Below are 1,153,433 nucleotides of genomic sequence, written 5' to 3'. Positions count from 1 at the left end.
ACGAATTCAAAGTATGTACAAATTTAAATACATATCTCCATTTTGCATTCCTTCAATGTTAATGTATCTTTTTCATTTCTAAAATGTTAACTGAAGTATTTCATACTTTATAGATCTATAAAAATATTATTGACGACAAAAACATATGCTTATTGAACCAAGAAAACATTTCCAACTTATTCAGTTTATTTCCCCAAAATGTTACCAAAGTGGATTGATACAGTCTGATGAAAAGTAAACACTCTACTCAATTTCAGATGTTGGTCCTACATAATGTTATTCATTGAAATGACTGATGTTTTACACTTTTTTTTTTCTTTTTTGAGACTGAGTCTCACTCTGTTGCCCTGGCTGGAGTGCAGTGGCACAATCTCAGCTCACTGCAACCTCTGCCTCCCGGGTTCAAGTGATTCTCCTGCCTCAGCCTCCCAAGTAGCTGGGATTACAGGAGTGCACCACCACGTCCAGTTAATTTTTGTGTTTTTAGTAGAGATGAGGTTTCACCATGTTGGCCAGGAAGGTCTGAAACTCCTGACTTCAGGTGATCCGCCTGCCTCGACCTCCCAAAGTGCTGGGATTACAGGTGTGAGCCACCACACCCAACCGATATTTTACACTTTGGATGTGCATGCATGTATGTGCATGCTCATGCATGTGTCTCCTCCTAATTACATTTGGTATTCTAATATTAATTCTAAAATAAATAATTCATGATTGATTGATTTATTTAAAATAAATCATGATTGATTTATTTAAAATAAACTATGATTGATTTAAAATAAACTATGATTTATATATTTATTTAAAATAAATCATTCTTTAGAATAAATCTATGATAACATTTATTTTATAACTTTCTCACGGTTATAAGGTTCCTTTTACCTGTCATGCAACATCAGCAAAGGGTTATTTTAATACTTTGAGCATATTATTATTTTGCTTCATGTAAATGCAATTAATAGTTTATCTTGAATAATTTCCTTTGATAATGATCTCTACTTAGCAAAAAAGGCTATGGTCAAGAGTATGTCCCTAAAAGTAATTTTTTAAGAGACATCATCTTGTTTTGTTGCCCAGGCTGGAACTGAACTCCTGGGCTCAAGCAATCCTCCCACCTCAGCACTCCAAGCAGTTGGGACTACCAGCGTTTGCCACTGTGCCCCAAAGAGTTATGTATTTTTAATCTAATTAGAATCAAATTTTAAAGAGTATTTTAAATTTATTTAAAACAGCTTAAACTTAATATGTTCTTAGAAACTGTTCTTAACAAGTTTCGGGGGTTAGGATTAGATTTGATTTTTACTTATCTTACATCTAAAAAATTAATTCTACATCATCTTTAAAAATGATGTCCAGATATTATGAATAATAATTTAGGGTCCAAAAGTAATAGCTAAGTAGTCTGGCAACTTCCCTTAATAGCAAGATGTTATAATCAATAGGCTTATATTTTACATCTTGTTAGTAGGTTTTATTGAAATACCAATAAAGCATCAGTATTGTCTTTGTCAGTGATTATTTACTTGGCTCTGTTATGTTAATAATTCAGACACAGCTTTACATTTTTACCCTCATTTAATGGAAAGCTTTTTTATTTTCAGAAAAAAATATGGCATCTCTTTCCACTGAATATTAGGAAAGCTATCAAGTAAATATATTTGAGGTAATAATTAGTAATAAACTTTTTTTCCTACTGCATGAAGTATTTTAGATTTGGGAGAAAAAGTATTTAGATGTCTATTTCAATATTCAACTCCAGCTCACCCTACCTCTAACATGGTTAAACGTTTTATCTTCTCAGATTTATCATTTATCTATTCTGATATCTCTAAACAGACAAACTGCAAATCTATAAGGACTTGAATTTTGAAAAGTGTCTCCATACCTCTGTCAATCTAAAGTGTAGAATGCATGTATTGGACTGTACACACACCCAGAGAAGAGCCAGAAAAGAGAAAGGCACTAGGCACTGACTTCCGGCAGCAAAAGTAGGAAGTAAAATCTAAGGCTGTGTTGTAAAGTGTCTGCAGTTTGAATGTGTGCCTTCTTGGTCCCCTTGTCAAAGGATGAAGAACATATCATCAAGGCATGTAAAGAAATCCGGCCAATCATCAGTCAGCTAATATATCATACTTTCCAGATGGGAATGCAAGGATGGTAAATTAAAAAAAAAAAAAAAAAAAAAAAAAGTACTTTAAGAAAAGTAGCAGAGATCTCAATGATCACACAATACAGAGAATACACATCATTCCAGAAAAATTGTTAAACAAACACTCAGCAACCAGGACAAAAATAATCTCTGAGGATGGAGGAATAAATAATGGTTGTTGCAATACATTATTTTAAATTGACAATGTCTAGCTCTTAAAAATAAATTATGTGATATGCAAATAATAGAAAATTGTGTAAATCTGCAGGGAGAAAAGCAGATAATTGAAAGTTTCTCTAAGGAATGTTCCCCAGATTTTGGAGTTAACAGGCAAATAATTTAAATCATCAATATAAATGTGTTCAAAGAATACAGGAAATCATTTAGAAAATGAAGAAATAAAAGTATGAAAACATTTCTATCAACAAGTAGGAAATATCAATAAACAGAAATTACAAAAATGAGCCAAATAAAAATTGTAAAATAGTTAATTTAAAAAATGAGTGATCACTAGAGGAACTCAATGGCAGATTTACGCTAGAAGAAAGACTCAATAAACATAAAAGTAGATCAATAGAATTTACCCTGACTGAGGAGCAGAAAGAAAATGATGAAAGATAAATACAGCCTCACGAAACTGTGGGACATATTGACTGTACCAACATATATGCACAATGAGAATCCCAGAAGGTGATGAGGAAGGGGCATGGATTATGATGGAAAACTACCTATATTTGATAGAAAATATATATCTACATATTCAAGAAATTCAGTGAGTTCCAAGGAGGATAAAAACAAATAGATGCACTCATAATCCCCATACTCAAATTTTTACAAAGACAGGAACATTTTTAAGGCAGTAGGACTAAAATGACTCATCAATATGAGAGAACTCCAGTAAGAATGAGAGCTGACTTTTCTTGAGAAACTGTAGGATAAAATACAATAGAATGATACTTTCAAAATATTGAACAAAAATAATGTCAAGCCAACATTTAGGATACAACTAAATTCTTCTTCTTCAAAAAAATGAAGGATATATTAAAACTTTTTCAGATACACAAAAATGGAGAAAATGTGTTGCCAAGAGAATTTTCATACAAGAAATAGACAAGGAAGTTATTTTTTAAATTTTAGATGGAGTCTTGCTCTGTTGGCCAGGCTGGAGTGTAGTGGAGCAATCTCAGCTCACTGCCTCCTCTGCCTTCCAGGTACAAGTGATTCCCCTGCCTCAGCCTCCCGAGTAGCTGGGATTACAGATGCCCACCACCACTGCCAGCTAATTTTTGTATTTTTAGTACAGACGGGGTTTCACCATTTTGCCCAGGTTGGTCTCAAACTCTTGACCTTAGATGATCCACCCACCTCAGGCTTCCAAAGTGCTGGGATTACTGGCATAAGCCACTACTCCTGGCTAGACAAGGGAGTTCTTTTGGCTGCAATAAAAGTAAACCAGACAGTAACTCAGGTCCATGTGAAGAAATAAAGAGCAGCAATAAAGCCATCTTCATAGGTATTAAAAAAGACAATATAAATATTTTTGAGTGTAACTACTTTTTCTTTACATGTAAATACAACTGCATGAAAAATTGTTATAAAAGTTTATTGATAGGCTTATAATGTTTACAGATGTATTTTATCTGACAGTAATAGTGCAATGGATGAAGAGTCCAACACAAGACCACAGCAGAATACACATTCATCTAAGTGTATATGGAATGTTCTGTAGGATAGACTGTGTGTTTGACTATAACATCAGCTTCAATCAATAAATTAAAAAAGAGTGTGGTCTATGATCATAGTGGAATTAAGCTGGAAAACAGCAAGATGAAGGAATTTAGTAAACTCACAGATAAGTGAAACTAAACAGTTAACTCCTAAGTAACCAATGGATCAAAGAAGAAATCACAAGGGACATTAGAGAATACTTTGAGATAAATGAAAATAAAAACACAACATGAAATTCAAAAACAAAATAAACTAAAACCAAAGGGATTTAGCTAAAGCAATGCTTAGAGGGAAATGTGTAACTGTAAATTCCACAGTTAAAATAGAAAAAAACAATCTGAAATCAATAACCTTGCATTTCACTGGGAAAAAGATAGGGCAAGAAAATCAGCGCAGGTATAAGGAAGAAAATAAAAGCTTTATTAAATAATAAAATAAATGAAATACAGAAGAGAAAAATAATTTAAAAAGTCAACAAAACTAAAGTTGTTGGAAGATCAACAAAATTAATGAATATCCAGGAAAACTGATCAAGAAAAAAAGAAAGATTCAAATTTATAAAATCATACATGAAAAAGAAAACATTATTATTGGCTGTATAGAAATAAAAATGGTTACAAGGAAATTTTATGAACAAGTACGTATTGGAAAATTAGATAACTAGATGAAATGGATAAGGTTTAGACACAAAATACTAAAAGTAACTTAAAGAAATACAAAAACTGAAAATACTTTTTAAAAGTAAAGACAAAAAAAAAAAAGTAAAGACATTAAATTAGTAATCAAAAACTGCTCACAAAACAAAAGCCAGGAAAAGATGGATTCACAAGTGAATTCTACCAAACATTTAAAGGGAATTAACAGCAAACTTTCTCAAACTATTTCAAACCATAGAGAAGGAAGCAACATTTTCTAAATGTGTCGGGCCAGTATCACTCTGATACTCAAATGTAACAAGCACATCAAAAGAAAAGAAAAATGTCAACTGATATTGTTATATAAAGAAGCCTTGGGCATATGTTGCTTTTTTTACAGCCAGTTAGGACCATGAGTTAGTTCAGAAGTCCACTGGCAACAAACTCAAGTTTTTACCTGTCCAATTGCTTTACCTATAACCTCAATAAGCAGATTTTTATCCATTTAGGGTCTAACTGTTTTGCACACTCCAAAAAACTACACCCCAAATCTGATATCCATAGATAAGAAAAACCCTGGGGCCATAAAAGACCACAAGCCACTGCTACTCTTAGGAGTTCTCTGACTCAGAGACTCCCATTATGCTGTTCATGACATCACTTTAACATGTAAGGCCCTGCCTATTCCCTTGTCTCTGAGGTACATTTTCTTTCTTCTCCTTCCCAGTGGTGGCCTTGCACTTTTGTGTCTGAAAGGACTCATGCTGTGAGGGACTCACCCTCAAAAGCAAGCCTGTCAAAGTGCCATCCAAGGAAAACTCATTGTGTGCTACCGCCTCCTCGTGATCTTATCCATTCCCTTGATCAGCCCTGAAATCTCAAACTCCCTCTACTTAAGAATATAGATGCGAAAGTTCCTAACAAAATATTAATAAATCAATTTTATCAATATATTGAAAGGCTTATACCCCATGAATACATGGGTTTTATCTCCAGAATACATGAGAGGTTCAACATTTTAAAAAAATACATTTAATAGAGCAGTTTAATAAAATAAAAGATAGAAATGCTTTATCATTTCAATTGAAGTAGAAATAATATTTGAAAAATCCAGCACATTTTCATTAAAAAAAAAAAACACTCAACAAACTAGTGAGTGTTTGTTAATAAAATGACACTTCCTCAGTCCAGAGTCATATATAAAAATCCCACACCTAACATCATACTCAATGGTAAAAGACTGAACACTCTCTCCCTAAAATCAGGGACAGAGCAAGGATGTCTGCTCTTGCCACTTGTTTTCAAATTTGCATTGGTGGTTCTAGCCAGAAAAATTAAGCAAGACAAACAAATAAAATTCATTAAGGTAGAAGCAAATGTGTAAAACTATCTTTATTTGCAGATTACATGATCTTGTATGTAGAAAAACCCTAGGGAATTCATAAAACAATGCTAATAAACAAGTTTATCACGATTATAGGATACAACATTATAATACAAAATCAGTTGGACTTCATTATAATTTACCAATATTGTACTTCTAAAAACACTTGGAAAATGAAAAGTAATAGAAGAATTTTTTTTCTTCAAATAGAAGAATTTTCTTCAAGTAATAGAATTTTTTTTGCAAATGGTATACCTGATCAAGAGTCTACTATCTAGATTATGTATGGAACTCCTACAACTTAACAATAAAAATGACAAATGAACCAAGTATACAAATGAGTAAATGATTTGAATAAATATTTCACCAAAGAATATATAACCATGACCAGTAAATACATTAAAAAATCATTTATACTTATGAATATTCAAATAAAAATTCCAGGAGAATACCACTTCTCATACACTCGTATAGCTATAAGCAAAAAGAACAGGCAATAACAAGAAATGACAAGGATATCGAGAAATATGAACTGTTACATATTGCTGATAGAAAGGTCAATGGCATAGGACTTCAGAAGACACTTTGGCAGTTCCTCAAATAGAATTATTTGAATTTATTTAAATTACTTGAACCTAAAATTACCATATGACCCACCAATTCCACACTTAGGCATGTACTGAACATAATTTTAAAAATATGTTTACAAAAAATTGTCTACAAATGTTCAAAGTAGCACTATTTAGAATAGCCAAAATGTAAAAACAAACAAACAAACAAACAAAAAAAAACAATATTAAGTGATGAGTAGATAAAATGTATTTTCATCCAGTGGAATATTATCTGGAATAACAGTAATTACAGGTACATATGAAAACATAGAAAACATAGATGAATCCTGAAAACATTATACTAAACAATAGAAGTCATACTCAGAAGACCAAATATGTATAAATTGCTATGTATGAAATGTTCTGAATGGGGAAATTCATAGAAATAGAAAGTAGATTCGTGGAATTTGGGACTAGGTTTGGAGAAGGTGATAACAAGAATGAGTATTGATTGCTAATGGGTACTCAGTTTCTTTTATGAGTGGTGAAAACTTTTAAAAATTATATTATGGTAATGATTGTACAATCTTGTGAATATACTAAAGTACATTGAACTGTATAATTTAAATGGGTGAATTGAATTACATATGCATTATATAAAACTGTGAAAATAAATCTTGATGTTTAAAAAAATATTACTTCAAGCATTTAAATTCTATGATTAGGAGCTCTTTTCAACAAGGAGTCTTTTTGCAAAACGTATATGCAATTCAAAAATATAAAGAAATCAAATAATTTAACCAATAAATCAAAACTAACCCTATCAACCAAAAACTTCAACTGTTAAACATTTACTTTTTCTGTGCCCTTAGTAGTCTCTATAGCCAAATTGCCTAGAATTGAATCCTAACTCACTCTTTATCTTTTGTGTTACTTTGGTCAATGCATTTAACCTCTCTGTGCCTAATTATAGATCTTTGTAAACTCAGAAGGTTCTAGTGAAGATTAAATAACTCAATTTCCTTAAAGTGAGTATGGCAATACCTGGCATGTAATAAAACCACATAACTGTCAATGTTATAACAGTAACACACACAAGCACACACACAAATGTCTTTGCACATATAGTTGTTAACATGTGTGTTGACACTTAGTACATACTAGATATTATTATAAGCACTTTGACTCTTATATAAGAATAACCTAATTAAGATTTATAAAATTGATGGCTTTGAACTTTTTTCACTTAAATGTACATTAAGGTTAAACATAAATTTATATAATTTTATGTAACAATCATTGCTTATTAAAATTCTAGTACATAGAACTTTATGCAGAAACAACAAAAGGATATAAAGGAAGAATACATGTAAGATTGAAAACCAAAGGGTAGATTAAATAGAATAGAGATGTTTTTGAGTTGTTTAATAACATTTCTTGAAAAGTGATCCCTGTAATAATATATCAGTAAGCTTATAAAGTATATTTGCATAAGTGTTGATTTTTAAATGAATAACAATTTGTAATGTTAACTGATCTTATTTTCTATAAGCCCATATCTCTAGCAAATCAGGAAATTTTGAATCTGAGGAATTTTATTTAGCAAGGTAGTATCAGTTACACTTGGGATTGAAAATATGTTTCCAAATCATTAATAGATTTAATATCCAAAGAACTACAATACTACCTCAGGAAAAAAATATCAAAATTTCTGTGGCCATTTATACATTTTCTTTTCTGTTTTTATATGCATGGAAAACTGAAGGCTGAGAGATAAGAAATAAGAGAAAAATAATAAAATAGACAAAGAGATAAACAACTATTAAAATGTAAAATATATACCAGTCAACTAACTAAACGAAAAATTATTTATGTCCTTTCAATGTGTGGACTCTGTCTAATACACTGTTTTCACTGTTTTATGTATATCAAATAAAAGTGCAGTATTTTTATGTGTGTGTCTGGGTGTGTGTTTATGTGTTAATGAACAAACAAAAGAAAAATTATCTGAATTATAAGCCATTTTAACTACATGATTTTGAACTTACTAAAATAGTGTATTTTTGAATTCTTATTGATTTTGTCTCTGAAGAGGCCACTGAACCTATCATGCATGAAGAAATTGCTTCGGAGGGCAACAGATTTGTCTGGGCAATTACTATATTGACTAAGGAACCAAGGAGGCCAAGTCCCTTCTTAACACAATTGTTATTTCATTGACTAGCGTTACATGAGAGACAAGGAGAGTCAGAGCCCAAGGACACAGGAACAAGGATGGCCTCCTGGGAACGAAGCGTGATGCTCCATAGAGACTTGAATTCTAGAATAAATCACTGGAATTGTGTTGGCAGCAGTATGGATCCATTGTTGGAAAGTAAATTCATCACAGTGGTTGCCATGCTGACTGAATTAAATGCCCAGCAATATACAAATGTAACCATTGTTCCCCAATGGGAATTATTTTAGTCATGGTTGGTGTGTTTTTTGGTTGCTTACATTATATCTGGAAATGCAGCTGATAATTGGGAAGCAACTAATATCACAGACAACAAGAAGTTGATTTAACAGTGTTATAGTTTTTCTTTCTAGTAATAATTTACTTTAAATGTAATACCATGGCCCATAAAAAACATAAGTCTCAAGTTTAAATTGTGCGATAAGCCCAATTTCTCAAAAAGAAAATGACCATTATTAGAAGTTATATTCACTGCAGCAACTAGTCTCGATGAGAAAAGTCACACGTATGCTGGTGTTTAAATATTCAGTGTAAATATGTGTTGTCTACTTATTCTTTTTACTTAATGAATACTAACGGAAAAATAAGCCTGAGGGAAGAAATAAAGACTTCTTGTGGGTTAAAAACGACAAAACTGGTCAGGCACGGTGGCTCACACCCGTAATCCCAGCACTTTGAGAGGTTGAGGCAGGCAGATCACCTGAGGTCTGGAGCTTGAGACCAGCCTGCCCAACATGGAGAAACCCCATCTCTACTAAAAATAAAAAAAATTAGCCGGGCGTGGTGGCTGACGCCTGTAATCCCACCTACTCAGGAGGCTGAGGCAGGAGAATCGCTTGAACCTGGGAGTCAGAAGTTGCAGTGAGCCAAGATGGTACCACTGCACTCCAGCCTGGGTGACAGAGAGAAACTCCATCTCAAAAAAACAAACAAACAAGCAAACAAAAACACTACAAAATTAGCCTTGTTTTCACGTATTCCTTTCTCAGGTACTGTATATGGGACCTACTTGTTTCTTTCTTCTCTCTATCATAATTCATCCTTTGCCCTGGGTCTTGAGAGAGAACCATTCAGGTTCTCATTGCCCTCTTCCATAAAAATGTCTCAAAATATGGTCCCAAACCTACCCTCTTGATGTAAAGGTTAATGCTAAAAAAACACAGAAAAGATATAAGCTTAATGCCTTTCTCCATTTATTATTTGCATTCATTTAATAATTATTTATTGAGTACCTGTATGTGTTAAGAAATGAACATACAATGACAGGCACATTATGTGGAAGAATTTCCAAGTGCTTACCTAAACTTACTTATTTGCCAAATATCCCTACGTTCATTTTAATTTAATTGTAAAGTAAACCAAAACACTTTGACACACACATATACACAATGTTTTTAAAAGTGGTCATTGTTTCAACCTGCATAGTTATTAATAATTATATTAGCAGGAGTAGCTGAAAATGGTGACAGCTGGTTTGATTACAGGTTTATTTGCAATTAAGGTAGAAATTTGACAATGTTTAAAAGATGAAATTATTTTAGTAGGTGATCACAAAGAATTAAGTCAAATAAACATAAATGTAGAAATGAAGAGTACATACTTTTACTGATGTATCTTTAACAGTTTTGTATTTTAACCCTTAGAAATATTTATATAAACCAAAATATTTTGGCTTAAAGTGCTACAGTTTGACAAATGTTTGAGGACTTTTCATGGACTCTAATGTGGTTTAAATTATGTCTCCTCCGTGTATTTATCTCATAATCTTGTGCAAAGTAGTCAAATGTCTAAGCCTCAGATATATTACCTGCAAAATAGAAATAATAATACCTATGGGCAGATTTATTATAAAGATTAAGATAACACAGGCAAAGTAATTAGCATAAGTGTCTAGCACACATTAATATCAATAAGTGGTAGTTGTCATTTGAGAGCATATTTAGCAATAGACCATTTTCCTTCCCACAAGTGAAGTACCTCCCAGTAAGCAAACGATGGAGATATAATTCCTAAAGCCATATTTCTAAACCTTATGGCACTAACACCAGATTTGGAAAATTCTTGAATACACATAGATTTGGAAGTGGAGAAATGAAAAGTATTCTCAGAATTAGACAATGTTTCCTTGGAATTGCTTTTATCACTTCAAGACTTCTCTCAGCTATGAGATATCATTTATCTACAGTTTTCCTGGAGTATAATTCTTGCTGTTCACTTCTAGATTGCAATAAATCTTTTGTTTCTATTGTAATGATATGAAATATATTTTAACATAATTTTCACTACTAAAAAATCTTACATATTTTAAGTTTTTATATCCTATATCAAAGCAAAATGTATGTAATTAACTCCTATATTCCAGGAAACCATTCCTTTATTAATTACATAGATACGTGTGATTTTCTTTATTAAATTATATTTTACTTAAGGCTCAAATCAGCCCTATTTTTTGTTAGTGAATTTTCCCTACTCATTAATGTGAAATGTTTGCTCCAAGACGTAATAGGGCACTGCTAGTGGAAAGAATTTCAGAGAAGTGTGAACCATCTACAGTTAGGTAATACCAATCATGGTGAGAAAGAAGTTTCAGAAAAAGTAACAGTGTTTAAGTGTATCATGGTGCCTGCAATCCCAGAACTTTGGGAGGCCAAGGCGGGCGGATCACCTAAGGTCAGAAGCTTGAGAACACCCTGGCCAACATAGTGAAACCCTGTCTCAACTAAAAATATAAAAATTAGGCAGGCATGGTGGTTCATGCCTGTAATCCCAGGTATTCAGGAGACTGGAGTGAGAGAATCACCTGAACCCAGGAGGCAGAGGTTGCAGTGAGCTGAGATTACACCACTGTACTCCAGCCTGGATAAAGGAGGGAGACTCTGTCTCAAAAAAAAAAAAAGAGTATCATGGAAATTTTTAAAACTTAGAAGAGTAAATCAAGCTAAAAATTAAAGTACTGTTAGCAACACATTTTCAGAATGCAGTGTCACTTGGGAATGAGAATGACTTTAAAAGAAGCAGCATAAGAGTTAAAAGTAAAATGTTAACATTTAAAATTAGAGTATTTTATAATGAAAAGGATAAGTTAAACCATCAAGATTGTCTGTTGAAATTTCCAAGCTGACTTACTGTAATTCTAAAAAAAAACTCAGAAACTCATCAAAGTCATTTAATATTCCATAAAAATAACTAAAAAATAAGTTTATTCCTTTAAGAACAATTATACCCACAAAGAGCAAATGTCAGAAAAAAATATATTAAGCAAGTAGAAACATATGTGAAGACTATCTCATTTGTGAAAAATTAAAATCCTGCCAAAATGGAACTCTTTTGTGGCATGTCATGAAATTGTAATTGAACTAAATCCAGAGTATATCCGGAGTTGAGCACTGTGAATGAATGAATGTTAGATAAATATTCAGAAACAGTGTGACTGTGGAGTGTGTACACCTGTCTTATATCAATGAGAGGGATCATATGATCATCAAGATTATCTTCTCACTGGGGATGCTTTCTAAACCTTCTTCTTTTTTATTGTTGTTTCTTTTTTTATTATTTTTATTTTAAGTTCCAGGATTCATGTGCAAGATGTGCAGTTTTGTTACACAACTAAACGTATGCCATGGTGGTTTGCAGCACCTATCAACCCATCACCTAGGTATTAAGCCCAACATGCTTTAGCTATTTTTCCTAATGCTCTCCCTTTCCCTACCATCCTCTGGCAGGCCCCAGTGTGTGTTGTTCCCCTTCCTGTGTCCCTGTGATCTCATTGTTCAGCTCCCAATTATAAGTGAGACCATGTGGGGTTTGGTTTTCTATTCCTGTGTTAGCTTGCTAAGAATAATGGTTTCCAGGTTCATCCATGTCCCTGTAAAGGACATGATCTGGCTCTTTTTTATGGCTGCATAATATTCCATGGTCTATATGTACCACATTTTCTTTATCCAGTCTATCATCGATGAGCATTTGGGTTGATTCTATGTCTTTACTATCGTGTATAGTGCAGCATTGAACATATGCGTGCATGTATCTTTGCAATAAAATGACTTATATTCCTTTGGATATATACCTAGTAATGGGATTGCTGGGTCAAATGATATTTCTGGTTCTAGATCTTGAAGAATTACTACACTGTCTTCTACGATGGAGTAAACCTTCCTCTTTAAATTATCCATTTATAAGAGAAATATTTGAAATATTTTCGTTTGAAAGAGTGTACTGAAGAAATGTCTGTGTAAAACAAAACATTCTATATCTTGTGGAGTTGGAAATCACTCGGAATGTCCATTAATTCTTGATATTACGATTGAGATTATATACATATCATATTGACAAATATTTTTCTTAAAAAGTTAACCTCTGAAAAAATGTTCTTGCTCTCTTGCTTCTGAGTTCGAAACAGAGTTGAGGGAATATTGTGTTATAACTGATATGGGGAATTAACACTGGAGTTCAGCTTAGGTGAAGTCATTTTCTAAAGTTATGCACTTTCAGTAAGAAAGCAAAATGAGTTACTATTAAGATGTAAAATACGTGGCTGTGAGTACTTATTTTTACATATTGACAAGTTTACTTTCAAAATGTAATTTCAACTACATCCAGAAAAAATTGATGTATATTTTTACACCTACAGACTTATCTAAATGTTAATCATTATACTTAGAAGATGGGACAATGAAATACACATCATATATTTGAGATGATTTTATATAACACACTTTCATAATCAGCCAAAATGGGAAAACATGCAAACATTTGACTGGCTTGCATAAGAAACAATCCAAATTAGCTCCCCTTCTCTTTTTAGTCAGAAAAGCATGGATGTAAAATTTTTAGGTACTTACGGACGTAAATACAGGAAGTTCTCGTGAAATGCATTAGGGTCAACTGGAATTGAATACTTGTTCAACATTTATTGATATTATATTAGCAACAGGTGATGTGAGAAATAAGACAGTCATATTCTTTCTTTCTTTTTTTTTTTTTTTTTTTTTTTGAGACGGAGTTTTGCTCTTGTTTCTCAGGCTGGAGTGCAGTGGTGCAATCTCAGCTCACTGCAACCTCTGCCTCCCGGGTACAAGCAATTCTCCTGACTCAGCCTCCTTAGTAGCTGGGGTTACAGTGGCACGCCACCATGCCCAGCTAATTTTTGTATTTTTAGTAGAGATGGAGTTTCACCATGTTGGCCAGGCTGGCCTCAAACTCCTGACCTCAGGTGATCCACCTGCCTCGGCCTCCCAAAGTGTTGGGATTATAGGCATGAGCCACCACCCCTGGCCAAGAAAGTCATATTTCTTAAAACATTTATAGTTATGTAAGATGGACACGGAAGTCAACAGTTACAATGAGAAGGTATCAATGCTATGGCAGTGAAATACTGTCAGTTCTATAGGATCTGGGAGAAAATAGGACAGTCTTTGCAAAATTGGAAAAGAAAAAGCACTTCATGTAAAACTAATGCGCGCGCACGCGCACACACACACACACACACACACACACAGTCCAATACTATATTTCAGGGTAGAGAACCAGAATCAGAAAACACTTATACCACTATAATTCTGAGGTATTTGACAAGTCCCTTTACTTCTCCAGTTGATCTCTGGTTTTACAAAGTTTTAAATTAGAAACATACCATTTAAAATATGTTTACAAATGGAGTGAATTTTTGTGTTCCTCTTTAAAGAAAGCTTCACTGACAATGGAAAAATTGACATGATTTCATGTTTTTCCCGTGAACATAATACTCATATTTGCAGCAATAAAACAGCTTTGCCATTATTATGTTTTCTATATTCATTAACAAAAAGTACTATTTTAGATTGCTATAACTAATGACCAATTTTTAAAGATTGTATTTATTGGCACTTACTACATGCCAGGTAGTTTGCTGAAATCATTGCATATACCAACTGATTTAACACCAAGCATGCTATGACATCGGACTTACTATCATTTCCACTTTATAAGTAAGAAAACGAGTCCAGAGAGAAAAAGACACTTCCCAAAGGCTCCCTGACAGTTAAGGGGGAAGAGCCAGGATTCAAGTAGAGTTTAAGAGCAAGTTCTTATAAACTACATGCTAAATACATTAAAATATCATGTTTTACATTTTTCAATAGGGCTTTTAGGCCAGACGATATAAACTCACATTGATTCCTGTTCCACTGGGGGCAGGCCTGTGCAAACCTATCCCAAAGTCCAAGGAAGCTAAAAGGACAGGGAAGAAAGAGGCTGACATATCCAGTTTCTCAGAAATAAATATTGAAAAAAGCCATGTCTGTGTCTCGGGCAGCAGTGAGACAAGACGATGAATCCTTGTGTCATCAGCCCCCAGACTCAGGGCTTCTATACCATAGAGAAAGGTCATACGTGATTAAGAAGAGATATGTAGTGCAATTGAAGTATGATAAAATCAAGGTTGTTTTGACCTAAGGGCAGGATTTGCATATCTGCTTTTACCTAAGGAACAATAGGTAAGCTGGATATCTTAGACCTTCCTTAAACTAGGGTTAATTAGGCATCAATATAGCAAATTAGTATCCAAGCAAATTAGAATTACTTTAGACTCCACAGTTCCATTATATCAACAGCCCTAGCATAGGCCCTTATTTGTAAGTACCCAGTGCTATATTGTAAGATAACATTATAACCAGTCTTTTCATTAAAAAACTATTTTAATCATTCTTCCAAACAGATGTTGCAAGATTTTAAAACGATTGTATGTTTATACAGATATGCAAGTAGAATAAGAAGAGTACTTTCATATAGCACTATTAGTATAAAAGCAGTAGATACAATTATTAAAAGTATAAAAAAGTAAAAAATCTTTAAAGGATACACCGTTACCCTTTACATTATATCTAACTGCCATGCTTGTGTGGAAGAAATAAAGAGTACATAATTACTTATTTCTTAGCCAAAAAAAAAAAAGCCTGTGATTATACAAAGGATATCTAATTAGGGAAAAAGTGTAATCATAGCACTTAAAATTAAATTAAATATAACCTGAGTTTCAGTACCAGCCCTGTTGCTAAGAAGCTGTGAGACCTGTGAAACATCATTTAACTTCTCTGAACCTCAGTGTGTTGATCGGTACTAAAGGGAATAGGAATCACAAATTGATCTCTGAGGTCCCCTCAGACTCTGATAAGCTATGATGATATGAAATTAGCAGAGTTTGAGTAGAATGAAGTCAATAGAGGTAAACATGCCAATTACTGCATACTAATTTAGTGCTTCTCTCTCTGAAAGGCTTGCGTTTAAAAAGACACATACAGCAAATAGAAGAGATTTATGTAGAGATACTCAAACTATTTCCCACCGTATTTTACTTGCAGAAAAATATTTCGCAGATCAGACATCTTACTACATTTGAAATTTAATAATGAAAGAATTAACTCTAGTAATTTAAAGAGAGATTTGGGGTTATGTAAAAATTACTTCATATCTATATGCAATAGAAAGAATACTCCATTACAAGCTGTATGCATGACTGTATTTGTGATGTAGCCTTTTCACTAATTTCCCTTGCATGTTCTATTCAAACAGCTGTTTTTTCTTAGATAAACATTATTATATCTATTATATTCCTTTGCTCTATATTAAAACAAACTTATATGCCACTAAATTCTAACATCATACATTGGAATTTCATTGATATTGTAAGTATGTCTCTGATGTGTATAACTTTTTTGAAATTTTTAAAAAATGTATTGAATATTTTTCTAAGAACAAGTAGGAGCTATATTTTAAATGGAAACATGTTTCTTTTAATAGCAAAAGAGACTCTCCTAGTATTCATCTCTCAAATTCAATGACAAATTATGATCAATTCAAATAGGAGACAACTGTCCTTTCAGAAGAAAACCTCTAAAATATTTTGGGATAACTTTCCTCTATGTCTAAAAAGATTATATTAGATTACAATTGTGGGAACAATGACAAATGGGGAAGCAATGAGTGCTTCTATGAAAGAAAAGACTGACTACTCCAAAGATAATCTATATATTCAAGGCAATGGTGGATACCTTTAACGTGCCTTGTGAGACAGAGGGGTTAGTTCTTCCGTCTTTCAGCCTGGCCAGCACCTGAGTCCTCATTTTCCTAGGTGTTGAAATAGAAAGAAAGCATGGAGGGAGCACAGCTCTGCATAAAAGGCGTTGCCTCCAAATACAAAATATAACGTTTGCTTGAATTCCTTTGATTACAAGACGTTTATATGGTCATTTCAATTGGCCTTGCAACGAAGCCAACTGCAAGGACAACTAGGAAATATTTGGGTGCTCACAAAAAGAGAGCAAAGAAAATTTTGATTAGCAGTTAGAGACTCAAACTCATCTGTGGTTTTTGTATTTGTGTTTGTTTTGAGCTGCTATCAGTTAATTCTAACTTTTAGGTTATAATGCAGCATAATCAATGTCCTTGAATTAACTTCCCAAAACTTTGAGGATAAAAGCCTATATTAACATATTTTTCCAGAAAACGTAAATATTCTAGCTAATAAAATTATAATTGAGAAATTACTGCTATTTAAATATTTTTAAACACTTAAAATTGGGAAAAACTTATTAAACATTAGAAAAATATTTGTATGTCTTAAAATGAATTGCCAGGCCGGGTGCAGTGGCTCACTCCTGTAATCCCAGCACTTTGGGAGGCTGAGGCGGGCGGATCACCTGAGGTCGGGAATTCAAGACCACCTTGGCCAACATGGTGAAACCCCGTCTCCACTAAAAATACAAAAAGTTAGCTGGGCGTAGTGGCGCATGCCTGTAATCCCAGCTACTCAGCAGGCTGAGGCAGGAGAATCGCTTGAATCTGGGAGGCGGAGGTTGCAGTGAGTCAATCGCGCCACTGCACTCCAGCCTGGGTGACAAAATCAAGACTCCATCTCAAATAAATAAATAAAAAAAAAATGAATTCACAAATGTACTAGCAGTTATGTAAATACCTAAACACATGCTTATTGCTTTATGTAACACAAACCTTTATCACATTGATTGAAGTTTTTTCTGAGCTATATGTAACAACAGAAGGTCAGAAAACTTACAAAATCATTATTTTGAAGTAAAGAAAAACTAAACTGAAATCATTGCTTTTTTTAGATAAAGTTACTGAAGTGACTCAAGATGCTAAATTCAAAATTTCTTCAGTCACCATTGTACTTGTGGAAAAATATTGTCAAAAAGTGTCATTGTTCATACAGGAAAACTTCTTTTAAAGTTTAGAGTAAGACAATAGTTTGTAACCTTAATTACATATACAGATAAAATGACTTTGTTTCATTTTGAGAGGTGAAGCAAGCTGGACTTCCTGAGTGGAGTGGTGACTTGGAGAACTTTTCTGTCTTACAAGAGGATTGTAAAATGCACCAATCAGCACTCTGTAACTAGCAAGAGGATTGTAAAAAGCACTGATCAGTGCTCTGTAAACTGCACCAATCAGCGCTCTGTAAAATGCACCAATCAGCAGGAGTCTAAAAGTAGCCAATCACAGGGAGAATTGAAAAACGGACACTCTGATAGGGCAAAAATGGAACATGGAGGTTGGGCCTGGTGCCTCAGGCCTCTAATACCAGCACTTTGGGAGGATGAGGTGGGCAGGTCAGGAGGTCAGGAGATTGAGATCATCCTGGCTAACAGGGTGAAACCCCGTCTCTACTGAAAATACAAAAAATCAGCTGGGCGTGGTGGCGGGCGCCTGTAGTCCCAGCTACTCGGGAGGCTGATGCAGGAGAATGGCGGGAACCTGGGAGGTGGAGCTTGCAGTGAGCCAAGATCACACCACTGCATTCCAACCTGGGAGACAGAGTAAGACTCCATCTCAAAAAAAAAAAAAAAAAAAAAAAAAAAAAAAAAAAAAAAAACAGAACATGGGAGAGGACAAATAAGGGAATAAATAAAAGCTGGCCACCCCAGCCAGCATCAGCAACCCACTCAGGTCCCCTTCTATGCTGTGGAAGCTTTATTCTTTTGCTCTTCACAACAAATCTTGCTGCTGCTCACTCGTTGGGTGCATGCAGTCTTTAAGAGCTGTAACACTCACCATGAAAGGCTGCGGCTACATTCCTGAAGTCAGCTAGACCACGAACACACACCAGAAGGAAGGAACCAACTCTGGACGCAGTTTAACATACTTTACCATATGTAGAAGAAAAATATACAGGAGCAATAACATAAATGTTGGGCCAAGAGGTAAAGGGAGTCATATTATTCTCGTTTTGTTATGATTTACCTGAAGTGGTACAATATTAATTCTTAGCAGACACTTGTAGACTATGCCTATTTAGATTTCAAGAGCAGTGACTTCCCAAACAAAATAAAAAGCAGTATTGCTAGAAATCAAATAGAGGAAATAAATGGAAAATATTTAGAAGTATTTCACTAACTCAAGACAGGAAAGAGAAAAAAACAGAACAAACAAAAGTGGAAAGGGCAAGGTAAAAATGTTTTTAGATGGCATTTAAACATAAACCAACTATAAAAGACGGAGATTGGCGCTTTTATGTAAAAAGCAACACTTAACTATGTGCTGTATTGAAATTTCGTTTGAAAAATCAATCAAGCCGGGCGTGGTGGCTCAAGCCTGTAATCCCAGCACTTTGGGAGGCCGAGGCGGGCGGATCACGAGGTCAGGAGATCGAGACCATCCTGGCTAACACGGTGAAACCCCGTCTCTACTAAAAATACAAAAAGAAATTAGCCGGGCGTGGTGGCGGGCGCCTGTAGTCCCAGCTACTCCGGAGGCTGAGGCAGGAGAATGGCGTGAACCCGGGAGGCGGAGCTTGCAGTGAGCCGAGATCGCGCCACTGCGCTCCAGTCTGGGCGACAGAGCGAGACTCCGTCTCAAAAAAAAAAAAGAAAAATCAATCAATGCAATTTACACCAGTAACCTAATAGAGAAGAAAACATATCATTATTCCCATAGATGAAGAAAAACATCTTGACAAAATATATTATTTAAACCACTCAGCAAATTAGAAGTTTCCTCAGTTTGAGAAAGGGCATCAATGAAAAACAGTTAATACCACATTTAATGGTGAATGACAGCATGAAATTCCCCTGAGATGAGAACAAAGGCAATAAGGTTTATTATCATCACTTCTATTCAACAATGTAATTATAGACCGTAGTCAATGAAATAAGGCAAAAATATGTATAAGAATTGAAAGGAAGAAATAAGTGTATTCAGACATAATATGTTTGGATATACAAAAAATAGTAAGGAATCTGCCACAATTAATGAAATTCATATGTAAATTTTTCAAGGCCATGTACTACAAGGCACATACTGCATTCCTATATACTACCAAAAAACAACAAAAAAAAAAGGAAAATAAAATTAAGAACACAATGCCATTTAAAATATCATCAACTTTCTTAAAATACAAATAAGTTTAGATAGATAAGTAATAGATAACAGTTGATGATTGATAGATAGCTATAGTTATAGATATTATAGGCTAAAAAGTATAAAACATTTTAGTAAATAATTGAAAATGACTTTTAGAAGTTAAGTTGTATTCATAGAATCATGGGTGAAAAGATTCAATATTATTAAAAAGTCATACATCTCCATAAGTATATAGAGTCAATTCAATCAAAAGAAAATTTCCACAATTTTTATAGCTTCGCTTTAGTTATTGACAAGCTGTTTCCAAACTTATTGAAGAAATGCAAAGCAACAAAGTCAAAATAAACTGTAAAACGAGATTTGTTTTTTTCTGCTACGGAGTCTCACTCTGTCTCCCAGGCTAGAGTGCAGTGGAGCAATCTAAGCTCACTGCAACCTCTGCCTCCCAGGTTCAAGCGATTCTTCTGATTCAGTCCTCCAAATAGCTGGGATTACAGGTGCACACAAACATGCCTGGCTAATTTTTGTATTTTTAGTAGAGATGGGGTTTCATCATATTGGTCAGATTGGTCTTCATCTCCTACCTTGAGAACCACCCGCCTTGGCTTCCCGAAGTGCTGGGACAACAGGTGTGGGTCACCCCACAAGGCCAAAAAAATTTTTTAAATGAAAAATTTGGAGGACATTAACGTCTGATTTCACAAATTATAATAATAATACAATAATTAAGAAAGTGATATACTACTGATAGAAAAGGTAAACATTCCATTGGAAAGGTAGAGCCGATATATATATATATAAAAATGTGTATATATAAAAATATATATAAATGTGTATATATACACATATATATATCAGGGAGAGTGTGGGTATGTGTGTGTGTGTGTGTGTGTGTGTGTGTATATATATACCTGGGAGGGTGTGTGCACATATATACACACACACATATATATCCAGGAGGGTGTGTGTGTATATATATATGGGAAGGTATATATTTATACATATATACACAGAGGATGGTGTATATATATATATATACACAAACATATGTACACAGGAGAGGGTATTATATAGAGCGGAGGGTGTATATATATATAAGGGAGGCTGTATATAAATATATACACACACATCTGGGGGGGTATAGATATAGATATAGATATATACACACATTTAGGAGGGTGTATATATGTATATATATTACCGGGAGGCTGTGTGTGTGTGTATGTGCATATATACCTGGGAGGGTGTGTGTGTATATATATATACACACCTGGGAGTGTGTATATGTATGTATATGTTTACCCACTAACCGGTAGTGGGTATATATACCCAGGGGCAGGTGTATATACATATATAACCGGTAGTGGGTAAATATATATATGTGTGTGTATATATATCTGTGCACAGGTGTAAACCCACTAGTGGGTAAATATATATATACCTGGGTTTGGGTGTATATTCATATATACCTGGTAGTGGGTAAATATATGTACCCATTGGCATGTGTATATACATAAATACCCAGTAGTGGTCAGGTGTATATACATATATAGCTGGTAGTGGGTAAATATATATATACCCAGGTTTGGGTGTATATACATATCTGGTAGTGGGTAAATATATATACCCAGGTTCGGGTGTATATACATATATACCCAGTATTGGGTAAATGTATATATACCTGGGTTTGGGTGTATATACATTTATACCTGGTATTGGTAAATATATATACCCATTGGTGTGTGTATATACATAAATACCTGGTAGTGGTCAGGTGTATATACATATATATTCGGTATATGGGTAAATATATATATACCCAGGTTCGGGTGTATATACATACCTGGTAGTGGGTAAACATATATATATACCCAGATTCACACTCTCGCTCACATTCACACTCACAAACTCACACTCACATGCACACACCAGGGTATTTACACACACTCAGACTCTCACACACTCACACTCACACACTCAATTACACACACACTCACACTCTCTCACACACTCCTACTCACACACATGCACACACTCATACACATTCACACAGTCATACAAACTCACACACACACTCTCACACTGACACACTCACACACACTGACACACTCACACTCACACTCACATTGACACACACGCACACTCACACACACAGACACAGACACACACTGACACACTCTCACACTCACATGCACACTCACTGACACACACTGACATACACACACTGACACACACACTCACACTCCCAACACACAAACTCACACTCTCACATTCACACTGACACACACACTCCCATACTCACACGCTCACACTGACACACACACTCACATTCTCACACTCACACGCTCACATACACTGACACACGCTCCACACTCACTCAAGCACACATTCACACACACTCACACACTGACACACACACATTCACTCTCACACACACTCACACTCCCAACACACAAACACACACACTCACATTCACACTGACACACACACTCTCATACTCACACGCTCACACTGACACACACACTCACATTCTCACACTCACACGCTCACATACACTGACACACGCTCCACACTCACTCAAGCACACATTCACACACACTCACACACTGACACACACACACTCACAAAGACTCACACATTCACACACACTCACACGTACTCACACTCCCAGACACACACACACACACTCTCTCACACCCTCACTCACACTCGCTCACACTCACACTCACATACACTCACACACTCACACACTAATACTGACACACTCACACCTTCACATTCACACTCACACTTGCAATCACGCTCACACTCACACAATCATTCACACACACTCACATTCTCACACTCACTCACACTCACAGTTTCTCACTCACACTCCCACTGACACACACTTACTCACACTCACTCCCACTCACACACAAACTCACACACTGACACACACTCACACTGACACACTCACATTCTCACTCACACTCTCACACTCACACTCACACACACTCACACTGACCCTCACACTCACACACAACCCACACTCACACACACACTCACACTCACACTCACTCCATATGCTCAGGTGCCTGACAGGTCAGTGAGCACTTCTTGGAGTTATCTGGACCAGCAGGGCATGGATGGGCCAGGATGCCAAGGCCTCAGGTACTGTGGTCACCCCTGCACATGTCTGCCCCTTAAAGGCCCACCTCCTCTCCACCCCACTCTGAGTGGTCGACTATGCTTTCTGTATCCACTGACACAATAATGCAGCTGTGAGAGATGCCCACTCTGGAGACAAACAACAAACTAACACGTGCAGCATGTCGGGGGCGATCGAGCAGTGAAGGAGCTGTGTCAGAATTTTCTTTCTTTTTTTTTTTTTCTTCGAGATGGTGTCTTATTCTGTTGCCCAGTCTGGAGTGCAGTGGCGTGCATCTTGGTTCATTGCAACCTCTGCCTCCCAGGTTCAAGCGATTCTTTTACCTCAGCCTTCCAAGTAGCTGGGATTACAGGCATGACCACCACACCTGGCTAATTTTTGTATTTTTAGTAGAGACAGGGTTTCACCATTGTTGGCCAGGCTGGTCTCGAACTCCTGACCTCAGGTAATCTGCCCACCTTGGCCTCCCAAAGTCCTGGGATTACAGGCGTGAGCCACAGTGCCCGGCCTGTGTCAGAATTTTCTATCATGGACATGGAGGCTGGTGGTCTGGGTGCAATTTCATACATGGTCATTAGAAAAGGCATCCATCCAAATGCAGTGGCTCATGCTTGTAATCCCAGTGCTTCAGGAGGCCAAGGCAGGAAGATCACTTGAGCCTAAGAGTTTGAGACCAGCTTGGGCAACATAACAAGACCTTGCCTCTACAAAAAACTTAAAAATTAGCTGCGTATGGTGGTGCACACCTGTAGTCCCAGTGACTTGGGAGGCCAAGGCAGGCAGATCACCTGAGGTCAGGAGTTCGAGACCAGCCTGGCCAACATGATGAAACCCCATCTCTACTAAAAATACAAAAATTAGCCTAGCGTGGTGGCATGCACCTGTAATCCGAGCTACTCAGGAGTCTGAGGCAGGAGAATCACTTGAACCTGGGAGGTGGAGGCTGCAGTGAGCCAAGATCACACCATTGCACTTCAGCCTGGGTGACAAGAGCAAGACTTCATCTCAATAAAAATAAAAATAAAAACGAAAATAAAGAAAATACATCTTTCAGAAAGTGACAATTGAGCAGACATCTGAGGAAATGAGGACTCCAGGAAGGGGCCTACACAGTTCTTGGGGTGGGGGAGCCCGCAACCTCTGGTGCCTCCCTGGTCTTCTCCCTTCAGTCCCTCACAGCCTCCAAGTAAAGTGGAAAAGCTGCAGAGCCCCATTGCATGTCACTCAGAGTCAGAAGAGCCATGGACCACTCAACTCCTATAAACCCAGCTGTGCCAGGGGCTGACACCAGCCCTTAGGGAGGTCCTAACTGCCAATTCCCTCCCAGCCTTGAGCCACACACAGCCTCCCTGGCTGAGCACCGATGAAGCTGTGGGCTCATGTTCATTAGACACCAGAATCATACTCCTGGTGGTGAGGTGCCATATTGACGGGATTCTGACACATAGTTGCTCCCCCACCTTTCCGGATGGCCTGTTAGTGACCCACCAGAGCCCCTAGCCCTCCTGTCCCCTGTCCTCCCTTCCCCTCATCCCAGCCTCCTCTGCAGTGGACCTCATGAATTCCTTAAGCATGCCTAGTCGTCAGGCCTGTGGTGGGGCTACTGGCCTCTCTGATGTTGCTTTCTCTCCTGTGGGACAGGCCAGCAATGCAGGAGACAGCTTTCTCGCCTTCATCCGTAATACATAAATGGTAGGCAGGGCTCACCAGACACTTGAGAAAAACCAGAACCACCAAAACAGAAGGCTAGGGTTAACAGGCAATTAAAGCAAGAGAAGAGAATCTTTTAAAAACTCAGAGTATCCTCACAGACCTTTAAGAAGTGGCTATGTTCACAGAACAGAGCATCTTCTGAGAAAAAGGAGCAATCTGAGGATTAGAGAGTTTGTTCAACTTTGTAAAAAGTTGTGAAATGCAATCTCTTTACAGATGAAAGGCACAAAACAGGTGTGCTACTCAACAAATGATTGCAATAAAAAAGCCCCCTGGGAACCACCACCCAGGACCAGAAATAGGTTACTGTGACCCTCAGAGTCCCGATTGCCTCTGCCCAGTCCTACCCCAAGTTGAATAAAGTGGCTGGAAACATAAAACAAGGAATTCTGCCAGAGTGCAGAGAAAGAAATAGAAAGACATGGAAAACATGAACAGATGTTGAGAGACCGAGAGAAGCAATTAGAGGCCCAATTTCCCCCAAACTGGAGAAGAATGGAACAGAGAGAACAAGGGGGAGAAATAATCTGTAAGAACAGAGGAAGAGATTAAGAAACAGTTAAGACATGGGTCTTCTGATTGAAAGGCTTTCCAAGCACTCTGGGCACTGTGGGAAAACCGAGGGAAAAACACACCAGAAAAATGTTCATGATATTTTAGAATGCCAGCGACAAACAGAAGTCTCTAAAATTTTCCAGGGGCAAGGGAAAGGAAGTTGAGAGCTACCTATGAAGACATAAAAATCAGAACCAGGCCAACACCAAGCTTTTCACCGGCAATGTGATTGTGAACCTCGAATTCTATACCTGGCCAAACTCTATATGTGAGAGCAAAATAAGGACGTTCTTTTGACCCCCAAAGCAGACGTTCTTCCTCTGCTCAAATGTTACATCCCACAGGAGCCTTTTCTGCCGCTGGCCCACAGAACTCTTGGTCTCCACACAGATTCTTCCCAATTGATGACTTTGTGTCTTTACTTCTTTGCTGCCCGTTTCCTCACTAAATGGAAGTCCTGTGAAGGCGGGCACTCTGCTTCTCTTGTTTTGCTCTATCTGAAGAGATATGGCACATTCTCAACAAATGGGTGTTAAGTGAACAGTGTTTTTGTTACGGGGGAACTCAGAACAGTGTGAACACAGAGGGAAATGTTTAGTGTCTTTCTCAACCTAGGCCAGATCACAATACAGGCACAACACATCAAAACAAAAGCAAGTCAATAAGCAAAAACACCATCTTCTAAACTATTCACAGGACAGAAAGACAATAAAAACTGCAGTTACAGACACATGATTGCAAACAATGATAATAGCAAAGGTACAAATGATAAAGGATCAGCCAAACTTGTAGGTAAAGCAAAATTCATGAATGTTTCGCATATGTTTTAAGCACCTTAAAAATTTTTTTTAAAAAACAGACAGGCTCTTGCTCTGTCACCTAGAACGGAGTGCAGTTGCCACAATGATAGCTCACTGCAGCCTCGAACTCCTGAATGCAATTGATCCTCCCACCTCAGTCTTCTGAGTAGCTGAGACTACAGGTGTGCACCACCACACCTGGCTAATTTTTGTATTTTTTTGTAGAGACAGGGTCTCACTATGTTGCCTCAGCTCATCTTAAACTTCTGGCCTCAAGCAATCCTCCCTTGGCCTCCCAAAGTGCTGGGATAACAGGCATAAGCCACCACACCTGGTCTTTTCACCCATTTAAAGTGTGCAATTCAATGTATTTTGTGTATTCATAGAGTTTTGCAGCCATTATCGCAATCTAATTTTAGAACATTTCATTACCCCCAAAAGAAACCCCCAAGCCCATTAGCAAACACTCCCCATTCTCTCCCAATGAGCCTTCTCCCAGTGACTGGCAACCACACATTTATTGTCTGTCTCTATAGATTTACCTGTTCTGGACATCTCATATAGATTGAATTGTACAATACACGATGTTTTGTTGAAGGGGTGGCCTGCCCCTCCACACCTGTGGGCGTTTCTCATCTGGTTGCAACTAGAGTCTGAGAAAAGAAATAAGAGACAGAGACAAAGTATAGAGAAAGAAAAGCGGGCCCAGGGGACCGGCGCCCAGCCCCAGGGGACCCGTGCCAGCACCTGGTCTCTGAGTTCCCTCAGTATTCATTGATCATTATCTCTACCATCTTGGAGAGGGGGATGTGGCAGTAAAATAGGGTAATGGTGGGGAGAGGGTCAGCAGGAAATCATGTGTACAAAGCTCTCTGTGTCATTAGTAAGTTTAAGGAAAGGTGCTGTGCCTTGATGTGCAGGTATACAAACATCTCAGTGGATTAAAGAGCAGTATTGTCGCTAGCACGTCTCACCTCCAGCCCTAAGGCGGTTTTCTCCTATCTCAGTAAACAGAACATACAATCGGGTTTTACACTGAGACATTCTATTCCCAGGGACCAGCAGGAGACAGATGCCTTCCTCTTATCTCAGCTGTAAAGAGGCCTTCCTCTTTCACTAATCCTCCTCAGCACAGACCCTTTACGGGTGTCAGGCTGGGGGATGGTCAGGTCTTTCCCCTCCCACAAGGCCATATCTCAGGCTATCACATGGGGAGAAACCTTGGACAATGCCTGGCTTTCCTAGGCAGAGGTCCCTGCGCTTCTGCAGTGTGTTGTATCCCTGGGTACTTGAGATTAGAGAATGGTGATGACTTTTAGCAAGCATACTGCCTTCAAGCACTTTTTTAACAAAGCACATCCTGCATAGCCCCAAATCCATTAAACCTTGAGTCAACACAGCACATGTCTCTGCAAGCACAGGGTTGGGGCTAGGGTTACAGATTAACAGCATCTCAAGGCAGAAGAATTTCTCTTAGTACAGAACAAGATGGAGTCTCTTATGTCTACTTCTTTCTACATAGACACAGTAACAGTCTGATCTTTCTTTTCCCCATGTTTGTGACTTGCTTCTTTCATTTAGCATATTTTCAAGATCTCGCAGCACGTATCAGAACATTCCTTTTTTTTTTTTTTTTTTTTTTTTTGAGATGGAATTTCGCTCTTGTTGCTCAAGCTGGAGTGCAATGGCGCGATCTCGGATCACTGCAACCTCTGCCTCCTGGGTTCAAGTGATTCTCCTGCCTCAGCCTCCTGAGTAGCGGGACTACAGGCTCCCGCCACCACACCCCAGCTAATTTTTGTATTTTTAGTAGAGACAGGGTTTCACCATGTTGGCCAGGATGGTCTTGATCTCTTGACCTTGTGATCTGCCCACCTTGGCCTCCCAAAGTGCTGGAATTACAGGCGTGAGACGTTCCTTTTTATGTATGAATAATATTCCATTGCATGGATATACTACATTTTGTTTATTCATTTATCTGGTGATTGGCATTTGGGTTGCTTGTGTATTTGGGCTATTATGAACAATGCTGCTGTAAACATTCATGTACAATTTTTTTTTTTTTTTTTTTTGAGACAAAGCCTCGCTCTGTCACCCAGGCTGGAGTGCAGTGGCGCCATCTCGGCTCACTGCAAGCTCCGCCTCCCGGATTCACGCCATTCTCCTGCCTCAGCCTCCCGAGTAGCTGGGACTACAGGCATCCACCACCATGCCCAGCTAATTTTTTGTACTTTTTTAGTACAGACGAGGTTTCACCATTTTAGCTAGGATGGTCTCAATCTCTTGACCTCATGATCTGCCCGCCTCATCCTCCTAAAGTGCTGGGATTACAGGAGAGAGCCACCGTGCCCGGCCCAGAAAACAGTTCCTAATTCAAGGTCATGAAGATTTACTCCTATAAACTCTTCTAAGAGTTTTATAGTCTTAGTTCTTACATTTACATACGCAATGGAAAAATACTGAAAACTTTTACTCTAAGATCAGGAGAAAGTTAAGAATGCCTGCTTTTGCTACTTTTATTCAACACAGTACTGGAAGTTCTAGCCAGAGCAATTAGGCAACAAAAAGGAATGAAAGGTATGCAAATTGGAAAAAAACATAAAATTATCTGTCTGCAGGTGATATAACTGTGAATGTAGAAAACCTTTAAGATTCCACATATACATAAAAAACTGGTAGAACTAATAAATGAATTTAGAAAAGTTGCAGAATACAAAGTCAGAGCACAAAAATCAGTTGCATTTCTTGACACTAAAAATCAACAGTCTGAAAAGAAAATTAAGAAAACACTTTCATTTACAACAGCATCAAAAATAATAAAATACTTAGAAATTAACTTAACCAAGAAAGTGAAAGGCTTCTACAATGGAATCTATAAAATATTTCTGAAAGAAAGGAGACATAAATCCCATGTTCATGGATTAGATATCTTAATATTGTTAAGATGTCAATACTACCTAAAGATTCAATGCAACCCCTATCAAAATCCCAATGATTTTTTGAAACCCATTCTAAAATTTATATGGAATCTCAAAGAACCGAAAGTAGCCAAAACAATCCTGAAAAAGAACAAAGCTGAAGGACTCACATTTTCTGATGTCAAAATTAACTACAAAGCTACAGTAATTAAAGCAGTGTGGTATTGGCATAAAGACAGACATATATATATATATAAACCAATGAAATAGAATAGAGCCCAGAAATAAACTCTCACATGTATGGTCAAATGATTTTTGACAAGGGTGCCAATACCATTTAGTGGGGAAAAGACAATCTTTCAAAAATGGTGCTGGGAAAACTGGATATCAACATGCAAAAGAATGAAGTTGGATCCTTATCTAAGAGCATATTCAAAAACTAACCGAACTAAGGACCTAAAAGTAAAACCTAAAACTATAAGACTTATAGAATAATACACAGGGCAAAAGTTTTATGACATCGGATTTTGTAAGGATTTTTTTTGATATGACACCAAAAGTACAGGCAGCAAAAAAACAAAACAAAGCAACAAACAAGTGGGACTTTCTAAAAATAAAAAAATGTGCATCTTAAGACATTATCAACAAAGTGAAAAGACAACCCACAGAATGGAAGAAAATATTTGCAAGTCCTATATCTGATAAGAGATTAATATCCAAAATATATAGAAAACTCTTAAAACTCAACAACAGCCTGATTAAAAAATGGGCAAAGGACTTCTAGACATTTCTCCAGAGAAGATATACGCATGGCCAATAAGCCCATGAAAAGATGTTCAACATCACTGAACATTAGGGAAATGCAAAATAAAACTACAAAGTGACAATGAGACACTGCCTCATGCCCATTCAGATGGCTATTATAAAAGCTAAACAAAATTAAACAAAATTTTTAAAGATAGCACATGTTGGTAAGATTGTGGAGAAATTAGAAAACTTGCACACTGTTGGTGGGAATATAAAATGGTTAAGCTACTGTAGAAAACAGTATAGCAGTTTCTTCAAAAATTAAACAGAATTATATATGATCTAGCAATTCCACTTCTGAGAATATATTTAAAAAATTGAAAGCCAAATCTCAAAGAGATATTTCTACACTTCTAAACCAACAAGTATCTGAGACAGGTCTCAGTCAATTTAGAAGTTGATTCGAAGTTAAGAAGCAAAATTGTTGTTTACTTGTTAACTTGTTTAGAAGTTACGTTTTTGTTTAGTCTTTAGCCAGCTGTCCATGGAACCACAGCCAAGCCTCTTTGAATGCTGCCTGCTGGTGCCAGCTCTTGCTCTGTCCTTGCCGACGGGCTGCCCCAGCCCCATGAGATCCCTGCCCAGGGGATGGGTTACCCTCATGTAATTAGTAGAACAAGGTGAGTTGATGTTAAAAAGAGGCATGGCTGGGCGCTGTGGCTCATGCCTGTAATCCTAGCACTTTGGGAGGCTGAGGGGGACGGATTGCCTGATCTCAGGAGTTTGAGACCAGCCTGGCCTATGGTGCATTTTTGATATTCATTTTTTGTGGATGTTTTTAAAAATCAAACCTGCAGTGAATGTCTCAGACTCAAACCTGGGAACGTGGGAGAAACAAGCTCCAGTCCCAATGGAGCCCAAGTGAAGACACTGGCTGCCACCCACCAGCTCCGGGGCGGCTCACTGGTCCTGGTCAATGCTGGGTTAAGGCCACTTTCCAGCCTGCGCCCTGTCATGAGGTTTCTGTGCCACTGGGTCCTTCATGTCTGCAAGCTGACAGCTGGAGTGTCTGACCCCAGAGGCGTATGTATATATTCCTGGGTCGGGTGAGTGTGTATATATATGTAAATATGTATACCCCCCATGGTGTATATATCTGAGTATGCGTACACTTACTCGTTTGTTTGTTTGTTTTTAGAAAGCTGGCCATTTCTGATGATACAGCATGGCAACTCTCCATCCTGAGAGTCCCTTCTCAGAGGTTGCTGTTGTTGTTTGTTGCTTGGTCACTTTTTATTTGCTTGTTTGTTTCTTTATAGATTTTACTGAACTAATCCTGTAAAATTCCTTTTCTTTGCATTTGACAGCCTCCGATATTTCTAGTCAAATTATTTTCCCCTTATTTTTATCTTTGAGCTGAAGTTCCCATGAATCAGTGGGTTCAGTCACTCTTGAGTTGGCCTAAGCTGCTTATTTTATTTTACAAAGGGTTTATATAAGGCATCTGGGCTATTTAGATTTTAATGTTTGCTGTTAGATGACTCTATGTGTGTGTGTGTCTGTGTGTGTGTCTGTATGTCTCTGTGTGTGACTTTTTGTGTTCTAAGTTTCAGCTAGACACCAATAGTTTGAAGTCACACTATTTTATCACTCCTAAGTGAATTTGGTCTTGGGATGCACGCAGTGTTCCAGAATGCCAGGAATTAGGTTATTTTGTTTTAATCCTAACTGTCTGGAATCACTCATGGTGCCCAGTAGCTTTCTATTCAATTAGAGGTTTTATTTAAGCCTTTATGTCATGGATCTTTTATCCTCTGTTGATGAGTCTGTTTGTGGCTTGTGGATACATTCAAGTCAACCCCACATCTTGCTCTGATTGCTCCTGAGTGGCTGCAAACTAGTGCATGTTGCAAACTAGTACACAAGCTCCCTAAATCCCAGGGTGTGTCTCACCCCAGAAGGCCTATTCTTGACTTTCTCATTCCTCGTTTCTCTCTATTAAACTTATTATGGAGCTACCAACTCCCTCTTATTTTTTCTTTAACACGATCTCTTTCATTTTTTTTAACATCATCCTTTGGCATGAAGTTTTCCATTTTCTGTTACAAATGAAATGTAGGGGAAACAAAACTTCACCTTGATCCTCTCAGGGTTCCAACTGGGTCAAATAATTACAATTGCTCTAATATATAGATTACTAGAGAAAAAGCCTAATGCAAGTTTTATGCAGCATTGGAGCCCTCATAAAGAAATGAAGACCCCAAAGAAACAAAGTCAGTTACTTATTTACTGAATTGGACAAATAGCCAACTCGAAAATGTGATAAGGCAAAGGGTCTTGGGTTGACATGGTTAACCGGGTAGAGAAACAGCTAAAAAGATAAGGGTTGGCTTGAGTCTCAACTTTCTTGTCCTTGCTTAGAATGTTTTTCTCTAGTATGGGGAGCATATCCTTTACATGAGAATTTCCTCTGCTTTTTTTTTTTTTTCTGAGACAGAGTCTCGCTCTGTAGCCCAGGCTGGAGTGCAGTGGTGTGATCTCCGCTCACTGCAAGCTCCACCTGCCGGGTTCACGCCATTCTCCTGCCTCAGCCTCCCGAGTAGGTGGGTCTACAGATGCCCGCCGCCACGCCCGGCTAATTTTTTGTATTTTTAGTAGAGATGAGGTTTCACCGTTTTAGCCAGGATAGTCTAGATTTCCTGACCTTGTGATCTGCCCACCTCAGCCTCCCAAAGTGCTGGGATTACAGGCATGAGTCACTGCACCCGGCCCGGAATTTCCTCTGCTTTTAAGTCATAGCATGAAGGTCAGAATGATCTTGCACCTGCTGTTTTTTCATGTGCTTTTAATTTACTTTATATGCCAGGGTAGTATATTTTTAACTCCTTCAAAAGTCAGTCCCCTCAAGCAGAGCTTTTCCTGGAGACTCTCACTGCCTCTACAATGTAGGGTTTTTTTAAAGTACATTAAAATATTGCTAAGTACTTTCTTATTATGTAGAAGCAAATTGAATTTAAAAACTCATCTCGGATGAGTGTTAGCCATATGTTTGGTTTTGTTTTAGCCTACTTAGTGAGATATTTTAAAATCTGTACATTATTTGATCTTTTTTGGCTTTTGCAATTGCATAGTGCATTTTTGAGGGATATTTAACATTACCTGCTACTACTCACTAAATGTCAGTAGTACTATACCAATCATTGCGACTATCACAATATTCTAGCAAATTTATAATGTATACACTTTTGTAAGAAAGTGGCCATACCAGATATATAATCTATAGTTAGAGTGTTTATGACTGTAATATATCTTTGACAAAATTTAATTTCAGTTTGTGAAGATCTACCTCATTTTTAACTATTTAGTTTCAATATTATGTATATATTTTATTTTTCTATTCCAAAACTAATATTAGGTTGCCCTTTGTTAAAATTTTCCAGGTGGATTTGATTCCAAAGGCTCTTATTTAAAAACCTTTAAAAGTAATTTTGTTCAGATTAATTCATTGTCATCATAGTTAGACCAAAAAAAAATTATTTTGAAATATATCATGCCTTTTAGCTTGAATTTTACTTTTCACAAACATGATTTATTTTAATTTTCACAACCTACTAAGATTCTATTATCATATGTTGTAGAGGAAAAAATGAGGATCAAAAGGGCTACACAATTTTGAAATGATTGAACAAGATTAATAGTCAGAGGGAAATTTAATATCAGGTGGTTACGGCTTTTCTTTTCCACTCTAAGGCAGGGCCACTCTCCTATGTCTGATTTAACCACTTCACACTTCTACCAATAGTCTTGAATTCTGGTCTTTTAAAATGTTTCTTCCTTCATCCAGCTTTCCTGAGTAGGACCTAGTGTGTAAATTGAAATGTCTCTTCCAAAGAAAGCCTATAAGCAATGAAATTGTTTAGAAATTGTGGAAATGTCTATTACCTTGCCTGCAAGATCCTATTCCATTTATCAATTGCAATCGCCTAGATCAAAGCTGAAGGGCACATGAAATTCACTATGAAGCCTGCAAACTGCAGAACATGTGGCATTTATTTCTTTAGTTTGTTTCAGTACAAAACCTTGAAATCTGCCCTTGTATTCTGAACAGATTTTTAACAAGCATTATTGCTATTGTGTGTCTAATATCAAAGAATAAACAAAGACAATTCCCTTGAAAAAATTATGCTAATTGATTGAAAAACATAAAAAATGTTTACAATTCTTTTAATGAGCAGATAATTCTGCATTTTTTTTGAAACACAAGCATTTTCTGACATAGAAATATGCCAGATCTCTATTGATTATATTTTGCTTATAATTTTCTCTAAGGCAATATTACAAATGCTATGTGTTTATTGCTACACATACGTTATTTTATCTCTAGTTGACAATGAAAAACAACAAACTAGCCAATTATATAAAAGGGTCATAGGAGAAAATATATTTTCATTTGCTGGAAATTGTATTTTTCCAAAATCTCATCTTCATAGAGTCTACAAATTCATTTTCCTCAGATTAAAATTGCTTTCAGACAAAAAATCCAGAATGATAATTGGAGTATTATCTTCCTAGTTGGAAGTCAAAAATAGGTACAATTTTTTTCTTCTATTTAGGTAATAATAGTTCTCATCCAAAATAGGAATCCGGCAAAGAAAATGAAGGGGAGAGAGTTGCATGGCTTGAATTTCTTTGATTTTTTTCCATGTAATAATCAGGAGATTATTCTGATTACACACATCATCTGGTACAAGAATAACACCCATTCAATTGAGCCTCTTCATCTCTAAAGGCCATTTTATCCTCAACTACATAGTCACCTTTCTTGACTACAGTCACGATAGTTAACTCTGTAAGTTTAAAGATATTATGGGAAGTTAAGGGATCTAAAGAGCATGTAAATAGGCTGACACTGTATCAGGGAAAATAAAACAAAACAAAAACAAAATAGCCTGTCATTTATGGAAGAACATTTTGGGCTCTTTAATGTGAGTTATGAAGAACATATTATACCTCTTACAATAGGATGTTATTAATCATCAAAAATATGCTACTAAAATGGAATCAAGCTGGAGAAAACCGCCCACTATGAGAAATGTGGTTTGGAAATATAAAAGTACTCACACTGAAAAAGTCTTAAGAATGTTAGATATGTGGTAATGTCTTTAGTTGTTCCAGTTCTGTTTGATGACATAAAATAATCCTTTCTGGAGAAAAACTTTATGAATTTTTGGGATGTGGGAATGCCTTCATTTCTCTCACATCCATTCAAAGACACATGATAATGCATATTGGAGATGGACCTTGAAAATATAAGAATGCACACCTAACTGAAACCCAAGTAGTATGAAAAGTACTGAAAAACTCTCCATTTCAACACTTATTTTAAATGTCACATGAAAACTACTAGAATGAAATTCTACAACTATAAGTAATATGGAAATCCTGAAACAAATAAATTATTGTATAGTGCTTGAGAAAATTCAAAACATGAATGAAATAGTATATGAGTCACACATATATTGTGTTTATCAGTGGTTCATTATTAAATAGGGTCTCTGCACTAAAATTCTCACTGCTTTTGCAAGGGCACATGAGGTGAGAATGGGAAGATACTTCGTAATCAACAGTATGAGTTTAACGGGCAGTGGTTTTTTTAAAGCCAGTTAAAGTATTTTTCTATGCATTTTCAAGTGTGTTGAATCTTAGAGTAAACTAAAATGTATTCCTAATATATAGGTAGGTTTAATTTTTGTTTAGTTGTTTAATTCTTCTGTGATTAATAGGCCATTGAAAAATGAATATTTGATTATTGTTGAGATTTTTCTTATTCACCTTAGCTGAAAGATTCTGAATATCCTTATCCATTTTATATATTCCACCTTTTATTCAGATAAGAAAACCTTTTCTTTTTTGGTGTGAAAATATTTATCTTATATTCTTTGCTAATAAAGAGTTGGGTTAATCTGTAAGGATATAAAGTTTATCATGGAGTATAGTCTCATGTGAAATATTATTTTCATATATTGCCCTTCACTACTTGTCATTATTTCTGCTTATTTGGATATTTCACTTGAATTAAAGAGAGCACAGTGATAGAACAATATATTGTGTCTAATCTGAGAGAGAAAGCATCCAGTCTCACCCTCAAGTGTAATGGTAGATCTGGGTTTTTAATAACTGCCTTAATGAAGGTTTAAAAAAAAGAAAATACTGTCACAAGTTTATTCATTTAGATATTTAGGAAGATATAAATATTTTAGAAATTCTGGAGATAATTCTTTAGAACAAGAAATTTCTTGTTGCATATAATGTGTATGCAACACATTAGATCAGTAGTATAACAAGCTATGTGGAAGAATAACAGCAGTAAAAGGCAATTATATATTAATAAATTTAAACAATAAGAATTACTGATTATGTTTAGTTACTAAAAATCAAAGAAAATTGATGACTGACAGGCCTGTTAATATATGTTGCATGGTAATTGTGTCTGGGTGTCTGTGTGCATATGTGTACACATATACACACATACATATATGTATAGTTATATATTATTTATAAAACCATCAAATCATCAATTATATAATAATAAATTTATACCATAACTTTTTATATAAGTTCTAATTATAACTTGCATATTCTTTTTATAAAGTTACTTTCTATATAAAAATTTCTAAGGTCATCAAACTGTCCTTACATTCCTCAGGACAAAGGACCTTTTAGTCTTTACATTTTAGACTAATTTATAATAATGTGAGATGATAGATACGTTAATTTGCTTGACGCAGTAACCACTTTACTATTTCTATGTAGCAAAATGTCATATTGTACATTTTAAATACATACAATAAAAATGAATAGACTAATTTACGATTTATGTTATTATTTAGTCTTTATAAATTTCATGAACAATTATGTGGTTAAATACTGCTTTTGACTTTGCAGATAAAACCAAATTCTATTTTTTTTTAATGAAATAAAGCAAACTGCCTTTGTGTAGGCATTTCTTTTTCAAACGTCTGTAGACATTTAACAGATTTTATAACCGGTGAGAGAGGTGGCTCATGCCTGTAATCCCAGCACTTTGAGAGGCTGAGGCAGGTGGATCACTTGAGGTCAAGAGTTCAAGACCAACCTGGCTAACTTGGTGAAACCCTGTCTCTACTAAAAATACAAAAATTAGCTGGCATAGTGGTGCACGCCTGTAATCGCAGCTACTTGGGAGGCTAAGGCAGAAGAATTGCTTGAACCCAGGAGGCAGAGGTTGCAGTGAGCCGAGATTTCACCACTGTACTCACATCTAGGCAACAGAGCAAGACTCCATCTCCAAAAAAAAAAAAAGAAAAGAAAAGAAAAGAAAAAATCGATTTTACAACAAATCCATTTTAAATTATGTAGCACTACTTACATGTTCAATGTATTATCCATCGAAATCAATGCTTTAAAGATTTTAAAATATTTTAAATATGATTATCATAGTTAAATAGAATTTGACTATGTTAAGTAATTTGTCCAAATGATTATATGTTTTGGATTAAAAGTAAGTCTGCAGCAAACTTTTATTTCAAAATACCAACATCTGTGTTTATCTAAACCAAAAAAGTGATAAAGGTCTATTTCAAAAAATAACATAAAATGTTCAGAATACAGAAAGTGGAAAATAAAAGACTTCCTTAATTTTAACCTTATGTATACTTGCCATTAGTTTATAATATATGGACTATCTAAGCTAAACATTGGCATTTGTAACAAAAGCTAGGCGCTCTATATGTGTGTGTGCGTCTCTCTGTCTCTGTGTATATGTATGTGTGTGTGTTAGAATTAAAAAAGGAATCAAGAAGCTGAGGTGGGAGAGTAGCTTGAGCCCAGGAGTTTGAGGCTACAGTTACATGCTCACACTCCTGCACTCCAGCCTGGGCAACAGAGTGAGACCATGTCTCAAAAAAATAAAAATAGAAAAAGGAATCATTGCGTGTGAGAATACATGAAACTCTTTTTGTGTTCATCAGCTACAGAATGTTTTCTTGTTTGAAGTCCCATAAAGTGAAATAAGTTAATTAGTCTGCAAAAACTCTGTAGTATTAACTAAAAATACATAATTTAAAAACCAATCCACAAAGAAAAAATGTGTAAGGGCCAGTATAGCAGAGCATATTTGTTAAAGGACTTTTTAACATATTATAATTGGCTGTTAGATAAACTACAACAAACATTCTTTTGAAGTCACTATTATGCTCAAAATCATTAAAAGAACATCCTATGGGCCTTAGGAAAAAAATATGTAAACAGCTGAGACTGATCAGGTTGCTCCCAGAATATATAAACTTATCATTCATAGGGTGTGCAGAGAAAATGCTAATGCCAGAGTGAAACAAAGGCAGTGAGTCTATAAGATATTCCAAAGTTCCAAAATGGAGCTAAACCTGAAAGGACTTCTTTAAGTCAAGATCCAATAAGAGGGAATGCTCAATTGCCTATCTGACATAGACGTTATTTCTCTCTCACATAGGAGTCTATGGGTGAATGCTCCAATATTGGCAGAGTTTCTCCTCTGTAAAATTACCCAGGACCATAAAAGGATAGATTGGTATTAGTCATACTAAGCTTATGACTTCCATCACTAGGTCTACAGTTTAATACTGTAGAAGCCATTTCTGTCCATATGATTGGTAAAGATGGCAAAAAAGATTTATCAGTTGACATGTACTTTTGAATAAATTCAGCATATTTGAATTGGCAATATGTATCAATATTTGACACATGCATACATCTTTGGTACAATGATTCTGCTAAGAATTTTATTATAGAGAAATTAATAGATGTGTACAAATATGTGAACAGTAGTGTAGTATAGCATTGATTATATAATTAAACTATGTAATCTGTATTTTTAAAAAAAGTTTATGGGTTGCTGGTGATTTAAAATAGCCTTGTTTTTCAGACCTTAGTTAATAAACATAAAAGAATAAGGAGAGATTTCTGAAATGTAATTTTAAGAAGACAATATTTTAAAATGTTTAAAAGTGGAAGAATTTATTTTATCTTCCTTTCCAGATGTTAAAAAGCCAGAATCCCCCAAATTAAAATGCATATTTCATATTATGTATTTATGTAAATTGGTTATATTTGCATATATATACACATGTGTATAAATATATATATACACATATGTATGTCACTAAATGAAGTTACTAGAAATCTGAACTAATGAAAATAATAGATAGTGTTAGAGAAAGGAGATAGGCTTGGAGAAACATTTTTCTCAGTTTCAATCCCACCTCTACTATCTGAGATTTTCAACAAATTATTGATTTTACCTTATTTTCAATTTCATCAGTCCAATGAAGACTTTATTTGTGTAACCATGGACACTAAATAAGGCAGTGTTTGTAAAGTATTCAGTACAATGTTAAGAAGTAAGTGCTCAACAATGTTAGTTTTATTGCTGTTTTTGTTATTATCATTATTGTTACTGACATACATATTTATTAAAGCTATCTCTGAAGTCATCTATGTCAATAATTGTGCACATACCATTTTTAAAGAGGTTAACCAGGCTCTGCTACAGTATTTCCAGGGACAGGGACAACATTATATTTTAAAAGATCCCACAACTTGTAAGTGTTATAATTGTATATAACTGTTGCTATACAAAATATACCCCAGTATATGTTAGTAAAATATTTAACTTTAATATTTTAAATATATATTCAAAATTCTTGTGTTTTCCTAAAAATTTATGAGCAAGTAATTCATATATTTAAGGTATTTTATTATTTAGAATAAATTCAAAGATAATTATAAAGGATAACTGCATATAATCAATTAGATGGGACAATGTGCAGTTATGGATTTCCTTTGAAAGTCAATTAAAAAACATGTATTGAAGATAGAAGGCTTATACCTTGCAAAACAAGGCTTATATCTTAAGCCATTCTTAAAAAATAATGTTTAATATTTAGGAAAATGGCAGACTTGTACCCTTCCATATTTCTATTAAAATAGACCTATTTTGAAAATTAGATTTTGCTTATTAACATGTTAAATTTCATTTTGCTGAGGGAGGGGGATTAATGAGCTTAAAGCAATAACTACCTAGGCGCCTTAAGAAAGCACTCATATAGAAAAAGCCTTTGATTTTAGTTTTCTTAAATACAGATCACTGAGATTGCTTTCTTTTTGCACATAGCTAGAATGTAATTAAAATAGATAATTAGAGAAAGTAATTACTGAGTACTTCTTTCATTCTTTGTGCATTCATTAAGGATTATATATAAATCTAAATTAGCCTGAAATGTACAGTAGTTGACAGTTTGAAAACTATCTTGAAGTATACCATTAAGAGCAGTCATTTTTTCTCATAAATGTATGTGTTTAACTTGGAACCATGCACAGTTCTATTAATTTGTATAACTGGGGTTTTAAAATGATGCAAAGTAGTAAATGATGGACTAGCAGAAAAATCTAAATTTCTATTTTATATTTATTTTAAATACAAAAAAAGAGATTTCCTTGTTCCATTTTACTTGTCTATAATTTTATGTCCCCAACGTTTTGCTGAGTCATTATTATTTCTTTTCTTTTCTTTTCTTTTTTTTTTTGAGACGGGGCCTCACTCTGTTGCCCAGGCTGGAGTGCAGTGGCATGATCTTGGCTGACTGCAACCTCCTCCTCCCAGGTTCAAGCAGTTCTCCTGCTTCAGCCTCCCGAGTAGCTGGGGCTACAGATGTGCACCACCATGCCTGGCTAATATTTTTTTATTTTTAGTAGAGATGGGGTTTCACCATATTGGCCAGGATGGTCTCAATCTCCTCACCTCGTGATCTGCCCACCTCGGCCTCCCAAAGTGCTGAGACTACAGGTGTGAGCCACCACGTATAGGTTGAGTCATTATTATTTCCATAAGATAAACTCTATGCCAATTGATAGTTTTTCCAACTTAATTGTCCTGTTCAAAATATGAGCTAAGGTCAATTTTTTTTTATTATCATTAAAAACGAAAGAGAACCAAACAATGTGAATTGTTACTGCATTATAGTCTTTGGTGTCTCCTGCTGGGAGTAAACTCCAAATATGTTAATTGTATAGAATTCCAACCCAAATAAAGAATCATAGAAGAGTCCCTAGTGTTACTAGATAGTAATATTTGCAATCTTGAGTGAATTAGATTATGATATGAATTGAATGAATTTACAGGCAAGCCTTGTTATATTGCACTTCCCTTTTTTGCCCTTTGCAGATACTGTCTTTTTTCACAGATTGAAGATTTGTGGCAACCCTGCATCCAGCAAGTCTATTACCAACATTTTTTCAACAGCATATGCTCACATCATGTGTCTGTGTCACAGTTTGGTAATTCTCATAATATTTCAAACTTAATATTGATTGTTATTAAATCTATTTTGGTGATCTGTGATCAGTGATCTTTGATGTTACTATTATAATCGTTTTGGGGAACCCCAAACCAAACTTATAAAAGACAGCTAACTTAACTGATAGCTGGTGTGTGCATTCTGACTGCTCTACTGACCACCTTTTCACTGTCTTCTCACCTTCTCTTAGGGTCTCTCTGTTCCTTTAGACAAAACATTATTGAAATTTGGCCAATTAATAACCATACTGGAGCCTCTACGTGTCCAAGTGAAAGGAAAAGCTGCATATCTCACATTTTAAATCAAAAGCATATCTCATATTTTAAATCAAAAGCATATCTCACATTTTAAATCAAAAGCTAGAAATGATTACGTTTAGTGAGGAAGACATGTCAAAAACCAAGAAAGGCCCAAATTAAGCCTCTCGCACCAGCTAGCCAAGTTATAAAAACAAAGAAAAGGTTCTTAAAGGAAATTAAAAAGTGCTACTCCAGTGAATACATAAAGAATAAGCAAAACAGCTTTATTGCTGGTATAAAGAAAGCTTGAGTGATCTGGGTAGACGATCAAACCAACCACAATATTCCCTTCAGACAAAACCTAATCGAGAGCCAGTATTAACTCTATTGAATTCTAGGAAAGTCAAGAAAGGTAAAGAAGCTACAAAAGAAAATCTGAAGCTAAGAGAAATTAGTTCATGAGGTTTAAGGAAAGAAGCTGTTTTTATAACATAAATGTTCAAGATGTAATAGCAAGTGCTGATGTAGAAGTTGCAGCCAGTTATCCACAAGATCTAGCTAAGAAAATCAATGAGGGGGGCTACACTAAACAACAAATTTTCAATGTGCGTAAAGCAGCTTTCTACTAGAAGAATAAGTCACCTAGGAGCTTTAGAGCTAGACAGAAGCCAATGCCTGGCTTCAAAGCTTCAAAAACTAGGCGGCAAGATGGTGGAATAGTACGCCACCAAGGGCAAGACGGTGCAATAGTAAGCCACCAAGATGGTGGAATAGTAAGCCCCCAAGTAAGCCACCAAGAGTCTCTGTGACTCCAAGTGAAGTTGAAACGTGTTCTAGGCCATAAGAACTGCAACTCTTAGGTGAGTCCTTCTGCTGAACTAGGCCCAGAGAAGGGTAGCTGGGGAGTCACATGACGTACTGAGATAGAAGCTGTAGTAGCCAAAGGAGTTCTGGCGAGGGAGTTCACCTAACCTCAGGCTGCACACCTTAGAGCTCCAAAAGCCACTCTTCCCTTCTGCATGAGGGGAGCAAAGGGAAGAGCGGATAGGACTTTGTCATGCATTTTGGATACTAGTTCAGCCACAGAAGAATAAGGCACCAGCCAGAGTTGTGAGGCCCCCGTTCCAAGCCCTAGCTCCCAGATGACATTTCTAGACATACCCTGGGCCAAAGGGAACCTGCTGCCTTGAAGAAAAGAAGCCAGTCCTGGCATCTTTCATCACTTGCTAGTTAAAGAGCCCTTGGACCCTGAATAACCAGCAGCGATACCCAAGTACCACATCAAGGGTGTTTGTGAGCCTCTGCTACTTGCTGGCTTAAGGTGAGATGCAGAATTCTACCATCTATGGTGGCTACAGGGCAAAACTCCTTCAGCTTGAGAAAAGCTGAGCAAAAATTAAAGTGGACTTTGTCTTTCACCTTTAGGTATCAGCATGGCCACAGCAGGGTAGAGCACCAAGCAGGCTGTTGGGATCCCTGATTCTAGGGCTAAACTCTTAGATAGCATTTCTGGACCTGCCCTGGGCCAGACGGGAGCCCACTTCCCAGAAGGGTGAGTCCCAGGCCAGGCAGCATTCAGGACAAGCTGACTTAATAGACCTTGGGCCTTAAGGGAATATTGACGATATTCTGGAAGTACTCTTCGTTACCTGGGGTGGTGGTGACTCTGGGGTGAGGCTCCTCTGCCATTGGTAAAAAACAGGGGAAAGGGGGAAGGACTGCATCTTGTGGTTGGAATACCAGTTCAGCTGCAATACAATAGAATACCAAGTAGACTTCTAAATTTTTTGACTCTAGTCCCTGATTACTGGACTGTACTTCTGGACTCACCCAGGGTCTGGTGGACCTCACCATCCTGAAGGGAATGACATGAACCTGGCTGGCTTTGCTGTCTACTGATAGTCAAGTCTCAGGGCCTTGAGCTAATATAGGTGGTTGCCAGAGAGTGGTTACAGCAGGCTTTGGGCTAGACCTAGTGCTGTGTTGGCTTCAGATTAGACCCAGCACAGTTATAGTGATGGTGGCCACAGGGGTGCCTGTGGCCATCCCCAGCTTCAGGTAACTCAGAACAGTGAGTGAGAGAGAGAGAGAGAGAGAGAGAGAGAGAGAGAGATTCTGTATGTTTGGGAGATCATAAGCGAAGATATCTGCCTGACAATCCAGAGAATTCTCCCAGATCTTGTCCAAGACCTTCCAAGGTGGTACGGTACCTCTACGAGTCTGCAAGAACTACAGTATTACTGGGATTTGGGTACCCTCTAAAGCTGATGGAGATTAGATCACAACACCCAAGTCATTTCAAATACACAGAAAGCTTTCCCAAGAAGGACAGCTACAGATAAGCCTGGACAGTGATGACTACAATAAATACCCAACTCTTCAATGCCCAGACACCAAAGAACATTTACTAGCATCAACACCATCCAGGAAAACATGGCCTCAACAAATGGACTAAATAAGGCATCAGGGACCAATCCTGGGGAAACAGAGATAAATGACATTTCCGATAGATAATTCAAAATAGCTGTTTTGAGGAAACTCAAAGAAATGTATGATAACACAGAAAAGGAATTCAGAATCCTATCAGATAAATCTAATAAACAAATTGAAATAAATATAATCAAGCAGAAATTATAAAGCTGAAAAATGCAATTTCCATACTGAAAAAAGAATTAGAGTCCTTGAATAGAAGAATTGATCAAGCAAAAGAAAGAATTCGTGAGCTTGAAGACAGCTTATTTGAAAATACACAGTCTAGGAGACCAAAAGAAAAAGAATAAAAAACAATGAAGCATGCCCACAAGATGTAGAAAATAGCTTCAAAAGGGCAAATCTGCAATTTACTGACCTTAAAGATGAGGTAGAGAAAGAGATAGGAATAGAAAGTTCATTCAAAGGGATAATAACAGAGAACTTCCCAAACCTAGAGTAAGATATCAGTATACAAGTACAAGAACAGTATAGAATACCAAGCAGATTTAGCTTGAAAAAGCATACCTCCAGGCACTTAATAATCAAACTCCCAATGGTCAAAGATAAAGAAAGTATCTTAAAAGCAGCAAGAGAAAAGAAACAAATAATATTTAATGGAGCTCCAACACATCTGGCAGCTGACTTGTCAGTGGAAACTTTACAGGTCAGGAGAGAGTGATATAACATGTATAAAGTGCTGAAGAAAAATTACACTTATTATAGAAGAGTATATCTGGTAAAAATATATTTCAAACATGGAGAAGAAATAAAGACTTCCCCAGACAAGTAAAAGCTGAGGGATTTCATTAATACTAGACCTTTTCAACAAGAAATGTTGAAAGAAAGAAAAGAACGTTAGTGAGCAATAAATAATCACCTGAAGATGCAAAACTCACTGATAATAGTAAGGTAGAAAACTCACTGGAAATAGAATATTATAACACTGTAACTGTGGTGTGCAAGCTACTCTTATTCTAAGTAGGAAGACTAAAGGATGAACCAATCTAAAATAATAAAAACAACTTTGCAAAACATATTCAGTATAAACAATATAAATAGAAACACCAAAAGTTAAAAAGTGGGGAGATGAAATTAAGATAAATTATTTTTATTAGTTTTCTTTTTGCTTATTTGTTTGTTTATGCAAATAGTGTTATCAGGTTAAAATAACTTGTGATAATATAGTACTTGCAAGACTCCTAGTAACCTCAAACCAAAGCACATACAATGGACACACAAAAAATATATCACCAGAGAAAATCACCTTCACTAGAGAAAGACAGGAAGGAAACAAGGAAGAAAAAAAAATAAAGAAAACAGAAAACAAATAACAAAATGGCAGAGGTAAGTCCTTACTTATTAATAACATTGAATGTAAATGAACTAAACTCTTCAATTAAAAGTAAAGACTGGATGAATGGATGAAAAAAATAAGACCCATTGATCTGTTGCCTACCAGAAGCACACTTTACCTATAAAGACACACATAGAGTGAAAATAAAGAGATAGAAAAAGATATTTCATGCCAATGAAAACCAAAAAAGAGCAGGAGTCACTTTGCTTATATTAATCAAAATAGACTTCAAAACAAAAACTATAAGAAGAGACAAAGTAATTCACTATATAATGATAAATGAGTCAATCCAGCAAGAGGGTGTAACCATCTTAAATATATATGCACTCAGCACTGGAGGACTCAGATATAAAAAGGAAATATTATTAGAGCTAAAGAGATAGATAGGCCCCAATACAATAATAACCAGATACTTCAACACCCCACTTTCAGCATTGGACAGACCTTCCAGACTGAAAATAAACAAAGAAACATCAGACTTAATGGGCTCTATAGACCAAATGGATCTAATGGATATTCACAGAATATTTCACTTAATGGCTGCAGAATACACATTCTTTTCTTTAGCACATGGATTATTCTAAAGAATAGACCATAATTTAGGTCACAAAACAAGTCCTAAAAAATTCCAAAAAATTATAATCAAGCATCTTCTCTGACCACAGTGGAATACAACTAGAAATTAATAACATGAGGAATTTTGGAAACTATACAAATATATCAAAATTAAGCAATATCCTCCTGAATCACCAGTGAGAACATGAAGCAATAAAGAAGAGATGTGAAAACATTTTTGAAACAAATGATAATGGAAACACAACTTACCATACCTATGGGATACAACAAAAGCAGTACTAAAAGAGAAGTTCACAGCTATAAGCGCCCACATCAAAAAAGAGAAAAAAGCTTCAAATGAACAATCTAATGGTGCATCTTAGAAACTAGAAAAGCAAGGACAAACCAAACCCAAAATTAGTAGAAAAAAATGCATAATAAAGATCAGAGCAGAAAAAAAAATGAAATTGAAATTTAAAAAAAATCAGTGAAAAAAATTGTTTTTTTGAAAAGTTAAACAAAATTGACAAATCTCAGGTTAAGAAAAAAAGAGAGAAAATACAAATAAATAAAATCAGAAATTAAAAAAGAGACATTAAACTGATACTGCAGAAATTCAAAAGATTATTAGTGGCTACTTGGAGCAACTATGTGCCAATAACTTTAAAAATCTAGAAGAAATGGACAAATTCCTAGACATATACAACCTGCCTAGATTGAATCAGGAAGAAATCCAAAACCTGATTGGACCGATAACAAGTAACAAGATCAAAGTCATAATAAAAATGGACAAATCTAAAAGGACATCAAGCTAAAAAACTTCTGTAAAGGAAAAGCTATAATCAACAGAGTGAAAAGAGAACTCACAGAATGGGAGAAAATATTTACAAACTACCCATCTGACAAGGGATTAATAAACAGAATATATAAGGGGCTCAAACAAATCTATGTGAAAAAATCTAATAATCCAATCAAAAGATGAACAAAACATATGTATAGACTTTTCTCAAAAGAAGACAAACAAATGGCAACAGGTATATGGAAAGGTGCTCAACATCATTGATCGTCAGAGAAATGCAAAGCAAAACTATAATAGGATATCATCTCACCCCAATTTAAATGATTTATATACAAAAGACAGGCACTAAAAAATGCTGGAGAGGGTGTGGAGAAAAGGGAACCCTTGTGCACTGATGGTAGGAATATACATTAATACAACAACCGTGGAGAACAGTTTAGAGGTTCTTATAAAACTTAAAATTGAGCTGTCGCATGATCCAGTCATCTCACCACTGGACATATACCCATAAAAATGGAAATCAGCATATTTAAGAGAGAGCTACACTTCTATGTTTGTTGTAGCACTGTTTACAATAGCTAAGATTTGGAAGCAACCTAAGTGTCCATCAAAAGACAAGAGGATAAAGAAAATGTACATATACACAATGAAGTACTATTTAGTCATATAAAAGAATGAGATCCAACCATTTTCAACAACTTGGTTGGAACTGGGGATCATTATGTTAAGGTCATCCAAACTGGAAATTAAGAAGTCAAATTATCCTTGTTTGCTGATGATATGATCTTATATATGGAAAAACCTAAAGACTCCCCAGGAAAACTATTAGAACTGATCAACTGATTACAGATTTATTTCACAAACATAATGATCTCCAGTTCCATCCATGTGGTTAAAAATGACCAGATCTTACATGACAAACATCATGTGTTCTCACTTATGTAAGGGGTTTAAAAATCAAAACAATGGAACTCATGGACACAAAGTAGGATGGTTACCAGTGGCTGAGAAAGGTAGTGGAGGGTTGGGGGGAGGTGGGGATGATTAATGAGTACAAAATTAGTTAGAAAGAATGAATAAGGCCTACTTTTAATAGCACAAGAGAGTGACTGTACTCAATAATCACTTAATTGTACATTTTAAAATAACTTGAATAGTGTAACTAGATTGTTTGTAACTCAAAGTATAAATCCTGAAGGGGATGGAAACCCCACTCTCCATGATGTGTTTATTTCACATTGTATGCTTGTATCAAAACAATTCATGTACCCCATAAATACATACATCTACTATGTACTCACAAACATTAAAATAAAATAAAATAAAATAAAATAAAATAAAATAAAAACTAATTTTAAAAACCTTCAAAAAACAGGCTGACTTTCTTGGTAGGACCAAATGCAGCTGATGGCTTTAAATTGAAGCCTATGCTCATTTACCATTCTGAAGTATTTAGGACCCTTAAAAATGATGGCAAATCTATGCTGCCTGTCCTGTAGAAATGGAACAACAAAGCCTGAATGACAGCACATCTGTTTATAGCCTGGTTTCCTGAGTATTTTGAGCCCACAGTTGATACCTACTGCTTAGAAAAAAAAATTATTTCATAATATTACCTCTCATTGACCATGTATCAGGTTACCCAAGAGCTCTGACGGAGATGTACAAGGCGATTAATGATGTTTTCATGCCTATTAACACAACATCCATTCTGCAGCCCACAGATCAAAAAGATATTTTGATATTCAACTCTTCTTGTTTAAGAAATACATTTTGTAAGGCTATAGCTGCCATAGGTACTGATTCCTCTGATGGATCTGGGAAAAGTAAATTGAAAACCTCCTTACAGAATTTATAATTGTAGATGCCTTTAAGCACATTTGTAATTCATGGGAGGAAGTCAAAATAGCTACATTAACAGGCATTTGGAAGAAGTTGACTCCAGCCTTCACTGATGACTTTGAAGGATCAGGACTTCAAGGGAAAACAAAACTACATATGTGACAGAAATAGCAAGATAATTAGTAACAGAGATGAAGCCTAAAGATGTGACTGAATTGCTTAAATCTAATGATAAGCTTGAATGAATGAGTTCTTTTTATAGATGATCAAAGAAAGTTGCTTTTTTTTCATTGTTTAGGGCAGGGTCTTGCTGTCACCCAGGCTACTATGCAGTGGCAAGACATAGCTCATTGCAACCTAGAACTTCCGAACTTAAGCAATCCTTCCACCTCAACCTTCCAAGTGGCTAGGCCTACATGCATGCACCACCATACCCAGATAACTTTTCTTATTATTATTACTATTAGTTTGTAGAAACAGGAACCCACTGTGCTGCCCAGTCTGGTCTCAAACTCCTGGCCTTAAGTAATCTGCCTCAGCCTCCCAAAGGGCTGGGATTACAGATATGAGCCACCACACCCAGGTAGAAAATTGGTTTTTGAGATGGAATTTACTCCTTATGAAGATGCTCTAAATATTGATGAAATTACAGCAAAAAATTTAAAATTTTATTTCAACTTAGTTGTTAAAAAGAAGTAGCAGGGTTTGAGAGGGTGGGCTCCAATGCTGAAATAATTTCTACCGTGAGGAAAATAATATCAAACAGCATCATATTATACAGTGGAATCTTTCCTGAAAGGAAGAGTCACTCCAGCAAACTTCATGGCTGTCTTATTTTAAGTAATTGCCACAGCTACTTCAATTCTCAGTGTCCACAACCCTGATAGGTCTGGATCTATTAACATCAAGGATGAGACTCTCCATCAGAAAAAACTCACTGAATGCTCAGATAATTGTTAGCATTCATTTTCAACATTTTTTTTTTTTTTTTTTTTTTTTTTGAGACGGAGTCTTGCTCTGTCGTCAAGCTGGAGTCCAGTGGTGCGATCTCAGCTCACTGCAGCCTCCACCTCCCGGGTTCAAGGATTCTCCTGCCTCAGCCTCCTGAGTAGCTGGGAGTACAACCATGTGCCACCATGCCCAGCTAATTTTTTTGTGTTTGTAGTAGAGATGGGGTTTCACCATGTTGGCCAGGATGGTCTCGATCTCCTGACCTCGTGATCTGCCCGCCTTGGCCTCCCAAAGTGCTGGGATTACAGGCCACAAAATATTTTTAAATTAAGGTATATTCATTGGTTTTGTAAGACATAATGCTATGGGACATTTGATAGACTGTAAAATAACATAAACATAATGTCTATATGGACTGGAAAACTGAAAAGTTCATGTGACTTGCTTTATTGCACTATTTACTTTATTGCTGTGGTCTGGAACTGAACCTTTAATATCCCTAAGGTGTGTCTGTAATTTTATAATTACAGTATTTCCTTTTTCCTCCCTTTATCCTACTCATACATGCCTGCCTCATATTGCTTATGTATTCAAGGACCATAAACAACTTATTTTTCCATCAAATGTTATATATTTTATAGAAAAAATGAATGTAGAAACTAAACAAATATGTTAAAAGTATTAAAAAATAAGATTTAGTTTTTCCAAGCATGTTTTATTGTAGATAAATCAGTTCTGAGCAACATATACTAGATAGTTTCATATTGTAAAGGGAGTGGGTACACACACATACATATGTATATATACACATACATAATATTTATACATACATATATGCATGTATATATATAAACAAATTAACGTACACAAAATATATTTTAAATTTTTCCCTTGGTTACTTAAATTTCAATATTTGTTCAGTGTTGTCAAATATTAAACCACAGTAAATTTTATGTTAATCACTCAAGTAGAGAAAAGGTAAAGAAATAGAAGATTTGAAAGACATTCAGGAAGAGAGGTAGAAAGAAGAAGCTTAACCTACAAGATATTGGAAAATCATATACCTATAGTATTTGAAATATGTTTTCCACATTCTCCAACTGTCGCTCCAGTGACCCTTCAACCTGGATTCAAGCCCCATGATGGACGTCACTTGCCGAGGCCAGCTCGGTCGGGAAGAGCCTAACCTAGCGGCACTAGAGGAATTAAAGACACACACACAGAAATATAGAGGTGTGAAGTGAGAAATCAGGGGTCTCACAGCCTTCAGAGCTGAGAGCCCTGAACAGAGATTTACCCACATATTTATTAACAGCAAGCCAGTCATTAGTATTATTTCTATAGATATTAAATTAACTGAAAGTATCCCTTATGGGAAACCAAGGGATGGGCTGAATTAAAGGAATAGGTTGGGCTAGTTAACTGCAGCAGGAGCATATTCTTAAGGCACAGATCACTCATGCTATTGTTTGTGGCTTAAGAATGCTTTTAAGTGGTTTATCGCCCTGGGCAGGCCAGGTATTCCTTGCCCTTATTCCAGTAAGTCCACAACCTTCCAGCATAGGCATTATGGCCATCATGAACATGTCACAGTGCTGTGGAGATTTTGTTTAGAGCCAGTTTTAGGGCCAGTTTATGGCCAGATTTTGAAGGGCTTGTTCCCAACACCTACAGTATCTCATATGGCTTGACTCTGTGTCCCTGCCTAAATCTCATCTCTAGCTGTAATCATCACATGTCAAGAGAGGGAGGTGATTAGATCATGGGGACAATTTCCCCCATGCTGTTCTTGTGATAGTGAGTGAGTTCTCAGATCTGACGGTTTTGTATTTGGAAGTGCCTCCTTTCATTTGTTTTCCATGGTGCCTTGTAAAGAAGGTGCCTGCTTCCCCTTCCACCATAATTGTAAGTTTCCTGAGTCTTCCCTAGCCATGCAGAATTGTGAGTCAATTAAACCACCTTTGTTTGTAAACATGTCCAGAACATGTTAGAGACTTTCCCAGCAGCCCCTCCCATCATAGGCCAAAGGGAAAAAATGGTTTTGTAGGCAGGGCCCAGGGCCCTGACACTGTGTGCAGCCTCGGAACTTGGTGCTCTACATCCCAGCTGATCCAGCTCCATGGTACAGCTCAGGCCATTGCTTCAGAGGGTGCAAACCCCAAACCTTGATGGCTTCCACATCATGAGGGCCTGTGGGTGCACAGAAGTCAAGAATTGAGGTTTGGAAAACCCTGCCTAGATTTCAGAGGATATATCAAGACACCTGGATGTCCAGGCAAAAGTTTGCTGCAGGGACAGAGCCCTCATGGAGAACGTCTGCTAGGGCAGTGTAGGGAAATATGGGGTTGGAGCCCCTATAAAGAGTTCCCACTAGGACACTGCCTAGTGGAGCTGTGAGAAGAGGGTTACTGTCCTCCAAACCCCAGAATGATAGATCCACTGACAACTTACACTATGGGCCTGGAAAAGCCACAGGCACTCAATGTCAGGAATAATACATGTTTATATAGAGTTTTCCTTCCCCATTAGTTGACATATTATCATAGGTATTTACCTATGAATGTGACTACATGCACTTAAATATAATAGCAATTTTCCAACTGAAGAAGAGTTTAAACAGAAATCTGGGGTTAGTAGAACTTTGTGCAACAAGAAGTTTAATTTTAAGAAGATGATTTATTTGAGTCATAATGCATTATTTCCCTTTCACTATCTCCTAATCACAATGAAATATGTATTTATAGGGAAAAAATAGGCTGAACTATATATTAAGCCCTCTTAAGATTCAGAGGACCAGAAAATGGGTTATGTGTGGTCAGACTTCAGCTGAGCCTTAAGGACCAGATAGTAGATGCAGTATTATAAGAGAATGGAAAACAGTCTGCTGAAAATGAAATCAAGGATATAGGAAGCAGGACTAATTTAAAAGAGGAGAACCAGATAAGGATTTTAATTTAAGTAAAAAGAAGATTCTCTGTTATTAATTCAGTCTAAAAATATTTTTGAGCATCACCTTCTTTTAGGGAGATGATTCTCCATGGCTCCTTCTGTTTCTGAACATCTTGCAAGCAGAGGTAGTGACAGCTTTTTTTTTCCAGACTGTATTTTTCAAAGATGTCTATATAGCAAACCTTCCTAAAAGATACATATAGTATCTTTCTCTAGAGCCAAGAGATTTGTTTGCTGGACACAAGTAAAAAAGTTGGTCTTCCTCTGAGGCAAAGGTTGGGCAGGTTTCAATGTATCGCCTGACAGAAGATTGGCATTTTCTGAAACTGAAATTTTTTTGTATTTGAGAAAAACATTGCAAGTGCTTCATCCATCTAGACCAATCTGAATCATTGTCATGAGACCCTAGAGGCACAGAGAGCCTGAGCAAACATGAAACTCATGGTATCTGTTTTGCTGTGAATTAGAAAACAACAACAAAAAATCACCTTTATATCTGATGTCTTATGCAGGAGACTTGGGTTAGCGAAAGAAGAATAAAATATCAACCCATGTAGTTTTTGACACCTACTATGTAGCAGGAATATTTTTAGGCATTGGAGAACATGAGTGAATAAAAGAGAAAATGATGTCTGCTTTACTAAAACTTGTACTCTAGCGATGTAAAATTTTAATTTCTAGGGTTAAAACTTTTTTTAATAATTAAAATAAATAAGATACAAAGTAAGTAAATATTTTAAATTTTAACAAAACAAAATTAAGCCTGGGATCAAATTTTGTATAAGGTAGTTGCCTGAGAAAATGTAACAGCAGGCTAAGGCTGGAAAAATGCTGTTTAGTACACAACGATGATAAATGCATTATGACTACAGTCTAAAATGAATAAATTAGTGTACATTTTGTAGCCAACTAGAGACGCCTTGTAGGCTCATATTTTGAAATTATTAGTCATAGTAGAGATAAAAGAACAGTAATCATTTGTGTTTCAGGGAAAGTGGTGTAATTATAATTGTAGCATTCACTGTAGAAAAGGGCTAATGTAAGATTTTAAAAATAACTATTAGTCTGAAGTTGACAGAATCAGGAAACTAGACAGGATAGCCATGAAGTTAAAACTATGGTCTTGAAAATGAGTAATATGGAAACTGATAACATGAATGAGAGAGGAAAACTTATCAAGGAGGAACTTCACTTCTATTTTAGGCACCTGGAGTTTGAGATGGTAGAAAGACCACCAAGTGTAAGGGCTCATGAGACAGTTGAAAATTTGGCCCCCGAATTTAGAAAAAAATTTAAATATGAGGCAAGATTTTGGAATCATTCCTGTGGTGTACATTTCCAACACTTTGAGACTAGATAAGCTCCAAAAGATGGTACAAAAATGGAAGAACAGATGACTAATGACCTAATGCTGAATCACACTCACTGTCAGAGATGTATAAAATAACCAACTCAACAGAAGTGGAAGAGGAGAAAGAGCAGGAAGGGGAAGAGAAGATTCAAGATAGTACAGATCTCTGAATACCAGGAGAGGTATCTTTGCATCAGCAAAGAAGGCATGGCCACACTGCAGAGTGACAAAGGGATTTCAGCTCCAGAGAAGAAAGTATAGGTGACCTTCAATTTTTGTAAAAGTAGAGGTTACAGAATTCATAGATAAGAAAACAAGATAGTTTTAAAACAATTATTTTAAATATTATCTATGCTTGTTAATTTTTTAAAAATTAATATAATTCTTTATTTTAATTATTTGAATAATATAAATAATTGTATTACATGAGATGTTTGATATATAAAGTAACATTTAAGCAAAACTTATTCTTCTGTATGTGTAATGTTCCAATATTAAAACTAATAATGATAGTATTTAACTATAATTTTCTTTATTTTCAACAAGTCCTTTATTCGTTATCATTGCTGAGTTTGGCAGAATATTTATGAGGTTCTTTCATCCATTCAGCTTATATGAATAAGTGGATAAAATGATGAAATCAGTCAGTATAAGCAGGGACTATCACACTGGAATAGCAATACAAATATTTGGTATTTTTTCTTCACTTTTAAAATTTCATTAACTTACTGGGTATCTTTGGGAAAAAATATATTTCTACTTCAATTTTTAGATTTTTGATATAGGGATAATAATAAAACCGGCTATAAACTTATCTAAAATTGTAGAATTGATTTCTAAGCAAGTGGGAAAAAAAAAGAGAGACCGGGAGAATATAATTTAAAGTTTCAGGAATGTTTAAATAGTTGTGAGGAATTCCTGACTGTATTGTTTGGTTTAGCAGCAACACCTTACTATATTAAGCAGTAACATAAAAATATATATGTTTACCTAAAGTACGTGTAAATCCCTAAGTCTCTATCTCTCTAACCTAATTCTGTCTAGGTTTATGAATAACCACTGAGTTCATTAGGAACTACTGATGTGTGCAAAATAATTTGATAGTTCATAACTTCATATATTTAGATTTATGAAAAAATACTGTAAATTCTACTAGATTTGATGCCACTTTTATGTGGCTAACACCTTTTGCATCAACTGGAATGAAAATTAATGCAGTGCTTTGTTAGAATTCTAATTTTTACAACTTCTTGAAAAGGCTTCAGTAGACTACTATATACTCCTTGTTGGAGAAAAGAAAACAAAATAACAGTACAGATTATTTACTGTGATTTATGCTACCAGGTTGGCATCATAAGCCTTGTAAAAACCTAGCCATTTCACTTTCTTCTCCTTTTAATTTTTATTTTCATATTTTCGTGAGAAATAATTATGTACAGACAAGAAAAATGGCACTAAGAAAATAGCAGAAAGATATTCCAAAACTCTATTTAAAGCAAAGATAACAAAAATAAATCAACATATACATGCTACCACCTACAGCTTACAAGTTAGCATAAAATTTCAAGGACTATCAATCAATTCTGGACATAAAGTATTGCCCTATGGTAGCAGTAAGAAATATAACACCTGAATTTTATTTCTGTGTAGGTGGAGATGGATGCTTTGTGTATTATTAGGACTAAAATGCTAGATTTTGAAGCATGGGACACTACTTAAAATTAAAATAATTATAAGCTACAAACTCCCAATAAATTGGGAGTTGACTATATTCCAAGCACTATCTTTGCATGCAGGTTTTTATTTAATTCTTAAAATATCTCCATATCCTTGGTATTATTATCTCCATGTCTAAATGAAAAGAAAGAAAGAAGAGAAGGATTAAAAATGAGGGAAGGGATAGGCTTAAGAGCATACAAAAGAATCATGACATAATTATAATTCATTACATGAATTAAAAATGCGTATTAATTGTTCCTAGTTGTATGTTGCCTAAAATATCATTGTTAACTGTAATACACAATGTAAGCAAATAAATACTTCTTTATTTTTTAAGAATTATAGTGAACATTCTCATGTAAACTCCAACATTAATTGGAAAATCCTATTTTTTTAATAAAAATAGGTTTTATTCTTGAATGATATAAATTGTAAGTACTTTTTTTCTTCTACCATTACTGTCCTTAGTACTAGCCTCATTTCAACAAACACTTGTATTTTCCTTCCCTTTCATCAGTTATATACTTCAATTGTAGACAGATAGATTATATAATGAACAAATATAAATTAGTTTATGCTTGAACTGAGTTTTCATTTCATTAAAATAATATAGATAATAATCAATATAAACAAGCTTGGTCAGTACTGAAATATCCTTCCATGTCACTCACTTAGATTCGCTCAGTCAGTCATCTTTCCAAACTTTAAATCCAAGATTATCTTTTAGGCATCACCACTGTCACAGGTATGCATATACTTAATTATTAAATCTCCATATTCTAACCTAGTATTATTTTATAACCAATTTATGTTTGATAGCCTGACTTAAAAAAAATCTTATAACCATGTGTCCATATTGGGAATTACAATTGAACATGAGATTTTGATGGGAACAAAAATCCAAATCCTATCATTCCACTCCTGGTCACTCCCAAATCTCATGTCCTCCTCACATTTCAAAATACAATCATGTCTTCCCAACATTCCCCCTAAGTCTTAGCTTATTTTAGCATTAACTGAAAAGTCCGCAGTCCAAAGTCTAATCTGACACAAGGCAAGTCCCTTCTGCGTATGAGCCTGTGAAACCAAAAACAAGTTAGTTCCTCCCAAGATACAATAGAGGTATAGGCATTGGGTAAATACTTCTGTTCCAAAAGGAGAAATTGGCCAAAAGGAAGGGGCTACAAACCCCATGTAAGTCCAAAACTCAGAAGGGCAGTCATTAAACCTCAAAGCTCCAAAATAATCTCCTTTGATTTTTATGTTTCACACCCAGTGCATGCCAGTGCAAGAGGCAGGTTCCCAAGGTCTTAGACAGCAGAGCTCTATGGCTTTGTAGGGTTCAGCCTCTTGCAGCTGCTTTCATAGGCTGCCATTGAGTGCCTGCAGCTTTTCCAGGCTCAGAGTACAAGCTACCAGTGGATCTACATTTCTGGGGTCTAGAAGACTGTAGCTCTCTTCTCACAGCTCCACAAAGCAGTTCCAAAGTAGGGATTCTATGTGAGGGCTCTAATTCCACATTTCCCCTCAGCAGTGCCCTACTGGGGGATTTCCATGAGGGTTCTGCCCCAAAGAGTCTTCTGTTTGGACATCTAGTGTTTTCCATATATCATCTGAAATCTACACAAAGGCCCCCAAGCCTCAGCTCTTCCCTTTTGCACACCTGCAGGCTTACCCTGACATAGAAGCCACCAAGGCTTACAACTTGCACCCTCCAAAGCAGTAACCCAAGCTGTACCTGGACCCCTTTTAGTCACAGCAAGAACTAGAGTGGCTGGAATTCAGGGAGCATTTTCTGCAGTTGTACAGCACAGCAAGACCTTGGGCCTGGCCCAGCAAACCATTCCGTCCTCCTAGGCCTCCAGGTATATGATGGGAGGGGCTGCTGTAAAGGTCTCTGAAATGCCTTCAAGGCTTTCTCCCCATTGTCTTGTCTTGGCTAACAGCACTTGCCTTCCTTTCAGTTATGTAAATTTCTGCAGCCAGTTTGAATTGCTCCCCTGAAAATGGACTTTTCTTTTCTACCACTTGACCAGGCTGCAAATTCTCCAAACTTTTACACTCTGCTTCCCTTTTAAGTATAAGTTCCAGTTTCAGGTCATTTCTTTGCTTATGCTTATGAAACAGGTTGTTAGAAGCAGCCAGGCCACATCTTGAAATCTCTTAGAAGTTTCTTCCACCAGATACCCTAAATCATCCCTCTCAAGTTCAAAGTTTCACAAATCCCTAAAGCAGGGACACAATGCAGCCAAGTTCTTCACTAAGGCATAGCAAAAGTTACCTTTACTCTAGTTCCAATAAGTTCCTCATTTTCATCTGAGACCTCCTTAACCTGACCACCTCTGTCCATATCATTATCAGCATTTTAGTCACAACCATTCAACAAGTTTTTAGGAAGTTCCAAACTTTCTCTCATATTCCTGTATTCTTCTGAGCCCTCCACACTCTTCCAACTTCTGCCTGTTACCCAGTTTGAAAGCTGATTCCACATTTTCAGGTATCTTTATAGCACTGCCCACTTCTCTGTACCAATGTTCAGTATTAGTCCATTCTTTCATTGCTATAAGGAAATACCTGAGACTGAGAGGTTTAATTGGTTCATGGTTCATATGGCTGTATAGAAAGCATGATGCTGGCATCTATTCTGCTTCTGGGGAGACCTCAAGAAACTTATAATCATGGTGGAAAGCAAAGTGGGAGCAAGGTGTCTTACATGGTATGAGCAAAAGCAAGAGAGAGAAGGTGGAGATGCCACACACTTTTAAACAACCAGATTTCTTTTTTTTTTTTTTTTGAAACAGAGTCTCGCTGTCACCCAGGCTGGAGGGCAATGGCTCCATCTTGGCTCACTGCAACCTCCGCCTCCTGGGTTCAAGTGATTCTCCTGCCTCAGCCCCCTGAGTAGCTGGGATTACAGGCACATGCACCACTATGCCTGGCTAATTTTTGTATTTTTAGTAGAGATGGGGTTTCACCACGTTGATCAGGCTGGTCTTGAACTCCTGACCTCATGATCGGCCCGCCTCAGCCCTCTAAAGTGCTGGGATTACAGGAGTGAGCCACCGCCCAGCTAAACAAACAGATTTCATGATAACTCTATCATGAGCACAGCACCAAAGGGATGGTGCCAAACCATTCATGAAAGATCCACCACCATGATTCAATCGCTTCCCACCAGACCCCACCTCCAAAATTTAGGATTACAGTTTAACATGAGATTTGGAAGGGGCAACAGATCCAAACCATATTATCATATTACAAATACCCTGAAAACCATACATATTCAATAAGTATTTGGTATTGGATTTCCAAGTATTTTGCTTAGAGAGTGTATTAGTTCGTTCTTGCATTGCTATAAATTACCTGATAATTACTGGGTAATTAATAAAGGAAAAAGGTCTAAGTGGCTCAAAGTTCCACAGGCTGTACAGAAAGCATGGCTGGGAAGGCCTCAGGAAACTTACAATCACGTTGTGAAGAAGAAGGAAGCACATCTCACATGGTGAGAGCAGGAGAAAGACAGTGAAGGGGGAGGTGCTACATACTTTTAAAGAACCAGGTCTCATAATAACTCTATCACAAGACAGCACTAGGGGGATGGTACTAAACCTTTAAAAACTACACCATGATCCAATCACCTCCCACCAGGCTCCACCTCCAACACTGGGGATTACAATTTAACATAAGATTTGGGTGGAAACAGAGCCAAACCATATCAGAGAGGAAATGAACACCACTCACCCGCCACTGTTGCTTCTTCTACTTGCTTTTTATTTTATAAAGCTAGAGGAATAATTCAGCCTCTGATTGAACTGAGACATCCCAAGGAATATAAGAAGTATAATAATAAAAATTTTGAAATACTCCTAAGTTTCTTATGTTGTATATGCAAATTACTACTCCTTTTGGATTTAATTCTATGACATAGTTTATTTATGGCAGTACCCCATTACCTTCCAATGGGCTAATCAGAGGATTTGGAACTTATTACATGTAAACTCAATACTTCTTTGTATACAAAGCCAACAAAACATGTATTGTATTAGAAAATCTCTGATGTCAATGTTTTCATTGACATTCTTTTTTTATTTTTAATTATTTCCATTTTGTTTTGGTATCAGAGTCAAGTTTTTCTCCTGCTCTTAGATCCAGTCAGGTTTCCATTGCATACACAGGCCTTAAACAGTGTGAATTCATTAGTTTTTTTTTTTTTTAACTAAAAATAGGTATCTTTCTCTCTTATGTTAACTTATAAAATATTTTAATAGTTTTATTCATATGCTATAGGTACATTATTGTTACATAATGTGATGAATTGGATTTTCTATCTCTGGGTTTCTTATTTCATAGTTGTAAATGCCAAATAGCTTTTTATTTATATCAGAGGACTGCACATTTTGCTGTGCTGACATACATCTCTTTTGGACTACAAATACATTTCAGCATGATTCACTGAGGAGCAAGAGCAACTTACAGGAAGAAGACAAAACAAAGCAGAGTATATGGTGATATCAAGGAAAGTATGTGAAACAAAAAGATTCACCAAAGTAATCAGAAGAGAAAAGAGGAGAGATATTGGGAGGCTATGTACACAAGGAAAAGACAAAGAGGAAGGTTTCCCTAAAGGAAAGGAAGAACAACAAAAGTTGAAGGAATTATATATTTATATAAAATCTCCTAAAAAGGCTTTTGATGTTTCTGCTAATAATCAATATTTATTACATATCATCCAAATCCAAATCAAATTTACATGATCCAACTTAAAACAGATCTTCAACAATGAATATTTGAGTTTCAATACAATTAACACAAGAGTTTTTAGTTAAGAAGTTTTTATGTATCTTCTTCTGATTGACATGTCTCATGACAATAATGAATGTGTACCAGGAATGCCTCATAAGTCTGTTGATATTTTTTTAAAACTCAAGATGTCATCAAAGTTTAGTTGTTTTTTTTTTAAGAAGTAGTTTGACTGTAAATACTCTTTTATTTTTTGTTTGTAACAGTCTAAAAGCAGAACAGACCAACTTGAGCCAGCTGTGAGCCACAAGGGACTTATCAGAATCTATTGGTAGCAATCACTACTTCAAATGTGAGAAGAGTATTCAGTTTTTATATTTTAAGTGCATATACTTTATATGTCAAGAGATGAGTTGAAAGAGAACATTTTATATCCACTATAAAATAAATAAAATAAAGGAATTTGGATTAATGTGTTCTTTATAAAACCTAAACATTTAAATTAACCTTTGCATTTCAAATCAGATGAATGTTTGAAAGTTTGCATTTTTAATGATGCTACCAAAAAAGTAATAGCGTCTCAGCTACATCACACCTAGTGCATTTAATTTCAGCCAATCTCCTTATGGATGGATAGAGGTAAGAAGTTTATAGAAGTGACTGTCTGAGTTGGCCTTAAAGAAACAAAATGCGAATTTACACAAGTAAAATCTCAGCACACATATATGGAAAAATGCAACTCTAAAACTCTGTACCTGAATTTAATGCCAACATGAGTGCCAACTCTTCCTGGTATTTTTAAAAGGATCTATGTTAGTTCCATGTAAATAAAAGAATAGTCAAATAAGGGTTTTCTCAGTCAACTTAGCATTTCCTCGTCTGTTTCTTCCTACAGTAGATAACAATTGTGAAAAAGCACATGCATGTCAATACATAAACAGAAAATCATTTCACTCTAGGTTTATATATAGAGACATACATGGTGGGGACATCAGGTAATCTGGTTCTAACATTGTCATTTAAATCCAATAACACTAATCGCTTCTTGGCCTTTGGGCTAAGATGAAGTGTAGTATCTGTTCTTATCAGTGAATCCAGTAGCATTCACTGAGACGTTTGGCTCCGATATGACGTCTTACGGTCAAACTTCTATTTGCTACAGCAATTTTCCTACTCAAACTGTGAGGTCTCTTCAAGTACCACTCTTTACCATATGTCTCCCTAACTTAGGGATCTTTTGATTTCAGGTAACAGAATAATTATTAAAAAGAGAGTTAAAGAAGAGAGGTTTACTTTTACATATAATAATAAGTACAGGAGGCTGAGTGTGGTGGTTCGCGCTTGCATTCCCAGCACGTGGGGGGCGCCGAGGGGAGTGGATCACTTGAGCACAGAAGTTCGAGACAAGCTTAGACAATGTGGCGAAAACCCTTCTCTACAAAAGATACAAAAATTAGCCAGGCATGGTGGTCAGCACCTGTAGAAACAAGTACTAGATAGGCCGAGGTGGGAGAATTGCTTGAGCCCATGAGGTTGAGGCTGCAGTGAGCCATTAGCATGCCACTGCACTCTCAGCCTGGGTGACAGAGCCAGACGCTGTTAAAAAAAAAAAAAAAAAAAAAAAAAAAAACGGAGTACAGGAGTAACTTGTTTTACAATTAACTCATTAAAATGACAATGTCAAGACTCTGGGTGACTTCACTGTTTTGGTCCTCTCCTTGTGTCTACAAGCTGGATGTTATAGTTTCAAATATCATCTAATCTCATAATGCTAGTAACTGAAAAGTGTCTACCATAAGGACTTGATTGAGACACAATAAGTTGTGCTTAACGAGCATCCCATAGTCTTTCATCTATTACACACCACTACAGATGTATTATTTTACCTTTTCTCTAAAATATGAAATTACTCATTAGGAAAATGTAAAAGTAGAAACCATATAGAAGGACCTCCTAAGCCCTAAGAAAATGGCCAAATTTGGAAATACTGATCTTGAGAAAAATGAACATAGATATATGTGAAAAGTCGGAGAGAGAACACTCATACTTACAGGCTTAGAGAGCAAATTTTTTTCATAGTAACCCAAATGACATAACCCAAATGTCCATCCATCCATAGGATGAGACAAGGGATAAACTGAGTTACATACAAATACTCTGGAATACTACTGAATCATCAAAGGGGGGAAAACACTATTTACTGTATTTCCAACCACATGGGTGATCCTAAACAACGCCTAAACAAAAATTGCTGGAGGAAAAAAAAATACATGCAGCATGATTTTATCCATGGGAAGTAAAAAGGTAGGATTAAACAACAAATAATACTTGGTTAGGGGATTGTGAAGGTAAAGATTGACTGGGAAAAGGTGTAAGAGATCTTTCCATCTGAGACAATGTAACTCTTATATGTCTGATACCAGGGTGGGTCATTCAGGTATGTGCAAATATAAAAAAGTGATGTCTCACTACGTTGCCCAGGCTGACCTTGAACACCTTGGCTCAAGCAATCCTCCTCTCTCAGCCCCCCAAGTAGCCGGGATTACAGGCATGACCCTGCCTGGTTGTAAATTTCATCCTGTCTACAGTAATGTAAATATACGTACACACACACAAACACACACACACACACGCACTCATATAGCTACAGAACTGTAATTTTCCTGAAGATATTCCACGCATTTTTTTTGACATTAGACATACATTGGTTGAGGTAGGCTGTAAACAATGTCTTGTGTTACCTAAAGTAAAACAAGGAGTTTCAGTATGAGTCAAAAAAAAAAAAAAGATAAGGGTTATACAAAAGTTTTTCCTGCAAACAAAATGGAAAATGTCTCTGAACTTTAGTGTTATTTCAGATCTGTATCAGGATATGCAGAAAGTTTTCCACCATCTTACCTAATAACTAACACCTTATCATATCTAACAAAAGCTAATTGCCGTGGGTACAATTTGTTCATAAGTATTTTTGATAATTCATGTTTTCATTCTATTAAATAGTATTCATTGGACATTTTGTCCTATTGTAATTAACAGATATGAATATGTAATTAGGATAGGAAAACATTAGTGAGCAATCCATGATTAAACCTAAACAATACACAATATAACCTGAAAAGTGACTTATTTTGATATCAGAATTGTCTTTCTATTATCAATCTCTATCATATTATAATTGCTTCACATAATAAAATTTTAAAACAAAAATTCAGGTAACTTCAAAAATTAATCAATTCAACATTATATTAACAATATAGAAACTTGATTTATTTGTATAATACTTAGACATATTTTAGCAAAGATTTTTTTATGGTTGAGGGAGACACAGTATTTTTAGACTACTTTGGAAAACAAGAAAGTAATCCATTTATAATGATTCTTACTACTAAATCAAATGCTTATATGGTTCTACCTATAAAGTAGTATATACTGTTTCATTTTAACAACTTGCCTTTAATTTAATGAGCCTGTATACATTTAATTGAAAAGTACACATTTTTTTATACACATAATAGTTTTTTTTTTAAAAAAGTCTAGATAAAATCCACTATGACTCAAATTATCTCTCCTTATTGCAGTATTTTCACATTTTTTCTCTGTTTTTCTTTCAGTTTCAAACAATCCATATGAAGATTAAATGTAGAAACATGATGAAAGATTATAGAGAGAAGCAAAATAACTTTAAAGACAATATAATCAGATTATTTAATTAATGTATTTTATTAAATATATGACTTGTTTTAAATTTACCTTCTCATTTTAAGATAATAAAAATAAATATGTTCCCAAATTCTCCAAAAATACTTAATCCAAAATATTTTTCTCTGCTTCATTTATCAATTTACCTTAAGCAAGCATAACATTTATTTTATCAGGATGTAGGAGTAGTTATCTATTGTCTAATGGTGTGATTAAAAAGATCCATAATTTTCTTAGAAAAATCATCCACTAGGTGATATTCCTATGTGTTCTTGTAACATTTTGTAAGATTTTAAATAAATATTTCATAATGAATGTATTATACTATATTTAAGTCACCTATTTACTTACATTTTTATCTACTAAATTATAAGCTTCCTAAATCTAGGAACTATAGCTCATTCATTACTGTATTATCAATAACATAGGTAGTAATGTAACTGCCCAATGGGTTCATTTTGCCTACTGTCCAGACAGGGCCAATTCATCAAGACAGAAATTGCAGTAGAAAAAGAGTTTAATTCATGCAGAGCCAGCTGAACAAGAGACCAGAGTTTTATTATGACTCAAGTCAGTCTCCTGAAAATTCAGAGTGGGGATTTTAAGAATAATTTGGTGGGCAGGGGATCGGGAAGTGGGGAGTGCTGATTGGTTGGTTAGGAGATGAAATCATAGGGAGTCAAAGCTGATCTCTCGCATTGAGTCCTTTCCTGGATGGGGACCATGAGACCACGTGAGCCAGTTTATCCATCTTGGTGGTGCCAGCTTATCCATCAATTTCAGGGCCTGAAAAATATATCAGGTACCAGTCTTAGGTTTTCCAACAGTGATGTTTTCCCTAGGAAATATTGGGGAAGTTTTCAATCTTGAGGTCTCTTATCTTCATGACTCCTAAACCATAATTTCTAATCTTGTGGCTAACTTGTTAGTCTTACAAAGGTAGCCTGATCCTTAGACAAGAAGGGGGTTTGTTTCAGAAAGGGGATGGTATCATCTTTGTTTCAAAGTTAAACTATGAACTAAGTTCCTCTCAAAGTCAGTTTGGCATACACCCAAGAATGAACAAGGACAGCTCAGAGGTTAGAAGTAAGATGAGATTGGTTAGGTTAGGTCTCTGTCACTGTCATAATTTTCTCATTGTTAAAATTTTTGCAAAGGTGGTTTCAGTAGCCAATAAATATTTGGTGATTAAGAAGTATTCTTTACTCAAAACATTTCCTAGTCACCAAAATTCTCTTTTTTAACTTAATTTGGTAATCTTAGTCCAAATATTATCAGTTTTTATTTGAGTTCACATGTTTGCTAGTTTATAAAATAAATAACCTGAAGGTTTAAAGTACAGTCAGTTTTGTAGAGCTTTTTTCTCTTCTAACATACTTTTTTTTTTTCTAACATCTTTAGGTAAATAAAAACAGAAGTAAAAATGGACATCTTTAGTAAGTATATGGTGATGGAGAAAAAAAGGATCTTTTGAAATACGTATAAATTTGGGGAGAAGCAGCTTTTGTAAGGCCAATTTACTGTGTTAGAAAGTTGAGAGTACACAGTAACTAGGGGAAATAGAAGTTTGTGATAGAGAAATAGATTACCGAAGATGAACATCTTCTATTTGACATTTTTGCCAGGAAATGGGAAGCTGTTCTCATTCTCTTCTACCTCTTTTACTTCCTGACTGACTCACTACATCCATATGTAGATTTGTCTTCTCATATCCATTTGTTTTTCATTTTTTACAATGAAGCTCAGTCCAAATTCTAGCTACTACACATGCTTTAATATTGTAAAAGAGGATACATAAATCTAAACTCTCATAAGGATTGTTAAAAGTGTGTGTGTTTCAATACCACATTTTCAAGTTTAATGTGGTATTTCTTTTAGAGCTTCCCTGAAACTGTTTTTCGTTTCTAGCTGCTCATTCATACAGCCTAGAGAGATTTTAAAATACACAGAGTCACACATCAGTGTATATATTTAAAGCACCCCTAGTGATTCGAATGCATGGCTATAGAATATCTGGCAGCTCCGAGTTGCCAAACATTGACTAAAACAATTGATGCACTTAGTGAATCTTTCATATAGAACAGATAACGTCTTCAAAATCAGGCAAGAAAATGATGTGTTAGAATGTTTTCCATATATAAGCTGAGATACAAGTGTTTACTATGTTTACCCAAAAAGAAGAATAAAAATACCAATTTCTAAGATGGAAGTGCCAGAAAAGTCAGAAAAGTAACTTTGAAATGCATTGTTTGCTTCCTTTTTTTTTTTTTTCTCACCCAGGCTGGATTGCAGTGGCGCGACGTCAGCTCACTGCAACCCTCGCCTCCAGGGTTCAAGCGATTCCCCTGCCTCAGCCTCCTGAGTAGCTGGGATTACAGTGGCATGCCACCACACATGGCTAGTTTTTGTATTTTTAGTAGCAACGGGGTTTCACCATGTTGGCCAGGATGGTCTCGATCTCTTGACCTTGTGATCCACCCACCTTTGCTTCCCAAAGTGCTGGGATTACAAGCATGAGCCACCGTACCCGGCCTTGCTTCCTCCTTTTTTTTTTTTTTAATTTACTTTTAAAATCAAAAATATTTGCCCTCTCCCTCTCTATTTTTTCTTCTGCCATAACACAGCACAGGAGCTACCAGACCAACAATCTATTTTTACTTTTCTATTTGTAGAATCCTTTAAAAGAAAGCATGACCCATAAGAAAAGTGGTACTTAATGTGGCACAGCAATTCTTTTAATAAATGCAATATTTGTACTCAGTAACTTAAATTTGAAAACTAAGTTTTATTTTGAAATGCTTTAAAAAGGAAATAAATTTGATAAGTTTGAGTTCCAAAAAACAGAAATTAATAAGAAAAAAGTGCTCATAAAAATGAATACAACACGGAAATGCATATATATACACACATTTATACACATAAATATACACACACATATATATACACACTCATATATACACACACACATATATACACACACTATATATACACACACACATATATATTTAACTTAACACACATAGTTCTGTTTTCCACAGGGAAAAAGTGATTTGATAACTCACTTTGGCCTAGAAAGTTATTTTTTATGTCATATTCTGGGAAAAGACCAAGCCAGACCGGTTTGCATCAGAAATAAGTAATATATGTATCTTAGCAGCATATCTAAGATGACCTTAATTGGTGCTGGTTTGCAATGTGATTCATGATTTTTATACATTATGCAGAAATTGTTTAGTCTTCTAGGAAACATACTGTCTCAAGGGTTTGATTTTATTTTCTATAAAGAAATTCTGAATTCCAGAACATTTCAGGTTTTAAAGACATTTCTGAACTTATGTTGAGACCACATGCTTACCTCAGGAAATATTGACTTTTAAGACAAACATTCACATAAATCTATGAGCTACTGTTTCAGGAAGCTTCTGCTTCTCCGGCTTTCCATTTCCCTGTGGAGAGTCTTCATCTGAAGTAACACACCTGCTTCTCTCTTACCTCTCAGCCTCTGCTCTCCTTAGGAGGTGACCCGTGGTGACCTTGAGAAGAAGAAAAAACATGTGAGCACATCGGGTTCTCTCCTCTACTCTTTAAAATTTTATCTGGCTGAAAAAAGAACACATTCTGGTTTGTCCTTTAAGATAATCTCATCAGGGCAGCTTCTCTTCCCTTGTATATGTGGGATAGTGTGGGTGGAAATTCATGTAATGAATGGCGCTCTGGGGGAGAACTCTGAATTGTCTACCTATGCCAATAACAAGGTAAAATACATGTATATTCTTATGATAAAATATTATCAAGCTGTTCTGACTGAAATGTAAAACCACATTTAAAATGAGTTTACATAGAACTGAGCTCACATTTTGATCTCTATTTGCTAGTCCTGTCTCTAACCCTTGATTTGTTCTGAAATGTGGAAATGAAGAGATAAATCTTATTTAATTGCCTTCCTGAGACCTTAACATTTTGGTACATTAACCAAAGAAGTAGATGATAAGGAGTGAGATTTGGAGAACAGTGTTATATACAGAGATAGAGGATCCCAGTCCATCACCGGAGGTGGTTCTGAACATATGCCATATGGGTTTGAGCATGGTGAGTTATAGTTAGTTCCTACTACTTGCTGACGATTTTTTGTGGGGGTGGGAGGACAGAGTCTCCCTCTGTCGCCCAGGCTGGAGTGAGTGGCGCGATCTCGGCTCACTGCAAGCTCCGCCTCCCGGGTTCACGCCATTCTCCTGCCTCAGCCTCCCGAGTAGCTGGGACTACAGGCGCCGCCACCACGCCCGGCTAATTTTTGTATTTTTAGTAGAGATGGCGTTTCACCGTGTTAGCCATGATGGTCTCGATCTCCTGACCTCGTGATCCGCCTGCCTTGGCCTCCCAAAGTGCCGGGATTACAGGCGTGAGCCACCGCGCCAGCCTTGCTGACGATTTTAATGATTGCTTGAATGCCTTTAATTGCAGGGAGGCCGAATCTGGACAAGCACATACCAACTGCTTTGGTAAGAATACACGAATCTGATTTAGACCAGACCTAGTGACTTGTTCTTCAAACAGATTTAACTATAAGGAAGAGAGAGTGTGTATATATCTAAGCTTCTAAGTATCTGTGGACTTAGTTTCTCAGCTAGGAGCACAAAAACACGTTCCATTTTGGAGTTTGTTACAATATTGGCAAGTGCATTCAAACAAGCATCCCTCAAGCTGCTTATTCTTTATATTAATGTGAACTGTTTCCAGGGCCTGTTTTGGGCTACATACTTATATCACCTCAAAATTTGTAAGTTGAAGCTCTACCCCCCAATGTGATGGTAATCAGGAGGTGGAATATTTGCACGGTGATTAGATTATGAATGTGTGCAGTGGGGGATCATGGTGGAATTAGTGGCCTTATGAAAAGTGGAAAAGACATCAGAACCCGCTCTCCCCACTTACACTGAAGCGTACAGTGAGAACACGGCCGACTGGAAGCCAGGAAGCGCTCCCTCACCAGAGCCTGACCATGTTGGCATACTGCGCTTTGGATTTTCAGCCTCCAGAATCACTGTGAGAAAATAAATATCTATTGTTTAAGACACCTACTTTATGTCAGTTTCTTATGGTAGCACAAGGGGTCTAACATGGGGCCAAAAAAAGGGACTGTGAATAAACTAGCCTCCTGTGTCCATGTGACTTTTTGATAGACGACAAACTGTTTCCTAGTTAACTAACTACATACACTCTGAATATGGCTTTAAGAAGCAGACATCAAAACTCTTTCATCACCCATGAAAGGGAAAGGTCACGCATTTCATAAACAGAAAAAAAAATTAAAGAAATAGAACGTGTGATATTATTTAGTTGAAGTACATAAATAACTTGTTGAAATTATTGTAAATTAAAGACAAACATTTTAAGATATCTATAATAATGTGAAAATCAATTTTGCTCAAGAAATTAATAAAGTCTGGGGTAATTTGAATAAAAATGTTGATTATTAAGGTCAAAAATGAATGAAAGAAAGAAGTAATAAAATGAAAATAAAATACTGTTGTATACTCTTCACTTGGCTTAAATGAAGACATCTGAGCATGTATAGTGATGGAATGGCTGTGGATAAAGAATTTTCACAAATTTCTCTTGAATGTGTCAACTGATAAAACTACTTTGAAACCAACAATTTGGATATTGTAAGATTAAACAGATATATAAAGATACATGTATCTATATATGTATATATGCATCTATATATAGACAGATCTTATGATACAATAATTTCATACTTCTATATGCCCAAAATAATATATATAAAAGTTTTATATATATAAAAGTTTATATAATTTTTTATAAATGCATATATATCTTTAATATACATATATATGTTTGTGTATATATATGGCTGGAGGCATTTCAAGAATATGGTTCCTGGTTGTTACAGTGATATACTCAATATATTCAAACTAACCAAGACACTAATCCAATGGAGAATGAGTAAGAATATTACAAAATATCACACAATTAAATATTACACAATAGTAAAAATGAAGAGACTATGTAAATAAATATCAGTAACAAATACTGAATCAAGAAAGCATGTCCCAGAAGACCATAGGAGACAGTTTTATATAAAATTCGAATATAAGTAAAACATTACATTTTAGGTAAATATATATATATATATATAAAAAAAGGAAAGATGTGATAAACCCCAAAGTCAAAGTAGGAATTAATTCTATGGGTAATAGAACAGAGAAGTGCTTAAAAAAATTGTTTAATGATATTAAATCATCAGGCTGACTTTATTCAGGACCATTGCAATAGGTATAGAAATAACTGCAATGGGATTTTCCAGTGGGAAAGAGAGATTGGGCTTAACTCTGAATACAACATGGGGAAGTGGGAATTTATAGCCAAGGAGGAGGGTAGGGGTTAGTGGATAGAAAATCACTAACAGGAAACATTGGGAATATGGGTTATTCTGGCTAAACAGACCTTAAGGATTTTGACATCTCTTGGGAGATGGTAGAGGATGACAAATCTGATCAGATATTGAGAGTGATCTGTTATGAAGGAGAGAAGGTTCTTGGTAAACTGACTTAGCAGGGTTCTTTGCTAAAACTGGAATTTACAAGGAAGTTCATAGATTGGTCTTTAAGAAAGTGCAGGAGTACGACTCAAGCTTGGCCAAAGACTCCTTTGTCATTAGGAGTATACGGAGAGACAGGAGTTGCTGGCATTCACTAATCCTTATCTTTGGCAATGTGTTTGTGGATGTTCATCATATTATTAAAATAAATATTTAAAAATAGATTAATAATAAACTCCCACACACAAAGTTAGTGTGTAATACATTAAATAATTTTAATCCGTTCAGGTTTTTGCACTGAGTTCCAAAACTCCAAAGAGTAGGAATTTGAGTAAACATATAAACAAAAAGAAACCAAAAAAAACGAAGACTTGCAATTAGCTAGGCAGAAGATGGATGATGCAATGATAAATAAGGAGTGTTCCACACAAAGAGAACATTTGACTAAAAAATAGGCAGGGTGCGGTGGCTCACGCCTGTAATCCCAGCACTTTGGGACGCCGAGGCAGGTGGATCACGAGGTCAGGAGATCGAGAACATCTTGGCCAATACGGTGAAACCTGTCTCTACTAAAAATACAAAAATTAGTCAGGCGTGGTGGCGTGCACTGTCGTCCCAGCTACTCTGGAGGCTGAGGCAGGAGAATCACTTGAACCCAGGAGAAGGAGGTGGCAGTGAGCCGAGATTGGGCCAATACACTCCAGGCTGGGTGACAAGAGCAAAACTCTATCTCAAATAATAATAATAATAAATAATAAATAATGCACAATACATGCCTCAGCTTCTGTGTGTCAGACACTAACTTATATATATTATATATACCCACACAATTATATATACATTATATATACACATATATGCATTATATGTATTATATATATACACACACACACACATATAAACTCACACTTCTCACAACAACCATTTCCTCATTTTACCTAAGCAAATTTTCACATAGAAAAGTCACATAACTAGGAAGTGGAAAAGGACATGCGCTTCACCAATACACCATTTTGTGACTTCCAGAATGGATAATGGAAAAAAGTCTTAGCCAAGGAACAAAGAAAAAGTAGAAGGAAAGAAAGTACTAATACCCAGAAAATTGTGCTAGCCCTCCACAAAAAGACAAATGAGAAACAGGTTCAAATCAAAAACCTTGAGCAAACTCTCTCTCCTAAAAGAATTAGGCGAGGAACCGAAGATGAGCAAAAGAGAAGGATAAGAGCCTGCCCCCTGTCTTTCATCAGTTCAGGCTGCTAAAACAAAATGTCATAAAATGGATTGGTTCTAAACAAAAGAAACTTATTTCTCACAGTTCTGGAGGCTACAAGTCTGAGATCAGAGTGCTAGTACAGTCAGATTCTGGTGAAGAACCTATTCTGGGTTCAACCTATCAACTTCTCCTTATATCCTCTTATGGTAGAAGGAGCGAGTCAACGCTCTCAGGTCTCTTTTAAAGGGGCACTAATCCCATTTATGAGGGCTCCACACTCATGATCTAACCACCTCCTAAAGGCCTCACCTCCTAATACTATCATCATTGAGGTTAAGATTTCAACATATGAAATGTCAAAACATGTTTTGGGGAGCACATAACTATGCTGTCCATAACATCTCCTGACTTCAGATAAACATTGCTGTCATAGAAGCACAGATACTCAGTCCCTCAAAACTTCAATAATCAGGAATGACCATGCATTACAAAAAACACTAGTTTATAGAAAAGGGTGCATGCAAAGGTATTAATGCTCCCTCTGCAATCTCCCAGAGACTCAGACCCCAGGAGCCTCAGTTCAGGAAACTGCAGAGGCAGTTTCTTCAAAATTGCTTAATTTTCATGTATTTGTAGATATCCCACATTTTCTCTCTGTTATTGATTTCTGATTTGATTTCATTGTGGTTGAAGAAGATACTTTGTATGATTTCAGTCCTCTTAATTTTACTGGGACTTATTTTATGACTTACTATATGTCCTAGCATGGAGAATACTCCATGTGTACCAGATAAATAAATGTTTTGAAATAACTAGGGTTTCTAGGGTAAAGAGTTTCATACTAAGACACAGAGATAAAGCCTAAAATACCAACTCTCAGGAGACAAGAGGACAGAGGGGGCTGTGTCACTCAACAAAGCCATACCCACTGAAGACCAAGGACCAGTACAGGGCGCCATGGGGAAGGGTGACTTAGAAGGTTTTGGATTTGCTGCAGATTTGTTGACTTTTCAAGAAGGCACTGATGTATTCAGTCCCTCTCTCTGAGAGAGAAGACACCCCCTCTCCTACTTGATAATTGGATGATGCCATAGTTACTGCTTGATGTTCAGTTTCTTCAAATAGAGAGGAAGTACACTGGCCACAATCTCTGAACAACAGACATAGAGGATTGACTTACAGGGGAAGCTAAAATGTTCACTTTCTCATGGAGCTCTCACTGAACCTCTGCTATTGTATTAGGCAACAGAAATGAGGATCAAGATTAAACAATGAGTGCTGAGTCTCAATCCGTTTGGGGAAACTGCTATAGTAGTGGAGGTTTTGATAATTTTTAAATGTAATGCATAAAGATTGATTCTAAGATGGTCTTGTGTGTTGCACTCTTAAAGATACTAAAAAATGAAGCGCACTAATCACTTAGTTTGAACCGACAGAGCTGAACTACGGAAGGAACCAGGGCCAACAAGCTTTACTGGCTTTGAACGGCTCCAAGGAAGACACAAAAGATTCTACAATTACTGAATTAACCACAAATCTACCAAGGCCGTGGCTACTATTTGGAAAGCAGTTTCATGACAAGTGGAAGCCAAGTGCTCTGACATTATGCTGGTTTCTGCAAAGGGAGATTACCACATTCTGATGAATCATATGTTTTTTATTAAGCCCAATGCATTAAGAAAGAAACCCTGGGGAATAATAAGAGGTATCACCATTTCCATGGCTTCAAGTTGTCATTGCAGGGATTCCCATGAATAATTTTCATGATCTCTTTCCTCAGTTCTCCCCCTGGGGGTAATACCTTTGGCTCTACATCCACTAATTTCAGTAAGTTGAAAGTACAGTCACCTTACTGGTACCTAAAGCAATAGTGTTGTAAATCATGGTTGCACTCAATTCTTAACTTCTAAATTAATATTTTTGACCTCATTCTTTGAATAATACAATATTTAAATTACTATATGACGCAGCAATTTAACTTCTGGGTACATAACCAAAAGAATCAGAAGCAGGGACACAAACATATATTTGCATCTCATGTCATTGCACCAGCATTCACAATAGCCCAAAAGTGGATGCAACCTAAGTATCTCTCTGTGGATACATGGATAAACAAGACATGATACATATGTATAGAATAGAATAGAATAGAATAGAATAGAATAGAATAGAATAGAATATTATTCTGCCTTAAAATAGAAGGATAGGATTTTGACACATGGTACAACATGGAAGAACCTTGTTCTAAGTGAACTTAGGGATAAGGTAAAGAAGCAAGTCACAAAAGGACAAATACTTTATGATTTTATTCATTTGATGTACTTAATATAGTCAAATTCAAAGAGCCAGAAAGTAGAATGGTGGTTGCCAGGATCTGGGCATGGGGAAGCAGGCAATGGGGAGTTATTGTTTAATGGGATAAAAGTTTCAGTCTTGGAAGATGAAAAACCTTCCGGAGGTGGATGGAGGTGATGGTTGCACAGCAATATAAATGTACTTAATGCACCTGAACTGTACACTTGAAAATGATTAAAATTATAAATTTCATTATGCATATTTCACCAGAAAAGTTAGTTAATTTACAAAATCTTATTGGATAATGCAATTCTAGAATATGAATATTATGCAGGCAACACTGCTCTAAAATAATGTCCTTGAAGCTTCTGTTGTTAACTTCTATATGTTCATCCAAGTGTGGTGGTTTTCTTATTAGATCTTTCACCAAAAATGCTTTTTGATGGTTAAGTCCTTTGTCAGGCTGTGACTTTATTGTCTTTTTTTCTTAATCACAGCTACTTAAGCAAGGAAAAAAAATGAAACGTTGGTTTGATTTCTGTGTTTATTTTCTGTAATCTGTATAATCAAATAATTTGCACATTAAAATATTTCTGCTGAGTTAACTTCTTAAAGTACTTTCAAATGTAAGTCTAGATGATTTACACCTAAGTAAAAATGAAATAAGTAAGCTCCTTGGAAATGGTCTTATGTTCTACCCCTCACACAAGTTTTACTTCAAAATATACATGTATTTCTCTGATCAGAATTGGGTCAAATACAGTCAAATAAACTACCAGCAGTATTTTTCAAAATAAATCCACAGGTTAGGCAACTACCAAAAGATTAGTTTGATGAGAACAAAACTAAACCAAGAACATGTCAAAGTAATTATTAATAAGAGTAGTAAATGAAATTTAGTGTTTTTTTAACCTCATGAAAACTTTGAAGTGAACAAAGGAAGATGTTTGATAGAATGAAATGTTGCACACTCCAAAACCACATTATAACTTTATAAGCACTATTTCTGTGTCTATATGTATTTATGTGTAATGGTATATGTGTGTGTATCCATCCTTGAAATTTAATCCCAAGGTATAATCTTTCTTTTTTTTTCTTTATTGCTGAAGAGCATTGACCAAGTTATTATCTTCAACTCTCTCAAAGGGTGAAGAGAGAGAAGCAACATTGAGTCAACCGGCTGGTTTTTCATCCCTTTCACTTCTTCAGTTGTGGGCTGGAGAGAGATATAAGTCCAAGGACATTGGCAAGCCTTTTGTTATGTGGATATGCTTTACACAACTACGGTTTATCCATCAGAATGAAATACAGACAAAAGCTGAGGAAATCAGTCTTCTTAATAGATGGAAAGTGATCCTTTCTGCCTCCAAATAAAATTGAATTGTAACGTTCTTCGTATTTCTCTGGGTACACATCTGGTTTAAAAATTAGAAGTTAAATTTTAAAAGTAGGCAGAAGTTTGCATTTAAAGAAAGATATTTTTACTGTAATAGTGATAATTATTTTAATGCTTATAAAAAGTCCAATCAATAATAAGTGTCAAAATCATAACTGAATATATTGTGTGCTGTGTGAGAGATGAAATACATAGAAAAAATCCACTTTAATTGGTAAAAAAAAGAAAAAACATATTATGGCTTTTTTTCTAGGGAATATTCTGTAATGAGAATGGCAAAGCTGTACATTAAAGAGCCAAATGCAAGGAGGTGAAAAAATAGTGGAATCTTTTTATTTGTTTTCTGCTTTTTTCAACCAATGTTTCACTGAGTATGATTAATAGTACCATTTACTATTACTAGAAGACTAAATTGGTTGGGTGCATCTGTGGCTCATACCGGTTTAATCCTAGTGTTTTGGGAGGTCAACACAGGAGGACTGCTTGAGACCAGCCTAGGCAACATAGTGAGACCTTGTCTCTACAAAAAAAAAAAAAAAAAATTGCTTGGAGTCTCGGCACAGGCATGTAATCCTCGCTTCTCAGGAGGCTAAGGTCGGAAGATTGCTTGATCCCAGGATTTTGAGGCTGCAATGAGCTGTGACCACATCACTGCACTATTAAGCAAAAGTAATCAAAATGTTTGAGATCTTGCATATATCAAGAACTTTATAATATCATATTTAATATTCATATTAGTATTCTAATATAGATAATATTATTCCCCTTTTCCAATGAACAACAGCAAACTAACACAAGAACCAGAAAACCAAACACTGCATGTTCTCACTCATAAGTGGGAGTTGAACAATGAGAACACATGGACATAGGGAGGGGAACATCACACACTGGGGCCTGTTGGGGGATGCGGGGCTAGGGGAGGGACAGCATTAGGAGAAATACCTAACGTAGATGACGGGTTGATGGGTGTAGCAAACCACCATGGCACGTGTATACCTGTGTAACAAACCTCCATGTTCTGCACATGTACCCCAGAACTTAAAGTATAATAATAAAAAAGAGGTTACATAATTTGCAAGAGGTATATAACTTAACAATATTCACACCAACTGCTGGCTTTATTTACTGGTTCTCATCCCCGTCTTGAAAGAATAAGGTTTAAAAAAAATGCTGTCGGATATGTATTTGATGAAGTAACATTTGGCTCTGATACTGAATTCAGCTGGGAAAAGGTACAGGAAAAATGCATGCAAAACTAAGAGATTTCAGAATACTGGTCAAAGGTCTCTGTTTGTTGAATTTTTGGTCCTAGCGAAATTGTGGCTGAGCAAGCAGTAATGCACGGGAGTTCAATTGAGGTTAAAAAGAACCATATGGGTCAATGCCAGGGAGTTTAAAGACACTTCCTCTGAGAACCTGTGTGACTAGGAACCTGGATTCACACAGTTAATGGAAAAACAGAACTTTGTAGGAATGTGTTGAGAAAAATGAAATTAGATCATACGGGGATGATGAAGTTATGTAAATCAAAGGCACTGTTTGAGGCCATCTGCAGGTCACGTTGACCTTCCTGGCCAGGGGCTCTCATTATGTATATGTGTTGTGAACAGGTTTTGAGCATTCTGCTGGAAAAGGATTTGAGGAAAACTAACTCATCCCAATGTTTAGAGTCATATGAGAGGCCGAAAAGTTGTAAAATATGATGAAAGAAATAAATCTAGCAGTAAGGCAGAAGTTTTAAAAAGTCTTGGAAGAAATAGAAGAGAATCAAGGTCATTGTCAGGATGTAAGATGTGGTGGAAAGAAGGATGTGGTGCCCAGATGCCTTGTCAGGGAAGATCTTGCTCCTCCACTCTATTAGCTGGTATTGGTTCGTATTAAATGTCATTCATACCAAATTCTATCTCAGAATTTGCTTCTGGAAGATCCAATCTGAAAAATATAAAGTTGTTAAATCAAATAATGTGTGTCAAAAAAGGAACAACAAGAAAGGATAATATGTTTCCACTAGAGAGATGCAGTGTTTACAGAGGCTCTAAAACAAAGGTCAATCTTGAAAAAATAATGAAATCTCCATTTGCGTATGAAGATCTCAGGAAACCTTTAGTCCTCTTCAATGGAGAAAACAATGAAACTGGAAGAGAAGACTAAATCTAGTCTTCTAGATTCTATCATTTCTTTAGTTCAATAAATTTGAGACAGTCACTTATTATCAGTGAGCCCCAACTTCTTATTTGGTAAAATAGTCCACTACATAGCTAATCAGAGTACGTGCTCTCTTCTTCCTTTGGGCATTTATTATAGCTCCAATATCCTTTGTTAATTGCACTAGAATGTCCCAGCAACTAGAAGAAAGGATAGGTATGCAATAAATAATTGAGATGTATTATATAAAAAATATGACTTTTTGAAGCACCTGATCAGTAACACTTCTGTTGTATTTCAGAAAAATAAAGCTGCTCCCCATATTCCTTAATTTTACCTTTAATAATTTTGATATATTTTCAAAGAACTTCTTGTGTAAATTAACTTTTTTCTTCTAATTGAATTTAGGTCATTGGGACAGAATGGGGTTCATTTAGAAAGCAAGAGAAAATATTCCTTACCTCAACGCAGATTTTTTGAAAATCTCATGAGAATTATTCTTTTAAGGTATGTGTGATAGGTCACTCACATTACGATGATGCTTACAAGCTTCATGAATAAAACTGACTATTCCTTGCCTTTCCCTTCCAGTGTATCAGGACTGCAATTACTTTTGTACCAACCTAATACATGTGCATTTTTATATGCTTTTCTCAGATAGACTATGAAACCCCCAAAGCAGTGACTACTTGGGCTCTGTATCCCCAGCAGTTTTCAAGTGTTTGACATATACTAAGGACAAAAAATGTATATAATAATAAACCGGTTATGAGTGACTTAGGTACATACTGCAATAAACATGTTCAAATTGTTCTTAGCTGAGTTACTTATTTTCTAAGATGTCAAGAGAATGGAGGATTATTCTCTGTTCTTAATCTAACCATAAAATGATCATAAGTAGTTTAGACCAGTAAGAACACTGGTTCATTACATATTTATGCAAATACTATATTCTACTTCTACCACATTCCCACAGTGTGATCTCATAAAACCTTTATGAACTTCAAGGACTTTGTCTTTGCAATGGGTATAGTAACTCCTACCTAAAAAATGTCATTTTAAAGAATAAATAAGATAACGAATGCAAAGTCTTAATGTGTTATCTGGCTACTATTAGTATACCACAGCGATTTTTTTTTCTTACTATCCATGGCCCAAAAAGAGTTGCCTCATGTGGTGAGTTTGCTCCAAAGTATTAGAAGACGGTGTAGCTACCAATATCACTTTATTGATAGAATCTTGGATTTGAAATTGTAACTCTTAAATAAAGAGTTCATTCTGGCTCTCAGAATCAGGCAACGTATTAATGTTATGATGTTTGTCACATCATGGAAGTTACGATATGGACTTCTGCAGAATTCATGCATCCATTTTCTTATTAAGACTCAGAAAATGAAAAGAAGTACTTAGCCTAACATAATATTGTTGGCTGTAGTAGCCCATCTGGAGCAGCTGCTGCCATAATGCCTGCTGTAGTGAGGGAGGTTGGGCCAGGGCTGTGTGCTCTGTGGAGCCTGTGGGAGCCAGGAGCAGGCAGGAGCCATGCTGCCTTCTGAGTTAAAGGGGCAGGATCCCTTCCCTCTGGGAGCAGCTATAGCTGCCCAGCTGCGGCTGCAGACCCAGGCATTCCTGTGGTCTCCAGGGCCCAGGAAGTTTGCTTGCCCCCACAGTCTTGGAAGTGCCTGCTCCTGTTGCCTGGCCTCTCCCTGCTCCTGGTGCCCACTCCAATTTCGGAGCAAAGTGGTGGCCAACCCCAGGCACTGTTGCTACCTGGTTGGGTGTGCACTCACTTGGGGCAGTGCTAACTCTCCAGCCCCCTGCTGCCTCAGACCCTTCTGAACTTTAGGCTTCAACAAGCACAGGAGGGAAGTCAAGCAGGGGCAGAGTACAGCTCAGCGTGGGCCTACAGATGACCCTCAGCACTAACAGCCAGGACACCATGGGCACCATGGATGGCAGGTTGATGGTGGCAGGAGGCAGACAGGCTTCTGGGCAGAAAGGGGTGGGTCCTGGTGAAGCCCCAAATTCAAGACAGAGACAGCCTAAAGCCTGGGGGCTGGGCTGCCAGTTCTGTGGACCAGAGTGGGAACTTATGGTGCTTTTTTTGGGCCCACCCATAGCTGCCCATGGACCAATCAGCATGCATTTTCTTCCCTCCAAAGTCCATAAAATCCCTGGACTCAGCCCGACTTGGACAATGCGATGACCTGTCTGCAGATAGGAGCTATTCACTGGTTCTCCTCTCTGCTGAGAGCTCTGCAGATGATGGGATGAACTGCCTGCAGAAAGGAGCTACCCACTCCAGGTCTCCTCTGCACTGAGGTCTGCACAGACATGGGACTACTGTTGGGAATACACTGCAGGTCTCCTGAGAACTGTTCTGCCACTCAATGAGGTTCCTCTCTGCCTTGCTCACTCTCCAGTTATCTGCATATCTCATTCTTCCTGGATGTGAGACAAGAACTTGGGACCCACTGAATGGTGGGACTGAAAGAGCTGTAACACACACAAGGCTGACACATACTCCCTGATCACCACATTGCGGGCAATGAGAAGGTGAGAAGAACTGAGGCCCTTTGTGAAGGTGAGACCTAGGGGCTCCGCAAGCCACAGTTGTGACATTCTCTTTGAGGTTTTGCAGTTCCTGGAATCTCCAAGCTTCTGGCACCACCATGCTCTCCTTGTCCAGCCATGGGTGCCCTCGGTGGAAGTCACATGCTGTACATATGGCCCAGCCACGGCCATGCACGGAGCCAGTACTTGTGCTGGTGCCTGGAGCTGCCTGCCCTGCTGCAGCAGTCAGAGTGCCTGGCCGTGTGCAGTGGCTGGACCCCACGCTCATTCACCCACACACCCCTCTCCACTCTGTGCCTGGCTCGCACTTGGCAGATGTGGGATCTGGGCTGGTAATGGGAGCCAATCACAGCCTGTCAGGGCAAGTGGGTGTGAGGAGCCCAGGGGGCATGGACAGTACTCAGGCAGAAGGTGCAGCTGGCCACGGAGGTTTCTGGCTGGCAAAGCGGCAGCCTATGGATCCCGTGACAATATTTCCCTTACTCTGTTCACTTTTAACTCCATTCTAATAAAGTAATTAGCAATTCTTCCACCACAAAGTTAGATAATAATTCAGGAATGCCTTCAAGTTTCTCATTTTCTTGCTGTGTACTCATTTTATCCTCCGTCAATAGTGAATCAGAGATTCCATTTCCCCATCTGAAATTATGATAAGACTAACTTTACAGGAATTTGTGGGAATTAAATGAGTCCAAGGTTCTTAATAAACTAGAAATAATTCATTCCATCTGTATGTTTAATACTATTATATTATTACTGAGACCCTTACTATTGATTTTATTTACCTACACTTTCCACCTATATGAAACAGAAATAAAATTAAATTACATCAATTTTGTATGCCAGCATGAGAAGAAGCAATGTATAATAGCAACAGAAAATCATATTAAAAATAAAATATCTACATTTATACAGTCATAGCTTCCTTTATTGTGCTTCACTTCATTGTGTTTTGCAGATATTGCAGTTTTTTACAAATTGAAGGTTTGTGGCAACCCTGCATCCAACCAGTCTATTGGTATCATTTTTTTCCAATACCATGTACACACTTTTTGTCTCTGTGTTATATTTTGGTAATTCTCACAATATTTCAGACTATTTCATTATCATTATATCTGTTATGGTGATGTATAATCAGTGATCTTTGATGTTACTATTGTAATTGTTTTAGAGTGCCAAGGTCTGTGCCCAAAAAAAGGTGGCTAACATATTCAGTAAATAAAATCCAGATAGACCAAAAGCCTCTTGTGCCAAACAGATAAACACATTGTGAACAAAAAGAAAAGTTATTGAAGGAAATTAAAAGTGCTATTCCAGTGAATACATGAATAATAGGAAATCAAAACTGTCTTTTTTGCTGACATAAGAGAGTTTCAGTAATCTGGAGAGAATATAACCAGCCACATCAGTTCCATGATCTGAAGCTTGATCATGAGCGTGAGTCACTCTTCCATCCTATGAATGCCGAGAGAAGTAAAAAAAGCTGCAGAGGAAAGGTTGGAAGCTAGTAGAGGTTGGTTTATGAGATTTAAAGTGAGAGGTCATCTCTATAACATAGAAGTGCAAAGTGAAGCACCAAACACTGGTGTAGAAGCTGCAGCAAGTTGTTCAAAATATCTAGCTAGGATAATTGATTAAGATGGCTACTCTAAAAAATAAATTTTCAGTGTAGATGAAACAGCCTTCTATTACAAAAGAATGCCATCCAGGACTCTCATAGCTAGAAAGAAGTCAATTTCCTGGCTTCAAAGCTTTAAAGAAATGGCTGGCTCTCTTGTTAGGTTTTAATGCAACTGATAATAACTAAGTTGAAGCCAATGCTTATTGACTACTCAAAAAATTCTCGGACCTTTAAGAATTATACTAATTATTAAATGGAACAACAAAACCTAGATGATAGCATATCTGTTTACATCATGGCTTACTGAATATTTTAAACCCACTGTTGAGACCTGTCGCTCAGGATAAAAGACTTCTGTTAAAATATTACTGTTCATTGGCAATGCAGCCAGTCACCAAGAGCTCTAATGGAGATGTACAAATTTAATGTTGTTTCATGCCTGCTAACACAACATCCATTTTGTAACCGTTGGACCAAGTAGTAATTTCAAATTTCAAGTCTTATTATTTAACAAATATATTATGTAAGGCTATAACTGGTATAGGTAGTGATTTCTCTGATGGATCTGGGCAAAGTACAATGAAAATCTTCTGAAAATAATCTACCACTCTAGATACAATTAAAAACACTTGTGATTCATGGGAAGAGAGCAAAATATCAACATTAGGAGGAGTTTGGAAGAAGTTGACTCCAGCTCTCATGGATGACCTTCAGGGGTTTAAGATTTTAGTGGAGGAAGGAAATATAGATGTGATGAACACAGTAAGAGAACTAGAATTAGAAGTGAAACCTGAAGATGTAACTGAATTACTGCAATCTCATTATAACAATTTAATGAATGAGGAATTGCTTCCTATGAATGAGCCACAGTAATGTTTTTTTGAGACAGAATCTACTCCTAGTGAAGATGCTGTGAACATTGCTGAACCTGACACATTTAGAATATTACATAACTTATTTGATAAGCAGTGGTAGGGCTTGAGAGGATTGACTCCAGCAATGAAAAAAGTTCTACTATGGGTAAAATGCCATCAAACAGCATGGCATTTTACCAAAAAAAAAAAAAAATCTTTGTTGAAAGAAACAGTCAATCGATGCAGCTGACTTCATTGTTGTCTTATTTTATGAAATTGCCACAGCCACCCCAACCCTCAGCAACCACTATCTTGGTCAGCCAGCAGCCATTGAAATCCAGGCAAACGCTTCCCTCAACAAAAAGACTATAGCTTGTTGAAGGCTCAGATAATAGGATACTTTAATAACAAGTATTTTTGAATTAAGTACTTTTTTTTTACTGTTGCAAACTAGTAGACTACATTATAGTGCAAACATAACTTTTATATGAACTAGAAAACAAAAAAATAAATGAGTGATTCGCTTTATTGCAATATTTGTTTTATGATGGTGATCTGAAATGGAACCTACAATATCTCTGAGGTATGCCCGTGCCACTGCACAACTATTAGAATGGTCAAAATCCAGAACATACATAACACTGAATGCCGGAGAGCATACAGGGCAACAGGAAATCTCATTCATTGCTGATGGGAATGCACTGGTATAGCCACTTTGGAAAACAATTCGGCAGCTTCTTACAGAAGTAATCATACTCTTAACCTATGTTCCAGAAATTGAGCTCCTTAATATACCCAAAAGAATGTAAAATAGGCATATGCACACCAAAATCTGCACTCTAATGTTTATATAATGATAGCAAGTCTATTCATAATTGCCAAAACTTGGAAGCAATCAAGATATTCTTCTGCAGATAAATGGATAAGTAAATTTTGGTATGAACCAACAATAAAATATTGTTCAGCACTAAAAGAAAAGTGCTCTCAAGCCATGAAAATATATAGGAGTAACTTAGATACTTATCACTAAACAAAATAAGCCAATTTGAAAAGGCTACCTACCATATAATTCTGACAATATGACATTTTGGAAAAAGCAAAACTGTGGAGCCAGAACAAAGATGAGTAGTTGGTAAGGGTTGGAGAGAAGGGAGGGATGAATAGGTAGGCCACAGAGGATGTTTAAGACAGTGAAACTACTCTCCAAGATTAAAAAGAAAAAAGTGGTGGGAAAATGTCATTATAAATAGTTCCAAACGCATAGAATGCACAATTCCAAGAATGAACCCTCATGTGAAGTACAGATTTTGAGTGATATTGATGTGTCAATATGGGTTCATTGATTGTAACAATGGTACCACTCTGTTGAGAGATGTTGATAAAGGAGATGCTGCATGCGTGGAAGCAGGGAATACACGGGAAATCTTCACCTTCCTCTCCAACTTGAATTACAAGCAATTATGCATGAAATTTGAGAACATAAAGAGAGTTTAAAGTCACATTATGATACCTCCTGTGAATTGCAGATATAAGGAACATGAAATATCCAATATTAAATTTGTTTTTGAATGTATTTTATTTGGATTTTGTTTTGCATTTCCTCTATTCCATTTAAGCCAAAATTCCTTGCAGGTAAGTTCTTCTACATATTAGACTTCAACCTTGTATCAATTCTGTCTTCTAAAATAAAACACATAATAAGTCAATATTCAAGAAAAAAAAAGCAAAAAAGCCATATTTGTATTTTAAGATAGTAGCTTTTCCTTTTACACATTTCTATTGTATTCTCTTCTACCATCTATGTGCCCAAATTTTTTTTAGGTTGATTTTAACGAAATGCAAAATAATACAATATGACTTACCTCCAAATATGTACAACTCAACAACAACAAAAAAAAACATACTCTTCAATTATGATTCAATTTTTTTTTTTTTTTTTTTTAATTTGAGACGGAGTCTTGCTCTGTCACCCAGGCTGGAGTGCAGTGGCGCGATCTGGGCTCACTGCAAGCTCTGCCTCCCGGATTCAAGCAATTCTCCTGCCTCAGCCTCCGGAGTAGCTGGTACTACAGGCGCCCGCCACCAAGCCCGGCTAATTTTTGTATTTTTAGTGGAGATGGGGTTTCACCATGTTCAGGATGGTCTCGGCCGGGCGCTATGGCTCATGCCTGTAATCCCAGCATTTTGGGAGGCCGACGCGGGTGGACCATGAGGTCAAAATAAGGACTTGATGACCAACTGGCAGAAATTGTGCAGTGAAAATTTCTACATGAGACATGAGTTAAAACTGAGTAAAATCTTCAAAGCGCTTTCTTTTTCTTATACTGTTCAAAACAAAACTTTGTCAACTTTATAGATTGTAACACGTATTTTGACCTACAATATGCAGATACTGTATAAAATATATAGATGTATTTGGTTTTATTTTACAACATTTGGTTTGGTAATTAGTTTATTCATCAACAAATCGATTAACAGAAGAATAAAAAAGAGAGAAAAGTTGTTTAGTTATTTATCTTTATTTATTCGTTATCTGTAAAATATAAACAGTTCAAAGCCTACAGAATCTTTCTTTAATAAATCATGCATATATTTTTGAAGAGGTTTGATTGATGGAAACATAATGGATGTACATATTTGTGGGGTACCTGTGATAATTTGATAAATTCATATAATCAAATCAGGACATATATGGATCCATACATATATATGGATCATATATGTATCAAATCCATATATGTATCAAATCCATATGTGGATTATATGATGAATATCATATAATCAAATCAGATATCCATCACTTTAAATATTTATCTTTTCTTTACACTGGAAACATTCAAACTATTCTCCTTTAGCTATTTTGAAATGTTTTTGATTATTATAATTAATAATTGATTATTGTTATATATAGTCACCCTACTGATCTGTTGACTAAAAAGGTTGAACAAAATAGCAAATAAAAATATGAAATAACCAAGAAGGATACATTTCTTTAAAATCTGGTTATTCAGTAAACTTTACTTTTACTGCTTTCACGGTCACCTTACCTACATCTTGCATGGCAGCATTTTATTAATGACTCACTTTTTAAGAGTAAACCATGTATTTTAACTTTAGTAGAATATCTTACTCTTTCACAAGCAGTTTTCATTAGTTTATCAAACTATTCATTTAAACTAAATCAGAAATTACAAAAACAAATATCACCATCAAGGCCATGAAAAATGTTGATTAATCCTAATAGTTGTTTCTGTTTAGTGTGACTGAGAGAGCTCTTCTAGTCTGTAGACAGTACCATGTGTCACATCTACATTGGTGATTTATTAATGAGCTATATTTCTGTATACAAGAAATACTGTCCTATTTGTAATAGATGTAAGTCTTCATTATTTTCTTTTTACACAATTCACTATGAGATCATGGTTTTCATGATTCTCCCATAATTAAATAAGACTTTACAGAGGAGACATTTTTGTGTAGCAGTAAATAACATTTTTTAAAAAGAGTAGTGAAGCTTCCTAAAAGTTTCTTCCCCAGGAAGATATAGAACATTACATCCATACTAATATTCTCAGTGATTCCACCTCATAGACATTATTACTTCCATATTACAGATGAGGAAATTGAAGGCTTATTCACTAAAACTTCCCTTGAAATAATTTGTATGAACATTTTTCATATAAAGTAAATGGAATATTTTCACGACTTCATTATTGAAAATGATAAATGTAAATTTCCTTTTTGGGTTTATGTTCTCTACTCTTGAGCTATCCTTATCATGTTCAATCCTGTCTCCACTTTATCTCTGAAAGACCACTGTCCCATTAGTCAGGATCGACTATAATAAACTGTCTTTAATCTCTACGGGCTTGCATCAGTTAAGTTATATTACTTAGAATTAGATTAAAATTGTATCCTTATTCATGCAAAACGTGTAGATTTTTTTCCAGAAATGGTTATGTTATTTTCAAGTATTATACACGTTTTATTTCTCTGAAGTAATACATTTATGATATTTTGACAAAGAAACACAAAGATATAAATAGTCAATGAAAATATATTATTTACACTGATCTTAAAAATACATTTCAAAGTAAGAAGATATATTATTTGTAGTGTACAAGTGAACAGCCTTAAAAGATGGTGTAGTTTACTAGAAAGAACATAAGACTGATTATGAAACTTTTTGGATTCTGTTCCTAGTTCTGCTGTTGCTTAGCTTTGGTAAGGTTTAAAATATAGCCAACTCTTCACTTACTTCTTGCATAGGAACTAAATTAAATGATTCCCCTCCCGCCCATATGGTAGTATTTCTGCACAGATGCAGTTAGTATTACATGCTGTGCAAAATCCCAGCTGTAAACTGAAAACAGGGCTTTCATTTATTTTCTATTGTTTTTAAGTAGATTTTTTTTGAAAATAGGTGTAAAAAGCAAATGAAAAACGGAAAACAGAAACAATGCATCGGTTAGGTTCACAATTAGTGATGGAAGATAGAAAGGACTAGAAACAAAAAGGAATAATATGAAGACATTTAAGTGAAAAGTATGTTCAATATGGGGAAAATTCACATTTGTAAGTTTCTTAAAATATATGTTCTTCAGAAGAAATGTCCTTCAAGAGAAATACTCAGTAGCCACAAATGTCCTCCAAAGTTCTACTGAAGAAATAAGTTATTGGATAAAATTCTTATGCTCCATTTTATTCCAACGAGTATAGAAATCTGAAAGGGAGGTAGAGAATTTGTAGAAGCTCACTTGTGTATCAAATAGTATTTAATTAAAGCCATGAACAATTCTGCTTTAGTATGAAGTTCTAATATAGGTATGTTTAATATAAATTGTTTGCTAGAATTTAAGACTTCTTACGATACATTTTTGTCTAGAATGTTCTTTGGTTCCAGATTCTTATAGGCTTCTCAGTAGAGAAGCAGATTTACAATTCTTCAGGCTGAAGCCCACTTGAATATTTGGAAGGATTCAGCATTGGGGTGTATGCATATGCATAATAAGCAAAAACAGCAATATATTTGATTATGCACGTTAACTTTCTAAAATAATGTGTATAAAACCTACAGAATTCAGCATCATTTTTATGATAAAATCATTTTTAAGTATCTGTATGTAGGTAACTAGTTTAGCACTGGTTACAGTCCAACTGTCTCTACCTCTTTCTGTTAGTTGAAGTCACCTAGGTAAGAGTTCAGAGTAATTTTTACTAGTGGCAAATACTCTGGACTGCAGAGTGTTAAGACACTTTATTTAGCTCAAAGTACTCCATCAGTATATAATAATGCAACTTTGATGAAAAGAATAAGATTTCCAAAAAGTTCATATCCCTTTCAGTTCAGCCTCTTAACTTTACCATAATAGTAAATAACCAGGCAAAATTCCAACAAACAAGGTGTGACCTTTGCTGTTTACTCTCATCAGTCTCATAAGTAATTATCCTTAAAATAGATATAGATATTTTGTATCATGTGATATATCTTACAAGGCAATTTATTCTTTAAGAAGTCTTAGTTATATTTATATTGTCCATATTTCCCAGAGGAAGAATCTTACATATCCTTGCCAATGTTCAGCATCCTTACATCAAATAATGGACACGTATTTCAAGTATATAAAATATATATAGAAAATGTCATTCAAAAGAAAAATTTCAACTAATTTTAGTTATACTTCAGCCACAAAGATGGAAAAAATATTCTAAGTAACAAAAGGCATGTTGTATAGCACTGAATTGCATTATGTTTACAGAACGTTGTATGAGGTAATGATTTCTCTTCTGATTATCTATAGCTGTGCAGGTAACAACCTCAAGAGTTAGTGGCACAAACCAAAAACAGTTAATTACTTTGATTGCTGATCTGCAATTCCAGAGGGCTTGAATGGGATAGCTCCTCTCTGCTCTCAACTGGTATGGCTAGACATAGGCTGGAGAATCCACTTCCAGGATGGCTCACTTTTATTAGTGCAGTGTAAGCCAGAGTTGCCAGCCCAGGATCCTAGCTTCACTCCTAATGAGCATCTTCTCAAACCTGCCTGGGGCTCATCCCAGAACCTGGCTGGGTTTTAGGAGAGATTATTCCAAAAGATAGAAAGTGAGAATTGCCACTTTCCTAAGACCTGAACCTAGAAACTGTCACAGCATTATCTCTGACATACTGTCTGTCAAAGCAGCCACAAAAAGCTCCCATAGTCAAGAAAGGACATCAACTCAACTCCACCTCTTGGTGTGAAGTGTCAAAGAATTTGTGAGCAGCTATACTTTTCCACAGCTAATAACAAAGCTAAAAATGACAAATATAGATTAAAAAAACAGTGCGTTCAATTTGAAATGTTCATTCATTATAGATCTTTATCCTATAAACTGTCTTTTTAATTGGTGCACTCCAATTTTATGTGAGTATATAATTTTTCAAGCATCTCCAAAATACACATGCATATTTGTAAATAATTGATTTTAACTAATAGAAAATAATTTAATTTAAAATAGTTAATATAATAATTACTATTCACCTACTCAAGTAGAGCTAAATTATTCAGCATTTAAATAGCTACTGGTTTATGGTATCTAACATTCACATAATTATAAATATGTTAATTATTATTTACTAATATTAGAACCTGTAACCATTATAATTATCATTACTTTTAATTAACTTACTTCATCTTAGACTGTCACAAACTTAATTTGTATTTGAGTTTAATAAAATACAAAATTCAATTTAAAATACAATTAGTATTTAGTCCTTATCTAGCAAGACTAAAAGTTAACCATACATTGTTTCTAGAATTTAAAGTTTATGGTTCTTTTAATTGTTTATAAAAATAAGTGTAATAACTTGGCAAACTAATGTCTGACTGTCAAAAATACTGTGGTCAGCTGGTCAGCCATGATCAAGGCCACTTTGGGTCCAAATGGGCCAGAAGGAAATATCACTGAAGTATGAAACTTTTCCAGCCAACACTTACTTTTTGGAAGGGATAAGTCTCTGTTAGCTGAATGGTATAAATGTCACAGAGTCCATTGTTTTTTTGTGGTGATTGCTGTTGTTCGTGTTCCTGGCCTGTTTGATGTTTGTATTCTACATGGGATACAATCTTCAACAAATTTTATCTCTTTCTCACTCATGAAGCTACTAAAGAGATACCAGGGAGCTGTTTTCACTCACATACATCCTTATCTGCTGTGTCCTTTGTGTCCCTTCTTTGCTGGGACAGTGGTAAACTGCAATGACAGCAATTTCAGCCGAGTTTTGAGTTGTCATTCTTGCTAGTCTTTGAACCCTGTTTAGACTTTGCAGTCCAGATCACAAATTGACAGTGCTATCAAAGGCAAGTATTCCATATTTGGAACACCAGTGAAACAATAGGATGCTGCAAGAAACAAGGTTTTTTTTGTTTTTGTTTTTGTTTTTTGTTGTTGTTGTTGTTGTTTTGTGACAGAGTCTTGCTCTGTCATCAGGCTGGAGTGCAGTGGCATGATCCCAGCTCACTGCAACCTCTGCCTCCTGGGTTCAAGCGATCCTCCTGCCTCAGCCTCCCAAGTAGGTGTGACTACAGGTGCATGCCACCACACTCAGCTAATTTTTTTGTATTTTTAGTAGAGACAAGGTTTCACCATGTTGGACAGGATGGTCTTGATCCCTTGACCTCGTGATCTGCCAGCCTCGGCCTCTCAAAATGCTGGGATTATAGGCGTGAGCCACTGTGCCTGGCCTAGAAATAAGATATCTGAAGATGTCATATAATCATAATCCAAAGGGCAAATATCATTCCCTCTAATGTCCACGCTATCTCTGAAATACATCTTCTTTAATACACAGAAAAATGATATACTTATTTGAATGATAGACTTGACTCCTTAAAGTGGAAGAGATATTCAGTGCTGGAAATTATTAAGCTCACACCTTACAAATGAGGAAAATACTAAGAAGTTTAGGAACCTTCTTGGGCCATGAGGTTCACTGGGAGCAGAATAAGAATTGGGACCTACGTCTCTGGGTCTTCGGTACACATCATTCTTTATGGTTATCATGAGTTAGTATTTTCTACTAAAATACGTTCTCAGTATAAATAGTGTGAAAAACTGTTTTAAATTTTTGTTGTATTAACAATTGCATTAAAAATCTCTGTTATTGATTACCAATATTATCCCCCCAAAAGTAGTACACATTAGTTTAAAAAGTGTGGAGTAAATATTTGGGTTATAAAATGGAGGGCTCTGGTTTTGTCATGAAAACATACAGATTCTGAATATAATATGTAAAATATGTATGATACACAATAGGTAATACATATATTTATTATATACATATAGAGAGAGTGCTATGTCCCTGCTATGAAAGCACACAAATGCTGATTACAATATAGAATATTCCTTAGTCTGTTTTTGCCACAGCAACAAAATACCTGTGACTGGGTAATTTATAAAGAGCAGAAACTTATTTCTCACGTTTCTGAAGGCTGAGAAGTTTAAGATAAAGACACCAACATTTGGTGAAGGCCTTCTTGTTGCATCCTCGTGTAGTAGAAAGCAGAAGCTCAAAAAAGCAGATCAACGCTACATTCTTATATAGCAGAATAGAAGAGGGTGAACCATGAACTTATTCTTGCAAGTCATATTTATAAGGGTGCTAAGCTATGCTTAAGGAAAGAACCTCCCAGAGGTCCCATCTTCCAGTACCACCACTTTGGTGGTTAGGTTTCAACATGAATTTCAGAGCGGACACCACATTTAAACCAAAGCAGATATCTGTGTATGTGTGTACATGTGTGCATGTCTGTCTATTGTGTGTGTATAGATATATGCATAAGTATATATATATTTATAGGTATACATACATACACACATATATATAAGATATATATTATATATATGTAACAATAGACAGAGAGAGAGAGAGAGAGATTGAGTCAAGCTTAAAATTAAGAAATGGGCCAGGTGTGGCGGCTCACTCCTGTAATCCCAGCACTTTGGGAGGCCGAGGTGGGTGCATCAACTGAGGTCAGGAGTTCCAGACCAGCCTGACCAATATAGTGAAATCCTGTCTCTACTAAATATAAAAAGTTCATTGGGTATGGTGGCACATGCCTGTAATCCCAGCTACTGGGGAGGCTGGGGCAGGAGAATCGCTTGAACCTGGGAGGCAGAGGTTGCAGTGAGCCAAGATTGCTCTATTGCACTCCAGCCTGGTCAACAAGAGCAAAACTCCATCTCAAAATAATAAAAATAATAATAATAATAATAATGAAATGGAGATGTTCGATGAATATGCAAATGAGGTAGAAGATGTGTACATATTTGTTAGGTGTACTAATTTGCCTGGGATGCTCCATTACATGCCTATTGTACTGGCTTAATTAAAAGCACCCCTTATACTCTGGGAGATGTTTTCTGGGTTGGGTAGAAAGTTATCTGGTCACTGTAGATATGAGGCTGTGGAAATCAAATGTGCTGGGCAATGCCCATGAACTGATGGTGGAGACAAGGCCACAGGTCATGACAAAACCATAAGAAATAATCCTATCCATGAATGGGGAAGGCACTGCCAATGGGGAAGTTCTTCCCAGGAAGCAGACTGACGGGAGAGATTGAGTTGAGAGAGTGACAACTATAACTAAACAGATGCCTAATCCTGAAGCTCATGGCTTCTGGGTGATAAAACATCTATCTGAAAAACTAATGTAAAAATTACTCAGACTCAAAATATTTCTATAGGGACTCGTATCAGTCTTGGTTCCACCAGGAAAACCAAGTCAATTTAATAAAATAATTGGTTTAATAAATACATTGGGTTTATATGTTTGTAGGGAGAGCTGGGGAAGCTACAGTCAGAGAAATTGTCATCAAATGCAAAATACTTGTAGGTGGGAGAAAAGCAAATGACAAAGTATTCATGTTAAGCACTAAATTAGGTGGTTTTCAAAAAGTTGACTGACTAGTTAATAACTCTTAACTGTCTCCTCAGCCGAATAAAACGAGTGCCTCTCACACGCTTATTTAAAACCTGATGTGCCTGTAATCCCAGCACTTTGGGAGGCCGAGGTGGGCGGATCACGAGGTCAGGAGATCGCGGCCATCATGGCGAACACGGTGAAACCCCGTCTCTACTAAAAAATACAAAAAAAATTAGCCGGGCGCGGTGGCGGCGCCTGCAGTCCCAGCTACTCGGGAGGCTGAGGCAGGAGAATGGCAGGAACCCGGGAAGCGGAGCTTGCAGTGAGCGGAGATCCAGCCACTGCACTCCAGCCTGGGCGACAGAGCGAGACTCCGTCTCAAAAAAAAACAAAAAAACAAAAAACCTGATGTGATGCTTCAATCTGCCCATGAGACTGGAAGAAAATACCTTCTAAATATTGCAAGAGTTTTTTCTTACTGGTAAACTATAATCCAGAAGTTTGTAGGGAAAAAGATTCTGGAAAAGGAAGTTTACCACTTCTCCTCGATAGTGCAGAGGACACCTCAAAAGGGGTGGAGAGGTTGATGTCAAGTTGATATAGGACTACCCAACACAGTTCCCAGCAGAGATGAATGCACACTCATTCCCCCACAGATACTTCTACAACTCAGAGTCACATGAGATTTCTTCTAAAGACAATGCCTTTGAAGGATTGTTCACACAGAAAATTACAAACCAGAGAAATACTTCATTTCCTCTGAAAGTGAGTTAGCAGAAAAAAGGGAAAATTCACACCCACAAATCCATACATACATAAGCCAGAAATTTATTTTACAAAAAAAAAATAGCCAAAGTATTCAAAGAGAGAAAGGAGAACTAGATAATGCACCTAGAACATGTAAAAAATGCATAAATTCCAGAAAAGATTAATATTGCCCTTTAAATTGAGAAGGGATCAATTACAGAGCAAATTAGTTAAGTTGTTAATTACTTATTTGGCGAATAGATCTGAAGAAATTACTAAGACTATATCATAGTGAATTTAAGATGAGGATTGTGCTAGCCAGACAGAATAGAAGTGTAGATATATGTCTAAAGGAACATCAGAGGATGAGAAAAAAAAGGAGAGGCTATCTTTAAATAGAAAATAAATTTTCTCCTGAAATATAGAAAAACGTGTTCTCTAACTGCAAAAGCACAATGAATTTTGAGTAGCAAAGTAAAGTAATCTCCATTTTCAGAACATCATGGGTAAAGAAATAGTACTTCCATTTACTTCTATGTGTACACATGGAATTGTGGTAATATTTGAACAATTTAGATGCATAGTAACATCTAAAGTCCCTTCCAACTATACCAGCTATCAATTTGATCTGATTAAGATGAGTCTTAGATACTACCTGAAAATTAGGAATAACTATTGATTCTAACTGCATCAGAGGGATGTGTTCAATACAAAAGCAAGCATAATATTTTGTAGTTAAGTAAGAAACTTTAGAGGAATATGCAAATATGAGCTGCTTGCTATCTCCATCACTGATTTGAACTCTTAAGGTGTCATTGTGTGTCTTTCACTTAATTATTGTTTCAAAGTTTATTGAAAATGTTTATTAACATGAAAAAATAAAACCAGAAAATAAAACTTTGGAATGTGATGATAGTTATTTAGGGGAAAAGTTGTAAGACAGGATAGATGAAAAATTTTTAAAATTCTCATTTCCATTAAAGCATCCTAACTATATCCAAATGATGTCATTGTGGGAATTAAATTGCTGCAATGAGCATAGAAATTTAAGGTCAAAAACTGCTTTCAAATATAAGAATTACTAATGATGAAGATTGATGATTTGGGGTTGTTCTGACCTCCTTAGAATTAGATCTAAACAGACAAATCTTCCAGCTTTGGAGACACCATATTAAACTGTCACTTTTCAAGATTGAACTGAGCTATATAGGGGAAATATGTGGAATAGTAACTGTATTAATGTAAACATTTACAGAAGGTTTCTTTTTTTTTAAGAAAGAAGATTTGGAAAATCAAGATTAAACACAAAGTCTTCTTGATAATAGTTTTATAAGTCACTCTCAATCTTAGGAAACTGACATTTATCAGTGAATCAATAAATAAAGTATGTAGTAGCAAATTTCAAATTTTAAAAATGGAAGAGGGAAAGATATAAATTGTCTTTGAGCTTGTTGTTTGGTTTATAATTTGTATATTATAAAGTGAAAACATATATTTTATAAAATATAGCATATATTATTTATAGAAAATGTTTCAGAAAAAAATCAATGTCTATAATACAGTGATTTCTCAAAAAACAGATTCTTTTAAGACTAAAGTATTTCATTCAAGTATAGAATGAATTTTCATAATGAAAACAGCTGTCTGTATGAGAACTTTTATGATATAAAGTCATCAGTAGCTTTTTTCCCAAAGAGGTCAAAATAAATTGGCATCACTTGAATCAAGGTTATGAATTCCTGAGGCTTATCTTCTGACAGATTCATTTTCTATAATCTTTTTTTTTTTCTTGAGTTAGCAACTATTGTCTGGGAAGTTTCTGCTTCATTATATTCCCCTGTCTATAAATCAAAATATGATTTAATAATTATTTGCACTTTTTTAAACAGTCTATATTCAATTAAAATCGATTCATGGTTACATATAAATTATAGATTTTAAATTTCTGGTTTACAGGTGGCAGTCTAGTAAGCTTTAATGATGCTGTCTGACTGGAGCTGGAAAGCAGGGAGTATGACTGGTATCGGAGAGGAGAGAGAAAAATCAATCTCTGTGGGCTGCTATTATCCAGAAGAAATGGAGATCTCCCAATGACCAGGCATTCCACTGAGCAGCAGGGCTTACTTGCCTCTGCTGTCACTGAAAGCAGTACAGAGCATGCAACACTTTGCTCACTCCAAAACTTTATGATTTTGTTCAATTTCAGGCAATGCTGACTCAATAAAATACAACCAAAACAACTTGTTGAGACAAAGCTGAGTTTATTTTTTTTTTTTACCACGGTAAAAGTGAACGCTACCTCAGCAGAGGGGGAAAAAATATTTTTTGAGATTTTGAAGTCTGGTGCAAATTTTTCAGTGCGGGAGCTTGGTTAAGATGAGGCCAGCATCATAATGTAGTTGCTTAGAATTGGGAATACAGGGAGGAGAGATTTTTTAGGCAAGTAATTCAAAGGGTCTTGACATACACCATTCAGTAAGTTGCTGGAATGAGAAATAAAGTCATTTGCAATTTTAATATTCTTGGGCAAGAATTTGCTGTAATACTAAAGTTAAGTTGATGAAGTCAGTGGAGAGGGAAAAACATGTTAATGTAGACAGTAAGAGCTGTGAATGTAGATAGTTTCAGCTCTCAGCAGGGAGTCCCAACATAACAATATCAAGACTGACAAAGCAAGACTGAAGAAAGCACACACCATAACAAAGAAACAGCAGGCTCAATGAAGAGAAACGTTTAGACATAAAGAAACTGTTAAAAGATTGGATTTTAAAATAAATATGGCTTTAAACATACCTACACATACAAGCACAGTAACATCATAAAATAAAAATAGAATTTTTTAATATGAACATAGTCTCAATACACAGGTTAAAGAGTACAACGGGAATTGTTGAAAAGTAAACTAATGAACAGGTGTGTTTAATTGAGCTTTACTCTCAAAGGGAAAGGGGACTGGAAAGCCCGAAGGAAGAGGAAGAGACTTGGGGAGACCATGTAACCCAACACCCAAATTGAAGGAGTGCAAGAAAAAAAATACAGAGAAACCTGAGGCATCAATGACATATAAAATAGTTATGTCTGGGCATGTCGTAAGAAAGAGTTAATCACGCATTTGTATCCTAACCAAGTATTTGTTTTTAATATAGAATGAAAAAAAAAATTGTGCTTCACAGAGTGTTACCCTGCTACTGAGAAAGCCAGAAAAAAAAAATGTAGCTGCAGAAGATCCCCTGAAATCACACGATTTGATAGTCCTAGAAAGTGCCTCTTACTTATGCAAAGTGCAGTATTTTGGGTCAGGCAGGGTTGGTCCACCCGTGGAACTGATAGATGCAGGAGGCAGATAAGAGGGGGTCCCCCAGAGAATCTCCAACTGGCTTGAGCACTGCGAGAATGGGGTGGAGCCACTGGAAGTTCTCTCAGCTTGTAGAGGGGAGGAGCTTGGCCTCTTTAGTTCCTGTGGGTGGCCTGGAATCAATCTGTGAGGTGGGGGGCCTGTTAGCAGGACTCCCTCTTGCTTTGCTGGAAGTTTTTTTCTTCTTTGCCTTTTTGCCCAATAAATTCAATTCCCTTAACTCTTTGATGTGTCTATGCGCCTAACTTTTCCTAACGATTTTTTTTCATTCTATATTAAAAACAAATTACTTGGTTAGGATGCAAATACATGATTAACTCTGTCTTAGGACATGCTCAGATATGACTAATTTATATGTCATTGACCCCTCAGTTTTCTTTGTATTTTATTTCTAGCACTCCTGCAATTTGAATGTTGAGTTACATGATCTCCCCAAGTTTCTTATCTCTTCTTCCTTGCTTTCCAGTCCCCTTTCCCTTTGAGAGTACAGGGGACAAGAACCCCATTTAAGCTGAACTAAGGATCAAAGCTCTACATCAGAATAGATAGCTCTTTCTTGGTAAACATTTTCTTGAGGTCACGAATGCTGGGAACTTGATGAAAGCTTTTGAGGGACCAGAAATACTTGTGATGGAAAAGCCTGTATCTTGGCACATACAACTTCTTCTATTTCCTTGAATTCTCTTTGCTATGAGTAGCACAAAGTAGACCAATGGCACATCGCTTGCCTCCAAACTTTTCTTAGCTTCTTTCACTGGACTCCAATCGGGCAGCCTTTCTAACTTCTAGCAACCAGCCTCCCCTGCCCTTCCCACACTATAGCTCCAGTCCTTTTTAGTTTCCTCCTTCCCACCTACCCACCAACATCTACAAATTTTCTATTTTATGAGTCATTTGGTGGTTTAGTTAATCACATTTTCCTACCAAAATCCACGTTTTCCTTTACCACAAAATACATTGTTATATACCTTTTATTTCCACATCTGAATGTAAAATTATTTGAACAAGACACTATCAAAATGAATCCATTTTATTTAAAAAGGTATTCATGTTTCCTCAAAGGGGTTATTCAGAAAAATAAGTGCCACCTGTCAACTGCTCATCAAAAATCACACAAGATAGTCATAATGCTATTGTGGCCCAGGAACCACAATTTCATCTTTGAGTAGATAAGAAAAAAAAATCTTTCAGAAATGATCTTCTGTTACCAGCTTTGTTCTCTCTTTAGGTTCATAAGGACTATTAACTGTATTAAAAGAGCAAAGAGAAGCATCCTACCTTTCTCTGATAGCCACCATTTATAGCCAGGCTTCGGGGACACCTGCTGCTTTTATTCATTATGCTTTTCACCACTAATATTAAAGTGTCTTCATAAACTTTATCATAGAGATTACACACTAATGGGAATGCAGATGCTGTGTTTTCATTTTTTCTTTATCACTGTCAAATAAAAAAACAAATCTGGACAAGTAAAGATAGACTATTTGGAAGGATTATTGCAAGAGAGGAAAGGACTACTGCAATATGGGAGGAGAATTATTCCAATGGAAAGAACACTCTGATCATTAGATCTGTAAGCATCCTAAGGGCTAGGCAAAAAGAGTTTTGCTTTTATAGAGAGACATTAACAAAGAAAGAAAGAAATGACTGTCTTCAAGTAAGAGATAAGAGACTATTTTACCTTGAGAACAGACTATTCTCAGGAAAAGCTGTTAAGGAGGAATTGCATGCTGGGCAATGAAGCCCTGGCAAAGAAGAGAAACTTAACCAAATTTATTGTTGGTGGTGTTGGGTTGTGTTTTAACCATCATTTTGTGTTGATTGATCAGTGGGGACAAGGACTATAGCTAATAATTTATGAAGCAAAGAATGATTATTTGGAGGGTCAGTATGATTTGTAATAGGTAACAACGGGGACATCCATGAATCTATAATCTGAGTGATTTGGGAAGGGTGATTTATTGCAGTAGACTTTTTCAGGGAACATAAAAGGTCAGGGGAATTCCTTAACCTTCAATGTTTACTAGGATCACAGGGTTCAGGTAAAATTTAACAGTCATAAAGAGCATTGTAGATAGTCATCAGAGATACTGAAAATTTTGTCTTGAAATTTTAAAGCAAAATATCTACAGCCACCGAGCAATGTTAGAAGTGAAATATTTAGAGGTTCCTTTGTGAGCAGGGGCTGGATCTGGATGCTGCGTTTATTGTTTCTCCTAGGTGGCACATGCATACATTAAAAAACAAAGACTGTTGTCTCTTTGTATGTGGACACTTTAAACTGGAAGACTTCTATCTACACAATTAGTAATGTTTTTACAGAGTAACTACCATTCGAAATTTGTCAACATAGAATGGAAAATTCATATTTTATTTTGATTTAGAAAATAGCCAGAATAAGTGTCCTGAGCTTCTACTTTCTCACTCAAAGTATAAAAAAGAGGAGATAATTACTCCAAAGTTATATATGGATTACAATTCAAAAACAACTATATAATATAGACTATAACTATTCTGTAACAGAAATTCCAAAGTAATGCCCATCAGATTTTGAGTGAAGCCTGACTTCAAATGGCTGATTTTGCAATTTATTGCAGTCGTTTTTTCACTTTGGCTAGTTATTAACTTCTATGTGCCTCATTTTCTTCATCTGTAAATTGATTATATCAATGCCTACTAACTTAAATGAGAATAGGTGGGGGGCGCTAGAGCTGAGACTGGGCTTCTGTTATGCCCAGACCGTTTGTTCCTTAAAGAAGACCACCAGAGTCCAGAGTCAAAGCCAAGCGGCAAGGATCTTTACTACAAGTTCGAACCTGGTCCCTCCATTCCACAGCAAACAAGAGGGCCCCGAACAATGCGAGTGTTTGCTTTTTATAGCCTAAAAGTTACAGGGGAACAAAGGAATTCTTTTGGTTCCCGCGCTTTCAGTAAAACTTTGAACGGCTGCCTCCTTATCGGAGACTTTTCCAGGTGGTGTTTGTACTGGGCTCAGGAAGTTTGAGAGATATATGGCGATATGTGGTGGGATGGGAGGATGGGATGTGTTTGTACTGGGCTCAGGAAGTTTGAGAGATATATGGCGATATGTGGTGGGATGGGAGGATGGGATGTGTTTGTATTGGGCTTGTTTGTTTTGAGCCCAGGGCTGAGGAATGTGCCCGGCTCCTCTCACTTCCTCTGGATCTGTGGTATGGGAAATGTTAGATGAAATTCAGTGTCTCTTCATGATGAAAACTCTCAACAAATTAAATAAAGAAGAAATATACCTCAACACAATAAAGCCCTTATTTTGCAAACCCACTCCTAGCATCACCCTGAATGGGGATAAGTTAAAAGCTTTTTTTTTCCTCTTTGCATTTTTGTCTGACAGAAGACAAGGATGCCCATTTTCACCACTTTTGCTTAACATAGCATTGAAAGTACTAGCCAGAGCAATTAGGCAAGAGAAATAAATAAAAAGCATCCAGACTGAAAAACAGGAAGTCAATTTGTTTCTACTTGCAGACATCATGATCTTATAAAAGAAAACCCTCAAGATCCCACTGAAAAACTGTCAGAACTAATAAACAAATTTAGTAAAGTTGCGGGATACAAAATCAACATGCAAAAATCAGTAGCATTTCTGTAAATCAGTTGTGAGCTATCTGAAAAAGAAATCAAGAAAGCAATTCCATTCCCAATAGCTACCAAAATAATCTTAAAATACTTAGAAATAAATTAATCAAGGCAGTTAAAGATCTCTATGATGAAAACTACAAAACATCGATGAAAGAATTAAAGAGGAAACATTCTCAAAATTGCTAATTTTTAGGGAAATGCAAATAAAATACAATGAGATAATGTCTCATCTCTGTCAGAAAAGCTGTTATCAAAAAGATAAAAATAACATATCCTGGCAAGCTTGTGGAGAAAGAGGGACTCTAAAACACTGAGGTGGGAATGTAAATTAGTACAGTCACTATGGAAAACAGTATGGAGGTTCCCGAAAAAATTAAAAATAGAAATACCATATGATCCAGCAATCCAACTGCCAGGTGTATTTCAAAAGGAAGGAAAATCAGTATGTTGAAGTTATATCTGCACTCCCATGTTTATTGTAGCGCCATTCACAATAGTCCAGTGATGCAATAAATATAAATGTCCATCAACAGATGAACGGATGAAAAAAACATGATGTAACTTCACAACAATATTCTATTCAGCCATAAGAAAGAATGAAATCCTGTCATTTGCATCATTCACAGCAACATGGATTAGCCTGTAGGACATTTGGTAAGTGAAAAAAGCCAGGCACAGAAAGACAAATACTGCATGATTGCACTCATATGTAGAATAAAAAAAACAGATCTTACAGAAGTGGAGAGTAGAATTGTAGTTACTAGAGGTGAGGAAAGGCAGCAGGGAGGAGAGACAGGAAAAGCCGATCAAAGAGGACAAAGTTGCAGTTAAGACGAATAAAGTATGGCATTCAATTTCACAACAGGGTGACTGCAGTTAATAATGATAATAAGTTGTATATTAAAAATAGATAGAAGAGAGGATTCGGAATGTCCTCACCACCAAGAAATGATAAATTTCCAAGATAATGAATATGCTAATTATGCTAATTTTATTACTGTACATTATATACATGTATCAAAACATGACACTGTATGCCATAAATGTACAATTTTTTTTTTTTTGAGACAGAGCCTCATTCTGTCGCCCAGGCTGGAGTGCAATGGCATGATCTTGGCTCACTGCTACCTCCACCTCCTGGGTTCAAGTGATTCTCCTGCCTCAGACTCCTGAGTAGTTGGGATTACAGGTGCCCACCACCACGTCTGGCTAATTTTTGTATTTTTTTTTTTTTAGTAGAGATGGGGTTTTGCCATGTTGTTCAAGCTGGTCTCGAACTCCTCACCTCAGGTGATCCGCCCGCCTTGGCCTTCCAAAGTGCTGGGATTTCAGGCGTGACCCACTGCATCTAGCCCCATAGATGTACAATTATAATGTGTTAATTAATTTTAAAAAATGAGTATAGGCATGTGAAATGTATTTCCTGAATGTAGATTAAAGTCCCAGTAAAATCAAATAGCAAAATATAAGGAAGGCAAAAATACTTTAATTTGACAAATTGTCTTATGAATGAATTTTGGTAATATAAATAATCAATACACGATATTTCTATATATGAACTGACCGACTTTATCTGGCAAAAGTTCTACAATTCTGAATTTATTCACTTTCTGAACTCTCTCCTTGGTCTGCCCATATACCATATTTAACAGTCTTACCCTTAATAATTTTTTTCATAGAACAAAAATCCAAAACTGTTCTATGCTCATTTTTTATAACCTTGTAGAAATATTTCTTCTACCAGCACTAAAATATGTGATAGATGAAGTTTCAAAAGCAAATCATTTTCATGTTGCACCCCTAGAGTTTCCTCAACTGGCATAATAATAACTGGGTCATTATTCCTCCGAGAACTGAAAATGAATGTTCATAATAATTGAGTTTTTAAAAGCCATAATAACAAGGACTCTTAAATGTCACATTTACTTACCAAGTTCACCTTTTGTTCTGCCATGTAATTTTAATATATCTTTATATGTATGTACATGATTCCACTCTGTGGCATTATCTCTAAAGAATAGTAGAATTTCCATAACTCAGTAAGCAAGACAAATCTAGAGGAATCTTTGAGATTTTTAATTGTGTAAGAAGGCACGGTGATTCAATGCTGGGGAATTTTTAATCTTTATGAACATCCTTGATAATAATATTACACTGCTTAATAAGAGTGTCAGAAAGCAGTGGGGTGAACCTATAATCATTTAAGAGCAATTAGCAAGAAAATTTTTGTGGCTTATTTCTTCCTTTTATGTCTGTTTTCATCAAGGAGATTTCATTACTACAGTATAGCGCATCTTTCTGGCACCAATGATATGAGTCTGCTAAAAAGTAAATTGGGCCATAACACACAGAGAAAATGGGGCTATTCCACAGCTCCATGCAATCATCTGAGGGCCCTAAGGAGAACAAATTGGAGCATCTGCTGCTAAGGGAAGAATCAGCAGTTGATGCCTACCTACATGCAGTGAAAAATCAACCAAATAAATGAGCAAACATTTCCATAGAGCATCCACTCTGGAACCTCGACTCACCTTGCATTTAACCTGGACAAAAACCATGGAGTCCAAAAAACCCAAATCTCTGTTAAAATTGTGTAAGACGAAGTAACACATTTGTGATCTAGAGCCCTTAATATTGCTTATTTTAGCGACTCTGCTATTTTTTTTCTTCCTTGTCTTCGAAAAAGAGAGTGAGAACAATAACATAAAATAAATAAAATAGTAAAAGAAAATGTACTAGAATTTATTTCCCCAAAGTCATTTTCTCTATTTAATGCCTATGTAGGCAACAGGCACCTCCTCATCAGTTGTCATTTAAACACATATTTATTGGATGTTTATTTACAACGTACTTTGTGGATAGGGAAAAATGAAATAACAAAAACCGAATCATTATATTTTAAGCCGAATTTTTTTTTGGTATAAATTTAAGGAGTACACGTGCAGTTTTACTACATGGATATCTGATCCACATCTTTACTGAATTATTGTTGTAGTTCCTAACATCAATTTCAAATGCTTAAAACATGCACATACACACACAGTTGACTTTTTTCCCTCTTGAATGCATAAGACAGAATTTATATCTTAAACAACAGAACTCCAACCTATTGTCATGTTTCAGATGAGTAATGCCAAGGTTCAAAGAGGTTAAGTGAATTTTCAGAGTTGCAACACTAACACTACAAAAGTCTCAGGTCGAGAATACAGAGAGTCTGGTTCTAGCGGCATTTCATTAATATTCTGTGCTGCAGGGATTAAAAATGCCAGTTTCAACAGGCGCCTAGCAAATAACATAAGTAGAAGGCTGTGTTGAGTTGAGCGAGTGGTGAGCTAAAGGGTCTTGCCCTTCAAAAGGGACTGCTACTCAGCTGAAGCCAACTGACTCCAGCGGGTAACCACCTCCGCATTTCCAATACTTCTGATATTTTTTCAAGGGAAGCTAAAAATTCTCGTTTTAACGTGGACGCTTCCCGTTATAAATGCAGATAGCTAATTTCATATAGAGAAAACACTGCTTCAAATGCAACAATCTGCAAGGTGGAATTTTGCTGTAGTCAAACACTCTGCCTGAATATGTGGTCACTTTAAATCAGAAACAGCCTTAATTCTCAGCCCCTAAGAAAATGCAAAGTATCTCAAGAGGGATAAAGATCAGAAATCTAAACTCCTGTGTATTTTCTTGTTCCACAGACAGAGTGCCAAGAAACTTAAATCATGGTTTCAGTTTAGTATAAGCAATAAAATCCACACTAAGAAAACTTTTCTCCAATCACCCTTATTATCCTTTTGATGACGGAGAGGATGCTATTAATAGTCTATTTTTTAAATGAAGGTCAAGAGGTAAGTGGGTAGATTCTGCATCTGCACTAAGGATACTAGTGGGACTATGTCAATGCTTATTAAGCACTGGGGTGACGGTGTTGCTACAAAGAGTGGCTTAGGGCTATGTGTGGTGGTCTTTAGTTTCCCAGAGTTTTTCTCTTTGCAGTGAAACCACTCCAAAATTAAACACATATATGCAAACTATTTTAATGATAGGGATATTTTTGAAATATATTATATTTTAGAGACTAGATTAAATTTTAGAATGATTTTAGAAGATATTAGAAATTGATAAGATTAAATAGGTTAAAAATATTGGGAAAAGTACCATTTTATGGTTATATTCAATGTAAGCGAAAAATAGTTCGCTTGGGTTGAGACAGAAGCAGAGAAAACAATTTGTAGAGACAATGGGAATCATATTTAGGATGAAAATTGCATTGGGGGCAGTGCACGGTGGCTCATACCTGTAATCCCAGCACTTTGGGAGGCCGACATAGGTGGATCACAGAGTCAAGAGACAGAGACCATCCTGGCCAACATGGTGAAACACCATCTCTACTAAAAAGACAAAAATCAGCTGGGTGTGGTGCTGCACACCTGTAGTCCCAGCTACTCAGGAGGCTGAGGCAGGAGAATCCCTTGAACCTGGGAGGCAGAGGTTGCAGTCAGCTGAGATCGTGCCACGGCACTCCAGCCTGGCAATGGAGCGAGACTCCATCCCCCAAAAAAAATAATAAAAAAAAAAGAAAATTGCATTGGGATAGCTGATTCAGATATAATTATTATATTGTATTTTTAAATAATTCAATAACTAAATAAAGTAGATAAAACATGAACGAGAGATTGAAAATGTGCTCTGAAACCAAATTAGGATTAATTTGTTTCTGTGCAACTGTGTAGGAAAAAATATAAATCTCACAGTAGTATAGAGCAGGTGGGCTTATTATAGAAACAATTTCAGTCCATACCCCTGTCCTCCACTTCTGTCTAGACACTGTCCCTAATTTCCTTCCTTCATGAGACTCTGTTGCCAGTAGGGAGACTAGGATAGTGGAAATACATCCATAGTCACATACTGTTTGCATTTTTAGTTTCCAAGAACACATTTCTTCAAACACAAGGAATAAAATATATTTTCCACTTGGAACGGCCAGCTAAAACTTACTGTGCTGTTCCCCTGCACTGAATCACATAAGTTTATTCGTTCCACAAGCACACACCTCTCCTCCAAAATAGAGTTGCTAAGACCCAACTCACCTGTTAAAAAATGTCTCTACTTAAAAAAGAAAAGATAATCGTCACAGGAATACACAGAGCTCAATCTTTGAGCAAGATATCACTGTATCAGAAACCCAGGTACAAGATACATTAGCTCTGTGATCATGGATAATTTACTGCACCTCTCTGCTTCACTGCAAAATATCAGTGATGACATTGCCCTGCAGAGTTGTTGTGGGTGTAGCAGAATTCTGAGGCTGGATTGTGTTTCTCCTAGGGATTTAATGTACCTGACTACATTTAGGTCTAAAGCTCTTTAAAATGGCTGAATGGATTAAAAAAAAAAAAATACCATTATCAGCCAAAATATCCTACTGCAAATTATAGATTAAATGTACTACAGATAACTTAAGTAGAAAATAAAATCATTGGAAAGATAACAGAAAGATCACAGAATGGACGGAAATCTGAGAGAAATCTAGAAATAAAAGCTAATCAGGAGAGTGGTTCAGTAATAAGAAGCAAATCCAAGGACACAACCCAGAAACAGTTGGTTGAGAGGTCATGTCAGTGTACTGTACAACACCTGATATTGCCATTACTGACCTCATGGTGCCACCATCTCTGATGTGTACATCCAATTTATTGAGACTTGGTCAGATGCCCACGTGAGATTAGCTGGGCTCTTGTAAGTCTGTAGTAAGAGAGCAAGACCCATGTTCTCCTGAAGACTTACACAATAGAAATACTACTAAAGTAGGAAGTCTCAAGGCAGCACAAAAAACAGCAAAATTTACAATGATGTTGTATAATATGATATCTTTGTTTATAAATATATTTATATACCAAAATACATACTAAAATAGCAACTGAATCAATTGGACTATAAGACTGTAAATGAGTTTACTTGTTTTCAGTTTGTTTGAGAATCTTTGCATCTTAACAAAAATAAATAATTGGATTAAATTAATTATAAAAGATGAGAATTTATTGTTTTAGATTACTCATTCCCTCATTCTTTTATTCACTGATTTATTTAGTAGGTGTTTATTGAATACTATGTTTTAAAAGCAATGTCAAAAACTGGATGGCACATTTCAATGAACAAAGTGATGAGCTCTTCCCCTTTATGAACTACATAGTCAATTATTAGGAGATAATTTATTTTTATTTTTATTTTTTTTGAGACAGAGTCTCGCTCTGTCCCCCAGGCTGGAGTGCAGTGGCACAATCTCGGCTCACTGCAAGCTCCACCTCCCAGGTTCACGCCATTCTCCTGCCTCAGCCTCCGGAGTAGCTGGGACTACAGGCGCCCACCACCATGCCTGGCTAATTTTTTGTATTTTTAGTAGAGATGGGGTTTCACCGTGTTAGCCAGGATGGTATTGATCTCCTGACCCCGTGATCCACCCACCGTGGCCTCCCAAAGTGTTGGGACTACAGGCATGAGCCACCGTGCCCAGCCAATTAGGAGATAATCTTTTATACAAGTTCCTAAAGAAATACAAATTTTGATAGGAAGAGAGACCATAATTTAATCTGTGACATAAAAGATGAGACCTGAAGAATACAATATGATTTAGTTTGTATTTTTGTCCCCATACAAATCTCATGTGGAATTGTAATCCCCAGTGCTAGAGGTGCAACCTGGTTGCGGAGGTGTTTGGCTCATGAGGGCAGATCCCTCAAGGCTTGGTGGTGTCTTCATAATAGTGTCTTCTCATGAGATCTGGTAACTGTAAACTGTGTGGCACCTCCCTGCTTCTACTATGTCTCTCTCTTATTCCTGCTTTCACAATGTGATGTGTCTGCTCCTGCTTTGCCTTCTGCTGTGATTGAAAACCCCCTGAGGCTTCACCAGGGGCTGAACAGATTCTAGCATTATGCTTCCTATAAAGCCTGCAGAATCAAAAGCCAATTAAATCTCTTTTTTAAAAAATGAATTACCCAGTCTCTGATATTTATTTAAAGCAATGCAAGAATGGCCTAATACAGAGAATTGGTACCAAGCAGGGGAACATTGCTATAAAAATACCTGAAAATGTGGAAGCAGCTTTGCAGCTGGGTAACGGGCAGAGGTTTGAAGGGTTTGGAGGGCTCAGAAGAAGACAGAAAAAAAATAAATGAGGGAAAGTTGGGAAAGTTTGGAACTTCCTAGAAACTGGTTAAATTGTTGTGACCAAAATTCTAATACTGATAGGCAGTGATGTCCAGGCTGCCAGGGTCTCAGATGGAAATGAAAAAATTATTGGGAACTGGAGCACAAGTCACATGTGTTAAGCCTTAGCAAAGAGGCTAGCTGAGTTGTGTTAACACACTAGGGATCTGTGAAGTTAGAACTTCAGAGTGATCACTTAGGGTGTCTTAAGCAGCAAAACATTCAAGAAGATACCTGGCTGCTTCTAAGAGCCTACATTCAGAAACAGGAGAAAAGAAATGACTTAAAGTTTGAAAAATTTGTAGCCTGACCTTATGGCAAAGAAAGAAAAAGGTCTTGTGGGCGGGTGGGGTAGGGGAGAGGAATTCAAGCAGACTATGGAACAACAACTTGCTAGAGCTATTTGCATAATTGAATGGGAGTCAAGTGCTAATATTCAAGACAATGGGGAAAAAAAACTTGAAGACATTTCAGATACCGTCACAGGAACACCTCCTTATCACAGGCCCAGAGGCCTAGAAGTACAGAATGCTTTTGTAGGCCAGGGCCAGGGCTCCGCTATCCTGCATAGACTTGGTACACTTCTCCCCACATCCTGGTTGCTCCAGCTCTAGCCATGGTTCAAAGGGGCCCAGGTACAGCTCTGGCTGCAGCTCTAGAGGGAGCAAGCTGTAAGCCAGGTGGCTTCCATATCATGTTAAGCCTATAAGTGTGCAGAATGCAAGAGTGAAGAATACGTGGCAACCTCCATCTAGATTTCAGAGGATTTACGAGAAAGTCTGGGTGCCAAGGAAGAAGCCTGCTGCAGGATCAGAACAAGCTCTTACAAAGGACCTCTACCAGGGCAGTGCCAAGGGGAAATGTGGTTTTGGAGCACTTAAGTAGTCCTCAATGGAGAACTGCTTAATGGAGCTGTGAGAAGAGGACCACCTATGTCTGGAAAAGTCACAAGCACTCAACAGCCTGTGGAGAGTAGCCACAGTGGCTGAACCCTTTAAAGCCACAGGAGTAAAGCACCTTGCAAGCCACACAGCAGAGCTGCCCAAGGCCTTGGGGGCTCACCCCTTGCACCATGTGCCCTTGATATAGGACATAGAGTCAAAAGAAATTATTCTGGAGCTTTGAGATTTAATGACAGCCCTGCTGGGTTTTGAATTTGAATGGGGTCTGTAGCCCCCTTCTTTTGGCCGATTTCTGCCTTTTGGAATGTGAATGTTTACCTAATGCCTATAGTTTTTTTTGTATCTTGGAAGTAAATAATTTGTTTTGATTCTACAGACTCATAGGTGGAAGGAACTCATCTCCAGAAGAGAGACTTTGGACTTGGACTTGGGTATTAGGACTGCTGAGTTAATGCTAGAATGAGTTAAGACCTTGGGGGACTGATGGGAAGGCATTATTATGTTTTGCAATGTAAGAAGGACACGAGATTTGGGATGGGCCAGGGGCAGAATGATATAGTTTGGACATTTGTCCATGTCCAAGTCTCATGTTGAATTGTAATCTCCAATACTGGAGGTAGAACCTGGTGGGAGGTGTTTGGATCATTGAGGTAGATTGTTCATGGCTTGGTGCTGTCTTTGTGATAATGAGTTCTTGAGAGATCTCATCATTTAAAATGTGAGGCAGCCCCCACCCCCACTTACCCTCATTCCAGCTTTTGCCATGCTACATGTCTGATCCCCACTCATCTTCCACCATGATTGAAAGCTCCCTAAGGCTTCATCAGAAGTTGAGCAAACGCTAGCACCATGCTTTTTGTAAAGCCTGCAGAACCATGAGCCAATTAATCTTTTATTTATAAATTATCCAGTATATTTCTTTATATCGAAGCAAGAACAGTCTAAAACACAAGCGTTAGCTAAGAAAATTAGAAGTAGACCAGTCTAGGTCAGGAAGACACGCCCTTGTCTGTAAAGGGCCACATTGTAAATATTTTCAACCCTGCAAGGCATATGTTCTTTGTTGCAACTACCCTAGTCTACTGTTGCTGGAGAAATGCAGCCACAGAGATAACAGACAGCAGGCCAGATTTGACCCATGGGCAGTGGTTAGCTGCCCCCAAGCTAGGCAAAGAGCAATTTAGGTATATGTGAAAACTTGGATGAACAAAATACACATGTGTTGTTTATGAAAACATACCACGTTCATTTAGCACCGCATCTGAAACTGAAAATATAATTAAATTTATTCTCTCATTCAATCCTTTCAATGATTTGATTGAGTAGGTAATATTATTATTTCCATTTTACATATAAGAAAATAGAGCCACAGAAACGTTAAGAAAATTGCCACAAGTTACATATCTGTAGATGACAGTGATGGGACTCAGGCAGTTTGACTCCAGAGACCACACTTGTAAGAGATGTTCCAAAGAAAATACAGCTGTAATAATTCTAATTGAAATACTAAAGTCTCTGTTAATTCTGAATAATTGATATTGTGGCACTACTTCTTGCCACCCAGAAACACATTTTCTTGCAGTTTTTTGTGTCTTATTTTATATGTTTGCATATTACTTTATAGATTTCTTCATATGAGACTTAAAATTTTTATTTTTTATTTTAGTATTTTAAAATTCTGTTATGGTTTTTATCATGAATACAAAGCAACTATTTATTTGCACATTCAATTTAAATGTTTATTGCTAAAGTAAGTTTAATTGTTGAATTCAATAAAATGTTTATATTTTTCCACTATTTAGGATATTATTTGCTGTTCTATTTTGTCACTTTAGCTTTCTTTTAAAACTTTTATTTTGCTTAGTGTTTAAGACTGTGTGTTGTAGTTTATCATTTTTGTAGCAATTATTTCTAGAAGCATACCTTCTTAACTCCTTTAAAACTTAGATTAAATAAATAATGTTGATTTGCTAATGATAAAATGTCATTGCCTTTCTATAATAAATCTTCTTCGCCATAGTGCACCATTATTTTGATACATCATTGTTGTTATAAACATGATTCTATTTGAGATATTTGAAATTATACTCACATAACATATTGGCTTAAAATTAGTTTAATCTAAATTATTTCAGACTCTGGTCTTATAGGCTTGTGGGTTTTGCAAATTAAGTAGAAAAAACTGCTATTTTAAAGGCAAAAATACTATAAATGAACTTAAAATAATATGTTATTTTAAAAGTAGAAAAAGTCTGTTTTTCCATCTTGTTCTCATATCTTGTTTTATTTTTTTCCCAAGGAGAATTATAATTACCTCTTCAATATCTTCCATTTTTAATTGTTCCTCCTAAGTCAAGACGAAAATTTTCTATTTTGTCAGGGAACATTCAATTTCCTATTGTTTTTTAAATTTATTGTAATAGAATTTTAGGTGTTATTTGATTATATTGTCTATCAAATTGTCCTCTTTTTATGGTTGCATGTTTTTTTCTATTTTATAATCGTGTATATTTTGCTACCCCATCACAGAAACACACAGTCATATATTTCTTTAAGCTTATGATAGAAGTTTTTGAATTTATTTCTTTCCACAGAATTAGCTGTTGTTTATTATCCTTCAATAATTTATTTTATTAATTTTATATTTTATGCTTAATTCACTTTTAAAATTTACATTTTAAAATACTATAGAAAGAAAGGTTCTTTCAATTTTTCTTCTTTAGTAATAATGACATTTAAGGTAATATATTTCTTCTAAGTACAGCTTTAACTATTTCTCATAGGGTTTTATTGTGAAAAGGTTTAATTTTTATTGCTTGCTAGATAATGTTATATCCCTTTCTGACCTAAACTAGAATATGAATCTTAATTTCTAAGTAGTTATGATCATATCATGACCTTTTAAAATTTATTTCTAACTTTATTGGATTGTAGTTAAAGAATACTACTTATAAAACTTTTACTGTTTTGAATTTATAAAGTATTTCTTTGTGGTAATTGCTACAAAAGTTTCATGGACATATGAAAGATTTTTGAGGGATATACTGTTTAATGATATTCATTAAATCAAGATTATTATTAATTAATAGCTTCTTTTTTATACTAGCTTTGGCCAATTCTTAGAGTGGTTTATTAAAATCTCACAATCAAACTAAATTTAAGCCAAGTTCTTGTGTTTATTAATAATTCCCTAACTTTAGCCGATTCTTTATTTTTATGCATTTATGACTATTATATATTTTCTACTAATTGTATCTTTTATCATATATAATGCCTTATTTTATTTTGATTAGCATATTTCTATTTAAATTCCACCTTAAATTATACTAATAGTCATGGTTCTTTATTTTTATTTGCATTTATCTAATATCTCTTTTCACATCTTTATTTTTATTATTTCATTATCTTTTTATGTATATTTATTTTTAAAATGTAGCATTTTTATTTATTTTTAACGTGCTGTTTCTATATCTATCTTTTATGGGGATGATTCATTTCATTTTCAATTAGTATAATTAACTGGTACATCAGATTCTTGTCACTTTCTCTACATTAAAACTATTTCACATTGCTTCTTCTCTTTGTCTTTTCTCTAGCTTATATTTATCCTAGTTTCAAAATACATACTTTGTTATTTTTCTTTGATCAAGAAAAATTATTTTTAAAAATTTTATTAAAGGTTCCTATTTTTCCTTACTTTGCTCCCTTCATCCAATTCAGACTCTTTTATATGAGAAAAAGTTAAAAGAAATGAAAGAACCAGGTAACCTGAAAAATAATTTTCCCATCCTAACTCCCCTATTTCCTCTTTACAATAAGACCTCCTGCTCTAAAATTAAAGCACACATTTTGCCTTACTCCTGCTTCTGCTTTCCATCCTATTCTAATTCTCTCATGAGAACATGAAAATTTGGTAAAAGCTTTGCTAACTCTTGATCTCCAACCCAAGCCTGTTTTCTAGGTTTGGTTGAAATCATTAAATACTTTTACTGTTATTACAATGACCTCTAAGTATATCCTTTTAGTTTCAAGGCTCTGTATATTTAACCCTCGTATTTATATTCTTTTAATATACTTCTCACGTTCTCACTATTTCCTCTTCCTCTTTTCTTATTTTGAGTTTGTGTTCGTGCACATTTTGGGCATAGTGTAATCATTTCTCATGTGTTTTTCTTACATGTGCTATTGATGTTATGCTTCCTCAATCTCGGCTTATCTTCAAATACCATACTGTAACTCATGAGTTAGCTCTGATGGGTAACTGCTCTTTTGATGGCCATTCAACTCTTGATTGTATCTTTTTTCTCAGTACTCTTTAGAAGTAATTTCTATTGTTTTCATTGACACTTAATGAAGTAAATGTCAATTCTGTTCACTGAGACTTTTCTTCCCTTTTTGATGCTCTTTTCTTTCTATGCAAGTTGCTATTTAATTTCAGAGAGTCATTAGATGTTGCAATTCAGTAGCTATCACCTTTTTATTCATGTTAGTGCCCATCTTCTTTAACAACTTCACTTTTCTGTGTACATTATTTGTTTATATAGATTGATCTTTCTCTCTGATACAAGGTCCTCTGAGATCGTTAACTTATTTTGTTTTATAGTAGTTTATGTTTTTCAAGCCCTTATACTATATTTCATGCCTAATTGCTGGATTGCCTTCAAAGGAAGCATAGTTAGGTGGTGACTATGGTTTCTTCTACATGGGCTGTGGTGGACAGGAAACCAAGGAATTTAGCTCCTTGAAGAGGAATGCATAAGAAGGCCCTGGCACCCCATATTCCTAGTTCAAGATCTTCTTCTGTAGGTAGAACTTGGCCTACTCCTAAGCAACCTCTTCGACTGTTATATAATAGAAATGATGCAATTCGGTGACATCATTGTAGACTTCCTTACCTCCAAATCTGAAGTCAACACATCTGTTATAATGAAACTCTGCTAGACCTACGCATCTCTAGGTTTTGCCCTGGGGTCCTCAATGCCACTATCTAGGTCTTCATCTGGCCCTTAGATACTAAAGTCTCACATATTTTTCCTTCAAAGAGTTCTTAGTAGAGTCCAAAGATTCCACTGTACTTAGATGACTACACGTCCCAGCATCTATATTTAGAAGAAAAAGATAACTTGGAGATAGGAAAGAAGAGCAATAGATTTGAATTTGGGTGTTTCTGTGTTCAGATCTCTCTTTCTTAGAAAGACTGATGTGAACATCTAAAATACAATTACAGTAATTTAAATGTTGATAATATTGCGATTTAAGTGTGCCCCTAGTTTTTAAGATATTCAATTCCAACAAAGTCTGAGATGCAGAAATAATAGTAGATATGATGATGAATATCTAATATTATATGATGGCTAACATTATTGAGCGCTTATATAATGATAATTAATTTACATTTATAATTTGTATTAATAGTCACAAAACCCCCATAAGGTTGTTTCTACTACTTTCTTCATTTTACTGATAAAAAAGAAACATAACTGGTAGAGAACTAAGCAAGTTAAACAATGAGTAAGTGGATTAGTAGATTAGTAGAAACTTCAACTAATGCCTGAAGATTTTCTGCTCGGTGGTCCCCCAGCACAGCACGACCCAAACTAATTAATATAATCGAAGTAACATAATTCAAAGAGAATGAGCAAGAAAGCCTCTTTCCTAAAATATTTCAGCTTTTATACTTATTATTTCTACTTTGTTTCTTCCTTACTTTGAAATTTCCTCAAAAACATTTGAACAAATTAATGATGAACTACATATCAAAAGCAATATTATTCTTTAATTAACAAAGCTCCTTAGACTTTATTAACATATATTACTAGTTATGACAGATTGCATAAAGGAAACTTTAATTCCAAAAGGCTCATCTATCTTTCATGTCTTCAAAAATTCTATTTGCTTACAATTGCAATGGATATAACATGGCTTAGTTTTTGAACAACATTTTTTAGTCCTTAATAATAAAGGGTGATGTAATAACTCTATGACACTTAAAGCAGGTACAATGTTATAGTATTTTACCAAATAATTAAACAAGAGTTTTTCTCCTCTTATGTTCTTTGATTGGACATCGTTTGTATTTTATAGGAAGACTTTCACTTATTTGATCTAGTCTATGTATAGAAGACACCTGGGAGATAGAAATTGTGGCTATATGATAGAAACTATGGTATTTAAACTTAATGGTGCACTTAGAAGCAACAAAGAAAAACTTCTTAGAAGGTTCTGTTTTTCTAGAAGAAATATGAAGCTAAATATGCCACTTATTTTGAGGTATTCTAATGTGTTCTAATAATATCTCCAAATGGGAGGTGATTTCTATATTCCTGTGAGCTCTCCATTTTATCTATTTCTTTTGGAGAAGAGTAAATACTCCACACCTATAATGCTAAGTAGTTCTTAACTTACATTTTATTTATTATCTTTCTTATGGTTAGAGGCTATGTTTGTAAGAATATTTTATTTTTGTGGCTCATTTCTGTCATTAAAACAGATAATGCAACCACAAAAAGGAATATGATTGAAAGAGAATTGTTTCTTTAAGGTGAGTTCACAGAGATATTTTTGAGCCTTTTTTATTGGTTTTCTTAGACGGAAGGAAGTAGTGAAGAAGATTGTGTGGGGTTCCTGCTAATAAAATGATATAGTAGTCGTTAGTTGTTTTATGATCATTCAGTTGAAATCAAGTATACTACAGATTTATACTTTGAAGCACATGAAAATAAAAATGTGAAGTTAAATATCAATAGTCACTCCAACATCTGAAGGACAGGGATAATTTGAATTAGTTTGTGAATATATAAAAGACACTTGTTTTCAGACGTAGTTTAGGTGCAGAATTACAGAACTTGTTAATTAGAATGACAGATGAGAGAGTAGCAGTGTCAACTTTAAGCTTTTTGGTTTAGATATCTGAGTCACTACCACCTCCCCTTAGAAAGATAGGGAGAGTCCAATGATAAATAGATTCTAGATGAGAGAAAATTGGCTCAGTTGTGGATTTTATCAGTGAGTGTGACTTTTGGGTGTTCATACAGGAATATCAGGTAAAAACTTCAAAAGGAATGTGGAACTCAGGATGAATTATATTTTTTTCAAAGAGACCATGATCAACATCCAGAATTCAGATAAGATAAAAACTAGAAATAAGTAGCTGGTTTCAATGAGTCACATGTGGAGTGTGAGAGAAGAGAAGTTTAGAATGCTCTTAGCTGAAGTTCAGTAGTGAAGGAAAGAAAAAAGCAAAACCTAATTTTAAAGGTACAAGAAATAAAGACAGTAAAGATGAAATAATATCTCCTAGATGGGGAGAAAAGAAACATGGTTTAAGATTTCATCAGAAAAACTAAGAAGTTACGGCAAACAAACAAACAAAGCAAAAACCAGATAAATGAGAAAAAGGAAGTCTTAGTGGTGAACTTTGATTTAAAATGGGAAGGCGCTGTTAATTTCCAATTTTTAGCCTAGTAGTAATTGTTTATGAACAATGAGAGGCAAGTTAGTAGTATACATTAGGAAGGTGGTAATAGTTTTAAAATTTGCATTGGGAAAGAAAAGAAAGGATATTAGAAATGAATGGTATTCACAGCTCATCCGAATAAGCAATCATAAATTTCCAATAGATTCAATGCTGTCCTGTAGCTTTATCCAGTACATTTCCAACTAAGAAGAGCTGTTTTATTGATCCAAAGTCATTATATTGATCCAAAGTCAACAAAAGCAAACCAGGGAAACTTGCATAGGCATGACAATTAAGCTCAATGTCAAGAGAATGACTGTCATGAAAACTCTAATAGGTAACAGATTCTTAAAGAACAGGGAGGATGTCAAAGTATAGGAAATTACAATGAGTTTGAGGAGGGTTCCTCTTAGGAATAAACAAAGTGTATTCCACACATAAAGGAGGCCACACAGCGTGTATATTTGTCTTTCTGGGTCTGGTGGTTGCCAGGGACTGGAGTGAGGTAGTAATGAAGAAGTGTTGGCCAAAGGGCACAAATTTTCTGCTATAATATTAATAAAATCTGTGGATATAATATATAGCATAGTGACTATAGTTAAAAATAATACTGTTTACTTGAAATCTGCTACAATAGTAAATCTTAAGGGTCCTCACCACACATAGACATACATAAAACAGGATAACTATGTGTGGTGATGGATGTGTTTATGAATTTAATTGTGGTAATATTAAACAATGTATACATATATCAAATCATCACGTATGAATCATGAATATATATAATTTTCATTTGTCAATTATACCTCAATAATGCTGGAAACAAAAAATGAAAGAGAAAGGCAGAAACAAAAAATGATTAAATTAGAGGAAAAGATGGAATATTTGGAACAGTTAAAGTTCTGGTAAAGTATATGCAGAAAGTTACCTAAAGATATGGATGATATGAATTTGAAACTATTAATGGTATTTTGTTCAACACATTGTTATGAAAAATTCCAAACATACAGCAAAGTTGAAATAATCTTACCATGAATATCTATACCATCCATATAGGAATTTTCAGTTAACATTTTAGTATACTGCTTATCACATATGTCTTTATCCATCTTGCTATTCATTTACTAATTTGTCTCAGTGTTTCAGGAATCTCAAAGGATATTTCAGGCAACATACTCCTTTTCTCTAAAAACTTTAGGTACCTATACTGAATTTCTCATAATATTTTGTACACTTATTCTAGATTTCTTTTATGTATCAGTAACTTTGTTTTATTACTGACATTTTTAAAAGATGCAAAAAAGGCCTTCGATAAAATTCAACTGCCATCCGAGTGAAAAAAATCTTAGAAAAATAGGATTAGAAACAATATTTGTGTGTGTGTGATAAAAGATACCAACAAAAATCATACAGCAAATATTATATTATGGTGAAATATTGGAGGCATGCCTCTTGAGATTGATACAAAGAAAAGTTCACTTGTTGCCATTACTTCAATTCAACATTGTACTAGATGTCCTTGCCAGTGGAATAAGAACAAAGAAAGAAATATACAAGGATTGAATGGCAAGAAATAAAACGTACTGCTTTGCTGGATTGCAAAATTGCATAGAAATTCCTAAATAATCAATAGATAAGCAATTGAAATTGATAAAATAATTTAGCAAAATCTTTGGCTTCATGGTCAATTTGTAAGTATTAATTTTGTTTCGATATTACCAACAAAAAAATCAGAAAATAAAATAAAATTACTATTTGCAATAACATCAACAACTTGTAAAAGACAGAAATAATTCTAAACGGTAGGCAAAAACTTGCTACAGAAAATATTTAAAAATTGAGAGTAATAAAAATCTCAAATAATTATATATATTTAATGGATTGATATACTTAGCATTTTAAGTTATTGTTTCTACCGAAAGCTGTACATGAATTCAGTATCATAATAGATAAAATCCCAGGAGTGTCTGAGTGTGTGTGTGTGTGTGTGCACGCGCACGCGTGTGTGTGTCTATGTGTGTGTAAAATTGATTATAATATTGATTTTTGTTTTTGTTTTTTTTTTGAGACAGAGTTTCCCTCTTTGTTGCCCAGGCTGGAGTGCAGTGGTGCGATATCGGCTCACTGCAACCTCTGCTTCCTGGGTTCAAGTGATTCTCCTCCAGAGTAGCTGGGATTAAAGGTGCCTGCCACCACAGCAGGCTAATTTTTGTATTTTTAGTAGAGACGGGGTTTCACCATGTTGGCCAGGCTGGTCTCTTAACTCCTGACTTCAGGTGATCCGTCCACCTCGGTCTTCCAAAGTGCTGGGATTACAGGCATGAGCCACTGTGCCCAGCCGATTCTAACACTGATTTTTAAACACAAAGAGCAACCAAAGTTGGACGACTTGAAGTGTAAGATGACATAACTTAATAGAAATTTATACTAATTAAAATAATACGGTTAATTAAGACAATGTCATTTCCGAATAAAGATTAAAAATAATTGAATGAGACAGAATTGTCCAAAAGCAGATCTACACTCAAATAGACCTTTTAATGACGACAAAAAAGGCACTACAGACTAGTAGATAATTATGAATCTTAGCCTGTCTCACATCAGACGTTAAACCTCATTCCAGGTGGAGGGTGGAGATAGAAAGTCTCACACAAGATAAAATCATAAAGCTTCCAGCGGATACCTCAGGAGAAAATGTCATGAATTTGGAATAAGGTGACATTTCTTTAATAGGACAGTAAGTTCTAAATTGAAGAAATTATACAATGTTTAAGTTAGAAAATTATATTCATTAATAGTTATTATTAGCAGGTGAAATGCAGGATATAGAGAGATAGGATACATTCTCACCTATTTAATTCTCAAAAATCTAGTTCCAGTTTATATAGAGCTATTCTCTAAGTAATAAGGAAAAAAAATGATAAATCAATCTTAAAAGGGAGAAAAAGTCTTAAATAGATATTTTACCAAGGAGGGTATCTACATATGCCATAAATATACAAACACGTTCAAAATCTAATTAGTATCCAGAGGAAATCAAATTCAAAACTCAATGAGATAGCACTATGCATCTACTAGAATAACTGAAAATGTGAAAAACCCCATAATATTGAGTGTTTGAGGTAGCGCAGCAACTGAAATTGACACCTGCCACTGGGTATAACAACTTGAGTAACCTCACTGGCATTAGTTACAAACCTGAACATCATATGATCCAGTAATTTCATTCCTGCCCAGCAGAAATGTGCACAAAATCAGGAACTTAAACACTAGCAACAGCAATCATGATAGTCATATGAATTTCCTTAACAGTAAAACGGATAAGCAATGGTATTATATATAATGTCATACAATGGATTACTATATAATTAATTTTCTTCAGTAGTAAAACAGATAAGCAATGATATTATATATAGTATCATACAGTGGATTACTTTACTGCAATAAAATAAAGAAACTATAGGTACACAATGTCTTGCTTGAATCTCATAAACATTGCTATGGTTTGAATGTTTTTTTCCCCACTAAAATTTATGTTGAAACTTAATCCCCAGTGCAGTGGTATTAAGAGAGGTGGTCTTCAGGAGGTAATTGAGTCATAAGAGATCTGTATGAGGTGCATTATAAAAGGGCTTGAAGGAAGGAGTTCACACCTTTTTGTTCCTGTTGTCCCTTTCACTGTATAAGGCACAGGATTCCTCCCATCCAGGATAGCAACAAAGTGTCATCTTGAGTGCAGACAGACTGGGCCCTCATCAATTGGTGACCGGATCTTGGACTTCCCAGTCTCCAGACCTCTGAGAAAACAAATTTCTGTTCTTTATAAATTATCCAGTCTCAGGCACTTTGTTAAAGCAGCATGAACAAACCAAAACGAATACAATGGGTAAAAAGGCCAAAATAAATAAATAAATAAATAAATAAAGGAACTTAATATATAATCCCATTTATATATAATTCAAAAGCTTCCAAACTAATCTATGATCATAAACTCAACTAATTGGGTTCCGGTGTTTCCGGTCTGGATGGTAGTTTAATGGACATGTTCATTTTTGATACAATTTATTAAGCTGGCCAATTTTGATGTATGCATTTATTTTTGTATGTATGCATGTGTATTTGACAAGTCATTTTATCAGTCGGTATGGTTTGGATATCTGTCCCCTGCAAATTTCTTGTTGAAATGTGAGCCCCCAGTGTTGGAGTGGGTCCTAGTGGGAGGTGTTTGCATCAGAGGCGCAGATTCTTCGTGAATGGCTGGATCCTCCCTGTAGTTATGAGTGACTTCTCACATTATTATTAGTTCCCTGAACAGTCAGTTGTTTACGAGTGTGGCACCTCTTCACACTCTTGCTCCCTCTCTTGCCATGTGAATTGCCAGTTCCCCTTGCCTTCTGCCGTGAGTAAAATCTTCTTGAGTGCTCCACCAGAAGCCAAGTAGATGCCAGCAGCATACTTCCTGTATAGCCTGCAGAACTGAGAGCCAGATAAACCTCTTTGCTTTACAGATTACCCAGTCCCAGATATTTCTTTATAGCAATGCAGAACAGACAAACACATCAGTATTCAAAACATTCACTCGTTACCTTGCTTATAATTCCATAATAATTATGTATTTTATAATTTCATTTTCCTTGATCTTTATACTTTCTTTTCTCACAAAAAGTGATATTAAATTTTCATTAAATTTAAAAGCAATTTAAAATTATAATATTAAAAACTTATATGTTAAGAAAGATACATTTTTCAAATTTTTTTTTCTCTAATGCATGAGTAAAACATTCAGCTTGTATATGGGGGCATCTCTCCGAGAACTTAGAATTTCAGAGTATCAGGTAGTAAAATGTTAGAAAGTTTTGAACATAATCTGCTAATGTAACTGATAAGGGAAAGGTAGGCAAAATATCAAAGTGAGTCAACCATAGTTATATAATTAATACATGGCAAGACTCGAATTTGCTTTTCTGACTATAAGTTCAATATTCTGTTATTTGGTATTGTTCAATGTTTCCTAGAAACGCTCTTGAGATAAAGGTATTTCTTTGATCTCCCATTTCTAAACTTGCTGCTTGTTGTGACTTAAGATGTGATATTCACTGGTCATAAAATTTTAGAAAGAAAAGCTCTTTGTCACTGAGGGTAAGCTTGAACGTAAGACTTGAATCTTTTCTCCATATTTTCCAACAGGGATATACCCAATCCAGAGGAGAATAGTCAGTAAAAGTGATTTTCTGTGTAAATACAAAATGTAAGATTATATCAGAGTATAAAAGAACAAAAATAAAATTACTGACCATGTTTTCCTTGGAGACTGTAGAAGGAAATAATGCATTTTCTGATCATTCTATCTAAATTTATAATAGTTATGTTTTTTGTGCAACTGATATATGTTTTAAACATATAAATCAGACAATATTAAGAACATTCTAAAACTTTTTACTAAGGCATCACTACGGTGAATATTTTTTGTAAAGTAAAATCTCTTGTAACAGGAATAATCTCTTTAGTTCATCTGCTCGCATGTCTAGTTTTCTGAAATTTAATTTTACAAAACTGAAGAACAGTGGAAAAAAGATCTGAACACATATCTCACCAAATAAGAAATCCAGATGGCAAATAAGCATTTGAAAACATGAAGAACATCATATGTCATTGGAATTTGCAAAGTAAAACAACCAGGAGATAAAATGACACATCCATTAGAATGGTTGAAATTCAAAACACTGACAACACAAAATATTGCCAAGGATAGGATGTAACTGAACTCCCATTAATTTTTGGTCAGAATGATAAAATGTACAACCACACTGAAAGACAGTTGGGCAGTTTCTTAGAAAGCTAAGCACTATCTTCCTGGTTTATATCCAGCAATCTAACTCCTAGGAATTTATCCAAATGTGCTAAACACTTATGTCCACCCCAAAGTCTACACATGGATGATCATAGCAGATTTATTCTTCATTGCAAAAAAGTGAAAGCAACAAAGATGTTCTTAAATAGCTGAATGGATAAACAAACTGTGGTACATCCATACAATAGAATCTTATTCAGTGATTAAAAAGAAGTGAAGTGAGCTGGCTGGGTGCAGTGGTTTATGTCGGTAATCCCAGCAGTTTGGGAGGCCAAGGCAGATGGATCATCAGAGGTCAGGAGTTCAAGACCAGCCTGACCAATGTGGTGAAATCCTGTCTCTACTAAACATACAAAAAATTAGCAGGTATGGTAGCGGGCACCTGTAATCCCAACTACTTGGGTGGCTGAGGCCAGAAAATTGCTTGAACCCAGGAAGTGGTGGTTGAAGTGAGCCAAGATTGCGCTACTGCACTCTAGCCTGGGTGACAGAGACAGAGTGAGACTCCATCTAAAAAAAAAAAGTGAGCTGTTAAGCCAGAAAAAGAGCTGGAAAAAAACTTAAATGAATATTGTTAAGTGAAAAAAGCCAGTTTGAAAAGTCTACGTAACGTATGATTCCAAGTATACGACATTCTAGAAAAGGCAAAATTATATAGACAGTAAAGAAATCAGTAGATTTTTGCACAGTGACATTTTTCTATATGAAATATATATATGACATTATGCACCTGGCAAAACTCATAGAACTTTATAGCACAAAGAGTAAACCCTAATGTAAACTATGGGTGTTAGTTAACATTCATGTAATGCTATGTATTAAATTGTATCTTCTGTCATTCGTATGTTAAGGCCCTAACACCAAATGTGACATTATTTGAAGACAGGGATTTTAGGAAGGCTTTTAGGAGATTATTAAGGTTAAATGAGGCCAGAAGGGTAGGGTCCTAAGCCTGTTGGACTGGTGACCTTATAAGAAGAAGTTCTCTGTCTCCCTCTCTCTCTCTCTCTCCAAACACACACACACACACACACACACACACAGAGGCACATGCCTTAGAATAAACTTCTCTCTCTGTCTCTGTCTGTCTGTCTCTCTCTCTCTTTCTCTCTCTCTTTCTTTCCATGAGCATACCTCAAGACATGTGAGCACATAGTGAAAAGACCACCATCTTCAAGCCAGGAAGACACTCTCTACCAAAATCAAGTCATACTGGCACCCTGATCTTTGAAACATCCAGCCTTCAAAACTATGAGAAGATAAATTTCTGTGTAAGCCACATTTATAAAAAATGTTTTATAAAAATAATAGTTGAGATTTAAGATGAAAAGATATAATAATTATGGGAGAGACTTAAACATTTGTAGTTTGCATCAACATCGACAGATATTATGCATACTACAAGCGAAGAATTTCTCCTCTTTTCATCCATTTTAGTGGTTGTTTAGCATTGCATGTATTAACTTCCGACTTGATTAACCTAAAATAATCTGAAAAGACACAAAGTAGTTGTAAAAATATTTTCAGACTCAAATTATATGTGATTTCCACTAGGAATAACCTGTTCTGGCCTTCGAGACTCACTATAGTTCATTGTGTTCAGACTTCCTCTGGAGCAAATTTGAGGCTACTACCTCTGTAACTGAAAAATTTTAAGCACGTATTTTAATTACCATTGTGTCATTAGGTGCATGTGGTACTATTCCAGATTCAATCATTACACGACTTGCTACTCATGCTGTTGTTGAGCTTATGAAGAGATTAATGTAATAACTTGTCTGTGCTTTCTCTTAATTAATTTAGAATGTGCCTCATTCTCTTCCTTCTGTTTGATTGAAAATTAGCAAGAAACAGTCTAATGCAGTGTTCGTAAAACAGTAGATTTGGGGACTGCTTGCTCTAGATTTATTTAAATGCTTCAGGTTCAGCTGGTTTCAGATGGAGGAGCCGGGAGTCTTCTTTTCAAAAACCCCTCGGTGTTTGTTATGCATAGTAAAATTTGGAAACTCTAATATATAGAAAGAAAAAAACTTATGTATATTTTTCTCTTTCCAGATTACCCTTTGAAAAAAGTAGCATATTCAATAATCTAGCATCTGCTTATTCAAGACATATTTAATGAGTGTTTTCCATATTTCAGAAATTACTGCATAAGCATAAAGAAAAATTGCCAGACACAGTGGCTCATGCCTGTAATCCCAGCACTTTGAGAGGCTGAGCAGGGAGGATAACTTGAGTCCAGGTGTTTGAGACAAGCCTGGGCAACATGGTAAGATCCCATCTTCACACACAAAAAAACTTAAAATCAGCTGGGCATGGTGGCACCGACCTGTCGTCCCAGCTACTTGGGAGGCTGAGGCAGAAGGATTGCTAGAGTCCAGAAGGTTGAGGCTGTGGTGAGCTACAGTTGTGCCACTGTACTCCAAACCAGGTGACAGATAAGAATCTATAACCTAATAAATAAATAAGTAAATGCAAAGAATAATTGAATCAGAATACTACCTATGGAAAATTCACAGACCAATACATTCTATAGGTAAACACCAACAGAATGGCTAAATTTCTTCAGCAAACAACGAAAAGACATTTTTCTAATCCAAGAAGATCAGAATGTGATCCTTGGAAAGGACTTTGATTCAAATATTACCCTTCTTAGAATTTTGTCATATTTGAATCGAAATCCTCTCTAAGGATTACAAATCAGAAATTATTTTAGAATGTTTCAGGTACTATGTATAACATAAGTTATCTGTCATTCAATCCATAAGATATCAAAATGAAGTAAATAACATTAGTTTTGCTTTCATTTTAGAGGTGAGAGTGTGGAGAGATTAAATGTTGTACAATTTTTAAGTTTACTGCCATAATTTGAACCAAGACCAGATGCTGCTGTCTTTGAGCTAGTCTGTCTCCCCACTAGAAAGCAAAAAACCTCCTGTAAAAAAAGGGAAGACTGTTCTAAAATTTCTAAATTGCATTTAACTACGCAGTGGCAAGAATCTTTAGGATCTTCTAGGAATTAAAACAAAATGCCAAAGAAAAGTTGGAAATTGTAAATAAACCATGCTGAGCTTAAGGACAGATCTTGAGATAAGTGATACATTCTTATTTAAAGCCTAATTTTGACACACACTTACTTTACAGTCTTCGTATCATCCCCTGCAATCCACCACACCATTACCAAGACAATGGACTGTCTCTTGTGGAGTCATAGTATGAAACTTCCCTATGCTGTGGAGTCTCCCAAAGGTCTATTCAGGAAAGGTTGTTATGCTTTTGAAAGCAAACAAACACATATTGAGGGAGTACAGAATGTTTGATGTTAATGAATTCAGTCGTTGTTTTAAAATATATGTTTTTTTCTTAATCAATTATTTTGGCCAGGCATGGTAAGAAGCATAGCTAAACAGCATTTTGAGCAAAGCAAACAGGGCACCTACCCTGAAGGAGCTTAAATGTAGTTAAAGGAGTAAGATAATAAACAAAATAGAGAAAAATAATTGTATTTAGTCTGTTCTTGCACTGCAAATAAAGGCATGCCCCAGACGAGGTAATTCATAAAGGAAAGAAGTTTGACTCACAGTTCCACATGGCTGGGGAGACCTCCCAATCATGGCAGAAGAGCAAGGGACATCTTACACCGTGGGAGAAGGGAGAAGAATGAGGGCCCAGGGAAGGGGGAAGCATCATATCTCGTGAGAACTCACTCACTATCACAAGAACAAGATGAGGAAAACCGCCTCCATGATTCAATTATCTCTACTTGGTCCCTCCCATCACACGTGGGAATTATGGGAACTACAACTCAAGGCAAGATTTGGTTGGGAACACAGAGCCAAAACATATCAATAATACAAATAAAAGCTGAAATAACAAACCAGATGATCCAATAGAGGAACATGGTCAGGACAAACAAGCCTGGCAGACAGATCTAAGCTGAGGTCTGAAGATAAGAAGAAACCACATAGGCAGGAAGGAATACAAGTAACAGACCATGTCAGGAAGAGAACAAACTAAACAAAGTTGATGAGGGCTGGAAAGATCTTGGGCTTTCTAACAACAGGTAGGTGGCAGATTTGCTGTCTTGTAGCATGATCAGGGAATAATGATGCAGAATGTGGTTGACATGAATGAAAGGAAAACATTCTTCATTGGAACCTACGATGGTTAATTTCATGTGTTAACTTGACAAGTACATAGTACTCAGATATTTGGTAAAGCATTATTCTCCATATTTCCATGAAGGTATTTTTGAAATAAAATTAACATTTAAAGAAGTAGACTTTTTAAGTAAAGTACATTCTCCTTCATAACATGGGTGGGCCATATTCAATTAGTTGAAAGCCTTAATAGAAAAAGGCTGAACTCTGTAGAGTAACAGGGAATTCTGCCAACAAATTGCCTTCAAACTCAAACTGCAACTCTTTCTTGGGTCTCTAGCCTGCAGTCCTAATTTGCAAATTCTGAACTTCCCAGCCTCCACAATCATGTGAGCTAATTTATTAAAATAAATTTCTCTATCTATTTATCTATCTACATCCTGACAGTTTTGTGTCTCTGAAGAACCCTGAGAAATACAAAATCTCTAAACATAAGCTGAAATTTGAATAATAGCAAAAGGCATGTAGATCCTTCCATTGGAAAGAGGTGAGATGACTCTGGGACCCAGTACAGGATCTGGAAGGCATGTTGACCAAGACTCACAGAAGATGGGACTGATTTTTTTGGTCTATGAGTTATGAAAATGGCTACATTTTCTGACACTTTTTATGTATTTACAATTCTATGATTCATTTCTCTTATGCCTCAATGATATGGTTTAGCTTTGTGTCTGCATCCAAATCTCATCTCCAATTTCAATCCCCACCTGTCGAGGGAGAGACCTGGTGGGAGGGGATTGGATCATAGGAGCAGGCTTCCCCCTTGCTGTTCTCATGTCAGCGGTGAGGAAATTCTCACAAGATTTGATGGTTTAAAAGTGTGGCACTTCTGACCACGCCCCTGTTGCTGCCATGTAAGACGTGCCTTGCTTCCCCTTCACCTTCTGCCATGATTGTAAGTTTCCTGAGGTCTCCCCAGCCATGTGGAATTGTGAGTCAATTTTATTAAATCTCTTTTTTAAATAAATTACCCAGTCTTGGACAGTACTTCATAGTAGTGTGAGAACTGACTAATACAGTAACTTTTAATACATTATTATTTAAAGTTTAATTTTGACACATACATCCACATAAAACAGAAAAAAAAAGTATAATTTCTTTTATCACTTAAGATATTAAGAAAAATTTATGTGCTATGTTTATGAAGATAGTACTTGGAAGGCAAAGGTCAGCCCAAAGAATGTTGATTGTGAAGTATCAAGAAATATATTAGAGCACTATCCAATAGATAGGGATGAAAACAGCTGTCTGGATCATAAAGTGAGAGAATAAAAAGTAGGACTAAGATAGCACATTTTTCATATATGTGAACATTACCTGAGGATTCCAGAAGTACCTAGAGATGAGGAAATTTCACAAATACTAAGCTTCCAGTAGAAAACCTGAATGGTCTCTCAAGTGATTGTACTTTGTCATTAGAAAGAAATAAGAGTTCTGGTATCTGATCTAGCAAAGGAGATTAGAAGCTTTCATTTAGTCCCAACAACGAGGGAAAAGCTGTACAAACTAGATCACAATCACGATTTTTAAATACATGACAGAAGTGAGGTCGCAGGAAATGACAATTTTCCTGAACAGAAATCCAAAATCAGAAACTTCCATGAGAAGCAGTGCTCAAACCAGAACAGTAATTGAGGAATTGCTGGAGGCTCCATTTGGACAAATAAAAACGCCGTGGGGCTGCAGTTGTAGAAGGACCCCACACTTCTGTGAGTTTACCTCTAGGAGCTCCACCAGGGTCTCAGATACAGTGCTGGAGAAACATTCCCTTGTGCTTCCAGGAAGGAGGGGAGAAATTTAACCCTTTTGAAATACACTAGAGTATTCTATTCTTCTTACCAAATCCTGCCCTCCAGAGAAACTGTTTTACCAGAGCCTGTGGGGGACCTTTGACAAAAGAGAAACACACTGTTACTATCAGACTCATCTGCATAAACTTCCAGCAATGATTATGAGCAAGCCTGGGGGCAATGTGAGACTAGAAAATAATCCCCCAGCTGTGAGAATGGCACAAATCTCCACCTGCTGTTCAGACATATTTTTATGCAGAGCAAGAGACTTAATCCACTAGAAGAGGTGCACCAAATCCCCTTGTCCTCCAGGCATAGTTAAAGAGTAAAAAGGTAGAGAAAAAAATGCCTATCACTAGGAGAGAGAAAAGAAAAACTGTTGAAGTCAAGATTCTAGACTGTTACTAATAGAAATGACTAACCACTGGAGGAAGGGAAGAGAATTCTGTATCATGTAACTCTCACATAGACACAAGGCAACATCTGGATGACCTAGGTAGAAAAGAGACGAATGCTGAGAACATTTAACCCCAGGTGCACAGGACTTGTCTAAGACTGTGGCCAAAGATAATTGAGATACATCTATATTCCCCACTAAGCCTAGCAACCACTGAGTAATAATAAGCAAAAATACAGTATTACTATGTGACAGGGCAAGACCATGGATATAAACTTCCTCTGAGGAGAAAACGTACAAGGACACCTTAAACCAGAGGGATGGGAGCATATAATGTAAAATTATTATATGCTCTGAAGACATCATCCTAATCACAGAGCATCACTGGAGAACTTTGAAGTCAGTAGAATGTTAAAGATAACCATGTTAAAATCAAAGGAAAAAAAATAATTTTAAAAACTCAACTTGAGGTAAAATTGTTTCTAATCTCTTCTACCATGTGTGCAAGTACATATGTGTGCATATGCACACATACCCTTCCCCCCCACACATGCATATACACACACACAAATGACCTGACAGAATAGTTATTTCCATATTCATTCAAATAAATACTATTTTCTTCAGTCTCTACTCATATATCCAAAATGTCCAATATTTCATTAAAAATTTTAAGATGCAGAAAAAAATTTAAAATGCTACACATTTGGAAAAGTCGGAGCAATCAACAGAATGGATTCTGAATGTACTAAGATGTTGGAACCTTTACAGAGGTATTTAAAATAACTATGATTAATATATAAAAGACAGTGTAAAAGGTTGACAACATGCAGGAAGGCATGGCTATTTTGGCAGAGAGGGAAGCTCTAAGAAAGAGTTGAATGGAAATAGTATAATTAACATTCATAATATCAACAGTAAATAATTTCCTTGACCATCTCAAAAGAAGACTTGATAGGCCGGGCGCGGTGGCTCACACTTGTAATCCCAGCCCTTTGGGAGGCCGAGGTGGGTGGATCACGAGGTCAGGAGATGGAGACCATCCTAGCTAACACAGTGAAACCCCATCTCTACTAAATATACAAAAAATTAGCCGGACATGGTGGCAGGCGCCTGTAGTCCCAGCTACTCGGGTGGCTGAGGCAGGAGAATGGTGTGAACCTGGGAGGCATAGCTTGCAGTGAGTCAAGATCACCCCACTACACTCCAGCCTCGGTGACAGAGTGAGACTGTCTCAAAAAAAATAAAATAAAATAGAATAAAATAAAAAGAAAAGAAAAAACAGACTATATATATATATACACACACACACACATACATATATATATGCTAAAATTATACAAACTGAAACACATGAGAAAAATATTAGGGAAAAAATTTTTAAACTGTGAGACAATCGCAAACAGTCTAACTTCATGTAATTTGGAGTCAAAAAACATAAAAGAATAATTAATAAGACACTTGGACAGAAACTCAGTAAGGATACAAGGTTCTGACAACAGTAAAAAACAGAAGAAAATAGAATTAAGAACAGATGGAACTCATACAAACAAACCACAACAAAGAGACTTAAATACTGTAATATCAATAATAACATTAAATATATGGCAGGTGCAGTGGCTCATGCCTGTAAACCCAGAAATTTGGGAAGCAGAGGCAGGTAGATCACTTGTGGCCAGAAGTTTGAGACCAGATTGGACAAGTAAGCTTGGGCAAGTAAGAGACAGTAAGTCCTTAACCCTAAAAGAAAAATTAAAAAGTAGTTGGGCATGGTAACATGCACCTGTTGTCTTAGCTACTTGGGAAGCTAAGGTGAGAGGATTGTTTGAGAAGTTTGAGGCTGTGCTGAGTTATGGTTGTGCCGCTGTACTCTGGCCTGGGCAACCGAATGAGACCCTGTCTCAACAAAAAAATAAAAAAATAAATAGATAAATAGATAAATAAATAAATAAAAATGGTTTACCATCTCAATTAAAATCAGAGTTTGCCAGATTGAATAAAACAGTATACCCCGAATAAATAAAAATAAATAAATAAATAAAAATGGTTTACCATCCCAACTAAAAGCAGAGTTTGCTGCATATGAAAGAATTCACTTTGGAGTAGAATGGCTGACATCAGATAAAACGGAGGAATAAGAAATTTATAACTTTGCTCCTTTCTATAAGTAACAGAAACACTGGCCAAATGGTTGGAATCATCTTTTTTTCCTTTTTTGAAATCTGGATATTAACCAAAGGCTATCCATAAGCTAGGGACTGCTTATTCAAGGAAAACAGCTGAATATCAGTAAACACAGTGAGCTGTGCAGTATTTTAACTTAACCTGCTTTTGTCCTCTATTCCCTAGTTCAGCAGTAGCTGTGAAAATAAGAACTCACATTTCCAGTACTAGAGGGAGCAGACAGACCTCATTTGCAAATGTTTGTAAACTTTTTTTTTGACCAGTTTAGTTACTCCTTAGAAGGCCAACTCAAATTCTTAACAATATTTCACCTTGCTTAGAGCCAGGTCAGTGCTAAAACTGCTTCCAAGGGTATTTGTCAAACACATTTACAGAGTAATGTTTTAGTCTCTGCTTCCAGAAATAATGGATAACAACTGAGACAACTAAAGGACTAACAAGATACATCCCAACACACAGAGAGAACTCCCCAGCAAAGACTAGAAGAGCTTTTTATTCCAAGTGTTTAAGGAAATCCTGTCCAAACATTAGCTGATCACCAAGCTAATGGAACAGAGACTTCAGTGACCGGCAGAACAAAGAATACAGACTTTACAGAATTAGTTCAGAAGAGTTAATAAATAAATAAGCAAAAGCAGCTACATGGACCTGCAACAATAGTAAAGCAACAAGCATGTGTCTCATTTCCAGAGTGACCACAATATAATATTTTAAATTTCCAGTTTTCAAGAGAAAAATGAAGAAGTGTGCAAGTAACAAGAAAACACGTCCCATATATAGATGAGTAAAATCCATCAATAAAAACTATACTTGAGGAAGCCCAGATATAAGAATTTCCAGAAAAATACCTTAAAACAGCTGTTTTAAATATGTCCAAAAACCTAAAGAAAGTCATCTCTAAAGGACTAAAAGTAAGTATCTGAATCATATCTCACCAAATAGAGAATAATAATAAAGATATAGAAATAGTTTAAGTGAACTACATATAAAGGTTAAACCTTTAGAGTGTGATAACTGAAATTAAAAATTCAATAAGGGGTTCAATAGCAGATTTGAGCAGGCAGAAGAAAGAATCAGCAAACTGAAGACAGGACAAACAAGATTATTCAGTCTGAGAGCGAAAATTAATGAAAAATATGAACAGAGCCTCAGAGAGTTTGATGGGATACCATTAAGCATGTCAACATGCACATAAAGAGAATCCCAGAAGGAAAGTAGAGGGAAAGAAGAAAAAAATATTTACAGAAATTACCCAAACTTTCCAAATTTGATGGACAGTATTAACATTGCCTGCACACCTGGCAAACCAAAACCAGCAGCACATAGAAAGAATTTTACACTACTACCAAATGGTACTTATCACAGAAATGCATACTTGTTTCAACATATAAAATTCATCAATTTTAAATACATGTTAATAGAATAAAGGAAAAAATATTTCAATAGATGTAAAAAAAATTTGACAAGATTCGATATGTATTCATATCAAATACACTCAACAAACTAAGATTAGAAGGAAACTTCCTCAATCTGATACAGGGCATCTCACAGATAACATTATAGGTAGTGGTGAAATATGGAAAGCTTTTCATTTAAGATCAAGAACAAGACAGATGTCTGCTGTTGCCCCTTCTATTCAATACTATACTACATGTTCTAGCCAAGTCCAGATTAGAAAGGAAGAAGAGAAAGTATTTGTAGATGACATGACCATAAGGAATACACACACACACACACACACACACACACACACACATACACACGCCCCATATAAAACTATTAATATTAAAGCTAATAAATGATTTCAGCAAAGTTGCAAGATTCAAGATCAACATCCAAAGTTAGTTGCATTCCCATATACGAGCACTGAACGACGTGAAAATAAAATTAAGGAAACAAGTCCATTTATAATAGCATCAAAGGGAATGAAATACTTAAGAATAAATTTAACCAAAAAAACAAGACTTACACACTGAGAGCTATGAAACATTATTTCAATAAATTAAAGATCTAAATAAATGAAAAGAAGTTCCAGATTTATGGTTTGGAAAATGATATTGTTAAAGGCATTATATTTCCCAAGTTGATCTAGAGATTTAATACAATCCCTACCAAAATTCTAACTTCTTTTTCTTTTGCATATATGGATGAGCTAATTCTAAAATTAATTTGAAAATCCAGCGAACCCTGAATAGCCAAAACAATATTGGGACAATAGAGCAAATTTGGAAGAGTCCCACATTTCAATTTTAAAGCTTACTGTAAAGCTACAGCAGTTAAGGCAGTATAATATTGACATAAGGAATAGAATAGAGAATCTAGAAATAAATTATCACATATGTGGTCAATTGATAATCAATAGAGTTTCCAAGACCATTCAATGTGGAAGGCATAGTCTTATGACTGGATGAATTACACATATATAGATGCAAATTAAACACATTTTTAAAAAGATACCTGATATGCTTTGGCTATTTCCCCACCCAAATCTCATCTTAAATTGTAGCTCCCACAATTCCCACATGTTATGGGAGAAACCCGGTGAGAGATAATTGAATCATGGGGCTGGTTTTCCTCATACTGTTCTCATGGTGGTGACTAAGTCTCATGAGATCTGATGGTTTTATAAGACGTTTCCCCCTTTGCTTGGCTCTCATTCTTACTGCCACCAAGTAAGACGTGCCTTTTGCCTTCCACCATGATCATGAGACCTCCCCACCCACGTGGAACTGTGAGTTCATTAAACCTCTTTTTCTTTATGAAGATTCCGGTCTCAGATATGTCTTTATCAGCAGCATGAAAACAAACTCATACAATAAATTGGTACCAGATAATGGGGTGCTGCTGTAAAGACACCTGAAAATGTGGAAGTGACTTTGGAACTGGGTAACAGGCAGAGGTTGGAACAGTTTTGCGGGCTCAGAAGAAGACTGGAAAATGTGGGAAACTGGAACTTCCTAGAGACTTGGAGGGCTCAGAAGACAGAAAGATCTGGGAAAGTTAGGAACTTCCCAGAGACTTGTTGAATGGCTTTGACCAAAATGCTGATTGTGATATGGACAGTAAGGTCCAGGCTGAGGTGGTCTCAGATGGAAATGAGAAACTTGTTGGGAACTGGAGTAATGGTCACTCTTGCTATGAAAGAGACTGGCAGCATTTTGCCCCTGCCCTAGAGATCTGTGGAACTTTGAAACTGAGAGTGATGATTTAGTGTATCTGGCAGAAGAAATTTCTAAGCGTCAAAGCTTTTGAGAGGAAGCAGAGCATAAAAGTTTGGAAAATTTGCAGCCTAAAAATGCGATTAAAAAAAGAAAACCCCATTTTCTGGGGGTAAATTCAAGCCAGCTACAGAAATGTGCATGAGCAACAAAGAGCCAAATGTTAATCACCAAGACAATGGGGAAAATGTCTCCAGGGCATGTCAGAGACTTTTGCTGCAGCCCCTCCCATCACAGGCCAGAAAGCCTAGTAGAAAAAATGGTTTTGTGGGCTAGGCCCAGGGCCCTCCTGCTGTATGCAGCCTAGGCACTTGTGTCCTGCATCCCACTTGGCACCCAGCCTTGGCTAACAGGGGTCAAGGTACACCTCAGGCCGTGGCTTCAGAGGGTGCAAGCCTTAAGCCTTGACAGCTTCCATGTGGTGTTCAGCCTCTGAGTGTACAGAAATCAAGAATTGAGGTTTGGGAACCTCTGCCTAGATTTCAGAGGATGTATGGAAATGCCTGGGTATCCAGGCTGAAGTTTGCTGCAGGGTTGGGGTCCTCATGGTGAACCTCTGCTAGGGTAGTGCAGAAGGGAAATGTGGGATTGGAGCCCCCACACAGAGTCCCTATTGGGGCACCAACTAGCAGAGCTGTAAGAAGAGGGCCACCTTTCTCCAGACTCCAGAATGGTAGATCCACTGACAGCTTGCACCATGCACCTGGAAAAGCCACAGACAGCCAGTGCAAGCTTGTGAAAGCATCCAGGAGGGGGGCCGTATCCTGCATAGCCACAGGGGCGGAGCTATCTAAGGCCATGGGACCCCACCTCTCGCATCAGTGTGACCTGGATGTGAGACATGGAGTCAAAGGTGATCATTTTGGAGCTTTCAGATTTGATTGCTCTGCTGGATTTCAGACTTGCATGGGGCCTGTAAGCCCTTCATTTTGGCCAATTTCTCACATTTCAAACAGCTGTATTTACCCAATGCCGGTACCTTCATTGTATCTAGGAAGTAACTAACTTGCTTTTGATTTTACAGGCTCATAGGCAGAAGGGACTTGCCTGGTCTCAGATGAGACTTTGGACTGTGGACTTTTGAGTCAGTGCTGAAATTAGTTAAGACTTTGGGGGATTGTTGAGAAGGCACGATTCGTTTTGAAAAGTGAGGATATGAGATTTGGGAGAGAGGGACCAGCAAAGGAATGATATGGTTTGGATGTGTCCCCACCCAAATCTCATCTTGAATTGTAGTTTTCATAATCTCCACGTGTTTTGGGAGGGACCCCGTGAGAGATGATTGAATCATGGTGACGGCTTCCCCCATACTGTTCTTGTGGTAGTGAATAAGTCTCATGAGAGCTGATGGTTTTAGAAGGGATTTCACCTTTTGCTTGGCTCTCATTCTTCCTGCCACCATATAAGATGTGCCTATTACCTTCTGCCATAATTGTGAGACCTCCCCAGCCAAGTGGAACTGTGAGACCATTAAACCTTATTTTTCCTCTATAAATTACCCAGTTTTGAGTATGTTTTTATCAGCAGAGTGAAATGGACTAATGCAATACCCCAAACCAAAAACCAACAACATCTCAGCCCATATCTTGCACCATATAAAAACTTAACTCAAAATGAGTGACCTAAATATAAAAGCTAAAACTATAAACTTTTAGAATAAAACATAGGAAATAATCAAAATACAAAATAACAGTAATGAAACCTTTGTGACTTTGTTTAAGCCATGATTTCTTAGAATTCATACAAATTCATGAATCAGAAAAAGTGATTAATTTGACTTCATCAAAATTAAAATTTTCTGCTCTTCGAAAAATACAGTCAGAAAAAAATACAAGCTACACACTTTGTCTACAGAATATGTAACGCATTTTAAAATTCAACAATAAGAAAACAATCCAATATTTAAAAATGGAGAAACATTTTCAGCAGATATTCCAATAAAGAAAATATTCTAATGGCAATAAGTACACAATAAAATGCACAATGCAGTGAGCGATATGTAAATTAAAACTACTATAGGAAATCACCTCACAACTCTTAAAATTAATCGGGGAAAATTCCTGGCAATACCACGCAATGGTAAGGATGTTGAGGGTAACTGGAATGCTCATACATTACTGGTAGGAATGCAAAATGGCACAGCTAGGTTGAAAAAACCGTTTGGCAGTTTCTTATAAGGTAAAAACATATATATACACACATATATATTTTATATATATATATTATAAAACCCAATAATCACATTCCTAAGCACTTACCCAAAAGAAAGAACCAAAAACATATATCCACACAATAATCTGTATCTGAATATTCATAGCAGTAATATTTATGAACACCCAACACTGGAAACAGCTTCCTAGGTTCATCAAATTTGTAATGAGTAAGCCAAATATTATACAGGAATGTACAATGGAATCCTACTCACCAATAAAAAGGAATAAATCACTGATAAACACAAGATGAATGAATCTGTGATATTATACTGTGTGAATAAAAATCTCTCAAAATGTTATCTGATATATGATTGCATTAACGTATGAAACATTGTGTAAAATATAAAATTCTAGGAAAAGGTGAAAGTTTAGATGTGACCCAGGGGTTAGGGTTGGGGAAAATGATTCATTACACAGAGACACATATAAACTTTTGGAAGTGATGGAAATCCCCTATATATTGATTGCAGTGGTGATGACACAACTATATGCATTTTGTTTTCAAATTTAATAGAATAGTATGCCTATACTGGGTGACTCATATTGTATGTAAATTATGCATCAGCAAACCTGACTAAAAATAAGTACCACTAAATAATTATTTTCATCACCACCACCAAAAGCACAGTAGGTCCTGTGTTACAGGTAGACAGACGTGAGCATGGCAGGGGAGGGCTCTCCCCCACCCACTGGAAACGTCGGGTGATGGTTCAACAATTATCGCATTGCCTCCCTAAAAGTAATACACTGGCAGCCAGCATAAGAAGAGACCATTTCCTGATGGTCCACACTTGTTAACATTAAAGTGTTAATTAAAGGTAGAACCCTCGCCCCCACCCCCCAAAAAACACACACCTCTCCAGACTACCAACTTCCGGGCATGCACATTAAGAGAAAAAAATGGTGACGTATGATCTTCCGAGTACACGCTACCCGAAAAAGGAAGACAGCCTTAGAACGGCAAGCCTGTAACTCCGTAAACACACTGCGTGGGCTTACTTCCCAAGGGTAAGGAGGGCTCTGTGCACGCGGGCAGCCCACCCTAAGGGAAGAATCATGGAAAAGAGGAAAACCTCTCCTAAGATCATGGTTAAACAGGGCACTTGACCTTCTCTCTCTTCTTTTTTATCTTTTTTTTTTTTTTTTTTTTTAATTTGAGATGGAGTCTTGCTCTGTCGCCCAAGCTGGAGTGCAGTGGCGGGATCTCGGCTCACTGTAAGCTCCGCCTCCCGGGTTCCCGCCATTCTCCTGCCTCAGCCTCCCGAGTAGATGGGACTACAGGCGCCGCCACCACGCCCGGCAATTTTTTTTCTTTTTTAAAGTATAGATGGGGTTTCACCGTATTAGCCCGCCTCAGCCTCCCAAAGTGCTGGGATTACAGGCGTGAGCCATCACGCCTGGCACCCTTTTTTATCTCTTGGACCTTGGTGCCCACTTGAATCTCTTCCAAGCAAACTTTCCCTTCTTTCCTGTTCTAAAGTCTTTTTAATAAACTTCCGTTCTTGCTCTGGAACTTGCCTCAGTCTCTTTTTCTGCTTTATATCCCTCAGGGGAATTCTTTCTTCCAAGGAAGCAAGAGCTAAAGTTGCTGCAGACCCTCACGGATACACCACAGGTCATTTGGGGTAACTCAGATTCCTGCCAACAGTAAGACTTCTTTTATTTTCACCTGTTGACAAAGTAAGATGTGTTTATTCAAATCTACACGTTTTCAAGGTTTCTGTTCAGGTCAAATAATTTTTTCGAGCTTCTCACCCACATATCCAACTGCCTACGTGTTATTTTACTTTATGTGTCCTATAAGTAATTCAAATTTATGATATTCAAAACAGAAATCATTCTCCCTGCCACCCCTATTCAAACTGGGATTATGGATACTAGGATTGTTTCCTTTTTCTCTCTTTCTCTGTATTTAATCAGATCCAATCTGTACCTAATACATATTAGACATTCAAAATACGTTTCTGAATGAATAAATAAAGAATTCTGCTCCTGGGAATAGAACAAATGTTTGAATGGTACTAAAGACAGCCTGTGCCTTCAGAAAAGCATCATGAAACATTAGCTCTGCTTTTAGGAGCAAAACCGTGCAATTAAGATCAGAGTGTGGGGGAAGGGGTTGAAAGTTACTCTGCTGCTGAGATGCGCAAGTTAAATACTATTAGAGAAATAAGAATAAATTGATTGAGGCAAGAGTGTCATAAACTCTTCCGTGTTTATCTCCTTAGGTTTTATGCTGTGCATCCTAGGTCTCATTTATAATTCTTATATCTGTCTCTACTTATGAATTCATAACTGCTTTGTTCTCTCAAAGGCACTCCATTTCTCTATATCTTATGCCTGGCTTTGCTAAATCAATTAAGTTCAATTGAATTTAGCTAAATAAGTCACAAAACTAAACCCACAAGACCACATTAGCAAAGACATACTGCCGCATTCACTCTCAATGAATATTTAGTAGTATCCATATTTCCTCAATCTGAAAGCTGACCTGATTTATTATTTAAGTCTGTAAATAGAATAAAATTGATTAGTCTTAAAATAATAGCCACTATTATCTAAAGGAAGGAAAGAAAAATGTAGTAAAGTGAAGAGTGGTATTCATGAGTCTGTCCCAGTCACTTGAAAATAAAAGTTCAATAGGTGTCCAAGCAGGGTGTGACAAGTCTTCCCTGCCTTCCCTCCCCTATCCCTGTTTCTGTGGAGATCAGTCTGCACTTTGAAGCTGCAAATGGCGTGTGAGTTGTTTTCACAAACCCATGATGGATAATGGCTAATGGGTAGTACTGTGGTAACAAACCACTATGTTTTGAACAAAATAGTTGTGGGACTTGGGGGTATTTTAGTGCTTCTTTTGCTTCACGTACGCACCAGGTTTCCCAGAAGAACTGGCCAATAAAACTGCCGGAACAGGGAAGGTCAAAGCACAAAAGAACTAATAGGATCTCAAGGGAAGAATGGTGCAGCTGCTGGTTATTACCACTCATGCCTAGACCAGGAGGTCTGTTAAAAAAAAAAATCTTAGAACTCCTTGCAGCAGGTAGAATAAATAAACTTACTCTTCTCCATGCTGATGCTTATTTCAGATGATCAAGATGGCATTTTCATTTTTTAAATTAATGTATTTTTATTGATACGTATTAGATGTATATAGAGTGTATGTCATAATTTTATAATTCATAGAACCAAATTGGAGTAGTTGGGATGTCCATCACCTTAAATATTTATCTTTCTTTTCCACTAACAACATTCAAATTATTTTCTTCTAGCTATTTTGAAATGCACAATCAATTAATGTTCACTATAGTCACTCTACTGATCTATGGGACACCAGGTCTTATTTCTTTCAAGTGTATCTTTGTACTCATCAAGACCGCATCATTTTCTTCCTTTAGACTGAATTAAAATAACCATCCTTTCAAACTTTTCTAAATGTTCCCTCAGGGGAGGGCATCTGTAATTTGGGTCATTAATGGTAAAAAAAAAGCATAAATTAAAAAACATTAGATAATGCAGGGGACAATTTAAACTAATTTAAATTATCAGATTATTATTTTTTTACAGGCTGTGATCTATGTTCATAGATTTCCATGGACACTTAATAATAATATATTTTAGGGGCCTCTTTCTATAGGTTAGATTTTGCATGGATTAATCTTTTCCTTTGGCTATGTATTATTACTGTTTCTTATTTTTTAAAAAATAAGATACTACTAGCTACTGTGTCTCACACCTGTAGTCCCAGCACTTCATGAGGCCAAGATGGGAGCATCACTTGAGGCCAGGAGTTCAAGACCAGCCTAGGCAATATAGCAAGAAACCTGTCTCTACAGAAAACATAAATAAATAAGATACTAAGAAAGATTTCTAAGAGAGAAAGAATAAAATCTACCAATTAAAGTGATATAATTTCTTATTACTTAAAGCTTTTTCTAAAAATACACTGATTTTATTAATCAGTCATCATCATTGTACATATGTAAAATAGAAATATAATTAAAATTAATTAAAGTATTACTAAAATGCATTACTATTCAAAATCTAATTGTTAATTACTTTTCTGTTAATTACTTTTCTGTCCAGGTCTGTCATGTGAGTTGACATTATCATCTTCTCTGTCATTAAGAGTTTTAGATGTAACATTTATGAAAATGCATTATGTTTTAACCAAAAGCCAGTAGTGGTGTGCTTATAAGATAACTTCATAAAAATCCCACTTTGGTATTATTGCTCAGCTGTTTGATTCATAAACTCCCCAAAGCCCGCCACTGTAAATTCCGAAAATAAAAAGAGAATTCCAATGTTGTCATTTAGATTTTCTTTAATACCTCTGCCATCCACATCACAAACTTTGAAACTGGATATTTATTATTTTTAAAAAATTTATAGGCAGTGACAACTATGCCATTATTACTCTCCAGCTGACATCAATTTGAAGACAGTGTCAATTATAATATGCATCGAAGCCGGGTGCGTTGGCTCAGGCCTGTAATCCCAGCACTTTGGGAGGTTGAGGCGGGTGGATCACCTGAGGTCTGGAGTTTGAGACCAGCCTAACCAATATGGAGAAACCCCATCTCTACTAAAAATACAAAGTTAGCTGGGCGTGGTGGTGTGTGCCTGTAATCCCTGCTACTTGGAGGCCGAGGCGGGAGAATCACTTGAACCCAGGAGGAGGTTGCGGTGAGCCGAGATTGTACCATTACAGTCCAGCCTGGGCAACAAGAGCGAAACTCCATCTCAAAAAAAAAAAAAAAAAGTTGTATCCATATATCAGATGCTATGTTTAGTGTACACATATGTTAATGCCTAGAGATACGCAGTTAGTGAAATGGTCAAGCCAGAGTTCAAAAAGAGGCCATCAAGCCCAAGCCCAAGATTAGAGCTATCTTTACACTGGCATATTCAATATTCGGGGAAGGGAAAGGGAATGGGAATTTTAAATAGAATTGGCCTCCATCTCCTTTCCCAGACTAATTTCTTCTACACTTTTTAAATGCTATCCTACTACCATCAGGTACAGAGCACCAGAGTATTCCAGCAATGTGAGATTACCTGTTTTCAACTCGCAAGTTCTTTCTTGCGTCAGGTACAATTGCATTAGACAGGGTACTTCTTGCTATAATAACAAATAGATCTTCAAAATAAAATAGGTTCCAAAATAGTTTCATAGAATGATCTTGGTTGGAATTCTACAAAAGTCTTCAGGAGTCACAGATGATGAAACAAATCTGCAACTGCTGGTTTCCAAGGCTGTTTTTATCTTATAAATCAGAACAAAGGGTGATTCCCAGTCACAACACTTACAAAATTAATTATTAGATTGGTGCAAAAGTAATTGCGCTTGTTGTCACTATAAGTAATGGCAAAATCTTTGTTCACTTATCCTGAATAAAATATAAAAATGTTATTTTTGATGAATCAACTCTCTATAGAAGTAAAGAATAGCCCCTCATCTCCACTGTAATTAGCATGTTGAAAGCATATTTGCCTTTCAATGAATAATTCCTGCTGATCCAGTTAAACCAAAGTAAAATTAGGAATCAATTGCTACTTTCATTTTTTATTCAAGAACATGTCCTCTTAGGAGACAGAAAGGGTTATTTCATTTTCAGTAGATTGATGAAGATGCAAATGATGACAATATATGAATGTGTACCTGGTTGAAATGATTTAATAGAGAAAAGAAAGATTTCTAACGATATGAAAGACATCTTCATTCTCATGTTTATTGCAACATTATTCACAATAGCAAAGACATGGGAGCAACCTAAATGTCCATTGACAAATAAATAAATAAAGACATGTGGTATATATATGTAATGGAATATTATTTGGTCTTTAAAAAGAAGGGAAGTTTGGAAGGCCGAGGCGGGCAAATTGCCTGAGGTCAGGAGTTAGAGACCAGCCTGGCCAACGTGGCGAAACCTCATCTCTACTAAAAATATAAAAAATTAGCTGGGCCCGGTGGTATGTGCCTGTAGTCCCAGCTACATGGGAGGCTGAGGCAGGAGAATGGCGGGAACCCAGGAAGCAGAGGTTGCATTGAGCCAAGATCCCGCCACTGCACTCCGGCCTGGGTGACAAAGCCAGACTCCGTCTCAAAAAAAAAAAAAAAAAAAAAGAAGGAAATTCTGCCAGTTGCGACAACATGGATGAACCTAGAGGACAGGGTGCTAAATTAAATAAGCCTTACATGGAAGAACAAATACTATATGATACCAATTATATGAGGAATGTAAAATAGTAGAGTGGTGGTTTCCAGGGATAGGAGAAGGGGGAAATGAGGAAGTATTAATTAAGCAGCACACTGTTTCAGTCATACAAGATGAATAAGTCCTAAATCTACTGTACAATATACTGCCCATAGCTAATAGTACTATATTGCATAACTAAAAATTTGGTAAGGTGATAGGCTTTTTAAAAGTGTTCCTATCATACATACACAAATAATAAAGAGTGTAGTAGGAAAAAAATGACATCAAAGAGTATGCCATTCAAGGATATCATGAATTATATAAAAGATATCATATATCATACAAGATCATGTAGATGACAGATGGAAAGATGGAAATTCCTAATGTGGTGATCTTACCCAAATCAATGAACACTTCTAAAGTTTCTCCATAAAAACAGGTTTTCAGGGGATACTCAGGATTGTGTACAAATATGTTCTTCAGGGTCTGACAAAAGATAAAAACGCTATTTAATAATAATAAAACAACAGAAATCTATACATTTTAGAGTACATTCACATATAACTTCTCACCCTGGGTTCACACCACAATTTTTTTTATGTTGGGACAAGTGTTACTTTTATGATTTTACAAATAAGGCAGCTGTGGCTCAAGTCAAACCATGACTGGTCAAGAATTCAACTGCAGGGTTTTCCCTGACATCATTTCTGTCATTACTTCTTAGAGGAGTAAGTCATGGGTGAAGTCATTCATTTGCTTCTGGGAGTCAGCTGTGAAAAAAAATTGCATGCATCACGAATAGTCTAATTCCTCAAGCCAATAATACCTGAAGTCATTTTATATAATTTACTCACCCAGATGTAAACTGCAGTATATGCACCTTGTTTCATGATGGCCCCTGGTAATCTTCAGTATACAGCTGTGGTCCCCCAAAACTTGGAATTATGCCTTGCTTCTTTTCCTTGCTTTAGTGGCCTTTTGACTATTTTTCTCTGGCATTGTTTCACATTTACTTCAGTTCTACTCTGTACTCAGAACAAAAAAAGTTCTCCCAGTCCCTCTGTTTCTTTGTCGGAAATTTAATGTTTCTATGTTTTCAAGACACAGAGGTAGCATAAAAGCTTAAAACCTCATATCGGTCCATACCTCTTTAGGAAAGTATCATGCCTCTATAAAATTGACCTATTCTGAGCCTTCTGACTATTCTTCAAAGGAAAGAGGCTGCCATATCATGAACTTTTTCATTGAAAAACTTGGCTTGGTTTAAATGCCCCATTTCAGTAATTTTGTGGTAAAATGAATCGAATTGTCCAAAAATGACCACAGGAGCTCACTCTAGATTTCTTGGACAAAGAGTCAGTTAAGATAGTTGGCTTCAGTCCCACCCTAGTCTCTCATCAGAAGGAACTACACCCAAATCTCAGCTTCCCACGGAACAAGTTGCTGCCTTTCCTTAACAAGAGAAATTATAACATCTCATGGGCCCCAAGCCCTGGAGGAGTGTGTGGCTGGTCTTCCCAAACAACTACTATCAATGGCTGGCTTCAAAATTCCAGACGGCCTGAGACCACGTTCCCTTTGTTCTCCCCAAGTACAAGATAACTTTCTCACATTTGCCCATATACAAGATAACTTTCTCACATTTGCCCATACACAAGATAACTTTCTCACATTTGCTCCATAAAATGAAAATTCAAGGGAAGGTGATGTCCCCTCCACTAGAACTTAAAATACCCTGTGGGCCCATGAACATCCCAGGCCCTGACAAGCTTCTGTGTCGAGGGACCAGGAAAATGTGGGGTTTCTCTTTCTTTGCTGACCTGGCCTTGCAAATAGGACTTCACGGAATTCATCCAGAATCCTACCCACGTGACAAAGTTTAAAGACCCAGAAGAAATCTATTTTGCACAACACAACGGTTCGCAAGCTCTTACTTCTGATAGCGAAATGATCATGTAGCATAGCCAGGCACAGAGTGAGCGATGCAGAAGCAGTTTGTACTAAATGTTATGACTTTCACCTTCTAACCAGTATATTGTCACCAAAATAAAAATAAAACTAGCAAATCTCACCATTTCTCCCTAAGCTACCAATTCCTTTTATTTGCCTAGCTTCTCTAGAATAGTGGCTTAATTAATTAGAAATAATTACCTTTACTTAAGCATACCACACCGATGTTTTTGAATACTACTTTCTTCAAATCCTATAGCACTCTGTTGCTTTTTATCGGGACATTTAAGCACGCATGGGGAAACATTTCATATAAAAGCTATTTATAAAAAATTATGCCATCATTTCTTTCCAAAGTAGATGCTTCCTATTACTAGAGAATACATATTTCAACTTGTTATAATTATTACTATTACTATAATAATAATTTAATTGTGTAAATTTATACATGTTAGTGCTTAGGTGTTTTTTGTTATATTTTCTATGTTATATCCTGATTTCTGAAAAAGAATATTACCCAAAATAGTAAAAACAGAGAGCTAGAACTGAATTTACACTTTTATAATATATTAATCATACTGTATTTTTGTACTACTAAATTCACAATAAATTTTTATTACTTCTTCATTTTTAATATGTAATTGAATTTTATATGCATTTTGAAGTTACCTAACTACAAAAACAGGAAAATATAGCAGTGATTATCTCCCAGTAGTGGAATTATAGGTGACTGTTTTATTGATAGCCTGTAGTTTCAAATTATTTCAAGTAACTATTTATCATTTAAGAACATAAAAAGTGATTTAAAAATCCAAAGCTGGCATCTGGACAGTTTTGAAAAAGATAAAGACTTTTTCACCAGTCATTATCAAACAATTTATAGGGAAAATAATGTCTTGACTCAGGCGCTCTGGGAGGAAAGTAATACAGAATATTTAAAAAGCAGGACACACCAGATAACTTTTTTCTCTTTTTTTCCTTAGATCTCAACCGAGATGAGTCAATCACTTTAAGACCCAGGGTTTTAATTTTCTCATTTAGGTACTCACCAAGTACATTCACTACTTTATCACTTTTTAATATCTGAATAATAAAATTATTAAAATAATAAATAAAAGAATAAAATTGCAACGTTCTTTTTACTTGAAAGAACTACTCTTTTAATACCCATGATTGCATCTAGGTCTTTGTAAAATAGCACGTATATAACTATAACTCATTGTTTTCTATGTACCGGGAAGTCGTATTTCTACTTGTCAAAAGTACCAAGAAGTTTTGCTTTAATTAGCCTAATTTTAAGGCTAATGAAGATAGGTATCATTACAATAATTTGCCCAAGGTCACCTACAAGTAAGCAAAAGAATTAATATTCAGATCTCGTTCTTTCTCCAGGGTCACCACCTGCCAGCTCCAGGGAGTATCCTTCACCCGGTAGCCTAAAGGACAGGGCACCTCCATTCCATCAAACACGACTCCCCTCTGCTCTGACAATATGCCCTCTCAACATGCCGGGTTGCCTCTTAATTACTGACCGCCAAATGTGGCCAATGGTCTTGCCTTCAAGCATACTGCTAAGTGCCCAAGTGAGCACAGACTTATCTACTCCTCCTGTGAATTCATCAATGAACAGACAGTTGCATTATTGTTGCTATGAGAGGGGAAGCTACTGATGTAAGGTTGAATTTGCCATTACTCTCTTTCTGACTGACTCAGAAGAATAACTTAAAAATAAGACAGCCGTTTTGTTTGTGAATTCATTTTTGTACAATTTTCTTTTACGAAAGCCACAATCAATAAAAGTTCTAACATTCATATTTCCAGCTACTAGCAGGTAGTAAGGTTGCTCAATCTCTGCTGACTGTGCTGTGTGAGAGACTAAATTCCCTGAGTTCAAATTATCCTGGAAATTTAGCATAATGCTGAGGCTACAGGTCTAGACCCCAGGGAAATTTGCTTTTACTTTGATAAACTGAGATTTCTCAATACTCCTGTAACAGCTGAGTGACTTCCCTTGTTCTGGAGAGAAAGTATCCTTCTTTAATTTCTTCAGGGGATTCTCCCACTGGGTTAAATCAGAGCCTACTACCTCCTTCAGATAACACCAAGTAACTGGCAGCAGGGGAAGTGAGGCCAGAGAATAAAAGTCAACGGCATTTTTGGCATCAAATAAAGCCTCAAGCCTCAAGTAAAAATATTAATCACTTTGTGCTTAAGTACTTACAGAAAAAAACCATTGTTTCAGGAAATTACATGTTTTGAAAAATGAAACAAAAATCTGTATGTAGAAGCTTAATACTGCACTAACTGTTTACTGAACTAATATATTTTTGTCCAAGATTTTTACTTCTAAAGAATATACTCTAAATATTGCCATCTTTTGTATTCTGACTGATTTGTGCTGCATTGTACATAATGAAATCACACTGGACTAAGAATTAGTAACATTAACAAATTCTAAGATGTTTCAGTACCTCTTATTGATCCTTTTTTATATTAAAAGTGATTTTTTTTCATTACAGGGGATTGTAGAAATTATATAAACAGTAATATCAGTAAAATGAGTTTAAAATACTGTTTGTAAAAACTACAACTTTCCTCACAACTAGTTACCTTCACTGAAGAGAATTTATTCATACTTCTGTGGCAATGCATTCTCCAGGCTCCCAACAGGATAGATAATCTAGAACAAAAATATTTTTTAAAGTGGCAGAAAGATATACCCACTTTGAACATTCATCACAATGTTAGAGTCCATGGGAAAAAACAAAAGCGATTACACTAAATTTTAATGCACCTGATATCAAGCAACTTCAACCATGCTAAACAAATTTAGGTAGGGGATGGGGCTGTCTGGTATTGGCAAAGACAAGTGAGCAAAATATCTCACTTTACAGAAACCATTATTAACAGACATTGGTGTCTTCCTGACTCAGATGACTCTTTCTCTAATATTTGTTTGTCGCATGACATTCCTTACCCAATGGGTTATCCTAAACTTCAGTACAATGCACTGACCAGCTCACCTAAATATTTCCAGCAACAAAAGTTAACAATGTAAGACCACAATTTTTCCTGTTGTTCTCAATTTCACAAGTAGTCTCCTTGGAAAGGGTCAAAACATATCTGGATCAGTTTCCTTCTAATATATCCACTTAGCTCAGAAAATTGCTCTGCATTTTTGCCAGATCCAACTTTGGAAACAAAAGTGGCTCTTACCAAAGTCTAAAATGGAAATTTTAACTAACATCACGGGTAGCTCCAAGCAGAGTCTCATATTTAGATGTATCCAGGAGACCGGGTGTGGTGGCTCACGCCTGTAATCTCAGCAATCCCAGCACTTTGGTAGGCCGAGGCAGGCGAATCATCTGAGGTCTGGAGTTCAAGACCAACCTGGTCAACGTGGTGAAACTCCCTCTCTACTAAAAATACAAAAATGAGCCAGGCCTGGTGGTGGAGGGGTATGTAATCCCAGCTACTCAGGAGACTGAGGCAGGAGAATTGCTTCAACTCCAGAAACGGAGGTTGCAGAGAGCCAAGATCATGCCAATGCACCCTGCCTGGGGGACAAGAACAAGACTCTGTCTCAATAAAAAAAATAAATAATAATAATGAAATAGATGTATGCAGGAAAAATTCAGGCAGTTTTTATGCTCCCACAATCCCAATAATTTAAGTTGACTTCTAAAACCTCTTACACTGCTCTACTCTGGTCCCATAGCCGTATTAGACTATTGCTAAAGAAAAAAAAGTCAATGACATCTAAAGCATGGTTAGACTAACTTTTTTCAGGACTATCACAATAGATATGGGGACTATGGCAATGGGGCCTTGCAGTGGGGAGCGAGATTGGGCTTTGCTCCAAATATAGCAAGGGAAAATAAAAATTTATGGAGAAAGAGAAGGGTGGGGGTCAGTGGATGGAAAATTACTAAGAAAGGTCAGGGTTAAGGGGATTCCGATTCAGCTGATGTAACAGGATTCTTGCTGAAGACAGGCCCAACATGATTAGACATCACCTCGGAGAAGGTGGAAGATGAGGAACCCAACTAGATATCGAGCATGATTTGATAATAAGGGTGGTGGGATCTTGCTAAACTGACTTAGCAGGATTCTTGCTAAAAGTGAATTTTACAAGAAAGCAAACCTAGGTGAATACTCAGAGCATGACTAAAATTTGGTAAAGGAAGAATCTATGTCACCGCACAAGTCAGTGAGTATCCAGCTTCTTCCTACCTGGTAGGCACTTCCAAATTTTACTGTAAACATGTGTGACTTGAAGTTACAGAAAGGAGAGAGGCACAGCAATAGCTACCACTGTCTTCAAAGAAATAGTACCCGCTGTCCCAAACCTCTTCTTTGGTTGTATATACTGGCTAAAAGTGGTTGGTGGATGTGAGTCAGAGAACCTGTTTTTAGCCACTGCTCAGCAAGTCCTGCTAATGACACTTAAAGAAGCTCTCTTGAGAATGTCATCGATTGTCCCTAGCTTTGGAACTTTCTGAGTTATTATGAAAAATTTGTCATTTTGTTTTACTCGAGAGAAAGGCTGAAGCTATTCAAAAATGAACTGGTTCTTAAAAATATGTTAGGAAGTTTGAAAATGGACCTATGCAGAAGGCTTTATGCCTCACATTTCAGAAGGAAAAAAATCAGAGTGTATAGGCACAATCTCTTCCCTCAAAGACACCACAGTTTAAAACTAACAGCAGTGCTAATAGCAGGAATGAAGGAGACACAGAAAGTCAAAGGAAGCAAAGCAAGCTTTTCATTGAGGTATGCATAAAATTGTGATTGAATCCCTAAAGTAAGAAACATGATTGACATGGGCATAAAGCTTAATGGTAAAATGCAACTCACACCCTTCATATTTATATGTGTGTGTGTGTATACACACAAAATATTTTTGCATCAGATTCTACCTCAGAGACAAGAGTCTACAATTGTTCACATCTATAAAAAAGTTGCAAATTCAGTCATAAGGCAAATTGAAAAACTAAAACCTGCTTAATGGTGAAGTGCGGTTGGGGGTAGGGAAGAAAGATAAGTCAGTTGAAACTGAGATATAAGAACATTTGTATAAAGTCAGAACTAAGAATGCAGGGAGAAAAACACAAAAGTTAGGATTTTCTTAACTGATGAGACAGTTACCACATCTCAAAGATAATTTAACACAACAGTTCTTTAGATTTGGATTTTTTACTTTGATAACATTAAGCACTACTCACTGCCTACCAAAGAAAGAAAAGCAAGTTGACTATTCCTTCAGAAAAATAGTCTCTACTAAAAAGAATGAAAATAGTACTCAAATGCATACTGTGCCCAGATAATTAAGACTTATCAAAGGAGTATTTTGAAGAAAGTTATTTTGGGTCCTGGGATTTATTTTAAAAATCCAAGCCTTTCAATAAACTGCTTTTCCTAAAATTCAGATTTTTTTTTAAAATGTGATATAGGTTAGAAATTTTCAAAAATCTTTCTCTCTCTCTCTTCATCCACATTTATTCCAAAATGTTATCCATATTTATCTCTACATCTGGGTCCCTGGAAATTCTGGATTCTATGTTACCAGAATGAGGTATTTAGAACAGCTGAAAACATAAAAATTAACACATTTTAAATAATAACATGAAAGGATAGTCCATTCATTCATGAATTCATGTATTGAGAATGGATTGTAATCTGGATATATACGAGGTAGTGAGAATTCAGTGGTAAATAAAACCAGACTTTTTTCAATCTCCATGGAGCCCCGGATTTAGTAAATAAAACAATATTCAGATAATCACACACAAATAAAATACAAAATTACAAACTATAGTATCACTAGAAAAGAGAGATGAATTATGCCAGTAGAGTCTTAATAGTAGGATTTGACTTGGTCACAGCCATCATGGAAGACATCACCGAAGAAGCAACAACTGAGCTAAGAAATAAAGAAAGAACAAATGTGAACTAGACGGGAAGTTGTTCTAGTGCAAGATCTGCTTGGGTAAAAGTCCTGTCTCAGAAGACACATAGAGTGTTTGAGCAACTGAACGCCGATAGGAAGGTAGGAAATATTTGACTGAGGTTGATGAGATCATTAGATGCTTGTTTCAAAATAAACAATCTATTTTGTGATGTGTGAACAATTGATTTTATTGGGATAATATTAGATGGAAAGTTATTGTTTAGGAAGGTATTGCAACATACCAGATGAAGAAGATGTTAATAGTAGAGACAGAAAGAGAAAGAAAGATACCTTGAGATACAATTCTGATGTAAAATTGACAGGACTTAATAAAGAGTTTACTATTGAGGAATCTAAGAAAGGAAAATGTCAAAGAAATCGTCTAGTATTCCAGCTTTTTTTTTTTTTAATTGACGATGTTACACTAAAGTGAGTTCATACTGTGAATAAAAGAGACAATCATAATGTCAATTGGAAACATGTTGAATTTGAGCTACTTTTGCTCAAACCAAGTGAGGATTTCATACATAAGTCACATGCAGATTACGAAATAAGAGTATAGATCAGGTGCAGTGATTTTTTTTTTTTAAAGGATCTCATGGATATAGGTAACAGTTTATTTTCTGAGTAGTAATGCTATAACTTAATAAAAACTATGGAAATTTTAGATTTTTGAGAAGGACTAGAGAAAACATTTTTTGTTTATGCTCTATTTCCCTAAACAGAAACAGAATCCACATTCTACCACAAGCCTCCCAGTTCAATGGAAAGAAAATGTGACAGAGCCGAATGAAATGGAATGGACTGAGAGAAATAAAGAAAGAAGAAGCATTTCCTATTGCAAAAACTGGGTAGAAAGGTTTGAGACAATGAAGAAAAAGAGAAAGAGATCATAGATAAGGGACTTCTTTGTATCTATATTGGGTTGCACGTAGATATGGATGGATAGGATTTAAAAAATAGAATGCTTTCTGTACTTTAAGTCAGAGCAAGAAGGGAGGACTGTTTGATCATCCAATGAGATCTATAGCTATACTTTGCTTTCTTCTAAACTTTAAGGATCAATCTTTAGAGCAAGAATCTATAGGAAAATTGATCTGAAATGTGGTATGTAAATTTAAACTTGAACTCAAGCATACCTTAGATCTGAGTTTGATTCAAAGCTTATTATAGAATTAAGTCAGTTAGCAGGCCAAGACATCAACAAAACTGTTACTTATATAATGTCAAAGCAGAAAAGGCCAAAGTAATACTGGTCCCTGGAGTAACTGTCTTTGGAGATGGATATCAATGGAGGACAGTGATTGCAACTATAGAGCTTTGTTGATTGGTGGGCCATATTCTGAAGCTATCATTGAACAATAGTGAATCTTTTGCTTTGTCATGTGATTTTATCAAATAAAGCCCTGGAGGAGACACCCAGGGCAAGGCAGCTAACAGACAATGGTTCACATACATGTAGTGTCCAGAACATAACTATTAAAAAGAATAGAGTTGTCTTTGCAGAAGGAAGGAAGACTCCTGAGCAATACTGTGAAGTTGTGGGAAGGACTCAGAGCAACAGATATGGTACAGGAAGTGCCAGGTTTCTGGACTGATACCTTGGAATAAAAGATTCATGAAGTGAAACAACTTCACATGGGTCTCCAGTATTGACCCCCGGTTTAGTCGTGATTTACTAGGGGAACCCACAGGGCTCAGCATGTAGTCACACTCATGGCAATAATTTATTACAGCAAAAGGATGAAGCAAAATTAGCCAAAGGAAGATGTGCACAGAGCCTATTATTGACCAAATATTTGTACTTCCCCAAAATTTGTATTTTAAAGTTGTAACCCTCAATGGGATGGTATTTGGAAACGGGTCTTCTGAGAGGAAATCAGGATTTGATGAGGTTGTGAGGATGGGGCCCTGGTCTGGTGGGATTAGTGCCCTTAAAATAAGAAATGCCAAAGGGTGTTTTCTTGCTCTCTCTCTCTCGCGTGCTCTCACTCTCTCTCCTTCTATCTCTGCCACATAAGGATATATTGATAAGGTGACCATCTTCAAGCCAGGAAGAGGGCCCTCACTAGAACCTGACTTTGCTAGCACCCTGATCTCAGACTTCCAATCTCCGATACTGTGAGAAAATAAATTTCTGTTGTTTAAGTCACCCAGTTTATGATATTCTCTTATGGCAGGCCAAGCTGACTAATATAAGGCTTTTCCAGAGTGAACCAGGTGCAAGCTTCCAAGAGTGCTCCCTTAATTGAGTCACACAGTATGTGCTTAATTCCTCCAGCAGTAAGTTATGACAACACATGTAAAACATTGTCTACCAGAAAAACTCATTAGAGACTCAGTGCCCAGGGCTTTAATTGAGGGCTGCTCATGGAAGCAACCTCTGCCCAGTATGTTCCAAAATTTCAGCCTCCTAGTAGTAAAGCAGGTGTTCAGCTATTGTTTGTACAAACAGATTAGGCATAGTAAGCCATTCTTATTAGTTCTGTGAATGGTAGAAAGCCTCCCTAAATCCCATATGCCAGCTAAGGGCCAGTCTGGCTAGCAGGCATTTCCAAAGATAGCAGTTTCAAGCCTGCTGCGTTAACTCTTTTCTCCATATAGCCCAATCTAGACCCTGCCAGGTACAGAAATCCAAGGAATTTTTAAGGGAAGCAAAGTGAGTGTTGAAAGATGTAGCATTTGGATGGTGTATTGAAGATAAAGAAGAAAACAAATGACAGCATAAAATCTATAAGAGCTTGAGAAACACAGACAGTTTTTTGTAAACTGCAGTGGCCTTGCTTTGAGGTGGTAACTGGGGTGAAAGCCAAGACTGCAATGTTACCTGGACTTGACTGGTTACTGGCATTAGATGAAGAGTTTGACAGCATAGAAATTGCCAAGGAAACATATGCATATTGTGAGGCCATCTGGTATAAGAAGTTGAAAAGAATTTCAGCTTTGTAATAATATGAAAATATTGTTTGCAAAAGGCAGTGAAAAGGAAGACTGGGAAATATGGCTCAGAAAGCCAAGCAATGATCAAGAACATGTAGGTGGAGCTTACTTCATTTAAAACTTGGTTGTTTTTGCCTCATCCCCAGGCTTTCAAGGAACCTGAGAGCTTCTCTCCAAGATCTCTTTTATTGTTACAATTAATTTGGGTGAGATATTGCAGGAGAAAGTCATAACTGTGACACAAACACATCCCAGTCTTGGGATGACAGTATTTTCACTAACTAATAGATACTTTAAGAAAGTACAGGCTGGGCACGGTGGCTCATGCCTGTAATCCCAGCACTTTGAGAGACCGAAGGACTGGCCCTTAGCTGGCATATGGGACTTAGGGAGGCTTTCTACCATTCGCAGAACTAATAAGAATGGCTTACTATGCCTAATCGGTTTGTACAAACAATAGCTGGATCACGAGGTCAGGAGATCGAGACCATCCTGGCTAACACAGTGAAACCCAGTCTCCACTAAAAAAAATACAAAAAAATTAGCCAGGCATGGTGGCGGGCGCCTGTAGTTCCAGCTACTCGGGAGGCTGAGGCAGGAGAATGGCATGAACCCGGGAGGCGAAGCTTGCAGTAAGCCAAGATCGCGCCATTGCACTCCAGCCTGAGCGTCAGAGCGAGAATCTGTAAAATGAAGAGCGAGAATCTGTGAATGAAGACTGAGGACATTGGAGAAATTGTCTAGCATGGGATTCCCTATTCAGGCACATTCCAAACAAGGGAAATGATGCTGAATTTGTTATTTTTAGAATTATTCAAATTGATGGAAATCAAAAATTCAACGACTATCCCCGGTAATGTTCAAGGATATTCCTAAACAAGTTATTTAACAGAAATGGAAAAAGAGAGAATTTTCAATACAGAACAGAGCAGTGAAGCTTTCATGTGTATTTTCTTCTGTCATCATTCAAAACCATAACCATCGGAAGCATCAGTTTCATGCTTCATCTCTTCCAATTCAGGAGAGAGAGTACCCTAAGACCCATGCAGAAGTATATGATAAATTTAGGAACTATTTTCCAACTGGCATGTTAAGTATCAGCTTTGGCAGCATACCAATGACTTATATCTATGTGCAAACTCATATGAATAGATAAATCACGTATACATATTTGTGTATACACATACACACACACATATATATTTTAAAATTTATTAATATGTTGGGTCAGAGAATGAAAGTTCGGATATGGAAACTTAGAGTAATAAGTAGATATAAACTGCCAGGCTGCTACTGTGCTGCAAGTTCAATTTTTATGTCATTATGGACTCATTCAAACTCATTCATTTATATATTTAAAAAATGAAGCCAAAAAACATAACTAGAACCAGAGTCACAGTTGGAGTTTTCAACTACTTATTCAACTGCATATAATCAATCAACTAGGGAGCTGGCTTGTAGGGAATCTTCTAGGCTTTAGGACACTTATGATAACAACTATGGTCAGATTACCACTTGTCCTACCCTACAAAGATTGCACTTGAAAACCAAACTTTGAGATAATGCAGGTGGAAGCAACTGGCGCTACTCAGTGTAAATGTGTATTTCATACAACCACTACAACCACTGCTTCAGGAACGGTGAATGTCTTCTATAACCTGCTATTGAAGGTATAATGATCAAGAGTATGAGGCACAGTCAATGTGTCTAAGTCAAACAGAAGAAAGGGCAATTGAATTGTGTGAAGGGAGAAGGTAAAATTTCAGAGAAACACAGGAACATCTTCTCATAAATACAGACACAAATACACACACACATACACACACACACACACATATAGCCCAAAACATCAACAAATAAAAATATACAAGTATTTATATCATTAGTTAAATTTGCATCGGAACTGGTTTACAAAAGCTAAATTCAAGTAGAAAAATATATTACATGCTCAGAGAAAAATTGAGAAGTACCTGGGATTTACCTGTGGTTCTTTGTGGATTTTACATATAATGCTTGAATTAAAACTCTTCTTTCTTTTTCTTCCTAGAAAAGTGCTTTCCTAACATAATGTAGAAAAGAGATAAAAATAAAAATGATAGTTTTCTAAAAATATATTCTTTAGAACCATAATGTCCTTGGGCTAGTTAATAGCCATTATGAAAGCACACAAAAATTGTTGTGTTTAAATATGTGAAAAACATTAGATCAAACAATTACACAGATTTTCTTGGTACAGATATGGAAAGAGCTATAATATGATATTGCATATACAATCAGCAAAGAATATATGAAGTCTTATTTTCTAAAATGAAATCTGAGGTAGGGAACACTAATAAGCTACAAAAGACATTTGGAAAAATGTTAATCTCGGAAGGTTTTCTCAGGCTTTTTCATACATAGAATGTTATTTTTAGGGCATGTGGTATAAAAATGTGTGTTTAGTCATTGTGGTCAGCTTCTGACATAGAGTTCCAAAAGCCCTTGGAATTCCGTGAGTGATAGGAAGGTCTTTTGTTATTCATAAAGAACCCTTTTAGACCACACCTGAGTTTATACTTGAGTTTATACCTTGGTGAGGTCCCTAGGTAGCTTCAGGATGAGGACTGGTCACCAGAAAGATCAAGCACATAATTAGAGAACTGGAAATTTCAGCCCTACCTCCTGACTTCTGAATAGAAGGAGGGGGCTGTAGACTGGGTTATAAAAACTCCTCAATAGCAAGATTTGGAGAGCCTCCAGGTTGGTGAACACATTGATGTGCTGGGAAGGTAGAGAGCACGGAAAGGGTATGTCAACTGTGCCACCGTCTGCCTCCTATACATTGTTTTACGTCTTCCATTTGTCTGTTTCTGAGTTAATCCTTTATAAAAAAAAAAAAACTGGTAATTTTAAGTAGAGCACTTTCCTGAGTTCTGTGACTCATTCTAGTAAATTGTTGAACCTGTGGAGTAGGTCCTACTACCTACTTCTCAATTTTTCTCTGAGCACGTAGGAAGCCCTGAACTTGTGATTGACTGGGATGGATGAAACCATGGGGAGGCCCCGGAAGTCCATTTGCAGTTGCCAGCTGAAGTGGGGGCAGCTTCGTGAGACTGAGCCCTTGACCTGTGAGTCTGCGCTAGGTCCAGGACTTAGTGTTAAATTCGAGTTGTTAGACACTCAGTTGATGTTGAATAATTAGAGCATGGGTTGTTGGTGTGGGAAATGGCCATATATTTTGTGTCACAGAAAAAAAGTACCACACAGGCTGAGGGAAGCAAAATAAAGAAGCCGATGCTGCCCAAGGTAATCAGTCCCAGCCACCAGTCCTCAGCCAGGCCTCACTGCCTTAAGAACTGGGGATGGTGAGTCTTAACCCTGGCAGCACGGAAGCACCATTTCCCCAGGCCCCATTTCAGAAAATGTTACTTTTAATTCTAAATGTGATTCTCCCATAGTATATAGAAAGTTCATATTTTATAGTGTACAACTTGATCAATTTTCACAAGCTAACTCATACAATCTAGTAAACAGCTTTTCCTTGATTTGTAAGCTTTCTTTATTGGTTCTGGCTATGAGATTTCTATTGGATATACGAAATGTGAAAATCGTTTTGCACTTTGTAGTTTAAATTTTCACTCTCTTCATCATGTTTTTGACGAATCAATGTTTTTAATTTTAATAAAGTTTAATTTGACACTTTTACAAGTTTTGGACCCTGCTTCAGAAATTATTGCCTATTCAGAGGTCAAGGTTATCCTATATTTCCCTCTGAAACCATCACCCCTCAAACCATGGTAATTTTATTATTAAAAGCACACATGCTATTTTTTTTTTAATATTAAGATCTGCACTCCATCTAGATTTTATTTTTGTCTATGGTATGAGGTTGGTGTAAAGATACTATTGCCTGCTCCAAGATTAAAACAAATTTTTCTTCTTGAACCTTTATTATTATTATTACATTTAGATCTGCAATCCATCTAAATTTTGTTTTTGTGTACAGTGTGAAGTAGGGGTGAAGATACTACCTTTTCATATATCGATGTCTAATTTACATATATTGACAACACAATTATTTTCTGACTTCATTGAAGTGCCACCATTATCACAAATTAGATGACATTACATGTTTTTGAGGTACCCGTAGAATCTGTATTCTGTTCTATTTTTTTCTATCCTTTTGTCAGAATCATAACGTTTTAGTACAGCTTTATAATTTCATAGTAAAATCACAGCTGTTACTACAGTTTCCCTGAGTTTGTCCTTCTATGGGAGATAACTTTGTCTTTTCATGGCACGTTGTGTAAATATATGGATTCATAATCTGTCAATGTCTGAGAAAAAAAAAGCCTATAAGTATCTTGATGGTTTTGCAAATATATAGATAAATTTGAGCAGAACTGACATCTTTGCAACGTTCAGTCTCCAGAACATGTACATGGTATGTGCTTTGGTCATCATTAACTTATTTCAATTATATTTTATAGATTTTAACGTGATTTTACAAACTTTTGTTTTATTTTTAGATATTTAATTATATTACTGCTTTGTAAATAGTATTACATAACCTTTTTGCCCTTTATTCTTATCTTAAATTTCCAACTGTGTTGTTTTATTTGTGGTAGAAATACAATTGTTCTTTTTTCTATATTAACCTCGGACCCTGTGATGATTGTAAATTTGCTAGTTTATTGAAATCATTTCTAAAATAATTTTAGTGTTTTTTGTTGCCATGTTATAGTCAAGAAATTGACAGTTTTATTTATTTCTTTCCAATCCTTATGTCCTTATATATCCCCCTCCTTCTTTTACTTATTTATTTTTGCCTTATTGCAATGGTTAGTTTCTCCACCACAATATTAAAATAGGAACAGTGAATATGCTTATTTTCTTCCTCCTCTACAGGAAAAAAGTTTTCTATTTTTTTCTTTTAAATCACAGAATGTATACTCACTCTGGTTTTCTGTAGCTATCTTTTGCCATTTTAAAAACTTTACTTTTTCTCCTAATTTACTAAAAGATTTTTCTTGAAGGGGTGTTAAATTTTAGTCTAATGCTTCATTTTGGCTTCTATGATATATTATTTTTTCTCTAATGTTCTTGACAGGATTTAGAATTATGGTTTTGTTAGTTACCAAAAAGTAGTTAGGAAAGGTTGTCTTCATTATTCTATGTTTTGTACAAGATTGGGGTTGTATCTTTCTTAAATGTTTGGAAGAATTCACTAGTCTTTACCATCTGCTTCTGGAGTTTTCTTGTGGAAACTTTTCTGAAATAACAAATTTAATTTCTTTGACAGATGCCTCACTACTGAGATTGTATATGTCATCTCTTAACTTTGGTAAGTTGTACTTGTATAGTAATGTGCTCGTTTTAACCATGTTATCAAATTTCTTTGCTTACAGTTGTTTGTAGTGTTCTTTTTTATTTATATGTGTAGAGCTTGTGTTTATGTGCCCATTTTGATTTTTGTAATTCTGTTTTCTTCTTTTTCGTCCTCATCAATATTATTTATAAAATTGATTAATCTTTCACGTTTCAACCATTGCTTTGGTTACATTCTCTATTCTGCATTCCTTCTTTCTTTTTTCTTTTTTTTTTGAGACGAAGTCTCTCTCTTGTCCCCCAGGCTGGAGTGCAGTGGTGCAATCTCAGCTCACTGCAACCTCTGCCTCCCGGGTTCAAGTGATTCTCCTGCCTCAGCCTCCTGAGTAGCTGGGATCACAGGCGCCTGACACCATGCCCTGCTAACTTTTGTATTTTTAGTCGAACCGGGGCTTCACCATGTTGTCCAGGCTGGTCTCGAACTCTTAACCTCAGACAATCCACCCACCTCGTCTTCCCAAAGTGCTGGGATTACAGGCATAAGTCACTGCGCCTGGCCTATTTATTTCATCCATTGCTATTCTTTATTATTTCTTTCTCCTTTACATAGTTTTGATTATTTAGAAGAAAAATTAAATTGTTGATTTTTACCCTTTGTTCTTTCTCATATATGCAAACTGGGCTATCGTTTTTTTTCTTTAAACAATGCTCTAGCTGCATCGCAAAATTTTTTATCTTAAAATTTAGTCAAATAATTGTATAATTTTGTGCTGATTTATTCTTTGATCCATGAATTGTTTACAAGTATATTCTTTAATTTCCAGGAAGTAGAACTTTTTTATTATAATTTCGTTGTGATTATAATTAATCCCATAATTAGGGGACATATTTTAAATTATTGTGGTAACTTAAATTTTGGTGAGGCTTTGTTATAGCTTATTATATGATTGATTCTTATTAATCTCATAATTAAAGCACATATTTTAAATCATTTAAGTATTTTAAATTTTTTTGAGACTATTTTATAGCTAATTGCATGGTTGATTTTACTTAAGCTCAGATGTACACCTGAAAAAAAAGATAAATTCCTTTTTTCTTAGGTGCAGTGTTCTATGTTCTAAATATATCAATTAGTTCAAGTGTATTCATTGTGATGTTCAGATCTTATTTTGTCTTTTTTTTTTGGTGACTTTCTATCAACTATGTAAATACTCCAGACAATTAAAGTCAAAAATCCTTCCAGGTGGGCTTCAGGCAAGTGACTGTTTTAATATTGCCTCAGGTGATTCTAATTTTCAGCCAGCTTTGGGAAGCTTCAGTTGAGAGATTAATGTCTTGGTCATTGATGTAATCCTTAAACAGATGACAGTAATCCATTTAATGCATAAGTTTGTACTAAACACACATCTCAGGATGTTCTGCAGAATAATCCATTGGCATCTATTTTTTCAGTAAGACAGTTTTTCCAGTAAATTTAATAATGCAAAGGCATACTTCTTTCATAGAAAAACATTATTTTCTCTCTAACATTACAACATTTTCTAAATGGTTAAAATAGTAAGGGAGCCTAATTCCATAAAATCTATCTTGAAAATTTCAACTGTTGAAAAGAAAATTCAAATACAGTATTCTTCTGTTGCCAATTATTCAATAAATCACAAAAGGAATTCTTTATTGAGATTTATTTTTCTCACTAAATATGCTCAGCTTACGTTTGGTAATAGCAACTCATCAAAAAAATTTTTATAAAGAGGGAATAAAAGAGGCAAAATGAAATCCCCAAATCAGGCAGGTGTAACTGGTAGCCTAACAGCAAAATTCGGCCCTCAGACGTATTTTGTTTGGCCTGTAGAATTTTTTAAAACTTTGCCAATATTTTTAGTCGTTATATAAAAATGAAGATTCCAATTTGTTGAGCTATTAGAAAGTTGATGGGACCACTACCATAATTTTATCAGCACCCCACTGCCTCCCATGTTGGAGCAAGCATCTGCATCCTAGTAGTTTTATCCACATAAGGATATTGGTTGGCAGTGTGGGTAGATTATTTGCAAGCCCAGCCATAAATAAGTTCTATAATTTTAAGCATCCTAATTATCACCATTCATTCCACACTTTGTCAAGTGGAGTGCGTTTAGGGTGCTGATTGGGTGGAAGATATTATAGATCAATCTATAGTAGAGATTGTCAGAGGCAACTGCAAATAATATATGGAGAAATATGCATCAAACTTGTAAAATTATATGATTGGGGATATTTCTAACACAGTTGTTAGTGGAATTTTAATTAGATGTTAAATCTGAGGGTTTTTAATTTTAAAAAAATGCAGATATTAACACAATCCTAGTAGGTGGAGACATGGTGTTAGAAATAGGAGTAACAATGCAAAATAGACCTAGAAGAAAAAACTGGGACCTAGTTATCGCCCTCTAAGAAATCTCCCTCCCTTCCCCAAGCTCCACGCCATTGAAGCAGAGCAGAAATAAAGAATTTCCCACCATAAGCAACATATGTACATGTTGTATGGGTTTCTTGAAGTAGCCAGAAAGTTCAGTATTTAAAATCCAGGGTCAATGTCATGTAGCACTTACTGTTAATAGAATTTAATGAATGTGTTTGGAATGATGACTATCATAAAAGTGTGCCATTTCATGGAATCAGAAAATTAGTTTAGAGCGAACCTATAGGGAAGCAGACTTGATTACAAGCCTCTGAGTTATGTAGAATCAGTTTATGGCATCATTCTGCCTAAAAATATTTTTAGTCCCATTATCTAAGATAGAAATACATCTTCAGGGAGGAAGGAGTTAAACTGCCCAGCAGCTGTGGCAAAATAAATATTCACATTATTTTCCAAGATGAAAGAAAGAATTTGTTTTGGATTCTATTGCTTCTTTAGATCCAGAGAAACACAGAGGACAACAGAATTTGGATATATTTTAGAACTAAAAGAAAATCCATAACCAGATTCCTCCGAGTCTGTGTAGATTCTAGAATGTGTATTAACTGGAAAAACAACAACAACAACAAACAACAACAACAACAACAACAAAAAACCAGAAAGCAATATTGTGAATACCAACAACTCTCTCTTTCATTAAGAAAAATGGATGAGATCAAGTCATGGTTTAAATGTGAGACAGAGAAAGAAACCTAATTGAAAAGAGTGGAAAACATTCTAGATAACTAGACAAAAATGTTGAAACACATGGAGAGTGTTTCTCTTTATGAATCTTACAGATAAAGAATAATTTCTTTCCTAACTCAATGCAATTATCTTTAGCTGACAGGAAGGGAAAAAATAATAATAAAAAAAATGTAGTATAAAAACATTTGAAAAAAATACTACAGTTAATCTTTGGATAACAGCACCAATGTAGCTTTAAAACTGGTGATAATACAGACTTTCTTCCACCTTAATTTTGTATAATTTACTAACATATATAGATTGGAAAAGTCTTTATAATCCTCCAGCACTGTGTTTACTCACCCAGATATTTCCAGGATTAACTATTGAAGGCCTCCACAGATGTCTATATCTTACTCTTCACCTTCCATGAAATTAGAAACCATTCCCTGTGAAGAAATATTATGAAAAGTTACACAGATGGCCTTGAAACTTAAATCTGGAATTTCTCTTTTCCTCACCAAGAAAAAGAAACGGTTCTGGTTGGAGGTGGGGAGAGCTAGTTATCCATGACCCAATTTATAGCTCTATTTCTAGCCCATTAGATTCTATATAGGCAAAAGTTTAAAACTAGTCCAAAAAGGCAAATGACACACTTTTAAGCATTTAAGAGAAATTACCAACTTGTCTACTTTCTCATTGTAGGATTACTATTTTTTGGGTTGTCTTGTTGTAAAAATTTTTAGCGCTGAATGAATAATAAAAGCAATTACAAAATGAGTGAGCATCCCTTAACTTATTCCTAAGAAAAATCATTTCTTGTGATAGAGCCTCATTTTCATATGAAAAAATTTTACTGATTTTTATAAGCCTTTTATAAATGAACATTTCAGAAAGAAAATGTGTAGTCTTGGGAAGCTTGTCTCCAATAATGCAAACAGTCTTTATTATAATATCGTCCTGGATTTTCTCATAGCTTAGACCCCTTTTTTGTTTTTAATTGACGCTCTATTTACATTATGCCGACATAATTACTCTTTGATATGATGAAAATTTGATGGCTGTTCTCTTTATCAAGATGTCAAGATTTTTTGGTATATAACACTTTATCATACATACTTTAAAAAATGGATACATGCCCACAGTCAACATGTAAGTCATTTTATTAGGAATAAATTTGTTCATTAAGCCAATATTTATTGAGATATTTTAATGTATTATAAACAACTCTAAAGAACTGCATGATCTAGAAAAGTAACCAGACAAGAAATATAAAATGAAATATACACATGTTATAGTACAGAAGAGATATTATTTGTTCACCTAGGCATGCCTCCCAAAGGGGATGTCTATGCTGAAATTTTAGAGTTGAGTGGAAATTAACACAGGAAAGATTTGGAGAGGCTGTTTGTGGTGATGAACACACAGAGGTGCAGGAGGATGGAATAGCTGTATGAATAACAAGTAGTTTGCTGTGTATGGCTGGCACAACGGTCTGAGTGGTGGATTGGTAAGATCTGAGTTAACTAGGTCATCCGAGACCAGCTCTCCATAGGCCCGGTGAAAAGTTTACATGGAAGCTGTTGAAGAATTTTGAACAGAGAGTAACCACGTAAGACTGTATTTAAAAACTAATCCAACAGCTGCCATGAGAATTAATAGATTGGAGGGGTTTGAGACAGTAGACAGAGAAAAATAAGGCAGTGAAAAGGAGAGAAAGAGGGAGTGAGGTTTATTACAGGGATAACAAGCACAATGGAAAGGATTTGGGTATGGAGAAGAGATAAAACTATATAAAATATTTATTGGGCAACAGACTGGGCTTAGTGGTGACTTCCTCTGAGGCAGAATATAAAAGAGGAAGAATAGGTTCTGGAGGGAAGACAGAGATGGATTTGGGGGATACTAATGGATGTTTCAGTATGACCCCTAAGTGGATAATTAATCAGTTGTGATATTCAAAATATTTAATAACTAATGCAACAAAGGCAATGCTTAATATCGTGGATGTTGGCAAATTTCCTACAGTAAAATGCTGGAGGCTTCCTGACATGCCAGGCAGCAGGAAGGGAGAAAGAAACTTAACTGCTGTAAGGTTGGAAGGACCATCACACCAGAGTTGGAGAATTGCCAGTCCAGACAGAAGGTACTTAAAGGGTGTGACAACAGCTTTAATTGGCTTGTTAGTGCCGTTGACACCTTCACAGCCATACCAGTACACTGGGATGAATATCAGCCTTGTACATGTGCATCTGCGTATCAGGAGAGCAACCTGTATTAGACATTGTGTTTTGGGAGCCTTTCCCTTTGTGCCAGTTCCCAGAGTTCTTTGTAAGAAGACACTTCCTACTATTTCCATTTTATTATTCAATAATGAATGCTTTTACTCCATTTCTTACAGGTTTATTCCTAAAGAACAGGAGATTCCCCTTTCTCCATGCTCATATTAAATTAAGTGGTTCTTTTTTATCATAGTATCAAAGACAGATTCAAAACTAAAACAAAGACAGACAATGATATGGCATTTTAAGGAGGATTCTTTGAATTTTCTATTTAGAATAATATTAAGTAATGACTAAATATTACCTACATTGTTTCTAAATATGTTCTTGGTAATTTCTTTTCTTTTTTTTTTTTTATTTTCTCTTCTTTTTTAGAAAATTAGAACTGGTATAACCTAAGAGTATGTTTCAGAAGCACCAAGTACTGTAAAGATTCTTAGATTGTATTCTTCTTGCAAGCTAACAAGTTAACCTGCCACTGCTTCATGAATGCTGACACAAGATACGACACTCCTGAGTGAGGCACAGATACCTTTATGAGTCACAACAATTCCAGTAGCCAGAATATCAGCATTTTCTTGAGCAAGTTTCTCAAACTCCAATTCCCAGAGGGCAAGCCAGAGACAGTAGGTGAAGCTCACACCCGAAGTGAGTTGTGTTAACAGCAGAAAAGCCCAGAGTTTAGGGGAGCTAATTCTTCTATAAAAGCAGAAAGCGTGCCTTCACCTTGCTCCAGAGGTAGACATTATTTTACTTTACTGGACAGTAAACAAATCTGCCCTTTGTGCTTGAGGGAGACATTATTCCTATCATCCAAGGCTGTGCATTGTGCAAACATCATTGGAAGGAGTCCAGACCAACATGTACAGAAATAAACGAGATCATAGGGGGATTGTCTTCCTATATTATCTGCACATTCCTTTACTGTCCTGACTTCTGGACAATTTCTCTGTAAGTACACCTCTTCATTGACCACTTCGGTTCAACTGACCGTTAGGAGCTGGGACCAAATTTGTTCAATTTGTCTCATTTAGCATTTAACTTAGGCCACTATCAGCATCACCTCAAGCAGCAGGATGAGGCCTGCCTGCATATTTAAAGCACGCCCCAGCATCCTGGTCTCAACCAGTTGAACAAATCCCGTAAGCCATCAGGGTCTACCTTGGAAAGCCATGTAACTTTCTCCTTAGGTTTCCAAATGGACTGTTCCATAGGGCTGGAGACCTTAATCCAGAATAACAGAATATATTAACAATTACACTCTCCACCTTTGCATGCAAGAAGGAATTTAGGGCATTTTTAAATCTAAAATAGGTCACTGAATTGAGGCTGACCTGAGAGTCTTCTATGGCCAAGTAGTATTTCCTTATACACTTGAAGTTCTCTTATGACCACATCTAATGAGCAAGACATGTTGTTTGCAGAAAGAAAAAAGTTAACAACTGGCTTCTACTCAAGAAATATAGTCTGTAATTCTCAGGGTTCCCAGTTTAGCTTGAATAACTCGGTTTAATCCCTGTTTGCGGGAGCCTACTGGGGGCACTCAGTTCAAGCTATAATGTCTATATTATCAGCCGGATGGGATGCCTCTCCCCAGGGAATGACTAAGGAGCAGCTGTAAAAATAGGCATGAAGCAGAGACAGCACTCCTGCGTTGACAGGTTGCTTAGAAGATTCAGAAGAAGGAGCCATTCTTTACAGTATCTATAGATTTCTCCATAAGATTAAGGCAAATAGTGATCAAATTGTGGACAGAGATGTCTGCTGGGCATAACTAACCCAGCAGGTGGTTAAACTGAAACTTCTTGCAACAGTTCCAGAGAGAAGCCGCATGGTGATACTTTCATGAGGAAGGCTCCAAAGGCAGATCTGAAAGACAAAGGTCACCAATAGTCCTCCTTCCCCTACGCCTCTCTCAGGATCTGATATACTTGTCACTTGGCACATTAGGTACCTGGTTGTTGCTCTCCCTCTACTACCACAAAGTCCATGTGCCACATTTCAGTGGATATAATTTTATCTATTTTCTTATCAGAATTTTTGTCTGGAAGAGTCAGGTGTATGAAGAACAAGGACAGTTTTATAGAATTTACAGAGATTTGTTGTGTTCTCTACATTGGCCCATGTGGCCAACAGTAGTGGATTGAACCAGATGATCACTATCTTTGTGATCTACGATTATGCCACTATTACAGGAGAATACAGGCAACTGAGCCAGAGTTAAGCCTAATTTCCCTAGGCAGGCTCAGTGTGTATTCCAATCAGGCTGAATTGGTGTTGCTTTTACAGGAAAAAAATGAAGCATCAGATCCAGAAGTGGTAATGGCAGAAACCTGAAATGCTTGTATATAACCTCTGACTTGTTTGTCCTGGTAATTACCCAGAAAGCATTTGAGAGTGGATTACTTATTTCTGGTGATAGCCACATTCATTCACAAAACTGCCTTGTATGTGAACCAAAAAGAGGTAAGGATGGTGGCAAACTTTTAATGTCAATTTTTAATGAGGCCTTTCTAATGCTCAAAAAATACTAGATGACTGTGGATGAGAACCGTGGATGACCCATTGAACACCTTGACAATCACTTATTTTTTTAGTAGGTTTTGTGATTAAAGGCCCACCACTGCCAAATTTCAAATGGTCCAGAAAATTGAAAATGTGACCCACATTAGATTCAGGAGCTACAGCGATTTGGCCTGAGCCAGCAGCTGGACTACAGCTGCCACTCTCTAACCTAAAAAAGTGTCACTGATGCTGAGGCATGACTGATAGTTCCATATGAGGTTAAATGCCTGATATATTCATTCCGCCAAGAATGGGCCAGTGCAATACTGCATGCCATGCAGCTTCTTTACCTTGACACAAAAGAAAAAAGTCAACATTTTTGGGGAGTCACATAAGTTGCGTGTAGCGGTAGCCTCTGCACTAGAAACACAGAGTTTTTATTTTGTATCTAGTATACAATGGAGGATGTGTTGTCATGCACATGGGGACAGGAAGCAATGGTAACGGTCTAGGTGGTTGTTGATGAGCAGGTTGATTCCAATTGTCCTTATGAAAAAATAGACTTCTATTGGGGACATCTAGATGACTTACCCAGATCAGCATCATGATTTATTTTCAGTTTGTGGTTTCAAAGAGGGGTGATTTTAAAATGCTAGTCTGCAGCTTTCCAAACAGCAGATCCAACACTAAGCTATTGGAATGGACCTAAGAGTCAGTGCTGGAGAAAGACATTATGTTTAGGATAATGGACTATAAATAACCCTGCACTGTGCTGCAGAAGGACATACAATGTCTGTCTTCCAAGTCTGTTCACACTACAAACTTCATGAAACAATAGTCCAGAAGCAAGGCAGTCAGATGTAAAGAGATTTCCCAATGAGAAATAGTGGACAGAGGTTTAACTACTCTGAAGACATCATCTGTTAACTGCTTCATATGGTTGAAGTACCTTAATTCCTTTTTTAACCAAGATAACTGACAATGACAACCACCAATTACAACCTTTTATTCTCTAATCAGACCAATGACAAGTGGGCTTCCTCTATTCTCTAGTGGAATTTATTACAAGAACTGAGCATATACTTTTAAATATATAAAACTAAAAGAAACAATTTTTTTCAGAGCTTACCATCTGTTCATCCTCTCTGCTTGTTATTAGTTGTAGAAGTTATCTTTTGCAAACATAATGTTTGAGTTCTTATAGTAATATTTGTTCAAGGTTATACTTGAGCAAGCACAACTTATCCAGAGGAAGAAAGAATTGCCACATGAGGATGACCAAAAGACTTTTTAGAGTAAAAGTAAAGGATTTTCCATGGATATTCTAGGACATTCACACATGCTAATAGTAGGTGTTCTATATTTCAAAGTAATAAGTATTTTACATAATTGATGCTAAAATGGTTACTGTGGAGCAATTCCTAGCTCCTGAGGTCTCCTATACTATTTGAGCATGGGTCTTCTAATTTCAAAGGTAATTGAATGCTAATAGTTATTACAGAAAGGATGAATAAATTCTCTCTTTCCAATGCAGTCATAATTTCAGCTTTCACCATGAACTTCCCTATTTAGCATCTACATTAGTTTGCTAGGGCTGTCATAACAAAATACTACAGAAATTTATTTTCTCATAGTTCTGGGGGCTTGAAGTTGAGATCAAGCTGTCATCAGATTTAGTTCCTTCTGAGGCCTCTGTCTTGGGTTTGCAGATGGCTGCCCTGTTGCTATGTCTTTATATGGTCGTCTCTCTGAACATGTGTACCTTTGATGTTTCCTTGTGTGTCCAAACTCTTGTTATGTGGACACCAGTCAAATTGGAGTAGGGCTCACACTAACAGCCTAAGTCAACCTTAATTACCTTTATAAAGACCCTGACTCCAAAGATAGTGACAGACTGAGGTACTAGAGAGTTAAGACTTCAACATCTGGCTTTTAAAGGGACACAATTCAGTCCATAAAGCATGTTTCTTTAAATATTAGCATTTCAGGTGTTCATTTCACCAGTGCTACCACCTCTCACACACTAGGTATCAGGGCAATTTCCATAATTGCCATGCACAGTCTCAGAGAAAGGACAATTAGAAGCCAAGATTCAGCAAAGAAAGAAAAGGTGTGTTTTGCCCATCTTCCCATCATCCCTCAAAGAGACATGGGAGTGGGGGCTGGGTGAGCTCCTGATGACACACATGGCTTTACAGTCAAGTGAAGGAAACTTCGATAAGGCAAGCATGAGAACAAACTGATTCATAGAGGGATATGCACGAGTTTCAGATTTGAGAGCCAGGCTGTCTGCTTTGGTTGATAGCTTTTCTTTAGAGTTATCTGAAAACAGGGGTGTCTGGGAAATTTAATCCCTGTCAGCATTCAGGAAAATCAATGTCAGTGTAGTTCCTTCCATGAGAAGAGGAGTGGTGGCCGAGGTCCTGGGAAGCACACTTCAGACAAGGCCAAGGTCAAGGCCCGACTGATTCAGCCAGTAAAAACACAATGGCCTTTTTAGGTTCAGACAGTTTTATCACTTACATAGACCGTGCAAGTAAGTATAGCCAAGGATGCCAGCCCCCTAGCTCCTTATCCCACACACCAAACAGGATGACACTGACATAAAAGTCACAGAATCATCACAGTACCAGTTGTGGAAAACTCTGCTGAGATTCAGTTCTTGAATGCAAATAATTCCTTTTATGATCTGCAACTGTACCCTGAGATGGGGTGGGGACATACACCCTCAGAACCCCGGAAACAATGAGAAACTGTTTCAAAGTAGCCTCCCAGGGGAAAAAGAGGATGATTTGGAAATGACCCTGAGATAGAGCCTCACAAGCCTGCAGTCTTTGCCTGTTGAGGGAAAATCACAAGCTATTCCTCCAAGACTCGAGGAACAGGGTTTTAAGCCTTTGCCTGTATGAATATATGGATAGGTGTAAGGTCTCCAGGCCACCATGCTGGTGTTGTTCCCCAGCAGATCTCCCTGGCTCACTGTCCATCAGCACAGAGTGAAGATTTAGCGTCATTTTTAGACAATCGTACCCTTTTATTACAGATGGATATAGTAAATCAATAATAAATACCAAATCAACATCCACCTGAATCATATGCAAAATAAATGATTTCTGGATATTGGTTTGAATTGCAAAATACAATTTAAATATTCTGTTGTCCTAATTTGATCCCCAGGTCACAACATAATTCATTTTAGGAAAAAAAGAAATCAAGTTTAAGACTGGAAGCAAGGATGCATTAATGGGGGTTGCCTATTATTTTCCTCTTTGATCTCCCTGACCGTAATATTACTGACAGGAATCCGGTCATGCTGTGGGAGGTTACAGGGTCTTTTGTGAAAAAACAAGTTTTTGTAGATGTTTTAAATTTTAAAACACCACAGTCCTTTTAAAGTCATTTTGCACTTAAATTATTCAATGTTGGCAGATAGTTGAAGTCATCTCATTAATGGCTGTATCTGTGGGTTGTTTTTTTCCCCTTTCATGTAAATTATAACACATTGTAATGATGGGTTAGGTCATGTAGGGCTTCTGGAGGCCAAAAGCTTTGAAAGAAACACAGGAATTTTTAGAACTGGACAGTGTCATTTTACATTTCACTCTGAAATATATTAAAAAAATGAGATTGGCATCCTCATGCTGTGATTAAAATAGATTCATTCAACAAAGTATCATTTTAGTTATGGCATGTGTATGATGTGATTTTTTTTCAAAATATAAGAAACTTCAATTTATTTCCTGCCATAACAGTATGTGATTTTTTAAAATACATATTCACACTGATAAATTAATATCATTAACCAAATGATCATATAATTTTCGTTCATCACCTTTGCAAGTTAAGAAGAAGATATATTGCATCCTAATACCTCTCACTAAAATACTGCAGAAGTAGACAATTTTAATAAGCTATAGTGCTCAGGAGACATGAAAATAGAGTACTGGGAGTCAGCTTGAGAATGCACAATGAGGATTAGTCACATTGCTTATTCTGCCTTATACTCCATAGCATCTAACTAAATCTGTACTATATTTGTCATTAACAGCAAAACAAGCTCACAGTAGAAAAAGGAGAAAATCATTAAATAGTAGGAAAAGATATATATTGGTCATTTAATACAGCAGTTTGTAATGAGAGGAGCAGAAATTCAAGGGATCTGCAATATGATCCAGTGATTTGCTGAAAGAAAGTATTAGATATTTCAATCACTTGTGTTACATTGATTCCATTTTCATCTTATTTTTTATATTTTAAATGTGTACATTTGTTTGTATAGGTATTGCATGAATATGACTATACATTATACAGTTGCACATGAATATAATTTATAAAGAAATATAAATATGTTATATATGTATGCTGAATTACTTTCGTTCTTGAAGATGAGAAAACAAATAAGTTTAGGAAGTGAAGGGATAACATATTTGTCTTCTTTTAGGCAAATCATTGAGTTATTCTTCATGTTGTGCCTGGAAAGGGAGAAGGCAAAAACTGTCACGCTACTTATATTACTTAGTACTGAGTATTCACAGTGTATTAATGACAAAAATATTTTTAACATCCAGTGAGCTCAAAAGTCAGTTGTTAACAAAATAAATACTTAACTGGCTTCTCAGAAAAGTCAGATTTCAAAATAGCACACGGTATTCATTTTTTATTGCTGCTGTAACAAATGCCTACTAGTTTAGGGGCTTGAAAGGACACATATTTGTACATATTTGTAGAATTTGATCCTTCTGGAGGGTAGAAATTTGAAGTGCATCACCTGGGCTGTGTCCTCTGCAGGATCCAAGGAGACTTTGCTGCCCTGCACTTCCCCGTTTCCAGAGACTGCCTTTCTAGATGTCTTCAAAGCTAGAAGCACAGTGTCTTCAAGTCTAATTCTCTGCCCCTTTGCTTCTGTAATTACATTATCTTCTGACTTCAGAGGGGCCCACCTGGGTAATCTTGGATAATCTCCTCATTTCATATACTTTAACTTTATCACAACTGCAAATTTCCTCTTGTGGTATCAACTAACAGTCACAGATTCTGGGGATTAAGCCATGAACATCTCTGGAGACCATTATTCAGCCTCATAAGTCATTTTTAGCTTTCTAAAATCATCCTGATCAAAAATATTTTCATTTTGTTCTAATATCCACTCAAAAACTTGTCTTTACTGTCTTCCTTCCATTAATCTCTTCAACAGTCATTTAAAAATCAAGTTACTTTTCTACGCTGAAAGTGTAATCAAAGTGTCAGTAATCAAAGTGTCAGCTTCAACATCTTCATTTCTTTGAAAATCCCAAGAAGATTGTGTTTGAACATAGCATTTTTAAGTGATGGAAAATTTACTGAAGCTTTTGTAGCAAAGAAAGAAAAGGTTTACATTATACCTGCCCATTATGCAGCAAAAAACCTTAAACATGTCTCCTAAAAGGGAAGCGCACCAGAAATCTATGGCTTTCAACACTGTTGCTCTTCTTTCAACTCTCGGCTGGACGTAGGGGCACTTTAAGAAAGGAGCAAAATGCCCATTTAAATTACAGATGAGCTGGCTCAGTATGTGATTACAAATCAAAAATAGATAGCAGCTTCTGTATGCTTCTTCCTGGGGTGATCATGAAAGACAGAGCTGGGGAAAATACTCCCAATGGGCAGAGTTTCAGGAGCAGCATCTTATCATGTACTTTATATACACAAAAAAGGACCATGGTATTAGCAAGTCTATGGCCTTATGGCCACAGGGTAATGGCCTGAGTTGTTCAGAGGCTTAGAAAGAAAACGATTGGAAGATACGAGGCCAGGAATTCAGGGTTAGAGGCATGAAGATAGGCACATGGGAGTGGGCACAAAGTATGATGATCTTTTTATAACATATTAACAAATACCAAAGAACACTTTTGTCTCAGGTGTTGAATTAAACAACCAACTAGACAAAATGACTGGTAGGTTAACATCCATCAGCCTCCGCTGTTGACTACTTCAGAATTAACACAATAGGCACACAAAAGAAGTGGTCATCATAGTAGACATGGAGAATATGCACGGGTCCAACAGAGTGGATTCTCATTTTTTAGGGATAATCTAGCCATTTCCATTGCCAAACAGCCAACCCGATAGCAGTAAGCACTAAGGCTGACCCCTCACCACGGCACTATTCTTCTAGGCCACCATCCAGCCACTTTCTGGGAAAGTAACCACCTTAGGCTCTTTCATATAGGATAGCCAGCAGTCTGTTCTCACAGAAATAGAAAAAAAAAAAACATTATGGATATCGATTTCTCTTGCCCTAAGAGCCCCAACAAGCACCACTATTTTAGCGTTTACAGTGTTTAGTTTACTAGCCAGGATCCTGTCTAATATCACCTGAAATCAGTGGATCCACTTTTCAGGATATAAGTAGGCCCTGACCATGAGATCCACTGCTCAGATCTCATAATATCACCACCCAGGACCTGCTGGCCTGATATAGAACTGAAGCCATGGCGGATACATTTCTGAATCACCAGTCTAGAGGCCATGTTCTGTGGAGATGAGATCTTGATATAGTTTGGGTCTATGTCCCTACCCAAATCTCACCTTGAATTGTGGTAGTCCCCATATATCATGGGAGGCACCTACCTGGTGGGAGGCACCTGGTGGGAGGCACCTGGTGGGAGGTAATTGAATTATGGGAGCAAGTTTTTCCCATGCTGTTTTCATGATAGTGAATAAGTCTCACGAGATCTGATGATTTTATAAGCAGGAGTTCTCCTGCACATGTTCTCTCTTGCCTGCTGCCATGTAAGATGTGCCTTTCACCTTCTACCCTGATTGTGAGGCCTCTCCAGCCATATGGAACTGTGAGTCCATGAAACCTCTTTTTCTTTGTAAATTACCCAGTCTCAGGTATGTCTTTATTAGCAGTGTGAGAACAGACTAATACAGATGCCATCCTCTAGGAGGTAGTATATACATTGCATCAAAGACCATTATGTGATTCTGTGGCCTAAAGAAAGAATACATGGTTTTGTGATACAAGGAAGAGAAGCAGAGGTCATTATTCTAATGACCCACCATGGGACTTTGTACTTCCCATGCCTGCAACTCTGGACGCCTTAGAGCAGACATCCAGGTTCCCAAAGGGATTAGAAAAAGCAAGTTTCCAACTGAGCTAGAAACTGCAGCTGTCCCCTGGGCACTTTGAGGTTTTTGTTCCAAGGACAAGCAGACAAGAAGTGGAGTCACAATCTTGGCAACGGTAATTGACCTTCATGTTGAGGAAAAGGCAAAACTGCTGTTACGTGATGGAGCACTGAATATTCGTGGCACCAAGATAATCTAGTTAAGTAGGTCTTGGTAATTCTTCACCCAATTGTGACAATTGCGAAAAGACAGATACAGCAATCTGGCCTGAGAAGCTGTGATGAACAGGAAGTCACACCCTCAGGGATGATGGTCTGGGTCTAATCATTAGGTAAGTCATCCATGAGGCCATCAGAGGGAGTAGCTGAGGATAAAGGTGAAAGAAAATGAAAAGTGGAAGAAAGAGTCTGTAAGTATCACTTGGTCCCTGAGAATTAAGTACAGCACTGGGGCTATAGTTCACTCACTTAACTAATCTGTTACTTTTACCCTTCAAAAAAAGAGTGTGGTGAATTCATGGAGAAGCTAATTGCTGAAAGTATATGAAAAGGTGGACCCAAGAGGCACAGGGGGTGCATTGTGGTAGAACATCAGGAGGATGTTCCATCTAGATGCCCCTTCGAGAAACTGCTCACTGCCAGGCTTCAGGGAACGCAGTCAGTAGACATCTCCAACTGTTACCTTTCTTGTGGTTTGTCTCAGCGGCAGACGGCTGCCTCCCTGAAGGTCTCATGTCCGTATCCAGTTACCAGTGGAGGTGAGGATGTAAAAGCCTGAACATTTTATCTTGATAGGGAACAACACTGGCCAACGATGTTTGCTCTGGAGTTCCAGCTAACATTGCCCAGAACACTGTCAGGCTTGCATTGCTCGTGCAACTGCCAAGTGGACAGAAAACTGAAGCAAATGCAAAGACATACACCGAAAGGAGCGGTGTTGTGACTTCACGCTAGATTCCCAGAGATTTTTCCCATTTGTCTGCAGAGTCCCTTCAGAAGACTGGTTACCCTTGAATTCTGTGGCACCGCCCTGGATACTTTCATAAAATACTTTCCCTATTCCGCTACTCCCTCCCTTCCCAGTCTTGGTAGAGGGGATTTCTAGTAATTTCAACCAAAAATTCTTAAATTTGGGCAAACAACCTATTTTTTGCTTACTCATTTATGTTTTCCTTTCATAAAGTCCACTTTTCATATGAAAAAATACACCCATTCTTTTGGGTTTCTGCAGTAGGTAACTTTCAGGTATTTGCTTTTTTCATTCATTTTTATGGTATCACTTTCTTCACTTTATAGAAAATGGTATAGAAACTGTGCTGCCTTTGTTTTATTATATTAAATTATTTATCATAGCTATAGCAAGAAAAATATTTTATTCAGATCCATTATTTTCACCAACCAAGAATATATAAGAGTATCCCCACCTGGGCATACTTTTCACATAAGTGCCGGTTAAATCTAGACTTGCCCATATCTACACTTGACAAGTTTATCTTTAGAGTATGGTATTCTGTTCTATTCTCATAAGACAATTGCCTTCACAGAACACAGGTTTCCTGTATGCAGCCCTAAATAAGATTATTGCTTAGTTTTGTGATAATTTAAAATAAAGAACAACATGATGTTGAGAATTCACTATTTCCAAGAATATTCTCATAACCACCTTGCTGAAAGTGATTTTTTTTTTTTAAATAAAATCGCTTACAGGTTGTAATACTGTATACTTCTACACCATTTTCAGTCTTTCTGACTCCCTGCTGCATTGATTTCTTAGAATCAAAATCCCCAAATGGCTATAAAACTGTGGGCAAGAGTACAAAAACCTCCTTAGAATGTATCAACTGTACATCATAATGGTAACTATCTGGTTTTCCAGTTAGTAGCAACCTGGGTCTCTGGGTAAGACTTTAAATGAAATTTATTTCTATCTTTTGTTGCTGACTCTGCTCCATTACATAAGTAAACTATTTGCAAGTGCATAATTACTTTTCCCAACCTAGTTCCATTAACCTTCTAGTTAGTGGAAATATCTTCCAACTGCCAAATTCGGATGTCAGTTATCTCAGTGTTTCTACGCTGGTGTTCGGTTGGTTTGTTTGAGCTAGCTTCTGGTCTGAGGCTACCACAGCTATTTTGAAGTCAACAATTATTATAATAACCTTTATATTTACCTCTTGGCTTGTGCCAATTCTTAAGCTATTGTGTCTCTGCTTCAAACTCAGCTTTCTGTATTCAGCTTTGTTATTCTAGGAACTCTACAAACGATCATTCCCAATTAGCTTGCTGGTGCCTCTGAGTTATGAGGAAACATGGATGAAATTTTGAAATGACATCTTGATTGTGAAAGAAGTCAGACTCCCCCATAATATGCAAGCTACATGATTTCATTTATGTGACAGACTAAAATTGGGCAAAATAAATTTAAGGTAATGGAAATCAGAAAATGTTTTTGTCTGTGGTGTGTGGGGACTGGCTATAATAAGAAAGCACAAGGAAATTTTATTAGATGACTCTTATAATTGAAGTATGTACGGAGGTAGGTACACTTGTAAAGCTCATCAAATTGTATACTTAATATTTGCAAATTTCACTGTGTTCAGATTTTAATTCAATTTTAACAATGTCTGATAGAATTGAATCATGGCTGAGAAAAAAAAATAAATTAGTTACAGAAAGTAAAAAAGGGGAAAATTCAGAGTAATAGTTTTGTTTGTTTGTTTGTTTGAGTCTGGGTCTTGTTGTGTTGCCTAGGCTGGAGTGCAATGGCACAATCTCGACTCATTACAGCCTCTGCCTCCCAGGTTCAAGCAATTCTACCACCCCAGCCTCCCCAGTAGCTGGGATTACAGGTGTGCGCCACCACGCCCAGCTAATTTTTTTTTTTTTTTTTTTTTTGCATTTTTAGTAGAGACAGAGTTTCACCATGTTGGCCAGGCTGATCTCAAACTCCTGATTTCAGGTGATCCACCTGCCTCGGCCTCCCAAAGTGCTAGGGTTACAAGTGTGAGCCACTGCGCCTGGCCGTAATGGTTATCTTTTGAGCAGGCAGGTAGTGATCTGAATGAAGTATTATAGAAATTTCTGGAATGTTGGCAATATTTGCATTCTTGATTTGGAGGCTAGTTTTGTGGGTATGTTCAATTTGTGAAAATTAAATATATATATATATATAAAAGTTGAAAATGGCCTATAAATATTTGTTTTCTAAAGCCAATGATGCAATAATTCAAATACTTCTTGAATTATTGTACTAAGGTAGGCATTGAATAATACAGTCATCCATGAATTTTATTATTAATAGTAAAAGAAATAAAAACAGCACAGTAGGGGAGATGAGTGACAAACAAGAGGAAAATAAAAGGTAACTTTGTGAGAGGCAAAGTTTTGAATCTTAAGGAGTAGCAGAGTCTGTTCTATGCTTCATGTGATACGAGCAATAAATTTCAGCTCTGCCCTCCTGGCTGACAGCTGTTTTCAAGATGAGAGAGAGAAATAAGAATGATTTTTTCTTGAATAAAACAGATGGTTACTCAGGTGTGTAAATTTTTGCAACTGAAGATTACAAAAGCAGAAAGAAACGTGCTTTGTACACAGTCTTTTGTTTTATACTTTTACTGAAACTGTTAGCTACATTGCCAACTGTCATTTTCAGTTGTCACTAATGTAACCAATGTAAAAATGAGAAATAAATATTATGGTCACTAAAACTGCTGTTGTGTTTGATGTGTATGTATATTGTCTGTTCGATAGATGTTTCTCTCTTGTTATATGTTTATTTTTCAATTTTACACATCTGTCTATACACATTGTCTTTCCATATATATTAACAGATGCACTGTTAAACGATTATTGGCATAACTATTAATAGTTGCAAATCTGCTCTAAAACCACAGTCAACCAATTTTTCTACACAAGAGAAATGATTTTACTCCAGTTTAGTAACTGGCCAGGGAGAAGACCATTTTCTCTGGAAAGTTTAGGAAATCTGGGTAAGTCTGAAAAACAAGGTTAATATCAGAGTAATGTCCTTCTATCTAACCCACAGGCATATAGGATACCTTAATTTGAACAGAATGATCACATCCATTCTGTCTTTATTAAGCATGACCTATTGAAAATTCTGTTTACATTGGCTTATATACCAGGAGACACATCCAGTCGCTCTCCAAAAAAAACCAAGGACACAAACCAAAACAGAGAGGAAAGAATCCAGTAAATTACAGTGATGTCATCCTACCCAAGGAATTTGAAATGTAGCAAGAGTAACATAGCTGCCATAGGCACCTCAGTGTTAAAACAAATACTCCCATCTTAATTTGGGCAACTTTATATTCTCCTGTCCTTAAAAATAAAGGTTGTTTTCAGTAATTTTCCGTTGCATTATGTCTAAATATTGAAGCATAATTGGGATATTTATCTATTTTATATATAATAGATATGCATGTACACTTAGCTTTATGTATATACATATATTCACCTGTAAAAAAAAATATGTATCTATAAGTATGTATATATACTAAACTTGAATTGGGAACATGATCTTCTAAGCATGTATGTAACTAAAGATATCTATATGCCTAAATACTTCTCTAGATACTTAAATATATATTTCCTTCTTTCTTAGCATTGTGATTATTATAACTCTAGACAACTTCCAGCAATAACAAATGTTACATGCAGTATAAAGATTTCACATTCAGTGTAAAGATTTGAGACGACATTAGCTGAGGAATTATGTCAACTCTTCATTTTGTTTTGAATGGAAGTATCAATCACTACATGAACATTTACATGAAAACAGTGTAACTTAATTTCTTTCTGAAACAGAATGTTTTTGGTATTAGAGCATTACATTTGAAATTTAATAACTGTGTATAACTTAGTCACTTTTATAAGCTATATTCAACTCGTATGTCATGGAAATAGATAGGAAAAACCATGAATAAAATACAGAAAATAAATTATTATCAAATTTTGTTTTATAAGAATGGAATATTAGTAACTAATACTTGAAAACAGATAACCTTTAATCATTATTTAATATGTGCTATGTGTTTTTCTAAGTAATTTATATCTCATAATTAATTTAATCTTTACTACGCTCAATCTATGTTAGATTTACTTTCTACGTCTTTCAGTTAACATGTTATTAAATTTTTCAAAAGTTTTAAAATTATGTGTAATTTTATGTCACTTTCAAATTTGGGGAAACAAACTTGGAATGTAAATAAGTCTATAATACAATTAGAAGCAACCTTGTTATTTAAATGACTTCACTACTATGAATCAGAATTGTTTTCATCTTTGAGACAAATATATTAGAGGAAGTGGCAAATGCCCTACTATTTAGATTCTGAAAAATTCAAAAGCAGTGATTCAAAAGCAAAAATTCAAAAGCCAATAATTTCCTTAACATGATATGAGGAAATTTTCTGACTTTGCTTTCTGCTTTCAGTGATTGGTGATATGTTGAGGAAGATGAAGATTATGCAAAATGGTTCTTGACACTATCCTATGACTTTAGAACTATTCCTCATCTAGAGCTTGCTTTCAAAACGTTTTGTAAATTATAAACAGAGACAAAATGCCCCCAGACAGTAAGTAAAATGTAGAGACTTACATGATATGCATTCCCTCAAAATAACAACTACAAATAAAATACCAAGATGAACCATAACTTTAGCTATTCTTTCTGGAAACTCATTCCAGATAGCAAATGTAAAGTTTTCGACCTTTAGTCTCACCCTATTGCACTCTGTGCTTGAAGTTTCAATAAGTTTCAAGTGACACATGAGACTAGCTAGGAGACACCGTTAAGTGATGTTTACGTCTCAGTTCTTAATGGGGACTCTGTTCTTCTTTGGGTCTTATAAATGGCATTTCTTTCTTATTCTTCCCTCAGTGATGGCTTTAAATCCTTTGAAAGACCCTCTACCAATCACTCTTGTCATACTTCATGCTGAATAGCACTGTGCTGCCCAGAAAGGAAGAAACCAAATGTGTTTGTGGCACCGACCTGGAGGCATCTGTCAAAATATATATGTACAAAGCCATTGTCATTGTCAATATTTTGCCCTTGAAAATTTACAATTAGCTACATGGGAGTATAAAGTCATTCATCAAACTCTTTTGACTCATTCTTCTATAGTGTTTTCTCTTTCTCTCTTTCTCCCTCAATGAGAAGGATAAAAATATCATAATTTAGATGTGATGCAACATTTATCTTTGTAAGAAAAGAGACCAATAATACTGACATTTCAAGTAAAGTCTATAATTTCTTCAGAAAAAAAGACAATGCCATGTAAACACAGCCTGTCACCAGTCTTAATCTTTAGAAAACAAGGCATTAAATTCCACCAAAAAATGATCAATTACACTTTTCCAATTGAGAGGCATTAACTTTATTATCATTCATCTGTGTTCTATTTATCTAATTAATATTAAAAATATTACTATTTTCAATGATGAATTAAATTTCCTGTACACACATATACCCAATTTTCTATATTTTTGATATTTTTTACCTCTTGAATATCCAAAAATGAGCTTAAGTTAGCATACTAAGATTATGCAACATTGTTTCTATTTCTCTTGATAATTATCCATAACCAATTCAGCAAAATTTATCTCTAAAATATTTGCCTACCTTCACGATCATCATCAACGGTGTCCCATAACAATCTCTCATCACCTTTCACTTGGACAGTCTCATAATGGTTCTTTCTCTATTTGGCCCCCTTAAATAAATTTCCATGAAGCCTCAAGGATGATACACCTAAAAGGATATATGGCCATGCCATAACCCTGATTTAAATGCCTAATGGTCACCCTGGTACATATTATTGTGCATCAACAGCAAGGCTTAGCCAAAGAAACTGGTTTTCTTTGTTTTTTTTTTGAGACAGAAACTCACACTGTTGCCCAGACTGGGGTGCAGTGGTGCGATCTCCACTCACTGCAACCTCCACCTCTTGGATTCAAGTGATTCTGCTACCTCAGCCTCCTGAGTAGCTGGGATTACAGGCACCCGCTGCCACGCCTGGCTAATTTTTGTGTTTTTTTTTGTATTTTTAGTAGAGACAGGGTTTCACTATGTTGGCCAGGCTGGTCTTGAACTCCTGACCTTGTGATCTGCCCACCTCAGTCTCCCAAAGTGCTGGGATTACAGACGTGAGCTACTGCGCCTGGCCAGCTGAGGAAACTTTTTTCCACTTGAATTTTGAGCCTACCCTGCTCCCTTCCCCACTACTATACAGCACCAGCTTAGAAGCTATTCCTTTCAATATTCTCCTAGGCAATTCTGCTTCTAATATCATCACTATAACCCTTTAGCCATTCTTCCTCACTCTGACTTACTGACAACAGTCAATCTGCTAATAGTGACAAAGTTTTTCATTCTTCCATCTCTTTGTATCACTTCGTAGAACTCTCATGACTCTCAAACTTCCACTCTACACATTATTAATAACTGAAGAAGTGGTTATTAATAGGGTTAGGGTTAATTTTCTTAGAATTGGTTATTAATATGGTTATCAATGTTGGCACATTGATAATCAAATAATTAGTTATTAATAATGTGTAAAGTGGAAGTTTGAGAGTGATGAGAGTTAAACTAGGTGATACAAAGAGATCCCTCTGCAAACTATATTTATCTACCCTTTCATGCTAATATACTCGCCTACAACAAGAGTCAGTCCTTTGCCTGTGTGATTTTGTTAGAACACAGTTACCCTCATTACTGCATATGTTGTTAATGTCTGTTTTTGCACTGCAATAGTAAAGGTGAAAAATGTAAAGCCCACCACATGGCTTTCAACGCCTAAAATATTTGCAATTAGGCCTATTATAGAAAAAGTGCCAACCCCCGACCTACAATGTACTTTTGTTCCTTTAACTATCTAATCTCTACTTACATTCAAGATTGAGATGCATTCGTTCTACACGAAAACAAAAGATTATGCATACTGCCCATTGAAATTGGGTTACCACTACTTCACTAAGCAAGCCTTTTTTCCCTGAACAGCCATATTCTTTACGCACACATTTATTCTGTAGAAATTTCCTGTATATTTTTCTGTCTTTGCTATAGTCCCCTTTGTAAGAGACACTTTTCCTTTTTCGATCTGCATCACAAATACCTAGAGCATAGCAAGCAGATAATATTGTTTGCAGACTTCAAATGCCAGGAATACTGCTGGCAAGTGAAGATCCCACCATTATTATCTGCGTAAAGTCAACGGATGACAAAGTACTAGGAAAAATGTTGTGATTACTAATTCTTACAATACCGCATTATAATGGCACTAGTAGAGATAACAAGCCAAAAACAATGGAAGTTAATAAAGAGAAAAGACTTGATTGCCAGAAAGTAAGTCTGTCAGGAAAGTTCTGTACTAAGAGGAAAAAATAGATTTGAGATCCCAACCATGTGCCAAATGCGTCTTGCTAGGATGGTATTAATGTTCCAATTTTCTTATTTAGCTAAAACCCCAAGAAAAGGAATAATATATCTATGTCCCCAAACTAGGAAATAGATGAATGTTATGCTCTGTCACTTTCTGAAGTTCACGGCTCTTTAGACTAGATGAGACCAAGTTACTTGAAAATCTCTTTTCCCAAAGCAGTGATGTGGGATCTGAATGGTTATTAAACAAGCTCAAGTATGGAATATACACACACAAAATCGTTTGATTTATCTCTTTTTACTACCCTAGAATGTACAGTTTAAAATTTTCCTTTCCTAATGGGAGGCAGATTCCTTAAAGATATTTTAGTGTGATACCATGACTTTTCATTCACTTTGATATTCTAAGGATTCTGCCCAGCCTGAATGAAAATACTGACCTCAACCCTCCACAATCCTATCTCCTACACTTCCCTCAGTAGGCTTGTACTTGGGATTGTGAAGTGGGTGAGGAAAAGTAACTGGGTTTTCACTAGGTTTTGAACTATAGATTGTTAGAGTGGTGGATGAGGGGTGGGGAGGGTATGATTTGGTTCTAGGACAAACTTTTCTCTGTTAACTTCCAGTATCCAGTTCTCTCTTTTTAATATAACAGCATTTTAAGTATTGTTAATCTATCTCTATCCTATCTCTCGGTTCTTGCATCAAGAGAAAAAGACTAGATACAAATAATATATCCCTCATAAGTATCAAACTCAATAAATAATTGTACCCAATAAATACAGTATTAGAATATAAGAATAGATTTTCAGTATATCTGTTAACTATGTCATTTGAATAGATTAACTGAACACATTTTTAGTGTATTCAGGAATGTGAAGAATACATTCACAGAAATACATTTTGAAATGTTCTGCCATATTTTAAATAAAAGACATATGAGCAATAATACATCTGCAGGGAAAATAGTCTTAAGGTTTTTTTTGTTTTTGAGTAAGGAATTTATAAGGACTTTTAACATCCTCTATTTGTTTTTGAAGGCTGTTAATAACTCTGGGTTTGAAGGTATTCTCTTCTCCTTTGCAAGCATACGACTATCCCTTCTCATTCTGGAGACACGGGCTGCTTAAACACACATTTCACCCTCCAATATTTCCAGCAAAGAAAGAACCAGGCTCTGTGCTCATAGTTGCCCCCAACAAACAAGTGACACATGTCAAGTGTTCCTATGAATATTCTGCCCATAATGTCCCCAGCCTGGTTATACTGCTAATTCCACAACATAGCAAACTCCTTGCCAGGGATCAAAATCTCAGTGTCCTCTATCTGTACACAATGCAGCCATTACCAAGAAGGAGATCGTGTCCTTTGCAGGGACATGGATGGAGCTGGAGGCCATTATCCTGAGCAAACATACACAGGAACAGAAAACCAAATACTGTATGTTCTCATGTGTAAGTCGGAGCTAAATGATGAGAACACATGGACACATAGAAGAGAACAACAACACACACTGGGGCTTTTTGGAGGGTGGAGGGTGAGAGGAGGAAGAGGGTCAGGATAAACGACTAATGGGTATGAGGCCTAAAACCTGGGTGATGAAACAGTCTGTACAACCACCCCCATTACAGGAATTTACCTGTGTAACAAACCTGCACGAATACCCCTGAACTTTTAATAAAAGGTAAACATATATAAATATACATATGTATATAATCTCTTGATATTGACATGTGTGTATATAATATATATATTTCCTTAATATAATATATATATTTCCTTAATTTCATCCCATCTCACCTCACTGCAGAAAGCCCTGCTCTGTCCCGAGTTTCCCTGAGCATTCTTGCAGCCCTGATTGCTACACTTCATGTATATATAATATATATTGTATTTTATTATATATAATATATAATAAATAAATAAATAAAATATATAACATACACTTATGTATTATATTTTATATACTTTTATATATATTATATATAAAATTTTATATATATAAAATTTTATTTATAAATAAATAAAATATATTTATATATTATATAAATATAATATGATATATTATATCAATATATAATATATTATATAAATATAATATGATATATTATATCAATATATAATATATTATATAAATATAACATGATATATTATATAAATATAATATATTATATTATATTATATCAATATATCATATATTATATTAACATATATAATATACAAAATATTTATATATTAATATAATATATTATATATACACAAAGTGTGGCAATCAAGGCTTTAAGAATGCTCAGGGAAACTCGGGACAGAGCAGGGCTTTCTGCAGTGAGGTGAGACGGGATGAAATTAAAGAAATTATGGAAATTATGTTATTTCCATGTTAAAGGCGACCCAGAAGGCACAGAGCTTGGGGATGCTCAGATCACACCAGTTATCAAACTTTAATTCAACATGATCATATTTTCCTCCATCTTAGAGGTTCAGGATTTTTTTTGTTTTAAGAGATAAAGTCTTGCTATGTTGCTCAGAGCTCAAATGATACTCCAGTCTCAGCAAAATACATTTTAGTGGCTCATTTTCAAGTCTTAAGAGTTTCTGGAGTGATCATCTATTTTGTTCTACTCTAAACACACACACACACACACACACACTTCAAAATCAAGAGATTGCCCCCTTCCTTGGTTTGAGAAATGGAAAGTAAAACATTTCAGAAATCCCAAAGCAACATAATTATTCATTTATTTTTCTCTAAAGGCTATATAGATGGAGATAGATAGGTGGGGAACTGGTTGATGGTTGTGGAATACCAGTACCAGCGTGGCCATCTATTAATAAATTCTCAGAAACATTTTTGCCTATAATTTTTACAGTTTCTTGGTCATGTCTTTGGACTATAAAGTATTTAGTGTCTCTTTCTCTTCATTCTTGAATTCTAGTTGAAAAAGCCAAAGCAATTGGAAAGATCCATTCAAAATTACATCTCATAAGGATTAACAATTGAATTGTCAGAGAGGGAACACTGGTTGAGAAAGTCACATGGATCTGAACAGTAAAATATACGGAGACACAAAAGGACATGGTATGTTGAACAATGCTGAATGCTTAGAATTTTGGAATGTAAAAATCGAAAAGTAAAGAGGAGAAGGTGAAGAGGGAAAGGTTTTCAGGAAACAGATGAACAAGTGTCTTACATGCTCTATTTAAAGTTTCAAACATAGTCAAGAAATGTGCTTTTTATATTAAAGCATATTCTCATCTAGATATAACAGAATTTTTCAGAAATGTGTCTCACATTATTTTCTGTAAGCAATTCTACCAAAATTGGATATCTTTATCCATTGGATCTAAAGAGCCTCACGGCTGGGCAAAGTGGATCACACTTACAATCCAAACACTTGGGGAAGCCCAAGAGGGAAGCCCTCGAGCCCAGTAGTTTGAGGCCAGTCTGGGCAATATAGGGATACCTCATCTCTACCAAAAATAATAATAATAATAATAAAAATAACCAAGCATGGTGGCTCATGTCTGTGGTCCCAGCTACCCAGAAACTCAGTGGGAGAGGATTCCCAGGAGGCTGAGGCTGCAATGAATTGTGACCGTGCCACTGCACTCCAGCCTGGGCAATAAAGCAGATTATCTCAAAAGATATAAATAAATGCATAAATAACTAAATAATAGAGAGCTTCACAAGTATAAAGGGTAAAATTTATGTAAAACATATTTTTATTATTTTCACAATGTCTTTAAACAGGAAAGATTCTCAACATGATTTTTGTACACTTTAAATTTTAGCATCGAAATTTGAATAAAGATGTTGAAAATAGTTCAGTTTACAGCTCTGTGGGGAAACTCCCGAGAACTAGATGGTTGGAACAAATATCAAATCAGAAAGATATTAAAGATGACTGAACAAGAGCAGACTATTAGGTGGAATATCTAGAAATCAGTTAACTCCAAAAAAAGTAAGTGTGCTGCATGTTCTGAAGCTATAAATTACCCTGAATTACTCACCTATCTAAAGAATATGATCTCTGTGGGTTTTTAAGTGGATATTAAAGGAAGTCTCATTATGCAAAGAGCAGATTTTTATAACTCTGGAAAGAATATGCCAAATAGTATAAAAATCTGGAAGCATGGTTGAATAACATTATCAGTTTCCAAAGATAAAATAGGAAATTCTAAGAATAAAAGTGTTGTCCATTTTTATGCTACATTCTCCAGTAAAAATAGCCCATGTTTCAAGTGCTGACAATAAGTAGGGACTGAGACGTACAAATTTATTCTATAAGTAAATGATATTACATTGTCAAAGTGAACAATGTATATTTGATTAGAATGTAAAACTATGAAGAATCACAAAGTAGAATCTTTATAATAAGACTCAAATATTGAAATTTGATTAAAAATAAATGAAGCATGAACATGATTTTTTCTTTTTTATTGATACATATTCTCTGATGGGAAATATCTATTGAAATCATTTATTGTCTAAAAAGTTGTTTTTATTTGTAATAAAATGAATATTAAATAAGCATAAATATTTTACGTATTAAATTAAAAATTTTTATATGCTTCAATATTACATCCATAAAAGATGTTTAAATAATCTATTGACAAGATAATCAGTAGAGTTACATTTATATTTTACAAATTTAAAAAAAGACCAAGTAAAAGGTAATTTTAATGTGTAGATAAGGTTTTTGAAAAGAGATGAATAAGTCTAAATATGTATGCCAATGAAATTATCTATTGTAATTGGATAAATTTTATTTTGAGATGTTAATATAAACTTTATTTAACTCAGGAGAAAAACATATTTAGGCAAACACTACAAAGCATAAAATTTGATGCTCAAAAACTCTAGATGGAAAGCTAGCCTTTAGAGAATTATACTTTAATTGTATAATTTTTCTTTTTTTAAATTATACTTTTAAGTTCTAGGGTACATGTGCACAACGTGCAGGTTTGTTATATATGTATACATGTACCATGTTGGTGTGCTGCACCCGTTAACTCATCATTTATATTAGGTATATCTCCTAATGCTTTTCTAGTGTGTTATATTTTAGCTGAGAGTAAGAACCTAATTTCTTAGTGGAAAAAAGCAAATGTAGACAGTCAAGGTAAGGTGTTTCAAGTGAAAGCAGAAAGGAAAAGTCAAGCCTCATGGCCATTGTATCACTTAGAAGTCATACTTTATGTCATCATCACTAGTGACAACACTCATCTCTTAATGTCACTAAGTCCTCTGGCTCTACTTTGTGTATATGGTGTGTGGATATCAATCATTTCTAATATTTGAGTTTTGGAAACAACCTCACACATTAAGTTTATGTAATCTCTAATCATCAAAAATTGCAAAGTCTTCATTGTGCCCTGCAAGTGTCTGCTAATCTTCAGGTTTTCACTAGCTCTAAATTTACTCTTACAGTAATTTATATAAAACCATTTTATATAATAACTGCATATATAACTGAAAAGGATTTGCAATTATGATAAAATCGTTCTCTAATTGCTTTAATTCTCCATTATTTTCCTAGTAGACTGCTGAATTCCTGAATTTCCAAATCAATGTGTGCCCTAAATTTAACACAGTGTTACTGTCAACAACTTACTCTCCACATAGATTCTCATGCTATTTCATTGTAGTTATGAGCAAATATAACTATCTTTATTGAATCATGTAGGATGTTGATATAAAATTTGTTTTCAGCTTATCTATTATATTTTGAGAATTATAATACAAATCATAATACAAGAGATATGTGCGAGACATGAAGATCACGGAGTTTTAACCCACAGTTTCACAGTCTTTCAGGGAAGGCAGACACATATCAGGTAGTATAATAACATGTGACAAGTGCCATAACAAAGATTCAGATAACACCGTGAGTCCACAATGAAAATACACTTCTCAGACTTGGGAAATAAGAGGCAGTTTTCTAGGTAAGGTGATGACTAAGTTGGCCCTAAAAGAACACACTAGGAGAAGTGTAGTGTGGGACTGGAGAGATGAGGGAAAAGGTGTTTCAGGTTGAAAAAGCCATAGGAACAACAAGAAATAATTATATACAGTGGAAAATGTTCAGGAAATTAAAAGCAGAAACAGAAGCATAAATTCTAGAGGAAAAAGATTCAGATAATAAGGTAGAAGAGTGCAGTCATGACGATTCCTCTCAAGTGGTTTTAGAAACTGAAAGATTGGAATATAGAAATATATTTGATGTAGGGAGTTAGGGAGAGCGAGGTTGTAAACCTTACTCCAAGATTTGGACATTGGGTGGAAGATCATAATGGTAAAAAAACCACATAGGAATACAGAAATTTAAAAAAAAAGGGTACTGCTTATATAGTTTATCCATTAGAGTTGTAAGGCTGCAATCAGTAGAAGACAGTGTTGGCTATCTTAGGTAATAAGGAAACGTGTTGGGGATAGTAGGCAGCCTGTAAGATGTTTCCCAATCATGTCTCTCCCCGAAGATTCAGTCTTGTATAATCCCCTTCCACTGACTGTGGGCTAAATTCATTGACTTACTTCTAATGAATAGAATAAGCTGAAGTGACAGGATATTACCTCAGGGATTAGGTTAACAAGAATGCTGTGGTTTTAATCATGGATGTTCTCTCTTTCCCTCTTGGACCACCAACCCTTGTAAAAACCAGCTGCCATGCTGTAAGAAAACCTTGTAGAGAGGCCCACCTAGCAAATTTGGAAACAAACTTTCTGAGGTCTGCCAACAGCCACATGAGTGAGCTCACCTGCTCCAGCCGAGGTTGGCAATGGCTGCGGCCCCGTCAACAGCATGACTGCAATCTCATTAGAAAACTTGAGCCGGAGGCACCCAGCTAAACCACTCCCAAATCCCTGAGCTACGGGCACTGTAAGAAACAATCAACGTGGTCATTTTGAGCTGTTTCATTTTGAGGTAATTCGCTTTACATCACCAAATAACTAACACAAGAAGATATCAGATGGGGCATAGTTAGAATAGTAGCCATGAAAATAGGACAGCATCCAGAAAAGAAACTGAAGCAGCAAGAACTGCTCAACCATGCAAATGGGATGACATCATTGAAATAAATGGACTTCAAGTTTTTGGTCCTTGTATTACAATATCCAGAATGATGGAGAGAGAATCCAATTGTCTGTTTCAGAAACATGCTCACGCTTAGGTCACAATATGGTAAATTAAAATCCTGCAAAAATGGCCTTTTACCTTCTGTAAACACTCCTTTGGCATCTGCAGTGAGAGGGCAGAGCTCCTGGACTGACAAAATTGTATTCAAACGAGAGAGAGAGATTTTTCCAAAATAAAACCAAGCAGCCATTAAGAAAGACAACCTGGTGTTGGGTAGACAATACACAGGAAATGCCCACTGTCTGAGGAGGAAGGAATCTAGTATTGGGCATAGCAACATTTTTACGAGATCTAGGTGAAGATGTGCATGAACAGTTTAATATATGGGTCTAAGTTTAAATGAGAGAAGCCAGGACATAGTTGAGAGTCATCAGCACTTAGCTGGCATTGGAGTAAAGATAAAATTATTTTTTCATTTGTGGAAAGCAGGTCAAATAAGAAGAGACTTTAACTGATGAATGGATGCTATGAAATACCAACGATGCAAAGAAATATTTCAAAGAAATATCAACATTTTAAAGAAAAAAAGAAGCATGTAGTGATGAATAAGACATAACAGTAATTTGAGAAGAATTAGCAGAATCTTGGGCACCAAAGTCAAGAGAGAAGAGAATTTCAAAGAAGTGACTGGCAGTATCAGTTGTACTAGAATATTTCAGGAAAATATCAACTACAAAATGGCCTTCACTTTTGGAAATCAGTGTTGATGCATACCTTTCCTGAAAACATGTCAGTCATATCAACATCAATATCAGAATTGTGTTCATAAAAGTTGGTGGCTATTCTTTGCACTCAGAATCAGGTTCCAAGTTCTAGGCTTACTTTCAAAATTCTCACATAATATATCTGCTCAATTTAGCACCTGTAAAGACTGCTTATCTCCCTGGCAAGATTATATTTCACTTCAAAGACGGAGACTGTATCTTGCTTTTCTATCTACTATAATATCTACCTTAATATGAAGAATGTAGGAAGTTATCAATAAATCAATTTTTGATAAAAGATGTTTACATTGTTCACTCTCTCTATTATATATCATTTATCTTCCTCTGTATTTTTACAAAACCTAGACCATTAATAAACCAACTTGAATACAGTTTAAATTACAAGCTGACACTAAACAAAGTCTGCCTTTCTAGTTCACTTGCTCTCTCTCAAGCATGTGTGTCTGAATTTCCATGGAGTCAATAAAACAGAGTTATAGAGTTCACCATATCTTTAATCTTTTCCCTCTTGTCTACTAATTGCAAAGAAGGCAGGCTGAGTCTAGATACCGTTAGGCTGTTTATAATTATCCACTTTTGCTTGACTGTGTATCCTTTTTATTACAGAAAACCAATCAACAAACAAAAATAAAAACAACCAATTGTGATTTATTTCCTAAACTAAACCACCATCAAACAGATAGCTACACTAATATGAACACAATTTTTAAACAAGAAACATTAAGTAATGTGTGAAAAATAAGGTTTAATATTGGGGAAAAAAAGAAGTAAGCCTTAAAAATGTTGTAATGTGTGCAATCTACACTATTTCTCTTTTTAATTTAGGAGGTGCTATGTTGGAATATTTGCTGGTCCATTGTAACAGCACAGCGAAGGATTAGAAGAGTACTCCGGGTCAAGATTCCAGCTTTTGTTTACTCTTTAAGCCACTTTTCTAATAATCATGCAAACTTGGGGGAAATATTTCATAAACCTAGTTTTAAAAGTAAATCGTTTTTAGTGTTTGTTTTAGTTACTTTGGTTATATATTTGGAAGATCTTTTCCCAGGTTAATAGAAATACTGATTTGTTTCAGTGTCTTCCAATGTTAATATTTTATAAGTCTTACATGCAATTTGTGACATGACTTATTTAAAGTTAGCAGGAGAGCAGCCATCATCCTTTTGCCAATTCCAGTTCGCATACTAAACGCAGGTATTGTCATGCAGTACAGCACCTGCATAAATTTGAAAAATTGAGAATCATGAAAATGGTATTTCAATAGCAGTTCGGTTCAGCAAAGGGACAAAATTTATCATGCAACATCACACCTTGAACAAGGTTAATGCCCTGTGGAAACCACATTTCCCTGAAAAAGATTTTGTTGTTGATGATGATGATTTTAAATAAATACATACATAATCCTTCAATTACATATTTTTTCTCTCATATCTAGATAGTGCTAAATTATAGGTCAATATCATAAAAGGAAGAAAAAACTATAGCTGCAGTAAAAATAATGTATAAGACACGTGTAAACAAATAACATACATACATAGCTAAATGGGAGAGAGCCAACAACTCTTTTTAAATAGTGAGTATCTGATGGAATTTTATTTTGCAAAAGGTATTAATGTTTGCTAATGTTTTCAATTTTTTTAACCATTCCCAAATCCAAAGGTCATGACATTTCTGACAAGAAATTATAATATAGTTACATGAATTACACAGCTAATAGTCATTTTGTGCTCTTTCTTTTTAACTAGGGAAAACTGTCCCATTTTAGTACACACACAAAGAAAGAGACACACAGAAAGAGTGAGAGACAGACAGAGGTACACACACACACACACACACACACACACACACACACAGAGTTAAATAGTCTGCCCCTACTGTCAAGTTAGAAATTATGAGGAATTTGGCAACTGCGAATACTTTGTAGAACTTTCTCTCTTCTCTTGTACACAAACCATAGAATTTTTTTCCATAAGGAATCAAAGCAAATTACTGAAATTTCTGGAAGAGCTTGGTCTTTCTTAGCACTTAAAATAACAGATATGGGCAGAAAACTTCATAGGGAACTCTGGAAATAAAATAAATGTATTTTTGAACATAGCAATAATTTTTACTTGCCCTGTAAAAAATTGTAAAGTTTCTATTTTGTTTGAGATGGAAGGGTTCATATGGTATAACTGGCCCCTATGTTTAAAATTGCACCTATATAAAATTATAGTCTTCAAGGTAATTAATGTAGTACTTTGTAATTCCTATTTTTACAATTATTATTATTATTGTTACTATTATTATTATGAGATGAAGTCTAGCTCTATCGCCCAGGCTGGAGTGCAGTGGCGCGATCTCGGCTCATTGCAACCTCCGCCTCTCAGGTTCAAGCTATTCTTGTGCCTCACCCTCCTGAGTAGGTGAGACTACAAGTGCCTGACATGACGCCCAGCTAATTTTTTGTATTTTTTGGTAGAGACAGGGTTTCACCATGTTGGGCAGGCTGGTCTTGAACTCCTGACCTCGTGATCTGCCTGCTTCAGCCTCCCAAAGTGCTAGGATTACAGGTATGAGCCACCACGCCTTGCCTTAAGAATTCATTTTTAAGATGTGGGTTAAAACATGAGCTTAAAGCCGCCATTTTCAAAGGAAAAGTGAAAGTTCTTTAGGGGGATATAGCGACCATAGTTGTCCCAGTAGTTGATGGGAACACCTTCCTCTTCAGTTGGGAAACTACCAGGGAGATGACAAAAGAAAGTCTGGCAGCTTTTCTGGGATGCTTATGCTTGATTTGATTTAACAATTATTTAAACGTTGATAAGTATCTCTGGAACTATTTTAGGAAATTATATTTGAACTTTGAATCTTCTTATTGTGCAAGAATGTATCTGTGATAGTATATATAATTGTATATACATATGTATCTTATGTGTATATATATGAATACACAAACGTATACAGATACATTTGTGGGGGATATTGGAACTGCCTCAAGGGCACACATACATACACACCCTCTCTCTCTGTCTCTCACTATCTCACACACACAAACAGGCACGTTAGCCTTCATTCAATGGTTTAAATTTCCTGTGGAATCTTATTTAAAGGATTTTATGGCATAATTTTTGCATATTAAAATGGCATAAGATTTTCTTTAATAACATTTTATTTGGATACTGTGAACTAGGTAGTACGAGAATATGATACATTTCTCACATTCAACTAATACAGGCATGTCTAACCTTATTAGCAGTGCATAACTGAATGTCTATGACGTGCTAATAGGTAAATGTATTATTGCTATTAATATAAAAGTGACCTGAACTCTTATTACATGTATAGCTTATTATCCTGCTTATATAAGAAGGATATAGCTTATTATCCTGATGACATATAATAAATACAAAAATAAAAACAATATTATAGTTTGATAGATAGTGGAAAGACAGTAGTTTGCTTTGGAAGTACTAAGAGATGTGAAAGTCATTAGTATCGTCTTTGTACCATTTATCTTTAACTCTTTCTTCTGTCAGACACTGGTGATAGAAAAAAATGATCAAGATATATTTCTTCCCTCAGAAAATCTAGAGTCTTATTTTCATGTTCCCTATTTTCTGTCCTTCCCTCCCAAACATATTTTCCCTGCTTACCAACATTTCACCTTCTTTTCTGGCAACAGACACAAGCACATTCATACAACAACATCATAGAATTTCCTTAAAACAATCTTGATTGTGTCAAGCATATCAATGTCAATACTTCTGTGGTAGTCTCTTTACATCCTAAGTAATCTTGGACTAGCTGTAGTCAAAGATAATTCATTTATAAGAATAAGAAAATGCTCAAGAGCCCCTGTGTTTTCTCTAATGAATAGTTCAAAAATTCATTTGTTTTACAAATAGATGGGTTCATTTATGCCTTTATTCACTTTAGAAATATTTATAATCTGATCTATCTGTGCTGAACACTGCTATGAATTTAAAAATCAGAGGATTTAAGAGTCTAAAGTAGAAACAATTAAGTGAACAAGTAAAATATAAAGAAAAAAATGGCTACAGAAAATAATTTCAGACAGGGAGAGTATGCCAACTCTTCCTGCAGTGTTGCAAGAAAGCTTCTGTGAGGAGGTCATAATTGAGTTGATTATTTAAGGTTGAGTAGGATTTTACCAGATGGTACCTCATATTGGGGATGTGGGAGGGGAAGTCACTTCTGCCAGAGGAGAAATCACATGAAAAAGTGTAGAAGAGAGAAAGGATAATAATTTTAGAGACTTGAAGTATATAAGAGGCTTGTGTGTTAACACTAAGATACATAAATCCTAGACAATAGGAGGTATTTAAAACATAAAGTAGGGAAATGTCATCCTTAATTTTTGTTTTATGTTTTAACTTTTAAGTGCTTGAGTGAGCATTTTAATTTTGTGCTTTTAGTTATAATCCTCACACTTTATAGGGAAAATATTTTGAGTCATGTAAGATTGGCATTCCTCTGGAGTGTTTTCATAATATGCTGAATCTCATTTGTCCTTTAATATGTCAGACTAAATTGTTATTTCTTGCTTATAGCTTTATATCCCTCATGATTTAAGGATAAGAATGATATTTCTTATACACTTAGAAGGCCCCTAGGATTTCAAATACAATAAAATTGTAACAATTATTTAGTGTATAAATGAATGAATGAACCACTCTTCCTCTTTCTTTGCTCCTGGGGGATACTTGCTCTTTACTCAGTATCTTATATCTCAGTAAATGTCACCACAATTTAATCAATTGCTTGGGACATTTACCTGGATTTTTGTTTTTGACTCCTTTCCTTCACAACACACATTAATCCATGAGAAAATCATATTATATTTTTTCTTCATATTATGTCATGAATTTAACAACTCTTCACATGCTCAACTATTGCCTGAACTATTACAATTCCTTACTGACTGATGTTCTCAGGTTACACTTGACAGTTCCCATACAGCAGTGTCATCTTTTAACATAAATGTAAATCTGATCATATTGCTATGATCTTCAACATGGTTTTTTTTTGGTTCCACATTTGTTTACGATGTAGAAAACTGAAAAGAGCATCATTCCCACTTAAACAATTAAACGCCATTTACACTACAAAATTAAAGCTTCCTTTGAACCCATAAGTCAATTTCTACTATTCCACATATAATATTTGACATTCCATAACAAAATAAGCAATAATTAAACCACAAAAAGGAAGAAAAAAGGATTACTAACGGACAAAGCAATCACTAGACCCAGACTCAGGAAAGACCCCATGTTGGAATTCACAGAGAGACAATTTACAATAACCATTATTAATATGGTAAAGTACCAAGTGCAGCATGGAAAAATACATGGGGAATTTCAAAAGATACAGAAAAGATATTTAAAATGGTGAAATGGGGATGCTAGCCAAAACACAGACACAGACACAGACAAACACACACACACATCAGCATTACTGGGAATAGAATTACTTAACTGGAAGCCAAAGCAATATACATTACACAAACAAAAACATGAGAAATATAGTATCTAAAATAAAAGAATTGTGGGACAAAAAACACACAGTATAATCTGCATGTAATTGGACAGAGAAGAGAAAGGATGGAAGAGAAAAACAGGACACCAGACCCCCCCACTAAAAAGCACATTCACACAAACAAAAAATGAAACTCTTCGGAAACTGTTAATGTAAAAGTAAATATAAAAATATTTGTTTTACTTATGTTCAATGACTCTAAAACAGAGATTCTCAAGCAGGAAAAATTTTGCCCCTCAGGGCACATTTGGAAATCTTTGTAAACACTTTTTATTTTTACGTTGGAGAGTAGGGGGTGCTGCTAGAATCTAGTGGGTAGAGACGAGAGATGGTGTCACTAAACTATATGTAGTATTATAACACAGGACAGCTCCCAACAATAAAGACTTACATGATCCAAAATGTAAGTAATGCCGATACTGAGAAACACTGTTAAATATAGTTGATGTTCTAAAGGAAAATGGTTGTGTATTATGTGGCTTTATAACATAGTTAAAATTAAAATATGTGAATATAATAGCACAAAATTGGAATAAATGGATTGGAAATAGAAATCTATGAGGTTTTACAATAAAAGCACATTGACATAATATTATTTGAAGAAAGGCTGTAATATTAAAGATGATATTGTAAATTCAAAGGAAACTATTAATATTGTTTTCACAAAGAAAATATGTGGGTCCAAATAACAAGGAAATATTGGAAATAATATTTAATAAAAAATAACCAAACACACATGACTAATCCACAAGTGAGAAAAAATATTTTAATGGAGGTCAGGGGATGGAAAAAAAACAATCAAATAGAAAGAAGTTACCAAGATGGTGGATTTAAATCCAACCATGTCAAAAATTGTATTAAATGTAAATGGTCTAAATACAACTATTTAAAAATATAGATGGTCAAATCAGATAAATAAAGCCACATTCAATACAAAGACATATTCAAGATTAAAGTACAAGGAAAAAAAAAACAAATACCATGCAAACAATAACAAAAGAATGCCATAGAGGCAAATTTTTAACTGACAAGCTTGACATTAGAACAAGGAATGTTATTAGGAATGAATAGCGACATTACATAACAAAAAAGATTAATTCACAAATAAAAACTTTAAACTTTATAAATGGGTAGAACTGAAATTAGAAATACAAAAATGTACAATTATCACTGAAAACGTGAACACTCCACTCTTAGTAATTGGTATACCAAATAAAGAATATAGAAGACCTGAACAATGCTCTCAATCAATTGACCTAATATTTATACCATACTCATTCTAAAATATCAGAGTGTATATTATTTTTATCCACACAGATCATATTTAAAAGATAGATGGTTTTGTCAGCCAGACAAAACCTCAAAAATGTCAAAATAATTAAAATTAGAGCAATTGATGTTCTAACTTTAAAAGAATTAAACTGGAATTCAGTACCAGAAATCTGAAAAAATCCCCTCAAATTTAGAAGCTGAGCAATTTATTTTTAAATGGCAGATTTGTCAAAAAGAAAGACACCAGGGGAATTGACAAATACTATATTTGAATGAGAATAAAAACAACATATCAAACAATACTAGTTTAGTGTTTAGGGAAAATGTTACAGCCTTAAAAGTTTACAATAGAAAAGAGGAAAGGTAACTTCTCAAATAGAGGTTTAAATGTTCACCTTAAAAAACATTAAAAAGCAGAGAAAATTACACTAGAATAAAGTGAAAAGATTCAAATAATAAAGAAAAGAGATAAACTAAATTAATTTTGTAAAAGAAAAATGGTAGAGAAAATTTTTTTTTAAAAATGTGGTTATTTGAAAAGATCAACAAAATTTATAATCCCCTAGCCTAAACAGAAAACAATAAAGAAAGAATACATAAATCACCAATACCAGGAATGAAATAGTGGCCATTGTTACAGGTCATAAAGACACATTAGAAGTATAACAATACACTATGAGAAAAAATTAATGATCCTAAACTTGACAACTGAGGTGGAAGAGCAAATTTGTTGAATAACAAAAATTACCAATGCTCACTCAAGAAGAAATAGGTATAGTAAGCAGTCATAAGCCTATTACAGAAACTGAATTAATTATTAAAATATTTTCTGTAAAGAAAACTCTAGGCTCAGATGCTGTCAAAGCATTTTCCACCAAATTTTAAAGAAAAGGCCGGGCGCGGTGGCTCACACCTGTAATCCCAGCACTTTGGGAGGCCGAGGCGGGCGGATCACAAGGTCAGGAGATCGAGACCATGGTGAAACCCTGTCTCTACTAAAAATAGAAAAAAAATTAGCCGGGCACAGTGGCGGGCGCCTGTAGTCCCAGCTACTCAGGAGGCTGAGGCAGGAGAATGGCGTGAACCCGGGAGGCGGAGCTTGCAGTGAGCCGAGATTGCGCCACTGCACTCCAGCCTGGGCGACAGAGCAAGACTCCGTCTCAAAAAAAAAAAAAAAAAAAAGAAAAAAAGAAAAAATAATACAAATTTCCCAAAAACTCTTCTAGAAAATACAAGCAAGGGAAATAATATTCACCTCATTTAATGAGGTCATGATTATCCTAATAAAAAAAAAAAACTAAGGCCATCTACCAAAAACATACAAATACTATATTATACAAATATTATATGTAATGATGAAAGACTGAATTCTTATATACAAAGATCAGAAACAATACAAAGATGATCATTCTATATATTCTTACCACTTCTATTCAAAATTGTACAGTGTGAAACATCGATGAGAGAATTAAATAAAACGTATTTGTGGATTTGAAAATTCAATATTTTTAAGACGGCAGTTCTTCTGTAACTTGTCCATCCATTCAATTCAAAGACAATAAAATTACAAAAAATTGTTTGGCTTTTGTTTTTAGAAAACAATAAATGGATTCTAAATTTTATCCAGAAAAGGAAAGGAATTATAATAGGCAAAACAATTTTGAAAAATAATAAATAAGAGTAATCTCGGCCGGGCATGGTGGCTCACGCCTGTAATCCCAGCACTTTGGGAGGCGGAGGTGGGCGGATCACGAGGTCAGGAGATCGAGACCATCCTGGCTAACATGGTGAAACCCCGTCTCTACTAAAAATACAAAAAATTAGCCGGTCGAGGTGGCGGCGCCTGTGGTCCCAGCTACTCGGGAGGCTGAGGCAGGAGAATGGCGGGAACCCGGGAGGCGGAGCTTGCAGTGAGCCGAGATCGGGCTGCTGCACTCCACTCTGGGCAACAGAGCGAGACTCTGTCTAGAAAAAAAAAAAAAAATAGGTAATCTCTTCAAAGACTCCCTTAAAAAAATAAAGTGACAAGCCATTGATTGGAGTAAATTATTTACAAAACAAATTTCAACATGAACCTCTAACCAAAATACGTAAGATATTCTCAAAAGTCAATAATAAGACAAAAAGTAGTTCAATTTATAATGGGCAAAATATTTAAACAGAGAGTTGATTTTAGAAAAAGATATATGAATTGCAAATAAGTTTTTAAAAAAGAGGTTCAATATCATTAACCTATATGGAATTACAATGAAATATCAATATGCTTGCAAGTTTACACAAAGTTTTGGCTTATGGTTTCTTCTAGAAATGTTAGTCTTAACTTTCCCACTGAATTTTGTGATGCATTTTGAGTAAATTGATAAAAGACATGGGTCAAGTCAATGCTTTTTAGTTTTCCATACTGAGATCAAATTTTCTCAGCACCATCTGTTGAAAAGACTATCATATTTCCATTTGAATTTTCATTAAAATTTCCTTTGCATCTTTATTAAAAATTATTTGACTAAATATACTTGGTCTCTTTCTGGAATTTCTATTTGTTCCATTGTTTTAAGCTTCAATCCTTTTGTCAATGCCACACTATCTTAAATATTGCAGCTTTATAATGTGTTAGAATCAATTGTCATGACTCCTTTAACTTTATTATACTATTTGCTTTTACATTTTACTTATAATCCATAATGGCAAAGGCAAATATTGTCTATTTATTTCGATTTTGTTCACTCCATTTTTTTCTAGTCACTAGAATAATGCTGGGCATATGACAGATGCTCAATGAATATTTGTTGAATGAACAACAGCATATGAAAAGCCTTTCTTAATTAGAAGCACCATATGAATGAAGATATTTGTTATCATCAAAATTTTTTAAGAATATCAAGAATCTAAGACTGCTTAGACTTCTAAAGTTTTATGCTGCATGTTCTTTGAGTTTGTTTGTATGGACTCTTTTGGCAGTTGTATGACACCTTTCATGCCCTTCTCAGAATATTTTTAAATCCTTACAATAAACTCTTAAGAAAAAACCTACAAATATGTTGAAATAAATATACAAAATAATTTATAAATTTTTATGTTATACTAATATGAGTGTCTCACTGTTAAGCCCATTAATATGTTTTAGCAAGATGCAGTCTGGTAATCATGATTGCAAAGTAGCGATGAATGCAAAATTACATGTATATACAGTATCTCTAATGGGATAGTACAAGGAAAATATGTATGATTTTCATTCGTAACAAAGTACTCCAAATACTGCTGTGATCTGTTATCCTCAATTATAACTGAAATTAAAAAGATGTTAAATTTCAGTTGAAGACTAGAGAAAGCAAATGTATAATGTTTTTATTATTTGCCCATCTGAGTTTATGAACTCATGCAGGCATACCTGGAAGATATTGCAGATTCAGTGCCAGACTATCTCAGTAAAGCAAATATCTCACTAAAGCAAGTCACACAAATCTTTTGGTTCCTGGTGCAAATAGAACTCATGTATACAATATACAGTCGTTTAATAAGTGTACAATGGCATATGTCTAAAAATGTATATACCTTAATTTAAAATATTTTATTCATAAAAATTATTTAATAATCATGTGAACCTTCATTGAGTCTTTTTTGTTGTTGTTGTTGTTGTTGATGGAGTGTCTCAACACAGATGGCTGCTGACTGATCAGGATGGTGTGCTGAAGGTAGGTGTGGCTGTGGCAATTTCTTAAAGTAACACAAAAATGATGTTTATCAGATCAATTGACTCTTCCTTTTAGGAAAGATTTGTCTTTGACACACAATGCTGTTTGATAGCATTTTACCCATGGAAGAACTTCTTTCAAAATTGGAATCAATCTTTGCAAATCTTGCCTCTGCTTTATCAAACTACATGATGGAATATGCTTAATCCCTTGTTGTCATCCCAACAATGTTCACAGCATCTTCGCCAGGAATAGATTCTGTCTCAAGAAACCACCTTCTTTGCTCATAAAAAGCAATTCCTCACGTGTTCAAATTTTAGAATGAGATTGCAGCAATTCCTTCACGTCTTCAGGCTATACTGTCAATTCTAGTTCTCTTGCTATTTCTACCACATCTGCTGTTAATTCCTCTACTGAAGTTTTGAAGTCCTCCAAGTTATCCAAGAGGGTTGTGATCAACATCATCCGAACTCCTGTAAATATCAATATGAATCTATCTCCCATGAATCACTAATGTTCTTAATGGTGTCTAGAATGGTGAATATTTTCTGGGGGGCTTTCAGTTTACTTTTCTATAATCCATCAGAGGAATCATGATCTATGACAGCTATAATCTCACAAAATAAGACTTGAACAGAGAGATTTCTCCTTGGTCATGGAGTGCGGAATGGATGTTGTGTTAGCAGGCATAAGAACAACAATCTCGTCATACATTTCTGTTAGAACTCTTGGGTAACCAGGCACATTGTCAATGAGCTGTATAATTTTGAAAGGAATCTTTTTTCTGAACATGAGGTTTCAACTGTGGACTTAAAACATTCAGTAAAGCACGTTGTAAACAGATGTGCTGTCATTTAGACTTTGTTTCATTTCTAGAACACAGGATATGTAAATTTAACATAATTCTGAAGGTCCCTAGGATTATCGGAATGGTCAGTGAGCATTAGCTTCAACTTAAAGTCAGCAGTTGCATTAATTACCCCACCAAGAGAATCAGCCTATTCTTCGAAGCCAGGCATTGAGTTCACTTCTGTAGCTTTGAAAGTCCTAGATAACATCCTCTTCTAATAGAAGATTATTTTCATCTACATTGAAAATATATTGTTTAGAATAGTCACTTTTTATCAATTATCTTACTAAATATTTTTAATAACTTTCTACAATTTCCACATCAGTACTTGCTGTTTCACCTTGATCTTATGTAGACAATTTATTTTCTTAAACCTCATTAACTGATCTTTGCTAGCTTCCAGTTTTGTTTTTTTTTTCTGAAGCTTTCTCACCTCTCTCAGCCTTCATAAAATTGGAAAGAGTTAGGGCCTTGCTCTGGATTAGGCTTTGGCTTTAAGGAATGTTGTGATTTGTCTGATCTTTTATCCAGACCACTAAAACTTTCTCAATATCAGCAATAAGGCTGTTTTGCTTTTTGATCATTTGCGTGTAACTGAAATAGCACTTTTAATTTTCTTCAAGTACTTTTCCTTTGCATTTACAAATCGGCTGTTTCACACAAGAGCCTTAGCTTTCAGCCTATCTTGGCTTTAGATGTGCCTTCCTCGCTAAGCTTTATTATCATTTCTACTTTTTTGTTTAAAGTGAGAAGTGTGTCTTTCCTTTCACTTGAACATTTTGAGGCCATTGTATGGTTATCAATTGACCCAATTTTAATATTGTTGTGTGTCTCAGGGAATAGAGTAGTTTGAAGAGAAGGAGAGTGATGGGGGATATGACAGTCAGTAGAGCAGTCAGAAGTCACACAACCTTTATCGATTAAATGTGCCACATTATATAGGCACAGTTTGTGGAGACTCCCCCCCGCAAATTACAATAAAGCATCAAAGTTCTCTGATCATAGTTTGTCATAACAGGTGATTTTCATGATGAAAATGTTTGAACTATTACAGGAATTATCAAAATGTGGCACAGAGACATGAACTGAGCATACGCTGTAGGAAAAATGGCACCAATAGACTAGTTCAATACAGAGTTCCCACAACGCTTCGATTTTCAAGGAAACAAAAAAAAAGAAAAGAAAAGAAAAAGGAAAGAAAAAAATCCCACAATAACTTCAAAGGGTAATAAGCCTAAGTTCATTAAAATAATATATACCTACATTCTATTAATAAAATTCTTTATTTTTAATGCCTAATAGAATTCTATATTTCATAAAACCCTTGAATGACTTGAGACACCAGATTAAGAATCCCTGTCTGATGAAAACATATATTTCTTGAAATGCTACTCATTTGCAAGAGTAGAAGATACTGTCTTTAAAAACTTAGCAACAAAGATCAATATCATAGAATATCTAACTATATATATATAGTTATATATATAACTATATATATATAAAACTATATATATATATATATATATATCTCCACAGGAATTTTATGAAAGAATACAAGATAGTAGAAATAAAATTCGTACAAATTTTCTTACTGTGAGCGAATCAGGGAGACTTCCCTTTCCTTACAAAATGGTGTTTGCTTTTAAAATAGGTGTCTTGGGAACCGTAGCTATTTCACAGAAGAAAGATCTGAAACAGTCTAGTGCTTAGGTTTCCAGAGTTGGCTGCAAAACAGCTGTCTTGAAAGCTTCTGATAGAATCCAGAGATAAAGAGCCAAAGGTAACAGAGAGGTCTGCCAAAAGAGTCTATAGAATAGAATGTATTTGTAGAGAAGTGCCCCTAAGGTAATTGATAAAAACTAGAGGTATAGTCCACTGAGATAAGAAACTACCAAGCATAAGAGAATAAAACATTTCTGCTGGGAAATACTAAGCTAATCCATCAACTTTATTTTTCTTTTTAGTACCTTTCTATTTCACTTTTCTTCAATAAAGTCTTTATTTTGACATTGTAGAAGGGTTTTCACAAACAGTTAGTAATGGAAAAATAAAACAATCCTTAAATTTACTTCCTAAGACAAGTTTACGTGCTACAAAAGAAAGTAGAAAGTTGACAATTTTTATTATATTTGAGCTAACTATAAGTAAGTAGAGTTTACAAAACCATGGTGGGGATTTATGTAGTTGGTTTAGCTAAATGGAATTCTGGCTTTTAGTGGAGAAAAAAGTAGAGGATGCATTAGACAACCAAAATTTATTTCTAGGCTAAGTATGGTGGTTCATACCAATAATCCCAACACTTCAGAAGGCCGAAGGGGGCAGATGGCTTGAGTCCAGGGGTTTGAGACTATTACATGCAACATGGCAAATCCCTGTCTCTACAAAAAAATATAAAAAATTAGCCAGGCATGGCGGTATATGCCTATAGTCCCATCTACTCGGGAGGCTGAGGTGGGAGACTCACCTGAGCCTAACAGTTTGAGGCTACAGTGAGCCATGATCATGCCACTGCACTTCAGCCTAAGTGACAGACTGTGACCTTGTCTCAAAAACAAATAACAATAAAACACAAAATTTATTTCTCTCACCCAAGAAAAATGGCTGGCTTCATACAATATAACTCATATTTAGTGAAAATTTGTACATTAAAACTACTTTCTACTTAGATAGGATAGATTATAGAATTGTGAGGGAAAGAATCAATATTTCTTTATCGTTAATGTCTACCAGATATTTTACTTGGTGTAAACAAATGTACCATAAAAACTGATTGCTTAAGAATCATAGAAAAGGCACTTTAGATGCTTAAGAATCATAGAAAAGGCACTTAAGATGTTTGCCACTAATATTCTTGGATCACTGTACACCACTTTCCAAAAATAAAAACCTCACACCATTACTCTGCTTAGGACTCCAGGAAACCCCAAAGTTAGAAATTTCTCAAAAAATCCTACTGCTTGATGGCCTATAGATCTCTGACCTAATTGTTCTTTTACCATGCTATTGACTCTGGTTTCTTCTATTCTGTATTAATTCATCTGCAGCAATCTGCTATGCGAAGAGTATTTCTGTTGTTGTTTTAGCCTCACTGAACTGTACTTGATCTCTGACAACCTTAGAGAAATTAGTCACTGTAGTCACAGCTTTGAGCTCACCACCATCTTTGCCCACTTCTGTATCCCTGGGTTTACTTCTCTCTTCAGAATATAGGAAAATAATTCCCTTTACCATGTTTGACTAGTGTAGGAAAACATTAGAAAGCAGAAGATCTTACCACACAGTTACACAGGTGTTACAGATCTTAGCATGAAGTATTCTTTCCAGGATTCCCGAGATGAGAATGTTGACAGGTTCAGGAACCACCTTATACTCTATCCAGAATGGCTGCTCCATTCTAGCATGCAGGCCCTCTGCTGAGTCTAGCTCCCTACCCCAGCATTCTTCCTCATTAATAGGCAAATTTTCTCTAAGGCAGCTCATTGTGTTTTCCTGTGATCCATATTTTATGGCATTCTATTCCCACCATCATTCTGTCAGATGGGTTGTTGTTTGTTTGTTTGTTTTGAGATGGAGTCTTACTCTGTCGCCCAGGCTGGAATGCAGTGGCAAGATCTTGGCTCACTGCAACTTCTGCCTCCTGTATTCAAGCAATTCTTTTGCCTCAGCCTCCCAAGTACCTGAGATAACAGGTGTGCCTCACTATGCTTGGTTAATTGTTTTGTAGTTTCAGTAGAGAGAGGGTTTCACGATGTTGGCCTCGAACTCCTGGTCTCGAACTCCTGACCTCAAGTGATCCACCTCCCACGGCCTCCCAAAGTGCTGGGATTACAGGCATGAGCCACCACACTTGGCCATCAGATGGGTTCTGAGTCTCTCTTTTCCATATTTCATGAGGACTTGTGACTGTAAATCTGGGAGTGTTGGGGTTACATACAAGCCTAAAAATTCTCACACATTTTATAATAAGGAGTTTGTGCTTGCCCAGAAATACATTTGGTAATTCTTAGGAGGCAGACTAATGACAGTGGCCAGCTTAATCAATTTATCTCAAACTCAGGGCAACCTGTTCCACAGTCCCTAACACACATCATTTCACCAAAGTTCTTGCTATAACTCAGTGTTGTTCTTTAGAATTGTCATCTTATGTTTAATAATTTAAAAGATTGAAGTCAAATAAGAAATGGCAAAATTTGAGCAAATAAGTTGGATGTAAATCCTCAAATACAGATACCATCATTCAAAATGTCATCGGCATCTTTGTAACAATTAATTGACTAAAAAGAATAATACAGTGTAATGTTTTTCTTTGTAACCTCAGCACATGGACTAACATTATCAAATGAACTCAGACTGAGAATCTTTTTTCCTGAGTCAAAATCAACATAATTTTGCTTTCAATTTTGGAAACTCAGGAGAAAATATGATCTTCCTTATTCATCCTGACTCTTTATCAAACTGTTCAATCTCTTTTCAATATTTTGTGGAAGGCAAGTGGTTATATTCATGGTCTCTGGAAACCACAAACATCCAAATTCCATGTCAACTACTGACTGCATGATTTGAGATTTCAGATGAAGTATTTAACATCTTTGCCTTCACTTTTTTTTTTTTTGAGACAGTCTCACTCTGTCACCTAGGCTGGAGTACAGGGGCGCCATCTTGGCTTTCTGCAACCTCTGTCTCCTGGGTTTAAGCGATTCTCCTGCCTCAGCCTCCTGAGTAGCTGGGATTACAGTCATACACCACCACACTCAGCTAATTTTTCCATTTCTAGTAGAGATAGGGTTTCATCAAGTTGGCCAGGCTGGTCTCGAACTCCTGACCTCAAGTGATCTGCCCATCTCGGCCTCCCAAAGAGTTGGGTTTACAGGCATGAGTCACTGTGCCCAGCCAAGTCTTGTTTTTGAAGAAAGATGATGATATTTATCATCCCATTACTGGGTATATACCTAGAGGAGTATAAATCATTCTACTATAAAGACACGTGCACACATATGTTTATTGAAGCACTATTTACAATATCAAAGACATGGAACCAACCCAAATGCCCATCAATGATAGACTGGATAAAGAAAATGTGGTACATATACACCACGGGATACTATGTAGCCATAAAAAAGGAATGATATCATGTCTTTTGCATGGACATGGTTGAAGCTGGAAATCGTCATCCTCAGGACACTAACACAGGAACCAAGCACCACATGTTCTCACTCATAAGTGGGAGTTGAACAATGAGAATGCATGGACGTGAGGAGGGGAACATCACACACCAGGGCCTGTTGGGGAGTGGGGATTGAGGTGAGGGAACTTAGAGGATGGGTCAATAGGTGCAGTAAACCACCATGGCACACATATACCTATGTAACAATATAACAGGTGTATACACCTGCACATTCTGCATGTGTCTCCCGTAACTTAAAATAAATTTTGGGGACTGAGCTTGGTGGCTCACGCCTGTAATCTCAGCACTTTGGGGGGCTGAGGTGGGCGGATCACGAGGTTAGGAGATCGAGACCATCCTGGCTAACACGGTGAAACCCCGTCTATACTAAAAATACAAAAAATTAGCCAGGCGTGGTGGTGGCGCCTGTAGTCCCAGCTACTCGGGAGGCTGAGGCAGGAGAATGGCGTGAACCCGGGAGGCAGAGCTTGCAGTGAGCGGAGATCGTGCCACTGCACTCCAGCCTGGGTGACAGAGCGAGACTCCGTCTCAAAAAAAAAAAGAAAAGAAAAGAAAGAAAGGACAGGAATCTATAAATAAGAGCAAAAAAGAAAAAGAAGGAGAGAGGAGAGAGATGGGTAGTAAAATCTGATGATAAATGTTTGAAAGCAGTGATGGGGAGGAGAGTGGGGAAGTTGAGGGGTCAGACAGGTGGAATAATAAATTTGAAGAAATGAGGAGCAAAAAAAGTAATTGTTCACTTTCAGGTTTAGTTTTTCAAAAACTTCAGGAGAAAACCACGATCTCAGATGAAAGCCAAGTATCATTGGAACAAAAAGGCGAGGGAAAGATGAGGGGAGATTTTTTGGCTAAAAACATTTCACTATTTAATAGCAAATCGTGCGATTTAAAAATACAACGGAAGAATTTCAGAATGTGGGGTGAATGTCAATGGGGTCAGGTTAAGCAATTCAAAGATACATATAGATATGTGTTTCAAGGAAACGAAACTTAACAGAATTTCATGGAGTTTTATGACACCCGATAGGCAAAAACAAAGGACATAATAAGATTTTTTTCCATGCTTTCTAAGGCTGATTGTCATGGCGACATTGTAGGAAGAAGAAGGAGGCTTTTGCTGGAAACACGGAGAATGTATTGGTTCCATCTAATCTTCATCGCCTTCACCATCACAAGTGTTGAAGAAGTCAAAAGGGTGTACAGAGTTATAGGATTGCACTATGGTACCAACAAATTCAAACAATAAAATCTTGGGATGCATTCAACCTTCCATGTAAGATAGCATTCCAGTTTACTAGCAAATCTTACCAGAGTTTATTTTCTATGTGGATGACGAGTCTAATAAAAGTCCCAATTAGCTTGACATTCACTTCTGTGAAATAAGTAATGGGTATGTACATAATTAGATGTTAGACTAGAGAAATTACTGGAATCATGTGTATGATTTCATTGCTAAAGATTTGTTACAGAGATGAGGTTTTTGCCTTTATATTTTATCTAGTAGAAAGGTTGAGTAGGTAATTATCTTAAAAAATAGATCTATTCAACTAAAGGATTAGAATTAAAAGCTATTAAAGAAGATAGTGATGCAATTGGTTTCTGAACCAGTAAATGGAAACTTGAGGAAATAAAAATTTTTAATCATTTAATTTATCACATAACTTTCTTTATTTTCCTATAATTTAAAAGCCTCATTTTCCCTATATTTATATTTTAAAAACTCTCTACTGATTAAATCAATCTGACTCTTCCTCTAAATTTCAATTATTAGATGCTTATACAGTAAGCATATCTATTGTATATTTCACATGATCAATTAAAAAGTCTACTATAAAATAAAAGGTTTTGAATTAAGGAACTTTTAAAAGATGAACATTGTATGGTGGCCTTGGAATAAAAGTGTTGTAGTATCTTAAAATTAATAGTTTGACACAGTCCCTATAAATAATACAAAAATGGATATGTTTTATTAATATCCAGAAATGAATCTCAATAAATCATTTCTAAAACTTAATGGTAAAAGAACAAAAAACTAAATAACAATTATTCTAGCTTTATAAATAACAGACATTTTCAAGTCACTTTCTATTTGTCTCTAAAAATCAACCCACAGTGAGATTTTGGTTGGCAATGTGGAATCACCAGGCAGCCTCTCTTATACTTACAAGACAAAAAATGATGTTATTTACCAGGTGGGCAAATTTAATCTGCATAACCAGTATATTTCACCTGATTTCTATTTTTAATAAGTGTGTGTTTGCCTGATTAGCTTGTTTAATAAGAGAAGGTCTTAACCACCTTAAAGTAAAAAACATTTATAAATAGCTCAGGTGGGACATCTGAAATGTACAAGAAAATAAGGTTCATATCAAAAAAGTAAGTGTACTAGGCACCTTCTGTGTGCTTTATTATAGAAGTTTGTGCTCTATGTTTGTAAATCAGATTCACTGCTAGCTGTGAAAAAAATTAAAAAGAAATAAACATTTTGATATTTATACTCTTTAAAACAGATTTTGGGGAGAATTTGAAGATGATCATGAAGATTTTATTTACTTAATTAACTAAATATGCTGACTTGTGGTTAACAGAAATACAATTTATTTTTCTTAAACAAGTCATATAAATCCATTAAACTTAAAACTGCTGAGAAAAAATTCCATTGTTGATTTTTTAAGAGATTGGATGTCTTCAGCATTAGACTTCATTAACATGCTGGTAGGTTGATATTGTACTAATTTTCCATGGCTGAAATGCCATCAACTCAATAAAATCACACTTACAAGAACTGCTGAGTCATTTGTTGGTAATTCAATCACAATTGCAAACGTGATTCCCTGATTTAGATGGGGAAAATTGTTTACAATATGTGTGAATGAATTATAAAGCTTCTCTCCTATATATGCATTTTAGATTCAAGTGTAACTGTTTGAAATAAGAGAAAACTTTTGCCGCAAAACTCATGGCATATCTGTAAGGTTTGGGGGACAAGTTCATGAATTGAAGAGCTATTTGGAAATTTTTAAACAACTCTGCTTCAGTTTGGAGCTTCTTGAACCTGTTTAACCTTTGATCATATAGAGGTCACTAATGTATAGTTCTTATTTTAAAAAAAACCTCCAATTCTCACATACCAGATTATTAAATACCTTAAAGTTTCTTAGATTCTTAAATACTGTCATTTTTCAGTGAAATTACTAGTAAGTACCTTTACTCTAATTGAATTAATAAAAACCTATCAACGATTAATATAAACCCTAAAACCATGTCATTGCTAAGAGTAATGTCAGTTTGAACAGTAAAAGCTATATTTATCCCTGTATCTTACATAGTTGATTTTGAGTTCTACAACATGATATTGCAAACCAATCATGAGTTGTACCTACCTATGCGTTCTAAACTTATCTCTTCAATATCCCACCTTATTCTTTATATACTATCAATTCAAATTTATTATAATGTACAGAATCAATCTGATACAGGAATTTTTGCTCCTTTGTTCAGCTAATATCTGGGTTCTTGTCTCATGACCAGGAAAAATTAGGCCCACAGACAATGAAAAGATGAGGAGAACATAATTTATTAAAAGAAAGCTCTCAGGAAAAAAGAGGGGGTCCTGCCAACAGACTCCCACCTCACAGAGTGAATACCAGGCCACCACACATGAGCAGAAGATGCCAGGCTCCTCCCCACTGCATAAGGCACAAATTCCTGTGGCTCCACCCCATTCTCCCAGTGCACAGGTGGGTCCTTAGTCTGAGCCATTCCATATTGATTTATCTCACTTACTGTGCATATGTTAAGGGACAGATTTTTTCACCATGGGCATGTTTAGGCAAGACCCTATGCAGGTTATCCTATGTGCCTCCTACCTCTATCATTCCCCCATCTAAAGAAGTACATCTAACTTCTGTTAGAATAAGGATAAGGATGAAGACCAATCTTAACTGCTTCCTGCTGAAAAGGAACACTGTTTTGGGAAAACAGCAGTCAGAGCTGCCTCAGAGGCCTATGCTAGGGTCCCTAGCAAAAGAGGCCATTGGCCGAGGCTCTGGTTGCATGATTCTTTGCAGTTTTATGGCCTGAGGGCAAGAAGAGACAAACCGGGTTATTAAAAAACATGTATCAAAATAAAACAAGGGGGTGCAGTGGCTCATGCCTGTAATCCTGACACTTTGGGAGTCCAAGGCAGGCAGATCACTTGAGGTCAGGAGCTCAAGAACACCCTGGCCAACACGGGGAAACCCTGTCTGTACTAGAAAAAATACAAAAATTAGCCAGCCATGGGTGGCATGCACCTGTAATCCCAGCTACTCAGGAGGCTGAGGCAGGAGAATTGCTGAAACCTGGAAGGAGGAGGTTGCAGTGAGCTGAGATGGCACCACTGCACTTTAGCCTGGGTGACAGAGTGAGATTCCGTCTTAAATAAATAAATAAATAAATAAATAAATAAAATTAAACAAGATCGGGGTAAAGACTGCTTGAAAATCTTGAGGACTTTTACCACTTTGCACAGAGAGAGGGAGTCCAAGAGCCAAACTGATTAGAAAACACTTTTACCCTTTTTGCCAGCAGGTCAGGCTCTGGATCCCCTTTCCCTGAGCCCAATCCTAAGTCAACCAGTTTAATGTTTGGGAAATTAACTTTTCCCAGTTTGGAAGATGCATCTGAGGTGAGTGTCCCATGGTACAGAGACACAATTACCTATCTGTGAAGAGAGAACTGAGGAGGAGAAAGTAAAAAAGATTTTTTTTTTTTTCCAAAGGAGTCCCAGGGGTGCAGGATGCATTTGAAAGTGGTACAGACTGAAGATGGATGGCTACTCATGTAGAAAGAGGGGAATGAGGCATCTCAGGTTGCCTTATCTTCCTAGTGAATACCTGAGGTATGTGAGAGAGAAAAAGTGAGGCACCCTTCTTTCTTTCTTTTGTCCTTATATCTCTGAGTCCCAGCAACTGTGACAAGGGTTTCACACATGGGTGTCAAATCAGCTTTCATCTATGTTAACAGGGGAGCTTAGGAGATAGGAATATCTGCTCTTACCCATGTACACCTATCTCCTCTGCTGCCAGTAGCCTTCGAGTTCCCTAGACCTTATTTATGCCACAGATACTAGCATGAACTTCATCCTTAAAACAGGAAGCTTGGCTCAATTGGCAGGAATTAGTCATACTCACCTATGCTATACCTTTTAACTTCTGTTATCATCTGCCTCTGGATCCCTCAGATCCAGGTTTTCCTAGAGCTTTGATCTGAAGCTAGGAATTGAGTTTGAGACAAAAATGTGCCTCAGGGTGTTGCACGGACTCCTTAACATAAGCCAAATGCTGAGGTGAGGCTGTGGAATTGAGTCATCCTCCAACAAGGGAGAGAAAAGGATGTCTTGTGACATGCCCAGGTAACTGGTGGCTATAGTTATGCTTGCTAAGATGTGAGTGCATAGGGCTTGGCTTTGATTAGTTCCCTTGGTCTTACTTTCCTAAAAAGGAAACCTCTGGGTGATGGGCACCTTATTTATTCCCATTACCTGATTGGATTTGCAGAATAATTGATTAGAATTAAAATATTAATCCAAATTTTTACAATACCTATCCCTTTTGTTCCTGTGAACTGCAGCCAGAGATCACTGGTTGGCTCACAGGAATTAGCCGGGTTAGTCTAAAATGTAGGCAAAAACTTAAAAACAGCTAATAAGTCTAGAATTTAACGAAAAATGTATGATACGTTTTGAAACATAATTTCTTTCTCCGGTTCTCATCTTTGTTAAAAACAAATCATGATAGAACTGAGCTGTTTGTAAAATAAACTATAGTCTTATACTTGGCCTGATTATTTGCATACAGTGCAGCAAGAATAATTATTTCTACATAGGCTTTTTAAATTGGCTTTGATGAAACACTGTTCCACACAGAATCTCACATAGGACTTCCTGAAGCTGAACCCACCCATGGGATTTTACTCTCAAATACCTGTAAATTGGGTAAACTCCACTCTTCTTGAGGTCCCAAGAACATAGAGTTCCTGGACCTGTTAGAAAGTGGCGTGCTTTACTCACCACAGGTTGGGAACCCTGTATGGAGACTGTGTAGACAAGGTAGGAGGCCAGTTTTTCCAGGTGGGTTTTATCAGCTCTGCAAGTTGAGCTTGGTTCCTCAAAGGGAAGTATATCCTTCCAGCGAAAGCCTTGGTAGAACAACCAGTTTCTCCAATTGCATCCTGTTGCAAAAGCAAATGGATTCTTATTATACTGATGCAAACAACTATATTGCCATAAGTTAGGAATACTTACAACTAGTTTCCAAATTCTGAAGAAGCCAGGCAGAGAGAGAGACAAACATGCTCTAAATTTTGTTCACAGGAGTATACCTTGCTCAATCATTAAATGCTATACATAGCTCAAAATAAATTTCCTTGACTCCAAAAAAGAAAACAAGGATCAGCAATGTTCCAAGCAAGTGTCAAAAAGATTACTTCCGTTTTATATTAGTCTGTTTAGTTAACTCTTGCTTTGCTTGATATTCGTGAACATTTCAACTCTTCATGAGTCCTGTACGTTTTTCCTTTATTCCAATGTCACAATCTCTAAAGTTATCAGAAACCTGCATTGGAGAGCACGTGTCAAACTTCTATAGCTGATTAGAAACCATCTTTTAAAGAGAATAAAATTAAACAATTTTCTGTGAATAACAAAATATCTACAATAGTTACAGTCAGAAACATGATTGACAAAGAAATTTGATTATCTCTGTGGTTTACAATAACTTAACCTAACAACCTTAATTGTGATTGATAGCATATATTCAGACCTTAGAATTTTAGACATCCCATACAATTTTGAACACATATTAATATTATTCCCTAAAATATAACCTGAAGAAGATTAAACATCATTTTGGCAATCCCATGTACCCAAACGTGTCAAATAATCCTGTTTACCTATCTTCTAGATGCTCCATGGGCCCTCTGTAGCAACCAAAAACTAGGGGTCAGGAAAGACAATTTTTGAAACTGAAGTTTGATTTTAGGAAGATCCTTAAATATTAGAGGCTTAAAACACTTGAGGTTATGAGATAGAATTCCAGAGTATCATAAGTTATTTATTTTGCCAAAATGTTGACTGGGAAATTTTAAAAAAGCAAAAACCTTTTATAACCCATTACAAATTTTGCTAAAGAGCAGATTAGTGCCTTAAGAGAACCGTTTTGGGCTTTTATTTCAATTCTCAATTTACGGAAATGCCATATAATACCCTTTTGAATTCAGTCAATATTTTGCACACAGAATTTCTTTTTCAATATTAACTTTTACAAACCTTCTAAAACTTGTTTGAACTTTTAGCTTTATCTTATCTAATTCAAAACAAACCTTAACCCTAGGCAAAAATTCATATTTTGATGACATGTGCATTTTATCAATAATCTTTAAGCCTGTTTTTCATTCTCAAAGACTAAAGTCACATGAACTAAAAGGTACCATAGCTTTTATCTTTCCTTTAAATAATATTAGATCCAAGCACTTATCCTTCAAGTCAATTAATTAGAGCTTTTTAAAATACACACCATGCACACAACACTTACATAACTACAGAGACAGGCAGAAGAAGATCCAGTAGCTATAAGATTTTTTATTTGCCAATCTGCTAATTGGACTATTGGCCTCTGGGTTGAGCCCTATAAGAGCAAGGCAAAGGAAGCATGTGGTTTCTATTGCCTAAGAAACAGGTATAGCCGGAAGACAAAAACAGATTTTGAGAGGGATCCATCTGCCTCTAATTTCTGGGGGCTCCGTGAGGAAAACAGAGGTCTCTCCAAAAATGGAATCTGTGGCATCTTTTCTGCTTTTCCCAAAGAGTCCATCAGAAATTACCTTAGGGCCTCTCATGTGTGCATTAACAGTGGCAAGGCAAAATGGATAACAGGCCACCACACAGGAGCAGGAGAGGCCAGGCTCCTCCCCTCTGTACAAGGCGCAAACTCCTGGTGGCTCCAACCCATTCTCCTAGTGTGCAGGTGGGCCCTTATTCTGAGGCATTCGCATTGATTTGTTTCCCTTACTGTGCATGTGTTAAGGGATGGAATTTTCCAGTGACTGAGAAAAAACCTTTTTCCAGCAAAGCAAGATCTAAGAAGAGAAAAACATAAAGGCCTTTTAAGTATACCTAATATTTGGATATCCACTTTTCATTAAGCTGAGCACTCTTTAAGAAAATCCTTTTAAATCCCTTATTACCTGACTTCAGCCATGCCAAGCGGCCAATAGTTCTGGCTTTTAAACTTTACCAAAAGTAACCTCCCAACTGCTCATATAATGGAAAATTCAAGGTGGCTCCTGGAGGGGAAGAGAATCAACACATGGTAAAGTTCACACAGATATCAAACCAGAAAAGACTCATTCTCTAAGCCAGGATTGAACCTGGGCTGCCATTGTAAAATGGCGGAGGCGAAAAGAAAGCACTGCCACGTCCTTACAGGTCATGCTTCCGAGGACACAAAACAAGATGGAGACCTACAGCAAAGTGTGCCCTTAAGCAAACAGCGCCTTGAGCAGTTTGCGGGACTGGCTTGAACAATGGGCCCATGGAGTCCTGTGCCGGCATTCCATCCAAAGGTAGCCCTGGTTCTGACAGAACCATACAGAAAGACATGCAAAGCACATCAACTGACTACAGCTTGAGACCAACCTCAAATCCTTTTTCATAATTAAATCTTTACAGAGAATATAAACAGTGATGGTCTCCTGACCTAGTAAAACAACTTCTAAAAGGAGGGGGAAGCCTCTCACATAAAAGTTAACTCCTGACCTGGTGGAGAAAAGAAAACAACAAAAACAAGACAGCTTAAATGAAGTGCTGGAAAGATGCCTGGGGGAAGAACCTCTATTCTTATGCAAATGAGTTTCTCCACCAGGGTGAGAAACCTTTCAATGCTGTTTCTTTTCTGGGGCTCGGACTGAGCTGGAGCCCTGCGCCTGGAGAGGGGAAGACGCCATGGGTAAGTGGTGGGGAAAGCTGGCCAGCTTGCTGCCTGGGGCCCTTGGAAGGGCAGCGGGGCAAGGAGCCACTGTTCGCCTGTCTGTCCCGAAAAAATAAGAAAAATGCCACAGAAAAGACAGGGTTGGGGCCGAGGCCTGGTGGCTGACGCCTGTAATCCCAGCACTTAAGGAGGCCTAAGCGGGCAGATCGTAGGTCGGAGGTTGAGACCATCCTGGCTGACATGGTCTCACGCCGTTTCTACTAAAAACACAAAAAAATTAGCCTGGCTTTGTGGCGCGGCGCCTGTAGTCCCAGCTACTCCGGAGGCTGAGGCAGGAGAATGGCTTACAACCAGGGAGGTGGAGGTTGCAGTGTTAAATATGAATTCTAAATTTCTCTTCAAAGAAACAGTATGTCAGTATGTGCAATTTTTTGACTTCTACTTTAAACTTCCTCTAAAGCAACCGTTTTCGATTACCTACCCCATCCTGACTCATTCCGATCACCTGATCACCTGCTCCACCACAACTCATTCCGGTTACCAGCTACCTGCTCCACCCTGACTCATTCTCCACCCTTCCCCCCGGCTCCGCCAAAGCACTCACCCCGTCACTCTCTTTAAATTAGCCAATCGGAATTAGTTCAGCCTGTGTGATCTAACCCTAGCCAATAGGGGAAGGACAGGACACAGCAGCAGGGGCCACGTGCATCAGGGATAAGAACTGCTTCCCCTCCCTTGTTCAGGTGTACATCACTATTGCTCCAACGCCGATTTCTTCGTGTAATACTTTCTCTTGTATCCTCAGGTAGGTCACTTTAGCCTAAATCTCCTAAGTGGTACACATTATTTTGTTATACTTCTAATTTTATGTTTAACAAACTCTTTTATTGTTTACATTTTTTGCTACGTAGCTCAGTTTTAGATAATTAAATTATTAAACTAAGGACTCCATTTTTATCCATATATGACCAAAATATTTCCTGTACAAAGCTATATGCATAACAACAATTTATCACTTGAATGCATAAGCTAAAGTATACCAATAAAAAGTCAGGTACGACAAATCCATATGGTTACATCATTGAAAAAAAGCTTTTCTGTAGTTCTAAACAAATATTCCCTTGTAATAGGAATGCAAATAGTTGACGTTGTGGGCAAAAACGTTTTGGTGTAAAATATTTTATGTTATCTTTCCATGAATTTTCTTAATGTATTTTTCTCACTATTTATATTTTCCAAGACTTTACTAAACATAGTTTCTATGTTATTAAACAAAAACAGTCTATTTTCAGTTGGAATTTTTTTTAACAAAAATATATATAGGCTTCTAAAAAAATCAGTTAACTTTTATTTCACCTCTATCCTTGTGGAACTGATAAGAACATAGTAATTCTAATGTTTTATGAATCATAATATTTGAGAAACAACTGGTCCTCGATGTGTAAGCAGAAATCCTTCAGGGATATTGAGTTCATCCACCAACATGATTGGAATACAACTGATAAATCCTCATGGAAAATAGATGTGTTGTAGTCTCTGAAATATACTAAAAGTTGTAGAAGATACTGAGTTAGCATCAAAGTAGTCACAGTCTATTCGAGAAGCCAATATTTACTAACCTGGAACAAAAGTTTGAAGTAAAAAAGAATGCAAAATTTAAAACATAAGGAGATATAACATTGAAGGAAATAGTGATTGAATAGATTATTGCACCATAGTAGTCTCTCATAGTAGACTTATACATTCCCACCCACTATCATACAACTTTTTCAGACATTCTGTGGGAAGAAATTATGCACTTATCTCCGTGGTTTTTAGCTTTTTATCATGCAGTGTGCTTTGATCAATGGAATGTGAGTGAATGTGATATTTATGTCAGAACAGACTTTTAAAGATTACTGCATGGTCTGACTCAGCCCTTCTCTTAGTTCTGTATTTTTCCAGGACAGAATACCATGTTCCAGATAGGGGCTGCTTCATTCAGTCCAAGAATGAGAAGAGACGGGGGAACAGAGCTAAGCGGCACAGCTGCCAACTTGTCATCCTTATTGTACCATGAGTGAGACATAAGTGTTGTTGTAAAATGCTGATATTTTCAGACTGTTGTAATTGCAGGACTCATACAGAAGTTAATACAACAGTAAGAGTGCTACCATAGCAATATAAAATCAATAGGAGTGACTGCCTTTGGGCTGACTGACAGGTGGTGTGAAAACCCTGAACGAAGTTTACACAAATGACAATCCATGTATTCAAGCCAAAATATTTGATAAGACTGTTGTCTGTTATAAAAATAGGTAATGGATGTCATAAATTTGTGTCCCTAGCTTTGTTACTAGCTGTGTTTGCTATGATACCGCAGGAAAGAGACAAATTTGTAAAAGACTTAAACTGTGGGCAGTCAGAGATGAAAGAGACAAGAAGACAATCCACGCGATTCAGGACTTGTACATTTGAAAGATGTACTCAACTCCAATCAGTAAGAAGTAACCCTGAGAAAAGACATGAGCCACAAAAGCCAGTGAAGACAAACTCTGGGACAAACATCAAATCAAGGCAGCAGTGATGACAGGTGATCAAGCTCCTTGCTAAGATTTCCCATTTACTTATGATCAAGGGAAAGAGACCAAATATGTGGTCCCAAAGAAGCCTGTTAAGATCACCATTCCTATCACAAAATTTAGACAAGAGATATCATATGTCTCAAAAAGAACTGTGGGTGTGACTATTGGCACAAGGAGCTGACTAAAATCAAATAGCTAAAAGCCAAAACGGTTTTGCAAGGTATATATTTTCAAAAATGCTATAAGCCTAGTTTAAATGGGACTATAATTAGAAGGCAACACAATCCTTAGGCCCTCAATTTCCTAATGGTAGAAAACAGGCAAAGTTGCTCACCTGCCATGATTGACATATGCTCCATATGCCTTTCTGATATGGCCAAGGAAAGTGAGGAAAAGAGAAGAACCTCCCAGAGAGAAGAAACAAAGTTTTGAGAAGCAGAGATGGGTAATCAACAGGCAGGGATTGGAACTGGAGTCTAATCAGGAAACATTGCCTACATTCAGAGATGGCAGACTTTTAAGTGTCACAGAGAAATTAATTGCAACAGAGCAGTGACTTTGGGTATCATCTCTTCTTCCTCTATTTCACTGGGAGTGTTTATTTTAGTATCCCTGTTTCACAATCAAATATGGGGAATAGATAGAGAATATACTTATATTATTATTTCATGTTTCCAGATCAAAAAGAGCTGCATCTGCACCCGATTGAGATAATGAGCTACAGGACTTCACATATTATGTCTTGATTGAAAGAGTCATTTGCTTTATTCCTAGGGAAGTATTGACTGTATTTTTCATGCAGGGAGAGATCAATTATGTGCCGTCAAGAGCACAGACTGGGGTAATTGCCATTACTATTTGAATATTGATTCTCTCTTCTTTAAGAGTATTATGTAATAGTATCTCCCAGAAAGTGAAGTATACTTTACTACTGCAGTTTGGTTAAATTACTTGTTTGGGAATGAAATAAGAGTAGACCTGACATTTAACAGGACAGTTCAGCAGGATCCTTGGGTACAACTATGTAATATATTTCAGGCATTTGCCTTAAGAGCAATAGGTCCGAGATAGTAGTCAGTCCTAGATTGTGTTCTGGAGCTAGAAGATACATGGAGACAATCAGTCCAGTCAAATCCAGCCTAATCCAGTAGACCTCAGTTAACCCAGAGCTAACCTCTAACTTACCTTCAGTCAATACATATATAAACACATATAGTTTCTTTTTTTACTAGAACAAAAATGAATGCTTCCTTTTACAGTAAAGAAAGAAATAATCCGAAAAAAATTTGGTAGAACAGGTGAAACCTAAGCCATATTGTGAAGAATCAGCATCTAAATAATAAGGAAATGAAGCAAAATATATTTGAAGCAAAAATAAGACCAATTGCAAAGGCAAGGGACTCGGTATAAAGTTGGCTTGTTAGAGACAAAATACAGAAATAATTCTGATTAGAGAGCCAACCACATGATGGAGAACAAAAAGAAATAGCTTAAAACTCTAAGCAAGTTGGTAAGATTCACCATCTTGGGGCTTTATGAATAATATAGCACAGCCAGCCTATATTGTATTCATGTGTTTCTAGCTTCTGTAGTCTTATGACTTCTTGCGTACGTGGTGAGATGTGTTTTCCTCTTAGAGTGCTCTTAATTGTCACAGATAGGATCTGGAAAAGGAAGCATATTTCACTGTTTTCATGTTCATATTGCAATTTGTTAGTAACTATTTAAATCTGAATTTGTTAATGTGAAATCTTTTAAACTTTCATTGACTCTGAGTTCACACGCTTAGAAATTGGTGTCAATATTGATCTGAACATAAAAGAAAAACAGTAATGAAGTGGCAGAAAACAATATTACAGTTATCTCCAGCATTTAGCTAGATTTTTACACCTCAATTTAAGTATATATTAGTTTGTGTAACAGTAGTAGTAGTATCTTATTCAGTGAGAGAATAGCACTGTCAGCTACTGAGAAAGGCTATATTTGAACTATGTGACCTAAGTCCTGTGGTCCAGAGGGGAGAGACATCAGTGACATTTCTTTCAATCTTAATGTCACCAGAGCCAAAGTTTGGGGAACAAGAGTTTATTTCAAAATGACAGGTGAACATTGTAGCAATTTTTCCTTCTCCTTTTCTGAGAAATATCTTTCAGTACAGTTACATTATTTAATAACTTACAGATAGTAAGTAGCCTACAATAGAGAATTGTATGTTTGTTTTTATTTAACCTATAAATTCTCTATGCCTTTGACCACTGAACTCATCTTCTAAAACATGCAAATTTATGTATTGCTACAAAGAGGAGTTTTAATATGGACAGACATTAAAGTATTTGACAATGTGGCTCATTTCAATAATTCAGTGATTCCTTGATTCAATTTACTTATTTCATTTTTTATCCCCAACTGGCATCAGTTCTCTAGATTAAGATGTTACTTTACAGAAAAAAATGAGCTGTTTATGTTTTCCTTTTCTGTCCAACTGTAAATCTGAGATTGGCTTAGCAAACTACATTTGAAAACTAATAATGCTACTTTAAGCCTCATGTAGATATTTACATATATATGAATTAAAAAGTAATTTTTAGAGTATTTATCTAGGCAGTGAGTGTTAAAAATATACTACATTGGTTTAATTGACTTAGTAATATAATTTAGGATTTTCATTGTGTAATACTACAATAGACAAAATGCATTTAGGTTTTCAGTAGCCCCTTCCAAATGCTTGTTCCTGACTCAAAAAGAGATATTTCCAGAGAGCTAGCCATGCAACTCAGAAAATTCCTTCCTTCATCTCCCTGATACCTGCCTACTCCTCTTACCATTTATCCTGGTCCTGTTCCCTGGAGGGAGTATGTGAAATTCCAGTATTATGATTTCTATTTAGTGTTTGGATGCTTATATATCTTTAAATTAAAACCTTATTAAAACACATATCAGATATTTTAGTACCAACAAAGGCTACACTTGACCAAACTCTGCCAAGCTCCTGTAAGCTCTCCAGGCTTTCACCTTAGGATCGGTGATTATTGAGCCTACATTGCTCAACTGTAGTGAGAATCTTGTCCGGGTGTGGTGCTCACTCCTGTAATCCCAACACTTTAGCAGGCCAAGGCAGGAAGATTGCTTAAGCCCGGGAGTTAATTAAGAGCCTAAGTCACAAAAAGAGACCTGGTCTTTAAAACGATATAAAAAATTATCTGGGCGTGGCGACACATAACCTATAGTCTCAGCTACTTGCGAAGTTGAGGTGGGAGAATCCCTTGAGCCCAAAAGTTCAAGGCTGCAGTGAACTATCATTGTGCCACTGCATTCCAGTGTGGGTGAGAGCGAGACCCTGTATCAAAAAAGAAAAAAAAATCTTACTAGGTCAGCTTAGGAAACTTCACCATCCTTGATACCTGATCACTTTCAATATATGATCAAAGTTCTCATCCCCCACTACCCCCTGAGTGATATCTAATCATCCTGCCCTGCCTTCAGCAAAGAATCCAACCTAATTGTTAGAGTCAGAGTCTTCCCTTAGGCATAACGTTTCTGCTTATAAATATTTGATCCATCAACCCGGACCCACTTGGCTACGAATCCCCACTCTTCCTGTTATATTTATATTTGGGCCCAGTTCTAAACAGAGGTCTCTTTTCCCTATTGCAATAGCTCTGAATAAATCTGACTTCACCACTTTGACTACTGTCTAGCTCTGATTTTCTTTAATATTACTTAGCAAGTGCTATTTAGAACTTTCAGACATTTTTCTTGCTTATAAGATATATGCTATCCTCCATATAATCTTGCTAAAATAAATTATTTAATGATATTTTGTTAAAGCAAAGTAAGGATGACTTTATTCAGGGCCATCATGACAACTATAGGGACCACTGCAACGGAATCTTGCAGTGGAGGAAAAAGATTGAGTTCAACTTAGAATATAGCATGGGCAAGTGGGAATTTATAGCAGGGAGCAGGGTGGGGGTCAGTGGATCAAAAATTACTGAGAAACTTAACAGAATTTTTGCTGAAGACAGGCCAGGGTGATTAGACATTACTTCGGGGAGGGCAGAAGACGCGAAACTTGATCAGATATCAAGGATTAGTGTTCTCGCTAAACTGACTTAGCAGGGTTCTTTGCTAAAACTGGATTTTACAGATGGGCCTAACACAAGAATGAGAAGCCTGGCTGAAGTTTGGCCAACCAAATAATTTTTATCAACCTCAAATGTCCTGTACAGCCTTGTCTATGTGACCTTTCTCTAGTATCTTTCTCTAGATGTATTCCATGCCACATATTGGGTGGTCCATTGGGTCTTCTTTTTATTCCTGGAAATTTTCACACATCACAGAGCCTCCAACTGCTGGAACACTACTGGTCCACCACACTACGCCTCACTAATATTGCCTCAATCTTTATTTCTCAAAACCCATGTCACTTTTTCTATGAAACTTTTGCTCAAGTTTCAGACTAATTTAGGTAATCTCATTACATACACTCTCAGAAAAAAGAATTGTTAACTCAGAAAATAACCCAAAATATGGTGCTTTGACATGTAAGTGCTTTGGAATAAAGAAAATTGAAAGTCCTCAGAAATAAGCCTCAGAATCAACAGCTCTCTCTAAGCTTCTCCTATCTCCCCATCCCTCTGATTTTTTTTTTTTTCCCAAAGAGGTAGGAGGGGTTCTCTCTGAACACTACCTTATCTGACTGAGGAAACTTCTTTCCAAAAGAAATGCAATTTTCTTAAGACCTCTTCCTATGTGTCTCATCAAATAACCAGAAAAGGTGAACCAGTGGTGAAGAGAAGAAACTGGAAATTATCACCATGACCAGATAGGCTTTTCCTCTATTTTTCTGAGGGTAATTCCTAGAGATTACCTGGAAGAATGTATCTGCATAATAAGATAACCTTGGTTCACAATGCAGTTCTTCCCCTCACATTCCTGTAACTTGTCTATAGCTGCTATTTGTCCTTTGGCCCCATTTAGCATCCAAAGAGAAATCATTTACAGTCCATTGTCTGGTCTTTTGGCTCATACATTTACAATCTCCCCACTTTCCTCACCCCAATGAAAAGGGTATTTAAGTGTCAATTATCTGGTCCTTCTCTGAGTTTGCAACTTTTTTATGTAGCCATCATGCTTATACATGTTAAATTTGTTATGCTTTTCTGTTGTTAACCTGACTTTTGTTAGAGAAGTGTTGGCTGTGACCCTTATGATGAAGAGAAAAGGGATCATTTTCTTTCTGAGCATAGACAGTACATCTTCCTAATGTTTATATTTTAATCTTAATTAATTACTTTATGTTTAACAATATAATAAAGCATAGTATACTTGTCAAATTCTTCCTATTTCTTTATATCCGGGAAGAATAGCAGGCATCATTAATTTGTCTGGAAGTACTTACCTAAGTTGAAGAAAAGGTTTCTGGCTGAAATGGAAAGGTTGCTAAATTTTAGAATTACAAAATCAAACATGACTCAGGAGAATGTCTAGCACATAGGCAAAAAACATGTGACTGACTCTGCCAAATATTTTTGGAATTAAGTAAATGCCTTATTTCATTTAAGAGTGATATTTTCATTGAATGCGAACTCTTTACTAGCCCACTTTAATTGCCTATCTTGGGATATATTTGATCATTGCAATGCATAGGTCAAATAAACTTCCTACCCTGTTCTTGAGCAATTTCAGTAGGCTTCCTGCAAGTTAAATGAAAGTATCAAATAAAAAATTGTAATATCCTTTTTTTTTCTAATTGGAACATAGTTTCTATTACCACTTTGAGCATTGCTATTTCATCGGTGATCTTGAAGTAACTACTGCTTGATGACTCTGATAAAGGATAAAGGTCATGGCTAACTTTGTATTAGCATCTTGCTTTGGTCTGGTAACAGCAGGACCCCTTGCTCCCTGGCATGTTTAAAGAAAAGAAGAGATCTGTGGTATTTATGATGATTGAGAAACTGTAACAATGCCTGGATAGGGGGTTAATTAGGAATGAAAATGGCTTAACATCTCTCCAAAACATCTCTTCTGGGAGGTCATTTTCAGAGGAATGCAGACTTATGCATCTCTGAAGTGCTCTATAAAAAGCATACTCTTTTAGAAAATGAAGAACCAGTCAATAATCATGAGGCTCAGAACTAGGAAGGATTCATAATGAGTGAAAAGTAATTTCAAAAGTACATTAAGAAATCTAGTAATTCCTGTCTGTTAAATCATGCAGTTTGCATGTATTTTACTGCAGATATGAAAAAATAATCCTAATTTATGGAAGATATGTTGTAATGGATTGTTTCAGTCATTTTTCTCAGTTTGCACTACATGAGAGATACTATTTTGTTTGTATTTATGATTAAATTGTGTTCAGATTAATGAAAGATAATTATAAATTGTCTGCCACAGAGAGTCAGTTAATTTTATCCTATTCACATCACAAAATATAGACAAGGCATTGTTATGACTGCTAAAGAAAGTTTGTTTATTCACTGACTGTCAAGTGAGTATAGGGTGCATTAACCACAAGAGAAAATTAAAATGTAAATTTACAAAAAAATACTTTCTACCTTATAGGATCTTACAGTCTACTAGAGGGTATATGATAGTTTCAAAAATTAATAAAAGATAGTAGTTGTTTATTTCCAGCAGTTGATGCTAAAAATACCATCAAAATAACCAATGTATAAATCAAATTCAGATTTACTCCTTCTGCAACAGGGGCAACCACTACCTTGACCATCTTAGTCAGTCGCAGATGGAACACATCAGTGGCAGTATATTCAAAAGGTATGGAAGATCTCATTTAAGATGGCTCTTTTCTAAGGACAAACACAATTTAAAAGTAAGAGGCATAGTCTTCCATGTTGAAAATAAGGAAAGAGATTTCCCTCCCCTCTTTTTACTTTGAGCATTTTGTTTATAAAACATGTAATTTTAAGTAACTCTTTCTCACTTTGAAATGTATATATATCATTTTGAAGACCAGATTGGCATTTTGTCAGCTTTGTGATCTAGGTATGTATTTCTAAAGGACCAAGAACCGTGTCTTTGAAAGGTAAACATCAAGAAATGTAGCACCATCCTCTCCCAGGTTCTGTGGAAAGTTAGGAGAATATCTTTAGTGGGCACCTGGCTCCGAGTTGCAAAACTACCTCTTGTCATAAAGATAGGAAAAGTTTGTTTCTTCTTTATCTAAAGGTCACCCCAATTATCAAGTAAAGTCAAGAAGAACTATGGGTGACAAATGATGCTGTCAAGTTCTCTGATTTCAGAACTAGTTATTGTTTATCTTGAAACATATAGAAACGTTCTTTGACTTACAACAGTTCAGCTGACGATTTTTTGACTTTACTATGTATATTAATGGTGAATACTCATACAAACATTCTGGTTTTCACTTTCACTGCAGTATTTAATAAATTGCATGAGATATGCATCACTTTATTATAAAGTTGGCTTTGTTTTAAAATGTTTTGTCTAAATGTAGCCTAATGTAAGTTTTATGAGCATATTTAAGGTCAGTTAGGCTAGGCTGTGATTCAGTAGGTAGCTAGTCAGACATGAGCGTGGCAGGAGAGGGCCCGCAAACCCCAAACGGGAATGTCAAATGACCATCAGGTGATGTCAGGTGGTTGTTACACGATCTCGCTCACATAATAATTGGTCACAGCTGGCACCAGGCAAAGGCAGTCTCCCAAAAGATAGAAACACCTAAAACTAGTAATTAGCAGCTTCCTGATGCGATCTCAGAAGTTCGGTGAGTGGGCTCAAACATGTGCACTAAGAGGCAAAATGGTAGCATTTAACTGGTATTTGGCCTTCTTCTACTTGACTAGTAAGGGAAGAAGGCCTCAAGTGAGCATGCATCTGTCAGGCCTCTGAGCCCAAGCCAAGCCATCGCATCCCCTGTGACTTGCAGGTGTATATCCAGATGGCCTGAAGTAACTGAAGAATCACAAAAGAAGTGAAAATGGCCGGTCCTTGCCTTAAGCGATGACATTACCTTGTGAAATTCCTTTTCCTGACTCATCCTGGCTCCAAAAGCTCCCCCACCGAGCACCTTGTGACCCTCACTCCTGCCCACCAGAGAACAACCCCCCTTTGACTGTAATTTTCCTTTACCTACCCAAATCCTCTAAAATGGCCCTACTCTTGTCTCCCTTTGCTGACTCTCTTTTCGGACTCAGCCCGCCTGCACCCAGGTGATTAAAAAGCTTTATTGCTCACACAAAGCCTGTTTGGTGGTCTCTTCACACGGACGCACATGACAGCGTCCAACTCCAGTGAACACACTGCCCTTGTGGCTCCTCCCACGCACTGGCAGGCCGCTGTGTATACAGACTGCCAGTGTATAAGACCCCAAGTCAAAGGTCAAACTGCACTTGATCTCTCAGGTTGTCCACTTGGCCGTCTTCCAAGTATACTTTATTTCCTTTCATTCCTGCTCTAAAACTTTTTAATAAACTTTTACTCCTGTGCTAAAACTTGCCTCCGTCTTTCACTCTGCCCCGTGCCCCTCAGCGGAATTCTTTCTTCTGAGGATACAAGAATTGAGGTTGTTGCATACAGGTTCACCACTGCTAACAGGTTAGCTGTATTAAGTGCATTTTTGACTTATCATGTTTCCAATGTATGATGAATTTATTGGAATGTAACCCCATTAGAAGTCAAGGAGTATGTGTCTATAATGATATATGTGTTCTTAACTATATAAAAGGGTGGGATTTCTTTTTGTCTTTGAAATCTTTTAACGGATTGTCTGTAATGCACATCACATTCTGGTTTAATGCTTATTCAATAATAAAAGTTGTGTCTTTCCCCACTACCTTTGAAGAAAGGAGTTCTAAGTTGAGAGATGATTTTGTTTTTAATTGTATTTCCCCAGTGCTTCCAATGCACAGAGCGTGTTTGGAACTGGGCAAAGTTTGTTATGTGATAGTTTAGAATTCATGGGCACAATGAAAGAACAGCTTTCAGTAAATTTTGAACTGTAAAGATTTGTTTATTCAGCTGATTTGAGCCTATATTGTTCTGAGAGAGGAGGTAAAGTAGACTTGTCTATTGTTCAGATAAATGGACAGTCAGGAAGTTTTTAAGCAAACCGGAAAGTTGTTACAGTGCTGGCTCAGAAAACAATACCCGCAAGTGTGACACTTTGACATGCTGAGCTACACAAGCAGTTTCAAGGGCTCTCTCTGTCCTTCCCCCACCTCCCTGTGTCTCTGATCTTCTTTATGAAAGCAGCAAGATAAACCTTTCTTGGAATTTCTTTGAGAAAATTTATTTCCAAAAGAAATGCTACTGCCTTAACATCACTTCCCTACGGATCTCATCAAATAACTGGGAAAGATTATCCACAGGAGAAGAGAAGACTGGGGGTTTTCACGATATCCAGACATATTTGTATCTATTCTTCTTGGAGCATCTCACTGAGAGATTATCTGGGAGGCTTTATCTGCATAATAAGAAAACCTTGGTTCCCAGTGAAGTTTAGCCCCTCACCTAGCTGCCACCTTCTTCAGTGCTCAGAAAGATTTTGTCTCAAGTCATTGTTCTTTGGGCTCATTCGTTTCCCTTGAAAATCATTATGCCTACCTGCCTCACCTATCTCCTCTTGCCCTATAAAGGAGGATATATAAGCATCTGGAACTCATTGGGTTATTGAATAACCATTCTCCTGTGATTTTCTCATGCTCTGCATGTTAAATACATCTGTATCCCATTTCTCTTATAAATCTCTGTCTTTTGTCAGTTCATTTTCAGTGAACCTTCAGAAGGCAAAAGGGAAGCTTTCCCTTGGCCCCTGCAACATCTTCATCTTCCTGGCTTAAAAACTTTTGGACAATTAAATTCTTGTCAATTGCAGGCAGTGGAGTAGTAAATTCATGTTAGTTTAGACAGCAAACAGTGTCTGTGTGTAATGGTTTTAGTCCTCTTGTGTGAAATTGTCATTTGAATGATAGAAGCCAGATGTTGTTGGTGTTCAGGGTGAAGAGACATTGTGAGATAGAGCAAGGACCCCTGTTGGAACCGAACTGTCGATTCCCTCCTGGGCAGGGGTCGCCGCGAAGGATCACCGACACGAGATTCACAGCAGAGAGTTATTTATTACTAGCGCGCTAGGGTCCCAAGCTCTAAGTTGGCCCTGGGACCCCGACTGCTTGTTACAGGCTGTTTATATAGGCAAACACAAGTTCAAACACAGCTTAGGGCGCGAAATTCAAACAAAGCTTTAGGCGCGTGGTAATTGGGTCTGTCTATGGCCTGAGCAAGGTGTCTTGTTCTAATTGGTTAGAGCAGGACCTTATGAGGTATTTTTCCTGGAGTTGTTGATTCCGGGAACTTCGAGGCAGGGTGGGACCCCCGGAATTGGCAGGGTGGGACCCCATGAGGTTGTTTCCCGGAATTGGCAGGGTGGGACCCTATCAGGGTGGGACCCTATCGAGGCAGGGTGGGACCCTATCCAGAGCCACCTGGTGTTAATTTTTTTAAGTTCTTTTTTTATGAGGCCTAGTTTCTAAGTTTTATGTGGCCTAGTTTCACCCCCTTTTTAGGAACCTGAAGTCCCCCAAGCATGGAAATAAAAGAAAATCCTGAGTTCCTTAAGGATAACTTCAGGTACGAAGCTAGCCCCAGAACCAAATAAGTAACTTGTTAAACAAGAAGGTAATAGTAGCTTAAAACAATAGCCAAGGAAGTTAGAGTTCTGGAGATACTTGCTTTCCTCATAGAAATGAAGGATAACATCATAACATGCGTCCCTGACTTGTCTTTCAGAAACTTGCACCCCCACTGAGGACCTTCACCAAAGGGATTTGTGGGAACAGAAAAGGGTGAAGTGAAGATGAACTTTAACCATTGTCTTTTTCTCTAAATTTCTTCCTGAGGGAATTGAAGAAATCACTCCCCACCCCCAGGCAGTTAATGTTTTTCTACTGACCCCACATTTTTAAACCAAACTTCTCTTCCTTAACTAATTGCAAATCAGAAAATCTTAGAAGCTATCTACCACCTGTAAGAGCCGCCATCCTTCCTTCAAGATATCCCACCCTTTTAGGCCTAAACCAATGTGTAATCTCCATGTATTGATTTACGATTTTGCCTGTAGCTTCTGCTGTCCTAAAATTTATACCTGCCTTTAAAAACACTTGCCTGCAAGCCATTGGGAAGGTTAGGATTTGAGCACTTAGCTGCCTGGTCCTACTTGCTGGGTTCCTTGCAATAAACGCCTTTCCTTCTATTGCTGCAAACCTCCATGTAGATACCTGGTTTTACTGTGCTTTGCAAGTGGACCCCAGTTATTTTCTATAATATAACAATTATATTTAAGTTATGCTGTGATAAGTATGTTCATAAATTATTGGAATGCATGGCTGTTCTTGAAGACCAGAGAGAATTTCAATAGGAAGGAATGAGTAGGAAGGATGTCCTAGCTAGAAATGGCTATTTGCATGACAAATAAAACTATATGGAATGAAAAGGAGGTAAATCTGAATATGCAATTCCATTTAAAAAAAAAAAAAAAAACAGCCAGAAATTAGGCTGGAAATAAGATAAGGGAGAGAACCTGACATTGACCTAAGAACTTTGGTCTTTACTTGGTAGAAATCAGGGGAAAATTTAAATCAAATGTTGGCTCAATAAAGACATGTCAGTTTAATAAAATCAGTAAAAAACCAGCTAGGATGTTCTTAAAAGCTGGATGTATTATTGTTGGTTTTAATTATTCAATATTAAAAGATACCTATAGTAGGTGCTTCATGGGTTAGATAATTCAGCTTCTCAACAATTCCAGGATTCTGGGGCAGCTTCATATTATTATCTTGTTCACAGGACAGCTATCCTGTAGACCTGGCATACTATACTCATAAAATTAAGTGAAATCCAAGATTTAAAAATGTGGATCTCTATCTGCTTCTCTCTCTCTGCCTTTGTTGTTGTTGTTAATCAGAAAGGCAAATCTTTTCAGAAATCTTCCAGAAAACTGAACTTTAGGTCATAAGATGGATAGCATTAGGACACAGGCCCATGTCCTTGTTGTAAGGAAAGGAGTATGAAAGTAACAGGAAAGAAAAAGGAATGAGAAAAAAACTATTATCTTTTTCAGAAATCAAATTATATTCTACAAAGAATAATGTTCAAAAGTTTTATTTTACCTTCAGAAATGTTATTGAATTGATAGACAACTTAATGATACAGTCATGATAAGATAGAAACAAATGATAATGATTAAATGAAATATCAGAGAGGTTGTGATAATAGTTTAGGAAACAATTAAAGTATGCTCTAATCTCATGTCTTATTATTGCACAAATTTCAGAGAGATTAGCATAATTACTTGAATAACTTGAAGCCATAAATTAGATTTAAATAAATATATTTTCGATATTGAGATCAGAATATGTCTAACAATAAAAGTGAAATCACAAAGGAAAAGAGAGATCACAAATGGAAAACATATATATATATGTGTGTGTGTATGTGTGTATATATATATATACACATTTGGTTTAGTGACAAGATAAAAAGATTTAAAAGAAAAATGCTCCAAAAATATTTGCCATTTATTTGATGAGTAATTATATATTATTGCTAAAGTCAAAGAGTTTTATAGAATATATATTTTTTAAAAACCCACATAATTTTCCCATAAAGGGGCAAAGAGCAGAGAAATGCAAATCACAAGCACAATAAGATACCACCTCACACCAGTCAGAATGGCCATTATTAGAAAGTCAAAAAATAACAGATGCTGGTGAGGTTGTGGAGAAAAAGGAATGATTTTACACTGTTGGTAGGAGTGTAAATTAGCTCAACCATTGTGGAAGACAGTGTGACGATTCTGCAAATACCTAGACGCAGAAATGGTGTTCAATCCAGCAATCCCATTGCTGGGTATATACCCAGAGGAATATAAATCATTCTGTTATAAAGACACATGCACACATATGTTCACTGCAGCACTATTCACAATAGCAAAGGCATGGAATCAACCTAAAAGCCTATCAATGATAGACTGGATAAAGAAAATGTGGTACATATACACCATGGAATACTATGCAGCCATAAAAGGGGATGAGATCATGTCCTTTGCAGGGACACAGATGGAGTTGGGGGCAATTATCCTTAGCACACCAATGCAGGAAGAGAAAACCAAGTACCACGTGTTCTCACTTATAAGTGGGGGCTAAATGACGAGAACACATGGACAGATGGGGAGAACAACACACTGCAGGGCTTGTCGGGGGGGGGGGCGGGGGGTGAGTGGGAGGAGGGAAAAGATCAGGAAGAATAGCTAATGGATGCTGGGCTTAATACCTACGTGATGGGATGAACTGTGCAGCAAACCCCATGACACATGTTTACCCATCTAACAAACCTGCACACCCTGCACATGTACCCTTGAACTTAAAAGTTGGAAATTTAAAAAGAAAGTAAATTAAAACAGTAAAAAAATTTGTACCCCTATTTTTATTTTGACAACTTTTACAATAAATAGTGCTGCAAATGAAAAAGTATAAAGAATAAATTATGAAAGAAAAACTATTAAAAACCAAAATTGCAAATTTGAACATGATTATATTTTCTATCATATTGTAAAAGGAGAATAAAAATGAATATATATAAGAGGTGTTAAGAATGTTGAAAATTGGTCTTTCATATTTAGCATGTTGAAACCAATTACAACTACAACTGTAATCTCAGCACTTGGGAGGCCAAGGCAGGAGGAGGATAGCTTGAGGCCAGGAGTTTGAGACCAGCCTGGGCAACACAGTGAGACACTGTCTCTACGAAAAATTTAAAAATTACCCTAGTGTGGTGACCCACACCTGTAGTCCCAGCTATTCAGGAGGCTGAGGTAGGAGGCTCACTTGAGCCCAGAAGTCTGAAGCTGTAGTGTGCTATGATCACACCACTGCACCCCAGCCTGAGTAACAGGCTATCTCAAAAATCTAAATTTTTTTAAAATTTGTTAAAAAGGTAACACTACTGCAACTAATTTCTGGAACATGTTTCAGTAACACATATTAAAATATTAAAAAATGCTTTTGACTTATTAGTTCTGTGGTCAAAATACTACTCTACATGCTTTGAAAATATTAACCTGTATAATCTTTCAAGTCTATTAAATAGTTATTTTTATTTCTCTTCTGCAGATGAGAAAACTGGGGTACCAAGGGGTTAAGTAAATGAACTCTGGGCTCACAGTTGATATGTATTAGAGCGAGATTTCAACACCATGGTGTCTGTCTCAAGAGTTCACATGCAGCTTGCCTCTCTACTGTTAGTAATCTCACTTATAGAAATAATCAGAGGCATTATGGAGATGTACATAGAAGGTATTTGCATAAAGATTTTTAATGTAACTAAAACTTTGATATGAAGTAAGTTCCAAACACAGGAGAATTTTGTTTAAAATGTTTACATTCATGACAATTGTCAGTGGTAATCTTATGCTTCAGGCTGGTGATTAATCCCATCAGCACTTTCTGTATCTTAAGTAAATGACGAAATCCATGTTCCAAAAACATCTGATCTGTAGTCTTTTTTAGCAAGAGTTTGGCAAATTCTTGGCAGTATCAGCAAAAGCATGAATCTTTGGACAGAGGAGGTAGGCTATAGGGAGAAGGAAGTGTTCAAATTGTATGATTGCTTGGTAGACATCTTCCTTTCAATTTTCATCCTTGTCTCTTCTTACCAGCCAAAAGATTTCATTGCAAAATTCTTTTTCTTTCTCCCTTTCTTTTCTCTTCTTTTCTTTTCTTCTTTCTCTCTCTTTCTTTCTTTCTTTTTTCTTTCCTTCTTTCTTTCTTTCTTTCTTTCTTTCTTTCTTTCTTTCTTTCTTTCTTTTCTTTTTCTTTCTTTCTTTCTTTTTCCTTCCTTCCTTCCTTCTCCCTCCCTCCCCCTCTCTCTCTCTTTCTCTTTCTCCTTCCCTCCCTCCCTCTCTCCCCCTTTCTTTCTTGCTTTCTTTTTCTGCCTTCTGCTTGCTTCTTGCTTGCTTGCTTGCTTGCTTGCTTGCTTTCTTTCTTTCTTTCTTTCTTTCTTTCTTTCCTTCTTCCTTTCCTTTCCTTCCTTCCTTCCTTCCTTCCTCTTTCTCTCTTTCTTTTCTTTCTTTCTTTCTTTCTTTCTTTTTTCTTTCTTTCTTTTTCTTTCTTTCTTTTTTTTTTTCCTTCCTTCCTTCCTTCCTTCCTTCCTTCCTTCCTTCCTTCCTTCCTTTCCTTCCTTCTCCTCCTTCCTTCTTCCTTTCTTTCTTTCTCTTTCTTTCTTTTTCTTTTTGGTTTTTAGATGGAGTCTCACTCCGTCACCCAGGCTGGAGTGTGGTGGTGTGATCTCTGTTCACTGCAACCCCACCTCCCGGGTTCAAGTGATTCTCCTGCCTCAGCTTTGTAAGTAGTTGGGACTACAGGTGCCACCATCATGCTCGGCTAATTTTTGTATTTTTAGTAGAGACGGGGTTTCACCATGTTGGCCAGGATGGTCTTGATCTCCTGACCTTGTGATTCACCAACCTCAGCCTCCCAAAGTGCTGAGATTACAGCTGTGAGGCACCGCACCCTGCCACAAAGTTTTATTTCTGCATTGTTTTCTATTCAGAAAATATTTTGTCATTTTCAAGTAGGGATCATAGATTCAGTGTGTTTCTCTGCCTAGTCTCTCTTTTACCCTAACCTGTCTTCAGGAGATAGACCAAAAGACAGATAGATGAGAGAGAACGATGTTATAGACCAGGATAGAGAAAGAGAGCAGGAGAACATGGGAGAGAGAGCAAGGCAGTTTTTTCCTGTGTGCTCTAACTTGATCCCTCTGTTTTATGGACTTTCTGTGTATGCTCTGCTGTCTAAAGTTTAGGGAAAAACTTTACCATGCTCAGCTTAAGTTAAGCATGTTTAATCTCTTAATCTATGTTAAGTGGTAGAACTGATAACCCTAAGAGAGTAACCATCATCTCCACTTTCCCTTGATGGCTCCTGGAATACTATATATCCTGAATCATCTAAGACAGGGGTCCCCAACCCCCAGGCCATGGACCACACAGCAGGAGGTGAGCTGCGAGTATTACTGCCTGAGCTCTGCCTCCTGTCAGATCCGCGGCAGCATTAGATTCTCACAGGAGTGCAAACCCTATTGTGAACTGTGCATGTGCGGCATCTGGATTGTGTGCTCCTTATACTAATCTATTATAATGTTTGATGATCTGAGATGGAAGAGTTTCATCCTGAAACCATCCCCACCCTCCCAATCTAAGTGAAAACCTGAACAAATGTTATGAACAGATGGGAACACTATTTTGCAGAAGATGGGGATTATAAAAGACATGTCATCATGAATTGATCTCCTCACATGTGGAGAGTCTGAAAATATTAATAAGAAACTGTAGCAGGAAACCATGCAAGAGAGAGAGAAAAAAAAACTCAGAGAAGTAACCATAGATCCCAAACAAAAACAAAAACTCCTCTGTAATGATTAAAATCTCCTGGCAAAAATATAGACATTGCCCCTTTCCCAGACCACTCTCGGTGTTATGCCCAGAGCATAACAGTTCCAAAGGAGTAAAATAAATATTATGTTTGAAATGCAGATGAAGTTTAACAAAGGGGCATTTAATGGATGCAGAGAATTTTAAAATGGTTGATTCCCTATTAACTTGGTGGGTGATCTCATTTACAAAGAGAGGAGTTGAGTTATTTTTGAAGAATTTAGAATGGCAGAGAATTTAAAGTTGTAAGCTTGTTAGATTAGAATTATGATCATTGATATCAAGGTCTAAGAGACTTCTGTTTGGGGGACTTCCAAGCAAACGTTTACTATATAGAAGTTTAAATTACAGAACCATACGAAGAAAATTCTGAGTTTTGGAAACATGAGTAAGAAGATTTTAAGCAAAACCTCAAAGCCTAACTTTGCATGCATTTGTTTTTGTTAACTATGTGGGGTTCTAAATTACATTAAAATTATCTCCTTGATCCCAGTAGGAAAATGCAAGGTTTTGATTGGTATTTGTCAAGAGGATACTTAATGTTTATATTGCATGTCTTATTTTAAAAATACGTAGCATGATGTATTAGGTTTGTAGGGGAAAGCAGTATAAAATATATAAGCCATATAAAATATATCTGATATGGTTTGGCTGTACCCCCACCCAAATCTCATCTTAAATTGTAACTCCCACAATTCCCACGTGTTGTGGGAAGAACCTGGTGGGAAGTCATTGAATCACGCGGGCGGGTCTTTCCCGTGCTATTCTCGTGATAGAAAATATGTCTCGTAAGATTTGATGGTTTTAAAAAGGGAAGTTTCCCTCACAAGCTCTCTCGTCTTGTCTGCTGCCATGTGAGACATGCCTTTCTTCTTCCGTCATGATTATGAGGTCTCCCCAGCCATGTGGAACTGTGGAACTGTGGAAATTTAAGTCAAAATTTTACAGAGGGGATTTAAACGTTTTTTAAAACATGCAAAAATTGTGGGTTTAAAATTAAATGATTGGGAGGTAAATTCGTTTACGGAGCCAGATATCATGTATATACAACTTGTATCTGAAAAAAATGAATTACGGAATTATAGACTAATAAGTGTGCAGCATTTTGGAGAAGGTGTTATTAGAGCTTTTCTCATCATCTCTAGGTGGAAAAGAGCCTTATCTCCAGGTGGCTGATAATCTCCACCAAGGCATGCCTAGTAATAGAATATTAACTTTTTGTAATACTTTGGAAACCTTCATTTTTTAATATTTTAATGAATTCAAATGTCTTTCCATTAAAAATAATTGAATTAATGCTGTCCATCCCCAGTGTGAAAATATGATGAGAAATTCATATGCCACTTCATCAACGGAACTTTAGCTACAGGTTTAAAAATATAACATTCAGCTAGCAGAAAAATTCCTCCATGCGTTACTGTTTGATTGCGATATTACCCTTTGTTCTTCTGAAGAACTTCTTTTTTCTTTTTTTTTGCAGCTGTGTATCTGAATTACCTTTCAGATGATTGCCGTGTTGTCTGTGATTTCCCTTATAGTTAAACACTTTATGAATATGTGTTTTACATTATGAACTCAATCTCCATATTTTCAAAATCTACATTTTTGCTTTTCAAATCTGTATTATTAGCTTTTTAAAGTTTGTCAACTTGTGAATACAGAACTTTTTCCCCAAAGGGATCCTTAAAGTCCTGGAAGTGTGTGTATTGTGTACTGCGAAGGCAAATTTACATCAATGTATTAAAGAGAAGCCCCCCAGTTATGGATGGTAGTAAATTCCCCTAATTTCTTCTTGTATATGTATCTTAAATGTTGGGAACAGGGAGGTAGGAGGGAGAGTCTTGCTAAAACTATAAAAAGAAAAAAAAAGAGAAGATTTATGGATTTATTCTTAAATTAATGGTCTTTTAAGAGTGTTTAATATTATAGAAGACATTAGTTGTATTTAAGCTTTAAAAAGAGCATAAAATCTGTGTATACTTCCCATTTAATAAAATTTAATGTATATTCTACACATAAACATTATGAATTTGATAATGTTTTATTACTAAAATCCTATGTGTAGAAACAAGTATATTAACTAATTTGTTTTGGCTCAGGAACCCAGTTGCGGGGTAACAGAAGCACAAAAAGGAACAATTAGCTAAATCAATGACTTTTAAACATCTGTTTTAAAAACAAGGCTTGGGTAATAAAACCATAAGTAATTCTTATTATTTTTAAATAAAAATGCGTACTTACTTGAATTTCTGCCCTTCCTCTAGCACTTCTCTAAGATGAGTTTTGGGATATCATTGAGAGCCTTGTACAACCGTAAACACTGTGAGCTCTACCTCCTCTCTGATTTTCTGAGCAGTGGTGTACGACTAAATGATTGAAAATTGTCTCTCTGAAAAATCTGCAAACAAATAAAAATCTGACTTGTCGCATTTGCCAGTTTCCATGGTGTAAATACTCTTATGATCACTTCTAAAACTTCCAGTATGCAATTGTTGAGAAGAGATGTGCACAACTGGCCCCAGGAAGCCAGCAGGAACCTCTGCCATACTTCACTGCTTCTGAGGCACAGTCTGCTCCAAGAATACCTCTCCCATATCTGGCAATTTTTGGAGGTGGTTTAATGTGTGACCTGTTTCTTCTAGGCTTACTCAGGACTGCTCTACTAGACCTTACCTTGTGCCCTGTCAAAGCTCTAGAATAGGGGTTAGAAACTTTTTCTTAAAGGTCTAAAGAGTAATTAATTTTAGACTTGCAGGCAAATGGCTTCTGTTGCAAAAAAAAAAAAAAAAAAAATTAACTCTGCCCTTGAAGCTCAAAGGCAGTTACATAAAATGATGGATGTGGCTGCGTTCCGGTAAATTTTAATTTATAAAAACAGGCCCTGCAGCTGTTAACTGTCCCTTGTTCACAAACTCCTGAGTTTCTGCTACAGCCTTCGACCAGCTCAGTCCTGCAAGCTATGACACCATCAGGACTGCCATGAAAAGTTATCCCATCCCTGTATTCGACTGCACTGTGTAGTCAAAACCACTCTGCATTCTTCCTCAGTTCGAATTATCAAACGCTACACCAAGAGATGGGAGAGCAGAGCTGAAAATTTTGGCCACTTACCTTCTGTCTGTTTTCTTGTGTTTTCTTTTCTCTTGATCCATGCCAGAAAGAAAAGGCAATATTATTCCTGCTATGTCATGTTATCTTTCTACTAAAGAACAAAAATCACACAGTCCAGCTGGCATAGGCATCATTCCAGGGTGCAGTTCTCCGCTCTGAATCCTTCAAACTTGTTCTTCAGGAGCTTGAAATATCTTTCTGTCTAAACCCGAATTTCAAAATCACTGCCTTGCTAAAGGGATCAAATACTCCACCTGCTTGGAGATGGTAGCCTCAAGATTCAGCTTTCAATGGGAGATGATTGAAAAGGGAAATGAAAATTCATTTTAATAATTTCTATGATATATGCACATTAATATTAGAAAAACATCAAAATAACAACAGTACTTACGTGTTTCTGGTTTAAGTAACTTTTAAAAATTACACAAGTTATCACACAAATAACTGCAAATTATTTTAAATCAGAATAATTAAAACCTTAAAATAGTTAAAACTGAGAAGACTATGAAGAGCCTGTACAAAATATTCTACAAGAAATTCCACATTATTTTCATTATAATTAAGTGGAAATTTAGGTGGTAGACTAATTAGCAAATTTAAAAAAGAAAATATGGTTCTAGCAAAATGAAATAGACTCTCATGCCAAAGCTTGCCTGAGAGTTTTAGCTGTAGACAAGGGGGAATAGCTGTGTAACAGGGATGTTGAAGATGGTCCGATTTCCCTGAACCTAAACTGATCACTGCTCCTGCTTTGGTCTAAGAGAAAAAAAGCATCCCTTCAAAAGCATTAGCATGTGTGTTACATAAACCACTAGTTCTTTCTAATTCTTTTGCTCAGTCCTATCATTTAAAGCCTGAAGAGATTAGAAATACTCTATTTGAATTTTTACATTTAAACAGTAGTCAAATATATCTCACTGTTGTATGAAGCTTGATATTTACATGTGAATTGAGTTTCATGAGATATCGAAGAATAAAGATGTAGAAGATAATCCGTCAAATACACTTCTGAAGTATATTTTTTTATGAAAAAATCCCTTGCATCTGGCTTTGTTTGTCTGTGTTTTACTTAAAGGTCATTATATTTCATCCACATGAAACATATTCTAGAACACATTTTCCTTTAACTTTATAGGAGACAGATAAGTATTCTATGCATCATTGATATCTGAACATGATTAAGAAAATTAAATTGCCCAGACTTAAATAATTCCTTAAAAGTGTCCCATTAGAAAAATCAGAACATGTCACATTGTAATTATTACCTTTTATAAAACATCACTATATTTAGAAAAATAAGTACATTATGGTGAAATAGCCATTAGCTTTACAGACAAGGAAAATCCTACACTAATAAAATATATGCATACAGATGATATTTCTGAGTATTTTTAAATCACATTTATTAAAGGCAAGTTTGGATAAGTACTACTAACATTTGTATTTCAAAGAGTATTCTTCAATTGATTATATTTTTAAGTCTAGAGGTACTGTGGCATTTTTTTGAAATATCAGTATCAATGAGTATATGTCAGAACTCACTAGCATCAAATTAATTGAAAGAAAAAGCATAGATAAATAGAAATTTAAAAAGTCAAAGATGTCACCCAGCTCATCTATGCACATTTTCTCAATTTACAATTGAGGAAACTTAGGCACCTATGTTTCCTGAACTCACAAATACTAGCAAAGATAGATACAGCACGTGAGTTTAGATTGTTTACATGAGGGTATTGGGGTATAGACAAAAAAGGCATAGGAAAGAAGAGGTAAAATTAAAATTATAACCAGTAGCATTTTATTGTCATTGTTCAAAGATGAAGAGGTGGGGCTGCGGTTTAGCCCTTTATTCTCTTGGCATGCTTGATTTTGAGATTTTCATTTATTTAAACTGAAGAGAAACCACTGGCTCAGGGGAAACCAGGTTTGTTATTTGATTCCATGTGTGCTTGCTTGCTTGTTTGTTTTCCTAAGACTAATACCCGGGAGAAATGTCTCCAGGGAGCACCTAATGATATGGAGACATTTGTCCCCAAGGGTGTTCCTTCAAAACACTCAAGTGAGTGTTCATTACTATTGTATATAACCTTCCTCAGCGAAAGACAATTTTCCAAATGGCCAAACCACTTCTCAGCGTTCTAATTCTTTAATTTGATGGAAGAGTAAAATTGAGACTAGCTTGAGAAGTGATTATTTGATCAAGGCCAGTCACACAGTCTTTACAAGACTCCAACCCAGATCTCTAGAATCATACGTAAGAATATCACCAGTACTGAATTTTAGGTGTAATTGAGAATTTGCTGAACAACTGTGTAGGTTCAATCTCATTTTGCTTTCATTTTCCTTTATTGCTGTATTTATCAGGATAGTCTCTGGTAGTTTAATTTTTTTACTTTAGAAGGTTTATTCTTTGTTATTCTTCAGAAGCTCCTTATAGATTTCCCATGTTACAGCTGAGTAAATATATGCTATCTAAAAAATAAATTGACTGAATATTCAATTCAAACAACTGCATGTAGACAGTTTGAAAGGAATACATTTGCTAAGAATAAAGGTACAAGTTTCTTGCATTACCAGTCTTGAGACCAAGGTTACCCACAGCTCAGGTACTTTGCTATAATTTTACAACCTCACTTTATCATGGATTTGGGTACAGACAATTTGTTTTTTAACCCTTTATTATTTATGGTACTTCAAATAATGTGTAACATAGTACATGTGCTATGTTTACTGGATTTTGCATGAATAAATGATACATATAATTTCATAAATATTAAGTTTATAGGATTACATAAATTATAAAAGTCTTAAATCAATCACCCTGTTTTACTCTGTCTATAATTTGGTCCATCCATTAATTAATTATTAATATGCCATTCATATAATATTTCAGTAATGGGAGTAAGTCTTCTTATTGGTGTCTTTTAACAATGAAGATGATTTGGGGTATGAAGTTATGTGGGAAATAACAGTTGTATAAAACAGTAAGGAGATTTATTTATTCAAGTAACAAGAATATATTTTTGGAGGCTGAGGCGGGAGGATGGCTTGAAGCCAGGAACTGGATACCAGCCCAGGCAAGAAAATGAGATCCTTACCTCTACAAAAAAAAAAAAAAAAGTAACACGAATGATCCAGGGAAGGATGACTTTTCTATTGGTTAATTCATGGGCCCAGTGATATCGTTAATTACCTGAATCCATTTCACCTGTCTGCTCTGTCATTCCTAGTGTTTTTCCAGTGTGCCTCATGGATGCAAGAGGGCTGCAGTGGCTCCACACAACACATACTCACATTCTAATATGTAGAATGGCATGAAATGTCTAATCCCTAATGACTGCAATGGAACCACCAATCATAATTCTCCTCTGGACCTGGGGCTAGTTATTGGCTGTAGTGAAGAATTCTAGGGTTAAATACTGTTAGCTGGGAGCATAACTAAGAGTCTGCTGAATATCTGCATTGTACTGAGTTAGAAAGTTATTTTAATTTTCATAGACTGTGGCACAATGAATGATCACTGCTTGATGAGGAATGATGTAGGCGTCATTCAATAAATGATTTGAGGAAGCTGCAGAGACTAAAAGGTCTGTATTGTTTCCATTCAAACAGGCTGAGAAAAGCCATGTTATTATGTGCAGTCACAGTATTAATACCAATTTTTCAAGATGAGACATGAAATTAACAAGAAATGGAACATTTGACAATATATAATATGAAATGATGATCCGTAGGCCTGAATAAGAAAAGATGAGTTAGAATGCTACGAAGAATCTTTCTGTTCATTGATGGGACAATTATCAAATGCATAAATACCCCTTTCCTACCCATTAATTTAAATCCTCTTTAAGGCCCTGTGCGGTGGCTCATGACTATAATCTAATCTCAGCACTTTAGGAGGCTGAGGCCGGCAGATCATTTGAGGTCAGGAGTTCCAGACCAGCCTGGCCAAAGTTGTGAAACCGCATCTCTACCAAAAAATACAAAAACTTACCTGGATGTGGTGGCACATGCCTAACCCCAGCTACTTAGGATGCTGAGGTGGGAGAATCGCTTGAACCTGGGAGGCAGAAGTTGAGTCGCGATCATGCCACTGCACTCTAGTCTGAGCGACAGAGTGAGACCCTATCTGAAAATAAATAAATGAATAAATAAATAAATAAAAATGTTTAATGTAATTTAAATCACTTTATTTCACATGAGTTCATGCAAATTTTAATACATCTTTTAAAAATCAAATTATGTATATGTATAAAATTTGCTTATAGACCACAAACATTTGGGTCAGTCCTGCCCAGAAATATGATAATGGTATGCGTGATCAATAAAATCATATGATCTGGAATCTGCTTTCTAATTTCCACTTCATACTCCACTACTGTGAGATTCTAGACAAATTAATCACTTTGTATTTCATTTTTCCCATCTTCAAAATGGAAAAATAATAGTACTTACATCATTGGAATAGTGTGAAAACTAACAATTCACATAGAATGCTTAGTAACTGTTGGCTATTATTACCGCTAGCCTAGTGCACTGATTAGTATGATTAATAGCAGTAGTGATGTGGATGGGAGGTTGGAACTTGAAGAGTTGATCAGGGAAAATTTCCTAGAGGCAGAAAAGTTTGAGGAAATTTTAAGAACACATTCTTTACAGTTTAATATGAGACTGCCACTTTGCCACACTCTTTTGTAAAATTCCTCTGTTGCCTGTAAGTTGAGTAAAGTTGGTATACACACAGCCTTGGGTCCAGGTCCCTGAGAGGAGATGGCTGGTGGGAAGTAGCACTGTGGAGAAATTGACTTCTGGAGAATGATATCATTTAGAAAATGGACTGTAGGTGCAGAAGAAAAAAAAGATCCAGAAGACAGATAGAGAAGCACAAGTATGAATTTAGAGGTTGAGGTCAGGAGAAATATATGTAGATGATCCTTCATGCATATAACCAGGGACCTCTAGGGGCATGGGAAACAAAGTATTCCCTCCACCCCCACCATTTATGGAGAGGTGATTTAAGCAAATTTTACCTAAACAGTAAAGGAAAAGGTGACACAAGCGAGCAACCTGGAGAACTTGGGAACATACAGCAAGCTGGCGTATTGGTTACATATTGAGTTATCTTCTGTATTGTCAGAGTGAACAAGCCCCCTTAAAGCAACTCTCCACTAGTATAACAAATTGAAACACAAATTTGCTACTCTGTGATAAAACATTTTGATAATGTTGAAGGTTGAGTCATGAGCTCAGCTACGCTTTTTAAATAGTTCAGTCTGCTACTTATGACATATTTGTTTCATTAGCATTAATTTGCTTCTGCAATAAAACCTCCCTGAACATTATTTTGTTGCTACTATATCTCAGGAGGCACCTCTGCGGCAGGAAAGTGTGAGCATTTCAAGGTTTTGGAACAGCTAATCTCTAAACCAGAATATCATTAGAGAACTTACAAGTTACAACTTTTGACCCAGCTTGAATTTGTCTTATTACTAGTAACAGATATACACTTTTCAGTGGCCCACTCAGTGTTCACACTCTACTATCGGCATTTACAGGTCTAGTTCCTCAGTATGCCACCCTGACCTCGTGAAATGGCCCTTCTATTCCTCTGTATTTCTCCATCCTTCATATGTAAAAGCTACTTCCAAAGCCTCTTTGTCAGATAGTTATTTCTGATTATATCTGTGCACTCATTCATTTATCAACACATATCACTTATTTTCTAATATGCTAATGCAGGGGTGGTCAACCCCTGGGCTGCCAACTGGTACCAGTCTGTGGCCTGTTAGGAACTGGGCTGACAAGTGAGCATAACCACCTGACCTCTGCCTCCTGTCAGATCAGCAGTGACATTAGATTCTCGTGGGAACATGAACCCTATTGTGAATTGCACATCTAGGTTGCACACTCCTTATGAGAATCTAATGACTGATGATCTGAGGTGCAACAGTGTCAACCTGAAACCATCCTCACCCATTCCTGCTGCCACACACACCATCCATGGAAAAATTGTCTTCCACGAAACCAGCCAATGGTGCCAAAAAGGTTGGGAACCACTTCACTAATAGCGCTTATTAAATGAATATTTTCTAATATTTTAATAGTACTGACTTGTGTCATTGTTATTTTTCCTTGTACCTAAAAGTATTGTGTTCATTAGCAGATTATGACTTCAGGAGGGTTAAGGTCCTTGTATTAGATTCCTTTGCTTAGCACAGTATTCAACATGTAATAGTAATGATGGAAGTCTGATTTCATATTTTCCAGTAAATTATATTGTATATAACAAGGTTGGGGAAAAGCTCTAGCAGGGTCACTGGTGATAGTTCAATAATATGAAATTTAAATCAAATTTTTAGAAATTAAAAAAGTAAAATATACATTGGAATTTATGATACAGCACGGTTATATTTTAGAAATAACTATAAGTTCTTTAGTAATAAAAAATGCATGAAAATTCTCTAGGCTTTTCATAGATGAGATGATAAATGTCTTGTCATGTTAATTAACAAATAAGCTAATAAGATGCTGATGAACAAATATTCATGAAATGGAATAGAGATTGGTAAAAATATTGATGGTCACTTAACTGGGAAAAAATGCACAGTTTTGAGTTTGGAATCTGAGACTGTTTGCAATGGAGCATCTACAAGATGTGTCAAATGTGAATATAAGTAACATTTTTTGTTTTGGAAAGAAAATGTTTTCTATACTTGCAGACTTTTTCTATGATGGCAAAAGGCTGTCAGAAGTACAGCAAGTAGCAAATTTATTTAAACATGTCTTATTCAATATACAAGTAATACTGTAACAATATGTGAACAAGAAATATCTCTGAAAGAGACATGCTATGGTGAGAGCATTTTGAAACCAGAATTTGGAATTTCTTTACTATATGCATTTTATTGTTTAAAGTGTTATGTGTATAAGGGTATCACATTAAAATTCTTATCTGTGAAGCGTAAGTACTTAAAAATCGTATTTTACAGCCTGTTGAAAATTTTAACATTTGAAGGGTTTCAGTGTGTTTTTCATTTATTTATGAAACAAAGAATGATAGATATGAAATATTAAAATAGCTGATACAATAAGCTATTAAGAATAACTTGGTAATAGTTAAAAAGATAAAAATTTCTTAGTTAAATTACAACTAAAGCCTTTGTTAAATTTTTAGTATTTTAGAGATCTAACTGAATCAAAATTGGTTTTCAAAAATTTGACATTTTCTTTCACATACCCATCTTTGATAATGATGGCCTAACTTAACCAGGCCCCACTGTCCTTAGAAAGTGACAGAAATAGATTGAATTATGTGGTCCTGATTCAAAGATACTATTTGGTGAATTTAAGAAATAAAAATGAAAAGTCTTGGCCATATAAGAGGAATTCTTTAAAAGCATCTCAAATGATACATAAGTATATTATCAACCCCTGCAAATGCCTACTTGACATCACAAACAATTCAGTCATTACATTTGTTCATGATTCTATATGTTTGAGGCGATGTTAATACCATAAAACCATAAATAGTAAAATCATAAAATACTGATTAAAAGAAAAATCAGAAAAATGTACAGCTGATCACTGATTGAATATTCATATTGGCAAAATTGAGAGTTAAACAATATAGGATGCTCTAACTTAAATAATATCAATTTGTTATTTAATTACTAAATTAAAACTTTTAAATATATTTCAATAAAAAGTCTCTTATTTAGTATGCTTTGGGCTACAAATAACAGAAAACTCAAGTCATGCCTTAATGATAAGGTTTATTCTCAGAACAAGAAATATTAATACAAGGACAGGTTATAGTTTGCCTCTGTGGTGTACATAGTTCTGAGCAAATATTTTTGGCAGAGACCTTGTCCATATGAACAATCTGACTAAAAAAAATAAGTCTTAAAATATCATGGTCCATATGAGATGTGGTGATTTATGGATGACTGTGTATCCTGATAGAGAAGAGGTCCATAGGTATTTGTTTATTGTACCAAAAATGCACTTGAAGATTTGTCATAATGTCCAGGCATTATCTCTTGTTATGCAGGTCCAGAAATCATTTCATCACCTAGTTCATCAATTAAGCTGTTCCTGGCTATATTATTTTCTATTGCTGCATAACAAACTGTTGCAAACTTATCAGCTTAAAACAACGTAAGTTTATATCTGTTTCCAAATGTCAGAATTCCAGACACATTATGACTACGTTCTCTGCTGAAGCTGTGGCTGGGCTGAAAGTAAGGTGTTGGCTGGGACTATGGCTCTCGTCTGGGGCTAGGGGTCCTCTTCCAGCTCTCAGGATAATGGCAGAATTTATGTTTTTGCAGTTATAGGACTGAGCTCCCTGTTGTACTGACACATGTTAGGTATAGATGGCCCTACACCACTAGAAGCCACTTGGAGTTCGGTACCACGTGACTTCCATAGACCGGTCACAGCACGGATATCTGCTTTTTTCCAAGGCAACCAGGCACGTCTCTCTGACTTCCTCTTCTGCACCCAGCCAGAGAAAACATTCAACATAAAGGGCTCACCTGTTTGCATCAGGCACACCAATAACAATCTCCCTTTTGCTATGTAATGTAACATAATTACAAGAACAGTATCTCCTTGTGTTCACAGGCTCCATTCACACTCAAAGAGGAGGAGATATTTTAAGGGCAAGAGTCATCAGGGTTCATTTTAGAATTCTGCCCACCACACTGCCTGACTTTATATCCACCACAATGAGAAGAAGGTAGTGATATTATGTGACCACTCTGTAGAAGTGATTTGTACTAAAACAGTAGCAATCTTACTGCCTCTACAGTTCCCTAAAAGCATATTTTTAAATGTTTGGCTTCATCATTTTGCATGATGCTGCATCAAGCATTGTGCAACCCACGAACGCTGGCCTCTAGTGACTCCTTCAGAGGTTGCTTCAGAGGTTGCTATTGTGCTTTGTGTATCATGGCCACAAATAAAAGTCTCACCAAGATTATGCAGAAAAATGTGAATGATAGTACAGTTTTAGATTATGTTAAATATAATGTTCTGTATTTTATAGCAGTAAATCTCAATGGCACATTTGTCATCTGTATTTTCTCTTGAACTCCTTAGGTCATAATCATTCTATTTCTAGAATTTGATCTTTCTCATTGTTGGCCACATATCTGTCATCCACTTACCACTACCAGTGGAGAGGCTAAAGAAGGAATGCATGATGTGTATCTATATCGGTCACATGTTGGGGCATTTTTTGTGTTACAGCAATAATCTCAAAAACTCAGAGGGCATAGGTGCAGCCACCCTTGGAGAACTGGTAGATATGTCGTCAGGAGCCTGAAGCAGTAGTGAGGTCACTGCCCAGGTGCCAGCTGTGGTGGCCCACAGGGTAAGGGATGCCTACTGCTATTCCTATGCCCTCTAATGTCAGAGACCAGAGATACAATCATGGTGAACACACATCTTCGCTCCCTAACTCATCACTCAATCCAAAGATCAAGAGATGAAATGCCAATAATCCAGAGCTCTGCACTGTAAGAGTCACCTAAATGAGGAGTCAGCACCATTTTGGAGTATCCTCATCATTTGTGATCCTGTGGAATAATATAGTCTTGACTAGTGAACTGATTGGCTCCCTGTGCCACCCCCTGGAACCCAGCTGTCCAAAGGACTTCATGTCACTCCATAGGGATGAGCCTGGAGCTCTTCTGGGCATCTAGTTGACTCCACTGAAGGGGTTATGAGCATGCCAGAGAGGCTCTAAAGGGGAGAAAAGGACCTTGAACCCATGCAGATCCTTCTCAGTCATCACAGGGCTGCGTGAAACAACTACAGGTAATGGCAGGACCCAGACATTGGAGGAGGCCTTGGAACATTTCAAGGAAGGGCAGGGGAATGCTGAGGACAAGGCTAGAGCAGGATACATGCCCTGATGCTGGATCTATGTAGGTTCTGGGTCCCCTTTCTTCCACTTAGACTCTCCTACCCCTTCTCTGACTGATTTGCAGTTCATCCAAATTTCTTCCTGATGATCTGTGTACTTGCCTCATTTCTGGCCCTCAGGGATTATTCTGTTAACTTTCTACAACCAAAGTGGACCACGAAAATATTTTGCTAAACCCAGGGAGTCTTTCTGCATAAGAGAAATTCTGTTACCACTTTCTTTTTTTCCCCTGCTCTCGGCTGCATACACTTGTATGTAGCCACAATATTTTTTCCCCACAATATTTCACAAGCGTTATTAGAATTTAAAAGTCTTGCTCTGTATATGATAGAGACGGACTGCGTTAACGTGAGGTAGACAATAATTTCCTCTCATTTTTCTTGCTCAGAAATATCTCAAAATCAAATTCCTCCTCTAGTTGGATTTTATAATGAGGCATGACTTTTAAATCTGATTTTTATCATAGCCTACAAAATAAATCTTAAACCCACAGAGTTAGAAAATGTCATTTGTATTCATCAGATCTATTATTTTGCCTGTAGTCATAATCTCACCCAAACCATCACCTCTAGTGTAGCTAGGAGAATATTTTATTTTTCTAAAGTCCTCCAGTTCTACAAACTCCTTTAGGAACTCACATATTTAACAAGCTCTCCAGTCAAGAAATTATTTTCCTATCTCTCCCTCTTTTAACCTTGGTTATTTGCCCTTTGAAAATCTCTATAAAACTTGAGCTTAGCTGTTTTTTTTACCCTTTTAGTTTAACTACACATATATAGAACATAGTTAAATGAAGGAGGAAACTACAGTATCAATTTTAAATTCCTCAAGATTTGATTTGATAATACTAACCTGAATAAAAATGAAAAGATAAAGCTGGCATATGGGATAAAATATTTAGAAAGTTTCTTCTCTCCTTTAATTCTCCTTCTTTTTGAATACAAAAGTCATATTAAATTGCTGCAATAATGTAACATTGAGGGTGCATTGCAATTTCAGACCATATAATTATTAAACTATGAAAAATTGTAAGACATATATTTAAGGTAAGCTAAAATATATAATTATTTTACTTATGCAGGCAAAAATGTGCTATCTTCAACTTACATGTCTGAGTTCTAAAATAATATTTTCCAATTATCTGTTGATTAAAATGGACACAATCTATTGCAAATAAATAAGATTAAGTAAATACGTGTTAGCTGTTTAGGTTTACCTCATACTAAAGGTAAATGAATAAGAAGTTTTCAGGTCCAATGGTCTCATTTTATGAAAAAAATTAATAACTTGAGGTGTTATGTGATTTGTATACTGAAATATACATGCAATTTAAATCAGGCAAAAACATGTCTCATACTTCTGTGCTGACACAGCAAATCCAATTATTTGTAAATATATTGACATAAATATACATTTGTCATTTTCTGATATGTTGTCAAAAGAAAATCCCTGGACTTCATGAAAAGAGCATGAAATTCTCCATCCTTTTGTTTCGCAACATCATTTGCTTATGTAAGTATTTTATGACCATGTAATTCTTGTTTCATTCTTAGAAGGGCCAGTACTATATTGGAGTATTTGGGTAAGTGGTAGGAAATTTAAAGTCTCTACAGTGAAAAGGCAGAGCTAGAAAACAGCAATGGGCTGTGTGAGAAGGACAACCAGAGAGGGACAGTGATCTGGAAAATGGCAGATAAGGCTAGGGTTGGCCTGGTCTACTTCTCACAATGTTGCCCAGCTGCTAGTGTCATGTATACCCTGAGGAAGATGGGAAATAAACACAGCTTCCACAAACTTGGACTTGTCAGTTGCCAAATCATTAAGAATATTGATCAGGAATGTGACATACTGATTATAATTTTTCATGATATGAAAAAAGAGTGTTTTTGTCATAATAACTAAGTGCTAAGAGTAAACATTTTGTTACTGTTCCAACTTTTCACTCTACTGGGTCCCTACTCCACACTCTGCCGTCACCACATGTGCACATATGGAAAATAAATAAAAATTCAAACAACGGAAATTTTAAGCTTTTGAGAGGCTAGAATATCATAAAGATACTCTCAATTTCTTGGAACAAGATAACTACACAAACAGGATTTGCTATTTTTGCCATACAAAGAATTTTACAGTCAGCTATGAGAAACGAACAATAAGTAGCCTAAAATAATACTTAACTGGAGAGCTGTGAGTCGAGTTTCCAGGAGCTGCATATTCCTGGTCACATGTAGTGCGTACTTTGTTAAGTCTATGTTGAACCAGACTCAGTGTGCTTCCCCTGTCATTATAGTATTGCAGAAGCCTGCATTTTATTGTTACAGCTCTTGTGGTTTTTTGCTCTATACAATTTTCTTTTCTTCTCGCTTTCCTATGAAAGTTAAAAGAAGGTAGAAAGAACATAAACAGAAGCAGAGGGTATGATGAAAACTGTGTCTTAGTCCATCTGGGCTGCTATAACAAAATGTCAAAAACTCAGTGGCTTATAAACAACAAAAATTTACTTCTCATGGTTCATAAGGCTGAGAAGTCCACAATCAGGGGTCCAGAAGATTCAGTGTCTGATGAGATACTGTTCCTGGTCATAGATGACACCCTCTCTCTGTGTCCTCACATGATGGAAGGAGTCATTTTACAGGGAATAAAGTAATGGCTTTAAGGAGATAAGCAATTTGCCAATTTTTACACAGCTAAGAACTGGTTTAGTATGGAGCCCATGTCTCTATTACTTCAAAGCTTTGGTTAACATGTCTTATAGTCCTGCTCTAGTAAGGGAGGCAGTTAAGATTTATTAAGATTTATTTACAAATAACATGTTACATGGAGTAGAAAATGGTGGGAAAACTGCTTTGAAGAAGAGGAAACTTTGAAAATACAACAGACAAATGTAAAGGAACAAGTACGCTAATTGTTTCAAAGGTTAAAACACCATAAGAGGTTGACAGGTGCTGTGGGAATGGGACAGTCTCAGAATGGGATCTTACTACTGTGAGACTCAGAGTGTATGAGGATTTCATGCTTTCTTACTTCTTTTTTTTTTTTCTTCCTCATGTACTCCTAAGCATCAAAAGGGAAATGTAATGAGAGTTTGTTCCATATGGTCATTCAGGAATCCAGGATTCTTCCATCTTGTGGTTTTTGTTATTGTTGTTGTTTTGTTTTTGTTTTGTTTTGTTTTTTCTCCGTGGGCTCCTTTAATTACTTTTCAGCTAATCAGTTAATTAGACATGAAAATAGGATTGGGTGAGAGAAGATTTTGTGATCTAGGCCTGCAAATGTCACACTTTAATGCATAGTCCATTCCCCACACCTAATTTTGGGTGAGGCTAAGGCAAGTAGGTTAGCTGTGTGTCTATTTCTACCGCTATATTTATACTGTAAAATATCATTTCTCATCTAGGCCACTTCAAAAGCTTTCTCACCATACTCCTCTCCTCAAATCTTTCCCCTCTCCAATATCTTCTCCAAAGAGTACTTAGCTTTGGAATCCTTAATATTGGCCTGTGATTCCCTCTATGTTCTCTCTCTTTTAATCTCATTTCTTACTACATTGCCCTTGCCTTCCAGAACTTAGGACTCTGTGCCCTTCCTGCACATGCTCTTCTCCCACCACAAGTCCTCCATTTCATTGGTTAACTTCGACTAACATTCAAATCACATAAAGTAATAATTAGCAAAATGAGATTATTAATACTAAAATATATTTACAGAGTATATACTATTATAATACATGCCAATGCTGAATACTTTATGACTATTAACTAATTCGATCTTCCCAATAACTCTGTGGGCAGGTACTGTTATTCTCTCCATTTGATGAATGACGTACTTGAGTATTAGTAAAATGGAAAAACTAGCAAGGTCACTAGGCTCATATGTGGCAGATCCATGATTCTTGAACACATGCATTCTGGTCTCTGATTCCAAATTTGCAATAGTTGTGCTATATTGCCCACAGGATGCTTTCTTGGGGAAGTCTTCTTAATACTCTAGTTCAGGACAGGTTTCCAAGGTATACATCCTTATGATGCTATATACTGTTGCTTCATAGCACAAAAGCAAATAAAATTTTTATTTTAAAAAATTTATTTAATTGATTATTTGATTATTGTCAATCTGACCTTTTGAGCAGTATTTTTATGGCATCTAAAACTATTAAACACTTCGGCTAACGTGTATGTTCCTGACACGTTACCTCAGTGGCTGACATATAGTATATGCACAACAAATTTATCTATAGCAAACAGTAGCTCCATTTTCCTAAGTTCTAGGTGGATATCATTTCACTGATTCTCAAATTTTAGAATTTTTAAAATTAAAATAACATGTCTGTCAATAACTAGATAAACATCTAAGAATCACTTGGAAGTCATGCCCGGTTAACTTTTTAAAAATATGTATATGAATTTGTTATTGTTAAGAACATAACTAATATTTTATTATTTTATTTATGTTTTATAGTACGGATTGCCATAATTTATGTTTTTTAAAATTTTCTTGATTTAGGGGGTGCCTGTGCAGGTTTGTTACATGGACGTATTGTATAACGGTGAGGTTTGCACTTCTAGTGTACCTCTGATCCTAATAAAGAACATTATACCCGATAGGTAGTTTTTCAAACCTCATCTCCCTTTCATCCTCCCTTTTTAAGAGTCCCCAGTGTCTATTATTCCCCTTTGTATGCCTATGTATACCCATTATTTAGCACCCACTTACAAGTGAGAACATGCACTATTTGATTTTCTGTCCTGAGTCATTTCACTTAGAATAACGACTTCCCATTCCAACTGTGTGGCTGCACAAGACATAATTTCAGTCTTTTTTTTGACTGTATAATATCCCATGATGTGCATATATCACATTTTTTTTATCCAGTCTAAGTGTCTGTTGATAGACACTTAGGTTGATTCCATGACTTTGCTATCATGAATTGTGCTGCAATGAACATATGAGTGCAGGTGTCTTTTTGGTATAATGGTTTCCTTTTTGATGGGGCATGGGGTTAGATGCCTAGTAATAGAATTACTGGATTGAATAGTAATTCTATTTTTAGTTCTTGGGGAAATTTCCGTATTGTTTTTCATAGAATTTATACTAATTTACATTCCCACCAAGGGTGTGTATGTTTTCTCTTTCCTCTACATCTTCTCCAACGCCTGTTGTTTTTTGAATTTTTAATGATAGCCATTCTGACTGGTGTGAAACAGCATCTCACTGTGGTTTTATTTGCAGTTTGTGATGATTAGTGATGTTGATCATTTTTTTCATATGTTTGTTAAACACTTTTATGGTTTTTTTTTTTTTTTTGAGAAATGTCTGTTCATGTCCTTTACCCTCTTTCTAATGGGGGTTATTTGTTTTTTATCTGGAGAGTTGTTTCAGTTCCTTGTGGATTCTTGATATTATTATTTTGTTGGATGCATAGCTTGCAAAGATTTGTGTGACAGACACTTTAGTTAAATGGATTTTTCTTATTTAATTTTCATAGGAAATTATGATATAGATACATTATCTTATTAACCCCTTTTTCCTGATTAGGAAATACGGTTAGTTTGGGTAATTGAATTGTTTAAGTTCACATAGACACTAAGGGAAGACAGGGAACACAACGAGTATAGCCAAAATCAATGGGCTTTTTGCCACCTATCAGCCTTCACTTGCAAAGATCTGGGAGAGAAGACTGGGACTCTGGGGACCTTCAAAGATTTGTGAGTGAAGCACTTGAGAGAGATAGAATCCACATAATCTAGAACCTAAGCACAATTTCCCCCTCACCCAATCACACCCTGTTTCTTACCACTACGCGTAACCCCTTTCTGAGGAGCATCCCAACTGGGGAGGAAGCAGATACTGATATTTGTCAGAAGTGGGCTAAGAACAGATTCCCCCTCTCCTGGGTTCTGGGAGGCTTTTTTAACCTTTCATTAATTATGTTCATACACGTTCAAAGTCTGATCAAATCAAAGCCTAGACGGGAGATTTGTTTCCAGGCCAAGAAGAAAGCATAGGAAAAGCATAAAGATATTTCTCATCCTCTGAATAGCATGTATGTTTTGAATACAGTTTCACTACCATCTGAATAGAGTCCGCTCTGGAAAGACTAACAGCTCAGAGACTGTCCACCCTGAGTGTACTGGCCACACAGATATGCTCAGAACATAAACTGAGAGTCAAACTTGTCTCAGGAAGACTAACCTTTCCTGAAGGATGGTTCTCTCCAGATATTCTGAATGTCCTGATTCTAATACATACACATTAAAAACTTCATACACCCCAGTATAGCCATCTCAGATTCATGAACATCTCTGGTACCTTGACTTCTTCCTCACTCCCAGCCATCTCCATGATGGCATGAATGGAAGAGACTCTTACCTAATCCTCATGGGTAACTTATGAACGTTGAAAAAGTTAGCACCCCTACTTAGGAGAAGAATAGCATAGGATTCCAAAGTTTGGTCCATTTACAGTCTTGTACTACTTCATCAGCTGCAGTTTTGGGCTATTTACATGTTTTGCTGTCCAAAAAAGCATACAAACTGGCTATGATAAACTGGACTGACCAAATCATACAGATATGTGTACATTGAATCTCTTGCACATATTTCCACATTTTATGTGGATTCAGTTTATACCCTAAAAATAAAAAAAAGAAGATCTCTACTGTAGATTTTTTACTCGTTTTTTTTTTTTTTTTTGTACAATAACTCAGTATTTAGATCATCCTTTTATATGGATATTAATTTTTTTGTCTTTTTTCTTTTTAATACAGATACAAATTTTGGCTACTGACAGACATATATAGTCAACATATCCCATCAGAAGAGATATTTTAACATAATTCTTCAAGGATATTAGTTCAGTGAAAACTCACAGGGTCCCTTTTTTTCTTTTTTTAGATTTTTAAATGACACATTTGACCTAAAAAAAAGATTTTCTTCATATAGAGTTTTTAAAACACATATAATTTTACAATAATGTCATTTCTAAATATATATCTAGAACACTTAGTCATCGGATGTACAGTTAATATAGCTCTCTCACATGGATCTTAGAACGAACTGAAATTGTGTGGATTTGCCTAATCTTAAAAATACTCACTGGGTAACTTTGAGATATGTATAATATCTCAGCTCAAACTTTTACAAGTGCTAAATCTTTAATAGGATTCTTAAACCTACCCTCTTAAATATACAAATTTATTGAGAATATATTTATCCAAAATAAGACAGTAGTTCTTTAAGGTTAAAAATGTTAATTGTACAAAAACTAAGCCTCATTTCAGAACGAATTTGAAAAAGTTTACAGTAAAAGTTCAAAAACATGTCCTCTCTCTTGTAATGTCTCTTAGAAGGTGAAAGAAATTCCAGAGGCTTTGACTGGATGATGTTTAGTGTGTGTGTGAAAAATGGAAAAATAGGGAGTGTCATTGCCCCTGCAGAAACTCTACTTTTTTTTTTTCCTGGTATTCAAAATCAAGAACCAAAGCTGCACAAATACAGGTATAGTTTTCAGTTCATCAGAAGCAATGATTTTCTCTGAACTTTGCAATAGGTTTTTTGCCAAACAATAATGAGTCAAGGAAACTTTTATTTTAAAAATTTAGAAAAAAAAAAGATAGTCCAAGTCATCATAAGACATTATTTTGGGTTGGTGTGCAAAGGACCAACAAATCTGTCAAAAAGTATTCCTTTGAAACTCTATTTTCTCTTGATTACAAAGAGAGTTTATATATTATGGTAATATTACTACCCAACCTCTGACTTTCCCCAATTTTTCTTTCCAGCCAAATATTTCTTAAATATTTCTACTTATTTTATTCCTCTATGTTCTTGTTCACAATGTTCCTTCTGCCTGAAATACTACATCTCCTAAAAACCTCTCCTTCCTTTTATCTCTGTCATTTTTTATTCAGTGTCTTGTCCTCCTTCCTTAGCCTTTTTAGAAATTTTTTAATTCTCATAAAAACAAAATAGTTGTACATATTTAGGGAGTGCATGTGATCTATTGATACAAGCACACAATGTGTAATGATAAAATTGGGGAAATTGGGATGTCCATAATCTCCAGAACTTATCATTTCTTTGTGTTTAGAATATTGTAATTCTATTATTTTTACCATTTTGAAATAGACAATAAATTATTGTTAGCTATAGGCATTCTCTTGTGCTACTGAGCACTATATTTTATTTCTTCTATTTTTGTACCCATTGGCCAACCACTCTTTATCCTCCCTTTCCCAGTACCTTTCCCGGTCTCTGGTAGCCATCATTTTATTCTGTGTGTCCCTGAGTTTGATTTATTTTTTAGCTGCCACAGATGAGTGAGAACATGCAATATTTGTCTTCCTGTGCCTGGAGTATTTCACTTAACATGTCTTCCAGTTCTTTTAATGTTGCTGCAGATGGCAGGATTTTCTTTTGTACGGCTAAAAATATATTCCATTCTGGATGTGTACTACATTTTCTTCATCCTTTTGTCTGTTGATGGACACTTCGGTTGATTCCATATCTTGGTTATTTGAATAGTGCTGCAGTAAACATGGAAGTGCAGGCATCTCTTTGATACACCAGTTTCCTTTTTTCTTGATATATGCCCAGTGGTGAAATTGCTGGATCATAGGGTGGTTCTGCTTTTAGATTTTGAGGAACTTCCATACTGTTCACCATAGTGGCCATAACAATTTACATTCCCACCAACAGTCTCTGAGGGCTTGCCTTTCCCACATCCTCACCAGCATCCATTATTGCATATCTTTTGGATCAATGCCATTTTAAAAGGAATAAGCTGATACCTTATTGCAGTTTTTATTTGCATTTCTGAGGTTGTTAGTGATATTGAGCATTTTTGCACATACCTGGCCTCTTGGAAAGCTTATGCTTACATGTCTTAATGACTTCCTTAATTATGATTACACTTGTAAACTGTAACTGTCCATGTTGTATTTTCTATACTCTTTTACAATCTAAATTTCCAATTTAAGTTTTTAGTATTTATTTAAACACATTTTTATGTTATTCTAGGCCCGGGAATATTTTACTTATCTTTATACTCCTACCCAATCTCCATTCCCACGATAACCCCAAACATACAGTGCACACATTCAACATTTAATAAACATTTGTTTCCATTTATAGACTAAATGACAGTTCCTTTTTACTCTCTTTTTTCCTGTGCTGTTTTCCTTTCCTTTCTCTTGTTCCATCACAGTCATTAATATTTTTTAATATAAATTCCATATTGAAGCAATGCAAATAACCTGGGGCTCCAAGAAGCAAGAGTCCTAATTATTAATGTGAAAGTTTCAGAAGCAGTGAAGTGACAGGAGTACATTCCCCTTATCAAACAGGGCTAGGATTACAACAGGCAGTTTCCAGCTCATCTTGTTCAGATCTACATTTTCATTTCATGACTCTGGAAATTTGGTAAGAATAAGTTACTATTCGTTTCTTTCCCTTCATTCGTATGTTCACTCCATACAGTTATGTATGTGTCTCTATTAAGCTTTGCATTTGAAACCAATTGTCCCCGGTAAAAGCTCAAGTGGACAGACATTCCCCAACAAATACTTTTTATGAAAAGATCAATGTCCTATTATGCCGTACAGAGAAGAAGTATCTAAGCACATTCTGGTTTTTAACAAGCAGTGGGAAAATTACAAACTAAATCAATATGTCCAACAGAATGCCTGCTCATTTGCCACTGACTCAGGCTATTCCTGGAGATTCTTGTGCAGCTGTCTTTTTTCTACATTTTGTTTTCGGAACTGACACATGGAAACTTGAGGACTGAAATACTAAGACTTCAAAGCTCCCACTCTGTGTGGGCAACATCTTTCACTGGCGGCGGGGATGACACAAACACTTTCATCATTGGGCTGAATAATAAGCCTTCCTCCAGGGGGTAACTCTATGGAGAAAGCGCCCTGCACCCATTATGTCAGACTACAATTGAGCAACTTGAGGAATTCTGGCCCACTTGCACATACGATATTTGTATATTTTGCAGGCTTTTGTCCCAGTGATTATCGTAGGGCTATATTTTGAGATTAAAAAAATAGTCATTGAAATTTCTGTTCTGGGCATCTAAAAAATACTCTGAGTCCTACAAAATGAAATTGTTGTTTCGTGCTAAAATACGACTCTTAATTTAGATTTTCTTGCAGAGACTATTACAACCATAAAGAAATCAAAACTATTTCCCAAGCCTTTGAAGCCGAAATATTTAGTTTTTTTTTTTTCTTTTCAAAAGCATCAGTTTGGTGAAAAACTGATTTTTTAAATCCAAATACAACAACAAAAAGCATGCATTACTGCTTGTAAACATTTATGTTTATATCACAATGGCAATTAGGGTAATAAGAATTTCCAAGTGGTTATATTGTGTTCACATTTTTGGATTATACAAATATAGGTACTGCTTTTAAAGAACTACATTCAAATATATTATTCACAAAATTTCTGAATATGTAGCTTTTTATGGACATGGTAAATGCCTTCATTTAAACATCTTGCAGTCTATCTTAACATTACAATCTTTTACGTAAACCTAAGTCTCCAAGGCAATGGTTTCTGCTACCTTCTTGCCACATAAGCCAACTGTCTGCAAACTCATCATATCTTTGACTCAGGATTGAAAATATAACCTTGAACTACAAAACATGGTCAATCTCTCTGTGGCAGGTAGAAGCTTAGCCCTTTTACACAAGTCTACCTAAAAGGTTCTACCTAAAAGGTTCCCTTACAGATTCATTTACTAATGAATCTACCTAAAAGGTTCCCTTACAGATTCATTTACATATATATGTATATATATATATTTTTTTAATGTGAAAGAAAATCACAAATGGTTCTGGAAATTCTGGGACTTGTCTTCTGCAGCAAATACAATGCTTTTCTAAGACTACCAAGAGATGAGAAGAGTGCCTATAATTCTAGTATTATATAAACATTTGATATACTAAGGAATTTCCACTTAAAAAAACACAGAACCATTTCAACACCCTATCAAATTGGAAAACCTTATGAAAACAATTACTACATAAAAATAATGTACGGAAGTGAAGAAGTTCCACTCACCACCTAGAATGAATAAATTAGTATTTATGTAAAGATATGATGCAAAGTTAAAAAATAATAATCATGTATTTTGGCTGTTGGATGTGACTTAAATGTGACATAATTGGGATTGAATTGATGCAGAGAATGAGTTTGTGGTTGCCATAAGCAGTAGTAACATTAATTTTTTGTTGTGGTTTTTTTGAGAAAGGTCTTTCTCTGTCTCCCAGGCTGGAGTACAGTGGCACAATCATAGCTCACGGAAGCCTCAACCCTCCCTGGTAGCTGCCAAGGGTAAACTTCCCTTTCACCTTGTGAATTGTTGCAAAAAATCAATTCACAAAGGCAGATTAATAGAAGAAAAGGCATTCAAACATATTAGCGTGCCTGGAAATTAGAGAGTGATTTCCCCACCGTGCAATAGGGAACAAATTGTTATGTATTGTTATATAGCCTCCTTCTTAGAGAATAAGAGATGGGGAAGTGTGGATGATTTTAGGGGGTAGTAAATAATTTTCGGGGGAATTCCATGGGCTTAAACAACATAGAGTGGTGTGGGATAAAGTCTCTTGAGCCCCTGAGCAGACAATGGTTTGTAACAAAAATCTGTCCAGGTGTGTTGACAGACTTCAGTCTTTCTTCCCATCATATGATTTCAGTTAATGAAAATTCAGGGAAGACACCAGAGGTAATTGTTTTCTTATTTTGTAAGTCCAAACTTTAGACAGATAAGAGAACTTCAGAGAACAATTTGATCCTGTGACTTGGGAGACGCAGAAGATTGAGAGCCAGGAAGTGTGGTGTGGTCAGAGAGATCTTGAATCTTTTTTAGTTCAGCGTGTCAAATAACCCTATTTTGGGGTATTGGTTTTTGAGCCCCAACACTAAAAATGGAAATGTATTTGAAAATAGGGTCTTTGCTTTCCTCTTCAGATATAATTAGTTAAGGATCTCAAGATGATATCATACTGGATTTAGGGTTATCCCTGAAGTCAAATGTTGCTGTTAACCACCAGATGCCAGGAGAGAGAGAGGCTTGGAATGGTTTCTCCCTTCGAGCATCCAAAAGGAACCAACCTTGCCAACAATACTTTCAGACTTCCAGCCTTCTGAACTGTGAGAAAATACACTTCCTTTTTCTTAAGCCATCTAGTTTGTGGTAATGTTTTGATGGAAGCCCTAGGAAACTGATACAGCATGTAAGTAAGGTGAAAGCTAATAAGGACTATATTAGTCTGTTCTTATGCTGCTATAAAGAACTGCTCAAGGCTGGGTAATTTATAAAGAAAAGATGTTTAATTGGTTCACAGTTCCACATTGCTAGGGAGGCCTCAGGAAACTTACAATCATGGTCCATGGCATAGGAGAAGCAGGCACCTTCTTCACAGGGTAGCAGAATGGAGTGGTTGTCAAGGGAAGTGGAAAGACCCTTATAAAACCATCAGATCTCTTGGCAACTCACTCACTATCACAAGAACAGCATGGATGATTCTGACAATTCTGATACAATTATCTCCACCTGGTCCTGCCCTTGACACACAGGGATTATTGGAACTACAATTCAAGATGAGATTTGGGTGGGGACACGGCCAAACAATATCAAGAACAAATTAAAGAACATAGGTCATTATAAAGAAATAAATTTAAATATTACAAAAATAGAGCTGTCTATAATGAACATCAAAATCCATGATTTAATAAGGCAGTAATGTTTTATTTGTGTTTATTTTATATTTTTAAGTATTCAACACTAGGATTGTATTTTTTAATTAAGGTTTTTATGTGCAAGAACTATATGTTATTCCAAGCATAATCTATGATGTTCACTGATATATTTTCATAGATCTGTAGAATTTTTGAGCAATAAGGCACTTTGTAGTTATCTATTCTGAACTCTTAATTTTGGAGAAAGTTCTGTGACTTATTTCAAAATCATGCATCTAGACAGTTATAGTACCTGGTTATGAACCCTTACCCTCAATTTCCAGTCCCATAACCATATTATCAATTAAAATAAGCCTGAAAAATTATTAAAGTCTAGTTAGTAAGTAATAACTCTGGTTCTGTTTCTATTTATATACTAGGAAATAGCATTTATTTTTTTACTTTGGGAAAAAAAAGGTTCATTGGATATTTTTAAATTTCAGTGTGTATTTGGCTAGTCTCATGCTACTAATAAAGACATAACTGATACTGGCTAATTTATAGAGGAAAGAGGTTTAATTGACTCACAGTTCAGCATCGCTGAGGAAGCCTCAGGAAATTTAGAATCATGGTGGAAGGGGAAGCAAACACATCCTTCTTCACAAAGCAGCAGCAAGGAAAAGTGCAGGGTGAAGCGGGGTTGGGAGAAACCCCTTATAAAACCATCAGACCTTGTGAGAACTTACTCACTATCACAAGAAAATGATAGAGGTAACCATCCCCATGATTCAATTACCTCCCACTAGGTCCCTCCCACAACAATGGGGATTATGGGAACTAAAATTCAAAGATAAGATTTGGGGACACAGCTCAATAATATCACAGTGTTTTGTTGCTTTTTCTCTTTTTTTTTTTTTTTTCCCTCTCTCTCTTGCCTTCTTTCTGTCTTCCATTTAAAAATTTTTCTTTCTACTTCACAGGAACAGCATTTTCCATATTTTTTTAGGACTGTCGAGACTATTATGTTAGTTTGCCTGCTCAGTGGCCCCTTAATCAAAGAGATTTAGACAGAATAAAGAAACATCAGGAGGTAGTAAAATTACAGGCACAACAACAGATTAGATGGCTACCAATGAGCATGGAGTCTGAACTACACTAGACGTTTTTGCAACCTAATAGACAGTAGTCTGAAGAGGCACAACATCTCAGTTCTACAGACAAAACACTATGGACATTATGACAGGTTTCCATTATCACTCTATATAAGTCCATTCTCAGGCTGCTGATAAAGACATACCCAAGACTGGGTGATTTATAAAGAAAAAAAGGTTTAATGCACTCACAGTTCCATGTGGCTGGGGAGGCCTCACAATCATGGTGGAAGGAGAAAGCCATGTCTTACATGGCAAGAGATAATGAGAACAAAGAGAAACAGTTTCCCCTTATAAAACCATTCGATCTCATGAGACTTATTTACTACCATGAGAGCAGTATGGAGGAAACCTCCCCCATGATTCAGTTGTCTCTCACTGGGTCCCTCCAACAGCACATGGGAATTATGGGAGCTACAATTCAAGATGAGATTTGGGTGGGGACACAGCCAAACCATATCTCACTCAAACTGAAAACATGTATATATCAATTTTCTAGAGAATTGTTTTTTGTAATGGCTATGCAAAATATGCTCTGCTAATTAAGTTTAAATAGGCCCAACCAAATGTGATTCTGCCCTCCTCCCTCAACCCCATCAGTAAAGAAAAGGAAAGATATTGACGGTCTTCACTGGTATGTAATTTTTATGTATTTTTATCTACGAGAATATGCATTCTTTTTGTAGTAATTCTTTTTTGTTGTTAGTTTTTATTTCATAATCATAAAATTAACTCTATAATCCAGCTAAGCATGGAAGGGAACAAGAAAAACATGGAACACAAGGGAACTGCAGCAAGAGCACAAAGATGATGGGATATTGCGAGCAAGTGAGGTGGAGGGGTGCTCTCCTGAGCAACAGAAGGAATGGTCTAGTGATGAAGATAAAACACAAGTCAAACTTATTAGAGTTGTTCACAGTCAGAAATGGTGATCTTCTTGCATGTCTTGCCATTCCCGGACCCAAAGCACTCCATGGCTTCCACAATACTCATGCCTTCTTTCACCTTGCCAAAGACCATATGCATGCCATCCAGCCATTCAGTCATGGCAGTGCAGATGAAAAACTGGGAACCATTTGTGTTGGATCCAGCACATTTTCCATGGACAAGATGCCAGGACCTGTGTACTTTAGTGTGAAGTTCTCATCATCACATTTCTCCCCATAGATGGACTTGCCACCAGTGCCATTGTGCTGTGTGAAGTCACCACCCCGACACATAAACCCAGGAATAATTCTGTGAAAGCAGGAACCCTTATAAACAAATCCTTTCTCTCCAATGCTCAGAGCACAAACATTTTCTGCTGTCTTTGGAATCTTGTCTGCAAACAGCTCAAAGGAGACACGTCCCAAGGGCTTGCCATCCATGGCGATGTCTAAGAAGATGGTGGGGTTGTCCATGGCTGAAAATACTGGGCTCCTGGCAGTGGTGGCTTCTGCAAAGCCATAGTAATTCTTTTAATTTGTTGGCAATAATTAAGTAAAGTTAAATTGGGCATCACTTATGTTTTATATGAGAAAACAGAAGCAAAGTTAGGAAGGTCATTTACTTTATTTTTTAAAGATTTTCTAGCCACCATATTCATGGATGGTTTGCTGTTAATTCTGTCTAAAATATGCTTTGTAGCTTTTTTATTCACCATATTACACAGAAATTACATTGACTGCTGTTTCAAATTAATCACTAAGATTTTAGAAAACAGATTGTTGTATGAACAATATTCACATTTAATATTTTAGATAAGCCTCATTTTGTCTAACAGCTGATAAGCAGGAACGTTATAATTAGAATATTACAAAATATGGTCTTAAAATTCAGGTTGAGCTGTCCTTTGAATTCATCTCCACAATATCTCCATACATTCATTAACTTCAGATGTAATTGGAAGGCACATAATTAATGCAATGGTTCTGAATGTTTATCAAATTACCACCAATCATCACAGTTTCTTGATGATGCTCGGCAACACGGTGCATGGACATCAATAAAATTCTAATTATGAATTACTAATTGTAATGACTCCACCAGGCCTAAAAAACAGCATCACTGTTTAAATTAAATTAAGTTCATTTTATTGACTTAATTATTGAAGGATGAGCTGTTTCAAGCAGTAAAATTTTGAACTGACATTTTAAATGATTTCTACTGTTATAATGAATGTCAGTTCTTCTGAAAGAGGGTACAACAAACAGAAAGATGCTGAGGATAATAAGTCACATGAATTAACACATGCTTGCTTATCAGATGCCTGAGGAGAAAGGAATGTTAAAATATATTCATCCATTTTTATTTTAGCTGTTCATTTTAAAAATAAGAAACATAAAATTATAGAAACAATGACCCATCATGGATTTCTAGACAAACCTTTTTTACATTCCATGAATGTAAATACACATAAAATTTATTAAAACAACAACGAAGACCACCACCCATTCTCTATTGTTTTCATGTACAGCACTGTTATGCTGAATCTGCGTCTCTCCAAGTTTGAATTCCTCTGCTTTCCATCAGTGAGGTGATCATTCTCTAGCAAGTCTTTTCATATCATAAACTCTAGAAGAGTAATCTTTTAATCAATTACATTATGAATTTAAGGAACAACTCAAAATTAATTAATTCCAGACCTCATCACATTGAAACTTGCCTCAGAAACGCAGGCAAACCCAAATTGTTTCCAACTTCAAACTATTAGTTGGAAACACATGTTGTTTAGGTATACCAAAATTAACGTCTTAATTATATTTTTCACATTCTTTCTGACAAGTGAGTACATTTGCCATAGAAGATATTGCCTGTATTAAAAATACCTTCTGTCTGATATTCAAATACTCAGCTCTCTTCACAGGTGATTTATTCATGTGCTCTCCGGCTATGAAGCTTTGGGTAAAAATAAGAACAAAACAAACAAACAAGAAATAACTTCAGTACTGATCAGCCTTCATGGTTTTATTCTTGGCAGTTTTACCACTATGAAATTTAAGTAAATATTTTCTAGACCTTGTAAAGTTAATAAAGGCCTCCTAGTTTATATGAAAGATGCTAATGCCCTCCTTCCTCATCTAAACAGTTTTCACTTTGCAACAAAGCTACCATATTTACTGCCTGTATATGTTCTTAGTGGTAAAATCAGTCTAAGAATAACAATGTTTTATCTTTCAGATTGAAGTAATCTACTCCTAAAGCTGAACCCATTAGAATTCTGGATCATAATCTTGGTGATTTCTTAAAGCTTCATTGCAAATTTTCCAAGGCAGCAATTTTGACTATAATAAATGCCAGCTGCTATCGTCTTTAAAAGCATAAAATACTTCAACTTCTCAAATAGCATATGTCTTTTAAAATCTACATTACCCTATTTGCTAATTTGTTACTTCTCTCTTTTGTTGCATCATCTTGAGAGAGGAAGGGAGCTCAAATATCCCAAACACAGTTGATATCATCATCCTCTGACCCTGCTTTTTCTTTTCTCCTTTGTTCACAGAAGGCAGTGGATAAACCCATGCCTATATCACAATTCCAAAGTAGCCAACCAATCATTGAATCTCGTGGTTCTCTCAGCAAGTATCATTTCTTACCAGTCCTTGTATTGCTAAGCTTCTAGCTATTATTTCTTCTGATTTTTTCCTTACAAAATAGGATATAGTGGCATTTATGTGAAGACTATTTCATGAAAGTTTACCTTGGTGCAAGTGATAAGAGCTATTAAACCCATCTTTTGACCAGATATTCCATTCTGCCTTAGAAAACCCAATACTAATCCAAGAAAGACATGGAAACATGAAATTCACACTTATTTCCAAGAGCTGAAATTGCTATGAGTTTTCAGAATATCTTAGCCCATTTGGAAAGATAGGGTTTTCTTGAAGCTTTCTCGAACCTGGAGAGCTTTTGGAATAGTACTTTCCAAGGAGTCCATGATATTTCTTTATTTTATTTTAGGCTACCTTTGGTGCTCTCTCTGAGGGTGACTTAGGGTGAGTGGTGCTCTCTCTAAGGGTGGCTTAGGGTAAGATGGCCTTAAAATTCCCCTTAGCTTGACTGAACTTTATGCAGGCTTCTTTTTGTCTCTAGGTAACTGACCTCCCTCTCACTCTGGACCACGTGGGCTAACCACAGAGGATCCTGTCCTTCCTTCCCCCTATCTCTTACAGAACCCAGGTTACCCAATCACAGAGCAAAACATTCCAAGAAATAGGCCCTAATCACAAACTTAATGTATAATTTAAGGTACTTGACACACCCCATTAATCAACCTCCCTGCAACATCCTTTGTTACTTTTCCACTAACTCACCACAGCCCTTAAAAACCCTACCATTCTTTGTTATAGCAGAGGTAAGTTCAGACTTAATTATTGCCTCTCTCCCCATTGCAGTAGTCTTGAATAAAATAATAATTGCCTGTTTAACATTGTCTGATGAAATTTTTCTTGACAACCATGAATAAAGGCAGTGATGTTACCATACCTGTTGCATGCAATGCTTGAACAATGATGTTCAATATGAGAATTTGAGTGACACCTTGTCTGTGATCACTCCAATAAATATGAACAGTGGTGGCTTCTTTGGAATAATTTTAATTCACTTTAACAAGTAATTGGAAGTTGTATTGATTGTTGGTATTAAAAGACAGAGCCTGAGAAATATATTAAAGGATAATGGAAAAGAGCCAGAAAGCAATAGATTTGCCAATTAATAGAAATTATCTTTATTAAGCTCTTACAGGACCCTTTAAAAGTGTTGAAATGGGAGCTGCAACAATGGACATGCCCATCAAATAGAATGTCCTGCTGTAATTCTTATTTACTAACCTCTGCAGTTAATATCAATTACTACATGGCATCAACCCAGTTCTGCACTATATTGTTGACAATAGGACACCTGTATTCTAGTTATTTTTGAAGTTAGAGATATGTCCAATGTTTCCTTTCAACAAACCAGTATACTCTGTGTGGACATGCTCCCCCTGGCCTACTCTCTACAGTATTTATAAAACAGGCTTACAACTGAGATTTATTTTTCTCTGTTCAAATGAAAGACATGTTGAGTTCTGATATTAATACTAATGAAGACTTTGGCTCTATTCACTCTGCAAATGATGCCCCCAGGGTAGATGAGGAAGAATCTTCAATCAGCGTATGCAGTTTTGTATTTGCTTATTTATTTTACTTTCACTGGTGTCCATAACTCCTGGCACTATTAGAATATTCAATTATAATTTAGTCCAAAGTGCTATAAAAATAATTTTCTCTTAATTACACTATGTCCTTTTATCTGCACATTACTTTTAAAAAATAACTCAATGTATTCCTCTTATGGTTATTCTGAACAACAATATGACTTTTTGAGTCTTTGGCAAGTCAATGCATATTTTCTAAAGAAATCTTAATGTAATTATTATTTCAAATGTGAGTATAATATCTTCCACAGAAACCCAGGAAATAACTGGAATAAAATATTAATGAGAAAATCTCAACAAAAGTACACACTAAAATATTCTAATAAATAAAATATAGTCAAATTATCAAACTGGACAGTCTTGACTCCAGAGTCCTTGCTCTTAATTATTTTGTTCAGAACATACGTTAAGAAAACGGGCTTTCCTTCAGAAAACCTCACAGACGGGCCGGGCGCGGTGGCTCAGGCCTGTAATCTCAGCACTTTGGGAGGCCGAGACGGGCGGATCACAAGGTCGGGAGATGGAGACCATCCTGGCTAACACGGTGAAACCCCGTCTCTACTAAAAATACAAAAAATTAGCCAGACGTGGTGGCGGCGCCTGTAGTCCCAGCTACTCGGGAGGCTGAGGCAGGAGAATGGCGGGAACCCGGGAGGCGGAGCTTGCAGTGAGCCGAGATCGCGCCACTGCACTCCAGCCTGGGTGACAGAGCGAGACTCCGTCTCAAACAACAACAACAACAACAACAAAACTCACAGATAGGTAGATAATAAAGATATTGCTTGGTAAGGATGAATGGTGGTACATGATTATGGGACATTTACATTTGGTAAGCCTAATATGGGTTAACTAACAACAATAATAGTATCAAAACTAATAATAGTTCTGGAAATAGTAAAAGCTAACATGTGATTAGCACTAATCATGTGCTGGGCCTTTTTCTAAACACCTTCCCTGAAGTATTTTTATGTAATTTTATTTAATCCTTTTTAAAGGCTACGTGAGATTTACAGATGAAAAAAATGGAAAAAAAAGATACATCGTTTGTCCAAGGTCACATTTGTAGTAAGTGAGAAGACACCTCCTCTATTTTCTATTCATTATTATTACTTTTTTACAGAATACTGATCTTAGCTTGGGGAAAATTTATACCGCACTTTTGTTTCTTTTCCAAGAGTTCCTAATTTGGTGTACAACCACCCTTATGTGTGTGTCTTTAAGAATCATCTCTAGTAAGGTAAAACAAGAATTAACTTACTGAATTCTAACAAAATACGCTATTGTCAAAAGTTTAAGGAGATTCTTCCTAACAATCTTCTCACACAAACACACACACACAAACACACACCACAACACCACAAACACAGACGTTTGGGACTCTTACATCTCCACACTTACAGATTGTTATTATTTTTACTTTTAAAAGCATTTTTAATATGTAGCACCACACACAGTGTCACTAAACACATTTTCTGGATTGGAAAATTGAACTAAAGCCTAGGCGTATTTCACTCAGACTAGAATATCATCAATGACCCAATGAATTGTGTGTTTGTGCCACTCATCACTTACCATTTTCCTTTAAGTGTTTTGGAATTCACTCTGAAAATACACAGGTGTTGTATGCTACAGTAATTTCTGCAACAGATAAGTTTTTATCTTGATCCAACACATTTTGGGTTTTGTTTTAGTTTTAGTTTTTGCTGTCTTGTATAATTTTGGTAAAGGAGTTACCATGAGAATTCATTGGAGATTGTTTTTTTCTTTTCAAAATTGTTGCAGGCTAGGTTCTCTCATGCTGATTTATGTTAGTTTTCTCGTATTAGAAGAGATGCATAACAGATGTATTTTGAATTGTATCTTCCCTGCTATCTAGAAATGCTTTTGTAGCTTAAAGGGGTGTAATAGCTCCCCCTTTCACATTATCTATTAAGTCTCTTTTGTGGCTGTTAACGGGTATTCTAAAGGCACAGACTTTGATGCACCATATTAGGGCTAACCTCTCAGAAGTGGAGGTTTGTTGTTTTTTTTTTTCAAGAAAACACTGTTTGAAAAGGCAAAGAAATATAGCTTCAGTCAAAATGGTTTGATAAAGAGCCAATGATTTTCCTTTTAGTGAAACAGTCTGAAAATCTTAGAAAATCACATTCTGAATGTCTGACTGGTTATGTTACTATTTATGTCACTCTAATGAAACAGACCTATAAGAATATCTACTACTCGCTCTACCAGACTAAATCAACCAGACCTCATTAGTTCCATATAGCTAGAGAAATATCAAGCAAGTATATGTGTACACACACATGCGCACACATGCACACACACATATATTTAACTTTTATTTTAGGTTCAGGCATACATGTGAAAGTTTGTTACATAGGAAAACTCATGTCATAGGGGTTTGTTATACTGGTTATTTCATCACTCAGGAATTAAGCCCAGTACCCAGTAGTTATATTTTCTGCTCCTCTCCCTCCTCCCACCCTCCACCCTCAAGTACTCAAGGAGACCCCGGTTTCTGTGACTTTATGTTCATATGTTCTCACAATTTATCTCTCACTTTTAAGTGAGAACAATGAGAGCAAGTGCATTTTATCAAAATTAAGACCAAAACATCTTGTTTTAAAGGATATGCAAACAGTTACTGGCATTAATTACGATTAGACCTAAGTGGAATCTTTTTATAATTTTGTGTCTTGTTTTAATTTGCATTGCCACTTTCAAAATAATGGTTGTTCTCCATATCGTCTGGTCTGATAGCAAAGCTCTTTCTTCTATACTCAAGATTAGCAAATAGAGAATATCCTGCAATACAAAATGTGTTACTTCATCTTAGGTTCTCAACTCCGTACAATCCTGTCACCCTTGTAAAGTGAGAGAGCTGTTAACAGCAGTGGTCTAAGAAATGCTGACTGAAATTAAACTTCATTTTCAAGTACATTTCACAGCACTTTGTGGTGACAAGTCCTTTCTTATTTGATGTGCTTGGAGACTGCCAGACAGGCCAAAATGGTAAAAGTTCATTATCATTTGGATAAAACTTCCTTAATTATTAAACAAAGTGAACAATACCTAGAAATTTATGGCAAGAAGGGAGAGGAAACGAACAATTAAGAACTCTAAACAGAAGAATCTAATGTGGGGTTTTAATTTGACAGCAACAAATGACAGGCCAACGTTTTCAATTAACAATTTGTTACAATAATTCTTTTCTTACAGTGTTTGTTTTGGTTGTTCTTACTTGATTGGAAACATGAACCTAATAATTATATAAAAATTAAGAACACCTGAAAATATACACTTCTATTTCACAGGCAGATTGTAGAATTGCTGTACATACAGGGTTTTAAAAATATGTTGCATAGATGGGTACGGTGGCTCACTCCTGTAATCCCCGCACTTTGGGTGGCCGAGGTGGGTGGATCACCTGAGGTCAGGAGTTCGAGACCAGCCTGACCAACATGGTGAAACCTCGTCTCTATTAAAAATACAAAGGTTAACTGGGCGTGGTGATGGGCACCTGTACTCCCAACTACTCAGGAGGCTGAGGCAGGAGAACTGCTTGAACCCAGGGGTGGAGATTGCAGTGAGCCGAGACTGTATTGCATACAAGCTAATCCCTTTATAGCTTCTCATTGAATGTTCTTCATATTCTTGCCCAATTTATGTCCCATTAAAAAAATGTCTTAAAATCCTTCGAGGTTGCCATGTAGATTTATAATATGAGCTTACACGTGTTAGAAAGTGATTATTTTGTTTATTTGTTTTGTTTTGGTTTGATTGCCAGTCATGCAGAGTATTCTGTGTATGAAATACCTTTTACAAACTGAGGCTTAATAAGAAATAATAGAATCTTAGCACAATAGGCTTGGAATACATATTTACCTTTCCTTCAAGGTCAGTTTTCTCAAGGCCTTACTAACAAGTGAGATTCAACGTACTATTGCATAGACAGAAAGTGATCTGTCCTTTTTTGTGAAATTTCATTATTCAATATTTGAACAGATAGAAATGCACGTGGAATAAATATCAAAAGGCACCAACAGGGCTATATCAACATGCTGGACTCTCTTCGTCAGTATCCCACAGCTGCTAGATTCTAATATCATAGATAAATTATATTATCAATTCCTCTCTATTTTTCCTGAGATATAATATGCTTTTATAAACATATGCCTAAGCACTATAATATTTAATGCTTTTTAAGTATCATAGCTTAGATATAATATATTATCAGTATGTAGACAGCTCTTTCATTTATTTTAAAGGAAGCTTAGTATTTCATTGAAAGAATGAACTTTAATGTGTTCTATCAATCTTTATAGATAAGCATTTAAATATATTTGCCTCAGGAGGCTGAGGCAGGAGAATTACTTGAACTCAGGAGTTTAAGAGTAGCCTGGGCAACATAGAAAGACTCTCTATAAATAAAATAAAATAATATGAAATATTTTCCCCCAAGTTTTCCTTTTACAGACGAAATCCAGTGGATATCTACATCAGTATGGGTTCTACCAGAACCTGATAAAAGGACTAGGGTACAAATAATTTATTTGGTAGTCATCTCAGAATCACATGAAAGGGATTGAGGAAGACACACAGGGAAAAGAGAGAATCTAATAAGGAGTGCAGTTTCAAGACACTTACCACTGTGGGAAACTGAAGCGCAGTGTTGCTGGGGGACTCTGGCAGACAGGGTAGAACATGCCTTGGAGTTATTCCAACTCAATGGCCAGGAAGCTAAGCATTTCTCCCATAATTCCCCATCCAGTCCATCATTAATTAAAGGCGGCCTACAGGGGGTTCTCTCTCTAGCAGTTTCGGATTTCTTTGTGTATGGTCTGACCATGCTTTCATAGCCAGAAAAAAATCCTCAAACATAAAATGCAGGCTTTCACATGAAGTAGCCTTCTTCTTGTAAAGATGTAGAGAGAATATAAATAGGGAAATTGAAGCTATCATTTACATTATCCTTATTGATATGTCTTATTGTACAGGGGTAGGGCGTGTCCATTTTTGATTTTGCAAATGACCCTATGTACTCCCACCAGCAATGTGTGATTCTTTCCATTCATTTTTCCAATAGCAGAAATTTAATCAATTTCTTGATATTTGTTAATCTAATAACTGAAACAAATGTTCTTTTACTTTAGTTTCAATTTTCACTAATTTCATTAAGGTTGACATCAAGCTATTTCTTTTTTAATCGTCTGAATCACTTTGTTTTCTTTGCTTTTATTTTTATTTTTATTTATTTATTTTTTTTTGAGATGGAGTTTTACTCTTGTTGCCCAGGCTGGAGTGCAATGGCGTGATCTCTGCTCACCACAACCTCTGCCTCCCGGGTTCAAGAGATTCCCCTGCCTCAGCCTCCCAAGTAGCTGAGATTACAGGCATGTACCACCACATCCAGCTAATTTTTGTATTTTTAGTAGAGACGGTGTTTCTCCATGTTGGTCAGGCTAGTCTCGAACTCCTGACCTCAGGTGATCCACCTGCCTCGGCCTCCCAAAGTGCTGGGATTACAGGTATGAGCCACTGCGCCCATCTGGAAGTCTGAGTCACTTTTTTTTTTCATGAACTGTCTGTTCACATGTGACAATGTAAAAAATCAGATTGTTGGTCTGTTCCTTACAATTTTTATAAGCTTCTCACATATTGAATAAATAAAATACTTACAATATAAGAATTACAGTTAACTAGCATCATTCAAGTGTTTCAGGCGTTTAAGACTGCAGAAAAAGAGCATGGATTTTCACAAACTGATGGGTACGTGGATATTATTCAGCTCGGAGGAGAAATTTTCAAATTTGTAATATAGAAAGTCCTATCAGTTTTCATTATCTCCAGCAACTTGCATGATTTAAAAAATTATCTCATACTATTTTCCATGCCCTAATTTTTTAAATCTTATTTTTAATTGACACATAATAATATGTCCATATTTATGGGATACATAGTGATATCTTCATTCCATGTATATATGCATAGTGATTAGATCAGAGTTATTACCATATCCATCATCCAATTGTACACTTAATCATCTCAAACATTTATCATTTATTTGTGTTGGGAACATTTAATATCCTCCTGCTAGCTATTTGAAACTATATATCATTGGTAACTGTAGTCATATAACAGTGCTATGAAAATTAGAACTTATTTCTCCTATCTAGCTATAACAGATCTTTCCCTATTCCCTTTTCCCCAATCTTTCCGGACTCTAGCATATTGTGTTTTACTTTTACTTCTACACAATCAACTTTGTTTAGCTTCCACATGAGTGAGAACATGCAGTGTTCATTGTGTTCCTGGCTTTTGTATTTAACACAATGGCCTCCAGCTCCATTTCTGTTATCTCAAATGATCGAATTTTGTTTTTGTGGCTACATAATATTCCAATGTGGTATATATGCCACATATATTTCATTCGTTGTTGGATCCCTATGCTGATTCCATATCTCAGATATTGTGAATAGTGCTGCAGTAAACCCTGAGGTGCAGGAGTCTCTTTGATGTACTGATTTCCTTTTCTTTGAACAAATGTTCAGTACTTTGGTAATGGATGATATGGTAGTTCTATTGGTAGCTGGCAGAGGAACCTCCATACTTTTCACCATAGTGTCTGTATTAGTTTACATTTCCACCCATAGTGTGTAAGAGTTCCCTATTCTCCACATCCTCACTAGCATTTGAAATTTTTTGTCTTTTTGATGATATCAATCTTAATTGGGGTGGGATGATAGCTCACTGCAGTTTTGATTTCTGTGTCTCTGAAGATTGGTGAAGTTGAGTATTTTTTAAATATATTTGTTGGTCATTAGTATGTCTTCTTTTGAGAAATGTCTGTTCAGATCATTTGCCTTTGTTTTAATTGGATGTCTGGTTTGTTTGTATTTTCTTTTTTTGAGAAGATTGAGTTCCTTGTATGTTCAGGATATTAAATTCTATCAGATAAATAGTCTGCAAATATTTTATCCCACTCTATAAATTGTCATTTTACTCAGTTGATTGTTTTCTGTGCTTTACAGAAGTTTGTGAGTTTGATAAAATCCCATTTGTTTAATTTTGCTTTTGTTGCCTGTGCTTTTGAGGTCTTATTCATAAAATATTTCCCCAGACTGATGTCTTGAAGCCCTAATTTTTAATATTAGAAATATCTGACAATTTAATAGAGTGCTTACTATTACAATAAAGTGGTGCTAAAAAATAAATATCATTGCAGAACAATGCAATACAAAAGAAGCAGAGAGAATAAATAGAGGTTTGTGGCCTGCAAAAACCTTAGAAGACTCTGTGGAAACAGTAAGAATTCAACCAAAACTTGAAAGGAATAAAATTTAAATGGGGGAAAAAAAAGTATTTAGAGTTTGTCTGTTCTAAGAATGGCATAAGAGAAATCATGACTGTAGGGATAAGTATGTTGTACTAGCGAGAAGACCAGTCAGGCATCTATTAAAAATATTGATGAATGATAATGAATTCTGAAGACTTTGAATATATTAATACTTTGGGCAGTAGAAGGTCATTGGAGATTCTTGAATTATGCAGGAGAAAGGTGTTTTAAAGGATATTCTCCAATGCTAACCTGGGATATCAATATGATTTGTATTGAAAGCAGGTGAAATAGTAAACAGAGACACCAGATAAAATAATGTATCATAAAATATCTACTTAAAAGAATTACTAAAGAACCAGGTGTGGTGGTACATGCCTGTAGTACCAGCTACTTGGGAGGTTGAGGCAGGAGAACTGTTTTAACTCAGAAGTTCAAGTCCAGCCTGGGCAACATAGTGAGACTTTATCTCTTAAAAACTCTTTTTTAAGTAAATAAAGTCCTATGTCACTTAATCGTACACTTAAAAATTGTAAAGATGGTAAATGTTATATGTATTTTACCTTAATTAAAAAATTGGCTGGGCATGGTGACTCACGCCTGTAATACCAGCAGTTTGGGAGGCTGAGGTGGGCAGATCACCTGAGGTCAGGATCCTGGCCAATATGGCAAAACCCCGTCTCTACTAAAAATACAAAAACTTGCTGGTGTGGTGGCACACACCTGTAATCATAGCTACTCGGGAGGCTGAGTCAGGAGAATCACTTGAATCCCAGAGGTGGAGGTTGCAGTGAGCTGAGATTGCACCACTGTACCTCAGCCTGGGTGACAAAATGAGACTCTGTCTCAAAAAAAAAAAAAAGAAAAAATCCACAAAAATTAAAAATAAATGAATAAATAAAAATATCTCAAGATAGTGAAAAGAAAAAAGACTTGGTAAAATTCGAGTGGCTCCATGATATGCGTATAAAACAATAAACTGAATGTCTTTAAAATATACATTTCAGAATGATCAGAAAAGATCACATCTTGAGATTATCATTGTATAATTATTATATTTAAACTTTCAGTCAAAAACTCAAGGATTATTCTAAGAGTATAATTATAGAAAAATATTAAGTATGTATTTGTTAGCCCCTTAATATTCCGATATCTCATTGTAAGTGTAAAACACTGTCAAAATTTGATACTCAAACTGAGATTTAGTACCTGTATGCTGGTTTGTTTATGCAGATAAAAAAAAAATACTTGTAAAACTTTATAATATGGATTTTGAGAAGTTTGGTTTTCTAACCTAATTTTGCCTCTACAACATTCAATCTACAGTAGAATTTTGGGATGATTTCAGTAACCTCTTTCTCATTAGAGAATGAAATATTCAGTCAACTAGAACATTAAAAGAAACTACTGTGCTCTTCCTCTAATGAGAGGAAGAACTTCGACCACTCTGGTTTGAGCTCAATTAATGAACAGATCCCCTTTTCCTTGCTGGAGTATCTGTGATTGACCCTAACTTTTCTTGCCCTAATACAAAATCATGGAGATGTGATTTTCAGGGCATCCCAATTTGCTGTCTCATTAATTCTCATTTTTATTTGATGGCTTCCTAGGCACTGGTGCCTCTGCTTCTTTCATCAATACTACTATCTCTTTGACTTGGTCTTGGTGTTGGCCACTTGAAATTTCATAGCACATAAGTGTTGATGAAAGCTCATGGACATAAATCATTTCATCAGAACTGTTGTAATCAGATATGCAGCATCAGTTTTCTCTTTGTGAAAAACTAATGGGTTTGGTAACAAAGTGGTTATGAAATGCAATGGAATGAGATTTGCAGTTTATATTTCTCATTTAGCCCAATGCTTTTCTTTAAAGTATGTGTCATTATTAAAAGACAGTGTTCAATATAAAATTATGTTTATCACAACATTGAATATGTATACTCAAAGTTCTATTGATGATGTAGTAATTTGTTTTAAAGTTAACTTTATGTTTGAGAAAAATAGCAAGAATATTGATTTATTTCAAGGTAATAACACATTATCAACTGGAATAAATAAATATTACAAAACCACCAGAAGTCATAGAAAATTGAACAGTTGTAGGGGATTAGTTTAATATCAAATAAGAACCAAGAACTTTGACACAATTACTTTCGGTGTGGCAAAGATTGCTAGCTAACCATCAATACCATTTTTCTTCATTTTGGGCACACAGACTATATTTTACATCCTCTCTTACAGTTAAGAGGAGCAATATGGTTAAGTTCTAGCCAATTACTTTTAGCACTGGCCGCTTCCATGTGGCATTAAGCCTTTCAATGCAGACGGCAAGAATTGAGGCTTGAGAGCCTCTGCCTAGATGTCCGAAGATGTATGGAAAAGCCTGAATGCCCCAGCAGAATCCTGGAGAACATCTATTAGGGTAGTGCAGAGGAAGTGTGCTTGGAGCCCCCACACAAAGTCCCCACTGAGGCACTGCCCAGTGGAGCTATGAGAAGAAGGCCACTGTCCTCCAGACTCCAGAATGATAGATCCACCAGCAGCTTTCACCCTGCACCTGATACCAAAAATCTTCCCACAAACTATAGTTCACCTCCACCTCCACTTTGTGACCTTGGAAGCCAGGTTTTAAAGATGAGGGGACCGAAAATACAGAGGGTGAACACAAGCCTTAACTTGCCACTTGAAGTCAATCTGCCTGTCAATTATGCATATTAACTCTGAGCTTTCCATGAGTGAGAGTTTACACTGTTTTAAACCATTGGGATTTTGCAATTTATGTGTTAGAACAACTAGTTTAATCTTAATTAAAATACTTAGAAAGAGTTCTTTAAAAAGCTATCTTAATATAGTTAGGCTGCTTTAACAAAATACTTTAGATGGGGTAATTTTTCCATGATAGAAATGTATTTCTTCAGTTCTGGAGGTTGGGACGTCCAAGAACAAGGCACTAGTAGATTTCGTGTCTGGTGAGGGCTTGATCCCTGCTTCATAGATGACACCTCTTGCTGCATCCTCACATGACGGAAGGATGAACAGCTCCTCAGTTCCTCTTTTATAAAGCTGTTAATCCCATTCATGAGAGCTTCACTCTTGTGACTTAATCACTTCCTCAAAGCCACACCTCTTAATACTATCATATTGGTGATTAAATTTCACATGAAATTTGAGAAGGTACATTCAGACCATAGTAAAGCAGAAAAATGGAGACAGACTTCAAAAGTGACTAAAGTTGCATTTTCCATCCACGTGGAAAATAGGTGGTATGGTTTGAATTTGTGTCCCTATTCAAATTTCATGTTGAATTGTAATCTCCAATGTTGGAAGTGAGGCCTGGTGGGAAGTGACTGGATCGTGGAGATGGGTTTCTCCCTTTGGTGCTGTTCTCGTAATAGAGTTCTCATGAGATCTGGATGTTTAAAAGTGTGTAGCACCTCCCGCCTCACCCTCCCTTCCTCCTGCTCTGGCCATGTGAAGACGTCTGCTCCTGCTTTGCCTTCCACCATGAGTAAAATCTCTCTGAGACACCCCGAGTCATGCTTCCTGTATAGGCTGTGGAGCTGTGAGCCAATTAAACCTCTTTTTTTTTTTTTTTTTTTTTTTCTTTTTTATCATGTAACCGGTCTAAAGAGTTTCTTCATAGCAACAGAAAAACAGACTAATACAGAAAATTGGCATCAAGAGTGAGGTATTGCTATAAAGATACTTGAAAATGTGGAAGCAGCTTTGGAATTTGGTAGCTGGCAAAGGTGGGAAGAATGTGGATGGCTCAGAAGAAGACAGGAAGATGACAAAACATTTGGAAGTTCCTAGAGAATTGTTAAATTGTTGTGACCAAAATATTGACAGTGATATGGACAGCGAAGACCAGGCTGAGGAAGAGGTCTCAGGTGGAAATGAGATACTTATTGGGAACTAGAGAAAGGTCATTTTTGTTATGCATTAGCAAAGATCCTGGCAGCATTGTGCCTCTACTCTGGGGATCTGTGAAACTTTGAATGTGACAGTGAAGATTTAGGGTATCTGGTGAAAGAAATTTCTAAGCAGCAAAGTGTTTAAGATGTGCCATCTTGAAAAGCCCGCTTTCATGGGTGGAATTCAAACTGGCTGCAGAAATTTGCATAAGAGGAGACAAATGCTCATAACCAAGAAAATGGGAAAAAAGCATCCAAGGCATTTCAGAGACCTTAGTTGCAGTCCCTCCCATCACAGGCCCAGATACCTAAGAGGGAAGAAGGTTTCATGGGGCAGGCCCAGAGCCCTACTGCCCTGCACATCCCTGGCTTACCGTTGCTTGCATCCCAGCTGCTACAGCTCCAGCTATGGATGAAAGGGCCCCAGATACAGCTCAGGCCACTGCTTCATAGTGTGCAAGCCATAAGCATTGGTGGCTTCCATGTGGTATTAAGCCTGTCAATGCACAGAGTGCAAGAATTGAGATTTGAGAGCCTCTGCCTAGATTTCAGAGGATGTATGAGAAACCTGGATGTCCTGGTGGAATCATGGAGAACATCTACTATGACAGTACAGAAGGGAAGTGTGGGACTGGAGCCCCAACACAGAGTCTCCACTGAGGCACTACACTAGTGGAGCTATGAGAGGAGGGCCACTGATATGGTCTGGTTCTGTGTCCCTACCCAAATTTCATTTTGAATTGTCATCCAAAATATAATCCCCATGTTTTGGGGGAGGGACCTAGTGGAAGGTGATTAGATTATGGGGTAGCTCCCCCATGCTGTTCTCCTGATAGTTTGAGAGTTCTCATGAGATCTGATGGTTTTTTAAGGGGCTTTTCCCAACTTTGCTCTGTATTTCTCTCTCCCCTGCTGTCACGTGAAGAAGGATGTGTTTGTTTCCCCTTCTGCCCTGATTGTAAGTTTCCTGAGGCCTCCCTAGCCATGTGGAACTGTGAACTAATTAAAACTCTTTCCTTTATAAATTACCCAGTCTTGGAGAGTTCTTGATAGCAGTGTGAGAATGAACTAATACAGCCACCATCTTTCAGGATCCCAAATGGTAAATCCTCTGGCAGCTCACATCCTGAACCTGGAAAGGCTGCAAGCACTCAATGCCAGTCCTTGAGAGTAGCCAAGGGGGCTGAGCCCTTTAGAGCCACAGGGGCAGATCTGTCCAAGGCCTTGGAAGCCCACCCCTCGCATCAGCATGCCCTGGATGTGAGACATGGGCTCAAAGAAGATTACGTTAGAGCTTTAAAATTTAATGACTGCCCTGCTGGGTTTTGGACTTGCATGGAGTCTGTTGCCCTTTTTTTTTTTTTTTTTTTTTTTTGAGACGGAGTCTCGCTCTGTCGCCCAGGCTGGAGTGCAGTGGCCAGATCTCAGCTCACTGCAAGCTCCGCCTCCCGGGTTCCCGCCATTCTCCTGCCTCAGCCTCCCGAGTAGCTGGGACCACAGGCGCCGCCACCTCGCCCGGCTAATTTTTTGTGTTTTTAGTAGAGACGGGGTTTCGCCGTGTTAGCCAGGATGGTCTCGATCTCCTGACCTTGTGATCCGCCCGTCTCGGCCTCCCAAAGTGCTGGGATTACAGGCTTGAGCCACTGCGCCCGGCCGAGTCTGTTGCCCTTTTATTTTTTTGACTGAGTTCTCCGTTTTGGAACAGGAGTATTTACCCAATGCCTGAACTCCCATTTTATCTTCCAAGCCACTAAATTGCTTTTTATCCTACAGGCCATATTCAGAAGGGACTTGCCTTGTCTCAGATGAGACTTTAGATTTTGGGTCTTGGAGTTAATGTTGGAATGAGTTAACACTTTGGGAAACTATTGGGAAGGCATGATTGTATTTTGCACTGTGAAAATGTCATGAGATTTGGAGGGGCCAGGGGCAGAATGATATGGTTTGCATTTTTGACCCCGCTCAAATCTCATGTTGAATTGTAATCTCCAATGTTGGAGGAGGAGCCTAGTGAGAGATGATGGGATCATGGGGTTGGATTTCTCCCTTTGGTGCTTTTCTAGAGGCAGAGTTCTCATGAGATCTGGTTTAAAAATGTGTGGCACCTCCCCGCTTCCCTCTCTTCCTCTTGCCCTGGCCATGTGAAGACACCTGCTCTCGCTTTGCCTTCTGCCATGAGTGAAATTTCCCTGAAGCTTCCGGAGCTGTGGTTCCTGCACAGCCTGCATAGCCATGAGCCAATTAAATCCTTTTTCTTATGAATTATCTAGACTCGAGGATTTCTTTATAGCAAAGCAAGAATGAAATAATGCAATAGGTAACTTTCAAAATGAAAATTTAGTTAAGTTTTAGAACTGAAGTGTTACTGAACATATGAGTTTAAGGAAACAGATTTATTGAATTCACTTTCTAGAGCAAAGTCCTTCCTTACTTTTGACTGTGTTCCACTCTGGGTCAATACTTAAGAAGAAAAAAAAGGAAGAAAGGAAGAGAGGAAGAAAAGGAAGGAGAAAAGAAGGGAAATACGGAGACAGTAAAAAAAAGAAGAACAAAAAAGAATGAAAAAAGAAGGAAGATTGTGAAATTAAGAAAAACTACAACTTTATTTTTCCTTTCATCCTTTTGATCATGATTTATAAGGCTTTTATATGCTAAAGTAAATTAGTTAAGACAAGTCTCCATTCTCAAGTTGCTTATACTGAATGTTTGATATTTTTCTTACTTTTTAAATATAAATTTTACAGTTTATAGTCTTCATGCCTCTATATATGAAATCAGAACTTGAGAGGTTCAGTTGAAGTGAGAAATAGCAAATTCTCTTCACTACATTAGGTAGATAAATGCCAAAATTTCAGGTAAATATGGCATAGTAAACAAATCTATTTATTCTCATATACTTTTGGATCCCAAAAGAAAAGACAGTCTAGGGATACAGTTCTTTTAAAAACATAATATCATAAAGGCAGGCAACATTAAAAAGAAAAAAGTACAACCTTGAACTTTGAGAACAGATGGAGGGTTAGTAAAGACAGAGCATGCAAGATGCACGAGTGTGTAACCAGTGCAGTCACAGAGATCCCACACATAAAGGTGCCCAGCAGTTGGTTTACTGGTTTGTTGTTGTTGTCTTAAAATTATTAATGATTTTTGAATAAGAGTGTCACATTTTCATTTTGCATTGTGTCCTGAAAATTATGAAATTGTAACTTATATAATCTGGCAAATCTAGGAAAATTGAATTATATACCAAAATTGCAGACTGTGTGAAACACATAGAAGAATTTTGCATAACCCCAAGGGTTGAGGCATTAGGGTTCACAGAGATCCCAGGTTAGTGGGTGGTTGGTATAAAGTGATGAAAATGTGTAGAAAGTGTGTTAAAGAAACCACCCAAACTCTGATTTCCCTCTTCCACCCAATGAAGAGAGCTGCTTCCGTAGACTCCTCTTTCTAACATAGGAAATGTTTGTGGTGTTATTTTCTGGAGAGTAAAAAATAACAAGGTTTGATGACTGAGAAAACTAGCAAGTTAGTGGATAGAAGGTAGAAGTATCATACTCCAAGGGTGGATATGTCAGTTATCCATTTATTGCCTTCAGCTCTAAATTTATACTTCATGGCCTATTCTGTGATAGTGGAGCTGAATCCTGTAAACATTTGTCCTTTGTAGTAGGCACAATGTTAGACTTTAGCAATAGAGGCTGCTAGAGATTACACTGGAGCTAAAAAGAGCTTTCTTTCCTGGTTTTGATGAACTTCAATTTGATTTTTTTCTCATAGCTATAAGCAGCTCACAAGGGAGACATCTGGTGATACTCACCTTCGATCAAATTTTAGCAGCATCATGATGGATAGCTTCTTAGGACATTTCAGTATCACCTTCTTGTCTGGATTTCTAGTAAATCTACCACATTGGTCCCCAGAAATCATTTTTGCTGCTTCACTCTCCTGCACCTTAGAGAAGTACTTCTTTCTAGCTTGTCCAAGACTTAGTATCCTCCCATCTCTAGCCCGAATGGGTATTCTTGATAGTTTGGCCTATGGTTCCCTGACCACCAGCCTCAACCACCTATACCTCACAGGTGTGTTTTCTGTTCACCTAGCAACTGTGAAGTAGCTCTGGCCCAGGGAAACCCAGCTTCTCCAGTGTTACCGGAACTCCAGCCTTGATGAGAGGGCCTGTCTTCCAAGTTTGTTCGTTTCTTGGGGACAAGATATACTATTTAGAAGTTTCCACCAAGGTATATTCTTTGGAATTTTCCAGCAAGATATATTCTTTAGAATCTGCTTTGCCTCTTTATGCTTAACAATATGTTATAGTCAATATTTTTTATATACATATTCCCTGTTCAAATTACCATATGGTTTCTGTCTCCTAATTAGACCCTTATTGAAACAATAAGATCAATTTAGACTAAATAGCTTTATTTTACCAATAATATTTAAAACTCTTCATTTCTCAAAGTCACATTAACTAAAAGGCATTAATTACAGTTTTTATTTTTGATATGGTTCAGCTGTCCCCACCCAAATCTTATCTTGAATTGTAGTTCCCATAATTCCCATGTGCTGTGGGAGGGACTAGGTGGGAAATAACTGAATCATGGAGGTGGTTCCCACATAATGTTCTCATGGTAGTGAATATATCTCATGAGATCTGATGGTTTTATGAGGGAAAACCCCTTTCATTTTGTCCTTGTCCACCACCATGTAAGACATGCCTTTCACCTTCTCCTGTGATTATGAGGCTTCTTCAGCCACGCAGAACTGTGAGTCCATTAAACCTCTTTTTCTTTACAAATTACCCAGTCTTGGGTATGTCTTTATCAGCAACATAAAAACAAACTAATATAGTAAATTGGACCAGGAGTGGGGCACTGCTGTAAAGATACCCAAAAATGTGGAAACGACTTTGGAAATGCATAGCAGGCAGAGGTTGGAACAGTTTGGAGGGCTCAGAAGACGACAGGAAAATGTGAGAAAGTTTGGAACTTCCTAAAGACTTGTTGAATGGTTTTGACCAAAATGTATGTATCTTTGAGATACCCAGACATAATACTACAGGATTCCCTAATTGTCAGCAGCCGTAACTATTCTCTACAGATAGGAAATACCTGAATGCTCTGCTGGATACCTAATCAGCCCCAATGACACTGACAACTAAGTTTCTCCAACTAAATAGTTGAACCACATTACCCTACAGTGAGGCACACAGGAGGCAAGTGACATCCACAAGCCCAGGATTTAAACTCAGGTTTTCATTCTTCACTTTAAATATAAGCAGACAACAAAGGATTACCAAACATCCAAGGAAAACTTCTTAAAAAAAAAAAGGCGAATAAAACAAAGAGAAAACAATTTGAGAAGTGAAAATTATGTAAAAAAGGAGAAAAGTTAAAAATAAACTAGCATTAATACTGTGAGAGTTAAGAAAACATAATACATGGCAACCATGAAAAAAATGATACTATATAAAAGATCAAAGAATATTTTGGTAATTGAAGCATAAAAACATAAAGCAAGGGTAAAATAATTAATAAATTAAATAGACAAATCTAACCAAAATTACCATGTAACAGAATTGAGAAGGCGAGAGCATGTAAGTAAGCAATGGGTGAGGAAAACAAAAATTTAATTATTCTTCCATGTCAAAAATCAATGTTTAAACCTACAAAATCAAAATTTACCAACCTAATCACAAAATTTAACAATGAAGAGGTAAATTGAAAGACTGAACTGATGGAGAAGGAACCATAGAAGAGAAAGGAAAAAGAAGTGGAGAAACAGAAACCACCCTTTCTTTCCTTCCTTCTTTCTTTTTCTTTTCTTTTCTTTTCTTTTTTTTTTTTTTTTTTTTTTTTTCCCAGAGTTTCACTCTTGTTGCCCAGGCTGGATTGCAGGGGAGTGTTCTCTGCTCACTGCAACCTCCGCGTCCTGGGTTCCAGCGATTCTCTGGCCTCAGCCTCTCAAGTAGCTGGGATTACAGGCGCCCGCCACCACATCCGGCTAATTTTTTCTTTTTTAGTAGAGACAGGATTTCACTGTGATAGCCAGGATGGTCTTGATCTCCTGACCTGGTGATCTGCACAACTTGTCCTCCCAAAGTGCTGGGATTACCGGCATGAGCCACCGCAACCGGCCTCCACTGGTTTTCATGAGAAGCCTTGGGGAGTTATTTTACTCTTTGAATTATATGCATGCATTAATGTCATAAAAACACTTTAAAAATACTAATGTTGCTGTATTTGTGGGTTAAATTTGAAAAACGTTGTTCTAACCACCTCTTAGATTGTTTCACATTTCTCATATATTTTGTAGCGGCAGTTTGAAGAAATGAAATGTTGATTATGTTAACTAACTTAAAATTATATAATATAAGATAATGAAAGAACAAATATTCGTATGGTATAGAAATATTTTTGCTATTTACTGTAAACACCATTTTCTCTATAATTCAAAGATAGTCTGGCCATGATTTAGCCAGAGCGTTAGGTTCCTTAAAATGTTACCTGTAATGACAGAAAAATATATTTAGCTATTCTTCATAAAATATGTTCATCTTTACTAGAGTGTCACTTTTTGTAACAAATAGCTTCATTTTATTGTTAGCATAATCATGATAACAGAGGTGATGTCTTCAAGGGGTATACTTTCTGTTTTTATTTTTTATTTTTTTCCAGAGACGGAGTCTGTCTCTGTCACCCAGGCTGGAGTGCAGTGGCATGATCTCAGCTCACTGCAACCTCAACCTCCCAGGTTCAAGCGATTCTCCCACCTCAGCCTCCTGAGTAGCTGGGATTACAGATGCCCGCCACCATGCCGGACTGATTTCTCTATTTTTAAGAGAGACACGTTTCGCCGTGTTAACCAGGCTGGTCTTGAACATCAGGTGATCTGCCCACCTCAGCCTCCCAAAGTGATGGGACTACAGGCGTGAGCCACCGTGCATGGCTGAGGTATACTTTTGAATGCCTTTGTTTCAGTCAAATGTTGATGGTATTACATAAATTGGATACACAATTTTTTTTAAGAGCTGAACTTAGTGTGTTTTCATGCCCATTACATAGGTTAATTAATAATAATTCTGTGACAGATTAGTGGGTATAGGGGGTATACGAGCATAGTAGGCATAGTAGCTATATCAGCACACAATTTGTGAATCTCCTCAAACTACTGATCTTGAATTCACTTATAAATTGCCTCTTTATCTACGGCTGTTTATGTTTTACATTTTATTTTTCTGGCCTATGAATTAGTAGTCTCCAGTTAAAAATCCACACTTTTAATTTGTGCATATGTGGAGACAAAGACTGCAGGTAATAAGTTACCCTTAAGATTACAGATGTAAATGCTAAATTTGCTAGGATACTATTTGTTATTGTATTTATTCTATTTCACTTTTCTTTTAAAAACAACAAAACCTCTATCAACGTGTTGCTTCAAATTGAATTTGGTTGCAGACTAAAAAAAGTTTGCCAGTTAGGTAATGTAAATAGGTTTTTTTCCTGTTTACAAGGAAAGAAAGGACAGTTTTACTGCTTTCGCTTTATCCGGTCACACTTTATCTAGAAAATGGATTTCATTAAAAATACTTCTAGGAAAATAAGTGGGGGCTTGTTGCCAGTTGTCCCCCTTATAGCTCCTCCTGAATCCAAAGTTTTTTTGTCTTCTCCACAGCTATTTCTATTCTGTCCTATTTCTGGCTTCCAGATTTTAAATTAGTAAAACAAAAAAATGATTCTAGCAACTTGGGTTTTCAAGCAATTTAATAAGCTGCCTTAAATATTCTTTACCTCCTTTTCGTTGGACTTATTCAAGTAAAGATTGGATAAATTTTTTTTTGTCAGGAATCTTTAAGGAAGAGTTCCCATATTTGAAAGGAAACCAAATCACAGTAACTCCAAAATTCCTTCTAATTCCACATTATTATGGTTTTGAAGTCACCAACATTCTTACAAATATTTCCATATATCAGATGAACCTAACATGATGAGTTCAGAGTGGCAATAAAGTCGAGAATAGATGAATATACACAAATGGTTATATTACAAGATTTACACTACAACATAGCTACAATACGAGGTAATATTATATGCTTTATGTTTTCAGACTTTAAGTTCATGCTACATAATTTCAATAATAATGAACTTTTAATTTTGTCCAATTAGTACTGTGCAGGATATAGAATAATTCGAAATTCTCAGCCATTATACTTAAGGTTCATTCTACATAAATGTTAGATAATTATGCTTTTTAGCTAATTAAAACTGCAGTAATTGAATTTTGGACATCATTGTCCATGTAAAGCATTTTATAAAGAAATAATGGAACCTAAGGTCTTGGGAGCTGTTGGACAAAGATCACTGTGGAAAATCCAATATTTAATCTCACTACGAGCAAAAGTTGAAAGTAGAGAAGTCCATTGAAAGAGCAGCAATATCTTAGAGGTTCATCTGAATAGAGAATCAAAAATGATCTTGATCCAAGTTGTGTACATCTAAATATAACAAGGTCCTGCCACTAACTAGAGACTGGGCAAAATAAATACACATAACAGGTGAGATGAAATCTCATGTTTGTATTGAGACATGAGCATCATGGGCCTGGAAAGGTTTCAGCAGGACTAGTAATATTCTGATATTATACAAAACCTGTGTTCACCTGTTAATCTGCCTGAATATGCCATGGCTTGTTGTTTGTTTGTTTGTTTGTTTGTTGTGAAGAAAATATGTGAGTTGTTCCCTTTGTCTTTGCCTTTTTTTAAAAAAAAATTTAAACAATAGGTCTATCATTTGGTATTTAAACCCTCTCTCTTTTATTAGTCCACAATTTCTTTTTTAATAGTACAGATGTTTTTGTTTTTCTGTAATGTTTCCTTCAGGGATTTCTTTTCCCCATTTTGTTCATTTCTTACTCCTTCAACCCTCGTACTGATGCTGACCATTCTCAAAGGTAAATCACCTGACATTTAAAACTGCTTGGCAGCATCGACGGCATTTCTAAAATCTATAAGAACAGCACTTTAAATTTTAAAGGATTTTTCCCTTCTTTCTGAGTAACAGTAAATCTGGTTGATGTCAATCTTGGACTGCTAGTGTTGAAGTCACTTGGAAGACTGCATTCATTGAGTAGTTCTGATGAGAACAGAGTTCTCTTAATGCATTTTCAAAATGGATAATTGCAACATCCACAACAGAAACCAAGTATTATTCTACAGAGAAAATGAACTAATTAGGTAGGAAGAACATGTAAAAATATTGGAGCAAAACCGGTTTAAAAATAGACAATGATGATGCATTCATATTTTACAATGGGTCTAGAATGAAGTTTGAATATGGGAAATTCTATCGAATTTTCTTTTAGCATTTTGACCCAAAGAACCAAGAATTAGATATGATAATAAGCAAAGTTTCTTCCAATTCAAAAAGTCTAAAATTCTAAGAAATGCTCTCATCTAATAAATCTCATTATGATATTGAATCATTATTGGAAGTGCTGAAAATTAACTCTTCTTTCTTACAGACATGTATTATGTTGTGTTAGAAATAAAAAGAAGACAGAAAGACACAAATTTATCTGCAATTCAACAGATTCTGAGAAACTTATGTGTATCTTCAAGCATCCATGGGAAACTAGCCCTCCAAGAGATACGAAAGATATTTCAGGGTACTTTTTTGTGACAATTTTGAATACTATAGAGTTCAAAGAATGTTTGCTAGATTTATGTATTAGGTCCTTATTGACAAAAAAAAAGTATTAAATATTTTTGAAACCTCTTTTAGTTGAAAACAAAATGATAGTTTAATATTAAACAGGTAACTATTCATATAAATAGTTCTTAAAAATACCTGATGGCAAACATATATCTCAAATAAAAGGGGTGCAAAATGTTAACTTTCTTGAAATGGAGAATAACTGCTAATGTTATTACATTATTTATGACATTTATAGTCCAAAATATTTTCTGTGAATTTGAACTTTAAAACATTGAGGAGTCTCACTGGAAATTCACACTTGATAATTTGCACCCAAACTCCATAACTCTACAGTTTCCACAAAAGCCACTGAGTTCATTTGTGTTGCCATAAAGGAATACCCGAGACTGGGTAATTTCTAAGGAAGAAACGTTTATTTGACTCATGGTTCTGCAGGCTGTACAAGAAGCATTGCAGTGGCATCTGCATCTGGTGAGAGCCTCAGACTTCTTCCGCTCATGGTGAAGGGAAAGGAGAGCTGGTATGCTGAGATTATTTGGCAAGAGCAAACGCAAGAGAGGGGAGGGAAGAATCAGGATCTTTTAAACAATCGGTTCTTGTGGGAACTAATAGAGCAATAAGTCACTTATTACCTCAAGTAGGGCACCAAGTCATTCATTAGAGATTCACCCCCATGACCTAAATACCTCCCCTCAGGCCCCACTTTTAATATTGGAAATCAGATTTCAACATGAGATTGGAGGTGACAAGTATTCAAACTATATCACCAACCTTACTTATACAGATATTTGTTTAATTACAGTTATATTTGTGATTCTGTTTTAAAATGTAATAGTTGGTCAGTTAAACTGCAGACCTTACCCCTGAGATGCAATTGTTACCTCTGAGGTCTTAAGTAACTTGTTCAAGATCACGCAACTAGCACATCATCAAAATAAGGATGTAAGTCCAGGCATCTACCTAATACTCTTAATCACTTGGCTGTATTGTCTCTAATCCATGGATTTAAGAAAAGGAAGTTCAGAGTTTTCAGCCTATATAAGCATAACTCAGTATCAAAGTATAGTTTGACAATGCATGATTTTATAAATTTAACTATACATCGGGTGAAAGATACCTCACTTTAGAGTAGAAACTCAAATGCTCAGAGAATATGGGAGGCATTCCAAGGACAATCTAAAACAAAATTAAATACAGATCAAGCAAATTTTATCTTTAAAGTAAAACTAAACATGAACCAGCTGTCAAATAAAATATAAGACTAAAGTAATGATTAGTGATATTCATAAGGTTTAGTCAGTGGTTTGTCACCATAGCTGAAGACTTTATTCATAATTCTACAAATAGTGTTGGAAGTGTGTCTCTTGAGAAAGAGGTAAAGCCAAATGGTGATTTTCTTTTCTTTAATTTAGAATAAGAAGGCAATGGATAAGGAATTAAAAATATATAAACAAAGAGTAATTGATGGCAGAATTTCCCACAGCAGGCATTACCATCAATAAACTAGGATTCTGGATTATATTTTCAAAGAGTAATATGGAAGAAAAGAAGAATGACTAAGAATTGAGTATATAAAGGGGAGCAAATTGTGAATTGCTCATGCTTGATGTGGGTATGTTCAATTAGTTAAAGCGATGTCTTTCATCCTGTGAAATTGTCATGACGGTGAATTGAGTAATCTTTCACAAAGGAAGAAAAGCCTCTCAATGAATATCCAATTTTCCTCTTGAAAAATGCAAAATCCTTCTGATGTACAATTGTTGTGGTTAAACCAATAAGTAAGAACAACAACAACAGAGAAAGGAACATCAAATTTGCATTTGATGATTGCTTTTAAAAATGTGTGTGAACTATCATATAATAGATCTGCTGGCATAGGCATCACTTTGTTTCTATGATTATTTTAAGCAGGTTAAATAAGGTCTTCTCTTTACTTGACAATTACCAGCAGTAGATATGACATAATTATTAAAAAGTGAGCAAAGTTATGTATAAGATCTGACATCTTTGTGGAATCCCAAGAGTATTCCCACCCCATTTTTAAAATTTGTTTAGCTTCTATTTTATAAAAACTTAAAAAAAAAAACACTGCTTAATCCATTTTTAAAATGACAAATAATACGTTATATATATTTCTCATTTCTCCTTGATTTAAGAATAAACGTATTTATGCAGCATGAGTCAGCAGCATGCTATAATGTAGTAACGATCTGATCAGAGTGAAGTAGCTATGTTTTCATCCTTAGAGCTTGATCTGTCAGACAAAATGAACTTATATGGTTTTCACTCCTGTGTGGTGGCCCTCATTAGTGGCCACCATAATTTATAATATGTGCAATTATAATATTTATAATATGTGTGATTTTTTTATATGACTGGACTCTCCCAGTAGGTTCATCTGTCACTGCCCAAATAGAGCTGATTTATCAAGACATAGGAATTGCAATAGAGAAAGAGTGTAATTCACGTAGAGCCAGCTGAACAGAAGACCAGAATTTTACTATTACTCAAATAAGTCTCCCTCAAAATTTAGAGAGTGGGGTTTTTTAAGGATAATTTGGTGGGTATGGGGCCAGGGAATGGGGAGTGCTCATTGATCGGGTTGGAAATGAAATCATAGGAAGTCAAAGTTGTCCTCTTGCACTGAAGCAGTTCCTGGGTAGGGCCCCAAGACCACATGAGCCAGTTTATTGATCTGGGTGGTGCCAGCTCATCTGTGGAGTGTACGATCTGAAAAATATCTGCAGCCACAATCCTAGGTTTTGCCATAGTGATGTTTTCCCTAGGAGCAATTGGGGAGGTTTTGAATCCTGTGGCCTCTCGCTGCATGACTCGTAAACCATAATTTCTACTCTTGTAGCTAATTTGTTAGTCCTACAAAGGCAGTCTGTTCCCCAGGCTAGAATCGGGATTGTCTCAGGAAAGGGCTGTAACCATCTTGCTTCAAAGTTAAACTATAAACTAAGTTCCTCCCAAAGTTAGTTTGGCGTACGCCCAGGAATGAACAAGGACAGCTTGGAGGTTACAAGAGAGATGGAGTTGGTTAGGTCAGATCTTTTTCACTGTCATAATTTTCTCACTGTTATAATTTTTGCAAAGGCGGTTTCATGACCATCTCTATTTTTGAAAGACAAAACATACATTTTTAAAAAGAGAACATTTTCAAAAATAACTTCTAGTCAGGATTTTTTTAAGCAAAGATAAGAATCTACATATAGAGCTCAATCGTGTTTGAAATTAGGAACCCAATATTATAAATAGTATGTTTTATTAATAAATGTAAGCTCTTGATAAGGTTAGGCCCTAGAACTCTAACTTATACAATAACTTCCCAGTTCTTCACATGAAAACTTTATTTTCATTCAAATGAAAAGCGGGCTTAATACAGTTTGGATCAAGTTTTTTCCCCAGTCTTGGAAGCTCTGAGGCTATTGTATCATGCAGGATAGAATCATGTACCCTTTATCTGTTCCTCCAAGCAAATTATTGATATTCTTTTGAGAAACCATTATGGAATGTGTTAATAATGATAAATTACTTAAAATTGTGATCTAACACATACAACATATTAATGGATAATAAGCTAACATATATTGATTATTCTTGTGTGACAGCCATTCTTCTAAATGCTTTACATGTATAACTCATGTAATGCCCACAGCAACCCTGTGAGATAAAGTGTTAGTTCTGGTTGCTGCTATAACAGATTACTATAATCTTAATGGCCTAAAATAACACAAACTGATTTTCTTACAGTTTGGGAGGTCAGAAGTCTAAAATGATTCTTATGGAGCTAAAGTCAGGGTGTTGATAAGGATGGTATCTTTCTGGTGGCTTCCCGAGAGAATCTGTCTCAGGCCTCTTTCAGTTTCCAGACGCTGCCAACATTCCTTGGCTTCTGGCCACATACTCCAATCTCCCCTTCTACTGTCACATTACCTTCTCCTTTTTTGTAGTACATCTCCCTCTGTCTCCCTGAGGACACTGTTGATCCAGTAGGTCCACCCAGATAATCCAGTATAACTTCCCTATCTCAAGAACCTTAACTTCATCACACCTACAAAGTTCCTTTTACCATGTAAGGTAACATATTTCCAGATTATGGGGATTCTGGTGTGGACATGTTTGGGGCACTATTATTCTGTCTATCACAGATAATTATGATTCTCAATTTATACATGAGAAAATTGAGGTTCGGAAAGAGATCAAATAACTTGTTGAAGATTCTACAACTAATGAACAGTGGAGCCTGAAATCAAATACAGTGAGTCTCCCACTCCTGGCCACTGTATCATCTGCCTTTATGTTAGTTGGAGGGGAATAAAAGCACCAAATGTAAAATCTTGGATTATACAGCGTAGCTCTTATTTCCAGAAAAAAAGGATCTATATCCTAATACTGAGTCCAGCCTGAAATGGGCTCTGTAGGTATGGATGACCTGTGGCCCTCATTAATGTATACATCAATAGTAATGTTAATAATGTCTCTGTCAGTTGTCCCCAGGCTCCTTTGGTGACAGAAATACTTGTCTGACTCAGGTGTCCTCGATAACGTGCAGCAACCTTCCTACGCAGCAGACTTCCAATGATTTCTTTATTGCCAAGAGTCTACCTTGTGTTCCTCTAACAGCAGAGCTGCGTGTTCCTTCTTCTCTGTGGCAGCCCTTTCAGCCTCCTGTGTGTGCCCAAATCACCTGGGGACCTTAGTATGAAAGTGACTGTCTGGACCCATAGCAGAGCTACTCATTCAGGACATTCAGAATCTCCCAATATGGGGCCCAGATAGGGGTGTTATAGCAAGGTTTTCACGTTTATTCTGATGCATGCCAAATTTTGATTGTCACTCGAGGATTATGTGTTGATTCGTAATCTAATACGAATGAGTTTACAATTCTAATACGAGTTGTTCACAATATTTTCCCCAGGGAACCTTTGCCAACAATTTTTGGAGATAATTTTTGCTCTCTCAGATGGGAACATGCTTTTGGCACCTAGTGAGTAGGGACCAAGAGTCTCTCCAAACATCCTGCAATCCACTGAACAGCCCCTGATAACCAACAGTTGTCCAGGCCAAGGGGAACTTTGCTAAAGCATGTGAAGAGAGGAGGAGATAGCTTATTCTTTAAACTAAATCCAGTATTCTCTGTGTAAATGTGTTTCTTCACATCAATAACCATTTAGTTTGGAGTCTGAAGTGAAAAAAAGGAAACAAAAAACATGAAAAAAGTTGAGAAACTTTGTATGTGTATAGGGCTAGAAGATATTAAGCTTTCCATGCTAATATTAAAAAAAAAATGTTTTATTAAAAGGAACCGTGTAGTCTACTGTCCCCCGGAATGGACTCTAGGAAATAGCTGAGCAATCTTTACTCCTCTAATTGTGGTTCACTGTCATTGTATGAATGGCTTCAGGTCTCTGATATAATAAGCAACAGATTGAGGCTGGGCACGGTGGCTCTCGCCTGTAATCGTAGCACTTTGGGAGGCCAAGGCAGGTGGATCATGAGGTCAAGAGATCGAGACTATCTTGCCTAACGTGGTGAAACCCCATCTCTACTAAAAATACAAAAATTAGCTGGGCATGCTGCTGTGCGCCTGTAGTCCCAGCTACTCGGGAGGCTGAGGCAGGAGAATCACTTGAACCTAGGAGGCAGAGGTTGCAGCGAGCCAAGATCATGCCATTGCACTCCAGCCTGGTGAGAGCGAGACTCTGTCTCAAAAAAAAAAAAGCAACATATTGAGAGTGGGCATTTATAAACTTGTACCATTAGTCATTGCCAGAATACCTCAGCTTGATCCCCACAAGCTGTGGGTCCATGGGCGTGTTAATTAACCTCTCCAATCTCAGTTGCCTTATCTATAAAATGAATGCCAATTCAGGAACTCAAATATCACACAGATTCCTGCATCTGTAAATGAAAAAGGAGACTAATATATACACGGAACCCTATCTGTTTTATGGGAAAGTCTTTTTATTGAGAACTTATTATGCACCTAGCACTGTGTTTAAGAATGTATAAACATTCCTCTTCCATTTTTCCCCAGCCTCATTTTTTAAAATAGCAAACCTAAGAGAAAGACAGTATTTTTTTTATTAATTCTGAGAAACTCTACACATGGGCTTGCTTCCAAGAGGTAAGGAGGTATAAACCAAAACAGTGAGAAAAATGAATCTCTGAGCTGCTGACTTTCTGGTGGCAGGACAAGAGAAGACATTAAGATTCTGTATAAGTTGCTGTTATCTTACACTGTTAAAAAGTGAGATCTTCAGTAATGAATATTTATATTTTGAACAAGAGACTAAATAATCTAGACATATGAAGTTCATCAATTAAATTATCCAACAGAATTTCTGTTATTGATTTACGTTATTTTAGACCATTGGAAATATAAACACAGAGAAGAAAAAGCCCATGATTGGTTCAGTTTCTCATCTAAGGTAACTAACCTTTGCTCTGAAGACCCACAAAAGTACCAGAAGTAAGATTGTAGCCCAGCTGTAGAGTTTGTGAAAGATAAGAAGAGATAGTTTTGGATTTTGAAATATATACGTTTAAAAATCTGTGTATTTTAGTCAATGTTGCCATTTTCAATCTTAGGAAACAAAAAGAATAATAAACTTTTGTTATTCAAAATGTATAACACTAAAATGAAAGCAAATTAAATCACAACTTTCAAATTTTTAAGGTTATAGTATTTATACTTCTGAGGTTATTCAAACTTAAATCTGCACTAAGACTTTTCAAACATGGATATTACTGTTTCACCCTACTGGCCAGAGTAATCAACTCATAATCAAATATTGCTCTTGACAGAAGTAGAGAAAAAGAAAAGTAGTAGAACATACTGAAGTGTATCCACACAACCTGGTCACTTAACCTCCCTAAGGATTTCTTCCTACCTGTGACTTTATTTTGACACTTGACTCTAAATCATTTTTTAAGTCATAGCATCCCCTGTTGTGTCTTTAATAGAAGCAATAACAAGTGATTCTCATTTTTAATTCTTTTAGGCTCACAGAAAACCTGGGTACCTGAAATACCTAACGTTTTATTTATTTTAATTAGGCAGAAGCTGCAATTCATCACTTGCAAAAATATGCCACAGGCAAAAGCTATCAAAAATCTCTGTGACTCTGCACACCCTACTCTTGTTTGTAAAGGTAGGCCATTAAAAGGCAACTTGCTACATGAAGGGTGAATTGCAAGGCACATAATATTTACAAATATGAGCGATTAAATTTAAAACCACTCATTTCTGTTATAATACTCAACCATATGACATTCAATCTATAAATACTAAACTTAAATTGTATTTAAGGTCCAACCAAATTTTAGGGTGAAGGGGCAATTCCCCAGAATGCAATTTGAAAGCAAAATTTAGAAAAGTAAGAAAACAGACTTGAGAAAAAACTATTTATTAAGCACAATACTCTGCAATTTAAAGTAGAACATGTATTTATAGTTTGCAGTGTGGACTTCAGTGGGTTTCAAATGCTCTCAGTATAAGCATAAACAGAAGTCATATCCTTATGTTTTAATCATCAGAGTGTGGAGAAGCAACTTCAATTTAAAAACTCACAGGAAATTCTTCCATGCAACTTTCTTGGTATGGGATAGTCCCTTCAAGGTAAAAGGCATATTTCTGTCTGTATACTGGTTACTGTTATTTAATAATTTTGATAAATTCAACGAGTATCGTGATAACTGACAAGGAAAAATAATTCTTACTGAAAAACTTTATCCCATTCTTCACACCTCATCCCCAAACATATTGGTTGTTAGTTCCAAGTTTTTTTGTTCATGCTTTTCCTTTAATACAAAATTATCCTCTTCGTTAAGATGGCTGCATGTATTACCAAAACTATTGTTGGTAAGATGAAAACTGAGAGATGCCGGGGCTGGAGTAAAGCATCTGCTTCCAAGAATGACCCTTATCTTATTTGCACAGTACTCTCCAAACATCACAATCCCCATGCAGTCCCTGATTGCTCTGTCTTTGCGGAGATGTTTGTTTTACATGTTGAAATATCTGTTGTGTGTGTTTCTCTATCTCCTGTTTGCAATTAAGGCAATCTCAACAGTGTCCACTTTAGAAATATTACCTCTTCCACTCTCTCCCACATTAGACCCGTTAAGCAACTGTTACAGGACATTTTAAAACACTCAGTTTTTACCTGTATGATAATGGTAATTACATTGTGTTATAATAAATATTTATTTATACATTATTATAAATAATTATTAAAGATATATGAATTAAAATAAAAAACTTTCTAAAATTGAAAAAATCTTGAAGATGAAGATTGTTTATGTTTATTAGAATCTTTAGCAGCCTATCACAAGAGTTGATGCTTGGAAATTTAGGATTAATAATGACATTTTTATTTTTTGCCTTCAATATTGTTGCATTGCCCAGGCATTTAATAAATATCCAAATAGGTTTCTGTGAAGATAGATGCACACATGTATATCTGTCTACATAGACACCTATTTGCATGTACACATGTATATGCATATACATGTATAGCTACACACATAATGAGTAAATGCAAATATATGTCTATTTGTGTTTACATACAATTATGTATTAAGTAGGCTTTCTTCCATGCTCAATATTTCTTTTTTTGTTCTTGTTAAATCAGCACACCTATAGCTAGAAGAGAAGAATTCTAATGTTGCCAACACAAAGAACGAGCAAATGTTTGAGGTGATAGAGACTCCAATTACCCTGATTTGATCATTATACATTATATACATGTATCAAAATATCACATATACTCTCAAAATCTGTACAACTATGACATAGCAATGGAAGATCTTGAAGAAATTCAGAATATCTAGCTTATGCTTGATCTTTAAATGGACTTCACAAAAGAAATCAAAAGTATGGTTGGAACTTATTTTTTAAATATTAAATAAATTTTAGAAATGTACCATACTGAACATAAAAATTGAGTATTCACCTAGATGAGCATATGAATTATTATTTTTCCGCTGGTGAACAAATTTATTCAGTAGGATGAGATGTGTGGGAAATTGCCTTTCACTATAAAATTAATGAAACAGAAAAAATTTCCTTTTACAATCTAATGCTTTTTTAACTTAACACGGACATTGAGATTCAAGTTTTTATTAAGTGCAGCTTGATCAAGTTTCAGCATGCATACATCACTGTTGTTCATCAATAATTGAAGAGGATTTTGTTGACTACATTATTATCAGGGATTTCATGGGAACATGAAAACAGAGAAAACGAGTGTGGGTTCATATAATGCCTCTGGAGGGTGCCAACGTTTTTGTTCTCATAAGCACTTATTTTCAGATGCTTTGAGAAGGTTAAACGATTTTCAAAACTTCATTATAATTTGGATTTCAGAAAGCCTGTCCTAGAAATAAACATTTAAATTAAATCTTCTTAAACCCTATGGTAAAAGAGTCTAAGGTCCGCTACCTTATGATTGTAGAAATTAAAATCATCATACAGGTGGGCTCTGAAGAGAAAATTTTTATTAGATGTAGTCAAAAAAGTAGAATTTTTTACATGAATAAAAATAATTAAGGTTTTTTATGTTTTTAGTATGTATGTATGTGTTCCCATGGGCTTAATTTTTAAGATTAGTATTTTTACAAAAGATTACATTTTTTCTTATGTGAAAAATGTGATTACATTTTTTCACAGTATTAATGCTGAAGAATAGAGGCATGATATGTTTACCATATGCAAGCATTTGGATATTTGTTCTAAAATGGAAATAAATTTAACATAATTCTTAAGGTAGAGTGAAAGCTAAGTTTACACAAAAGAAAAATAACAGGTTCTCGTGGCTTGTAAAAAATGTTTGGTATTTCAGTGCTATTCCAAAAAGTTAATCAAGGGTTCAACTTGTTGCTTCACCATCATATAGGGCATGGTCCTGTTCTTCATCTTTGAGCATGAGTATAGCCATATTTTAATTCCAGGCCACAGCAAGACAAAGAGAGAATGGGAGACCTCACACATAATGCTTTAAAGTCATAGCCTGAAAGTGTTACTCATTATTCCTGCCCACCCCCCACTGGCCTGAACTCATTTACGTGACTGTTCATGACTGCAAGGAAAGTTGTTAAGTTCAGTCTCTGGCGATGTCAGTTTAAACTCTGGGTGGGAGATTCATTGATTAAAAGGAAGAAATGGAGAATACATGGTGGGAGACAGGAAGATGTATCTGTCACCCAGATGTCTGGCAAAGGTTTTGTTATTTTAATCTCTTGGAAGAGGCTAAAGAATAACAGAATGAGTTGAATTCAGAATGTTATAGTTTGTGCCACAATCAGTTGTCTAAAAAACTATGTTTATACCTATGCCTATTTCTTTTGTGACTTAAATCTTGGAGGCCAGCCGTATTTAGTTATTTTTTGTAAAAGTTACCAAATTACAATATTAGGCATATTTTTCAAAATGATTTCTTGTCTTCTTATTAGGCTTGGATAGTTTATAGTATATTGAGGTTTTGCAAAAACAAACTGATGTAAGATACAGTGTGTATTATCTTGTATCATACATACATACACACATATATATGAAAAGGAAGGAGAGACAGAGAGAGACAGTAATAGAGATACCTATGAAATTGGAATCAGGTTAAACATATTTCAACTGACCCTAAATTCCTTGAAAATATTTCTTTGTAAGTATTCTGATTTAAACCACTAGTTTAATGAAACGCAATCACTAATTAGGGTTAGTCTGTGTTATTCTTACAGTGATTCATTCTTCTAAGTTCCAAACACCTCAAGATATTTGTGTGTCTATATATTTTTTCTCTGTAAGAGACAATTTTGAGTATTCTTAACTAAAAGCAGCCCCTGTCACCATAAGAATAAACACTATCGGAATGTTGGGGAGGGAGGAGAGAGAGTGAGTGTGAAGATGCTGGAGCTTGAAGAAGGGCTTATGATTGTGATCTGCAGAACAAGCTCTAAGACCTAAGACAGGTGGGAGAGACTCAGGACCATAATGAAAGCACCTGAGCCAAACCCATGAGAAATGATGAAAGTGGTAAGAAAGAAAAAGAAAGAAAGAAGAAAGATGAAATATATAGACAGTGGGTTTCAGAATAAGTAGGAGTCTGCAGTTGACAATGAAAAGTAACAGAATTTTTTTCACCATCATCCAAGGCAGATCCAAATTATTTATGATCCTTTTTGCTATGACAGAAAACCCTTTTCAAACTAACTTTTATCATAAGGAACTTTTTAATGCTGATGTGTGTGTGCTGGAATATTTTTGAGATTGAGAACTGATTTATTTTCATGCCTCTAGCTCTATTTCCCTGATTCACCCCAAGTGCCCACTTCATCTTCAGGTGGTAACAAAATGATAACACCTGTTAACATTTTCACATAGGGCTTGAGGGAGAAAATGTCCAGAGGAGAATAAGAAGGAAAAAACTGTCCTAAGTCTCCAGCAAATACCTTTACAATCCACTGTCACGAATTGAACCACAGGCTCATTTTTTAACCAAACATGAGAAATAGTGACCTTACATCCCAGTTTGCCCAAAAATGTTGTTATCTGTTATTCTGTTGTAATTAAATAGTACCTTGTTTCACTTTCAAAATGGACCCAGTTTAAATAATAAATTATATTACTATTCCACCTAACGTCAATCTGGTCAAACTCTGAAATATGAGATGTGATCAACTGTTTGGGAGGCATGCGTGCAAGTTGAAGGAGGGATAGAGCTGAATGAAATCAAGGTTCTTTATGAAGGAAAAAGAAAATGATGTCTCTAACAAATCAGAAATGTCATACATGGAATCTTTTCCTGAATTTCCTCCCAAATTCACATGTTGAAGCCTGACCTCCAATGTAACTGTATTTTGAAATAGGACCTATACGGATGTAATAAGGGTTAAGTGAGGTCATGAAGGTAAGATCTTAATCCCATAGGATTGGTGTCTTTATAAGCAAAGAGAGTCTAAGTTTTTTTCTCTCTCTGTGTTTACAGAGAAGAGACTATATAAGGACATAGTGAGAGGGCAGCCCTCTGCAAGCCACAAAGAGAGGCCTCACCAGAAACCAACCCTGCAAGCACCTTGATCTTGGACTTCCAGCCTGCAGACTGTGAGAAAATACATTTCTGTTGGGTAAGCCATTCAGTCTGTAGTACTTTATTATGACAGCTCTTTTCAGACTACTACATATAGTATACAGGCATTTATAGGCACTTACCTGCCATGCCAGCTAGTTTCAATTGTGAGTGCTTGGGAGAAACATGAGCTTTACTTTTTTTTTTTTTTCCTACTCCATCTGCCTCTGTGTTTCGAATTCTCTGTTTTTCTAATTATGGAGCTAACCTCTCAACTCCTTGAATGAAGAGGCTGAATGCCACACAGTCCCCAGGCTTTTAAAATGCCATATGCTATGTGAATATTCTTGGATAACTGTGAACCACTTTAGACTTCCCCTATGCCCCACTTATGGGTTGACTGATGTGTGGTAACTTGGATGGGCTCAATATAAAATCTCTCTGGCTTGTACAAGGGAAAAACAGAGAAAACAGAGAAGCTTTTAATAAAAGATGAAAGAATATTGAAGAGGGTTTAAAAGGGAAAGATTAAATCAGAATTATAGTAAACCTCATGGTCCAAATTTCAGAGAGAGATGATTTTTAAAACTAACCCCAGCTTGGATCTTCCTCATGTTGGTTCTAATGTACCTACTTTTACTCACTTTTTTCTCTCCTACTTGAAGAGGCTTTTCGATGGAAAACATCATTTTTCATATGCTGTCTTTGTCCTTAAATAAACAGAGAACCTCAGGTTAAATTCCCTTAAAGCTATGTTAGATTTGCTTTCCATCAAGTTTGTTATTAAGCCATATTTACCAAGATAGTGAGAATCTAATCTAGACACTCATTTTAAATTTAATGTACAAGTTCTGGAAAATGCAGGGCTGGAGTGGGTGGAAGACATCCTGGATGTACGTATTTCGGCTGGGCTGATAGTGTCACCACTGAATTGTTCGGGCTGCAGTTCATTTATTTCTAAACATTTGTTTACGTATCACTGTTGAGAATGCAAAATAGCATTTTTTAAACATGTTCAGGAGAATCTGGGAGAGCAACATGTAAGTAAATGAGTATTTCTGCATTAAAACATGAATATTGACACTAAGTGCACACAGTTCAAGTCAGCTTTTTCTTCTGAAAGAGCTAAGGTTGGGCAGAATTTGCAGCTGTTTGAGTTGCAAAAGAAGCTTTCATTTCTCTGAGAGTTTTGGGTTTCAGAATTGGATAAGGGTTTATAGATCTGCAATATCTTCACAACCCAGATTCATGAGGAAGAAACTGAGACAGAGAGTAAAGTAACATGCTTACAGCTGGTACCCAAGGAAGGCATGATTCAAATCCCTGCAGCGCAGATTCATTATGCCATCTCGGTGAAATGAATAATGAAGCAAGAGAAAGTCTCTCTTTGATGGGATAAGGAATATGTCTTGGAGGAGGTGGCATTTGAGCTTTACTCTGTTTGATATTTACAGTGTTTTATTACTCTATGCTTTTTCTCACCAAATAAACTTAACAGGTGTAGTAAAGGCACAATGGAAAGTAATTCAAAGGTGACCTATGAATGAGTTTAACTGGGGTAGTTGGAAATAGGACCTAAAAAGAAAAAGGAGCCAAATCTTGGATTAGTGCTTGGAAATTCAAACACTATTTTCAAGTAACAGGAAAATAATTGAATGATGAAATGGTATGGTCAGAGTTGCAGGAAGTTAACGAGATAACAATACATGGGGAGAGAGAATGGTAGTGATTAATTGAAATGCCCTCATGATATGTAACTTCCATAACTAAAGCAAAATAATTACTGCCCTTCACCCTGCTCTGTAGGTCATTGCAAAATTCACATGAACTTTTGTTCCTACATTTCTTTTAACAAACAAATTTGAACTAGGTCCATGAGTATTAAAATATGACATGGTCCTGTTCTCACCACAGTTGAGTCCAACCTGTGGTTCAAATTATGTTAGATATACAACATGTACTTCTGGAAATATGTAAGTTCAAAACTAATTCGAGAGATATTTTTAATAGACTACCAGTCAACATTTGGTATTTAGTTAATACTTTGATGAGTGTAAAGATTCACTATAAAAGACTTTGGAAATGGCAATATTAAGAAGAAATGTTTTGAGATACATGGTTATCTCACACTATTCCAAGTTGTAATTCTACAATACAGACACAACCTACTGCATTGAGCCAAGGGTCCTATCTAAACATATCATTTATCGAGTGAGTATGATGCATTGAGGTAACTGAAAATGGAATGTTCCTGTAAGAGAAGAAGGGAAGAGAAAGTAAGTAATATAATTAAATACAAAATATCCTTTCTCAATGTGTTGAAATAAATCAACATTGACTACAGAAAGGGAATCAACAAAATAAGATGTCAAAATCTATAATAAAATATCAAAAATATAGAAGTAAATAAAAACATGTTAGCTGCAGGTTACAAGTTATTGTTGCTTTTGTTATCAGTATATAAGAGAATTAACTACAGTAGCACTCAAATGACACCAGGATAATTAAAGTTCTGTCAGATTTTTTATTAGGAACTCATACTTTCATACTCAGCCAAATAACTTGCCTCACAGCTGAAATTTAGGGCACAGCCGAAGAATAAGAAATTTTACTTTCTAAATGGATACCTTGGATAAAAATGTACACTTTCTATGTATGTAGGTGTGGGTATCTATGTATATGTATGTGTATTTCTATATACACATATACATATAAATTTGAAATAAAAATAATTATTTTAATATAAAATTTTCAAAAGTTAAGTTGATGTGAACACTTTAGAAGGTTTAGTCTGTTACTTAGTAGTCAACACTTTGTTTATGAGCTACTGATTCTCATATTTTGTGTGTTTTTTTTAACTTTCAATTTGAGTTTGGGGATACAAATGCAGGTTTGTTATTTAGGTAAACTCGTATCACAGAGGTTAGTTGCAGAGATTATTTCATCACCCAAGTACTAAGCATAGTACCCAATATTTATTTTTTCTGCTCCTTGCCCTCCTCCCATCCTGCACCCTCAAGTAGTCCCTATTGTCTATTGTGTTCATGAGTTCTCATCATTTAGCTCCCACTTATAAGTGAAAATATGTGATGTTTGGTTTTCCATTCCTGCATTAGTTCACTAAGAATAATAGCCTCCAGCTCCATCCATATTCCTTCATTCTTTTTTATGGCTGCATAGTATTCCGTGGTATATATATAATATGTTTTCTTTATCCAATCTGTCATTGATTGACCTCTAGGTTGATTCCATGTCTTCGCTATTGTGAATAGTGTTGCAGTGAACATTCATGTGCAAGTGTCTTTATGGTAGAATAATTTATAATCCTCTGGGCATATACTCAGTAATGGATTGCTAGATTGAATGGTAATATTGTTTCTAGCGATTTGAGGAATCACCATACTGTTTTCCACAATGGTTGAACTAATTTATCCTCTCACCAACAATGTTTAAGTCTTCCCTTTTCTCTGCAACCTTGTCAGCATCTGTTATTTTTGACTTTTTAATAATAGCTGTTCGAACTGGTGCAAGATGGTATCTTTATGTGGCTTCGATTTGCATTTCTCTAATAATAAGTGATGTCGAGCTTTTTTTTTTTCATATTCTTGTTGGCTGCATGCATGTCTTCTTTAGAAAAGTGTCTGCTCATTTTCTTTGTGCACTTTTTAATGGGGTTGTTTTTTCTTGTAAATTTGTTTAAATTTCTTATAGATGCTGGACATTAGACCTTTGTCAGATGCATAGTTTGCCAATATATTTTCTCCCATTCTGTAGGTTGTCTATTTACTCTGTTGATAGTTTCTTTTGCTGTGCAGAAGCTCTTGAGTTTAATTAGATCCCATTTGTCAATTTTTGCTTTTGTTCATTTTTTTTTTGTTTTTCACCAGAACACTTTCTTTTCTGTGGTATCACTTTCCTTAAACATTACATTTACAGAAACTTATCATACTTGGTTTATAGTCATGCTTTTGCCAAGTTTTCTATTTACTTATTACTTGTTGCACTTTTCCCATCAACTCTAAAGGGCATTTTTGAGTTTAAATATTCAATAGTGAGTATTTTTTAATATCTTAAAGTGAAGATCATCCGCAAAGGCTGACTATAACAGACCTTGGACTAATCCACTATTAGTTTTGCTTATGTGTAATTCATTAAAAAAAAATCTTAGTCCCAACTTTATCTTCATGTGTGTACTTTTCATTATCGTCCTTCATTTTACTGATTTTTTTAAAAAAGTAAAACAAGAAATGCATAGAAAATTAAAAATATAAACTTTAGTGGTAAAATTGATGTGGGTAAAACAAGAAAAAGAAAGAACATGCTGAGCAGGTTTTCCTGGACACTTTTACGTTTATTGTATGTCCCAGTCTCTACAACAGGGATGTTGGAAGGAGCAAGAGACTTTTGAATGCAACATTCTTAAAGAAATCATGTTTTGCAAAGTTAAGCTACTTGATTATGTTGAAATTCAAATACTAGCTAAATATAATTCCCAGATGAGCATATTTATGCATATCATCCATTATTAACTTCTGTACAATGTTAAATATAAACTACTTCCAGTCAGCCTGGCATGAATTAAAAATATGAATGCCACCATACTATTGATTATTGTTCTACATGGTTACACTTTAATATGCATAGTAATGCAAAATAAACATGCTAAGAATTCTTCAATAATAAACACGCCATTCCTCTGAAAATGCTAGGATATATGCAGTAGAAAATTCATACACTATGTAAACTCTTAAATGAAAGAGCTTGTAAAATGATCTACTCTTTCAAATATAGTTCTCTATCACAACATATTTCAAATTATTAGGTGTTTTCTCTGTGCAGTATTTTCGATATTTTACAGATGTTGGAATAATTATGAGATTTCTGTAATACAGAATGCATACCATTATTATTCATAATAGTCTCTACTATAAATCACATCAATCACTGTGTGAGCATTTTGCACATGTAATCTCAAATTCTCATAGAGAGATACTGTTGGCTACACAGACTCAGTAATTTCAATCATGATACTATTGTTTTAAACTCATTAATATGCAATCCATTCTGCCACATGCAAGAGAAACCAAAGAGTAACAAAGTAATTTCAGAGCCTTCTGACCTCAAAAAGACTATCGTCCAACTAAGGAGATAGATTACAAACAAATAAGATGTTGACTAATTCAAGGCTTCTCTAGCACGAGTGAAATATTTTCATAGTCGGCTACCTAATAGTTTCACTGTTTATTGCCAAAAACAAAAAAAAACCCAAAACAAAACAGTTACATGATCTGTATGGGTGTGTATTAATTCATACACAAACTTAAAAATTAATTATATTTATTACTCTTATTAGAATCAATAGATAGAACTATATTAATCTAAAAGAAAAATGAGAATTTCATCAGATTCAATATCAAAGTTAAGTTAATCTTTCTAAGGTAAAACAAGGCACAAGCATTCAGAGTTTATAACTGGAGTTGCTAGGCTAAAAAATCACTATAGAGAAGGAATAATTTCTAAATACAACCATCTTTATTTCCAGTCAGAAAGCAATGACTATTTCCAAGCTACATTGGGCTGAATTTCCTGCTAACAAATGTGATAATATAGAACTCTATGAAAATTAATGTTCCAATGAGAGTTCCTAAAATGATGTCCTCAAAAAATAATATTGGTGCATTAAAATAAAGAATTACACATTAAGTTCAAAGTTAAAACTCTCATAGCATTACTGCAAAAATAGGCTATGATGTATTTACTTAATTTTTTCCCTTTAAACACTTTCTAAAGTGTTAGAGGTGTTTATAGAAATTAATCTATACAAAGATTAAGAATGTAGTGAGGCTCATTTATTAGAAACTTTCAGAGGTATTTCAAGCAAATACAATCAAGAATTTCAGAAGTAGTATTAAATTACCACTGTTGATCCAAGACAACCTTTTTCACTGTCATTTATTCTATAAAAGTTCCTTGATGCAAGTTTCATGCCATTATGGTACTCAGTTTGATTATGCCTGAGCCATCATGTGTCCAATTACTTTTGTGTCTCAGAAACCAACCTCCCTCCCTCCCTCCTTCCTTCCTTCCTTCTTTCCTTCCTTCCTTCCCCTCTCCCTGTCCCCCTACTTTCTTTCATTCTTTCGGCTTTTAGTTAGACTTTAAGGCCCTATTGGGTGTTGTAAAGAATATTCTGTGCAGTTTGGAAATGAGCCAACTGTGAAAAACACATATCTTGCCACTACCCTTACTATACCACTCCCAACATGTATGCACATACTTCTGTATGGGTTGATCCTGCTTTAGCATCATGTTTGAATTAAAAGAAAATGAATATAAATTAGTGAACAACTTGTGTTAAATATATCGGTTGTGTTTATTATACAAGTATGTACAAGTAGCGTAGGCGGAGAACATGTTGAGGTGGAGCCTAATAATCAGCGGCATCATGAGCTACATAGTTATGGTTCCACCTCTATTCAAGGGCCCGTATTTAGGCTCCATGCACTGGCATGACTGTGTTCTGAATGACCCATGCCCATTCTAAATGAGTAATGTTCATTTTGATTGGCTGATGCCTTGCTTTACAAGTTGTTAAATATTTTGAAATATCACCCCTTCCTCTGCTAGGTAATATTGGGCAAACCAATTATCTCTCAACCTCAGTTTTTCAACTGTGAAATGACGTTTGAACTGTAGAGTCTCCAAAGTCTCTTCCGGTCATTACAACCTATCATTTAGGGCTTAAGTACACACAGCAAAAAGGAGTAATGACTCAGAATCAGGGTGTCAGAGAGTAAAGTTTTCAGAATATTCTAACAAAACTAGTGCTTTAGGAAGGTACAATATCAACTCCATTTTTATGGGAGCGTTTTTTATTGTATTTTTTTATTTACAACTTTTATATCAAGTTCAGGGGTACATGTGCAGGATGTGCGGGTTTGTTATATAAACGTGTGTCATGGTGATTAGTTCCACATATTGTCCCATCACCTAGGTATTAAGTCCAGCATCCATTAGCTATGGTTTCTCATACAACATCAACACTTAAACTAGCAATTAAGAGGAGACATTGCAGGGTCTTCTGGAGATTATCTTCGCAATTAGTTGACTTGGGCCTACATGGAGCTGGAATTTTCCTGGCTTTGTAAAACCAAGCCTAAAGAATATAAAAACTGATGCTAAATATGCTATTATTCTACAATTCTGCCTTCTTGAAACAGAACTGCAGAGCTGGAAATTTCCAAAATAATGTCTACATTTTCATTTTTAATTTATTAGTTTTCCTTAAATAAAAGGGTGGAAATTGACTTCAACTGGCTTAATTGATACGGTACATGTAAAAACACTTTAGTAATAATATGAGTACCCTAAGCAAACGTTAGTAAAGTATTATTAGTTGCCATCGTATGCTATCATTCTTGGTTCATAAATATATGGTGTACCACATCTGTTATATTACAGGCATTGAATTACATCTTGGGGACACAAATAAACTACTTTCACTCATATCTTTTTCTCAGTATCTGCTTCTAGGAAATCCCAACATAAATCAATATGTGTGCATCCATGCACGTGCACACACACACACACACACACGTACATGCTAATACATTGAGGGACAGCGTACGACAGTATGACATTATGGGCAGCTGGAACACCATGTACAAAAGCATATAAGTGACAAATAGAGAGATGAATTATTGGAAGATGTAGTGATTCACAGAAAAACTAGAGAATACAGCATATACAGGGAATGCTAAGAGAATATTCTGTGTTGGATGATATGAGCAAGAACTTAAATCAACTTGTAAGCTCATTAGAAGTATTTTATAATTTCTCATGAAGGGCCTTGGAAACACATTGAGAAAGGGTTTTCCAATCAAAGGGACTAGCTTAGGCACAAATCCTATTGCTTAAAGAAGTTTTCTGTATTATTTAAAAATAACAGAGAGATCTAAATAGGCTAATGGGAAGAAGTTAGATGAGCAATGTATGGATACCACAGTTACTATAGTTGTTTAATATTCTTTATTTTAGATTTATCAACACGTATTTATTACCAGTGGGGGAAAAAATCTAAACTTTTGCTCTTTCTTCTCTTCTTTCAATCCTGCTACACCGCTGCCATGGAATCCCCGTCTAAGTCAATAGCAGCTCCATGCATCCAGCTGCTGGGGATAAGAAAACTGAATTCATCATTTATGTCTGTCTTTTACACTCCATCTATAATCTCCCAGAAAATTATATTCTTTCTACCTTCAAAATGTAGCAGAATTTAATTGTTTCTTGCCACTTGCGCTGACTCAACCTGTTTCAATCTCCAGTATTCCTCTATCTGTGTATAAGGGAATGGTGGCTTGGATCAGTAACTTTGGAGGCCGAGGACAATCGCTTGAGGCCAGGAGTTCAAGACCAGCCTGAGTAACATAGCAAGACCCAGACTTCATCTCTAAAAAATTAAAATTAAAAATAAATTCTTTTTAACAAGTTCCCAAGCTACTACCCATACCTTTCAGTCACTTGTCAACACAGTGAAATGAAACCTGAAGTCACAATAACATCATAGTAGACTTAATTTGTTTTTACTGGAGCAGAGCACTTTCTTCAATTTTACTTTTATTTACACCACACCCAACTTAAGTTTTCTTAAGCTGTTCAATTTCTTTTAAACACCTAGCATATTAGAAATTGCTTAAAAGTTAATGTTATATGCTCCTCTTCTCAAAACCCATGAATCATTCCCCACTTTACTCAGTAAAAGTCAAAATCATTACAATTACCTACAAGGCCCTCTGTTTCTTTTTATCTTCATTCCTGCTATTCTCACTCCACCCCAGCCACATGGGCCTCCTTGCTTCTGTTTGAACAGACATCTCCCAGTGTTAAGGTCTTCCAAGATGACCCTCATGATGGGGTCCATGATGTTTTCTTGGCTAAGCTCTGATGATGTTCTCTTGGCTAATTTTTTTCCTCATGATATTCTCTTGACTAAGCCCTGACTGTTCTTCACGTTTATGTTTAAATATCGTTTTTTATGTAAGTATTTTTGAGTAAGAATTAAATGACAGAAAATCAACACATTATTTTTTTTAAATAACACTCAATATTATTCTCCTTGGGGGATCATTTTGTTGTAATTATGCTTTCATGCTCTTTTATTAAAGATACCTATGGAGAACTTTATCCTTTCCTTCATAAGCCTGCCATATTTTTCAGTCAATCTTTGATAGATTTTTAACTAATCATTACATTATTGGAAATAAGTATAGATCTGGGATATAAAATGACTAGCGAAGGATTAAAAGAACACCGACTCTTAATTTTAAACATATCAGCATATCTTTTTCCTTTAAAAATCACCTGATATTTTGGATTAAAAATACATGTATTTTAATACCTTTTAATGGAGGAACCTCTTAGAGGTTTTTTTGTGGAGGAAGCCCCTTAGAATTTGGGGGCTTAACAAGATATATGTCTTACAGCCATGTAAGACCAACTTTAAACACTACTCATCATTTATTTTTAATTTAACGAACAAACTAAAAACTCACTGTCTGTCCAACTAGTCATGGTTTTTTATCATTTTATTTATGATTAAGTCATAAAACACTTAACATATATCAAGACTTGAATTTCATTTATTAATAGATTAAATTGATATAACCTAACACTGCACTTGAATTAACTCAATTTCAGTAACCATAAACTTGTCCTGTGTGACTTCATTTATAACCATTTTTTACTTTGTTAACTCAGTGTCCTCTCACTAATGTGGATCAATGGCAATATACAGGCATATTACCTTTATAAATTCATATATTTTTTCAATGTAGTAACTGTTTGGTAATTTCTGTAAATTCTTTTCCCTTCCTTTGAATGAAATTAGAGAAATGTGGAATACAACTCTTTTATGTAAGCATATCTTCGAGGGCAATATACAAGAAAGTAGGAAAATATCCTAACCCTACATGGATGCCCAATGCTATTATCAATCTCTGTCATCACATCACAGTCTTGCAAAATAATTATTCATAACTCTCCCCTGCATCACTGAGATAGGCTCGTGTCAATTTATACCACCTAGTATTCCACGGCTATGGGCTAGCCACCATCTTTCACACCTCATTGAGTTCCTATCAGACTGTAAAGTACAGTAACTCAGTAATCTCTTGCCTCTCTCCTTTTTGTTAATGTATTGCACACTCTGCCAGTGTAAAGATGTGCATGAACGGGGGTTTTCTCTAGAAACCAAGAAAGAACATCCCACTGCTCATAGCAGCTAAACCACACTGCAAGCAATTGCTTGTCTCCTAATTATAACTATAAAACAATGTTGGATGCACTGGGTTTTAAATGTCTGGCCCAAATTCAGATATCGACTTAGTTTTGAAAAATTACTAGGACAGAGCTGGCACTTAAATGTTTTTGAACAATACCATGATACCATAAAGATATTCTTAAGCTGAGATTTTCTTTTTCTTAAATGAAGCAGTAAGCAAAAATCTCAGTGTACCATGTAAAATGAATTAATTTTAGCATGGCCCTTTGAGTCTATTTTAAATATTATATCCATTTATAAATGGGCTGCTGAGCTGATGGGAAAATAAGAAATGACCTCCCAAGCATTCAGAAATAAAACCAAGAATAAAACTCAGCAGCTTTGCTTGAAAAATAAGATGTAGTACCTCAAAATAATTTCAAAATTTAGTATAAGAAAAAAATTGTTTAGAAGATTTTGAATGAAACATGCAAAATTGGTCTTTGGAGTTGTTATGAACCCATATTTTGAGTAAACTTAAAATAAGGATATAACAGATGCACTATTACCTGGACTTTTTCTTCATAATCTTACTATCATACCCTTAAATCTCTGAGTCTGACATTTCTGGAGGGAGGATTCAGGAATATCCTGCAGAAGCAAGAATACAGAAGAAAGATTGCCTACTTTCAACACAACACTAAGAGACTCTTGACATTCTGTTTCCAGTCCTCCAGGCACCCTCCACTCCCAATTTCTCCGCTCATAATGTCTTCATTCTAAAATGAAGTTGATACTTCCCCAATTCACTTCCCACTTTTTATTTAATTATCTCCCTACAAAAATATGTTGCAACAACTAAATATAACTCCAAGGGAAGCACATGTACATATAAAGACACACGCACACACACACTCCAACACCCTTAGGTAAAACAACATTTAGAGAAACGATGTTATTCTCTTAGGTTTTAAAAGTAAAATGAAAATATCTGTTGGTTTGATTTTGTTTTCCTGAGAGTTTTCCAGAGTGGTTAGCACATGGTTCACATTTAGGAATCAGTATTATTAATGGTATTGGAATCATACTAAATGTCAAACACTGAAGATGCCTTAGTCAATAATGGAATACCAGGCCGGGCGTGGTGGCTCACGCCTGTAATCCCAGCACTTTGGGAGGCCGAGGTGGGCGGATCACCAGATCACGAGATTGAGACCATCCTGGCTAATATGGTGAAACCCCGTCTCTACTAAAAATATGAAAAATTAGCCTGGCGTGGTGGCGGCGCCTGTAGTCCCAGCTACTCGGGAGGCTGAGGCAGGAGAATGGCGGGAACCCGGGAGGCAGAGCTTGCAGTGAGCCCAGATCGCGCAACTGCACTCCAGCCTGGGTGACAGAGTGAGACTCCGTCTCCAAAAAATAAAAAATAAAAACAAATGGAATACCAAATATAATATCCTGTCAAATGGTCCTCAGGGAACTGATGGTCGCAAGATAGTCTATTCAATTTTTATTGCTTTATTATTATTTTTCAGAGACCAGGTCTCTCTCAGTTGTCCAGGCTGGAGTGCAGAGATGCAATTACGGCTCACTGCAGCCTTGACCTCCTTGGCTCAAGCAATCCTCCCTCCTCAGCCTCCTGAGTAGCTGGGACTACAGGCACAAATCCACGCCCAGCTAATTTGTAATTTTTAGTAGAGATGAGGTCTCACTATTGTTGCCCAGGCTGGTCTGGAACTCCTGAGCTCAAGCAATCCTCCCATCTCAATCTCCCAAAGTGCTGGGTTTACAGGCAAGAGCCACTGCACTCAGTCCATGTTAATTTTCCATTTGCAGAACGTTTTTCTTCCAAATAAAAAATGATTACTATTATCTTCCACCTACTCATACAGTAATATTTGTGCCCTAATGAAACATACAAAACAAGATTTTGTCTGAAAAATATCTGTTCAAATATTTGAAATGTACTATTGTTTCTTATATTAACATTTTCTTTTAAGCTGATATTCACAATACAGTGAACTATTTTCATGAAATGCTTCCCTCCGAGTTCAGCAAATTAGTGAACCCTTATGCCATGTTTAATCTTTATTGTCAAACAGTTTTTCCTCTCTATCTAGAACTGTGTGAATTATTTTATTACTTATTTATTATCTCATTTCATACATTGAAGTAAGTTCCCTGCAAAATGAAAATAATCTACTCTCTTCATGATTGACTCCCTAGTACACACAACAATTCTTGGCACATAGTAGATATTCAAGAAATAGCTGTGAAATTAGTGAATAAACAGATGTATCATGTAGCTCCAAATGATCTCAGATCACTGTGCACTTATAATGAAACTCTTATTTGACGTGAGATATTGAGCCACAAGAGGATATGAATTATTTTAAACCACTTAGATAGTTTGCAGCCACGTTTGTACTAAAATGCAAGTCAGTTAACTCATTCCAGCGATTCTTGCCTTTTTCCTACATAACCTCTCCCCTGGTAACTGGAACCTGCATAATCTCCGTTCAAATATGACATGTATAGTTAGATATGATTCCATTTATCATTTCAAGCAGCCTGAAATAATAATCACTGCTATGATTGCAATAGTTTTGATATAGTCTTCAAAAATTTTGTCAATTTTCTTTTGGCAATTTATGTTCTTGTTGCCACAAACTTGTGAGTAGCAAACACTCCACGATTTTTAACATCATTTGGAGTTTGTGCATTTTCACACTTCATTTATCCCCATTAAGATGATAGTTGTTAGTTGTTTCCAGGTTCTTGAGATAATTCTAAATCTTGATTCCGACATCTATGATATTAAGCAGCAATTTCGGGTTTGTGATAATGACAAACTTGACTAAAATACATCTTTGCTTAAGGATGCAAAACAAAGTCTCAAGGGCTAAATTAGATCCACATAAGCATTTTCATTAGCCAGGATAGGCTTCTTTAAAAATATCTATGAAGGTGTATTAATTTCCTGGGGTTGTCATAACAAAATACCAAAACCCAGGTGGCTTAAAATAACAGAAATTTATTTGCTCACAGTGTGCAGGCTAGAAGTCTGAAATCAAGGTCCCAGCAGGGCCATGATCAATCTGACTGCTCTTGGGGGAAATTCTTCCTTGTCACTCCTAGCTTCTGCTGTTTATCTGCAATCCTTGCCTTCTCTTAGCTCGTAGATACATTAGTCCATGTACGTGGCCATCATCTTCTCCCTGTGTGGCTACAAGTCATTTTCCCTCTGTGTGTGTCATCTTGTGTCCCAGTTTTCCCTTTTTATAAGGATACTAGTCAGAATGGATTGGGGCTCACTTTAATGATCTCATCTTAACATGATTATCTCTGTAAAGACCTTATTTCCAAATAAGATCACATTCTGAGATATTCAGCATTAGGGTATTGTAGGTAGCAAAGACACTATTCAACCCCAAACCAAAAGCATTTGGATTAGTGATTTCTACTCAAAGTGGTAGATATATTATAATACTCATAATATTATATGTAATGTGCCATATATATCATATGTGTCATACATACATACCTGTTCTAAATGCATGATGTCCATATATATATGCACACATATATGACAAGTGTTTTGTGTGCGTGTGTGTGTGTGTATTAGTGCAAAGTTTTAAACTTTCTAGTCTCCATAAAATTCTTCTTGCTTTGGCAAAAGCCATTGATTGGTAATTTGAGGTAGTTACTCAGGACATAGTATCTTATCTGATCAACTTTTTTTTTTTTTTTTTTTTTTTTTTGAGACAGAGTCTCGCTCTGTTTCCCAGGCTGGAGTGCAGTGGTGCGATCTTGGCTCACTGCAACCTCCGCCTCCCAGGTTCAAGCGATTCTCCTGCCTCAGCCTCCCGAGTAGCTGGGACTACAGGTGTGTGCCACCATGTCAAGCTAATCTTTGTATTTTTAGTAGAGACAAGGTTTCACCATGTTGGCCAGGATGCTCTCAATCTCTTGACTTTGTGATCCGCCCACCTTAGCCTCCCAAAGTACTGGGATTACAGGCGTGAGCCACCGTGCCTGACCTTGATCAACTTATTTTTGAACTCAGTCTATATGACTTCATTTTATACATAATACTATCACAAATCTTAAGGCTTCTTTTCAGTCTTGTAGCAGATTTTAAAGTGGGGCAAAAAGAGGAATCCATTATCATCACAATGCTAGAACACTGATGTGACATAATGTCTAGTAATGATTTTATAGATCCAATAACATCCAACAGAAAACACAATTTTGTTTGCATGACTCAACTTGAGAGAAAATAATTCATACATTAATGTGACTGAATCCAGGTATTTTCCGGTTAAAATAAGTCATTTCTCATTTTACTTATTTATAGCTTAATATTGGAAAAAGCAGAGAGCATCAACTTGCATATATGTCTCAGTTAAAAATATAGTAGAAAATAGCATATTCGATTAAGACCTTTCTATTCCTCTTACCAATGGTACACATGGGAAAACACTGGAAAATGGAGCATCAAGTCCTAAATCTTTTAAGCAGAATAATATATTTCTCTAATAAATCTGTGCAAAGTATTTTGAATAACATATGGGTTACCATGGGATTTACTGTGATAGGATAGAATATAATAATATATAGTGGAAGTCCTACTTGCTAGAAACTTAGTTTAAATTCCAAACATATTTACTTACCTCATATTTATTAAATTAAAGTGCCAATCTGTGATTCCCACTCCTGGCAGGTGGTTCTCTGTCACATTGTTCAAAAGCAGCATCTACTGGCTGCAACATCCACATCTACCTTCTTCTGTTGCTTGGATTTCTACTGTTTGGTATGTTTTAAACGTCATTCCTTTACATCCCTTGTAAGTTGGATTCCTAGGTATTTTATTCTCTTTGAAGCGATTGTGAATGGAAGTTCATTCATGATTTGGCTCTCTGTTTGTCTGTTACTGGTGTATAAGAATGTTTGTGATTTTTGCACATTAATTTTGTGTCCTGAGACTTTGCTGAAGTTGCTTATCAGCTTAAAGAGATTTTGGGCTGAGATGATGGGGTTTTCTAAATATACAATCATGTCATCTGCAAACAGGGACAATTTGACTTCTTCTTTTCCTATCTGAATACCGTTGATTTCTTTCTCTTGCCTGATTGCCCTAGCCAGAACTTCCAACACTATGTTGAATAGGAGTGGTGAGAGAGGGCATCCATGTCTTGTGCCAGTTTTCAAAGGGAATGCTTCCAGTTTTTGCCCATTCAGTATGATATTGACTGTGGGTTTGTCATAAATAGCTCTCATTATTTTGAGATATGTTCCATCAATATCGAATTTATTGAGCGTTTTTAGCATGAAGGGCTGTTGCATTTTGTCAAAGGCCTTTTCTGCATCTATTGAGATAATCATATGGTTTTTATCTTTAGTTCTGTTTATATATGCTGGGTTACATTTATTGATTTGCGTATGTTGACCCAGCCTTGCATCCCAGGGATGAAGCCCACTTGATCATGGTGGATAAGCTTTTTGATGTGCTGCTGGATTCAGTTTGCCAGTATTTTATTGAGGATTTTTGCATCAATGTTCATCAGGGATATTGGTCTAAAATTCTCTTTTTTTGTGTGTCTCTGCCAGGCTTTGGTATCAGGATGATGTTGGCCTCAACATGAGTTAGGGAGGATTCCCTCTTTTTCTATCTATTGGAATAGTTACAGAAGAAATGGTACCAGCTCCTCCTTGTACCTCTGGTAGAATTCGGCTGTGAATCCGTCTGGTCCTGGACTTTTTTTGGTTGATAGACTATTAATTATTGCCTCAATTTCAGAGCCTGCTATTGGTCTATTCAGGGATTCAACTTCTTCCTGGTTTAGTCTTGGGAGAGCGTAAGTGTCCAGGAAATTATCCATTTCTTTTAGGATTTCTAGTTTATTTGCACAGAGATGTTTATAGTATTCTCTGATAGTAGTTTGTATTTCTGTAAAGGACTTCAAGGAGAACTACAAACCACTGCTCAGTGAAATAAAAGAGGACACAAACAAATGGAAGAACATACCATGCTCATGGATAGGAAGAATCAATATTGTGAAAATGGCCATATTGCCTAAGGTAATTTATAGATTCAATGTCATTCCCATCAAGCTACCAGTGACTTTCTTCACAGAATTGGAGAAAACTGCTTTAAAGTTCATATGGAACCAAAAAAGAGCCCGCATTGCCAAGACAATCCTAAGTCAAAAGAACAAAGCTGGAGGCATCACGCTACCTGACTTCAAACTATACTACAAGGCTACAGTAACCAAAACAGCATGGTACTGGTACCAAAACAGAGATATAGACCAATGGAACAGAACAGAGCCCTCAGAAATAATACCACCCATCTACAGCCATCTGATCATTGACAAACCTGAGAAAAACAAGAAATGGGGACAGGATTCACTATTTAATAAATGGTGCTGGGAAAATTGGCTAGCCATAAGTAGAAAGCTGAAACTGGATCCTTTCCTTACTCCTTATATGAAAATTAATTCAAGATGGATTAGAGACTTAAATGTTAGACCTAAAACCATAAAAACCCTAGAAGAAAACCTAGGCAATACCATTCAGGACATAGGCATGGGAAGGACTTCATGTCTAAAACACCAAAAGCAACAGCAACAAAAGCCAAAATTGACAAATGGGATCTAATTAAACTAAAGAGCTTCTGCACAGCAAAAGAAACTACCATCAGAGTGAACAGGCAGCCTACAGAATGGGAGAAAATTTTTGCAATCTACTCATCTGACAAAGGGCTAATATCCAGAACCTACAAAGAACTCAAACAAATTTATGAGAAAAAGACAAACAACCCCATCAAAAAGTGGGCAAAGGATATGAACAGACATTTCTCAAAAGAAGACATGCATACAGCCAACAGACACATGAAAAAATGCTCATCATCACTGGCCATCAGAGAAATGCAAATCAAAACCACAATGAGATACCATCTCACACCAGTTAGAATGACAATCATTCAAAAGTCAGGAAACAACAGGTGCTGGAGAGGATGTGGAGAAATAGGAACACTTTTACACTGTTGGTGGGATTGTAAACTGGTTCAACCATTGTGGAAAACAGTTTGGCGATTCCTCAAGGATCTAGAACTAGAAATACCATATGACTCAGCCATACCATTACTGGGTATATACCCAAAGGATTATAAATCATGCTGCTATAAAGACACATGCACACGTATGTTTATCATGGCACTATTCACAATAGCAAAGACTTGGAATCAACTCAAATGTCCATCAGTGACAGACTGGATTAAGAAAATGTGGCACATATACACGATGGAATACTATGCAGCCATGAAAAAGGGTGAGTTTGTGTCCTTTGTAGGGACATGGATGCAGCTGGAAACCATCATTCTCAGCAAACTATTTCAAGAATAGAAAACCAAACACCGCATGTTCTCACTCATAGGTGGGAATTGAACAATGAGATCACTTGGACACGGGAAGGGGAACATCACACACTGGGGCCTATTATGGGGAGTGGGGAGCGGGGAGGGATGGAGTTATACCTGATGTAAATGACGAGTTGATGGGTGCAGCACACCAACATGGCACAAGTATACATATGTAACAAACCTGCACGTTGTGCACCTGTACCCTAGAACTTAAAAGTATAATAATAAAAAAAAAAAAAGAAAGGAAAAAAAAAAAGTCATTCCAGGGAGTGGTTTTGAATAGGAAGGTTGGATTACATTGGGAGAAAGAAGAGACCATCAAAAGGTCTTGAAAGCAGATTTCTTTAATAATTTGATTTTTATTAGGTACTTAGAGAAAACAAAATCTATCCATTCAGGACTTCCAGAGTCTCATTGCTTGTGCCAAACATGGAAACCAGCTTGTGGATAGTTATACATCAGAAACCCATTTATGATTACTGTCTCCGAGTAGCTACCTTATTGAGAGATATGAAACACAGCTATACATGGAAGGAATAACAGACTTTATAGAAATGATTAAAATCAAAATACACTCTATCATATATATTTGTATTTAAAGGCTATACTTTACCATTTAAAGGTGGTTATCACAATGAACACAAGATTTGGGAGAATTGCTCATAACTTTATTCTCTTTTTCATTATTTTCAGCATATTAACTTTGAGTTCCAAACATAAGCTATACAAATTATCCAAAAACATGATTGGTACCTTTTGATATGGTACCTCTCAATGCACAGAATGACTGCACTGCCCTCTGATTTGTATTCCCTGCCAACACTCTGACATGATCAATAGCTTTAAAAATTTTTAATTTGAATATTCAGCTTGTTAGATTCCAACAGTTTGCTTCATTGATATTCTTCGATAATGAACTTTTATTTCTTTTAGGCAGGATGAAATGAACTTGGCATATGCCTTTAGCTTTAAAAAATTGTGTTTAAGGAAAATAAACATAAGCATTTAGTATTCTGGAATTTCTTACTACCACAGTGTAATTTACATACCACACATATGTAAGGGTTTCCTTTTCTACTTCTACCAAGTTATCATATAGTTAGTTACTTCTGATGGTTTTAAGAAAAAGTTATAGCAATAGATTCATTATTTGTTTTAATACTATGAATGTAGATTACTGGAAAAATTATTTAATTCACAAGTGATCACTGGTTTACTCATTTATGCATTTTAATGTACAAGTTCTTTTTTCAAAAAAAGAGACATGGGTCTCACTTTGTTGCCCAGGCTGGTCTCAAACTCCTGGGCTCCAGCAATCCTCCTCTCTTGGCCTCCCAAAATGCTGGGGTTACAGGCATGAGCCACTGAGCCTGGCCAAGACAATTCTTATATACTATGTTTTGGGTCAGGTGCTGCCCTACTAGACCAAAATATTAATTCATTTAATTATCTAAAAACCTTAGAAGTCTCTGGAATAATTCAGATTTATTTTGCTCAGCAAATATTCCCTCCCTCCTCCACCTATTGTGAATAAGTGTATGATCCCACCCAACTGACATTGGGCTTGGATTTAAGACTTGCTTTGGCAAGTACAATACATTGACCAGAGAAGAGGTCTTCAATGTGTTTGCATGTTTTGATGTACTTCTTAGGTTTTTATGATATGTCAGTCACTGTCCCTGTTTGGGCTCCAGAATAAACAAATAAAGACCTGGTCCCAACCTCTAAGTTCAGAGTCTAGCCACGCAGAGCCTTCCAACCAATCCCATCCTAGGTCAACTAAACCTTGTGTAGAATTTCACTAAATATAACTTTAATGGTGCTGCCTGGTCATTTGGCCTCAGTCCTATAGTGAAACAGCAAGCACCAAAAAAAGTTATCATTCTTATAGGTGTAATTGACTCTGGTTATCAAGAGAACAGTGAGTCATTGCGACACGATATGGGCAGGAGAGAGTATTGTTGGACCTGGGGTGATACTTTGGTAACCTTGGCATGTCTTTGGTAGAAATCACAAATAATCAGTCTGACAAGGGCATGGTAACCAAGTTCTCAATTCCTTGAGAATGAAAGTCTGGGTGGTCTTATGAAATGAGCAACCCAGATCTGATCAAAGATAGAGGAAGAATACATTGAGTATTATTGATAGCCTTAGTACCAATTTCAGCAGTGATTACTATAGATTGGCCTGCTACTTCTCCTTTCTCTTTTTTCTCCCTTAGAAATTATGCCTTACCACTCTCACGAAGAAGCATTGTCAGCAGAGAGAATATATTGTGAGACACAAGTGGTTATAAGGGGGCGGTATAAGGAATTAACTTGTCAGTGCCCTAACATTACTGTGGGATATTCATTACAACTGATGAACCGATATTGATATATTATTAGTTAATAATAAAGAATTATTATTAGTTATAATTATTAGTTATTAATGATTAGTTAACAATAATGTATCAATATTGGTTTATCAATTATAATAAATAAAGTTTATAGTTTACATTAGGGTCCAAATCTTTGTGTTGTATAGTCTATGGATCTTGACAAATGTATCCTGACATATATCCACCACTACAGTATTATATAGAAGAGTAATATACAGAATGGTTTCACTGTCCTAAAAATCTCCCTTGCTCTGATTGTTCAGTTCCTGTCCACTGAACCCTTGGCAACCACTGATCTTACTATCTCTTTACTTGTGCTTTTTCCAGGATGCCATTTTGTTGGGCCCACCATTTCCTTATTTTCAGCTGTTGAGGTTGGTGTCACAATGAGTTCAGGGACTCGAGTGATGCCACCATTCATCTTGGGTTATAGAGCTGGCTCCTCATGGCGCGTCTTTGAAGGCTTGGTATGAGCAGTTGTAGAAAACTGGGAGAATCTTTCTTTTATCTCTAGCAAGTAAGTTATTCATAACTTATTAACTGGTTTTATAAGTCTTTAATATTTCAACAGCAGTTGACAACCTGAGCAGCTTACCTCCATGAAAACAAATATTGAATATATATAAAATATATGTGTGTATGTATCTACAAATCTACTCAAAATTGTAAGTAGAAAAAATTATAATTATGAGTCATAGGGAATAGGAATAGGATCCACTGCACATAAACAAATCAGGCCTTTCGGTTTGCTGCAAATGGTGCTTTGAAATTTATTCTTTTCATAAATATGTAAGTTAAATTTACTCTTTTCATAAATATGTAAGTTAAATATTATGATTATAATATTTTTCCTAAAATATATGCTTCATCAATATTTTCTGAGGGTGTTCTCCAATATACCCTGCAGTTACCCAGCTGAAATGGCCATGGACATCCCATTACATGTAAAGTACTTTTTTAAAGGGGTTTTGTGTTATGCTACTTTAAAATATAATTATTATTTTTATTGTTACTTTATCTTCATATTTAGAAAAATATAACCGACAAATCCTGTACCTCTGTCTAGTTTCTTTTCGTTAGTATTATAACCACAAGCAAAGAAAACAGATGTTTTTATCACAAAAACATTCTGTAAATATGCAAGGCCAAGAAAGCAACAATTAACACACTGTGCAGTTAGCACCATTTTCTCTAATACACTAAAGGCAGTTATCCAAGAAGGGACCTGTTTATGCTATTCCTATATTGCTAGGGAAGTTGCTGACTGATGACTTATGATCAAGAAAAATTAATTTTCTCTTGTAATATTGAAATTCCCAAAAGCATGAGTTTTGTATCAATGCCTGACTTTCTGAAGTCATATATTTGGAATAATATGTAATACGTAATTTGAATTCAGTTACTCCAAATATCATTATTAGTTATTTTCCAAGAAAAATACATATATTGCATTTGGTATTGCCTAATTTCTGAAATTGGTTGAGTTTAAAATAATAATCTCAAATATGATTTTCTAATAAACATGTAAAATTAGCCACAAGTTATATGAACAATTTTATACACTGTAATCTTATTAGGGGAAAAACTTTTGTCTATATCATTTGGATTGCCTTTGGATAACAATTATATGTTAGAAGGCAAGGTCTAAGGTTAGCAAGGTAAGTTACTAATAAAAAGTTGTGATGTAAGAATTTGAATAAAAATTTAAAGTATGAAAATTAGCCATTTTTGATACAATCTATACTTTGCTTTGTGAATAAAATCCACGTCCATCATATGTAACACTTTTACACACAGCGTACCAACCAGCAATCAGTGGAGAAATACGCCATCCCTTTGTATTTATTACTAATTTTCCTGAAAACTAAACCCCTTTCATATTATAAATTTAATAGTCTACAAGTTTATGTTGTTAAATACACTGAATATTTTCTTAGGAAAATTCTTAGAAATACAACTATCATCCAAAATTTGATTTTATATTTAAATATTTGGTTCACACACAAAAAAAATATATTTGGTTCACATGGCGAAGAATCTTTCTATAAAATCTTTAGCAATTGAGATGCTTTCCAGAGATCTAAAGACGCCCAATTCCTCCACAAATATATTGATATTTAGCATTATTATTCTTCAATTAGATTCCAACTTAAGAAAGAAACACATATTTTACATTTAGTTAAATAATATTTTCTTTGATTAGAATTTGCATCCATATATTCTGGATATGATTATACTTGTCTATCTATCTATGTATTTATGCGTCTATCAATCTATCATCTATCATCTCTCTAGTCTTCATTGCAAAGTGCGTGATAATATTTCCCACCCACTTGTATCTTCCAGTGCTTTTTGTTACTATAGATTTAAATTAACTCCTGCATTAGTGATTAAAGCTTTGTATGTCATAAATGTGTCCCTTTTTTCTCAATTTTTATTTACCTTTTAATTTTGCTTATTTATTATTATTTAATGCTCAAAATATTTGTTTGGTTAAATCAGTCAACCTTTTCCTTTATAGTTTTTGTGTGTGGTGGTAAAGACGAATTTTAAAGCAAGAGTTTTTCTTTTCAATAAACTTTTATTGAGCACTACTGTAGTTTAAGAACACAGAGAGTCAATTAAGTGCTTGTCCAGCCTGCAATTTCAACCCAGTTGTGGAGATAGAAATGTAAGTGTATATCCACACAACATTAAGAAATATTTTAGCAGCAGCAATCTACCAATAAATGCAAAGCGATATGGTGCAAATTGAGAACATATGTGCTGAGAATAAAGGAATATGTCATTGAATGGAGCTTCTAAAGGGAGGGAAATTAGAGATAATAAAAAAACAAGGCTTTCAAAATTTTCATGGCATCTTTTTTCAGTGATTCTTCTATGTGTCTATGAATTATTCTACTTTGCATATATCGGAAGAAGCTGGATCTTGCTACATACATTTTATATATTTCTTCTAGAACAAGAGGAGTTGAAGTTGATATGTTATAAATGCTTAAGTATAAATGCAATTTGCAGCATTATTTTTCTGGGAAATTGAAAGTGAGACAGGAATGGTTAGGAAATAAAAATTAATTATTTTCTTTACTAGCCATGAATGCACTCTATACCTTCAAATCCAGATATACCTTCCCACCCTGTTGCCACCTAGTACTTTTGACGTTTCATTTCAGAAGTAAAGGTATAATAAGAGAGGAAATTATGGAAGTGGTGATAGTATTGTGAAGTTATCAAAGGAATAACAACCACAAAATAAGGAAACAGAATTGCTTATTTTCACTTTCAAATATATACATCATAATCTAGTTATTATTGCAAGTTTGATGTTCATTTTGAGTAAGAATAAAACAACCTCAGTTTTGGAGAAATATGTTAGTGAAATGTTCTCAATACTTTGTAGTTAAAACTTGGTTTTGTTCTAATGCCTTAAAATGACTTCCTGAGAGCTGTTTCTGTGCTCTCTCTCTCTCTCTCTGTCTCTTTCTCTCTATCTCTCCAGTTGTCCTCAACACTCATCACTGATGTAAAATTAAAAGAGGAAGAAGTGATGACATTATAACCGTGGTTTTCCTTTTAGTTCCTATGTCTGCTGTGTATTTTACCTTCTAATTTTCCTAGAATTGAATTTTGAATGATCCAGTTCTAAAGCGTAATTTTCACTCCTTCTTGAAGCATCTCTCTTGAATACTTAACTTCCATATTACTCTGGGGAGCAAGACAGGCCACTCCAGGGAAAACCCTCAAGTGCATTCATGTTCCTTCCTTAAACCAAAGAAATTCAAATCATGTTTCCCTTCCTTGGGAGTTAATCTAATTACTCCATACTAAGGTACTTGCAAAGCAGAACTTTTCCAGATAAAAATTTATCCAGAACCCATAAAACTATTTTTTATATTTATATCCTTTCTTCTTTCTCAAAGTTCAAGGTCTACAGCTTTTTCTCCTCTTCCCCAAACACACAATGAAAAAGTAAAAAAAGACTTTTGTAACTATGAGGTTGCAAATTCACTGAAGATCCAAGTTATTATTCATTTTGGCATTTCTCTTTTGTGATGACTAACGTATGCAGTTTCATCATTACCTATAACCATTGATCCCATGTTGAATTTTATTTTTTTATAAGATAGTATGCAAGAGTAAAATAATTCTCAGTTAAGGAAACAGAAGACTAACGTTCCAAGAAATAAATATGAATAAATTTTAAGAAAAAAGTTCTAATTTTTGAAAGTAATATTCGTGTAGGATCTGTGTATGAAGTTATAGAATAAACAACACTGGAATTGTTATATAGAGTAATATACAAATATATAGCCCTTAGGAAAAAAATAAAATATTCTTGCTCTTGGCTCCTGCTGACTAAACACTTTGCCATTTTGGACTTATTTCTGGTAACTAAACTCTTGAAATCAATGGTCCATTTAATTTTAACTCTTTTCTGTTTCTGAAAAACCCTACACCTGCCCACCTACCCTGTGTTCTACCTAGCACACTTTTTTGTTTCCCTTCAATTATTTAGTTCTTACTTAACCTATTAGTTTGGTATTTCAGGATCAGTTTCTTGAGCCTTCAAATCTGGGTCGGTTCCCATTCCCATTGCACCCTCTGGTGGCCGTCTCCATATCCATCTCAGTTAATTAAGCCAATTTTGATTAATTCCATACTCTTACACTGGAGGCATGTTGGTTCAGAAAAAGGCAACTGATGCGATACTAACCAATAGAACCAGAAGCGAATTCTACAGGAAGCCGCCTAAGGAAAATTTTCTTATTCACAAACTAGAGTCAACGGAAACTATAGTATCTCTCCTATTTTCCAGAATGCATTATTATTATCACTGCTGCTGCGGTGGTTGATGTCGTTTTATTGTTTTGTTTGACATAGTTCTGCATCTGCTATTACTATAGTTATAACAGCTACAGGTTAAAATTTTTTAAATGGAAAACAGAGACATGAGAAGAAAGTCTGTTTCTGTTCACTTTGTGATATCAATGAATCAGCTGGTGTTAGAGGTCAACTTCAGCAGTCATCTTACATTTATTTTGTCCATTCAGAACGTGAATTGCCTTCTATGTTTGCAGAATCTTCTGCTTCTTGAAAAACAGCCTGAAACTCGTTACAAAATCTGAAATGCCTTATATTCACTTTCCTATCCCTCCTTGTGTCAGAAGACATTTCTCCATGGATTTCTTGCATTCCTGCATTGTCTGAATACTCTGAGTAAAAGCATTTACGGCCAATTTTTGTGTATGGAAACATTCCAAGACAGTAAAGTACGTTTTTTTTGGAGGATTTTTTTTTTTCATCTCAGGGTAACAAACATAGAAACCCCTTTCCCTTCTCCCCCAAAGATATTTACTTATATTCCAGATTAAACTGAATATTCCTGTCTCTCTTTTTCTCTCTGGAGGGGAGGATCGGCAAGACATCAGTGACCCTACCTAAAATCGGTTTCCTAATTTTGAGGATTGTTTTTCTGTGATGAATTCCACGGAAGGTACACATAACATCTGGCTCTCCTTGTATCGTCCTGTGTGAATTGATGTTCAGAGAGCCAACGTAAGAGAGATAAATGGTCTTTGTCTCTGACTAAGGAATCATACGTATTGTATTAGCCTGCTAAGGTTATATATTCAACACAGCAACTGCTGTCTTAACACTTAACAGAACGGATTCAGCATGGCAGCACGGTCTGTGTTTTCTGTGGCAGACTGACTTGGTAGTTTACAACAGAGTCAAATCACAGATCTTTCACAGACTTAGACTTCATACTTACAGCCAGTGTATTGTCACATGACTTCGAATTCAACAGTTGGCAGTGCTTGCCCTATATTTTCAACTGGAAATATTGATAGGAAAAATCAGGTACCATGCTGAAATTATAAACACATTGGTTGACTTCCCCAGCATCCATTGGTAGTTATGTCTGCAGTGCAGTCTGACCACACTGTGCCTATGGGCTTTGTCAGCCCTGGTGATTCTAGTAAACATAAGTCAGCTGATGTCACTCCTAAGCTCTTCCCTACCATGAGAAGAATTCATTATTCTCAATAACACCTACCGCAGTTTTGTTTGCTTCATTGTATAGTCTCTATATTCCACACTGGAATGCATAAAGGAAGGGATTGCATAGCCCTCTGTCAACACGTGATAGACTTTCACAACTATTTCTGAGGAAATACACATCAGGAATTTGGAGAAAACCATTATTGACCTTTAACATTTTTTGAGGAAATTATCTATTGTGAGGAGTGTATAGATATTTTAGCATCTATAAGTTAAAATTTTCCCTCAGATACCTGAAGAATAAGTAGAAATGTATAAAAATTTTAGTACTAAATTGCCAGTATGATTAGCAGTTTTATTAATTACCTAGCTGCACGTAGATTATTCAAAAACTTGGCATCTTAAAACAGTAAACATTTCATTATCTCACACAGATTTTGTGGTTGAGGAATCCTGAAGTGGCTTAGCAAGGGAGTTCTGGCTCCAAATCTCGCATGTGGTTGTTGTCATGATTTGGTTGTGGCTGCTGTCATTTGAAGGCTTGGCTGTGGCTGGAGGATTCATTTTCATGATGGGCTCACTCCCAGAACTAACAAATTAATCTGCCTGTTGGCAGGAGTACTCAGTTTCTCATCACATGGACCTATCCATTGCAGTGTTGGAGTGGACTTACTCATAGTAGCCGTGTTCCCCCAAAGGGTGATCTGATAGAACAACACAATACCAAAATTTCTTCTACGACCTAGCCTTGGAGTCACATTCTGCAATTTCCCTTGTATCCTATTGGTTACACCATTTAGCCTGATTCCGCAATGGAAGAGACCTAACCAAGGCCTGACCGCCACAAGGTGAGAATGGAGGAGGGCAATAGAGGAGGCTGCTTCTCACTGCAACAATGCCAGTCTTGGAAGTCCCACCTCCTACCGAGGGAAGCATAGATCTTACAGGCTCCGTTAGGCATGTTTATATTAATTGACAAAGGGAATGACAAGGATAGGCCAAATAACGAGACTAGTGGGTTTAGTTTTGTGAGACTTTTAATTTCTCTAGGCATTATTTTTCTTTCATTCCTACTTAAAAGAACTGTTACGATAATCAAATTGAACATGTGTTGAAAGACTTGACAACTCGAACATAGTAGTAGTATGTATGTAGTATTAATTATTTACATCAACAAAACACCTCTTATCCACACAATTCCCAGGAGAGATAATTTAACTGACCTGGAGATTGAATTAGTACTATTCATATATTCTTGACACATTCTTTTGGATGTTGGCAGGATAGATGTATGATAAACTGACTGAAAACTCAAGACTTCCTCACATACAATAAGTGCTCACGATACTTATTTACTAATTCTAATCCCTGGCAGATGTTTTCATTAAAATAATCATAGTGAAAACTAACATATGACCACTGATTGGGAGCAGCCATCTTGTATTTACATTTTGATCAATTTCAGAAGAATTGCATAGACTCTCATAAAGCATGTTGAAAAGAGACCTTAAAGTGCATTGTATAATTTATGGTATGTACAAAGAATGTTTTTTTCTCAGTTTCTAGAAAGTCTGAAGAAAGAGTATCTGGGTAGAAAATCATTTGTTTTGGATAACCTTCTGTCTCACAATATTTATCTTTCAATTTGATCTCTTTTATAAACTGTTACTTGAGTTCCATTTTTCCTACTTGGTTAGTTAGGCTCTATTTTCCCTGCTGTACCCAGGGCCAACTGAATCTATTACAAAAGCCCCTTAGCATTTTCTTCTGATTCTGTTGTGAAACTTCTTGTAATCTCCAATCATTAATACGTTTATGAATTTTTAGTGAGAATATTGCTCTACATAGTTAATTAAAATTTAAAGTTACACCTAAACTTATGCCTAATATGATATATATATATATATATATAAAATTTCTAATTTTACTTTAGGTACAGTGGGTACATGTGCAGATTGGTCATGTGGGAATATTGCATGATGCTGAGGTTTGGAGTATGGATCGCATCACCTAGATAGCAAGCATAGTGTCTGATATTTTGTTTCTAACCCACCCTACCTCCAGTAGTCCATAGCATCTGTTGGTCCCATGTTTATGTGTATGTGTGCTGAAAGTTTAGCTCCCATTTATAAGTGAAAAAATGTGGCATTTTATTTTCTGTTTCTGCCTTAATTTGCTTACAATTACGGCCTCCAGTTCAACCCATTGTTGCTTCAAAGGACATGATTTCATTCTTTTTTATCATTGCACAGCATTTCATGGTGTATATGTACTGCATTTTCTTTATCCAGTTTACCATTGACGGGCACCTGGGTTCACTTCATGTCTTTGCTATTGTGAATAATGCAGCAATGAACACATGAGTGCATGTGTCTTTTTGATAGAATGATTTTTTTAAATATTTTATATTAGATAGGTAGATGTAGATACAGATATGGATATACATAGATACTAAAATCCAAGTAACGGGATTGCTGGGTCAAATGGTATCCCTGTTTTAAGTTCTTTGAGAAACCTCCAAACTGGTATTCACAGTGGCTGGACTAACTTACATTCACACAAACAGTGTATAAGTGTTCCCTTTTCTCTGCAGCCTCACCAGCATCTGTTGTTTTTTGACTTTTTAATAATAACTATTCTGGCTGATGTGAGATGACATGCCATTGTGGTTTTGATTTGCATTTCTCTAACATTTAGTGATGCTGAGTATTTTTTCATGCTTGATGGTCACTGGTATGTCTTCCTTTCAGAAGTATCTGTTCATGTCCGTTGCCTATTTTTTAATGGGGCTGTTTGTCTTTTGTTTGTTGGTTTGAGTTCCCTGTAGATTTTGGATATTAGCCTTTGTTGAATGCATAATTTGCAAATATCTTCTCCTACTCTGTAGTTTGCCTGCTTGTTCTGTTGATAGTCTCTTGTGCTGTGCAGAAGCTCTTTATTTAATTAGGTCCCACTTGTGTATTTTTGCTTTTGTTGCAATTGCTTTTGGTGACTTAGTCAAAAATTGTTTGCCAAGGCTGATGTCAAAAAGAATATTTCCTAGGTTGTCGTCCGGGATTTTTATAGTTTGAGGTTTTAATACACAAATCTTTAATCTATTTTGAGTTAACTGTTGTATATAGTAAAAAGCAGGGATCCATCTTCAATCTTCTCAATATGGCCAGCCAGTTATCCCAGCATCATTTATTCAATAAAGAGTCCTTTTCCTATTTCCTGTTTTTGTCAGCCTTGTCAAAGATCAGATAGCTGTAAGTGTGTGGCTTTATTTCTGAGTCTTCTCCTCTGTTCCATTTGTCTATGTGTCTGTTTTTGTACCGGTTCCAAGTTGTTTTGGTTACTGTGGCTTTATAGTATAGTTGGAAGTTGGGGAATGTGATGCTTCCAGCTTTGTTTACAAAGGTATTCTCACTCATGTCTTAAGGTAATTAAGAGTAAATGTTCTAAAATGTGACATATATTTTAAAGATATTTGAAGGTCTTTAATTGCTACTGTTAAAAGTACAGTGATTGTGTTTCTAATATTTAAAACATTCACTGTGTTAAAATATAACAGATTATCAGATTTTTTTTTTTCTCAATTTGAATGGATACCCTCATATAGACCAATGGCCTATGTAAATTTCTGATTTTATATAGAAGGTATTTGGGACTTAAACCTTTTATCCTTTTACAAGTTCATATAGTTGAATTTAAAATTTTTACATGATTCTAAATACATTTGAAAGGAAAATTCAAAACTGAAGTGTTTAATCCTTTTTTAAAAAAATCACATTATGTCTAATGTCTAACTCACTGTCTGTGACTATTAGGTATCTTCTGGCACTATAATATTCCAGGTTGTTCCCTCCCACTGAAAATCTGTTCTCATATTATTTTTCCCAGATAGCAATGATATTTCATTTTTCAAAGTTCAATCTTGTTTTTTTCTCACAGTTTTTTTAAATAAAAGTTATTCATCTTATAAAACTACTTAACAGTTTACCTCTATCTTCATAGTCAACATTTTATGTTGTCTGTCTTATAACTAATTAATTAAAATGTGATAAAAATGCCCCCAAAATAAAACTGTTAAAATACGTGACTTGAAGTAACAAGAAAGAGGACAAACGTTTCCATTTTCTTCAAAGCAAATTCAAGGTATGAACTTTATATGATTCTCTATGTATTCAATAAAACACTGCTCTACACAACTAATTAAACATTTCACACCATGACCTTTATTTGTGGGATTAATCTATTTACTAAGAGATTTAATTGGATACTGGGTCAAGCATTGGATGATGTGTAGAAAAACATGTTATTAAGCTACTATTGCCCACACAAAGAAATTCATGAAACCAAACAAACAAAGACATCGATTATCTAGAAATTTCAGGTTTAAAATGACCTTCTCAGTTTTAAATAATAGGTTTGCTTTCAAAATTAGGTTGACTTCAAAGTTTTAGATATACTGGCATTATCCTAATTTTAATGTTGATTATTCATAGAAAGAGCCAAGACCTATTTTTTTAAAGGGTTAAATGTGTCTCATATGATATCCTTAGATTTTAGGCTCTATTATTACATTTACGAAATACATTGCAATTATATATTTCTATCTACTTAGCTAAAGGTTAAGCTCTCAATGTCTGTTCATTTAGCATCTTCCATGTTAAAAATGCAAAACAATTATTATCATTCAATTAAACTGTTCTACACTTTCTAGAGGCTGACTTCTAAGCAAATAAGATAACTAAAGAATAGTAGTCATTCAGGGTTAGAAACGGATTATGAAATTTAAGTGAATTTCTTATATATGAGGCTAATTTTATCAGGCATTTTTCATGGTCGTATGGCTGATTAATAGAAGGCAAGCTAAAATATATCTCAATCACACAACAAATTAAGTACCATGCCATATTTAATTGGTGGTACTCATGGGGTATAATAATAAAATTAACTTTATTTCTGTCTTCCATCTTAAATCTTTCAGTCTGGATTTTCTTCCTCTTAAACAAACTTGAAAAGGGAGAATGACTCCATGGCATATCTGATCACGATTAAATAACAAAAATTCCAACAGCCATTTAATAATAGAAACACAGTTTCAACTCAGTAATTACAAACATCTAGTATATTAATCGGCACTGTAATGATCATTCAACAGTAAGACTTCTTTTTTGTCATCTAAATCCAGCTGTAATGAGTTTTCAGCTGCCTTAAGGTAGAGGAGGAATCATGTTTTGGCTCTCACTCATTACTCGTTAATTTTTTTCTTTCTACTGTGTTAATCCCAAGGGGACAAAGGGATTGGAGAGAAGAGAGGTGAGGAAATCACAGAGTTTAATTCACTGGTGCTTTGTAAGATGGCTTTGCATTCGTCTCATTATTAAATATTTAAAGCTTATTCTTTCACAGGTACTTTCATGCGTCCTTTGCTGAATTCTTCGATTGTTAAGACATGGCCTCCACTTTTCCTTTAGCCAGTTGCTATGGTTTGATGTGTCCTCCAGGTTTCATATGTTGAAAAGTTGGTCCCTGATGTGGTCATTTTGGGAGGTTAGGTCTTTAAGAAGTGATTAGGTCATTAAGAAGAATTAATGCCACTCGCTTAAGACTGAGTAATTTCTCACAGGAGGGAATGAGAATAGATTAGTTACCTTCTCTAGAGACTCAATTAGTTACCTTGAGAGAAGGTTGTTATAAAGTAAAGCCATCCTTTGTGTTTTGTCCCTTTCAAACATACCCCACTTCCTTCTTTCTCTTCTCTGCCATGTTACAATGAATTATGAAAGCCCTGGCCAGAAGCTGCTGCCACACTTTTGGACTTTCCAGCCTCCAGAATCATGAATGAAAACAAACCTCTTTTTCATAAATAACTGATTGCAGGTATATTGTTACAGCAACAAAAATTGGGAAAAGTCAGCAACCACTTCAGATTTTTATTCTTCAATGTCTGCTCCACAGGGTTCCTACTATTGCTGGGGTTCTACAACCATAGCAGACAATCTCTTGGGCTGACTTTCCTATGGTGGTTGCTATTGATTTCGGGAACCACACATCTTTGGTCCACTGTTTGAGAGTAGTGTAGCTGCTTTCAAGTTTTTAGGCCACCTTTCTGATAACATTGGTCACTACTTTCCACAAGTGTGAATTAGAATTTCATTGTCTGTGCCCTTCTAACTACATAAAATATAATATAAGTTCTAGGAATGATCTAGTTAAAATCTTATATGGTCTGAATATTTGTGTCCTGCAAAAGTTGTATGTTGAAACCTAATCACCAATGTGATGATATTAAGAGGTGATTGGGTGATAGCAGTAGAGCCCTCATTAATGGGATTAGTATCCTTATAAAATGAGGCCAATGGAGCTCATTAGTCTTTTTAGCTATGTGAGGACACAGCTGGAAGGCACAATCTATAAATCAGAAAGCAGGCCCTTACCAGACACCAAATTTATTGGCACTTTGTTCTTCAGTTTCCTAGCTTCTAGAACTATGAAAAATAATTTTTTGTTGTTTATGAACTACCAAGTTTACAACATTTTGTTACAGCAGAGTGAACTTGCCAAGGTAACAGCTCTCTGACTAGGCTTAAGGTTAGAAAAAGAACCCTATCACCTCCTCTCTACTTTTTTTTCAGTGGAGAATAGGTTAAGGTTCACAGCACTTCCTGAAAATGTGGCTCAAAACTCATCATTTTCTATCCATACTCTCAAACCCTTTACATTCATAGATATGAACAAGGGAACCATTTATCAGTCAATAACTTTAAATCTCTATATGGACCAGCAAATCTTTTGAGATAAAACAAATTTTGTACTTTGATAGTTTAGCTAAGAGTTTTGAGTTAAGCTTTTTGTTATAAGTGCTACATATTAGACATTATCATGGAGATGCAATTCTGAACACAAATAATTATGGTATCTGTGCTCATGGAGCTTAGTATCTATTAATTGAAGGGAAATTAGACATTATTTAAATAATAATAAAGTGTCTACATATGGGAGATGCTTGGAAAGGGAAGTGAATGTTGTTGTGAGACATATTCTAAAGATGGTTGGATGAGTATGAGGATAAGTGGAGCCTTCTCTAGGTAAGGAAACATTTCTTTGAGATTTGAATGTTGAGTAAAAATTCCATAAAAGGAAAAGTAGGGTTTAGGGAGAGTTATGAATAATATCTTAGGCAGAGGAAACTTCTCTGTAATGTTTTAAGTTGTGACAGACAGAACAAAAAAGGTCTATGGGACTTGTTTGAGAGACCAAGGGGTTCTTGCAGGAATGATGTGAGGACTGAGATTTTCAAAGACAGCAGAAAATTATGCAGGGCACAATGGGCCATGTTAAGGGTTTACTTTTAGATCTTAAATGCAGTGCAAATCCAGCAAAGGGTTCTGAACTGAAGGTAGAAGTTGAGGATGAAATTGATATTTTGAAAAGAGGCATTGGTTGTAATTGGGAAAAAATAGATTTTTTGGAGAGAAGCATGCAAAAGCGGATGAGGAAGACAAAGAGGCAACTGCAACATTCTGTGTGAGTTTTGTTTCAATAAGAGTGAGGTAGCAAGATCTTGCAACTTTACCACACAGCTTATAACCTCACTTTCCCAGCTTTACTTTTTAGACTGGTTGCCTGGTTGCTAGAACAGACACATTTTGACAAGGTTTAGAGGGGCACATTTTATAAAACGATAGGAAGCAAATGTAGCCCCCCAGTGAAAGTCTGCCTGATGGCTGATGCACAAAGTTACACTGACTCTATACACTTCAGGCTCAAGTATCATCTATGGTACTTTACTAAATTTGATATTGTTCAAATAATCAAGGAGATTTACATTAGATAACTACTGAAAAACAAACTAAATGGGTGCTACCTTTATCTTCATGTCTTTCTTACAAAATGCTTGCACGACTTACAAGGCAGTAGCATGCATAGAATAACTCCTTAGTGCAAAATAGTGTATCTGCAGTGATATTTTGGGAAGTTTCCACCACCCACTCTTAATCCTTGCAGAAAAGGGCTTTCATGACATGGATGCTTTCTATTACTAAAAAATTCTGTAGTCTTCCACTAGTCCCCACCTCACAGTTTATACTCCAACTTTGGTAAGCTATTTTTGTTCCCATGACCCATCAAGTCGTTTCACGTTGGTAGAGTTTTCCAAGTCTCTTGGCCTAAAAAAAGGTTGTGTCCCTCCCATTCTCTTGGATTTAGATTTCTTGTGCTTTAGCATTTAGCTCAGATGTCGTCACACTCAGGAAGCCCCAATATCTCTTGTCGCTACTCCAATTCCAACCTCAAAGCAGGTTTAAATATCCTCCTCTTGTCTTCTCTAAAGCCCATTAAAGTTTTATTCGTTTCAGTTGTCATATGTAATTAGAATTTTCTCTTTGAATATCTAATTTTCCTACTGCAAACTCTTTGATGGGTTTGCTTTTAATTCTCTTGTGCCTACTTAGAACTTAGTACACTGTGTAAATGATAGATACTTGGAAAATATTTGTTGGAGTAAACTAAGTTGGTGTCCCATAAAATCTTTACAGTGTTCACTATGAAAACACTTATTTGAAAAATGTGTCTTGTTCGATGTATATCGGCTCTAATGGTTATTATTGAGTGCAATCATTCATTCAGGACATGCACCTTGACTTTGACACTAATTAGATTGAATCAGTTAATAAGATTGCCATGGTATATTTATGACAACAGTTGTGGAAATAAGTTATTACCCCTGTAGAGATATTTCAAATTAATTTTATATTTTCTCTAGTTTCTTCATCTTTAGATATGCCAAATAAGGCAATTGAGCATTCACTTTTTTTCAGAATGCATTTTAGGAGCAATTTTGAAGTGTGAAGTGTTGAAATAATATGCATTTATCTTTTTCCTCTTATCTCAGGACTCAAAATGATAACTCATTATATTGAGTTTGTAGGAGCTAGCACTATGGAAATGCATAAAAATAAAGAATGTAAAACTTTTTGTAATAATTTGCTCTCTGGCAAACAAAGTTTACATTTTCTTTAAATCCTAAAAGTATATTTGTAACAACAAGCTTTATACTATTAATATTTTATGTCAGTATGCATTTGCAACTGATAATCTCTTCAAATATAATATTATTTCATTCAGAATAATATTTTTAGTATTTGTGGATCTTTGTGCTGTGCTAAGCACTGAGGCTACAAATAAAAATGTGACGTAGTTTCTATTCTCCTGGATGTTTCATTCTAATTAGGGAGAGATATAACAATTAGGATGATGAGAATTAAGGGCACAAAGTGCTTGTTAGTGTTAAAGGCAGTGACACTGAGGGTTTTCCTAAAATTTTTGAGGTAAGACAACATTTTCTTTTGGTTAACAAACGAATTTACAAAGAAATAATGATCCAAAACCTGAAGATATAAGGAACAAGTTACTGAATGTAGAGATCATATTTAAAGAAGTGGCTACTCAGAACAGAGGTTGGACAGTGGAAAAAGAGGATCATAGAAGCATGCATAGTTTTAATCAAAGGGCTATTTAGAGGAATAAGGATTTTAGCCAAATTGTTTTAAATAGTTTAGCTCACGGCTATTTAATTATATCACTAAAAATTATGCAAGAAGTTAACACAAAAAAAATTTTAAGAAGATCACACACTTTGTAAAGATGGAAACCATAAAATACGTTATTTTTTCAATTTTTTCCATTATTGTTTCATGCTAACCAAGCAAACTTTTTTTTTTTTTTTTTGGAGACATTGGAGATGGGATCTCTCTCTGTTGCCCATACTAGAGTGCAATGAGGCAATCATAGTTCACTGTAAACTTTAACTCCTGGGCTCCAGCAATCCTCCCACCTCAGCCTCCCAAGTAGCTAAGTCTACATCCATGTGCCACCAGGATCAGCTAATATTTGTATTTTTTATTTTATAGAGACAGGATCTCACTATGTTGCCCAGGCTAGGCATAAGTGATCCTCCCACCTCCTCAGCCTCCCAAAGCAATGGGATTACAGAAATGAGCCACTGTGCCTGACCTAACCAGGCAAACTTTATTATTATGTGGCTTCTAGGTCTCCTACAGGGCAAAAAGTAGTGCCAGTTAGGCCAATATAAATATTCTTATCTCAATAAAAATTAGACATCTCTTTATGTTGACAGATGATGTTCTGATGTGAGCTGATGTGAGCTAGTTTAATATAAAGCTACCATTAGAAATAGATAGGTCCAAAATGTTCTAAAGGAATCAAGTTGCAGTACCTGCAGAAGTGAAGACTATGGCAAATTTGATAACATAGAAGAGATTCTAAATGGCAGAGATTTAGGTAGAATTAGAGAGGGATCAGGTAGAATTTGAGAGAGAATGCTTCTTAAGTTCATTTCCTGGGTTAACTACTGGTCACCTTGAAAGATTTGCTTTCTGTTCCTCTGTTTCTTCATCCATGTAAAGGGAGGAGTATATTGTTTACCTTCTATCATTCTTGTCAAGTTATTAATCTACTTTAAAACAGAATACTGTATTTACAGAATTATAAACAGAGTAATATTTTCTAAAGCCTACTTAGAACTTTTCAAAACTTGGAAGACTGAGCCTCCCTGTGCTTCAATCAGAAAGCTAGGGAATCAATAAGCCATTGATGCAGCTGTTGTCTCCAGAAATACGCCATTGTCACTTCTGCCTATGGATCGGAGAGCAACTGCTTTAGTATTTGGTTCTAGAGCCCACCCTCTTTGTTAGATCATTAATAACAAATTGATATAGTTTGGATCTGTGTCCCTGCTCAAATCTCATATCTAGTTGTAATCTCCAGTGTTGGAGGTGGGGCATGGTGGGAGGTGATCAGATCATGGGGACGGTTTCTCATGTTTTAACACCACCCCCCTCGGTGGTGTTGTGGCGATACTGAGTTCTCGTAAGATCTGGTTGTTTAAAAATGTGTGGCACCTCCTTTCTCTGTCTCTTTGTCCTGCTCCTACTGTGTAAGACACCTGCTACCATGTGGCCATCTGCAACGAGTGGAAGCTCCCTGAGGCCTCCTCAAAAGAGATGGTGGCATGCTTCCAGTACAGTCTGCATAACCATGAGTCGATTAAACGTCTTTCCTTTATGAATTACCCAGTTTTAGGTATTACTTTATAGCAATGCAAGAACAGACTAATACATAAATGAATGGGTCATATAGTACAAAGTATTGGCACTCTCTGTTTTCTTAAATAGACTCCAAGTGAAACTGCATCTGATTATCAGATCCTCAATAACACCCATAACCCCAGTCACAGGCGCACCTACGGAATTAAATTTAGCTTCCCAGACTTTGTAACAGAGGAAGAGAGAAAAGTTTGCTACAGGGGTTTGGTAGCCCAATCTACTATAGTAGATGGTACCCTTCTATCTTCTTTTAGTCTTTAAAATTTATATAGATTGGGTAATCAAAGAGGTCTGCTATCACTGGATACTTATAAAATGATTTTTTTAAAACACACAAATAACCAAAAACTTCATCTTGAGGTACTAGGGTAGCGAAAAACTGTTAGGGACCCCCAGACAAAGAGAAGCAGGAATAAAATTGCCGAACCAACATCTTGTGGTATATTTGTTTATTTCCAAGCTAGTTGTATTTGTATGGCTAGAGAGCAGAATTTGAAAATAAAGTGGTGAATTAAGGTTGGAACTGTGCAAATAAAGCCAAGGCGAAGCAAACCTTGTAGTCAGAGTAAGAATATAAATTTCATCCTGTAGTCAGTAGGGAGCTACTAGAATTATTTTAAGTAGAGAATAACTAATTATATTTGCATTCGTGAAATAACACTCCACAGCAGTGGGAAGCATGATTTGGGGCGAGAGGAGAGTTTTCCATGCAGAAGGCAGGCAAGACAAGGGCCAAGAAGATTAAGTAAGTATTTACAAATCACTGAATCCAAAAAAAAAAAGAAAAGAAAAAGAAAAAGAATGATGAGAATATCAGTGAAGGGTATACAAGTGGTAACCGGGATAGGAGATTTTGTACATTTAGGGAGCTATAATTTTGTAACAGTAAATATTTGGATGGATAGGGTATTGTAGGTTGATCATTTCAAGATTAAAATAATTTTTCAACATTGGAAACATTCATACCTAGTGGGGTGGGTTTAGGGAGAACAAGATGATTTGATCTCCCTGTACTTAATATATTATTCACCTGTCCGAAGGTCTTTCATAAGAAGATACTTTACATAGAGTTAAATATGGCAACAACTAGTGGACAAGGGGAATAACTGATGTGACGTAAGTATTTGTGAATCTTAAACATAAGCAGAAAATAATGCCATGAGCGTATGTAAGGTTTTGCATATGAAGCTATCCAGAAGGAGCAAATCAGGGGAAGAAACCCTCCAGAAAACCAGCTTTTCAGTACAGAAAAAAAGGAGCCTCCAAAGAGACTGAAAAGATGTGGGGGGAATAAAAGGAAAACACCACTGCAGGAACAGAGAACACTAAAGGTTACAGAGAAGTCAAGGAAGATAACATTGGAAAATATTTACAGAGGTAAACACTCTGCTGTTGCAAACATTGGCAAGAGTAGTTAGTATAAAATGACAAAGGAAGAAACCTGAATTCATGGTTGGAATTGAGGATGGAATGGTTAAAAAGGGAAACCAAACACTAAAAATAAATGATTTTCCCAAAATGTTTTGCTCTAAAGCAAAAGAAATATTTGGTAATGGCAAGTTGAAGGTCCAGGATTATAGAAGCGAAAGTACAAGGGCTGTGCGTGTGTATGTGTATGTGTATGTGTGTGTGTGTGTATGTGTATGAGTGCGTATGTGTATGCATATATATCCATGTGTGTGTGTGTGTATGCATGTATATGCCTGTGTGTGTGCTTGTGTGTCTGTGTTTTATCTGCTTTGTTGATTTGTTTGTTATGATTAGAGAGAATTCATATATTTACACAATAGAAGCATAAGTATTAAAGTCTATAGATCCATGGTTTGTCTTGTTGGGCTGGTGTTGCTTTTTCTGGGTTTGTGTTTGGGATAATCATAGGTTGAGAGACAAATAATCAGGAGGAGGAAAATCGCAACAGTTGATTTTCTTTTTGTTTTTTTGAGACAGAGTTTCACTGTTGTTGCCCAGGCTGGAGTGCAATAGTGCAATCTCGGCTCCCCGCAACCTCCGCCTCCCAGGTTCAAGCAATTCTTCTGCCTCAGCATCCTGAATAGCTAGGATTACAGGCATGCACCACCAATTTTAATTTTAATTAATTTTAATGTAATTTTAATACAAAATTAAAAATAATTCTGTATTTTTAGTAGAGACAGGTAGTAGAGACAGGGTTTCTCCATGTTGGTCAAGCCGGTCTTGAACTTCCAGCCTCAGGTGATCTGCCCACCTCGGCCTCCCGAAGTGCTGAGATTACAGGCGTGAGCCAGCGCGCCAGGCCAGAACAGTTGATTTTTATTAGGGAATAGATTGAGAAAGACAAACCATTAGCTGGATTAAGGAATAAGTAAGAGAGAATGAGAAGGTCCCTCCATTTTTAGCATTTTAGGGGCCAGGGGGCAGCACCCAGTTAATACAGTAGAAACTGTGAAGTATTGAAAGGGAGTGTTAACACATCAGAAAGTAATAAAATTTCAGTATAAACCCCCTTTTGCCAAATGTTTAAGTATTTGGGGGTAAGATTTTATTCATATTTCAGAGGCATATCATAATGACATTACTCATTGCTCAAGGGATGGACAAGCTTTTTCAAGTTAGAGCAACATGATAATGGTAAAAAGACAAGAAAATGGTGAAATTGAAGAAGCCACTCTCTCATTGAATCCTTGCACCAAATCGCAGGCAGATATGGACCTCTGTAAACTATAAATGAGAAAATGGTGACTAGCATAGTTACTAAAGGGTATAGCCAGGATTAGGAAACAATGTTTAAAAAATAAAATTAAAACTTTCTCTTGTTAACCCATTCATCAATGTAAGGCAGAGAAAAAAATACCTTTAGAAATGGCATAATGGAGGCCGTAACTGGTACAGAAAACTTCTTATTCTTTTTTATGTTCTTAAAAAAGGTAAAATGAATATTTACATATCTATCAAAATCCTTAAGTTTTACTCCAAAGTGTTACTTTTCAGGAACAATGATTTATTGAAAGAGGGGAGTAATAACGGATTGAATAGAACAACTTTGAAGCTGTTTGTAATTTCCTCTGAGGCAAAGATGTTGTTCAGAAAACATTCACAGAATAAAGAAATGTTTGCTTATTTAAACTCACGCATGATGCTTACTACACTATGTTCTTCTTAAAGTGCAAGCATTAATTCATTTATTCTTTCAAGTATCTGTGTCTATTAACTCTCTTTTGGGAAAAGAGACCCAACTCAGTATTGCAAATGAAGCTAATTTAATCCAAGGAATTGATTACAAGTGGAAGAGCTAAGAACCTCAACGAGGGAAGATGAGGTACCCCAGTAAGCAACAGCAGAAATCTGTACTAGTTTTTGAGTAGAGATAAAAACAAGAGGAGCAGAGATTGCGAGAGCCTAGGGCCCAAGTCATCCAACAGAAGCTGGAACAACAGAGGTACTATCCAGAAGTAGCTGGAGTCGCGGCCCTGGGAGCTGCAGCCATTGTCTAGGCGGAGATGCAGCGATGAACGATGCACAGTTGTTGTTAGAGAAGCCACCAAAGGAAGAGAGAGTGTTAAGGGCTGAATCGTGGTCCCTCAAAATTCATATATTGAAGTCCTAACACCCGGTACTTCAGAATGTAACTGTATTTGGAGATAGGGTCTTTAAGGAGGTAAATATGATAAAATGAAGTTATATGGACAGGCTGTAATCCAGTAGGATTGGTGTCTTTATAAGAAGGAGATATTAACACACAGACAACACACAGGCTGAGAGGCCACCATCTGCAAGACAGTAACAAAGGCCTTGGAGGAAAAAATAATAAAAATAAAAATAAAAACCACCTTGCTGACACTTTGATCTTAGACTTTCAGCTTCCAGATTTCTGAGAAAATAAATCTGTTATTAATAAGTATTTTGTTATGGCAGCCCTGGCAATTTAACAGAGAGAAGCTAGAGCTATACCCTGGCTGCTACTTTCCTCTAGCCTCACAGCCCCCGATCTTTGCCTGCCCTTGGCAAACACAACAGTTGACCTGGATCCTGGAAAGTGAGCCTACAGGAGTAGATCCCCTGTGTGAGATGAAGCAGAACAGCTAAAAGCACAGGGAAAGCAGACATCATAACAACCTTACATACTATGCTACCGTATTATGCCTATTTTAAAGAGAAGAAACTGTGAGGCTCAGAAAGGTCAAGCTACACACCTGAAATCACATCTAGTTATGGCTCCAAGTCCACCCCTTAACCAATATCTGTGCTGACTCTCAGAGTTAATAAGCTCCAGGATTGTTACAAGTTGATGGGGTTACACCTTTCCTTTGCTACCCCTTTTAACATTTTCAGTAAAAATATTGAATTTCGGTCATCTCAGAATACTAAGGTAATGTACATCAAAATGTGTGTGTGTGTGTGTGTGTGTGTGTGTGTGTGTGTGTGTGGCATATAATATATAAACTCTCTAGAATGTTTTGCCAAACTGATTCCACTAAATCGAATATCACCGAATGTTTAAAATGCTTAACATTTTAAATGTTATGTCTTGTTTCTTTCTTTTTCTTTTTTTAAATCAATAAGTTGATTATCATGAGTTGATTTATTTTATTTTATTTTTTTAAGACAGGGTCTCATTCTGTTGCCCAGGCTGGAGTGCAAAGGTTCCATCATGGCTCACTGCACCCTTGACCTAATGGAGTCAAGTGATCCTCCCACCCCAGCCTCTCAAGTAGCTGGGACTACAGATGCACACAACCACACCCACCTAATTGTTTTGTAGAGATAGGGTCTGGCTTTGTTGCCCAGGGTGGTCTGTAACTCCTGGGCTCAAGTGATGCATTCATCTTGACCTCCCAAAGTCCTTGTTTCTAATCTTTTTCTTTGTTAAGGGCTATGTGATATGCATTTATTTAAATTGGGTGTGTGTGTGTGTGTGTGTGTGTGTGTGTGTGTGTGTGTGTGTTTGGGAGAATTTAACAGCAGCTTAAAATAAGACTATTTAAATTAGATGTTCTGCGGGATAAAAATTATATTGTTTAAATTGTGCCCAAGGGCATTTTATTATTCCTTTCATTGGCTAACCAGATTATCAGATTATTGAGGCTTTCACTTCTGTACACACATCAGTCTTAGTTTTGCCAAAATAATTGGTTAATTAGGAAGGAAACTCATAAACTGCTGAGGGTTATAAAATGATAGCAACTAGATGATTATCTAACTCTTTTATCTGATCCAAGATGATGAGTGGCTTATAGATAGGGGATCCATCTTAGGTGTTAAGTGTTTTATCCATAACAGATCATCTGAACGTACTCTTCCATGATTTATCATAATTCATCAGGGTCTCCTAACTCATGCTTGAGTGGCAGTTGTATTGCCATTAATTCCAATAATTTGGAATTCATACTTTAAGAGCATTAATGAGACATCTAATAAATGCACTGATTTCTGCCAGACAAGTAAATACAAATTGTTATTGGGTAATATGTTGTGCATATTAATGAAAATGGTTTCAAAGTACATGCTCTATCCAATGATATCATTGGTGCAGTCAGGCACTTCATAAATTGTTCAAAAGTACTTTATAAATAGTGTTTTTGAACAAATGAGTGGCCTACTGAATAAATAATTTTGATTACTTCATCAAAAATGTTTTTTTCTGGAGCGTTTCTCTTCTACTAGCATAAAATTTGCAATATATCCTCACTATCCTATTTCTGTTTAAAACTTTCAAACTCTGAGGAATTCTGATAACTCCATAATAACCTTGAGAGGAAAGCTCAGATGGTCTTTCATGTCTCAGGATCCTGAAGATGTATCACCTTTTTAATAGAATCTCTTGGTTGTTTTGCATAATTCATGGCTCACATAAGACTTTAACAAGGAGAAATGCATAGTTTATATGATGTTTTGCTGGCGTTCTGCATATTGATTGTCTATTATATTTTGTGTCTTGATTGCAATATTTTTCTGAAATAATTCACTTTTAAGTGGTAAGACTATAATACTAAGAGTGACTCAGAAATATATATACTAGTGGTTTTTGATATTTGTACACTTTAATCCTTTTTCATTTCATATTTCAAAGCTGAGGCAATTCTAGATGCTATATGATTTATAAGACGTTAAGAAAGACCCCTTTTGGATAGAGAGCCTCATGATCATCTGTCAGTGATACTAGAACACCAATGCTTTAACCAAATCTTACATCAGACCCTCCCCAGAAAAGCACTGGGGCCGTCAGGGGGTCTTGGGGATGTTAGTGGGAGGGGGAAGATCAGGAAGAATAGCTAATAGATGCTGGGCTTAATACCTAGGTGATGGGTTGATCTGTGCAGCAAACCCCCATGGTACACGTTTACCTACGTAATAAACCTGCACATCTGGCACATGTTCCTGGAACTTAAATGTTGAAGGAAAAAAATCATTTAAGAACAAAGCCTTAATACCGTTTATTATAAACCATTGTTATTTCCCCAAAAATTGCAGTTATGGTACTATGCAAATAAATATTTATGCAATAAGTGTCAAGATAAAGAAATAATATTTTCATTGATATTTTAAGCATACCTCACTCTTCACTTTCACTTTAGAGGGGGAAAAACAAAACAAAGCAATCAACCTATAAACATAAGTAGAATCATGTTCAAAATACTTGATTCTTTAAAAATGGACTTTAGATCGGGTGCTGTGGCTCACACTTTTAATCCCAGCACTTTGGGAGGCCGAAGCAAGTGGATCACGAGGTCAGGAGATCGAGACCATCCTGGCTAACACGGTGAAACCCCGTCTCTACTAAAAATACAAAAAATTAGCCGGGCGTGGTGGCGGGCGCCTGTGGTCCCAGCTACTTGGGAGGCTGAGGTGGGAGAATCGCTTGAACCCGGGAGGCGGAGCTTGCAGTGAGCGGAGACCGCGCCACTGCACTCCAGCCTGGGCGACAGAGCAGACTCTGTCTCAAATTAAAAAAAAAAAAAAAAATGAACTTTAATTTTTTTACAATCTACTTTTACTAGTTGAATAATCTAAGCCTACTTGTGTGTGGTTGAAACAGCTATTTCTTATTACTCATTTTCTCTGTTTCCACTAATAAACAACGTGTAGAAATAGCATGAAATTCATAGACATCTTTCCTACTCCAATCTGCATTTCCCAGTGCAAATATGTTTGCTTTTGAGTTTTCTGAAATTTGATTCAGAATGAATTTATCTTGAATGACAGAAAACAGGGATATGCTAAATAAACGCTAATCATAAGGAGACTCAAAAATAGAAAATGTATTTATAAAAGATGTATGTAATTGAACCTTTACTGAAAATACATCTAAGTACATTTCTAGGTCATGCAATAGAATCGAATCCTTCCAAATGACCACTTAATTTATCCCTTACTCTTCAAGAATAATACTGTGATTGCTTCACCCTTTGAGGGTAAAGTCGATGATAAACATAAAATATTCAGGAATCTGAGCAAGTAGGCGTTAAAAAAAAGTCAGTAAAAATGGTTATTCTTCATTTTTATGCAGCTGTTTGATTTTTTCTTTTGTTCAAATGATGGTATTGTTAAGTAGATACAGCCTGAGATGACATGATTGTACGAATATGTGTGAGAAGTAAACAGATATTCAGCTCTAAAGACAATGCTGCCTTTCTTACCCCACTTTGGCATGTAAAAGAGAACATTTTGACCTAGTACAGTCTGTGATATGACAATGACAATGAAAGTAATATTTGAGTTAACATGCTAAGGCACAACCCCAGGCCACATCGTTTTCAAAGTAACTCTTCTTAAATTTAATATAAAGAATAAGCACATCCATAGTACTGGGAAAACTAGTTATTATATCAAAAAATAAAATATCTACTTTATTTGTCTAATTTGCTTTATCCGGATAGATTTCTAGATCATTGCATAAAAATTCATCAAGCTGCTTTGGGAAACACAAATGAAAATTCAACCTCAAAATCTGATATATTTGTTTTAGAGTTGTTGCAAAGCCGTGGTTTTCAACTGAAGATGATTATTTTTTTCCCTCCAGGGGACATTTTGCAATGCCTAGAAATATTTTTGTTTCTCACAACTGGGAAGGTGTGACTGTCATCTAGGGGGTAGCAACCTAGGATGCTGGTCAACATCCTAAAATATTCAAAGCCCTCTCATAATTATTCAGCCCAAGATGTCAATCATGCTGAGACTGAGAAGCCCTTTCCGAAATAAATATTGTTTTGTGGAATGTGAAGATGTGTCTCTCCTTGAAAACTCTGTTATTGTGCTAGATGTCTCTATAATCTCTAAGTCAGAATTGTACCTCTATCAAATCTCTATGGATCTATGTTGAGAAAACAATTACATGTCTCTTTGCTCTGTGACCACATTATGATTTATTGGTACGATTTAACTACTGCTGCCAGCCAAATGTAAAAAAAAAAAAAAAGTTTATTTGTAAGGAGTCCACTGTTTATGATTACGTGAGTAGGATGGATATAATATAAGAGGGAGAAGAAAAAAAGTAATAAAAACAGTAAATTTGAGAAGTACACCTTAACATTTTGAAATGAATGACTAACTAACTTGCTTAGTTATGAATTTTGAAGTGATAGCAAGCATGCCCAGGAACAGTGCCCTGTTTGGAAACACAGTGAAGCTAAAATAAGCCGATAGACCCAGAATCTAACACCATAAGCTTTGATGTTCTAAGAAATAAAAAGATTAAAATCCACTGGCTAATATTGATAGGCTGGGGGACGTGGAGGGAAGAAATAGATCATGATTTCTCACTATCAGTATTCTACCCACTGTCAATGGAGCTCAATGGAGCACTCGTGCAAATGATGCCAAAGGACATGCTTAAAGGCCTGCATGAGGTGTTTTCACCTTGATGGATAAGAGGAGATAATGAAGCAAGTGTCCATGTGTATGTTAGGTAGGTTTTACATTATTCTTCTGAGTTTTCTTCTTTTTAAAATAAAGAGAAAGCTCACATTAGTGCTTTTAGTTTTCAATATGTTTTAGAACTTGTTTTAAACAATCAAGAAATAATATAAATGGTAATGTTGACCCAATTAGCAGAATGTTTTAAATTAAAGTTGTCTTTCTAAATAATACTCCTTATTGTGGAATCAAAAAAAATCCATCATTCAGTCTTCTGAGCGGGTCTTTATAAAATGAACTCCTTGTAAGTTAGCCTCCTACTACTGATAGGGCATCAAGGAGCAATTCATGTCCAACTTGTGTATGACCTGTGCAGTCCCATGGGACTCTGCACTCACTTTAATATTATGCTGACATTGTCTTGAAATTATTAATGATATTTGAAGAAAGAGCCCTGCATTTTTATTTTCCACTAGGCCCTATACATTTATATAGCCAGTCCTGTGGGAAATACTTGGGAGAAAGGACAGTGAAGAACTGTCTTTGCTCTCATGGACAGACACTGGTAGAGAAGTAACCATAAGGAAGGGTCTGAGTCCTGGTCCTAGCAGATGGGGGCCACTGTAGTTGGCATTACATTCATCCCATTAAAACAAGATTCTTTATATGAAGCCATTAAAAAAATGAAACCATGTCCTTTGCAGCAACATGGTTGGAGCTGGAGGCTGTTATTCTAAGTGAAATAACTCAGAAACAGAAAACCAAATATCACATATTCTCACTTAGAAGTGGGAGCTAAACAATGGCACACATGAATGTAAAGATGGAAATAATAAATACTCGGGGCTCCACAAGGCAGGAGAGTGGGAGGGAGGTGAGAGTTGAAAAATTACCCATTGGATACTGTACTCAATATTGGGGTGATGAATACACTAAATGCTCAATCCCCACCATTACACTACATACGTGTGATGGTTAATACTGAGTGTCAACTTGATTGGATGGAAGGATGAAAAGTATTGATCCTGGGTGTGTCTGTGAGGGTGTTGCCAAAAGAGATTAACATCTAAGTCAGTGGACTGGAAGAGGCAGCCCCACCCTCAAACTGGGTGGGCACCATCTAACCAGCTGCCAGTGAGGCTAGAATATAAAGCAGGAAGAAAAATGTGAAAAGACAAGACTGGCCTAGCGGCCCAGCCTACATCTTTCTCCCTTGCTGGATGCTTCCTGCCCTCGAACATCAGACTCCAAGTCCTTCAGTTTTGGGCCTGGGACTGGTTCTCCTTGCTCCTCAGCTTGCAGACAGCCTACTGGGACCTTGTGATCATGTGAGTTAATACTTAATAAACTCCCCTTTATATAATATATATACACACATTACCTACTCTGTGTGTGTGTGTGTGTATATATATATATACAGTACCTACTTATATATATCTATATAATTGTATTTATTATATATAATTATATATTTTTATATAATTATTTTATATAATTATATATTTTTATATAATTATTTTATATAATTATTACTTATATATAATTAAATATATAATTATATATGTAATTATTTCTGTCCCTCTAGAGAACCCTAATACAATACCCATGTAACAAACATGCCTATATATCCCCTGAATCTACAAACAACAATAACAATAACAAACACAGGGTGCTTAATCTGGGCACTATTGATAATTTAGTTGCCTTGTTGCAGGGGCTTTCTGGAACATTGTAGAACGTCCAGACACATGCTTGACCTCCTTCCACCTCACGCAAGTAATAACAGCCTCCTCTCCTCCTCTATCCCCCATGAATTTGTGGCTCAGGTTTGGAACCAGACCCACCTGCTGGATGTATGGGCATACATACTGGATGGACCTGAAGTGGGAAATATAGTTGCCATGTACTAAATAGTTCCAAACACCTTTTCAACACAAGACTGGAGAGTAGTTGTATTTTAAGTAGCACCTATCTGTCGCCAGAAGATCCATACGTAGCTGTAGGAGATGTGATGAGAATGTTATAATTCTAGAAATCAGATTTGAGCTAGCTATTTATTGCTTTTAATTTAATGGAAATTTTCTTTTGTTGCATCCTCAAGTCTTCTAAGGAATCAAAATGTGCATCTACTAAGTAAAAGATGATATTTCAACCCTTGCAACTGAGTTTTGCTAGAAGGGTAAATATGGCTATAGAAATAAAACAATGTATATCAGCATAAAGAGGTATATATTTGAGGTATCAAATGAGTGCTAAGAGTGATGAATTCTAGAAAAGTTTAGAGATTTAGAAACTAGAGTGTCATCAGTTCTTCCAGTCTACCTGCACTCCTGCCCCCAAACTTCCAAGAAATGTTTGAGTCTTATGGGGGGGGAGAAGGCATTGAAGGCCGAGCATGGTGGCTCATGCCTGTTATCCTAGCACTTAAGGAGGCCGAAGTGGGTGGATCACCTGAGGTTAGGAGTTTGAGACCAACCTGGCCAGCATAGTGCAACCCCGTCTTTACTAAAAATGCAAAAATCAGCCAGGCATGGTGGCGAGTGCTTGTAATCCCAGTTACTTGGAGGCTGAGGCAGGAGAATCGCTTAAACCCAGGAGGCAGAGGTTGCAGTGAGCTGAGGTCGCACCACTGCAGTCCAGCCTGGTGACAGAGTAAGACTCTGTCTAAAAAAAAAAAAAAAAAAAGCCAGAAAAAAGAAAAATGAAAAAGCAAAAAAGCATTTGAGTATGGTGGTAATAGTTCTTAAAGTTCTGCTGTCAAAGCAATATTTGTTTTTATTGAGGGTTGTAAAAGTATGTGTTAGGGGCCCTGTGGGTTTGCATATATTTGTATGTGAAAGAAAGAGAGGGAGGAAGTAGATTAATGTCTTTCACACATGTCCAAAAGAATCTAAGAAACAATGCTATGTCTCACGATTTTGATATACATTGTGGACATATCGAATATTTTTCTTTTGCCCATTCATTTGTTCACTAGTGAATTTATTCCTTTATAATTTAATTGTCTGTTGTGTGTCAGATACGGTTCTAGGCTTACAATAATAATGGCAAAATATGTACTGACACTGTTGGAATGTTCCATATGCCTTTTAGATTAAACTGGTGTGTAGCAGAAGTAGCATTTGATTAGCATACCCAGAAAGAGTCAAATTCAGTTCAATTTATGGCAGAAGAAATATTCAAATACATGGCACTTATTTTGTCATTTTTATGCTTTCTAATTGTCTCATAAGACATAACTTAATACATTCTATATTCATTAATATTGCAATTCCTAATTATCCACTCTTATTCCCAGAAAAAGAAGAAAAAACAACTTTTTTCTAATGGAATCTACTTCACAGTATGTTAGGTGTTTATATTGAAATGCAGCATTTGTTGATTTTTCTGAAAGGAAGTTACAGATAAATTTTCCCTAGTTTCAGACATTCATGTAAATTTCTCTTGAGCAATATTTTGATTGTTACATTGTATACATTGTGCTTACATTGTATTCCTGTTGTTTATTATATACATTATGATTCAGTAAATAAAGTTAGCTGAAAAAGATCTTCTGAAAATAAAAATACTGTCCACTCAATTTTTTTGTTTCAAACAGGTCTATATATCACATTCTAGGATTTTTTTTTTTTTTTTTTTTTTTTTTTTTTGAGACGGAGCCTCGCTCTGTCGCCCAGGCTGGAGTGCAGTGGCCCGATCTCGGCTCACTGCAAGCTCCGCCTCCTGGGTTCCCGCCATTCTCCTGCCTCAGCCTCCGGAATGGCGCCGCCACCACGCCCAGCTGATTTTTTTGTATTTTCATTAGAGATGGGGTTTCACTATGTTAGCCAGGATGGTCTCGATCTCGTGACCTCGTGATCCGCCCACCTCGGCCTCTAAAAGTACTGGGATTATAGTCCTGAGGCACCACGCCCAGTCCAAGGATTTCTCACCCCTTGAACCATAAATTAACAACACATGGAAGAATCTATATGGAGGGGCAATGTTGGGGCTGTTTTGCACACAAAACTGGTTTTCAACTAGTGATGTCCGGAACCCAGAAGTCACACCTCAGTTTATCCTGGGCCTGGGTTGAAGAGACAGTACTATTAGCTTACTTACAAAAGTTTCTAAACACTGTTGAAATAACAATGTAAAATCATCTATAAACAAATACATCTGTATCTTCTAAATAGAGTTTAAAAATATTTCCGCTTACTGTTTTTAATCTCGACAATGCACCAAGAATATTTATTTCCTCAAATAGTTGGTACAACAGTGATTCCACATAGTCCAATCATACTTTAGAGGTGCCAGAGGGACAACGCTAGAATTCCTGTGGAAAACACAATGGCGAGTTCTGCGTGCTACATCTCCAGCTTTTAATTGGCTTAATCTGAATATTACAAGCACACACATACTGAAAGGACACAAAGATAGATGTGTACCAGCCCCCCACCCGCTACACCCTTGTTCTGCTCTCTAATCTTTGCACATGCCAGAGATTTCGTAAGTTCTGTGAGTACCTGGTTTTCTGCACGTACCAGAGATTTTGTTTTGCACATACCAGAGATTTTGTAAGTTCTGAGGCAAGGTCACAAGACGTGTTTAAGTAAGATAAACTCTTGCTGCCATAAACCTGCTCTCCCGCCTCAAAGTTTGAACTAAAATATCAGAAATGGCGGGAACCAATCATAGTTAGCCAAATCGCCTTGTTCAAACACTAGCCAATCATATATCTGATTTGTATAATAACTCTATGCCCACTTTTCTTAGACTATATAACACTGCTCGGAGCTCAGAGGGGGAGCTCTCCTGCCCGTCTCGTTTCACGAGCGAGGGAGAGTTCCAGGTTCGAACCTGTAATAAAGATCCTTGCTGCTTAGCTTTGACTCTGGACTCTGGTGGTCTTCTTCGGGGAATAAACGGTCTGGGCATAACAATACACATACACGCATACACAAATGTCTAGTGTTTTAAGTACAAATCAATATGAAATGATCATAAAGGTTTGAATAAATATTACAATATAATTTCAAATTAATTTGGAAATATGACATATTATGAATATTTTAAATGACTTAAACATAATCAGAATCATTGGTGATGTAGTTGACGTTCTAGCTTATGTTGTAATACAGCTGCTGGGAATCTGAAAGCTGAGTTCTTCACTACATTTAGGATTATAACTTTGAGTGGATTTGGTAAACACTAGGCAATTATGTGTGTGTGCAAGTGCATCCACGAGTGCAAAAATATCAATCATGAGTAACTTTTTAAATAGCAAAAGTGAAAAAATTACCAATCAAAAATTAGTGTTGTAATCAAAACCGTGTCAGAAAGAAAAGCCTTACCTTGACGTCTTTTATTTCAAAAGTTTCCAAAAGGAAAATAAGGGGCCGGGAGCGGTGGCTCACAGCTGTAATCCCAGCACTTTGGGAGGCCGAGGTGGGCGGATCACGAGGTCAGATGATCGAGACTATCCTGGCTAAATGAAACCCCGTCTCTACTGAAAATAAAATAAAATAAAATAAAATAAAATAAAATAAAATAAAATAAAATAAAATTAAATTAAATTAAATTAAATTTAGCCGGTCGCGGTGGCGGCGCCTGTAGCGGTGGCGGCGCCTGTAGTTCCGGCTACTCGGGAGGCTGAGGCAGGAGAAAGGCGGGAACCCGGGAGGCGGAGCTTGCAGTGAGCGCAGATCGCGCCACTCACTCCAGCCTGGGAGACGGAGCGAGACTCCGCCTCAGAAAAAAAAGGAAAATAAGGAAAGCATTCATTTCACGAAGGTAAAATAATATTAAAGTCCATAGTAGAGATGTACTTGTTAGAATGCACTTTTTAAATTGTATAGAGTTGCAAACAGAAAAATTGAAGAATGACAGTTATCTGTAAGTTATTGAACTCATCCGGTGTCTGATTTTGTGTTCGGTATTCTGAAAACCTCATTGTTTGAATCTTTTTAAGCGTTCTGTCAAGCTGACACCTCCATTTCACTAAGGAACGAAGACATAAAGATATAACGGAAATACCCAAGGTTAAAGATACAGTAAATACTAGATGTGGAGTTGAAATAAGTCCTACCGGAGTACTTACTCTTTATAAATAAATTATAATGTTTATAATATACAAATATAATGATTCTTTCAGGAGGTCAATGAAATAAAATTGTTTCTGGACAGGTTTTAAACAAAAAGTGTTCCTGCTGCTCCCAACCACTTTATATATATTTTATATCTTCTACGCCTTTAGAATTAAATATTTAGGCACTCCTGAAGAATCGAAAGGAGAAAATTACGGAAAAAAAATGTGAGAGAGGGTTTAATAGGCAGCAGTAGATTGTCGAGAGGTCTTGGTTGCAAAGATCTGTAGACTTAGCATAGGTGAGTGTATTTTAGAGAATGAGAAAATTAGAAGTAGTTGATTCCTCTGTGCTAGGTGCAGCTGGGGAACTGGAGCTTTTGCCTACATTGGCAATTGAGCAGATAGGTTGGAGGAGAGATTCCAAAAATGCCACTGCCTAACTAAACCAATTGCAAGATACTGTGGTACTTCTGAACATGGTACCTCTGTTATTCCCACCAGCTAATTCTGAGCCTTACTGAGAAGGCAAAAAGAATAACGTAACCAATGAAAAACAATAAAAATATTACTGGTAAAAAATTTAGTATCTAAGTTGGAAGGGAGTGGTCCTGTGTTCTTTGAGATGTACATCATTATATAAAGAAATTTTATAGCTGTTAATTATATATTTTACAATAAGCAAGGAACCAGCAAACTGGTAGAAAGAGGAAGAGTGTATAAAACAATTAGGATGAAAAAACTCAGTCAATTAAACACACATAAGAAAAGCAGTGAGCAAAAATGAGACTGAAAAAGTGGTACAAAGAAGAACATAAAATGAGATGTTTAAAATTATCCATACAGATAAGAATTTACAATATATTACATGAAATAACATTTCTTACTAACAGACTAATAAGGTGAGGCTGAATAGAGAAAGAAAATCCAGCTGCGTGCTGTGTATAAAGATATATTGACAATATAAGGAAAGAGAAACACTGAAAGGTAAAGGATAAAAAATGCATGCTAGAGAAATGATAACAAAGGAAAGCTGGTTCAGCTTCAGTAATATAAAAATAAGTGACTTTCATAAGTGGAAATTATTATTAAAAATAATACTGTCATATTAAATTCACAGCAATGAGATAAAGATTCAAAAATTATCTGCAAAGGATCACATAACTCCAAAATACATGGATAAAAATTTGATAGAAAATGGAAGAAAAAAATAGATAATCTAATTTTTTTCTTTTTTTCTTTTTTTCTTTTTTTTTTTTTTTGAGAGGAAGTCTCACCCTGTCGCCCAGGCTGGAGTGCAGTGGCATGATCTCGGCCCGCTGCAAGCTCTGCCTCCCAGGCTCAAGTAATTCTCGTGCCTCCACCTCCCAAGTAGCTGGCATTACAGACATGCACCACCATGCCCAGCTAATTTTTGTATTTTTAGTAGAGAGGGGGTTTTGCCATGTTGGCCAGGCTGGTCATGAACTTCTGGCCTCAAGTGATATGCCCTCCCAAAGTGCTGGGATTACAGACATGAGCCACTGTGCCCGGCCCTAACTTTCTTTTTTAAAACATATTTCTCTCTTATTAAGCAGATTTTTAAAGAAAGGCAGGCCTAGCATGGTGGCTCACGCCTGTAATCCCAGAACTTTGGGAGGCTGAGGCGGGCAGGTCTCGAGGTCAGGAGATCGAGACCATCCTGGCTAATATGGTGAAACCCCGTATCTACTAAAAATACAGGAAAAAAAAAAAAAGACAATTAGCTGGGCCTGGTGGCAGGCGCCTGTAGTACCAGCTACTCGGGAGGCTGAGGCAGGAGAATGGCATGAACCCGGGAAGCGGAGCTTGCAGTGAGCCGAGATCACGCCTCTGCACTCCAGCCTGGGCGACAGAGCTAGACTCTGTCAAAAAAAAAAAAAAAAAAAAAAAAGACACATATAATAAAACCAACACAATAAAAATTAGAAATTATCTGGTGAATAAGTGTAGAATGCGACATCAAACAATTTGATAGTATATATTTTTCTCCAGCACAATTACAATATTTATTTTTAAAGGCTGTGTGTTAATAGTTTTAAAGGGAGACTTTAAAATAGAAACAAAAATATAAAAAGTACACACACATTAAAAGAGGATTTAAGTCAATGGTTAGATGTACCAAATTCTCAACTAAGAAATATAAACTCAATTTAAATTTGTTAGAAATTTTACTTGGTTCATCATAGTATATGTTAAGTTAATTCTAAAATGTTTATGAAACAACTACAACAAAAGACTATAAATACACTAAGTACTTTTGAGGGAGTAGAAATAAAATGGTTGGCTTGCTTTAAAATATTTTGGTTTATTGTGGAAATAGAGGTTGGATTTCTTAGACAACAATTGAAAACTCATATATATAATCTAGGGTTTAACTTTTTTTTCTTTTTTCTTTTCCTTTTTCTTTCTTTCTTTCTTTCTTTTTTTTTTTCTTTGAGACAAGGTCTCACTCTTTCACCCAAGCTGGAATGTGGTGGTCCAATTTCAGTTCACCACAACAATCTCCACCAGCCAAGCCCAAGAAATCCTCTCACCTCAGCCTCCTGTGTAGCTGAGACTACAGACATCTGACTAATTTTTGTATTTTTTGTAGAGATGAGATCTCACCATGTTGCCCTGGCTGGTCTTGAACTCCTGGACTCAAGTGATCCTCCCACGTCGGCCTCCCAAATTGCTAGGATTATAGGCATAAGCCACTGTGCCAGGCCTAGGGTTTAACCTTCTTATCAACACAGGAAACATAGAAGCTATAAAGGAAAAAATGCATATTTAGGTATATAAAATTCAAAACTTTTATAAGACAAAAGATATGACAATGAAAGCCAGGATATACACATAACAAAAACAATATTTGAAACTTAGGGATCAAATAAAAGGTTAATATGGTTATTGTATAAAAAGTGTGTGCAATTAAATCCAACCCAGAATATAAGTGGGTAAATTATAGGAAGAAATCACAGATAGCAAAACCAAATGACCAGTTAATATATGATGTCAAGTGGTGGGTCAGTCTTCTTGATGGTTAAGGAAATAAAAATCAAATTGACAATAAAATATCGGTATGCTTCCAGCCTACTACCAAAAAAGAAATAGTTCAATAACATTTACATTTGACAGAGATAGTGAGGGGCTGAGGAGTATTTGAAATAGCTAAAAAAAGAGAGTGATAAAAAAATAAATGTTTACACAAGGATTTTAAAAACTACGTCGTAAGTGTGTCACACAAATGATTTTGCATCAAATAACAGCATTTGCATCCATAAAAACTCCATGTGACAAGGAAAAATAAAATCAGAGGAAATGGAAAAAACAAAAAACTTTAACCTTCACCATTCTATTACAAAACCAATGAGATAAAACTAGATATAAAGACTTAACAGCGAATCAGATCTAATTATAATATATTGTATTACACTTATTGAAAATAGAGATTAGGCATTCTTTTCAAATGTACATGAAACATTTAAACAGTGATTATATCTTTTCCTTTAAAAATCAATGTATTTCGAAAAGGAAAAATAGTACATAAAGCATTCTCTAATCTTACTGGAATAAAACTGGACATTGTATTAGTCCATTCTTGTGCTGCTATAAAGACCTCCCTGAGATTGGGTAATTTATTAAGAAAAGAGGTTTAATTGGTTCCCAGCTCTACAAGTTGTACAGGAGCATGATGGTGGCATCTGCTCAGATTCTGAGGAGGCCTCAGGAAACTTATAGTCATGGCAGAAGGCACAGGGGAAGCGGGCTTGTCTTACATGGCTGAAGCAGGAGCAAGAGTGAGAGGGAGCTTGGTGCCACGTACTTCTAAAGGACCAGCTCTCACAAGAACTCACTCGCTATCACCAGAACAGCACTAAGGGGGAAATCCAACCCCATGATTCAATCACCTTCCATCAGGCTCCACCTCCAATACTGGGGATTTATGATTTGACATGAGATTTTGGTGAGGACACAGATACAAACCATATCAGACATGGATAACAAATCAGAAATAAAAAAGCCCACCACATATAAAAATTTTTTGAAAATTCTTTTTCAAATATCTTAGATCAAAAGCAAATAAAAAATGAAATTTAATCTGGGATACAATTAAAGTAATTATCACAAGGACAATTGATATTTACAAAAGGTTATATTAAATTAAAAATAAAAATTAACATATAACTCAAAAGCTTAGGAAAAAGTACAAAATGAAGGTGGAAGAAAAAATAGAAATTAATAGATCAGCATCAAAATAGTGTTACATTTAGTACCTTAATGTTAAAGCCAGTTATTTAAGTAAAACACTAGAATAATTAAACAGCCATGATAATCAGAAATAAGAAAACATATAACACAAATACACAATTATAATGAGAAAATAATCACCTATATTTTAGACATTTAAAGAAGCTGAGCAACAACTTTGCTGAAAACTATAAAAATAAATTGAGATCCTGAATGAAACAGACAATTTTGTATGAGCATATATTCCTCTAAGAACTTCTAGTAAAATAAAAATAATAACTAGTTAAGCCATTCATTAAAAAAAGAGAATTTTTTTAATTCCACAAAACCCTCAAGGTGCCGATAGTATTCACATTTTAAGATAGTATTGACACTTTAAGCAACGTAAGTTTCTACAGCTATTCAAACTATTTCAGAAAAGAAAAAGAAATAATTTTTTTTTCTGAAGCTTGCATAGCATAGATGCCCAAAGTCTTCAAGTTGTAAAAAATTGGAAAACAATAAACCAATTAATTAATATGTCAGAAAAATGCCAAGCATTAACAAACGTAAACCAGAAACACATTAAAACAATAATGACAAGGAGCAATTTTTTCTCCTCACCAATGCAAAATAGATTAATATTTGGCTAAGAAAATATACAAAATTTACATATCTATCTAATTTTAATAAAAATTTAACAGCCATTCATAACAAAATAAAATTAATCAAATATGAATAAATAGTTCTGTAATGAAATTAAATTATTAGAAAATATGATAATGTGTATGAACAGACAGGTAAATGGGGAAAAATGGTACATCCAGAAATGCACCTAAATAGCTGTAGGAATTTAGTATATGGTAAAGGTCAGGAGGTAGATTGTTATAAATCGAGAATAGTTTTCCAATGGAGAAAAACTTGAAAGGTAGAAAATAGAGTCATAAAAGTGACAGAAGAAATCATGAGGATTGCTTTGTAATCACACAGTGGATGAGACCTTCTGAACTATAACCAAATGTTGCGAACCTAAAAATGACACGTTTGCCTACATGCAAATCGAACTGTTTCTGACCTTACAAAAATCAAAATATTCTACATGAGAACGCAAGTCATCAAAAGCAAGGACAATTTGTAAAATGGTAAAATTATTTGTAACACATAACTGAGACAATTATATAATTATAAAAACCTCCTTCAAATTATTAAGAAATAGAAACAGCAACCCAACCGTAAAAAATAGGCAAAAGGGTAAATAAATAGTTTACGGAAGTGCAGACACAATTGGCTTTTAAACAAAGAAAACATATTCACCTCCTAATAACAAATAAATAAATGGAAAAAATCTGGTATGATGCTCCACTTATGAGATAGGCAGAAACACCAATGCTGGGTATTGCTACATTGACAGTATGTAGTAGAAGATGCATTCTCATATACTGGTGATGGAATTGCAAAATGCTGCAAATACATCAAAGACAAAATGTCTTTATTCCTTTTGTTTCCACCTTTATTTTAGGTTCAGGGGGTATATGTGCACTTTTGTTACATGGGTAAATTGCATGTTGCTGAGGCTTATGAATGATCCTGTCACCAAGTTAGTGAGCATAAGAGCCCATAAGTAATATCCCAACTTATGCCCCTCACCCACCCTTTCCCCTTAAATAGTCTGCAGTGCCAATTGTTCCCATCTTTGTGCACATGTATATTCAATGTTTAGCTCCCAATTATAGGTGAGAACATGTGGTATGGTATTTGGTTTCTGTTCCTGCATTAATTTACTTAGGATAATGGCCTCCAACTGCATCCATGTTGCTGCAAAGAACATGATTTTATTATATTTTATGGCTGCATAGTAGCCCATGGTGTATACGTACCACATTTTCTTTATCCAGCCCACCATTGATGAGCATCTTGGTTGAATGCATGTCTTTGCTACTTTGAATAGCATTGTGATGAACATACACATGCATGTGGCTTTTTGATGGAACAATGTATTTTCCTTTGGTATATACCCAGTAGTGAGATTGCAGGTCAAGTGGTAGCTGTTTTAAGTTCTTCAAGAAATCTTCACACTGCTTTCCACAGTAGCTAGACTAATATACATTCCCACCAGCAGTATTTCCTTTCTTTGCAGCATTGCCAGCATCTGTTGTTTTTGACTTCTTGATAATTGCTACTGTGATTGGTGTGGGATGGTTTCCCATTGTGATTTTGATTTGCATTTCTCTGATGATTAGTGAGGATGAGCATTTTTTCATATATTTGTTGGCCACATGTACATTCTTTTCAGAAGTTTCTGTTCATGTCCTTTACTCATTTTTCAATGGGGTTATTTGTGTTATTTTGCTTGCTGGTTTAAATTCTTTATAGATTCTTGATATTAGGCCTTTGTTGAATGCATACTTTGTGAATACGTTTTCCCATTTTGAAGGTTGTCTGCCTGTTTGGTTAATAGTTTATTTTCTTGTGTAGAAACTCCTTTGTTTAATTAGGTCCACTTTCAATTTCTGTTTTTGTTGCAATTGTTTATGGGAACTTAGTCATAAATTCTTTGCCAAGGCCAATTTTTGGAATAGTGTTTCCTAGGTTTTCTTCTACAGTTTTTATTGTTTTCAATCTTCATTTAAGTCTTTAATACATTTTGACTTATTTTTTGTATATGATGAAAGTTTCAATCTTCTGCATATGGCTAACCAGTTACTGTAGCCCCATTTATTGAATAGGTAGTCCTTTCCCCATTGTTATTTTCAACCTAGAAGTAATGAATAAATTCCTGGAAACAAACAGCCTCCTAAGATTGAACCAGAAAGAAATTACAGACCAATAACATGCTCCAAAATGGAATCAATAATGAAAAGCCAGCCATGCCAAAAAACAAAAACAAGAACATCCATGGACCAGAAAGATTCACAGCCAAATTCTACCAAATGTATAAAGAAAACCTAGTACAAATCCTACTGAAATTATTCCAAAACACCAAGGAGTAGGGGCTCCTCCATAAATAATTCTATGAAGCCAGCATTATGCTAATACCAAAGCCTGACAAAGACACAATGGAAAAAAGAAAATTTCAGGCAATATCCCTGCCAGAGATAAACCCAAAAATTCTCAATAAAATTGAGCATCCAGAAGCACATTAAGATTTAATTCACCATGAATCAATAGGCTTAATTCCTGAGATGCAAGGCTGGTTCAATATATGAAAATCAATAAATGTTATTCACCACATAAATTGGATTAGCAACAAAAATCTCATGATCATCTCAATAAACACATAAAAGGCTTTCAGTAAAATTTAATATCCCGTCATATTAATAACCCTCAACAAATCAGACATTAAGGGAACGTCAAAATAATAACAGCCATCTATAACAAACCCACATTCAACACCATACTAAATGGAGAAAAGCTGGAAACATTCCCTTTGAGATATGGAACAGAACAAACATGCCCAGTTTCATCACTCCTACTCAACGTATTATTGGAAGTCCTTGCCAGAGCAATCAGGCAAGAGAAAAAAAATAAAATAAATTCAAATAGGAAGAGAGGAAGTTGAATTATCTCTCTTTGCAGACAATATACTTCTATACCCAGAAAACATCATAGACCCCACCACAAGGCTTTTAGAATGTATAAACAACTTCAGTAAAGTTTTAAGATACAAAATCAATGTACACAAATTAGCAGCATGTATATACGCCAATAACATCCAAAGTTAGAGCCAAATCAAGAATGCAATATCATTTATAATAGACACAAAGAAAATGAAATACCTAGGAATACAGCTTTCCAAAGAGATGGGAGCTGCAAAACACTGCTGAAAGAAATCAGAGAGAACACAGACAAATGGAGAAACATTTCATGCTCATGAATAGGAAGAACTAATATTATTAAAATGGCCATACTGTCCAAAGCAATTTATAGACTCATGTTATTCCTACCAAATTATCATTGTCATTTTTGAGAGAACTAGAAAAAACTATTCTAAAATTCATTTGAAACCAAAAAGGAGCCCACATCACCAAAGCAATGGAAAAGACACATAGACCGATGGAACAAGGTAGAGAACCCAGAAAAAAGTCACACACCTACAATTACTTGGTTTTCAAAAACAAAATCTTTCAAAACAACAAATACACCCTTTAACTCAGGCAAAACCCATTGGGGAGTGTATAGTTAAATTATATTTACAGTTTTGAAATGATATGTGAGCATATCAATAGAAGTAAAGACAGAGTAGAAGGGATTTAGGGATAAGCTGCATATAACTACAGAAAAGACAGGGAAATAATGAGGAAATCAGAAAAAATAAGCTCCAAAACGTTGCCAAAGGAAAATGGAAGGATAATAACTATTGTATATAGTATGTTTCTGTTTATGTACAAATATATGTATCTAGGTACCTATCATCTGTCCATCTATTATCTATCTATCCATGAATGCCAATAAAATATCTCTGAAAAAATATAAAAGAATAGATCTTTATTTACCTTTTGAATTTTAATGTGTCACCTCATTAAAATTAGGAAGAAGGTCAATAAAATTCAGTCAAAACTTTTTCTATAATTTTTTTTCTAGATTGAGCAAATAAATGCAATACGAATGATTTCTCTTTCAATGACATTAAAGATAATTGCTTGATGATAGTTATGCATCCAATTCTGCCAAGAATATGTTCCTCATATTTCACATGCTTTATTCCTAGAATTTCGTATGGGAATAGGAAAACAGCAAGTGCAGATGTTGAATCGGAGATAGGGAGACCCAGAGTCACTTTGAGACATGTGAAGCCATGGGTGAGCCTGCAGGCCTCTAGATCTTAGGGTTGACTTATCAAGCAGAGGAAGTGTGATTGTGTGATTTCGTCCTAGTCACATGTCCTCTCCAACAACTTCAGTTTCTCCATCCGATAATGAAGATTATACCCCGCCCTCCACCACACACATAGTCAAATCAATGTCGAGCTTGTACGGAATCTGAGCAGTATCCCAGTGAGTTATAGCAGTCAGAGGCCCTGAGGAGAGAAGAGCAGGAAAGAGCTGAACGTGAAAGCTCAGGAATCCATTAGGCAGGGCAAATTTAAGCATAATAAATCAGAGAGTTGGGCTGGTTGTGGTGGCTCATGCCTGTAATCCCAGCACTTTGGGAGGCCGAGGCAGGCGGATCACGAGGTCAGGAGATTGAGACCATCCTGGCCAACATGGTGAAACATCCATGGACCAGAAAGATTCACAGCCAAATTCTACCAAATGTATAAAGAAAATTTTTTTTTCTTTACTGAAGAAAACTTTTCTTTACCGTCTCTACTGAAATACCAAAAATTAGCCGGGCGTGGTGGTGGCGCCGGTAGTCCCAGCTACTCAGGAGGCTGAGGCAGGAGAATGGCGGGAACCCGGGAGGCGGAGCTTGCAGCGAGCCGAGATCGCGCCACTGCACTCCAGTCTGGGTGACAGAGCGAGACTCCGTCTGAAAAAAAAAGAAAAGAAAAGAAAAGAAAAGAAATTAGAGCGTTAGAGAAACAATCTGAAATTCTTGATTAACTGGCAGAGAATAATTAGGTACAAAAGTCAAATTCCTAAGGAATGGTTTTTTAATGACCAACAATTCATTTACCCATCTTATGAGCAAAGAGTTGGGTGCCAAAGAATCTTTGTCTTGGCTATTTCAAAGTTAAAACATTATATATACACATAATTTTTCTATCAAGTAGCTGATAAAATATAACTATATATAATTTTAATTAACTTACAATTATATATAATTTTAATTAACATATAATTATATGTATATTATAATTAACATATAATTATGCATATACTTATATATATATTCATGTATTATGTTTTTAAAGCCTCTTTAATAGCTCAGCATTCCATAGCTTTTCACAGTTGACCCTCAAAAGAGATTCCCCATTTTAACTACAGGTTCTCTAAACTGATATCATTCTTTAGTACTTTAAAGAAAATCACCTGGCGCGGTGGCTCAAGCCTGTAATCTCAGCACTTTGGGAGGCTGAGATGGGTGGATCACGAGGTCAGGAGATTGAGACCATCCTGGCTAACACGGTGGAACCCCGTCTCTATTAAAAAATACAAAAAACTAGCCGGGCGTGGTGGCAGCACCTGTGGTCCCAGCTACTCCGGAGGCTGAGGCAGGAGAATGGCGTAAACCCGGGAGGCGGAGCTTGCAGTGAACTGAGATCCGGCCACTGCACTCCAGCCTGGGCGACAGAGCGAGACTCCGTGTCACAAAAAAAAAAAAAAAAAAAATCACTACGTATTTCTTATATCACATGACTTTTCCTTCAATGCATGTATTTTTTATCACCTTTTATTTTTATTTTTGATATAATATGTTCTTCTACATTAAGCAAATTAGTCATGGGGAGTGTGTTTGAAAGCTATGTTTTCTGCTTTCTATACTACATAAATAAATGTAAAATATAGCAATCTAAAATGTGACATGTTACGAAAGTTATATTTATTAGTCAACTGAGAAATATTTTATAAACATGTGCATGCAGGAGCCCAGTATTTTGTGTACTAAGAAGCAAATGCTAATTACTGAAAGGCAGACAACTGTGAAAATATTTTTCTCTTATGATTGAGTTCTCTTCACATCACTGATTTATTTGTAGCATAAAGATAAAGAATAATTTAAAATCCATATCAAATGAGAATCAACTGGATCTAGTTAAGTTGAAAAACAAAAAGTATTTAATAAATAAATTGTTTCAAGGGCACACAAAAAAAACAGGATAAAATTTTCGTGAGGTTGACGTCTTTTATTCATTTGATAAATTGAGTACTAACCTTCTTTGTATATGTACCACGTTCTTAGAAAACAATGGTTTCATTTCAAAGTGTGGGCTTTTTTTCATTTAAACTTGAATGTGGAAAACTTTTTCGGGCCTTATTTTCACAAAGATACTTCAGCAGAGTTAAATATATGAAAAATATCCAACGAATTCCTATTTTACTCAGAATTTTTTTAAATGTGTAGCTTCTACATGAGGCCAATATGTCAATATTGTGATATGATTGGAGATCCACAATTTTGAGTCAAACTCCCCAACAGCTTCAATTTCTCTAAGAGTGGAGATGACAATATCATAGGTAGATTGATGATTGATAGATAGATAGATAGATAGATAGATAGATAGATAGATAGGATATACACATACATTAAAATCAATGTCAAGTACATAAGCAACTATAAAGAGAGGCTATATCAATAACAATCAAAAACTTGACAAATATTTATTAAATACCAGTTATGTGTTGGGCATATTATTATAATAGTCACTATTATTTTGGCATAAATTAACATTTTACACAAAATATATGTCACTTTTTAAAGGTATTATCAGTGAGAATTTCCTTTTGGAAAGTTAAGGAATTTATTTCTATGAGAACTCTTAAGAATATCCATTGTGTTTTAGCAAATAAATTGTTCTTAGGCATCCAAATTCAAAGTAAAATGTGAAAGTTTTGATAATTCATTGAATTATAATCAACAAATTATGTCCAGAAGTCATAAGGGAAGGGAAGAGCAAATTGGAAGCAGTAAGTATGGTAGTTGTTGAAGAAATAAGTAAATGCACGTAGGACTGAAATGTTAAGCATTGATTACTGGAAACAACATGGAAATTAATTAATTCATTTAGAATGTTGTTAAAATAATTCTTATTACAGAGGAACAGTGGGTAACTTTTAGTATTTTTTTATTATATTTTAAGTTGTGGGAAACACGTACAGAACGTGCATGTTTGTTACATAGGTATGCACATGCCATGGTGGTTTGCTGCACCCAGCAACCTGTCATCTACTTTAGGTATTCTCCAAATGCTATCTCTCCCCTAGCCCCCCACACCCAACAGCCCCCAGTGTGTGATGTTCCCCTCCCTGTGTCCGTGTATTCTCATTGTTCAACTCCCACTTATGAGTGAGAACATGCGGTGTTTGATTTTCTGTTTCTGTGTTAGTTTGCTGAGAATGATGGTTTCCAGCTTCATCCATGTCCCTACAAAGGACATGAACTCATCCTTTTCTGTGACTCCATAGTATTCCATGGCGTATGTGTTCCCATATCATTAATGGGCATTTGGGTTGGTTCCAAGTCTTTGCTATTGTGAATAGTGCTGCAATAAACATATGTGTGCATGTGTCTTTATAGCAGAATGATTTATAATCCTTTGTGTATATACCCAGTAATGGGATTGCTGGGTCAAATGGTATTTCTTGTTGTAGATCCTTGAGGAATCACCACACTGTCTTCCACAATGATTGAACTAATTTCAACCATTAAGTGTTGCTATTTCTCCACATCCTCTCTAGCATCTGTTGTTTCCTGACATTTTAAATAATCACCATTCTAACTGGTGTGAGATGGTATCTCATTGTGGTTTTGATTTGCATTTCTCTAATGACCAGTGACTATGAGCTTCTTTTCGTATGCTTGTTGGCCTCATAAATGTCTTCTTTTGAGAAGTGTATGTTCATGTCCTTCTCCCACTTTTTGATGGGGTTGTTTGTTTTTTTTCTTGTAAATTTGTTTAAGTTCCTTGTAGATTCTGGATATTAGTCCTTTGTCAGATGGATAGATTGCAAAATCTTTCTCCATTCCGTAGATTGCCTATTCACTCTGATGATAGTTTCTTTTGCTGTGCAGAAGCTCTTTAGTTTAGAGTTGCTGGCAAGATGGCCAAACATGAATAGCTCTTGTCTGCAGCTCCCAGTGAGATCAATGCAAAAGACAGGTGATTTCTCTATTTCCAACTGTGGTACCCCGCTCATCTCTTTGGGACTGGTTAGACAGTGGGTGCAGCCCATAGAGGGCAAACCAAAGCAGGGTGGGGCATCACCTCACCCTCTGGGAAGCACAGGGGTTTGGGGAACTCCCTCCCTTAGCCAAAGGAAGCCATGAGGGACTGTGCCATGAGGAGCAGTGCACTCCAGCCCAGATAGTATGTTCTTCCCACAGTCTTCACAACCCACAGACCAGGAGATTCCCTTGGGTGCCTACACCACCAGGGCCATGGGTTTCAAGCACAAACTGGGTGGTCATTTGGCCAGACACTGAGCTAGGTGCAGGAGTTTTTGTTGTTGTTGTTGTTGTTGTTTTCAGTTTTTTTTTTTGTTTGTTTTTTGTTTTTTGCCAAGTGGCACCTGGAATGATAACAAGATAGAACCATTCACTTCCCTGGGGCTGAAGCTTCACCAGGGAGCCAACTGGTCTAGCTCAGCAGATCCTACTTCCACACAGCCCAGCAAGCTAAGAGCCACTGGCTTGAAATTCTCACTGCCAGTACAGCAGTCAGAAGTTGACCTGGAATACTCGAGATTGGTAGGAAGAGGGGTGTCCACCATTACTGAGGCTTGAATAGGCAGTTTTTCTCTCACAGTGTAAGCAAAACCAACAGAAAGTTCAAACTGGGCAGAGCTCACCACAGCTCAGCAAAACCACTGTAACCAGCCTGCCTCTCTAGATTTCTCCTCTCTGAGCAGGGCATCTCTGAAAGAAAGGCAGCAGCCCCAGTCAGGGGCTTATAGATAAAACTCCCATCTCAATGGGACAGAGCACCTGGGGGAAGGGACAACTGTGGGAGCAGCTTCAGCAGACTTAAACATTTCTGCCTGCCAGTTCTGAGGAGCAGCGGATCTCTCAGCATAGTACTCAAGGTCTGCTAAGGGACAGACGGCCTCCTCAAGTAGGTCCCTGTCTCCTGACCGGGAGACACCTCCCAGAAGTAGTTGACAGACACCTCATACAGGAGAGCTCCAGCTGGCATCTGGTAGGTGCCCCTCTGGGACGAAGTTTCCAGAGGAAGGAACAGGCAGCAATCTTTGCTGTTCTGCAACCTCTGCTGGTGATACCCATGCAAACAGGGTCTAGAGTGGACCTCCAGCAAATTCCAGCAGACCTGCAGCAGAGGGTCATGACTGTTAGAAGGATAACTAACAAACAGAAAGGAATAGCACTGATGTCAACAAAAAGGATGTCCACACAGAAATCTCATTTGAACGTGACCAACATCAAAGACCGAAGGTAGATAAATCCACAATGATGAGGAAAAACCAGCACAAAAAGGCCGAAAATTCAAAAAACCAGAACACCTCATCTCCTCCAAAGGATCACAACTCCTCACCAGCAAGGGAACAAAACTGGACAGAGAATGAATTTGATGAATTAACATGAGTAGGTTTCAGAAGGTGGGTAATAATAAACTCCTCTGAGCTAAACGAGCGTGTTCTAACCCAATGCAAGGAAGCTAGGAACCTTGAAAAAAGGTAAGAGTAATTGCTAACTAGAAAAACCCATTTAGAGAAGAACATAAATGACATGATGGAGCTGAAAAACACCACATGAGAACTTTGTGAAGCATGCACAAATATCAATAACCAAATCGATCAAGCCAAAGAAAGGAAATCACAGAGTGAAGATCAACTTAATGAAATAAAGCATGAAGACAATGATAGAGAAAAAAGAATGAAAAGGAATGAACAAACCTCCAAGAAATATGGACCTACATGAAAAGACCAACCCTAAGTTTGATTGGTGTACCTGAAAGTGATGGGGAGAATGGAACCAAGTAGGAAAACTCTCTTAGGATATTACCTAGGAGAACTTCCTCAACCTAACAAGACAGGCCAACATTCAAATTCAGGAAGTACGGAGAACACCACAAAGATACTCCTTGAGAAGAGCAACCCCAAGACACATAATCATCAGATTCACCAAGGTTGAAATGAAGGAAAAAATGTTAAGGGCAGCCAGAAAGTTCGGGTTATCCGCAAATGGAAGTCCATCAGAATAACACCGGATCTCTCTGCAGAAACCCTACAGCCAGAAGGGACTGGGGGTCAATATTCAACATTTTTAAAGAACATGATTTTCAACCCAGAATTTCATATCCAGCCAAACTAAGCTTCATAAGTGAAGGAGAAATAAAATCCTTTATGGACAAGCAAATGCTGAGCAATTTTGTTTCCACCAGGCCTACCTTATAAGAGCTCCTGAAGGAAGCACTAAATATGGAAAGGAAAACCTCATACCAGCTACTGCAAAACCATACCAAATTGTAAAGACCATCGACACTATGAAGAAACTGCATCAACTAATGACTAGAATAACCAGCTAGCATCATAATGACAGGATCAAATTCACACATAACAATATTAACCTTAAATGTAAATGGGCTATATGCCCCAATTAAAAGACGAAGACTAGCAAATTGGACAAAGAGTCAAGACCCATTGGTGTGCTGTATTCAGGAGACCCATCTCACATGCAAAGACAAACGTAGGCTCAAAATAAAGGGATGGAGGAATATTTACCTAGCAAATGAAAAGAAAAAAAAAGTAGAGGCTGCAATCTTAGTCTCTGATAAAACAGACTTTAAACCAACGAAGATCAAAAGAAACAAAGAAGGGCATTACATAATGGTAAAGTGATCAATGCAACAAGAAGAACTAACTATCCTAAATATAAAGGCACCCAATACAGGAGCACCAAGGTTCATAAAACGAGTTCTTAGAGTCCCACAAAGAGATTTAGACTCCCACACAATGATAGTGGGAGATTTTAACACCCCACTGTCAATATTAGACAGATCAACAAAACATAAAATTAACAAGGATATTCAGGAGTTAAACTCAACTTTGGACCAAGTGGACTCAATAGACATCTGCAGAACTCTCCACCCCAAAACAACGGCATATACATTCTTCTCAGCACTATATCGCACTTATTCTGAAATTGACCACATAATTAAAAGTGAAACATGCCTCAGCAAATGCAAAACAATGGAAATCATAACAAACAGTCTCTCAGACCACAGTGCAATCAAATTAGAACTCAGGATAAAGAAACTGAGTTCTACATGGAAACTGAACAACCTGCTCCTCAATGACTATGGGATAAATAACAAAATTAAGGCAGAAATAAAGAAGGTCTTTGAAACCAATGAAAACAAAGACACAATGTACCAAAATCTCTGGGACACAACTAAAGGAGTGTTTAGAGGGAAATTTATAGCACTAAATGCCCACAGGAGAAAGCAGGAAAGATCTAAAATTGACACCTTAACACCACAATTAAAATAACTAGAGGAGCAAGAGCAAACAAATTCAAAATGTAGCAGAAGACAAGAAATAACTAAGATCAGAGCAGAACTGAAGAAGATAGAGACACGAAAAACACTTCAAAAAATCAACGAATCCAGGAGCTGGTTTTTTGAAAAGATTAACAAAATAGATAGGACACTAGCCAGACTAATAAAGAAGAAAAGAGAGAACAATCAAATAGATACAATTAAAAAATGATAAAGGGGATATCACCACTGATCCCACAGAAATACAAACTACCATCAGAGTATACTATAAACACCTCAATGCAAATAAACAAACTAGAAAATCTAGAAGAAATGGATAAATTTCTGGACACATATGCCCTCCCAAAACTAAACCATGAAGAAGTCAAATCCCTGAATATTCCAATAACAAGTTCTGAAATCAAGGCAGCAATTAATAGCCTACTAACCAAAAAAATCCCAGGACCAGACGGATTCAGAGCCAAATTCTACCAGAAGTATAAAGAGGTGCTGGTACCATTCTGTCTGAAACTATTCCAGACAATAGAAAAAGAGAGACTCCTCCCTAATCATTTCACAAAGCTAGCATCATCCGGATACCAAAACCTGGCAGAGACACAAGAAAAACAGAAAATTTCAGGCCAATATCCCTGATGAACATCGATACGAAAATCCTCAATAAAATACTGGCAAACCAAATCCAGCAGTGCATCAAAAAGCAAATCCACCACGTTCAAGTTGGCTTAATCACTGAGAGGCAAGGCTAGTTCAACATATGTAAATCAATAAATGTAATTCGTCACATAAACAGAACCAATGACAAAAATATCACATGATTATCTCAATAGAGGCAGAAAAGGCCCTCGATAAAATTTAACACCTCTTCATGCTAAAAACTCAATAAACTAGGTATTGATAGAACATATCTCAAAATAATAAGAGCTATTTATGACAAACTCATAGCCAATATCATACAGAATGGGCAAAAGTTGGAAGCATTCCCTTTGAAAACCAGCACAAGACAAGGATGCCCTCCCTCACCACTCCTATTCAATTTCAGTGTTTTTGAAGGCGTTTCACACAATAGCAGTGTTAATATATGCGTAAAATTAACAATAATAAGTTAGTAAGCTACTAACCACATGCACAGAATTTTGGCATACAAGGTTGGGAATTACCATTGCTACATAAAGCTACATAAAGTATAGCTTAGAGTATAATGTAAATTACAAACAACTTTCTTGTAGTATAAGTTAAGCTTAATGGTAGAACAAATTTTAAATAGTCACTATCTTTAAGAACTTTAATAAAACAATAAATAATACATAAAATACATTAAAATTTACATGTTATATATTTTGAACTAGTTTATCTAGTGAAAATATATAAACAAATTACTGGTATACTGTGATGTGTGCATGTTTGTGTGTGTGTGTAAGCCTTCTTGTATATCCATCATATGTTAACAAATATTTTGTCTAATCTACATATTTTGACAAGATAGCATAACACAATAATATGATATTTTATCTATATAAAGTTTCCGAAATACAGATAAAAACTACTATCTTGATGTAAATTTGAGTAGAAATTCCTTCAGATTGAGCTCTTGGAAAGCTTCCTTCTGTGGTTACAATCAATCAATGAAGAACATTCTCCAGTTGGAGTGCACATAACTGAGATCTCTGCATATGTAATGAAATAACAACCAAATGTACATTTGTGATTCTCTACACAAGTGTATATTCATCACCATAAGTTTTACACTTTAATACTCATTGTGTGATTTTCAAGACTGACTTCTGAGAAGAAGATAAAAAAAGAAATTGCTCTAATAGAACATTTATTCTGGAACAAGTTAAGGGTTATTGGTTTTTTGCTTCTTTTTCATTCATATTCACTCTTTTTCATTCATGAATATTCATTCATATTCATATTCTTTACCGAGTCACCTCTACTTTTCCCAAGCCTCTTGTTTTTCTGTAAGGTCTTCTTTATGGCAAGTAGTCTAGCCATAGAAGGCTAGTCAAATGTCTAGCGTGGCATTTGCAATGTTACAGGTTTCCTTTCACCTCTGAAGAATCTAATGAAAGGGAAAGGCATTCTTTTTTTTTTTTTTTAACCAGTCATCTTTTATTTGGAGGTTAATTCCCATTAGGACATGAAAGGATTCAGCAACGATCGAGATTGTGTTCCTCACGGAGGGGCTCAGGCCAAGGTCATGGGGTCAGGGGGTGGTGCATAGTGTGTCCTCTTCAGTGGTATTTGCGGAGCCACTCGTGCTTGAGATGCTTGTAGGAAATGCTGTAGTTGAAGAGCACGTAGCATGCCAGCACCATGGTAATCCCCGAGATGCTCCTCTTCTTCACGTTAATGTACTTGTTGTAGTACCGGTAGTAACCTCTTTGAAATGCTCCGAGAATGCCACTAGGGCTGAAGTCCCGCATCAAGATCCAGTTTGGCAGCTCCCCCAGTTTGACCTCCAGAAGTTTCTTGTCCTTCACTGGTACCACTGATGCCATCTTGGAGTCCTGGTGTCCGCTGTGCCTCGGGAAAGGCATTCTTTAGTACAAACATTTCTAATCTATTTAATTATAATAATAAAGTGAATCTTAGTGGAATAAGTGAGAGACAGGACTAGCTGGATTTCCTAGGCTAAGAATTCCTAAGCCTAGCTGGGGAAGGTGACCGCACCTACCTTTAAACATGGGGCTTGTAACTCAGCTCACACCTGAGGAATCAGGTAGTAAAGACGGCTAACTAAAATACAAATTAGGCTAAAAGCGGGAGGTAAAGAAATAGTCAAATCATCTATCATCTGAGAGCACAGGGGGAGCGACAATGATCTGGATATAAACCCAGGCATTGGAGCAGGAAGTGGCAACCCCCTTTGGCTCCCTTCCCATTGTATGGGAGCTCTGTTTTCACTCTATTAAATCTTGCAACTGCACACTCTTCTGGTCCATGTTTGTTCCGACTCAAGCTGAGCTTTCACTCGCCATCTGCCACTGCTGATGACTGTCATCATAGACCCGCCTCTGACATCCATCCCTCCAGATCCGACAGGGTGTCCGCTGTGCTCCTGATGCAGCCAGGCGCCCACTGCCACTCCCAACCGGGCTAAAGGCTCACCATTGTTCCTGCATAGCTGAGTGCCCAGGTTCGTCTTAATCAAGCTGAACACTGGTTGCTGGGTTCCAAGGTTCTCTTCCATGACCCATGGCTTCTAATAGAGCTATAGCACTCACCGCATGTCCCAACATTCCATTCCTTGGAATCTGTGAGGCCAAGAACCCCAGGTCAGAGAACAAAAGACTTGCCACCATCTTGGGAGCAGCCTACCCCATTTTCCAAAGGTCCCACCCCATCTTGGAAGCTCTAAGAACAAAGACCGTCCAGTAACATAAGCACTTCTAATTCACCCATAACTTTTATTATAAAATACTTAATAACATAATAACTTTGTGTTGTCTTAAAAAGTGCAGTGCTATGCAATTTGGAAATAAACTTTAGTTTCTCAGTTTACTTAACAGTTCACTTTTTTTTTTTACTTAAAATATCCTCTAAAATCTCTATGATTCAGAGATGCTGAGTATTATATTTCAGCTGGAAAGAATTTAAAACTATTTATGAAAATCTCTTTAAATAAATTTAGTAAGTTCAATTGCCAAAATGAAAAAGGTTGCAAAATTAACAGCTTACATGCTTATTCTATGAAAAATTTTAGCTTTGTCTTCAAGGGCTATGTTTTAAACATCATTTTGTGGATACTCAGCAATTCATTTTGATTTAGTCATTTATTGGTGATTACCTCTTGATTCATCAAAGTAGAAATCCTGGTTGGTTCTGGAGTGCTTCATTTATGCAAAATTTGGTTAAGTCAAAAAGGACCATTCTTGCAGCATGGTTACCATCAACCTTGTTAGCCTCATATGTTTAGGGAAATTGTCTGTTTCATGGCTAAAATTTTTGCAAATGATTATGTCCATGTGAAGTTATATGAAATATACAGTGGTGTGTGTGTGGAATACAGGGAGACTTATCTGGATCATGGGGACCAACATATGAATATTAGCTATTTTAATGAGCCTCCACAGATTTAACAGGTGTATGTTAACCAGTTGTACTTGCATTATTATTACATATAATATTATACACAATATATAGATATATACAATGTGATATACATATAACTGAATAAAACAAATTAATTATAAATGGAGAGAGAGAGAGAATATATTCAAAATAGAATGAAAAGTAGGTGTAGAAGGAATCATCGAAATAGGAAATCTCCATTTGGCAATCATGTTAGTAATAATTTACTCAAACATCTATGGTTGTTATCACTAGTATACAAAAGTTGGATGAACATTGAAATATTTGCATAGTTTTAAAATACTTCCCTCCAGAATTCTCATCAATTATAAAGAGGAAAAGTGTAACATCACAGCAGAGATAGCTAGCACACTAGTATAACTGAGTGATTAAAGTCAATATTCCCAGGAATGTGATAGATTGACAGGCAATGATAAAAACACAGAATTACTTCTGTGATATTCCTGCCAAAAATGCATAACATGAATTTCATCGTGAAAAAACATCAGATAATCCCAAACTGAGGAATATTTTACAAAATAACTGGCCTATTAGTCTTCAAAAATATAAGGTCATAAGAATCAAAGAAACATTGAGGAATTATTTCAGAATAAGCAAAGCTAAAGAGATACGATGATCAATGTAAGGAATGATCCAGGATTAGATTTATTTTAGGATATTATTGGGACATTTGCCAAATTTGAATGGGATGTCTTGGCAAGGAGTTTTGTGGGACTACTTTGTACTGTACTTGTCATTTCTCGTAAAGTTTGAAATTACATCAACACACACACACAAATGAACTGATACTGCTACTAATATCTCAAGTGACTCCTAGCCTATTGGAGGATGTACTAATAAAATAAAATTGTCATAAAAATTCGGGACTGAGGGTTATTTATTGTTCAATCCTTTGTTAGGCATATTTCTTTTCTTACATAAAGAAAGTGTTCCAATTTCTTGACTGAAACACAGATATACTAATTGGGGAGAATTAGAAGCATTCTGTGATTAACCACAATGCTGACAATCCAAAGGAAAATGTATTAAATTCATTTCTACCAGACTTTTTAATGAATTACTCATCTGCCTCATAATGCTATCCAATTGTATGTCTATTGCACATGAAATATATTTGATTATCTTTTATTTAAAATTATTAGATTCTACCATATTTAGCCATATAACTGTCATGACATTTTCTAGCATTTTACTGTTTCACATTTGAAGCAGTCTGAGTAAGATAATATGATTCATAGTATCATTGCTCTGATTATGATGTTGAGGCGAGAGGTTTTCTAACACAAACTTAAAATAACCTCTTGTCACAAATATTACCTTAAATGGGAAAAATGTAATTACTTTTGCACTAACCTAATATAAATGACCTTACATCACATGTCCGGCAGTTTATTATTTATCAACTTTAAAATAATTTTGAAATTATAAATGATTGCCATATTGCTTTTTTTTATAGACTGTCTCAGGTATAGAGAGATATATAACAATTTGAAAAGACCCAATGAAATTTAAGTGTGTTTATTGTACAATAAGCTTCATCCCATGAAATTTTACTCAGATCACAATGAAATGTATTTTATTCACCATTTCAGGAAAAGAAATCACCAGTAAACCTTCTGAATGTTATGTTTATTCAAGTTCATTATGGCTGAAAAGAAAAGAGGTTTCCTTTGTAGTTGTATTTTTTCAATTTCAGTACAACAAAATGAGATTATATTCATTTTATGAAAACACCTGAGTTCAGGTATACAAATCTTCTTTTCAAGATTAAGTGTAAGTGAAAAGTTATTTAAAGAATATTATTATCTTGTGCACTCTACCAGGAATGATGAAGAAAGGGATATGTGGAAACGTATTTTTAGAATCAGTGCTGCCCAATTCTTGTTAAAGCCTAAGATTTACATTTGGAGAAAGAAATCTCATAATCACAAATTCTAGCCATCCCTTGTATTAGTTTTTATAAATTATAGTAAACAGATGTGAGGTGTTTATTTAGAGAATGTTTCAGGTATTGATAATGACAAATTTGGTGTACTTTTCTAAAAATTCAAATATAGTTGTAATAATGGACTTTTATGATAGATGCAATGCTATAATTTGATTGGACTGTTTCATTTTTCCCCTGGCACATAAAAGACTCCATTTCTTTAGTTTCCTATCAGCTGGCTGGGGCCAGGTGGCAAGTAGAATATGGGCAGAAGTTATATAGTGCATTTCCAGTTCTGGCACTATGGAGGATATACTAATACACATTCTTCTTATACTTATTTTTTAGTAGCAGGAGGCAAACGACTCAGTGGAAGATGGAAAGAGTCAAAGTGGTCCCAGAACCAATACATGAAATTATCTCCTTCCCTAGTTCACCCCTTGAAGGATAAATGAGAATGTCCTGGATGTCCTGGATGGATGGAGATGTCCTGTAGAACGTCTGACCAAGAACATCCACATTGGACTTTGCATGAGTAAGAAATAAACTTTAATGATATTAATCCATTGTGATTTGGGATTGTTATAGCAACTCCGGTCTGGCCAAGGCAGCTTTCTAGTTTAATCATGAGGTTACCTGGAAACAAACGGGATATGTTTGTTCAAAAGTACGTCATAGTGTATAAATTTCTCATTAATTGTCAAGCATAGAGTAACTACATTTTCCCTCCCAATTTCCAGGTTATTTTGTAAGGATGATATGCATTAAAAACAAAAGATTCTGATGTTGATTTATTTCTAAAAGGAACTTGAATCAACATAGATGTGGCCAAGGTTTCTAACCGTCTATATCTATAGTAGCATGCCACCAATGCTGACTGATAGTCATAAAGATGGCTCTAAAACCGTATCAGATGTTTAACCCTAGGGACAAGACATTATCTGAGATCCAAATTATGAAAATATTAGGTCTAATGTGCCAATATTATCTTTAGATATTAATACCCACATAAATTATATAAAGTTTAATCTGTAGAGGTTGACGATTGGCAAGTTCCTCACACACTGCCCTTCAGAGAGCAATTTAAGCTCTCTTACCACACTAACAGAATGCACAACTAATATTTACACAGTGCTGGGCACTACAGAGAACCTTTTCCATAGATTATCCAGTTTACTCCTCACAACCAACCTAGAAACTGAGAATTCCGATCAGTTCTATTTTACAGGTTAAGAAACACAGCCAAGTGGTAGTTATTCTGAGACAGTCTTGTAAGGAACAGCTTTATTTTATTCATCAATGTAGCTTCAATTCTTATTCCAGTGTCTGTTAAATGGTAGACACCAGAAAGGAATTTTCCAAAGAGCTAAATAAGCAAAGAACTAAATAAACAAGGATATCTTTCATGTCCTCTGATCCTACACCCATTCTATGTGCCCATAACTCCCCTGGTATTTCAGTTGTATATCTTTTGCGGGGCTCTTACTGTACTTTTTTCTTGTATCTCCAATAAATGTAGACTATATGCCCTATAGTAACTCAATGAATAACTTAACTTCTCCTCCTAAATTGAGGAAACTGGAACTCAAATGCACTCTTGGAACTTGTTTTAATTTTGTACTGGAGCAACCACAAACTGACTGATAAAGTATCCCCGTGCTTAGCAAACCCCACTACTCAATTTCAGCCTTATGAATATTTTCTAATAGTAAGAAATGAAAGTAAGAAAAATTAAAAACATATCTCAATTTCCAACTCCAAAAATTAATGCTCACTCCTATCAGATCTCAAAATGATGCCTCAGCCTGGCTAGGAAAAATGGCAATTTCAGTAGAATCTTCAATATTAAAAGAACATTGTATTGTCTGAGTTAATCAATAACGTTCTAAGGAGAAACCTTCTCAGTTATTCAACTGTTATCTAAGCAGAATTCCTCATTCCATTAATGTTTTAAGAATGGAATTTGAGGTTTATAAGTAAAGGTCATAATTTAAATGCAGCTTTTTAATACATTTAACATTTAATGACTTCCTATACTAAGATATAGGGAAACAACAGTAAAATGCATTACTTTTCCAGCTTTACTGATTTAGGGAAAAAGAAGAGAAGTGACGCATCTTCAGGAATTGGGGGCCTGAAAATAATTGGCATTGATAGTAAATCTAGTAGCCATATATTGATAGACTGACATATAGGGAATTGTTTCTTTCAGATCAAAACTTCAATTTCTTTTGACACATCAAAGTTATTAATTTATGTTCAATTTAGTTTTAAGTCTAGCTTTAGTTTTGTATTGGGGTCTTTTTAAAATTTACACTTTATGAAAGGTCTGTAGCTCTATTCTCATCCAGTTAATTCAACAGGAGCTACTTACAATGTCTTATTTTCCGTGCATTAAAGATGGATGGCAATCTACACCCTATCTAAATGTTAAACTGCACCAGAAGGTGATGTGTACAATTCAAATTAAAAGAGACCCCATTGTCAGTTTGTTTCTATGTGACTGGAGGATAAAGTAGAAATAACTTAAAATTCATTTGTATTTTGAGAATTTTACAAGAGTGGCTAATTTAACTCTCAAGATAACGTCATATAAAATACATACTGGTTCTCTCTCTCTTTCTTGCCATATCCCTTGCCCCATTTTAGTTTAAGTTTAGGAAAGTGAAACTTTAAAACTTTAATTATGTCGATAATTACTCAGAGCTTTGTCTGCCTGATTCCAAAGTCACTAGTTTATTTTTCTTTATTTAAGAAAATAAGGAGTTTCATAAATCAGATTCCTGCACTGGGAGCTCCTTCTTATAGACTGAATTGAGGAAAATAGCACAACCTGCTTTGAGAGAATAACTCCTCTTTAATATAACTGATTAATTCTTCTCTTTTGAAGACCAAAAAAGGGATTAAATCAAGATTCAACAGAGAATTCTGATAACAATTTGCATCTTTTACCTGCCCAATCATTGATAGTATGCTTTTATCTGGTATTATGGATGTAAAATATATCATTAAATTGTACTTATATAAAACACGAATTGTGACCTAAACTTCAACTAAACTTTGTCTCCCATCATCTCTTTAAACAGTATTTGGTGAGTATAATCTGACTTGCTCCTTTATGGAAGCTCCTATAGATGGGTTGGCCTTTCTGCTCTCTTATAGGAAATAAACAAATGTATGATTCTCATTGTCTCAAGAAGTCTGACTTCAGGACATTAAATGTTCAGTCCAAGATGTGAATCAATACTGTGAATCTTATTTAATGTAAAATCTTCCTCCCTTTTAAGATAAGAACTTGATTGAATTTGAAACTCTACTCCATAAGACAAGAAGATTTAAAGGTCAGACTGTTGGGTTCAGTGACTTGCATTTATTTTCCTTTTTGTTCACTCCGTCCCCCAAATTAGCTAGCTAGTATATCTGTGCACCAGTGTTGGTTAAGTGGAAAGTGGGACCAGCCACAGGAAAGGGAACAGGGAACCTTTTATTTGATTGGGTCCCATTATGACTTGGATGCACTCTCACAGAATCTGGCAAACGTTTCTTTTGAAATCTCATTCTTAGTCTCCTCTCTCCTGCAATTATCTCATTTTGAATGGAAACATCTCTGCATCTTTAATGAAAGTGGTTACGTACAACACTCCTTAGCCCTAGGCACCTGGTAGCCCCCTGCAGCCTCTTTTTGTTGAGATTTCCCACCTATCTAGGTAGTCTTATTGGACAGGACAGGAGATAACTGCTCCCCAGATTACTCCCTCCTACATGGCATGTATCTGAGTCATGAAGAAAACATACCTTTTGTCTCACCACTCTGGAGTATCAGGGCAGTCCAGGGTGTTAAGACTCTCTTGGCCCTGCCCTACTAGAAGTCCACAGACCAGAATGATCCCAAATGCAGATGGAGCTGCTGAAACTCTAGAGAATCCCGCTGCCCTTTAACTGAAGGGAGGAGTATCACTCCCTTCTCCTTCCTGGGAGATGGGATGGAAATATCAGTGTGTTCCTTTCTGCAAAATAGCCTCCCACAATCATTCAGCTTTTCTGATTTTTTAAATGTTAGTTGAAAAAGAAAGCAATGCTTGAGAGTCATGAGATAAGTTTGGATGTGTTTTTGTTGTTGTTGTTGTTTTTAGCTATGCATGTTGATTTGTCTATTTTGGACTTTCATAGAGGATATTGGCACCTCAATTGAAACAGACCACGAGAGTTAAATGTAAGCATTCTATTACAGGTATTTGATAATTTTACCATTTGTCAAGATATCATAGCTAGCCATAAAAACATGGAAAAAGCAGGGAGTAAACGTATCTGAAGCCTGTTTCATGCTAATGTGAAGGATAATAAGATATTAGATCTCAAACCTACATGTAAATATTAAAACAGGCACTATATAGGCCAGGCAAACAAATAACACTCTGGGTGTATTTAATAGGAAGAAATACAATACAGACAATTAGAAGCTTGCATGGTAGTCTGGAAGAGCTGGGGAATCCAAGTCCCAAGAAACACCTGGCATACTATCTCAGCTGCCGGTAGAGCCAAAATGAACAATTTGCTCATCTGGAAACATAGAGCAAAATCTCACATCTAATGTCTATAGCTCTCCTAGTACTTGCCTACCTGGAGAATGCACTAAAGAATAATGGCTTTCTTTTTTTTTTTTTTTTTTAAATTTTTGTGACAGTCTTGTTCTGTCTCCCACGCTGGAGTGCAAAGACGTGATCTCGGCTCACTGCAACCTCCGCCTCCTGGGTTCAAGAGATTTTCCTGCCTCAACCTCCCAAGTAGGTGGGATTACAGGCACCCACCATCATGCCCAGCTAATTTTTGTATTTTCAGTAGAGACGAGGTTTCACCATGTTGACCAGGCTGGTTTCCAACTCCCAGTGTCCCCGATCAACACTCCTCGGCCTCCCAAAGTGTTAGGATTAAAGGTGTAATCCTAACAGGTGAGCCATTGCACCAGCAGGAATGATGGCTCTCAATGCCTCTCATCAGCAAAGCCTAATTTACAGCACAACTAAAAGGGATTACCCTGTGTTCCCCAGGGAAGAGTGTAGGAGGGGGTGAAAATAGTGCTGAGTGAACAACAGACATTCCCACACAGAGATGAACATAACTTAAGTTGCTAAAACCTAGCAAAGATAAAGTGGAAAAAATTCTTAAAACTAAGTTTGGCAGCAGGAGTGAAAAATTATAAATCATCTCAGCAACATGTGACCTCAAATAAACACATGAATTAACAAATACTCTGTAAAAATACTGCCATACTTTGATATGAAAGAACACCGAACATTCATTAAATTTGCCTGCAGCTCTGGGGGCTCCTGTGGCTTTCTTCTTTATCGGAGCCAGGCCTACACACCAGCAACCATGTCCAAGGGACCTGCAGTTGTATTGATCTTGGCACCACCTACTCTTGTATGCGTGTTTTCCAGCACGGAAAAGTAGAGATAATTGCCAATGATCAGGGAAACGGAACCACTCCAAGCTATGTTGCCTTTACGGACACTGAACAGTTGATCAATGATGCTGCAAAGAATCAAGTTGCAATGAACCCCACTAACACAGTTTTTGATGCCAAACATCTGATTGGATGCAGATTTGATGATGCTGTTGTCCAGTCTGATATGAAGCATTGGCCCTTCATGGTGGTGAATGATGCTGGCAGGCCCAAGGTCCAAGTAGAATACAAGGGAGAGACCAAAAGCTTCTATCCAGAGGAGGTATCCTCTGTGGTTCTGGCAAAAATGAAGGAAATTGCAGAAGCCTACCTTGGGAAGACTGTTACCAATGCTCTGGTCACAGTGCGAGCCTACTTTAATGTGTCTCAGCGTCAGACTACCAAACATGCTGTAACTATTGTTGGTCTCAATGTACTTAGAATTATTAATGAGCCTGTAATCCCAGCACTTTGGGAGGCCGAGGTGGGCGGATCACGAGGTCAGGAGATCGAGACCATCCTGGCTAACATGGTGAAACCCCGTCTCTACTAAAAAATACAAAAAATTAGCCGGGCGTGGTGGCGGCGCCTGTAGTCCCAACTACTGGGAGGCTGAGGCAGGAGAATGGCGTGAACCCGGGAGGCGGAGCTTGCAGTGAGCCGAGATCGCGCCACCGCACTCCAGCCTGGGAGACAAAGTGAGACTCCTCCTCAATAAAAAAAAAAAAAAAAAAAAAGAATTATTAATGAGCCAACGGCTGCTGCTATTGCTTATGGCTTAAACAAAAAGGTTGGAGCAGAAAGAAACGTGCTGATCTTTGACCTGGTAGGTGGCATTTTCGGAGTGTCAGTCCTCACTATTGAGTATGGAATCTTTGAGATCAAGTCCACAGCCAGAGACACACACTTGGGTGGAGAAGATTTTGACAACCGAATGGTCAACCATTTTATTGCTGAATTCAAGTGCAAGCATAAGAAGGGCATCAGTGAGAACAAGAGAGCTGTTAGACGCCTCTGTACTGCTTGTGAATGTGCTAAGCATACTCTCTTCCAGCACCCAGGCCAGTGTTGAGATCGATTGTCTCTATGAAAGAATCGACTTCTATACCTCCATTACCCATGCCCAATTTGAAGAATTGAATGCTGACCTCTTCCACGGAACCCTGGACCCAGTAGAGAAAGCCCTTCGAGATGCCAAACTAGACAAGTCACAGATTCATGATATTGTCCTAGTTGGTGGTTCTACTCTTATCCGCAAGATTCAGAAGCTTCTCCAAGACTTTTCCAATGGAAAAGAACTGAATAAGAGCATCAACCCTGATGAAGCTGTTGCATCTGGTATAGCTGTCCAGGCAGCCATTGTGTCTGGAGACAAGTCTGAAAATGTTCAAGTTTGCTGCTCTTTGATGTCACTCCTCTTTCCCTTGGTATTGAAACTGCTGGTGGTATCATGACCGTTCTCATCAAGCGTAATACCACCATTCCTACCAAGCAGACACAGACCTTCACTACCTATTCTGACAACCAGCCTGGTGTGCTTATTCAGGTGTGCTTATGAAGGTGAGTGTGCCATGACCAAGGATAACAACTTGCTTGGCAAGTTTGAACTCATGGGCATACCTCCTGCACCCCGAGGTGTTCCTCAGATTGAAGTCATTTTTTACATTGATGCCAATGGTATCCTCAATGTCTCTGCTGTGGACAAGAATACAGGAAAAGAGAATAAGCTTACTGTTACTAATGACAAGGGTCGTTTGAGCAAGGAAGATATTGAACGTATGTTCCAGGAAGCTGAGAAGTACAAAGCTGAAGATGAGAAGCAGAGGGACAAGGTGTCATCCAAGAATTCACTTGAGTCCTATGCATTCAACATGAAAGCAACTGTCGAAGATGAGAAACTTCAAGGCAAGATTAACGATGAGGACAAACAGAAGATTTTGGACAAGTGTAATGAAATTATCAACTGACTCGATAAGAATCACACTGCCGAGAAGGAAGCATTTGAACATCAGCAGAAAGAGCTGGAGAAAGTTTGCAACCCCATCATCACCAAGCTGTACCAGAGTGCAGGAGGCATGCCAGGAGGAATACCTGGGGGATTCCCTGGTAGTGGAGCTCCTCCCTCTGGTGGTGCTTCCTCAGGGCCCACCATTGAAGAGGTTGATTAAGCCAACCCAAGTATAGATATAGCATTGTTCCACAAATTTAAAACATTTGAAAGAGCTAAATTTGCAGCAAATTCTGTGGCAGTTTTATAAAGTTAAGCTGCTATAGTAAGTCACTGGACATTCTCAATACTTGAATATGGAACATGCACAGGGGAAGGAAATAACATTGCACTTTATAAACACTGTATTGTAAGTGGAATTAAATAAAACTATTTAAAATAGGCACCAAAAAAAGAAAGAACATAGAATTGAGTTAGTTCTAAGAACGTCCATGTACGTGTGGATACATAGATACAATTATCTAAAGGATAATTGCTGTAGATGTCAATCTAGATAATTGTAGTGGATGTCAATCTATCGTCTTCAAAAACATATGAACTGAATTAACCAATTATCCTGGTACTTTTCAATTTTCCAGTAAAAGTGACCTTCCTTTAGAGAAAGCACATAATCAGATTTATGTTTTATGAATCTGAGATATGATGAAGAGCAGTGCATTGTAACAGGCTTAAACTCATCTTCTTTTAATCTTTTTTGTTGAAAATATTTAATTTGTTGTTACTTATTCTGCTCAATATGTTGACTTAAATCTTTTTCTTTGTTTTTATTTATGTATTTTTTTATTATTATTATATTTTAAGTTCTAGGGTACATGTGCATAACGTGCAGGTTTGTTACATATGTGTACTTGTGCCATTTTGGTGTGCTGCACCCATCAACTCATCAGCACACATCAACTCGTCCTTTATATCAGGTATAACTCCCAATGCAATCCCTCCCCACTTCCCCCTCCCCATAATAGACCCCAGTGTGAGATGTTCCCCTTCCCGAGTCCAAGTGATCTCATTGTTCAGTTCCCACCTATGAGTGAGAACATGCAGTGCTTGGTTTTGTTTTTATACTTTAAGTTCTGGGATACATTGTCTCAGCCCAAAATCTCAGCAAAGTCTCAGGATACAAAATCTATGTGCAAAAATCACAAGGATTCCTGTGCACCAATAATAGACAAACAGATAGCAAAATCATGAGCAAACTCCCATTCATGATTGCTACAAAGAGAATAAAATACCTAGGAATACAACTTACAAGGGATGTGAAGGACCTCTTCAAGGAGAACTATAAACCACAGCTCAAAGAAATAAGAGAGTACACAAACAAAATGAAAAACATTCCATGCTCATGGATAGGAAGAGTCAATATCGTGTAAATGGCCATACTCCCCAAAGTAATTTACAGATTCAATGTGATTCCCATCAAGCTACTATTGACTTTCTTCACAGAATTAGAAAAAAACTACTTTAACTTTCATATGGAAGCAAAAAAGAGCTCATATAGCCAAGACAATCCTAAGCAAAAAGAACAAAGCTAGAGGCATCACACTACCTAACTTCAAACTATATGACAAGGCTACAGTAAGCAAAACAGCATGGTACTGGTGCCAAAACAGAGATACAGACCAATGGAACAGAACAGAGGCCTTAGAAATAACACCACACATCTACAACCACCTGATCTTTGCCAAACCTGATGAAAACAAGCAATGGGGAAAGGATTCCCTATTTAATAAGTGGTGTTGGGAAAACTGGCTAGCCATATGCAGAAAACTGAAACTGGACCCCTTTCTTACACCTTTTACAAAAATTAACTCAAGATAGATTAAAGATTTAAACGTAAGACCTAAAACAGTAACAACCCTAGAAGAAAACCTAGGCAATACCATTCAGGATATAGGTATGAGCAAAGACTTCATGACTAAAACACCAAAAGCAATTGCAACAGAAACCAAAATTGACAAAAGGGACCTAATTAAACTAAAGAGCTTCTGCACGGCAAAATAAACTATCATCAGAGCAAACAGGCAACCTACAGAATGGGAGAAAATGTGTGCAATCCACCCATCTGGCAAAGGGCTAATATGCAGAATCTACAGGGAACTTAAATTTACATGAAAAAAAGCAAACAGCCCCATCAAAAAGTGGGTGAAGGATATGAACAGACACTTTCAAAAGAAGAAATTTATGGGGCCAACAAACAAATGGAAAAAGTTCATCATCACTGGTCATTAGAAAAATGCAAATCAAAACCAAAATGAGATACCATCTCATGTCCATTAGAATGGTGATCACTAAAAAGTCAGGAAACAGTATTTTATTGATGATTTTTGTGTGAATGTTCATCAGGGATATTGGTCTAAAATTCTCTTTTTTTGTTGTGTCTCTGCAAGGCTTTGGTATCAGAATGATGTTGACCTCATAAAATGAGTTAGGGAGGATTCCCTCTTTTTCTATTGATTGGAATAACTTCAGAAGGAACGGTACCAGCTCCTCCTTATACCTCTGGTAGAATTTGGCAGTGAGTCCCTCTGGTACTGGACTTTTTTGGTTGATAGGCTATTAATTATTGCCTCAATTTCAGAGTCTGTCATTGGTCTATTCAGGGATTCAACTTCTTCCTGGTTTAGTCTTGAGAGAGTGTATGTGTCCAGGAATTTCTCCATTTCTTCTAGTTATTTCTAGTTTAGTTCTAGTTTATTTTCTAGTTTATTTACTAGAGGTGTTAATAGTATTCTATAAAATACTGGCAAACCAAATCCAGCAGCACATCAAAAAGCTTATCCACCATGATCAAGTGGGCTTCATCCCTGGGATGCAAGGCTAGTTCAACATATGCAAAATCAATAAACGTAATCCAGCATATAAACAGAACCAAAGACAAAAACCACATGATTATCTCAATAGATGCAGAAAAGGCCTTTGACAAAATTCAACAGTCCTTCATGCTAAAAACTCTCAATAAATTTAGTATTGATGGAACATATCTCAAAATAATAAGAGCTAATTATGACAAACCCACAGACAATATCATACTGAATGGACAAAAACTGGAAGCATTCCCCTTGAAAACTGGCACAAGATGGATGCCCTCTCTTACCACTCCTATTCAACATAGTGTTGGAAGTTCTGGCCAGGGCAATCAGGCAAGAGAAAGAAATAAAGTGTATTCAATTAGGAAAAGAGGAAGTCAAATTGTCTCTGTTTGCAGAAGACATGATTGCATATTTAGAAAACCCCATGGTCTCAGCCCAAAATCTCCTTAAGCTGATAAGCAACTTCAGCAAAGTCTCAGTACACAAAATCAATGTGCAAAATTCACTAGCATTCTTATACACCAATAACAGACAAACAGAGAGCCAAATCAGGAGTGAACTCCCATTCACAATTGCTTCAAAGAGAATAAAATACCTAGGAATCCAACTTTCAAGGGATGTGAAGTACCTCTTCAAGGAGAACTACAAACCACTGCCCAATGAAATATAAGAGGACACAAACAAATGGGAGAACATTCCATGCTCATGGATAGGAAGAATCAATATCATGAAAATGGCCATACTGCCCAAGGTAATTTATAGATTCAATGCCATCCCCATTAAGCTACCAATGATTTTCTTCACAGAATTGGAAAAAACTGCTTTAAAGTTCATATGGAACCAAAAAAGAGCCCGCATTGCCAAGACAGTCCTAAGCCAAAAGAACAAAACAGGAGGCATCACGCTACCTGACCTCAAACTATACTACAGTAACCCAAACAGCATGGTACTGGTACCAAAACAGAGATATAGACCAATGGAACAGAACAGAGCCCTCAGAAATAATACCACACATCTACAACCATCTGATCTTTGACAAACCTGACAACAAGAAATGGGGAAAGGATTCTCTATTTAATAAATGGTGCTGGGAAAACTGGCTAGCCATAAGTAGAAAGCTGAAACTGGATCCCTTCCTTACACCTTATACAAAAATTAATTCAAGATGGAATAGAGACTTAAATGTTAGACCTAAAACCATTAAAACCCTAGAAGAAAACCTAGGCAGTACCATTCAGGACATAGGCATAGGCAAGGACGTAATGTCTACAACACCAAAAGCAACGGCAACAAAAGCCAACATTGACAAATGGAATCTAATTAAACTAAAGAGCTTCTGCACAGCAAAAGAAACTACCATCAGAGTGAACAGGCAACCTACAGAATGGGAGAAAATTTTTGCAATCTACTCATCTGACAAAGGGCTAATATCCAGAACCTTAAAAGAACTCAAACAAATTTACAAGAAAAAAACAACCCCATCAAAAAGTAGGCAAAGGATATGAAGAGACACTTCTCAAAAGAAGACATTTATGCAGCCAACAGACACATGAAAAAATGCTCACCACCACTTGCCATCAGAGAAATGCAAATCAAAACCACAATGAGATACCATCTCACACTAGATAGAATGGCGATCATTAAAAAGTCAGGAAACAATAGGTGCTGGAGAGGATGTGGAGAAATAGGAACAGTTTTAGACTGTTGGTGGGACTGTAAACTAGTTCAACCATTGTGGAAGACAGTGTGGCGATTCCTCAAGGATCTAGAACTAGAAATGTCATTTGACCCAACCATCCCATTACTGGGTAAATACCCAAAGGATTATAAATCATGCTGCTATAAAGACACATGCACACATATGTTTTTTGTGGCACTATTCACAATAGCAAAGACTTGGAACCAACCCAAATGTCCATGAATGACAGACTGGATTAAGAAAATGTGGCACATATACACCATGGAATACTAGGCAGCCATAAAAAAGGATGAGTTTGTGTCTTTTGTAGGGACATGGATGCAGCTGGAAACCATCATTCTCAGCAAACTATCACAAGAACAGAAAACCAAACACTGCATGTTCTCACTCATAGGTGGGAATTGAACAATGAGATTACTTGGACACAGGAAGGGGAACATCACACACTGGGGCCTGTTGTGGGGTGGGATGCAAGGGGAAGGGTAGCATTAAGAGATATACCTAATGTAAATGACGAGTTTACATTGGGTGCAGCACACCAACATGGCACATGTATACATATGTAACAAACCTGCACGTTGTCCACATGTACCCTAGATCTTAAAGTATAATAAAAAATTAAAAAAATAAAACAAAGTCAGGAAACAAAAGATGCTGGAGAGGATGTGGAGAAATAGGAATGCTTTTATACTGTTGGTGGGAGTGTAAATTAGTTCAACCATTGTGGAGGATAGTATGGCAATTCCTCAAAGATCTAGAACTAGAATTACCGACCCAGCAATCCCATTACTGGGCATATACCCAAAGGATTATAAATCATCCATTTAATTTTTTTGATATTCACCAAACACTTCAGCAAAGATCTCAAGCAAGTAAAAAAAATTTTAACAAAAAAAATGACAAAAAAACTTGCTCCCAATAGCAGTGCTTGTATGTTAGTTGCCTGTCTATTAACTGGCAACCCATAGCAGATATTGTTTAAAGCATACCAAAGTAATACAATGGCAGAGACATCTAACAGTTTAACATAGGGCACACTTCATTAACTTTATCAAGGAGCCACTGACATACATCACAGTACATTCCGGATTGTTTACTTTACACACAAACACACATAAAAGAAAAAAAAAAATGACAAATGGCATTTAAGAAATGAGATATTCTGATTTTTAAAAGCTATTGCCCTGCAGGAGAATCGCTTGAACCCAGGAGGTGAAGGTTGCAGTGAACTGAGATCGCGCCATTGCACTCTAGCCCGGGTGACAACAGTGAAACTCCGTATCAATAATAATAACAATAAGAAATAAAAGCAATTCCCCTGAAAGCAAAACATTTTGTATTCTATTATATTGTTCACAATATTAAATCCAGAAACTTGAATTTGGCAAGTGTAAAGCCAAGTGTGACGTATTATTTATTGCTCTCTTCAGACTGGTATAGGGACTTAGATTTCACCTAAAATGCTAATAGTGCTGTTTCTTCAAACAATGTAAAATGAGCTTCCAAGTAAAAAAAAAAATGTGTTTTTCTTGGGTGACTGCTATCCTTTTAAAAAAATAAACAGGGAATATATCTGCAGAAACAGAAAAAAAAATTGATTCGGACAGATTTTAAGCATTTTTTGCCAAGAGTTGTATTTTGTATCAATGTGTATGTAGAATAATATTATAAGAGTTAAAAAAAAAACTATTATTTCAAGTTATGCTTTTTAACTGATGGCAATTTCAAAGTACAGTAAATAACAACAAAAAAAACTTTCTAAGCACTGTATGTCCTTTTGTTTTATTCTCTCATTTTGCTAGTTTCTTCTGTTTGTTATTAGTTTCCGTAATTCACTTCTAGCAGGTCCTTTCGTTCCTCCCATCCTTTGCAAAAGTGGTGGGATTTATCTCCAGTTATTGTATTAGGCAGGTTTCTCCAGAGGAACAGAAACATTAGGATGTATGTATATACCACTCCACTTACTATGAATTCATGTTCTGACAAATTCATCGTGGATTGATAATATCATGTCAAAAATACATTTAAAGCACCTAACTTATGGGACATCATAGCTTAGCCTAGGCTATCTAAACATGTTCAGAACACTTAGCCAACAGTTAGGCAATATCATGTAACACAAAGCATATTTTATAAAACAGTGCTGAATATCTCATGTAATTTATTGAAAACTGTACTAAAAGTGAAAAACAAGATGATTGTATGGTATTTTAGTCCATTCTCACGCTGCTATAAAGAGCTACCTGAGACTGGGTAATTTATGAAGAAAAGAGGTTTAATTGATTCACAGTTCTCAGGCTGCACAGGAGGCATGGTTAAGAGGCCTCAGGAAACTTACAATCATGGCGGAAGGTGGAGGAGAAGAAAGCAGGTCTTACCATGGCAGAGCAGGAGAGAAAGAGAGCGAAGAGGGAGGTGCTACACACACTTTGAAAAAACAGATCTCATGGGAACTCACTCATTATCCTAAAAACAGCAAGGGTTCCGCCCCCATGATCCAGTCCCCTCCCACCAGGCCCCTCCTCCAACACTGAAGACCATAATTCAACATGATATTTGGGTGGGGACATAGAGCCAAACCGTATCATATGGGTACTCCCAGCATGATTTCTACTGAAAGTATATTGCTTTTGCATCATTAGAGAGTTGAAAAATCATTAAATCAAATTGTCCATAAGTCCATGTTTTTTGTATGTATGTATGTACATATTTGTTTATTATAAGGAATTAGCTCACCTGATTATGGAGGCTGAGAAGTTCAAACTCAGAAGAGCTGAGGATATAGCTGTCCTTGGTCTGAAGGTCTGAGAACCAGTAGAGCCAATGATGTAGTTCCAATCTGAGTCTGAGTGTGAAAGCAGGAGAGGACTAATATCTCAGATCAAAGACAGCCAGATGGACAGAAATAATTTTTTATTATTCATTCTTTGTTGTACTCAGGCCTTCAATGGATTGTAAGAGGCCCACCTGCATTGGGGAAGGGAATGTGCCTAAATATCTGCTGATTCAAATGTTAATCTCATCCGGAAACAGCCTCACAGAAACATCCAGATGTTTAACCAAGTATCTCAGCAGCCTACAACCCAATTAAGTTGACACACAAAATTAAGTATCACAGTTACCCATATAAAAATACTTGCATTTGTCTGAAAGAACATTGAATATTAAAATTAAAGTTGTTGGGGGAGCCTGTCAGCCTGACAGTTGACTAATTGGTGTTTGTGAAGTCAAGCACCTTGTTGTCCCTGTAGTGGATAAATTGAGAACCAGCATCATTTATCGTGAGATGAAGTATGATGTTGCCACCTTTTGTACAGTTTAACTCTGCAGTTGTAATATAATTCCAAAAGTTACATTCCCTGTGTTCTCCTCACATCTGGGAGATGAAGAAATAAAAGCATTAAACGTAAGTATAAGGCTTCTACTTATACTTTAAGTATAATAAAAGCCTTAAGTATAAGACTTTTATTTGAAGGAACTGTCTGAAGCATACATAGAATCCGTAATAATTATTAGTACTTATAGACACATTGTTCAGTAAATATTTAGTGAGTGCCTATTATGTTCCAACCACAATTCTAGGATCTAGACATAGGGTAGCCCAGAGTAGAAAATGGCTTTGAGGAGACTGGAGTCTTGCCACACATTTTCTGTAATGAAATAAGTTTAATTGTAGTGAAAAATACCACAACCATCATCATATTCTGATGAGTTGACAGCTGTACATAAGGCACCAAGGTCAAATAATATTTGACCAGCACTATTGTTTACAATGTCAGGTTTTAAAATAATCCTAATTCAAACAGTCTTCACTTCTGTATCAGGGGAAAGGCAGTAAATCACATGTCCTTAAGTCCTTTGAACTAGATCACTATACTTTTGTCTACCACTTACAGGTTACTTAATTCTAAAGACCAAGGGCCTTTTCTGTCACCAATACATCACACAAACCTGGTGTTGGGAGTTCAGTATCCATCATCTCTCCATCTTGTGACTCAAACCTATTTAACAATACATGAGAAAGTTTGGCCCTGTGCTAAATCAACACTCCTGACAGGGGTATAAATAAATTCTGGGGTTGGGAAGCTTTGTCAGCTTCTACACACATGACTTGTGTTGCAGTGGGGACTAGGAGAGCCTTGTCAGCAATTTGTCTGACCTGATCTATTCAGATATGACTATACTTCCTCAGCTTATCTGTGAGATGGGAAAAATCCTACCAGGTAAGGTTATATTTACAACCAAAAATTAAATCACCAACTATTGCATAGAATCTGGAAATGGAGAAATAGCATCTGTGGAATAGCGGTGTTAGTATGAAATGCAGATGGGACAGTGAAGGCTGCAGGTGATGGGGTACTCTAGTTACATGGAATAAGTGACAGCAGGACTCTTGCAGTTGTCAGGACTAAAAATAATGCCCATTCCAGAATATTTAAGCAGCACAGAGAAGCTTTAAAACCAGCTCGTTCATTTCATAGGAAGAGTTCCAACTTGCATAAACATCTGCCGAAAGTGATTTTTAGGTTATTTATGCCAGTGATTGAAATGAAAAAAGAATTGACTGTAACTCTGTCTACAAACATTAAGGGGTAATGCATGGACAATTGCTTAGCTTATGTAATTTATATTCCCAGTTACAGATAAAATGTTGCTCCTGGTTTTCATTTTATGGTTCACACATACACATACAGGTACATATATACACTTACATTCATATGTGTCAATTCAAATATTTAAAATATAATGTGACTTGCACCAGTATCCCAGAATGTCAACCACTTGATTGATTTATAATCTAGTTAATTCTACATGAACAATAATAGTTGAATTTCAGAGATGATGGCATTGTTTTCATAGCAGATGACATTTTTGTTTTATTAAGCGCCACAGTTCAGACTGCTGTGAGTCGGAACAATGTGTCTGCAGTTACAAATCAACAGTTATTTCAGATTATTTTCAAATGTATTTCAGGACTCCTCTCTGGTTTCTTGATGTTTATGGGGTTTTGTTTTGTTCTGTTCCGTATTGTTTTTCTGGCCAGCTTACTTATCTAATTCCATGAAGACTTCTGTATATTTACTTTGTATTGACATACAGCTGAGCAATGACAAAAAGAGGTAAAAATATTTTAAATATCCACCAAAGCATGTTTTTACATATTGACAAAAATAGGGACTGGAGAAATAACGGCATGCAGATCAGTTTGTGGCTTAGATATCTGAAATGTTTATTTTTACTGTTAAGCAGCCCAAGAACAGGAGAGCTGTTTCAGAATCTTTGTTCAATAAAAGGGATCGTGATCCAAATCAAACACTGTCTCATATTTTCAACAAAGCTACTTGACTTTTACAATGGAAGCATTAAGTCTCATTTATTTGTAATGTCTATTGGTGATCATTGTTTGGTTATGACATACATATGAACTCACATATAGCTGAGGGTCAAAATACGAGACTGTATTTTTGAAAGGAGCAGAGGCCTCAACTGTATTGTTCACACTTATTTTACGGACTGATGTATCAACCAGGGAATGACTCTCAGGCACAGTTACTTTCTCAGTGCTTCTCAGATGCTTCTTAGAGTCAAGGTTGAAACCAATGGACTACAGTAATGCTTCCAAATTTTTAATATTCATGCAAACCAGCTGAGTATCTTGGTAAAATGCAGATTCTGATTTAGTAGTATTGGTTGGTTCATGAGAGTAGGAATTTCTACAAAGTTCATTGGTGATGTCAAAATCACTGTTCCATACACTGCATGTTGTATAGTGGGGATCAACAAATATGGCAGCAATAATTGAAAGCTCAGCAAAATGCCACACTTTAAACCACAGCTATATTGTCCAATATTCTTTTGAACAATGCAATACAGAAATCTCAATATTTCCAATTGCAAATAGATGTATATTATAGTTGTTTGCATTTTCCAATGGAGATTTATGATGCATTGCCAAATTGGCCTTTCACTGGTTATGCTACCTATACTTATTTTCCCAAGATCTAATTGTTAATAAATATGCATTATGAGTAACAGTTACATGAAAACCTATAAGTGTTTACATATATTATAAAGCCCATTACACTAAATATGCTATAAGGTAAAAATATAACAAAAATTAATTGGTGTATTATAATAAGAGCAGACTTTTGGGTACTTGTTCGGGAGTATACTCCCTGAACAATTATTACATAAAATTATTACATAAAACATTTAAAAAATTATTGCTAATCAAGATGTTGTATATTATTTCTCTTTGTATTTTCCGATATATACAACTGCTATATATTTCTAAGAGAATTCTGAAGCATCTTAATCATTTTATGAATGAAGAAACCATTAGGCATCACATCAAATCTAGAATTTTTCCTCACATTGATAGCTTTACAGTCACAATCTTCCAAATCCACCAAGGGTTTGCTTTGATTTCATATTGTGGGAACATCTATTTGGTGCAATACAGGAAATAACAAATGTGGTAGTTTGCTCTCATCCATTTCTTAAAATATTTTTTACTCCATATTATGTTTTCCTAGGAGCAAGGCCAAAGTTCTCATTTGTTGCATTTTGGCAATGTGCATTTGGCAAGTTCATTTTATTGCTTGGTTCTGACAAGATGTGTTCAGAAAAGTGGTGAAGTTTCATGCTATTTGTGCAGAATTCCTTCTTTGTTAGTGGTGTGTGCAAAGCCATCTGTTCTCTTTAGAGCAGCAGTGATGACTTGTGTAGGACAGTAAGCACTTGTCAGCGCCTGGAAGACGGTCCTCTGCATAAATCATTATCCTGTCTTTATGTCTCACAAGCAGTGAACCCTTTTTAGGCTGCATTTCTGGCTGAGGTTGGCATACACTGGGGGAAGAGTATCAGAGTCAAGGAGAGTTGCTTATTAAATTACTCATCTCACTTTTACAGAACAGCTGCTAAACCAAACTGGCTAAAATATCTTCGTTATCCACAGCATATGTTTGAATACTGATGCTCACTCTTAGCAATTCAAAGAGCTGAGGCCGTGGAGGTTGATAAATGTTCAGCTTTTAGATACAAAGCAGAGGTTAAACGGATATGTCAAGATGCTTAGCTTGCCCTGCTCTACTTTTAGCTGAAGAATAAATGGTGGCTAACTTACAGCTAGGCTACCATCTAACCCTAGCATGTGAAAAACATAGCGGAAGTATTCATCTATTGCTTTTAACAATGTATTGGCCCCATTTTATTGTATTAGTTTTTTAAATGACAAAACCCCCTTAAAATACTATTCAAATCAGGACAAATCATAGAGTGATATATTTATTCATGCAATAAGATGTGCAAGTACATAAATCCCTAATATAATTTCTTGTGAGGCTTGCCATATTGGAGGCAGACAGTTCAGTACAAAGGACTACTTATTAAAGGCTAATGCATTAAATTATATAACTGTCACAAGATATGGCAATTTGCCTTCTAGAACTTTAAATCAGACCACTAGCAAATTCTCATGGGTCACCGAATATCCATCAAATTACAGCAACTTTTAGTCATGCTTTATCTTGATAGTGTTTGTATCAGTGACCTAGAGATGAAAGGTTTTATAACTCATTACAAATCCCCAATCAATCAAGTGATTCTGATTTGAGGAAAGAAGCTTCATTTTCTTTTTTTATTTTCAGTCAATTCCTAAGTTAATTCCTGAGTTGATTTTAGCTGCAAAATGGAGGATAAAGAAAATCTAGTTTTCACTTTGAACTGTTTTTTTTTCCTACGTAAAGAATTGGCTCAGTTAAAAATTATCATTATTCTTAGCAAATTAAGAAAACATTGAAAATTATGCTGGTATAGGCTGAGTTAAAATTCTTTCTCGTGATAAGTCTTTATTAAATGCATTCGATGGAAGGTCCTTATTTTTAATACTTATGGTTGCATAAGTATTCAAATCTATAGCATTTCACTAGGGCATATATAAACCCATGCAGTATTTAATATATTCTTTGATTAGCCAGATATTTAATCATTCTTATCTATATTTACTGCTCAATCCACAATATCACTGCTAGTTTAAACAAAATTCTGCGTCTGATTTCTTTTACACAGTCAGATTCAGTTCATTCTCAATTCTGAGTATTAAGAAAAAGGGGAATAAAGTAAAGCTCAGGGAAAGTTAAAAATAATCAAAGACTGCATTATTCTTCAAAGGAATTCTTAAGCCATTCTTTCAAATATTGTGAGAAATTCTTTTGTGAAGACTGAATTTATCATATGTGCAAGTTACTGATATTACAGAATATGTGGGAATGTGACCTAATACTAGCAAGAAAGATCAACGTAGAAAATTAGAGTGACAAGGGTCCATTCTTCTGTTAAAATATTGAAAACTGGATCACTTTCAAGAAATTGCAATATGAAACAAATTGTGCCAAAATAGGCATAAGATGTGAAGAGGCATAAAGTTTTATAGAATTTTTAAAAAATAATAATCTGTGTAATTTGGAAAATGTCACTTAAAAACATGAGGCGCAGAAAAGATTCTTCTACTTTTCTTATTTTTTAGGCCTGTTGAAAGAATTCCAGATATTTGCAAAGAAAGCACTTTTGATTTAAAAAATATGTACAAATGGGAAGAATTTTACCTATTCTATACCTACCTTCATTCTAAGTGTTATATAGACATATTCTCAATGATTACATGATAGAGTTGGCTACTCACTGCTTCTACTATTCTTTTCTATACTAGAAAAGTACCCTCATTGGCTATATTGGCTATTGGCAATGTTCGTTTAGCCTGCTCTGTGAATCACTTTTGTTCTAACTCTTCTCTTAATTCCTGAAGGCTGTCTACAATCTGTCTTCTGATGACTGAAATTCTGTGTTTTATACAGTTATTTATTTTCCCTTATATTACACTTACCTATTATTTTACAACATTTTTGAAAGAATGCGAATACAAAATTATGTTTTCTCATATTCTCCACAATACATCATTTTTATAATTAAAAATATTAAATTTATGAACTAGATACACTATGTTTTCATGACAATTATTATAGGATTGCAAAAATAACCTTTCTAAAATTTACTATATAATATTCTGTTTTACAGATACACGGTAAGTTCAGGTATCACTTCTCTGTTGTTAGAGGGCTTTTTTTTACTTTTCTAGTTTTGCATTTTTATAATAGTAGAATTATGAATGAACATCTAAGAGACTAAATCTTCATCTGCCTTTGCAAACATTACTTTAGGGTTTCTTTTAAATTAGTGTATTATTTTTCCACTTCATTGAATCTGTCATTTCAAGGCTTATCAATTTAATTTAGACTAATTCAATGTCATTTTTGAAATCCCATCTTCACTGACCTCTCTGAAGAATTGATTCCACTCAGTGAATTGGCCTTCTTGAGTCTCTCAACTCTTTCACTTTCGGTGGTTAATATTTGATCTAGGCGTGCATACTTCATTTAAGCAGATGCACAGGTAACAACTTCCTTTCATCTCAAACTCTAGGGTTACTCTCTATGTTAAATGAAAACAAACACTATGATTCTTAGTATAATAAAATATTGCCTCAAATTTTTGTCATTGTGGAGCTTCATCTTTCCTAATAATTCACCTCCTGGTCTCTAAATACTAGCATCTACTATATTTTGTTTAGTCTTATGAATACATTCATGATTATCCTGACACACTTTCTTTTTTCTTTATCTTCTTTGTCTTTCCTGATTAGTTTATTTTCCACTTTTTTGGCATTATTTGATAGGCGAATCTTATAGACAGAAATGTGCATAAGTCATAAACATACAGCTTGAGGAATGTGATGGCAGGTATTTTTTTTCCTCATTTCTAATTTCCAAAGAATACATGCAATTTTTAAAAATTATGTATTGTTTTTCTTTAATTATATGTGTGTGCATACGTGCATGTGTGTTTTTTAACAACTTAAGAGAGTTTCCTTCTATCCCAGTTTGCTAAGAGTTTATATCATAAATACATGTTGAATTTCATCTTTAATATTTCTGTATCTATTTATATAAAATTATATCTTTTTTTGCTATTTTGTTAATAAAGAGGGGTTGATTTTCAAATATTAAGACATTTTTATAACTGAAATAAGCCCCAGTTGATCTTCATATTATCCTGTTTGAGTATAGATGCAGGGAATTTTTTATTACAGTTTAATAGTATCAAACCACAAAATTACAACAAATTTAATTTTAAATTGTGATTGGCTTTTATTTCTGATTCTGGAATGGAGTAATACCTCAATCTATAAAATAGAAAAAATATTCCAGTGGGCTGGGCAGAGGAGACTGGATTTATAGATAGAAGAGCACTACAGAAAGCAGAAACAGGAAGCAATTAATTAGATTGGTCCTTTCAAAGTTATTTTCCTTCTAGGGTTAAAACAGAGGAGACTTCCTTATTATGGTGACTCCGACTGACTAGAATCTCCTATTTTTTTTTGCGATTTCAAAGTTCCATTTAATTACATAGCACTTAGCACAACTGACTCCATTCTGGTTTGGTGTGGTCAGCTGGGCATAGTGCAGGAGGCTAGTCCAAACGATGGCCTCTGATAAACCTTAACAATGACATATGTTTTTCTGCTTTGTAACTTAAATCTCTCTGTGTCCTTCACTTTGATGTGCAGCTCTTGTAAACAGTCTATGGTTGTGTTTATTTTTAATCAAGGCTGACCATCTTTGATCTTTATTCTTGGTATTTAGTTCATATTTAGATGATTAATTAATGATATATTTTGCATTCATGACTTCCTTTCTAATTTTTTTATTTTACTTATCCCTTTTTATTTCTCTCACCATTTATTATTTTGCACTAATAAAAAATTCTATTTTTTTATCTTTACAAACTAGTTATAGAAGTATTTAAAATTTTAAGAGTTAAACTAGAGGTTATATCCTGCATCTTTGCTTTATTATTACTTTTTCAAAATAATAATATTCTGAAATTTAATCAATCATTTGTTGATTCTCAGTTGTTTGCTTTTAATACAATTTTATTTCCAGAATATTTTCCACTTCACAATTGCTTTAAGATTTAATTATCAAGATTCAAAATTAGTAATCAGCAGAGACCAGAAATCAAACTTCCTTCTGAGCCTTCCTTCAGATATTTGGAATAAAAATAATTGTTTTACTAGAAAATGATCTTCAGACTAAAAGCAGGGAAAGAAGGGCTAGGAGTGACAAAGACCAAGGCCATAAAAAGGTATTTGTTGTGAAATTCAGACATAGCTAGTTCCAACTAGCTTCTAGAAGTTTAAAAAAAGTCATCTAAGCAAAGAAAACCCAGAGAAAGGAATCAGAAATATTTTTAAATTTTTAACTTAATTGCTCCTGTTCTTGATACATTCTGAGCTTCCCACAACAGTTTCTTACTTTTCCTTATTTAGGTTATCCTTTTCAACACCCTGCATGCTCTAAATACTGCTTCTTCAATAATGTCTTTGCCATTTCTACTTACTACACCAGTGATATTTTCAAAATAATCATTTTTCTATTTTCCTAAAAATAATTCATGTACATGCAGTATCTACTTTAATTGAATTTTGTAAATTTCTAATTGTACACATCTTATCAATCAACAATATAATGTACTGTGTCAAAATTACTAATCATCCTGAATTTATCTAGAATGGAAATTCCAAAATTTTCCAACCCAGAATAGTGGCAAAGGGGACATTCTCCCTAATAGTTGTGGTGGTGGTCGTGGTGGTAGACGCTTGTTTTCTAAAATTTAATATTGAATAACCGGCCCCTTATAGTTTTAGTTTTACATTTTTGCATTTAATAAACTTTAAAAGGTTTCCTTTAAAATAAAAATGTGGTTGTAAACCAAGAACTACTTACCAATAATTTTAGGATCTCACAATATCCACCATACTAAGATTTCAAGCTGAGTTTTCAGCAAATTAGGGTAAAAATGATTCAAAATTCTAAATGCTATCTTAGATTAAAACTTGAATACAAATGAATTTCTGTGTCAGGTACTAATTTTATCTCTGAATTCCTGTCCCTGACTGTGCCAATTGTCTCTTTGGTACTTCTTATAGATCTATAGAAAAATTGCCTAATACATTCAGATAACACAAAATTCCTGTAATTTTTAAAAATAAAATTGTGTGCACTTTGCATCTTTTGTAAGTTGAGGTTAAAGTATGATCATATCTGTAATAGGCATATGAAAGCAAGTGAATTAAAGCATTTATTTCTTTCCAATTACAGATGTAAAATGGCTTCCCATGGAAAAGTAATAAACAATATGATACAGCAAAAAAATTGAAAGTTGTACTGATAGTGAAAGAATTAAATTTGCTTTTACAGGACATTTATTGTACATTTCACTGAAGCTATTAAACCAAACACATTAAATTAGAAAAGACCACAAGGACTTTAAAGAGGATGCAAACGTTAGCAAAATATTTGAATGTAAAGCCTGTTTCTTTCAACATTAATAATTTATCATGTTTCAAAAAATGTATTTAGTTTTGCTCTGCAAGTATTGGCCCAAGTTTTTCATAACTTATCTAAGCTATAAGTATGAATTATTCGTCAAAATGGGAATTAAAATTCATAGCATTCCACTGACACAACCAAATACTATATTTGAATCCATAGTATACCACTGAAATGGCCAATATTACATTTTATGAGACTGATAACTTACATTTTTTTTAAAACAACTGTAAAAATAACTATTATTTTAAAGGGGGTATTTTTACTAGAATATTATTACATATCCTGGTGAAGATCTCCCCAACTTTTTTCATTATTTCCTGCTACAACGTTCTTCCCCATGTGCGTAATATAAAGAATAGCAGGTTAATGCTAACAGATGTCATCAAAAAACAAGAAAAAGAAAAATTTCTGCCTTAATGCTTTAGGGAAAACTATAAAGATAGCATTTGATTGTTATTCTCATGATAAAGACATTAGGACAGGCTACGTATTAGCAAGAGAAATTATTTCCATCACATAAATCTGTGACATAAACACTATTTATAGGGTGTAGGAAATTCTGCATATGTTTAATTACTTTTATCCTGAGGCCTCGATTCACCAATTGTCTTAATTTTCAGCCTAGACAAATTATGCTTGTTTGTTCTCAATTTCATTCAATTTTTGGCAGGATGTTTTGATCCTCTCCAGAAAAATTAAAATTTGAAAAATAACACTTGTCTTTCTTTAACAGTACAATTTCAATTCCTTCCATTTCAATGAATCTCGGATTGGAGCCTCAGGGTGGAATTTGCCTCCAATTCTGGATGTTTTTCTCATAATACGGGATTTTTTTTTATCGTTTTGGAAAAACAAAAAAAATAATCTGGGTCGGGTGTGGTGGCTCACACCTGTAATCTCAGCACTTTGGGAGGCCAAGGTGGGTGGATCACCCGAGGTCAGGAGTTTGAGACCTGCCTCGCCAACATGGTGAAATCACGTCTCTAGTAAAAATACAAAACTTAGCCGGGCATGGTGGTGGGTGCCTGTAATCCCAGCTACTGGGGAGGCTGAGGCAGGAGAATCGCTTGAACTTGGGAGGCAGAGGTTGCAGTGAGCCAAGATCATGCCATTCCACTCCAGCCCGGGTGACAAGAGCAAAACTCAGTATCAAATATAGACATATGATTACCTTACTTTTACAAACAATAAAAAGTGTAAGTTTGCATCTTTGGCACAAGAGGTCGCGCTGTACTTAAGCCTTTAGAGACATCTGAATGTATTACAAGGAACCTGTGCTTTATTGTAAATGAAGAGGTAGTTTGTTATCCTGTAAGTTTACAAATGTTTATAGATATGTAAAGTTTCCTTTATGTTTGAAAATTCAAAGTTGTCCAAGGAAACATATGAGTTTTCTGTCTTCCTTTATTCTTATAAAACAGGGACAAGAATAAAAATATAGTATAAGGATATTGAATTTACTATTTTAAAAGACTTTTAAGAGTTCATGATTGTAGCATTTGCCTAATCACCATGGCCTTGTTTTGTTGGCTTGTTTGTTTTGCAAGTGAATAATCAAGTAAAGATGGTTATTGGTCTGCTCATTGTGTAATATATTTTGTAATTCAGGACTTTTAAAAATATTTACTGAGAACTAGAATTTGTGTATGCATGAACTGAAAACCACAAATTAAGCTGCTGCTTTTATTGTGATGTGACATAGAAATTCAGAGTATAATATGGGGACTGGGGCTTCATTTCTCCAATCTAGAGTTATCACCTATGTCTCTTCTTAGATAAGCTATTTCATATAGAAATCACTTTAACAGAATTATCTTTCTGATGTCACTCCTGGAGAGACTCACCCACATATGTGGGGTTCCTTCTTCAGTCAGTAACCCTGACCTTATTTTCCTGAGTATTAAAGTTCATTACAATTCCAATCTCTCTCTCTCTCTGTCTTTCTGTGTGTGTGTGCCTCTCTCCCTCTAATTTATCACTTCTTATTCTTATTTTCCAGTGAAGTATAATATAAAATTATCCATTTAAAGTTTATAGGCTCTAGGAAGACCTTCTTTGAATCCTCATTCTACAAATTATCAGATAAGTGTTCTAGAGAAAGATCTGACTTTTGTTTTCTCATCCATGAAACCAAAATACAAACCATGACATACGAGTTTGTTGTGAGGGAGGAGACGTTCAATGCATTGTCCCTAGCATGATACCCAAAAGCAAGAACTGGTTAATGAATAATAGATTCATCCTTAACCTCCTTGTCTTATATTTTAATCACAGAAAATTTGTTATACCTATGTTATATGGTGCCAAAATTGTAATGAAGTGGTATAAAATATGGTAAGAGAGGATATCTGAATTTTTAGATGAATGGTTTGCAGTAAAGTTTTCATATTCAAAGACATAGAATATATATTTGTTCTGTAATGAATGACAAATTTTCCAATTAATTTGAGAAGATATCAATTTAAGCCTCTAAGTAGTAAGACATCCTTTAACTCTTTACAACAGCATTTTGAAACTAAAGATCAGTTTGTTGCTAGAATATGTTTTGCCAGTTTTTAAAAAGATTAGAATAGTGATAAAAAGAAGAATGAAAAGGATTTAGTTACCTTTATTCTATACTGAAGAAGGTGAGCAAAGAACTAAAATCATAAGGAAGAACAAAGAGGAGTTAATAAAAATAGTTTTCAAAGTCATATTAGGGGTTACTCTCAGTCAAAGAAAAATTTTAAAAATGAGTATACAAGTGTCTGATACTAACCCCTGGAGAAAATACATTTACTATCAGCAAAGTCTACCTGTATTTTATGGATGATCAAACTTATGTTTAGAGTTTAAGTTGTTTGCACAAAGTAATAATAGTAGGTAACAGCAGAGCTAGATCTATAACTCAGATCTCTTAATATGTTGTCTTTTTTTTTCCTGCTCCATCATGACACTCATAGCAAAAGTCACTAAACCAGCCTCTCACTGCCCTCGGAGCTAAAACAGCAATCCAAGTTCAAGAAACATAGGTTGAAATAATACAATATCAGTCATTTCTCAACCTATGTTCCAAATAACAGCACGTCCTATGAGAGGCTTAATGGGAAGCAACGACAGTGGCTTTGAATTCTAAAATATTTAGAAAACACAATTATTCTTCTCCACTGTGCGCATTTAGTGTGTTAAGGGAGAAGAGGCATCCTGAAGTAAATAAAACCATTCAAATTGTTATAACTCCTTGTTATTACAATTAACACACTTTTGTTTACGTTCATGCAAATATTGAATGAACAACCTAGACACTATTCTATTAAAGAATATGCCTTGAGTAATGGAGCTCTTTGTCAATTCCCCATGATTTGTGAGAACCAAACAGGAGCTCAGATTCAGACACAATTATCATTTCTCTGACTTCCAGTCCTAATAATGATTTTCTTTCACATTTGGAGTTTTCCTTGAACCCATAAACTAGAATATTAGGGCCCTAGACTTTAATTTAATTTACTGAAATAATTTTATTGCAAATATTCATGTGATTTATTATGAATAAGATGCACCATCTTGAAACCATTTAACAAGTCAGGCTTAAAGCATACGTGTCATGATTTGTGTATTATATTTAGAAGCAACATTTCAAAGCAAGTCTGTGGGGACTTATAAATGTGAGAACCTCCTGGCCGAGCCATAAAACTAATCCTCACTGATTTTTAAAATGTATTTTCTATTTGAACCATTAGTATATAGAGTTTATCTTCACATGGTACAGTTTATCTGAGTATTTTCGGGTGTCTCTCAGATCACGGTGTAATAATTTAACATCACTTAAGTACAGCCCCTCTAGTGTACTGAAGGTGACGTTCCTTTTGGCTTAACTGGATTTTTGGTGCAGCTGAATAAATCTTAAATTTAAAATCAGGACTCTGTGGTTCAAGTCCTTGCTAAGTCAAGCATTAATTAATGACTTAGTGTCTCAGTTTATCATTGGTTAACGCTTTACAAACTCACTAAGTAATGAGTATCAAACAGATTTGATATGTAAAAGTTCTAATTCTCCAACAAACATAAATTGGCATTTTCATTATAATTTTATGTAGACATGACCCTTCCATGTTCTGTGAATGCCCTGAGAGAAACTCTAACTTTTTTGAGCAATCTAATCCCATATTTATTGCCAGAATCTGAAGGCATACTAAAAATACCAACAAAAATGAGTTAGAAATGAAACAAGAAGAGTGATTAAGGCACATTTCCCAGGACACATGCTTGAAAAGAACGATTTCCCATTAACATTTGTATGTCCACCTGAAACCAAATGTAAATGCATCCATAAGTGCTCAGTGAATTTCTGTTGAACTGGACTGTCGAAGGATTATTTATAACAAGTTTTCAAAATACTGTAAAATTAACAACTTCAGTGACAGCCTTTTCTTTCTGTTATTTACTACGTTTTTTTAAGTTTAGGTTACCTGTTCTTTTTTCACTTACATGGATTTCATCAAAGGAGTATAAAACATTGTAAAAGCATGTATAGAGTCTTTGTCCTTTTAAAGGTATTACATATATACAAGTTTGGTCATTTGTATGTGATTCTCTTGCCTCAGCCTCCTGTGTACCTGGAATTGCGCCTGGCTAATTTTTGTATCTTTAGTAGAGACGGGGTTTCACCAAGTTGGCCAGGATGGTCTCAAACTCCTGACCTCAAGTGATCCACTCACCTGGGCCTCCGAAACTACTGGGATTACAGGCATGAGCCACAGTGCCCAGTCGAGATCATAGATATTAAGGATCTGATCACTTATGAGGAGTCATAAAGTGTTATCTCCATGCAGATAGATTTATTCAAATGCATATAATATATATTTTACCTAGTGGAAAAAATGGTCTATATATATTTGTTGTCCAATGCGTTAGTCAGTAGTTATGTGTGATTATTTAAATTACATTATTAAAAATTAAACAAAATGTAAAAATCAATTTATTAGTTGCACAAATGACATCTCAAGCACTCAATAGCTATATATGGCTAGTGGCTACTGTATTGGAGAGCATCAATTATAGAACAGTTCTGTCACAGCAGAAAGCTCTATTAGATAGTGCTGGTGTTGTTAGGAAAAAACATACATCACTTTCATTCAGTAATCAGGTGGTAGATTCTAATTCTAGTATAGAAACATTTTTAAAATCTTTATCATTTAAATTTCTACTCATTTATTAATAGTGTACATTTTGCATCGTGATGGAGAAGAAGAGAAAAGTGGGATATAGTGATATTATGATATGATATTATGATATCCAATAACCTCCATTCGTCTTTATGTGCATGAAATAAAGTATGACGCTCTCTCTCACAACTCCTATTCAACATAGTGTTGGAATTTCTGGCTAGGGCAATCAGGCAAGAGAAAGAAATAAAGAGTATTCAGATAGGAGGAGAGGAAGTCAAATTGTCTCTGTTTGCAGAAGACATGATTGTATATTTAGAAAACCCAATTGTCTCATCCCCAAAACTCCTTAAGCTGATAAACAACTTCGGCAAAGTCTCAGGATACAAAATCAATGTGCAAAAATCACAGGCATTCCTATACACTAATAATAGAAAAGCAGAGAGCCATATCATGAGTGAACTCTCATTCACAATAGCTACAAAGAAAATAAAATACCTAGGAATCCAACTTACAAGAGATGTGAAGGATCCTTTCAAGGAGAAGTGTAAACCACTGCTGAAGGAAATAAGAGCAGACACAAAGGAAAAACATTCCATGCTCATGGATAGGAAGAATCAATACTGTAAAAATGGCCATACTCCCCAAAATAATTTATAGATTCAATACTATTCCCATCAAGCTGCCATTGACTTTCTTTGCAGAATTGTAAAAAACTACTTTAAATTTCATATGAAACCAAAAAAGAGCCTATATAGCCAGGACAATCCTAAGCAAAAAGAACAAAGCTGGAGGCATCACGCTACCTGACTTCAAACTATACTACAAAGCTACAGTAACCAAAACAGCATGATACTGTTACCAAAACAGATATATAGACCAATGGAACAAAACAGAGACCTCAGACATAACATTTATCTCTTCAACCATCTGATCTTCAACAAACCTGACAAAAGTAAGCAGTGGGGAAAGGAGTCCCTATTTAATAAATGGGGTTGGAAAAACTGGCTAGCCAAATGCAGAAAACAGAAACTGGATCCCTTCCTTACACATTATACAAAAATTAATTCAAGATGGATTAAAGATTTAAACATAAGACCAAAAACCATAAAAACCCTAGATGAAAACCTAGGCAGTATCTTTCAGGACATAGGCATGGGCAAAAACTTCATAACTAAAACACCAAAAGCAAAGGCAACAAAAGCCAAAATTGACCAATGGGATCTAATCAAACTAACGAGTTTCTGCACAACAAAAGAGACTATCATCAGAATGAACAGGCAATCTATAGAATGGAAGAAAATTTTTGAAAGCTACCCATTTGACAAAGATCTAATATCCAGAATCTACAAGGAACTTCAACAAATTTACAAGAAAAAATAGCCACATCCAAAAGTGGGTAAAGGATATGAACAGACACCTCTCAAAAGGAGGCATTTATGAGGCCAAGAAACATGTGAAAAAAGCTTATCATCATTGGTCATTAGAGAAATGCAAATCGAAACTGCAATGAGATACCATCTCACACCATTTAAATTGGCACTTATTAAAAAGTCAGGAAACAACACATGCTGGTGAGGCTGGGGAAAAATAGAAATGCTTTCACACTGTTGGTGGGAGTGTAATTAGTTCAACCATTTTTGAAGACAGTATGGCAATTCCTCAAGGATCTAGAACCAGAAATACCATTTCACCCAGCAATCCCATTACTGGGTATATACCCAAAGGATTATAAATCATTCTACTATAAAGACGCATGCACACGTATGTTTATTGCAGCACTATTTACAATAGCAAAGACTTGGAACCAACCCAAATGCCCATCAATGATAGCCTGGTTAAAGAAAATGTGGCACATATATACCATGGAATACTATGCAGCCATAAAATAGAATGAGTTCATGTCCTTTGCAGTGACATGGATGAAGCTGAAAGCCATCATTCTCAGCCAACTAACACAGGAACAGAAAACCAAACATCTCATGTTCTCACTCATAAGTTAGAGTTGAACAATGAGAACACATGGACACAGGGAGGGGAACATCACATACCGGGGCCTGTCAGAGGGTGAGGTAAGGGAAGGGAGAGCATTAGGACAAATACCTAATGCATGTGTGGTTTAAAACCTAGATGACAGCTGATAATTGCATCAAACCACCATGGCACATGTGTACCCATGCAACAATCCTGCACGTTCTGCACATATATCCCAGAACTTAAAGGGAAAAAAGAAATGAAAATGAAATACCCTTAAGATGGCATGAAAAAAAAAAGAAACAATGAAACTAATATTACATGCATGACAGGACAAGGATCAAATATTCATTCTATAAAAGTTTTTTTCTTCTATGTGATTTGCTACATTTTCATACTGTTTGTGCATTAAGCTTATAGTTAGAAAAACAAAATAATTTAAGCCAATTTAAAAGGATTATGTATTATTCTTACTAAAATTGATTTCCTGACCTACCACATCCTTCTTTACTTAGTAGAGATTTTTCTTTGTTAGTTTTAGCATTTTATCTAAACCTAGTATCTGCTCCATTATTAAACTGCTTGATGTAACATTGTATTTAACTACCTAAAGACACTTTCATACTTAGAAATTCTCTTTTCAAAATGGAAGACACTGAGATTGTACAGTTATTTCAGTCTGGCTGCTCAATGTCACATTTATGAAGATTTCAGCACTACTTTTTATGAGTATGTCCTGGCCTGCTAAAATAGCTAGGCAAATTTTTCTTGATATTTGAGATGATGACATGCTTTCAGCTCTTCTGGTTTAGGTGAAAAAGTAAAGGACAATAGAAAAAGCATAGCTATTATCCTGTTGCCTGTATGCACACACGCACACACATTACATATGTAAAATATTTTTCTCTTTTTTGTGTTTAATATGTTACAACCTTGGAGAATTGAACGTATTCTTTTCCTGTCTTGTCAGTGTCTAGTTATCCTAGTGTTATTACAATGAATAACACTTAAGTCACTAGTCTATTGAAATCATTGTTCAACATAGTCTTAACAAATCCTTGAAAAATAGTGACCTTAATCATTGGATGAATTGCTAACTTTAAACTCAAAGCGTTTTCATAAGAACACTTGTTGGGTTTGTTCAGTGTTCTGCCTTTCACATCACTGGCATCTTAACTTTCTACAATTGGAAATAATGTGGGTAGTTGATGCACTGCCCTTGTCACCTCTATCCACACTGAGGTTTTTCTTCTCTTGTTATCATTTGTCTTCATTCTTCAAGACAGTTCTTTATCCAAGTAGCTGTCTTTCACTTCTCTCCATAACGATTGACCTTGTAGATTTAGTTTTCTATCTGGTCATTTAGGAAACGATTTGTACTGTAGGAAAATTATGTCCCCAATTTTCTCTGACAACTGTATTATTTTATCAAGCAAAGCACTATCAGGTTTGTCAGATGTGCCTGTCTTCCTGTGATGCAGGCTGATTTTCTTTAAACAATTTATCACTCTCTGACTGATCTGTTTTCTCAACTCTGATCAGCATTTCTGTTATTTTCAGTGTACCTAAATTCTGACAGAAAATAAAGCTTTCAATTTCTTTTTTAATGAAAATACTAGATTTTTCTCAAATAATGTATTTCTCATATCTTTTGAATTTGTTATTGGAAAAACTCTATGTTTTGTTGGCAAAGGGCTTCAGAGTGGATAACACAGTTTTACATGCATTATCTCATTGAGATTTACACTTTTTACATGGGTTACAAGACAGTAGTAAAAGAGGCCTTCGGTGTTGTTAAAAGATGATTTTCAAAAAAAGTCAAAATAATTTTCAGGAAAACATATGTAAAATGAACCCACGTTAAAATTTTATTTAATTTAATGAAGAGATCACTCTTACATTTTGGTTAACTTAAACACTTATATTATATTTGATTCAAAAGAGTAACCAAAAGGTAGAAACACTTATAGATTAGGAATATTGAAATGAATATGTATATAAGGGCAAAGTTGAGTTTTCCACAAAGTGGAAGAGAAAATTTGAACCTCAACTAGAATCAGCAGAATTTGCATGTTAACCGGCTACGTACAAATTAGTTATAAAAGAGCTCAAAGACAACAAAAGACTAGAATCAGATAACTCAGAAGCGTGAGCTGTAGGTTATTCAAAAAAAAGTTTTTTCTACAGTTTTTGTGAATTAAAAAGTTGTTCTACAGTTTTTATAAATTAAATAGCAATGCTTGATAATAATAGTAACTTTCAATTACAGGCATATAGATATTAATCAAAACAACTACTAATATAGAGTGAACTAAATTTATTGTAAGTTTTTACGTCCAAATAAGGTATAAAGCAGCCTGTAAGTTTTACTATATTTTTTTCATTAACAGAATTCATGTCAACAGTGTGAGTCTAGAAAATGCTCAAGTTAAGAGCTTTATAAATCATATACTCTGGCATCCTAATGTGTTCCAAATGGGCAAACAGGAGGGCCATGAGAAATTGGTCCCCAGAATCTACAGGACACCCTGGTAGAGCCTGGGTGCAGGCGAAGATAGTAGGCTTGTCACCACTAATAACAAGCAATCTACTTTGGGAATCAGAGTGACTCAAAAGAAGCACAATCTGAGGTTGCATCCCACAGACCTTGCAGGTGATGCATACAATAGAAAGACCCAAAACTTGATGTTGTGTGCCTGTGGCTAAGAACTTGCACAATCCCTGCATCTTTTTCAGCAGCTAGTTGCGACACTTGACTTTACCCTTTATAAGTAAGAGGCCTATGGAGCTGTGGAGGAGGCGCTGGGGCCCAGGTGCCTAGGCAGTACAATATGGATCTAAAGGTACAGAGGGTAGGAGTTGGGGATAGAGGTGGGAGGATAGAAGGGTTAAAACAAATGGTGACCTAAGGTCTGTACCTTCATATATGTAAGATTTCTCTTCATTTGCAGTTATTATATTTTTAAGTGATATACAGTTTAGCATCATGATGATTTCCTTATTACAACATACTCGTTGTCCCTTGTTAATTGTAAAGTTTGGATTTGTAAAAGTTTGATTTGATTGGAAAATACTTAAAGTCACATAAAACATTCAAATATGCCCTAGGTATAGAAGAAAAAGGTAAAAGCTGTGAGTTGTGTGAATATAATTACAAATACTTTACATGGTTCAAAAATATTTCTTGTCAATAGGAATTGCTAAGTCACTTCACTGATATATGTCCACTTCATGTGACATTATTAGATCTGATTCTTGGATCAATGAGGGTCTGATACATATAATCATCTATCCTGAAAACCTATTACTTTTACTAGTATATACCATGGAATTATAGTGAAGAGTATAGACAGAATCTTTCTTCTATAATTTATCTCTGTGTGACCCTGGGCGATGCATTTAATATTTATAAGACAGATTTCTCATATGTAAAATGAGAATTAAAATAATACCTGCTTTATAAATTTGTTATGACAATTGAATAAGTAATCCATGTAAAGCACAAAGTAAAGCTTGAAAAACTCTTTGCTCTATGAATTAGGTATTTCATTTACTTACCTATTTTGTAAATCTCATCTGCTTCAGGGACATGAAGGAGAAGATAGCATTTTAAGGACTCCTTTGAAAGGACACCTTTTAATCTCTCTCCTAATGGGTACCCCATTACACTTAGGTGAGTAGTTGATATGAAGACAGACAAAATTAAGATTAAAAAATGTTTGAACAGCTATTTGACAATAATGATATGTAATACACTCACTATATTTAAAAAACACACTCTGTAATAAATTGCCAAAATGTTTATTATGAATAATAAAAAGTAGCAGAGGCACTGATCAATTCTTATCACTACCAAGTCTTTATGAAGAGGGAAATGACAAATTTCTGAAATTCCTTCACTTCTAATGTTTCAAAATTGAGCTTTAAAAAAAAAGTTTTGACTGGGTGATGTGGCTCACACCCATAATCCCAGCACTTTGGGAAGATGAGGCAGGAGAATCTCTTGACCTCAGGAGTACAAGTTTACAGTGAGCTGTGATCATGCTACCATACTCCAGCCTGGAGGTATACTATTAACTGTTAACTGTAAGGGCTGTTTATACAGAAGATCTCTAAAACTCATTTATCCAGCATAACTGAGACTTTATACCCTTTGAATAACAACCCCTCATTTTTCCCACTTGCCAGACCCTGCAACTACTATTGTATTCTTTGCTTCAATGAGTTTGACTATTTTAAATACCACATATAAGTAGAATCAAGCAATATTAAGTGTGGGCAAGGTGAGGTAGCAGAGAAATTGGAGTTCTTGTAGAATGTTGGTAGTGGGAATGTAAAATGGTGACAGTTCCTCAAAACATTTAAAATAAAATGACTATATATTCCAGCAATCCCACTTCTAGCTATCTATCTGAAATAATTAAGATTTGGACTGAAAGAGATAATCTGCACTTCCATATCCATTCCAGAACTATTCACAATAGCCAAGATTTAGAAACAAACCAACTGTCCATCGGCTGATCAATGGATAAAAGAAAATGTGGTATACACATACAATGAATTTTATTCAGTTTTTAAAAAGAAGGAAACCCAGCCATTTGCCACAGCATGAATGAACCTGAAGGACATTTGCTAAATAAACTGAGCTTGGAAAAGATACATTTCTTCTGCCTAAATAACAATGGAACCGTGAAACCTCTAAATCATCTAAGGGAGTTCAGTCCACCTTCATCCTCCATTCATTTTACAAGGTGGTGAAAAGGGACCTGCTTAACTGTCAGACATGGAACATTGTTCAGAAAGACATTTGCTTTAGCCTTATGCCTTTGAAACACTGAAGGATCCCCAAACTCATTGTCAAAGGAAAAAAAAAAAACAGAAAGGGAGGTTATACTGTGTTTCCCACTGTTAAAACATTTCCCAAATAAAATATTAAGCACTTGAGTGTCATTATGGATTAATCTTTAATGACATTTTTCTGAGCACTGTGATGACCTGGAATGAATCTGTAATAACATGGCCTGGGGATCCCATAGGCATGGGACCTTTGATATCTACGCAAGATTCACAACCAGAGGATGGTCCCAAGGGGTCTATCAAAATATCCATTACAGCAATTATTTGATACCCAATGTAATACTGCATTTTTAACAAACAATGTCCAGTGTGTTTCCCATGAGATCTGTGTCCACACTTTTAGAAAGTAGACTTTAATACCATGAATTGAACCAACAGTCTTTATTTGCAATCTTGTTATCCATTTGAAACTCACACGGAAAGCTTCTCACACAGGGGTGAAATAAACTTTTGTATTTCCTTTAATCTTCGTTGATTTTTATTTAAAATGTCTTCATGTCTGCCCTTAACAATTTTCGTTATTCTATGCACTTTTTTTGAGCTTTCAAATTTGATATTTTACTGAATCACAACTGTTCTTAAGACAGTCTCATTACTTAACTTTTTTTGCATCAATATAAATGACTTACATGCTGCTGCTCTTTTGAATTTGGTCTATTTCCTAGGTGGCATTCATAACTCATGGCCACGTACTTGCTTCTTAATGAAATATTTTCATTTTTACTTTACTTCCAAAATTAAATGTTTTCGTGTTTACTTTATTTCTTGCAACCCACACGCTCTTTTCTCCTTTTAGCTTATTCACCTTATTATGTTTTTATGATTTGCCATGTGGTTGTCATAAAGTTCAATTTCTTTACTTTCTTAATTTTGCTAGTAATTTACCACTTAATTCAAACATATCTTGAGCAGTTATGGTCACATATACCTAACTTAGCTTTATATTTTTTCTTCTCGTATCTGAGCAAGTTAAAAACAACTAAGATTTTCTTAATTCCATGAGAAAGAAACATTTAGGAAATGTGTATAATTATCACCATATTAGTTTGCATGCCAAAGAAGTGAGAGCTTTGAGTATGAAAACTATAATCATAAAGATACAGAAATAATATTTAAAACATATGAATTCCATTTTTCAGACTTTGAGATTAGAATGCTTCATTTGTATAGAGTTTTGTATATCAAGATTGCCCTATCAAACTCAATTTTATTGTTTAAACTCTTTAGTTTTTTATGTTTATGTCACTCTTTTTGATGTTTTCTAAACTACTGACACACACACACAAACACATATATTTAACTATAAATATTTACCCTTAAGTTAACTCATCAGTTATTCTGCTTCCATTACATTCTCATATAAATGTGGATCTTGTTTCCATAACTGTGTATTTTTCAGACATGTAAAATGCCCATTCATAACCAGCTTCAATCACTAGGTTGTAGGATAAAACATCTCAAGAAAACACGTTATATTAGATGTTCCGTTAAATGTCTACATCTGTGCCTATTATTTTAGGGTAGAAAAATACTTCAATAGAAAGAGGTAATATTCAGTAACTAATATTGTAAGATTTTGGACTTATCTTTACTATTATCCACCAATTCCAAATATGTCTATGACATAAAGCACCTGGAGATGAATATTTAATATGGTTTCAAATTCCCATCAAGGCCACTAAACGACTGACCTAACTAAACTAACCAAAATACTGACATTTTCTAACAATTGGTCTAGGTTGTATTTGGTATACCTTCATTATCCTTTTTTAAGTTTACTTTCATATGTATATGTATCTTTTCTTCTAAATTTGAATTGTTACATACTGAGATATAGAAAATACTTAAGAAATATTAGCTGTGGCTTTCTTTTGGGATAGGAGGGACAGAAATGATTGAAGAAGGTTCTGATATTGGAAACTACTTCAGAAAGATAAATTAAACATGTATTTATGTGTCTAAAACATAAAATGTGGTATAAAATTTCATAATATGTAGGAAAGGTACAATAGTTATTGAAAATAGCTCCACTTGAAAAGTACAAATAAAGAAACTACGCTAGATTAATTTCTTCAAGTTGCAAATGTGAAGCTAAATTTATTTTAGCAATAAAGATTTTTATATTATTAATCACTTTGTATTATCTATGTTGTGGCTATATTCTATCCCTTTTGCTAAACAAACTTTTACTGAATGCTGAATTTTTGATTAATTGCTTACCAATCAAAACAATTGAAAAGGAATATAATCTATTACATGGAGAGATGAATTAGCTATTTCCTGACACACCATTTTGTGTAGGCATTTTGGAATGCATAATAAATGCCAAGAAAAATAGAAGAGAGAACAAAAAACTACATTTAGTTTCTATATCATGACTTCACAGTGTTAATGCTGCAATTAATTCAGTGTTAATGACAATGAGAGTTTTTTTGGTGTGTTCTTCCCCCCTACATGTGAGAAGCTGGCTAAACTCTTGCAAGATTGGGAGTGAAGGGAATCTATTTCAAAATCAGGCCTTTCCCAGTTATCCAGGCATAACTAGTTCTAGGATCTTCATTAGGAAAGAAAACACAGAAACTCAAGTTTTTATGGACTGCAGTGGCTTATGCAATCAGCAGTTGCTAGCCGAGCACGCTTCCCCTATTATTTTGCTGCCCATGGCAACCACCTGTTCTGTCTGGATGATCGAGAGTATAGAAGCATGAAGGAGATATGTCCTAGCGTAGTCTGGGCGTTGGGGAATTGGATAGCACCTTCCTTTTGCTGTAATTGAATGCCACATATCTAAATCAGTAGGTAACAAATGCACCATTTGAATACCGTGAAGACACAGAAACATCTCTTCACTAGGAGTTTGTCACACATTTTGAAAAGTGGTTACAATGTACAAACACCATTTGCAACAAGATTTTAAAAATAGGTTATTATCAAAGTAATGTTCATATTATGGTGACGCTGACTGGGTGATACAGGCAGGTCACAGGCTTTTGGAACTTTTTTCTGTTTATGCACTCTGGTTAATATAAGAAAACGATAATTCATTTTAAAAATAAAAGACATACTTTTTATTGCTGCTTTCTGGCATCCAAATTATGGTAAATAAACATGATATTCTTCAGTACACTGTAACTATTATCAATAATTTTCTGTATGTATTGCATAGTCATTCTGTGCTTCAGACTTTTTCCAGCTAATATTTAAGAGGATGACAGTATTTCATTTTGACTATATTTCCAACACTCATGATACATATTTATTCATCAAGTATTTAAATTAAACTAAGACATATGCTGCCAACAGAAACTAGTAATTCTTTTTGTCAAGTCTGTGACATGTTTTTTGAGCATTCACTTAATATTTTTATGGATACAGTGTTAAACCCTAAACAAGTCATCATAAAATGCTTGTGAATTTAGACTGGATATACTGGGAAATGTGCCTTGAGCTGAGAAAGGGATGCTCAGATGCCAAACTGGCTGCTGAGCTAAAAGTGGAAAGCAGTGCTAGGACCATATCTGTCACTGTGGTTTGTTAAATCTCAAATCTCAGGTTTGGACTTTCTATCCTTCTCCAAGTCAGTAGAATAGAAAGGGAAACATCACTGATGCACTTTTAGTTTTGGTTTTGGTCTTTGTTTTTTACAACAAAAAATTCAGTATAATGAAAAGAGAAGGCCCAGAATCCAGACAGCACTGTTTCATGGGAAGGGCAGTGGGGGACTGAGGCGAGGGTAGAACACGGCAAGTGAACTGTAGCTACACATCTAAATAGCAACTTGTTAGGGTTTAAGGTAACACAGATATGTGCAGCAGAGTATAAATGGATTTAATATCTCAACAATTGACAAAAACATACTTCTTATTCGCTTACTACCAAGGCAAAATGTACATATGTAAGAGTGTTTTTAGGAAATGGTCATGTAAAACACATTTCTTACTGATCTGCAACATCTTCTTTAGTATATCAATGTGCTCAGTAAAATAGCCCTGTCTGTTTATCTATCCATCTATCAATCACCTAATCTGTCATCTATCTATCTAACTTCTGATAAAAGTTCGATACAATATGTTGGAGGGAAAACTTGTAAAGATGAAGGTTATTTCCAGTACAACTAGAGTATTCATGTGTAAAAAATTTTTAAATATATCTTATATTTATCCAGTGGCTTTTTAAAATATAGTATGCCAAATATTTCATATAAACCACCCATTACATTGAGACAACAGTGTCGTGAAATGCATAACATTTTTAGAATTTACAAACAAGGAAATTGAGAATAAAAAGGGTCTAGGAAATGTCATCAAAATTACACGATTAATAGGTATTACCAGTATATATGATGATTTCTTACTCTGTTGTTGTTGTTTGTTGTTTTTTTGAGATGGAGTTTCACTCTTGTTTCCCAGGCTGGAGTGCAATGGTGTGATCTCGGCTCACTGCAACCTTGCCTCTGGGGTTCAAGTGATTCTCCTGCCTCAGCCTCCCGAGTAGCTGGGATTACAGGTGTGTGCCACCACGCCGGCTAATTTTGTATTTTTAGTAGAGACTGGGCTTCACCCTGTTTGTCAGACTGGTCTCAAACTCTCAACCTCAGGTGATACGCCCGCCTCGGCCTCCCAAAGTGCTGGGATTACAGACGTGAACTACCGTGCCCGGCCCTTCACCCATCCTTTTTCTACTTGATAATGCCCTATCCAGTTTTAAAATGTAGCCGTTAGAGAAATTAAAGATTCTTTGGATTGTGAACATATAGATTTAATTTGCTACTTAACACAATTGCTAATATCTGTTTCTTTTCTTACAGAAGTTTGTTTTAGGAGACAGAGGAAAGAACTAGTGACTGGGAGGAAGGTGTTAGCGGAACCTCACCACATTATGCAGGAAAAGTGGTGTCGGTAAAAGGAGGCTCTAGGTAATTAAGATGAACTTTATCAATGGACAGAATGCATAGATGGAAAAATAAATTAATGAAAAGGGTCAGAGATATGCATTATAATTAGGAGAAAAAAGGATAAATTTCATTCTTGAAAGGTGTATTCCAATAATATTAAGTTTAAAAATCACTTGCAAAATTTTTTAAATTAGGATTTAACAACAGTAATGAAAACGTATTCAGGAATTTGAATGATTTTCAAAAGGAATTGTGAGAGTCTCATATCTGGACTGGTTGTAAATAAACCACAGTTATTTTTCTTCCACCACTATGAAACACATTATCCATTTGTCTTGACAGAATATACTTAAAAAAAAATTCAAAGACAAAACATGGAAAAAGGAAGGGCATTAAATATCTATGGCAAATAGAACATCATTTTCACATGATTATATGAATTTGCTTTAGAATTATTTGAAAAACATGCAATCAATAGCACTTTTAAGAAGCTGAAAAAGGGAATTTAGAAATTCCTTTTGTTGTTCAAAGGCTGAAGCTCCAGATGTTTGAACTGTAGCCAGTAAGCCCCACCAAACACAAGCTCTCCCTTTCTTTTGCCTGATGTGCTGGTTTCAAAGAGAGAACTTGTATCACTAAATCATGAGTATGGTGAAATGTTGGAATCTCTATTTTGTTATTGCTGAAGTCCAAGTGAAAAAGCGAATTGTCTTAGCTGTAGATATTTTTTTTATGCATTAATTTTAGAGAAAAAATAAAGTCTGGCTGGTAAAGAGGAAGAAGTGGAAAAGAGGCTTATAGAAGGGCTTTATCATTTATAAAATAACAAAGTAAAATGATAAACTGAGAATACTGTAAACTAATATGTGTTTTGAAATGGGGGAGGGAAATAGACCATGTGCTCCAAGTACACTGAGGTTCACATCTTCAAGGATTCACATTATACCACGTATTCATTTTCTCACTCAAGATTCCAAGTTATTTTAGAAATTGCTCATGCCTTTGCATAAAAACACTCAAAGTAATTTAAGAAACTGCAGTATTAGTGAAAAATATATGTTGCAGCATATTTTTTATAAACTTCAATAGATCATTTTTTTCTTCCGTTCTTAGCTGTGCTGAGCTGACTCTGAATATTAAATCCACTTATGAAGAGGATGACTGATGTCACTTTAGCTCCTGAGAACAGGGCTGGGTAACTTGGGCTCCCTCTGGTGTCAGCCTCGTCCCTTTTTCAGTAGCTAAAAGAAATAGAAAAAAATGATCATCATTTAAAAAAATCAACCTCTGTAATAAAAACTATCATAAAATAGTAAGAATAACTTATATTTTTATACTATCTCTCATAATGAGTGAGCATGACTTTAAGTTAATTTGAAACAAGGAAATGTATATTCTTATGATGAATGTTTAATATTCAGAGACTGTTTCTTGGAAATAAGAACATAAGATAAAAGTTATTTAGAAATATCCTTTAGTAATTTTGCCATAAAAGTATGTAAACTCCAAAGAAACATGTTGTTTATTGCTAAAAAAAAAAATTAAAATACAAAACAAAAACTTAACTGCTTACATTGATATTTAATATTAAGGTGAGCTAATTGGCATCACTATTAACTATATTTAATCGAAATATTAGTACAAAAACCACATCATGTTTAACCATGAATACTTGCACCTTACAAATAAACAAAACTTTCATTTAAGTATAGAGATAATTTTAGTAAATGCTAGATAAAATCACTAGTTTTACAAGGTTTATAAACCTTATTAAAGGCTGTTATGTGATTTAGAAAAGTAAAAAAAAAAAAAAGAGAGAGAACAGTTTAAAACTATAAGGAAAACACTCTATTTTTGGATACTTTACCTTGTTTATTTCATTAAACTCTATGATCTGAATGTGTCTTAGAATTTACAATCCAGGAGGCCGGGCGCGGTGGCTCACGCCTGTAATCCCAGCACTTTGGCAGGCTGAGGTGGGCGGATCACGAGGTCAGGAGTTCAAGATCAGCCTGACTAATATGGTGAAACCCCGTCTCTACTAAAAATACAAAAATTAGCTGGGCGTGGCACGCCTGTAGTCCTAGCTACTGGGAGGCGGAGGTTGCAGTGAGCTGAGATGGCACCATTGCACTCCAGCCTGGGCGCCAGAGTGAGACTCCGTCTCAAAAAAAAAAAAAAGAGAATTTACAAACACAGAAATGTGTTTAAATTTAAATTTACATGCCTTTGTTATATTCATGCTATGGAATTAGTTCTGAACATTTCAACAGCAATTTCTATTCAAAGACTTAGGCATGGAAATACATTTACTCAATATTTATTTTTATTATTTTTCATACTGCCAAGTTGTAGAATATAAAGTTTCATTACTTTCATTGTTTCCATAAACCATATTACTATGCATTTAATATTCAATAAATGTTTATTATTTATATTTAAAAGGTATATATTATTAGGAGTCTCTGCTTTGTGTATACTTACATAATTACTTATATATAAATATACACACACAAAAAAATATAAATTACATATAGCTATATGCTTATTTAAATGACATGTTTGTATAAATTAGTTACATTTATATAAATTATAATTATATAGATATATACATTATAAATATTTGTATAAATTATATATGAGATAAATAAAATACTAGCCACTGAAATTTACTTATATGTGATTATCATCCAGGTGGTGTTAAAGTAAATAAAATTAAATAAAATATTTTACAGAACAGAATTTAATTATTTAAATACAAAGTATAATTGTCTAGAACGAATATAATTATCTTTTGAGAATGAGGCCATCATTAGCACACATATACTCCAACTTGAAAGTAGAAAATAAATTTATAGAATACAAAAAAGAAAACACAGAAAAGATGATGATTAGAACATGACCAAGTGCATGATGAAGAAACAAGTAAATAATTTTGGAATATTTTACCCAGAGACAAGACGTGCTAGCATAGGGGTAGTTTCATAATGGTTCACTTAGTTATTTATTTATTTATTCATTAATTCATTCATCAGTTTTAAAATATGTATTGAGCACCTATTATGCAATACACATATTTTCTGTTGCTATAAGATTTTATAATGTTATCTAATTCATTACATGCTGATGGAAAGGAGGAATGAAACATTCATTTTATTTCTCAAGAGAGAAAACAAAAAGCAGAAATATATTTTAAAAAGTAAAATGTATCTGTTAGTATAGGTATGTAAGCAGTGCTTTAGTTCTGCTTGGTGTAGTTAAATCTAGAAAGCTTAATCAGGCAGGAACTGTTACGGGTTAAAACAGATATGAAAACAAATTCAGGATCAGTACAGACATGGGAACAAGTTTAGGATTTGGCAAGAATGAGAAGGTCACAGTTGGCAACTGTGACACACAACCAGCATCGGGGAGCTGGGTACCAAGTGTGCATTCTACTGAAAGGTAAGAAAGGGTGATGCTAGATCATTAAGAACTGCAGGCTTCATAATAGATTTGAGCTAAAACACAGCTGCAGGCTACTTGTGTAGATTTTACTGATAAAGAAGGATCATTTTCTTTCTTTGTTTCACAGATATTAATTTCCTAGACATGGAGATAGAGTTTAGGGGCAAGAAATCAGCCTCAAGGACAGAGTGGAGTAGTGTACAGCCTTTTGAGTGAAAAAAAGAAAAAAGAAAAAAGAAAAAAAGGTATTCAGTTACTGAGATTGGAGCACAGATTAATGCAGAGAAAGTAGCAAGTTAACTTGGAACTTGACAATGCCCCCTATCTTACTATTAGCTACAGCAGCTCATTATCTTCCTCTGTATTTAGGAATGGAGACTGATCAGAAAGGTATAGATCCAAAGGCAGAAGGGAAGGGAAGTGGGGAGGGTGTTGACAGATGTGGGGTATTAGACATACATTGCAAATTTCAGGTTTTTATTAAGATACTATGGGGAGAATATCTCAATATATTAGTAGTTCATCAATTCTTCTCACCTATTGCTATCTGACTTGCACTTTGCAAGTATTCAAATATTTTGTCCCCAGTGAACTTTTCATTTGTTACTTCCCCCTTTTGTCGTGGTGGTAGATGTAATCTGAATGTCTTTCTACAAAACTATAGCAAACTACCTAACTAGATTGATAAATAGATATAAATACACATCTGATTAATCAGAGACATGCAACGTATTCATATGCGTATGTACATGTATACTTATAAGTGAATACATTATATTAATATTTCATAATTATATAATAATGGAAAATTTACTTCATTATCATATTAAAAATATAGAAAACTTTTCTGAAAAAGGGTCAAGCATACCCAAAAGTTTGATCATATAGGAATAACCCAGCATCCTCTAACCAAGGTTTGGAAAAATTTAAAATTAAAAAAAAAAAAAAACCAATAACAACAACAAAGGAAAAAAACAAAATCTGAACTTGTGCTAATTCTTACTAAGTATACCTGGCCAAGACAGGAATCTAAAGAATTATAGTTAATGTTATTATAGTTTATTGTTGTTTTAAGAAAGTCGGTTGTCAAAAAACAAAAGGGATGTCTTTTCTTCCTTTGAAAATACAGTGTATTTTCTCTGGAAAAAATACAAGTTTTTCTCAGTAAGAAGAGTTTGCTTTTTTTTTTTTTTTTTTTTTTGAGACGGAGTCTCGCTCTGTCACCCAGGCTGGAGTGCAGCGGCCGGATCTCAGCTCACTGCAAGCTCCGCCTCCCGGGTTCCCGCCATTCTCCTGCCTCAGCCTCCCCAGTAGCTGGGACTACAGGCGCCCGCCACCTCGCCCGGCTAGTTTTTCTGTATTTTTTTTTAGTAGAGACGGGGTTTCACCGTGTTAGCCAGGATGGTCTCGATCTCCTGACCTCGTGATCCACCCGTCTCGGCCTCCCAAAGTGCTGGGATTACAGGCTTGAGCCACGGCGCCCAGCCAGTGTTTGCTTCTTAGGTTAACTATTGAGAAATTCATCTCCAGATTTGTCTTTGAGAAGAATAAACTAGAGTTTATTCCCTCTTCCAATGACTCCAGCCACCATGTTTCTACAGGGATAGCAACACATATTTGCAAAGAGGAACTTTTTTTTTTTTTTGGAGATGGAGTCTCGCTCTGTCGCCCAGTTTGATTAAATATGGACAGAGATAAGTTCAATTTTTTCCTTTTATTTTTAGTCGACACATAATAATTTTAATTATTTATGGGATACAGAGTGATATTTCAATACATGTATACAATGTGTAATGATCAAATAAGGGTAATTAGCATATCCATCACCTCAAACATTTATCATTTCTTTGTGTTGGGAATAATCAAAAATTTTCCTCTAGGTTTAGAAGAACTTACAATACACACAGATTATTTTTAACTATATTTACCCTACAGTGCTATGGACACTAGAACTTATTTCTTTTATCTAGCTATAATTTTGTATTCTCCCTATTGAATCTCTCATCCACCATTCCCAACCTCTAATAACCATAATTTTATTCTCTCCTTCTATAAGCTCAACTTTTTTTTTTTTTTTTTTTTTTTTTTTTTTTTTTTTTGAGGTGGAGTCTAGCTCTGTCGCCCAGGCTGGAGTGCGGTGGCGCGATCTCGGCTCACTGCCAGCTCCGCCTCCTGGGTTTATGCCATTCTCCTGCCTCAGCCTCCTGAGTAGCTGGGACTACAGGCGCCCACCACCACGCCCGGCTCATTTTGTTTTTGTATTTTTAGTAGAGACGGGGTTTCACCATGTTAGCCAGGATGGTCTGGATCTCCTGACCTCGTGATCCGCCCGCCTCGGCCTCCCAAAGGCCAGTAATTTGCCAGTAATTTTTTTTTTTTTTTAAGATTTGTGCATCTGTGCTCATCAGGGATGTTGGCCTGCAATTTTCTTTTCTATGTGTATCCTTATCTGGTTTTGGTATCGAGGTAATGCTGGATTTGCAGAATAAATTAGAAATACAAATTCTCTCTTCTTTAATTTTTTGGGGTAGTTTTAGAAGAAATCAAGTTAGTTCTTTAAATGTTGATAGAATTCAGCAGGAAAGCCATGCCATCTTGTCCAGGGTTTTCTTTGTTGAAAGAATTATTATCACTGATTCAATCTCATCACTCATATAATAATCTGGTCAAGTTTTCTATTCCTTTTTGGCTCAGTTTTTATAGGTTATGTGTCCAGAATTTTTCCATTTCCTCTAGGTTTTCCAATTGTTAGCATATAGTTGTTCATAATAATCTTTAATAATTATTTTTATTCCTGTAGTATCAGTTGTAATGTCTTCTTCTCCATTTCTGATTTTATTTGAGTCTTCTCTCTTTTTTTCCTTAGTGTATGTAATTGTTTGCCAATTTTGTTTATCTTTCCAAAAACTTACTATGTTACTAATCTTTTATATGATTTTTATATCTGTTTCCTTTAATTCAGCTCTTGGCTTTATTCTCTCTTTCCTTCTACTAACTTTGGGTTTGATTTTTTCTTGCTTTTCTAGTTCATTGTGGTGCATCATTAGGTTGTTTATTTGAAATCTTTCTACTATTTTGATGTATTTATTATTATGAATTGCTTCTGCTGAATCCCATAGGGTTTTGTATGTCATCTTGCTGTTTGCATTTGTTTTTAAGAGATTAAATTTTATTCCTAAATTCTGTATGGACCCCACTGGTTGTTCAGAGCATGTTGTTTAATTTCCATGTATTTGTACAGTTCACAAAGTTCCTCTGTATATTGATTTCTAGTTTTATTTCACTGTGGTCAGATAATATACTTGATATGATTTCAATCATTAAAAATTCTTTTTGAGACTTGTTTTGTAGCCTAACATCTGGTCTATCTAGAGAATATTTCATGTGATGAGAAATAAATATATTGTGTAGCTGTTGGATGAAGTGTTCTGTGAATGTCTGTTAGGTCCATTTGGTCCACAGTGTGGTTTAACTGATGTTTCTTTGTGGATTTTCTATCTAAATGATCTGTCCAATGCTGAAAGTGGAGTATTGAAGTTCCCAACTGTTATTATGTGGTTTTCTATCTTTCTCTGTAGCTCTAGTAATATTTGCTTTATATAATCTGGGTGCTCCAGTATTGGATGCATGTATATTACCATTGTTATATCCTCCAGTTGGATGGATTTCCATATTATTATATAATAAACTTTATTGTGTCCATTTATGTTTTTTGACTTCTACACATTTTTGGTTTTTGTTTGCATGGATTATCTTTCTCTATCCCTTTACTTTTAGTCTATGTGTGTCTTTACAGATGTTTCTTGTAGGCAGCATACAGTTGGGTCTTTTTTAAATTTATTCAGCAAATCCATGTGTTTTAATTGAAGAAGTGATACTGATTATATTCAAGATAGTTATTGATAGACAAGAGCTCACTCCTGTCATTTTGTTAATCATTTTATATATCTTTTGTTCTTTTCTTCTTCTCTTCTCTTATCGTTTACCTTTATGGTCTGGTGGCTTTCTTTAGTGATAACATTTGATTCCTTCCTCTCTCATTTGTGCATCTGCTCTGCAAATGTATTTTATAATTTGTGTGTTTTCAACATGGTAGACATCGTTCTTTCACTTCCAGATGTAAGATTCCCTTAAGAATTTCTTTCTTTTTTTGTTTTTAATTTATTTATTATACTTTAAGTTCTAGGGTACATGTGCACAATGTGCAGGTTTGTTACATATGTACACATGTGCCATGTTGGTGTGCTGCACCCATCAACTCGTCAAAAACCCATCAACTCGTCATTTACATCAGGTATAACTCCCAAGGCCATCCCTCCCCCCTCCCCCCCATAATAGGCCCCGGTGTGTGATGTTCCCCTTCCCGAGTCCAAGTGATCTCATTGTTCAATTCCCACCTATGAGTGAGAACAGGCGGTGTTTGGTTTTCTGTTCTTGCGATAGTTTGCTGAGAATGATGGTTTCCAGCCGCATCCATGTCCCTACAAAGGACACGAACTCATCCTTTTTTATGGCTGCATAGTATTCCATGGTGCATATGTGCCACATTTTCTTAATCCAGTCTGTCACTGATGGACATTTGGGTTGATTCCAAGTCTTTGCCATTGTGAATAGTGCAGCAATAAACATACGTGTGCTTGTGTCTTTATAGCAGCATGATTTATAATCCTTTGGGTATACACTCAGTAATAGGGTGGCTGGGTCATATGGTATTTCTAGTTCTAGATCCTTGAGGAATCGCCATACTGTTTTCCACAGTGGTTGAACTAGTTTACAGTCCCACCAACAGTGTAAAAGTGTTCCTATTTCTCCACATCCTCTCCAGCACCTGTTGTTTCCTGACTTTTTAATGATTGCCATTCTAACTGGTGTGAGATGGTATCTCAATGTGGTTTTGATTTGCATTTCTCTGATGGCTGGTGATGATGAGCAACCCTTAAGAATTTCTTATAGGGCTGTTCTAGTGGTGATAAATTTTCCTAGTTTTTGCTTATCTGGGAAAGAATTTTTCCTCTTTCATTTCTGAAGGATAGTTTTGTGAGATATAGAATTCTTGACTGGCAATTTTTTTTGAACTTTGAATATATCATCCTATTTTCTCCTGGATGATGAGGTTTCTACTGAGAAGTATGCTATTAGTCTCATAGTGATTCCTTTAACGTTTGATTTGATGTTATTCTCTTGCTGTTTTTATAATTCTATTTTCACTTTTACTTTTCAAAGCTTAAGTATGATGGGCCTTTTTTGTTTGTTTATTTGTTTTTTGTTTGTTTGTTTGTTTTTACTGAGACAGAGTCTCACTCTGTCATCTAGGCTGGAGTGCTCTGGCACACTCTCAGCTTACTGCATCCTCTGCCTTCCGGGTTCACGCTATTCTCATGCCTCAGCCTCCCTAGTAGCTGGGATTACAGGCATGTGCCACCATGCCTGGCTAATGTGTGTGTGTGTGTGTGTGTGAGTGTGTGTGTGTGTGTTTAGTAGATATGGGAGACAGGGTTTCACCATGTTGCCCAGGTTGGTCTCAAACCCCTGAGTTCAGGTGATGCACCTGCCTTGGCCTTCCAAAATGCTCATATTACAGGCGTAAGTCACTGCACCTAGCCTGAAGTGCCTTTAAAAGATCTTTTTAGGTGGAAAATATTTGATGAATTTTTAAGGTTTCTTTACCTGAACATCTGCTTTTTTTCCCCCAAGACTTGGGAAGATTTTTAGCTATTATTTCATTAAATAAGTTGACTATGACTTTTTCAATCCAGTCTCTTCACTTTCTGAGATTCCCAAAATGCCCACTTAATGGTGTCTCACATGTCATATACAGTTTCTGCATTCTTTTTCTCCTTTTCTCTCTTTCTCTCTCTCCCCTTCCTCCCTCCCTCTCTCTCTCTCTTTCTCTCTCTCTTTCTTTCTTTCTTGCCTGACTAGATTATTTCAAAACACCTGTCTTCAAGTTCCCAAAATCTTTTCTGCTTGTTCTACTCTGTTGTTGAAACTACACTTGTATTTTTTTTTATTTTATTCATTAAATTCTTTAGTTCCAATATTTCTGTTGGTCCCTTTATATGATATATATTTTATATATATATATATCTTTATCAAAGTTCTAACTCATGTCATGATCATTTTCCTAACTTCTTTGTATTGTCTGTGTGTGTTTTCTTTATTGTATTGCATATCCTTAAGATCATCATTTTGAATTTCTTTTCACGCATTTTATATCTGTTCCTCTCTTTGGGGTCTCTTTTAGGAGAGTTATTGTGTTCCATTGGAGAAGTCACGTTTCTTTGATTTTTCATGCATATTGTGTCTCTTTGCTGATATATGTGCATATGTGCATCTGGTGTAATCACAGCTTACTTTAATGTTATGGAGTCACCTTCATAGAAGAAGACCTTTTCTGTAGATATATCTATAACATTAGTTTGGTAAGGTGCCTAACTTTGTTTTGGGTGGGCACGGTACTGTAGTATTTATATTATTTCTTCAATTGTAATCAATGTCAGCAGTGTCTTTAAGTTTTTTAGTGGCTTAGGTTGTAGTTGTTTGTGGAATGGTGGGGCAGTTTTGTTGGTGATAGAGATGCTGGGTGGGTGGATCCTTGAGCCCCTGGGAGGCATTTGACATTTCTGTTGCTTGAGAGGGTGGGGCCAATGTCAGTGGCAACGGCTTCAATCAGGTGGCTCTGATTCTTGGGAACATGTGCTTTGGCTCCCTATGTCCTGGGGGTAGCCTCCTTAATGCACTAGACCACCTGTTGCCTGGTGTGTAGGGCCATGCATCAACTGGAATGCCAGGGACTCAGCTGCATCAACCGGTCTAGCTGGTATAGCAGTGCAGTAGAGGGCCTCAGGAATGTGGAGATGCAGGGGCTATTGAGCCAAAGGGCTCAATATGGAGATGAGGGGCTATTGAGCCAAGGCAGAGTATAATGTCTGGTGGCTCTACTCTCAAAATGGTGCTATGCTGCAGCAGCCTGGGTCTTGGGGGTGGGGAAGACTTTCCTTTATAAGACAATATGGTCATGTGCACTCCAGTCAGCTCTGTATACTAGACTGAGGGTCTGTGAGGGCTGAGAGGATTATCTGTAGCCAGGATTGCAGGCATTTGTGGTAGAAATGTAGATGCTAGGGATCTCCAACTCAACTTTTCTTCTCAGTGAGGTGTTGCTCTTGGCTCTGAGCCTATCTTAGCTGTCTGCTTCACCTTCTTCTTTCTGCTGCCATTGTGAGCTTCTGTCCTTCACAGGGTCTGTGCCACTTCTTTGCTGAGTTTTATTGTTCTCCTTTACATTCTCTATTTTACCTGTGGTTATTTGGGTCCTTCTTTGTGAAGGAGGAAAGTGCTGGGTGCCTCTAGTCAGCCATCTTGATGGCACAGAGCCTTCTGATTTTACCTGTGGCAGAAAAATGTTTTATTACTTTTGATTTGGGACAAGGTAGCATAGTGAAAAAGTCGCCTGTCAATCTACACATGACTTTAGGCATGTCTCTTAGTATCTCTGCACTTCAGTTTGAAGCCTCTGTTCTTGGATGCGTTCTGAAAATTCTTGCATCTGTGGAATTCTGTGGTCCTAGGGCATGCTCTTTAGGTACTTCCATTGGTTATATAGTTTAAAAGGCCAGTATATAACACATGGATTGCCTAGAGGGCTGCATCTGCTTTGTGAACATCCATGCCAACTTTCTCAGAAAACATTCCGAAACAGTATAGCATGTGGTCCAGGTTCTTTGCTCTTTGATCTACACTTCATTCGTTTCAGAATTCACCACTTTATTCTTATCTTTTAGAAACAGAAAATGCACTCAGGAGATATATACAATTTTCCTGTAGGACAGAATGACTCAAGTACAGCACGTTTTTTGTTAAGCTAGTATATTTTCAATAATTCCTAGAAATAATAAATAGTTTCACTGCAGAACTACATATTTTACTATTACTAAACTGATTTATGTGGATTATTATTCAACGCTTACTGAAATTCCAACTGTGTACCAGGTGCTGTCAGAACACAAAGTCATATATCCTACACAGTGAGCAAAATATCTATCTTAATTGCACAGGTATTTTCAATCAACACAAACACTGACAGCCTTCACAAACACAGTGATCATTTCTCATCATGAATGAAGTTTGTAAGGTAATGGTATGTATCAACATAGCTTATTATCAGTTTATTCTCTCGGTTTATTATCACACAAAATTTATTTATAATTGCTTTTAAAAAATATTCGAACAAAGTACCAATAATATATTTGGGGGACATTTTCAAACTTTTTTTAGAATTTGAATACAATAAATAATATAGTTGAACACTGTAATGTAATTTATGCTAGTGTCTCTTTAATTGTGTTTGCAATAATCACAGGGAAGTATTCTGTTTGGATAATTACTTCACTGGGTGAAGATCAGCAATTTGGCTCATGAGCACTTCAGAAAATGACTCAAAATGTTGTAGGAAGAGAATTTCCTACAAATACCCAGATCAAAAAAAAACAAAAAAAACAATTCAGTTAAGTGCTTCTTTTATACTGTTTCCACCAGAATATGTTAAAGATTTCCTCCAACTATTTATTCTCCTTTAGGTTGTTCATAAGAGCATCACTGTTAGTAAAGAGAGAGCCAATTATTTTTTTAATGTGTTCAATGTATTATGTCATACACTTTTAGAAATTATAAATGCTATGACTTAGGAGAAATTAAATATATGCTGAATAAATGCATAATAAAGATACACTATCATTAATACTTATTTAACAGTATACTGGTGATTATTATTTATTTGTAAGTTGTTGACATTCTTCTTAATTGTTTACATCCAAAAATAATTTTTTCTAAAATGATTACTTATGTCACTTAACACAATATGTACACATATTCCATTTCGTGCGCAAAGCTATAAATGTTGCAATGAGAATATAACAAAATATGTAAGGGGGGTATTTACCTTTATCAGGGAACTTATAAGCATACTGTCTCCCTTTGTGTATGTGCATGTGTGTGTGTGTGTATGTGTGTGTATGTGTGTATGTAAGTCATAATTAATGTCTCTAAACGTTATGACTGTCAGAGATAAGCAAACTAATATTGTGAACTTTTAAAATTTTAAGCTATCAACTTAGAATTTTTGTTGATGGTTTTTCTCATTTTGGCCTCTAAGTACACTGTATTAGTCTGGTCTCACGCTGCTAACAAAGACGTACCTGAGACTGGGAAATGTGTAAAGAAAAGAGGTTTAATTGACTCACATTTTTGAATGGCTGGTGAGGTCTCAGGAAAATTACAATTATGGTGGAAGGGGAAGCAAACATGTCTTTCCTCATGTGGTGACAGGAGAGAGAATGAGAGCAGTGCGAAGGAGGACGCCCCTTAGAAAACCATCAGATCTCGTGAGAACTCACTCACTGTCTCCAGAACAGTATATGGAAACTGCCCCTGTGATTTAATTATCTACACCTGGTCCCACCCTTGACATATATGGATTATTACAATTCAAGATGAGATTTTTGGTAGGGGCACAGCCAAACCATAATATACATCAAAATTGTAATCTGTGGGAAAATTTTTAATTTTTTTCTACATTTTCCTTTTTAAAAACATCTTTGTTTTCCTAAGAACATTCAGGAAGTAGCTTATGATTGCATTATAGTTAAAAGAGATGTTTTAAACTGATTGAAATAAAGGCCCTTGCACTCAGGGATGCCTGGGTCCAAGTTACATCTCTGACACACAGTGGCTCTGTGATCTTACCAAATCTCCTCCACTACATGAGAGTAACAATGTTACTCCTAATGTTGGGAAAAATAAATTGGATGATGTGTTTAAAAAGCTTAAATTAGTACTCAACACATGTCACCTATTCAAATTTACAAAATTGTTACTGAATGTGGATGTCAGTAAGTTATTTAAATTTAGATATGGCACATAGATTATATTATACTATAAAACATTAATATATTTAATAGAGGCATTCCTTCTGTAATTATCTTTTACGTATGTCCTTTTTTCTCATTTGTATTAGAGCCATCATAATAAGAGTTTAGTCACTTTAATTACAGGCAATTCAAATTTAAATTTTACTTTCAGTTGGTATCTATTAAGCACCCACAATCAATAAAGTGATTTTACATGTTACAAACAAAACCAAAACAGGGTCTATTTAATAGAAGTGATAGTACCTTGCTTTCTGAACTACCTAATGGCAGAAAACATATCTCTTTTCTCTTTTTGCATTATGCTTAAAGAGTTGGTTACAGCCAATTACCTATTATTTATTGAGCATCTATTTGTTGACCAGGCACCTTTAGAAAAAATTCAACTAGTTCTTTGGGATTTTTAGCCAATAAATTGTCAAAGCCTGTGATGATTTGGCTCAGTTTTACACTTTTAAATAAGATTTTGGCATTTGTAGCTATAGTCACTCTAGTAATTAGAGATGAAAGCTGAATTAAGAAGATAAGAATCTATTAATATATAATAATGGCATCAGGGTTACCAATAAATAAAACTGTTCTTCTAAATTATTAGCATAGAATTTAACTTAAAAAAAGTCTTAACAGGCAATATTCTCACATTTCATTTAGGACATAAATTATAGAATTATGTTATGCAGTGATTGGGAAATTAATCTAACATTTTTTTCTTTTTTAAGCATTCTGTAGCAGAGAAATCATTACCCTGAATACAAGTTATAGTTTTCCTACTGAAGCTCTATGAATTGAGCAGGTCATTTAATCTTTCTCTGAGTTAATTTTTTCCCTTTGTAGATTTAGAGTCAAACTTAAATGTTATATTTAAAATCTCTCATACTGTACCTATGACTAAGTGGCAATAGAGTACAAATGATGATGGTACAGAGAACAAAATTTTAAGTTTCCTACTTTTATTTGATTCTTAGTGAAAGAAAACTTGTGTATAAGGTAATTATAAAAATATTATGACTTTTCATTTTAAAGTAAAATAGTCTTACAAATCTAAATAATGTATTCAGATAAATGGAGTAAAGATGGAAACATTGGATTGGACAATATTTTGGCCTGTGTAATATTGAATAAGCCTAATTTTACCATACTTAGGAGTTACTGTTATACTTTTTGTTAAAGACATCACCTATAATTTGAAGAAGATGTACTTAAAGGTCAAATTTTCTGAGCATTGATTTTTCTTTCTTGTATGAACAATGAATTTTGAAGTTACATTTTATGACCACTCTTTAATATTGCCATTTGCTAATTTCAAGGTGCATTAGGTATAATTATTCTTTTAATAAAGGCAGCAGTAAAAAGTATATTTGAGTAGCAGGCTTCACTGAAGTTGCCATATTCCTAGTTTCTCCCTGCAATATTTTCCATCTCTGCTCTGCAACCAGTATTAACACCATTTTCTCAGTACCATAAGATTTTCATATACAACTGCTCTATTTCAAGATAAGTTAAAAAACAGACCCTCAAGTGTTTTAAAACAATGTTGCTTTAGCTCTGATAAATCAAATAACTATAGGATAAATCAAATAACACAAAGAACTCTGTGATAAATCACATAACTCTTTGATTAATTTCAGAATGACCATAACCCTTCATTACAAGTTCTGTAACATAAGTTAGGAGCACTGCTATGTTCACACTCCTGGGATGCTTGTTGAAGGCAATTCATTAGTGGTACAATAGAAATAGCTATGAGAACAATGAAGGGAATCAGCCCTAAACTAGCATGAAATCCAGAGAGGCATGGTGGTAGGTATGAGTCCTTGTCAAATATCAGAATACATGACTTGAAGTGGTAAGAAAGGGATAAGGTCAAAATCAAAGATGGGAAAGAGAGTATAAAACTGACCTGTAAATATGACATCCTGAAAGGAGATGAGTAACCAAGATACAAAGCCATTAATGGAGTAGAGAAACCAAGAAAAACAATGAAGTTTGGCTCACACCTGTAATCCCAGCACTTTGGGAGGCCGAGGCGGGCAGGTCACCTGAGGTCAGGAGTTCAGGACCAACCTGGTCAACATGGTGAAACCCCGTTTCTGCTAAAAAATACAAAAATTAGCCAGGTGTGGTGGCAGGTGCCTGTAATCCCCAGCTACTCAGGAGGCTGAGACAGAATTGCTTGAACCTGGGAGGCGGAGGTTGCAGTGAGCCAAGATCATGCCACTGCACTCCAGTCTGGGCAACAAGAGTGAAATTCCATCTTAAAAAAAAAAAAAAAAAAAAAAAGAGAGAGAGAGAGAGAGGGAGGGAGAGGGAGGGAGGGAAGAAGGAAAAAAAGAGAGAGAGAGGGAGGGAGGGAGGGAAGAAGGAAAAAAGGAAGGAAAGAAGGGAAGAAGGAAGGAAGGAAGGAAGGAAGGAAGGAAGGGAAGAAGGAAGGAAGGAAGGAAGGAAGGAAGGAAGGAAGGAAGGAAGGAAGGAAGGGAGGAGAGAAATGAGGTTTTAAGTGAGTCTGGAGAAATTCCATAGAGAGATTGCAGGTTCCCATAGATGCTTTCTTTCTGGTTTACCCAGTGCTATGGTTGGAATATTTGTGTCCCACCAAAAGTTGTATATTAAAACTCTATGACCAAAGTGATAATATTCAGAGGTGGGGCCTTTAGGAGATGATGATATCATGAGGGCAGATCCCTAATGAATGGGATCATTGCTCTTATAAAGAGGCCCCAGCCAGTAGTCCTGTCCCTTCCACCGAGTGAGGACACACCAAGTGAGTGTATAATTAGAAAGATAAGCCTTTCTGGAAAATACGTTTGTCTTTATTTTTAGAAATAAGGTAAGACGTTAGTAGTTTTAAAACTACAGTTCATTCTCAGGACTTTCCTTTCCTATCACTGTTTCAAAACCATGCTATTGACAAATATTTGTTTATAAGATTGAGAGGCACTATCCAGTAAGTAGAACTGAGCAGACTAGTCTTCTCATAAGTTGTTTAGGTTTATACCTAACTAAGACATTTCATATAAATAATATAGGTAAAGGCCCACAAATAGAGGTACTCTAACCCTGGCATTTTTCCCTTTGGGTGCCCCCAGATGATATAATTTGAGAAAAGAAACGATCCAAAATTAAATTTCCACATTATTATTGTCTTTATTTAGGTCACAAGAGGTCATATCATAACCTGTATGGGATCAACTTTTGCTCTTAAAAGAGATTATGCTATTCAAAATGTTTCTGAGAAGGCTGGGCACAGTGGCTTATGCCTGTAATCCTAGCAGTTTGGGAGGACGAGGGAGGTGGATCACTTGAGGTCCAGAGTTCAATACCCCAGCCTGGCCAATATGGTAAAACCCGTCTCTACTAAAAATTCAAAAATTAGCTAGGTGTGGTGGCACGCACCTGTAGTCCCAAATACTTGGAAGGCTGAGGAGGAAAATTGCTTGAACCCGGGAGGTGGAGGTTGCAGTGAGTCAAGATCATGCCACTGCCCTCCAGACTGGATGACAGAGCAAGACTCCATCAGAAATATATATACACACACACACACACACACACACACATATATATATATGGTCATACATTTTTGCAAAACTATTTTCTAGTAGTCTAAGAATGTAATCTATATCTTCAAAGCTCTGTGGATAGAGATATTCACACTGTGGTTTATTCATCATAATTAAAATTACAGATAAATGCTTAATGTCTTAGTATATATAAGAATATATATAAAAACTATATGTACATATATTATGAATATATATATTTCTTATATATAAGAAATACATATTTAAATATATATATATTTCTGAGAAGAATATGGGGTGAGACAGGCTTTGGTTTTGGAGAAGCAAGCAAATTGTTCATTTTGTAGAGATTCAGGGAGCTGTTCTTATACGCAGCCTAAGAAAGGACAGTTTAGAGAGTTCAGAGTAGAGTTCTTGAATCTGACATTTTGGACTGGATAATTAACTGTTGTGGAGGGCTCCCGTGTGCATGAGATGTTTAGCAACATCTCCGGCCTCTTCCCACTGGATGCTAGGAGCAACTTCCTCCCAGTCATGGCAATACAAAAAGTCTCCAAATATTGTCACGTTTCAAGGGGCACAAAACCCAGTCTTGAAGCTCTGGGTTAGAGAAACTCTTCTTTGGGATGCAATTGGTGCCTAAAAATTTCATGGGACCAAGAAAGGAATCCATGAAGGGACTCTGTATAGGGAATCAACGTAGCCAATAGTCTCCAAGACAACTGGTAGCTATTCATTACTCAATACTGGGTTTCCCTCTAATAAGTTATTGTGTCTCTGTTATTCTCAATCTTTCCATAAGTTGTAATAAACATCTTTGCGACCGGGCGCGGTGGCTCCCCCCTCTAATCCCAGCACTTTGGGAGGCCGAGGTGGGCGGATCACGAGGTCAGGAGATTGAGACCATCCTGGCTAACACGGTGAAACCCCGTCTCTACTAAAAATACAAAAAATTAGCCGGGCGTGGTGGCGGCGCCTGTAGTCCCAGCTACTCAGGAGGCTGAGGCAGGAGAATGGCGGGAACCCGGGAGGCGGAGTTTGCAGTGAGCTGAGATCGCGCCACTGCACTCCAGCCTGGGCGACAGAGCGAGACTCCGTCTCAAAAAAATAAAATAAAATAAAATATAATAAACAAAATAAAAATAATGTAAATAAATAAATAAATAAATAAATAAATAAAAGTGTCTTTGCTTGAGCCCTGTCCTCAGGACAGGGAGGCAGGCAGATGTGCACAGGCTTCAAGTGAAGTGATACAGAAGGAAGGTACAGCCTGGGGAAGCCTATTATAATATGGCCAAAAACAAGGGACAGCCTGGGGAAGCCTATTAAATATGGCCAGAGAGTAGAGCAAAGATGGGGCCGGAATGAGAAACAGCTTCCTGATCTTGTGTGTGAAACGTGCCAACATTCCTCAGGTATCCTCGGAGATCCCTAGTAGCAAATGGATGGGGATACTTAGGCTTTATCTGTGTGGATGTATTACGGAAAGTAGAAGAATTGAGAACTTTTGGTCACCCTAAATTATAGAGTTTTGCAACATCTTCTCCTAAGAAGTACAGTGGGAATTCCTGGATTTTAGAGAAGAAGAAGAAGGTTTTCAAATATAACATATTAAGGTGGAGATGTCCTTCAGTACACCTTAAATTTGACAAATATGAATATGAAAATTTATCTACAGCCTCACAATTGAAGATGATTAAAGGTAGATATTACAGAATGGAAACTCTCTGGATTAACTAACAAAATATAAAATAAAATATAGTAAACAGTCAATGTTGATAGAAATGAAGTGTTTTCACATCTTCCAGATGACAGGGTAAATTATATAGTTTGGAAATCAATTTAGGCAATGTGAATTCATTACCTACATATGGTCATACGTTTTTGCAAAACTATTTATTTTCTAGTAGTCTAAGAATGTAATCTATAATATCCTCAAAGCTCTGTGGATAGAGATATTCACACTGTGGTTTTATTCATCATCATAATTAAAATTACAGATAAACGCTTAATGTCTTAGTCTAGGAAAATTGTTAAGAATATTAGATTCAGTCCATGTCAGCAAATTAATTCATTAAATTTATGTTTGTAAAAATTACTAGGCAAGGCGTGGTGGCTCATGCCTGTAATCCCAGCATTTTGGGAGGTGGGCAGATCACCTGAGGTCAGGAGTTCGAGACCAGCCTGACCAACATGGAAAAACCCCGTCTCTACTAAAAAATACAAAGTTAGTTGGGCGTGGTGGCTCATGCCTGTAATCCTAGTTACTCAGGAAGCTAAGGCAGGAGAATCACTTGAACTCGGGAGGCAGAAGTTGCAATGAGCTGAGATCACGAGCCATTGCACTCCAACCTGGGCAACAAGAGTAAAACTCTGCCTCAAAAAATAAATAAATAAATAAATAAATAAATAAATAAATATATAAAATTTATTTCCTTTACCAAACAAAATATAAAGATGCCAAATAGTATTTCCTTATTATGTAAAGAAAATATATGTTTATATGAAAGACTAGAAGAAAATATGCCAAAGTGTTCAAGAGATAGCCACTGTCTGGTTGATAGGGCATGGACATTCCTAATTTTTTTTATAACTAGCATGCCAGAATTTGAGAAGAGTAAACATTAATTTATAAATAAACAGGCACAGCTATTTAATTTTATTTTTTATTATATTATTTTACATAGCTCAACTATTTCTTTTGAAGTCAATTTCTTTCATAGGTGTTGAGTTTCTTAATTTTAGAAAGGCTGTGAAATCCAGTAGCAGGTGTTAGGTACATAATTATTTAAATATGAGGACCAATCAAAGAATGTTGGTAGGGGGAATATATTATTTTCTTAAAAATGAGTTAAGATTATTTCATGTAGATATAAAGTATAAGAATTTTCCCCAAGCATTAAAATTTAAAAAAAAAAGTGTATCTAAATAATGTGCCTTTGTGGATTATTAAGTAGAATATTAATGGTTTGTGGTTATATAGGAAAGAATCCTATTTCTACCACTAGCTTACCTTTTACTAATAGAACTGCTTATCTAAGTTGAAAATTAATGGAAGCACATCTCCATTAAGGAAAGAACCAACTGATCCTACCCACTAAGAGATTTTTGAATGAAATGCCTAATTTTATTGCCCTGCCAAAATGCAATTGATTACTATTCTGTCCTATCAAATTTATACTTGTATTGGATCTGTTGCCAGTGGTGAAGGATTTATTGTTACCCGGTATGTGATAACTCCCCTCCACATGGAAGGATTTGTGCAGACATCACCTTGGTCGATATTACCTATGGACAAAAATATGATTCCTGAGTGCTGTGATCAATAATTGGGCAACCTAAATATCACATCATGATCCTTGTCATATCAAATAGGTTCATTGCTATCCATTGCTTGATTCCTTTTTCCTCTCTTACTTTGTCCTGAATATATTCTTGAAATTGTATCAATGACTGTTTTGTCAACATGTTCTAGGTTTGTTAAGTTTTCCGCTCTGTCCATCATTGTATTTCCCAGGGATGTCTTGGTGAAGAAAAATACAATATCCCCTTAGAGTTAAGAAAATATTATTCTGGGAAGTGGCAAATTATAGGCAGTTATTGCATAATTTCTGAGCGAAGTGAGCAGTTATTTGCCCAGAGGGAGCATGAAGTAGCCATGAAAGAAAATGACCCCATGTATCTTGGAAGAAATTAAAAAGTAAGAATCTGTGACAATGAGGGTGCCTCAGTACCATAAATCTGTCTCTTCCCTTTCTTAATTTCAAGTAGAACAGCCAAGAAAGTAAAACATTTTAAAAGAAAGGTGTTAAAATCTAAAATCTATTGTTAAAGTAGCTGCTGTTATATGCTCACAAATAGCCTGGTAAAGGGTCTAAAATGTTGTGTCAAGAAGTTTAAAATTATTTTCAAAGACACGCTTATTAGAAAAAAGTGGCATTAATGGAGAGGGGAAGGCAGTAGCAGGACCATCTATTTATAGAGGTTTTAGGCTATCTGTCTATATATACGCTGGATATTTTTCTTCCTTTGTGGCAATAAGAAAAGTCAAAACAGGCAATTTTCTAGACAAGTAAATGAATAGTTATAATGGCTTGTGACATCTTAAAAATATAAATGATCACACGGAATGTCCTATTTCTTAATAGTATCATCTTAACACACATGAATTCTGTCAACGGAGAGATTAAACAAACATAAATACACAAATACGCAAATAAAAATAATGTTTAAATACTATCCACAGCACAGCATTCATGCCTAGGCTCTATGTGTACGTTATATATCCGCATGCTTTTTGCAAGAGCAGATTGCAAAAGTAAGAAACAGAATCTCTCTGAGAAGATCATTTCCACATACAATGCGCCTTATCATTTTCTGTCTCTCTGCTACTCCTTTATGTTCATTTTATTGATTCTTTTAAATCAAATTTACCTGCTTTGGGTTAACCACGCATCCAGTCCTGTTGGTATTTCTTACTACTCAGCTTTTCATAGATTCCTGAGTTTTGTTCAACCGGCTCTTATTTTTATAAATGAAATAACTATCACCCCAACGATGCCTCTGATACATTTCCTCGGATAGATGAAGAAGTGGATAAATTGTCTTACATGTAAATGATGAGCTACCTAGAGGAGGGAGGATGCGTTTCTATACCTTTTATATCCTACACTGCACATGGCTTACTCATGTTCATAGATTTGGTACATTCAGTAAAAGTATTCAATGTCTACGTAATAGAACGCACTCCTTTCAAACGATGGAGGGGAATGGTGAGAAGAGGCAATTTTTCTACATGGTGTCCTCACATGGTCAATCTATTAAGAAGAAGAACTGACTAAGGCAAATGTCAGGCTGCACATTACTTTGTCACTGCAATGCGAAATAAATGTGCATCTGATAGAGCCCTGGAGAGGCACTTCTACTTTTGGCTAAGAAGCAGTTGAGGCAAGTTTTTTTTTTTGAGTCTATGACACTCTGCTATTGAGTCCTTATGGCAACATAAATTTAGGCTAAAAATGGAGAAAACCCTTGAAAGCCTTAGAATTGTCTTAGTTCATTTTGTGCTGCTGTAACAGAACACTACAGACTGGGTAATTTATAAACAATAGAAGTGTATTCGGCTCACAGTTCTGGAGCCTGGGAAGCCCAAGTCGAGGGATTACACCTGGTGAAGGCCTTCTTAGCTGCATCATTACATAGTGGAAGGAATCACATAAACGACAGAGTATGTTCAAGAGAGTGAGAGATGGAACCCACAACCATAGACCCTTTTATAGTCAGCGTGAATCCATTCATGACAGTGTAGCCCTCTAGACCTAATACCTCCTAGTAGTCCACACTCCCAACATTGCTGAACTGGGATTTCAGTTTCCAACACATGCTTTTTGATAGACGCATTCAAACTGTAATCCTCATGTGGGCCTATGATTCACCATCAGGCCTATAGCCCCTGGGATGGACAGAGCCATCCTAACTTTTTCTGACTATGCATGCCAGGACTTACATTGTGAGAGGCTGTGAATATCAGGTTTGTTAGCATAACTCTCTCCCACCTTGTATTTTACACTCTGTACTTTTTTCAAATTAGACTTCTCTCTGCTCTCCACACATGCTGTGTGGTTTCACGCCCCCAGGCTTTGCTGAAGTTTTTCTCTGCCCTGCCCACGTCCCTACCTATCTAATTTCTCCGCTTTCTTCAAAGCTTCATGAATCCTTTCTTAATCTTCTATTCAGAAATGATCCCCTCCTCTTATGTCACAATAGCAGGGCATTTTCACTTTTCTTATGGCAGTTTTCAAAAACCTGATTTATATGATTGAATTGTGTACTTATGCCTGATATCTTCAACAAGTGACTATTAGCGAATTGAGGGGCAGGATCAATAGCTGTATCACCTTTCTTTATATATTCCTGAGTACCAAGGGTTTGTCCGTTTATCTTTTCCATACACACAGATGCTCTCTCTTTCTCTCTCTCTTCCTCTCTCTGTCTCTCTTACTCTCTCTCTCTCTCTCTCTCTCTCACACACACACACACACACACACACACACACACACAGAGAAGTTTGGACACAGAACAGTCTTACGATACAAACTTCTAATCAGAAATTTCATTTGTGTCTGATAGATTATTGCTATCATCTCCCTAACCTCACTCTAAGAAGATTTAATATCTAAATTACCTTACAGGATTCCAGTCAAATTTTCCTCTGCCATGGTTTAACCCATTGCCCGAGACAAAAGCAATTTCACTTTTTTGTTTGTTTGTTTGTTTAGACAAAGACTCACTCTGTCACTCAGGCTGGAGTGACTTGGCACAATTTCGGCTCACTGCAACCTCCGCCTCCTGGGTTCAAGCGATTCTTCTGCCTCAGTCTCCTGACTAGCTGGGACTACAGGTGTGTGCCACCACCCTGCCTCGGCTAATTTTTGTATTATTAGTAGAGATGGGGTTTCACCATATTGGCCAGGCTGGTCTTGAACTCCTGACCTTGTGATCCACCCGCCTCAGCCTCCCAAAGTGCTGGGATTACAGGCATGAGCCACGCCCAGCCTGAAAGTAATTTGACTTCTAATAACACAGAGGTGAATTCAGTTGTCAATATTTCCACCTGATTAACTGGTGTGTGTGTATGTGTGTGTATGATAGGCAATTGGCCACTCCCAGTGTCAGGTTGAAAAATTGCAGGTTGTGTGAAGATGCTATCTGACACAGGGAGTATCCTTTTAACTCTCTTCTGTGATTGTGTGTGTGTGTGCGTGTGTGTTGCAGTCATTCTTTGGTATTCACAGGGGGACTGGTTCCAGTACTCTCACAGATCCTTGGGTGCTCAAGTCCCTTATATAAAACAGCATAATATTTGCATATAACCTTCTCCTGCATATTACATCATCTCTGGATTAGGCGTAATACATTATATAATGCAAATGTTTTGTAAATAGTCACGTTGCTGTATTTTTTTAGTTATGTTATTTTGATTGTATCATTGTTTCATTTTTTAAAGTTATTTTTCATCCATGGTTGGTAGAATCTGAGGATGCAGAACTGTGGACGCAGAAGGCCTACTGGGTAGCATTTATCAGTGCCCAAGAGAAATAAAGAATTGGAATAAATAAATGAGTCACTGGTCTTTCACATCTATAAATGGGTTACTTCCACCTTTTCCTGCAAAGAGCTGACCATGAGCTTACTTCAGTGTGGTTAGCACATTCCAGAACCAGTAAAGGGTGTGAGAAGGGTACCTTGGCAAAATAACTTTCTAAATATATTGTCTGCTATGAGATCAGAGGAAAGAAGAGGTTCTCCAGCTGTGAGGTGCTGGGAGGGCCATTGCTTAAGGGAGTTCAACCATGGTGGGAGTTGAGGGCGCCTTTCCCCTCCTCTCTTCCTGATAACCCCATCCCAGGATGCCAAGTGAGTGAATCATCTGTATAAAGCGCTCTGCCTCGGGAGGACAAATCGCAGACAGTATCTCCCCTATGCATGTTAGCCTGTGTCTACTCTTGCCCCCTGCCCTCCCTGAAGGCAATGCAACGTCCATTTCAGCATGAAATCCTCAGGCTGGGGCTGGATTCTGAGCTCTACAACATTTCTATATCCTCCCCACCCCCGCTATTTCTACGTCCTCACTGATAAGGAAGGAGCTAGGGTCCTTGTGGAGTCTGGGGCGGGGCAGTTGAGTTCTCTAAGGAGCCAGAGGGAAAGAGCAGATGAAAGAACCCATTGTCAGCTTTTGCAGGTCGCGGTAACCCCGGGCCAGATTGACATGGGCTCCCCCGGGCCGGGGATTCTGCCTCTTACCGCTCTTGCAGGAGAGGTGACTGACGTTAATCTCACAACCTTTTTCCTACCCTTCTAGGAGAAATAACGATAAGCCCCAATCTTAAGGAGCAGAGAGTTAGTTCTGGGCACTTGCCACGGCTCCCTCACTTCAATTTACACTTTCACACACGCGCGGGTACGTGGGTGTTGGGGGTAGGGCACTGATCTGGGGAAGGTTCCACCCGCCCCCCGCCCCAACTCATCTTTGCACATTTGCAGTCCTCCCTCGGTGCACCCCTGGCGGGGATCTGGCCAGTGCAGCTCCCTGGAACCGAGGGCAGAGCCCGCGGAGTGAGGCCAGGAGAGACTTCAGGCCTCTAAGGACACAGTTGAGGCGGAGGCTGAGTTGAACGCAGCTCCTCCCGCGGCTCGCCTACTCCCCAGTGTCTCTCCCTTAAGGTGCCGTTCCCAACAGTAATGGGTCGAGATGTAGAGGAAACACTGTACATTATTTTTCCGCCCCCCCTTTAGCGCCTGAGGAGATAGACAGTGTAGACTTCAGGGTACAATTGCTTCCCCTCTGTCGCGGCGGGGTGGAGAGCGTGGGAAGGGGGACAGCCGCGCAAGGTGCCAGCCTGCTCCAGGTTTGAGCGAGAGAGGGAGAGGGAGGTCCACGGAGAGACAAGAATCTCCCTCCTCCCACGCCCAAAAGGAGTTAAGAGTCGCGGGGCACACCGCCCGCCTCCAGATCCCCCATTCGCGTTGAGCCGGCGCGCGCTCGGGGCGTCCGTCTGCAGTATCAGTATCAGCATCAGCATCTGCATCAGCATCAGCTCAGCTCACTTCAGCTCAGCATCAGCTCAGTTGTCCCGAGGCGGCTGGCAGCTGTGAAGGAGCTCCAGGCGGACCCCATCCTCACGCCCTTCTCGGCTCAGGGCGTCCATGAACGTGCGAATGGCCCGCGGGCGAGTGGCGTCCTCGCGATCGCAGCTGCCCCTCTAGTTGGAGGCACTGGGGACCGAACCTGTGGCTTCCAGCTCGACTGCGGACGAATCCCGGGACCGCCAGCCTCGCGGGAGAGCGGCCGCCGTGCGGCGCGGAGGGATACGCCTCGGCCGCACCTCCCCTCGCCGCGCCCCCGCCCCCGCCGCCCTCCCCGCCCGGCTCTGCTGCTGCCGCCGCGGCGGCCGCTGCTGCTGCTTCTGCCGCCGCTGCCGCCGCTGCTGCCTGGATATAGTGCGGCAAGAGCGGAGCTTGCAGTCACTTTGCGAGGAGGAGCGCGCGGGCTGCGGGCGGCTGGGGCACCGCGGGAGCGGCGGCGGCGGCTCTCGCAGAGGCGGCCGGGGCAGCGAAAGGTTCTCTCTCCAGGGCTGGACTTAATAACTTTGAAACTGTCCACCGGTGTCACGTCCTGAACATGAGCCTCCTCCTCTCCTTCTACCTGCTCGGGTTGCTTGTCAGTAGCGGGCAAGGTAGGAGTGGTGCTTTATTGCATTTACTTTCCCTCCCCCTTCCACCCGGCCAAGAGAGGCAAAGAGGGAGGCGCAGGAAGAATTAAATGAAAGAACTAAAGTTACAGTTATTGTTGTTATTATTATTTTGGTTCTTTCTCCTAGCTGACTCTAAAATTGTATCTGTTGTGTGGAGACCCTTAAGAGAAGGGAAAATACGGAATTGGAGAGGGCAGTCAGTGAGCAGGATGTCCAGGGAAACCACTTCTTCTTCTCTTTTTTTTTTTCTCTGGGATTTTGGCTTTCTCTTATTTTCATTATCAAAAATTGGATGAGTGTGTTGGTGTGTGTTAACAGTGAAATATCTGAGGTTGCGGAAAGAAAGGGCACGACGGTGTTTAACAGAAGCAGCAAAAACTATCAGCGTTAAACTCATTTGCAGATTATCTGTTGTGTGCAAGACATTCGATTCTTGGAGACTCTTTTTTTTTTTTTCCACCCCTTTCCCCAAACCCTAATTCCTGACCGTGAAGTGAATGATGATGGCTTATTTCTGTTGGAAACTAAGAGAGTGGCCATGGATATTGTGTGTAAGAAAGCAAATGGATAAAACTAGGGATGTGTTGCAGTCATTCATTTTGACCCCCAACCCCTTATTAATACAGAAAGGTGGAATAATTTTATAACATTACATTGTAATTACACCTGTAAGGGATTTCTGGGGTTGTGGGAGAACTGGTGGGAGCTTTTATCTCTTAAAAAAAAAAAAATGAATAGCCTGGTAGAATAACCTGAGAGGGAATTTGTGGAAGCTAACACTGTTTGTCTCTAGAGAGATAGATATGAATTTATCCGGCTGTTTAGAGAGTAAATATTCACATGAAATATATTTACAATAAATGGAAGCATTTTCAACTGTCCAGACAAGTTTGGACGTTTAATTAGGGACACGAAATGCTAAAACATGCATTGGTGAAAGTCTTTAAAGGAAAAATAAAATAGCGCTAATTTTGAGATATGTAATGATTGCAAAGAATGTTATGTTGTTAGTGTAGCATGAAATTGGTTTTTTAAAAGAATAAAATTACAAGACAAGTTAAAATATCCCCACGATATTCAGTTCTAAGCATTTTTAGCCTCTTCTGTATTGCTCGTTTGGTCCAGCAGGGGGTGGTAGAACTCCATTTTAAGCCCGGAAGATGGTTGTTTCTGCTCTTCCACGGAGTCCTTCTATCATTCTTCAGCAGGGCTTGACATTTTGGATGTGAAGCCTTCCTTTCTCTGCCCTTCTCCTCCCCACAGCTATAGTGTTAGTGGCTGATGAGACACGATTGGATGCAGATTTAATGTTCAGAAATTAGTATGCAAATGTTGGAGATTCCTATAGTTTGTAAAGTGTCTTGATAAGATTCTGCTCATTTTCCCTTCCTAACATAGAGTATGAAATATTTCAGTCTTAGCAAAATTGCAGATATGTCCATCTGAAACAAATGCTAGTCAAATTCGTTAATTCAGTGGTTCTTAAGCAAAGATCAACATACACATATGTCCTACAGATACGCTGCTTTGATTTTCAGATAGCTGCTGATTGTGTTTGACTGTTCATTTATAGCATAGACAGGTATTTCTGAGCACTAGGAAACAATCCCTGAAAATTGCAGTTAAATACAACTGCAATTAAATAAGTGTAGATAGTGTGGGGTAGCATGGGAGAATAATAGGAAGCAAGTTTATGCAGACTTATGATTACATTGTGAGTGGTTTGGAGAAGAAAAATCTCTCAGTTGTGGAGTCTGAATTTATCATTGCAGAGGCTAAGTGTGTTGGAATTTGGAGACATAGGAAATCTAGAAATGTTAGATACATAGGTTTAAATAGTACACAGAGACATACAATTTGGATGTGTACATGTAACATAGATGTGAAATTGTGATTCAGCTAATTTATAAGTTCCAGGATACAAGGTGGTTATGAAGAGGCACTCTGAGACAAGCGTCTCTGAAGGGGAGCCCATATTCACTGTAATGAAACAGGGTAGAAGGAGACCATCATTGTAAAGATCTCTCTAGTACAATTTCACAATGCGTGGCACTCATAGAGGCACAGATACATTTCAGAGAGACCTAGCTTTTGTGGAAAGGAATATATAGTACCTCTAGGCCATGTGTTCTGATGAAGTCAGAGATGCTTGGATGTAGACATCCTCATCCTGGAGTCCAATTCCTCTATGCTAGCGTTTTGTTCTCTAATTAAGGATGCAGCAGCAAGTATCAGACACACCACTGGGAGCTGTTTAAAAAAAATAGACCTAGTGTAACTCATAATTTTGTTTATTCTCTTGTAGAGAGGGCCATGGAAAAGCCACCAGTCAGAGATCCCTGGTCTTGCCTTAGAAATACTAAGATCCCAGCTTGCTGATTTATGTGTCCAACAATATACTTGCAGGGGATTTTATGAAGCATGATTGGAACTATTGCTTTGGAAAGTGGTGTGCAGTTAGACTGAGGAAAGGCAACAATGATGTATTCCCTTTTTAGGAGTCAAAACGTTTTGAACTGAAGCAGTTGAATAGGAGAAAATGACATTAAATGAGAAACTGACTAACTTAAGTGAATGCCAATACTATAATTAGCTAACGAGGCCTAATAGTTTACTTGTAACTCTCAACACAACCTTATTGTTGTACAGTAGTAAGATGCTTTTTTTTTAATGTAGCAGAAATACTCCTTTAAAAGCCTCTAATTTCCACTGCAAGATTAATGTCTAATGAAGTGAGGTTAGAATGTTATTGTGAAGTCTGAATTTAATTGTCAATGGAAAGAAAATTCTGTAACTTTTGCAATTATTTTTCCTTTATGTTCAAAACTTGGTCACAACCTTTGTAATCATAAATCTCAAGTGATAACTTCAGTTTCTGATTAACTGCATTTGCTCTTTGGATCTTTGTATATTCAAATTCCCAAACTGTAGTATGTACGGATTGCTTTCGTGAGAGTTTTTACATTTTTAAAACCACTTCTTTCTTTAAAAATTAAACAAGTATGATTAATAAACATTTTTTCTGGATGTTCACATGTATAAAATAGAAGCCCTGTTATACTAAAACCGAAGGTAAGAATAATGCTATTCATCTCTCTTGCAATCCAGTTCAAATATACCTACTGAGAACACTTCCCTAAGCCAAAATTGTGAGGAAAGGAGGGGTGAATTGCCCAGTTGATTAGTTAAAGCAGACATCTGCTTACAGTTATTCTCTTTGGTGAAGTGATAGTAAGTCATTGTACATTAAAGCAATGTACCTTCTAAAAATAGAGCACAGGTGTGTGAGTGTCTACTAGTTTGAAGATTACAGGAGAGGTCTCCACAAACTCATCTTCTGTCTAGGCTGTTGCATGGCTCCAGCCTCTCTTGTATGCTTTTTCTATCTGCTCTGCTCTAATTCTTTGCTATCAGCCTCTTTGTGCAAAGTTTCTATTAAATCAACTGGGTCTTCTTTTGCACTTGGGGAAGATGGGCTAATGTAAATTAATATCTTTATTGTCAAAGAGTAACCCAGAGGATTTCCCTCCCTACTTCATATCAAAAGAGGGAAGCAGAGCATTTTCTCACTTTTAATGCAAAATCGGAGCCCGTAGAGCAAGAAGGGAAGTTGGCGGATCCCAAGAGTGTCAGATGAGTCTTTTCAATGACACAGGGAGCTAATTTTCTCCCCGAGGTACTGTCCTACTAGAGAAGCAATTAATGAAACAAAAGAACCTCATTCAGTACCAAAAGTTAGACTTCATAGGATTTTGTAAATAAAATGGCCTTCTTTCAAAAATAGAGGGCTAGTTTGTAAGGAAACTGCGAAATGAGCTACAGAGATTGAGGCTAGTAACCAAGCTGAACAGTGTGATTTGTTTTTGCCTGTCCTTGTGTGGAAGCAGCGCAAACAGTAACAGGATTGACAATCTGAAGGCTCTGGAACTGGTCCTCCTGCGTTCTCTGCCTTTTAACATTTGGGGAATCATTGTAACTTATCTCTTTTCAGGGCCATCTCTCACTGCAATGAATTTTTGAAAGAATGAAGAAAAGTGCTCAATAACTGATAGAGTGATTCTAAATTGCATTATTTCCCCCCAAAATGAAATTAATCCCCTGAGTGTTGATGTGTGCAAAATTAATTTAATAATTTGAATCTACTTCTCAAGGGACTATCATTGTTTTTCAAATTTTATTGTCCTAAATTGTAAATTTATTGTTCCCTTTATACAATCCCAATTAAACTGAGGATAGGGCTATTTCAAAGATTATAAATTTGTTTTAATTTTCCAAATTACATGATATGAGAACACTTTAAGATGCAACCAGTGCTTATATGCTTTTATTAAATGTAATATTCCTGCACTTTATAGAGCCAAGCTCTCTCTAATTGTTCAACAAATAAAAGTGCTTCTCTCTGGTGCTCTTTTAAATATTTTAATAACTTTTAACAATTTACAGTTATGATAAGAGTACTAATCCCAAAGAGATATCAACGTATTTCCTAGTTTTCTATGTTCACTTGTGCCACTTACAATTCATCAAACATTACAAGACATTTTACAAAGCTATGAAGTAATGAAACATCTTGATTTTAAATCAAGATGTTTGAATTTAAATCATTAAGAAAGATAATGGGGAATTTCGAGAATATAAGCATGGCAATCAAAACATTATAGTTTGAAGAATTTCAGGTCCACTGATCAAATCTTTCTTGGCACTATTTGATTTATTAAAACTCACAGGGATGAAGAAAATTCATTGGATTTGGAATCAGAAGACCTAGGCTACTAAGAGTCTCTTAATCTTGAAGAAGCAACTTACACTCTTAGAACCACTATTTGCTTATTTGAAAGTTTGATATCATAAAATCTGGCCAGTTGACTTTGGTGCTCGGCCATGAGGAGCAATTGTGACAATAAATATGTATAGGCAGGCACCTTGCCAAAGGTCAACCCTACTATGCTAGGCTTTGTTTATGTTTTTAAATAATGTGTGTACAGATAAATTTGTCTGTGGTTTACAAACATTTATTTAGTTTTAAAAAAATCATCATAAGCTGCTCTGTGGTTAGAAAACAATATGAAAGGGACAGAGATTTCTTATTGATAAGAGTGACTCATTCATCATTTATTCATTTATCTAACATTTACAGAATACCTGCTGTGTCCCAGACACCTCATTAGACAGCATTACTAGGAATGATTGCATGGGTTGTGTGAAGAACAACTCCAGGGGGCGTCACTCATTGTCCTAGTGATGGAACACATATTTATTTTTACAATTTGCCAGCAGATGGCAGTAAAAGGTTTTGAAGAATGATGCGCTTTTTTTTTTTGTATCACGAATCCTCTCTATGGACCAACATCAGGCTGGTGTTAAACACCCAGAGGCTTAGGATGGGGCACATAATTAAGACAAATGACTCACTGAAGATCAAACGGAAAAATAAAAGGGATAGTTACTAGAGCTCCAGTCTCCAAACTCTTCACCTAACACCAAACTTGTTCATAGATTTTATTTAAATGAATCTAATATATCTTCAGCTCAAAGTAAAATATATTTAAATTCTGTGCCATTTTGTCAGTGAATCAAATAACAAGCACTTTTTGAGGCCTTAAAATGAGTACATTATCAGCACCTTATAACAGTACAGACCACTTGTGCAAAGTGCTGTCATCTTGTAACTCACGATTATCAATGAGTCAAGGGACTATTAGCTTGGTTTTATGGACGAAGAAATTGAGGTACAGAAGAATTATCCGATTTGCCTATATCACTTATTTTTGTAGTTATCTGGAACTAGGAGTAGATTTTCCAGCTTCTGGTTGCATACCTATTTTTGATGTATTGTTGATTCATTTGTTTAAAAATTCGCATGTTTGTGGAAAATTCAATGTTGATAATTGCAGAAACAAATAATACAAATGTAAAAACCCAAATAAGCATGAGAGAAATATATAACTTGTTCAACAAAATATTATAAAATGACAAAATATATCATATAATTAAACACTAAGTAGTCGGAGTCCTTAGCAGTTTAGTGCCTAGAATGAGCTAAAATTGATTGTGTTTACTGACAGACTCTCTTGTCATAATCCTCTATTATCTTGTTATTATTATGATTATTGTTTCTTTATATATGAGGGCCGTGAGACATAGGGAGTTTAAATAACTGAGGTTGTACTGCTTGGAAATGAGGGTTTGTATTTGGGACAGTTCAAAACCTAGCCTCTTACCAGGACATTACCTTGCCACTCAGTGAAACAGAAAGGGCTTCAATATAGTGAGAGTAAATGGAGAAAAGTATTAATACAAGGAGAAAAATAATGAGTAAACAAATTGTAAGAAGGGAGGTGCATGTTAGGAGAGTAGAAGTAATCCAGTTTAATGAATCCAAGGATTCATGAAGCAATTTGGAAAGGTGAGCCTCTGCACTCAATTATGGAAACAGTGGTGGAAATAGAAGATAGAGTGACCTGGAGACCAAGCTGTGTTTGACTCTGGTGTAGATCTTTGGGAGCCATTGTTTGGGCAGGAGAGTAACATGATTAAATTTTGGTTTGTTTTTATGTCTACTGGCCATGCGTAGGATGAAGAAAAGAAAAAGGAGCAAGTGGACATGGTACATGTGTCTATGGAAGACTTAATAGGATCTTAGTAACAGATACAAATTGAGTAACTGTTAGGAAGGTGCCACATGAAGTTTTAAGTCTATTTAGCAGAAAAAAAGGTTATATCTTAATACAAATAGGAAAAATCAATGAAAAAGCACACCCATTTTAAGTAATTTTTAACTTGTTGTTTTTAAAATTATATGTCAAGTTGCTGTATTCGTGGCACATCTAGATAAAAATGTCAATAAACTTGAAAATGGAAACTGTTGATCTTCTTATTTGGCCAATTCTTCAGAATAATTTCTTCACTTTTATTCGTCATCTGTCTTTATCTTGTTCTTCCATCCCCATTTATGCTTCAAATGTTGTGTAGTATACTTCTGGAATTTTGGTAAAATCTCAGATGTATGTAGGTAAAATTTGTTTTCATTATATATTCTTCATTTAAATCATTTTCTCTGCTTTATTTATAACTTCTTTTTCTTTTTAGCACTGGCAGACCAAAACAAAATAAAAACCAGGAGAACTCCCCCCTCCCCACCAAAAAAACTCTGAACACTTACATGAAAAAATATTTTGGGTATTGAATATATAAAATTTTAACATTTTTCTATCCGTGCCCAAGGAAGGAAAAAGGAACTAATATTTTTGAGCACCTCCTCTATGCCAGAGAGCTGTGTTGAGCATTTGTACTCATTATCTCATTGAATCCTGATTAGATCATATTTTATAGATGACATTCCTGAGATTAAGAATGACTGATTTGCCCAGAGATTTTAAGTTCCTTCTTTAGGCTGGCACCCACATTTATAACAAGGAACATTAAATACATTTCAGATAGGATTCGGTCTTTTTTGCTACAGTGTTTGTTTCTTTGATGCATTTTACCTTGTTACACCATTGATAAACAGGGGGACGCGGTGTTATAATGCAGAAATTGTGTTGATCCATGGGCTGGGAGTGGTGGCTCACATCTGTAATCCCAGCACTTTGGGAGGCCAAGGCCAGCAGGTCACTTGAGATCAGAAGTTTGAAACCAGCCTGGGCAACATGGCAAATCCCCGTCTTTACCCAAAATACAAAAATTAGCTAGGCGTGGTGGTGCATGCCTCAGTAGTCCCAGCTACTTGGACAGCTAAGGCTGGAGAATCACTTGAGTCTGGGAGGCAGAGATTGCAGCAAGCAGAGATTGCACCACTGCACTCCAGCCTGGGTGACGGAGTGAGACCCCATCTCAAACAAAACAAAACAAAACAAAACAAAACAAAAACCAAAACATTGTGTTGATCCGTACATGATTTTCTCCGCTCATTAATTTTTTAAGTAAGAGCCAGGCTTCCTTACAACTAAGGAGAAAGCCTTAGCAAGCTGTGAAGACATTAAGAAAATATGAAAAAAATTAACTCAAGGCCCTTCCTTTAGTGCAAGTATTCATTTACTTCGTAGCTTTAAGAACATCTTGATTTTCGCTATAATAGGCATCTGGTGAAGTGAAAGTACAGCAGAAGAAGCTGGGAAGTCATTTTGCCTGGTGAAACAATGATGTTTGCTTTTGTTTACTTTGTTGTTTTTATTTTTTAAAGGCTACACTGTGAATCACAGTTTGCATTTTAAAGTGAATGCCCTTCAGGTCTTGCATCCTGATAGAGGGTGCAAAAGCTAGGTGCAAATACCAGCAGAGATTTAACTATGCTAGTATTATAATGAAGACTTCTATGGTTTTTGTTAGTACTTGGTTACAGCTTTCTGCAGGTTTTGAATGTTTTGCCTCCTAATCCTGCCTTTTCCCATAAAGTATGATATTTTTTACTGCACAAGTTTTCAGACCCCAGAGATTTTCAGGGATGCAAATATGGTGCTGTATCAGAAATGCATGTCTCTGCTTGCAAAATCAGCCAATGTATTATGACTAAAACCTATATTATAATATGAATAGATCCCAATGTAAGAAAATAAGCACACTTGTAGTTTGGTCTCAGTATTAATGAGAGGACTTGGGGACATTTTTTCTATTATTATAACTTGTTCATTCCCAACGTGTTTTTTTGGTACCTCTGTTACCAGAAAGGGGTCCGAATCCAGAACCCGAGAGAGGATTCTTGGATCTTGTGCAAGAAAGAATTCAGGGCAAGTCCATAGAGTAAAGTGAAAGCGAGTTTATTAGGAAAGTAAAGGAATAAAAGAATGGCTACTTCATAGGCAGAGAACCCTGAGGTCTGCTGGTGGCCCATTTATTGTTACTTCTTCATTATATGCCAGACGAATGGTGGATTATTCATGAATTTTCTGGGAAAGTGGTGGGCAATTCCTGAAACTGAAGGTTCCTCTCCTTTTTAGATGATATAAGGTAACTTCCCCATGTTGCCGTGACATCTGTAAACCCTTATGGTGCTGGTGGGAGTGTCTTTTAGCATGCTAATGCTTTATAACTGGCATACTATGAGCTGTGAGAATGACCAGAGGTCACTCTTGTGGCCATGTTGGTTTTGGTAGGCTTTGGCCGGGTTCTCTACTGCAGCCTGTTTTCTCAGCAAGGTCTTTATGACTTGTATGTTGTGCCAACCTCCTATCGCATCCTGTGATTTAGAATGCTTAACCATCTGGGAATTCAGTCTAGTAGTTCTCGGCCTTATTTTACCCAGCCGCTATCCAAGATGGAGTTGCTGTGATTCACATGCCTCTGACACTTCTAATACTAGGCTTTCTGATTATTTTTATATCCATTGTCTCACTTAATTTTTCTCTGATTATTATTCTCTACTAATCACTGCCTGAAGAGAGCAGTTGAGTTTCTATGTTCTAGCTATCATGCATGAGAGAAATGCTAAGAAGAGATTATGTGAAGATTAATATATGTAGTGAGGTATGTCCCAGATGCTTTGAACCGTGACATTTACAGGCTTTTGATTTAAAAAATTATTTACTTAGATAAATCACTTACAGCATTCTGATACCAGCTGAAATTAAGCACATTTTTAATCTTGTTCACTCTTTATCATACTATGTAGGATAGAAAAACTGGCTTCATGCTACTTATTCTGTAGATTATACACTAATCTTTATACCAGCTAAAACTTTTGAATCATCAAAGGGTAAGAATTATACTATGGTAATATTTTTAAATGTATATACTACACATTGTGGGACATGTTAATTGACAAAATACTTACAGTCAATTTTAATTTACCTAATAAAGCCCCACAGTTATCCTGAAAAGTAGATAGTATTTCTGATTTAGAATAGGATAATAAACTTCAAAAAGGCGCAATTACTTGCCCAAAGAGAATGCTTTAAAAAATGGTAGGACCAGACCTGATATAAACATTTTACTCTAGATACATCATATTTTCCTGTCATAATGTTTCTGGTTTTACTTAAAGGTTTGTTTTACTCGTATCCATGAAGCAGTTACCAAAAATTCCTTCTTGGTATGAAACATATTTAATATCATTATGTTCTTCATAGTTTACTTTTGGACTGTGTTTCTAAGATGCCATTAATTTTAATTGGAGATCTACCTTTCGTTTGAAATATTTGGGAGTGTGTGACTTAGAACTGTTAATACTTTTGCCTTGTATTCATTGACACAATCCTATTCTCTCAGCCTCATTGCTCGTTACTGCGCACAGTAGTTCTTTCAACAAATATTCATTAATTACTTGTACCAGTCATTGTTAAAGGCTTTGAGGAGCCAATCAAAGATGAGGTAATATACGTGAATTCTGCACTTCAAACTTACGGTACTTTACTGTGACCTTCCATGTGAACTCCATGGGAGCAAGAATGCCTTTCCCTGCTAGCTTCCCATTAAATGCAATGTACTTGAATAGAGAGAATAGAGAGTTTGCTGTAAATTCCCATGTGTATTCCTAGAACATGGTAGAAGCCCAGCAAATATATGCTGAATTCATATTTAAATATTACCAGGCAGGAGCCAAACTGACTGATTTTAAAAAGCATATTTACTTTTGCCTTTGTATAATGATTTGTTTTGTTGAAAATATATGATGTGTTGGCCTCTGTGTTTATTTCACACATTTTGTTTATGTCACTACCATGCATATAGCAGATCTTCCGTAAATATATCAACATCTATAAAATAATAAAGTCACAGTTATTATCTAATTCAGGAGGAATAACAAGGATGAATCACCTTATCCCTGCTCTTATGTCCTCATTGAAAATTAATTAGGCTTGGAATAGAGAAAACTGAAATCTTTCTGTGAGATTTGTTCATTTGAAGTCTTATCTGAGGCATAGGAGATGGTTATATAGTTGGGGTCTCAGAATTTTTCAATGTATGTTCATTTGAAGTCTTATCTGAGGCATAGGAGATGGTTATATAGTTGGGGTCTCAGAATTTTTCAATGTATGTTCATTTGAAGTCTTATCTGAGGCATAGGAGATGGTTATATAGTTGGGGTCTCAGAATTTTTCAATGTGTGTATTGAAATATATAAATAAATGAGGGGGATATAACATGTTGATAAAGGTATAATTAACTAGATTAGATATGGTCAATAGTAAGTGTCTGCTGTGTCGATAGAGCAAGTATTTAAAGTCCTCAAAATCAAGATAATCCCCCATGGTTAATTAAAAGTTGATTATTCATTCTATTCTTATTGGAAACCAATTCTGAACTGTGTGTATAGTGAGAGAAGTCAGAAAATACTTGTTTTATCTTAATTTTTAAGAGATACTTGCATGTTTTCTCTTTTTTAAAAAAATGAAATTTCATTTAACCTCAAAAATCCTTTGCCCTCTGATAGCTGTGTGCGTGTGCGTGTGTGTGCGTGTGCGTGTGTGTGTGTGTGCGCGCGCGTGTTTTAATGATTTTTATGGTGTTCTCTAGGTCCAACTTCAGTGATAAAAGCATTTAAGTTTATTGGGCAGAATACATTTTCGGATACCCCAGAAAATCTTTATCACCTATTTATCTGTGTGCCTACCATTTATCTATTAATGTTACCATTATTATATATGCTGTTTTTCACTTGAAACACAGTTTGCAATTAAAGAATTTACCAGTGCTTCTGATTTATCTATTTTTTTACTTTCATCTCCCTCCTCAGATTTTACATATAATCACTTTAATTGATAATGTAGTTATTTTATTTCAAAGCCCCCTCGTAAGCGCTATACTAATACATTTTACCTCTGTGTGGGTTGCAAGTGGTCTGCAATTTAAGAACAAAACTTAACCTAGGTTGTTCAATGGCATTATGAGGTCCTCTGTGCTAAAAAAAAAAAAAAAAAAAAAAAAAAAAAACAAAACAAAACTTCACCATCACAACCAAAGTGGATATGAAACGTTCAACTTACTGTGCTCGTGTTATTAAAATAACACTTCTTAGTACACTATTCTGAGCTATTATGCAATACCCTAAGTTGTTAATGTAGTTTTGCTTTCAATCCCTGTATCATTTTTATTTTAATGAAACATTTTATGAAAAACAGCCTTCTTCCTACACTGTGCATTAATACAGCAATTGTTTGATGAACAGTGACTTCTTTAATCAGGAAATACTTCTTTCTTACTAGGAAAATTGAAGGATTAAACTATTGACTATAGGAGGAAAGATGACTTTGTTATTAGTCAAGTTTCGCTTGACCTTTCCTGCTCAGCTGCCTCTCACTGCCATGCCTTTTACCTCATTTTAAAGTCTCTAAGTCTCAGGTGATGGACATGGATGTGGATGTGTGATGGGAGAAGATAAATCTTTGTAAGTGTAAAGTGTCATTACTAATTAGAACTCTGAAACACATTCTAACCTCCCAGTAGAAATGCAAGCAGGGAGCTGAGGTTGAATGATAAAGGGAAGTGAATACTCAAAGACTAATCACTGTTTTGTTTCCAGGAGGATAATTCATCAGCTAAAGGAGAATGGGAATGTGGGTGGTTGTGTTAGAAGGGTGAAGAGCTTGGATAAAATCTCATATAGTTTCATGCATACAGGGGGAAAATGATACCCAGAATGTATAGAATGGTTATAGGCAACCTTATTTCCTTAATGATCAGTGTGTAGTTTTAAGTATTTGGTGAATTAATTGAATAAAAGAAGGAAACCTGCCATTTACTCTGCAGGGTTTTGTTTTGTTTTGTTTTTCATAGGGATTACATCAGTTTAAAATTCAAAACATATAGGAAATCTGAACTATTATTTTAGAGATGAGAGAACTGATTTTCATAAAAGATATGTAGCATCTAATAAGGGAAGGATCTGAAATTCAAATTCAGGAATATCTGATTCTAAAATGATGCTCATTACACTGACTGAAACATAGTCCCTTGAAGAAATGAGGAATTGCAGAAGGAAAAAGACAAGCACTAGGGCTAGCTCTAGCTTCAGGTTTTTACCATTTTTTTCTGGCCAATTCTCCCCCCACCTCCCACCCAGCTCTACAATACATATATTTACAGTATATGGCATGATTTTGACACATGTATGTATTGTGAAGTTATTATATCAAGCTAAGTATCTATCACCTTACATAGTTATCATTTTTTGTTGTTGTTAGAATATCTAAGATCTAATCTCTTAGCGATTTTCAGGTATACAGTACATTTTTAACTATAGTCGCCTTGCCATGCAATACATCTTCAGAACTTATTCAACAGAATGAAAAGACTAACTATGGAATGGAGAACATATTTGTAAACTATACCTCTGGTAAGGGGTTAATATCCAAAATATATAAGTAGTTCAAATAACTCAATATCAAGGAAAAAAAACCCCAATTTAAACAAAGTGGGCCAAACACCTGAGTAGGTATCTTCTAAAAGCTGGCATATGTGTGGTCAACAGATGTATGAAAAAATGCTCAACATTAGTCTTCAAGGAAATGCAAATTAAAAACCATGGTGAGATAGCACCTCACACCTGATAGATTGTCTGTCATAAAAAAGACAAAATCTAATGTTGGTGAGGAGAACAGAGAAGCCTGATGCATTGTTTTGGGAATAGAGATTAGTACAGACATGATGGCAAACAGTATGGAGGTTCCTCAAAAATGAAAAAATGGAGTTGCCATATCATCGAGTCATTACTTTTGAATGGCCAAATCCAGGTTAGTGGCTGCCAATTGGTAAATGAGTAACTCTTTTAGAGACTTAAAAGGTTAATAAGCATGGAGAACTAGCAGGATTTAGAGATAATAGGGTGGGGTTTAGAGTGGTTGTAAGGTGGGGAAACTTGATTGTTTAGATTAGTGTAATTCATTAAGAACTATGTAACATTAATATTTAAATATGAGCTGTATCTTTCAATGGCTTTCCTTATTGTGAATCACTATAATGATTAATAATTTAGTAAGCCATCAGTTTGTGGATGACTGACTGAATATTATCATAGTGAAATTACATCAGTGTAGGATGCTTTTAGGGGCAAAGAAGAGAAGGACAAATTCAAAATGGCTTAAAAATAAAAATCTGTTATAGCGCAGGAGAGGCCATATAGAGATAGATTTTAATTTCATGTTTCTACGCATGGTTTTGGCTGTTTTTACGTGGCTTTGTGGAAGAAACTTGTCTTCAGCAACTCAAAGCGTCACATACTTCCGTGCTTACCTGAAGTTGGGAAAGAAAGAAATATAGGCGTGGTTTATTTTGTTGTGTTTCCCTTTATTGCATTTCACAGATACTGCATTTTTTTTACAAATTGAATGTCTGTGGCCACCGTGTGTCACACAAACCTATCGGACTCATTTTTCTAATAGCATGTGTTGTCCTTGGGTCTCTGTGTCACATTTAGGTAACTGGCAATATTTCAAACGTTTTATTATTATTGTGTATGCTGATCTGTTATCATTGATCTTTGATGTTACAATTGTAATTATTTTAGGGTACCACAAAGCATACCCACATAATGACAAACTTAATCAACTTAATTTATAAGTGCTGTGTATACTCTGACTGCTCCACTGACTGGCTGTTTCTTGGTATTTCTCCCTCTCTTCAGACCTTCCCTTCCCTCAGACACAACAATATTGAAATTAGGCCAATTAATTAACCCTACAATGGCCCCTAAATGTTCAAGTCAAAAGATGGGTCACAGGTCTCTCCCTTAAAATCAAAAGTTGGAAATAATTAAGTTTAGTAAGGAAGGCATGTTGAAAGCCAAAAGAGGCCAAAAGCTGGACCTCCTGCGCCAGTTCACCAAATTGTGAATGCAAAAAAAAATTATTGAAGGAAATTAAAAATGCCACTCCAGTGAATACATGAGTAAGGAAGCAAAGCGGCCTTATTGCTGATGTGGAGAAAGTTTTACATGGTTTGGATAGAAGAGCAAACCAGCCACAATATCCTCTTAAAGCAAAGCCTAATCCAGAGAGAGGTCCTAATACTCCAGTTCTGTGGAGGCTGAATTGGAGTGGTGAGAGATATGAGGAAGCCACAGAAGAAAAGTTGGAAGTGAGCATACATTGGTTCATGAGGGCCGGGCATGGTGGCTCACACCTGTAATCTAACACTTTTGGAGGCTGAGGTGGGCAGATCATTTGGGGTCAGGAGTTCGAGACCAGCCTGACCAACAAGGTGAAACCCCATCTCTACTAAAAATGCAAAATTAGCGGGGCATGGTGGCGCATGCCTCTAATCCCAGCCACTTGGGAAGCTGAGGCAGAAGAACTGCTTGAAACCCAGAGGCGGAGGTTGCGGTGAGCTGAGATCACACCGTTGCACTCCAGCCTGGGCGACAAGAGTGAAACTGTGTCTCAAAAAAAAATTTAAAAAGTTCATGAGGTTTAAGGGAAGAAGCCATCTCCATAACATAAAAGTGCAAGGTGAAGCAGTAGATGCTGATGGAGAAGCTACAGCAAGCTATTCAGAAATTTTAGCTAAAATAGTTGATGAAGGCAGGGCCACACTTAACAATAGAATTTTAATATACAAGAAATGGCCTTCTGTTATCAGATGATAGCATCTAGGAGTTTCATAACTAGAGAAGAGAAGTCAGTGCCTGGCTTCAAAGTTTCAGAGGACAAGCTGACTTTCTTCTTCGGGAATAATGCAGCTGGTGACCAAGCTGAAGCCAATGCCTGTTTGTTGTTCTTATAGTCCCAGGGTCCTTAAGAATTATGTTACATCATAATCCCAGCACTTTGGGAGGCTGAGGCAGGCAAATCATGAGCTCAAGAGATTGAGACCATCCTGGCCAACATGGTGAAACTCCGTCTCTACTAAAAATACAAAAAGTAGCCGGCCGTGGTGGCACACACCTGTAATTCCAGCTACTCGGGAGGCTGAGACAGGAGAATAGCTTGAACCCACGGAGGTAGAGGTTGCAGTAGGCTGAGATCCCGCCACTGCATGCCAGCCTGGCAATGGAGTGAGACTGTGTCTCCAAAAAAAAGAAAAAAAAAAAAAAAAAAAGAGTTATGCTCAATCTACTCTGTACTCTACAAATGAAACAAAAAGCCTGGATGACAGCACATCTGTTTACAACATGATTTACTGAATATTGTAAGCTCACTGTAGGGACCTACTTCTTAGAAAAGAAAAAAGTTCCCTTCAAAATGTTACTGCTCATTGACAATGCCTCTGCTCAACCAAGAGCTCTCATGGAGATGCAGAAAAAGATTAACATTGTTTTTATGCCTGCTAACACAACATTCATTCTGTAACTCAGGGATCAAGGAGTAATTTTGACTCTCGCTCTTATTCTTTAAGAAGTACATTTCATAATGCTATAGCTGCCATCGGAAATGATTCCTCTAATGGATCTGGGCAAAGTCAATTGAAAACCTTCTGGGAAGGATTCACCATTCGAGATGCCATTAAGAACATCTGTGATTCATGGGAAGAGGTCATATGGCAACAATAAGAATTTGGAAGAAGTTTATTCCTTGTATTTCTCCATCCTCATGGATGGCTGAGGGCTTCAAGACTTCAGTGGAAGTAGTAACTGCAGATCTGATGGAAAGAGGAAGAGAACTAGTTAGAAGTGGAGCTTGAAGATGGGACTGAAATTCTGCCATCTCATGACAAAACTTGAATGGATGAGAAGTTATTAGCTTCTAATGGGTAAGCAAGGAAAGTGATTTCTTGAGATGGAATCTAATTCTGGTGAAGATGTTGTGAACTTTATTGAAATGTAAACAAATTATTTAGAATACTACATGCACTTGATTAATAAAACAGTTGGAGAGTTTGAGAAGATTGGCTTCAATTTTGAAAAGCATTCTACTGTAGGTCAAATATGATCAAACAATATTGCATGCTACAGAGAAATATGTTAGGAAAGGAAGAGCCAATTGAAAGCACCAGACATCATTGTTGTGTTATATTGAGAAACTGCCACAGTCCCTTCAACCTTGAGCAAACCTCTACCTTGATCAGGAGGCAGCCATTTACATGGAGGCAAGACCCTCTACCAGCTAAAGGATTAGGACTCACTGAAGACTTAGATGATCCTTAACTCTTTTTTAGTAATAAAACATTTTTAAATTAATGTATGGACATTTTTCGACATCATTCTGTTGCACACTTAATAGACTATAAGTATAGTATAAACATAACTTTTACATGCCCTGGAAAACCAAAAAAATTTGTGTTATTTAATTTATTGTGATATTTGCTTTATTATGGTGTTCTGGAACCAAACTGGCAATACCTCCAAGGTATGCCTGTATTTATGGGTTTTTTTTTTTTTTTGTCTTTTTGTTTGTTTGTTTGCTTTGAGACAAAGTCTCACTCTTGTCCCCCAGGCTGGAGTGCAGTGGCGTGATCTCAGCTCACTGCAACCTCTACCTCTCGGTTTCAAGCGATTCTCCTGCCTTAGCCTCCCAAGTAGCTGGGATTACAGGCACCTGCCAGCACATCTGGCTAATTTTTCTTTTTTTTTTTTGTATTTTTAGTAGAGATAGGGTTTCACCATGTTGGCCAGGCTGGTCTCAAACTCCTGACCTCAGGTGATCTGCCTGCCTTGGCCTCCCAAACTGCTGGCATTACAGGCATGAGCCACCGCGCCCGGCCACCTGTATTTCTTTAATTGATTTTCTTTGGAGGAAAAATCCCCTTACCCTGTGTTGTCTAGCCAACTTCCGTCAGTCCTCATTGGCTATAATCGTTTCATATGATCACTCCTAAATTAATTGCTGGTGAGGAAAATGACATTAACATGATTTCCCTTCCCGAATCGACTCCCTTTTGATCATGGAGAGATCTGCCTCCCTTGAAGTACATGACTGGCCAATCAAATTAGGTGTCCCATCTTTCAAGGAAGAATGAAGGAGCGAGAATATTGTAGTCAAATGTGTCTGCCACAGGAATGTTGAAAAGACCGTTTTTGACAAAGAATGCAAACAATATCAAAGCCAACATTTATAAAGCCCTTACAGTGTACCATATTTATGCTGTTTGTATGTGTGATCTCTTATGATTCTCCAAACTTTTGAGATTAATTCTCTTTTATAGATGAGGTAATGAAGACATTTTAAAGAGTTTAGATGACTTGCCTAACTGACAACACTTCAATAGCAAAGTTGGGATTTGAACTCAGTCTGATTGGCAAGAAGAGTTGTCTTCTACCAGTCAAGTTGCCATAAAAGAAAACCATTAGCATTGTGCATAGTTTTACTCTTGTTAAGTTTAAGAATGATACGGTAAGGGTATTAACTTGCTTTGTGAACAGGCTATGTTCTGGGCACTTTCCAAAAAAAAAAAAAAGCTGTTATGCTTGATCTTATTTAATGCCAATATCTGCATACAGATTATTATTATTTAAAAAATTTTTACAAATAAGGAAATTATGGGACAGAGCAATAAGTAATTTGCTGCAGGTCACATAGCTAAGAAATGGCAAAGGTCGGGTTTGAATTCAGGCTTTCTTTGGCTTTGAAGATCTGGGTGCCTCCCACTGCACAGTGCTTGGGGAGTATAGTCCACTGTATGGCAGGAGAAGGGTAATAGATTTGGAATAAACCAAATTGCATACCCTTGACTAGTCCTCCAAAAGCTTATGATATCAAAGAAGCTAACATTTTTCAAGGCAAATATTTTTATTGTTTTTATATTCTTTTCAAGAGTAGGTAGGAGAATAACATTTTCAAGTGTAAGGAGGCTTAGGAAAATATCCATTTTGTTTCTAGAAGAGGAAGAGTTGGTTAAAAAATAGAAATGGGGCCAGGTGCAGTGGCTCACGCCTATTATGTCAACACTTTGGGTGGCCAAGGCGGGCATATCATGAGGTTAGGAGATCGAGACCATCCTGGCCAAAGTGGTGAAAACCCATCTCTACTGAAAATACAAAAAATTAGCTGGGCGTGGTGGCACGTGCCTGTTGTCCCAGCTACTCCGGAGGCTGAGGCAGGAGAATTGGTTGAACCCGGGAGGTGGAGGTTTCAGTGAGCAGATATCACGCCACTGCACTCCAGCCTGGCAATAGATGAAACTCCATCTCAAAACAAACAAACAAACAAACAAACAAATAGAAATAGAAATGGGAACCAGTGTCCTCTGTAGAGGGAGAAGTTGTAACTAAGAGTGTTGATTTGAAATGGACCGATGAGGCAAGTTAAATATTGAAGCATGCGCGATTGTGCAGACTCACTAGTCCGGGTGCATGACTCAACCAAGCGGTGAGCTATACTATTCCTCACTTTGAATTTCTTCTGAAAGCTGCACAGTGAATTAAAAGTTAGGGTAATACAAAATCATGGTTTGAAGCACTTGGTGTATGAAACTATGCACATGCTCTGTAATTTCTCCTTCTTAGAATAGCTATACTTTTTCTTTGCCAGGCATTTGCACTAACACTGTTTTCTTGAAATAGCCAAATCTATAAAATGTTATGTAAAATATATTTTTAAAATTTATGTAAAAAATATATTTGTTTGTATAGGTCTATGTATATATGTGTGTATATTTATTTGTGTGTGTGTATATACTTATATGAAATATATATGCATACAGGAACTTGGGGAAACCATTCTATGCTGTATCAAAATCTTTTAGTGCTGTATCAAAATGTTTGCTATATTTGTTTCATTAGTTTCATTAGTACTGAAATTCATGAATATTTTATGTTATTAGTTCTTTGCTGATTTTTGCTTCTAAGAAGAAAATGTACTCCATTCTAAAATATTGGACTCATTATTCACACTTCATATAACTGAAGACTAATTAGCCAGTGTTTAATTTCTCAAGACTACAAAACAATATCTGCTGTCTCCTTGTTACACAAAACGAAGAGCTAAACACCTCTCCCCACTGTTTTTTCAAAGAAACTCCCAACACGCAAGTATCCATAATTGATGATGTTTTCCATCAAAACATAGTCAGTGAATATAGATAAAATCGGCTTTTGGAGTATGAATGTTTTGGTTCCAGCTCAGGGACTGTGATTGAACTGCATGCACAGACTTGAATTCTTCATTGCAGTTTCTCCAGTTCGTAATTAAAGAGATGAAGGCTGCTAAGTTTCTGATGGTGTTATACTCTCTTTTTCATTGGACTGCACCACTGAATTATAACACTTCTCGTTACAGTGCTGCTGAACAAATTGAACATATTTGTAATATCACAATAAGTATTGCATCATAAAATTGTAGATGCATATTCTCTTGTATTTCAGGGGTCTGTTGTCGTGTCCCTTTTGAGAATTACTAAATAGATAATCTGCTTCTGTTTCTGTTGCCAGAGAACAGATTTCATTTGTGTAAAGAGCTTTTGTGAGGTACGTTGGTTCTGTTTTTCATATAAAGCATTTCCATATTTTCAGGTACTCGGGTCAACTAAGTACACTTATTTGCTGCATAATAAGAATGTTCAAATTAGAGAGTTTCTAGTCACTTTATTGCTGACAGGTTTATGGGTTTATGGAAATACAAATATTCAGAGAGGAGCTTTCCTTTTTCTATAACTAGCATTGAATGGTTCTATTTTGAAACAGTTCTTTGATTTACTTTTGCTTCTTATAGATTGGTGACACCAGTCAAAATTGTTTCTGAGGTTTTCAGAATTCACTTCACGTGGCTGGTCATTGAAGCATTCTGGCTGAATGGTTGGATGCTAAATGGATTTGTGCCAGCACATGGCAGTTCCAGGCATTGAGGCCAATGGCTGCTTAGTGCTGGGGTAAAACACTTTCCCATGCACAAGTTGCTGGTGGTTTCCTGTGAATAAATTTGGACCCTGTGACCTAAATAATTTCTTCAGCAAATAATTCAGTGTCTGTGTTTTGTTCCCATTTCTGTTCCATGCTCACTGAAGCCTCGTTCTGTATACTTAAATATCTAAATATTTTTTTCCCTTAGCTTCAAAGCAAACTTTTTGATAATTATACCCGCAAAAAATTTATTTTTATTTGTAGACATGCAAACTTCAAAATTTATTTTTATCTGTAGATATGCAAACTTCAAAACATTCTTCCATGCCATAGGTTTTACAATGATTAAACAGCACGGAGTTTGAGATCTGGCAGATTTGCATATAAATCTTGCTCATCCACTTGCTGGATGTAAGGTCTTCTGCAAGTGATTCAATGTTTTCCTTAAGAAAAGAATGTTAAGAGTGTTCCTTAATATTTTCATCCATAGAATGAGGATAATATTAGTACTATTCACAAAGTATCCAATTAATATTAGCTCTTTTCCTTAATATTACAATAGAGCCAATTAATTTTTTGTTATTTATTTTCCAAGCCTCCATTTAAAATATTCAAAGAAAATTTGGATATATGAAAAATGATGTTCTGGTAAAATGTCAGAATGTTTATCTTCAGGTAGTTATTAGCTTTGGAAAGTTACATTACCACTCTGTCACCGAATACATTCTATTCAGTTTTCCCATACTTTGCTAAGTGCCTAGGGCAGCTGGTAAGTTTGGCCTTTCTGGGCTTTATGGTGTCTAGATCCTCTCTGCTTTTCTGTGTTAGCTGGGTGCCATCGTGGTGCAGGGCTTCATAGCTGAGTCAGAATGTGGAATTGAGGGTAATTACTCAGTTTGGTAACTGACCAACTGCTTAAATCCTGAATCCAGTACAAAGTTCAGTTTCTTTTCTTTTTTCTTTTTCTTTTTTTTTTTTTTTTTTTTTGAGATACAGTCTCGCACTGTTGCCTGGGCTGGAGTGCAGTGGCATGATCTAAGTTCACTGCAACTTCTGCCTCCAGGTTCAAGTAATTCTCCTGCCTCAGCCTCCCGAGGTAGCCTGGATTACAGGCACCCGCCAGCACGCCTGGCTGATTTTTGTATTTTTAGAAGAGATTGGGTTTTACCATGTTGGCCAGGCTGGTCTCCAACTCCTGACCTCAGGTATCTGCCTGCCTTGGCCTCCCAAAGTGCTGGGATTACAGGCATAAGCCACTGCACCTGGCCGACCAACGTTCAATTTCCCTCTCAGGGCTGTCTTCCACTCTCAAAGACTTCCCCTTTCTTCCCTCACGTTACTCAAACTGTTGTCTGGACTCTGGTGGAAGCTTATTGTTGTTATTTTTCTCCACTTCTCTTCATCTGTAACTCACCTATAGACGTCGGTTGTGCCTCCACTTTGGGCAGTGTCTGTACTAGGGGGATTTCACAGCATGACCACAGCACAAGCACAAGCCCAGATGTTTCCACAATTCTAAGTAAGGCTCCACCTCAGCTCCCACTGATCTGATCATGCTCAGAGGCTCAGCACGCTCTCCCTCAGGACTTGGCTGGTAGAATTTCTCCCATAACCTGTGTTACCAGGTTTCCCTAATCGAGTTCTAGTGATGCCCCCAGCCAGTTCGCTAACAATATATTCTCTTCTAATATATTCATCTTATTGAATATCTTATTACAGGAACACTTTTAAATATCTTCCGCCTTATAGTAGAGCAGTGAAGACAAAGAGAAGAGAGAAAACTTGGGCTCTCTGTGGCCAAGTAGACTTCCCTATCTTTGTACCCTCTGGTAGCCAGTCATTCTAGAGTACCATCCATGCTTGCAGAGACAAAGTCCATTTATCTCTCAAATCTTTCTGTGGTGGTGATATAAAGTTTGTGGCAGTAGGGTTGGCAAGGTAGGTTGACCAGTTGTGTCCTGGGTCCCACAGAGAATTACAACACAGGAAAGGAAGAGATAATATGCCAAGAGACATTTGATGATCGTCTGTTTTCATCCTTCCCAGCAATTTATTGCATTTATCTCTTTAAGGAAATGGGAAACTATTCTTTTTATTTTATTTATTTATTTTTTTGAGACGGAGTCTTGCTCTGTCCCCCAGGCTGGAGTGCAGTGGCGCGATCTCGGCTCACTGCACGCTCCGCCTCCCGGGTTCAGGCCATTCTCCTGCCTCAGCCTCCCAAGTAGCTGGGGCTACAGGCGCCTGCCACCTTGCCTGGCTATTTTTTTTTTTTTTTTTTTTTTTTTTGTATTTTCAGTAGAGACGGGTTTCATTGTGTTAGCCAGAATGGTCTTGATCTCCTGACCTCATGATCCACCTGCCTTCGCCTTCCAAAGTGCTGGGATTACAGGCGTGAGCCACCGTGCCCAGTCCGGAAATGGGAAACTATTAAGCAGATGCCTTCTTTTTCTATGGATCTTTTTTTTTTTTAAACTCTTTGTTATGGGCTATTTAGTTATTGATATTTAAAGGGGTCCTTATTAAGAAAACATTCATCTCTTTCAAGCACATGGATTTAGACTTTAAAACCCCAACATTCAAGGCCATCCATTCTGCCATGCTCTATTTTAAAGTTTGCTGTGAAAAGCAAAGCTGATGATGACTTTTTTGGTTCCCAGCTTTTGCAGACCCCATCAAGCAATGGATAGCTTAATTTACTTCCTTGGAAAGCTTTAGAGAGCTTGTTTAGAGAGTGAGACGGACTCAACACACAGACATGTAAGAACGAAATAGAAACAAACAATAGGAGAGAAAATTGAGTCAGCGGTGATTGTTATGTTTATAAAATATAGAAGGATTGATTTGATTCCCAGCTTGCAATTCTAGAATACTTTTCTAGGCGTAGCTTTTTAAATCTTTCACAAGCTGGTATTTTTAAATCTATTCATTTACCCCGGTTTATCTTATAAAACCAAGCTCAAGCCATACTTAATTTTTTAAAACCCTTCTTAGTCATTTTAAAACATATTTCTCCATCTCTTATGAACTACTAGTACAAAGATTAGTACTGCCCATTTGAACATGTAATCTCATACAATTGAGTGATAGGGTTTTTTAATTGTATTAATCTTGTCCTCTAAATTTGATTCTAAGCGTCTTACATTTTAAGCTTTTTATACACAGAAGTTTTATGTCATGCACATAGTAGATGCTCAGTAAATAGTTGTTGAAAAAATAAATGGATGATGCTCTGATATTGTTATTTATACTTAGAATAAAAGGAGAGATTGAAAACTGTAACACAAACAATTTGGTTTATATAAAGTTAAATAAATATCTGGCTGTGATGGCTTTTATAAATGAACATATACTGATAAATGTCATAGAATGTAGTCTTGTAAAGACTTTAAAGATAAACATGCCCTTTTATCTTATTAGAGTAGTTTAGTTGAAAATGAAAGTAAAATAAGTTGTATCCAAGTCTTTTAAAAAATACATACTTAAAAAACTCATGTGCTTTCCCTTCTTTATTTAGATTAGCTTAGTAGTTTATTAGAAACTTAATGAAGAATATATACAACACTCTCCTTCTCAATACTTTACTTCCAGATTGTTAGACAGCAAGTAAATGTAATAGTCAAAATCCTAGAAGACATTGTGTATATAATTTAGTTATGTTCATGTCCTGCCTAACTAAATTATTTTAATTTTTGCATGGCTTTAAATGCTCTATAGTAGAATTGATTTCAGTTATAAAAATAGGAAATTGATTTTCAAATGTGACTATTCAGATAAATAATATTTGAATTATTTTACTGCTTAAACTGTTACACTAGTTATACTTACACACAGGTGAATTCTTTGTGACCACCCACTGTATCTAAAGAATAGATTAAAACACATGTAACAATTTATTAATACAATTGCAAATTATTTTACCATAAGTTCATTTAAATAGTCCATTTGTGTTCATGCAATATACAGTAATAATAATGAATATTTTTTAATGTTTCAGTTTGATGAAATGAATGTTAAAACTTTATAATCTCTTTTCAGTTGGAGGAAATTTAGTTTTAACCAGGAAAAGGTGAGGATGTCAAGAAGTGATTGTCATAGGCATGTAGATCTTACAATAATTAAATAACAAAAGCAGCACTAACAGAGGCATAGCATAATAAAAGCTAGAGTAGAAGAAGTCACCCATTGTAAATATGTATTTGATTTTACATAAAATATTTACTTTAAAATGAGTTAATACTTATAGTCTAAAAATATGAAAATATATATATGGTCATAGTCTGAAAGACATATATACCACAGTATGCTTTATACCTAAATAAGAACCTGGGAAGTAAGAAAGATGACTGGCACAAAAATCCAGTCTGTGGACTGTTTTACTCCATTGAAAGTTGCATTTAATTTTGAGTTGACTGAGAAAGGAGTAAGATGGGATACACTATAATTCTTATTAGGAAATGAGGTAGCTGTACTAATTATTAAGAAGGAATATTAAGACTGGGTGTGGTGGCTCACACCTGTAATCTCAGCACTTTGGGAGGCCGAGGTGGGCAGATCACTTGAGGTCAGGAGTTTGAGACCAGCCTGACCAACATGGTGAAACTCCGTCTCTACTAAAAGTACAAAAAGTAGCCAGGCGTGGTGGTGGGCGCCTGTAATCCCAGCTACTCTGTAGGCTGAGGCAGGAGAATTGCTTGAATCTCGGAGGCGGAGGTTGCAGTGAGCCGACGTTGTGCCACTGCCACTACACTCCAGCCTGGGCGACAGAGCGAGACTCCAAAAAAAAAAAAAAAAAAAAAAAAAAAAAAGAAGGAATATTAAAATTAATTTATTGTGTGGTTTTTCGAGTTAGATAACTTTAAACAGCTTAATATATGACGTCTCCAAAACTGGTTTTAGAAATGATCCAAAACCTTTTTAATAGTGTTATTTTAAATTAACCTTGGAAACAGCCTGGAGCTTAGTGGATTGTATTTGCCTATAATCTAATTTACTCATATATGCATACGTGCATGCATATTATAAATATGGAGATATTTGTCACAAAGAAATGAGCATTATTGTTTAGCATTTATTGTTTATATATTTTAGATATGTCATTTGTATCTAATTTTTTACATTAAAGCAAAGAGTTAAAATGTAATTTAAAGTGATGAATAATAAAACAATTTTCACAAATGTGTTTCTGAGGATTTTGACTTTAATGTCATATACTCATTTCTTTTTGTCAAATCCTAGCTTTGTGCAACCACTGAGCCCAGTGGGTAATAAAAAGATGTATAAACCCTGGATCATTTTCTCAAGGGATTTACCATCCAAGCATCAGTAATAATACACTTGTTCCCAAAGCAATAATACAAAGAATATGTGATATTTCCATATAAGTGACGAAATGTGATATCAGCCTGCGAATGCTATTTGATTGTATGTTATGTGCATGAAATGCTGACAATCTGATTGAAACAACATAGTGAAAATGAGTCTGTCACTCAGGAAGAACTATAAAATAACCAGTTTTGTTCTACCACCTACAGGATATCAGTTCCTTTGTGATACCACTATTTGTGGGAACAGACATACACCTTGCGTTTGCACATGCAGTTTTCCCCTGGAACAAAGGAGATGGTTAGGTTTTGTGTTCTCCAAGAAATCCTGGAAAAAAAAAATGGAGAAAACTGAAGTATTTATTTATAAAACATGCAAACTATTTTAATACAGCATCCTGATTTTACAAATAAAGACAAAAGAAATCCCTTTAAAGGCATAAGTGACTTCAGTTATCCACAGCCAGCACAAAGAATGACTTGGTCCTCAATAAACTTTCCAACTTAGGTAGAAAAATACTTTAAAAAGTGTACATTAGGGGCTGGGCACGGTGGCTCATGCCTGTAATCCTAGCACTTTGGGAGGCTGAGGCGGACGATAACCTCAGGTTAGGATTTCAAGAGCAGCCTGGCCAACATGGTGAAACCCCATCTCTACTAAAAATACAAAAAAAAAAGAAAAAAAAAAAAAATTAGCCAGGCGTAGTGGCGCATGCCTGTAATCCCATCTACCTGGGAAGCTGTGGCAGGAGAGTTGCTGGAACCTGGGAGGCGGAGGCTGCAGTGAGCTGAGATCACGCCACTTCACTCCAGCCTGGGCCAGAGAGGGTGACTCCGTCTCAAAAAACAAGCAAACATACAAAGAAAAGTGTACATTAGGAAACAAAAAGCCTTTTTTTAAATTTTATTTTATTAAAAACTACCTTTAGGTCAGAATTTTATGTGCTTTAAAAGTTGTTTTAAATATGGTAGATTATTGTTTGCATTCTTTCATCTAAATACACACTATAGTCTTTTATTACAAAGGAAAATGATATAAAAATTAAGGACTATAACTATTTTTTTTTTTTTTTTTGAGACGTAGTCTCGCTCTGTCGCCCAGGCTGGAGTACAGTGGTACAGTCTTGGCTCACCACAATCTCCACCTCCCAGGCTCAAGTGATTCTTCTGCCTCAGCCTGCTGAGTAGCTGGGATTGCAGTGCTCCACTGCCACCCGGCTAATTTTTGTATTTTTAGTAGAGATGTGGTTTCACCATGTTGGCCAGGCTGGTCTTGAACTCCTGACCTCAAATGATTCACCTGCCTCGGCCTCCCAAAGTGCTGGGATTACAGACGTGAGCCACCGCGACTGGCCCAAATTTTTTATTTCCTGAGTTGTAATTTCTTAATTGACTACATGCAGTATTAATTTATTTATTTGACCCAGGCTATCTGGGGTATTAATTTATTTATATTTTCCATTGCTAGATAAGGTGAGCTCATTCATGTATTTATTTATTTTAAAATATCTTTGGAGAATCAGCTGTTTACCAGTCATTATGGTAGCATTATCATAGAAATTTGATTCGTAGAAATGAATAAAACACTGTCTTTTCCCACCAGGAACTATAAGTTTCATTTAGAGAATTTACTTATGCAGATTGTTCCAATACAATTTCTAATTATGACCATACTCTCATATTTGGAAATAATTTGTAAACATGAAGTAATACTAATGCATCACTTCATTATATTATTTGACTAGTCTGCTTTCAATTTATAATGATTTCTTCAATTGTAAAATATTAGACTATAGCTTAATTTCAAGCATGTTTTATGTCAAAGGAAGAACTATGAATAAAAATACTTCTATGGGCTTAACACCTACAGGGAATTCACATTACAGGTGTTTAGCCTGGATACATCATTTGAGCCTTCTACACTTTTAATTACAGAGTCCATTATGCGTTAATATACATTATTTTGTAGTTACGTCAGTAATTTATAGTATGTCAAAATTGAGTTCTGAATATGTAATTGCCCTTTCCTCTGAATTGTTTCTTAAGTTTTTTTTGTTTTTTTTTTTTTTTTTTTTTTGAGATGGAGTTTCTCTTATTGCCCAGGCTGGAGTGCAGTGGCACGATCTCAGTTCACCACAACCTCCACCTCCTGGGTTCAATTAATTCTCCTGCCTTAGCCTCCCAAGTCCTGAGCAGCTGGGATTACAGGCATGCACCACCACACCCAGCTAATTTTGTATTTTTAGTAGAGATGGGGTTTCTCCATGTTGGTCAGGCTGGTCTCGAACTCCCGACCTCAGGTGATCTGCCTGCCTTGGCCTCCCAAACTGCTGGGATTACATGCATGAGCCACCACGCCCAGCCTTGTTTCTTAAGTTTTAAGAGCGAACGGAGTTTTTGCTAAAAGATCTCTTATGCTCACTGGATTGTTATTTTTACAATTTTGGCATTTTCACATGTACCAAATTTGTTGTTTTGGTTCTCATTAGCAATGATGCAAGACTCCCAATTCCAATCATCTTGTTATTGAACAAATAATTTTAAAATTATAATCCGATCCAAAAATTTAGATTGTGTGAAGCGTATTTACTTCTAAGATTCTTTAATGAGGCCTGACCAGCTCTTTCGAGAGAAAACCAAACACAGTGATTCACTCTTCATAAACAGACTTTCAGTCTAAATGAATTTGGGTCATATTTGAGGTCACTTGGTTGTTGTCGTTGTACTTCATCTTCTCAGCATCTCTTCGTTATTACCAGAAAACTTTGGTGTGCAGCCTGCATATAATCAGGGACAGAAAACTGCAGCATAAGCCACCTTAACTGAATTTAAAATGAGACAGTGCAATACAATATGCAGAACTGTGCAAGACAAAAATATTAAACTGGCACACAAAATGCCCCAATAGTCTTTTATTTGTGCAATAAGTAACGTAGATATGATTTGTCTGTATAGTCTAATACTCTTATGTAAAAATCGGTGTTTTCATATGAAGAAGCAAAGACACCTGGTTATATTTAACAGTCTGTTGGGGTAGAGGGAAGCAAAACAAGTGTATTTGGGGTGTGTGTTTAACATTATAATAAAATTTAAAAATTATGTAAGCTACCATTATAGGTATGTAATCCTTTTTTCATAAGTCTGAGTATATAAATTTACATTTAGTATTAAAATTCAGCATGGAGAAACTATTATAATTTTTGACAGTATTTATTTGAATACAAACAGAGCTGTTTCTAAACTATCTTGAAATGTGAACTTAGAACTACAATGAAATGAAAATGTTTTAGTGTATGTAACAAGGTTATGTGGTAATTCATAAACAGAAACCCACAATCTTTGTTTTAAAAACATATATAAACTGTTCATTAAGAAAGATGTGCTTTTACACAAATATTTACAATGATCTTCTTTCTTCTTCTATTTGACTTCCTACATTGTCCCAAATTTTAATTGTCTTATTTTTCAGATGAAATCTGTGACAGTGGTCAAGGTGTACTCTGACTTAATCACAAGAATGTAATGCAATTCAGAGAACAATAGATTCTTTCTGATGTAAAATTCTTGGTTGTCATGTTGCTAGTGTGCTATTTGTGACCAGAATGGCAAGTAGTTTTAATCCATACATCCTTTTTTCTGTGCTGGGATGCCTGCCAAACCTATGTCTGCGATTAACTTTTGAGGTTGTCAGTTGGAGACAAATTTAGGAGCAGGAGAACTTAGGACAGTGCATTTGTAGTTAATGCATATTTCACAATAGCATTACCTTTCAGAATTAGAAAACAAATAGTTATCTTCAGAAACTTAACCTTTGCTGAGCATTACATTTATTGTTTTATTATTATTATTATTTATTTTTTTGAGATGGAGTCTTGCTCTGTCGCCAGGCTGGAGTGCAGTGGCGCAATCTTGGCACACTGCAGCCTCTTCCTCCCGGGTTCAAGTGATTCTCCTGCCTCAGTCTCCCCAGTATCTGTGACTACAAGTGCGCATCACCATGCCCAGCTAATTTTTTGTATTTTTAGTAGAGACAGGATTTCACCATGTTGGCCAGCATGGTCTCGATCTCCTGACCTCGTAATTCACCAACTTCGGCCTCCCACAGTGCTGGGATTATGGCATGAGCCATCACAGTCCAGCCACATTTATTGTTTTAAACTGCCCTATGCTGTTCATGTAAATCTGCAATAAATTTCATGTAAACTTGATTTAATGAAATATGTTGAAATCATATTACATACTTATTCATAATTATTCATGGTATTCGAGTGTCTAAAAATCCTGCCCTGTAGCTGGGGGCAAAAGACAGCAACATTGAAAAGCACTGGTTATCTGGTTTTCTTTCCTATTTCTTGAACATTTACTATGCCAGAATACTGTCCTAAGCATTAGCCATGTATTATGTCACTTGAGCCTAAACATAATCTTTTAAGGTGAATACTGTTACTAACACATTTTACAGATGATGAAAGCAATTCTCAGAAATTTTGTGGCTTAGTTTGAAGACAAGGTAGCCTGATTTCAAAGGACACGTCCTTGACTACCACGATATTAATTTTCTATTGCTATTGTCACAAATGACCATGAACTTGGAGGCATAAACGATACAAACTTTATCTTACTGTTCTGTAGGTCAGAAGTTTCCCTCCTCTTCTGTCATCACATCTTCATCTGAATGACCTGCCTTTTTTTTTTTTTTTAAATAAGGGCTCTTGGGATTGTTTTAAACTCACCCAGATTATTCAAGATAATCTCCCCATCTCAAGATTCGTAGCTTAATCATTCCTGCAAAGTCTTTTTGCCACGTTAAGTTAGGCAACATTCACATGCTGGAGGGATTTGAAAGTGGACATCTTGAGCAGAGTCATTCTGCCTATCACGATTATTATACTGACTTTTGACAGTGTCTTTCCTTTTAAAATGAGTGGTACTAAGGGAGGTAATTTGGAGAATGTGCTACTACTCTTATTTGTGAAGAGCTCCAGAGCGATGATTCAATATTAATTGATGAGTCAGATAAATAGTAATACCATTTAAACACAGCAACTGACTTTGTTTAAAAGTTAGATAATACAGAAATAAAAAATATAATGGACTTTAAAAAGCTGCATACATTGTATGGCAAGGAATTCATCATCATAATTTTAACTGATAAATATTAATGTAGTTATGAATTTAAAATAAAAGAAGATAATGACAAGGACTAAGGTGAATAGAGAAAATTTTTCATTTTAAATGTTTCATTTTCTGCGGAATGAGAAAGCCCTTACATTAAGAAATACTTTAACTGCATAGTACTTTATTCTTTTTGAAAAACTTTCTAATCTATGATTCCTTTTGATTTTTAAATAATCTTGGAGTTAATAGAACTGAGGCTCTTAAAACCACTTTATAAATAATTATCTCTGTTGTGGTCTGGAAGCTAACATGTATTGTTTTACTATTTATTTTTTGGCCATTTTAAATTTCAAGTTTGTCATTTTATATTGAGTTGTTTTATAACCTACTCTAATATTTGTAGAGACTAGATGAGGTATTAATCCCAATAAATAAAATACCATAAATCGATACATGAAGAGCCTTAGTAAATTCCCCCGAGTCACACAACTAATTCACCTGCTACTTGGTTCACTGGACATCAGTCTAAAGTGGTTGCTGTTTGGCCCAACCACCTCCCAAATCTAAGACAGAGATTAGTGAGCTATTGGCCTTCTGATTTTATTGCCTATGCAGGTTCATGTGTGTCATATACTAAATGGCAATAAATAGTTGTCTATTGGTGTCATCTATACCATCTTCGTTTGGCTTTGGAAGAGGAAATTTATATCTTATAAAGCTGTAAAGTATGTCTCCAATATTCAAGTAGGCAGTGATAGGCATTGATTTGACAAGCAAATTAAAGCTATATTTAATATTCTGCTATAAGCCTTTTCAAATGAACTGAACATTTTTTTACCTTAACATTTACTAAATAAATTTTGTCTCTCTCAATATCTCACTCTCAATCTCACACACTCTCTTATACACACACACACATTCACACACAGGTGTGCATGTGCAGTGCCTTTATTTGTAAAAGTAAAAGTTAAATGTTATATTCTTTCTGTGACTTTGGCAGATTTTTGTTTTTTGTTCATGTTTTTGTAAATCTCTTGCAGAGATCTTAACGGAGCATGCTACATAGAGGAATATTAAGGCAAATGTGGCTTGATAGATTTTATCATTGATTAGATATATTAATCTAATCAAAAATTGTCAGGCACCATTATTATGCCATCTCAATATAATGGTGAGCATACAAATTTAGGAAAAAAACTAGCTGTTCTTGAGCCTTTTTAATTAGTTATTTAGAAAAGCATTGGTTACACTCTAAATAACTCTATAAATAACACTTTCTTAGAAAATGATCTTTACCTGGTGGTAGCATGCAATAACCAGTGATTATGAAAATGGAAATAAATCTAAAGCAAATATGTTTTTTATTTATTATTTAGCAAGTAAATTAAACTGTAAGTTACGTTTTCTTTCGCCTAATATATAACATGGCTAATTTAAAAATTTAAACTTCATCGTGAGATTTCCCTTATAATGTAGGCTAATAAGTCTCTATGATTCTTTCTTCTAGAAACCACTGACATTAGTCTGTAAATTACAGGGTACCTGTGCATTAGCACCAGCAAATGTTATTGTAATTGCCAGAAGCACCGTCAGCAAAGTAATACTAATGTCTACATTACATCAGTTTGAAAAGAAAAATATGTGTTGACTACAGCAAATCAAAATAAACCTTCCCATGTTTCACTTCTAAATTCTTCATTTGCCTTAGTTATAAAATATAAATTAGTTCTTAGTTTTTTTAAAGAATATAATTACAGTGCATTATGAAACTATAAGGCATTGTTATTTCAAATACCAATTTACCCAAATATAGAATAGTCAGAAACATAATAATTATCTTATTTGATAAGGTACATTAATGGTTATTGGTACCTAGGAACAAGCTCATTAGTATTTTTGTGTAATCTGAATCCCTCGTTTTCATAAAACATATTTAGAACTTTATCTACATACTTTGGCAAAATACTCTACTATTTTGTTTCTGGTAACAAATTTAATTGCTAACAGCACATGGTTTCTTTTTTTTTTTTTTTTTTTTGAGACAGAGTTTCCCTCTTGTTGGTCAGGCTGGAGCGCAATGGTGCGATCTTGGCTCACTGCAACCTTCATCTCCTGGATTCAAGGGATTCTCCTGCCTCTGCCTCCCAAGTAGCTGGGACTATAGGCGCCCGCCACCATGCCCAGCTAATTTTTGTATTTTTAGTAGAGACAGGGTTTTACCAGGTTGGTTTTGAACTCGTGAGCTCAGGTGATCCACCCACCTCGGCCTCCCAAAGTGCTGGGGTTACAGGCGTGAGCCACCGCACCCGGCCGCTTTCTTGGTTTTACACAAGATTAATAATGTGCGCCATATTGTTATCAGGCACATGGGATAAGTTGGCATGGGAATGTTTAAATTCATCCCCTGCAACTTGGATAATTTAAGTCTATAAAATAAACTGATAAAAGATTAACAGGAAAAAAAGGCACACAAATTTATTAGCTTGCATATATAGTCACAGGAGTCATACAATATGTATAAGCTCAAAGGAGGTCCTGATGGTGGACACTTAAATATCCTCTTCACTGCGGAGAGTGGAGATGACAAAGAGTGGGAGTAAATAGTTTTTCAGGTGAAATAAATGCCCCCCCCCCCAAAACAATGGCTTCAGACCAAGTTTCTCTGGGCTTGGGGATGGCATCACAGGGTATGGGACAGTAAGGGGAGGTAAGTATGTGAAGCAAAGGGTGGTTTATTAAGCAGATGAAAATATCTCGGGTTATCTCAGAGCTGCCCTCAGAAAGAATAGATGGTAGCCTGACGTAGAGTTCATCTTTCCTGGATCTGGACAAGAGAGGAGCCACAGAGAAAGCTTGGCTGTTTATTTCACAAATCATAAGAGTTTTCTCTATAGATGCAAATCTCTTTCACACAAGGCAGCTTTTCAGAACTATCCCTGTCTGCAGGCCCTGTGAATAGTCATCTGAAAGTCCATCAGAGTAGTATCTTTTGTGTTTTTTTTTGTTTTCTTTAGTCCCCCATTTGAAACTTTATTTTCAGAAAGTTTTACATATTAAAGTAGGATTGGTACCTTGGGAGAGATTTAGGTTAGAGGTTGTGAGACAAGAGGTAGGTAAAGGGGGGAGAAAACAAAATAGTAGAGTATTTTGCCAAAGTATGTAGATAAAGTTCTAAATACATTTTATGAAAATGAGGGAGTCAGATTACACAAAAATACTAATGAGCTTGTTCCTAGGTACCAATAACCATTAATGTACCTTATCAAATAAGATAATTATTATGTTTCTGACTATTCTATTGTTTGGGTAAATTGGTATTTGAAATAAGCAGATAAAAGCAAATTTGAGTACCCTGGTTTATACATTCTTGACTCTCCTAGTCCTGAGAATAGGTCAGCTTGTTAAACAGCTGCGTCTCATTCTTGGAGTTGGCATTGCAGATGGGCTCCCATCGAGGTTAAATCTCTGTATGGCATAATTGTCTCTATATGGTGTAAGCATACAGGTGTTTAGTAAGAGATTTTTCTGTAGGAGCGTACGAAAAAAAGGTTGGTGTTTGGAGTATTTTTAAGCTAGTTTTCCTAGAGACTGTGAAGCATCTTCAGTTGGCGTTGGCAAGCAGTGGCAATCTGACAGATTTTCCTGGATTGCACTTTGAGTCAGGTATTCCCGTGAACTTTCTCAGTAGTCCATACATCAACTGGCACAAAGGCTGATGTTCAGTTTCTGTAGTGATTTCCACAGAGGTTTCCATCAAGATGTTTTCCTTCAGTTTGTAGGCCTTCAACAAGAGGACAGTTTTCATTTCTAATGATTTGAACTCAGAAAAATGGAAGAAAAATTTCAGCTATTCATTTGGAAAGTTAAAGTCAGATATTGGAAGAACCTTAAGTTTAGAATTTAGTTGAGTTAATAAAAACTCAAAAACAATGGATAGGGCTAGAATCTGTTAACTGGTGCACCTTAGATTTCTTAGATTTTTTTTCTCTCCAGTCCCTCATCTGCAAAACATATTTATGGCAAGGTTAATTTATTTGTGAAAAAAGTTTAGTTTCATTAACTTGACTTAATTATTTGCAGAAAGTATAGTAGGAACAGTGATTTAGCATATAGGCTTTTTAAAAGTTACCTTGCTGGAACTTTTCATAAGAAATCTCATATTGGACTTCTAAAAGCATCTCTAGGTTAGGAAACCAGGAAAAGGATTTGCCATTCCCTCAAACTTGTCTGCAGCAAATGTATGACTTGGGTAAATTTCTCTCTTCTCAAGGTCTTCAAAGTATCTTGAGGTTCTTGGACCTGTCAAAAAGTAGCATTTTTTGACTTAACACAAAGTCAGGGACTTTATAAGGGAATTGTATAAACAAGGGACCAGGTTAATCTTTCCAAAGGACAATTTATTGGCTCCATAAATCAACCTCAGTCACTCAAAGCAATCAGGATAGATCTGAAAACAGGACATCCCAGTCAAAGCCTTAATAAAATAACTAGTATTTCCAATTGTGTTTGTTCCAGAAGAAAACAGATTCTATTGAACTTATGCAAATAACTCTACTGCCATAAAATAAGAATACTTATGGGTACTTACTGGATTCTAGATAAATCAGATAGAGAGAAAGGTAAATGTTTCAATTTTGCTCTCAAAAACATACTTTACCCAATTGCTATAAACTATAAATAGTTTAAAAGAAAAAAAGTTAGCCTAATTCTAGAAAACAAAACATAAAAATAATCAATGTTTTAAACAAAAAAGTCATAAAAATCATTTCAGTCCTTCATTAGTTTAGTGCTGTGTAATTAATTCTTGTTCTACTTGATGTTAAGTCTCGTGATGTTAGGTTAGCAATTTTATGTCTCCAGTTTTTTTCCATTGGATTTCTTGAAATTCTTACCCGGTTCAATTATATGATCTCAAACTTGTCAGAAACTGTATTTAAGAGTATTTGATAAGAGCGTTTGATAAGGGTATTTGACAAGACTGTTTTCCATAAACCTGCTTGAACACACAACTTATGATTTGCAAAGAGCTTTTGGAAGAAAAAAGAAAGCATCAGTATAAAGCAGTTTACTTTGGACAAGACTTAAAATAACCATGGTTAAAGACACAATTGACAAATCAACTTATTTATTTTCTGTGGCCTATAGCAGTTTAACATATCAGACTTGGAGCACATATTAATGACGTGTCCATACAAATATAACTCAAAGAAAATTAAACATATTTTTATTTGACAGTGCTTCCCCCATAATTTAACATATGAAATAAGCTTGTTTATTCTCTTTCTTTTTGGAGCATTAAGGGCCCTCGATAGCACTCCAAAGTTAGTTTGTAGTAAAAAGATTTAATTTAGAATTTGAAACTTGATTTTGCGAAGCTTGTCAAATATGTCATGGATTTAAAGCACTTGATCAAAATATGATCACCATTCACTGTGAAATAATCATCATTGACTTAGCCAAATTGATAACTAAAAGATTTCGAAAAGTGAAGTCCTTTGCTCTTTGACAGACAAAAGTCTCAATTTCTGAGTAACTCAAGGACTTAATAAAGACAACAGGAGGCACACAAAATCTGTTTCTCTTTCTCTCCCCTCATTTACCTTTCCTGCAGTTTGCCCAAAAGTGAGCAAAAATACTTTCTTATCTCTTATGACACCAAAACGGTAGGGAAGTTTCAGTTTTTCCCTGAAACTTTGATAATTTCTGTCTATAAAACAAATTGATAATAGATTAACAAGAAAAAACATACATATTTATTAATATGCTTATGGGCACAGAAGTCATACGAAATATGAAAACTCAAAGAAGGACCAGATGGTTGACACTAAAGTACTCTGTTCATTTTGGAAAGTGTACATTAGGAGGTATAGGAGTAAATGATTTTCGGCGGAAATGAATGAAGCCAAAGAACAATGGCCTTGGGACCAGGTTTCTCTGGACGTGGGTGGCATCATAGGTTTTGCTGTTTATTTCACTAATACAGGTTTTTCTCTACAGAAGCAAATCTCCTGCACAAATGGCAGCTTTTCAGGGCTGTTCCTCTCTTTAGGCCCACTAAGTAGCAATATACGTCAAGTACCTGTATTTTGGGGTGAAATACTTTTTTTTTTGAGGTGGTCTCACTCTGTCACCTAGGTTGGAGTGCAGTGGCACACCCACAGCTCACTGCAGCCTGGACCTCCCAGGCTCAAAGGATCTTCCCACCACAGTCTCCCTAGTAGCTGGGACTACAGGCATGTGCCACGACGTCTGGCTATGTTTTATATTTTTTGTAGAGAGAGGGTTTCCCCATGTTGCTGAGGCTTATTATTATTATTATTAATAACAAGTGACTATAGCTAAGGTCATGGTATTAAAAATTATTCATGTCTTTCTTACATATGGCATGATATTGGTTATAAAATATAATTTTATACCCATAGCTTTCCATGTTTTCCTGTTGTATGTTGTTATTCTACTAAAAACTATTGAGCCATTTAACAGTTTTTAAGAAGACAAATGAATGTATGGATGCTATTCAAACTCTTCATATGAGAGAGATTAAATGATTTTTATTTGATTATTCACTTAAAAGTTGTTTCAGTTTGATGTAATTCTTAATAATAAGAAATGCTAGGCATTTATTTGTAGGCTCTGTGTTAGGGTATGTGTTCAGTAAGAGACTACAGGTAAACACTAATTTTCTAATTTTCAAACTAACTGTTAAGGCATCATGATTACCATAAACCAAGCATAAAAGTAACACTGTAAACATATTACTGGAATTTGGATTTTGTCAGTTAAAAAGTCAAGCATAAGAGTAGAATGGGTATATAATGTTAGTTTGAGTGGACTGATTCATTTTGACAGATCCTTTATATACTACATACTTGAAGTTGGAATTTTAGATTTACTTGAGTAAAATTGGAACATGTATAGAAGAATGATTTAATTTTTTGGTAGTGTTGAAGCAAAAAATTCTCTACCTCACAAACACAATTCCCATTTTAAGGATATATTAATGTAGATAATCTCAACATTTTGTCTTGTGATAACTGATTAAATTAATTATTCTGCTTTGCATATGACATTATGAAAAATGGGAAGAAAATCTATTGGATGTGATCCCTCCTCTTTTCTAGCCATAATCCATGGTTTACCTTGAGTTGCTTCTGTTCACAAATCTCTTGGGAATGTTTCAGCTGCTACTGTTAACTTACCAATTAGCATGATCTAAATCTAAATTCATTTAAATAACTGACAAGATTGACATTTATTTCCACATAAGAATGATACAGATATATAGAAATATTATTTCAGCTGAAATTTTGTATATAAAATAAAATGTATACTTACTAATTAGATACTTTAAAATGTTTTATTCTATGATGAAAGAAGAAAACATATTTGTTGTTCAGAAAATGCAATTCCTGACTTTCTACTGCCACTCCTTGATATGGTTTGGCTGTGTCCCCACCTAAATCTCTTCTTGAACTGTAATTCCAGTAATCCCCATGTGTTGTGGGAGGGACCGGGTGGGAGGTAATTGAATCATGGGTGTGGTTACCTCATGCTCTTCTTGTGATAGTGAGTTCTTACGAGATCTGATGGTTTTATAAGGGGCCTTAACCCTTTTACTTAGTACTTTTCCTGCTGCTGCCATGTGAAGAAGGATGTGTTTGCTTCGCCTTCTACCAAGGTTATAAGCTTCCTAAGGCCTCCCCAGCCCTGTGGAACTGTGAGTCAATTAAACTACTTTCCTTTATAAATTACCAGTCTCAGGTATTTCTTCATGGCAGTGTGAGAACAGATCAATACACTTCTGAAATATACTGATTCATCAAATCCCATTTGACTGTAGACCAAATGCACAATCAGTGTTTATGATCCCCAGGTTTCAATTAACATGGCTCTGCATGAGGAATACTAAGGCCACTAAAACATGACAGAACCTCTTTCTGCTGCAGGAAGACCTTCTTTTGATATGTATAATCTTGGAATTGTAACCATTTGAATCACCTTTCCAACAGTATCACTGAAGGATATATTTCTTGATCAGAGAAACTAAGACTTAAAACTATAAGATTTGTTTATTCTGTTAATAATCTCCATAAAGAAATATATTTCTCTCACTTGTTACGTAGACTATATGTAGACTATATGACATGTAGTTAATTAACAAAGTACATGTAACAGGCCCGTTTTTATAAACTTATTTCTTCTAGCTATATGTTTGCACCCATTAACCAACCTCTCTTTATCCTTCCACTACCCATACACCCTCCCAGCCTCTAGTACCTATCATTCTATGGTCTACCTTCATGAGATCAAGTTTTTAATCTTTCACATATGAGTGAAAGCATGTGTTATTGTTATTATTTTTACAAGATTTGTGGTTCCCTTGGAAAAGATATCCCCTATTAATCCACTATTGTGAAAGAATAAGTTCTAATGTTCAGTAGCAGAGTTGGATGACTAATATTAACATCAACTCATTGTATATTTCACAATAGCTAGAAGAAAGAACATGAAATGTTCCCAACACATACAAATGATAAAGCTCGAAGTGATGAACACCACAAATGTCCTGAATTGATTATTATACAGTCTATACATGTAATACAATATCAGAATTATTATACAGTCTATATATGTAATACAATATCACATGTACCCCATAAATATATGCAAATAAATATTTGTATCAATAAAAAACATAACTTCAGGGAAAAAGGACTATATTCAAATGTGTGCATATTTTGAATTAATATTTAAATAATCATTTGGATTTTTCATGTGTGAAAACATTACAAATGGAAATGAGAACATTTTTCCACAGAACTCACAACTTTTTTGCCGTAGACATATGCAAATCCCTGAAGTTGCCGGAGGGTCACTTATGTGATTCTCTCAAGTACAGCACTAAATGTTAGGATTGCTTGTTGATACCTAATCCTCAGTCAACATCATAAATCAGCACTTGTCAGATCAGGGAAGCATATTAACTAGAGTTATTATATTTCAGAACAGTTAGGAGTGTTTTTTATTCTGACAGCTTCCCAGAGAGGGGACTCTGTGATGAGTAGCTGCAGATATTTCATACCAGTGAGGAGGATACACATTGCCAGTTATTACTGTTAAGGGCAACCTTTGCTAGCACATAGTAATTCTCTCTACAGTCCTCTATTTTAATTTCTGTCATACCACAGCGTTATTTACTCCTCTTTTAGGCTAACAGCTGCCAGCCATGAAGATTTTTATAGAGGTATAGAATTTTAGAAAGAGGGAAAAAACTATAGAGGATATCTTACTGAATCTTTATTTTCCTTTTGAAGATACTGATGCCTTTTTATTATTAAAGACTCATGAAGCTTTGGCCGAGAGAAGATGTTTAACTCACTTTCTTACCATTACACAACTGACTTCTCACTGCCAGTTTGAGTTCTAGTGTCCTACTCATTCATTCTGACTGCATGCACCATGACTTTATGTGTGTTCATGTGTATGTATCATTATTTAGATATATAAATATATATATATCTTTTCCAGTCTTACTGTACTGTTTTGCATTACAGTATTAAACCAATGGAACCGTTCACTATAGAAATGGTGCAATATTCTATAGTAAGTGCTCACAAACATATACGACAAACCTGCATGTCCATCAGTAGATGAACAGAAAATATGGTATAGATACACAATGGAATACTATTGAGTCTTAAAAAAAAAAGGAAATCTTGTCATTCACAGCAACATGAATGAGCCTGGAGGATATTATGTTAAGTAAAATAAGCCAGACCCAGAAAGACGAATATTGCATGTTCTCATTAATATGTGGAAGCTAAAACGTTTATCTTGGAAGTAGAGAGTAGAACTGTGGTTCCTAGAGGCTGGGAAATGTAGGTGGGAGAAGGGATAGGGAAAGGTTGGTTAATGGCTACAGAATTACAGCTAATTAGGAAGAACAAGTTCTAGTGTTCTATGGCACTGTTGGTGACTCTAGTTAATAAGAATTTATTGTGTATCTTCAAACAGCAAGAAGAGAGGATTTTGAATATTCCAAATAAAAATCAATGCCAAATGTTTGAGGTGATGGATATGCAAAAAACCTTATTTGATCATTACATGTTGTATACATGTATCAAAATATCACTACACTGCTCATAAATATGGACAATTATGTGTCATTTAAAAATAATTATAAGAAAGACTATGAAAAACAACAACAACAAAACAAACAAAGAAAAGAAAGAGCTATCAACTGAAAAGGGTTTTTCTGGTAGATTCACATTTTCAAAGGGTCATATAAGAAACAGAACCTATGACGAATACAAAATAAGATCTTTATAAGAATATTACAGAGTTAGTACAGTCTAGCATAAGATAAGTCTTTTGGACGGTATTGACAACAATAAAAAGCCACTTGGGGAAGCTGTGTTATGATCTCAACCGATTTTTTTCACTCATTAATTGTATAAGTAGCTGATTTTAAATAAAATAGCTATATAGGGTGCTGGTGACAGAAGGTGGGCAGACAATTCTGTTTAACTTCTTTGAGAGGGATTTTAAGAAGAGATGGTACAAGAACATTAAAAGTGGAATTAGGTGAGGAGTCTTTAAACAATTACCTCGTATAAGTGCTTCTCAGCTTCCTTATCTCAACAGGTTATGTTAAAGAGTAGTTCCTGAACCTGGTGGGAACATTTCATTATGCAGCCTTTGAAGTAGCTAAAACACAGTGGTGGTGGTGTAAGGATATGAATATTTTGAGTTTTTCACAAAGTAGATGCAGCAAATTGTAGATTTGTGAATTTGACTTTGCTTCAGGGAAATACTTCAGAATATATTATATAGTAAGAGAGAGAGAAAGGAAGAGAAAAGTATATGTGTTTGTCTGTTCACAAACACTTGTCCTGGAAGACATGTGAGAGATGATTATTCCGATCTTGGTTGACTTCATTGTTAGTCATCAGACAAATAATTAGGGAAATTCTGTATACCTGGTATATCAAGAATTTGAGACCAGCATTGAATCAGCTTACCTTGTGATTAAGATGGAGAAATATGGACAGAATAATCAATTTGTAACAGGTTGAATGACGATGCCAACTTTCATTAATTTTAAGTGCAGTAGAACCCTTCTTAACATATTTTTATGTTTCTTCTCAAACTATAACACATATACAAAGGCAGGGATTATACTCTCTAAAAAGAATATAAAGTTTGGAAAATGGGTCATTTTGACTCTACCGTCAATAGACTGCTCTGTGGAATAAATAGAAATATCTCTACTTGCTTTCTTGGGTGAGCATTTCTTTCTTTCTTTCTTTTTTATTTTTGAGACAGAGTTTCACTCTTGTTGCACAAGCTGGAGTGCAGTGGCTTGATCTTGGCTCTCCGCAACCTTTGCCTCCCAGGTTAACGCAATTCTCCTGTGTCGGCCTCCCAAGTAGCTGGGATTACAGGCATGCACCACCACGCCCAGCTAATTTTGTATTTTTAGTAGAGATGGGGTTTTTTCCATGTTGGTCAGGCTGGTCTTGAACTCCTGATCTCAGGTGATCCGCCCACCTCGGCGGCCTCCCAAAGTGCTGGGATTATAAGCGTGAGCCATCGGGCCTGGCCTTCATATTTTGAGAAATTAATTTAACAGACATAAGGCTCATTTTTCTGAATTTAGAGGTAAATACTAATATACAAAAATCTCAGGGATTTTTCTTTTCAGATATCTTAAATTCTTTCAGCTTTAGTCTTGCCGTCTCTAAATGAGGAATGTTGCCAACTAAAAAATGAGGTGTGAACTGCTCCCTTCAGGCCCTTCGTTTCCCAGCATCTGTTATACAGTGTTGATGTTAAGCACCTGAAATGGGCTAGAGGTTCTAAAATAAGGAAGAATTGGTGTGGCTAAGTAAACAGAATGCAAGCGTTGTGTAAATCTTCTTTTCTGCAAGAACTGTCCTTGATTAATAGGCTTAAATAACAACATTATTTATCTCAGAGAACATGTTACTGTACTTTATCTGTTTGGAAGCTTTATAAAAGGCAAGGAAAAGAAAATGTGTGAAATCCAAATACCAATATCATCATTCAATTTTATTGTAACATGTACTGTCAATATAACTTACTCAAGCATTTATGTTTTCTAAATTATTAGACTAATGAAATGGAAGGCATTCTTTTCAAAATGTCAAATTTCAGCTAATTTACAAGTGCAAATTTTATCTGGTTAAACATTTAGATATCAAACCACTGTAAGATTTAGGGGAACTGCTTATTCCTTTAGTCCTGCCCCATGCCCTCTATTAAGATCTTTCTGTTAAAGTTCATGCCATTATCAAAAACATAGTAATTGAGTTAATATAGGAAATTTAGCTCAGTGGCTAAGAACCAGGACTCTGGACTCAGTATAATATGGAATTATAGTAACACAGGTTAGAATTTAGGATGAGTAATTTAATCATATGTAAAACAATCATTATTATAGTATCTCATGGGGTTATTTTGAGAATTAAATGAGATAATATATATAAATTGGATAGCAGCTATATGGCACCTTATAAGTAGCTGTTGCTTTTATATTACCCTTTTATTCTTTTTTCAACTGGCATGGAATTCAGAAGGTAACTTTTGTTTTAAAGACAAAAATTATTTTTGAAGAAAAAATATTATATACAATGTTAGTAATTTTTATTTTTGTTAGATGATGTTATCAAATTATGTTTTCATTTAAAAAGGAAAGTATAGTGGGTGGGTCTCAATGTCAGGAGATCAAAACCATCATGGCTAACACAGTGAAGCCCCGAATCTACTAAAAATACAAAAAAAAATGACCTGGGAGTGGTGGCGGCGCCTGTAGTCCCAGCTACTCAGGAGTCTGCAACAGGAGAATGGCATGAACCCGGGAGGTTTGCAGTGAGCCAAGATCATGCCACTGCACTTCAGCCTGGGAGACAGAGCAAGACTGTCTCAAAAAAAAAAAAAAAAAGTAAATATGTGAGTCTTTGCAAATATTAAAATAATTTAAAAATGTAGATTATGGAATTTTCAACAGACTTTACTGGAATACTCCAAATCAAGGATATTTGAAAATTGGTTTTTTAATCATTTTAGCTGTAGAAATCATATTTTATTTGAAGACTTTGTGTGTGTGTGTGGCAGAGAGAGAAAGAGATTATTAATGAGAGCAGTTACTGCAAAACATACTAATACATTTTACCCACCAAAATATGAATTTCAGTCAATATAGCCTGAGGATATATATTTCATAGCTTCGATGATCTTTAAAAGTATCATCTTATTGCAGGTTTGTGTTCAGAGTAGTTGATCTTTTCAAGTCTGTGGAAGATCTTGAGCAACAGAAGAGCAGGGTTTCTAAGGGTATATTTCGTAGCTTCGATGATCTTTAACAGTATGATCTTATAGCAGATTTGTACTCAAGGAGTTGATCTTCCTTTTCAAGGCTGTGGAAGATCTTGAAGAGCAACAGAAGAGCAGGGTTTTTAATAAACGGTTCTTCTTTGCTGCAATATTTAATATTTCATTATTGCATTTAAGAATGGTAACTGTTGCTCAATATTATAATTCAGAATGCTAATTAAATCTTTATATTGTATAGATAACCAGTCTGCTTCATATTTAAAGTCCTTCTGCCCAAACAATTAAGATTTTTAGATATATTAAAACCAAATAAAAATGAATCATTTTTAAAGAATAAAAATAAAAGAATTATGTTCTGTAAATTTGGGACCATACTGTTGTTTTTTAAAAACCCTGAAAGGATATGGCCAGATACGGCAGCTCATGCCTGTAATCCTAACATTTTGGGAGGCCTAGGTGGCCTTCCAAAAAAAAAGATTGTTTGAGCCCAGAAGCTTGAAACCGACCAGCTTGGGCAATGCAGGGAGATGCTGTCTCTACAAAAAATAAAAAAAAAAATTGGTTGGGCATGGTGGCGTGCACCTGTGGTTCTGGTTACTCAGGAGGCTGAGGTAGGAGGATCCCTTGAGCCCAGAGAGAGACCCTGTCTTAAAATATGCATATTTGTATGTATATGTGTGTGTGTGTGTGTATATATATATGTGTGTGAATGAAAATACATATATATCTATATATAAAAACACAGATATAGAAAAATATGTGTGTGTACGTATGTGTGTGTGTCCTGAAAGGGTGTTGTAAATGTCAAGAATAAAAATCATCCAGTTTGATGTATTTTATAGTACATTTCTAGAATGTACATATTTTGATACTTAAAAATGTCAACAGACATTAACAAAAAACATACAGAAACTTTAAAAGATGGTCATGGTGGAGAAATTCAAGCACACTCCAGTCCACTCTTGATGTCACTTCAGTCTGCTGTTAAAAGTGAAATACAGACAAAGCAAATAAATAAATAAATAAATAAGATACAAATATCATAGGATTTTTTCCCCAAGAAAGTTCACATGCAATTCCTGCCTCAGAATAGATAGAAACTAGGCTGGGGTTATGGAAACTCATGCCTGTAATTCCAGCACTTTGGGAGGCCAAAGTGAGAGGATTGCTTGAGCCCAGGAGTCCCAGACCAACCTGGGCAACATAGTGAGACCCCCATCTCTATAACAGCATTTTAAAAACAGTATATGGGGATGATGGTCCACACCTGTGGCTTCACCTACTCGGAAAGCTGAGGCAGGAGGGTCACTTGAGCCCAGGAGCCCAAAAATACAGTGAGCTGTGATCACACAAACTGCACTCCAGTCTGGGTGACAAAGCAAGACCCTGTCTCAGAAAAGACAAAAAAGAAACCAGATGTTTGTGGAGTGCATAAGTCAATGGTCAATGTTCTGTCATCTGATACACTGGCACTGAGTATTAAAGTAGGCCTATTTAAATGGGAAATAATTATCTGAACCTTTAGCTTCCTTAAATTTAATATAAAATATGTCACATGATGTCAGCCACATTCCCTTCCTTCTTAGATATCTTGGGAAGTGTCTTTCAAGACTATTCTCTCTGACGTATCTGATAACCCAGCTGTATAGTGGATTCATATCAGATATATGTATTTTTACAACTGCTGGAGCCACACTGCCTGGATTCAAATTTTGGTAGCACCACTTGCCAAATTTCTGACTTTGAGCGACTTACTTACCTCCTCTGTGATTCAGTTTTCTTACCTAGTAAAGGTTTATGATCATAATGATAATTAAATGCAAGGATGGGTGTGCAGGCTAGGTGAAGTGATACATGTAAAGCACTCCGAAAAACTCTGATCTCTATAGATGTTACCCATGTTTTTTATATAGCAGTGTCTCATGATACAAGTTTATTCATCTGTATTCAGCAGGACATTGTGAACTTGTGGCATCAAGGAAACTGTTACTTATCTTTTTGTATTTAAAGTTTATCTCAGTGTCATGCAAATGGAAAGGGATTAGCATTTGGGTTGTTGTTAGACTTAATTTTAAAAGAGGTTCCTGCAATTTCATAGGTATTCATTATGTCTTAAATATGTGACCTCAATGACCAGTACTAAATTTTGTTCAAGGTTCTATTGGATTATCTGTTCACAAATACAAGCGTTTAAACATTTACATCTCAAATTTCCCCCATATAACATTTGTTTTTCTTTTAAAACAGCTTTTCAGTGTGTCCTTTTCAACCAACACTTCCAACCAACACTTACTGTCATACTCCAAACTGTTATTTTACAGTTTTTTCTTTCTATTTTTGCTTCACCATTTTGGCATCACCTCTTGGTTCAGATTTTCTTGCCAGCACCAAAACTCCTGTAGCTTATTTCTCAGTTATGTGACTGCATTGGTACTGCAGTTCAGGGAAACTTTATTCTTACTGTTTTGTTTTGTTTTGTTAGTTTAATAAGAGATAATGTCTGAAAGGACATGAGCAAAAGTAAAGAAACAAAAATCTAGTCCTGCTGCTTGACGAAATAGTATGAGAAAAAAGCGGACAAGCACCAAACCAAAAATAATAGCAAAATATCTAAGAAAATTTGATAATTGTTTTGTCAGAATGAAAACTTTTTCTCTAAGTGGTATTTTTCAGTGATTTTATTCCCCCTAATTTGTACATCTCCTTTATTGTATTAAATAAAACAATCTGCCTAAATGTTTATAGCTGCTTTATGCAACAGCCTATATCCTTTTTTTGAAAGGGGTTTGTGACATCACTTGGTTTGTACAAGTTAGAGAAGCTATGCAATTCATAGTGAAATAGTTTTATTAAGTTTGCTGTCAATGATAAAGATTTTACTTGAAAACACTCTCAGAAAGTTTCCGTTTTCACTGGGGTATTTAAGACAATGCTTGTAAGTGTTCAGTGATTTCTTTGATATAATTTAGTGAAATTTGGCTAAACACATATTTTTAAAAACAACAATTATTTGAAAATAGAAAAATATGCCAGAAAACAAAACTGGTTTTCTAATGGGTTGCTATTTAGATTCTAAGTATTCATTAACCAGGAGGTGGCTAATGAGCAGATGTTTAATGAGCAACAGAAATGAATAGACAGGTTTTTTTGCTTGTTGATTTCAGACAGACTAAAGGTACAGACATGTTGATGAAACAAACAAAAAAAGAAAGTATTCAACTTGATGGGACTTAAGGAAAGATGTTCTAGTAATAGAATTGAATATGGTAGAGAAGCTTGCATTAAAATTTCAGAAAAATAGTTCTACAACTGTAGGGATAAATAAAACTAACACACAAAGAGCACTAATAGTTAAACTTATTGAAAGAAATGTAATCAACTCATATTCAATACATTATGCATTTTTTTCTTTTATAACTCATTAACTTGCTAATAGCCATTTTACTTCTTATTTTCAGGGGTAAGAAGCTGTGTGGATTTTTGTTTTGTTTGTTTTTGAGAATTAAGCTCTGATTTTTTTTATTTTGCCCAGATTCCTACTTAAGGGGCCTGGGGAGTCATGCCCTACAAATCATAAATTCTCATCACATGGATTTTATTTAACACTATATTTCATAACTTACTTTCCAGTCTGACTCTGGTATAACAAGGAAGAAAATCAAAATGGTTTACCCCAAAATATATTTCCTTGCCATACATTGAAATTGCCCTGCAATGTCTCTTGTGGGAAAAATCCACATTCTATAAAGAATCTCCTTTCCCCTTTGTTTTCCTTTCCTCCTTTCCAAATCCGGGAGATAATCAACTAAGAGCCAGGCACCCTGTTAAGTCCAATAAGAAACATTTTACAACTTGCTCTCTTTGAAGTGTACTATCTGAGAGCTTCCTCTGTACAAAAAACTTGGTCTCCACAATCTTTTATCTTAACCTAAACATTTAATTTCTATGAATCCCAGGTCTTCAGGTAAACTCAACCAATTGTCAACCAGAAAATGTTAAAATTTACCCATAGCCTGGAAGCCCCCCTTTAAGTTGTCCCACCTTTCTGAGCTAAACCAATGTATTTTTTTTTTTTTTTGAGACGGAGTCTCGCTCTGTCACCCAGGCTGGAGTGCAGTGGCACAATTTTAGCTCACTGCAAGCTCCGCCTCCTGGGTTCACGTCATTCTCCTGCCTCAGCCTCCCGAGTAGCTGGGACTACAGGCACCCGCCACCACACCCGGCTATTTTTTTGTATTTTTAGTACAGACTGGGTTTCACTGCGTTAGCCGAGATGGTCTTGATCTCCTGACTTCGTGATCTGCCCGCTTCGGCCTCCCAAAGTGCTGGGGTTACAGGCATGAGCCACCGTGCCCGACCTGATATATTTCTTAAATGTATTTGATTAATGTCTCATGCCTTCCTAAAATATATAAAACCAAGCTGTACTCCAACCACATGGGGCACATGTTCTCAGGACCTCTTGAGGGCTGCGTCACAGGCCATGGTCTCTTATATTTGGCTTAGAATAAATCTCTAAAAATATTTTACAGAGTTTGACTCTTTTTGTCAACATGTTTTAGATCTGTGTATCATGCATTCTTCTTTGTTGGGTTTAATTCTCCTGACCTTAGATTTCTCATACACTTTGTAGCTCTCATAAGATTATCACAAAGAATAGAAAAACAGAAAGTATTAGGAAATTTTGTATACTTTCTATTTACTATTATTATTATTACTAGTTTTTTTAGATGGAGTTTCGCTCTTTTTGCCAGGCTGGAGTGCAGTGGCACGATCTTGGCTCACTGAAACGTCCGCCTACCAGGGTTCAAGGCATTCTCCCACCTCAACCTCCCAAGTAACCGGGATTACAGGCGTGCACCACCATGCCCAGCTAATTTTTGTACTTCTAGTAGAGAGGGGGTTTCACCATGTTGGCCAGACTGCTGTCAAACTCTTGACCTCAGGTAATCCACCTGCCTCAGCCTCCCAAAGTGCTGGGATTATAGGCATGAGCCGCCACACCTGGCCTGGCCCTATTAAATGTTTTAGTTGTAAAACATTTGGAAAAATATATGAATTGAGTTTACATTATAGGAAGAGAGAAAAATCTCAGTATTCAGATGTCTTTTCCGTTTGAAAACTACTGTTTCTTCACTTTTTTTTTTTCCCCGATTCATCATTTAAAACTGTCAGGTACAGAACTCTAAATTTTGGTCTCCTATATGATAATTTTCAAAGAAGCAAGTCATTACACGTTTGCCTTAATAAAATCTTTACTGGTCCATCTGTGCAAATGTCTTCCTTTTATGGGCTCTTAAGCACTACATCATTTAAACAATCAGTTTTATTTTACTCTGACTTGCTACAGTTTTTACCAAAGCAAAAATAATAGCTTTTCTCCAAATTTTACCTCATGCTTGCTGATGAAATCAGATTGCTTAAGTCTTAACCACACTCCCTCATTCAAATATGGAACACATTTTGGGATTACTGGAGTTGAATCAATCATCATTTAGTCAATAATTTATACCTATAGTTGTGAAGGAAAAGTATAGTATTTTGATATTTTATTTCCTTTATTTTTGTATATAATTTATATGCTGTTACAATTAAACTATACTGATTAAATACCATATAATGATCAAATTCTAACATAATTTTTCATGCTCATAAAACACCACTACATTAGGCTTCTAATTACATGTTTGATTCTTTTTAATGGATTCATAATTGATGGCATAGACCCTTCTGCATTGCCTAATAAAAAGAGCATGAAAATTAGAGCCAGCCACTGACTATCACACTGACTACTTTTTTTTAAAAAATGTTACTCTAAGGAATTTAGAAGTCTTCCATTTCCTTGTAATATTGTTGTTAGTCGGGCACAGGGGCTCACACCTGTAATCCCAGCACTTTGGGAGACTGAGGTGGGCAGATCACCGGGAGGATCACCTGAGGTTGGGAGTTCAAGACCAGCCTGACCAACATGGAGAAACCCTGTCTCTACTAAAAGTACAAAATTAGCCGGGCATAGTGGTGCACGCCTGTAATCCCAGCTACTCGGGAGGCTGAGGCAGGAGAATTGCTTGAACCAGGGAGGCGGAGGTTGCAGTGAGCCGAGATTGCGCCATTGCACTCCAGCTTGGGGAAAATGAGTGAAACTACGTCTCAAAAAAAAAATTGTTGTTAATATTACATAATTATGCATATAAATGGGTTTTTGAAGATGTAAATAGTGTGCAAGTGGAAATGTTATTATTAGGCTAGAAGCATTTGAAGCTAGCTTGATTCATTTCCTTAGGTTAATAGACGCACAGTTATTATTCTACAGTATGCAGCAGATCAAGTGACTGATCGAATGATTTCTCAGGTTGACTAACTGGACTTTGCAAAATTTGAATTTTTTTTTTTTTCATTTCACATGAAGCACTGTAAAGTGCAAAAAAAATGATTTTTCTCTTTAGAATCTGTTTTAATCTGATGTACTACTTGATTTGCATTTCACATACTCTCCTAATTTGTACCAGACCTAAAAAAGTGAAAGGATTAACTTCCTTAAGGATGCACTGGAGAAACTGTCATTTTAGAACTCATGTAGTTCAAGTGTGCCAAAACCTGATTTTAGCAGTAGTTAAGTCAGGGATTATGTACCATTCATAGGATTGTTTTGGGGGATGGTTTATGAGTGTTAACAGAACTCCAGTAAGTCCGGTGCCACCATTTTGGTCAAAGTAAAGAAGGCACGTTGATTGTTATTGCTTTCTGTGTTCCTTGTTGACCCATTTTGGTTCCTTCTTTCATATTCCAACTCAGTGATGCCAACCCCCCTTAGCCTAGCAATTCAGTTTTAGATGTGTAGCATTTTTGTTTGTCCTGCCAGGATGGAAGATGTTAGCATCAACCACTGTTCTTCATTCATCTCTGGATTCCCCACAGCCCCTGTCACTGGAGGTCTAATGTTGGAGATTTAACAAGGAACCTGAAAGATGTTTTAGTATTAGAAGTGTTGCCTTCTCAGTGCCTTCATCTCCTGATCTGGGAAATGACAGTGAGCACCTTGCCCATACGCCTGTGTGATTGTAAAAGTTAAATGAGTCAGTACTTGCCATACGTAGGCACTAAAAATGTTAGCTGTTTCAGTTATCATTAGTATTCTTTCTTGAGGTTGTAGGAAACATGATCACAATATCAAAATATGAATTTGGCTATGGAAATAGTTACCTATTTCTTTGGGAACAGCATGATACGTTTGATTTCCTCTTATCAAGATACTTTAAAGTTGTTATTCTTCAGACCAAAATATCTGGACCCAATGCCACTTGGTGTTCACTATGATATGTGGTGCAAATGCCTCTTCAATAAAAGAAGTGTTTGTCCCAGTTGGAGGGAGGGATGTCAACAGTAGATTTCAGTCTCTTCAAGAATTGCTGCACCTCTAGATGGTCCCAGGTCCAAGGTAATACCCTTTTTATGGTTTTTTCATAGCCAGCAAGGCAGAATATAAAACCCTGACCATCTCAGAAAAGTTCTAAAGCATCCTTCAAGCTCCGGAACTCCCCGTGAAGTTAGCCAAGGCTGTCATTGGGCTGCTGTTGCAACTTGACTTCTCTTTCCCAATTCTGCATCTTTGCTTCCCCTTTCACATATGTTGATCCCAAGGACACTTCTTATAAACATCCTTCAAGCTAAACCGGCTCAGAATTTGTATCCAGGAAACCCAGTCTGGGATACTCACACAGAGCTGTAACTTTTCATATAGTGGATGCTTAATTACATGGATACCAAACTGAGCTGAAAAACAAAATAGAAAACAGACTTCATTTTCAGAAGGCAAATTGTTTGCAACTCAGGTTTCTCAGGCTATGTTAGGCTGGGGATAAAATTAGTCATAAGAAGCGTTTTGACTTAGCATTGTAGCTTCTGAACCCAGGACAGTGTCTTGTGCCATAATAGGCTCATGGCAAATAGTGTTGCGTGGAAGAACAAGCAGACATTTCTGTAAATTTGGCCACATTTGATAGTTTACCACTTCTGTAGCCTATTTCTTTTGCAAGTTTATTTTCTGGAGTCTCATACAATTGTAGGAACTTCTTCACCTCTATTTCTTCAAGACAATTAATAACTTCCCTTTTTGTGGCTCTCTGTAACTGGTATTTCTGATGTAGTAATAACAGTGGCACAGATAAGCGCCAAAAACCTTTCTCCCATAGTTATTACTGTTGCTATCATGCTAAGTTTTCCAGAGAAGAACAGAATTCCTTGTTTTATTCAACTTTTATTTTAGAATCAGAGAGTATATATGCAGGTTTATTTATTTATTTATTTATTTTTATTTATTTGTATTTTTTAAACAAAGATATATTGCATGATGCTGAGTTTTGGAGTGTGAATGAATTCGTCACCCAGACAGTGCTCATAGTACATAATTTTTTAACCATGATTTAGTAAGCTGTATCATGGGAACTCAAACTCTTGATGGCCATTTTTTTTTTTTTTTTTTTTTTTCTTTTTTGGAGACGAAATTTCACTCTGTTGCCCAGGCTGGAGTGTGATGGTGCATTCTCGGCTCATTGCAGCCTCTGCCTCCTGGGTTCAAGCAATTCTCCTGTTATGCCCAGACCGTTTATTCCCCGAAGAAGACCACCAGAGTCCAGAGTCAAAGCTAAGCAGCAAGGATCTTTATTACAAGTTCGAACCTGGAGCTCTCACTTGCTCGTGAAACGAGACGGGCAGGAGAGCTCCCCCACTGAGCTCCGAACAATGTTATATAGTCTAAGGAAAGTAGGCATAGAATCATTATACAAATTAGAGGTATGATTGGCTGGAGTTTGAACAAAGCAATTTGGCAAACTATGATTGGTTCCCGCCATTTCTGATATTTCAGTACAACCCTTGAGGTGGAAGAGCAGTTTTACAGAAAGGCAGTTAATTATATTGCGTCAGGTTGCACACCAGTTTATGGCTATCTTGCTTAAACACACCTTGTGACCTGGCTATCTTTTTTTTTTTTTTTTTTTTTTTTTTTTTTTGAGACAGAGTCTCGCTTAGTCGCCCAGGCTGGAGTGCAGTGGCGCGATCTCGGCTCACTGCAAGCTCCGCCTCCAGGGTTCACGCCATTCTCCTGCCTCAGCCTCCCGAGTAGCTGGGACTACAGGCGCCCGCCGCCTCGCCCGGCTAATTTTTTGCATTTTTAGTAGAGACGGGGTTTCACAGTGTTAGCCAGGATGGTCTCGATCTCCTGACCTTGTGATCTGCCCGCCTCGGCCCCCCAAAGTGCTGGGATTACAGGCGTGAGCCACCGCGCCCGGCCGTGACCTGGCTATCTTACTTAAACATTCCTTGTGACCTGGCCTCAGAAAGAAAAACATGTACTTACAGAACTTACGAAACCTCTGGTACATGCAGAGATTAGAAAGCAGAACAAAGAGTTTAGCAACATCGGGGGGGAGGAAGGGAGGGTACGCATTTTTGTATCTTTGTGTCCTTTCACTCCCACCTCAGCCTCCTGTGTAGCTGGGACTACAGGTGCCTGCCCCCATGCCTGGCTAATTTTTTGTATTTTTAATAGAGATGGGGTTTCACCATATTGAACAGGCTGGTCTCGAACTCCTGACCTCGGGTGATCCAACCACCTCAGCCTCCCAAAGTAGATGTTTATTTCTTAAATGTTTTCCAGGTATTTTAATCCATATTCTATTTCAGGTATGACTTGTATATGTTTCTCTAGCAGGTAGTAAAGATTCCACAAAGCTTAGGCTGGACAAAAAAAAAATAAAAAATCTGAGGAATTGTCCACAATACTGAGCATTCAAAATCATCCCTTTATGTAGACCCAAACACTTGATTGCTTGGAATGAATTCTTTCCCTAGAAGCATCTCATCCCTTGGGCAAATAGACCCCTGGTGGCCTGTAATCCTACCAGCAAACAAAGTTTGGACAGATTAGAAACACTATAACGGACTAAATTTGGACTCCATCTGAGGTTTCTACTATAGTTAGAAAATCAATTATTGCGTAATACCCTATGCACTCTCTTTTTTTTGAAAGTGAAAATGGAAGTAGGTAATGTTAGACCAGTCAGCACAAAATTTGTGTCCTCTTAAAAAATTTAGACGAAATAAAGTATTCATAAGCCTCATATACTCATTTCTAAGGATTTATTTTGTGTGTTTTTGTATTTTGTTTTGCTTGCTTATTATCCTTACCATTTCTTACCACCTGCTTATGCTTTAAGAGCATGCATAAATTTATTTTACTTAGAACAGACAAACTTGTTATTAAATAGTTGAAAAAAAAAGTAAAAAAAAATTACTGATATTTCATTGTGAAGATAATAGTTATTGTAATTCTATGAAATTAAGTATTATTTATAACAGACTCAAAGTAGCATTTAAAATTTGCTTCTGAGTAAATATTTATATAATGATTGTGCACTTAAATGTCAAAAGGACAAATGGTTTGCATTATAAAAATTTGTGGGGACATCAGAATATGGTTAATAGCTTTTTCTCATTCTTAGGTTTTCTCCATTTCCAGTATTATTTTCATTGCTTCCATCTTCTTAAGTGAATAGGGCATATTATTCCTTACTTGTGTGCATTACAAAATTTTTTATTACCAATGCTGATGAAACTGACCTGTGAAGCATGTGGACCGGTTACCATTTTAAATTGTTTAATTAATTTTCAAATCTTTTTTGTGTGTTTTCTTTGTTTTTATTTTTCGGAACTCTCAAGGTCAACTTTGTAGACTATGTGTTATTTTAAAAAATTAATTGTTTTAATTTTTGCGATTTATTTACATATATCTTATAATACTATTTTCTACATATATGTGTATGCCCCTTTATATCATTTCCAATGCATTATAGTTTTTTCCCTCTCATTTTCTCATTTTTTTGTCATGAGCATATTTAAGAAACCAGTTTTGTTTTTATTTACTCCTTTTCTGTCATTTTGTGTTTTGTTATTCTAAATTCATCTTTTATCCATCTTAATTCCCCTCCTAAATTTTTCTTGGTTTATTTTGTTGTTCTTTTTCTACTTACTTTATATGTATATATGTACATATATACATTCATATATGGTATTTTTAATAATAAAACTTTTACTATTGTAAACATTGAGTACATATCTATTCCTATAGGTTTAGGTTTAAACCATTCTTTTGTTTTAAACTCTGCACCTTTATATAATTTGGTATCTGTTATGATTTCCATGTAGGTTTGGAAGATGATCCTTAGAAACACCAGTTATTTACTCCATACCAACATCCAAAAGATCATTTGACATTTTCATTGGTTTGACTTCAGAATTAGAAACTCTAATATTCATAAAATAAACATCATAAACTATAAGTCATGCCCATCCAGTCAACCAAAGCTTTTCATGACTTTGTGATTGAATAATCTGAATTAGAATTTTTTTCAATAATGTTACATTTTAGGAACCTAGACATAAGTACAAATTTATTGGTGAATATTGATTGTCACCATACAGGACAGTATTTCAGATATTCAAACAGATGGGTTATTTTTAAAAATGTGTTTGAACTTCTTTACTTCAGTTTGTAAATCTTACTGCTAATGTACTCCTGTGGTCTAACAGATTAACGTAAAATGTTAAGGTTGTAACTATGATTTAGTACATGAAGATATAATCCTCACATACTCAAATACTAGTTCATGATGATTAGAACAAAATTTAAAGGCATGGTTTATAATCATAGACGAGATAATATCTATCAAGATGTATTGCCAGAGTAATTACCTAAGTATTAACAAACAGGCATATGAAATCAATATATGTAGTGATTTAAAACACACGTAAACTGATTCCAAAAGATGTGATACCAATGTCTATTTTAAATTGTTAGGAGAGAAATAAATTAAAAGTTTGACATAACATACTTTTTGCCAAAATTAATTCAAGTCTCTCTGTTAAATTTAGATTTTGATTATTTGTCTCAAAGAGAACTATGAGTATAGGAAAACTGACAAAATCTGAACAGTGTACTACTTAAAACTAGCCTTTAAGTTTTTTAGATTCTTTTCTCTCAGTCCTGCAGAAGTAGTCCAGGTTACTGTTTCTGCCTCCTAAATGTTTAAATACTTTCTTAGAATGAAGTTTTCTTATGTGTAGAAATGAAGTTGGCTTAAGACCCTAAGTTGGGAATATTTTCTTTAGCTTTGAGATCCATTGGAAAAAATGTATCTCACGAACACCCTTAAGGAAAATGAAACTTAAAAATATTAGCTACAAGAGAGAAATATAAACATGGTATTTCTTTTTGTAACATCTCTTAATTTTCAGACAAACTTTCTTATCTATTAAGTATTGGTATATTTTTGATAGTACTGTATAAATCGAGAAAGGTGATTAAAATCAAGAAGCGACATAAAGTCATCTAAATTATCTCCAAAACACTTAAAGAATGACTAAGTGATTCTCCTCTGAAATCATTCAGATAATTTGTATGTGTCTGTGTGATTATGCCCACTGGGCACCTTTAAAGATGCTTTAAAAATAACCTTATTATCTCTCTTGTCCAACAACGTATCCAGTAAATAACAAGCAGAAAATTTCATTGACCATTCCTTTACTAAAATAATGACAGTTTTAATTTATTAATAGGAGACTTTTTTAGGTATAGGGTAATGATAGGGAACCTGAACAGCTTTGAGAGCAGACTTGCTTACCTATATTCTTCTCAGTCTAACTTCTTAATTTGTTTGAATTATAATGAACTCTAAGGAGGAAACACACAGCTCCTTAGTAATACGTTAAAAACTAAAGCTCATCTCAACACAGTGGAGATCACTGGGGAGCTGGTGTTAGAGGTTAGCAGTTAGGAGAAGGCTCAGGGACACCCCACTTGATATTTGAGATTAGACTAAGTATCTCATCACTTAGTAGCTGTTATTTACACTTCCTAAACCTTACTTTCCCCATTTGTAAAGTAATAGTGCTAATCAAGCCTAACTCATAGACTTGATGTGTAAAGTGAAAGAGGAAACACGTAAATACAATGCTGGCACAATCCATGCTCAGTAATTAGTAGCTCTTGTCACCATTATTATGACACTTACACATCCCTAAATATTATGGGACTAAAAATCCATCAAGATGAATAAAAGATAAAAACAGGACACCTCTTCTTAAGGTACCTCATTTTGCTAGCAATATTTTTATGGTCAGTAAACCGTTTTCTCTCTAGGTAAAGAAATTCTGGCTTAAGTATTTTTTATTTGCACTGTATTAACTACTATCTTTACACACAGTAACAACATAATTGGATTAAAAAAAGCCTGTGTCTTTATATATTAGAAATGCTACCTAGTACTGAAATGATGCATTGTAAGATCTAAACATGGAGTCAGGGAGTCATATTTATTCACTAAACTTTCCAGTAGCTTTCCCCTTGATTGACAGTGTGTATTGAGTATAAACTTGGGGAAAAATTACAGAAACACTGTGGAATTCCTATTGGAATAAATGAGCAAATAGATTATATTTGACTTCGTTTTTTTCCACCAATAATGTAATTTTAATTTACATTGGTAATGTTGCCCGTTCATCTGACTCAGTTATCAAGTTGCAAAAATTCTTCCAGATAACACTAAAATAAATGGGTAACTGACAGTTTCGAGCAAGTGACAGAGATATGTCTGTGTGTGTGTGTGTGTGTGCATGCGTGCACGTGTGCATGGCTGGGGGGAGAGAGAGAGAGTCTTTTTAATCACAAAAATGATTACTTCTCCTAAAGAAAAAACAGAGGTTTGGCATAGCTCTCTAGAGGTCAAACTGATCTGAAAGGCAGGAAGAGTCAAAATTCTTCCACCATGGAATGCAACCATGAAATTGTTGCTACTCATAGAAAGTCTTAGTATAGTTTGGTTTAAACATTTTAAAATTGCAAATAAATGGAGACAGATAAATACTATGATGAGAAGGTCAGGGGAAGCCTGGAGATTTCGGGGTACTCTTTCATAATTCGAGAATCATGTAACAGTTAAGAAACTAAACTCTTGAATCTTCATAGTCTTTGCTTTCTCCCCATTGATTTATCTGACATTATATAGCCTCTTCAATTATAGACTGGACTGAAATGTTTTATTTTTGTTTTATTATAAAAACTCATACTTGTCTTTAAAATATTCTCTTAAAGAGTGTTTCATATATGTATTTTCCCTCCAAAATATAAAGAGGCTAAACCACTGTAGTATTGAAAGATTGAAAGAAAGACCCAGGGTGTCTGAAACCAAATTTAAAGGCTCAGTTCTAGGAGGAGTTAAAATGCTTCCTTTGTAAACACTTTAAACTTCACCTTTAAACATTGATGAGAATATTATAAAGAATTCACCACAGCAGTTTCATGGAGGTAGAAAAAGGTATTGAGAAGAAGGAGGGTGATTGCAACAAATACAAAGAAACTACTGAGATATACCAAAGAAATGCAATTATCTATGAATGGGTAAACCAGTTACATATTTTGCTTTCACAGCATGAGATCATTTTTAATTTGAATTGGTTTACCATGTAATGACACTTCCATTTTAAAGATTTTATGCATGTAACCTTAATATTCTCAAGGTTTCCAGACTTCAGAGAGGTAACTGATACTTTTATTATACAATGTTGGAGCACTTATATTCCACAAGGGTAAGTGATCCCTGCTGGGACAAAGTCCTTATGCACCCGACAAATCCTTCCTAATGGTTACTTGTCATCCTTCATGTAATCTGTGCTCCTAACTTTTCCCCATCACGACTGGTTTTGGGCCCTTCTCCACGCAATTGCCATTCTTACATATTTAACAAAAGCATTTTTAAAGTTGTCATTTAAGAAAGACTTTCCTAAGGGCTGAGGATAATATAATGCAATTACAACATTGACTAGCTAAAACTGGATATCATCTACCTGTGCTCCTAAAAGCTTCAGGCCTCTCTCTTTCCCTGTGAGTCCTTTAACAGCTATTTTTTCAAATTCTGACCTTCTCTATGGGATATCCCTCATGTTAACTTTCCCTACTCCATATGGAGATTCCAATACGTGTCTCCTTTAGGCCTAGCCACTGGCAAGAGAGGAGCATGATATGATGATGTCTCCGAAGAATTTCCTGCTCCCAATCAAAATGACTTCAACATGATTGAACATAATGCCTTGTACTTAATCAAGAGCCATCTGCTCCAGTGATCACTAATGCCCAGGAACTCTGGGTGAATTGATTATATATACTGAACAAAAATAATGTGCCAAAGTGGTCCCTAAGTCTCTTCAAAAAAACAAATAAAAACAAACAACAACAACAACAACAATAAAACTGGCTTCCACACTTAAAACCAAAGGGCAAAGAAAAAAACAAGATATAAAACAGCAGTTTGCTCCCACTTTCAGTTGATTAAAGTTCGAAATACTGGAACCCACTTGCTCTGTGTGTGTGTGTATGTATGTGTGCTTGTTGTATGACATTTCATTGCACACATGAATTCCTAAACCTAGTTTCACATTTATATGTTGGGGTCACTTTGAATACTTATCTACTTTGTAATAAAGCAAATGATATTTTATTTTGGGAATATGCATTAAATATGTGTTAATATGTGTTAAAGATTATTACCAAATATGTCTATATTCTCAAGGAAAAATAAAAAGAAACATGTAACTATTGGCTACAGAGGCAGAAGCATGTTGCCTCAAGTATTTTATTTACCTGTGTAAACTTATGTAAAGTGTTTTGAATACTTTTGTTTTGTCAGCCATGGATTCAGGTATTTGTGAAAGCTGACTTGCATTTAAATTCACACAGGAGTTTTTTTCTTTTATTCATTGTACTTTTACACTGACCCACTGAGTCATGTAGAAATACATGTTGTTTTGCATACATTTCCATATGGAAAAACAAAGAAAAAGAAGAGTTTTCTCTTTCAGAACATTTTATTATTCACTGCATTTTTTGCTTTTCCATTCTTCATTGTATCTCTAACTGTTGCTTACTAATACAAATACCTCCATGTGAATTTCTATTAGACTGTTTTTAGACTTTCTAGTGCTTTCTTTGAAGGACTATCCATGGTCATCAGTTTCCAGTAGTTACTTAAAATATGGCATTTATAGCTGAATTTAATATCTCAGATATTTCCTTGACAGTGCATATCTCTGTCTTGTTTAATATGAAATGGACATTTTTCTTTTAAAGCAACTTAAGTTTGTTTTAACTCTTTATTAATCTGTCATGTCACATGTTTGACTCATTTTGTGAATCTCTCTGTCTTATATACTTTATATATGCCAACTTCTTTGCATTTTATTTTTTGATTCAGTATACAGTATTTGAGATATAAGAGAAGTGTGTATAAAGGCAGGGAGAGGACCAGATCCGAGCCAGGAAAATAACTTTCTACAATGTCATTTGATCCAGAAGAGGATTTTAAAACCACATTTTTAAGCTAAATAAGTCAGAGACTTGGGGACATGGAGAGAGGATATTGGAAGAAAAGAGTGCAGCGGAGATAGAGCACTTCAGAACTTCAGATAATGCAACTTTGGTTAGCTTAATTTAAATAAAATTAATATTTAACTCTAGACTTTGTGGCTGCTGAGTTGTATATGCCAAGACTGTTTTATAAATAGGAACAATGGACTAAATGGCCATACTATTTGGGGAACCTAACATAAGAACCTTTTTATATTTGGAATATAATAGCTTCTTAGACATATTAATCTAGACTTCATCTTTTACACAGCATTTCTCATACAAGCTACATTTTATTGACGAGTTAAAAATGGTTTTGCACATAATCCTCTTTGATTTTAGATGAACAGACATTCTCATTTTCTAAAATAGTGGTTCTGAATGAGGGTGTTTTGTCCCGCAGTACACATTAGACAATGTCTAGAGACATTTTTGGTCGCCACACTGCACATGGGTGTGGGGCTGCTAATAGTATGTAGCAGATAGAGACCACGGAAGCTGCTAAATATCCTACATGCAAAGCACCCCCACCCTTCACGAAGTGCAAAATGTTAATAGTGTCCAGACAGAGAAATTCTGGTCTAGGAGTTAAAGGGCTGTAATGGTGCAATTATTTTGGTAATATGTTAGCTCAGATATGGAAATGTCTAACCCTGTGGATTTAGTATCATTATAATTAATTATGTGAAATATGCCATTCACATATCTGAACTAATCTGATAATAAGGTGAGGATTGCGTTTGTACATGCTTGACGTGTTTGCGAGTGGCCATTATCACTATACTTATCACTGTGTATTTACTCCACTGCGGCTACATTGAATTGGATTTCTTACGCATAATGCCCACTTGAAGTAAGTTGTATTTTGATGTATTTCAACTTACCACATCACTGATAAACAGTAAAATGATTATACTATATGTGAAAATAGTCACAGTAATCAAATTATATTTTAATTTTGGCATTCAATAATATGTAAACAAACATATTATGTTTTAAATGCACCAGCATATCTGTATATGGGTTCTGTGTACTTTTTTAGTCTAAATCTTCTAGATTCTGGTAGTTTTTTTTTTTTTTAGAAAAACTATTTTATCTGAAGGAAAAAAAGTCTGTGGATTTATGTTTAATTTTCTTTCCAGATACTTAAAATGTTGTCTTAAGCAGACAATTTTAGAAATCAAAACATTATCAGAAACAAGTTTTCAAGACATATGGGAACATTAATAATACTTAATGCTAATTAAAATTGTCTATTATGATGGGATATAAATTTATCATGCCCTATGAAGCAGGAGTAGAAAATGACAAAATTGGGATACTGCAATGTTTCGTTTTAATATGGCCTGGTGGGTATATGAGTAGCATAGACACAGACATTTACCCACACATACAGTTTTATTTGAAGAGCACATTTTTAACCTGTTTGTTGACTTATTTTTATGTGAGCTTAGAACAGGTACAGTGGAAGAATTGGAAGATTTAAAATGGAAAAGCCTTGGTTAATGGGGAATGCCCTTGAATGCAGGACAAGTCATCCAGGGCCTGGGTAAAGAGATTATTCTTGGACAACAGACATGCAACTAAAAATGCTAAGAAGAAAGGAAGAAGTCAAGGAAAGATGGGCCTAAAATGAACGTTGTATGTAAGGAAGCTTTTCAGATGCCATATTTTTTTCCTCCCTCTTTAAGGTATAAGTTTGCTGAGAGGAAAAGGAGTAAGGATTGTATAAGGTGTGAAGATATGTGACGTTTCAGAGTAGCAATTTACAGCAGTGGAAACAGCTGTAGGCATTAAGTGATAGTCTAAAGAGTTCAGCTAAATAGTACCAATCTACATCGTCGGCAGATACTTTGATATTTCTCTTCTAAAAGAGTTAAAGACCTTTATTAAATATTTCCTTTCGAAGTGTTCTTGAACATAGTCTAAGTGTCATTTAAAGTTATTGCTGGGTCTTGGCTTAATTACAAGGTGACTGCTGTAAAAAATCACAGTTATAGATGCTGAACATATATTTTCTGTCATCAGGTGGTATGCTTTAGTTTGTTCCTGTTTTAATGATAATCAGATAATTTAGATTTAGATGCATTTTATACTATCAGTCGTGATAAACATTCATGATACCTTTCTTATCTAAGTTTAAGATAATAGAACTTACCACATAAAAAGTATGAAGCCCCTTCGATTGATAACCTGATTGGAAATATTTAATCAATCTGTTCAGAGATGAGTTAAACAGAAGATACTACTTATGTTTGAATCATACAGTCTATTCTTTTTGGAGGTTTTCTTATGAAATATGTACTATGACAAAATAATAGAAATCAAGTCATTTGAATGTTTTAAAATGGATTGAATGTTTTAAAATATAAACTTCTTTTAACACATAGATATGTCTTAACAGTATGCCTACTTGCCATCCTTTATCTGGGCTTGTACTGTTATTTTACTTAGTTATGTTAATCTATTAAATATTCATCATAGATTTAAAAAAATTATGTATTTACTTACAGTGTTGTGATTTTCAATCACCATAACATCACAGGAATATTACTAGTATTTCATTGTAATAATGGTTGTCAAAACTTTGTGTTTTCTATGTTGGAAAGCAGGCATAATGGAGAGGGTAGCATAGAACTGACTTTAAAACATATGGATTGTCTAGACACCTTTAACCAAGATACACCATCTCTCCTCACTTAAATGATAAAGGGAAATACCACTCATGTATTTTCTTAATATTTAGAAATGGTATAATGTAAAGTTTTAATATTAATTTGGAAGGAAAGGGGCTTTACTTTAAGTGAGGAAAATATCTTGAAAAAGAGAGGGTTTGTTTTTGTTTTTAAATATTGGCATATACATAAGTATAAACAAAGTTGAAGGATAGTGGAATATGTTTAAAATTACTTCCATCTGCAAAATGCTGATTTACAGAAATATCTCAAAGTATTTTGTAGTAGTTTTTATTTTGCTTTTTTTCCGCCTAAGTATACAGAAATCATCATCCCCATCCATAAAGTTAGAAGCATAGTATTTAAATTTTAATCACAGTAATACAATCATGAAAATGATATTTGACTGGTAAATCATAACTTATGCATACTTTCACAAATCCCAGCGAGTTATGCATTCAGCATATATTAGGCGTCTATTCAGAGCCACGTGTTAGGCACTCCGGGAACAGCAAGCTTGCCCTTTAGGACTTGACCTCATAAGGAGCTAACCCTACCGATATCTTCATCTCAGACTTGTAGTCTCAAGAACTTTGAGATAAATTTCTGTTGTTTTAGCCGCCTAGTTTGTGGTACTTTGTAATGTTAGCCCTAGCAAACGAATGCACCAACTACTAAGTGAGTGTTTTTGAAAGACAAACATGTGTTGCTGGTTTTTAATTTTATACTGATAAAGAGGTCAGTTACACCTCATATCTGTGGTTGAAAATAATCATACAATGTAATCATTTTCAGAAAAATTAATACGTTTATCGCATTTAAAAACATTGCATCATATACAGAGAAAGGTGATCATAACTCATACACAGATAAAGTAATTGAAATACTTGATTTTGGTTCTCAAATATAAAGCATTTACATTCCATGTATCTTTGCAGTGTTAGTGTTATGTTGTATCATAATGCAATTCATGCTGGATAAAAATTCTTCTAAAAGAGAAAACATTAACACAAAACAAAAGATCTGAGTAGTTTTCTCGTTTTCTGCTAGTACAAAGTCCATCTTGCTTTACCTTCTTTTTTCCACCTACTGCTGGCAAAACCAGTTCTGCAGCATAGGTAAATAGCCCTGAAATCTCTTTGAATCCTTCCTGAATCTTACACTGGTCCCTCAAGTTATAGCACTATTTATCTTTACATTCTTTTTTTTTTTGAGCCAGAGTTTCACTCTGTCACCCAGGCTGGAGTGGCGACCAGGGCTCATTGTAACCTGTCTCCTGGGTTCAAGTGATTCTCCTGCCTCTTAGCCTCCAGAGTTGTTGAGACTACACGAGTGCGCCACCAAGCCTGGCTGATTTTTGTATTTTTAGTAGAGATGGGGTTTCATCATGTTGGCCAGGCTGGTCTCGAACTCCTGGCCTCAAGTGATCTGCCCACCTTAGCCTCCCAAAGTATTGGGATTACAGACGTGAGTCACCGGGCCTGGACACATTACATTCTTAATGCCAAATGAAATGTATAATTGGGAAGATTAAAAATGAATATCGAAAGTGTCAAAAGAAAAAAATAAAATTTCTCGTCATTAAAATCCTTATCTTAGTATGTGTGTGGTACTTTTGAAAGAAAAGGAAACAAGCAAAAATAAAGAAACATAAAACAAAAATCAAAATGAATAAATTGAATATTTTAATACCCTAATATCAGTACTTTCTTTGGCATTTATTACTGGTATACATTACAATTATTATATACTTGGTTTTTTTCTGTGTGTGTATTAAGAGCTTATGTATGAGGCATATTACTTTTTTTCTTTTTTTTTTTTTTGTTTTCAGACAGATTCTCGCTCTGTTGCCCAGGCTGGAGTGCAGTGGCGTGATCTCGGCTCACTGCAAGCTCTGCCTCCCGGGTTCAAGTGATTCTGCCTCAGCCTCCCGAGTAGCTGGGACTACAGGCGCACACCACCACCCCCAGCTAATTTTTGTATTTGGTTTTTAGTAGAAATGGGGTTTCATCATGTTGGCCAGGATGGTCTCAATCTCTTGATCTCATGATTCTCCCGTATTAGGCATATTACTAAGCTCTGGGGTAAAATGTTAGCAAACTTTATAAAGTTTCTTATGTCAATAGCGTTTCTGTTCTGGCCATGGGCATGTGATATTTGCACACATACTGATTTCTTGGTAACAGCCAATGAGAAAGCAAAGTTAAATTGACTTTGGACATCCAGGAAGTGACTTGTTGTCTCAGACCTGAGGGATACTAGGAGATTCTTGCCAAAGAATTAGAGGGATACAGATCTGATAGAAGGAGCAGGGTGTGTGAAGGCCCTGAGCTGTGAGATTTTAGTGCATGTTGGAAACAAAATTAGGTCAATGTGGCTACAGCATTGAATGTGGAGGCTATGAGGCTGGAGATATCGGTGACAACAAGGTTCCACAAGCCACTGAGGGCGTGCTAAGAATTGTGACTTCAGTCCAAGTACAAAACCCTATAACTAATTTAGGGTATAATAAAAGGAGACTCAGTCTAGCTATCTTAAAGAACAACGTTAATGTTTATTCTGGTATTGATAAAAAGGACTGGCCTAGAACTTCTATGGAATGTGCTGGGCAGAAAGCTTCTTTAAATATCTTGGCTCCAAAGTTTCTCAATCACAGAACTCATTAAGAATTGTACTATATTGTATTATTGATGTCTTACTGAGGTCCCCCTGTTATGGTTTCTGTCATTTATTGTCTTTTCTCCACTGAAAGCATTGTCTGCCACCTGCAAGTGGTCACCAGCTAGGTTAGTCATTCTAGGAATTGCTGTGGGAACAAGTGTTCTCTTGCCCCCCAGTGATCATCACTCTGAGATGTGTCATTTTTTAAAATCACTTTGACGTTTTCAGTAGAAATTCATATGGACAGTTTTTCGTAATAAAATCCTGAATCAAGCTACAGAAAACTGAGAAACAGTAATCTCAAGGCCTCAGGAAATGAGTTTTAGCTTATTATGACTGTTTACTTTTGGGACTGCTACTATATTTTTCAGTATGTAAACCTAGATGTCAAATGAGATAACACCTTGATCAAGGGCGACCTGATTACTCTGTGCTCACTTCTTTTCTAAGGTTAAGAGTCTCACTTCCAAGTGTGGGAGCGGTGGCTCACACCTGTAATCCCAGCACTGTGGGAGCCTGAGGCAGGTGGATCACCTGAGGTCAGGAGTTTGAGAGCAGTCTGACCAACATGGTGAAACCCCGTCTGTACTAAAAATACAAAAATTAGCCAGGCATGGTGGTGCACGCCTATAACCCCAGCGATTCAGGAGGCTGAGGCAGGAGAATAGCTTGAACCGGGGAGGCGGAGGTTGCAGTGAGCCGAGATCACACCACTGCACTCCATCCTGTGTGACAGAGTGAGACTCTGTCTCAAAAAAAAAAAAAAAAAATCTTAATTTCGAATAAGAGAAAATTGTAGAAGTTGTAAACCAATACTACTCCCTTCCTTTAATTCCATTGAACAAAAAATTATATTAAAACCCCAAGACATGTGGGTCTTTTTTTTCCCCACTTGATTACATGAGTCTTAAACTTTATTGCTTTTACTTATATCTGATCTGTGGATAACAAAAACTGCCTATTACAACGACAAAAATAAAAATAGCAAACACTTTACACAGCCCACAGTCAGTCTAAGCATCATAAACTGTAAGTGATATGGCACTGCGTGAATACTTCTTATTCTCCTCATTTTTGAATAGGTGGGTCTTCTTTACATTGTGTTTCTAATCATGTAAGTATCTCATTATTAAAAATGATGGCTTGAAAAATTATTCTATAATCAATATACTGCAGGGTTTCTGGAGCCCCAATTCATTGAGGATGGCTATTACAAGATAAATTCAATATTCACTGTTTAAAATTCGTTGAGTTCTAATTATATTCAAGGTCATGGAAGGTGCTGCATTATTTTGATGGGAGTGTGTACTGTGATTAATATATTTATTCTTAGCCATTTACAAAATGGTTTATATGTAAGAATTTTATGTCAATAAATTTCAGCAAATTAGACAAAGGAGTGTTCTATTTCAATTCAAAGATAATTTTAATTCACTAACTCTTAGCTAGATTAATGATCCTAGTAAAAATTAAGCACTCCCCAATGCATGGTATGTGTACCAGATGACCTCATTAACTAGGTATATGGAGAACAGATGCCTCTATGACCTGTCTGCAGATTTACTGAGCAGGGAGTGTCCTTGTTAAGTACCCCTATGATCAGTGAATGAATTTCAAATTAGAGACACAAGGACGATACTTCCTCATGGGATATTCTATGTCATTTGGATATTTCTCTGTTCAGTTCTCTCTGCAGTTTGGTAGAATTTGAAATGTAAAAGAGATTCATCTTTTGCTGATGAATTTATCATTTTCTTACAAATCAATAGATGCCTGATTTTATGGTCAGAGTTTAGCCTTCGGATACAGTTTTTCATTAGCAAACCCCTGCTTTGCCAGACAATGGAGATGGGTGTTTTAAGTTAATTTTTGTATATTAGCACATTTAAAAATGACACCTGATTTGATTTGAATTATTCCATGTATAGAATGTATGACTCTAAGTGCAGTTTTTTATAACATACACACACCAGATATATACATCTTTAAAGTACTTAATTCAAACCATGATTGTTTTCCTGTTGCTTCTGCTATTGTTATTGGCATTATAGGACACAGCTAAAAAACGATGTAGCTGTGAAAACACTGCTTGATCTTCTGACGTGCTACCATTAATGCCTCATGCACAAGAAAGTTCAATATAAGTATAAAGTAAAATTGTAAAATTCATTTTCTAATGCTGTATTTTAGGTCGTTGGCTTTTTTTGTTGTTCCATCTTTTACTTTAAAATCCAAAGGAAATTTAGAATGATTTTGGAACCAGATTTACATTTGAAAAATATTATAAATAGATTCACATTTAAGCCGATAGCAAGCTAAAATTTGTTTTAAAGTGTTTAATGTATCCAAAGCATTATTAGATGGTTTGAAGTCAGTTTTCTTAATGTTTCTATGGAAATATTGAATTACTGTGTTATTGATAGGAAGTGATCATTTGATCTTAGCAATGGAGGAAACTACAGTATAACTGTAGCATGTGTTAGAGACGCTCATTCCATTGGGGATGTTACCTTAATGTTAGCTAAATGTTATGTTGCTACTGGAAATCATTAAAAATATGTGCATCTATTTAAGTAGGTTTATGCAGATATGGAGTATAAATATTAAGAAAGTAGCTGTATGCATAAACAACTTAAAAATTATTTCTAATATACTTAAATTTATGTTAAAAATACATATATTATTATACAATTATATTTAAATATGACAAGATTTATTACATAGCAAATTTGAAGGCAAAACTTAATTGTTTGATGTAATGATCTATCTTTAAAGCTGGCCTGAGAGGAAGAATATTACTTCAATTAAAAATGTGTTACTAAAAAGTGCTCTTTTCTAGAAAAAATAAACTTGGAATTGTGTACCATGTTTGTAATAAAACATGAGAACTATGTTAATGAATATTACAAGTATAAATTTTACAATATGCTACTGGCATATATAGACAAATAATGGAGTATTGATCTTAAAATATGGGCTATCTCTTTTATATAGGAATCATGAATTTCCATATGAATGAGCATTTTCCAACATTTCACTCAGTTCTTCTCAATATGTATTGAAAACTTTGGGATAATTCACACTCTGATATTATGCAATACATTCTATATTCTTTCTTGCATAATCCTATTTTTCACAGACCCCTCTTTAAACACTGGTAAGACCTTTGTATAAATCTAACATAATTATTCTACTTATATTAATTACATACAATTATTTTAAATTCCTATGAAGAAAGACAAAAGTAGACTTGCATAAATTATTCTAAGAACATGAGAGAAAAAATAAAGTGGCAGGGCCAGATCTATTTCTCTGTTGATAAAAATAGAATCAGTATATATTTTGTTTGCTTATAGTTGTATAATCAAAGGAATTATGGATATAGCCCCTTGACCCTTTTATGTGGGTTATAATAGAGATGAATGGTGTATATTGGGGCAGAGGAATTGGGTCAGGATACATAAAACAAAAATGAATTTCTTGTCTTCTTGTCTTCAAAGAAGTGTTATATTTGTAAAGCTCAGTTTCTTGATGAAAGAAATAACTTTCTGATTGAGTAACTTGGTTTTCATGTACGTAAGGTGTTCATTTAACTTTTTGTGAAAGACATACATAACCAAATAAAGACAAATTATTTATGTACTGCCAAAATAAAAACTTTTTTTTTTTTTTTTTGAGATGGAGTCAAGCTCTGTCGCCCAGGCTGGAGTGCAGTGGCCGGATCTCAGCTCACTGCAAGCTCCGCCTCCTGGGTTCACGCCATTCTCCTGCCTCAGCCTCCCGAGTAGCTGGGACTACAGGCGCCTGCCACCTCGCCCAGCTAGTTTTTTGTATTTTTTAAAATAGAGACAGGGTTTCACCGTGTTCCCCCAGGATGGTCTCGATCTCCTGACCTCGTGATCCACCCGTCTCGGCCTCCCAAAGTGCTGGGATTACGGGCTTGAGCCACCGCGCCTGGCCAATAAAAACTTTTTTCTTTTTTTTTGAGATGGAGTCTCACTCTGTCTCCCGGGATGGAGTGCAGTGGCACGATCTCGGCTCACTGCAAGCTCCACCTCCCAGACTCAAGCGATTCTCCTGCCTCAGCCTCCAGAGTTGCTGGGATTATAGGCACCCACCACCACACCCCGCTAATTTTTTCTAGTTTTAGTACAGACGGGGCTTCACCATGTTGGCCAGGCTGGTCTCGAACCCCTGACCACCCGCCTTGGCCTCCCTAAGTGCTGGGATTACATGTCTGGGCCACCACGCAACAGTGTCCTGTGGTAGTCATGGTATTGCTTCTTTTTTGTTTGTTTGTTTTCTTGAGACGGAGTCTAGTTCTGTCACCCAGACTGGAGTGCAGTGGCGCAGTCTCAGCTCACTGCATTCTTCACCTCCCAGGTTCACGTGATTCTCCTGCCCCAGCCGCCTGAGTAACTGGGATTACAGGCGTGTGCCACCACACCCAGCTAATTTTTATATTTTTGGAGAGACGGGGTTTCACCATGTTGGTCAGGCTGGTCTCAAATTTCTGACCTCATGATCCACCCACCTCGGCCTCCCAAGGTACTGCATTTTTATGCAATGACCAATGACTTACTGTTATTACCCTCCTTTTTTGTATTATCTGGGTAATGGGTGCTTCACAGTTTTTCCAAGTTGTTAATATTCCAGTTTGTGAAGTCATTTCATATATATCTGAAATTTTCTTTTTTTTTTTTTTTTTTTTTTTTTTTTTTTTTTTTGAGACGGAGTCTCGCGCTGTCGCCCGGGCTGGAGTGCAGTGGCCGGATCTCAGCTCACTGCAAGCTCCGCCTCCCGGGTTTGCGCCATTCTCCTGCCTCAGCCTCCCGAGTAGCTGGGACTACAGGCGCCCGCCACCTCACCCGGCTAGTTTTTTTTTGTATTTTTTAGTAGAGACGGTGTTTCACTGTGTTAGCCAGGATGGTCTCGATCTCCTGACCTCATGATCCGCCCGTCTCGGCCTCCCAAAGTGCTGGGATTACAGGCTTGAGCCACCGCGCCCGGCCATATCTGAAATTTTCATACCACCTATCATTGCTTTTTTTCACTACTAGTTCAACCTTGTAGTTCATGATAAAATGTAAAAGTACTGTCATATTTCCGTGGCCAAATGCTTTCCTGGAATCACTCTGCTGAGTTGATACTTTGTAATTTCCAAAGGGATGCAATTTCATGTGACTTTCAAAACTGATTTTATCTGATAATATACTCTAGATAAATTGCATATGATTAAAATTCAATTGTAATTATATTCACTATGGAGAATATTCAGAAACTCATGGAAACTCTGGAGAGTTTTTCATACATTGTGTGTTATGTCCCCGTGTAAAAATTTGATTGAAGCTAGTTGAATTCACTAATTCTTAAATCTAAGAAGAAATGTGGGTGATTTATTAGTATGTACTTAATACTGATGTGTCTTTCATTGTGTATGTCAGTTCGTTTTCTAGGAGCAGAGAGAATGTAAATTATATAGGAACAGTATTTTTATTTAACCTTTAAAATTACAGAAAAGACCTTTTAGGTTAAAAATGCATTAGCTATCAACATAATCTCCTTCCTTAACTTGACTGTTTTCCGAGAGTAGTAATTGCAAACCAAAAAGAGGTTTAATTCTCTTTCCGATAGCACAGAAAATGTTTTCTTTCATAGCCTAGCCATAGTGTAGTAATACGTCTTTGCCACAGGTAAGTTCTAATACCTGGTGATGATTCCCGTACTGTGTACCCACTCTAACACTTTTTGACCTACCCTTCCTTTAAAAGATGTTTTGAGGAATTCCAGAAATAAAATGTATGACCCAAATTATGGGGCTAGGTTAATACCATGATGCCTGTACTTTTGAAGGCAGGGAAGTGGTAAGTGGTAAAATGAGACATTTCCTAGGGGTAGGGGTACAAAGCTAAAAAAGAAGGAAATACAGATTGAATTTTAGATTTCTTATTTCCAGCCCCTCTTGAAGTCTACCTGGAATATTTTCCAATCTTTAAGCATTCAACTGCAGTGAAATATCCTCTGGGGACCTTCTGTGACATCCCAAGACAGAGTTCATCACCCTTTTTTAATAGTGTCCTGTACTTTTCTTATCTTTCTATTGTTGCTTTTAAAACATATTTTCTTGCAATTACCTTCACATACACAGCGAACACCGGCAATTTAATGTGTGTGTGTGCATGTGTATGCATGCATGCTAAATAAGTTCCTTGCATGCTAAAAAATATTTCAACCTACAAAATAAATAGTAATGTCATTGCCTGGTTCATGAAAATTTGGTGATAATAGATTTCACAGAACCTGGAGAAACTTTTAAAAATCAAGCTCCAGACATATGACTATGGAGGCCAAAATATCAAACAATAAAACAAAAAATGAACAACCCATTTATAAAAGTACACACACCTATGTAATCTGATGTATGTACATAGTGTGTATGTGTGTGTGTATATATATCTCTCTCTCATCTAATATGTAAATATGTTATCAATTTATGGAAAATCATGGCACAAATAGAAGACAGAAAAAATAAATCATTAAATGACAATACAAAAAGTCTTTCCCTGTCAAAATGCTGTATAATTAGATGGATGCATTAATATAAAAAACAAAAACTAATGAATAGGGAGTAATCAGCAGTGATAAAAGGGTAGACAGAGGGCAGTGGAATTGAAGAGAGGAAGAGGAGGGTGAAATGAGGGCAAGAAAGTGAGGAAAACGTGATTATTTATTTACAGTGAGTAGTTGGAGGCTGAAAAGAGAAGTTGCACCAAGTTTGGGTCTAACATGTTGTGGTAATAACTGTGGTCTTCATGTTATAGGTGAAGAAACCATTGACTATTTTTAAATAGGGAGATTGGGTGGTCAGTGTAGAGTTGCTGGGTGAGTGGAATGCATAAATGTGCCTGAGTAACTAAAGATGGCAAGAATTATGCATATTCCAATAACCTTTCCCACCTCTGTTGATGAATTGGTAGTAACCTACATCCTGTTGGTAAGTAATGAGTCTAGCTAGGAACGGGCTATCCAATAAATAAATATTGTGAGAGGACAATGAAAAGTAGTTAGATATTAAATTTGAAGAACACTTAGTAATTTGAAATGTCTCCAATGGGTTTGGAAAATTGGTAGGATGACAGTCTCATTAAACAGTAAGAAAAGAAGGCAAATGGGAAATAAAGTTTTGAGTACATTTCTAAACTTAGTGAAATAAATTGAGGGTTATTAAAGAGGAAATTTGAGCCAGCTGATTTCAAACACATAATCAGAGCTTCTGAGCAGTCACAAAATGAGATAAAGGTTTCAGCGTTTTCACAAAAAACTGATACACGAATTCATGTGAGTAAATGAGATCTTCAAGAAAGAGAATGTAAAGATTAAAGAACTTAAGGCATGTTGTTCAACCTTCGGAAACAGACATTTGAGAGGAAAGGAAAGAACATGAGGAATGAAAGGAACAAATGAGAAAGATGTGCCTGCTATCAATTTAGAGTCAATGAAGCAAATTGGTAAAAATTGGTGAATTGTATGGGGTTATTGATGACCCAAACTCTCAACTTCCTTGGAAATTGGGAATTTTTCTAAATAAAATGTTCTGGGAGATGGTAAAACAGATGTGGAGAAAGCAAGTCCAGAGTGCAGAGCCCAGGCTAAAAAAAAAAGCATTTGATTTTGTGTTTGAGAAGAGAGCACTTGATATTTAAGATTTTCTTGTCTTTGAAGTGAAGTTGTGGGCATTGAATTGAAAAGGGTTCATGCAGCTATGGGATTGAAATATAGAATTAGAAGTTATTGAAAAATAGAAATTGAAAAATAGAGTTAGAAGTGAAAATAATTTATCACCATCCGTCATTATATTAACTTGTTTTAGTATTTTTTTCCTCTGGTTTTTCAAAAAGTTGTGGAAATTGACAGTATAATTATTCTAAGGTGGAATAATTAAAATGGCATTTTAATAAGCTGTGGAAAATGTTTCAATACCTGTGGAAAAATGGGAAATGGAAAAAAGATTCAGTAAATGTTAGCTACATAATAAAGTGTATACCGCCCAATTATTTGTCTGTTTTTTTTTTTTTTTTTTTTTTTTTGAGGTGGAGTCTCGCTCTGTCGCCCAGGCTGGAGTGCAGTGGTGCGATCTCTGCTCACTGCAAGCTCCGCCTCCCGGGTTCACACCATTCTCCTGCCTCAGCCTCCTGAGTAGCTGGGACTACAGGCGCCGCCACCTCGCCCGGCTAATTTTTTGTATTTTTAGTAGAGATGGGTTTTCACCATGTTAGCCAGAATGGTCTCGATCTCCTGACCTTGTGGTTCTCCCACCTTGGCCTCCCAAAGTGCTGGGATTACAGGCGTGAGCCACAGTGCCTGGCCTATTTGTCATATTTCGGAGGGTAGCAAATATAACATGTTTAAATGGAAATGGAATTATCAGAAACCACATAACCCATGTCGGCTTCTTTCTCAGTAATATATTGTAAGGAAACAGTGGCCATGTACACACTGGCTGCTCTAAAGTGTTTCTCTTACATCAAAAATTAGCTAAGATCTCATGGACAAATCTAAGATCTTCATTTAAGAAATACTTATAGAAAACATACAAAATTTCAAAAGTTAAAATCAAACTATTATAACATAGAGGAATGGCAGGAAAAGTGTTCAGTGGCATTGTATGATAATGTAAAATATCATTAAAAAGTTTTATGGAGGACCAGATAAATAAATTAGACTTTTTGCTGGTAGGAATATTACCATCTACAAAGGGAAATGGATCTGAAAATGTTTCGTTGAAACTTTCAAACATGGAAATTCTGTTTGTAGTACTAAAGGAATACAAACTTGTTGAGTGCCCTTTATTAGTGTAAGTTGCCTAAAATTTACTGCTGCCCTATTTATTTCAGTATTCTGACCTCTATTTAATTTTAATAAATATATATTTATAATTTTTTAAAGATTTATTTATAACTTTTTCCTGTGGTAAAATATACATAATATACAATTATCATTTAGGCATTTTTAAATGTGTAGTTCAGTGGCAGTGAGTGTATTCACAGTGTTGTGTGACCATCCCACCATCCATCTCCAGAACTTTTTCAACTTCTCAGACTGAAACTTCATGCCCATTAACAATGACTTTCAGTTCTCTCCTCCCTCCAGTCCCTGACTATCTCCAGTGTACTTTTTGTCTCTCTGAATTTCACTACTCTGTGTACTTCATGTAAGTGGAATAATGCAGTATTTGTTTTTTGTGATCAGATTATTTCACTTAGCCTAATTACTTGAAGGTTTGTTCATATTGCAGCACGTGTCAAATTTTATTTACTTTTTAAGGCTGAATTATATTCCATTGTATGCATATGTCACATTTTGTTTGTCCATTCATCTCTTGATGGACGCATTTATAAATGCTGTTCACCAAGACTCTTCTAAAATTCCATAAAATTTTTAGTTCTACCAGTGAAACACTGTAATTGTTAAGATTTTCTGGTAATTAAGTTTTATAGTTGATAGTATACGATTATTAATCTATGTCTGAAAAAGAGTTGCAAATAGAAGATACAGATCACAATATTTAATCAAGTGTTTTTTTTTCAGCATATTACTTGGAGATGGCCATTTATAAAGTCATAGTATGACTCTAAAGCTTAAACCTCACTGACAATACATTGCGTCATGTGTTATATCTAATGTATTATGCCTCACTCAGAACACATTCAGCGCTCCTGCAAAATTTCAGTGAACAGTGAATTTCTCTAAGACCTTGCACATGCTGTGACATGTACAACAGAGGAGCTGTGTCTCTTATTTTCACTGTACCTTTAATATGCCTCAGAGTAATGAAGTAATTAGTATCTGGAAGATGAAGCCCACTCCATACAACCACATTGTCCAACCCAGTTTTAGAAACAGGCATTCAGCAATTCGCTTACAACTCTGGCATAATAGAGTGGTCACCAACTGGGTGACTTTCCCCTAGCTTGTCAAGTGCAGGCATTTACAGGTCACATAACATGAGCAGAAATTCTAATATATGCTCGTTTCCAGTCCTTATAACCACAATATATGTTAGGCAGGTTTATCGTCCATATTTTACAGAAGACGAACCTGAGACTCTGATTGAGGATTTGAAGTGACTAGTAGAGGGTCAAAAACTTTTTTTCAGAGCCAGGAAAACAATGAAGACCTTCTGATTCCCTCCCTTAGCTCTTTCTACAATACCGTGCTCTTACTAGTTTCTACTGTTATATTGTTTTTATTACAAGTTTGTTTGCTTAACATTCATTTGATATAATTACACATCCATAATTGTGTCATAAAATTGTCACTATGAAAATCACATTTAATATCTTATCTCTTTAGAAAAATTTCAAAGTATGCTATATTTCTGTCCATCATATAGCAGAAAGAAATGTAATTGAATATCAACTTAATATTAGAAAATTATGATGTATAATATAATTTAAACTACTTTGATGAATGTAAAATAAATTTTACATTTATTTTACATGAATTACATTTATTTTACATTAATTTACATTTATTTATTAGCATTTATTTATTACATTTATTACACTTATTACATTTCTTATTACATTTATTTTTTAACATTTAATTTATTTTACTTTTGTTTATTAATTTACATTTATTTTACATTAATTACATTTATTTTACATAAATTTGATAAAATGAATTTGTGTGATACATTTTAAGTGTAAAGACACCATGAAGATTTACTTTCCTATTCAGGATCAGGTGGAAAGGGATCTCCTCTAACCTAATCTTAGACCCCATGTCAATGTGCTGGACTCGTCTAGATGGACCAGGAACTGAATTTCATTATGGGAGTCGGGTTTGGCAGGTGGAGAAGGTAAGAAGCACTGTTTCGCTTCTACAGAATCTAGAGCCATCCCTGCGATTAGATGGGTCAAGCTAACACTCATTCTTTCTTGCTTCCTCTGTCTTTTCTTCTTGTCCATTCTGATTTTAATTAAATCAAATTAGAGAGATTTTTGGTGACACAATCGATGCAGGGAAACTATGAAGGTCATGTCGCTGTTGATGATGGTGGTGATAGTTTTATGTGTGTGAAACTCTTCATCATTCTGCAAAAACACATGCACATGTATGTTTACTGCAGCACTGTTCACAATAGCAAAGACTTGGAACCAACCCAAATGCCCATCAATGATAGACTAGATAAAGAAAGTGTGGTACATACACACCATGGAATACTATGGAAAAAAGATGAGTTCCTGTCCTTCATAGAAACATGGATGAAGCTGGAAACCATCATTCTCAGCAAACTAACACACGGAGAGAAAACCAAACACCGCATGTTCTCATTCATAAGTGGGAGTTGAACAATGAGGACACAGGGAGGAGAATGTCACACACTGGGGCCTGTTGGTGGGTGTGGGGCTATGGGAGGGATAACATTAGGAGAAATACCTAATGTAGATGATGGGTTGACAGACACAGCAAACCACCATGATACGTGTATACCTCTGTAAGAAACCTGCATGTTCTGTACATGTAATCCAGAATTGAAAGTATAATTTTAAAAAAAGGAAAAAAAAAACCTAGTTAATTTTCTTATATTGATACTGTCCTGCAACGATGCTGATTTGATGTATGAATGCTGTCTGTGATGAAGATACTCATCTTTTTTTAAGTATGTATGTTTTTAAATTTTTCTTGGCTTCAGTGCAACATTGAGTAGAAATGGTGAGGGCAGATGTATTTGCCTTATTCTTTATCCCAGAGGAAAGTGTTCAGTATTTCACCATTCATTAGGTTGTGAGCTGTAGAGTTTTCGCAGATACCTTTTATTAAATTGAGGAAATTTCCTTTTATTCCCGGTTTGCAAAAAAAATCTACGGGTTTTATTGTTTTATCATGTTTTGTTTTATTTTATCATAAATGGGTATTGAATTTTATCAAGTACATTTATTTCCTGGGTATGTTGAAATAAACATATAGTTTTTCCCCTTTAAGAAAAATAAATAAATAGAAATCTTCATGTTTAAAATGATGTAGCTTAAGAATATGATTGGCCAGGTGCGGTGGCACATGCCTGTAATCCCAGCACTTTGGGAAGCTGAGGCGGGTGGATCACCTGAAGTCAGGAGTTGAAGAGCAGTTTGGCCAACATAGTGAAACCCTGTCTCAACTAAAAATAGAAAAATTAGCCAGGCGTGGTGGCACCCGCCTGTAATCCCAGCTACTCAGGAGGCTGAGGTTGGAGAATCCTTTGCACCCAAGAGGCAGAGGTTGCAGTGAGGCGAGATCATGCCACTGCACTCCAGCCTGAGCGACAGAGTTCTCCATCTCAAAAAAAAAAAAAAAAAAAAAAAAAAAAAAGAATATGATCATAAAAATCAACATTTTCAAAGTAAGTTCAATAAAAGTATAATTTATATTACAAGGGAAATGAGCTGAAAACTTTCTTCTCTAGTACTTTTATGAGATTTGTTTAAGCTGACTGTGCATTTAATGCAGCACATAATGAAACTCCATCCCTTATAATTTACCAAAAAATAAACTTAAACAAAAAGCATATTCTTCAGTTTCTGTTGTGATCTCTTTGAATGCTTTGCTAAGTAATTATTTTGGCCTTATACTTGCAAAAATTTGTTAGAAAATTAGAGCCATTTACTTTTTTTTACTAGGTTCTTTTGTGCATATTTTGCTTTGTCTGGTTTCCCCTTTTAAAGATCTTTATAGTTCTGTCAGTTAAGTTTGAAACATGCCATTCTCTCTTCCATCCTTTGTTTTTTCTCTCATCATCATTTGTTTTAAAACTGGGTCAGTCTACTTTGATCTCATTTTTCTTATTTTCTAACAGTTGTAGATTCCAAAATAAAGAATCCTCCTGATATCAGTGGTACATATAATTCACAAAGTTTAGTTTTTAGCATACTCACAACTAAGTGTATGAAGATATAAAACTGTACAGTTTTGTAATTGGCTTTGTTTTTTAGTGCTCAGTGAAAATAACATTTTTGGCTCTAGCTGGTCTTTTATGTTGGAGCAAAATGGGAAGAATCCAATAAGCCGTTTATGTACACAGCTTCTTTCTCAGTTTTCTTCTTTCATTGAGCCAGGAAGGGTAGTAGAATTGGAGGGCTGTCCTTTGCAGAATGAGTACATTGACATAGATTCTGAGGTGACTGCAACCTTGGCCCAATTGTTGAGGCTGATTTCTTTCCATGATCAGAGTTTGGTCATAAGAGAAAAAGAGGCAGTGTGTGGAGTGGAGAGGTCAGAAAAGTGAGATTTTGAATCATTTTCTACCACATGTATCGTCTGTGATCTTGAGCAAGTTACTCAACTTCTCTTGTTCTTAGATTTTTATTAAGGAAACTTTTCCTGTTTTTCAAGAAAACTTATGGCAACATATTTTAGATGAAGTGCCTGTTATAGATTATTTATTCTGTAATATGCAACTGATATGGTGATTATTTGATGTAAATTACGTGTGGCTTTGGAATTCACATTTTACTTCAACCCAGTATCTTCACATTAAATGATTTTAGCCTAAAAGAGAAAACATTTTGCCTTCTGTTATAACTTCATTTTAATGTTTATTGGTAGGATAGATCCTTGATAAACTTTGAAGGATAATTGAAGGATTATTGAGAAAGAAGCATCTACTGGTCATTGTACAGAAATTAAAACAATAGACCTCTGCTACTCCATCTGTTTCTTGATTTCAGATTAATGAGGCCCATGGTGTAACATTTTGTAGATGAGAATGCGCATATGTAACAAATTTTATATGCTCTAAAAAACCAGGACCTTTGCTTTCATGTTAGCAATGCAAATTTTATAAGTAAAAACAAAAGAGAAGTACAAAATAAATATTATGTTTCTCCTGGAAGAGTAAATAAAATAGTCTAAACAAATAGAGGCAGTAACTCAAAATTTTAAGATGAATTTGAAACGAACTTTCCCTGACTCCCTTAGAAACAGTTTCAGATGTATTTTAACTATTTTTAAAAATAGATTATTTATAGGTAAACCTTTTATATCACGTAAGTATATTAATCTATTGGCAGATTATTTTACACATTTACTCAAAACTCTCTCTTAGGGAAAAAATTGATATGTAACTTTTACTGGCCAAGTCTCATCTAACCTTTTTAAAATAAAGCATTGGTGAGGTGCACCAGTAAATTTTGAAGGTTACTTTATTTATAGAATCTTACAGGCAAATTTTGTTTTTTAGGTAATAGAAATAGTACCAAAATAATCTTAGTGATAGTAAAATTAAAATCAGTAAAATTCTGATGTATATTATACTGTGAATATAGTTTACTTATAAGTAAAAGATACTGTCTCACTTATAAGGGGAGTTTATTTGATTTTGTTTTATGCTAACCTGTAACAAAATAGAAGCATTTAGTATTATTACCTCTAGTTTGTTCTCAGCCATTTCTATTAGGGAAAAATATAGTGCGTTCATGTATTAGAGTGCTCAGGTATATATGTGCTTTAATCATGTAAAAATTATAATTGCTAAATAGATAAATTAGTTCATTTTATTATCTTGCCATCCTGCTTTGTGCGGATGTAGCCGAAGGTGAAGATTATTATAATATTCACAAACAATTCTTTATTTACTGGTGATGTTCCTTTGGCTGTAGAATGAAACAAAGCTTTATATTAATTCAGATGTGTAAAAAATGTCAGTTTTTTGCAAATCAAAACCACAATGCAGGCCGGGGGCGGTGGCTCAAGCCTGTAATCCCAGCACTTTGGGAGGCCGAGGCGGGCGGATCACAAGGTCAGGAGATCGAGACCACAGTGAAACCCCGTCTCTACTAAAAATACAAAAAAATTAGCCGGGCGCGGTGGCGGGCGCCTGTAGTCCCAGCTACTCAGGAGGCTGAGGCAGGAGAATGGCGGGAACCCGGGAGGCGGAGCTTGCAGTGTGCCGAGATCGCGCCACTGCACTCCAGCCTGGGCAACAGCGTGAGACTCCGTCTCAAAAAAAAAAAAAAAAAAAAAAAAAAAAAAAAAAAAAAAAAAAAAAAAAAAAAAACCACAATGCAGTACCATTGCATGCCGGTCAAAATGGCAATTGTTAAAAAGTCAAGAAACAACAGATGCTGGCGAGACTGTGGAGAAATGGGAACGCTTTTACACCGTTGGTGGGAATATAACTGAGTTCCACCATTGTGGAAGACTGTGTGGTGATTCCTCAGGCACCTAGAACCAGAAATACCATTTGACCCAGCAATCCCATTACCGGGTATATACCCAAAGGAGTATAAATCATTATATTATAGAGATACATGTTTATTGCAGCACTGTTTACAATAACAAATACATGTAACCAACCCAAATACCCATCAATGGTAGATTGGATAAAGAAAATATGGTACATATACACCATGGAATACTATGCAGCCATAAAACCGACTGAAATCATGTCTTTTGCAGGGACATGGAGGAAGCTGGAAGCTATCATCCTTAGCAAACTAACACAGGAACAAAAAACCAAACACTGCATGTTCTCACTCATAAGTGGGAGTTGAACAATGAGAACACAGGGACACAGGGAGGGGAAGAAACACAGCGGGGCCTGTTGGTGATGGGGGAGGGGACAGGAGAGCATCAGGACAAATAGCTAACATATGCAGGGCTTAAAACCTAGCTGACGGGTTGATAGGTGCAGCAAAATACCGTGGCACATGTATATCTATGTAACAAACCTGCATGTTCTGGACATGTATCCCGGAACTTAAAGTAACGTTTAAAAAAAAATTCTTTTGAATTCAGTTGCATGAGAACGTCTTACCCTGAATTCCTGTTGCATCTTAGAGATGATTTTTGCTTTTATCTTTCTTAAGAGATAATTACATTCATTCACTAAACTTTTAGTAAGACACCTCTGTGAGTGAGAAACTATGACAGAATTTGTAGAAATGTCAAAGATGAAAACACTTTTCTGACCTCAAGAATTTATATTTAGAGAGAAAATAAGACTGCATTAAAATTGTGCTAAAAGGATTTCTTATAATAAAATATTTTAAAGGGGTAAACAATGTATTACAGTACTTGGTAAGGAAATGAATATCATGTTTTCTAAATTCTGCTTTAGTGAAAATTTTCTTGCCCTTTTTTTTTTAGTCACTGCGTTCTTTTCTTATTCAGGCCATCACCATGACACTCTTGTGTCGTTGTTATAACTTCTTCCACCTCCCCTTTGTTTCTGACCCCTACACAGCTACTCTTTCCTTCACATTATCACTGGATTGTCTTCTAAAAGACTCATCTCCTTAAAAATATTGATAACTCCCCATCCCTATGACAGTAAGACTATCTTGCCAGCTTACCCTAAGAGTCTGCTCACCATCTGGGTAACACTGTGCATGTCACATTTTTCACATATTCAGTGCTATAACTGTTACCTACATGAAACATCTGTTTTCTAACTTTATCCGTTTTCTGTTCCTTGTGCTTAAAACATCCTTCACTTGCTGCTCCTGCCTGTTTAACAATCATGCTTTTATTTAAAGATGCTACTATTGAACAAAATAATGTCTATAGTTAACAATAGTGTATTATGAACTTAAAATTTTGTTCAGAGGGTAGATCTCAAGCATTCTTATACATGCAAATGAGCTTCCCAAACAAAACAAAAACAAAAAGGGCAAAGGAATCTTTTGGAGGTGGATGGACATGTTTATTGCCTTAATGGTAATGATGGTTTCATGGGTGTATGTATTTGCTCAGTCCCATCAAATTGTGTACATTAAACATGTGCAGTATTTTTGTGTAATGATTACATCACCATAAAGCTATTATAAATAAACAGATAAAATGTCCAAAAAACCCCCTAATGACATTAACATTTCACCTTTACCCCAATTAAAGACTTCCTGGCGGGGCATGGTGGCTCACACTTATAATCCCAGCTTTTTGGGAGGCCAAGGTGGGCATATCACCTGAGGTCGGGAGTTCAAGACCAGCCTGACCAACATGGAGAAACCCCGTCTCCACTAAAAATACAAAATTAGCCAGGTGTGGTGGCGCATGTCTGTAATCCCAGCTACTCGGGAGGCTGAGGCAAGAGAATCGCTTGAACCCAGGATGTGGAGGTTGTAGTGAGCTGAGATCATGACATTGCACTCCAGCCTGGGCAACAAGAGCAAAACTCTGTCAAAAAAATAAAAAAAAAGACTTCCTAAGTTGGAATTGATAAGATCATTTTAAAAAAACATTGATTCATACCCCTAACATTTATTACTCTCTAAATTATTATAGAATTATTCAGGTAAATTTCTGTTGTGACTCTCTGTTAGCTTCTGGAGCTCAAAGTGTTACTGGAGGCAGAGTCATACCGTCTGCAGCAAACCTCAGTTCTTGCCTCCTCAGAAGAAGATGTTCAACCAATGGGTATAAGGCAGAAGGAGAGATGGAGGCAAGTTTTAGAGCAGGAATGGAAGTTTATTTAAACGCTTTAGAACAGGAATGAAATGAAGTAAAATACACTTAGAAGAGGGCCATCCAGGTGACTTGAGAGATCCAGTGCAGGGTTTGACCTTTTGACTTGGAGTGTTATAAGATGGCATACTTCCCGGATGTTGCATTGCTTCTGCCCTCCTTCTTCCCTTGTGGTGAGCTGTCCGCGTGTACAGTGGCCCGCTTTGGCTTGGGAGGGGAGCATGCGCAGTGTGTTTACTAGAGTTGTACGCATGCTCACTTAGGCGTTTTTCCCTTACTGGCTGAATGCTCGTAGGAGGTCGTTTACCAGTTCAGTTCTGCCATTTTGCTTTTTAATGCACGTGCTTGAGCTCACTCCCCCAACTGCTGAGATCTTGTCGGGAAGCTGCTGAGTTTTAGGCGTTTTCTATCTATTGGGAGAGTTCTTTTCCCTGACGCCGGCTGTCACCAGTTATTGTTTTAGATAGACTGTTAACAACCACCCGACCATCACCTGATGGTTGCCTGACATTCCTGTTGTGTGTTGCGGTGGAACCATCTCCTGTCCTGCCTATTTCTGACTGGCTACCTATTGTAACAAAAGGACAATGTATTACTTATTAAGAATTCTCAACTGGGCGTGGTGGCTCACGCCTGTAATCCCAGCACTTTGAGAGGGTGAGGCAGGCGGATCACATTAGGTCAGCAATTCAAGACCAGCCTGGCCAACATGGTGAAACCCCGTCTCTACTAAACATACAAAACTTAGCCGGCCGTGGTGGCAGGCGCCTGTAATCTCAGTTGCTAGGGAGGCCGAGGCAGGAGAATTGCTTGAACTCGGGAGGCGGAGGTTGCAGTGGGCCGAGATCGTGTCACTGCAGCCTGGGCGACAGAATGAGACTCCCTCTCAAAAAAAAAGAAAAAAAAAAAAAAAAACTCTCTCATGCTTTATACCTATCAGAGCCAAAAAACAAAACACTTTATTGATTGCAGTAAGTATAGAAGTGCTGTATGCATTCAATAATTGCTCAGTAATTTCTAATTAAAAAAAAAATTGGGCCGGGCGCAGTGGCTCATGGCTGTAATCTCAGCACTTCGGGAAGCAGAGGCGGGTGGATCAGGAGTTCGAGACCAGTCTGACCAACAAAGTGAAGCCCCGTCTCTACTAAAAATACAAAAATTAGCTGGGCGTGCTGGCAGGCGCATGTAGTCCCAGCTACTTGGGAGGCTGAGACAGGAGAATTCCTTGAACCCGGTAGGCGGAGATTGCAGTGAGCGGAGATTGTGCCACTGCACTCCAGCCTGAGTGAAACTCTGTCTGGGGAAAAAAAAAAAAAAAATCTAATGCTTTATACCTATCAGAACTTTAAAAAAAAAAAAAACAACACCTTCTTGATTGCAATAAATATAGAAGTGCTGTATGCACTGAATAATTGCTTAGTAATTTCTAAATTAAAAAAAAAAAGTTTTGGTCATCTTATGACCATTGCCATAGGTGGCATTTGCCTTAAGTGTCCTGTGTCACAGACTAAATTCTCTACCACGATAATTAAATTTTGTTTTAAAAGTAGCTAGCTCAATAAAAATTAGGTTTCATTTAAATAGTCTTCTGTAAAAGTTACACTGATTATTACTACTACCTATGCTATTTTTACCACTACTATTACATCATTATATCATTGCTTCCAATACTTAAAATGTTTTATATTTGCCATGAATGTAGAGGGTAGTTTGGAGGTAACCTGAGTCTTTGATACCAACTGACGGTTTTACTGGGCTGATTTATTATGTTTATCTTTATATCATGTGTTTTTATGTATTAGAACTGCAGTTTTCTCCTCTCATCTTTTTGTTCTAGTTGTAGTGCCTGCCTTAGATTTTCACAAATTCACCATCTCTCTAAGGTATTTGAACCTTTGTACTTCTGTTTCCTCTCCCTGAGAAGCCCTTCCACTCTGCTGGACTCCTATGTAACTTTCAGAATTGAGGTCAAATATCCAAACATCCTGTGCTCTGGAAAGCTTCCTGGTTTCTCTTTTTAGAAATCTGAGTTAGAGGTCTACTGTTTGCTCCTTGAGCAGCCTTTACTTCTATCAAAGCATTTGTCAGAACAGAGTATCTCTGTAAATTTGTCTGTCTCGCTGGCTTATGCATTTTTGAGGTCAGGAAGCTCTATTATAATTAGTAATAGTAGTAGTAACAACAGCAAGAGTAATAATAATGGCAGTACAGTAGTGGTAACATTTATATTCCCAGCTTCTTAATGTTGTATATGAAACCTGGTCTATGCCTGATATTTGGATAGATGAGTGAATGAATGAATGAAGTTGTATCTTTGATATTTGGTGGTATTTATTACTCCATTTTATTATTACTTTGCTGGTAATTATTATTTCCATTTAACAGGGGAGAAAACTGAAGTTCAAATTGTTGAAACTAGTTTTTTATAGATATCCAAGCTGAACTTGGAATCTAGACCCCAACTGAGCACTGTAAGTCATCTTTATTTTTTTTTTTTGAGACAGGGTCTCACTCTGATTGCCCAGGCTGGACTGCAGTGGTGTGATCTCAGCTCACTTCAACTTCTGCCTCCTGGTGATCCTTCCATCTCAGCCTCCTGAGTAGCTGGGACTGCAGGTGCACGCCACCACACCCAGCTAATCTTTCATGTTTTTAGTAGAGATGCGGTTTCACTATGCTGCCCAGGCTGGTCTTGAACTCCTGGCCTCAAGCAATTTGCCCACCCCGTCATCCCAAATTGCTGGGATTACAGGTGCAAGCCACCACCCCCAGCCTCATCTTGTTTTAAAATTCTATTTTTTGAGGTAATTATGGATTCACAGATAACTGTGAGAAATTATGCCAAGATTTTTTAATGTACTTTGCCCAGTTTCTCCCAATGACAGCATTTTGGAAAACTGTAATGTAATATCATAACTAGAATATTGACATTGATAAATTATACCTATCTTATTTAAATTTACCCAAACTTTACTGTATTCATTTGTGTATATGTTGGGGAGGGTGGATGGTATCTTAGTCCATTAGGCCTGCTATAACAAAAACACCATAAATTGGGTGTCTTAAACAACAGAAATTTATTTCTTACAGTTCTGGAGGCTGAGAAGACCTAGATCAAAAAGCCAGCCAATTTGATGTCTGTTAAGGGCTCACTTCCTGGTTTGTAGAAGGCCATTGTTTCGCTGCATCCTTATGTGGCAGAAGGAGCCAGGAGGCTCCCTGGGCTCTCTTTTCAGAAAAGAGTGCTAATCTCATTCATGAGGGTTCTGTTTTCCTGACTTGATAACCTCCAAAGGCCCCTCCTCCTAACACCCTTACTTTGGGGTTTAGGATTTCAACATGTGGATTTTGAGGGGACACAAACATTCATGCTATAACTGATGATAAGTCCTGAACAGTTTTATTATCTGTTCAGATTCCTATTAACCACCATTGTCAAGGTACTGAATAGTTACAACATCCCAAGTATTTTTCATATTGTTCTCTTATAACCACACTCATTTCTCTCCTTCCTAACTCTTGCTTCAGTTTCTAACTCCTGGCAATTACTTATCTGCCTGTTATTTAAAAAACTTTTGTCATTTCATAAATGTTTTATAAGTGGAGTCAAACAGCAAGTATGATTTTTAAGTATGTATGATTTTTAAGTTTCTTCCAGTTTGAAATTATTGTAATCAATAATGTAATAACACATTAGAAAAGTACTTTCATTTTTGCGTGTCATACATGGATTACGAAACTGTCATATTTGGACACTTCCTCTTCATGCCATGGAGGTAGGGAATGTTATTTTTTTCCCCTCAAATCTTTTGTTTCCCAATTGTCTTGTGGGGCACTCATAATGTAATTAACATTCAATAAATATGTTTTTATATGGATGAATAATTTATAGGAGTTAAAATTATAGAGCTTTATACTTAGGGCTTATAGTAAAAATAGTACCTTTTCATATTTGAAAGTCTTGCTCACGTTAAATAAAATATAAATACAATGCTTGAATATAGGGTTTCAATAGTCACTGTGCTAGTGTGATTTTACAGGAACTAGAGAAACCACAGTTACCATCTTCAGTCAATGGGACAAATTCCTCCATTAAGACAGGATTATGAAAACCTGAAATCGAATCTCTTTATTCAAAATATACTTGATTAAGTTAAAGCCTGTACAAAAATCTTGCAAAGTTATTGTTGTTAATGTTGTTATTGTAATTAACCATTATGTGTGTCTAGTTACGGGTTTTTTTTTTTAATTATAAAGAATGGAGAGTTTCTCAATTTAACTTCCTTCAAAAAGGGAGTTTCTTGAAAAGATGCATGCACTCAGGAACCTGGTAGCAGTAAAGAGCTTAGTGCAGGGCAGCTTGCCAGATTGGGCACTCTCTTCCATCTACCCTCCTTGCCCTTTCTGTCATGGGACTTTGCCCTCTGTGCATCTGCTCTGGTTATCTCCACTGACTGGGTTCCTCAGCTTACACTGGCCTCTTATGTTTCAGTTCCAGCCATGTTGCTATCTCAGGCTCATTTTGCTTGATTTCTCCCTTGTCCAGCTGGGCTCATGAGCCAAAGGCTGCTGTTCGGTCTCTGGATGGGCTTCTTTCTCATCAAATTTTCACGACCCTTCTAGCTGTCATGGTTGGAGACATGGGGCCCTCTGATGCAGAACACTAGTGTGCCCTTTCTGCTGGGGTGTGAGTGATTACAGCTTTCTAAAGGCATGTGAAGATATCTTTACAGACTCTTCCAACAGTGAATAAAGATTAGTTTCCAGTTGTTTATTGCTATTTTCTTGAAAGTTAATATCACCTCACTGCTTTCAATCTGTGAGCAAATATTATTCAGCATATATTGTATATTAGAGAAAATCATGGGAGGAAATTAATTTATTAAGCACTTTGCGGAAACTATGTAAGACTTTCAGATTTAACTTAACGTGCTTAGATTCATTTAAAGGAAAATATTAAGAGATTTTCATGTTTCATTTGCAGTATAACCCTGTTATAGGAATACATTGAAGGCTTTCTCATGTGACTCAAGTGTAACATGGGACACATTCTTTACATGAGATATAGAATGTTTTTTTGTAATCAGTCAACACTCTCCTGTTATCTCTCCTGTAAAACCGATAAAAAGTGAGGGAAATCAGGTAGCTGATGTGTCACCTAATATCACTGATGCTGAGATAGCAGGATGCTCTGCATGACCATGAAATATAAAAGACCATCTCGAAACAGAAGATGACTTTGGTGACACAGAAGAAAAACAAAAGGAGGACAGTTTCACTGAAGGGCATTTTATCCTTTGATTCAACAGCTCGTTTTGCAGACATGAGAGTCTATTCATAACCATTTACACATTTTACATTTACATTTCTATTTACATGAAAGGGACTGTATAATTGGCAGAATCACATGCATACAGAAGACATCTGTTCAGAATATATGCTATAGCATACATGGTCAGAGAAAGTTTATCTCTGACACCATTGCATTTGTGTAAAACAGAGAGAGTTGACTTTAGGGTACTTCAGAGATTAGAACCATCGAGAGAAATGAAATATTTTTCAGTGCAGCAAAATGTAACATCACAAACGATAATTAGACTTTTTGAAGTATTTTTTTTAAAAATGGTTTTGGTTTACTGAAATGTGAGTCCTGAATGAAATGAACAGTTAATTTAACCAGAACGTTTATAGCGGGCCATACTGTTGTATTTGTGTTAAAACTGCAAAGATTATGGTTTAAGAGGTTTCAGTTTAAATGCAGGGATGTATGTGTGTGTGATTTTCTTCCTAATCTTTACAGTTTTATTCAGTGTACTTATTATGTCTTGCTAGGATTTTTTCAAATTGAATTTTATCTTTTTTTTTAATGAATGCAGAAATAACTATCCTTTTGATAATGATATTGATAATTTTGTAGACATATCTAACATTGTAACCTGTCTTCCCAGAAAGGTGACAAGAATGACATGAACATTTATATTATCTTTAAGATTATGTGTTTGTGTGTGTGTGTGTGTGTGTGTGTGTGTGTGTGTGTGTGTTGTGTATTTTCCCCTAAGTCCTGTCATGGTAATCACTAGCGTTAGAAAGGAAATGTCAGTTTGTAAAAACAATCAAAGATAATCTCCACATTCTGCCTAGAATTTATGTTTTCTATTTTCCGTTTGCCCCTTTGGATTTCATCTACTGTCTTCTGTACTGTGCACTGGCTTCCCGAAACTGACTTGTATTTTTGCCAATTGAGATTGGCCAGTGGTGAGCCAAGTTGCAAGACCCAGGAGAAGAACAAGCTCTGAGTATTTTTCTCCTGGCTCCCTCTTTGAGGTTGTGTCCTCATCTACTGTCACTGCTCCTCTCATCAGAGCACAGTCCACACAACTCTTTCTCCTCCTGGGTTCTGATAACCTGTTCTTCTATTAGTCCTTTGGACTAAGGAGTTGCAACAGCTTTTCTAGTGTTATCTCTGGTCCTGGACCTCTCCCTTATGGTTCTTCTGTAGCTTGCCCAAAACTTTGTAATTAGTCCTTTTGTAAATAAGGTGTTATCCTAATTTTGGTGTGCCGTCTGTTTCGTGTTGGGACCACTGGGAGATACAGCACCCTGGGTCACAGACAGGAATGGGCATGCAAGGAGAGAGGAAATGGTGAGTTTATTGCATAAGGTACTAAGGTTGCATCTCATTTAGATCCTGGCCTCGCAATTTAGACCAGTCTTCTCTTTGGCTCTGGTTTTGGCCCTTGGAAGGCTGAAATAATGAAGGTCTGCTTAACGTAATCTCTGGCAGATCTGGGACTGTGTATGATCAATTGTTGGGTGATCACATAGGGAATCGAAATAAGAGTCATATGTCAGGAGTAAGTCATGTCATTGACTTTATCCATACTATCTGAATATCACCATTCAAATACACGTAAGCTCTGTAAATTCACCTTGAAATAAATATTTTCTCATGTGTTTTATGTATTGGAATTCTATAGAATGATGTGGAACTGTAATTGCATATGGTTAGTATATGATGCTGTATTAAATAATGATAAAATGCTTTAAATTTGTATATTAGTAGCTTTCAAACTGTTAAATATAAACTGCATTAACTATCAATCCAAAGGTAAAGAAAATATGCTAAATCTAGATCACTTTAGGGCGAGCATTATATCTTTTTTAAGCCAAGCATTTGTTAATAAAAATTTAAATAATGCAAAGCCAGATATTAGGTTATGCCATAATTGTAATTCATATTGAATAGAATTGTTTAATATACTACTATTCTTAACATCAAATTAAACATCTTCAATAACTGTATTTAAATTATATATAATTGCATATATGGCTGTAGGTTTTTAAGAAAATGTGCTGGGTTGGAATTCATTACGTCTTGTGAGAATGAATTAAAAACATGATGCCAATTTTGTTTCCTCAAATTTTCACATAAAGGGAAAGTTCAAACTACATATAACAACTCCAGGATCTATAATGTTGCATGCAGACAAATTTCACATAGACGTGCATTCCAGAATTTGTGCTTATTTCTTTCTTTCTTCAGGATCAAATATGGGGGGGTTGTTGACTTTGACATTCAGGGTTTGGCAAACTTAATTGAGCCTTTCCAGTCTTAAGAAGAGACATTCTTAGGTACTGTTTTTCAGGCTTCAGGGATCATAGGTTTACAATTTTGGTATTTAGCTACATTATGTCAGTCATTTTTATTAGTTTTTTTTTGTTGGTTCTGTTTTCCTTTTTAGCAAAAACTGGCCGTGTTAAACCTTCCACTGAATACAAGGATTAATTTGGAGAACTTATACTTTGTTAGAAAATAGATTCTTTATTTGAAAATATGATTAAAAAGTTACCCCAATATAAATATTTGGGAACAATTATTGTTAGTAAATGAAATTGCCTTTAAAATTTTTTTGGTTATTGAAGAATTTCATCCAAAAGAATTTTGCTGTTCTCAAAGTTATGATGCAATTGAAAGTATAAGTGATTATTTTGACCCAAAACCTATGAGAATTTTCTCTCCCTAATGTGTCTATACCATCTGCTGGCTATTAGTGGCAATCAAACCCACAATAAAAAAAACAAAAACAAATTAAAAAAACACACTTTTTTCCTGTTATTTCCCTGAGCTCTCTCACTACAAATATTCTTCTTCTTCTTTTTTTTTTTTTTGAGACGGAGTCTCGCTCTGTCGCCCAGGCTGGAGTGCAGTGGTGCGATCTCGGCTCACTGCAAGCTCCGCCTCCTGGGTTCACACCATTCTCCTGCCTCAGCCTCCCGAGTAGCTGGGACCACAGGTGCCCGCCACCACACCCGGCTAATTTTTTGTATTTTTAGTAGAGACAGGGTTTCACTGTGTTAGCCAGGATGGTCTCGATCTCCTGACCTCGTGATCTGCCCGCCTCGGCCTCCCAAAGTGCTGGGATTACAGGCATGAGCCACCACACTCGGCTAATTTTTTGTATTTTTAGTAGAGACAGGGTTTCACTGTGTTAGCCGGGATGGTCTCAATCTCCTGACCTCGTGATCTGCCCGCCTCGGCCTCCCAAAGTGCTGGGATTACAGGTGTGAGCCACCACGCCGGGCCTCACTACAAATATTGATGTGGCAAGGCTGAATATTTCTCTGAACATCTGTTTCAGATTGAAACTAAATGCCTATGCCAGAATGACTTTATCTGGGATTTGGGCCTGTGTGTGCCTGACATCTAAAGCAACTGCTCTCTGCTTTCTCTTCTGTTTTCTCTATGTTTTTTGGTTCAGTGATTGTGCCACCTGCCCCTCCTTCCCATTGCATCCTGCTCTGAGATCTACCACGACTCCTTACAAAGTGCATTTAAGCTGTCTGGCCATGGGTTTCTGAAAGTCAGCTACTGATGTATGAATGGTGAAAAACATGATAATATTATTTCTTCTGAGTTTAGACATATATGGCTTGTGTGCATGGAACAGTAATTCTTGGTTTAAAAATGGCCACTCTATTTACTTATTTTATCCGAGAGGCCATGTCATAAAAGCAGGGAATACAAACTCGAAAGCCAACGAACAGCAACACAGTCAGCCAGCCACATCAACAACAAATAGGTAGGGATGCAAGGACTGGGGGTGGGGGATGGAAACCACAACTACCCTGCAATGACTTTCTACTCAAAGCATGGACCTAGGACCTGCGGCATCGGCAGCAACTGGAGGCTTGATGGAAATGCAGAATCTCGGGCCCCACCCCAGAATCACAGAATCAGAATCTGCCTTTCACAATCTTCCCAGTGATGTGTGTGCACATTCAAGGTTAAGAAGCACTGCTTTTATCTATTCTTGTCAGATATGCTGACTTTTTAAAATATTAAAGATATACAGATTTTAAATGGGGAAGTTCTTAATTTTAAAAACTTACTGTCTAATTCAGCCTTTTTAATTATTATTTATTTATTTTTTACATTTTCTGGGAACACTAAAACATATTGAAAATGTCAATAGGCCTAGGGGCCCATTAGTTTTAAAAATCTGCAGCGTCAAGAGTGAATATGAATATGGACAGTTTTATTCTTGTTATTTTCTAGGAATAATGACGTCTAAACAAAACTCTTGATGGTAAAAAAACCAAGCATTGCCATAAGATGTATCTTACTTCCTTTTCAAGAAATATCCCATGCCTGTTTTAGCTGTAATGCTGCCTGCCTTCACCACTCTGCCCCCAGTGTGTGTATCTATATAGCAGCTAGAGTGACTCATTTAAAACTTAAGTTGAAACTATTCGTTTCTCCAGTAGCTTCTCTCTTTCCGCTCAGGAATAAAAACCAGTACTTTACAGGGTTTTTGAGAGTACCTCAGTTAGTTTTTCTTTTGGAAATTTATGTCCAGCTACCCCTGCAAGCTTGCAGTTTCTTCCACCCTTTAGACAAACTCTGCCTCAATATTCTCTCCTCAGATATGTGCAAGGCTTACTCTCTTAACCTATCCCAATCGGTTTCTCAAATGTCATTTTAAGAATCTGGACTTCCCTGATAGAAACCATAAATCAATAGACCACAACCCCACCCCCAAATTCTCCTCATTAATGCTGTTCCCCAGAGCATTCACTACCATTGAATGTCTGTAAGTTATTTCACTGATTTATTTGTTTACTCGACGTCTTTTGCCGCAAGAATGTTAGTTATTGGAAAGAAGAGACCTTTGGTCCCTTGTTCATGTTGTTTCCCCAATCTGAGTTTGATGCCTGGCACATACATAATTGGTTCTCAATACTGTGTGCTGCATGAATGAATGCTATCTAAGCTTAAACATTACATGACACTGCTCACTGAGGTTTTTAATTTGTTTTTGTTAGTGGTACATGGTTGAAGGTGATTTTATTATGTAACTATGTAGTTCTGGTGTAACTTATTATTACAGTCTTTTTTTATTCTATACATGAGATATACAACCTACTTCTGGGTTATTTATTTTTCTTCCATCTTGGAAATTTGTCATCCCTATTACTCACTTCCAAACGTGCCTGTAACAAATCTTTTTTTAAATTTACTTTTTAATTGACACACAGTAATCGTTGATATTCGTAAAGTACATAGTGATTTTTTAATACATATGTATTAGTCTGTTTTCACAATGCTGATAAGACAAACCCAAGACTGGGCAATTCACAAAAAAGGTTTAATTGGACATACAGTTCCACATGGCTGGGGAGGCCTCAGAATCATGGCAGAAGGCAAGGTGGAGCAAGGCCTGTCTTACATGGATAAGGATTACATGGATCCTTTACTGAGGATAACATATATGATTGCAGGTTCTACTCAGTTATCAATTTAAGAAGGAGATTTGACACTGTACATTACTTTCAAGTATACTAGTTAGCCTCATAATTACCTGAAACCAAAATAGAACACTCATATATCTTAAAGTATAGAATGTAATTTATTCCTGTAATTAAGTTTCAATATTAGAAAATACTTTTTAAAATAAAAATACTATTCCTTTTACTTTTTTTAAATAAAATGCTATGAAAATGTTCACAATGATATCTTTTTTTTTTTTTTTTTTTTTTTTTTTGAGGCAGAGTCTTGGTCTGTCGCCCGGGCTGGAGTGCAGTGGCCGGATCTCAGCTCACTGCAAGCTCCGCCTCCCGGGTTTACGCCATTCTCCTGCCTCAGCCTCCCGAGTAACTGGGACTACAGGCGCCCGCCACCTCGCCCAGCTAGTTTTTTGTATTTTTTAGTAGAGAAGGGGTTTCACCGTGTTAGCCAGGATGGTCTCGATCTCCTAATCTCGTGATCCGCCCGTCTCGGCCTCCCAAAATCCAAAGTGTGGATTACAGGCTTGAGCCACCGCGCCCGGCCTTACAATGACATCTTAAAGGCTAATATTCATCTTTGTACTCCACGTTAACTAGAGGCTCGGTTTCAGATACCTCTGTTTTTAGTACTTAAAACAGGACCTGACAAAGTTGGTGCTTAATAAATATTTGAAAATAAACAAATGAATGAATCAATGAGTGAATTTCTGTTAGAAATATTTATTTGTGTATGGAATGGGTAGACCTTGTACTGAGTTCGCCGTGATACGTGAAGAAATTGCCTGTGATCACAAGGGTCTCTTTATTGAAATGAAATAGGTGAATGGTTAGAACTCTTGACTAAAGAGTTACTTAAAATATACTCTCCACAGCATTGTTAAACAGTTTTATGTGGTAGACGCAAAACTTTAAAGAGAGGAAAGCTCTGAAATATCATTAATCTACTCTAATGATTTAGGAGTTTAAGTAGATTTCTTATAATAATTTCATTTGGGTGGAATATAAGTTTAAATATTAAAAATATTATAAATATTTATTTTATCTTTATATAATACAAATTCTATGGCTAGTTTAGACGAATTTACTGAATGAATAACATTATTAATTTTATCTGTCAGTTATAAATATGAATATTTATTAGCATGAATAATTGTTTTTATTTTAAACAATGGTGACTCATAGAAACTACCTGCTTTGATACTAGTAGAAGCCACACAAGTGAGCTAACATTTTTCTGAATACTAATATTATGTCAACTGAATATCAGATTGTTGACAAATTGTTTCTAAGTGGAAAACAAAATTTGAGGACAAAGGAGTGAAATATACTGGAAAATCTAGGACAAGAACTTGAGTGTCTTGATTCCTAGCTCAGACCCATATATAAATGTGATACATAATTACATACTGTAGATGTGTTTCAAAGACATTGAACTGATACCTAGCTCAATTAGTTTGTAATATAAAATAATAATGTATTTATATCTCTTTATAGATATTTGTGAATGTCATTTGTTAAGCAAAATTTTATTAATAATTATAGAAAAAATTAGAACAAAGCTAACAATGTAAGTTTTCGAATGTTCTACAGAATTTTTGCAACAATGAGTAGAATACCAGTAACCTGACATTGCCTGAGTCTTTCTAAATTTTTTCATGACCTTCATAACTTTGTCAAACCCAAAGAGATCAGTAAATATAGGGATCAGAGGAAGATCAGGAAGACAATTTGTTATGTCCCGGAAAATTATTTAATAAGAATAATAAATTGGGTCAAGGTTTGAATAAGGTGATGCTTAAGACGGGCAAAGGACGTGAATGACAGGAAGGCAGACAGAGAGTCTGCCAGCTGTCTCCTGTGTGGAGACTTCTTTTGTCTCTTCACCCTTTGCTGCCTCCTGGAAATAGAATACCTCTTCTTTAGGGAACTGTCCCTTTATCTTGTGTCATTAGGGATCACAGTTACAGATGCTATTGGACATTGTCATTAATCCAAATGTGGACATGTGCAGATCACTGCCATCCTCAAACCTCTTGTCTTCTAACATTTGTGTCTGTAAACAGCGACTCCATTCATCCATTTGCCAAATTGACATCGTGGCATTATCCTTGACATCTCCTACTCAAAAAGTTTATTAACACATCAGGCAGATTTGACCTGTTAAGGAAAATTGTCTTTGGTTACCATTCACGTTTTTTCAATCTTTAAAACTTGAATCACAGTGTAAGCCACCATGCTGTGGTAACCTTGTAACTGTCTACATCCATTCTAGCATTGTAGGTGTGATTATACCAGATTTTTTTTCTGCTTAAAAAAATAGTGACTTCTCATTAGTCTTGGGGTGAAGATATAAGCAACTTAATGTAACAATACTTCCTTTAATGTTCTTTGTCTGCAATGCCTCATTTCTGCCTCGAAACCCAGCAACATCTTTCTCTTTGTTACTGACATTGGAGTCTAGACTCCAAATTACTGCCCTTTTTTCCAGTCCTTTACTTTTTTCATCTGTGCTTCTTTGCCTAGAATGCTCACACTCTCCCTCTTTGTTTACATTTTATCTAAAGTGTAATTTTCTCAAGGAAACATTTTCCTCAAGTAAATTTCTCTGAGTGGGTCAAATGCCTCTTTTCTAAGAATTCTTTATATCTCTCATCAAATTGATAATTGCACACTTATATTTATTTTGTTTCCATGTCCATGAGAGGAGATCTGGTGTCTCATTTTGTCACAAATTATATACTAAATCTTGATTATATATTTGATACACTTGATGCTAGGGAATTGAAGTTGAAAACCAGGCTATACATGCTGAATATTGAAAAAATTAGAACTTGAAAATTAAAATTTGTTGATGAATGAAGACAAAATTCAAATGTTTATTGTCAGTCTTATATACACAAATATCCATTTGAAATGAAAGAGAAATCAAATTGTTTGAAAGACATGCAAACAACATAGAAAATACATCATCAACTGGATAATTCAAGAAGAAAATGTACCAGGAAAAAGAAGGAAATAGTTTGCCCTAAAACATCCTTCAGAAAAGGTGATATATGGACAGTTAATTTTTGAGCATTTTCTGTTACCTAAAAGCTAAACAATATACTCAGACATTGAGTATAATAATGGTTTATCTAGAAGATAAACTGTTTATCTAGTTTAAACTATGATTGATCTTCTAGATAAACTATTATTTAGAATTGCATGTGTAATTCAATAAATTGAAATTTTACTGTAGTAAAGCATTTGATGTGATTTTATGAATTTCAGTTATGTCAGCATTTCTAAACGTGTTCTCAGAATAAATGTATGTGGTGTTTTGTTTTGAACTGTAAAAATCACGTATATTTACAGGGAAAACTTTCCACGAGGATTTTAGATATGACATTATAGGAAGGCTTACATAATGATGTAAGTGGGTCATGTTTAAAGACTTAATTCTCAAAAGGTAGATTACCTATGAAGATTTCAGAAAATTTGAATTAAACATTTCTAATTGAAAAAATTCCATAGGGACATTAATCACAATCAGTGCATAATGAAGAATATTGGTACATATTAAAAGCGTAACTGTTGACTTTTAAAAGAGTTTTAAGTTCCTCTGAACATTGATATTCACTAAACTGGAGTTAATTAATTAGCTTTTTCTATATAGATTAGTTAATAGTTGATTAGTCAAATACTATAAATATTCCCAGAAGTGGTGCTGCTGTCTTACAGTGTCTTCAAGAAATGTAAAGTCAAGTCAGGTTATGGCTTATGTTTTTAAATAGAAAATTATGTATTTCTATTTAGAATACTAATCTTCAATTAGAAAAATTATGTATTTCTAAAATAGAGTTCAGCTTAATTGTTAAATAATATAAATCAGCAAATTGATGCCTCCAAAGCATATGTACTCCAGTTTAATCTTCATTTGAGGACACATTTTCAGTGCAAATCACGGGTGACCTTCATCCAAACAAAAAATCCAAGGAAAAAATTTATACACAAAAATACCAGAGACTGTTGATAATAAAACCGAAGTGCTAGTGTAATTGATTATTGATTATGGTAAATGTATGTAATATTGTAAAAGTGATTTAAAGTTACATCTTGATCTGTCATCTTTTTATCTAGCGAGCTACCTATCTGTCTATCTAAAGACACAGATAATTTTACCTTAAAAAAAAAAAAGAAAAGCAGGGAAAATATCTTGAAGGATATACACAAAGTGCATGTCCAAACAGTAAGTATGGAGGAAAAATAAGTAAGTGAGGCTAAATAAGTTCTTTTAGGAAGAAAAGATGATAAGATACTTTGAATATATGCTTATTTCTGTAAGGAATGAAGATATTGAATACCTCAGAAAAAAATCACTAGAAGCAAGGGCATGTGAGTGTAATAAAAACAGTAAATCAGAAAATACTAAGTATTTGATTATCACCTATTTTAGAAAAATTGCATATTAACTTTTACTTTCACATTTCTCACAACTATTAGCTTTCCGGAAGTATCTTTCAGTGAGCTGTGTTTTATGTATCCCCATGTATATTACGAGTCTAGCCCAGTACCTGATGCAGAGGAACCGTTAAGGGTTGGCTATTAAATATTACTATATGTATCATTTTAAGTGAATTGAGAATGAGAGATACGAGAGAAGAAACTATCGAGCCAAATATGCCTTCAAAGTAATAAGAACAGAACATCTGTTTATGAGAAACAGGAAAGTCCTCAATTACCCAGTGAGACTATCCATGGAGAGCCTTCATTTATTTTGTCTTTGTCTTTCAGAAAACCTCTTGGCTGTTATTGTTAATTTCAGTTAATACCTTGGATAATGCCACACATTCTTGTCAGCAAGGGTAACCTTGCTAGGTGGTTCCAGTTTATTTTGGAAAAGATAAGTTGTTGACTTTAAATGTTATATATATTTTCTTAATTTCCAAAGTGCTTTATTTGCATATGTGAATTTATTACATTTTCACTAGATATTAAGGATCTCTGAAAGTGCATACAGACAGCCCTCACTTTGCACAGTAGTGGATTGTTAAAGTGGCAGTGCAAATTAAAACCGTGTAAACAAATCAGTTGAAAACTTAGGATCGTTCTATGACATTTAAAATTTGCATCAAAGCATTAAAACAATTCTTGCTCTTACAAATGTGTAGAAAGATAAAACACTAATATGTGTTTAACACTCTAAAACATTAGAAATATTGAGAATTAAAATGTTTTTTTCTTTGTAAAGTTATTATCAATAATAGTTGAAGTAGTGTTTCCCTTCTCCTAGTATCATTTATTATTAGTACCACAAATGAGTCTTTTCTATGCCTTGTTCGATTGTTACATATCTTTCTAAGTTTGGATCAGCTTCAACATTTTATTCTTTACTCTTTGAATGTCATGAAATATCTGCAAGTGTTTATTTAATATGTGTGTGTGTGTGTGTATGTGTGTATGTTTGTGTGTGTTGGTGTTACTTCATCTGGAATGTCTATGTCTTCATTTGCAAGTGTTTATTTAATGTTCAGTTTTTTTTCTTGGCGTTACTTCATCCGGATTTTCTGTATCTTTATTTGTTACAACCAAATTTCTCATTTATGCCAATGTCAGCCTTAACCGATTTTCTCTGGCTTTCTGTCTTAAAGCCTTTGTAATGGAGACAGTGTCAACATCCCTAAGCCCGTTATTTCTTCCATAACTCCATTTACCTTTGATTTCAATTTCACTTACAGCACTATCACCTTTAGTTTCTCCCTGGAATTTTTATTTTCCTTGGCCAATTCCTTCTTTCATTATGCATTTTTGATAAACATCACGTGGGTTTTTCTCTGCGAAACAAAGAGCTAAGGGAACCACAGGCTTTCCCTTCTGCACGTGAATTGAATACATGCTCAGCAGCCAATCAATAACAGACTATGAAGAAGTGAGGTGATTGGTCATTGGTCATGATAAGCATCTGTTATTTATATAATAATCCATGTGCTGAAGAGTTAGCAGTGAAATTTGTACTTTATGCCATTGTAGTCAATGTACTATAGTAACTGAAATTTGAAATGTGTTATGGAAAGCAGGTATTATTTCACTAAACAGTGGAAATGAGTTTCATGCATTTTAGAACGACAAAATTGAGGACTTTTAAAATTATTGGTTATTAATATTGGTCATTTTATTATATGTGGACAAATGTAAAACTACTTATTTTTTAACAGAGATACATTTTTTATATGCTATTTTAAATACAGACTTTCTATATTTTATAACTGCATACAGATTTCAATAAGTGGTCCTATTTACCCTGCACAAACTTGGATACATAGTATATATCTGCTGAGTGAGCAGAAAAAACAAGCTGGGTGTTGCAGATCCACCAAGGCTGTATTGTGCAAGAGAGTGTCTGCAGCTTTGGAGGTCCAGAAACACTGTTACATCAGGACACTCATTGTTTACAGACCTTCTGAGATTGCTTTATTCTAATCAAAAGAGCCAGAAAGCAATTGATAAGCCAAATAAAAATTTTGAATTGACAATCACAGATATAACCAAGAATTGAACAAAAGTTCTGTGGTTGGTTTGTAGGACATGCTTTCCCAGATAGGAACCCCAGTTCTGTCTTCAGTTGATCATTTGAAGGGCTTGAACCAAGAGTAAAAATGTAAGTAAATGTTCCTATTTAATAGCCTTCTTGAGAGGAACTGTGCTGAATACCTTAAAGCCCATATTCTAAGGTAATACATCCCAGTGATAGCCATTAGGCATATATGAACTATCAAGCACTTGAAATTTGACTAGTTGCAATTGAGATGTAACTGCTGGATTTCGAAGACTACTATGAAAAAAAAACTAATGTAAAAACTTCAATAATTTTTTTCTTGAGCACATGCTGGAATTATATTACTCAGATATATTGGTCTAAATACATATATTATTGAAATTAATTTCATATATATTTTTACTTTTAAAAATATTGCTACAGAAAACTTAAAATTGCATCTATGGCTCACATTGTATTCTCAGGCAGCATTGCTTTACAGCCATAATGCCTGTGTTCAAATCCTAACTTCACAATTTATTTGCTGTACAATGGACCTGATACTTAACCTCTCTGTTTCTATAAAGCAATAATTTATAGTAGTAATAATGTATTATCAATAATATAGAAATTAATTTAAATCAATTAATATTAACTATTAAGCACTTACATACATTGACGTTTAGTTGAGTACTGTCAGTTATTATTGAGTATTGATTTGTACAGGGAATGCGCTAAACGTAGTCTTTCTATTTAACTTTTTTTTGCATATTTTGTTTTCTAATAACTAGCTTCATTTGCTTTCTAGACATATTGCTATATAATTGGCTCAGATTACGCCTTCTTTACATCAGCCAAATCAAGGCTTGTTTTCATAAGAATACACACAGGACTCTTTGTTGGCAGTGTTGAAACACAGCCCACTTCCATCACCAGCATGCCTAGACTTCAACATGAACAAGTTTATGCGCAATATTTTTTGTTTACTTCTATACATGACTAATCTTATCCGTTGTGTGTAAGTGCATACAAGCATATGTTTTGTTTCTTTCATTATTAGAGCGTGGCCTTTTTGTGACTAAAGAAAGGAAGCTTTTTCTTAGTCAACTAAGAAGTGATTAAACTATTTTGTTATCTAGTATCAGAAATAATGTAGAATTTACATTAAATATAATATTAAATTACAATATGTAAATATTAAATATAATTTTATATATAATAATTCAGGTTTAATACAAGTATGTGATTCTAAGCTTTCTATTGCGTTGCCAATCACAGGTGTTCTATAAATCATTACAGGTTTATCAACTGAAAGTTCTAAATTTTAGATATATTTTAAAAATAAATTTTAGTATAGGAAACAGTTTCTAAATATGGTTGTATTAACTAAACTTCTGTCAGTAGATTACATTCATTTATGCTTTGTGTTAGTACCTCTCTGTTAAATATCTTAATAAATCAATTTTTTTAGACATTTGTAATATTATTTTGCATTTCTTTGGCGTAAGTGATGAGCTGTGTATCTATATTTCTTTTTGGGGCTTTAATATGCATTCATCATCCTACAACTGGAAAATAATTATCCTTCAAAATACCAGTTTCTCTGTAGACTATAATGTTTCTATATAGTTATTATTCTGCAAGTCAGGGCTTATAAGATAGTCAGAACAATATATCGTTTCATATGTAGCCATACTAATTTTTCTCTGTTGTCATTGAGAACATAGATTTTCACAGCTTTTATCTCATTATATATTTTTTCTGTTTAAAATATTTTCATCCTGATGTTGTTGCTGTCTCTTCTAAAAACACTCTGCTATCCTAATTCGTTTTAGTTCCCATTACATGGTATTTAATTTACCTATTAATACTGTGTGATGGATCCTCATCCAAAGCTTTTCTAAAGTCTAACTAGACTTTATGAATTGAATTTGAATTATTTTGGCAGTAATAACTTCAAAGCATTGTAATAGGTTTGTTAAGCATGACCTCCCCTACCTGAATTCATGCTGGCTATAATTAATCAAGTTACGCTTTACCAGGTGCGCGTTTGCCATGCTCCTAAATATGTTTCCATGAGTGAAATTCTACAGTGGATGTTAACCTTTGTCACTCCTGATTCATTTTCTATTGTTCATTTTATAACACATTCTGTGGTTTAAGTATTCATTTAATGAACGAACAATATTTTATTTAGTGATAGGAGAATATATTATTTATTCCAGTTGAAGTTACCACTTATTATAACTGAAATTCCCCAAAAGATTTGATCTGAACTATATCCTTAAACTCTAAATTATTATGATGAAAAAATAGGAGGCAAATAATTATTGCAAAATATAGTGTTTTTCAAGCATTTAAAAGCCCATTTTGTTTTTTTCCAATTTCTTTTCATTTTTCATCACTTAGTGGAAATGAAGGACATTTAAAGGACATTAAAAGACAAAGGAAATGGCAGTTTCTCAAGTAACATTTATCTAAATAATGAGGTATCATAATCAATCACAGAAAGATCATACTTTGTCCTTAGATTTTACACTGGAGTCTACAGATAATGGAGAATTATTACTATTGTAGCAAATCTTAAGATGTACTTAATTTTACAAGTTAAGAAAATACATTTAAGTTATTTATAATCTGCTAGAAAAAGGCACTGTGACATATGAAATTAAGATTTTGTGTTGTTATATATGATTATGATTTAACTTTGCAACAGAAACTACTAAGAGCACAGAAAATAATATTCCATTTTCTTGTGAAATTTAAATCAAATTGACAGTATTTTTTCCTGTTGAAAACTGTATTATTTTCCAGGTGCAAATGATGGAATAAAAAATGTGTAACCTTACAAATAAAAAAAGTGAAAATATATTTCTGAGGCCAACTTTATTCAAATTGGAATTCTTACTAGTAATTTATTTCATTTTCATAAAGATTTAATTAATTTGATTTTGTATAATTAATGAATAATGATATTTACAACATGAAATTTTTTCCCCATGACAATACTGAAATCTTCAGTGTTCTTTGATTTCCTAGCTGTTTTCAGGAGGGAATGAGTATTTTATTAATCAAATGCACAATATTAGGCATTACTCAATAGATATTTTAATAGATAAAATATTTTGTCTATTTGCCTCACACAAACATGCATTACACAGACATTCAGATAGTAATAGTTATGTTGTAATTTATACTAATATGTACTCATGCTTTTACATTTATCAGAATTGTGACACTTTTAAATTTAAATTTGTTAAAATGACAAGGCAATGTTAAATCACTGTAGGTTTTTCTTATTATTATGGCAAAATACAATGAAAAGTATTTAGCTAGTTGAATATCTCTTTCAGATAGGCACGTCCTAGAATTTAATTTTACAAAATTGAGGGTACACACATATATATAATTTAATTTTATAAAATTGAAGGTACACATATTATATAGTTTTAAGCTATTGTTAGTTAATTATTATTGGATGAGTACACTTATTTCATTTTGATATTTTGGTGCTTCGATGTTTCAGAAGTTAATCTTTGGAAACCTAATATTTATAAAGATGTGCATTGTTATTACTATATAAATACAAATTTAAAGATATGTAATGTCAAAATTTTAATATCATTGTATCTCAACTATAAAAGCCTATTAGATCTTTTTTCTGTATCTATCTTCATAATAGAATAGTTTTGTTATGTGATGCATTTTTGTGTGAATCTTTAGAGAATCAGTTTTATTATTGTTACTGAAACTTGATATGATATTAAACATATTCAAATACATTCCAGAAGGAGCACAATTAATTCTTGATTTTTTTATGGTATGTCAGGTATTGGACTAAACACTTCATGTGTATCATATTTAGTGTTCATATCCTCTCTATTAGGGAGGTATTATCCCCATTTTACAGACAAGTAAACTGAGGCTTAATATATTAAGCAGTGAAATTAGTTTGACTTAATTCTAAAGCTGAAGTATTTTCTAATATGTGCATGGAAAGGTGAGGGCCTGTTCTTCATAACATTCTCTGAATGTTTATTAACTGTACTAGTATGAGATGTGAAGATGGACAAAAAAGGATGCATTTTTAAGTACACATCGTGATGGAAGCGATTTTTTTTTTTAAATTAGTTTTGTTCAGAGTCAAGGTGTCACGCAGGCCACAATTTTCAGCAAGCAATTGCCAAAGCCTGATAAAGGGAAAATTTCCTGCCTGAAATGGCCAGACACACGATGAGACTGGGATGAGTTTTGGTGAAAGCAATTATAAAAAGCTAAGAATCAAATGAGGAAACCAAGTCCAGGTGATATGACCGTCAATGGATTCATTTATTTACTTGTGTGTCAATGGACCTCCATTAATGAGCTATTGTCTTTCAAAGTGTTAGACATTATCCACAGGTCCAAAATGGGTGAAAAAGTAAAATGAAATAAAACGAATGAGTCAGTAAGTGAAAAAGAAAGGCAAAACAAAGGATCAGTAATCAGTTTTAGAGCATAGCAAAGTAGATGCTGGATCGTGCCTTAAATGGTACTTAAGTTTATACCTTTTGCCTTTATTGATCATCGGTATCGGGATCGCCTGGCTCAGGCCAGCTACGTTAAAGATACAAAGACATGAGATGGGCTTTGTATTAGTTCACTCTCACGTCGCTATAAAGAACTACCTGAGACTAGGTAATTTATACGGAAGAGAGGTTTAATTGGCTCACAGTTCTGCATGGCTGGAGAGACCTCAGGAAAATTACAATAATGACGGAAGGCCCCTCTTCACAGGGCGGCAAGAGAGAGTAGTGCTGAGCAAAGGGTGGAGGGAAGCTCCTTAGAAAACCATCAGATCTGGCAAAAACTCACTATCATGAGAACCGCATGAGGGTAACAGCCCCCATAATTCAATTACCTCTCACTGGCTCCCTCCCATGACGTGTGGGGATTGTGGGACCTACATTTCAAGGTGAGATTTGGGTGGGGATGCAGCCAAACCTTTTATCAGGCTTTAAGAAAATGGTGAAGGTTGTTGGCTTTAGCTGGTTTTCAAGTGTCAGCAGCAGTATTGTCAGTATTCCTGCTTTTCCCTTTTTCTCATGAACCCAAAATTTATATCAGCTATCCCAATTCACCTAACCCACCCTGCCTGTTATGTCATCTTTACTTCTACACTACAGACTGTACCTTACTCATGACACTTCGGTTTATTGCTGTTTTTTACTGTTTTAACTTTTGCTTTCTCCTGATCTGCACAGATTAAGGAATTAAATTGTGTGTTTGTTTATTATTGTGGTGTTTATTTCTAGCTTGTCTTTTTCCTTCCTTTCTAACCTTTCTGCCTTTCCAACTGACCATGGTTTTGTTTCAGGAAAGGGCCTACGTAGCCAAATACAGCAAAGAAAATGTCAAATTGTTAGTTTTCAAGTCTAAAATTTATTTTTCAAAATTCATGTCAGAAACCACGGTTCAAAAAATATTTGAGTTATGAAGACCATCCTTTTTAGGAAGGTAAAATTCACGCATTCGTTATTTGACCAAAGAAAAGAGAAGCCCCAAAGAAATCTATGCATGAGGTTAAAGAGATGATATCAAGAGGGACCAGTGATTTACAAATTGCATTTACTGAAGACAAGAGCCTGTTTAAGGAGCTATAGGCATGTCAATGGAGGTCAACAAGAGTATATATCAGTGACCTCCCAAAGCCAAGGCCAAGATAAGGCATATCATTGTGGATGCTGGTATTGAAAGACAAAGCCAGAAGTACAAGCTGGTTGCCCCAAGAAACATGATGCCATGTGGAAACAGGGAGAAACGAGCATAACATTGTAAATAGAAGAGAATAGCTGAAAGTGACTGAGTTTACCTATGTTTCCCTATGTTACATTTCCTGTTATGATGCAGAATGAAATCTTATAAAAGACAGTTACTTCAGTAGTAGAAAGTAAATTTCTAACACTTGAGTCTAGTTTCACTGAATTCAGTTCCACTGAATATGGCTTTTGGGTGTACTTGGCCTTTTATTGTGCTTAGACTGCCCTTTCCCCCCCTTTCTGTTTAGGTGTCTGGCTTATGACTTCTCCCAGTAATTTTGCTCTTGGCTTCTTCCTTGACCATGCAAGACCTGTACACGTGGACACATAGCTGTTCTCTTGGGAGCACGCTTCATTCAGGAAGCTCTGTGCCATTTCATCTGTCTTAATGTTGCAAATAGATGTACTTTGCTAGGATCCAGTTTCTAGTGGCTTAGATTCTAATGAATTTGATCTGTTACATTGACTTACTGACTCTGCCTAAATGTTCCCAATCGTATTCCCAAATGAAATCTAAATAATGTGGTATTTTAGGACACACTGTGTATGTAATGTATCATATTGTCTATTTTGTGAGGTATTACAAAGAAAAGAATAATATTTAATGTATGGGAGGCTATTATATTTACTCCTTATGCAGTGTTTTCACATGCATTACCTAATTTTCTCCTTAGATTTATGCAAATAAATAGTAAATGTTATCTTCAGTTTTCCTTAAGATATTAATATGCAGAAGTAGCATACCCATAAGTGTAAACATAATAGAAAACAAATATATGTTGATAGAACATGGAAAATATGTAAAAATATAGCAAACACATAATCATAGCTAAATGTAAGATAGAAACTATATTACATTTCCTTTATGTTTCCTATTCTGCGATTTCGATAACTCAAGATACTACTTTTTACTTTTGGAAGCATAACAGTGCACACTACCTCATTGACATGGACTCATGCATACTCCCGTAAGAATCAAGGTAGAGTCAACATAAGTAACTGATTTTTGACCCATGTATAAATTCCATCTTCACTACATACTAGCTATAACTTTAAAGCTTTCTTTTCTTTCGAATCCGTCATTCTGATTTAGTAAACATGGCACAGTGGTCGTACAGATAAAAACAGCAAGTTTTCTGTGATTCACTAGCCAATATTGATATACAATGGATTTAAATGTAATCATTTTTTCAAAAAGATCATCATCGTGTGTTCTTTGCTGATATTTGAGGTAACCAGAAGAATACAAGTGGAGGGGAACAATGCCTTTAGACCTATACACACAAGAATAAATGAACAAAACAAGTAAAGTTAACATAAGTCATTTTGTCTCTCAATCATGCTTTCATCTCTTAATTTTATAAAAGACTACTACTTGAAATCATAGCTTTGACAATTACAAATAGTGTTTAACAAGCATTTCCAGCTCTCACTGTTTTTGGATATATGCTAACCTGTTTCTGTTGGGCCCAGCATGTGACAAGCTATGGCCAATGAAATGTAGGAGTAGCTTGTGCCACCTCTTGTCTGAAGCCCTTTGTGCAACACTGATATTGTGGAAGCACTAGTTAAGGCGAAGGTCTAGCTTCCTTAGTGTCTGAGTACCATGATGAGAGAGCCCCCTGCTGACCTTAACCAGAGATGAAGCAAGAGTGAAACACACACTTGTGTTAAAACACACTTCAGGATTGTAGGTTACTGCATCATAGCCTCAGCAAACCTGACTGTGGCAATTCTTATTTTGATTGTGAATAATTGCATATATTTGTATTACAGTTTACTTTGAAAATTGTAAAAAAAAATTTTACTAGAAACACTATTTTTACCTATATTTTTTAATTTAAAAGGTTCTGACAACTTGACAGTTTAATGTAGTTTAATCTTTTAACTCCTCACAATACAGGATTTTTCAGGTTATATTTAATATATGGTATAGATTTTATGAAGGTTTTGGGCACATACAGAATCCTTTAAGCATACAAGTATATTTGGGGAAGGTGAATTGATCATTCATATAATTTTTTGGCATTTAACTAACTAATAACTCATGGATATAAACCAAAACAATTGCAGTCAAAATCAATGAAGTTCAGAAACACTTTTCAGTAGTTAACTATGTGTAAAGCTCTGTGATAAGATTTGAGGCGGGGGAAGAAAGGAAAATACCCAAAATAAGTTGTTAATGTATGATTTTTTAAAAAATTAATGATGCTCAGTTATAAAATATCCAGTGGAAAATAGTATTAATGTATTCTTAAACAGTTTGAAAAAGCCTCTCTGTGAATCAGCCTACTTTTGGTTTTAGAATTTATTTACTTATTTAGAAAGAAAGAAAACAGAAAGACGGGCACCATTCTCTGTATATTATTTTCCTGAAAGGTGTTGACTAAGGCAAAATGAAAAAGAAATACCCACTTCTATAATTATGTAATATATCCTAATCTCTTATTATGCTTTATGATTTTATAATTCTGTATAAAATCTGTCATAGTTTTAAGTCCCATCACCTAATGCATGCATTCTTGTCTAGTCTTTTTATGAAAGGATTCATTCTTGTGAATCAACAAGGCATAGACCCAGACTAAGAGAGCTTTCATCGTTTTTAAGAAAGTGACGCTAGCTTACAGTCTCCTAGGAAACTCAAAAATTCAGCAGCTGTAGAAAGTCCAAGTTTTACAAAACAGCTATTATTGGGGGTGAAATCTCCCAAGGATGGATTCCCCGCAATCTCACCTTATTTTTAAACATGGAATAAGAAATACTTTAATAGTGTTTATGGTTAGTCATTTGTTAGTGAGCAGAAAAAAAAATAACAAAACCCAGATCTGGACACTTTTCATTTCTTGATCTGTGTGAAACTGCAATTAAACTCAGGAAACTTAACAAAAGGCTGATTATTTGAAGGGAATGGTCATCAAACAAACACAAAAAATACAAATCCAGAAAGCATACACAGAATAATTTATTAGGCAGTATAATAGCAATTAATTAAGAGGAATGTCTATATGTACTGGAGAAAGATGTATTCTAAAATGTAAAATGTAAAAATGAACAATACATGAAATAGCCACATTATCTCCGTGAAATTAAGAGTTTGTGTTAAATGAGCTTCAACGTTGCTATCGGGGAAAAAATTCCATAATGCTTCTGTACTTTTATATGTGTGTTGCATGCTGAGTGTGTGGGTTATGTTGTCTTTTGGATGCTAAGAGCAGTACAATGGAATGTTGCTTTTAGACATATGTCTGTATGTTTTACACTATCATGCTACTATGAAAGGCAGGCATGCACTTGCTGTCGTGAAGAAAATAGAGTTTTTGTAATTAGGTGAACCTTGCCTGAAGTGAGTCATTTTATTTTTGTGTGTTAATGACTTATTCATTATCAATACATCTGGTTGAGAAACATGCAGAGTCAAAAAATGGAAAATGCAACATGTTAGTACCATTTATCTGACCACAAAAATGCCAAATGAGAAAATAATCACGGTTGTGGAATTTTCACTGTATTGACTCAGGCTTGCCACGACAGAGTAGAAGAACAAAGAAGAGTGTCTTTGATATCCAGTGGCTGTAGGTCAAAAGTTGATTCTTTTTCAGTATTATTTCTTTGCCTTTGGAGAAGTTAATTAACTTTTTTGAAACTCAGTTTCCACAAGGGAAAAATACATATGTTATAGTGATCTCAAAATAGTTTTAAAAAGTTTCCAAATTTATGACGTGTTATCTTTTCAGTAAATGTTGTCCTCCCTTCTCCTCCGCCTCACTGTAGAGATGTAAGTTGTTTTCAAGTTATAATTGGAGATTTGCATATATATATTAGTACATTAGTATATTGTATATAGATCTGCATGTCAAATGCAAAATACATAGGATGGAAAAACAAGAACAAAGAAATATTTACCATACATGTTAAGAAAAAGGTTTTCTAGTACCTATTTTTTTCTCACAGAGATGCTAACATATCAGTAACTTCTAGTTCATACTTGTTATCTGCCAAGCATTTGTTTCATGCATCAGTGAACAATGTAGATATTCTTTGCTCTTGTGAAGCATCTATTTTAGTAAAGAAGAGAGAACGAGACAGTTAGTCAGTAAACAGAATTAGAGGGGTTAATTTTTTTTCAAAGAGGGTACATTTAAGCCAATGCAAAGTTCCTAACGCAAGAATGAACTTGGAATATGCAAGAAGCAGAAAGAAGGGCCTGTGGGTGGGGTGCAGTTAGCAAGGTGTGGTAACAAGCTACTAAGAGAGTCTAGTGATCTCTGCCTTGGATAGTCTATTCTTTCATTGTACCAGGATTGGTTTGCATAATCAATACAATATGGCAACATTGATGGTATGTTACTTCTGAGATGGAGGTTATAAAAGAAATGGTAGCTTCTCTTATTGTTGCTGTTTTTTCTTTCTCTTTGATCACTTCCTCTGGGGGAAATCGTGTTGGGAGCAGCCCAGTGGGGAGGTTCACAAGGAGAAAAACTGAAGTCTCTGCCAACAACCCTGTGTGTGAGCTTAGAACAAATCCCCCAGCCCAAAACAAGTCTTCAGAGATTGCTACCCTAGCCAACTGCAAGTTCATTAACCATCCCGAGACAGAAATGCTTCGCTAAATTTCTTTCAGATTTCTGACCCTCAGAAGAAAATGGAGCAATAAATGTTTATTGTTGTAAACACTCATTTCTGAGGTAGCATGTATACAGAAATAGATAATGAACACAAAACAGAGAGATTAGAAATGAAATGACATGATGTAAGACTTCGTAGATGATAGTAAGATTTGAATGCTGTTTAAATGAATGGGTAGTAACGTGAAATTATGAAGTGTCTGTGTAACATTATTTGACTTTGTTTTAAATAAAAATGAATCGATTATGGAGTACACAGTGTTTGAAGGGGCATAGAATGAATCAGGATGTCAAGCTAAGAGGAGTTGTCAAGGTATATATGAGACATTGATTAGAGTAGAACAGCCAAAATGTAAGCAAGTCGAGAGTTCTGCCGTGCAATGGGAGACAGAACTGGCCATAAATACAGGTATCCTTCATATACATGATTGCTTACAATCAATGAGAAAAATACAAGGCAAGTAAATAATGAATTTACTAATGGCAAAAAAAAAATGTTTTAAAGATGCTCAATCTCATTAGTATTGGCAAAAACATTAATAATAATGGCATATTTTTCATCCTGAGAAATTAAAAAGACTAATAGAACTCTTCATTGGCAAGACTGGAAAATTATTCACTTTCTTTTATTGTAGATAAGACACTAAATTGATATAGAGTCTCTAAAGCCAGGATGCAAAGTCCATACACTTTCTTCTAGGGAATCCATTTCGAGGAATTTTTCCCAAGGAAATATTTGCAATATTAATGAACACTCATTGTTCATTGTAAGATCATTTATAATGGCGGATACTTGGAAGCACCTCATAGACTCATAGTGTTATATATAATTAATCTTGCTTATGGCATAATATATAAAATACAAGTTCCAAGATGGTATGTTTACCATTAATCTATGTATGTAAGTGTAAAACTGTATATGTCCACGTTATATTTCATGGTGTGTATGTGTATGTGTGTATGTAGAATGGCAGTATTTACCAAAAAAGGACAGTAGCTGGAAGCGGGGAATTTGAGACCAGCCTGAGCAACAAAGCAAGACGCAGTCTCTACAAAAAATTTAAAAACTTAGTTGGGTGTGGTGGCATGCTTCTGTAGTCTCAGCTACTCAGGAGGCTGAACTGGGAAGATCACCTGAGCCCAGGTGTTCAGGCTGCAGTGAGCTGTGTTTGCTCCTCTTGCACTCCAGCCTGTGCAACAGAATGAGAGACATGTCAAAAAAAAAAAAAAAAAAAAAAAAAAAAAAAAAAAAAAAAGAACAGCCAAATATGATTATTTCTGGGCAATATAGTTAAATATGATGTTTCTTTCATTTCTTTCTTGTTTATACTTTTCTTTATTTAGAGATTCTTTGTGCCAACATTATTTTTAAATATAAAAATAATCAAAAACTGTTGACAAAAATGTAAAACATAAAAAAGCTAAAACATTGCCTATATTATGACTTTCTATTATAAGAAATATTACAAAGTTAATTTCATTACATTTGTCATTTTCTCCAAATATTTTCTTTATGGTAATAATTTTAGATGCTTTGTAGTCTTTATGCTTACATCTTTAGGTCTGTAGAAAACATTATTTTTATCTATTGGTTTTAATTAGAACAGAAGAAAAAATCATTAGAGTGATGAGAAAAAATAAAACTAGACTGATCATTAATAAGAATAAACATCAGGATGTGTAGGAGAAAAAAAGAATACAGTTAACCACTACGGATTTAGTGGAGTTACCAATTTCTCTGGTTTTCAAATAAACCACAGGCTAGTCACAGAATTTTTAAAAATTGTTGACATGATACTTCTGTTCTGAGTCAATCTTTGAAAATCAATTTACTTGTATAAAAACTATTTCTCAAAAATTATTCTCCCATTGAATTTTAGTTTATTCAAAGTATCAGGTAGTTGTGATAAGAAAAATCTTATCCACTAAAATACTGCTTTGTATTTGCCTTTTTAGAGAGAGACCAAAGATCACATCTAAAATCAGTAAGAAATTTGTGCTTTACATATTTATTTGATACCAATCCATCTTATTTAGGGTGTGTTGGAGGTCTTAAAACATCTGGTAATAACAGCCATAATAATAGTGTGTTACTTATGTATTTATTAATCCTGTTTACATTTCACATGTATTATTTTATTTTATCATTATCACAACATGGAGTAGCTTTGATTAATGGCTTTCACTGGCAAGATAAGTCAACTGAAGCTCAGAAAGATTACGTGACCTGTCCAGCACTATAAATCTAGTAAATGGTAGTGCAAAAAAATAATATCAGAGCCCACAATGAAATCATGTCTTCAAAAACTATATCTGATTTCTTTCATGCAAGGTTAATAGACTTACTCACACAGCTTCCAAAATGTTTCATTTGGTTTCACTGTTGAATAGGGACAGGTCAATTTTTTTCAGAAAAGTGTCATCCACTCCCGTTTCCCAGCCTACATATTTCCCTCTGCATATTAACTATCTTAGTTCCCAAATTTCCTATTTAATTTTTGATTTAAATATAATTGTGGTCTTAATTATATTAAAAATAACTTCTAAAAACTTTTAACATATTTATTTACTGCATGTTAGCATTAAGGCAAGACTCTAATCCTAAAGGGGCTTTCTATGGTAACTCAGGACACAAAGTATTTTATAGAAAATGTTGAACAGTAAGAAAGAGCAACTGGTAATCGAATGCATTTGTTATTGACTTGATTCTTATCTGTTTGACACTACCTAGTGGATATGAGATGACTTTGCTTCCCACGGTGTCATTGCCAATATTTAATATATATCTAGTGGAAGAAGAATTATATATTTTTCTTGTCTAATCCTGGAACCTTCAGAAACTTATTTATAAAATACCAGTTGGATATTATCTAGTGTTGTTCTATAATTTATTAATATGTATTTGAATGTTCTTGGTGTACATTGTAGGTATTAGAGCACCAAAATTTCACACGATAAGCAGATATATATTTCCTCTAAAGTAAAAGCAGCTGCAATATATCACTAAACATGTAGTTTAATTCTTTAAATCCTGTACTTTAATTTTGTTTATAGTTTTTGTGTGTATTATGTCACAAAAGTCTTTATATCTGAAAAACCAAATTGTTCAACCCAACCATAACCAAATATTTGAAAAATGTAATTTGACTCATACTTTTTTTTTAAATAAACACTTATTAAAATGTACTGTGTGCCAGGCTTTAAGTCTCACCCAAGAATTCTGCAGAGTGAGGCCAGATTTTCATACAACTGGATTTCATTCACGGTTTTATTTCTCTTGTAAAAGTTGAAAAATAGCAATCTAGAATACATTTGGCCATTGACGGCACTTTCAATTTTGAAGCTATACTGAAGCTGTCACACTACCATCCAAATTGCTGTCAGAAATGAGTATGCTAATTGAAAAGCTCTGGCTATGGAATTAAGTGTTGCAATTTTATCAAGCATAGATAAGAACACTATATAAAACATGGATTTTAAGGTGAATTGAATTTATCAAATTGTAAGGGCAGGCTATAATTTGAAAATCCTACATTAGCTGGATTTTTCAATTTCTAATTTGTTGTGAATAATAATGTTCAGCAGAAGAGAAGAGCTGTATTTTCTTGCATTCCTTGGGATAGGATTTTTGGAATAAGGGCATTTCTACCAAGATTCAAAATTCCTTATTGGCATAGCTCATGAATCTCCTGTCTACTTATTGTATTGGAAAAACTATCCAGCACACAAAATGTTAGCATTTCAGGAATTTGTAATCAAACTTGTAAATCGTAAGTATTTGTTTATAAGTCAGATCATACATCTCAAAACTTATAGGATAAATCAACCCCACTATTTGCTAACTCTCCGGTATCACCAAAGACTGTTTCGTGGGCAAGAGTCCATATTTTCATTGACTACAGTTATGATAATGGTTTCTAGTTTTACTCAAATATTTTTTTCTTCTGATGTCTACATAACTGTGAAAATAGCATAACATATCACAAATGTGAAAGTTACTTAGTTACTAGGGTCACTGCTACTATGAAAAGATCAGTCATAATTTGTGCAGTGGTTGGAATATACTTTTAGATGTCACTGGGGGAAAAAATCTTAGAGGATAAGCCAGTTGTAAGGAGTGATTCCATTGTTAAGATTAATAATATGAATGACCTGTTAAATATGGGTCTGCATTGACTGGAAACTCTTGAAAAATGAAGTTCAAATCTTTGAATTGCGTTGTTTTATATGCACATCTTATATATTTTACATTTAAAAGTTAGCTAAATGCATGAATCAGCTTTCACAGGATATGATTATCAACATCTCATGTACCCCATAAATATATACACATACCATGTACTCACCAAAATTAAAAATTAGCAAGTAAACTTCTTTGCTTCCTGTGGCAAATTACAATAGCTTTTTTTTCTAGAAGTATTTCTAACATTTTATTTCTTGTGTTTTTCTTCGTTTCATTCAATTATTAATTAAATATTTTAAATGTTCATTAAAGTTCAGTGGAAATGCCATTTCCACTAATTTTTTCTTTCACTTTTTACATTGCTGTAAGACTTTGACAATGTGTTGAACTTCTAAACTACTTGTTAATCATGCTGTCTTGTAAATGTATAGTCAAACTTGGATTCAGTTAGAATATGAGTTTCTGTTTCTATATCATGTTTGAGGATAGTAACAGTGTCAAGTGCATCCCTCTTTCCTCTAGCTGTTAACACAATATTTGACACAGGGTAACAACTCATTTAATATTTAAATATAAGAACCTAGAACAGAAAATGCCAGTCATATAATGTAAAGGAGACACAGGGTACGTATTTTCTGACTGTAATTCAAGCTAAGTGTTAAATATCACAGGCTCATAATTATTCTCTAAATTCAACTATATAATGTGTTTTGTCTTGCTAGAGTTGCCTCAAAACCAGTGGCTGGAGTTGCCTCAAAAACCGTGTTTGGGGGAGTTCCTTCAAGGGACTGATTCAAACCGTTCCATGAAGGGGTCAGTTGGGATTACAAAGAAGGAAACACTGTAAGTCAGGGTGATGAATCCAAAGCATTTGCAGCATTAGGGGAACTTACATACAGAGGGTTAGCATCCTCATGACAGAAAAAAATACGTTCTACCCAAGTATGTCCTTAATCAGAGTGTCACCCCATGTAGTTTATATAAGAGTGTCAGGAATTTGGCCCAGGCCATTGCCAGATTCTATGTGTTTAGCAGCATGCTTGATATTTCAGGGCTTGGGAAAACAACCTAAACAACTTCATATGGGCCTTGGAGTACTCCTTGATACCTTCCAGGCCCCAGTTTGGTTTTAAGCCTGCAGGGGAAAACATGAAGCTGGCTGGGTCACTGAGCACTAAAGGCACTCTGACTTTCTAGGTAAGGACAAAGAAAGACAATAGGGGACACTGGGGACTCTACATAATAAAGATATAATTTCCTCTGTGTTTAATAAACTCTGGGGTATACCAGATTAACGCAACAAAATATTATGAACAAAAAATAACTCATATAAGGCATTCCCTGGTAGTTTCATGGATCTTTTCATGAGACTACCAGGGAATGCCTTGTGTGAGTTTTTTGGTTTTTTGTTTTTTTGGAAAAAACTGTATATTTTGATTTTATTAAAACATTTATTTGGAAATTCCATCTTTCTCTACCACAAAACTACCAGTAGACATTGTCCTTTATGGGAAGGCAAGGGATATGTGACTGAATAATGGTTCTACCACTTATCGATGAACTGAACTTAGTTACTTAAACTAGTAACTTTGGCATTTAATTCAGTTAAATACCGATTATAACACAGAGTCAGTGTGAATATCAAAATGGTAATGTAAGAGGAAAAAAGGCTCCTGGACATGGTGTGTGTTTTTTAATAACAATAATTGAATAAAGGGATACATTAAAGTTCTACTTATGCAAAAAGAAATCATCATGCATGTATTTCAGGAAAAGTGTATTTGTTGTGGACTATTTTTGTTAAAAGGCAATAAAATTAATTCTTCGTAGAGCACTGTACTGTTTCAGGCAAAAGATTATTCTCCAAACAAAACAATATGTTTACTTTTACTTATAAAAAGGAAATAAAAAATCTATTGTATTTTATTTCATAATCTATATTTCTAAGAAACCCAGATTCAATAATAAATCGCAGTAGCCATATTGTAACAAGTTTTGATTATTCTATTTTATTTTGCTATTCATATATTACTTCTCTTTGAAAATGTAAGTCTGTATTCAGTAAAGGGATCAGTACTAGAGTTGTGCATTGAGGAATGAGAGCACAGAGATGTTATTTAATGCTGTGGGATGGGTTATGGACCCGTAGGCATGGAAGTGGGTTGGCAGAAGTGATACTAGGCTAAGCTCTGGGACACCCACAATGCGGAGGTCTGGAAGATGAGGTTAATCCCACAAGAAGATTGAAGACTGAGATGGAGGAGAACCAGGAGGGAAGGGCTCCAGAACCCCAGTGCAGGCAGTGCAGGGAGAGAGAAGAGCCACTGTGACACATGCTACAGATTAAGGAAGATCTGACACAGAGCAGGAGTAATCTATTCACAGGAAGAAGAAAGCACAGTGGATGGTTATAGAAGCAAGATGCTTGGTAGATTTGGTGGAAGGGAAAAGGTTAAAGTTCTCTTTTATTTCTTTTGTCTTCCCAACAAAATTAGAGGCACATTTACTTTTTGCATGGGAGGAGGTAGCAGGGGTTGTTTCAGGTTTGAGGAAAGCGGGAGAAGACATGGAACATTCCACTCCACTAAAAGACTAGGAGCTCAAAGGGGCGAGGGAGAATTTCTATCATCTCATTGGTCTGTGAATTTTTCAGTATTATGTTTATTAGATATAAAGTGCCATAAATGGTTTCTGGCATAGTAGATTAATGTTTTATTGTGTAAATTACGGAGACATTCACTTAAAGAATCACATAATAGTTGCATTAAAGTCTGTGTTGTTAACATGTTGAATATTGCCCAACTTTAAATGACTGTAGACATTCTCTTATTTTAATTATGATAATTCTTTCATACAACATTTTAGTTTTCCTCTTCTCTGTTAAAAATACTATATTTTTAACATTTAAAATAGCTTTTGCTTTCTTTTTCTTTCTAAAAAGGCATAATATTCTGTAGTGATTCACTGTGTTTTGTTTTTACCCAGCCCCTATCCTCCCTCACACTTTCTCTCCTATTTTTCTTTTTCTCTGGAACATATATTGCTTCTTTTTTAGTTTGCATTCTGCTCTGAATTCTGACTTTTGCATAGAGAAATATTTTTCATCTCTGGACAACAGAGAAGCAGTGTGAAAAAAGTAGCTATTTTTCTAAAGACCTGGCCTGTCCTTCTCATGTTTTCCCCTTGCTTACCTGTTTCTATTACAACTTCTATCAATAGTGTTGGTTTTCTATTTGAAATAAAGTTGAACCATATCTGGTGGCCTGGACATACTTTAAATATACCTCAAAATGAACTGAAATGTTTCAGGTCCTTCTCATACTTCAAAGGCTTCAGCCACTACTCTGGAAGTTATTTTTTGATGTGCTGATTGCTGGATGGTATCAGTCCTGATAACTCCATTTAAGAAACCTCTGAAGAGAAAACTTTTATCAGTCTGTCATCATCAGGCCTTATCACCCATAAGCAAGTGGTCAAGCTAAAAGAACAGGGCAGGTCATAAAGAATGCCCCATAGTAGATTATTATAGGAGATTGGCCAGCAAGATGAAACAAGTTGCACAGGATTCGTCTTTGCACTCCGAAATCATTAACAAGTATTATAGTAAAAGCACATCTTTGAGGCTTCCTCAAACTACTTCCACACAGCATGGGCTTAGTAGGATTGGTAAGAATGGGATGTGTTCTTTTGCTCTCCTGCACGTGATGCTGAACCTGGGCTGCATGTGTTACTTTTCTGCACAGCATTCTTTTCTCACAAAACTTCGTCTTTTCCAGGTGTTAACATAAGTTCTCTTTATGTTACTGGTATTGTGGTTTTTAGAATTTAAGACATTATACCAGTGGTTCTCAAAGTGACAATATCCACCAGATTCATGGAATATAGCTTTCAGGGGTTCTGTGAAGTTAAAAACCAAACCAAACAAAACTGTTTTCATAATAACGCTCACCCAGTAGGTGGGATTTTTCAGTCTGTTGACCTTTGCACTAGTAGTGCACAAGCAACGGTGGACAAGACTGCTGCTCCTTAGCAAGAATCGCAGTGGCACAGAATTGTTTCAGTCATCATTTTATTCTTCACTATACATAGTCACAGGAGGGGAAAAGCCAATTTCATTTAAGAATGTCCATCAAGGCCGAGGGCGGTGGCTCAAGCCTGTAATCCCAGCACTTTGGGAGGCCGAGACGGGCAGATCACGAGTTCAAGAGATCGAGACCATCCTGGCTAACACGGGGAAACCCCGTCTCTACTGAAAAACAATACAAAAAATTAGCCGGGCGTGGTGGCGGCGCCTGTAGTCCCAGCTACTCGGGAGGCTGAGGCAGGAGAATGGCGGGAACCCGGAAGGCGGAGCTTGCAGTGAGCTGAGATCCGGCCACTGCACTCCAGCCTGGGCGACAGAGCGAGACTCCATCTCAAAAAAAAAAAAAAAAGAATGTCCGTCAAGAGGCAGCAAAATATACTAATGTTTTTTCCCTAAACGCTTAACAGTACACTATTCGACAAAATTGTAACTACATAGTATACATTTTCTGTGGCAAACAAAGATAACAATAATTATCTTGAAGAAGCAGCAAGTGTGGATGATTTGAGTTGTGAGATAAACTAGTTGCTTTTTGTTTCTTTTACACACATGGCCTATTATTCTTATTGGAAAAAAAAAGATGACTGGGAAACTCTGATTATTAAGGTTGAGGTATTATAGCAGCCTTTTTTTTCAAAAATACACAAAGTGTGTATGTCAATTCAAGGAAATACTTGGAATTTTTGTCCATTGTTAACATTGACAAAATTTGTATTTTAAACAGTTTATCCTAAATAGAACTATTTTGTATTATAAATGTTTAATGTGTATTTTTCTCAAGTTATTTAAGATTATAAGGCTTAAATCAATGCCTTTTTTTAATTGGCCTCCTGATAATTTAATACCAATTCTGTTTTTTACTATGGATATTTATATTGTTAGATAGACTTTATTTCTATTTGTATGACCTCAACTTTATACTGATTGCTTTAATTCGGGAGTTAGGAAGGTCCAAAAGTTCCATATAATTCTCTACCATTGAGTTATAGTCAATTTTGCTGTAGCTTGTTTAACCAACATTTCTCTCTCCCTTTTAGTGTGTGAATGTATAGTACGTTCTCAATAGTCTGTGAATACTTGTGAACAAAGAAAAACAATTCATTTTCTATAGTATTTATTAGAAAAATCATAAATATTTGGAGTATGCTTTTTAACCTAACTCTCAAATATCCTGATATATCACACAAGTTTTAGCAGAAAGGTGTGGCAAGCTTCTCATGAGAATCTTCAGGCATATGCAAATCTAAAAGAAAGATAAACTGTCTGGTATTTTATTTTATTTTATTTTATTTTATTTTATTTTATTTTATTTTTTGAGATGGAGTCTCCCTCTGTCGCCCAGGCTGGAGTGCAGTGGTGCGATCTCGGCTCACTGCAAGCTCCGCCTCCCGGGTTCCCGCCATTTTCCTGCTTCAGCCTCCCGAGTAGCTGGGACTACAGGCGCCGCCACCGCGCCTGGCTAATTTTTTGTATTTTTTAGTAGAGACGGGGTTTCACCATGTTAGCCAGAATGGTCTCCATCTCCTGACCTCATAATCCGCCCGTCTCGGCCTCCCAAAGTTCTGGGATTACAGGCTTGAGCCACCGCGCCCGGCCTAGTATTTTATTTTTTAAAGTCCTTTGCTCTCTACCAAAATTGTATTATTTAAACAGAACTGTGGGCTATTATAAGCAATGTTTCATTTTGCTATTGTCTGTTTAAAAATATCATTTGTAAATTGCAATTGGTCTTGCATGAATGTGTTTCTAAAATCGTTTGGGAATACAAATGTAATTATGTACTAATAGACCTCCTGGGATGTACTCCTTAGTTTACAAGGGTCGGTGTTAATGTTTCTGCCATAGGAAAAGCTTAGTGACAGGAGTGGAGGTGTCCTCTTTGCCAAAAGCTCTTTCTTAAGTCTAAACAGCATGGCGGAACAAAGAGCTTGAGCTGTTTTAATGATGCCAATAGTGTTACAAAAGTGGTTTCCCAACAGCTGTTGCAATGAACCACTGATCGGTATCTTTTTGGGGCCTGGTGGGGAACACAATAACAGACCAAACACAGCTCAGGGCTTCCCAGAGCTTCTTCCCCTTTAACATGAGTAATTCTGCTTTTTTTAAAAAACAAAACAAAGCAAACCTGAATCTCTCATTTTGTCTATTAAATTCTTTCTTTTCTTTCTTTCTCTTTCTTTCTTTCTTTCTTTCTCTCTCTCTCTTTCTCTCTTTCTCTCTTTCTCTTTCTTTCTCCTTCCTTCCTTCCTTCCTTCTTTCCTTCCTTCCTTCCTTCCTTCCTTCCTTCCTTCCTTCCTTCCTTCCTTCCTTCCTTCTCTCTCTTTCTCTCTCTCTCTTCTCTCTCTCTCTCTCTCTCTCTCATCTTTCTCTCTCTTTCTCTCTTCTCTCTTTTCTCTTTCTCTCTTTCTCTCTTTCTCTCTTTCTCTCTTTCTCTTTCTCTCTTTCTTTCTTCTCTTTCTTCTCTCTCTCTCTCTTTCTTTTTTTAGACAAAGTTTCACTCTTGTTGCCTAGGCTGGAGTTCAGTGGTGTGATCTGGGCTCACTGCAAACTCTGCCTCAAGTAATTCTCCTGCCTCAGCCCCCCAAGTAGCTGGGATTACAGGCGCCCGCCACCATGCCCAGCTGAGTTTTGTATTTTTAGTAGAGACGGGGTTTCACCATGTTGACCAGGCTGGTCTTGAACTCCTGACCTTAGGTGATCCACCTGCCTCAACCTCCCAAAGTGCTGGAATTACAGGCATGAGCCACCACACCCGACCATATTTCATTTGATTTCAGTACTTCAACTTTCATTCGAAGATGCAGTTTTCCTGAGTGAAAAAAATGAAATCCTGGCTAATGAGTCCTTCGGGTCAGTGTTCTATTTGCTTGGGGATATGTTTACTGCTAGTAAGTAGCATGAGAGAAAGAATTTTATTAGAGCTTTATCCAGCCCCTCCTTGTGGCATTACCTTTCAGTGTCTGTCTCGGCCCTGAACTCTCGGTCACCATTTAGAATCCTTATTGTTTAATTACCATAAAATAGAGATTCAAGGTAAAAAAAATTCTACCAGAATTAAGTTAAATACAAAGATTAAAATCTTCAAATTTACACTGAGTTTCTCTCCCTACTTAATTCTTTATCACTCTCTTCTTGGTAGTTAGAATATTAGTCCATCTTGGTCTGAATGGCTAGGTCAATGTTTGGAAATGTAGCTTTCAAAGATTGTTAAGTCCTATTACCAGCTCCTGTGAATAAGTTCATGGACTGTCCCTGCGTTAATTGTCTTTGTTTCTGATTACAGTCTTTTAAGAAAAATTTCTCTAAAATAACTTCCTGATAGCTATTTTATATACTTCTCTACTCTGACTTAATTGTCTTTTTCCTTCAAGTAATCATAATTACGCACACCTCCTTCAGAACAATTCTACATTATTTTCCTGGGAAAGGTTAATTATAAGTTCAAAACAGTGGGGATGTGTGTGTGTGTGTGTGTGTGTACGAGAATTTGTAGTGTCTCATATTTAAAGAAATGAAATCAATTCAAATTGGATCCCAAACACTGAAATGTATTTTTGGAAATAACAAGAAGTTCATGGGTAGGGCTAGAGTTCAGGGCTTCTGGTCCACTTCTCTGAGAGTGTGTGTGTGTGTGTGTGTGTGTGTGTGTGTGTGTATGTGGGTAGGGTTTTTTCTGAGTAAGCTTGTTTGCACATAGATATGCAGTTCCAGACATCATACTCAGGAAAAGAAAATGTATTTTCTTGCATTTATTAGTTTAGGATCAATTTATTATTTTTCAGATGCTCCCAGCAGACATGTACTTGGTGAGAAGTGAGTCACATGCCATGTGTGAAGGGATTAGCATAATCATTTCAATGAAAACACCACTCTGACCAGTGGAGTGTTGAAGGGAAAAATACTTGACTACTACACATTACTAGATCCCATGAGAGATGATATAAATTAAATATAATGTAGAAAACCTGCTCTTAAGTGCTTTATAGTTTATAGAGAGTTAAATGTATATGTAGCATATGAATAACTCTGATATACCACAACTAGATGAGGCTGATGAGGTGTCTTTCACCTTGATAGGACGGCCTGTTTAGTTTAAGGCCTTACCAGTTAGGCACACTATCTTAGCACCTGCTTGGTCCAGTTAGCATAGTAGGTACTCAAGAAATACTCACCAATGGACTTAACAAATACTTGAATAAATGAAGAAAACTCAAAAAGAAATAAAATTTTAAGGCAGAAGTTTTTTTGGAATAAAAACCAGAAAGTCACTAAAATTCTTGTCTTTTTAAATTTTAAAATACTTATTTGATGAAAAAAGGTTATGTATATTCAAAGTGTACAATGTGATGATTTGATATATATCTACATTGTGATATATACATCTACATATGAGGAGCATCACAAATTAACATATCAGCACCACCCATGCTGTACATTGGATCCCCAGAACTTATTAATCTTATATACCAAAGTTTATACCCTTTGATCAATATTTCCCTACCTCCTTCATGCTCACATCTTGGCAATCACATAGTTCTACTCTATGTTTCTATGAGTTTGACTTTGTAAGATTCTATATATAAGTCAGATCGTACATTATCTGGTATATTCATTTTGGAAAACTTTACAGTTTCCTAAAGAAATGGAAATAAAACTATCATACAATCCAGCATTTCCATCTCCTGGTATATATCCAAATAAACTGAAATAAATATCTTGTAGAGATTTCTGCACCTCCTTGTTTATTTGCAGCATTATACACAACAGCTAAAATATAAAAACAACTTATATCGATCAACAGATGAATAAAGAAATTGTGATATGTATGTATCATATATACGTAATGCAATGAAATGTAACAGCAATAAAAAGGTAGGAAATCCTGCAATATGCAACAATATGAATGAACCTGGAGAACATCATGCTAAGTAAAATAAGCCTATATTACTCTTCGACATGACAGGTTCTACTCTTCAATTATTTCACTCAGCCTGTGAAGTCTTATTGAGGATTATTGGACCTAGTCTTTTTTCTTCAAAGCATATATCTTTCTTTGTGATTCGGCACTTACATGTATGTTTCCTTGATTACTGGTGGTCTCCCTAACTTGGTTTCAAGTTCTGTGAACCCAGAGCCTTCTCTCATTTGATCACCAGTTTAAACAAGGATATGGCTTAGTGTTAGTCTATACTGAAAAGTTTATCTAATTCTATATAATAATTGAACTAATAAATGGATTAAACTAAGTTACCTGATATTTATGACTTTTAAATATGTTAATAGTGCTAGAATGACTTTCCATTTAGTTAGGGATAACTTTTCAAATCCTAATGGAAAATCTCTTGGTGAATGCTAAAATTTTCCAATATTTTCCTGTTAAATGTTCACCTGCTCAAGTACCTACGTAGACTCTCAACAACAAATGCAGAATGTGTTCTTCTAATGAAGTTATTTGGTAACCTTGATGCTCTTTAGTATGAGAATACGTCACCTTTTTCTTGTTCAATAGCCGTGATTAATTATATAGATCACTTAATCAGCAAGAAACTAGGGATAGGCATACAAGTCACTATAGTACATGCCTAACTATCTGTTCTAACAAATTATTTATTACAAACAACCCAAAGATGCAGCGGGGCAGACTATGATTAAATCTCAAAATAAGCTTAAGAACAAGTGCCTTAGTAGCTCAAGAAGGAGAGAGGAGATGATTCTGTCTTTCTGCAAGATGATCTGAACTGCACTCTGAAGGCTTAGCCAGTTCAGACAAGCTAAAGGAAGGGGTGAGGGACATTGTATGTGAAGAGAAAGCGGGAGGAAGAATGCTCTGAATTCATTTACTTCATGGTATTGGAACTGACCAGCAGCCATGTTAATTACCATAACTCTTAAACAAAGGGTATTGCTTTGTTTTTCTTTCTCTTTCCCTTTTTTTTCTTCTACTTCCCCTTGCTTCCTTCTAATTTTACTTTTCTTCTACTCTTTCTGTTTCTCTCCTATTCCTATCCTTTCCTTCCCAATGTTTCTCACCCACATCCATCCTCAACACACACATTATTTTACACTGTCGGACTTAGGATGTTTGATAGCTCCCTTACTTGGCCCCAACACACACTTCCTAGTTTCTAATATAAGAAGATAAAGCCTCCCTCTCCCCAGTGTTTTCAGGTGACTGTGTTGGCAAGAACAAAAGTACAAAATTATGTTTAATGTTAAGGTTCTGAATTTTATGTCCATTTCTAGCTTTTTGGACTAGTGAGCACAAATGTAAATGTATCTATAGTTATACTCATCACCTCCTCCTTTTGTTTTATGGGTTTTTTTGTTGTTGTTTCTCTGTTTTACATTTTATTTTCTTTTGATCATACTGTGCATTATTTTTCAGAAGTTCAACTGTAATTTTTCATTTGGGAGATCATGATAATGCATTTGAAATTCATTCAGAGTCTAGATAATTGGGCATTTTCTTTTAGTTCTAATTCTCTTTTATATGTTCTCCTTAGCATAATGATTACTTCACAGTAATATTATAGTCCTTTCCTTACTTTAATTAATGTCACATCTCAATTCTAAGTGCTTGTTTTCAGCCCAAGGGTACTAATTTCATATCTTGTTTCTTAAATTAGCCGGCTATGGACTCAGACTTCTGGTGGTTATGGTAGTCATACAGCTATTCCATTTCCTCATAAATAAGAATAAATTAGTGCTTTAATGAAGGATTTTTTGCTATTCTCTAAGGTATTTGATTTTAAAAGAATTGTAGTATTGTTTCTTGGCCTTAAGTTTATGTGAAGCAATAATTGCTCTGCAGCTAATATATTTTTGTTATTGCTAGAATCATTCATAGTTTATAAAATGGCAGCAAATGTATACAAACTAATTATATGTGTCTTAAAATAACTTTTATTTGATTATCATCCTGTTTAATAAACCAATTTAGGAAATAATGCAGATTTCTTAAGGAGCTTTAAGAAGATTTGTTTATGAAGTCTTTTTTTTTCTCTTTTAACATTATCTAGGAACAAAAGAAAAACAAATTATCCGGAGATGTTAATAGTACTTCCAAACTTTTAGGAAAAATAAGTAATTCTAAATGAAGCTTATAAAAACAGAAATTAGTATTTTTATGTTTATTACACTGAAAAATTTGAATCTTCAAACATTAATAGATAAGTGTGAATGTTTAAATAACTCTATTGTTTGTATTCAAGCATAACCTTTGTACTTTGTTTTCAATTTTTGTAAAATCCCATTGTGACCTTAACCTGCATTGGTCCCTAAGCACTGATACTTCTCCATTACCTCAGTGCTTGACTTCTTGTGCAGTTAGTGATGTTTATAGTAAAGTTCCACCATTGTTTGATAATTGCTTTAATCTGCTGCTTATTTTGTTGGAAAGATTTCCCTGTTATGTTTGTTCCTTGTATGCTGTAGAGAATGAAAGACTTTGCAAGTTTTATTAGTTTGTTAGGATAATGCATTTTCTAAGCGTATGGGTATTTGTTGGAATTAACAGCTTTATTAATGATTTGCAAGGATAATAACACAGATAAATTCAGAGTCCCAACACTTTATTTAAAATAAGAAGTTGAAAAACAGGATGATTCCACTTAACTGTTGGCAGTTATTACATCATGACTTTAAAAAGTCAAGTGATTTTCAATGAAGAAGGAAATAACATTAATTTTGGGATAGAAAACAGATTCATTAAGTGGCATTGTATGTGAGTTATTATGTATGTATGTGTCTATCTTTGCGTGTGTTTCTTCCTGAGAACATGATTTTAAACTGTATTGGAAGCATAAGGTAGATTCGAATAGGTGGCTGATAAAGCCTGAGAGTTTACAGGTGGTGGACACTGCTGAGGCAGAGACCCTGCAATAAAAAAAAGAGCCTGTTTGTTTTGAAGAATGGGGATAAGTCCAGCTTGGTTCAACACAGAGAGGAAAATTACTGTGGTATTTTTAAAGGCAATCAATTTTTTTTAATGGATGTTTATTTTATTTATTTTATTTTATTTTATTTTATTTTATTTTTAGATGGAGTCTCACTCTGTCACCAGGCTGGAGTGCAGTGGCGCAATCTTGGCTCACTGCAAGCTCCACCTCCTGGATTCAAGCGATTCTCCTGCCTCAGCCTCCTGAGTAGCTGGGATTACAGGCATTTGCCACCATGCCTGGCTAATTTTTGTATTTTTAGTAGAGACGGGGTTTCAGCATCTTGGCCAGGCTAGTCTTGAACTCCTGACCTCGTGATCCACCCACCTGGGCCTCCCAAAGTGCTGGGATTACAGGCGTGAGCCACCGCGCCCAGCCATGGATATTTATTTGTATACTGCACGTGTCTTTACTGAGTTTATATTTGCTCTTTATATCTCTGTTGGATTTCTCAGTTATGTACTAATTCACGTGACCATTATTTATAGTATATTTTTAATGTTGCAGATTTTCCTATCAAATATCTTAGATTATCTTTATGAAAGGATGAATGTTTGCATTCTGACATGTTAATTTCAATAGCTTCCTATTAGTACAGTGAATAACACAGATCATTCCTTCTTTTCTTTGTCCTTCACTTCTTTTTGTCTTTAAATTCTACATTAAGAATTGTTCTTTAAAATGTATTTAAGACAATACCATAATCTCTGAGTACATTAATGTCAAGGAGGGACAGAATGAAATCAGTAGTCTTACTTAATATTTACTATTTGACATAAACTCCAAATAATTGAAGAAATTTTGCACCATAATTTTAGATTCAGATGCCTATCATAGCTGAATATATGAATGACTTTCAACTGGGCTCTAATTATGAAGGTAAAGCTATAAGGGTTTATTCTTCCTGCTATGTCTATTAATCAACTAATATGTGGCTAGACATGGTCAAGGATACAACTAATATGTGGCTAGATATGACTAAGGATGCAAAGTATTCATGATCCTTCTTTGAGGTTCAGAATCCTTATTTAAAGATAGAAGGATTCACTCTAGCCAGTTGAAACAAAAAAGGATATATCATGAATTATAACTTGCTCACTGAAACTTTTGGAAGTCTGATGGAAAAGGCTATATATAGGCCGAGCCTTCAGGAATCCCTGCCAGAATCATGCCATTCAAGTGGCCTATGGATGGATCTGCTGCCTGTGTTACGATTGGGTATATGATAAGTTAGGAAGCTAATACTACAGCCGAAGGCTCTAGGTCTACATTTCTTCTGAAGTGATGAGACAGGGTAAAGTGGAAAGGACAATTCATGGAGCTGAATCCAAAAGAGTTATCCTACCTGTTTCCAAGAACAACTGTGAAATATGACAGTATGAGCTTTCGAATGAGCAGTGCATTCTGATGAGGATTTGGACTGCTGGTTTTAGAGAGAACAAAAATCAGTGTTATTACTGGAGGTCTGGTAATGTCTAAAAACTATGAAGTTAGATATCAAAGGCAGCAAATACTCTTAGATTAGGAAAAGAAACTAAAGTCAACTTTTTAAGCAAGAGGAATTTTGTTCTTGATTGTCCATGCATAATTTGATAACTTAATATTTTAATATATGATGCTATATCTCATTATTTATTAATTTAACCTCTTAATATAATCTGGCAAGGTGATTACTTAGAATGGCACATGGTTAAATATGGAGAAAACATTCCAGGCACTCCATATACTGTATAAAGCCTGAGTTTTATGAAACACTCAATCTGGAGCCCTGATTTAGTAACAGGAAGAAGATAGTTTTGAATACTTTTTCCCATGAGGCATTGTCTCCTTATATTCATTGTGAATTTCCACAATAATGCTGTACAAAAGCTATCCCAATAATTACTGACATAAAACAACAACTGTTTATTATTTCTCACAATTCTTTGAATTGGCAGGGTGATTTCTTGTCATCTGAGCCATATTGTCTAACATCGGCTGGGTTTGCTCAGGCATCTCCAGTTAGTTGGTGGGTTGACTGGAAGTTGGCTGGACCATGAATGGACCTATTCAGTTCTGTTTCCTATGGCTTACATCTTTCCCCAAGGTAGCCCTGTATTCTTATATCCAAGGCAGGGGCCAAAGAGTTTTTGGAAGCATGCAAAACCTGTTATGTCCTAAGATCAGAACTGAGACATTGTGACTTTGGCTGCATTCTACTAGCCTAGGCAAATTAACAGCCATCCATAGTTAAGGGATAAATAAGCTCTTGACAGGAGGCTGGCAGAGCTGTGGTGCAAACTATCTACCGCAGCCTTGTGTACACTTGTGAGGAACAAATCCAACAAGGTGATTGTCCTGAATGAACATTCCTCAGCTGACTTCTTCCTTATTGAAACAGCAACTCAATTTCAAGTAAACACATTTCATTGCAGTCTTATGTATTTCCTTGCTAATATAATTAAACAAATATAACTAAATTTAAATTTAGTGAGCACATATGATTTGAAAATTTTGTGGCTGGGCAGGGTGGCTCACGCCGGTAATCCCAGCACTTTGGAAGGCCGAGGCGGGTGGATCACGAGGTCAGAAGCTCGAGACCATCCTGGCTGACACGGTGAAACCCTGTCTACTAAAAATACAAAAACTTAGCCGAGCGTGGTGGCACACAACTGAGTCCCAGCTACTCTGGAGGCCGAGGCAGGATAATTGCTTGGACCCGGGAGGCGGAGGTTGCAGTGAGCCAAGATCGTGTCGCTGCACTCTAGCCTAGGCGACAGAGGGAGAGACTCCGTTTCAGAAAAAAAAAAAGAAAAGAAAGAAAGAAAGTTTTGCTATGTAAAATGCACATTATAAAAAAACACAGTAAATTATGTCTACAATTGTGGTCTCTTAATACCCATTCGATATTATTTACCTCTCCTCAGTCTAAATCCCACCCCCGTGGTGAGGAATTGTAACACTGGTTCCCGAGAACAACCTGCAATGTTGTGAGATGCTACAAATGTCTTGAAATGCGTTCCTCTTCTGCGTTATTTCTTTAACAGATATCTATGATGTACATTTCAATTAATATATTTTGCTATGGGAATTTGATGAGCTAAGTAAATTAGAAGAAGTAATATTAATTGGATATTTATATTAATAACCTAAATTTTTTCTATACAACAACCTTATAATTTAGGTGTTATCCTCATTTTACAGATGATGAAGTGGAGGTACAGAAAAATAGTGCACATTTGAATTCATTCTTTAAATGCTTCCTTTTTTTTTTTTTTTGAGACGGAATCTCGCTCTGTCGCCCAGGCTGGAGTGCAGTGGCGCGATCTTGGCTCACTGCAAGCTCCGCCTCCCGGGTTCCGGCCATTCTCCTCCTCAGCCTCCCGAGTAGCTGGGACTACAGGCGTCACCACCGCGCCCGGCTAATTTTTGTATTTTTTTGATAGAGGCGGGGTTTCACCATATTGGCCAGGATAGTCTTGATCTCCTGACCTCGTGATCCGCCCGCCTCGGCCTCCCAAAGTGCCGGGATTACAGGCGTGAGCCACCGCGCTCAGCCTGATTGCTTTCTAATAACATTCAAGTAGATGATCTTTGACAAATATAAGGGCCATTTCAAAAATTAATCAACATGGGGGCAGACCAGGTAATGCTGACCAAACTCTTGCTGTTTTCCACAATATTTTAAAATTATTTACAATAAAATTATAATTCATTCTTATATTTAGAATGTAACATTATGTGCAAGTGGCTGTGTGTGTTGCAGTGATCACACAACTTGAATTTTACCTGTTTTACATAACAAAGTAACATCAAGAGCATTTTTTCCTCACCTGAAACCGTTTAGGATTTCCAGAAGCTAGAGTTGGCTTCTAAAATAGTAAACTGATGTCAGCTTTTGAGGGCTACATTTGCTAATTGAAATAGTAACAATGGAAAGCAGGAACTATTGTGGAGACATGGAATCGGGGTAAAAACTTAGGAAAAGTTTGAAACTTGATCAAAACTCATTGTGTTCAATTTCTGAATCATGAACCAAACCTAAGAAGTCGTTTAAAATTGAGTCATGCCATAGAAACTTTAAGTACCTTTTTTTCTTCTCCTAGGCTCCTTTTCTTTAGTCTGTGATAGCACACCTCAAATTCGCACCCTAGTACCATCACCATCCGAAAACAAGTAAGAATAAAACTTGCTTCTGTTTCTATTATGAATAGTCTCAATGAGACATGTATGTTACCATTTTTACAAATGGCAGAATACGTAAAACTAGAAGGCAGGGCTATGCTGGAGCCTGATTGTATCACTTTATAAAAACTCACTGTTATATTTTCCAGGATTTTGTAAGCTGATTATTAAACACAGCCATTACTAAAGATTATATTATGTAAGCCACAAATATAAGCTAAATTAAAAGCAAAGGTAATAAATGCTCAAAACTCATCAGTTTCTGAGTATTTTATTACATACACTATTATCTATATTCTATAGTTGACATATCTATTGTACATGTCTGCGTATGGTAGAAATAATATATAACTCCGTATTACTCTGCATCTTTTGAATACCACATTCAGTAATGTCACATTGGTGGCTGGTGTGCCATTTTTGTGTGAGAAATATCATGAAATTTTTTCCAAATGAATCCTCATAATTTCTCCATAAAGAATATTTCTTCAACTGTATCATACCCTTGATGTGAGATCTAGTTCATCTAACTGCTTCTTGGAAAGGGTGGGGAGATAATATTTTTTATATATATATATATAGAGAGAGAGAGAGAAAATATATATAATACATATATACATATATAATACGTATATACACGTATATATACATATATATATGATTGAGGTTTTCCAGGAAAAGTAGAAACCACATACTCTTTTTTTCAAACAAACCTATTTTTCAAAAATTGTTAAAATTAAATGAATTTAACACAGCACAATGGTCTCTAAATTGAAACTGAACTTCATTTTCCATTTTCAGATTCGATAGGAAGAAATGGTGGAAAGTTACGCAAATAACTCATTCCTTTCTTCACTAGTATATGCAATTTAACCAACAAAAATTATCTGCAAAACTTTTGTTTTAGTATTTATTCCATTTAAGCCAGAGAATAATTAAGCTTGTTCAAATTTTGTAATGTTTGTCTAACATGCGCATGAAAACTGGCTACATCCAGTGTTTCCTAGTGAAGATGCTCTATTAGTCTTATTTCTCAAGTTGTTCTTGTTAGAAACATAAAGAAATATTTGCTTTTGACAGAGTTTAGTGAAGAATCATTTACAGGGTAGGAGTTATGAGAAGATGAGACCAGATCTGACTTCTATTTCTGATACTATCATGGAACATTAAAAATAAATCAGAGAAAAAGTGTATTTGAATTAGCGTAACCTAGTGAAAACATTTTTGACATTAGTATGGTCCACTTCTCAGATTTTATAACATGGTGAAATACATTCAAATAAATTTGTTTATTTGGTAAAGCTAAACATACACATCCATACATATGCACAGATATATACATTCGGTTTAGATAGAGAAAATATTTTCTAACTTTGATGTAATGATTAAATTAGAGTAATTAGGATATCTATGATCTCGGACATTATTTATGTCTTGGTTTTGTTAACATTCCATATCTTCTCTTCTAGCTATTTTGAAATCTACTATAATTTCTCTGTAACTATAGTAGCCTTATTGTGCTGTCAAACACTGGAACTTATTTTATCTAAATGTATTAATATTTTTATACTCATTAACCAACCTCTCTTCATTCTGCCTGCTTCACCTTCTCAGCCTCTGGTAATTACTATTATACTCTCTACCTTTATGAAATCTACATTTTTTAGATTCTACATGTGAGTAAGATGATGTGATATTTGTGTTTCTGTGCTTGGCATATTTCATTGAACATAATGCCTTCTAGTTCCATCTATGTTGCTGCAAATGAGAAGTTTTATTTTTATGACTAATATTTTATTGTGTGTGTGTGTGTATATGTATACACACACAAACTATATTTTGTGTGTATATATATGTATATACATGTATATATGTATATTCAGTGTATATATGTATATATACACACACTATATTTTCTATATTTATCTCTCTAAATGTATACATTTAAATTTAAATATATGTGTAGTTTCCTTAAAGAACACACAATGATATTACCTGGAAACCTGGCTGACACTCAGCTCATTGATGAGACCTGCAGTTTTTCTTTTTTTTTTCAATAAGCAGTTCATAAAACACCCGTTGTTACTACCTACCAGTTTCCCTTTGGATTTAAAAAAAAAAATGGATAAATGAATAAAAAGCAAGAACTGTATGCAGGAACGGAAATATTACATGTTACATCTGGGGTGTGAATTTCAAAGAAGGTGCAATCTGACAGAAAATATACTCTAAGTAGGGTACTGTAGTTCATATTGTGTTAGCTTGTTTGTGGTGGGTGGTTGTTGGTCAAAGAACAAATATAGAGTGAATGAGATTTGTGAGGGATTTTTTTTTTTCTTTTAAGCACAGCACCACCGGAATAAGATAAAGTGTCTCTTCACTTTGGTATTAAAATAGCTGCATGCCTGGTATTCACAAGAAATTTGTCTAAGGGTTGTACATGTCACCTTGACTTCCAACTTAGCATCTGATAGGAGAACTTTATCGGCATACAAATGAGCAGACAGGGTGACTGATGTAATGAGCTCTGCATTTTGCTTGTACTGAAAAGATTAAGATCTTTCCTTAACTGAGAATTAAGACAAATAACGAAGAAGAGAAAAAATCGTAATTGAGCATTTTATACTTCTATACCCAAAAGTTGGAATTTATAGATCCTGTAGAAACAGAGTAAAAGTAATGTCGAATAATGATTTGTTGATCTTCTGTGTAAGTCATTTAATTTGATTCTGAGTGAAATATAAAGTAAAATCTACAAATAAAATATAAAATAATTGGGCTTTGTAAGGCAAGAAAAGAAGAATGAGTTGAAAAGCATATGTGAAGAGATAAATGATTTGACGTAAGATAATAAAACAAAGGATCATTGCCTAAATTAAATGTACCTTGGAAATGACAAAAATATAATTATTACTATAAAAAATCAAATCAGAATTGTAGCAGAAACATTAGAAGACATCAGAAGAAAATCTTAGAGGGATTAAAGCCAATTTATTAGAAGATATGGTGGGAGACCAATGTAAAAATATCCAAAGAAAGAGTAATGAGGAGAAATGAGTTAAAACAATGGTAAACAAATTTGACAGCCAAGTACAACAAATATTATCAAATTTTAAATTGTTTTATGAACTGCTTATTAATAACTATCATTAATTTTTCAGGTAAACACATTTTAAAACTTATAAATTTACATGTAGTACTGTGGCAAGTTTATTGATCATATTAGTCTTTATAGTGTGAAAAATTTTAAGTCTTTAAAAAGACTGAAAACAATTTATATCAAATATTGTACAGACTTACCTTTATAAAACACTTTCTTTTACTTTTAAAAATGTATTTAATTCACAAATAAAAATTGCATATATTTGAAGTGTTATAACTTAATGCTTTAATCATTGTGTAATGATTACCACAGCCAACACATCCAAACATCTTATTAATTTAATTATAGCAAATAAAAAAGGTTAAAGTAATGATTCAACTAGTCTTACTAGATTTTTAAGTTGCTTGTAAATTCTGCTGGCAGTAGAATATTGTCTATTTTCTACTGCCAGCTGCTATATCACGTGGCCTGCTATATCAAAAATGCTGCAAACTGGATGGGTTACATACAACATAAATTTATCTCCACTCTCCTGGAGACTGAAAAATTCATGATCAAGGCACCAGTAGATGCAGCGTCTGGTGAGGGTTAGCGATTTGGTTTTTAGATGGCATTCTTGCTTTTTCTTCACATAGTTGGCACTAGCTAGCTCACTGTCGCCTCTTTTGTAAAGGCACTATGCCATCCATGAAGGCTCTGCCTCATGCGTAGAATCATAGCCCACAGTCCCACCTTTTAATACTATCCTGTGGGGGATTAGGTTTCAATATATAAATTTTAGAGGAGCATAAGCATTCAGTCCTTAGCAATAGTTCAGTGTAAGAAATGATCTTAAGTATGGTAAATTCATTTTGTGATGAATATGTATATTTTCATGAGGATCTGCTTATTCAGCTTCTGGTGATATGTAACGTTAGAAAATGCAAGGTGAATTTTGGACTTAGAAAATGCACCTATTGAATAAGAATACATTATTTTTTGCCTGGGATATTACTTAAAGGAACATCATTTTATTTAAATAAGAATACAGAACCCATGTTCTGGGAAAAACTAATATATTGCGCTAGATGTGGACCTCTCTTCTTACTCTAGATCATGTTGTCAGTTAAATTTTAAATAAGAAAGAATGAGAAAAAAGAAATACATAAAATAAAGGCTAACTAGGAATATGGTCCAAATATATTTTAAGTAACAGAATTTTGTGTGAAATGTCCTTTGAATAGTTTGTTACAATTTGGTGCACCGTGGAAGAGTGTTAACATTATAATTTGCCATCATCTAGCAGTTGGTAATACAAGGCTTTGTACAAATGGAAATCATGCAAAGGTTATCTTGTTCATCTGGGGAAATAAATATTGTCAATAAGATTTTATTAAATGTACTTAATAAAATATTTAGTGGAACATTTCTTTTTTAAGGGATTTTTAGTCAATACTGGCAGTCCTCAAAGATGTAGAATAATATATAACAGTACATGCATCAATCTCCCAAACTTTTATTTGACTGTGTAACTGTGCTTCCAATAACATTTTCACGAATGTAAAAGCCTAAATATATTGTATGACAAAGAAGTATGTATGATGACAACTAATTCCAATAGATTATTGATCATCTGTTGGGGATAGTCAGTAGGCTTGAATTACTAGGTTTGTATTAACTTAATTTGACATTTTAAAACGTCATTGCCAAATGTCACCGTTCATATCTGAGGAAATGCTTTCATTTTATTTGCTTACTTTGTGTCATAACTTTTGCCTCTATATAAATTACCATTTTTCTTGGTATTTTCAATAGAGATATTAACTTATTAAATAAAAAACAGTTGAAACTATGTTTCTGGGTGAATATTTAAAATGGTAAAACATACGTCCAAAAATATAAGCTGGTAATTTTTTACCATTTTAGTTCATATTTATTTAAATGGGCCAAGCAAAAACAATGATATTTAGTTCAACTGAATGTTTCAGGTATAATGTGATCAATGCTATTAATATTAAACTAAAACACAGAGTGATACGTTTAAAATTCTTTTGTGAAATTCATTAGATTTTTTTTTTAGTTCCCTCTGTGATCCATATGTGCAAAAACAATTATATGAGAATGAAAAGGAATAGACAATTCATTTAAATAAGTTTGAAATCCTCATCTAAATATGTCAAGTTGTGTTAATACCTATGAAAGTCATAGCTAATATAGATATTTCTAATTGTTCTTTGGATAAATGGTGGGGTTTGTGATAGAGGCAGAGTTATCACCATTCAATAACCGTATCTACAACCAATATCAGATAAGTAACTTTATTTCTAGGGTTTAATTTTTTTTTGGGGGTGGGACTTTAATGTTTTTCAGCTCTTGTTGCCCAGCCTGAAGTCCAATGGCATGATCTCGGCTCACTGCAACCTCCACCTCCTGGGTTCAAGGGATTCTCCTCTCTCAGCCTCCGAGTAGCTGGGATTACAGGCACGCGCCACCACATCCAGCTAATTTTGTATTTTTAGTAGAGATGGGGTTTCTCCATGTTGGTCAGACTTGTCTCAAACTCCCAACCTCGGGTGATCTGCCCACCTCAGCCTCCCAAAGTGTTGGGATTACAGACATGAGCCACCACTCCCGGCTGGGGTTTAATTTATATATACATATTAGCCTTCATACTTTACTCTTAAAAATTATGTATTGACTTATATGTGTATAGTAAAGAATACTGTTTTTTTAATATACATCAATTACTACAATTCTATATATAGCTATATATTTGATACTGTCTATGCAATAGTGCTGTATGGAAATTGTACGCTTCTCAATTTTATGTGTATATTTTATTCAAAAGGTTTTAACTTAAATTGTTTCTCAATATGTATTGAACTTCTATTATGACCAAGATACTGGGCAAGATTCTGTATACAGAAAAGTGAATAATAGAAAGTTTGTATTTATATAAATAGCTAAGTGGCTTAATTTCCTATTGATAATAGTAACAAATTACCACAAAGTTAGCTTAAAACCACGCAAATCTGTTATTTTACAGTTCTGTGGATCAGAAATTCGAAATGAATCATACAGGGCTAAAATCTAGTTGTTGGCATCTGTTACTTCTCAAAGCTGAGGTGAAAAATCCTTTTCCTAATCTTTTCCGGGTTCTAGAAGTTTCCCACATGCATTTGCTCATTTCCCACATGCATTTGCTCATGGCCCCTTCTTCCATCTTCAAAGGTACTTGCTTGGCATCTTCAAATTTGTCTCCCTATCTCTCCCTCTTTCTTGCTCTCACTCTCTTTTACTCTCACTCTCGCGTTTGCTTTCCCTTTCTCTCTGACTTCTGCTTCTGTGGTTACATAGCCTTCTCTGACTCCCACCCTCTTTTCCTTATAAGAACCCTGTGGTTACATCAGTGCCACTTGGATAATTCAGGATAATCTTCCCATTTCATCTCAAGATCCTTTACTTAATCACATCTGTAAAATCATATTTTTTCATATAATTCAACATATTCACAGGTTCCAGGGATTATAAAGGGAATACTTTGAGGGAAGAGGGATTACTCGGTTTACCATTGTCAGTATATCTGCATTTTTATTACGGCTTGTATTTATGTATGTGTACATACTGAATGGGAGAAAAAGCACCTCAGTATTCTGATTTCAGATTGTAGCACAGTCCCTACACACATTAGTAAGTACTACTAAATTCTATGAGCCTTACTGAAGACTTTAACATTCCTCATACTCCAAAATAAACGTAGATCCTGGTTTTGTGTTATCAGCATAAATAAATCTCACTTTATTTTTATGAACACATTTTTTTTTTAGTTATTTTTTATTATTATACTTTAAGTTCTAGGGTACATGTGCATAACGTGCAGGTTTGTTACATATGTATACTTGTGCCATGTTGCTGTGCTGCACCCATCAACTCGTCAGCACCCATCAACTCGTCATTTACATCAGGTATAACTCCCAATGCAATCCCTTCCCTCTCCCCCCTCCCCATGATAGGCCCCGGTGTGTGATGTTCCCCTTCCCGAGTCCAAGTGATCTCATTATGAACACATTTTTATTAGGGAATGTAAAAGGAAGAGAGACAAGAACATAAGCTTAAACTTGCAGCGTAATGAATATTTTTAAAATGAATAACCACATAGCCACTGCACAAGACAAGAATAGAACCCAGCACTCTAGAATCCTTTGCGTGCCCCTTCTAGTGTAAAACCATTAGGCGTAACCACTTTTCCATCTTCTGAGAATCATTTTCTTGATGACGTTTATCACTTATACATAGATCCTTAAACAATATAATCATATCTGTTTTTATAATATTAATCAGTTCATTTTACCTATATTATGACAGTTATTTCCTTTGCTCAAATTATATTTTAAGATCCATCTATCTTTTTGTATGTAACTTTGGATTATTTTAATTTTTGTACGACATTCCATTGCTTTAATTTATGATGCAATCATTTCAGTAATACTAAGCTACAGTACAAACAAATAGTAAGACAAAATGATAATACTAACAATGAAGAAAGCATTCAGAATTGATTAGAATATACTGTGGCAACAATCTCCAGACTCCTTGACTTGTCTCTACACATACCTCACTAGTCTCCTCAACATGGAGTTTACACTAATACTAGGAAGTAGCAGCCATATCTGGGATATTGAGATGTTCTGTGGCAAAGGGAATGAACAAATGGACTGATCGTGCTCTGTCTTTTAAAGCTTCTGCCACGAACTGACACAGTTCACGTCCACTCCTAATTCATTAGCCACTGTAAGTCACATGCCCATATCTGATCTCAAGGAGGCAGAGGAGTATAATCACCTTTGTACCAAATGGGAAAAGACCTGTAAATATATGGCGAATCGCACTGACCAGTTAAACAACTGTGATATTAATTAGTCATCACATATTCAATCCACTGTCCTTTTGGCCCACAAAAGGCACTCACCGGCCATGATGGAGTGAATCCAAAACGATCTCATAGAATCATACTCAAAGTGCAAGATACCAGAATGATGTGCAGTATTTTCATCATCAGTGCATAATGCACAGTTGTTGGTACTTTGACCCTGATCTGGAAACATGAAATTAAAAACATATTAACTTACTCACATCCACATCCCTTACTCAACCAACTTTCATTGGTGGATTAGGAACAGGGTACCCATAGAGAAAACACTCCATCAGAAAGGGGAGAAAGTTGAGATCTCACTGGTACATATTGATGCTGAAGTAACACTGGGTGGATGTTGTGGATATTCCAGATCTTAGTGGTGCAGTGTATTCCTTGATTAGACCTCATTTCTGGTTGAATTTCTCCCTGGCCCTGGTCTCCATAGCCCTTATCTTCACACTTTGTGTGGCACTTCCTCTCTCTCTCTCTCTCTCTTTTTTTCCCCCTGAGATGATGTCTTGCTCTGTCGCCCAGGCTGGAGTGCAATGGTGCAATCTTGGCTAACTGCAACCTCCGCCTCCTGGGTTCAAGAGATTCTCCTGCTTCAACCTTCTGAGTAGCTGGGATTACAAGTGCATGCCACCAATTGCCTGGCTAATTTTTTTGTATTTTTAGTAAAGACGGGGTTTCAGCATGTTGCTTAGGCTGGTCTTGAACTCCTGACCTCGTGATCTGCACACCTCGGCCTCCCAAAGTGCTGGGTTTACAGGCATGAGCCACCGTGCCTGGCCAGCACTGTTCTTCTATTTGCTTCTTAAATACCTCTGAAGAAGACTGTGGAGACCAGGAGTGTAGGCCTTCTTGGGTTCTGGGTGGCTTTGTAGGATTGGTTTTTGTCTATAGGAGTTAGAGAGCCTAATGGTCCATTAAACTCTGAATATCTACAGACTCTTTAGTCCTGGATAATGCTTTCTTTTATAAAATAAAGTGTCCTAAAACTGTCTATCATTTTCATTACAACTTTTTAATGTGCTAATAGAAAATGAGATATATTCTTTAGATTTACCATAGTTTTTTGTTAATTTTTCATTTCATTTACTTCCAGTTCAATTATGGTTATATTGCAACTTTTTTTTTTTTTTTTTCCCCTGAGTTATGGTCTCACTCTCTTTCCCAAACTGGAATGCAGTGGTGCAGTGATCAACAGCTCACTGCAGCACTTTGGGAGGCCAAGGTGGGCGGATCATAAGGTCAGGAGATCGAGACCATCCTGGCGAACACGGTGAAACCCTGTCTCTACTAAAAATACAAAAATATTAGCCGGGCGTGGTGGCGGCACCTGTAGTCCCAGCTACTCGGGAGGCTGAGGCAGGAGAATGGCAGGAATCCGGGAGACGGAGCTTGCAGTGAGCTGAGATCACGCCCCTGCACTCCAACCTGGGCGACAGAGCGAGACTCCGTCTCAAAAACAAACAAACAAACAAAAAAACACTTCTGAACTCAAACAATCCTCCCACTTTGGCCTCCCAAAATGCGGGGACTACAAGCATGAGCCACCATACCTTGCCAGTTGTATTTCATTTTTTTTGGCCTTTGATGAGAGAGCCACAAGTTAAGTCCATTTTATCTTGTGGCATATTGCTCAGTAGAAAGGATTCGGTAGGTGCCAAATATATTATTCGTGTTTTTGCTCTGAAACACCTTGATACAGTCGCAGTTACTTAACAGTGAATGTGACAGTCCTACCATTTATTTTATCCCTGCTGCAAGTCTGAGTTCAATTGTCCTTGTCACTCAAAGCTCTTCTCATTTTATATGCCAGTTGGCCTTGATTAGCGGTTGCATCTTCTAACCATGACAATCCTTTCAATGCTTGTACTCTTACTCTCTTTACTATTTCCATGTCCTAACTCACTATTTTCTGATCTGATCTGTTTCTTGTGACAGTTTGCCAAATTCAGCTCGTAGGAACCAATGTATGCTTTTTTCAACCTTTTGCACTGGGACTCCAAGTTCATTAAGTGCATACATTTTTCTTCCAAGTTATTACAGGTGGCCATTTTGCCCGATAGTTCAGAACATGTGTGATAGATTCCATGTTCCCAGCCCTTCCTAGGAGTTTCCTTGCTGTACAATCCACAAATCCTAAGTCAGTGTCCCATGCATTTAAAAAAAATGTTATGACAGCATTTGACTTCTAGTTACCAATTTCTGGTGTGATGGACCATGTTATCCTGCAATTACAAACAATTTTGAAGTCTTAGTGACTTACCAAGAAATGTTTATTTATTGCTCTGTTTATATGTCCATCATGGCTTATCTGAGGCCTTTCTCTTTCTTTAAATCTGGACCCAGACTATTTGAACAGACACTATCTGCAACATTAGGGGTCACTCTGGAAAAGGAAAATAAAGGAAATGAAGACTCCTCACTGTTGTTTAACATTTTCTTCTGATAGTGTTTGCTACGATTTGCATATAATAGCTACAGGAAGTCATATAGCCATAACTAACTTTAAGGGTGAAGGGGAATACAGTTCAGCCAAGTATCCAGAAGGGAAAACAGCGAGTAACACTGGTGAGCAACACTACAGAACACCACAAATGATAACAGCATTGAACAATCTTTCAGATGGATTTATCTAAATATGGGATACCCACATGCTAAATTGTACTCTACTCATTTTATCTCTCTCTCTCTCTCTTTTTTTTTTTTTTTTTTGGAGATGGAGTCTTGCTCTGTCACTCAGGCTGGAGTGCAGTGGTGTGATCTCTACCCACTGCAACCTCTGACTCCTGGATTCAAGCAATTCTCCTGCCTTAACCTCCGGAGTAGCTGGGATTACAGGCGCATTCCACCATGCTCGGCTTTTTTTTTTTTTTTTTTTTGTATTTTTAGTAGAGACGGGGTTTCACCATTTGGCCCAGGCTGGTCTCGAACTCTGGAGCTCAGGCAATCTGCCCACCTCATCCTCCCAAAGTGCTAGGATTACAAGTGTGAGCCACCACACCCGGCCCGTTTTCTTTCTTTCTAATTCTCTTTCTAAAAAAAGGCGACATGCAATGAAATCCTTCCTGTTGCAGACACCAGGCAAAGCAAAGGAAAAGTTAAGCAACTGTTCCTCAGAAGAAATTTTGAATGTTAATAGAAAATAATTGTTGTATTTTTTTTGTTGTTGTTTAAGGACAAAAAAGCTATAATTTTTAAGAATTGTTATTACCACCAACAGTTAATAGTGGACCAACAGTTAATAGTGGCAAGTGCCATTTTATGACACTGAGTTGCTTGGTCTCTGGTTACAATTTGAGATTCAGTTGTCAACTTTTTGGCTCAACCTTTGGTTAGTGATTTTACTTGGAGTTCTGTTGATTTTCTATTATATTGATGTGAAGGTATTTGTGTCTGCATTTATTGTGTCAGTATCTCCTGCTAATTTATACTTGTTGTGAAGATCCCCCAAACTCATATTTATAGAAATACTGCAGTTTACTATAATGATGCTCATCTACATTTTTTGAGTATAGAATTTTCAGAGCTCAAATATATTGAAACATTTAGATTTGGAAGGAAGTCGAAAGTGTCTACATCATGACAGGGTATTTCCATACTTCTGAGCCCTGAACACCTAGAAGGATATGGCAAATGATAACCCTCATCAGATATTATTTCCTTCCCAACCTTAAATGGCTTACTCTTTGTTTAACATTACAGTAGTACCTGGGCCGGGCGCGGTGGCTCACGCCTGTAATCCCAGTACTTTGGGAGGCCGAGGCGGGTGGATCATGTGGTCAGGAGATCGAGACCATCCTGACTAACATGGTGAAACCCCGTCTATACTGAAAATACAAAAAATTAGCCAGGCATGGTGGCGGGGCCTGTGATCCCAGCTACTCGGGAGGCTGAGGCAGGAGAATGGCATGAACCCAGGAGGCGGAGCTTGCAGTCAGCCGAGATCGTGCCAGTGCACTCCAGCCTGGGCTAGAGAGTGAGACTCTGTCTCAAAAAAAAAAAAAAAAAAAAAAAGTAGTAGCTGAAGGCACAATATATTTTGTACTCTGTTACCGTTTCTAAAATATTCTGGCAATAGGTAAGAAAATATATACTTTTACTCACATATAAACATATTTTTAGTACCATTTTATTGATAGAAAATCTTGAGGCTAGGCTCTTCTGTGTATCTCTTGTTTTCTGAGAACTTAGTTTACAATATTACTAGAGCCTCTTCAAAAGGTGCAAGTGACATGTGCAATGCCGTTTTAGTTCTTTATCTTCTTTTTCCCTCTATATTACTTTTTGACTTAAAATATAGCTATAATTATTGCCAATATCTCATGTTCATCGTCATAGTCTAAAAAAACTACATTATTACATAGATAACAACAGTACTGAAAAAATACAATTAATAAATTTTCTTTTTTTCTTTTGAGACAGAGTCTCACTCTGCTGCCCAGGCTGGAGTGCAGTGGTAAGATTTGGGCACACTGCAACCTCCTCCTCCTGGGTTCAAGCGATTCTCGCACCTAAGTAGCTGGAATTAAAGACATGTGCCACCACACCCAGCTAGTTTTTGTATTTTTAGTAGAGGCGGGCTTCACCACGTTGGCCAGGCTGATCAGGAACTCCTGGCCTCAAGTGATCCACCCACCTCAGACTCCCAAAGTGCTGGGATTCCAGGTGTGAGCCACTGCGCCCAGCCACAATTAATAAAGTTTGTTTGAACATATTATAAAATGTGTTTAACACATGTTGCCTATACTGTCAAACTTAAAAATTAGAAAAATACACTACCATTATTATACTAAAATGTGACTGCTTATGTCAGAATACCATACAAAATTATATTACTTAAAAGAAATTATTTACAAATTAGAACTTTTCTAAGAAGTTTGTATTTACATATTGTGGCATTTCACAATACAGCACAACTAAAAAAAATGTTGGTACTTAAACATGTGCCTATGAAGTATTCTAAATCAGGTAAGAGGCTTCTATAGCATTCAATATGATTTATAAAAAATGTTGTCCGGATGCGGTGGCTCACCCCTGTAATCCCAGCACTTTGGGAGACTGAGGCAGGCAGATCACCTGAGGTAAGGAGTTCGAGACCAGCCTGACCAACATGGGGAAACCCTGTCTCTACTAAAAATACGTAATTAGCTGGGCATGGTGGTGCATGCCTGTAATCTCAGTTACTTGGGAGGCTAAGGCAAGAGAATCGCTTGAATCCAGGAGGCAGAGGTTGCGGTGAGGTGAGATTGCACCATTGCATTCTAGCCTGGGCAACAAGAGCGAAACTCCATCTAAAAAAATAAAAATAAAAATAACAAAACTGTTGAAAGTGTAAGAGTGAGTTTTTTCAGTTGCTTCCAAATCCAGAGGATATCCTTTGAAAGCAGTTGTCACTTCATTTTTTGTCTGTGTTGTGATTCTTTGTGTTCCTTGTATGACTTCTGTCCTTTCCCGTAATGAGTGTAGGATATCAGCAGGAAAATGACATTGCGGATTTGTGTTGGTGGACTTGGGGAGAACCTTTGTAACGGTGTTTCATTAGACTCAGCTCACTCCAGATACCAGCTTATTATCGTCTCCTCTAGCATCTATATCTGCAAAACAGAAAATCATGTCTTTTGCCCTACCTTTTGTCCTACTTCCACCTCTGATCAGGGCATATCAAAAAGCAGGTTCTGGCTCATGCTAGTTCCTTATCTTGGGAACAGCTGCAGTTCACATTCCCTAAGTGTGAGCAAGCACAGATGTCTTCATTGATTGTAAGGCACACGGTGAAAGAAAATATCCCTTACTAGAAGAAAAATGTCCCTTACTAGTATGTCTTGAGTTGGCCCAGACGTTCAAATCTCCTCAGTTCTTTCTGCAAACCAGCATTGCAGTACTTTTTAAACCTTGGGGTGATAGTAAAAACAAGACAAAGTCAGGGGTTTCAGAGTCAGATAGATGTGTTTGACCTGTCTTTTCTCCACCTCATTTTCATTATCTGTAAATTGAAGATGATTACAATAGTCATAGTTCCCCAATCTTAAGCTACGTCTCTACTTAGTGTATTTATTTGCCTACTACATAGTAGTAATCTATGAAAACTGGAAGAGTTGACTGGTGTTTCCCTCTCCATATTGTGAACTATATGAGTATAAAGGTTGTGTTGCATCTTTTTTAACATTATTGCCACCCTCTCAAGTCTCCAGCAATATTGTAAACAGAGAGCGACCCACATCTACCTCCATTATGCTCTAACAAGTAACCGATTTTAGCAGTGACATATTTGTAATAAATAATTAGTGTATGCTGATTTGAAAAATAATCAAAACTGAATTTTATAACTAAACATTCTGATACCAAAATAGATAATTTTTGCTTCAATATACGACTGACACTTTTTCTTTGACACTGTGGAGGCCAACTTAGGTAAGGTAAAATAACCCTTTAATATAGTCATTGAAGTAATTTTTTGTCATACATATTCATCATTTTGTTCAGGTTACGGTATTTTAATGATAAATAATAGTTATATAATGAGGTCAGATGAATGGTGGTCACCCCAGCAGATGTGGCCACATCTGGATTCCCTGAATCTGTGAATGAAAGTTTTCTTATTTTGAAGAAGGATCTTTGCTTATGTAATTTAAGATCTTGATACGTAGAGAGAATCCCAGATTCTCTGGGTGGGTTCTAAATTCAGACAAGTGTCTTTATCAGAACAAGGCAGAGGGGGATTTGAGACAGACAGAAGTGAAAGAGGCAGTGGAACTACAGAGACAGAGCAGGAGTGAGGCAGCCACAAATCAAGGGTTGCCGAAGGCCACCAGAAGCTGTAAGAGGCAAAGAACAGATTCACCGCTAAAGCTTCAGAGGGAATGTGGCCCTGCTAAAATTTGGACTTCCAGCCTGCAGAGCTGTGAGAACATACATTTTTGTTGTTTTAAGCCACCAGGTTTATAGTCATTTAGTTTGAAATCTTCAGAAAATGAATACAGATGTGTTAATGTCTCTAGTTCTTGGCATCTGTTTCTGAAGATTAAGCATGACTTTTCATAAACAACCTTGATGCATTTTGTTTTCTTTGTAGAATACAAGAAGGAAATTAATATACAAACTACCCAGGAAAAACATCTAATTGTAACAGTGCGTAGATATTTTATCTCACTTTCTGTCTGTTCACATGTGATGTAGGATAAATATTCAGGTAGTTTTTAAATTCACATTTTTGGAATTTTTACATTCTAAGGGAAAGATTAAATTGTTCGAAAATATGTGTGCAGAAGTATATAAGATAAATATATAAAAACGGCTATGTATATGTACATATACATACTTATGTGAAAATATTTTAACCATTGGTATATGAATATTTAGTTCTATGTGTGAAAAATACTTAATACCATTCTTTATTAAACTCAATTCTTTAATTATTAAAATTTACTTCTTTAATAAAAATAAATCTAAAATATTCACAAGTTTGTGTCTTACAAAGATTTACGTGGTTGGAAATATTCTGGTAATTTCTATGATAAGAAAACATTCATCATGAACAATTGTATAATGTGCTCACTAAAGATGATAGTGTCTCCAAGAATTTAGGACATAAAATTGTCATGGTGTTTCTAAGATTAAATCCATAGTTTCTGTTTCAAGAATATTTTTTATAGCTAGAGTAAGTTTTCAGATTATTCTTTAGAAAGTGATTAAAATAATGTTAAGATCCATTTTTTAAATCATTATAATTGGTATAATGTTATTGCTTTGTATTAATTATATATGCCATAGAGTAATAAGGATAAGGAACAAGACAGCTTGAAAAACAAATGACACTGGAAATTTAAACACAGGTTTGTGGATATAAAGACAAATAATTGCATCCTCCTAGGCATTGAAGCTAAATATTTCCATTTTGGTAACGTTAGCTAGAGCATCTGAAAATGCACACCAGGGCCTCTGGGCAGAACGAACACTTCCTGTAAGCCATCCCTTCAATAAATGATTCTTGGTGAAAATAAAACCATTAACAGAAATACGATAATCTTTTCCTTTGGGGCTTTAATAAATCATCCTACTGATGCTAACAAATGAAGTATATTATAATATATGAAATAAATATAAGTCTTCAAAATAATCTGAGACTGCCATTTCTTCAGTCCAAGCCTCATCAGCTCTTTCTCTTAGGAGGATCACCAGGGTCCAGAATCTCATACCCTGATTTACAGCTATTATTTTATTCAGAAGTGCTCTTGAAGAGCGTGTTCTTTGGTTTGCTCTTCTGTCATTTTTATTCAGACCACCATGAAGAAAGTCCTGGAAAATCACTTTATTTTTCAACAATTTTAATATGTTACAATTCCTGAATCCACAGGCTAGTTTTCAAAAATGAACACTAATGAAATTTGAAGAATCAACTTAATTCATTGATAAAAATCTGTGAACATTGCTATGAGGCCAGAGTGTAGGGGTTGCTCTGAGAAGGCTTACAGTGTGCATAAACAACAGAGAAAATGCAATTTCTTAAATTAACCCTGATTGAACATGTACCCTGCTGTGAAGGACTCTATATTTGAAAAATGGGCTATTTATCTATAGTCCAGGAGGCAAAGACTCTCCATTCAGGAAGCAGTGGTACCCTCAACAATCCATACCTTCCCAGCATTGTACATTTTTGTAACTTTGATTTTTTTATTATGATAAAATTAGAAGACATAACCTTTCATAATTTCAAAACTTATAACAGTTTTGTAAAAATGGTTTTCAAGTTTTTATTTTTTGCTAGAAATTTTGTAAAGTTGCTACAGGTACCTATAAACAAACTTGACATGATGTAACAACACACTTCTCTTTATTTCCTGTAGATTGTTGTTCTATCAACAGGCACATATTTGTTGTCTGGTGTCTCCTTTAATGATGTTAGCAGCTATTGATGATCTTTGCTAGATCCACTAAATCACCGGCAGTTGGAAATGGTTCTGTTTTAATGCCACAATTCTTTTCTCATTTATTAGCAGATACTTTTATTTAAAAAATCCTTTTATCAATGATATGGTTGCCAATGATATCAGAAAGGCAGGATAAATGTTGGATTTTTCCTATCAGTTACTATATTCTAAAATAAAGTTTTGCATTCCTCACACCTTCATTAGTAATTAGTAGTTTTTATAAACATAATTGTTAACAGTTAGATATGAGCATATTTGATGGATTTCAGTCCACTCAAGACAGTCTCTTCATGCTCAGATTTTCTCCTCCTTTACTCCTGGAAGGCTCTTAAATTTGGCAAAGTTATTCTGACACTGCTCTGATAGTCTTGTGGAGGGCCTCCACACTATCTGGCATGACAAGGTGTCCCAGACCTAGGTTGTATATCTTCTGCCCTAGACCAGGAATCAGGCATTTCTCCAAAGTGAACTGATTAACTGATTACTTTTAGTGGGAAATTATATCTGAACACCATAAATTGGATTCAAGGTATGCTCATTAGTACTGTATTGAACTTTGTTTTCAGACATTTTAGAAAGCAGAGCCAGAAAAATAATAGATACATGAAAGATGATAGATAGATGATAGATAGAGATAATAAATAGATGAAATAAATCAAAAGTTCATCTGCGTGTTTTAATTCAAATTCAGCCTTTAAGAGATTTTTGCATAATTTATCATATTATATTTTGATCTCGTTTCTTCTGGTTTGTAACACTGGGAATAATTTAAAGTAACATTTGCTTTATTCCATGATGCACATAAAACATTCTCAGTTAGCAATAGCAAAAACAACTGATATGAATACTATAAACATTTGTGACTTTTTTTTGGTAGTCTTTCCTGTCCATAGAGTATATCTTGCTGTAAAAATATAGTCAAATTACTGTGACTGAAAGTCGCTTGGATATTTTATGTTTGTGCACATGTGCATATTTAATAACCATAAATATATGTTTAACTTCACTTTTTAAATTATTTGACCGTTATTTTATTTATTTATTTATTTTTGAGACGGAGTCTCACTCTGTTGCCCAGGCTGGAGTGCGGTGGCACAATCTAGGCTCACTGCAAGCTCCGCCTCCCGGGTTCCCGCCATTCTCCTGTCTCAGCCTCCCGAGTAGCTGGGACTATAGGCGCCGCCACCACGCCCGGCTAATTTTTTGCATTTTTAGTAGAGATGGGGTTTCACCGTGTTAGCCAGGATGGTCTCGATCTCCTGACTTCGTGATCCACCCATCTCAGCCTCCCACAGTGCTGGGATTACAGGCGTGAGCCACCGCGCCCGGCCTTGAGTTATAGTTTTAAAAGGTTTTCCCTCTCCTACTTGGAGAAAAGTTAACCAAATTTTCCTCTGTGTATAGTTTTATACTTTCACATTTCAATCTGGTCCTTTTGGAATTTACCCTGATGCACAATATGATGAAGTCACCAAATTTTATCTTTTTAATATTGTCTCTTTCTGTTTAAGTATTTTTTTCCCTTATTGTTCTACTATGCTGTTTTTCTATTTTGGCGCCTTGGTTTTTCCATCTATTTATGCACCAAAAATGCATTATTTAAAGTATGTTTGATGTCTTGTAGGCCTTTTCTCCTTTTTGCTCATTTTTTTTTTCAGGAAGTTTTTTTTTTTCCTAGCAATTATTTGTATTTATTTGTTCTTTACGATAACTTTCTACTCATATTCTAGCAATTCAGGGGAAATAAGAATTGTGATCATATTGGCATTGCTGTCAATGCTTAAATTAGTTAGTAGAAAACTCGATATGTTATTTCTCAAATTTTTTTGTCTATTTTCATACCTTTCTTTTATCTTTTAAAAAAATCCCAAGTCAAATTGTATATTATGTACCAACATCATACAATTAAAAATCAACATTTTGGCTGGGCGCGGTGGCTCACACCTGTAATCCTAGCACTTTGGGAGGCCGAGGCAGGTGGATCACAAGGTCAGGAAAATCGAGACTATCCTGGCTAACATGGTGAAACCCCGTGTCTACTAAAAACATAAAAAAATTAGCTGGTTGTGGTGGCATGCACCTGTTGTCCCTGCTACTCGGGAGGCTGAGACCACAGAATTGCTTGAACCCAGGAGGTGGAGTTTGTAGTGAGCCAAGATCGTGCCACTGCACTCCAGGGTGACAAAGTGAGACTCCATCTCAAAAAAGAAAAAAAAAAAATCAACATTTTAAATTACAAAGAAATCAAAATGATGAAAAGGCATTCAAAATAACTTAAAAGATAATAGCCTTACCAAATTAGTTCAAGACTATACATGCCAAACCAAAATCATTGCTGAGAGAAAGCCAATGAAATTTAAACACATGCAGAGACACAAGGTGATCACAGATCAGAAGAATCAACAATGTCAAGGTCTCAGTTTCCCAAAATTGATTTACACATTTCATTCAATCAAAATGTCTCTTTTTTTCTTAAAGTTAATATTTCCATTCTTTTGACATCTTTGAATTCCTCTTGTCATACAATACAAGAGAAATCCTCACCACTTTAAGTCAAACACCTCTGTTCCCAAATGTCCTACACATCTTCCTTCATTTATTTCTTCTTTCTTCTACTTGCATTCCTAGATTTAACTACAGACAAAGACAGCAAGACTAAGAAATCTAGTCTTGCTAGATGCATCTTGTTTAATGAAATGCCTAAGAAATGGAACATAGGAAAATGTAGAGGAACATAGGCATAAAAGCATGTCAACATTAGTACAACTGATCTTTGAAATGTCAGGAGTCGCCATGTAGTGAAAAGCAAATTAATATATGATGCTGAAAGAAATAATGATCATGAAGAATTTAAAAATATTACTGGCACTGATATGAATATTCTTCAAGCAATATTATACTAAAATGAATCCCTAATAGAGAGTCAAGTTGCTATCCACTGCAGGTTGGTACATCAAAGCCATTTTTTTTTTATTACTCCACCAAATTTTTCATGGTTTCTTACCATTTAAAACCAAGAAAACCTGTGACAATAATGAAACAGCATTAGAACGACGGGCTTTGAAGCCCATGCTAATATGAATTACAAATGATTTTTATAATGGATTCATTCACTATAACAAGAAAAACAACACAAACAAAAATATTTTAAATTGTGCTTACTTGCTTTTGATTATGCGTAATGTCTTTCACCATCTTGAACATCACTTAGATGTTTTAAAATTGAATAGTTAATTTGAAATTGAGTATAAAGCAAGAACAACTTACTGAAATTCATGTGTAACCACAATGGTAATAACAATCTTCATAACAATTCTTTTGTCCATCAACCTATGCAATATGTCTTATAACAAATTAAATGTTGATCAAAACATTAGAGAAATATGCATACTTTTTATATAAGAAAACCGTTAGTACTTTGTTGTTCTGCAAAATTTTAAAGTAGTCTATAAATCTGTACGCTACAAACAATAAAATGAAGCCAGAAAGAAGTGGGTAAGAGGATTATTGCAAAAGGAAGATATGGATAGTAAAGTATAGCCAACACAAGAGAAGGTATAAATTAAAGATGTATTCAGAAGAGATTTGGAATACCCAGTATGCATGGCACAATTCAGGACACTCAGTACAAAAAGATAAATAAATAAGATGGTTATTTATAATCCATGGATTTAATATTGTAGGGAAGATAGACAGTAACTCAGGTAGAGTGTGATAGATTTAACAATACCATTGTACTTAAGGAGCTTGGTAAAATATTGGCGAGTGTGATTAAATTTGCCCGAGGGAAGAAGAAAGGCCAGTAAGCCTTCGAAGAGAGGCTGGCAGGTGGACAGCAAAAATGGCAATGTCTTTAAATAGCAGTTCTGCCTGGAAACTTTTGCAATAAAGTAGCACGTTTTCTGACAGTTTTTATAAGTGACAGTGGCTAAAGTGATAATTTCTGTCACAATATGCTGTTGTAAAAATTTTTAAAGGTAAGATTTTAGAATATGTGATTATATATTGGTTATATATAATATAAACCTATAATATTGGTTACTGAGTAAAATATTTTAAAATATTATAGTTCATACAAATATACTTTAAGAAAATGCACTATTTCTATTGGTTTTATGACAGCCTTACTTTGTGTTTAGTTTATATCCAGGGTTTTTTTGGTTTTGTTTTGTTTTTTCATGGATTATAAAATGTTATAAAGGGAAAATTGTCTTTCTGACATGAATTTTGATCTGATTCTTCTGATCATATGTTTAGGTCTTCTGCAGTGATACTTAAATAATCTATAGGAACTGAAATTACTTGGATGTATTAGGCAGCATTTTCCAGAGAAACAGAGCCAAAATATACTCAATAGAATATGTGTGTGTGTGTTTGTGTGTGTGTGTGTGTGTGTGTGTATGTGATTATGTAAAATACTTATAGGATATATATGTGATTGTATAAAATACTTGTGTGTGTGTGTGTGTATTTCCTTCACTCAGCACCATTTAATGTATTAAAGAACAGCTTTAGAAAACACTTAAATTCACAGTTTCTTAAGAGCAGTACATTTAATACCTTCTCAAGATTTCAAATGAAAAACACACATTCATGCTACCGGTTTTAAATTTTCCTTGGATAACACCAAAGACGTGGTACTCAAACTGCATAAAACATGAGGAACACGAACTATCATTTTGACACAAAGACAGGTGAAAAAAAAATAAAGGCAATGTGGAACTACTCCAGCACCAGTGGACTTCCTGAAATCTCCCACTGTGTCCCACTCCGGAGCTCATACCACTGCCTTCTACTCCAGCACATGGAGCTCTCTGCCTCCACAGTTCCTAGTCTATACGCGTCATTTCTACAAAAATGTAAATATTTAGAGATGTGTCACTGAATGAGAATTATTACAACATACTTAAAAAAATATATTTGTTGAATGTTGAAAGAAGGGGCTAGAATCAGTTAAAATTTTGAGTAGAAGTAAAACTGTGGAGTGACTTTTCATTTTATTATTTATTTATTTATTTATTTTTTTGAGACGGAGGCTCTATCGCCCAGGCTGGAGTGCAGTGGCGTGATCTCGGTTCACTGCAAGCTCCGCCCCCTGGGTTCACGCCATTCTCCTGCCTCAGCCTCGCGAGTAGATGGGACTACAGGCGCTCACCACCACGCCCGGCTAATTTTTTGTATTTTTAGTGGAGACCGGGTTTCACCGTGTTAGCCAGGATGATTTCAATCTCCTGACCTCGTGATCCTCCAGCCTCAGCCTCCCAAAGTGCTGGAATTACAGGCGTGAGCCTCTGCCCCTGGCTATTTTTTTTTACTGTTTGAGACAGGGTCTACCTCTGTCCCCCAGGCTGGAGTGCAGTGGTATGCTTATGACTCACTGCAGCCTCAAATTCCTGAACTCTAATATATATACATTTATATATAATATATATTTGTATACGCACATACACGTGTGCGCACACACGTATTTTATATAATCACATATATATCCTATTGATATATATTTATATTTAATAATATATATTACATCCCAAGAAATAGAACCAATATTTAATCAGAATCTATCTATACTATATATATGTTTTTTATGTGTGTGTGCATATGTGCTAGCGTGTATATATATAAATTTATTAAATATATGTATCTGTTGATATGTTTATAAAATACCCTATTATATAGGATATTTAAATTGGGAAGATTTTTCATTCTCTATATAATATATAGGATAATAGGATGAATAACATATAGGATATATATAAGATGAAAAGTCAGTGCTGTGATTCCAGTCTGAATCTGAAGACCTGAGAACCAGGAGCACTGAGGGCAAGGTAAGATGGATGTTCTAGCTCAAGCATTCAGGCAGAGAGAGTGCCAATCCTGCCTTCCTCCCGTTTTCTGGTATTCAGGCTCTCAATGTATCTCAATGTATCCTATGCTGCTCAGCCACGTTGGGAAGGGCCATGTGCTTTATTTACTCAGTACACCAATTGAAATGCTAATCTTTTTAAAGAAACAACTGTATAAACATACTCAAATTATGTTTGATCAGATATCTGGGCAGCCTGTGTCCAGTCAAGTTAACACATAAAATTAATCACCACAGAGGGTCTGTGCTTAATTATTATAACCTCATAAGTGAAGGCTTTCTCTAACTTTAGTATTGTGGAGCAAGCAGGGATGTACATCATGCCTAAGCAAAAATGCAGATAACAGATCATTTCTACTGGAAGATACTTCATGGGTAGGGGAACCTCTCTTTGACCGCTTTGTCATCAGACAGCCTCTCTGGAAAAATTTGTTTCTCCTTGTAGGGAGAAGAAGGTACTGTTAAAGTGGAGATTTAAAAATAAGCCTAAAATGTGCAAATATACAATATTTAACACCAAAAACCTTAAAAGTAGACATCTTCATTTTTAGTTTTCCTTTAGAATCATTAAAAGTAGAGAAGAATCCTGGGCCTGAAGCTTTTTCTGAGAGAAGCGTTTTTAGGAACTGCAGGAAGAAGTATTCATTAGTACTTAAGTTGTCATAGTTATTAATAGTTCTGAGAATTTCCCTTAGATTTCTCAGTATATTCGGTTGATGTTCAAACCTTTGCAGAAAAGTTGACCGGAAAGAGAATTAGGAAATTAACAGAATTAGAAGATAATTATAATCTGGGAATTATTCTTACAGTAGAAATGAAGTGTCAGTCTAAAGCTGTGTATCTCATACCATATTTACTAAAATTATTTATTTTGCTGGTAAAGCATGCATAAGCCACGTTTGTATTTCCAAAAGGATATCCAGCTCTTTCAGTGACGACTACTAATGTCTCTTTTCAAATATAATGATTATAGGACCTTAGTTCAAATAAAACTAGCGTATATATGTGGTTCTATTTCTGGACTCTAATATGTTCCATGAATCTGTATTTCTATCATTATTCCAGCACTAACTTATCTTGATCTCTGTAAGTTTGTATAAAATCTTGAAATAAGGTGATGCACACTGCCTTTGTTCTTTATTTAAAAACTATTTTGGCTATTTGAGGTCTTCCTTTTCCATAGAAATTTAAAACCTTCTTGGCAATTTCTCAAAAAAATGTCTGCAGTTCATTTTTGGGGAATTATATTGAATCTATAGGTCAATGTGGAGATAATTCATATATTAGTAATATAGATTTTTCCAATCCAAGGTCATGGAGTATTTCTCAATTTATTTAGCTCTCTTTTGACTTCAGGAACTTTTTCTACTTTTTGATTTTTTATTTTACTTCAAGTTCCGGGATACGTGTGCAGAATGTACAGGTTTGTTACGTAGGTATACATGTTTCATGGTGATGTGCTGCACATATCAACCCGTCATCTAGGTTTTAAGCCCTGCATGCATTAGGTATTTGTCCTAATGCTGTCCCTCCCCTTGCCCCCCACCGCCCGACAAGCCCTGGTGTGTGTTGTTTCCCTCTCTGTGTCCGTGTGTTCTCATTGTTCAGCTCCCACTTTTGAGTGAGCACATGTGGTGTTTGATTTTGTTTCTGTGTTAGTTTGCTGAGAATGATGGCTTCCAGCTTCATCCATGTCTCTACAAAGGACATGATCTCATTATTTTTTGTGGCTGCATAGTATTACATGATGTATATGTGCCACATTTTCTTAATCCAGTCTCTCATTGATGGGCAGTTGGGTTGATTCCAAGTCTTCACTATTGTAAATAATGCTGCAATAAACATACATGTGCATGTTTCTTTATAGTAGAATGATTTATAATCCTTTGGGTATATACTCAGTAATGGGATTGCTGGATCAAATCGTGTTTCTGGTTATAGATCCTTTAGAAATTGCCACACTATCTTCCACAATGGTTGAACTAATTTATACTTCCCACCAACAGGGTAAAAGCGCTCCTATTTCATCACAGCCTTCTACTTTTAAATGTTCAGGTTCCTTATAAGTTATGTGAAATTTCTTTCTAAGTATTTTGTGTTTTTATTACTGTAAATGGTATTATTTTTATAGCAAAGATATTTTTCTTTGTGGATATAGAAATACAATTAATTATTGCATATTGAGCAGTACTTTGCTCAAAAATATATTTACTTATTCTTACAGATTTTTAAAATGTAATTTCTGTGAGTTGCTTACAAATTATCTGTGAATTAGTTTTACTTCCTGACAAGATTTATACTTTTTTCTTTGTTTTCTTGCCTACTCTACTGCCTAGGGATTCCAGAAAAATTATGAATAGAAGTGGTGAGAGCAGATATCCTTGTCTTGTTCCTGATTTCAGGGAGAAAATATGGAAATTTTCACTGTCAAATATGAGGTTAAATGTAGATTTTTAAAAGAGATTCTTGATCAGATTGAGGACATGTTCTTATATTCCTAGTTTGATGAGATATTTTATTATTAATTGATACTGAATTTTGTCAGATTTTGGAGGCATCTATCTTTATGATTATATGATTTTATCTTTTGTTTTATATATGTGATGACGTCCATTGTTTTATTTCCATTCTTGGGATAAATCCAGCTTCATCATGGTATTGTCTATGTTATATACTGCTAGATTCATTTTTCTTATATTTTCTTTTGGATTTCTGTGTCTATGTTAGTGATGGTATTTTTGTTTTCTGGTATTATATTTTTCTGCATTTGGCATAAAGATAATAGTATTTTTATAAAATTAATTGGGAAGTGCTCACTGTCGATTTTATGAAAAAGTTTATAGACGCTGGATTTTTTTTTTCTTAAATGGTTGACAAAATTTATGGGCTATGTCATCTTGGTCAACTTTTTTTGTGGGAAGATTTTTAATATAGATATATTTTTAATAGTGGTATATTTGATTGATACTATTCTTGTGTCAGTTTTAGTGGGTTTTGTCTTTCAAGGAAGTTAGGATGATTAAATTTATAGTTTTATTTTCCAATGTAATTTAAATCAATTAAAAAAACACTTCTGTATCTGGCAATTTAGATATATTTTTATTGGTGATTCCTTATGTTTAGATAATATAATCTGGAGGATTTAGTCGTATTACACTTATTTAGACTATTTATGTTCCAGAATATTAAGTATCTTAGATAATATTTAATGTACTTAAAAAGACTATTCAGGAGTTGTTGGTTGTCGTGTATTATTAATGTTTATTAGGTAAATTTTGCTAATAGACTCATTCACATCTTCTAAATTCTGATCTAGTTTAGTCTACCTGTTTTACTTTCTCAGAGTGGAATGGTATAGCCTCTACCTATAATTGTTGATTGATTCCTTTTACTTCTGTCAGGATTTCCTTTCAGTTCTTCAGGTATTTGGAAGCGCTGGTAGTGGCATACACATACAGGATTTTTATGTCTTTCTTGTGAAATGATTCTTATTATTTTGAAATGATCCCCATTATATCTAATCATGTCGTAATGAACTTGGGCTCTGATACTAATAGAGACTTCCCAGCCATCATATGATTGGTGTTTGCATGATGTGCTTTTCCATGCTTATGTTTTTAAATCTGTTTCCAATCTTTTCCAGTTTGCATTATTTCTGATGCACTGTCACCATTGTTCTTGTTTGTTCTTTTGTGCATTAAGTGACTTTTTTTCTCTAGCTGCTCTCAATATTTTTATTATTGATTTTTAGAAATATTATTATGATACACCTCATTATAATTTCTTTATGTTTATCCTAATTAGAGATTATTAAGTTGTTTGAATTTGTGGGTTTGTATTGCTTCATAAAATGTGGACATTTTCCACTGTCTATTTCTTCAGTCATTTTGTGCCCTCTCTTTTGGAACTCTGACTCCATGTATGTTGGACTGGCTGATGTTTTATCACAGTCAATGACTGACGCTTTGCTCATTTATGTTTTTTCTCTCCATGTTTCAGTTTGGATAATTTTAATTGTAATGTCCTAAAGTTTACTATTTTTCTTCTGTTAAGCACAGTCAGTGAGCATTTAATTTAGATTTTGTACTTACAGCTTTAAAGTTCCATTTTATTTTATTTTTTCAGTGGTTTCCATTTCCCTTTATCCTGATTTATGTGTTCCTTCAAATCCTTGAATATGTATGCTAATTTCATTTTATTTTTCATTGATATATATTTCTGTGGATATATTTTCTCCTGCCTGTGGGTCACATTTCCATGAATTTTCAGTAGTCTATTGTTTTTTTGTTATATGTTGGTCATCGTGATTATCATATTGTTGAGTTCCTAGATGTTGGTATTTTCCTTTAAAGCAGGTTGTATTTCTTTGTGGCAACAATTGAAGCATTTCAGGGTTAAGGTGATCTGCTTAAGCCCTATTTTAAAGTATTTTAGGCTAGACTTTGTGGAGCCAGTACTCTAGAAGTAGCTTAGTTCTGCTTCAATGTTTTGGCCTTTTTGGGATCTATACTGAATATTCCAGTTACCCAACAAATCACTCTACTCTGCCTTAATGGAACTTGGACATCTCTCAGCAACCTGAGTTCTGGTAGCATTCGAGTTTACCAGTCTCCAGTAGTTGTTCTTTGCCTCTGTAAGATTAGCTTAGTATTCAACTACAGACTCAGTGGGACGCTTATGCTGATTTCTGCAGCTCCTTCTATGTAGCCTCCTGTTCTATAATAATCTGACCTAAACTTTAGCCATCTTAACTCCTGTAAAGTTGCCTATGTATCTTCACAGCACGTAGAAACCACTGTGCCCTGCTCCCTCTCAGTATTGTGTCTAGTAAATGTCTCCAGGAAGAAAGTCGGGGTGATCTAGTTTTTCCCCCTTCTCTCAGAGATTAATATTCTCTACTGCCTGTTTACCAGATGTGACAGTATTTATTTTTTAATTCTGTTTTTTAGTTGTTTAGATGAGAGGGATTGTCTGGAGTCAACTATACCATCATGGCCAGCAATGGAAAGTTCACTTTTTTTTTTTTTGTAATAACGTATTAGTAATTGGGCATGTTTACAAAGCCCTTTCCTTTACATCTGGAAGACAATTCCATTATCATTTTGTTTGACTCTTTCAGATCTTAGTTTAAACGTCGTTTTTTTTTTCATGAAGCTCACTGGAATCTGCATGTCCAGATGTCTTCTTTATATGCTGTCAGTACTCTGTGCTTTCTCCATGACTGAACTTACAGTACTATGCTGTGTTTATTTGCCCCTTGCCTTATATATATGCATAACTGAATTACACACAATATAAATATATAGAAAAGTATAATATAATAGAAAGTATGAAATATTGAGTGCCATAAATATGCATATTTAAATTAAAGTTTGGAGGAGAAAGAAATCCATTTTAAGTAGTGGGAAAGAAAATATCATGACTTTTATAAGACATGGTGAATGGGAGAATTTTGGAATGGGAGGGAGCCACATGATAGTCATGGTCGGGGAGACAATGTGAAAAATGGAACCAAAATTTGCAATTTTGAAAACATAGAAGTGAATGTTTGAATATAACATGGGTCAAAATGTGAAGAATATTGAATGATGGAGCGATGATGGAAAATTACATTCAGTCTGTCAAGGGGTTTTGCAGTAAGAGACTGATGAGTTTAGATCATTCTGAAAGCATTTTAAAGGCAGAGGAGGCAGACTTAATTGGGCAGCTTTTAAAGTAGCTAGGTCAAAGTATGATAACCAAATAGAGTGTGGGAGAGAGAGAAAGGGCATGTTCAAAGTGTATTCTTAATTTTTGTTTTTCTTAGTTAAATATATGGTTAAGTTTATAAATGACATAGAGCATATGTGATAAGTGAAAAAATGTTTTAGGGAAGAGGTCATATTATTTTTAGCATGTAAATGTGGAGATGCCTGCTGCTTGTTTATGTGTATTGTCTGTTTGGCACTTAAATTATGGGTTTCCACGATGTATAAGGGCTAGAATAACAAGTTAGATAACATTATAAAGAAATAATCAGCCAAATCCATATGGGGGATTACATAAATAAAATGGCTTATTTTGTCTAGCATATCAAGTATGTGAGGAAAGAAACATTATTATTGAATAAAAAGTTTTATGAACTTTGGTAAAGAATGCAGTATGTGAAATTTCTTTAATCATGATATGCACAAACCAACTATAAATATATTTTGTAGGCATTTAGGGAAAAAGAATATGGATGGCATAGTATATGCTATTAAAGAAGGATTTTAACTTAATTAGTTGTGATGATTTTATAGTGGTTCCATTAGAAAAGAGTTTTATATTAGTTAAAGATGCATAATGAACTTATAGATAAAAAGGTATGGTATCTCATATTTTCTTTAAAATACTGTAGCAAAGAACAATAAAGGAAAGACACAAAACAAAAATGACAATGTTTTGATTATTCTTGAAACATGAGTGTGATAGGTACATGGAAATGCTTTGTGCTACACTTTTCTTCATCTGTGTATGTTTGACATTTCTGTGACATTAAAAATAGAGTCTGCCCAGAAAACTCATATATATATATATATATAAATATATATAGCTAAATATATATAGCTAAATATTTGTGTGTATGTTTATGTGCATGTGTAGGATACTTTGAGTTACAAATTGTGTTAAATACCATTAGAATAGAGTATAGAATTAGAAGGTCAAAACCAGACATCTTGGAGCCAGCAATAATTGAGGTTGTTGGAAAAATATTAGACATAGAAGAAGCCATACCAACATCTGGAAAAGTAGTAGTGGCAGGGAATGGGCTTTTACTATGGCAATGAAAATTTAAATTATGAAGAAAGGCATGATGCAAGATGCAGCATTGTCTTGGTGAAATCCAAAAAGTGGCAACTGTTTCATATTGAGAGCAAAACGCAGGGATAAATGCAATATTGCAACCAAGATTTTGTACTTGGCTGAACAGGAAGGATAAGTGGTAATGGCATCAACCAAAATAACAGACAGAGAAAGAAGTGTAGCCTTGGGAGGAACTATGATGAATATTGGTCTTATTGTAAAATACTACACTAAAGAAAAGGCACTTCAGAAGATGTTTACCATGTGAGCCCTCACAAAGGCGAGTGGCACCCCATTATCTTTCTGTGCACTCTTACATTTTGAGTCTGTTTAATTCCACTATTGAAATATTTTGGTTTAAATATGTTTAAGAATTCTATTCATGTAAATTTTCTCATTTTAATAGCAGCTCATTACAGTGTTAAAATTATTTATCTATGTGTCAAGGTCTTGTGGGTATTCCATTCTTTCTTTTTCCTTTTATTTAAACTTAATACATGCCAGTCTGGTTTTGTGTTAGTTACTCATGATTATTCATCACATCACTATGACTGGCATAGTGTGTGTTACTCTTTTTATATAAAATATTCAACTCTTGGTTAAATAAATGGTGTATTAATGTTATAATGTAATTGCGGAGTTAGCATTGGCTTTAATATATGATATGAGCTCCTTTTTCAAAATAATATCTTTAAATTGATAATTTAATAGAAACTATAGTAATATACAGCATATACACAACAGTTTCAGATCATTTAAACATAATTTGTGTAATTGCAGCACAATTTAGTTTGATTATATTTTTACAAATTAAATGAGATACTGACTCTATTCTTATACAGCCACGGGAACATGTTTGTCAAAATAAGTTTTTTAAAAAATATTTTCATTGCCTGTGAAGATGCATAAAATACTAGCGAATACTTTGGGAAAAAATCCTTAGAGTAGTCTAAAACCAGTTAATCTGTAATTAATTTAATTTGTCCTGTGGAACCACTATCAGACCCCTTCATTTTCATCTATATGGAAAGTTCTTCTTTCTTTAGTTAAGTCTTCACTGGTGAGTTTTTAATAGTCATACTCTCTGCTTCCTGCCCATGACTCAGTATGTGGAAAAGATTCAGAGATAATCCCAATTCATATCCAATCTCCACCAGTTCTCTAAGGCACTCATATACAAAAATGTCAAAAAAAAAAAAAAAAAAAAAAAGAAGACTTGCTACTGTAGCACGCTTGTTCTGTAGTATTTCTGTCTCATTATAAAGAATGACGCATTTTTTTTTTCTGTTTAGCAACAGAAACAAACAAAAATAAGGTAAATTCTGCATTATTCATCTTTGAATTCCAAAGGAGTAAATTTATTTTGGACACACTCAAACACTGTTGATTAGACAGTAATATATTCAAGAAAACAACAATATTTTGCCATCAAATCATTCATAATAAATGTTTGCCCTACATATTTAGTCTGGATATGCAGAGTATATAGGACAATACAAATATAGTATACCTAGTCAGAAAAAAATAATTGCTTGATAATCCTATGAAAGTTATGTTAGTCTTTTGTTTGCATGCATATAGTAAACACCAAAAATTTTACTATGGAAGTCAAGTGTAAATAGATAGGTTATAGATAGATAGATAGATAGATGTATATATAGCTTTAATTATAGATATCATATTCCCAGTATGGTATTCTTTGATGATATTTTCTAGAAACCATAGAGAAAATGAGTTGAGAGTAACTTAACTTCATAAGGTAATTTATTCCAGAAAACAGAATCATAATTATATACAGAGCTATGAATATAAACCTAAACATAAAGTTACAATTGCACGTGTAATGTGTCTCACAACAAAGACAATGTAGAAAATATGATCCAGGCTTGACTAAAAAGATGGCATGTGTTTTAGTAAAGGCTTAATATCTTCTTATTTATTAACTTACACCTCTCTTTTCTCCCACACTGAGCTAATAGCTCTTCTTTGTACAAAATCCAAATTATTATTGGTAAAAATTTCCAGTTTCTGCACCCACAGGTTTTCAATTCATTGCAGAGCAGCAGCTATATTCCTACAGATTTTTCTTTTTTCACTTTTTTCTGATAGACTCTGTAAGATGCCTGCCACGTGTTCCTTATCCCCAAGGGTGACTTCACTATTTGTCTGTGGACTCACGGCTGTATCTTTCACTCAACTGATGTGTTACTCATTGTTGGGTTAATAGAAAGGAATTATATATTTCCCTAAATTTTGGCAGGAAGTGCAATTCACTACTTGAACCTGAGCTAAAATAAACTTCCACATTTGATATAAAAATGAATACTTTGCTGTGTTCTAGGCAATACCTTTGAACATTTTTCCTTGGCTGCTGTGCGTGAGGTTATAGTCTTAACTCTTTTTGGCACACAATATTATAGATTACAGTAGCCCTATGCATTAATGAAAATTCAGCTTTTGTATTTTTACAGACTATTTTGGAAGCAGATTAGTTGGCAGTTTTGAAGATACTATGTAGGGTTATGATCAAAAAGCAATTATATATATAAAATTTTAGAAAGTAATCCTATATCATCATCTTTGTACATTGCCGAATAAATGAAGGAGAGGAATTAATTTAATTACATTTTATAATGTGTTCCCTCTTATAAAATCTCCAAAGTGAGATTTTCCTTTATATGAAATCATCTGCATTTTAAAAAAAATTCATAAAACATGCAAAGAGCAGCTGCCTATATTTGCAGCTGCAAGACAGAAATTTTTACTACACAGTTTCTACTTGTAGCAGGACAGGTGAAGTTTAAAAGGACTCATTCTAGGCAAAATGGTTGTCTTTGGAAAGCTTTGTTGTTATTGTTCTTGTTTTATTTCTAGCCCAGTCAAGCATCCTTTTTGGAAAGTTCTTTCTCCAGTTTCAGAAATGTAGAACCTAGATATGCTTCTCGTTCCTCCTAATATAAAAGATGCTTGTATTTAATATCAGGGAACCATTTAGGTGACTCTGAAGTCAGCCTGGGCCTGAACCTCACTTCTGAAACTTATTAGCCATGTAATCTTCGGAAATTTAAATGTTTCTCCCTATGTTTGCTTATTCTGAAATAGTTACTGAACTGTAGAAGGCGTATGTATAGAATACTGGCAAAATTACCCTTTTAAGAATTAAATAAAATAATTTTAAAAAGACAGACTGTGGAATATAGTGTGTACTGAATGTAATCTAGATTTTCCTCTCTTCTATGTTAATCTGATTAATTATATTTTAAAATAGCACATTCACACTGTTTTACTTGAATACAGCTATATGTGTGTATACATGGACCACACATACAAATATGGTCCCGTAAGATGATAATGGGGCTGGGCATGGTGGCTCACTCCTGTAATCCCAGCACTTTGGGAGACCAAGGTGGGCAGATCATGAGGTCAAGTAATCGAGACCATCCTGGCCAGCATGGTGAAATCCAGTCTCTACTAAAAATACAGAAATTAGCTGGGTGTTGTGGCGCACGCCTTTAGTCCCAGCAACTTGGGAGGCAGGAGAATCGCTTGAACCCAAGAGGTGGAGGTTGCAGTAGGCCGAGATCACGCCACTGCATCCAGCTTGGTGACAGAGCAAGACACCATCCCCCTTCCCCCCGCCCCCAAAAAAGAAAAAAGATTATAATGGTTCTGAAATATTTGTATCACTTAGTGACAAAGTAGCTGTTGTAACACCTTAGCACATCGCATTACTCACCCATTTGTGATGACACTGATGTAAACAAACCTACTGGGCTGCCAGTCATATAAAAATATAGCACATATGTCTATATATAGTACATAGTCTTTGATGATGATAATAAATGACTATTTCTGGCTTATCTAGTTATTACTCTGTACTTTTTACAGTCATTTTCGAGTGTATTCTTTCTATTTATAACAGAGAAAACTTAAGTATTAAAGAGCCTCAGACAAGTTCATCAGGAGGTACTCCAAAAGCAGAGCTTGTTATCATAGGAGAGGAGAGATCCATGATGTTGTTGCCCCTGACGACCCTTCAGTGGGATAAGATGTGGAGGCGGAAGACAGTGATATTGATGATCCTGACTCTCAGTAGGCCTGTGCTAACGGCTAATGTGTGTTTGTGTCTTAGTTTTTAAGAAAACATCTTAAAAAGTATAAAAGATAAAACAAAAAAATTGAAAGTAAAAAAAATTTATAAGGATGTAAAGAAAAAATATCTTCGCATAACTGTACAATGTGTGTTTTAAGCTATGATTACAAAAAGAGTCAAATTTAAACAATAAAAACGTTATAGAGTAATAAATTACAGTATTATTATTTAAGAAAAAAATATTTTAATAAATTTAGTGTAGTCTAAGTTAACCATGTTTATAAAGTCTGCAGTAATATACAGTCATGTCCTAGACAATCTCATTCACTCAAAACTCACTCACTGACTCACTCTGAATGAGGTCATGTCCTGCAAGCTCTGTTTATGGTAATTGGTCTCTTCAGGGGTTCAATTGTTTACCTTTTATATTCTATTTTTGTTAGACCTTTTCTATGTTTAGATACAAAAATAATTAACCATTGTATTACAATTGCCTCCAGTATTTAGTATACTAACATGCTGTACGTGTTTGTAGTCTGGGAGCAATAAGTTATACCATATAGGCTAGGCGTGTAGTAGGCTATGCCATCTAGGTTTGTGTATGTCCCCTCTGTGACATTCACACAATGGCGAAATTGCCTATGTGCTTCTCAGTAAGTTTATCTGTCATTAAGCAACACATGATACTCTCTCTCTCCCTGTCTCTCTCTGTATATGTATGATGCATGTACGTATGTATATGTATATGATGTACGTATGTATATGTATATGATGCATGTATTGTGTATGTGTATGGTATTCTGTTTGATTTTTGTGGTTTAAACATTTATAATGTAAAAAAATGAGTATACATAGACATGTATATGTGAATTATGTTGAACTCCAACATTGGTCTGGGTGAGAGAGACATACTGGGGAAGGAAGAGCCCCTAAAGTATAGAAATTTGTTATTGCCTGAGATATAGAAGACCTGAGAAAAGTCAGTTTATGCTTATCATGAATTCAAATATTTTGTGCCTCGGTAGATCTCAGACTCCTGAAGTTTTGATTTAGCATTTCTCATTAACAAGTCTTTTAAATATATGTACCGTGTAAATTTTCTGGCAGACTCGATTGTTTTATATTTTATTTAATTTTTGCAATATAAATATTTTCATCATGTGGACATCATATGGACAAAAAGACAAAAAGATAATGAATGAATGTTTGAAATAAGCATAAACAGTAGCTTACTTAGTAATGTCACTGATCGGTATACTTCTATAATATATAATGATCTATATACTTCTTTAACATAAATATATTATTGTAGCATAAAATATTTGTTTTCAATACATTGCCACTGCAGGCAAGAATTTTACCAATTGGATTTCTAGTGAGTATTTGTGTTGTATTACAGCAAAATATGAGAATGGCTATTTTATTAAAGAGTAATATTTATTTCTTACAAAATATCCTGAAGTCTTACAACATTTTCTAAAATCTTTATATTTAATATGAAAAAGGTTAAAATTAATTTAACAAAATTTAAAAGTGAAACAACTTAGGGACTATGCTGCAACCTTATATCAGTAAAATTGGATGAATCTCATCTGTGAAATCATTTCTCTATTTCTTACTGTTTACATTTGGAAACTTAAGTTCTATGCTATAGTGTTGTGTATGCAAGACAATACTGACTATGGGAAAATTTCTAGAACATTGTATAAAATGTGAAGATACAATAACAATATGACTTTATTAAATGGAGTATCTGCATTTCATATACACCATGAAATGTGAAAACAAGGACCCAGTATCATAATTTTGATACACAATGACATTTTGCTTCAATTATTCCGTTTAATTGTTTGTTCTTGACTATATTATATTTGAGTGAGCCCTACAGCACTGACTAATGTTGGAGAGATTTTTGATCCAATCTAAATTATTGAGTTCAAATATTTCAGTATACATGAGATCACTCCATACTGTAACAAAGAACTCCCTGAAATACTTATTGAGAACTTTGGACTATTAATGTATATTTAGGTTTTGTGTTACTATCTAGCACACCTCTGCTACAAAATGATGGAAGAAATTGTCCTGTGAATTAATGTAAACAAGAAAAGTTAGATCCTTGAAAAAATTTATAAAACATGAATATTATTTGACAATAGATAGGAAAAATATCAATAATCTTAAACAGAATGAAGATTTGGGAAAACAATGATTATAAAGAAAAACAGATCAAAAATTTTAAGACGTAAAAAAGACTAAGTTAGAAATACAATGTCAGTAAGGCATTTGGTGGATTTTATTTATTTATTTTTCACTTATTTGTTCAATAAATATGAACTGTTTACTATTTGTCAGATTTCAGATTAAACAATTGTGTGGTAGGGTTGTTTTTAATATATTCACACCTAGATTGCCAAAACGATTATTTCAGATGATAGCCCACTGAAGCTGGACTTAACAACAATCTCATAATTGAGAATGGTTGAGAAATACGAGGGAGTGCAGTGCTCTAGTGTGTGTGTGTGTGTGTGTGTGTGTATGTGAGATAACCTGTATAGGTTATATATGTGTGTGTTTAAAAATATATATGCAATATTCTGTATCTGTACTATTAGTGTCATATACATGTGATATATCCATATATGTATCTATATCTATTAGTGTTACTGGAAGGACCAATATATATGCAAAGTCCATAGAGTAATTAGAAGAGCTAGGGAGCTGATGGTGCACTTAGTACATAATTGATAATTAATGCAGTCAGGCCAGGGGAAGGCTAAATGAGTAGAGATATTGCAGTAGTGCCAAGTGAGCAATATCTTAGGTCTGTATGACAGATACAAAATTAGTTGCCCCAGTAGTGTTTAATCATATTAGTTTTGTGTTTATAACAAACTTTCAATAAAGTTGGGTTTTACAGTCAGTCTGTTAATAACTGAAGAGTTTCTACCAAGTTCTTCAACTTTGGGTGCACATGAGAATTGTTTTTCTTTAAGATTAACATGTAATTTTATGTTTTTAAAAAACCTACAAACTTACTTTTTGAAATAAATATTTAGGGTATATAATATGAAATTATTGCCCACTCTTCTGTTTCAGCCACAATTGGTGAACTGCAATTTAATTCTGAAACTAACTACCTGAAATTAGTGCAGACTCCATAGGTTAAGGGCTCAGTGCTCCATAAGACTGTTTCAGTGCAGACAGCAGCTGCAAATAAAGGACCAAGGCCACGCAAACTTCTGAATGATACAAATTCAGGGGTCCCCATGAGCCTCTCAGATTCAATAATTTGCTAGAATGACTCATATAATTCAAGAAAGTTATTACTCATGTGTAATGTAAGATACGATTTAGGAAGACCTTAATGAAGAGACACATAGGGTAAAGTCTCCGAGGGTCCAAATACAGAGCTTTGGTGCCCTCTCCTAGTGGAATCAATATACTCTATTTTCCTGGCGTATCGATGTGTTAAACAGCCCAGAAGCTTCTCTAAGCTAGAAGTCCACAATCTTTACTAGGGTTTTATTGCACAGACATGGTTGATTCAACTGTTGGCCGCAAGACTGAACTCAGTCTTCAGCTTGCTTTCTTCTCTGGAGGTTGGGCTGGTTCAAAGTTTCAGTTTTCTAATCATATGGTTGGTCTTTCTTGCATGACCAGCCCCTATCCTGAATCTAGGGGCCCACCATGAGTCAGTTCATTTGAACAAAATATCAGATGTGATCCAAGAAGCTCACGAATAACACAGGCACTCCTGTTATTTGGGAAATTCAAGGATTTGGAGTCTTCCTCCCAGGAACCAGGGACAATGGCCAAATTATTTATTACACAAAAGCCACCATTTGTGTCATGTTGGAATTCAAGGTCATGTCTATGAGGATAAGAAGTAGGTTGTTGGGTACAGTTTAGATAATTTTGGAATAATTTATTTCACCAGATGTAATAGAATATAAAATAGTTAAAAATATTTCATTTCGTATTTGTTTCTTACTCTCTGCATTATAGCTTTCAGAAATGATGAGAATTTTTGACAGAAGGGATTCTATACCAGGATCTTACTGTGTGTGTCACTGAACCATTTGATAATATATTTAGAGATACTTATTACTTTGTTGATATTCCCATATTTAATTCACCTCGTAGTACTTAAAGAAAACTTTCTTTTGCCACATCCAGTTACAGAAACAAATTCAGGGAAGGATTTACTTCACACAGATATTTATCTGTAACACACTTGAAGTGTAATTATATTTTCACAAAATAAATTCTAAGATATGATTTCAAAACCACTTTATAGAATGAATGACAACTCTACCGGCAAGTTAAGAAAAATATTTTTCCTATTAAATACAAAAATAAAATGGGTCATGAGTTTGAAAAATATACATAAAACATAAAGATGAATGTTTGCTGATTCACCAGGTTGTAAATTTTCATGAGCAGTTGTGCTTAAAACTTTGTTTAAATACCAGTTTAGCAAATTACTAGCATAAAATATCACAATTTACATATGACTGTGGGCTGTTAAGAGAATGGAATATATTTGAATCAGCAGAAATTCTGTATGAAAAAGAAAGGTCCTCTCAAGTTCATACAATTTGTCTCCACACATTTAGTGTGAAAGTCCAAAGTGTGCATTACTATATTCCAGTCTTATGTTTGACATATGTTCTTAAATGATTGCAGCCATGGAAAAGAAAAAGAAAGTTCTTAGTAGTGATTGGCATGTATCATGGTTCAGACAAAACCTGGAAAAAAACCTGTCAGATTATCCAAAACCTTAGGAAGCAAGTAATCTTTATTTCTCAAAGTTGCCAACATCAGCACTGATCCGAAATGTATCCGTTATTGGTGAAGAAACCGGATTGATGTTTTATCTGTCAAAAATATCATGAACAGTAGTTTAAGTTTGCCACTTAGAAGAAATTTGGCAGTTCCTGTGAGGAGATTAAACTGCCTTCATGAATAGATAAAAAAAAAAAGGGAAGTCCCAATTGCTTTCTCAGTGCTTGTGCTTAAAATAATGAAGAGTCCAATTAGCATATTCTTTCATCCCCTTTTCTAAATACTAATGTTGAAGCAAAAAGAGATGTTCATATAATCATGTATTTCTGTCCTTGGCGTACGGCATTGAATTAATGATGTCAGGAATATAGACTAAGGAAATACAGTCAGCAATTCCACTGAAGAAGCTTACAGTTCAGTAAAAATAAAGATGAATGCATTGCATTCAGTGTTGACAGCCAAAATAGAGGTCAGTGAGTACCTGTAGGAAGGAAGAGGTTGAAGTACTTCAAAGGCAGTTTACTGAAAGAAGGGAGGCTCTAGAGGGATGTAGGAAGGTAGAAGAGAGATGAAAAGCTCCGATATTATCCAGAGTACAGCTAGTCTGTTTGGTCTTCTTCTCTGCTATGCTAAATATGTTTTAATTAATCAGCACTCTTCCCTCTTGAAAACATTTTTGTTTGCTTTATTTATTTATTTTTTGCTAAGGTTATTATTGTTAGATTCAAAACATTGAATTGCCACAGTGTTTTTCTTTGCTATGCCTGCGTTGCTTGATATAACATACATGAATTAAGCATTAATGAATTTAGGTCTTTTAAGAGTCGTTTTCTGTACAGTTACTAACATGACACGATAATAATAGTTTCTTGTTTGTTTGTACTTTTGTTTCTGTTTGTTTGCTGAGTGTCAGGAACTGTTCTCAGAATTTACATGTGTTATCTATGTAATCATTACGAAAACTTTAAGGAGAAATCACTATCATCACTGCTATTTTTCAGATAAACAAATTGAAGTGAGAAAAATTTAAGTAAAAACGAAAGTTTCGTATTTAGTAAGGTGGGACTGAAATACAATCCTATTTTTCTGCTCCCAGAGTCTGTGTTCTAGCTAATAATTAGTACAGTGGGACCAGTGTGGGTTCTGATGGCCCCAGTTTTCTCCTGGCCCAGTCTGTCTAGATTAGACCAACGCAATGGGTGAAAACTAACAATGATTCCTGGAATCGCTGCTAGTGTACTTGGAAGTCTCAACCAACACCCCAGGACCCAGAGAAAAATCTATTTATATTTAGCAAGACTGGACAGCCGCCACCAGGTGGCACTAAATTCAATTAAAACTACATGGCTGCAGTAGCATCCCTGATCATCCTTGGCTGGGCAAATTCAGCCTTATTTTTGTAGTACTGTAACTTACAGAATTGAAATATTTGCACTCCAGTAGTCTTGCTTTGATGGAATTTTCTGTATTTTTATTTGAAGTTAAAAAAATATTGAAAATAGATTATTACAATTTCATGGATGATTACAAATACTTTTTTGGAAAAACTATAGAAGTTTGACCTTTTGAAACAGAATGTTAGATTTGCAAAGAAGTTGGAAAGTCATTAATTTTAAACATAAGGAATGACTGAATTACATTTGCAAGATATTTGCAAAGAAGAATTGATATTGCCTGACCTTTCTAGTGAGTAATATAACCCTTAGAGACTAACTGGGCTACCTTTGGTCAGATGACAGAAGTTAGCAGTTATCAAATTGAGTCAAAATCTGTGTTTTCAACTATTTTGTTTCTCTACAAAGTTCTGATTTTAGAAACATCATAAGACCAAATGAGGCAATTACAAATCAACTTTTCTTCAGATATTTTTTAAAAACCATTATGATTTTTAGTTATGTTTAAGTTAATTTATTGCAACTTCCATGCTTCTTATTTTTTAATTGATTTACTTATTGAGGAAATGTTAATCGAGTGATTATTCTATGCCTGGTGTTAAGGGTCAACTAGTGAATCAAACAGATAAAAACTTTACCAATGTAGAGTTTACTGCCATGTGAAGAAAAGACAGTTCACAGATAAATAAATACAGTGACTATCAATTGTGTTAGTTTTATACATGCAGCATGTAAAGACTTAAGATAACTATAACTACAAAAAATGACTGAATTTGTATCATATACCAGGCACTATCTTAAATGCACTGTTGTATTTAATTCTTATAACAGCCTTGTTAGAGTTTTGTTTTACTCCAAAGCAATCCTTGGTTTTGGTAATTCACTAGAAAATCTCAGAGGACTCAGAAAGTCTGTGGTGTTTATGAATACTGTTCATTCAGGGAAAAGATACAGATCAAAAGGGCAAAGGGAAATGGCAGACGGGGCAAATAGAAGCCTGGCATACATTTCTCGGTGTCCCCTACCAGTGTAATGACACCGGACACACTTAATTTTCCCCTAAATGATGAGTGACAGCACATGCAAAGTGCTGTCCACTAGAGTAGTTCATTTCAGCTTTGGTGTCCAGAAGTTTTATTGGAGTCTCTTACATAAGCATTCAGCACCCTCTAGACTGATTCAGCTACTCACTCCAGCCTCCTTCCAGAGCAAAAACAGATGCTCACATTAAATCACATAGTTTATCCAACTGGTACTCTGACCAAAGGCCTCAGGCATACAAGTACTGGTGGTCAACAGAAATACAGGGTGGCTCAAGGCCTCAAGCATACATAACCACTCTTACCAGGGAAAATATTCTAAGGAATATATTGTCTCCAAAAAGCCAGCCAATTCTTTCTTTGGAATTTGGAGAGTTGGGGTAACTGAGACCTGCTGACTTTTTACTTATTCCACCCATCTGGCACTTGGCATCCACTCTCTTACAGTAAAACTATCGTATTTTCCTGAGCATTTATATTTATTATAACATTTATATTTCATCACAGAACAAATCAGTAAAAATTACAGATGTATTTGTCACGCCTTCCCTAATGAATTGACCCTTGTACATATACAGGATATTATTATAGAAGTAAGTCATTACAATTCATTATTTCTGGGTTATAAGTCAGTTGGGGTCAAAGCAATCTTTCTGCCTTGGTCACAGGCTTGTGCTAAGATTGATATAATTAAGTTTGACTATGCTATGAGACCTCCCCATAACCTTTCCTGTCTAATGTTGGGGCCATTCTCTAAGGGAATTTGGACCCACCCTGTGATGCCTATTGCTTTTTCCCTGAGAAACCCATTGTATTTTTCAGGTCTGCTTAATAGCTTTCCAGGTACCAAAATAAGGCAAGATATATTTATACAAAGAACACTTTGACGTTTAGGGCATACAGCTTCCTGTTTAGTACGTTGTAACCTGGAGCTCCTTTAAGCATTTGATCATCAAGACTTATATAGTGATAAGTTTCCCAGAAGTTGTATACCATCATATTCTCTGATGGGCCAGTGGGGAGTAGTTTCTTGAAATATCTTTTCAAATGATAGCATTTGCAATAGATGTAACCAGAAGAATAAGAGTCAGGAGACTCTTGCTAGCATTGCTGCAATTCCACTCAGTCATTAAACATTACTTACTTTAATATTACACATTGCTAGAATTCCACCCAGTCATTAAAAATTATTGCAGATCATCACCACATTGTATGACCATATTGTTACCCAGAATGATGCCTCTTAAGTATGCCAGATTTTAATTTGAAGTTGCTCGGTTCAAATAAAAGCACTGTCTTCCTGCTGCATGGATTCCCAAGCAGTAATTTATCCTTCAACATATTGCATCTCTCTCAAAAAGTTTGTTTGGTGGAATAGAATCTTTCTGGTCAGTCACAAAATTCAGACTTAAATGCCATTTCATCAACTTGTATTGATAACCTGTATACCAATATTTAAATCTTTTACCATAACCTGCTAACTACCCTTCTCTAAGTATTGCTTTATCTCCAAATGATGCTATTTTGTTGTTTCATGTCCTTTGTCTTTATTTTATGTGATTAAGCTTTATATTAATGGCTTTCTAGATTTTTTTATTGTGTTTGGGGGTAAGCTGGGAATTACTACTGGATGAGTGGGTGGGAATTAAAGTCAACGTTCTTGTATAATTTGCAGAGAGGATTGCCAATTTTCTCTTTCTCTCACCCTCCCCTTGAAATCTATTGTGCTTTATAACCAGATCGTTAAAAATTTTAGCCACGATTAGATGTAGATTTTGAAGGAAAAAAAGGATAATCCAATATGTATGATTACTTCTATATAATGATTTAATCTTTGGTTTTAGTTTGAATAGCATAAAAGATATATTTATAGTGTATTTTTCTTAAAATTGTATAAGCTTGGACTTTAGGAAACAGAAAAAGAAGAGCACATTAACCTAAAGTAAGCATAATAAAACAAATGCATCATTGAAATTGAAAACAGGAAATCAAAAGAGGAAAATCAATGTTTAATAAGATTAGATAAGATTAATAAGATTGACAAACTTTGTTCCATTCAGAGTTCCTCAGAAAAATAGAAAAAAGAAACAGATGATTGACACCAGGAAAGAAAGTGGGGGCACCACTACAGATCTTATGGACGTTAAAATAATAAATGAATATTATAAAAATAATCTGCTTACAAATTTTATAACCTACACAAAATATACCAATTCCTTGAATGACACAATCTTCCAGAACTCACAAAGGAAGAAATAGATGATCTGAATAGGCCCTTATTAAATAAATTGGATCCATAATTAATACAAAATAGAGAGTGCCAATCCCATATAAATTCATGGGTGAATTATACCAAACATTTAAGGAAGCAGTTACACTAATTCTGTATAATCTCTTTCAAAGGATAGAAGCAGAGGGAATACATCCTAATTATATATGGTCAGCATTACGCTAATACTAAACTACATAAAGATTTTATAAGAAAAAAAACTACAGTCCAATATAGCTCATAAACATAGATGCAAAAATCCTCAAGAAAATATTAGCAAATAGAATCCAACAATATATAAAAAATAATTTTACCTCACAACCAAGTGGGACTTATTCTGGAAGTGTAAGACTGGTTCAACATTTGACAATCAATGAATACATTTCCTCCTATCAGCAGGTTAAAGAAGGAAAAACACAGGATCCTAGATACAGAAAAAAAAAATCTAATAAAATCCAACTCCCATTCATGATAATAATTCTCAGCAAACAAACAATAGAGGGTAACTTCATCAACTGAAGCTGTACCAAAACCTACAGCTAACACCATACTTGGTGTTAAATTAAAGGCTTCCCCATTAAGATTCAGGAATAAGCTAAGGATACCCCTTCTCATTAGTGCTTTTCATCATTGTACTGGAAGTCCTTGCTATGCAATACAAAAAATAGAAGAAAGGAAAAGACATACAGACTGGGAAGGAATAAATAAAGCTGTCTTTCTTCACAGATGACAGGGGTGTTTATGTAAAAAATCCAAATAAAATTTTTAACGATCTGATTATAAAGCACAATAGATTTCAAGGGGAGGGTGAGAGAGAGAGAAAATTGGCAGTCCTCTCTGCAAACTATACAAGAACGTTCACTTTAATTCCCACCCACTCATCCAGTAGTAATTCCCAGCTTACCCCCAAAATACAATAAAAAAATCTAGAAATCCATTTATATAAAGGTTAATCACATAAAAGTAGCAACGTTGAAGAGTATAAGGTTAATGTGTATCAATTACTATCTTGTATATTAGCAATAACCAAATAAAATTTGAAACTAAAACACATTACTATGTTAATACCTTCTAAAATGAAATACTAGAGTATAAATCTAAAAAAGGCTAAGAGCTATATGAAGACAATTACAAAAATATGATGAACGATATCAAAGGAGAACTAAATAAATTCAGATACATTATTAACTTATGCATAGGAAATCTGAATATTGTCAGGATGCCAGTTTTTTTCCAACTCGATCTATAGATTCAACATAATCTCAATAAAATCTTATTCTGTAGATACTAAGAAATGGATATCTGAAGTTCATGTGGAAATGTAAAAGACCCAGAATGACTAACTCAATATTGAAGCAGAAGAACAAAGTTGGAAGACTCCATTATTAGACTTCAAGATTTACTTTATGTCTACAGTACAGACAGTGTTGTTTTGAGGAAAGGATACAAAAATAGATCGATGAAACTGATAGAGGTCTCAGAAATAGACCCACATCATTATAGTCAGCTGATCTTTGATAAAGGAGCAAAGGTAATATACTGGAACAAGCATAGTTTTTACAACAAATGATATTGGAACAACTGGATGTCCATTTGCAAAAACTGAATCTAGACAATGACCTTAAATCCTTCACAAAAATTAATTCAAAATGATCGATCATAGCCCTACATGTAAAACGTAAATCTATAAAACTCATAGAAAATAACAGAAAAAGATCTACATGACCTTGTGCATCATAATGATATTTTAGGTACACCAAAGGCACACTCTGTGAGAGAAATATTTGATAATCTGGACTTCATTACAATGGAAAACTATTGCTCTTGATAGACCCTGTCAGGAGAATGAGAAGTGAAGCCACGGACTGAGAAAAATATTTGCACAAGATACATCTGATAGAGAATTGTTATCCAAAATATACAAGTAACTCTTAAAATTCAACAAGAAGATGAACAACTTGATTAAAAATGGTCAAAACCCTGAGCAGACACCTCACCAAAGAAAATATAGAGACAACCAGGTATGGTGGCTCATGCCGGTAATCCCAGCACTTTGGGAGGCTGAGACTGGAGGATGACTTGAGCCCAGAAGTTTGAAACTAGCCTGGGCAACATGGTGAAACTCACTCTCTGCAAATAAAAAACAAAATATAAAAAGTAGCCAGATGTAGTGGCGCACACCTTTAGTCCCAGCTACTCAGGAGTCTGAGGTGGGAGGATCGCTTGACCCTGGGGAAGTTGAGGCTTCAGTGAGCCAAGATCGTGCCACTGCACTGAAGCCTGGGTGAGAGTGAGACTCTGTCTCAAAAAAATAAAATAAAATATACAGACAGCAAATAAGCATATGAAAAGATGTTGAACGCTGTATGTCATTAGAGAATTATAAATTAAAACAATGAGATACCACAGCACCCTTATTACAATGGCCAAAATCCAAAACACTTGACAACAAAAAATGCTAGGGAGGATGTGAAACAAGACGAACATTCATTCATTGGTGGCGTGAATGGAAAATAGTACAGCCACTTTGGAAAACGGCTTGGCACTGTCTTACAAAACTAAACATATTCTTAATATATGATCCAGCAGTTTCACTTCTTGGTATTATCCATATGAATTAAAAACTTATGACTGCACAAAAACCTACATACGAACATTTATAGTGACCTTATTTAGGATGTCCTGTAGATGAATGAGTAAATTGTAATACATCCAGATAATGGAATATTATTCAGCACCAAAAAGAAATGAGCTGTCAAATAATGAAAAGTCATGGAGGAAGCTTAAGTGCATATTAACAAGTAGAAAAGCCAACGTGAAAACACTACCTACTGTACGATTCCAAGTATATGAGATTCTGGAAAAGGCGAAACCCTGGAAACAGCAAAATGATCAGTGGTTTCTGGGGTTTGCAAGGGAAAGCATGAATAAGGGGAACACAGAGGCTATTTAGGGCAGTGGAATTACTCTGTTTGATACTTAAGTGGTGAATACACATATCACTACATGTTTACTAAAATGCATGGAATATATATTGAGTGAACCTTAATGTAAGCCATAGAATATGCATGATGTTGATGTATCAATGTAGGTTCATCAATTGTAACAAATACGGCACTGTGGCATAGTGTTCCCAGAGGAGGAAGGCTGTGCTTGTGTAGGGACAGGGCTATGTGGGAACTCTCTGTACTTTCTTGTCAATTTTGCTGTGGACTTAGAACAGCTCTGAAAAATAACATTTATTGATTGCTAAAAAGAAATCTTATGAGTTGTGAACTTCTGCCTTTCATTTGAAGGGTTTTGGAAACACTTTTCAGCTTTAAATTTTGATATTGTAATAGATTACACAGTCAATTAGACAGGGGTGTGGTAATACATTTATAATGTGATACTTTCAGCCACTGTTGTGATTAATTGCCATGCATTAAACATTGCCTGAGAAATGACTTGAAAATGATGATGGGATTATTACTATTTAAACAGGTTCTAAACTAGGGGATGACAAGGACTTGTAGCATGTTTTCTTAAGGAAATATTCCAGATTACAAATGCCTGTATGGCAATGTTCAGTAAAAGATGAAGCGTATAAAATTTAGGGGGAAAAAAGTAGTTAGAACTAAACTGTAATGAACACTCATGGTTGCTAGACACTGGTAGTAAGAGAATTTGCATGAATAATTTTATTTAATCCTTCCTTTATCCCTAGTTGGTAGGGTATATTTTATCTTATTCTGATATTGAGAAAACTGTGAGGTACTCAGAGGTAAATAAATTGCGCTAAGTCACACAGAAAATGTTGAAGTCAGGTGTCATATGGGCACTCACCTCTGAAGTGTACCTTGTAGCAATTTTCTCATACTGGTTCCCACTTTCCTGTGTTGTTTTTCTTACCCACCCTTGACTGCCACAGACTGGAATAGCGAGGGCACTGAGTTTTGAAGAAAGTATTTGATGCAACCATTTTTAGAGGTCAGTAGGCATCTGACAAGATTGATGGGCAAAGAGAAACAAAACAATAAGGAATATTTTGAAAATTTTTTATATAGCTAAAAGGTAGTAGAGTACAGTTGATTGAATTAAAACACAGGATAAATTATTGTACTCGAGAATACTAATGGGGGTAGAATCAAAGGTCAATATTCAATCAGCAGAATCATTTTTTTTCCCTTGGTAGGTTAAATGGAAGGAATTATTCTAATTAGTATAGTGCTGTAGCTTGTACATTATTTATATTTCCAAATTGCAAGACTTCAGTCCCTTGTGTTTTAAAAAGCCTAATCACTGTAAGCAAAATAAATAAATTTTATGTCTTTTATTCTCAAATAACCTTAATAAATCAGCATAATACACATGGGCTGTGGCTTTTCCACATTTTGATTTTTTTTCCTCACCAAATACAGATCATATTTTTTCCTTTTTTTTCTGTGTAATGCCCTATTTAATGGGCATTTGTTTCTGATTGTTTTCTGACAGAACAGTGACAAAATCATCAGTTTGGTAAATTAAGAGGAAAAAGTAACAGATTTTCACATACTGGAATCTCAGGCCAAAAATTTTTTAAAAGTTTTTAGATGCACTAACACCACCTTTATTTAAAAATATTATAATATTTGTAACATTTTACAAACCTTTAAACCATAAAATGAACTTCCTTAGACATGTGTTTCATTTTGACCTAACATGTTTGAATCATGAGGAGATTTTTTAAAATGTCTTTTTTCCTAAACTTTTTATTCTAGTCATGTGCCATCTGTAAGTCTGAAAAGTTCTTCTGTGAAATGACACTTTAAAATAACTCTTTCTTAGCATATACTTTACATGTGCATTGCATATTGTACAGTTTTAGTCACATATAACTATATAATCACTTGATTGCCATTTATAAAGTTTGGCATAATTATATGTGAGAAGCAAGTGCATTGGTTTAAAAGTATTTCAGCATTTAACTGGATAAAGTGTTTTCTTTCACTAAATGACACTATCAATTTTATCTAGAGCTGCAGGCGATTCATTAATACTTTAGTAGTTGAATATATGACATTTAAAATATTTATCTAACTGAAAATTGGACACTTATAAACTGCATCAAACATGCTGTTGGCTGAGATTTTTCTTAAAATTTACGAACATTTGAAGTCTCTTCACAGATACTTCTCAACTTAAGATATTTTTCAAATGCATATTTTATAAAGAAGAACTACTAAAGAAATAAATTAAAAAATAAAACATTTTTGTTTATTTCACTTTTCCTGTTTGATCCTTTAAAAATTTACCCTGTATATTATTTATGAGACTCAATAAGGGTGGACTTGACTAATGGTTATAGTGTGAAATGTGTCTTCACTTCTTGCAAGGGAATTTGAGAGGGCAGAGTACTGTAAATAATTAATGTAACATTATGCCTGAAGCATAGAGGGTATTCAAATGTTGTGGAAATGAATTAGAAAAATTATTCCTTTTTTTGTATATTTAGTAACATACAAAAAAATTTATCTACTGATGGTAGAAAGATATCCCAGGGAACTATTTGTAGTTAGTTGCTAATTCCTTGGTATTCATTGGAAAGAAAGTAGACAATGTTCAATGGAATTAAATGTGGCAAATAATGTTATGAAGAGTTATATATATATGGTATTATACTTCAGAGTAGTTGCATTTCGGAGTAATACAGACTTGCTTAGAGACATATTAGTAGACTTTTATCCCATTTCCTTTATAAGGTTGTCAATAGCAATAAATCTTGTATTTAGTTAGAAGTGTACCACGGCAGTGAAGTCTGAAATAATGTATTTTCTGCATCTTAATTTAGTGAACATTGAAAGACAGAGTAGTGAATGACCATGAGAGTATTCTTTTGAAACGTGCGAAATTGGGTTTATTTAGTCGTTTCTGTAGATTTCCTTAGGGCAAGGCAAGAACGTATCCCTAAAAGAAATGCCATAAAACCTCTTTTGAGAGAGGCATAGACAGTTGGATGTAAATACACTCATATCCTGGTATATTAAATACTGAATCACCCTACATCTTTGGAATAATGATTAGCATGCTTAGATAAATAAACATCCCACATACGCTTCAAACTATCTGCCATATGTGTCATTTTTTATAAATGAGACTTCTGATGAAACTTGAGGCTACAGCATAAAGATTCTGTGTGGCATGATTAGCATACCCCCAGATTTGAAGGGTTACAAGACCTAGGATTGGCATACAGGTGTGAAAATTAGAGGCTTAAACGAAACTTTTTTTTTTTTTTTTTTTTTTGAGAGGTTTCACTCTTGTCACCCAGGCTGGAGTGCAGTAGCGCAATCTCAGCTCACTGCAACCTCCGCCTCCCAGGTTTAAGCGATTCTCCTGCCTCAGCCTCCCGAGTAGCTGGGATTACGAGCGTGTGCCACCACGCCCAGCTAATTTTTGTATTTTAGTAGAGACGAGGTTTCGCCATGTTGGCCAAGCTGGTCTCGAACTACTGACCTCAGATCGTCATCAGCCTACCTCGGCCTCCCAAAGTGCTGGGGTCACAGGCGTAAGTCGCCGCGCCTGGCCCATAAAACCTTTCTTTAAAGAATCAGCCATCCATTCCTTTAGTGAAAAGTCAAATTATATAGATCCTTGCAAGATATAGTAATAAAGTTTTTTTTTAAATTTAAATTAAAGAGAAATAGGATGGCTTAAAACAGAAAAATAACATAATTTGCTATGTCTTTTTAGATGAGCCTGGTTAACAGAATGGATGGTAGAAGAGCAAGAACACAAACTGGGAAACAAGTTAAGATGTAAATGCAGTAATCCGGGATCAAGGGGTGGGGAAGGCTGGTGATGGTAGACTTGAAAAACCAGGGTGGTGGCTGGGTGCGGTGGCTCAGGCCTGTAATCCCAGCACTTTGGGAAGCTGAGGCAGGCAGATCACAAGGACAAAAGATCAAGACCATACTGGCCAACATGGTGAAGCCCCGTTTCTACTAAAAATACAAAAATTAGCCAGGCGTGGTGGTGGGCGCCTGTAGTCCCAGCTACTCGGGAGGCTGAGGCAGGAGAATGACGTGAACCCGGGAGGTAGAGGGTTGCAGCAAGCCAGGATCGCACCACTGCACTCTAGCCTGGGCGACAGAGCAAGACTCCATCTCAAAAAACAAACAAACAAAAACAGGGTGGTAACATTAAAGATAGCAAGACGTGGATTAATTTAAGGTTTGCTTTGGAATTAGTGAGCAGGGCATGTAGAAACTGTTAAAGATTTAGTTGTTAGGTCTGATAGAAAATGAGAATGAATCAGGCTGATTCTGTGTTTTAGCTGAGAGTAGCTAGTGTATTTATTCAGAGAGGGAAGCCATGGAGAGAAGAGATTTGTGAAGTAGAATTCAGTGTTAGTGATCAGTAGTGACAAACTAGTTTGTACTGTGGTAGGGTATCCACATTACTTCTGGATTGATTCCTAAAATGAGTAGCCCAACATTTCCATCTGATACCCAAAACAACCAATTTTATGTCTTTAACCTTTTGTTTCTTTCCTTGTCCCCAGAAGACTAATTCTCTGCAGAAAATTTGGTTTTAAACAGAAATGCCTTCATTAACTTTCTATTTAAGAAATGTCCAGTACTCATTCTAAAAATGTGCATTAGACGTTCTGTGAGTTACCAGGAGTGCAGAAAACTAAAAGAAATAGAGAGAGAGAGAGAGAGAAAGAAAGAAAAGAAAGAAAAGAAAGAAAAAGAAAGAAAAAAAAAGAAAGAAAGAAAGAAAGAAAGAAAGAAAGAAAGAAAGAAAGAAAGAAAGAAAGAAAGAAAGAAAGAGAAAGAAAGAAAGGAAGAAAGAAAGAAGGAAAGAGAAAGAAGGAAACTGTGACAAACTGGACTCTTTCAGTTAAGAAATAACACCTGTGAATTACTGGCAGCCCTAGGCTATTTGTATGACTGTGTTACCATCTCTGAATCACTTGACTGGAACTCTTAGATCAAATCAATCATACATTATCAGCCTGCATTGATAACACAATGCCATTTCCAATGTATTGGACCAAAAGTATCACCAGAATAATTCAGAAAAAAACATAAATACTGAGAAATAGAGTGTCATTCCAACCATCTATATATAGTTGAAATATCCTCCTAATGGTGATGGATAATCATAACTGAATTTCATTATTAAACATCTATCTTTCATATATATTCTTAATTTGGTGTTCTAACAAATTCTTACCTAATATCAATCTAGTTTTAGCAAAATATTAACTCTACAGTTTGCCTGAAAATGTGAATGGATTCTTGACACATTTATACAATGTAACAAAGAATATTGAAACATGAACAAAATAAGAGTCAAAATATTTTGAGGGGGAAATTGATAACATTTTAAGACAATTTGAAAGTCAGAATGTTTTAAATGTTTTTTCTAAATTTTGCTTTCCATTAGGAATGTTTGAAGTTATTTCCTAAATACAAATATTATATATTTAATTTTCCATGTTGAATACAATCAGGAAATTAAACCAAAGTTTGGTTTAAATCGGCATTTTTCTGTACTGCAGAATTGCTGTACTAGTTACTTATGGCTCAGGATTATAGAACTGTTTGTTGATGGGATAGTTAAGAAACAAAAAGCAAAAAGGAAACAACAGAGGCTGGAAGTTGAAATCTCCTAACAGATTATAACCAAAAATTACACCTAAATATGAATGTCTAGCCTGTATTCAACATCAGTGCCTGTTTACTTAGAACATTTATAGTTACTTTATTGGATCAATCATACTTAATTTATTCTGTAAAGGCAATTTCAGCCCCATTTTAAAAAGAAAGAAAGAGATAGAATATATTGTAGGAGCAATTGTGAAAATTATCTCCCAGTGAACTTTTTTTATTCAAGAGATACAGCAGAAACTTAAATGAAAATCGTGTAGATCTTATGTTTACTAATTCAGTGCTAGCAAATTATATCCTACAAATAAATCAGTGTTACACCCTGTTTGTTATTTTCCTTTGTAATTACTATAACTACTTTCTAAATATGTTATGTATTTGCTTAAAGATTTCACCCATCATATATCTCTGACTCAAAATCCGTATTTATTCATTATCTTTAAAAGTGCATTTGCAGACTGTCTAGAAATGTACTATTACATGCTTCACTGGGTTTTTATGAACAGTTTTAGAAATATTTATTAATTAGCATTACAAAATGCACCTGAAATGCTCACCATTTCACATGAACAACAACCAATTTTAAGTAAATTATAGTGCTGGTTTTATTTCATAGTCATCTACCAAAAATAGCACATTTTACATATACATTTAAAGTCAGTAAAGTGAAAGGAAGTCATGTATGACATTAATTTTTAATGAAATCCTTATTTTATAAAAAGTAATGGAATGTTAACATGTATTCCTTTCCCTTTCATTTTCTCACCTACTCTCTTTCTCTCTCTCCTCTCTCTCCCTCTCTTTTTCCCTCCCTCTCTCCCTCCTTTCCCTTCCCCTCTCTTCTCATCCCCTGCCCTCCCCACTTTCCTCTCTTTCTTCCTTCCTTTCTTCCTTCCAACAATGAACTGGACGCTTTCCTCTCAATGAAATGAATTGACTTCATCTTCCTTGTCATATTGACCATAACTGCTTTTGCCATGGGACAATATAATGATAGGTAAGTTTATAAAATAAAAATAGAATATGTTGCTTGATAACGTCTGTCACATATTTTATAAAAACAGTTTCTATATTATTTGATTTTAGATTGAATAGGAATTAAGGTGTGTTTTAATGCCATTGCGTTGAAATTAATAATTTAAGTTGAAAATCATTTTATCTGATTAACTTAAACACAAGGGTATTAACAATTTAGTTACATAATAAAAACAATTTATTGCTGTTTTCTTCTTACAACGAAAAGCAATTCACATTTTTTAAAATGAAAGCAACTAATCTGGATGAATTAATTTATCTATATTTTTATTTCTAATAGAACAATGATAAGGCTGAATTTCGTTGATATTCTTGATTTTTCTTTTGCTAAAGTAAGAGAGAGAGAGAGAGAATTTGAGACAGAGAGAGCAATGGCTAGTTCAGCTAGTGGTAAATACAGTCACTACTGCCTTCTTTTAATTTCAATCCAAACATTCAGATTTTTAAGTTAATTTCTGATTGCTTCATATTTTCCTCCACAATTGTTAAGTTTTAGATAAATGGTTCATTCAGCAAAGCAAAACCTTACTTTTCTGATTTTTTCCAAAAAAGCAAACATTTTCTATGAAAGGAATTTCATACAAGAAAATACTATACATTATGTTTATGCTATGAGCCAGACACTGAGGTGGAAAGAGATGAATTAGACACATTTACTAACCTTATAGTCCAAGATCTCCATATCTGTATTTTTAATGTATGTTAGAACTAATAATCTACCTTTACCTATATTAAATTTTATAAGCTTTTATTCTAGTCTATATTATTTTACAGAAGTAGAAATCACTTAAAAGTATCATAATTACATTTTTTAATAATATATTTTTAATATGTATATATTTTCTAAAAAATAATTAACTACTGTCACTACCTATGAAATGGTTCTATTATGCTTGGACTTCAGGCTTGAAGAGACTATACATTTTGGCAGTTCATCAGTATCAGATATTTGCATAGTACAGGGTGAAATTTTCTCACAAAGGTGGTGTCTACCTTACAAGTCCTTGAATTACTGAGGGTAGATTCAGAGATGAAAGCTCATAATATTCAAATGTTGTTCAGGCCAGAGGGGCTAACACATAAATTCTAATAATTATCAGAGCTTTCAGAGCTGCCTGTGAACTTTTATGCAAGAGTTTCATGAAATTAAGGTTTGACATGAATTCTAATGAATTTAAGATTAGGAGACTTTATATCTTAATGAATTTAAGATTTAAGATTCATTCTAATGAATGAATGAATAAGATTATGAACCTTTATATCTTAAACAAAGTAATAATTACCAGCTTTATCTTGATTTCTTTTTCAACAGCTACTTGGAAATGTCCACTGACTGTATTTGCTGATTGTATTATTAATTAATATTTTCTGATAGTCTACTTGATATATTTCTTATGCTCTATATTTGAAAGCAGTACAAAATCGAGTATACCTGAAACAAATTGAATTTTTTACCTAGATTTCTTTTTTTCCTCCCCTCATATACTCCTTTGCCTTAAGAAATTGTTCTCTTGGCATGAAATCACTAATCAGAAATTCCAGTCAATTCTAAAGTGACATTCTCCCCACATGCTATTGGTGTTAACTATAATTAATCCCAACAGCTGTTGTCTTCTTTTATGTGTGACACTTGTCAAGAAGCCATCCTCGTGGTTTCAGCTAATTATTTTGTATCTGGACTGTTTTATTCAAACTAGAAAATATATTTACTTCCTTATAGAAGTAAACATCTCTGGTTACTATATGTGTCAATTTCATGGGTAATAGACAGTTGTTTTCAGGTCAGTTTTTTTCAAGTGCAGATGTAGGACATCATGGATTGACTCCAGTATAAACTGCAGTGTCAGACATATCCCCAGGATGTAGCACAGTGGATCCACAGAGGGAGGACTCATCTGTTGTTGCAGTTTTCTGTTGATGTATAACAAAACAGAACTAAACTTCATAGCTTAACAGAAAAACAATTCATTATTTCTCATAATTCTGTTGGTTGATTGAAAATTCCCTTTCATTGTCAACTGAACACTGGACTGCCAGACAGTCCCAAATGGCCTCCCTGAAATGCCTGACTGTTGGTGCCACTGCCATCTGGGAGATCAGCTGGAGCTTTTGAGCAGGACTTCATTTGTCCTTCATATTGGCTTCTCCTCATCACTACTTGGCCTTCCTCACAGACTAATGGCTACCATCCAACAAAGGATAGTTCCAATGGGTGATGAAAACCTGCGTAACTCTTAAGACCCAGACCTCAAAGTTATACAGTGTTACATTTTCTCAATAAAACAATTAAATAAAAAATTATAATTTTATGGATACATAATAGTTGTACATTTTATGAGATACATGTGATAAATTCTATTTAGATATTCTACCCATTTTTAATCAGATCTGTTTGCTATTGCGTTGTTTGAGTTCCTTATATATTTTGGTTATGAAGCCTTTGTCAGGTGAAGAGTTCGCAAATATTTTCTCCCATTTTATGGATTGTTTCCTCACTTTGTTAACTGTCACTCTTACAACATTCAATTTGTTGAAAGAGTTTGTGAGATGAGATTACAGTCGTAAATCTACTTTACCTTCTTTTAACTACTAAATAATATAATTTCTTTATTCAACAAATATTAATTGCTATGTTGAAGATACAGATGTCTCCAGAGAAGCAGACATTTTCTATGAAAGGAATTTAATACAAGAAAATACTACACATCAAAGATTAGCTTTTTATCTATTCAAACATTCATTCACTAATTAGTTTTTGCCTTGTTTCACAAGAGATTAACATATTTATTGTGGTTTTTGGTAAAGCACTCTAAGACAATACCATAAAATGAAGCAAGCCATCATTCTAGAAAGAAGGAAGAGTTATATAGAGAAATGAATACACTGTATTAATGTCTCAAGCCTCAAACTGTACCAATGCTGTGAGAAATTCAAGAACAAAAAGTAATTTAGTATGAAGTTACCAACATGATATTTCTCAGAAATGTGTGGTATGTATGCACATGTGTTTTAAAGAATGTTAGGATATTCTGTGATCATTGCAAGTATATGAGTGGGTCATTTTCTTTTCTCATGAGTAGTTCACCTTTAGTGTTGTTGAAAACAAGCTATATTCTGAAACCTAACCTACTGATCAAACTATACATTTGTACATTAGAAAAGGGCTTGCTTTGATTATATTTTTAAAAATGTAAGCACAGTTTTGTATGCCTTTGCCTAGATATCTTTCCATTGTCTTGAGTTTCACTGAAATAAAGGAATATGCCAGTAGGAAGGAAAGGACTTTTGATTTGAGTTCTAATTTTTTATCATATTTAATGGAACATAGCTACTGTGTATATTTAATAGTTTCCTCTGTAAATAGGTAATAGTTAAATGTGTCTCTTTACAGACTTACCATTTCGTAGTCCATAAATAATCTCAGCATTTTATACAACTGAAAACCTATTTAGTATGAGAATGGAATAAATAGTGTTAAGGCAGAATTACCCAGTTTACAATAACTAATTTGTTCTCATGCTTACCCAGTTACCAAAAACTGGTTGCATGCTTGTTGTGTGCATTGTCAAAAATTAAAATAAAGTCTTATTTCTCTTAAAATGTGAATTTTGTGAATGTGCGAATGACTGATGGCCACACATCCTTTGTAGGACAGCTGCTCATCAATTAGGCCCTTTCCTATCTTAGGGCCTTTACACTTTCTGATGCTTCTACTGAAAAGCCTTTCTGCAGACACTTTCAGAACTTGGCTTCTTCATTCCTTACTCAGTTCTTTTCTGTAATGTTTTCTTCTTTGTGACGGTTCCTTTAGTCCTTCAGTGTTTCTTATCCTCTTCCTACGTTTTTTTCCTGCACAGTATTTATCACCATCAGACAGATCTTGTATTCATTTATCAGTCTGCGGCCTGTCTCCCTGTTCCATTGGATATAATCTGTGTTACCACAGGAAACAGTTTTTGGTTTAATATTGTTCACAGCCAGCCTTGGTGGCTTATGCCTATAATCCCAGCACTTTGGGAAGCTGAGGTGGGAGGATTGCTTGAGCCCAGGAGTTTGAGACCAGCCTGGGCAACCTGGTGAGACCCCTAAAAAAATACAAATAAAATCTCTAAAAGAATACAAATAAAAATATTGTTCATTACTGCATCCCCAGCATCTGGAATAGCTACCAACACATAGTAGTCACTTAGTAATATTTTTGAACCAATAAATTGATCATTATTTAGGAAATGATAATTCAACATTAAAACTAACAAAATATTTGACAAATATATTTTAACTGGTATTGATATAAACCTTCCCATGTTGATTCATGTAGAGTATTATTTAGTAACTTTATAATAATGTTAAATTGCCTAAGAGCAGTTGGAAATATATATTAGTTTCCACATTGACACACCTCACACAGTGTAAGAGGCAAACATCTCTACCATGAATTCTCCGAACAGTAGAAAAATGTTTTAGTAAATGGTTAAGGTTGAGTGTGGTTACTATTTTCAGATTAAATCCAGAATATGTATTTTCTGATGAAATGAATTCCTCCAGTTTTACTCTGGCCTTAAGTTGCAGAGACAGTAGCTTCAACTTTGATATTCATCTCTATTATCCCAGCTATTAATGTGATTCATGGTACTGAATAACATCTATAAATTTTGTCATGTGTCTGTTTTATCATTTTCATTAGTGTTTTGCTCTAGTTGAATTGGCTTTGATAAAATTTATATTAGCTATCTTCACCAACCCAATTTTATTTTAGCTGTTCAATTTAGAATGTTACTTCACATGCAATTGCTATCATACCCCAGTGCACTGGAAAGGCAATATCTTTGTAAAATATACTTTGGTTATGATTTTAACAGAGATTAGCACTTGGCAACTTGACATGTCGGGCAACGTTGTTCCTACTAAGATACATGTAGGCCTCATCCAAATCATTTTAGTCACTTACTCAAAGTGTGCTATGGAACAGTTGCTCTTCTGTGAGATAAAATAAATAGTCCAGGAAAAGTAAGATAATTTAATAATTTTTAAAACCAAATTTTGAACGTGTACTTTTATCATGTTTGTATTAAGTAATGCAATACAGATGGTAAATCATTCAACCAGCAGTAGCTATGCATACATTCTGTGATATACTTGGTGCTAAAAATATGGTCTGGGAATAAGTAGCAGTTTTTGAGAAGCTACTAAATCTTAGGCACGGTGCTAAGGATGTTATATAAATTACTTTATGCAGTCTGTACTACAACCATATGAGACAGGCATTTATTTATTATTTCCTTTTTACGGAAGAGGAAATTCAGGGACAGCAAGGTTAAAAAGTTTGCCTGGGTCACATAACTGATACATTATGAAGCCAGAATTAAAATGCTTGTGGTTTGACTTCAGAAGCGACTCTCTTAATCTCAGTGCTGTGATGGCCCCCACATAGCTGTGAATAACAGAGCCACTGCGGATAGTGTGTATGAGAGAGAGAAACAAACAGATCTGTCTTTACTGTGAAGTGAATTTTATGGCAATGGTAAGGAAGAGATGCCATGAGGACGTATTAGTGGGGGCAGCTAAATCAGCTTTGGGAGGTAAAGACATGAGGAAATGGTAAGGGGAGAGGCCTTGTGTATCTTTTCACTGTCATATTCCCCAACCTGGCCATGGCAGTACTTGGCAAGAGAATGTGCTGAACGGGTACTGCTGAACTGGTAAATTAATCAAGTGCGACATCTAAGCAAAATCTTAAAATTTCAATGTAGGAAATCCCAAGAGGTCTCTGAGAAATTCATGATTATAATGTAGATGAGTCTGAGACTACTTGTCCTACACCTTGTTATATTCTTACTGTATTGTATCTAAAACAACACCTCAATATTACTGACCAAGAAGACTAAGTGTCACTGCAATTTGCTATAGTAAGGCTACATTGGAAAAATAACAAAAAAGTAAAATTAAAAGAAAAACCGACCAATTTTATGATCCCACATTTTCATTTTAAAGATCTAGCAGTTGATACATGTAAAGAGATGGGATTGAATGCTGACCACTACATTTTAATCAGTTTATGATCCTAATAAGAATTTACCAGAATGTTTATTATCTTAGGCATTAAAATGATAAAGGAGAAAAACATTTGTTTTCTAATACTTATATAGTAATAAAAATATTACTTGGGAAATGTGTTTCGACTTTGAAGGGATTTTATTATTATTGTACAATTTTTGTTTGAATTATATACAATGCTTTGAAAAGAGGTAATTTAGCTTATTGAGGTCATACTTCTGATAAAATTAAGGTTAGGGAATTTGTGAAGGAAGGGATACAACCAGGGAATTCGTTTCTATAACGACATAGGAAATGCTAATGACTTCACTTGCCAATGGAGTGCTTTAAAGTTGGGATTTATAAAAGAAAAAAAAAGCAAAGGAAAAAGTAATCTTTTATGATACCTTCAAAGAGTGTTGAACATTCTTTGTTTTCACTGTAGAGTACATTTTGGCACTTTAAAGACTGATAGCGTCATACAATGGTTCTCAAAATGGGCTGCTGCTTAGAATCACCTTGGAGATCCTTTAAAATCTGATGCCTGGGCTCCCCCTATAGATTCGGATTTAATTGGCACAGGATGCAGACCTGGGCATGAATACATATGGTTAAGCTCTCCAGGTGATTCCAGTGCACAACCATTGTTAATAATAACTAATCCAGACCTCTATAGCACATTAAAATCAGGATGGTTATTGATTGGAAAGAGTTAATATTCAAATAACAGTGTCTCTATGTCACATCCCAGTTTCTTGACAATTTTCCATTCTAGTAAATACCTAGAGTATTAATATTGAAAGAAATTGTTCCTTGTTCTCTTGTTCTAATGAAATGAATCAACATTGAAAACCCTAGGCTATTTCTAGGAAGAGAAAATGAATTGTATTATTTTGAAAATTGTTCACCAAATACTGTCATTTTAGCACTTCTACAGCCTATTTTTAAAAATAAGTTTCTGACTTGGAGTGGGAGGGATGGCTGTAAATACACCACACTTACAGATGCATTTGTCTGAGGTGATAGAGGAGTCAGCACTAATTTAGTCAGTGTGGACAAATGACACCATATTTTCAGTAGGATGAGAGTAATGTGCATATGCAAAATAATGATACATTTCCCAGACATTTGATAGTACCTCAAAGCAAGTTAAAATGACAATTTAATCTTCTGCAGTTATGAAATAAAATCTAACATTTAACACACTCTTATAAAAACTGATATTCACTGTTGGTGGGTTTTGTTTTTTTTTAGATTTATGGCTGAAATTAATAAGAGTGCCTGTCTAAAAATCATGTTCATCCATATGTTGTAGATGTCATTTTTGTTCTATACTTTGTTACTTTTGAGAGTAGTTGGAGATTAGCAAAGACTCATGTTGAAGGGTCTTCAAACTTAAGGCATGTGGTTATGAGCCATTTTCTTCAGGTACTCAATTTAATGTTTAGCTAACTGTCTTGTAATGACCCATGTCTAGTATGACTTTTGAAATTGCATATTTCCTTCTAGAATTATTTCTACTTTACTTGTAAAAGATTACCTTTTCCCTTATATTTTCTAGTTTTTATGGAAAAATAATTATCAACATTTATTATTTGCTTTTCACTTTCAAAGTCAGCCAGACGATCACTTTGGGAAATGGTTTAGTTACATCTCCCAAAGCTTGTGTTGTAATATGACCCAACTGTTCTACTCTTCCATATACTTGCAACAAAAATATATTCATAGCAGCACTATTAAAAATAGCCTCAAATTGGAAACTATGTGACTGCCAATCAGTATTAAAGTTTTAAGTGTGTTGTATTATGTTCACACATAAATATACTGTACAGTAATGAGAATTAACGTCTAAAGGAATATGCATAAAACTGGGTAATTTTCAATATATATTGAAGAAAAGGAATAAGAAGAATGTGTAATATACAGCTCCATTAATATACAATAAAAATACAGCCCAAACTAACATTTTAGAAGACAGGATAGTGATAGTCAGCCAGGTCAAAGTGAGGAAGCAGGTTGCAGTGGTAATAACATAAGAGATGCTTCTGGAGCACTGATATGGTTCTCTTTCTTGACGTAGATTCTAGTTATTTTCAGTTTGTGACAGTTCATAGAGAGATAACTTTATAATGCATGCATTTTTCTCCATACCTATTATATTTTAAAAACATTATAAGAAAAATCTAAAATGTTTCAGAGCCCAAACTGCAATTCTAATCATACTAAATATAAGGATATCTCTTATATTTGTCATTTTTCTAAAAATAACTTACAGTATGCATAAAAAGTAGAATTTGTGATTACTTCAAAGGACTTGTTAAAAGGGAATTTTAATTACTGCAAAGGGATTGTTAAAACATCAATATTTTCCCAAGTCAAAAATCCACACCTCTCTTTTATATTTCTACTAGTTGAACTAATGGTTGGTCAGTCTGGGTTTTGTCACTTATATGTTCCAGTAGAAGGCCTAGGATTTCTTCTAAAACTGCCACTATCCTACTTTTTCCATCTAATAATCTTCTTAAACTTTGAAATAAATTTTATGAACATACTAAATGAGATTTAGGCTAATTTCTAGGGGGAAAATACAGTTTTTAAAAGGTTCAAATGTATGAAATAAGGTGATTGATAGATAAGAAAACTGACTCTTTTTAGAATTTATTGTGAATTATGGAAAGCAAGGTTTTTTGGGGGAAGGGAAATACTAGTCCTTTATTTCCAATTTATTGTCTAGTAACTAATTTAGATAGGTTTTATGTTACACGATCAGCAGATTACAAAATTTAGTAAATGGAATTTAAGATGATCACAATTTAGAAATCATTAGTATGGGAAAATAAATTGCTTCCTGATTTTTTGAAGGTAGTTGGATCACTGCCCTTTAAAAGGGTAAATCATGCTAATGAGGACAAGTAGTAGAGTTTTTACTTGTTTTACATGCATTACAACATTGCCTGTTTTTTATTTGTGTATCTGTTCTTCCGAATTGCCCCAGGTAAGCCAATCCTGGGGTAAACATACTGAAGAGACATATGACAGTATCATAAATACATAGTAACATTTAAATGTAGTTGTTGGCCAGTGGCTCACGCCTGTAATCCCAGCACTTTGGGAGGCCAAGGCGGGTGGATTGCCTGGGTTCAGGAGTTCAAGACTAGTCAGGACAACATGGTGAAACCCCGTCTTTACTACAATACAAGCAATTAGCCAGGCATGGCGGCGTGCACCTATAGTCCCAGCTACTCGGGAGGCTGAGGCAGTAGAATCGCTTGAACCTGGGAGGCGGAGTTTGCAGTGAGCTGAGATCGCGGGATCGCGCCACTGCATTCCAGCCTTGGCGACCAAGTGAAACTCCTGTCTCAAAAAAAAAAAAAAAAAGAATAATATTTCAGATCAAATGACAGTGAGATTCTTAAATATGACAATTAAGTATGTAACCAATATTATGATTGAAAACTTGGAATTTCAACCTTATTGCTAGATATTCAACTGATTCTATTGCCTCAAATATACAGTAGTTCCTGTACTATAATTTAACACAATCAGTTTTCAGCCTTTAGAATATAATGTTCTTAGGAAAGTGAGTGTCTGTGTGTGTGTGTGTGTGTGTGTGTGTGTGAGAGAGAGAGAGAGAAAATTAGTAATTTAAATGACATTTTAAACATGAATTTTAAATACTGTAAAACATGTACATTTAAGATGCACCTATTTACTTGAAATCTTTATGAGTGTTTTGATGATTATGTTTCAAGTCATTATGATGAAAGACAATTGAGCACAATCAGTTCTTCTCATATTGCCTTTAATTCATCTTATTTTTCATTCACACCTTTTCTGCTTATGTAGTTTGCAAGACCTTGCATTTTGTATTATCTACTGTATAATAATGAAATTTGCTCTAGCTCTTAATATTAAAAATTGTCTCCAAAAATTATAAAAAATCCACAACTTTAAGAAAAGTTTGCAGACATTCACTGTTTCAAACATACTAGTAGTTTTTTTCCCTAGTTTGCAAAAGTATGTGAATAATATTTGATAAAAGATTACTTCAATATTAGCCCCATTATTCTGAAATAGATCAGGTTGAATAACTAGATGTGATTGGGGCAGGAGGGAAATAGTTTATTATTAATTGCCCTGAAAATGAGGAAACATTATAATCAGACGTGGTTAAATTTTTGTAACATACAGTATATGTTTGTAGGGATATGTTGACATTTATTAAATATTTATATGTCTGAAAATGATATACCATTTAAAGATAGTTATGCAAAAAGTAATTTATGATATGAGTTTAATAATTTTCAGTTTGTCATGAGTTCACCATTTTTTTCTTTCTCTTTTTTCCCCCAAATGTATTGTTTTTAGAGGAGCATTATGGCATAGACAAAGCAAATTATCACTAGTCCCATTATAAAGAGAAGTGAATTATGTTAAAGCTATGAAAAATTAGCTTTCAAAAGTCGTTTGTGTAATGACTCAAATTTGTGTCTTCTATTTTTTTGTCTCTTTTCTAAGAAACTTAAAATTTGTGCTCTGATTTGGCCAGAAAATTATAAAATGTGATGGCTATTAAATAAATGTTTCAAGTTTACATTTGAAATTAATTCAAGTCAATGAAATAAAAGAAAACCTAAGATTTTATGGATTCTTTGGCATCTAATTAAATTCATAATTTTGGGAATAATTTTATTTTCATAAAATTTTGAAAAATGGATAAGACCATGCTAACTAATACGCTAATGGATAAGAAACAATTTAATTATTGGCAGTAATTAATTTAATCCTGTTTTCTATCTATACAAAACAGTAATACATGTGAATCTCAAGAAATTATATCATGTAAGTGTTTAAAATAATTTATATTTAGTAAAAGTTTACAATATGAAAAGAATTATTTTGACAAAAACATGATTTATCTGAGTATAGCCTATACTTGTAATTTTCTACAATTTTTATTCCTTCATGTATAAAAGATTATCTACATGATGATTAAGAATAGCTTTATTTAATGTATCTTTGAAAATACATTGAAAAAAGAACAGAAAAATAATTTTCTGTGAAATTTCTGCCTAAAAACAACAATAAAAATCTAAATATACAAATTAGTTTCTTTTTTATTTTAAAAAAAGATAATAAAATTTGGGAAGGAAAACAAAGTGGGTAGGTATCCTTTTTAAAAAAAAATGTGAAGTTGGGCGCAGTGTCTCACGTCTGTAATCCCAGCACTTTGGGCGGCCAAGGCGGGGGGATCACCTGAGGTTAGCAATTCGAGACTAGCCTGGCCAACGTGGTGAAACCCTGTCTCCATTAAAAATACAAAAATTAGCCAGGCATGGTGGTTTGTGCCAGCTACTCGGGAGGCAGGCGAATCCCTGGAACCTGGGAGGCGGAGGTTGCAGTGAGCCGAGATAGCGCCACTGCACTGCAGACTGGGTGACAGAACGAAACTCCATCTAAAAGAGTAGCCACAACTAAAGAGAGCGCTGTTTAATTTTACTAGACAACATCATTTTAAAATTATACTTATTAGTTCATATAGTCATGCTGCAGCACATACTTTTTAACATTTATTTCCCTGATGAGTTTTAGCCTCCAACCTCCATATTGTGCTTCTCCAATAGCAACAACCACAAAAAAAGGAAATTCTATGTCAATCAGTTACATTTATCAAATTTCATCCTATTCCCGATAATATGTAGGCTCTGGGTCATGGAGGGCTTTGAAAGCCCTTTTTACTTTCTGTTGTTCAATGATGTCATTTTAAACAAAGAGTTAAACAAATGATTTGGAAATAATAGAACTATGATATGACAAACCATGCAAATAGAAGATTATGACGGAAATGGTGCTAGTTATTAAAACTTTATTTCTTCCTGGGGATTACACCATCCCAGTTTGTATAATTGTTATGCCTTGGGTATTCATTAAACCTGACTCACTACTGAATGAGCACATTATTGAGATAACACATGGAATTGTCTTGAGATTAGAAATCTATAGGGGAAATTATGTTGGCAGGGTCAGTTAGATAGTGTGTCTGAACTTCTAGACTGCAAACTTTATTATAAAATTGTACTTCTAGACAATTTTATCATAAGCTAAATGAGTATGATACGTGTGATTCTCACTGTGTTGATACAAATAAATACTTCTGCATAAATGGGGGATATTTAATTATTTGACTCTGTCTGAGTGTTTTACAGGCTCAAAATGAAGTGTTTATAACTTTACCCAGCCTGGTTACATGTGATTTAAGTAGCCTTCCCCTTTTATTGTTCTAGAATGTTAATATTATATATTTTAAGTAGGACAAGCCGATTTCCCATAAGGAAGTACAAGTGAGGGGCTGGGAAAGTGAACACGGAACAGATGATGCAAACAATAGCAATACTTAAAGCAAAGAACTATTTAGATATACGTTAAGATCCACTAACAGCTACAATAGATAACTACTTACGAATTTTAGCCAATTTTCAGTAGTGTATGGAAGTGAGAACAAATTTGGAGGTAATTGTTTTTCATGTTTGATGATGGTGTTATGGTATAATTACATATCCATAAAAATATTTAATAAATATACTTTGAAACAAAAAGGAATATTTATTTTAGAAGACTAAATTTTTTTTATAACTAGCTATGGGTTAAAATAGCACCAATATTCTCTTTTCATTGTGTTATTCTCTAAAGGAAGCTTATTAAAAATAATGCAGAATATAATTCTACTGATGTCCCCTTAATAGTAAGCAAGACTCTGGACTAAAAGAAGTGCTTGATAAATAATTTCATAGGGGCTCTTGGACTTTTAAATCATGAAGCAGATACTCAAATTTATGTGCATTGTAGATGACAAAATTACATAATGCCAGGAAGGACAGAGCTAATTACATCATATGCATCTTGTGGATCATAGGATACACAAGACAAGATACGTGACTGACTGGTTCTGTCCATTTAAGAAACAAAGGCATATAAAGAGCTAGATATAATGTGCCTTGAGTGGTAATTAAAAAATAAATTTTAAAAACCTTCAGAGCACAGAACCTTTTCTTCAAGTTCAATTTGATGTAAGGCCCCATTATATACAAAGTATAAAAGTAAGGCAGAATAAAAGGGGCAGGTGTCTTGGAAACTAGCCCAGAAACTTATGGGAACCCTCCAGGGAGTCCAGGCATTCAACAGAACACATGTGCATTTTAAATTATATAGTGTTAGAACCAATAAAACTTTAGCATTTATCTCGTCTCACTTCTTTATTGTACAAATGAGATATTAAAGTTCATCAGGTTAGGGGTTTGCCTTTAATCCCATAGAAAATGATAAGAAACTGTGTCTTTTGAAGCCAAATCAATGGTATTAAACCATTCTATTTTTAATGTTTTGTTCAGTTGGTCTCTATTTTAATAGCAAATATGTTGAAAGTGAAGTTTTTAATATATAATAAAATAAAAATAAAACTGGGTCATTTCTTAAAGGGTGCCTTTGAAGTTAATAATGGCTGAAAATATAACACTCTTTTGCTTCTAGATAAGATTTAAAAGTTGTGTAAATGAGGATGTCAAGGATTAATAAGTGGATGTTAGAATTTCCAAACTTGGCCAGACGTGCTGGCTCCTGCCTGTAATCCCAGCACTTTGGGAGGCCAAGGCAGGAGGATCCCTTGAACTCCGGAGTTTGAGACCAGCCAGGGCAACATAGCAAGACCTTGTCTCTATTAAAAAAAATACATAAATTCCAGACTTAATTTTAACAAGTTTTGGAAAGTATCATAATTCAAAGTTAAGCAAGATTCACATTTTCAAAAGTGATCCTACACCTGATTATTTTTGCATTGCTCTTAAATCCTCACCCACTAGAAATCATAAAATGATGAATTTGTTGGATATGTTTATAGAAGGGTATTTTTGAAATGAATTTCTTTGGAGAAAATTGCCAGTAATTTACTCCATTCTGACGCAAAGGCAAGGATGTGAGTTCATGCTCTTGTCTTTTCTGGTCAGCCTTTAACTAGTCTACATAGAAATCTCAGTATGTGTCTCTTAATGTCAGAGCAATGCCGTAAAGTGGTGTCTGCCTAGTTTCTGAGTGGTCTGTAGGATGATAGATGGGCAAGGTGGTTGTATTTGTATTTGTAATGGAACAAAGGAGAGCATTCTGCTGGGTTGCGATCATTCTTAATTTCTGCATCATATCCAAAAGAAGAATGCATATGTGTTTACACTGACCAAATTTGGACTATGCAGAAGAGGTGCATTCACTGGGGAAGAAGGGACTTGATTTAGGCTCTACGCAATTGGGCGATGAAAACTCACCAGGCAGAAATGGGGGAGAAACCACTGGACCCCTGACTGTTAAAAAGTGAATAAGCAATATCTGTAAGTGTTAGTGCAAGTGAGGAAACAGTTCCAAAAACCTACAGAATGTGTGCTCTGAACAAATGAGTTAGTTTTAAGCATCCCCCAGTTCCAAGAATCAAGAGCTATCTTTGGGCATTACCAATCAAATAAGATCTTAGTTGCTTTACCTCTCTTATCTATCCACCCATCTTCAATGCCCAACTTTTTATCCAGGGGCAAGAGAAGAAATTTCATCACTAAGTAAGTTGAATGAAGCAATAGGATAAAAATAAATTTGCTCTTCTGGTTCGACTCTGAGTCCTCTTCTTCAGTGTTCTGGTTATTTATTACCACTGGTGCTAACAATACACTTGGAAGGAGATTAAGTATGCGCTATTGGTTTGGATTAGGAATCTTCCCAGTTCTCTTCCACTGACATAATTAAGTTCATGTGTATATTTGAGACAGTCTATTGCAGGAAGTGAGAAGAAGCTGTAGAACAAGCCTGCCTGGGATCAAGTTTTAGCTCTACTGTTTACTAACAGGATGACTTTGGACAACTTATTTATCTTCTTGGTGCCTTAATTTTCTTATCTGTAAAATGAGTCTAAGAATAGCATGTACCTTATATGCTCTTTTGAGGAATAAATGGGTTGCAGAATTCCTAGCATATGTAAAGTGGCATATGTAAAGTACATGTAAAGTTCCACAAAATTATTGTTGCTAATGTTGTTATAAATTACAGTTACTTGGATATCTTGTTACTGACAATGTTAGATCAAAGGCCGTGTATATTTACGTACAGTATTTATTAGATACTGTCAAACTACCATCTAAAAGCTTTTTACAAATAATTCTCTCTGTAGATATAATATAAAAAGCTAATTATAAATGGAGGCTGTGTGAAGGAAACCGTCAGGAGGTCCCTTTAGCAATGAATGATAGTTTCTAGAAAGTCAACCACTTTGAAAGTTATTTGGGAGAAATATACAGAACAGGTGGACTGCCTGACCTGTTTGCCCTGTGAAAATTGGTATTTGAAATGACCTGATTCTCAACCTGAGAATTTTCAAAGTGACAAATTACACTCATTTGGCTTGTAATGATGTTCTGATTATAGGCTATAAGACCAATGATGGATTTCCTTGACTTCTTTTCTTAATGTTCTCAAATCCTGTTGTGACCTTTCCATATTCAAGCATGTAACAATGTTTTCAGAAACAATTAAAATTTTCATAATTGTATAGTTAAATATGTATTTATTTCCTTAGGACAAACTGATATGCTTTACTTTAAATCAATTATTCTATATGCAACTTAATTTTAATGTTATGCCTTTAATTTACATACATACAAAACTGTGTTATATTGAAAGCAGTTGTAAGAGTTATCTGATTTCTGTTGTCTTTGGTAGGATTTGTGAAGCTCTGCAAATCAGAGATATTTTAGGTACAGTTCTATGAAAGATATTGGCACTATTTGTTTTGGCTTGTTTTCGTTAATTTTAATTATCATCATTAATTTATTCTACATCCTCAGTATTTATTGAGTTTCTTCTGTGCAGCAGGAAATAAAGCTAGGTACTGCAAATACAAATGAGAACAAGAGAGATGAGGTCACTGTCCTTATGATGATTGCAACCCAGTGGGGGGATGAACAATGTTACATTTTGACTTGTTGACATAGAGAAGAAATGGGTTAGATCACCTAAGCCAAATAGAGAAGAGGACTGATATTTAAAACCTGAAGAGAGGCCGGGTGCGGTGATTCATGCCTGTAATCCCAGCACTTTGGGAGGACGAGGTGGGCGGATCACCTGAGGTCAGTAGTTCGAGACCAGCCTGGCTAACATGGAGAAACCCCGTTTCTACTAAAAATACAAAAAAATTAGCCTGGCATGGTGGTGCGCCCCTGTAATCTCAGCTACCTTGTAGGCTGAAGCAGGAGAATCATTTGAACCCCGGAGGTGGAGGTTGTGGTGAGCCAAGATTGCACCATTGCACTCCAGCTTGGGCAGCAAGAGGGAAACTCCGTCAAAAACAAAACAAAGCAAAAACAAAAACAAAAATGAAAAACCTGATGAGAGGAGAAGAAGCAAATGAGTGAGAAAGAAAAGCAATTTAGATGGGATAAAAATCATGACCGTGCTCTAAAGCAAAGTGTAGAGGAGACTGTTTCAAAAGAAGGTGGTAAATAGAGCATTTAGAGTAAATAGAGTAAATAAATAAAGTCCACATATGACATTAATATATGGAAGTAATTGAAATATTGAGCAAGCCTGTTGGTTGCAGTGGTGGGTGCTGAAACTAAACTGAAGAGGATTTAGAAGTGAATCAGAGAATTAGAGGCAACACAAATAAGCATTACTTACAAAAAGTTTAGCTGAACAGGATGTGGAGAATTGGGATGTTTGTTGTAGAGAAACGAGGAATAAAGGGAGAGTTTTGGGGCCGGGTGCGGTGGCTCACGCCTGTAATCCCAGCACTTTGGGAGGCCGAGGCGGGCGGATCACGAGGTCAGGAGATCGAGACCATCCTGGCTAACACGGTGAAACCCCGTCTCTACTAAAAATGCAAAAAATTAGCTGGGCGTGGCGGCGAGCGCCTGTAGTCCCAGCTACTCGAGAGGCTGAGGCAGGAGAATTGCTTGAACCCGGGAGGCAGAGGTTGCAGTGAGCCGAGATTACGCCACTGCACTGCAGCCTGGGCGACTGAGCAAGACTCTGTCTCAAAAAAAAAAAAAAAAGGGTGAGTTTTGGACAGGACAGCATAACAAACAAACAAAAATCCACAAAGGTCTGAGATTGATGATGAAGGAAAACAACAACAAGAACAACAAGAACAACAACAACAAACAACCCTGAGTGAATAGAGTGAATAAGACATGGTTCTAGCATGGGAAGAGGTCACAATGAACCTGCAAGTTGAGGTCAGGCATACAGACCTAATAATTACACATAAGAAGAGTCTTGAGAGAAAGAGGTTTCCTGGACCAGAACACCAGGTTTCAGATAGTATCTGTAGATCCTGGCGTTGTGAGGCAAGGGGAATAGAGTGATAGACTAGACACAGGCACACAACTTTAAGAAAGATGCAAAAATACTTTACTCACACTTACCAATCGTGGACTATATCCTTCTTCAGATTAACTTTTCTATTCAAAATACGTAGTTTTGAATTCAATAGATACTGGCTCTAAACAAAGCTCCTTTTATAGATTATTCAAGTTAACTATCCCCATCTCTCTGTTTATCCCAGTCCATTGTAACAGAAAAATTCTCTGTGTCTATCTTGTCTAGCCAGTCTACATCCATAATAAGCACTCGGATTACAGTTGAATGAATGAAAGGATTATAGGTATGCAATATTGGTATTTTATTAGATTATTATCTGTCTTAATATATAACAAAATAAATAATAAAATTTCCTGTAAATTCTGTCCTGTTATAGCCATACTAAGGGGAAGAAAAGACAAAGCTACTTAGTCATGATTGCAGAAATGGGAAGTTAAGTACAGCCTGTCCTGGGAATAATTGTGGTCATAACAAGGAAAACATAAGTGAAAAACCTCATAAAACAGTTGAAAATAATGTGAGAATATAAGGGTAGTTCTTTTCTTTTTCTTTTTCTTTCTTTCTTTTTTTTTTTTTTTTTTTTTGAGATGGAGTCTCACTCTGCCACCAGACTGGAGTGCAATGGCGCGATCTCGTTTCATTGCAACCTCACCCTCCCGGGTTCAAGCAATTTTCCTGCCTCAGCCTCCCGAGTAGCTGGGACTACACGTGCGTGTCACCATGCCCGGCAAATTTTTATATTTTTAGTAGAGACGGGGTTTCACCATGTTGGCCAGGAGGGTCTCAATCTGTTGACCTCGTGATCCATCCACCTTGGCCTCCTTGCCAAAGTGCTGGGATTACAGGCATCAGCCACTGCACCCAACCTCAGTTCTTTTCATTTTTATGACAGTTACAGTTCTATTGAGAAATTCCCAACATATTGTTATTCTTGCATTATTATATCAAATTTTGAGGAGAATATAACTGTTACAATTAAATATGGGTATTGAATTTAAAGGGTTTTTATTAATCTTGCTGATTTTTATGTGCCTTGTATTAAATTGTTTTAATTTCATATGAAAATACCAAAAAATTACATAATTTTCTAAAAACAAAGAAAGCAATTCTGAGAAAGAATGAAAATATGATACATACAATCTACATTTAATCTTATCATTAGACATACTTTCCTAATGTCTAGCTCCATATACATGGAATACAATGTATAATTTCATAGTAGGAGAAATTCTAAGCTTCAGCAATAGCTCTAATTTCTCTACTATTAAAACTGTAATTGCAGTTAGTATATGTTTTGTTTTCATTTAAGTATATTTTAATTTGCCATGTGGTTATTCATTTCTCTGATTCTTTATCAGAAAATTATTTCAGGCTAGAGGGACTTGGAAACATAAGGATATGAATGAAACCACATTTATAAAGAGAGTTGCTGAGTTCTGATTATATCTTAGGACTTGACCTAAACTTTTTAAATCTATAAACTCATATACTTTTATTTTATAAAGATGTGAAAACTGAGATAAATGGACACACAATTTAACTAGTTCAAGTTAGTTTAACTAGAAAGGGGCAAACCCATCCTTATCCTTATTACTCTGTTGTACACTCAGTGTTTCCACAGAGTGCAATAGCACTAATAAATCTTACTGGTAGCCATGGTATTAAACTTGTACAAAATTGGTAGCTATGATATTAAATATGTACACAATTAAATTGAGGAAACACAAACTTGACAGATTTAAATATTTTATTTTATATTTTTAAATTTTAAATATTTAATTGACAAATATGGACTAAAAAATATCTATTTTTTCAAGGTATACAGTGGGGTGATTTTATATCTATATATATAGATATATAGATACATATACACACACATACATACATACACACACACATTGTCTAATAATTACTGCAATCAAATTAGCTAACATCCATCACCACTCATGTTGTACATAAGATTTTCTGAACTTCTTCATCTTTTGCCTAAAAGTTCATACCCTTTGACCAACATTTCCCCATTTCCATCACCCTGAGCTTCTGGCAACCATCATTTCAGTCTCTGCTTCTGTGAATTCAAATTGTTTAGATCTGTATATAAATTAGATTATGCAATGTTTATATTTCTGTGTGTCCAGTTTTATCTGTGAAATGAATGGTAGTGAAAGGAGTAGAGAGGATGTTATGAGTTTAAGATTAGGGAATGAGTGTTACAGCAACCACTGAGGAAGTATAGAAATGGAGAACAGAAACAAACATCATTCATTTGTTCGTATTGCTGTATTTTGGTAGGAAACAAACAGAACCTCAAAGAAATAAACATGCATAAGTATGTAAAATTGCTAAGATGTAGGAAACATAACCCCCAACTTAGTGTCCTAAACTATAGAATTAAGGGGAAAAATCTGAATTTTAAAAGTATGCCATGTTTACAACTTTCAGTAAAATTGTTCTGCAGATAAAGCTTTGGGTATGTATCTCATCCTTAAAGACCTGTACAGAAGTGCATGCATAGAAAATGAAATATTCAGTTAAAAACAGAGTTCAAAGGAAAAGCAGAATAATTAATGCATGTACATTTTTCTTTTCAATATCACTATATTTTTGCTTCTATTATGACGTGAGATTCTGTCTGTAGCAAATCATCCCAAGGGCATAAAACTCTAAAAATTGACATTAATATAACACCATTAGCAAGAACTAGCTTTTTATATGATAAATAAAAAGCAAAATCTAGAATCTGAAAGACATTTTCTATTTTGTAGAAAATGATAAGAAAATGATATGACTAAAAATTATTCTGATGTGTGTTTGATCAACTGACTCTTGAACATGTATTTTGACAGCATGTGCAGTACTCCAGACATGATTGCTGTAGCTGTAATGCATTCTCCAAAGTGTAAAAATGAAATGTTAGACTCAGGTAATAGTTTCTCAGTTGTATACATTCAAAAGTGCCAAACCTAGGAATTAAGTCACTGAATGATGAAATAAAACTGTGATCTACATTGATCATATGTACTTATAATGAGGATGGAGAGGTAGTTTAAAATTGTGACACAGGTGATTAATATCTGAGTTTAAATAATTAAAATAATCTGATATTTTACATTCTCAGTCAACTTTAGCTGGATCAGTGTATGAAGTTTTTGTAATCCTACATGATTTAAATTCTAACCAAAAACCCTTTGGTGTGATTAAGGTCCTGTGGCATGATAGACACTGAGAAACCCCACTCAGTTCCCGCTTTAAGAAAGAATTTGCTGCTCCTCGTTCTGTGAATTTTGTCAGACTTAGCTGTCAGCACCTCTAAGGACTGCCTCAACCGCAGAGAGCTACCTCACCAGGAGTCATGTCCTTCCTAGGGTAACCCACATCCAATAACTGATTGAGGCTGGGCAAAAAGGACTGACCATTTCTTCCCAACACAGGATAACTCTTTTGAGCCATTTCAGCTCCACAGCTTCCTATGAGGATTGCTGAACCTGTTGGGCCTTCATTTACATCACAGTTGAATTTTCCTTTCTTCTCAATTCTTGCTTCCTGACCTCCTTTCCACAGGGGTTGGTTCTTGAGCACTAGGTGTTTCTTGGAGTCTGCTTCACCAAGAATCCAACTTGTGACATCAGATGTATGGATCTCATCAACAAATGTATAGTCTAGGCCCTAGAGTCAAAAGATCAAATTCCAGAGGAGCCAAGTGAATAGCCTGTGGAGTAAGTGGGTTCAAGTATCAAGTGGTGAGTGTGGTGGTGATATGGCAGGGATCGGAAACTGGAGAGCACAGACCTCTGAAAAGTCACATTTTATCAAAATAAAATGTTGTGATTGTATTTTGAGGTGAATTGGTTTGCATCTGTGTCTCCACTCAAATCTCATGCCCACTTGTTATCCCCACTGTTGGAGGCGGGGCCTGGTGGCAGGTGATTGGATCATGGGGGCAGTTTCTCATGAATGGTTTAACATCATCCCCTTCGGTGCTGTTCTTGTGGTAGTGAGTGAGTTCTCGTGAGATCTGGTTGTTTAAAAGTGTGTAGCACGTAGCACCTTCCCCTCACTCCTCCTGCTCCAACCATATGACATACACTTGCTCCTGTGTTGCCGTCTTCTATGAGAAAAGTTTGCTGGGACCTCCCCAGAACCAGAAGCCATTATGCTTCCCATAGAACCAGTGGAACTGTGAGCCAGCTAAACCTGGTTTTCTTGTTTGTTTTGTTTTTGAGACAGAGTCTCACTCTGTCTCCCAGGCTGGAGTGCAGTGGCACGATCTCAGCTCACTGCAACTTCCGCCTCTCGGGTTCAAGCGATTTTCCTGCTTCAGCCTCCTGAGTAGCTAGGATTGCATGTGCCCACCACCATGCCCGGCTAACTTTGGTATTTTTAGTAGAGATGACGTTTCACCGTGTTAACCAGGCTGGTCTTGAACTCCTGACCTCAATTAATCTGCCCACCTTGTCCTCTAAAAGTGTTGGGATTACAGGCATGAGCCACCATGCCCGGCCCCTCTTTTCTTTATAAAGTAGCCAATCTCAGATGTTTCTTTATAGAGGTGCAGAAGCAGACAAATACATGAGGCAAACAAAATATGTTTTATAACCAAAGAGAAGACTCTCTGTTAAATCTTCCAAGCATAAAGCCATAGGTGAAGAGGCATAGAAACAAAGCAATACTCAGGGATTTCAAATCTAAAATCCTGATGAACACGTTGCATTTTCTATCTAAAATAGGACTGTGCAAGGTCTAACACATATTATTTCTGTGTTTTCTCATATGAGGAATAAGCCTTGCCAATTCCCTTCCAACTCTGTGGCCAATGAGTTGAGAATCTAGAGATGTTTGGGATCATAAGAAACACTAAACACTAGCTGAGGGATTTTCTAGGCAGCCACTGAGGAGGTTGGGAGGGAAGCTCTTGAGCATGGCTAACATGGAGTCAAGTATCATTTAACCATTGTGAAATGGACAGCATTGCACCTTTCGTGACAAAATACTGAGTTTGAAGATTGCCTTTACCGTTACTATGACTGGAGATACAACCAGTGGTCTCCATGCCTGTCTCCTCCTCTGCCGAATTATGTTAATATTAAAACTTCCTACTTTACCTGGTTCATATCACTCTTATGGGTAATCATATGAGTTAACATATATGACAAGTATTTTTATGTCTTTTTTGTATGTATTTATTCTTCAGAATTTTTTCAGCTGCTACTCATCTACCTAAACAGAATGTAGTAATTTTTTAAATATGTAAAGTGTGTGTGTGTGTGTGTGTGTGTGTGTGTGTTTGTGTATTTATTTGGTGGTCTGTCCTTTCTACATTTTTAATATAGTTAACTGGATTCTATCAATTTGCATTTTAATGCAATTAAAGTAAGTATAAGTTTCTTTTTTCCATTTACTTTAAGTAATAATCATGTAGAATACAGTGGATGAAAATGTTCTGTCAAGTTGGCCGGAATGTATTTTACTGGAAAGAAAATGATATAAAAGTGCACCGAATTATCGCTTTCTCACCTTGAATAGAGAATAACCTTATAGAAAGGTGAATTAAATTGCTTTAGAAGTTGAATGGAAACCTACTAGTTCACTTAATAAAATGAAGCGTTGACTCTCCAAGGCTAGCAATGGAGAAAAAATAATTCTTATCATTCTGACTCTTGTCCTCAAGATTCACTTTCTTCTCAAGGTCTGTTGATAATAACCACTGGAGTAAGGCTGTGGGAACAGAAAAAAACAGACCTCATGTGTTCTTTAAGACCCCTGCCTAATGTGGCTATAAACTTCCCTGTTTCTCTATATACTGTCTACAGTACACCCTTCAAATCAACGGCACGGAACTCAGCACATAAAAAAGTACTTGCTGTGAGATTTCTGAATGAACATAAATGTCAGAGAACAGAACGGAGCATTCAAGAGAGTTTTTACCACTGTCTCAGAGATCAAGTAAAAGGACACAAACATGGAAAATTAACTTTCCATTATGTATCTGGGTGGCAAATTCAGGCTCAGTTAAGAGCTCCTGTATGTAGGGTTGCCTTCTGTTCTGGTTTGCTGGAACCGTCCCATTTATGATTTTTGTCCTAGGATAAAAAAAAAAAATCATTTCTCTGTAAAGTCTTAAATGTAACCCAGTTTGTATGCATTATATGATCACTCTACATTTCGATATCCCCATCTTCATTTATAGTTTATGGAAAGAGTCAGTCCTCCTCCACTTCTAAGGAACATCTGATATGTCCAGAATATTTTTTTGATTCAGGTTTTATTAATGTCTTTCATTGCAAAATGTTTCCAATTATAAAACAATCAGAGAGCTGTGCATTAATAAACTTGCCTGTTTTTCATAAGGGCCAGAGATTTTGAAATGCCTGGTGGACAAACAGACATATGCAAACACACATACACAGTGCTACTCGCAGGTTGTTACAACCGTATCTAAAGTATTCCAAATGCGGACTTATGTGGCTCAGACCTGGGTAGGGATGAAAAACCTCACGACTGAGCTTGGAGAAAAAGCAGCTGAAGCTTAGCATCCAGGCCCAAGGGGGCAAGACATGGAGGCAAACAGGATTCTTACCCCTTCCTGTCTTGGGTCTTCTTCCAATTCTGATGACCTGTCTGAAGAGCATCTTCCTGTGAAAATGACTAACCTTGAGAGTAGTGATCTCATTCAGACTATAGATCCAATCAACTTTGAATGATTTTACTTCATGACCTCAGTAAAGAACACAAAAATAGTAAAGTAAGATTAATATCTACGTAAGAAATACACATTACCACTGCATAGATTATTTCCAGTATAATAGGATAGGCATATGTCAATTTGGAAAAACTTTGTTAGTACAAGTTTTGTTGTCCTGTTCTATCATTGTCTGATATTCTTATACTTATGAATGTGAGCTATTTATGTCACATCTCGTGTCTTCTGTTTGACAAAATGGTTCACCATTAGAGCCTGGCCCTTTAAATACTCCTAAGTATTTATACAATTGCTTACACACTCTCATAAGTGGCCACTAAAGAGATAATTCACATGATCTTAATTATATTGCTGCGCATATTAACGCAAGATAATTTTTGCCACTCCATGAAGACCACCCCCAAATTGTCAGGGATTCCAAGAGAGAAAATGTCTCTCTCTCTCTTTTTTTTTTTTTTAATTCACAAGGAGGCAGCCCAAAAGAGAAAGGGAAGAGAGTAATAACCAAAGTAAAGTTAAGACTGGACTAATTCAGCTGACAGATAACTATCCCCATGAAACCCAGGCTTGACCCCTAGTAACAATGCCGTGAAAGAATAAATAGAATTGCACTTTGAAAAAAATGACACTTACTTTGGAAAACAATCAAATGGACTTCCATGGGTCACAACGCTTACTTCATACCAGGAAACGCTGTGTGAGGGTTCTCAGAAGTCGCATGACTCATGTAGTCCATCAGCTCTCAGGAGTGGGTTCTGAGAATTCCAAATAAGACAACCCCATGCCAAAAAGAAAAAAAACCAGAAATCTTTATTGTATTTCATTAGCAGTTTTTCTAGCTGTTACTTTACAAGGTTTAAGAAATAAAGAAGATAGAAACCAATAGGTGGACAGATAAAACTGTCAAATGCAATTTGTAAAGCCTTAGAACTTTCTGGTCACTGTGAAACATAAAATCAGACACAGAAAATGCAGATTATATTTATAAACTTTTTTTTTTTTTTTTTTGCCGTTTGACTTACCACAGTGCTATCTTGTATTTTATAGAAAATCATTTGACTCAATTAGTGACAAAAACAAAAAAATGATTGTCTTAAAAAATAGTTCCAATTAATGTGGTCTTTCTTTTTTTGTTTTTTTGAAGTGTCAACCCTCCCAAAAGCATTGTGGTTCCATCTTTGAGAAATAAAATTAGTCTTATAAATTGTGTGTGTGTTTGTGTGTGTGTGTGTGTGAGAGAGAGTTTTCTTATCTGATGCTTTTCTAACCCTAGTCCACAGATTCTTGGCTGTAGTGATAATGTGTGTATAGATCTTTCTTCTCCAATATTATCTATCAGAGTACATATTAATGAGTGCATAATTGGAGAATACTTTTTATGATTTTAATATATATTTTCACTTTCAAAGCAGTTTGATAACAGAATACCCTAATGAAAGTGAAACTTAATGAGAGACTACAGCTATTTCCTAATACCGTGTGTGTGGATAACTAAGCACATCTCCAAAGTGAAACAACTTTCCCGTTTTCATCCCATTTCTTTGCCATGCATGTGTACAATTTATTTTATTAGTTATTAGGAAATACGAGAAGCAAGACTACGAATATGAGTTTATTATCCAATTCAGAGAAGTTTATCTTTGAACTGATATGAAATAGTTTATACCTAAAGCAACACAATTCCCCAAGATCATGATTTTTCAATTATGCTCCTGCCACTGCCTTTTTGTAAGGAATACTCCTAATGACATAGATACCATGCCCTGTGACCAGTAGGTGAATGCCAGAATCACAAAACAGCAAGTTTACCTCCTAGGAATCCCAGCTTAGGCAATCTGAATAGGACTCCATAATAACAAGTGACTATGAAATTCTGGCAAATTAAAGGACAATAGTGATATGTTTGTGTAGTGACTTAATGGAATTAAAATTATTATCCAGAAGGAGAGAAGTTGGAAGACTCAGGCTGATTAAATATTCACTAGATGGATATCTGTGATCCTTAAACTTGGGTACACAATGTAGTTCAACCCCAGTTATTGTTAGTATATATTGTTGTAATCTTCCACAGCATGTTTAACGAAGTAGATAATGTAAAGCCGTGGTTCATTCCTATATGCACGTTTGAATCCTTTAAGGAGATGCACTCACTCCAGATTTTCTGTTTCCAGTATTCTAGGGCAGCAGGTCTCAAATAATGGTCTCTGGTCTTACAGCTTCAGCATCATCTGGGGACTTTTTAGAAATCTAAACCCTGCTATTTCTCTAGACCTTCTAAATCAGAAAATATGGATGGTCTCAAAATCATGTTAAAAAAGACTTCCAGGTGGTCTTACTGCATCCCAAACTTGAGAATCAATATCTAGGATGAGGTCTCTGCATCAGTATCGCCTAAATGTTTCTTGCAAATCTCATGGAATCTGGAGTTGAGAAGCACAAGCCTTATAGGACCTTCTTTAAAAGGGGAAGGAGCATAACATAGTGGTTTTACAGAGTCGTGAGGAGCCAGTGCTGGCTTTGGAGCTGGAATATCAGGGTTAAAATTCATGCACCTCCACTTACCAATTTTGTGACTTTGTATAAATTAATCTGTGCCTCAGTTTACCACCATACAAATCTGGTGATGATAATTGTACATACTTCTTAGTTAAGTTCTGATGATTAAATAGGCCAAGAAATGTAAAACACCTAAAATAGTGCATGACACCAAATAAATGCTCAATAAATGTGAGCTACAATACTTATCATTACAGTATTATAACTACATGCCTTGAATATAAAGTGAATTTCCATGGTTTTTTTTTTGTTGTTGTTGGTTTTTGTTTTTTTTTTTTTTTTTTTTTTTTTTTTTTTTTTGAAGCAGGGTTTTGCTCTTTCTACCCAGACTGGAGTACGATGGTATGATCTCGGCTCACCGCAACCTCCGTCTCCCGGGTTCAAGCAGTTCTCCTGCCTCAGCCTCCCGAGTAGCTGGAATTACAGGCATGCACCACCACACCTGGCTAATTTTGTATTTTTAGTAGAGACAGGGTTTCTCCATGTTGGTCAGGCTGGTCTCGATCTCCCAACCTCAGGTCATCTGCCCGCCTCAGCCTCCCAAAGCTCTGGGATTACAGGCGTGAGCCACAGATCCTGGCCCATGCTTTGTTTTTATGCTTTAAAAAGTAATTAATTTTGAATAGGTTGAACTTAAAAAAATTAGGTTAAATTCTCAAACTGTTAACTTGTACTAATGAAAACTCCTAAATATTAATAAGTGGATATTTTCCATTTCACCAATATCTATTAAAAATATTATCTTAATTTAGGATGGATGAATTTCTAGGATATATATTTCACATATTTTTATCAGGGTATATCAGATATGGTTATTTGCCACTGTGACCATCACTATCAATAACAGTTGTTTGTCTCCAATTTCACAGGCTACTCCAATCTTCAGTTTTTAACCTGGAGTCCAAGAGCACCAACAATTTAATGGACTGAACTCTATATGAATATAGTTGGTATTTTTGGAACTCTCTCTGATTTTATAGATTTAAATTATAATTCTGAGAGTCACTAGACTCTCAAATGAATTCTTGGCACAAATATTTTAAAAATTAAAATATGAAGGACTCCCGTCTAAGAGGAATCTGACTTTTAAATTAATTGGCTCCTTTTACTTATCTATGGCCTTTGCTTTGTCTTGTTTTCTTCCCTCTGTTGTTAATTACTAGCTCTAGATCTGATTATTATTTATTTATGCTCACATATTTCACCTAGAAAATCTGAAAAAAAAATCTGTATACTCTAAGATAAGAATATACAGTTTTTGAAAGCCTGTAAGCCTAAACTACACAGACTTTCCACACATGGATTTAATGGCATTTGTTTTTGCCTGTACAAAGTTCCTTTGGAGTATCATTTCATATATACAGTAATGATGTCAGGGTAAGTGAATTTAGAACTGCTTATACAATTGCCCAGTAGTCTCACTTCCTATGGGTTACAAGTTTTGTATCGTTCATTCCTGGATCACAGAGTCTATTGCATTTCCTAATACATGCTATTGCTCAATCAATAGTTTATGAGTGAAGAAACTACAAAAACTCTAGGAGATGCTGCTTTTCTGTAGAAGTTCTATAATGGGCAACAGTGTAAAGAATTAAAATATGAGTATTTGAGACAGATAAGACTTAAGATTTTTTCCTGATTACTTTTTAAAATGTGTAGGTATTGAGATCTTTTTATATTTTATCATTGTGGTTCGGATTGGTTAGTTTATGACTGTAGAGGCTTATTTGTAACTTAAATTTATTAAGTATTCATTTTATATGAGTTCTTCCTTTGAGCTATGCCAATATTTACTCAGTTTACTTACAACCATGAGATTTTTTTCTTGTCTGTTTCCTCTTATTAATGAACAAATCATTTTGATATTGTGGCAGAATACTTACCATAGTTAACACGGAAAGTTACTCATTCATTCAATACGTGTCTATTGAGTATCAACAAGTATCTTATAACATACCGGTTTACTTTTACCTCCAGTTACTGCATATGCCCCATCTTCAATTTTGCCATAGGTATATTTGCTGAGTCAGAGCTCGCGTATAAGTTATTCTACCTTTATCTCCTTTGGTTCTTACAATTTTAGCATCTCGTTCTTTGACATCTACCGCTGCTGCCATCTTGGCATAGCAATAATTTATAGAGAGCCATGCTGTGTAATGAAAATATAAATATTATTATTTATGATGCTCTAGTTATTGCTGAATTTATTTATATGGTCATATTTTATTTTTGAGATTTTCAGTAGTTTTCTTATACAGGGTACTTGATAGAAAACACGTATTATTTAACCTTGTGTTGCATAATCTTTTAAAATCAGTTTGACAAAGGGATTTCTTTGGAAGAAAGGTATTTGTTTTGTTCACTGTTTTGTAAATAACATTTTCAAACTCATGATGCTTTTTAAGGCTGAAAAGAAAGCCATATTGGAAATTAGAGTTGGATTCTAGCCAATATTCTGACAATGTGTCATCTAACCTTGACATTCAGATTAACACAGATCCCTTAGTTTCTGCCATGAATATTTACATATACCAAAGTTCAACTGTCCACTTTATTTGAAAGAACCTTTATCAGACTGGTGATACATCTACTCTCTAATATATAGAAAAAAATTTTAGAAAAATTGGGCTATTGCCAATTTATTCATATCATTGCATACAGCCATCTGGCAAATATTTTCCTTAATTGCTTTTTGGTGTGTTATGCACAGCAAGGAGCTGCTGTAACTCTCCTGACTACAATTTTTACGTAAATATAGAACTTATCCTTTTTAAGTAGATATTTCCACTTTCTGTTCACTCTTTGCCTCCTTTGTGTAAGTTCGAACTCTCTTTTTCTAAGCACACATATCATTCACTTTAATGATGGACTTCTGAGATATTTGATGGAAGTTTCTGCAAAATGACACATATATATATATGCAGGTGAACATTCCCGTGTATATGTATGTGTGACATGTACACACAAGAAAGAGTCTAACGGTAAACCTTTTTCATTTCTTGTTCTCCTAATCTACCATTTATGGTGTGGATATTATATTTCACCTGTCAACAAAAATTAAATATACTTTAATACCCAAACTGAACATTTGTTGATCTTCTACATACACCTGCAGACTCTTCATCAGTTTTCTCATAAAACTGTATTTAGTTTTTACATTGTTTATCAACATGTCAGAATTAACTGTGACACTTTAGAATTATATTTTAATTTATATTAGTCTGTGAACACTACTGCATACGAGTTGAATCAGAATCTGATGGAATATAGCCTTTAAGTTTTTTGGGGCATTCTGATGTACTTCATCTTTGTTTAAGACCTGTTTTGTTGTGTACATTATGTGGCTTCTATCTTAAGTTTAGATGATTTTTAATAACTAGTGATGCATTATAAAGCCTACACTTGTTTTCATTTGAAATGGAAAACAAGGAAATGCAATTAACACTATACATTACTTGCATTTGTATATTTGACTACTTAGAAGAAATATCCAGGATCTTTAATTTTTTTAAGAAAAACTTTAAACTTTTAAGAAATGTTAAGAGTGATTTTCTTACCCTATTCAGCAGCTATAACAAAATACCACAGACTGAAGTAGCCTATAAACAGCAGAGATGTATTTCACACAGTTGTGGAAGCTGAAAAGTCCAAGATTAAGGTGTCAGCAGATTTGGTATCTTGTGAGGATCAGCCTCCTGTTTCACAAATGGCAGCTTTTAGCGGTGTACTCACATGGTAGAATGGGCGAGGTAGCTCTCTGTGGCTTATCATATAAGAGTTCTAATCCCATTCATGAAAGCTTTGCCCTCGTAACTTAATTAGTTCCCAAAAGTCCAACTCCTGAAACTATTACATTGGTGATTAGGTGTCGATATATGGCATTTAAGGGGACCCAGACATTCAGCTTGTAGCAGTACTCTCAGCAACTTATTCAATTTCATGTCTTCTAAAATACATACTATGCTTTTTAGGACATCAAAGGTGATTAGCAAATGTTAGTTAAATGAATGAAGAGTATTCAGAGTAGGGTGTGGGTGATAGAATGATGGTTAACTTGCATTTTGTTGTTTTCATTTGTAATACATTAAATTTCATATCAAAGTTATAAATTCTTACTTTATAATAATAAATTCACTATTACACCTTGTGTAGGACAGATTTTTTACAACATAAAGTTGTGAAAGCTCTTGAAAACTTCTGTTATCACTTAACTATTCGAACAGCATTCAAAAACTTATTTAAATTACTTGTATATGGAAGGATATAAAAGTGGATTCACCTAATTATTCTAAACTAATTATAATCCATGATGCTGCTGTGACCTTGAAGAAAGACTCGTTGGCATGTTGAAATATCACATAGTCTTACTGGATTTGAACATTTAATGGCATCAGAAACACCACCCACATTAAATTCATGGGGCAAAACAAGCTTTAAGAACTAGGCCTAGGGAACTGATTTTTTTTTAATGGCTTTAAGTTACAAGTGTTGTTATATGCTTCTGCGACATAAAATTACATGTTTTATAACTTTTTCAAATTTATCACAATTAGGAATGTAGGATATCTTAAATTTGTACCTTAGTTCTTTGTTATAGAAATTGGAGAAAATGTAACTATTTTTGTAAGCCTTATTGATTAAAGGATGAATGCACACATGACACATGTATTCAACAGGAACCCAATGGAATAATATAAAGTGCTTCTTGGTCTGGTATCTATAACATTTACAGTGAAATCAGATTATTATAGATATTAATTATGTTTTATTAAAATTATAAGCAAATAATTTGCACATGGATGAAGAGATTGCCAATATCCTTTTCTGTAGACTATACAAAGTATTTATCAGTATCTCAACAAGCCAAAACCACATCCATTCACATCTTTAAGAATTTTCACATTTATTTTAGAAAATAAAATATTAAACTATAGACATTGTGATTATTATTGAGTGTTAAAATAAAATGGAGGTGCAGTACAAGACACCTTATCAATTATGTAGTCATAATTGTTTGCATGCATACAGCATTTAACACAGATTAATCAGAATATTGTTATGTTGAAATAAAATTTGTCTTATTAATTGGGAAAAGGTTTAGCATACTAGAGGTTTAATTTAAAGAGTGGGAAAGAATGTGTACATTGGTAATTTTTGGCACTTAGGAAGAAGCAGAATGTTATCTGTCTTGGATGTTTTTATTGGTCTGTATATCTGCGCAATTATCCTGTGATCTACCACTAGGGCGGGTGTTGAGAGATGGAACTTGAATAGTCAATGGGAATTAAAGACACTGTGCTTGAATCTGTCATGCCAAGCAAGGAGTCAAGACTGTGCCTGTAACACAAGAGAACAAAACAAGAGTGTAAACTACTTGAACGAAAGTGTAAGGTGCGCTTTCCCACAGATAATTTAATAAGATCCTGACTGTTGGGAACAGGACACAAAATTATTGACAGCTTATAAAAATCTCTGACCTGCAAGTGCAAACTTGAGCTATGGGTTATGTAGACTGATTCAGATACCCATTCCAAATACCTGTTCCAGGATGGCATGAGGACCGGCCATTCAATAGGAGACTGAGAGTATGTGAGGAAAGAAAACTAAAACTTTAAATACAGGAAGACACTCCCCTCCCCAAATAGTAAAATATCATATAACTCATATGCATAAAAATTGGCTGAACACTAAATATTATAGTTGAATGTAAACTGCATATTATCAGGGCAATACAGATGCTTTAGTCTCTTCCTTTTCATATGCCTTGTCAAGAAGAATTAAACAGAAGCTCTGAAACATTGACCTAATTGTGCTTTTTAATGGGTTCTGTAAAACAGGTATGACTGTCATTCTTCCAACTTAAATAAGCAAAACTATTCCTATGAATTATTAAATAACTATTTAATACATTATTAAATGTTTGTGTCTGTGAACTTGAGTAACCAACTTAATTGAAATGTTGTGTTAGATCATAAGCCCCTTTGAAGTTATTTATAATCAGTTGCTAGAAAGAATTTTCCAAGATATATTGAAAATATACTAAGCTATAAGTATTTCCAAGGTACAAATTACAATAAAAATGTTTAAATTGTGGAATGTACCAATGGATAATGATGTATGACCTTGAGTCAACTGACAATGAATAAAATAGAACATATTAAAAGTATGTTTTAATTATCACTTCAAACCATTTAAATGTCTTTAGACTAATAAAATCCAATCTGTACTAGGCAGCAGAGGAGGGAGGAATTGATGTCTCTGTTGTAATATTAATACCAGTTAGAAGACTTTGTAATATTTAGAGCCCGAGTGGGCTGCCATCTACTAAATGTCATAATTTTATTTCTTGTTTTCACTGTTACGATGACCTTGGGTAAAAGACAGCATCTTTTTATTTTAGCTTCTTTATGGTAAAATATACATGGTTATAAGTTTCAGCTTTTATTCAGTTGGTTTATTTGATGATATCAGATTCTGATTCTAAAACCGTGAAAACTTGAAAGGTGGAACTACTTTTGTGGAGATTGTTGTAGAAGAGACCTTAAGAAAAAAAAAAACCTTTGACATTTTCTCCCTGTATCTGCTTAGCTTATAGGCTAAAATAACCATATAAAAATAAGTTACAATTTAATTATTAAAACTCTCAATATAATTTTTCTCATTGCATCATTTTATATAATACTCAGTAAGTTTTTAGATTCAACCTAAAATGATCTGCTTACTGTTATAAATATTTTTTCTTTTTCTTTGTTCTATGTTCAATAATGTAAACCTAGTTGACATTGGGCTATAAGATTTGTATCCTTAATAGGCAGGGGTTGAACAGGATCATTTTTTTAACCTAGACTGGCACATTGATGCCTCATGTATGCTGTGATTTCATGTAAAAATAATTCTGAATCTGTGAAATATATTGATTTTGTACTTTAATGTGATTGCTTTATCGACACCTTGACATTCCCCACTCTCAGCATCCTATTAAGAGATAACTTTGAGAACATGAAATGCTAATGGTCGCTAGGCTAGGGTCAGGAATTTATTGCCATTTCTAGGGTTAATAATGGATTTGGCTTGGGTTTTATTTATTTACTTATGAGATGAGTCTTGCTCTGTCACCCAGGCTGGAGTGCAGTGGCACGATCACAGCTCACCGCAGCCCCGAACTTCTAGACTCAAGTAATCCTCCTGTCTCAGCTTCCCAGATAGCTGGGAATGTAGATGTACCACAAAATGCCCAGTTAATTTATTTTTATTTATTTATTTTTCGTGAAGACTGGGTCTTGCTATGTTTTCCAGTCTCAAATTCCTTGGCCTCTCAAAGTAATGGGATTACAGGTGTGAGCCACAATGCCCAGCCTAGCTTGGGTTTTAAAGTATAGGGAGACATCTGGTATGGGTGGGAGCTTGTCCTGGTCACATGAGGCAGGATGGGAAAAGGACAGGGAGCTTGCAGCTAGTCATGGAAATGGATCCATCAACAAAGGTATAGGTTATTGCAGAGATTGTCTGTTATAAAATTCTACTCTTTTAGAGTCTGCTATTATAAAAACTCTGATTCTGCTCTGTGTTAAAAAATTGAAATAATATGTGTGTTCTACACATAAGATAAAATATACAAGGGCTGAGTAGTGTCCCTCAGAAAACTGAGGAGAAGAAACAGTGGCAGACACTAGCCGAGTCTTGCGATGTTCCCCAAAAATGATACTTGCCATATTATTGCTTTCCCCTCAACCCCCAAAGACAGCAACATAGCATTATGTCAAGACATTAGGACTAAAATATCCTGGAAAACCTGTCCAAAGCACCTACTTAGAATTTCTTAGCCATATCTGAGGATTAGTATGGGATTGGAAGGACTGGCCAACCTTCCATTGTGGAAGTCAAGAGCTCATACTCCATAATGTGTCTTAGAGGAGGACACAGAAAATAAACAATTGCTTTTCATGCCATGAAATAATGGAAGTGCATTGATAGATCAAACTTGAATGTGCAATATATTGTTTTCTCTTATCTCTAACCAAATACAAGTTACATTAAGACATTTTATTAGAAAAATGGGTTAATTTGGCAAGACCGTATCCATTGCTAAATATTGACTCTTTTGTACTTACTGAACTTAGGCAATAGATTGAAAACATAAAAGGTTAAAATGCAGTGTTTATTTACAAATGGAAATAATTCTAAACTACCTGATCATTTGAGGTTCATAACCGGAAAACACTTGAATCACCTAGATTCTATAAGTTGATGAATTAATTTATTTAACGATTTTCAAAATACTGAGATATTTAAGAGCGCCAGCATACTCCATGACATATTTACTCTAAGAATTCTTCATAAAGTACAAGTAATTAAAAACTTAAGGAGTATAAGAGACTTCAAGAACAATTTCTTCTTTCAGAGTTATTTAAGAGTACCACGATGGTGAGATCTGATTCAGGAGGACAAGTTTACCTTGGTTTTCACAACAGGCAGGGCCTCTTTGTTGACTGGAAATACAATGAAGCACTTTATCTTGAAGAAGGGCAACCAGAGACTTATTATAGGACAGGTCAGCTGGACCGTTGCCCAGGCCTGTAATCTATAAGGAATGTCAAAATGTCATTAAAAGGCAATGAGGTGGAGAACAACTTATTTACTAGAACTCCCCTAGAGGGAGAATGTGTTGTAGTTCAAAGGGATACTTTGATAAATTACCAGTGGTGTGGGGTAAGGCAGAGGAGGGGAGAGTTGGGAGGGTGGGAAATGGGAGAAACCACTAGGCTGGATGCCAAGGTAGCTTCCATATAGGAGAAGTACAGGAGTTTACTAATACTCTCCCCAAACACACACACACACACACACACACACACACACACACGGATTGGTATTATCAAGTGTTTCCACCAGCTGTTTATTTCATAGATTGCTAAATACATTTTAACAATCTTAAACTCAGTACTAAATAAACCTACACATTAATACTATTTTAAAAATTATACCTTTATTAGGATTCAGTTCTAAGGTCAACACCATCTCCTCCCCGAATACGAACTTAGCAGTTCTTGAGCCATTTCCTCTAAAAAGCACAGAAACTTCTTGCTTAACAAAAGCATGTCTGACGTCCAGCAAATTATTTTTATGAGGAGAAACAAAATACTGGGTATTTACTAGGAATTGTGATAATTCATTTATACACACACTTTATTTAATCCTTACCATGACCGTAGATGACTTACATATGCTAAGAGCCAGGACTCTAGTCCAATTCAAATCTGACCCCAGAATGCTTAGCATGTTCGATGTGTTTCTGGAAATAGCCTTAGTTTCAGTACCATAAACCGCAGTTGCACTTTTTAACCACCTAATGTGTTAGTGGGGATTATTTTATTATTACATTTAGTTACAGAAAATAACTAGGCTAAGTATACTGAAATATGGAATACATGCTGCATGAAAAACAAAGCAAACAACAGCAACAACAACAACAAAAACAACAACAACAACAAAAACAGGGCACACATTTTCCAGAACAGCTTGGTCCAACATTGAAGTGCTGTTAGTTTGCTCTATGCTGTGGTCATTGCTTCTTTCTACATGTCCCTGTCCTTTTTTTCTCTCAAGGAATATTGACTTCCCTTGTTCCTTATCTCCTATAGTAGAAATATACTGTCCACTGGCCTGGCTTGACGATACGCTCCTGAGGATAGGAACTTGTTAAGTCCTGTTAACCCTGATTCCCAATTCTTTACCTCAACTACTGGCAAAGATTTGGAAAATCTGGATCTATTATTCATTGGTGATGGGAATGTAAAATAGTACAGCCACTTGTGAAATCTGTTTGGAAGTTTCTTATAAAACTAAATGTACAAATACCCGTATAGCTCAACGATTTCATGCTTGGGTGTGTATCCTAGAGAAATGATAGCATACACTCACACAAAAACTCTACGTAAATGTCCATAGCAGCTTTATTTGTAATAGCCAAAAACTGGAATCAACCCATATGTCCTTCAAGAGGTGAATGGTTAAATAAATTGTAGAAAATGCATATCACCAAATGTTAGTAATAAAAAGTAATAAACTAAACTTGCAACAATTTGGATGAATTTTCAGGGAATTATGCGGAATGAAAAAAGCCAATTCAAAAAAGTTGTATATTATATAATTCTACTTATCTAAAATGTTTGAGATGGTAAAATTTACGAGATGAAGAAGAGATTATTGGTTGTCAATGGTTAGTGACATCCGAGGGGCAAGTGAGAAGGAAATGAGTGTGAGGACAAAATGGCAAGATGAGAGAGAGCCTTGTGATGTTGGCAATGTTTGGTGTCATGCCTGTGACTGTGGTGGTAGACATGCAAAGATGTACAGATGATAAAACTGTAGAGAGATTAATACCCACACCTATACACACATACAAATGAATACAGGTAAACCTGGGGAAAGCTAAGAGAGGTGGGCATATCAGTGAAGATATTATGGTTGCGATACTATAGTTTTGCAAAATGTTACCAATGGAGGAATTGGACAAAATATACATGAGGTATCTCTACATTACTTATATTTGTATGTGAATCTGCAATTATCTGTGTTTGTTTGTTTTTTTTTTGAGACGGAGTCTCGCTGTGTCACTAAGGCTGGAGTGCAGTGGTGCGATCTCGGCTCCCTGCACGCTCCGCCTCCTGGGTTCATGCCATTCTCCTGCCTCAGCCTCCCGAGTAGCTGGGACTACAGGCACCACCACCACGCCCGGCTAATTTTTTTGTATTTTTAGTAGAGACGGGGTTTCACTGGGTTAGCCAGGATGGTTAGCCAGGATAGTCTCGATCTCCTGACCTCGTGATACGCCCGCCTCAGCCACCCAAAGTGCTGGGATTACAGGCATGAGCCACTGTGCCCAGCCTATCTGTGCTTTTAGAACATAGATCACTAACTAGTTGTCCCCCAAATGAGTGAATGTATGAATGAATTAATGATATTTAGTTGCCTGTTAATCTATAAGGAATGATGACTCATATTCTTTTTTACTTTTTAATTGATGACCTAAAATTACATTTAGATTTGCTAGATTCATTCATACCAGCTGTAGCAAATAGAAAGGTGAGCATTTTTCTAATGGGAATGAAATGGGTGGTATATTTAACTTCTAACGTTCATACTAAGTTCTAAGGGGGCAACCATTGACTAAAGGTTAAACGAGAGTTTAAATTATTTTGGAGCTAAAGACACAGTTCTTGATAGATGATTCCCAATATTAAACAGATTTATGAATAGCATTATAATACTGTTAAGTTATTTAACATATGATATATAGTTCGTGATCTCTTACCAATATACTGGGAAACTACATTGCCCAAATTCTGAGTAATGCGTACTTTATCAAGAATTTTCAAGATAAAAGCGCTAAGTAGATGCTATTAGGAATAATGCTTTAGAGATGTGTCACATTACAGCATCCGTATGCCTTTTACACCTAAAAGGAATCCTGTTCTTCTGTCTACAGTTCTCCAAAGACTCAGGCCCATTTGAAAAACATTCTGTTAGTATTCAGGTTTTATACGAACATGGCTGCCCATTGTGTTTTAATGTTATATTAACATATGGATATAGCATCAACTGAAAACATAAAATAACAAGTTATACTCCAAGTACTTATGAAGAAGTACATAATCTGCTCTTTGATATCTCTTATAAAATAAAACCTGCCTAATGTAAACATACACAGAGTATTTAGGGGTGATTGGAGGACGTTCCAGGCCTTCTGATCATAGACCTTTTGATCAGCTCAGACCAACAGAACTGAATATTTGACAACCACATTTTGACGGTTGACACAAAGTACACATTTTTTCCTTGAAACCTTTGTGATTCATTTTGGAGGACAGTACCTGAACACCAACTTCTACTTTAAGCTCAACCTGGTAAGACATAACAAAACTACATTCTAAATATTTATATTCCTTGCTTCTCTGAATGAATTTCACTCATACTAAAGATGTGTAGGAAGTGGAGCTCATGGTGATGTGTGGGTGTATTTTGTGCTTTCCACTTATTTTTGTGTAGCTTTCCAATTTTTGAGAATTACAGTCTTCCCAAGTAAAGAATTTTATGAAAAATGTTTATAGATTGAGATTGTTGAAATAAGCATGGTAATTACCCATTTTCTGCATTCTTTAGTAATGTCAGTATTTCTAAATAGCTAGCTCCATTATTCTTTCCATGATATATCATTTTGGAGACGCACTTACTATATTTTGCAAAGCTTAGTGAAAACTTAATTTGAGTAGGGTCACATATGTAATATGGGTGCCAGGATAATTGGCCAATTAGCTGCAGTGCCTTGAAACTTGATTTCTTCTTACCAATCCCAGTAATTGTCTTTAGGAACTCCTAAGTGGTGTTTCTTGAGAAAATACAGAATGTGCTATCAGCACAAGGCATTATAAGGAAGAACTACTTACAATCAAGTTTTAGACCCTCAAATATATTTGACATGTAATTTGGGCAGAGATAGTCAATAAATAACTAGTGTGTTTTGACTATGTGCTAGACACTGCTCTGGGTACCAGGGGGAATATATATATGGTGTGTGTGTGTATATGTATATATATTCTATATGTATGTGTATATATACACTATATATACGTGTATATATGGTTGAACAGAATTATTACTGCCTCAAATATGTAACAAAAATGAAAAGGAAATTAGGATTGTCTTATTAGAAGGACTTCAACTCTGATATAATTAATTTCAGCTTAAAGTAGTACTAAAAGAAACTATTGGCAAGTGGAGTGATGTAATCCTGGAAATACGCTGATTTTAGAAGTCTTTTGAATACATTGAGGGACGTGAAATATTGAAGGTCAGAGGCTGGTACTGAAGTTTTACTGATCATTTTATTTGTGATGATCAAAGCCTTAAACAATTGTGATAATGGAAATATGGTGCAGTATTGGGAGCCGACCCAGATACTGCATGACTAGCGAAGTTATGTGCATAAAATTATCGGTGTATGCATGTGCTCATCATTATGCAAAGAGGAAAGCATACTGCATCAGAACCTTTCAGAATACCATGATTTTGGCAATGCTGCATGGAACACAGTCATAGAGATGTACTCATGTGAGAGCAGCATTGTTGAGGTATTCAAAGAATACATATAAAGATCATTTTTAACACAGAAACTCTACTAAACTAATAATTCTTAAACGTTGCTCTAATAAATAGAGTTCATACATGTTTTCAGTCTCTTCAAGAGTATATGTGTGCCTGTAATCCCAGCACTTTGGAGGCCAAGGTGGGCAAATCTCTTGAGGTCAGGTGTTCAAGACCAGCCTGGACAACATGGTGAAACCTCACCTCTACTTACAAAAACAAAAACAAAAGCAAAATTAGCAAGGGGTGGTGGTGCAGGCCTGTAATCACAGCTACTCAGTAGGTTGAGGTAGGAGAATCGCTTGATCCCAAGAGGCAAAGATTTCAGTGAGCCGAGATCATGCCACTGCACTGCAGTCTAGGAAACAGAGCAAAGATTCCGTCTCAAAAAAATAAAATAAACAGAGTAGCGTGTGTGTGTGTGTGCGTGTACATGCATGCTTGCCTGTGTTTATGTGTATATGTTGTAAGATGTTTGATGAAGATTCTTTTCATGAACAGAAAAGAAACAATATTGTTTAACTCCTTTTCCTGCCTCTTTCCACTTGGATGGGAAAATATATAAATAGTACGGTAAGAAGAGAGCTAAAATTTAATATGAGCTGAATTTGAATGCTGATAAAATATTCTTTTATAACTAAAATAGGCACTGTTTAAGGAGCTTCAAGGAAAGCTAGACTTGTTCTTTCAAAACCCTGAGACTATGTATCAGGACTTTGGGTCTCAGTTTTACTGTACCCAAGGCAATTTTTGACATGTAATTTGGGCAGAGATAGTCAATAAATAACTAGTGGCTTTGGACTATGTGCCAGGCACTATTCTGGGCAACAGGAAAATCAGATAGTCAAAATCCCAGACCCTTAATTATCTGGCATGAGGAGTCTCTAACATCTGGGAAAGAAAATACAACAAAAAACAGAAGAAGTAGAAAAATCACAGTGAATAAATGGAGTATGTGGGGGAAGGGTCGACTAAAAACTAGAGCAGATGTAGGGTACTGCTGTGTTTTGAGGGATCATAATTAATCACATTTTTTTCTTCCCCTGTGAGTTACAAACCAACTGAGAAATAGACATGGAGTTGGACAGATGGAGAACAAAACTTTAGCTTTATTACTGCTAAAACTGGTTGGAAGGACATGACCTAGATACGTGGCCACAATCTGGTGTTCTAATACTTGCTCTCTGAGTTGCACTTCTCCATACAAAACTACAGCTTGCCCCAGTAGCATTACTGTAAGATTAGGGAACATAGCCAAATGCATTGTCCTGTCCTTAGCCAGGGGTTGAACCACACATGCCCAGGTCCTTCTCTCTAGCTTATCAATTATATCTCATCAGTCTTGGTTATGGTGAATAAGGGGGCTTCAAGGATAGGTAGACATGTTCTTTCAATACATGACCTTGGTGAGGATTTGAATGAGGATTTCTTTCCTCTGGAAATATGAAGAGAGTTTGCTTCAGGTTCCTTTAGGTACAGGTAGGAAAACCCTGGATAATAGGCCAGAGTTACATGACACAAATTAAAAGAAAAAAATAATCCTAAAGTCTTTAGCAAGTGTCTCCTGGTTGGAGCAGGTAACTTGGAAACCTTGGTTGAAGTTTTGTCTGTTAACTCAGGGCAAGTGATTATCTTTGAGAATCATAAACTCCCCAAAGAAACAAAGCTGTTTTGTTTTGTTTTGTTTTGTTTTTGTTTGTTTGTTTTGAGATGGTGTCTCGCTCTATCCCCCAGACTGGAGTGCGGTGGCGCGATCTCGGCTCACTGCAAGCTCCGCCTCCTGGGTTTAGGCCATTCTCCTGTCTCAGCCTGCGTAGTAGCTGGGACTACAGGTGCCCGCCACCTCGCCCGGCTAATTTTTTGTATTTTTAGTAGAGACGGAGTTTCACCGTGGTCTCGATCTCCTGACCTTGTGATCCGCCCGCCTCGGCCTCCCAAAGTGCTGGGATTACAGGCGTGAGCCACCGCGCCCGGCCACAAACCTGTTTTTTAAACTTAGAAGGACTAGCAATGTAATGACTGAAAGTGGAAGGGGTGTACATAGCACAGGAGAAATGCTGAGGGTGATAGGGAGTTTTTATCTGGGTAGAAATTCCAGTTTCTGCTGTCATGGTATGTGAGACAGTCAGACAAGAAGGATAGAAGTAAACAATATATCTGATATTTGACCACAATCATAACACACCATACCACCAGGTCTTTGCGATTGCTCAGTATAAGCAACACTTATGGAAAATCAATACGTAGGTAAATTACATATAGTGGTCTAAGCCTGTGCACAAATCCTAGAGCACAAAGTCCAAAAACAAGAGTGTACAAGACAGCCCATCTGACCTAGAAACATAGAATAAAGATTCCTAGCTGGGTATATGTTACTGGTACCTAACTAATATTTGGGTATACGTTTTTATTTCTAAGATTTACTTAATTATGGCTCTTGCATAAGTGAAAGTTTGAAAGGTGCTATAGAAATGAAAAAAAAATCTTAAAAAATGGTTTCTACATGTAGTCAGGCGAATTCTGAAAGTGGTTTCTCAAGATTCCCATACTTCGGTTATTCAATCAAACACGCATCTAGGTACTGCTAGGAAGGGACTTTGAAGGTAGAATTAATTAACTCATAATTGATTTTAAACTAGGGAGATTATCCTGGATTATCCAGGTAGGTCCAGTGTCGTCACATCAGTGTTTACAAGCAGCAGAGGGAGCTAATGGATCAGTTGGATAAATGCCTCAAAAAATAATGGTAGAGGTGAGTTGATGCAGAAGGGGAGAGTGGAGGGAGTCAAAGTAAGAGAAAGGCGCCACCACATCTGCTGGCATTGAAAACAGGACCAAAAACAGGGGATGGAGGTGACTTTAGGAAGATGACAGAAACCACAGGCTGAATGCTGGGAAGAAAATGGAAACCTCAGCCCCACAACGACATAGAACCAAATTCTGTAAACAGCCATAGAATCTCCAGAATGGAATGCATTCCTACCAGCACCTTGATTTCGGCCCTGTGCAGAGGGCTAGCTGTTCCATGTTGTGCCCATACTTCTGATTCACAGAAACTGTGAAGTAGTTAATGGGTGTTGTTGAAGCTATTAAGTGTGTGGTCATTTGTTACAGCAACAATAGAGAACACTTTGCACAAATGCGTTTAGGATATTCTATTAGGTAGGTCTTAGGACTTGTGAGCATGGCCTATAAGCTGAACCAAGAGCTGTTCAAAGAGTCCAGTGCATAGTAAAGTTAAGTTACCAGATCCCATCTAGCATATATGGAAATAGAAATGATAAGAGAATTAGTTCTCACTTTAGAGATTTGTGACCAAGTACACTCTCAGACAGCTCTCTTGGTGTTCAATACGGAGGGCCACAAACTAGATAGTTAAAGTTGTGGTAGGCAGAATAATGGCCCCAAAGATGTCCATGTGTCTGGAACTGGTGATTATATGTCAAAAAATAATTAAGGTTGCCAGTGGAATTAGAATTGTTAATCGGTTGGTCTTAAATAATCTTAAAAAAAGATTATTTTATAATAAAAAGTAGGTGGGTCCAATGTAATCCCAGGAGTCCTTAAAATAGTTTGAGTGAGATATAACTATGGAAGAAAGGCAGAGATGTGCAACTTTACTGGCTTTGAAGACTGGAAAGAGGGCTCTATAACCTGGAAAAGGCAAGGAAGTGAAATCTCCCCTAGAACCTTCAGAAAGGAACACAACCCTGCTGGCACTTTAATTTTAACCCAATAAGCTGGGCACAGTGGCTCATGCCTGTAATCCCAGCACTTTGGGAGACTGAGGCGGGCAGATCACCTGAGGTCAGGTGTTCAAGTCCAGCCTGGCCAACATGGTGAAACCCTGTTTCTACTACAAATACGAAATTAGCTGGGCATGGTGGCACATGCCTGTAACCCCAGCTACTTGGGAGGCCGAGGCAGGAGAGTCACTTCAACTCGGGAGGCAGAGGTTGCAGTGAGCTGAGATCGCACCATTACACTCCAGCCTGGGCGATGAGGGTGAAACTCTGTCTCAAAAAAATAAATAAATAAAATAAAAAATAAAATAAGTAAATAAATAAATAAATAAATAAACATTTTACCCCGGTAAGACTTGTGTCAGACTTCTGGCATATGTCAAATACAAATTACAGATTTGTGTTGTTTACCAAGCTTGCCCAACCCGTGGCCCATGGGCCACATGCGGCCCAGGATGGCTTTGAATGCAGCCCAACACAAATTCATACACGTTCTTAAAACGTTATGAGATTTTTTTTTCTTTGCAATTTTTTTTTTAACTCATCAGCTATTATTAGTGTTAGTGTATTTTATGTGTGGCCCAAGACAATTCTTCTGATGTGGCTCAGGGAAGCCAAAAGCTTAGACACCCCTGGACTTGAAAGCCACCAAGGTTGTGATAATTTGCTTCAGCAGCAAATAGAAAACTAATACAAAAGCCAATTGGCTAAAGTAGACCTTACATTGTTTCTACTCAATTTAAAACATTTACAGTCACATGAGAATGTTTTAGTCAACCATGGGCTGCGTATATGATGGTAATCTCATAAAACTAGAATGGAATGAAATTTTCCTATCACCTAGTGACATTGTAGACTTTATTACATCATAGTGAAAGCACATTATTCATGTGTTTGTGATGATGATGATATAAACAAAGCTACTGTGTTGCCAGTCAATAAAAGCATAGCACATACCTTTATGTATACTGCATAGTACTTGATAATGATGATTAGTGTCTTTGTTATAGGTTTTGATATTTACTACACTATAATTGTGTCATTATTTTGGAGTGTACCTTTTCTACTTGTTAAAAAAAGTTGACTGTAAAACAGCCTCATGCTGGTCTTTCAGGAAGTATTTCAGACGGCCGTTACCATAGGAGATGAAAGCTCTATGCTTGTTATTGCCATCGAAGACCTTCCAATGGGACATGGTGTGGAGGTAAAAGACAGTGATATTGATAATTCTGATCCTAGGCTAATGTGTGTATTTGCATCACAGTTTTTAACAAAAAGGATTAAACAGTTAAACCTGAAGAACTTTAAAAGTAGGAAAAAAACATATAGAATAAGGTTGTGAAGAAAGAAAATATTTATGTACAGCTGTACAATGTGTTTGGGTTTCAAGCTATTACAAAAGTCAAAAAGTTAAAAAAGAACTTTATAAAGTAAAAAAGTTATACTAAGGTAATTTATAATTAAAAATTAAAATTTTTTTTATAAAGTGATGTAGTGTAAGTGTACAGTGTACATAAAGTCTACAGTAGTGTATAGTAATGTTCTAGGCCTTCACGTGCACTCACCACTCATTCATTCAGTCACTCTCAGCAACTTCTAGTCCTGCAAGTTCTATTCATGGTAAATGTCATATACAGGTGTATCATTTTTTTCTTAGTTTTTGTAGTGTGTTTTACTGTACCTGTTCCATGTTAAAGATACAAATACTTATAATTGTGTTATGATTGCCTATAGTATTCAGTACAGTAATATGCTATAAAAGTGTTTAGTCTAGGGGAAATAGGCTATACTATATAGCCTAGGTTTGTAGTATGCTATAGCATCTAGGTCTGTGTAAGCAAATTCTATGATGTCACACAATGATAAAATTACCTAAGGACACATTTTCCAGAAGTTATCTCCATCATTAAGCAATTCGTGAGTGTATTTAGTTCAGTCCCTTCAATGAACTATTCATCTTATTTCATCACTTTCATGTATTCTACTCTACCTCCTAAATCTATTTCCATTCCAATAATTCTTCAAAATGATCCTCTTATGTATTTCATAATTTAATGTGCCCATGAATCACCTTCTTATTATGTTAGAATGTAAATTCTGATTCAAACTGGGGTGGGGCCTTAGATTCTGCATGTTTTATAAACTACTGGGGCACAAAGCATACTTTGCTATACTGAGCTGGTAAGATTGCCACAGGTGGCACTAAAGGTGTAACTTGTTTTATTACACCTTGCTAATATTGCTCTTGACAGATATTTCATATTTTACAAATTGAACTTTTGTGGCAACCCTGCCTAGAGTAAGTCTGTCATTGTTATTTTTCCAGGATCATGTACTCACCTCATGTCTCTGTGTCATGTTTCAGTAGTTCTTACAATACTGCAAACTTTCTCACTCATATATCTGTTATGATGGTCTGTGATCAGTGATCTTTGTTTTTTCTTTTTTTTTTTTTTTTTGCGTAGACAAAACATTTTATTCTGAACAACTGTTTACTTTTTCTTTTTCTTTTTTTTTAAATTTATTTATTATTATTATACTTTAAGTTGTAGGGTACATGTGCATAACGTGCAGGTTTGTTACATATGTATACTTGTGCCATGTTGGTGTGCTGCACCCATCAACTTGTCATTTACATCAGGTATAACTCTCAATGCAATCCCTCCCCCCTCCCCCCTCCCCATGACAGGCCCCTGTGTGTGATGTTCCCCTTCCTGAGTCCAAGTGATCTCATTGTTCAGTTCCCACCTATGAGTGAGAACATGCGGTGTTTGGTTTTCTGTTCTTGTGATAGATTGCTAAGAATGATGGTTTCCAGCTGCATCCATGTCCCTACAAAGGACACAAACTCATCCTTTTTGATGGCTGCATAGTATTCCATGGTGTATATGTGCCACATTTTCTTAATCCAATCTGTCACTGATGGACATTTGGGTTGATTCCAAGTCTTTGCTATTGTGAATAGTGCTGCAATAAACATACGAGTGCATGTGTCTTTATAGCAGCATAATTTATAATCCTTTGGGTATATACCCAGTAATGGGATGGCTGGGTCATATGGTACATCTAGTTCTAGATCCTTGAGGAATCGCCATACTGTTTTCCATAATGGTTGAACTAGTTTACAATCTTTGAAGATAAAATTGTAATTGTTTTGGGGTACCACGAACTGCACTCATATGAGATGATGAATTCTTTAGTAACTGCTGTGCGTTCCTACTGCTTCATTCATTGGCCATTCCCTCGTTTTTCTCCCTCTCCTCTGGTCTCCCTATTCTCCAACACATAATAATATTGAAATTTGGTCAGTTACCACCCCTACAATGGCCTCTAAGTGTTCAAGTGAAGGAAAGAGTTAAACAGGTCTCTCAATTTAAAACAAAACATAGAAGTGATTCACCAAATTTTCCAGGAAGTCATGTGAAAAGATAGGCTGAAAGCTATCCTCTCATTTCAAAAAGCCACATTATTGGAGGAAATTAAAAGTGTTCCTCCATTAAACACTTAGGTGAAAAGCAGGAAAGACAGCTTTATTGCTAACACAGAGAAAGTTTTATTAGTCTAGCTAGAAGATCAAACCAGTGGTAATATTCCTTTAAACCATTGCCTAATCCAGAGCAATACCCTAATATTATTCAATTCTGCAAAGGCTGTGGGAGCTAGAGAAGAAAAAAATTTGAAACTAGCAGAGATTGGCACATGAAATTTAAAAAAAGAAGCCATCTTCATAAAAGTGTTAGGTGAAATTGGAAGTAGTGATGGAGAAGCTGCAGCAAGTTATCCATAGATCCAGATAAGATCATTGATGAAGATGGCTACAGTAAACAACACATTCTCAATGTAGGTGAAATAACATTCTATTGGAAGGAGATACCATCTATATGACTTGCATAGCTACAGAGAAGTCAATGTCTGGCTTCAAAGCTTCAAAGTACAGATGTTGCTCTTGGTGTGGGGCAGGAGGTGCTAATGCAGCTGGTGACTAATTTGAAACCAGTGCTTATTTACCATTTTGAAAGTCTAATGCCCTTAAGAACTATGCTAAATCTCCTCTGCCTGTGCATATAAATGGACCAACAAAACCTAGATGACAGCACATAGCTTTATAGCATGATGGACTGAATATTTTAAGCCTACAGTTGAGACCTACTACACAAGAAAAAAGATTCCTTTCAAATATTACTGATTATTAGTTGACAGTGAATCTTGTCACCCAAGAGTTCTGATGTAGATGTACAAGCAGATAAATGTTTTCATGCCTGCTAACACAATATGCATTCTACAGTTCATGGATCAAGCAGTAATCTCAACTTTCAAGTATTTTTAAAGCAATACATTTCATAAGGCTATAGCTAATGATTCCTCTGTTGGATCTGGGCAAAGTAAATTAAAAACTTTCTGGAAAGGATTCACCACTCTGTATGCCATTAAGAATATTTGTAATTAATGGGAAGAAGTCAAAATGTCAACAGTAACAGGAGTTTGGAATAAGTTGGTTCCATCCTTCATGGATGACTTGAGGGGTTCCAAATGTCAGTCAGAATGTAACTTCAGATGTGGTGGAAATAAAAAGAGAACTAGAGTAAAAGTGGAGCATGAAGATTTGACTAAATTGCTGCAATCTTATGACGAAACTTTAACAAACAAGGAGTTTCTTCCTATGGATGAGCAAAGAAAGTCGTTTCTTCAGATGGAATCTACACCTGGTCAAGACGCTATGAACATTGTTGAAATGTAGCAGAGGATTTAGAATATTGCTTACAGTTGATAAAGCAGCAGCAAGTTTTGAGAGGATTGACTCTCATTTTCAAAGAAGTTGTACTGTGGATAAAATGCTATAAAAAAATTGAATCCTACAAAGAATTTTTTTTGTGAAACAAAGAGTCAATGGATGCACCAATCTTTACTGTTGTCTTATTTTAATAAATTGGCACAACCACCTCAATCTTCAGTAACCACTGCCTGATGAGTCAGCAGCCATGAACGTTGAAGCAAAACCCTTCACCAGTAAAAAGAATATGACTTGTTGAGGTTTAATGATTGTGTTAGTATTTTATAACAACAAAATATGTTTTAATTAAAGTATGTACCTTTTTACTTTAGACAAAATGCTATTGTCCACTTAATAGATTAATGTATAGTATCAGCATAACTTTTATTTGAATGGGGAAACCAAAAATTTGTGTGACTCACAGTTTTGTGATACATACTTTATTGCCGAGGTCTAAAACCTAACCTGCAATGTCTCTGACATATGCCTGTGCCTTTAATGTGCCAACCGGTTGTTACAGAAGTATCTCTATATATGTTAAGAAGTGGTTAATAATATATGTGTATATAATTTTATTAACCACTTATTAAAACTACATTATATATATATAACTATATATCAAATATATTTGTTACATATATTAACAACAACTCATTCTTGGAAAATTATTATGTAAACTAGAGACTCTAAATTTCTAACTTCCATATTGAGGAAATAATAATTGAGAACTTAAGTAACATTATCAGGATTAGATTTGCTTGTGATAATCTCCAAAACATTGTTCCTCAGAGTACCCACAGTACTATGAAAAAATGCTTGGGTACTTTCCTGTCTTGTTTACAAAGCAGACCTCTTGTTAATTAGTGGTTAGTCTCTAGGAAAATGTACTGAGACATGAAAATTTCTTCTGTGTTGTACCTTTTTAATTTTATGAGTTCTCCAGTATTCAATACCAATTAAAAACCAAATGAATCTGTCTGATAGTCTGACTTAGTGCAAAGATCATCACTTCCTTTTGAAATTCAAAATTCAGTCTTTACACATAGTCATTATCCCCAAGGAGAGGTACAGTTAGATGGTGGTTTAAGAAATAACTTTCTGGTAATTTCAAGAGATGATTTAAATAAAGCAGTGCACACCACTCAGTTTATGCTCTCCGTCACTCATCCTTCTTCCAGGTAACTCACATGATTTTGCTTGAGTCTCAACCCAAGATTTTCACTATTTTCAATCATAAAGGGGCTTTTAAAAAGCAGTATTTATGATAGAATGATTTATATTCCTTTGGTTCTGTACCCATTAATGGGATTGCTGAGTCGAGTGGTAGTTCTGTTTTAAGTTCTTTGCGAATTCTCCAAACTGTTCTCCAGTTGGTTGAACTCATTTACATTCCCACCAGCAGTATGTAAGTGTTCCCTTTTGTCTGAAACCTCGCCAGAATCTGGACACCAAATCCTGGTGACACGCAATTTAATCATGTAACATGCACATGCACCCCCTGAACCTAAAATAAAAGTTGGAAGAAAGTAACTACATAAAAAGCAGGATTCAAGTCTCATTCCAGACCCTAATGCAGAATCCCTCGTGGTCGACCTGAAGCATTATTTTTGTTTGTTTGTTTTTAAAAGCTCTCCAGATGATTCTGTTAGTCGGTCAACTCAGGGTTGAGGTTCGTTGGTCTGTAACGTCACTGCCTGATACAGTAACCACTCGCCAAATGTTAACATGGAACACTGGATGTTTTCAGAGTTTGAATTGAGATGTTCTATACATGCAAAAGTGCACCCAATTTTGAAGATTAATGTGAAAAATGAATGTGAAATATCTCATTTTAATTTTGATCATCTGTTGACATGCTAATAAGTTGTATATACTTGGTTAAATAAAATACTTTGTTTAATTTCTCTTATTTATTTTTATTTTATTCATGTAGCTACTAGGCATTTTAAAATTATGTATGTAGTTCACACTTACGGCTTGTCTGAGATTTCTATCCAGGACTGGTCTGGAAAGGCATATACTTGTCTATTTCATTAACTCACAGAGCACCTCTTTCTTCTGCTGTTATTTTACTTCTCCTTTTAACACACTTCAATGTGCTGGATGCTCAAGTCATCCTCCTGCTACTTTAGTGAATAGTTTTACATTGGGTGAACCAAATCAGCTAACAAAGACATCTCCAGAGCATTCTTTATAGAAATTATCTTCTTCTTATTTCTGAAGTAATAGGTGAGCTCTGAAAATGATAATGTCATTATTTATTTCATTGTTCATGGTCATTAGAGTTTCACTACATAAGGAAGCATGATACACATCAATACTCTAAAAGAAATTCTTGCAGGAGAAATCCTCCTTCCAAAAATAATAATTGAAGAAATAGATTTGTAAGTACTGGTGAAGGAAAAGTAGAAACATGTAACCTCCTTTATTTTGGAAATTGTTCATAGCTTCATGTGCGTGAGAGGAATATGGCAATCTGTGATTATTTACATAGTAACTATTTGTTTTTCCATTCTCTTCTTCATCTGCCTTTTGATTTCTTCTACATCTTTAACTTTATTCATATTATAGAGAATGGGGGAATGTAAAGCTTTCAAAACTGTATTTTATCTAGTGAGCTGGACAAATTATTTTACCCTTTTTACGGTACATAGGAAGGGATTTCCCCCTGAGCCAGTTCACTTTCACTGTATGAGAAAATCTAAAGGAAAACATTATAAACTCTTGAATTCTGTTTTTCATTCATTTTCTGGACTCTTTCTTTGGAACATACTGTTTTACTGATCCACATGAACTCTGGCTTTTATTAGTAGTATCTATATGTGTCATTACTTTTAATATTCCTTTTAAAAAAACAATAATTTTATAATGAATCCATAAAATCTTGAAGGTTTAATTTTCATATTTTTATGAAAAACCAAAATTATGTACATTCTGGGAGAGTCTGTGTGTGTGTATATATATATGCGCGCACACACACATATATCATGGTTCTCCAGAGAAACAGAACCAATAGCAAGTGTGTGTGTACACACACTTACATATATAGACACTTATATATACATGTATACACCCATACCTACACACACACACACCACACACACACATAGAGAGATTTTAAGGAATTTATATTAAGGATATATATCTATGTGTGTGTGTGTATATATAGATAGATAGATACACATATATAAATATGCATATATATATATGAATATATGTACCAGGTCTCACAGCCACATGAGTTAATTCCTTTTTATATATAATATATAATATGTAAAATAAATGTATAAAGAAAATATATAAATATAAAATAAAAATTATATATTTATTTATATAATATATAAATTATATATACTTCTACATATTAAAATATGTAAAGGAATTAACTCATGTGGCTGTGAGAGCTGGCAGTTGTGAAATCTGTATGGTTGTCTGTCAGTTGGAAACTCAGACAAGGTTTTCATGTTACAGTCTTGAGACAAAAAACCTCAGTTTTGCTCTTAAGACCTGCAATTGATTAGATAGCTCCCACTCACATTATCGAGAGTAATTTCTTTTACTTAAAGTTGAATGTAAATGTTAATAACATATGCAAATGGCATATCTTCACAGCAACATTTAGACTTGCTTTTGATTAAACAATTGATACCATAGCCTAGCCAAATGGATACATAAAATTAAGCATACGATTGTATTCATATATATTTATATGAATGACTTTATTCAGTGTGAACAATTTATAATACAGTTACTATATTCTGAAGTGATTAAGAGCCTCACAAGATGAAGTGAGTAGTTATCTTAATTTTTCATGAAAATCTCATATATATGTGTGTATACACACACACACACACACACACACGTATATGTTTGGAGAGAGACGGATGAAGTCTTTAAGAAGCCAATGGAGTACTAAATCCATCCCTCCAAGGGATGCATACATAATTCAACGCTCCCATTCTCTTAAGTTATGGAACTTCTATGGTAATGCAATTAAAATCAATTCTATTTTTTAATGTATTTTAGTAAGCTTTTTAATAGTATAATACTGTTGGAAGTAGGCTCATTAACTAGAATGCAAAAATTTGTGCCATTTACAATTTTTTAAAAAATATGTCCAATTTGGAAGTGCAAATTTAATATACCTGTATAATTGTTGGTAAAAGCACATGTTTTTGGAATGTATCAGTTAAGATGCGTAGAATACAGACAAGTGCTAAAGGAGATGTTATTTTGAAATACTCTATAGTTACAGAAAGTAAATATAATCCAGATGGATCTACCCTACCACCTTGGGAGAAAGTACACAGTATGAATTAAGTTCATTTAGTTTAAAAGTTCTAAATTTTCATGAATTATCTCTTCATAGAAACATCAGGATTACATTATGTAGTATACATTGAACTATGGAATAGTTATGTATTTTTGATACAGTCTTACTATGATGAAATGTCAATTAATTTATGTATTTGATCCCCTATCAATATATTTACTATCTTTGGTTTCCAGCTTTGTATTGATCCCCTCTATACTTGGCTATTTCTATTCATTTTGACATGTTTCTTCAGTGTCACTCACGTTTTAATCCTTTGCCTTTACTGAAGTTAGATTTTGTAGCTACGAGCAAGTTAATAAATAGATCTGAACACATGTAATTGTATTCACTAAAACATTAAATTTCCTTATATCTTGGTAATGCCTGTTAAAACACATCATAAAATCTTTTTCATTAATTTCAATTGCACAAAAACTAATTGAGTGAATACAGTGGAATGAAAATATAATGTACTAATTGGTATGCAAATCATTAGTAAGATGAACCTGAAAGATTTAAAAATGGAATCGCTTCACAATTTCTATTAAAGGAAAACTGTATATTATACACATTTAGGCAGAATCCCATGTATTTTCTGTATCTTCATGAAAAAAATGAGAAAAACTGTAGGGAGGAGAACATCACACACCGGGGCCTGTTGGGGGCTGGGGGGTCTAGGGGAGGGATAACATTAGGAGAAATACCTAATGTAGGTGACGGGTTAACACCATGGCACGTGTATATCTATGTAACAAAACTGCACATTCTGTACTTGTACCCTAGAACTTAAAGCATAATAAAAAGTAACAATTTAAAAAATTATGGACACTCTAAATATCCCTTCCCTGTCCCTTTTTACTGAAATTTATTGACATTTAGCAATCAGGTTTTTTTTTCCCCATTAATTAAGGAGGTGTGATGCCATGAAGCAGGGAAAAAACAAAATTCCCTGGTAAATGTGGATTTGAGTCCCTCTTCTGGTAGTGACTAACTGTGAGGTCACAGGCAGCTAACTTAACTCTTTGTCAGACTCTAAGAAAGATAATCTTATAAAAATGAGGAAAATAACATTTTCCGTCTAGCTGTAAAACAATGTATAATTCTTTGCATACAATAAATATTCAATAAATGGAAGCTATACTAACAGATATATAAATGACACACTTACATTGTTGATGTTGCCTGAATACATAAATGCATAGAATATAGTTTATGCCCTGGCATACAAAATTATATATCGTATTATCCCTTCTGCTTAGTGCTTTACATGTTATATTAATGCCCATAAAAACTTTGATGAGGAAGGACGATTACCCTCAATATTGATAAAGTAACTGGTGTTCACAAATGCCAAGAAACTCTAATCCCTTCAAACGGAAGTCAGGATTCACATGTGAGACTGTCTATGTCTGTTCCTCTGCAGTGTGACATCTGCTTCTTCCAAACTACTGAAATTATTCATTTAAATTTTATCAGTGTCTGAAAGATCACCAAATCTAATGCTTTTGTTTCTGGTTTTGGTTTTGTTCTGTTTTGTTTTAAATTGTCTGGGTGGGGTGGCCCACACCTGTAATCCCAAATATTTGGGATGCTGAGGCGAGAGGATCACTCGAAGCCAGGAGTTTAAGACCAGCCTGGGAAACATAGTGACATCCCATCTCTTAAAAAAAAAACAAAAACAAAACAAAACAAAAACAAACAAACAAAATATATATATATGTATATAAGCATTGTGGTGCATGCTAGTAGTTGGGAGGCTGAGGTGGGAGGATCACTTGAGCCTAGGAGTTGGATGCTACAGTGAGCTATGATGGTGCCACTGCACTCCAGCTTCAGTGATAGAGACCCTGCCTCAAAAAAATAAATTAAAAATTAAAAAGTAAACTAAATAAGAAATTGTATTTTATCTCAGGAGGCATTATATATGACTTTTATATATGAATATATATGATATATATATGACCTTTATATGTGAATATATATATATGTATTCAATTTATTTGAGAATACCTCTGCAACCTATATTCCTAATTTATCATAACATGTACCTCTCCTGTAGAGGAGCAGAACTGTTTGTTGTTTATCCAGAACAGTTTGCCCAAAACCTGATTTGCTTATTTTGAATAGTAGACTTTAAAAAAAAAGTTACTGTTTCTGAAATTAAAAGTGCTCTGTCAGCACTTTTCTCTCTCCCCCTTTCTCTCTCTCTCTCTCTTTTTTTTTTTTTTTTTTTTTTTAACATTATGGTATTTGACATGCCCTTGGACTTCCTCCTTTTTCCCTGAAGTCAGATCAGTTTGTTGTGATAATGCATGCTGTGGTAAAAAGAATGAATTATGGAAACAGATCTGTATTAGAATCTATGATCTTGAGCAAGACACATACTTCTGAAACTTGTTTTCTCATCAGTAGATAACAATGACGCTTATCTTGCAGGGATAGTATAAAGCTTAAATGGAAAACATTTGTCAAGCATCTAACATAATTCACATCACGACATATCATATCACTTCAAAATTTGGTTACACCACATTACATACTTATTTTTGAGATTGTGGCCACAAGGTATATGGGTTTTCTAAAGTTCTGCCTTGGAACCTTTTTCACCCTATGTATTTTATTTCTGTGGAAAATTTCATCCACACTCATGTTTATAAATATTATTTTATTATTAGGCTATCCATAATCATTCTGCTTTTTTGATCCAGATACATCTTTCTCTTCCTCACTGCCTGCTTAGTCTCTGTTCTGTTTCCTCTATTTTATGTCTATTCTCTACCCTTTTCTCAAAATATCCTCTTAATGTATATATTTTACCTTAACAGAGTCTAAAATTATCAATGAATATTCTTGCTACACAAAAGACTAAAAGTCAGATAAATGACTTTTATATATGAATATATGATATGTATGACCTTTATATATGAATATATATATTTTTTCAATTTATTTGAGAATACATAAACTGTAGAGGAGCAGAACTGTTTGTTGTCTATCCAAAATATTTTGCCCATAACCTGATTTGCTTATTTTAAATAGCAGACTTTAAAAAAACAGTCTACTGTTTCTGAAATTAAACCCATTATTCAAAGACGAATTCTGATTTTACCCTATAACTAAAGTTATTAAAGCTCCTTCTAAAGAGAATGGCGTCTTCCCTTATACACGTTTGCTTCTTAAATACTCTGTTGATTACTTGTGTGGATTATTATTACCATTTTCCTTTTGTTTTTATGCAACACACATATATGCATAATCATTTAGCACTCTTAGTCCTCATACTATTTACTAAACTACCTTATTAAGTGTCAGATTGTGTTGAATCACCTTTACATAATTTCTTACATGATTTTTCATTCCATAAATATAAAATTTAATTAGGAAATTCCTAGAATCACAAAAATACCCATGCAATAACAACAGATTCCATAGCATTTAGTATTTTTAAGAAATTTACTCTTATTTTTCAGATGTTTTCATTTTGTGTCTGTGAGAACCATTATACATAATCAATACTATGCTTTAAAATTCGTTACTATCTAGTTATATTCTCTATAATAAAGTATTTCTTTTCCGGTGTGTCACAAAGCTCATGATTTCAGGTTATATAAAGGAAATGGTGAATAAATTGCAAGGAAAATATTACCCTTCTTTCTTTCAAGCTAAATATGCATATTTCCATTCAGTAATCGCCAACATAGAGAGTGCCAGTACTAGATTTTTGTGAGCCATGCAGTGCCCTGAAGAATTTATAAAACAGGGAAACATAAAGTTTGAGTGAGTGCACCATGCTATGTTATGTGATATATAGCAGATTTTGTCAGTACTGTGGAAGCAGCTTGCTCTGAAAGTTCTTTTCCAACTAGGGTTTGATTGAAGTACACGACTGAAAGAGAAAACAGTTATATTAATAAAATTCAGAAGTCAATGCTTTATCTCAAAACATTGCCGAACTGCATACAATATAAACAGAGATAAAGTGACATGCCTAAGACGAATAAAACATCATCTAAAAACAGAAAATAAAGCAGAAAATGCATTTGCAATCATCACATTTCAAACACAATTGGAGAGGCCTGAAAGATAGTCCATATGAAAGAGAAAGCAGTCACGGAACACAGTGCAGGACAAAGTGGGCAGTGGGAGGCCCAGGGCTCTCTGGAACATTTATTATCATTGTAGAGCTCAGAAAGTATTTTTTTTAGGAAGCCACTGACACTCGGTTTTCAATCCAGCCATAGAAATGTGCAGCAATTTGACAGTCAGCACAGAATGTTAAAGACAAAATTTTCCCCCATGGGTGTTATCAAATACTACAAAGTCTTTAAGACTTGAAAGTTTTTCACATTTCCACGCTTCTGTGAATAAGAAAGAAAGTTCTCCAAGAAAGAAAAGCAATTTTGGCTGGGCGCGGTGGCTCACGCCTGTAATCCCAGCACTTTGGGAGGCCGAGGCGGGCGGATCACAAGGTCAGGAGATCGAGACCACAATGAAACCCCGTCTCTACTAAAAATACAAAAAATTAGCCGGGCGCGGTGGCGGGCGCCTGTAGTCCCAGCTACTCAGGAGGCTGAGGCAGGAGAATGGCATGAACCGGGAGGCGGAGCTTGGAGTGAGCCGAGATCACCCCACTGCACTCCAACCTGGGGGACAGAGCGAGACTCCGTCTCAAAAAAAAAAAAAAAAAAAAAAAGAAAAAAAAAAGAAAAGCAATTTTGTTTGCTGTAAGAGTTAGCGAATGGCCCTCCATTGTGCTTCAGATGTTACTGTATTTCCACTGTGCATAAGATGTCTTTGTTTTATCCTAAATATACAGAATATTTACAGATAATCCAGGTAGAATATAAGCAACGATGTAGGTGCTATTCTTTTATCTATAGTTTGTACTTTCAAATAGCTGTACTTCACCAATGAATTGTTTGAAATAATTTTTTGTATGAAATACTTGTAATCATTGCAGAAGCACATATAAATATACATTAAATATGTTTTTAGAGGTAATATAAAACTTTACCTCTAAATTTCACACAAAAGTTCTCATTTTATATTATGTACATTCATTGAATCCTAAATAAAATTAATATAAAGAGGATATTATCTATACAGTGGAAATATTTACTAAAGTTTTGTTTGTAATATATAATTAGCAGACAAAGACTGAACCTGAACAGATGCCCTTATCTTGGGAAGCCTATTGTAAAATTAGTAGATTTTAATGTTATATGTAGAACCATTGTCCATAGCATTCCTCTTAGCAATTGCAAAACCATTAAAACCAGTGATGAAATAGAAAAGATCGTTGCATATTACCTTAAAAATTATCAACTATACAAGAAAAATAAGAACTCTGCTTCATTATATGTTAGAATGGCATGTATGAAATGTTGGCTCCTTTCCAAATCATACAAAATAATTTACAGTTTCTGGAGAGGACTTAGAATTACCCCCATAAAAGATGTGGAATCAACCCAAATGCCCATCAACAATAGACTGAAGAAAACGTGGTACATATAAACCGTAGAATACTATGCAGCCATGAAAAGGAATGCATTCATGTCCTTTGCAGGGACATGGATGAAGCTGGAAACCATTATCCTCGGCAAACTAACACAGGAACCGAAAGCCAAACAACACATGTTCTCACTTAAAAGTGGGAGCTGAACAATGAGAACACATTGACACAGGACAGGGAACAACACACTCTGGGGCTCGTCAGGGGGTCAGGGAGAAAGAGTATTAGGAAAGATAGCAAAATCAAATACATGCTGGGCTTAATACCCAGGTAATGGGTTGATAGGTGCAGCAAACCACCATGGCACATGTTTATCCATGTAACAAACCTGCACGTCCTGCACATGTACCCCAGATCTAAAAAAATACAAAAACAAACAAACAAAAAATCAAGTACCCAACATATATTGTTTATTTTGAAGATGATGAAATTTACATATCAGGCAGTTTGTAGAATTTCTCCAAGCTCACATCATGAATTAATGTCATACTTATATCTCAGTGTGTTAATTAAATGGTGCTAAATAACTTATTACAGGGGTCAGAACATGTAAGCATATTTTATCACTAGTACTAGATATGAACCTGTTTATTTTATTTAAATTTCAGTTTTTTATTCTATTTAATATCTTAATCTTTACTCATAAATTTCACCTAAAATTAAAGTTGTAAAATATGCAGCAAATTAAAATTAAATTGAATTTCCAGAAATCACAGCATGTAGTAATATTCCAAAATTGATTTGGAATGAGGCCAACACACCAAAGAATTAATGAACATACTTATCTATTATCATACATAGTAATATCTAAATTGTTATACAGAAAAGAAACCTGCGTTTGTATGTTTATCACAGCACTACTCACAATAGCAAAGACATGGGATCAGCCTAGGTGGCTATCGATAGCGGTGGTACAAACACACCATGGAATAGTAGGCCGCCATTAAAAGAATGAAATCATGTCCTTTGTGGCAACGTGGATGCAGCTGGAGGCCATTTTCGTAAGCAAATTAACGCAGAAACAGAAAACCAAATGCTGCATGTTCTCACTCATAAGTAAGATATAAACAGTTAGCACACACAGACACAAAGACGGGAACAGTAGACACAGGGGATTTCAAAAGCGGGGAGGGAAGAAGGGAGGCAAAGGATGAAAAACTACCTATCGGGTGCTATGTGCAGTACTGGGACGACAGGATTATTAGAAGCACAAACCTCAGCATCCTACAAAATGCCCACATAACAAACCTGCCCCAAATTCAAAATTAAAATAAAAAAATAAAATACTTTAGTTTTGGATTTCAGAATAGGCAACATAAAGGGAAACAGAAACAAATGTATGTGAGCTACGTTAATACTGATTACCTCAGATTTAATTTTGAGTAAACACAACTTAGAATAACACTTCGAAATCCCTGATAGAGTTTTCACTGCAAAGACTAAAGGAGAAGATAGTATTTGAATTTTAGCAAGGCAGTTTGGTTGAACTAAATGCTACAATGCCTATTCTGTTTATTTCAGAACTAAAAATATATAAAATACTACCAAACCTTAAAAGTAACAAGAAAGCCAAATGCCCTGATGAGGTCACAGTCGATTTGCCTTGAACCATCTGAAGATGTCTGTATCTGTGATTGTTACTCACAAAGGACAGCCTGCCCACAGTCAAAGGCTATATTAGTGGTGAAGAGTAACAAACAGTAGAGCTTTTGGAATTCTGCGCAATATAGTTGAATCACTTTAGAAACAGAGCTCTTACAATTCACACACTGTCCGTCTTCACCTAGGAACAACACAAGGGTACTTTAACATTAGAATGCGTATTAATACACTTGATCACCTTAATAGATCAAAGAAGGAAAAATATGCATATGATTATCGAAGTTGATGGAAGAAGAGAAAGAATTTAAAACTCATGTATAAAAAGAACTATTAGCAAGTTGGGAATAATAAATAATCTTACTCTGATAAATTCTAGGAAGAGCCTATGGCACATATAATTAATGGAGAAATTTAGTTCACATCATCTTTGAAGTAAGACGTAAGACAGTGTTACTGCAAACAAGTACTCTGTTGAACATAGATGTAAAGATATTAATAAGTGCCATAGTGAAATAATAATAAGTAAATAATTTAAAAGGACTGGAAAAGAAAAATAATGCTATCATTGCAGATTATATAACTGATGACAGCAAATTAAGAGAATCTACAGGCAAACTATCAAGGTCCATTAAAATGTTCACCTAGATCGCTGAATCTACATCTCATATAAAGAAAAGGTAGTTACTATAAAAACATAAAAGAAGATATTTAAGTTCAAATAAAAAGATACTTTTTAGAGTTGTAAATATAAGTCATGTAGAAGTAAAGTTAAAAATAATGTACAAGTGCTTTGTAGAGATATAGAAAAAATAGTCAAAACCCCAAGGATCTAAATAATAACAAGATATATTTATTGTTAGAAAGATGAAACATAATGGTGAATAATTTAATAAAATAATATGCAAATCCAATGTAGTTCCGAACAGCATTTCATAGTTTTTCATAGAACACAAGCTTCTGAATCAAAAATGAATTTGGAAATGTAAATGTTGATGAATAGCAAAGATTATTTTGAAAAATAAAACAAGGTGGTTTATTTCTCTAGCAGATATGTCTAAATAAAAGATGTATTAATTTGTTGTTGGCATTTTAAATTGTGGAGAAATCATTCAATTAATAATTTGTAGAAAATTGGCTATCTGAATGGAAAAAATTGAGTTATATCCCCATCTTATCCTACAAATTAGAAAAGAAGTCTTTCCAAATTAAAGAGCTTTTGTGAGTAGCACAATTTTAAAACTTAGAGATATGTAAGTGATTTTTTATGATTTTTAGGTAAGGGAAACAAGATAAATAATACAACTAATGACTTTTAGTGAATTTGATTTCGTAAAATTTAAAAATTCCTGTGAGATGAGAAAAATCATAAAAGCTCAGAGTGAAGGTGAATCACAGATAGGGAGTGGACAATCCAACCCATGTCAGTGATAAAGGGTTGGAAAGATTTGCGTCAATGACAAAAGAACAGTAATCTAATGGAAAATTGCTAAAGAAAGTCAACAGAGAATTTATAGAAAATGAAAACTGAATGGCCAATTATGGTCTCACTAGTAATCAGACAAATGCTTATTTTAACAAAGACATTGGTAAAAAGGTAAGTCTAATAGCATCAGGGGCTGTCAGATTAATACATGATTAATGGAAATAGAAAGTCATACAATTTATTAAGTTCAGGAAATTAAAGTTTACAATCATGATACATCAGCAGTTTTCTGGCTGATACCTAGTCTGCAGAACCTCTTGAATATATAATTTGTATTGTTTGTCATTGCAATGATCTTAATAACAGAAAAGTAAAACCAACATAAATATGTTTCTGTTAGAGAATAGACAAATAAACTACAGTTTATTCCCACAATGAAATAGTATATACTGATGAAGAGGAATGAAGTACCTCTTCATGAGTCATGATGAAAAAAAAATTGAAAACATTGAGAGAAGTACTCAAATATAAAATATTTCAAAATTGTACGTTAAAAAGAACAGTTCATGTAAAACTTTAAAACACAGAAATGATATGTTTTGTGTGTTTAGATTGCATATATGTAGCCTAAAGATAAAACTCTTCATAGGAACCATCAATATTACTTTGGAGATAGTATTTAAACCTGGGAGAGAAGAAGGGCGAAGGGATGGCAGTTGGATATTAGCCATATCTGCTGCAACTTTTAACACTTTGTTTAGTAAATAAAAATCCAGACAAACTATGGCAAAACATTATATCTTAACACTGGGTCATAATTTTTGTTACATTTTTATTTTGTGTTTTCCTTTATGTTTGCATTTAATTGTTTAAACATTAAGTAATTTCTAAATTATATTTAAAGTTATTTTGTGTAAACATATGATTTAAGTTACTATTTTGTGTATTTCAAAATGTATGTGTGTGTGTTCTTGTAAAATGGCTTTAAATTAATAATAATGGTGGACATTTTCTTCTTCAATTATTTTCTCTACCCTTTATTGCCCACAAAACACATTGAGCTTGCTTGGAGATGTTAATGTGGTATTTGAGGGGATTTTAGTTTATCAAAATAATTTAAAAGTAATAAAATATACCTAAATGCATTATCAAATGCCTGTCACTTTAATATCTTAATAACCTATATTTGATTTGCTGCATTGCTTGCAATAGAGCATAGTAAATATAAAGTTATAGACACATTTCTCATTTACATGCTGTTGACTTTGTTCATGTCAAAATTATATTCGAAATATATGGAAAACAACGAAATATGATAATGTCTTTAATAAGAACATTTTTACTAAAAATGTATATCTTAGGCATTATAGTATTAATACTTTCTATTGGTTTCTTTGTGTTGTGGACATTTGCAAATACTTTGCATACATATATGTAATTAATATTCATGCACCCGATGGCTCAGCTCTTATAGATGAGACACGTAGAGTCAAGAATGTCAAGTAAGTTGCCCAAGTTTGCATAGTTGGGAAGTGGTACATCTGGCAATTGCGTTCTAATAGTTATCTTCCGGATTAAGTGCTTATTTCATTATCTCATTATCTCATTCTGCCTATGAGTCTCTTTTGTTCATACCATATTGTATGCGAATCTAGTCCCTAACTAGTTCAATAAGTACTTAGTGAATCCATTCTTGTATCAGTTATTGTTCTTGGGTTGGTAGTATGGAAGCGATAAAGATTTTTCATGAACCAAAAATATATTAGCCATCTCAGACGTATTTTAAGCTTCTCTGAACTATAAATTGGTCAGTGTTTTGGAGATTACATTAAGCCTTGTATAAAATCAATAAAAATATCATATAAAATTATTAAAATATATGCACAAGAACTGTTCTAACAGATTTATATTTATTTGAGAGAAACACACACAAGTAAGAGGTAATTATTATTATTATCATTTTAGCAATGAGTAATCTTAGGCACATAAATTGTATGGACTTTGTCTAAATTCTCATAGTCATGAGGTGCCTGAGCTGGGTGATTAGTCTCTGTCAGTAGTCATGAAATGCTATTTGTTGCAAAAAGAAAAAAATTAGAAAATATATTATTTTTAGTTATTTTAATTACTATATAATGTATTAAAAAATTGAAAGAAGCAACCATTATTCTGTATTTATCTCTTGCATATTTATTGTATATTTATCTCATCCATATTCTTCTAAGTTTTTAAAAAAATCATTGTCTCACTTTTTTTTGAGATCGTGATGATAAAAGGTAGTTTCAGATTTGTTTGATTTTAATGTCTTGTATAAAAACATAAAAATTGGCCATGCTGCCTATTCCCAAAATATTTATTTTGTTTCCATTATGTGATTTTACTGGACCATGTATTCCAAGCCTGAGGCCCAAAGATACTAAAGCACTCCTTTTCAATCACAATGTGCTTTCATCCTGTAAGTACAAATATTATTCTGTGATGTTTCTTCTTTCCTCTCTATCCCCTCTCTTTCCCACTCTCATCTCACCACGATGAAAAATATCAAATCTATCTTATTCATCTTTGTAAATTGTTTTGCTATCAGTAGGGTGCTTAGCCATAATCTATTTTTAAGAATTGTGTCAAAATTTAATCATGTTGCTCTCCAGAATGTTCTCAGGTGATGTTAGAACCAGGAAATAGGAAAATCACACTTTCATGAGTGTTCTGTTTAAGGTCTTATAATTTAAGCACAAAAATATTGCATAAAATATACGTCGGTTTTGGTTCATTAACAACACTTCTGGTAATACCTATGGAGTTCCGAACCACGGACAGAGTATGCTTTCCTACCTTATGCCCATAGTTGTAGGTGACTGGAATATTTCATTATAGAAAGAGATATGAGAGAGATGCAGACACAATTTGGGAAATTACAGCATATTTCCGAGGACATTACTCCAGTGCATGCTGGATGTCAAATTTTGAAAATTGAAAAATTTGCAAAATTAACAGGCAATTTCTGGCAAGATGAGTGATTGAGAATTAATTATTGCTAAAACCCTAGAAGTGATATATTGATGTTCACTAAGAAAATTTGAAAGTACAATGCCAAAAGTACCTAGTTGCCTAACTCTTGAAGCTATAGAGCTGATTTAGTAGATGAGGGAGCAGTAAATTTAGCAGAACTTTTCATAAAACAGAGATGTGCATGGAACATCCAAAATATTACCTAATAAATTGAACTTCTCTGGGATTTATATGGCAGTTATCCCTTTTATAATTTAATGGGCAAAGTTCTGACAAAAAGCTTACAGGAATATATGTATCATTATCATGTACTTCCTGGGAAAACAGTGTAAGATTTTCACTTTTGGAAAAAGAAACAGAATATAAAATTAAATATAACTGCCAAAAGACTTGGCTTATTATAAGTATAATTTTTTACTATATAATTAATGCATATAATTATGGGCAACTGCTAATGACTCTATGTATTAAACTATGTTTCAAGGACAGTTTTAATAGTTTAATAATTGTTAGAAATTTTTAAGGGGCAAAATATAGGAAAGTTTATTTAATATATCTTGGTTCTAAAATCTTGAAAAAATTTCCACTGGAGCAAATATTATAGAGAATAATTTTGTTCGATTTGAGGGAACTCATAATGAGATATTATTTATGGATATTATGTAGGTCATACTGTTTCCAGCCACACACATCTTACGTTAATGCGTCCTTTTCTCATCTATTGAGGTCTGAGATTTCCAAACAACTGATGAATATCTCTTTAAATGTAAAAGCTTATTTGTGTATATAATTACCACTTTACATAATTATTTTACATTCATTTTGTATGTTTTCTGCCTACGTACACAGCATATGCTCAACACAATGGCTTTTCTTGATGAAATTTTACCATTATGAAAACCAGCTTTCTTAATTGTAATATATTTTCCTCAGTCGTATCAGTTGGTTAGCTCCTAACTCAGAAGCACCCCTTCACATATTCACATCACTCTTAAAGATAATTTTAAATCCTTTCTCCCCAGTTATCTTGCAGGAAGGGTGAGCTCTGATGATACTTGATTGATAGAGAGGATCGTAAGGAGCTTTCTGATGGTTGAGGGCTGTAGACACCTGTCACCCAAATAATGCTGGAGTTACTTACATTTTTACCAGTTATGCATGTTTGCATTTTTTTATACTCAAATTATATGAAGAAAATGTAAACAAATAATTTTTGAAGAATACATAGATAGATACACATTCATATATAAATTACCAATAAAAAACAGATTACTGACTTGTGAAAACTTGTTACATTAATATTAACAATTCTATTTATAAATGCACTGAATTAAATTTTGTTTTAGGTTTTAGAGGAATCAGTTAATAATCACTGTTGAGTTTCAATTGTACAGCTGTATCTGAATATTGCTTGAGTTGCCACTTGATGGCAGTCATGTCTTTGGCATCAAAAGGGCAGTTTGCTTCTCTTCTGGTAAATAAGATTTAGAGTATTTAAAAATATAGTCAATGATCTTAGGAAAATTTAACTTGTTATGGGAAAAATAACATCCATTAGTAGGACTAATTTTTGCTCTATACATAAACATTATTTCATGCATGATTTTTAATTATGTGTAGACATTATTAGAAAAAGTTTTCAAAGTATTTTAGCTTTTAAAATTATTTTCTGGTGGAATCCCAACATTGCTTTAGTTTTATATGCCATCCTTTCTATCAGTGTCATAAACTGTAGGAGCAATTCACCCATGTGCTGTATTTGACCCAGAATTTAAAAAATTCCAAAGTCTTTTGGCATATTTAATTACAAAATGGTTTCCAAATGTTGTTTCTTGAAGACCTGAAAATTTCCATAGTCTTAAAATTATGAGAATTTTGCAGAAAATTTCTGTATTTCTACTTTTCCTTTAAGGTAGAAGGACTTAGTTGCTTTTCCTGAAATGTTAACTAATTTTCTTATTTTGCACTTTTATTTTTTAAAAAAATTATCAGTTAAGTTTGAGAGGTAGTTGTTGGTTTTTTTCTGTGACTTCTTTCTATATTAAGTTTTTGTTTTCCACTTGACAGAAGAAAGAAGATTGATAAAAAATTGGCAAGTTCTTCTTTCTTTGTTTTGTTTTGCTTTTAGTTCCGTCTCCCTCTCCAAGACATTCTTCACAATCAGGATGAAAGTTGACTTTTTTACCTTGGAAATGTCCTACGGCTAGCTGCATTAAAAAGATGTTCAACCATTCTTCTGTTTCCCATAAAGCTCCAACTTTTACATTTTTCTCAGTTTATGTCATTTAAACTGGAGTTCCCTTACTGATGACCTCTCATAGTATATGATTTTTCTTTATTTTAATAGTCAAAAATACATGTTTCTTAACTCTTTAGAAGCAATAGAGTATTTTTAATTTGACGTGCCATTTTCTCTTCATATAGACATTTTAATCAAATGAATTATTGAAATGATCAGCTCATAAGATACTACAAAATTTATATTGTTTAGATAAAAATAATCATATTAAATATTGATTGCTGTCTGGACAATGGTATTGAATGCACTTAAATTTCAAAACTTGTTTTAAGGTTGATTGTGAGTGCAAATGATGTTTTGGCATTGCCCACTATGGATACAAATAACATGTAAAACACAATAAGTTGTATGTCAGCAACCTCTAAAAATGCTGAAATTCAATAACATGTTTCCCTACGGAAGTGGTAATTTGGGCCATAATACAGTTTCTCTTTGCTATCTAAGAGTATCAATAAAAATTACCATTTTTTTCTTTGGTATTAGAATAGAAGTAATAGGGTGAAATCTGGTGATATTACCATATACCATTATCAATAGAAATATCTAATTTTTGAAAGAAGTTACACTTTTTATGTAGTGTGTGATGGAGAGTCCATTTATCAGTGGATATATACAGCACTCTATTTAAAGAGCATATAAAAGTTCATAATTTTTACATGTTGTCAATTGTCATATACTCCAATGACAAAGAGTGTATTTAAAATACTCATAGACATTTTACTAATATTAGTTTCAGGAAAATTTATTAATATTGGATTGCCACTCAAGTGAAATGTGTGGGGGATATTTCTGCACTATTTTGTAAGTCCATTCATTAACAATCTACAATGCACTAGAGAAGCACCTTGCCCTGGAAGTATTCTAGTTAATGCAGGAGTAAAATAGGACTCATGAACTTAAAGTCTATCAAAAAAAGAAAAAAGTAATAAAAAAATGGCTAAATATGTGCAATGCTAGAAAAAAGACAAGACACTATGTGAGCACATAATAGATGCATCTTGCTTAGTTTAAAGACAGGATCAGTAAGACTCCTTGTAAGAATATATATTAAATGTACACTTACATTTTATTTAAATGGGAATATGCATAAGAAAGAATTTAAATTAACTTAGAATGTGTATGAACTCTTTTCTTAAGAGAGTGTTGAAGTACTGATTTATTTCCAAAGAAACATTTTCTGTGTTCAAGTGCTCACAGAAAAAATATGCTGATTTTCAATTTTATAATAACTTTTTTTAGTGAAGACATTTCTCATTTGCACATTATCCATGGTGTGAATCATACATGCAATTGTTTTCCTGGCATTAATGACCTCCTAACCCAAGCTTTTCCTATGAGTTAATGAGTGTCTGGAGTAGAGGGAGCTTTTAAGCAGAGTAGAGGACCCTTGATCCATAAGATCATTACCTTACGAGAAATGCCTGACCAACAGGTCATTATTGCTGTTACTGTGCTGAGAATTTAAATGAATGATGAATAAATTGTTCAGTAGATTCTTTTTCAATTCAAGTAGATATTTAGTAATAAGCAAATTGCAGCTAAGGGTATTTTAATTCCGTCTTTACTTTTATAGTGCCTACTTTTATAATAGCATAATGTCTGCTATAATATTTTCCAGTTTTAAAAGTGAAACACTGCAGCAAAATAGTTTTGAAGTTATTTCCACATATCCATCAGGCAAGACAGAATAGGGCATGGAATTCAATTATTTAAGCAAGTTTTGTCTTAGGTAATCTTATGGCAGGTACACAGTTAAAACATTTTTAAAGAGTGGGGAGAGATTTAACATGAATTTTAACATGCTTTAGTAAGAAAGATTTTTTTAAAAGCTTCATATCTTTGCTTTTTTAAATCAATTCAATTTTTTATAAGAACTTAATGAAATGTGTTACATTTTATATTGAAGCTTTTGGCAAGGAAGAAGTACTTGGGATTGAAATGTTACAGGAACTTTGCAGGGAAATTTAAGAAATAGTTTTATTCATTTCTTCTCTGATTAAATAATATCAAATTTATTTGTTATATAATATATGTAAATTAATGTTACTAGCACTTGAAAAAATATGTAAGTAGCTAAACCTAATCCACTTCATTTTCTCAATTCATTGTATTAAATTGATTAATCATAAAATTCTCTAGAAATGCCTAAAATTATTAACTGAAAATGCTATAGTTCAAGTAGTCAATCTATCCTCAAATCAGTTAGGACCCTTTGTATTGAATATAACAGAAAATTGAAATAAAAATTTCAATTTGATTTATATAGTGAACAGAATTACTTGACTCATCTAACTGAAATGCATACAGGTTGTAGATGAAACTTTATCTAACACCTTAAACTCAGCAGAAAATTTGCTCCTCCATCTGTGCACTATTGTTGACTAATACCCTGAATTCAGATCTCAGCTTATGGGTCAATGCCACTAAAGACTCATCCTCAACCCCTGTCTTTACTGAAATAGATCAAGGCCCCTTGTTATATGTCCTCATAGAACCATCGATTGTCACTCTTACTTATTATTAGTGGTAATATAGTCATTACATTTCATAACTGATTATTTCCTTGGTTGGCATATCATAGGCATGTAATGTGTACTTATTGAATTAATGAATGCTTGAATGAAGTCAAGCATCCATTACCATTCTTAACCCATAGAATGACCAGGGACATAAATATCCTGAATAGTGTTCCTTTCTCTTGGCCTTGTTTAGTGCTTGTCATTGCATCTCTGATGAAATTTTACCCTCTATGAAACTTCCTTGATTAGCCAAGCAATAAATAAATAAATAAAGCACTTCCTATCTAGGAAATCCGAAGAAGATGTTCCCTCTCTCTTTTGATATTGATCACAATCATAAATGTAATACAGTAATTTCTGCTAAATTACAGTTTGGAGAACAAAAATTGTGTCATTTTTCCTTCTATTCTCCATGGTGGAGAATTCGTTGATATCACAATCATCAATAAATATTTTTAAGTCAATAAATAAATGAAATGAAAGTTACGTTATACCTTTTATTGGGTGATTTGGTTGTTTTAACTGTTTTAAACTATCAGCTTTTTTTTTCAAATGTGAAAGTAATTTTATTGTGATTTGTGCAGTTAGTGGTCTGCAAAATTGTATTTAATCAAATTTGTGCAAATTAAAACATAGAAGACTAGCTTCTTTTAAAATAATTATCCCCTAATAAATAAATACATTTTCATTACTTAATAGTCTCCAAATATCCATTTGTAAATAAAGTGAGATAAACTCGGGTCTTTTTATGATGCCTAGTATTTAATAAACTTTTAGATACTCATTAGGTAACTTTATAGGTCCTCTTTCCCATGAGACAGATTATCAGAGAAATCAGTAGATATGTAAGATCTAAATAATGAAGACTTAACTACACAATATAGGTAGTTACTAAACCCAGTGAGATGTAAAATGAAAATGACGCTCCATGTTTTCCACACTGGTCCCTGTAAAAATATTTTTCAGGTTTTAATATCAAAAGAGTATGTATAGCCGTAACAGTGAAGATGTGTATTTTGATAAATGAGAGAAAACTATTTCCAAGATAATCTGTGCTGTATATTTATATTTATTCTTAATAATTTTACCTTCCTTTAGGAACATTGGTAATTTATTTATTTTACCTTCCTTTGGGAACATTGATAATTTCTTTATAACAATTAAAGCATGAACACAGAGTTCTGATAAAATAAGTATTTTTATAAACTAGTGAAAGGCCATTGGTTCCTACTTTTGTAGGCATTTTCAAAATCAAATCTATTAATCTAGAGGGCTTTGGATTTAAGTTTATGATACTGCAGTAATTATAAAACCCTTTATTCGGGATTGTTTTCCACAGCATCTCAAAGGACATATCAATAAACTTATAAGGTCCTTACAGGTTCAGGCAATAGGCAGTAGTCACAGAGGTCACTCTGTACATGTGTGTATGTGTGGCGTGGGGGATGCATGCACACGTGTGCATTTTACAAATAAAATTTGGAGCCTTGATGCTTTCCCTAATGTCCACAGTATCACTAGGAACAAAGTAATCTTTAAGTACTTTGGCAGAGTTGGACGTTTAGGATAGAAAACTAGAGTTATGTAGACAATAGTGTTTCATTACAATTCCTTGCCACATTTGTCTATTTTCAACATTTTTCTGTCTTTTTATTTTCCTTAAGGCCAAACCTGCTAACCTTAGACTTCTGCTCATTATTTATGTTTTTATCCCTGCTTTCTCTGCTTTTCAGATCATTAATTACTGATTGATATTTAATCCTATTTCTGGAGGCACGTGGTTGGTATTTTCACAAGAATGAACAGAAAGAATACAACTATAATGGGCATGACTACCTAATTCTATAATCCTTTCATTAGTCGGGCATCCCATTTAGTAGAGTATTTAATCCTGCAGAGAGCCCTGAGAAATCAGCTCATATTGTCACTGTATTTTCAAAATTTTTAAGGTTCCATATCATTGCATCTTCTACGGAAAATTCTACCTAGCTACTTTCTGTAATTAGCTATGTCAGTAGGTAAGATGGAACGTAAAACTCTGGGCATATTTAAATATTTTATAGCAAACGATATTATAATTATGAACATTGTGAGTACTATTTTCTCTTTCTGGCATTTGAACTCAGAGATAAAATTTTTATTTTTCTATGAATTAGGAGGAAAAAGTGTTTCTTTAAATGATCTTTTAGCTTACCTTTCAGCCTCAAGATTGTGTTTAAATAAAGGATTTATATCCTAGATTAAGGATTTCTATTTCGTTTTGTTTTTCCCTCTTATGAAAGCACATATTTTATTGGACCGCTGAAGGTTTACTGTTTTTCAAATTAATTTGAGACTTGTCTTTTCAGAAATTTTAAGTAAAGATAAATTCATTTTCCCATACAGCTATATTTCCTAATAAAGGGCATTAATGCAAAAACAAAGAAAGCAAATTTCACAAGTTATACAGTATAGTTATAGTTTCAAGGGAATTTCTTAACCAATATTCATATTTAGCATTACTTGGTAGTTTTATACTTGTAAAATGCTGAATCACATATACTAAAAAGAATGATACTTCCTATGAAGAATCTTTCATTTCTTTGTTAAATTTTATCCAGGGAATTGTAATTCTTTTTTTTTTTTTTTTTTTTTTTTTTTTTTTGAGACAGAGTCTCGCTCTGTTTCACAGGCTGGAGTGCAGCGGCACGATCTCGGCTCACTGCAAGCTCTGCCTCCCGGGTTCCCGCCATTCTCCTGCCTCAGCCTCCCAAGTAGCTGGGACTACAGGCCCCACCACCACACCTGGCTAATTTTTTGTGTTTTTAGTAGAGACAGAGTTTCACCATGTTGACCAGGATGGTCTTGATCTCCTGACCTCGTGATATGCCTGCCTCGGCCTCCCAGAGTGCTGGGATTACAGGAGGGAGCCACCGTGCCTGGCCCTTAATCCTTAAAACCAAATCTCCCATCATCAAGGTAAATTTACAAAATAATAATAATATATATGTTTTTTGAGAATGAGTCTCACTCTATTGCCCCAGCTGGGGTACAGTGGTGCCATCTCAGCTCACTGCCACCTCTGTCTCCCGGGTTCAAGCAATTCTTTTGCCTCGGCCTCCCAAGTAGCTGGGATCACAGGCGCCTGCCACCACACCCAGCAATTTTTTTTTTTTTTTTTTTTTTTTTAGTAGAAATGAGGTTTTGTCATCTTGGCTGGGCTGGTTTCAAACTCTTGACCTCAGGTGATCCACCTGTCTCAGCCTCCCAAAGTGCTGGGATTACAGGGATGAGCCACTGTGCCCACTCAAAACAATATTATTTATTTTAATTTGCCATAAGAACTTATTATTAGAACAAAAATTAAAAAGCTAGTTTGATTTACTTCATTGTTTTCATTTAAAATAATACATAAATTTATTTGCTTAGTCAAACAATATTTATCTAACATTATTCATTGGAAGTTTGACAGATTGTTTTACTTGATCTGGTGAATGAAAATATATATTCTGTATAATCTGAACATGGAAATTACAGAAGTCCAAATATATTATTACACATAAAACTCAGAAAACAGATAATGTGAAATCATGAACATGTTCATAACAGTGAACATTTTAGTTTTGAAGGGAAATTAAATTAAAAAATAGATTTTTATTTTTAATTAAATAGAATGTGGTGTGTCAATACTCTTTTTCTTCTTAATATCAGTATTTATTAACTCAGGCCTACATCAGAGCACTTTTCAAAAGAGTTAAAGCATGTAAAAATAGAATCATTGGTCATTTCGGTAACAAACAGTAGAGTGATTTTCTTTCTTGTAAGTAATAAGTTGGCCATTTTCTACAGACGTAATCAACTAGAAGTTCAAAGAGTTGTTTACGTCAATTTCCTGGGGTTGCAAAATGGCAGCTCCTCAAATATGTATTAAAATACTGATAAAGGCTTCAATCACATGGCATAATCTTCTCAGAGCAATTCTCCTCAGTGGATCATTATAGCAGATAATGGAAGCATTTGTAATCTCTAGTTACAATTTGACTAAATGAAATTAGATTCCCAATTTCCTTCATATAAGAATATTTCAAAATGTTGTCAGCATTTATTGAGCAATAAACAGGGGGTGGGGTTGACATTGTGCAGAGATACACAGAGCTCCCTCATCTCCTTTATCTTTGCCTCTAGGATGTTTATTCTTTAAATTAAACATTTATGCAAACAGCAAGTTCAGATGTTGGGTGAGCTCGATGCTAAAAGGGTTGGCCAGAAATTTTTCCCTGAGCAACCCATATTAAAAATATATATAAAATGTTTCAATGTGGAAAGGGAGAGAGTGCCTCCCACCACAGCCATCTTCAGGCAATGCTCATCCAAGTAGACATCTAGAGCAGAACATTTTAAAAGGGAAAATATGTGGTGGATGCAAGAGACAGGATGCAAGCAGTCTGATGCCCATCATCTATATGTGGGGTATGGCTCTTTGTAACCAGCAATGTTACAAAAAATTATCTCCCTTTAAAGATATTACTAGATATTATGGATAATGGTTCAATATTAGGGTGATATTAGTAAAAGTAGGCTTTCTATTGTTAACCATTGAATTCGAAGGTATTATATAGATCACCTAATTATTAAACCCTCCTTTAAAACTTTCAGGTGATGTGTTCCTGTACATGAAATTAGTGGCCATTCAGGAATAAATTTAGACACTGATTCCTAAATGGTGGAATTTTTTTTCTCTGCTGTTAAAAGCACATTTTGTTATTAGTCAGTCTTTTCAAAAACTATTTTTGAAGACTATACCTGGAGGACAGGTAGACTTAAAAGGAAAATTCCCTAATATATAAAATATATACACCTTAAATAGAGGTGGACTAGCGTTTTTAAAATTAAGGTTGGGATTCTTTTAAATCTTGTGTCTGTATTTATGTAAATGCTAATTATGTTAGGTAACCTCAAGTGTTTTTTTTTTTTTTCCTTCCAGAGGATACTTGACTCAGGAAAATCAATCTCTTTCTCTCTCTCTCTGTCTCTCTTCCCCTCTTTTTGTCTCCCTTAACGTTTCTGTCTCTTTTAAGCTTATACACACATACACAATATGACACCATCATCTACAAAATGGTATTATCACCTGTCTTCTGTTTCTTCTAGAAGAAGATGTGTTTGAGCTAAACATGTATTTTTAGTGTTGCAAAGTGTCTCTAGTGAAGAAATGTTAAAAGCAAGATTTAAGCTAAAACGGTTTTAAAAGGGACTATGTCAAATGCCCAACAGATTTCTTTCAGACGTTTATGGATTGTCCTGTATTCCCATTGGTGTTGGCATACATTCTTAAAACGTAATGTGCCAAAGCATGCCATATTTTCTCAAAATTGTATAGAGTTTTAACTACTGAAACATTTGCATGCAAAAATATATTACATAATTTTGCTAAAATGCTAAAAAAAAAAAGCAAAAAAAAGCTACAATTTTGCGCAAATTCTTTCTGAGAAAAAAAAAATGGATTCTTACATAAGATTATTGGATATCCAGCCAAAGGGAAGGCTACTTCAGTTTTCTCTCTCTTTACCAGAGAGCTTTATGGTGTGGTGGAAAATACATATAACCCAGACTCTGGTTCTGGCTCCGTCATTAATTACCTACATTGTCTCTGGAGAAATCCCCTAACTTCTTTGAATAACAACTTATTCTTCTGTGAAATTTTGAATTCTATTATAGTTTATTATTCTTATATTTGTACCTACCATGTCATATTTTTCCCACATCAACCCCAGTGAGGTGAATATCCTTGTCACTTAAAATGACACTGTGACCTGGTTAAGTAAAAATAATTTCTTTGGGATTTATAGTGAATTTAGGCAAGCTACTCACCTTCTGTGTTTCAATTCTTATCTGAAAATAATGGGGATAATTATATATATATCTATCTCACAGGATTTTGAGGATTAGTTAATATTTATAAAATGTTTAGAACCGTCTTTGGGACAAATAAATATTTCAATTAATATTGTTGATGGTGTTTTAACAGCATCATTACTGTTAGCATTATCATGTTACAGTTTCAATTGCTTGGGCCTTATATGACAATATTATAGTGATTTGATGAAAGCAAACTATATATGGCATCTGAATGTATCTTGAAGACTATAATATTTTCCATTTGTAAAGTGTGATTTATAAATTCAGAATACAAGGGTATATGATGCAAACACTTTCAATTAAAAACACAAAGTCATTGGACATTTAGAATGTCAAGAAAAGAACAATGACAACAAAAAAAAATGGCTTTTAAAACATATATTGTGCTTTTGGAAATGATTTCTACTCATTGACCTTAAAAAATAAATTTCTGATGATTTATCAATGGAAAAATCCTTTTCTAAATTATTCTAAATGATAAAAACATATAGTACTTTCACACTTTATATAGGTTGGGTCTTTTTATATTAAATTCTAAGTTCTCCTTTGAATTATATAGCATATAAGTTGTTACCTTCTATATTTTATAAATTATAGAATTAAATGCATATAAGCTAATTAACTTGGACAAGCTCATTGAAAATATGTGACGGAGTTCAGGCTGTAGCCCAGAGTTATTCAGTGCAAATCACATGTGCTTTACCCACTGCAGTAGGGCAGATGGTGAAGAGGGGTCTAATGGCAGGCAGTCTAGGAAACCTTGCCAACTCCATTCATGTGAAGGAACTGCCAGGTTGTAAAGGGCTTATTCCAGGTAATTTAAATAACAGAAACCAAGGCTCTGATTTTTTTTTTATTAATAACATAATCTGTAGTTTGGTACAAAAGGCTGCATACTTCTGATCTCCATGTTGACCAGCGTCTGCTTAGAGAACATTTTGTTTTTGATCGATAAAATTTGATGCTGAATGTTCAAAAACTGTCATTATTTGGTTAGCTTCTACACTAATTGATAGTACAAGTAGGAAGAAAAAATATTGCTCATTGTAAAAATTGTCTCTAGCTAGAAATCTATTTTGAAAGCTTGAAGACTAATAGTCAAGTAAAAATTCAGAAAATATTAAAATAATGAACCTCAGAATAAGAATGTGGAAAGTAAATCATTCAGCCTGCCATTATACTAAAGTTGTCAAATACCTATTAAATTTCTGGAATTATGTTAAATGGTGAAATACACATTTGATATATGCAAAGTACATAGACAAATGTTTAACAGATGTTTGTTATTTAAAAAAGAAAACCTCCCTATTGTCTTTATTTTTAATTTAACTTTTTATCTTTCAAAAATATTTGACAAATAATTGTATATATTTATATGATACAACATGATGCATTGATATATGTGTACATAGTGGAATTATTAAATCAAGCTAACTGGCAAGTCCATCACTTAACATACTTATCATTTTTTGTAGTGAAAACATTTTAAATCTACTTTTTAAAACAATTTTGAAATATGCAATGCATTATTATTTATCGTAGTCATTCTGTACAATAGATCAATAAATCTTATTCCTCATATCTAACTGAAACCTTTTTATTCTTTTAGCAACATCTCCTCTTTTCTCAACCACCTGTGTTTCTATAACTCTGATAATCTCCATTCTGTTGTCTACTTCTATGGGTTCAACTTTCTAAGATTCTAGGTGTCAGTGAGATCCTGCCTCAGTAGTCTTTCTGTGCCTGGCTTATTAGCATAATGGCTTCTAGCTTTATCCCTGTTGTTGGAAATGACAGAATTTCCTTCCTTTTCAGCCGAATAGTATTCCATTGTGTATATATACCACATTGTATTTATCCGTCTATCTGATGACGGATATTTAGTTTGTTTCCATATCTTAACTATTGTGAATCATACTGCAATGTTTGAATATCTTTTTGGCATAATAATATTTGTTTCTTTGTTATTTGTTTTAATATTTGAGTAGGAGGAAAGGCTTTTGGAATTGCTATGAAGGGAAATAGGTATATGGGAAATATATCAAAGTAGAAATGACAAAAGCAGGAGAAATTATAGAAGAAAACATATAGGGAAAGATAATTATTCTCTGTGTATTTCAGACTCTCTTATTTCAAAAAATAAAAGCAGATGAACTTTCAGCTAAGGTTTCATAAATAATTAAATTAATACTTCATACATAGAATGTAAAGATGAAGCAGGGAATCTTAAAAGAGACACAGAAAACCCACAGGGCAAAATACTTCCTACGTTTTAAGAACCAAAGAAATAATATAATGTCAGTGCAGGCGGCAGTTGCATGAAACTCAGTGTCCCAGAGGTTCAATATTTCTATTAATAAAGAGCAAAAGTCTTAGAACTACGGGAAGAAATAATTTAGAATGCATAGATACGTTCCAGGCCATCTGAGAATGAGAGTTACACCTTGAAAAAAGTCATAAAATACTATTAGATTTTTTTGTAGGGGAAATATTATAGCTCATAAAGTTTAGCACAGGTTGAATTATTACTGATTGAAATGTGTTTGGTGCTGTATTACCCTTTTTCGGGTTTTGGGTTTTAAGAAGTACAGATATGCTTGGGCTAACCAGTTGATGAAAATTTATTTTACAGTTAAGATATGTCAAGAAGGAAGTCTTCAAAACTGTTTCCCATATTACAGTTGGCTGACTTTGGCTTTGGTTATGACACCTGGTTCTGATATTTGTGCCCATGGTGGCATGCCCACCATCACATGACTATCTAGCTTAAGAAACCTGAGACCATTCCTCTAAAAAGAATTCTAGGCCACTCAAATGCTGCTTAGAAGCTGGACATGTTCCATGGCTTACAAATCCATATTGCATCCACTAGAACAGGTCCTAAAGCTCACACACATATGGGAGCCTTATGATGGAAAGAATAGATAGAGGATGGTATGGGTCCTATTCAAGGAAGGTTCTATTCAAGGAAAGTAAGATAGAAATGATCTTTAACATAATAAAATATGAGGAAGATAAAGAGCAACGATTCCAATTACTGTATGCACATAAGGATCACCTGGAGAATGTTTTTTAATGATTATATTTGTTCCCTTAAATTATGAGTAAATAGATCAGGGAATAGGACCCAAGCACTGGTAAATTTTAAGAGCTTCCAGTGTAATCTAATGTATAATCAGAGGTGATATTCATTGGTCTAGATTAGGAAGTATGTTTGTTTGTTTAAGTAACTGTAACAATGTGAGGGTGATTTAGATTGGTGGTGAGTTCTTGAACAAGGAACACAGGCTATCCTCTTTTATCCATCTCCTGAAAGTTTCGACTAGCTAGTCAAAAGAATAAAATCCCTTTACTATAAAAGGAAACCTTTTATTGCTCCCAAGAAGAAAAAAAAAAAAATAGAAGTCACAAAAATGTCAAAGCCCATAGTGACTGCAAATGTTTATTTAGTATAAATTTGATGAACTGTAGTCAAATACTGTACACAATTTATGCATATTGGAATAAACCCATCGTAAACTCTCAGATACCTTGGTGCTTTTCCTTCTTAGAAGAAGATGAAATTTTGTTATAGATAATATGAAGTTTTCACACAAAAATTAGCTTTAATAATTTTGTTTTTAGTTGAATTTATCATGTGCTCTCCATATTAAATGCCAAAATTATATATAAACCACAATTTAGAAAACAGGCTGGGCGCGGTGTCTCATGCCTGTAATCCCAGCACTTTGGGAGGCCGAGGCGGGTGGATCACGAGGTCAAGAGATCGAGACCATCCTGGCTAACATGGTAAAACCCCATTTCTACTAAAAATACAGAAATTAGCTGGGTGTGATTGTGGGCGCCCGTAATTCCAGCTACTCAGGAGTCTGAGGCAGGAGAATCACTTGAATCTGGGAGGCAGAGGTTGCAGTGAGCCAAGATCATGCCACTGCACTCCAGCCTGGACGACAGAGCGAGACTCTGTCTCAAAAAACAAAATAAAAAACAAACAACAGAAAAAACAAGGACATGCTGTATTACAGCACTTCAATGTGATATCCGTTAACTTCATTGAATATCTGTTTTCCCAACTGCTTCCTTGAATTGAAACTGTAACACACAGAACCAGAAGTCCAAATTATTCAAATCACCATATAAAATAGACACAAAATAACCAGTATTCAAGGGGGTATACACCCTCCAAGGACTGATGTGAGGACTGAGAGTGTCCAGAGACATCTGGGATCATGCCTTACATGTTTCTTTATTTTTCTATGTGCTGGCCGTACCACTCATTGCCACTACATTTTATGCACATATATTCCTCTGAGCTTTTGCTATTCTGTTTGCACAGGTACCTTTTTATCTCTGTATTATTCATTCTTCATTCAGAGGTCAACTATTATCGACTTCTCAGTATGCTACACTCACCATTTCCATGCGTCAGATAATTAATGGCTAACTCCCTTGCAATTCCACAAATTTTTGCTGTCTTACCACATTCTGTGTTCATATATGAGTGATTGCATATATGTTGAACCCTTCTTGTGTTTTGTTTGTAAGTTATTTAATAACATGGGCATCACTTTTCCTTTTGACGTAAGCATAAGTTTTCGCTGTTGTTGGATGTACGTGGGAAGTTGTTTTCTCACAGACAGAAAAGTAATGGCATCCAGCTGCAGTGGCCAGACATGGGCCAGACTCAGGCAGATTATCAGGTAAAGCCATGACGATAATGTGGGTCAGGGTAACTTCTTTGGACCAAAATTGCCCGACATTGCCTCTCTAAACATGTGCCTAAATATTTCACGACACTGATTCCCCAAAATCATGTTGTAAACACCAAAGTTCATAAGCTGTTTGTTTCATAACTTTATTTCTCAGGTGCTTTTTCATAAAACCCTCAGTTACATTCTTTCTTTCTTTCTTCCTTGAGGGAGAGGAAGTTAGGTGGATGGTAGATGAGAGATAGGGAGATGGTAGAGAGGTAAATGGCAGATGGTTAGTGAGAGAGATAAGGAAGATAAGATAAGGAGGATATGGAAGAGAAGGAAGGAAGATAAGTAGGTAGACAGGTTAGATATGTGTTGATAGATGGTAGATGTGGTTTTAAAATACGTCCATAAATTTTGGATACCTGTCTTTTCAAGTTATGAAGTCGAATTTCCTCCACTTTGGTGTGGCTTGTACTTAATGACTTACTTCTGACAAATAAATTATAGCTAAAATGACAGTGTACTACTTGGAAGACTAGTGATAAAAGATACTGAGCCTTTCTCCTCCCTTGCTCTCTCTTGGATCCCTCAATTTTGGGGAAGTTATCTGCCGTGCCGCTCAACCAGCCCATGAAGAGTCTCATGGGAACTGAGGTTTCTTTACCACCAGTCATGTAAGTGAGTGATCTTGGAAGTGAACTGTCTAAATGATATCTTGACTGCAAGCTCATATAAGACCCTAGCCAAAACCACTCAGCTAAGCCACTCTTGAGTTCTCGATCTCAATAAACTATGAGGTAAATATTTGTTGTTTTAGGTGATTATTTTTGGGGTAATTAGATATGCAGCAATAGATAATATAGTGGATGAGAGACAAATTGATAGATGATAAATCAGAGATAAGTAGAAAAATTAACATATACCAATAGATTTGCATACAAAAGATATGTTATTACAGAAATATGTTTGAAAATTCAAAAACATATGTAATAATAGAGTGATAGTTACCATTTTATGTAAATTAATTTTGCCACAAATTTGAGGTTTTGGTAATAACCAATTTGATATCAATCTGTGAGCTTTTATTCTCTATTTCATCTTTAGTGTACTTTCTAGATATTCTCAATAATCACATTGAATGAAAATAAGCAAAATAAATCAATGAAAAGTTGTCTGTTCAGTGTAATTTTCTCACTCTCAATATTTGATTCAAATTTTAAATTTAAACATGCATTTTTGAAACTTTTGAGAAAGCTGTCAATTATTATCTTTTTCCATCTTCTGAAGTGCAGTGGCTATAAACGTACTGTGTGGATGGGGAAGACTAAGGCAACATAGCTAGTGAGTGACTAGTATGTAAATTATGGGCTAGCATGTGAATTATTGAACTTGCACTTTATCTTGAATAATAGCATTTAACTTACGGGGTAAACAGCTTTCCATTGCACTGTCTCTGTAGTCCATCTCATAGAGTTTAATATGTTTTTAAAAAAACTTTTGGCCGGGTACGTTGACTCACGCCTGTAATCCCAGCACTTTGGGAGGCTGAGGCGGGCGGATCACGAAGTCACGAGATTGAGACCATCCTGGCTAACAGGGTGAAACCCCGTCTCTACTAAAAATACAAAAATTACCCGGGCGTGGTGGCGGCACCTATAGTCCCAGCTACTCGGGAGGCTGAGGCAGGAGAATGGCGGGAACCCGGGAGGCGGAGCTTGCAGTGAGCTGAGATCCGGCCACTGCACTCCAGCCTAGGAGATAGAGCGAGACTCCGTCTCAAACAACAACAACAACAAAAATAATAAATAAATAAATAAATAAATAAATAAATAATTTTTTAAAATTAAAAAAAATAAAAAACTTTAAGCAGAGGGATTTTGCTTGCTTTTAGGGCTGTTTCAAGGAAGTCTATTCAAGAGAAACGAAATACAAAATCAATTTCTGAAATTAAAAGTTTAAGATCTATTTTATCTTAGAATATCTGCGTTTCACTAACTATGCTTTGGGTGAATGATCTATCTTGGTATTCCTAATATTATTACTGTGAATGTGAAATATAGCTACTCTGTAATTTATGGTGAATTATTTTTATCTCATTAGGAATTTTGTGTTGAATGAAATGAGTCACCATGTAATCACATTGTTTATCTTAACCAGTGTTTGCTTTAGATAGATTCATATTTCTACATAATTACAGTATTACATGTTTAAAGGTATGAATAATGCACATTTATTTCTACTCACATCTGCTTTATTTTGATTGTCCAGTACATACTTTTTATGATTTTATCATAATCGGAATCAATTTTCATGGTAGGAATCAATTTGTCTGAATGAAAATATTTTTCTTCTAATGCTCATCACTGCCAATAGGATTTGTTTTCCTGCCTTCCTTCCTCCTTCCATTCCTCTTCCTTTTCTTCTTTCCCTTCTTCCTTCTTTCTCTTCAATTCTTTTAATTTATGAGTTTAAACTGACTTTAAATTTCTGTAGTTGGGGATAGGGCATATAGAGAGGACAGAATGTGAGGGAAGAGGCACTTGCGCATTTGTGTGTGGTATCTTTTGAGTTTTTCAATTCCTGTAAATAGACAATAATATTATATAAGTATATGTATAAATAAGTAAACTCTACATGTATATGGAATTCTTCCCTGAATTGACAAAAAAGTATTATTTCCATTTTATAGATATAAATCTTCAGGAACCAAAAGTCTAATTGACTTGTTTGTTTGTATGCTTAGTTCTTCTCAGGGCTTCTTTTTTTTTTTTTGTTAGACCATGCAGTGATATAAAACTAACCTGAATTATGATTTCCAAGCTACGTTTCTTTCTATTTATTTGATGAATTAGCTGTTAATATTCTGTCACCACTTAAATAATTTCATTCTGATTATCATTAAGCAATTGAGTAACCTTACTTTTCTTCCTCTTTATAATCTTCCAATGTTCTTTTTTAAAATTTTTCCTTGAATCACAGGAAAAAATTGTCACGTTTTAGACCTGCCTTACAATAAATGGCTTCTTAGAATCTAGTACTTTCTTTAGCAGACAATCAGTACCTCCACAATTATTTATTTATCTGTTTATTTTTGCCTGTGCTTTAGGTCAATAGCAGAGTGTCCCTGCAAGAAACAAGAGATTTTCCACAGATGAAATGACAGTTGTTAAAATTTGATATGAATCAACTGTTCATAGTCTTCTTCTATTAAGTTATTTAAATCTATGAATTTTTCTATGACATTAAGACTGCAGTAAAAAAAAATGACATCTGATTTAGCACATCCACATGTATTTAATTATTTTAAGAGTAACGAATAAAGCATACCACCAAGTGTAACCTGCCTCTCTATGGTCTGGCATTTGAATGATTTCAAGAACCACTGCCCTGAGGTCCTCTTTTGTGCTGGTTGAAAATGTGCAGTAATAGGTTCAGATAGACTAATTTGTGCCTAAGTGATAGCTAATATATCTTCCTCCCAGGTAGTATTTAGCTTGATTAAAATGGACAGGTCAACATAAGGCATTTCTAGTGGGAATTTCAAGCACCACTGAAAGCTAATTGAGCAAGACAAAGCTTATCAAGAAGAAAGTACACTTGGAATTACCAAAATTCTAACTGGATGCTCGAAAAAAATTGTATCTGCATTAAATTTGTTACAAGCACTGTGGTCCTTCTCAACTCATGCTCTCTAGGGAGGTGCGTACTTGTGAGTTTAATCTCATTACTCATTAGCAAATTGGAGAAAAGTTGCTGTTGACATGCCACATAATGCAACCATATGTGCCATGTATTTACAAAGTTTGCATTTGATGGACAGAGCTTTTTGAAGAATGCATAAAAATATGGTTAAACTTTTTTTTTTCTAACAGTAAGCAAAGAAATTATGAGTATATGCAACACCTGGGTAAGTCAGTCTAGGTCTTACACAGACTGTGGAAGGTAACAATTATTAGTGAAGAGACCAGGTGGAGACCCCTGCAAACCTAAGTGTGAATGATTTATCGAAAGTCATAAGTTTTTTTCAAATTAAAATTCATGTTTTTGAAAAACAATGTTGTGGGACAAACAAAACATTTCTACTGGCCACACTATATCCACAGATTTCCATTTTGTAACCTGTGACAGAAAATTTCAACTGCAAACTTTCACTTAATTATGAGTATATTATAAAGTACGTTAAATTTCATCCAATGGTAAAGGATGATCCTAGAATATGTAGAATAACTGTTTAACGAATCTCTTTCTGGTCCACTTGTATTTTATTCATGGAAAACAGTTTTGATCAGAGATTTTCCTCTGTAGCTATCCTAATGTTACATGTTCGTAATAGCTTTTTGTTTACGAGATTATATGTCCTCCACTAGTGCAGAACCAGATGAAACTTAAGTTTAATCTGGCATGATTCTTTTTAACACCTGGCTTATCTATTCTCTTTCCTGGGGAAAGGATTAAATGTGGTTTTTTGTTTGTTTGTTTGTTTGTTTTTTCTTATTGATTATATGTCATTAGAGAAAGCTAAGTGCTCTTTATCTAATATAAGCTAGAATTACTATTTTGTTTCATTTTATTTTACTTTAAGTTCCAGGATACATGTGCAGAATGTATAGGTTTGTTACATAGGTACACATGTGCCATGGTGGTTTGCTGCACCTATCAACTCATCATCTAGGTTTTAAGCCCCACATGCATTAGATTTTTGTCTTAATGCTCTCCTTCTCCTTGCCCCCCAACCCCTGTGTTGTTCCTCTCCCTGCGTCCATGTGTTCTCATCGTTCAGCTCCCACTTATGATTGAGAACTTGTGGTGCTGGTTTTCTGTTCCTGTGTTAGCTTACTGAGAATAATGGCTTCCACCTTCATCCACGTCCCTGCAAAGGACATGATTTTGTTTTTTGTGGCTGCATAGTATTCCATGGTGTATATGTGCCACATTTTGTGTATCCAGTCTATCATTGATGGGCATTTGAGTTGGTTCCAAGATTTTGTTATTGTGAATAGTGCTGCAGTAAACATACGTGTGCCTTTGGGTGTATACCCAGTAATGGGATCACAGGGTCAAGTGGTATTTCTGGTTCTAGATCCTTGGGGAATCACCATGCTGTCTTCCACAGTGGTTGAATATCCTTTGCCCACTTTTTGATGTTTTTTTTTTTCTTGTAAATTTGTTTAAGTTTCTTTTAGATTCTTAATTTTAGACCTTTGTCAGATGGGTAGATTGCAAAAATTTTCTCCCATTCTGTAGGTTGCCTGTTCACTCTGATGCTACTTTCTTATGCTGTGCAGAAGCTCTTTAGTTAAATTAGATCCTATTTGTCAATTGTGGCTTTTGCTGCAATTGCTCTTGGTATTTTAATCATGAAGTCATTGCCTATGCCTATGTCCTGAATGATATCGCCTATGTTTTCTTCTAGGGTTTTTACAGTTTGGGGTTCAAAGGATATGAACAGACACTTCTCAAAAGAAGGCATTTATGTGGCCAAGAAACATGAAAAAAAATTCAACATCACTGTTTATTAGAGAAATGCAAATCAAAACCACAGTGAGATAACATCGCATGCCAGTCAGAATGGTGATTATTAAAATGTGAAGAAATGATAGATGCTGGCGAGGCTGTGGAGAAATAGTAACACTTTTACACTCTTGGTGGGGATGTAAATTAGAATTATTCTTAACAAGATAACTTTGTGTATCCCTGAATCAGACTTTCTTTGCTTTATAAGCTATCCAAATTTGCCCCTAAAATATAATCTTTATTATATAAAATTATGTAATACAATATATAAGATATATACTCTCCTTTATTATATAAAATATAATCAATTATATCCCATATAATATATACAATATAATCTAATCACCTTCATTGTATAAGACATAATCTAGTCAATCGATTATAGAATATGCCAAAGCACCTGAGAGTGATGCAAGAAAATTTTTCAAAACTGAAATCAAAATAAAACAAAAGAAGAGTGACATATGTAGAGTTACTTGATGCTATAAGCAGTAATGCAGTTTTATATCAAGCAGCTAAACAAATGAAGCTATTTCCACACCCATACACTCTTACTACATTTTTAAACACTTGAGAAATTATGCTGGATAAACCAGTAGCCAAAGTAAAGTGAAAATGAATTCATCTCGTGTCAAACCTCCAAAACTGTTATTTTTCTTTATATTCTCCTGTCTACTCTCCCTCCCCTCATTTCCTTCCTTCCTGCTCTTGCAGGAACATTGCTATCTTACCACTCAGACAAGTCAAGCCTTACATTTTATGTCTCACATATATATATATATATATATATATATAGAGAGAGAGAGAGCAAAAGGATATATATATATATATATAGAGAGAGAGAGAGAGAGAGAGAGAGAGAGAGAGATGATCCTCTCTTTTAATGACATCCGAAGCATTTTCATAATCTTACTCCAGATTGTCAAATCTCCTAGCACTAAAAGCTCCTGGAAAATTGGCCATTTTTCTCATTCTATGTGTTTTTTTATTTTACTCTTTCCGTTTTCCCTTGTCTCTGATCTTAATTTCTCAATAATTAGAAGCCTACGTTATTGGACTGCTTCTTCTAAAGTCCTTTTACAATTCTCTGCCAGTATTACTGTTACCCGTCTTTTTACTACTATCACACTTTACTTATGGACTCTTCTCATGTTCTTTCTTGAATATCAAAATGGATGGTTATGTCTCAGGTTTCCTATGAAATTCATTCAGCAATTTGAATGGAAGTGGGTTCATTTTGGTGATTTTTAACAGTACATGGTGGTTCTTCCTTTACGTGGTGGTTCCTCAGTAAGCACTACGTATTATGGTCTGAATGTTTGTCTTTTCCAAATTTATGTGCTGCAACTTTATTACCAGTAGTATAATATTAGGTGATGGGGCTTTTGGGAGGTGATTAGATCATTGGAGCCCTCATAAATGGGATTGGTGTCCTTTTAAAGAGACCTCAGAGAACTGCCCTGCCCCTTCCACAATGGAGGACACAGCTAGAGGGTTCCATCAATGAACCAGAAAACAAACCTCACCTGAATCTTTGATTTGCCAGCCTTCAAAACAGTAAGAAATAAACATTTGTTGTTTATAAGCAATACAATTTTTGGTAATTGGTTATAGCAGCCCAAACATACTAAGACACTGTTTGGATGAACTAGCCTAGATTCAACCAAAATTTAGAAATGGTTTTGTTTGTTTCTATACTAGAAAATTATTCAAACTTAAAATGTGTACACTATGAACTTGTAGATATCAGGGAAATCGCTTAAACGCTTGAGTTCTAAGGCCCAGTAGGTAACTAGCCTAGATTTCATACACAGAATTACAGTGATTTATATGCTCAGGCTTTTGTCATCGGACCTCAGTGAAATATCCTTCAATTTATCCAAGTATACAGGAGATTTCAAAATGCAGAGGGATTATAAAATGTAAGATCTGTGGAGGATACCCGATTTTAAGAATCAGAAAGAAGAACATAAAAATGTGTCAAACCAAAAGCTTACACCAGAAAATAAAGTAGTACCGAAACAAGGGTTCGCTCTTAGGAGTCTGAAAATCAAGTCAGTAAATATTCATTTTATTTAGTTTCATTTGTCTTATTTATATTTTTGTCTCAGCTTAGTATCAAACGCCACACTTAGCACATTTAGAGTATTATTCCTTTGATTTCTTAGACAGCATGTATAACATAAATGCTACTCCTCTGCCACTTGGCAAGTGAAGAATCTGAAACTGTGAAAAATCATGAAATTTGACTGAAGTTACACAGCTATTAAGTCGAAATGTCAGCCTATCTACTCAGGTTTGATGTTGAAACTTGAGCTTTTAATCACTCATAACCCTGACTCAGAAATCCAGATCAATTGCCTGTAATAGAAGATGTTCTTTATAGTTTGAATTTTAATCTGCTAGTTAAGTCGTGTTTGTGGTTGATCAGCAAATGGCATATTGATAACTTGATACACTTTTCTCCTCAAGTTTCCTCTTCTTCCTTCTTCTGGAGCATTATTTAGAAAAAAGGTGAACTTTAATGTCTAGACCATAGCAAGTCATTCTGGACCATAATCTTCTTTCCATGCTAATGGCTGAAGTTTACCGTATGATATTATGCAGCTCATTTCACCTTTTCCTTTGCCCATTCTAGTTGTAAAGAGCTGTAATGGAACAGGATACTTCTAAAGCAGGAAAAAATATGCATGAAGTATGTGTAGGGGTGTTAGAATAAGACGATCACCTCAGTGATAGGGTTATAGGCCCTCCATTTTTGGCAAGGTTGTTTTTGGCACAACAGTTGTGAAGATAAGCAGATGTTACATATGTTATTTCTAACATTATGTACCCACTGGGTGTTTGTGCGTGTGTGTGTGTGTGTGTGTATGTGTATGTGTACCCATACAGCATATATGTGTGTGTGTGTTTGTGTATATGTGTGTGTGTGTGTGTATATATATAGTGTTTATATAAAATACTGAAAGTTATCAATAATGTTTTGCATCAAAAAAGGTTTGGGTGCCAACTGGTATCTTGGATAGAGTACATACCAAGCTATCAGAATAATATGAACAGTTTGGGAAGGGCACAGGTTAAATGTCAGGATCTCATCGTTTTTTGAAGGCTGGGCTTGCAGTAGCCCTTTGTCCTGTAGGATTGTCTGTGGTCTTAGCACTGGATCAGAGTTACCCCTGAGTACACTGGAGTACACTGGGACAGGCCTTAGCTCATGAGTAGCTTACAGACATCCCTGTGAGGTGTGCTCTATTTATTGAAGAGACTGAAATGTGAATGTGCTTCTCATGTTGCACTTTGTTAAAGACTGCCTCCCAGGATCTAAGGCTAGCCGTTCCGTAAAGCAGGGCTTCGCCTTCTGTGAAATCTCAAAGCTGTCTCTGCTCACTTCCGCCTCTCTGGCACCAGGGCCAGGAGGGAGTAATCCATTGCTGTCATTATACTGTGTCCTTCAGCTGATGGTGTTCCTGCTTCTGTGATGGGAACCTCTTGGAAGTGTTTGATTGTAAAAATCTTTCAAACTGCTCTGAAGAATGCTGTGTGTTTCCTTAACTTCATAGCACTAACCACTTCCTAATATATAATCTACTTCTCATCTTTCTTTGTGTCTCAGCTACTAGAATGTAAATTTCACAGTGGCACGGTTTTCCATCTTTTGTCTTGACAAAGGTGACCTAACTGCCTAGCATGGTTAACTGGCATGAGTAGGTTTCTCTAAATATTTGTTAAGTAAACACAGTCCCACTTAGTTGACATAGACTGAGATGTGCCTTATCAACTCTAGGCTGTGATGATTAGGTTTAAGAGTCTCAGGGCGCCGGAGTCCCTTGGAAATTGGCTCTTTCCTCAGAATACAGGTTCATTCTGTCCTTGGTGAAGCTTGACTGTGACCTCAACATAATCTCCAATTATGACCAACAATATAGAGAATTATGGTAGTAACTGCCTCCTTAGTGTAAGTCCACGGCCCTGCCTAGGCCCATGTTTAAAGCCAAATTTCAATAATGTAGTGTATACTGGGTTAGGTAGATTAGAATGGATACATAAAAAATAATATTTCTGGCCGTGCGGGGTGGCTCACACCTGTAATCCCAGCCCTTTGGGAGGCCGAGGTGGGTGGATCACCTGAGGTCAGGAGTTCGAGACCAGCTTAGCCAACATGGCAAAACCTCATCTCTACTAAGAATAACAAAAATTAGCTGGGCGTGGTGGCGAGTGCCTGTAAGCCCAGCAACTAGGGAGGCTAAGGCAGGAGAATCACTTGAACCTGGGAGGTGGAGGTTGCAGTGAGCTGAGATCACGCCATTGCACTCCAGCCTGGGCAACAAGAGCAAAAAACTCTGTCTCAAATAATAATAATAATGACGATAATAGTAATATTTCTAATTACTAGCCTACTATAGACACTACTGGGGACCAGACTACTCCTGTTCATTGCCTGCAGACATTTATTATTTTAGCTGGGTGGTATAAGGTTTGATGATGGACTATTCATATCTTCTTGCAAAAGGAGTGAACTATATTACACACCATTAATTATTGAAGTCTTCCACACTCGGATTCTGTGAAAGTCCCCCTTATTTGTTGATGACATAAAGCTCCACCTCTACAATCGTATGCCTTTTTTTAAGGAGTGTCGTGGATCCAAATACTGAGATCAGAGACTCACATAAGTCCAATTAAAAGAACCCTTTACAATGTATTTTACATATATTATAGTTTGTAACTATAAACATTCAACTACCGTTCTGTTAATGGACTTCTAAGAGAAGATGAGTCATTTCTGTGTGTTGGAACCTCCTGTGATCATCATCCAGAGGAAGTTTCATATACGCTGGAAGTCCAGTTTCATAAAACACTACCTAAAAAGTAATGACCTCAAGTGAAGTGTACTCAGTAACTCTAGAATAGGAAGGGTCTTCTGATCTTTGCAAAGATTGCAGAGGCGTCTCTGATGAGATAATTAAGTTCCTCTCTTGATTTTCTGAATTGAACCTGCAGCAATTCATCTTTTTAATCAAGCTGCTAAAGTACAACGGATCTCTGCAGTGATTCCAGATGTCCAGTTCTAGGAAGCATTGTTCTGGGCTTTCAAAATGTAGGAGGAGATCTTTGTAATATTTCAGTCTTTTTGATAAACAAGTCATAAAGAAGAAACCAGTTGTCTGAGATTGCCATAAACTGTAAACTCTTTGACAGTAAAATAAAGAGATGGATTGAATTGGAATACAACCAAATGTACCTGGAGGTTCTGAACAAAGGCTTGTCACTGAAGTAATCACAGAATTGACAGCCAGGCACTCCTTTCCATCAGTTAAGTAAAGAATGAAGTATACTGTTTACATGATTTTATCCCCCATTCTGAATGGAAGAGAAAAGCTTCAGGAACCCTTGATGGCAGAAAAAATGTCCTGTAGAGTCTCCTTGGTAATAATTAGAGCACGTGACTTTATAATCTGAGACAGTAAGAACCCAAACAATTTAACAATGTCTTCAAATATTTTGCTAGATTAGACAGTACAAAAAATAAAAATCAAGAATATGGAAACTATGATGTACAAGAAAGACCATTCAATGTTGACTCTTTCTCTCTCTCTCTCTCTCTCTCTCGAGACAGAGTCTCGCTCTAAGTGCAATGGTGCGGTCTCAGCTCACTGCAACCTCCACCTCCCAGGTTCAAGCAATTCTCCTGCCTAAACCTCCTGAGTAGTTGGGGTTCCAGGCACTCGCTACTATGCCCGGCTACTTTTTGTATTTTTAGTAGAGACAGGGTTTCACCACGTTGGCCAGGCTGGTCTCAAACTCCTGACCTCGTGATCTGCCCTCCTCAGGCTCCCAAAGTGCTGGGATTACAGGCATGAGCCACCGCACCGAGCCCACGTGTTGATTGTTATGTGATTGGTCCACTCACACACATATGGTGAAGAGCTGAGATCCACATATGCAGGCTTGCAGTTATTGGGGGAATCTTAGATAAAAGCATTGTATCTTTGTTCTTGGTTGTTATTTCTATTTAGTTTCCTAATGCCTTGAACTTGTGAGTAAGGGGACTGATTGATGAAGTTTAAAAGCAAAAGTTCAGGACAGATTCACACACATTTAATTATCTTGAAAAACAACTTGGGTAGAAAAAGTGGAACTTACCTGTGAGTCACAGAATGTGTGTTTTTCTGCTGTGGATTTTCTACTTTAAAGTATAGGTATTTAATATGCACTAGTAATACTTTCTTCACATCTGCTAAAGTTCTAAGGTAAGTAATAAAATATTGAGGGGATTTTCAAGATGACTGACTAGGAACATCAGATGCCAGTTCTGCTCAGAGCAAAGATCAAAGTTACTGATGAATGGACATTTTCCTAATGGAAAACTAAGGGAGAGAGCCAGGAATTGTCAGAGTGCCCATGGGAACTAGCTGGGGGAAAAAAACAAAAGCAGAGACAGTCTGGTAGAGACTGACTCTTGAGGTAATCACAGCCCCACAGAAAGGGCAAGTGGGAGAGTTTCTCAGCTTCATCCACCCCTGCAACAACCTGCTGACTGCCAATCTTCTGGGGAGACCCTCCATCCTCAGGACCTAAGGAAACAGTCAGTGGCAATATGGGAACTTGTAGGGTTAGAGAACCAGGTGGCTGGCTTGCAGCTGAGCCTGCCCTCTCCTCAAACATGAACTGAGATGGCAGGCGCCATACTGGTTGTGCACACATGGTGGACCACTGCCCTCCCCAGGGAACCTCCACCTGTGAGTCACTGCACCCTCAATTTTCCCACAAACATACCCACATGACTCTCTCTGACTTTGGCAAGCACAGTGGACTGGTAGGTGCCTGGGGAGCTGTAGGACCCCTGGACATCTACACCTAGCTTTGGGCTGCCCCTAAAGGAGAGAAAAGTACAGCTCCGTAAAGCTCCTCTTGGAACAAAGGAAACACAGACGGGGCACCAATTGCCGAATGGGGAGGTGCTGATGGCCACGAACAGATATGGAGGGAGGGCCATCACCGTCCCTTGCCCCATTCATTGCTGAAGATGAAGCAGTGGTTCTCCCTGCAAAGGTCATCCTATTTGCACCTGGAGAAAGTGCTCTTCACACTTTTTGTGGTGGCTCCACTGCCCCTGAAAATGAGGATGTGCAGCTTGGACTTACAAAACGAGTGGGGCCCAACTTCCCCTCCCAACAGTGTGGCAGCATCCCAGCAACAGAGGACAGACAAGCCATAGGGTTGTCTGCTGTGGACTGAGAAGAAGAGTCTCTATGCTAAGCCCATTTTGGTGGTAGCCATCAGAGGGGCATATTCATGGTCCACAGCCCCACTGTGGCCAGGAACCAAAGCACAAAAACCATATGAAATGAAGGTCGTAAGTCCTGCAGTAGCAGCGTGTTAGGGAAGAGGATTGCAATCTTGCCTACTCAGGATGAGGAGCTGGTGCACCCCCGCTACCCCTTCTCTGAGACCTCAGTACACTCCAATACAATCTCCCTCTAAACTCCACCCCTAATCAGGGTGGATGCCTCCAAACTTAATCAGCTTACCAGATGACGAGTTGGTTCCTACTCTTAAATGCCGCCTACTGAACTGGAGCCCAGAATTCACCACCAAATAAAAAACCTGCTGCCAGAATGGCTTAGTGCTAGTTTATGTGATAGGATTACTGAGATCTCTGCACCCTCAGCCCAGCAGGACATAATTTGTTGGGTCAAATGTTCAATGGATTGCTACAACAACAGCCATCTGAGAAAGCCACTGCACAGAAGCTATCCACAACCAAAACACTCATTACAGAGCCTTGGGCCCCTGAAAACACCCAGAAATGAATCCAAACAACCATACACAACATAAATCACAGTCACACCCTCAAGGAAAAAATAATTGTTTAAAAGTTACATCCAAATAAAAATTATAAGCAACACACACACACACATACGCAAATAATTCAGGATGTGAAAGACAAGATAGCTGTATTAAAAAAATGTAACATCTGAAATTTAAATTTCACGAAAGAAATTTCAAAATAAAAGTGGAATTATGAGCAATAGAATAGACCAAGCAGAAGAAACAATTTTAGAGATAGAAGGCAAATTTTTCGAATGAACCCAGTCAGACAAAAATAAAGAAAAATAGAATTAAAAAGAACAAATCCTTCAAGAGATGTAGGATTATGTAAAACAACCAGACCCATGACTTATTGGCATTCCTGAGATAGAAGAAAAAGTGAGCCACTTGGAAAACATAATTGAGGGAATAATAATTCTGAAAAAACTTCCTAATCTTCCTAGAGAGATAGATATCCAGATACAAGAAATTCAGACAACCACCTGCAAGATATAGTACAAGGCAATCATAACCAAGGTAAATAGCCATCAGACTCCAAAGTCAACACAAAATTTACAAATCTTAAGTCAACAAAGAAAAAAAAGGTACAAATTACCTGTGAAGGAAATCTCACCAGAATAAGAGCAGACTTTTCAGCAGAAATTTCAAAAGCTGGAAGAGACGAGGGGGTTATTTTTAGCCTTCTTGAAAAAAAAAAAAAAAGGCAGCCAAGAATTTTATTTCCTGCCAAACTAAGGTTTATAAATAAAAGAGAAATAAAGTCTTTCCCAGACAAGCAAAGAGTAAGGAAATTTGTCACCACCAGACCACCACTACAAGAAATGCTCAAAGGAGTCCTAAACATTGAACTGAAAGGACAGTACTTCCTATAATAAAAGCATATGTAAGTACAAAGTTCACAGATCCTGTAAATCCATTACATGACTGAGACTACAAAGTAAGTAGCTAACAGCACTATCACAAGAACAAAACCTCACATACCAATATTAACCTTGAACTGAAATAGTCTGATTTTTATACTTAAAAGACATAGATTCGCAAATCGGATTCAAAAAAAAAAAATACTCAGCCACCGTCTGTTGCCTTCAAGAGACCCATCTCATGTGTATTGATACCCATAGTCTCAAAAGACTGAAGTTATGTCACACAAATGGAAAACAAAAAAAGGGCAAGGGATACTATTTTTGTATCATATGTAACAGACTTTAAACCAAGAACAGTAGAAAAAAAAATAAAAATAAGAAGCAGGGAATTATATGGTGATAAAAGTTTCAATTCAACAAGAAGATTTAAGTGTCCTGGATATATGTACACACAATATCAGTGTAGCCAGATTAAAAAAGATAACAAATACTACTATACCTAAGAGGTAGATAGCAATCCGAAAATAGTGGAGGACATCACCACCCCACTTACATCTCTAGATCATCAAGGCAGAAAACTAACAAGAAAATCTGTATGCAAATTGAGCTATTGACAAAATGTACCTAATAGATACCTACAAAACATCCACCCAACAACTGGAAAATACTTTTTTTTCCCCTCATCTGTGCATGGGGCACTCTCTAAAATTGACCACATGCTTGGTAATCAAGCCAGTCTCAGTAAATTCAAAAAGATCAAAATGATATCAAGTATTTTGTCGGACAACAGTGGAATAAAATTTGAATGTAATACCAAGTGGAACTCTCAAAACCACACAAGTACTATGGAAATTAAACAACCTGTTCCTGATTGACCTATTTCTGAATGACTTTTAGGTAATTAAGAAAGTTAAGAAAATAATCAAAACAATTTTGAAACAAATGAAAATAGAGACACAACATACCAAAATCATTGGGATACAGCAAAAGCTGTGTTAAGATGAAAGCAGTAGTGCTAAATGCCTACATCAAAATGATAGAAAGATCTCAAATTTACAACCTAACATTGCACCTTATGGAACTAGAAAAGCAAGAAAACATCAAACCCAAAGCTAGCAGAAAAATGAAACAGCAAAGGTCACAGAAGAAGTGCATGAAACTGAGATAAAAAAATCATACAAAGGATTAATGAAAGAAAAAGTTAATTCTTTGAAAGGATAAACAAAGGTGATAGATGGCTAGCTAGATTAAGAAAAAAGAGAAGATTCAAATAAGAACAGTCAGAAATGAAAAAGGTGACATTACAACTGATACCACACACAAAAAAGAAATACTCAAAGACCACTATGAACATCTCTATGCATACAAACTAGGAACCTTAGAGGAAATGTGTAAATTCCTGGAAACACACAACCTTCCAAGAATGAACCAGGAAGAAATAGAAAGTCTGAACAGAACAGTAACAAGTTACAAACTTGAATCAGTAATAAATAATCCACCAACCACAGGAAGCCCAGGACCAGACAGAGTCACAGCCACATTCTACCAGATGTACAAAGCAGAGCTAGTACTAATCTTACTGAATATGCTTCTAAAAATCAAGGAGAAGGGGTTTCTTCCTAACTCATTCTATTAAACCAGTATTACCCTGATACCAAAATCTGACAAGAATACACACACATACCAAAGAGAAAACTACAGGCTAATATCCCTGATGAACATAGATGCAAAAATATTCAACAAAATACTTGCAAAAAAAATCAAAAGAATACATCTCAAAATAATAAGAGCTATATATGACTAACTAATGGCCAACATCATACTGAATGAGCAAAAGTTGAAAGAATTTCCGTTAAGAACTGGTTCAGGAACAGAATATCCTCTCTCACCACTCCTATTCAGTAAAGTAGTGAAAGACCTAGCCAGAACAATCAGTCAAGGAAAAAAAAAAATAGAAGTCTTGCAAATAGGAAAAGAGGAAGTCAAATGTATTAGTCCATTTTCACACTCCTGATAAAGACATACCTGAAACTGGACAATCAACAAAATAAAGAAGTTTAATGGACTCACAGTTCCATGTGGCTGGGGAGGCCTCACAATCATGGCAGAGGGTGAAAGGCAAGTCTCACATGGCAGCAGAGAGAGAAGAGAGCTTGTGCAGAGAAATTCCCCTTTTTAAAATCAACAGCTCTCATGAAACTTATTCACGGTCATGAGAACAGCATAGGAAAGGCCTGCCCCCATGATTCAGTTACCTCCCACCAGGTCCCTTCCACAACAACAGTGGGAATTCAAGATGAGATCTGGGTGGAGACACAGCCAAACTATATTATCAAATTATCCCTGTTCTCTGACAACATGATCCTATACCTAGAAAACACTAATGATTCCTCTAGTGGACTTCCAGACCTGATCAATGATTTCAGTAAAGTTTCAGGGTGCAAAATTAATGTGCAAAAATCAGTTGCGTTTCTATATGCCAACAATGCTCAAGCAGAGAATCAAATCAAGAGCTCAATTTTATTTAAAACTGCCACAAAAAAAAAAAAAAAAAAAAGAATACATTTAACCAAGGAGATGAAAGATCTCTAAAAGGTGAACTAGAAAACGCTGATGAAAGGAATTGTAGATAATACAAAGAAATAGAAAAACATCCCATGCTCATGGATAGGAAAAATCAATATTGTTAAAATAACTATACTTTCCAAAGTGATCTACAAATTCAATGAAATTCCTATAAAATTATGACCCACATTGTTCAAAAATTTTTTTAAAATTCTAAACTTCATAATGGACCACAAAAGAGCCAACTACCCAAAAATATCCAAAGCAAAAACAACAAAGCCAAAGGCATCACATTACCTGACTTCAAACTATACCACAAGAATATATAACCAAAACAGCATAGTACTGGTTCAAAAATAGATATGTAGATCAATGGAACAGAATAGATAGTGCAGAAATATAGCCACACACCTACAACCAACAGATCTTTGACAAAATTGACAAAAATAAACAATGGGGAAAGGATGCCTATTCAATAAATGACGCTGAGTAAACAGGCTAAACGTATGCAGAAGAATTAAACTGGACCCAACCATGTATAAAAAGGAGCTCAAGATGGATTAAGGAATTAAATATAAAATCCAAAAATATAAAAATCCTATAAGAAAACCTGGGAAAAACTCTTTGGGGCATTAGCCTAGTCAAAGAATTTACGATGAAGATCTTAAAGCAAATGCAACAAAACCAAAAATAGACAAATGGGATTTAAGTAAGCTAAAGATCTGCACAGCAAAAGAAACTATCAACAAAACCCACAGACAACTTACAAAATTGGGAGAAAATATTTGCAAGCTATGCCTCTGACAAAGGATTGATATCCAGAATCTATAGGGAACTTTTAAACAAATCAACAAGAAATAAACAAATAACCCTACTGGGCAAAGGAAATGAACAGGTACCTCTTAAAAGAAGACATACAAGTGGCCAAAGATGTGAATAAATGCTAAACATCAGTAATCAGATAAATGCAAATTAAAACCACAATGCAATAACATTTGACACCAGCCAGAATGGCTATTATTAAAAAGTCAAAAAGTAACAGATGTTGGTGAGGCTGAGACGAAAAGGAAACACTTATACATCGTCAATAGGAATGTAAATTAGTTCAACCCCAGTGGAAAACAGTCTGGAGATTTCTCAAAGAGCTAAAAATAGAACTACCATTTGACCTAGCAATTCCATTACTCAGTACCTATGCAAAGGAAAATAAATCACTTTTTCAAAATGATACCTGCACTTGTATGTTTATAATAGCACTATTCACAATAGAAAAGTTATAGAATCAACCTAAGTGTCAATCAGTAGTGGATGATATAAATGAAATGTGTGTGTGTGTATATATATATACCCACACATACACATGCATATATATCATTTTATTATGATCTTTGGCATAAGTGTGTGTACATATATATATACACATATGTATTTCACTATATATACATATACACATGTATATGTGTATATATATATATAGTGGAATATATACGTGTGTGTGTGCGTACATATATAGTGAAATACTAAACAGACATTAAAAATAATGCAATCATGTCCTTCACAGTAACATGGAGCTAGAGGCCATTATCCTATGTGAAATAACTCAGAAACAGAAAATCAAATGCCACATATTCTCACTTGTAAGTGGGAGCTAAGCAATGGATACACATGGATACGTAGGTGGACACTGGGGACTTCCAAATGCAGAAAAAGGAGAGGGGGAATGTGTTGAATAATGACCTATTGAGTACTACTCACTATGTTCACCATTTGGGTAATGGGCTCAGTAGAGGCCCAAACCTCAGCATTACTCAATTACTCATGTAACAAACCCTGTACATGTACACCTGAATCTATAATAAAAAATTAAAGTACAAAAGATTGTTTTATTGTTAACACAAGCAGCTCTGTTGTATCAGATGTAATGATTGAATGAAAAATATTAATGAATAAATGAGGGTGTTATTTTGGTTTTGTAGCCTATCATAGAACTCACTGATACGGTAATAGTCACCTTTCTTTAGAATCACTTAGAATAAGTTCAAATGTTTTTGCTTCCTTTTACCACATATTTAAAGAAAATGATTTGATTTTAAAAACCCTTTCAAAAATATAAGTAAAATAATTAACTTTCCTTTTCTGAGGATGAGAGTGGGGAGTAGAGTTGCATCTTTTTATTTGGGAAATTTAGACTTAAACATACTGTTTTTTTACTCTTTCAACTAATTCAGCTACTGTATTCCTACATTATTTAAGAAACATTATAGATGTCTGCATTGTTGCAGCCTCTGAGAATGACCCTGAGGTTTAATAAATTCAGTAAGACGTTGTCTTTTCTCAGCACAAATTGCATTCTAATTAGAGATATGTCCATATAAACAAATAATTATGCCCCAAATGAGCTGTGGAAGCTCATTTGAGAGAGAGACATATGCAGGTTTGTTGCATAGGTAAACTTATGTCATAGGAGTTTGTTGTACAGATTATTTCATCACCCAGGTATTAAGCCTAGGTGCCCATTAGTTATTTTTCCTAATCCTCTCCCTTCTCCCACCAAGGAGGTATCCGATGTGTAAACAGCAAATCACCAGGGGAAGCAGCTGGGAAAGGAGTCATACTTCCATGTGATCAAATTTGAAGCATACAACATACTTGAATATTTCATTATGTTTCTTATCATACTAGTTAGATATAAATAAAGCACTTTTGATACTATTTCACTTTTTCTTACAATTGATCAAGAAACTTGGTGACTCTAAGCATACTTATTACATTATAATAAGCTTTGTTTAGTACACAGTGTTCTTCAAATATTTACTAAGGCAATAGACTGTTTTCATTTTGCTTTATAAGAATGAAACTTTAAATTTTGCACTGCATTTCCTATTCCTCACCAGGGTAATAGAGTATTTGAACATTTGCGTATATAATGTCTACAGCTTGTTGTACAACCTTTCCAAGGCTGGTAATCTTAAGCATGTCAATCAACATCATCAAATGCAGGAAAACTAATTTTGCTTAAATAAATTCCACTTCAGTTTGGATTGTGTAAAGATTTTCTCAGTTCATTTGGAGGGAAAAGATTGCAGACACAATTTTGATTGGCAATCTCCACTCAGTGGTATACAAATACGGAGCAATTTTCTTACGTGAAACAAACAAAAAAATTACATACATTTGTCTTTGTGAGCTCCTCTAGATTTAAGAGGAGGAGTTACTATTACAGCATTTAACATTTATTGATTATTTACTATGTGTCAAACACTGATTTAAATTCTTTCTACTAATTCTTAGAAATATCATGAAGCTAGTATTATATGCAGAGTTTTATGTAAGAAAGTACTAAAGACAGAAGGTTTGTTTCTTGCAGTTTAGACAGTTAATTGGATACCTCACAGATAGACTCTTGGTGTAATATCCCTTCCTGAGATATCATCTGTGTATCTGGTGAGGAGGGAAAATGAGCTCGTAGACAGCTGTGGCTACCGGTGGGACCCTTAGATTCATGCTCATATTCTGCTCATGGGTTCAGCTGCGGTATTTTTGGCTCTTGTGAATTTCTGACTCTTTGAACTCCTTATTTAGAGAAATTTCTGGTGAATATGTGGTTTGCTCGCATGACTCGGTTTGAGTCAAGGGGCTCTCTCATGCTGCCACAGCACCATCTCAGGTTTTTTTTGTTTTTTGTGTGTGTTTTTTTTTAATTGTTATTATACTTTAAGTTCTAGGGTACATGTGCACAACGTGCAGGTTTGTTACATATGTATATATGTGCCATGTTGGTGTGCTGCACCCATTAACTCGTCATTTATATTAGGTATATCTCCTAATGCTAACCCTCCCCACTACCCCCTCCCCACAATAGGCCCCGGTGTGTGATGTTCCCTTTCCTGTGTCCAAGTGATCTCATTGTTCATTTCCCACCTATGAGTGAGAACATGCGATGTTTGGTTTTCTGTTCTTGCAATAGTTTACTGAGAATGATGGTTTCCAGCTGCATCCATGTCCCTACAAAGGACATGAACTCATCCTTTTTTTATGGCCGCATAGTATTCCATGGTGTATATGTGCCACATTTTCTTAATCCTGTCTATCACTGATGGACATTTGGGTTGATTCCAAGTCTTTACTATTGTGAATAGTGCTGCAATAAACATACGTGTGCATGTGTCTTTATAGCAACATGATTTATAACCCTTTGGGTATATACCAAGTAATGGGACGGCTGGGTCAAATGGGAACAGCTCCAGCCTTCAGCTCCCAGCGTGAGCAATACAGAAGAGGGGTGATTTCTGCATTTTCAACTGAGGTACCGAGTTCATCTCACTGGGGCGTGTTGGACAGTTGGTGCTGGTCAGCAGGTGCAGCCCGACCAGCCAGAGCTGAAGCAGGGCAAGGCATCGCCTCACCTGGGAAGCACAAGGGGGAAGGGAATTCCTTTTCCTAGCCAAGGGAAACTGAAACACACAACACCTGGAAAATCCAGTCACTCCCACCCTAATACTGCGCTTTACCAAGGGGCTTAGCAATCAGCACACCTGGAGACTATATGCCACACCTGGTCCGGAGGGTCCCACGCCCACGGAGCCTCCCTCATTGCTAGCACAGCAGTCTGAGATCTAACTGCAAGGCGGCAGCGAGGCTGGGGGAGGGGCGCCTGCCATTGCTGAGGCTTAAGTAGGGAAACAAAGCCTCTGGGAAGCTCGAATTGGGTGGAGCCCACCGCAGCTTAAGGAGGTCTGCTTGCCTCTGTAGACACCATCTCAGTTTTTATTGGTGCTGAGGATTTTTCAGAGTTCAGCTCCATGTTCCATCCCACTCCTGGCTGCTGTGCACCTCAAGGTCAGTCACTTATCTCTTACCAAGGACTTTCTCACAGCAAGTCTAGTGACGGAAGCTACATTGTGCTGCATGGAGTTTGTTTGGGTTTGGGGACATTGCACCTTCCCACACCACACAGGAGCCAAGAATTACTCAACAGCATGACACTATTTCTCTTTTGGACTTACTGTGCCACAGTGAAATATTTTCTTTGCTTCCTCGCAGTGTTTAACACTGATGCAGGATCACCGTCTTGGGAGTCGCCTCCATGCTGTTTTCTCTGTCTCAAACACATGCATTCACATTCACACACACACACACACACACACACACACACACAGCCAAACAAAATTGTGAGCTCCAATTTCTTTATATCAGCCTTTCTCTCAATATGTGGAAAACCTCTCACTGTTATTGTAGCTCAAGCTGGGAAGCCATTGTACACAAGAATATATCTGATATCCCCATAATCCTCTCTTCCGATTCACTCTGCTTCGTAGGAGAAGGGATGGACTGTTTGTTGCCTCTTCCAATCTGCAAGGAATCCCCCAAGGTTAATTTTTTTCTTCATTCTGAGAAGGTACCAAGTTTGCCTCTTCACTTAAATTCTTTAGCAACATCAACAGAATAACACCAAGTATTTTGGAGATCGAAAGTTGATTCAGGCTAGGAATTACAGTCTAAGCACAGGTGCACTTAAATCTAACTATGGATCTTTCAGAAACAGATAAACCTGAACCCTGTCCCCACATGTAACCTGAGATTGTTAGACCAGAGATCCTGGAGACACCTTCAGGCTAGAATTATCCAAGATTCTGAGATGCCTGAAATACTTTCACTGAAAAACATAAACAAAAGGTTGTTTCTGTATTTAGCCACTCAATTCATTTGCCGTTTTAAAACTTACCTGTCATTCTTTCCCTATGTTTATGAATACTTTGGAGTACATTCTTTGTAAACTATGTTTTCTTTGTGTAATACTTAATCTTGGTACTAAACATAAATGTCTCTGGCTATAATATAAAGAGCTCCTACAACTGATTGGAGGCCTGAGAAACAGAATTGCTGTTTACTACTTAAAACATTTAAATGGTTGATTTTATGGAAAGTGGGAGTTTTTCAGCCTGGTGAAATATTTTTCCTATGGCTACATCACAGCAAACTTCATCAGCAGTTGAAACACATCTCCTCAGTGAGTCTATGCATGGCTTTTGAATGAACCGATTAATTAATGAGTAAAATTGTTGGATATTTCTTTGATTACAGATGTCGATTTTATTTGAGTAATCACTGTTACCATGTGCTACAGAAAACCTACACATGCCTTGTAAAATTCTTTCTAAATTGTTTATTTTAAAGAAGGGTATGCCTTTAGAAATATTTTGGAATCTGTAATGTAAAGTTCATGTTACAGTAATTTTATGATTGGCGCTAAACAGAAGAAATGAGTATATTCTCACATTAATGGTAACATCTTTCATAGGTCTCTCATTTTGGTGCTTCTAATTAAAACCATTATTTTTCTAATGTGGAAGAGGGTGTTTTCCTTTTTTTTCCTACATTATTTTGTAGTAGCATTTGCAGTACTCTGGTCAAGGTTTCACATTTTCTGACAATGTACATCAAAGTTTACTATTAAGCAATGTAAGTGTTGAATATCTAGTAGTATCATATAATTCACGAAAGAAAGGAAGGCATAACCTTCTGACTGAACCTTTATGTATCAGATATATTTGATTTCTGATTTGTCAGGTTTATAAACAAGGTTTATGCTAACCTTAATCTGAAGAGAGACTACCTACATTGGGGAAGACAAAGCACTTATATAAGCGTCTGGAGACTTAAGTATTAGGCACAGTGCAAACACTCCTATAATTTAATTTAGTACTGCATAATATTAGTGGTGATAAAAAAAAAAAAAAAAAACAACTTACACTATGTCCTATGTTGGCTTCATCAGGGCAGCTAAATAACTTACATGTCTAAGTGTTGCCTATTTAAATAAACTTGGATTGGATGTAGAATTTGGGATTAGCTGCCTCTTCAAGATATTTTAGTTCTAATTAACTATCACTCTCAAAGTAAGTGATGAGTGACCTGTTCCTGGTCTCATAATGTACTCAGGGCCTAACTACCACATAAGCACAGATTGGTTGACTAATCTCTCGGACAACATTCCCCAGCCTAACTGGCATTAAGATATATTTCCTACTTTTATTTACTTTAAATGATAGAAGACAAAAAGGATTTACTTTAAAACAAAAATATGAGACAGGTGGTCATATTGCTTACTGGTTTTTAAATATTAAAGTAATGATTTTACTTTTACTGATAAACTAATTGCTAGGTATTTCTATGCAATAATGTTTATTTAATTATGTTTGGAGTTGTAACTTCTATATTTACTTCTTAAATGTATTGCATGCTACTTAATTCATACAGTGCATTTTAGGAAAATAATCATTTCTCTCCCTTTTCAAAACAAAAGCATATTAAAGCAGCATAAGCCTCATTTCGTAAACATTTCCTTTATAGTATGACATATTTCACTTTAATTTTTTGGTGAGCCCAGGTTTCTACATGCTTGACATTTGGGAGATTTTCAAAATATATTTGATTTTTTTTTTTTTTTCAGTTTTGTGGCTTGATGTCTGATGGGCTTGTAACAATTATGTAATACATTGCCTGACCATCATGGCCTTCCCTAGTTCATCATCTCTGCACTTTTTAAAACAGATATTCTAATCTTCTCTTTTAGTTATTTCTTTTATTTGAACCTTATTTTCCCTTTTTATTCACATGGCCTCTTTTGGACATCAATTAATTTTTCAGTACTGATTATTTAGATGACGTTTTTGTACATTTTATGTTCACATGTGACGTGTATATTTGAAATGAAAAACACACACATGCTACTGAATAAAGCAAGTCTACTGAGAATGATATAGATTTAAAATTGTTTTTTATTGAATTCAACTTTTAAACCCAACAAAAGTCTAAAAAGAACGTATTTAATTTTTGTTTTATTTTTGCTAAAGTACATATTCATTTATGCACAAATATTTTCGCTTGTATTTTCTTCCAGACCTGTGCTGGGTTTATAGACTAAGATTAATGAGGCGGACATTGTCACCATTTTCTGAGAACGTATCATCCAGTGGAGAGACAAATGTGTGAATAAAATTACATATATGTTATGTGCTCCTAGAGAATAGTACAGAAACTAAAAACAAACAGCCTTCTTCAGTTTTAGATTAATTTTAACTTAAATAGCACTAAATTATTTTGTATAGGGTAATATGTCTTTAAATTTTCTTTATGTTTTCTGAATATTAAAAATTATGTAACATTTATCAAGCTGTTTCTGTGCAATGTGTTATATGCTGTAAGAAAAAGTATTACAGGATTTTAGAAGACAATGAAAGGCTATTTGGAGTACTATTCAGAAGGCAATGTGGCTATTTGGAGTACTCATGTATAACTGATAGGAATATTCATAGTTGAGAAAAAGGAAAGAGTTCTAATAAATAAGGAACAAAACGTAAAAGGAAATAGAGTGGGGCCTTTAGCAAAATGTCCTGATAGTTTACTATTTTTTGTTTGTTTTATTTTGATTTTGTTAGAATTAAGTTCTAGTAAGGTCAGGTGATGTCCAGATTGTTAAAAACCTTAAATGGTAAAGTGTGAAGGAGTTTGGGTTTTATTTATGTACAATGGGAAGTATATTTGTCCTAGAGATTGTAGACATATTAGACTGCCATAGTCCAACCCAATGCTGATCATATTTTAATGTGTGCTGAAATCAACTTAAATTATACATTGTGATTACTCTGAAATGGCACTTGAGATTCTGCACTATCAAGAAGCTTCTAATTGAAGTCACTAGTATTGGACTTGTAACCCCTTTCTGAGTAGTAATGGTTAGCATCTGTAAGTTAATTACTTAAACATGAGACTCCTTGGCCTTACACCAGATATATTGAATCAGAATTTCCAGGGATGAGACCAAAACTAAATTTAAAAACTACACACATATACCAGAAACACACACACACACACACACACACACACACACACACACAAACTTCCTCAGATGTTTCTGATAAATTCAATACCTGACCTTACTCAATTTTGCAGAATATTCACTGGACCAGCCTAGTAATGGGGAGACTAAAACTAAGCAAGAATGCAAAAGAGAGGCATATTTAAGGGACGTTAAAAAAAGAATGAGTTAGATTTTTTGAGTATTTATATTTGGGACAAGGAGATATAATCTTATACATTTCTTAATTATCTGGCAAATAGGCTCCGTGGATAACCGTTACATCGCTGAAGATGAGTAATAAGGAATAAGGTAAGACAGAAAGAGACTGCTCTTGAGTTTTGATATGCCAAATCTGAGAAATGTAAATTTTTCAAAGTAATATAGTATTTAATGTATTAGCAAATATGTTTCCAGACTCCAAAATGATAAGAGGGACATGCATTCACACACACACCCACCCCCACACACACACAGAGTCTAGGGACATGCATTCACACACACACACACACACACACACACAATCTGTAATTAAAATATAGAAAAGGTGATTAAGGGATAAGGAGATGGTGACCATATAGAAGCTGAGTCTCAAGTGCTTGTGAAGGACCAAACAAATGGCTGCATTCAAATCTGGTTTCACCATGTATTGGCTGAGTGGCTAGTAGCAATAACACAATCCTTTGCCTCAGCCTTCTCATCTCTAAAATAGGAGTGAAATAGTATCTACTTGATAGAAATGTTTGAGGAATAAAGTAGTTACTGTGGGTATGCATAGTAAATATCATATGTGTTTGTAGCACAGGAAGACAGAACACCAAGAGAAGAAAACAAAGAAGATATTGCTAAGAAACAAATATTTAAGTGATATATGCTAGAAGAGATACTATATACTACTATATACTATACTATATACAATCCTTACTAATATAAGAATAGGAAAGTGAGCAAACTATAGTTATGTAGGTGTCAGGAAACAGGAGGGTTAAAGAACAAAGTAGTTGGCAGGATCTCATTCTTATGTCAAATAAAAATGAAAACAAAACTGTTATTGAGTTTGAAAATTTTGGTTTATCTTAAGAGCACTAAACTTATTAGTAGAATGGAGAGGACAGAATAAAAAATAAAGAAGAATGGGTACTAGAAAGTTCATTTTTTAAAACAATGTAATGACAAGTAGGATATACTGTATTAATCTGAGAGAGGGTTAGGGAGAGAATTTTTTTATATTTTTTGGTTATTGTTTTATTTTTTCTTTTGGTTTTAAATTATTCTTGTTTAGGATGAAAATTATTAAACAGTGTGCATAGCTTGACAGGAAAAGTGCTATCGAAAAAGAATCACTAAGAAGTTTAGGCTGGGTACGTTGACTCATTCCTGTAATCCTAGCACTTCGGGAGGCCAAGGCAGGCAGATCACCTGAGGTTGGGAGTTCGAGACCAACGTGACCAACATGGAGAAACCGCCGTCTCTACTAAAAATATAAAGTCGGCCTGGCTTTGTGGCACATGGCTGAATCCCAGCTGCTCCAGAGGCTGAGGCAGGAGAATTGCTTGAACCCAGGAAACCGAGATTGCAGTGAGCTGAGATAGCACCATTACACTCCAGCCTGGGCAACAAGAGCGAAACTCCGTCTCCAAAAAAAAAAAAAAAAGGTTTAATCAATTAGCCCTGGAGGGATTCACATGACCTAGTAGCAGGGATATTTACTTTCCTAATTGAAGATGAGAAGATCAAAGAGGTTTGAGTACAGATACAAAGAGGTATGCAGGTAAAGAGGAATTACAGTAAAATCTTTATTTTCTTGTTACAATTAAAGAAACAATAAAAATTTTTTAAAAATATTCATGAGTTCCTAAAACATTTGACGTGAGAGAATTTCTCTCCTAAGTGATCCAAGATTTCTGAAATTGTTTGAATACTGTAGCAATTTTCAGAATCAAATAACCCACCTTACAGTAGATAACATTTTAAAATGTTTCAATGAGAAAATTTTATTCATTTGCTATAATCAATAATTTATAAGAACATTTTGGCCGGGCGCGGTGGCTCAAGCCTGTAATCCCAGCACTTTGGGAGGCCGAGACGGGCGGATCACGAGGTCAGGAGATCGAGACCATCCTGGCTAACACGGTGAAACCCTGTCTCTACTAAAAAATACAAAAAAAAAAAAACTAGCCGGGTGAGGTGGCGGGCGCCTGTAGTCCCAGCTACTCAGGAGGCTGAGGCAGGAGAATGGCGTGAAGCCGGGAGGCGGAGCTTGCAGTGAGCTGAGATCCGGCCACTGCACTCCAGCCTGGGTGACAGAGCGAGACTCCGTCTCAAAAAAAAAAAAAAAAAAAAAGAACATTTTAAGGAATAATACTCTGAGAGTTTCTATAATTACTAAATAAATATCTTAGTCTTTTAACTCTGTTAATGTGGAAGCCTAGAAAAATAAAAAAGTGCTTGTTGAAAAATGTTGCAGCTCATTGTCCCAAGATCAATCAGTGTCTTAAGTTATCTCCCCATGTCTCATGAAATTCTAAGTGAACCAAAGTAGGCGTTGTGTCAGATGGTTAGAAGACTGTTTCAGTTGTCAGTTTTTAAATCTCTGTAGGTGATAAACTCATTTTAAATGCCATTGCTAAATGTTGTATCAAATAGCAAAGGGCTCTTGGTACCCTGATGGAACTTAGAAATGCTAATACATTCATTATATTTATATTACTATAAATTTTAAAAATCTCTTTGTTTGCTCTGGATGCTTATATTATAAATATTTAATTTCTGTTATGATATTGATTTCCTTTGATACAATGTTACCTGTTTTATTTTGAGAAATAATCTTTATTTAAAAAATAAATTTGGGCCAGGCACAGTGGCTCACGCCTGTAATCCCAGCACTTTGGGAGGCCGAGGGGGGCGGATCACGAAGTCCGGAGATCGACACCATCCTGGCTAACACGGTGAAACCCCGTCTCTACTAAAAGTACAAAAAAATGAGCCGGGCATGGTGGCGGGGCCTGCAGTCCCAGCTACTCGGGAGGCTGAGGCAGGAGAATGGCGGGAACCCGGGAGGCAGAGCTTGCAGTGAGCCGAGATCGCGCCACTGCGCTCCAGCCTGAGTGACAGAGCAAGATTCCGCCTCAAAAAAAAGAAAAAAGAAATAAATTTGTGGCCTTATATTTTTCCCTCCATTAGCTGATTATGAGAAATACTCAAAATTCTGTCTCCCTACCTTTCTCGGAGGTAAACACTCCATAGTGAAATTCTTTGTTGTATCAATAACCGTTTTGTTAACAGAGGTAGAAAATCGTAACCTCTTTGACTTTTCTCCTTTATCACTAATGTTTTAACTGATCACAGATGTAACTTACCTTGAATCTTTTGTTACATCTGTTCTCTACCTTTTCATATTCTTTGCCACAAGTCAACTCATATATTTATCACAACATACCCTCGTGTTTTTATCTCCCTTCATTCAATTTGTCAGTAATTTTACCTCACAACCAATCTTTACTAAATGCCAATTTTATCATGTAAGTTTTTGTTTATAAGTAATTAATGGACAAAAGTTCAAGTCAGTTGTTTCTGATATTCTCCTGAGTCTTTTCCAAACTATTTTTCCAATATTTCAACAATATTCTAGATGAGATGAACCTTGTCTATACTGATCTGCTAATTTCCTAAATGTTCCTTGAACACGTCTGCCTTACCCACTGTGGAATGCCCTTATTCTTTTCTTTCCTTTTATAACAATATCTATGGCATTTTTTATATTTTTTATGTTTTATTTTCCTCTATAAAGTCTTCTTGATACATTATAAATTTTATAATGGCCGAAATTGATACAACCCATCTTATTTTATTTTTCATAATTTTATGTACCCCATAGTCCTCACAAATGCATCTTAAACCCCTTGATATTAGAAAGTATTTCTTGCTATTTTTGTGTATGATCATATTTAGAAGAGGGATTTGGAAAATACATGTAGTTAATAAATACTTTTGAGCATAGTACATAATTTTTAATTTACCTAACTCTACTTTTAAGATTGTTATGCATGCAATTCTTTGGGATTTATTCACAGAGAATATATATTTATCATGCATTTACTTTTGAGTCCTTTGGCTTAAAACTTTTCCTTACCTTAAGTAAGAAATTTGTGATGATATTTATAGATAGCTATCAGATGTTTCATTCTTGAACAGTTTTCTCCAAACATAACTTTTTGACATTAGGAAACCATTTAGTTTTCTTCTGACTGCTATAGGAGTATAGTTTATACTCATCACCTACATTATATTGATGTGGGTCAAAAATCAGTCACTAGGGCAATGATTAAGGCACGACCTCAAATTTTAGTTCTGTAGGTTTTTACTAATATGTCAATGTTTATATATATATATATATAGTTCAATTAGATCAAATTTGGTCTTTGGGAAATATAGTGAAGTGGAGAATTATATTTTCTTTATATATTTTAAACATATATAGCAACGAAATATATCATTGTGCCCAGTCACCAAAATGTCCATGAATAATATGTCTTAATATGTGCATTGGTGATTTGTACTAAATGAAAAATTAACCAGATATTTAATATAAATTAATTCCATGCTCAATTTTATTTTATTAAAATGAATTAATGTTATTTTTCACGTGCATCGACAAATCAGTATAAAGTTTTCAGAACTGTATTTGACTTTCAAAGTTGCTATATCTTTCAAGTTCTGTCTTTTTTATAAACCCTTCCTTAGAAAAGCAAATTTACTCCTAAGGTCAGTGGTGGGCATTAAGTATAATTCTCACACATTTCTTAGATGCTCTGAAATCCTTACATGAAGTCATTCCAAAATCATATGTTGTTAATGCAGTCAGTGTTCTGTACCCAGCACACGATAAGCTCTTGGTAAGTGTCAATTATTTTGCCGTTCATTCATGTATTATTATTAGTTTGGGAGAAATAAAGTCTGATGAATGAGCCCTCAGTTCCAGAAATTTATATTTAAATAAGGTAGAAAACCAAATAGAATGATCAACAAAATGTTTTATTTGTGTAATGGAAATTCCTACTGATCCAAGATATTTATTTATTGATACCATAGATGGGTCTATCACACACTGTTTTGTAAAGTTCATGATATTTTATGTTTTCTTTGAAGATAGAAAGTAGGAAGCCATGAGGGGTTGTTTAAAAAAAGGAGGTTAGAACAGACAAAACAGTTTGGGCAAATGGACAGTGGTGGGCAAGTGTGAGTCAGTTGGAGAGGAGAGGAGAGAGAATGAATCCTAGGTGATCATAGCATTGGAAATGAGTAATAGCAAATAAACTTAAACTTGGAAAAGCAATTGTCCTTCCAATTATAATTCATATGGTAAGGGACAAATTAAATCCATTCTGAAGATTTTTTAGAGTGAAATTAAACATAGTTTTAGAAATATATGCATGCAGTAGCCTGAGAAATACATTAGAGGGAAAAGAGATTAAAAAGGCAAAAGTGAGAAAAAGATATGCACTGGTAGATGAAATATATTGAATTAAAATTAATGAGTGCATGTATTTAAAAATTAAAAAAATGCATACAAGTAGTTTATATTGGCAATGCTTGGAAACTGATTGATGGTGACTAAAAATGGGATAGTGAACAGTGAGCAAATTTTGATTTTAGAGGAATGTGTTTGGTTTGCATATAGAAAATTCAAAATTAAAGTATGCTAATGTTAACTGCAGATTGCAGATTGCAAGATTAGATTTTGAGAAAGTACAGTTTTAGGGGATTATATCTTAAAGAAGAAAGTAAAGGGAAGAAAGAAGAGAGAAAACACATAATTATAATTTCCCCCCTTTTTTTCAAACTTGTAATATATTTTCTGCTTCCTTCCCTTCTATCTATAAACATTCTCAAGTCTTCTCAATTTATAAAAGCTATGCCCTACTGCCCAGAATTCTGGATTCCAGTAACCCTATACATCTTTTCAGATTCAAGCTTCTTATAAGGGCAATCTCAAATTTCTTGAGTTCTGCATTTTGCCTGTGTTGACCTCATTCCACTTAAGCTGACTTCAAAAAGAAAATTAGTTACTTATTTAAAGGAAAAAGAAATCTGAATTTTCATTGGAATTGGCATTAATGGTTTATCAATAACAAAAGCAGGCAAGGGAAAAAGAGAGTTTAGGTACTCTTACTCTCTTTTTCCCTTGCCTGCTTTTCTTATTCTTTCTGATTTGTACTTTTCTTTTTCTTTCTGAAACGTTAGATATATTTGAACATTTATTGAGCCTCTATAATAGCACAACCATTCTCTGAGTATTGGTGAATTATGAATAAAAATAGGACCCAGGAAAGTCACGTAGACCCTGCCCAAGTTTCCCAGAGAAGTTTCTGGAAAGGAGGAGGGAATTTAACAATTTAAGATGGAGAGTATGAGGAAACATGTTTTAAAGAGCTTAAACAGCATAATTACCAGTTTATTTTTTTCCTCAATAAATATGTTGTTCCTTCCTCCTGTTCTTGATTACACATTTTATTTCTTTAAATACTTTCATCATAGTTGTGTTATATCTTTAGCATAAAAATTATGTTAGTTGAAATCTCATGGGTTTATTTCTCCTATATGCTGTTTCAACTGACCCCTGCTTACGGGCCTTATTTCACCATGTGTTTTATAATGTCAGAATATACCCCTAGATTGAAGACAGCCTCATTTATAACATTATTGGCCAATATGGGCCTATGGTATGGTTCTTCTGAATGGTTTTTGTGATTGTTTTTGTCACTTAGCTGTGAGTCCTACATGTGAGACTGCTTTTTAGTTTTTCTCAAGTTGAGGTTTTCCAAAGCACACATGTCTATAATTAAAATCCCAAACATGGGATATGGCAGAACTTCTGGTTTATCTAATGAGAAACATTTTCCCCCTTCCCAGCTTGGGGGAGGCAGGTTTCCTTGTAATTTCCCTTCACCATTGGGTTGATTGATTTTATACCCTCCCTTGATTGTAAATCTTATTCCAGTCCAGTGTTGCCTGGTGTTCTTTTTTTGTTTTTGTTTTGTGAGACGGAATTTCACTCTTGTTGCCCAGGCTGGATTGCAGTGACGCTATCTCGGCTCACCGCTACCTCCGCCTTCTGGCTTCAAGCTCCTGCCTCAGGCTCTGCAGTAGCTGGGATTACAGGGTCCTGCCACCACACCCAGCTAATGTTTGTATTTTTAGTAGAGACGGGGTTTCACCATGTTTGCCAGGCTGGTCTCGAACTCCTGACCTTGTGATCTGCCCTCCTCGGCCTCCCAAAGTGCTGGGATTAAAGGCGTGGTCATTATCTGGCGTGCTATCACAGCTTGTTGTTCTGGGAACACTTGGATCCTATCTGTGTGTAGTCTGTGTTCACTGAAATAGGCGTTTTGGTTACTATGATCAATAAATTCCCAGTGCAGGTGTGTACTCTAGTTTCAGGTCTTCCTTTATTTACCTCTTGCAGCTTTGTCACTTTGCCAAAAGCTCAGCTACATGCATTTGAGCGCATGGAAGGTGAGACGGAGTTTAGAAAGTAGTCATGCTCTCTTTTCTACCATATTGTTAGAAATACGTCAATTCATATTAAAATAACACTTTATCTTCTAAAATTCTAGATATTCAAGTATTTTATTTCAAATTTCACACAAAAAAAAGATTATTTAAAATATCAGGCATCTCCTCTCTTTTATTGTCCTGGATCCTTCACTTAACTTATTGATCTTGTGAAAATCAGTGCTTCTTCATCTTACTCTGTGCAGTGCTTTCTTTCCTTTGTATGCCTGCGTTCACAGACATTTTTTTAGTAGGTGTCTACATGTAGTTAATTTACATATGTGTGTGTGTGTGTAGTTGTTGTAATGATAGTATAGGATTTCTGCAACTGTTGGGCAAACATTTATTTTTAGCTATTGCCCAATGTGCTTTCACATATAAGACCTAATCTCTGAATAAGGAATAGATTGTCTGAGTGTGAATTTGTTCATTTACCCTGACTAACCAAATATCAAACTATCATCTTGACTAAGTGCTGTATTTAGTCTGATTGTTAAATGCATAATAAAGTACCATGTATAATGATAGATCATGTTTTACAAAACTTGCATTTTTCTTTATAGGTTATAAAAAATGGGGGGGAAATAATCAGCGTTTGGACCATGTGGTTTACATATCATGCATTAAAATCTTACTACAAATCTTGTTTAAAAATCACCATTAATTGTTTCTCAATTTTTTTTCAGCTCTTCTTCAAGTGACAATTTCACTTAGCAAAGTAGAGCTTAGTGTGGGAGAATCTAAATTCTTCACATGTACAGGTATGTATTTCTATAAATATCTTCAGATAACTTGGTTTCTGTTAAAATATTAATAAAATACATTGGCTAAATTTAAGTAGTTAAAAACTCAATTCTCTAACAGTAATATCTTACTTTTTTGTTGTTGTTGTTGTTTTTGTTGTTGTTTTTGAGATGGAGTCTCACTCTGTCTCCCAGACTGGAGGGCAGTGGTGTCATCTCGGCTCACTGCAACCTCCTTCTCCTGGGTTCAAGCCATTCTCCTGCCTCAGCCTCCTGAGTAACTGGGACTACAGGGGCACACCACCACGCCTGGCTAATTTTTGTATTTTTGTATTTTTTTAGTAGAGACGGGGTTTCACCATGTTGGCCAGGCTGTTCTCAAACTCCTGACCTCAAGTGATCTGCCCGCCTTGGCCTCCCTAAGTGCTGGGATTACATTCTCCTGCCTCAGCCTCCTGAGTAGCTGGGACTACAGGTGCGCACCACCACGCCTGGCTAATTTTTGTATTTTTGTATTTTTTTAGTAGAGACAGGGTTTCACCATGTTGGCCAGGCTGGTCTCAAACTCCTGACCTCAAGTGATCTGCCCACGTTGGCCTCCCCAAGTGCTGGGATTACAGGTGTGAGCCAGCTTACCTGGCCATTGTTGGGTTTATAATTATTGGAAAAGTGTTAATAACCATAAATTGCATATTAAATGATATGAATTTTATTTTTGTTAATTTAATTTGTTAATTTAGACTGCTAATCTTGATCATTTATTTTGAAAATAACTTATGCATGCATTATATCTGATAATAACTTAAATCAATTTAAATATTATTTCTGTCTAAGCAGTAATATTAGGATGAATATAGAGATTATAACTGAACCATTTTTGTAAATATGCAATGAATAAATTTGGTATGGCACACTGCACTGTAGTTATACTTGAATGAAAATATTAGGCCAAAAATTTATTCTAATATTCATTGATGAGATAGATAGTTATTTAGTCAGGAAAGCTTTGGCCAGATTTTTATGACAATGGAAAGAATCATATGTCATCATGCCTATAGCATATTTTATGGGCCTCATTCAGTATAATAATATACATATGGTGTTCTTTCAAAAGACATTTAAATATTTCAGCATCACAGTTTAATTAAACATATTATAGAACTGACAAATGAATACATTATTTATTTAGATTCAATATATTCATTTTTACAAATATAAGTCTTCATATCCAAACTATGATATGCCTAAAGAATTTTTTAAACCTTAGTGCTAAAATTAGTTATGAGACTACTTTAGAATTGTTTCTAATCTTGATTACACTACAACTACTTAAAACTGGATTAAAATAGACACTAGAAACAAAATGCATTATAAATATTGTCTTGAGGATGACGTGATTTATTTAAGCCAAGATTCAAATTTATAAATATAGAGATATAGTTACAACATTTTATAAATCATATTCAGAGTATATATGTATAAAATATCACATTTTATAGAAACATTAATAGAGCCCATGATTCTTTATCCATTTTCCTTCTTAAAGGTGTGAATTGATAGTTATGTTAATACAAGTATTTGTATATTGACAAATGAAAAAATCAGAGAGTATGGAAGAGATTGATTCAGCATCACATATGATGTCCGCAGAAATTTGACACAAGCATATAGGTCACTGTTTCTAAATCCCATCCATATTTTATTAATGTCTTCATAAATTATGACACACTGAATTCTATCACATAAAGATAGAATAATAAAATAGTTTAAAAATCAATTTTGAAAATACAATGAAATTGTTGTACTTTTATGTATTTGTATATTACTATGAAATATGTTGCATAGACTAATTGCCTGTATGTATTGCATAGCTCAAATTAAGACATGCTTTAAAAGTGAATTAAGGCCATTCATTGGTGATGAGTTTTGCTCTTAGAATGTAAACTGAGTAAGCATTTATTTTCTTTTATATAAAAATGTATCACCTAGAGCTTTTCTATAGTATTGGAAATAGTCTTACTTATATTAAATATAGTAGTAAAATAAGACTGTAAAAATACAAATATTGGAAAACCATGCAAGCCACTATGCTTGTGTGTATTTTTCTGCTACAATGCTGAAAACCTAGATATGCCTCCAAAATTTCCAGACACCTTAAAAATACAGAATCTAAAACTCAATAAAGTAAACATCTTAAATTTAAACTAGAAGGATGTTATGCCCTCAAAGAGCTAAAGAAGTGTCATACAGAAAATTGTTGTAACTACATTTTAAGAAAGTAAAAAGTTTAATGCTATTTATAAATAATCTGTACAATAATCCAGCCTTATCAAAATGGAAAATTTTGATAGAAATTATTATTTGTTAGAGATACTTGAAAGAACACAATTTTAACAGCTTTATGAAAATCCACAATAAACTGTCAATGAAAATGAAATTTATATTATATTAAGAATGAGAAGGTCCAAAATATTTATCAGAATATCCTGTTTAACCTGCTATATAAAGTATTATTTTGTATTATTCAAATGTAAAGAAGTACATATTTAAATTATTTTTTGTAACTTCTCCATAGATGGAGGAATTAAATAAAACACATCCCTCCCCTTCAAATGCATTACTGTGTAACAACTATGGTTTTATGATTTGTTTAGAAAAAACTGAAGATAACTAAGATCTATTTAAGATTCACTAAACTTTCATACTTTTACTCAAGCATGTCTAATTTCTTATAGAAAGGAGGATAATTTGTTTCTAAAACTATTTCTTAGGAAAAATGAGAAGGGATAATTTTCTTCAAAGAGGTCCTGCAGATGTTAGTTGACTTTATACATTTCCCCACCGATACTTTTGAGTTAATAGTGTATGCTGCTTTCATAAATGCTATCTAAAGTAATTAGGTGAACTACATCCTTTTGGTGACTAAAAGCAGACACAGAAATCTTTAGCTTTTATGAAAGGATAATAACCTAGATTCTGAATTGGAAGACTTAAATAAATGTTTACCCTGTAATGATTTGGTTATAATTACCTAGAAGTGTAAGTATCATTTTGATGCATTGTAATTATCATACGATAAAGTAGTTAACAGTTTTAGATTAAAATAATGAAACTACTTATTTCTCTTGGGAAAAGAGATTAGGACATCATTATAAAAATGGTCATTGGCTTTATCCAAGTTTAGCAACTAGGGAAATTAATTTCAAATTTAGTATTATCAAAGGCCAAAGTTTGTTTTGTGAAAGATTTACATTTTTTTAAGCTCGGCATTATCAGAGTTTTAAGTGCTATCTCCTGACCCTAGCAAGGACAATTGAGCAAATGAAATCGTATTAATAATTGTGGTTCTGTTCAGATATTATCTTTAAGTGGGTTTTATGCCTGGCTTGGTGGTCAAGGAAGTTTCAGAACTTAAATGTAATAATCCATTGATTACTAAGGGAAAATTTCAACAATCATAGCTTAAATACTACACAAGAAGTTTGCTGTGAAAGTTTTAGGTATTGCTTACTCAAGCGTGAATCCTCCATGTTGGTTAAACAAAGATGAACATTTGCACTAACGTTTGCATTTACCTTCAGTGTTGTAAGCTTCTCAGATTTCCGGTCTCTTACATAATTTTTTTCTAAATTGTTAATATTATTACATAATAGTAAATGCCAATGCTCAAACAAATATTTGCAACATATTTTCAAACCTTTGTTTTCCATGGCTCTTTGCAGCGATTGGTGAACCTGAAAGTATAGATTGGTATAATCCTCAAGGAGAGAAGATAATTTCAACACAGAGGATAGTAGTGCAAAAGGAAGGTGTTAGGTCACGGTTAACCATCTACAATGCAAATATAGAAGATGCAGGGATATATCGTTGTCAAGCAACAGATGCCAAAGGACAGACACAAGAAGCTACAGTAGTTTTGGAAATTTACCGTAAGTCATGTGTTTTTATGTTTTAGTTTATTAAATTTCAGTTGCTTATAAATAATTGAAACAAAATAAAATGTGTGATAATAAAACTTAACACTTATTAAGAACTACATGCTTTAAAAATAAATATCATTTATTTATGCTTTACTAGACTGTATCTTAGAATACAATAGATAACAGATAATAAGTGGTTATAAACATATATATGGCATCAATTATATTAATAATATTAATAAAAATCTTTTCATTTTCTCAAGCCATTAAGAATTTACTGGGTATTTAGATAATAGTGGTTTATTTAGTGGTATGATATTTATTCAGTGGTTTTTTTTTTTTTCACTGTAAAATAGAAGGTCATGATTAGAATACATGAAAATGTGTGACAGCCCTGACCATTGTAGAATGAGAATCTGGGGAAGGGTGAGTGAACAGGAGTAGTCAGAAAGTTGAAACTAATCTAGTAGCCAATAATATTAAGCCAGGATTCTCTACCACTAAGTGTTTTTATGAGCAAAGTTTTCCACATTTGCACTTCTTTTTAGGTACTCGGATAGATTTTTTCCTATGTTCCTTTCTCCTTCTCATATTTAGGAATCATTAACCTGTTTAGGAACATTGAAATCTGTTGACTCCTGTATTTTAAAGCAAGATATTCCAATTACTTTTGTGACCTTGAGCAAATCATGTAACCTCTCTGTCTTTAGTTTCCTCATATATAAAATGAGGATAATAATGGTACCTGTGTGATACATGGAGTTTGAGTACTACCTTAAATTATATTGCATAAAGTACTTACAACAATGTCTTACAATTAATAGGTAGTTAGCATTTCTACCAATGATAAATTTTATATATATATATGTATATATATATATATATATTTGGAATGCAAGCCCTTAAATCGTCTCATATCTGTAGCTTTGTGTTTTATTATTCTAGAAATAGGATATGATAAACAGAGTCAGAACATTCCTACAGCAGGACTTCCTGTTTGATGACCAGGGCAATTTGTGGGCACATTGTTGCTCTTGTGTTTCCTGGTTTGGAATTTTTCCCTCCCATTTGATTCTAAGCTTCTGAAGAAATGATATTGTCCTAATTTATGTAACCCCCTGGAGTATCTATTTCACAATAGCAAATAATTAAATTGAAATGGCCATTTTATAGATATAGTGTTTGGAAATACTTTTATTATTTTAAATGATGCAAAAGAAGAATCCTGACATTTCATTTGTGAAGGTAAACAACAAATTTTTGCAAGAAGAATTCATTACTTCTATGAGAATTTCTCATCAAGCATAAATATCCATGTTCACTCATTCATTCATTCATTCATTCATTCAAGACACTTACTGGGTGTGTATACACTATAATTCTGACTCCCAGCCAGAAACAGACAATAAATAAGCTGAAACAAATACACAGATGCTAGCTAAACATGCTGTGGAATTCTATGGAAAATGAATTACGTGGAGTGGAAAGGTAAGGAACCTTGAAATGGAAAGGAATATTGCTATTTTATATAGGCAGGTTGGATAAGAATCTGAATGAATTGAAGGGGGTGCAAATGCCCTGTGGTGAGAACAAACCTGGAATGTTCAAGGAACCTCCAAGAAGACAGTTTTCCTGGAGCAGAGTGACATGGAAGAGAGAGGAGAAACTGGGATTGGAGTTGAGGAGATAGACTCCAGTTTATATAGAACCTCATATCGCATTGAAAGATCTTTGGATTTTATTCTCAGTGAGATAGGAAGGTATTAGGGAGAAGAAGTAGACTATCTAGTTTAAGATTTTAAAGTATCTAGGTTTTCCTAATGATTTTATTATAGTATCAATGGAGTCTGGATTATGTTATTGGGAGAAAGAAGCAATGATACTTTTGTGATTTGTGATTTGTTTTACTTTGTTGATACAGAAAAACTCACTTTCAGAGAAGTGGTATCTCCACAAGAATTCAAACAAGGAGAAGATGCAGAAGTGGTTTGCCGAGTTAGCAGTTCACCTGCACCTGCTGTCAGCTGGTTGTATCATAATGAGGAAGTCACCGCTATTTCCGACAGTTAGTATTTTGGTAACTCCCTAAGTTATATGTTCTAATACTATTGCAGTTTTTAAAAATCTGAATCTTTGTGTCTAATTGTAGAAATTGGAATTTTTGACCCCAAATATTCAACAACTAGTTTGAGAACCTGTAAGCTCTACATTAGGATTTTTTAATTTAGGGGTCTCAGGGCAAATTCACTGCCCTTTACCCCTCCGTTGTAATCAGAACACAGTTATGCCCATTCGCCACATATTATCTGTGGCAGCTTTGGAGGCAGAGTTGAGAAGCTGTGGCACAGTTGATTCAGCCTAAACAAATATACAATCATTAGTATCTGGAGGTTTACAGAAAAGGTTTGCTGACCTTTGCTCTAGTGTCAAGGAAAGTTTATATATTATAAGCAGTACTAAGTACATGAAGGAGTACATCCTGCTGTATTCAAATTCTATATAATTTATACATGATTCTATGGGATCACTATATGTAAACTTAATATCGATGTGAATTACGTTTATTATTCTGGGGCTGTACTTTCAAGGATACTTACCTGTTCTATTATGGGAAGATCCGTATAGATAATAGAAATGTACCTTCATTCAGATTGTCCTCATGATTTTGATTTAGACTGAGCTAAAATTTCAGAGTAATATGACATCTGAAATCAAATGTATAATTTGCTTACATTATGTTCCTTTACCATGTGCATAGGGAGCATTTTCAATTTAGAATAGTTTTCAATGCACCTGCATTGCAGAGCGGTACAAAATAATTGAATCTTTTAAAGTATTTTCCATCTTCGATGATTCTGATTTGTGTCCAAGGTATGAAGATTCTACAGCATAAAGGAGAGACAGAAAATAATATCTATTTTTGAATATGTGGGGAGAATGTATGATAATCATGTTCAATAGTCATTTTTTTAATTTTGAAAGATTTTTTCTGAGCTTAGCATATTCAATGCTTGTCAGTTTCCATTATAATACATTAATGAGAAATAACACTTTATTTCCTCTTGTTTCAGCATAACTCTGTAGAATGTATTAACAAGTCATATGAGTAAATGGTTTTGATGTATTTTTAGCTCTTTTCCCCTCAATAATAAAGAAAAAGCAGTGATTTTGTAATGGTGGAATGACAATGTCTAAATATTTTCAGATTGTCTAATCTTACAATCTGTAGGTTTATTGTAAACCTTTATTAATAGAATATTTTGAAGTAAATTTTATTTTTAAAAGGCATGTAGAGCAAAGCCTCAAAGCAAAGACTGATGACAACAGGAAGTGGTGATGGAGAGGTGATATTTCCATGCTGCAACTCATACATATTTCCCCAGCATCCCAGGACTAAATGACGTACAGCCAAATTTCCATTTTGGCTTTCCTCCTTTCCTTGACCCTGAAGCTTTGAACATCTTTTCTAAATGTTCTGTGCCTAAATCAGACTCATTATCTGTTAAACATAGATGATTGCCTTCATTTAAAATAATGGCTTTGTGTCATAAATGAGACATTCGACATAAAGTTGTTTCTTGACATCTATGGGTGATTTGTTCCAGGACCTCCCACAGATACCAAAATAAGCCGATGCCAAAGTCTCTTATATAAAAAAGGATAGTATTTGATATAACCTGTGTATATCCTACCATATATTCAAAATTATATCTGGATTATTCATAATATCAGATAAAACATAAAGACTATGTCCATGGTTGCTATATAGTATTATTTGGGAAATAATGACAAGGAATAGCCTGTACATGTTCGATAAAGATGCAGTTTAAAAAATATATATTTTTCATCAGCAGTTGTTTGAATCCACATATGTGGAATCCATAGATAGGGGAGGTAGCTATACTTCATTTGTTAAGTGAATGAATAAAATAATTTGGCTATACGTTAGATTCTTAATAAATGACATACATCACTGTCATTCCTTCTCTATGAGTTTTTAAATCTTAGAATCGGTTTTGCTAAAATTACATGCATTTAGGTTATATCTAGAACCAGAAAATCCAATGTAGAAGAAATGGGTATAGTTTAACATGAAACATAACACTAAGTTGTGTGGCAGGTGAAAAAAAATAATAAAATAAATAACATAGTATTTTTAACTATAGAATTTAAAGTATTCAAGTAAATTATCAGGAACAACACACTTCTCTAACCTTGTAATAGTGTAGAAACTTATCACATAACTCATTATTGAACAATTTGTACATTTATAATGGATTCATATGAAATAGTATTATTCACTGCTTATACCTCATATACTCGCTTTATTAAAGCTAATGAAATAAGATCAAGATTACAATTATGTATGAGGATTTAGAATAATGCCACGGACCCAGATATCTTTTTGTTTGCTGTAATCTGATTCAAAAGTAAAATATAGATATTCCAGAGGAAACAATGAAAGCTTGGAAATGCTCATCTTATTAGCTATGCTTTTGATTGTAGCTGTGTGGCAGATATTCAGAATTAAATTTCCTGCAGAAAAACAGTGGAGATTTTCCATGTTGCTTATAGAAAGGAGATTCATATTCTAAAGGATCCAAGCATTGTGGGAGTAAAGATGACATTTTATTATACAAGTTGAATATCCTGACTTTTAGTGTCATCCTGATGGAAGGATATGCTATTTGCTGATAACAGTTCAACCTTGGCCTGTTTGGAAATTATCTCTTAAATTTTGTAAATGCTTTAGTCAACACCTAATTGATATATTCCTTCTGCATTAAAAAACAGATTAAAATTACCTTGTTCAATACAATTTTTATATAACCTACTTCTAGTATAAAATACTAATTCTACAATTATTGAATACATAGGATCTATACTGTAGTGCACCAGATGTTTATGATTCATGGTAAGCAAGATAAGTTCGCTGCCTTCAAAATACTAACCATCTAGAGGGAAAAATAAATAGGTAAATCAGTGTGAAAACAAGATACATTGAGTCTATGATAACGAAATTGTGGTAATAAAGGATGATAAAATAAATGTAAACTACTTAGGATAAGAGAGAGTATCAAAGATGCCTGTCAGGAGGAAAAAGTTACCTTTATATATAGAGACACATATTAGCCAGGCAAACATCGGTGCGGAATTTTCGGGAAGAGAGAAGACCATGTGCAATGGCGCAGAGGTGAAAGGCAGCATAAAAGCATATTTCTGAAACTGGAATAAGTTTATTATTACTAGAACTTATTAATAAGTGCAACTTAAATACTTATACAAATGAGTAAATCTAGCTAAGATTTTTCAATAAAGGACTAATAAGAAAGGAAGCTGAAGAAGGAGGTCAAACCAAGTCAACACAGCCTTGATATCTGCTACAGAGTTTGTAATTTATTCAAAGGGGGCATCATTAAAGGGATTTAATCAATGCAGTGACATAACCTAATATGCAGTTGAGAAGAATATTTGTATGTCAGTGAAGAGAACAAATTAGATGGGAGACAAGGCAAAACTCCTGAGACTGAGAATAGTTCAGGTCATAATGAAATATTGCTGAGAGAGAAGAAGACTTAAATAATGATGAACAGAGAAGTGATGAGACGTGGAGTCTGATTGGGTGTTCAGACTCAGAGAGATGAAGATATCAAGAATGACTCATGGAATTTGCCTTCCCCGGAGTTCCATCACTTATGGAATATTCCTTTGGCAACTAGTTCCATGTAAAGGCATGTGAAGACAGAACTGTCAAATGCCAGATGATAAATTTCAGGTGGAGATACTGAGCTAAATTTTAGATATACTGATATCGAGGTACTTAAATTCCTCCTAAGTATGTATATCTAGTAGACTGTTAAAAATGCTATGGAACTCACAGGAATGATCTGATCTGAAGAAAAATGGTGAGTCCTTAAGATACAGATGGTGATTGAAGCCATGTGGATAGATGAGACAAATCATTGAGTGGGCAGCTAATAAGGAAAAAACAGGACTTAGAAATAACTAAGTTATTACAGGTGTGGTGGCTCACACCTGTAATCCCAGCACTCTGGGAGGCCGAGGGTGGATCATGAGGTCAGGCGATCGAGACCATCCTGGCTAACATGGTGAAACACCGTCTCTACCAAAAATACAAAAAAAAAAAAAATTAGCTGGGTGTGGTGGCCGGCACTGTAGTCCCAGCTACTTGGGAGGCTGAGGCAGGAGAATGGCGTGAACCCGGGAGGTGGAGCTTGCAGTGAACCGAGATCACACCACTGCATTCCAGCCTGGGCAACAAAGCAAGACTCTGTCTCAAAAAAAAAAAAAAAAGAGAGAGAGAGAAATAACTAAGTTAAGGAAACAAAGCAGATACTTTATTGGTTATTATCTGATTACACTTATTTTCTTACTTTGATAATGAAAATTGGGTTACTGTATAACTGAGAAAAACACTCTAAAATAAAATTTCAAATAAAATAGTTATTTGTGACTGATTAAAGCTATGCTTTCTTCAAATGTTTTCTGGAAACACCTATTATGGGCTTTGTTTTGATGATAGTTTACTAACAATATCGAATTCATGGGCCTCACAAACACATTTGAAATCTGACATGCAATTTTCACATAGTTTTCTGTGTGGAAAATATTTTACATATATAAACATATATATAGTATGTATTTCAATTTAGCAGGTAATTAATGTTGTCCTAAAGTTTTAAGTTTTCATTCAGTAGAAATAATGCATTAAAATGGCCATTGCAAACTCAAATTTTTCAATGAAAAAAATGCTGATATATTCCCATAAAATATGTATTATGTGATTCTAATTATTGCTCCTTAATGTAAAGCACTGCCTCTCTGATTAAAACAATATTTCTCCTTACTATTCATATTTTTCCTAATTCACATTAAATATCAGTAAAAATCATTATAGGTGAAGGATGATAGGTATTTTAGCAAGTTAGAAAATGCAGTAATACAATGATCTAAGTATGATAATGTTCCTCTTCATTTTAAATTTTATTTATAATTGCCTCTCTTCTAAATTTCTGGCCACACACTTGACGAGAGGATTTTTAATTGACTTTGAAACTTTATGACATTTCAGGAGTTTTGAGTTATTTCAGGACCACTTATGAGTTATCCTCTAACCTTTCTTGTGGATTGGTTTTCTTTCTCCCCGGTCTTTCTTTTGATGAGGGCATTTCATGTTTATGCTTTAATTTACTAGGGGAAAGAATCTGAACAAACATTTTTTGTCTCTCTTCTTAGGTTCAACCTAAGGAAAAAGTGAACATTATGGAAAAGTTTACACCTCATGGGCTGCAAGTCATGTGGCCATAGCATTAGAACACTATTTTCACTTTGGGGGAGCCTCTGAATCTGTGCATTTCCACCCCTGATTAGTTATCTCTTAAACAAAAAGCAACCACATGCTTGTCGGTTTAATGAGTATCTATGCCCTGATGGCTCTTCTATTTGTTATTTCTAGCCCAAACTTCTCCCCTCTCAGTAAGGAACTACTATGACAAATTCAGCCCCAAATCAGAGTGGCCTACTACCCTAGCAGTTTATGACTGACTCCCCTAGCAGTTTATGGCTCGTGCAAAGTCCAATTGGTGGCAGAGGTAGAGGAAGGATCCTACCATATCCCTTCCTTGATCAGGCTGATGGAGACTCTGCCTTTTTCACACGTGGCTTCAGTGGTTTTCCCAACCTCATTATCAAGCCAATAGAGAGGGATAAAAGCAGTAAACATTGGAACTGGCCCAAAGAGTAAACAATCGACTGTAGATATGTTAAAGGCTGGGTACCTTAAAATATCAGCTTTCTACCTGATCAAAAAGCTAAAGGGATAGAAGCGGCGTGTTTCTTATTCATCAAAGTGTCTTATATACAGTATCCAGCAAACAGATAATAGTCAATGAGATCTATGGATGTGTTAATTAAGGAAATTTAAGATATTGCCCATACAAAGAGTTTCAAAATTGGACTATATGTAAAAGCATTCTTTGAATGGTAAGGTGAGAGAAGGTTTTAGCATGGCAGCAAGATTGTGATGCTTATAAAATCAGGGCAGACACAAAAAATAATGCCAGGCTGAGATGCTGCTTAGGCGTCACAGATTACTGTAGCGGATTACTTTACACGATCCGTGAATGCAGGCTGTATACCAGCTTATTTATATATATATGCATGTGTGCATACACACACACACAAATGGAATCTTGAAATAAAATAACAAAATATAATCGATTTGCTCCTTTACAGATTATCTTGTTAGCCAAAAAAACACTTAAATAAATTTGAGATATAATCATTTTGTGTCCTTTATATGACTCAAATATTATTATATCATTTAGTTGCCTCAACAGAGACGCAAAATTTTTAATTATTGTATAAAGAAGGATGTTGAATAAATTTTCTAGCCCTTTTCAACCCATGTTGCCACATATTTGCAGTCAAAAGTTTGCACATCTGTGATACCTAATCTCTCTGCATTGTTCTTTTGTGTATCATTTCTGCATCCAAAGTACCAAGGGGAAATAATAGCCTGACCATTTTAAGTGGATATAAAGTCTTGAATGTATTTTATTTTTTTTTTAGAAAAAAAAAAAGGTGTAACAAAGCAGTGTAGAGTGGAAACATTGAAGTCATGAAATTACATTTTACTTTCAAATTTGAATTTGCTGATGAAAAGCTTGATAGTGTCAGACAGTGCCATATTTTAACTATTAACAATTTAGAGCACTCTGAACTTAGCCTTCAATTACTGATACCATTTTCTCCCCTTTGCTTTCTTTCCAGATCGGTTCGCTATGTTAGCAAACAATAACCTGCAGATTCTCAACATCAATAAAAGCGATGAAGGTATATACAGATGTGAAGGAAGAGTGGAGGCCAGGGGAGAAATTGACTTCCGTGATATCATTGTTATTGTTAATGGTAAGCAGTAAATAATTTGTACATGTTTTATGGTTTCATTTTAGCAATGCTTTTTACTAAATGGCAACCATGTGAACTCAAAATACAAGTTTTATCTAATAAAGCTCTTCAATACCAGGAAGCAATCTTTCCATCTTTATTATGGCATCTGTAACATTGTATTACAGCCTCAAGGCAGGATCCATGACTTATTTTACATTGTCATTCTTATAACCGTTTTCAAATAGGCCATATGTGAGTAATTGCCTTTTGCTGGAATTGTAGTTGTTGAAAGAATATCAAATAAACATAGTACAGTATCATACTAAATGTCACTTTTAAATTACATGAAGTTTTTGTTGCTTAAATTTACGTGTTTTACACTATTTACATTTTTCTCAAATTTAAAAATTAAATTTTTATGGTTTTATTTAGAAGTATTAATGGACATTATTGACTGGTTTTATGAAATCTCTTGCTCCAAAGTGGCTTCTCCTATATAGTTCTTGCCTGTGTTAACATGACATTCTATGCAGCTGGAAAATATGTTAGACAGTTATCTTGGATGTCTCCTGTACTAGCCCATTTTCGCACTGCTGTAAAGAATACTCGAGACTGAGTAATTTATAAAGAAAGGAGATTTAATTGACTCACAGTTCCAAATGAATGGGGAGGCCTCAAGACACTTACAATCATGGCGGAAGGCAGAGGAGAAGCAAAGGCACGTCTTAACATGACAGCAGGCAAGAGTGTGTGAGAAAGAGTGAGGAAATGCCACACTTAAAGCCATCAGCTCCCATGAGAACTCCCTCACTGTCGCAAGAACAGCTTGGGGAAAACTGCCTCCACGATCCAGTCACCTCCCACCAGTTCCCTCCCTTGGATACCTGGGAACTATTAGTACAACATGGGATGAGATTTTGTTGAAGACACAGAGATTTTGTTGAACCATATCATCTCCATTTTATCAATCTAATCTGTTATCAAGACATATCCATTGTATATTTTAACATCTCTTAAATATACTTTATTTTCTCTAACATCTTGTTTTCCATGAGAGTGCTGATCTAATTTTTTTTTTCTTGAATTCATACAACTTGGTTTCTCTGCACTTCATCTCACAATTCCACCTTTCTCTCCACCAATACTTTCAACTGTCATAATTCTTCATTGCTTCTCACTACTGTCAAGACAAAATCAAAATGACTTTTCATGGCATAAAAAACCCATTATGATCCACCCCTTCCCTAAGCATTCTGCCATTAGATGTCAGTCACAGGGAAACTAGGTCTTTAGAGGAGATCTAGCATTTTTGAATGGCCTTTTTAGAAGTACAGAGTCTAATATTTTTTTATTAAGGGTGCCATAATGAGAGGAGTAGTTAACCTTCAGTGCGAGAGGAAGATTTCAGTGCATAAAGGATAGGTTTAAATAGGGAGGTGTCTGTATCTATACCTTCATCTAGATCTATATGTAACTCTTTTTTTCTCTTTATTATATACAATAAACAAGGGTAGTATATAGTGGCTATTTAGTTTGTTAATTATCAAATTGTCTACCATACTTTGTATCCAAAAAGATTTATGGTGAAATACGTAAGTGTATTTTATCATGAGCAGTCTTTGTGTTAAGTGCGTACTTATGAAAAAGGGAATTATAATAAAAATTAATATATGTAAAATTCTTTAAAATTGGTAAGCTTATGGGAAACAGTATATAAGTATTTCCTATTATAGTTATATATACATATAATTACACTAAAATATTAATTCAAGTTTGACATTAAAATGAAATTTATACAGTAGGCATAGTAACCCTTTGATATTCATTCTGCTATTGTAGTTTCTACTTTAATATGTGGTTGGTGCAAAAGTACTTGCGGTGTTTATCATTACTTTTAATGGCAGAAACTGTACTTATTTTTGCACCAACCTAATATTTTCTTTAATATATTTATAGCATGTAGTAATCTATTTCCCTACTAGAATATCTGTGTTTGTGTACTTATGATTACATTCATTTTAAAGGAATCATTATTCAGGTATGAATATTCTTTTAATAAAATGTCAATCTTCATGTCCATCATGGTCTGCATTTAAACTGGAATATTTGGTTTTATATTTCTGTACTTATTTATTTCAGGATTTATAAAGAGACAAATATAGGAATATGTTTTTATGTGCCATTCTGATCAATCATGCAAATAATTCCTGTTTTGTCTGTATAGTTTGACCCTCCCAAAAGCAAATTCTTCTTCTCTGTCTCCCACTTTCCTCTAACAGAATCAACCATAGATTCTAATGTGACTTTCTTTGCTTGGACATTGATGATGAGTCTCATTTTTTCCCTTTAGGATCACAAACTCTAATAGCTTAAAAGTCCTGGTATCTCTTTTATTTTAAATAAGTGTTCATAAAATCAGGTATCAATTGATTTTTGTTCTGGAGGATGCAGTTGGACACTGCCGAGAGAATGCATTGACTAATGCTATCAGACGACTGTGCTTTTCTCTCACATTTTGCCTTAACTTAAGCCAGAAAAATCATTTTACTTCAGTCTTATTGACTTTCACCCTGCTTACTGGCTCCTTTTAAATCTTGAGTTTTTTTTTTTAAAGTTTTCCCTTATTATGCCTCTTTTATAAAACTCCTTAATGATGTTTCAGTGAAAATTTTGAGGCTGCAAAAACTAATACCAATAAAATAAAAGCACTACTTTTATTCATATTATTTGATCTTTAATTACAGACTCTGACTACTGCCGTATTCTCTTCCTCTCACTTTACATTCCCAGTCCTCTCACTTAATTGCTACTAATTTTTATCTTTACCAATTTGACCTTTATTCTGGTCCTCTTTCATTCATCCTCTTCCACCTCAAGTATACCAAAGTCCCACCCAAATGCCCCAGTCAAGTGTTTTTCCATATGCAACGTTTCCTTGTCAAATCTTGGCCTTTGTAGGAGGACCTGCCCTTTATTCTATGTTTTGTTCTTTGCAAACTTTTCCATCACATTTCTATCATACCAATTCATACTCTTTTGCTTCAATAATTAGTTGAAAGATATCCTTGCTGGCTTCCTTTGTAGTACCAGCAATAATAAATGTTTAGGATCTTATTACTTATTTTATTTTTGTCTTACCTCCCTCTATGACTTTCTTAATTTATTTTTGAATGCCTGGGTATTGTTTTTCACAAATATTCTTCCCCTTCGTTGAAGAAGGTTATACATCAGTGCCTTTGATGTGGGAAGTATGGCGCCTCCAATGGAAGGATTATGCCTTGTCACCCAGTTGATCATGTGACTTGCTCTAGCCAATGGCATAGAAGCAAGCAAAATACACACCATGACTGAAATCAAACTTTAAGAAAACATCACATATTTTCTCTTAATTCTCTTGTTTTTTCTTTCTGCCATGAAAATAGCATGACCCAAATAGGGACTTCCCTTCATTCTGGGCACCTTGATGGAGATGGGAGGAGCAGAGTCACAGATGATCTGCCGGTGCAGGCAACATAACATGAGTACATAAAACATGTTTTTAAGCACTGAGATTTTTAAAGTTATTATCATACACACACACACACACACACATACAGACAAATGCAAAACCAGTGCTTTTGTCTGTTTTGTTTCTCTCTCTCTGTGTGTGTCTTTAAACATTAAATTTAAGCACCATCTGACCAAGGTGTACCTTTGAAATTACCTAGGTGTCCCTTTTCACCTTCCCTGATAGTGATCATTTATGACGATTTTTATCACCTTATTGAAATACTGGAAATTTAGCTGAAGGGTTTTTACTGTCATTTCAAAATTATTTTATATTTATTTCATACATTTATTCAACAGGTATATACAAAGTGCTGGCTATATGTTTTACACGATATTGTGCTTGGACTACTAATATTCCTAACACAGCATCATTTCCCTTGAGACACTTAGAGTTTTATCTCAACAACTTAAAAGAATCAACTTTACTAAAGTCCTTTATTGTTTATGGGGTAGCTGGATTCAAAAGCATTTAACAAATGCAGTTTTACTAGATATTCACAGACTATGGACACCCAATGAGAATGGACACCCAATGCAGCTGAGGACAGGAGAGTTCCCTGGTATTAAAGATAAATATAATTAAGGAAAACTGTTATTTCAGAGAACAGAGCAAGAATATGTTGCAGACAGAAAGACCAACACTTGTAAAACAAACAAGAGCATAAGATGTGAAAAAATCCAAGCACCTAACTGTGATTGAAATATACTGTTTTTAACAGGAATAAGAGTAATGGTGTGTTGGTTGGTTTGGAGATTAGGTGGAGGTGCAGCTGAAAAGCAGGTAGCAGTCAGTCATGGAGGACCATCAATGCTTTCTTAAAAACCTGATTTGTGGGACAAAGAAGAGCTGCCATTGAGAAGCAAGTAATCCAGAGAGCAAGGGGATTGACACAAGGATATTGGCAGGGAGAAAAAGTGAGTTCATGTGAGAGATAATTGGGGCCTTTACTAAAGGACAGGAAATGAAGAGGAAGGCCTACAATAACACTAGATTTATAGCAAAATCATCATGTTATACCTGTATCACAGAGATAAGAGGAAACAAGGGTATTTTTAAGACTTCTAGTGTGGTTTTTAGGGCTTCTGGTTGTCAAATGCAAGCAGAAATGACCAATAGAGTGTGCACAAAAATAAGTGTGCTGAATTTAGAGATTATGAGGTTGCAAGAGACATTATGGTAAATGATATTTCTTAAGTAGCTTGGGTCAAATTCAGATTACAAGGACTTGAAGTATAAAGGTACACATATATTTTTTAAAGGATGAAAGCTAAAAAAAAAATAAAACCTCAGGTTTTTGGACTTAGCTATTAAATGGGGAACATCCCAAAGCTGAGCTATAGGATATTGTTGGGGTTTTAGGACAATATTAAGGAATATTACTTTAAACATAAGGAGAATATGTTTTATATTGAGCCTGGAGGAAATGAGTTAAAAAAATGAGTGAGGATGTACCTAAATTCATAGGTAGATTTGGTCAATAATTTGAGGGAAATCCTGCTACATGACTTCAATATTCTGTTTTCAGTTAGCTGGTTTCCCTCACCAAACAAACATTGATATATTCTTGATAGTCATAAAAAATGTATACGTGCTTATATTAAACTTTTTATTGGATCTTCAGGTAAGCTCTCCAACCTGCCTAAAACCTTTCTGTTCGTGAACCTCCCAGTAAATGCTTTCCTCGTGTCATCATACCTTCTTTCACTCTGACATACTATGTGAAATCTTTCAAAAACAGATGAACAGAGACATTGACTGAATTGGCTGGCTGCCTTTTCCATGAATTCATTCACTCTTTTAACTAGATAATTGTGCTATACTTGTAAACACACATGCCCACTTACACATCACGGATACACTCTTCTGAAAGAGGATCAGTATTGTCTCTCTTACTTTAACCCACGTATATTCTCCCACCATCTGATTCCTAGGCCTTAGTTAAATAATACACACTGTACTACTCAAAAACAAATGCTCATATAGATGAAAGACCTGGAAATAACTTTTAAATTTAAAATATAGTCAGTAGAGTGTTCATATGTAAAATGCTCTTCCAATGTATAGTGATTTATTATTTCCTGAATATTTTGTAAATTTGTGAAGAGTGATTCACTAACTGCAGGTTCAAATTTGGGGTAATGGAAGCAGGAACAATTGAGATTGGATAAAAAACACCTAGTAATGCAACTGGAAAGCAATTGTTTCTTTAGTCGGTCTTTGAACAGTAAAATCAACAGTGGGTGATAATGGCCAGAGATGTCTGTACAAATGAGTGTCTGAATGTGTAGTGCACTTTGTCATGTCAGTAACCCCCAGGCAGTGATTTTTGTATTCCTACCTGTTTCTTGCAATTTCTTAAAGTCACGAAAATGAGGAAAAATACTTTTTTCTTTACAATAAATGAAAAGTTAAGTCAAAATTTTCTCTTTAAGTAGTATGCAGTGTTTTATAATGTAAAGCACATACAAGTATGAAAGAGTGAATTTGTCTCTTGTAGATGAATCATGTAATTGAATCAACCATGCAGAGAGCTATTTTAAGTCAGTTTAATGAGTGCAAATTATGAGGGAATTTGTAATTTGTAACAATGTTATATAATATACAATATATAATTTACCCAAATCAGTAAATATTTACCGAAACCAGAGTATTTTCTAATTTTATTAAATTTCAAGAATAGGCAGTCTTGGAATACAAAAAAGAAAGGTATGTCTTTTTCTCCTTATCTGTTATATAACTATCATTTCAGAAATTTTTAGTTTATAGAAACTAGAGAAATGATAAATAGAAGATAGATAGATATAAGATAGATATAAGATAGATAGATAGATAGATAGATAGATAGATAGATAGATAGATAGATATAACCTGCACTGATCTAGGCACATCTTTCTTTGCTTTTCTCTTCCACATAAGTAATTTATGTAAGTATTTAATATAGTTCATTACTTTTACTTAAGTCTCTATTTCTCTTCTACCCAGATTTTCTAAGTACACTTAGTGGCATAACATCACATTTGAAAGGCTGTAGAAAAGCATGTATTCATTTTTCACCGTTGTACTTTTAATCTCTGATTAAAAATATGGCAGAATTTTCTCATTGTTTGAATCGGATTCCCATTCTGAATTTATCTGTTTCAAGTGTAACATCTTCTGCTTGTCAATTAGGGATTGATCTTTGTATTTTGTTCTCTAAAACTTATATATAAGTTGTGGTTTCACAAATGATAGGATTCACTTCTGTACTCATCAAATAAATTGTAGAGAATTTTTAGGATTTCATAGAATCAATAAGTAAAATAAAAGTCACCATCAAGGGACAATCTGCCATTGTGGAGATGAATGGCATTCAGGAAAATTAATATCTAAATAACTTTGGAGAGACATTCATGGGTCCTGTTCCTCAAAATGTGCTGCACTAAAGGATAACCTACGAAACCACATCAGTATTTTATTCACATTGAAGTTCACGTATGATCAGTATCACCACTATCTCTTGCCTTTTTTTTTTTTTTTTTTGCTTGTGTCATATCCTATGGCTTTTAATAAAAGCATAGGTATTCAGAGAATGTCTGTTTCTAATGGTGAAAGTAATTAAGCAGAGAGAATTCAACTCACATTACATAAAAATGAAATAACCACTCAGTTATAAGTAAAACTAGTTCCATGTGCTACATCATCTTTTTAAGCATAGTTTGTTTTTGTTTTTATGCAGATATGCTTAATTTCTCTAGGATGAGATTGCACAATCTCCGTCTAAAATATGATTCTCTCTTTCTCTCTCTCTTCCTCCCTCCTTCCCTCCGTCTCTTTTTAGCCAGCCTCTCTTTTTGCTATTTGTCTTATAAAACTTAGTCCAAGCACCATTTCTAGAACTAGAAAGCAATTCTAAATATGATCTGCCTTATTGCAAGATTTCTCCCCATGAGATCTCATAGTACTAGGTCCACTCTGTAAACTTTTTCAAAGCTAAAGTATTTGAAAGGATTCAGCAGACTTCACAAAATACAGTTGTTCCTCGGTATCTGTGGGAAGTTGGTTCTAGGACCAACATCCATGGGATACCAAATCCACGAATGCTCAAATTCCTTTATGTAAAAAGACATAGTATTTGCATATAGCCTACACACATTCTTCCCATATACTTTAAATCAACTCTAGATTAGTTGTAATACTTAATACAATGTAAATGCTGTGCAAATAGTGTTACACTGTATTTTTTAAAAATTGTATTATTTTTATTGCTGTATTGGTATTTTAAATGACTTTTTAAAAATATGTTTGATCCCTGCTTCATTGAATCCTCAGATGCAGACTGGGGAAACAGAGGGCTGATGGTATAGTCATGTAAATGTCCTATTCTTTAAAAAAGGATATGGTGCAACCGGAGAGAAAGAATGCAAAGTGTCAGGCCTTTGAGAGACAATCCCCTGTGGCACAAGATTTCCAAGGGCCCTGTTTGCAAACAAGATGATGTGTATGTTCACCTTGAACCACAAAAATGTGAATGAGGCACCTCAAAGAGACTCCCAGGTAGAGGCCTTTAAGTAATTTAGCCAAGCTTCCCAAATTGTTTAGGTCAAGCGCAAACTATCAGTGCAGAAAATGACTTTGGAGGTTGCCGGGAAACTTTCTGGTCCATCATAAATTCCAATGTCCTTACCTTAGCCAAAAGTCATCCACATATCTTTGGAGATATTGATAGAACTTTTCCAGCTGAGCCAGAAACCAACTCTATTCCAACAGCCTCTTTAACAGTGTACCTATCACACTGACTTGAAATTATCCATTTATGTGTGACATTATCTCACAGATAACACCATTAATCCTTCAAGGAAAAAGGTGATATTTTATAACCTTAAGGTATACCTTAGAGATTTGCATATAAGAGGTGGTCCATAACTTCTGGAAATATTTCTTTAATTTTTAATTATTTTGTGCAAATATGTGATTATCTCAATCACGAAGATATTTTATTTCATAACTATTACTACTTAGTTTTTTTCTCTATCCCTTTAGATTAAATAATCCAAGTTATTTAGTATTATCTTGAGGACATTTCCTCCTTAAACTACCAATCTAGTAATGCACTTCCAGATATCTTGCATGTATTTTAACAGTTTGTCGTGTACAATAAGCTGCATAGATTTAAAATGTCAACATATATTTATTAATGTATATATATAGAGATATGTGTGTTTGTGTGTCTGAAAAATAATCACCACAGATAGTGAATATATCTTCTTTCGAGAAGTATTTGTTCATGTCCTTTGCCTATTTTTTTAAATGGGATTATTTGTTTTTTGCTTGATGATCTCTTTAAGTTCTTTAGAGACTCTAGATATTAGATCTTTGTTGGAGGCATACTTTGTGAATATTTCCTCCCATTCTTTAAATTGTCTGTTTATTCTATTGATCACTTCTTTTGCTGTGTAAGAGCTCTTTAGTTTATTTGGGTCCAACTTAGTCAATTTTTATTTTGTTGCAGTTGTTTCTGGGGACTCAGCCAAAAATTATTTGCGAAATTAGATGTCTAGAAGGGTATTTCTTAGGTTTTCTTTTAGGATTTGTATATTTTGGGGTCTTTTATTTAAGTCTTTAATCCATCTTGAGTTAATTTTTATATCTGATGAAGGGTAAGGGTCCAGTTTCAATCTTCTGCATATGACCAGCCAGTTATCCTAGCACTATTTATTGAATAGGGAGTTCTTTCCCCATTGCTTGTTTTTGTTGGCCTTGTTGAAGCTGAAATGATTCTAAGTGTATGATTTTTCTATTGTGTTCCATTGAAGTATGTGTCTGATTTTTTTGTACCAGTACCACGTTGTTTTGGTTATGCTTATTATCACTAATCATTAGGTAAATGCAAATCAAAACCACAATGAGATACCATCTCACACCACTCAGAAGGCTATTATTAAAAAGTCAAAAAACTATAGATGTTGAAGGCTGCAGAGAACTGTTGTTGGAAAAGTAACTGTTGTTGGAAAAGTAAGTCAGTTCAGCCACTGTGGAAAGCAATTTGGAGACTTCTTAAGAAACTTAAAACAGATATACTATTCAACCCAGCAATCTCTTTACTGGGTATATACCCAAAGGAATACAGATCATTTTACCAAAAAGAAATACAGACTTGTATGTTCATCACTGCAATATTCACAATAGTACACACATGGAATCAACCTAGATTCCCATCAAGATTGGATTGGATAAATAAAATGTGTTACATATGCACCATGGAATACTGTGAAGCTATAAAAAGAATGAGATCATGTTCTTTGCAGCAACATGGATGAAGCTGGAGACTATAATCATAAGTGATCTAGTACACGAACAGAAAACCAAATACCACATATTTTCACTTACAAGTCAGAGCTAATCCTTGAACACACATGAACCTCCACATGGTAACCACAGACACTGCAGAATACTAGAGCAGGGAGGCAGAAAGGGAGGTGTGGCCTGAAAAACAACCTTTTGGGTTCTATGCTCACTGCTTGGTTGTAATACGCCCATGTGACAAACCTGCACATGTACCCCTGTATCTAAAGTTGAAAATGAAAAAAGAATATAAAGCTTTAAAAAGGAGTAAGAAATGGAAATGAAAACATAATAAACTTTATGAAATGCTGGAAAAGATAGTGAGTATTATGAATATATCCGTTATCCATAGTAATTTCTAAAAATGTTATATAACCATGCAATATGTATTATCTTTTAAGTGGATTCTTACCCTTTTTTCATTCAAAAATTATTTTGAGATTCATTTTTGTTATCCCATGCCATACTATGTCATCCCATTTCATTGCTATTAATATTCAATTTTAAGAATATTTCACAGTTTTCTTACCCATTCACCAAAATGGCTTTTGGGAAGTTTCAGGGTTTTGGCTTATAAATATATACACATTTATATATTAGTCTCGGTATGGGCATATGTTTTCATTTCTCTTGTTTAAATACCTGTGAGAGGTAATGGCTGGATCACATGCTAAGTGTATGTTTGTCACCTTTAAAAAACATTTCCTGAAAGTTTTCCACGGTGATTGTACTATTTTACCTTCCCCAAAGCAGTATACGGGTATTTCACTTGCTCCACATCCTCACCAAAATTTCACGTGCTCAGGACTTTATGTTTAGACATCCTAATACGTGTTTAGTGGTTGCACGTTGTGGATTTAATTTGCATTTCCCTAATGCCTCAGGATGTTGAATGTCTTCTCATACACAACTCAGCATTGATCATTTTTGGTAAAATGTCTTTTCAAATATTTAACCTAGTTTTAACTGGGCTGTTTTCTAATCATTTAGTTTACTGAATTCTTTATGTATTTTGAATGTAATTCGCTTATCAAATATGTGATTTAGAAATATTTTTATCCAATCTGTGGCTTGTCTTTCTGTTTATTCAACCACTTCCTTTCAATCGGTGAAAGATGTTGATGAGGTTGAATTTTTATTTTTTATATGAATCGTGCTTATTGTTTCAAATCTACAAATGTATTGTGTAAAACAAATACATTAATACTAAGATTTCTCCAATTCCTCTTTCTGGAATTTTTGTAGTTTTTGGTAAGTTTAGGTTTACGAGAATTTTTTTTTAATTTCTTATGCTATTGTGACAAATTGGCGAAAGGTTTTGTTTGGTTAGTTGTATTTTTTTGGCATGCGAATGTCCAATTTTTCATCATGGGCTAAAAAGACCATACTTTACCAACGTAATTGCCTTTTCATTATTTAAAATATAATATATGTGTTTTAGGGAATCTATTCTCCTCCATTGATCTATTTATTTGTCCCTTTGCACCAACAAAAGCTGTTATGATAAGTTGGGATAATGTATTATAAGTCCTCCAACTTTGTTCTTTTCACAGTAGTTTTAATATAGAATAAAATACTCTAGGTTCTGTTCTCTTCCATGTTAATTTTAGAATCAAGCTTTCAATTTTTACACATACAAATGCACTAACACACACATACACACCCATTACCATAACTTTGATTAGAATTGTGTTGAAGCTATAGATCACTTTGAGGAGAATTGTCTTCTTGACATTATTGATCCTTCTGTTCCAGAAACACAGAAAATCTCTGTATATTCAGGTTTTCTTTAATTTCTCTCAGCAGTGTTCTTAAGTGTTTTTTATACAGTCCTAACTCGTCTTTTGTCAGATGTATCTCTAATTATTCTATATATTTTGATGCTATTGTAAACCACATTTTCTTTTAATTGTTAATTGTAACATCATATGTAAAGATAATGTATTCTGAAATGTTACTAAATGCATTTATTTTAGTAGCTCATAATTAGTTTATAGTTCCACAGTATTCTCTACATAAATAATAATATCACTGTGGGCCAGGTGCAGTGGCTCACGCCTGTAATCCCAGCACTTTGGGAGGCCAAGGCCGGTGGATCACCTGAGGTCTGGAGTTCAAGACCAGCCTGGCCAACATGGTGAAATCCCATCTCTATTAAAAATACAAAAATTAGCTGAGCGTGGTGGCAGGCACCTGTAATCCCAGATACTTGGGAGGCTGAGGCATGAGAATCGCTTGAACACAGGAGGCGGAGGTTGCAGTGAGCCAAGATTATGCCAATGCACTCCAGCCAGGGCGAAAGAGCAGGACTTTGTCTCAAATAATAATAATAATAATAATAGTAACAACAACAATAATATCACCATGAATAAAGACATTTTTACTTATTCCTTTCCCGTCTGTATGTTTTTCAACTTTGCCTTATTGTACTGAGTAGACAGACTCTACTGGTGAATGGAAGTGATACAATTGAAAACACTTGGCCTCATCCATACACTTTGGGGGCCAGGGCATTCATTCTTGTAATATCAAATATGTTTTTAGACATAGGCTTTTCAGGGATTTTTTAATCAAGCTGAGAAAGTGACTTTTTACTAGATTACTCAGAGATTTTTTATCAATAATGAATTTTTCTCTTTCTGCCTCCTTTCTGATCAGACTGGATAGAGTTTTATTAGTTATATTGATCTCTCAAAGAAACAGCTTTTGGTTTTTCTTGATTTTTATATTTGTTTTTCCTTTTCCTGTTTTATCAGCTTGCCATCTGCTCTTTATTATTTTATCTTTTCTGGCTTATTGGGGGTATACTGATCTTTTTTTCTGTTTTCTTAAGGTTCAACTTGAGAACACTGATTTGAAATCTTTCTTCTCTTCTAATGCATGCATTTAGTGCTGAATAATTCCCTATATGTCTACCTCAACTTTATTTCACAAGTTTTGATATATTGCATATGCATTGCCATTCATTTTAAAATGTTTTGTAATTTCCCTTTTGATTTATTATTTATCCCATGAAACATTTAGAAGTATGTCACTTAGCTTCCAATTGTACATGAATTTTCCAGATATAGTTCTGTCATGAATTTCTAATTTGATTTTAGTGAAGTCAGATAACATACTACGATTTAGGTCATTTCAAGAATATTCCTGTGCACTTTAAAAGAATGTGTACTTTGTTGATGTAGGTTAATGTTTTGGTAATTATCAGTTAGGGTGCGGTCAATTGGTAATGTTAATCAAGTCTTCTGTATCTATTTTATCTACTTGCTCTATTATTGAGAAATAGCTGTTTAAACTGTAACAAAATTTAGAATTTGTCTATTTCTCTTCACAATTCTATCAGTTTGTTCTTCATTTTTTTTTTTTTTTTTTTTTTTTTGAGGTGGAGTCTTGCTCTGACACCCAGGCTGGAGTTCAGTGGCACAGTCTCGGCTCACTGCAAGCTCTGCCTCGCGGGTTCACACCATACTCCTGCCTCAGCCTCCCTAGTTGCTGGGACTATAGGCGTCCGCCACCACGCCTGGCTAATTTTTGTATTTTTAGTAGAAACAGGGTTTTACCTTGTTAGCCAGGATGGTCTCAATCTCCTGACCTCGTGATCCGCCCGCCTTGGCCTCCCAAAGTGCTGGGATTTCAGGCATGAGCCACCACACCTGGACTATTCTTCATGAATTTTTATGCTCTCTTATTATATAGATAAAAGTTTAGAATCATGATGTCCTCCTGATGAATTGACTTCTTTCTCATTAGGAATTGATTCTGTTTCTCCCAGATAATATTTGTTCCAATACCTGAGTGTTAGCAATCTAGCTACCCCAGCATTTTTTCCATTAAGGTTTACGTTGTGGATCTTTTTTCCTTTCTTTTAATTTAAACGTATTTTAATTTTGAAGGTACATAGTAGGCATATATATTTATAGGGTACTTGAGATTTTCTGATACAAGGATGCATGTGAAAGAAGCATCTTTACATGAGAATGGGGTATGCATCCCCTCAAGCATTTTTCCTTTGAGTTACAACAATTCAGTTACACTCTAAGAGATTTAAAAATGTACAATTGCATTGTTATTGACTATAGTCACCCTGTTATGGTATCAAATAGTAAGACTTTTTTATTCTTTCTATTTTTATACCCATTTACCATCCCCACCTCCCCCTCCAACCCCCACCACAATTCCCAGACCCTGTTAATCATCCTTGTACTCTCTGTTCCGTGAATTCAATTGCTTTGATGTTTAGATCCTAAAAATAAGTGAGAACATGCAAGGTTTGCTTTTCTGTGCCTGGCTTATTTCACTTAACATAATGATCTCCAGTACTATCCATGTTGTTGCAAATAAGCATTTATCTATATTTAAAGTGGGTTTTTGTAGGATGTATACAGTTGTGTTTTTTTCATCCATTCTGACAATGTCTGCGTTTGAATTAGAGTGCTACACATTGAATATATTATTGATGTAATTGGGTTTAAGCCTACCATGTTGTTATGTATTGTCTGATATCTTATCGGTTCATAGTTTTCTTTTTCTTCTGTTTCTTTTTTTAATTTTTTTTTTTTTTTTTTTTTTTTTTTTTTTTGAGATGGAGTCTCGCTCTGTCGCCCAGCCTGGAGTGCAGTGGCGCAGTCTCCGCTCACTGCAAGCTCCGCCTCCCGGGTTCACGCCATTCTCCTGCCTCAGCCTCCCGAGTAGCTGGGACTACAGGCGCCGCCACCACGCCCGGCTAGTTTTTTGTACTTTTAGTAGAGACGGGCTTTCACCGTGTTAGCCAGGATGGTCTTGATCTCCTGACCTCGTGATCCGCCTGCCTCGGCCTCCCAAAGTGCTGGGATTAGAGGCATGAGTCACCGCACCCGGCTCATTTTTGAATATTTTTAAAGAATCAATTAATTTCCTATTTTGTTTTATTAACTATAACTCATTCTTACTTTAGTACGTGGTTTTCAGTCTTTTTTCAAATGATGTTGCACTACTTCACATATAATGTAAAATGTACCCCCTCCAGCCTTTGTGCTAAGTTTATCAGATAGTGTTACATTAATCATAAAACTCTTAATAGTTTTCTATTTCTGCTCCAACAAATTACAACAAATTTTGTGGCTCAAAACAGCATAAATTAATTAGTAGGTCAGAAGTCCACATAGGCTCTGCTGAGATCTGCTCAGCATATTACAAGATCACAATCCAGGGGTCAGGAGGACTGTGATCTTTCCTGGAGGCTCTCGGGCAGAATCCTTCCTAATGTGATTCAGGTTATTGGCAGAATTCAGCCTCTTTCTTCTGTTGGACGGAGGTCCTGTTTGCTTCCTAGAAGTCACCTGGAGGAGGCTGCCTTTACCTTTGAGCAACTCCTTTCTGATCCTTGAATGGGAGTCTCTGAAGCTCTGTGCCAGCAGCAGTATATTCAAGTCAGCCTATACTTGGAATGTTTCCAACGGATCTCTCTTCTGCCGCATCTCTTCTGCCCTCCTCTTCTTACAGCGGAAGAGAAATCTCTGCTTTTAATATCAGATGAAAAGAGGATCGTGTGATTGGCCTCCCCTAGATAATTCATGATAATTTCCTCAGTTAATGTCTGTAACCTTAAAAAACACTTGCAAAGTCTTTTTTAATCATGATATTTAATGTGTTCATAGGTGGGCAGGTGTTAGGGCATTGACATCTCTGGGAAGAGGCATTATTCTTCCCCCAACAATTGTGCTATGCATACACACACACACACAATGTATAGCTTCAAACTTGCAATTAGCTCATATTAATAAATGATTACATTAAAATTAATTATTAGAAAAAAGTATTTTATATTCATCTGCATAGTTAGTATTTGCAAGGTTTTTCAATACTTTGTGTAAATCCAGATTTCTATCTGGTATAAGTCCCCAGATGCTTCAATGACTTCCTTTAGCATTTCTTGTAGTGCACTTCTGTTGCTGACAATTCGGTTCACCTACCGTATGTCTGAGAAAACCTTTATTTTACTTTTATATATAAAATACATTTTTGCTTTAAATAGAATTCTAAATTAACAGGTTGTATTCTTTCAGTACTATACAAATTATGAATCATTATGTTTGCCTGAGTTTAGTTAGAAACTCCTCTGACATTTTGTTCCTCTGTACATAAAGTACCCCATCCAACCAGTCACCCCCAGATTCTTAGAGATGTTTGCTTTATCGCTTTTCTTAAGCCGTATGGGTACATTATACCTTGGTGAAGCTTTCTTCATCATACCTGTACCCAGGTTTTGCTGATGACCTTGGTTGATCATTTTTAACAAATTTAGAAAAGTTTTAGTCATTAGATGTTCACATATTGTTCTCTGTCCCACATTCCTTTGGGACTCCAATTTCACATATATAGGCCACTTGAATGTACCCAACTGATCTTGATCTTACCTTTCATTTTCTGAGTAATTTTCAGAAAAAAATCTTATGTTTCATTTTTGATCATTTTCTTTCTTTTTTTTTTTTCTTTGTGTATTAATTTTTGGATTTTCTCTCATATTTCATGTTCTAGTTTACTAATCTTTTCTTTGGCAGTGTTTAATCCACTGTTCATTCTGCTGAAGTCTTCATCTCAGGCACTTTAGCTTTTAATATGTAGACACATGATTTTTAAAATACCTACCCCAGAACTGAAAATAAAAATAAAAATAAGTTAAATTTCTATGAAGTCTTCAACATGATCAGTCTTTCATCTAGATTTTTGGTTGCATGGAATGCCATCATAATAACTGATCTAATGTTATTGTGTACTATCGTCTGTGTTATTCCTGGGTTAGTTTTCGGCCGATTATATTTTATCCTTATTATATCTTATATTTCCTGCTTCTTTTCATAATAATTTTAGCTCGGATGCTAGACATTATAAATGTTACCTCTTTATCTGCTGTTTTTTTGTTGTTGTTGTTGTTGTTGCTGTTCTTTTCAATATTTTAGACCTTTTTTTTCTGGAAATATAGATGAACTACTTGGAAACAATTTAATCCTTCAGTGTATGCCTTCAAGCTTTGTTAAGTTTGATCAGAATAGTTCTGGACTTTCTTTGCCTCACCCATGAGATAAGAATGTTTCTGAGTTCCTTATCTGTCATGCATTAGGAGTTGGTTTTATTCTGGCTCATGAGAATATGAACTTTTGTTTGCTCTGTTTGAGCTTGGAAATTGTCCCTTCCAATTCTTTTGCATAGTTCTTTCCCTGGCCTCAGTTAGTTTCCTCTCATGGGTGCACTCATCAGTATTCATCTGGAGACTCCCGGGTTAATCTCTGAAAATCTCAGGGAATCCTCACCTTGCCATTCAGTCCCGTCTGGCACTGTGCCCTGTGAACTATAGCCAATATCCACTTCCCTGTACTACTAGCACTACCTCTTGACTCAGGGAGACCTCTAAACTCCAACTGGGATCCTCATTCCTATGCTGCAGTCTAGAAACTCTCTCTAGACAATAAGGTGAGGCACAGCAGGACTCACCTCATTTCCCCCCATATTTTAGGAATTTCTATTGAATGATTTCATTGACTGATTCACAAAGTCTTGAAAAACAGTTGTTTTATACAATGTTTCTGATATTTTTAGCTGTTTCAGTTGCTAAGATAAATTGGATACATGTTTCTGCATCTTGGCTGGAAACTGATATTTTTAGATATATGTTTCAGTACAGCAAACAAAATTTCAGTGTTTTAAGGTTTTGAAAAATGTATCCTAGTAATAGGACGACCTGACTTCTAAATATTTTTGTCTCTTATACTGTACTAAACTCAAAGCAATTTCAGATAGCTATTGCTATGTCTGAATTTCACTTTCTGCCTACTTTATCCATACATTTTGTTCTATAATTAAATTTTTTTTATTAGCTAATTACTTTAATTCTACCTGAGGTTTGCCAGTGAATTTTTAACAGCAGGATATCACAATGGTTTTTCAAAATATGTTGCGCTATGAATTGAAACATGGCCCACATTTTAGGTGTCTCAGGAACATGAAGAATATACAACCAGTGCAATCTGAAGTTCATAACAAACAGTAGGAAGTGAAGGAATCTTCCGAATACTTTGGTTAGATAAGAGCAATGATTTAAAGAAAGAGGAAGAGTCTGATGAACTGAAGTAGAAACAGGCATTCCTTGAACAAGAGTCATGATTCCCTCACATAGGCAGAATTAAAAATGTTTTTCTGCTTTAGAACAATCAGGAACTGACTTCTCCAGGAGGGTGGGCTGTTTCAGAGCATCAGCTTATTGAATCTGATTGTAATTGTTACAAAACACAATGACAATTTTTTAAACTATCAATATGGTTTTTAATGTTTGTTTTCAAGTTAACATACAGTAAATTCACTTTTTTAATTGTAGAGTTCTATGAATTTTAACGTATACATAGATTCATATTGGCACTACTACAGTCGGTACAGAATTATTCTTTCATCCCAAATCACCTCTAATCCCTTTGTAATGACTTCTTCTTTCAATCTCTAAACACTGACAAGCACCACTTCTTTCCCTGCCATTATAATTTTATCTTTTCCAGGGTGCCATATTAGCACAGCTTTAGAACAGCTTTATAGTAAGTCCCACAGTTGAGACCTACTGCTCAGGAAATATTTCTTTCAAAATATTACAGTGCATTAACAATGCACTTAAAGTCAGGTAGTATCATTTATCCAACTGTTCCTTTACAAAAGGGTTCTAGAAATTATAATTTATTTGCCTTCCATTTAAAATTTCACAACAATTTGTCTGCACAGACGTATCAGGCTGGGATTTTAATCAGAATTGTGAAAAAGCTTTATATTAGTTTTGAAAGAATTTGACTTTATTTTCTATCTTGAGTCTACAAATATATTAATATGGTATGACTTCTTATTTATTAAAGTCTTTTTTTTTGTTTCTGTTATCAGATCCATTGTAGTTTTCAGCATTCAGATAGCATACATAAATTTTGCTTGACTGGCACCTAAGTATGATAGTTTTGGAGCTGTTGTACATTTTTTTTAAAATTTTGATTTCCAAATGTTTATTGCTAATATGCATATAAGATTTGATTTGGGGTGTTTTTCTTTAGTCCTTTGACTGTGTGCACTCCATAATTAGTTCTAGCAATTTTTTTTTAAGATTCCTTGAGCTTATATTGTATATAACAATCTATTTCTAATTTCAGCAAATTAGAAAACATTTATTTTTTTTCTGCCTGTGTGTCTTAAATCTATTATAACTTGCCTATACAGAGTTGTTCTATCAGTATGAGGTTTAATAGGAGTGCTGACAGTGAATTTCCTTACTTGCTCCTGGTCTTACAGATAAAGTATTCACTTCTTTACCTATATATCAATGTTAGGTCTAAATTTTTTGGCAGATGTTTTTCATCATGATAAAGAAGTCTTCTTTGTTCATAGTTTGCTCAGAGTTTTTATCATGAATGGATGTGAAATTTTGTTGTTTCTGTGTTTTAGCATCAACTCATATTATTAAATGATTTTTTTTTTTTTTTTTTTTTTTTTTTTTTTGAGACGGAGTCTCGCTTTGTTGCCCAGGCTGGAGTGCAGTGGCCAGATCTCGGCTCACTGCAAGCTCAGCCTCCCGGGTTCACGCCATTCTCCTGCCTCAGCTTCCCGAGTAGCTGGGACTACAGGTGCCCGCCACCTCACCCGGATAGTTTTTTGTATTTTTTAGTAGAGACGGGGTTTCACTGTGTTAGCCAGGATGGTCTCGATCTCCTGACCTCGTGATCCGCCCGTCTCGGCCTCCCAAAGTGCCGAGATTACAGGCTTGAGCCACCGCGCCCGGCCCATGATTTTTTCTTTAAACCGTTAAGTTGGGTAAATTAATTGGGTATTGATTAATATGCTTAATATACTTAATATAATTTAATTATACTTATTGTAATTAATATGATTTAAATATATTCAATTAATTTATCCACCTAACAGTTTAAAGAACAATTGTTTAATAATATGAGTTGATGCTAAAAGGTTCAGAGGTTTCTGAAGTTCTATTCACTAATGTTGTATAACTAAATTATATTAATACGCAATCTATCCAACCTAACAGTTTAAAGAAACTGTTTACTGATAACAGTATTGTGTCAGCCTTACATTCACAAAAACTTAGTGTTGATATATTTCTATTTACAGCTAGATTCTATTTACAGCTAGATTTTTTTTCTAATTTTTTTTTTTTTTTATAAAATGCCTATTTTCATGAGATATTGATATGTAGGCTTATTTTCTGGTACCATATATGACTTGTTAAATTATCAGCATAATGCTGTGTTCATAAAATGAGTTGAAAAACATTCTCTTCTCTTATATTTTCTGAAAGAGATTGTATAGAAATGCTATTATTTCTTCTTTAAGTCTTTTTTTAAATTCAACAGATAACTATCTGGGTCTAAATATCTCCTTTCAGGAGATTTTTGATTTATCTTTAAATAAATGTATTTTTTATATTTTTAATAATTATAGGATAGTTTTTGTTATGTATTTTATTTTGAGTAACTTTGTGGTTTCTGGTTTTCAAGGAAGTGGTTCGTATTTTCAATATTGATAAGTTTGTATGCATAACATTCTCTGGAATTTTTTTTTTTTTTTTTTTTTTTTTTTTTTTTTTTTTGAGACAGTCTCACTCTGTCGCCCAGGCTGGAATGCAGTGGTGCGATCTCGGCTCACTGCAAGCTCCGCCTCCCGGGTTCCCGCCATTCTCCTGCCTCAGCCTCCTGAGTAGCTGGGACTACAGGCGCTGCCACCACGCCCAGCTAGTTTTTTGTATTTTTAGTAGAGACGGGGTTTCACCGTGTTAGCCAGGATGGTCTCGATCTCGTGACCTCGTGATCCACCCGTCTTGGCCTCCCAAAGTGCTGGGATTACAGGCGTGAGCCACCACGCCGGGCCCATTCTCTGGATTTTTAAAAATATTTTTATTATCTGTCGAATCTGTGCTGATATCTCTTCTTTCAATCCTGATATTGGCAATACGTGTCATCTCTCCTTTGTTCATCCTGAGTCTTGCTGGAGGTTTAATTATTGTATTATGATTAATTATAATCAGTTATTCCAAATAAACTTCATTTAAAAAATTTTTCTCATTTTGTTTTGTTTTCAGTTTCATTATTGTCCTTTTCTTTTATGTTGTTTTCTTCCTTCTGCTTAATTTTTGCTTATTTTGCTCATGTTTATCTAGTTTATTAGGCTTTCCCAAACAGTAATTGTGAATTTGTTCCACTTGTTTTTGTCTGTCAGATTTTGCTTCATATATTTTGAAGCACTTTTTCAGGTTGATGCACATGTTTTCCTGCTTGTCATGTCCTGATTGTCATGTTTTTCTGCTGAATTGGCCCTTTTATCATTATGTAATATTCTCTTTTACATCTTTTAATTTCATTTGTTCTGAAACCTTCATTTTCTGATATTAACATAGCCACTGCAGCTTTCTTTTGATTAGAATTTGAATGGCATATTTTTCTATTGTTTTTATTTTATCCTGGCTTTATCATTACATTTCAAGCAATTTTTTATAGACAGCATATAGTTAGGTTATATTTTATTCATTATGCCAGTTTCTGTGTTTTTATTCACGAAATTAAGCCATTTACACTTCATTCAGATGTGCCATTTGAAAAATGTTATTTTAGTTTGTTCTTTTTGTCTTTCATTCTTCTATTTTCCCTGCTCTAAATTCTCGATTATTGAACATTATTTAGAATTTGATTTTATTGTATCTATGATGCTTCTGGCTATATCTGTTTTCACAATTTGTGGGGAGGGGGTGTTGCCCTTGTAATTCAATGTCCCTATTTAACTTAGAATCAATGTTTACCATTTCAATTTGAATGTAGAAAGTATAGCATCATATAGGTCCCTACATCTTCTCCTCTTTATATCATACTTTTCCTATGTATTATACCTCCATCATTGAAAATTCCATCAGAGAATTTATTTTTTCTTTCAACCATTAAATTACTTTAAATAACTTAAAAAGTGAATAGTGTGACATATTTCTCAGATATTTACTATTTGTAACTCATTCTTTATTTCTAGAGTTTGATGTTTCCTTTGATTTAATTTACTTTCTCTTTGAAAAAGTGCCTTGAGCAATTCTTTTATATCAGGTCTGCTGGGAGAAATTGTAATAGTTCTCCTTTACCTTCATGTCTGAAGGATATTTTGCTGAACATAGACCTTGCTTTGACAGTTCTGTTCTTTCAGAACTTTACAAATTTTGTTTCATTTCCTTTTGGCCTTCATGATTTCTGGTAAGAAATTCACAGTCATGTGAATCATTGTTCTCCTATAGCTATTGCATATTTTGGTGTTTGTATATTTTTGGTTTGTAAAGGTTTGATTATGATGTGTCTCTACATGAACTGTGCTGGGTTTGTCTTGGGTTTGATGCTGTTGGCCTATTTGAGAAGTTTTCAGATGTCAGATGCATTGATACATATGTGTGTGTGTGTGTGTGTGTGTGTGTGTGTGTGTGTGTGTGTATACCTACATTATTTTGTACTGGTTCTCTTTCTGTTTTCCTTCTTAGATTTCATGACATTTTGGTATTGTCTAAGAAGTTCCTGAAGGCTATTCATTTTTTCTTTAATATTTTTCCTTTTGTTTTCAAAATTGGATAACTTCCATTTCTAATTCTTTGTGTTTGATAACTCTCTGTCAGTCCATTCATCACATCCATGAATTTTGTTGTTGTTGTTAACATAAGTAGAATGCTAATATTTATTTGGGGTTTTAAAAATATATTGTATGCCTTTGGAGAGATGTTCCATATTTCCATTTATTTCACCTAATTATTTAGAACATGTTTTAAACAGTTGCTTTAAAATAGCTTTTAGATAATCCAACATGTGTCAGCATGCCATTGGCATTTCCAATGACATGATTTTCCTAGTTCTTAACAGGTGAAACAATAGATTATATTTAGGACTTTCAATATTACATAATCAGACTCTGGATCTTATTTCAGCATTATGGAAAATGTTCACTTTTTTTTGTTATTTTTGTAGGCAATCAGTTTGTTTAGATCAGACAACAAATTCTGACCATCCTTCTTGGTTTTATATACAGACTGCATTTTCGTTACCTTTCAGTATTTGTCAGTGTGTACCAATGACCATTCCACGACCTTTGTGGAGGTTTACCTTTTAGTTAAATTCACAAAATCTTGGCACTGTTTAGAATCAGATTCAATAAGCACAGCTCAGGACAGAGCTCAAGATTTCATAAAGAACTTGCTGTGGATGCTTTTCTAAGACCTTCCTACTCTATGATCTCTGATGTACTTTCCTGTTCCTTAAGTCACCACTTTTTAGTCCTCTGACTAGAAAGCTGGGATCTTATTTATCACTCTCTGCACCAAATATGCCCTTATTCTGGTTCAACTGTTCCGATAAATGAGGAGGATAAAAGCAATGGGAGATTTTGCTCTTAGGACTACAGTTTATCTGATTGAAGAAGCATGTCATCTCTCAGAGAATTGGGTGTTTGCACCTTTCCTCTGTTGACATTGTCACTGCCAGATTTACTTCCTGCTTCCTGAGTCTGAACTGGAAGCTTCTCTTTCTTGGACCTTTCTTGAGCAGTGTTGATGACAACTTCTGGGTTTTGTGATGCCGTCAATTCAGGCTATGGAATTCTGAAAAAAAAAAAAAAAAATTGTTACCTCACAGTTTGTCTGGTGATATTTTAAATTCTGTTATATTCTTAGTAGGAATATTTCTACTGCGATTTACTTTTAAGAGTCTTCAAACAGAATTCATACACATTCTCTCCAAATATAATGGTCATATTAAGTGGGGAGATAGGACACTGCAAGATTTCTCGAATTAACTTCAGTGTGACTTTGAACACTTAGCCTACCATTTAGGATTCTTACTGCCTTTTGAAAGCTTTGTATTTAAAGCCATACTTTTCTTAGTTAATGGGATAAAAATTAAAAGATTTATGGGGGAGAAAATGAAAGTGTTTCCAATTCTTCTCTCTTTCTGGCAGTTTATCAAAGGTAGAAATAACGCTATTCTTACAAAATTTGTTATTTTATTTATTTTGTTATTATTATACTTTAACTTCTAGGGTACATGTGCACAACGTGTAGGTTTGCTACATATGTATACATGTGCTATGTTGGTGTGCTGCATCCATTAACTTATTTTAAAAACATGCAATAATAACTTGCCAAAATTGAAACACCAGTTCATATATTTATTTTTTGTATTATTAAGATATTACAGTAAAATGACCAGTTTTTAAAACCAAGATAACTCTCCCTGACATCTCCATCATCTTCCAATTTTATCTTTATTTCATTTTATTTCTTTTTGTTACAGAGTCTTGCTCTGTTGCCCAGGTTGGAGTGCAATGGCTCAATCTCAGCTCACTGCAACCTCTGCCTCCCAGGTTCAAGTGATTCTCCTGCCTCAGCCTCCCGAGTTGCTGAAATTACAGACGCCCACCACCACGTTTGGCTAATTTTTGTATTTTTTTCACCATGTGGGCCAGGCTGGTCTCGAACTCCTGACGTCAGGCGATCTGCCTGCCTCAGCCTCCCAAAGTGCTGGGATTACAGGCATTAGCCACCGTGCCAGGCCATTTTTATTCTTGGTATATAAATAAAACAAATATAGCCCCTGTATATTGGTCCTTGGACCATTAGCACATAAACCCGCGAATGCCAAATTCAAAAATTTACACATCTGGCTGTTTAAAATTACCCTGCATAAGCCTATTTTAAACATTTACAATCAGCCTGCTTTGGCAACTGCAAAACTGCACCCAACTTCTGCTAGCCATATGCAAACTCCAAGGGCAATACAAGACACCAAGCCTATAGCTGCCCTTCTACCTTCTGAGAGAGTCTGAGAGACTCTGCTGTACTGCTGAGTGACATCACCTGGACACATGAGCTCCCTCTCAGATAATTCACTCTTCGAGGAGTTCCCTTCCCCTTCTCCTACTCTCTGAGTGGTGACTGGACATGGTGTCTTTAAACAGTCCCCTGCTATCAGGAACTTCCCATGTCAAGCAACCTGTATGAGTACCACCCAAGTCAAATTCATTGTGCCTTAATGCCTCCTATCATCATAGCTTTTTCCTTGATCAGTCCTGAACTCTTCACACTTACTTGTACTTTCCAACAGAATATTTTCTGCAGAATTTTGCAAAAGTATTACCAACTCTAAAAATATGTTCTGAAATCTTACACCTTTAGATCACTTTTCAATACACACTATGACTTTTATTATACATTATTTTTCTTATAAGTTTTATATGATTTTTAAAATTAGTTAATTATTTTTTTGAGACAGAGTCTTACTCTGTTGCCCAGGCTGGAGTGCAGTGGCACAATCACAGGTCCCTATGGCCTTGACTTCCCAGGTTCAAGCTATCTTCCCATCTCAGCCTCTTAAATAGCTGGGACTACAGGTACACACCATCCTATCCGGCTAATTTTTTCTGTTTTTTTTGTAGCGACAGGGTCTTATTATGTTACTCAGACTCATCTCAATCTCCTGGGCTCAGGCGATTCTCCTGCCTCAGCCTCCCAGATTGCTGGGATTACAGGTGCGAGCCACCATGCTAGGCCTTAACTTCTTTTTAAATTTGAATTACCAACTTGTATTCTAATCCATTTTGTATTCCAGGCGGTCTCAAAACTTTTCTTTAATGTATACGTTGACATAAAACAGGTGAATTCTCAGATCTGTTTCTGCATTCAGTCTTTCCTAATGTATTTCAGAACCTGAGAAAGACTTTCGGATAAGGAGATAATTGCACTTTTTCTCCATTAGTACAATCCAATAGCTGACTTTCTCAGAAGAAAATCCGTCTGCACACAGATACTTGGTTGGAAAAGGGGTGACCCAAGAGAACTTCTGAAAGGTGTTTGGGACCTCAAGGTTTCTTGAAACATTCTGGGGGCCTTTGATGTAGAATATTATTAACTGTAGAATGTACACTGAAAGAGTATAAAAATTGCTGTATTTAATGGTGAAATTAGCTTTCAAGAATTAAAGGAACATTCAAGCTTGCATTTACTTATTTACGCATTTATTGACTTGAGAGATCTTCCATATTAACTATGGCCTTTTATTTAATTATTATCTTGTACTGTGGAAAGACTTCTTTTGATAAAAATAAAGTCACAGTAATGTTTTCCCTACTTTCAACTGTATCTTTTCACTTACATTTTATTTAATAAGCCCCTTAGCTTGTTGGTAAAATGTTGTAGACGTCTAGTGATGGATTACCTTTAGTAAATTGTATTAAATATTTATTAAAATTTTTGTTTTTATGTTTTTTAATTTGTTCATTTATACTTCTCTGATTATAAAAATAATCCAATGTTAGTATAGAAAATTGCATAATGTCTATTAAGGACAATTCAAAAGAGCTGATTAATATTCTTAAATCAGCATATTAAACATTCATTTACCATTTTACCTATGAATTTCAATTATGGTTAATTAAATGTAGAATTGATTGTATAAACAAATGCCGTAATAGATATATATCTGGTCATATTTGGCCAGGTGTCTTATGCTTGCCCAACAGTGTAGCCACAGGGTTTGGAATACTGATCAGTTTGAGTGAGAGTGAGGACTGATTTATATACTGACATAAAATGTCTCTTACATGTAATGTCAACTTGATAAAAGAAGCAGAATACAGAAACAGGTGTGTTTTTAAAAGAAAGAAGAAAATATTGAAATATTAATCAGTGTTTACATACATAAATGCAAGTGCTGGCCAGGCTCTGTGGGACACTTGTGAGGCAGGAGTACTGCTTGAGCCCATGAGTTGGGGAATGCAGTGAGAGGCTGCGATCACACCACTGCATGTCAGCTTGGGTGACAGAGGGAGATCCCGTATCAAAACGAAAAAAAAAGAAAAAAAAATGCAAGCACAGTCAGCTCTTCATATCCATGGTCTTACACTTGTGTTTTCAACCAATGTGGATGGAAAAAAAAAATTTTTTTTAAATAGCAATAAAATTAACAATACAACAATGAAAACATACAATAAAGAACAATACAGTATAACAACTATCTGATGAATTTCCTGGAATCAATCCTCTGTGAATATCAGTTAACAACTGTAATTAATAAAAATAACTAACCAAGGCCGGGCGCAGTGGCTCACGCCTGTAATCCCAGCACTTTGGGAGGCTGAAGTGGGTGGATCACGAGGTCAAGAGTTTGAGACCAGCCTGGCCAATATGGTGAAACCCTATCTCTATTAAAAATACAAAAATTAGTCATGATGGCTCAGGCCTGTAGTCCTAGCTGCTCAGGAGGCTGAGGCAGGAAAATCACTTGAACCCAGGAGGCAGAGGTTGCAGTGAGCTGAGATCACACCACTGCACTCCAGCCTATCTGACAGAGTGAGACTCCATCTCAAAAAAAAAGAAAAGAAAAAGAAAAGAAACAATAATAACTAACCAGGAAAATGATAAAGTCAGTAATTTTAATTGCCTCTTATTTTATTTTATTTTTGATCTTGTACATATGATCTATGTAAAAAGCCAATGTAAAAGAACATAATAATCAGGTTCCTTTGGCAAATACTTAGAAAATGCAGAAAAGCATAATTATGAAAATGCAACAAAGCTTCAGTTAACAATTTTTGATTGTTTTTATACTTGCTGTCTAAGGTAGGAAATACTTATTTATTATTATTTTTTTAATTTATTTATTATTATTATACTTTAAGTTGTAGGGTACATGTGCATAACATGCAGGTTTGTTACATATGTATACTTGTGCCATGTTGGTGTGCTGCACCCATCAACTCGTCATTTACATCAGGTATAACTCCCAGTGCAATCCCTCCCCCCTCCCCACTCCCCATGATAGGCCCCGGTGTGTGATATTCCCCTTCCTGAGTCCAAGTGATCTCATTGTTCAGTTCCCACCTATGAGTGAGAACATGCGGTGTTTGGTTTTCTGTTCTTGTGATAGTTTGCTAAGAATGATGGTTTCCAGCTGCATCCATGTCCCTACAAAGGACACAAACTCATCCTTTTTGATGGCTGCATAGTATTCCATGGTGTATATGTGCCACATTTTCTTAATCCAATCTGTCACTGATGGACATTTGGGTTGATTCCAAGTCTTTGCTATTGTGAATAGTGCTGCAATAAACATACGTGTGCATGTGTCTTTATAGCAGCATAATTTATAATCCTTTGGGTATATACCCAGTAATGGGATGGCTGGGTCATATGGTACATCTAGTTCTAGATCCTTGAGGAATCGCCATACTGTTTTCCATAATGGTTGAACTAGTTTACAATCCCACCAACAGTGTAAAAGCATTCCTATTTCTCCACATCCTCTCCAGCACCTGTTGTTTCCTGACTTTTTAATGATCGCCATTCTAACTGGTGTGAGATGGTATCTCATTGTGGTTTTGATTTGCATTTCTCTGATGGCCAGTGATGATGAGCATTTTTTCATGTGTCTGTTGGCTATATGAATGTCTTCTTTTGAGAAATGTCTGTTCATATCCTTTGCCCACTTTTTGATGGGGTTGTTTGTTTTTTCTTGTGAATTTGTTTGAGTTCTTTGTAGGTTCTGGATATTAGCCCTTTGTCAGATGAGTAGATTGCAAAAATTTTCTCCCATTCTGTAGGTTGCCTGTTCACTCTGATGGTAGTTTCTTTTGCTGTGCAGAAGCTCTTTAGTTTAATGAGATCCCATTTGTCAATTTTGGCTTTTGCTGCTGTTGCTTTTGGTGTTTTAGACATGAAGCCTTTGCCCATGCCTATGTCCTGAATGGTACTACCTAGGTTTTCCTCTAGGATTTTTATGGTATTAGGTCTAACATTTAAGTCTCTAATCCATCTTGAATTAATTTTCGTATAAGGAGTAAGGAAAGGATCCAGTTTCAGCTTTCTACTTATGGCTAGCCAATTTTCCCAGCACCATTTATTAAATAGGGAATCCTTTCCTCATTTCTTGTTTTTGTCAGGTTTGTCAAAGATCAGATGGCTGTAGATGTGTGGTATTATTTCTGAGGACTCTGTTCTATTCCATTGGTCTATATCTCTGTTTTGGTACCAGTACCATGCTGTTTTGGTTACTGTAGCCTTGTAGTATAGTTTGAAGTCAGGTAGCGTGATGCCTCCAGCTTTGTTCTTTTGACTTAGGATTGTCTTGGAGATGCGGGCTCTTTTTTGGTTCCATATGAACTTTAAAGCAGTTTTTTCCAATTCTGTGAAGAAACTCATTGGTAGCTTGATGGGGATGGCATTGAATCTATAAATTACCTTGGGCAGTATGGCCATTTTCACGATATTGATTCTTCCTATCCATGAGCATGGTATGTTCTTCCATTTGTTTGTGTCCTCTTTGATTTCACTGAGCAGTGGTTTGTAGTTCTCCTTGAAGAGGTCCTTTACATCCCTTGTAAGTTGGATTCCTAGGTATTTTATTCTCTTTGAAGCAATTGTGAATGGAAGTTCATTCCTGATTTGGCTCTCTGTTTGTCTGTTACTGGTGTATAAGAATGCTTGTGATTTTTGCACATTAATTTTGTATCCTGAGACTTTGCTGAAGTTGCTTATCAGCTTAAGGAGATTTTGGGCTGAGATGATGGGGTTTTCTAAATATACAATCATGTCATCTGCAAACAGGGACAATTTGACTTCTTCTTTTCCTAACTGAATACCCTTGATTTCTTTCTCTTGCCTAATTGCCCTAGCCAGAACTTCCAACACTATGTTGAATAGGAGTGGTGAGAGAGGGCATCCCTGTCTTGTGCCAGTTTTCAAAGGGAATTTTTCCAGTTTTTGCCCATTCAGTATGATATTGGCTGTGGGTTTGTCATAAATAGCTCTTATTATTTTGAGGTACATTCCATCAATACCGAATTTATTGAACGTTTTTAGCATGAAGGGCTGTTGAATTTTGTCAAAAGCCTTTTCTGCATCTATTGAGATAATCATGTGGTTCTTGTCTTTGGTTCTGTTTATATGCTGGATTATGTTTATTGATTTGCGAATGTTGAACCAGCCTTGCATCCCAGGGATGAAGCCCACTTGATCATGATGGATAAGCTTTCTGATGTGTTGCTGAATCCGGTTTGCCAGTATTTTATTGAGGATTTTTGCATCGATGTTCATCAGGGATATTGGTCTAAAATTCTCTTTTTTAGTTGTGTCTCTGCCAGGCTTTGGTATCAGGATGATGTTGGCCTCATAAAATGAGTTAGGGAGGATTCCCTCTTTTTCTATTGATTGGAATAGTTTCAGAAGGAATGGTACCAACTCCTCCTTGTACCTCTGGTAGAATTCAGCTGTGAATCCATCTGGTCCTGGAGTTTTTTTGGTTGGTAGGCTATTAATTATTGCCTCAATTTCAGAGCCTGCTATTGGTCTATTCAGGGATTCAACTTCTTCCTGGTTTAGTCTTAGAAGAGTGTAAGTGTCCAGGAAATTATCCATTTCTTCTAGATTTTCCAGTTTATTTGCGTAGAGGTGTTTATAGTATTCTCTGATGGTAGTTTGTATTTCTGTGGGGTCGGTGGTGATATCCCCTTTATCATTTTTAATTGCGCCGATTTGATTCTTCTCTCTTCTTTATTAGTCTTGCTAGTGGTCTGTCAATTTTGTTGATATTTTCAAAAAAACCAACTCCTGGATTCATTGATTTTTTGGAGGGTTTTTTGTGTCTCTATCTCCTTCAGTTCTGCTCTGATCTTAGTTATTTCTTGCCTTCTGCTAGCTTTCGAATGTGTTTGCTCTTGCTTCTCTAGTTCTTTTAATTGCGATGTTAGAGTGTCAATTTTAGATCTTTCCTGCTTTCTCTTGTGGGCATTTAGTGCTATAAATTTCCCTCTACACACTGCTTTAAATGTGTCCCAGAGATTCTGGTATGTTGTATCTTTGTTCTCATTGGTTTCAAAGAACATCTTTATTTCTGCCTTCATTTCGTTATGTACCCAGTAGTCATTCAGGAGCAGGTTGTTCAGTTTCCATGTAGTTGAGCGGTTTTGATTGAGTTTCTTAGTCCTGAGTTCTAGTTTGATTGCACTGTGGTCTGAGAGACAGTTTGTTATAATAATTTCTGTTCTTGTACATTTGCTGAGGAGTGATTTACTTCCAATTACGTGGTCAATTTTGGAGTAAGTATGATGTGGTGCTGAGAAGAATGTATATTCTGTTGATTTGGGGTGGAGAGTTCTATAGATGTCTATTAGGTCTGCTTGCTGCAGAGATGAGTTCAATTCCTGGATATCCTTGCTAACTTTCTGTCTCGTTGATCTGTCTAATGTTGACAGTGGAGTGTTGAAGTCTCCCATTATTATTGTATGGGAGTCTAAGTCTCTTTGTAAGTCTCTAAGGACTTGCTCTATGAATCTGGGTGCTCCTGTATTGGGTGCATATATATTTAGGATAGTTAGCTCTTCCTGTTGAATTGATCCCTTTACCATTATGTAATGGCCTTCTTTGTCTCTTTTGATCTTTGATGGTTTAAAGTCTGTTTTATCAGAGACTAGTATTGCAACCCCCGCTTTTTTTTGTTCTCCATTTGCTTGGTAAATCTTCCTCCATCCCTTTATTTTGAGCCTATGTATGTCTCTGCATGTGAGATGGGTCTCCTGAATACAGCAGACTGATGGGTCTTGACTCTTTATCCAGTTTGCCAGTCTGTGTCTTTTAATTGGAGCATTTAGTCCATTTACATTTAAGGTTAAGATTGTTATGTGTGAACTTGATCCTGCCATTATGATATTTACTGGTTATTTTGCTCGTTAGTTGATGCAGTTTCTTCCTAGCCTCGATGGTCTTTACATTTTGGCATGTTTTTGCAATGGCTGGTACCGGTTGTTCCTTTCCATGTTTAGTGCTTCCTTCAGGGTCTCTTGTAAGGCAGGCCTAGTGGTGACAAAATCTCTAAGCATTTGCTTATCTGTAAAGGATTTTATTTCTCCTTCACTTATGAAACTTAGTTTGGCTGGATATGAAATTCTGGGTTTAAAATTCTTTTCTTTAAGAATGTTGAATATTGGCCCCCACTCTCTTCTGGCTTGGAGAGTTTCTGCCGAGAGATCTGCTGTTATTCTGATGGGCTTCCCTTTGTGGGTAACCCGACCTTTCTCTCTGGCTGCCCTTAAGATTTTTTCCTTCATTTCAACTTTGGTGAATCTGGCAATTATGTGTCTTGGAGTTGCTCTTCTCGAGGAGTATCTTTGTGGCGTTCTCTGTATTTCCTGGATTTGAATGTTGGCCTGGCCTACTAGGTTGGGGAAGTTCTCCTGGATGATATCCTGAAGAGTGTTTTCCAACTTGGTTCCATTTTCCCCCTCACTTTCAGGCACCCCAATCAGACGTAGATTTGGTCTTTTTACATAATCCCATACTTCTTGCAGGCTTTGTTCATTTCTTTTTCTTCTTTTTTCTTTTGGTTTCTCTTCTCACTTCATTTCATTCATTTGATCCTCAATCGCTGATACTCTTTCTTCCAGTTGATCGAGTCGGTTACTGAAGCTTGTGCATTTGTCACGTATTTCTCGTGTCATGGTTTTCATCTCTTTCATTTTGTTTATGACCTTCTCTGCATTAATTACTCTAGCCATCAATTCTTCCACTTTTTTTTCAAGATTTTTAGTTTCTTTACGCTGGGTACGTAATTCCTCCTTTAGCTCTGAGAAATTTGATGGACTGAAGCCTTCTTCTCTCATCTCGTCAAAGTCATTCTCCGTCCAGCTTTGATCCGTTGCTGGCGATGAGCTGCGCTCCTTTGCCGGGGGAGATGCGCTCTTATTTTTGGAATTTCCAGCTTTTCTGCCCTGCTTTTTCCCCATCTTTGTGGTTTTATCTGCCTCTGGTCTTTGATGATGGTGATGTACTGATGGGGTTTTGGTGTAGGTATCCTTCCTGTTTGATAGTTTTCCTTCTAACAGTCAGGACCCTCAGCTGTAGGTCTGTTGGAGATTGCTTGAGGTCCACTCCAGACCCTGTTTGCCTGGGTATCAGTAGCAGAGGCTGCAGAAGATAGAATATTTCTGAACAGCGAGTGTACCTGTCTGATTCTTGCTTTGGAAGCTTCCTCTCAGGGGTGTACTCCACCCTGTGAGGTGTGGGGTGTCAGACTGCCCCTAGTGGGGGATGTCTCCCAGTTAGGCTACTCAGGGGTCAGGGACCCACTTGAGCAGGGAGTCTGTCCCCTCTCAGATCTCAACCTCCATGTTGGGAGATCCACTGCTCTCTTCAAAGCTGTCAGACAGAGTCGTTTGCGTCTGCAGAGGCTTCTGCTGTGTTTGTTATTGTTTACTGTGCCCTGTCCCCAGAGGTGGAGTCTACAGAGACAGGCAGGTTTCCTTGAGCTGCTGTGAGCTCCACCCAGTTCGAGCTTCCCAGCAGCTTTGTTTACCTACTTAAGCCTCAGCAATGGCGGGCGCCCCTCCCCCAGCCTCGCTGCTGCCTTGCCGGTAGATCACAGACTGCTGTGCTAGCAATGAGGGAGGCTCCGTGGGTGTGGGACCCTCCCGGCCAGGTGTGGGATATGATCTCCTGGTGTGCCTGTTTGCTTAAAGCGCAGTATTGGGGTGGGAGTTACCCGATTTTCCAGGTGTTGTGTGTCTCAGTTCCCCTGGCTAGGAAAAGGGATTCCCTTCCCCCTTGCGCTTCCCAGGTGAGGCAATGCCTCGCCCTGCTTCAGCTCTCGCTGGTCGGGCTGCAGCAGCTGACCAGCACCGATCGTCCGGCACTCCCCAGTGAGATGAACCCAGTACCTCAATTGAAAATGCAGAAATCAGTGGTCTTCTGTGTCGTTCGCGCTGGGAGTTGGAGACTGGAGCTGTTCCTATTCGGCCATCTTGCTCCGCACCCTCGGAAATACTTATTTGATTAAACTGCTGATTCCTCTTATATTAACTTTCACTAACAATGTAATTTTAAATGTCAATGGAACCTTTTTTTGATTTTTCTTAAACCAATTTAATGAGGCAATTTGATCCTCACTCTTCTACAGTATGATGGTATTGTATAAAGCCCTTACTGTGTTGTTCAGATAGGTTTGATTTTAGAAGTCAGTACTCAATACATTATGGCAGTTATGTCACTGCTTTACTCTATTCACAAATTAGGAACAACCATGTAGAAAGTGCCCAAAATTTGCTATTAGTCAAATATGCGTAGAAATGCTCTATTGACTAGATTTTGTAACAGGACAGATAGACCAAATCAGTTGACACTCAAGATTGAAGACCACTCAGATACATTTATTTAAAAAGAATTGTATGTACGTATTTAGTTTATAGTAATCAGGAAGATAGACTTTTTTTTTCCAAATGAAATTATAAAATTAATTATTGTTCTTTATGCCTATCATTTTATACTTTGCATTTTTTAAATTTTGTATGCATTTTAAGTTCCAGAATAGTATTCTCATTAAATAGCACTTTAAATTGATCACCCTCATAAATTCAGAATGGAGGATTATGACAATTAACCAGAAGCAATATTAATGAAAATTGAGAGCTGTTAGATCGTACTACAGCATTTGCAGCAGTAGGGAAGAGCAAAACATACAAATTTTTTAAAAAGAAAACAGATGGATTTCATTGATGCCTGATATGACTATATGAAAGTAAAAATTTCATGATCAAAATCATGATGAATGCATTCTCCATAATTGAGATGTCTTATTGTACATTGAGAGGCTATATAATATTAAAATACTAGTCATTCTTTACCTCATATTATAAGCAGTTAAGTATCTGAAAAATTGTCAAAGATGTAAATTGTAAAATGAGGGTGCTTGATTTGTTATCAAAGGAAGGTTCTTAAAATTAACTGAAAACATGTAATTTCTTACTATCCATGAGTAATAAAAATCAGCTTTGCAAATGTGGTTTCCCAGGTGTTTCACTTTTCTAACTTCATATAATAAAATGCAGTAGAAAGAAGTGTGTTAATGAAATTATGGGAAGACCCAAAGAAATAACCTAATTAGCTTTTCATACAGACTGAGAATATAAACAGCGAATGTTAGAACTATCAAATACTTTGGTGTTAATCTGCTGTATCTATTCTCTTGGCCAGGAATCAAGATCACTTCTGTGACTTTCTAATGGACACACAGCCCTACATGTAAAATCATTTTTCTGATGACTAGTGATAACGAGCATTTTTTCATATGTTTCTTGGTCGCTTTTATGTTTTCTTTTGAGAAATGTCTGTTCATGTCATTTTCCCATTTTTAATTGGATTTTTTTTTTTTTCTGGTTGACTTAAGTTCCTTATAGATTCTGGATATTCGACCTTTATCAGAGGTATAGATTGCAAACATTTTCTCCCATTCTGTAGGCTGTCTGTTCATTCTGTTGATAATTTGTTTTGCTGTGCAGAAGCTGTTTAGTTTAATTAGGTCTCACTTGTCAATTTTTGGATTTGTTGCAATTGCTTTTGGGGACTTAGCCATAAATTCTTTGCCAAAGCCAGTGTCAAGAAGTGTATGTTCTATGTGTTTTTATATACTTTATAGTTTGAGGCCTTACATTTAACCCTTTAATCCATCTTGAGTTAATTTTTGTGTATGATGAAATGTAGTGGTCCAGTTGGTTCTTTTGCTTATGGTTTGCCAGTTATCCCAGCACCACTTACTGAATAAGGAGTCAACATTTTGTTAACTTTGTCAAAGTTCCGATGGATATAGGTGTGCAACTTTCATCCTCAGCAAAATGTAAATCAAAACCACAATGAGATACCATCTCACACCAGTCAGAATGACTATTATTATAAAAGTCAAAAAATAACAGATGCTGTCAAGACTTCAGAGAAAAGGGAATGCTTATACACTGTTAATGGGAATGCAAATAGCTCAACCATTGTGGAAAGTAATTTTGAGATTTTGCAGAGAACTTAAGCAGAACTGCTGTTTGAGCCAGCAATCCCATTATTGGGTAAATACCAAAAGGAAAATAAATTGTAAGAGACACATGCACTTGTATGATTATCACAGTGCTATCCACAATAGCAAGGACATGGAGTCAACCTAGGTACCCATCAGCAGTGGACTGGATAAATAAAATGCAGTACATATACACCATGGAATACTACACTGAAAAAAAAAAAAACATGAAGTCATGTCCTTTGCTGCAACATGAATGCAACTGTAGGCCATAATCCTAAGCAAATTAACACAGGAAGAGAAAATCAAATACTTCATATTCTCACATTGAATACTCATGGACATAAAGATGGGAGCAATAGACACTGAGGACTACTAGAGAGGGGAAAGAGGGAGGTGGGATGGTCTGAAAAACTACCTATTGGGTACCATGCTCACTACCTGGATGACAGAATCACCTTTACCCCAAACCTCAGAATCATGCAAGATACCCAGTTAACAAACCTGCCCGTGTGCCCCCTGAATCCAAAGAAAGAAAACGTAAAAACAAGTAAAGAGAGAAAAAGGGTTGTGAGTCTTAAGATGAGCAGTCCTCTGCTAGATGAAAAATCTATGTGTGCATTTATTTGTTGCTTTATATTTAAAACAATTGGAATTACAAATGAATATACTTCCTGACTCTGCTTGAGTGGAGTTAGCTTTCCTTGGCTCAAATACATTTGAAGGAATTAGTGGGTGCTGATTAATCTGAACCAAACAAGCTGGGACATGAATAGGCATTTCATGGTTAATATCATCTTTATCTTCTGAGAAATATTTGAGGATTGGGGGGAAGACTTGGAAGACTCAGAAAATATAGGAAGTTGCTGAATGCCATTATTGATAAAAGGTAAATCCGTCTGTCAAATTAGTGGTATCTCTGTTGCCGAAGCAGCCAGTCGGGGGAATTACAACTTGAAGGTAGACTAATATGTCCATGTTAGTGGGAGTTAATAGAACTACTTCACTATACATCCCCGTGTTCCTTCCAGCTAAAGAATAAAATAGAAACTTTCCAGAAAGTGTTGACTACTCAACACATACAGAATACAAATCCTTGAAAGAATTCATTTCATTATAATTCTCTAAGGGATGAAAAGACTTTACTGTACTAAAGAGAGTAATACTGCTTTTGCAACTAAATGTATAAATAATGATATGCAAAATATGCATTTTGTTTAAAATGTTATTTTCCATAATTACAAAGGAAGAAAAACAGGGTACAGATAGTCAAATGACAATGTACTTAAAATTCAGAGTTAATATCTGAGAAAGTTCTATCTTTTGTAATACTAGTAATTATTATGTTACTTTAGAGTCAACATGTCAGATTATGTTTCTTGTTTCTAAATTCATACAGGCAGAAGCTTGATCTATTGTGTTTAATTACTAAGTTACATACCAGTTCTTGTCTCTACCATCAATGGAGGTAATGCGGCATAAACGCTGACCTGAATTGTAGAGATATTTGAGTATAATCACACTTCTAAATGCCTGTCTGATATTGTTCAGTGTATGTAAAAATTATTAATATACTTAATTTTAGGAATATTGTTTTATGATATTCAGCTTAAAATTATGAAAGTGTGCATCGAGTCACAATTTATGCTCTACTTTGAAATTTAGCTTCTATTGTGGATGCCAGTGATTTGTTTATTGCAAACAGTGCATTTCAGTAACAGTTTCAACATGTTCCAAATATGTAGCATATACAGTTTTTCCAATGTAATTAGTTAGAAATTGAAGATGCTTAATTTTAAAATTGAATAGTTCATGAAAATCTATTTCCATTTTCTGTATGGCTTATGCAGTTTCTCTTCATAAAATGTTCTATAGTTGCTTGAAGAAATTAAGTGTAGTTAATCAGAAAGAACATTATGGTTTGACACCTAATTTGAAAGCCCTGTTTTGAAGCAGTGATTGATTGCTTATGGCATTACACAGACCAATGAGAACCCAAATAGGAAATCCACTTATGCTCAAAGTAGATCCCCAAATTGGTGTAAGTTAGGGTGGTGGTGTCTTTTTCTGAGACATAGTTCCTAAAAGTATATATGTTTGCTAGAATGTATACTTTATTGTTTAATTTAATAGATTTAATAGTGAAAAAGCTTTACAATGAATTGATATAATTATTGCACATTAGAATGAAGATCAGTGATAAAGTTATTTTACTATGAAACCAAATCAGTTTCATTAATATAAATGGAGATGTGATGTTTGAAAGCTTAAAGTGTGGCAAAAATTATCTAAATGATGTTAGTGAAGGTGTTTTCGTCTCTATTGATTGTATATTCATCTCTCCTTCAGTGCCGCCAGCAATCTCAATGCCTCAGAAATCTTTTAATGCCACGGCAGAGAGAGGAGAAGAGATGACGTTTTCCTGCAGGGCCTCAGGCTCTCCAGAACCTGCCATCTCCTGGTTCAGGTAGGTTATGCACCCCGTTCCCTCTGGCTTGTGTCCATTATCAGGCTTATGGAACAGTATTGGGATCTTAATCATTTTGGTAGAAAGCAAACCATTGCATTTTAGTTTCATTAAAAAAAAAAATCCTGGTGCTATTTTTGGGGCTTAAAGTGGTTAGATTAAACTGCTAAAGAGATCAACAGTGTGACCCCTCACTAATATTCTGAGTCAAAGGCTGTACCCATTATACTTATTCTGTCTGTAAAAGCAGACTTTTGGAAAAATGGGACCAGGAGCACCTGTGACTTAGTCAAACATTTTATTATCCCTACAATGTATCTTGAAATAGATATTCTAGTGTTATTGACACCACTGTCATATGTATACAATATCATATTTTATTATAATTGTGTATATTTGTATTATACACAAAATATTGTATTATAGAAAAAAGCTGATTTTATAGAGTTAAAATTCTGTGAATTTGATATGTAATTTTTAAAAATCAGCTCATCAAATGAGTAACTTCTGTATTCTACATCTATAATTTGATAGTTTACTTACTTTTTTTAGAATTTTAAAATACTATTTGATTTTTATTAAGATCAAAAATATTTTTAAATATTCCATTCTTTTAGATTGTGTCTCAAACTACTAACTTGGAGACAATAAACTTTAAAACTGGACCATCTTGTAAACATGCATTAGTAATGCAGGTTACTACAGAAGCATTAGGTACAAGTATTTACAGAATCACTTCATAAACCATATAGTGAAAAATAATTTTAAAAGATTAGTAAAATATACATCAAATGTGCAAAAATGTCCTTACTAAGGATGAGGTTATTGTTTTAAAAGTTCTTTGAAGGGCAATAATTGAAATCCCAAACTAACTTTTATTCTTTTGTGCTTGAGCATGTACTGACATTACCTTCAACTTTAAACCCTTTGTTTATACTGCTTATCATTTTAATAGAGGATTTAACAATACATGAGATGTTTCTTCAAATATTATGCATTTAGATGTTCTTTTCAGACAATAATTTTCTTGTGACAAACTGTTGGTATTTTTTCGTAGGATTACACCTTGAATATTAACATATTCACCCCAGATAATCATCATCTGTCCCAGTGACTGCTGGTTTACTCGTGTGGATCCTTAAAAGTCTATATCAGACCTAATTGTATCACAGAAAAGTCACTGAATCATTCATTCCAATGAACAAATATTGTTCTACAATCTTTTTTCCTATGGTTTTGTATTTCCAAACAGATTTATTTTTTCTTATTTGAACAACATTGATGTAACAGATTAAAGAAAGTAAAGCACAAAAATACTATGAGTAGGAAATTGAACAACAAAAATGAGCTTGCGTTACTCATAGTTCCACTTTGGTATGTAGTGGGAAAAACATCCTAAACTTCAAGCCTATGCCGATCTTAGCTAATGTGATTGACGATTCCACAAACCAATAGTAGGACTAGTAGCTGGTTGGAAAGTACAGGTGAATAAACTTGTTTTGAAATAATTTTTCAGTCATTTATTAAGGAATGCTATAAAATGTAAACTGTTCTGTGTAAAGGGGCTAGAAGTCTTCCTGCATTCAAGAGCAAGAAGGGAGCATGTATCTTTATCCTGTGAATTCATACTTAAGGGCACTTCATCATTTCTGAGGGAGAAATACATGGAAACTGGGTGTGTGATTGTTACAGTGTTAGAACATATGCCCTTGAAAAATATGATTCCAGGTTTAAGAAGAAAATCTCCTTTACTTCTGAGATAACTTGATCACAGAGATTCCAAGTTTGAGAGTAATTTCAGATTCCCCACCTATTAATGTTGATGTTAAGTTATGCAGATTCCTCATTAGTCCCATCTTTAGGACAATATTAGAACACTTACCATCAAGTGAGAATAGTAATTGTGAGACTGGATGCTTTTAGTTTGGTCATATTTAGTTGTCTACACCACAACCCTTTCAAATAACAGCTTACCAATTACTTCTCACCAGAATACCAAGATTCTCCAGCAGATGGGAAGTTTTAGCTGGCTTGGTTTTTCAGCGAGACTTCTTTTCTGCTGAGATTTTTTTCTTAAAGTTTTCCATTTCTTCAAAATTGTTTTCTCCTATTTAATTGGAAATATTACTATATAGATGAGTATAAATCAGATTCAGAGAATAATATAATGAGTAATTTAAATCTATATTTTTTCTTCTCCATATCTTCATATGGTATTATTTCATCCTTCTGATAGAATGAAATAATAATTTATTGAAAACCTAAATAATTGTTCTAGTCTCTGGATATAAAATATATACTGGGAGGATGAGAATGTGTGGTTGTAACATTAACAAAGGTAAAATTTGTGTTAGAGGGAAATTCTGACCTTTCATCTGTACATGTAGACATGTCATGTTTGTGGAAAAGAAAAAATTCCCACAAGTATCAGGAAATGTAGGGTAGTAGCCCTGAGAGAAATGTCCAGATCGTTTCATAGAGATAATATTTCCAAGCGAGATAAGTGAAGTCAGTTGTACTAGTCAGCTTGAGCTGCCAAAACAAAAAGCCACCCACTGGATAGTTCACACAACAGGAATTCCTTGATCTCTTGGCCTCGTGATCCGCCCACCTTTGCCTCCCAAAGTGCTGGGATTACAGGCTTGAGCCACCACCAACATGGTGAAACCCCGTCTGCACTAAAAATACAAAAATTAGCCGGGCGTGGTGGTGCACACCTGTAGTCCCAGCTACTCTGGAGGCTGAAGCAGGAGAATCACTTGAACCAGGGAGGCAGAGGTTGCAGTGAGCCGAGTTTATGCCACTGCAATCCAGCCTGGCAACAGAGTGAGACTCCATCAAAAAAAAAAAAAAAAAAAAAAAAAAGAATTTCTTTTCCCACAATTGTGGAGGCTAGGTGTTTAAGATCAAGGCACCTACAGGGTGGCCTTCCCTCTGTGTACAAACTCATAGAGAGAGTTCTGGTTATCTTCCTCCTCTTTCAGAAACACCAATTCTTTTTTGCTTGTTTGTTTTTTAATAATCTCAACTTTTATCTTATGTTACTGGTTTATATATTACTATAGTGTACTTTTAATCATTATTTTAGAGTGTACTCCTTCTACTTATAAAAGAGAAAAGTTAACTGTAAAACAGCCTCAGGCAGTTTCTTTAGGTAATATTCCATAAGAAAGCATTGCTGTCCTAGGAGATGACAACTCCATGCCTGTTACTGCCCCAAAAGACCTTGTAGTGGGATGAGATGTGGAGGTGGAAGACATTGATGTTGATAATCCTGACCCTGAGTCGGCCGAGGGTAATGTGGGTATCTTCCTTTATTGAAAAAAAATTAGTGATTAAAAACTTAAACAAGAAAAAATATATATCCTTATGAAATAAACAATAAAGAAAATATTTTGTATAGCTATACAATGTGTTTGTACTTTAAGCTGTTATTAAAAAAGAGTCAAGAGTTTAAACATTTTAAGAGTATATAAAGTAAAAAAAGCTAAAGTGAATTTTATTACTGAAGAAAGAAAATGTTTAGTGTATCCTAAGTATACAGTGTTTATAAAGTCTAGGGTACTATACAGTAATGTCCCAGGCCTTCACAGTCACTCACCACTTACTCACTGAGTCACCCAGAAGAACTTCTAGTCCTGGAAGCTCCATTTACAACAGTAAATGTCATATATCTATAAACACACACACACATAGCATTAACTTTATTTATTTATTTATTTATTGAGACAGTCTCGCTTTGTCACCCAGGTTGGAGTGCAGTGGTGCAATGTCAGCTCACTGTAACTTCTGCCTCCCGGGTTCAAGTGATTCTCCTGCCTCAGCCTCCTGAGTAACTGGGACTACAGGTTCATGCCACCATGCTCGGCTAATTTTTGTATTATTAGTAGAGACAGCGTTTCACCATGTTGGTGAGGCTGGTCTTGAGCTCCTTGTGATTAGCCCGCCTCGGCCTCCCAAAGTGCTGAGATTATGGGTGTGAGCCACCGCACCTAGCAAGAAAAACTTTTATACCATATTTTTTACTGTACCTTTTCTATGTTTTGATATATTTAGATACACAGATATTTACTATTATGTTACAATTGCTTCCAATATTCAGTATAGTAACATGCTGTACAAGTTTGCCACCTAGGAGAAATAGGCCATACCATATAGTTTAGGTGTGTAATAAGCTATACTATCTTGGTTTGTGTAAATACACTCTATGATGTAAACAGTGCTACAAAATTGACTAGGGACGTATTTCTTAGAACATACCCCTGTGGTTAGGCAAAGCATGACTGCATTATCCTTTTTATGCATTGCTGAAATCAATGTGTCAATAATTTGTTAAGAATTTTTTATATTCATGATTATGAGAAATATTGTTCTATCAATTTCTTGTTCTTGAGTTTTTAGGGGTCAGGGCATTACTAGTCTCATAGAATGAGTAGTGAAGTATTTCTTCCTCTTCTGTTTTCTAATATAACTTTTATATAATGTTTATTATTTCTTACTTAAATGTCTGGAAAAATTTCCGTGAAACCATCTGTGTCATGATTTTTCTTCAGTTCACATTTAAGTACAAATTCAATAATATTTTCCATAGAAATCGGGCTATTCAGGTAATTTTCTTTAGTGAGCTTAGATGATTTATGCAATTCCAGGAATTTGTCCATTTCTTTTAAATGATATTTACTAGCATTAAGTCATTCATAATATCCCTTTGTTATGCTTCAGTTTGCATGTTTTCTGTAGTATTCTCACTTCTCTCATCTTGATAACCTCATAACTGGTTATTTGTTCTACTCTCTTTTTTATCCTGATTATTCTAGATGTAGGTTTACACACATACTAATTTCAGTGAATCTGCTTTTGGCTTCAATTATTTTTTGTTTCCTATTCTCTATTTCATTAATTTCTGGTTTTATTTTTATTATTATTTTCCTACTGTTTACTTTGTCTTTAATTTTCTCTTCCATTTTTGGTTGCTTAAGGTGGACTTATGCCATTGATTCTAATCACTTATTCTTTCTAATATAAGCATCTGTTTTTCCTCGCTAAATATGGCTATAATTGTACCCTGCTAATTTTGATATGTCATATTTCCATTTTAGGGGGGTTTAAATATTTTTTAAAATTCTCATGTTATTTTTAATACTCTTCATTTAAAAGTATATGCTGATTTGTTTCTAGGTATTTGGGTATATTTCATAAATATTACTGCTGTTGATTTTTAACTAAATTCTATATTTATCAGGAAATAGACTTTTTAATGGTTTCAATGTATTTAACTTTATTGAGTCTTAAATTATAGTATGTGTATTTCACTATTATTGTATGGAGAAATCCCTAATATTAAATAGATCAACTCCCTTGATAGTATTGTTAAAGTCTTTTATACTTTTTTGTAATAATTCTTCTCCAACTTTATTTTTAAATGTGTCTATTTTTATATTAAGTTCTCTCTGTTTTGCTTCATATTTTTTGAAGCTCTAGTATTATGTGTTTAAATATTTATTCATGTAGATCAGTACTGTGAAAATTATTATTTAAGGGCTTTGTTTAAGGATGGAAAAAATGATACCATATAGAACTTTGTTTCAGTCTTCTGTTTTTCATTTTGCTGTGTCTTCAAGTTAACTAAGTTACGTCACTGTATCTTCAAGTTTACCAATATTTTCTATTGTAATGTCTAATGTTTTTAATCCCATCAGAGTATTTCTCTTCATTTTATTTTTCTTCTCTGAGAATTTCAAAGAGATGTTTTGTATGTCCTCCATGCCTCTCTTACCATTCTCATGTTTTACTTCCTTGAAAATATTGGAATATATTTCTAATAGTTGTTTTAATAGGCATCTACTCACTTACCCTCTGTATCATATCTACATTTTGTAATTGATTGATTTTTCTCCTCCTTTTCTTCTTTATTTTTTGGAGACAGGTTCTCACTCTGCCACCCAGGCAGGAGTGCAGTGGCACTCATTGCAACCTCCAACTCTCGGGCTCAAGTGATCTTCCTGATTCAGCATCCCCAGTAGCTGGGACTATAGACATGTGCCACAATGCCCAGTTAATTTTTTATTACTATTTAGAGACGTGGTTTCAGTATGTTGCCAGGGTTGATCTTCAAATCCTGGCTTCAAGAAATCCTCCTGCCTCGGCCTCCCAAAGTGCTGGGCATATAGGCGTGAGTCACTGTGCCTGGTGATTTTTCTCTTTCCTCTGGGTCATAGGTCATATTTTCATGTTTATTTACTATCCTGGAAATTTTTTTTTTTTTTTTTTTTTTTTTTTTTTTTGAGACAGAATCTCGGTCCGTCGCCCAGGCTGAAGTGCAGTGGTGTGATCTTGGCCCACTGCAAACTTCACCTCCCTGGTTCAGGAGATTCTCCTGCCTCAGCCTTCAAGTAGCTGGGAATACTGGCACGTGCCACCACATGGCTAATTTTTGTATTTTTCGTAGAGATGGGGTTTTGCTATGTTGGCCAGGCTGGTCTTGAACTCCTGACCTCAGGTGATCTGCCCGCCTTGGCATCCGAAAGTGCTGGGATTGCAGGTGTTAGCCACCACGCCTGGCTGTTTCCTGTTGTCCAGGCTGGAGTGCAGTGGTGTGATCTTGGCTCACTGCAACCTCCACCTCCCGGATTCAAGTGATTCTCCTGCCTCAGCCTCCCAAGTAGCTGGTACTACAGGCACCCGCCACCATGCCCAGCTAATTATTTTGTACTTTTTGTAGAAACGGGGTTTCACCATATTGGCCAAGCTGGTCTGTAACTCCTGACCTTATGATCTGCCCACCTTGGCCTCCCAAAGTGATAGGATTACAGGCATGAGCCACCATGCCCAGCCAGGAATTTTTAATTGGGTTCCAGACATTCAGAATTTTGTGTTTTGAGGTGCTGAATATTTTTGTATCATTTTACTTTGTTTTTTGTATTATTTTACTTTGTTTTATAGATGTAGTTAAGTGACTTGGAAAAAGTTTTATTTCAGGGAGAACTTCCATTTAGACTCTTTTAGGTGGATCCAAACCACCTTCAGTCTAGGGTTAATCTGGTTCCATTACTGATGCAATATTATTCTAAGGACATGATTCAAGTCCTGTGTTTTAGGATATCTTTTTACTCTGGGTGGTTGAGTTGCAGATTATTCCCGGTGCTATGTGAGTTTCTGGGATTATCGTACTTTATATTTTCTAATGGTTCTTTCCCTCATCTGAGAAAGCCTTACTAGTACACATTCATTGATCAATACTCAGTTAAAGATTTGTTGGGAACCCTCTGCAGATATCTATAGCTCTGTTGCCTGTGCAACTCTCTTCTCTCACATTAGCTGACCCGCACCTTCTAGTGGCTTTGACCTTCCCCAACTGCACACTCTGTCTTGCAACCCAGATACACTGCCTGACTCTGTTCGTGTTCTCTCCCTCCCCCCGCTGCAGCCTGAAAACCCTCTGCAGGCAGTCAGCGATGGAGGTGCTCATAGGCCACTGTCATATGCAATCAGTTGGCTAATGTTTGAAAACTATTGTTTTATATGTATAGCCAGTGTTTTTGTTGTTTAAATTGCGGGCGGATAGTTCCTGTTACTATAATATTGTTCAAAATGAAATTGTCATTCAATTCTTTACTGTTTACATTAATTCTGTGTTCCTGACCCCTATATTCTTGTACCTGAAAAATGGGGCACTTAGAGAAGTGGTTTGAGTTTGAAAGAATGGGCTCCATGCATGTATCAGAATCCCTTGGAGTGATTTTTAGACATTAACATTTCACAGACAGGGACTGTGAATAGCAATAGGAGCATATTCTGTCCGACTTTTCTGGGAGGGAGTAATAAGGTATTTATTGGGAGGGAGTAATAAGGTATTAGTAATATTCCCTTATTTATGGTGGCTTAATCGTATTTCCTATTGAGCATTTAAAGTGAATGTAATTTGTACACACTTATGTTCTCTAAATATGTTAAGTTTTCCCCCTCTATTTCAAAGGCCAAATCAAGGATTTTTATTTTCCCATGAAAATTCCCGGAGTAGTACAACCATCTTTCTTGTCATATCTCCGGTTATAACAGATCACCTCCCTCTCAAAAAAGTTGTAAGTCCACTAATGGAATCTGCATTAGCCTCTATTAATGCCAGCCAGATTATGGATTCCTCATGATGGGTGGCAACTAATTTGCTATACATCAAACATTTAGCACAATATTTTATATGAAGTAAGGAGATAACCCTCTTTATTAGAAAGAACACTGGAACTTAATTAACCTGCCGCTTTTATTAATGAGTGAGCCTGTCTTTTTATTTGTGAGTTGAGGAGCGGAGATATACATATACTGTAGTTCTCTGATTTTGAATGAGTAAGCAGAGGGAAAATGCACATTATTTATAATTGTGAGTGCTGAAACCTCTACCGTGCTATGATTATGATTATTATTATTAGGAAACAAATAATTTTCATTGAAGATATTGAGAAATATATCACTAATTATGATAAAAACCCATCTACATATTAAATTCTAGACGAAAACTCTGAAATGTCATTTTTATACCTGTTGTAAAGATTGCATTAGTAATAATATCAAAAATATATATAAAAGATACTATATATGCATTTATTATTATTATTATTTCTTTTTTCGGACAGTCTCACTCTATAGCCCAGGCTGGAGTGCAGTGGTGTGATCTCAGCTCACTACAGCCTGCCTCAGCATCCCTCCCAAGTAGCTGGCATTACAGGCGCCTGCTACCACGCCTGACTAATCTTTGTATTTATAGTAGAGACAGAGTTTCACCATGTTGGTCAGGCTGGTCTCGAACTCCTGACCTCAAGTGATCCACCCGCCTCTGCCTCCCAAGGTGCTGGGATTACAGGCGTGGGCCACCGCACCCTGACCCATGTGTTATTATTTTATTAATCCTAACTTTGCAGTCTTCCACTCCTCTTAAGAAATGTTATGTACTTCATGTTACATTTAGAGATGTTGTGAGAAACTGGAAAACAAATTCTATTGAGCATAGACATATAAAGATTATGTTCATATATGTATTAGTGGTTTCTGGAAAGTAGAACCAGAATTCACTGGAAGGAACTGTGTAGTGTATCAGAGAAATGTTTGATTTTATTTTAGGAAATAGCTTTAATAATATTTATAGAGATTTGTTTTTTAATTTAAACTTGTATGGACAAGCAAATCTCTCCACCCCAATGGACAAATTCCAAAACTTTTCATTAGTGGTTTTAAAATCAATTCAGTCATCCAAAATACTATTATAAGAAAAATACAGGAGGGGATGCAAAGAAGAGAAAAGAGGAAAAAAGATGTATAAAATGAAAGTGAGGAGAATGCGCAATATCAAATGATTTCAGAAATACTGAGGGAAATCATAGAAATATTTCAGATTTTAATATATTGAAAATATTTCTTACTGTAGATTATAGTAAAAATGTTTGAAAGCCATGGTTTTAAAGGACAGCATAGACTAGAATTGAACAGAATGAGATGTATTTCAGTAGAGAAAAAAATCTTAAAATATTGATAATTATTGGTGACTAAGAGGAAACAGAAAAACTATTTTCCTCATTGAAGAATAAAATTATCATATTCAAAATAGTTTCTAAATTGTGTTTTCATATAATTCTCCAATCTTACTATTTTATTGTCAGTACTTACATGCAATATACATTTATGATGTATTTACATTGTATTTACTTTGAAGCTTCTTTGAAGAAATTTTCTATGTAAATTATTTTAAATGTGTCCCAGGAAGGGAGTAAATAAATATATATAATTAGTATATATTGTCTCATCAACATTTAATTGTGTATGGTGTTAAAGACAGCAAACAAATTTTTTTTTTTTTGCTAATTAAGTACAAATTGAACTGATAGACTTTTTGCCTAGTAACTGTAGAGATTTTGACATAGCTCAAATGTTATTCTTGTGTCTATATTCAAAAACAATTTCAAGTATAATTTTATTGTGTATTCATTAGGTTCTGAGGATACTAAAAATATACTTTTGATTGGAATATAGCCCTATCTTTCAATGATGATAACCATGTAGTCATCAATGCCTATAGATAAAAAAGTTGATTATAATCTCCTGTATTATAAAGTCAGATTTGTGAGGATGAACCTCTTTTTTCTTCTTTAGGAATGGCAAGCTCATTGAAGAAAATGAAAAGTACGTATTGAAAAGGAGCAATACAGAACTGACTGTCAGGAACATAGTCAATAGTGATGGTGGTCCTTATGTCTGCAGAGCCACAAATAAGGCAGGAAAAGATGAAAAGCAAGCTTTCCTCCAGGTCTTTGGTAAGTATTATAGCATAGCGGTTAAACCTGTTGTGTCTAGTGGAAGATCAGAGTCAAATTCTACTCTCATCATTTGAACTATTTAAACTTTCTATATTAAACCCATTTCATCTTCTCTGTAATACATTTTACATTTTAGCTACCAGATAGAATTATCTGAAGAATAACATAAAATTACACGTGCAAATTTTTGATACGCTTATAACGGAAGCTGGAAAAAATTCATTTAAATTACACCTAGTGAGGTTTGTCATCCATATCTGTAAGCCTGGATCTTTGTAAGTCTCTAAATGACACGTTAGGACCAGTTTTACTTACAATATATTTCAAAAGGGCACATTTATAAGGCTACAGTTTAAAAACATTGACTTGTAACTGTACTTAAATATTCTCTTTCATTTAACTAAATGAAAATATAAGAGAAATATCTTCCGTATTTACCAAGAGCCATATTATCTTCTTTGGGTAACTTATACAGCATAGAAAACTAGTACTTTACAAACATATATTGATGTAGCTTCAATTATGTTGACAAGAAGAAAGACAATGTTGGCAGTGGGTGTTTCTAATAGAATTTTTCCCTTTCTATAGTGTAACACTAAAAACTATATGCCCTCTTAACATTTAATATGTTTTCTCCAACTTTAAAAACATTGTTATTGAAGTGCTTTCACAACAAAAATAAGGAAAAGGAAGGAAGGAGAAATCTGAGAGTAAGAAGAACCAGTGTTTGCAGTTGACAGGTGCAGAAGTGCCCCTTGCACTGACCATGAGATGAATGGTAACCCCTGCATGGGCGTGCGCTCTGCGGACTGGCCTGTAGTCACTGCTGGAAGCATTTTCTGAACTAGAGAGATATTTATAAAGCTTATATTCGAGTGGAGCGGCACGGAGAATAAACAGCTATACCAAAATGTATTAAAATAAAAAATACAATTTTAAAAGTAGAGATGTTTTGAGAGTGAAACTGGATAAATCAGGTAGCATTGGATAAAGAGAAGTATTGTTTTGGATAGCATGGTGTTGGAAAGTTATTCTGAAGGATAATGTTTAGGTGATGTTTACACAAAAGTCTAATGATCAGAAGTAGGCCAAGCTAAGTCTAAAGAAGATTGTTCACTTAGAGGGAAGAGTAAATATACTTAACATTTTTAGAAATTGTTGAAAGTCCCTACCTTGTTCTAGCAGTGTTCCTCACTTGAAAATATTTTTTTTTCTAGAAAACCTACAAAATTGAATAAGTATGACTCAATATAAAAATAATCGTATTAGAAATTGTATTGTGTGAGATTATTCCCAAGGGTAGACGGTCTTAATCTGCCTCAATGTACTCATCTGAAATAGTAGTTACATCCTTTTTATCAGGATTGGAATGGAAAAGAAAAAAGAGATTTTTTTACATTTCTGATATTTTCATCCTTTCCAGTAGAAAATAATACATGAAAATTTTACATGTTATGTTATTGTTGTAGTCACTTTTGTGTAGTAACATTCAACAAACTTTTGTTGCTCTTGACACAAAATTGTATGCGTATTGTGGGAATATAACTAAATCTATTAAAGTGAATGAAATAGTGAATTGTTAAAAATTCTGTATGCTGTTTTTCTGATACCAAGAATGTTATGTTCTGAGCTTAAGAACAACTTATTTGTGTTTCTTGGTTAAACGTGTTAAAAGATGTTAAAAGTAACTCACACTGAAATAATGAGTACTCGATTGTATCCATTTTATATCTAAACAAGCAAAAATTTAGGAAATGCAGATAACACAAATTTCAAAAAATGAAGCTCTCTGGAACTATTTAAGTTTATGGAGGGACATATTTCAATATTGAGATAATTAAAATTAGTAGACATAATGCTTTTCTTTTTATACAATTTATGATTAAAATTTAGTTCTGTTATCTAATATATTATTAAGTAAACTGAAGTCCAAATAAATCAAGTGAAATAATATATATAAGTAACATGTAAATATATTTACTTAGTACATATTTCAAAATTTTATATGATTCTACTTGCTACATTTTCAGGATATATCATCATTTACTTCTTTGGTGAAATTGTTAAAGGTTAAGAGAGAATTAAAACAATTGTGTGTGCATGTGTCTGTATAAATATATTCATGTGTATGTATGTGTGTATATACATATCTGTGCACACATATGCACCCATATACATGTGTGTTTAAAAGAAATTTTGATTTTGTGGCTTTAAGATAGGAAAATAAATATAGAAATGGCTTTTAAATTGGCAAAATTTTGAAACAAATTATAATTTGGATGTTGGTTTCTAAGCCGCCTCAAGTTATTTTGCATAATGATAACAAATGAATATTATTTCCTAAATGTTTTTTCCTATCCTATTCAACTGTCCTGGCACAACTGTAAAGCAAAGCAGGTCACTGTAATTCTGCAGAGCTGATAATATCATACTATACTAAAGTAGACTTAAATACCCGTCATGACTTTTGTCTGAGAAGTAATATTTTCCTCCAATACCGATTGAGTAATATATATATTCTTTACAGTACAGCCTCACATAATACAGCTTAAAAATGAAACTACATTTGAGAATGGTCAAGTCACACTCATATGTGATGCAGAAGGGGAACCTATTCCAGAAATCACTTGGAAGAGAGCTGTGGATGGCTTCACGTTCACTGAAGGTGACAAGGTAACCACATCTCAATATGTAATGCTTCCATTACCATAGAATTTCAGTATTTTCAATATCATTAAATCTCAAATTAGTCTTCAACGTACCTAGTAACCTGTAGGATCAAATAAATGGTTTAATTTTTAAAAAGGTAACTAACACAATGTCGGCCTTACAACTTTGGCGGGGGGAGGAATGTCAATGTGAAATATTTAAAGACGTTCTTTATTAAGTCACAAACGTTTAGGCTATTGGTATTATTAACATTGCTTAACTAGACTTTTGTTATACATTGAATCTATAATATATGTTATTGCAATTTTAACCCCTGCTGTATAAATATCTGGCCTTTGCAAATTCACTGACCATGAGAAAAGTGCTAGGACAAGTAATATTGCCATTTTAATAACAGGAATAAAGATTTACAAACCAGTACATTCGACTTTAAACCTCAGCAATTTCAGTTTATTAAAGAAATGATTGTATATTTAGAAAATACTGTGGTGAGTGATGAGCGTTGGAAGAGATTTGTGAAGAAGATTTACTTCAAATTAATTTAATGTGTTTTCTGCTTAGACAGGTGTCAACAAACTACAGTCCATAGGGCAAATGTGGCCTCCGGCCTGTTTTGGTAAATAAAGTTTTATTTAAACTAAAGCAAAAAGTAATTTAAATTCAAAGAAGTCTGGCTGTCATTCAATGCTTTACCCTTTAGAATTGTCTTTCTGCAGTAGAAGTGTAGGTTCTGCTTTCGTATAATTTAGAATCTAATGTAGAGAAACAAGTACAAACAAATTACATGATTGTCATGACCTTTAACCAGAATGCATTCAACTTGCTTAGAAATTAATGAAACATTACTATATGTTTCACTATACTTCATGGATTTTAATTAGTATTCTCTTTCACAACTATTCATATGAACTTCAAATACAAACAAAAGAGAAAGAAAAAGATGGTGAAATATTGAAATGATAGAACTCGCAATTTCACATAAGTGAAGATTATAAAATTAGGGTATTACATTGCTTTTCTCTACTCAATGTTAAAGAGAAAACTCCTTTAAACTTTTTTCATTATTAACTTTATTTAGGTAAAGAGTCCGATTTCTAAAGTATTCATACACCTCAATATGACTTTGATTTATTAACATTAATAGTAAAAAAAAAAAAAAAAAAAAGAAATAGAAATGTTTGTCCATAGTACACTTTACGTCAGTCCGTCCCATCATGTTATATTTAACAACTGGCTAAACCCATACATTCACCAAAAAAGTAATCTCTCTGGTCAATTTATTACGTTCCTTTTGAAAGGCTGTGTTATCATATATATTACCCTTTTTTGTCTCATTTTCTCCTCGTAATGGCATTTTAAGAGATTATGTCTATTTGATAATTGTACTGTTATGACATACTTATTTTATATATTCAAGTTGAAAATCAAATTTATAAAATGTGAATGACAGTCATAATCTTCTGCAACCCAGATAAGTTATAGTTTGTTTTAATATATTCTTAAGAGAAAATCATGTATGTTACTATGACACAGTTGCCACATCTGAAAAGAATTAAATTTCTGTGAAATTAAAAAAATACAATCAGATATCTGAAACCATAGAGGACTGTTTTTATGTTTCAGTTTTGCACAATTTATTTAGATTAGATCATTCAAAAGTATTTACTTTCATGCCCTTAGACTGTATTTATCATACCTCCATATTTCTAATGCTGTTTTCTAATTATTTTTCAGCTTACTTTAAAATTCTTAAAAGTTATCTTCTCAAAGATAGTTTTTACTCTTCATTTAATGAATGCTACCTTACATATTATGCAGAGAATGAAAGATAAATTATACTCAGTTATTTTATTAATAAAATGTCAACAAGTAACAAGAAAGCTGTTATATTTTATTCTTGGATCTATGCCCCAGGCCACCCCAAACTACACATACATATTTATTCTGTAGTAACTGTGAAAAATAATCTTAAAGCTTTTGTTTCCTAAGGAGTATATTAAAAAACACCTCTTGTTTTAAGAAAATCTGACTTGGTTTCTTTGCAAAAAAAATTATAGAATCTCAAATATGCTTTTCTGCACAAGTTTAATCCAGTCAATAAAGAAATTAAGTCTATTGTATTTCTATTATATTTCTCCAAATAGATTTTAAGATCCTCTACTTATTTCTATCTTCCAGTAAGCTTCTTTTCCCCTAATATTTCCTGTTTCTTGAATAGCATAATTCACAAATCAGTGGTTAAGCTAAACTTTGAAGTAAACTAAATCTAGTTTTGAATCTCAACTCTGTCATTTATGATGCCTTAGCATGATAAAATTGAGTTCAAAGCGTCCAAATAACATTGTCAGTGTTGTTTGAACTCTTTTTAATATGAATTTTTAATATGATTTTTTTTATCTTTAAAATGTTGATAATATTTACCCTCTTGTTATAAGGAAGATGAGTACATTACAAATGCATATCAGTATTTACCATATTATAAATATCCAATAAACTTTAGTTTTTGCTTTGTCATATTACAAATTTACAGTACAAATTTACAAATTTACTTTGTCATATTACAGATTTACAGTACGGCCTCATATAATACAGATTAAAAATGAAACTACATATGACAATGGTCAAGTCACACCTGAAGCATGGTATATCTTGTTGCCTCCATAAAGTATAACACCTAAGGTTTGATTAAATTTAATGAGATCATATTATTCCTATCATGGAAAGTAGCATGGGATTGTACTTTCCATAAGAATCACTTGGGAAGACTATCAAAGTGCAGATTCTATATTCCCACTTTTTAAAGTTGATTTAGTATGTGTAGCCCAGGGTATATGAATGCATATTAAATCAACTCATTAGTTGATGTCATATTGTTAGTCTTCAGGCCATATTTTGGGAAACAACTTCAAGTAAGGATGAAATTTAACAGCTAATATTTTCAACAGAAAAATGATCTTAACCAATTAGTTGACACCTGATAGGGGCTTGGGAAGTATAAAACTAAACTAAACTAAGTTTCCATTATGCATGTATCAGTCAAGTTTTGATGAAACTGAAATATATAGGTCAAAAATAGTGAAATATGATCGATGTCATGTAGTGAAAACTAATAATTTCATCCAACAACATGGCATTGTATTTAGCAAATATGTTCATTCTTTCAGATTTTTCAAAGAGGGAGGGTCTCAATTAACAATGTTCTTTTTTTTTTTTTTTCTAAGTTCTCAATCACCAGTTAAGACAAAAAAAAAATGGGGATAAAATACCATGTGACTTAAATGTATGGATAAGTGAATCCTCTTATACTGAGCTCAAGAATTAGATAAACATACTCAACACAGTCCCAAGTAGCATGAAACTTACAGCCCTCCCCTGTGTGAGAAGACATGCTAAGATAACCTTGACCAAGGGGGACAATGGTGAACCCATGGTCTCTTTGGGATGGTCCTTTCTGAAAAGAAAAAAAGGAGTAGTTAGGAAGTGTATTTAATTTTTTTGTGTCTCCATAGTTATCAATCAGATATCTCTTAACTTCCGGTGGGAGAAATAAGGAAGGGACTTGAAAAGTCCAACTGTGGTATGTTAGAAGACCTTCCTCCCCATGGAATAAATGATTAAGAGTTCATGAATAGCATTCACTGCCCAACTAACAATATGCTAATAACCTTTAAATCACCATATACATAACTATCTCGATTTATCTTCTAGTATTAGTATTGCATAGTAAATGACCTGATAATATAATGGCATAAACCAGTAATTTTCTCTCACTTCTGATTTTGTGCATCAGAAGTTTGAGTAAGGCTTAACCAAATGGTTGTCACTTGGAATCTCTAATGTGCTTGTATCAGATGTTGCTACTAGTGTTGCTTGTAGTTGTAGTTATGAGAAGGTTCAACTTTGCTGAGAAGCCAACATGGCTCACTTAAGTGGCTAGCATTCAGTCTTGACTGTGGGCTGCAAGCTCAGGTGGAGCTGTTTTTGGAACACCTATATGAAGCCTCTCCGGTGTGGCTCAGAGCAGTCTGCTCTCTCTTGTGGCAGCAGGCTTTCTCCACAGAGAACATTTCAAAAGAATCAGGCCAGACAGACACTACCTGGTCTACTCTGACGTAGTCTTGGAAGTCACACATTGTCACTTCTGCCACAGTATATTGGTTACAAACAAATTATAAGGTCCCCAAATCCAACAGGAGAGGAATTAGGCACTCCTCTTGATGGGGAAGGATTCACAGTCATATTATAGATGAGTATGTGGAGTAGGAGATATTGTTAAGGTCATCTTTGAAAATGCATCTACAGTTTATCTCAAAATATTCCCATGACTTAAGTCCAAGCATTTTCCCAGGCTTGTAGATGAGGAAACTGAGGCTCAGGAAAATTCAGGGATTTTCACAAGGTCACACAGGGAGTAAGTGGCAGTGCCAGGATTTGAATAGTGGTCTCTCACTCTGCATAATGCATGCCCATGCAAGGGCTTCAGAATTCTACTAAAGTGTATGGCTGGCATTCTCATATGAATTTAAATGATATTTCTGTTTAATCGAATATAATTGAAAAGTCAGAAAAAACTTTGTTTTTAAACTTATTTATAATCTGATATTACCTATTTTAAACTACTTATAACGTTCAGTAAAAACTATTTACTGGTTTTTGTTAAAATAGGTATATGTAAAAAATTACTTCATATAATGGGTGCTACCAAAATGTTTGAAAGCCCATGCCGTATAAAACACTCTAGAAGTATGGGAGGGGGAGCAAAATGACAGAATAGAAGTCTCCACCGATCTTCTCCCCAACCCTCGAAGGAGACCAAGTTAACAACCATCTATACACATACACACAAACAAACACATACACACACACAAAAAAAACACACCTTCATGAGAACCAAAAATCAGGTGAACACTCATAGTACTTTGTTTTAACTTCATATTGTTGAAAGAGTCACTGAAGAGAGAAAAAAACAGTCCTGAATCAACACCACCATACCTCTGCCACCCTCAGCAACCTTGACATGGTGTAGAGAGCTTCTCCGGGAGCTGGGGGAGAGAGAACATAGCAATTTTGAGGCAGTGAACTCAATCCTGACCTGTTAGAGCAGAAAGGAAAACAAGACCTAATTCAGCTGACACCTACCCACAGAGGGACCATTTCAACCAGCCCTAGCCCGAAAGGAATCACTTATCCCAGCAGTGCAAACTTGAGTGCCTGCAAACCTCACCAGTGAGGACCAAAGTGCTCTGTGTCTCCCAGTAAACTTTAAAGGAAGTCTAGACCATAAGGACTGCAACTCTTAGGAAAGTCCTAGTGCTTAACTGGGCCAAGAGACAGTGGACTGGTGTGGGGTGGGGAGGAATGTGACATATTGATACACCAGCTGGGGTGGCCAAAGGAGTGCTATAATCACCCCTCCCCTAACCCCAGCCTGCACAGCTTGTGGCTCCAAAAGAGACCTCTTTCTTCTGATTGATGAGAGGAAAGGAAAGAGTAGGGAGGACTCGGATAGTAGCTCTGCCACAGCAAGATAGGGCAACTCTCAGAGTTAGGAAGACCCTGTTCCATGTCCTATCTCCCAAATGGTATTTCTATAATAGACAAACTCGGGGCCAGATGAGAACACACTGGTTTTCATGAAAGGACCCAGTCCTGGCAGCATTCATCACCAGCTAACTGAAGAGCCCTTGGGCCCTGAATAATCCACAGCGATACCCAGGTACTACATCAAGGGCTTTGGTAAGCCTCTGAGACTTGCTGGGTCCAAATAATAGCATAGCCACAGGGGGTACAGCATGAAGTGGGCTCTTAGGGTCTCCCAATCCAGGACCTGACTCTTGTATGCCATTTCTGGACCTGCCATGGGTCACTGTCCTGAAACATGAGTGCAGGCCAGGCAGCATTCACTACAAGCTGACTTAAGAGCACCTCAGCCTCAGGGAACATTGTTGTAGTCTAGCAGTACTCCTTGTGGTCTGGGGTGGTGGTGGCTACAGGGTGAGGCTCCTCTGCCTTTGGAAATGCAAGGGAAGAGTGGGAAGAACTGCATCTTGTGGTTTGAGTGCCAGATCAGCCACAGTACCATGGGACACCAGGTAGACTTCTAAGGTTTTAGACCTCTAGTCTCTGACTCCTGGACAGCACCTCTGGACCCACCTGGGGCAAGGGGAACCTTGCTTCCCTGAAGGGAAGCATGCAGGCCTGACTGGCTTTGCCTCCTGCTGATTGTAGAGCCCCAGAACCTTGAGCAAACATAGGCAGTAGCCAGGGAGAGGTTACAACAGGCTTTAGGTGAGTCTGTGCTCTGGTGGCTTGAGGTCTAATACAGCATAGCCTTACTGCTGGTGGCCACAGGAGGGTTTGTGTCATTCTTCTTCCAGCTTTATGTGAGTCAGAAAATAGAGTGAGACTGTGTTTGGGAGAAAGTAAGGGAAGAGAACAAGAGTCTCTGCCTGGTAATACAGATAATTTTCCCAGATCTTGTCCAAGACGATCAAGGCAGTACCTCCATGAGTCTGTAAGAACCTCAACATTACTGGGCTTTGAGTCCCTCTAAAGCAAATACAACTTAGATCACAACACCCAAGGCTTTTCAAATATCTGGGAAGCCTTCCTAAGTAGGATGGATACAAATAAGCCCAAACAGTGAAGACTACAATAAATACCTAACTCTTTAATAACCAGACACTGAAGAACAACTACTAACATTAATACCATCCAGGAAAACATGACCTCACCAAATGAACTAAATAAGACACAGAGACCAATCCTGGAGAAATAGAAATATGTGAATTCTCTGACAGAGAATTCAAAATAGTTGTGTTGATGAAACTCAAAAAAAATCAAGATAACATGTAAATGGAATTCATAATTGGAATTCATATGGAATTAATTCCATAGTTGGAATTCATAATTCTATCAGATAAATCTAACAGAGATTGAAATAATTACAAAGAATCAAGCAGAAATTTTGGAGCTGAAAAATGCAGCAATCATATTGAAGAATGCATTAGAGTCCTTTAATAGCCAAATTAATCAATCAGAAGAAATAGCTTGAAGACAGGCTACTTGAAAATACACAGAGGAGAAAAAAAATAAAAGAATAAACAACAATGAAGCATGCCTATAGGATCTAGAAAATAGCCTCAAAATGAAAATCAAGAATATTGTCCTTAAAAAGGAGGTAGAGAAAGAGATAGGTATAGAAAGTTTATGCAAAGGGATAATAATAAGGAACTTCCTAAACCTAGAGAAAAATATCAATATCTAACCACAGGAAGGTTATAGAACACCAAAAGATTTCCCCAAAGAAGACTACCTCAAGGCATTTAATACTGAAACTCCCAAAGGTCAAGGATAAAGGAAAGCATCCTAAAAAGCAATACGAGAAAATAAACAAATAACATAAAATGGAGCTCCAATATATCTGGCAGAAAACTTTTAAGTGGAAACCTTATAGGTCAGGAGAGAGGGCCATGGATGAAAGAAAGGATCCTAAAAACCAACAAGAGAAAATAAACAAGTAACATACAATGGGATTCCAATACATCTGGCAGAAAACATTTAAGTGGAAGCCTTACAGGCCAGGAGAGAGTGGCATGACATATTTAAAGTGCTGATATTAAAAAAACTTTTACCCTAGAATTGTATATTTGGAGAAAATATCCTTCAAGCATGAAGGAGAAATAAAAACTTTCCCATATAAACAAAAGCTGAGGGATTTAATCAACACCAGATCTGTTCTATAAGGAATGCTAAAGGAAGTACTTAAATCAGAAAGAAAATGACATTGATGAGCAATTAGTAATTACCTGATGGTACAAAACTCACTGGTAACAGGAAGTACACAAGAAAACACAGAATATTATAACACTGTAATGGTGTACTCTTATCCTAAGTAGAAAGATTAAACAATGAAGTAATCAAAAATTATAACTCCAACAACTTTTTAAGAGAATCAGTACAAGAAGATATAAATTGAAACAACAAAAGGTTACAAAGTGGGGGGGACAAAGTTAAGGCATAGAGTTTTTATTAGTTTTCTTTTTGCTTGTTTGTTAGTTTGTCTATGCAAATAGTGTTAAATTATTATCAGTTTAAAATAATGGGTTATGAGATGTTATCTGCAAGACTAAAACCAAAACAACATACAGTGGAGACACAAAAAATACAAAGCAAGAAACTAAATCGTATCACCAGAAAAAACCACCTTCACTAAAGGAAGACAGGAAGGATAGAAAGAAGGAAGAGAAGACCACAACACAACCGGAAAACAACAAAATAGTAATAGTAAGTCCTAACTTATGAATAATAACACTGAATATACATAGACTAAACTCTCCAATCAAAAGACATAGACTGGCTGAATGGATGAAAAAACAAGACCCATTGATCTGTTGCCTACAAGAAACATGCTTCATCTATAAATACTCACATAGACTGAAAATGAAGGTGTAGAAAAAGATATTCCATGCCAACTGAAACAGAAAAAAAAACAGGAGTAACTATACTTATGTCAAACAAAATAGATTTCAAAATAAAAACTATAAGAAAAGACAAAGAAGATTAATATATAATGACAAATGTGTAAATTCAGCAGGAGGATATAATAAATAAATATCTATGCACCCAACATGGGAGCACCCAGATACATACTGGGAATATTATTAGAGCTGAAGAGAGAGGTCCCATTACAATAATAGCTGGAGACTTCAACACCCAACTTTCAGCATTGGACAAATGTTTCAGACAGAAAATCAACAAAGAAACTTCAGATGTAATCTGCACCATAGATCTAATGGATCTGGTAAATATGGAACATTTCATCCAATGGCTGCAGAATACACATTCTTTTCCTTATCACATGGATCATTCTCAAGGATATATACTATATTACAAAGCAAGTCTTAATATATTTTAAAAATTAATATCAAGCATCCTTTCTGTCCACAATGCAACAAAACTAGAAATTAATAATGAGGAATTTTGGAAAGTATACAAATACTTGGAAATTAAACAGTATGCTTCTGAATGACCAGTGTGTCAATGAAGAAATTCAGAAGGAAATTTAAAAACTTCTTGAAAGAAATGATAATGGAAGCACAAAATACAAAAATCTATGGGATATAGCAAAAGCAGTTCTAAGAGGGAAGTTTATAGCTATAGAAGCCTACATCGAAAAAAGAGGAAAAACTTCAAATATGCAATCTAATGATAAATCATAAAGAATGGAAAAGCAAGAGCAAACCAAACCCAAAGTTAGTGGAAGAAAATAAATAATGGAGAACAGAGCAGAAATAAATGAAATTGAATGAAAAAAATACAAAAGGTCAATGAAACAATAAGTTGCGTTTTTTAAAAAGTTAAACAAAATGTGCAAAACTTTAGACAGACTAAGAAACAAAGAAGATACAAGTAAATGCAGTTATAAATGAAAAAGGAGACATTTCAACTGATACTGATGAGCAACTATATGCCAATAAATTGGAAAATCTAGAAGAAATGGACAAATTCCTATACACATACGACCTACACATAAACAAAATTTAGTGACATTTTTCACTATAGAAATAGAAAAAACTTTCTAAAATTTATATGGAAACACAAAAGACTCAGAATAGCCAAAGCTATCTTAAGCAAAAAGAACAAAACCAGACAATTCACATTACCTGACTTCAAATTCTTCTGCAGAGCTATAGTAACCAAAACAGTGTGGTACAGGAAGAAAGCCAAAACCTGAACAGACCAATAACAAGTAAAGAGATTAAAGCCATAATAAAAAGCCTGCATGAAGAAAAGCTTGGAACCTGATGGCTTCGCTGCTGTATTCTACCAAACATTTAAAGAAGAGCTAATCCCAGTCCTACTCAAACTATTTCAAACAATAGAGAAGGAAAGAATACTTCCAAGCTCATTCTACGTGGCCAGTATTACTTTCATACTTAAAACGAAGACACATCAAAAAAAGTGTCTGATGAATATTGATGCAAAAATCCTCAACAAAATACTAGCAACCGAATTCAACAATACATTATACAAATCATTCATCATGACAAAGTGGGATTTTTCCCTGGGTCAACATACATAAATCAATCAATGTGATACATCATATTAACAGAATGAAGCATAAAAACCATATGATCATTTCAGTTGATGCTGAAAGTGTATTTGATAAAATTTAACATCCATTCATGATAAAAACCCTCAAGAAAACTGGAGGATAGAAGGAATATATGTCAAAATAATAGGGGCCATATATGACAGACCTACAGCTAGTATCATACTGAATGTAGAAAAACTGAAAGTGTTTCCTCTAAGATCTGGAACATTACAAGGACACCCACTGTCACCACTGTTATTCAACTTAATAATCGAAGTACCAACTAGAACAATCAGACAACAGAAAGATATAAATGATATCCAAATTGGAAAGGAAGAAGTCAAATTACCCTTGGTTTTAGATGATATGGTCATATATTTGGAAAACTCTAGAGACTTCACAAGAAAACTGTTAGAACTGATACATTCAGTAAAGTTGCAAGACACAAAATCAACATGCAAAGATCAGTAGCATTTTTATATGTCAACAGTGAACAATGTGAAAAATAAAAGCTATCCCATTTACAATAGCTGCACATAAAATTAAATACCTAGGAATTAACCAAAGAAATGAAATGTATCTCTAATGAAAACTTTAGGAGGACACCAAAAAATGGAAAAATATTGCATGTTCATGGATTGGAAGAATCAATATTTTTAAAATGTCCATATTACCCAAAGCAATCTACAGATTCAATGCAATCCCCTTCAAAATTTAGTGACATTTTTCACAGAAATAGAAAAACCTTTCTAAAATTTATATGGAACCACAAAAGACTTAGAATAGCCAAAGCTTCCCTAAGCAAAAAGAAAACTACTGGACAAATCACATTACCTGACTTCAAATGACACAATAGAGCTATAGTAACCAAAACATCATGGCACTGGTATACACAGATACATAGACCCATGGAACAGAATAGAAAACCTAGAAACATATCCACACAACTACAGTCAAGTCATTTTCAGCAAAAGTACCAAGAATATACACTGGGGAAAAGACAGTCTGTTCAATAAAAGGTGCTGGGGAAACTGGATATCCATATGCAGAAGAACAAAACCTGACCCCTGTCTCTCACCAAACACAAAAATCCAATCAAAATGGATTAAAGTCTTAAATCTAAGACCTCAAACTATAAATCTACTACAAGAAATCATTGGGGAAAATCTCCAGGACATTGGCCTGGGCATAATTTTTTGAGCAATACCCGACCAGCACAGGCAACCAAAGCAAACTTAGACAAGTGAGATCACATCAAATTAAAAACCTTCTGCACGTCCAAGGTTATAATCAACAAAGTGATGAGACAACCAACAGAATGGGAGAAGATATTCGTAAACTACCCATCTGACAAGGGATTAACCAAAATATAAAGCTCAAATAATTCTATAGAAAAAATACAATTATCTAATCAAAAACTGGGCAAAATATTTGAATACACATTTCTCAAAAAAGACATACAAATGGCAAAGAGATATGTGAAAAGGTGCTCAATGTCGTGGATCATCAGACAAATGCAAATGAAAACTGCAATGAGATATCTTCTCATCCCAATTAAAATGGCTTATATCCAAAAACTATGCAATAAGAAATTCTGACAAGGACGTATAGAAAAGGAAATCTTTTGTACACTCTGAGTGGGGAGGTAAAATAGTAAAATAACAATGAAGAAGAGTTTGGAGGTTCATCTAAAAAACTAAAAATTGAGCTACTATATGATCCAACAATCCCACTGCTGGGCCTACGCCCAAAAGAAAGGAAATTAGTACAACAAAGAGATATCTGCACTCCTATGTTTGTTGCAGCACTGTTACAATAGCTAAGATTTGGAAGCAATGTAAGTGTCCATCAAGAGATGAAATGGATAAAGAAAATATACACAGTTGGGTACTATTAAGCCCTAAAAAGATGAGATCCCGTCATTTGCAACACCATGGATAGAACGGGAGATCATTGTGTTAAGTGAAATAAGCCAGGCATAGAAAGACAAATATCACATGTTCTCACTTATTTGGGGGATCTAAAAATCGAAACAATTGAACTCAAGGACATAGCTCATAGAAGGATGGTAACCAGATAATGGGAAGTGTAGTGAGGTGGGGGGTGGTAAGGATGGTTAATTGGCAAAAGAAATAGAAAGAATGAATAAGACCTACTATTTGATAGTCCAACAGGGTGAGTATAGTTAATACTAACTTAATTGTACCTTTTAAAATAACTTAAAAAGTGTAATTGGATTGTGACTCAAAGGATAAATGCTTGAGGGGGTGAATACCCCATTTTCTTGAAGTGCTTTTTTCACATTGCGTGCCTATATCAAAACATCTCATTTACCTCACAAAAACATACACCTACTATGTACCCCAAAACTTAAAAATTAACAAAATCTAGAATCTTAACACTATTCTCACTGTAAAGTAAATGATTAAGATAGTAAATAAATATTTTCGGAGTTCATCTTCAACAATCATGGGTTAAAGTTTTAATAACTGTAACTCACTAACTACTATGTGTTCCTAATTGTTTTTATTTTATTATTGGGCACAATTTTATACTACAATCCAGGACAGCTTCAAATAGTGATAGAATTATATTATTTCACATAAATGCTACTGGGAAAAAATTATGGCTTTTATATGAAATTTCTAATATTCTACTGGTTTCTGATGCTAATAACCCTTCATTGCTTTGAGGAAGAGACTGAACTGTTGAACTCTGCGTATGAATACAGCATAAACTAGCCTTGTATAATGTGTTATCCTTCAGAAACAACTACAGAATTCACAGTGGTTAAAAACAGATCTATTTTAAACTAATGACTATTGTTATCTGTAATCCAAAGCATTTTATGTACATGTAAAATAACATGTGTAACTTTTAAACCTGTTCAGATCAATTTCAGATATACATATAAGCATATCTATTTTCCTTAGAAATATTTTCTAATATCCAGGCCGGGTGCAGTCACGCCTGTAATCTCAGCACTTTGGGAGGCCGAGGTGGGTGGATTATGAGGTCAGGAGATCGAGACCATCCTGGCTAACACAGTGAAATTCCATCCCTACTAAAAATACAAAAAAAAAAAAAAATTTGCCGGGCGTGGTGGCAGGTGCCTGTAGTCCCAGCTACTTAGGAGACTGAGGCAGGAGAATGGCTTGAACCTGGGAGGCGGAGCTTGCAGTGAGTGGAGATCATGCCACTGTACACCAGCCTGGGTAACAGAGCAAGATTCTGTCTCAAAAAAAAAAAAAAAAATTCTATTATCCAATATTATTTCAAGATAATTTTTTCTGTATTTTATTGAGTTAGTTGTCACTAACTTTTAATTATTAGTTTATTTTAAATTTCTAGGCAATTTATTTTAGTGATAACTCAAATATTATTGGCGATATTTCCATTAAAATATAATTGATGTACAGTAGTAGGGTGATCCAAAAATATATTAAATCAACAGCTTAATCTTTTTGTCATAATTTAGCATTTTCTTAAGATGCACTTGTGTATACAAATTAGAAACCTCTTTAATTAATGTTGTGTACTTAATTGTAATATTTAAATGTATATAATAAAGCTTAAGACAAACCAAAGCTCTTTCCCCAGAATATGAAATAGCCATAAATCAAAATTTTGAATTGTCTTGTACATACTAAGCAATCTGTTGTTTTTATTAAAAGCCTTTCTTTATTAAATTAAGCCATGCTTTTTTCAAAGCCTTGATCTGAGATATATGTGAGATTGTATGTTCAAAGTGTTTTAACATAATTTTGTCACATAACGAACACCCACTAAATGTTGCCACTTTATATGAACATCTCTCATCTATTTGTTCATTTGTTTGTTTCTGTTTTGTTTTGTTTTTTCAGACAGAGTCTAGCTCTGTTGCCCAGGCTGGAGTGAAGTGGCACGATCTTGGCTCACTGGAACCTCTGCCTACCAGGTTCCAGTGATTCTCCTACCTCAGCCTCTCAAGTCGCTGGGATTACAGGCACACGACATCACGCCCAGCTAATTTTTTATTATTATTACTAGAGACAGGGTTTCACCATATAGGCCAGGCTGGTCTTGAATACCTGACTTCAGGTGATCCTCCCACCTCAGTCTCCCCAAATGCTGGGATTACAGGCTCTCATCTGTTTTTGAACCAAAGCTGGTTTGTTGTTGTTGTTGTTTGCTTGTTTTTTTGAGACAGGGTCTTGCTCTGTCACACAGGCAGGAGTGCAGAGATGCAATCACAGCTCAGTGAAGCTTCAACCTCCCAGTCTCAAGCATCCTCCCACCTCAGCCTCCTGAGTAGGGGGACTACAGGCACATGCCACCATGACCAGCTAAATTTTGTAGGCTTTTATTTTATTTTATTTTATTTTTTATTTGGCTGTTATTGTTGTTGTTGTTTTGTAGAGATGGGATTTTGTCATGTTTCCCAGGATGGTCATGAACTCCTGGACTCAAGTAATCCACCTGCCTGAGCCTCCTAGAGGGCTGGGATTACAGATGTGAGCCACCTTGCCTGGCCCCAAAATTTATTTAGATCATCTCTTATTATCATTCTTCATGATAAATAAATGTTAGTATACATAGAAATCACAGATATTGATGAATTATAATGGGAAGTCATGGAAAGTGTTACAAAATCAAAGTTTAATTCTGACTTTCTTGCTTTTGGTGTGTCGTTGACCATGTTAGTTCTCATCTCTGATTTCAGTTTCTGCATGTACAAATCAGGATAGAAGACCTACCTGAAAAAGAGTTCTGAAGATGAAATGAGATTACATGTAACAATATCTCAGATACAAGCCAAACAACTTGAAAGTGCTTTTTTGTTTGTATTTGTTTTTGTTTTTGTTTTTGTCTTGAGATGGAGTCTCACTCTGTTGACCGGCTGGAGTGCAGTGGCACAATCCCGGCTCACCACAACCTCCGCCTCCCGGGTTCAAGCAATTTTCCTGCCTCAGCCTCCCGAGTAGCTGGGATTACAGGTGCCTGCCACCACGTCCAGCTAATTTTTGTATTTTTAGTAGAGATGGGGTTTCACCATGTTACCATGTTGGCCAGGCTGGAAAGTGTTATTTTCCATTATTCTTGGAGTTATCTTATCTTCATTCCATATTATACATACTGTGATGTTGCAATTAAATTTTTCTTAAAGAAAAATTAATATGTTAACTCCGTTTCAATGATTGCTGTCACACAAGAGACTAGATAAAACTTTTTTAAGCATAGTCATATGTACTTTATGATGGAATACCATCTAAAAAACGACTGAGTCTTCTACCCCTAGTTGTCAGAGATTGTGCTTTCTTATCATAGCTACAAAGTTTGCTCTAAAATAATCTCTAGCAATATTAATTCAAGGATTCCTGTATCAGGTTTTGCCACACTAAATTCCAGACCTTGTGACTGTATATCACATTTCTCTTGGAAGTTGACAATGTCGGAAGTCTGCATTTGGCTCTTGTCATCACCGTCTTGTGTTTGCCTTCAATCTCCATCCATACAGGGGAGTGCAGATGAAGTCTTTAGGGTCCTGTCCTAAATGAGAATAGATTCTCAGGCCTCTGTTAAGTGATGAAGGACAGTCTCTACCTATGAGACACAAAATCAGATTAGAAATTTCTTACATCATCATCTTTTTCTTCCCTTTCTCGCACATCTGTCTGGCCTAACGCCTCCAAATTTTTCCTATGTGGGAAGTGAGTCAGTTTTTTCCTTCTTTGGGCCATTGTACACCTTTCACATTTTATAGCAGTATATACTGATTTGGAATAGATTCTTCAACATTCTAAGAAGTACCTAAATAGGGCATTAAGGTAGGAAAAAAAGAACACGTTTTGCTCCACAAAACAAGTTATTGAAGAATGCTTTGTTCTTCATCTGTTTTTCAAAATATGTTTTTATATCATGTGATAAAACTGGGTTTTTTAGATTTGTCTAAAAATATTATGTTACTTGTCAATTTTAGTATTAAATTGAAGTAAAAAGTTCTACCGAGGGAGTGATTTTGCCTCTAGAATTCTTACAAAATGACAAACATAACAGTAAGTAATTTTATATATATGAATAGAATGTTTTATATCATAAATATAAAGTGCTTATTATATCATCTAGCAGATGACATCTCCCTTGTATCATTTATCATCTCTTAAGATACAGAATCTATAATTATTTTATTCCTGTTGTACGTGTCCTACCTAGTAAATTATAGACCAACATCCATTAGAAATTAATCCCACTCTGCATTGAATAAGTATCTGAAATGTACAGCAATAAATTATAACTATCTTAAGGCAGCATTTCTCAACTTCAGTCATTTGATAATCAGTTTCATCTCTTTTCTGTATTCATGTGCTGCCTGAACTGTTACATGTCCTCTTTCTTCTTTAAATTGAATTGTTTTTATTTATTCTTATCTTTACCCAAATGATCAATGAAATTAAAAGTATGGTTCATATGCCAGTTATATTTTTAAATGCACATTAAAATTAATACAAAATATACAATAAAATTTTTTTTGAAAATATTACCTAACCTCTCACAGGGGTTCACAGATCACATTTTTAGAAATTCTGATTTTGTGTCCAAACATATTTCAAATTAATGTGATACAAAATTTAGCTATGAAATATTGAGTGGGACATGTTTGAAGATATTTATTTTATTTTTTAAATTTTTATTATTATTATTATTATACTTTAAGTTCTAGGGTACATGTGCATAACGTGCAGGTTTGTTACATATGTATACTTGTGCCATGTTGGTGTGCTGCACCCATCGACTCGTCAGCACCCATCAACTCGTCATTTACATCAGGTATAACTCCCAATGCAATCCCTCCCCCCTCCCCCCTCCCCATGATAGGCCCCGGTGTATGATGAGGATAGAACCCATTTTCTATCCTCCTATTTGTGGGTCCATGCACTTTTCTCCAGTAAAAAATATGCTTCACTTCACTAATGGGTACTGAGTTTATTCACAAATCACTGGAACAGAAACTCTTTTAATTCCAATCCTTAGAGCCCAATGATTCTTTTAGGATGATGCCAATAAACTGAATAAATAAGGCAGTGGGATTAGCTTTAAAATAAATTTCTTTCCTTTTTTCTGCTAAAGTGAAATAATAAAATGCTGGCCTTGGTCTTAGGCTAGATCACCTGCATAACTTGTAATCACAATAGTAGTATTTTCTGTTATTTTGCATTTATTGAGAAAATGTATCTTTCTGTATTAAATAAAATAAACTGATTCAACATTAATTTTTGTACTGTGAGTGCAGATTTACCTTCTGTTCCTTCCAATAAGTAGAAATATTAAAATTGAAATTTAAGATTGTTTCATGACCAGGCATGGTGGCTCAAGCCTGTCTTTCCAGCATTTTGGGAGGCTTAGGTAGGTGGATTGCTTGAGGCCAGGAGTTCGAGCCCAGCCTGGCCAACATGGCAAGAACCCATCACAACCAAAACTACAAAAAATTAGCCGACGCTGATGGTGTGTACCTGTAGTTCCAGCCACTTGGGATGGGGCGGGGAAAAGGGGGTTGCAGGACGCTGAGACAGGAGAATCACTTGAACCCAGGAAGCAGAGGTTGCAGGGAGCCAAGATCCTGCCACTGCACTCCAGCCTGAGTGACAGACTGAGACTGTGAAAAAAAAAAAAAAAAAAAAAAAAAGAGACAGAAAAAAGAAAGAAAGAAAGAAAAGAAAGAAAGAAAAGAAAAGAAAGAGAAAGAAAGAAAGAAAGAAAGAAAGAAAGAAAGAAAGAAAGAAAGAAAGAAAGAAAGAAAGAAAGAAAGAGAAAGAAAGGAGGGAGGGAGGGAGGGAGGGATGGAAGGAAGGAAGGGAGGGAGGGAGGGAGGGAGGGAGGAAGGGAGGAGAGAGAGAGAGAAAGAAAGAAAAAGAAAAAGAAAGAAAGAAAGAAGAAAGAAAAGAAGAAAAAGAAAAAAGGCAGGGAGGGAAGGAGAGAAGGAAGGAAGGAAGGAAGGAAGGAAGGAAGGAAGGAAGGAAGGAGAAAATATTATTTCTTTGCATTGTATTACTATTATTATTATTATTATTAGAGATGGAGACGGAGTCTCACTCTGTCACCCAGGCTGGAGTGCAGTGGCACGATCTCGGTTCACTGCAACCTCTGCCTCCCGAGTTCAAATGATTCTCCTGACACAGCCTCCAGTGTAGCTCAGACTCCAGGCGCAAGCCACCATGCCTGGTTAATTTTTGTATTTTTAGTAGAGATGGGTTTTGCCATGTTGGCCAGGCTGGTCTTGAACTCCTGACCTCAGGTGATCCACCCACCTGAGCCTCCCAAAGTGCTGGGATTACAAGCGTGAGCCACTGCTCCTGGCCTTAATTTTAAATCAAAGTAGGGATAGTCACCTTTAACAATTAGCTTTACATCAGCACACACAGATACACATAAATTGTGGTTTTTCCAAAGTGGACCTTGCTGTTTCCATAGTGTAGAAATAGTATTTTCCTCCATTAATTTAGACACAATGATCTGAAGAATACATAGTTAAAATATTTTTGCAGATTAAAATACCAGTTAAAAAGGAATTTCTCTCAGTAATAAAGTTAGACAGTTCCTTAAATACAAGCACGTGAATAAAATATGATGCTTTAAAATTTCTAACAATTTAAATATCTCACCATGTAAATATTTCTTATAACATGGCTGCAGTCATTATTATATAATTATTTTATTCTCAATTATATTATTCTTTGTTATATACATACAAATATTTTATTGCAATTTAATATTGTCATTTATGGTTCAGGGTTCCTGCTGTGGATTTAAGCAAACACACTATATATATATATATATATTTTTTTTTTTTTTTTATTATTATACTTTAAGTTCTAGGGTACATGTGCATAACGTGCAGGTTTGTTACATATGTATACTTGTGCCATGTTGCTGTGCTGCACCCATCAACTCGTCAGCACCCATCAACTCATCATTTACATCAGGTATAACTCCCAATGCAATCCCTCCCCCCTCTTCCCTCCCCATAATAGGCCCTGGTGTGTGATGTTCCCCTTCCCGAGTCCAGGTGATCTCATTGTTCAGTTCCCACCTATGAGTGAGAACATGCGGTGTTTGGTTTTCTGTTCTTGCAATAGTTTGCTGAGAATGATGGTTTCCAGCTGCATCCATGTCCCTACAAAGGACACAAACTCATCCTTTTTGATGGCTGCATAGTATTCCATGGTGTATATGTGCCACATTTTCTTAATCCAGTCTGTCACTGATGGACATTTGGGTTGATTCCAAGTCTTTGCTATAGTGAATAGTGCCACAATGAACATACGCGTGCATGTGTCTTTATAGCAGCATGATTTATAATCCTTTGGGTATATACCCAGTAATGGGATGGCTGGGTCATATGGTACATCTAGTTCTAGATCCTTGAGGAATCGCCATACTGTTTTCCATAATGGTTGAACTAGTTTACAGTCCCACCAACAGTGTAAAAGTGTTCCTGTTTCTCCACATCCTCTCTAGCACCTGTTGTTTCCTGACTTTTTAATGATTGCCATTCTAACTGCTGTGAGATGGTATCTCATTGTGGTTTTGATTTGAATTTCTCTGATGGCCAGTGATGATGAGCATTTTTTCATGTGTCTGTTGGCTGTATGAATGTCTTCTTTTGAGAAATGTCTGTTCATATCCTTTGCCCACTTTTTGATGGGGTTGTTTTTTTTTTTCTTGTAAATTTGTTTGAGTTCTTTGTAGGTTCTGGATATTAGGCCTTTGTCAGATGAGTAGATTGCAAAAATTTTCTCCCATTCTGTAAATGGCCTATGCACTCTGATGGTAGTTTCTTTTGCTGTGCAGAAGCTCTTTAGTTGAATTAGATCCCGTTTGTCAATTTTGGCTTTTGTTGCCGTTGCTTTTGGTGTTTTAGACATGAAGTCCTTCCCATGCTTATGTCCTGAATGGTATTACCTAGGTTTTCTTCTAGGGTTTTTATGGTAGTAGGTCTAACATTTAAGTCTCTAATCCATCTTGAACTAATTTTCATATAAGGAGTAAGGAAAGGATCCAGTTTCAGCTTTCTACTTATGGCTAGCCAATTATCCCAGCACCATTTATTAAATAGGGACTCCTTTCCCCATTTCTTGTTTTTGTCAGGTTTGTCAAAGATCAGATGGCTGTAGATGTGTGGTATTATTTCTGAGGACTCTGTTCTGATCCATTGGTATATATCTCTGTTTTGGTACCAGTACCATGCTGTTTTGGTTACTGTAGCCTTGTAGTTATAGTTTGAAGTCAGGTAGCCTGATGCCTCCAGCTTTGTTCTTTTGACTTAGGATTGTCTTGGCAATGCGGGCTCTTTTTTGGTTCCATATGAACTTTAAAGCAGTTTTTTCCAATTCTGTGAAGAAACTCATAGGTAGCTTGATGGGGATGGCTTTGAATCTATAAATTACCTTGGGCAATGTGGCCATTTTCATGATATTGATTCTTCCTATCCATGAGCATGGTATGTTCTTCCATTTGTTTGTGTCCTCTTTGATTTCACTGAGCAGTGGTTAGTAGTTCTCCTTGAAGAGGTCCTTTACATCCCTTGTAAGTTGGATTCCTAGGTATTTGATTCTCTTTGAAGCAATTGTGAATGGAAGTTCATTCCTGATTTGGCTCTCTGTTTGTCTATTACTGGTGTATAAGAATGCTTGTGATTTTTGCACATTGATTTTGTATCCTGAGACTTTGCTGAAGTTGCTTATCAGCTTAAGGAGATTTTGGGCTGAGATGATCGGGTTTTCTAAATGTACAGTCATGTCATCTGCAAACAGGGACAATTTGACTTCTTCTTTTCCTAACTGAATATCCTTGATTTCTTTCTCTTGCCTGATTGCCCTAGCCAGAACTTCCAACACTATGTTGAATAGGAGTGGTGAGAGAGGGCATCCCTGTCTTGTGCCAGTTTTCAAAGGGAATGTTTACAGTTTTTGCCCATTCAGTATGATATTGGCTGTGGGTTTGTCATAAATAGCTCTTATTATTTTGAGGTACGTTCCATCAATATCGAATTTATTGAGCGTTTTTAGCATGAAGGGCTGTTGAATTTTGTCAAAAGCCTTTTCGGCATCTATTGAGATAATCATGTATTTTTTGTCTTTGGTTCTGTTTATATGCTGGATTATGTTTATTGATTTACGTATGTTGAACCCGCCTTGCATCCGAGGGATAATGCCCACTTGATCATGGTGGATAAGCTTTTTGATGTGCTGCTGGTTTCGGTTTGCCAGTATTTTATTGAGGATTTTTGCATCGATGTTCGTCAGGGATATTGGTCTAAAATTCTCTTTTTTTGTTGTGTCTCTGCCAGGCTTTGGTATCAGGATGATGTTGGCCTCATAAAATGAGTTAGGGAGGATTCCCTCTTTTTCTTATTGATTGGAATAGTTTCAGAAGGAATGATACCAGCTCCTCCTTGTACCTCTGGTAGAATTCAGCTGTGAATCCATCTGGTCCTGGACTGTTTTTGGTTGGTAGGCTATTAATTATTGCCTCAATTTCAGAGCCTGCAATTGGTCTACTCAGGGATTCAACTTCTTCCTAGTTTAGTCTTGGGAGAGTGTAAGTGTCCAGGAAATTATCCATTTCTTCTAGATTTTCTAGTTTATTTGCGTAGAGGTGTTTATAGTATTCTCTGATGGTAGTTTGTATTTCTGTGGGGTCGGTGGTGATATCCCCTTTATCATTTTTTATTGCATCTATTTGATTCTTCTCTTTTTCTTCTTTATTAGTCTTGCTAGGGGTCTATCAATTTTGTTGATCTTTTCAAAAAACCAACTCCTGGATTCATTGATTTTTTGGAGGGTTTTTTGTGTCTCTATCTCCTTCAGTTCTGCTCTGATCTTAGTTATTTCTTGCCTTCTGCTAGCTTTCGAATGTGTTTGCTCTTGCTTCTCTAGTTCTTTTAATTGTGATGTTAGAGTATCAATTTTAGATCTTTCCAGCTTTCTCTTGTGGGCATTTAGTGGTATAAATTTCCCTCTACACACTGCTTTAAATGTGTCCCAGAGATTCTGGTATGTTGTATCTTTGTTCTCATTGGTTTCAAAAAAAATCTTTATTTCTGCCTTCATTTCGTTATGTACCCAGTAGTCATTCAGCAGCAGGTTGTTCAGTTTCCATGTAGTTGAGCGGTTTTGATTGAGTTTCTTAGTCCTGAGTTCTAGTTTGATTGCACTGTGGTCTGAGAGACAGTTTTTTATAATTTCTGTTCTTGTACATTTGCTGAGGAGTGCTTTATTTCCAATTATGTGGTCAATTTTGGAGTAAGTGCGATGCAAACACTATATTTTAAAAATTATTTACTTAAGCCAGTTTCATTGGAAGGCAAAAATCAATGGAGTGAACTTTTCACATCACATTTAACTGTCCACTGAAAATTCTTAGATTATTTTTATTTATAAAATGTGAAATTACATTAAATTGTTTTTCTTTTTTTATTCTTAGGAAAATGTAACTTCTTGAAAATAAATTTTATAAAATATAAGCAGTGAATTAATCAGTCATAGGAATTTATGTAATTAACATTTCCTTTATTACTAACCCTAATTCACTTAACAACTATCAACAAATATTGAAGACTTTTGTATTGGCATGTGCTAATGTAGACACAAGGAATGTAGCACTAAAAAATATAAGTTTCGCCAGGCTCAGTGGCTCATGCCTGTAATCCCAGCACTTTGGGAGGCCCAGAAGGGTTGATCATCTGTGGTCGGGAGTTTGAGACAAATGTGGCCAACATGGAGAAACCCCATCTCTACTAAAAATACAAAATTAGCAGGGTGTGGTGCCACATGCCTGTAATCCCAGCTACTTGGAAGGCTGAGGCAGGAGAATCGCTTGAACCCCGGAGGCAGAGGTTGAGGTGAGCCAAGATCATGCCATTGCACTCCAGCCTGGGAAACAAGAGCAAAACTCCGTCTCTAAATAAATAAGTAAATGTTTCTTGCTTCGTCGTGCATACAATTTAGGAGGGGAGATGAAATTAAACTGTATTTAAAATTAATAGTCAGTTTTTTATGAATATACACTTTTGAAATATGCAGTTTTCATAAAGAAAATACCAGTGTTGAGTATGGACTTTCACAAGGTCACAAATATAGCTTTGGCATATTTCTTTACACTTACACAGACCCCATTCAATGAATTTGCCTCACAGTCCTCCTTTTCAGTGTATTTTGCAAGCTATATCACGAAAATATCTCCTCATAATTTGTTTCAGGCTGACAAAAATTACTTAGACTTTGATTATAAAGAATGCAAAACTTAAAAAATGTGTAATAGTATACTTAATTGGAAGCAACTTAATATTTTAGGGAGCATTTTCAGATTTTGAACTTCCTTTTTTCTGCCTCAAATAGAAATCACCAAAAGGAGACCAACAAATCCATAATTATTGATTTAAAATATGGAGTCTGTAACATTTCAAATGTCTGTACTTTTTAAAAAAGCTCTGGTGAAATGAAAAACTAAAATATAAAAAAAAGGTATATTTATAGCACTGTCTTTAAGATTGAAGGACAGTATATAAGTCTTTTTTTATACATCCTTGTGAGTAGTTATACTTCTGGGCAAATTTTTTATAACTTTATTTTTATTACTTTTATGAGGAATTTTATTTGTACCATTTTACCAGACCCTAAAGGTGCATTCTGGGATGCAGTTATAGACAATTCTTACTGTTTGATTCTAACACGAATAAAAAACCAAATAATACAGAACAAAAAGCCAAGAACAAATGTCAAGGAGAGAAGCCTAATATAAAAATCAAATAAATAAATAAACTTAATAAAATACTTTAGCAAATAACTGAAGTCACAATAATATGTTCAGATATTTTAGTCATACATACAGTGGAACTAGACACATTGCTTACATACCATGCATGGTAGTACGTCAGCAGGGTTGTAATCACAAAAACGTGTAGAATTTCCAACAATCAGAGATTATGGATAATGGAATGCATTACATTCCAAACAAGAGAATGTCTATTCCTTTGAATTTCTCTAGCATTATCTGCAAGATCATCAATGTCTAAAACAAAATATTTTCATTTGACGTGATGTTGCCTTAGAGGGTCTCAAATAATCTAGATTTCTCTGATATTCTGTCTTGTTTAGGATTTAGATCTGTGAGTTAATATTCGGCATAGTGGGACTAACTCACTTTTGTATAGAATCACATAAGGAGCTGTATACAAGTAAACCTGATTGAGCCTCACTCCCTAAGATATAACTGCACCTACCTTTCAGATCTTTTGATACACTAAACTTTCGGTTGGGATCAAAGAGCTTTATTTTGCAAATGTCCAGAAATGGTTCTTGTGTATATATCCTGTAGAGATCCTCTGTCTTTGAAATTACTGTATTTATTCCGTCGCAGACACACACACGCACGCAAAACACAAAAATACACACACATCCACATTCATGTAATATTTGTTACTTAGAAAAATTATTATGATTTTGGTATTAAATACAACTGCATATAGAATAAGTTACATAAAACAAATTAGTTAATATCACTCCTGTCTTCCTGATCATAATAGTTTTGGCATTCCAAGTTTACATAAAATAGAGCTTAATGAACTAGTATTATGTGGCAGTTGTAACACTGATTTGTCTGCTCTGTGATAACAGGTAAATTGTTATACCTTTTTCTGATACAAATCCACCACTTATAAATAAGTTTCCTTCAATCTGCAACATTTCCTTGTTCTGTAGGTCTTCCAGTTGGCTCAGTAAATATTAAAAAATTTTAGATAGTTTTTATTCATATAAATTAGATATTTACTAACTTTTTAGTTGATGATTTTCTAATAACATTGTATAGTGAGGGAATGTTTCTTCAATTTTCTTCTGTTTAGCTTTTCATATAAATCAATTAGTAAGGAAAGCCAAGGTTACTTGGATGATGTCTTTGAATTGGAAACAAAAGTCAATTTCTGATTGTAGAGAAGAATGCTAACCAGCATACCACCAGTTCCTGGCACCTGTAGATTTCAACGCTGTATGTGTGCTTTTCTTTTTTCTTGGTGTTTTTTTTTTTTTTTTTTTTTTCAACAGAGATAATGGACTTTTCTGAAGGATTTTTTATTTGAATGACATTTTAAAGATCTACCTAATGCATTTTTTCATACTAGTGCTCCGAGAGCAATAATATAGGTCCCTGCTGGGCAGTAGGCAAAATGGATACTTCTATTCCCCATCTGATGTAGGTGGTAGAATATAATCAGGCCTGTTAGAAATCTTCCTTGATGCTTCTGAGCTTGCTGAGAGGTGGGTTTTCAATCATTTACAACTTTCTGAAATCTTTTTCTGCACACAGCTTGAATAAAGATTTTCAGAAAAGTCTAGTCGTATGTTGCAAAAGTCATTTTAAAAAATTATCTTTGAAATAATTCTAGATAATATTTTTAAATTGAATATGTCTTTTTAAAACATCATTTACTAATAAACGATTATTTTGAAGTCTATAATAAGTCCTTTCACTTAAAAAACTGTCATCAGTTTTATAAGATGATGTGATAGTAGTTTACAATTTTATAATACTTATTTGGGGGAAGATGTTGTTTATATACTAAAAGTGATTTTAATAAGGCTTTGCAGCAAAACATGTATTATTTTCTTCTTATAAATACCATATTCTACATGCAGATTTCAGTTAGCATTTACATCTGCTTATGAAATAGTCTACTACTACACTTGAAGAAAATATATAATCATATCACTATAAAGAAATTCAAATACATAAGTGAATATTAATAGACTTAACAAAAAGAACAAATTTCTGGTAATGTAATTTGAATTAGGTATGTGGTATTCTAGTGAATAATGTTAGATATGTTTAAACAACAAGATGAAATAAATTTGATTGAATGTATGTACAGCAATGTGTTTTGGTTCAATTTTTAAAAAATATATAGAAAAACAATTTGAATAAATTGTATACAAGTAAGTACAATATGAAAATATTTGAGCACACATTCTAATAAAAATTGCAGAAAAGCATACATTTGATGAATTTCATTGTCGAGGTTAAGCATGCAACAAAAACCAGTGTGTAAGATAATATTTCTTTCACAATAATTAATGAATAACTTTGAATCCCTTACAACAAAAATTGCCTTAACACAGAAGTTGCAGTGGATTCATTGCTCTTGAGTCAGGGATTAACATAATAAATTTTAAAAAGATATATTCAGTGAACATATTCAGTTATACCACGTGTTTAGTAGCTGTGTTTATTGAGGGTGAAAACCTCTTAGATAAGAATCTTTCTTCACTATGATATTATATCCTCATGTTCTATCTCTTATGATAGCATCATTGCTCCTGTTTGGTGATCTACAAAGTTTTTGTCTAAGTCTTTCATTCTCGGAAGTTAGATGATTTTTAGATTGACAATAATATATCTACTTATAAGATAATGTATTTCATACTTTATCAAATAAGTAGGAATAGTAAAATTCTAGTATGCATAAATCCTACCATTTCCCCCAAGGTAAGTGAGCACTTACCTTGCTCACTCCTTTTAATCACCAACTTATGTTTTACTATCTATTATAATAATCAGTGCATTGTGTATATGCCAGACTTTTTTTTTTTTCGCTTAAAGAAACATTTCTGGCAAAACAAAAGTCATGGTTTAATTTACTTTTATCCCCTTTCTCCACATGCAGTAGCACAGCTGAACGTAGCTGAAGAAAATCCCACAGTCATTTTAAATAGTCTCTATTTAAAATTATGATCCAGAACATAACGTGAATTCTTTCTGCTGCCTAGAACTCATCCTACCTTTTCTTGGTTAATTTTCTTGATCACTGTTTTAGATAACTACTTCAAAAATTGTTACCACGTGAACCTGGGAGGCAGAGCTTCCAGTGAGCAGAGATCGCGCCACTGCACTCCAGCCTTGGCGACTGAGCAAGACTACGTCTCAAAAATATATATATATATATGTATATATGTATTCTCAAATTTATAAAACTCCTCTGTTATCAAAAAGCTCAGCTGATGATTCACTTCCTCTTTTACTAATTAGTTGGAAACAGAAGAAAATCTTAATAGATCCTGACTACTACACCTGCACGCATACCCAGTGGAACCTGTATGAAATATCTGAGTGAAATAACATGAATGAAATATCTGAGTTTTCACGTGGAGTCTAGATTTCATCCTCTCTAACATATTGTGGACAACAGTCCAGTAATTCATCTCTCTATACCCAGCATGTTTTATAATCATACCTCATTGATCATTACTGTAATGTTTGAAGTTATTCTTATTTATCTTGATACACACACAAATGCACACACATCCTTCATACGTATGTGTATATTTATGTGTGTGCCTATTCCTCCAATTATCTCTTGAACATACTCCAGTTAGATTTTACCACTCCACTGAAACTCTCTGGCAACCTTACCAGTAACCTTCACTTTATGAAACCTAATGGTTGACCTAGTTAAACAATCTCTTCTGTTTGTACCATGTTTTTTGGCTTCTAGTGAACTCTCTTGGTTTTTCTCTTACTACTCTGTTCACTTCCTCAATCTCTTTTGATCATTCTTTGTCTTCTAGTTGACACCTAAATAATTGGGCACCCTAGTCTGACATTTGTTCTTGGATTTCTCTAATGATGCTGAGTCCTTGGTGATTTCATCTAGTCTTACGGCTTTAATGATCAACTGGATGCTGTAATCTCCAAATTTCAACTGTGGACCTCTCTACTGAACTCATCTTCTATGTCCAATGACTTACCAGACAGCTCCACTTGGATATTAGATAAATCTTTCAAAGTTAAAATATTCAGTTCAATACTGTACTTCTTTTTCCCCTAGATTCGCTTTTCCCCCAATCATCCCATTCTCATTAAGTGGTGTGTTTTTCCATTTAGGAAAATGCTTGAAATCATCTTTGGCTTTTATTTATTTTTATTTTGGCTAGAAATGCAATTTTTAACTGTTACTTTTGGTTCAGAGGTACATGTACAGGTCTGTTATATAGGTAAATTATATATTGTGGGGGATTGAAGTACAGATTATAGAAATCCGTATTTTTAGCAAATTTTGTTAGCCCTACTTTAAATATATCCATAATTCAATTACTTTTCAACAACCAGCTGTTACTGCCTTGGCCCAAGTCATCCATCAGTACTTGCCTGCGTTATTTCAATAACTTCTTAAGAGGTCTTAATACATCCACACTTGTGCCTGTTATTCTCATTAATATGGTTAGATTGATTCACCAGAAACAAGCTATATAATATATTGTTCTGTTCAAAAGTGTTTAATATTCTCATATTATGTGGAATTCTCTGCTCTTACTTAATGGTTTTACATGATAGACCACTTTTCCAATTGCTGTTACCATCTGCTTTGCCTCATATTCTACTTAAAAAAACAAACAAACAAACAAACAAAAAACACCTGAGACAGGGTCTTGCTCTTTCACCCAGACTGAGTGCAGTGCTGCAATCAATGCTCACTGAAACCTCGAACTCCTAGGTCAACCAATCCTCCCACCTCAGCCTTCTGGGTAGCTGTGACTACAGGCACATGCCACCATGCCCGGCTTATCCTACTCTTAAGATCAATTAATTTTAGCTAAATGAAATTTCATGTTTCCTCCATCAATCCTAGGGTATTGCAAACTCTTCAATGGTAGTTTATCCATTTAGAAGACTGAAAATTGCAAGTCTTAAATTCAGTGAAAGCTATTTCAAAACTTTAATATGCTTACTGCAGTTTTGAATGATTTTTTTGTATTTTCCAAGAGAGTGCTTGAACTGTCAAACTGAAATCTATATGATAGACTATTGATTTTTAACAGGTAATAACTGTGAATATATTTAGGTTAATTGTTGGATTCTTTAGACAAAAACTAAGGATAAAGTTCAGTCCACTGTCATTCAACTTACAAAATGAAAAGTCAATTCAGAGCTTAAGTATATGAAACACTATAGTTAATTTTCTGTATGGCTATTTGCATTTAATTCCAAAGTTCACTATACCCAGTAGAGTGACAAGAGCTTTGATAATACTGGAATCAAAATTTAAAACCAAACACAAATTTATATTAATTTTCTAGTAGCATATTAATTGATAAACATTTGAATAAATAGATGTAAATTTTTGATTGATTGGTGAATAATTTGTTTATAAACTAGAATCTCTTTTGGGGCCAAATGATAGAGAAAGTGATAATTAACATATCATACACAAGTTTGTAGAAGCAAGAGACTAAAGAGCAATGAAACTGCATGCTTTCGTTTTGTGTATTATAGAGAACATTTTGGAGATTTATTGTGACATAACTACCTCTTTCTACGTTACTGGAAACATGGCTAGCTTTGTTTAAATCAGCATCATGAGTTGGCACACTGCAGATATTACCACTAGGTAGAATACTTTTTAAATACCCACTCATACAATTTGCCACAATTTTCCCTGTACTATAAATACTCAAACACTTTTCATACCTGCATATCCTGACACAGTATTAGAAGCTGGATAAAGGCTGTTTCTTATCACTTTTATATGTTAGCAAAGATACATATAATTTCCTAGACCATTTCTGCTTCGTGGGTCTTTAGCACCCCTGTCACCAAATTTACCTTTAATGAAAATATTCATAGTGTTTTATTAATCATCTGGTGATTGATATATATTAGTGTAAAGATTCATCACAACCTGACACACAATTTTCCTTGATTTTTATAGAAAAGGTATCATATGGAATATATACTATGCCTTGTATACTTTTTTTAAGTTTTTTTTTTTTTTTTTTTTTTTTTTTACAAAATCCATACTGTATCAATGGTTTATGGTTGTTGCAGCATTGTATATTTTATCCAACACTGGGAAGGTGTTTTAATAAGACTTCTGGCTTTGCTTGAAAAGGATACATTTTATCAGCATTTCCAATCCTGTTTCTCCAATACACTATTTTATCTTAATAACTTTCTGTTAGATCCTCTCTGAAGAGTTTCTTATCTTTTAATTGAAGACTTCTAACAATTACAAGAAGCTTGATCTGTATATACAGTGTTTATATAAATTACCTATTCTTCATGGAGGGTTACTTTACGCTAAGACAAACAAAAAGCAAAAACAAAACCAAACAAAAGCAGCTCAATGGAGTTCATCTATGTGTTATCCAGTTATTCAGTTATTGGTTGTTTCTATATCTCTATAACAAAAATAATTTGATGAAATTGCAATTTTCAGATTTTGATTGTTTTAGTAGTTTTGATGTTTCTTTGATGTTCTATATAAAATGTTTCCAATAAATATAGGCATATTTATTTAAAGATAAATGTTATAAATTATATATGAGTTAGGCAGAAAGACAGCCTGAGGATCATTCAAAGCTCACAATATGGATATATTTTACCCTTCTTGAACTTCTCACCCAATGTGTAGCTATAAGGCATCATGGCAAATCAAGTGTATGAACCATTCAGCATATCTCCATATTCAAAATAAAACACTTATTTGCTATAATAATATCAGCACATACAACAATAATTATACACATAGGTTATATAAGATTTCTTATACATCTAATGACATAGACATGATAACATGTATTTAGTATAATGTGATTGTTTAAAAAGAAAATATGTGTGTGTGTAACCTGCATATAAATATACATATATGTATGTATATATTGCCAGATACTTTTAATTTTCTGGTATCAGTGCAATTAAACCAATGCTATTAATAATGATGTGTTCTATAACATAACAAATCTCATACTGGTGACAAAATGTGGTCACTAGATGGCACTGATATTATGGAACTAGTGCCAATTTAAAATACTTTTTGGAACTTCCATAATGGACGAAGTAGAGTCTGATTTGCACGATGAACTTAAAAATCCTCAGCAACAACAAAACAAAATGTACAATCTGTTGGGCAGCACATCGATCCCCAAGAGAAGAGAAGCATGTGATGTAAGCTGCATTATTGCTGAAGCCTACTGTCTAGAGAGAGGTTTCAGGCTGGAGCACAGGGACGAATCATTCAATTCTTTTCCCTGTTACGAGACAGTGTTCTGAGTTTGGGTGACAACGTGTGCAGGAATTCACACAGCGGGGTAGCAGAAAGGACAGAGTCCTGTGAAGAAGACAGAATTTCAGAAAGAGAGAGAAATGGCTCTGGAGATCTTCAGTGCTTTCTGTTGGAGATTTCAGTTAATTATTGCTTAGTGCCCGTGTGTGTGGAAACAATGCAAGGCCATAGAAAGAACCACTGAAATGCTAGAAGTGTCGCTTTGGTTGTGCAGCCGTAATAGGCCTAAACTAAAGGCTGTTCCCAACTCACCTAACAGCTTCAAAGCAAACCTCAAAGGAATAAAATTGTTTTCAAGTAACTTAGTGTCTCAGAAGAGACTGGACATACTTAAGGAGTATAAAAACGTACAGCACTCAAAATATATCAATTACAATGTCTGGCATAAAATAAAAAATCATGGCATATGGAAGGTGAAAAAACCCATAATAAGGAAAAACGGAAAGAGTATCAATAGAAACATACCACTGATGACATAGATGATGGCAGTAGACAGGAACACTACCCGATCCATTTTTTTATGTGCCCTGCATATGTATTTAGAAGATACAGAAAAGACAAGCAAAACAAGGAGAGATGCCGATGATATAAAACAGTTCAAATACAATTTTTATATATTAAAAGAACAACATTTTCAATATTGAAAAAGACCTTGAATAGGATTAGTAGCATAGTGGATACTGCAGAAAAAGACTAGCAAAATCAAGACATAGCATCATACTCTTTCCAAAGGTCAGGTGCTATGATTTCCTCTTGGGGGAGTAGATACCCAGTAATGGGACTGCTGCGTCGATTGGTATGTTTAGTTCTTTGAAAAAGCTTTGTACTGTTTCCTGTTTTAGGCAGGAAAAAGATGGATGTATCATTTGACCTGATCTGTGTCTTTTCCATGCTGTGAGTATGGAGTGGACAAAGGCTCAGAATGGGACTTTTATTTGTCTTGGTAGATAAAGCAAGAAGCATAGAGAAGTAATGTTCCCAAAATATTCTGAATTTCTTCATAGTGTATTTTTTGACAATAGACTGTTTTATGGTGATGTATGTGAAAACATACTGAAGGACAAGCACAATGACTAGAGTTAACATTTGTTTAATAGGTGCTATACGTCACACATTGTTACAAGCATATCATCTGATATTGTAGCATCTCCTGTAGGGTATTGTGCTTCTTGCTTAAAAAAAATCTCTCATTTGTCTGTAATTTCAACTAGATTACTATACTGCTTAGGCACTGGGCATTAATTATATCACTGATTATAACAATATTTATCATGTTGTTAATATTTATCAGTGCTCGGCTCAGTACCTAGCACTGAGCCTGCCTAATCTTATTTAATTCTCACCAGACTTGGATTAAAGCAACCAACACTAAATATGTGTATTAGTCCACTTGTGCTGTCATAATTCTTCAAATTAAATGTCATCAAAATCTCAGTAGCTTTCAATACAAAAATCTGTAGGTGTCTTTTAAGTATGCTGTAGCAGCATGCTGTAGACTTGAGTCTGGGTTCTGCTCTGCTCCACATATTCTCTTAATTCAGGAAACAGGCTGCAGGAAAAGATCCCATCTGGGGTGTGATGTTTGAAAATTTCCATGATAAAATACCAAATGTAGTTTTAAAAGAAGACAAATACTAGAGAATAGTGTGATAAAATCCTATGTATATGTCACCCAGCTTCAATAGTTATCAATACTTTGCCCTTCCGATTCACACATTTTAAGTATCACACTTTATCTGTTTTCTAGTAGGGAATTTTGACTTTGTATTAGATACCAAAACATTTTAAATTTTAGATTTTAAAAATAGTTGATCCATATGATGTATGACTCCCTCAAAACCTTGAAACAATGCGGTCAATACTTACTGGTGACTAGTTGCGTGACTTGAGAGCAGTATGGTTTAATAACATGGTATCAGTGTTCACAGGGTGAATTCAATTGTGTGGCATAAATTATCACCACATCTCTGACCATGTTATAATACAGTTTTAAAAGGAAGAGCTTCATAATATAATTTGGCTGATTCTTTCAGATCTCTGTTTGCACTTTTCATAGTTTTATGACAAGAAAGTAGATTTTACCTCAAGATGTACATTTTAGATCTGACTATCTTCTTGGCTTCTTTATCTCTTGGTGATTTTTCTTTTTATAGATTTAGGGGGTACAACTTAAATTTTGTTTTATCGATTTTTTGCATGGTAGTGAAATCTGAGCTTTTATATTAACCATCATCCTGATAATGTACCTTGACATGGAGTCATGTGAAGTGTTTTATTATTTATTATAGGAATTGTCTCTTCCTGTAGTCATTTTTTGTCCTAATTGTATTTTGTCTTTTACTAAATATATTATGTATTGGCCATGGACAAATATTATAAACTATTTGCATGTGGTTCACAGGATTAAGAGAAAACTCTAGCAGCAAAATACATTGTCAATTAAATAGAGTATGGGAAAGTTATTACTTTACTTTGAGATGGAATATATGTAGAATGCTTTTGGAAATCACAATGAAATAGATGGGTGTATGAAACTCCTATTTGTTGCTTAGATCTGCATATCGGTAGATTTAGCCAATTTATTATGTGCTTTACAGATGCTAAAATCTTTACAAATATTCATTCATTTAATCTGCATAGGTATCCTTTGAAATCTATATTCTTATCATACCCATTATACAGAAAAGCAAACTGAGATACCGCTAAGTAAAGTAGTTAACCTCAGGTTTTAGAGATTATAGGTGCCACAGCCAGGATATAAGCCTATCCATTCTGGTTCTGCAGTTTATGGTCCTAACTATTGTATTACATTAAAGTAGGTAGGATGCCTGTGCAATAAAATAATTACTCAGGTCACATTTTGAAAACCAGCATTTTGACAACTGTCAGTTCGAACCACCTAGTCTCATGTTTTAAGTTTAAAAATAAAAATATCTAAAAGGTTTATTTTACTAAAGCTTTATTACCATAATATTTTAATTTAAATATTCATTTTAAAGTATTGAGCATGGAATATGGAATAGACTGTGTACATGTATTAAAATATGGGTACTTATATTAAAACTTAAATGCATTCAGCCATAGTATAATTTTATATAACTATAATAATCTAATGTAGATAACATTTTATACTTAAGGGGTCTGTGACAGAATGCTAGAAATGTTTCTTTTCTCCTTTCTTTCATCAACACTTCCCCATTTGGTCATTTACTAAAAGCACTATCAATTCCACCTTAACATATTTCTGGAATCCACTCACTCCTTTCCATTTTCACTACCATTGCCTTTCCCAGCGTGTCATCAGTGTAATGTATTCCCAGTTGTTCTCCCTCGCCACCATCTTAGTCTTTTGGGCTGCTGTAACAAAATACCATAAAGTGGCTTACACACAACAGAAATTTATTTCCCACAGTTCTAGAAACTAGGAAGTCCAAAATCAAGGTGCTAGCAGGATGGATTTGGTGTGTGCCGAGGGCTCACTTTGTTATAGATGCTGTTTTGTTCTTGTGTTCTTATATGGTGGAAGGGGCTAGCTTGCTTTCTGTGGGCTGTTTTATAGGTCACTAATTCTAATAACAAGGGCTTTACCCTCATGATCTAATCAACTCCCAAAGGCCCAACCTCCAAAAATACCATCACAGTGGGGCTTAGGATTTCAACATATGAACTTTGAGGGGACACAAACATTGAGACCATAGCACCCTCTCTAATTTACTTAATTTTTCCCGCTGTGTGAGTGATCTGTTTAAATCACAAGTGCATCTACCTTACTCCTCTGCCTAAAACCTATCCTGTCCTTTTCCAATTGTTCGTAAAACACCCAATAACCTTCAATAGGTATTTACCTTTTCACAGTGTTATTTACATATAAGTCACATAGCACACAATTCACCCATTAAACTGTACAATTAGAAGCCTTTATTCCTAGAATTGTACAACCATAAACACAATCAATTTTGGATCATCTAATCACTTCTTTTGGTCATCACCCCCCAATCTCCTCGCCACCACCTCCTGTTCCCTTGCCTGCCCTAAGCAGCCTATTCTGGAAATTTCAAAGAAATTGAATTATTCAATATTTGCCCTTTGTTATCAGCTTTTTCCTCTTACTGTAACATTTTCATGGTTCATCCATGTTGAAGCATGTGTGAGTACTTCATTTCGTTTTTGTATTTTTTGTTTTGTTTTTTGTTTTTGCCAAATAATATTCCTTTGTATATATATACCACTCGTTTGTTTCAATCCATGAACCAGTGAATAGGCATTTCAGTTGTTTATGCTTTTTGGCATTATTAATAATGCTGTTATTAGCATTTATGTACAAGTTATTGTGTGGACATACATCATCATTTCTCTGTGGAATGTAATTGCAACTCTCTGTTTAACATTTGGAGGAACCGTCAAATATTTTATCCAAAACATCTGCACCGTTTTACATTCCCACTCACAGCGCATGAGGGTGCCAATTTCTTCACATCCTGGGCCAACATGTGTTAGTTTCTTCACATCCTGGGCCAACATGTGTTAGTATCTGCCTTTTTCATCATAGCCACTCCAGTGAATGCAAAATAGTATCACGGTTTTGATTTAAATGTCCTTGATGGCTAATGATTTTCAGCATCTTCTCTTGATCTTATTGGTCTTTCTTTGGCTTTGGTACTTCTTATTGTAGTGTCTTGTTTGTCTTTATAGCAGCATAATTTTTCTCTAAACTCTTTCATATCTTATCCCCTTCCACTTCTTATTTAATTTGATAGCTCCAGTGAGCTCCTTTAAACTCTTTCAATACAGCATTTTTTCCCTTCAAGTTCAAGCCCACGTAGTTCCCATTTTAATCCTACTTTTCTTACTTTTTTCTTGATGAGGACTGACTTTGGAGGGGTACAACCTGTGCAACTGCACAGGTTTCACACTCTGAAGGACCCCAAGTTTAGGCTAATATGCTGCGGTCATCATCTTGACATTTTAATAGATTTTGAATAGAAACTCCCATGTTTAATTTTGCAGTTGACCTTTAAAATTCCATAGCCAGTACAGTTCCTGACTTATCATTATGACTTGTCCTTCCATTTGACATAAATACCTACAAGAAACTCTTCCTCACGTTTGTCTACCAAATTAGGTTTCCTTTCTGAATGTCATCTATATCAGCGTGCATTATAATTTGTAATTTTTTCCTCTGATCCTTATGAGCTGAGAGACCAAGGGCTTTGCTTTTCTTATCCATTTTTCTTTTTTAGATATGTACAAGTAAACATGCTACTTTATTGATTCCCATTAAAGCATCGAAAATAAATGTTTTGTGTCTAATTTTTGAAACCAAATATTGTACATGCCATCACATGTTTAAAATATCTTATTGGCATGTTTTGGTGTTTGAAATCCTCATTTTAAATTGAATCACATATTTTAAAAATAAAAATTACAAAAACCACTAATGAAATAAACACATTTAGTAGGCAAAAAATGTCCACTTTTCAATTTGAATGCAAGCATATTTCTAGCCCCAGAACCCAGCTAAATGTCTATTACATAGCTGCGGTACATACATAGTTCAGCCTCACAGTTGTTACTCAGGTGGTAAATCATATATCAGAAATAATTAAACATGAACTCCAGGGCCAGACAACCTGGGCATTCAGCTGCTAAAGCTTATACGCTGTGGGACGTGGGCTAGTTACTGAATATTTCTGTGTCTCAATTTCCTAATCTTAAAATGGAGATACTAGCCTCAACCTCATCGTGATATCATGGAGATTAAATAGACTAGGACATGTAAAGCTTTTTGGATGTTGTCTGACAAGTATAATTTGTCATAGGTATGTATTGCCTTTTATCATTATTACATTCAATTCCTATTTGTTGAATAAATTTTTGATTTTATTATCAAAGAAAAGAGGAAGACACCAGGACCTAATGAGGAAACTACCAAAGTGAAGAACTTTGATTGCATATATTTATCTTTCTGACATCATTTACACTGCCAGGAGAAAGGGTAATTATACAAGAGGTCAGCTCATGAAATTGAAATAAGAAGAAGATTAGAAAGCTAGGAGCAAACCCAGAGGAAATATCATTATTGCTAGTAGTAGATAGAAGAATCATACAGGGAGGGAAAACAGTATTTCTGTTTAAAATTCTTAGTATGACTGTAGAAACTGGTGGATGTGATATAATATTAAAACAATTTTGAGAAGGTAGTTTGGATGAATTAATTCTAATAACTTTTGGAGAGTGTTGGTTTTTCTGTCTACATATTTAGCAGTTATGCATTGTCTTTACCTCAAAGTATTCGAAGTTCAGTTTACTTACTCATCAGAGAAATAATGTCATTAGAAATGAGGCAAACAGAGTATCTAAAGCAGGGGTCCACCTGGGGTGCATATTCTTTTGTGGATCTGCATTGATCTTGGGTTCTGCCTGTGGTCCCTATTTGTCTGTCCATCATCAGGAGGACCTCATGACCCCACTCTCTTCTGATCATATTCTTGCTTCTCTCACTTCTTTCTTAAGTCCTCTTAGGGCATCTGCCTGGAATTCCTTTCCTCAACACCACCCTTCTTTCACTATTTACAGATCACAATCCACACTTTGGTTTATCAGGAAACATACCTACCCCATTCCTCCACTTACTCCTAGAAAGATACAGTTTGCCTACATGGTACTTCGAACATTTATTTGTATTGTACTGTAAAATTAGTATCTATCTTATTTGTTTAACTTTAATGCCACCAAGGATATAAACTATTACAGTTCACTCAGCACTGCATTCCAGTGCCTGGCTGCTTATTGTAAAATGCATGTGCGCACGCACACAAACACACACACACACACAGACACAAAATAATTGTTGAATGATTAAGTGACATGATCCATCAATCTCCCAAAAGGCCAAAGGAGTTAATGGTTCTAAAAATGTTCCATGACACAGTGAAAAGAAAAGAAAGTTCTGTAATACTGGCCACCTCAAATATGCTGTGAGCTATAATCAGATTCTAAATTTGGCAATAAATGTCTAGTCAGGTGAGGTCACAAAAAATAACCTATAAACATGACACACTATATAATTTCAATTGTTTGACAATGAAAATAGTCAAAAAAAACTTTGTTGGAAATAAGCTCAGGAAGTGGTTATCACATAGATATTTGATTAAGGGATTTTTGAAAGGACAATAAACTCTAAAAATAATCATATTTTTAAAATATTGAAAAACCGTTTAAGTAAGCGGTTCTTAAATTGACCTTCTAGAAAGGCAAAGAACATAAGATCAAATCAAATTTCAGAGAGTGCATTTTTGTAAAGGATGGAATAATAATGTACAGTCAGACACTTTGCTTTCTAATCATCTTACTTAATTCTGTGATAGAACCTGGAAATACTAGACAGACAGCTAAAATGCCCATTAACCTGTCTCAATCAAGGATCAGATGCATTAAATGAATCTTCAGTAGGTGTTGAATCATAGCCAAGATATAAATGAATTTTCTTTCTGATATTTGTAATGTGTTTCTGTAGCACAAAGAGAGACATGTCCTTTAGAATGTCAGAAACGGAAAAAAAAAAAAATGACCCTGGACTTTTAGTGCAAGTATTTGACTCAAATGCATATTGCGCATCATTACAGAGCCAATGGTGATTCTGAGAATGGCTTCTAATTTTCCTAGGAATCACACACTTGGGCAAAGTGCCTGTTTTTCCAGAATTTAAGTTAATAATTTCAGGTATATTGATAATAACTTTCAAATGCCAACATTTGTACTGATAACATCTATATACACCAGTAGTTTTTCACAAGTCAAAACCTTATCATGTATAACAGGTAATTACAAGAGAACATGTTTATTTTCAAGCGAAGATCATGTAACTTTAAAATTTACTTTTCAATACTGTGAAATAATTACATTTTCTTTATAAAAATGAATAATTTGCTTTGCATTGTTAATAATGTATTTTGTTGTTATATTCCAATAAAGTTAATTAAGTACAAATGTTTAACCCATAGTAAATAATAGCTGCAGGAGTACATTTTCTTTACGCAACTGCATGTAAATTTTACTATAACATAATTTGCTTTCTAAAAATATTGGAATATAATGTTTCTGTCCTAGAAGTTTAAATGATTTTTACATGAAGTACCATAAATATTTTCTCACATTTGTTCAACTATACTATCACACTATGGGATGAAATCTGAAGTTCCAACAAGACTTTAGTAAAAAGCAATTTATTCCAAGAAAAGTATGTAGTTCAAATAAGTCATAATTATTTATTTAGGCAATCAGGAACTATTTTTAATATAATATGAAAATTTGCCAGTAACTCAAAGGAAAGTAGGATGTTGCCATGTAAATAGAGAGAGAAGAAAAGGGAAAAAATGTAAAACAGATCTGTGAAGAGTATTTATTCAAAGCACAGGATATTGTGGAGAGTACAAGTAATTCAAAATAATTGGAATTGATGACATCTAAATTGTAAAGTGCACTTGGACAGAAAGGTGATACCACATGAGAGGTCTTTAAACATCAGGCTGAGTGATTGGGTTTTATTTGGAGTCACTGAAATGCTTTTTATCATTATACAGCCAGGGTACATGAAACCTTCATGAAGCTATGAGAATGTAAAAAGTGTGCTTTTTTAAAAAAAACTTATTCTTAGCTATACAAGAAATACTTTCTACATCAGGAATGGTTTCTTTTTTCTTTTTGCCAGAGAAACATAGGAAGTAACATAATGTTATGTGTTTGGTCACCATTTTGCACACACAAGCATAAAATCTTTCTTTTTCCTGAATCGATGTAAACAGAGCCCAGACGGCCGTATCGAAGTCAAAGGGCAGCATGGAAGCTCGTCACTGCATATTAAAGATGTGAAGTTGTCAGATTCAGGGAGATATGACTGTGAAGCTGCAAGTAGAATTGGAGGGCACCAAAAGAGCATGTACCTTGATATTGAATGTAAGTTGCTTTCCTTTTGTATTTTCATTAAAAGAACTTTGTGTGCTTTGAAAAAATATGATTTTTAGAGGAAAACTAAAATATATATGTAGTTCATGTTTCAGTATTTAATGCATAGCTTTAATGCATATCTAAAATATATGATTTTTAGAGGAAAACAATATATATGTAGTTCATGTTTCAGTATTTAATGCATAGCTTTAGAGAAAATATAGGAAAATCATTCAGTCAGTTATTGGAGACATCTAGTGGATATTACGAGACATTCCACAGTGCTGTATATTTCATCATTTTGATACTGCTTTTTCTGAAACTGGTGACTTTCTTTTTTTGCAACTTTGAACTCAAAACACAATATAAACTGAAAAATATTAATTATCAGTAATTGGTCAGTATCACTTTAGATTTTTTTATTTCTTTATAATATTTATGATTATGTCTCAGATATGTAGTGTTTACATATCTTATTCAAATTGTTACACTATTTTACATTTTCAGAAACTATAAATAGTATTTTAAATGCAGTGAAATGTACTCATATGATATCTTATCAAAATAGTGTTTATTTTCTGTCTGGAAGAAAGGACCATGATGAGGATAGTTTTTAAAATAAATTTAAAAATGTACATAACTATGTGAGATTTGGGAAATGCGAGGGCTAATGTAAGTCAAGCTTTCACAAAACCCCGCTGGTCACTGCATGGAATTTAAAAATAATTTAGTATACATGCTATTTAAAAAGGAAGAAACTTAACATCGTTCTCAATAAATATTTATGAAGCATCAATATTGGAAAGTCTCTGATGCTTGAAAGGACATAGCTGTTCTTAGTGGAATGTATGAGATATTCTTATTGACAAAGTATTTCTATTGGAGCATGTCTAGTACATTAATATTGATAGAATGCAATGGTAACTGTGAAACAAGATGCATTCTCTTATCAAGAATGCCTTCAGAAAGAAAATATTTTCTCAAGAATACACATAAGTTATCCATATTATTTTACATTTTTATAGACTGTGCTTGTCAAGAAATTCATGGAAAAACCAATCAGAAACTTCTAAAGGAAAAAAGGATTATGAAAGATAGTCAACAATAGAAGGCAACTTCATTCTGACACAAATTACTGACTTCATTTGCTGATATTAGGCAGCTTCTAAAAAAGGCACTTTATCTCCCTCACACTTTCTAAAAAACAGAAAAACGAAAAGCATTGATAATATTGAGAACACACAAAGGAGGAAGTGATGCCAATAACTTATTTAGCTTTTTCCCCTAATAGATTTTTCTGCTTTTTTTCCATTATTACAGTATATTTCTTTTTCAGATCAACAATATCATTAGCAAATTATAAATGCTTTACACATTTACAGTACATTTGTTATATTTTTAATTAAAATTTGTATTTTTAACCCAAAATTTACTTTATGATTTTTTAAAATGTGAATCTAAATGAATAAAAGAAAACCTTAAGAATGCCAAGATATGATTTATATGAGACATCCTGGTCTCTTCTACTGTCCTACAAAAGTCCTAGGCAACACATTATCTTTTTTTTTTTTTTTGAGACGGAGTCTCGCGGTGTCTCCCAGGCTGGAGTGCAGTGGCGTGATCTCGGCTCACTGCAAGCTCCGCCTCCCGGGTTCACGCCATTCTCCCGCCTCAGCCTCTCAAGTAGCTGGGACTACAGGCGCCCGCCACCACGCCCGGCTAGTTTTTTGTATTTTTAGTAGAGACGGAGTTTCACCATGTTAGCCAGGATAGTCTCGATCTCCTGACCTCGTGATCCACCCGCCTCGGCCTCCCAAAGTGGCAACACATTATCTTAATGAAACTGTATTTAGGGCTTTTCTTCTTTGCATTTCATTTATATTTTAAAACATTTGATATATCATAGGATTAGTACTAAATCTCTGTTGCAGGTACACAGAAAAGTGGAGTTTATGAGAAATGAGCACTGTTGATATTTCCAAAGCACAATAAGGCAGAGTGGCTCATATAAGATATGCTAGTATCAGAATAACAGGACTAGCTAATATGCTAATTAATAGTGTGTTATGTGTCCCTGGGTCCTCAATTTCCTTAGTTATAAAATAAAAGGGTTTAAAGAAGAGACTCTTGGGAGCTATTTATACTCAAGCATTTAAAGATACTTTTATTCAAGCGTATCCACATTCTCCAAAGATGCCCTGGGATTTCTGAATTATTGTCCATGCATGACAGCATAGGTATTTGTATAAAACAAATGAAAACCTAAACTAATATTATAATTTATATATGTTTATGTTGTAAAACTTGATTGAAAACAGTTCTAAAAACCATACTAGGTCCACGTTAAGCTTCAGGTTTTGTGCTCAGTGATAATGGACACCAAGATGAATAAAACATAGCTCCGCCTTTATTAGAAGTCTACCATCAACTGGAGTTTAAATTAAACCGCAGCATGTATTTAGATTTCAAAGTGAGAATGAAGAAAATATAAAGATAATGTAAAATGCTGATATATAATTACATGAGATTTTTCGTTATTGGTTTTAGCTAGGTAGAAAATAATGGTATAAGCAAACAACTGTATGTTACAATTTGAATTATCTGCTGTTGTAATCTATTCATACCATGAATTAATAACTAACAGAAAAATGTACATTGGATACTTTATTTTTCAAGGACTGATTTCTAACAAAGTACAAGTTGCTTTGGATCACATTGCATTCCTTCTTTATAGGTTTAAATATTGGTTTATGTTTCTGCTTAATTATTCTGAGGTAAATGTGTAGACTTAAGCTCACCAGAAAATTATGTAGTTTAGTTTATCTTTTTTAAACAGGGATGAAAGGTCTTGATTTGTAAAAGGATGTTTTGAGAATTCTTTGAATATCCCCTGAGATTATTATTGCCACCATGTTAATTAGAGGGTAACTAGGTTAATATACTTTGAAAAAAAAATATTTTTCCTACTATTAAACTATCGTTTAAATGTAACTACTTTTTGTTTTCCCTAAACATTATTTTTCTGCAAATATTGTTGAAAATTAGTTGAATGGCTCTGATAACACTTCACTATTTTTCCTTTTTTTCCAAAATGAAACATTTAAATTTATTCTACTTGAGTGGGGATAATTAGGAAAATAAATATCATCTGTTTTAAGGCATTATTCAAATATATTTAAGTACAATAAAAGCCCATATATCATGTAAAATATGATGAGTTTTGACCTGTGTATATACCACCAAATCTATCATAATCTTCAAGATAAACATTTACACCACCCTCAAGAATTTTCTCAAGTCACTTTAAAATCTGTCCCTACTTTTTACAGTTATCCCTAGACATCTATTTACCTACTTTTGATCACTATAATTTAGTTTACATTTACATGTAAGAATGTATATACATGGAATTATGCAGTATTATTTTTAATTTATTTTATTGGCTTTGAAATATACTTATTTTCTTTTATTTAGGTATAGTTGACAAATAAAAATTGTATATATTTAAGGTGTACAAAAGTGATGCTTTTAAAAATATAACATTAACATAATTTTTGATTGACAAACGATGATTGCATACATTTATGGGGTACAATGTGATTTTTTTTATATGTATGTAGTGTTAAATGATTCAGTTAAGCTCATTAACATATCCATTACCTCACCTACCTATTATTTTTATGGTGAGACATTTAAAATTTACTCTTAGTTACTTTGAAAAAATTATTATTGACTGTAGTGATCCAGCTGTGCAATAACCCTCAAAACCTATTTCTCCTGTCTATCTGCCTGTCCACCCTTTGATCAATAACACCCCATTTCCTTCCTCCCCGTGCACCCACCCCAGCCTCTGCTGACTTAATTTTACTCTCTGTTTCTGTGAGTTAACCTTTATAAGCTTCCACAGTTAAGGAAGATTATGAGGTAGTTGTCTTTCTGTGTCTAGCTTATTTCAGTAAACACGATGTCCTCTAGATTCACCCATGTTGTGCAAATGACAAGATTTATCATTTTTTATATGCTCAATAGTATTCCACTCTGTATCTATACTACATTTCCTTTATCCTTTCATTCACTGATGGACGTTTAGGTTGATTCCATATCTAGGCTGTTGTGAATAATACTGTCATGAACATGGGACTACAGACACCTTTACCAGGTATAGATTTCTTTTCCTTTTGGTATAAACCCAGACAAAGGATTCCTGAATTATACGGTGGTTCTCATTTTCTTTTTGGGAGGAACTTTTATACCATTTTCTATGACGGCCATGTTAATTTACATTCCCAACAACAGTGTTCCTTTTTATCTACTTCAATACTTGTTATTGTTCATCTCTTTCAATAAGGCCATTCTCATGAAGTGATTTCTCACTGTGGTTTTAATTTGCATTCCCCTAATGAGTAGTGATGCTGGGCACTTTTTTATGTACTTGCCGGCCATTTGTATGTCTTCTTTTGAGAAATATCAGTTAAAGATAATTTGCCCATTTTAAAATCAGGTTGTTTTCTTGATATTGATTTGTTTGAGTTCTTTGTATATTTCGGATATTAACCCTTTATCAGATGTGTGGGTTGCAAATATTTTCTCACATTATTGGAATTGTCTCTGCTGAGCTTTCACAGCTGGCAGACATTGGCATGTGGATGTGTTCATCAGTAATTTATACTACTTGTTCCTGTTGTTACATCATACAGATATAACATAGTTTGTGTATCTAGTACCTATTGATGGACATTTTATGTGTTTTTAGTTATTGACTACTATGACAAAAAACCTCTGCGAAGATTTTTGAAGATTGTGTACTTCAAAAATTTTTAAGATTGTGATATATAAGTACTATTCTGTGGAATAAATATTTTTCTTTGATTTCTTAAGTTCGAATTTTCAAAAGCAAAGAATTATAATTTTGCTGTAGTCTAGTTTATTAAATTTATCAAACTGGACTTTTACGTGTTATACTATTAGTGTTTTTTTCTGAAAAAAATATTGTTTAATTTAAGGCCATGACAATTTACGTCTATGCTTTCTTTTTAAAAGTTTTGTAGATTTTAGTTTTACCTTAGGGCTGTGATTCATTTTGATTTCATTTTTGTGGAGTAGGTATTCATTGTTTTTCCATGTTTATGTCTAGTTGATCAAGCACTAGTTAATAGAAAGGACTTTTCTTTTTCTAGCTAAGAGTTTGACAACATTGTTGATCATTTCAGAGTATTAGTCCATTTTGTTAATTCATATTTTCTGTAATCTGACTGTTTTCCAGTTTGATGATTCCGGCTTTATCTTCATTATTTCCTTTCTTCTATGTATTTTGAATTCACCTTTCACTTGTTGTAGATTTTTAGGTGGAATCTTAGTATAGTATTTTAGATAATTCTTATTTTCTAATAGAATCACATAACTCCAAATTTTCACTAAGCAGTGCTTTAACTGAATCCCCCAGTATTGTAGTATGTTCCATTTTTGTTGTGATTCAATTAAAAATATAATTTTCCTTTTAATTTCATCTTTGGCTCATAGCTATGTATAAGAATCTGTTTAACTTTCCGACATTTGGATTTTTCCTTGATATTTTGCTGTTATTGAGCTCTAATTTAGTTCAGTTGTGCTCAGAAAGCACTTTATTTTTTATTTTTATATGTATTAAGATCTGATTTATATTCAACCATACTATTTGGTGAATAGACGATTATACTTGAAAAGTATATATATTCTGTAGTTGTTGTGTTTTAATGTCAGTTAGATCAAGGTAAATTATGGTATTTGTACTAGTCAGGGTTCCTCAGAGGGACAGAATTTTTTACATATATACATATATATATATAAAATTATATATATTATATAAATTATATATACACAATATATTACAGAATTTTATATATATATAATAAACTCATATATATATGAGTTTATTAAGGAATATTAACTCATGCCATCACAGGGTGCCACAATAAGCCATCTGCAGGCTGAGGACCAAGAAAGCCAGTCCGAGTTCCATAGCTGAAGAACTTGGAGTCCGATGTTCGAGGACAGGAGGCATCCAGCATGGAAGAAAGATGTAGGCTGAGGGCTAGGCCAGTCTAGTCTTTTCACGTTTTTCTGCCTGCTTTATATTCTGGCCATACTGGCAGCTGATTAGATGGTGCCCACCCAGATTAAGGGTGGGTCTGCCTCTCCCAGTCCACTGACTCAAATGTTAATCTCCTTTGGCAACACCCTCACAGACACACCCAAGATCAATACTTTGCATCCTTCAATCCAATCAAGTTGACACTCAGTATTAACCATCACAGCATTGTTTTAAACTTCTGTCCTTACAAAATTTTGAATATAGCTCTTCTATCACATTAAGAGGTATTAAAATCTTCTACCACGACTGCGAACTATTTTTTCTCTCTTTTGTTGATCTTTGCATTATGTATTTGGAGGCTTACAATGAGGCACATACACATTTATACTTTGTGTGTTGTGTTACTTTCCTGTTGCTGCTGTAATCAATTACAAAAGACTTAGTTGTATAATAAAACAAACTTACTGTCTTAACCATTTTGGAAGTCAGAGGTCTGAAGTGATTCTCAGTGGGTTAAAATCGAGTGTGGGTTGGGCTGTGTTCCCTTGTGGAAGCTCCAGGATTCTGTTATCTTGCTTTATTTCAGCTTCTCAGAGGCTGCCCACATTCCTTGACTCATGGATTCCTTCCATCCTCAGAGCCTACAACGGCAGATCTCATCTTTCTCACATCGTATCACTCTGACTCTGTTTTCTCCTTCACAAGTCCATCTCTGCCTCAGACTTTCTTGCAATTAATTGCATCCACTTGGATAATTCAAGATAACCTTCTCATGTCAACATCTTTACTTTAGTCATAGCTGGTAATATGTTTGCAGTTTCTGAAGGTAAAGATGTTAGTATCTTTGGGAGGTCATTATTCTCCCTCCTGTTTGTGTCATTATGAATTTCCCCTTTTATTGGGATAAAATATCTCTTTTTCTCTGCTGATCTCTCACTTGACCTATCTTAGCTAATAATCAAATATCTACGTTAGCCCTCTTATGCTTTTTGTTTGTATAACATTTTCCATTCATTTACTTTTAACCTATCTGCATTTTTATGTGAAGTTAAAATGTGTCGTTTTAGGCAGCATATGATAGAATATTGCTTTCTCATTGACTGTAAATCTACCTTATAATTGGAGTGTTTAAACAAGCAGTCAGTAATTAACAGGATCAGGGAATAAATATTTTACTTTTTCTGGGCTACATACAGTCTCTGCTATATTTTTTTTTTCTCTCGTAAACCACGAGAAAAGTAAAGACCATCCTCATCTCTAAGCCACATATAAAAGAAGCCCTTGGGCAAGACTTTGCCCATGGGCTGTAATTTGCCATCCACTGCTCTATTAAATTTAATCCCATTGTTGATACTCTTTCATTTAGGCCTACAATTTTTATTTATCTTCTGTTTTATTCCTATGTTTTTTCACATTCTGTGCCCATTTTTCTGCCTTCTATTGAATTATTCAAAGTTTTAGTATTTTATTTTAATTTATATATTGGCAATATTTGTGGGTTTTGTTTTGTTTCATTTTGTTTGGTTTTAGATGATTCTATAGGAATTATAAGATACAAACCTACATTTTGAGAGTCTCCTTGAAATAGACTTGAGTTCATATTTTGACACTTTACATAAAATGTGAAACATTGCTAAAATCATTGAAAATCCCATCAGGAATTATGATAATTTTTCTTTTAAGTAGTTACAAATATTTTAAAGAACTAAAGAGAAAAAAAATTTTTATACATATTCATCTATATGTGGTTTCTTTGTTCTCCCTTCATTTTTGAAGATCCCAATTTATGTTTTTCATCTGAAAAAGTTTCTTCTCCATTTCTTTGAGAGCAGATTTTCTGGAGATAAATTCCATTTATTTATCTTTCCTCAAATGTCCACTACACCTCTTCCTTCCTGTTTCTGAAGGATTGTTTTTCTTTGCTCTTGAGAATTCTATGTTGACATTTCTTTAAGGTTGGGGTTTCACTATCTTCTAGTCTCCTATGTTTTCTGTTTTATATATATATAATACTTTAAGTTCTAAGGTACATGTGCGCACGTGCAGGTTTGTTACATAGGTATACATGTGCCATGTTGATGTTCTCAGTCATAGGTGGGAATTGAACAATGAGAACACTTGGACACAGGAAGTAGTCTCCTATGTTTTCAAAGAGAAAACCACATAAATTGACTCATTGTTCCTTCATGTGCCATGTATTATTTTATCTAACTGCTTTAAAGCTATTTTCTTTACCTTTGTTATTTATCAGTTTGATTAGGATGAGTCTCAGTGTTGCTTGTTTGAAATTTCTTGTTTGGAGTGTACTGAGCTTCTGGAATGTGGGGATTTCTATTTGTCAACATGCTTGAGCCACGGTTTCTTTCTGGCCACTATTTCTTCAATTTGTGTGTGTGTGTGTAATCTCTTACTCATCTCTGGGACTTTACGTACACATATGTTATACCCTTTGAAATTGTTTCACAGGCTCATGAGATACCTCTCAGTTTTATCTATCTCATTTCTCACTGCCCTTCCAATTAGGTAATGTTCTCTTATTTCCTCTTCAAATTAACTGACTCTTTACTCCACCATCTCATTTCTGCTGTTGAGTCAATAGTGAATTTTTGGTTTTATCTCAGATATTATTATTATTTATTTATTTATTTATTTATTTTTAAGATGGAGTCTTGCTCTGTCGCCCAGGCTGGAATGCAATGGCGTGATCTCCGCTCACTGCAACCTTCGCCTCCTGGGTTCAAGCGATTCTCCTCCCCCAACCTTCCGAGTAACTGGGATTACAGGTGCGTGCCACCATGCCCAGCTAATTTTTTTTTTTTTTTTTTTGTAGTTTTAGTAGAGACGGGGTTTCACTATCTTGGCCAGGCTGTTCTCAAACTCCTGGCCTCGTGATCCACCTGCCTCAGCCTCCCAAAGAGCTGGGATTCAGGCGGGAGCCACTGTAACTGCCCCAGATACTTTTTTTTTTTTAGTTCCAATTTTTCAATTTGCTCTATTTTATTCTTTCTGTCTTTTTACTGAGAAGTCCTATAGTTTGATCCATTTCATTCTATCTATTTTAGAATATATACATTTTCTTCACCTCATAAATGATAAGCAGAGCTGCTCTAAAATAGTTGCTCTAAAATCTACTATCTGATAAATTCAACATCTAGGTCATTTTAGCATTTGCATATGTTCGTGGTATTTTTCCTTTACAATTCACCTCATTGTTCTGATTGTCAAAAAATATTGAATCGTGTCCTGGATATTGTAAATATTATGTTGTGCATTCTCTACATCTTTAGATAAACATCTGGGGATTTTATTTTTCAAGCAGTTAATCACCTCTAAGTTCTGTGTTCCATCCTGTCAGCAGTGACTCAAAACCTCTAGTGATTTCTCGAAGCTTTTGCTATGCTGGCTTGTGCATGCAGAGCTAGGGCATAGACTGAAATTTCTGTGGGTTTATACTCAGAATTTTGACATACCCTTCTCTGTCTCCTATCTGAGATTACCCTCACACTCTCCAACATGATGTATGCTTCTTTCCAAGATACCTCTGTCCTTCTGGACAAGTTTTAGTTACCATGATCACTTTGAACCTCCTCAACTAGGGCTTGTCCTCTGGGAAAAGTCTTGAGAGAAAAATAAAGAAAAAAAATGGAAACTAGTTTTCATTTCCCATCACAATCTTCCTGATTTTTTTTTCCTCTTAAGAACCCTTGGATAGTTGTTTTTTAAATTTATTTCATATTATTTTCAGAGTTCTAAATTCTTATTAGTAGTGAAGATATACTATCTTGGGTTTCAGCTGCCATTATATAATGAGAAATCTTTATATATTCTACTTCTAATACAAATTTAAAGCGTAAATATATTTGGTATGTGTAACCAATAACCTACATGTTTTAGTTTCAGTTTTCAGCAGTATTTTTATTATTTTTCTTTTATAAAATTTATTATTCAAATTGGTTAGAGTATTTTACATCATATATTCTCAGAAACATTATGTTTGTAATGTAAGATGTTTAAACTACAAAATTTTTAAAAATGTTTAAGTATCTTTTCTTTCTGTCAGTGTATCAGTCCTTTGGACAGTCAGTTTTGTTTAATATTTTCTTCATTAGCCTGGTGTTTGTTGACATGTTTACATATAGACAAAAACTTCGTGAAAACTGTAATAAGTTTACTGGTAGATATATAAGTATTTTAAATTTTAATTTGAAAGATATTCTAACTTTAGCTGAATTTAGAGTTATATGTTTAAAGTCTTAAATAGTATCCTTTAACTCTAAAATGTTATTTCTACTCATACAGAATGAATTTCACATAAAGCAAAAGAAAATCTTTAAGATCACTAAACAAATTCTCAAATTTTATCATGGATTCTATTTACATATTTTATTTTTTATTTCTATTGAAAGTTTTTTTTTTCTTATGGATCTAACCTATGCTTGATGAATGCCATATTTAGAGTGTCTGGTTATTAACGTCTTCCATGTTTGTTATAAATTACTTGTCTCTAGCAGCCTAGTTTCCTTTTTGATTAATCTGAATTTTTATAGTATTTCTTTACATACATTAATGAAAATTTATTATTTTTCACAAAGTTACTAATGAATTCCAGGAAAATACCAAATATATTGGAAATCTACCTCACTTTTCCAAACTTTTGCTACATTTAAGAATACATTTTTAACTTTAGCATGATACTGATTTGCTTGTATATTTGCCTAGCCTCTTCACTATTGTATAGATACAAGATTATTACCTTCTAAGTGACTTATAATTAATTAAAAGACCAAATCACGTAGTAAATAATGTTTAAAGTAGATGAATATGATGATAGAAAATTCACTTATGGTAAATTATATAAATATGCTAGTGAAAGATTGATGAATACTTAAGTAGAAAGTAATATAATTCTTTTTTTTTTTTTTTTTTTTTTTTTTTTGAGGCAGAGTCTCGCTCTGTTCCCCAGGCTGGAGTGCAGTGGCCGGATCTCAGCTCACTGCAAGCTCCGCCTCCCGGGTTCCCGCCATTCTCCTGCCTCAGCCTCCCAAGTAGCTGGGACTACAGTCACCCGCCACTGCGCCGGGCTAATTTTTTGTATTTTTAGTAGAGATGGGGTTTCACCGTGGTCTCAATCTCCTGACCTTGTGATCCGCCCACCTCGGCCTCCCAAAGTGCTGGGATTACAGGCGTGAGCCACCGCGCCCGGCCGTAATATAATTCTTAATATTAATTTCATTAGTTGCTACAGTTGAGGTTTCATTTTTTGTAATAGAAATAGAGAAAATATCACAATATATATGTCTACATTTAGTGGGATATTGGGTTAAATAACCATTTGGAATATGTTACCATGATTGTAATTTAAAATTTAGCCTATCCTCTCTTTTAGTTACACTTCTAGTAAACCTGTATGATTGTATTATGAAAGTTGAAACTTGTTTTTTGTTTTACAGTTATGCCACCACTATTTATTAAATCTTAATTCTTCTTATGTGAAGATTATGACACATTTTTAGTTGTATATTGCAATCAATTGCCCATGATATATGCGGAAGTTGTCTAATAAGTATATTTTTTGGCGTTTGAAACCTGATTTGTCATTAAATATTTTATTTAGCAACAAATTCATAATAGTAATAAACCTCTTAGTACCTTATATGAAAGGCCGCAGAAAGCTATTGTTGTAAATAAATATTTTCCTATTAGTAAAGTTCAGAATAGTTTTGTTATGCATCATTGCCATCAAAGTTGTATGGAGACAAAAAATTACAAAGATATTACACAATGTTAAACACACACACACACACACACACACACACACCCCAGAACAATCTTATACTACCTGTACCAAGCAACTACAGGTTAATATTGCTAAGAGTGAGTAGAAAAGAATCAAACCATTTATAATTTGATAGAAGCAGCATTTACTGTAATAGCACTAAACTTAAGGTGTTAGAAGATTAAGCCTCTTTTTGCTCAAAACCTCTTTTGTGAGAACTCAAACAAATTTACAAGAAAAAAACAAACAACCCCATCAAAAAGTGGGCAAAGGATATGAACAGACATTTCTCAAAAGAAGACATTCATACAGCCAACAGACACATGAAAAAATGCTCATCATCACTGGCCATCAGAGAAATGCAAATCAAAACCACAATGAGATACCATCTCACACCAGGTAGAATGGCAATCATTAAAAAGTCAGGAAACAACAGGTGCTGGAGAGGATGTGGAGAAATAGGAACACTTTTACACTGTTGGTGGGATTGTAAACTAGTTCAACCATTATGGAAAACAGTATGGCGATTCCTCAAGGATCTAGAACTAGATGTACCATATGACCCAGCCATCCCATTACTGGGTATATACCCAAAGGACTATAAATCATGCTGCTATAAAGACACATGCACACGTATGTTTATTGCAGCACTATTCACAATAGCAAAGACTTGGAATCAACCCAAATGTCCATCAGTGACAGATTGGATTAAGAAAATGTGGCACATATACACCATGGAATACTACACAGCCATATAAAAGGATGAGTTTGAGTCCTTTGTAGGGACTTGGATGCAGCTGGAAACCATCATTCTTAGCAAACTATCACAAGAACAGAAAACCAAACACCGCATGTTCTCACTCATAGGTGGGAACTGAACAATGAGATCACTCGGACTCAGGAAGGGGAACATCACGCACCGGGGCCTATCATGGGGAGGGGGCAGGGGGGAGGGATTGCATTGGGAGTTATACCTGATGTAAATGACGAGTTGATGGGTGCAGCACAGCAACATGGCACAAGTATACATATGTAACAAACCTGCACGTTATGCACATGTACCCTACAACTTAAAGTATAATAATAATAAATAAATTTAAAAAAAAAAAAAAAACCTCTTTTGTGTTTCAGCTTAAGCAGATTTCTTGGCATTCTGCCAGTTCATTTTCAACATTTCAGAGGCATTACTTTACTAAGAAGCGGGAGTTGAACTAAAGTTCCAATTTCTAAAACAAAGGAGATAACAGGCATGTGATATACAGTTTAATGCAGTAAGCACCGGTTACATAGTACATTTGATTACAATTAGAATATCATTAAGTGTTGTGACTAGGTAATCATTACATAGTAACTATTAATTAGACTCAATTATTTTATGTATACATTTAATTTAACAGTTACATGCTAACAATGCATGCTAAGAAATATTAGAAAATTTCATTTACATTTTTTTTTCTATTTGAGCTTGCTGCACCTGCCTTTAATTCTCCTTAGACATAATGGTGATTTGTAAATGCATTTTCTCCTGTGGCATAAAAGAGGGATTTAGCAGTATCTGATACATTCTAGGTTATGGTTACATTAAGTAATCCCATAACACAGAATCATGTTACTTATTTACATGCTGTCCATATAATTAATAGATGTGTGCTTTATTGAGTAATACTTAACTCAAATTCTCTCAATATAACAGTGAATATATATTCTCTCAATATAACAGTGATTTCACTAGCATGATTGGTTAGATGTATAGGACGAGGTAAATAAGATGCGAACATGATTTAAACATTTAATGAAACTTATTTCAGTAAACACTTAGAAATTAGAAAAATTCCTTGGTCGTAGCAGACATATATTTTATATCTGCAATTAAAATCTTGTCTTATGACCCTGACTTTTACACTCGCCATAGCACATTTAAGCCAATGAAACTTTAAAGAAGATGGCTCATTTGCAGACATAAATTGGTTCTACTGCCTGCAACTATTTAGGTTTTATGTCCAGTATGGTAATTTCAAGGGCAGCAACTGAGAAAAATGTAAAGCATATCTCTTCATCCAGAAGATAAAAAGAACAGAACATTAAAAAAAGAAAGGTGAAAAGTCTTTTATTGTTAAGCTGTACATTTTTAACCCAAACTTTATGTGAACCCCCTGGGAAAATGTGAAATACCACATTCTTCATGCGCATCGATACTATCGTTTATCCTTGTTTTATAACATTTTTGTCTCTCTGACAGGTTTTATTTGATTCAGATCAGATCTTGTTAAAATGTATTTCAGAGATAATGGTAATGAAAATTTTTAAGGAACTTTAGGAAATACTCAATCCTTGAGATGATAAGCCTTAGAAGTGAACAAACAGCAAACAAATCAATAAAAATAGATATTTTGTAACTGGATTTATCACTGCCTCCTGGCATCTGTTTAACTCTAACAGCCAGGAATACTGATGTCTGCTTGAACCTTGCCCTTGCTTTCTATCCTTTCTCTGGAATGAAGACTTGCCGTAGGAATCCCAGTTCTTGGTGGGACAATGAATATCTTAGTTCAAGCTGCTATAATAAAATAGCATAGATAGGGTGGGTTGAACAACAAACACTTATTTCTGCAAATCTAGGGGCTGGAAGTTGGAGATTAGGATGCTAGCAGGGTTGGGTGATTGGTAAGGGCCCTCTTTTTGGTTATGTACTGGCATGTACATGGCATGGCCTTTACTTGGTGCACATACACACACACACACACACACAAAAATCTGGTGTCCCTTTCTCTTTTTATAAGGGCACTAATCCCATCACAGGTGTTTCATCCTCATAACCTCACTTAAACCTAACTGCTTCCCGAAGGCCCTAACTCCAAAGACCATTCATTACTTTGAGGGTTAGGAATTTAACATAGGAATTTAGGGAGGACACAAGCATTCAGTCCATAGCAGTGAGCTTTCTGGGTTTACCAGAGAAGGCGCCTCACACATAGGAGAAGTACAGAATTTCCACAACGTGAGGGGACAGTAAGTCATCTGCCACAAGGTCTTAGTGTATCTTTCAGGATATTCAAGACAAAAAAAATCAGTGAAGTCGGTAAAGGCTCAGCATGATGTGATCTCAGCCTCACACTGTTCATGTGGATCTAATCCTAAAACATTGGTTAATTCATTTAAATTACCAAGTTTCAATTTCCTATTTTGTAAAGTGAAAGAGACTTATCTATGAATTAAGGCATACTGTGGTTAGGGTTGTAATTAAATATTTTCAACAATATGAATCAGCCATATAGTACACACCAAGCCCTTTTCTAGGATTTTAGTATATAGAATTGAATAAAGCAAACAAACATCCCTGCTTTCATGGACATTGGCAAGAGAAACCAATGATTTTAAAAAATAAAGTAGAAAAATGCATAATGTAGGAAACAATGAGAAAGTCTAAGGAAGAAAAAAGTAAAACAGTGCAATGAGACACATCAGTCAGCTTGCCATAATAATTATGCATAATAAACACCCCAAAACACAGTGTCATACGATAATTATCACGTTGGAAACTGCTGATCAAAGCCAGGTTTGAATAAGGAGCTCGGCTTCAAACAGCAATGCTTGACTCATTGGTATGGATCCAGTAACACATATAACCAAGCTGAGGAAGCAGTGAGTACAGAGAGGATATTATCATCTTATGGTGATGGCAGAAGCACAAGAAAATAAGCCCAACAACAAAGACATATTTAGAGTGTTTGTTCACATCACATCCAAAAATGTCATGTGGCTAAGCCAAACATCAGTTCATCAGGGTAATACACTAGCCTTCTATTCGGAGGTCTTTTGGAGTGGAATTTTGCTGAACAATTTAATCCATATCAGACGTATATGCCTGTGGGTGAAATTTTGGATAGATGAAGAAAATATGGTAAGAGAGGGACCAGCTGCAAATGTAGGAAAAGAACATACCAGGCAGAGGGAACAAGGGCAGATTATTCAAGCAAGAGCAATTCTAGGAAATTCAAGAGGCAGCGCAGAGGCTAATGTTGCTGAAGCTGAATGAGCAAGGGTCACAGAGGAGGGGAAGATGAGGCCGTGAAGTTAACAAGATGCCAGATGTTATAGAGACATGCCGTCCAGTCCGGCAGCCACTTGTTACATGTGGCTTTGGAGCACTAAAAGTGCTGCCAGTACAACTGAGCAACTGAAATTTTGGTTTTGTTTTACTTTAATTAACTCAAATTTAAAATATGATGCTCAATTTAGTTATTGGAAAACTTTTTAGTAATTTTGAAACAAATTGGGTATGTGAATCTGCGTATTCAGTTGTACATTATATAAAATCCAAAGGCAGAAGAGGCTTTCCCAGTACAAATCTAGTGGCTTATTTGAGATATGCTGTAAGTGTAAAATACACAATAGGTTTTGAAATCTTAGAACAAAAAAAATAAAGGTATAAAATATCTCACTATATCTCACTAATGTTGTTACTTTTTTTTAATTTATATGGATATGTATTAGTTGTATGTATTTAAGGGGTCCATGTTACATTCCAGTGCAAGCAAAAAATGTGTAATCATCAAATCTGGGTAACTGGGATATACATCATTTCAAACATCTATCATTTCTGTGTGCTGAGAACTCTATGAGTCTGTTCTCACGCTGCTAGTAAAGACATACCCGAGACTGGGTAACTTATAAAGGAAAAAGATGTAATCGACTCACAGTTCCACATGACTGCAGGGAGGCCTCACAATCACGGCTGAAGGCAAATGAGGCGCGAAGTCATCTTACATGGTGGCAGGCAAGAGAGTGTGTGCACGGGAACTTCCCTTTAAAAAAGCATCAGATCTTATGAGACTTAGTCACTATCCACAAGAACAGCCCTGGAAAGACCCACTCTCATGGTTCAGTTACCTCCCACCAATCCCCTTCCATGACACGCGGGAATTATGGGAGCTACAATTCAAGATGAGATTTGGGTAGGGGCACAGCCAAACCATATCGGGAACATTCTAAGTCTTATAGCTATTTTGACATATACAATAAGTTATCGTTAACTGTAGTTGCCCTCTTGTGCTACCGAACCCTACATCTTATTCCTCCTATCTAACTGTAATTTTGTACCAATTAACAAATCTGTCTTTATTTTTCCCTGCCCAGTATCCTTTCCAGCCTCTGGTAACCACCATTCTATTCTTCATCCATGAGATCAATTTTTTTCAGCTCCCACATATAAGTGAGAATATTGCCTTTTAGCTAAGCCTGACTTACTTCACTCAGTGTCCTCCGGTTTCATCTATATTGCTGCAAATGATAAGATTTCATTCTCTTTTATGACTGAATAGCATTCCATAGTGTACATGTCTCACATTTTCTTTATCCATTCATGCACTGGTGAACACTTAGGTTGATTCTGTATCATGGCTATTGTTATTATTATGAGGCGGAGTCTCGCTCTGTCGCCAGGCTATAGTGCAGTGGCACGATCTCGGCTCACTGCAACCTCCGCCTCCCTGGGTCAGGCAATTCTCTTGCCTCAGCCTCCCGAGTAGCTGGGACTACAGTCACGTGCCACCACACCCAGCTAATTTTTGTATTTTTATCAGAGACAGGATTTCACCATATTGGCCAGTATGGTCTCAATCTCTTGACCTCGTGATCTGCCCACCTTGGACTCCCAAAGTGCTGGGATTACAGGCGTGAGCCACCGCACCACCTGGCTACTATTTTTTTATATTGACTACATGTTGAAATTATACCACTCTAAATATATTCATTATATTATTACAATTAATTTGACCTTTATTCTGTTTCTTTTTCAGTATGGCTCTGAGAAAATTTAACATTGCATAGGTGGCTCCCATTGCCATTGTCTATATTAATAGCACTAATATAGAGCTTTATAATATTAAGGAGGACTTTAAAAAGGATGAGAGGCCACTGGAGAGTTTTGATCAGAGGTGCAAGCAATCTTCTCAGATCATATTTTAAGAGAATGACGTTTGCTACAGAGCTGAGAATAGACTGAAAGGGGTACGAAGGCAGAAGCAAGGGATAAACACCAGTAGGGAGACCATTGCAATACATCCAGTGAACTTCATAGTATTATTTTAATTTGACATCACTTTAATATAAATTTATGTAACTATTGGTGAACATCCTTTTAAAAAGAACAAATAACATATTCAGCATATGTTAATTAGAATGGATTACATTAAAAACAAGAATTGAGTTTTTATATATTTTTCTTTATTCAAATTATTTCAAGAATTTATAAAAACAACTCATTGACTACATTTAAGAAATGCATGCAATTCTAGAAAGCAAAAGGAAAACATTAATCACAGGGAAATATTACATTCTAGGTATAATGTAAAATTGTGTGTTTTTTATGCTAAATGCATGGTCAAAAGAGTAATGTGCTTAGTTTTAAAATAGTGTTCACCTTTGTGAAAATATGCACATTTATATTTTTCTCTAAGTGGTTTCCAACTTGCTTGGATAATCATCACATATTAATAAGAAAAACAAACTATTTCTGTAAGTTGTTTTATTATTATTCAAGAAGAAAATGGTATTTCTGTATCTTCGTTTAAAAACCTTTGATTTTAGTTATTCAATTTAATAATAGTTAGTCAAGTGTGGTAGTGCATGCCTGTAATCACACCTCCTCAGGAGGCTGAGGCAGGAGGATCATTTGAACACAGAAGTTCAAGACCAGCCTGAGCAATACAGCGAGACCCCATCTCAAGTAATAATAGTAATAATAGAAATAATAATAAATAGCATTTCTTGTACAACATTAGAAATAGACTGTTAGTATTTTTCAAACATGCAAATAATTGAACATACTTACAAATATTTCAGTAAGCCTAGGGGACCAGAATCTACTGATGTAGAATAGCTTAGAAAGCATCCTAAAATAACATATAACTTAATGTGCTTATAAGAAAATATGTGTCATAGATAGTATACACATGAGCAATAAGAGAAAACACTCTTTGAAAGGTAACATCCTAAGTATGGGTCATTTCTTTCTTGTTGCTGGGCACTCATTTTGGTGCTTCAGTCTGGTAATTAACATTCTTCAGTTGTGAAAATGTTTCTTATAATATTTCTTTGATAATTTATTTCCCTTGGTTTTCTCTTTCCAGTGCCTCTGTCAGTTGGGATCCTGTGCTCTGGGTACTTAGCTGTATCTCCTGTTTTTTTTTTTTTTCTAAAAGATCAGTTCCTTCCCATTTATTTGCTTTTAATTATTTACTGATCTCTTTTTTTAATTATTATTATACTTTGAGTTCTAGGGTACATGTGCATAATGTGCAGGTTTGTTACATATGTATACTTGTGCCATGTTGGTGTGCTGCAACCATCAACTCGTCAGCACCCATCAACTCGTCATTTACATCAGGTATAACTCCCAATGCAATCCCTCCCCCCTCCCCCCTTCCCATGATAGGCCCTGGTGTGTGATGTTCCCCTTCCCGAGTCCAAGTGATCTCATTGTTCAGTTCCCACCTATGAGTGAGAACATACGGTGTTTGGTTTTGTGTTCTTGTGATAGTTTGCTAAGAATGATGGTTTCCAGCTGCATCCATGTCCCTACAAAGGACACAAACTCATCCTTTTTTATGGCTGCATAGTATTCCATGGTGTATATGTGCCACATTTTCTTAATCCAGTCTGTCACTGATGGACATTTGGGTTGATTCCAAGTCTTTGCTATTGTAAATAGTGCCGCAATAAACATACGTGTGCATGTGTCTTTATAGCAGCATGATTTATAATCCTTTGGGTATATACCCAGTAATGGGATGGCTGGGTCAAAAATTTTGGAATAACAAAAACAAAGAGAATTTTTTTTCAACATTTCCAGGACAAAAACTGCCACTCACAAATGGAAAGTCAGAATGAGATCAGGCATCTCTACAGAAAATGAAAGTTTGAAGAGTAAAGCAAAGCATTCAGAGTTCTAAAATGATTTAATGGGGAATTCTAAAGCCATACTATCAAGCCAGAGAGTAGAACAAAAACATGTTCAGACATACAAAATACTGTACCATCTATATATTTTTCTAAAATGCAAAACAAATCCTGTTCTTTCTATAAGCATATATATGAATATGAATAAACAGAGAATTTCTGGACATTTACACACCAAACTTAAACCATGGTTAACCTGAGGGAGGGGACTGGGATTAGGGAGGTGGCCAAAGGGTGCTTTGCAGCTATCCATATTGTTTGTTTGCAGGTGTTTACTGAAATAATGTATTTATGTATTATCTGGGTGATTAAAAGTATTCTTCATGTTAATGCAAAATAACCCCCCCCAAAAAAAAAAATGAAAGGTAACATCATCACAGTATTTTGAAGTAGAACCTAAGGAGGAGATAATATTGAATCTGAATCTAATACAACATTAAAACAATAATGATCAGATAATCTGAGTCAAATGTGATATTAAAACATATATGACTAATTCAAATTAGTGTATTTATTCACATAGATCCCTTCATTTCAAATTTACAGCTCACCAACACTAAGATGTCTTCTCTCTGTTTTAGTATTGTGGACATGAAAAATTTCCTGCCCTTGGAATGAGGATGAAGTCTTGATCAGAGCAAATCTCCTCTTTAAATAATTATTGTTAGTACTCTTGGTATCTCAAAATTCGTCACATGCATCAGAATTTGAAACATTTCTGGTTACTTAAAAGTTATTTTATTATCATCTGCTTTGTTTAAATGATCTTTGATGTTTCTTGGGCCGCTAATAATTTTGCTGAGATTGTAAGAGTAATTATCAATGAGTTCAGTCTAATGCCAAAAAAAAAAAAATTCTAATTTTTTAAAAACTTTTAAATTCAGGGGTACAAGTACAGGTTTGTTACATAGGTAAACCTGAGTCAGAGGGTTTTTTTGTGTGTGTGTATACAGATTATTTCATCATCCAGGTATTAAGCCTAGTACCTATTAGTTATTTGTCCTGATCCTCTCCCCCCATACCCTCCACCCTTTGATAGTTCTCAGTGTGTGTTGTTCCCCTGTATGTGTCCATGTATTCTCATCATTTAACTCCAACTTAGAAGTGAGAACATGCATTGGTTTCTGTTCCTAACTTAGTTTGCTAAGGATAATGTCCTCCAGTTCCATCTAGGTCCCTGCAGAGAACATGACATCATTCTTTTTTATGGCCACATAGTATTCCGGGGTGAACTTGTACCACATTTTCTTTATCCAGTCTATCATTGATGGACATTTAGGTAGAGTCCATGTCTTTACTATTGTGATAGTGCTGCAGTGAACATACAAATGCATGTGTCTTTATACTAGAATGATTTACATTCCTTTGGGTATATACCCAGGATTGGGATTGCTGGGTCAAATGCTATTTCTGTCTTTAGGTTTTGAAGAATCCCCACACAGTCTTCCACAATGGCTGAACTAATATACACTACCATCAACAGTGTAATAGTGTTCCTTTTCCTCCACAACCTAGCCAGGGTCTGCTGTTGTTGACTTTTTAATAGTAGTGATTCTCACTGATGTGAGATGGGTATCTCATTGTGGTTTTGATTTGCATTTCCCTAGTGATCAGTGATGTTGAGCTTTTTATCAAATGATTGTTGGCCACATGTATGTCCTCTTTTGAGAAGTGTCTGTTCATGTTCTTTGCCCACTTTTTAATGGGTTTTTTTTCTTGTAAATTTGCTTAAGTTTCTTATAGATGCTAGATATTAGACCTGTGTCAGATGCATAGTTTGAAAAAATTTTCTTCCATTCTGTAGGTTGTCTGTTTATTCTGTTGATACTTTATTTTGCTGTGCAGAAGCTCTTTAGTTTCATTATATCCCATTTGTCAACTTTTGCTATTGTTGCGACTGATTTTGGCATCTTCATCATGAAATCTTTGCCGTGTTTATGTCCTGAATGGTATTATCTAGGTTGCCTTCCAGGGTTTTTATATTTTGAGATTTACATATAAGTCTTTCATCCATCTTGGGTTAATTTTTGTATACAGTATAAGGAAGGGGTCCACTTTCAGTCTTCTGCATATGGCTAGCCAGCTATCCCAGCACCATTTGTTGAATAGGGAATCCTTTTCCCATTGCTTGTTTTTGTGAAGTTTGTTGAAGATCGATAGTTACAGATGTGCGTTCTTATTTCTGGGTTCTCTATTCTGCTCCATTGGTTTGTATGTCTGCTCTTGTATCAGTACCATGCTGTTTTGGTTACTGTAGCCCTGTAGTTTTTCTGTGATTTTTTTCAGATAGCATAAAATGATTAATTTCTATGATGCAAATACTAGGGTGTCATCAATGCTAAAACAGTTGTCCTGTACAGTTTTTTCTTACCGGACCAAAATTTTTTGTTTTGGCACCTTATTTTAATTATTCTAAGAGATCTTTATTAACCTAATAAGTATTGGATATATAAAATTTAAAGATCATATCTTAATAAACCAAGATTTTAATTTTATTTAGGTATATGCAGGTTTGCTTTGAAATGCAAATTCTGAAATAAATAGGCATTATTAGTATTTATAAAACAACTTGAATACTGATATATCTATATCACCAATAATTCTTCCTTTGATAACTCGGAAGTTTTTATGAAAGAGGTTCATTTAAGCTTTGTTTTCTAAATACATAGGTGAAATTATACTTAAAGATGATACACCTATTCACGAAAAATTCAATTACATAACGTAAAAAATAGAAGACAAATTAGCCATTAGAAGTACAGCTACAATATTTTTATTAGTATTTTATGTATGATTTGAGGGAGGAAAGATATTCTGATGAGAAAAGCGGGAATAATATTAGAAATATGAATAATTCACCTTACTTATCAAATTTTTCTTATGGCCAATAAAGATTTTATCATGAATGAAACTCAAATTAGAGAGAAAGCCAGTGTGTGCTAAGAAGTCACATATAGGTATTCCTTAATAAAAATTACTCTTATGATTCAAGGATCATAAAATATGCTGAGATTTATGCATAACTTGGCTGTTCAAAATTAGAACAAACACTGCATATCCAGTGTTACAGTTAACTGGCAGTAAGCACACATCTAATTTAGTATTCCACATAGCCATTAGAATTCCCATGGTACATGGACGGAATCCAGTTAATTGCCATAGCTTTTTCTACATATGACAGAACACAGAGAACTGAATCTATGAAATCATTAATTGAATTATCCTTTAAATCTGCCAAAGGATATATTAGTTTTTACTCCCTTGGTAGCTTCCCTCAGCATAAGTCCAATGAGAAAATTTAAATGACTGAAAAAAAAAAAGTCAGAGTGTTACAGGTTGTTTTAAATGTAGAGTTAAACCTTAGTTAATGTATAGGGCCAGCTTCTCTACAAAATAATAATAAAGGTCTAAGCAAGACAATGTGTTACAATAGATATAACACTGGATTGAAGTCCAGGTTTCTGTGTCTTTAGAAATATCAAACAAATGTAGTTGTATTTCTCATCCTCTTTTAAATGGAGTGATGACATCTAGAATACATACTTATCCTGGTTTTCATTCATCGATTTTACTGTTATTGACTGAATAGGTACTTATATTTAGGTGCTGTAGAAGAACTGAGAGGCAAGTAACATTGTTCTTTCCCTCATTGAATTTGTAAATTAGGCTGACCAGGTGTGGTGGTTCATGCCTGTAATCCCGACACATTGGGAGGCCGAGGCAGATGGATCACCTGAAGTCAGGAGTTCGAGACCAGCCTGGGCAACATGGTGAAACCCCATCTCTATTAAGAATACCAAAAAATTAGCTAAGCCTGGTGGTGCATGCCTATAATCCCAGCTCTTGAGAGGCTGATGTAGGAGCATCACTTGAACCCGGGAAGAAGAGGTGGCAGTTAGATGAGATCATGCCACTGCACTCCTGGTCCATAAGTGGGGCCACAGAGCGAGACTTTGTCTTAAAGAAAAAAAAAAGAAAAAGAATTTATAAATAAGGGAGATAGAACATACATGGGTATATTAAAATGAAATATATCAAAAGTGGTTAGGTTTTGACCATACTGCCAAAAGCAGTCTATAAATTCAACTCAATTCTAATAAAAATAACACCATAATTCTTCACAGAATTAGAAAAAATAATTCTAAAATTCATATGGAACCATAAAAGAGCCCTCATAGCCAAAGCAATACTAAGCAGAAAGAACAAATCTGGAGGCAACACATTACCCAACTCTACTATACGGCTATAGCCAACAGAACAGCATGGATTAAATAGGCGCACAGTCCAATGGAACAAAATAGAGAACTCAGAAATAAAACCAAATACTTATAGCCAACTGATCTTTGACAAAGCAAACAAAAACATAAAGTGGGGAAAGGACACCCTATTCAACAAACGGTACTGGAATAATTGGCAAGTCACATGTAGAAAAATGAAACTGCATCCTCATCTCCCATTTTAAGCAAAAATCAACTCAAGATAGATCAAAGACTTAAATCTAAGACCTGAAATCATAAAAATCCTAGAAGATAATATGGGAAAATTCCTCTAGACATTGGCTTAGGCAAAGACTTCATGACCAAGAACCTAAAAGCAAATGCAATAAAAACAAAGATAAATAGATGCGACTTAATTAAGTTAAAAAGCTTCTGCACAGAAAAAAAAATCAGGTAGTAAACAGTCAACCCACCGAGTGGAAGAAAATCTTCACAAACTGTGTGTCCGACAAAGGACTAATATCAAGAATCTACAAGGAACTCAAATCAGCAAGAAAAATAAATAATCTCATCAATATGTGGGCTAAGGACATGAATAGGCAATTCTCAAAGAAGATATACAAATGGGCAACAAATATATGTAAAATTCTCAACATTACTAACAATCAGGGAAATGCAAATCAAAACCACAATGTGATATAACCTCCCTCTTGAAAGAATAGCCATAATCAAAGAAATTAAAAAGCAATAGTGTTGGCACATATATGGCGAAAACGGAACACTTTTAGACTGCTGGTGGGGACGTAAACTGGTACAACTGTCATGGGATCTTTAGGGTGTCACTTTGCCAGCTGGAAACTTCTGTGGCTGGTGGTACCTCTGCTTGGGTTTTGCTTGCTTACACTGGGCTCATTCTGCCCACTCGGCGAAGCAGGCTGCACTCAGCTCATGCTACTGGCCTAGATCCCCTGCCTGCCAAGGGCAAACCAGGTCAGGAGTAGTAACAGGTGTGTGGGTGGGCGACTGCAGGGTCCAGCCACTGGGTCCATCCAGGCACTCCAGCTGCTGTGCTGGGGCAGGAAGCTCCAGGCGCCACTCCATGCAAGGCTGAACCAGGTGTATCTCAAGGGGCTTCCACTGCAGGCACCATCATCTGGACCAGGGGAATGCAATAGTACCTGAAAGCTCAGAGACTCCAGAGAGTGTAGAGCCCCAAAGATGGTGTTACATCATGCCACAGCCTTGGCATGGGGATCCCCAAGGTCTGGGCTCCCAGAAGAACCACAGCTCTTCTGTCTTTCTCATTGCCTGCAATGTGGCAAGTGGGGGACATGTTTCAGCCCTGTTTGTCTTATAGCTCTTTCAGTCCTGCCATTCCGCAGGTCCTGAGTTCCTGTCTCATGTCCAGGAAGAATGAGGTATACAGACAAGTGGTGGGTGAGCAAGGAGGAAAGGAGCTTCACTGAGCTACAGAAAGGCTCTCAGGAGACCCTAAGTGGGTAGCTTTATCCACCCGCAGGTCCTCCTGACATCTGTCCAACTCTGGCTGAGTCAGGTTTTTATGGGTTCAGAGGGAGGAAGTGTGTGCTGATTGATCCATGGTTGGCCATGGGTAGGCCTGGAAAAAGCACCATGAGTTATCACTCGGGGCCATGATTCCACGTGGAACCTGCAGTCCTACCCCCAGGCTTCAGGCTGTCCCTGGATTGAAGGTGGTGTTTCACAGGAGACCCTCAGCTTTCTGCCCAGGAGCCTGTCTGCCTCCTGCTGCCATCAACATGCTGTCCATGGCCCCAGGCTTTTCATGTCAAGGGGTGCCTGTAGGCCCCTGCTGAGCCACCCTCAGTCCTCCATCAGTCTCCCTCCTGTTCTCCTGGGTGCCCAATGTCTAGAGGGGGTCGAGGTAGCAGGGGGCTGGTGTGTCAGCACCTCCATGAGTGTGCACACACCTAGGTGGGATGGGACAGCACCTGGGCTGGGCCACAACTTTGCTCCAAAATCAGAGCAGGCACCAGGAGTGAGGAGAGGCCAGGGATGGGAGCATGCACTTCCCAGCCTGTGGGGGAAGGGAAGCTTCCTCACCTCCTGAGAACAGAGCATGAAGTGTGTGGCTGCACCTGCACAAGGGAGTACAGGGCTCCCACCCCACCTACTCAGTAGGAGGCAGGGCTTCTTTCTGTTCCTGGCCCCTGCCAGCTCTGTGGAGTGCACAGCCCCGGCCAGACCTCCCCAACTGCAGCTGGCATCTTCACCGTGGCTGCTCCAGATGGACTGTCGCTGCCATCACAACCACTATGGAAAACTGTGTGGAGATTCCATAAAGAACTAAAAGTAGATCTGCCATTTTATCCAACAATCCCACTACTGGGTATCTACCCAGAGAAAAGAAGTCGTTATATGAAATAAACACTTGCACATACATGTTTATAGCATCACAATTAGCAACTGCGAAAGTATGGAACCAGCCCAAATGTCCATTAATCAACAAGTGGATAAAGAAAATGTAGTGTGTGTGAATACTATTCAGCCATATGAAGGAACAAAATAATGGCATTTGTAGTAACCTGGTTGGATTTGGAGACCCTTATTCTAAGTGATGTAACTCAGGAATGGAACACCAAATATTGAATGTTCATACTCATAAGTGGGAACTACACTATGAGGATGCAAAGGCATAAGAATGATACAATGGACTTTGGGGACTGAGGGAAAAGGGTGAGAGTAGGGTCAGGAATAAAATACTAGACATTGGATACAGTAGATACTGCTCAGGTGATGGGTACACCAAAATCCCACAAATCAGCACTAAATAACTTATCCTTAGAACCAAACACCACCTATTCCCCCAAAACTTACTGAAATAAAAAATTTAAAAAGAAGAAAAAATGTGATTAGGCAGATTGAGACAGCTAGAACAAAGGGCTAAAAGCACAAGAGTTCAGGGTGATTAAGGTTTAAGAAAAAGAGTTAATCTAAATATGTGCAAGGTCACAAATAGGCATAGACTAGTTTATGTGAAGCTTTGTAAAGAGTCATAAAAGTTTGGATTTAAGGAGTGTGAATAGGATCTTTAAAAGATTTTAGGCAGGATAGTTACCTTTGCTTAAAGTAGAAACTGGTAGGTGAGTAAGCCAGCAAGGGGCTTCTAAAACTGACCAGGTGGTGACTATGAACTGGACAAGAGAGCTCATACCAAATATTGAGAGACATGAATGGTATTTCTATATATTCTGCTTTAGTGGTGAAAAATCAGTGACAAAGCTTTTAAAATTGACACTATATTATAACCAAATCTAAGTTCAGCTGCTCACCACTTGAAAGCCAAACAAAAGAGACGAGCGTTGGCGGGAGGAAAAGCAGATTTATTCTGAGAGCCAGCAAACCAAGAAAATGGTGGACTAGCATCCTAAACTACCATATTAAGTCAGTACAAATTTCAGCCTCTTTTTTGTTAAGGGCAGGGAGGGGGAAGAGGACGGGATTAGGATCAAGAGGTGGCCAAGTGTTCAACCATTATGGAAAACAGTATGGCGAATTCCTCAAGGATCTAGAACTAGAAGTACCATATGACCCAGCCATCCCATTACTGGGTATATACCCAAAGGATTATAAATCATGCTGCTATAAAGACACATGCACACGTATGTTTATTGCGGCACTATTCACAATAGCAAAGACTTGGAATCAACCCAAATGTCCATCAGTGACAGACTGGATTAAGAAAATGTGGCACATATACACCATGGAATACTATGCAGCCATAAAAAAGGATGAGTTTGTGTCCTTTGTAGGGACATGGATGCAGCTGGAAACCATCATTCTCAGCAAACTATTGCAAGAACAGAAAACCAAACACTGTATGTTCTCACTCATAGGTGGGAACTGAACAATGAGATCACTTGGACTCGGGAAGGGGAACATCACACACCGGGGCCTATCATGGGGGGGGGGATTGCATTGAGAGTTATACCTGATGTAAATGACGAGTTGATGGGTGGGTGTTGATGAGTTGATGGGTGCAGCACACCAACATGGCACAAGTATACATATGTAACAAACCTGCACGTTATGCACATGTACCCTAGAACTTAAAGTATAATAAAAAAAAAAAAAAGAGGTGGCCAAGGGTTGCAGACATCTGAGTGTCAGTGAGGATCCAATGGGATTGGAAACTTTTTTGTCTTTGGTCAAGTCATGATGCTCCTATAAATATTTAATGAGAAATATGGTTAATTTTTACATACTTTTCCTTTAACCCCAGAATTAGTTTTGAAAATTATATGATTGCTGTCTTTGCATATTATGAGTGTTATAAAATTATTCTAACCTACATGTAAGAATGGATGAAGGCTCCTTAAACAAAAATGGAGTTAGTTATGACAGTTCTTTTGCTGTTTCACTGTAACACTATTACTTCTGATAATAACTATTTCTATTATTTGTAGTTCTTAAAATATAATATTAAAAATGGCATTTGAAAATTGTTTGCCACAGAGTATTATGACTGGAAAAGAGGAGGATATTTCACTCTAATATGTGAATGCTTTGAAGAGTGTGTAAGACATAATCTACAACACAATCATAATACAGTTTTACATGGACAATGTCTATTCATATTATCAATATGATTTTTAAAAACTTATTTTTTATTATAAATTATTTCCCTAGTAATGCCTTTTCAATTTGATTTAGAAAGTGGATTGTATATCGTGAGTTTTATGGTGAATTGCCTTGTTCTAATATTCATCACCTAGTGGAAATTCAGTTCAAAGACTTGTATATTTCAGTTCCCAGAGCCTGTGTTATGCTTTGTTATCAGCTTCACCCTGCTCAGACACAGGCAGAATTCAGTAATGCAGGCCAGCACTCATCAAGAACTAAGACTTTTCTTAGGTCACAGGTACCAACCACAAATGAACTAGGCTCAGAAAAAAGATTTCAGAGCCAAAGGAGGAATTACAAAAGAAAGTAGAAGGCTTGCATTAAGCAAGTAATCAAGTCAAGAAATCCCATACTGCAGGGGAATGCAGTGATCAGTACTGACTCCAAGTTCACCTCCAAGTCTCAGCAATAAGGAAAAAAAAAAAAGAGGCAGGGAGGGGGAATTTATCAAAACAAGTATAACTTGGTACCAAGTCTAAAGACATGCTTAAAAGTTTCTTTGGTATCTCCTAGTATGGAAAAGATTGGGCTGAAAATAAGCTTATTCTGAATGAAGCATTGAGGAAGGTGACAGATTCAGATCCTGGCATATGTCACTGTTTCATGTGATGCTGGCAATGTAATGTCAGAAATTCATTCAAGGGCAGGGATTTAAGAATAAATGTTCTAGGTCAGACTTCTGTCTGTACAGCTGCCATTTAATTAAATCTAAATAATTTATCATTAGGGATTGTTTCATTGTGATAACAGCTAAAAGAGCATAGTTGCTTGTTTTTAATGTCTATAGACACATTACAAATTTTGTATGTTTGTATATTTTGAATGTTTGCAGTATTCCTTTTCTTACAGTCTATATAGTAATGCACAATTTTTATTAATTATATACTTATTAAGAAGATTTTGGACTCTTAAGATAATATATTTACCACCAAGGACCACTGCATTATTTACCCTCATGTAGTCTCTGTTTGAAAGATACTCAGTTATTAAAATATTTACCAAGTAACCTTTTTTTTTTTTGTCGCCCAGGCTGGAGTGCAGTGATGCAATCTTGGCTCATTGCAGCCTCCGTCTCCTGGGTTCAAGTGATTCTCGTGCCTCAGCCTCCCAAGCACCAGGGATTACAGGCACCTTATTGTACAAACATATGCATGTCAATGCCTGCATGTGTATGTAGTAAACTACACCAGAGGCTTCTATAAACATTAAATAATTATTATCCCAGGTAGCTTACATAATTCTTCAGAAAAGCAAATGCCACTTTTTATATGGTCTAGTGCTACCTTATGTATCATAAAAGTGATATGCATGTTTATTTTTAAAATTTGTCCCAGAGTCATTTTAAAGAACTCTTAGAGGTTAAGGAATTTGGAAAGAATTTATCTAGTTCAACTCCCAAATTCTTTAAAGAAGAGAATAAAAGGCCAAACTGATAAGCAGAAACTCAAGGTCACATCTTTGCTACTTGGCAGAGTTGGCCCTCAATTTTGATGGCAAGTTTAATGCTATTTCCAATACAAAGTTTTGCTTATAAGCACCAGCCACAAATTTTATTTTGTTTTTATCCACTATTGTGTGTGTGTATGTATGTGTGTGCCATCTCCAGACCTTTTTAATTTAGTTGTACATATTTATGGGGTACAATGTGATGTTTTCATATATGTTCAACAGTGTGTACAATGTGATGTTTTCATATATGTCCAACAGTGTGGAATGATTAAATTCTTCACCTCACATACTCAGGACTTTTTGTGATGAGAACATTTGAAATGTACTGTGTTAGCAATTTTGAAACACGTGATACACTAACTGTTGTCATCTTATTGTATAATACATCTCAAAAACTTACTTCTGTTGTCTAACTGAATCTTTGAACCCCTTGGCCAACATCTTTCTATCCCTCTTAACCACCACAGCCTCTGGTAACCACCAATCTACTGCCTTTTTCTATGAATTTGACTGTTTTCGATTCCATATGTATAAATTAGATTATGCAGTATTTGTGTTTCTGTGCCTGGTTTAGTTGTTGCTTAATTTATGACATCTGTGGTTTAGTAAAAATGGGAAATATGGATACTTTAGGGAAAAAATGTTGTTTAGTTGTATTGTGGCCATTCCAACTTAGATTTCATACCTGAGTCTTCAAAATAATTTATACAAAAAAGTGACTATGACTTAAACAAAATGAAAAGTGAGGAAAGAACCATTTATTTTGTTAGATTTTATCCTAAACTCTCACTTTATAAGGTAGTTTGTTCTAGAAATAGTTTCTACACAAGTAGTTATTAACATAATCAATAGATATTTTTTGTCAGATTAGTAAGAGCAGATTTAACTCTGGTTGTCTTACATTTTAATAATTGGTAATTTATGAGTGTTTGTATGTTAATCTTGTTAAACTTATGTGATAAAAGTATTCAAATGACATATATTTTTGTGAGTTCTGATGCCCTATGTTAAATACATGAAATTAGGCCAGGCACAGTGGCTTACACCTGTAATCTCAGCACTTTGGGAGGCCGAGGTGGGCAGATCACAAGTTCAGGAGATCGAGACCATCCTGGCTAACAGAATGAAACCCCATCTCTACTAAAAATACAAAAAATTAACCAGGCATGGTGGCGGGGGCCTGTAGTCCCAGCTACTCAGGAGGCTGAGGCAGGAGAATGGCGTGAACCCGGGAGGCAGAGCTTGCAGTGAGCTGAGATTGCACCACTGCACTCCAGCCTGGGTGACAGAGGGAGACTCTGTCTCAAAAAACAAACAAAAAAACAAAACAAAACAAACAAACAAACAAACATGAAATTAGAATTATGTGGCTTCTTTTTATAGTCAAGCAAAGATTACTAATGCTTATACTACTTAAATGATTATTTAACTTAAAGAAAATGCCTATAATTATTTTATTATATTGTATTACAGATGCCCCCAAGTTCATATCAAACCAAACAATTTATTACTCTTGGGAAGGAAATCCTATCAATATAAGTTGTGATGTGAAATCAAATCCACCAGCATCAATTCACTGGAGAAGAGAGAAATTAGTCTTACCTGCTAAAAACACGACCAATTTAAAGACATATAGTACAGGAAGGAAGATGATATTAGAGGTAAGTCCACGTGTATACTCAAACAATTGTATTATTTTAGCAACTATCTATTATTTCAGAACATATTTAAATATCTTCATATACCTGTATACAATGAGAGAGAGAGAAATCATAGTGTATATATTTTACAGTTATTTACTTAAAGGTCCATTGGATCATGGCTCATTAATGATGAGTGTATGAAAGTCTGTTCACTTATATAGAAGTGTGGCTATATAGCAAAGACCACTATTTTTATGAATGCACTTTTAGGAATGAAAACAATTACATGGCAGGGCGCCATAGCTCACACCTGTAATCTCAGCACTTTGGGAGGCCCGAGGCAGGTGGATCACAAGGTCAGGTGATCCTGGCCAACATGGTGAAACCCCATCTCTACTAAAAATACAAAAATTAGCTGGGTGTGGTGGTGTGCGCCTGTAGTCCCAGCTTCTCGGGAGGCTGAGGCAGGAGAATCGCTTGAATCTGGGAGGTGGAGGTTGCAGTGAGCCAAGATTGTGCCACTGCACTCCAGCCTGGCCACTCCAGCCCGGTAACTGAGCAAGACTCTGTCTCAAAAAAAAAAAAAAAAGAAGAAAGAAAAAATATATATATGTATATATATATGGAAAATCTAGGAAGAAAAAATTGGTAATTTAATAGTTATTGAGTGCTACAAATTTGTCTTCAATGTTGATACTTTCATTGATTCTATTATGTGTTACAGCTTTTTTTCTTTTCAGTCTGGCAGGTGTAAATGCTATCCTTTGGATAGATTTTTACAATTCTAGTGTAAATTCCAAAATAAATGAAATTTACTTGTTCATTATCTTTTGTTTTATTACTAAAAATAAGATTTTGTATAATTATTTTTATATTGCAAAGTAATTGGCCTTTAAATACTGTTTGAATAAAATGCTTCTTATTTATTAATTGGAGTGCATGTATGTGTGTATCAACTTCCAAAACATATTAAAAATCTATGAAAATGATCATCACCCTTTCCAAATTATGATGTGGTTAGGAAAATTGGGAATCTTTTCCACACAGTCTTATTTGCTGAAAGGTTGCTACATTTTATTCACTAATTCAGTTTACATAAACTAAGTGAAATGCACGTTTTAGAATACCATCTAATATCCGTATCCGTACTGCATTAACTTAAAGTATCCTCATTGAGGCTGTTTAGACTTAAAAAGAATTGTTTGATAGGAGGATTTAGACATCACATCTGCAAATATTTGCATGGCTGAGTGGTTAGTAATTAAATCACTTTGTCTAAATCAATTTCAATGTAAAGAAGTTTCTTTGAAATTGTTTTAGAAGAACTAGCTATTTGTGACTTGACAGGGATGTCAATTTCATAAAAACCTCTGGGCAGTTTTAAACTAAATGTTATGTGTTTTACCTTAGTGAAAAGCTCAGGTTAGATTTAACTTGTTTTGTGTAGGGTGTAGTCTCCTTGAATACCTTAATAAATTACCATGGACAGGATGGTTAAAATCACAGAAATTTACAGTTCTGGAGGGTGGAGGTTCAATATCATGGTGCCTGCAGGGTTGCTTTCTGTAGAGGACCCTTCCCTGAACTTGTACTTGGCCACCTTCTGGCTGTGTCCTCACATGCCCTTTCCTCTGTGCGCACACAGAGTTCTGGTGTCTTCCTCTTGTTTTACAAGGATACCAGTCCTGCTGGAGTAGGTCCCACTCTTATTCTCATTTAACCTTAATTACCTTCTTAAAGATCCTATCTCCAAATTCATTCACACTGGAAGTTAGGGTTTCAGTATATGAATGGGCAGAGTGAGGAGGCGGGCAGTTCAGTCCATAACAAGTGGATTGAAGTTCATGAGTAAATGACAGACTAATGTGTAATTTCTGCTTTGCTTCATCTTGACATTTTTTCGTTCCTCAGCCAACTCATAATTCTCTATATTTAATGTGAAGGAACATTTTATACATACAACATAGTATATAGCTTATGCTATTTAAGCTTCTGCCTGAAGACATCCCTCCGCACTCCAAAATAAAATTAAAAAACAAAAACACAATTTTTGTTTACTTGACACACAGCCAGGTGATCTGTTGGCTAAACCACTGACTTTAAACAGACATGTTTATGTGTATACTCTCACAAATTAAATTTAAATTCTGAATGAAAAATATACATGTGTGACTAACACAACTTGAAAACATAGCATAACAAAAAATAACATAAAAGAGAAAGCAACAATGAGCATTACTAATATTTAATTATTAGTATATACAGTTGCTTGAGACAGTTACTTTTGTTTAATAATGATTGTAAAAGTCATATATGTGCTAATTCTTAAGAATATAAAATGAAATATAGAAAAAAGTTTACACTTAACAAATTGTCAGTAATAAATTTATGGAATTGAGTTTAAGTTTTTTTCCTTAAGTATATATATTCAAACTTAAAATTATGCATTTTAAAATTAACCAAATATTCAATACATTATTTAAGTTACTGCCAATAAATGCATCTGTAAAGGTCAAGATCATCAAAACTTTATTTTTTTAACTGACCACATCCTGAGGAAATTACACAACTTTTCAATATATGGGCAAGCATTGAAAGAAGGAATGGGTTTCTAATAGGCTCGTCGGAATAATATTGTACTTTGCATTGTCTGTATCTTTCTTTCATATCCTAAATAGGGATGCTGACTGTTGTGTCCATGACTTTCTTATCATGGAATATATAGAAGAAATAAATATTTTTAGGTTTAAGTAAAAGTCTAGCAAGCTTGTTTATTAATATTATACACTTAGCTTATATTTAGATATTCAAAACTATATTTGTTACTTCACTATACTCTGTCCAAACCTAATATCATGAATTAATATCAGTATTTTTAGCTGGATACAGATGTACCTTGGAGATATTGCAGGTTTAGTTCCAAGAGCACCTCAATAAAGTAAATATCACTATAAAGCCAGTCACACAGGTTTTTGGTTTTTCAATGCATATAAAAGTTATGTTGGCACTATAGTCTATTAAGTGTGCAAAAGCATGATGTATAAAAAGGTCTATGTAACATAACTGAAAAATACTTAGTTACTAAAAATTGCTGGGAATAATTTGAGCTTTAAGCAAGCTGTAATTTTCTTCATTGGTGAAGAGTCTTGTTGCGAGGTTGATGACTGCTTACTGGTCAGAATGTTGATTGCTGAAGGTGGAATTTGCTGTGGCAATTTACTAAAATAAGGCAACAGTGAAGCACTTTGTTAATTAACACTTCCTTTCATGAAAGATCTCTGTGTAGCAGGTGATGCTATAAGGCTAATAACATATAATACTGTTTGTTAGCATTTACCTAGAGCAGGACATCTTTCGAAAATGAAGTCAATCCTCTCAAACCCCGCCACTGCTTTATCAACTAAGCTTATGTAATATTCTAAGTCTTGGGTGATCATTTCAACATTTTTCAAGCATCTTCAGAAGGCGTAAATTCTACCACCAGAAACCACTTTATTTGCTCTTCCATAAAGAGCAATTTCCCATCTGTTAGAGTTTTATCATCAGATTGCAGCAATTCATTCACTTCTTCAGGCTCCATTTCTAATCCTAGCTCTCTATTTCCACCACATCTGCAGTTACTTCCTTCGCTGAAGTCTTGAACCCCTCAAAGTCATCCATGAGGGCTGGAATCAACTTCTTCCAGACTCTTATTAATGTTGACATTTTCACTTTCTCCCATGAGTCACAAGTAATTCTTAATGGCGTCAGCATGGTGAGTCCTTTTCAGAAGATTTTCAATTGACTTTTACTTTTCCCAGATCCCTGAGAGGAATCACTGTTTTATGGCAGCTGTAGCCTTAAATCTTGTATTTCTGTATTTTATTATTATTATCTATTTTTTCTTTTTTGTGAGACAGAGTCTCGCTGTGTCGCCCAGGCTGGAGTGCAGCGGTGCGATCTCAGCTCACTGCAAGCTCCGCCTCCCGGGTTCCCGCCATTCTCCTGCCTCAGCCTCCCGAGTAGCTGGGACTACAGGCGCCGCCACCACGCCCGGCTAATTTTATGTATTTTTAGTAGAGATGGGATTTCACCGTGTTAACCAGGATGGTTTCGATCTCCTGACCCCATAATCCACCCACCTCAGCCTCCCAAAGTGCTGGAATTACAGGCGTGAGCCACCCCACTGGCCACACATTGTATTTCTTAAGTACTAGGACTTGAAAGTTGAACTTACTCCTTGGTCCACAGGCTTCAGAATGGATGTTGGGTTAGCCAGCAGGAAAACAACATTAATATCTTTGTATATGTTCATCAGAGCTCTTGAGTGACTAGGTCCATTTTCAATGCGCACCACTAGTTTGAAGGGAGTCTTTTTTTTTTTTTCTCAGCACTATATCTCAACAGTGGGCTTAAAATAGTCAATAAACCATGCTGTAAACAGATGTCCTGTCAACCAGGCTTAGTTTTCCCATGGGTAGAACACAGGCAGCGTCGATTTAGTGTAATTCTTAAAGACCCTAGGATTGTTATAATGATAAATGAACAAACGCTTGAACTTAAGTCACTAGCTGTGTTAGCCCCTAACAAGAGATTCAACAGGTCCTTTGAAGTTTGAAGCCTGCCCTTTACATCTCATCTCTAGCTATAAAAGTCCAGATGGCATCTTCTTGCAATGGAAAACTGTTTCATCTATTTTAAATTCTATTTTTTAGTATAGTCACTTCCGTCAATGATCTTAGCTCAATCTTCTGGATAACGTGCTACAGCTTCTACATCAGCATTTACTGCTCCACCTTGTATTTTTAATGTTATAAAGATGGCTTCTTCCCTTAAGCCTCATGAACTAACCCCTGCCAGCTTCAAACTCTTCTTCTGCAGCTTCCTCACCTCTGTCAGCCTTCATTGAATTGAGGTGTGTTAGGTCTTTGCTCTGGCTTAGGCTTTGGCTTAAGGAAGTATTGTGGTTGGGTTTGTCTTCTACCCAGACCAGTAAAATATTTCTCCATAACATGAGTAAAGCTGTTTAGCTTTCTTATCATTTGTGTGTCCACTAGTGTAGTACTTTTGACTTTTTTCAGGAACTATCTCTTCACATTTACCACTTGGCTGTTTGTTGCAATAGGCTTCTGTTTTAGCCTATCTTGGTTTTGCCATGCCTTCCTCACTAAGCTTAATCACTAAGCTTCCTCACTTAAGCTTTTGATTTAATGTGGGAGATTGTGACTCTTCCTTTAACCTGAACACTTAGAGGCCATTGTAGGATTATGATTTGGCCTAATTTTAATATTATTGTGTCTCACAGAATAAGGAAGCTAAAGAGGAGGGAGAGAGAGATGGAAGTATGGCCAGTCAGTGGAACAGTCAGAATACACATTTATCAATTAAGTTCACTGTCTTAGGGGCATAGTTTGTGGTTCCCCAAAACAGTTACACTAGCACCATCGAAGATTACTGATCACAGATCACCATAGCAAATTTAATAATAATGCAAAGTTTAAAATATTGAGAGAATTACCAAAAAGTCAGAGAGACAGGACATGGGTAACTGTTGCTGAAAAAATGGTGCTGCCAGCTAGAATGGCGATCATTAAAAAGTCAGAAACAGCAGGTGCTGGAGAGGATGTGGAGAAATAGGAACACTTTTACGCTGTTGGTGGGACTGTAAACTAGTTCAACCATTGTGGAAGACAGTGTAGCAATTCCTCAAGGACCTAGTACTAGAAATACCATTTGACCCAGCCATCCCATTACTGGGTATATACTCAAAGGATTATAAATCATGCTGCTATAAAGTCACATGCACACGTATTTTTATTGCGGCACTATTCACAATGGTAAAGACTTGGAACCAACCCCAATGTCCATCAATGACAGACTGGATTAAGAAAATGTGACACATATACACCATGGAATACTGTGCAGCCATAAAAAGGATGAGCTCATGTCCTTTGTAGGGACATGGATGCAGCTGGAAACGATCATATACCAAAACAAATACCGCATGTTTTTATATACAGAAATATACAGAATATACAGAAAACCAAATACCGCATGTTCTCACTCATAGGTGGGAATTGAACAATGAGAACACTTGGACACAAGAAGGGGAACATCACACACTGGGGCCTGTTGTGGGGTGGGGGAGGGGGGAGGGATAGCATTAGGAGATATACCTAATGTAAATGACGAGTTAATGGGTGCAGCACACCAACATGGCACATGTATACATATGTAACAAACCTGCACGTTGTGCACATGTACCCTAGAACATCAAGTGTAAAAAAGCAAATGGTGCTGAAAGATTGCTTGAATGCAGGATCGCCACAAACCTTCAATTTGTAAAAAGAAAAAAAACAAACACTATCTTTCAAGCACGATAAAAACAGACACAATAAAACAGGTATGCCTGTATTTAAATATGAAGAAATAGTTTTATCAGTAGATGTTTCTAGTAGATGTTTATCAGTAAATGTTTACCAGTAGATGTTTCTTGATTAATATTTTCAATGCTTTGCACTTTTTAAACATTTAAATATTTTTACTTGATGTTTTATAATATACCCTTGTCATCTTATATTTTCATACAATTATATAACATTTCATTGTGCTGGGTTTAAGTGTAAAACCACTATTGGACTTTGGTTTTATGTTGCTTTCCTAGAATACATCAAATAAGCTTCAGGGTACATGATTTGGCCAGATTATATCTAGAGCATGTGTGCGGGGGTGTGTGTGTGTGTGTGTGTGTGTGTGTGTGTATGTGTATGTGTATGTGTGTGTGAATCTATGCCATGATGGGTGTTTTCTTTATTTATTAAGCATACAACATGATAAAAGATTCCTTATTTAAGATAAACTTTTATCTGTTGATAGCTGAATTCCCAAGAACACCACCAAAAAAAAAAAGAATTGAGCTTTTAAGAAATTGTTCCAATGAAAATGGCTCTACTTAAATTATTAATCTTAAGGAGCTGTGTAATAGTCACGTTTCTTTGTTGTGGCTATCCTGTCTTGGCATTGTATTGATTCAGTGAACACATTCTTCTCTGTTGAATTTGCAAATAACTTTCTCATATGCATGTAGAATAAGAATTTTTGGTTAAATCCATTTTTCATTGGAACAATTAGTTTAGAGTTAAAATAGCCTTGCTTATTAAAAGCTACACATAAGGAAAAGGAATATTTTAATCACTTAGCAGTAATTATGTAAGAGCTGTTACAAATGCTAAGCTCATTCCTATGATTGTTTCTAGATGGACAGCTGACTAGAAAATGAATGACACAGCTTTTCTGTACTCTTTCAGAATTATCATCTTCAATGGACCTCAAAATTGCACTCTTAGTTAATAGCCTCCCATTACCACAAAATCATTTTTCCCTCTTTTGGGATAGAGTTGAAATTAACAGCAACTCTTGTAAGCATATTCTCTCTTAATAATAGTTACAGAGATTGAAAATTATATCTATTACTATCATCAAATCTCTTATCTAAATTGATACTTCAGAATTTCTGTACATTAGAATTACAGGGTTTGTCTCAGTGTTCACCAATAGAATCCCTAAAGGTTAACTTAATTATGGATTTCAAATGTGTAAGGATAGAGGTCAGCTATTTTCTACCTAGACTGAAAAAAGAATGATAGGAATTGAACAGAAATGCAGGCAAGATACTGTTATTAGATAGCGAGAAAAAGTACCTGTCTATAAGTATTGTTGCAAAGAGCAACATTTTCTTGCACAATATGTTCCTGGAAAGATTTCTTTAAGAATGATCCTTCCTCCTTCATTACTATTATATGTTCAATAACTCAAAACAGGGAGAGAAATATCACATATTTGGAGCCTTTCTTGAACTTTAAAGCAAACTGGTCTGAGGCCAAAACGTAGAAAACAGTTAACAATGCTTTTATTACAAGCTTCCTGTTTTCAAGTTTACACCTACATTGACTGCAAACTATATATATATATATATATATATATATACACACACACACACATTTCAAACTGTGTGTGTACTACTTTCTGAGCTTTACATATATGTAGATCTATTGGTTTTGCTATTTAATAGATACATCAAAGTGGTGCCATTTGTTTACTTAATGAATTAATAGATAAATTCTGATTTGCCTAGTCCTATGGATATTATAGGCCCATGGATATATCATAAAAGGATTTATATTATTTAGTAATGCTTACTTGATAAAGAAAATTAAAAATATATGGTAAGGAGTTGTTGGGTAAAAAAATGAAACATGTGAAAGTGGTAGTCATACTGGGGTTTATTTTAAAACTTCTGTGATGTTTTAGAATTGTAACTTTTGTTATTATAATTATTTCAGATTGCACCTACATCTGACAATGACTTTGGACGCTATAATTGCACAGCCACTAATCGCATAGGAACAAGATTTCAAGAATACATTCTTGCTTTGGCTGGTAAGTGTAGCACAATACTTTGTGAGATCTCACACAATATTTCTGAAAGCAAATGAAAATTTCAGTTGATAAAGTAGTCTCATTTATATGTGGGAGATAAAACAATGGATCTCTTGGAGGTATCTGGTAGACTGTGGTTACCAGAGGCTTGGTAGTGTATTGGGAAGGAGGGTATACAGAGAGGTTACTCGAGGAGCACAAAACTACAGTTGATTACAAAGAATAAGATATACTGTTCAGTAGTACAATAGGGCTATAATAGTTAGCAATGAGTTATTGTATATTTCAGAATAGAAGGATAGATTTGGAATGTTCCAAACACAAAGAAATGACAAATGTGTGAAAGAACAGACATGCCAGTTACTCAGATTTGATCATTATATGTTGTCTGCTTATATCAAATTGTCACATGTTCCCTGTAAATATGTTCAACAATTTTGCATCCATAAAAATTTTCCAAAACCTTAGACTTCAGCGTGTCTATAAGAAAAATATGAACTTCCAAAAAGTGGGTGTCGTGTAATTTTAAATGTTAGCAAAAATATCTTTTACATTTTTATAAGTAACAATAGAGATTGCTTCATTGTGTCTGCTATACAGTGAGCACACAGAATGTATTTACTCATCAGGATTGACTTTAAACCCTGATTCAAATCCCTCCAACTTTAAAATTGAGATATCTGTGAAAGAAATAGAGAACATATGTTTTAAGAAATTAAATTATATTTCAAATAAAGACAGAATCCTGACAAAAAAATTAAAAATCAAAACACTCTGAGAAAAAATGAACTGTAATTGATATATATTAAACTTTTAGTCTTGAAAGTACAAATAGCTATCTTACTTCTGAAGGAAAATAGAAAATTGAAGGTTGCATAAATGTGGTGAAAATGTTTTATTTTGTGTGTGTATATATATATATGTTAATATTCTAGTTTTACCTCTAAAGCTTAAAGATATAGAAATACTAACAGATAGAATAAAAAATTCAGGAAAACCAGAAAGCCAGATATTGTTTACTTATTTATAAAATTTGCCACTATGTTTTACAAGACTGGTGAGGAATCCTAAAATACATTTTAAAAAATAGTTTATAGGCCGGGCGCGGTAGCTCACACCTATAATCCCAGCACTTTGGGAGGCCGAGGCGGGCGGATCACGAGGTCAGGAGATCTAGACCATCCTGGCTGATATGGTGAACCCCCGTCTCTACTAAAAATACAAAAAAAAAATTAGCCTGGCGTGGTGGCAGGTGCCTGTAAGTCCCAGCTACTCGGGAGGCTAAGGGAGGAGAATTGCTTGAAACTGGGAGGCGGAGGTTGCAGTGAGCCGAGATCGCACCACTGCACTCCAGTCTGGGCGATAGTGCAAGACTCCATCTCAAAAAAAAAAAAGTTTATATAGCTCAAATGGAAAAAATGTGATTTACAGTCTTCTAAGAGTAAGTAAAGTAATATCAGAAAATTATTGTAATATTATATTTTAACAGACTTAAAAGCTTCTGTAAAGAAATTTTAAAACCTTTTCAGGTAGAGATTTTATCTATAACTTTAATTTTATATTAAATTCAGAAAGATGTTCATTTTTACTGCTATATAGATATATTGTAAATATTAATATCATTAATCATAAAGGCCACGAAGGGAAATTTTTAAGCTAATAATGTCAAATTATTATTTAACTTAGATAAGCTGCTATTCTCCAATTCAAATTTTACCACATTGATAGAGAAGGGAGAAAAGAGATTACATGGAAAGAATTGACAGAAGAAGGCAGGGAGAAAAAAAATCAAGATGAGAGTTTAGAAATGTGAAGAAACTGTTATACAAGCAAATTAAATTATAAGAAAATGAAGTGTGCTAAGTCTCACCAAAATGCATTGATAATAAATTGAAGAATCAACTATACTAATAAGAAGCATTCACTACTCAAATTAATTCCAAGCCTTTGGAAATTATGCAACTTTTATTTAAATTAGTATATAATTTTATAAATAATTAGATATAGGATCAATATATGTGTATATATATGTATATATAATGTTATTAATATTGATCCAGTATTGTATATTGCCATTTTATAAATGATGTGTTTTTCCATTAGGTACAACTTAATAAATGACCAGAATTTTGGGGAGGGTGTATTAATACTTGGTATTTAAAACATTATGTTGATTAGGTTTAAATAATTCCATGAAATTCACAGGTAATGTTTAATGTGCACGCACCTTCATATCTCATGATACTGACTGCAATATTGTTCATTGAAAAATATATTTTACTCCTATCCTTCTAGTGAATATATTAAATTAGAGAGTTTTCTTCTGTCCAACCATAATAAAAATTAAAGTTTTGCATTAAAGCTGAGTTAGAAAATATTGGAAAACTTTTTTGAATATTATTCTGCAATTCTGCTAATATTCCAAACTTTATACAATTCCAGGCTAAGAATTTGTTTTAGAAGAAGGTGGATTCAATTGAAATTGTAATGAAGATCTAAAAATGATTCAGACACTCAGCCTTAGATAGGAAACATACATTTAAACATCAACATTTATAAATACGATTTATGTTATGGGACTGTTCTTTAATACTAATATTTGGTAGAAAACTTAATCTGTCCTGCAGCATCCAAACACTGAAACTGTACTGTGATTTTAAATAAGATGTAAGATATATATACATAAAAAATATAAATATTTCCAAATATATGAAGCTACCACAGTTCAAGATTTCATTGGCTTATTTGCCTTGTAAAAGGTCAAGATTATTTGGCATATGGTATTTTAGAGTGTAACAGAATACCTTACTTCCAAAGGGAATAAATTAAGAGCCAAAATTTAGTGTGAAATTTTTGTACACATTCAGTGGTAATATAGGAAAAATTTACTTTTTCAGCGTTCAAAAATTTTTTTACTTTTTCCTCCCATTTGTCCTCCCTTCCTTCTTACTCCCTTACGTTTTCCCTTTTTAATAATTCAGCCCTACATCGGAACGAGGTAGGCATCTGTGTGGGAGTAGGGTGAAGCACAGAAGCCTGGCATGGGGTGTCAAAGCCTGAGCAGAGTGAATGGAGTGGAAGGCGTGTTGCAGGGGTCCAGTGTTGCGATCCAGGCAGGGTAAAAAGAGTGCCCATGTGCCAAGACAGAAACAGCAACCCAAAGAGGCTTGTTGGAGGCCATTCACCTAAGTGAAATAATTCAAAAACAGAAATTCAAATACCGCATGTTCTCACTTGTAAGTGGGAGCAAAACAGTGTGTACACACATGGAAAAATAGACACTGGAGACTTCCAAAGGTGGGATGCTGGGAGAGAGATGAAGACTGAAACATTACTTGTTGGGTGCAATGTTCAATATTCGGGTGATGGACACACTAAAAGCCCAAACTTTACTAGTACATAATATGTGATTGTAACAAAACCCCCTAAACCTATAAAAATAATATAAAAATGAAGTATTTTTGAAATGGAAATAAAATAAGTATATATATTTGGTTTAAGTCAGATAACCCTAAGCAAGGACTTTCCATTAAACTCTGACTTCCTATTAATGAGCAAGAGTTGGTGTAGTCTTCTTTTACCTATCTCCTCTGTCTTTAGAAAATTGGGAAAAAAATGTAATCTTTCTATGTTGTTATAGAAATATGAAATATTCCACATACATGCTTGACAATTTTGTTTTCTTAACTTTTAATCAAAATATTAACTAGAAATATAGGAGAGACAAATATGTATATGTTTTAAGACTTCACCATAAAATTGGGTTTTAAAATGTACCTCCTAGGTGTTGATCCTGCTTTCTAGTGGGAAACATTCTCTGTTTGGATTGAAGTACATATCTTGAATCAAATTAAAGTTGTACAGCACGTAAGGCTAAATAAAAGTTTGACTATATAGTGTTATTTGTTCCTTACAGTTTTCTACTTCCAAAAGATGATTATCTGAAAAGGCATTCTGTATATTTATATGCATGTGTATTATTTCTTTTTTTGAAAAATCGTTACCCTACATTTTAAATATTATTATCAAGTAATTGATAATATATTATTATCAAGTACTCAATAATTTATTATCGAGTAATTGATAATATAATATTATCAATATATTTCATTTATATATTTTTAAATTTCTTAATTCATTTCATCATTGTTATATTTTTTAACTGATGGACTTTTTTATATTACACCTTAATCCTAAATATAATAATCCCAACTTTGTTTCATTAATTGATGCACCTTTTTGATAAAGTCACCTTCTCCTGGGCAATGTGATGGGAGGGACTTGGCTGTCATCAGGTAGTATGTCCAGCCCCTGGGGAATGAGAGCCTCAGCTCTCTAGGAGTTTCTGTGCAGTCATTCCAAGATTTACCTAATAACAGTATTGTGACAACTAAGTGAGTTAATGCATTCAAATAACCAGCACATGGCAAGTATTCAACAAATATTAGGTAGGTATTATTATGGCATAATTATAGTTCTTATTGGTCACTTTTCTTTTAGATAGAAGTCAGTACCTTGATGCCTCTTTAGTTATTATACATAAATCTAGACATCAAGGACCAAGGCATAGTAAAATGAGATAATGACCTTACTTATTCTGAACATTATACTTCTATTAAATAATATAAAATTCATTTGACTTTTGTCATTTTTTTCCATTTAGGAGTTCGTCCTACCGATTTTTTACACAAACTGCTATTAAGAGAGGTCTCTGATACTGTGCTTCACAATTCATTTTTTTAACCTCAGTTCAGGACTCTCTACTTACCCCTATTAAATCTCATCTTGTCAGTTTTGACTCACTTTTTAACCTACTGAAACCCTGTCAAATTCAATATTTTAGCTCTTTTTTTCAGGATTGATTTAAGTCACAAGTACAGTACCATGAAGCACTCATCTGTATTTTCACCTAAGTCAGGATAAGCCTGTGTCAGTCATCCTTGAGAACAGAGGTCTGCTTACAGGTTAAACTGGATCAATTGAATAGATTTCTAAAGATATGGAATTATGGCCGATCTACTGGTCCGTGTACCCAGATTTTATCTTAGCCAGACCCATGCTCCATAACACTTGAAAGCATGTTAAAATTAGTTCATTTGGTATCACCCTTTCTTCACCTAAATATAATGCCAGGTTTCTTTAACATAATCAGTTTTATTATCTAGCCTGGAAAAGTCTACATCTGGATTTTTTTTTAAAACTCATTAAGCAAACAGTGATATTCAGAAACTATTCATAACATATTCTTGATTTTCTCATTCTCATATTGTTATGAAGAAAAGGAAATCGGGATAACTTGACATTATTTTCAGAGAATCCATGTTTACATCAATGCCTAATCACTTTTTAATTCATTCACTCAAAAAATAGTGAATTTCTAGTAGGTGCCAGACATTGTTCTAGATCTTAGGAATCTGAAGATAAATAATGTATGGAATCTGGTCTTTACCCATAAGTTAGAGTTCAAAAGATATAAGGTTGCTGTAGAAATGCGAATCAAAGGTTTGGGAGAATAAAAATGAATTCTGACTGGAGTTCTTGGAAAAGGCTCTCAAAAGGTGTCAACTTTTGAATTGAGTCTGAAAGAGGGAGTAGAAACAGGTCCAGAGAAGAAGAAAGGGAAAGACTGAAAGAAACATCAAGGTTACACTTGTACATAGGCACTATGCTCTGAAAGGATAGGTACTGTTAATGAGTAAGGCATTTAATGAAAGACTGGAAGGGTATATTGTGTGAGAAGACCCATGTTGGTAATGTGAATAGAGAGGTAGAGAGAAATTAAGTTATAGATCTTAAAAGCATTCATCATGTTGGCAGGGCAAGGTGGCTTATGCCTGTAATACAAGCACTTTGGGAAGCCGAAGCGGGCGAATCATCCAAGGTCAGGAGTTTGAGACCAGCCTGGTCAACATGTTGAAGCCCCGTCTCTAATAAAATACAAAAACAACAACATCAAAAAAATTAGCCAGGTGTGGTGGTGAGTGCCTGTAATTCCAGCGACTCAGGAGGCTGAGGCAGGATAATTGCTTGAACCCAGGAGGCCGAGGTGGCAGTGTGAGCCAAAATCATGCCATTGCACTCCAGCCTGGGCGACAAAAGCGAGACTCGTCCTCCTCCTCCTCAAATAATAATAATAATAATTCATCATATTTACATTCTGTCTGGTATACAATGAGGGATTCTATGGAGAATATTAGAGGTAAAAATGGGAAAATCAAGATCAGATCTCTGGACTACTTCAGTTTAATCCATGGACTTGTAAGGACAAAAAAAAGAAATTATTCAGGGAGATAGTGTATCTACTTTGAAGGATAAATGTAAATATAATTGGTGAATTACTGTGAAAAAAATCTAAATAATAATTTGGATTTGGCAGTTGGTAAAAACTAGGTGAGTAGTGAAATGAGAAGGAATTTACAGCATTCAGATGTATTGCAGGTGGGCTATAATATATTAAGCTCACAATTTTTCTTGCTCTGTTCTGGATGCTATAGCAAAATATATTAGACTCTGTAATGTATTAGCAACATAAATATATTGCTCACAGTTCTAGAGGCTGGGAAATTCAAGATCAAGGCACCATCAGATTTGGGTTTTGGTGCACATTGAATAACCGAATTGTTTTTTATAGATGGTGCCTTCTGTGTGTCCTTACATAGTGAAAGGGGCAAACATACTTCATTCAGCCTCTTTTATGGGGGCACTAATTTTATTCATGAGGGTGGATGTCTTATGACTTTATTACATCCCAAAAGACCCCAACTCTTAATAATATATTCAACATATAAAATTTGGAGGGAAGCCAGCATTCAAACCACAGCATAATCGAAACAAGAAAAATGTATATAAAACCTTATGGAAGTAAGGTAGTCACTCAAAACAGAAGTAGATAGAACCTATCTCAGCACAGAAGTCCCTGAGTTGCAAACAATTATGGTGACACTGCATGTAACAGTGTTACTGGATCTAGTAAATTCAGTTACTTATGTTCCAATTCTTTTAGTATTTGAGACTTTTACCAGATAGAAATTGATGAGGAAATCAAGCAGAAACTGATTTATTATAAAGAACAAACTGGTTATAAAATCACTGGAAAGGCAGAGAAAAGACCAAAGATAGCCACCAATATTCTACCTTCAAGGTCACAAAATAGCATAAGCGTGGTCCACATGTGAGGTCTGCAATGACTAACTAGAGGTCAGGGAGCCCTGCTGCCAGGTTACCCCTCAGCTGATAATCACAGCCACAGCACTCCAGAAACTGGATGAATAGGCTGCTGAGTGGGAGTTCGGATGCTTCCCTCATTCATATCTGCAGAGCTTCTTGTCCATGTGCACCTCCTGAGAAAAGTGGGACTGACATTCACACCCCTCCGGCAATTCCAAACTATATACACGTGCTTTTCATTCTAGGTTCACTACAGGAAACTTAGAACCATAGCAGCAAGTAAGTCTAGGAAATGAAGATTTTAGCCTGTAATTTCTTATGATGAACAGGAGTATCTGAAATCATAGAATTTGAATCTGTGTGTTAATAGAAAAATATCTAGGATACAGTTTAAAACACCATTCTGAAATAATATTCATGATAGCGCTTCCTTTTGAAAGAGGGTTTACAAAAATCAGACTCTTCAGATTCCTGGATCTAAGTTCAGCAACACCACAGCCTCATATGTGGAAAAAGAGCACAGTTAGTGTCTATGAACCATGCATGCTAGGAGACCAAATTCTCAGAAATAAAGATGTTGGGGCAGAAATTAGAAATAATCTATTGAAACACAGCAACGAGGAACAAAGGAAGAGTATGTTTCCTGAGAAGAGGGTGGGATTGAAAAAAAAAAAAAAAGAGATCTTTATAATTCATAGTAATAACACTGAGAAGAAAGAATAAAATTCCAAAGAAGAAGAAAAAGGAAGAGAAGAGCTATCTGATAAAAGAAGAGCTATCTGATAAAAAATGGAGAAGACAAAAGGAAAAGACATGTCATTCACAGATGGAGGGTTTAGTCTTGGAAAATGAGAAGATAGACTTCCATTATCAGTTAATCAAGAGGTGATAGCTCTCCAAGACATTGATTACATTGAAGCATTACTCACTGTAGCCAAGATAGCCAAGATATAAAGATGTACAGCATTATCTCACTTATATGTGGAATTCTAAAACAGTGGAACTAATAGAAACAGAGAGAAAAATGGTAGTTGCCAGGGGCTGGGGAGTGGGAGAAATGGGAAGGTGTTGGACAAAGATTAAAAAGTTTCAGTTATGTAAGATGAAGAACTTCTGGGAGTTTAATATACACAAGTTCATTCAGTAACACCAGAGATTGTATCCATCTGACTCCTAGGTCATGGCACCAACTCCTTGCCATTACACAGCTCAAAAACTTCTGAGCTGAACATCGTATTGTACCCATTACCTACCATTTGACTAAAACATTGATACATGTCAATGGATACAAAAGTATGTAATAGAAGGAGGCTGATGATCAGGGAGGGATAGAAAAAGTACAATGACTGACATTTACTAAGAATTTTAATGTATTCTAGGGTCTAAGTGCTCAACATTACTTGATATTTCCAACAACACTAGCAGCAGTACTATTCTTATCTCCATTCGAGAGGGAAAACTACTGCAATGTGAAAAGATTAAGTGACTTGTCCAAGGCAGTAGTTGACGAAAGTGGCAAGGCCAGGCCTTGAATCCATAGACTCCCAGGACATACATATCCAGTCTTTTAATCCAACAGTTTACCAGCACATTAGAGGTGAAGAGAAAGGGTAACTAAACAAATAAGTATATGCACAATTGGTTTTCTATTCATTTATTCATTCATTGAGTGGTGAATGGTATTCGTCAATTTTTGGGATATAAGATGCTAGGAAATAGTTTAGAAAAATATGGTAACAATGAAGGGATAACAGTGTGTGAAACTGAGCATCCGATGAGCCTCAGTTGAAATATTGAGCTGTGTCTGAAAGTCTTTTAGAATAGATCCATATCTTTGCATACACCCAGTGCATTAGATAAGCCAGGATCCTGAGCATGAGACTGAAAAGACCGAGACTAATGTTGTAATGAAAATGAAGCTCCTGAATACCATTCCCAGGAAAGTGATGTGATCAGAGTGGTTCTTTACAAAGATTGATTTTGCATTTGCATGCCTCATGCATTGATGTTTTTATTGGACATCCAGTAGAAAAGGAAGCCAAGAGCCACTAATGGCATTACAGGAAAAGTCAGAAAGGGCCAGGGCTTGGGAGGTAACAGAGGAAATGGGAAGGAAGAAATGGATACAAGAATTATAATGCAGGAATTATTAAAATAGTGTTTGACTGATTGTGATGTATATGATAGATAGGAATCAAGGGTGAAGGCAATTACAGAACAATCCAGAAAGTGAAGAGAAGAATTAGAGATGTTGATTCTAGGCACATCTGACACTATTCACTTAGACATGTTCTGTATCTTTGTATATTATTTTTCATTACTGAAATATTTAATTCATCAAGTATTTCCTGAGAACTTAGTATATTCCAGTCACTTTGTTCTATGTTACATGTATCTATATGTATAAATGGATGTGTGTGAATGTATGTTTTTAAAATGTTTTCTCTTTCCTCAAGAAACTTAAAATTTAGTAGTCAGTTGACAGTTGGACTTACAAAACCAAAATGTAAAAAATGTTTAGAAAGAGAATGAAATTCATAAGCATGCTTTTGCTTTAAAAGAAATAATAGAAATAAGAGGTCAGTGGAAAATCATATGAATGAAAGGCTACAGTAAGTGTCAGCAGATCTGAAAATGGATTGTATAGTTAGAAGAGACAAGCCACTGGCCCATATTTTGATGATAGTGGCTTTGTGCTGAAGGAAAAAAAAGTCTCTTCTTTCTCTGCAGGTGCACCATGTCAGGGTGCACAGTTGGTGAACGGTGCAACTTCTGCAGTCAGAGTAAAAACAATCATGTTTATACTATATATTCAAAGATGGAAGCCCAAGAGGATAATATCTCCCTCTCATTCCCCAGAATATACTGCCTTCACTTTTGACACATATCCCCAAACTGGAGTGTAATGCCTATGACATCCAACTTAGACCTAATGTACATTAGGGAGTCAGCCTCTCAGCACAGATTGAAGAATTGGCATTTTTTAAGGGGATCCATGTGCATTTGTTTGCCTTTCTCCTGTACTTTGGATCAAACTTACAAGTAAATTTTGGATCAAACCTACAGCTGAAAAGACATGCAGATTAACCTGGAGATTAAGGAAACATGAAAATTATTAGAATATTTGAAGGTCTACAAACATTATTTAGATATCTTAAAATTTGCATTTCCAGATGTGATTTTAATAGTTCTAAGACTTTTGGATGCATCAGAATTCTACACATGTGTTTTTGAACCTTAGAGTTATAACATAATGTACTTCATAGGCTCTCTAAATAATTTACAGTTACTCCTTAGAGTTGAAATATACACTGTGGCATTTCTTTACAGTATTCACATATAAAAGGCCTTAAAGCTGTTCTCCTGGCTTTTGCCCAGTATTATTTATAAGGCATATTTTTATGTGACCTACAGTGACCTTTTTTAACTCTAGCAAATAAAGTACATTTGACTTTTGAATGCCATATGACATTTTTGTTTTTATTTTTATTTGTATTTATTTATTTTTGAGATAGAGTCTCTCTCTGTTGCCCAGGCTGGATTTGCAGTGGTGTGATCTCAGCTCACTGCAACTTCCGCCTCCTGGGTTCAAGTGATTCTCCTGCCTCAGCCTCCCAAACAGCTGGGATCACAGGCACACTCCACCACGCCCAGCTAATTTTTGTATTTTTGTGAAAAGAGGGTTTCACTATGTTGAACAGGCTGGTCTCAAACTCCTGACCTCAAGTAATCTGCCCACCTCGGCTTCCAAAGTGCTGAGATTACAGGTGTAAGCCATGGTGCCTGGCCCCAACTGCAGATTTTTATGTAAATGTTTGATTGATATAAGAATTGAAACTCACATGTACTGCATATTTATCAGTCAAGTTTTATATATATGTGTGTGTGTATATATGTGTGTGTGTGTGTGTATATATATATATATGTATAGTTTATAAAGGACAGGAATTTAATTGACTCACAGTTCTGCGTTCCTGGGGAGGCCTCAGGAAACTTACAATTATGGTGAAAGGCAAAGGAGAAGCAGGCACCTTCTTCACAGGGCAGCAGGACAGAGTGAGTGCCAGCAGGGGAAATGCCAGACCTTTATAAAACCCGGAAATGCCAGACCGTTTATAAAACCATCAGATCTCGTGAGACTCATTCATTATCATGAGAGCAGCATGGAGAAACCGCCCCCATGATTCAGTTACCTCCACCTGGTTCCACCCTTAACACATGGGGATTATGGGAATTAAAATTCAAGATGAGGCTGGGCGCGGCGGCTCACACCTGCAATCCCAGCACTTTGGGAGGCCGAGGCGGGTGGATCACGACGTTAAAAGATCGAGACCATCCTGGCCAACATGGTGAAACCCCGTCCCTACTAAAAATAGAAAAATTAGCCCCGCGTGGTGGTGCGCACCTGTAGTCCCAACTACTCGGGAGGCTGAGGCAGGAGAAAGGTGTGACCCTGGGGAGGCTGAGGTTGCAGTGAGTCAAGATTGCACCACTGCACTCCAGCCTGACCACGGAGCAAGACTCTGTCTCAAAATAAAAAAAAAAATTAAAAAAAAAAAATTCAAGGTGAGATTTGTGTGGGGACACAGAGCCAAATCATATGATATACATATATTTGTATGTTTTACATATATATATATATATATATATATATTCCCTCTCTGAAAAAACTTATATTTGTTTCTTTTCCTAAGTTTAAGATTATTTCAGATGTGATAGGAATAAAAGAGGAAGAGGTTCATAGAGAAATTAACATTAATGTGTCTCTAAATCTTGATGTTTCTGGAGTAGAGTTTTCAACTGTATCCTCATTGGAATTTTTTTCTTCTAATTCTGCCTGCTCTGCCTTTGAGATAATTCTTCCGAAATAATTTTTTATATTACACACTAAATTAAATGTCCACCTAAGATACCTTATGGAACTTGAAATAATGTAAGTAGTGGATAGATTAAAATAAAACAAGAAGGATTTTATAGCTATTTTGAAAATATGGGAATAAGATTTTAATATCTCAACCAAAGGTTTAATTTAATTGGATAATATATAAATGAAATTAGACCTAATAGTTTATAGTCTTATTTAGTTCATAATACTGACATTTTTCTCGAAACTTAGCACTTACCTATAATTTAATAATATAATTGTGGTGAATGCAAAGAAAATACATTTTGTATTTTCACAAGGTACCATTCATTATTTATGGTGATGGTTGAATAACTGAATTATGTATTCTAACATTTTAACTACCCTCTTTATCTCTCTTATTTTTTTCTTTTAAACACACACAAGATCGTTTTCCTGGACCTCAATAAAATGTTTATATTGTATAGAAAATGCATAAGTAACATATTCCCTCAATAATTGAAGTGTGATTTTCATTTTGCTGTCTATTTTCTGTGTTAATAAAAATTGACTCGGGCATACTTTCTTGTAATTTCAAAAGAACATTCAGGTGTTTACGGAAGTTCTGTAACTCAAACACATTAAGTGATGCAGGTAGCAATTTTCTTTCACTCCTAGTTCTCATAACACCATAAGCCTTAATAATGGCCATTCCCATTCCCTTGGTTATGTTTTCTTTCTATTTGTTTGTCCATAGATGTGCCATCCAGTCCCTATGGAGTGAAGATCATAGAGCTGTCACAGACCACAGCCAAGGTTTCTTTCAACAAACCGGACTCCCATGGAGGTGTGCCTATTCATCACTATCAAGTGGATGTCAAAGAAGTAGCGTCAGAAATCTGGAAAATTGTACGCTCCCATGGAGTTCAAAGTGAGTCAGCAATTTCAAAATGTGTTGATTACTTCAAGCTGATCTTCAGTATACCTGTATGATTAGCTTTTTCCATTTCCTCCAACATTTTCTTTTCTTTTAATAAAGTGGTGTTGGGAAGATATTTCCTGTGCCACATTCTTCTTGATAATAACTCTAATACAGAGTGAATAGTTTCCATGTTCAGTAAAAATGAAAGAGCTTAGTAGAATCAGCAGAGTTCAATTCTGGAGGAAAAAGTCATTTTAAAAAAGCTCGTTGGTGGAAAGGCAATTGCTCACATACTAGATATGATGGCTGGATTTTATGAAATGTATGCTCATGTTTCATTTATTAATATTGCTCTCAAAAATAGGTGTGAAAATGATACTGCAAAATGTAGGTGCTTTCTATACTTATGAAGCCATCTATAAAAATCTGTGGAATTTCATATATTGTTTACTTTTTGTATTTTTATATTTTTCACTTTTATATTTCTATTAAAAATTAATTCACAGAGCTTCTTTTCACTTACATAAAATGTCATCATCTTATGAAAATGTAGTTTGTTTTCTCATTAGGAAGAGACAAAACGAAAGCAGGAAATAATAAGAAATTACCAGTTTTTGCCTCTGTTTTTTAAGACACAGAACCATATTGAGTGTTCCGAAAGAGTAGCATAAAATAGTGAGAAAATTCATTATCTCATTCATTATCATGAGATAATGCTCCATAGGTCTGTTCTATGAGGATCCTACCTTGACCCTAACACATACGGTGTGAGGGTTCAGTAAAAAGCAAGAGCCTTCCTGAGAAGGAAAGAGGGAACCAATTCTAGTGAACATGGAGAGAAAGCAAATGAAATCATCCTGGTATCCTCTGTGTTGACCCTGCTTTATCAGTTTTCACTGAGAGGAACTATGGGTTTTTGATAGAAGTATCAGAAACATTAATCAGTCATCTGTCATGTACCATACACTTCAAATAATGTCCTCAAGCTGATGAACTCATATTATTTCTTTTAATTATGAAATACTTGGATTATATTATCTGTGTGCGTTATGTGGTTTAGGAGAGATTTATAAAGACAGTGCCCCAAAACAATGAGTGAGACGAAGGACTATAGTTTTCTAAAAAAATATATTAACCTGGATGCAGGAATATTGTGCTACTTTAAATTTTGTTTTGTTTTATTTTATTAAAAGAGATAAAAAGTTTACAATCCCACCAACAGTGTAAAAGTGTTCCTATTTCTCCACATCCTCTCCAGCACCTGTTGTTTCCTGACTTTTTAATGATCGCCATTCTAACTGGTGTGAGATGGTATCTCATTGTGGTTTTGATTTGCATTTCTCTGATGGCCAGTGATGATGAGCATTTTTTCATGTATCTGTTGGCTGTATGAATGTCTTCTTTTGAGAAATGTCTGTTCATATCCTTTGCCCACTTTTTGATGGGGTTGTTTGTTTTTTTCTTGTAAATTTGTTTGAGTTCTTTGTAGGTTCTGGATATTAGCCCTTTGTCAGATGAGTAGATTGCAAAAATTTTCTCCCATTCTGTAGGTTGCCTGTTCACTCTGATGGTAGTGTCTTTTGCTGTGCAGAAGCTCTTTAGTTTAATGAGATCCCATTTGTCAATTTTGGCTTTTGCTGCTGTTGCTTTTGGTGTTTTAGACATGAAGTCTTTGCCCATGCCTATGTCCTGAATGGTACTACCTAGGTTTTCCTCTAGGATTTTTATGGTATTAGGTCTAACATTTAAGTCTCTAATCCATCTTGAATTAATTTTCGTATAAGGAGTAAGGAAAGGATCCAGTTTCAGCTTTCTACTTATGGCTAGCCAATTTTCCCAGCACCATTTATTAAATAGGGAATCCTTTCCCCATTTCTTGTTTCTCTCAGGTTTGTCAAAGATCAGATGGCTGTAGATGTGTGGTATTATTTCTGAGGACTCTGTTCTGTTCCATTGGTCTATATCTCTGTTTTGGTACCAGTACCATGCTGTTTTGGTTACTGTAGCCTTGTAGTATAGTTTGAAGTCAGGTAACGTGATGCCTCCAGCTTTGTTCTTTTGACTTAGGGACATGGATGCAGCTGGAAACCATCATTCTTAGCAAACTATCACAAGAACAGAAAACCAAACACCACATGTTCTCACTCATAGCTGGGAACTGAACAATGAGATCACTTGACTCAGGAAGGGGAACATCACACACCGGGGCCTATCATGGGGAGGGGGGAGGGGAGAGGGATTGCATTACCTGATGTAAATGACGAGTTGATGGGTGCAGCACACCAACAAGGCACAAGTATACATATGTAACAAACCTGCACGTTATGCACATGTACCCTACAACTTAAAGTATAATAATAATAAATAAATTTTAAAAAAAAAGAGATAAAAAGGAGGGTGGTAGGTAAATAGAAAGAAAAAATACATTATTTGTTAAACTGCATAAAACTCAGTGTTTGTGCTCAAGCACAAGTGTGCAGAAAATTAATATTAAGTCTGAATATTATAGAAATTGAACACAGCACAAAAGTGCTGCCCCACTCTATCCCTGCCAAACCCAGGAGAAGGTTAATAGGCTCCCTCCAGACTTCTTGCAAAGGTGCAGCACTACGGAGAATTTATAGTGCCTTTGGTATGGCCAAGTTGATCAAGGTAAAAATCCTGACATTGTATCTCATGTATCCATCTGTCACAGGCAGATCACTATGTTTATAAAACTGAAATATAATAACAAAGCACATTGGTTACTTTACAATGAGAAATAACTATCACAGAAATTAGAACATTCAGAGTCTATATAAGTACATACTTTATCTGTTGGTACATTATGAAGATATGAAATGAGAGTCAGAAACTTGTTTGGTGAGTCTAGAATCTGAACTAGGGAAGTTGTGTGAATAGAATGTTTAATGGCTTCAGACTGGGACAGTTTAAAGCTTGCCAATGAGAATAAAATACTCAGAAGTCTTGTGGCTAGGGATTTCTCACTTTGATTTGAGGGAAATGACTGCCTTAATACTTTTTTACTGTTTCCATTGTTGATTCATCTTGCATAGGTATGTGAATGAGTACCTTAAAATCAAGTTACAGTTGACCTGGTGCGCGGTGGGTCACGCCTGTAATCCCAGCACTTTTGGGAGGCCGAGGCGGGCGGATCCCAAGGTCATGAGATCGAGACCATCCTGGCTAACACAGTGAAACCCGGTCTCTACTGAAAATAGAAAAATTAGCCGGGCGTGGTGGCGGGAGCATGTAGTCCCAGCTACTCGGGAGGCTGAGGCAGGAGAATGGCGTGAACCCGGGAGGCGGAGCTTGCAGTGAGCCAAGATCATGCCACCGCACTCCAGCCTGGGCAACAGAGCAAGACTCTGTCTAAAAAAAAAAAAAAAAAAAAAAAAAAATTCAGGTTATACTATGTAATCAAACCATTGTATGATTTCAACTCAGTGTAGTATAAACATGAATTTTAAGTTTGACTACTAATTTAAGCCTTCTTTTTGATTCTTCCTTTCAGTTATTAAATAATATATTTGGCTGACACTGTAGATATATTATCATCTTCAAGTATTAGGAAAAAAACAGTTCATTATTGGTGGTATAGTGGTGAGCCTAGCTGCCTTCCAGAATAAACAGTTCAGCCATGCAGTTTAAAACTTATAATAATGTTTAATTTTGCCTTCACATTGTCTCTAATCTCCATGAAAGACAGACCTCAACCTGGGGAGCTTAATGGTGACAAGAATTACATCATGTCTTGGGAAGGTGAAAGAGATCAAATAGCTCTTATGTTTCTGGTGCTGTGGAACTCATTGGGCTGTTGCTGTCACCTGCCTTCTGTGGCACAGGCATCTAAGCACCTGCCCCTTGGGCATGTGTGACTGGAGTGAAAGCACACTAGAAGGCTTTTTGGGCATAGAATATTCTTCATGGGGTGCTGCTTAGCTTGAGCTCTTTAGACACTTCCTCACCCTTTACTTCAGCAGGATTTCTTGTGTGAATGTCACCCACTAACGTTATTCAATATCCACTTGACCAAGAGAAATATTCCACATTTCTCACTTAGCTAAGATGTAAGAAACTGCATTACTTTGCAGCTGATCTCTTTCTCCAGTTTTTCTTTTTCCTCATTTTAAAGAGCCATAGTAGATGAATCCTGTGGATAAACAGAAGTCCATATTGAGATGCAAATATCAAATCTCTCATCTCTTGTGCCAAAAAATTCATGGGTTCTGTTCACCTCTTGGACTTACCTTCACTTACTGGGAGGGAAGCATCACTGCACTTTCTTCTGGGAGGAAGACTTACTAGTTTCTTCAGTGGATTTTTTTTCTCCCCCTAGTTTTCTTCTTACATTGTGGGGAGTGGGAAGGACAGGGGGCATGGGAGTTGACTCTCAAGGCTGGGGTTGCAAACCCAGTTTGGCATCTTCTTCTTTAACTCTGCAGGAGGTGCCTGACCTCTTCTCAAATGTTTACTATCTGATGTATTTTTTCTTCTCTCTATGAATTGTCTCAGTTGAAAATGCCAGCACTACAGAAACATGCCTGCTCAATTTCCATACACTTTCTTATGGCTGTGCTGGTGCTATTCTTTCTACTTGAGATTAAGAGTACCTATGTAATGGGATTTATTTATTGCTGCATTTACACTTTATATCTCAAATGATGATGTGATCTCATTTTATCTATAAAATCATGTTTTGGGGAAAACCAAGTTTTTAGGGATTTCTTACTGTAGACTCCATATTTGTATAGCAGGCATGAATGTAAATATGTAATTATAAGAGCACCATAAATGCAATGAGTACCCGGGGAAAGAAGCTGAGAAATTCCATTGGGACCACTCCTAACATTGTACGATACGTGTGTCTGGCACTTATTCTTTCTTTAGCAAAGAGGTGTGGTATTTTGTAATGATATAGTAAAGATAGTCATCAGAATAATATGAATTTTGCTGATAGAAATATGAAATGTGATGTTAATAAGCATAGTTATATTTACTGTAAATTGACAGCAATTATTTGATTATTGAAACGTGTAACATAGTTTTGACTTAAACGTTCTACTTTAATCAAACATATTTTTGTTGTGTTTCTGTGATTTCAGTGAGTCACTATGTCCTTTAAAGTAATATTTCAACCTTACTCACATTTTCCCATCTGACTGACTTAGGTCCTTTAACACTTCTCAGAAGTATTGTTTTACCCTGAACCACCTACAACATGCTTTCATAATCAGTCCTTGAAAATGCCCTCACAGTAAAATTCCCTCTTCCTCCAGAATGACTGACTGCCAAGTGACACTGGATTTCAGATGTTATATTGTATATAGTACATATTTTAATATATAACATTATATTTTATAGTACTCCTCTTACCTTATAACTCTGAAGTATTTTTTCTCCTAGTTTATAAGCTCCATGAGTGGACCTCGTATGCCTTGTTTATGTCATTATTTCAAGTACCAAAAGCATATTAGGGTAGAAGGAATATTGAAATTTGGTGGAGGTAGGAGAATGGAAAGGATTATTTTATAGCACCTCTGACTGGGTCTTCAGTGAATCCATTATACATCCCCTTCCAATAAATATGTGTCTACAGAAGCAACTCTTTTCTTTTTTTTTTTTTTTTTTTTTTTGAGACAGAATCTTGCTCTTGTCCAGGCTAGAGGACAGTGGTGTGATCTCAGCTCCCTGCAACCTCCATCTTCTGGGTTCAAACAATTCTCGTGCCTCAGCATCCCTAGTAGCTGAGATTACAGGCATGCACCACCACACCTGGCTATTTTTTAATTATTATTATTTTTAGTAGAAACGTGGTTTTGCCATGTGGCCCAGGCTGGTGTCAATCTCCTGAGCTCACACAATCTGCCTGCCTCCTCCTCCCAAAGTGCTGGGATTACAGGCGTGAGCCACCATGCCTGACCAGAAGCAACTTTTAAATGGAAACAAAGGTTCAAAATGTTTATGAGAGATTAACACACTTTTGAAAAGAGTGAAGATGAAGGAGAATTCAGCAAATGGAGTGAGCTCAGGCTCCAGTGGCATGCCGGGAGTTGTCGTCGTCGTTGTCGTTGTTGTTTTTGTTGTTTTTAAGTTACACAGCTCTCTACACTGCATATAACATTACCTTGATCAAGAAACCAGAAGACTTTACTGTAATTCTTCCACTGGGGCATGGCAGAAATTCCACACATTTCTTCCAACCTCTATTGTGTTGACCAATATCAGGCTCACCAGATCGATCATGTGAGCAGTTTATACTATGTGTGCAATTCAATGGTTATGAATTTTCAAAGAAGTATTTATCCAATCCCCCACCAAAACTCTGTGTGTGTGTGTGTGTGTGTTTCTAGCACACCCTTTTATTTCATTCCAAGGATATAAAGAGTCCTGGTTTATGCATGGATCCCCACTTCATCTCCCCATTTTGAATCTTTTTTTAACCCACTGAGGCCATTCAAAACCAATCTTCTACATCAGAGACCCACGCAAAAGCTCTGAGAATCTGAGTACTAGAAAACTGCCACAGTTTATAGAAAAACAATTATATGGTTTCTCCTCTAGCTCCTGGTCTTTCCACACACTTCATTTTTGATGTTTCAGAGTTTGCTTTCCTTTTCTGTGAGATAATCAGTGGATTTGAAAAGATTTTTGAAAATGATATGCGTAATTTCTAGGTGTACTTAGAAGGCTTGTTTTTCTGGCTATCTAGGAGAACATATTGTTGAAAATCAGAATACATATTTAAAGCACATATATATATTTGAATACTAAGGAAAACTTTGTTCGTGCCTTTGTTTCATAAAGTATAGGTTGTGTTAATCATATATCTTAAAGTTTAAGAGATCTATGTAAGCACAATTATACTCATTCTCTTTGAAGCGTTTGTTAGAAGATAGATTTAGGTTTATCTCTGAAAATGCAGGTACATATGGTCTCAACATTTCAGCTATCTTTTCCCTCTGAGCAGCTTTATTTATTCCAATTTACGTGAGTTTAATGTTTAGTTACTTTTCCTAGGTAGTAAATATATACAATTTTTAATATACTTATTGATGTGTCCACTTCTAATTGCTGATGTCATCACCCAGAAATAATTGTCAGCTCTTGGTGGACTGCAATGCTATTGAAGATGAAAATTGTAGCATAAATACAGTCCTATTAGTAGATTGCAATCTTAAATAAATCATTAACAAATTCTTATTAATTTAACTTTCTCACTGTGTACCTGGTCCTGGGTTTAAGGTACAATGGAAGCCAGGACTATTATTATATTATTTTTCAAAGTTTAGCTGAAGACGTACTAATTATCCCAACCAATTATGTGACATGAAACTAATTTTTAAACTGTAAGGAATTGTGAACCAATCAAACATCAACAACTCGAACTATAGAGATATAGATTGTGAGTCAGTGTGACTCTTCATTTTGAGTGAGAAACATGTATCACAACTGTAGCAAGACTTTTTGGTTGGGGAAGCTACAGGATGTATTCATTGCCAAATCATATAATATTTTATGGGTTTCATACACCTCACTGGCCACTTAATGAAGACAAGATAGTAATCTTACAAACAGCTACTCTTTTTTTTTTTCAGTTTTCTTAATAAAAATGACAATATCAATATTTTAAAATGTTAGACCGGGCATGGTGGCTCACGCTTGGGATACCAGCATTTTGGGAGGCTGCAGAGGAAGGATTGTTTAAAGCTGGGAGTTCAGGGTCAATCTGGGCAACAAAGCAACACCCTGTCTCTCTAAAAAAAATGGTTTTTCTGTTACTTGGGTGTGAAGGAATGGACCAGTCGTCTCAGCTACTCAGGAGGCTGCGGCAGAAGAATCACTTGAGCCCAAGACTTTAAGGCTGCAGAGAACTAGGACTGTGCCACTGAACTCCAACCTGGGCAACACAAGAACACACTGTCTCTTAAAAAATATAAAAATAAGTATTTTTTTCTCTTTTTTTGATACGGAGTCTTGCTCTGTCTCCCCAGGCTGGAGTGCAGTGGTGTGATCTCGGCTCACTGCAACCCCCGCCTCCAGGGTTCAAGCAATTCTCCTGCCTCAGCCTCCAGAGTAGCTGGGATTACAGGTGTGCACCATCACACCCGGCTAATTGTTGTATTTTTAGTAGAGATGGGGTTTCACCATGTTGACCAGGCTGGTCTCGATCTCCTGACCTCAGGTGATCCAATCGCCTCAGCCTCCCAAAATGTTGGGATTACAGGGGTGAGCCACTGCCCCCGGCCTTCAGGTTTTAATTTTAGCAAAAGCTTTTATTTTAATAAAAATCTGGAGGAAAAAATATTTATGGTAGAGAATGGTATTTTCAGTTTGGTAGAAAAGTAGGGCTTTATTGTTTTCTTTTTTTTTTTGAGACGGAGTCTGGCTCTGTCGCCCAGGCTGGAGTGTGGTGGCGCCATCTCAGCTCACTGCAAGCTCCGCCTCCCGGGTTCCCGCCATTCTCCTGCCTCAGCCTCCCGAGTAGCTGGGACTACAGGCGCCCACCGCCGCGCCTGCCTAATTTTTTGTATTTTTCAGTAGAGACAGGGTTTCACCGTGTTAGCCAGGATGGTCTCGATCTGCTGACCCCGTGATCCACCGGCCTTGGCCTGCCAAAGTGCTGGGATTACAGGCTTGAGCCACCGCGCGCAGCCTGTTTTCTATATGTTTTTTTCTGATGGGGTTTTGAAATACAGATTTTGATTTATAAACGATATGCCTGTTCTTGATAGGGCAGAAAACTGATCTTGAATAAAGGCCTGAATTAAAATATAGTAAAGTTTAGTAGATCAAATACTGAAATCTTAGGTGCAAATATGCAAAGTACCAGCAATAAATATAGCCAGCATTCAAAAAGCAAATTATTCCTATTTCTTTAAATGACATATGTTGAAATGTTTTTAAAATACCTATGGTAGACATTGTCAAAGAAAACTACTCTTGCATACTAATAAACAGCTGGGAATGTATAAAATGTATTCATTTATTCAAGTATAGAACACGTGTATGTTCATTCATATACTGAGTCATTGGTTTCATTAGTGAGAAATAAGAGGAGGCTAATGAAACTTTCCAAATCTCTTAAAACAGAGGAACTGACTCATGGAATATGTGTAACTCCTACTAGCCTAGTTGTGCAGTCATAAAGTTCTGTGTTAGGGGTAAAGTTATGGTAGAATTTATCTTAGTATATTTGGCTCAACATAATTTAGTTCACTGCTGATGTAGAGATTCATGCTTACGTATTTCTAACAGCTTGACATTAAAAAAAAAGTATCATTAAAATAAATTTTTACCTAAAAATAATTTGATTTTTATAGATGAGTTCAAAGATAGTACCAAAAGTACTCAGACACCCTTCACCCAGCCTCCCCTAATGATAACATACCATGGTACGTTTATCAAAATTAATGAATTATAATGAGTACATTAGTAGTAAATAAACTACAGTTTATTATGAAATGTCATTTTTAACAGTCTTCCTCTATAGCGGTTATCTTCTATTGAAAATAAATAGACTGGGCACAGCGGCTCATGCCTGTAAACCCAGCACTTAGGGAGGCAAAAGTGGGCAGACTGCTTGAGTTCAGGAGTTCAGGACCAACCTCGGCAACATGGCGAAACCTCATATTGACAAAAAGTACAAAAATTAGCTGAGTGTGGTGGCATGCACCTGCGGCTCCAGCTACTCTGGAGGCTGGGATGGGAGGGTCACTTGAACCCAGGAGGCGGGAGTTGCAGTGAGCTGAGATTGCAGCACTACACTTGAGCCTGGGAAACAGAAGGAGACCCTACATCAAAAAAAAAAAAAAAAAAAAAAAAAAAAAAAGGAGAAGGAGAGAAAAAAATAGATTAATAAGAATGCAAACATAAAAATAATCATATAATTTTTACCCGTTAAAGATTTCAGAAATTCTATTCAACAAGTAAAACCTACATGTACTTACCAAGCTTAGTAAACATTTTAGATGAATTTTACTTTTCTGTTTGTTTAAGACAATTTTTAGGTAGAAATATAAGTCAAGTTAACAAACTCATTTGGTTGACTCATTTAAATGACTCAAATTAGCAGGATTTCAAATAAAAATTAATGAAAATCTTCATAACTCTCTAGTCCGCCATATCAAAATTTTCAAACATGCTTTTCTCTCTTGCTCGTCATACTTCACTCTCAATTTGTCGATTTTTAAATTCTGAAAGTGTTTCTGCTTCAACAATAGTTAATATTTACATTGCCTGCAGGTAAACTTTAATGTAGTTTTCATGAGAAACCCACACATGTTTCATGTCTACATAACTAAAAGGCAGTTATTATTTTATGAAGCATGGAATACCAAAAACAAAAACAATACCTCTTAAGTGACATCCTAGTGGATCTCCATTTGTCATGAGATCTCAAGCATTCCAGTTCTGGCACAAAGTGATGACTCATACCATCACTTCAAAATGATGATTATCTTCATTTTTTTTAGTGGTATTGAACAAAATATACATTTAAAAAATCTAATTACTAAATATTCTCCAACAAATATATACTTAGTGTTTACTATTAGTGATGCATGCTTTCAAATATTTGGACTATATCAGTGAATGAAACAAAAAATCATTTGCCCTTAAGGAGCTTACATTCTATCAGATGGATTCAGATAATTTTATGCCCTATTTCATAGGTTTAAAAGAGAAATGGGGAAAAGGGAAGAAGAGAGGGATTGAAAATATTGAGAAGGCTGGGAGACTTGAGCAATTTTAAGTAAGGTAGTGAGGGTCGGTTTTATTGGCAAAGTGATTTGTCAGCAGAGACTGCGACAGATGAACATGGTATCCTGGAGGAAAGCCTCCCAGGCAGAGTAAGCTGCTAACAAAAGTGCCCTTAGGCTGGAGTGGGCTTGTTTGATAAGGAACAAAGAGGTCAGCATGGTTACATTAAAGAGAAAAAACCAGATGGCGTAAGGAGATGCAATCAGAAAGGTATGAGGTTAGGCAAAACAGTGCTTTATGTAATGAATATGACCCGGCAGTACTGACATCACCTGAGGGATTGTTAGAAGGGCAGACTCTTGTATCCTTTCTCAAATCTGTGAAATCCGGACTTCATTTTAACAAGATAACCAGATATTTACATACACGTTAAAGTTCCAGAAGCACTGATATAACACATTGTAAGATCGCACAGGACTTCAGGTCTTTTTCTGGTTTTTAGAGGGGATCCATTGGGGAGTTTTGTGCAGAGTATAATGATCTGAAATATTCTGGGATCACTCTAGCTACTGTCCTGAGAGAAGAGTGCAATAAGGCAGAAGAGTTCAGAGGCAATGGTGGTCTTCTGAATGAAAGATGCACAGCACTCAAACCAGGCAGTTGAGGAGGAATGGGAAGAAATGGTCAAATTCTAGATGTATTTTAAAGGTAGTATCCAGAGAATTTCCTTAGATGGGTAGGAGCATAAAGGATAGGACATAGGGTGGAAATAAATGAAATAAAGAAGTTAGGCTGGGCGTGGTGGCTCAGGGCTGTAATCCCCACACTTTGGGAGGCCGAGGCGGGTGGATCACAAGGTCAGGAGATTGAGACCATCCAGACTAACATGGTGAAACCCTGTCCCTACTAAAAATACAAAAAAAAAAAAAAAAAAAAAAAAAAAAAAATTAGCCAGGCGTGGTGGTGAGCACCTGTAGTCCCAGCTATTTGGGAGGCTGAGGCAGGAGAATGGCGTGAACCCGGGAGGCGGAGCTTGCAGTGAGCCGAGATCGCGCCACTGCACTCCAGCCTGGGCGACAGAGCAAGACTCCGTCATAAAAAAAAAAAAAAAAAAAAAAAAGAAAGAAATAAAGAAGTTGAAGCTGATTCTGACATTTTAGACCTCAAATCTCAACTAAAAGTTACCAAGATGGGAAAAACTAGGTGCATCTTTTTGGTGAGTGGAAATCAGCCTTGTAAATTAAGACTTAAAGTGATGTTTTTAATCCAATAGAAATACCATGAAGGCGGTAGAAGATGGCTAAAGAGAGGTCTAGCCTGTAGGTACAAATTTAAAAGTCACTTGCATTTGAATGTTTCAAGTCAGGATATTGTGAAATCAACAGGAATAAATGCAGAGAGGGAATAGAAAAGGCCCATAGACTGAGTCATCGTCTGGTTTACTTACATATTAGTATATATTTTCTTAAAGGTGTTTGCTGTATAGTAATGAGTCATCTAAAGTGTGACTTTTCTAAATTTATGGGGAATTTTCTACATTGTGTTATGGTGCTACTCAAAATAATAAAAGAAATTATTGATAAGAGTCTATGTTACTTGAAATAATTTTTAGGGGAAGATGTACCTCAAAAGATATCCCACATAACATGATCCTTTGTCTTTCTCCCTCCCTCGCCCCTCCCACAAACACTGGATTACTTTAACTATACAAAAATTTTCCTGATTTCTCTTGTGGGCATTTAGTGATATACATTTTTCTCTACATGCTGCTTTAAATGTGTCCCAGAGATTTTGGTATGTTGTGTCTTTGTTCTCAATATGCAGCCATAAAAAAGGATGAGTTCATGTCCTTTGCAGGGATATGGATGAAGCTGGAAACCATCATTCTCAGCAAACTATCACAAGGACAGAAAACCAAACACTGCAAGTTCTCACTCATAAATGGGAGTTGAACAATGAGAACACATGGACACAGGGCGGGGAACATCACACACTGGGGCCTGTCGTGGGTGGGAGCCTGGGGGAGGGATAACGTTAGAAGAAATACCTAATGTAAATGATGAGTTGATGGGTGCAGCAAACCAACATGGTACATATATACCTATGCAACAAACCTGCACATTGTGCACATGTACCCCAGAAATTTAAAGTATAATAATTTTTTTTATTTCTTCTTCTTCTCTTCCCTATTGTGCTTGCTTTCTGTGTTGCGGAAAAATATATTACTGTGTATTTTTATGCATATTAGCAGACTTCTTTTATAAGCAATGAGTGAAGGATTCATTTGGTCCAATGACATGAATCAAAGACAGTTATTGCATGTTTCAAATGTTGTAGCATACCAGATCTGAAGCTTCTTTGGATAACAGTTCTGATGGGATGGGTCCAAATTTATCTTTTTAAGTACTCAATAAGAGATAGCCCTTTTCCATTATATTACAGGCAGTTGTTCTCTAGAAGGACTTATAGATTTCTCAGAGGCTCAAGGTCGTTGTAAAATAATTTCCAGTTATGCTTCAAGGTGTTCATCCTGCAGCGTTTCTTTGAAACTAGGTCATATACAATTACCTGGGTGTAACTGGATTTTCCTCTATCATGCTACTCAATTTCACTGTTACAGAAAAACTTTAAGATAATCAGTCTTTGTACCGATTATCAAAGGGAATGCTTCCAGTTTTTGCCCATTCAATGTGATATTGGCTGTGGGTTTGTCATAAATTGCTCTTATTTTTTTGAGACGTGTTCCATCACTACCTAGTATATTTAGAGTTTTTAACATGAAGGGATGTTGAATTTTTTTAAAGTCCTTTTCTGCATCTGTTGAGATTATTGTATTTTTTGTCAATAGTTCTGCTTATGTGACAGATTACATTTATTGATTTGTATATGTTGAACCAGGCTTGCATCCCAGAGATGGAGCCAACTTGATCATGGCGGGTAAGTTTCTTAATGTGTTGCTGGATTCTGTTTGCCAGTATTTTATTGAGGATTATTTTGGCGTCGATGTTCATCAGGGATATTGGCCTAAAGCTTTCTTTTTCTGTTGTATCTCTGCCAGGTTTTGGTATCAGGATGATGCTGGCTTCATAAAATGAGTTTGTGTGGAGTCCTTCCATTTCAATTTTTTGGAACAGTTTCAGAAAAAATGGTACCAGCTCCTCTTTGTAACTCTGGTAGAATTTGGCTGTGAATCTGTCAGGTCCTGGGCTTTTTTTTTTTTTTTTTTGGTTGATAGGATATTAATTATTGCCTCAATTTCAGAACTTGTTATTGGTCTATTCAGGGATTTGACATCTTCCTGGTTTAGTCATGGGAGAGTGAATTGATCCATTTCTAATAGATTTTCTAGTTTCTTTGCGTAGAGGTGTTTATAGTATTGTCTGATGGTAATTTGAATTTCTGTGGGATCCGTGGTGATATTCCCTTTATTTTTTATTGTGTCTACTTGATTCTTCTCTTTTTTCTTTTTTATTAGACTAGTTAGTGGTCTATCTACTTTGTTAAGTTTTCAAAAAACCAGCTCCTAGATTCATTGATTTTTCGAAGTGTTTTTGGTGTCTCTATCTCCTTCAGTTCTTCTCTGATCTTGGTTATTTCTTGTCTTCTGCTAGCTTTTGGGTTAGTTTGCTCTTGCTTCTCTAGCTCTTCTAAGTGTGATGTTAGGGTGTCGATTTGAGGTCTTTCTAGCTTTCTGATGTGGGCATTTAGTGATGTAAATTTCCCTCTTAACACTGCTTTAACTGTGTCCAAGAGATTCTGGTACTTCATCTCTTTATTCTCATTGGTTTCAAATAAGTTTTTAATTTCTGCCTTAATTTCCTTATTTACCCAGGAGTTGTTCAGGAGCAGATTATTCAATGTCCATGTAATTGTGTGGTTTTGAGTGAATTTCTTAATCCTGATTTCTAATTTGGTTGCACTGTGGTCTGAGAGACTGTTATGATTTCAGTTCTTTTGCATTTGCTAGATTGTTTTACTTCCAATTACATGGTTGATTTTAGAATAAATGCCATTTGGCACTTAGAAGAATGTATATTATGATGATTTGGGGTGAAGAGTTCTGTAGATGTCTATTAGTTTCACTTCACCCAGAGCCGAGTTCAAGTCCTGAATATCCTTGTTGATTTTCTGTCTCATTGATGTGTCTAATATTGTCAGTGGGGTGTTAAAGTATCCCACTATTACTGTATGGGAGTCTAACTCTCTTTGTAGGTCTCTAAGAACTTGCTTTATCAACGTGGGTGCTCCTGTATTAGGTGCATATATATTTAGCATAGTTAGCTCTTCTTCTTGAATTGATCCCTTTACCATTATGTAATGCCCTTCTTTGACTTTTTTGATCTTTGTTGGTTTAAAGTGTGTTTCGTCAAAGACGAGGATTGCAACCTCTGCTTTTTTTTTTTTTTTGCTTTCCCTTTGCTTGGTAAATTTTCCTCCATCCCTTTATTTTGAGCCTATATGTGTCTTTGCACATGAGATGGGTCTCCAGAATACAGCACACTGATGGGTCTTGACTCTTTATCCACTTTTCCAGTCTGTGTCTTTTAATTGGGGCATTTAGCCAATTTACATTTAAGGTTAGTATTGTTATGTGTGAATTTAATCCTGTTATCGTGATGCCATCTTGTTAATTTTGCAAACGAGTTGATGCAGTTTCTTCGTAGTGTCATTGGTCTTTATATTTTGGTGTTTTTTGCAGTGGCTGGTACCAGTTTTTCCTTTCCATATTTAGTGCTTCCTTCAGGAGTTATTGCAGGGCAGGCCTGGTGGTGACAAAATCCCTCAACATTTGCTTATCTGAAAATGATTTTATTTCTCCTTCACTTACGATGCTTAGTTTGGCTGGGTATGAAATTCTGCATTGAAAATTCTTCTCTTTAAGAATGTTGAATATTGGCCCCCAATCTCTTCTGGTTTGCAGGGTTTCTGCTGAGAGGTCTGCTGTTAGTCTGACGGGCTTCCTTTTGTAGGTGACCTGACCTTTCTGTCTGTCTGTCCTTAACATTTTTAAAATTTTATTTCAATCTTGGAGCATATGATGATTATGTGTCTTGGGGTGATCTTCTAGTGGAGTATCTTAGTGGTGTTCTCTGTATTTTCCTAAATTTGCATGTTGGCCTGTCTTGCTGGGTTGGAAAGTTCTCCTGGATAACATCCTGAAGTATGTTTTCCAGCTTGTTTCCATTATCCCCATTTCCTTCAGGTACTCCAATCAGTCATAAGCCCAGTCTTTTTACATACTCCCATATTTCTTCTCTCATTACTCCTATTCCACATAGTATTGGAAGTTCTGGCCTGGGCAATCAGGCAAGAGAAAGAAATAAAGAGTATTCAAATAGGAAGAGAGGAAGTCAAATTGTCTCTGTTTGTAGATGACATGATTCTATATTTGGAAAACCCTATCACTTAGCCCCAAAAGCTCTTAATCTGATAAGAAACTTCAGCAAACTCTGAGGATAAAAAATTAATGTGGAAAAATCACAAATATTCCTTTACAACAACAATAGACAAGCAGAGAGCCAAATCACGAATGAATTCCCATTCACAATTGTTACAAAAAGAATAAAACGCCTAGGAATATAGCTAACAAGGGAATGTGAAGGACCTCTTCAAGGAGAACTACAAACCACTGCTCAAGGAAATAAGAGAGGAAACAAGCAAATGGAAAAACCTTCCATTCTCATGGATAGGAAGAATCAACATTATGAAAATGGCCATATTGCCCAAAGTAATTTATAGTTTCAATGCTATTGACTACTATTGACATTCTTTACAGATTAGAAAAATCTACTTTAAATTTCATAGGGGATCAAAGAAGACCCTGTATAGCCAAGACAATCCTAAGCAAAAAGAACAAAGCTGGAGGCATAAAACTACCTGACTTCAAAATATAATACAAGGCTACAGTAACAAAAAGAGCATGTTAATTGGTACAAATACAGACATATAGACCAATGAACAGAATGGAGACCTCAGAAATAACACCGCATGTCTACAACCATTTGCTCTTCTACAAACCTGACAAAAACAAGCAATGGGGAAAGGATATTCTTTTCAATAAATGGTACTGGGAAAACTGGCTAGCAATATGCAGAAAACTGAAACTGGACCCCTTCCTTATACCTTATACAAAAATTACCTCAAGATGGATTAAAGACTTAAATTTAAAACCCAAAACCATGAAAACTCTAGGAGAAAACCAAGGCAATGCAATTCAAGACATAGGCATGGGCAAAAACTTAATGATGAAAAGCCAAAAGCAATTGCAACAAAAGCCAAATTTGACAAATGGGATCTAACTAAATTAAAGAGTTTCTGCACAGCAAAAGAAACTATCATCAGAGTGAACAGGCAACCTACAGAGTGGGAGAAAACATTTGCAATTTACCCATCTGACAAAAGTCTAATATCCATAATTTACAAAGAACTTAAACAACTTTACAAGAAAAAAACGACCCCATCAAAAAGTGGGCAAAGAATATGAACAGACACTTCCCAAAGGAAGACTTTACATGGACAACAAACATATGAAAAAAAGCTTAACATCACTGATCATTAGAGAAATGCAAATCAAAACCATAATGGGATACCATCTCACACCTGTCAGAATGTTGATTATTAAAAAGTCAAGAAACAATAGATGCTAGCGAGGCTGTGGAGAAATAGGAAAGCTTGTACACTGTTGATGGGAATGTAAATTAGTTCAACCATCATGGAAGACAGTATGGAGATTCCTGAAAGATCTAGAACCAGAAACATAATTCTACCTAGCAATCCCATTACTGCACATATACCCAAAGGAATATAAACTATTGTGCTATAAAGACACATGCACACATATGTTTATTGCAGCAAAGTTTATTGCATATGTTTATTTATAGCAAAGTCATGGAACAAACCCAAGTGCCCATCAGTGATAGACTGGATAAAGAAAACGTGGTATATAAACACCATGGAAGACTATGCAGCCATAAAAATGAATGAGATCATGTCCTTTGCAGGGACATGGTTGAAGCTGGAAGCCATCATTCTCAGCAAACTAACACAGGAACAGAAAACCAAACACCACATTTCTTACTCATAAGTGGGAATTGAACAATGAGAACATGTGGACACAGGGAGGGGACACACACCAGGACCTGTTGAGGGTGGGGGGACAAAAGGAGGGAACTTAGAGGACAGGTCTGTAGGTGCAGCAAACCGTCATGGCACATATATACCTATGTAATAAACCTGCACATGTACCCTGGAAATTGAAGTTAAATAAATAAAGAAATAAGTATTTGGTCTTAGCTTTAAACTACTACAGATTTTAGAATCTTTATGAGTTACAGTGCTTTTAAAAATTTTTCTACTAGAGTATTTTCTATGATTACACTATTTCCAACATAAATGCCCAAAGAAAAAATGACTATCATTTCTAAATTACTGTATTTCATATGGTAAAGGAGAAATTGACTATAAAATTCATCTGACTATGTTAAATTAAATTGCAATAAACTTATGAATTGCAAAAAAGAAGAAAAGTAATCCACACTAATTCCATATTTTCAGTGAAAGAAAATTTGTTCTGATTTGCATGTTGTGGAAAGGTTTCTGTATGTTAAAATTCAAACAAGAATATCTTGGACTGTGTTCATTGCACCCATAAAGAGAACCATAGCTAAATTAGGATGTTGTATGTAATTACATTCTTAATGAATTTAAACCATGTAGATCAAAGTATACAGGCACTAAACTAAGAAAAACATTAAGCAAAATAACAATTTTAGGTAAAATTACTTGTCTGCTGGAAACCTCCTCACATATCTTAAGATAAAGACACAAATTCATACATAATTCTGTACTCAGCCTGGTCTCTGCTATATGTTAAGAAGAACTTTTATGCAAATACTTTTTAAATTTTTCAATAAAATAAATGAGCTTTTCTGTGCATGCATAATTTTATGAATCAAACAAATAGTACAAATAAATGATATTAATTTATGTAAGAAAAATGTTTGTGAGTAGTGAGAAAACAAATATGAATATTTCATGAGTGTTTTATAGGAGTTTAATCCACAGGAGGAGAATGAAACTATTCATAGTTCCCAGAAACTTAAAAAAAAATATTAGCGCTCATCTGATTGCTCAAACATACACTCTTCTGGCAAATTTAAAATTCAGTGTAAATATGATCTTTGCTAGAATGTAGCTTTTAAGTCCCTAATCCCAGTGAAGAATTCTTGTGGGCTATCATGCATATTTTGATAGTGAATTTTATTGGTAGCACATTTTAGAAGATATTTAAATATAATAACTATAAAATTTTTGAAATTATGCCAGCATATACTATTGTATTAAACATTATTTGACTTTTTGATTATTAAAATTACTTACTACAAACATTAAATACTTTCTTTATTATAGTATATAAATGTCCTCAAAGGTTAAGGAGGACTGTAGAGCCATTCCATTATCCACTCAATGACTTAAGATGCTTATATCAGGAAGATTCGAATCTTCTCTTTCAATAGTACATCCTCTAGGGAATGATGCACGCTGCAGACTGGCATGATCAGATACGATTTCAGAGGCTGGTACTATCTATCCTGGTTCTCACTGCTTTTACTTTATGTATAGATTATGGAGATAAGATTACTTTTTCTTATTGTTACCATCTTGTATTCTTTCTTTTTCTGTGTATCGGCAGCTGTTCATCTTTCTTTTAATCTTTTAAACTAATGTACTGTTTTGATTTTTTAAACTAATACACTGCCTGATTTGCCTTTTTGCAAAACCTCCATTGCATGTAACAGTGTTATTTAAGGATGCACACATTCCAGAGTATTTAAAAGATCAATCATTTGGGTACACAAAGATACACCAGAAAAATCTTTTCAATGTATCTAATCAAATAATATAAATTAAAATTCAAATAATCTGAATAAATGATTGACAGTACTTTGTATATATACTATTATATATGTATATGTTTATATGCGTGCGTGTATATATATATATATATATATATACTATTTTAATATATGCATGCGTGTGTGTGTGTGTGTGTTTGCCTCATGTGTCTTAATATCTTAGCCTTTTTTATAAATTAGGAGACAGGGTCTCACTCTGTCATCTAGGCTGGGGTACAGTGGCACAATCATAGCTCACTGAAGCCTCCAAAACCTGGGCTCAAGCGATCCTCCCACCTCTGCCTCCTGAGTAGCTGGGACTACACCTGGCTAATTTAAAATTTTTTTCTTAGAGAAGAGGTCTTGCTGTGTTGCTTGGGCTGGTCTCAGATTCCTGGCCTCAAGTGGTCCTCTTGCCTCAGCCTCCCAAATCACCAGGATTATAGGCATAAGCCACTGTGCCCTGCCTTAGCCTTTCTTTTCTGCCTTATCTCATATCTTTTCTCTACATAAATACTTGGCACTTTCATGCCTGTCCAGTTATTATGTCCGACATGCTTTTTACTTTCTTACAATCATACCTGAATTTGTGTTATTCTTCCTCCCCATCATATATATATATACACACACACACACACACACACACACAGGAGATATATATATATATCCTGTCACCAAAGGGGATTCCCTTTTGTCTTAAAGTTAGATAACCCAGTAGAAGTTGCACATGTTACATGGTGGTTAAATGCTGCTTTTAATTTAAAGGGTGGGAGAAAGAAGTAGGGGTGTGTGTGTGTGTGTGTGTGTGTGTGTGTGTGTGTGTATCCTGCAAGGTCCAATATATTCCAAGCATCTATATGAGAATTCATGAGATGCATTTTTAGTGGAAATAGTTGTCTCTTCCTTTGGTACCCTGTAGTAACTATTGCTCATATAGGGATTTTGCCAGCTGTTCACTTGCTAGGCAGATGACATCAGTCACGCCTCTCTGTCTTGACTGCACATTGGAGGGTCTGTTTACGGTTCATGTGGCTCTTTGAGTCTTCCATATCATTTGAGATGAATGAATGGATTATATAATTACTAAGTTGGCTTACACTCAAATAAAATTAAATAGTTACTATTTTCAAACATCTATAAATTATCACCGTGTCCAGGTCAAATGAAATTAAACCATCTAAGTACACTGATTGTTTTATTCTTTCTTTGGAATTTGCAGAAAGAGAATCCACAAGCTTTTCTGGGAAGTAATGTTATGTAGTTAGCTGTTCTTCAATACTAATTCTTAATGAACATGAGTAAACCTTCATTCACTTACCAAGATTTTAAAAAAATTATATTGCAACATTTTCTTTTATTCTAAGTGCAGACATAAGTAGACATTTTAGTAAAACTGAAATAGTAGTTTCTCTTCCTCCAAAGCACAATCTTAATTGTTACTACTTCTTTCTCCCACCCTTTAAATTAAAAGCAGCATTTAACCACTGTGTAACATGTGCTACTTCTACTGGGTTATCTACCATTAAAGACAAAAGGGAGTCACCCTTGGTGACAGGACAAGCCTGTGCCGTTCTGGTAACCTGGGCATGTCAATGGAAAATAAGATAGATTTCACATCACAGAGAAAATAATGTGCTTCATGAAGCTGTTTCAACTTGGAAACCTCACCAGACGTCTTCATCTCCACAGTTTGTTGTGACACAGAAACACAAAGCAGAAAATGTAGGTTTAAGTTTCAAGGCCCATGATAGCGTTGTCTTTTCTCCCCATCTATTGGTTGGGCCACTCATACTACATTCTTTATCTTCAACTCTCTTTCTTGACAAATGATTCTCACTTAATTCTGCAAATATTTGTCCTGCCTACTCTATTTCGTGATGCTCAGATTCTGAATAACTTTAAAGAATGCTCCTTTTCTTTCATTTTAGGATGTAGTTTATTAGTGACTTTATCTCTTACGTTATGTCATTTTCAGGAAGTTACTTATCTCCTCTAATTTATAGATGTGAACTGAGCACACACACACACATATATATGTATGTACGTACACATGTATAATATATATACACATATACATGCATAGTCTAACACAAATGACTTCCTACTTGGTCATCTTAATTGAAATGATATATGCCCATTCATTTAATTTAATAAAAATTGAAAAGCACCTACTATGCTTAGGGAGATTTTAGAATTTTGAATTGCTAGAGGTTCCATACTGAAGAAAGTAATACATTGTTTGTCTTCATGGAATTTATATTCGGGGGGTAGATATATTTATAGATGCATCGATAGATAAAAATATCAATTTATATACATTAATATATAATGTTTAATATATCCAAATTTCTAATTTTGAAACAGTTAATGATATAAAGTATGAAGAAAAATGAAGCAGAGCAAGATGCTGTGTAAATGGTGGTAGGAGTGGGGACTAATTTTGTAAAGAGGAGTCAGCAGGAGTCTGTGAGGAGGTGATGCTTAAGCAGAGCCCCGAATGAAGTGAGGGCGTGATCACATAAATATCTAGGGAAACCTAGCCTTGGCAGAGGTCAGTATGAAGGATGTCCTGCCTGGAATGACATGATCAGAGAGAGGAATTAAATGAAGTAAGAATAGACAAATAGCCAAGCCAATGTCCCATGGGGTCTTACAGACTATGGAGAAGACTTTGCATGTTATTCTTAATGTTTTGGAATGTTATTGAAAGTCTCATAAGTAATTCTAGAAAGGAGTATAAGAGAGGTCATTTTCAAGTACTGACATTATTAAAAGAAGTCATTTTGAGTAGGGAAGAACCTTTCTCAAATTCTCCTTTACCACATGAAGCAAAATTCTGGGATTATAATAGTAAGTTACCTTCTGCCATATGTTAAGTAAAGATGAAGAATCCTTAGTGCATTGTATCACTCTATATACATTTTCCTTCTTTTTCTGGATTAAACAAATGATTTTGTGCTATTTTTGAAACTCTTATTTTTACTAGATCTCAAAATATTAAAATTTGGTTTTCTCCTGTATTATTCTTGAATTAGTCCTTAGAATATAAGGTGATGTTTATAGTTAGGGTCTGTTTGTTTTTGTTTGTTTCTTTCTCTCGTTATGGTGTTTTTATTCTTAAAACACAGAGGTCTACAATGATAATAATTCAGCATCCTATGAATGTTCTTTTTGAATTTTTAAACAGTATGATGAGGTAAGTTATGATTTACCATGCCTAGGATTTCTAGTTACATATTGTGGAAATTAATTGATCTAACTTTGTAGAAATTTGACTACCTACCCTTTTCTAAATATATATAGACACACACAGAGAAATCATACTTTTTCTATACTAATTACAGAAGTATAGGGCGATGTTAATTTTTTCATGCATTAAACAACTAAAGCCTACAGTATGCCAAGGCACTGTTCAAGGAAGTGAGAATATAATAACAAAAAAATTCTTCTCTAGTTCATATTAAATTGTATGTATGGAATGTGTATGTTTGTGTATACCCACTGGAATTTTGTTTTATCCTGCCAACTGATCTAATTAGAAAAACTCAGTCAATATATTTGAATCCCACATTCCAGCAGCTATTTTCTCCATTTGCTTTTATTACTGTTTGTGGTGAGCTTGACATATAATTTTAAGGTGTTAACATCCCTAACTTATGTATGGGTACAGCTCATAAATATGAACCCATGTCATGCAACTCATATATGACTGTGTTCAAAATAATGTGTATTAGACTTTAAAACTATTTTAAATAACTTTCCTACATTTGTCGGTTTCAGCATTAATCTCATTAATACTAAACTTTGTGATCCTAGGTTAAAAAACATATTCAAGATAGCTTCGGAATGTTTGGTATACAAATAGGTCTGGCTAAATATAAGTGTTAGCTTTCTCAAGCATCTAAATGCTGGCAGGCTTTTAAAAAACCAGGGCTTTAAGGAGAAAACACCTGCTCTGTGGTTTTGTAGCAGATATGAAGTATTCAAATTTTTTAATAAATAGAAAAAGAAATATATAACAGAAACAGGTTGCACTTGTCTTTCTCATTAAGCAGGTGGTTAGTACCACTATTTGCATTTTCATAGCCTTAATATACGTTTTCCTTCTCTAGATACAAAGGGAAATTATCACAAATTTGCCTAAGGATAGCAATTAGGACTACTAATTTATTCTTCTTTGCATTTTATTAAGCTTTACCAAATACAAATGAATTTCACAAGGGAAGATTATACTTGTTTTTACATCTACCATTATAAATTTGTATGCCAAATAAGATCACGTGGTTTCTTCCTCAAATTCTAACATATTATTCCATTCAGAGTCCTTTTAAAAGGGAACCTATTGGAAAAAAAAAAATTGTTTCATTTGTCCTGTTTGATGACTCAATACAGCAAGGATATCCCAAATCAAAAGTTATTGGAATAATATGATTTCATTATTTTTACATTTATACCTACAATTATTTGCATTCACTGAAACTTTAATTTAGAAATATTCATTTTTTGAGCTCTAAAATTCAAGGTTCAAGTGATTTCTTTTTCTTTTTAATTTAGGAGGAGATCCAATAGAATCATTCAAATAAGCATCTTTAGGGTCTATGACATGCTCATAAGAAAATAAATTATTCATAGAAATGTTTATTCATAGAATTACTGTCCTCATAATTTAACTTCTCCAGAAAACATGTTTTAAAGTGCTATATATCAAAATAACATGTAATCTTTCAAAATAGCATTAGAAAAATCTAATGCAATATTTTCCTAAAATATTTGAATTATTATTTAGGAATATAATTCTTGTCACAAATATTTAGTGATGTGAAAATCTTGGCAAACCACTCATATTAATTCATTTAAGACATTTGAATAAATAATTTGGAAATGAAAAATTTTTATTAAGCAACAACAAAGGACAGAAAGAAACATAATTATTTCCAAATATCTTCAAACATTAGTAGGTTTTTATGGCTGGAATTTCATTGAAAACTAACAAGCGATTTATTAGAGTTAATGGAGATATCTGTGTTAACTATAGAGAAGAATGACTTAGCAAAGACAAATTTTAAATATTATTATGAGTTTCTTCCAAATATTATATTAAAACTTCTTTGAAAATAATAGAAAAAATGTTAAAAAAAAAAAAAAAAAAAACCTGGCTAATGTTGCAATTCGTGCGTTGATCTCAAATCTTGTTCACGTTCTAACACGGCCTCTGGGCTTTCTGTGTAATTTGGTATGTATGTTCCATAGTAGAGAATATAAATGATATAGCAAGAACAGTTCATTCTTCAGTATTAGCAAATTTGACTGGAAATGCTGAATGGAATATATGAAATAAATGGATTGATTTCATAGACAGAATATGCTGACCAGAGCATACAATAGTAACAAGTGGCTGGTACATGCATCTTTCCTACAAGAGGCCTAAGAATCAAATCTCTAATTAACCAGAGAATCTGATTGACTTTATTCTGAATCTCTCTCCTCTGTATTTTTAGTGTGATTATAATGTGCTCCTGTGAACTATAAGGAAAATGCTGAATTATATCCATTTTATAGTGCTAGCAATTCATGAGGATAATCAGCATGGATTTAGTTTTTAGTCTAATGAGAACTCAGAAACACATAATTAAGTAAAATATTCTGAGAAAGACACTGTATCCTCTAATAGTTTAAATTAAATTTTAAAAAGATCTTACATCATATGCAAAAATCAACTCAAAATAGATTAAAGACTTAAAGGTAAAACCTGAGCCCATAAATCTACTAGAAAAAAATTTCTGTAGAATGACTGTTTGTGTACCCTCAAAATTTATATGTTGAAACCTGGTCCTCAATGTAGTGGTATTGGAGGTGGGGCTTTGAGAGGTATTAAATCCTAAGGGCAAAATGCTCATGAGTAGGATTGGTGCCCTTCTAAAAGATAGATTCCAGGGAGTGGCCTCACTTCTCCACCTGTGTGAGAGTGGAATGAGAAGATGTCTATAAGCCAAAAACCAGGCCCTCATCAGATATCCAATCTGCTTTCACCTAAACATGGACTTCTCAGGCTCTGGAACTGTGAGAAATTTCTGTTGTTTATAAGCCACTTAGTCTAAGATATTCTCTTATAATTATCTAAATGTAATAAGCCAAAAATGGGCACCAGAAAGTAGAGGTGCTGCTCTAACAAATACCTGAAAATGTAGAAGAGTGTTTAGAATTGGATAATGGGTAGAAGCTGTAAGAGTTTTGCAGTACATGCTAGAAAGTGTTGGCATTGCCTCAAACAGACTATTAAGGGAAATTCTTATGAGGGCCCACAGAGGAAAAAAGAGAGCTACATAGAAAGTCTCAATATTCTTTGTGAATACTTAAGTAATCCTGAACAGAATTCTGTTGATACAAATATAAACAGTAAAGGACATTCTGATGAGGTCTCAGACAAAAATTGTGACGTCTGATTGACAATGGAGGAAAGGGCATGATTGTTAAAAAAAAAATGGCAAAGAGGCCTGACGTGGTGGCACACACTTGTAATCCCAGCACTTTGGGAGGCTGAGGCGGGTGGATCATGAGGTCAGGAGTTCGAGACCAGCCTGCCCAATATGGTGAAACCTCGTTTCTACTAAAAATACAAAAATTAACTGGGCATGGTGGCATGCACCTGTAATCCCAGCTACTCAGGAGTCTGAGGCAGGATAATTGCTTGAACCCAAGAGGCAGAGGTTGCAGGCAACCCAGATCATGCCACTGCACTCCAGCCTGGGGGACAGAGGAAGACTCCTCAAGAAAAAAAAAAAAAAAGTGGCGAAGAACTCGACTGCACTATGTTAGTATCCTAGTGTTTTTTGTAAGTTAGAACTCTTGTGTGATGGAATCAGATATTTACCTGGAAATTTCTAAACAAAATGTTGAAGAAGCAGTCTGACTTTTCCTGACTGCTTATATTAAAGGGCTAGAGAAATAAATGATTTAAAGATAGAATTATTAATCAAAAGGGATGCAGAACTTAAAGGTTTGGAAAATTTTTACCCTATCCATTCTGTAACAAATGAGAAAAACTTGGAAAGAACATTAAGGATTTGGCCAGGAGAACATTTGATATAGAGATTGATTAGCATGGATCAGCCATCTCAGTCGAAGCTAGGAGTTATTTTTCCAGACAACGGAGGAATGTCCATGAAGCAGATAGAAAGATAATCAGAGCTGCCACTCCCATCACAGGATCAGGGTTCAAGTGCGTAGGGGACAGGAAGTTTCAAAGGAAGGTTTGAAGGTGCCTGCAGGATCTTCTAGTGCCATCTCACTTCGTGGACTCTGCTCCTGTTACGCCAGCACTGCCTCTCATTGTCTCAGGTGTGGCCCCATTGGGGCCTGGACTCGTGTAGAACGTGGTGGGTGCCCCTTCAGAGAGCATAGGCAGCAACTTTTGGTCATGTTCCTGTGGAACCATCTCCACCAGGGCACAATGTGCCCAGGCCCTGGGAGCATGGCTGCCTCCACGTGGATTTCAGGGGAAGGGCCTCTTAGCAGAGCTGCAGGCTCAAGTCCCTAGCGCTGGAGAGCCGCTGGGCCCAGGCAGAGAACTGCTGCAGGAGTGAGACTCAGGCACTGAGCATACTTGGGGATAGGGCTACTCAAAGCAATGGGAGTGGAGTCTTCTTAGCCTTGGAATGGTGCCTTTATTAGGTAGACCCCAGAGAGCTGCTTTGCCCCTTCTGCAATGTGAGGACCAAGTGAGATATGTATAAAACAGGAAGCAGGCCCTCACCAGGCACTGAACCTGCCAGCTCCTTGACCTTGAACTTCCCAACTTCCAGAACTGCAACAAATAAAATTATGTTGTTTATAAGCCTCCTAGTCTGTGGTATTCTGTTTTAGCAGCCAGAATGAACTAAGACAGAAATATAGGGAAAAAGTTTCTTGCTGTTGGTCTGCACAATGATTATTTTACATATGACACCCAAAGCATAGGCAACAAAAGCAAAAATAAACAAGTGGGATTGCATCAAGATGAAAAGCTCCCGCACATAAAAGGAAACAACCAACAGAGTGAAAGGAAGCCTATAAAATAGGAGATCGTATTTGTCAGCCATATACCTGATAAGGGGTGAATCTCCGCAAAAGTATGAAAAATTCATACAACTCACTAGCGAAAAAACAAATAACCCAATTAAAAGATAAGCAAATGATCAGAATAGCTCTTTCCCAAAAGGAGACATACACACGGCCAATAGGTATATGAAGGGGTGCTCAATATCACTAATCATCAGAGAAATGAAATCAAACCACATTGAGATATCAACTCACACCTGTTGGCATGGCTTTTTTTACAAAGAGAGAAAAGTTAAGTGTTTGGCAAGCATGTAGGGAAAAGGGAGCACTTGTACACTGTTATGGAAAATAGTATGAAATTTCGTAATTCAGCAATCCCATTTCTGAGTATATATTCTCAAGTGAAATGTGTACGTCTATGTTCTTTGTAGCATTAGTCACAAGAGCCAAGATATGGAAACAACCTTAATGTCTATCTGTGAATGAATGGTTAAAGAAAATATGGCGTGTGTGTGTATGTATATATATGTATATGTGTGTATATATATACACACACACATGCCATATTTATAATATATATTATATATACACACATAATATTCTGATGTGTGTACATATGTATATAGAATATTGTTTATATATAGAATATATATAATATTGTTCATATATTAGAATATACAACATTGTTATATATTATTTATACATGTGTATACATTTATATACATTATTTATATATACACATATGTATATAGACATATTATTCAGCCTTTAAATAAGAATTACCACATGATCTCACTCATATGTGGAATTTAAAAGAATCATACTCATAGAAGCAGTGAGTAAAATGGTGTTTGCCAGAAGTGAGAGATAAGGGAAATGAAGAAAAGTTGGCCAAGGGATACAAAATTTCAGTTACTCAAGATGAATGCATTCTAAAGATATAATGTACCACATTGTGACTATAATTAACAATGCCATATTAATGATACATAAGGATATGTGCTAAGTTAACAAGAAATGTAACTATAGTTAACAATACACATTGAAATGTACTAAGAGGCTACATATTAAGTTGTACACATACAAACATATTAAAAAACTGGTAAATATGAGAATTGATAGATATGTTTAATTAGCTTGAATTTGTGGTGATTATTTCAGAATGTATGCATGTATCAAAACATCAAGTTAAACCCCTTAAATATATACAATTTTTATCGATAAATTATCTCTCAATAAAGCTGGGAGAAAAGTATATACAGTATTATCATTTTTCTTATTTATCATTTTTATTTTTCTTTGTATTTAATGTTTTATTGGGAGATAATTTTCTTATAATTCATGTTTATGAGGATTTTCATTTACTACAAAGTGCTCTCTGTACTCTAGTTTTATATTAATAGGTCAATATAAAGCTATGGGTTATGCAAAGCTTTAGCTTAAGATAGAGTCACGTTCAAATCCAAACTCTGATGCTTAGTGGCTAGTTTATCTTTCTGAGCTTCCCTTTGCTGGTCTAGGAAATGGAGAATGTAACCAAACTCTGTTAGTTCCGGTATTAAATGACACAGGATCAGATAGGACTTGAATAACAGATTTTTCCCAAAAGTAAATTTTAACTTGGACAAGTAAAATTTGTTTTCCATGTTCAGCAACAAGAGTAGAGTACATTTGTAATAAAAGGTAACTACTATAGATTTAACAAGTGCCTTCATTGGGTCAATTTCTTTAAAAGTGGTGTTTCATTTGGTATAATTTTTTAAAATGTAAATTCAAGAACTAACTACTGAATTATTATTTTACATTTAAAATGTGTAGGTTAGATGAGGGCTGAGGACAGAATTTATGGTATGTGATATGTGTCCTCACAAGATCCTTATAATAAAAAGATTCTCACAGTATGATAGCCAAATATAACAATGAGGGCATGATCAATAACTGAGAAAAATTATATAGAGATGTTTTTAGGAGGTTAAATAGCTAAAATGGAAGTTAGAGTTTCTGTCAGCACCAAAGAGAGAGGGGCATTTAATTACAAAACCTTAACTCATCCCAGTTCACCTGCTAAAAAAAAAAATTAAAAAGTTTGTGGCAGAAAAAGAATTCGGCAATGTGAACATTTTGGGAAGTTAGCAATTTTGTGAGTGAAAAACAATTTTCTGGTTATCTGCCATCATCAAGATATTTTATGAATATTTTATAAAAACCTATGCATTTAGACTATAGAAAGAAATGTTTAGTAATTAGACATTTATGATATTTTACATACTCAATGGACCTTGAAAAAACATCAATTGAATTTTTCTTGAATAAATAATTGTACATATACTAAGAAGTATTACATTTGAAATGAAAATAGTATAAATTGTTTATGAAACGTATATTTTGTTCAATGAAACTGTTATGTTTTTAAATTAATGTTTTTATATAAGGGAAAGTTTTTCAATTTAAATAGGAAGCCATCTGATTTTAAGGGTAATATGTACTTTCTGTATAAAATCTCACAGCAGTTAAACTCCAATTGTTAAATTGTTTATTTTTATGTATAACTTATACTCATGATGGAAAATAACACAGGCAGTACAATAAATATATAATAAAAATGTGGATGTGCTGAACTGTGATCTTAAAATAATGCCATCAACATATTGTTTTGATAAACGTCCTAGACAAATGATGCATCATTATTAGATTAATTTTTCTTTCCACTGTTCATCAAAATATATATCCATATAAATTTTTTTACCAATAATCTATCCATAAGTTATTTATACCAACATATATATGCATACATGTTATAGTATGATTCATAAAATATTTAAATTACTGTTAAAAAAACTAAGATTATATTATTATTATGCAAGTAATGATAACTTCAAACACAACATAATTTGTGCAAAAATGCAAATGTAAATTTCAGAAGTAAATGAAAATATAATTGAACTGAGATGATTACATACCTAAGCTTCTTTAGGAAACTTAAAGACAATTTCATTAATAATGGAATTATCTCTGAAGTCATTTTTATATGTGCAGCTGGCGTCAAAGTATTAAAATGTTCTGCATGTGTATAGAAACAGTAAAAATTTACTTTTATTTTGCCAGTTGCTAACTCCTGCAGAAGTAAGTCAGATAATTCTCTCAAAAATAGACCTGCTCTGACTTCTTTTAATTGTTTATGGAGGAAAAGCTGTCTTAATTGAGAAACTTGAGGGACTTCCCTGTGTTTTCAGACCTATCTGAGGAGATTAACACCAACTGTTATTTTGAATGATCAGTTCTACCCTTGCTAAGCTTTGTAATTTCTCATAGCTCTCTGAATTGTTGCACAGTACTTGACAATATGAACAGTTCCATTGGGGTTAGGTGACAAAGCACTTCTACATCTGGGGAGACTGTATTTGCTTACACTAAATAGGACAAAAACCCCGTGGAGAGAGCCAGGGTTTGAGAAAGGAAAGAGAACATGAATAAATTTAGTATTAGAATTTACCTGAGTTTTATTAGTTACCGAATATGTATTTAGTTGATGTCATTGATGCAAGGGTTGTAAATATTCTATAGCCTCTGCTTCTTTTGACAGCCAATGGGAAGGAATTGATAATACAGGATAGGAACTAAAAATTATTTTAAATTCCCTTTAATAAAGCCTGGTTCTCTAATAAAAAGAGAATGAACTTTCAAATTCAAATTTTTCTCTGTACTGTGATCATTTCAAAACTGATAAAAAATGTAAAAGGATTTATATTTTTTCTGCCTTTTTTTAGTTAAACTTTTTAAAAATGTATCTTGACTTTTTTATCTTTTTTGCCTTTATAGACAGGTGATAACATGTTATTTTTCAAATTCAATTGTATATAAATGATGTAGAAATATTAAATTAGTGCAGGAAACCAGATTCTATAGAGAACTCATTTCTGTTGCCATGCCAAAGAAAAATTCGTGATTGTTTATAATTTTCAGAAGAACTGTGTTAAGATTTGTAAATCATGCTGTAAATATAGCTTTAAAGTACCTTAATTTATACATTTGTCCTTAAAAGCTTTTACTCGTTTGTAATCTAGATCTGCTTTCTCCTGATTCTGGAGTTTGAATTTCCAATAAATTATAAGGCAAGAGCCCATCCCACACTACAGTTTAAGGTTCTGTTGTTCTATTTGTGTATGCAGATTTAGGCAAAGAAAGTCTTACATTAACTTCATAATTTGAAGTACAACTCTATTATTGAGTACACAGCCTTTCATTTTCCAAGTGGTAGTTTGCTTTCAGTCCCTACCTTGGGTGTTCAGAAACCCTATGTTTGGTAAAATGCTGGTGAATTACAGATGATTTGATGTATATATCCTCTCATTTAAGAAAGGCAAGTCAAATTACAGATCCAGGCTTTGCCTCCTCCAAATCTTTTCCCTCTCACTTTAATGTAGTCTTAATGTGTGGAGTTTTCCTATTTCACACAATAATCTTCATGTTCACACAGTGTTAATAAGCCTCATAATAAGGGTTATTATATCAAAATCTGCATTCAGAATTCAAAAACAAACTGACTTCATGTATATAGACTTTGTAAAACTTGCATCAATAGGTTTATTTTATGCCTCTTCCCTGTAATTTTAAAGGATATCTGTAAAACTTCTCTTTGGCCAGTTTCGGTTTGCGTGTTTTAGCCCAGGACTGTAATAACAGTTTAGCCATCAGTGTGACCTCTTTGCTCCTTTCCTCTGCCAAGTGATGTGAAACTCAGTCAGTACATGGGTAAGCCTTGACTCTGAGAACAGAAACATGTGAGGAAACAGGGAAATTCCATTTTGAGTTGATACAATGTAACTAAGGAAATACTTACCTTGGCAGAGGTAGCGGGGCACACAGAGCTCCTCATAGCACCTGTGAAATGTTAAAGGAAGGGGATTGCTGACAATGCAAGCCAGAAAGAGCTTTTGCCTGAAATACTCAGTTAATTCAAGTGTGATCTGCACTTGATTTTTTGTTGCTGGGGTATGTGGGGTGAGAATGGTCTTTATTGTTTAACCTAAGTAATAACCTCAACTTTTCTCACATTAGATTTGCCCTGGTACTTTGGTAGCTCTGTTGTTACCAATTTTTAACCCACAAAGATGAAGAAATCATATCTAGAATAATGATCTCTACACTTATGATTTATGTAGTATTTTATTTGCAATTGAGAGTGTATGTTTACATTCTTTTGCTTCTCCTTTTGCCTTGTGTTAAGAAATATGATTGAATATAAGCATTACCAGATGCCATCACCAACGCAGCCAAGTCACAAACTACCGAATGCTCTTAAAACGGTGTTGCAGCAGCACCAGGATATCACAGAAATATGGAAAGGCATATCATATATCAAAGTTGGCTGTTTTATAAAAGGGCATTTATTCTTCAAGACTTATTCCAAAACGTGTTAGGCCTTTGGACAGTCAATGTGATGTTATGGCACAGTCTGTGCTCTCTTGCGCTCTTTACCCTAATGAAGCATGACTGGATAGCACGGGGACATACGAGCCTAGTTCACCTTTGCTTTTGTTTTTAAAAACATTTATTATCTGATTAAATTAATAAAATATTGTGATTTTTAAACTCTTGTTAAAGGAGTTCAACACCAGCCTGAGCAACATAGTGAGACCCCATCTCTATTAAAAACAAGTAAAATGCTAAATAAATGCCTTGATTGTAAACATTGAGGAAAAGAATGGAACAAAAGGAAGTATCAAAACAAATTTATGTTATGCTGACTTTCAGCAGAGGCTTTTCATCTTAAAGACAGTAAAATTCCAGTTTATTAGCATTTTAGCAACCTTTGTTAAATTTCCTCTTCTCATTCCCTAATCTATATAAACAGCTCTATCTATGCACTCAGCTTCTCTTCAGTGTAACTATACACTTTTCTGGGGCTTAAATTATATACTCATTAACTACCAACTATCAAGTGGGTTTGGGTTTCCTGAAAAGCTTGCAGGCCATTACCCTGTGAGAAATCATTGCATTCAAGCCTTGGCGTCCCCATGTATCCTTGCAGCTTCTAATCGGTTGGATTTCTATGCCGATCAATCTATTCCCCATTGGCCTCTCTTAAATCTGAAATAATGTATTATGATCTGAGGCTTCAACAAGGTGGTACACTCCAAAAAGCAAGTTCAGTTTCTTATAAGGTTGAGAAATTGAGAAATACAAAACTAAATTTTGCCAATTGGAAATTTATTTTTTTGTTGATTTTAGAACATCTGTACAGGATTAAGTAATATCTGATTGATATGTGTGTTATAGCCATTAATATTTATCTGGTATTAAGTAATTTTTATATGTTTTTTTACTTTTAATTTTGGACACAGTGCATTCAACAATGTATTATTTTCTTTTCTAGAATGTGATAAGTAATTCAATATAGATTAAATGATTACGATACAAAATGCTAGGCCAGACATAGTGGCCCACTCCTGAAATCCCAGACTTTGGGAGGCTGAGGTGGGCAGTTTGCTTGAGCCCAGGAGTTCAACACCAGCCTGAGTAACACAGTGAGACCCCATCTCTATAGAAAACAAACGAAATGCTAAATAAATACCATGATTATAAATATTGAAGAAAACAATAGAACAAAAGGAAGTATCACAACAAATTCATTAAGTATCCTCATATAATACAAAGAATATGTTATCTAGTAAATTATAATATAATTATTGGAAATAACATATTAATCAATTATATTACAATATTATTGCATGTATATCATTTCTGGTCATGGTTTATGTAAAACTATAGTTCTGCAAAGATCCTAATTACCTATGATTTAATCTTTTATATCTCCTAATATTAATTGATCATGTGGCTTGGAGTTACTGTGGAAACCAAACATACCTTCCTTTTGATTTTCTTTTTTTTTTTTTTTTTTTTTTTTTGTTTTGAGACGGAGTCTCGCTCTGTCTCCTGGGCTGGAGTTGCAGTGGCCGGATCTCAGCTCACTGCAAGCTCCGCCTCCCGGGTTCACGCCATTCTCCTGCCTCAGCCTCCCGAGTAGCTGGGACTACAGGCGCCGCCACCTCGCCCGGCTAGTTTTTTGTATTTTTTTTTTTTTTTTAGTAGACGGGGTTTCACCATGTTCACCAGGTTGGTCTCGATCTCCTGACCTCGTGATCCACCCGTCTCGGCCTCCCAAAGTGCTGGGATTACAGGCTTGAGCCACCGCGCCCGGCCTCCTTTTGATTTTCATCGAGACATTGCTATATCCCCTCGCTAAGTTTCCACTTCCTTTAGCAAAAACAGTTAAAGAAAGTGGCAACAATAAAATTCTGGTAGCTCCATCAGGTGAATTTATGAAGATATAATATTTTGAAATCGGTAATTGCATCCAAAATTATCAAGGGTCAAATGACAAGGGTTGACATGACCCAGATATTTCCAGTAAACTTTATTTCCCTACGCCTTTTCATATTCTTCTTCCTTAGTGTCTTATTCAATCCAGGTCTGATAGAGTTGTAAAAGAGAAGAAACTCAGAGTGAAAATACAAGTTATGAGTATGCTTCAAGCTAGAATTAAAACAATTCGATTTCATTTGAAATTGTAGAATAAACTATTTTTGCTGTAGTTTCAACTTTGTCACACTTGTTTGACATGACTAAATCACCTCACATTGGAAGCCAATCTACATATTAAATGCCATGATTCTATTAAATACTATAGAAATAATCTGCAGAGTACTTCTACCTGAGACACATACAGAATGTACGTATTTTAACATCATTAACATCATTCTTGGTTTTTGAATATTAAAAAGATTTAACTTTCTACTTTGTGAATGTATCACAAATGAAATGGGTAATTTTCTTTGAAAGTGCATGAGTTGGAAAGCTAAAATAGAGGTGAAAAAGAGAACTATTCACAAATCATTTTCTTCTTATATGACTTATCTATTTTTTAGGTATTTCATGGAAAGATTTCAGTGAAATTATTCACTCAGAATTGTAATAGTTTGATTCATTTTTCTTATTAAAATTTGTCAAATTATAAATATATATATATATTTTTTTTTTTCTTCTTCTTCTTCTAGCAATGGTTGTTTTGAGCAACCTGGAACCAAATACAACTTATGAAATCAGGGTTGCAGCTGTAAATGGAAAGGGACAAGGAGACTACAGTAAAATAGAAATCTTCCAAACGTTACCAGTCCGTAAGTAATCATCTCTATTTTTTATTCTCTTTTGTCATTTTCTTTTCTTGCAAATGTAATAGATTTTAGAATGTAGGGAGATGTTTCAACACTTTTGGGACATGAATTGTGTCTTTGGTGAAGTGGTTTTTGAAGACAGTGACATCTCAGATTTATTAATATAAAAATAACTTTGCTTTAGAGCGAGGCAAAAAAAAAGAGTGCACTAGAATACACCCAGTAAAAATTGTTCCCGGGAAATTGTCCTCATTGCAAAAGTGATTAATTGGATTGTAGTCTTTGACTATATTCTGGGAGAGAGAATAAAAAACGTCTATGTAACATGTTCAATATTTTGTTCTTTTGTGGAGGCCTGACTATTGACCTTGTTCCACAAATGATATGGGCTTTAAGTGTCAGAAAAGGAATCATTATGTTAATTCATTACAACAGTGACTGCAGAAGACTTGTTCTGGTAACTATCATGTTTTGAGGAATTGTAAGTTAATTGAGTTTACATAAAGTGAAGATTAAATTTTAAAAGACTTAACATTTCCTTTATGTAAAATAAATTACTTTAAATGTTAGAAAACATAATAAATACGACCGAACCACTGTTATAAAAATCTATGCATAACACTGCCTGACATATATATATATGTGTGTGTGTGTATGTATATGTGTGAGTATATATGTATATATACACACACACATATAAAGACAGTCAAAATGGCCACAATATATTATCTTACAGAATGTCTCTCTGTTGGTAATCATAAAATCTGTCTGGTAAGTTTCTTTTCTCCATGCCCAATGCTAGTGGTTAAGATAACCTGCCCGATAGGGTGGCTTACACCTGTAATCCCAGCATTTTGGAAGGCTGAGGCAGGCAGATCGCTTGAACCGAGAAGCTCAAGACCAGCCTGGGCAACACAGTAAAACCCTGTCTCTACAAAAAATAATAATAATAATAATAAATCAGCTGGGTGTGGTGGTATACACTTGTAGTCCCAGCTACTTGGGAGGCTGAGGTGAGAGGTGAGAAGATCACCCAAGTCTGGGGAGGTCAAGGCTGAAATGAGCCGTGATCACACTATGGAACTTCAGCCTGGGCGACAGAGTGAGACCCTGCCTCAGAAAAAGAATAAAGAAAATAAGAAAAGAAAAAAGAAATGACAATATCCTGCTGAGAAGAAATAACAGGTCATTCTGGTTTAGAGATATGAAATCCTTTTCGGTCCATGGTCTTTGTTTTTCTTGGCCCTTCACATAGAAAATTATTGCACTTTGGTAGATCCCTGTTCTATTCAAAACAATATAAGCATCATTGTTATATGGCTATCTCTATGTTGAAGAAGAACATCCAAGGCAAGTATATGAATGAACCTAGAAGAAAATGAAATATTGAAACACAGGTCTGTAAAATTGGATACTGCAAATTTTATTCAAATTTGCACCCAGGAAGGAAAATGCTTATTAAAGCGGATTAACTAATTGCAAGTCAGTATCTTTCCTGGTAGGTATATATTCCATACAGATTGATGTGTTAATGTATTCTTATTAATAAATGCTTACAAAACACTTATAAGCTAAATTTACATTAAGAAAATAAACATGATTTAATACTATTAATAATAAGAGAAATAAAGTTTTATATTTGTGCAATGCTGTACTTTTCTCAGAGTATTTGCATATCAGTGAAAATAATATATTTGGTCCTGAGGCCACAGTTTTGGCATGACACTTCTAGATTTATAATGTTGCTCCTTCTTGGATGGGGAAAATGAGGATCAGAAATTATAACACAAAAGGGCAATATCAAATGATAAATCCAGGATAACACCATATATTTTGATTACATTACTGTTCTTTTTATTAAAATATAGTTTCTCTAGGTATCTGAAATGTGTGCAAATGAAGAAATGTTGTATTGCATATCTAGGTGAACCAAGTCCTCCATCCATACATGGACAGCCAAGCAGTGGAAAGAGCTTTAAACTCAGCATCACCAAACAGGACGATGGAGGGGCCCCTATTTTGGAATACATTGTGAAATATAGAAGTGTAAGTACCTTGTTTATTATCATATCATACTAGGTTTTTTCAAGTTAAATTGAGTTGCACTGAATTTATAAACATATCAGGAGAGAATGTGTATTTAGTAATTGTGATAATAAGAGCTAATCTTCCTTCCATTCCTGATAGTCATCATTGTGATTTTTTTTAATTGTATTGTAAAATCTAAGCATGGATCGTCAAAATATTCTCATGGTTTTCATCTTGTGATTCTTAGGTGTGAAATGGGACTAGTAAACTTTTCAGAAATGAGATATTATTTCCCCTGTTTTGCTGAGAAGCTTCTCATTTTGTCTGATATTAGTAACTTCAGGCTAAGCCCGTCAGTCATATGTTAGGTAGTATTATTAGAAAAATCACACCTCAGAATAGATTAATCAAATAATTTGACTTATTTAGCCATAACGTTTAACAAAGAATGGCCACGGTGAACTTGAGGAAGAGGGAATCGTTTTCTTCAAGTTTAATTAGCGCTATCTAGTAAGGAAGTTTGGAGAGCTAAAAACTGCACACAGATTTTTGATAGCGGTTGGAGGGAAACAATATTCACTAGTTGCAGAGTCATAGAGTGGCACTATGGGCACTGCCGTTTTGCCTTCAGTAAAAGATGATTTCAAATGCCACTGAAAATAATTTCTTCAAAATTTTTTTCCATACGTACCTTGGAGTATTGGCGTCTACTGTAAAATATGTTAAAAATGAAACATGATTTTAAGTTAAATTTTCTAAGATTCATACAACATGCATTTTATGCTTATGTTGACTGAATCCATATTAGTGCTTTCCAAATTAATTATACTTTACCAGATTGTGTTTAAAATAATTGCTCCATAGTAGTGTGTGGGTTAATTTTCAATATTTTCTCACAAATCCCCAATTTTCTAAATTATAATATTGCTGCTTCTAAATTCAAACATCTACATTCTGAGGGGTAATAAAAAATAAAATTGGATTTTGAATGGCATATTTTAATAATTAATTTTAGATATCAAATCATTTTTTAAAATTTTAAAAATTAATACTCCTTTCAGAGGACAAGTGTTTGTCCCAGCTTTCACACTCAAGTGAGTTCTCTTGGCCATTCTCATTTGCACATTTGTAAACTCGGTAGAAGGAAGATCATTTTTTCTAGGGACGTAGGCTTGGCCAGAATTCATGAATTGGACTGGTAGAACAGACTTTCCGTGCAGATTGTTGCTCACAATTCTAGGATGAAAAAATTTATTGTACAAAATACTGGGGATAGTAACAGTTTGTAAGGAATTCTAATAAATCCCACAGTGGACTCTGAAATGCAATGACTAGTTGTGAAACAACGTGTTGTATATTTTTAATTGTACTATATTGTTAGTAGTGGCCCCAGTCGTTGATGTTAACAAAAATATTTCTTGAGTAGCACTACATCTATTTAGAGCAAAGTAGAGTCACCAAATGGAAATAATGACATTTTAGACAGCCATATATTTATGTATACATATACATAGTTTAAAACATAAATTACTATTTTAAAAATCTGACTTCAAATTCATATTGATTTCTTTAAATGTGGACTAGAATATTTTTGAGAAGTTATGTGTGAAACACAGATGGATAGAAATAAGTAAGATTTTAAGCACAATAAGATTAGTAAGATTGAAGGGACTCAAGTTCATATAATGGTACTCAATAAATTTTACCTTTGCATATAGTTGGTAAGTTATAGTTGATATGGCTTAGTCATAAAGTTTAAACAAGAACAAATTTTGTCTCCAGTAAACTTATACCTTCCGTTTTCTCTCCTTTCTCTTTCTCCTCCCAACCTAATGGTAAATGTGCCTGGTTGGTTCCCATTTCCCCAATGTCTGCGCTTACCACTCTGATAAAAGTATGTCCTTTTCCCTCCTCTCTTTTCTAATTTCCAACCCTTTCTAACTCCAGAAGTACTAGAGGATCTGTTTTTCATGACACATTGGAAATGATTGATTGTATTAGTTCATACATAACTATAATTGTCTGATCAATTACTAAGTTATCCACCTTAGAGCTACTTTCATTTTAACAGGGGACATTGTTTTAATAGTAGAAATTTAGGCACCTATGGCAAATTTTATAAAAGGAGTGGTTCCGTATCCTTTGTATTACGAGATAGGCATTGCTCACTCTTGGATATTTTGTATTTTGTAATTAATCAAATATAAACTGATACTTTTTCACATTTTTTCAAGGACAACATTGAAGAATTTGAGTGGCTTGTATTCAAATAAAATGAGAAGCTTGTCAGCAAAACAGGAAAACTAGAGAATTTGAGTGACTTGGTGGGGAGAGGGAACAGACATCAGAATGTAATTCATAACGGTCTAAACATGGATGGCAGCAGTACTGGACAAGAGGCAACCCCTCTACCACTGTCTCATCTCAGATCAACTGCCCAGCTCCTAAGGCTTCAGATAGAGCCATCCTGGCACAGTTTCTCTTGACCATATCACTTGATAGTATGCTTTCTAGTTTCATCCATTAAAATACTCTATATATCCCTGTTTTGTCATCTTCTCTTCTCTTCTCCACCTCCTCCATCCTGTCAACATCATGCTCTGAGGATCCAATTGCAGATACCATGATTGAATAAAAAGTGAAATAACTACTTCAAAAAAGTTCTTGATCATCTGTTCTTTTCATATGATATCTATTAGGTTCTCAAACTACATGAACTCTACAGTGTAGTAAAGTGCAACTGAATAACTTGAAAAATGGTTTAGACATATTCAATATATTTTTAATAAAAAATGAAGAAAAAGTACATAGAGGAATCTGGAAAATAAGGAACATCTCTAAGATTTTCCCTTCTTGATTTCTTCTTTGGCCATCTCTTTCAACTCCACTGCGCACAGGGCTATATTCTGAGAACAATGTACTTCTGACAATATATTCCTTATATGACTTGATTTCTAGCAAACAATGAATCTAAGCCTTTAATTTGGGTTTCACTGGGAAAGGACAAGAATAGCTATATCCTACTATAGAAAGTGTAAAACTTCCCATAGATTATGAACCAGGAAGCACCATTATTCTGTCAACCTGTAATACAGCACATGGCTTTGTTCACTCACCCATTATGAAGACAGAATTTATTAGAACAGAACTAGAGTAATAAAAGCAGAATTAGATATCTCTGTGGACTCTTCATGAAAATTAATGTCTCTAACAATAAATCAGTAAGTTTAAACCATGCGTTTGGAAAGTAAAGACAAACATATTAATCTCATGAAATGTTTGGAAGAAATCATGAAGTTATTTTTAAGTCTACTTTGTACTTATAGTGTCAATCTAACTTCATATAATTTAGTAAATAGATTTTTACATGCTTCCATGAGTTTTTCACCATTTTATTTCTAATTTGATGATAGCTATGGGATCATACCTATCACTTAGTGTTGGCATATTAAATACATTTCCTTAGCTAAAATAATTGGTAGCTAAAATCAATTGTGAGGAAGTACTATAGGGACTAGCATTTGTAAGTCTTAATTGAACTTTTTAAGTAATTTGGAGTCCAGGAGGTTATACACTATCTCAATGTCCACAGGATAAGAAAGGTAATTTTGAAAAGGGCATTAAAATAATAAATAAGTAAAATGAAGCTTTGGTTCTTAAGAAAATGTATTTTCCAGTTAATAATGTTTATGTATGTACATGGAAATGTATTTAAAGCCATTATAGTTTAAGTTTTGAAGTATTTTTAAACAATAAATACTTATGGACATTAAAGAGTATCAAGCATTTTAGTAGTTTTTCTTTGCTGTGAGTTAAGAGAATGAGTTTTGTTTTTCCTTGTATGTATACGTTATCTGAATGAACAAATACAGCAATAAATCAATAAATAAATTAGCTCATTATGTAATTATAACTATATTATAAATAGTATTATAAATCGAATAATTAATATGGGAGACAAGAAACACAAGAAAAAATGCACTGCCAATGTTTATAGGTATGAGAACACAGAAAGTAATGAATAGGAAAAATTAGATTTATTTTGCCTTAAGTACTATGTGGGTGGTGGAGACTAGGAACAGATTATGTAGGACCTAATTTAAAAAAAAATTTACCAAGCATCAGCACATGGAACAAAGGCAAGTAGAATTTGTTATGATCATGGAAAAAAGATTTAAATTTAGAACTGCTAAAATCTTCAAACCTTTAAATCTTCCAAATGTGTGTGTGTGGTGTGTATATATATGGTGTATATATATATACACCACACACACACATTTGGATATATATATAATTTTGTATACAATTTGATGTTTTAAGCTGAAGATTAATATCCTTATCAAAGGACAACTTTTTGTCCCAGGTTCCATGCTAACAATGATGAGTACCTGTTTGTTTCTTTTGGATATTCTGATATGGAGATTTTTGTGCCTCTACCCAGGACAGCTCTGAAGGACTCACTGGTCTCTCGATGAATCTGACAGTGCCATGCTATTCAAGCCAGGTCCCTTGGCCCTTCTCGTTTGCCCATTTGTATTCTTCTTGAATTCTGTAAACGGTCTCTCTCTCTGTGTGTATGTGTGTATATATGTATATGTACACATATACACATATGTGTATATGTGTATATATATTAATATATGCTTGTTTGTCTATATATGCAATTATATATATAAGGTATATGTGTAGATATATATTTTTTATATATATAAAATCCAGATTGATCAATCACCTCTCTGACATTCAGAGTAGCAAATGGAGTTTTAAATGCTATCTGGGCCTTCTGTGAGGTCATGTAAGTATGAATACCTGAACCATGCTACCAGGGAATCCAGGACCCGGGACCTGCTTTATATACATACAAAATCTTAAACCATACGACATGGGAGTCAGAGGAATCTATGCTTCATCTCGCTTATATGAGCTCACCTTCTCTATTGTCGTCTCATTTTAAAATTATTCAGTTTATATTTAAAATGATGTTGGTGATACACTTCATGAGACTTCAAAAGGAGTCAGTAAACTGTTTCTTGTTATGAATAAAAGCATCAAGGAGCCCCTGAAAATGAGAAAATAGAGACCCTTACACCTTGCCTCTAATCTCCTCCCTGTACAGATGATAGCCAATATTTTCCTAGATGCTGATAGTATGACTTCAGAATCATTATTAAGAAGTGCCCTGAATTGCCATGTGGCCCGCTATTTTCTGACCAAAGGAAAAAAAAAAAATTGCTTAAGAGAAGCTATACCAAAGCCAAATGGCCATTTTTTTTCAGTAGCTGCCCTTCAACATTTAATTGGCTTATTAATAATGGCCATATTCAGCAAATCATCTCATTAAGTTACCTAGGGGAACGTTTTGCAACTAGATTATCTTAAATTGTTCCCTAGGCATTTAAACTTTGTAAATTAGACAGTCTACAGATATGCATACTTGAGATTTTGATGCCAGGGGAGTATTTGGTAACACCCACTTTAATTTTTTTCCTATTCCCTAGGAATAGCAATTAGGGGATTAAAATGCCTTCTTGCCTAATGTTGAAAGGAAAATGAAACTGATTTATATTGGGAACATGTTAGAGCTCCCTTTGGTTTCTTATACTATCAGCCCAAATACTTAGAATGATGGAGGGCCCTTTAATTTATCATCTTACGGGCTTCAACAATTAAGAGCTAAATGATTGTTAATTTACAAGAGACTGTCTTGTGTTTGTACAGAAGTTTTACCTTAAATGCCTAATTTCCAAAAATTATATTTTTGAAGTATTACCTGAAGGACATGACATCTATCTATTCCTCTAAAGAATACATTTTTTTTTTTTTTGGCCTGGAATAATTCATATCTCAGTTTTTGGCTTATTTTCTGGCTCTTTCACCCACATCTTCACTCAGATACAAAGCAAAACTGAATTCCAAGTATTTCCACGAAAATACTTACTCACATCAACCACTTCATCGTTACATAGAAAGTACTGAATAACAGGTAATGCCAGGGCCACAGGGACATGCAGCTGTCTGCTGCCTCATGGATCCCTTGTCTTCATACCACCCTTCCGTGTCCTTGCCATACACCCCTTCCTTGCCATATATGTGTGTGTATATACACAATTTATAACTTATAAAAATACATGCTATTTGTATATATGTGCATATTCATACTGAATATGCTATAGGTAGCATATACAATTACATGTTATGTTTGTGTGTGTGTGTGTATATATATATACATATACATCTAATGTATCATCTCAAATTACTTTTGGGTTAACTTTTTAAGCTTTTTAAGCTTTTTTGTTATATATAAGTATATATAACACATATATAATACATTATAATGCATATATAATGCACATATAGATACACAATTTTTAAAAATTTATTTGAAACAACTACAGTGTTTGCTTATACATCTCTCAGTGATTATGCATCTAAGGCTTAAAATCATTGTGTTTCTTTTTGGATTTAAAGCTGTGTAAAAAACTGACACCTTCTTGTCATTAGCTCAGGATAAATGAAAAGAAAAATGGTGCTAGCGTGTATTATTTCCAGTAAGGATGATATCACCTCCCCACCGGTGACCTGCCTAGCCCTTGACTTTATTAGGTATTACGTGCCTCCATTGCACCTTCTCATTTTTCAAAGGCCTCATGTCTTTCTTCTGGGCTGGTTTGTAAACTCCAACATGAGGGTACTGCACATGTCTTGGTCACTTGTGTTCACGCCTTCTAGAAAGTGCTCACTAATCAATTAACTGAGTAAATGATTGATGAATGAGTGGGTGAAGACAGAGGGTGTTGGGATAGCTGTGGCTTTTTAGCATAGCTGCCTTAAGCATTTCAAAATTGCAACTAGGTTTGTTTCTCAACCTTACTGTTCATTGATAAACTTAGAAAAGTTACAACTTCTCTTCTCAGTTATTCCATCATTCATACACCTCATAATATCTTAAGTAGTACTAGCTACAGGCCATTTTTATAAAAACATATTCATAATTTCAAAAATCAAGGCAAGTGCCTCTTGTGTATATTGATAACTTGTACTGCTTGTTCATTTAAAACCAGGGCTTCGTTAGGGGTTCTAATAGCTTCAGTTTTACATGAAATAGCAAAATAGGCCAAACTTTTCTGTTCCTTTGTAATGGAAGTTCTACATCACCAACAAGTTTATTTCCTTTGTAATGAAAGTTCTATGTCACCAAAAAAATAATTAACTAGAAAAGGAGAATAATAGTGTGGTATCAAAATTATAATATCTTCTTGCCTTCTTTTGAAGGACACTCCATGTTTGAGTACTGTCAATTGAATGCAATCATGAATTTAACTTTCACAATTTTATTTTAGAGAACAAATAATTGTCATCAAAAATGGAGAAAACATAGTTTTTTTATAGTCAAAGAAGCAGTGTGAAGTTTTGCCTCAACATAGAATAATATAGGACTGAGCTATGAGGTTAAAAGACATGTCTGCATCTGTTGTTCTAGACAGGCTGTAATTTATCTATACTTATACCCTGGGAAAGTACCATTTGCAGTTGCAACGATAGATTATTAGATACATGATTCCAGAGAAAATGTTTCATTTCCATACAGTTTTTATGGAAACAGTTATATCCTAAAATAGCTGTTATTTGTTTAAGTGGTTATGATCTCTAAGGCCCTGAAATACACAACCTACTCAATTTTCCTCATTGCTCTCCCAAAAAGCTGACAGAAGCAGCTGCTACTATCCTTTTTGTTATAAAGAGGAGGAAGACAAGCCAGAAAGGTTAAGGAAGCCTTCTGTGTTGAAATTGTTAATGTATGGCCCAACCCAGTAATTGCTCTGTTTTAGAAAATTTCATTTATAAAATTATATCCATTTATATTTCATTAGTAATTGTAGTTCTAATGGTAATTTTATCAAACAAAGGGAAATTCAAATGTCATATGGTCAAATTTATATTTTAGAAAAGCAGCAAGATAGTATTTAAGTGTAGAATGTTTGAGAATAGGATGGCATTGTTTTATTTTCTTTTGCTAATGATATATTTAAAACTTAGTAATTTTCTTTGTATATTATTTTCTTATGTCATAAAACATGATAGTAGTAAAAAATACCAGTGATAATTTAAATCTATCAATCATATCCAGACTTTATTTCAAGACACTTTATCTTTCTTCCCCCCAAAAAACTTTAACAATAGTCCCTGGCAATTCTTTTAAAGGACATATTAAGTTTTTTCTGTATATCATGTTTCATTTTCCCATTCACATAAAAATTAATAATCAACAAAATGGCCAAAAAGCAAACTGCTATATGTGAAATAAAAAAATCTTAATGGAGGTCAATTGTCAACCACTGAATAAAGGATGAATTACAAAACCACTTTTTGGCTAATATAAACAACATCATACTTTATATAGAAAAATGTTAGAAATAATACTGACTTCATTGACACAGCAACTTCATGTATTTCTGTGCCTATCAAACTTGTTCCAGTATCCAAAATAAGCATATTGTTCCAATTCCAATACAAATTATTTTTCTAAAAAGGTGCAACTTTAGTGTATGGATATTTACAAAATGCATTTTTATTGCTTTCACAGAAAGATAAGGAAGACCAATGGCTAGAGAAAAAAGTACAGGGAAATAAAGACCACATCATTTTGGAGCATCTCCAGTGGACCATGGGGTATGAAGTTCAGATTACAGCTGCCAATAGGTTGGGATATTCCGAACCAACAGTTTATGAATTCAGCATGCCACCAAAGCCCAACATTATTAAAGGTAAGCAAAACTATATTCTTTTTAGACTGAGCAATAAACATGATACCACCTTTTTATAACCCTTATTGACTTTTCTTATTAATAATTAAAACCAACTGAAATGTAAATTCCAGGTTCTAATTATTAGTGTGACGTATCACACACAAAGTTTCTCATCGCTCTTGCCATAGGGTAGTGCTTAATTTGCAAATATATTTTGACCCCATTCATAGCTGGAGTGGTGGGGAACGAATGAATAGGAGAACATAGAGAGTAAGAGTGACTGATGATAGTCAATGTGAAAAGTGTCTATTGAGACCATATGAAAGCTTTACTAAGAAGACAATTTCTCTGCCAATCATGTGGAGACTGGTGCTCCAATTCTTGTTAGATTTGAGCCAACCTGTGCCTGATCAAGCAGGTTGATTTTGGAAACATAAAATTAGTCACAAAGAAAGGCAGGAACAGCCACAAATATAATTCCATAAAGACCTATACCTAGAGTTTTAAGAAGGCTCATAAAATGGAAGAACACTGTAAATCAGCTTTTGCAACACACTGGTTAGATTCTACCATTGATAGGTAACAACGCTTACATTGTTACATCTTAGTAAGTTAGTAACATTATGAAAGTTCACAACAGGGATATTAAACTTTTATTCAGATAAATGCTCTTGAAGTAAAGATAAAAAATTTATTCTGACTCAAAATAACACTTAACTCTGTTCATGAGTTGCCAAATTGTTCATATTTCTACGTTTATTTTCCCTGTTATTACTTTTAATATTTTAATTTTATGCAGACATGTACAGATATTTATGTATCTATAGTATATTCTTTATTTGTACATATATGCAGAAAAGAGCAGCATATTAATCCATGAAACCAAGATTTATTTGTCTTATTATATTAGAGTATAAGTATAGATATATAATATTTTTGAAACGGGAAAAGAAATAAAACTAGCTAGTTCAACATGTTATTAAACCCTCTTGTAATTTCAACTTGATGTTAATTTTATATATTATGATTTTGTTATATCATACATCAGTTGTTTAGTAATTGAAAGCAGTTTTATATGACTAATCTTTCAATTAAAAAGTAATTACCATTGGTTATAAGGTTTAAAAGTAATTGATATTAGAGCTTTGTATTGCTAATATTAATTCATAAATTCTACCAAATTATAATTTAAAATTAGGAAGTAAAAAGTCTCTGGAAATAACATGGGTATCTTATATTTTAATGACTTTTTTATTATTTTCAAAGCACTTCCGCATTAATTATCTCATTTTATTCTTAAATCTGAGCTGGATAAGGAAGCATTATTCTCATTTTACAAATGTGATTTTAAGAGGTTGAATGACATGTTTGAGGCCAGAAATACTTCTAGTTATATGACAAATCTGATGCCTTTACAAGATAACACATCTAAATAAGAATGACTGAATGTACAATTGAGTTCATTACATCTCTATGTTTGAAACATCAGAAACTACTTCTACAATTGTAATGAGTATGTAAGTAGTAATTATATTTCATGCAAATATCAGGAACATGCTATACATGTTCCCATACTGAGCCAGAGCCTCCTCCAAAGGAAAATTGCAACAGTATACTACAATCTCCCACATTTTTAATTTAGTGTATATATTTGGAAACATAATGAATTAACTTAATTCATTTAATTTAATAATGTATTAAATTTAATATTATATGAAATAGGTAACATAGATAAAACATAAAATCAAAAAATAGATTTTACACAGATTACTAAATGTTACACCCCCAGTGACCCTGCTATCTTTATGAGAAAATGTTGGCCCAGGGCGCGGTGGCTCACGCCTGTAATCCCAGCACTTTGGGAGGCCGAGGCAGGTGTATCATGAGGTCAGAAGATGGAGACCATCCTGGCTAACACGGTGAAACCCCGTTATCTACTGAAAATACAAAAGACTAGCCAGGCGTGGTGGCGGCGCCTGTAGTCCCAGCTACTCGGGAGGCTGAGGCAGGAGAATGGCGGGAACCCGGGAGGCGGAGCTTGCAGTGAGCCGAGATGGCGCCACTGCGCTCCAGCCTGGGGGACAGAGCCAGACTCCGTCTCAAAAATAATAATAATAATAATAATAATAATTGTTGATGATAAAAACCAATAATACATATAAACAAAAGGTGGAAAAAGTTAAAAGGTAATAAAAACAGATATGAAGGCACCAAAGTAACCAAGACATGCTGTGATTCATTTCCTCTCTCTCTATATATATATATTTTTTCAATATGAGAAACTCGTGTCCTGAGAGCTTGTAGGCAAGACCTGGAAAGAAAGTGGACAGAATTCTCGTTTATACTCCCAGATTTGTTTCTGTCACATAACTTGTCAAAATAACTGTTTCCTCATCTCTAAAATGAGTTTCTTCTGGTTCTGCAATGTTAAGATGTGTTTGTTAATTTAAGAATTTATTGGAGTACTTCTTTGTGACAAACGCTTGAATGAGTACAAAGGATTTAAGGATTTATCTGTGAAAAATACAGAACTGACCCCTGTCCCCCAAAATCTCCACAATCTATTAGGGAAAGACAGATATTCAACATGAGTTAGAATAACAGATAACTGCAACTAAGAGAGATTTTTCTTAGAAAGTGGGTTTCCAAAGGAAACGTGCAGGAATGAACTTTCCAGGGAAAATGTGTTACATGGAAGGTATCTCTGAGACCAGAAAGAGCATGATCTGATCTAGGAGCTGGAAAAGGCATGTCTGGAAGAGAACCTGAAAGTGTGTGACTGAAGATAAGGTCAGAGAGGGAATGCAAACCAGATAATTCAAGGGCTTCTAAAAACATAATTGTAAAACATCTTCCAAAAGAAGTAAATAATTGTAAGCAGAAAAGTTGTATGAAAAGATAGGTATTTTAAATAGATTATTATTTCTCATATGGGTAAGAGCAACTGATGGATGAACAGCGGTAGAAAAAAAAAGAGAATGAAAAAATTCCCAATACATTGTAAGTGTAGACTAATCCTCCCATTGCAATAGATTGGATTCAGTCAGTAATGACTTTTAGGTTCCTTGCTTGGGCACCTAGAGCATTGCTGATGTCATTTCTCAAGGTGAAGAATTTTGTAGGAGAAGCAAGATTTGAAGAATGAGGGTCAAACATCAGATCCATTTGGTATTTGTTAAATTTGAAATATCAAATTGTTGGTTAGATATGTGGGTATGGAAATGAGAAGATAACCACGGCTTGGAAACATACCCCATGATGCTGTCAGTGTTAACAGGTGAATGGTATTTGAGTGAGGATAAACCCATCTAAGCAGTGCCTAAAATCTCTGAAGAGGGGTTGATGTCTGTAGTACTCATTTATGTTTGCTAGTAACTAGAAGGCTGACTGGCACAGCATTGATTTCCAAAGAGTATTTCTCGAATTACTGAAGAGTAGCAAGAAGTTAAGAACTGAGTCCCAAGGAACTATAATATTATACTGGAAGAAGAAACCAGACCACTCCACCCCCATCATGAGACTAACACTTTACAGACTTACTGGCAAAACACGAGCATAGTATCTTGGAAGTTAAAAAAGGGTCATATTTCAAAAAGAATACATGTAAAGTGTCCAATGCTGCCGAAAGGTGAATGGCACTGAACCAGAACAGATGTGAAGTATCCCTATCACATGCTGCTTTGCTGACGTCATTGGGAGAGAAATTAGGTACAAGTGGGCAGAGGATTGTATGTGAGGTTAGGGAGTTTAGACTCCATATTTATTTAATGCTTTCAGGAAGTTTTTCTAAGGTGAGCAGAGGTGGGGAAAGGCCAGTGTTAGAAGGTCTTTTATGATGAAAAATGCTAGATGAAACAAATCAAGTAGTCATGGAGAAATCACACCTACAGACACACAGACAAAGTCATCTGAGAAGGTAGGAGATGGTATTCACCCCTCGAATCTATGCAGCTGATACAAAGCCAACACAACTTATCAAAACGGGGAAAATGAAGTATTTATTTTATTTGTAAAAATGTCGCAGATTCGGCAGGGCGCGATGGCTCACACCTATAATCCCAGCACTTTGGGAAGCCCAGGCAGGTGGATCACAAGGTCAGGAGTTTGAGACCAGCCTGGATAACATAGTGAAACCCTGTCTCTAGTAAAAATACAAAAATTAACTGGGCATGGTGACACACGCCTGTAATCCCAGCTACTCAGGAGGCTGAGACAGGAGAATTGCTTGCACCCAGGAGGTGGAGGTTGCAATGAGCCAAGATCACGCCATTGCACTCCAGCCTGGGTGACAGAGCAAGACTCCATCTTGAAAAAAAAAAATAGTTATAAAATCATGTCTAATTTACTGTTACTGACACCAGCTTGCTAAGGCCTCTTGGAAAGTCATATCAGAAACAAACCATAAATTAAGAATTGTTTGATTTAGATCTAGGTTTTGTGAGGCAACTTTAAAGGCTGTAATGATGGGGAATTTGGGAACCTTCCAAATCTTATGGCGTTAACATTATATATTTGCAAAATATGAAAAAAAGATCATATAATTTTATATGATTTTATTTTTCATTTTAAAATAAAACATAAATTCAAACATATTAGAAATAAGTTACCTGTAATAAACTAGCACATCTTAAGTGTTTTCATTTAAGTTAGAGAAGATATAGAGTTCAAAGGTTAGTGTGGTTTTAATTTATTTTTGTATTTCATGCATTGTAGACTGTCAAAGTAAGTTTTCTGGAATTTCGAATTTAAAAACCCATTACTTATGTGCATTAGGTATATTTAACTTTTTGTAAACAATAGGCTAAGTCTAGAGAACATTTACTTGTTGGACTAAAGCACTATTTTTTCTTTTTTTTCCCACCTACTCCCTTTACATTCATATAAAATTTTACATTGATAATAATTTTTCTTGTAAGTATGCTACTGGAGACTACATTTCATTATATTAGTTTATAATTGCTTTTTTAAAATTTTGTAATTATTAATATTTTTCATTTTTTAGTTCTTATTAAAGAAGTGCTTATTTTGAAAATGTATTTTGATTTATATGAAAACAGAGTTTCCATAATCAATCATGTTCCTTTTTGGAATATTCATGCAGCGTAACTCCATCTTATTTTATTTTACAAGAAACAAGAATATTGGGAAACTATAGCAGATTAATTGTTATAAAATGACTACCATATGGATATCATGGCTGCTAGCATGGCATTTATTGATTTGTTGTATAATTTTAATGACTAAAAATACTACTAAACTGCAGAACTGGATATAATCTAATGTTTAAAAAAAATCCTTGGATATAAATAAACTTACTTTGAAAAACATTTTCACCATTTTTTTTGGCCTGCCACATGTTTAATAACATTTTTATTTAACCAAAAAAGACCTTAGTATCTTTCAGCAATTACTTCCTCTTTTTCCTGAAGACATGTCTAATTTTAATATTGACTATCAATATAATTTGATGACAATAATTCTATTCAACATTTTTTATATCCAATGATAAAATAATTCTACTGTCTAGGAACATGTAATGCATACATTATACATACAAAATAGTTGTTTAGATTTAACAAGCTAAAAAATATATATAAATCACCACAAAAAATATTGCTAAAATATTTCAGTTACTTTGTACTTTCATGGGCTTTTAATTTGTACTTCCAATGAACCATACAGTAAAATTATTTTGATGACCTCCACTCTAGTTTCAAACAATAAATCTTTCATCACTAGATAATTCAACATGAACAGAAAACAACATTCAAGCACATGGTGAATATGAAAATATTATATTAGGGTTACATTTATGGTTGTTTTAGAACATAAGTTTCAAAATTCTAAAACAATGGTGAAATAGAAGTCCAATTATCTGGGGAAACTTTATCTTAACTCTCTGGAATCTGGAATTTTCAGTCTAACCTAAATATTGATACTACACCTGCAACAGTATTTCCGTAGTTTAGCATGTAATGAAAAAGTAGGTCTAAAAATTATTTTTATAATCTTTGGTTCCTAAAATTGTTTTAAAAGAGGTGCAGTGACATTTGTCTGGAGTTTACCTATGGCCAATAGGTTAATGCTTCTAGCTTCTATGCTTATTGCAAATTTTCATTATGTGAATATGCAATTTTCATTTATATTTGTTAGTAGTTTGTTTATTATTAAAATATAACTGCTTTTATTAAATATATTCTAAGAAATCATGGTAGAAAAAATTACCATCAACCATTGTAGGATATATTGAGCTCATATTAAAAGTAGCTCTGTGAATTCACAAGTAGCACAGAAAAATGACTGGTGACTTTTTTCTTGTTATTTACATTTTCAACTTATAAATGAAAGATATTTACATGTAAAGGATCAATGACAGAATTAATGTCTGAGTAAACAAAATAAACGTCAATATTGACCTTTGTCTGTTTTTAGTATGTGACAATATATAGAAATGTTTTATACATGATTTTAGCCATTCTTGGCTTGTATCAAAGTATTTTTGTAGGTTTGCATTAATTGTTAATGACTGTGTAAATCTTGCATTAATTATTTTCTCTTTTTTTCTTTCCTGCTGTCACGTTTTTTCTCTTTTTATTTTCTCGTTTGTAACTCTACTCTTTATTTTCTTAATTATTTCATTCTTATTCTATTTTCAAAAACAATTTTCATCATGCAGATAAATGCTGTGAAGCAAATAAAGGTGAAAATGGAAGCCAGTCATGGCAGCTGAATGCTGCTGGGTTTTCTTTCATTATAGCCATAAGTTTGTCTTGTGTGTTTTAATGTCATTGTTATATCATATGATATATCCTCTTATGCCCTGAAAATTTTTTAAAAAAGTAATAACAAGGCTAATCTAAAATTATAATAAAATATTTTCTAAGGTCAATTAATTATGCATGTATCTTCACCCATGAACGATTAAGCTTTTTCCCCTTCCCCCTATTGTCAACCTTTTAAGTGGATAATTTGTCAGAAAATCAATGAAGGAGATTCAATCGGGATTGTTACTTTCAACTACCAGTTCACTGCATAACATACTTTATTCTAAAGTTTCCATTAATTCCTAAAGTTGACCTTGTTAAATATCATGTCACTTGTACTTGAAACTTAAACCTTTGCTACATCTAATCTTTCATTATTATTTTGCAAATAATGAAATATCCATGGCCATACTTTGTGAAAATCATAATTTTATTATGTAGAATTGTGGATCACTTTTATTGCTTTTTTACTGTTGCTTTTAAGTGTAAGTTTCCAACTTTATGAACATTTCTAATATTTCAATGTGTTTACCATTTATATAAAACATAGGCATTATATTTTATTAGATGTGTATCCCAATTGTATTGTTTATTTTCCCTTTGTTGAACTAAAATGTCTTCAGGAATAAATGTGAAAGTTTCCTATTTTAAATTTGAATACCAATTAATGTTTTTACATTAAGTGAAAATATCTCTGCAATTTTCCCAGAATGAAGATTAAATTAAATTTGAATATGTCTAAAAAGTTACACCCAATTCACTGGATTTAGATTATGTTTTGAGCTGACCTCAAGTCCTATTGTTTCTAACATAAGTAGTTATTTATTACATTTTTCTGGACATCAGAGAGTCAGAATTTTTGCAAGCATTAAAGAGAGAGAAGAAAATATTGTAGACACTCCTTTCAAGAAGTTGAAATCAAGATGGGAAGAAATTGAGGTTGGAACTAGATTTCAGATTTCAAAGGAATTTCGATTTGAGGGAGTAGCATGAAGAATGATTTTTGGTTTTTGCAAATTTTCATTATGTGAATAAGCAATTTTCACTTAAGTAATCTTTACTTAAGTAATTTCAAAACAAGTGAAGAGTGTTTGTGTTTTTCACTTGCACCCACATCTCAACAAGTGACTTTTACTACTTATTGTGGACAATAGGAAACAACCAGATTTACATATATGCATAAAAGTGACTATAACATACTCGGTAAATCAAATGATTGGATTCTGGACTTTGTGATTCATTCATCAAGAGCAATTATTTTGTTGAGCAGAAATATTTTTCCTGTCTCTTTTTAAAGAGATAGCTACAGAATCTTTTCATATGAGGGCTAGGCCTCCTTTTCATAGTAGATTGTCTTTTAACTTATCTTTTCCAAACTCTTAGCTGTCAACTGCTATCCTTTCTTGTAATCTAGTGATAGACCTGTAGACTGCAGAAGCAACGCATCAACCGATAAAACACACTTCTGGCCAGCCGGGCGCGGTGGCTCACGCCTGTAATCCCAGCACTTTGGGAGGCTCAGGCGGGCAGATCACGAGGTCAGAAGATCGAGACCATCCTCGCTAACATGGTGAAACCCCGCCTCTACTAAAAATACAAAAAATTAGCTAGGCGTGGTGGCGGTGCCTGTAGTCCCAGCTGCACGGGAGGCTGAGGCAGGAGAATGGCGGGAACCCGGGAGGCGGAGCTTGCAGTGAGCGGAGATGGCACCACTGCACTCCAGCCTGGGCAAAAGAGCAAGACTCTGTCTCAAAAAAAACAAATAAAACACTTCTGCTTCCCTCCTTTCTCCCTTGCTAAGATAAAACAATATCTCAATTCACACATTATGGAAACATAATCCATTTTAGGGAAAGTTTTGTTTTTAAATCACCATAGCCAATATTCCATTTATTAAATAACTAATTATCATTGCATATTAAATTTCTTGATATTTGAGACTGAAAAATTTGTTGATTACTAATTTGTAGAAAGCATTGAGAAAAAGATTTCTAGTAACACCTCCAGAAATTGTTTTTCACATTCATTCTAACCTTACTTGATCTTTCCAATAAATTAGAGACCTTTCTGTGAGAATTCATGTAGAAATTATCTTGACTTAGGAATGACAAAATATTTTTTTGGAGATCATGGAATACTTATTTAGTAAGTTAGTGCGAAGTTTATTTATCTTGAAGTTTTACATATCATAACTCAAGGTCACTAAGTGATATAAAGAACATTCAAAGTGAGGTATACACAGAAATAAGATATATCAATTTGGCATTTTGAGAAGATCCTAATATTAAAATTATGTTAGCAGAGTTATATACATTTAAACAGTTGTTCATTAGATTTTAAACATCTAAGTGTGGATCCAGTTTTTAGTCATTAACTTTTTAAGCAGTCTGTCATTTAGCCAAATGTTTATTTTTAGATGAACACCTCTTTCACTACTCTGAGATATGCATAAATTCTATTAAAAAAATTATATGAGATGCTAAAATAATAGGCTTTCTGCTTTGCCTTATTTCTGTAAGAAATTTAAAAGTACAAAACTAAACCGTAAAGCTATTGCATTCCAATCAATAAAACCTTAGACATTTTACATCCTAGTATTTTTAAAAAGTCTTAATAATATGTGTTGCTGAGTTATCTTTTTTATTATCTGAACCTTACTGTTGCTGTAGGCAACCATAAAAATCAGACAGTTTACTTTTTTATTTTAAAAATGAGTTTGTTACTTTTTTGGCTTTACTAGTATTGCATCTGTCTACACATATAAGTAAATGTGATTACTGGTAAGCAAGACATAAAAATTTAAACTTATTTTAAGTATCTTCTAGCCTCATCCAATACTTTTTTTTCATACAATGGAGTTTTACATAAAATTCTGTCTCTGAAGATGTATACATTTGAACTTCTGTGTTAAGGTGAGTGTAAGATTAGTCATTATATATAATCAGAAATACATGTATATGTCCAGTGGTGTGTGTATTGTATTGTTTACTGTAAAAATATTTCAAAAGATTGTTTTGACCATATTGTACCAGTTATGAAGCTAGATTGATTTACCTATGCATGATTGCCATTATCTGCATGTAGAATATCAGGATTTTAAAAATATAGATCTGGATATCTCCTTCTTTCTCCTTCCAATCTCTTCTAGTCTATCTTCTTTCCTCCATTTTACAATCAATGTTACTGGCCTCCCTACCCCAATCAAAACTATAATTACTCATCAGTTCACAATAAGACCCACAAGTACCATGTTTCAGATATGCTAACAGTATGCCTAGGAGGTAGCAGTAAATTATTTCCTATAAAATGTATTATTACACAGAAAAACCTTAGATAAGTTGCCATTTTTGTTCATTTCCTTCCTAATACTATAGGTCATTAGGACAGACTAAGTTTAATTTTATAAACTCTATACTCATATTATTTCCAGAAGCATTTTGCAAATGCACATATATGCCTTCATTACTGGTATACATGAACAAGATTGAAGTTAAAATACGTAAACATTTTAAATATGCATATATATAGAAGGAACTAGATTGATGTTTAATATATATGCAATTTTCACTTATATATAGCAAATACATATAAAGACAAATAATTTTATTGCAAATAAATTTGACTTTTTAAATATTCAAGTTCTTTTTAACTTAATAAAGTTACAAGTATGCATCATAGTGCACATTAAACACAATAATGTGCAATTTGGGTCAATTGAGAAACCATTATAATTTAATTCTAACATTTTCTCTATAAGAATACTCATTCAATATGTTTGATTTAAATTAAAGCTAAAACACAAAAAATTCCAAAGTATTTTCAACCATGTACAATTAAATTTATGATTAGTCATTTATATTAAATGAAATATACAAGAAAGAATTAAACCATGAACTTCTGAATCTGGAGGTATTCTTAGATACATAAAAATAATTTTAAATATTAATATGGTATATTTACACCGATAATGGATAAATAAAACCTTAAAATTACAAATCATTTTAATAATTTAAGATGGATATGGATATCAATACAATAATACGATATATTTGGGTCTAACTTTCAAGAATAATAGCCAGTATTATGCATGATAACCTTTAAGTTTGTAGCAATTAAGAAATATCCCCAGTCATGTAAAATTTTCTTTAAAGGTTTACATTTGATATTAATATAATATAAGCAACATTAAGAGCTTGAAATGATCAATTCTGGTATTATTTACACTAAATATTATCACGTATATTTTTGTTTGGCCCTTTCGTATTATGATTTCACTCACTGAATAAAGATAAAGTATAATATTGATCATACCTAAATGTGTAAACTTTATGTGTTTATCATGATTAATCTATGTAAGAGATAATGTAACATCCTTTAAATGATCTTTTAATAAGTCCAATTTAATTACGTTTTCTTTTTTTATTTTAATTTTTATTTATTTATTTATGTATTTATTTTCTTGAGACAGGACTCTTGCTCTGTCTCCCAAACTGGAGTGCAGTGGCCTGATCTCAGCTCACTGGCACCTCCACCTCCTGTGTACAAGCAATACTCATGCCTCGGCCTGCCTAGTAGCTGGGTGGGATTACAGGCTTTACAGGCACACAGCCACTACGCCCGGCTAATTTTTGTATTTTTAGTCGAGATCGAGTTTCACCATGTTGCCCAGGCTGGTCTCGATCTCCTGAACTCAACTGATCCTCCTGCTTCAGCGTCCCAACGTGCTGGGATTACAGGCCTGAGCCACTGTGGCCAGCCTCAAGTTTTCACTTTTTTTAAATTTATTTTCTTTTATCCTTTCTTACTTTCTTATAATTCTTTCTTTTTAATTTTCTCCCTCTTTCTCTATTTCTGTCTCTTCCTCCTTTCTCTTTCTTTCCATTTCTCTCTTTTGTTCTCTCTCTCTCCCTCTCTCTCTCTGTCTGTTTTATACTTCCTTTCTAAATTTTTGGCCATGAATAAATGGAATATATTTCTTCTATTATGTTTCTGTTCAATGTTTGTAAATTTTAAAATCCTAACGTTGTGGTATAGAAATATGTCATAAAAGCTTCAGCAAATCTAATATATTGAAGAGATAGCTGAAATCTGCATATTTCAAATGACTGAATATACAAATATTCTACAAATTGTCTTTAAAATTATTATAATTTAAGTTGAAATTGGTGACAAGGCATTTCCAAATCTCATAAATAGTATTGTTTAATCATTAATATTTGATAGTTAAACATAATATTCAGAATATATTTCCACATTAAATTTTGGTACTTAACTAAAGAAAAAAATTAATGCTTATTAACTCATTCTCTGACCAATTACCATATAAATCGGAGTATTATTCTAAAGTTAATATGCTTTGTCTTTTAAATATAAAGTTGTAGTATTCCTTCTATGTGTTATATTTACATAATCCCAATTTTTATCTAAGGAAAACATTCCCTAAGTTTAAATCTATTTTTATTATTTTTCAAAATTAGACAAAGATGAGAGTTTAATATCCATGCTTTGTTTTCCAAAAGCCTTTAGTTTTGTTGTCTAAAATTAAGGACTCAACAAAGGTCTCCTGTAATAATTCAAATATTCCCTGGTTATTAACTAATTTCCAAGGCTAAATTGTCAGTAAATGTTGCACATAGCCTGGAATAGTCTATAACATCTGTATTAGCTAATATGCTGTAAAACAAAACAAAAAAAAAATCCAAGAAATACAAAAAATAAATATATTTAAGAATTCTATTAGTATATCTGAGATGGTCTTAACTGCATTTCATCTCCTTTGTTGGTAGACTATTATTTTATCTACTTTTAAAGGATACTTTCATCCAAGTAGAATAAAACTTCATTTTAAGTGTGAACTGATCTAATATTGGTTGTATTAAATTTAGATGTATTGAAAGTTCTGAAACTATGTATGCTTAAGTTAAATTCAGTTATTCTTTTTCATTTCATTTTAGTAAAAATATGTTACACACTAAAAACAATGCATAATAATGAGACATAAAACTTCCTTTTTAGAAAATATATTTTTATTTTTATTCTGTATATGTACTGAATAGGGGCCATGACATAAATCTAGCTAGTCTTATTTTTTCCTAAAAAGTAAGCAATTAAACCTACCTTTGTAAATAGTGTACACAATTCATGTACCTCCTTCAAGAATATTTTTCTCTCACATTTTCATTGATGTTATGTGTAACGCTTCTGTTTTAAAGTATTTCTGATCATTTTAATTGCATTCGTTTTCATCGTAGCTTATTTTCTTGAAAAAAAGTATGTTATAAGTGTATTGTCCTCAGTATCATCTTATTTAAAACCCTCAACATAATATCCAGCACTTTGTGTAATCCTATGCATGTGTTTCATAGTATATTAAATGTCATTTTATTTTCTGTACCTCTGTGTCTCCATTGTTGTAATAAAGAAAACTGAGGAAAAGCTTTGTTATACGTGTTTTCTTTATTACTGGTATAACCTTTTTTGTCCTTGTGGAGTGTTGTCATATCTAACTTGATCAAATTTAACATAAACATTTATTTACTTAGGAACAGGTAATAAACATACTCATTAAGTTATTCAATTTTTGGATAACCCATACATCATCAGCAGATTCATCACAATTGTATATTATAAAAATAATTTGGTGACAATATCAAACATTGTTACTTCCATTGTAAACTTGTTCTAGTGTCTTCATAAAAACATTGATCTCTGGTGGGAGGCCAAAATAATCATATATTTCAATAAAGCACATGAACATAATTAATAATTTTAGTAATGTAAAGATTATTAACTAGTCTCCACTGCTACCAAAAGTCCATAAAGGAAATATAAACACGTAAAGTGATTTTTCTCCGATTCCTTTGGTTCATCCACTACAGTCCTTTCTTTTGTTTTGGACACCAAATGAATAAAGTTGCAGAAAATGATTAACATTCTGTGCTTATCCACTGCAAAGGTATGAAACAAAAATAGTAAGAGTTGAAATTTTGGAATAATACTCTAAGTAATATAAAATTATTTAATTAGCTTTTATAGTGTAAAAATAACTTTTGGCATAGATATAAACAGAAAAGTCATATTTTTCTCTTAGAGCAAAATGTTTCATTGCCTGATAAATATGAAATAATGTCAAAATTCAAAAGAGAAAATTATCATTTCAGGATTTGGATTATTTTGGAGCATATTTAATTTCTCTTATTCCATGACAGTCCAGTCCAAAGTGTATATTTTAATATAAACATTATTATACACCTTTTGAGACATGCTTGTGTATATTTCAAAATGGAAATTTTAATACAACATTTATAAGTTTTATATATTGTAATATTTATACTTCTTTTAAATGATATAATAGTTATAGTAGTTTGAAACATACACCAGAACAGTTGTTTATTTTTATTATTTTCATTTTTATTTTTCCTGAAGCCCCTTGACAATAGGATGATATCAAATGGAGGGTATCTGGGAATTCTTAGGAATTTTTATGGTTACTGTTAGAGTAAATATATATTACTTTATTAATTTTTTATTGTCCTACTATTCTGGGCCATTGTGAAGAAACTAAAGAGATTTGAGAAAATCTGAAGCTATTGTAACTGAACTCTATTATTTTATTATATCAACAAACTGAGGATCAGAAAAAGCAAATAGTCATCGATATAGTCAAGCAACTTCGATTCTCAGTTTTCCTCCTATCTTTGTTGTATTACAGTAAATCAAAGTTGGTACCAGTAAATTTCCGGCCTATAAGTTATACGGTCCTATGTCTTAGACCTAGTTCCTTTCCTATTTTCTTGATTGGCCTGTGGAGAGCAACAACAACAAAAAATCCCTGTGTGTTAGAGGAAAGGCTATGTGTACAGCAACCACAGTTTCTTCCATTAATCACAGTATTTCTATTAGTCAGTTTTTATCTTTCTCACTAAAACTTTTATGTATAGCTGCTTCCCCATGACCAAGGTAAAAAGCACACATTAAGTTTATGGTTTTCAGTGAATATCAAATTAAATTTTAATCACTTTCTTGTTTTTTACACATATTTTGATAGCACCTTACTAAATTATTTATTTACATTGTTAGTAGAGATAGGTGATTTTTAATTAATATAAGATGATATTTTTATTTACTGTCCACTAAAAGTAAGATATTTTCATCTCAATATGCATCCTTTTTATTTTAAGAATTCAAAATAAATAATTTCAACACATAATTTGCATAGCAGCTATGTGTGTTTGTTTCTCTACTGATTTCTTATTTAATATTACAAAGAGAAACAAAATGTTAAAAACAAGTATTCAAGATAGAGGACTTTATGTTTTCTGTTTAAATGTGGTTCAATAAAAAGTAAATTATCTTCAAATTGGCATTTCTGTTTTAAATAATCCATGAACAACACACCTAAATTTTGCTATCATTTCTAGAGTATAATTTCACAATAGCTGAATGGGATATACCTGTCACACGTAATGTGAAATACAAACTACTCATGGCTCTTGAAAAACATCCTATTTCTTAGTACATGTTGGTAGAAAACATTAAAATTTGTATGGAATTTTTATATAGTAGCCTGTGACTCATGGTTCTGTCAAATGACTCAGTCGTGAAAGAAAGTTTAAGTGAACAGGGAAAAATATTTATCTAAAATAGGACGTGGTATAGTTCACTGCTGAGTTCTATTACATAAAAACAGGAAGCTAAAAACATTTAAAGCACCTATATGAGTTACTTCTCACTTAATATGTGGAGTTTTTTTAGTTGTTAAAGGACAGAAAAGTAAAAGTTTCTATAGGAGATCCTCAATCAATCTAGGCATAGTAGCCATTTCCATGTAGGTAATAGGGATATCACCATTGCATGTTTTCCCTTTTCAATACACTTTAGTTTTTCAAACACTTTTAGATTTACACCAAGATTGAATGGAAACTAGGGAGGGCTCCCATGTACCATCTACCCCAGTCAGGCACAACCTTCCTGATTATCAGTATCTCACACCCAAGTGGTACCTTTGTTACCGTGATGAACCTACAGTGGCACATTGTAATCACCCAAAGTTTACAGTTTACATTAGGGTGCATACTTGGTGGTGTACATTTTATGGATTTGGATAAATTAATAATGACCTGTATCACCATTTTGGTACCATACAGAATAAATTCACTGTCCTAAAAATCCTCTGTGTTCCAGCTATTCCTCCTTCCTTTCTCCACTAGTTCCTAGCAGTCACTGATCTTTTTACTATTTCCTAGGTTTGCCTTTTCCAGAATGTCACTTGGTCGCAATTTTCTATTATGTAATCTTTGCAAATTGACTTCTTTCAATTAGTTGTGTGCATTTAAGGTTTCTACATGTCTTTTCATAGTTTGATAGCTGATAGCATAAAATGTCTTAATTTAGATGTATTATATAATAGTAGACATTTATAGGGAACCCTACATGTTTAAAATATGTAGTTTTAATAATGTAGAATTGATGTTTTTTGTATAGCTCTAAGCAGAAATTGAAATATCTAAGATAGAATACAGTGAGTATCTCAAACTGAAAACTGTAAACATCTTAATATATTACCATAGATTCCACGAAAAATAATAATACATATCTTCTATGTATTTGCTCACATTATTCATTTATTCTGTTTCATGTTTAGAAAACTTAGAAGTTTTATAAATAGGAATTTTATATTGGAGAAAATTAAACAGTTTGGACTTTCAAAAACAAATTATAAAATATGAACTGGAGTATAATCATATAGAGATATGTTTCAATTTTGTAGTATAGTCTAAGAAAGTAATTTTCTGTTTGTACGATGAAAATACATTTTTCATTTTCTATATATGGAGCAGCCTTTCAATGTTGACAGAAAAATAAAATTGGTCAGGTAGGGGATTAAACAAAGAACTAAATATAAAATTATTCAGTTCTTTTATACTAGCTAATACATGTTTGGGTCATATTCATGCAAATCTTTGAAGCTGCCTTTTCTACTAATCAATAAAAACACTCGTCATTTTATAGCAAACAAACTGCATCCATCAAAGTCAACCAGACATATAACAAATTTAAACAGTATATGGAAAAGTTTAGAGTTAGTGAGATATAGTAAACATCAAAGGGAGCAATTCAAATGGATAGCTAAAGAACACAAAAGATATTTTATATGCTCTTTTATGCCATGTTTGGTGAGCTTTGTGCCAAAATGATCTCAGTTCCAACATACATAATAATTTGAAATGTCAGTGTAGTTAAGATAATAGATATTTTGTCATGCAAGGACTTTAGATATTTTATAATTCGTCATGGTTTACAGTTGTACCAGATTTATTAAAAGGATATTTTAAAATATTTATTTCTAAAATTTTTAGTACTTTGTAATATTTATCACAAAAGAGCTGTTATGTACGAATTTGTTTTTAGCCAATATTTTTTTCAAAATAAGCACAGCTCATTTTCATTCTTTTTCTTATGCTAAAATCTGTTAAAGGATAACAAGAATTTGACAAGTTCTCATCAACATTTCTATACAAGCATAATAACTTTATATTTTAGTGGCTCACTTATTACATAAGATTGTTCTAAAAAGATAGCTAAAACTGTAAGAGGGATTCTGTAGATATTTTAAAAAGCAGGGTGACCATGGTGGACTACTTAAAACACCATTCCAAATATATATAGAATAGTTATACATAAATATAAACATATATATTATATAATTTAATAGTATTTTTATGTTATTTAGTTTCTTTTTTTTTTTTTTTTTTTTTTTTTGAGACAGAGTCTCGCTCTGTCGCCCAGGCTGGAGTGCGGTGGCGCGATCTCGGCTCACTGCAAGCTCCGCCTCCCGGGTTCCCGCCATTCTCCTGCCTCAGCCTCCCGAGTAGCTGGGACTACAGGCGCCGCCACCACGCCCGGCTAGTTTTTTGTATTTTTTAGTAGAGACGGGGTTTCACCGTGTTAGCCAGGATGGTCTCGATCTCCGGACCTCGTGATCCGCCCGCCTCGGCCTCCTAAAGTGCTGGGATTACAGGCGTGAGCCACCGCGCCCGGCCTTTTAGTCTCTATTTTTAAAATATACTGATAGACCTTAATTATGTAATGATAATTCAATAACTAATCACATATAAGAGACTGAGTCTATTTAATTCCTCACCTCTTCAATCCAAACATTATCCAAGGAGTTCTTATTCTTATATGGTGTGTGGAAATGGGCGTGGAATAGGAGAGAAGGAAGACTGGACAGACATTTAATGGTCATTACCATAGCCCAGGCCTCCTCTGGCTCTCTCCAAACGATTGCGGCAGATTCTGCTTCCCTCCAATAACTCCCTACCATCTGTTGGAAAATGATCACAATTTCTAGTTCGTTTTTGGAGCTGTTTGTCAATTTTGATTTGACTGATCTATTTATTTGTTACTGAATTCACTTGCAAGCTCCATCCTCTTTAACAGCATCCTTCACCACTAAAATCCCAACGCCCACCAATCACCTCTAATATCCATATATGTTTTCTAATCTCAGAGTCACACACCGTTTCATACATCTTTTTTTATTCAAGCCATGTTCAGATTAAAATGGACTCCTTACATCAAACGGGAAGCTGATTCTTATTTTTGAAAACCATCTCAAACATTATTTTCTTTATTATGTTCCCTTGACCACTGACTACTAATTTGTATGCTTCTCCCTCCTATCTGCTAACCTCACATTATTTTTTTTTTGCCAAGAGGTAAACAATAAATTACACTGCATATTAATTTCTAAATGATATATCTTACTCTTCCCAATACATTATCGAGTGTACATGTGTGTATATATATGTGAAATATATATATATATAATATATATATGAAAACATGCTCTTCAACAAAGTACAGCACAACGATGAACATATGAGTGCACGTGTCTTTTGGTGGAATGATTTGTATCTTTCAGGTAGATACCTGGTAATTGGATTACTGGGTCAAATGGTAGTTCTGTTTTAAGTTATTTGAGAAATCTCCAGACTGCTTTCCACAGTGGCTGGACTAAGTTGCATTCCCATCAACAGTGTAAAAGCATTTTCTTTTCTCTACAGCCTCACCAGCATCTGTTGTTTTTTGACTTTTAAAAATTATTATTCTCATTGGTGTGAGATATTATCTCAGTGTGGTTTTGATTTGCATTTTTCTGATGATTAATGATGTTGAGCATTTTTTCATATGTTTAATAGCCACTTGTATATCTTCTTTTTGAGAAGTGTCTGTCCATGTCCTTTGTGTATTCTTTAATGGGATTATTCGTTTATTGCTAAATGATTTAAGTTCCCCATAGATTCTGGATATTGGACCTTTGTAGGATTCATTGTTTGTGAATATCTTCTCCCATTCTGTAGATTTTCTCTTTGCCCTGTTGACCATTTATTTTGCTATACAGAAGCTCTTTAGTTTAATTAGGTCCCACTTGTCTATTTTTGTTTTTGTTGCGATTCCGTTTGGAGATTTAGCCAAAAATTCCTTGCCGAGGCCAATGTCAAGAAGAATATTTCTTAGGTTGTCCTCCAGGATTTTTACATTCCGAGGCCTTATATATAAGTTTTTAATCCATTCTGAGTTAAGTTTTGTATGTGGTGAAACGTAGGGATCCAGATAAAATGTTCTGCGTTGGGCTGGCCAGTTATCCCAGCATCATATATTGAATAGAGAGTTATTTCCCCATCGTTTGCTTTTGTTGACCTTGTTGTAGGTGAGATGGTTGTAGGTGTGTGGCTTTATTTTGAGTTTTCTATTCTGTCCAAGAGCAAAAGCATGGAATCAAGCCAGGTGCCTATCAGTGGTAGATTGTATAAAGAAAATACGGCACATCTGCACCATCTAATACTACACAGCCATAAAAATAATGAAACCATGTCCTTTGCAGCAACATAGATAGAGCTGGAGGCCATAATCCTAAGCAAATTAACTCAGCAACAGAAAACAAAATATCACATGTTCTCACTTATAACTGGGAGCTAAGCATTGAGCACACATGGACATAAATATGGGACAACAGACACTGTGGACTACTAGAGGATGGGGTGTGGGTTAAAAAAACTACCCATCAATCAGGCTGTATGCTCACTATCAGGGTGATATGACTTCCAAACCTCAGCATCATGCATATTCACATGTAAGAAATCTGCACATATACCCCCTACATCAAAAATAAAAGTTGAAATTCTAAAAGGTATACAGTTTTACAATTATAAATGCCATTCATATAATCTACTTGTTCACAGTTCCCCCGTTTTTAACCAAATATTCTCAATCAGCAACTTTTTCTTGCCCTGAATCATATATTAAGAAAAAATCAAATAAAACGATATGGTTTATCAGTGCTACCTTTTCACTGTTCCGAATCCCTGATAAACTTCCTAGGATTTTGAAGTGATTTGAAGGAAAATTTCAGATTGCCATTGAGTTTATTTACAAAACAATTATTTATATGTGTAACAGAACATTTTGACAAAACATTCAAAATGATTAGAAAATGGAGACTCAGTATTGAAGAATAAGTGTTGGAAAATACATACATCTACCCCTAAAGAATGAGCACTCTGTGAAAAGAAATGTGGTAGTAAGTAATAAGATGTCTATATCAAGACTGTTCAGCAAAGTACACATAAAGTGGTACATTAAAAAGACCTTATCGAAAGGTACCAAAAATAGCCTGAGGATGTAAAACATATATAAATAAACATTAGCCTTTTCTTATATATTTAAGTAATGTTGAAAATTGTTGATGAATTTTACTCAGGATTTTTAAAATCTAAAGTTTTCAAATTCCCCAAATAATATGTGGATGCTTTAAATAGTATTGTAAGGGACCAAAAAAGCTGGAAAATTATGTAAAATGATTTTACACAATCTACATCAGCGTATTAATCTCCAACATAAACTTTTATAATTTATTTCTAGATATATAAAGGGTTCCAATGAACTCATTATATACCTATGTGAAAATAGAGTAAATAACGTTTGCATGGTTCTAAAAACTAAAAATCCCTCCAACTGGCTACACAACATCCATAAGCTGGTGTAATTTCATAAAATTAAGTGCTGTATTCCTGACTATAATTCAATTTTGATTTTAAATGTTTTTAAGTATTATTATTTTTAATATTCCAAGACTCCTTTTATAGAATTTAGTCTCTCAAAAAGATACTCTTTGCAGTTTTCCCTTCATGGATAACAATGCTCTTTTCACAGCCATCACAGCCATTACTAGCATTACATACTTTTTCTTTTCAAATTATTCATTGAAAAATACAGGAGATTACATGTTGTACCCATACAGCTCTCATTCAATTATTTCTGTAAGCAGTTTCATATCTGATGACTGTGAACTTGAGTGAACTTTAAAAAGTTGCTAATAAGTGCATTTTGTCAAGGAGCTGAAAGATGTAATGCCTTTTTATAATCTCATGAATACTCTGAGCTGCCCAGAGGGAACCGAGACATACCAGAGTAAAAGATTGGAACACAAAAGAAGTACAGTCTTTATTTTGGGGAGGTGATTTTGATTCACTTTGTAACAATCTTTTAAAAGTTATAATCTTTATGTTTTATTACAATGAAGATGAATTGATCTAAAATATTGGACAAAATAATAATACAATAAATATGTTAATGATCACAAAGACATAATAAGGTACTAGAGGGCAAAATGAATAATAGAAGAAGAGAATGCCTCCCAAAACTCAATATCTCCTTATCTCAAAACTGAGCAAAAGCCAAAGTCATATATGAGTGACAATAAGAGCATTTGTAAATGATATGGACTTCCTCCATCTTCACATCAGTTTTAAAAAGATGAAGAAATATTTTAAAGTGGCAGTTAGGAATACAGCAATGACCAAAAACAAAATTTGCTATATAAGAAGTGAACAAATAAAAAAAGGAATAATATTAAAAATTTTAAAAACTTGTTTATTCTGGTCACAGTAAAATGCATAGCTAAAAGTAGAAGGATGGAAATGATCTGAAGCCTTAGGCCTTAATGAAGATAACATATTAAACACGAAAACAATAATGTTTTGTTTGTTTGTTTGTTTGTTTGTTTGTTTGAGACAGAGTCTTGCTCCAGGCCGGAGTACAGTGGTGCGATCTTGGCTCACTGCAACCTCCACCTCCCATGTTCATGTGATTCTCCTGCCTCAGCCTCCCAAGTAGCTGGGACTACAGGCACGTGCCACCACGCCCAGTTAATTTTTTGTACTTTTAGTAGAAACAGGGTTTCACCGTGTTAGTCAGGATGGTCTCGACATCCTGACCTCATAATCTGCCCTCCTCAGCCTCCCAAAGTCCTGGGATTACAGGTGTAAGCTACTGTGCCTGGCCAATAACAATAACTTTTAAAACAAAATATTTGTACTTACTAAAATCTAGGAAGGTTTTGGATAAAAGTGGAGAAGGTCTAGTTTTTTTTAAAAAAAATATTACTATAAGCAAATAACAAGTAACAAGAAGCTACTCTAAATTGAATGTTTTTAGAATAATAGGTTTAACAAATGAAATAATAACATATGTGTGTAATGATTTGGAATTCCCAAAGTACTTTCCTGCTTGAGCCTAAAAGACCATTTTCATTAAGATAACTGGATATGTATATCACCATTTTACCAATAAAGAAACTGAGAATGAAACAACAATATTATTTAGATATTTCCAATTGTATTACATGGGCCACAAAATGGGTGAAAAATATAATTCACCCTGAAGATTTAAAATGTTAGAATTTCCAAGTGCATTTATATTAACTCATCTTTTTATTTATCTGTTTTATAATGTACATTACATATTTCAATGTATATTATAAAATACTACCAGTTTATAATTTAAAACAAAAACACTCATCTTGGAAGCATATACTCTTCTCTAGGCATATACCGGAAACAATTTTAAAAGTTTTCTAGAAGGAAGGAAGAATATAAAATTCAATCACGGTTGCTGTTGAGTGTGCTGTTTATTTTTTTTTTAATTTTGAATGAATGTCAAATGTTATTTTTAATATCCTTGCTATTGAAATTTGCAATGATTTTTCTCTTTTTTCTCTAAATGATACAGTTAAAAGAGTATTGACTAGAAATTGGAGACCTCAAAAGTTCAAACACTTCTTTCAAATGGGGAGTTTTAATGTGAATTAAAATTGAATAAATCTATCCATTTGCACTCTAGGTAGCAAAAATGCAAGAGCCCCACCCTCCTCTGCCCCAGGCGTGATGCAGAAGGGAAACCAGTTCAGAGAAATGGAAATAGTGTTGCATTGTGCTCAGATTGCTAATATCAGTGGTTCCATATAAAATTCAGTGAATTTTGGCCGGGCGCGGTGGCTCAAGCCTGTAATCCCAGCACTTTGGGAGGCCGAGACGGGCGGATCACAAGGTCAGGAGATCGAGACCATCCTGGCTAACACGGCGAAACCCCGTCTCTACTAAAAACACAAAAAATTAGCCGGGCGAGGTGGCGGCGCCTGTGGTCCCAGCTACTTGGGAGGCTGAGGCAGGAGAATGGCGGGAACCCGGGAGGCGGAGCTTGCAGTGAGCTGAGATCTGGCCACTGCACTCCAGCCTGGGCGACAGAGCGAGACTCCGTCTCAAAAAAAAAAAAAAAAAAAAAAAAATTCAGTGAATTTTATAAGTTGCATGAATCAAAATTTTCATTTTCCTTTTTTTATACCTGTAATTACAACACATGCAAATATGAACTGAAAGTCATGTTCTTTCAAATATATAAAGATAAATATTTTGGAATAATTTTTTTCTTAACACCCACAAATATATAGAGATAACATATATAGATATATTTCTAATTATCTATGTAGTTTAACTGAGAGAAGTCTATCAAAGTCCAAATATGAATGAATCTTAACTCATTTAAACTATTTTGTAAGTAAGTTTGTGACTAACAAGTGTGGTCTTCCCTGTAGAAAATAGGAAGTTTCGTTAATATAAGACATCTCTCTACACAACTCCATAATGTTGAAGAGTACTATTTTATTTCTTGACAAGTGGCTTCTGTTAAGAAATGTAAAGGATGCTGTTTGGTTTTATGCTGGAGGAATATTATGAATACAGTTTATTCTCAATATCCCCACCATTTTTAAAGCTGTGAGCATTTAATTAAAAAAAATATTTTTAAACAGTATTTTGCTCACCCAGTCTAGTCTGCTTTGATTGGCTCTTTCTACATTCTACTACACATTGACTCTTTGAACTACATTTTACTCTTTGTATATTCAAGGGAATTCTAGGGAAAATGCCACAAAACAAACAATTTATCAATTTAATATCATATTCAGGTCTATAAGGTAATCTTGGTAGACTGCTTGCCTAACATAACACAACAAGAAGCATGTGTAAACCTCAGAGATGTTCACTGGCTTTTAAATTAGTGCAATGCATTTTTCTTTAAAACTATGTATTATCTCAGAATGTATCTTCCATAATGCAAAATTTTTGCCATAATGTTAACAACATTTCTTACTATTACCAGTATACCCTTGTTAATACAAATATCATATCCCTTAGCTCCTTTTCATGTCTTTTGTTATCCAATGGATAAAATCATATAAGGGAATTTATAATGCTTCCAAAGTAAATGTGGACTTAAATTGAAGTATAATAATTCTAAAGAGTTATGTTAATTTTATTAATTCAACTTTAGTAAATTTTAGGCAACCCTTCTGATTCTGCACTATTTTATTAGGCAGTCAATCAATGTTTGTGAAGCATACATGGATTAATGTTCCTTCTTTTTTTTTTTGCTATGTAGCTGCAGAAGTCTTTAGATTATCCAGATGTTTGACTTCTTAAGTAGCTGACAATTCTGACCTAGATGGAGCCCTGCTGCAGAAAGATGCCTGCTCCCCCTTTCTCCACACCAGAAATGCAATCAAAACAAGACTAATTGACTGTGTTCTTGTAATTTTTGAGAAATTGCCCTTTAAGTTTCAGTATACCAAATTCAAATATTAAAAATTATAATCATGGTAGTTTTACTTCAGTAATTTACAAAGCTATTCAAATTTGAATCAGCAATATTTTAAGAAGTATGCCTATGAAGTCCAACACTGATAATAAATTTCCTAGCAATTGGTATATGAGAGTAATTAGATATCCTCCAAATATTTACAAAGACTATATCCCCTGGAGGAAACATTTCTACTGCATGAAGTATTTTATGAGAGAAATTTTGCCTAGTTATTGTGCTTGACTATGTTAAGTAAATTTAATGTTTTCAACATTTTGACACTTTATATTATTTATTTTTTTTTAAATTTATTTATTATTATACTTTAAGTTGTAGGGTACATGTGCATAACGTGCAGGTTTGTTACATATGTATACTTGTGCCATGTTGTTTCTCAAGCCATTTTGAATAGAAGTTAGTGAAACTTTGAACTACATGCCTCTCAAAGAAGATACTTTTTGGATATCTTTTATAATGGATAATTTCTAAAAATATTTTTTGAAACTCTAAAGAACAGTTATTAATTCTCTCAATGTTCTATCAATGTATCAAATTTATTTAATTGTAGGATTAATGCTCCACTATTTAAATGATTCAAATTTGAGGTAATTTTGAAGAGTATGTTTTAGAATATTCTGAACTAAATTTCATTTCATAAGATTCCACAAAAGTATTGTTGAATTCATTTCTATTGACCTTAATCTGCAAAGCAAACTGAAACATCCCCCATGATTATATATCACCAGATAGAATTTCAAGTTGCAGGAGATTTTTTTAATCTTTGGTTTTTCCTCATGTATGTGTATGTATTTGCTATAGAAATGCCAAAATTTTCCATATATCATTTGATATTAGGGAGTATATTATACTAGAAAGGGCAAAGTAAGAACATACAATTAAGAGTCACGTAGACTTATCTCCAGTGTGGAAAGATATCGTACGTAGTAATATCATCAACACCAATCAGAATTATTTAATGTCTTCTCTTTTCTTTCTTTTCATATGCTTAACCTACTTGCCTTCTGCATCCAACAATATCTCTTACGAAAATATCTACCAGTATTCTGGAAACAGCAACCAATCACCATCTTAGGACTCTTTGAATTTTTTTCTCCATGTCTTTATTGCAGTTTTCCATGTCCTGAAATTAATTTTCAATCTACCTGGAGAAGATTATACATGCACATAGAAAAAGGTTAAATAAAACATTGAACTATATAAGGCGTCAAAAAGCATGGCTAGTTTTACGAATCTAATAGTGGTGTTTGAAAAGCTAGTATTATCAAATATAATACATTTAATGGACAAATAATTTAATATTCCAGTTGGGATTTAATTTATACAACAAAAACATGAAAAGACACATACAATAATCCCTGCTTTAGCCAGCGATACATTCCAAAACTCTCAGTGGATGCCTGTAACCTCTGATAGTACTCCCTACATACACAGATTTTCCTCTGCATACATACCTATGATAAACTTTATAAGTTAGGCTCAGTAAGTTAACAATAATATCAGTTATTAAAATAGAACAATTACAACAATTTGCCAGCATTGCTAATCTTGCTAAGGGGCCATTATTAAGTAAAATAAGGGTTATTGAACATGAACGCTTTGAGATTGTGACAATATGAGGGCTGAAACAGCTCATAAGTAACCAAGAAGTGGGTGGTGTAGATAACACAGATGCACTGGATAAAGGGATGATTTGTGTCCCTGTCACGACAGAGAGGAATAGCAAGATATTTCATTGCACTACTCAGAATGGCCTGGAATTCAAACTTTATGAATTGTATACTTCTGGAATTTTCCATTTGATATTTTTGGACCACAGTTGACCATAGATAACCAAAACTACAGAATGCAAAACTGATTAAGGAGGGACTGCTGTATATAAGACATTTGAATGAAGCTTGGTTTCTGGTATTTTAATACTTTGATTTTATGTTTGGCTGAAAATTTGAATGCAATTACACGAAGATATGGGGAAACAGATTTAGTAAGTCAATTTCCAAATGTCATAGGGTTAGAGAAAATGCAGCTCAGAGGGAAACTGATTCTCACAGTTGCTTTTAACAGTAAAATATAAACCAAATATACTTTTAACTTTTTGTTTTCTAAATTATTTATTCTTATGCAATGATGATATGAAGCTCATTTTTCATAACAGCAATATAAAATGATCACTAAAGACGAAACTTAAAGCAGGAATATAAGTTAGATAAATAATTTACATTGACGTATTTCATTTAAATAGTTGTTAAATAGTTGTACCTCCACTAATAGTAAAGATATATGGATATTGACATTTTTCTATAAGAATAATACATATTTTAATGTATTTGCTCTACTGTATTTTATCCATATCTTTTCATTATTCGAAGGTGAATATCCAAGGAAAAATGTTGACTCTAACACAAGTACAAAAAATGTACAACCTGGAGGCCGGGTGCGGTGGCTCACGCCTGTAATCCCAGCACTTTGCGGGGCTGAGGCGGGTGGATCACGAGGTCAGCAGATCGAGACCATCCTGGCTAACACGGTGAAACCCCGTCTCCACTAAAAATACAAAAAATTAGCCGGGCGTGGTGGCGGCGACTGTAGTCCCAGCTACTCGGGAGGCTCAGGCAGGAGAATGGCGGGAACCCGGGAGGCGGAGTTTGCAGTGAGCCGAGATCGCGCCACTGCACTCCAGCCTGGGGGACAGAGCAAGACTCCGTCTCAAAAAAAGAAAAAAAGCAAAAAGAAAATACAACTTGGAGTCAATTAGTGATTTGCTTGTGCAGTTCTAATTTTAGGGGTTAGTATGTGACTTAGGCCAATGACCTCTCTGGATCTCAGTTTTCTTGTATCTAAATTAGAACTGATAATATTGTTTTCCTACTTTATAAATTTACGATAAAAATTACACGATAAGTCATAAGTGGAAGTATCCTGATGATCTTAACAATAAAAAATGGATTTACAATTATTTAAATTATTACTTATGCTCAGGTTTCATTTGCTAAATAATAAAACCACAATTAACTAATAAAAATGAACTTTCTGGATGTTGTTGTGAAAATACATCATTAGTAGTTCCCAATCTTAATGATGTCATTTCATATGTGCTTATGGTTTTATTTGTGAAACATCCAGAGTACAAACAGTGGACTTTTTATGACAGAGTAAATTGGTGACAGAAAATAATTAGAATATTTAACTTTTAGAGTTATAACAGCCTAACCTCATGAGATATAAGAAAGTATAAGCATTTAAATACATCCTCAAGGTGAAATTTAATATATATAATATGTATATACATATACATAACATAACTTTCAAAAGACAAAACTTATAAACCTATTTTTAAATTTTTTATTCAGAGAATAGTACATTTGTATATTACTGGGGTGCATGAGAACTTTTGATACAAGCATACAGTGTGTAATAATCACATCAGGGTAAATGGTGTATCCATCACCTCAAGCATTTATCTTTTGTGTTACAAATAATCCAATTGTACTCTTGTAGTTATATTTAAATGTATACTTATTATTGACTGTAGTCACCCTGTTGTGCTATTAAATACTAGATCTTATTCTATTTTCAGCATAAACCTATTTGAAGTTCACTTCTATCCTCTGCAATGCTTATTTTTTTCATAAAAAAGATGCTTATTTTTTCATAAAAATAACTTCGAGTAACCTACAACAATTGTAATAAGCTTATAAAGTTTAACTTTCTATATATAGAAAAAAGTACTAGCTATTAATATTTTAGCAATTCTTCACCATAAAAAGATAGGGCTCCTAAGAGGCAGTTATAGTTAAAAAAGAGTAGGATCTTAATCTGATGGGATCAATGACTTGATTAGAAAAGGAAAAGAGAGAGCTCTCTCTGAGTCTGTCCCACAAGTCATCACACAGTGAAAAGGAAGCCGTTTGCAAAGCCAGGAAAGGAGCCCTCATCAGAATCCAATCATGCTGGTACCTTGACCGCATACTCTAAACCGCCATAATTGTTAGGAAATAAATCTCTTTTGTTTAAGCCAAAAAAATTAAGATGTTTTACATATATAATTTTTCTGAAAGCTTTTCTAAAGTTAAAAGTGTAGCACATCATTATACTAGTTTAATGCTAAAAAGGTCACAGAATGAAGTATTTGTCATTTAAAAGCTAACTAGCCAAACCTGAATTATTAAAAAAAACAGTTACTGTAGCCTCGAGAAAATAATCATTACTTAATGCGAGATACTTTTCTACTTTAGATTACTGCTGAAAAGATATGTTTACAGAATAGCTTAATGTTTAACATTAGATAATTTTTAATTTAAATATCATTTCTCTAGAATTTTATAATATTAAAATAATAATTATAAGCAATACTTGTTAAATTTTAACTTTGGGCACTGAGTGCTGGAGGTTAAGTACATTACCACATTCACAGCAATCTTCTCAACAAACCTGTGACCTATTTTTGGTTGTTATTTTTATTATAACTGTTTCCATTTTAATAAAGAGGCATTTCAGTCTTAGAGATATTAAATGGCTTACACCAAAAGTTAATGATGGTAAGTGATGAAACCAGGCATTTCTTACTCCTGATGCAGTGTTTTTAAGAACAAAGCACGACTCTTCATACTTAGGAAAGGTAAATGGGAATTTGTTTAATAAATAATATATATTGTCATTGATCTATAGGATTTATTGCCTAGAACTATGTCTGCATGTGTGAAGAACCTAAATGAAGTAGCAGAAGAGTGATCAGTTCAAACCAACAGGATCATCAAGTAAATATATACACCAGGGCTAAACCACAATTATACATTTTTTTCCCTTTTTTTTTCCTGAGCTTTAGTTGTTGAGTAATGTGCAACATATCTAAAATGAATACATTTGAATATTGAAGAAAATATTGTATTTTCATACAATCAAATATTTTTCATAGGTAAATTGACTTCACTGTATTGTAATGATAGATTCAGAAGTGAATCATTTATATTTGGAAATGGATAATGGAAGAAAATACATACCATGATTTTTTTAACTGCAAATGGAAATCCTAGTTTGCTTGATATGTTATTTTTGTAGTGTGAGGAAATAGTTCTCTTTAAATCTTGCATAGAGATATACCTTTGAAAAAATGATATCTGATCTTTGGAATCTCATTCTACACTTGTTTATTGAGATTTTTCAAAATAAAAAAAAATTAAATCCCCATGGCTGAAAAAATACGATTCTTTCTCTAGTCATTCCTCAAGTGGTTTCATGTGCAAAGATAATAGTTCTGTCGAAACCAGAAATATTCCCGGATACTAGCTAAGCAATTTTACTAAACTGTCACCATCTAAGTAGCATGTTAAAATTTGGTATAGAAAGGAGATATTGAAATTGACATAAATACATTATTTTTTTCACACTACCTTGTGTTTATTGCTAGTTTTACTTCATGAGAAGCAAAATAATTTCAATAAAAATTATACTTTCTCGGACATGAACATTCTAAGTTTGTTAATTCGGTCCCTAAGTAATTCTCATTTGCCATATCATGATGACATTGTAGAAGTATATTTGCAAATGTGAACCACAAAGTTGCCCGGGTGAAGTGCTAGGCCACTATGTCACAAATTGAATGATTTTTTTTTTTTTTCAAAACTGTGCTGCTTGCTTTTAGAATGATAAGAAAAAAAAAACTTAAACCTATTTTTGGAAAAATAAATAAAATAATGTAGACATGACACTCAGTCATCCTACAGAACTAGTATTCAGACAAGTCTGACATACTCAAAGTCGACCTGCTAGTGGTTGCTTTTGTATGTTAGCAGTTGTTCTGATTCCTTTGGATCACTATTTCTTCAAGTCATTATTAAAATATTAAACCTAAGTTTAAAAATATCACATAGGAAAACTTTGTTTTATATACATATTTTTTCAGGAGTGGTTTTCTCACAATTCAAATTTACATCTATACCTGTATCTGTCGCCCGTGTTTCACATCAGTTACATATTTGAACATGCAGTTACTATGCTAAGTAATAAATGTATTTTGTCATTAAAAAGACTAAACTGGGCCGGGCACGGTGGCTCACGCCTGTAATCCCAGCACTTTGGGAGGCCGAGGCGGGCGGATCACGAGATCAGGAGATTGAGACCATCCTGGCTAACACGGTGAAACCCCGTCTCTACTAAAAAAACAAAAAATTAGCGGGGCATGGTGGCAGCACCTGTAGTCCCAGCTACTAGGAAGACTGAGGCAGGAGAATGGCGTGAACCTGGGACGCGGAGCTTGCAGTGAGCTGAAATCGCGCCACCGCACTCCAGCCTGGGAGACAGAGCCAGACTTCATTTCACACACACACACACAAAAGACTAAACCGTTATGCAAGCTAATTCTTAACATATGTGTTAAGAATCATTTTGAATGCCTATAAATTATGTTTCTTTTTCTTCTAGATAATACATTATCATCAGTTTAATTTATTTCTTTATATTGTCCTTATTTTCTGATCCATATTGTTATAGCTGTGGAGTCTACCCACAGATTCTACTACAAACACGTAACACTTGATTCATCTTCATTACTACTTGCTGCACTTGACATTTTAATTTTATCAGTCAGAATACTTCACCTTCCTTCCATTCGCCTCTTTCCCGGTTACTTTCTTTATGTGTTTTGGGATTTCCTGCAACCAATATACCAACGAAAAGTGGTTTCTATCTTCTCCTACCTTCTCATGATAGGAACTAACAAGGGGTCATAAATACCATAGCTATGAAAAGTTGCCTCTAATCTAACATATTTGTTAAAATATTAACTGGAGAAATACAGGTAAGCCATTTCTTGCAAAATGATGATTCCTACAATATTCATAGAAAGGTATATTTAAATACATTCTCTGGTAAAGCAAAGCGCTCAGAACCATCCATTTACAAGTTTAACTTTTAAAACTGACATAATCTCATACAGAAGATCTATTTAACACTTTTCGCAGAAGTTTTGACTATAATTTTCTTTTAACATTGTGATGATCTATTAATGGGTGTCATTTTCTGATAAAGTACATTTAGGGATATGATAATATTCATTATCTTTCCCACAGGGATTCAAGAACTATATTTAAAAAAAGAGGTACTTAGATGCTTTTTCTTTGTTAATTAAAAAAAAAAAGTTTGAAAAAGATAGTCACATAATTAACACATCAATTGCTTAAAATATTTGAAACAAGGGAATAAGTGTCAACAATCATGAAATTGAATTCTACCAGTTACTATGACTTTATTCTGTCTCTTGAATTACTGGGTAAGATTTATTTTTAAAATAATCATCTAATATTTTCTAATTTAGGGGTTTAATACTTTATTTTTATTTTTTATTTTTTTTTTTTGCTTTTTAAGACACGCTTTTTAATGGTCTTGGGCTTGGAGCAGTCATTGGCCTGGGAGTTGCTGCACTTCTTCTAATTCTTGTGGTAACAGACGTCAGCTGCTTCTTTATTCGGCAATGTGGGTTGCTGATGTGCATCACTAGGAGGATGTGTGGAAAGAAAAGTGGCTCCAGTGGCAAAAGTAAAGAACTCGAAGAAGGAAAAGCTGCATACCTGTGAGTATCAAGCATCTACATCATGTCATATTCAACAAGTGCCACAGTCAAGCTTGAGGGCTTTACCTGAGGGCTTTTTTTGAAGTAGGGTAGTGTTTGATTATGCAACATTGCACACTGCAGTGCCTGCTCTCTGACCTTAAAACTATATAGCATAGAGCAAAGTGACTTGGACAACAGTTTATTCAAAATGGGAGCTTCACTAAAAAGAATCACTGCCATGATTTATAGATGATAAACATATAGATGGATGGACAGTTGTGCAAATGTATTCCATTTTGATTTACCCCACTGGTTTTGTTTATATTAAATAAAAGAAAGGCTTCAACAATAATCTGAGCTAAAAACTCAATTGAACTGAGTTAAAAACAACAAAATTATGGCAACTTCTACAAATGTAAGGTGTGACTACAATATGCTTCATGATTTTTTGTATAGAAAATATTATATGTGCTATAAAATATAATATTACAGATTCTGAATATACTATTCTAAAATTTGATCAAAAGTTAATTACATTTTAGAATTTGGAGGTCTCTGTGTAGTTCTATTTACTTAAGCAGAACATAATTTTCAAGAAAATATGTAGATCGATTTTTTAGAAAATTATTTTGTCCTGTAAAAGGGAAATTACTATGTTTTAGTATTTCCATTTTGTTTTATTTTGTTTGTCTTTACATAGATACGGATCTAACTTTGAAAGTAGAATATGATCAATGCAAAAAATTCAGCAAGCACAGGAAATCATACCCAAGCATATGCACACACATTTGTGTGTTATGTGTAGGTTTGTATACATGTACATGTGTGCGTTAAACACAGCAATCAAAAAATGAACAGTCTTAAGAGTTCAAGACATTCCCTTTATTATTATTTTTAACCTTAAGTCCTGTCTACTGCGTACTTTTTCTAACACATACAAAAGTGCTGAAAGACTTTACAACAAACAACCATATACCAACCAGGTGGGTTCCACAATTAAAATTTTGGGATATTTTGTCATATGTTTATTCATACTGGAATCCATGATATTTTCTTGAATTTCAAAAAATCAACACATAACCCCCACCTAATTCAGCCTGCATATCATTACATAGAGTCTAAAATGTGTTTTCATTTATTTAAGTAAAGCCACAGAAAGAAATGCACCAAATGCTTCAGTTGAAGAGTTTTGACAAATGTTTTTATATGTGTAACGCAAAACCGTATCACAATTCAGAACCTTACCACCACTCTCTGGAAGTTCTCTCATTTCCTTATCCGGTCAACCCACATTAACCTCCCCCACCCAGGCAACTACTATTACTGATTTTTCACCATAGATCGTTTTTGCTTATTTTGGAACTTCATATAAGTGGATTCGTACGATGTCTACCTTTCTGTATCTGACATCTTCAAAAATGTTGTATTAAGACCATTCATGTTTTTTTTTAATTTCAAGGACTGATTCTTCTTTAGTGTTGAATAATTTCTATTCTTTTTCTATGCATATATGGAAGCATGGAAGGTCTCATACTGTTTTATAGACTCACTTGTCTTTGCTTTATCATATAATTTTGTTTCATGGTGTCATTTACACCTTAAATTTTAAAGATACTACTTTTATTTGAAAAGTTTTTACTTGAAAGTTTTTGCTTTTAAAATATATGCCAAAATAGATATCATTTTTTTTACATATTTTTCTATGTTTGCTAATCGTTTTAACATTTTTACTCTCACAGAAGTATAATATTCAAAAAGGCTTAGCTATTATCAGTGTACAGTTTAATAAATATTGACAAGCTAAGCAAGCCCATTTTTAATGCTCAAATCAAGAAAAAGAACTTTATTATTTACATCTCCTTTCCTGTCCCTATTCAATCTCATGCTAAGCATTATCCTGACTTCATAGCACCATAGATTAGATTTTCCTGTTTTTATACTTTACATAAATGAGTTTATACTTGTTGGCTATGGGATATTTTGATACGGGCATAAAATATATAGTGATCAAATCAGAGTAATTGTGGTATCTATCACTTCAAACCTTTATCAATTCTTTGTGCTAGCAACACATTCCAATTCTACTCTTTTAGTTATTTTTAAATATGTGATAAATTATTTTTGGCTATTGTCAATCTATTGTGACACTGAATATGTGACACTGAATATGACACTGAATCCTATTCATTCTATTGAACTGTATTTTTATACCCATTAACTGTTCCTACTTAATCCCCCATTCACCCTTCCTTGTTACATTTGCTAGCCTCTGGTAACAAGTATTGTTTTCTCCGTGAGTTTAAGTTGTTGTTGTTGTAGCTCCCACATATGAATGAAAACACACAATATTTTTCTTTCCGCAACTGACTTATTTCTCTTAACAATTTTCTCCAGTTCCATCAATGTTTCCACCAATGATTTTCCACTGTACTTGTACCCAATTTTCATCCATTCATCATCCACTCATGGACACTTAGGTCAATTTCATATCTTAGCTATTCTGAATATTGCTGCAATAAACATGGGAATGCAAATGTCTCTTCAATCCCTTTTGTACATATACCAAGCAGAGGAATCACTGGATCATATGGTAGTTTCTATTTTTAGTTTTTTGAGGAACTTTCATGCTGTCCTCCATAGTGACTATATTAATTTACATTCCCACTAATCCACAAGTGTATAATGGTTTTCATTTCTTCACATCTTCATCTGGATTCATTATTGCCTGTCTTTTGGATAAAATCCATTTTAACTGGGATGAGATGATATCTTATTATAGTTTTGATCTGCATTTCTCTGATGATACTGAGCATTTTTTGTATATTTGTGGCTACTTGTATGTTGTCTTTTGAGAGAAATGTCTATTCAAATCATTTGCTCATTTTTTATTGGATTATTTGTTTTGTTTTGTTTTCTGTTGAGTTGTTTGAGTTGCTCGCATGTACTGGTTATTAGTTCCTTGTCAGATGGGTACTTTATAAACATATCCTCCTATTCTGTGGGTTGTCTCTTCACTTTGTTAATTGTTTCCTTCAGTGTCAGAAGTTTTTCAGCTTGGTGTGACCCCATTTGTCCGTGTTTGCTTTGTTTGTGCTTGAGGGGTATTACTCAAGAAATGTGTGCCCAGATCAATGATTTGAGGTGTTTCCCCCATGTTTTCTTCTAGTACTTTCATAGATTTGGTCTTCGATTTAAGTCATTATTCTGTTTTTATTTGTTCTTTGTATATGGCAAGAGATAGGGGTCTACGATCATTCTTCTACATATGGATGTCCGGATTTCCCAGTACCATTTATTGATGAGACTTCCCTATCTCCAATGTATATTCTTGGCAGCTGTGTTAAAAATAACTCTACTGTAAATGCCTGGGTTTGTGTCTGGGTTCTCTACTCTGTTTCACTTGGTGTCTGTTTTTATGCCAGTAACATGCTTTTTTGTTTATTATACCTCTGTAGTATAATTTGAAGTTAGGTAATGTGGCTCTTCTGGGTCCTTTGTGTTTCCATATACATTTTATGACTTTTTTTCTATTTCTGTGAAGAATGTCATGGTATTTCGATAAGAATTGCATTGAATCTGTAGATTTCTTTGAGTAGTATGGACATTTTAACCATATTTATTCTTTTAATCCACAAACATAAAATACTTTTTAATTTTTGTGTCATCTTCAAGTTTTCATCAATGTTTTATCATTTTCATTGTAGAGATCTTTTACTTCTTTGCTTAAGTTCATTCCTAGGTATTTCAACTTATTTGAGCTTTTATAAATGGGATTACTTTATTGGTCTATTTTTCAAATTGTTTCCCGTTGACATGTAGAAATGTTACTGATTATTGTATGCTGATTTTGTATCCTGAAACTTCACAGAATATATTTCTTTGTTCTAATAGTTTTTTGGTGGAGTCTTTAGCATTTTCTAAATATAAGATCTATCATCATAAGGAGGATTATTTGACTCCTTCCTTTCCACTTTGGATGCGTTTTATTTCTTCATCTTTATTAATTACCCTGGCTAGGACGTGCAGTACTATGTTAATACCAGTGGTGAAAGAAGACATCCTTGTCTTGTTCCAGATCTTAGAGGACTTTCCATTTTTCCTGGTTCAGTATGATACTAGCTGCAAAAGTGTCATATATGGCTCTAATTGTCTTGAAGTGTCTATGTTACTTGTATACCCAGTTTTTTGACAGTTGTTATCATAAATTGATGGATTTTATCGAAAGCATTTTCAGCATAAATGGAAATGATTATACATTTTATTTTGCTTACAGTCTGTTGATATGATGTATCACATTTATTTATTTGCATGTGTTAAACCATTTTTGAATCCCTGGGATGAATTTTACTTGATCAAGGTGAATGATATTTTCAATGTGTTGTTGAGCTCAGTTTGCTCATACTTTGTTGAAGATTTTTGCATTCTGCATTCATTGGAGATATTGGCCTGTAGTCCTGTAGTTTTCCTTTTTAGTTGTGTCTTTGTCTGGTTTTGATGTTAAGGTAACATTGACTTTTCCTTTTTAGTTGTGTCTTTGTCTGGTTTTGATGTTAAGGTAACATTGACTTTATAGAACAAGTTTGGGAGTTTTCCCACTTCCTCAATATTTTTGAAGAGTTTGAGTAGAATTGGTATTAGTTCCCCTTTGATGTTTGGTAGAATTCTTAAGTCAACCCATCAGGTCCTGGAGTTTTCTTTAATGGGAGATTTTGTATTACTGCTTCTATCCCATTATTTATTTTGGTTTTGGATTTCTTTATAGTTCAGCCTTGGTAGGTTGTATGTGTCTAGGAATTTATCTAGTTTCCCAGTTTGCATATAGTTTCTCTTAATATTCCCTAATGACTTTTTTTTGAGATTAAGTCTTGATCTGTTGGCTGGATGGAGTGCAGTGGTGTGATCACGGCTTACTGCAACCTTCACCTCCTGGGTTCGGGTGATCCTCCTGCCTCTCAGCCTCCTGAGTAGCTGGGACTAAGAGCAAGCACCACCATCCCCAGCTAATTTTTGTATTTTTGTAGAGAGGGGGTTTCACCATACTGGCCAAGTTGGTCTCGAATTCCTGACCTTAAGTGATCTGCCCACCTTGGTCTCCCAAAGTGACCTCCTAGGGCCTCCCAGGCATGAGCCACTGTGACCAGCCATAATTTTTTGAATTTTTGTGATATCAGTTCTTATATCTCCTTTCTCACCTGTAATTTTACTTATTTCAATTATGTGTCTTTTAGTCTGGCTAAAGATTTATCATATTTTTATCTTGTGAAAAAAATCACTTTTTTATCTTTAGGTTTTCTAAGTCTAAATTTTATTTATTTCCGCTCAATCTTTGTTATTTATTTTCTTCTACTAAGAAGAAAATTTTGGGTTGGGTCTGCTTTGTCTCTTTCAGTTCTTTAAGATGCATTGTAAGGTTGTTTAGTTAAAGTTTTTCTGCTATTTTGGTGTAGATGTTTATTGCTGTAATGTCCCACTTAGTACTACTTTTGCAGAATCCCATAGGTTTTGGTATGTTGTGTTTCCATTATCATTTGTTTCAAGAAATTTTAAATTTTCCTTCTTAATTTCATTGACTTAATGGTCATTCAGGAGCATTCAGGTCATTCCAAAATTCCTCTTGTTATTGACTTTTAGTTTATTGTTTTCTGTTATCAGAAAATATGCTTGATATGATTACAATTTTTTGGAAGTTTTCAAGAATTATTTTGTGGCCTAACATATGATCTATCCTTGAGAATGTTTCATGTGCTGAGGAGAAGAATGTATTCTTAAAAACGTGGATGAAATGTTCTTTAAATGTTTATTAGGTCCATTTGGTCTATAGTATATTTTATGACTTATGTTTCTCTGTTGATTTTCTGCCTGGATGTCTTGTCCAATGCTGAAAGATGGGTTTTGAGGTTCCCAGCTACGATTTTGTTAGGATCTTTCTCTCTAGGTCAAATACTATTCGCACTATATATCAGGGTTTTCCAACGTTGGGTGCATACATGTTTATAATTGCTATATTCCCTTGATTAATTAACCCCTTTGTCATTTTATAATGACCTTATTTGTCTATTTTTACACCAACCCCTTTATCATTTTATAATGACCTTATTTGTCTATTTTTACACCAACCCCTGTATCATTTTATAATGACTTTATTTGTCTATTTTTACAGTCCTTATTCAAGCATTTTAGTCATTTTCTATTAGGTTGTCTTTCTTTTCTTTACTGATATGTAGGTGTGTTCTTTTATACAACATGCTCTACGTACATAACCTGGGCTATATATATAAATTATGTATATGCAATTTATTATGAGTATAGATAAACCTTTATGGTATAAAGAAAATTATATATGTAATAAAATATTTACATATGAAATACAATTTTACATATAACTTCTTTTCTTATTTTGTGGATTCTTTTAAGTGGCAAAATGTGTCTCTGGGGAGGCCGAGGCGGGTGGATGACCTGATGTCAGGAGTTCGAGACCAGCCTGGACAACATGGCAAAACCCCGTCTCTACTAAAAATACAAAAATTAGCTAGGCATGGTGGTGGGTGCCTATAATCCCAGCTACTCAGGAGGCTGAGGCAGGAGAATCACTTGAACCTGGGAAGTGGAGATTGCAGTGAGCCATTGCACTCCTGGATGGGCAACAAGAGCAAAACTTTGTCTCAAGAAACAAAAAACAAATTTTTCCCTGGTGAACAGAAGTGCCTGATCTTAATGTACTTTAATATTTTAATTTGTCTCTTTTTTGTCTTATTTTTAAAATATTTGCCTATCCTGAGGTCACTAAGGCCCTCTATATTTTCCAGTAAATCTTTATCATTTCACATTTTACCTTTAAATATACAATATACCTGAGTTAGGACTCCACACACTTTTCAGTTAGTATTTTTTACACTATGTTTAGAAAATAGCACCAGTAATTGAAAATGTCATTCTTTTCTCACTAATAGCAGTGCCATGGTTGTGACATCTCAAATGGCAGAATTCAAATAGGCCTGTTTCTGTTCTTCTTATTCTATTCCATTTTTCACCTTCTCTATCCTTTCACCAACACCAGGCTTTATTAATCTCTAAATCTTTGCCATAGTTGTTTTCTAACTGATAGAATAAGTTCTCCAAGTTTGTTGTTCTTCAAGATTGTTTTGCTAGTCTTGATTCACGTATCCATTTAAACCGACTTGCAATTCCAAATGTTAAAAATGCTACAATTTTTACTGGGATTGCATTAATTTTGTAGATTCATTGAAAGAGAATTAGTATCTTTGCAAGATAAACTATTTTAAGCAACAAATCAGTAATAACTTGTGTGAGCTTTTTAAAGAATCTAGATTTACTTATGAAGTGAAATTTTAAAAGTACCTCATTCTTTCACATGCAGTCCTTTTAGGTTGCTGTATATGTTTAAGCAGATGGTGTTCTGCACAAATCCAAAGAGGGCTATTTATCAGGGTCATGACACCACTTGATTTATGCAGAAAATGAGTGCAGTAACCTTAGAACCAATTCCCTTACTTCCGTAAAGAGTTATTCATTAGAATGCATTATAACTAAACAATAAAATTTTAAAAAATATTTCTATCTATGACCACTCGTCTTAAAATACGTATACCCATGAAACATAGTGAAATCATCAAGATATTCTCTAAATTTTAAACAGAATTATTTTTATTTTTGCTAGAAACAAAGCAAATTGCTTTCCTAACTTAAGATATTTTCTCTAATTTACTTTTTAAGTTTCAAAAATTGCTGACTTTTCCCAATTCTCATTTCATTGAATAAAGTAATTTTGATAGAATTAATTCAGTGGAAAATTTAATTTACTACCTGTAATACTATAATTCAAATGCAAGGTATTATGGACACTCACCCTGGATATGACCATGAACAGTAAAGAATACTGATAAGACACTATAAACAATGGCAACTTAAACTCATGTAAAGTACTGCACAATGACCAGACTTAGCTAGAATTAACTGATGGGTTTAGGTGTTTGAAATCCTCTTATTACATTTTATCATTTATAACTGAAGAAGACATGAATTTTAGAGTTTCTTTTTCCTTGCCTATAAAAATGAAACCATGGGCCATGCGATTTTAAACTTTCTTTACAAATCTACAATTATTTCACTCCAATTATGAACTGTTCAGTAAATAACTCTACAGTTGATAAGATCTCAGGAGTTTCTGGGAGCCAGAAGCATACTGTGTGTCCACATATAGAATGGATGTAGAAATGACCAAAACACAATTTTAGAAAACAAAAGGAATAAAAGGCATCCTACCCTTGCAATTACTCCCCAAAGAACCACATCTACAGTTTGTACTCTTTAGTGTCTGACTTCCTACAGAAAAGTTTGGATTACTCAGAAAAGGAGAGTAAGGTTTACAATCTCTGAGAAATAAGAACAAAACCTTGCACAAGCATTTCATAACATCAATGCTAACAAATGGGGAGACCAATGAGATAAAAATTAGTTTGGCAAGTAATATATTTTATTTAAAATATAAACTAAAAATTAGTTTGGTGAATAATTATTAGTTTGGCAAATATTTTAATAATCTAATTATAAAAGTTTTTTTTTAAATTCTAAGGCAGACGTAATCATTACTTTTCTTATAATGAAACCCCATATGCCAACTGAGATTTATTTTTCAAAATTAAAAAACAAAGGCTTTTAATCTATTTTTTAAATACTAAAATTCTCCTGAACTTCTATGTACCTAAATTTCAAGAAACTTCACTTTTAAATGTTCCTGTAATGTCATATTTTATTTTGTATACTGGTGTTTTTTCTCTTTTTTCAAATCTGGCTCTTTCTATTGAGAAAATCTAGAACAGTCAACCATCTGTATTTTTTTTTCCACTTTCAACTTCCTTCCTCATTGCTCAATCTCTTCTATTTTTGGCTTATGCTTCACTAAAGCTGCTCTTTTCAGTTGAGAGATTTTATGTTGATCAAATCTCATGTCTTACTTTAGTTTTCAAATTCTCAAACCATCTTGGATAATGTGATATTGTTTACATGTTCCCTTAATGACATTCTACCATGCCCTTCCAAGACTCTGTATCATCTTAATTCTCTGTGTTTCCTCCTCAGCTCTCTTTCTTTATGTATAATTTATCCCATAACTCCAAATATCACCTCTACATGTATGAATACCAAATAAATATCTATGTCTGGTCCTTATCATTCTCCTGGGCATCAGGATGCCTGTGTGTGTCTATTTCTAAACAAAATGGTAGTAATTCAAAATGACTGAAATCTAACTTAGAATGATGACTCCCAAATTATTTTCTGTTTCTGTGGTCCCCATGTCTGTCAATGGAATAAGTATATTTCCAGTTCCACTTCAATTCCATTTCAAATGCTTCTAGCTCAATAAAGATTTTCTATTTCATTAACTTGGCTAAAACCCTGTTTCATCTGTGTACTCCTGTTTCATTCCATTTGTCATATTCTTATATCCTTTATTACATATTTTTGGATTAATTTCTTAGCGTTGTTTTAAATAAGCCATTCTGAACAAAGTATAAGCTCCTTGGTCACTGGCATTTGTTCATATTAACATTAACATTGCACAAAATGGTCTTTTTCTGTCACATATAAGAAGACACTAGTTTCTTCCTTCTATTCTGTAGATAGTCTGCAAGGAACTAGAGGGTTAGAAAGCTCTGTGTTCTTGTGACATATTGTTTTTAAAACCTAACTCGAGTCTGATCAGTTTTCCCTCACTAAGTACTGACTTAAAACTTTTACATGGCCAGGCGCGGTGGCTCACGCTTGTAATCCCAGCACTTTGGGAGGCCGAGGTGGGTGGATCACCTGAGGTCAGGAGTTCAAGACCAGCCTGGCTTACGTAGCTAAACCCTGTCTTTACTAAAACTACAAAAATTAGCATGATGTGATGGCGCATGCCTGTAATTCCAGCTGCTAGAGACTGAGACGGGAGAATCGCTTGAACCTGCCAGTCAGCACTGCAGTGAAACAAGATGGCGCCACTGCACTCCAGCCTGGGCTATATAGTGAGACTCCATCCCAAGAAAAAATAAAAATAAAATAAAATAAAACTATCACATTGTAAGGGAGTACCATTTTCAGCCTATTTTTAAGTAGCTGTGAAAAGACTCCAAGAACCAGTGGAAAAATAGACAAGCTTGAATCCCAGTACCCTTAGACAAGTCATTCTGACTTCTGTGAACGTTAGTTTCTTTACCCATAAATTCTCATTTGCATTTCTGCTCCACATGTTGTGTGACATAAGCAAATGCAATATATGTAAAATTACCCTTACAATGCCTGGCATTTAATAATAATTATGCATCAGGGTTAGAAATACAGGAGAATCAATTCTTCATAGCTACATTTTTTTTTTACATCACCAAGCCTGTTTCAATTTTACTAAATTGTTTGTCTATGACCATTTGTTATATACATTCTGTATTGTTACATATATATTTGTTATATATATTCAGTTATATATATATTCTGTATATATATTCAATATATGTAAAATACATGCAATATATGTAAAATTACCCTTATAATACCTGACATTTAATAATAATTATGCATCAGGGTTAGAAATACAGGAGAATCAATTCTTCATAGCTACATTTTTTGTTTTTACATCACCAAGCCTATTTCTATTTTACTAAATTGTTTGTGACCATTTGTTATATATATTCTGTAAGGGATATTTTTACTTCATGAGATGGTAATTAGTATATTTCAGTTCAAAAATTAGATTCAATTGTTCTCAAACAAAATGCAAACTGCATATTTATTAGAGACGGAATAAACTAAAGAACTAACATAAATTAGCCTCTACTGCACACTAAACAAGATACAAATAAGAGACATGGTAAATACAGTGGAATCAATTCATTTCCAATATCTTTTGCTTTCTTCATCAGTACCTTTTATGCTTACCAATAATTGTCTGTATTTTTACATTATCTTCCTAAATAAACAGATCACAAAAGTTAGTTTTAGTTTTATTTAAATAGAGGCACATGATAAAACACATTGAATAAATATTACATATAGTAACATCATTACATATACTATATATATGTTATATATAAAGGTGGAGATAGAGATATAAATTAAATTTTGTAAGTCTTCTCTTTTGCTCATCCACTGAGCAAATATTTATGGAATAAATGCCAGGTTATAAGCACTTTTATAGAACTTGAGAACAAATTAGTAAGCAAAGCAAACAATAATTTTGTTCACATGGATTTCAAGTTGTTGTGGAAGATGGAAGTTCATAAATGTTAACTAAAAATGAAATGTCCAGTAGTGATAAGCAGTAAACAAATGAAAGGCAGGATGTTAAGTTGTTATTTGATACTGTGTCATAAACACCTCTCAGGGAGGTGACATTAAGCCTAAGGTTGGGTAATAAGGAGTCAGTAATATAACAATCAAGGTACAGAACATGCTAGGCAGATGTAAAACAATTAATGTAAAGATTCTAACATGGGAATAAGCTTGCTATGTTCAAGGACAAATGAAGCTTAGTGGTGAGAGTCAAAGAAAGAGAAACTGGTATAAATATCAGATTGGGAAATTATCTAGGGGCCAAATTATTATTCCATCTTCTTGCGTCAAAGAAAAGGGTCTGAATTTTATTTGAAATAGAAAACTACTAGAAGAGTTTTAAGAATATGACTTTTGCTATTGTATGAGGAATGTGTTATTGGGCCTGGTAGATTTAGGGGAATGATTTAAAATCAGGGAGACCAGGTAAGAGGAGCTTGAAGTAATCCAGATGAAAAATGTTGTTTTTGTTTGTTTGTTTTGTTTTGTTTTTGGCCCAAGGCGGTGGTATTACACTTACATAAGAGTGGGTATATTACAGACATAGTTGAGGTAGTGTCAACTACCTGATTGATGTCATATTTGGGTTAGGGAAAGAGAGAAATCAAAATGTACCTTCATGCCTTTGTTTGACTGTGCAAACAGCCAGATGTATGCAGTTGTGCTGTTTATTTTTATATAACCCTACTATTTGTTAATTTGTCCACCAACACCTCTGTTTTTAAGTCCTGCTGAGTTTAATTAACCTTAAGGAACTGGGTAAATGAAAATATGTGGTTAATTCCACACATATTATTGATCACACAATTTTTATATAAATTTCTTCTGCCTTGGGAAAACAGCTTTCAACTCTTAAAAAATGTAGTGTTCAAGTTGGAAAAAGATATAAAATCTTAATGAGAAGTAGGATATAATTGATTTGACTGTTCGGATTTATACTAGCTTCTAAACATGATCCCAAGCATTCTGAGACTAGCTCTTTCATATTTTCAAAACTTATGACTATGACAATTTACTAAAACCACATTAATTACACCTAGAGCATTTTTGTTTTAAGAGCATCTCACAGCAGAGAAAAAATAAATTAAGATCAATGTCCTAGAGGATAGTATTCATGTAAAGTTCTATTTTAATTTTAATTTGGTTCTTCTTAATTTAAATTACTACGTATCTTCCATTCTCAAAGTTTTCTTATCAGAATGACTAACAATACATTTTTAACAAATTATATTTTTACTGTTATTTACTCAAGCATAGTTTGCTAAGCATTAATATTAAAAATATTTATTGGACATCTATATAACAAGAGACAATTCTAACTTCTGTGACTACAACTTGTGAAAAAGGAGACTCATTCCTTTCTGTCAGGAAACTTTCATTCTGGCAGGAAACACATTTTAATTTTAAAAAAATCAAATGATAAATAATTTTTTATAAATGTTATGTAAAAATAAATAATTTACCTACTCATATTTATCTAAGCAACTTGTGAAAGAACTAAAGCATAAGGAAGAGTAGGAATTAACTAGCTGAAATGTGTATGTGGTGGGGTGTGTGGAAAATGGTTCTTCAGGCAGAGGGAATGGATTGCATAAAAGGCTTTGTTATAAGAAAAAGTAGGATTTGATACAAAAACTGAAGAAATATATATGAAATATCAATTGTATTTTCTGAATAACACTGAAAAACAAAACAAAACAAAACAATACTCCCGGTTTTCAGCCCAGCATGCAAGGAGATTAAAAGTTGCCACTCTCTCCTAACAAACTGAAAGCTAAACAAACTGAAATCAACAATTCTTCTTAGATTCAAAAGAAAAATGTGGTGTTACTGCAAACTGCCGTCCTGAAAATTTAACAGACAGAGAGGCAGATACAGAAGATCACAACTTATCAGAGCAGAAACCTATCAGCAGAAACGTCTATGAGAACCAGTTCTGGAAGAGGAAAAAAATGTAAAACGTTATTGATGAATTGGTTGAGGCTCGATGTGGACAAGTCTGTGAGTTGAAAACTCCAGGACAACTTAGTCATAGGAGGTCCTGTGCTTCTGAAGATTTTACCTTCATGAGCTTAACCAAGTTCCTACAATGAATATTGGAGAAATAGCTCCTTGTGTTTCTGGAAAAGGAAGGGGAAAGTAACGCATTAAAATATAGCAGAGCATTCTGTTCTTAACAAAGTCTACTCTCAGGAGAAACTGTTTAACCAGAGCCTAACGTGGAGTTTTTAACAACGCCTAACTGACCTGGACAATGGAAATAACCAACAGCACCCAGCTCTAGGTTTCCCCCTGGAGATCCCCAGCTCCAGCCCACTCTGGTCATTCTGTCCCACCAAGGTTGTGGGAGGATCTGAGAAATGCTTGTGAAGTTTACAGCCAGAATCACGGACTCACTAAAGGACTGAGACCTAATCGTGGGATGATAGACTCTTCTTCTGCCCCACACATTACCTCCATATTACTAAGGGACTATTGATAACATTTACGCCTACTCAGTTATGTCCAGCCGTCAGGAAAAAAATTACAAGGAGTACTAAACAGCAAAAAACACAGTTTGAAGGGACAGGCAGCATTCGACCAGATTTAGATATGATGGCGATGTTGGAATTATCAGACTAGGAATTTAAAATATCGATGATTAACATGCTAAGAACTCTAACAGACAAGGTAGACAATAAGCAATAACAGATGTGCAATGTATGCAAGCACAGAGATGAAGATTCTAGAAAAGAGAAATGTCTTTGATAGACTTATTAGAATAGAAAGAGCTGAAGAAAGAATCTCTGAGCTTGAAGATATCTCAGCAGAAAGTGCCAAAATGGAAAGGCAAAAAGGAAATAAGAAAAAAAAAGACTCAAACAAACAAATAAACAAACAAAAGAACCAGAACATAATATCCAAGAACCATGGAGTAAATACAGAAGCCATAATATATGCATATTGGTAATATTAAAAAACGAAGACAGGGAGAAATAAACAGAAGAAATATTTGAAGCAATAATGACAGAATTTCACTAAATTAATGTCAGGCACCATATCATAGATCCAGGAAATTCAAATGTGTAAATTCAAACATGTAAAGAAAAAGCCCACATATATACATCATATTCAAACTGCAGAAAATTAACATATATATATCCATATATAAGTATAGATATAACTATATTATTCATATTCACATATAAAAATGAAGTGTATTTATATATTTTATATACTAATATCTATATATGAATAAGAATATATATGAATATTTATATATGAATATATATGAATGAATACTATATATATGAATATGAATATATATGAATGAATACTACATTTATATATGACTATGAATATATGAATGAATACTATATTTATGAATATGAATATATATGAATGGATACTATATTTATATAATGTGACTATATATGAATGAATAATATATTTATATATATTCCTTATCTATATAGAATACTGAAAGGAGCAACAGAGCCAGAGGTAAAAACACCCTTACTGATGGAGGAAAAATAAGTTTTACATCTGATTTTTCTGCAGAAGTCATACAAACAAGAAGAGAATGAAGTATTTTTAGTGTTGAGAGAGAAAACCCCAGTAGTTTAGAATTCTGACTCTGTGAAATGCGAAATTATCCTTCACGTGTGCAGCAGAAAGAATATCCTTTCTCAGACAAACAAAAGTAGAGGGCATTTTTTGCCAATGGATATGACTTGCAAGAAATGTTTGAACAAGTTCTTTTTTTTTTTTTTTTTGAGACAGAATTTTACTCTGTTGCCTGGTCTGGAATGCAGTGGTGTGATCTCGGCTCACTGCCACCTTTCCCTTCCGAGATTCAAGCAATTCTCCCGCCTCAGACTCCTGAGGAGCTGGGATTGCAGGCATGCGATACCATGCCCGGCTAATTTTTGTATTTTTAGTAGAGGCTGGGTTTCGCCACGTTGGCCAGACTGGTCTCAAACTCCTGACCTCCACCCACCTCGGTCTCCCAAAGTGCTGGGATTTCAGGTGTGAGCCACTGTGCCTGGCCCTGAACAAGTTCTTCAGAGTAGAAAAATACTTTAAACTAGAAACTCAGATCTCCAAATCATTTGATCATTTTTCAATTGGACTTGTTTGTTTTATGTTTTGCTGCTGTTGTTATTTCTTGTTGTTGTTTTGCTATTGAATTGACTTCCTTAATATATCCTGGTTATTAATTCCTTGTTAATTGAATAGTTTGCAAATATTTTCTTCTATTCTGTAAGCTGTCTCTTCACTTTACTGATTGTTTCCATTGCTGTTCAAAACCTTTTAAGCTTGATGTGATCCCATCTGTCCATTTTTTGTTTTGGTTGCCTGTGCTCTTTAGGTCTTACCCAATAAATATTTGCCCAGACCAATGTCCTGAAAAATTTCCCCAACTTTTTCATCTAGTAGTTTCACGGGTTCAGATCTTAGGCTTGAGTCTTTAATCAATTTTGATTTGATCTTTGTATATGGTGAGAGATAGGGGTCTGGTTTCATGCTTTTGCATATGGATATCTATCAAGTTTGCCCAGCACAGTTTATTGAAGAGGCTGTCCTTTCCCTAATATATGTTTAAAGAAAGGAAGTGCATCAGAGAAAGACTAAGTGAAGGTAAATTAAAAACGTTTACTTTTCTTATTCTTATTCATAAGATTATTGAAAATAATGGAAACAATGTATTTTATTATATTATGTATATATACTGTGTATAGGATAAATGAATGATAACAATGATATAAGGGATGAGAGGAAAGACTTAGAAATAACTTACCATGAGGAACTCCTTTTACCCATGAAGCAGTACAGTGTTACTTGAAAATTGACTTCATTCAGTTCATTGTAAATGTATATTGAAAATTCTTGAACAACAAATAAACAAGTTAAAAAAAGTATAACTGATATGCTGAGGAAAGAAAATTAAATCACATAAAATGCTCAATTGAAATCGCCAAAGACAGAAAAACAGTGAAAGACAAAAACTGAAATAAAGAATAAGGGCAACAAATAGTTACAAATATACTAGATATGAATCCATTGTATCAATAATTACCTTAAAATTATAATTATCTAAATAGATCAATTGCAAGGCAGAGACTGTCAGAGTAGATTAAAAAAAATAAAACAAAACAAGACCCAACCGGATATTGTTCACATGCACAAAAAAAACACACAATAAGTATAATGACACAAGCAAATTAAAGATAAATAGATAGAAAAAGACATACTATGCTAACACAAATCAAATGAAAGCAGGAGTGGAAATATTGATTCCAGATACAGTCGACTTCACAGCAAGGAAAGTTATCAGGTTTCTAAACGGGTATTACCTAATCATAATGGGTCATTTCTTAAGGAAAATATAGCGATCTTTAACATGTATATGTTTAACAACGAAGCATAAAAGTATGAGAGGCAAAAATTAATACAACTTAATGAGAAATACAGGTATCCACTTTTATAGCTGGAGACTTTAACATTGAATACATGAATCCAGGAGGCAGAGGTTGCTGTGAACTGAGATTGCACCATTGCACTCCAGCCTGGGCAATAAGAGCGAAACTCCATCTCAAAGAAAAAAAGGCCGGGGGGGTGGAATACAAAGATAAGAAGAAAAAAGTACAAAAAAATGGGACAATTTTAAGAAAAAAAGGAGAAAAAAATAAAATCAGTAAGGACATTGCTTAATCAAACATCAATCAACTATATATGTCATCAGTGGACTACTTCATCTAGTAACAGCGGAATACATACACTTCTCAAGCTTGCCTAGGATATGCACCAAGGTAGATCACACCCTAGGTCACATGACACACTTTAAAGCATTTTATAAATAGGAATCATACAATGTCTGCTCTCATACCACAATGGAATTATACTACAAATCAATAAAAGCAAGCCAGAAAATATTCCAAATGCTTGAAGATTAAACCATGTACATTTAAGTAACACACAGGTCCAAGAAAACTATCTCAAAAGAAATTTTTAAATATTCTAAACTAAATGAAAATGAAAACACAGCAAATCAAAATTTTGGGGATGAAGTGAAAGCAATGTTTAGAGGGCAATTTCCTTGAATACATATATTAGAATATAAGAAAGACTTAAAGTGAATTATCTAGATTTCTACCTCAGGACACTGGGAAAAGAAGAGCAGATTAAGTTCAAAGTAAGCAGAAGAAAACAAATAATAAACATTGCAGAAGAAGTTAATAAATTTCAAAGCAAAATCAATAGAGAAAATTAAAACTGAAAGCTGGTTCTTTTAAAAGATTAACAAAATTGCTAAGTCTATACCTAAGCTAATTTGGAAAAATAAAAGAAGACAGAGAGAGAGAGAGAGAGAGAGAGAAAAACACAATAATATCAGAAATAAAGAAGGAATAATTACGATAGACAGCATTGTCATTCAAAGGATAATAAAGTAATGCCATGAGCAACTTTATGCCAATAATTTGATAACCAAAGTGAAATAGAGAAATTCATTGAAAGACACAATCAGCTAAATGTCACAAAGGCAGAAATAATCTGAACAGACCTTTATATCCATAAGACAAATTGAATTAATAATTAGTAGTCTCCCCAGACAGAAAGCACCAAGTCCGGACAGGTTCAGTGGTGAATTCTACCAAACGTTTAAGCATTAAATTATATCAATTATCTACATTCTATTTCAAAATATAGAAATAGAGAGATTACTTTCTCATTCTCTGAAGCCAGCATTACTGAAATGCTAAAAACAGACAGAGAGATGACAAGAAAACTACAGGCCAATATATTTCTAAACATAAATGAAAACACCATTTACAAAACATTAGCAAGTCAAATCCAACAATTTATAAATAAACTATATATCACACCCATGTGGGATTTATCACAGGTATGCAAGTCTGATTCAACATTAAAAAATCAATGTAAATCCAACACATCAAGATAATAAAGAAAAATAATCATAAAATCATATTAATATATGCATAAAATTATTTCACAAAATTTGATACCCATTCATAATAAAGGTTTTCAGTAAGAACAAGGGGTGGACCTTCCTTAACTTAATAAAGGATATCTAAAAAGCTACAACTTACATCATTCTTTACATCTTAGTGAGTAACTAGAAGCTGTCCCCACTAAGATTAGGAATAACTCAAGAATATCCTCTCTCACTAATTCTTTTCAACATTGTACTGGAAGAACTAGCTAAAGCAATAAGACAAGGAAAGGAAATAAAAGGCATATTCATTGGGAAGGAAGAAATAAAACTCTCTTTGTCTGCAGATGACATGATAGTCTATGAAAAAAGTCTGAAAAAACACCTGGGTATAATCAATGATAATAGCAAGGTTGCAGGATAAAAGATTAATATGCAAAAATCAATTAATATGCAAAAATCAAAAATATACCAGCAATAAACAAGTGAAATTTGAAGTTAAAAACAAAATTATTCTTTTCATTAGCACCCCACAAAATTAAATACTCAGGCATATATCTAATAAAATATGTACAAGATCTATATAAAGAAAACTATGTAACTGATGATAGAAAATAAAAGAATAAAATAAATGGAGAGTTATTTCACGTTCATGGATAGAAAGACTCAATATGGACAAGATGTCAGCTCTTCCCAACTTGATCTGTAGAGTAAATGTAATCCCCAAAAAATCACAAGTTACTATGTGAATATTGACAAATGATTCTAAAGTTTATTATGTAGAGAGGCAAAAGACCCACAATAACCAAAGTAATATTGAAAGTATAAATTTGTAGGACTGACACTATCTAACTTTAACACTTACTATAAGCTACAGTAAACAAGACAATGTGATGTTGGCCAAAGAATAAACAAATAAATTAATGGAACCAAATAAAAACCCCAGAAATAGACTCACATAAATATACTCAAGTGAACTGACATGTCATACATAGTTAAGGCAGTACTATGGTGAAAAGATGATATTTTCAACAAATGGTACTGGAACAACTGTAATCCATAAGAAAAAAATATATATCTAGTCACAGACATTATGCACTTCATAAAAATTAACTCAAAATGTAATATCGACCTATATGTAAATCAAAAAATTGTAAAACTGCTAGAAGAAAACATGGCAGATAATCTAGATGACCTTGGTTTTGGTAGTGAATTTTTGGATTCAACACCAAAAGTGCAATCCATGAAAGAAAGGTGTTTTTGTTTGTTTGTTCTTTGTTTTTGTTTGTTCTTTGTTTTTGTTTGTTTGTTTGTTTTTTGAGACGGAGTCTTGCTCTGTTGTCCAGGCTGGAGTGCAGTGGCCTGATCTCGGCTCACTGCAACCTCCACCTCCTGGGTTCAAGTGATTCTCCTGCCTCAGCCTCCTGAGTAGCTGGAATTACAGGTGTGTGTCACCATGCCTTGCTCATTTTTTGTATTTTTAGTGGAGATGGGGTTTCACCATGTTAGCCAGGATAGTCTCAAACTCCTGACCTCATGATAAGCTGGACTTCTATCAAATTAAAAATTTATGCTCTGCAAAAGACACTGTTAAGTGAATGAAAAGACAAATCACAGAATGGGGGGAAATATTTGCAAAAAACGTAACTGACAAAAGACTATTATATGAAATATACAAATAATTCTTAAACTCTATATAATAAAAAGAAGAGCCCAATTAGAAAGTGGGCCAAAATATTTAATGCACACCTAATTAAAGAAGATATACAAATACTAAATAAGCCTATGAAAAGATATTTCAAATCCTATGAACCAGGGAAATGAAAATTAAAATGAGCTACTGTACCACTGCAAGCCTGTTGAAATGGTCAGCATCTAGAACACTGACAACACCAAATGCTAGATGTGAAGCAACAGTACATCTCATTCATTGCTGATGGAAATGCAGTGATACAATCACTTTGGAAGACAATTTAGCAGCTTCTCAAGAAAATAAATATACTTTTACCTTAAAAATTTGTTATTTGAGCTCCTTAATATGTACTCAAAGAAGTTGAAAGTGTCTGTCTACACCAAAACCTGAACACTGATGTTTTCAGAAGCTTGTTTTGTAATTGTCAAAACTTGGAAGCAATTAAGACATCCTTCAGTAGATGAATGAATAAACTGTGGTAGATCCCAATGATGCGACATTATTCAGCACTAAAAAGGAAAAAGATAGCAAGCCATGAAGAAACATGGAGGAAACTTAGATGATTATTACTAAGTGAAATAAGCCAATTTTAAAAGACTACCTACTTTATAATTCCAACTATATGACAAATATAGTTTTGCTTTGAGAAAAACAAAAGACACTGAAAAGATCAGTGGTTGATAAAATAATTGTGGGAAAATGTCATTATAAACATTTTCAAACACATAGAATGTACAACCCCAAGAGTGAACCTTAATATGAAGTATAAATATGGGGTAATGATGTGTCAATGTAGGTTCATTGATTGTAACAAGTGCACCACTCTGGTGGGAGATGTTGCTAATTGGGGAGGCTATGCATGTGTGAGAGCAGGGGATACATGGGAAATCTCTGTATCTCCCTCTCAATTTTGCTATGAAATTAAAAGTGGTCTAAATAAAGTCTACACAAATGGAATTCAAAAATTATTCCTTGAAGTTTATAATTGCTTGGCATCATAGCAGATTCTTTTCCTGATGTTAAAAAATTACAATGTATATGATTAATAGTTTGTAATAATGAATACATGTACATAGGAAAGTGGAAAGACAAGAAGAAAAAGAAAAACATTAATAAACAAGATTTACCTTCTAGTAGACATATACACGTGTGTGTCTAGAAATATTTATCATTACTCCATCACAGCCACACATTTACCACCTCAAAAGACTGGCTATTATACTGAATTACACTAATCTAAATAATAAGGAAGAAACAAGAAGAATCAAGGATGTTGGGGAAAAGTGAATATACAGAATAAAATCTATAAAAAATCTAACTATATAATTTCAAATATTTCAGAAAAGAAGTTAAATAACTTCAGCAAGTTATTATAATCCCTGGGAAACAAATGGCACACAGATTATAAAAAATGAGTGAAATTTTGCTGTTGTCTAATTGGCATATTTGAATCATTTTCATGCCTTCCATAATATGTAAAATGAAAATATCATGGTTGATTCAAAAAAACATAGATGAATGAGGTCTTATTGGATGTTCAGTCCTAATCTCCTTTTCATTCATTCCCCCTTACAAAGGTATCATGACAGTAGTATCCAATGGTTATTGTGAGTGAAATATTACACAAATACCTGCTGCTCAATTTTAGCTGTATACATGGGCCCAAACTTGAATCACAAGCAATTAATCAGAAAATCTGAGAAAGTAAAGAGAATATTAACTCACATGATGATACCTCCTGTCCAATGCGGGTATAAAGAACATGAAATTTTCCGTATTAAATTTGTTTTGGGATGTGTTTTATTTGGATTATTTTTGCATATCCTTCCATTCAAGTTAAAATTCTTTGCAAGTAAGTTATTCTACATAGTAGAGTTAAACTTTTTATAAATTATGCATTTTGAAATAAAACGTAGAACACATCAATGTTTTAAAAACCTTACAGCCATATTTGTATTTTAAGGTAACCACAGTATACCCTTTTACTCTTCTTCCCTTTTCTAAAGTAATCATTCTCAAAGCTGTTTTCATGATTAATTAATTGCATGAAATCCTTACATTCTGGCAGGGTGTGCTTATTAATTAATCAATAATATCACCTCTCATGATATACCAGATGACATCTGACAGGGGCAGAGTGCATGGACATTTACTGTCTTTAATGTGTGGAAACCATGTCTCTCTCTCTGTGTTAATATTAATAAAACATAACATAGTATTAGTGTTTTTTAAGTAGCTAAATATTTTAGTTACAAAAGCGGTACCAACATATATAATTTATATTTAATTTAATAATATCACCTTTTATGACAGACTGGATACCATTTGACAGGGACAGAGTGCATTTAGACATTTACAGTTTAAATGTGAAATATGTTAATACAACATAACATACATTAGCATTTCTGTAAGTAACCAAATATTTTAGTTTCAAAAGCGGTATCTATATGTAATTTTATATTTAATTTAATAAAATTATATATAATTTTATTTAAACACTCAAAAATCAAACAAATGTAAAAAATAGAAATCAAAGACCTTAATCAATACTGATCCTATTTGCCACCTCATACATAAGCATTAATACTTTTTTTCTTTCCTTCCCAATAATTTTCCATGTGGTCTATAGTTTGTAAAGAAATAATATCCTAGATAAACACACACACACACAGATATTTCTATGTACATACATATATATGTATATAAATTTTAGCAAATTTATATCACATAGAAATGCAGCTGCAATGTTCCATTTCAGCACATAAATCTCTTCCTCATTCTTTTTATAAATGAGTAGTATTTCATAGTGTTAGATATGGTGGTACATACATACAGCAGCATAGTATGCAGCATGAAAAAATAAGAGACAACTCTAAATGTTCTTTTGTAGATTATAGCTAATACTCAGTGTTAATTCAAAAGCCTCAATTGCATACAGTTAGTATATTACCATTTGTGTAAAAATAACTATATGCATTTTCATTCATATGTGATATCTGGGTAGAATGTCTCTGGAAAAAATTAATGTAAGAAAAATTAAAATTAAAAAGATCACTGAAAAAAATAAGAATTGTAAAGCCTACTAAATATTTTCTCTTGTTAATATTTAATTTCCTTTCAGTAATATTTATTTCATTCTTTTTAATTTAAAGATATTAGTTTGCATATTAATTTTTAGTAAGGAAAACAATTAAAATAAGAACTCACTAGTTCTCTCTTCTTTCTGCATTATGCTTTATTTCATCACATATTTATACCAATTGTTAATATAAGAAAATGAATCATTTTCTTGGTAAGAATCATCAATAGCCACTTTTCCACAAATAGTATAATCCTGTATGTCATCACAAACACTGCTATCATGCAGAATTTTTTAAAAGAATCAATTGAAGAATAACAAAAACTAACACAGAGACAAGCAAACAAAACAACCTTAAGATCCAATGGTGGTGGGCTGTTCATCCATCTTTACTAACTCTATAGATCTTACTTAGGGCTGTTATCAGAGAATGTTGCTAAATGTGTCTTAATCACTGTCTTTTACAGACATCTGATTTTCAGAGCTAAAAAGTGTGTTCACTTCTAGATTTTCTTCTATTCTTATCAGCACCCATTCTTCAAATTATGATGCATGTGTATGTGAGGTACCTACCTACTCCGATAAGAGCAACAATATGTAACTGTGATCTGATCAAAAGTGTTTTATATCCTTAGTATTTTTTTCTATATAAATCTTAGCATTTGTAGAGTCTGTTCAGTCTTTGGATCATTGTAGATTTGTTGTTTGCTTGCTTTTGTGTGTGTATAATCCTAGTTTACATGCTTCTTAAGAGCAACTTTTAATGTCCTATATCTACCATTATGATAAGAAATATAACAGTTTCCCTGCTCTGAATGTTCTGAATGTGCCACCCTTCCTGTCCCTGGCAACTACTGACTTTATTATTGTCATTATGGATTTGTCATTTCCAGAATGTCATATAGTTGGAATTATAAAGTATTTAGTCATTTCAGACTGCCTTAATTGCCGTGGTAACTACATTTAAAGTTCTTCTATGTATTTTCATGGTAGATAGCTCATTTATTTTTTATTATGAGTAATTTTCAATTTTACTGATGGTCCACAGCTTATTTATCCATTGCCTACTATCCATTCATTTATTGGAAGACAAGTTGGTTACAATTTTTGGCAGTTTATAAATAGTGTTACTGTACACATTTATAGGAAGACTGTTGAATGAATACGTATTAAAGTCCCCAACCCTTCCTTAGTTGTTTTCTTTTTTTTTTCTGTACCTATTTAAATCTTTATTAGGAGTACCTCATTCCCAAGTCTTCTATCTCACTTTACTCCTTGTCATCGCTAAATAACTTCCTTGTTATCCTTTTTTTGGTTGTTGTTCAGTTATGAGACATGAAACTTTGTATTGTTTTCTATTTTTCATCAATTATGAAAAATTACATTCACTGTCATATATGTTTGAAATTTGATAAAGATGACATTGGAGTATGAAGTTATAAATGAAGAGGTATGCATGTATGTTACAAAGATTACTTTATTTAAGCTGTTTTCTTGAAAAACTTGAATATGTTAGAAGTCCATAATCATTTTACAGTTAAGATCTTTCATACAAATTGATAGAAATATTTAAAAGAAAACAACACACACAAATTTCGTCTTCTAAATTTTGAAATACAAGCAACATTTCCAAAGTATTTCAAATGTTTTAAAATTTTAAAATGTTTCTTTTTTATTATTTTAAAAATGTTTTAAAATAGTTTGAAATTTTAACATTTGGCTAGTAAGGGGAAAGAAAGCTACTTGATGCTATACATTTTATTAATAAAATATTTTCATTTTTTTCCAAATAGAAAGTGTACAATAGGATTTAAAATGTGTATCAGTTTTGCAAAATAGTTGATACAATTTTGATGAGAAAAAGATATCCAGAAAGAATGGAATTTCTTCCTTTTTTTCTGAGCAATAATATATGGTGAGATAAATTTAAACAGAAAAGCATTTTTCAGTGGTTTTCATAAATTAACCAAGTTGGATTTATTTGGAGGAAGGTAGAATTTGGTGATTTTAAACTGTGTTTGTTCCATAATGCATCCCTTTTTACATTAAACAGGTGAGATGTTTTTGTTTATGTTTCTAGGAAAGATGGATCAAAAGAACCAATAGTGGAGATGAGAACAGAGGATGAAAGAATTACTAATCACGAAGATGGGAGCCCAGTAAATGAGCCAAATGAAACCACACCACTAACAGAACCTGAGTATGTAGCTGGGAGTGCTTCCTTCTATTCACATGGGTATTGGCAAAATGATAACACATTATTATTGTTGTATTACATATTTAAATATTAACTATTTGTAAAAGAATAGTGCTTTTACTTTTTCGATGAAAGTACATATGAATATCTAAAATCAATTTTCTATTGAGACTTTTTTCATGAAAACTTTGTATGAATGTCAGAGAAAGTCTGATAAACCATATATCTATAATTTAATGCAAAAGTATAAAAAGATAAGTATCTTACAGAGTTTAGATTTTCAACAATAGTCTGTCTTTTTAAGATAGTGTTGTTTTCCCTTTCAAAATAAAATAATTATATTTACTGAAATAAAGACATGTCAGGAAATTTGTCATTGCTTCGAATATAAATGTCAGTGAAATATACGCAAGTCTATTTTAAAAATAAATAATGTTTGTGCAGAGGAGAAAATAATATTAAAGCGTTTATCATTGTAATGTCTATGCAGTAAATGATGCTTGGTTTCCACTCTTGACATTACTTATTTTGCATCTCTAATAGCTCTTTTAAAACTATAGTAGATAACAAAACCTGAAAAGATGAATATATGCCTAGATTCATGCATAGGTCAATTAGAATAATTCAAAGCAAAGACATTATTACGAAGTGTTAATAGTACTATTATATTGGAGGTATGCGATACTAACGAAGCCATAGTGATCAAACACTTCTTTACTGGGCACCAAAATAACTTTATAATTTTATTATTTTTCAGAATAAATATTTATTTTTATAACACCTAATATTTCCTTGCAGAGTAAATTGATTTAGGTTTCTCATCCTAAATCACAGATAAAAGGTTTTCACAGATGAAGAAAATGATTTTATTTTCATAAATTCCCTCTATCTGCCCACAAGAGGCTGCAATAATTAATATTTACACAAACACAAAGCACTACTCTACAGGAAAAAAATTTAATATAAATCCTCGGGCCAATTTTAGTGATTGCGTTTAGAGATTATTACAATCTAAACTCAAATGAACTGTATTAGATGTGGGTTCTGTATTCTCTACTTTAGAAATAAGAGGTGTACATGAAAACTAGTTAAGAATATGCTCTTGGACTGGGGTATATTTTGGGAAAAAAGGGTAATTTAATAACTACTCTGTGTCTCCATTATAGAAAATAAATCACCAATATAAAATAATATGATTAACAGTAATATTAAAAATATTTTACCTAAACATAAGTGGTGAGAAACTCTATACACAGAAACAAGTTATCAGTTTGGTGAAAGCACTTAAGTCATCAAAAACGTAATATATATTTCATGAGTAAGAACTGTATTAAGTATTATGCTAACTTAATATCAGAACTCTAATCAGAACTGTTTTCTCTACATTTTGATGCTTGAGGTGACATATTGCTTTTGTGACTTTGTGTTGTCAATATTTTCAGTACTTGTGAATGCTAAAAAGGAATAACTGAGACTGCACTATTTATAACATATAAAATAGCCGCCTGCTGTCATTGGTACAATGTTTTTTTTCATTACCAGCAATGGATATTACTAGTTTTTGCCTATTTCTTACTTTGATTAGTTCTGATAGCTTTGATCTGCAGAATCTGTTTTAACCCTTCTCATTCAAAAATATAAAATAAATTACAAATAAATCCCAGAGGAACTAGTGTTGTAACTTTCACTCCATTATAAAATGGTAAGGCTAAAGTCACAGCGATGGATTGGAATACTTGGAATACTATTTCTTTCCTTCCTTCTTTCTTTCTTTTTTTCTTTTTGAGACGACTTTCACTCTTGTTGCCCAGGCTGGAATGCAATGGCGCTATCTCGGCTCACCTCAACCTCCGCCTCCTGGATTTAAGCTATTCTCCTGCCTCAGCCTCCCGAGTAGCTGGGATTACAGGCGCACACTGCCACACCAAGCTAATTTTGTATTTTTAGTAAAGACGGGATTTCTGCATGTTGGTCAGGCTGGTCTCGAACTCCTGACGTCATGTGATCTGCCCGCCTTGGCCTCCCAAAGTGCTGGAATTACAGGCATGAGCCACAGCGCCCGGCCTGGAATACTATTTCTAACTTAATTTTCTTGATGTGGAAAAAGTATGTTGTTAAGGGAGAAAAACTCATCTCCAAATGTCATGTACACAATGGTAAACAATTGAATTTGCAAGTTTTAGGAAAATCTAGAAAGAACAATTCATTGGCATCGAAGTAAGGTTTGTGAAACTGTCTTGATATGAAGAAATAAAGTTGTTATTGCTTCACAAGTTACAATTGCAAACAACTCAAAATCTGTGTTGCAAAGTGATATAAAAGTGACAAGAAAAACAATAGTGAAAAGAGGCAAAAGAAAACATATACAGTAAATATTAAAAAGTGAGCAAGTCCTAAAATATGTTCATTTGCATTAAGTTCCAAGGAATATAGTTAATTCACTCAGTTTCTGAATTTTATTTTATTTTACTTATTATTATCATTATTATTTGAGATGGAGTCTCACTCTGTTGCCCATGCTGAATGATCTCAGCGGCATGATCTCAGCTCACTGCCATCTCCATCTCCCAGTTCAAGCGAGTTCCGGCTAATTTTCGTAATTTTAGTAGATACCTGGTTTCACTGTGTTGGCCAGGCTGGTCTTGAACTCCTGACCTCAAGTGATCCACCCGCCTCAGCCTCCCAAACTGCTAGAATTATAAGCATGAGCCACCATGCCCAGCCTGGTTTCTGAATTTTATGTAACAGAATATGGCAACAATTATTAATTGTTTTCACTGGAGAAAATGTAGTACTAATAAATCGTATCATTGACATTTAAAAATGTTTTGGCATTTTACCTTCCATAACATGTAATTATATTTTTGATATCAACAACTAGTTACCAAATCTAAACCACCCTATAGTGGACAATTTGCTGCATCTAAATCTACAAATATATTGTTTCATTCATCATTCTGCATTACATTTTTAAAAGGCCAATGTAATTGTTTTTACTCTCTTTTAGAACATTTTAAAATCTATTTTAAATAATTTTAATAAATTTAATTTGTCCTTTCTAATTATTGTAGCATGTTTTCTCTACAAAATAGTAACTTATTTAGCACGTATAAAATATTAGCATATTATTGGAGCATATTTTATTTACAAAATAGTAACTTAAATGTTAAGGTATATCTCTTTAAATACCTCAGAAAATGAAGCTTATTATTTTTTATCTTCCAGAAAATTGCCTTTAAAGGAAGAAAATGGGAAAGAAGCTCTAAATCCAGAAACTATAGAAATTAAAGTTTCTAATGACATCATTCAATCAAAAGAAGACGACAGCAAAGCATAACAACACTATTACAGGGGCTTGAACAACACTACGAAGAGTATTTGGATTGCAGTGACCCTATGACCAAAACTATTCCATTGACCTTAATTTCTTGGGAAACTTCTAGCTTGGAATAGCTTGTACACATATACATATGATCAAATACTCCTGCCCATGGCCCATTTCCTTTTGTTATTGTTGTTGCTGTTGCTGTTGTTGTTAATTTTAAGAATTTCAATATCAAGACCTGACTGGCACCACACTTTGGGTATTCAATTTGATTATATGACTGAAGTACTGGAATTCATTATATGGCTCAAGTACTCTATTTATTAAGAACTATATTTAATACCACCAACAAATATAGGGGTTAAGGAAAAAGACATGAGCTATATGTGTAAGAAGGCTCTGCATGTGTATGAGTCCTATTCTGGGCAAATAGATTCTTAAGGTGGCTTTCAACTTCAAGATGAAGGCACTTAATAACGGTTACTCATTTTATCAGGGGAATTTCAGGGAACATAGGCTTCAAAGAGCCAGTTTATCTTTAGCAGATATTAAAATTGAAAACTTTGAAGAACTCATTTCAAGCTATGATTCGGTGCATTTTCAACATTGATTTTTGATAGACTGAAGTGCCAGATCAAAATTGTTACCCATTTGAAAGAATATTAGTTGTATATAAAATTAGATTAGAAAGACTTTCTAAATCTCTCTCTCTTTATATATGTCCTATTCATTCACAATGGATTATACACAAAAAATGTATTGCAAGTGAAATAATATTGATTTCTGCCCTCAGCTTCAAATAAAGTAAATTGAAATGGGAACAATATCAATATGGTGTCTTGATATATTTATAAATATGTGATTATCATTTATTTTTAAACAACTTATCAAAAAAAGTCTTTAGTGTTCAAATACTTCAAATCATATCCTCAGATATATTTTTAGCCCATGGTTTTATATAATCTTTGAGAACTAATTTTACCACTGTTACAGGTTCACCATTAAATGTAATTGGCTACTGGAAATTAAAATTTTAAGGTTGACTAAATTAAGAAGAAATTATTTAACATTTTAATGTGCCATAAAAGTGTAAATGATAAACAATTTCACTTCCACTATGTGTTCTATTCTGGATGTTCTAGCTAGAAGTCATTTTAAGATTTTGATAAACAATTTTGGTTGAAGAAATTCCTTAAATATTCAACACAAACCTTCTGATATCTTTTGTTAGGGTTATACCAGAATAAAATGCTTCTTTACTTCCAAGCTATGCAAGCTCCCAGAGGTAAGAGAGTGACACATGATTTAACTTATATGTAAGGTTTAAAAAAGTATTTATGATTATAAACATACATACCATTTGGGAGCAGGTTTACTAACCTTGAGAGCCAAAGGTTTCCTTAGGCCCTGTAACATTCAGAACCTTTGGTGTTTCAGCTCAAATAGTGACGGGATAGGGAATGTGTTCCAAAAGAATATCGGAGCAATTTTTAGCATTGCAGAAACCTGCTTTGGGCATGTGTCTCTGTAGAGATAACCTGATGATTATTAAATGTAAAATTAAGGCAACTCATGAATATTTTTATTTACGAAGTGCTTGAAACTGTCAGCCAAGGAGAGACGACTAAGTAATTTTATATAATTCCTCACTTTTCTGGCTACAGCAGGACAGAATATGACCATCTTCATTTGAAGGCACCAAATCGTCGCAGTGTCTTTGCCATAAATTGCAGGGTTAAATGCAGGAATCTCTCCTTGCATTCCTGTCTGGCATATTCTGAAGAAAAGAACAGAATTCTTGTGCCTACCTAAGAATTTGAGAAGCATCTAAAACAAACCAGTTAGGTCATTTTAACTGACTTGATTATCCAACTGGTCTTTGACAGATGTGACTGTTGTTATTTAGTTTATGTTTGTCTGATCATCCAGTTTGCTTTATTTTGCTGTGTTTTATTTTGTCGTTTGTTTTGTTTTGTACCAACGTACTAAAACTAGTCAAAATACTTGAATTAGTTTGTTTGTGCAAAGTGTACAAGCTTAGTAAAGTGTCCATGAAGCAATAGCCATGAATGATAATTATTTCTAAATAGGGCCACATGGTTTTAAACTAATGATGGTGAAAGAATTAGGATGACTGAGAAAGTCATTTCGCATGTTTACTATTGTTATATTTGTGCTTTACTTCAAGAGTGCAGAAATCATAATAAATAACAAACTATTTTTGTGTTTTCTCAATTTGACATTTCTGTTTCTCTCATTTATTTGGATTTTCCTTGTAAAGAAATTGACATATATTTCATATACATATATATATAGTCTATATATATATGATGTTAAATTTCCTGCCACTCATGTGGAGTAATGATCTGAAATTAATAGATAATCTGAAGCTAATTATAGTCAGACTATTTCAAGTGCACTGTTTCAGTTGCCCGAGTGGTCCTTACCTCTTGTCCTTGAAATCCATGCCATGCTGAAGCACGGCAATACTGTGATAAAGTATTTTTTTTAATATTTCAATGGAATGCTCCAAATGATTTATAAGAATTTCAAAATAAAAGATGGCTTGTAGTAAACTGTAAAATATGAGTAGAACTGAAATAACCTGTTTCATTCTTATTCTAGATTAAACATATACATATAACCGTATAAATGTTATTTTTATTGTCTGAGAGTACTCTTAAATATTAGTATAAAGTGTCAAAAGAATTGACTGAATATAAGTACTGTTAAAATAATTTGAACCTTGTGATATTTTAAACCAAGAGGCAAAGATATCACCGAAAACTTGGTATTTCTTGATAGGTTAGGTGCAATTAGGCAGTGACAATCTATATTCAACAACATATAAGAGGAAAGAGTAATATCAGAATTTTAACACATATTTTGTTTTCAAAACTGGCACAAATTCATGTGTCAACATATTTTACAATAATTGTCAAAGGAATTTAATTAAGAATTGTATTTTTAAAGATTTATTTATTATTTTTTGTGGGGTAAGACATTGCCATTCTATTGATACTAACATCTAACATTAATGTATTGTTTCTTGTTTTCTTTTATGTTTAATATTAATAACTATAAAAGCATTTTTCAAAGGCTATTAGATCCAGCACACTTCATGTGGATCTTAGTCTTTGAATTAAATATTTATATAAATAGATTTTATTAATCAAATTATTTATTCGTGTGCCAACAATTAATTGTAACTTTATGATCATACCTATGTTTATGCTTCTTATTTTAAATAATTAAGATGTATCTGTGCCTTTTAATTAGCATGACATTCTGCTTTATTAAAAGAAAAAACTACAATTAACGTCATTACTAGTATATTTTGCTTAGATTTGAGATACTCGAATGATGCTGTCTTATTTACAGTCAGTAAATAAGTTCAATTCAAACTATTTACCTTGAATATAAAATCTAGATATAATAAACTATACTGTATAAGTTACTTTAATTCATGTCAAAATAGTTCTTTTTATACACACACATGAAATATTCTTAATTTGTTCTGTATTGTTTTTCTAAACAATAAATACATTCTAGATATTATTGAAATTAAATTTTGCCAGTTGTAAGACAAAGACAACAGATAACTTTTGAAAATCAAGCAAATTACTATGGTGTTTCTTGGGTCTTCATTATTTCCATTTATATATATTTTATTTAGAATAATAAATCAACCTTTATTTTTTGGCAATAAGATTATCACAGATGAAAATATGTACAGCTCAAGTGGTAGAAATAATATTTTCCATTAGTTAATTTAGGAAATATTGGAATAGCATATTAGAATTATTTATGAGGTTCACAGTGTTCTTTTTCAGAGAAAATAAGGTAAACATTTGACTTAAATCCCTCATGAAGTTTTTTTTACACTCATATTCATAATCATAATCATATAATGTTCTTATTCAACAAGCTTTGTATCTGGAAATATTTTTAACACTAAGTTTGCTAGCATTATTGATTTATCTTTAGAGAGAAAATATTTGCATCTGTTTATTAACCCTTTGAAGCATTAATACTTAGTCACTCACACTGAAATTGTATATGGATGTATCAACATAAGCTAAAATTAAATTATGGATGTCGCAGAAATGAAAAACTTCATCTTAAAAGGTAAAATTTTCAAGAAAGTATTTTATTTATGGACTTAATAATGTCTTAAGATGGAACAATTATAAGTTCAAATGAGAAATTTATAAAAAGACCCACATATAGTAATCGCTGAACAAACATAATTTTCTTCCAGCTCCCATCCTTCTTTTTTGAAAAATTGAATTTACCCATGTAGATGCAGCTATTTAAAATTATACAAGAATGTTAATAGATGAATTATTTCCTCTCATATAAAGGCAAAGAACTTTATATTATATATAATGCTAAATATTTATTTGATAACACACATAATATTCTTAGAAAAATAGTTTATTACTCACTTTAAGATTTTACCTATAACATAAATATATTATCTGATATTACCTCTTTAAATTTTCATTTTACACAATTTTTGAGATTCTGACTACACACAACATTCAGAATTATTGCTCATGTAAATTTAAATATTGCTACCTAGTTTTTTCTTTTCTGAAATGAAAACATGTATCTTTTGGCATCTGTTTTCAGCCTCCCATGGAAGACAGTAAGCAAAACCATTACTGTTGGAGAATTTCAGATCACAACCCGACATAGGAGATTAGAGAAACAAATAAATGAGTGGATCTAGAAAGGCAAACTGAGTTGCTATATTTGGAATAGCTAGAAAGGACCTGACTTTGAGAAGTGCTAGACCAGGGACTAGGACCATTGCTTAGATAAAAATTATGGCCCATTAAACTGATGCAAAGGAGAAAACAGTGTAACACAGAGGAAAAAGTTAACAGAGATAGAATCTATTATTTGATTTTGCAAATAGTTTTTTTAGAGAACAACATGCATACTATAAAATAAACAATACTATTAAGAACAAACCTATTTGTTCCAACTCTTAAAGAAATATTCATGGTTTAGCATTTGCCTCTAAACCCTGTTAGAAATATGTGAAGTTAGAAATAAAGGTTTTTTTTTTTTTAAAAAAAAAAAAAATTTTTGGTATGTGAACTGTATGCTGTGCTCAGTATGTACTGAAACATACTATCTTTTATTTTCTTTAATTTATATATTCCATTCAAATTTTATATGCTTAAGTTAGCTATCACAACGTTTTCTTATTGTTTCAATATGGTATGTCCCAATGAAATGCTGTATATATATGTCTAAACTGTAAAAATTATACTGCAAATGTTGAAGTTTTGTATTTATGAGAGACATTGAAAGTATGGCTTACAGTATATCAAACTTGTCACACTTCACCATTTGTATATTAATAGTAAAGATACTTTTACTTTAATAAAGTGTTGCATTTTATGTTTATTTTGAATAACATTTCTGCAGTGAGCAAGCTTATGGTTTTTCAGAGACTTCTGTGTTAAGAAACTTCCAAACATATATCTAGATATTCTAAAGAAGAGAATGCTTTCTGCTATCTTATCTCTCAATGGGTTACAATCTTTTGGCTTCTACACTGAGCAGAGCTCAGAGAATTAAATGAATAAACAGTTGGTTTAGAGCAGTGGTTCTCAAAATGGGACCCCCTAGAGCAGCATTACCTGGGAACTCGTTTAAAATGTAAATTTCTAGACCTCACCAGAGACTCAATAAATCAGAAAGTTCTAGGAGAGGGCCATGGTAATTTGTGTTTCAATAAGAATTTCTGATGATTCTGATGCATTGCAAAATTTGAGATCCAATGGATTGGAGACACTTTTATTTTTTCATTTACCAAATTGTGTTGATCAATTTAAAAATGCTAGGCAACCAACTAAATATAGCCAGTTATGCTTTAACACAATGTGTGCATTCCCTAACAGCATCATATTCTGCAAAATAATGCACTTAATAATCAAAACACTTGAAGGAAAAGTAAGTTTGGAACAAACCAGTAAAAATGTAAGCAATTGTGAAACCATAGCATCGACACAAGTAACAGCAAATAACCATTCTGTAAAAGAAAGTATAAACGTTATTGAAACATATTGAGTGATAGTCCAGTGTTAACTTCTGTTTCAAAGCTAATCATTTCACATATGATTTTACAAGTTGTTTTCATTGTTTTAAACTAGTACAAATGTGACTCATTCTTAAAAAATAAGATTCTGAGTGGCAACTTTTCACAATGGGGCAATTTTCAATATAAGCTTAATACCTCAAAAATACATACACATATAGAGTAAAAATAACATCAAACACATTGAGAAGTGAAGAAAAATATATATATTGTGCCTCATATTTCAGTATTCTATGTTTATTATAAAGACAATTAAAATAAAATACAAACTATGTCACATGAAAGAGGCCAAAATTAAGTCTCTGATGTATTTTGGAAATTGGGCAGGTAACCCTGGTAGTATTTTAGATAATTTCTTCTAGTTTTTTTTTAACCCAAAGCATTACCTAAATACAAATTCTCTTTATTATACAATAAATAATGAACATATTTATCCTAAGTACTTATACAAGAAATAATGAACATATGGCCTCAGCATTTGAAATTTGTTTTCTAACATGAGTTTTTAACACATAAATGAAAATATTCTCAAAATATAAATATTACTTTATATTTTATATGAGGTGTCATATATGTACTTATCTTTGGCATAAACTTGTTCTTTAATAGAATGCATACATTTGTGTATTTTAACTTTTCTGGACAACTTAATGTCTTCCATAGATAGCCTTTTGCATTTTATTGTTTGGTAGAGTGGCCACTATAATAGTATAAAATTTATTACATTTTAATTTCATTTTAATTTAGGTTTTTATTAATATATGGTCTGTAAAGTCAGGTGTTTCTAGTATTTAGATGTCTTCATATTTGGAAAACAAGATTAACTTGATTATTTTAGTTCACATCAACCTTTCCAATTTCACCTCCAATTTCCACACTTCCTAATTCTCTCATCTTTCTTTCATCTGTGTCAATCAGGACCAATGTCAGAAACTGACCTGAGAAGTTTGAGATGTATAAAGAAAAGGATACTTACCCAAATCAGTCCAAAACATTTGTATACTATCACATCTGGAGATGAAGCAATTATCAATTATCTTAGAAGAGTCATTTTTGAAAATAGAGTTTTTGAAGGAAGTTGTGATTTTCTTTGTATTTGGAAGCATTGGCTGAAGAGAAGGAAATGGGCATCTCATTTGTAAGCACGGACACAGACTGGACCCACAGAGAGGACGCAGCACACACCCAGGGTTATTCCATGCTGTTTGAGGAGCTTTAGCACTAGGTTTGACTATGTGAAGGCCCCCTACTAATTATAAGGGAAGCACTCTCTGAAAAGCATAAATAAAATTTTCACCAATTCAGAAACCAAGAGATCCACACATTTACTCACCAGAAAAAAAGATGGGAAAATAATTTCCTACGTCTTTGCAACCAGGATGCAAAACTGGGATCCTTGGAGTAATATGGAAAAACAGATGAGAACCCAGATATTGGAATTAAAATAAACCTAGGTTCACTTCCCAATTGTATCACCTATTACTAGCTCTGAATGTAATACATTTAGATACAAATTTACACCTTTATTTCCTCACGTATAAAATTGTTATCCTAAAGTGATTAATATTAATCTTCACAAGATGATTTAAGGATTTACTGAGATTGTATTTATGAAGTTCTTCATACAATGTCTACCACACAGAAAATACCAATAAATAGTAGCCGTGAGTATCTTTATATCTGCGATATTTCAACATTGATTCTCAGTGTAAGTTATGTTAGTTACCTATTACTGAATAATAAATTGAAATGTAGTAGTGACTTAAAACATTAACAATATATTGTTTTCTATGATTTCACGTACTGATTCAAATACATTTGGCAGTTATTTTGCAACATATGATGTAGCTGAGCTCGCTTATGTGGCTACCAGCTTCTAAAAGGAAACCTTCCAAATGGAAGTCCCAATATGCAAATGCTCCCGAGTCTCTATTTGCATCAGGCGTGTGATGTTCAGTCAGTCACATTAAATCATATGGGTAAGCACATAGTGGATGTGTTTGCCTAGAGGCTGTAAACAAGGCCATAATGCACTTAACACAATTCATGTTACAATATAGCTCAATATTCCTTGTGTCTCCTAATGTTTCACATTTTTCCACATGCTAAACTCACTCAAACCCTTCCTGCAACTTCCAATGTATATCATTGTGTTATCAGGATAAGATTTGAATTTCAGAATTTATTCAACTAAATTAATCCCAGGTAATCATATCATCTCAGGGATTACAGCTGGGTTGAATTCTTCAGTGAAGAGTTCTGTCCACTAAAAAGATAATGTAGCTCCTTCCAGAAAACTCTACAGATGATTATAAGGCAGGAGCAGGATATGACAATAGACACTACCATTCAAATAATAGAGAAGGAATTGGGGACATTTGACAGTTAAGTGTCTATAGAAATTTTGAGATCCAGCCAGAAAAAAAAAAAAAATTACTAATTCCATCGCCCACTGCCCTCCATTATCAGCATAGGGTATTTTCCTTAATTAGGATATGATTCTATTCCGAGGGTAAGATAACTGTATCTATTGTTCTTCATATTGTTAGGGTTACTTTGAGATATTCCTACTTTTCTATAGGAAAGGGTACATGATTATAGCTGGGTAAATTTCTTGGCTTGTTTCTTGGCCAGATGTATTTACTGCCTAGAAATCTATTTACATTTAAACTTCTTAAGTCCCATTAAGTTCAAGCTAATACAACTTTTAGAAACAGTGTGAGTTCTAGATAGATAGATAGAAACACATATATAAACATGTATATATACATATATGTAAATGTATCAAATTATAGTCTACTACATTAGACAAGAACTACTCTTAGGAGTGTTTTCAAGATAGTTCCTTCTCTATGTGGGGCTGCGAAGGGAGATCTTATTATATGATTCCCTTAAAATTTTTTAAATCCCATTTATCCAGTTCTAAAGCCTATAAGGCACTGCCTTACATTCCCATGTGATCTAACAAAGGACATCCTTGATTTATTTACTTTTATCCCCAAACTATGTTTTACTGACAATACCCAGACTTTGATCTTTGCCTCTATGACATTTATTACTTTTGAGAAAGTTTTGACAGCTAGAAAGTGTGGGAAAGAGAGAACAAGTCTTTTGTAAGAAATAATCCTCCGAATGCTGCTTGAAAATTGAGCATACATCTCTTTAGCACATATGTCTCCTGCAACACCCTATCATACTTGAGAAGAAAATAAGACAATTAGCACTTTGAATATGCTGCCTTGAAATCTCCTTAGTCACATTCACAAACTCATTAGGTACATTTTCGGTTTTCCAATTAATCACAGGCAACAATTTTCCTAAATATTCTGCAGACATGGTTTCCTTTGTCTCCAGTCCCTAATAGCAATTTTCTCACTTCTCGAAGAGACTTCACTAACAGTCTCCTTTCCTACATTTAGGCCTTTATCTCCCACACAACCACAAAGCCGATGACAGAAGTTATATCGTTTTGTTATAATAAGAGCCCACTTGCAGTTACCAGTTTCGGTTCCACTTATCTATGTCTGTGTGTTAGCTTCCTCTTGCTACTGTAAGAAATTACAATGAAGTTAGTGGCTTTAAAAAGACCACAAATGTATTATTTTACAGTTCTAGAGGTCACCCTCTGATACGGACTTCACTGGGCTAAAATCAAAATGTCAGCAGTGTTATATTACTTTAAAGGCTTCTAGAGTCTGCCTGCATTCTTTGACTTGTGATCCTCTTCCATCTTCCAGGCCAGCAATTCCATTACTCTGAGCTCTGCTTTCATCAACACACCTCCTTCTCTGACTCAGACTCCCTGATTCCTTATTTTCTTTCAAGGAGCTTTGTGATCACATTGGGTGTACCTTGATAGTCCAGCATAATCTCATAATCTCCCCCCTCTTGTCCTTAGTCACACCTACAAAGTACTTTTGTTGTTGGTGGTGGTGGGGTTTTTGTTTGTTTGTTTTATTTTTATTTTTTTTAACATGGAGTCTTGCTTCATAGCCAGGCTGGAGTGCAGTGACACAATCTCGGCCCACTGCAACCTCCGCCTCCCAGGCTCAAATGATTCTCCTGCCTCAGGCTCCCAAGTAGGTGGTATTACAGGTGTGCACCATCATGCCCGGCTAATTTTTGTATCTCTACTAGAGATGGGGTTTCACCATGTTGGCCAGGCTGATCTCGAACTCCTGACTTCAGGTAACCCGCCCGCCTCGGCCTCCCAAAGTGCTGGGACCACACGCATGAGCCACCATCCCTGGCCTAAAAAGTCATTTCATTCCATGTAAGATGATATATTTGCAGCTTTCAGGAAATAGGACATCCTTTGGGGGACCATGATTTTGCCCTCCACAGTCTATGTAACAAACCACTGCAAAATATAATGACTAAAGCAACCACATTTTGTTTTATCTGATAATTTTTTGAATTGACTTGGGTTGATTTTATGTTTTTTTCCCCTACCTTCCTGCTGTGTTGAAGTCAGTCACTGCATTAGTTGGGGTTCTTTAGAGGAAACCCCTACTGATACTCACATATTGGCTGCCCATGGGTGAGAATGAAGCCTCTACTAAGATCCAGTTTTGGGCCAAAAACTGTTTCTCGATAGAAGAATAGTTATCTTCATATAATGCCAGGGTCTTGCTCTAAAGTCCTAAAAGCTCATGCTGTGATTCTCTTACAGAGTCCTGCCAAAGCGTCCAAAAAATATCCCTATCTGCCACTGACATTTCAAATACGGTTGAATCTGCTGGATCATATGGTCCATGTGGCCGAACAGCTTGTCCAGAGCCTGGACCTGTCTTTCTTTTGTTCTAAGCCCTACACAAAACTAGCAGCTTTTGGGGACACTATGTAAATGGACTGAAGTAACATACTAAAATGTGGAATGTGTTGCATTAACAATCTAGGGAAGCCCACTAGGCACTGTGCCTCTTTACTTGTTGTGGGAGAGACCGGATGCGACAACTCATTCATCACTTTAAAAGACAGACCTTAACATCACTCCTCCCACTGGACCTCCATAAATTTGTTAGATACAGGATTCTGGATTTTAGTAACATTTATTTCTCACCTTTTAACATGTAAAATTCGTATCAATAAGTCTGGAATAGTGGCTACTTCTTTCTCACTGGATCCAATTAGTAAAATGTCATCAATGTAATGGATCTGCGTGATATCTTGCAGAAGGAAAAGAGGATGAAGATCCCTGCAAGCCAAATTCTGACATAGAGCTGGAGAGTTTATATACCCTGAGGTAAGAGAGTGAAGGTAAAGTTCTGGCTTTGCTACTTAAAAATGAAATGCTTCTGGTGGATAGACAGTATTGGAGAAAAGGGCATTGGCTATATCAATAACTGCATATGAGATATCAAGGGATGTATTCATTTGCCCAAGCAATGAAATAAAAACTCCAATGGCATCTACAATTTGAGTGACCACCTGTTTAAGCTTATGATAATCCACTGTCATTACTCAAGATTCAGGGGTCTTCCGCAAAAGCCAAACAGGTGAGTTGAAAGATAATGTGGGAATTACCACCCCTACAATCTTTAAATCCTTGATGGTGGCACAAAACTCTGCAATTCGTCCAAGAATATATTGCTTGTGACTTACTATTTTCCTAGGCAAAGGCAGTGATAATGGCTTTCACTTGGTCTTTCCCACCATAATAGCCCTAACTTTCAGAATAGACAAAATGCACGACTGGGAGTTTGACTTGCATTGTACTTCAGCCAGTCACTGAATAAGGTTTTGAGTTTGATATTCAGCAATTTCAGCCCTGTGACTACAGGAAATAACATTCTCCTTCTCAGTATACATTGAATCTCTTAAGTTGTTTACGTGATACTCGAGCTGAGAACGCAAAAGTCTCAGCTCATCTTTTATTCCCCTACTTTGCCCAGTGAAATTAAGAAGAACTAACCAATGTTATTATATTTGTTAGTTTCCCAAAAATGTTTGAAGGTGTCATATACAGTCATCCATCTCCTTACTTTTTGTGTTTGGTTGATTAGTAGTATGTATTATAGACAGTTTTCATATCTCTATAAAGAGTTCATGACATGGACTGTCAGTGCTCTTTACACTACTGGAAATAGAGACATTCGTATCTTTAAATTTAATTAGATTAGAAAGCTTATTCTGGAAACCCCAGTATAAATTTTAAAATTCATTCTCAAAATTGTTTTCCTTTAGAACTTTTCTTGGTACCAAAGTTTGTGTTAGTCTTGGTTCCCAGATAAACTAATCCTTGAGTTACACTCTTCAGACTTTGCAATAGAGAAACATTACAGGAATCAGCTATACCATTGTAAGAGTATGCTCAATTACTGTATATTTAAGTGTAAAATAAAATACATATAATCTAAAAATATAAGAAAAAATTTTATAGAATATATTTTTGGGCATTGCAATTTAGAGAGAATTCCTTAACCTCAAATAAAATTGATTTAGATAATCACCTACCTTGTTTTCACATCAAAATGATCAGAAACTTTCAAAACTTAATTCTTCAGCCAAAAAGATAGAAAATAAGTTAATTTTAAATAAAAGACAACCATGCTTAAGAGAAATGGCTACCTTGTTTAGTTTCTGTTATGTCTCCTACAATTGACAAAAAGCCATTTTTTGTTAACTGAAATATGTATAAGCATATATATATATTTCTGACTGAAACACACATATTTCAATGTGTATTTGAAATACATGTGTTTATAATATGTGTGTTGGAATACACTTAATATTGAATGTGTGTTTGAAACATCCATACTGATTGAAATATATGCATTTATAATGTGTTTGAAATATACATACTTCACTGATTGAAACATACACATTTAAAATAATCCATGTTTCTTGAGGATTTCAAATTATTTAACAATATTCAGATCCTAAAATATTCTATATCTTATAAATTGAGAAACATTTATTATTTTTAATTGTACATTAATAGGTCAGTGAATAAACAAATTATGTTCAAAGAGCATACTTTGTAGGACTTGAATACATTTCAATAATCAGAATACAATCTATCTTGGCAAATGTTCCATAGAAACTAGCACAGAATGTGTTTTTTGCTGCCGTTAGATTGAGTGTTCTATGAATGTTAATTATGTCACTGTGGATAATAATGCTCTTTATGTGTTCAATATCCTTACTAATTTCCTGTCTCATAGTTCTATCTACTATTCAGAGTGGTGTTAATATCGGCAACTATAATAAAGAACTTTTCTAGTTCTCCTTGCAGTTATATCACTTTTTCCTTATTTTACTTGAAGTTCATTATCAGATATAGAAAAGTTTCAGATTGTTATGGCCTCTTGATGAATCAGCTCCTTTATTACAATGAAAAGATTCTATTTATTTTAGATACAATGCTGTGCTTTAAAATTTACTTTATGTGTGATATTACAATAGCCAGTATAACAGTTACCAACAATAGAAATGAACTATTGCTATGAACAATACAACTGATTCTCAAAATTATTTTTCCATGTGAAGAAAGCCAGAGACAAAAGACGATATGTTTTCTGATTCCATTTATTAAACATACTCACCCACACCACACACACACACACACACACACACACAAAACATTTCTAGAAAAGTCAAACTAACCCAAAATAAAATAAAGACTCTCAGTAATTTTCTGCGCATGAGGAAAATGGGATGTGGTAGGAGAGAGAGATTTGAAAGTGCTACAAAACAACTTGGGGATAATAGATATACTCCTTATCTTGATCGTTTTGTTACTTTCACAGGTGTGTACATCTGGTGAAACTGATCATATTGTGTACATAAACTTGTGCAGTTTATTGTTTATCAAATATGCCTCAATAAACCAGTTTAAATGCAACACACAGTCTTATTGCATTAGTAAAGTATAACAACATTTGTTCTGTGAACAATTGATAAGGTCAAATAGTAATTTCTCTGGAAAAAACATGCATTTTACTCTGAGGACATAAAATTATTCATGTAGTACATTTTAGTTTTTATATAAAAACCAAAACAACTAAGAGCAACAGATGAAATACATTTCAAAATATATACATAATCTGTTGTTTAAGTTATCCCACTTTGACATCTTTATTTTCCCAAAGGCACACTAAAATAAATATATATTTCTATTTCTCCATGGGGAAATGTAGATGTCTGTATGTAGGTGCTGTTTTATTTCACAGAGTTGTGAAAGGTTAGAGCTCAAAAGGGCTTTGGTTTTACAAATGAAGATAAGGTTCATTGAATCTTGTTAATAATTCTGTACTAATTGATACTGAGCCTAGACCTTGTGGGCACTATGTATATTTTCTTAAGAGGCATTCTGTAAAAGGCCTACTTTGAAAGATTACTAGCATTGCTTTTTCAGGTTTTCTCACTGATAAGGTTGGGTTTGTGTCCCCACCCAAATCTCATGTGGAATTTTCATACCCAATATTGGAGGAAGGGCCAGGTAGGAAGTGATTGGGTCATGGTGGTAGATTTCCCCCTTGCTGTTATTGTGATAGTGAGGTCTTTTGATATCTAATTGTTACAAAGTATGTAGCATCTCCCCCTCCACTCTCTTCCTCCTTCTCCAGCCATGCAAGACATGACTGCTTCCCCTTCACCTACTACCATTGTTATAAGTTTCCTGAGGTCTCCCGAGTCGTGCTTTCTGTATAGCCTGCAGAACCGCGAGTCAATTAAACCTCTTTTATTTATAAATTATCCACTCTTGGGTAACTTTTTATAGCAATGTGAAAACAAGCTAATACACTCACCTAGTGAAAGACTCAAGACCAGAACTCAGTTTTGCAGAATCTGCATCTGCCTCATTCATTCATATTGTCTTCATTAGTATGGGAGATAAGGTATCATTTCTTTTATTTTGTATTTCTTTTTCAACTTGTATTTTAGATTTGGGGGTATATGTGCAGACTTGTTACATGGGTAAAGTGCATGTTGCTGGGGTTTGGTGTATAAGTGATTTCATCACGGAGTTAGTAACACAGTACCGGATAGATCGTTCTTCTACTCTCCTTGGCGTCAACTATTCCTCTTTTGGTGTCTATGAGTACTCTACCTTTACCTCCCACCTATAAGTGAAAAAATACAGTATTTGGTATTCTGTTCCTGCATTAATTCACTTAGCAAAAGGCCTCCAGCTACATCCATGTTTCTGCAAAGGGCATGATTTCATTCTTATTATGGCTCTGTAGTAGTTTATGATGTATATGTACCACATTTTATTTACACAGTCCACTGTCAGTGGGCATCTAGGTCAAATTCATGTCTTCAGTATTGTGAATAGAGCTGCAATGAGATTGAGTTTTTTTCTAAATTCTTTATAAAATTAAACCTATTTTCTATATAAATTACTCAGTCTTGGGTATTTATAGCAACACAAGAATGGCCTAAAACAATAATATATGTTTGTTTGAGTACATACTTGTAATAGGATTGCTGGATCAAATTGTAGTTCTGTTCCAACTTATTTGAGAAATCTCCAAATTGCTTTCCACAGTGGTTGAACTAATTTACATCACCCTGGCAGTGTATAAGCATTCCTCTTCTCCACAACAATATCTCATCTGTTATTTTCTGACATTTTAATAATAGCCATTCTGACTGGTGTGAGATGATACCTCATTGCGGTTTTGATTTGCAAATGTCTAATGATTAGTGATGTTGAGAATCTTTTCACATGCCTGTTGGATGCAGGAATGTCTTCTTTTGAAAAGTGTCTGTTCAAGTCCTTTGCCCATTCATAAATATGGTTTTTTGTTTTTTGCTTATTGATTTGTTTCAGTTCCTAATTGAGTCTCAGTATTAGACCTTTATCAAATGCATACTTTGCAAATATTTTCTCCTGTCCTGTAGGTTGTTGATTAACTCTGCGATAGTTAGTTTCTTTTGCTATGCAGAAGCTCTTTAGTTTAATTAGGTCCCATTTTTCTATTTTTGCTTTTGTTGCAATTGCTTTTGGGGACTTCATCACTAATCTTGCCCAAGGCCAATATCCAGAGTTATATTTCTCAGGTTTTCTTTTAGGGTTTTTGTAGTTTTGAGTCTTACATACAAGCTTTATTCCATCACAAATTGATTTTTTTTCTCTTCCTGTTTTTAGGACACCTCAAGGCAGTGAGTAGAGTTGATTTTTTGTATGATTTATGCTTTGTGTATAGTACGTATTTTGTGTATGGTTCAGTTTCAATCTTCTGCATATGGCTAGCCAGTCATCCCAGCACCATTTATTAAGAGGTCCTTTTCTCAATACTTGTTGATTTTGTCAAAAGTCAGATGGTTGTGGACGTGGGGCTTTATTTCTGGGTCCTCTAACTTGTTCCATTGGTCTGTGTCTCTGTTTTGTACTAGTACCATGCTGTTTTGGTTTCTATAGCCTTGTGATATAGTTTGAGGTAAGGTAGTGTCATGTCTTTGGCTTTGTTCTTTTTGCTTAGGATTCCTTTAGCTATTTGGGCTCTTTTTCGGTTTCATATGAATTTGAAAATAGTTTTTTTTTCCCCAGTACTGTAAATAATATAATTGGGAGTTTGATAGGAATAACTTTGAATGTGTAAATTGCTTTGGGCTCAATGGTCATTTTAACAATATTATTTCTTCGTATTCATGAGCATGAAATGTTTTTCCATTTGTTTATGTTATATCTAATTTCTTGCAGCAGTGCATCATAATTTTCATTGTAGAGAACTTTAACCTACTTGGTTAGATGTATTCCTTGGTATTTTATTATTTTTGTTGCTATAGTGAATGGGTTTGCATTCTTGATTTCACTCTCAGCTTGGGTATTATTGGTGTATAGAAATGGTAATAATTTTTCCACATTGATTTTATATCCTGGAAATTTACTGAAGCAGTTTATTAGTTCTAGGATTCTTTGGGCAGACTATGGGGTTTTCTAGGTATAAACTTACTGTCAGTAAGCAGAAAGTTCAACTTTCTCTTTTCCTATTTGGATGCCTTTTTTTTTTTTACCTTGGCTAATTACTCTGGCTAGGACTTTAATACTTGTTGATTAGAAGTGCTGACAGTGAAGATTCATCTTTTTTCCCAGTTGTTAAGGAGAATCCTTTGTTTTTGCCCATTCAATAAGATGTTGGCTATGGGTTTGTCATAGATATCTCATTGTTTTGATGTCTGTTCTTTCAGAGCCTAATTTATTGAAGACTTTCAACATAAAGTGATGTTGAATTTTATTGAAAGGGTATTCTGCATCTATTGAGATGATTATGTGGTTTTTGCTTTTAGTTCTGTTTATGTGATGAATCACATTTATTGATTTGCATATATTGAACCAACCTTGCATTCCAGGAACAAAGCCTACTTGATAGTAGTGGATTAGCATTTTGATGTGCTGCTGGATTTGATTTTCTGGTATTTTGTTCAGAATTATTGTGTTTTTGTTCATCATGAATATTGGCCTGCAGTTTTCTGTTTTTGTTAGGTCTCTGCCAGATGTTGGTATCAGAATAATGCTGGTCACATAGAATAAGCTAGGAAGGAGTCTCTCCTCCTTGATTTCTTGGAATAATTTCAGTAGGATTGGAATCAGCTTTTCTGAATGCATGTGGTGGAATTTGGCTGTGAATCTCTCTAGTCCGTGGCTTATTCCAGTTGATAGGGTTTTTTTATAACCGATTCAATTTTGGAATTTGTTATTGGTGTGTTTAGGACTTTAACTTCTTACTGGCTTAATCATGGGAGGTTGTACGTTTCCAGGACTTTATCCATTTTTTTCTAGGTTTTCTTGTGTCTGTTTTTAAGAGTCTCTGAGGTGTTTTTTTTTTTTTTTTTTGTATTTCTGCATGGTCAGTAGTAATATCCCCTTTGTCATTGCTAATTGTGTTTATTTGGATCTTCCCCCTTTTCTGTTTTATTTATCTAGCTGGTGGTTTGTCAATCTTGTTCATTCTTGCAAAAAAACCAAACTTTTGGTTTTATTAATATTTTGAATGGATTTTTGCTTTTCAGTTTTAATTTAGCTCAAATTTTGGTTATCTTCTCCTTCTCGCTTTGGGATTGGTTTGGTCTTATTTTTCTAGCACCTCTAAGTATGATGTTAGGTTGTTAATTTGCAGTCTTACTAATTTCTTGATGTAGGCATTTAGTACTATAAACTTTCCTCTTAACAGTACTTTAGCTATGTCCCAGAGATTTACTTACATTGTGTATTTTTATTAGTTACAATTTTTTTTAATTTCTGCCTTAATGTCATTCTTTATCCAAAAATCATTCAGGATCCAGTTATTAAATTTCCATGTCATTGTATGATTTTGAGAGATCTTGGTATTGGTTTCTTTTCTTTTCTTTTTCTTTTCTTTCTTTTTTTTTTTTTTGACAGAATCTCTGTTGCTGAGGCTGGAGTGCAGTGGCACAATCTCAGCTCACTGCAACCTCTGCATCCCAGGTTCAAGCAATTCTCTGCCTCAGACTCCCAAGCAGCTGGGATTACAGGCACCTGCTACCACACCCAGCTAATTTTTTTGTATTTTAATAGAGATGGGATTTCACCATCTTGGCTAGGCTGGTCTTGAACTCCTGACTTCGTGATCCATCTGCCTCGGCCTCCCAAAGTGCTGTGATTACAGGTGTGAGCCACCACACCCAGCCTTGGTGTCTATTTTTATTGCTGTGGTCTGAGAGTGTGGTTGATATGATTTCAGTTTTGTTTGGATTTGCTGAGAATTGTTTTATCACCAGTGTATGGTAGATCTTAGAGTGTTTGCTGTGTGCAGATAGGAAGAATGTATGTTTTGTTGAGGGTTCATGGAGTATTTTGTCAAAGCCTATCAGGTCAGTTTGGTCAAGTGTTAATTTTAGATCCCAAATATCTTTGTTAGTTTTCCATCTTGATGATCTGTCTAACACTGTTAATGGTGTGTTGAAGTCTCCCACTATTATTGCGTAGTTATCTAAGTCTCTTCATAGGTTTCAAAAAACTTGCTTTATGAATCTGGGTGCCCCAGTGGTGGGTGCATATATATTTAGGATAGTTGGGTCTTATGTTGAACCTTTTATCATTATGTAATGCCCTTCTTTGTCCGATTTGATAATTGTTGGTTTAAAGTCTATCTTGTCTTAAATAGAATAGCAGTGCTTTCTCTTTTTCGTGTTCCATTTGCTTGTTAGATCTTTCTTTGTCCCTTTACTTTGAGCCTATGCGTGTCATTTCATGGGAGATGGATCTCTTGAAGACAGCAGAAAGTTGGGTCTTGCTTCTTTATTGAACTTGCCACTGTGTGCCTTTTAGGTGGGGCATTTTTCCTATTTATATTCAAGGTTAATACTGATGTGTGAGGATATGACTTTGCCATTGTGTTCTTAGCTTGTTATTATGTACACTAAGTGGTATAGTAGCTTTATAGTGTCAGTAGGCTGTGTATTTCAATGTGTTTGGCAGGAATTTATTTTCTTTTAGGATGCTGAAAACAAGCCCATAATCTCTTCTGGCTTGTAAGGCTTCTTCCAAAACGTGTACTGTTAGCCTGATGGGATTCCCTTTATACACGACTTGCCCTCCTCTTTAGCTGCCTTTAAGACTTTTTCTTTCATGTTGATTTTAGAAAATTTAATAATTATGTATCTTGTGGATTGTTGTCTTGTATAGTATCTTGTAGGGTTTCTCTGAAATTCCTGAATTTACATGTCAACTTCTATAGCAGTATTGTGGAAATTTTCATATACAATATCCTTACATACTTTTTTAAAGTTGTTTCCTCTCTCTGTCTATTTCAGGAATGCCAATGAGTCATAGGTTTGGCCTCTTTATACAGTCTCATATGTCTTAGAAATTTGTTCAGTTTTCAAATTCTTTCTTTTTTATGTTTTCTACTTTAATTGAACTGAAGGAGCAGTCTTTGTGCTCTGAGATTCTTTCTTCAGCTTGGTCTGTTCTGTTATGAATGCTTCCAGTAGCATTCTGAAATTTCTGTAGTGAGTTTTTCATTTCCAGAAGTTCAATTTGGTTTTTATCTTAAAATGGGCATGTTGTCTTTCAATTATTGAATCCTTTTGCAGTGTTCCTCAGATTGGACTTGAAGCTTCTCACATATCTCCATGTGCTTCCTTGCTATCCACATTCTGAATTCTATCTCTGCCATTTCAACCATTTCATACTGGCTGAGAATCATTGCTGGGGAATTATTGCAGCCATTTGGAGGCAAAAAGACGTTGACATTTATAATTGCCAGAGTTCTTGTGCTGATTCTTTCTTGACAATGTGGCTGGATGTTCCTTTGATCTTTGAAATTGTTTTCATTGGGGTGGGGCTTTTGCTTTTATACTCTTTGATGCCCTTGAAGGTTTGACTGTAGTATAAGTTGGGTTTAATTGATTGGCTTCTGATGTAGTTTGGCTGGGTCCCCACCCAAATCTCATCTTGATTTGTAGTACTCATAATTCCCACATGTTGTGGGAGGGACTCCGTGGGAAGTAATTGAATCATGGAGTGATTACTGCCACGATGCTATTCTTATGATAGTGAGTGAGTCTCACGAGATCTGATGGTTATATGAAGGGTGATTTCCCTGCACACACTCTCTTGCCTGCCACCATGGAAGACATGCCGTTCTTCCTCCCTCATGTTCTTCCATGATTGTGAGGCCTCCCCAGCCATGTGGAACTGTGAGTCCACTAAACCTCCTTTCCTTTACAAATTACCCAATCTTGGGTATGTCTTTAGTAGCAGCATGAGACAGACTAATACAGCTACACTTCTGGATGCTCAGCACTCCTGGGCTGCATGCTCTAACCTTGCAGGGTGTGGACCATGCCCACAGCTTTGTTGTTTGGCCCTTTGACATTAAACACCTACTCCACTGTAAGGGCTGAGGTTTTTTCATTGTAATGGCATCAACACTCCAATGGGGGCTGCTGACTAAAGCACTTCAGTGGGTCAGTGGTGGGTTCACATGCATGCGAACACCAGCAAGGCACCTGGGGGAGGCTAAAGGTGAGTGCTCACAGGCTCCAGAAGGCTGCAGCCAGTGCATGCCATCTGGAAAAGCATTTTGATGAGCAAGAGGAGTAGGCTAGTAAAAGAGCTAAGGTAGTGGCCACTGGCAAACTGTGGCTGTGTTGCAAGCACGTGCAGCCAAGCAGGAACCCTTAGAGAGGTCAGCAGGGAGGGGGGACACTGAGATTAGACTACCCCATCCTACCAGCACAACACCCCTGCTTTGTCCAGGTCTAGCAACTAACAAAAGCTAAAGGCACCTAGAGCTACATAGCAAGCATTCAGAGATGTACACTCATGGATATTCTCCACTATAGCTGTTCCCATGCCAAACCTGGGCTCCACATAGGCTGAAATTCAGTCTCTTCCAACTCTCTGGGAACTTCCTTCTGTAAGCTCATGGGGGTTGTGGGGTCTCCCACATCTAGGATCTAAGAAGTTTAGATTTCTTGGCCCCTCCATGCCTGTGTTACTCACCCAATACCTATGAGCTGTTTGGGGTCAGGAATGGGTCATAGTGCTTAGCAAGCCCATGCAGGGTCCCCAGCTTCTTCCCCAGCCGGGGGTCTTCATCCTCCCTCTCTCCACTTTCAATGCCTTCTTTCCAAAGAACGGATTACAGTGTGCTGCTCTGCATGATGGTATCCTCTGTCTCAGTGGGAGAAGCTCTTTCTGGCTGAATCTATTAGAGTTTTTTTGTTGAGGTTTTGTTTTGTTTTTTTGAATGGAGTCTCACTCTGTCACCCAGTCTGGAGTTCAGTGGTGCGATCTTGGTTCACTTCAACCTCTGCCTCCTGAGTTCAAGTGATTCTCCTGACTCAGCCTCCCAAGTAGTGATTACAGGTGCATGCCACAGCACCAACTAATTTTTTAATTTTTAGTAGAGATGGGGTTTCACCATGTTGGACACGCTGGTCTCGAACTCCTGACCTCAAGTGATCTACCTGCTTTGGCTTCCAAAAGTGCTGGGATTACAAGCATGAGCCACCACACCCAGCTAGGCCATTAACTGTTAATCCACTTTGACATCTTATCTACTAAAGATTATTTTAATGAAAATACTCTTCTAGATGATCAGTTAAAATATTTCATTTATATTATTCAGATAAATTTGGTGACCTACAAGCAGTGAAAATACAAATTTTGAAACTAGTTGTAGAAATAAAAGTGACTCCAACTTGGATGCTAATCCGCCATGTTGACTTCTGATTAGCTCTACTCTTGGGAATACTTCTTGATTTCTACTTTATTTTTTCACTGTCCTTAGTGTAAGAATAAGGCAAATTGATGTTATCACATAAATATAGGGTAGAGGCATGTAACATAGTTACCTATTCTGGAGGGTCGCCTTTAATTGTGTTGCTCAGACCACATACACCTTTACTGTATGGTATATAGCCCTTGGTATTGGGGGGTATCAATGTGGAGATCTACCTGTCTTGCTACCACCCAAGACCATGTTTTGCTGTCTATAAGATCCCAAATGAACTATCCTTTGGAGACAAACTAAATATGTCTGTCTTGTTCTTTTGTTTCTAGACTACTTTGGCATTTGGGGTCACTTTTTATAGACAGCCTTTCATGGAACACTATTCAAAATTGATTGTACAAACTTGACTTTTCAAAAGTATTAATAAAATACAGTGGAAATGACAAGTAGAAATTCAGAAGACACAAAAATAATGAGGGCATCCAAGCAAAACTGGGTTAATTTTTTAAAATATAAAATAAATCATGAGCTTCAACACAGCCAAAGGAACAGTTTATCTTAACATAGGCCAGAAAAAAGTTACAGAGAAATCAAAGCATCATTATTACAGCTACCTTGTCATAAACTGAGATAATTAAAGTGGAAAAACTTGAAGTTTTTCAAAATGAAGTGGAATATTTATTTTGCATTTTGGACAAATTTTAATGTAGCTTTGCTAGAAAAATAAATTTTAATTAAAATAAATGTGCTGGGCACAGTGGCTCATGCCTGAAATCCCAGCACTTCGGGAGGCCCAGGAGGGTGGATCACCTGAGGTCAGGAGTTTGAAACCAGCCTGGCCATGGTGAAAACTCATCTGTACTAAAAATACAAATAGTATCCAGGCGTGGTGCCACATGTCTGTAATCCCAGCTACTCAGGAGGCTGAGGCAGGAGAATTACTTGAACACAGAGGCAGAGGTTGCAGTGAGCCGAGATCGCACCACTGCACTACAGCCTGGGTGACAGATTGAGACTCCACCTCAAAAAAAAAAACAAAAACAAAAACAAAACCAAAAGAAATAAATGAGTAGTACCTTAAAATTACATGTAAAAGTAATGGTTGTGAGAAGTTTGAATCATAGTTTAAAACTCAATATGGATATAAAAGTGAAATAAATAATGTTTGTCACTTTATTAAGAATAAATGAAGAAAATGAAAGAAGAAAGAAAAATAATTTTTTTTTTTTTTTTTTTTTTTTTTGCTGCTATTGTAAAAGGGGTTGAGTTATTGAGTTGATTCTCAGCTTGGTCACCATTGGTGTATAGCACAGCTACTGGTTTGTATGCTGAAATTTTGCTAAATTCATTTATCAATTCTAGGAGCTTTCTGGAGGAGTCTTCAGGGCTTTCTAGGCATTTGATCATATCATCAGCAGACAGTAACAGTTTAACTTCCTCTTTACCAATTTGGATGCCCTTTATTTCTCTCTATTGTGTTATTGTTGTGGCTAGGACTTTTAGTACTATGATTGAATAGTGAGGAATATACCTAACAAGGAGGTTAAAGACCTCTACAAGGGAAACTACAAAACACTGCCGAAAAAAATCATAGACAAAACAAACAAATGGAAACACAACTCATGCTCATGCATAAGTAGAATCAATATTGCGAAAACGACCATACTGCCAAAAACAATATACAAATTCAATGCAATTCCCATCAAAATACCACCATCATTCTTTACAGAGCGAGAAAAAAAATTATAAAACTCATATGGAATCAAAAAAGCGCCTACATAGCCAAAGGAAGACTAAGCAAAAATATCAAATCCAAATCTGGAGGGATAACATTACCTGACTTCAAACTATACTATCAGGCAATAGTCACCAAAACAGCATGTTACTGGTATAAAAATAGGCACACAGACCAATGGAACAGAATAGAGAAACCAGAAATAAAGCCAAATACTTACAGGCACCTGATCTTCAACAAAGCAAATAAAAACATAAAGTGGGAGAAAGATACACTGTTCAAAAATGGTGCTGGGGTAACTGGCAATCTACATATAAGAGAATGGAACTGGATCCTCATCTCTCACCTTATACAAAAATTAACTTAAGATGGATTGAGGACTTACATCTAAGACCTGAAACTATAAAAATTCTAAAAGATAACATTTGAAAAATTCCTCTACGCATTGGCTTAGACAAAGACTTCATGACCAAAAACCCAAAAGCAAATGCAACAAAGACAAAGATAAATATGTGGGACTTAATTAAACTAAAGAGCTTCTGCATAGCAAAGGAACAATCAGCAGAGTAAACAGACAACCCACAGAGTGGGAGAAAATCTTCACAATCTATATATCTGAAAAAGGACTAATACCCAGAATCTACAAATAACTCAAACAAATTAGCAAGAAAAAACACAAACAATCTCGTTAAAATGTGGACTAAGGACATGAATAGACAATTTTGAAAAGAAGATATGCAAATGGCCAAAAAACATGAAAAAAATGCTCAACATCACTAATGATCAGGGAAATGCAAATCGAAACTACAGTATGATATCAACTTACTCCTGCAAGAATGGTCATAATAAAAAAATCTAAAAATAATAGATGTTGGCATGGATGTGTCAAAAGGGAACACTTCTACACTGCTGGTAGGAATATAAACTACTGCAACCATTATGGAAAACAGTGTGGAAATGACTTAAAGATCTAAAAGTAAAACCACCATTTGATCCAGCAATCCCACTACTGGGTATCTACCAAGTGGAAAGGAAGTCATTATAAGAAAAAGATACTTGCACATGCATGTTTATAGCATCACAATTCACAACTGCAAAAATATAGAATCAGCCCAAATGCCCATCAATCAATAAGTGGATAAAGAAATTGTGGTATATATATACAATGGAATAGTACTCAGCCATAAAAAGGAGCAAATTAATGGCATTTGCAGCAACCTGGATGGAACTGGGGACTATTATTCTAAGTGAAGTAACTCAGGAATGGAAAACCAAACACCAGTCACAAGTGGAAACTAAACTATGAGGATGCAAAGGCATAAGAATGATACAATTGACTTTGGTAGCTCAGGGAAAGGGTGGGAGGAGGGTGAGGGATAAAAGGCTACAAATTGCGTTCAGTGTATACTGCTCAGGTTATGGGTGCATCAAAATCTCAGAATCACCACTAAATAAATTATTCTGGTAATTAAATTCCACCTGTTCCCCAAAAACCTATGGAAATAAAAAATTTTAAAACAAGAAGGAGGGAAGGAAGGAAGGAAGGAAGGAAAGAAGGAAGGAAGGAAGGAAGGAAGGAAGGAAGGAAGGAAGGAAGGAAGGAAGGAAGGAAGGAAGGAAGGAAGGAAGGGAGGAGGGAGGGAAGGAGGGGAACAAGGAAAGAAGGAAGGAAAGAAGGAAGGAAGGAAAGAAGGAAGGAAAAAGGATAAAGAAAGAGAATATAATGAAAGGATTCAACCAAAGAAAATGTTATCTAAAGCAGCAGTTAAGATATTCTTCTCACATGTTCAATTATTTATGTTCAGTTATTGTTGAATATAATTAGAAATGGCAGCACAAAGCAAAACCCAAAGAAATTCAGACAGTCACTATCTAAAACTATTACATCTGATTCACTAGGATATTTTTAGTAATTTTTAAGGTTTATTTTAATGCTACTTACTAATATGACTTGATATTCATGATTAAAGTTCTGATGAATGACATTTAACAGTCATTTGGGAAAATAATGACAACAAAAGTTAAATCTCCAAAATTTAGGAATGCTCATTCTTAAAATATGGATAACTTGTCTTAATGATCATTTCACTTATGTTTTCTTATATGTTTATGTACATATTCTCCTCCAGTTCCAAATGCCCGTAAGATAAATCAATACATACCATTTCTTCAAACCGTGGTTACTGAAGGTTTTAAGTAAGCACTTGGATCATTTCTTCTCCCACTTGACTATATATTCCTAAAGTTTAAAAATAGTAATATCTGAGTCTCTCCTGTTTCTCTTCCCCAGAAATTCTGATTTAATTTGTATGAGATGCAACTTTATTCAACTGAAAGCTCTTGAAGCCATGCTAGTCTACAGCAGTTTTGGAAAGCATTGACTAAGAGTTTTAGTGTATAACAAGAAAACAAACTGTAAGAGCACCAAACACATTAATTGAGCCTGGCTTTTTTAGCATTACTCTTTGAAAATGTATGTTTGCATGAAAAAAAAAATATGCAATGAATTCTGTAAGCTTCCTCTTTGGACCGTGGGGTTTAAAAATATCATATCAAAATAAGTGTGAGACAAGTAACTGTAAAAATGGGAAAGAGAGTTTCAAAATCAATAAAAACATTTTTATCAATTTCATTTGAAAGTACTTTTCTAAGGTTCAACCTTTAAATTGTCAACTTACTTTATTTACCATGTTTTTTGAATGTTATCTTTTTATATAGTTTTATAGTAATTTTTCTGGGTATTTTATATATATATGCGGTATATAATAATCTACTGGTATTAATATTTTTCCACTTGATGTGAAGCATAGAAACCTCAATTCCACTCAGGGCCATTTACTTCTGTCTTGCAAAATTTAGTTATATGTCTGCTCTGAATTTCTTTGTGTAAATTTTGTTAGGACCCGGTCAGCCTTTCAGATCTGTAGATTTTTATATTTTATCAATTTTGGAATGTTTTGAGACTTTTTCTCTTCAAATACTTTTATAGCTGCATTCTTTTTCTCCTCTTCTTTTGATACTCTGAAGATACACAGGTGAGATATTTTATTATTTTTCCACAGGTCCCTATGGATCTCTTCAATTTTTTTTGAGATCCTATTTTTTTTTTCTGTTTGTACTAGGTGAATTCTATTGTTCTGTCTTTGCAACTATTGATTCTATTTCCTATCATATCCATTGTACTACTGCTCCCATCTGGTGCATTTTTATTCTATTTTATGTTTTAATTTTAAAACATTCATTTGTGTATTTTTATAATGTTTATTTTTGTTGGGATTTCCTATTTTAAAATTTCTTTCAAGATAATCTGTAATTGATCATTGAAATGATTTTAGATAGCTGCATTAACATCATTTAAGATAATTCTGATATCTGATTCACTTCAGTGATAGGCTTAATTGATCATATTTTTTTCAATAAACTTATGAATTCTGAGATATTGGTATGATGGGTTACTTTCAATTGAATTCTAGTCAGTTTGCATTATTTTGTTAGCACTGGGTCTTTAATATCTATCTTTATAATTTTGTCTTGAATACATATATGAGGTGTTGTATTAGCCCATTTTCATGCTGCTGATAAAGACATACCCAAGACTGGGTAATTTACAAAAGAGAGAGGTTTAATGGCTTATAGTTCCACATGGCTATGGAGGCCTCACAATCATGGAGGAAGGCAAGAAGCAGCAAGTCAGGTCTTACATGGATGGCAGCATGCCAAAACAGAGCTTGTTCAGGGGAACTCCTCTTTATAAAACCTTCAGATCTCATGAGACTTATTCATTATCACCAAAACAGCACGAGAAAGACCTGTTCCCATGGTTAAATTACCTCCCACCTGATCCCTCCTATAATATCTGGGAATTCTAGATGACACTTGGGTAGGGACACAGCCAAACCATATTATTGCACCCCTGGCCCCTCCCAAATCTCATGTCCTCACATTTTAAAACCAATCATGCCTTCCCAACAGTCCCCCAAAGTCTTAATTCATTTCAGCATTAACTCAAAAGACAACAGTCCAACCCCTCATCTGAGAAAAGGCAAGTCCCTTCCACCTATGAGCCTGTAAGATCAAAAGCAAATTAATTACTTCCTACATACAGTGGGGGCACAGGCTGTGGGTAAATACACCCATTCCAAATGGGAAAAATTGGCCAAAACAAAGGGGCTGCAGTCCCCATGCAAGTCCAAAATCTAGCAGGGCAGTCAAATCTTAAAGCTCCAAAATGATCTCTTTTGACTCTATGTCTCACATCTAGGTCATGCCGATGCAAGAGGTGGGTTTCTACAGTCTTTGGCAGCTCTGCCCCTGTGACTTTGCAGGGTACAGCCTCCCTCCTGGCTGCTTTCAGAGGTTGGCCTTGAGTGTCTGTGGCTTTTTCAGGAGCACAGTGCAAGCTGTCAGTGGATCTGCCATTTTGAAGTCTGGAGGATGGTGGCCCTCTACTCACAGCTCCACTAGGCAGTACCCCAGTGGGGACTCTGCATGGGGGCTCTGACTGCATATTTTTCTTCTGCACTGCCCTATACGTGGTTCTCCATGAGGGCTCTGCCTCTGCAGCAAACTGCTGCCTGGACATGCAAGTGTTTCCTTACATTCTCTGAAATCTAAGCAGAGGTTCCCCAACCTCAATTCTCAATTTCTATGTACCCACATGCACAACACCGTGTGTAAGCCACCAAGGCTTGGGGCTTGCACCCTCTGAAGCAATGGCCCAAACTATACATTGGCCCCTTTTAGCCATGAATCGCGCTAAAGTAGCTGGGAAACAGGACACCATGTCTTGAGGCTCCATTTAGCATGGGGGCCTAGGAACAAAAAATGGTTTTGTGGGCCGGACTCAGGGGCCCCCTGCTGTGTGCACCCTAGGGACTTGGTGCCCTGGGTCCAGGCCCATAAAATCATTTTTGACTACTAGGCCCCTGGGCCGGTGATGGGAAGGGCTCCTGTGAAGGTCTCTGACATGCCCTGGAGACATTTTCTCCATTGCTTTGGTGATTAACATTCAACAGTTCATTACGCAAATTTATGCAGCTGTCTTGAATTTCTATTCGAAAAATGGGTTTTTCTTTCTATCTTACCATCAGGTTGCAAATGTTCTGAACTTTTATGCTCTGCTTCCTCTTGAATGCTTTGCCGTTTAGAAATTTCTTCTGCCAGATACACTAAATCATCTATCTCAAATTCGAAGTTCCACAGATCTTTAGAGCAGGGACAAAATGTCACTAGTCTCTTTGCTAAAGCATAAGAAGAATGACCTTTACTCTAGTTCCCAAAAAGTTCCTCATCTCCATCTGTGACCACCTCAGCCTGGACTTCATTGCCCATATCACTATCCGCATCTTGGTTAAAGCCGTTCAACAAATCTCTAGGAAGTTCCAAACTTTCCTATATCTTCCTGTCTTCTGAGTCCTCCAAGTCTCTAGGAAGTTCCAAACTTTCCCACATTTTCCTGTCTTCTTCTGAGCCCTCTAACCTGTTCCCATCTCTACCTGTTCCCCAGGTCCAAAGTGACTTTCACATTTTCAGATATCTTTACAGCAGCACCCCACTCTCTGTGGTATGAATTTACTGTATTATTCTGTTCTTGTGCTTCTATAAAGCCATGCCTGAGAGTGGGTAATTTATAAAGGAAAGCAGTTTAATTGACTCACAGTTCTGTATGGCTGAGAAGACCTCAGAAACCTTACAATCATGGCAGAAGGCAAAGGAGAAGCACGTACCTTCTTCATAGCACAGCAGGACAGAGTGAGTGCCAGCAAGGGAAATGTCAGATGCTTATAAAACCATCAGATCTTGTGACACTCCCTCACTATCAGGAGAATAGCATGTGGGAAATCGCCCCCACGAATCAATTACCTCCACCCGGTCTCACCCTTGACACGTGGGGATTATGGGGCTTCCAATTTGAAGTGAGATTTGGGTGGGGACACAGAGTCAAACCTTATAATGTAGTAATCTTGAGAAGAACCAAGGTCAACATATTTGCATCAACTAGGTGTAATCTTCATAAACTAACATGACCATGTTATTTTTGTATTTATTTGCTATTGTATGTTGGAGACTTTCTGTGGAAAAGCAAAGTAAAATCATATTCTTGTTAAGAGTGTAAGTAGGCTGGGCACTGTAGCTCACACCTGTAATCCTACCACTTTGGGAGGCAGAGGTGGGTGGATTGTTTGAGCAGAGGAGTTTGAAGCCAACTTGGGCAATATGGAGGAGCCTTGTGTCTACAAAACAATACAAAAATTAACTGGATATGGTGGTGCATGCCTGTAGTCCCAGCTACTTGGATAGCTGAGGTGGAAGGATTGCTTGAGGATAAGAGGTCAAGTCTGCAGTGAGCCGTGATAGCACTACTGCACTCCAGCCTGAGTGACAGAGCAAGACTGTGTCTCAAGTATTAAAATAAAATAAAAGAGTGTAAATAAAAGTTTCATTGTGATTTAAATTTAGATAAGAGTGGAAAACATAGAAGACTGTATCCTAAAATGTAGTGTAGAAATACAGGACAACACAAAATAAAAACAAACTCAGCAAAGCATTAATATTTCAAGTAGAATATTAACTGCCTGTGGTCCTTTGCCTCACTAGTGAAACTTTTTTGCAGGAGCAGTAAATACTATACAATTATTATATTTGATGGGTACATTATTACATTGATTAGCTCCTTAAAATAATGGAAATGGATAAAAATTGTTTTATAGGATATGTAATCATGGCAATAACGAAGACATCTCAAATGAGGTTATATGATTTTCTGAATAGACAGGACCAAGAAAAAAGTGAAATGTAAAACCTGCACTTTACTTTCAAACCCAACACGTGGACATAACAGTTTCAATAAAACAACAATATCCATTGAATTAATTCTGCTAGCTCAAGTTTCTTGGCATGGTGATTTTGTTTGTAGTTAATTAGTCTTTTTGTTTGTTTGTTTTACATGCGGAAAGGAGCCTTAAGCATAAAAGTTATTTTTGTGACTATGGTGTGAATGTGTCCCCCAAAATTCATAATGTTGAAAACATGATCCCCAGTGGTGGTGTTGGGAGATGGGATATAATGGGAGTTGCTCGAGTGGTGGGAGGACTGCCCAATGGATAGATTAATGCCATCATCCAGGAAGTGGCTTTGTCATTGTGGGGGTACATTCCTTATTAAAGGACAAGTTCTTGCCACCCTCACTCTGTCTTTGCCCTTCTCTCTTCTGCCATGAAGCGATGCTGCCAGAAGGTGCTTGCCAGGTGCCAGCTCCTAGATCTAGGACTTCCCAGTGCCAGAAATGTAAGAAAATACATTTCTGTCCTTTATAAATTACCTAGTTTCAGGTATTCTGTTACACCAGCACAAAATGGATTAAGACAGTGACTGAAAATAACATTGTATAAAAATATTACCTTGGTAATTTTCAATATTGTGGTATGCAGAAAATTCACTTTCATGCAATCAATAGTTAAACCAACTACTCATCATCATCATTGATTTTGCACCATAGAAAAACTATACAAAGGATCCAGCCCCTAGAATAATCTCGAAACCATTTTAAATTAATTTAATCATTGAAGAGTTCTAGTAAAACACAAAACTAAATAAAAACTATGCTATGCCAAATGAACAATGCTGCTTCTTGCCCAGCTCAGTGTATTAGGGAACCAGAAACAAATCAATAAAATAAAGGCATGAAAAGGCTACTGTGAGAGCAGAAAGGAGTGACTGGGGCACTGAAACAAAAAGAAGCTGCACAGAAATTAAATTACGAGCCACAACATAAAGAACTGAAGGAAGTGTTTGATGCAGAGGAGAGAGAAAGTACATTTAGGCCAAAAGAATCATCACAGGTAAGGGCCAGAGAGGGTTTGAGGTATTGAAAACAAGAATAGGAATTCCCTCGTGAACTGAACATACAGAGGCTGGGACAGTGGGTAGAGAAGAGGCTAGGACAGTTTTAACAGCTTTACATGTATCAGGATGTGGTGTGTGCAACCAGTCCTGTAGACCTCTTCGAAACAGAACCGAAATGGACAGGCTGAACAAAGAAGGCTGTCCTTGGCATGGAGCTGAAACATTTCCAAATGAGCTCTCTGCTGGCAACAGAGATAATATACTTCGTTTGCCGTTGAGAACCCCTGCCGAATAATTATTATGGAGACTATTAGTATGGTCATTTAGTTCCTCAATGGAATAAAAGCCTGTCACTGGGTTTGATACCACTATGGCTGTGTGACAGCAAGGTGACACATAAAGTGTGAGAATAGATCAGGTATTTGATTTTATTGGTGAACTGTCTAATCATCTACAAGCAATATCCGTTTGAATATATGTAACTGAAGCCAGAATACAGCTAAAGAATAAAATGTCATTTAGTTGTTTTAGAATTGCAAATCTGGAAAGCCTAAGCAGCATAATTATCTTTTAAATGTTTCAATTTTGATATAATTTATGTCACTGAGGCAAAACTTTTTATGGTTTATAATATGAGTATATTCTCCCTTAACCCCATTCCCATCTTAGGATGTCCTTTATTTAGTGTAAAATTTTAAATAGGGAAAACTTAATGACTCATTCATTTCCATAATCATTTATGGCCATTATAATATAGGTCACTCACAGCTTCTGCTATTATCAGAACATTAAAGACCCTGCCGGGGCCTCTCATTGTTATTTGCTTGACATCCACTTAATATTTACCATTGGGAACATCACAGATGGCCCACTTTTCTTCTGATCCTAGTAATGAAGAATAATCATTATTCTCATGGGTCCTTCTGGGGTTCTCTATCTGTAAGTCAATAGCTTATGGAAAGAGAGAAATTATATTTGAAGAGACATTACCAATTGACCACCTCCACAAAGAAAAGCCTGCAGTTAAATTGGATCCAGATTCTTTAAACTTTAATCCACCAGGGAAGGTGTGAATACAGATAATGAGATAAATAAATATGAATTCACTTTGTAATAGTTGCATCACTTAAGTATATTTGTATCCTAAATATTCCTAAGTAATGCAACTAATAACAAAACAAAAACACCTCACTCAAACTGGTTTAAGATAGAGAATTTACTATCCTCTATAACTGAAGATTCCTTATATTTAAAGGAAGGGATTGCTAGGGATTTCTTCAGGTACAACTTGTTTCAAGAGTTCAAGCTGGATGTGTTGGCTCACGCCTGTAATCCCAGAGCTTTGGGAGGCTGAGGCAGGAGGATAGCTTGAGGAAAGGAGTTTGATAACAGCGTGAGCAAAGCAGCAAGGACCTGTCTCAAAAAAATAAAAAACAAAAAATAAAGACTTGAATCATGTCATTAAATTTGGTTTCTCTGTCACTTGGCTCTGTGTTTCTAGATCATTTTGTTTTTACACATGAAATTCCATGTGGTTGCAATGTATCCCGTTTCTGAGATTACATCTACATTTAGTAGGAAAGTGGTTTTACCCCGACAATTTCTGTTGAAATGCCAGTTGATTTCTTTGAGTCAGATTATATATTGTGCCCATCCCTGAACATAGAGCAATGCTCTAGGTGTTGTGAAAACTGATCGTTTCATCACTGGCTAATGCAGTACATACATGCTGAAAGATGAGAAAATGGGGAAGAGACCCGTACTTGTGCTAGGTAGCTAAAGCAACAAATCACCGCAATAATAAATACAGTGAAATAAAAAGCCTGATGTGATTGTGATCATTAGTGGATAGTTTGGTCATCAGTCAAAGCTAATGTCTTTAAAAATAATAAAATCATATATATTTAAATTTAAATCTTATAAAGGTGTACATTTTAAACAAATCTGTTGATATAGAACTACTAGGGAACAGTGTGCAAAGCGATTCTTAGAGAATGGTGTACAAGATTGTCTTTCTTTCCTGAAACACACTCATGGTATATATTCTGTAATTTCAGTTTCCATTCTTTAAAGTAAATATTTAAAGATACTTGCAAAATAATCTGATTCCATAATTGTTTTTGACAATTTTCCCTCTAATGTTGTAGTTGTCTCTTCCCCAGTGTTAACAGTGATTTTTTAGATACTCATAGAGCATGGTGTCACAGTTGTCCTCTTATCCTAAAATACACATGAAGTATTATTGGATTTCTTTTTTTAATTTTTATTTTTAAATATTGTGGGTGCATAGTGGGTGCATATATTTCTGGGTACTTGAGAGGTTTTGACACAGGCCTGCAATGCATGCTAATCACATCATGGAGAAGGGGGTCTCCATGCCTTTAAGCATTTATCCTTTGTGTTACAAACAACCCAATTATACTACTTTAGTTATTTTAAAATGTACAATTAGGTTATTATTCATTATAGTCACTAAATAAACCAGGCACAGGAAGACAAATATCACATGTTTTCACTTACTTGTGGAACACAAAAATCAAAACTCTTGAACTCATGGGTTTCTAATTTTGTTGCCTTTGAAGTACAGTGAGAAACTTCCAGTCCAGAGAAATGGATCTAGAACTGTTCCTCTCTGTTCTTCCCTCCTCTTCCCCACTAACCACTATACTATGAACCCTGGAAATAGTCCAGCAGACAACCCAAAATGTACACCAACATGTGATAAAAAGGTGACTGGGTTAAAGAGACAAAATTGGAGAAACAACACAGTGACATGTGTATGCACACGCGTGTGCATAAGTGCACACACACAAGGAACACACACACACGCACACACACACGGAACACACACATACACGCACACACACAAGGCCACGCAGATACATCATTTCCCAACCTAAGCCTAGCAAGAGAGGGCAGCCCACATAAGTTCATTTCTTCCCTGAATAAATCAAAAGGTCCTTCAGACAACAACAGACATAAAGAATCAATTAGGAGCCCCCCTCCCCAAAATAAAGAGGAGGCTGTAAGGGAAGCATTGTCCTTTCCCTTCAAATGTAAGACTACTTTCCAGTAAACCTCTTCGTCTATATAGGACTAATACTACCCTTCACTTCCGAGAGAAAGCTTGCCCGATTGGGGTAGGAAGGAAGGAGGGTTACCCCTTCCCCTCTATCTATAGCATCCAAATCTGGGGAAGCCCCTTTGACCTCCTCAACATGAGCAGGAGAAAGTAGCATGCCAGTTGCAACCAATAAGCCAGGTAGACTGCTATGATATGAATGCTGTATCTCCACATAGCTTATATGTTGAAACCTAATCCACAATGTGATGGTGTTAGGAAGTAGGGTCTAAATACCTATTACTTCCCGTTAGAGATTAGTGCCCTTTTGAAATAGGTACCAGAGAGCTCCCGTGCCCCTTTCACCATGTCAGGACACAGAAACTATGACTTTCTATGAGCCAGAAAGAGGACCCTTACCAGACAAGGAACTTGTCATCTCTTTGATCTTGAACTTTGGGGCCTTCAGAATTGTGAGAGATATATTTTTTAATAAGCCATTAAGTCTATGGTATTTTTTCTTAGAGCAGCCCTAACAGATTAACACACAGACCAAAACAAAACTGCAAAGGTTCTGAAAATTCCACTGATAGCTTGTAAAAGTAGGCCAAGACCTATGGGCTAAACCTAAATAAGGTGACTGCCTGCTGAAATAGTAAATAAAAATAAAAGTAGTTAAATAGACCTAGAGTTTCCTAAGTGGGAAGAAATAAAACTGCCCTGGATTTCTCAGAATGTCCATAAGTCATAGTTTCCTGAGACTCTTTACACACCATGAAAGTTAGATCTGCAGACATTTGTTTAATTAATTGTTTTGATCCAAAAGATAGTGCAATTTCTTCTATCTGCTTGAAGGGTTCAAATGATTCTAGCACCAATACATTCCTAGATTAAATATCCAAGGAGCTAGGAAGATTGGCATTATCTTCTTCAATACTTACATTCCAAGGAATAATGAGGCCCTCGGACCTTGGAGAGAGCTCAGGTTATAATATCTGCAACATGAAAGCTACGTGGTGCTCATCAAAATTTTTATATACCAAAATTTTGTATATGTCAAATTTCTGAAATAAGGAGATGCTTTCAGTGGAGTAGGGACATCAATTTTTCCCCTTTATAAGCAGATACATTTTTTCTTCTCTTTAATCTATGACAGGTGTGCCCAGTCATGTAGGAAAAACTCCCATTAGCTTTCACCTTGTCTCCCTAGGGGTAAGACAAAGTCTCTTAGAAGAGCCTACTGCTTATCATTTACTGTGAGATTCTAAATGGAAATTTAACACCTGATATGGTTTGGCTGTGTCCCCACCCAAATCTCATCTTGAATTCTCATGTGTTAAGGGAGAAGCCTGGTGGGAGGCAATTGAATCATGAGGGCGGGTCTTTCCCTTGCTGTTCTCGTGATAGTGAAGAAGTCTCATGAGATCTGGTGGTTTAATAAAGAGGAGATACCCTGCACAAGCTCTCTCTTTGCCTGCTGCCATCCATGTAAGACATGACTTGCTCCTCCTTGCCTTTTGCCATGATTGTGAGGCCTCCCCAGCCATGTGGAAGTGTAAGACCGTTAAACCTCTTTCTTTCGTAAATTGCCCAGTCTTGGGTATGTCTTTGTCTTTATCATCAGAATCAATAAATTGGCACCAGTAGAGTGGGGTGCAGCTGAAAAGATACCCAAAATCTGGAAGCGACTTTGGAACTCGGGAACAGGAAAAGGTTGGAACAGTTTGGAGGGCTCAGAAGAAGGCAGAAAAATATTGGAAAGGTTGGAACTTCCTAGAGACTTGTTGAAAGGCTTTGACCAAAATGCTGATAATAATATCGACAATGAAATCCAGGCTGAGGTGGTCTCAGATGGAGATGAGGAACTTGTTGGGAACTGGAGAAAACATGATGCTTATTTTGTTGTAGCAAAGGGACTAGAGATATTTTGCTCCTGCCCTAGAGATTTGTGGAACTTTGAACTTGAGAGAAATGATTTAGGTAGAAGAAATTTCTAAGCAGCACATTCAAGAGGTGACTTGGGTACTGGTAAAGGCATTCACTTTTAAAAGGGAAACAACATAAAAGTTCAGAAAATTTGCAGCAGGACAGTGCAATGGAAAAGAAAATCCCCTTTTCTGAGGAGAAATTCAAGCTGGCTGCAGAAATTTGCATAAGTAACCAGGAGCCAAATGTTAATCCCCAAGACAATGGGGGAAATGTCTCCAGTGCAAATGACTGCATATTGCAAGCTATTTTTTTTTTTCTTTTGAGACAGGGTCTCACTCTGCCACCTAGGCTGAATTGCAGTGGTGCGCGATCTTGGCTCACTGCAACCTCTGCCTCCCGGGTTCAAGCAATTCTCTGGCCTCAGCCTCCTGAGTAGCTGGGACTACCACCCTGCCCAGCTAATTTTTATAATTTTACTTTCACCATGTTGGCCAGGCTAGTCTCAAACTCCTGACCTCAGGTGATCCACCCACCTCATCCTCCCAAAGTGCTGGGATTGCAGACATGAGACATCACACCCAGCTGCATGTTGCAAAGTTTTGATTAATCACCATACCATGTTGATTTTCCTATAGCCACTCATTGCACCTGTCTTCCATTTTCAGAGAATGCAACATGAGATTCTTTGAGTTATTCCCTTTTATTCAGTAAGTTTGTCAATCAGTCAGTACATTCTTCTACCTGTTTCCATATTTTGACTGTAGTTTTCTCTGTGTTTAGCTCCATCAGATTGGGAGCTACTATTGTGAATCTGAAAAGGTGTAAGTGTAATGGGAAGACCATAGTAAAAGCAGAAGAGCATTATAAGACGTTACTTACCCTCAATGGCAATTCATTAGATACCTGGTATTTTAATGGCAAATAATTGAACATTCTTACATCTAACTTTTTCATTTTAAAGTGAATTACTATTATATATTTCCATCATTTAGTTTTTCCTCTAATCTATTTTTTCCTAATAGAGGAAAAATTAGACTTCAGTAAAATCCCATCTTTTTTGAATTCCAACATTTGTTCTATTAGAATGTGGATTTTATTAACTATTTTTTCCCTAAGCCCATGTAACATAGTATTTTTAATAGCCTCAGGGTAAAGGCTTCAGTTTAGTTTAGTTTTTATTTTACCCTCAGCCTGCTGTAAGCCATTTTTCTTAGAGTTAAAAAAATCCATTCCTTTAAAGCTAATTGGCACGGACTCATAATATAATTTATAGTTACTTTTGTTGTTATGGTTTATACCAACTATGCCCTAAAGAATATTAGGAAAATTCAAAGCTACGAAACAAACATCTGAAGAAGTATTGAATAGACAGAATAAATGAAAATATTTTATAGGGTATTTGAGACTAAATGAAGAGTCAGTTAAAAAATGAAAAGAGGCTATTCCAACATGTGTAAATTGAGATAAGAAGTCTTTTTATAATAGAAGAAAGCTGCTAAATTTTTATAGAATTATAGATTTGCTAGAGAAAAAGTAACTATTTGACCTCTTCTTACTTTCTCTATTTTTTTTTTTTTTTTTTTTTTGAGGCGGAGTCTCACTCTGTCACCCAGGCTGGGGTGCAATGGCGTAATTTCGGTTTACTGCAACCTCCATCTCCTGGGTTCAGGCAATTCTCCTGCCTCCGCCTCACAAGTAACTGGGATTACAGGTGCAAACCACCCGCCCTCAGCTAATTTATTATTTTTTTTGTATTTTAGTAGAGATGTGGTTTCACCGTGTTGCCCAGGTTGCTCAGGCAATCTGCCCACCTTGGCCTCCCAAAGTGCTAGAATTATAGGCGTGAGCCACCGCGCCCAGCCCTATCTGACCTCTTCTACACTGTAGACCAGACATGGTCCCAGGATACATGTCAGTACAGGTTTACATGACCAGTAAGAGAGGTGACCAAGATGTGGGTGGGTCAGTGAGATGGATCTGCCTGTGGAGTCACAAATTAGGGTATATGTGTTCTGTAGAGAATTTTAAAAGTACTTTTAAAAAGCCATCTCAAATTTGTTTTGCATTTTTATTGTCATTCTATTGGTGTCAGTGATAAAATGTTCCTCTAGGACAAGGCTGACTGCTCCCATGTCCTCTCTCCCTTGGTTTGCCACTAATCAAGTGTCAAGAACGAAGCCTGTCTTGGGTGATGCCAGTGGTGCATTTGACCATAGGACAACGTGGACTCCAGTGGCCACTGTGATTCTGCTTTCCACTCTCATGGTTATGAGCTGAGGTGGAAGGAGCTGCTGCTGCTTCCCTAAGTCATGGGTTATCTCTTAAATTGTATTTGCCTTTTTGAAAAAAAGATATACATAATGATGATCATTCATAGATGTATGTATATATGTATAAATTTGACTTTCCCTGTATTATATGTCATTGTACTGGAAATGAAATGAATTTCATAATAGCATAGATTTTCTTGATGAGAATAGGTAAGCATAGAGCCTGAAGCAAAACTGGAACATTGAAAAATTTGTTTCAGAGCATTTAAGATATTAATTTCTTAAATAGAATTTAATTTGTTACTAAGAGACATGGAGAATTGGGTGAAAGAGAAAAAAAGCTTGAATCTTTGCTGGGGTAACTTCTCACGGTGTTGCAGTGTAACAAATGTATTCATGCCTCACTTGGCTTTGATTTTGGCTCAGAAAGTTTCATATTCTCAGTTTATTTTAACTTCTTCCAGGCGTTCAGTTTATTTTCCACTTTTCATTTACACACAGACACAAAGTCACAAACATTAATTTAGGAGCAAGAATAGAAAATATTTTTTGAGATGTTAGTTTGCAATAAAAGAGAGCTATTTTTGCTTGACACCTTTCCTTTCTACATGCAGTGAAATACATGGTGATTGTGAAAGGTGAAGAAGTGGGGTATGTGTGCTTTTGAGCATGTATTGATAAATATTATTATTCATTTAGTAGTTTTTTATTATTTGACAGGCTGTATAAATTCTGACATTTCCCAGTACAATTACATATAATACAGGGATTGTCAAATATATACATACATCCATCCATCTATAAATGATCATCATTATGTATATCTTGTTTTCAAAAAGGCAAATACATTTTTAAAAGATAACCCATGACTTTTCTTTCTTATTATTTCCATAAGCAATTGTAGTCTTTTCTTAAAAAATTCCATGACTCAAAAGAATTTCAGAAGTACCTGCTTCAAAATCCACTTAATACTGGAGTCACTTTCAACACCAAGAATACACAGAGTAAAGATGAAATCAGCCCCTCATAATATTCTCTACCATCTCTGTCCAATAGAAGTCTATGATGTTAATAATGTGACATGTGTTATCTAATAAAGTAGCTACTAGCCACATGTGACTATGAAGCACTTACAATGTGGCTATGTAACTAGCAACTCTACTTGTAATATTTTAATTTTAATTACCTTAAATTTAAATTGTCACAGGAAACCAGTTGTTACCATATTGGCCAATGCAGTGTGTGATGCTCCATTTAAATGGACTCTGTATGATGTTTATTCTCCTTGCTTTTAATAACACCAGGAAACTCCTGTATATATTGAAATTACAGTGGCTTAACAAAGCAAATTTTGATTTCTCTCCTTCTAAGTCGAGTGTCATTTGGTGGATGTGCTCAATAGGCATTTATGATTCAGTGTTTTACTCCATTTGGGTTACTATAAGAAATAACAAAAAACTTGATAGAATATAAACAATAGAGATTCGTTTCTCACAGCTCTGGAGGCTAAAGCCAAGATTAGGTGCCAGCACATTCAGTGTCTGGCAAGGATCCATTTTTAGGTTCAGTTTTGGATGGCACCGTCTCACTGTGTCCTCATGGTGGAAGGGGTGAGGAATCTCTCTGGGGCCTCTTTTATAAGAACACTAATCCCATTCATGAGGACTCCACTCTCATGAGCTAATCACTTCCAAAATTTCCACCACCTAATACCATCCCCTTGGGGGTTAGGATTTCAACATGTAGCACAAACATTCACCTGATAGCACAAGGCAGAGGGCGCTTCTACCTTGCAGCTCTGCTAAGTCATCTCATGGCCACAGCAGCTGCAGCATCAGTGAAGGAGAAGTTGTGGGAACTATCACGGCTCATAAGACTCCCACCAGAAGTGACACACGTGACTTCCCTTCACTGTCCACTAGTCAGTACAGTCACAAGGCTTCCAGAAACCTCCAAGAAGGCTGGACTGTCTTCCTAGAGCCCAAGAAGCATAGGGATAGCTTTGCAGTGAGCATAAGTAATCATTATTACCCCATATGTTAGCTTTGAGATCATGGACACATCAGTGAGACTTTCCAAGTTTCAGTTGCTTTATCCCCTTGAAACAGGGATATTACAACTGATTATATAAAATACTCAAGAATTACATAGGATAATCTCACAGAAGTTTCATAGCACAGGATCCTCCTTATAGTAAATATTCAATAAATGTTACTTCTATTATTTTTAGATCATCATTTATTTCCAAGGCCATTTTCTCCTTTGGCATAAGTTTAAATGCATACACCCTAATATTATTCACTTTTAATTTCATTCAGTGCTATGTTTGCATGTTTTTCTTAAAGAAGATTATTTAGGGGAAAATTAAAGAAAATATGAAATAGGATAAAACTCTTAGAATACCTGTAGATACAAAGCACTTATTACCTAGTCTTGGTATGCATATTTGGTAACTGAATTAAGGGAGAAATGCATATTAAAATTTAAGAATATATTTGCAGAGGCCAGGCATGGTGGCTCATGCATGTAATCCCAGCACTTTGGGAGGCTGAGGCAGTCAGACCACGAGGTCAGGAGATCGAGACCATCTTGGCTAACACAGTGAAACCCTGTCTCTACTAAAAATACCAAAAAAAATTAGTGAGATATGGTGGCACGTGCCTGTAGTCCTAACTACTCAGGAGGGTGAGGCAGAAAAATTACTTGAACCAGGGAGGTGGAGGTTGCGATGAGCCGAGATCACATCATTGCACTCCAGCCTGGGCAACAAGAGAGAAACTCTGTCGCTCTCTCTCTCTCTACACACACACACACACGCACACACACACACACATACATATATGCAGGGTGTAATGGCTCCCACCTGTAATCCGAGCACTTTGGGAGGCTGAGGTGATGGGATTGCTTGAGTTCTGGAGTTCAAGACCAGCCTAGGCAACACAGTGAGACCTTGTCTCTACTTAAAATAATAATAATAAAAAAATAGCCAGGTGTGGTGGTGCACACCCATAGTCCTAGCTACTTGGGAGGGTGAGGTGGGAAGATCCCTGAGCCCAGAAGATTGAAGTTGCAGTGAGCCATGATCACACCCCTGCGCTCCAGCACGGGCCACAGAGCAAGACACTGTTACAAAAAAGCCAAAATAAAATAAAATAAAAAGTTCAATCTAGGAGAAAAATAATTTTTTCTCCTTACTTTATTTCAGTAATAAAAATTCTGTAAATCTAAAAGGCCTTAAAAAACAAACCTTAGAGTGTTTTCAGGCATGGTGTGGGCAATTTTGCATGAGTGACGTGGAATTAAATGAGAATTCACCATGTAAAACGAATACCTGAGAAAATATTTGAGTCAAAAGATGTTTCTGTAACTGGAGGGCAAGTTCCAGCTGCTCCCAGGCATGTCTAAATCATGCATTCTTACTTTAGGGGATATGTGACCTTCATATTTGCAATTTTTAAGAACTGTCTTTTCATGATTGTAAAATACTGTGTGTTTTTAAAATTTAATTGTGTGTAATCAGTTTCAAACCAGTATTCGTATCCTGCTTGATTAATGTCTTTCATTTTAATCAGAGCTCAACCCAAACTGGTTACGTTTCTTTAGGTGAATATGCTAGAAAGACAAAAGCAGAGACAGTCATCTAAGGTTGTGACTAAGACTGATTGACCAATGTTATGTCTCATTAAGGTACAGTGTAAGCTGAGAAGAGTTTTAATCCAGTATTTGAGTGCAGAAGCAGATTGTGGAGTTCCCCTGACATTCTTCCTTTTTCTTCCTGCACAATTATTCTCATGCCCACAGTCCCATTTTACACACACACACACACACACACACACACACATCAGTACATACTCCTCTCTGTATTTTTTTTTTCTTTTTACATTTCTCTGATGCAGTTATTAGCATGGAGCCAGTTTCCATCCTGGTGTGGGCATGAATATGTTCCAAACATGCCTGCTATTTTTACAAGATTTTGGCCACTGTTCTTTCATCCATAAATAGTTTGACACTAGAAAGTATAAAGAATAAGCAAAGCCTAATCCAGAAATATCACCTGTCAATTGCCATATTCCATCTTTAGCAATCTCCTTTCCAATAAGCTGCTATTTATCTATTGCTGTCCTACCTTAAATGTAATAGTTTTTACCATGTGCAAATATAAGAAAAGAATTAACTTGAGTAATTTTATATATGGCTCTAGTTATCTAATGTGGGTTTCACAATGTCTTCATTTATTAACTTTTATATCATTTTGAATATAAGTATTCTTTTTGAAGCAATATTTTGTCAACATATAATTGGAGAGTAGAATTTCATGCAACTTCATAAATGCAGATTTAACATCAAGAACTTAATTTCGGTTAGTTAGAAAATTAAGCCTCCCAGTTGCCACACAATGCATATGGGTGTGTGTACACGGGTTTCATTTACTTTTTAGCCCGATATAATCACCTTGTTACTCTAAACTTCACATCTGAAGCACTGAGCATAAGAGACAGTCACTAACCAGAATTAGCTTGTTTCCCAAGTTCTTGTAAAATTATCTCCATAATTTTCTTGTTACTACTTCTAAAACTTATTAAGATATGTCTGTTTGTTTACCTCAAAATTACAATTAAACATAAAGTTATATGCAACCCAAGGAGTCTCTAATTTTTTTCTTTTCTAGGTGGGAGGATTTTCAAATTAAATTATGTTCTCTATACCTTAATTTCATGTTGACAAAATCAGAAAAAAATAAGCAAATATACAACAGATGGACAAGGCTTTTGTAAGCGTGGTGTTGATACTATCCAAGGAGACACTTCAGCAAACTGCGTTTTTCAAATCAGTCTGTTCTGCCATAAGTTTTTAGGCAAAATTACTGATTAGCATTTAATCAAGATGGTTTTGGGCAGTGCATTTTCCTTCAGCAACTGTCAAGGTACTGTACTTGAATAAAGTGACAATGGACACCTGGATTCTTCAAAGTCAAAAGTGTCCATTTTAGAACGGAGTATAAACCATTATTCCTAGAGTGTGTGAACATTAACGTAACATGTTCCTGTCCAATTTTAGCACAATTTTAACACCATCTCATAGTGATAAATATATGAAGCATAAATTGAAATATGAAATATTTAAATCCATATAATACAAAGGATGCGGCCGGGCGCGGTGGCTCAAGCCTGTAATCCCAGCACTTTGGGAGGCCGAGACGGGCGGATCACGAGGTCAGGAGATGGAGACCATCCTGGCAAACACGGTGAAACCCCGTCTCTACTAAAAAATACAAAAAACTAGCCGGGCGAGTGGCGGGCGCCTGTAGTCCCAGCTATTCGGGAGGCTGAGGCAGGAGAATGGCGTAAACCCAGGAGGCGGAGCTTGCAGTGAGCTGAGATCCGGCCACTGCACTCCAGCCTGGGCGACAGAGCGAGACTCCGTCTCAAAAAAAAAAAAAAAAAAAAAAATACAAAGGATGCATCTAAGTATAATTTTCAAAACAATATGTATATTTGAGCTCTACATGTTTTATAATTTTTTATAAAACATGAAGATAGATATTTATATATATATATATATATATATATATAAATATATATATATATATATATATATATATATATATATATATATATATATATAAAATTTTTGTTTTTTGAAACAGAGTCTTGCTCCTGTCTCCCAGGCTGGAGTATAATGGCACCATCTCGGCTCACTTCAAACTCTGCCTCCCAGGTTCTAGTGATTCTCCTCCCTCAGCCTCCCAAGTAACTGGGATTACAGGTGCTCGCCACCATGCTCAGCTAATTTTTGTATTTTTGGTAGAGACGAGGTTTCAGCATGTTGGCCAGGTTGGTCTCGAACTTCTGACCTCAGGTGATCCACCCACATCGGCCTCCGAAACTGCCGGGATTGCAGGTGTGAGCCACCATGCCAGACCAAGATTTATATATTGTATATCAGTCTGAGTACAGTTATCTGCTTACCCTCCTTTTCAAGGTCATGCCTCTCACTTTAAATCAAAAGCTGGTAGAGAGAAAGTTTGGTGGCCTAGAGAAAAGATTAAACTAGGCTCAACATCCCCTTAGCCAAAAAGGTGATGAAGCTGTAAAAGAAAAATCTGAAGCTTGTTAAGATTAGTTCAGGAGGTTTCATCAAGGAAGCTCTCTGTAACCTAAAAGTTCAAGGTGAGACAGCAATGCTAAAGTAGAAGTTGCAGCAAAGTCATGCAGAAGATCTAGCTAAGATAATTGATAAAGGTGGCTACACTAATCATCAGATTTTCAAAGTAGATAAAACAGCTTTCTGTTGGAAGAAGATGCCATCTAGGACTTCCATAGCTAGAAGAGAGAAGTCAGTGCCTGGCTTTAAAGCTTCAAAGGACTGGATGACTCTCTTGTTAAGGGCTACTGCACCTGCTGACTTTAAATGGAATCCAATGCTCATTTACCATTCTGGATATCCTAGAACCCTTAAGAATTATACCAAATTGCTTCTGTCTGTGCTCTAGAAATGGCATAAAAAAGCCTGGATGGCAGCACATCTGTTTAGAGCATGTTTTGCTAAGTATTGTAAGCCTACAATTGAGAACTCCTACTCATTCAAAAAGATTTCTTTCAAAATATTACTGCTCATTGACAATGCAGTTTGTCACCTATGAGATCTGATCAAGAAATACAAGAAGATTAATGCTTCCATACCTGCAAATACAACATCCATTTTGCAGCCCATGGATCAAGGGTAATTTCAACTTTCAAGTCTCAGTTTTACGAAATACATTTCATAAGGCTATACCTGCATTCAATAGTGATTTCGTCAGGAGATCTAGGCAGAGCAAACTGAAAACCCTCTGAAAAAGAATTGCCATTCTAGATGCCATTCAGAATACCCATGATTCATGAAAGGAAGTGAAGATATAAACATTAACAGTGTTTTGGAGGAAGTTGATTCCAAACCTCATGGACAACTTTGAGGAATTCAAGACTTCAGTGCAAAAAGTAACTGCAGATATTGTGGAAATAATAAAGCACTCAAATTAAAAGAGAAACCTTAAGATGTAACTGAGTTGCTATCACTTTATGACCAAATGTAAATGTGTGAGTTTTCTTTTTCTTGTGAATGAGCAAGCAAAGTGGTTTCTTCAGATGGAAACTACTCCTGGCACAGATGTTGTGAACCTTTTCAAAATGACAATAAATGATTTAGAGTATTACATAAGCTTACTTGATAAAGCAGTAGCAGGGTTTTAAATTGACTCCAATTTTGAAAAAAGTTCTCCTGTGAGTAAAATGTTATCATACAGTATTGCCCACTACAGATAAATCTTTTGTTAAAAAAAAAAAGTAAACCATTGAGGCTGATTTCATTGTCTTATTTAAGAAATTGCCACAGTGACTCCAATCTTCAGCAACCATACCCTGATCGGTAAGAATCCATCACCACAGAGGCACAACCCTCCAACAGACAAAAGAATGTGACTTGCTGAAGGCTCAGATGATTGCTAGCATTTTCAGCAATAAAGTACTTTTTCTGTTAAGATCTGTATATTGTTTTTAGATATAATGCTCTTGCACACTTAGTAGACTACAGTATAGTGTAAAATAACTTTTATATCCTCTCAGAAAACAAAATATTTATATGTTTCATTTTATTATGATATTTACTCTATTGCAGTGATCTGGAACCAAACCCACAATATCCCCATGTATGTGATATGGTTTGGCTGTGTCCCCAACAAAATTTCATTGTGAGTTGTACTTCCCATAATCCCCATGTGTCAAAGGCAGGATCAGGTGGAAGTAATTGAATCATGGGGGTGGTTTACCCCATGCTGTTCTCATGCTAGTGACTTACCACGAGATCTTATGGTTTTATAAACATCTGGCATTTCCCCTGCTGGCACTCATTATCTCTCCTCTGCCCTGTGAAGAGGTGCCTTCTTCATGATTGCAAGTTTCCTGAGGACTCCCCAGCAATTCACAACTGTGAGTAAATTAAGCCTCTTTCCTTTGCAAATTACCCTCCATAGCAGTATGAGAGCGAACTAATACACTAAATTGGTACAGGAAAGAGTGGTGTGCTGCTCTAAGGCTACTCAAAAATGTGGAAGCAACTTTGGAACTAGGTAATAAGCAGATGTTGGAACAGTTTGGAGAGCTCAGAAGAAAACAGGACAATGTGGGAAAGTTTGAAACTTTCTAGATACGTGGAGGGCTGAGAAAACAATGAGGAAGATGTGGGAAAGTTTGGAACCTCCTAGAGACTTTTTAAATGACTTTGAACAAAATGCTGATAGTGATAGGGACAATGAAGTCCAGGCTGAGGTGGTCTCAGATAAAAATGAGAAACTTACTGGGAACTGTGAAGGTCACTCGTGTAATTCTTTAGCAAAAAGACTGGCAGCTTTCTGCTCCTGCCCTAGAGATCTGTGGAACTTTGAACTTGAGAGAGATGCTTTAGGGAATCTGGCAGAAGAAACTTCTAAGCAGCAAAGCATTCAAGAGGTGACAGAGTATAAAAGTTTAGAAAATTTGCAGCCAGACTATGCAGTAGAAAAGAAAACTCATTTTCTGGGGAGAAACTAAAATCTGCTGCAGAAATTCACATAATTAGTAAGGACCCAAATGCTAGTCACCAAGACAATAGGGAAAATGTCTCTAGGGCATGTCAGAAACCTTCCAGGCAGCTCTTTCCATCACAAGCCCAAAGGTCTAAGAGGGAAAAATAGTTTCCTTCCTGGGCCAGGCCAAGTTCTTCCAGCTCTGTGCAGTCTCAAGACTTGGTGCCTTGTATCCCAGCTGCTTCAGCTCCAGCCGTGGCTAAAAGAGGCAAAAGTACAGCTCAGGACATTACTTCAGAGGACACAAGCCCCAAGTCTTGGCAGCTTCCATGTGATGTTGAGCCGGTGGATGCATAGAAGTCAAGAATTGAGGTTTGAAAACCCCACCTATATTTTGGAGGGTGTATGGAAATGCCTGGATGTCCAGGCAGAAAGTTCCTGCAGGGGCAGAGCCCTCATGGAGAATCTCTGCTAGGGCAGTGCAGAAGGGAAATGTGGGGTTGAAACCCCCACATAGTGTCCCCACTGGGGCACTGCCTAGAGGAACTGTGAGAAGAGGGCCATTGTCCTCCAGACCCCAGAATGGTAGATCCACTGACAGCTTGTACCATGCACCTGGAAAAGCCACAAGAACTCAATGCCAGCCTGGGAAAGCAGCCTGGAGGGGAGTTATAACCTGCAAAGCCACAGGGGCAGAGTTGCCCAAGGCCATGGGAGCCCACCTCTTGAATCAGTGTTAAGTGCATGTGTAATGCTGGAATCATGGAGTCAAAGGAGATTATTTTGGAACTTTAATATTTAGTGACTGCCCTACTGGATTTTGGACTTGCATGGGACCTATAGCATCTTCATTTTGGCCAAATTCTCCCATATGGAATGGGTGTATTTATCCCATGCCTGTACCTCCATTGTATCTAAGAAATAACTAACTTTGCTTTTGATTTTACAGCCTCATAGGTGGAAGGGCCTTGCTTTGTTTCAGATGAGACTTTGGACTTGGAAATTTGGGTTAATGCTGGAATGAGCTAAGAGTTTGGGAGACTATTGGGAAGGCATGATTTTATTTGAAATGTGAAATGGAGATGAAATTTGTGGGGGGACAGGGGAAGAAAGATATAGTTTGGCTGTGTCCCCACCCAAATCTCATATAGAATTAGTGGGATTAGTTCCCATAATTCTCACATGCCAAGAGCAGGTTTAGATAAAGATAATTGAATCACAGGGATGGTTTCCCTCATGCTGTTCTCATGATAGTGAGTGAGCTTTCATGAGATCTGATTTTTTTTAAGTGTCTGGCATTTCCCCTGCTGGCATTTATTCTCTCTCTTGCTACCCTGTGAATAGGTCCCTTCTGTAATGATTGTAAGTTTCTTGAGGCTTTCCAAGTAATGCAGAACTATGAGTCAATTAAACCTTTTTCCTTTTCAAATGACCTGTTCTCAAGTATTTCTTCATAGTAGCATGCGAACGGACTAACACAGTCTGTCTGTATAAAAAAATTAATAAAAGATTCAAAGGCAAGACCCAGATGCTAACTTAATCATCCTTTATGAGACAGGGTTTAGTACATATTGACAAAACTTTATATATTAAGAAATAGAAGAATAGTTGTTAAAGAAGTAATAAAAACTAATACCATTAGCATAGGTCATTTCTGTGAATTGAGATTAAAGGTATAGTGAAGAAAGGAAATGACTTAGTTTTCATGTGTATATTATGCATTATATATAAATTAGAATAATCTGAAACTGTTTCCACTGTCCTCCCAGGTATTCACTTTTTTTTGACAAACATATGAGAACTGGATGTTTTCGTTCAACTGACTCCATCCATAAGGAGGAGAAGCACAAATATCTCAGCAATTCCTTGATCCTATACTTAGATCCTATACTCAGTTTTGGTTTATGCATTTACAGGAAGTGAGTATATCCATTACTTGAATTTGGTAACTACTTCTCTGTGGATGAGTCCCCAAGTCTCTAGTGCAGTTCAGTGTCTTCTCCTAAACTTCAGACTCGTTCCAGAGCTCATCTCATCTTTACTTGAGGAACTCACAGTCATCTTAAACTCATATCCAATACTGACTATTTAAGTTGTTGGAATCATCAGGGAACTAAAAGAATAATTGGTCTTAGTTGGTAGTTCTCCCATACAAATAAATCTTCAAGTTCTTTGTATTTAATTTTTCCACGCAAATATTTAACATTGTCTTTTATGTATTTTATTCATTGTTTTATTTCAGCGTTTCATCTTTTCTGATCTAGACCCCTACTTATCATCTCCTCCCATATCCTCTGCTCTGAGACGCATTTACAACATGGCCACCAGAGAGACCTACCTAAAAATAAAATCCAAATATGTTTCTTCTTTGCTGGAAAGCATTCAATGGCTCCCCTTAACCTAGAGTTTATAGGCCAAAACCATACTGCAATGATTATGTGACCCTCCATGTTATCTGTATCTTCAAATCTTTTTAAACTTCCTCTGTTACATTTTCTGTTTGGACAATTTCGAATAACATACCCTATCCTACTATCCTACATACACGCGAATACTACATTGTTTCTTTTTTCCACACCTATGTTACCTTCTCACTGTCCTGTTCCTTAGACTCTTAACCTCCTCTAAAGTTGTCTCTATAACTTGTTCTCCAAGGTTGGTGATGTACACTTTCTAAATACTCACATCCACATATGACCATGTATACTTAGTACACATTTTACTTTCCAGTTTGTCTTAGAATAATCTTTTCTGTGGATCTGTTTTTCAACCAGATTGCTGAATTCTTGGTGTCCACATATATGTCTTGATTACTCTCATCTTATTAACAACATCAAATCAACATCAATAATTAAATAATTATTTAATGAACAAATGGCCCATTGGTGGTTCTGTTATTAATGGCACAAAATAACTCCTACATGTTAGAAGAGATATTCTTAAACTGTCAGTACTTCTAAGCACTTAAATGATCACCTTTAAAAATAATTATAGCTAAGTGTATTCCATGGAAATTATTTTTAAGAGATTGAAAATGTTAACTGGAATATTTAATGCAGAGGAGGGTAAATAAGAAACTTTCTTTCTTATTTTGTGGGTTGCTCCAGTCCTAAGAAAACTGTTTTTTTGTTTTTTTGAGCAGGTGCCTCCAGTTGTTAGTCTGCAGGAGGTTATTCAAAACTTGGGCACACTGGGATAGTTTCCATGGAAGCAGAAATTAACCCCCAGGAATCTCATATGTTTTTAAGACCATCAGGAGCACATCTGGGATAGTGCCCATCAGAAACAACAACTGAGGCAAATTCCCACTATAAAATACAAGTAGAAGAAAGAACAGTCACCTTCATAATCATTTCTTACACTACTATAAATCTTCCTTTGAAATGATGTATGTTTTATCAGAATATTCAGAGTAAATTGCTATAATTTAATTTTTGAAGTATTCTTTTCCAAAATCATAAATTATCTCAATGTAAATTATTATAGACTAGTCATAAATATTTAAGATGGATAAACTTTTTGGCAAATACTTTATCTGTGCTTTTACTCTTTGCATGGATAAATTTTAATTTTTTTTAAAGCATTTATATATGCCTTGGCCATATTTTTCAAGAAATGTTTCAAGAATTCAGAAAAGGATTGGACAAAGATTATATAGTTGTTAAGAAAAAAATTCTTCAAGGATTATATTGAATTTATTTAACAATCTGTGCCAGGCATTGTTGAAGTGTTTTGTAATACTATCTCACTTAATACTACATATTTGTAAACATTATGTAATTTATTCTTATAACAACCCACTAAAGGGAAATATTATCATCTACTCCCTTTCACAAATAAGGAAGCGCAGGCTGAGACTGTTTATGACATTTTGCTATGTCAAACAGTTAAATGGTGGCAAAGTCAGAATTTTACTGGTCAGTCTGGAACCAGAGTTCAAGCCACCTACAACTGCATCATGTTACTTCCCTCTTGCTTTTGTCAAAGACAGGAAATGAATGTTCCAAGAAGCAAAGGATTAAGGAGGGCTGTATGGATCTCATGTCATGCAGAGATTTGAGATTTTGAAAGAATGGAAAGGACATGAATGGAATTCTTATGACAGATTCTTCCTCTTGTGTTTTTTCTTGATCTTATCTGGAATCTGGAACTTCTTAAGCTTCTCTTTCAGCCCTTTATTTCTGTGACCTTCACTGCAGTAAGATTGCCTAGTGAACCTCTACATCAGAAAGAAATAATTTCGTTTAATAACCAGATCTGTAGCAAAACTGCCTCTTGTTTTCTCACATCTATTTTAAAATTGACTTCGAGAAGTACAATGAAAGAATCAAGAATTTAAGCAGAACCGTATCCTGTTGCAGGCATTGTAAATGTCAACATATTGCAAAATTAGATTAAATTCAAAGTAGTATTTTTCCAGCTATATCAATTGAAATTTCCCGGGATCAATTTTACTCCATTATTCATACAAGCATCTGAATTCTTGTTTCTAATACTGCTTCCCACTAAACAGAATCACGACTCCTTAGAGAAATGGCTGATTTGCTGTTTGGAGTGAAAAGGTAAAAGGTTAGCCTTTAATACATTGCTATGTCAGAAAGCAAGACTTCTTTTAAGTATAAAAGGTTTGTATTGAAGAGCCAAGCTAAACTTACAGAAACATTGGCCAAGTAGAGACAATTTTAGATTAAAAGAATATTGAGTTTGTCTAATTTACAGTGAATATGAAAAATTATAAATATATAACGAAACAAAAAATACTATGTTAACCAAGTGTATTAATGAAGATGAAGAAAACAAAAATGCATTTCCATTGAGTCTTGTTCATTAATCATTTTGTTATCACTGACTAATTTCTTTTACCAAGAAAAAGGTGAAAATTAGTAAATGTAAATAAAATAGTTAGAAAGCATGGTCTAACTTGACTGACTTGGAATGACCTTCTGTTTGTCATGGCTGGTCATGCAAGTATGCCAAATTCAAATGGATACAATTTTAAGTACCTTTAAGAGTTTTATTCCCCTAAGATAATAGAATGGTGAACATTTATGAGGTTCAAATGAATTTATAATTACATTTCCATTTTTTAAGGCTAGGACGTTCAGAATGGCAGAGTGATGATGAGGGGAGGTTGGAAGACACTCTCCCTACTAAATAACCATTAAGGATGTGGAAATCATAAACAACCATTTGAAGTCTCTGTAAATGGTGCTAAGGGCATACATCAAACGGAGAAACATTTATTTGGAAAATCTGCTCTGGGTAGAAACAGTGCCAGTGACATATGGCCACAACTTGTTCCCTTCAACTGAAAAGCAGTATGATGGAAACTCTGCTTCAGCTTGGTGTAATCAAGAAGATGGTCTCCTTCTCCCTATAGGTCTCATCACAATTTAGGACTACAGTTTTATCTAGGGAGGGACAGGAGACTAGAAACTCATATACCACCTAACCCCGTATTGTAGAAGCTGTATTTCAGCAAATACATTAAAGAGTAGAGCACTGGGGCTCATCTCCCCGACAAAGCCCTCAAGAGTAACATAATACAGAAATACTGGACTCTAGTCACTCTGACATAGTCCACATTTTTGGTGAAATTTCCAAGACTGACTGATGTTCCCCTAAAATAAGGAATAAGGCAAGGATGTCATCACTCACCACCTACGTTCAACATTTTATTAGAAGTCCAAAACATGGAAATTAGGCAAAACCATGAAATGAAAAGCCATTTAAATTGGAAAAGAAGCATTAAAACTATTTCTATTTGTATACGGAGTTATATATTAAAAATTCTAAAGAAGGTACATCTGTCAATACACACACATGCACACAAATTAGAATAAATGATCTCAATAAAATTATAGGAAATGAGATAAATATATAAAAATCAATTTTATTGCTGTAGACTAACCATAAAAATCCAAAAATGAAATTAAGACAACAATGCGACTTATAATAGTATGAAGAATAAAATACTTAGAAATAAATTTAACAAAACAAGCTCGAGACTTTTACATTGAAAAGTAAAAATAAATATTGAAAGAAATTAAAGAAGATCTAAATAAATGGAAACACAACCCAAGTTTTGAATCAGAAAACAGTATTTTTAAGGTGGCGGTATTACCAAAATCTAACAATCCATGTGAAAACCCTGGATATGTTATATGACAAACTGACCCTAAAAATCATGTGGATATGTAAGTGTTATGGAATAAATTTTGTTCCTCAAAATTTTTATTTTAAAGTCCAAACCACTAGTATCTCAGAATTTGACAGTATTTAGGGTTAGAGTCTTTAAAGAGGTAATAAAGTTAAAATGAGGTCATCGAGATGGGTCCTAATCTAATATAAATAATGTCCTTGTAAGAAGAGAAAATTCAAACACAGGTAGACACAGAGGGAAGACCATGTGAGGACACGGGAGAAGATGGCCATCTATAAGTCAAGAAAAGAGGCTTCAGGAGAAATTAACTCTACCAAAACCTTGATCTCAGATTGAAGCCTTCAGAATTGTGAGGAAATAAGTTTCTGTTTTTTAAGCCACCTAGTTCATAGTACTTTGCTTTAGTAACCCTAGCAAATTAACACAAAAAGAACATAGAATAGTCAAAACAATCTTGAAAAAGGAAAAAAGTTGGAAGTCTCATACTTCCAGATTTCATAACTGACTGTGAAGCTAAAGTAATCAAAACAGTGTGATACTGCAATAGAACAGACATATAAATCAATGAAATAGAACTGAAAGTCCAGAAATAAGTTATCATATTTACAGTAAATCAATTTTCTTACAAGGGTGCCAAACCAGTTCAACATATAAAATGTCCTTTTCAAAAAATGATGCTCTGATGACTGGATTTACACATTGAAAAGAATATGTAGGAGTCCTTCTTCACACCATACACTGAAATCATATACTGAGCCAATCATATACTGAGGAATTAAATGTAAGAGATTAAATTTTTAAAAATTTTAGAAAAAACAGGAGTAAATCTTAGAAGAAAACTTAGGAATATATGATTTTAAGTTAGGCAATGTTTTCTTAGATCTGACACCAATAGCAAATGACAAAAGAAGAAAACCATAAATTATACATACTCATAATAGTAAATTTTTGTGCTGTAAATGATAGTATCCAGGAATTGAAAAGAAAACAAAGAGAATGGAAATAAATATTTTAAAAGTATGTATCTGATAAGCCATATGCTTCCAGAATATGTAAAGGACACTTACAGATCATTAATAAAAATATAAATAATCTAATTAAAAATGTACAAAAGGTCAGAGTAGAAATTTCTTCAAAAAATATTTATAAATAGCTAATAAGCACATTAAAACTGCTCAACATAATTAGTTAAATGGGAAAATGCAACACAAAACCACAGTGAGATGATGCTTCATGCTTCCTAAGATGGCTATGACGAAAGACATCTTACAAATGTTGGCAAGGATGTGAAAAAATATTATTCTCATAAATTCCTGGTGGTAATGTAAAGAATGCAGCTGTTTTAGAAAACATTCTCGCAGGTCCTCAAAGGGTTAAACATAAACTTACCATATGACCTAGTAATTCCACTTCTAGGTAAATCTAAGAGATATAAAAACATTTGTACATTAATCTGCATAGTAACACTATTCTTAATAGCCAAAAAGTTGAGACCACCTCAGTTTTCATTAACAATGGATAAATAAAATGTAGTATATTCATGCAATAGGGTAACATTTATTAATACAAGAAATAAAGTACTAAAGTATGCTCCAACATGGATTAATTTTGAAAACATTATGCTGAGTGAAAAAAGTCAGTCACAAAGGACTACATATTGTATGATTCCATTTATCTGAAATGCCCATTAAAGTCAAATACATACAGACAGAAATTAGATTGGTGGTTACCTAGGGCTGGGGATTTCAGGTGCAAGAGGAAACAACTGCTAATGAATATGGAGTTTCTTGTTGGGGTGTCAAGTACACTGTAAAACTTTTTTTGCCATGATGGTTGTACAACTCAGTGAATATGTATTTTAAAAATACACTAAGTAGTACCCTGTAAGGGAATAAATTGTATGTTAAGTAAAATATCTCACTAAAATTGTGTAAAAATTATACTTCTAGGATCCCTTTAAGTTAAAATTTTTAGGGCTAACAGGAAAAAACTTTAAATTATTAATATGGTTAGAAGCTACAGTCTTCTATTAGAAGAACTAAATAACCTGAATAACCAGAAGTGGCATAATGATCACTTCCCTCTTGGAGTTCTGGAATCATTTATAGAATGACTATAAACAGAGCTTAGCACATTCCATAAGGGTCTCAAGCAAGGAGTTGGGAAACTTCAGATTTAAATCTTGGTGGCTGGTAAAAAACAAATAGAAAAAAACAAAAAAAAATGTGGTGAGTAGTCTCTAATGATAATGATAGTTATGTGAGCTCAATTTAATTGACAGTGGGGCTTACACCATATACATTGATTCTTCCAGTGCTTAGAGTCATTGCTCAAAACTACCTTCTCTTTTGACGTCCTTTTCAACAGAAGTGAGGACTTCTAGACGAAGGCTCGACTTCACACAATCATAGTCATACCAACTGAATCTTCTGTAAATTAGTAATACCACAAAAATTTGGAAAGCCCAGAAGGACAGTGTTATGTTTCCAGTATACAAATGGAAGCTTTAGGATTACAGCTGAAAGAGAGAATAACTGTGGTATCCAGAGTTAACTGAGTGAAGACCACAATAAAGACTCAAAAATGGTGTAGTGGAAAAATTACTGGACAGTAAATCCAATATGGCATTTACAATCTTGTTTTCAGTTGAGTGATTCTAACAGATCTTCTTTTGACAATATTTATTTTCTTCAAATAATTATACTGAACAATTACCGTTCTCATGTAATATGCAACAGTGTCACTGCCTTCGTGGAATTCCCTGTCCTAGAGTGTGAATTGGATTTAGAGACTCCCCTGTAACAAATACAGAAAATCAGAAGTTAGTGGTTGTCAGCCCACTATTAGGCCATTTTCATGCTGCTGAGAAAGACATACCTGAGACTGGGAAACTTACAAAAGCAAGAGGTGTAATAGACTTAGAGTTCCACATGTCTGGGGAGGCCTCACAATCATGGCAGACGGCAAAGAGGAGTAAGTCATATCTTACATGGATGGCAGCAGGCACAGAAAAGAGTTTCTGCGGGGCAACTACCATTTTTAAAATGATCAGATCTTGTCAGACTCATTCACTATCACAAAACTGTGCAGGAAACCATCAGATCTCAAATGACTCATTTACTATAATGAGAACAATGCAGGAAAGACACGCCCCCATAATTTAATTCCGTTCCACTGGGTTCCTCCCATAACGTGTGGGAATTGTGGAAGTTACAATTCAAGATGAGATTTGGATGGTGACATAGCCAAACCATATCAGCCATAAAAGACCATGAGAGACTATCTCACTCCTTTTGTTCCCTCTCTCTCTGTCTTCCCTTGATTTATGCTTTCTGTCTCTCAGATTTCTTATTGTGGGGAAAAGCAATATCTCACACAGCGAGAAGTTCTATGGAGAGGTGCACAAGGCAAGCAACTAATAATTTCAGGCAACAGCTTTGTGAGTGAACTTAGAAGAGGAATCTTGCCCAGTCAACCCTAGAGATAAACGCAGCCTTGGTTGATACCTTCTTTATAGCCTTGGAAAGACCTTGAACAGGAGACACCCAGCTAAGCCACTTTCAGATTCCTGATAATCAGGAACTGTGTGAGTATAAGTATTTTTTTCTTTAAGTCACTAAATTTTGTGGTAATTCCTTATGTGGTAATAGATGATTAATTCCCCTAATAAAGAAATTATAATAGACTAAGAATAATGAGCTATAAATGTGTACATTTATATATTCACAGAGGGAAGAATGATGAGTTATTTTTTACTCCCCCAAATCAATAGGAGATTATGTCACAGATTCTGACATTTTAAATCTTTTAAATCTTTACTTACAAATATTCTGATGATTTTCTCCCTCACTGTAAAATTCTTTTGTTTATTCTTCTGAACAAATATTGTGAGTCTCCTTATTTTCACACATATTTGAATATTTTTTAACAAATACAAGCTTTACAATATTTAATTTATCAGACTTGTTTTTGAAATACATATTTAATCTTGCTTACTCATCTCCTTTCTTCAAATATACATTTAAAATATCTTTAAAAATTCATATGTACTTGACTTTGTATCTTTATATTCCTCATATTTTCAAACTGTACACTTCAATCATTTTAAATATGTATATACATAGATATAGATATTAGCCAATGCTTTTATGTTTGTGTATTTGTGAGTAAAAGAGCCTTCTTATTCTATGGATAAAAGGCAGGAGGTGATTGCTAGCATCTTGGATTTTATTTATATATAAAATAAAGACAGCTATGTGTTAAGACATTGTGTGTTCAGTATTTCAATTTCTTCAACTTTCAATCTTGGGAGATTGTGTGTTTCCAGGAATTTATTAATTACTTGTAGGTTTTCTAGTTTGTGTGCAAAGAGTTGCTCACAATAGTCTCTGATGGTGTTTTTGTATTTCCGTGAGGCCTGTTGTAGTGATACTTCATCATTTCTGATTGTGCTTACATTAATCTTCTCTCTTTCGTTTTTTAACCTAGAAAATGGTGTATCAATTTTGTTTATTCTTTCAAAAAATTTTTGTTTTCACTGAATGTTTGCATGGATTTTCGCATCTTAATTTTGTTCAGGTCAGCTCTGATTTTGGTTTTTCCTTTTCTTTTGCTAGCTTTGGGGTTGGTTTGCTCTTGTATTTTTTGTTCCCTTTAGTATGATGTTAGGTTTTTAATTTGAGACCTGTAACTGTATGGTTTTGAGAGAACTTCTTGGTATTGACTGCTATTTTTAATGTGGTTGAAGAATATGGTTGGTATAATTTTGATTTTTTGGAATTTTTGAGATGTGCCTTGATAATCTGTCTAACATTGTCTGTGAGGTGTTGAAATCTCCCACTATTATCATGTGCTTGTCTAAATCTGTTTGTAGGTCTCTAAGAACTTGTTTTATAAATGTGAGTGCTCCAATATTGAGTGTGTATATATTTAGGATAGTTGCGACTTCTTGTTGAGTTGAAACCTTTATCATTATGTAATACTTTTCTTTTTCATTTTTGATTGTTGTTGGTTTAAAGTCTGTTTATCTGATACTAGAATATCAACTGCTGCTCTTTTTGGTTTTCCATTTGCTTCTCATTTCCTTTCATCCTTTTACTTTGAGCCTGTGAGTGTCACTGCATGTGAGATAGATCTCTTGATGACAGCATACAGTTTAGTATTGCTTTTTTATTCAACTTGTCACTCTGTGTCTTTTAGGTGGAGGGTTTAACCCATTCACATTCAAGGTTAATATTGAAATGTGAGAATTTGATCATATCATGTTGTTATCTGGCTGTTATGTATGCTTGATTTTTCAGTTTGTTTATAGTGTCAGTGGGCTATGTCCTTAACTGTGTTCATGCTGTGGCAGGTAATAACCTTTCATTTCCATGTTTAGCATTCCCTCAAGGACCTCTTGTAAGACAGGTCTAGTGGTAATGAATTCCTGTAGCATTTGTTTGTCTGAAAAGATTTTATTTCTCCTAATCTTTGAAGCTTCATTTTGCTAGATATGAAATTCTTGGTTGGCCTTTCTTTTCTTTTTTGTTAATTTTGAGACAGAATTTCACTCTGTCACCCAGGCTGGAGTGCAGCAGTGTTATCTTGGCTCATTGCAACCTTCACCTCCCAGGTTTAAGTGATTCTCATACTTCACCCTCCCAAGTACCTGGGATTACAGGTATGTGCCACCATGCCTGGATAATTTTTGTATTTTTAGTAGAGATGGGGTTTCACTATGTTGGCCAAGCAAGTCTCCAACTCCTGGCCTCAAGTGATCTGGCCACCTTGGCTTCCCAAAAACTGGGATTATAGGTGTAAGCTACTGCTCCTGGCCAGGATTTCTTTTCTTTAAAGATGCTGAATATATGTCCCCAAACTTTCCTGTCCTGTAGGGTTTCTCCTAAAATGTCTACTGTTAGCCTAATAAATTTCCCTTAGTAGGTAACCGGCCCCCTCTCTCTAACTGCCTTTAACAATTTTTTTTTTCAGGTTGTCCTTGAAAAATCTGATGACTATGTATCTTGGGAATAGTAATCTTGCATAACATCATGCGAGTGTGCTCTGAATTTCTTTAATTTGCATTTTGACCATTCTAGAGACATTGGGAAAATTTTCATGGACAAAATCCTCAAATATGTTTTCTAAGTTGCTTACTCCCTCTGCTTCTCTTTCAGGAATATCAATGAATTTTAGGTTTAGTCTGTTTGAATAATTCCATATTTTTCAGAGGTTGTGTTAATCTTTTTAAATTCTTTTTTTTCTTTATTTTTGTTTGCCTATATTTATTCAAAGACTTGGTCTTCAAGCTCTGAGATTCTTTTGTCAGGTTAGTCTATTCTATTTTTAATGCTTATAATTGGATTTTAAAATTCTTATAGTAAGTTTTTCGATTCCAGAAGTTCATTTGTTTCTTTCTTGAAAGGACTATGTCGTATTTCAGATTTTGAATTATTTTATCTCATGAGCCTCTTTGCCATCCAAATTCTGATTCTATGTCTATCTCGTTAGCCAGTAATTAGTTCAAAAATTGAAATAGTAATAAAAAATCTTACAAACCAAAAAAGCCTGAATCAGATGGATTCACTGCTGAATTCTACCAGGTGTACAAAGAAAGATTAGTACCCATCCTACTGAAATTATTAAAAAAAAATCAAGTAGAAGAGACTCCTCCTAGATTCAGTCTACAAAGGGAACTTCATTCTGATACTAAAGCCTGCCAGAAACATCATGAAAAAGAAAACTTTAGGCAGGTCGATATCCCTGATTTACATAGCTACAAAATAATAAAATGCTGGCAAACCAATCCAGCAGTACATCAAAAAATTAATTAACTACAATCCAATAGGCTTTATTCCTGGAATGCAAGGCATGTTCAACACACATAAATGTGATTTATCACATAAACCAAATTAAAAACAAAAACCACATGGTCTTCTTAATAGATGCAGAAAAGACTTTTGATACAATGTAACATATATTTATGTTTAAAACCTTTGACAAATTAGGCATCAAAAGAACATACCTCAAAATAATAAGAGTCATCTATGACAAACACACACTAATATCATACTGAATGAACAAAAGCTGGAAACATTCCCTTTAACAACTGGAAGAAGACAAAGATGCCCATTCTCACCACTACTATTCAACATAGTGCTGGCAGTCTTAGCCAGAGTAATCAGGCAAAAGAAAGACACAAATGCCATCCAAATAAACAAAAGGAAGTTTGCAGATGATATGATTCTACACCTAGAAATCTCACTCTACCAAAAGCCTCCTAGAAGTGATAAATGACTTCATTAGAGGCTTGGGATACAAGATCAATGCACACAAATTAGTTCAATTTCCATAACTAATAATGTCTTGGTAGACAGCTAAGTCAAGAATGCAACCCCATTTACAATAACCACAAAACAATACAATACCTAGGAATGCATCTAACCGCAGAAGTGAAAGATCGTTAAAATGAGAATTACAGTGCACTGGGGCAATAAATGAGAGATGATACAAACAAATGGAAAACCATTCTATGCTCTTGAACAAGAAAAATCAATATTATTAAAATGGCCAGACTGCCCAAAGCAAGTATTGATCGTCACTTCTATCAAACTATCAACATAATTTTCAACTGAAAAAATATATTAAAACTAGAAAAAAATCTATTCTAAAATTCATATGAAACCAAAAACGTGCTTGAATAACCAAAACAATCCTGAGGAAAAAGAACAAAGCCCAAGGCATCACACTACCTGACTTCAAACTAAAGGTGACAGTAACCAAAACAGCATGATATAAATACAAAAACAGACACATAGATCAATAAAACTGGATAGAAGACCCAGAAATCAACCCACACACCTACAACCACTCGATCTTTGAGAAAGTTGACAATAACAAGCAATGGGAAAAGGATTCCCCATTCAATAAATGGTTCTGGGATAACTGACTAGCCATATGCAGAAAGTTGAAACTGGATGCCTTCCTTTCAAAATGTACAAAAATAACTGAAGATGTAGTAAATACTTAAGTGTAAGATCTGAAACTATAAAAATCCTAGAATAAATCCTAGGAAATGCCATTATGAACATTGGCCTTTGCAAAGGATTTATGACTAAGTCCCCAAAAGCAATTGAACAAAAACAAAGATTGACAACTGGGACCTAATTAAACTAAAGAGCTTCTGAACTACGTAAGAAACTATAAATAGAAGAAATGGACAACTCACAGAATTAAAGATGTTCACAAACTATGCATCCAACAGATGTTTAATATCCAGAATCTATAAGAAACTAAAACAATTCAACAAGCAAAATACAAATAACCACATTCAAAAGTGGGCAGAGGACATGAACAGACACGTCTCAAAAGAAGATATACAAGTGGCCAACAAATACATGAAAAATTCTTCAACATTACTAATCAGTAGAGAAATGCAAATCTAAATCACAATTTGATACTGTCTCACACCAGTCTGAATAGCCATTTTTAAAAAGTCAAAAATAGCAGATGTTGCTGAGGTTGAGTATCAAAAAGAACATTTATACATTGTTGGTGAAAATGCAAATTAGTTCAGGCACTGTGGAAAGTGGTATGAGCTTATCTCAAAGAATTTAAAACAGAACTACCATTTGACCCAGCAATCCCATTCCTAAGTTTATTACCCAAAGGAAAATTAATTATTCTACCATAAAGACACATGCACTCATATGTTCATTGCAGTACTATTCATAATAGCAAAGCCATGGAATCAACCTAGACATCCATCAATAGTTGAATGAATAAAGAAAATGTGGTAACTATACACCAAGGAAAACTACACAACCATAAACAAGAAAGAAATCATGTTCTTTGCAGGAACATGGAATCAGCTAGAGACCATTATCCTAAGAAAACAAGCACAAGAACAGCAGACCAAATACCACATATTCTCATTTAGAAGCAGGAGCCAAACATTGGGTACACATAGTCACCAAGACAGGAGCAATACACAGTGGAGACTATTTGCTGAGAGAGGTGGAATAAGAGTGTGGGTTGAAATGCTATCTGTCAGGAACTATACTCACCACCTGGGTGATGGAATTACTCATACACCAAACCTCAGTGATATGCAATTTACCCATGTGGCAAACCTGCACATGTGTCTGTGAACCTAAAATAAAAAAGAGAAGAAAAATGAAAGAAATTGTGTGACATAGTCTATATCCTTTGGCTATTTAATGCTTGTGTTGTTTCTTCCAATCTATAGGTTGTTCTTTTGGGCTTGTTTGTTTTTTAGTTATTGGCAAAATCATACACAGTTAATCTTTGAGCAATATGGGTTCAAACTGTTCTAATTCACTTACAATAGGAGTTTCTTTGGCCTCTGCCACCCTTGAAACAGCAAAACTAACCCCTCCTCTTCTTGCTCCTCCTCAGCCTACTGAACGTGAAGACAATGAGGATGAAGAGCTTTAAGTTTATCCACTTCCATTTAATGAATTGTAAATATATTTTCACTTCCTTATCATTTCCTTAATAGCATTCTATTTTCTCCTAGCTTTCTTTATTATTAGAATACAGTATATAATACATCCAATGAACAAAATATGCATTAATTGACTACAGGTGTTACCAGTGCTGTTTCTGGTCAACAGTATTTAAATTTGGAAGGAGTAAAAGTTATAAATAGATTTTCAACTACATGAGGGTTAACACCCCTAATCCCCACATTGTTCAAGGGTCAAGTGTATATATAAGTATATATATGTTATATATGTATATAATAATGTGTATATATGTTATATATATATAAATGTGTATGTATATGTATATATGTATACTCTCTGAACATTTGCCTTTTTGAGAGAATTTGACAGTATTTTTTTTCAGTTAGGGAAGTGGTATTGCAGTGGAGCCATCAGTTGCATTTATGCTGCACTGTTTCAAGAAGTTAGCTGCCTTCCTCTTCTTCATAATATAGGACAGAATGCTCATCGTCCATGTATTTATTAATTCCTTTATTTCATAGTTCATATATCCAAAGGCATTCATTGACTTTTAGTGGATAATAAACACTCTGTCAACTTAAAGCCAAGGAGTCATCTTTTTGAAGTGAATGTCCAGTACAGGAGATGGACAGGGCAACATTTAAGCTTGTTTTTGCTGAGCAGCAATGAAGATTGAGAATAAAGCCGTTTCTAACGAGTAGATGGCTTAGCCTTAAACAGGATCTAACCAAGCTATGAAAATTTCCTTTTCAATATAATCCAAAATTTGGCTTTGCCTTTCTATAAATGCCATGTTTTTATCAGATAAAAATCTCTACAGTTTATGTTTAATTTATATACAAAACCAAGTTCTTGGTTTATTTATTAATTGAGCATGGAAGATTATTTTTTAGTTTTCTTAATTAGTAAGTTGATTCTATTATTTAATTATTTTGAAAAAAATTATTTTCATTTGTTTCCCCAGTTGTGTTAGCCTCAATTTACATTTAAACATTTAAATACTTTTTAATGATTTCACACATCACATTCTATTTTCTATTTTCTGATCCTAACTAAACTTTTTTTCCAGATATTCATACATTCAGGTGATTTATGCTAATCATGCTTCTTGTTTAAGCTTTTTCTTTTCACCGAAATATACTCCACTTTCTTAAGTTGTGATCAATTCTTCAGCATTTAATTACTTTCTTAGCCCCAAAGTAAAAGTTTTACTTGTGAAAATGATGTGTTAGACTAAAATATGCTCTATCACTTTACACAACTTTAATTAGAGAATTCCAGATAAGTTTTTGTCAAAACAAATTTATTAATACATTGACTTTTGGATCCACTGAAAAATGAATTATTCACTGGAACCCTAGATTCCTGGATTCTATTGTTCTTTATTTTGTTTTGTTTTAAAATTAGCCTACTTATTTTTAAAACCGAGTTTGTTGTAATACATGGGTGTAATATTATATTAAAACATTCATAAATTTCTAGGACACGTTAACTCTATAATTTTTAATCCATAATCATCATATTTTCCATTTTAATTCTAACAATATCTTATTTAGTTGATGAATACAAATTATTACTAGGATAATTTAGAATAAATAATCCTAAAACTATGACTTTACATTTTTTGTGACACTAAAATAAATTTTATGCATATTTGCTTTAGTTAAAAGTTATTTTCCTGTTTTAGAAATTATACAATACAGTCTCTGATGTTTTGTATACAAGAACATTGACTGCTGTAGATCAGTGTAAGAATCAGTTTTACTCATTCATCAAACTCAAATTCCTAAATTACATCATGCCAACATTATGGTAAGCATTCTAATTAAGTTTTGTTGGAAATTAAAATATCAAATTTTATCTTTGTTAAGATTATATGATTAGACACAAGTTTTATCCTGAATTGTAGAAAACAACTATACAAAACAAAAAAATTATAGGCAGTAAATAAGGTCATAATGAACTAGCAGGTAAAACTTTGATTTTAATAGCAATTCGTATAATGATCGTTTTTAAGAGATGTGAGCCATAAATCTAAGTCTTGTTTTCATCTGAAATTTTCAATGAAATATCATTTGGAAAGTTTTGATTTGACAAATTAGCTTTTGATATATGTAAATAATGTAAGACCTACATATGCATTGTTCCATTTTCATCTAGCGCTTTCATTTGATAGGAAATTAATAACAAACACTTCTCCAATCTCTCCCCTAATTTCCGTCTTCACTGATATATTACTCCTTAATCATCTTATCTCAGACTTGTATATTCTTTATGTTCTAGATGGTATCTATCAGCATCTACTGTTATATTTTTTGAACAAATGAACAGCTCTCAAATGCTATAATATCTCCTGTTTTCCCGGGTTCATAAATTTTAGACGTCAGATTATATTCCCCATTGTATTCGTATTAATGGTGATAAGTTAAGCTCTCTTTCAGAAAGAAATCAAAATGTCTTAGAATGTTAAATAAGACCTTTCACAATGAGCTTAAACTTTTTACTAACAGAAACTACTTCAATGCCCATCCTAATTTTCTCATCACTTCTTTATTGCTAATATTAATCTCTGCATTGTGTCTTGCAAAATCATGAATTCTAGGCTATGTAAGAAGTTCAGTTTCTAGGAAGAACTTGGGTAGGCTATCAAGGCCTTAAAGAGGATAAACAAAAAAAAACCCACTCTAGATGAATTTGGGTCAGTAAAGGGATATGCAAGGAGAGTCAATGTTTTGCAAGGGAATAAGTTAAGAACCAAAGCAGAAAAGGACGGTGATGGTGAGGGTGGGAATTTGGGGGTGGTACAAGGAACGTTACAAGATATAGGTCAGCAGATCTTGACTTTGGCTGTAAGTAATTACAAATAAAGAGCAGCAGCAGCAGCACCATCAATTACAACAGTGACAAGAAAAACTGGCCTAAACAGTTTGTAGCTGGATTGTGTTTTATAATTTGAAGTCCAGAGGTGAAACGAAAGTAAGATCAATTGTTCATTAATGTCATAAAAAATCATTTTCATCCATCTACCCATCCTATAAGGGAGCAATTATCTATGTGTGATTTCCTTTCTGTTCACAAAATAAGTGATCATTGCAACTACAATTGTGTGTTTCATTGTTCCTACTTAACAGGCAAGTTCCCAATGCTATTGCCTTCAGCTAGGTGTGTTCAATTTAAGTCATGTGCCTGGTCTTAGATTAATAATAGTCACCATTGAAATATCATGCATTAATTGGCTTAGAACAAACAGAATACAATTCCGCAGATAAAAATAGAGACCCTGAGTCATATAGGATATGGGATCAGTAAATAGAAAAATTACAGTTTCCTTTACCAAGGAAACAAAATGATTCCAATAAAGCAAATATATGCCCAATATAAATAATAAATACATGAAATGAACAAGTAATACATGGCTAACAAATAAATAATTTTTAAAAATGTATAAGAAGAAAATTAGTTTAAAAAAATCTCAGAAGGTTCAGAGCAAACTATATGGATCACATTGTATTTTGGGAGATTTCCTGTATTGTTTGTAAACAGATGGTGCAATAAAACTGAAATGGTATCACCCTTGGAGTAAAATCAGCTTGGGCCAGTTTACTACTTGCCATTTACTTTCTATACAGCTTCTATTGAGTAAGTTATTCTTTTTTGAATTTCAGTTTCCTTCACTATAAAAATCTTAATTTTCTCTAAATAGTGTAGGTATGAAGATGAAATAAAATGATTTATAAAATACGTTAAACTCAGAAATCATCCTTGTCCTTAGTGAGTGTTGTAAGAGAATGCTATTCTTTTCTCTGATTTATTGGCAAACTTCAAGACACAGGTAAAAATCACTATTTGTTTATTATTTCCAGTAAAGAGTTTGAAAAAAAATAGACACCCTTTTACCTTTTTCTGGATCCATGGCCCTTTGCGACATATCCTTGGAGCTCTTCCAAACAAAAGACGGAGTCCATTTTCCCAACCGTTGACTCTGAGCAGGGCCTGTAACTTGCTTTGACTAATAGAATGCTGTGAACATGACATCATGCCAACCTATGTCTGGATTTCGAGTCCTTTCACATTTCTCTTAATTCCCTGTGCCTACATGTGAACAAGTTTAGGCCAACATGCAGAAGGATGTTGATTGCATCGACCAGAATTGAATTAGCCTAGTTTTTCAGCTGTAGTCCTAGACATGAGATAAGCCAATCAGAATCACCATATCTAATCACAGACACATGAGCTAGGGCAGTTGCTAGCTGTTCTGCAATTGTGAGTGCTAACTAAGTACTTGTTATTTTAAACCACTAAATTCTGGTGATAAGTTTCCCAGCAATAACTAACTAGTGCACAAGTACTAAATCCTAAGGCAGATTTAATCGACCCTGCTCTGTTAACAGCACATTGCACTCCTTCATTTGCCATTGTCCACATTATTTTGACTTGATATTGTCTGTCTTTCTCAGTGGATCATATATCCAACAAGGATAGTGGCCCTTTCTTGCTCTTCTTTATAACCTTACAACTAGGTTAAATGCCCGAGACATAATAGATACGTAGTAAATGCTATTCACTGGTGAGTTCAGTCAAAGTTCTCAGGCTATTTGTAACATGTTGGCACAATTTAAGGATCCTCTTGTTCCTTAGCTCATCTAGATAATGCAGTGATGACTTGCTTTATGTTTTCTCATCACTGCAGAGGCTTGAAACATCCTGAGAGATTCAATGACATTTGCTATTCAAACATTTTTGTTCCGATTAATAGTGGTGCTTCTCAAGGGGAAATGCAGCACAAATGACTGGTCTCAGAGACATTCTCTTTTTGGGATAACTGAAGAAGAAAATCAAAATATGCCATAGTTTTAATGAAAACAGTCTGCATAACTCTCAGTAGAAGTGGGAAACCGGGAATTGTATTGTGAAATAGAGCGTGTCAGACAGAATGTGACCATTGCTCTCAGCTACTATCACTGGAATAAATCAACAGCACAATCAATGAATTGACCTAGTTATCTTTTTGACAAACCTGTAAGGATTCCATTATTTTACAGTGTTATTCTTTTAAAAATCAAAATGTATGTATTCTTCCTTTAAATTTCCTACCTGTTAACAATAAAGCAAAAATAATTTAAGTAGGTTGATGCAAAAGTAATTGCGGTTTTGTCATTACTTTTAATGGCAAAAACTGCAGTTACTTTTGCACCAACATAATACATTAAACTCACTACCACCCTATAGAAATTTAGCTCATTCACACAGACATATTATCAGAACATATTTGTGAGGCATTTTAAAAGTATAAATGTCACTTTTGTTTTAATGATACCAACCACCTAGGAAGGCAGTTTGAGGAAGTATTGTTAATTGTATTTAATATTAGAGTCAGCAGAATCACAAATAATTAGTGTTTTGAATTTTACAAAGTAGTAAAGAATCAAAATTGGAAAAAACCTTTACTTCAAAATTGTCCTTTTCTGAGCAAAATAAATTTGATTTTACTTAATTAAAGAAACAAATCGTTATGTTACTTCCTCCTTTCTTTTTTCTTCTATCATTGAACATCTGGTTACTTATTTAACTCAGAGTTTTAGTTCAGAGTATCAAGGAGTACCATAGAAACTTCAAACCCTAATACCTAATGGTAATAAACACGTGTGAAGTAAGGAAGACATTACCCATGACTTAAAAAAAAAAAAAAAAAAAAAAAAGCTCTAAGGTGAGGGTCATAAAGAGTACACATCTCATGGTTTCTCAAGTGATTAAAGTCTAAAGGGGTTTGCAGCCTGAGATGAATCTGGAGTTAATTGTTAGATATATGTTTTAGAGAAGAATCATTCTTCAACTTCATAGCACAACATCACCCATTCATCAATTAAATTAATCAATTTATTCACGCATCAATACTTTCATTGATGAAGTGTCTGCTATCTTCCAGGTGTCATGCTAAGATCTGGCTATATGACAGTAAACAAAACCGTTGTGCCTGGCTCACTTTTGTGGGAGATACAGATTTTCAGCAAATATACACACAATTATAAATTTTGAAATTATAATAAAAGTTACTGAGAAGGGGGGGGGAAAAAAAAACTTAGATTCCCTGCAAGGAAACAAACAGAAAAAGGAGGGAAGGGAAAGATATTTAAACAGAACTGAATGGCAAGCACACTAAGATAATTAAAGAAAAAAGTGTGAGAAGGGTGAAAGTGGGAAGCCCTGAGGAGCTGCTGGATGGTAGTTAGTGTATCCAAGACTGCCAAGAGGTAAATTTGGGAGTAGTGGGAGAAGCCAGGTCACAGAGAACCCTGAAGATCATGTCAGAAGATTGATTTTATTCTAAGAGCTTTGAAAATCATGTAGACAGATTTTAAACTGAGGAATGACATGTTTTAAGAACATCATGGATGCTATGCGGGGACAATGGAAGAATGGACATGAGGAAGCAAGGATGCAAAGCTATTGTAATACTACAGGCAAAATATTTTTTTGACTCAAGTTATTGTCGAACCATGAAGGTGAGATGAACTCTACACAGTTTTAAATTATTTTGGGGTAGAATGACACAAGGTGAGTGGTTGCATATGGAAGTTGAGAAAATATATTTATATCAAACACGACTTACAAGTTTCTACCTTGTATATAAAGGATATCTTGGCAGGGTGTGGTAGGTCATGCCTGTAATCCTAGCACTTTGGGAGGCTGAGGTGGGTGGATCACCTGAGGTCAGGGGTTCGAGACCAGCCTGGCCAACATGGTGAAGCCCTGTTTCTACTAAAAATACAAAAAAAAAAAAAAAAAAAAAAAAAAAAAAAAAAAAAAAAAAGGTTAGCTGGGCATGGTGGCACATTCCTGTAATCTCATATTCTTGGGAGGCTGAGGCAGGAGAATCAATTGAACCCAGGAGTTGGAGGTTTCAGTGATCTGAGACTCCAGCCTGGGTGACAGAGTGAGACTCCATCTCAAAAAACAAAAAAGAAAAGAAAAGAAAGAGAGAAAGAAAGAAAGGGTATCATTTACTTTGAACACTTTCTGAATTCCTAGGAAAATTGTTATGGATGGATGTCGCAATAATTCAAGTCAGGACACACACTACAACATGGATGATACGACATGGGTGATACGATATGGATGAACATTAAAGACAGCGTGCTTGTGGAATAAGTCAGTCACAAAAGAACAGTTGGATGATTCCACTTATACAAGGTATCTAGAGTCAGAAATTAGTTTGGTGGCAGTCAGGGGCTGTGCCAGCAAGGAATTAGTAGTTAGTGCTTAACGGGTACAGCGTTTCAGTTGGAGAACACGAAAAAAGTTCTGGAGATGGATAGTTGTGATAACTGCACAAAAATGTGAATGTACCTATACCACTGAACTTTACATTTAAAAATCATTTCAATGGTAAATTTTGAGTTATAGACATTTTACCACAATTAAACAAAAACAGAAAAAGTGTTGAACTCAGCCACAGACTATGAAATTTACCTGGATGAATTTATAAAAACTACCATGCATATTTAAGAATATATTCTATATCAATTTAATGTATAACTTTAATGTGTGTGAACTAAAATACAATGTGAGAAATTTTGCCCTCTTCCTGTGGCTGCATTATCTGGAAATGCTTTGAGAGTGTTTTGCATGTTCTGTGTGTCAGGTTTTAGGCATTTTTTTGTCCTTGTTAAGATGTGGTACTCCACTTTCCCTCATTTTAAATAACTTTCACTTGACTTTCATTTCCATACCAATAAGTTCATTCTAGCAATAAAATTTTATTGTCACTCTTTCTAAGTTTTTATTTTCACCTTTTTATGAATACTATCAGGAGACAAGAAAGAATTTTACCCTTATATACCAATGTGCCACTCAAATTTATCTTCTGAAGTTAATCAAAAAGTTTTGGAGAATGTATTTTCCCTTATGATTATCTAAATGTGTCAATTCCCATAACATATAGGTATTCTAAAAATTCAGCACCACAGAAGACCACATTAATGCCATCGTAATATTTTAATCATTGGACTGAGTGGATTTTAGTCTTTTTAAATGAAAAGAGGATTCCACCCTCTCCACCCCCTACCCTGGCTCAATATCTTGCACATAATAGGTGCAGGAAAATAATTTACTGATATGGTAGATATGTGCCATCTGCCCATCAAGGGGTAGTAGAGGTGTCTGGTGTTAGGAACAGCAGTAAAGTTCAAGTTCCCAACTCAGAAGTAGCATCTCTGTGGGGTAGTGGTGGTTGCAGAACAGTAAAGGTCATTGTATTTTGTGCTAGGTGGTGGCAATGACAATTTCAACAGTGTTTTTTTTAGAACACATTTTTTTCTTTTTCGCATTCCTTCACATTTTTCTTCCTGGAAGCAGAGCCTCAATTCTGTGTTTCCAAGTTTCATAATGAATCTAATACACTTTTAATTAAGTATGTCTCAGTTGCAACAAGTAAAAATTGATTCCATTCTTTAGAACAAATAACCTGACTGATAAAATTGATAGAAACCTTCATTTATTCATCCAGTTGTTTATCAATTGTAAATGGCATTTATCAGTCTATCTTTCATTCAGTAACTTATACAAACATTTATTTAGCATCTACTTTTTCCCAATGTCTGACTTGGGTAAAGAGTAAGAAAAGATCTAAAATATATGTATCTGCTTCAAAAGTATTTAAATGTACTCAAGGGGCCTGCTATGTAAGTGGACAATCACAGCAACAGTGTGGTGAACATTACAAATAAATACTCAGAAAGCAACCTTGCCAGGCTTGAGTGATCAAGGAAGACTTCTCAGAAACAACAGTGTTTCTCAAAGTGTGATTTATAGATCATTTACGTTAGAGTCACCTGCTGGGGTTTAAACATCCCAAGTTGATTGCCTTTATATCTGTTATCTACTGAATCAAAATATTCGACTTTTTACCCAGGAATCCATATATGGAACAAACATTCTAGAAATATAAGTAAGTTGGGAAAGTGAAGGGAAACGATCTGGAAGATGCTTTTGCAAAGTCCTGGAAATAAGAGAGAACAGTTGAATGTTTAGTATCCCAAGAACAAAGGAGCTGGAGGGACAGATACAGTAACTTCAAGTATGTCTGGCTTAGTATATTTTGATATTTATGTGAACTATCAAAGTTTGGGGTCAAAGAGATGTGGATTTGTATCTTCCACTAAGGACACTGACCATGGTGCTTCAGTTTTGCTTGCTATAGTTTTTCCATCTTGACAGAAAGAAGAGTGAGAGCAACTCATAGGGAGATGGTGAGAATTACATTTACTTAATTGTATAAAGACACTCCCTCTCAATAAAGGTTAGTTTCATCATATTCATATGTATTTTTGCCAAAAAGAGTTGTTTGTTTGCTTGGTTAAATATCTTGCCAAAGAAGTGTTTATGGTAATTCACTTTATGCAGTGTACAGAGAGCAGCTGTGCAGAGGGAAACTTAATAAATGGCTTTTTAACAACAGTCATGATAGTGGTTTGTACGTTCTTAAATTCTGTTTAATATTATCGAGTTTGTATTACATTCTGCTAAAAAAAAATGGGCCTTTGAAAAGCATACGGGAATGTATTTGTTGATTATATGAAAATTGGCTCTGATTCTGCTTGCAAAAAAATAGCAAATGAAAGATAGATATATTTGGCCAAATGTCAAACAAAATATTTTTAAATGTATTGGGAATATCTTAACAGATGTTTCCCAATGTTTAATATTGTTTTGGTGAAGTTTAGTTTAATATTGTATTTGGTGAAAATCATATTGGCATAATATTTTCATTCAGAGCTAAACTACTTTTTTTAAAGAATGTAAAAACGGTATCCCCCCCATCTGATTATGACCCTTTTGTTATTGATTTGAGTAAAAGCGAGAGGACTAGAACAATTATGCTTGAAATCACTCTTCATTGAGGCGTTCCATTTTTGGTGTTTCATGCTGCGCTTGTTTTCTTGATTTCCCATGAAATCAGATATTATTTTCTAATTATGGCAGCACAATAACAGCTGAGCTACAGCAAGCTCTTCTTGTTACTGGGTTTTGTAAACAAGGTACTGATGATTTCAGCAGATGTCCCGGATTTGAGATCTTTTACTTCTTTCTAGGCAGGGGATGCTCAAACCATAGACACAAATCTGCTATACCAGGAATAATGTGCTAATCACATGATCAGTAACCCTAAGATTTTTAGCTATTACTCCCGAAAACCTTGTCTGCACAGGAACTACACTAGCTGTCTGTTCCCCTAAAATGGTTTTCATTTCTTCTAACATTTACTTGTTACTTAATACTAATATATTTCAATGTTTTATGGCATTTACTGCTCTGCATAACAACTGTACTTGTTCACTAACATTTGTTCTCTGTTTTACGTCATGAACATGAACATATATGTCTTCTTATTGTCTGTTTTTTTTTTTTTTTTTTTTTTTTTTTAGTGGGGGGTGGAATTGCTGTTTTTATTATCCACGGTCCACTGGCTATCTATTCCTCACCATGTCGTGCAAAGCCTTCTACAATTTGATATTAACTGGCCTTTTTACAGGTTGAGTATCCCTTCTGTAGAAATGTTGAGGGGTCCAGAAATGTTTCAGATTTCAGATGTTTTTAAATTTCATAATATTTTCATATATATAATGAGATATTTTGGGGATGGGACCCAAGTCTAAACAGGAAATTCATTTTTATTTCATATACCCTATATAACATAGCCTAAGGGTGATTTCATTATATATATTATATATATAAAAATATATATAATATATAAAATATATATTAAATATATACAAATATATATTATATATAGTTTAAATTATATAATATATAAAAATATATATTAAATATATAAAAATATATTATATATTTAAAATATATATTAAATATATAATATACATATTTATATATTACATACATATATACATATTTATATAAATATTATACATATTTATATATTAAATATATAAAAATACATATAAATATATTAATATGTAATTAATATATAAAATACATTAATATATTTATATATAATTAATATATATTAATATATTAAATATATTATATATATATATTTTGAGACAGTGTCTCACTCTTTCCCCAAGGCTGGAGCGCAGTGGAGCACAATCTCAGCTCACTGCAACCTTAGACTCCTGTCTAATTTTTGGTATTTTTAGTAGAGATGGGGTTTCACCATGTTGGCCAGGCTGATCTCAAACTCCTGGCCTCAAGTGATCCGCCCACCTCGGCCTCCCAAAGTGCTGGAATTCCAGGTGTGAGCCACTGTGCCTGGCCTCATACAATATTTTCAATACTTTTTTGGCATGAAACAAAGTTTTGACTGCATTTTGTCTGTGCCCGTCACATGAAGCCAGGTATGGAATTTTCCACTTGTGGCTTCATGTTGATGCTCAGAAAGTTTCAGATTTTGCAGTATTTCAGATTTCAAATTTTTGAATTAAGAATGCTCAACTCACACCACATGTTACATCCCTTACAAATCTCTCATTCTATCTGAAGTAGGTTCTTTGGGATGCCCGTAATTTTTCCATCTTTATGCCTTTGCTTACTCTGTTTTTCCCCTATGCACATTTTTCTCATAGTTCTACAAGTTTCAACTTTCAAACAATTATAAATGCTATCTTCTGTCCATGGATATTTAGGAGAGTTCTATCTTGCTATAACAAAGAAGCTGCAGTGGACAATGTTGCCTATGTCTTCATGTGTGTATGTGGAACAGTTTCATTGGGAATACACTCACACATATATTATATGGAATTAAACCATGTAAATGCTCATGTCTACAAATTATCTGGAATTTGGTCTTGTGTAGTTGAACAAATTTGTATTTCTATCCAACAGTCATGATAGTTCTCATGGCTCAATATTCAATGTTTAGTAATGCTAGATTATAAAAATATAATCATGATTTTTATAATTAAAAATTGCTGAATTTTTATACATCTAAATTTCTGAAACATTTCACCCAATGTGTTACCCTGTATGAGAGCTTATTTTATGTGACAATTTGCTTGCCACAAGGGATGCCCAAATAACTGATTAAACATTTCTGGGTGTGTCTGTGAGTTTGTTTTCAGGAGAGATTAGTATTTGAGTTGAGTAAAACAAATGGCCTTCTCTACAATGCCAGTGAGCGTCATCCAATCCTTGAAAGCCTGGATGGAACAAAATAGTGAAGGGAGGTTGAATTTGCTCTTTTCTTGACTCCTTGAGCTGCAAGAATCTTCTCCTGTTCTTGGTGCTGCTGGTTCTCAGTCCTTCCAACTTGGACTAGAATCTGCACTATGAACACTCCAGCTTCCAGGCCCCCAGATAGGGACTTCCCAGCCTTCCTACTCACTTGGGGCAATATCTTACAATAAGTAACTTCATATATATTCTACGTCGTTCTGTTTTTCTCTGGTTAACCTGTCTAACACATTCATAACCTCATTTTGGTTTAATTGCATTTCCCTGAACACCTGTGACATTTTCTAAATATCAGAAGAATGGATAAATTGTATTCATACAATAGAATAAAAATAGTGTAATTAATACAAAGAAACTACATCTATGTTATCAACATAAGTGAGTCTTAAATAATAAAATTTTTATTAAAAAACATGTGGAATATTTATCTATCATCTCCTACTATATACATAGTAAGATACCATTTATATAAAATCTAAAGATAGACTAATCAAGCTTATGTTGGCTTATTGATGCATTTATAAACAGTGCTGAGGCTCAGAAACTGATATCCCAAAATACGAAATTTTGAATGATGAACTCAAGAAGAAGCCGCATGGTCTCTCTGAACTTTCCCTCATCTTGTCTCTCAATCTTCTGTCTCTCCCAAACCACAGAATGAAGTTACTCTTGGACATCTCTTTATCGGCCTAAAATCTGTACCCACCAAAGAAGAAAACAATTACCTTTGCTCCCTTCCCTGAATCTTCATTCACAGGAAGAAAGAGTAAAGTCTGTCAACACACCTGGACAGACTTTTGTCATTGTATACTCTCTAAGCCCACAGAATTCCCCTAAAAATCATTTACTACTCCCCCTAAAATTATTCACTTTCCCAAATCTCTTTCCCCTAAGAAGTATACATAAGCACCAGTCCCCTGTTGGTTTGGGGTTAGTCACTCTGTGATTTTCCTCCATGCACATTAATAAAAATTTTCATGCCATTTCTCCTGTTAATCTGCCTTTTGTCAGTCAATTTTCAATGAACTTTTAAAGGTTTCTCTTCACCTTTACAATTGCAAAGATGATTACTTCTGGGAACAGTGGATAGAGACTGACACTGTGTATGGATACACAAGACTTTATTTGATTCTGGAATAGTTTATATTACAGATGGGTCCACGGTGTTTTATTTTCTCAACAGTTTTCTAGCTCAGAAATATTTAATGATTAAAAACAAAAAAGGGATTGCATATAGATGATTCTACTTTATTCTCTTTATTTGTTTTCTTACAAGAACTTTTTTTTTTAAAAAAAGAAGTGAGAACGGTGCCTAACTCCATTTCACTGTTACATTCCTAGTCTAAGCCACCACAGTCATTTGTCACTATTACTGCAGTTGGATGCTGAATGATCTCCCTCTTTCTATCTTCCCCTTAAATGGTCTATTTTATTTTGAAAATTACAATCCATTCTTCAAATATTTAAGTCATACCATATCCCTTTTTTGCTCTAAAACTTATAATCAATTTCCATCTCATTAGAGCAGCAAATAAACTCCATATAATGGCCATAAGACCTCCTGTCAATTATCTGTCTTTATCTTCTGCTAATCTACTGATCACAAATGCAGGAGAATATCTTAGAACTCTTGTTCTAGATAGCCATTTTGCTTGGAATACTTTTTCCAAAGATATGTGCTTGGCTAATCATGCATCTCCTTTGGATTTTTTCTCATATCTGACTTTCTCACAGGGATCTACCTAAACCACCAAATTTAGTGCTATAGCGGGTACTCCAATGACACCATCTTGCTGCCGATCTTCCCTTATTACACTCTATTTTTTCCATTTTCAGTAGCTTGTCCACTTAAACGTGCAACATAATGCAATTATTTGTTAGGTGTACGGGTTATTGTGCATCTCCTCCACTAGAACATATGCTTCTTAAGGCAAGAAATCCTTATTTGGTTCAGCAATGATCTCAAGTAGCTAGACTATGTGGCACTCAATAAATATTTGTGAAATTAATACATAAATACATAACTGAGAAAGGAGAAAGTTTTCGTATTTTACCTCATACTTATTCTGGGAAATTTCTCATGCAGCACTAAGTCGGCAGAGTAAGTGGCATTAAGTACAGTCATGCATTAATTAATGACAGAGTACACTTTGATAAGTACATTGTTAGATGATTTCAACATTGCGTAAAGATCATAGAGTGTCCTTACACAAGCTTAGCAGGTATAGTCTACTACGTACCAAAGCTATATGGCTTATCCCATTGCTCTGAGTTGACAAACCTTTACATTACACCATGTTATTATACTGAATATTGGAGACAATTGTAACATAGTGATAAGGGTTTGTGAATTGAAAAACAGCTAAACCTAGCAAAAATACAGCAACAAAGATAGTGTAAAATTTTTTAAAAAAGTGGTATACCTGCATGGGGCATTTACCATCAATGGAGCTTTCAGAACTGGACATTGCTCTGGTAAGTCATGGAGTGAGTGATGAGTGACTGTGAAGGTCTAGGACATTACTGTACACTACTATAGACCTTGTAAACAATGTACATGTAGGTTACACTAAATTTCAAAATAATAAAGTAATTGCACTATGATGTTATGATAACTACAATGTCACTGGGTGACAGAAATTTTTCAGTGTCCTTAAAATCTCATGGGGCCACCATAGTATATACGGTCTGGGGTAGAGGGTAAAGTCATTATATGGCCCATGACTGTACTTTTTCTCTCTGTGAATATGTGTACATTTATGACTTCATATAGCTAAATTTTCCCAAAGTCATATGTGCATAATGGTGCAAATCCACGGAGAATTTTGTAGGCACTGTACTAAAGATCTAAAGTATAAGGATTCTGAAATTGCATAAAATAGCTCCCTGCTCTAGGGTAGCACACAGTTATTTTATTCTTAATTCCTATTTACATGTCTTTGTCTAAAGTAAGCCATGTGATCCTGCCTACTTTCAAGATACAAAAGTGCAATGCCACCACGTTGCAGGAGAACCAGAAATATCTGTAACAGGAATAATGATGACCTAATTGGTCATATATAATTTCAGGCATTTTTTTCTTCTCCATAGCCTCCTTGAAAATTTCTTCAATAAATAGCATAGAAAGGAAAAAGGTCAAGTTATGAGTGTCTTGTGTTATCTCAGTTTGAACATTGAATATACTTGTTCACCATTGAGAACTTCACCCTTATTTCTAAACAACGATGCCCCTCAAAAACATCAAAGCATTGAGTACTCTGGAAATTACCTTTTGACATGATTATAACTAGGAGAATATCTATCCTGGTGGTTTCCATTCCTGACATCCTTTTGGGATTACTTGGATCACTTATTAAACATAGACCTTTGGTATCACTTTAGAAGATTAAGACTGAGTAGATTTGAGGTGAATATCATAAATATTCAACAGGGTTGAACCCATCCAACAGGGTTCTGATATAGCTATGTGGGGACTATGGCTTGAATGAAAAAAAAAAAAAAAGCATTTGCAAAATGCTTCTGTGGTGAATGACAGTGACTGTTCACAGGACACTTTCTGCTCTTGGGGACCACAGCCTGTCTTGGGTTCAACCTGCTGCCTCTGAATTCACTTGATGCATTTTGGATATTTGTTCCTTCCAAATCTCACCTTGAAATGTAATCAGCAATGTTGGAGGTGGAGCTTATTGGGAGGTATTGGACTATGGTGGAGGATCCTTAATGAATGGTTTAGCGCTGTCCTCTTGGTGATGAGTGCGTCTTTGCTCAGCTAGTACCTGCAAGATCTGGTTGTTTAAAAGAGTCTGGGGCCTCCCCACCTCCCACCCCCTTGCCCTTGCTCTCACCGTGTCATGTGCTGGCTCCCTGTCGCCTCCTGCCATGATCCTAAGCTTCCTGAGCCCTCACCAGAAGCGTATGCCCGCACCATGCTTCCTGTAAAGCCAGCAGAACCATAAGCCAATTAAACCTAGTTTTTAAATAGATTACCCAGCTTCAGGTGTTTACTTATAACAACACAAGAATGGACTAACACATTCGCTTTGTTTCTGCAGCAGGCCTCTAAATCTCAGTTGCTTACTATCTACCTTTGATAGCTTCTATTGCCCAATTCTCAGTATTCTTTTAGGCTCCTGACTTCCAGCTGCTGCTTACTGCTGTTAAAGGAAGCAAGTTTCCATACCGACTTACAGTATTTCTGCTCAACATTATGGATAGGTGGAAAATTAAAAAAAAAAAAATTGACATAATAAAAGTTAAAACATAAGACATTTTACAAAGTTGTTTAAAAAAGTTGAAGTCATTTTTTTCTGATCTTTGACTGCTGATCTATATCCTAGAGAAATAACGTGGAATCTCTTCAAAATTTCACCCCCAAGTTTTTATTAACAGTGAAGAGATTCACAAACTTCTACTACCACATCCCGCTTTTTGCAGCAAAACTGCAAAGAATCACACATGCTTGACAATAGGAATCTCTTCCTTGATCACTGTCCCTTTATGAAGATACATTTTAGTTTGCATCTATTTCCCATTAGTTACCTGTGTCACATCCTAACCCATTGTCATACGAGACAGTAGCGAAATTTCTAGAATTCTAAATTCCAGTGCAATATTTAGTGTTTCACATTTTAGAAACAATGAAAGTACTACAGTGAATATGAATGAGTCTTTTTGAAAACTAAAACACAGAAAAAGGAAGAAGATATTTGAAAAAGTAATACATTTCTGTAGTTATTTTTAAATGCTATTTCCTCACTCTTTCTCACTTTTAGCTTCTGTAGAATAAGCAAAACATAAGTAAAACCAAATTTCCAGATCCCGGAGTTCTTTCTGAAGCACGGGATGTGGGCTGTAAGCTTAAAATAAACACACTCCGTGAGTTCCATGGCCTTTGTTTCCACATTTCACCAGCAATCACATTCTGTTCCAGAAGCTCAGTAGATTCAGGCCTGGGAGAGGAACTCGAGCAAAGGAAAGGGAAGCTACTGAGGAGAGATGCGTCAGAGCCGATTCATAGATCCATCAGTCAATTACAATTTGTATGAGAGAGTAGACTCCTTAATTTTACATACAGTGTTGGACTGTGATTAAGATAGATATTCTGGTTTTTAAAAATTTATATTTAGTTGGTATTTCTAACAGAAAAATGATTCAAACATGCATATAGTGTATATTTGTGCAACAACGTAGGAAACCTAAAAAGAGTATTAATAATAACGTTTTAATATCACATCTGAAATTTATTAAAATGTTTCTGAGAGAAATTACATGGTTTGAAATGGAAAAGAAAATGAGAAGGGAGATTATGAGGAAAAGGATTCTTCTTGATTTTCCTCCAAAGAGATCATGAAAACAAAGAATGAATGGTCATGGCTCACGGTAATTAACTTTACAGCAGAAACCATCATTTATACTTGCCCCCAAGGCTGTTCTGTAGGTTAAACCCATTTTTTAAAGATTTTCTTTAACAAATTGTTCTTAATCATTTTGCCACAATTGTGGAAATGACTAATTTTTCTGTCTTAAGTGGAAAAACTATCAGCAATATCACCTGACTGCATTTTACAACTTAACAGCTTTTATGAATCAGAGAAGTGAACAACTGCTACTTCCCTGAATTAATATTATAGTTTTACATTTAAAAATCCCTCTCACAGTTGCCAGCTTCATTACTGAAAATCAATGAGTTTTCTTTTTTTTTTAATAGGAATGGTTTATCTATAAAATATAAAACTACCCAGATAAAAAGAGTATTTTTTTGTCCTTACAGAGATCTTAGTGTTTTTGTATTTTGGCCAAAACTGGACTAGATGGTGTCAACTAGAGCAAAATTATTTTTGAATGACTGGCAAGTTTTGTAGACAGAACTGTAGTGTATTAGGATCGTAGAATTGATTACTTAATTCCCATTTTTTGTTCCCATTGTAATTATAAATATAATTGGAGAAAGATAATTTTCATAAATATAATTAGGCATTTTGTCCTTGATTTAATCTGAATTTGCTTTATTTGGAGCACGAATGCTGCATTTACTAGAACCAGCAAATATGTAGCATTACCTAAATAAAACCACTTCACCTTATAAAACTTGCAGAGCCCTCTATCATTAATATGATTAAAAGTTGCCAAGAGGGCTCATGTAAATGCAAAATCCTAGCTCCCACCATTAGAATTCCATGGACAGTAGGCTGGAGAAGAGACTGGGCATCTACACTTTGAACAAATGCCCCAAGCATTTTGGGAATTGCATCTAGAGAAAAAGATTTTGAAACCCGGAAATCTGAAATGAAATCTGTTTTTCAAAACCTGAAGGAGCAACTGTTTCAGCACTTGAAAGCTACGTTAACATTTTCCATGCCCAACAAATTTGTTACCGGAAGTTTCTGGATAATTTTAGTTGAAATTTAATATTACTTGGTACTTGCAAATGCAAAGATTGAATATCATCGATTTGTCAAAAATTAATTGTTAAGTATTATGCAATATTGAAACACATTGGAAATAGGCATTTTAAAAATGAGACGTTCAAAACAGAAGAGTCTTTTTCATATGTTCAATGACTGTGTTCTTACTACAAATTTTTGTACAATATACAATTGGACTTTCAGAACAGGATCAATACTTGTTTTCCGCTTGGAAGTATTTTAATAAAAAAGTACATTTCCAATGTGTAAATGTCGGAGTAAATCATATTGTGAAGTATTTATTTAGATAGTAAAATCTCATTATTTCTTTATTTCCAAATGTAGGGGTTGGTTATGATGAAATAGGACAAGTTATTCTTCAGTTTTTATTTATGTTCTAATTTTCAGTGCTCATAGTGCCATCACAAGTGGCCACATAAGCCAGTATGATCTCCTTCCTCTGTGCTCAAAGAAATATAACGATAGAAGGGAGGAAACAAAATAGCAGAAGTGTCATATTTTAAAAATCTATCAGATACAGTCATTTGCTCCCCTAATATCTATCATCTTCTCCTCCCTACTCCCACTTCCTCCATCTCCCTACTTTAATAGTAAATATTTGCTCTTTTGCACCTCAGCATCACCGTGAAAAGAGGATGAACTAACCTCTGGTTCCAGGAGAAAGACGACAGACTTGGAAGTTGAGTTGGTCCGTCCACTGCGGCTGAAATCTGCCACCTGAACCTCCTGCAGAGCTTCAATGAGAAGCAGAGATGAGCCAAGGGCCTCTGAGCACCTAGTCAACTCACAGATGCGTGAATGGTAATACAGAGTTGCTGCTTTAAACCCCTCAGCTTTGTGGTAGTTACACGGGAATAGCTAATACAAGTAAGTGGCACAGAGCCCGGACACAGAGCTGATACACAGGATGTCACTGGGAGAAACAGAGAAAGAGTGTGGTTGTCTCCCGATATCTACGGTTTCACATTCTGGGATTTCCGTTACCTGCATTTAACGGAGGTTGCCTGATAATATTAAATTAAAATTTCCCAAATTAACGATTCATAAGTTTTAGAATGCATGCCATTCTGAGTATCATAACTAAATCTCATGCTATTTTACTTTGTCCTTCTCGGGATGTGATTTCAGCCAGTGGGGGGTCTCGGAATTTATCCCCTGTGGATAAGGGAAGACTACGGTAATCAGAAAAGCAGAAAGAGATACAGGGTAACTGTTAGCTTAAGCAATTATGGAAATAAAAAGTTAGAAAATAAACAATACCTGTTCCCAAACATGTATCCAAAAGTCTTAGGACTATATGTGTTTGAACTATAGAACTTTTCAGACTTTATAAAGTTATTAGAAAGGAAACACACTATATGTTTGAACAGTCATCAACAGGTTCTGGGACAATGCCTCAATACATCATTCTGGAAGAAAATAAATGAATAGTCACATAAAGCAAAATAAACAGAGGCTATAAAATTCATGTCATCTCAAGTTAGGTTTGGCTTCTAAATGAGTTATGAAAACTATTTTAGATTTTAGTGCTTTCTGGATTTCAGAACTACAGGTGAAGAACCTGTAATGTCAACAATGCAGAAAATTATAAGCATAAAAATAGGAGTATAAAAAAATAGGAGAATCATTGTCTTAGATGTTAAAGCAAATACCTTGTTGGATTAGTTAAGGTAAAAGAAAAATTCACAAATCTATGAAGTAGATATGTTCAGTGAATACTTCAAGCTCTTAAATAAACAGTTAAGGAGGATTATACAAGCACCCTCCTCCGATAGGCAGTTATCCAAAGGAATTACCCCTTGCCTTCAGTTCCTATTGTTGATATCATCATTATTTTTAAAAATTAGATGGAAAAAAATAATTTACTAATTTACCTCTGCACATAATAAGAGAGGTCTGTTGAGCCTGAGCCGAGTGTAACGTAGAGTAGCAGGGGGACGTGAAGGGCTAATTTGAGTAATCCCACTCCCATCTCAATAGCGAGTGGCTTTTCACTGTGTGTTTTAAAGTAGACTCTAGTTCATGAAAGACACAAAAATGTCATTATTTCCATAAAGGTAATTAAAACCGGCAGAAAATATAAAATTTTGTGGAAACCACAAGCTCAAAATGAAGACTCTTGTTCCAGCCCAATTCAAATATGTCTGATAAATGAATAGTATGCTACAGGCTTAACTCACATCTTCTCTAGTTATTTGTATGCCAATGACAAGAATGGTTCAGAACAAGTTACTAGGCTCATATTGCATGGTCTCTATAGTCATATTTTTAAAATTCTAAACATTTAATTCTAATCATATTGTAAAATACATTATCATTACTAGTATTATTATTACTAATATTAGGATCTTAACATTAAAATTCTATAAAATTACTTTGGAATGGTATTAAATTGGATAGCATATTATCTTAGAAATGTTAAACTGTAATAAGTAGTATTTTTCAAGTAAATAAATGCATGTGGAAAATTATGTCCCATTTGATGTTATTCATTTATTTGTTTAATAATTATATATTTGTTGACTAGATGAATGAATGAACAGTATGTTTTTAACCACATACTCATATTGTGTATCTCTCAAAGAAGAGTGTTTCCTCTGTTATTTAAGCAAGCCACATTTATTTGAATGCTAATGTATTTCTGTTCTTAATTTGCAGTATTGTTCTTCAATATTCTTGTTAATATAAATTGAACTGAACGGTCATATCATCACATTTTTATGGATTAAGACATTTTTCATAGAAGCCAATAGAAAAATCTTAGTCTGTATTTTGTATTTGTTAAGTTTGTTTTTATCAAGGTTTTATGGAGCCTTAAAACTCTATTATATTTCAATGCTTGCTTGGCTTAAATACAATGTTTTACAAAAATTCATTTCTACATATAGTGTTTTACAAATAATTGTCTCTTCAAAGGTTTGACTATATTAGAATCCAAAATAATTGTGATATAAGGTATAATGCTCATATTAAGGCATTCAAAAGTACATTTTATATTACAATGTTAATATTCTATATTATCTCTTATAAGGTTAGTCTTCCATATTATCATTTTCCCCAATGATATTAATACATGAAAAGACTCTCTAGTGTGCCTTTTTTTTCTAAAAGCTTGAGAATATCATTGAGATTTCTTTAAAATATAAAGGACTTTAATCATTTAGCTATCTTGCATTATGAATGTCATTATTTCAGAGAGGTGGATATATTCTAGGAGTCTGTTGAAAATGAACCTAGTTTAGAAGAACATGAAACATAATAAAAGATACTTTTCACCATGTTGTAAAGAACAGATTTGATGTTTGTAGGAAATCAGTTATATGAAAAATTAATCATTCAAGATATAAAGAACAGAATAAAAATGCTAATTTTTGAAATTCAAAGATAGACTTCACAATAGAGAAAATACAACAAAATGTAGCAATTATAAACAAAAGAAATATAAACTCTGTAAGCCTTATCTAACTCTGGAGCTTGCCAAAAGTACAAAACAGGAATTAGGGAAAAAAATAAATTAGTTGTTGATGTCTACGGATAACATAATCTTTTTAGAAGAAATTGAAAGGTTTATCTTAAAAAGAAAAAAGTTTTGATTTTTAATATGAGTTTTGTTTCAGATGGATACTTTCTTTAAAGATGTAAAAAGAACCTTTGCTTGAGAGCAGAACTTATCTAAGGGATAGAAAAACTAGATTTTGTATTTTATTATATTGTATCTGATTATAACCAATCAACTGAAACTCATAAAGTGCTCAATTTTAATAAGTGACCCAGCATGCCAGCCTCTTAGTGGACAGAAACAGAGGCGTCTTCCTGATCAATGAGTAAAGAGAACAGCAGAGAGCTAATCTTCATTCCAACTCCTGCTTCTGAGGCAAAAGTAGCTCTAATGCTGTTCCCATTTTAATAACTCCATGGAGAGCCTCCACAGTTCATTTGAAGTGGTTGAAAATTTTTCCCTTTGAAGAATGCTTACCTTCAGAATCACTTTTATGTGGATCAGGGCCTGTGAAGGAAAGGTCAAGAAAGCTCTGACCGTGACTTACTTGTGCTGCTAAACTGTAATTATTAAAAAGATAAAAGTATGATTCTATGAATACAGAATTAACATATGTTAAGCGTTTTAACTCATTAATTAATGTAGGAACTAGCAAGATGTTAAAACAAGTTCAAAGAAGAAGTTGAAAAACATTGTATAGTTTGTATGAGTATACACACACAAAATCAAGAAATCTAAAATGAATTTGCTAATAGATAAAAAATATTTCATAGTTTATAGGGAAATGAAATGCAATAGTTGGGGTCATATTTTCTACAGAGCAGAAATCCATTTTATCTTCCCCAGAAAAAAATTCTGTTGCTATGAATAAGAATAATTTCAATTTTCATCAATTTTTACAATTCAACCTCCACTGCTACAGGGTTTTTAAACATCCTAGTGAATATAAAAAAAAATCAAAAGTGAAAAACACATAAAATCTGATAACTGTTCAAGGTACACTAGAAAATGTCTTGAACCTCAGTGAAAGAAAATCCAGTAAGCTTGTTTGCCCATTTACATGTCTTGGAAAATTTATCCCAAGAGCCTTTGGATGTGTCTAAAGCTGAAGTTTTCTTGATCTGAAAATTCCATTTGGGCTAATTCATGTTTTTTTTTTTTTTTAATTCCTCAAACCCATGTGTTAACAAATTGTGACATTATTCTAGAGTTTTCCTCCAAGTATATTTCAGTGCACAAAAGCAGGAAATCAGTTGTCCAAAAAATAGGTTTAGAAGTTTACTTTTATCTCAAATGGTTACAAAATAACTAAAAACATAAACCTATCCTTTGGCTTAAATGACAATTTTAATTTCAAGAAAGATAAACTTCCAAAAAATTATAAAAGTTTTAGTAATAATCTTCCATGATACTACACATTCTCAGATATAGAACTGGAATTTGAAAAGTGCAAATTTTATCAGCCTCCACTCTCAACACTTCAGTGGAATCAGAATTGCTTGAATAAGTCAAAAGGACACAGGAAGGCTATCATAATACACACAAAACAGTAGCTAGAATTAATAAAGGTAAAACCATACACTTCAAACACTTGTTGTTAAGACAAGGTCTCATTCTGTTGCCCAGGTTGGAACGCACAGGCGCTATCACAACTCAATGCAGCCTTCACTTCCTGGGTTTAAGCGATCCTCCCACCTCAGCTTCCCAAGTAGCTGGGACTACAAGTGCCCACCACCACACCTGGCTATTTTTTTTTTTAAATTTTTTGTGGAGATGAGATATCCTTATGTTGCCCACTCTGATCTTGAATTCCTGGGCTCAAGCCATCTGCCCACCTCAGCCTCCCGAAGTGCTGACATAACAGGTGTGACACACTGCACCCAGCTTAACTCAGCATTTTCGACTGCATACCTTGCTTGGCACAAGTGGCACTTTGATAAATATTTGGCAAAATAAAGACATGAGGACTCTGAGAGGGTACAAAATTGTAGAAGTGAATATCCTTCACTCCTACCGCATTCATAAATAACAGTTTTTTTATGGAAATGATAGAAAGTTATTTTCAGCCTTGTGTCTCCTGAATTGGAAACATAAAGATTCTTAGAGATACAAAGTACGTATGTACCGTTAAAAATAGGCATATTACATCAAGAGTGGCAAAATGAAGGTAACAGAATGGTGTAAGGAGCACCAAATGGTTCAGCTGTATAAACAGAAAATGGAGGTGAAGGCAAAAAAAAAAAAAACAAAAAAACAAAAATACAATGAATATCACTTTCAAAGAAAAGACAAAGGATCAGTAGAACAAATAGAATAGTTACCATCTCAAATGAAGTCCAGTTTACATCAGTCTATGTCTGAGACATTTCGTAGCCTCTATAATGTCTGAGAATTCTGTGTTTTATTAAATTCCCAAGTCCATGTGTATGCACAGTCTGTTTGTTTAGTTGTAGTGATGCACAATAAAATTCTTTGCTTCTGGAGCAAAATAGACATGAATAGGTTTGATCTCTGTTTTCAGTGGTCTTTTAGTTGAATAAGAAACATGGTGGGGCATCGGGTAGAGGAATATTGAGAGCTCCACACAGCAGGAGGAGAGGAAAGAGAGTCGGCAACTTGCGGTTGAAACAAAAGCTGGAATTTAAGAACAGAAACACAGAGCAGTTCTATGTGGCATCGATAAGTTATACACATTATACCTAAGCTTCTAACCTCAGGCAAGTCTGATGAGGGAAATGAGTAAGAGTATCTAAACTAGAGCCCTTTGGGTCATAGGTTTAAGTTATAAGAATCGTAAAAATGTTCACAATGTTACAAAATTGTGCTACTGAGAAGTTTATGGTTTTCAAGGCCCAGTTGAATAAATCTCTCTCTCTCTCTCTCTCTGTGTGTGTGTGTGTGTGTATATATACATATATATACAAACAGTTTGTTTGTTTGTTTTGTTTTTTAGAGACGGAGTCTCGCTCTGTCGCCCAGGCTGGAGCGCAGTGGCACGATCTCGACTCACTGCAAGCTCCGCCTCCCGGGTTCCCGCCATTCTCCTGCCTCAGCCTCCTGAGTAGCTGGGACCACAGGCGCCGCCACCACGACCGGCTAATTTTTTGTATTTTTAGTAGAGACGGGGTTTCACCATGTTAGCCAGGATGGTCTCAATTTCCTGACCTTGATTCGCCCGCCTCAGCCTCCCAAAGTGCTGGGATTACAGGCGTGAGCCACCGCGCTTGGCCTAAATCTTATTTTTTGAATCTTTTTCTTCTATTGTGTCCTAACTTCTGTGAGGTGATTTCAAATCACTTAAAAGTACCTACAAACTTTCTTCACTCTTGCTCACCCACAGCAGATAAACTTGGGGACTAATTCAATAGGAAATAAAAACTCTGAACTATGAAATAGCTCAAATTCGACCACCTGCCATAACTAGCTGCTAAAATGTCCCAACTCTTCTGCACTTACAACTTCCAGGAGAAAAGGCAGAAACTTAATTTCTAGAAAGCAATTTAGTTGAAAGCAAATTGATAAAAACAGCAAGTTGATCATAACAGAGTACTTACAATATGTGGGCTTTCATGTAATAGTACCTTTTAATCAACAGAGAATATTTATTTTAATGAGTCAGAAACTTTTAAAACATTTTTAATATATTCAAATGTAGCATTTAAAATTTTTAAATGTATTTTAGTCAAATATGACAATATTTTAATGACATTATAAATTCTATTTTCATTTCAGTGGCTTTTCCGAAACAAGTTTATTAAAATAAATGCTCTAACCATTAAGACTTGTTTAAATAAAATTTGAGAAACCTAGAGTAACACAAGATTTTAAAATATTAACACATTCTTAATTATTATTATCTTTTTAATTTCATGTAATTATATAAGACCAATAGTTTGCATTTGGCCATGCTTGTTCTCTTACATGAAAAGTTTTTCCCATTTCTTCAATTAGCATACTTTGCTTCTATCTGATACAATTAATACTTGCAATTAGATTAATAATGTAATTTCTATTTTTAAGAAAATATGTTCAAATTTTGGAAATAAGCAAAAGATTAAAAGATTCCAGGTTTATAAATGGAATAACATTTCTACCTTGAACTTAAAAGAAGTCTCGTAGTAAGTTAAATTTTAGTGTTTGAAAATTTAATGAATATGAATTTATAGGGCTAAAGGGTAATGTGTGAATACTATTTTCTACATTGAAAACTACACTAAGGAGCATTAAAAACAAAATAAAACTCACATTGACACTGTCCCACACCTGTTTTTCCCTAAAAGCATATAGTAGGAAATGTTGAATTTCCTTTCAGTAAATATAATTGATAGATATACTCTGAATTCAGAATTACTAATGGATTTTTTTTCTGCTTATTAGTCAAGCTACAAGAATGACTCCTGCTATTCTGTGAGGGAACACTGATACTTCAGAAGAAAATTTGTGCTGGGAATACTTTTTATTGTGATGAAATAGATGTAACATAAAACTTACTATGTTAACCATGAAGTGGACAATTTAGCTGCATTAAGTACGTATACATCATTGTGCAACTATCACCACCAGACATTTTCAAAACTTTTCTACTATCCCAAACTAAGCCCTGTAGCCATTAAAGAAAAATCCTCATTGCCTCCTATCCATAACCTCTGGTAACCACTCTGTTACTTTCTGTCTCTTTGAAATTGACTATTCTTAGTATGTCACAAAAACGGACTCATGCAATATTTGTCATTTTATATCTAGTTTATTTCACTTAGCATAATGTTTTCAAGTTTGATCCATGTTGTTTCATGTACCTGAATTTCATTCCTTTTTAAGGCTAAATAATAATCCTCCTGCAAGGATATGCCACATTTTGTTTCCATTCATCCATTGATTGACATATTTTTTCCACTTTATGCCTATTGTGAAAAACGCTGCTATGAATATTGGTCTACAAACATCGGGGAAGCATAGGTGAGTAAATATGTCAGGATGTTTCTTACCATTTTAAAGGTTGCTTTTTATTGATTAAGCATGTGTTTGGTAGCTATAGAGCTGTAATTGTTTTCTGAAACTCTTCAAAGGTTAGTCCAGCTAGTTCAGTTCCTGGTTTCTTTTTCTTAAATGTTTCTGCAAAGAAATGAAGGCTTGAAGCTGCTTAGTCAGCCATTTTGCTTTGCAAGAGAAACTTTTATGCGTCATCTAAACAATTTTTGACCTAAAAAGGGAAAGTTGTGGTATCGTGATATGGAAAATAATGTACCTTGTATTTTATGAATAAGTGTTTAATGATATTCACATTATATACATATAATTTAACAGACTGTTTATATACCAGAGAAATTTTCAGTATTTTCAAATAATGCCATACATTTTGTTACACAGCAACTGTGTAATAACAGGTGGGGTAGGTACTATTATCACTGTATGAAATAAAAAATAATTTAGGCTTGGAGACAAAATGTTATCTGCATAATTCTAAAATGATGGAGTTAGGAAGACTTATTGTGTGATTTTTCTTTGTCAGCACATTTTATAGCAGCCTTCTCTAATCACCTGTGTGTGTTTTCATTTACACACTCAAAAGTTTAGAGAAAACATTTCTGGCAATTCTCATTAAAGCACGCAAAGGATATGGTCAAGGACAGTAATCATTTATGATATAATCTTCTTGGTCTTCGTAGGCCCATAATAAGTTATTGAAGCAGAAATATTGGTTGTAGGTAGTTTAAAATAAATTTTGGTTGCTTTCATCTACTAAAATTTAAACATTGTAAATTCCCAAAATTTCTGTTCAATTTTAGTTAAAAGTCAGCTCTCAGGTTTAGATCAGGATCTGGTTCACGGGAAACTGAAATAATGGTTAGCTTTGGTCTTGGGATAAAAGGTAGATCAGGATGAGGCAAGACATGATTAGACCAAACCTAATAAATAAAAACTTCGATTAACAACATTGGCTTATCATATTTATTTTTCACTTCTCAATATAAATATGAATAAATGTACCTTAACATACAATAATATATTTTTATTTTTAGTATCTAAAGACTTAAATAAATCATCTATCTATTTAACAATGGTTAAACCCTTTGATTTTGTTATATTCTCATTTAATTGATGTCCTTTGGCATATGAAGCACTCTTTACTTCGATTTGCCTTCTTTCTTCCTACACCTTCTCACGATCTATTGCTGACTCTTCTTCTTCTCACAAACTAGAATTTGTTGATCTTCTTCCAGTTATCTTCGTCAGTCTTCTCAACTCTCTTTTCATGATCTGCCTGATGATCTATCTAACCTCATAATTTCAAACATGATCTTCATTCTGAAATGTGCAAAGTCTTTCCTGAGATTTACAACTGTAGTTGCTCATTCACTCATTCACACTATATACTTATTTAAAAATTATTCACAAAGCATCCTCTTTAACGGCATCTCTATACTGTTTCTAATTTGATTTCCACAAGAAGCCCGAATTCTCATTCTCTATACTTCCGGTCCACTCCCCTTTCAATTTTCCCTATCTCTGTTACTGACATCCTCATGAGTTATGTAATCTAAAATTGTATGTTTTTTTCTTTTCTTCTCAGTGTAAATTGAATCAATGTTGATAGATTCAGTCTACATTTCAGGGAATTTCATTCATCATTGTCCTCACTAGTGAAAAGGAAAAAAAAAAGAATGTATTTACTCTATAGAAATGATTTACTTACCATAAATTATTTAAATCACTAAGCCACAAACAAGCTGAATCATGAGGTGTTACCAAGAATATGGAAAATTTGAGTTCAAAATTTATACTTGAATAATTAGAAATTGTCCAAAAGTTTCATTAGGCATTTCAAATATCTCAGATCTTAGAGCCTTTATGTGGAAGCTCATTTAGAACATGTTAGGATAACTAAATACAAACCAATACCCAAAAAAAGCTATCCAAAGGCAATGTGTTTGAACTTCTGGAACCAATCCTTAAGTGATTCTTCCTAAGGTCCCATTATATTGTTTTCAAATGGCATTGGAGAGTGAATAAAGGGAATAATAAGATTTTACAAGAGTGAAAGCATTTATGAAACCATATAACTGCCAAAGAATGGATGTTAAAGCATCCTAAAGAGTCTGATTAATGAATAATTTAAAAAGTCATTGTAGCTAACTACTCCATGTTATACGACCTTTACCCCTTGGGCATCTGATAAAGAGAAAGGTTCAGCTTTAAACCACCTTAGTTGAATTAGAAATTTACTTGCTTATCCTAAAGCCATCCATTTTATGACCCAGTTGATTACCTTTATTTTTCTCTCCTTAGATTTCTTCATGTCTTTTCATGCAGAATGAATCATATGATGATGATGGGCAGCTCAGAAAGGAGCCGTAGAGAAGGATTCTTTAATAACCCACACATGCCTGGGGTAAAAGCAACTGGGTCTTCTAAGCTGTGTGTATGATTCCTAAATGTCAAAACTTCTTTGTGGCTGTGCCTGTGTTCTGTTATTCTCTGTGTTTAGATGATACTTTTCTTTTTCATGTCTAAATTCTACTTATCTGTCAACACTTTGCTCATTAGTCACTAACATTGTGAAAGCTGACCGGATTCTCCTTTTTATAACTAATAATTTAATACTTCAATAAATGCTCTTCCATAAACCTTGACTAGAATACTATGACATGTATAATATTAATGTGCATTACAACCGGTTACATACCTTTATATGAACTTAATATCAGCAGGTCTGTGTCTCCTTGGAAAGAGAAAAATGACTTGAACATAACAATTGCATTAAAATGTTGGCTTAATTGAATCTCATGTTCCAGAAAATTAATTTACTGCTCAGAGCAACTGGCCTGGGAATCCAAAATCTTCATGATTGCAACTCAGCTTAATTATAACTATATTTTGATATTAGCACAAGCAAGAATTATTTTATGTAATTTAAAAAAGGTTAAGTTTATTAAACTTAAACATATTATGTTTCTATTTATTTCATAAAACTAAATATTCATATAGAATATCTCATGATCACTGCAGAAATTATAAAAACATATAAAATAAATTTATAGAAACTATTTATAAAGAAACAAAGGAAACCTTTCTTACACTCCTTACACCTTTTGTGGATATTAACCACATTCAGAGTATTCTTGTGATCATTTCTCCATCTGGACATCTACTGAAACAGAAATGACTTTAGCTTAATTAAAGTCCCTATTGGTGCAATTGCCTTCAAAGTACAGGGTGATCCTTGTGAAAAAAGCAATGGTCATCCCACTCATTTTCAATGGCTGGGGATTTAATCCTGGTAGGGTTATCTACTGTTCACCCTACTTTTAACAAGAAATCACCTCCATTGGGCTACAACTCTCTTTTGTACATCTGGAGATTGGAAATGTGGATATTTATTGCAGTTAAGGAACTAAGAATTTTGAAGAGGTAATTTGCCAAAGCTGGCTGAAAAATCACCTCATTCTCCTTCAAGTTTATTGTAAACACAGTGCTGTGTTGACATTCAGAGATGGATAACGTGGTTCAAGTCTTTCAGCACAGGTTTCAGGGATATAGCTCTCAACAAGGAATTGCGCTTGAATAGCTGATTTTATTTACTTACTGAAAACTATCTCCTTTATAATTTAACAAGTAGAAAAATAGTTTTAAATAATCAGATAATTACAAGTGAAAACATCAAAACACAGACTTTCTCCCTGTGGTCAGGGTGGGTGGGTTTCAAGAGCTTGCCACCTGTGCAATCACAATGGCCTCATGCTTAGAAGAACCCTGTGAATGGTCTCATGTTATGCTATCACTGTCTTGAAATTCTTGCTAACTTTTGGACAAGAGGTTCCTAGATTTTCTTTTGGTGCTGCCTTTGCCTGCTGGTTTAGAATTAATCAAGAGGTTTTGGCTGCTAAAAGTGGCAAGTACAAACCACTTAGGTAAAGTGAATAAATCTCCAGTTTGCTGAATTAGCAGTTTATAGACTATGTCCCAGAAAATTGTATTGCAAACTTTTGTTTTGGCAGAACTCCACCACCTTTTTATTTTCTTCTAGTGAAATGTTATGAAGAAACCCAATCTTTGAAGCCATTAAAGGTGAAGCTGATGTGGTTCAAGTGCAGTTGGGAGGAGAGAAAGATCTAAGGTTCTCTGGGCATAGAGTTGAGGAGGGTGGTTGGGGACAGTGAGGTAACATTAAATTAGAACCTTAATGTGAGGCAAACACTGTGTGAAAGAGCAATAATTATCAATAAAGGGTATTGGAATAATTGTAGGGAAGTATAGGCTTATTAATATTCAGAATCAAAGCACTTTATCTAAAGGACTAAAGAAACGCCTGAATTGAACAGGGCTTAAAAATGATACTATTCTTGGGTGCTTGGTATAAAAAGATACAGAAAAGGCTTTTGAGAGGCTTACAATCTAGTGACTGTTAGAACTGTAAATCTCAGGTAACTTTTGTCTTTCCATCTGAATATACAGTAGAACAGATTGCAAAGTGCACAATTATATGATATACAGACTCTAAAACATTGTTATGATAGTTTTGAATTTCTTGAGGAAATATGACATATACCTGACTATCAACTTTTAGACTGTTGCTCTGACCTTTTGCACGGTTGTTTAAAATTTTCTCATTAGAACTGGGTGTATAATACAGGTCTGTTTCCCTTTATTGGAATTAGAAATAGCTTGGACACCATGCCATTAACAGGAGATCAACAGGCTATTCCATCAAGAACGGACTTGGTAAACATTGCTCAGCGTCCAAATTGAGCTGTAGACTCAGTATCTTATTATGTAAGTGCAAGGCACGAATTTTATGTGCTGAAGCCATGTCAAGCACTATTAAACTGACAAGGTATAAAGAAGAAACAATACAGACCTCTTGGAAACTCTCATTATCATCAGGAGATTAGAGGTGTGTAGTTTCAACAGAGAGAGATGGAGGAATTCTTGAATGCTGTTCAACAATCAATATTCTAAATGTATATATTTTTTAGGAAAACACAAAACAGTGATTCTTTTTAATATGCTCATCAGCTTGGTTATCAAAGTCATATTTCAACATTGCCTGTGCTCATTAAATTTGTACTTGAATATAAATGTTTGAATATGCATTTTTATGTGGAAAAAAATCTTGAAATGAATCTAAAGTGGATTCAAGGACACATTTTGCAGTTGATAATTTACCAACTAAAGATATGACATTTTGATGATCCCTCAAATCTGTTTCTCAGGAGACCCACTGCCCTTTTGAAATGACGATGTGTCTTAATGCCTCAGTCACACCTGAGACGACTGGCTGGGTTTCTTGAGTGATAGAAATGACAACAATTACACCAGTTTCCCTAAAAGCCAACTTCAGTAACTTCAATGGCCCTGATATTTTTGTCTGTGGGAACAATTCCTGACCAGCTAAATGCTGTCATCCATAAAAAATTGTAAATTGTGTCCTATAGAAGTACTTAGAAAAATACTATTTGAACCAACGTGACAGTTAAGGTTCTCATCTTGCTCTAAGAAATATTAGACCTTGTTTTATCCTTTGACAGTAAGCTATCTATTCATCCCAGGGTTAGTCCCGCATTATAGTCTACTGTTCAATATTTATTTTTCCTTATTTTATTTTTAAATTTTACTCATCATTATTATTATTATTTTTTTGAGACGGAGTTTCACTCTGTTGTCCAGGCTGAAGTGCAGTGGCGCAGTCTCAGCTTACTACAACCTGTGCCTCCCGAGTTGAAGTGATTCTCCTGCCTCAGACTCCTGAGTAGCTACAATTACATGAGTGCACCAGGATGCCTAGCTAAGTTTTGTATTTTTAGTAGAGACAGGGTTTCCCCATGTTGACCATGCTAGTCTTGAACTCCTGACCTCAAGTGATCCCCCGCCTCGGCCTCCCAAAGTGCTAGGATTGAGCCACTGCCCCAGCCTATTTTTTCTTATTTTAAATAAATAAATATTTGGAATGAAAAAGATAAGTGTCCAACTGAAGGATAAAATAATCCAGTAGCAGAGGCTTGAATACCAGAAAATTAAACAGCAAAAAAGGCTATCTGTAGACATACTCAAAGTCAAATTCAAAGCCAGAGTGAAGGTCACCCAGAGGCAGCATTTGGTATCAGAGAGGATATTTGTGTAGGTGAAATAGAATTTGATCTCTCTTTCATATTGCAATAGTTTTAAATAGAGTCTTCCTTGTCTGTTTAAATCTGTCCAGTACAATTTTTCTCAGACTATTGATAACTAAGTGTTGCTTACCATGTTAAAGAGGAGACCTTAAGTATGCTGCCGTAGGTAGGTGCTGGGAAAAGGGTGATAGGTTAATGTTGCTGGTGGTGAGATTTCACCACTTGTTAGCTTTGTTCACTATGCATGCACCGCACGTATAAGTAATGGTGATCCTGGCAGGAACAAGAATACAAGTGGATTTCTACCGAAACATCTCTCATTAATTTTCATGCAACTACTAACAACATTCCTTTATTAGAAAGTATAAAATCCAGGTTAAATGCTGGAGAAAAGTATAAATCAGAAGTGCTCCAGAAAAACGACCTAGAGTAGAAAAGAAATCGTGGGGATGAGTAATTGTCCCTTTCCTCCCAAATCTTGTAGTGTGGTCCACTGGCATGAAACTCAATTATCATAAAAGTATGATAGAAAAGATCACTAGAAATCAACAACCATATGGTCCTAAATCAGGTACCAATTAGTTCTACAGATTTAGTGCATTTTTTTGTATTGGAGTGGACGGTGATTGATGACAAGGCATAAAGATCAAAGGGGCTACCATTGATATGTATTAGTTTTTTTCTAGAACATCATAACAGAAACACCTTTTCATTTCTCTTTGGCGGTTTCTATCTCTGTGTCCATGTTGGAAAAGAGAATAGAGGAGAAAAAGGAGAAGACAGCTGCCACATTTTATAGTTCTTTCTCAGCTTTCATTGGAAAGCTTACTGTCAAGAGCATAAAAATATGAAATGAAAAAATAACAGTGAGTAAAACATGTATTAGAGAATAATTACATATGATCTATCTGTTTAAAAATAATTTAAGACATCTTTATAAAATGCATAGTTCTTACTTCATGGATCAAAGAAAGGCAATGGAATGTTTCCACTCTCTCCCATGACTTTCAATCTGTTGTTGCATGGATGTCGTGCATCATTATTAGGTATGTGAAGCTCTTCCTTCTTCAAGTTACTTTATATCAAATATCTGCTTGATTATTAACATTTTAAAAATCTGTTTCATATAATCAGTGAACAGTTGGGAGTTGCAGTCTTATTTCCTAAGTATTTGCAAATATATTACATATAAAACTCCAGGAATTTGTTTAGTGGCATTTTATAGGCAATTTTATCCTGTTCCTGGAATGCAACTATAAGGTGTGCTGAGCTATTCCTACTAGGCAAGACAGTAGTTTCCAACGTTGCCAGAAAGCTCTGAGCAGGAGTCAGTTTTATATGCCTATGTATGTATGGAGGAAGGAGAGAAGCCTTGACATATACATACACTTTAAGGAATCTTGAACTCTCTGAAGCCTGCCAGTCTACAACTGGGTTCAAATTCTGCATCAGAATTTGATGCAGCTTCATGACTTTAGACAAATTAAAAAGTGACTTAACAGTAAGAACTCTCATTTATTGCAAGCAATAATGCAAAATAGTATAGCCACTTTGGAAGACATTTTAACAGTTCCTTATAAAACTAAACTCATTCTTACCACACAATTCAGCAATCACACTCCTTAATATTTACCTAAACCAATTAATGACTTACAGCCACAGAAAAAAATCTGCACAGAGATGTTCATAGCAGTTTCATTCATAATTGCCAACTATTTGAATCAACCAAGATGTCCTTCAGTAAGTGAATGGATAAATTCACTGTGTTACGTTCGGAAATTGGGATATGATTCAATGCTGAAAGGAAATGAGCTATTAAGCCGTGAAAAGACACAGAGGAATCTTAAATGCATATTACTGAGTGAAAAAAAGCCAATCTGAAAAAGCTCTATACCATATGATTCCAACTATATGACACTCTGGAAAAGACCAAACTGTGGAGACAATAAAAAGATTAATGGTTACCAGGGGTTATGGGGGAGGGAAGGATTGAAAATGCAGAACACAGAGGATGTTTAGGGCAGTGAAACTATATTCTGCATGATAGATACTGCAATGGTGGACACATGCCATTACACATTTGTCCAAACCCATACAACGTGCAACACCAAGCAAGAGTGAACCTTCATGTAAATGATGGATAATGGGTGATAATAACATGTTAATTTAAGTTCATCAATTGCAACAAATATATCCCTGTGTTGGGAAATGTTGATAGTGGGGGGACATGTGGCTGTGTCAAGACAGGGGATATATGGGAACTTTCTGTACTTTCTGCTCAATTTTGCTGTGAAACTGAAACTTCTTTAAAAATAAAGTTTACAAATTTCAAAACAAAGTGACTTAACCTCTGCAGACTTCAGTTTCATCAAATTTAAATTGTAGGTAATAATAGTATCTATTTCATAAAATAGTTTTAAGGCCAAATCAGTTTGAAGACATCATTTGTATACAGCAGTGCTTATCACTTTACTCACATATTAGCAGTTATTAGAAAGAGGTTATAATTGAGATTCCAGTTATTAAAGCCTTTTTCATTTCTATGATCTTGATTGACACCAAACACCTATAATTAATCTGTGAGACAGACCAAATGGAAATCCTTAGGCGCTCTTTATATTGGGAAACAAAGGGTCAGCATTCAAATGAATTATGTAGAATCATAAGTCAGAATTGGAGATAGGTCTTGCGATTCCTAGTGCAATCATTTCTCCATTACGCACATTTGTCTAAAGATACTCTTATACACTTAAAATTGTAGGCAACCCTCATCTTACACAATACTTGTTAGGAGAAACCCATTAATATTAGAGCCATGCAAGGCAAGGAATAAGTATATTGAAGAACCCAAAGAACTTCTGTGTACCTGGTTTATATCTCTGGATGTTCACTGTATTACACATTTATATTAATATATGTAAAACTCAAACAGATAAGCACACAGTCCATCAGTCCTCAAACTGATGACATCTTCATGCTGTGAATCTCTAGAAAAAACCCACTGTATTCCTCTGAGAGAATGAGTTTAAAAAGACAAAGAACATCTTGATATTATTATAAATTTATGCCCCAGAAAAGACAAACTAAGGATGGTATGTTTGACCTCTTGGATGATATAGAAGGTACTTGGAATACCCAGGGATCCCCAGACAACACTTTGAGAATGACTGCAACATATTATATGCCATGAGACCACCTTTATACAGGTTGCCCTCCACCCCATCTTTCTAATCTGCTGCCTAACAGTCTCCCTGTTCTTTTGCAGTAGCTTTTCCACATTCTCCGGGTCATTTTTTAGCTTGATCATTAATTTCACACTAGACAGATTCTGAGTCCCTGTCCTCTTCAGGTCCATGGAGACTTTTCCTGCGGGCATATTCTCCTTCAGAATTAAATGGGATGAAAACAGGCCATAGAATGTCAGAGCTTCCTGCCTATACCAAACTCTCAGCTCAGTTCATGCAGAGCCGAGCCTGGGGTGAGAAGCAGCAGCTCAGTTCTCAGCTGGAGGCAGAGCCAGAGAACCTTGAGCTGTGAGCTGTTTTCAGAAGCCACAGCCGTGACCCTGGAAAAGCTGGAGAATGAGGTGTGGCTGCTTTGGATGTGACCAAGTGAATGAAGGCCACAGTGCCAGGCAGGGCAGGGTCTGAGCCAGATGAGATTCATCCAGATGACTCATGAATAATCAACAATGTGGAGGAGAAGTAGTGGTTGGCTACTTAATGCAGTTTATAGAATGTAATTTCCTTTGTTTTTAGAGCATCATGAATGTCGATGAAATGCCCTTTCATTTCACATTTAAGCTCTAAAATGTCACTACTATTTCCAGTTTATTAGATGATGTGTTTCTTTAGAACATTTGGTTTTACAAATACCATGCTCTATTGTTGCACAAGGTCAGAATTATTTTCTGCCTGTTTATGTGCAGCTTTACCAACTAAATCAATTTTTGGTTTTTAGGAGAATGGAACCACAGTTAATAGGTTAGACTTTGTTGTACATAACATTTCTTTGTAACAGATCCTTACACTGAGTTATGTGATGTGTATTAAAACATCTCATCATAGGCTTTCATGCACAAGATGGCATAAGATATGCTGATTGATTACTAAACATTCTTCTCTATAATTCTGCATTATCCACAAATGTTTATTAAACCCTTCATTGCCACAGATAACTGAACTGGTAGCTGCATATAAAAAGTAACTATAAAACATAGCCTCTCATAAAGTCTTAGGGTCTAGATGAGAAAATACATATGCATTCATAAACATACATTAGCAAACATAATGCCTCCACAGTAATATAAGCTAAATGTAAAATGTCAGGTAATATAAACAGGATATATAGAAGGGTAGAGGAGGGATCTAATGATGGAAGTTTGTCTTTTGTCAGCTCAGTTTTCCTTTAGTAATGTACTTCATCATTCTTCATATCATTGTGATAAAATAAGAGTAAAATGAACCTCAAAATCCAGTAGGGTGTTTACATGACTCCTGTCTGGTTAATTAGCATATTCTTCCCCTAGCCACTCTGCCTCAAGTTGGACCAGTGAAAAATCTGCTTTTTGATTTACCAGAAAAATGTGGAAGGAACTATTTCTATGTGGGTTATAGGCTGGTAGGAGGAAATTATGAAAGTTCTCCTGGTCATATTTGTCTCTCAGTTAGAAGAGCCTTCTGAAAACAAAGTCAAGACTGAAAAAAGCAGGATTAAGAGGTGTAGAAGGAAGGATTCCTGGATACAGCAATACTTGGAATCTCTTCCACTCCTGGTCTTTTCCAAGGATATGAGCTGATAAAGCCCTTTTATTTGTAAGCTGTTTTAATTGGGTTTATAGCATCAGTAACTATAAGGGTCCTAATTCACACAGGGGCAATGATAACTTAAGGACTGCCATTCTCAAAAACTTCTTCTAAGAATGTTTTGAGCAGAGCCCTGAGTGCTGTTTAAAACTGTTTAAATAAAAATTTCCACTGGCAGATTTCATGGGCTGGTATTGAGTATCTGTGGCTTTTCCAGGTACACAGTGTAAGCTGTTGGTGGATCTACCATTCTAGATTCTGAAGGATAGTGTCTCTCTTCTCACAGTTTCACTAGACAGTGCCCCAGTGAGGACTCTGTGTGGGGGAACTGACCCCACACTTCCCTTCTGCATTGCCCTAGCAGAGGTTCTCCATGAAGACTCCGCCCCTGCAGGAAACTCCTGCCTGGATATCCAGGCGTTTCCATACATCCTCTGAAATCTAGGAGGTTCCCAAAACTCAATTCTTGACTTCTGTGCACCTGCAGCCCAACACTATGTGTAAGCTGCCAAAGTCTTGGGGCTTGCACCCTCTGAAGCAATGCCTGAGCTGTATGTTGGCTCCTTTTAGCCATGGCTGGAATGCAGGGCACAAAGTTCTGAGACTGCATAAAGGGCAAGGTCCTAGGCCCACCCCACAAAACCAACTTTTCCTCCAGGTCTCTGGGCCTGTGATGGGAGAAGCTGCTGTGAAGACCTCTGACATCTCCTGGAAACATTTTCCCCATTGTCTTGGTGATTAACATTTGGCTCCTCATTACTTATGCATATTTCTGGAGCAGGCTTTAATTTTTCCTCAGAAAATGAGTTTTTCTTTTCTACCACATCAACAAGCTGCAAACTCCAAACTTTAATGCGTTGCTTCCCTGTTAAGCGTAAGTTCCAATTCCAAACTATCTCTTTTTGGATGCATAAAATCGGATGCTTTTAAGAGCACTGAGGTCATCTCCTGAATGCTTTGCTGCTTAGAAATTTCTTCTGCCCAATACTCTACATCATCTCTCTGAAGTTCAAAGTTCCACAGATCTCTAGGGCAAGGTCAAAATGCTGCCAGTCTCTTTGCTGAAGCATAACAAGAGTCAATCTTATTCCAGTTCCCAACAAGCTGTCCATCCCCATCTGAGATCACTTCAGGCTGGATTTCATTGTCCATATCACTATCAGCATTTTAATCAAAGGCATCGAACAAGTCTCTAGAAAGTTCCAGAATTTCCCAGATATTCCTGTCTTCTTTGAGCCCTCCAAATGGTTGTAAACTCTGCCTGTTATCCAGTTCCAAGGTTTCTTCCACATTTTCAGGTATCTTATAGCAATGCTCCAGTACTGTGGTACCAATTTACTGTGTTAGTCCATTCTCATATTGCTTTGAGAAAATACTCAAGACTGGCTAAGTGGTAAAGGAAAGAGCTTTAATTGACTCACAGTTCAGCATGGCTGGGGAAAGCTCAGTAAACTTACAATTGTGGCAGAAGGGGAAAGGGAAGCAAGGCATCTTCTTCAAAAGGTGGCAGAAAGGACAGTGAATGCAAGAGGAACTACCAAACATTATAAAACCATCAGATCTTGTGAGAACTCACTCACTGTCACAAGAACAGCATGGGGGTAACTGCCTCCATGATGCAATCATCTCTGGTATCTCCCTTGGCACATGGGAGTTATGGGGATTAAAATTCAAGATGAAATTTAGGTGGGGGACACAGCCAAACCATATACCCTTAAAAGCAATTGCTCAAATTTCCCTTTCAACATTTCTAGTGTTTTAAAATATATTATCTTAGTGAAAGTAACACATTTAAGCACATAAAAATATGTTACTAAAACTTACGTGAAACTACTTTCTTCTGCCTGTTCTATTTTTGTTTCTCTCCACCAACACTTTCAGTACTAGAGAAAAATATTTTCAAGTCTTTCAGCTCTTCTTTCATATATTAGCTCTATGTTTTCAAATAACATGTTTATACTGTTCCTTTTTAACTTTTCAATTTCAAATATATATATAGTCTTCTTGTCAAATTAGTTGACAATATTAATCACCTACTTCCATTTTGCCTCAAATAGAATCTTGATTTTTGGTCAAATTATGAATTAGTATTTGCTTGAGCTATGTAAATATTGAGACTACGTTAATACTTTCACCAATGAGTCACATAGAGCTAAAAAGAGGGGAGGCTATAATTATGATTCATTTTTTAGTTAAATAGGTTTTGCCCATCTTCTGCATCAAAACTGTCAAATTGTTTTTGGAAATATTATTTCCCAAATGCTCAAGTGTGTCTGTTAGTCTTCAATTTCAATTTTCTTCTTGACTCTTCTGCAGCCACCTCCCCCGATTCTGTTTCCATTCTCAACTTCAAGCTGCCAGTCTTCATTCTTATTTTCAAGTTACCTATCACCATATGTACTGAACCTTTCTGGTGTTTGATGGGGCTGATTTGCTCATAGGTGATTTCTTCTTTTACTCTGCTTTATTAGCTACTGGATCTCTATTGGGTTAAAAAAAATGTTGAAATCTCATTGGGGTTTGTAAAGTTGATCCCAGAGCAATATAGCTTGAATTGCACAGCTTCACTTAGATAATGATTTTTTACAAAATAAGTTTCACCACATGTGCCTTCCTGTCCTACTTCTACTTCCATCTCCTCCACCTCTTCCAACTCTGCCCTCCTTGAGAGGGCAAACCCAGTCTGTTCTTTCTCCTATTCCTCAGTCTACTTACTCAATGTGAAGACAATGAAAAGGATGAAGACTTTTAAAACAATCACTTTCACATCATGAATAGTCAATGTACTTTCTGTTTCTTATGATTTTTGTCATAACATTTTGTGTTCTCTGGCTTACTTTATTGTAAGAATACAGTATATTATAAATTTAACATGCAAAATATGTTAATTACTATTTACTTTACAGATAAATTATCCAGTGAATCATAGGCTATTAGTAGTCAAGTTTGTTGGGAGTCAAATGTTTTATAGGGAATTTCGACTACACAAGGTATCTGCACCCCTACCTTTCACCTTGTTAAAGGGTCAGCTGCACCTATTAACACTTTTGTTTAACTTCTTTTCTTTATGCTAATTTTGAACAGGAGACAAGATAATTGCATGTGATCCACCTACCTAGATTTTCTGGAAATTTTTGCTATTCATTTTAATTTCTGTGGTTCCTGTCACAGTATACTTGAATTTCATATTTCATATTCCCTTTGGATTTTTGGTTAAAATATTTTTTTAAATTTTATTTGTGTATTTATTTATTTATTTATTCATTCATTCATTCATTCATTCATTCATTCATTCATTCATTGAGATGGAGTTTCACTCTTGTTGCCCAGGCTGGAGTGCAATGTCACCATCTAGGTTCACTGCAACTTCTGTCTCCTGGGTTCAAGGGATTCTCATGCCTCAGCTTCCCAAGTAGCTGGGATTACAGGCATACGCCACCATGCATGGCTAATTTTGTATTTTTAGTAGAGAGGGGGTTTCTCCATGTTGGTCAGGCTGGTCTTGAATCGTGGCCTCAGCTGATCCGCCCACCTCAGCCACCCAAAGTACTGGGATTACAGGCATGAGCCACTGTGCCTAGCTTTTAATTTTATTTTTAATTGACATAATATTGTACATATTTATTGAGTACATGGTAATGTTTCATCCTTTTAGTGATCTGATCAGTGTAATTAGCACATTCATAATCTCAAACTTTTATCATTTATTTGTTTTGGGAACATTCAGTATCCTCCTTGTAGCTCTTTGAAACTAAATATTATTGTTAGCTGTTGTCATCCTACAGCACTATAGAACACTAGAATTTATTTCTTCTATCTAGCTGTAATTTGTATCCCTTAATAAATCTCTTCCTATCCCCCTTCCTCCTACCCTCCCCAGTCTAGTATTCTCTGTTCTACTTTTTACTTCGTGAGATTACCTTTTTTTAACTTCCACAAATGAGTGGGAACATTGCAGTATTTAACTTTCTGTTCTTGATTTATTTAACTTAACGCTGTCCTCCAGTTTGATTCATGTTGCCACAACTTACAATATTTCATTCTTTCTTATTACTGCCCAGTAGTATTCCATTGTGTATAGTTAACACATATTCTTTATCCATTTATCTGTTATTGGACACCTTGGCTGATTTCATATCTTAGCTATGTGAATAGCGCTGTAATAAACATATGGGTGCAGATATCTCTTTGATGTACTGAGTTGGTTTTTTTTTTTAATTTGGATAAATCCATAGTAGTGGGATTGCTGGATCATATGGTAGTCCTATTTGTAGTTTTGTGGAGAATCGCTATATTGTTCTCCATAGTGACTGTACTACTGTACATTCCCACCAATCATGTAGAAAAGTTGCTTTTTCTCTACATGTTCACCAGAATTTTTTTTATTTTTTGTCTTTCTGATAATAGACATCCTAACTGGAGTAAGATGATACCTCATTGTGGGTTTCATTTGCATTTCCCAGATGATTAGTGAGATTGAGTATTTTAAAATATATTTGATGGACATTATTAGTGTGTCTTCTTTTGAAAAACGTCTGTTCAAATCACTTGTCAATTTTTATTTGGAATGCTTTTTTTTGCTATTGAGATGTTTGAGTTCCATATATATTCTGGATATTAATCTTCTGTTGGATGAATAGTTTGCTAATATTTTGTTTCATTCTGTAGCTTTTCTTTTCATTCTGTTGATTGTTTCCTTTGATGTACAGAAGCTTTTTAGTTTAATATAATCACATTTGTATGATTTGTATAATTTGTATAATTTTATATATATATATGTTTTTGTTGCCTGTGCTTTTGAGGCCTGATTCATAAAATATTTTCCAAGAGTAGTATCCTGATGTGTTTCATTTATGTTTTCTTCTAGTAAGTTTACAGTTCTGGGTCTTATATTGAGATCTTTGATCTATTTGGGGTTGATTTCTTTATAGTGGGAGAGGTGGAAGGTCTGGTTACAGTTATTATTTTTTTTTTTTTTTTGCATTTGAATATCCAGTTTTCCCAGTACCATTTATTAAAGAGATTGTCCTTTCTCCAATGACTGTTCTTGGCACCTTTGTCAACAATCAGCTGGAATTTGATACATAGATTAATTTCCAGTTTCTCTACTCTGCTTAATTGGTCTGTATGTTTGCTTTCATGCCAGTATCATGCTGGTTTGGTTACTACAGCTTTGTAGTATATTCTAAGTCTGGTATTGTGATGCATATGGCTTTGTTCTTTTTACTCAGGATTGCTTATGGGTATATAGTGTATTTGATCACTTCACACAATTTTTAAAATTTAATTTGACAAAAGTTAAGATTGTTTTTCTATTTCTATGGAGTATATTGTTAGGGCTTGCATTGAATAAGTAGGTTGCTTTATGTATCATTATTATTATTTTAGCAATATTAATTCTTCCAAAATATGAGCCTGAGCTATCTTTCCATTTGTTTGCATCCTCTTCAATTTCTTTCATCAGTGTTTTCTTGCTTTCATTATAGAGGTCTTTTACCTCCTTAGTTAAATTTAATCATAGGTATTTTAACTTCTTTGTAGGTCCTATAAATGACATTGCCTTCTTATTTCTTTTCTATTCACTTTGCTGTTCATGTTTAGAAATACTAGAATTTAATGATATATAACATTTTATCAATATACAACATTTGTATATTGATTTTGTATACTACAACTTTACTAATTTTATTTAACTGAAGAGTTTTTGGTAGCATCTTTAGATTTTTCTACATATAAGATTATGTTGTCTGCAAGAGGGACAACTTGAATTCCTTCTCTTTAATTTGGATGCCCTTTATTTCTTTTTCCTGCCTAATTGCTCTTTCTAGGTCTTCTAGTACCATGCTGAATAAGAGTGGTATCCTTGTCTTATTCTGGTTCTTAGAAAAAACGCTTTCGGATTTTTCTCACTCAGTTAGATGTTATCTGAGGGTTTGTCTCATATGGCCTTTATTATGTTGAGATGCTTTTCTTTTACATATTATTACTGAGAATTTTAAAATGAAGAGGCCAGGCGCAGTGGCTCACATCTGTAATTCTAGAACTTTAGGAGGCCGAGGAGGGTGGATCACCTGAGGTCAGGAATTCGAGACTAGCCTGGCTATCCTGGTGAAACCTCGTCTCTACTAAAAATACAAAAAATAAAAATTATCCAGGCGTTCGGCATGTGCCCATAATCTCAGCTACCCGGGAGGCTGAGGCAGGAGAATGACTGGAACCTGGGAGACGGAGGCTTCAGTGAACCAAGATCGTGCCACCGCACTCTAGCCTGGGCAATAGAGTGAGACACTGTCTCAAAAGAAAAAAAAAAGGAAAAAAGAAAATGAAGAGATGTTGAATTTTATCAAATATTTTCTCCATTTATTGATATGATCACGTTTTTTCATTCTGTTGATGTGATGTATCACATTTATTGATTTGTGTATGATGAACCATCATTTTCTTCCTGAAATCAATGCCACCTGACCATTTTGTAAGTGTACATTGGATTCAGTTTGCTAGTATTTTGTTAAGGACTTTCGGGTCTATGTTTTTTAGGGATATTGGCCTGCAGTTTTATTTGTTGTGTCTTTATCTGGTTTTGGTATCGGGGTTATGCTGACATTATAGAAAGAGTTAGGAAGAATTCCTTCCTCTTCAATTTTTTGAAAGAGTTTGAGAAGAATTTGTAGTAATTCACTACTAGAGATTTTGTGGAATTCAGCAGTGAAGCCATTTGGTTTTGATCTTTTCTTTGTTTGGTGAATTTTTATTAGTGATAATCTTTGAACTTATTTTAAATATTTTTTAAGTCACTTTTTGGTGTTGAGTGATGTTGAGTGTTGTTTCCAAATGGACTCACTTTTAGCCCTTAAAATCTTCCTTTGCATTCCCAAGAGTCTTTGCATTTTGTAAATGTTTTATTAAAGCGTACAAAGAACTCAGAAATGATTTTTTAGGTCCCTAAGTTTCTGCTCACAGATTTTAGTAATATCCCTGACTTGCTTTATAGTCACATATAAGAATATATAAATCACTTTAAAACTGATTTTAAAATATTGCCTATGCTTTAAGAAGCTTCTTAAAATCAGTGGTCTACAAATATACACAGGTGTCTTGTTAAGTTAATCAGCATTTGTTCTTGAGAAACAGTCACCCAGAAGGCTGTGGGATATTGTAACTTTGGTGGCTGGAAATTTAGAACAGGAAAACTTTAGGAATAATAGGTTTAAAATAATTTTGTATTTACTCTGGTGCTCCAACTTCACTGAACAGATCCATTGTCAATCAGTTAGAGATGGCAGCCCAGATTCCATAAAATACATACTGATTTTACCCATAGACTTACCCTGGTCAGGGAATGCATGTTTCAGATTAATCCTGCCATACTTTTTCTCTAAATTCCCTTTTAAATGGTGTTTGTCCCTCACAATAAGAAAACAAAATCAAAACAAAAAATAAACCTCATCACCAACTTATGAAAAAGTGGTTACAGATACATTGTTTATTTTTAGTTGTTAACTATGGTCTTTCATGTCTGTGTTTAATGATAGAGCTCTGATTAATTTACTCTTAACAAATATGCATCTTATGTGTTTTTTTTCCGTTTTGAGGTCTTTCAAGTGCTTTTGACAATAACATAAATTCTATCTGCCCATGTACATTGGAGCTCTGCTATCATGGACTGGAAGTGTAAAAAGAGAAGCAGTAGATCCTCATTATATGCGGATTCAGTATTTGCAAATTTGTCAATTTGCTAAAATTATTTGCAGCCCCTAAATTGATACTTCCAGAGCCTTTGATGATCATTCACAGAAATGCCCAGAACAGCAAAATACTTGAGCTGTCCAAAGTACACATTTTCAGCTAAGGTCAAACATACCACTCTCTCACTGAAAACATTTTTGTATTGAATTTTGTGCATGTTTTTTGTGCATGTTTTCTTCATTTTGGGGGCTTTTTGTTTTTGATTTTGCAGTTTAAAATATTCCCCAAGTATAATGCTGAAGTGCTGTCTAGGGTACGTAGGTGCAAGAAGGCTACAATGTGCTGGAGAAAATAGTGTGTAATATAAGTTTCCTTCAGGCGTGTGTTGTAGGGCTGTTGGTCTTGCAGTCAGTGTTAATGAATTAGCAAGATATATTACATAAGATCCCTTTAAATATAAACACACATAACACAAGGTGATGTAAAAGTTCGAGGAAAATATTGTGAGCAGAGTCTTGCAGCAACCTAACTCTGTATTTTCCTTAGGAGCAATGATTCTGTATTTGCTATACCAGTGTTGACAGTATAAAACATAACCACTGTGAATAATAGGAATAGATTTTATTTACATGTTCTCTCTATTGATGCCTATCCTATTATAATTTGCAAATCTTGTGGTAGAAGCTATTGTGTTTTTGTTTTGTTTTGAGACAGGGTCTTACTTTGTCACCCAGTTTGGAGTGCAACGGTACAATCTCGGCTCACTGTATCCTCCACCTCCTAGACTCAAGTGTTTCTCCTACCTTCCCAGTCCCTCAGGTAGCTGGGACCACAGGTGTGCGCCACCATGCCTGGGTAATTTTTGTAGTTTTTGTAGAGAATGGGTCTCACCATGTTGCCCAGGCTGTTCTTGAATTCCTGAGCTCAAGCCATCTGCCCTCCTCGGACTCCCAAAGTGCTAGATTACAAGAATGAGCCACTGCACCTGGTGTTTTTTGTTTTTTTGTCATTTTAAATCCAAGTTGGATTAATGGGTTGCCCTCATCTCATTTGTACTGTCATTCTAAGATAAATAATAACTAAGTTGATTGTCTTATTTGTATTTATATTTGCTCACTTTTATAAACCATGAAAAAGAAAAAGATCCAAGTTTTGTGTTAAAATGAGTCTGTGTTTTGTTCTTATTTACAGAATTGTGTACATAATCTTAAAATCATCCCATTAAATTACTTTAAAACTTTTTCTCCTTGTTTTTGATAATTGTAATTAGAGCAATATCTGAACCCCTAAATCCTAAAATAATATGTTGTTTACCTGCTTCAGTGAGGATTTCTGAGTTACTTGGCTGGTAAAATCAATTGAAACATTTCTTTTTCTTGAAAAATTCATCATCTTTCTTTTAAGTGATATAGAAAGAAATATTGGCCTTTGCTTTTAAAATACAAGATTATCAACCAACTATAAACCTTTACAAAACTAACTGCATTTCACTGGCATAAGTCATACACAATAATGAAGTGATAATTTAAGTTAAAATTAGACAAGCTATAACTGAATATTTCAAATTATTATCCCAAGCTCTGATTTTATTTTATTTTATTTTCTAACTAAGAATTAGAGCTTCAGCAAAATATACTATGGACTAATACATGGATAGTAAGTTAGTGGTTTAGTTACTGGGATTTTTAAAATATTTAACTCTGTATTGTATACATTCAAACCAGAGTCTTTTTCGTTGTTGTTTAATGTTAATGGAAATGACTTTTGCCAAATATAGGCCTTTGAGAACTAATCTTGTATGTCCATTATCAATAATTAAGATAAGATTGACCTCTTCTTGCCTTTCATATTTCTATTTTGGTGCAAAAATGACTCTTCTCCCATTAAAAAAAAAAAATCTTTGTGGTTGCTGAAGCAGAACAATTACTTTATTTCCACTTCAGAGAAATTTCTTTTTTGGAGGTTGAAGCACCTGCTATGCATACATTATGTAAAGAACATACCAGTCATTTAGAATGAAAGTTTGAATATAAATGTCAGACATTACTGAAACCTGTTTCATAATGTGCTTATGCATCAATTTCATTGTTTTACTATTTTATTGCTATAGAAGCAGGCAGGTATACGAGTGTGTGTGTTTACGTATATATGTATATATATGTGTGTGTGTGTATTGTGTGTATGGATGTGTGTAACTAATAGACAAGTATAATAATTGGTAATTAACAAATAAATAAGATCAATTACTTACCTGTGTTAACATCTCCTGGCCACAGTTCTACCTAAATGATGGCAACATGTTTCCAATACATGACTTTTTGCTACATTCTATTTGCCTTGGAATATTTGCATTTACTCATCAATGCCTACAAATTTACTTACTTATTGTAGGGGCATGCAGATGTATTCCATGAACTTCAGTTAATAAACAGTTGGGACTAGAAAGGAAAAAGTAGAGAAATTGAAATTTGACCTACTGCCCAAAGCTTGTTAATTGCTTATTATATTTCAGTTTTAATTTTCAGGTCCTGAGCAAATTATCCATCCTAATCAGCTAATATGGTTTCGCTGTGCTCTCACCAAAATCTCAAATTGAAATGTATCTGCCAGAATTCCCACGTGTTGTGGGAGGGACCCAGGGGAGGTAATTGAATCGGGGGCGGGGGGTGGGGGCGCGGTCTTTCCTGTGCTATTATCATGATAGTAAATAAGTCTCATGAGATCTGATGGGTTTAACAGAGATTTCTGCTTTTGCTTCTTTCTTATTTTTCTCTTGCCACCACCATGTAAGAAGTACCTTTCACCTCCCACCATGATTATGAGGCCTCCCCAGGCATGTGAAACTGTAAGGACAATTAAAACTCTTTTCGGTTCCAGTTTCAGGGATGTCTTTATCAGCAGCATGAACATGAACTAATACAGTTAATTGGTACTAGGAGTGGTGTGATACTGAAAAGACACTTGAAAATATGCAAGCGACTTTGGAACTGGGCAACAGGCACAGGTTCTAACAGTTTGGCACAGGTTCTAACAGTTTCCTGTCTTCAGAAGAAGACAGGAAAATGTGGGAAAGTTTGGAACCTCCTAGAGACTGGTTGAATGCCTTTGACCAAAATACTGATGGTGATATGAACAATAAGGTCCAGGCTAAAGTGGTCTCATATGGAGATGAGGAACTTATTGGGAACTGGAGCAAAGATGACTCTTGTTATGTTTTAGCAAAGAGACTGGCAGCATTTTGCCCCTGTCCCACATATTTGTGGACCTTTAAACTTGAGAGAGATGATTTAGGGTATCTGGTGGAAGAAATTTCTAAGCAGCAAAGCATTCAAGAGGTGACTTGGGTGCTGTTGAGGGCATTCAGTTTTGAAAGGGAAAAAGAGCATAAAAGGTCAGAAAATTTGCAGCCTAACATTGCAGTAGAAAGTAAAACCTCAGTTTTTGACTGGTAATTCAAGCTGGCTACAGAAATTTGCATAAGTAACTAGGATCCAAATGTTAATCCTCAAGACAATGAGAAAAATGTCTCCAGCCCATGTCAGACATATTCACGGCAGCCTCTCCCATCACAGACCTGGAGTCCCTGGAGGAAAAAGTGGTTTTGTGGGCCTTGCCCACAGTCCTTATACTGTGTACAGCCTAGGGACTTGGTGGCCTGTGTACCAGTTGCTCCAGCCATGGATGAAAGGGACCAAAGTAGAGCTCATGGTGTGGTTTCAGAGGGTGGAAGCCCCAAACCTTGGCAGCTTCCACATGGTGTTGAGCCTGTGGGTGCACAGAAATCAAGAATTGAAGTTTGGGAACATCCACCTAGATTTCAGAAGTTGTATGGGAACACCTGGATGTCCAGCTAAAAGTTTGCTGCAGGGCAGGGTGCTCATGGAGAACCTCTGCTAGGGCAGTGCAGAAGGAAAGTGTGAGATTGGAGTCAACACAGAGACCCTACTGAGGGACTGCCTAGTGGATCTGTGAGAAGAGGGCCACTGTCCTCCAGTCCCCAGAATGGTAGATCTACCAACAGCTTGCACTGTGCACCTGGAAAAGCTGCAGACACTCAATGCCGTGAAAGCAGCCAGGAGGAGGGATGTACCCTGCAAAGCCACAGCGGTGGAGTTGCCTAAGACCATGGAAACCCACCTCTTCCATCAGCGTGACCTGGATGTGAGATCTGGAGTCAAAGGAGATCATTTGGAACTTTAAAATTTGACTGCGCCACTACGTTTCAGACTTGCATGGGCCCTGTAACTCCTTCGTTTTGGCCAATTTTTCCCATTTGGAATGGCTGTATTTACCCAATACCTGTATCCCCATTGTATCTAGGAAGTAACTAGCTTGTTTTTTATTTTACCGGCTCATAGGCGGGAGAGACTTGCTTTGTGTCAGAAGAGATTTTGGACTCTGAACTTTTGTGTTAATGTTGAAATGAGTTAAGACTTTGGGGGACTGTCGGGAAGTCATGATTGGTTTTGAAATGTGAGGACATGAGATGTGGAGCAGCCAGGGGTGGAATGATATGGTTTATCTGTGTCCTCACTGAAATCTTAACTTGAATTGTATCTCGCAGATTTCCCACATGCTGTGGGAGGGACCCAGGGGGAGGTAATTGAATCATGGGGGCTGGTCTTTCCCGTGTCATTCTCATGATAGTGAATAAGTCTCATGAGACCTAATGGGTTTATCAAGGATTTCTGCTTTCACTTCGACCTTGTTTTTCTCTTGCTGCCATCATGTAAGAAGTGCCTTTTGTCTCCCACCATGATTCTGAGGCCTCCCCAGCCATGTGGAACTGTAAGTCCAATTAAAACCCCTTTTGTTTCCAGTTTCAGATATGTCTTTATCAGCAGCATGAAAACTAATACACCAACTCTATATAATTGGAACTTATATATACCTTGTTCTTTCTCAATTTCTTTATCTAATCATTTTTCAGAGTCAACCACCTGAGAAGGTGTATATACTTACGATTTTTTTTTTTTTTTAAAACAATCTGTTTCAGTCTGGATTACATTCTCATCTCTCTGCAGAATGTACTGTCACAATTGTTAGTTAACATTGGAGATCAGGTCCCAGATTTGATTCTCATTAAAGTCCTTCTTGAAACAATATTTTCACTTCACTTTTCTGATAGCACATTCTCTTGGTTTTCCTCCTGTTTCTCAAACTTCTCTCATCCTGTCTTATCCGTCTCTACCTAAACATCAAATATTCATATTGCCTGAAGCTTGGAACGTTAGTCTGGTTAAATTTACAATATTTTCAAAGTGATTTTTCATATTAACTGCTTCCTTTCTTCCTCTACTCTTTTGACTCCCAGCACTGACTTATTTTTGGATATCCACACTCATTTGCTCCAATGTTCATTTCACATCTCCATATTTTTTCCAGAGGCACCTTGAATTAAACCTATCCAAAAGTGAATCCATGAAACTTTATCAGCAGTCTTTCACAGCCAGTGTTAGCAATGACTTCACAACGATAAAGTTCAGAAAAGCTACAGTTCTCCCCGTGTCCTCTTCCTTGCTCTATTTAATTCATTACCAAGCCCTATTTATTTTACTCATTAAATATCATTAGAATATGTTAAGATTTTCTGTATGTTTGAGTCTCTCCTAGTTCATGTTAGTATCACTTCCTGCCTAGACTACTGCAGTGGTTTACTAACTGGTTTCTCTAAACCCACTTTTGCTTCCTTCCTTCAAATGAATTTTCCACACCTACATATGTAGTTAATATTATAAAATGTGAGGCTGATGATATTGAAAAGTCAATTAAGTATGTAAAGTTTAATGTTGTTATCAGATCTATGCTAGAAAGATATTTGGTAGCAGTGAAGCATTTGAGTGAAAGGAAGATTCTCACTTTAGGGGAGTTGAGCTGATCTTAAGAGGCTGAGTTTAGTAAATGGCAACAGGAATGAAAAGGAGAGTTATCTAAGTGGTTAATCTTCTGCATTGTGCTTGGTGGTTAATAGGATATGGTGAAGAGTGAGATGGCAGGCCATGTGGGCCAATACAAAAAGCAGTAGCCGTCCTTTGATAAAAATTATTCATGATATTCCTGATTAGAGTTGATGCATTGTTCTTTACAGCTCCCTAAGAAAATTATAACACTCTCTTTGTCACCTATTAGCCATTATTTATTTATGTGGGCACATGGGTGTACATGCATGCACACATGAGGGTATGTATGTACATAAACTTATACATCAGGTTATGACAGTATAGCAGTGTAACTTCTTTCTATTGGTCTTCCTCAGTGATCTACTGTTTTCTAGGAATATATTACATCTGGGAAACATATTTCAGAGATGAGTCAGCCAATAATTTCTAATCACATCAAATATCATTATCTAGAAATCATTTTTTTTTTTTTTGACGCGGAGTCTTGCTCTGTGCCCCAGGCTGGAGTGCAGTGGCGCGATCTCGGCTCACTGCAAGCTCCGCTCCCCCGGGTTCACGCCATTCTCCTGCCTCAGCCTCCCGAGTAGCTGGGACTACAGGCGCCCGCCACCTCGCCCGGCTAATTTTCTTGTATTTTTAGTAGAGACGGGGTTTCACCGTGTTAGCCAGGATGGTCTCGATCTCCTGACCTCATAATCCGCCCGTCTCGGCCTCCCAAAGTGCTGGGATTACAGGCTTGAGCCACCGCGCCCGGCCCTAGAAATCATTTTCTTTGACTATTAACTTTTATACCGAACAAAAGTTTATTAATTTCTTTATGATGATAGCTGAAGTTATAGACTATATGTCAGAATTTGTGAGTTTAATATTTTCTGGTCTTAAAAATTGCCAAGTAAGTCATTTTTCATGAGTTATATGGCCTAAATTAGCACTCTGAATATCCCCATCTGTTAAAAAAAAGTTTTCAAATATCTAACAATAATGAAAGAAAAGAGAAGAGTTCTGTGACTTAGTAACTTAGCTAAGCAGAAGACTGAAAATCACATACATTTTGATCATCTGTTATTTTTCTTTTTATATGGTTACCATTTGTAATATTTAAAACTCACTAAATTCTGTATGAATACTTTCTAAATATGTACTATTTATCAATAAGGTGAGTAATAAATGTAAGATATTTAATTTACATATCAAATTTACTGGCATTTGTCTTTGGAAAACAATTTTGTATAAAAAATTCCTTTGAAATGTAACAAGTATTTCGTAGGTATTTAATACATTTTCTTTATTTTAATAATTATTTTGAATATCCTTGAGAGAAATTTAAGAAAAAGAATAAATACATTTTTCTTCTTACTTAACTTGTGTAGTTTCACTAGATTTTTTACTCCAAAACATTTTTCTATGTGTTTTCTATTTACTCCAAAACATTTTTCTATTCAATAGAGATGTATGTAATCTACAGTAATCATATGGGAAAATATTCATATTTATGTGGATGTATATATTTAGTATAAAATTGTTTAGAAAATAGAATATTTTCTAGTGTACCAAGGTACAAATGTATTGAGCATAATATTTATGTAGTTTAAATTTTTCTTAAACATATAGAAAAATTATTGTAGCAAAACGGAAGGGTGACCAAATTTGACTTTCAGTATAACCAATTTTATATCACTGTTAAGTAGAATGACATTTGTTCAATTAAAATGGATTGAGTCTGGATTCTCTAAGAGAAAGAACCAATAGGAATATATATATATTTGTGTGTTTATATATGTGTGTGGAGAGAGAGAGAGAGAGAGAGAGAGAGAAAGAAAGAGAACGTTATTATAAGAAATTGGTTCACATGATGATGGAGGCTGAGAATTCTCAAGATCTGCAGTTGTAGAGCTGGAGGCCTAGGAGAGCCAGTGACACCATTCTAGTCCAAATCCAAACGTCTAAGAATCAGGAGAGCTAATGGTGTAACTTCCAGTCTAAGTCTGAATCCAAAGGCAGGAAAAGACTGATGTTTAAGCTCAAAGACAGGCAGAGAGAGAGAATGATCTTGTTTTACCTTTTTATTCTATTTACGCCTTCAGAAGATTGGATAATATTCAACTGTATCGGGGAGGTCCATCTGTTTTAATCAGTCCACACATGAACATGCTCATCTTTGCTGGAAATATCCTCACAGAAACACTTGGAAATATCCTCACAGAAACACTTAGAAATAATGGTTAATAAGTTATACACTCATCCTGTGACAGAGTTAAACTGACACATAACAGTAACCAGCAACTGATGAGCACACTTTTTAAAAACTGTCCTTGTCTCAGAAATTGACAAAGATCAAAGCATGAAATAATTATGGTTAAGAGCACACCCCATGGTGACAGACTCCTTGCATTTGAATCTCAACTCCTCCACTGGTGTAACAGATCGATGATCACAGAAAATTCCATTATCCATTCAAAATGTTAACATCTTTATCTCTAAGAGATTATTATTACTCTGTCTCAGAGCTATAGGGAGTTTCAGTGACATAATCCATGGATTTTTTAAAAAAAATAGGTAGCCTATTATAAGTGTGAATAAAAATTTTAACCCTTAAAGGGTCATTTTGCTGAATGATATAATGGAAATAAGTATATTGAGCCAATGGAATTCTACTTTACAATAGGGAAGTGGAAACTTTCAGTTTTACAATTTTCATTTACAGTAGGGTATGGAAGTTTACTAGTCATCAAATTGACCTAGGCAAATCCAAGCCACCAAAATCAACTTTTAATCTGACTGTTTAATTTATATAACTGTGCATGAATTATGGACAGCAGATACACTTTTAAGCAGACATCTACCATTTTCATTGTAAGTTTTGATAGTTTCATGGAGTTTAATACTTAGCATAACATGGATATTGACATTTTAAGATGAAGCTCTTACATCATATCTGTAAATATTTCCAATAGGATCAAAACACAATAATTGTGTAGTATCTACAATTACTTGCTTTTAAAAATACATGAACAATGTTTGGTTTAACAGTCAGAAATTTTATCTTTTTCTCCCCAAACCAATTTCACTCAACTATCACAATTTAATTATCATTATAATGTAATATACATTTAAAAATAAATATTTTATTGATATAATTTATTAGTGACCATAAGCATCTGTAAATAAAAAAAATCAGGAGTAAGTTATTCCTCTAGTAATTATTAGTCCCGGTTATAAATGATGTAAATTTATCATATATTTTCATAAACAACTTAACACATTAAAGTGATTTTTGAAAACATAGCTCATTACGAGAATGTAATTTCTATTAATGATTAATTTATTGTTAGAATGGGACAGAGTTTACCATACATTCCCTTCTTATTATTTTTTAGGTCATTGATATGGTTTGGCTGTGTGCTCACCCAAATCTAATCTTGAATTGTAACTCCTACAATTCCCATGTGTCTTGGGAGGAGCCCAGTAGGAGGTGGCTGAATTATGGGACAGGTCTTTCCTGCACTGTTCTCATGACAATGAATGGGTCTCACAAGATCTGATGGTTTTAAAAGTGGGAGTTTCCCAGCACAAGCTCTCTTTTCTTGTCTGCCACCATGTCAGATGGGAGATGGGCCTTTCACCTTCTGCCATAATTGTGAGGTCTTCTGAGCCATGTGGAACTGTAAGTTCAATAAACCTCTTTATTTTTAAATTGCACAGTCTCAAGTATGTCTTTATCAGTGGCATGAAAATGGACAAATACAGTAAATTGGTACCAGTAGGGTGGGGCACTGCTGAAAAGATACCTGAAATTGTGGAAGCCACTTTGGAACTGGGTAACAAGCAGAGGTTGGAACAGTTTGGAGGGCTCAGAAGAAGACAGGAAAATGTGGGAAAGTTTGGAACCTCTTAGAGATTGGTTGAATGGCTTTGACCAATATGCTGATAGAGATATGGGCAATAAAGTCCAGGCTGAGGTGGTCTCAGATGAAAATGAGGAACTTTTTGGAAAATGGAGCAAAGGTGACTCTTGTTATGTTGTAGCAAAGAGACTGGCAGCAAAATGCCTCTACCCTAGAGATTTGTGGAACTTTGAACTTGAGAGAGATGATTTAGGGTATCTGGTGGAAGAAATTTCTAAGCAGTAAAGCATTCAAGAGGTGACTTGGGTGCTGTTGAAGCTATTCAGTTTTAAAAGGGAAGCAGAGCATAAAAGTTCAGAAAATATGCAGCCAGACAATGCTTTAGAAAAGAAAATCCCATTTACTAAGGAGAAATTCAAGCTAGCTGCAGAAATTTTCATAAGTAACTAGGATCCAAATGTTAATCCCAAAGACAACAGGAAAATGTCTCCAAAGCATTTCATAGCTCTTCACGGGAGCCCCTCCCATCACAGGACTGGAGGCCTAGGAGGAAAAAATGGTTGTTTGGGTCAGGCCCAGGGTCCCAGTGCTGTGTGCGGCCTAAGGACTTCGTGCCCTACATCCCAGCTACTCCAGCCATGGCTGAAAGGGGCACACATAGAGCTTGAGCTATGGTTTCAGAGGATTCAAGCCCCAAGCCTTGGTGGTTTCCATATGGTGTTGACTCTGCTAGTACACAGAAGTGAAGAACTGGTGTTTGGGAACCTCCTCCTAAATTTCAGAGGATATATGGAAATGCCTGGATGCCCAGGCTGAAGTTTGCTGCAGGGGCAGGGCTTTCATGTAGAACCTCTGCTAGGGCAGCATGGAAGGGAAATGTGGGGTCAGAGTCCCCCACATAGACTACAGGGGCACTGCCTAGTGGAGCTGTGAGAAGATCACCATTCTACAGACCCCAGAATGGTAGATCCACTGGCAGCTTGCACTGTGAACCTGGAAAAGCTACAGACACTCAACACAAGCCCAGGAAAACAGCCAGGAGGGAGGCTGTACCCTGCAAAGTCACAGAGGTGGAGCTGCCTAAGACCATGGGAAGCAACCTTTTGCAACAGCATGACCTGGATGTGAGAAATTGAGTCAAAATATCATTTTGGAGCTTTAAGATTTGACTGCCCTGCTGGATTTCAGACTTACATGGGATTGTAGCCCCTTTATTTTGGCCACTTTCTCCTATTTGGAATGGCTGTATTTACCCAGTGCCTGTACTCCCATTATATCTAGGAAGTAACTAACTTGCTTTTGATTTTACATGCTTATAGGCAGAAGGGACTTGACTTGTCTCAGGAGAGACCTTGGACTGTAGACTTTTGAGTTAATGCTGAAATGAGTTAAGACTATGCGGGACTGTTGGGAAGGCACGATTGGTTTTTGAAATAAGAGGATATGAGATTTAGAAGAGGCCACTGGCAGAATGATATAGTTTGGCTGTGCCCCCAAGCAAATCACATCATAAATTGTAATTCCCACATGTCATGGGAGGAATCTGGTGAGAGGTGATTGAACAGGGCAGGTCTTTCCTGCACTGTTCTCTTGATAGTGAGTCTTACCAGATTTCATGGTTTCAAAAATTGGAGTTTCCCTGCACAAACTCTCTTCTCTTGTCTACCACCATGTGAGATGTGCCTTTCACCTTCCACCATGATTGTGAGGTTTCCTCAGCCACATAGAACTCTAGGTCCGATAAACCTTTCTTTTGTAAATTATCCAGTCTCGGGCATGTCTCTAACAGCAGTATGAAAATGGATTAATACACTCATTTTTATAGATGTAGGTATTGAAATAATTTGTTCACATAAACAAATAGATGAGGATAAGTATGCTATTCTAGCAATGTCATTGAATTCTTTCAACTCTTTTCAGGTGTTTGTAAATATCTCACTCTATTTCTTCAGCAAATATTATTTTTAAGTGGCCTATCAACAAACAATCCAAGTAGGGAACGTCTTTAGTTTTGTTGAAAATTGATAGTTGGAATCACTTGATTTTCAAATGTATTTATTTTTTGTTCTGTCATTAAAATTCTTTACTTTTTCAAAATCATTAAAAATATTTTGATTGGTCTCACTAGTGATGCCTAGGATCTTTGTAATTTTCTGGGGCAATCACCTTGCGAATTTAGTGCTGGGCAACAGATATTTTACTTTGAAAAACTGGGAAAGGTTTATTATAACATGGCAGAAAATTAGGACTTAAAGCTCCATCAGAGGCCCTTAGGAAATATTTAACATAAAACATGAAATTATTTAAATTAGAAATGAATTCCCTTAAATTATCTGTGCTCACACCCTTGAATGCCTGCAGATACTTCACTGAGCACCAAAAATCAAAGTGGTAGACTACTGATTTAAGCACCAACAATACATTGGCTGGGAAAACAACTTCACAAAGCATCTGTTGGCTGAGCATTCTAGATTTCTATTTCTAGACTCTTTCCTAAATAAAAATTCTAGGGACTGACTAAGGAAACTAAAGAAAAAAAAAGTCTTTAAAAACAGGTGATATATAATATTTTGTAAATCTAATCTAAAATTCATTAGGGTTGTTCTTTACCAAGGCTGGATATTCTCTTGGGGTATAGTCTCTTTTGTGTACAGAACAGTTTCTTATTTTAATTTCCTACATAATTTAAATCTTGATGAATTGATTTCATTAGCACATTAAATCTGCATAGCACTTACATTGCCCATCTCTCTTAACACAAACTAAAGTAAAAAAATATCCTCTGTTGTTGTTCGAGCTTTCATTTGGGTAGATTGGGTTCTGACTGATTGCCTGCTCTTCATTACCTCATCACAAGTTGCATTGATTAAGATTAAAGCAGCTACACTTACATCTTTTCAACGTCTTATTTAAAACTTATTTCAAACTTTTGTTCATTTCAGAAATTGTGTATTATATATACTGGGAAATAGTTTCCAAAAATTCTTTCTACCTACAATGTATTCACAAGCTCTTAATTTTCCCCTTGCCCAGTCTAATGCCTTTCAATCAAAAGCAATTTGTAAATAACTTGATCTTTACCATCAAGTGATAGTTGCAGGAGCTGATAAAAGCAAAGATCCATGGGCCATCTCCTAAAGAAAGGGGTTGTTTTCATGTCCCATGACCTTCCCTGCCCCCAGAGGCAGATTAGATCTCTATTCAAATGGGTGGCCACTAAAACTGACAAGTAGTAAATAAAATACCACAGGTCCAAGACCTCTCATGAAAATAAAACTCATAGACCCTTGTTGATTTGAGGAAACAGATTATGATGCTTTGCATATATATATTATGTTTTAAATATCTCAAGTATATAGATCTAAGGAGGCTGGGATTTTTATCATTGTAATTGAAAAGGAAAAACTGAAAACAACCATATTATACTTACCTTAAATTCATGGTATATATATCATAAAATTCAAGTAATCTTATCGTATTATATAGAAAACACCCATATCAGTGATAATTTGAACACTGAATTTTCCATTTTTCTGTGAATTGTTGAATAATTAGTAATAAGTAGGATTTGCCCACCATTTAGTATGTACTGAGCACTGGGTAAGATTCTTACCTGCGTTATAACATTAATAAGTGTAAGTCCATGAGGCATGCGTTTTAATTGGCATTTGACAGAAGCATAAACAGACAATCTGGGATTGACAACACTAACCCACATGACTTTAAGATCTCTGTTCAAAACACCTACCTCTCTGAAAATAATAAATTGTTTATTCTCTTTAGACTGATTAATATTATAAAGAAAGATAACTAGAAAGAGGGGTGAGAAAAATGTCAGAAGTAATTAAAATGGACATGGTCATATTTTTGTTGCTGTATTTTTGATGGAAATAATAGTTTTTTTCCTCAGTTGCTAACTTGGTTTCCAAGTTTGAGAGGTCATAAGAGGTCTGGGGAACACATTTTTTTATGACAAATTCAGTGTGTTGTGATTCAATATGATGTTACATTTGTGAAAGTTTAAATCAACCCTTATGAGAAGAAAAACAAAAATGAATTATCTTCAAAAAGTAGTAACAGAGAGTGAATGATTGTATTTATTATTTGAAAACACCACTCACCCACCACCACCAAAGATTTATTGATTTGAAGCAGGGCTTTTTGATATTGTTCTTGAAGGTTCATCCTTTTGGTTGGGTAAGGAATTGGTGAAGTTTCTCTTATATTCAAGAAGCCATAATCTTATCTGGGTGGGGTGAAGTTGACAGTTCAGTAGAATTATGATAGCTTCAAATTGGATTTCTATATTCACATGAGAGGAGCTCTAATCATAGGAAAGAGGTTCTTTTTACAAGATTTAACAGAATGCCTTGGCTTGTTTTCCTTTACTATGACAGAATACCACAGACAGGATAATTTATAAAGAAAAGAAATTTATTTTTTACAGTTCTGGAGACAGAGAAGTCCAAGAACATGGGACCAGCATCTGGTGAGGGAAAGGTCAAGTTATCACATGAAAAGAGGGCAAAGGCATGAGTGTGAAAACGGCAAAATATAAAGACTGTCCTTGCTTTATAACAACCTACTTCCACAGTAACTAATCCTGTACTGTGACAGCAGCATTAATCCCTCTTAATGACCTAATCATCTCTTAATGATCCTGCCTCCCAATATCACCACACTAGGAACCAAATTTCCAACACAAAAATTCTGGGGGACAGACACAAATCATAGCATATAGTTTCTGTGTTTATCATGAAAAGACTAACAGATACAGACACTGCAGAAATTCATTAACTGAATATATAACCAGTAAAGCATATGACAGAAGCCATTCCTCGTCACAAGCATCTATCCTCATTTAGTTCTTCAATTAGGCCAGTCAGTCAGCCAATCAGTCTTTGATGAGTACCATGCATGGCAAAATATAGGCAAAGCCTCTCGCCTCTTAAACGTGTAAATTAAAAGATAACTTTATGAAAACCATCTTTTTACACACAGCTATTATTTTGTTCTTCAAAATCATTAAAATGAAAATCTCTGTGTAATAATATTGTATATAAATAATGAGATAAGAGTTTCTAGTAAAAGATACCTAGTATTTCCTTCCCAAACCACCTTGCTCTGTTTGCCAGCTCTTTCCAGAGATTATCTGATAATAAAATGTTAACAGCTGCTTCACTGTGAGTTTCTTATGTCAAAGATCAGGTTATATGCAAATTTATTTCAGGGACACAACCACAGTAGAGACTGCCAATGTCTAGGATAACATTGCATTTACATGCAATTCAAGACCACATACACAGTAGGACTCTGTAATTGACTTTTGAATAAATCATTACCCCATTAGTTTTATTGGTAACTGAAACTTGTCATTTATCAAATGAAGATTTAGTAGAAAAGAAACATAAATTATACTGAAGAGTTACCCCATTGTCCAAGATATATTTAAGCTATATTTTAACTCCACCTTTAACAGGTGGGTTCAAAGATGCTTAAGAAGTTTTATAAAAAGCTAGTATTAATGCATCCAGTAGTCACATTCATGTTTAACTTCAGAACTTATTCTCCTCCATGGTACTATAATCTAATGTCTTATTAATGCATCTCTGATAGAGAAATACATGAGATTAGTAATATTATTATACAAATATTCTCTCCAAATACTGACTTGAAAAATACACAACCACTGAAGCTTGCTTCTAAATGAATCCTGTGCTCAATGGTTTTACTATGCAGGCATCATACAAAATCTAAATTCATCCATCTCACCTTCCAAGTTTTTGTTAAAGAACCATGAATATGTCAAGATATTATTGAAAAGGAAGTTATTTTAATTCAGAATGCTACAGTAATGCAGCATGCCATTGTGTCCCCTATCAGTCTTTTTTGTACATCCATATATCTTTTCTGAACTTTGAACATCCTTTGAAGTTAAAAGGTATTTCATGGATAGATGAGATGGATGGCTCTGTGAAAAAGTTAAAAATTGGAATGATTATTAATTTTGTCTCAAATTCTCACATGATATTTCTAGGAGAAATCTGAAGCAATAACATAGTTCTCATAAAGTGGAAGTTCAATCAGAGCAAGAAATTGATCATGTACATGTTCAATCACTAAACTTAAATCTTGACAGAATAATAATTTATATTCCACATTTTTAAATTGGTATGGCATGCCAAGTATAATTCTAAGCTTATTCCAGCAGCCTTGAACTCAATAATTTAATGGCAGTGTTACCTAGTAATTGGAACTAAAAATAGTTAACATGCTGTGTTTTCATTTTACTTATACAGGGCAAATTATTTATATCACTTGTCTTCAATTATGTAGGCTGCCTTCTTAGGGCAGAGTGGCTTTTCAGAAGCTGCCTCTGGGAATAGAATAAAGCAAAAGATAAGTTTTTTTTGAAACTCTCTGCTGTAGAACCATACTGCCCATTTCAAAATATACAATATCACTGTAACAAATATTTGGTGTTATTAAGAAAAACAAAGTTTTTGTGATATCAACACCATTAAGAACTAGAAACTGTGTTTTGTACTCCATCGTCATCTGGAACTTGTAGGAATCTGAAGATTAAACATATTTTACATAGCTGTAAAACAGAATCCTTGAGGGCTGTTCTTGAACTCTTGAAGTCAGAAGCTGAGTTTTCAGTGGTATTAAGAAATTAAACATAACCTGAAACAGGAGAAAACAATGGTATAAAGATAAACTGTCCTTTCTGTTGCAGCAATTTTTCTATGGGTCTTTCAAAATTAAGGAAAGTTATAGAGAAGAACATACTTGCTACAGAATTACAGATCATACAAGCCAGAAAGAAATTCTGTGAGTTTATACTTGCATAAACCAATTTAATTTTATTTTTCCAGAATTTTAAAATTTGAAGTACTTAAATCTTTACATAAATTACATTAACAATAATGAGATTATTTCATTGAAAATATATAAATATAAATGAATTATTAAGCATTTATTAATTGTCTGAGAAAGTTAGGAGTCTTTTTAGTGATAACATTTAAGTATGGGGTTTTCTTTGGTTTTTACGTATTTATGCAATTACTATTTTTGTCTACTTGATGAAGTAGTTGATGTAAGCACAGTTGGATTGAAAAAAGAAATGGGATTGAGCAAAGATGCTGGAACACCCAGATACTTTTTTTTTTTTTTTGATCAAGATGATAATAAAAATAAAATTAGATTATATAGGATTTGTGAAATTATAATCTTTTTTAGACAGTTAAAAAATAGGCACAAAATTTCTGCCCTCCACACTGCATACGTGCTTTCAGTTTCCAATGATGCTGAAATTTAAACTTCACTAATACTTTTTCTTACCAATTTTTACAATAATAAAATGTTTTCTACAAAGAATCTTAATAAATTCTTAAATAATTTTCTAAGAAATTTATGTATTAGGGTTGTCTAGAGAGACAGAACTAATAGGTTAGATGTATATATAAAGTGGAGTTTATTAAGGAGTATTTACCCACACAATCACAAGGTGAGGTCCCACAATAGACTGTCTGCAATCTGCCGAGCAAAGAAGCCAGTCTGAGTCCAAAAGCTGAAGAACTTAAAGTCCGATGTTTGAGGGCAGGAAGCATCCAGCATGGAAGAAAGGTGTAGGCCAGAAGACTAAGCCAGTCTAGTCTTGCCACATTCTTCTGCTTGCTTTTATTTTGGCCATGCTGGCAACTGATTAGATGGTGACCACCCAGGTTGAGACTGGGGCTGCCTTTCCCAGTCCACTGACTCAAATGTTAATCTCTTTTGGCAACACCCTCATAGACACACCCAGAAACAATACTTTGCACCCTTCAATCCAATCAAGTTGACACTCAATATTAACCATCACATGCTAGGATAAATTTGTTGTCACATTCCTGTGTATGTATTTCTAGGGGGGTGTACTAGTCTGACTATAGCTTACTGGATGACAGCCAAAAAAAGTATTAGCATAATAAAGTGGATATTGGAGTCATAGCCATTGACTCCAAGGTTCAAGTATTTTGACAGTGAATGTGTAGAGTAGACAAGAATCAATAATGGAAAGCAGTGTGACAGGAATATTAGTGTCATTAGAAGACTAGGAAAGGCAAATAATTAATGTCCTACTGCCAAGCTCAGTTAACTTATTGATTAATTTGGGGGTATGTCAGTCTACATCCTTGTTTTGTTGGGTTAAGTAACTTGTACATAATCACACTATGTAAGTATTGGATATAATACATGGGCATCTTGTACGTACTATTCCAATAACCTATATAGGTTTTTACTGACAGGAAATTTACAGAAGCACAATTTATGGATGTTGATAGATGTAGTGTCCACCCTGGGATTAATGATAACCAGAACTGGAATTTAAGAGTTATAAACTATATACACTCAACCCTTAAACAACACAAGTTTGAACTTCACAGATCCACTTTTATGCAATTTTATTTCACGTCTGCCAACCCAATACAGCAAGATCAACCTGTACTCTTTCTTCTCTTCAGCCTACTCAGTGTGAAGATAATGAGGATGATGACCTTTATGAAGATGTACTTCCACTTAATGAAGTATGTTTTCCTTTCTTATTATTTTCATAACGACATGTTCTTTCCTCTAGCTTCCTTTATTATAAGAATATGGTGTATAATACCTTTAATATACAAAACACGGGTTAATCAACTGTGCATGTTATTAGTACAGCTTCTTGACAATAGCAAGCTATTAGTAGTTTAGTTTTGGGGGATTCAAAGTTATACATAAATATTTGACTGTGGGGGTATCAGCACTCCTAACCTCCATGTTGTTCCAGAGTCAACTGTACTCATATAGTCAATCAACTGAGAAAGGAGAGAAAATTTTTTAAAACATTGACAAAATGTAACTCATTGCTGAAGTGGGGTCATGAGCACATGGAATTTTATCTGCTATGAATCATGTTAATCTTCTCATTTTTGTGTATGTTTCAACATTGCCAGAGTATAGGCTAACTTACAAAAGATTATGTGAAGAATGTTTTTTGTAGAACAAATAAAGACTAAAAAATTTTTTCATGTATTTTTATTGTAATAATATGGCTCAGTTCCAAATAAGCAAGGAAAAAGATAAAACAAAAATACTAATGTGTGGAGATGGTAAATTTTATTTTACATTTTATACTACTCTGAGTAGTATAGAATAGTATATTATGAGAGATTCTATGAAAAAAAGTAACTAAATGGGCCTTAAAGAATATAGTTTATTTAAAAATTATGAGCAAGTTGAGCAAATAAAATATAAAAATCAAAGTTTTCGAGTTTATGATATGCTTGTGATTTGATCAAACTGTCAAATACCTACTAAAATACTGAGAGAGGGAAAAAGCTTGGCATCTGTAACCCAAATTCTACATTCACACTTTTTCCATCACTTCCTATATATGTGACCTCTTCTCTGCTTTTGGCCTCTCATTTTGCTTCTCATTCAAATTTTAGCATTTCAGGATAGCATGGGACCCGATTATCCAAATCACTGCTTTGCCATTCCCAAACTTGTCAATAAGGCCTTTTTAGGATTTCAAGAATGTTATGAAGCCAGCTTATTGTTGGCTCTGCCGTTTGTGAATTTCCACAGGTGTGCAAAGAGAGGCTCTTTCCTAGCCATTTTGATATTGGATACTTAAATCAGGGGATTTATGGATCATTTGTGAATTTTTAAAAAGTGGTTTGCAAATATCACTTTCTTAGTAGTAAAACTAGCTAGAAATAGAAGATGAAAATCATGTTTAAATGATTCTCTTATATCAATAATTAAAGCTTATCCTGAAAATGGTAAGTATCCTCGCATAGTAAGATGATCCCAAGTAATAAATTATATTGATTTTAAAATGTAAGCAAGAGAAGCATAATGTAAGACAGATTAATCATGAAGGCTGTTAACTAAAACGAGCAAGTAGGCTTACTCTTCAATAGGACTCTGATGAGGGCATATTGTAAAAGAGGCAGCAGAACTATTGACCACTCCAACTTTCAGCATAGCTCCTTTCATTTAGCTTGAACATTACAACTCTTTAAAAAGGTCAACAAGCTAAATAATGGAGATTGCAGAAAAGGCTATGACAAAATGTACTTAGATACAATTTGTCTGTGCAGACAAGATGAAAGAAGTGTTTGTATTCAGTGATTTCCAAGTTTGAGAAGTCATATTGAGGCTCTGGGCAAGTCCTGTCTTATTTTATTTTAACTTAATACTTGCTCAGGGTCTTCTCTCTGGAGACTGTGGTGTGCTTTCTCTCAAGTGGCATGGGAGGACGGGAGAAGCTGTACATGTTGTGGAACTTTCCAGGTGTTTGGGATCAGCTCCCAGTTTTCAATGAGAATCACGTCGGAGTATCAAATTATGGAATTCTTGGGTCCAAATAAAATCACTGTCCAGTGTTTCACTTACTTCTAAACCTTAAAAGCATTAAGTCAGGGTATTGCACTGAAAACATGGATTTACAGCTTCTTCTGAAGTTGAGAATGATATTATAGCAAAAGAATAAGTAAAATATAGCTATAAAATCACCATATGGAATACAGATTGTAAACACATGGGATATTTTTAAACAAATCAATGGAACTAAGAGAAGGCAGAAGAATGTCAACTGACTGCCTAGAAAAAAGCAAGCCATAGTTTGAACATGTTGGGGAATGGGAAATTCTCTTTGGGACAGGGTAATAATTCTACTGGTAAAATCCCAGGGAAATTATTGTTGAAGTGAAAGCAGGTACCAGGTATGGCAATAGTGCGAAGTGATTCCCAAACTATAGGAATCAATGGAAAAATTATAAATGGGGAATTGATCTCCTTTATTTCTCACCTCAACCTTCCAGAAGATAAGAAGCTCCATCAGTAAAATAGCTAGTTGACTACCCATTCATCGAACTTGCCACCAAAACAGCACTGACAAACACATCTCTAATTTGATTTTAAAAAATAACTTGGCAACAAAATGTATGCATATTTTAAGAGATGATTTTTTAAAAACTAGAAAGAATAAAGAGGAGATAATTTATCTTAGTGTTATTAGAAAAAATTAAGAAACAAAAACAAGCTTAATTACATCCTGAGAAAGATGGAAGATAATGAATCCATGAACCAAAATATGAACTGTTTAACATGAAACAATGAACCACAGCAATAAAGGCTACTTTGACTTCACTAAAATCAACAATGATAGAAAGTTGGGAGAGAGAGCCAAGAAAATCTACTTTCAGAAACAAAAACAAAACAGAACAAAAAAAGAGATGGAAAATAGGCAATAAAAGAGAAAGAAACATAAGGATAAAATAAGGAGACTCCATGCCAGACATAAAAGAGTTCCTAAAACAGATAATTAGAAAATAGAGGAGGGAAAAATAGAGGAGGGAAGAATTAATAGAGATTTTTTTCCATTGCTTAATAAGAACTTATGCCTTGAATTGAAATAGCCTATTCATTATTTAAAACAATTACTGGAACAACAACAAAAAGACCTAGTCATTATAATATTGTGAAATTTTCAACTACTTAAGACTGAAAAAAAGAGGTGATTGTTGCAGGAAGTCAGGGACCCCAAATGGAGGGACTGGCTGAAACCATGGCAGAAGAACATAAATTGTGAAGATTTCATGGACATTTATCAGTTCCCCAAATTAATACTTTTATAATTTCTTATGCTTGTCTTTACTGAAATCTCTGAACATAAATTGTGAAGATTTCATGGACACTTATCACTTCCCCAGTCAATACCCTTGTGATTTCCTATGCCTGTCTTTACTTTAGTCTCTTAATCCCATCATCTTTGTAAGCTGAGGAGGATGTATGTTGCCTCAGGACCCTGTGATGATTGCGTTAACTGCACAAATTGTTTGTAGGGCATGTGTGTTTGAACAATACGAAATCTGGGCACCTTGAAAAAAGAACAGGATGGCAGCAATGTTCAGGGAACAAGGGAGATAACCTTAAACTCTGACTGCTGGTGAGCCGGATGGAACAGAGCCATATTTCTCTTCTTTCAAAAGCAAATAGGAGAAATATTGCTGAATTCTTTTTCTCAGCAAGGAACACCCCTGAGAAAGAGAAAGCACCCCTGAGGGTAGGCCTCTAAAATGGCCACTTGGGGGGCAGTCGTCTTTTACAGTTGAACACGGAGGGATGAAATAAGCCCCAGTCTCCCGTAGCACTCCCAGGCTTATTAGGATGAGGAAATTCCCACCTAATAAATTTTGGTCAGACAGGTTGTCTGCTCTCAAACTCTGTCTTCTGATAAGATGTTATCAATGACAATGGGTGCCCAAAACTTCATTAGCAATTTAAATTTTGCCCTGTCCTGTGGTCCTGTGATCTCACCCTGCCTCCACTTGCTTTGTGATATTTTATTACCTTGTGAAGAATGTGATCTCTCTGACCCACACCCTATTTGTACACTCCCTCCCTTTTTGAAAATCGCTAATAAAAACTTGGTGGTTTTACAGCTCAGGGAGCATCACGGAACCTGCCAACATGTGAGGTCTCCTCTGGACACCCAGCTTTAAAATCTCTCTTTTGTACTCTTTCCCTTTATTTCTCAGACTAGCTGATGGTTAGGGAAATAGAAAAGAACGCACGTGAAATATCGGGGGTGAATTTCCCAATAGTGATGGTATTCAGAAAGTAAACCAAAGACCTATAAATAGTGGCAACAATAAAATTGGTATCATATATACCATCGGTAATACCAGAGGCTAAAAAAGGGTAAATTGTCTAAAGATTCCTGGAAAAATAACAATATATCTAAATTTCCATATTCCTCCAAGGAATCAGTCCAGTGTGATAAGAGAAAAAAAATACATAGGTGAAAATTAAGCATTTTATGAAGAGAATGGAAACAACTAATACAGAAAAAATAAAACAGGAAAGTAGAAGAGGGAAGTCTCTTGGAGTGTCAATTTGAACTCAGTGCTGAAGGTAAAAGTGTCTCAGTAAAAGTAAGGCATGGATGGAAATGGCATAAATCTAAGCACCCTGAAAATCTTGAGGACAGATTGAAAGTATGTGTGAGGTATAAAAAGCAGAGATGCAACTTAAACTTGTTGACAGCAACATTCCCCATGAGTGGAAGAGACATAACATTGAATTTAAAGTGTAACAGGTAAAATCCTTGCTCATCCTCTGCTCAACAATGAGAAATACCATAGCCATAAGAATGTGAGTATTCTCTGTTGGTATGAATGTTTTTAGACTGATTTCATTGACGCATTCTAGCAAACATAACTGTGGTTTTAATACAGAACACAAATCTTCCCAAACTTGATGGGGAAAAATGAGAGCACAACCATCTGTGTATGAGAGCTATAATTAGGGGAAGATTGTGAAGGATAAGGATAGAAACATGAATGTCTCCTTTTTAGAAAAAGAGAATTCAAGAGGTACTACTTTCAGTAGAGTGGACAATATTGGGTTTTAAGCAGGAGAAAATCAGTGGGGCAATTTGGTACGTGGATATAAACATAGGGAAGGATTATGTATAGAAGAGCAACTGAAGCAGAGACAGGAAGGTGAGAAACATCTAACATATTTTGAGGATTTTTTTGGTCAAATTATTTATAATGTTTTCCTGGTTAAGATATTAAACAATGTTGGGCATAAAACATCAATCACTCTTTTACAGTCACTCTGTTTGTAAAATAGCAAGTTTCAAGAAGATTAAGTAACCTGCCAAGTTGATACAGCTAAAAAGAGATATGACTTACATTTGAATGTATTTCCACTGCCTACAAAGCTGCCCACACTTAATCCACTGTGCTGTACTCCTTTCACCATGGGTCACATCTTCAGCAGAAAGTGCTGGGACATAAATCAAGAACTTCTGGTTCCAAAACTGATTCACTTGCTGCCTTACAGTTCACATTCTGAATCAAGTGTTGTTGTGTTGGTGACAGTAAAAGCACAAAAGAACAGTCAGGTTTATTTTTTTTTTAAAGATTCCATTCGTGGTATCAAGACTCTGGAGTATAGCAAGACAAAAAAGGTATCACTGTTGTTACAACTATACGAAATCACAAAAGTCAAAGCTGACCATCATTAACTACAGTAAAAATTTGACTCACATACTGAAATTTCCAAGCTTTAGGACAATATAGATATTATATTAGATTGATCCAGAGGAAATAAGTTAGACAACATTTTTTAAAAAGTATATATGGCATTAATGTGGATTTGTGAAATAAACATTATACCTTTGTATTCATATAAAGTCTTGTGTAAATAAATATATATTTTGTATTACCTTCTGTAGTTAACCTCATATATTTGTGGAAACTTATTACAATACATTTCATAAATAATTCTGCTTCACTACTTTTAAATTATCTTTTAAAGACATATCTTTTAAAACATTGTCTATTATTTTCACATTATAATATAACAAAATGAAAAATAGGATTGTTCATGTTGTGATACTTCATACTCTATAAGTTGTGCCTAAACTCTATATGAGAACTGATTAACAATTAAATGTCAAAATTTTATTTTATTTCATTAACAAAACGTATTACATTGATATTTTTAAAGGAAGTAGTAGCAAAAAGAGTTCCTATGTTCATATGTGTAGCTGTTTTTCTTCAAGTACTTTTAAATCTTTATCAATTAGTTCCTGAATACCATTGGCCTTGCTGATAATACATTGACAGAATTTTCCCTGCAGATATATAATTTTTCATAACTTATTTGTAGCATATCTATTTTCACATAAGGGTTTATGGGGATAAAGAACCAAAATATGGGCATTTTTATTACACTAAAACATTGCAACACGAAATCTAAAATGGTCATTTAAAATTTGTGCTCTACTTTCCTTTTGCATGTCTAGTAACAAAAAGCAGGAGAAAGAAAGTAAAAATTGTGATCACCTAACATTTAGTCTGTAATATTTTATGTATATTTCTAAATAAGAGAAGTAGATTTTTTACTAACACAAAGTTACATGAAAATTTATAATGTTACATAAGTAAGACTGAATTTGAAGTAGACACTATTATTATTATTGCATGTTATCTAATCTTGAAACTTATTTGAATAGGAAGCCCTGAAAGAATATTAGAGTATGAAAATAAATCAACTCGAGAGATTCGAAATAGCATTTCAGATTTAGTTTATTGATCAGAGAACTGGTAAGGGAATTATGGAAATAATTTCTTAATCAAAATTTTTGGAATGGAGAAAACTTGAGAAAGGGTTGTTGGTGAATTAATAATTTTGTTTGGGACATTTAAATTTGAATTTCCTATTGGATAGCCACATCACAATGTCTGTGTTTTTCAGGCACCCAGTCAGGGATTCTACAACAAAAAAAAAATTCTAAAAATTTTTCCCTACATTGGAAGGTGGTGATAGGAAGGTATTTTAATCTGGTGGACTACAAGACAGAATTAATTTACAGGGAGAAACTCCTTTTTCAAACAACTTGGGCAGAAGAGGAAATTAAGATGAAATTTTGGATTCTACATGTGCTCACCTATCTTTTAATTTTCATTACCAACACTAAGAATATACATTTTTAAAAACGAAGAAGATAACATTTCAATTATGTAATGTAAGGATGAATTAATTGCTATATCATCATGCAGAAAGAACTGATTTAATCATTAAAAACAAAACAAATACAAACTCTATGGTTTCTTTCACACCAGAAAACTTAGAAAGCAACAAGAACAAGAAAAAGGCAGATATAAAGATTTTAAAAGAAAACATGTAAAGATCTCTTATGATAAAAGACAGACTTTCTGGTCTATTTATTACCACACTATTCACACTAGCAAAGACACGGAATCTACCTATGTGCCCATCAATGGTGGACTGCAGAAAGGCAATGTAGTGCATATAAGCCATGGAATTCTACACAGCCATAAAATAGACCAAAATTATGTCATGTGCAGCAACATAAATGCAGTTGGAAGCCATTATTCTAAGCATATTAATGCAGGAAGGGAAAATCAAATATTGCATTTCTTCAAATATAAGTGGGAGCTGAACACTGAGCGTATATGGACATGAGAACAATAGACACTGTGGACTACTGTGGTGGGAATGGTAAGGGAGAAAGGGGGGAGTGGTTGAAAAACCATCTATTGGGTTTTACAGCTTACGACTTAAGTGATGGGATCTGTACCCAAACCTCAGCATCATGCAACGCACCTATGTAACAAACTTGCACATGCACCCCAAGTATCTAAAATAAAGGCTGAAGTTAAAAAAAAAAATCACAGCATTGTTATGCCTGAGTACACAAAAGAAATACTCATTAGGAATAGTGTGTTCAAATGTTTGATCTAATCAGAGATCCAAGGAAGGCAAATAAAATAGTGATGAAATAAAACAACAAAACAGATTCCTCCTGTTTGTTTTGAAAATAGAATGTCCCTTAAACTTATGGTTAAAGTTTAAATTTGTACAAACTTTATGATGAGAAATTAGCTGAAAAATGCTTACATTGCACTGAATCAGCCAGTTGGAGCGATCTTAGAAAGCCTTGGCTACTAGAATGATAGTTACAGTGCTATATGAAACGAAAAAAATTACAAAGCAGTTAACACTTAGTAGAAAGTGATTGATCAAGTAATCTATTAAGTGAAATATTCTAAGTCATTGAAATTACATTACAGATATAGTGAGCATCTGTTGTGGCTGCTGGAACCCCATCAATTCTACTATTTTTCTACTCATACTAATTAGCCTTTGTGATCTACCATCACTGCCCCTGATATAACACACATATTAGACAGAATCCTGAAGAATCCTGAGTCCTCATAGGAAGTGTCAAGGTGCCTACCCTTCTCTTGGATCTTGAATGGAGCAGCATAATCACCTTTAACAGTGAGAGCTGATGAATCCCAACAGAGAAACCTGGAATCAACTGTTTCTTGGTTTCTGTTAGTTTTATTCTTGGAACTAACCCAGTTTCTATTTTAAATATGAAAATGAAAATAGTATTTTTAGCTTCTTTGTAAGTTCTATCAGCCCATCTATCTACATAAGATTGTATACTTGTTTAAAGTACCCTACTTTTGTTTCTATTGCTTGCAACCAGAGAGCTAAAAAAAATTTTAGATGTATTTACTGAGAAAAGATGGTCACCAGATTTTGGTGACTGTGTTAGTCTGTTCTCATGCTGCTATTAAGACATATCTGAGACTGGGTAATCTATAAGGGACGGAGGTTTAATTGACTCATACTTCCACATGGCTGGGGAGGCCTCACAATCATGACAGAAGGTGAATGAGTAGCAAAGTCATATTTTAAATGGTGGCAGGCAAGAGAGCTTGTGCAGGGGAACTCTCATTTACAAAACCATCAGATCTCATAAGACTTATTCACTACCATGTGAACAGCAGGAGAAAGACTCACTCCCATGATACAACTAACTTCCACTGAGTCCCTCCCACAACATGTGGGAATTATGGGAGCTACAATTCAAGGTGAGATTTGGGTGGGGACACAGCCAGCCCATATCATTCTAACCCTTCCCCTCCCAAATCTCATGTCCTCAAATTTCAAAATTACTCATGCCTTCCCAACAGTACCCAAAAGTCTTAACTCATTTCAGCATTAACTTAAAAGTCCATAGTCCAAAGTGTCATCTGAGAAAAGGCAAGTTCTTCTCCCTGTGAGCCTGTAATATAAAAAGCAAGTTAATTACTTCCTAGATATAATGTGGGTACAAGTACTGGGTAAATACACCTGTTCCAAATGGGAGAAATTGTCCAAAATGAAGGGGATTCAGGCTCCATGCAAGTCCAAAATCCAACAGGCCTGTCAAATATTAAAGCTATGAAATCATCTCCTTTCACTCCATGTCTCACATACAGGTCATACGGATGCAAGACGTGGGTTCCCATGGTCTTGGGCAGCTCTACCCATGTGGCTTTTCAGGGTACACCCCTCCTCCTGGATACTTTCACAAGCTGGCATTCAGTGTCTGCACCTTTTCTAGGTGCATAGTGCAAGCTGTCGGTGGATCTGTCATTCTGGGGTCTGGAGGACGGTGGCCTTCTTCTCACAGCTCCATTAGGTAGTGCCCAGTAGGGACTCTGTGTGAGGGCTCCAACCCCACAGTTTCCTTTTGCACTGCCTTAGCAGAGGTTCTCCATGAAGGCCCTGCCCCTGCAGCAGACTTCTGCCTGGACATTTGGACATTTCCATACATCCTCTGAAATCTAGGTGGAGGTTCCCAAACATCAATTCTTGACTTCTGTGCACCCACAGACTCAACACCATGTGGAAACCGCCAAGGCTCGCGGCTTGTACCCTCTTAAGCCATGGCCCAAGCTCCACCTTGGCCCCTTTTAGCCATGTCTGGAGCAGCTGGGACACAGGGCACCAAGTACTTAGGCTGCACGGAGCATTGGGGTCCTGGGCCAGGCCCAGGAAATTATTTTTTCTTCCTAGGCCTTTGAGCCTGTGATGGGAAGGTCTTCCACGAACGTCTCTGACCTGCCCTGGAAACAATTTTCCCATTGCCTTGGTGATTAACATTTGACTCCTCATTACTTATGCAAATTTCTGCAGCCACCTTGAATTTCTCCTCAGAAAAAGGGTTTTTCTTTTGTATCGCATCTTCAGGGCTGCAAACTTTCTGGACTTTTATGCTCTGCTTCCCTTTTAAACATAAGTTCCAATTCCACACCAAAGCTTTGTGGATACATAAAACTGAATGCTTTTAACAGCACCCCAGTCATATCTTGAACACGTTGCTGCTTAGAAATTTCTTCTGCTAGATACCCTATATCGTGTCTCTTAAATTTAAACTTCCACAGAGCTCTAGCGCAGGGGCAATATTCCACCAGTCTCTTTGCTGAAACGTAATAGGAGTCACCTTTATTCCAGTTCCCATCAAGTTCCTTATCTCCATCTGAGATGAGCACTTGGTCAAAGCCACTCAGCATGTCTCTTGTTCCAAACTTTCCTACATCTTCCTGGCTTCTGAGGACTCCAAGTCTCTAGGAAGTTCCAAACTTTCCCACATTTTCCTATCTTTTTCTGAGTCTTCCAAACTGTTCCAACCTCTGCATGTTACCCAGTTCCAAAGTTGCTTCCACATTTTTTGGCATTTTTATAGCATCATCCAACTCTACTGGTAGCAATTTACTGTATTAATCTGTTCTCATGCTGCTAATAAAGGCATGCCTAACACTGGGTAATGTATAAAAGACAGAGGTTTAACTGACTCACAGTTTCACATGGCAGGGGAGGACTCACAATCATGGCAGAAGGTGAATGAGGAGCAAAGTCACGTCTTACACAGCAGCAGATAAGTGAGCTTGTGCAGAGAACTCCCATTTATAAAACCATCAGATCTCATGAGACTTATTCACTACATGAGAACAGCAGGGGAAAGACTCACCCCCATGATTCAATTACCTCCCACTGGGTCCCTCCCATGACACACAGGAATTATGGAGCTACAATTCAAGGTGAGATTTGGGTGGGGACACAGCCAAACTGTATCAGTGATTGTAAAATGAAAGCTGCAAAGGATATATTTGGCAATACATGATTATAACTTCGATTTCTTTTCACTGTGTTGGCTTGCTTTCCAACATGAACAAGTATAACTTTTATTAGCATTTATAAAAAATACAAATAATAGCAATATGTGTTTGTCATGTTTAGCTTGGAAAAATCTTGAGTGTTCAGTGACTGCACTTCAATATACAATTGTCTCTGTAAATTTCAATTAAAATGCCTTATATGAAAAATGCCTATTTTCATTTATGGAGAAATGCAAATTAAAGTAGTAAGACACCATATTCCACAAAATAGATTGAGAAAATAATAAAGTTTGAAACCTGAAGTTGGTGAAGGTGTAATAAAATCCAGGGTAATAGTAGTGCTGGTCTTGCAAGTTAGGGAAAACTCATAACATGATAATTTCATAGGAGCTACTGAAATTTTTCAAATGGAAATAACTGGTGACCCAACAAGTTGTCATCTTCATTTATATTCACATGTATACATATAAATTTATGCACAAGGATGTCTGAAGACAAAGTGTTTATAATTTTAAAAGATGAATACAACTACATGTTCATTTATATAAACTTATAAAATAAAATAAAATTACACTTTCCTTCAATGGAATATTAGGCATTGTTGACTAGGATGAGGTGCTATATTGAATATGTATTATTATTGTTAGATTCATAATAACTTGGGTATGCAATTATTTTGTTAAATAATATATCGGTAGGTTGATAAGTTGTTGAATCAATGTGATGTGTTTATTTTTATAAGTATATATGCTTTACATACATAAAAAATTTCTGCAAGGATAAACAAATAACTATTGAGTATACTTACCTCGAGGATTGAGATTGAGGGAAAGGTAACTCACTTTTAATACTATACATATTTGTTCCATGAGCTGATGTTATTTCAAAAACAAAAATTGAGATTATAAAATAGGTATTGCAAATCCCATTCTTGTAAAACACATTTATAAATAGAAAAATAGGAAGCAGATTTACAAAGACTGTTAACATGGCTATTTTTACCTGGCTTAAATAAAAGTTATTTTGACATTATAAGTTTTTATGAAATGTATTTTTTTTTTGTTTTTCAAAAGGTATGTAATTTTATAGTAAAAAGCAAATAATTTGAGAAGATGTAGGCAGGTATGAGTGCTGTATGAAAAGAAGTTTTTTCAATAGAAACCAACCTGAAACTTAGGTAATAGGTAGGTATTTTCATACTTTTTTTTAATTGACATTTTAATTTGGCCCATCCAAACATCTAGATAGCAAGGCTCTCTGCTTCTTCAATGGAAATAAGTTTCCTTCTCTGTGTAAAGGAAGGGTACCCCATTACCAGTGTCCTCCCTTTCATAATAGCTGAAGAAAATGGCCCACTCAGATATGTTCAAGAGCAACCAAAATGGCCTCAGGTTATGGTTGGCTCCACAGTCCCTGCCAGGGGTGCTGTCTTTACTACTAATCCCAGCTGTTACTATTTCCCCATTTGACACTGCTGAATCTCTTCTATCTCTATTTCATTCTGTGCCATTCTCTGGGTATAAACAGGAGTTGTGTGGATTTAACAAAAGCTAACACTCTTCTTTAATTTTTCTGTTGAGGATCTAGATATAGCTAAAGCTCGATTATGAGCTGCATGCACAGCAACTGAAATATTGCATATCAAATCATTTTCAAATAAAATGTAGATATATGAAGTTGTGATTACCATAATTTTTGTTTATTATCAATGAATTATTTTCCTTATAAATTGGAACTATATTTATTTGTATAGTAAGAATAACTATATTGTTAATCTTGAGATTAAAAGATTGAAGAGCATATTTTAATATTATGGCAAAACTGAGGAAACATTTTAAAAATCCATTTGAAACAAACTGTGTACTGCATCAAACAAATTATTGTGATGTTCTAAGATATTACTAGAAAATGTATAAGTGCTTTAATAAACCAAAGCATGCAATGGATATAATAAACATCTACGACTGTGAAACGCATTACCACACACTCAGAGGTTTAGAACAAAATATCTTAATTATCTCATAGTTTGTGTCAGAATTCCAGGAATAATATGGCTTGGTCTTCTGCTCAGGGTCTCACAAGGCAGCATTTAATGTACTAGCAAGGTTGCATTTCTGTCTGAAGCTTGAGGTCCCCTTCCAAGCTCATATGATTATTGGTAGGATTCTCTTCTTGCTACTGTAGGAGTATAGTCTCACTTTTCTGCTGGCTGTCAGCTGGGAGATGCTTTTATTTTCCAGAAGCCACTCAGAATTTTTTGCCATGCGGCCCTTTCTCAGGTTCTCTTACAGACCTCAGAGAACATGAGAGATTATTTCTTCAAGACTAGCAAGAGTCTTTCTGGCAGTACTCTGTTAATATGGGGTCTTACATAACATAAGAATCACAGGAATGGCTATCCCATCACCTTTGCCATATTCTTTTGGTAAAAGCAAGTCAGAGATTTCACTCAAACTCATGGGGAAAACACCTTTTCAAGGGTCAAGACACATAGGGGTCACCTTGTATATGCCCAGCACAACAGGTTACCTTGTAAGTCTCTGTTTCAACATCTTATTAGCCTTGCTTTTAAGATAACCAAATTGGAGTGGGACTAACAGAGACTAATTTATTCATATAAGATTCACTCTTGTGATTTGGCCAAGCCTACTGCAATGAGCAAATTAAATATGTTCAGGACATTTGAACATGTCATTGTGGAGACAGGCATGGGAAATCCAATCTGATACAAAGTCTTATGTTTAGAGAGTGGTCAAATTTATGAACTATCTCAATCAAATATAATAATATTGACATGATCCTCCCTAAGGTGAAAAAATTATTAAATTGTTCAGGAAATACTTGATCTGAGTGTGTCATAAATAAATGTCCTTCAAAAAAAGAAATTTTAAGCTATTTTTGGAAGTAGTTTTAAAAAAGATAAGATTCAATCAATCTAAATTGAGACTAGAGAGAGATTTTGGTTAAAATAATACAGGATATTCATATCCATTCTATATTTATATTTCCTTGAGCTAAAAATCAATTGAGCCAAAATCATCATGTTTATTTATATAGAAAGAAGGATATGACATAAAGGCAAATATAATTTCTAACCTCATTTCACTTTTTCAAAGAGTAAGTATAAAATACACAAATAGAACATACATTTGAAAAAGTTAATATTTAATATGAAGTATAACAATTTTTGAAGTAGGTATTCTGCCTCAAGGACTTTTTGTATAAAATAAAACCTAATGGCTGTTGAGATTCATCTGAAGAATATGACGGAGGATAGGTTACAGTATCCTCAAATAAAAATGAGGGTTTCTTGTATTAATTTTAGTGCCTATAATTCCTCTAATCAAAGTTGTATTTGATGGCTTTAGTAAAAACAAAACAACTTGACTTTCTTCTCATCTTTACTTTGTTATTGTCACTTTTGAATAGAAAAATCTTAATGGTATTTGCTTACAGAATTTCCTTTTGTTTTAATTTGTTTAGATTATAGAGCTCAAATTCATCAATCGGACATATGAGTTGTCCTAATTTGTAATTTTTTCCTAAATTTTATTCTAGCATGTAAACATGTAAGCTGTCTCAAATGAACGTCCTTGTCATTTTTGTGCTAAAGATGCATTTACAGATATCAAGTAATTGATATATGCTCCTTTGAATACAGGTTAGCACAAAGGTTTTAATAGAAAATGTAAAGAGTGACGTGATCATTGAAGGGAGCACTTATAGTACAGATAGCTATTAATAGAAGTAGTTGCTTTTATGATTTTTTTTTTCATTACAAAAGATGATTCTTTGAAGACTAGTCAAATACATATGAATAAAAACTCATGTTTAAGATAAATCCCAAGTGTTTAGTCACCAACAAAGGAAAAAGACAAATATGTTTACGTGACACTGTTTAAATATTTCATATTTCATAATATTGAATGCTGATTTTCTTTTAGAGAAAGTAAAACCAATTCATAAATGTCTGAATGGGTATTCAGTGTAAATTGAAGAGGTATTGCATCTTTGCTTAATTGAAATGCTGTTATATGTGGAAATATTAAGTTTGGTATACTTATAATTAGTAAGTTTCAATAAAGTCCCAACCCACAATAGCTGATAAAAAGTGTGCAAATGAGGCTGGGTATGGTGGTTCACGCCTGTAATCCCAACACTCTGGGAGACTGAGGTGATTGGATCATCTGAGGTCAGGAGTTCAAGACTAGCCTGGTCAACATGGTGAAACCCCATCTCTACTAATAATATAAAAATGAGCCAGGTGTGGTGGCACACACCTGTAGTCCCAGTTACTTGGGAGGCTGAGGCCGCAGAATCGCTTGAACCCGGGAGGCAGAGGTTGCAATGAGCTGAGCTGTCACCATTGCACTCTAGCTTGGGCGACAAGAGGGAAACTCCATCTCCAAAAAAGAAAAAGAAAAGTATGCAAGTGAAATGACAAGGCTGGAATTTCTATAAGGAAACAAAGGTATTCAGTAAACATTTTAGTTAGGTTACAGGCATCCACATAATTACACAAAAATGCTAGAAGAAACAGAAGTTCAATAGACAAATATTCATTGTCAAGGTAGGGCAAGAATTGCATTAGTTATGAAAGAAATGATTTGCATAGGAATTAGAAGGATTTTGAAAGTTATTTCCAAGGTAAAATGTCAAAAGCCTCTTATACATTCAATACAGCTTCTGTTTTGCTTAGGGCAGCGAATATAAGGTGACCAAATGTTTCCATTAACACAGGACCAAGGGCTTTCTCAAGAATGGTAAAAGTAAGAAAATCCATGGCCAAAACACGACAAGCTGGTCAACCTAGCAGTGGTTCTTATCATTTCCCAAATTATCTGGGGAATTTTTTTACAAGAAAAAAAATACATTTAAAACACACCCAAGCTTCTACAAATAGATTATATTTGAACTGGTCTGAGATCAAGTCTGGTATTGTATTGTTTGTATATTAGTTTTATATTGCTGCCATAACAGATTTCCACAAATGTAGTGGTTTAAACACAAATGTATTATCTCATTGTTCTGTAGTTCAGACATCTTAGGTGCAATGTGGCTTGGCTAGTTTCTCTGGCTAGTCTCACAGGACTGAAAGCCAGGTGTCAGCAAGTAGGATCCTAGAGGCTTTGGGGATGAATCTGTTTCCTTACTCATTCAGGTTGCTGGTGGAATTCAATTGCTTGAAGTGAGTAATAGGAGTGAGATCCTTGTGCCCTTGGCTAGCTGCAAGCTACAGACTGTTCCCAAATCCTAGAGTCCACCTATATTCCTTAGGTGGTGACTGCTTACTCCCTCTTCAAAGCTCACGATGCCAGGTTGAACCCTGTTCATGCATCCAATCTCCATGATCTGTCCTCCCTCCGACCCCACTGCTTCATCTCTCCTGCTCTTTCTTCCACATCACTCTGATTCTTTTCCATCCTCTCCTGCTTGTTTAAGGCCCATATAATTACCTTGTGCTCACCTGGATAACCTAAGGCCATCACCTTATTTTAAGGTGAGCTGACTGGCAACTTATTTTCACCTAAAGTCTTTTTTATAGCAGTACCTAGACGAGTGTTTGCTTGAATAACCAAAAGATGGGAATTTTGGAAAATGTCCTTGGAATTCTGCCTAATCCAGTTTGTTCTACTATGGGTTCTCTGAGTAATTCTTTTTATTTTTTAATTTTTTTTATTATACTTTAAGTTCTAGGATACATGTGCACAACGTGCATGTTTGTTACATATGTATACATGGGCCATGTTGGTGTGCTGCACCCATTAACTCGTCATTTACATTAGGTATATCTCCTAATGCTATCCCTCCCCACTACCCCCTCCTGACAACAGGCCCCGGTGTGTGATGTTCCCCTTTCTGTGTCCAAGTGTTCTCACTGTTCAATTCCCACCTATGAGTGAGAATATGCCAGGTTTGGTTTTCTGTTCTTGTGATAGTTTGGTGAGAATGATGGTTTCCAGTTGCATCCAGGTCCCTACAAAGGACATGAATTCATCCTTTTTTATGGCTGCAAAGTATTCCATGGTATATATGTGCCACATTTTCTTAATCCAGTCTGTGATTGATGGACATTGGGGTTGGTTCCAAGTCTTTGCTATTGTGAATAGTGCCACAATAAACATACGTGTGCATGTGTCTTTATAGCAGCATGATTTATAATCCTTTGGGTATATAACCAGTAATGGGAGTATAGATTCAGTGCCATCCCCATTAAGCTACCAATTACTTTCTTCACAGAATTGGAAAAAACTACTTTACAGTTCATATGGAACCAAAAAAGAGCCCGCATTGCCAAGACAATCCTAAGCCAAAAGAACAAAGCTGGAGGCATCATGCTACCTGACTTCAAACTACACTACAAGGCTACAGTAACCAAAAAAGCATGGTAATGGTACCAAAACAGAGATATAGACCAATGGAACAGAACAGAGCCCTCAGAAATAATACCACACATCTACAACCATCTGATCTTTGACAAACCTGACAAAAGCAAGAAATGGGGAAAGGATCCCCTATTTAATAAATGGTGCTGGGGAATACTGGCTAGCCATATGTAGAAAGCTGAAACTGGATCCCTTCCTTACACCTTATACGAAAATTAATTCCAGATGGATTAGAGACTTAAATATTAGACCTAAAACCATAAAAACCCTAGAAGAAAACCTAGGCAATACCATTCAGGACATAGGCATGGGGGTTCTCTGAGTAATTCTAACTTGGCAGCCAGGTTTGAAAAGCATTTTTTAGGCATGCATCCTTGCTATTGTGCTACCTGATCACATCTACTTCCATATTTCTACAAGCATCAGATATTCTCAATATGGGAAGAAATAAACACTCTCTCTAGAACTTTCAATTTTACTATGACATACAAAGAACTTAGAAGTTAAATTACTTTCCTATTGCTGGTATAAGAAATTGCAACAAACACAGTGCCTTAAAACAGTGCAAATTTGTCTTACATCTCTGGAGTCAGAGATTCAAAATCAGTCTCACGAAGCTAAAAACAAGTGTCAACAGGGTAAATTCCTTCTTCAGGCTTTGAAGGGAAGAATCAGTTTTCTTGCCCTTTTACCTCCTAGTGGCTGCCTATATTATTTGGCTTGTGGACACTTCCTCACATCACTTTAATCTATCACTTCCATCATCACACCTACTACAAACTGAACTCCTGTCTCCCTCTTCCAAGGTCCTTTGTGATTATATCATACCCACATTAGTAACTCAATATAATCTCTGTTTCTCAAGGTTCTTAACTTAATCAGATATTAAAAGAGACTCTGCCATATAAGATAACATTCAGAGTTTCCAGGAATTAGAACGTGGACATGTTTGAGGGATAGTTTTTAAGCCTATGACGGAAATAATCATACTCATCTTTACAAAAAGAGCAAGTAGATGAATTTTAAGACACAAAGATTTTAGGTCCCTCAGATAAATGAGGTTGTAGAGCAGAATGCTGTGCCAAAATCTGGAAGGACTCACAGTCAAGATCAGCTTACTGAAGCAAAGGCACGGAGTCATAAACTAATGTAAGTACTTCAATGCTAATTTTTATCGATAGCTGGAAACTGAGTGTGGTCCACTATGAGAAATTCTGGGAGGCCACAGTTTCAACCCTTTGTGGACATTGTCTCTAGTAACATCAACAAATTCTCACTGAGAAGGTCTAAGAAAGATGCCATTGTGACTCCAGTAGGTGAGGGAAATTAATTATGAAACATGCCGAGAGCCTTCTCTCTAACAAAGGTCTATTATCTATGGAAAAAGATTTCTCCAGTGTCTTTTTCAAGCTGAGGGAAAGGGATTCTTCCCAATCTAGTCCCCTCTAGGCTTCCTACATCACCTGTGGGTGAAAATGTAACCAAACGCTAGGGCTGACTGCACAGAAAGCCAACCACTGAGATGATGAGTATTGCCAGGAAAGATGGTTTTATTATGGGTAACATCAGCCGGAGATATGGGAGACAAGACCCAGATTATCCTTTCTTTACCTACTAAAGTTATGGGTTTATAGAGTGGGGAAGGAAAACTAGAGGGGCAAGGAAGAGGAGTTGGTCAACAACAGCAGGTGGTCAAATGAGGGTTCTAGCATCTTATTGTAGCCACATATGGAAAAACAGGAATTAACGAGGGGTAAGGAAGAGGTCAGCAGGCAGCAGGTAAATCCCCCTTTTTTTTTTTTTTTTTTTTTTTTTTTTTTTTTTTTTTGAGACAGAGTCTCGCTCTCTCACCCAGGCTGGAGTGCGGTGGCATGATCCCAGCTTACTGCGATCTCCGCTTCCTGAGTTCAAGCGATTGTCCTGCCTCAGCCTCCAGAGTATCTGGGATTACAGGCCCCTGCCACCATGCCCGGATCATTTTTGTATTTTTGGTAGAGACAAGTTTTCACCATGTTGGCCAGGCTGATCTCAAGCTCTTGACCTCAAGTGATCTGCTCACCTTGGCCTACCAAAGTGCTTGGATTACAGCCGTGAACCACCACCCCTGGCCCAGATGCATCTCATTGTACATATGCAAGTTTCTCAAGCTTCAGTTTTATGGGTGTCAGGCTTGTAGGAATATTGGGCCAGTGTCAAAAAAAAAAAAAATAGTCAATAGGAGTCAGAGCCTCAAGGAAATAGATCAGGAACACTGAACAAGTGAGGGGACTAGAGAAAAGGGAGATTAAAAAAAATTCTCAAGATATATGCCCATTCAATGACTGAGGATTTAGAATTAAGATGGCTTCATTCCTCCCTGACAATTTGTCACCAAAGCAATGCAGTATAATAACTAAGGATTGAAACTTAAAGAGCTGCAAGATATGTATTGTCACTGAGGAGTACTTAGGGAAGCCAAAAATCAATAAGAGACTAAAACAAAAGCATTAGAAAACTATAAATCTGTTGTTTCCTGACGTTTTGATGATCGCCATTCTAACTTGTGTGAGATGGAAACAACAGGTGCTGGAGAGGATGTGGAGAAATAGGAACACCTTTACACTGTTGGTGGGACTGTAAACTAGTTCAACCATTGTAGAAGACAGTGTGGCGATTCCTCAGGCATCTAGAACTAGAAATACCATTTGACACAGCCATCCCATTACTGGGTATATACCCAAAGGATGATAAATCATGCTGCTATAAAGACACATGCACACGTATGTTTATTGTGGCACTATTCACAATAGCAAAGACTTGGAATCAACCCCAATGTCCATCAATCACAGACTGGATTAAGAAAATGTGGCACATATACACCATGGAATACTATGCAGCCATTAAAAGAATGAGTTCATGTCCTTTGTAGGGACATGGATGCAGCTGGAAACCATCATTCTCAGCAAACTATTGCAAGAACAGAAAACCAAACACCACATACTCTCACTCTACATGGGAATTGAACAATAAGAACACTTGGACACAGAAAGGGGAACATCACACACCGGGGCCTGTTGTGGGGTCAGGGGATGGGGGAGGGATAGCATTAGGAGATATACCTAATGTAAATGATGAGTTAATGGGTGCAGTCCACCAACATGGCCCATGTATACATATGTAACAAACCTGCACATTGTGCACATGTACCCTAGAACTTAAAGTATAATAATAATAAAAAAAGAAAACTATAAACCACTGGCACCTATAGCTACAACAAAACTTAAACTAGTCCATCTCTAGCAAGATTTACATCAATACTAATATAAAAAACCTATTTATCTCAGTTAATATTACAGGTAAAAAATGTCAAGTGTTCAACACAAATTACATGGAATGCCAGAGGCAAGAAAAAATATCCTTGGAGGAAACAATACAATTAACAGAACAAGACTATGATATGATACAGATATAATTATCAGATGAGGGATTTAAAATAACAATAATCAATGTGCTGGAGGCTTTAGTGAAAAGTAAAAGAAACAAGTTGAAGAACACATGGGTAATGAAAACAGAGAGATGGAAACAAACTGTAGAAAGAGTAAAAAGAAAACGCCAGAAATCAAAAACATCCTGACAAAAATGAAGAATCTCTTCTATTGCTCAACAATAGATTTGACAAAATTGAGGAATGATTCAGTGACCTTGAAATTACAGTTCTGTAAAGTAAAACTGAAAGATAAAAAGAATAATAATGTAAGAGAGAACTCAACATCCATGAACATGGGATGATTTCAAAAGGTGTTTTGTAAACAGAATTGGAATATCAGAACTAGTATAAAGAGACAGGAAGACATATTCCAAGTGGTAATGTGTGAGAGCTTTCCAAAATTATTTACAGATAAAATCCTACCACAAATCCAGGAAGTTTGAAAGAATAACAAGCAATATGAACACCAAATTTTTGATTTATGACAATAATATTACTATAGACACAATTTATCATATTGATTTTCAAAGGTCAAGTGTTGCTCTAAGTACTATTGTTTTTAATTTTTGTTTTGTATTTGGGGGTACATGTGCAGGTTTGTTATATTGGTAAACTGCGTGTTGCCCGAACTTGGTGTATGGATTATTTTGTCACCCAGGTAATAAGCATAGCACCTGATAGGTAGTTTTTCGATGCTCACCCTCCTCCCAACCTTCACCCTCAAGTAGATCCCAGTGTTTGTTGTTTGCTTCTTTGGGTGCGTATGTACTCAATGTTTAGCTCTCACTTAACCAGAGAGAGCACGCAGTGTTTGGTTTTCTGTTTCTATGTCAGTTCACTTAGGATAATGACCTCCAGCTATATCCATATTGCTGTAAAGGACATTATCTTGTTCTTTTTTATAGCTGTGTAGTATTCCATGGTATACATGTACCAAATTTATAAAATCCACTCTATTGCTGATGGGCATTTACATTGATTTCATGTCTTTACTATTGTAAATAGTGCTGCAATGAACATATGTGTTGATTGTAGACATCAATTCAATGCTATTCATATGAAACTATCTTTTGGTATTCATCAAGATGAATGCCATCTTGTTGGCAGAACAATTTATATTCCTTTGGGTATATACCCAATAGTGGAATGGCTGAGTCAAATTGTAACTCTGTTTTAAGTTCTCTGATAAATTGCCAAACTGCTTTCCACAATGGCTGACCTAATTTCCATTCCAACCAGCCGTGTATAAGCATACCCTTTTCTCTGCAACCTATCCAGCATCTGTTCTTTTTTAAACTTTATTCAATAATAGCCATTCTTACTGGTGTGAATGGTATCACATTATGGTTTTGATTTGTATTTCTCTCCAATGATTAGTGATGTTGAAAATTTCTGTATATGCTTTGTGGCCACATAGGTTTTCTTTTGAGACGTGTTCATGTTCTCTGCCCACTTTTTGCTGGGGCGGTTTGTTTCTTGCTTGTATATTTGTTCCAGTTCCTTATAGATTCTGGATATTAAACCTTTGTCACATGTATACTTTGCAAATATTTTCTCCCATTTTGTAGGTTATCTATTGATTCTATTGAATTTTTTCTGCTTTGCAGTTCTTTAGATTAATTAGGTCTCATTTGT

At 35.3% G+C, this 1,153,433-nt stretch overlaps 2 protein-coding genes and 2 pseudogenes across 7 annotated transcripts; 3 read left to right on the top strand and 1 right to left on the bottom strand.

The window, feature by feature from the left end:
• The first annotated feature begins 61,299 nt into the window (after positions 1-61,299).
• LOC126951903 (uncharacterized) lies at positions 61,300-61,441 on the top strand (annotated as a pseudogene).
• Positions 61,442-369,408: 307,967 nt separating this feature from the next.
• Positions 369,409-1,108,863, bottom strand: LOC126949611 (ATP synthase subunit f, mitochondrial-like). 2 transcript variants are annotated; one of them, XM_050782167.1, is made up of 2 exons: positions 1,108,858-1,108,863; positions 369,409-369,850 (listed from the first exon to the last, which is right to left on the bottom strand). In XM_050782167.1, exon 2 carries the CDS (start codon positions 369,823-369,825, stop codon positions 369,559-369,561), a length of 267 nt encoding a protein of 88 aa, XP_050638124.1. In that variant the 5' UTR covers positions 369,826-369,850; positions 1,108,858-1,108,863; the 3' UTR covers positions 369,409-369,558. The 2 variants fall into 2 exon arrangements, with proteins under 2 accessions (XP_050638124.1, XP_050638123.1); XM_050782166.1 differs by lacking the exon at positions 1,108,858-1,108,863 and adding an exon at positions 527,309-527,315.
• On the top strand, positions 378,666-381,185 carry LOC126949610 (heat shock cognate 71 kDa protein-like; annotated as a pseudogene). The gene is made up of 2 exons (XR_007723861.1): positions 378,666-379,246; positions 379,541-381,185. The product of XR_007723861.1 is annotated as a heat shock cognate 71 kDa protein-like (transcript).
• Positions 440,451-1,007,295, top strand: NCAM2 (neural cell adhesion molecule 2). 4 transcript variants are annotated; one of them, XM_050782162.1, is made up of 18 exons: positions 440,451-440,751; positions 738,919-738,993; positions 742,698-742,904; positions 744,817-744,960; positions 751,689-751,826; positions 789,879-789,996; positions 800,137-800,297; positions 802,828-802,973; positions 842,962-843,112; positions 874,710-874,897; positions 883,201-883,297; positions 896,065-896,238; positions 931,919-932,038; positions 933,960-934,081; positions 942,648-942,828; positions 974,934-975,138; positions 1,000,232-1,000,351; positions 1,003,574-1,007,295. In XM_050782162.1, the coding sequence occupies exons 1-18, from the start codon at positions 440,697-440,699 to the stop codon at positions 1,003,683-1,003,685; spliced, it is 2,514 nt and encodes an 837-aa protein (XP_050638119.1). In that variant the 5' UTR covers positions 440,451-440,696; the 3' UTR covers positions 1,003,686-1,007,295. The 4 variants fall into 4 exon arrangements, with proteins under 4 accessions (XP_050638119.1, XP_050638120.1, XP_050638122.1 ...); XM_050782165.1 differs by lacking the exon at positions 440,451-440,751 and adding an exon at positions 660,176-660,666; XM_050782164.1 differs by lacking the exon at positions 440,451-440,751 and adding an exon at positions 670,184-670,202.
• Positions 1,108,864-1,153,433: the final 44,570 nt, after the last annotated feature.

This window comes from Macaca thibetana, chromosome 3 (assembly GCF_024542745.1).
Source record: "Macaca thibetana thibetana isolate TM-01 chromosome 3, ASM2454274v1, whole genome shotgun sequence".
NCBI classification, from domain to species: Eukaryota; Metazoa; Chordata; class Mammalia; order Primates; family Cercopithecidae; genus Macaca; species Macaca thibetana.
Note: the sequence above shows the minus strand (reverse complement) of the source record. Positions and strands in the feature narration are given on the sequence as shown.

What these genes read in the sequence shown, in the direction of transcription:
- NCAM2 (XM_050782165.1), top strand. Translation starts at nt 660,537, where the DNA reads ATGGTGAGATCTGATTCAGGAGGACAAGTTTACCTTGGTTTTCACAAC. An exon ending in CTTCCAAACGTTACCAGTCC is followed by an intron (nt 932,039 to 933,959) that starts GTAAGTAATCAT and finishes TTGCATATCTAG; the next exon opens with GTGAACCAAGTCCTCCATCC. An exon ending in GAAGGAAAAGCTGCATACCT is followed by an intron (nt 975,139 to 1,000,231) that starts GTGAGTATCAAG and finishes TTATGTTTCTAG; the next exon opens with GAAAGATGGATCAAAAGAAC.
- LOC126949611 (XM_050782167.1), bottom strand. Translation starts at nt 369,825, where the DNA reads ATGGCATCAGTGGTACCAGTGAAGGACAAGAAACTTCTGGAGGTCAAA.